The 1,099,482-nt window shown below is 39.1% G+C and overlaps 5 protein-coding genes, 4 long non-coding RNA genes and 2 pseudogenes across 21 annotated transcripts; 5 read left to right on the top strand and 6 right to left on the bottom strand.

The window, feature by feature from the left end:
* Positions 1-23,271: 23,271 nt before the first annotated feature.
* On the top strand, positions 23,272-49,611 carry TMEM168 (transmembrane protein 168). Of its 9 annotated transcripts, none has more exons than XM_077994872.1 (8): positions 23,272-23,508; positions 24,262-24,398; positions 25,114-25,205; positions 28,701-29,956; positions 37,149-37,338; positions 40,161-40,303; positions 42,379-42,653; positions 47,613-49,610. In XM_077994872.1, exons 6-8 carry the CDS (start codon positions 40,185-40,187, stop codon positions 48,158-48,160), a joined length of 942 nt encoding a protein of 313 aa, XP_077850998.1. In that variant the 5' UTR covers positions 23,272-23,508; positions 24,262-24,398; positions 25,114-25,205; positions 28,701-29,956; positions 37,149-37,338; positions 40,161-40,184; the 3' UTR covers positions 48,161-49,610.
* Positions 49,612-81,643: 32,032 nt separating this feature from the next.
* LOC704500 (mitochondrial intermediate peptidase pseudogene) lies at positions 81,644-83,735 on the top strand (annotated as a pseudogene).
* Positions 83,736-192,191: 108,456 nt separating this feature from the next.
* LOC144340093 (uncharacterized) lies at positions 192,192-194,767 on the bottom strand. The gene is made up of 3 exons (XR_013415819.1): positions 194,556-194,767; positions 193,786-194,001; positions 192,192-192,433 (listed from the first exon to the last, which is right to left on the bottom strand). It is a non-coding gene; the product is annotated as an uncharacterized LOC144340093 (long non-coding RNA).
* Positions 194,768-288,918: 94,151 nt separating this feature from the next.
* LOC704179 (nucleophosmin-like) lies at positions 288,919-290,055 on the bottom strand (annotated as a pseudogene).
* A 29,440-nt stretch (positions 290,056-319,495) lies between these two features.
* On the bottom strand, positions 319,496-329,389 carry LSMEM1 (leucine rich single-pass membrane protein 1). Its single transcript, XM_001100040.5, has 4 exons — positions 329,019-329,389; positions 325,409-325,540; positions 323,352-323,480; positions 319,496-320,592 (listed from the first exon to the last, which is right to left on the bottom strand). The coding sequence occupies exons 2-4, from the start codon at positions 325,533-325,535 to the stop codon at positions 320,462-320,464; spliced, it is 387 nt and encodes a 128-aa protein (XP_001100040.1). The 5' UTR covers positions 325,536-325,540; positions 329,019-329,389; the 3' UTR covers positions 319,496-320,461.
* A 5,051-nt stretch (positions 329,390-334,440) lies between these two features.
* On the bottom strand, positions 334,441-360,338 carry IFRD1 (interferon related developmental regulator 1). The gene is given in 12 exon segments (NM_001261783.1): positions 334,441-335,208; positions 337,762-337,857; positions 338,373-338,501; positions 342,549-342,683; positions 348,509-348,617; positions 348,708-348,886; positions 348,991-349,041; positions 351,833-351,990; positions 353,793-353,917; positions 354,752-354,836; positions 354,972-355,076; positions 360,029-360,338. Coding segments are annotated over 12 exon segments (1,353 nt in total). The 5' UTR covers positions 360,120-360,338; the 3' UTR covers positions 334,441-335,118.
* Positions 360,339-467,294: 106,956 nt separating this feature from the next.
* Positions 467,295-611,489, bottom strand: ZNF277 (zinc finger protein 277). Of its 2 annotated transcripts, none has more exons than XM_001099338.5 (12): positions 611,384-611,489; positions 525,269-525,470; positions 516,118-516,206; positions 515,764-515,846; positions 493,221-493,312; positions 483,570-483,680; positions 480,747-480,879; positions 474,373-474,440; positions 472,721-472,817; positions 470,657-470,699; positions 469,494-469,668; positions 467,295-467,989 (listed from the first exon to the last, which is right to left on the bottom strand). In XM_001099338.5, exons 1-12 carry the CDS (start codon positions 611,472-611,474, stop codon positions 467,803-467,805), a joined length of 1,371 nt encoding a protein of 456 aa, XP_001099338.3. In that variant the 5' UTR covers positions 611,475-611,489; the 3' UTR covers positions 467,295-467,802. The 2 variants fall into 2 exon arrangements, with proteins under 2 accessions (XP_001099338.3, XP_014990249.3); XM_015134763.3 differs by having other exon boundaries at positions 525,269-525,466.
* Positions 573,320-576,283, top strand: LOC144339912 (uncharacterized). The gene is made up of 2 exons (XR_013415496.1): positions 573,320-574,854; positions 575,166-576,283. It is a non-coding gene; the product is annotated as an uncharacterized LOC144339912 (long non-coding RNA).
* A 299-nt stretch (positions 611,490-611,788) lies between the features above and the next one.
* On the top strand, positions 611,789-1,081,647 carry DOCK4 (dedicator of cytokinesis 4). Of its 4 annotated transcripts, none has more exons than XM_077997201.1 (52): positions 611,789-612,089; positions 809,360-809,443; positions 812,927-812,967; positions 814,956-815,011; positions 819,307-819,403; positions 824,426-824,574; positions 829,202-829,286; positions 836,259-836,410; positions 861,877-861,958; positions 862,804-862,864; positions 867,769-867,901; positions 872,384-872,472; positions 890,684-890,809; positions 905,184-905,308; positions 906,451-906,613; positions 911,309-911,415; positions 930,559-930,715; positions 935,444-935,541; positions 935,656-935,739; positions 935,919-936,019; positions 938,344-938,425; positions 940,075-940,245; positions 944,645-944,837; positions 961,341-961,468; positions 963,588-963,722; positions 973,544-973,642; positions 985,494-985,588; positions 996,270-996,345; positions 998,799-998,899; positions 999,321-999,379; positions 1,017,596-1,017,744; positions 1,019,455-1,019,540; positions 1,024,259-1,024,354; positions 1,025,240-1,025,300; positions 1,030,116-1,030,209; positions 1,036,304-1,036,452; positions 1,039,173-1,039,259; positions 1,041,064-1,041,168; positions 1,045,936-1,046,077; positions 1,047,465-1,047,631; positions 1,050,660-1,050,746; positions 1,059,443-1,059,619; positions 1,060,441-1,060,524; positions 1,064,387-1,064,506; positions 1,064,858-1,064,979; positions 1,065,306-1,065,372; positions 1,067,352-1,067,433; positions 1,067,584-1,067,693; positions 1,069,843-1,069,915; positions 1,071,983-1,072,096; positions 1,075,427-1,075,488; positions 1,078,999-1,081,647. In XM_077997201.1, exons 1-52 carry the CDS (start codon positions 612,053-612,055, stop codon positions 1,079,461-1,079,463), a joined length of 5,865 nt encoding a protein of 1,954 aa, XP_077853327.1. In that variant the 5' UTR covers positions 611,789-612,052; the 3' UTR covers positions 1,079,464-1,081,647. The 4 variants fall into 4 exon arrangements, with proteins under 4 accessions (XP_077853327.1, XP_028702030.1, XP_077853329.1 ...); XM_028846197.2 differs by having other exon boundaries at positions 1,065,306-1,065,426; XM_077997203.1 differs by lacking the exon at positions 1,071,983-1,072,096.
* Positions 920,647-934,826, bottom strand: LOC106997614 (uncharacterized). Its single transcript, XR_001443809.3, has 2 exons — positions 934,713-934,826; positions 920,647-921,405 (listed from the first exon to the last, which is right to left on the bottom strand). It is a non-coding gene; the product is annotated as an uncharacterized LOC106997614 (long non-coding RNA).
* An 8,311-nt stretch (positions 1,081,648-1,089,958) lies between the features above and the next one.
* On the top strand, positions 1,089,959-1,092,953 carry LOC106997607 (uncharacterized). The gene is made up of 3 exons (XR_001443798.3): positions 1,089,959-1,090,123; positions 1,092,100-1,092,179; positions 1,092,818-1,092,953. It is a non-coding gene; the product is annotated as an uncharacterized LOC106997607 (long non-coding RNA).
* The last annotated feature ends 6,529 nt before the right edge of the window (positions 1,092,954-1,099,482 follow it).

Below are 1,099,482 nucleotides of genomic sequence, written 5' to 3'. Positions count from 1 at the left end.
TTGGTTTGTATGCTTTTTTCTAAATTTGTTTCAGAATCTCAGTAGTTTTCTGGCCAGGTGCGGTGGCTTACGCCTGTAATCCCAGCAGTTTGGGAGGCCGAGGTGGGTGGATTGCTTGAGGTCAAGAGTTCAAGACCAGCCTAGCCAACATGATGAAACTCCATGTCTACTAAAAATATAAAACTTAGCCAGGCATGGCGTGACTGTAATCCCAGCTACTCAGGAGGCTGAGGCACAAGAATCACTTGAACCTCGAAGGCAGAGGTTGCAGTGAGCTGAGATCACGCCACTGCACTCCAGCCTGGGTGACAGTGAGGCTCGATCTCAAAAGAAAATAACCATCTCAGTAGTTTTTAAATTAGTATGCATCTATTTTTTTATGAGGATCTTGTTACATATGGCACTATTGAGTATAAACTTCTAGTAAATATAAGTTAAGCAGTTCAATTTATTTTGAATTTTATTTTCAACCATAACACCTTTGCTGAGTTATGAGAAAGCTAGTCTGCTTTTTGTGATAGTATAAAATATTTACCGTCAGTGCTTGTTTTTAGTAATCAAAAATGATAGCTAAAACTATTTTGCATGATAAATCTTTTAAGTTTGGGCCCATCAGTAGTATCAAAGATGGTACTTCTATGTTTTTTAAGTTAAAGGAAAACTACAAAAAATTAGAGCATAGTCTTTGACTGCAGAATTGTTTCTTGAATTTGTCATTAATAATTTGAAAGCTGTAAAACAAATCTATTGTTGGATTGGAATGCCTATGTAAACCATAAAAATGGTAAGGAGCATTACCCCCCAAAAAATGAAAAAGTATTTTCTAGATCCAGCCCTGTTTGCAACTCTTTAGGGAGAAAATGCAAGAAAATATACTTGCATCCTTTTACTGCATATATCCAAGTAAATTATTCAGTAGTGTCCTGATGACAGTATTTCTTCTGTAGCTCTTTGAACTGGTGTGGGAAATCAGCTACTGAGAAGAATATGTTTTGTGGTCACAGATACTCTATATGAAGCTATAATAGAATCCATATTTAAGTTGTTTACATTTACATTCATCCCTAGACCTACAAATCCTTTTTGCAGTTAGCTAATCCACTCTAGCTATGCCCGTTGTCTTCTACAAGGAGAAAGAATACGAACAATGACCATGGCCAGTATTAATTTCCTTCTCCCTTAAACTCCTGTTCTATAATGCGTCTCTGGATAAAAGAGTTTTTGCATTGACAGGCTAAAACATGAAAGAATAATGAAGTCAGGAAAAAAATGGTGTCCAAATTGCCACAGATACTTCTAATAGAAATCCAAGAAATAACATGTTTCCTAAAGCTAGGCATGGATGAAACATTCCTTGGAAATAAATGGGTGATTACTGGAAAAAGGAAAAATCTTTGAGACTGTCTGCAAGAAGAAAGATGCTTAAGACAGAAAGAGGGCCTAACAGCTTAACTAACTGTATAACGAGCTTTATATTCTCTGGCCCCTCTGAATCATTACCACAGATTAAAGTACTGGAGTACAGTGTGATGGAAGTAGAACAGGGACCTGGGAATTTGAAAGTAAGAAGACATATTTTGATAGGAAAGTGGAATGGTCTGAAGCTTGTAACCAGAAAAGGTGAGGGCAGGTGGGGAAAGGGGAGGGCAGAGGGGAAGACCCTGTGGGCCTAGGGAATGGTGCCAATTGGAATGAAGAGATACAGAATGGGAGTCAGGAAGTCACAAATCATCCCTTTAGTCTTAGGGTTACACTAAACTGAACTGCTAATATCAATTCTATAACTGAGAAAGTTCCAACAAATTATTTATAATAAAATGAACAGGCTGGGTGTAGTAGCTCACACCTGTAATCCCAGCACTTTGAGAGGCCAAGGTAGGTAGATCGCTTGAGCCCAAGAGTTCAAGACCGGCCTGGCAATATAGTGAGACCTCATCTGCACACAAAAATTTAAAAAATCAGCCACGCGCAGTGGCGCACACTTGTAGTCCTCACTACTCGGAAGACTGAGGCACAAAGATCACCTGAGCCTGGGAGGCAGAGGTTGCAGTGAGCCAAGATTAGGCCAATGCACTCCAGCCTGGGCAACAGACTTAAGAGCTTGTCTGAGAAAAAAAAAAAAACAAAGACCAACATTTTCCTCCCTAAAATTTATCAAATGGAAAGAAGCAACATTTTAACATCACGCTGTAGAAGACAGTATTGTAAGTAAATATAGGTTAATAGTAATACTTCTGTGAGATACTTATGTAATACACAGTCCCACAGAATGTGAAGCATGAAATTCAAAAGAAAGCAAGCACAGGTCTGTGACAAATCACTTTATATAGAGTATTACCTAAGACATTATGTACTTGGAGTTGTCTTGAGTAATAATGAATTTTCACTGATCTAGTAGGCCTTGTGGTTCCCTTTTTATAACTACGAGGACTATTTGTGGGAATAACTACCTCAAGTTAGGGGTCATTTGTGGCAATAACATAGTTAACTAGTCTACACCATTCAATCAATATTGATTCACTAATTGAGAATTTCTGTGCCATGGCGCTGGATTAGGTACTATAAGGGCTGACAATGGGAACTTAAATACACTAGCATTAATACGAGGCAAAAAATAAAAACAAACATTACGGAAAACATTCTTGCACTGCAGCATCTGGTGGTATATATAAATGAAACCTGTTCACTTCTATGACAACTGTTCATAACCCATCTAGAGGCAATTTACTTTAATATGGATACCCCTTATCATAAAGGGGCCAAATGTAAATGATGCGGCCCCTCCCTACCTTTCCAACTTCCCACCATTCTCTCCTTGACCTTCTGTGGGGGAAACACACACACACACACACACACATCATGTGCCCACCTTTGCACTAGCTAGTCCCTCTGCCTAGAATTTCTTCCTCCTATATTTTATTTCCATGGCTAGTTTGTTTTTGTTATTGAAATCTCTGCTTAAATGCCACATCCTCTGGGACACCGTCCTAGTTCACATAATTGAAAATAGTCTCTTCACAATACCATAAAGTCTCTGCATAGCTCTAATTATCTGAAGTTTATCTTTGTCCATGTTCATCTGTGTATATGGGCAAAGCCCCTTTCTATCCTGTATCTTCAGCCTAAATAAGTACCTTGCATAAAGAAGGTGATTGAATACAAATTTCCAAGTGGTTAATTTCACCTTCCAAAATGCAACTGTGATGATACAGGGCCACTGCTGATGCTTAGTTTATGAATCTTTTGGGGTGGTCTGGTCCTGTTTATATTAATTAATGTGTTCTCATAATTAAGATATAGCTCAATTTATACTTCAGGAAAGTCTAAATTGGTTTGTATAAACTGAGGCTTAGATCAATCCTAAGTAACCTGGAGCCATATAATTTCTCTTCTGTGTATTCCCACACATTCATTAAAATGAATTATATCTAAACCTAAAATGCTACTTTCTTGCCATGTCCGTCAGTACTCTCTCTTCAATGGCCAGCTCCCTCTCCTTGCTAGTAAAAGAATTTAAGTTTGTAAACCACCATTAGCTTTTACATCTTTAAAAGGAATATTTACCTAAATGATCTCTTCAACCCCACAAGAGTAGTGGTACTCCAGAAGTTTCTTTATTCGTATAAGGGATACATGATTTGTACTACTTTCCACTGGCTTTTGTATCCAGAAAGATTTCCATCACTAACCCTATGAAAACTTATTGGGGCAAAGTTCTTCTCAGAACCTGTTTGTTAATCCACAAAATTCACTTTGCAAGGTTATTGATAGGTTTAAAAATGATATCTGTAAAGCAGATAACATCATCTTGTCACATAGTAGGGATACGACATACAGTGACTATTATTTCTTTTGGCAAAGTGCCTTTAATAGCCCCATTCCTTCTCTTCATTCAGTCTTGCCTGCTCCGCACACATTCACTATTTCATCTCCACCATGAACACCCAATTCGAAGTCTGATATCAACTCCTTAGAATCATACAGAGCAAGATAATCAGTGTTTTCTTATCTTCAATTTTTCTTCCCTATGAATTCCCAGAAAATGATGTAAGATACGCACTTCACTACAACCTACCCTACAAGATTTCAATGGAAACTACAAAACAAGTCACAATACAAGATTGTCTTGTCTTTTTATCTATGAATTCACAAAGACAGGGGACCACTTATTCATTGTGTTTGAATCAACTATTAAGCCTGAGAGAGGGTTCCATAAATATCAAGCTTGGCTGTGTTACGCCACTCTTGCATTGCTGTACTCAAGACTGGGTAATTTATAAGAAAGAGCTTTAATTGGCTCATGCTTCTGCAGGCTGTACAGGAAGCATAGTGCTGGCGTCTGCTTCTTGAGAGGCCTCAGGAAGCTTTTACTTGTGGCAGAAGGCAAAGCAGGAGCAGGCACTTCACATGCTGAAGGCAGGAGGAAGGGAGAGTAGGGGAGGTGCCACGCACTTTAAACAACCAGATCTCGTGAGAATGAACTCGCTACCCAGAAGACAGCACCAAGCCATGAGGAATCCACTCCCATAACCCAAACACCTCCCACCAGGCCCCACCTCTAACACTGCGGATTACATTTCAACACGAGATTTTGGTGAGGACAATTATCCAAACTATACCAATGGCAGTTAATATGAACTAGGAGGATCACCAGCTTTAAGAGTAGGATGGGATTAGCAACATCACAGCATTAAAGAGGGAGAAAACCCTTGAAACATTTTAATTCAGTTTCTAAAGCACTGACTTCATGAGCTGTATAAAAGCGCACCCAATGTTGCTTCTATTATATTCTAAATTACTCAGGTGTAACCTCATCCAAGGAGAATACTTGTTGGAGGCACCAACTCAAGTTATTGATAGCATTACTGTATATGCAAGAACAGATTGGAGGCCTAGTATCCCCTTTTGACATGACAGCAGCCTAAAAAATTACAACAGGAGCAACAGAAAAAGCAACATTTTTATAAAATACCATTTGGTTCTAAATAACGTTCTTTAATTATCTTGATAACTAACATAAAGCAACTATTATGTATCCAGTATTGTGCTAAGCACTCTACAAACATTGCCTCACTATGAAGTAAGTACTATTATTACAATTTTACTAGTGAGGAAAGCGAATCTTTGAGATGTTAGTCAACTGTCTAAATTTACAGAGTTAGGAAAGTAGTTCATCCAGGATTTAACTCAGGCCTCACTTCAAAGCTCATGTTCACTCAGCATATTATCTGAGTTACCTAATCAATTAAGCTGTCTAAATTACTATATATTTTTGAAATTAGTTTCATAAACATTAGACACTGTATATAGTGCTGTGAGGATGCAAAGTTGAATAAGGTATCTATATAAATGTTTGCATTACTGTAAGGGATTATTTTAGGTACTGAGTCAGATACCGAGATTAATCAGACACATTATGCCTTCAACAAGCTTCCAGTCTAGTAGGGAAGACAAAATATATACTTGAGAATTATAACACATGGTTAGAAAAAGATGTCACAAAAGAAATTGAAGAATCAAATATTTTCTCTTTTAAAAAGGCACAAGAGCCAGGTTTGACAGCTTAATTTTTTCAAACTTGAATGATTTTTTTGAAGTCTGTTTTAAAGCATTGAAAAAGAAAACTTTTCAGCTACAGTTTTGTTTCTAAACTTGGAAAGCACACAGATGAAACCATAGGCTATGTTAATTTTCTTTTGCCACTCTAACAACCTTTCCCGGCTTAACACAACACAAATCTATTATCTTACAGTTCTGTAGGTCAGAAGTCCAAAATGGGTCTCAATGAGCTAAAATCAAGGCATCAACAAAGCTGCATTCTTTTCTAGATGCTCTAGGGGAGAATCTATTTCCTTGTCTTTTCTAGTAGAGGCTGCCTCCATTTTAAGGCTCATAGTACACTTCCTCTGTCTTCAAATCCAGTCAAGTCAGCACAAGTCCTCACATCACATCTCTGTGAACTCTCCTCTGTTGCTGCGTCTCTTTCTCTAGTTGCAGCTGGAAAAGGTTTTCCCTTTTTAAGGACTTGTGCAATTCGATTGGGCCAATGTAGATAATCTAGAATAATCTTTTTAGCACAAATTTGTTAACTTAACTCATATGTGCAACGCCCCTTTTGCTATGTAAAGTAGCTTATTCACAGGTGTCACGAATTAGGACATCTTTGTGAGGCCATTAGTCTGCCTATTCACAGGCTAATTCCACTTATAACTGTTAATGCCAAACAACTAAATAAAATACTAAGAAGAAATCACATAAAAGTAATATGACACAATTCACTACTACCCAAGAGGATTCTTTTCCTTCCAAGAGTGAATTCAGGCGAGTAATAAATAATGTAAGTCATTATATCCACCAAATTAACATATAAGTTAAAGACAAAACTCAAATGATCATCTGGATTCTGGAAAAAGCATTTATTTAACACTTTCATATAATAAACTTTAACTCAGATTAATAGAAGAAATCTTCCTTAACATCTCAAAAGGCATCTACCACAAACCTATAGAAAACCTCATATTTGATTAACAAACACTAGTAGCCTTTCTTTAAAGACAGAAAGAAGAATCATGGTGCCCAATCTCACCATGACTGTTCAATATTGAGCCAATAGACTTACCTAATTCAGTAAGATAAGATAAATAAATGAAGTACAATCACTGGAAAGGAAGAGACAAGACTCATTATCTATAGATGGTACCATTGACTAAAAAGTGTAAATGAAATGGCTGAAAAACTACTAGAACTGCAAGAAACTTCAATACAGTAGATTTCCTAAAAATCAGCAAAACCCAATTAGCAAATACAATGGAAAAATCCTATTCGAGGTTGCAAAAACAAAACAACTATAAAAATACTTATCAATAAGCAAAATATTAAAAAAGTTTTGAGACCTATTTAAAGAAAATACTACAACTTTACTAAAGAACAGAAGACTGCAGAGACTGCCAGCTTCCTGATGAGAAGACTAAACATCAAAAATACGTCTGTGCTTTGGGGAGATATCAAATTTGGAAAATGTCAAATCTTCCCCCAAATTAACCTAGAACTCATTGCAGTCTCAATCAAAATTCAAATACAATTTTGTATGGATTTTATAAGCTAATTAAAATTTCATATGAAAGAAAAAATGGACAGGGACAACAAATAAATTTTTTGAAAAAGAATAAAAATGATGATATAAAAGCAGACTAAAGGCCAGGTGCAGTGGTTCATACCTGTAATCCCAGCACATTGGGAGGCCAAGGTGGGAGGGCCCCTCGAGACTCGGAGTTTGAGACCATCCTGGACGACATAGAAAGATGCCATATCTACCAAAAATAAATAATTAGCTGGGCATGATGGCATGCACCTGTGGTTCCAGCTATTTGGGTGACTGAGGCAGGAGGATTACTGGAGCCTGTGAGGTCAGAGATGCAGTGAGCCATAATCACGCTGCTGCACTCCAGTGTGGGCAACAGAGTGAGACTCTGTCTCTAAAGTTAAAAAAGAAAAAAAGCAGACTACAAAGCTACCATAATATAAATGATAGAAGATAAATGCAAATACATTAAAAGAAGAGAATAAAAAGATCAGAAACTGTTCAATGTACATATAGGAAGTTAGTATGACAAACATGACATTTCAAATCAGTAGAAAAATAATGGACAGTTCAATAGTATTGATGGTAGACAATTCAATAAATAATAACCATGAACAAAAATGGGAACTGACAGTTCATATAAAAGGAAATACAAACGGCAAAAAAGAAAATCAGGAGCTCAACCTCACCAGTCATGAAAAAATGAGCAAATTAAAACAACAAGGAAATATTATTTTCATCCACCAGCCTGACAAACTGAAAAATAAGATGTACTACTGACTACAGTTGTGGGGATGTGAATATTATCCTTCACAATTGGTAGAAATTTGGTATGAACCCAAAAAGCCTTTTTGGAGAACAATTTAGCAGCATAACCATTTTGAATAAGCACTTAACCCAGCAACTTCTACTCCATAAACATATCACCATGTGTGTAAATTTTACACATTCACTGAAGCACTGTTCTTAATAATTAAAAACTGGCAAGCCTAAATGTCCATCAACAGAAAAATAGTCATATAAATCTTGGTAAATTTATTCTACACAGTTTAAAAATTTTTTTAAAAGCACACACACACAGTGGGTCTCTGCATTTGTTTTGTGAATATCTCTGAGATATGTTGCTAAAAATGAAAAGAAAGTCAATAACATTACTGAAGGAACATAACTACAACCAAACAAAAAACGAAATTATACATTTGTAAAACTCTGTAAAACTCTTATTTAATGCATAGATAAAAGTGATGATTCTCAAAATTTAGTATGATTAAGAATGACCAAAGTGCAGCTTCCTAGTTCCTACTTCCAAGAGATTCCAATTCGGAAGGTCTGGGTTGATGCACAGGCACCTCCATTTTTAACTCGCTCCCCCCAGGTGGTTTGAAGCAAGGGCTTTACCAGGAACATTCTGAGAACTACTGATTTAGAAGGATATAGTATACTAAATGGTAACACTGTGTTCCTGTAGGTATGGGAATGGCTTTGGCAAAGCGCTGAACTCCCACTCTTTCCTCTGCATAGTTTTACTTGTTTGAATTGCATGAATTAATGTAATCTGTACACTTTTAAATTAAAATAACAACAGGAAAATAAGTGAAAAAAATGTGAAGTGTCTTTAGTCACTTGACAGATAAAATCTATGAGAATTCAAAGGAAGACACCATTTGCACCTGTGGCACTCAGGGAAAACTTCCTAGAGCAAGTGGCATTTGAAATGAGCTTTGAAGGAAAAGCTAAGGTTATAGGACAAGTAAAGCAGAAAACATATTCTACGCAGAGAAATGGATGAGAACACAGAGAGGGGAAATGAGGGCCCTTAATTAGTGAGCATTTCCAGTTGATAGAGTTTAGGGCAGTAAAGAGAAATATTAGGAATAAGAAATATAATAGTAGTACATGAGATATTTTTGGAAGTTCTTTGCTATCAAGCTGAAGAATCTGAACTCTATATAAAACAGTGAACAATCACTGAAAGATTTTGAGCTTAAGAATTGTGTGACAGATGCTGCCATAAAAAAGAATGAGATAATGTCTTTTGTGGGAATATGGATGGAGCTGCAGGCTATTATCCTTAGCAAATAACACAGGAACAGAAAACCTGTGTTACAGAATATGACATATTCTCACAATTGGAAGCTAAATGATGAGAACTTACCAGCGCAAAGATGGAAACGACAGTCATGGGTCTACTTGAAGGTGGAGGGTGGGAGGAGGGAGAGGAGCAAGACAACTATTGGGTATTGGGCTTAATTCCTGGGTGATGAAATAATCTGTACAACAAACCCCCATGCATGAATTTACCTATGTAACAAATCTTCACATGTACCCCCGAAACTAAAATAAAAGTTTTTTTAATTGTGTAATCATTACACTACAATAGAACAAAATTTTAGGAAGGTTAATCTGATACCAGGATGCATTAAAGAGGCAGAAGGTGGAGGGGACACTATAGTGCATTCCAAAAGAAATGAGCAGGAATTTTTATAGAGGCAGTAGAAAGAGAAGAAGGTGGAGCCCGGGTGATGAGTAGAGAATACATAATGAATGAAAGAGAAAGATGAGAGGGGAGGGGTTTGTTTTCAGAGATACAGAATTTAGACAAGTTTAAAATGTGACCTCAGTTTCCCGAGAGCTTGAGGTATAACAGGCTTGGGAATCAGCTGCAGAAAAGTGAGAGTTAATATCAAGATCTAACTAAGTGAGCAAACAAAGGAAGACAGGATCAAAATAGACTCCAGGGCTGGGGGGTGGGGGACCTATTTAAGAGAAAGTGGGATCCATTTTTTAAAAACTGGAACAAATAAAATGAAGAAAAAGTAATCAGAGATGTAGAATGAGAACTAGAATATAGATCTTCCAAACTAATAGAGAAAGGATGGTCAATCACACCACCACTCTCCCCAACTACCCTCACCAGTCTTGAGTTTTCACTTTGTTTCATTTCTCAATTGGTTAGAACAGTGGTTCTCAAAACTGGCATTTATCACAACCTTCTGGGAATGAGGACATCAAAGAATTCAGGTCTGGAGATTTTGTTTGAAATCTCAAAATCTGTCTATTTAAACATTTCCCTTACAGCTTATGGACCACTACTTCAGATATAATTTGCTTTATAGTAATAAAGGAAAGGTGGTAAACACTAAAATCAAATACACTTAAAAATTATTACACAATTGAAGGAAAACTTAAAATCTTAGGATATGTGTGAGAGTTGGATAAGTAGGAGGAAAGGGGGAAGCAATATAGGGCTAAATCTGTTTACATGTAAAAGTCAGAAGTTATTCTTTTGTCTTTGTTTTTGTAATTAGATGTGACAAAGATAAAAGAATGGATATTACATTATGAGTATTTGTAGACTTCTCCCCTCTCCCTGCTTCCTAACAAGGTTCCTGGCCTCCCTGCTGAACGCTGGGTACTAAGGTGCCAGTCTGAAAAATGAAAGAAGAGGAAAACTGAAAGAAGCCTGACTCAATTAGCCTATATAAAAATTAAAATAGCTAACAACTGGGAACTTACTGTCAGGCTAAGATAATTGAGAACCTTACTGTAAGGTATTTACTGTTCTAAATACCTAACATATATTAACTCATTTAATTCTCACAACAATGCTCTGAATTAAATATTATTACTATTTCTATTTTACACATGCGAAACAGAGCTAGTAAGTGGCGCAGATGGATTCAAACTCAGGCCGTCAATAGCTCCAGAACTTTTGCCGGTCTTAATCACTACCTTATACACTTCAGATAATAAACAATGAACAGACCAGGCGCAGAACCTCACACCTGTAATCCCAGGACTTTGAGAGGCCAAGGCAGGTGGATCATGAGGTCAGGAGTTCGAGACCATCTTGGCCAACATGGAGAAACTCCATCTCTACTAAAAATACAAAATTAGACATGGTGGTACACGCCTGTAGTCCCAGCTACTCGGGAGGCTGTGGCAGAATTGCTTAAACCCGGGAGGCAGAGGTTGCAGTGAGCTGAGATTGTGCCACTTAAGCCTAAGCAACAGAGCGAGACTCCACCTCAAAATAAATAAATAAATAAATAATGAACAGATAAGGAGTGAGGCAGAGAGAAAATAAACCAGTGGAACGCATTGAAAAAGATACTTTTGAGAGTACATGGAGAACAGATAAGAGATATTAAAACTAAGTGTATTAATTAAAAATATGAATAGGAGGCACTTTTACAACTAATAAATTAGAAAATTTTTTATCTAAATGGTCAACATTTTATAGACCAATTACACTTGTTCCCATCCCAGAATACATCTTGGGAATAGATAGCTGATCAGGCCTGACCCAGCAAACAACTGCCAGGGAATTCTGATGGAGAGTTGTGTGGTGAACCCTGTGATCAGGGAATGGGAAATGGACACCAGTCCACTTTCTAGCCCTGCGGTGAGTAGAGGTGCTGAGCAATACCACCTACAAGGGTGGGGGCATGATGAAATCACAGAGACTATTAGGGAGTTGACCTGGGCAGGCATTATAAGGTCAGTGCACAGCCCATACAACAGCCCTGAATGGCCCATGCAGAAGCCTGATGGAACACAAAGAATAGCAGTAGATTACTAGGAATTAAGTAAGGTGGTCCCCCCCACCCCAGTGTATGTGGCTGTTCTCAATATTACCTCTCTTGGGACAAGAGTAGGAGAAGCCATGGGCATATGCCACTTGGTTATTGCCAGCCAATGCCTTCAGCATCCCCCATTGCCCCCAGAGAGTCATGACCAATTTGCATTCACATGGGAAGAAAAATAATGGACTGTCTTGCCCAGGGATACCAACCTGGAGAGGATACATGTTTCCTATGAACTTTTAGGTCTTTTTCTGGCAGATAATCTGCACAGCCCCCACCTTACCCTCTCACTTGGCGAACAAGGGATTGGCGGTCAATGCACACAAAGACCAAAGGCCAGGTTTGCCAGTCTGGTTGTCATCTGGTTGGGTAAGATGAAAGTCTTTCAGTCTGCTCTTATGGACAAGGTGTAGGCCTACCCATGTCCTACCACACCAAAGCACTTGCAAATTTCCTTAGGCCTCCTAGAGTGTTGGTATCCTTTTATTCCTCATTTGGCCCAACTCCTTAGGCCCCTATACTGCTAGTCAAGATGGGTGCCCACCGGGACCGGTCCACAAAGGAGGATGAGGCCTTTGAACAAGCTAAAGTTGCAGTGAAACAAATACAAGCCTAGGACTTGTAGTGCAAGGGCAGCCTTGTGAACTGAACATAGCCAGTTACCCTGAGGGGTTTGGGTGGGGCCTGTGGTGAAGGCAAGGACATGTGTGCCTTTTGGATTCTGGTTGCAACTGTGGAAGGGGGCTTCAGCTAGCTAGAGTGCCACAACTCTGGGCTATGTATACCTTACAGTAAGTGGAGGACATTACAAAGTGGGTCCTGGTGCTATTACGCACCCAGTACCCACACCAGGTTGACTAAACGGTACCTTCCAGAAGTTAAAGCCTGGGAATGCCCAAACACAGATTGTAGCCAAAAGGCATGCATACCTCAACAAAGGGGCATATTCATTAATAGCCCCTTGAGCACAGAGCTCCATTTGGTGCTCAGTACTGTCACCTATGTGACAACTGAATTGAAAGAGGCCGCTGAACCTCCACAGATTCCCTCCTTTGTACAGGAGGGACAGGGCCCAATTCTTGACCAGATCTGGTACACAGAAAGCTTGCTATGAGGCAATCCTTGCATGTGGACAGTTGCAGCCATCCAGCTGTCCACTGATAGGATCTGGCTTGATACAGGCCTGGGACATATTAACTAATGGGCTGAGCTGAGATCCACCTAGATGATCCTCCTCTATGAGCCGGACCCAATAGTCTTGTGTACCAACAGCTGGGCTGTCTTTAAGGGACTTGCTATGTGGCTACCACAAGGAGAAGCTCAGGATTGGATGGTAGCAGGCTGCCTGCTTTGGGGTGCTGGCATGTGGAAGGACATTCTCTGTTACATCCAGGGAATGCATGTAACAGTATTCCATGTGGATGCCCACACAGCATCTACACCATCTGGAAATCAACATGAGAACAAGCTAGCCTGCATTTGTCTCTTCAAGTTAGTCTCCACATACGCGGCCCAATGGCTACCCAAAAAGACAGGACACTGGGGACAGCATTCCCTTTGGGCCATGGTGAAGAATTGGGGCCTGCCACTATGACATAAAGACACAGTACACCTTTGTCAGCAATGTCCTACCCATGCACAGGAATGCCCCAGGCCCTTGCCACCTAATACTGGACAGATCCCCTGGGGCCAGAGTCCAGTACAATGGTGGCAGGTAGACTATGTAGGGCATTTGTTTCTATCTAATGGCTGCTACTATGCCTTGACTCGTGTGGACACCTGCACAGGGCTACCACAGTCATACCCAGCAAGCATGCTACCCAGAAAACTACCATAAAAGGACTAGAGTTGCTGTATGTGGCCTATGGTGTCCCCACCAATATCAACAGTGACCGGGGCTTGCACTTTACCAGACATGAAGTGCAGGAACGGGCGGAGGCCCTGGATATCCACTGGCATTTCCACCTGCTGTACAACCCTGCAGCCGTGGGGCTGATTTAAAGGATGAATGAGCTGTTGAAGCAACAACTCCAGCAGGAGACACACTCTGGCTCTGTGGACACACCACTTACCAGCAGTTGTTGCCACTCTGAATGAACATGACGTCCTCATCACCAGTGCATATGTCCTTCTGATGCAAGAATGTGACACCACTGTCACGATCCAGGTGGACAAGGTAAGGGACAGTACTCCTTTGTCCCAACCTGAGACTCAAGATAACCTGTGATTGCCCTTGCCACAGGACCTATCCACTGGGGAGCATATCATTACGTGGCCTTGGAAATGGCAAGCCAGTCCCCGATGCTTTGGTTTTTCCACTCTGTGGGAGAAGGGCCTAGATGAAGATACACAGGTCACACCTATTTTGCACCCTGCTCCCCATCGTATTTCTAAAATAATGAATCCTGGTCCTCCCTTGTGAAAAGGGATGATCATCCTCTCATTATGGAACATCATGACATTCCCATTGTCTTATTCTGGCCTCCCGCAATGTATCCCAGAGGCAGCCAATCCATTTGGTGATGTAAGCTAGGCCCCAGGCCACTGCCAAGGGTGGTGCTTTCTCAGAACAATACAACTTCCTGTGTCTTGTTGAATGGCTGTAATTGCCCTTCCTTGTACTCACTAAACATCTCATCTTCCACCCACAGATGGTGTACAGCAGACCCTCTTCACCAACTAGGTACAGATGGTGGCCTCTCTCCAAAACAAAATAGACTGTTGGGCCTGTGAAGAGCTGCCCCTCCCCTCCACCATGGGCCTGCTGTGGTGAATCCAAAATCAACTCCCAAGTTGGATTATTTTTTGTTTTAGTTTGTATTGCTGCTGCAGCAGTCTGGCGGCAATGCTTCTCCACATTATGTGGCCCCTGGGAAATCATGGAAGAATAGCGTGATAAGAATGTGAGGGCTGTTCCAGGGTAGCTGGGGTGGACTGTATGGTAGAAGTACCTGACAGCAGTTCCTTAACTTAGCCATAACCTGAGAATGGCCCTGTATGGCAGAAGCACTTGAATGTGTGCTCAGAGTTCCCAGCTAAGGAATCCAGGAGTGGCCAACCCAGGCATTCATTCCTTATCTATGAGGAACATCTGAGCCCCTGGCCTGTCTAGTGAAACACAGGCCATACAAGGGATCATGGCCCTTTGCTTTGGGTTAAGTGAAGGTTGCCAGGTGAAGATGGTTAGGGGGAGGGTGCTATATAAACTACATGCTTTTTGCAAGGAGTTGCAGTTCTCCTGCCCAGCCTACTGCCTCTGGGCTGTGTGGTTCTCCAGCCCAGCACCCTCTCACTGGGCTGTGTGGTTCTCCTGTCCAGCCTGCCACCACTGGACCTCCCTCTTTGTAGGTTTCCTGCGAATAAAGCTCTATGTCCTGTTTGCTGGCTCTGGGTCTCTTCTTCAGTCTCTTGAACATGTTGCCATCCCTGTTTAGGTTAATAGGGGTTCAGCATGACATAAGTATAACATGAAAAAAACTTAGTGACATGACCAAATTTTAAAATATCTTCCTTAAAATATTCAATTATAAAATATAATGCAGAATGTCAAGACAGAATCAGCATATGCAGAAATAACCCTTCCTACACTGAGTTGAGAAAAATAATAGAGAATATATTTAAAATAATTTAATATAAATATAGCTGCATTGAAATCAGAGTAATTCTCAGCAGAATAATGTGAGCACTATTTTAAATAAGGAAAGTAAGGAAAAACTCAGTCTCTGCAAGACATTAAAGCAAGAAGCATCAGGGATGACAGCAGAAAAGCTACTATGGAAAAGCAAGATACTCCTCACATCTGGAGATAGTCAGCACCACGAAAGAGAGACAACAGATCCAACAAATAGAAGAATTTACAAGCTGATGAAACAGTAAAATGAGTATTCAGAACAGGGCTTAAAACATGTATATTTAATATCCTGAAAAGATAAAGATGGTAAATACCATCAAACAAGAAAACAGGAGATAATAAAAGGTTAGTGGACATTTCAAGAAATGAAACGAGCGACCTGGGAAAATTTTAAAATGATAGTGCGAAAGGTGATATGCAAAATGGTGTCACTGGTTCAAGCTCTCAAACGGAGTCGGGAAGCCATTCTAAGAAGGACTGCCTGCACATCCCATAGACTTGAAGGAAGAAAAATACCAAACAAACCCAGAAACTTGTTTTGAACCTTTGAGCTGGGCCAAACCTCCATGTCCACAACATCCTGGAAAACAGCTGAATTTAATTCCTGAGCAGTGAAAACTAAAAATAAAATCCTAAGCCCCCCCAACCAACAAAACAGACCCCTCTTGGCCAAAGGGACTTCAGAGAAACCTTAAAAACTGAGTTCCAGGCCATGAAGGGATGGGAGGTCAGACATGCCTCATTGTACTCCCTCCTTTCTGCAGCTTAATGCTGGTCAGTTGTCTGTTAAAATAGAACTCATAGGACTGACAGAATGGACTCTTTGTAGGAAGAAGATACCAAATTATAAGCAGACCTAAGGTCATGCCAGGCAAGGGTTAAGTTACCTATGCCTACACTTAAAGAATAAGCTATGTTCTAATTGCCACAAGGTTCTTCTTTTCCTCTATCAGCAAAACAAGTGTTGGTCTTGAGATAAGCAATGTTAAAACAATTACAGCTCATCTGCCATCAATGCTAACTCATCCCCTCTTCCACAAGCCATAACTACAGCTTTTTATTTATTTATTTATTTTTGTTTTTTTTGAGACGGAGTCTCGCTCTGTTGCCCAGGCTGGAGTGCAGTGGCCGGATCTCAGCTCACTGCAAGCTCCACCTCCCGGGTTCACGCCATTCTCCTGCCTCAGCCTTCCCAGTAGCTGGGACTACAGGCGCCCGCCACCTCGCCCGGCTAGTTTTTTGTATTTTTTAGTAGAGATGGGGTTTCACCGTGTTAGCCAGGATGGTCTCGATCTCCTGACCTCGTGATCCGCCTGTCTCGGCCTCCCAAAGTGCTGGGATTACAGGCTTGAGCCACCGCGCCCGGCCCATAACTACAGCTTTGATTGGACAAGAGACCTATTTCAGTAACTTTCTCCTTATAAGAGACCACAGATTATGGATTGGTGATGGCTGATTTACAGAGGTTGTGAACTTGAGTGTCTTTGTGTCTCTACTTCACCTTTTGACATATAGGGCCTAATTGTAATACGTTTCAATGTTAAATCTCTGTCCCAAAGTGAACATGGAATGCATTTAAAATGCATGCTTGCTTATCACACACGTGTGCATCCCCACTTTGTGAATATTCATAGGTCCTCTTATAAGCTACTGAAAATGTATATTTAGCCAACCTGTTCAGAATAAATTTCTGTCTCATCCTTCCCTTCCTAGAAGTGCCTGCTAATGGTCTCTGCTAGAGGCTACACTTCCCAGCCTGCAGAATGGCCAGCCTGGCAGGCTATAACCCTTTACAAGAAAGTCTCCTCTCCAAAGTTAAGACCTCAAGATTCTTATGTTGACAATAACCACCAAAGAACTATGGACTCATGTACTAAGCCACCCCCTCCACCAATGATAATTCCTTCAAAACAACTTATGTAATCACCCTTAGCTTCTTTTTGATTTTTTTCTTAAAAGCCCCTATGCTCCACCTCTCTTCAGAACACAGTTTCGCTTCTAGTTGAATCTGTGACTCTTAAATTGCAATTCCTAGGACTCCAAAAAATGCCCTGATTTATTGCATCGTAGTCTGGTCTTTAGCCTCCTGTTGGTTGACAACAGCTTGAGAAGTAAATTGGTGGCTGCAACATTGAGGAATTCTTCCAAAGAAATAAAGAGATTATATATATTAATTTTTTTTTTTTTGAGACAGAGTCTCACTATTGTCACCCAGGCTGGAGTGCAAAGGCGCAATCTCAGCTCACTGCAGCCTCCACCTACTAGGTTTAAGCGATTCTCCTGCCTCAGCCTTCTGAGGAGCTGAGATTACCAGCACCTGCCACCACGCCCAGCTAATTTTGGTATTTTTAGTAGAGATGGGGTTTCACCATATTGGCCAGGCTGGTCTCGAACTCCTGACCTCAGGTGATCTGTCCGCCTCGGCCTCCCAAAGTGCTGAGATTACAGGTGTGAGCCACCGCACCTGGCCAAGAGATGCAAAATATAAAAGAAAAAGGAAGTTTAAATACAGTTTCAACAAATAGGAGTTCTAAGTAAGAGAATAGAGAAGATGGAAGAAAGAAAATACTGGAAAAATCTATGGTTAATATTTTTTTCAGAATTTAAGAATGACTACAATCCTTCAATAAAAAAGAACTGCTAAATAAAAATATAGGGTCTTCTTACACTTAAATATAGAATTTCAGAACATTTAGGATAAAGACAATTTTCTAAAAGCTAAGAGAGAAAGGTCAGATTACCTCCAAAGGAATGTAAATCAAATTGGTATCAGATTTCTCGGCAGCATCATTAGGTTGCAAGAAGATACTAATGCATTGTTTTCAACATGTTGAAAGAACAAAAAGTTTAAACAGACAAAACTTTTTGCTGCCAAAAATGTAGTTCACTTATAAGGGGAGCACAAAATGTTTTCCTTGTGGCAAGAAAATCAGCCATATGAATTAAGAGCCCTAACGATGTTCAAATTCTTTAACCTATCTAGGAATCTACATTCCGAAGTGATAATCAGAAATGCAATGCATCGCAAATGCAATAAGCCCTAGTGTAGCATTTTCAACAGCAAAAACTGTAACATTCCAAATATTCAAAATTCGGGGAAGAATTAATCATGGTTCAGCCATATGAATAAATACTTGCCATCATTAATACAATGAAAAGACTAATTAAATAAGGAGCATCACTTAGAACAACAAACCAAAACTGTTCAAACAATAATGATGCTTGTCATCTCACTTAAGAATTTTGGAGGTAGAAAAAAAGCAGTTAGTTAACTCTGGCAAATACTGCTTGCTATCATCCAGTATTTATTCTCCTTTCTCTGAAAGAGAACCCTGATTTTAGGTGGGCACATGGCCGCCTCCAAAATTACCACCTTTTGCAGACTCTATAAATACTAAATACTAGTCAATGTGATATGAGCTGATGTGTCAGACAACTTCCAAGAAGTGTCAAAGTAAGGGTGGGGGGAAGTGCATTTCCTACTTGCTGACTGGAATTCAGAAGTCATAGCTGGAAATCAGGCAGCCATCTTGGCCTATGAAGAGGAAGCCACATCCTGCAGGGTAGCAAAAAAGAATAAATCAGGATCTCTAACACCAAGGAAGGACCATGTTTGCTCTGGAACACCTACTTCTCGACCATTTTTACATGAGAAAGAAATAAACTGCAATTAAGACACTGTTGAGTCTTCTGATACACACATCTGAGCCGAATCTTAAAATCTCGGCTCTACCGTTAGAGTTTCTGATTCAGTAGGTCTGGGGATAGGGCCTTATAGTTCCATTTCTAACAGGTGATGTTAATGCAGCTAGTCTGGGGACCATACCTGAAGAACCACTGCACTAATGGAGGTAATAACTTAGTGATTTTCAAGCTGTGCTTTACATTAGAATCACTGGAAGAGAGGGAGGCTTTAAAAACGCGCACACACACACACACACACACACACACACACACACCCCCAAGGCTAATTTCGGAAACTCTAACTGGTCTAGCCAGATGATTCTAAGGTGTAGACTGAATGCTGTAACTCTTTCCCTACTTACTGAAACAATAGTAATATGAAGGAAATACCTGTGATTCCCCACAGAGGGGAGTTGATATTTAGAAAGCTGCTCTTGATGGCCCAGAACTTGAAGCCAAAAGACTGGATTTAATACCCTGATCTTAGACAGTTATGAGGACCTAGAACAATGTAGTATCTCTAGACCTTGGTTACATTATTTGCAAACTGTGATGAAAATATTTACATGATTGGGTTTTTGTGTAGATTATATGATATAGGTGAAAGTACTTTGTAAACTCAAAGTATTACCCAGAGGTAATAAGGGAGGCCCAGCTGATTCTCTATGGAGAATCTGAGTTAGTTTAGCCCTAGGACTGAACTGAATAAATGGAAAAAGTAGGAGAAAAACAATAGAGAACATAAGAAATAACATAGGATTCATCTGTGACTCCCTGCCGGAGGACTAGAATGTGTGGTAGGATTGGAGTACCTCCTGTGATGGGTGCTGCTCCCTCTTCCTTTTCTTATTATCATGATTATATTTTCATCAGGTGTTCCTAGTCTGAAATAACTCCTCAGGTGATATTCCTGGCCTGAAGCACACAGACCTTGTCTGTATAGAAGCAGGTGTTAAAGAATGGATATTCCAGTGATTAGGATCATTATACCGCCATCATTAACCAGAACTTGAAATCACCAGTCTCTGCAATGTTTCCCAGGTGGCTGTTTTATATTTAGGTGTTTGGCTGTGGATGTACCAGATGTCAGAATCTGACCCTGACACTTCTACTTTCAGGATAAAGGGGGATTTAGATTGGGTCCTTGAGGGCCTCGGGTGCCAGACTGAATTTGGACTTTATTCTGTAGCCTGTGTAAGTCACTTTTTTTTTTTTTTTTTTTTGAGACAGAGTACCACTCTGTCGCCCAGGCTGGAGTGCAGTGGCGTGATCTAGGCTCACTGCAAGCTCTGCCTCCCCGGTTCACGCCATTCTCCTGCCTCAGCCTCCCGAGTAGCTGAGACTACAGGCGCCTGCCACCACGCCTGGCTAATTTTTTGTATTTTTAGTAGAGACGGGGTTTCACCGTGGTATCCAGGAGGTCTCGATCTCCTGACCTTGTGATCCGCCCACCTCGGCCTCCCAAAGTGCTGGGATTACAGGGATGAGCCACTGCGCCTGGCCAAGTCACTGGTTTTAATCCCAGAAGTGACAAAGCGTGGTACTCTGAAAGTATCAGCCAGGGGCCTGTGTAATGGATTAGACTGAGCTGAGGCTGAAATCAAGATGACCAGCATAGAGGTTACTGAATACCATAACAGAGTAGAAGCAATAGAAGTTGATGGGAAATAATAAATGCAAGAGATAGGGTGGATGAAAATGAACAGCACTTGGTCATTCATAACTTTCAAATTTTTTTTTGGTGAATACTGGTAGACTTCAATAACTAATGATTGACAAGGCTATCTTTCTTTTCCCTTGGTGCTAAGTAGTGTCCTACAGTTAAAACAAGTCTCAGACTGAATGCTACTACACAAATCTTATCAGCAAGCAGACACAAAAAACAGTACAAATAGTACTTTGTGGCAAAATATTAAGTCTAGACTAACAGCCATTCTGAAGGGTGTCGGCCTGCTACACTCGGATTTCTACTCCACAGTTATGCAAAGAGGTGCTTGTACAATATTCTAGCCAGTCACGTATCTTGAATATCTTGTTTCCACAATGAAGAATTCTTTCTAATCCTTTATGCTGACGTACACCTAGTGCAGATTTACATGGTGATACTGGAAGCATCTGTGCATTCAACTCTGCAGGGAACAGTTTTTATTAGTCTTTCAAATGCCAATTACCCGCCCTGGGCTGTGCAGATTAACTTTCAAACATATACACATCTCACTGAAGTATTCTAAAGTATAAGGACAAGATAACAAGCATCAAAAATGGTTTTAAAGTCATAAGGCAGAAGACCAGGTCAGAGGAAGATGATGAAAAACCACTGATTTAGTGAGCTGGTCTTACTGCTAAGCAACAGAATGCAGCTGTAGTTAATTTAAGCAGAAAGTAAGTTTACTGGAGGACGCTAAGTAGCTCAAAGGATAGCTGGAGATTGAGGCTTGCACCTACATGGCCAGAAACTACCTCTGGCTGTTACCGGTGGAGGGTGTCCAGGTTCTTGGCATCTTGAACAAGGAATTGGACAAAACGCACAAACAAAGCAAGGAAGGAATGAAGCAACAAAAGCAGAGATTGAAAATGAAAGTACACTCCACAGGGCGTGAGCAGCTGGAACATGAGACTCAAGAGCCGGGCGGCCGGGTTATAGAATTTTCTGGGGTATAAATACCCCTAGAGGTTTCCCATTGGCCACTTGGTGTACACCCCACGCAAATATAGTGGCCCACAATCAGTCTGATAGCAGAAAGCAACCAATCAGAGCCTGAAGCGAAGTTACAAAGGTTACACACTATGCAAACATCTGATTCGTTGCGGAAAGCAACCAATCAGAGGTACTTTCAATTTTCCGTCTGCCACGCAGAAAAGGGAGATGGTGGGGGAGGGGGACGGGTCCTTTTGTTCCTCAGGTGTGGAAAGTTGGGGCTTTTCTTTTGATTTAGTTCTAGGAAGTCAGCATGAATCGGCCTTAAGTTCCTTGCCTTTAGACCCTATTCTCCTGCCTCATGGCTATATAGTACAGAGTCTGTCACAGGCTACCCAGAAATGTACACAGAGACTGTTAACAGGCTACAGAACAGATTGGGAAAGGGCTCTGGGGTTGTGACCCTCACCAAGCATAGGCATCTTCCATCTCTGACATGTTAATGGTGGATGCCAACACTCTCACTACTGCCCCAGAAGCTTATCTTGCTGTTGGGGATGGGTTCTCGGTTTCTACACTTGCTATACTCCTACAGGTGACCTGGGAGTGTAGCTTTCTGTACCTTTGTTGACTCATGGCTTCCAGCGGGTACACATGATTGGTTAAACAAGGGTTCAGCATTTCAGCTGCAGCCATTAGACTCTTAACTAAGGTGGGGAATTCTCCAAATACGGAAGGGGATTCAAATGGGAAGCATAATAAATATATATAAATGTCCTTTAAAGGCAAGTTGATTTGGACGTGATGACAATATATTTGAGTAGAAACATCTAGCAGTAGTTGGAAATGTGACACTGGTGTTCCCCAGAGAGCTAGTTACAGATTTGGGAAGTTGAGTTGCGATTGCTTTTAGGAGTCTCGAGAGACTCTAACTCAAAATTTTCATATACATATGCAGAATCTCAATCTGAGGGTTGTTCATTCTTGTAGATGTGCTGGCCACACCAACCCCCAACATCTATTATGAAAATTAGGAAATTCACACTCTATTATGGAAAATAGGAAAAATATAGATAATACATGCACAATAAGTGGGAGGAGAGAAGTAGGGATCGTGGAGAGCCTATTGTACGTTATTATTTTACAAGTATTTAAGTGCTAACTTTGTGTCACACACTATGCTAAGGTGATTTAATGTTTAGCAAAACCCGACATGTCCCAGCATTTGAGGAACTGAAGGGTTCTGAGGGCGGGCCTAAGGAGCTTGGGGCTTAGCTGGTTACAAAGCCATATATTATGCCATATATATTAAAGAGCAGCAACGCCTCCCGCAGTATTTACAACCCACGCGTAGCAGTCCTGTCCGCCCTGTCCCCGTTCGGTCCAGCGCGAGGCGGTGGCCTAGATGCTTGATGGGCACTGTCAGCCTGATCTTTGGTGGTCTTCCCGCTGTCTGTTCTCAGTCACTGATTCCAGGTCCCAGGAGTCGACTTTGGCTCGAGGAAGTCAGGCGCCTTAGGTGGGGCAGTTGACACTTGCGCAGCTTCTTGCTCACCTCGGTGCGCGGCGCCGCGCGGGTTTGGGCGGGGAGGGGGCCGGGCCTCGGGAAGGACGCGCGCCGCGCAGTTTGACCCCGGCGACGTTCCGTACCGTCGCGGATTTTGGCGGCGGAAACATGGCGGTCGCGGCCGGACCGGTAACGGAGAAAGTTTCCACGAACACCGGCCTGTATTAGCGCGTATGACCTCGGGCCCTCGTTCCCCAAGGCGTGCCGCCTCCCTGTTTTCCGTTGCAGGCTGAAGCCTTGTCTGCCCTCCTCCTTTTTGGTTTGGTTTTGGAACTGATTCCGAGGTTTGGGAGAGCGCGTTGGTGGCGACGGCCGAGTCAGGTAGGGAGAAATGGATGGACGGCAGGGCGGCGAGATCTAGGTACAGACACCGCCAGGGCTCCGCGTGGTGGACCCCAAGCTCCGCCCAGCCAGCCTCCCAGGGCCGGGGTAGGATACCTGCCCCTGGAGGAGTTGACAGTGGTGGTTGGAGATTGGAGGGTGTGGGAGCGCCTCTCCGTGTCTTGCAAGGGTTCCCCCTCAACTGGGCGCCACGTTGTGGTCGCGCTCTCCCGAGGTGGAGAATGGTGGAGAACAGCGAAGCTCCTTGTAGGACCTCCCACATCTCGCTAAAAGGAGGCCGAAAGGGAGAGAAATTGCTATTGCTGCTCTAGTGCCCAGGAGTTTAATATTCGAGATACCATTTTCCTCGTATGAGATGGCTCAAATAGTTATCAGTAACTCAGAACCGAAGCACTGAAATTCCCTGGCCCTGTTTTTTCAGTGTAGTTGTTTCAGCCTTGACACTTTTAGATGGGACAGAAAGTTTCTGAGTGAAGGATAATGCAAGTGATACGGTATGCCTCAAGTCATTCCCTAGAGGTAGGACATGGAGAGAGGATTGAGTTGGAAGAATTTGGGTGAATTAAGTAAAGACTGGTGGAAAGCTGAAAGAGAAACCAAACATTTATGGAATCTCCCTTAGTACTACCAGTTATTAGTTGTGAGATATTAGCTAAGTTCTGTATTCTCTTTATGCATTAATAAGTGTCCAGTGGCGACAATTGTTGTTAAATGTAGTTATTTCTGTATTAGTCTTTATTTTTCAACAAGCATGTATTGAATACCTTCTTGATGCCGAATTTTTGCTAGTCACTGGGTGTACAGTATTGAAGACAAACCCTCAGAGACCTTTTGATCTAGTGGGAAAAGCAGACATGAAATAAGTGATGGTATGTAACAGAGAAAGTACGGGGGTCATGTAATGGGGAGGGGGCGAGGATAATCTCTTAAGATAATGTTTTATCTGAGACCTGAAGAGTTGGAGTAAGCCAAGTGTGAGCACTGGGGTGGGGCCAGGAGGAGGAAAAGGAGTGTACCTGGCTTGGGAGTAGTATTTGTGCAGTTTGTAATTGAAAGGTCAGTAAGTTTGGAAAACAAAGTGTGAGAGGAAGAGTGGTAACAGATAAGGCAGGAGAGTTATTCAGGCCCAACACGGAGAGCCTTATAAGGCATTGAAGGAGTTTTGACTTTATTGTTAAGGGTGATGGGACGCCATTGGAGCGCTACATTTTGGTTTTAAAAAGTACACTTCTTAGAGAGGGCAAGAGTGGATACAGGGAAATGTTCAACATGATGGTGGCCAAAATCGGGATGGTGACCCTGGGGACGAGAAGTAGAAACACTTAAAAAATGTTTAGGAAGAATAGTAGGCAGGACTTGGTGAGGGTTAAATGTAGATGATGGTGGAGAGGAGGGTTAGAGTAGTATGTAAGGTTTTATTAAATAATCAGACTCTGGCAGTGATTAGTTAACTTTTCCCATATGCATATTGAATCTTCTATGCTCCATTTTAATCTACCTCTGGAATAATTGTTCATTGAATCATTAATGATGGCAAACCAATTGAAAAGGATTGTAATGTTTTTCTATTATTCTCTAACTCAGGCTGTCTTTTGAAGAAGATCAGAATGGGGAAAGACTTTTGTAAATTAGCCATTTAAAAACAATCTGCCATGTTGATTTTGGTCCATCAGAAGGTAACTGCATATATTGCATTATATGGATGCACTGTACTTGACTAATTTTTTTTTTTTTTTACATGTTTACATTTACTTTGTTTCCAGGTATTTACCTCTGTTAACAGTGCAGAACAGAGCTGGTGCTTCAATTTCTATAGTAGATTAATATATGTGTGTACTTAAGTAGAGAGATAATAATTGAAGACATAGAAATAAATGACATTGCTTAGAGAAAGTATGTAGTGAGAGAAAAGCCTAGGTTTGGGGTTGAACATTACAAAGGATGGATTGAGAATGAAGAGCCTTCAAGGAGACCAAGGAGGGGAAACCAGTGAATTAAGAAAAAAAATCTGGAGACTTAGTCTTTGGATGCCCACGAAAAGGAATGGTTTGGAAAGAGAGAGAAGTCAACAATGTAAGTTTGTTTAAAGAATATGCAGGATACGGCCGGGTGCAGTGGCTCACGCCTGTAATCCCAGCACTTCGGGAGGCCAAGGCCGGCGGATCACCTGAGGTCGGGAGTTCGAGAGCAGCCTGACCAACATGGAGAAACCCTGTCTCTACTAAAAATGCAAAATTAGCGGGGTGTGGTGGCGCATGCCTGTAATCCCAGCTACTTGGGAGGCTGAGGCAGGAGAATCTCTTTAACCTGGGAGGCCGAGGTTGCGGTGAGACGAGATCGCTCCATTGAATTCCAGCCTGGGCAACAAGAGTGAAACTCCGTCTCAAAAAAAAAAAAAGGCCAGGTGCAGTAGCTTGTGCCTGTAATCCCAGAAGTTTGGATGGCGAGGCCGGTGGATCACCTGACGTCAGGAGTTTGAGACCAGCCTGGCCAATATGGTGAAACCCCATCTCTACTAAAAATACAAAAATTAACTGGGCATGGTGATGGGCTCCTGTAATCCCAGCTACTCTGGAGGCTGAGGCAGGAGAATCGCTTGAACCCGATAGTCAGAGGTTGCAGGAGAATCGCCTGAACCCGATAGTCAGAGGTTGCAGCAAGCCGAGATCCTGCCACTGCCCTCGGGCCTGGACAACACATCGAGACTCCATTCCCCCACCCCCCCCAACCCCCCAGAAAAAGAGTACGCAAGATACTGAGTGAAAAGTACCCATTGGATTTAGGAATTTACAGGTCATTTCAGCACTTAGCAGAGCAGTTGTGTAGTGGGAAACACCATTTAGTGGTTTGAAAAGTGAGTAGGTAAGAAGTAAAGCAACTACCTCCCAGCTGTCAAAAGGACACAAGATTGAGTTTCATATAGGATATGGGGATTAGCAAGGATTGTTTTTGTTTTGTTTCTTAACTTTTTGGGTATTGTTTTTAAAAGAAACAGGTTTATAAATGTTTAAATACTAATAGATAAAAGTGAGAGTTTGCAGAGAGGAGAGAGTCTGATGTTCTGGAAGAGGCAGAAGGAAAGATGCACAATATGGCTGAAAGATTTAACCTTAGAGAAGCAACAGCCTTCTTTCCTTATATTTGGACATATAAGTAGAGATGGGTTTGTGGACTTGGGAACTCAAGTGAACTCCCTTTTGATGACTCTCTAGGAGGCAGAATCATCTGGTGAGCATGCAATAGGAAGACGTAGGGTATCAGAGATTTGAAGAGAGGAAGTAGGGTTTTGAGTAGTCACAAGAATGGAGAAGAATGTTGACCAGGGAAGGATGTTCCATGGATTTAGAGTGGTACTATTTAGCCTAGTGTGTGGTTTTTTCCCCCTCCTGTCCAGCAGTGTTCAGTAGTCTGAGCCCAGATTGTACCATCAGCTCTTTGAGGATAAATATTCTAATGTATTTGTTGAATTATTTTATAACACACAATAGTGATGTTTTTAAAAAAAACCTCAGTGCATTCCAGATTTTGTCAGTTTCTCACACTCAAGTTAAAAAGATAAACCAAAATATACCAAAGGAAGACATTTTCTTTAACATTATGTGGTACCTTAAGACATAAGTGAATACAAATTTAATTAAGGCAAGTCAGTTGGAATACTTAAATAGACTTAGTTGTAAAAAATTTTTTAAAAAATGCTTGTTGAACATATAAAAGCAAAATAAGTAATAATACTTGGAACTTCCCAGAGACCCTAAGGTTGCTTTAGTAACATTCCTCTCCAGCCAAATGAGTACGAAGAGTTGATTCTAGGTTCTCATATTTCTCTTGAGCCTTTTAGTGTAGAGCTATTAAGAAAGTACAGATAAACTAATCACAAACTAGTATTTTTTGTTTGTTTGTTTGTTTGTTTGTTTGTTTGTTTGTTGGAGGCAGAGTCTCGCTTTATCCCCCAGGGTGGAATCCAGTGGTGCAATCTCGGCTCACTGCAACCTCCGCCTCCTGGGTTCAAGCGATTCTCCTGCCTCAGCCTCTCGAGTTAGCTGGGATTACAGATGCCTGCCACCACACCCAGCTAATTTTTGTATTTTTAATAGAGACAGGGTTTTTTCATGTTGGCCAGGCCGGTCTCTAACTCCTGACCTCAAGTGATCCGCCTGCCTCAGCCTCCCAAAGTTCTGGGATTACAGGAGAGAGCCACTATGCCTGGCCCTAGTTTCTTTTTAAGTGTCTGATTGGGTTCTTTTTAGATAGAGTTACCATGAATCATTGATCAGTTCTTTTGAAACAGTATACTAGGAAATTTTGAAGAATTATATAGATGGTTAAATCATTTTTTGACTACTATCATTTTTTAGGTGTGACTTGTGGAAGCTTTAATTTCCTGGGTCCTCTAACAAATAATTGTAGTAACATTTGTTTAAGTAGAATTGAAAAGTTCTTCATTTACTTTATAATGACTATTAGGGTGAGCATTTCAGTTTTTCATTTTTGACTCGGAATTGATCAGGAATTGGTTTCTATAGAGATAGTGTTTAGATTTGGAAAGCAAGTTTAGTAATCAGAGTAATTTAATAGAGGTAAAAGTACAGGGAGAATTATGGCTCAACTTTAGGGACTGAGTAACTTTAATTCTAGTGAGTTTATTAGTTAAACAATGTAAAGACCTTGTGTAACATTCTAGAGCTGCCTTGTAAAAAGATGTAGGGGATATTTGGCAGGTAGTAATGGTTGCTGTTACTACTAGTATATACAAGTGCTTTTCACATTAGAGGTAACAGTGAAGTCCTTCATTTGCTTTAAGAACTAAGTAGCTTTATGTTGTACCAAAACCTGCTACAATCTAAGCTAAAGCTAACATATCACATTTCCTTGTTGTTGAAAAACCAGATATTTAAACCAGAATGGATTAGGTGAATTCTTCACCATCTCTGGAAGAACAATTCTATTCATGCAGTCATAGCATATGATGAGCAGAAGGCACAGCCATGTCTGTTTGGATAAACTGCCAAGTTTTAAGCCAGAAACAGTAATCATTAAGATATTGCAAATCAGGTTATAAACTGGATTTCAGTTTTTAAACTGGATTTTTTCACTTTTTATATGCTTCTTTATATAAAATAATGAGTAAATTATATAAAATTAACTCTGAAATATTTTCTTCTTCTTTTTAGATCACTATAAACAAAATTTCCACGAGAGAAAATGTTGAAATAGGAGTTGCGGATACACTGGATATACTGGATGAAATACAAGCGGTTAATTTTTGTAACGTGAGGGAAAAGCCCACATTGCTGGTTACATGTGTAAATCACTGCGTTACTGCTTTAGTCATTGTCTCTATTTAGCAATGACAAGACTGGAAGAAGTAAATAGAGAAGTGAACATGCATTCTTCAGTGCGGTATCTTGGCTATTTAGCCAGAATCAATTTATTGGTTGCTATATGCTTAGGTCTATACGTAAGATGGGAAAAAACAGCAAATTCCTTAATTTTGGTAATTTTTATTCTTGGTCTTTTTGTTCTTGGAATCGCCAGCATACTCTATTATTATTTTTCAATGGAAGCAGCAAGTTTAAGTCTCTCCAATCTTTGGTTTGGATTCTTGCTTGGCCTCCTATGTTTTCTTGACAATTCATCCTTTAAAAATGATGTAAAAGAAGAATCAACCAAATATTTGCTTCTGACATCCATAGTATTAAGGATATTGTGCTCTCTGGTGGAGAGAATTTCTGGTTACGTCCGTCATCGACCCACTTTACTAACCACAATTGAATTTCTAGAGCTTGTTGGATTTGCCATTGCCAGCACAACTATGTTGGTGGAGAAGTCTCTGAGTGTCATTTTGCTTGTTGTGGCGCTGGCTATGCTGATTATTGATCTGAGAATGAAATCTTTCTTAGCTATTCCAAACTTAGTTATTTTTGCAGTTTTGTTATTTTTTTCCTCATTGGAAACTCCCAAAAATCCGATTGCTTTTGCATGTTTTTTTATTTGCCTGATAACTGATCCTTTCCTTGACATTTATTTTAGTGGACTCTCAGTAACTGAAAGATGGAAACCCTTTTTGTACCGTGGAAGAATTTGCAGAAGACTTTCAGTCGTTTTTGCTGGAATGATTGAGCTTACATTTTTTATTCTTTCAGCATTTAAACTTAGAGACACTCATCTCTGGTATTTTGTAATACCTGGCTTTTCCATTTTTGGAATTTTCTGGATGATTTGTCATATTATTTTTCTTTTAACTCTTTGGGGATTCCATACCAAATTAAATGACTGCCATAAAGTATATTTTACCCACAGGACAGATTACAATAGCCTTGATAGAATCATGGCATCCAAAGGGATGCGCCATTTTTGCTTGATTTCAGAGCAGTTGGTGTTTTTTAGTCTTCTTGCAACAGCGATTTTGGGAGCAGTTTCCTGGCAGGTAAGCTTATTGTTTGTCCATCAACCCCAATGATGTAATAAAATGCTAACTTCAATAATTGAAATTAAAGTTGTAAGGTCAAGTTCCTGATTTCAAAAGGATATTCATATTTGCTCTTATTTAATTTTGTTCATGGAATTGAAGTACTGAATGTGTTTCAAGAGGATAATTTGTTTGATCTCTAGCAAAGAAGTACCAAAATGTTATGAACACTCAGCATTGAGATGCCTCCCACTTCCTGACTGTTCATTAGTGAAACACTCGTCGATTAAAGAGTCTTAGAAAACTAACATTCGGAAAGTATTTAAAGATAGTATTCTGATCCTTTCATTATACCCATGAGGAAACTGAAAGCCAAAGAAGACACATCCAGAGTCACTAATACTGGCAGGAACAAGGTCACTTAATTTCTGTCTATTCCCTGGACTCCTCATTGTAACATGTTTCTTGTATGTAGCCATTTCTCTGAATATTTTATATAAAAGGTGTTAGATATATAACTACATATCAGTTGCTTAATTATAGATTAGAGGTTATCCTAAGAAAGAAAACATGGGTTTCACAGGAACTTTGCTGCCCAGAAATGTTTTCTAAAAGGTTCTTGTAGACAAAGACATTTGTACAGTTGGAGTTTGCATCTGCAGTATTAACAAACCCAGTCTTCCATTAATTGAGCATGTATTGACTATGTCAGGCACCGTATATGCCAGGCACCGTAGTAGGTGCAGAAGATCTCAGGATGTCTGTCAAAGGTGGCACAGTCTCCAATGGGAGGAGGAAGAGGCTGGCATGTAAACAAACAATTATGATTACAGTGTGATAAATACTATATAATCTGTGTACATCAGGCTGGGATGTGGGGCATAAAGGAAAGTCAACTCTGCTTGGTGCAGCTCTCTGAAACAGTTTGTTGCTGCTCAGTGATTTCTAGAGGAAAGTCAGCTCTGCTTGGTGCAGCTCTCTGCTTTGTAAGTTTGTTGCTGCTGCGTGATTTCTAGAAGTGTGTTTTGAAGAGGGAGATGTGGAGACTTGCCTGGACATGGTGCTTTCTAGTCAGCTGGGCTAGGGCAGGGATCCTGGTGGGAGTCAACCAAATGAAGAAAACATCTTGGGTGTGGCCTGAGGATATTGTCCTTACTTTGTTTGCTGTACTTGCTAGTGTTGGATACTATCAGAATTATGATGATGATGTCCAAAACTCAAGCATGAGTTTTCCTCCCTCTTCCTTGCCTCTCTTCCTGCTAGCTCCTTTCCCAGCCCTAAATACTTTTTCTTTTCCAAGTCAACCTCATTCATGCTGGATGCCATTCCAGGCTGTCAAATTCTGTTAACCAAATATTAATATTTTCTTGGTCTCCAAAGTTTTTCTTATCTAGTGGTCTTCAGATATGGTGTGTACCACTGGAGGTACACAAAAACTTTCCAAGGAGTCTGTCAGCAGAGATAATTTTAAGAGCATCAGTTTCCTGATTTTCACCTTCAATTCTGCTCTTTCCTAAAGTTGATCTGTTTGAGAATCCCTCGATTTAGATGTAGGGTGATAGCATTGTGGTTTTAATTTATGTCTCTAATGATTAATGATGTTGAGCATCTTTTTATGTGTGTATTAGCCATTTACTTTGTTGTTTAAATATTCACATCTTTTGCTCATTTTAAAGCTGGGTTATTTGTCTTGATTGAGTTTTAAGAGTTCCTTATATATTCTGGATACAAGCCTTTTGTAAGATAAATGATTTGGAAATGTTTACTCCCAGTCTGGCTTCCGTTTCTATTTTCTGAATGACACTTTTTGAAGAGTTTTCAGGAGTAAAGGTTTTTAATTTTACAGAATCCAAATTATCCACTTTTTCTTTTATGGACTCTGCTTTTAGTAGCTTATCTAAGAAGTCTTTGCTCAACACTAGGTCACAGTTCTTTCAAAAGCATTATTGTTTTAACTGTTACACTTAGGTGTATGATCCATTTTGAGTTATAGTATGAGAGAAGGATCTAATTTTTTTTTTTTTTTTTAATATATAGCTGTCTCATTGTTCCCAGCACCATTTGTTGAAAAGATTAACATTTCCCCTATTGAATTGCCTTGGTGCCTTTGTTTAAAATCAATTAAACATAAATGTAAGGTTGTATTTTTGAGTTCTTTTGTTATACTGACCTGTATGTCTCCCGTTATGTTAGTACTATGCCATCTGGTGAGATGTTTTCTAATTTCCTTTGAAATTTCTTCTTTGACTCATGGGTTATTTATAAGTTTGTTGTGTGATATCCTGATATTTGGAAGTTTCTCACATTTCTTTCCGTTGATTTCTAATTCCATGTGGCTGGAGAACACTGTATGATTTTAGTCTTTTAGGCCACTTGCTTTGTGGCATGGCATGTTTTATTCCATGTTCACTTGAAAATAATGAGTCTTCTGTTGTTGGGTATAGTGTACTATAAATATCAGCTAGATTAAGTTGGTTGGTAGTGTTATTCATATATCTATAGCCTTGTTAATTTTCTGTCTAGTTCTGTAATAGATTAAAATCTCTATTATAGTTCCTGAATTGTCTACTTCCTTTTTCAATTCTGTCATTTTTTTTTTTTTTGCTTCATGTATTTTGAAGCACTGTTCCTAGATGTAAATGCATCTTTGTTATATCTTCTTACCGTATTAACTCTTGTAATTATGGTAAACAGCATAGTTGAGTAGTTAAAACAGAGATTGCAATGACGTGCAAAACAAAATATTAACTATCTGCCCCCCCCCTTTTTTTTTTGACACAGAGTTTCACTCTTGTCACCAAGGCTGCAGTGCAAAGGCACCATTTCTGCTCACTGCAACCTCCGCCTCCTGGATTCAAGTAATTCTCCTGTCTCAGCCTCTCACGTAGCTGGGATTACAGGCACCCGCCACTAGGCCTGGCTAATTTTTGTATTTTTGTTAGAGACGGGGTTTCGCCATGTTGGCCAGGCTGGTCTCTAACTCCTGACCTCTGGTAATCCACCTGCCTCGGCCTCCCAAAGTGCTGGGATTACAGGTATGAGCAACTGCACCTGGCCCCCTATCTGGCCCTTTTAAGAAAAAGTTTGCCAATCTTTGTTCCAGACCAGTGTTTCTCACTCCTCAGTATGCATGTGAATCATGTAGGGATCTTGTTAAAATTCTGAAGATTGGAATTCAGTAATTTTGGGGAAGAGCATGAGACTCTGTGTCTCTAAAAATCTTCAATGTGATGCAAACACTTCCGGTCACCAGCATACTCATTTAGTGGCAATATATTCATTTAGCTATTCAAGACCAGTGTGAATCTACATGAGTTGTGTCTGCATTCCACAATTGGTCGCTATTTGGAAACTGCTGCCCGTGGCATAGGCATTATGCCTTAAAGGTAACTAAATTTTTTCAACTTAATTTAACCAATCCTCTGTAGAAAGATTTCAAACTCTGCTCTGCCCAGTGTTCTGTGAGATGTTAGTGAGTGTGCTCTGAGAAAAAATGTTCAAAGTACAGAAAGAAAAACATTTCCAAACTAACTTGACCGTGAAGTCCTTGCTCTACTCTCATTACTTACATTACACACCTCCCCACACCCATACCTTTTAACCTCTATGTGAAACATAATTTGGGAAGTATCTGCTGAATTTGTACATGTTCCAGATCTCTTGAATTATGAAAGAACCAGAAAATTATGTAGAAAGGCAAATAATTAAGAGCTTTGTTAGGACATGCCTGTTTTGGGGATAATAACACCATCGTTTAATGCAAATAAATTCTGAGGGTTATCTCAGATTATTTAAATTGGATTTTAATTGATTTTTAAAATTGAACTATTTTTACTTATTTCCTAAATGATATTAAGTTTTTAATATAATCTAAAACCATTTGTCATATTTCTGTGAGAGTAATACTAAGGTACTAAACCAATTTTTCTCACTGTCCCATTAAAATATCCTTCAATCTATTTTTACTAGAAAAACTGTGCCACTGATTAGGTGAGGGCAGACCCAATGTGCCAAGAAAAAAATGAGGAATTAAAGAAGGCTTTGAGCAGATCAGTTTGCCAGCTATGACAGAATCTATGAAAGTAGACATAGACTGAAATCCAGAAGGCTAGCCAGGAGCAAGAGATAAGGACTTGGACTAAGGTGATAGGGAAAAGGGCTATGATAAGGATAAAATTGAGAGTATTACCAGAGGAAAAACTAGTAGATTTTGTTGAGAAGTAAATTTAAAGCGCATTTTATATTAGTTGATAAAATGTAAAGTTGAAAGTTCGGACGTGGTAGATAGTCAAAATGTTAAAAAGATGTTGAGAAACTGAAGAGAGCAGATAAGAATGTAGGATGAGGGAAGACATGATGATGGATCTCACTGAGGTAATGACCTAGTGGACATTTGGAATTTATTAAATACCTTATAGTTTTCTTTATCTTTTAAAATATATTTTTAGGGACTCAAATGTACTTTTGTTTTACTATTAGAGAAGTAAAAACATGCAAGATTAACATGCCTTATGGAGCACAGTTGTAATTTAGATCATAATTCCAAAAAATGGGTTTAACCATTTTTTTTTAAGGTTTTGCATATGAAAACTTCTGGGTTTTGTTTTACTTAGCTTAACATAAAAAATTTTTTATTAAGGAAAAATTTACATATAGAAACATTCACCTTTTTTAGTGTGTAATTCTGTTATTTTGACAAACACATATATTTGTGTGACCACCACTACCACAGTCAATGTGTAGTGCAGTTAAATCACCACCAAAATTCCCTCTTGCTTCCTTGTAGTCAGTCCTTCTCCCAACCCCCAGGTACTTGGCAACCTGATTTGTTTTCCGTTCCTAGAAATTTTCCTTTTCCAGAATGTCATATTCGTAAAATCATTTAACACCGTAGTCTTTTGAGCCTGACTTTTGTTTTTGAGACAGAGTTTTGCTCTGCAGTGTGGGCTAGAGTACAGTGGCACAATCATGGCTCACTGCAGCCTCGACCTCCTGGGCTCAAGCAGTCCTCCCTGCCTTGGCCTTCCAAAGTGCTGGGATTATAGGTGTGAGCCACTGCACCTGGCCCTAAGTTTGACGTCTTATTTACATCATTTGAGATTCATCTGTGTTACTGTGTGCCATCAGTAAGTTAGTTACTTTTATTGTGAGCAATATCCCATTGTATGGATGTTCCAGTTTATCCTTTACCCAGTTGAGAGACACTGAAATTATTTGCAGTTTTTTGGTAATTATGAATAAAGCTGCTATAAACCTTTGTAGACAAGGTTTTGTATTAACATAAGCTTTTATTTTAGTGTGATGTGGAATTGCTGGGTCATGTGGAAAGAATTTGTTTTAACTTTATACTGCCATACATATGTATTTCTAATCTACAGAATGAGCTCATGACATAAATTATCTATGTATATATTCCAGAAATCAAGACTGAAAAGGTTAATTAACTTATTTGTGCACACATAGCAAGTGGCTGAGCTGGGATTGAACCAAAGTCTAACTCCGAAGCTTGGGTCCTTTCCACTATGCCCTACTTCTTCTGCATAAAGAAGTCATTTGACTTTAAAATTATACAGTAGTCTTCATAATGTTCTTACATTTCCTGAACCAAGCAAAGTTTTGAAAGTTGCCTTAAAGCTAGATTTCTCACAGTCTCTCCATTTATATATTGCTGCATTTATGTATTCTGTTTCTTAGTTGGGCTTTACTTTCTTTAGGCTTCTATGTATGTTTTCCAAATCTGGTTTGCATAAGATGACTCATAAAAAAATACTTCTAAACAAACAAGCCGTATATGTTTATGTAAATGTTACATTTTAAAAACGACATTGCAGAAAGAAATTTTGTTCCTGTTACCTGAAAAATTTTAGGATATGAAACGTTGAATACTTTGACCATGACTTGAAAGCCCAGCTGAATAGAGCTCTAATAACTAGTAACAACTTTTATTCAAAGGGCATCACTTACAGGTTGTTCATTGGTCTTCTTTTGTGCTGAGTTTGTATCTGCTCTGAAATATGAGCCATGTCTTAAAATTTGATAGTGAGCTGAGGATAATTTGAGAAGCAAAGGAGAAAAAGTACTTATAGGCTTTAATCAATTGATCTTATTTGTTACTTGGAATTAAGGTGTAAGGAGTACTCCAAAATCACAAATGACTTCTAGATTGAAGCTATAGAGTAAAGGTTTGCAGGCCAATAAAATTGAAGCTCTCTGAAAGTGGCAAGTGGATAAAACATCCTAAATTAATTTTGGCTTCCCCTGGACATACTTGCCATCTGTTCAGTTAAAATTATGAATTTTTGTATTGCCAAAACATTAACTTGTGTGTGATCTTAATAGAATATTTAATACTGTTTTTCTAAGCTTGCTTTTTCAAAATAACCTAATAGAAGTACTTAATGATTTTTTCCTGATAAATTTGCTTTTTAAAAATGTATGACAGGGCCAGGCATGATGACTCATGTTTGTAATTCCAACAGTTTGGGAGGTCAAGGCGGGAGGATTGCTTGAACACAGGAGTTTGAGACCAGCTTGGGCAACATAGGGAGACCTCGTCTCTACAAAAATGAAAAAATTAGCCAGGCATGGTGGTGCATTTGCCTGTGGTCCCAGGCTACTTCGGCGGCTAAGGTGGCAGGATCACATGAGCCTGAGAGGTCGAGGCTGCAGTGAATTGTGATCATGTCACTGCACTCTAGCCTGGATGACAGAGTGAGACCTGTCAATCAGCATAAAATTCTCAATTTCTAAGATTTTTTAATATAAAAAGCAAGTAGTAACAGATCATGTTATTTATGAATTGTGATCAGTAAACCCCCGAATATCTACTTATTTAGTCCTACTGTATCAAATATCATCATCAGTGTTACATAACCAACATTAGGGTATTGAATAACATCAATATCAATTAACATTTTAATTCGAATTTTGAATTATTAGGCTTTTAAGTCATCTACAAATTGGCAGTTGAACTTTATCATTTGTTTAGTTTGCTGCTAAATGAAACCGTTCAATACTTTTTCTAATAGTAAAAACATACTGAAGATGAGAAGCACTTGTTTAGAAAAAATATGTAAATATATAAAATGTAACAGCCTGGAAATCAATCATCAGAAAATTGGAACTGATTCCATTTGTAAGAACAGAAACATAAAATAAGTTTTAAACTTATCAAACTTTTATTTTAAAATTATTGTAAACCTCAATGTAGGTTATAAAGGAAGACTTGAATGAATGGAAAAACACACCATACTTCCTGGGATGAAAAGACTCGATGCTGGGCCTTGCAGACATTTGTATACATAGAGGAAACTGTTTTCAAAGCTGAGCTGCACTTTTGGCCCCCTCAAGAGTGGCAAAAATAAAAGCCAAGCCCAGGGCCTCCAGAAGTGAGATCTCTGGTAAATTACCTCCCATTTTACGCTTACACAGTGAAAGAAGAGGGTGAAGCCATGTGTGTTATAGCCCTCTCATGAACTTGCTTTCTGCCCTTGTGTCCTGTTGGTGGTTCAACCTGGGATTAAGTGGTCAAACCCGGATTAAGATATGTAGACTCGTGATGTCCGCAGCTCTCTGGAAGAAACAGTTGTCCCTAGGACAAAGTGTCATTATCTAGGCCTAAAATTAATAATAATATAATTTTTATATCCAGCATTCAGCTTATAAATTTAACCAGGTGCACACACACACACACACAGCACCAAGAGCAAGAAGCAGCAAAATCAACAGACAACAGAAAAAAATCTTTAGGTATTGGAATTATCAAACAGAAAACCATCATGCTAAGTTGCAAAAACAAAAGGAGAGATCAGGACATAATGGTAGTATACTGGAAACTTTATGACAAGGCAGATTTTAAAAATAACTAAATAGAAATTTTAGGATCAGGAAATAAATTATTTCAGTGTTACAAACATAACATTAGACAAAGCTGAAGTGAGCATTAGTGAACTGGAAGACACAGTTCAGAAGAAGCTATACAAGAAGCAGCATGAAAGAGGAGAAGTGTGGAAAATAGTGAACAGAAGGAAAGGATAAGACTCAGAGGATATGTTAAGAAGATCTCATATTTGTTTGATTAGAGTCCCAAAAATGGAAGAAATGAAAGCCAAAGTACATATGTGAAAGGATAAAAAATAGACCAACAGAACAGAAGAAGAGAGACCAAAAACAGATCCGTGAATACTTATGACAAAAGTGGCACTGTAATGTGGAGTGGTTGATATTTTCAGTAATTGCTGCTTGGACAATTGTTTCTGTAGAAGAAAAAATTGGGCCATTATCATAAAATCAATTATATTTGGATTATAGATTTAAATGTGAAAGGCAAAACAATAAAGCCTTTAGAGGATAATGTTAAAATATCTTCTTAATGGTTGGATAGAGGGATTTTTTTAAACAAGGCATAAAGTGACTATATTATAATTAAGAACTCTTGTTAAGCAAAAAACAGCATTAAGGTAGTTACAGAGTCACAAGCAAAAGACTTTCATTTAGACTATGTTTAGAACCAAACAAAGCTAAATCAATGAAGAAAAGGTCAGCCCCATAGAAAGGTGGGCAAAATATTTAACACTTCATCACAGATGATACCCACGTGGTGAAAGGTATTTAACCTCATTAATAATCAGAACTTGTTATTTATTCTAGTTTTGGTATAATGGCAAATTGTAAGCAATTTAAATACCAATAATAGGATCCACCAATTAAAGTTTTATATGTATTATAGGAATGCCATTTGGTCTTTACAAGTGACTTAGAGTTATGTAAGCTTAGATTAAAATGTTCACAGATTAGGTATCCCATTTCGGTAAAAAAAATACACATGAATATGTATTTGTGAAAAATACATTGCATGAAGTCTGGGAATATTTCAGAGTAGTTGTGCGTATAGATGATGGTATTTGGAATGATTTTAATCACATATCTTTTTTACTTATTTGTATTTTATAGTGTTTCTAAATGGAGCATGTACTGTGTTATTTATGTCATTGACAAAATAGGATGTACCAAAATAGGGCAGTATATTCATTTTTCTATTGCAGAAATAAATTTTTTAATTAAATTTTGATCAAATGAACCACCCCTTAGTGTTAAAAGCATGTGTTCATGCACCTAGGCATATAGTATGTGCAGTAGCAATACAGAAAGAATGTGATAGTTTAATATTCTAAAGGTATGTTCAAGTGACTATCCATTTTCTTTTCACTTAATGAGTCTTAATTTTTTCTTTTTCATTGCGGTTAATACCTGATTGCCTTCTCCTTATTTCTTCTGCCTCTCTACTTTCCATTCTGCTTTTACAGTGCTTATATGTCCTTAAATTTTCTTCTGTTAAAATTTTGATTGCACATCTAGAGAGTTCAGTGCTTTATAAGGTAAACTATATCATATAAACGGAATTCGTTTTTATAGCTTTAGGGTCTTAAATTTCCTTAAGAATTTATACAGAAAGAATGTAGAAATAATGTAATAGTTTAATATTCTAAAGATATGTTCAAGTGACTGTCATCCATTTTCTTTTCACTAAAAATGAGTATTAATTTTTTCTGCTTTTTCATTGCAATTGATACCTGATTGCCTCCTCCTTATTTCTTCTGCCTCTCTACTTCCCATTCTGCTTTTACAATGCTTACGTGTCCTTAATATTTTCTTCTGTTAAAATTTTGAATTTGTACATCTAGATAGTTCAGTGCTTTGTAAGGTAAACTATACCATATAAACGGAATTAGTTTTTAAGCTTTAGGGTCTTAAATTTCCTTAAGAATTTATTTTCATAATTTCATGGGGAAAAAATGAGCCCTTTCTAAAGTACCCTTTTTGATAAAGTAAATAAATCTGTTATTTGAAAAATGACAGGCACGTGGATTTTAACAAGATATTTGTTATCTGGCATTTTCTCTGTCATATCGAAGAGTGGTTTTGGTTTGTTTTTTTTTCTAGTTTGGATAGGATGTTATTTGACAAATATTTTTAAAAAATGATGTGCTGTGTTTTGCCACAACTTCCAAAAAAAACTGAGAGATAAATTTAGGATTTATTGCACTAGTTAGCTCATCCATGTATACTTGCCTGCTTTAACTGAACATTGTTTTTAGATCATTAATTGTTCCTTTTATCCTTTTTGAAAGTAGAAGCTACAAATTGTGAATCAATGTGCATTTATGTAAATATATACACATATGTACGTGTACTGTGTAAACATGTTTTGGATTTCTTTTAGCCAACAAATGGAATTTTCTTGAGCATGTTTCTAATTGTTTTGCCATTGGAATCCATGGCTCATGGGCTCTTCCATGAATTGGGTAACTGTTTAGGAGGAACATCTGTTGGATATGCTATTGTGATTCCCACCAACTTCTGCAGGTACAGTAATCTAGTATAGTTAGTGGTAACTATTCAGTCCATAACATTTTCTTAATATTTATATGAATAAAATATAGCTCCTTTTCAAAACCGTATTTTCAAAATATAACTTCTGCGTTTCTTCCAGATTTTTAACAAACTTCATTCCAAGTGATAATATCTTCAGAATTCAATTGAAATATTTTGATAAATATGATAAGCTTATATTTTAGCTAGAAACCAGAAAATATTCATGTATAACTTTTCTGAGGAAAGATCTTACCCTAAAGGGAATATTTTGTTTAAGAAAGTGTCCTCTGGCCAGGCGTGGTGACTGACATCTGTAATCCCAGCACTTTAGGAGGCTGAGGTGGGCGGATCACTTGAGGTCAGGAGTTTGAGACCAGCCTGGCCAACATGGTGAAACCCCATCTCTACTAAAAATACAAAAATTAGCCGGGCGTGGTGGCAGGCACCTGTAATCCCAGCTATTCGGGAGGCTGAGGCAGGAGAATCACTTGAACCTGGGAGGCGGAGGTTGCAGTGAGCTAAGATCGCACCATTGCATTCCAGCCTCGGGGACAAGAGCAAGACTTCGTCTCAAAAAAAAAAAGTCCGAAACAACATAGTGAAATATAAAATGTGCACTGGGCCTGAGAGGCTGGAGGTTTAGTTCTGTGTTACCTTCGGTACATTATAACTCTGAACCTTATTATCTGTCTTTACCTAAAGACATCATTCCTGTTCATCTGATAGGAATGGTATGAAGAACAAAAAAAAAAAAAAAAGTGAATGTAAAAACACTCTGCACACTGAAAAGTGCCATGCAAATACTAGGAATTCAGAGGATTGGCAGTGAAGTTTAATAAATGTTTATTGCAGTTTTGTTCCAAAATAAATTTTACCCACAAAGGTGGTGACAGCTGTATAAATCTGTAAATGTGCTACATTTTGATTTTTATTTTATAGCTAAATACCTTTAAAATAGTTATTTGCCATAAATGAATTCTGATGACAGTTTTCATCACACTTTCCCTGGGGGAGGGGAGAGTTGAAGTAAAGTTTTTTTTCTAATTTCAAGTATTTAACATAAAAATCTCCAAATAGACTATTTGTAGGAAATATTTTCCTTCATGTTAAAGACTTAATCAAAAGTTGAAGGTTCAAGAACTGAGGGAAACAGATTTGGAAATGTCCCATAAAGTGAGAAATGACAACCTTGTAGAAAGAAAGAATGTGTGGAAATAGTAATATGCACAGTTAGATATTTATTACATTGTAATTTTTTTAAATGTAGTGCTTACTCTTTTGTGACTGTAATTTTAAAAGTTAGTAGAATACTATTGATGATACATGAAGCAAAATCTAAGGTTTTCAAAAATCCTGACAGAAATCCCTTTTCTGGATAGGAATGATGGTTTTTCTTTCTCAATATTAATAGTATTTTGCTAGTTATAAGACTTGCTTTATCTACTAGAGTACCGTTTTATATTTGTTCCAGGAGCAAATCTAAGTCTTCAACTAGTGTTCAGTATAAAGCAGTGGACCTAAATTTTAATAACTTTTTAAATGCCTATTAATAATTTCTTCTGTTTATGTACCTTAAGTTAATGAAATTTGAACACAATTTTTATAGACTATTTTTCAATACAGAAATATATAATTAAAATATTGCTTTTATATTTTGTGTGTTATAATATTTTTAAACAATAGTTTTTTTAATAGGCCCCACCCAGATGTTCTTGAAACAGTGTAATCCTGCTTTTAAAAAGCCTTGTCCAATATCTGTCATGTAAGAAAATATGAATAAGGAACAAAGAATAGTACTATCTACATTTGGAGGTATTATCCCAGCTTTTAATTTGATTATTGTTTTAATGATAGTGAGTATTTAGAAACCAGGTTTTGATTTTCTAAGCTTAATTCTTAGTACTATAGGAATTTTAGAAAGGATGATTTTTTTTAAAAAGCCTGCCTCTTACCAGCAACTATATTATAACTGATTCTTAGATAATCAGTTAAAAATGACAGATGAGAATGTGATACAGAATGAATACTTCTTAAACACCAAAATAATTGTTTTTTCTCTGCTTCAGTCCTGATGGTCAGCCAACACTGCTTCCCCCAGAACATGTACAGGAGTTAAATTTGAGGTCTACTGGCATGCTCAATGCTATCCAAAGATTTTTTGCATATCATATGATTGAGACCTATGGATGTGACTATTCCACAAGTGGACTGTCTTTTGATACGCTGCATTCCAAACTGAAAGCTTTCCTCGAACTTCGGACTGTGGATGGACCCAGACATGATACGTATATTTTGTATTACAGTGGGCACACCCATGGTACAGGAGAGTGGGCTCTAGCAGGTAAACTCACCTTTGGCAGTTTCACTATTGTAAAGATACACATGTATATGTAGAAATCTGTACTTCACACACAGTCATTAAATTTCCAGGATTCTTAGTTTACTGAACTGTACATATGACTTTAATTTGTTTTTCTTTGCTCTAGCATCCCTGTTTAGCCATCTCTAATGATAAGATTCAGAAATATGTCTTGTAGTGATTAGAAGGAAAAAATGCTTTGAGACTTATAGTTTCCCTGAAAATATTTTCAGAATTGCTAAATATATTTTTCAGAAGCTGATAAACTTCGTTGACTAGTATTTTTAAGTTTTGAAATGTTATGGATGCAGATTTCAGTAGTCCTTCACATCTGTAGTTTTATTTATGTTTATAAAGCTCACCAAAATTTTAAACAGCAGATCATGTAGTATAGTGAGAGTAGCATTTAGGTCAGGAGACCTTGGTCCTGGTCCTAATTTGCCACAACTGTGTTATTTTAGGCAAGTTAGTTAACTTCTGTTGGCTTCAGTTTTCTCGCCTGTAAAATAAGGCGGTAATTTTAAATGATCATTGAATTTTATTCTAAGGTACAAAATTCTGTAGGGATTGTTTTGCATTTGAAAAATCATAAAATAACTTTGGTTTACATGCATTATGGGAAATAGAAAACTTCTTAGTTATTGCCAAGAGAGAAATGAGATCTCTTTATATAATATAAAAATTTGTCAGGCTTTCCAACTATTAATAGAGAGTAAGTCAAGGGCTTTGTTTTATGAATTGTTACTTGCTTAGGACCTATAACAGAGCCCAGTACATAGTAGAGGATCCTTAAGTAGCTAATAGATGAAATCATTGAATAAATCATTAAAAAAGAAAGGTAATTTTCTTATTTTAGATTAGAAATAGTTATTTTAATTACATGATTTTTTTCCATAAAAGAGTGTAGATGTTTTAAACCAAGAATATATAAATAATAAAATAGTCATGAATAAATTGGAAACATTCAGGATGAAGAAAAAGATAAATAGAAGTAGTATGGAAGGACAGAGGCAGAGTTGCCAATATAAGAACTCCAGAAAGAAACAAACAAAGGGTTAAGGTAGAGATGATTTTAAACCAGTGTGATCTCACTAATTTCATGCCAGATTTGTAACTGGAGTTTTTATCATAAAGAGAAGTATTTTTTTGAAATTTTTCTTTTTTGCAAATAAATATTGAATAACTCAGTGGCCTTCTAGTAGAAAGACGAGCTAATATTTATTGGGCACATTTTAAGCATCAGCTTACTGTACTTAGTACCTTACACACATTGTTAATCTTTATGTGAATCCTTTGAGATGGATACCACCACTTCTGTTATCTTCATTTTTGAAAGGATGAAATGGAAATTGTAAGTTGTTATGCAACTTATGATTTAAGACCAGATCTGCCCGGTTCCTAAAGTGTATTTTTCCCCCCACTGTACCATGTTGCCTCCAAGGGTGAAAGCCATGATGATAAAGAAATGGCATGTTTTGGTTAAATGGATATTTTTGTTAGCATGGGTTACCCATTTCAAAAAATTAGAATGTACAAGACTAAAAGATGTACTGAACATTAAAACTACTTCAATATAGTTTATAAAATCATTTACTTGACCTATAACTTTTTAATTACAAGGTAGAAAACATCTTTTTAACCTTTATGGCTACTTTAGTTTCAGGTAAAGTATAACATTCTGTGTATTCCAACTCAGAGCACAAGAGAAAGCTTTAGTCAATTAAAATAGTCTTTACAGAAATAGAATTTTAGATCTACAAGTAGGGATTACTGAAAACTTACTATAATCCTTAAGATAATAAACTCTACCCAGATCAAATGGAAAAAACAGGGCTAATTTTTGGTGGCCATGCATATATCCCTAGTTATTTTAAAGTGTTAGAGTAATTTTAGAAGTAAGTTTTTTGTGTGTGTTGATATGAAAGATTTATTACTTAATGGAAACACTTTTCAAGTTTGCAGTTTTCTTAAGTAATTTAAAATTCATTAAGTATTTCTTAAAGATAGCTATGGAAATCAATTCTAGATGTTCATTTACTAATTCTTATATCAGCGTTTTATTTTTCTAAGAAAATAAAACACTAAGATACACACATATATATGTATCAGGTTTTCAAAATTTTCATTCATCATTAAGTTAGGAATAATTTTTGAAAACTTTAAGAACTCTAAAATAGAGTCGTATTTTAGGTAAATGTTTAGCAGTTACATTCTAGAATGATGTCTTTATAATTTTTTTTGAAGTATGTTACCAGTAAATTGACCATTACAGAATTCATCTGTTAGCTAAGATTTGTTCTTGTGTAACTTTGAGAGCTTATTATAAGAAGTTTAAAAAAATAGAGAAAGCATACTGATCTCCCTTCCCTGAGAAAGGTAGATTTTATCTTATAATTCAGCAACTGCATACTGTCAAGCATGGCCTGAGGCATCTGGCATACAGAAAAGCCTGCTTTTCAGTTAGTTCATGCCCTGACCTGCTTTAGACATAACCCTCAAGGGCTGATTCTGCCTCACAAATAATATTGAATATCTCTGCTCTGAGGAAAATGCTTTAATCTATTCCAAATTACATGACAAAGAGCTTTAAGCTCTGCTAATTTATTAATAGTTGGGTTTTTGTTGTCGTTGTTGTTGTTTTTTCAGCCGACTTTGAAATAGGAAACATCACAACTGGATTTTAGTTGGGTTAGCAAGTTAGTAGCAGACCCAGTATTAATATCACTGTGGGAAAGAGAATCTATATTTGCCGTTTATCCCATATGTACTTAGAATATGTAGTCTTCTTATATTTATGGAGTTTCATGATATGGAACCTAATATTTTTGCCTCTGCTTGAGGATAGAAAACAATCATGGTAATTACAAGAGAGACAGAAATAAATGGGAAAAATGTACATAATTTATAAAGTAGTTTATTACAAATAAAGCCTTTAAAAAGCAGTCTCAATTACTTGAAATGCATCAGATGGCTGTTATCTTAGATAGATGTAAGTACTTTGAATCTGGGCCAAAAGCCAAATGTAGCATAGAACCTATTCATAGGAGAAAGCAGAGCAAAAGAAGAGAAATCGTTTAGAAAGCTTTAATGCTGCTTTAAGTCTCTTGTTGATATCTAAAGAGCATTTATATAAGAGAATTAGGGTAGAATATGCTAAAGAGTATTTATTGAAATAGTTGTGGATGGCATGTTGGGCAATGATGTTTTGTGGCAGATGGAATTTATATAATAGTTCTTGTAATCTGTGTCATCCTCTGATCTCTAGAGAAATTTAATAGAGCTGGCAATAATGGAGAGTTAACGTTTGGCCATTTTTGAAAAAGTATCTTTTGGAGGTATCAGTGGAATAACACATTAGTAATATGTGGAGACCATGTACTGAAATACTGTCTCTGAGATAATATGTGTGAGTGTTAGAGCGATTAATAAAACAAGTTTATTTTCATGTTCTTAAGCTATTGTGGGCTGATTAATAAAACATTAATCAATTACACATAAAGAATATGACAGAATCCCAATTCTAAAGGATTCTCTCTCTGGTGGTGTCCATTTTTAACGGTGAAACCAAGAGGACAGCTGATTTGGGGGAAATATGTATTCTGGAGTTAGGTTGTTGGATCTTGTGCTGACAGATTATAAAAGTAACTTATGCTCAATGTAAAAATTTCAGAAAAGTATTTTAAAAACCACCCGGAAGTGAAACACCTAGCAATAGCTGCTGTTGTAATTTTTGTAGATGCCTTGTCATGCTTTTTCTAATACATTTGCTCATCAATAAATTTTCTTTATAAATATTTTGTTATAAGATTTCCTCCTAAGGTTTTAGGACATAGTTTATTTCCATTTCCCAAATGGGAAAGAAGTCTTTTTTGTAATTTTTTGTCCCTATGTCTGTTCTTTTCTTAGGATAGATTCGTAGAATTGGAATGATCATTATCAGTGTACCATTGAGGCAGGGCCAAATGAGGTGAGGGTGGCAGTTGCCTCAGGCACAAAACATAAGGGAATGCCAAAAAACTCAATAATCAAAATGAACATTTTAATGTAGTACACTTAAAAATCAAAATTAATGCAAAAAAGATCCACGATGAACTAGATGTAAAACCTGTAGTCAGAAGTTTATTTACTTTAGAACTTTCTGGGTATATATTTTTTTAATCCCTTGTTCTTCAGCTATAAAACTGATTTAAATGTAAATCTGTTCTTAAATTCATTCTTGTACAGGTAGGAATAGGGTTTATTTTCATTCAGTAGGTACTTACATATGAGGAAGAGAAGGAAACAATGATACAGAATGGGGGCCAAACTTTTTCTGTAAAGGGCCAGATATTTTTGGCTATGTGGGTTTAGATCCCTGTTGCAGCTATTCAGCTCTGCTACTTTAGAGCAATAGCAGCCATAGACAGTGTAAATGAATGAATGTAGTTGTGTTCCAATAAACTGTTATTTATGAAAATAATTATATGAAACTTAAATTGCATACAATTTTTACTGTCACAAAATATTCTGATTTTCTTTCAACCATGTAAAAATAGAAAATCAGCTCTTAGCTTTCAGGCCATACAGAAAGAGGTGGCAGGCTGGATCTGGCCCATGGGTTGTAGTTGCTGCCCCGGTATAGAATGTTAGCTTTTCTGTATAGTTGTTTTCACTAAATACAAAGTATTTTCTTAATTTATACTAGCAGATTCCTTTTTATGTGATTAATAAGGATTTTTTTTTTTTTACCTGAAGTTGAAAATCTGTTGTAAAAAATATCTTTTCAAAAGATACTTTGAAAGTGTAATTTAAATACTTTATTTTTTGCTTATTTAATTCTAAGAACTTAAGGAAAATACATGTAAGATGAGTATGTTCCCACTAGGAGAAAATTATTAAGAGAGTTTTCTTAATGAGAGGCTGCAGAAATTATTGCTGCATTGAATTTTCTCTTGTTCACAGGTGGAGATACACTACGCCTTGACACACTTTTAGAATGGTGGAGAGAAAAGAACGGTTCCTTCTGTTCCCGGCTTATTATCGTATTAGACAGCGAAAATTCAACCCCTTGGGTGAAAGAAGTGAGGAAAATTAATGACCAGTATATTGCAGTGCAAGGAGCAGAGTTGGTAAAAACAGTAGATATTGAAGAAGCTGACCCGCCACAGCTAGGTGACTTTACAAAAGACTGGGTAGAATATAACTGCAACTCCAGTAATAACATCTGCTGGACTGAAAAGGGACGCACAGTGAAAGCAGTATACGGTGTGTCAAAACGGTGGAGTGACTACACTCTGCATTTGCCAACGGGAAGCGATGTGGCCAAGCACTGGATGTTACACTTTCCTCGTATTACATATCCCCTAGTGCATTTGGCAAATTGGTTATGCGGTCTGAACCTTTTTTGGATCTGCAAAACTTGTTTTAGGTGCTTGAAAAGATTAAAAATGAGTTGGTTTCTTCCTACTGTGCTGGACACAGGACAAGGCTTCAAACTTGTCAAATCTTAATTTGGACCCCAAAGCGGAATATTAATAAGCACTCATACTACCAATTATCACTAACTTGCCATTTTTTGTATGCTGTATTTTTATTTGTGGAAAATACCTTGCTACTTCTGTAGCTGCTCTCACTTTGTCTTTTCTTAAGTAATTATGGTATATGTAAGGTGTTGGGAAAAAACATTTTATAATGAAAGTATGTAGGGAGTCAAATGCTGACTGTAAATGCATAAGAGATGTTAAAAATAACACTGCACTTTCAGGAATGTTTGCTTATGGTCCTGATTAGTAAGAAAACAGTTGTCTATGCTCTGCAGTGGCCAATGATGAATTACTAATGCCTTATTTTCTAGGCATATAATAGTTTAGAGAATGTAGACCAGATAAATTTGTTTACTGTTTTAAGAAAACTACCAGTTTACTTACAGAAGATTCTTTTTTCCAAACAGTAGGTTTCATCCAAGACCATTTGAAGAACTGCAAACTCTTTCTCTTAGAAAACAAAGAGGGCTGCCTAAAATAAACACAAAATTTGCTTCTACTCCATCACATTCAGACGTCTTGGTTGTGACCTATTACCAGTGTAGCAGAGAACCCAAGTTACATTTTAGATCAAAACATTGTTTATGTAGGTATTGTTAAAAGGCTAGCGCCTACAAATTGCCCTTTCATGCTTTGGTCAGGGGGCCCTGAAAACACTGGTAATATTAAGAGTCTTTCTCAGGGTAACTTAATGTTTTCTTAATGAACAATGTTTCCAGCTACAAATTCTTCCAATAAACTGTCTTCCTTTTTGAAAAGTACTCTCATAGAATAAATTTAGCAATTTCTCATTTACTGACTCAATCTGTTTTGAGTATTCAGAAAAGATTTTGATCCCTATTGAGTTAATGCTCTGCCATGAAAATTATTTTTCTGATCCTTGTTAGTGATAACATTTTTTTTCTACTGAAGGTCAAAGGATAGGAAACAAGTCATTTCTCCTCTTGTATACATGTAATGTATTATGTAAAAAAGTATTCATATTGGCAATTTTAGTTAGGCATAATAGTGTGGTTGTAATTTTTAAAACTTAGTGTTTGTCTGATTAAAGCAGGCACTGATCAGGGTATCTCCTAAGAGGTAATTCACTTCTAATTCCTTTCCAATAATTATTACATTCTAAATTTTCATCTATGAGAAATAACAAGAAGGGAACAGAATTAAATTGGAGAATAATCTAATCTTCATTGTTTAAATGGTTTGACTTCTCACCATTGAAGCCATTTTTTCTAGCCTCAGAAAGAGGAAATAATGCCTCCACCATTTTCTACCTGGTGACTTGAAAATTGAACTTTTCAGTTAGGAAGAAGAGTCGGGGAACTTGTATACCACTATCTATGCAGCATTGTTATAGTCTGATTATTTCTGTGTTTTGAGTATGATTTTCCTAATGCTCTAAATAAAATTTTGTTAAAAATTAATTTTTCATTTAATGTGCAAATATTGAATAGTATATTAAAAGTGGTGGTCATTAAAAATGCCCATGTTTTAGAGTTCACGTTTGAAAGTTTCCAATATAGGTTAAGGATTTATATTAGCACTGTCCAAACAGTATAGTTTTTTTTATTGTTCTGTTCAGCAGTAGTGTAGTAGAAAAGCCAAATGTTAAAATTGTGAGCTTTTAGCTTAAAAAAAGTTAATGGTAAGTAAAATCTCCTTTTAGATTTCTCAGCTCTTTGTGAGCGAGTTAGCTTTAACTAAAGCATTATCTCTTCACTGTAACAAAGTCAAATACAAAAGTATATTCTGCATTCTTTATAAGGTAGTATTAAGGTGGTACTAAAAATTACATTCTAAAAACAGCTGACAGTTTGACAGCCACAAACCTAACTTTTTGATATGTATTTTCTGTGAAAGTAAAACCAAAAATGATCTTTGGGCCAAGAATGTGACTTGAGCCAATTCGTTAACCAAAAATTTATAGAATATCCACTTTGATGAATTCTCCTACCCAAACAAACAAAAAACTATAAATGACTTTTTGGGATGGTAGCACAAAGCTGACATTTTAAAAACAATAACGAAGGGTGTAGAAAACAAATATTACAAGAAGGATAAAGTGATTGGTTACTTTCACCTAAAGATTAAAAAATAGATCTGACAATTAATGAGACTAATTTGTCCATGGCTGTCAAGTTTAAGAAAGAGTTGCTTGGAGTGAAAGGAATTCTTTTAGGGTGAAACTTTACCATTCTATTAAAAAGAAAGAGGTAACTTGGAGATATTTTTCAACATAATTTTAATATTTGTTTCCTCGTGTGATACCTTGCTAAAACCACAAAACCACTAGCCTCTAAAAACATCTTTTAAAATTGTGTACACACTGTTGCAAAATAAATAAGGAGCCAAGTTCTTTCTCTCCCCATGACTTTTCAGTTATACTGTCATTTTATTAAAAAATGTTTAGTTTGCTGTTACCTAAACTCTTCCCTAGACTACTTGGGGTTATATTTCCATAGAATTCCATCTTGCTCTTAATAAATTCAAAATTCTTTGGAAAAGATGCATTTCAGAAGATTATTCTTATGACCAGTTATGCTTTAAAAAATTACATTCTTAATTAAAATGCACTTATATTTAATGCATTAGTGGGTAGATTTTCGTTGTGAGTAAAATGTTCATTAGAATCTATTTGTAACTGGATATTTTGTAATTTTGGACTTAAACATATTTACTCTTGGGTACTGCTTTTTTATATGTATTCAAATTTATAGCTTAGTCTCTTTTAAAGTAATACTCTACATTACTTTCCCACAAGTGATGATAGTTAATATAATGTATGCCAGAAGAAAATGATTTAATTTTAAGAATGTGATTAGATATATTTGACAGTAAATGCTCAAAGGAGTTAGATCTGTCAGTACTTTTGAATGTCTCCTGTATTGGAAACTATTAGACTGTCACCTCTTTTTAGGCAAAGGCTTACACGTGTTGGTATTTCTGGTACACAGTTACCGAGAAGAGTGCCTTGTCCATAATGAGAAGCATTTAATAAATATTTTGGGCTGAGTGAATAAATTTAGAATCCTAAGGAGAAATTGGAATAACTTGATTGTAAATTACTACATTTTCTTTAGTTTTACATAAATGGATATTATTTCAAGATCTTCATTAAGCAAGTAATTTAGTAAAAACTTACAGAATCTGTAAAAGGAAAGCAAATCTCAAATTTGTAGTTAATAAGTGTTAAGATTAGGGAAGGAAAAACTGTTTCAGAACTGGTTTGAATGAAAACATAGCTGATGTTGCAAAAAAAATGGCTTTTTGTGGGTTGAGTCCATTTCCATCATGACTCTAATATCATTAAGATTGAATCATTCATTTCCTCACTATTATATCTAGACAGATTGAAATTTATCACAAATGGAAATTATTAAAAGAAAAAGTCTGACTGATGAACAAAGAAGGAATTTGGCTATGCATATCAGTGACAACTAAATTGTAAGGTCAGTAAAACAGGCCTATAAACGTAAGCAAGGTAAGGACAAGCTAGGGAAACTACAAGTATCTCCTTTTTTATATTGTCTTAACCTATTCACTAATTACAACACATAGAAACAATATAAAACAATGAAGTTTAAGCAGTAATTGTTTTGAGAAACCATTCTGTTGATAATTTACATTTATGTTTATTAGGAAATATTGTTTTTATTACTTAGACCGAAGTTGATTTAAAATTGAAAACTGTGGGCTACCGTAAGGTTTTTTGTTTTGAAATATTCAATACCTAAAAGCCATTCTGATTTTTAAAATTGAAGTTGACTAGTCATCTTGTATAATGACCTCATATTTTATAAGTTTGAACTTAAAATAGTTAGAAGTAGACAATTTTAGTCAGCTTTTGTGTTTATTTGGTCTAGCCTAAAAGACATTGATTTATCTCAAAGATTTTTAGCAGCGTGCAAGGGATAAATGAGTACGGCATAGACAAGCAGTGTTCACTCAATGCCAAGTAAACTTTTCTAAGTTTAAAAATATTTTTATATTAAAACATACCAATGTATTGATAAACAAAATTTGCATTAATTTTTAATATAAACTATAGACTTCAAAGCAATTTTAATCTTGCAATGGGTCATTTGATTCATCCTCCTCATCCGCAAACACTTTGGACCTAATACTGCATGTTAATGACACTCTAAAAAGTTTTTTTTTTTTTTTTAAAAAAAAAAACCTTTTTCTTTTGACTTGGAATACAAATAGCACAATTAATTTTCACTAAACAAATACTTTTGTTTATACATAGAATTTCAGATAGATGCCATTTTAATGGGATTTTATATTTCTAGATTCTTCAAAGTCCTTATACACAATTTGTTCTACACACTTGGGTATTGGTAAGGAAAATACAGGATATGGATTTTAATTTGTAATCCACATCCATGTGTATTGATACACGTTCTCTCCTATTTCTTTCCTACCTAATTAGAAGAGGTATTTTTTACAACACCTAACCTTTGGATTTCTCTCTTCCCTTCCTCATGAAACAACTTGAAATGACAATAACTATTACTTATTGTTCGCTAGGTTCTAGCACTGTGGTAAGCACTTCTGTATATTGATTTCGTTGAATCCTCCCACCCACCTTTTGTGGTAGATATACTTTTATGAATGAGGAAACTGAGGCATAACTTTACCAGAATGACAAAGCTATGTCTAAGAAATTGGGTATCAAACTCAGCTTTAACCCTGAACTCCTTAAAAAAAAACAAAACAAACAAAAAAAAAACTGCTTTGTAATCCTATCAATTTGGTATCTTCAGGGTCTCTACTGGCACTTTTCCATCAGAATACAGTATGAACATTCTCAAGGCCTTTTAGTAGTAAAGAAATCCTCCCACAATTTTATATCAGATCTTTATTTTTTGCTTACAGTGAGGTTATTTGAAAGTGAGTATTCTGTACTCAGTCTCCAATTTCTCAGCTTCCATTTTATCTTGTATCCATAGCAGTCTGGTTCCACTCGGCACTCCCCTGACAGTGTTCTTACTAAATCACCAGTGACCTCCATATTGCCAAATAAAGAGACATCTGATCTCTAGAGCATTTATTAACTACTTCCTTTATTTTCTTTTTTGTTTGTTTGTTTGTTTTGGCTTCTGTAAATACTATTCTTGATTTTTTCTGCTGTTTTTCTGGACATTCCTTAGTGTGTTTTGCCAGCTCTTCTTTCTCTACCCTATATTTTGGGTTTTCTCATATTCCTTCTCTGCTCATTCCATCACCTGCTTTCAGTAATCTCATTCACACCTGGGATTTCAGCTATAACACGTTCCACTGATTACTCTCAAACATCTGTCTCCAACATAGACATCTCTGGCACTCCAGGTACATGTATTCAGTCATGTACTAAACATCTCATTTCACAGGTTCCTCAAACTCAAATTCAAATCAGGTAGAGCCTCATCCAAATTGCTTAGTTCCCTCTATTCATGTACATGTGGATGGTACCATTCATGCTTTATTACTCAAACAAAAATTTGGGCTTTATCCTTGACTCTCCCTCTTCCTCATTACCCACATCCCATTAGTCTCCAAGTCCTACTAATTCCACCTCCTACCTAGTATCTTATATAACCATCCCTCATCTCCATTTCTACTGCCTTTACCCTATAAAGGCCTTCACCATTTTTCCCACTAGTTATTGTTATAGCTTGTTAACTGTTTTTATTCTCCTGTCTCAAGTCTCATTTTGCTCCAATATAACTTCCATAGTTTTGCCAAAACAACCTGTCTATACTCCCTATAACTTTCACCATAAAGGATACATTCCTTGTGTTAGCATATCAGGCCTGCCTTGTGATTAGCCTGTTTCCAAAATCTCTTAACTGTTCGTCATCTCAGTCACCTTCCTGTCATTTAGAACTGTTTGTAAATCTCTGAAAATGTTATGTGTTTTTTTTTTTAAACCTGTTCCACGTGGGTTCAAAATACATGCTGGTCTCAAAACATGTTAGTCACAAGTGAAGCAAGGCTCAGTAGGGAGAATAGATCGTGCTGGTGGCATAAATCTGGCATGAAAGATGTTTTCCCTTGTTATTTATGAGTCAGGTTTGCATCCAGGAGAGATACTCGAGAGTAGAGAATCATGGACAGTGACTAATGAATATAACAGCTTAACTGACTTTTTATGTCATTGGTCCCCACCACAACATGTTGGAGATGGGAGGATCATGGCAGGTAGAGGGGAGAGCCTTACAGCTGGTAAGGAGGTAGGTCTAGATTGCAAGGCGTGGTCCACATAACTATGTGATCTCTCTTCAATCCAAAGGCAGGAGCTTGCTTGCCACTCTAGTTTTGCCAAAACATAGGAAAATGCTTATTACCCAGGCAGTGCAAAATAGGATCAGAGCTGTGAAGTCCAGGGGTGAAGTAAGCAGCCCCCTTGCAAACCATGCACCATTTTGTTTTGTGATTTTTCTTTTTTTGACCCATTGTAGGTAGTGCTGTTTCAGCACAGCTGGCAATGGAGCTGCATGGCCAACATCTGTGAAACACTAAGAGCAGTCCCCACATGGCCTTCTGTCCTCAGTGAGGCTTATCAATTCAGAAAGAGTAGGGATTCTGAAGCTATGCTAGTTAATATGCAGGACTCGTCTCATTCCATGTTATCCAGTAACTGGTAGAATAGATACTCTGCTTCATTATGAATGACAGTTTCACAGTCAGGGGGCACCACTCCCACCCCCTGAACCTTTGAAGAATTCCATCCTCAGGCCTTGGTCATTCCACACAAAGTCCTGAGAAATGACCCAAACTCCACAGTGGAGAGAACCATGACCTACTCCTACCATCCCCTTCATGGGGTCGTCAGCAAGCTCTTTCCCAGCAGAGCCACCATACCCAAAGCTCAGCCCTAGAGGCTCAGGGAAAAAAAAAATTTTTTTTGAGACACCTCTTTGTATCTTCTGCCAGAGTTCAGACTGGAAATGCTGTGTGTTCTGTTGCCTCCTTGAATTTGGTGCCTAAGATATCTAGAATTTCTGAATGAGAGTGCTTTGCAGGGTACCATGCTTCCTGTTTTATTTGGAGAGGCAGGCTCAGTAGCTTCAGAAGAGTAAAACGTTCTATTTACACCAGACCAGAGCTCAGATCTCAGCTCTGAAAGATACGGGCTGAAACAGCTACCTTGAAGTCACTTTTAAGTCAGAGGATGAGGTTCTGGCAGTCTGTTGCACTCAAGGGCCCATACTTATATTTAGAAGTGACTACTAAAGCTGTAGGTGCAGCCAAGGATGGGATGTGGAGTGAGGGTCTTGGCTGACCTATTGACCACAAATAGATGGTAAAGCTCAGCAGTAAAACCCTGAAAGACATCAAGATGTCTGGTTTGGTCGTAGTGTCAGAATTGGAGAAAAGCTAAAAACTCCAAGGAACTAAACTACCGTCACTGTCCAAAAAAAAAAAAAAGTAATAACCCTCTTTTTTTTTTTTTTTTTTTTGACAAGTTCATTTCATCCAGTGTGGTAGAAAAGGCACAATTCCAGTGTATCATTTACAATCGAATGTTGTTAACCTGGCGTTGTTCTTTGGAAGAACAATCCTCTTGTTAGGGTTAGGTAATTACTCTCTTCCCTTACTCCTGGACAGTGACAGGGGTCTGACATTGGGATATGGTGTCCCAGGAGCTTAGCTGGTCAAGTGTGTGCCCAAAGGAGCAAAGAGCCAAGACAGCCCCTTGGAGAGAGACAGATTAAAACCAAGCAAAGTGTTAAATTGAATATCACTCAGGATTTAGGTAGAATGAAATAATTCAGCCTTGGGACGACGGGACAAAAACCAGATGAAAGCAATAGGGATTTTGAGATGACAAAGGGTACAGAGAAGTCACAAGAGCAAGGGAGAAAAGCTGCACACTTTTTTTGTTTCCTGAAGTAGAGTAGTGCAACTGGTCTGATAAATAATCAGGACTTACAAAAAATTTGGTAGGTATGGTTGTTCTGGCAGGTTGACTGAAAATTCAAACTGTTTCTTCTTTTTTTTCCCCCAGGATATGTTTTGAAGATACAGTCTCACTATAGTAATGAGAATGGACCATTTCCATGTAAAGGGCAAAGATTCCAGCCTTGTCAAAATTACAGCTACTCTTAACTCCTCTAGCTGGAGAAGGAAATAGGGATAGCTGCTTCTTTCCTTCTCTTCCTTCTTCAGCTTGCAGTCTTCGACCCGTCAAGGGTTGGAAGAGAGGTGGAAGGGAGGAAAGAGACATAAGGAAGGCAGAAGAGTTTGAACTTGACTAGGACCGTGGTAACCTGGCTCTGGCAGACTGCATCTTCTGATATTTACAGTGGCATCCTGCACTGATACTCCTGATACTGGGGATCTCCCACCTGTATGCAGTTGCTTCTTTGCCTTACTCTTTCCATGGCTTTTAGGAATTCATCTGCTACCCTAGCTTCTCTCTACTGAGGTCGGTTTGCTGTTCCAGGTGGCCCTCATGGGCAGGACCTCCCATGGCCATATACTGGCACTCTATTCATGGCCCTCTGTGGTCTGTGGGAAACCCTTTCACAACCTTTGCCCTTGCAAGTCTGGGCACCCATGCAGATCTACAGCTGCCTCTTGAATTCATTTCTCAGCACCTGGCCAACACTCTTCTGGTTTCATGGGCAAGAATCAACACTGGTGCACTGGACCTACCACTGCAGGGCCATGTACCAGTCTCTCTGAGGGCCCAATTAAATCCCTTTCCACTAGGATTTGAGGCAAGGGGTAGTCACCCCATTACCCCCTCCCAGTGGGGGTACTCACAGCATTATAACAACTCTCTCTAAGGAATCCTCTTTATGAACCTGCCTTTCATCTCCAGCTCCTGAACTTTTTATAACTCCTATGTGGGTGAGGGATTTCAGTCATATGAGTGGTTCTTGACCCTCTTCTTTGGCATTTTTCTTCTTTGTCTGACTTACCAGTCTGTCAGTTACCCTTTTTTGCTGAGAGTCTCTCACTCTGCTTAAACATCCTTTTCACCACCCATAACTATTTGAAATATAATGGGAAAAAGATTTCTTCTACCAACAGAAATAGAGAATGTAAGATTAATCAGAAATATTTGGGTCCTATAAGAAAAGCATAACTGCACTAAAATATAGAGAAGATTACTAAATACAGAGACAGCATTTTTTTAAGGGAATGAATAAATACTGTAAATATCTCAGTTCTTAACAGGGTAGTAAAATAAGTTTAATACAATCATAAGTAAAATGTCAACAGTAGTTACCTATAGTCCAAGTTTTTTGAGTTTGTTCCCCTGTTTTCTGAAATTTTGACTATAAATTTGTTTAATCTTATACCCTTAAGAATAAAGTTAAATACATCAAGGGAATCAAGTCATACTGAAGGAATCATAATGAAATGTAACAGTCCCCTATTCCAACATTCCTGACCCAAGTCCCACTCCCAAGAGGAAACCAATATTATTTCTTATGGTAATCAACTCCATGTCTGTAAATAATGTGTTATTTTATAATTTATAATGCTGTCTTTTCCTAAATTTATCAACTTTAGATATTATTAATGGCCCACTATGATAGATGAGGGCTTATTTCACTTACACAGTTTACTCATCCTTCCAAATAGTTCTATGAAATTATTATATTTTAATATACTCAAAACTCTATTTCTTATTTCCTCAGTTGTGGACACTCTCTCTTGACTCCCCTCCTTTTGTGATGAGGGAATTAGCACTTCTGGTCTTTCCTCACCTTTTACTTCCCCTACTACCACCAACTTGTGACTTTAGTCTCTTTGGTAGAATAACCACAGTCACATCTCCTGCTTTATTTAATGGTTGATTCTAAGAACTAACAATTCCATTAGTATGACTTCATTATATTGTTCATAGCATAGCCAAATGTGCTGTGACTACATTTCCTCTTTTGTGTAACCTTTTTCACCTGAAGTTTCTGATTGTCTACCTCATCCCACCTGAAGTCCTAATTTTTCTTGTTTTCTTCCTGAATCCCCCATTAAATTATATAATGCATGGAATCTTGCTTTCCCCAAATTCTTTCTCTTGGATCCCACTCTGCCTCTTCTAGTCAGTACCATTTATTCTCTAGAGCTTCTGCAAGGCTGCCATCCTAGGACTTCCCTTGATTATTTTCCTGTGTTGGATCTAATATTTCCTGGACCCCACATCTTTCTCTTTCATTTGCTCATTTTGATTGGAACACTTTATGAATCAAATTCTAAAGAAATGATGCATGGAATGTAAATGTTCTTAGACCATGTTTGTCCCACAGAGTTATTATTCTGTTCTTTGTCCTTGCTGGTATGACTGGATAGAGAACTCTAGTCTATAGAAACTTACAGGCTTTGCCCCTTATTGCTCCATTTTACCGGTGGTCAATATTCTAGTCTTTCTTTTCTCTACAGAAGCTTTTATGATATCCTCTTAAAATAACTTCTCTTTACCTTGGTTCTGAAATTATAACTGTTTGGGGCATGGGCATATATTGTAATCATTCTTAGCATTCCATAGTAAGCCCTTTTCATTTGAAGATGTGTATCTTCCTAGAGCTCTGAGAATTATCTTCCATTATTTTCTCTTTTCTCTATTTTCTGTGTGCTCACTTTATTAATATCCTACTACTGGGATGTAGGACTTAATTTGTTTCTTTGTTTTTTGTTTTGTTTTGTTTTGTTTTTGCTGCTGTTCTGTATTTTGTAAGATTTTCTTGGGTTTTCTTTCCAATACTTCTGAGGTTTTTTTTCCTCCAGCAATCATACATTTAATTTCCAAAAACTCTTTCTCATTCTTTATAATTCCCTTTTCATGGTATGGATTTAGCATCTAAAAATGCTAATTAGAGATTTTTTTAAAAGACTATTGTAGCATTTTTAATAGCAAAGTTTTTTTAAAGAAGCAAAATAAATGTTTACAGGAAAATGGATAAACACATATTTATACATCCATTTAAATGAAAAAATTAGAACTATACTAATATAGATAAATCTCAAAAACATACTTTTTTAAAAGTTGTAGATACATTAAGCATGATACCATTTATATAAAATTTTAAAACTTGGAAAGCAATGCTATATGTTGATTTTGGATACATATATAATGAAAGTAATATTTTAAGAGAGTAAGGGTAATGTAATATTTTATAAAAATATACATGGAAATGACACCTAAATTCAAATTAATGGTAAGAAGTTAGAGATTTAGAAGACAGTGAAGAAGACCTTGAACTACCTTTTTTTTTTTTTTAATTATACTTTTAAGTTCTGGGATACACATGCCGAACATGCAGGTTTGTTACATAGGTATACGCGTGCCTTGGTGGTTTGCTGCACCCATCAACCCATCATCTACATTAGGTATGTTTTCACTCATAAGTGGGAGTTGAACAATGAGAACACATGGACACAGGGAGGGGAACATCACACACTGGGGCCTGTCGGTGGGTGGGGAGCTAGGGGACGGATAGCATTAGGAGAGATTTTTTAAAGTTCTCTTTGGATTTCTGAATTTCCTTTGCTTCCTTTGGCATTTGTTGACATTCATGTTAGTTTACCTCAGTTTCTCTTTTAAATTCCAGGCTTTTCTCAAATAGCTGAAGATCTTTGGCTACCTATTCATGTTTAAGGAGGGAGCAATAAAAAGGCTGGTGTATGTGCTGCCTAAGTGAATACTAAAAAGGCTGATTTAAATCTCTTTGTCCATAGTGGAAGCTGTCAACCAGAGAGCTTCATATTAAGTGAAAGGGTGGGAAGCCAGCTTTTATATTATGGGGATTTTCCACATGCCAGAAAAAGGCAGGCTTTACTCTCAAGTATAAATACCTACATGCCCTTTAGAGAACTGTTTGAGTTTTTTGCCTGGAGAGTAAAACACTTGGCTATAAGCACATGAACATAGGGGAGAAGGGCATTTGGTCGATAGAAAGATCTTCAATTATTAATTGCACAAATATCAGCCCCACTTCTTAACTCCTTCCTCAATTTACCAGCAATCTCTGAGGCCTCTCCCAAGTTGTGCTCCATGAGGCTAGATAGGACATTTCAGAACCAAATGGAAGTTTTAGGACTGATAAATATATCTTAAATTTTAAAGTAAATTACTGGATATCACTCATTGTGTGTTAGGGGAGGAAGGGTATCTGGCATAGGATATCAGAGCATGTAGAAGGAGTCCACAAAAAGGAATGGTCTGACATGGGCTGAGGAGAGCATCTATACCAGCAATAGACGTGGGATGATGATGATGAGAGATTGTCTGCATTTATAAAGGCAGACTTGTCAAGTAAGATCATGGGGAGCAGGTTCTTCTGATGAAGAAAGAAATTGCAAATATGGAAATGGAGAAAACTAGAATGATCCCTAGGGTGCTGGATTGAAAGATAAAGTATCAGGTATATATAGAAATGAATGCAGATATAAATATATGTAACCGTGTGTGTGTATTTTTTCACACATATTTGATAGATCTGTCTACTAAAAGGGCCTGAGACTACCAGTCCCCAATAGCAATGAACATACCTATATCTCAGATCTTGGCTTCTGAATATTATTCCCCACCAAAAGGAATAAGGGCTTCTTGGAGAAATAACTGATTACATCTGAATACTTTCGCTGAGGCAGCAGAAATACAAGGTAAGCTTGGAAAATGTTAGTTCTAGAAAGGAGAAAGTGTTCAAAGAATGATAAGAAACAAATTGAAAAAAAAAACAGTAGTTTGAAACAACTCCCATTGGCCAGAGATGGGGAAATTGAGTATCAAAACAAATAATTCCAGTAATGGACTATAGCCCATTGAGTAATATTAGAAATAATGTACCTATACTGATAAATAAATGTATAAATGAAAACTTCAAAGAACAGAATATTTACATTAAAACAAGAAGAGGCATAAAAGAAGAGAAGAAAACAATACTAAAGAAATAACTGGTTTGATCCAATAGGAGGCAAGAAGAACAAATGAACAAAGAACGGATAGGATGAACAGAAAACAAATAGCAAATGCTAGGTTTACATTAAAGCACATTGATAACTATATTAAATGAAATTACACTAATGGCTTTAATTAAAAATCAGATTATCAAACTAGAGTTTCTCAGTCTCAGCACTGTTGACATTTTGGAACAGATAATTCTTTGATGCAGAGGCTGTTCTGTGCATTGCAAAATGTTTAACAGTATCCTTGACCTCTACCCACTAGATACCAGTAGTACTACTCTCCTCACCTTCACTTGTGATAACTAAAATTATTTCTAGGTATTGCCAACAGGGAAACTCCCCTTTATGATACCGTCAGATCTTGTGAGACTTACACAATATCACAAGAACAGCATGGAAAAGAGCTGCCCCCGTGATTCAATTACTTCCCACTGGGTCCCTCCCACAACACATGGGAATTCAAGATGAGATGTGGATGGGGACACAGCCAAACCATATCATGCCCCATGGTGGTGGGAAAGAAATCACCCCTGATTGAGAAACACTTGACTAGATAAAAACCCAAATCCAATAATATGTTGTTTAAAAGAAATACTTGTTAAATACAAAGATATGAATAGTTTTAAAGAAAAGGATTAAAAAAGATATTCCATGCAAATATTAAAAATGAAATTACTACCAGGCATGGTAGCTCAGCTACTTGGGAGGCTGAGGTGGGAGGATCACTTGTGCTAAGGAGTTTGAGGTTGCAGAGAGCTATGGCTATGCTACTGCACTCCAGCTTGGGTTACAGGAGAACCTGTTTCTCAAAAAAAAATTTTTTTATTAATTTTTAGCTGATGGGGCTATGTTAATGTCAGACAAGGTAGATTTGAAGACAAAGAACATTACCAGAGATAGGTAGATCCTTTCATCATCATGAACTATCTCTGTCAAAGGGAACTAAATGTGCGAGTACCTGATAACAGAACTTCAAAATACACCAAGAATATATAGACATAAAGGAAAAACATAGACAACTCCATTATCATATTTGACAATTTAAACACTGCTCTTTCAGTATTGCTAGAGCAACTAGATGCAAATCAGTAAGATAACAGACTACTTGAACAATGCTATCAACCAACCTGACCTAAATGATACCTTCACAATATTACACTCAACAATTGCAGACTATACATGTATTTCAAAGTCACCCAGAATATTCACCAAGAAAGAGCATATGCTGGGCCAACAAACAAGTCTTACTAAATTACAAGTGACTACAACCAAACAAAATATTATTTTCTGACCACAACAGAAATAAATTAAAAATCAGTAATGAAAAGATATCTAGAAAAATCCACAAGTATTTTATAGTAACATACTTCCAATAAAAGTAGAATCTTTTTTTAGATCGAAGACGTTTTTGTGACCCATAGGATTTTCTTTGGGCCAAAGAATCACAAGGGAAACTTAAAAATATTTTCAAATGATGTCAAAGTTCTTTGAAATAATTCGGTTTTAAAGTATCCCTGATTTGCTGGTACTTTAAGCAAGTAAGTAAAGCAAGCACTGATGCAGGATTATTTTCATGCCAGTATGTAGAATATAGAAATTCATTTTTTTACTATAGGTACAAGTTCAATAATAACTGAAAAAAAGTTTGTCAATTAATGTATATGTAAAGGCATATTTTACTGTTGTCTTTTTACTTTTTTAAATCTTTCACAATATCTAACATCAAAAGACACTGGTTTGATTGATGTTTTCAAATAGTCTCACCAAAAATAATGCTAGTGGAATGAAAATAATTGTGTGTGAAAAATTTTCCATCAGATGACAGACGCCTTTGGAAAAAAAAAGTTTTTCAGAACTTTCAAATGCTTTAAAGATGCAAGATAAATTTGCAAATCAATTCAATATTTTTTGATTTTGAACAACTGTCAAGACTGAGATACAGTATTTTTAATAGGTGTGACAGTTTTCTTTCAGATGATAAAAATCATAAATTTCATAAGATATTTTATCTTGTTTTATTCTTTAAACAATTTTCTTGACTTTTTGAATATCTACTTAATATTAAAATGTTTTTTTTTCTCCCCCCGACTTTTATTTTATGTTCAGAGGGTACCTGTGCAGATTTGTTACTCGAGTAAGTTGTGTGTAGCTAGGGTTTGGTATCTAATGATTTCATCATCCAGGTAGTGAGCATAGTACCCAATAGGTAGTGTTTCAATCCTCACCTTCCTCCCGCCCTCTACCCTCAAGTAGATCCCAGTATCTGTTGTTCCTTTCTTTATGTCCATGTGTACTCAGTGTTTAGCTCACACTTGTAAGTAGGAATATGCAATATTTGGTTTTCTGTTCCTGCATTAATTCACTTAGGGTAATAGTCTCCAGCTGCATCCATGTTGCTGTAAAGGACATGATTTTATTATTTTTATGGCCATGTAATATTGTGTAGTGTACATGTACCACATTTTCTTTATCCAGTCCACCGTTGATGGGCATCGAGTTAAGCTCCATGTCTTTGCTATTGTGAATGAGAAGTGCTGCAATGAACATACACATGCATGTGTCTTTATGGTAGAACAATTTATATTCCTTTGGTTATATACCCAGTAATGGGATTGCTGGGTCGAATGGTAGTTCTGTTTTAAGTTCTTAGAGAAATCTCCAAACTACTTTCTGCAGTGGCCGAACTAATTTATATTCCTACCAACAGTGTGTAAGTGTTCTCTTCTATCCACAACCTTGCCAACATCTGTTACTTTTTGACTCTTTGGTAATAGCCATTGTGACTGGTGTGAGATGGTATTTCCTTGTGGTTTGATTGGCATTTCTCTAATGATGAATAATGTTGAGCATTTTTTTTCATATGCTTTTCAGCTGTGTGTATGTCTTCTTTTGAGAAGTGTCTGTTTATGTCTAAAGGCATATTTAAGATAACAATCAAATCATAAGATTTTGCTAAGTATCAATATATAGTCATGTATTGCTTAATAATGGGGATACATTCTGAGAAATGCATCATTAGGTGGTTTCCTTGTTGTGTGAATATCAGAGTGTGCTTACATAAATCTAGATGGTATAGCCTGCTAAACACCTAAGCTATATGTTGTAGCCACCATCATTGATGTGCGTCATCCTTGACCAAAATGTTGTTATGCTGCACACGACTGCATTAAAAACCTGAAGCCATTTTTCAAATCCAGGGACCCTGGCATTCCCCTTATGGAGCATTATAGAGTCGCAGAGGATAAAACCTCCAAAAGAGAATGAACTCAGAACTTTCCTCACATGAAACCATTCTCTCTACTTTTTGTCAGAGGATGATGTTTCAATTGAGTGTCTAATCTGACTCTAGAAAGTGATTTTCATCCTTGAATACAATAACTGAAGTTTCTTGCCTGACTGTGATCATTTACTGTGGAGATACAGCTCAGCTTATTCTGACACTTCAAAATTAGACATTCCTACCATAGGCTGGTTTTGACAACTTTGCCCTGGATAGGATAAAAGTCTTCCCATTATAGAACTTCATCAAAATCCGTGACTGCCTGTGAGTATTTCCTGAACACCTGTAGTTCTCACTCAATTATTTTTATCTGGCTTATGCAAATTGCTGCCTAGAATCCCAAACAGAACTCCTATGTAGTACACATATTCACTTAACCCTGGGATCATACTTGCTACAATAGATTCTAAAACCCATTCTCAAGCCCAACTAGCTTTGGATGGCCAAAGAAAGAGTTCATCAAAACCATTTAAATGATTTCCTTGCATCCTTGGGCAGTCACTTACCCCTTCATTTTTAACCTCACACTTATAAGAATGGAAGGCTAAAGAAGGTTATAAATGTCATGTTAACATTCAGTTATTCAGAACAGAGAATAAAGAAATTCAATGTTATTTCATAAAGAATTCAATGTTATTTGATAAGTCCAGAAATTGTTGTTTTGAGCATAATCAGTGTTGGGATTGCAGAAAATTATGGTTATAACTAGTATTTTGCATATAAGGCATTGCCAACTAGGAATGAGCTTATAACTTTAGCTGGCATATGAAAAGGAATAATTTTAGTGATGGATCCTAATCAGGATAAAAAATTGTTAAGTCTGTACCTAGACATTTCACAGTGAAACTGCAGGGAAAAAAAAGAAAAAAATCTAAAACAAATAGATTTTTTATTATTTATTTGTTTGTTTGTTTGTTTTTTGAGACACAGTCTCTTTCTGTTGCCCAGGCTGGAGTGCAGTGGCATGATCTCAGCTCACTGCAGCTTCCACCTCCCAGGCTGAAGTGATACTCTCACCTCAGCCTCCCAAGTAGCTGGGACTACAAGCATGAGCCACTACGCCCAACTAATTTTTGTATTTTTTGTAGAGATGGGGTTTCTCCATGTTGCCCAGGCTGGCAAATAGATTTTTAAAGTAACAGATTGTCTTCAAAGAGGCAAAATGTACCCTGTCAGCTCTGGCTTAGCAGCAACAAGAAAAATCAAGGGACAACAATTATATAACCAATATACTAAAAGAAAATAATAACTAACATAGAATTCTATGCCCAGCAAAAATATCCTTCAGGAATGAAAATGAATAAAGACATTGTCAGTCAAAAATTGAGAGAATTTGCTACCAGCAGTCTTCCAGGAAGGAAATAGGGACGTTGGGCATAAGAAAAAGACCAGCTATGCCGGCAAGGAAGAATATGAAAAAAAGCCATAAATCAGTAGATAGATAAGTGAACATTGACGATGTAAAATAATAACAGTAAAGTTTTGTGGAGTTTAAAATATAGAGAGATTCAAAATAAAGATCATATGTCCAACAATAGTATATTAGTTGTATTTTCTACTAGAGGGTTAAGGTACTAATTAATTTGTCATTTCTAGGGTAAAAAAAATTGCATAGTTTTCAGACTAACAGGAAAAAATAAAATTGAAAAATCAATCACTTCATAAGAAGGCAAGAAGAGAGAGAAAACAAAACATAGAATAAGCAGGACAAATAGCACAGTAAGAAGGTGGATTTAAACCTGCATTTACCACTTCAAGACTTTTGAGGATGACATATAGGAGTTTATTAGTCCTTTCTCTCATTGCTATACAGAAATACCTGAGACTGGGTAATTTATAAAGAAAAGAGGTTTAATTGGCTCACGGTTCGGCAAATTGTACAGGAAGCATGATGCTGACATCTGCTTGGCTTCTGGGGAGGCCTCAGGAAACTTACAATTATGGTGGAAGGTAAAGTGGGAGCAGGCATGTCACATGGCCAGAGCAGGAGGAACAGCGAGAGGAGGGAGGTGCCACACACTTTTAAACAACCAGATCTCAGGAGGACTCACTCACTATCATGAGGACAGTACCAAGCAGATGGTGCTAAATCATTCATGAGAAACTGCCCCCATGATCCAGTCACCTCCCAACAGGCCCAGCCTCCAACACTGGGGATTACAATTCAACATGAGATTTGGTGGGGACACATATCCAAACCACATCAGGGAATATGATAGAAAAGAATGTACCTGATTTAGTTAATTCAATTTGCCCTGCCCTAAGAACTTTTTAATAAGTTCCCATGCACAGAAGTTTTAAAATGGTTACTTCTTGGATACTTTAGGTACCAAAAGAGCACCAACAAGGCCTTCTGCATCCGTCAGATCTCTTAGTCCTCACGATGAACTTTGAGAACCTAGAATTGTGTATCCCTAATTTAGAGGTAAGGATTGTCTAAAGTTGCTCAGATAGTAAGTGACAAAAACAGGATTCAAAACCAGGTCTAACTCATCCCAACTCCAACACACATCCCACTATGAGACTTAGGCATTTAACAGCATAAAGTTTAGTCATGATGTTCAAATATATCCTGAGTTCTTAATTATTCAGAAGAAACAGATGGACATTTTGCAACAAACCAACCTTCTTAAAAAAAATCCCGAGATCTATTAAGTTACAAAATAGGCCTTCAAAACAAATGTACTAAACTTAGCCTGTAGTTCTGTACACAGCTACTCATATTCAGGAATTTATGGAGGTGTTACACATCTTATATTTTCCCCATATTGTGGCCCACACTGCATATGCATCTCAGGTCCTGCTTGGATCTCCATTTAATTCTGCTAAGAACATGCATTCATTTCTTGTTAAAAGTAGAGTTTTCATTTCTGAAATGATTTATAATAGAAGACAATGTAATTACATTAGAAGACATTTTAATTTGCAAATTCATTTCCAGCTAAGATTTGTGGAAAATAAAATCTAATTTATGCGAAAGAATATCAAACCTGCTGATCAATACTCTTTTAATGACTTCCCAGGAAGAAACTGATGTTGGCTATAATTCTTCACACAGCAGTTATCTTTCAACCATATTGCTTTTGAAAAGCACCAGTCTGTTTTTATGCTGCTTCAGAAATGAAGATTGCATTACCTATTTACCTCAAAATGAGAACTTTGCCCAAACTATAAAAAAGGGAGGTTTTGGTTGTTTTCTTTCCAGTCATTTATTTCCAGGTACATTCACTTTTATTTCCTTCACATTTTTACTATTTGAATCCTGATGCCTTCTATACTGACTTGTTAACTGTATTCTAATATACACATGAAGTGACTGTAGCTTGTTCCAAGATCATTACAAGAGAATAAGTTGGAGAAAGAAAATTCATTGCTAGAAAAGATAAATGGATGACATATTGGCCCCTAAACCCTGTTTCTAACGGAAAATCCCATGCAAGAGATGAAACGTTACTAGAAAACATGAACTGCTTCATTAACTTTATGCCCAACTTCTATCAGCGATTGATTTTTAACTCCTGTGTTCATCATTTATGAGCTCTTAGTATTCTTTACATACATTTTAAATTAAGCTTTATAAAATGAACTAGTTATACTGTGACTCTCACTGTATCATCTATATAAAGCATCTCAAAGAATAATTCACAGAGGAGAAACAGAAAGCTTATGAGCCTGTGGTTTGGTGATGCAAATTACTAAATGTCAAATGTGGCAGCTATAAATGCCACTCTATTTGAAATGACCTTAAAAATTGCCAACATATTGTGAAGTATACTTTTGGAAAAATCAAGATTACATTGCTTTCTTTGATTATATTTCAATGGTATCTTTCAGTCAAGGTTCCTAGCAATATAACAGTGAGGCCATCTGCATCACAATATATTTATTATTGATAGAAAGATATGAATTTGGAAATTGCTGCAAGTCAAAGCAAAGTAGATTAAAGTGAGCCAAGCACACTAGTTATCAAGGTGGGTTCTAGAAATAACAATTCCACAAACACAGTAAACAATCCATTGAGATTCATAGAGTTGTCTGGAATAATTCTTTTAAATAGGAATTTTAAAAGCAAATGCAGACCGGGCGCGGTGGCTCACACCTGTAATCCCAGAACTTTGGGAGGCTGAGGTGGGCAGATCACGAGGTCAGGAGTTCGAGACCAGCTTGGCCAACATGGTGAAACCCCATCTCTACTAAAAATACAAAACTTAGCTAGGCATGATGGTGGGTGCCTGTAATCCAAGCTACTTGGGAGGCTCAGGCAGGAGAATCGCTTGAAATCGGAAGGCAAAGGTTGCAGTGAGCTGAGATCATGCCACTGCACTCCAGCCTGGGGAACAAGAGGAAACTCCATCTGTGTAGAAAATGAAGTTTTAAAACAGGGTTTTATAAGCCTGCTTTTAACCAGTGATGGGGCAAAACTGTTAAATATAGCTTTGTTGTTACTGGAACTAAGTTAAAAATAAATTACCAGATCTACTAAAAATACAAAACTTAGCTAGGCATGATGGTGGGTGCCTGTAATCCAAGCTACTTGGGAGGCTCAGGCAGGAGAATCGCTTGAAATCGGAAGGCAAAGGTTGCAGTGAGCTGAGATCATGCCACTGCACTCCAGCCTGGGGAACAAGAGGAAACTCCATCTGTGTAGAAAATGAAGTTTTAAAACAGGGTTTTATAAGCCTGCTTTTAACCAGTGATGGGGCAAAACTGTTAAATATAGCTTTGTTGTTACTGGAACTAAGTTAAAAATAAATTACCAGAAGCTAGGTTGATTTAAGAGATGTTTTTGAACTTACCACTAGAGGATAGCTAACACTGGCTAACATAGCCAACCTCTGTTGTAAGCCCATGACATATGTTAACTCATTTAATCTTTTTCACAATCCTTTCAAGGAGGTACTATTATTCTTATTTTAGGAATGAGAAAATGAGGCAGAGAGGTTAAATGAGGTAAAAATAATTCACCCGAGATCATCACGTAGGAGAGGGAGGGGTCCACTCTGGGTGATCTGGCTCTGAAGCCTGATTCTAACCACTTATGGTAAGCTGTCTTCAATTGAGTGTTTGAATCAAGTGGTAATGTCCGTTCATTAAAGGCACAGAAGTATATTCAGAAGAATTCTAGTATATGTGGGAGGCCTTAAACAATCTTCAAAATTAAACCAATCATTAGTGGGAATATCAAACTTTCACTGGATTCTTCCCGCTCTAACAAAAAGATTAACCCTGTAATCTGCAAGCATTCAACCCCTGACATTTAAATACTTACTAAATACTCTGTTATCTCATTTAATCCTCATAACAACCCTATAGAGTGGATTTTATTTTCTCCATTTAAATTAACACATGACATGGACTTTTACAAAATGAGGGTGGACACCATAAATATAAATTCTGAAAATGCCAAGGGATTTATATATTACTATATCCTTTTTATAGGTTTATGAAAAAATTTTGCCTAAAAAATCTGAAACCACAAATATCAACATATCTGGTTCTATAAGAATTGCAATGGGAAGCACTACTATAGAAGAACAAACTAACATAATAAGTTAACATAAGAGATATATAGTAGGGTAATGATACTTGGGTAATGTGGAAGTTGGGTTGGTTCATAGACTGTTTTTTATAGTTAAGGACATTTAAAATTGTAGAATTACAAACCTCAGCAGCAGGAAAAAAAAAAAAAGACCTCAGCTGGGCTGGTAACATTCACCTTTTTAGCTGTATTCTAGGAAAATTAGAAAGAAGAGCTGTCTCCCCAGAGAAGTGCTCCAGGCTGTAGCAGCTCAGTTCCAAACAGATTTCACTACCTTCTATGCCCACTTAGAGGGAGGCTCCACAGGCTCTAATCTCTGTGTTCTCTGGCCATGCTTGAGTGCCTACCAGCCGTCTCCTAATTAAATTTTGTCAATGCTTCTATTCTAGTTCTCTGTTCAATCTAATATTCCCTGTAGTGAATTCTGATCACACTGAGCTACCTGCCTTGACAGGCCCTTTTAATACCCAGGTACCTGTGGTTTTTTTTTTTTTTTTTTTTTTTTTTTTTTTGGTGGTGGTTGTTAGTGCTCTGGTTATCATTAAGATGTTATTTTATTATTTATATTATAACATAAAAAATAAAATAATCATAAACATGGAAAAGATTTTTATTAAAGGATAATATCTCTCCTGGCATTGCAATTCTCCATCCACCTCCATGTTTATTTTTTCCATTGGTCTTCACCTGGTTTGAGGTGGGGAGCAGATATCAAAGTCACTTACGAAAAGCTTTTAAATAATCTCTAACCTCCTACTCCCCTTCTGCAAGATTATGTTTTGTTGAAAACAACCAGTTTTTAAAAACCAAGCATAACCTACATTTCCCTAATTCCTCAAAATTCTTAAACAAAAGTTTCAAAATCCTTAGGAATTTATAGACCTTTTTATTTTTCTAAGGCAGGGAGGAAGGCTTTATGTTTAAATGCACTTATATAACAAGCTTTCCTGGCCATGAGTAAAACATCCTGTTTTATGTTAAGCACCATCACATAACAAGATATAACCGTGTGTGTATTCGCAGCAATTTTAAAGTTTCTTTCATTACTAAATTGAAAAAGATACTATTAAATTTAAAATCTCAGTTAAAGGAAAAAAGATAATTGAAGACCCCTTCGTATGTTAAGGAACCATAGATTATTCAATAGTATTCTCTGAAGGTTCTCAAAATAAAATGATTTCCATCCTGATTTTAATTTAAGGGAATCTTAACTAGCACTTTAACTGTGTACTTCCTCTGTTGTTCTCTCTTCTCTATCTCCCAAGTGGATTTTTTTTTATTGTACTTTATATTCTAAGGTACATGTGCACAATGTTCAGGTTTGTTACATATGTATACATGTGCCATGTTGTTGTGCTGCACCCAGTAACTTGTCATTTACATTAGGTATATCTCCTAATGCTATCCCTCCCCCCTCCCCCCACCCCACAACAGGCCCCAGTGTGTGATGTTCCCTTTCCTGTGTCCAAGTGTTCTCATTGTTCAATTCCCACCTATGAGTGAGTACATGTGGTGTTTGGTTTTCTGTTCTTGTGATAGTTTGCTGAGAATGATGGTTTCCAGCTGCATCCATGTCCCTACAATGGACATGAACTCATCCTTTTTTATGGCTGCATAGTATTCCATGGTGTTTATGTGCCACATTTTCTTAATCCAGTCTGTCATTGATGGACATTTAGGTTGGTTCCAAGTCTTTGCTATTGTGAATAGTGCCGCAATAAATGTACGTGTGCATGTGTCTTTTATAGCAGCATGATTTATAATCCTTTGGGTATATACCCAGTAATGGAATGGCTGGGTCATAGGGTATTTCTAGTTTTAGATCCTTGAAGAGTCACCACACTGTCTTCCACAGTGGTTGAACTAGTTTACAGTCCCACCAACAGTGTAAAAGTGTTCCCATTTCTCTACACCCTCACCAGCACCTGTTGTTTCCTGACTTTAATGATCGCCATTTTAACTGGTGTGAGATGGAATCTCATTGTGGTTTTGATTTGCATTTATCTGATGGCTAGTGATGATGAGCATTTTTCCATGTGTCTGTTGGCTGCATAAATGTCTTCTTTTGAGAAATGTCTGTTCATGTCCTTTGCCCACTTTTTGATGGGGTTGTTTTTTCCTTGTAAATTTGTTTGAGTTCTTTGTAGGTTCTGGATATTAGCCTTTTGTCAGATGAGTAGATTGCAAAAATTTTCTCCCATTCCATAGGTTGCCTGTTCACTCTGATGGTAGTTTCTTTTGCTGTGCAGAAGCTCTTTAGTTTAATTAAATCCCATTTGTCAACTTTGGCTTTTGTTGCCATTGCTTTTGGTGCTTTAGACATGAAGTCCTTGCACATGCCTATGTCCTGAATGGTATTGCCTAGGTTTTCTGCTAGGGTTTCTATGGTTTTAGGTATAACATTTAAGTCTCTAATCTATCTGGAATTAATTTTTGTATAAGGTGTAAGGAAGGGATCCAGTTTCAGCTTATTTATTAAATAGGGAATCCTTTCCCCATTTCTTGTTTTTGTCAGGTTTGTCAAAGATCAGATGGTTGTAGATGTGTGGTATTATTTCTGAGGGCTCTGTTCTGTTCCATTGGTCTATATCTCTGTGTTGGTACCAGTACCATGCTGTTTTGGTTACTGTAGCCTTGTAGTATAGTTTGAAGTCAGGTAGCATGATGCCTCCAGCTTTGTTCTTTTGGCTTAGTATTGTCTTGGCAATGTGAGCTCTTTTTTGGTTCCATATGAACTTTAAAGTAGCTTTTTCCAATTCTGTGAAGAAAGTCATTGGTAGCTTAATGAGGATGGCATTGAATCTATAAATTACCTTGGGCAGTATGGCCATTTTCACGATATTGATTTTTCCTCTCCATGAGCATGGAATGTTCTTCCATTTGTTTGTGTCCTCTTTTATTTCATTGAGCAGTGGTTTGTAGCTCTCCTTGAAAGAGGTCCTCCACATCCCTAGTAAGTTGGATTCCTAGGTATTTTATTCTCTTTGAAGCAATTGTGAATGAGAGTTCACTCATGATTTGGCTCTCTGTCTGTTATTGGTGTATAAGAATGCTTGTGATTTTTGCACATTGATTTTGTATCCTGAGACTTTGCTGAAGTTGCTTATCAGCTTAAGGAGATTTTGGGCTGAGACTATGGGGTTTTCTAAATATACAGTCATGTCATCTGCAAACAGGAACAATTTGACTTCCTCTTTTCCTAATTGAATACCCTTTATTTCTTTCTCTTGTCTGACTGCCCTGGCCAGAACTTCCAACACTATGTTGAATAGGAGTGGTGAGAGAGGGCATCCCCGTCTTGTGCGAATTTTCAAGGGGAATGCTTCCATTTTTTGCCCATTCAGTATTATATTGGCTGTGGGTTTATCATAAGTAGCTGTTATTATTTTGAGATATGTTCCATCAATACCGAATTTATTGAGAGTTTTTAGCATGAAGGGCTGTTGAATTTTGTCAAAGGCCTTTTCTGCATCTATTGAGATAATCATGCGGTTTTTGTCTTTGGTTCTGTTTATATGCTGGATTACATTTATTGATTTGCGTATATTGAACCAACCTTGCATCCCAGGGATGAAGCTCACTTGATCATGGTGGATAAGCTTTTTGATGTGCTGCTGGATTTGGTTTGCCAGTATTTTATTGAAGATTTTTGCACTGATGTTCATCAGGGATACTGGTCTAACATTCTCTTTTTTTGTTGTGTCTCTGTCAGACTTTGGTATCAGGATGATGTTGGCCTCATAAAATGAGTTAGGGAGGAGTCCCTCTTTGTCTATTGATTGGAATAGTTTCAAAAGGAATGGTACCAGCTCCTCCTTGTACCTCTGGTAGAATTTGGCTGTGAATCCATCTGGTCCCGGATTTCTTTTTGTTGGTAGGCTATTAATTATTGCCTCAATTTCAGAGCCTGTTAATGGTCTATTCAGGGACTCAACTTCTTCCTGGTTTAGTCTTGGGAGGGTGTATGTGTCCAGGAATTTATCCATTTCTTCTGGGTTTTCTAGTTTATTTGCGTAGAGGTGTTTATAGTATTCTTTGATGGTAGTTTGTATTTCTGTGGGGTCGGTGGTAATATCCCCTTTATCATTTTTTATTGTGTCTATTTGATTCTTCTCTTTTTTCTCCCTTATTAGTCTTGCTAGCAGTCTACCAATTTTGTTGATCTTTTCAAAAAACCAGCTCCTGGATTCATTGATTTTTTGAAGGATTTTTGTGTCTCTATCTCCTTCAGTTCTGCTCTGATCTTAGTTATTTCTTGCCTTCCGCTAGCTTTTGAATGTGTTTGATCTTGTTTCTCTGGTTCTTTTAATTGTGATGTTAGGGTGTCAATTTTAAATCTTTCCTGCTTTCTCTTGTAGGCATTTAGTGCTATAAATTTCCCTCTACACACTGCTTTACATGTGTCCCAGAGATTCTGGTATGTTGTGTCTTTGTTCTCATTGGTTTCAAAGGACATCTTTATTTCTGCCTCATTTTGTTATGTACCCAGTAGTCATTCAGGAGCAGGTTGTTCAGTTTGCATTTAGTTGAGCAGTTTTGACTGAGTTTCTTAATCCTGAGTTCTAGTTTGATTGCACTGTGGTCTGAGAGACAGTTTGTTATAATTTCTGTTCTTGTACATTTGCTGAGGAGTGCTTTACTTCCAACTATGTGTTCAATTTTGGAGTAAGTGTGATGTGGTGCTGAGAAGAATGTATATTATGTTGATTTGGGATGGAGAGTTCTGTAGATGTCTATTAGGTCTGCTTGGTGCAGAGATGAGTTCAATTCCTGGATATCCTTGTTAACTTTCTGTCTCATTGATCTGTCTAATGTTGACAGTGGGGTGTTGAAGTCTCCCATTATTATTGTGTGTGAGTCTCAGTCTCTTTGTAAGTCCCTAAGTACTTGCTTTATGAATCTGGGTGCTCCCTGTATTGGGTGCATATATATTTAGGATAGTTAGCTCTTCCTGTTGAATTGATCCCTTTACCATTATGTAGTGGCCTTCTTTGTCTCTTTTGATCTTTGTTGGTTTAAAGTCTGTTTTATCAGAGACTAGGATTGCAACCCCTGCCTTTTTTTGTTTTCCATTTGCTTGGCAGATCTTCCTCCATCCCTTTATTTTGAGCCTATGTGTGTCTCTGAACGTGAGATGGGTCTCCTAAATACAGCAAACTGATGGGTCTTCACTCTTTATCCAATTTGCCAATCTGTGTCTTTTAATTGGAGCATTTAGTCCATTTACATTTAAGGTTAATATAGTTATGTGTGAATGTGATCCTGTCATTATGATGTTAGCTGGTTATTTTGCTCATTTGTTGATGCAGTTTCTTCCTAGCATCAATGGTCTTTACATTTTGGCATGTTTTTGTAGTGGCTGGTACCAGTTGTTCCTTTCCATGTTTAGTGCTTCCTTCTGGAGCTCTTGTTGGGCAGGTCTGGTGGTGACAAAATCTCTCAGCATTTGCTTGTCTGTAAAGGATTTTATTTCTCCTTCACTTATGAAACTTAGTTTGGTTGGATATGAAATTCTGGGTTGAAAATTCTTTTAAGAATGTTGAATATTGGCCCTCACTCTCTACTGGCTTGTAGAATTTCTGCCAGGTGACCTGCTGTTAGTCTGATGGGCTTCCCTTTGTGGGTAACACGACCTTTCTCTCTGGCTGCCCTTAACATTTTTTCCTTCATTTCAACTTTGGTGAATCTGACAATTATGTGCCTTGGAGTTGCTCTTCTTGAGGAGTATCTTTGTGGCATTCTCTGTATTTCCTGAATTTGAATGTTGGCCTGCCTTGCTAGGTTGGGGAAGTTCTCCTGGGTAATATCCTGTAGAGTGTTTTCCAACTTGGTTCCATTCTCCCTGTCATTTTCAGGTACACCAATCAGACATAGATTTGGTCTTTTCACATAGTTCCATGTTTCTTGGAGGCTTTGTTCATTTCTTTTTACTCTTTTTTCTCTAAACTTCGCACTTCATTTCATTCATTTCATCTTTAATCACTGATACTCTTTCTTCCAGTTGATCGAGTTGGTTACTGAAGCTTGTGCATTTGTCATGTAGTTCTTGTGTCATGTTTTTCAGCTCTATCAGTTCATTTAAGGACTTCTCTACATTGGTTATTCTAGTTAGCCATTCATCTAACCTTTTTTCAAGGTTTTTAGCTTCTTTGCGATGGGTTCAAACTTCCTCCTTTAGCTCAGAAAAGTTTGATCATCTGAAGCCTTCTTCTCTCAACTCCTCAAAGTCATTCTCTATCCAGCTTGGTTCTGTTGCTGGCGAGGAGCTGCGTTCCTTAGGAGGGGGAGAGGAACTCTGATTTTTAGAATTTTCACCTTTTCTGCACTGCTTTTTCCCCATCTTTGTGGTTTTATCTACTTTTGGTCTTTGATGAAGGTGATGTACAGATGGAGTTTTGGTGTGGATGTCCTTTCTGTTTGTTAGTTTTCCTTCTAATAGTCAGGACCCTCAGCTGCAGGTCTATTGGAGTTTGCTGGAGGTCCATTCCACACCCTGTTTGCCTGGGTATCAGCAGCAGAGGCTGCAGAAAAGTGAATACTGCTGAACACCAAATGTTGCTGCCTGATCATTCCTCTGGAAGCTTCGTCTCCAAGGGGTACCTGGCCGTGTAAGGTGTGAGGTGTCTGTCTGCCCCTAGTGGGGGATATATCCAAGTTAGGCTACTCAGGGGTCAGGGACCCACTTGAGCAGAGAGTCTGTCCATTCTCAGATCTCAACCTCTGTGCTGGGAGAATCACTACTCTCTTCAAAGCTGTCAGATAGGGACATTTAAATCTGCAGAGGTTTCTGCTGCCTTTTGTTTGGCTATGCCCTGTCCCCAGAGGTGGAGTCTACAGAGGCAGGCAGGCCTCCGTGAGCTGCAGTGGGCTCCACCCAGTTCGAGCTTCCAGGCCGCTTTGTTTACCTACTTAAGCCTCAGCAATGGCGGGCACCCCTCCCCCAGCCTTGCTGTCGCCTTGCAGTTAGATCTCAGACTGCTGTGCTAGCAATGAGGGAGGCTCTGTGGGCATAGGACCCTCCGAGCCACGTGCGGGATATAATCTCCTGGTGTGCCGTTTGCTAAGACCCTTGGTAAAGCGCAGTATTAAGGTGGGAGTGACCAGATTTTCCAGGTGTTGTGTGTCACGGTTTCCCTTGGCTAGGAAAGGGAATTCCCTTCCCCCTTGTGCTTCCCAGGTGAGGCGATGCCTCTCCCTGCTTTGGCTGTTACTCAGTGGGCTGCACTGTCTGACACGCCCCAGTGAGATGAACCTGGTATCTCAGTTGGAAATGCAGAAATCACCCATCTTCTGTGTCACTCACGCTGGGAGCTGGAGGCTGGAGCTGTTTCTATTCAGTCATCTTGCAACCACCCCTGCCCCTAGTGGCTTTTTCATCCAGAAATTGGAAGGCACTACACCTTTAGGCTGGTAGCCTTCGGGTGAATGAAAAACAGAGTTCAGACTGAAGAAGTGTTGTGTGTGCCTGCTCAGACTATCTTTCTTCCATCATCTCCTGCTACTAATTCTTCACCAGTAAAATTGTACATTCCCATCCCCACCCCAAGCTTAGATAATTGGGGAATTGTTGGGAGTCTCTTATTAGTTGGCACAGCTGAGTTTTATTTATTTATAATTTATACTCAATGTATCTCCAACATATTTGAGGTGGTCAACAATAAAAGTATTATGTCCGTTATAGAAATTAAAAGTAATCTTTCCCCTCTTCCCAACTAATCCCTGTGTACACCCCCCTCCCCCCCAACAATAATAGAAAGAAGTAAAAGTTAACTTTGATTCAGCCTTGGTTAAAGTGATAGGAAAGCATAAGTTACAATAATATTCAATTATTTCATGTCAAAATATTCTGATCATCTCAAGAACATAGGAAACAAAGATATTGGATAGGTGGGGAAAACATTTTATTTAGAATTAAATGAATGTGCTCGTTACTAAGTTTTTGTATCTCAGCACCAAACTTATCTATTCTGTGCTACATGATGCTGGAACTGAGACTTTACAAACTACATTCCAGCTGGCTCCCTCTTAAGTTCTGCCAATTATGGTGATGACAGGAGGTTGTTTAGAAGGAGAGCACAAGGTGGAGACAGGAAGAAAGAACTACTTGCTCTTGCTTGCTTCCTCTTCCTGGAAGCATCAGTCCTACAATGCTTTTTTGCCCTAAAAAGGCAATTCCACTCCCCAGTGCTGCCTCACCCTGAGAGGGTAAGTCCTTCCCATCACAACTCTTATAGAACCAGCCTTTTTGAACCTCATCAAAGACACAACAACTACCTATCTAAAGACCCCTTTTCAGAGATCTGAGTTTCAGAGCTTCTTGTCTCCAAGCTTCCAAGTTTTAATACAGATTGAACATCCCTAATTCAACAACCTGAAATTTTAAATGCTCCAAAATCTGAAACTTTAAGGGCTGACATGATGCCACAGGTGGAAATTTTCACAGTTGACCTCATGTGATGGGTCACATCCAAAATACAGTCAAAACTTTGTTTTATCCACAAAATTATTTAAAATCTTATATAAAATTATCTTCAGGCTATATATATGTATATGGAACATAAGTGAATTCCATGTTTAGACTTGGGTGCCATCCCCAAGGTATCTCATTATGTATATGCAGATATTCCAAAATCTGAAGAAAGCTGAAATCAAACACTTCTGGTCCTAAGCATTTTGGATAAGAAATACTCAAACCTGTATATGCAACCTCTTCCCTTTGTTCTCCCAGCCTTAGGGGTGGTATCTGCTCCTGCAGTTGCTTTACGTTTCCTTTTTGTCTTTTTAGCCACCTAATTAACAACTTTATACCTAATTAACAATTCCTTATGTTATATTTTCTGTTAAATAAGTAGTGTGACTGCTATATCCTAACAGGATCTTAATGGCTACAATGGATAGAGGCCATTTCTCTTATTATCTTCACTTACGGGAAGCAGCATGCCTCCTAAGATAGGCACACTCTCTTCCAGAGCTATTAATACAAAGATCTTCCCATGATAGTCAATTTTTGTTGAAGTTTCCCTAACCACACTGGAAGCAAGAAAAAAATATTTTTTAAAGTTTCTTTTAACAAGGAGGCATGTAAGACATTTTATTCCCTTTTTTATTTTTGGCAAAATATGTTTATTGTAAAAATTATAATTTGCTCCTTTTTATGGTATAAATAAACTTTGTTAGACCTATGACTGCATGTATTATATGTGGGTCAGAAAAGCCAGACTCTAGGTCTAATTTTTCTGTTTGTTAGCTTGGTAAATAAAATGAAGATGGTGGTGCTGGCAGCTTAAAAACTACACGCAATGGGAAGTCTGGATTATTTAATGATTTGCTATTGGAAAATTAAAAATAAATTTAAAAGAATGGTAGAAAGATTGCTAGTTCTATAAAGAGGGAGATCACTGGGAGCCTGGCATTATATTCTCAAATGAAATTTTAACCTTCAGCTCTCTGGCAAGCCAAGGAAATAATCATTGCTTTTATGTACAAGTAAAGAAGTGACTTCATCAAAATGGCTGACTAGAGATGCTTGATACTCATGCCTCCCACAAGAAAGGACCAAGGCAACGAATAAACAGCTAAGATTTTACTGGGATGTTGAAGGGAGAGTGCTGGTGTTCAGCGAGGGAGTGGAGATGCACCTGTGGTGATTCATCAGAAATCCAGGAGGACGGCATGGAGGTACCCAGTGTCTGCAACCACCTCCCCTGCTCAGATTCAGTCTGCCTAGAGTTAGGAGGAACTTCCCATTTCAGGGGAAAAGGTAGGCAAAAGATCCCCACCAGTTGCCATTGCCACCACAAACACCCACAGTTCTTACTACAGGAGAATCACATGCTTCTTGCAAGCCCTGAGCCCAGTTTGGAGAACTGCCAGGAATTCATGCAGCTGCATTGCCCCAGTTTAGGGGCATGACGTGTGTACTTCCCACGCACCACTCGCCCTCTGCAAGACAAGCCGGTGCTGCACAGCATCATGAGAACAGAGCCGCCTCTGTAGTACACCTTGTTCTGATGGCCAGTAGCCACAGTTCCTCTCCAATACTGGGGCTTCATCTTAAGTTCACCAAGCCTACACAGGTGGCTAAATGTCACAACTCCATCTGCACAAAACTCAGGCCCAGGGTAGGCTGTGACTCAGGTCTTGCACAGCAAGGTAACCCACCCATCCCTGCCGCCACACTTCCAGCTGAATGAACAGTCTGGCAGTCCTACACAGGGTGAACTCAACCTTGAGCCAGTCCAACCACTGCATGCCCCCTTCAAAGTAGGAGAGGCATCCAAGCCTCTGAACAGCTAATACACACATCAGGCTGGTGGAGCAACTACGCACTTCTGCTCAGGACCTGAAAAATAGCCCTGTCCCTGTAGTGTCCTCCCACTCCCCAGCAGACATGCCCCTAGCCTGCCCAATGGCCCTGCACCTGCAATCAAGATCTGAGACACAGTCCAACAGTCTGGCTTCTGGTGGGCACACCCCTAGGCCAACCAAGCAGCTTTGAGCCCATGACCCAGACCTGAGAAACAGTCCCAAAAGGCTACCCTGAGCTAGCTGAGCTACCTAACACCTGTGTCCCAAAATTGAGAAACACTCCGGTAGGTCCCCCTTCCCCAGAGCAGACACACCCTTAGGCCATCTGAGCAGCCTTGCACCCATGTCTCAGGCCTGAAAACAATACTGTGGGTTGTCCCTGGTAGACAGATATACTCCCAAGCCAGCTGACCAGCTATGTGCCTACATTCTGGGCCTGAGAAACAATCCCACAAATCTACTCCTGGGAGGCATGCCACAAGGCCAGCCAAGCAAATGTGTGCCCATGCTCTCAGCCACAGTAACAACCCCATGACCCCAATGCCAGTGAGCCAGACCCCAAGGTGACTGAACCACCATGTGCACACACACTCCCATGACCTAAGAAACAGCCTGGAGAACCCACTCCCATCATAGCCACACCACTACCATCAAAATCTTAGCCTAGGCCACTGAGACACTCATAAATGTTACTAGTGTGGATTACAGCTGGAAAAAAAAAAACAAAAACACAACTACATGGAGACTACACTAGAGTGTCCACGGGGAACCAAGGCCAACAACACTCCAAGGCCCATTCATACAAATAAGCCTTTCCCTATGAAACCTACTTAATAAAATTGGAAGAGGCAACTTTTCTACCAGATACATAGAAATCAATGTAGGAACGGAACATGTTGAACATGAAAAAGAAAGGAAACATGACACCTCTAAAGGGAAAAAATGTCTCCAGTAATAGTCCCCAATCATAAGGAAATCTGTCAAATGCCAGAAAAAGAATTCTAAATAATAATATTAAGGAAACTCAGTGAGATATAAGAGAATACAGATAGACAATTCAATGAAATCAGGAAAGTAATTATTTGAATGAGAAATCCAACAGAGAGAGATATCATTTAAAAAAGAGCCAAACGGAAATCCTAGAGCTGAAGAATTCAATGAATGAAATGACAAAATACAATCGAGAGCTTCAACAACAAACTAGACCAAGCGGAAGAAATAATTTCTGAACTTGAAGACAGGTATTTTGAAATATCACAGGTGAACAAAAGAAAGAAGTAAAGAAAGAAAGAAAAGAAAGAAGAAAAGAGCTTTTTAAAAATGAAGAAAGCCCAGAAGTGCAAAGCGTGCACTCCTGGCTGGAGCTGCAGCACTGGGGCAAGGGTCTTGCAGCTGGGCATGGGGCTACTCCACAAACACTATGTGCCCAAAGGCTAGGCCGCTTCAGAGCTGGAGTAGCAGCCCTGTGGCCAGGGTGGGTAGGCAGGGGCAGCCTCAGAGCCGAGACCCATGTGGAAGGGTCAGCACCAGCTGGTCCCTGGTGGACTCCACCTTCAATGTCAAGCTGCAGGACTATGCTTGGACCTGTTTAGTGAGCACTAGGGTCTTTTTGGATGTCCTGAGCTCAGCGCTGCGGAAAGATTTCATATTGCACAATAAAAAGCCTTGAGGAAGATAGAATTGCTTGTGGAACATGCATGTTCCACCCCACCTGGACCCCAGATTGTGTGCATGTTTGATGAGCTCTCAGATTCCTTGTACAGAGTGGCTGACTTGGTTGAACACAAATATGGAATTATGTCAAAGTTTGCAAAAATTACTGTCTGATTAAAAAAAAAAAAAATCATGGATTCCCTTGATCCAGAAACCAGGCAAGTGGCTGAACTGTTTATGTTTGATTTTGAAATTAGTGGAATCCATCTAGACAAAGAAAAGTGTAAAAGAGCAGTAGACCTCAATGTTAAAATCTTGGATTTGAGTAGTCCACATCTTATGGCAAACAACTTTCCCAACAAGACCGAGAAGCATCTCTTACCAGAACACATTCGCCATAACTTTTATCTGATGGGGATCGTATCATAATTGGTGGTCTCCATGCAGAAGCATGAGGTGACTTGGTGTGAGAAGCTGCTTACAAAATTTTTCTTTATCCCAATACTGGTCAATTAAAATGTTTAGAAGAATTGCTCAGCAACAGAGATCTTCTGGAAAAGTTGGTAGGTATTCTGTGTATTCCCACAGGGCTCTCCAAGGAACAATAGTTAAAAATTCAGAGACTGTAGTCCAGTTCCTTGAGAAATTCTCTGACCAACTTTCTGAAAGAACTCTAAAAGATTTTGAGATGATATGAGGGATGAAAATGAAACAGAATTCTCAAAATTACAAAGTAATGCCTTGGGACCCCTGCTATCACAGTGATGTGATTCATGAACACAGGTATAATATTGAGCCTGGCTTACATTGCCTGTTTTTCTCCCTTGGAGCATGCATGGAAGGCCTGAATATTTGGCTTAACAAACTGTTGGAGATTTCCTTATATGCAGAATAGCCTGCAAAAGGAGAGGTATGTGTGAAGATGTCCAAAAACTGGCTGTCATTCATGAATCTGAAGGATTGTTGGGGTGCATTTAACTTTGATTTTCTTCAGCAAGCAGACAAACCACATCAGGATTGCCATTTTACAATCCATGGATGCAGATTAAAGGAAGACAGAGACTATTAACTCCCAGTCATAGTTCTTATGCTGAATTTTCCCCATTCCTCAAGGAGTTCACCAACTTGGCTAACTTCTGGAATGAGGGAAAATCTTGTCCATGAAATGGGACATGCTATGCATTGAATGCTAGGATGTACTTGTTACCAACATGTCACCAGAACCAGGCTGTCCCACTGATTTTGCAGAGGTTCCTTCTATTCTAATGGAGTACTTTACAAATGATTATTGAGCAACCAGTTTGCCAGACATAATTAGAATGGGCTACTGCCAAAAAAATATGGTGTCTCAGCTTTGTGAATCTAAAAAGGTTTGTGCTGCAGCCAATATGAAACTTCAGGTCTTTTATGCCACTCTGGATCAAATCTACCAGGGAAAGCATCCCTTGAAGAGTCTAACCACAGACATTCTCAAGGAAACACAAGAGACATTCTATGGCTTACCATATGTTCCAAATACTGCCTGGAAGCTGCGGATCAGCTACCTCGTGGGCTATGGTGCCAAATACTGCTCTTACCTCATGTCTAGGGCAGTTACTTCCATGGTTTGGAAGGAATGTTTTCTACAAAATTCTTTTAACAGGGCCACCAGGGAGTGCTATTGCAGGGAGATGCTGGCACACAGTGGAGGCAAGGAGCCCATGCTCATGGTTGAAGGTATGCTTCAGAAGTGCCCTTCTATTGATTACTTTGTAAGTGCCCTTGTTTCTTACTTGGATCAGGACTTTGAAACTTTAGTCATGGATTCTGAATCATGGAAACACCCTAAATCTCTTAAATTAAGGTCATGTAGATATTGACTTTGTTATAAATGCTACAGGTGTGAAAGTTTGTTTCTGATTTCAGTGTTGACTTCTGTAATAACTTCTGAAAAACTTTAAACTCATAGAACTTGAGATAAATCATTTGTTCTAATTACATAGAAATGAAGAAAGCCTACAGATGTATGAGACACCATTAAGTGAATAAATATTCATATTATGGGTGCTCTACAAGGAGAAGAGAAGGGCAAAGGAGAGGAAAACATGTTTAATAAAATCACAGCAGAAAACTTCTCAAGTCTTGGGAGACAGATGGTCATCCAGATCCAGAAAGCTCAAAGAATACCAATTAGATTTAACCCAAGCAGGTCCTCTCTGAAGCATGTTGTAGTCAAATTGTCAAAAGTCAAAGACAATTAATTTTAAAAACAGCAGTAGAAAAGCATTAAGTCATACATAAAGGAATCTTCATTAGATTAACAGTGAACTTCCAGCAAAACATTACAGGCCAGCAAAGAACAGGATGATAGAATCAAAGTTCTGGGGAAAAAAAAAAATCTGTCAGCCAAGAATATTAAACCCAGCAAAGTTATACTTTAGAAGTGAAGGAGAAATAAAATCTTTCACAGATAAACAAAAATTAAGGAAATTTACCACTAGACCAGCCTTACAAGAAATGCCCAAGGGAGTCTTACATCTGGAAGTGAAAAAATGGTAACCACCATGATGAAAACATGAGAAACTATAAAACTCACTGGTAAAGCCAATACACAAAGGAGAAAAAGAAAAGAATAAGCCTTATCACTACAGAAAACCACCCAGCTGCAACAACGATCAATCAGGAAGTAAAGAACAAAGATACAAAACAAACCAGGTGTAAATATACAAAACAACCAGAAAAACATCAATAAATAACAGGAGTAAGTCCTCATCTATCAGTAATAACCTCAAAAGTAAATGGATTAAATTCCTCATTTAAAATATATAGACTGACTGACTGACTGAATTAATAAAAACAAGACCCAATAATATGCTGCCTTCAAGAAATTCACTTCACTGTAAACACAGACTGAAAGTGAAATGACGGAAAAGATATTTTATGCAAACAGAAGCCAAAAGTGAACAGGAGTAGCAATACAAACAGACTTTAAGTCAAAAGCTGTAAAGAGACAGACAAAGACATTATATAATAAAGGGATCACTTTGGAGAGAAAATGTAACAATTGTAAATATATATATACCCAACACCAGAGTACCCAGATATATAAATCAAATATTCTATCTAAAGAGATAGACTGCAATACAATAATAGTCAGGGAGTTAATTCAACACCCCACTCTCAGCATTGGATAGATTACCAAAACAGAAAAATCAACAAAGAAACATCAAATTTAAATTATGCCATAAAACAAATGGACCTAGCATATATTTAGAGAACATTTCACCCAACAGCTGCAGAATATATATTCTTTTCATCAGCATATGGAACATTGCTCAGGATTGACCATATATAAAAACATGAAATAAGCCCCCAAAATATTTTTAAAAATAAAAATTATATCAAGTATTTTATCTGACCAAAATGGAATAAAACTAGACATCATTAACAAGAGGAATATTTGAAACTATACAAGTACAAGAAAATTAAACATGCTCCTGAATGACGAATAGATGAGGAAAATGTTAAGAATAAACTAAAAAAAAAAAATGAAGAAGAAGATAGAAACACAGCAAACCAAAACCTATAAGACAAAGCAAAAACAGTATTAAGTAACGTTTATAGCAATACATGCCTACATCAAAAAGCTAGAAAAGGCCAGGCACAGTTGCCCATATCTTCAATTCCAGCATTTTGGGAGGCTGAGACAGGAGGATCACTTTAGGCCAAGAGTTCAAGACCATCCTGGACAATGTAAGACCCTGTCAATCTATCAGTCAATCAGTAGACTAAGACAAGAGGATTGCTTGAAACTAGGGGTACAAGACAAGCCTGGGCAACATACTGAGAACACCATCTCTTCAAATAATTTAACAAATAAAATGAACCCAAATCTAAAAAAACTAGAAAGATTTTAAATAAACAATCTAGTAATGCATCTCAAGGAAGTAGAAAAGCAAAAACAAACCACACCTAAAATTAGTATAAAGAAAGAGCAGAGCAGAAATAAATGAAGTTGAGACTACAAAACAAAAACCACAAAAAATATCAATGAAACAAAAAGCTTATTTTTTTCCATTTTTAATTGTTATTATGGAATTTTTTAAAAATAAAAATTGACAAACCATTAGCTAGACTAAGAAAAAAAAGAGAAAAAAATAAATAAGAAATGAGAAAGATTTAACAGATACCACAGAAATACAAAGGACTATGAGGCTCCCATGAACAACTCTATGCCAGTCATTTTGAAAACCTAAAGAAAACAGATAAATTCCTGGACACATACAATTTACCAAAATTGAACCTAAATAGAAATAGAAAATCTAAACAGACCAATGACAAGTCTCCCAACAAAGAAAATCCCAGGACAAAATGGCTTCACAGCTGAATTCTACTGAACCTTTAAAAAACTATACCAGTTCTCCTGAAACTATTCCAAAAAAATTGAAAGAGATAGAATTCTTTCTAAATCATTCTATGAAGCCAGCATAACTCTGATAACAAAACCAGATAAAGACACAAATGAAAAAACCATGGGCCAATAACATAGACAGAAAAATCCTCAACAAAATACTAGGAAACCAAATCTACCAACATTGGGGTACAAGTTTCTCTTTGATATACTTATTTCCTGCCCCTTGGGTAAATATTCAGTAGTGGGATTGCAGGATTGTACAGCAGTTCTATTTTTAGTTTTCGAGAAATCTCCATCCTATAGGCTGTCTTTTAACTCTGTTGATTGATTCTTTTGCTGTGCAAAAAAGCTTTTTAGTATTATATAATCCCATTTATTTTTGCTTTCGGTTGGCTGTGCCTTTGAGGTCTTATTCATAAAATCTTTTCTCAGACCATCCTGGACAATGTAAGATTGGAATCATCCTAAGTGCCCATCAATGAATGAATGCATAAAGAAAATGTGGTATATGTACACAATGAAATACTATTCAGCCACAAAAAATAATGAGATCCTGTCATTTGCAGCAACATGGATAAAACTGGAGGACATTGTGTTAAGTGAAATAAGCCAGGCACAGAAAGTTAAACACTACATGTCCTCCATTCATTTGTGGAAAATGAAAAAGAAAACCACCTTGATCTCACAGAAGTAAAAAGTAGAACAAAGTATAATAGAGGATAGGAAAGGTAGAGGGAAATAAGGGATAGAGAGAGATTTGTTAAAGGATACAAAATTATAACTAGATAAGAGGAACAAATTCTAGTGTTCTATACCACTGTAGGATGACTATTGTTAACCATAATGTATTGTATAGTTTCAAACAGCTAGAAGGAGGATATTGAATATTCTCACCACCAAGAAATGATAAATGTTTGAGATGGATATGCTAATTGCTCTGATCACTACACATTATATATATCGAAACATTACTATGTACCCCCATAAATATGTACAACTATTGTGTGAATTAAAAAAATTAAATTAAATTAAAGTTCATCTTTTCTTCCAGAGATTAATCCATTAGTAATGGGAAGGCACAATTACTGAGGCTCAAGGGTTTCAGGACTAATAGGAAACATAGGGCCAAGAGAACCAACTATAGGACAATAAAAGACCCAAGATTATGAAGCAGGAAAGACTTGAATTTTGAGTTCAAAAAGAAGGTAGAAGTTATATCTTTAGGATTATCTTCACAGTGGAGAGCAGAAAAACATGCAAAGTGCTGGAATTAAAAAAAAAAAACTGTCTGATGTGAGTAGGTTGAAGGTTAAAAAAAAACAACAACTGTCAATCAATAATTTTATACCCAGCAAAGTTTGAGAGATCATAGATCATAGATCTGCCTAACAAGAAATACTAAAGAAACACTAAAGAAAGTCTTCATACCGAGAGGAAATAACATAGGATGGTCACTTGAATCCACAGAATGAAATGAAATGGTAAATATGTGGATAAGTATAAAAAATGTATACATATTCTAATTTCTTCTTTTAATTGCTTTAAGAGACATAAGATTATATAAAGCAGTAATTACAATCCTATATTGTTGGGTTTATATTATAAATTGTTATAATATGACAATAACAGCACAAAGCTATATTAGAGCAAAGTTATATTTTACTGTAATTAAGTCTGTATTAACCTGATATAGACATTTATAAATTATGAGGTACATAGTAATCCTTAGCAGAATTGCCAAGAAAATAACTCAAGCATACTTAAGAATTTGCAAGAGGAAATAAAATTATACACTAAAGTATTTTTTCACACCAAAGAAGGCCATAAAAGAGGAATAGATAGAAAAATACATGACATATCTAAAAAACAAACAACAAAATGGCAGTCACATATCCAATGAAATAAATAATTACAGTAAGTGTGTTAACAGTCTAATTGAAAGGCAGAGATTTTCAGACCAGATTTAAATAGCAGTATTCAACTATATGCTATCAAAAGAGACAATACAGAATCCAAGACACAACTGGATGCAAATAAAAGGATACTAATGTAGTTGGAGTGGCTATATTAATATAAGATAAAATGTCACTATTAGAAATAAAAAGGAACATTTAATAATGAGTCAATTTTATTAAAATAAAACAAATTTTAACTTATAATCACCAAAGAGCCTCATATCAGAAGAAGTTAAAACAAAATTTAAAGGTAAAAGAGACTATTTAAAACTATAATTAGAAACTTCAATACTTCACTTTTAATACTAGGTAGAACTAACAGACATAAAATCAAAAACGATATAGAAGAATTGAACAACACTAAGTCCATTGAACCTAACTGGTATATAATATGGTAAGATGCATATAACTACCTACATTCCACCCAATAGAGAAATGAATGTTTATCTCAAGTACACATGGAACATTCTCCAGGATAGACCATATGGCAAGCCATAAAACAATCATTCAAAGTATGTTATTTGACCACAATGGAATTTAATGAACAATTAATAGAGATAAATTTGAGAAATCTCTAAATATTTAAAAATTAAATAACACATAAGGACTAAGAAGTTATGAATAACCCATAAGGACTAAGAAGAAATCACAAGGTAAATTAGAAATTTTTTTGGCCTGAATGAAAACAAAAACACATTACAAAAGATATAAGTTGCAGCTAATGCAGTGCTCAAAATATATAGCTTTAGAAAAAAATATTTGAAAAAAGAGAATCTTGAATCAATAACCTAAGCTTCACCTTAAGAAAAACAGCAAATTCAACTGAAACAAACAGAAGAAATAAAAATGACTAAGGAAAAGTCCCCAACTCGTTCTAAGAGGTTATTTATATTTTGATATTAAAGCCAGATAAAGACTTCACTAGTAAAGAGAAAAGAGACCAAAATAAACATGGACACAAAAATCCAGAAAAAATATTAGAAATTGAATCCAGCAACATATGAAAAGAATTATATACCATGAACAATTGGGATTTATCCCAGGAATGCACACTTGGTTAACAAATGAGAATCAATTAATGCATATTCATAGATTAGATCCAAAAATGACATGATTATCTCAGATTTTTTTAGAAAAACTGTTTAACAAAGTCTAACATCAATTCATGATTAAAAACAAACTACAACTAGATGTATACTTCTCAGCCTCATAAAGGGAGTCTACAAAATGTTTTTGTCGTCTCCTATTTACCCCACTGGGGAGAGAGGCATTCTTGTCTTAGGATTCTAGGGATAATCAGACACACAATAACTGACACTGGACAGATGAGATCAACAGCAGTCACATATACTCACAGCTTAGGGAAGCAGGACACCACATGCCATGTGGGGCCACTTGGGGGTTGCACTGGGAAATTGAACATCAGGGGACTATGTGAGGCAGGCTTTGTAATATCAAGAGTGTCAGCTGACCCCCATCGGTGGGAGTTCTGTGGTGTCTATGGGAGGATGTGATTGGCTTGTTTGAATAATTCCATGGGCTGGCAGGGAACTGAAACCCACTACTCAGAGATAAGCAGGAACTGCACCTGATCTGTTTGACAAAGGGAATTAACTATGTGATCTTAGCCATGGGAACAGAGCAGAGTGGGGAACTTGCTGTTAGGCCATTTGAGGACCTTCCGAGTTTACCAAACGTCAAGGCAGCATGTAATTCTGAGCCTTAATTTTAGGCTTTATACTACACAACAAACGGTAGACAAGAAACTCATACAGCTAACATAATACTGGTGAAAGAATAGAAGCTTTGTTCCTGAAACTGGGAAAGAGGCAAAGATGTCCACTCTTGCCACTTCTATCAACATTGTACCAGAAGTTTAGCCATCACAATAAGGCAAGAAGAGAAATTAGTTATGTAGATTAGAAAGGAAGACATAAAACTGTTTTATTTGCAGATGACATGTAGAAAATCCTAAAGAATCTAAAAAAAGCTACTAAAACTAATAAATAGGGTTATCAAGCTTTAAAGACATAATATGAATACATAAAAATCAATTGTATTTTTATATACTAGCAATTAACAATCTGAAAACAAAATTAAGATAATTTCCCTCATAATAGCATTGCTAAAAGGAACTAAAGAAGACCTCAATAAATGGAAAGACATAATTTGTTCATAGACTGGAAGACTCAATATCATTAAGATGGTAATTCTTCCCAAACTTATCTAGAGTCAATGTCATCCTGATTAAAATCTCAGCAAGGTTTTTATAGAAATGAATATATCAATCCTAAACTCCATATGAAAATACAAATAACCTAGAATAGCCAAAACAATTTTGAAGAACAAAAGTGGAGACCTTCCACTTTTTTATTTTTAAACTTACCATAAAGCTACAGTAATCAAAACAGTATAGTATTGGCATAAGAATAGACATACAGATCAATATAACAGAAGAGAGACTCTAGAAATAAATCTTTACATTTATGGTGAACTGAGTTTTGACAATGATTTTGTCAAGCAATTCAATGGGGAAAAGAAAAATCTTTTATGCAAATGATCCTAAGACAATTGGCTATCCACATGCAAAAAAAAAAAAAAAAATTGAACTTAGACTGTTATTTCACACTATAAAGAAAAAAAAAATCAAAAATGGATTATAGACCTAAATGTCAGAGCTAAAACTATAAGACTTCTAGAAAACATGAAAAAATCTCTGCATTTTTCTTTTCTAACATTGGGTTAGAAAAGATTTCTTAAATATGACACCACAAGTGTGTTCAATTTAAATAAAAAGTTGGTAAATTAGACTTTCAAAATTAAAAACATTTGCTCCTTAAAAAGCATCATCAAGGAAACAGAATAAGCCATAGACTAAGAAAAAAAATTTGCAAATCCTCTATTTGATAAAGAGATTTTTTATATCCAGAATATGTAAATAACTCTTAAAACTCAATCATAAGAACACAAGTAACCCAATTTAAAAAATGGGCAATGGGCTTGATCAGACATTTCACTGTAAACATACATGAATGGCTAATAAGCATATGAAAAGATGCTCAATATCATTAGTCATTAGAGAAATGCAAATTAAAACCACAGTGAGATATCATTCCACACCCATCAAAATGGGCATAAAGAAAAAGACAATACTAAATGTTAGTAACTCTGAAGCATGTGAAGTTTCTGGAACCCTCATGCATTGGTCATGAGAGTGTAAAATGGTACAGTCACTCTGGGAAACATTTTGGCAATTACTTCAAAAGTTAAACATTAACTTATTAAGAAGTTAATATTATATTATCATAGTTAACTTACTATTAACTAGCAAAACATGTCCATATAAAGACCTGTACATGAGTATTCATAGTAGCCAAAATTGGAAACAATTCAAATATCTATCAGCTAGTGAATGGATAAGAAAGATACAGAATATTTTCATCACAACAAGGATCCCTGTGTTGTCCTTTTATAACCACACTCAACTCTACCCCACTTCACCTACCACCTCCCACTCTCAACCCATGGCAACCACTAATCAGCTCTGTTTTTAATAATTTTGTCATTTCAGAAATCTTGTATGATGGAGTCATATAGTTTTCAGTCTTTCAGGATTGACTTTTTTTTCCCCACTCAGCATAATTCCCTGGAGGCTCATCCAAATTGTTGCCTGCATAATTATCCACTTTGTTTTATTACTGAGTAGCAATCCATGGTGTGATGGTTAATATTAAGTGTCAATTTGATTGGATTGAAGGATGCAAAGTATTGTTCCTGGGTATGTCTGTGAGGGTGTTGCCAAAGGAGATTAACATTTGAGTCAGTGGACTGGGAGAGGCCCACCCACCCTCAAAGTGCGTGGGCACCATCTGATCAACTGCTAGAATAAAGCAGACTTGCCGAGTCTTCTGGCCTTCATTCACTACTGGATGCTTCCTGCCCTCGAACATGCCCCTAACTCCAAGTTCTTCAGCTTTCGGACTTTTGGACTTAAACCAGTGGTTTGCCAAGGTCTCTTAGGCCTTTGGCCACAGACTGAAGGCTGCACTGTTGGCTTCCCTATTTTTGAGGTTTTGGGCTTCCTTGCTCCCCAACTTGCAGACGGCCTGTTGTGGGACTTTACCTTGTGATTGTGTGAGTCAGTTCTCCTTAATAATAAACTTCCTTTCATATACATACATCCATTAGTTCTGCCCCTCTAGAGAACCCTAATACACATGGTACATACCACACATACCGATTTGTTAACCATGAACCCAGTGAAGAACATTTAGGTTGTTTCCAGTCTTTGGCAGTTACAAATAAAGCTTCTATGAACATTTGCATATCTTATGTGAACCTAAGTTGTCATTTCTCTGGGATAAACGCCCAAGAGTGCAACTGCTGGATTGTATGGTAGCTACATGTTTACTTGAAGAAATTGCCAAACTGTTTTCCAGAGTGGCTGGGAATTATCTTTTAAAAAGTAGTTCTGTATATTGTTAACCATGACCAGACAAAAAATAAAAAGGAACACATCTTTATTCAAGGTCTTTTATAGGAATAAGAAACTGGAAGTCTATTCAGACTCCCTTATCATAGTTTAATTGTGAGAAAAGGTGATAGTACATTATGGTCAAAGCATCTTTGAAAAAAGCAATTTATTACTAAAAGCAACTTAAAATTTCGCAGATAATTTCAATGTTGACCTAGCAGCTTAACAACAGTAGTACTTCCGTGGTGCATTGATGCAATATTTGGCATTAAGCAGAGTCTGAATGTTTTACTCAACATTTTGGGATGAAAATACAGGAAACATATGCCATATATCCATATATATATATACACATAATATGTGTGTGTGTATATATATATGCACACACCTACTTATCTTGGTTTATTTTTATTCAAGAACAAGCCTCAGAAATACAGAGACATTTTTTCTTCCCCAAACAAAATAAACCCAGTCCTTCAAGGTTGAAAAATAAATATTTCAGAGGATTTTTGCATAATTTAGAAGGTTCCAAACCTTGAGACATAATATGTCCATTATGAAATCATTACTACACATTTTTTGGAGGGGGCTACTCTGTTCTCTTGAAATCTGAAGTCAACAGAAGTTCTGTGCAAAAGACATTCACGTTCTGCCTGTGCAGGGCACCATCCCCAACCTTAAAGTTTTTCAGTTCCTTACCTATGTATGCATATGCATCCTAAACCAGATTTAAAAGTCATCACAAGAATCTACCTGCATATGCACTATGTAGGATTTTCTTTCTATATTTACTAGTCACCTGGGTTTCTGCCCATTCCAGTTTAGCATTTCGTGCTACCCTCTATACAACTCTACTCAGCCACATCTGAATACCTGTCTATAGGGAAATCATAGATTCAAAGGCTTTCAGTGCAGGACAAATCACTGGAAATCCTACTTACAATAATGAGTGTCTGCTGGTTCATTTTATACAAACGAAAGTCACTTTTCATCTTTGATGACATTTCTACCATCACTGTTGCCAGGTTGGAGCTGCTACGTCTTTGTTCCTGTCACTCTTATTAACATTCATGTAGCCATTAATAATGACTTTTTGTCTCTTGTTAGCATAATACTGGCTTACTTGAAGGAGTTATAACCTTTCCCGATATTCAACAACTATAACACATATTTATATTCAACTATAACACGTATTCATTGAGTGTCTACTGTTTTCATTGTGATATTCTACTATTTCACTGGATATTCTGTGGCGATGGAGATATAGTTCCCTCCTCAATGGTGAAAACAGATATTAAGCAGATCATCACACAGTCATTAAGTAACATGGTAATTACTTAATTAACATGTTAGAAAGCATAAGAAAAAAGTGTGTGTGTGAGAGAGAGAGAAAGAGACAGTGTGTGGGGTGTGTGTGTGTATATGTATGTATGCAGGTATGGGGAAATGGATGCATAAAGGGACTCAGTATAACCTGGCAAAAAATTGCAGGCAAGAAAAAGATGTTCAAGCTGAGATCTGAAAATGATTTGGAATTGGTTCAATGGAAGAAGTGTACTAGATGAGAATAATTTTGGCATAGTTAAGAGCACACTGAATGTCACTGTGGCTGGAACTCAGAGTTAAGCAAAAGAGGAGAGCTGGGGAGGTAGGCAGGAGTGAGATTGTGCCAGGTCTAATAGGCTCTGAATGTTATTCAAGTTGCATTTGAAGAATTTTTAAGCAGGGTTTAACCTAGTCATAATCAGATTTGCATTTTTAAAGGATCACTCTTGAAGAATGAAATAAGTAATCATTTTGGCTTAGATTGGAGGAGAACATGGAGGGAGTCCAGTTAGAAGCTTTTTATAGAAGTTCAGGAGAGAAATGGTGGATTTCTTGTATTATTGTGTTGGGACCAAATAATAAGAAAAACACCTTAGAGGTAAAGCTAAGAAGACGTGGTTTCCAGGCAGAGCAACTGAGTAAATAGGGCATATTTAAGGAATATGAATTCAGTTTGGGATATACTGAGTAGATACCTAGAATGTAAGTTCTCCAAGGACACTTTTTGCCTGTTTTGTTCACTGCTGCATCCTAGGGTCTTAGGAGATAATCAAGTAGAGATGTTGAATAAGCAGTGAAATTACATGGATTCATAGTTCAGAGGAGAGGTTTGGGCTTGAATTAAAAATGTAGAAGTCAGCTGTATACAGATGCTATCAGAAGTTGGGACAATGACTAGCTCCTCTTGAGGCTGGGGAGTGGGAAAAGACAAGATCCAGGGCTAGTGCCCACCTCAGTTGTTAACAACTCTCTGTAACACCAAATGTGATGGCCAAATCACTTAATCATCATTCTCACCATTCTGTGGGAAACCCAGTGTAGTGCATGCTCTGAAAGGGTCTTGAAGGTGTTCAGGTCCCAGCATTTCCATTGCAGCATTCGTTTTGGATCTGTGCTATTGGAATACTAAGCCTCTCATCCATACGGTATCATTTCTCTCTCCCAACTCTTTTATTCAAGAGAAATGGGTGGAAAGAAATTAGGAAAATTGGTTACAGCCTAAAATGCAACATGATGCTGAAATGTCAATGGAAGATACAGATTTAATGCTTTACCCTTTCCAGCTATCATATAAAGATCCAAGTTGGACAAATAGGATACATTTTTAGTCAGGAAGGCAGTTTTGTATGACTCTACTACTTTCTCTACCTCTTATTCCTTCTTTCAGTCCTTCTGGAAGAAGTTCTCTTATTTCTCACTTTTCTGAATGCACCCAGAGCAGAAAGAGATTTGTCAATCTCCTGTATACACTTATCAGTGAACTAAATTTATTGTGAAAAAAGAACACATTGCCTTTACATATTGTGTTATCCTTTTTACATAAACGTGGGTGTCACCAGAATCTTTGATATATTACTATATCTAATGAGTTTTGAATCTATATATTTCACACTTAATTTCTCCTTAATAAAATGAGATCCTTTCATAGTATGACAGTTACTAAAAGTACAAATACACTGATGAAACCAAATCGTCTATCTTTATAAGAATTGATTCCAAAATGTAACATCCTTATCCTATCCATGTCTCAATTTCTCTTTCTAAAAAAATTTGCTTATTATAATGTAAACTGTCCTAAGTGGCCAATACAAATTGTCACCAAAACTGAGTAATCAGGAGTCACTGAGAGTTAAGTTTAAAACAAAACAAAACCCATAGGTCCCTCTGTTTTGTGTGTCTACAATAAAGATTATTTCTCTCATAATTAAGCAAAAGCCTTTTCAAAAGATGGAAATCACAGATACATTCTGCTTAAGATCTTTTTCTCTGTACGTGACCCCCAAAACTCTAATTAATGAAGTTCATTGAATAAATATGACTATGATTATAACTCATTTTATATCATTAGTTGAATTGATTTTAAATTTTATCTACATACGATTAACATACTTGTTACGTGACTTTTATAAAGAACTGTTAACCCAATGAAAACATTGTTAACCCAGTGAAATGTACCAAGATCACTCTATAAAATGGGAATAATGATGCCTGCCTCATAAGACTGTGGTGAGAAATAAATGAATTAATGTTTGGAATGCTGTCAGAATAGTCTCTGGCACAAAGCAAGCCAAATTCATTTTGGCTGCTGCTGCTGTTGTTGCTGCTTTTGCTGCTGACAAACATAATTCCTGCTTATCTGCATTAGCGATGATCAGAGTGGGGATCACGGTTATATTGGAATTACAATCATTATTGTTTTAAAAATATCATACATGGGCTACTCAGCAGGAATTCTGTATAAATCAAGAAATTTCTTTTTTTTTTTTTTTTTTTTTTTGAGACGGAGTCTCGCTCTGTCGCCCAGGCTGGAGTGCAGTGGCGCTATCTCGGCTCACTGCAAGCTCCGCCTCCCGGGTTTACGCCATTCTCCTGCCTCAGCCTCCCGAGTAGCTGGGACTACAGGCGCCCGCCACCTCGCCCGGCTAATTTTTTTGTATTTTTAGTAGAGACGGGGTTTCATTGTGTTAGCCAGGATGGTCTCGATCTCCTGACCTCGTGATCCGCCCGTCTCGGCCTCCCAAAGTGCTGGGATTACAGGCTTGAGCCACCGCGCCCGGCCAAATCAAGAAATTTCTAAAGCACTAGAAGAGCCACTATTCAAAAGACTTTTTAAAGCACATAATCAATTTTTCAGGAAAGCCAAAGATTCCCATAAGAAAGCACATTTCCCTTCTGCTATCCCACTCTGCTAGCAGGTGTTCCAGTTTGCCTCTGTGACAACCTGCTTGAGAATTGGTTCCAGCCTGGACTGGAAGGAAGTATGCTACAAGAGCTGAGATGGCAAGAGACCTTAGCTGATAAACCTTCACAGTCTGAAAATCATGTATTTACTTTTCTTATTATCAGCCACTCTTACCTTTCCTGACATGGTCACATGCTGCTTCTCCAGCTCCTTTCTCACGCTTATGATCCTCCATGCCTACTCAGATCTGTCCTCCTGACCCTTAGCCAATGTTTGTCCTGATTCTTCTCAGCAGTTCCCATAACATCAGATGTGGCTCACCACTGGGATGTATCTCAGGACCATTCTGGTCTCCTCTCGATTCCACACTCTTCACTTAAACCCTATGACAACTTGTTTGGGCCTGGCTTCCTGTCTCTCTGCAGGCCTGAAGCTGGCTGTTACCCTAGCATGACAGACAGTTAAGGAAACTGCTATGGACTCACAGGTCTCCATGTGTCTGGGAAGAGTTATGAATCCTTCTGAACTCCTTTCTTACCTTTTGTTCTGTACCTTCTTCCTCCTACCTGAACATTTTATAAGAAATCCAAGGAATGATAAATATGTTCGTGAGAAGATAGTTGTAAGTCATTGTTTCAAAGCTGTGTTCTCCCCTACTCCTCTGCCACCTTCCCCCACCACCCATTATACAACCTTCAGCAAAAAAGTTGGGTTAGTTTCCTTCTGGGCTCCTGTGATAAGGCTGGGAGGGACCCACGTGTGGCCAGAGTGAACTAAACAAGCTTTTGCACCTGGGTTTTTCAGAAAAAAATCAAGAAGAAAATCTAGCTTGTGTGGCAAAGTCCCCCATATGCATGCTAGTGCAACCACTTAAGAACATAGAAATATATAGATTGAAAGCTCATTAGCCAGGTTCTATGCCTCAGTACAGACACAAACCAGGACAAGTTAGAGCCATAGTCCCACGAGAGCTCTATTCACTCCAAGGGCATAAGCCAAATTAAGGATTACCTATGCTTCTGAATCCAAATAGACCTATAGCTGTTGACCTTAAGGAGCAAGTGGAGGCCTTTTCCATTCTTCCATTGCCCTCTACCCTGCACAATTGCTGGAGCCCACTCAACTGGAGAGAACCTACCACAAATGTTCTAAAGTCTAACAAACATTGGAACACCACACAGCAAAAAAGAATGATTGACTGATACACATAACAACACAAACAAATCCCCAAATAATTATGCAGAGTGGAAGAAGCCAGATGAAATTAGAGTACATACTGTATGACTCTACTTATATAAAATTCTAGAAAATGTGAACTAATCTATAGTAACAGAAAGCATATCAGTGGTTGCATGACTATGGGGAGGGGCTCACAAAAAGAAAAAGGAGGGAAGGATTACAAAATAGCATGAAGAAACTTTTTGTGGTGATGTGTATGTTTATTTTCTTGCCTTTGGTGCTGGTTTCACAGGTGTGCATGTGTCAAAACTCATTCAATAGCTCATTTTAAATATGTGCTATTTATTTAGGTTATATTGCAATAGAGCTATTTAAAGGTATGCTCCCAGGCTGGGCACGGTGGCTCACTCCTGTAATCGCAGCACTTGGGGAGGCCGAGGCAGGCAGATCACGAGGTCAGGAGATCAAGACTATCCTGGCCAACCTGGTGAAATTCCATCTCTACTAAAAATACAAAAAATTAGCCAGGCGTGGTGGCGGATGCCTGTAGTCCCAGCTGCTCTGGAGGCTGAGGCAGAAGAATGGCACGAACCCGGGAGGTAGAGCTTGCAGTGAGCCGAGATTGTGCCACAGCACCCCAGCCAGGGTGACAGAGCCAGACTCTGTCTCAAAAACAAACAAACAAAAAAACTCCTTAATATAGTATATATGATTAAATTTTCTGACATTAAACCAACTCTGCATTCCCTAGAATAAATCTTACTTTGTCAGGATTTATTATTTTCTTGACTTGGTATTGGATTCTGCTTGCTAATTATTTTGCTCTTTTTGCATTCTAGATATTTTTTTACTTTTAACTTTCCTTTCTTTAAATAGTTGCCTATATTCAATGTTGGCAAGTTCCATTATCTGAATTCTATGTGTTCGAAATCTAATGTTTGTTGTGGTTGCTGACTTTCAGTCATCGTGGTTTGTTTTCTTGTGTTTGGTAACTTTTCAATTAGGAATTTGTATTTGTTTTAATCTAACGTGTGAGAATCCTAGGAGTTCAGGTAGGTGCTGCTTCTCCATGACCTATGTTTGCTTATGCCAGGCACCAGGAAATACTACCCACCTGAACTACTTTACTTTCTCCAGTTTGGGATTTTCCTGGCTCAGTGGCCAGTATCAGTTTAAACTCCACCATCACAAGTGATTGGATAAGATTTAAAATTCTCTGGAGACACATATTGTTATTTTTATTGTTGTTGTTGTTGTTTTCCACCCAGTGCAGCAACCCAGACAATCTCCTCTTAGCTGCCTTTTGCTGCTTTGTCAGATTTTTTTCTAACTCATTATTTCATTGAAGTCATAGTTCCATCAACAGGCCCTGACATTATATTTGCATCCCAGGCTCTATTTCCTTGTCTTGTATAGGCACAAGGCCTGCCCTTTAATTTTCTTAGTGAGTATAAAACCCAAAGCTCTCGATTCTAGATATCAGCATCTGCCCTAGGGTAGGCCAGGCTTCTACGTTCACTTGCAGCCCTGACTTCAGCCCAGTTTTAAATTTTGGCTCTTAGGAATTTACTTTCTTGCAAATGCAGCCGTTTTTAAAAATATATTTGTTGTTCAGGATCTATGCGTGTTTCAGCAGGATGGCTTTTCAGAGTATTGGATCCATAATACCACAGTGAGAAGTAGATCCTCACTGTCCTAAGCATGAGACCTTTCTCTTCATTAAATTGGACTTCTGTGTAACACATAATCTGGTCAGAAAGCAATCAGTAGATGAGTGGAAAACTTATTCACATTTCTTAGCCCATGCCCTTGGGCTTTTTAAGGCTCTAAAGAAATTTATACATACTCTTTCCGGGATTTTCCAGACTGCTGTTGATTGGGGCCAGTGTGGATGGCAGACAAAAATAACAAATGTTGATAATGCTCTATCATGTTACCAGGAACAAAGAGATGTGAATTTCTCACTTCTATGATTCTTCCCAGTAGGCTCTAAATGAAGACCTCTTGCTCAGATAGCCACTGTCATTAGGATTTGCATGCTTTATTAACTACTCATTCACTGCATCATGACCAGTGGCCACAATCACTACACCACTGAAATGACGAACTCTGTCCCATAGGACCACCGAAGTCCAACCAGCTTTCCCACAGCAAACCATGGCCTCTGCTTTAGCACCAGGACCACTTCAATGCACTCTGAAATATCCCCATGAGGCTGAATCAGATAAATCAAGTCAAGCTAAATAGTTCTAATCAACCTGTCACAGGGCATGCAGATGTGTGAGAAGCAACTTAACTGGTTCAAATGCCAATCAAGGTTTGCATTTTCTAACAGCAGTTAAAAAAAAAAAAAAAAAGAAAGAAAGAAAGAAAAAAATTCCAAGCCAGAAAGACAACCAAGACCAGCCCCGGTGTTTGGGATGGTGCTCACTGGGTACTACTACAAGAGCCACATCTGTTCTTAGTTACTAAATCCTGATTTTTTTTAAAGCTATTCCCAATTAGCTTTCCTTCTGTGTTTCCAGGTGAATCTAGCCGGAGATGGAACATTCCTACCTGGAAAAGGGAAGAGTAAAAACAAGTAGAGCATGTATAATGCATGGTAAGTGACGATCACCTGACTGTGCCATTGCCAACCCTTTCTGGGTGTTTCTGACGTACTCTCCCCCTCCTTTTCAGCCTCATCATCTAGTGGTTCTCAAATTGTTGTATGCGGCAAAATCAAAGGTGAACTTAAAATGTTAAATGTCCTGGTTCCATTTTCAAACTAGTGAGTGAGAAAGCAAGCACAGGCCTGGAGGGTAGCAGGTTCCTCAGGTGATCACACGGGTGCTCCCAGCACGTTACCTTGAGAAACAGAATGTACTTACACAAACCTAGATGGTATGGTCTACCACACACCTAGGCTGTATGGTATGGCTGATTGCTCCTAGGCTACAAAGCTGTACAGCATGTTACTGTACTGAATACTGTAGGCAACTGGAACACAATGCTAAGTATTTGTGTATCTAAACATAGAAAAGATACAGTCGGGCCTGGTGGCACATGTCTGTAATCCCAGCTACTCAGGAGGCTGAGGCAGGAGAATCGCTTGAATCGGGAGGCGGAGGCTGCGGTGAGCCAAGATCACCCCATTGCACTCCAGCCTGGGCAACAAGAGCGAAACTCTGTCTCAAAAAAAAAAAAAAAAAAAGATACAGTCAAAATATAGTATAAAAGACAAAAGATGGTACACCTGTATAGGGCATTTACCATGAATGGATCTTGCAGGACTGGAAATTGCTCTAGTAAGTGAGTGCTGAGTGAGTGTGAAAGACTGGGATCTAACTGTACACTGCTGTAGACTTTATAAACACTGTACGCTTAGGTTGCACTGAATTTATTTATTTATTTATTTATTTATTTTATTTATTTATTTTGAGACAGAGTCTCCCTCTGTCGCCCAAGCTGGAGTGCAATGGTGCAATCTCGGCTCATTGCAAGCTCTGCCTCCTGGGTTCACTCCATCCTCCTGCCTCAGCCTCCAGAGTAGCTGGCACTATAGGCGCCCACCACCATGCTCGGCTAATTTTTTTTTGTATTTTTAGTAGAGATGGGATTTCACCGTGTTAGCCAGGATGGTCTCGATCTCCTCACCTCGTGATCCGCCCGCCTCGGCCTCCCAAAGTGCTGGGATTACAGGCATGAGCCACCGCACCTGGCCAGGCTGCACTGAATTTATAAAAAAATATTTTCTTTTTCAAAAATAAATTAACCTTAGCTTGCTAGAACTTTTTAGTTTATAAACTTAGTTTTTTTAAAACTTTTTGACTCTTTTGTAATAATACTTAGCTTAAAACACAAACACATTATACAGCTATACAAAAACATTTCCTTTATATCCTTATTCTGTTAAGCTTTTTTTCTACTTAAAATTTTTTTCAAAATTTTAAAAGCCTTTTTGTTAAAAACTAAGACAAAAACACACACATTATCCTAGGCCTACCCAGGACTAGGGTCATCAGTGTGCCTGTCTTCCACTTCCACATCTTGTCCCACTGGAAGGTCTTCGGGGATAATAACACATGGAGCTGTCATCTCCTGTGATAACAATGCCTTCTTCTGGATACTTCCTGAAGGACCTGCCTGGGGCTGTTTTACAGCTAACTTCAAAAAAAAAAAAATAAGTAGTAGGAGTACACTCTGAAATAATGATTAAAACTACACTATACTAAATAGTAAGCCAGTAACATATTCATTATCATGATCAGGTATTATGTACTGTACATAATTTGTATGTGCTATGGTTTTATACAACTGATTAGTGCCATTGGTTTGTTTACACCAGTATCCTCACAAACATGCAAGGAATGCACTGTGCTGCCACTTTATGATGACTCCAGTGTCACTAGGCAATAGGAATTTTTCAGGTTCATTATAATCTTGTGGGACCACTTGGGTATATGAAGTCCATTGTTAACCCAAACATCATTATGCAATGCATCACTGTACTTTCCTACTCCTAGTCCTCCTTCCCATGCCAGGTCCATAAAACTTCAGGAGTCCTTTGTTCAGGGTTCCTTCAGCACTGAGACAATTCATCTGACCCTCAACCAACATACTATTCCAAGGGGGAAAAATGGAACTGAAGGTGATTGAAGCTTTCTCCCATCTTAGCCTCTTATGAACACTATCACAGTAAGTGATGAAAGACCTCGCTATCACTTCTGTTTGGGCTTGTTGTTTTCATCAGCTACTGACACCTCAGGTCCTCCAGCTTAGTTGAGCTCCTGACTCTTAGAAGACACACTGAGCCCAAACCATTTATTTTTAGAAACTATGTGAGACAGTAAGCAAGCTGCAAAGCTTAGGGATAATTGTTACACAGAATTAGATAGCTAATACTATATCTTTTTCACTTATCTTCTTATGTACATAGGGACTTTCAATCATTTCAAAGCGTTTTTCATATCTATTATCTCCCTTCTTCCCACATATAACAATAGCTAAAACTTACAATATCTGAGTAAACTGCTCCAATAATTTATAACAATAAATTTGTAAATATGAATACATAAGAGTATAAAATAACAGTCCTTTTATTACCTCTGCTTACAGGTAAGGAGACTGAGATGCTAGATGTTAATAACTTGCTAAAAATTACACAAACACTAGGAAGTGGAGTGAGGATTCAAACCCTTGTTCCTACCACTACACAGGAAAATAGAGCCCAGAGCAGAGCCGCTATTTGCTTAAGGCCACACAGCTGGTTCGTACTGATTTCGGGTCACCTGACTCCCCATCCAGGATTCTGAGATAGCCTAGGATTTATGAACAAACTTCAAAACCATTTGCAACTGCCACCCAGAAAGAGTGAGTTGCCCGGAGACTTGGTGGCAGAAACCCTACTCGAGTGTCAAAGTCTGATGCACCCCCTGTGTCTTTATCTGGGTACCGGGGATAATAATCTGACTGGTTGTAGAGTCCTTACATTCTGATGATCTGGATCAAGGCTTTTTCTCGCATCTCGAATACACCAGACAAAAGTCACGCAAGCATGAAAGGAATGATGGCGGGGCATAGGCACACACAAGTGGAATTCAGCAGAGATTGTTCCAAAGACACTGTTCTCTGTGAGCAGGTGTGTTCAAAGGAGTATGATGAAATTGTAATGAAACAGAGACATTTAGGGAGATGATTTGCTGGAATTAAGAGTTAATTCAGATTTATTAAACTGGAATTCATGATAATTCTGAGAAACACTGAGTTACAGGTACACATTATGGCATACAAGAAGCTGTATTTACTCACATTTACATGATACTATTGGAAGAAAGGATGTTTAACTATTTGAAAGAACAAAGACTTCAAATCCTTAAATTCTTTGAAACACTTAAAGTGCTATCTGTGGCCAGGCATAGTGGCTCATTCCTGCAATCCAAGCACTTTGGGAGGTGAGACAGGTGGATCATCTGAGGTCAGGAGTTTGAGACCAGCCTGGCCAACATGGTGAAACCGCATCTCTACTAAAAATATAAAAATTAACCTGGCATAGTGGCATGCGCCTGTAATCCCAGCTACTCGGGAATCTGAGGCAGGAAATAGCTTGAACCCAGGAGATGGAGCTTGCAGTGAGCTGAGACTGCGCCACTGCACTCCAGCCTGGGCGACAGAGCAAGACTCCCTCTCAAAAAAAAAAAAAAAAAGCTCTCTGTGGAGTAAATTGGACAGGGCTCTAAAAGGGAGTTCAGTCATCAATGTCAGTGGCTCTCTGCAGACCTTGCAGAAAATGCAGATTCTCTGGCTTTTCTCTCAGGTCAGATTCCTTAGACCATTTGCAGTCCACCAGGTGATTCTAATGCTACTGATCCATGCACAGTTGTTAGGGGATCTCTGCTGATGTGCTAATTACACAACCATGCATCTTATCTATTTATTAAAACGCCCCCTAAGGACTTCTAGTCCCACAGTAACTAGAATTTAGAAATGCTTTTAGAAGCACTTTGTGAAACTTGGAACTGCTAGTTGTTCACACTGGAAATTTATCATTTACTGATTTATCACCACTGTGATTATATTGGATTAGTAAAATTTCATTAGCAATTTGGCTTTACCTACTCCCCCACAGACCTTATCACAAGACAGTGTACCTTGGCCCCACTTCAGGCTCTCAAAACAGTCCTTAATCAGTAAAATTTAAGAAACAAATGATTTCACAACTGTACCTCATGTCTGGATGTCCTGGAAATGGCCCCAGTTCCAGCAGCAGAATCTTTGTACTCTAGTCCCAGCACAAGGGTCTTTCCTGGTTCCTTTTCAATTTCATCACTGATCTTTTTGTGTTGTGGAATCCCAATGGCTGAAATTCCACCAATGAGCCAGCAGTGGGCCTTCTGAGCTTCCTGAATTGACCTCTGACCTTTGTGTGCTACAAGATTCCCTGAATGGTTCACCTGTGCACTGATTATCTCATATCATCCATTGAGAGAACTTCCTTAATTACCTGCTACAGTCAGCTGGGTCTAACTATTCTCCATGGCCTGCCCCCAGCCCAGTTCAAGCTCTAATAGAGATTTTGTTTCTTACAGCCTTGAATATTCCCAAGCATAAAGGGTTTTCTGAAACAATCTCTCTGGCATATTTAAAATACATTAAATCTTTTTGTTTGTCACCACATAAAAATCACTTATCATAGAAAAAAACCAACTTAAAAAATAAAATGAGCTACTAAAATCAAAACCTTCACATTTTTAAAAGAACTTTAATTTTCTGATTTTTTTCAAGAGCTCTTTGTATTTTCTTCAAAGTCATGAATAATAGATGACATTTCTTTTTAAGTGTATCATTATGTTTGCAGCATACAAATATAAAGTTTCTTAAAATGGCCTCCTGTCAAATACATATGATTTCTATTTGTCTACTGTTAATGTAATTGACTAAACACTCGATTCTACTGATTATGCTTTCCCTTGTAAACCACTTACTTTATAGGCATAAGCAGCTGTGTTTATGCTTCTGTGATTTTCTGGTTTCATTATGAAGTTTTCAGCATGCAATTCAAGAGCCATAGGCAGTCTAAGCACCCAGGCACCAGCTGGCAAGATCTTTACTGAAAAAGGCAATATTCTGTCAACACTTGTAAATGTCATATAGAAGAATACACGTATGCATATATAAAATCACTGCAGCCACAATAATTGTGAACATGAACAAGAAGAAAACATTAACTTTTCTGAAAATAAGTGATCAACAGTCAAAGACCTGAATTTAACCAAGAGCACAAGTGCTTCATCTCCTGCCCTTCTCTCAAACCTAGAACTATGAAGAATTTTGTTTGTTTAAGTTGGGAGTTTGGTATAAATATTCACAGACAGTGGAGTTAAGAGAGCCAGGCAGAGAGAAGGGAAAGAGAGAAAGGCTGATAGAGAAAGCAGCTATTAAGAGGATAAAGAGGAAATCTATGCAGAGACATAGCAAGAAAAGAAAAAGGAAGGAACTTGGGAGGAAACTGACTAAGGTATAGAATTAGAGAGTGGCAAAGAGGCTCAAAATTATCACCCAGGAGGTATTTGCTATCAGTGCCTCCATAACACTTTATTAAACAACAACTCCTCACATCCCCCTCCACCCATCCCCTGGTAACCAGTATTCCATTGACTACTTCCATGCCTTTGACTAGTTCAGTGGATATAAAGTTATACAAGTGAGTAAGCTCCAGATATCTGCTATACAACATGGTGCCTACAGTTAACAATGGAGTATTGTGCACTTAAACATTTGTTGAGAGTAGATCTCACGTTAAGTGTTCTTACCACAAAACAACATAATGAAGGGACACAAGGAAACTTTTAGAGGTGATGGATGTGTTTATTAACTGAATTGTGGTGATGGTAACATAAGTACATACATATGCCCAAACTCACTAAATTGTGTATGTGAATTATGTACATCTCTATTTGTACATTTATTATACTTGAATAAAGCTGGAAAAATTCATTAGACATTATGCCTTAAAAACACACTTTATTACACAATAAGTTTAATTATTCTTCTCATAAAGAATAATGCTGGAGAAAAAGCTGGTTTGAAATCTGGGTCTAACATTGGTGTGATTGGTGTGGCCACACAGCACTTCCATGACCTCTTCAGGTTTCAGTTTCCTCATATGTTAAATAAGAATGGGTAGTACTTGGCCAGATATTGGTAAGGACAAAACAAGATAACAAGGCAGTATTAATAGAAAGGCAGAGTGAGTTTGACTCTTACCTTCTAGTTGAGTGACCAAAAGCAAGTTACTAAGCTGTCTATGCTTGGTTTCTTTTCTTCAGGACAGGGATAATAAAAAATAGTGCCTATGCACATGTGCCTGCTATAAGGATTAACTGGCAAATAAATGTTTTAAAACATGAAGAACAGTGTCTTGGTACTTTGTGATTACTCAATAAAATGTTGGCTCCTAGGAATGAGAGTAGGTGTTCAAGGGATGGGACTGATGGTGACATCTCCTTCACAAGAGGGTGGACACCATTTTTGTTTTCGTGTTTTTTTTAATCCTGCTGTCTTGCTGGTAAGTACTGTAAGCCCTTGGCAAAAGTGTTTTGTGCCATCAGAAATGATACGAAGCTTTTCTCTCACACCTTTATTTGTTGTGTACATTCCTGTATTAACAACACTTATGCTGATTAGATGGTTATGTAGGTTTTTGACTGCTCTTTTCTTTGAAAAATATTTTTAATTGCATAAGAAATATATGAATACCTCCTCTTGGTTTCAAAAAAGGTATATAAGGCTAAAATCAACTTCTAAGTTGAAACTCTATTCTAGATTCTTCCCCAAGGGCAACTATTACATTGATTTTGATGATTATTCATTCATGCCTTATGTTTTACATATATATGAATTTACATGTAACTAGGTCAGTAGGGTTCTACCAGATAAAAAGATTCTTTTCACGTCCATGTGATCAGTAATGATTACCCCCTTTCATATCTGATATTAGTAATTTGCATTTTCTCTTTTTTCCTTGATTTCTGGCTAGAGGTTTATCAATTTTATTAATCTTTTCAAATAACCAGCTTTTGGTTTTATTGATTTTCTCTATTGATTTCCTGGTTTCAGGTAATTAATTTCTGCTCCAATTATTTTCTTCTGCTTGCTTTATGTTTATATTGCTTTTCTTCTAGTTTCTTGAGGTGGAAGCTTATATCATTGATTATAGATTTTTCTTCTTGTCTGCTACATGCATTCGATGCTAAAACATTCCCTCTAAGCACTGCTTTTGCTGCATTCTACAAATCTCGACAAGTTGTATTTTCATTTTTATTCAGTTCAAAACATTAATAAATTTCACTTAAGACTTAAATCCATGTTTTATTTAGAAATCTATTGTTCAATCTCCAAATATTTTGGAATTTTCTAGTGCTCTTTCTGTTATCGATTTCCACTTTATTTCATGGTGGTGTAAGAGGATATAGGAATGACTTCTATTACTTTAAATTTGTTTACCTGTTTTTATGGCCCAGAATTCAGTCTGCCTTGGTGACTGTTCCATGTGAACTTGGGAGTAATGTATATCCTGCTACTGTTGACTGAAACAATCTATAAATGTCAATTAGATCCAGTTCATTGATGGCTCTGTTCAGTTCAATTACATCCTTAACTGCTTTTCTGTCTGCTGGATCTGTTCATTTCTGATAGAGCTTCCTTTGGTTGGTGTAATATGGTATATTTTTCTCCATCCCTTTACTTTTAAAATGAGCCTTTTAACTTAGACTGAGTTTTCTATAGACAATATATTGTAGGGTCTTGTTTGTTCTGACAGTCTTTGTCTTTTAATCAGTATAATTAGACCATTGAAATTTAAAGTGATTATTGATATAGTTGGATTAATATCAACCATATTTGTTAGTGTTTTCTATTTGTTACCCTGTTCTTTGTTTTCCTATTTCATGCTCTTTTTCCTGCCATCTTTGGTTTTAATTGAGCAATTTATATGATTCCCTTTTCTCTCCTCTTATAGAATATCAGTAGTAATTCTTTCAAAAAATGTTTAAGTGGTTGCCCTAGAGTATGCAATATAACATATACAGTTAATCCAAGTTCATTTTAAAATAACACTATACTGCTCCATGGGTAGTGCAGATACCTTATTACATAGTATTCCCAATTTCCCCCTCTTGTCCTAACACTGCTATCATCTATTTCACTTACCCATAAGCTATAATTACCAAATACATTGTTGCTATTACTCTTTGAACAAACTGTTATTAGTTATAGCAATTAAAAATTTGAAAAATAAAAGATTTTATATTACTTTCATTTATCCCTTCTTTAACACTTGTCCTTTCTTGTAGATCCATGTTTCTGAATTATATCATTTTCCTTCTTTCTAAAAAAACTTCTTTTAGGGTTTCTTGCAAGGAAGGCTACTGGCAACAAATTCCCTCAATTTTTGTTAGTCTGAGAAAGTCTTCATTTCTCCTTCACTTTTGAGGGATAATTTTAATAGACACAGACTTGTAGGTTGGTAGGGGCTCCTCCTTCCACACCCACCATGCCAACACTTTAAAATTTCACCTCACTCTATTCTTGCTTGCATGGTTTCTGATGATAAGTCTGTGTAATTCTATTTTTTTTCCTCTATAGGTAAGGTGTTTTCCCCTCTAGCTTCTTTCAAGATTTTCTCTTTGTGTTTAATATTCTACAGTTTGAATATCATATACCTAAGTATAGTTTTGGTTTGGTTTGGTTTCTGGTTTTGTGGGGTCAGGGGAGTTGGCATTTATCCTACTTGGTATTCTCTGAGCTTCCTAGAGCTATGATTTGGTGGCTGTTATTAATTTTAGAAAATTCTCAGCCATAATTACCCCAACTATTTCTTCTACTCTTTTCTCTTTCTATTACTTTTGGCATTCTCATTATATATATATTATAATTTTTGTAATTACTAGATTATTGTTCTCAAATACACTATTTTTTATTTTCATTCTTTTTTTTCTCCTTGATTTTCAGTTTGAAAAGTTTCTATGAACACATCTTCAAGCTTTCTTTGGTGATTGATATCCAGTCTATTGATGAACCCATCAATGGCATCTTTATTTCTTTCATACTGTTTTCTATTTATAGCATTTTCTTTTGATTATTTCTTAGTGCTTCCATCTCTCTGCTTGTACTACTTATCTATTCTTACATATTGTGTACTTTTTTATACTTTTTCCATTAGACCCCTGATATGGGCAGTTTCCCCCATGCTGTTCTCATGACAGTGAATGAGTTCTCATGAGATCTGATGCTTTTATAAGGTGACCTTCCCCCTTCATTACTCACTCTTTTCTGATACCAGGCTCTTCCCAGAGTTCTCTACTTCATGGTCCTTACCCGGGAGTCTGCTCTACTCTCCAAGGTGCTTTACCAACCAAGAGGAAGAAAACTCCTGTGCCCCTGCAGTGTTATTGTTTGTACCCTCAGTATTTAAAGTGTCTTATTTCTAAATTTTCAAGTAGTCAGAATAGAGTCCAATCAATACATGCATGTATATGTTTGACAATAAATAACTTGCTACTTCTGGCATTGGAGGGTGGTCACCAACTAAAGTCATTAACATAAGGCAAGTATAGGGGGACAGATTACAAAGTAATGTGGAATATCTTCTGCCTAGAAAATAGGTAGGAAAATGTATGAGTATTTGTTTAAGCATCTGTTTAAGAAACTTGATATCCTAGTCCCTTTGGTTTTTTTGTTTGTTTGTTTGTTTGTTTGAGACAGAGTCTCATTCTGTTGCCCAGGCTAGAGTGCAGGGGCACAATCTCCACTCACTGCAAACTTCACCTCCCGGGTTCAAGAGATTCTCCTGCCTCAGCCTCCCAAATAGCTGGGATTACAGGTGTCCACCATCACACCCGGCTAATTTTTGTATTTTTAGTAGAGACGAGTTTTCACCACATTGGCCAGGCTGGTCTCTAACTTCTGACCTCAAGTGATCTTCCCGTCTCAGCCTCCTAAAGTGCTGGGGGCGTGAGCCACTGCACCCAGCCCCTTTGTTTTATAAGTAAATTTCACCTCTTCTTTAACATGAAAGAATTTTAGTTCTGTATAAATTAGGTAGCCTCCTTAGAATAATGCAACTTTAAAATAAATCTAAAGGTTGTATTAACTGTGATCTTTTTGACCTTGGTATATGGTTTCCTAGAAAATAATTTTTTAAAAAGATCTATGTAGTCATTTAAATACTTAGCACTGATGGGTAAGATGAGAGTTTATCATCCAGTGGGTATAGTTAGACTTTCTTCCTGAAAACTATGATTCTCTTTTCAAAATAAATTTTTATCTTTAGTTGAACCAAGATGGAAAATTTCCTTATCTCTTCCAATCTCTAAGAAAGAAAAAGAATTATAAAAGTAATACATTATTACCAACACTAGAAAATAAAAAAAAGGATAAGAGCATTTGAGAAATACCTAAAAAGTAAAAAGCAGGCAGGATCAGATTTCTGGGAAAATATAGGAAACGACAGCCCAAAATAAGCCCCAAACAGTAGATTGCTGCAGCTAGAGTGATAGTTTCAGAGAAACTTCAAGTTCAGGATCATAGGATACAAAGAATGAAAGGAAATCATGGGGCTAATTTTAGAGTGGTCAAATGGGTCTCTGCAGGTGGAACACTGCCCCCTCCTCTGCCTCCTCTTGCTGAATAGTGTGTGTGTCCTAGCTGGGGAAGTCTGTGTGGATTTTTCTGTTTTGTTTTAGAAACAGGGTCTTGTTCTGTTACCCAGGCTGGAGTACAGTCGTACAATCAAAGCTCACTACAGCCTCGAACTCCTGGGCTCAAGCAGTTCTCCCGCTTTCGCCTCCCAAAGTGCTGGGATTACAGGCATGAGGCACTGCACCTGACCCTGTTTGTTTTTTTGAAGTTGATGAGTGATATCTTCCTATAGACTGAAATACAACTATCCCTCCAGTATCAGTGAGACGAGGCCGTGCCCCAGTAAGTTTAATGTTTCACTGATAGTATTACTGCCTATCACCCCTCTAGGAAATGAGTCTCACACCCAAAGATCAATTGTTTCACGCCCTTTTCAGCATTATGTCTTGCCCTTCCCCCACAATGACCACAGGCAACCTAAATAGAATAGCCAGATTGTCAGGCTGAAAGGTGTGAGGAGGTAGCACTATTCACATTCCTCCTGATTACATGTGAAGTTACTTTGGCTAGACTAACATGGCCTCCTCTGTGCCACATTGCCCACATACTTTTCCCATGACTTACCCAATTGACTTAGTGTCTGTTTAACAGTTAGGAATTCCTATTCGCTTCTTGTTAATAGTATTTCTACACACCTTTTAAAACAAAATGATATCAATAAACTAAAGTCAGACTCAGTCAAGTACAGCATAAAGATGTTAAGAATAGCAGAGTTAAGCAATAGTTGGTTTTTGTCTCCTTTGAAAATGAGTTTGCTCAGGGGACATACAAATCTAAATTATTCCCAGTTTCTCTAACCATATCCAAGGGGTGTATCAATCTGTCTATTCATTACTCTTTATATATATCTGGAGGATAATATTCTGCTTTATCCAGCAGGCAACTAATCTGAGTGAGACAATTTACAAGATTTGGGATTCACTAGTCAAGAAAACACTTAAGTATCTCTGGTGACACAGAGCTTTGCTAGACCCCTGTCTGACCAAGTGGTCTTCGTGCTCTCCTAGGGTAACCTTGGGAGTCAAAAAGACATGATATGCTCATGCAAGACTATGTTTGTCTTTCCATGGGGTTCCCCAGGTTTCCGAGGCTAAGCTCTTCCCAGGGTTCTCTACTTCACGGTCCTTACCTGGGAGTCTGCCCTACTCTCCAAGGTGCTTTACCAACCAAGAGGAAGAGAACTTCTGTGCCCCTGCAGTGTTGTTTGTACCCTTAGTATTTAAAGTGTCTTATTTCTAAATTTCCAAGTAGTCAGTGTCCAATAGATACATGTATGTGTATGTTTAACAATAAATAACCTTCTGCTTCTGGCATTCAAGGGTGGTCACCAACTAAAGTCTTCAGCATAAGGCAAGTATAGGGGAACAGGCCACCAAAGTGAAGTAGTTATGCATATTAAACATTTGATTATATGTTCAGCAGGGATCCATACAGATCCCATTGCAGTCTGGTTACCAGTCTCAATTGGAATGTGTCCATGGACCAGAGGACAAATTTCATTTAAGACAAACATAAGGTAACACAACCAAGATCCATTTCTTTTCAGTCTCTCTAATTCTGATTTCCTGCCTTTGCAGTTCAGCAAATTTTTTTATCTTATTCAAGAGCACCTTTTAAGATAATCACACAAATGATAAATGCACATAATCACCTCGCCCAAGCCACCATATCAATGCATTTGTGCAGTGCAATCAATTCTCCAAATGCTTCCCCTATCTTTGCTTTCATTCCTTATCAAATGATCCTTTCAAAAAAGTGTAGCCTGAGGAGAGTAAGGAGACTAAGTGGAGGAAAACTGTGAACCTCAAGAATTAGGTTCACAGGAAGAAAATTAAAAGGTAGATGGCTAGATTTTAGGGATTACATGTTAGGATTAAATAATGCCCCCTAAAATGCTTGATAATAATCTGGTACATTTGAAAGACTCTAATGATAATTTGGTAAGCTCAAAAGAATGGCTTTTTTTAAAATTAGCTTTCCAAAATCTATTTTTACTTCTTAACAACACACTCATTTTTTATTTTTTTTCCACAGTTTTTATTAAACAAACACTTCCAGAAAGTGGTTCTGCTCCGATGACTTCTCTAGAGACAGCTACACTGACTTCAGAGAGGGCACTTCTTCAGTTTGAAGGGACAATTCTGTGCTCTCCACCAGAGTGGCACCTGAGGTCACGACTGCTTATGCTCCTGCAGTGGTCACTGATGGCAGGAGCCATATTTTGATGTCTGAAGGGTGAAGGTGACTTTCACAAAAGGGTTTTGGTATTAGTCTGCTAGGGTTGTCATAACGAAGTGCCACAGCTTGGGTGGTTTAAGCAACAGAAATTTACTTCCTCCTATCTGTGAAGCTTAACACTCCAAGATTAAGGTGTTGGCAGGGTTGGTTTCTTTGGAAGGCTTCTCGCCTTGACGAGATGCTCATTTTTCCTTGTGTCTCCACATGTCATCGCTCTGTGCGTGCCTGTGTCCTAATCTCTTCTTCTTATAGGGACATCCTTAATGTTGTATTAGGGCCCACCAAAATGACTTCATTTACCTTAATTACCTCTTTAAAGGCCCTGTCTTCACAAACAGTCACATTCTGAGGTATTGAGGGTCAGAACTTTAACATGAATTTGAGGGGGATGCAATTCAGCTCTACTCCAAATTTCTTTGTACCTTTATCCATCCAGTCTTCTTTCCTTTCTTTCTTTTCTCTGAGGTCCTTCCATCTGCCCAAAGCCAGTTCCTCTATGTTTGTGTTTGCTCCTATGGCCAGTCACGCCCTCCAAAATTCTTTTCATTTAATGACTCTTTCTCATCTCAAGTCTCTCCCTCTTTATTGATTGTTTCCCCTCGGCTCACCAAAACAAGCTTTGAGTTCCAATTTATTTTTTTGGAGATGGAGTCTTGGCCTGTTGCCAAGGCTAGAATGCAGTGCCATGATTTCAGTTCACTGCAACTTCCACCTCCTGGATTCAACCAATTCTCTAGCCTCAGTGTCCCGAATAGCTGGGATTACAGGCACATGCCGCCGTGCCTGGCTAATTTTTGTATTTTTAGTAGAGATGGGGTTTTACCATGCTGGCCAGGCTGGTCTTGAACTCCTGACCTCAGATGATCCACCCTCATCAGCCTCCCAAAGTACTGGGATTACTGGCATAAGCCACTGTGACAAGCCAAGTTCCAATATTTTTAAAGCAAAACAAAACACAAATTTCTTAACTTGTGTCTTGTCCCTCTTTTTCAATACTAAAGCTTTCAGAGACTGGCAATTAGAGAAAGAGATAGGGGTAGAAAGTTTATTCAAACCAGCCGGGTGTGGTGGCTCCATGCCTGTAATCCCAGCACTTTGAGATGCCAAGGCAAGCAGATCACCTGAGATCAGGAGTTCAAGACCACCCTGGCCAACATGGGGAAATCCTATCTCTACTAAAAATACAAATATTAGCCAGGTGTGGTGGTGCACACCTGTAATCCCAGCAACTTGGGAGGCTGAGGCAGGAGAGTCACTTGAACCCAGGAGGCGGAGGCTGTGGTGAGCCAAGATTGTGCCATTGCACTCCTGCCTGGGCGACAGAGTAAGACTCCATCTCAAAAAGAAAAAAGAGAAAGTTTATTCAAAGGAATAATAACAGAGAACTCCCCAAACCTAAAGAAAGATATCAATATCCAAGTACAAGAAGGTTATATGACATCAAGCAGATTTAACCCAAAACAGACTACCTCAAGTCATTTAATAATCAAACTCCCAAAGGTCTCTTGCATGTTAAAGCAGCAAGAGAAAAGAAACAAATAACACATAATGAAGCTCTTATATGCCTGGCAACAGACTTTTCAGTGGAAACTTTATAGGCCAGGAGAGAATAGCATGATGTATTTAAAGTGCTGAAGGAAAAATACTTTACCCTAGAATAGTATATCTGGTGAAAATATTCTTCAAACATGAAGATGAAATAAAGATTTTCCCAAACAAAAGCTGGGGGATTTCATCAATATCAGACCTGCCCTATAAGAAATCCTAATGGGAGTACCTCAATCAGAAGGAAAGGAACATTAATGAGCAATAAGGAATCACCTGAAACTATGAAACTCACCAGTAATGGTAAGTACACAGAAAAACACAGAATATTATAACACTGTAACTGTAGTGTGTAAACTTTTAAGTAGAAAAACTAAAAAAATGAACCAATCAAAAATAATAACTACAACTTTTCAAGACATAGTACAATACGATATAAATAGAAAAAACAGATAGTTAAAAAGCTGGGGGGTTGGGATGAAGCTCAGGATAGAGTTTTTATAAGTTTTCCTTTTACTTGTTTGTTTATGTGAACAGTGTTAAGCTGTTATCAGGTTTAAATAATTGATTATAAGATAGTATTTGCAAGCCTCATGGTAACCTCAAACCAAAAAAACATACAATAGATGCACAAAAAGTAAGAGCAAAAAACTAAATCATATCATCAGGAAAATCACCTTCACTAAAGCAAGACAGGAATGGAAGAAAGAAAGAAGACCACAATACAATCAGAAAACAAATAGAAAAATGCCAGGAGTAACTTCTTATTTATTAATAATAACATTGAATTTAAATGAACTAAACTCTCCAATCAAAAGGCTGAATGGATGAAAAAATAAGACTCATGATCTGTTTTCTACAAGAAACACACTTTACCCATAAGAACAAACAGACTGAAAATAAAGGGATAGGAAAAGATATTCCATGCCAATGTAAACCAAAAAAGAGCAGGAGTAGCTATATACTTACATCAAACAAAATAGATTTTAAGAAAAAACTGTAAGAGACAAAGAAGGTCACTATATAATGATAAAGGGGTCAATTAAGCAAGAGGATATAACAGTTTTTAAATATATATGCACCCAACACTGGAGCACCCAGATATATAAAGCAAATATTATTAGAGCTAAAAAGAGATGCCCCAATACAATAATAGCTGGAGACTTCAACACCCCACTTTCAACATTGAAAAGATCAACCAGACAGAAATTCAACAAAGAAACATCAGACAAAATCTGCATTATAGACCAAATGGATCTACTAAATACATACAGAGCATTTCATCCAAGAACTGCAGAACACATATTCTTTTCCTCAGCACACGGATCATTCTCAGGGATAAACTATAAGTTAGATCAGAAAACAAGTCTCAAAACATTTAAAAAAAAAAATCCTGAAATAATATCAAGCATCTTCTCTGACCACAATGGAATAAAACTAGAACTCAATAACCAGAAGGCTTTTGGGAACTATACAAATACATGGAAATTAAATAATATGCTCCAGAATAACCAGTGGGCTAATGAAGGAATTAAAAAGGAAATTGAAAAAATTCCTTTTCATTTATCATTTAAATGATAATGGCAACATAACATACCAAAATCTACGGGATACAGTAAAAGCTGTACTAAGACGGAATTTTATAGCTATAAGGGCCTACATTAAAAAAAAAAAAAAACAGAAAAAAAAAACCAACTTCAAATGAACACCTAATGATACATCTTAAAGAACAAGAAAAGCAAGAGCAAACCAAACCCAAAATTAGTACAAAAAAGAAATAATAAAGATCAGGGAAGAAATAAATGAAATTGAAATAAAAAAATACAATAGATCAATGAAACAAAAAGTTGTTTTGAAAAGTTTAACAAAATTGACAAACTTTTAGCCAGACTAATTAAGAAAAAAAGAGAGATGATACAAATAAATCAGAAATGAAAAATGAGACATTATAGCTGATACCACAAAAATTCAAAGAATCATTAGTGGGCACTATATACAACTCTATGCTAATAAATTGGAAAATCTAGAAGAAATGGGCAAATTCCTAGATACATACAACCTACGAAAAGTGAACCGAGAAGAAATCCAAAACCTGAACAGACTGATAACAAGTAACATAACTGAAACCATAATAAAAAGTCTCCCAGTAACGCAAAGCCCAGGACCTGATGGCTCCTCTGCTAAATTCTACCAAACATTTAATGGAGAATTAATACAATTCTACTCAAACGATTCTGAAAAATGATTTTTCAGAAAAATAGAGGAGGAGAAATACTTCCAAACTCACTCTCGAAGGCCAATATTACCCTGATACTAAAACCAGACAAAAACACATCAAAAAATAGGCCAATATCTCTGAAGAATATTGATGCAAAAATCCTCAGCAAAATACTAGAAAACTGAATTCAACAATACATTAGAAAGATCATTCATCATGAGCAAGAGGGATTTATCCCTGAGAAGCAAGCATGGTTCAACCTAGGCAAATTAATCAATGTGTTACATTATATTAACAGAATGAAGAATAAAAACCATATGATCATTTCAACTGATGCTGAAAAAACATTTGATAAAATTCAACACTCCTTCATAATAAACCCCATCCCCCCCCCAAAAAAAAACGAGATAGAAGGAAAATACCTCAATGTAATAAACTATATATAACAGACCCACAGATAATATCATACTGAATAGGGAAAAGCTGAAAGTGTTTCCTCTTAGATCTGGAACATGACATGGATGCCCACTGTCACCACTATTATTTAATATAGTACTGGAAGTCCTAACTAGAGCACTCAGACAAGAGAGGCATCCAAGTTGGAAAGGAAGAAGTCAAATTATCCTTGTTTGCAGATAATATGATCTTATTTTTGAAAAAATCTAAAGACTCCACAAGAAAACTATTAGAACTGATATATTCAGTAAAATTGCAGAATACAAAATCAACATACAAAAATCAGTAGCATTTGTATATGCCAACAGTGAACAATGTGAAAAAGAAAAAAAAAAGTAACCCCATTTGCAGTAGCCACACATAAAATTAAATACCTGGGAATTAATCAAAGAAGTGAAAGATCACTATGAAACACTGATGAAAAAAATTGAAGAAGATACCAGAAAACAGAAAAATATTTCATGTTAATGGATTGGAAGAAAGAATATTTCTAAAATGTCCATACTACCCAAAGTAATCTACAGATTCAATGCAATTACTATCAAAATACCAATGACATTCTTCACAGAAATGGAAAAAACAATCCTAAAATGTATATACAAAAGACCCACAGTAGCCAAAGCTATCCTCAGCAAAAAAAAGACTGGAGGAATCATGTTACCTGATTTCAAATTATACTACAGAGCTATGGTAACCAAAATAGCATTGTACTGGCATAAAAACAGGCACATAGACCAATGGAACAGAATAGAGAACCCAGAAACAAATCCACAAACCTACAGTGAACTCATGTTTGAAAAGGTGCCAAGAACATACACTGGGGAAAAGACAGTTTCTTCAGTAAATGGTGCTGGGAAAACTGGATATCCATATGCAGAAGAATGAAACTAGACTCCTATCTCTTGCCATATACAAATATCAATCAAAATGAATTAAAAACTTAAATCTAAGACCTCAAACTATGAAACTACTACAAGAAAACATTGTGGAAAATCTCTAGGACACTGGTCTGGGCAAATAATTATTGAGCAATACCCACAGGCACAGGCAACCAAAGCAAAAATGGACAAATGGGATTACATCAAGCTAAAAAGCTTCTGCACAGCAAAGGAAACAGTCAACAAAATGAGGAGACAACTCGCAGAATGCAAGAAATATTTGCAAACTACCCATCTGACAAGGATTTAATAACCAGAATATATAAGGAGCTCAAACAACTCTATAGGAAAAAGTATTTAATAATCTGATCAAAACATGGGCAAAAAATTTGGATAGATATTTCTCAAAAGAAGACATAAATGGCAAGCAGGCATATGGAAAGGTGCTCAACATCATTGATCACAGAGACATGCAAATCAAAACTACAATAAGATTTCATCTCACCCCAGTTAAAATGGATTTTATCCGAAAGACAGGCAATAACAAACGCTGGATAGGATGTGAAGAAAAAGGAACCCTTGCAAAATGTCAGTGGGGTTGTAAATTAGTACAATGACTATGGAGAACAGTTTGGAGGTTCCTCAAAAACTAAAAATTGAGCTATCATATGATCCAGCAATCCCACTGCTTGGTGTATATCCAAGAGAAAGGAAATCAGTATATCAAAGAGATATCTGTACTCCCATTTGTGTCAGCACTGTCTACAATAGCTAAGATTTGGAAGCAACCTAAGTGTCCATCAACAGATGAAAGGATAAAGAAAACATGGTACATATACAAAATGGAGTACTATTCAGCCATAAAAAAGAATGAGATCCGGTCATTTGCAACAACATGGATGAAACGGGATCATTAAGTGAATTAAGCCAGGAACAGAAATACAAAAATCGCATGTTCTCAATTATCTGTGGGATCTAAAAATCAAAACAATTGAACTCATGGACATAGAGAATAGAAGAATGGTTACCAGAGGCTGGGAAAGGTAGTGGGGAGTATGGAGGGAAGGTGGGGATGGTTAATGGGTACAAAAAGCAGAATGAGTAAGATCTACTATTTGATAGCACAAGAGGATGACAATAGTCAACAATAACTTAATTGTACATTGTTAAGTAACTTTAAGAGTGTTATTGGATTGTTTTTAACTCAAAGGATAGATGTTTGAGGGTATAGATACCCCATTCTCCATGAATAAAAAATAACAACAAAAAACAAAGACTGGCACTGCTGACATTTTCCTGAAGCAGTTCCCTCTCTTTGCTCTGGCCCTGCTTGTTCTTGGCTCTCCTCTCACAGCTCAGCTCTTGACCTACTCTTCGTCCTGTAGCCTCTCAATTGGTGACCTTAACTGCTCCAATGGCTTCAATAAAAACCTCTGTTCAAATATTTACCAAATCAATATAATTTGCTTTGACCTAAGCTGCTGACCCAGGTTATCAACTGCTTCCTAAGTAGCTCCACTTGGGTGCATGACTGGCACCATCCACACACCATGAGCAACATCAAATTAATCATTTCTCCCTAATACCCACATATTTCCAACAAACAAATTGGAAGTTTTAAAAAGCAAGAGGGAAATAAAAGGGAAACCTACAGATTCAAATAGATTTAAGAGACATATCAGCCTTGTAGATTACATGTTGAACATGATTCAAACAAGCTGGAAAAAATTATAATACAATCAGGAAAATTTGAATGCTACATAGAATTATAGTTAAATTTGTTTAGGTGTGATAACGGTATTAAGTTATGGTTTTTAAAAGTCCATTTTGCTTGAGGTACATGCTAAAATATTTATGGATGAAAGATGTGATGTCTGAGAGTTTTATTTACAGTAATATGGCAGGAAAGTGGGGGTTATAAATGCAGTAAGACTAGACATGAAGCTGGTAGTGCCTACCTACAGGTTCATGCACACACTTATTTCTACTCTGGCATTTGTTTAAAGTTTTCCATAATAAAAAGGCTGAAAATTTTTTAAAAAAAAGGTCAAAAAGTACAATTGAATTTAAAAATCTATATGTCTTCTCATTCTAATTTTGGCCGATTCTTCTTTTTCATCTGTGTTATTTCACTATTCTTTGCCTTCTCCCTACAACCCCAAACACATAGGAACTGTGTTAAGCCCAGTTAGTTTTCCTTCTGAAGCATACTTGGTTTCCTTCCTCCTTTTAAAATTTTTTCTAATCATTCCCTAGGTGCACAGGACCTCATTCTCCTTCATCTGTGGTAACTTCCTGTCTCCTAACCCTGTCTTTCCTAAGAGAATAGTTTATTCTAACCAGAATAAATATATTGTAATCAGAATAAAATAACAGTGTAATTCCACTTGTATTTCCAGGCCACTCCTTAGAACAGACTTATTTTGAAAAAATAGAATGATCTGTGGCAGGACTAAATACCTAGAATGAAGCATGAAATGACTCTGGCTTTGGAGTGGTCGGGGAGAGAATGAGGAAAGAGGTTTGGGACTTAATTTGCCATTTCATTCCAAACTTGGGTTACATTTTTCTGATAATTGCTAACTAGGCAGAGACAACTGAGGCACTGGTTAAGAGCCAGACAGCCTCTTAGTTCCATGCCTCAGTTCCCTCCAAAGTAAAATGAAAAAATAATTGTACTTATCCTAAGGGTTAGCATGAGGACTGAATGAGCTAATATTTATAAAGTGTTTAAAATAGTGCCTGGCACATAGTAAACGCTATATAAAGTTGATGAACTATAACTTCTTTAACAAATTAGTAAATCCTTTCCTTAACAGACAAAAATTGCCACACCACATTGGTTTTTAGAATATTGTCTTTTAAACATAACCCTCAGGTTGTGAGGTTTTTCCTAGGTCTTCAAAGATGGGTGCATTCCCAGGATGTGCATTAAGATGATTTGGGGGGAGGGTGTGCAGAAGAAAAGACGTCTCTTCACATTTTTGTTCTTAAAAATAATACATTAGGCTTTTTGTGTTAATTATTCAGAGAGACACTGGAGCCCCCATTCTTTCTACATGTGAGTCTGTCAAAATGGAAGGACAATGTCTTAAAGGAAGAATAAGTGTTCTATAACATGGTTGGGGAGCAGGGTGTAATAGTGGTGTTTATCCTCATTTATTTAGCTTTCAGTGTGTTTAATATATTACAGTTATGTGTGCCAGACAAGGGAGTTTACAGATTATATTTTATAATTTTAATGAAACTTACCTTTACAAAAGTAATAAACAGCTTTAAAAGATTTCTGCAAAGAAAACAGGAAATAGGAAAAATGACAGTTCAAGATGGCCGAATAGGAACATCTCTGGTCTGTAGCTCCCAGCAAGATCAACGCAGAAGGTGGGTGATTCCTGCATTACCAACTGAGGTACCCGGCTCATCTCATTGGAACTGGTTAGACAGTGGGTGCAGCCCACGAAGGGCGAGCTGAAGCACAGTAAGGCACTGCCTCACCCGGGAAGCGCAAGGCGTCAGAAAACTCCCTCCCCTACCCAAGGGAAGCTATGAGAGACCCTGCCGTGAGGAATGGTGTGTTCTGGCCCAGATACTACACTTTTCCCATGGTCTTCATGACCCACAGACCAGGAGATTCCCTTCGGTGCCCATACCACCAGGGACCTGGGTTTCAAGCACAAAACTGGGTGGTGATTTCAGCAGACACCGAGCTAGCTGCAGGAGTTTTTTTCATACCCCAGTGGCACCTGAAATGCCAATGAGACAGAACCATTCACTCCCCTGGAAAGGGGGCTGAAGCCAGGAGCCAAGTGGTTTAGCTCAGCAAATCCAACCCCCATGGAGCCATGCAAGCTAAGATTCACTGGCTTGAAATTCTTGCTGCCAGGAGAGCAGTCTGAAGTTGACTTGGGACACTGGAGCTTGGTGGAGGAAGGGGCAAGCCATTACTGAGACTCGAGCAGGCAATTTTCCCCTCACAGTGTAAACAAAGCCGCAGGGAAGTTTGAACTGGGCGGATCCCACTGCAGCTCCGCAAAGCTGCTGCAGCCAGACTGCCTCTCTAAATTCCTCCTCTCTGGGAAGGGCATCTCTGAAAGAAAGGCAGAAGCCCCAGTCAGGAGCTTATAGATAAAACTCCCATCTCCCTGGGACAGAGCACCTGGAAGAAGGGGCAGTTGTGGGCACAGCTTCAGCAGACTTACACATTCCTGCCTGCAGGCTCTGAAGAGAGCAGCAGATCTCCCAGCACAGCAATTGAGCTCTGCTAAGGAACAGACTGCCTCCTTAAGTGGGTCACTGACTCCTGTGCCTCCTGATAGGGAGACACCTCCCAGCAGGGGTCGACACACACTTCATACAGCAGAGCTCTGGCTGGCATCTGGCAGGTGCCCTTCTGGGATGAAGCTTCCAGAGGAAGGAATGGGCAGCAATCTTTGCTGTTCTGCAGCCTCTGCTGGTGATAGCCAGGCAAACAGGGTCTGGAGTGGACCTCCGGTAAACTCCAGCCGAACTGCAGCAAAGGGGCCTGACTATTAGAAGGAAGACTAACAAACAGAAAGGAATAGCATCAGCATCAACAAAAGGACGTCCACACAGAAACCCCATCTGCAGGTCACCAACATCAAAGACCATGGATAAATCCACAAAGATGAGGAAAAACCAGTGCAAAAAGGATGAAAATTCCAAAAACCAGGAGACTTCTTCTCCTCCAAAGGATCACAATTCCTCACCAGCAAGGGAACAAAACTGGGCGGAGAATGAGTTTGATGAATTGGCAGAAGCAGGCTTCAGAAGATGGGTAATAACAAACTCTTCTGAGCTAAAGGAGCATGTTCTAACCCAATGCAAGGAAGCTAAGAACCTTGAAAAAAGGTTAGAGAAATTGCTAACTAAAATAACCAGTTTAGAGAATATAAATGACCTGAGGGAGCTGAAAACAAAGCAGGAAAATTCATGAAGCATACACAAGTATCAATAGCCGACTCGATCAAGCAGAAGAAAGGATATCAGAGATTGAAGATCAACTCAGTGAAATAAAGTGAAAGGACAAGATTAGAGAAAAAAGAAGGAAAAGAAACAAACAAAGCCTTCAAGAGATATGGGAGTATGTGAAAAGACAAAACCTACATTTGATTGGTGTACCTGAAAGTGATAGGAAGAATGGAACCAACTTGTAAAACACTCTTCAGGATATTATCCAGGAGAATTTCCCCCACCTGGTGAGACAAGCCAACATTCAAATTCAGGAAACACAGAGACCACCACAAAGATACTTCTCGAGAAGAGGAACCCCAAAACACATAATCATCAGATTTACCAAAGTTGAAATAAATGAAAAAATGTTAAGGGCAGCCAGAGAGAAAGGTCGGGTTACTCACAAAGGTCCATCAGACTAACAGCGGATCTCTCAGGAGAAACCCTACAAGCCAGAAGACAGTGGGGGCCAATATTCAAAATTCTTAAGGAAAAGACTCTTCAACCCAGAATTTCATATCCAGCCAAACTAAGCTTCATAAGTGAAGGAGAAACAAAATCCTTTACAGATAAGCAAATGCTGAGAGATTTTGCCACCACCAGGCCTGCCTTACAAGAGCTCCTGAAGGAAGCACTAGATGTGAAAAGGAAAAGCCAGTACCAGTTGCTGCAAAAACATACCAAGTTGGAAAGCCCATCAACACTACGAAAAAACTGCATCAACTAATGGGCAAAATAACCAGCTAGCATCATAATGACAGGATCAAATGCACACATAACAATATTAACCTTAAATGTAAAGGGACTAAGTGGTCCAATTAAAAGACACAGACTGGCAAATTGGGTAAAGAGTCAAGACCCATCAGTGTGCTGTATTCAGGAGGCCCATCTCATGTGCAAAGACACACATAGGCTCAAAATAAAGGAATAGAGGAATATTTACCAAGCAAATAGAAAGCAAAAAAAAAAAAAAAAAAAAAAGGAGGGGGTGCAATCCTAGTCTCTAGGAAGACTAGGAAGTCAAGTTGTCTGTTTGCAGATGACATGACTGTATATTTAGAAAACCCCATCATCTCAGCCCCAAATCTCCTTAAGCGGATAAGCAACTTTAGCAAAGTCTCAAGATACAAAATCAACAGACTTTAAACCAACAAAGATCAAAAAAGGCAAAGAAGGGCATTACATAATGGTAAAGGGATCAATGCAACAAGAAGAGCTAACTATCAGGAATATATATGCACCCAATACAGCAGCACCCAGATTCATAAAGCAAGTTCTTAGAGACCTACAAAGAAACTTAGACTCTCACACAAGAATAGTGGGAGACTTTAACATCCCACTGTCAATATTAGATCAACAAGACAGAAAATTAACAAGGATATTCGGTACTTGAACAAAGCTCTAGACCAAGCAGACGTAATAGACATCTACAGAACTCTCCACCCCAAATCAACAGACTACACAGTCTTCTCAGCACCACATCGCACTTATTCCAAAATTGTCCACATAATTGGCAAATGCAAAAGAATAGAAATCATAACAGTCTCTCAGACCACAGTGCAATCAAATTAGAACTCAGGATTAAGAAACTCACTCAGAACCACACAACTACATGGATACTGAACAACCTGCTCCTGAATGACTACTGGGTAAATAACAAAATTAAGGCAGAAATAAATGCCCACAAGAATAAGCAGGAAAGATCTAAAATCGACACCCTAATACCACAATTGAAAGAACGAGAGAAGCAAGAGCAAACAAATTCAAAAGCTAGCAGAAGAAAAGAAATAACTAAGATCAGAGCAGAACTGAAAGAGATAGAGACACGAAAACCCCTTCAAAAAATCAGTGAATTCAGAAGCTGGTTTTTTGAAAAGATTAAGAAAGTGAATAGACCACTAGCCAGACTAATGAAGAAGAAAAAAAAAAGAATCAAACGGACACAGTAAAAAATGACAAAGGGGAGAGCACCACTGATGCCACAGAAATACAAACTACCATCAGAGAATACTATAAATACTTCTATGCAAATAAACTAGAAAATCTAGAAGAAATGGATAAATTCCTGGACACATACATCCTCCGAACACTAAACCAGGAAAAAGTTGAATCCCTGAACAGACCAATAACAAGTTCTGACATTGAGGCAGTAATTAATAGCCTACCAACCAAAAAAAAGCCCAGGACCAAATGGATTCACAGCTGAATTCTACCAGAGGTACAAAGAGGAGCTGGTAATATTCCTTCTGAAACTATTCCAAACAATATAAAAAGAGGGTCTCCTCCCTAACTCATTTTATGAGGCCAGCATCATCCTGATACCAAAACCTGCCAGAGACACAGCAACAAAAAAAGAAATTTCAGGCCAGTATCCCTGATAAACATCCATGAGAAAATCTTCAGTAAAATACTGGCAAACTGAATACAGCAGCACATCAAAAAGCTTAGCTACCACCATCAAGTCAGCTTCATCCCTGGGATGCAAGGCTGGCTCAACATGCACAAATCAATAAACGTAATCCATCACATAAACAGAACCAATGACAAAAACCATATGATTATCTCACTAGAGGCAGAAAAGTCCTTTGATAAAATTCAACACCCCTTCATGCTAAAAACTCTCAATAAACTAGGTATCAATGAAATGTAGGTCAAAATAATAAGAGCTATTTATGACAAACACACAGCTAATAACATACTGAATGGGCAACAGCAGGAAACATTCTCTTTGAAAACCCACACAAGACAAGGTTGCCCTCTCTCACCACTCCTATTCAACATAGTATTGGAGGTTCCGGTCAGGGCAATCAGGCAAGAGAAAGAAATAAAGGGTATTCAAATAGGAAGCAAGGAAGTCAAATTGTCTACGTGCAGATGACATGATTATATATTTAGAAAACCCCATCATCTCAGCCCAAAATCTCCTTAAGCTGATAAGCAACATCACCAAAGTCTCAGGATACAAAATCAATGTGCAAAAATCACAAGCATTCCTATACATCAATAATAGACAGAGAGCCAAATCATGAGTGAACTCCCATTCACAATTGTTACAAAGAGAATAAAATAGCTAGGAATACAAGTTACAAGTGATGTGAAGGACCTCTTCAAGGTGAACTACAAACCACTACTAAAGGAAATAAGAGAGGACACAAACAAATGGAAAAACATTCCATGCTCATGGATAGGAAGAATCAATGTTGTGACATACTGCCCAAAGTAATTTATAGATTCAATGCTATTCCCATGAAGCTACCAATGACTTTCTTCACGGAATTAGAAAAAAACTACTTTATATTTCATATGGAACCAGAAAAGAGCCTGTATAGCCAAGACAATCCTAAGTGAAAAGAACAAAGCTGGAGGCATCATGCTACCTGACTTCAAACTATACTACAATCCTACAGTAACCAAAACAGCATGGTATTGGTACCAAAACAGACACATAGACCAATGCAACAGAACAGAGGCCTAAGAAATAACCCCACACATCTACAACCATCTGAATTTTGACAAACCTGACAAAAACAAGAAATGGGGAAAGGATTCCCTATTTAATAAATGGTGTCAGGAAAACTGGTTAGCCATATGCAGAAAACTGAAACTGGACCTCTTCCTTACACCTTATACAAAAGTTAACTCAAGATGAATTAAAGACTTCAACTTAAGTCCTAAAACCATAAAAACTATAGAAGAAAACCTAGGCAATACCATTTAGGACACAGGCATGGGCAAAGACTTCACGACTAAAACACTAAAAGCAATGGCAACAAAAACCAAAATTGACAAATGCAATCTAATTAAACTAAAGAGCTTCTACACAGCAGAAGAAACTATCATCAGAGTGAACAGGCAACCTACAGAATGGGAGAAAATTTTTGCAATCTATCCATCTGACAAAGGGCTAATATCCAGAATCACAAAGAACTTAAATGTACAAGAAAAAAAAAACCATCAAAGAGTTGGTGAAGGATATGAACAGACACTTCTCAAAAGAAAACATTTATGTGGCCAACAAACATGAAAAAAAGCTCATCATCACTGGTCACTAGAGAAATGCAAATCAAAACCACAATGAGATACCATCTCACACCAGTTAGAATGGCATTCATTAAAAAGTCAGGAAACAACAGATGCTGAAGAGCATGTGGAGAAATAAGAACGCTTTTACACTTTGGTGGGAATGTAAATTAAATTAGTTCAACCATTGTGGAAGACAGTGTGGCGATTCCTCAAGGATCTAGAACCAGAAATACAATTTGACCCATCAATCCCATTACTGAGTATATACCCAAAGGATTATAAATCATTTTACTATAGAGACACATGCACACATATGTTTATTGCAGCACTGTTCACAATAGCAAAGACTTGGAACCAACCCAAATGCCCATCAATGATATACTGGATAAAGAAAATGTGGTACACATACATCATGGAATACTATGAAGCCATAAAAAAGGATGAGTTCATGTCGTTTGCAGGGACGTGGATGAAGCTGGAAACTATCATTCTCAGCAAACTAACACAGGAACAGAAAGTCAAACACTACATGCTCTCACTCATAAGTGGGACTTGAACAATGAGAACACATGGACACAGGGAGGGGAACATAACACACCAGGGCCTGTCGGGGGCTATGGGGCTAGGGGAGGGACAGCGTTAGGAGAAATACCTAATGCATATGACAGGTTGATGGGTGCAGCAAACCACCATGTCACGTGTATACCTATGTAACAAACCGGCACCTTCTGCACATGTATTTCAGAACTTAAAGTATAATTACAAAAAACAAACAAACAACAACAACAACAACAAAACAGAAAGAAAAAGAAAACAACAAATAGGCCTGGCAGGGTGGTTCACGCCTATAATTCCAGCACTTTGGGAGCCTGAGGCAGGTGGATCACCTGAGGTGACGAGTTCGAGACCAGCCTGACCAATATGGTGAAACCCCGTCTCTACTAAAAATACAAAAATTAGCCAAGCATGGTGGTGTGCGCCTGTAGTCCCAGCTACTCCAGAGGCTGAGACTGGAGAATTGCTTGAACCTGGTGCAGAGGGGTTGCAGTGAACCAAGATAGTGCTACTGCACTCCAGCCTGGGCAACAGAGCAAGACTCCATCTTTAAAAAAAAGAAAAAAGAAAACAGGAAATAAAAGTAGAAATGATGATAATGCAAATACAGGCAAACAGTGAGAAAATGGCAAATCTGTTACTTTGACTCCTGGTAAAAGCTCTTGGCAGCTACTTTACAAGGTAAAAAGAATGACGATGACATTAGATCTGACAAACAGTACTATGGACTGAATTGTGTCCTTCTAAAATTCATACGTTGAAGTCCTAACTTCCAATGTGATGGTCTTTGGGAGGTAATTGGGTTCAGATGACATCATGAGGGCTAGGCCCTTATGATGGGATCGGTGCCCTTGTAAGAAGAGACTCAGAGAGCTAGCTGCTTCTATCTGTCAGAATTAAGTACTGATACATACTACAACATGGATGTATCTTGAAGACATTATGCTAAGTGCAAGAAGCTAGTAACATAAGCCCACATATAATACGATGCCATTTATATGAAATGATCAGAATAGGCAAATGTATACAGACAATGTACGTAAGTGGTTGCTAGGGGCTATGGAAATGGGGTGATAAGAAAATGATAATTAAAGAGTATGGAGTTTCATTTCGAGGTGATGAAAATGCTCTAAAATAGACTGTGATGACGGTTGTTCATGTTCCCATGAATATAAATAAAAACGATTGAAGTGCACACTTTGGGTGAATTATATAGGATGTGAACTGTATCTCAATAGAGGTATTTAAAAAAAAATAGTGGGAATTATGTTTCATGAATTTTGTTGCTGGTGGCACACGATCAGAAAAAGTTTGAGACTACTTATTAGATGTTCTTGATGGATGGGTATATTCCAGACATACCTTAATTCTTGACATCTGTATCACTCTTACAAGTTATAAAGTAGTCTCATCTGTAACTATCGTTGTTCATGATGCCACACAAGTTCTGGTAAAGAAGGATGAAACTATTTCCAATTTTATTATATAGAAAAAATAGGCTGGGCTCACGCCTGTAATCTTAGCACTTTGAGAGGCTGAGGTGGGCAGATCACTTGAGGTCAGGAGTTCAAGACCAGTCTGGCCAATGTGGCAAAACCCCATCTCTACTAAAAATACAAAAATTAGCTGGGCATGGTGGCACACACCTATAATCCCAGCTACTCGGGAGGCTGAGGCAGGAGAATCACTTGAACCCGGGAGGCAGAGACTGCAGTGAGTAGAGATCATGCCACTGCACTCCAGCCTGGGTAACAGAATGAGGCTCTGTCTCAAAACAAAACAAAAACTAAAACAAACTCTTCAGATACAGTCTAAGCAATAAGACACCTACTAACCTGCGTTCTAATTTTCTTCACTAAATTCCAATGTTTTTGGCCAGGCATTTACAGCCCAATAAGACAGACTTGCCAACCATCTAATTTATTTATGTTATATGAATTAATAGCTGGACTTTTTTTTTCTTTTCCTTTTTTTTTTTTTTTTTTTTGGTCCTTTCCTTAAGTTGGATGCATAATCTGTGGACAAGACTATCTTGGAGCAGGAGTTGGCAAACTTTTTCTGTAAACAGCCAAATAGTAAATATTTTATGCTTCGCAGCGATACCATCACTGCCTCAACCACTCAGCTCTGGTGTCATAGCACAAAAGCCGCCATAAACAATCCATTAGTGAATGAGTGTGGCTGTGTTCCAATAACTTCAGTGTGAACTCCGAAAACTGAATTTCATATAACTTTCACACAAAAATTATTCAGGGTAACTTTTTTGTTTTTAATCATTTCAAAATATAAAAGCATTCTTATAAAGTGACCTTATAAAAACAAATGGCTGACTGAATCTGATCCCAGGCCTTAATTTGTCAACTCCTGTCTTTGACTATAACTGAAGAGAGAGATAACTAAGGAAAACTCCTAAAATAATTATTATCCTTTAAAAACTTATTTCTGACCGGTTGTGGTGGCTCCCATCAGTAATCTCAGCAATTTGGAAAGCCGAGGTGGGCAGATCACTTGAGGCCAGGAGTTCTAGACCAGCCTGGTCAACATGGTGAGACCCCCGGCTCTATTAAAAAAAAAAAAAAATGAAAACTTTTATCTCTTTTTCTTGAATATAGGGCTCCCAGTGGGATTGGCGAGGTGGTAAAAGCTCAGAAAATTACCAAAAGCTTTGCATTTGTGGCTTTTACACTTAAAATCTCTCAAATCTCATTATATACAATTAAAGTTAATTTTATCATTGACTGAGAACATAAATACAAACAAACAATCCCCTAAGCTGCTTAGTAATCTGCTTGGCAAGCTTGTAAATTAAAAATTGATTTTCATCCTCCTCGGCTGAGTGAATTTTATAGTCACTATAATCTTGAAAAATAGATGCTAGGGGAAAAAGATCATCCAGCCATTCCCGGGGACCAACATAAAAACTTTCTTCCTTTCCTTCTTTTCTCTATTGTCTCTCTCTCTCTGATTGGTCATTCATAATCTTATACTTTTGATCACTGCGTTAATTTCCAACACACAGGTTGTAGCTAAGTAACATAAAAATAACCAGTTGAAGAAAAGTGAAAAAGTCAACCTACCAAATTATCATCTTCCACATTTACAGAATAGTTTTACTGAATTTTCAAAAATGAACTAGTCAGCATTGCTCTTATACTCTGTTGGGGCCCAAATTGTGTGTGTGTGTGTGTGTGTGTGTGTGTGTGTGTGTGTGTGTGTATGTGTGTGTATCTGCCTATACTTCCAGTGGTTTTGCTTCTAGTTGGAAAAGTATATTCCCTGTTTCTATTTAGTCGTCATAAGTATTAATGGTTTGAAAACCAATATGGATTTTCTAATTAACATCTATCCCCAACTTTAAGTATACATGCCTGGATTGAAAGATATAATTCTGAAATATGCCTTTCTGTTAGCTTTACCACTGTGATTGTGTGAGGGACATCCAGAGACCACAATAATCTAGAAGAAAGACATTTTTAATAAACCAAATGTAACTGTTTTCTTCCTTTCTTCAACTTTTTTTTTTTTTTGGTTAAGATACAAACTTAAATACCAATCACAATAGGAAAAACATATTAAAACTAGAAGAAATTCGCACCTTGTCCAAGCACAATTTAATATAGCAACAAGAAAGCAAATTATATTGATAAATCACACTGGGTGGCAATTGGGTTATGAATCACGCCCTATTTGATTCTACTGTGGGACATATGTATTTGCATTCATTTGAGTGAAAATTCCTATGCCTCTTTTCCAGAGGTTTACTGAAGTGTATTTTTATTTTCCTGGTATCATCATCCTTTTCTATCTTTCCTCATTTCTTTCTCTAGGCTTTTTGGACAAATTTAGAATGTGTTGTAACCATGGTGAGTCAGGCATATAATCAACATAAAATGAGTTATCAGGATGATTTTTTAAAAATATTTTTGATAATCCCTTCAGTACATTGTGACATCTTTATGAAAATGGTTAATAAAATTTTAAAGCTAAATGACCCTTGGTGGGAAGAAACACAAAACGAAAGTTTGAGGGGTAGCATATGAATTAGACTCCAGCATTTTTGGGATTCAGAAAAACTAACAGGGAATACTGAATTATGAATTTCTTCCCTAGGCAAATAAAGCTCTAACTTTAGGAATTTCTGCAAGAAAACCACAGCTTTGCATTATTTTCAGTCTGAAGCCAAAATATTCTTCTGAATGTTGGCTTTCAAGCTTATATAATATTTGTAAAGTCATCAGATACCAAGCTTAGGGATGTTGTACACATTTAATGTAGATATATTTTAAGTCCTCCAACACTGGCGAAGATGCAAATGCACATACATTTCTTTATATCCTTTTTTCCTTCTTTTTTTTTAAACATCAACAAAGCAAAGGCAAACAAATGGACATACGTTTAAGAAGTTAATTGAAGGCCAGGCACAGTGGCTCATGTCTGTAATCCCAGCAGTTTGGGAGGCCGAGGCAGGTAGATCACGAGGTCAAGAGTTTGAGACCAGCCTGGCCAACATAGTGCAACCCCATCTCTACTAAAAATACAAAAAATTAGCTGGGCATGGTGGCAGGCGCCTGAATCCCAGTTACTTGGGAGGCTGAGGCAGGAAAATCGCTGAACCCAGGAGGCGGAGGTTGCAGTGAGCCAAGATCGTGCCACTACACTCCAGCCCAGTGCGAGACTCCGTATCAAAAAAAAAAAAAAAAAAAAAAAGAGAGAGAGAGAGAAGATGTTAATTGGAACAGAATCTCTAACTGTTCTAGTGATTAAGGAAAAAAACCCAGTTTTTGAGATATGGCCATCTAATATGGAAGTGCTTGAATAATCATGTTCTATATATGTTTTCTCTCAACCCATGTATTCAAGACATTTATGATTGACAGCTCTGGTATACAGTTCAAAGCTCTAATAGTAACTCAAGATAAAAATAACCATTTGATGATGGTCTAAAATCATGATCAAGAGTTCTCAAACTTTTTTAAAAAGCCGGAAATCCTAATTTTAAACAAAATCATATACAGAATTCCCAGGATAGAAAGTAAATTTTTTAAAATAAGAGCTTATTTCATAAAACACACAAGCAAGTAGATGGATTATCTAAATCAGAGGTAAACTATTGAGACTAAAATGCCAAATCAGGCCCACCACCTGGTTTTAGACAGCCCATGAGTTAAGAATGGCTGTTACGTTTTCAACTTGTTGAAAACTATTAGAAAAAGAATACTTCTTCTTCACATGAAAGGTATATAAAATTCAGATTTCAGTGTCCATACATAAAGTTTTATCAAAACATAGCTATAGTCATCTGTTTACCTATTATCTATGGCTGCTTTTGCATAAGCCACAGGTCAAACTTGAATAGTTGTGACAAAGAGGTTATGCTTTACAAAGCAAAAATATTTATTATCAGTCCCTTTACAGAAACAACCTGCCAACTTCTGCTGTAAACTAGGACATTGTAGCTCACTTCCCAAAAACACGTTTTACAACAATTTACTTTCTTGTAACCTTTGGGTATTCTATTACTCTGCCAGCTGCACACATCATGAGTATTAGTCATCATGTCTACTCAAAGGTAGATTCCATCAATGGTCAGTTGCATATGCGCTTGCCCAGCTCTGTGCTTGGCCCTGTGGTGAGTTCTGAATGAATATAAGTTGTAACCTCTATACTCAAGTAGCTTAAAATCTAGCTCAAGAGAAAACAACGTGATTTTCTGCATTGAATCAAATGTGAAACTCAACTAACAAGAGCAAATCGAAGTGAAAATTGGAGACAATGGAGACCAGTAAAGAAAATAATTTCAAATTGAGTACTGAAGATCCCTGTTCTTAAACCATTCCGCCTTGTTGCTTGACCCTTCCCTTTCTCCCTTCTCCTCTCTCATTCCCAGTTCTCTCCATCTCCATTTCTAACGCAGAGGACTTGGCTATTTTTCTTCCTTGGATGCTGCAACCCATGCCTTCAAGGTTCCACCTTTCACTCCAAGCGCACTTTATCAAGATTTGTTCCCTAAACAAACATGATTCTTTCCCTAAGAGAAACTTCTATGCCACCTGTTATGATAATGCTTAAAAAACAACAAAATGCATTTCAACTGAGCAGGGGAGGGGAGAAGATAAGCACCCTTGGTGAGAGAAACATAAGCAAAGGTTTGGAGACAGAGGCATGGGGCAGTGAAGTAACAAGCTAAAAAAGAGTGGAGTTTCAATACTAGAGGTTAAAAGAGTTAAAAGAAAGAAAGGTCAGAGAAGCAAGTACGATACAGCCAAAGGGCCAGGCAATGAAGGTAAAACTTAGAGACGAAATCAAGAACGAAAGTACATTTTTGAGCATAGGAATGTCCTGATGAAAGTGGCACTTACTGAATATGAATATTGAGGCTGGATTCAAGGGGACACACATAAGGCCAAGAAGTCAGATGGGAGGATATCATAATAATCTAAATGTAATATGGAAAGATCCTGGACTACAGTGAGAACAATAGGGATGAAGGGGAAAATGGCTATACAAATTTTCTAGAGAAAAAAATCTATGTGACATAGCTTTCAGGAATGATGGGAAGGAAAAAGAGAGGATTATAAGGTTTAAGCCTGAATGTCTTGAAAAATGGTAGAGATGTTATCAAACATATTACTACCTTTTAAATAAATGTGTAATGTCTTTCCTGTTGCCATAAAAAAATTTGATCTCATAGGAAAGGCACATAGTCATATACACAGGGAAATAAAGTTAAGACAGCGATCTAAGTTAATACAGAAAAAGGAAACTGAGGGTGATGTAATTCTCTAAGTATTAAATTTAGCTCTGACATTCCTTGTAGGTGACGCAGATAGCTTCACAGCTGTGTAACTTATCTATACTGTTTTCTCCAGAGACTATCACTTGCCTAACTGTAACTCCTGGAACAAATGACAACAATCTTTACTATGCTGGGTAATGTAATAGATATGGTTTTAGTAGGGGTTGCGTAAAGATGTAGAAGATGCTCTTTATATGTCTGATCCATTGATCAACACCTCAGAAAACCCGGGACAATGGTATTAAGTCAGTTTTGTAAACACTTTTCTGAAATAAATGAGGCTGATATGGATCAGGTAGGGTGAGAATTGAGCCTGGTGTTTGGATTCATAATAATTAATTGTCTAGAATTTTGTCCTATTAATTTTGAGTAGAGTTTCATATTAACAATAGAGAATATTTGATATTATTGTTAATATCCAATCTCCTTCTATGTCCTCTACTCTATAGTTCTTCCCAAAGCAACAGAAAATTCTTGTATTTCATGGAGATCCCTACTATCTCTCTGTCCTACATCATAAAGAAAATTAAGACAATGTGGCATTTATTGAATGCTTATCATATGCTAGCTTCTGCCCTAAATACCTCATAAATATGATGTCATTTAAAATTCTCACCAACCCTATGAGGTATGTAGTTATTATCTTCATTTACAAAAGAAGAAAGAAGCAAAGAATGATTTTTAAAAGTGCCCAAGGATGAAGGCTACATGTATGCCTGTGTAGATTGTGCACTGCACAAGTCCAGGGTGTGCCATTCTAAACCCTACATTATATGTACCCTACAGCTGCCTGCCAAGGTTACAGAGCTTGCCTTGCCTTGCACTGTCAAGGTCACACAGCAATTGGTACAGCTAGCTGCAGACCTATTTTTTAACTTTTTTTTTTTCATTATTTTTAGAGACAAGGTCTTGCTCCATCACCCAGTCAAGTGCAGTGGCAGTGAGAGGTGACAATGTGCCAGCAGCCCTTGCTCGCTCTAGGTACCTCCTCAGCCTCGCGTCCTCTCTGGCTGCGCTTGAGGAGCTCTTCAGCCCACCGCTGCACTGTGGGAGCCCGTCTCTGGGCTGGCTGAGGCCAGACCCGGCTCCCTCTATTTGCAGGGAGATGTGGACGGAGAGGCGTGGGCGGGAAGCAGGGCTGAGCATGGCGGGAAGCTGGCCAGCGGGAGTTCTGGGCAGGCGCAGGCTCCGCGGGCCCGCACTCCGAGCGGCTGGCCCCTGCCTCAGGCCCTGGGCAGTGAGGGGCTCAGCACCCGGGCCAGCAGCTGTGGAGGGTGTGCCGGGTCCCCCAGCACTGCACACCCGCGGGCACCATGCTCAAATTCTGGCGGGGCCTCAGCCGCTTCCCCACAGAACAGGGCTCCGGACCTGCAGCCGGCCATGCCCAAGGACCCCCACCACCGCGGGCTCCCGCATGGCCCAAGCCTCCCTGACAGGCACCGTCCCTGCTCTGTGGACCAAGATCCCATCGACCACCCAAGGGCTGAGGAGTACAGGTACGCAGCACGGGAGCTCCCCCAGCTCGGAGAAACGGGATCCACTAGGCAAAGCCAGCTGGGCTCCTGAGTCTGGTGGGGACTTGGAGAAATTTTATGTCTAGCTGGAGGATTGTATACGCACCAATCAGCACTCTGTGTCTAGCTCAGGGGTTTGTGGATGCACCAATCAAGCACTCTGTATTTAGCTAATCTGATGGGGACTTGGAGAACTTTTATGTCTAGCTGGAGGATTGTAAATGCACCAATCAGCACTCTGTGTCTAGCTCAAGGTTTGTAAATGCACCAATCAGTGCTCTGTGTCTAGCTAATCTAGTGGGGACTTGGAGACCTTTTGTGTCTAGCTAAAGGATTGTAAATGCACCAATCAGCACTCTGTGTCTAGCTCCGGGATTGGAAACACACCAATTAGCACCCTGTCAAAATGGACCAATCAGCTCTCTGTAAAATGAACCAATCAGTTCTCTGTAAAACGGACCAATCAGCTCTCTGTAAAATGGACCAATCAGCAGGATGTGGGTGGGGCTAGATAAGGGAATAAAAGAGGCTACAGCAGTGGTAACCCACTCCTGTCCCCTTCCACGTTGTGGAAGATTTGTTCTTTCGCTCCTTGCAGTAAATCTTGTTGCTGCTGACTCTGGGTCTGCACTATTTTTATGAGTCCTAGCACTCACTGTGGAGGTCTGCAGCTTCACTCTTGAAGCCAGCAAGACCACAAACCCACCAGAAAGAAGAAACTCTGAACATGTCCGAGTATCAGAAGGAACAAATTCCAGACACACCATCTTTAAAGAACTGTGACACATCGTGAGGATTTGTGGCTTCTTACTTGAAGTCAGTGAGACCAAGAACCCACAAATTCCACATACAGCAGGATCATAGGATCATAGCTCATTGTAGCCTCAAACTCCTAGGCTCAAGCAAGCCTCATGCCTCAAGCTTCCCAAGTAGCTGGGAATACAGGCACACACCTCTACATCCAGTTCTGGTAGAAGGAACTACTTCGCTAAAACTAGGCTAATTTTTAAACTTTTTGTAGAGACAGGGTCCCACTATGTTGTTCAGGTTGATCTCAAACTTCTTGCCTGAAGAAATCCTCCTGCTTCAGCTTCCAAATTTTTGGAATTACAGGCATGGGACATCACACCTGGCCCTTACTTTTAATTATACTAATCCAAGAGTATTCCCTCCATTGGGTATGAATAAGTGTTATCATGCCTAATCCAAGACAATGCCCTCCATCGGGTACTAATTAGTATTATCATACTAATCCTTGACTATTCCCTTTCACATAATTCAAACCCCCATGGCGGGAATAGTCTTGGATTAGTACGATAATACTAACCCCTCCATTCCTCATTAGGAATGTTAGGAATACCAGTCCCTCAAAGTTCACCGTAGGTAAGTTCCCAATTCTGGCAAGGTATTTTAGTATTATTTGGGGACCACTCATCATCGGTCTTATACTTCATTTAAAAACAACCTTCAAATAACAAGGACTGTGTCCATCACATCACTGGTAGACGTTGAGAAAATGAGAGGGCATTCTTTAACCTAAAGCAGAACTCCATCAAGTAAAGTAGTTGCTTTCCTTGTATATTTATAAAATGATTTTTTTATGCTAGGAGGATGTTTGAGATCTCTTTTTATCTCTTAATGCCAAGATAGCAGAGAATAAAACTGTAGAAGATAAAGAAGAGGCTTATTAATAACATGTACTCATAACAATAAATATACATTATATTGCACTTGTTCTTGGCCGAAAATTTTTTATTGATACTTAAAGTGAACAAACAAAAACAATACGACTGACTTCAGCTGCTTCTGCCTTCAAATACAAGCAGAAGAATAGGGAGTTTAATTTCTAGAAGAGGAAGATGCACTCTTTAAATAGAAATCAGCAACTGAGCTAAGGAAGCAAAGCCTCAGCAGTGTTAACATTCAAAATATCCACACAAGTGTTCTTTTAGGGTGGAGACACCAGGTAGATGGTCTTTTGTTCAGAAAAACAGTTTATTGCAATAAATGGGGTATGTCAGCCACAGCATTATTGACATTCTGGGCTGGATAATTCCTTTTTTGGGGTAGGGGACTGACTTGTGCATTGTAGGGTGTTCAGGAATATTCCTGGCCTCTCCCCGATGTGACAGTCAAAAATATCTCCAGACATTATCAAAAGTCCCTTGGGGGACAAAAATTACCCCATTTGAGGATGCCTGGGTTGGACAAAGGTAATTCAGAAATAGATCAGGATCAGAGTTGGATTGGCCCCACCTGGTGTTTCCAAAAGTCTAGTCCTTGGACCAGCAGGATTGCCAGTATCTGGGGGCTGTTGGAAAAGCAGAATCTCAGGCCCCACACCACACCCACTGCTACAGTTTGCATGTTTGTCCCTGCCCCCAAAAGTCATGTTGAAACGTAATCCCCATTGTAATAGTATTAAGAGGATGGGAAATGCAACCATGGTATTTAAGAAGCAGAACAATTGGGAGGTAATCAGGATTAGATAAGGTCATAAGAGTGGGGCATGAGTGGGTTTTATAAAAGAGAGCTAATCCTGAGCTAGCAACTCAGCCCCCTTACGATGTGATGCCCTGAGCCACCTCGGAGTCTGCAGAGAGTCCCCAGCAGCTAGACAGCCCTCACCAGATGTGTTACCACAACCTTGGATTTCCCAGCCCTCGGAACTGTAAGAAATAAATTCTTTTTCTTCATAAATCATCCATCTTAACAATTCAGTTAGAGCAACAGAAAACAGACTAAGACCCACTGAATCAGAATCTATATTATAATACAATCTCCAGGTGATCCATATGCATATTAAGTTTGAGAAGTACTGCTCTATCTGTATTAAAACACAGTCATTTCTGAAACCCTGTATGTATAGAGAGAAAGAGTTAGCGGGATTTCAGGAAGCTCAAAGAAGTGGAGAATGACAAAGGACTGGAGAAAGAGTGAAGGGAAGAGGAATATAGTAGTGGGCAGACATTTTCTTTTCTTTTCTTTTTTTTTTTTTTTTTTGAGATGGAGTCTCACTGTGTCGCCCAGGCTGGAGTGGAGTGGCACAATCTCAGCTCACTGCAACCTTCACCTCCCAGGTTCAAGCGATTCTCCTGCCTCAGTCTCCCGAGTAGCTGGGATTACAGGTGCATGCTCCACACTTGGCTAATGTTTTATACTTTTTGGTAGAAACGGGGTTTCACCAGTAGGCGGAAATTTTCTAAGGCAGGTAGCTAAAGACCTCTGGAAAAATAACACTTAATGTTCAAATAAATTGTGTGCTGTGCTGTGATGCAATCCCTACTGCACTTTCCATTTCTGCAAACCTAGATTACTACTCTGCTGCATACAAGAGCCTATATTTATACGACTTTGTGGGATTAAAGATAAATGGGCTATTCCATGTTTGTGTTGATGTGGGAGGCACACACAGGAGATCAGCTACAGGAGGCAAGACACAAAGGAGATCAGGAGTACAGTGGAAGCGGGAATTTAAAGCAAGAGATGACTAGGAGAAACATGGTCTCCAAAATCTCTAATGATATGGGAAGGGGCAGGGAGGAGGCTGGAGAATGGGAGATGCTGGCTCTCTATGTGGAATGGGAGCTACAGCTATTTTCATGTTAAAGGAAGAATGATTTGCCCTCTCCTTTCTTGTTAAAGGTAGAAAACCCCATACAGAAAGGGGAGCTTGGTACCAGTATCTGTAAGTTTGTATCGAACTCTCTATGTCCTACAGCTGGGTTATCAAACTTGGTTACTTACTGATTCTAAGGAAATGTGTATGTACTTCCAGAAATAAATCTTTTTTTTAGGCCCCTGTTTTCAATTAATCTGTATTTGTAACTAAGTAATCTGTATACATAACTAAATTCTCCATATAATGAAATTCCAAACATGGATATTTTAGTAATGATCTTTCCATTAACCTCAATATAAACAAGGGAAGATGCAGAACAAATGACTGACATATTTGTGCCATAGCCTTTCAATGAAATGGATGCCTTGGATGAATAATGAGATGATATTTGGAACAATAGCATGAAATAGTTTGAAAAAAATCTATTGGTGCAAACTTTAGCATGTCAATCAAAAGTACTAAAATATTCATTAATTATTGTGAACAATCTCCCTGCTTCCTCTCACTCTGCCCCAGGAATCAACTGTTTTAAACAATGTAAGTCAAATTTTATGTTGAAGAAATGTTTGTTTTATAAACAATTTCCTTTACTCCTATTTTTGAAAACAGTTTGACAGTTTCTTAAAAAGTTAAACATATACTTACCATATGATCCAGCCATCCCACTCCTAAGTATTTACCCAAGATAAATGAAAACATATGTCCATATAAAGACTTGTACATAAATATTCCCAGCATTTGTAACAAGCCCAAAATGAAAGAAAAAGCACATTTCCATCAATAGGTTAATAGATAAACAAATTGTAGACTATTCATCCAATGGAATGCCACTCGCAATAAAAAAGGAGAGAACTATTTACACATATTGAGAACATGGATGAATCTCAAATTAATTGTGCTGAAAGAATTCAGACAAAAAAAAGAGCACACACTGTATTAGTCTATTTATATAAAATTCTAAAAAATGTGAACTAATCTATAGAAAGCAGATGAGTAGTTACCTGGAGAATAGAGGAGTAGGAAGAGAATTACAGAGGAGCCTTAGAAATATTTTAGGGGTGTATTAGTCCATTTTCAACTGATATCAAGAAGCACCTGAGAGTTCTCATGAGATCTGATGGTTTTATAAGATCTTTCCTCCCCAGCCATGGTGAACTGTGAGTCAATTAAATCTCTTTCCTTTATAAATTATCCAGTTTACTGAGAGTTGGATACAAATGTACAGTTTACTGGGTAATTTATAAAGGAAAGAGATTTAATTGACTCACAGTTCACCATGGCTGGGAAGGCCTCAGGAAACTTAACAATCATGGCAGAAGGCAAAGGGGAAGCAAGGCACCTTCTTCACAAGGCGGCAGGGAGGAGTAGTGCCGAATGAAGGGGCAAGAGCTCCTTATAAAACCATCAGATGTCATGAGAACTCACTCACTATTGCAGGGACAGAATGGGGGAAACTGTCCCTATGATTCAATTACCTCCACCTGGTCTCTCCCTTGACACGTGGGGATTACGGGGATTATGGAGATTACAACTCAAGATGAGATTTGGGTGGGGACACAAAGCCTAACCATATCAGGAAGTAATGGGTATGTTATTATCTTGATTATGGTAATGGTTTCATGAGTGTACATGTATGCCAAAGCTCATCAAATTGTACACTGTAAATATATGCCATTTATTATATATCAATTAACCCTCAATACAGCTGTAAGAAAAACATTAAATCAAACTGTTTTAAATGATAATCAGCCATAAATTAATTATAAAAAGAAACACATGTGCTAAATATATTTAATGTTTTTAAAGCAAAATTGAGCTGCACTTTTCTACTTTCTGTGAATCTTTTCAATTAATCTTAATCAGCAGTGGAGCTTGTTTTACTTTTCTGTGGTACTGTCTGATGCTCAGTGGGTAGAGTACGGCAATTTTGGCTATTAACATGCTTTCTGTGTCTTTTGTATTAACTAAACCTATTGTTCATGTTGCAACTGATATTTGTCTACTTAAATTTTTTATTGAAATAGGGCTTGGTATAGAAATCAATACCCATGGTTGTAAGAAAAGAGATACATACCCTCACTTAACTATAGCATTTTGTTTGCCAAAAGAGCTAGTTGCATGCATACAGCACTCACTTGTATAGCTGTTTATCAAATGAGATAAATCTGTGAGAGCACTTTGTAAACTGTAAAATACTAGAGAGGTAGAAATTGTTACTGCTACTGCTCCACTGCGATTAATTAGTTCGGATGGGGAATGGTGATTATTAATTCATTTGCTCAATACAACCAGGTAATTTAGAAGGCTCTAACTCCAAAGTCAACCAATGCGTTAATAACAAAGTTAGCATAAAGCTGATATATGAGCAGATGAGGTATATTTGTAATAGAAACACATCCAAGATGGGTGCAACCTGCACTACTTTTTTCTTCTATAACAGGATTGTAATATTATTATAATAATTGTAATAATATATAATAATTATAATACAATTACATAATTGTAATATAATATATATTGTATTATGATTTTGTTAGAGAAAGAAATAGTAGTGCTGGCTGCACCCATCTTGGATGTGTTCCTACAAAGAACACACATACACACACACACACACACAAACAGGTATATGTGCATACACATTTGGCAACCTCAGGATTATTAAGATTATAAAGAAATAATAAAATTTTAGGTGCAAACTAGGGATTTTGTGTATCAAATAACACTCTAGTCAATGAGTGTCATCAACACTTAACATGAAATCAAATAACCCTCAGAAATAATAAACCTGCTCCCAATTTCCCACACATTAGAGAGTACTATCTTGAAACAAAGATACCCCATAATCTTCTGTTCTATGGAATCCTCCGTAGCTTCCTTTTTACCACTTATATTCTACCTTCTTTTCTGTTTTGTTCCCTAACCCCCTTTATTTAATTCTCTTTAGTCTGCTGTGCTCTTGAACTACAAATCAAAAGTTCAATTTTTTCTTCCTCATTCTCTTCCCAGGCTTTTTCTTTCCTGTGAGAATTGATGTCAATCAAATGCTTATAAAACTCCTTTCACATAATTTGTTTTCAGAGCAATGCCACAGTTAAAAGCTTGCTAGGATTTGCAATGCAGTTTTTCTTGCTCATCCCGAGCACATGACAGACACAAAGATCATTGGGTGTTTGTGTATTCTCCCTTACACATTCTAAAGGATTTAAAATGAAAAAATATTTTCATGTCTCTCAGCTGAGGCCTTAAAAGCCTATCTTTTATTTCTGATGCTGAAGAAGGTCTGGGATTATCTCTCTTGGGCCTGGATTTCCATTCTCAAAGTATCATATAATGGATTTTTTTAAAAGATGATCATTATATTACTAATTAGTAGAAGACTAGACACCAAAATTTATGAACTGTATGTATTGGTCAGGGTCCTCCAGAGAAATTGAACCAATGGGAGATAGTGCATATATATAGGATGGAATTTATTAAGTTGTTGTTCAGGCATTATGGAGTCTGAGAAGGTTCACAGTCTGCAATCTATAAGCTAGAGACCCAGGAAAGCTGGTGATGTAGTTCCAAGGTCTGAGAGCCTGAGATCCAACAGTATAGATTCCAGTCTGAGTCTAAAGACTTGAGAGCCAGGAGCACCAACAGAGCAAGACTGATGTCCCAGATCAAGCAGTTCAGCAGAGTCAATTAAACTTTCCTTGGCCTTTTTGTTCTATTCAGGCCCTCAATGGACTGGATGATGCCCACTCATACTGGGGAGGGTCATGTGCTTTACTCAGTCTGCCCATTCAAATGCTAATGTTTTCAAGAAACATCCTCAGAGGCACAAGAGGATGAGAAATAATGGTCAGCTAGCAGCCCATGACACTCATGACCCAATCAAGTTGACATGTAGAATTAACTATCACAATGTAATATGATGACATAAGTGTTGGTTTGGATTTTGAATAACATGGATATTGAGATGAGACAAAGAGTAGAATAACTGAGTCATCTGGTAGCAACTAGTAAGAACCACAATACTCCTGTTAGCCTCACAAAAAAAGGACACCCTCTCCCATTATGGGTTTGGGATAGCAGTATTCTCTTTGGCCAGCTGTGGACACTTATCTCTCTGCTGAGATAGTGACTAAAGAGGCCACAGCCTCTGACTGAAAGAAGTATAACCCAGGATCCTGGCACCCTTCAGGCTGTTTAGACTGTAGCATGGACCAAATACCACCCAGCTAGAGAGACTGCAGGATGCACCTCTTCCTGAGGAACACTCCCACTCCCTCCCAGGGCCATAGGAGGAAATAACAAGACATGTTTTTAATGTGAACATATATAAGTATGACTGCTCTGTTATAAGGCACAACCTAATAGGAAAACGTCCAAAGTCACAGCCCTTGGCCACCATCAATACAATCCACAAGCCAATCTAGATCCTTCTGATTTTCCTTCAAAATAATAATTTCATTAATGCCCATTACTGTAACCAGCCCAGACTATGGTTTTGTCATGTGTAGATTAAGTAACTAGCATATCTTGAAGGCCTGCCACATGACAGGCACTTCACATACATCATTATTCTCAGTCACATTGAACTTAATAATAAAGCTATTTTATGGATGAGGAATACAGTGGAAAGCTGTTTTGGTTTGGCTGACACACCTTCCTTTCCCACATCTTCTTTTGGGGCTCCTGCTCTGCCCCATTCCTGTGATGCCAATGACAATGCTTTCATTCCTGCTCCCAGATATATTTAGGTCACCCTCTGGCCACAGAGATGTCCCGGGGTGAGACAGCAACAACAATCAGTCACACAATAACAACAGCTTTGTGCTGGCAACTATTCCAAACACTTTAAATATTTTAAGTCATTTACTCCTTACAACAACCCTATGATGTAAGTCCTATTGTTTTTCCCATTTATCAGAAGAGGAGACAGAGGCACAGAGATTCAAGAAACCTGCCTAAGGTTGTAAGTTAGCCTTTTCTCAAAACTTAAGGACTTCGGTTGGGTGCGGTGGCTCATGCCTGTAATCTCAGCACTTTGGTAGGCCGAGGCGGGTGGATCATGAGATAAGGAGTTCAAGACCATCCTGGCCAACATGGTGAAACCCCCGTCTCTACTAAAATACAAAAATTAGCCGGGCATGGTGGCGGATGCCTGTAATCCCAGCTACTCGGGAGGCTGAGGCAGGAGAATCACTTGAACCAGGGAGTCAGAAGTTGCAGTGAGCCAAGATTGCACCACTGCACTCCAGCCTGACAACAGAGTGAGACTCCATCTCAAAAAATTAAAATTAAATTAAAATTAAATTAAAAAAAAAAAAACTTAAAGACTTCAATTTTGGAAAGAGTCCTTTTCTCTTTGGCAATGAAGAAGAGGTGAGCACAAAGTTATGAATAGTCACATCCCTTACCCCACTGTGAAACTTTCCCCAACTTCCTTAGAGAAGAAAAGATAATTCTGACAGGTTTCAAATCTCTAGTTCAATTTCTTGAGTTCCCGCAGCTGTCTGGGTTCATGTTTTCCCAAAGCTTGGTTGTTCAGCTTTGTGAGGCCAGTCCAGTAATTATGCAAGAAATTTCTTCTTTTGTTAAATCTAGATTGAGTTGGAATTCAATTACTTGCCAGCAAAAGATTCCTGATTTATACAAGAAGTAGGCTCAGAGAGGCTAGGTGATAAAGGTAACAGTACTACCAGGCTTTTCTAATTGGAAAGGTGCTCTCTACTCCATTTGACCACATCTTCTCCTTGGAAGCTTCCTCAGCTGGCCTGTTATCACAGGATCTTGCCATTTCATTTCCTTCTGTTTATCACTGCACAATTAGCCTTTCTTTTCTTTTCTTTTCTTTTTTTTTTTTTGAGACAGTCTCACTCTTGTCACCCATGCTAGAGTGTAACAGCATGATCTCGGCTCACTGCAACCTCTGCCTCCCAGGTTCAAGTGATTCCCCTGCTTCAGCCTCCCAAGTAGCTGGGATTACACGCAAGCACCACCATGCCCAGCTAATTTTGTATTTTTAGTAGAAATGGGGTTTCACCATGTTGGTCAGGCTGGTCTCGAGCTCTGGACCTCAGGTGATCCATCCACCTTGGCCTCCCAAAGTGCTGGGATTACAGGTGCGGGCCACCACACCCAGCCACCTTTCTCAAACATTGCTTTTCAGCACTCTTAAATTTATCCAAAAGTTTTCAATATTTTCTGATACATCAAACCCAAACCTCTCTGCCTAGTTTTCAACACATTCCAAATCAGGCCTTATATAAATTTGAAAACTTTTCCACCATCTTCCACCCAACAAGAACCTAGACCAATCAATGTCATTCACATTTCTGTGATTTCTTTACTCAAGTCCTTTCAAATGACAAAAAGTGAATGCATTTAAGACTCAGTTCAGGAAATCCTGACTACCCTAATTATCATTAATTTCTTTAAAAGTATCAGAACTACTTTGAAAACTAATTTACAAGGGTAAGTGGAACCAGAATATTTATCTTCACATCTACACACATGATATGGTTTGGCTCTGAGTCCCCACCCAAATTTCATCTTGTAGCTCCCATAATTCCCATGTGTTGTGGGAGGGACCCAGTGGGAGATGACTAAATCATGGGAGTGGGTCTTTCCTGTGCTATTCTCATGACAGTGAAGGAGTCTCTCAAGATCTGATGGTTTTAAAAATGGGAATTTCCCTGCACAAGCCCTTTCTGCCTGCTGCCATCCACGTAAGATGTAACTTGTTCCTCCTTGCCTTCCACCATGATTGTGAGGCCTCACCAGCCATGTGGAACTATGAGTGCAATTAAACCTCTTTCTTTTGTAAATTGCCGAGTTTCAGGTATGTCTTTATCAGCAGTGTGAAAACAGACTAATACGATATATTTTCATTTCATTTGTTAACTTTTCATGAAAGTATTGCTAATCAGGAAATGTAAAATAAAAGTTTGTAGGAAAAAAATCATAGAATCGATTCCATCTTGAGTAATTGTGAAGCTTATTTCCTTTGAAACTTTCATCTTTTAGTTAAGTGGCTCTTGTTTTATTTTCTGTTTGGTGACAAACACCTCAGAATTCAGATAAAAATCCATCTGCATGGGAAAAAACAAGGACTATGATTTTCTCCAAACATATATCTCTTAACTGAGATATACTGTCTTTCCTGCAAGAAGTTCAAAGGCTTTCCCCTTTTTGAAATCTGCTGCTCCCCAGTGGTGGTCTTCAGGGAAGCTGGGCTTGCATTCCTCCCATTCCAAAGCAATTCACTCTTGAGCACACTCAGGAGTTCTGCAATCCCATTAAGTGGAAAGTCACAAAGCACACTGATGACAGGCAGAACTCTACCTCCTGTTGTTTCTAAAAATGCTATTTCTACTTTATTTTTCCTGAATCTTGGAAGATATGTTGTAATTTTTGGTTAAAGTAAAAACTGTTTGAGTCTTTGATTTCATATGGAACTTAAAGATCCTCCACTTTTATGGGTTAATGCTCCTACAAGCCTTGTTTGGCTTTTTCTCTAACTCTCACAATGTCCAAATGTGATTTATAAAAGGAAAATTAATAAACATCTAGAAGACAATAAAAGAAATAGTCTCATGCCTTCAGGATGAGAAATGAATTTCTGCAACAGGACACAGAAAAAGTACTAACAATTTAAAAAAACTGCTGAGTTTGACTTTTTTAAAATCTAAAACTTACGTTCATCATATGATACAGTTAAGACAGTTAAAAACACACATACACATACACATACACACACACACACAAAAAAAAAACAGCCACAGACTGGGAGGAGATTTTTACATATATATCAACAAATTAATAAGAAAAAATAATCTGTTTTTAAAATAATGAGCAAAAGCCTTGAACCAGCACTGCACAAAATAGAAAATCCAAATAAACATCAGCTTTGTGAAAGGTAATGAATTTCATTAGTAATCAAGGAAATGCAAATAAAGATGCAATATCGGTAATTGCCTATTTAAATAGCTAAAATTCAAAACTTGAAATACCATATTTGAAGAACTTGATCACTAGAATACATCACTGATGGAAGCATAAATCGTTACTACCATTTGGAGAAACTTCTTGGCATTATCTACAAAAGTCAAGAATATTCATCCTATGACAAAACAATCCACTTGTGAATATACAATTTAATAGAAATATGTGCACAAAAGTGTTCATAGAAGCATTATTCATAATAGCTCAAACCTAGCTATAAATGCAAGTATCCATCAGCAGTAAAAGAGATAAATTATGATATGTTCTATAGTGGAATACTCTACAAAGACTAAAACAAATAGCTACACCTAACAACGTAGAAGAATTTCAGAAATATTGAGTGGAAGAAAAGCCGACACACACACACACACACACACACACACACAAGTACTATGTGATTATATTTATAGGATGCTAAAAAATTAGGCAAAACTAAACCATTAAGTTAAGATAGTGGTTGCCTTTAAGAAAGAGAATACATTGAGCTGTGCAGTTACAATTTGTGCATTTTCTTCTACATGTATATTAAACTTTGATTTAAATATATTAAAAAAATTATTGGCACTGGCAATTAGAAAATCATCAGATTTCTCAGAAGATTTTCAATAGACTAATTTCACTAAAGGGCTGATTTAAAGTTTTTATATAAAATGGAAGTGAAAAAAATGGAGGCAGTTGGTATCCAAACATTGAAAAAATTGAAGCAATCAGTATCAGCTCACCCAAATATAAATTATAATAAGCATATTTGTTTATGTGTACATTAAACTTGCTTGCTCCTCAATGTTTAATTTAGCTTTAGTGCAAATCTCCACACAGATGGCTCCTATTGTTTAAATTAACCATAGTAATCCATAAACTCAATAATGAACATCCATACTCTATCTACAGAATTGAGAAGCATTTTCAGTTTTGTGATACAAATGGCTAATCTTGGATGACTTTGTTGGTTTTGACTTTGAATTAATGGTATGTCTGCTTGAAAATTTGTTTTTAAAATAATAAATATTGAAAGGTGAGTTTTAATTATCAATGCACATACAGTTTATCTCCAGTTCTAACAGCAATAGAGCTTCAGTATTCATACTCTATTTTTCACATTCTAAGGGAGATGACCCAGCAATACCTACTGTAATTTAAAAATTAATATAAGTATAAGAAATATACTCCATTGTAAAAATTAAAACAGGTAAATAGCACAAAATAAACTTTTATTCAAGAAAGTAATGAATAACTTTGCTATGTTTCTAAGTCTGATTTTCTTATTAGAATAACTATTCAGTCTTCCATTTTGGAACTTGCTTACTTTCTCTTATATAACAAAAAGCTATTCTCATTTAATTAAAACCTTTCCATTAAATAGGTGACCTTTCACTTCATAAGACTTGGCACTAAGTTCGATTCAGATTCCAAGTCTAAAGCACTCTCAGCTGAAGGCAAAGAAATATTTGTGAGCCTGAGCTTCAGAGAGAGGTTCTACACCACTCTCTACATTAAGGTTCTCTGCCTTAATCAGTTGGGAGGGATTACTGCAACTCTAACTCACAAATTTGTTGAAGAGTGTTAAGTCCCATGGTCATAAAGCCATCAAATAAATATTTTAAAATACTAATTAAGGTTTAAAATTCACAGAGTCATAATTTCTGAAGGTATTCTCAAAGTGAAACTCAAGGTTGGATGTATTTTGAAATTTACCAAAAATGTAAACTTAACAAATAAACTTTTTCATTGCTGTAGGATTAAGATTACTAGGTTAACAAAATTATAAAAACCCTGGAAGACAACCTAGGCAACACAATTCAGGACATAGGAATTGGCAAAGACTTCATGATGAAGATACCAAAAGTAATCGCAACAAAAGCAAAAATTGACAAATGGAATCTAATTAAATGAAAGAGCTTCTGCACAGCAAGAAAACCATCAACAGAGTGAACAGACAACCTACAGAATGCAAACTATGCAAAAATTTCACAAAGGTCTAATATCCAGCATCTATAAGAAACTTAACCAAATTTACAAGAAACGAACAACCCCATTAAAAAGTGGGCAAAGGACATGAACAGACACTTTTTTTTTTTTAATTTATTTATTATTATTATACTTTAAGTTGTAGGGTACATGTGCATAACGTGCAGGTTTGTTACATATGTATACTTGTGCCATGTTGGTGTGCTGCACCCATCAACTCATCATTTACATCAGGTATAACTCCCAGTGCAATCCCTCCCCCCTCCCCCCTCCCCATGATAGGCCCCTGTGTGTGATGTTCCCCTTCCTGAGTCCAAGTGATCTTATTGTTCAGTTCCCACCTATGAGTGAGAACATGCGGTGTTTGGTTTTCTGTTCTTGTGATAGTTTGCTAAGAATGATGGTTTCCAGCTGCATCCATGTCCCTACAAAGGACGCAAACTCATCCTTTTTGATGGCTGCATAGTATTCCATGGTGTATATGTGCCACATTTTCTTAATCCAATCTGTCACTGATGGACATTTGGGTTGATTCCAAGTCTTTGCTATTGTGAATAGTGCTGCAATAAACATACGTGTGCGTGTGTCTTTATAGCAGCATAATTTATAATCCTTTGGGTGAACAGACACTTTTCAAAAGAAGACATACATGTGGCCAACAGCCATATGAAAAAAAGTTTCAGCAAGGATTGCTGGCAAGATGAATAGGAACAGCTCTGGTCTGCAGCTCCCAGTGAGATCGACGCAGAAGGTGCGTGATTTCTGCATGAGGTACCCAGTTCATCTCATTGGTACTGGTTGGACAGTGGGTGCAGCCCAAGGAGGGTGAGCTGAAGCAGGGCGGGGTATCGCCTTACCCAGGAAGCACAAGCAGTCAGGGAACTCCCTCTGCCAGCCAAGGGAAGCCATTAGGAACTGCACCATGTACTCCAGCCCAGATACAGTGCTTCCCCCATGGTCTTCACAACCCACAGACCAGGAGATTCTTTCCTGTGCCTACACCACCAGGGCCCTAGGTTTCCAGCACAAAACAGTGTGGCCATTTGGGCAGACACTGAGCTAGCCACAGAAGTTTTTTTTTCCTACCCCAGTGGTGCCCAGAATACCAGCAAAACAGAACCATTCACTCCCCTGGAAAGGGGGCTGAAGCCAGGGAGCCAAGTGGTCTGGCTCTTTGGGTCCCACCCCCACAGAGCCCAGCAGGCTAAGATCCACTGGCTTGAAACTCTCACTGCTAGCACAGCAGTCTGAGCTCAACCTGGGACGCTCAACCTTGGTGGAGGAAGGGGCGTCCACCATTGCTGAGACTGGAGTAGGCAGTTTTACTCTCACAGTGTAAACAAAGCCGCCAGGAAGTTCAGACTAGGCTGAGTCCACCACAGCTCAGTAAGGCCACTGCAGCCAGACAGCCTCTTCAGAGTCCCTCATCTTTGAGCAGGGCATCTCTGAATAAAAGGCACCACCCCAGTCAGGGGCTTATAGATAAAACCCCCACCTCCCTGGGACAGAGCACGTCGGGTAAGGGGTGGTTGGAGCACAGATTCAGCAGGACTAAATGTTCCTGCTTGGCAGCTCTGAAGAGAGTAGCAGATCTCCCAGCACAGCATTCGCGCTCTGTAAGGGAGAGACTGCCTCCTCAAGTGGGTCCCTGACTCCTATGTATCCTGACTAGGAGACACCTCCTGGTAGGGGCTGACAGACACCTCATACAGGAGAGCTCTGGCTGGCATCTGGCGGGTGCCCCTCTGGGACAAAGCTTCCAGAGGAAAGAACAGCCAGCAATCTTTGCTGTTCTGCAGCCTCTACTGGTGATACCCAAGCAAACAGGGTCTGGAGTGGACCTCCAGCAAACTCCAGCAGACCTGCAGCAGAGGCGCCTATTAGAAGGAAAACTAACAAACAGAAAGGAATAGCATCAACATCAACAAAAAGGACGTCCACTCAGAGATGCCAGCTGAAGGTCACCGATGTCAAAGACCAAAAGTAGATAAATCCACAAAGATGGGGAGAAACCAGCACAAAAAGTCTGAAAATTCAAAAAACCGGAACACCTCTTATCCTCCAAAGGATCACAACTCCACACCAGCAAGGGAACAAAACAGGATGGAGAATGAGTTTGACAAACTGACAGAAGTAGGCTTCAGAAGGTGGGTAATAACAAACTCCTCCGAGCTAAAGGAGAATGTTCTAACCCAATCCAAGGAAGCTAAGAACCTTGAAAAAAGGTTAGATGAATTGCTAACTAGAATAACCAGTTTAGAGAAGAACATAAATGACCTCATTGAGCTGAACTTCGTGAAGCATACACAAGTATCAATAGCTGAATCTATCAAGTGGAAGAAAGACTATCAGAGGTTGAAGATCAATTCAATGAAATAAAGTGGAGACAAGATTAAAGAAAAAAGAGTGCAAAGAAAGGAACAAAGCCTCTAAGAAATATGGGACTATATGAAAAGACCAAACTACATTTGATTGGTGTACCTGTGTAGCAGGACAAGCCACAGACAAAACCCCTCAGACACCGAGTTAAAGCAGGAAGCAGTTTATTTGGCCGGGAGCATGGACAAGACTCCTGTCTCAAGAGCTGAGCTCACTGAGTGAGCAATTCCTGTCCCTTTTAAGGGCTCACAACTCTAAGGGGGTGCGCGTGAGAGGGTTGTGATTGATTGAGCAAGCAAGGGGTACATGACTGGGGGCTGCATGCACAGGTAATTAGATCGGAACAAAACAGGACAGGGATTTTCACAGTGCTTTTCTATATAATGTCTGTAATCTACAGATAACATAACCGATTAGGTCAGGAGTCGATCTTTAACTACCAGGCCCAGGGTGTGGTGCCGGGATGTCTGCTTGTGGATTTCATTTCTGCCTTTCAGTTTTTACTTCTTCTTTCTTTGGAGGCAGAAATTGGAAATAAGACAATATGAGGGGTGGTCTCCTTCCTTACTTGAAAGTGATGGGGAGAATGAAACAAGCTGGAAAACACTCTTCAGGATATTATCCAGGAGAACTTCCCCAACCTAGCAAGGCAGGCCAACATTCAAATTCAGGAAATACAGAGAACACCACAAAGATGCTCCTTGAGAAGAGCAACCCCAAGACACATAATCATCAGATTCACCAAGGTTGAAATGAAGGAAACAATGTTAAGGGCAGCCAGAGAGAAAGGTCAGGTTACCCACAAAGGGAAGCCCAACAGACTAACAGATCTCTCAGCAGAAACCCTATAAGCCAGAAGACAGTGGGGGGCCAATATTCAACATTCTTAAAGAAAATAATTTTCAACCCAGAATTTCATATCCAGCCAAACTAAGCTTCATAAGTGAAGGAGAAATAAAATCCTTTACAGACAAGAAAATGCTGAGAGATTTTTGTCACCACCAGACCTACCTTACAAGAGGTCCTAAAGGAAGCACTAAACATGGGAAAGGAACAACCAGTACCAGCCGCTGCAAAAACATAACAAATTGTAAAGACCATTGATGCTATGAAGAAACTGCCTCAACTAATGGGAAAGATAACCAGCTAGCATCATAATGACAGGATCAAACTCACACATAACAATACTAAGCATAAAAGTAAACAAGCTAAATGCCTCAATTAAAGGACACAGAGGGAAATCTGGATAAAAAGTCAAGAAACATCAGTGTGTTGTATTCAAGATACCCATCTCGTGTGCAAAGACACACATAGGCTCAAAATAAAGGGATGAAGGATGATTTATCAAGCAAATGGTAAGCAAAATAAAGCAGGGGTTGTAATCCTAGTCTCTTGATAAAACAGACTTTAAACCAACAAAGATCAAAAGAGACAAAGAAGGCCATTACATAATGGTAAAGGGATCAATGCAACGAGAAGAACTAACTATCCTAAATATATATGCTTCCAATGCAGGAACACCCAGATTCACAAAGCAAGTTACTAGAGACCTACAAAGACACTTAGACTCCCACACAATAATAGTAGGAGACTTTAACACCCCACTGTCAATATTAGACAGATCATAGAGACAGAAAATTAACAAGGATATCCAGGAATTAAACTCAGCTAATCTAATAGACATCTAGAAAACTCTCCACCCCAAATCAACAAAATATACATTCTTCTCAGCATCACATTGCACTTACTCTAAAACTGACCACATAATTGGAAGTAAAACACTCCTCAGCAAATGTAAAAGAACAGAAATTATAACAAACAGTCTCTCAGACCACAGTGCAATCAATTAGAATGCAGGATTAAGAAACTTACTCAAAACTGTGCAACTACACGGAAACTGAACAACCTGCTCCTGAATGACTACTGGGTGCATAAAGAAATGAAAGCAGAAATATAGATGTTCTTTGAAACCAATGAGAACAAATACACAACATACCAGAATTTCTGGGACACATTTAAAGCAGTGTGTAGAGGGCAATTTATAGCACTAAATGCCGACAAGAGAAAGCAGGAAAAATCTAAAATCGACACCCTAACATCACATTTAAAGGAATTAGAGAAGCAGGAGCAAACAAATTTAAAAGAAGGCAAGAAATAAGATCTGAGCAGAACTGAAGGAGATAAAGTCACAAAAAAACCTTCAAAAAGTCAGTGGATCCAGGAACTGGTTTTTTGAAAAGATCAACAAAATAAATAGACCACTAGCAAGACCAATAAAGCAGAAAAGAGAGAAGAATCAAATAGATGCAATAAAAATGATAAAGGGGATATTACCACCCATCCCACAGAAATACAAACTACCATCAGAGAATACTATAAACACCTCTATGCAAATATGCTAGAAAATCTAGAAGAAATGGATAAGTTCCTGGACACATACACCCTCCCAAGACTAAACCAGGAAGAAGTCGAATCCCCAAATAGACCAAAAATAAGTTCTAAAATTGAGGCAGCAATTAATAACCTACCAACCAAAAAAAGTCCAGGACCAGATGGATTCACAGCCAAATTATGCCAGAGGTACAAAGAGGAGCTGGTAATTTTCCTTCTGAAACTATTCCAAACAATAGAAAAAGAGAGAATCCTCCATAACTCATTTTATGAGGCCCACATCATCCTAATATCGAAACCTAGCAGAGACACTACAAAAAAAGAAAATTTCAGTCCAATATCCCTGATGAATATTGATGTAAAAATCCTCAATAAAATACTGGCAAACTGAATCCAGCAGTAGATCAAAAAGCTTACCCACCACCATCAAGTTACTTCATCCTGGAAATGCAAGGCTGTTTCAACACATGCAAATCAATAAACGTAATCCATCACATAAACTGAACCAATGACCAAAGCCACGATTATCTCAATAGATGCAGAGAAGGCCTTCGACAAAACTCAACAGCCTTTCATGCTAAAAACTCTCAATAAACTACATATTGATGGAACATATCAAAATAACAAGAGCTATTTATGACAAACCCACAGCCAATATCATACTGAATGGGCAAAAACTGGGTGCATTCCCTTGGAAAACTGGCACAAGACGAGGATGCCCTCTCTCACCACTCCTATTCAACATAGTATTGGAAATTCTGGCCAAGGCAATCAGGCAAGAGAAAGAAATAAAGGGTATTCAATTAAGAAAAGAGGAAGTCAAATTGTCTCTGTTTGCAGATAACATGATTTTCTATTTAGAAAACCCCATTGTCTCAGCCCAAAATCTCCCTAAGTTGATAAGCAACTTCAGCAAAGTCTCAGGATACAAAATCAATGTGCAAAAATCACAGACATTCCTATACACCAATAACAGAGAGCCAAATAATGAGTGAACTCCCATTCACAATTGTTACAAAGAGAATAAAATACCCAGGAATACCATTTACAAGGGATGTGAAGGACCTCTTCAAGGACAGCTACAAACCACAGTTCAAGAAAACAAGAGAGGACACAAACAAATGGAAAAACATTCCAGGTTCATGGATAGGAAGAATCAATATCTTGAAAATGGCCATATTGCACAATGTAATTTATAGATTCAATGCTATCCCCATCAAGCTACCATTGACTTTCTTCACAGAATTGGAAAATACTACTTTAGAGTTCATATGGAACCATAAAAAAGCTTGCATAGCCAAGACAATCCTAAGCAAAAAGAACAAAGCTGGAGGCATCATGCTACCTGACTTCAAACTATGCTACAAGGCTACAGTAACCAAAATAGCATGGTACTGGTACCAAAACAGATATATAGACCAATGGACCGGAACAGCAGGTTCAGAAATAATGCCACACATCAACAACTATCTGATCTTTGATAAACCTGACAAAAACAAGCAATAGGGAAATTATTCCCTATTTAATAAATAATTAAATTTAATAAATGGTTGGGAAAACTGGCTAGCCATATGCAGAAAGCTGAAGCTGGATCCCTTCCTTACACCTTATACAAAAATTAACTCAAGATGAACTAAAGACTTAAACGTAAGACCTAAGACCATAAAAACACTGGAAGAAAACCTAGGAAATACCATTCAGGATATAGGCATGGGCAAAGACTTCATGACTAAAACACCCAAAGCAATGGCAACAAAAGCCAAAATTGACAAATGGGATCTAATTATACTAAAGAGCTTCTCCACAGCAAAAGAAACTATCATCAGAGTGAACAGGCAACCTACAGACTGGGAGAAAATGTTTGCAATCTATCTGGTGGCAAAGGGCTAATATCCATAATCTACAAAGAACTTAAACAAATTTACAAGAAAAAAACAACCCCATCAAAAAGTGGGCAAAGGATATAAACAGACACTTCTCAAAAGAAGACATTTATGCAGCCAACAAACATATGAAAAACAGCTCATCAACGCTGGTCATTAGAGAAATGCAAATCAAAACCACATCGAGATACCACTTCACACCAGTTAGAATGGTGATCATTAAAAAGTCAAGAAACAATAGATGCTGGAGAGGATGTGGAGAAATTGGCACACTTTAACACTGCTGGTGGGACAGCAAATTAGTTCAACCATGGTAGAAGACAGTGTGGCGATTCCTCAAGGATTGAGAACTAGAAATACCATTTGATGCAGCAATCCCATTACTGAGTATATACCCAAAGGATTATAAGTCATTCTATAAATACACATGCACACGTATGTTTATTGCAGCACTGTTCACAATAGCAAAGACTTGGAACCAACCCAAATGCCCATCAATGATAGAAATATGGAAACTGGATAAAGAAAATGTGGCATATATATACCATGTAATACTATGCAGCCATGAAAAAGGATGAGTTCATGTCCTTTGAAGGGACATGGATGAAGCTGGAAACGATCATTCTTAGTGAACTACCACAAGAACAGAAAACCAAACACCACATGTTCTCACTCATAAGTAGGAGTTGAACAATGAGAACACATGGACACAGGGAGGGGAACATCACACACCAGGGCCTGTCAGGGGGTGAGAGGCTAGTGGAGGCATTAGGCATTAGGAGAAATACCTAATGTAGATGACGGTTTGATGGGTGCAACAAAACCCCATGACATGTGTATACCTATGTAACAAACCTGCATGTTCTGTACATGTACCTCAAAACTTAAAGTATAATTAAAAAAAAAGAAAGAAAGAAAAAAATCTCAGCATCACTGAGCATTAGAGAAATGCAAACTAAAACCACAATGAGTTACCATCTTAGACCAGTGAGAATGGCTACTATTAAAAAGTCAAAAGATAACAGATGCTGGCGAGGTTGTGGAGAAAAGGGAATGCTTACACACTGTTGGTGGGAGTGTAAATTAGTTCAACCATTGTGGAAGACACTGTGGTGATTCCTCAAAGATCTAAAAGTGTAATTACCATTCAACCCAGCAATCCCATTACTGGGTATGTATCCAAAGGAATATAAACCATTCTGTCATAAAGACACATGGATGCATATGTTCAATGTAGCACTCTTAACAGTAGTGGAATTAGCAGCCTATTTGAATGGAAAATGGAATATAATGGAAGTGGAATGGAAAAGTGCTTGTTTTAAAAACAACAATGCAGAATTTTAATTTTCTATTGCAAAAATCTTGACATTAGGAAAACAATCTTGAAAATATATTAGCTTAAAGTAAGCATAGCAATTTTTCCTGGTTTAATAAATATTAGTGTTAACTTCTTCCTTGGAACAACTAGGTAAAACACATTTTAACAACTCTAGATTATACCATTTATGCTTACATCTTAGTATATATGCATCGTAATTTGCACAAACAACATTCATTTTTAAAGAGCAAGGTGAAAATAAAATAGTAGCTAAAAAACAGAAAAGACAGTTGTTAAATTCAATGAGAGTATTGCATTAGAATAGTTGGTGTGAATCTTTCATTTTAAGTGCATACTAAGGAGACATTAAAAGATTTCTAACCACACAATATTAGACACTTAGGTTGCCAAATATTTATGTTTTTTTTCTCTTTCTGAAGGCCAAAATTTTATGCAAAATTTTCATTTGCATTTCAGGCAAAATTTCAAAAACATTTTGCTTTTAAAAGACAATCAGCAATCTGTTCCTCCAATCTGCAGGGGAATAAATTTGAAGAGTTCTCTGAACTTCCATCTCCATTATCAATAATCACCAAATTCTGCAGAATATATTGCCTATAGTTTTCATGTTTGTCTCACAAACCTTATGTTGAAATTTGATCTCCAATGTTGGAAGTGAATCCCTTTTGGAAGATGTTTGGGTCACTGGGGGCGAATCCCTCAGGAATGACTCAGTGCCTTCCTCATCATAAGGAGTGAGTTTTCATTCTATTAGTTCCTGCAAGAGATGGTTGTTAAAAAAGAACCTGGCACCACCCCACGCTTCTTGCTTCCTCTTGCCATGTGATCTCCAAACATGCTGGCTCCTTTTTCCCTTCTGTCGTAAGTAGAAGTAGCCTGAAGCCCTCACCAGAAACAGATGCTGGCACCGTGCTTTTTGTACAGCCTTCAGAACCATGAGCCAAGTAACCTCTTTTCTTCTCTGTGGCCCAGGTTGGAGTGCAGTGGTGTAATCAAAGCTCTGTACAACCTCGAACTCTTGGGCTGACATTATCCTCCCATCTCAGCCTTCTGAGTAGCTAGGACTACCGGCATGTGCTACCATGCCTATTATTTTTTCTTTTTAATGGAGATGAGGTCTCTGGGAAAACTATGCTAAGACTTGACAACACCCTGAGAATCCACTTTCTATAAAGAGATTGTTCTCTCTGCTGAAATTAACTCTCTCAAATATGCTATCACCAGATTAATAGAAAATATGTTCTGCCTGTTCTCGGTTATACACTAGGCAAATGCAAAGTGACTATGGGCCAAAAGTCTGTAATATGTCTGGCTTATTTCGCTTAGCGTATCTTCCAGGTCCATCCATATTGTTGTAAATGACAGAATTTCCCTTTTTTTGAAAGGAACAAAGGTTGAAGTGTTTTTCCTTTGTAAGTGTGTGTGTGTGTGTGTGTGTGTGCATGCGTGTGTATACAAATTTTCTTTGTCTATTCATTCATCAGTGGATACTTTGGTTGATTCCATGTCTTGGCTACTGTGGATAATGCTACAATGAACAGAGATGCAGATATCTCTTCCAGATACTAATTATATTTCCTTCAGATATATATTCAGAGATGGGATTGCTCAATCAAATGAATGATAGGTTTATTTTTAATTTTTTGAGGAAACTTCATACTGTTTTTTATAATGGCTGCACTAATTGACATTCCCACCAACAGTGTACAAGGGTTCCCATTTCACCACATCCTCATAAACATGTTATCCCTTGTACTTTTTATAATGGCCACTCTAACAGGTCTGAGACAATATCTCATTGTGGTTTGATTTGCATTTCCCTGATCGTTAGTAATGCTGAGCACCTTTTCATATACCTATTGACCTCATTTGTATATCTTCAGGTCTTTTTCCCATTTTAAAATCAGATTGTTTGTGTTTGCTATTATATTGTATGAGTTCCTTTTGTATTTTAGATGTTAGCCCTGTATCAGATATATGGTTTGCAAATATTTTCTCCCATTCCCTAGGGTACCTTTTCATTTAGTTGATTGTTTCCTTTATCAAACAGAAGATGTTTGGTTTGATGTAGATCTACTTGTTTATTTTTTCTCTTGTGGTCTGTGCTTTTGGTGTCATATCCAAACAACTCATTGCTAAGACCAAGGACAGAGAATGTTTTCCCTACATTTTCTTCTAGAAGTTTTTGGTTTGGGTTTGATACTTAAGTCTTTAATTCATTTCAAGTTAATTTTTTTGTGTGATATAAGACAGAGGTCAAGTTCATTTCTTTTTGCATATAGATATCCAGTTTTCCCAACATCATTTATTGAAGAGATTATTCTTTCTGCATCGTATGTTCTTGACACCCTTGTAAAATATTAGTTGACTACATATAGGCATGGGTTCATTTCTGGTCTCTCTATTCTGTTCCATTGGTCAGCGTTTCTCATTTTATGCCAGTACCATACCATTTTTATTACTATAGCTTTGTAAAATAACTTAAAATCAGAATGTCTGATGCCTTCAATTTGCTCTTCTTTCTCAAGATTGCTTTGGCTGTTTAGGGTCTTTTGTAGTTTCATACGAGTTTTAGGATTGTTTTTTCTATTTCTGTGAAAAGTGGCATTGGAATTTTGATAGGGGTTCTTCCAAATCATGGGATATTTTTCCATTTATTAGTGTCTTCTTCAATTTCTATCATCAATATCACATAGTTTTCAATATACATATCTTTCACCCCTTGGTTAAATTTATTCATAAGGATTTTGTTGTTTTTGATGTTACTGTAAATGACATAATTTTTTCTGGTTTTTTTTTTCAGATACTGTGTAGACATGCAACTGATTTTTATTGACTTTGTACCCTGTAGCTTTACTAAATTTCTTATTTCTATAGTTTTCTTTGGTGGGGTCATTAGGGTTTTATATAGATAAGATCATATCATCTGCAATCAGAGGCAGTTTAACTTTTCCCTATTTGATTTGGTTGCCTTTTATTTCTTTTTCTTGCCTCTTGCAATGGCTAGGACTTTCAGTACTATGTTGAATAGAAGTAGCAAGAGTGGGTATCCTGACTTGCCCCTAATCTTAGAGAAAAATTTTCAGTTTTTCAACATTGAGTATGATGTTGGCTGTGGGCCTGTTATATATGGTCTTTGCCATGTTTAGGTATATTGCTTCTATACCCAATTTTTAAAGTTTTTACAATGAAAGGATGTTGAATTTTATCAAATGCTTTTTTTTTTGCACCTACTGAAATGATCACATGATTTTTATCCTCCATTTTGTTAAAGTGGTGTATCATACTTATTGATTTAGTATATCATACCACCCTTACATGCCTGGAATAAATTCCATTTGATCATGGTATATGCTCCTTTTAATGTGTTGTTGAATTTTGCTAGTATTTTGTTTGCTAGTAATTGAGAATTTTTATATCTATTTTCATCAGGGATATTGGCCTGTGATTTCCTTTCCTTGTAGTATCCATATCTGGCTTTAGTGTTGGGGTAATGCTGCCCTCATTGAACAGGTTTGGAAGTGTTTCCTCCTCTTCAATTTTTTGGAAGTTTGAAAAGAATTGGCATTAATTGCTCATTAAATATTTGGTGGAATCCACCAGTGATACCATTGGTCCTGTTCTCTTCTTTATTGGGTAGTTTTTAATTAACAATTGAATCTCCTTACTTTTTACTGGTGTGTTCAGATTTTTGTATTTCTTTATGAGTCAGTCTTGGTAGGTTGCGTATTTCTAGAAAATTACCTATTTTCTCTAGGTTATCCAATTTGTTGATATATAATTGTTCATAGTAATCTCTTATGACCCTTTGTGGTTGGATGATATCAGTTGTAATGCCTTCTCTTTCATTCATAATTTGATTTGAATCCTCTCTTTATTTCTTGGTTATCTAGCTAAATTTGCCGATTTTGTCTTTTCAAAACGCAAAGTCTTCATTTTGTTAATCTTTTATATTGTCTTTCTAATCTGTATTTTACGTATTTTCGCTCTCATCTTTATTACTTTCTTTATTCTGCTAAGTTTCCAATTTCTTCTTCTTCCTTGAGGTTTAAAGTTAGGTTATTTGAGATCTTTCATTTTTCTTGATATAGGCATTTATTACTATATTAAGAACTGGTTTTGCTACATCCCATAAGTTTTAGTATGTTGTGTTTCCATTTTATTTATCTCAAGATATTTTTAAAATTTCCTTTTGGTTTCTTCTTTTTCCGATTGGTTGTTCAGAAATGTATTGCATAACTTCCACATATTTGTGAGTTTTCCATTTTTCTCCTGTCATTGATTTCTAGTTTTATACCATTGTGGTCAGAAAAGATACTTGATATGATTGCAATCTTCTTAAAAACTTTTAAGACTTGTTTTAAGTCCTAACATTTGATCTTTATTCTGGAGAATATGTAATCTGCTGCTGTTGGATAGAATGTTCTATATTTGTCTGTTAGAGCCACTTGGTCTACAACATTGTTTAATTCCTCTGTTCCCTTATTGATTTTCTGTCATTGTGGAAGGTGGGTATTGAAGTCCCCTACCACTATTGTATTGCTATCTATTTCTCCTCCCTCCAGTTCTGTTAATATTTCCTTTACATATTTAGGTATTCCAACTTTGGGTACATGTATATTTACAATTGTTATATCCTCTTGATGATATGACCCCCTTGTCATTGTATAATGGTCCTCTTTGTCTCTTGTCACAGTTCTTGACTTAAAGTCTATTTTGTCTGACAAAAGTAGCCACCCCAACTTTCTTTAGATTACCATATGCATGGGATATTATTTTCCATTCCTTCACTTCCAGTTTATATGTGTCTTTTTTTATTTTTTAATTTTTATTTGCCAAATTATTTCTCACTTGAGACCTAAGGGTGTCTTTAAGCTGAAAGTGAGTCTCCTATATGCAGCATGGTTGGATCTTGCTTTTTAAAATCCATTTGGCCTCTCTATGTTTCTTGATCAGATAACTTAATCCACTTATGTTTAATTATCAACAGGTAAGGACTTACTATTGCCATTTTGTTGTTTTCTGTTTTGGAGTTCCTCTCTTCCTTTCTTCTTCTTTTGCTGTTTTTCTTTGTGATTTTATGACTTTTTGTAGTGGTATGCTTGGATTCCTTTATCTTAATTTTTTGTGTATCAACTACAGATATTTCCTTTGTGGCTATCATGAAGCTTATTTAAAATATTCTATAGTTATAACATTTTATTTTTAAGCTCATAATAAGTTCAATCACATCAAAAAAATTCTATACTTTTAATTCTCCCCACCAACTCACATTTAAGGTTATTAATGTTACAATTTACATCTGTTTAACATTGTGTATTCATTAACAAATTACTGCAGTTAAAGTTACTTTTAATATTTGTCTTTAAACTTTTACACTAGAGTTGAAAGTGATTTACATAACACTATTTCAATATTAGAAAATTCTAGAATTTAACTATATACACTTGCCCCTCACTGATTGTGGGGGATTGATTCCAGAACTTTCTGTGGATACCAAAATTTGCAGATGCTCAAATCCCTGATGTAAAATGGCATAATATTTGCATATAACCTATGCACATTTTCCCATGTTAAATCATCTCTAATTTACCTATAATACCTAATAAAATGTAAATACTATATTAATAGTTTTTACATTGTATTGTTTAGGGAAGAATGACAAGAAAAATGTCTGTACATCTTCAGTACTGATGTGATTTTTTTTTTTCTAATATTTTAAATCTGTGGTTAGTTGACTTCACAGATGTGGAACCCAAAGATACAGAGGGCTGACTGAATTTACCTTTCCCAGTGAGTTTTATACATTCATATGTTTTTACATTGTTAATTATAATCACTTCATTTCAGATTGAAAAAAATCCCTTAACTCCCTTTAGCATTTCTTGTAAGGCAGGTCTGATAGTAACAAACTCCCTTGGCTTTTGTTTGGGAAAGACTTTATCTTTCCTTCATTTCTCAAGGACAACTTTGCTGGGTGTAGTATTCTTGGCAGTTTTACTGCTTTCAGTATTTTTAATATATGACCCTACTCTCTCCTGGACTGCAAGGTTTCTGATGAGTAATCCAGTGATAGTCTGATGGAGACTCCCTCATATGTGATGTCACTTTTCTCTTGCTACTTTCAAAATTCTCCCTTTGTCTTTGAATTCTGCCAATTTATTTGCTATATACCTCTTTGAGATCAACCTATTTGAGAATTTTTGGGTCTAATGAATCTCAATGTCCATTTCTCTCCCCAAATTTGGGGAGTTTACAGTCATTATTTCTTTAAATAGACTTTCTCCCCATTCTGTCTCCCATTCTAGGACTCCCATTATATGTATATTGGTTTGCTTATAGTGTCCCATAAACCCTATAGGGTTTCTTTACTGTTTTTCATTTTTTTGATTTTTTTACTCCTCTGGATAATTTCAAATGATGTCTTCAAGTTCACTGATTCTTTCTTCGGCTCGCCTGAGTCTATCAGCTCTTTATTGAACTTTTTAGTTGAATAATTCCACTCTTTAGCTGTCTCTGTTGAACATTTCATTTTGTTCATGTATTGTTTTCCTAATTTTGTTTAGTTGCCTATCTGTGTCTTCTTGTAGTTACAAACTTCTTTAATAGAGTTATTCTGAATTCTTTGCCAGTCAGTTTATAGATACTTATTTCTTTAAAGTCAGTTATTGAAGCTTTATTTGTTTCTTTGGTAATGTCATGTTCCTCTGATTCTTCATGATGCTTATATCCTTGCATTGGTATCTATGCATTTGACTAAGCTGTTCCCTCTTCGCCTTTACAGGTTTATTTCATCAGGAAAAGACCTTCATGAGTCATCCCAGCCTGGAGTGGGATAGACCATCTGGTAGTATCCATGGATAGATGAGGCTTGCTGAGAGAGTTTCCGGTTGGGCAGGGCCAGTGCCTGCGTTATGAGGTCAAGTGGGGGTTATTGGCTGGGGTCCTTGGACAGGTGAGTCTATTAGTTATGCTCTATGGTCAAGCAGGGCCACTGGCTGGACTCTGCAATTGGGCATGGCTATAGTCTGTGCCTCAAAGTTGGGCAACATAACTGGTTGTGTCCCTTGCCTAGGTAGGGCTGCTAACTGTGTTCCATGGATAGGAAGGGTCACTGGCCAGGCTTCTTTGTCAGGCAGGGCTATAGGCTGTGCTCTGCTAGTTGGTGTGGTTATAGTCTGGGCTCTGTGGTTAGGCCAGACTACTAACTGGCAATCTCAACTGGGCAGAACTCTGACCATCCTTGTTGGCCAGTTGGGGCAGCTGGCTTAGTTCTGTGGGTTGGCAGAGCCAGTGGCTGGTCTCTCTGGTTAGTCAAGGCTGCTGGCAGGGATCTAGTGCCAGCACTAAGATTTGTCAGCTGGTAGCTATAAGCTCTGCCTCCCTGCTTTTGTACCTAGCCGACCCCTTGTGTTTTAGCCATGCCAGTTCCCCCAGTGTTCCTCATGAAGTGAGATATAAGTGGTCTTCCTGGGAAGCACTCTGAAATGCTAGGGAAGCTGACTACCTCAGGCTCCCTTTTTCTCACTGGAGAAACCATAAGCCCCAAGGGTCCCTCTTGGAGTGACACTGTGCCAGGCTGTGAGAGGGACAACATGGTCAAAATGAAGCCACTTATCTTACTCTTGTAATGTGACTTTTCTCAGTTTTTGTACTCCAAGGGAGTGCTTCAGCTTCACCTCCCCTGTCCCTTCTCCCCACTATCTCTTGGGTTCTGGGATTTTTCACAAAGGCATTCTTGTCTGTGGATGGTTGCTAATCAGTATTTCTGTGAAAGAAACTAAATTCAGTGACCTTCTATTTTGTCATCTTGTTAACCCAGACAAAATTCTGAAAAAACGATCACCCTCATCTTGGTAGGAACAATCTGGGGTGTGCGGCAATCTGTGAGAAAAACAAAGAACACCCTAAGAGGAGCCCATCTTCCCTACGATAAGTGGACAAAGACTCAGCCTAAGCTGAAAGAATCATAGAGATCACGCCCTTTAAATATTTCTACCAGAGGAAGAAAACTGAAAATTACATTTAGGGGGTGGGGCCAAGATGGCCAACTAGAAGCCACGGCATTTGGAGGCTCCCATTGAATAAAATCATAGCAAGCCTGTGAATCCTTCACCAGCAACCAAGGTATCCAAGTTCTTTCATCAAAATTGACTACTTTGGGAGGCCGAGGGGGGAGATCACAAGGTCAAGAGATTGAGACTATCCTGGCCAACATGGTTAAACCCCTTCTCTACTAAAAACTCAAAAATTAGCTGGGGATGGTGGCATGCGCCTGTAGTCCCAGCTAGGGGACGCCTCCGTGCCTGACTCCCAGCTCAGGAGGCGAAGGCAGGGGAATCACTTGAACCCGGCAGGCAGAGGTTGCAGTGAGCTAAGATTGCGCCACTGCACTCCAGCCTAGCAACAGAGCGAGACTCCCTCTAAAAAAAAAAAAAAAAAAAAAAAAAAAAAAAAAAAAAAAATTACTAGAAGGCTAGCATGACCCACAGAGAGAAGGAAGAGCAGTGTGGTGCTGCGGCCCACCTGAGAGCCACATGGGGCAGGGGAACCCACACCCCAAGGCCAAGGGAGGCGATGAGTGATCACGCTACCTAACCGGGGAAACTGTGCTTTTTCCACGGAACTATCCAACCCATGGATTGGAAGATCCCACCTGTGGACCCACGCTACCAGGACCTAGCGTCCCAAGCCCAGACATGCAGATTCCTACAGCCTCTCAGCTGGAATCTGCTTAAGCCTACCAAACTCCTGGGCGATGGGTGACCAGTATCGGCTGTGGTTGTCTGCTGTCTAAGCCTTTTGAGCACCTCGGGGGAGGGGCAGCAGCCAGCACTGGGACTCAAGACTGCCTAACACGCTAAGCTCCACGGGAGGGGAAAGGGCGGCACCCATTTCTATAGCTCCAGGCTGCACTTTTCCCCTGCTGGAGCAAGGGAAGCTGAACGGCTTGGTCCCGAGACTTGTCCCCACAGCCCAACACACCAGCTGTGGCAGTCTGTGGCCAGAGGGCCTCTTAAAGCCTAACCCTGACCCATCCTTCCTCAGTGAGTGGGGCTTCCCTGCAGGATCTCTAATCACTCCAGCCAGAGACTAGGGACAGAATTCAAATCTCCCTGGGCCTAAGCCACAGTCTCTGTGGACCAGCAGACTTAGCCTCTACTGTTAGTTCTGAGGAATCCAGGCAGCCCAGATGAGTGGGTTTCCCCTGAGAAAACACACCTTCTCCACCAACGGAAAAAGTGCTTCATTAAATGGGTCCTGCTCCCCGTGCCACCCAACTGGCTGAGACCCTCCAACAGGGGTTGTCAGACACCCTATACAGGAGTGATCCTACTAGCATCATGTTGGTGCCCCTCAAGGTCAGAGGTCCCAGAAGAAGGAGGAGGCACCCATCTTTGCTGCTCTCCAGCCTCCTTGTGTGACATCTTCAGGCACAGGAGCAAATCAGATGACAAGGCCTGAAGTGAACCCCCAGCAAATTGCAGCAGCCCTACAAAGAAGGACCAGACTGGTGAAAGAAAAACAAACAAGCAGAAACCAACAACAACAGCACCACCAACAACAACAAAAAAAAGGCCCCCACAAAATCCCCATCCAAGGGTCAGCAGCCTTAAAGACTGAAACTAGACAAACCCCCAAAGATGAGAAAGAATCAATGGAAAAAATGCTGAAAACCCAAAAGGCCAGACTGCTGCTTCTCCTCCAAATGATAGCAATGTCTCTCCATCAGGGCACAGAATTGGACAGGAGATCAGATGGATGAATTGATAGAAGTAGGCTTCTGAAGATGGGTAATAAACAAACTATGATGAGCTAAAGGAGCATGTTCTAACCCAGGGCAAAAAAGCTAAGAAACTGATAAAAGGTTAAAGGAATTGCTAACTAGAAAAACCAGTTTAGAGAGGAACAAAAGTGACCTGATGGAGTTGAAAAATACAGCACGAGAACTTCGTGAAGCATACACAAGTATCAACAGCCAAATCAACCATGTGAAAGAAAGGATATCCGAGTTTGAAGACCACCTTGTTGAAATAAGACATGCAGACAAGAATAGAGAAAAAAAGAATGAAAAGGGATAAACAAAGCCTCCAAGAAATATGAGACTTCATAAAAAGACTGAGCCTACAATTGATTGGAGTACCAGAAAGAGACAGGGAGAATGGAAACAAGCTGCAAAACATACTTCAGGATATTATGCAGGAGAACTTCCCCAACCTAGCAAGACAGGCCAACATGCAAATTCAGGAAATACAGAGAACATCATTAAGATATTACATAAGAAGATCAACCCCAAGGCAAATAATCATCAGATTCTCCAAGGTTGAAATGAAGGAAAAGCTGTGAAAGGCAGCCAGAAAGAAAGGCCAGGTCACCTACAAATGGAAGTCCATCAGAATAACAGTGGCCCTCTCAGCCGAAACCCTGCAAGCCAGAAGAGACTGGAGGTCAATATTCAACATTCTTAAAGAATTTTCAACACAAAATTCCATATCCAGCCAAACTAAACTTCATAAGAGAAAGAGAACTAAAATCCTTTACAGATGAGCAAATACTGAGGGATTTTATTACCAGCAGGCCTGCCCTGCAAGAGCTCCCGAAAGAAGTACTAAATATGGAAAGGAAAAACCAGTACTAGCCCTGCAAAAAATACACCAAAATATAAAGACCAATGACACTATGAAAAAACTGCATCAACTAGTGTGCAAAATAACCAGCTAGCATCATGATGACAGGATCAAATTCAAACATAACAATACTAACCTCAAATGTATATGGGCTAAATGCCCCAATTAAAAGACACAGACTGGCAAATTGAATAAGGAGTCAAGACCCATCACTGTGCTTTATTCAAGAGACCCATCTTATGTGCAAAGACACACACAGGCTCAAAATAAAGGAATGGAGGAAAATTTACCAAGCAAATGGAAAGCCAAAAAAAAAAAGCATAGGTTGCAACCCTAGTCTCTGACAAAACAGATTTTAAACCAACAACGATCAAAAAAGACAAAGAAGGGCATTACACAGTGGTAAAGTGTAAAATTTGACACAAAGAGCTAACTATTCTAAATATATATGCACCCAATACAGGAGCACCCAGATTCATAAAACAAGTTCTAGACACCTATAAAGAGACTTAGACTCACATAAAATAATAGTGGAAGACTTTAGCAACCCACTATCAATATTAGACACATCAATGAGACAGAAAATTAACAAGGATATTCAGAACTTGAACTCACCTCTGGATCAAGTGGGCCTATTAAACGTCTACAGAACTCTCTACCCCAAATCAACAGAATATACATTCTTCTCAATGCCACATGGCACTTACTCTAAAATTGACCACATAATTGGAAGTAAAACACTCCACTCCTCAGAAAATGCAAAAGAACTGAAATCATAACAGTCTCTCAGACTACAGTGCAATCAAATTAGAACTCAGGATTAAGAAACTCACTCAAAACCACACAATTACAAGGAAATTGAACAACTTGCTCCTGAATGACTCCTGGATATAAAATGAAATTAAGGCAGACATCAAGTTCTTTGAAACCAGTGAGAACAAAGAGACAACATACCAGAATTCCTGGGACACAGCTAAAGCAGTGTTAAGAGGGAAATTTATAGCAATAAATACCCATATCAGAAAGCTAGAAGGATCTCATATTGACCTCCTAACATCACAATTAAAAGAGCTAGAGAGGCAAGAGCAAACTAATCCAAAAGCTAGCAGGAGACAAGAAATAACTAAGATCAGAGAAGAATTGAAGGAGATAGAGATACAAAAACCCTTCAAAAAGTACCTTCATATTAAAAATTCTCATTAACTAGGGATTGATGGAACATATCTCAAAATAATAAGAGCTATCTATGACAAACCCACAGCCAAAAGCATATTGAATGGGCAAAATCATATTGAATGGGCATTCCCTTTGAAAACTGGTACAAGACAAGAATGCCCTCTCTCACCACTCCAATTCAACATAGTATTGAAAGTTCTGGCCAGGGCAAGCAGACAAGAGAAAGAAATAAGGGGCATTGAAATAGGAAGAGAGGAAGTTAAGTTGTCTCTCTTTGTAGATGACATGATTATCTATTTAGAAAATCCCATCATCTCAGTCCAAAAACTTATTGAACTGATAAGAAACTTCAGCAAAGTTTCAGGATACAAAATCAATGTGCAAAAATCACAAGCATTCCTTTACACCAAACATAGGCAAGCAGAAAGCCAAATCATGAGTAAACTCCCATTCACAATCACTATAAAGAAAATAAAAGACCTAGGAGTGCAGCTAACAAGGCATATGAAGGACCTCTTCAAGGAGAACTACAAATTCAAGGATATCAGAGAGGACACAAACAAATGGAAAAACATTCCATGCTCATGAATAGGAAGAACCCATGTTATGAAAATGGCCATACTGCCAAAAGTGATTTATAGATTCAGTGCTATTCCCATCAAACTACCATTGACATTCTCCACAGAATTAGAAAAAACTATTTTAAATTTCATATGGAACCAAAAAGGAGCCTGCATAGCCTAGACAATCCTAAACAAAAAGAACAAAGTTGGAGGCATCACATTACCTGACTTCAAACTATACTACAAGGCTACAGTAACCAAAACAGCATGGTACTTGTACCAAAACAGACATACAGACCAATGGAGCAGAACAAAGACCTCAGAAATAACACCACACATCTACAACCATCTGATCTTCGACAAACCTGCCAAAAACAAGTCATGGGGAAAGGCTCTCCTATTCAGTAAATGGTGCTGAGAAAACTGGCTAGCTATATGCAGAAAACAGAAAATGGACCCCTTCTTTACATCTTATATAAAAATTAACTCAAGATGGATTAAACACTTAAATGTAAAACCCAAAACCATAAAAACCCTCGAAGAAAATCTAGGCAATACCATTCAGGACATAGGCATGGGCAAAGACTTCATGACAAAAATAGGAGAAGCAATTGCGACGAAAGCCAAAATTGAGAAATGAGATCTAATCAAACTAAAGAGTTTCTGCACAACAAAAGAAACTATCATCAGGGTGAACAGGCAACCTACAGAATGGAAGAAAATTTTTGCAATCTACCCATCTGACAAAGATCTAATACCCAGAATCTATAAGGAACTTGAACATATTTACAAGAAAAAAACAAAAAAAACCATCAAAAAGTGGGCAAAGCATATGAACAGACACTTCTCAAAAGAAGACATTTACAGAGCCAAGAAACATTAAAAAATGCCCAACATTGCTGATCATCAGAGAAATCAAAATCAAAATCACAATGAGATACCATCTCATGCCAGTCAGAATGGTGATTATTAAAAAGTCAGGAAACAATAGATGCTGGGGAGGCTGTGGAGAAACAGGAATGCTTTTACACTGTTGGTAGGAATGTAAATTAGTTCAACCATTGTGGAAGACAGTAATGCGAATCTTCAAGGATCTAGAACCAGAAATACCATTTGACCCAGCAATCCCATTACTGGGTATATACCCAAAGGAATATAAATCATTCTACTATAAAGACACATGAACACATATGTTTATTGCAGCATTATTTACAATACCAAAACATGGAAGCAACCCAAATGGCCATCGATGATAGACTGGATAATGGAAACGTGGTACATATACACCATGGAATACTATGCCGCCATAAAAAGGAATGAGATCATGTCCTTTACAGGGACATGGATGAAGCTGGAAGCCATTATACTCAGCAGACTACCACAGGAATAGAAAACCGAACATCACATGTTCTTACTGATAAGTGGGAGTTGAACATTGAGAACACATGGACGCAGAGAGGGGAACAACACACATCAGGGCTTTTGGGGATTGGGGGGTGAAGGGAAGGAACTTAGAGGACAGGTCAGTAGGTGCAGCAAACCACCATGACACATGTATACTTATGTAACAAACCTGTACGTTCTGCACATGTATCCCTTTTTTTTTTAAGAAAAAAATAAGTTTTTAAAAATCCCACAAAAATTGCATTTACCTTTTCATGATCTTTATTCTCATTAAACTGCTCATTTACATCTGTAATAGACTTGATGATGGCCCCTCTTGATATTATAAGTACAAATGTGAGAAGGATTTAGTCTGAGACCATAGTTCAAATCATAAATGGCTCTTTTGGTTACTTTGCATGAATTCCACACAAGAGTTCTAACAACACACATCCTGGAAAACACAAAGGTCATCCAAAAAAACGTAGCTAATCTTCAAGCTTCAAAGAAATAGAATGAAATCAAACAGGGTTGTACTAATTGTACAGCCATGCAGGTTGTGCACTGGAAACCCAGAGGAGCCATCCACATGATTTAAACTTAGACATAACTTTAAGCAATCAGTTCCCTGGATTTTAGTGTCCTCATCTGCAAAATGAGAAAGTTGGAATAGATATCTTCCAGGCTTCTCCAGCTATAGAACTACAATTATCTTCTCCGCACATTTACAACTATTACCATTAGCTCTGCTTTTCTTTTCAGTAAACTGCACATATCATTTGATGGAAAGTCATTAATAATATTAATGCCAAATTTTATCAGCCTATTTTTCTGAAAGTGAAGTTCTTTTTTATAAGGCAAATTTTATGGAGATGATGTGCAGAAGTGAGTCAGCCATAGAATAAGGTTGTTGGTTACAAACATTCTTTAACTTGCTTAAGTCTTTCTAAATTTCATTTTATATCCCATGATATACAATTCCTACTGACTTAAAAACTAGTCAGAGAGATATACCATGGCACAGACATACATAAAAATAGGGATAAGTAATTACAATATGTAAAAAACAGCAAACATAATGATAAAGGAAAAAAATTATAGTAGCACACCATTATTTGTCACTTATTTTGCAATTAAAATGTATCAAACCTACCAGGTTCAGATTGTCCAAAGAAACAGCTTTGTTAGCATCTCTTATTGCTTCTTTCATCTGTCATAAATCAATGTAAAGAATGTCTAGGGTAAGCATATTTTTCCATAGTTTTCCTTTACATTTTATTTCCAAGGGTAAACTAGGTAACAAATGCATATAATATTCTGATTAATATTCACCTATGTGGCATGTTCAGAGATAGTTGGAATTCACTTAAAAGGTACCATATATAAAGTGAGAAAAGGTTTTTAAAAATAAAAATGAGCTATTGGGGTGATCTAAAAGCAGTTGATAGTAGTAAGAGACATTTCACCTCAAACTAGACAAGGAGAGTTGGCTTTGGACATAGCTTATATTGGAGATAAAGATCAGCAGATATAAAAGGGCAAAAGAAAATAGAAGATTAATTTGTAAAACTGGCTTTAATAATTTTTTGACTTCTTCAAAGTAATAGAAAATTAATAAGATACTTGATAAGCCTTTGACAAAGCTTGATAAGATAAAATATAATTCTCTCCCACTTGAACAATATTTTAACTGTTTGCATAGATTGTTTGGAGATGAAAGTGGAGATTATCAGGGGTTTTTGCTTCCTGCTATTGTATCAGCTTTCTGTTGCTGCGTAACAAATTACTACAGCACAAAGACCCTGGCCCGGGCTGGATTCTCATCCGGAAGCTCAACTAGGGAAGGATACATTTCCCTGCTGATGTTATTGGAAGCATTCATTTTCTCTTTCTTGTAGCTACAAGGTCCATGAAGGCTTACTTGTTTAAAAATAAAAAGGCAGAGAGAGAGACAGTATGCTAGTAAGACAGACTAACATGGCATAATGAAATCATAGGAATCATATTCCATCACTTTTGTAATATTGTATTGGTTAGAATCAAGTCAGGTTCTGCCTGCACTCAAATGGAGGTGATTACCGCAGGGAGGCTCAGTTAGGGTGGAATCTGCCTCCCTGCTTGTCAGTGGTTGTTGGCAGCATTCAGCTTCTTGTGGCTACAGCATGCATCGCAACTTACTTCCTCAAAACCAGCAAGAGGAGAGAGGGAGTGAGTCTGCTACCAACATTGAGTATTGTAGAATGTAGTATAATCATAGGAGTAATGTAGCATCACCCTTCCATATTCTGTTTGTTAGAATGCAGTCACTGTTTTTGCCCACACTTACAGAGAGAGAATTACATGTGAACACCAGGAGGCAAGAACCATGGGGGTCACCTTGGATCTTTCACTCTTTCCCAAAAGTCACTAATCACTTCTATTGGTCACTCACATCCTATCTTCACACCAAATGAAAGTATTGGAAATCCCCCAAACATGGTACCCACTTTCACATCTCTGAGCCTTTGTACATTCTGTTTCTTCTAACTGAAATGTCATTTGGTCCACTTCTAGTTGTCAATGCATGTATGTGTTTGTTAAGTTTCTTAATATTCAAGAACAAAAGCCAGCCCTGCCCTCAACCCAGCTGCCTGTCAAAATACTGGGTTCTACTTCTATCAATAATACAGATTCTATTTCAGGTTCTTAGCAGAGCATGTAAATTTGGCCTATCTGCAGCAAGAAAAGCTATCTATGGGAGGTTCCAGGAAATATGAAACAGGGTCTGTGTTCCTCCAATCATATTTAATTATAATTTTGACTTAATCTTTAATTCCTGATCTTGAATGCAGTCCCTACCATGTTCCCAGTTTAGCTCTCTTCTTTCTAGCTTTAGTTAGAACTGCTTGTGAACATTCAGAGCCCTGCTTCCAGGTCAAGCCTGGGCCAGGTCTACAGACTCACCCCTTGCCAGCATTTCCCCAGCCAAAACTACCCACCTATGAAAACCAAAGAGTCGTTTTTTTGGAGGGTCACATTAACTTAATCTGCACCCTACACTACTGGATTAAATTATTTACTCACTCAATTAATGTATCTCGAGTCTTTACCCTCTGCAGATGTTTGATATACAGTGATAAACAAGACACGGTCTCTGTTCTGAATGACTCATAATGCAGTAAGGGAGACATATATGAGCAGATAATGGTTCTGTGTTTTTCATGTACTACAGAAAATATTTTCATACAAAGGCATGGAATCAAGCAAAGGCCTCCTGGAATTAAGGAAAGAAAACAATGGGCTGTGTCTAGGTATGAAGTGCATGAGGAAGAGGTGAAAAATAGAAATACAAGAGTTAAAAAGTGGGTGACCACTTACCAATATATTTTTTTAAAAGATCAACTTTTGGGGAGACAGCAGTCACAAGATCCTCAGAGTGCGATAAAGAGTGCTATAGTTAAGCGACCCAGATTTCTTGACAAGGCTTGGAAGAGTTAGTCTCAAACATGAGAAGAAATTTACCGTTAAGCACTAGATGAATTCTAAGATTAGATCAGATTACAACAGCTAACTGTTGAAGTTTGGCATCATTCACTTAAAGTGTATAGGTGATTTTAAAAGCTTTACAAAGGGTGTTTATAAGTAGTAATTAGAGATAAATTTTTTAAATTATAGTTCTGAAGAAAAATTGATTGTATTTCCTATCATCTCCATTTACACACAAGGCAAATACATACGTAGCTTGCTAAGTCACGGTTTAAGACATCACCTTTTATTTGGAGAAAAATATATGGATTACAGAAGCAATGACTAAGAAGAAATATTCAGGCACCCTTCAATTTCCAAACACATGAAGATATGCTAAATTTTGCAAAACTAAGACCACAGTTTAAATCTGAAAGAGTAATGCAAAAAGTAAACAATCATTTTTATGTTAAAAGTGTACAAAAGGGCAATAAAGAAACTTTATTCAAATAAAATACTGTATCGTTCATGAAGCGGTATGAAAACCATGGCTATGATAGAAAAGGAGTACGTTTTGGAGTATGACAAGGATTTTTTGAATCATAATGTCTGTACTTAATAGCTATGTGATTTTAGACAAGTTACTGAACCATTTTTTAAAAGTTTACTTATTTTTTTCTCCAATGTTTTTATTGTAGTAAAATATACAGAAAAAATTTAGTTTCTTAACCATTTTTAAGTATAGAGTTCAGTGGTATTAAATACATTGATAATGTTGTAACAAAAAGAAAAAAAAAAAAAGAAAATTGGACCTTATCCTGCAGACAGTAAAGAGCCACAAAAGATTTTTTAATATAAAAGCTTAAAACTGTATATATTATTTTTTGGCGACAGAGTCTCCCTCTGTTACCCGCTGGAGTGCAGTGATGTGATCTCAACTCACTGCAACCTCCACCTCCCAGGTTCAAGTGATTCTCCTTCCTTGGCCTCCTGAGTAGCTGGGATTACAGGCTGACACCACCACATCTGGCTAATTTTTGTGCTTTTAGTGGAGATGGAGTTTCACCATGTTGGCAAGATTGGTTTTGAACTCCTGACCTCAAGTGATCTGCCCACCTCAGCCTCCCAAAGTGCTGGGATTACAGGTGTGAGCCACCGCACCCAACCAAAAGCTAAATATTTTTAAATATTGTTTGAAGAAGATAACTCTGGAAGAAGCTATCAAAAAGCTAATACAATATCTCAGGTGTAGAAATAGAGATTCAACTCAAGAAGCATTTTAGAGTTTCAGATGATTAAAGCTGACAGTCTCTGAATAAAGAAGAGAGAGGAGTCTGGAATAACTTTGAGGTGTTTCTCTTAGGAAAATGCCTGGAATACAGAAACATGAATCAAGATGTTTCATGTTGAAAAAGAGATGCAGGCTTAAGAAGAAAAGTTCAGAAATGTGGAATCTTGTATAAGATTGGATATAGTCTGAGCTCAAGCTATTTGCATTATTCTCTGCTTAACCTACAGAAATGGATGTCTCCCCAAGTTAGGTTTTAGCAAATCTAGGAGGTGAACGATAGAAAGTGATTTCCATCTATCTTTCAAGGCATGACAGCCTTAGATTTAAGTACATCTCTCTTGGCACACATAACATGGCTTTCCTAAGTGGTGAAAAATCAGTGACCTTTCTTACAAACATGCATTCTGTATTTGAACCTCTGGGTTGAATTGTCTCCCAGGCATATGAAGATGCTGTCTCAGTGCATTTTTTAAATCCCAGTGCTTTAGTCAGGCTGATTGTTTGTGAGTTGTGAATGTATAAAAACATCTGAGTATAGGAAGCATTTGCCATTTCAAAATAATAACTCTTTGTTAACTACTGCTTATGTATAGTAAGATCTTTAGTGGCAACTTACTTTCATGGAGGAACAGGTTTGTTAGCTTGAAAATTATCAGCCCAGTTCAAAGAGAAACGATGCAACTTACCACACACTGCATGTGAATATGCCATTCTTGAAAATATTGGTGTATGAAAGAAAATTTCGTATTTATAGCCAACATTACACCATTCTAGAATTAAGGAAATAGCAATAATACACTATCAATTACATTTTCATTGTTAAATCATTATAACAACACTGAAGAATATATATGGAAAGTAAAAAAAAAAAAATCTGTAATCCCACCATCTTTAAAATAACTTACAAACCTTTGAAATGTTTCCTTTCAGTCTTCTCTACATAATTGTATATAATGACTATAGCCTGCATTCTATTTCCTATGCTCATTTTCCACTTAAGATTCTAATTAAGGCATTTCTATGTCGCTGTGATTTTTATTATTATCATTTCCATCAGTTGCATGATTTTCTACCACAGAGATCCACCCTAATTTACCTAATATGATTTTATCCATTTGTTAGATTTTTTTTTCTTCCAGTATTTCTCCTGTTGTTTTTTTTCTTCCAGTATTTCTCCTGTTGTAGACAATATTGCAATGAACATCTTTCCCAACAAGGGTTTTCCCTTATTTTACCTTGCTTTTAAAAAACAAATTTCTATAAGTTGACTTACTAATTACAATAGCATAAGCCTTTTCACGGCTCTTGGTTCATATTGCCAGATTGCTTTTCAAGAGGGTTGCGTCAATTTGTCTTCTCACCTGCAAGATATAAAAGTACCATTTTCATGACATTTTCTAAATCATATCCTTTAATTAATTTGAATGGAAAAATAAGTTATTTTGTCTTAATTTACATTCTATGATTACTAGCAACCACAAACATTTTTACTGTTTCCTTAATAGTTCTATTTTTTATTCTTTGATGAAATTGTATTTATGTGTTTGCCAGTTATACTGGGATACTACTTTTTTCCTTCTAACTAAATGTGCTTTTTGTCTGTAATCTTTAGCTCTGATTATATATACTAAAATCTTTTTCTTTGTCTGCTATTTTCTTAATGGTATAATTTTTAAAGTTGTTTAATAATTAACTTGAACTGTTATATATAAAAATTATTCCCAACAAATCTAACAATATTTTTATACCATCATGGTATTTGCATAATTGCTTCTTTATTCTCAGTCACCACCCTTATTTGTCTTGACAGGACTCCACAAGATTACTCCCAGGACTTTTGCTATTCCTTTAGGGCTGACTTATGCCATCATTCCAAATGTGTTTCCTATAATTGCACTCAGTTCTTAAAAACAATATGAAAACCCAAGTGGCTGTAAAAGGAGCTGTAGGCCGGGCGCGGTGGCTCAAGCCTGTAATCCCAGCACTTTGGGAGGCCGAGATGGGTGGATCACGAGGTCAGGAGATCGAGACCATCCTGGATAACACGGTGAAACCCCGCCTCTACTAAGAAATACAAAAAACTAGCCGGGCGAGGTGGCGGGCGCCTGTAGTCCCAGCTACTCGGGAGGCTGAGGCCGGAGAATGGCGTGAACCCGGGAGGCGGAGCTTGCAGTGAGCTGAGATCCGGCCACTGCACTCCAGCCTGGGCTACAGAGCGAGACTCCGTCTCAAAAAAAAAAAAAAAAAAAGGAGCTGTAACATTAGTTACACATTAATGTACATTAACTCATATCCTTAGAGATTATAATTTTTAAAACACATTCAATAGACACAAAATTATATTGAACAGCAAATATACTCTCAAAACACAAATACATCAAATAGAAATGTTTATAAAAATGAAAAATTAGCATTTATTTCAGGTTTACCCACCAGCGGATGTATTTTCAATGTCTGTCCATTTGTACAAGTGTGATCAATACCCAGAGGAAACAACACAACTGCCAGGCAAAATGAGAAAATCACAGATCCTAGAATCAGAAAACCTGAGTTCAAATCCAAGCATTGCCAACTGGCCGCAACTGAGTGAACTTAACCCCGTTAAACCACATCTGTCTTCTCATCTATAAAGTATAATAATAGCTTCATCTATGCTCAGCACAGGGAGCTCTGCATATTTCATTCCACATTCTTGCATTGTCACTATAAGGCAGGAATTACACTTCCATTTTACAAGGAGAGCTCCTCTGACCTCATTATTTAAACAATCATCTCCCCCTATACACCACACTTCCTTTCCCTCATATTTGTTGAATAAGTAAATAAACTATAGTAACTGTTGCTAACCTAGGTTTCTAATATCATTTTTCTAAGCTATTTATAATTTCTTAAAAGTTATTTTTATGGGCAAACATATTCTAAGTGATGACAGACCTGTTTATTTTTTCATTTGTTATTTAATTGGTAAATGAGAGAAACTTTGATCAGGAAAACTTTAGCAATATGCTTGAATTCCTCCACACGTTTAAAAAAATGCTATCTCTTTTAAGCTAGACTGTCAAATCTACTCTTGTTTATTTTAAATTGAGATTAAACGTTAAAATGTTGAGATATCAGATTATGCATTCAGTACAATCTTGAGGCATCATGCTGAGTCTCTGGTGAAATACCCTAAGCTGGACATTAGTCCAGATTAGCATGAATCTACAGATTCATTCATTCATTGAAAAAACCTTCAAATCCCATTTGTCCATCGTCTTGTAAAAATTTACCAAAATGGGCAACACATTTTGATCTTGTGAAGTCAAGTGGGGGAAAGAGATGTAAGAGAAAAATGTTCTCATGTGGTCAAGTAGAAATGACAGCTTTGGAAAGAGAGAAAGCAAAGTCATTTTCTAGCTCCCCCACTTATCAGCTGTGTGACTTTTAATAAAATATTTAGTCCCACTAAGCCTCAGTTTCCTTCCACATTTGTAAGTGGCAATAATATTATTTACCTTGTGAGGCTGTGAGAATTGAACACGATCGGCATGTGAAGTGTCCAACACAATTACTTACCTAATGGAGAATCTCAATAAATTAGCTCCTTCCCTCCATTCCTTTCACAACTAAGGTAGTGTGATGATTTCAGAGGGCTGGGGTTGAATCCTGTCTCCCACATGACCTTGGGCACATTACATAAGTACTCTGAGTCCACTAAATGATCGGTAATTAGTTACTGGGGATAGTGCCAGGTTCCTAGATTTTTCACTAAGTGAGAGCATTTATGTGCAGTTCTTAGCATTCTGCCTAACACATGCTAAGTGATCAGAGAGAAAGCTTATTATTAGTAATAATAACAACTATGTAAGTAAAATGACATTGAAGAACAGTTGGAAGGGCTAATTGCTCCCTAAGCTGATTCTGTTAGACACAAATTTAATGGCAAAGAAAAAGTAAAATTCAGTTTTTATCAAGAGTCTCTTTCATTTACATATTTGAGAGTGCTGTCATAGCTTTAGGAAATGCAGAAGGCACTGTGGGTAGTGAGATTTGTACTTCCTTTACTTTCCCTATTTTCAGCAATGAGTACATATCATCTCTACAGTCAGAAAAGGGTTAAAAAAGAAAAGCAGAAAGTAGCAAAAAATATTCAGAAAAAAAATGGGTTGTGGTAATGCCTGATATAAACCAAGCAATGCATTGTGTTTTCTAGGCCAGTGTGTTTACATGATATATGTAGTCATGCACTGCCCTGGAATCATCCTACCACTTGTACATTTTTGAAAATTCTAAGCAATAGCTCCCAGGTTTACCTTTATTACAGAGGCAATCCTTGCAACACTGGTTAATTGCTGTACGGCTTTCTTGTGAAGATTCAGGTTTTGGAGACGTACTGCTAGATGAAAATGAGTCGCATAGAGCTGAAAAATAAAAACAGTGTCAAAGTATTTAAGCTTTTTTTGGTTTGTTTTTTGGCTTTTAAGTAACAAGCTTTTGGCTAAAGTTTAAACTCTAAAATAGAAATTTTTTCTACCACTTTAGTAAGGCCACTGATGAAGTTGAGTAAGTTGCCTTATTTCCCCACGGCCATTAAGAATAGACCGGTCCAAAGACAGACTCTGTGATCTATGAGCACATGATTCTATGATCACACTCTATATATGGGTCCTTGTATAGGACAGTCCAAACTCCCACTAGTCTAGGTGTTTAGTAGTTTGAAATGGCAGGCACATGTTTTTTTATTACAAAAGAATACAGCTCACAGTTCCCTCTAGAAATGATGACACTTCTATGGGTTCCTGGATACAGCAAAATTTTCGGTTGGTCAGCTTACTTTCCAAAATATATTAGAGCAAATCTTCTGCCCGATGAATAAAAAGATGTGTCAGCAGCCAAAAAGACAGGCAGCATAGGTAGAAAATCACAGATGTAACTCCAGCAGCCATGCTATGGTAATATGTTAAACTGCACAGAAATTACAAAATTACAAAAAACAATTAAAATCCCAACCACCATTATTTTCAGTATTTTCCAATGTTCCAAGTTATATGTCACAATTTTAAAGTCTTTAAAGAAAAGAGTAGGCCGGGCGCGGTGGCTCAAGCCTGTAATCCCAGCACTTTGGGAGGCCGAGACGGGCGGATCACGAGGTCAGGAGATCGAGACCATCCTGGCTAACACAATGAAACCCCGTCTCCACTAAAAATACAAAAAAATTAGCCGGGCGTGGTGGCGGCGCCTGTAGTCCCAGCTACTCGGGAGGCTGAGGCAGGAGAATGGCGGGAACCCGGGAGGCGGAGCTTGCAGTGAGCCGAGATCGCGCCACTGCACTCCAGCCTGGGCGACAGAGCGAGACTCCGCCTCAAAAAAAAAAAAAAAAAAAAGAAAAGAGTATGTATTTTGTTCTGACACCACTGATCCTAACTATGCCCCATTACATTTAAAAGAGGCATCAAGGCACCTAAAGTGTGGGACCAAACAAATTGGACACAGCTCAGTTTTCTGATTCAACAGTTAAGGATTTTTAAAAACTTCTTTACTGGTCCAGGATATCCCTCCATGATGCAGTATTGGACCCACAAGTCGAGATATATGAGAGTCAGAAGGGAGCGTAAGTCTTTTAGTTGAATGTTACCTGCTGTTTCAAAGCCACAGTGAGATACAGGAGAGCAGGGACCTGGTTTCAGATCACACCTCCAAGCTCATCTCAAGAGCCTTCAGTATTAGAAGTCACTCAACCACTCTGAAACTCAGTTTCCCCATAAATAAAATGAAATAAACCAGGATGAACTCTTGAGGTGCTTCTCATTTTTAACGTTCTGTGATTCTCTGACTTTGCCAGTACCTAAGTTCTGGCCAGATTTCTGGGATTTGGCCCAGAAATATTTGGATAAGCAATAATAATAATTTATTCCTTCTATCTACCAAAAATAAATAAATAATGAAACACCAGACATGAAAAAAATTATAAACAAGGCAAAATAGAGTGTAGTACTATCTCCTGTTATTTATACTTAATATTTGTAATAGTTTGTGGTGGAGGTTGTCAATAACCACCTTTTCTCCAGATTGATTTCTTCTTGCTCATCACCCTCCTCCATTTCTCTGAAGGACACAACCCTTTTTGTTTTATGTTCATCTTTTGTGAAAGTCTTTTGTAGCTGGGATTTCAGCCCTTCTCTCATTCTCCTCCTACCTTTATGATTGTCTCTCTGACCTGAGCATCTCTTCTTTTTCCCCCATCTTAACTTCATATTTACCATAAAGTTCAGCCCCATATTTTCTGCTTTTCTTTCTGTGTATTCACTTGCTTGGAGAAATCACACTTTCTCATCTAATAGCCAACCTTTTCTATGTCAAAGATTCTCCAACTCACATCCACAGTGCAAGTTTCTTTCCTAACATGTATCCAACTATTAACTATTAGATAAATATTTACATATCCTGACATCACATCATTCTAACATGTCCAAAACAAATTCATCATTTCCTTTCCTTCTCTGCTTGCCAAGAAAAATCCAGGCTAAGTCCTGTCTCCAGTTCTTTCATTTCATTAATAACACCGATCTTCTCTCAAGAAACTAGCCTCAAAATCTTTGGACATTTCTTTGGATTTTGCTGTGGTTAGGGAGAAATAAAATTGCTTAGGTTCAAATATAAGTTAGTCATCTACTAGCTTTGTGATCTGGGCAACTTATTCAACCTCTCTGTGTCTCAGTTACATTTGCAAACTTGAGGGTGATAATGATACCTACCTTATAAGTGCAAATTGTTAATATACTGTAAAGTGTTTAGCACAGTGTTTGTCATAAGCTAAGTGTTAAGTAAATAATAGCTAACCAAGTAAGCAAAACAAAAAAAAACAAAAAACAAAAAAAAACACCAAGGATGGTTAACTTCAGGAAAAGCAATAAGGAAATATAATAATGATACACTATGTGTGGTTCATAATAATTGTGTCATGATAATATAAACACTGAATATGGACTTAACCGAAAGTTGTGAAATAGCAGGATAAAAAGAATAGAGGAGGGGAAGCATCTATGCAGTTGGGAGTGTGTGTGTGTGTGTGTGTGTGTGTGTGTGTGTATGTATGTGTGTGATAGTCTGTGTCTGAGAGAGATGATATAAGAATGCTAAATCATCATCTTCCAGGATAGAAAGCCAATACGGAATACCTATAACAAAAAGGCCAGGAAGTAGCAATAAACATAAATTATTGAGAAATATAGGGGTAAGTACTAAGAGAAAACTGACTAGACGCAGGAATCAGGGTTGGGATGGGGTATATCTGAGGGCTACTCTTCTTTCTTTGAAACACTATGTTTATGTATTACTCAAATAAAAAGAAAAGTTTAAAAAGTAATTCATTACATCATGGAATGTGCGTTTAGAGGTCACGTAAATCCTAGGAAAAATGCTGAAGCATAAAAAACCTATTATTTCTACATTTTAATTTCCTACGCTATAACTTATAGTCCATGCTACATGTATAAACTGATTTTTAAAATGCTTAGAGAAATTTGTGATAAATGTATAGCCAAGGCCTGAGAAAGGTAGGAATGTCTGAGTGACAGCTTAGTCTGGGGGGTATCATGAAATGCACCATGACCTCTGAAAAATATTTATCACTGTCAGGAACAGAAAATCAGGTTGCAAGACTAAATCTGACCCACAATTTAACAAGTAGGGTTTCTTCAAGTGTGAATATTTATTCAAATGGTGGTCAGGCCCAAAATGGGTTTCATAATATTATTTAAAATAACTTTGGCTAACAATCTCTTCCATGAAAGCATAACACTTGCCATTTTTTCTGCCTTATATCTCCATCAAGTATCGGTGCCACCAACATAATTGGAACAGTACTTATAAGAACAAATTATTTGCAAAGTAAATTACATTTCACTAATTAAAACTATAGCTTCAGCACAGTTAAAAAAAATCTTCTAAATATGTGCTGCTTCATAAATGTAGGTGGGTTGGTTATTCTTTCCTAAAAAAGTGAAATCAATCAAAGTGATGATATTTTATAAGGGTAAAGAAATTCAAAACCTCCAATTAATAACTATTAGTAATTAATGGTTTAGAAGATGATTTGTTAAAATTACTTAAACCCAATTTGATAGTAGTAGGAGCAGAAGAGTCTTAACTTGAGAATGCCTCAGGGCTAATTTCTGCCTTAAGGCCTAGTTGGTTCGGTGAGCTTTTGAATATCAGTCATATATCAGAACTATGAAAACCCCACTCTGCTGTGGAGCTCAGAATGGGTGGGGTGGCTTTTGTGAATCACTGAGATGCTAAGGGAAGTGCTGGTTGGTAAAACAAAGGGTATCATCACAGAAGGTACTTAGGACCAGCTCTCAAAGTGTACATTTAAGCACTTGTAGCTTTGCTTCTATATCTGTCATATATTTAAGAGGAAAAAATAAGTTAATCAAGGAACCATAGCATCCTCATATGTGAATACATAAAAATTACTTGAACCAAAAAAAAAAAAAAAGTGAGTGCTTCTACAGTCAATGCTCTAGTGCCTCCACAAGAAAGCCAACAGGCTACGGCAGGACTGCTTTTCAGGCTCAGGTTTCCAGGCATGTTGACAAGCATGTTTCTGGAGACTGCCACGAAAGAAATTTGTTTTCTCAGATGTTTCCTGCCCCCAGTCTAAGAAATTAGGCTATGAAGTATCACAGTCAATTAAGAAATTTTTGCATATTGCTGTATTGTCTAAAAGTCACATCATCTTGGTTCCTCATTCTTGCCCTTCTCAGTCAGTGAAACAGTATTAAAAGAACTGCAAATTTGCTTCTGTGATCCCCACATTAAAATCTGCATTTGTTCAACCATTGTGGAAAGCAGTGTGGTGATACCTCAAAGGACTAAAAACAGAACTACCATTTGACCCAGCAATCCCTTTATTGGGTATATGCCCAAAGGAATATAAATCATTCTACCATAAAGACATATGGATGTGTACGTTCATTGCAGCACAATTCACAATAGCAAAGACATGGAATCAACCTAAATGTCCAACAGCAGTAGACTGAAGAAAATGTGGTACATATACACCATAGAATACTATGCAGCCATAAAAAAAGAAATGAGATTAGGTCATTTGCAGGAGCATGGATGGAGCTGGAGGCCATTATCCTTAGCAAACTAACACAGAAACAGAAAACCAAATACCACATATTTTCACTCATAAGTCAGAGCTAAATAATGAGAACACATGCACAGAAAGAAAGGAACAACAGACACTGGGACCTACTTGAGAGTGGAGGGTGGGAGGAGGGAGAGGTTCTGATATGGTTTGGCTCTGTGTCTCCACCCAAATCTCACCTTAAATTGTAATAATCCCCACATGTCAAGGGCAGGACCAGATAGATAATTGAATCATGAGGGCAGTTTCCCCCATACCGTTCTTGTGATAGTGAGTGAGTTCTCATGAGATCTGATGGTTTTATAAGGGGCTTCCCCTTTCCTTTGGTTCTCATTTCTCTCATCTGCCACCATGTAAGATATACCTGTTTCGCCTTCCACCATGATTATAAGTTTCCTGAGGCCTCCCTAGCCATGCAGAACTGTGAGTCAATTAAACTTCTTTTCTTTATAAGTTACCCAGTCTTGGGTATGTCTTCAGAGCAGCATAAAAATGGACTAATACAGGTTCAGGAAAAATAACTGTTGGGTACTATGCTTAGTATCTGGGTGAGAAAATAACCTGTATACTAGACCCCCAGGTCACGAGTTCACCTATATAACAAACCTGTATATGTACCCCTGAATGTAAAATAAAAGTTAAAATATTTTTAAAATTAGAATAAAATCTGCATTTGTTTAAAACTCAGGCTCAGCTCTAAGGCTATCAAGGTTTAAAAGAAAGAAATTCATTAACAAAGTGATGCATTCATACTTAATTCTCCAACTTTACTGCTCACTGTAATCAACTGGGGAGCTTTTAAAAATGCACATTGTGGGCCAGGCACAGTGACTCACGCCTGTTATCCCAGCACTCTGGGAGGCCAAGGTGGGCAGATCACCTGAGGTCAGGAGTTTGAGACCAGTCTGGCCAATATGGCGAAACCCCATCTCTACTAAAAAATACAAAAATTAACTGGGTGTGGTGGCATGTGTCTGTAATCCCAGCTACTCAGGAGGCTGAGGCTGGAGAATCACTTGAGCCCAGGAGGTGGAGGTTGCAGTGAGCCAAGATCACGCCACTGCACTCCAGTCTGGGTGACCACAATATGCACATTGTGTGTCATACCTCCAGAGATTCTGAAGTACAGCCTGGGCATCTGAACTTGTGTTGAGGTGAGTCTAATGTGCAGCCCCTGATAAGAAGTGCTGCTCTGGAGAACCAGTGCTCTCAACACTACAGAGCTGACTTCATGTTCATCATCTTCATAAGACTGTGTGCTCTTTGAGCACAGTGGACTGGTTTATTTTCTGTCTACTTCTTTGGCTTCTTTTTTGTTCAATTCTTTGCAAAGGTGAGTCCAAGAGAATAATGCTGCACAAATGATTTAAGGAATGCTAATTAAATAACCCATCTATTTCTGATCCTGTACCAGTGGTTTTCCTGAGTTACAGACAAAAGAACTCTACCTTATATCCACGAGAAAATATTTCTTAGGATAATAAATGTTGATAAAACTCAATATGAAAATCATTATACATTTTGTGCTTTTCATTCCAGAAACTCAACTGCATTTTAAGGATCACCTTTTTACTACCCATAATAAGTTTCTTTGGAAAGAAAGTTAAAAATTACCAATTGAGCTAAAAGAATGGTGGGGTCAGATATCTGGTGTATTTCTACTTGGTTTAGAATGTCTAGCAGTTTAGTATGGTATTTAACAACCTAAAGGAAGACATTTAACAAATTACCTGGCTTGGTCGTATTAATTTCTAGAATTTGATAGTCACCCTTATAATTACCATGGCAGAGCCTTATTTTAAGAGCTATGGGAGGTCACTAAGTAACTTTAGTATAGGAATGACATTGTTTCCTCATAGGAACTTGGAAGCAGACCAGACAGAAAAACCTAAGTTCAATTTTGGGCTACTGAATTTGAAATGTCTTTGAGCCACCCAAGTAGAAGTATCAATTTAGTTACTTGGCTGTGCTGTGAGAGGAGAGGTAAATGTGCAGTCTTTATAGACAGAAAATAACTGACGTTATGGGCAAGATGAAGGGGCTTCAGGAAAAAAAAGAGAATGAGAAGAGTGAGGAACTACAACATATATGGTCATATACGAGAGAATTTCAACTAAAAGGGAAAAAATATAACAAATATACCTTAATCTCTTCCATATTTCTAATGACTTCTTGTATAATACTAGCAGTGGAATTATACGGTTTGTAACATATGTAATATATGTAGATAGATATAGCTCATATGGCTTATCTATATCACTGCATCTCTTCTGCCTAGTTATTGAAAAGAATTGAGTTTTTTATAGTAAAGGTGACATCTTTACTATTAAAATTATATCATTTAAAGAACTGATCCCATGGCTACCACTGGAGCCTTTCAAAGTTCTTTGTCCCCAGACTTGCACTACCATTGCAACCGTGATGCTACATATGAGACCATGTGACTAAAAAAGCTGATTTTTTACTAATTAAATCTATTTAGATGGTGAAAAAAAATTAAGAGCATTTAAAGTTTCCTGATTCATACTGATGCGATTTTAGAAACCAGCACTAAATATGATCTTTGTCAATTTGATCGGTAAAACATTATCCCATTATCTCAGGCAACTATATGAAATAATTTATATTATGGAAGCATAAATGGTATTGCTACATAAGTGAGACCAAGAGACTCTCAAATACAGATTTGTGTTTAAACTGAGACCATGCAGAAAATACAGTAAATATCCAGTAAACTCTCTGAATTAAGTTGATATCAAAGTATGGCTACTTGTTTTCAGAGAACAAAGATTTTCAAAGAGCAAAGATTCCAATAACTGTTTCCTTGGCTGTGTGGGGAGGTCCCAAGACTGCTTAGCTAATTAGTTCTGGTAGAGTCTCTCAGAAATCTTTCAGCTGGCAGGGACTTCCAGAATGCAGCTCAGGGAGATGGAAACTCGAAAATGGTGATTTTTTTTTTCATTTTTTGTTTGTTTTTTAAGCTGAGAATTTCAAATCCATTTTATTAATATTCTTAACATTGCTTGTAAAATAAGCAAGCATTGTCTAACATATATTTTGGTCAACCAATTAGTATAAATTCACAGGTAAATATATTGATATGCACTCTATTTTCTGGTTTGTTAACCCCAAGAATAAAGCATCACGCTACTGAATGTATCACGATTAAGTTCAAAGCCTTTTGGCATCGCTATCTTATCTTAATGTGGCTAGATCCAGATTCATTCCAACTGATGTCTTTCTAATAGTAATGCACATACTTTTCTTAAAAGAACTGCAGTCTCTCACAAAACATCTATATTTCTAACCGAGTCCATTGGAGATATTATAAACTGAAAGCATATTTGTAAATAGGGACTGTGTTTTAAAATTGGCTCCTGTTTTGTAAATTATCTTCAATTCCTGTTATTTCCTGCTCCCTACTGTCAGAGGCATTTGAACCAGAGCAACTCCATCTCTAATAGGGGCTGAGTAAAATAAAGCTGAGACCTACTGGGCTGCATTCCCAGGAGGTTAGGTATCCTTAGTTACAGGATGAAACAGGAGGTCAACAGGACTAGAATCACAAGATGCAAGTCACAAAGACCCTGGTGGTAAAACAGGATGCAGTAAAGAAGCCAGTCAAAACCCACCAAAATCAAGATGGTGACCTCTGGTCGTCCTCACTGCTTATTATACGCCAATTATATGGCATTAGCTAAAAGACACTCCCACCAGCGCCATGACAGTTTACAAATGCCATGGCAACGTTCAAAAGTTATCCTATCTAAAAAGGGGAGAGACCCTCAGCTCTGGAAACAGCCCATCCCTTTACCTGAAAATTCGTGAATAATACACCCCTTATTTAGATATAATAAAGAAATAACCATAAAAATAGCCAACCAGCAGCCCTCAGTGCTGCTATGACTATGAAGTAACCATTATTTTATTTACTTAATCTCTTAATAAACTTGCTTTCACTTTATGAATTCGTCCCAAATTCTTTCTTGAGTGAGATCCAAGAAGTAAGTGGAAAGGGGTCAGGATCGGGACCCCTTTCCGGTAACACTACCATTTCACTTAAAAGGCAACACATCTACTTCTATAGAAATTAAATAACACCCAATTTTCGCTCAATCAAGCTTGTTGGTATTGCCTGCTGTAAGCCTGCCCCAGCATTTGTCTTGATAGGTTGCCTCAAGTTTGTATCTGGTTGCTTTCTTATGTGCTTGGATTTGAATCCCAGCATCACCCTTTACAACCTGCAAGATCCCAAGAAGGTTATTCAACCTCTCAGGTGCCACAGTTTCTGCATCAGTACGCAGGTGATACTAATAGTTCCTATCTCACATAGGCAATTAAGCGAGCACTGCAAGTGTTATGATAATCGTTTTGCCTGGTTGTTTCTATTATTGCTGTTGTTACTGGTTTTCATTTATTTGCTTGGGTTCACATATCCATAAACACATGAATTAAAATTCAGTCCCCCCGCTTCCACACACACACAAATAGATAACCCATAGAATCATCTCTCTTCCCCTCTTCCTCCCCTCTTCCCTCTCTCCATCTCCCTGGTGGAAGCAAGGAGAATGAATCTGAGAGCAAGCCTGAGACTGGGAGACCAATTGGAAAACTAGACCAACCAGCCCTAGGTATTTGTGAGGGGAGGGATTACTGAGTACAGAAACAGGAAATGCATTTATAGCATGAGAAGCATCAATAGTACAGTCTACGTTTTCCATGCACCTTTGCACCTTTTAAAAAGCACATGGCGTTGGGACCGGGGGCTGGGGCTATAATTTCCAGATCTAAAGGTCAGGGAGGGCTTTGTGGGAACTGGGATGGCCACCTGGGAGCTGGGTCCCCTCCGCGCGGGTTACCTTAGTCCGGGAGTGCGTGCGCTCACTGACCAGGGCCACGAGCAGCACCGCCAAGGCCGCTCCCTGCAGCTGGCTGTGCCTGGACCGCTTCGTCCGCTGCCTCGAGCCAGGCGACCTGCTGGACAAGGACATCTGACTTCCTGGGGTTAGGTCCCAAGACGAGGAGCGGGAAGTCGCCTACTCTGGGGTGGAAAGGACTGGGGTAGGGGGTAGGAGCGAGTCATTGTCATATCTCCCTCCTAGGCGTTTTCATCAGCATCACAAAGGGACCCAGCTCACCTGGGGAGGGGCGGGACCCAGGGAAAGTAGCACGCCCTTCTAACTGGCCACCTCGACCCCAAAGGCAGAGCCTACTGCTGCCACCCTTAATTCTTAAACAGGCAAACAAAACCTCTTCCTCTAGGCTCATCAGTACGAATATTTCCGTTGATAAACCTTCCTGCTGCTCCTCCATCCTCTTAATAATAACAAAAGACAAACCATTGGTTTTGACTTGTGTTTTTCCCGTGCATTCTCTTGTGTTCTCCTTGCTGGTGTTCCCGGCTGTGGGCCTTCAGGTCGAAGAGTCAGTTGAAGCCTTTCTTCCCTTCATTGCTCCTGCCCCCGGTGCTTCCAGACCCCTCCTTCAGTGCCGGAGCCCCACCCTTATATTGTGAACTTCTTCCAAAGTCTCATCAGTTTCCAGCCAGAATCCTGACTGATCCTCCTATATTTGCCTTAAATTCTTTAGTTATGTAGTCTGAAATTCACCTACCAGCAATAAGCTGCCTATTTAAAATGCAGGCCGGGCGCGGTGGCTGACGCCTGTAATCCCAGCACTTTGGGAGGCCAAGGCCGGTGAATCACCTGAGGCCAGGAGTTCCAGACCAGCCTGGCCAAGATGGTGAGACCCAAGATGGTGTGGCCAATATGGGCGACAAGAGTGAAACTCCATCTCAAAAAAAAAAAAGAAAGAAAGAAAGAAAAAATAATACAGATACTACTGCATGGGTAGGCGGTCTTTTCTACCCAAATTAGAATTGTTCCATCATCCCATATTTTCCTAAAAATTTAACACAGTGGTTTCAGAGGGAAGCTAGCATAGTGGAATCAGGGAACTGTGGAGGAAAGGTACTGGGCTGCAGGTATCATAGGCATCATAGAAGCCAGGAACAATGGAAAGGAGTCCCAGGCTCCAAGAATCACTTTCCTACCTTTTCAGGTCTGGTCTGGGTGGAGTGTATTTGGCTTGTAAAGCTGGATAAAGTATTCACTTTAGTAATGCAAGCACTAAAATGTTACAATCAAATATTTTAACAAAAAATAAAAATTTTAAAGCTAATTAAGTCTTTACCAAAATCTCCTGCAAAACACTGAGGGAAAACTCCATTTGTAATAGACAGTAAAACCTGATAATCTCTTTTCACATCTGCCCTTGTCAGTGTATGTCACACTATAATTGTCACCCCAGATCCTTCCCTCCCCTACTTCACACTTCCCAAAACTTTCCCCTACAACCCAAACAGGACAGCTATTCCTTTCGTTTCTCAAGCATGTATTCTCTCATCTGCTGGAACTAAGAAAATGTTGGTTCTTGTTGTAATTCATTCTAAGCGTGAAAAGTTCCTTGATAAACTTTTGTCCAAACTGTCAATAAATAAATGTGTCACTAGAGAATAAAAGGAGAGAGAAAAGAAAGCAGACTTTATTTTTTAATAAGACAAGGAAATTGATCATCCTGTCTTCCTAATTTGCTATTTCTTCATGGTTAGTCAGTCGCTTTGCAATTTTTCCAAGACGCAAGACACATAGTTCAATCTCCTTCCCATGAGAGCAGTGTCTAGTTGTATTCTGAGAATTACACAATGTTTGATTTTTACAGTCCATGATACTAATGACTTCATAAGCACCTTCACTTCCTAAAAATAAACAGATAGATGAACAAAAACAAGGATATACTTACTTGCAAGAGACTTCAAATATAAAGCTTTGCGGGAAAATATTGATGAGAATGGCCCATGGTAGCAAAATAGTTATTAATCAGTTTAAAAAATATATTTCAGAAGGGACTGACAGGCTCTGCAGGTACACCTCACTTGGTGCAGAAAACAGTTGAACTCCCTTTGGACTACATAAGCCCAGCATTATTGGACAATCCCAAGAGAGAGCCCCATGCTGGGCTTTCTAGAAGATCAGTACTGAACATCATGCATGCTGGATGTTCTGCCATTGCAGGCAGGTGAGGGCCACTGGGGCATAAATCTTAGGCACAATTTCTCAGGAGGCAACCCATACCACTCCATTCCTATCTGAAATCCACGTCAAGGACTTCTACTACCTTCCACTTTCGGTGACCTCACCCAGGGCCATTTTGGAAAACAACATCATCACTCTTGCAAATTACTTTTTTCTAAGATGATTTTCCTCTACCTGAATCATCTTACTAATTATTTCACTTTTTAAAAACCTGTGTATTGTATGTAATTTGTAAGCTTCCTTATATGTTCAGGAACAAGAAAAAAATCGAAAGGTAGAGGGGAGAAGAGTAAGGAGGGTGAGAAGAGGGAAGAGAAAAAAGGAAGAAAAGAGAGTGAATATTTTCTGTGTTGCCCTTGTCCTCCACTAATACAGACACTTATCACCACCATGTCCAGAACAGGCACAAGAGAAAGAGAAAGGAGACAGGGAGAATTGCCCTTGAGGTAGTAATTTATTCATATAATTTCATTGTCATCCTTTTTTGGAAGGATCCCACAATGTTTATCATCAGCCACGAGCTTCTTCCTACTCTCATATCTCTACTGCATTATTTCCTGTTAGATGTCTCCCTGTCACTTCAAGGTAACAATTTCTAAAATCATTTTCACCGGCTGCATCTCAATCAGCTCCCTTTCCCTGCGTTCACATTTCTATTAACGGCACCACAACTTTCTAAATCCCTCACAAATTCCTTCTGTGCCATCATTGGCTCCTCCTCCCTCTTCTCTCCTTTATACCATCAATGTTTTTCATCTTCCTTACATTATCTCTCCACCATTCCTTTCTTTTTTTTTTTGGTGAGACGAACTCTTGCTCTGTCGCCCAGGCTAGAGTATAGTAGCACGATCTCAAGTCACTGCAACCTCCACCTCCTGGGTTCAAGCGATTCTCCTGCCTCAGCCTCCTGAGTAGCTGGAATTACAGGCATGTGCCACCACGACTGGCTAATTTTTGTATTTTTAGTAGAGACAGGGTTTCACCATGTTGGTCAGGCTGGTCTGGAACTCCTGACCTCATGATCCACCCACCTCAGCCTCCCAAAGTGTTGGGATTACAGGCATGAGCCACTGTGCCCAGCCCACCATTCCTTTCTTTTGATTCTTATCCATCAGGCCCTTATCATTTTATGGTTTTAAAGGTGAATGCCAATAATTTCACAGTTTTTCTCCAGGCTCATCCTGCTTGAGGATATTCTGAACTGAAAGAAGAAATTACTGAAGAAGATAAACTAAAAAAAAAAAAAAAAAAAAAAGTGAAAATAGTAATAATGATAATAATATTAGTTAACATTTCTTAAGCACTTTCTATTTGCCAAGTATTTCCTAAAATCCCTTGACACGAATTACCACATTTAAGGTTCACAGCAAACTCACTACCTGCACCTTGCTTCGATCAGGCAGAGAAAGATGAGAGTGGATATTCCATTTTCATGGTGTACTGGGAGTTAGAGGACCTGTACTCAAGCTCTCAAAATCATTATTTAACAAATGAGAGGGCAGAGGATATAATCTCTAAATTCCCTTTCTTGGAAAAAACCTAAGTCTATCCCAGCGTTGAGACGAGAAATTTGGCATGAAATAGAAAGGGAATCATGGAATTCTTCAAATTCGATTATATTTTTTAGACTAGAAGGAGAAACTAATTCATCCATTAAAACAATTCATCCAACAAATGTTCATTGAGCAGTTACTAATTAACACTGGCAATAGATGGTTGTTTATGCCATTTCATGCTGGCTTCTCATTCACTCAAATGTTTCCTTTACTATTACTAAAGCCTTACCTGAGGTAGACAGCAGGCCAAGGAAGAAAAGAGCAGAGAAAAGGTAATGAATCTCCATGGCAAGGTAGCTCTGAAACAACAAAGTGTCTTAAAAAGGTAAACCAATATAAATGGAGATGACTTTAGAATCAGAGCTCCTGTATTTAGAAACTTTCATGGGTGAGCAGGACTTTACATGTCTTAGTTTCTCTCAGATTTCTGGGGAGCCAACTTCCCATAAGCCTTGTATGCCTCCTATTTGTTTAGATCCCATTATGACATGTGCAGCCCTTATTACACCTTCACAACACTCCTGGCTTATCCATTTCCCTCCACAGTGTCTCAGTGACCCGCTATCAGGGCTTAACCTCTGGGCCTCTTATCCTTTAAAAGATGTCTAACTTGATGGTCCTGTTGGAAGTGATACCTCTTCACCTGACCCCATTTTCACTCCCTCCACACAAGACCAATGCTGGCCCTTATTCTTCGTACTCCTTTCTTGGACTGCTCATCATGTTCACCAAGATCAAGGCTGCCCTTGTTAATACTGACATAAGGTCAGGCGCTGACTCGAATCTTCACAGCCCTCAACTCAACATCCTCTCCTCCTGTTCTAAGTCTGGCAAACATTGTTGAAAATCATCCTGTGACTATGCTAATGTTTCACTTTTATCTACTGTCAACTGGTTCTGTCCCATGTAGCTGCTCTCCTACTAAGTGTGATTTCCATGACGAAAGGGATTGTATCTTCTCTGATCCTGTGCCTAGCACAATGTCTTAACATGGTACATTTTCATCAGAGTTTCTGGAACTGTTGAACTGCCTTTCTCCACACTTCTGGGGTTTTTTTGTTGTCACTCTTTTTGATTCCTTTCACCCTACAGTGGCTGTTTATATCAAGACTAACCCACCTCTCTCCTTTATTCGCACTATTACTTAAAACCTTCTCCTTCTTACTTTCCTGAAAATATTGAGCCATCACTTTTATATTCCTTCATTTCACCTTCTATTTACATTAAAACATCTGTCTTTACCTTCATTCATTCCTATCTTTTCTTTCAGAAGAGATGACACTTCTGCCTTCAAAAAACTGTCATCTTCCCAGGCTCTCTCTCTCTGATCCTTTTCTGCCATTTCCCTCCATCCCAAACTTCAGAATCTCATTTTTCTCTCCAAGTTCATAATCATTAATTCTCACTGTGGTTGGAGAAAGAGAAAAAGAAAAGTCAATAAACAAAATGGAAAACAACCCTTGACCCTGCCTCCCCTCTGGATTCAGTCCAATTTCATGCCCATGTTACACTGACAAGAAATCAGAGGGAATGGTTTATGTTGCATTTCATTGACCACTACCTATTCTCTCCCAACCTTCTGCCATGTAGATTCTGCTCCCTCATTCTATCAAACTTACCCTCAGGATTCAGCAGTGAATAAACAAACCAAGGAGTTCGTAGTTGTTATGCCCATTGATTAAGATGTCGTCGTTACTTTTGATACTAGTAAGCCTGCGCTTTTGGAACTCCAGTTTCTACCCTGATTTTCTCCTACCCTTTGTCTTAGTCTCCTTTTCAAACTCCTCCTCTTCCTGGAGAGGTTACCCCAGGTTTTGGTTTCAGAGCTGTGCTCTTCTGTTTTTACCTCTCCCTAGACATCTCCTATGCTGACTGCTAACGCTATCACCTTTGGTGTAAACTCCAAAATCTTGCTTGTACATCTCCAGGCCTCATCACTTTTCCCAGGCATCTGTCCCTTGGTTCCATCTGTTTATATCCCATAATCTTTTCCAGATCCATAGGATTGAATTTACACTCAATAGAATCTCAACAACTGATATATCTTAGATCACAATTGCTTCAAACATTCCTGCAGACAATGGAGAAGTTAGGTTTAATGCTGGACATAGATGGCAAAGGCAACACTTAATACAACATTAGAATCTCTAATGCAGGAAATTAATAATGCAGCCTTTAAATTATGATTGTGTTTTATTGTAGATCCTCCTAAAAAGAATTTAAGACAGCTTATTTAATAGACACACACGAGGTTAAAATGATATTATAAAATTGGGATGGAAAAAATAAGATAAAATCACAGGTAAGCTATAGATGAACCACAAATTTTGGTTGCATTTGTTGCAGTAAAAATAGGAATGGACACTTAATAGTTACAGAAGTCACAGAGACATAGCATTAAAAACATTTCCATTACTAAGAACAAATACAACTCTTTTTTTTTTTTTTTGGCATGGAGATTTGAGAGAAATTTCTCCCAGGAGTTCTCTTTGAAAAGTCAGTTAGTGATATGAGACAATATATTTGCTTATGTTTTATATAGCTACTTATTATTGCATTCATCAATGTAAACAGATGGCATAATGTCAAAAAACCATTTTAATAAAAGGCTATGTGATGTTAAATAATATGGTCCATGTTTGCAACCCACTGAGTATTTGGGTCAACTGAGATTGAAATATGGAAAACATTTAGCCTTTCATAAGGAGCAAGTAAGAAATCTAAGGGGTGAAAAGGCTGGCCAGAGCTGGGGAGTCGAACCTGAACTAAGAAGCCAGAAAGCAATGAATCAGAAATGAGAACACTCCGTAAGACTGAGGACTAAGGCATGGCCATCAGTTAGCCCGCAGGGTATCAGTTCAGACAGCCTATTATCACAACAGAAATAAAACTTTACAGCCTGGCCCGGTGGCTCACATCTGTAATCCCAGCACTTTGGGAGGCCGAGGTGGATGGATCACCTGAGGTCAGGAGTTTGAGACTAGCCTGAACAACATGGAGAAACCCTGTCTCTACTAAAAATACAAAAATTAGCCAGCCGTGGTGGCACATGCCTGTAATCCGAGCTACTTGGGAGGCTGAGGCAGGAGAGTCGCTTGAACCTGGGAGGCAGATGTTGCAGTAAGCCGAGATCGCACCGTTGCACTCCAGCCTGAGCAACAAGAGTGAGACTCCATCTCAAAAAAAAAAAAAAAAAAAAAAAAAGACCAAAAAAAACTCTACAAGCAAAGGAGTCACAAAGTCCTCTTAGCTCTCCACCCTCACTTTCTCCAAGTGGACTCTAGAGTAACCACAGGACACCAATAACTACTGTCCTTATTAATTAGAGAACCTTCCTATCCTACCCTTGTACTTCCTGCTAAGGAAGGAGCCAATTCCAGGGCACAAACATTCTGCAGCCTTGGAAACAGGTAGTGGACTGTGGTGAGAAGCCTATTGGAAGTTCAATCAGAAGGACAAATGGTGATTTGCCAGGCACAGTGGTTCACACCTGTAATCCCAGCACTGTGGGAAGCAAAGGTGGGTGGTCTCAACCCAGGAGGTCAAGACCAGCCTGGGAACACAGTGAAACCCCGTTTCTACAAAATAAAAATTAAAAATTAACCAGGGATTGTGGTACATGCCTACGGTCTCAGCTACTCAGGAGGCTAAGGAGGGAGGATCACTTAAGCCCGGGAAGCAGAGGTTGCAGTGAGCCAAGAATGTATCACTGCACTCCAGCCTGGGTGACAGAGCTGACCCTGTCTTAAAAAAACCCTAAAGAAAAACAACAAAAAAGGAAGGATTAATGGTGATTATACCATTAGTGGGGAGGAAGGAATGAGGGCAGATACACGGGTAAGTACTGCCATTAGGATAGGGTTAGCAAGTAGATTTGTGTCTGCTTTTTCAGAAAAAGCACTCCATAAAGTACTCCATGCAGCCTGGAAGCAAACTATAAAGGGCAGCATGGCAGCTCCATGATTACCAGGCTCCTTTGTCTTGTTGCTCCACTGCACACAATACATGAATACCACCTCATGGTCCTCAATGACTACTCAAGCTCCAACTATCTGCTTGCATTCCAGTCATCAGGAAGCAAGATGTGTGAGGAAGGACACACTCCTTTTTAGGGAAGCTTCCTGAGTTGCACATGACACTTTAACTTATAATATACAATTTTGACATGGAGACATCGCAGAATGCTTTTATGAAAGATTCAATGTCATGATGCAGGCAAACCATCTAGCTCAGGACAACCTTGTAGAATGGGGTCTTCTGTGAAACACCATGTAAAGTGCCAATTTTAAGGCCTTATTGTAGTTTCAAATGCCTTAAATCAGAAGAAGAGACATCCCCCATTTTAAAATTGACATTTCTCTCCTAAGTAAAAATTCATCAAAAAATTTTTATACTAAAAAGGAAATAAAAGTATGCTGCATTAAAATTCAGAACTTGGAACATCAAGCTATTAGATATTTTAGTTCTGTACTGTATTTAATTAAGATGGAGTACAACAGATGAGAGAGAGGGAAAAAAAAGAAATCTAAGAAAAGAGGTGGATGAACATTCAGTATTCATCCTACTCCAAGGAACAGAGTTAAGCAGATTCACCAGTATTACTTTGTTATCCCTACACACAGAAAATTCAACTATTTTTGAAATGATTTTTAGTGTCCTAATTTTAAACTAAAAAAGAAACAGCCTTTACAAAATGTATGGCCCCTAAATGAAAAGCAAATTTTAATAATATTAATCACATTATCTAAGTGGTTTCCACTTGGGTACCATAAGAAAATTCTGAATAAACTTAATGAAGAACTCTGGACAAAGAAATGGCAAAGATGACAGTTGATTTGCAAACATGATGGCAACTGAAGTTCTGCCTACACTCTATAGCAGTGTCTGAACTCTCATATCACCTTCCTTCACTCGCTTTTCTGCTTTTTTTAGTATTATCCCAAATAATGAATTTTTCCCCTAGACTCATCAATATGATGATAAATCTTAAACATATAATGCATTAAGCAAAAACAACATCAATTAGCAAAAGGATGTGAAGAGTGTGATCCAATTACACAAAGTTTTAAGACCTTACATAAAGTCTATATTGCTTGTGGGCATACGTATATGCTAAATATAAAAACATGATGAATACCTAATTTTTTTTATTTATTTTTATTTTTTATTATTATACTTTAAGTTCTAGGGTACATGTGCATAATGCGCAGGTTTGTTACATATGTATACTTGTGCCAAGTTGGCATGCTGCACCCGTCAACTCGTCAGCACCCATCAACTCGTCATTTACATCAGGTATAACTCCCAATGGCATCCCTCCCCCCTCCCCCTCCCCATGATAGGCCCCGGTGTATGATGTTCCCCTTCCCAAGTCCAAGTGATCTCATTGTTCAGTTCCCACCTATGAGTGAGAACATGTGGTGTTTGGTTTTCTGTTCTTGCGATAGTTTGCTGAGAATGATGGTTTCCAACTGCATCCATGTCCCTACAAAGGACACAAACTCATCCTTTTTCATGGCTGCATAGTATTCCATGGTGTATATGTGCCACATTTTCTTAATCCAGTCTGTCACTGATGGACATTTGAGTTGATTCCAAGTCTTTGCTATTGTGAATAGTGCCACAATAAACATACATGTGCATGTGTCTTTATAGCAGCATGATTTATAATCCTTTGGGTATATACCCAGTAATGGGATGGCTGGGTCATATGGTACTTCTAGTTCTAGATCCTTGAGAAATCACCATACTGTTTTCCATAATGGTTGAACTAGTTTACAATCCCACCAACAGTGTAAAAGTGTTCCTATTTCTCCACATCCTCTCCAGCACCTGTTGTTTCCTAACTTTTTAATGAATGCCATTCTAACTGGTGTGAGATGGTATCTCATTGTGGTTTTGATTTGCATTTCTCTGATGGCCAGTGATGATGAGCATTTTTTCATGTGTCTGTTGGCTGTATGAATGTCTTCTTTTGAGAAATGTCTGTTCATATCCTTTGACCACTTTTTGATGGGGTTGTTTTTTTCTTGTAAATTTGTTTGAGTTCTTTGTAGGTTCTGGATATTAGCCCTTTGTCAGATGAGTAGATTGCAAAAATTTTCTCCCATTCTGTAGGTTGCCTGTTCACTCTGATGGTAGTTTCTTTTGCTGTGCAGAAGCTCTTTAGTTTAATGAGATCCCATTTGTCAATTTTGGCTTTTGTTGCCATTGTTTTTGGTGTTTTAGACATGAAGTCCTTGCCCATGCCTATGTCCTGAATGGTATTCCCTAGGTTTTCTTCTAGGGTTTTTATGGTATTAGGTCTAACATTTAAGTTTCTAATCCATCTTGAATTAATTTTCGTATAAGGAGTAAGGAAAGGATCCAGTTTCAGCTTTCTACTTATGGCTAGCCAATTTTCCCAGCACCATTTATTAAAAAGGGAATCCTTTCCCCATTTCTTGTTTTTCTTGGGTTTGTCAAAGATCAGATGGCTGTAGATATGTGGTATTATATCTGAGGACTCTGTTCTGTTCCATTGGTCTATATCTCTGTTTGGTACCATGCTGGTTTGGTTACTGTAGCCTTGTAGTATAGTTTGAAGTCAGGTAGCATGATCCCTGCAGCTTTGTTCTTTTGACTTAGGATTGTCTTGGCAATGCGGGCTCTTTATTGTTTCCATATGAACTTTAAAGCAGTTTTTTCTAATTCCGTGAAGAAATTCATTGGTAGCTTGATGGGGATGGCATTGAATCTATAAATTACCTTGGGCGGTATGGCCATTTTCACGATATTGATTCTTCCTATCCATGAGCATGGTATGTTCTTCCATTTGTTTGTGTCCTCTTTTATTTCACTGAGCAGTGGTTTGTAGTTCTCCTTAAAGAGGTCCTTTACATCCCTTGGAAGTTGGATTCCTAGATATTTTATTCTCTTTGAAGCAATTGTGAATGGAAGTTCATTCCTGATTTGGCTTTCTGTTTGTCTGTTACTGGTGTATAGGAATGCTTGTGATTTTTGCACATTCATTTTGTATCCTGAGACTTTGCTGTAGTTTCTTATCAGCTTAAGGAGATTTTGGGCTGAGACAATGGGGTTTCCTAAATATACAATCATGTCATCTGCAAACAGGGACAATTTGACTTCTTCTTTTCCTAACTGAATACCCTTGATTTCTTTCTCTTGCCTGATTGCCCTAGCCAGAACTTCCACCACTGTGTTGAATAGGAATGGTGAGAGAGGGCATCCCTGTCTCGTGCCAGTTTTCAAAGGGAATGCTTCCAGTTTTTGCCCATTCAGTATGATATTGGCTGTGGGTTTGTCATAAATAGCTCTTATGATTTTGAGATACATTCCATCAGTACCGAATTTATTGAGAGTTTTTAGCATGAAGGGCTGTTGAATTTTGTCAAAGGCCTTTTCTGCATCTATTGAGATAATCATGTGGTTTTTGTTTTTGGTTCTGTTTATATGCTGGATTACGTTTATTGATTTGCATATGTTGAACCAGCCTTGCATCCCAGGGATGAAGCCCACTTGATCATGATGAATAAGCTTTTTGATGTGCTGCTGGATCCGGTTTGCCAGTATTTTATTGAGGATTTTTGCATCCATGTTCATCAGGGATATTGGTCTAAAATTCTCTTTTTATGTTGCGTCTCTGCCAGGCTTTGGTATCAGGATGATATTGGCTTCATAAAATGAGTTAGGGAGGATTCCCCTTTTCTATTGATTGGAATAGTTTCAGAAGGAATGGTACCAGCTGCTCCTTGTACCTCTGGTAGAATTCAGCTGTGAATCCGTCTGGTCCTGGACTTTTTTTGGTTGGTAGGCTATTAATTATTGCCTCAATTTCAGAGCCTGCTATTGGTCTATTCAGGAATTCCACTTCTTCCTGGTTTAGTCTTGGGAGAGTGTAAGTGTCCAGGAAATTATCCATTTCTTCTAGATTTTCTAGTTTATTTGCATAGAGGTGTTTATAGCATTCTCTGATGGTAGTTTGTATTTCTGTGGGGTTGGTGGTGATATCCCCTTTATCATTTTTTATTGCATCTATTAGATTCTTCTCTCTTTTATTCTTTATTAGTCTTGCTAGCGGTCTATCCATTTTGTTGATCTTTTCAAAAAAATAACAGCTCCTGGATTCACTGATTTTTCGAAAGGATTTTTGTGTCTCTATCTCCTTCAGTTCTGCTCTGATCTTAGTTATTTCTTGCCTTCTGCTAGCTTTTGAATGTGTTTGCTCTTGCTTCTCTAGTTCTTTTAATTGTGATGCTAGGGTGTCAATTTTAGATCTTTCCTGCTCTCTCTTGTGGGCATTTAGTGCATAAATTTCCCTCTACACACTGCTTTAAATGTGTCCCAGAGAGTCTAGTATATTGTGTCTTAGTTCTCATTGGTTTCAAAGAACATCTTTATCTCTGCCTTCATTTTGTTATGCACCCAGTAGTCATTCAGGAGCAGGTCGTTCAGTTTCCATGTAGTTGAGCGGTTTTAAGTGAGTTTCTTAATCCTGAGTCCTAGTTTGATTGCACTGTGGTCTGAGAGACAGTTTGTTATAATTTCTGTTCTTGTACATTTGCTGAGGAGTGCTTTACTTCCAACTATGTGTTCAATTTTGGAATAAGTGCTATGTGGTGCTGAGAAGAATGTATATTCTGTTGATTTGGGGTGGAGAGTTCTGTAGATGTCTATTACGGCTGCTTGATGCAGAGCTGAGTTCAATTCCTGGATATTATTGTTAACTTTCTGTCTCATTGATCTGTCTAATATTGACAGTGGGGTCTTTAAATCTCCCATTATTATGGTGTGGGAGTCTAAGTCTCTTTGTCGGTCTCTAAGGACTTGCTTTATGAATCTGGGTGCTCCTGCATTGGGTGTATATATATTTAGGATAGTTAGCTCTTCCTGTTGAATTGATCCCTTTACCATTATGTAATGGCCTTCTTTGTCTCTTTTGATCTTTGATGGTTTAAAGTCTGTTTTATCAGAGACTAGGATTGCAACCCCTGCTTTTTTTTGTTCTCCATTTGCTTGGTAGATCTTCCTCCATCCCTTTATTTTGAGTCTATGTATGTCTCTGCATGTGAGATGGGTCTCCAGAATACAGCAAACTGATGGGTCTTGACTCTTTATCCAGTTTGCCAGTCTGTGTCTTTTAATTGGAGCATTTAGTCCATTTACATTTAAAGTTAATATTATTATGTGTGAACTTGATCCTGCCATTATGATACTAGCTGGTTGTTTTGCCCATCAGTTAATGCAGTTTCTTCCTAGCATTGATGGTCTTTACAATTTGGTATGTTTTTGCAGTGGCTGGTACTGGTTTTTCCTTTCCACATTTAGAGCTTCCTTCAGGAGCTCTTGTAAGGCAGGCCTGGTGGTGACAAAATCTCTAAGCATTTGCTTATCTGTAAAGGATTTTATTTCTCCTTCACTTATGAAACTTAGTTTGGCTGGATATGAAATTCTGGGTTTAAAATTCTTTTCTTTAAGAATGTTGAATATTGGCCCCCACTCTCTTCTGGCTTGTAGAGTTTCTGCTGAGAGATCTGCTGTTAGTCTGATGGGCTTCCCTTTGTGGGTAACCCAACCTTTCTCTCTGGCTGCCCTTAACATTTTTTCCTTCATTTCAACTTTGGTGAATCTGGCAATTATGTGTCTTGGACTTGCTCTTCTCAAGGAGTATCTTCGTGGCGTTCTCTGTATTTCCTGAATTTGAATGTTGGCCTGCCCTACTAGGTTGGGGAAGTTCTCCTGGATGATATCCTGAAGAGTGTTTTCCAACTTGGTTCCATTTTCCCCCTCACTTTCAGGCACCCCAATCAGACGTAGATTTGGTCTTTTTACATAATCCCATACTTCTTGCAGGCTTTGTTCATTTCTTTTTATTCTTTTTTCTTTAGGTTTCTCTTCTCGCTTCATTTCATTCATTTGATCCTCAATTGCTGATACTCTTTCTTCCAGTTGATCGAGTCAGTTACTGAAGCTTGTGCATTTGTCACGTATTTCTCGTGTCATGGTTTTCATCTCTGTCAATTCGTTTATGGCCTTCTCTGCATTAATTATTCTAGTTATCAATTCTTCCACTCCTTTTTCAAGATTTTTAGTTTCTTTGCACTGGGTACGTAATTCCTTCTTTAGCTCTGAGAAGTTTGATGGACTGGAGCCTTCTTCTCTCATCTTGTCAAAGTCATTCTCTGTCCAGCTTTGATCCATTGCTGACGATGAGCTGCGTTCCTTTGCAGGGGGCGATGTGCTCTTATTTTTTGAATTTCCAGCTTTTCTGCCCTGCTTTTTCCCCATCTTTGTGGTTTTATCTGCCTCTGGTCTTTGATGATGGTGACGTACTGATGGGGTTTTGGTGTGGGTGTCCTTCCTGTTTGTTAGTTTTCCTTCTAACAGTCAGGACCCTCAGCTGTAGGTCTGTTGGAGATTGCTTGAGGTCCACTCCAGACCCTGTTTGCCTGGGTATCAGCAGCAGAGGCTGCAGAAGATAGAATATTGCTGAACAGCGAGTGTACCTGTCTGATTCTTGCTTTGGAAGCTTCCTCTCAGGGGTGTACTCCACCGTGTGAGGTGTGGGGTGTCAGTCTGCCCCTAGTGGGGGATGTCTCCCCATTAGGCTACTCAGGGGTCAGGGACCCACTTGAGCAGGCAGTCTGTCCGTTCTCAGATCTCAACCTCCGTGTTGGGAGATCCACTGCTCTCTTCAAAGCTGTCAGACAGAGTCGTTTGCGTCTGCAGAGGTTTCAGCTGCTGTTGTTGTTGTTGTTGTTGTTTAGCTGTGCCCTGTCCCCAGAGATGGAGTCTACAGAGACAGGCTGGACTCCTTGAGCTGCTGTGAGCTCCACCCAGTTCAAGCTTCCCAGCCGCTTTGTTTATCTACTTAAGCCTCAGCAATGGCGGGCGCCCCTCCCCCAGCCTCGCTGCTGCCTTGCGGTTAGATCGCAGACTGCTGAGCTAGCAATGAGGGAGTCTCTGTGGGTGTGGGACCCTCCCGGCCAGGTGTGGGATATAATCTCCTGGTGTGCCCGTTTGCTAAGATCCTTGGTAGAGCGCAGTATTGGGGTGGGAGTTACCTGATTTTCCAGGTGTTGTGTGTCTCAGTTCCCCTGGCTAGGAAAAGGGATTCCCTTCCCCCTTGTGCTTCCCAGGTGAGGCGATGCCTTGCCCTGCTTCAGCTCTCGCTGGTCGGGCTGCAGCAGCTGACCAGCACCAACTGTCCTGCACTCCCTAGTGAGATGAACCCAGTACCTCAGTTGAAAATGCAGAAATCGGGGCCGGGCGCGGTGGCTCAAGCCTGTAATCCCAGCACTTTGGGAGGCCAAGACGGGCGGATCACAAGGTCAGGAGATCGAGACCAGCCTGGCTAATACGGTGAAACCCCGTCCCTACTAAAAAAATACAAAAAACTAGCCGGCTGAGGTGGCGGGTGCCTGTAGTCCCAGCTACTCGGGAGGCTGAGGCAGGAGAATGGCGTGAACCCAGGAGGCGGAGCTTGCAGTGAGCTGAGATGCGGCCACTGCACTCCAGCCTCGGCGACAGAGCGAGACTCCGTCTCAAAAAAAAAAAAAAAAAAAAAAAAGAAAATGCAGAAATCACCTGTCTTCTGTGTCGCTCGCCCTGGGAGTTGGAGACTGGAGCTGTTCCTATTTGGCCATCTTGCTCCACCCCCCTGAATACCTAATTTTGAATAGTAGTTATCTCTAGTGAAGGATACACCAGAGACTTAATACCAAAAATATCTTATTTCTTAAATAAATGAAGCAAATTGGCCAAATTATTAGTACTAATCCAAGTTGTGTGTGGGGAATACAGATATATCCCTCTCTATGTTTCTGTTTGTGTGATGTAATTTATAATTTTAAGTAAATACATTAAAGTGAATAAAATATTCTAATCAAGAAGCTAGAGAAACAATAACAAAATAATTTCAGGGAAAGAAGAAAAAGTAATGTATAAAGATTTAAAAGAACGAAACAGAAGTCGAGAGATTCCAATATGGCCGAATAGGAATAGCTCCACTCTGCAGCTCCCAGTGTGAGCAACACAGAAGACAGGTGATTTCTGCATTTCCAACTGAGGTACCAGGTTCATTTCACTAGGGCTTGTCAGACAGTGGATGCAGCCCATGGAGCAGGGTGGGACATGGCCTCACCCAGGAAGTGCAAGGTGTCCAGGAATTCCCTTTCCTAGCCAAGAGAATCCATGACAGACAGTACCTGGAAAATCGAGACACTCCCACCCTAATACTGTGCTTTTCCAATGGCCTTAACAAACGGCACACCAGGAGATTATATCCCATGCCTGGCTCAGAGGGTCCCATGACCAGGGAGCCTCACTCACTGCTAGCACAGCAGTCTGAGATTAAACAGCAAGGTGGCAGCAAGGCTGGGGAGGGGGCGGGCATCCTCCATTGCTGAGGCTTGAGTAGGTAAACAAAGCGGCCAGGAAGCTCGAACTGGGTGGAGCCCACCACGGCTCAAGGAGGCCTGCCTGCCACTGTAGACTCCACCTCTGGGGACAGGGCATAGCTGAACAAAAGGCAGAAACTTCTGCAGACTTAAATGTCCCTGTCTGACAGTTTGAAGAGAGTAGTGGTTCTCCCAGCATGGAGTTTGAGATCTGAGAACGGACAGACTGTCTCCTCAAGTGGGTCCCTGACCCCTGAGCAGCCTAACTGGGAGACATCTCCCAGTAGGGGCTGACTGACACCTCATACAGTTGGGTGCCCCTCTGAGACGAAGCTTCCAGAGGAAGGATCAGGCAGCAACATCTGCCATTCTGTAATATTTGCTGTTCTGCAGCCTCCACTGGTGATACCCAGGCAAGCATGGTTTGGAATGGACCTCCAGCAATCTCCAACAGACCTTCAGCTGAGGGTCCTGACTGTTAGAAGGAAAACTAACAAATTGAAAAGACATCCACACCAAAACTCCATCTGTACATCACCATCATCAAAGGCCAAAGGTAGATAAAACCACAAAGATGGGGAGAAACCAGAGCAGAAAAGCTGAAAATTCTAAAAATCAGAGCACGTCTTCTCCTCCAAAGGAACACAGCTCCTCACCAGCAATGGAACAAAGCTGGACAGACAATGACTATGACAAGTTGAGAGGAGAAGGCTTCAGATGATCTGTAATAACAAACTTCTCTGAACTAAAGGAGGACATTTGAACCCATCACAAAGAAGCTAAAAATCTTGAAAAAAGAGTAGATGAATGGCTAACTAGAATAAACAGTGTAGAGAAGACCTTAAATGACCTGATGGAGCTGAAAACCATGGCATGAGAACTATGTGATGCATGCACAAGCTCCAGTAGCTGATTTATCAAGTGGAAGAAAGGGTATCAGTGATTGAAGATAAAAATGAACAAAATGAAGCAAGAAGAGAAGTTTAGAGAAAAAAGAGTAAAAAGAAAAGCAACAAAACCTCCAAGAAATATGGGAGTATGTGAAAAGACCAAATCTACATTGGATTGGTGTAACTGAAAGTGACAGGGAGAATGGAACCAAGTTGGAAAACACTCCGCAGGATATTATCCAGGAGAACTTCCCCAACCTAGTGAGGCAGGCCAATATTCAAGAAATACAGAGAGTGCCACAAAGATACTCCTCGAAAACAGCAACTCCAAGACACATAATTGTCAGGTTCACCAAAGTTGAAATGAAGGAAAAAATGTTAAGGGCAGCCAGAGAGAAAGGTCCGGTTACCCACAAAGGGAAGCCCATTAGACCAACAGCAGATCTCTCAGCAAAAACTCTCCAAGACAGAAGAGAGTGAGGGCCAATATTCAACTCTCTTAAGGAAAATAATTTTCAACCAAGAATTTCATATCCAGCCAAACTAAGTTTCATAAGTGAAGGAGAAATAAAATCCTTTACCAACAAAAATATGCTGAGAGATTTTGTCACCACCAGACCTGCCTTACAAGAGCTCCTGAAGGAAGCACTAAAAGGAACAACCAGTACCAGCCACTGCAAGAACATGCCAAATTGTAAACATCATTGATGCTAGGAAGACACTACATAAACTAACAAGCAAAATAACCAGCTAATATCATAATGACAGGATCAAATTCACACATAACAATACTAACCTTAAATGTAAATGGGCTAAATGCTCCAATTAAAAGACACAGACTGGCAAATTGGATAAAGAGTCAAGACCCATCAGTGTGCTATATTCAAGAGACCCATCTCATGTGCAGAGACACACATAGGCTCAAAATAAAGGGATGGAGGAAGATCTACCAAGCAAATGGAGAACAAAAAAAGCAGGGGGGTTGCAATCCTAGTCTCTGATAAAACAGACTTTAAACCATCAAAGATCAAAAGAGACAAAGAAGGCCATTACATAATGGTAAAGGGATCAATTCAACAAGAAGAGCTAACTATTCTAAATATATATACACCCAATACAGGAGCACCCAGATTCATAAAGCAATCCTTAGAGACCGACAAAGAGACTTAGACTCCCACACCATAATAATGGGGGATTTTAAGACCCCACTGTCAATATTAGACAGATCAATGAGACAGAAAGTTAACAATAATATCCAGGAATTGAACTCAGCTCTGCATCAAGCAGCCGTAATAGACATCTACAGAACTCTCCACCCCAAATCAACAGAATATACATTCTTCTCAGCACCACATAGCACTTATTCCAAAATTGAACACATAGTTGGAAGTAAAGCACTCCTCAGCAAATGTACAAGAACAGAAATTATAACAAACTGTCTCTCAGACCACAGTGCAATCAAACTAGGACTCAGGATTAAGAAACTCACTTAAAACCGCTCAACTACATGGAAACTGAACGACCTGCTCCTGAATGACTACTGGGTGCATAACAAAATGAAGGCAGAGATAAAGATGTTCTTTGAAACCAATGAGAACTAAGACACAATATACTAGACTCTCTGGGACACATTTAAAGCAGTGTGTAGAGGGAAATTTATGCACTAAATGCCCACAAGAGAGAGCAGGAAAGATCTAAAATTGACACCCTAGCATCACAATTAAAAGAACTAGAGAAGCAAGAGCAAACACATTCAAAAGCTAGCAGAAGGCAAGAAATAACTAAGATCAGAGCAGAACTGAAGGAGATAGAGACACAAAAATCCTTTCGAAAAATCAGTGAATCCAGGAGCTGTTATTTTTTTGAAAAGATCAACAAAATGGATAGACCACTAGCAAGACTAATAAAGAATAAAAGAGAGAAGAATCTAATAGACGCAATAAAAAATGATAAAGGGGATATCACCACCAACCCCACAGAAATACAAACTACCATCAGAGAATGCTATAAACACCTCTATGCAAATAAACTAGAAAATCTAGAAGAAATGGATAATTTCCTGGACACTTACACTCTCCCAAGACTAAACCAGGAAGAAGTGGAATTCCTGAATAGACCAATAGCAGGCTCTGAAATTGAGGCAATAATTAATAGCCTACCAACCAAAAAAAGTCCAGGACCAGACGGATTCACAGCTGAATTCTACCAGAGGTACAAGGAGCAGCTGGTACCATTCCTTCTGAAACTATTCCAATCAATAGAAAAAGAGGGAGTCTTCCCTAACTCATTTCACAAGGCCAACATCATCCTGATATGAAAGCATGGCAGAGACGCAACATAAAAAGAGAATTTTAGACCAATATCCCTGATGAACATGGATGTAAAAATCCTCAGTAAAATACTGGCAAACCGGATCCAGCAGCACATCAAAAAGCTTATTCATCATGATCAAGTGGGCTTCATCCCTGGGATGCAAGGCTGGTTCAACATACGCAAATCAATAAACGTAATCCAGCATATAAACAGAACCAAAAACAAAAACCACATGATTATCTCAATAGATGCAGAAAAGGCCTTTGACAAAATTCAACAGCCCTTCATGCTAAAAACTCTCAATAAATTCGGTACTGATGGAATGTATCTCAAAATCATAAGAGCTATTTATGACAAACCCACAGCCAATATCATACTGAATGGGCAAAAACTGGAAGCATTCCCTTTGAAAACTGGCACGAGACAGGGATGCCCTCTCTCACCATTCCTATTCAACACAGTGGTGGAAGTTCTGGCTAGGGCAATCAGGCAAGAGAAAGAAATCAAGGGTATTCAGTTAGGAAAAGAAGAAGTCAAATTGTCCCTGTTTGCAGATGACATGATTGTATATTTAGGAAACCCCATTGTCTCAGCCCAAAATCTCCTTAACCTGATAAGCAACTTCAGCAAAGTCTCAGGATACAAAATGAATGTGCAAAAATCACAAGCAATCCTATACACCAGTAACAAACAAACAGAAAGCCAAATCAGGAATGAACTTCCATTCACAATTGCTTCAAAGAGAATAAAATATCTAGGAATCCAACTTACAAGGACCTCTTCAAGTAGAACTACAAAACTACTGCTCAGTGAAATAAAAGAGGACACAAACAAATGGAAGAACATACCATGCTCATGGATAGGAAGAATCAATATCGTGAAAATGGCCATAATGCCCAAGGTAATTTGTAGATTCAATGCCATCCCCATCAAACTACCAATGACTTTCTTCACGGAATTAGAAAAAACTGCTTTAAAGTTTATATGGAACCAATAAAGAGCCTGCATTGCCAAGACAATCCTAAGTCAAAAGAACAAAGCTGGAGGGATCATGCTACCTGACTTCAAACTATACTACAAGGCTACAGTAACCAAAACAGCATGGTACTGGTACCAAAACAGAAATATAGACCAATGGAACAGAACAGAGTCCTCAGAAATAATACCACACATCTACAGCCATCTGATCTTTGACAAACCCGAGAAAAACAAGAAATGGGGAAAGGATTCCCTTTTTAATAAATGGTGCTGGGAAAATTGGCTAGCCATAAGTCAAAAGCTGAAACTGGATCCTTTCCTTACTCCTTATACGAAAATTAATTCAAGATGGATTAGAGACTTAAATGTTAGACCTAATACCATAAAAATCCTAGAAGAAAACCTAGGGAATACCATTCAGGACATAGGCATGGGCAAGGACTTCATGTCTAAAATACCAAAAGCAATGGCAACAAAAGCAAAACTTGACAAATGGGGTCTAATTAAACTAAAGAGCTTCTGCACAGCAAAAGAAACTACCATCAGAGTGAACAGGCAACCTACAGAATGGGAGAAAATTTTTGCAATCTACTCATCTGACAAAGGGCTAATATCCAGAACCTACAAAGAACTCAAACAAATTTACAAGAAAAAAACAAACAACCCCATCAAAAAGTGGGCAAAGGATATGAACAGACATTTCTCAAAAGAAGACATTCATACAGCCAACAGACATATGAAAAAATGCTCGTCATCACTGGCCATCAGAGAAATGCAAATCAAAACCACAATGAGATACCATCTCACACCAGTTAGAATGGCATTCATTAAAAAGTTAGGAAACAACAGGTGCTGGAGAGAATGTGGAGAAATAGGAACACTTTTACACTGTTGGTGGGATTGTAAACTAGTTCAACCACTGTGGAAAACAGTATGGTGATTCCTCAAGGATCTAGAACTAGAAATACCATATGACACAGCCATCCCATTACTGGGTATATACCCAGAGGATTATAAATCATGCTGCTATAAAGAGACATGCACACATATGTTTATTGCGGCACTATTCACAATAGCAAAGACTTGGAATCAACCCAAATGTCCATCAGTGACAGACTGGATTAAGAAAATGTGGCACATATACACCATGGAATACTATGCAGCCATAAAAAAGGATGAGTTCATGTCCTTTGTAGGGACATGGATGGATGCAGCTGGAAACCATCATTCTCAGCAAACTATCGCAAGAACAGAAAACCAAACACTGCAAGTTCTCACTCATAGGTGGGAATTGAACAATGAGATCACTTGGATTCTGGAAGGGGAACATCACACACCGGGGCCTATTATGGGGAGGGGGGAGCGGGGAGGGATGCCATTGGGAGTTATACCTGATGTAAATGACGAGTTGATTGGTGCAGCACACCAACATGGCACAAGTATACATATGTAACAACCCTGTACGTTGTGTACATGTACCCTAGAACTTAAAGTATAATAAAAAAAAATTAAAATTAAAAAATTAAAAACTGAAAAAAAAAAATCCCTGCAGCTAGCTTGGTGTGTGCCCAAATGGCTGCCCTTTTTTGTGCTTGAAACCCATGACCCTGGTGGTATAGGTACCCAAGGCATCTCCTGGTCTGCAAGTTGGGAAGACCGTGGGAAAAGTGTGATATCTGGGCAGTAATACATCCTTCCTAATGGCACAGTCCCTCACAGCTTCCCTTGGCTAGGGAGGGAGTTCCCCAATTCCTTGCGCTTCCTGAGTGAGGTGACGCCCCACCCTGCTTCAGCTCACCTTCCATGGGCTTCACCCACTGTCTAACCAGTCCCAGTGAGATGAGGGTACCTCAGATGGAAATGCAGAAATCACCCACCTTCTGCATTGATCTCACTGGGAGTTGCAGACCGGAGCCCTTCCTACTCAGTCATCTTGCCAGCCGCTCTTGATAAAAATTTTTAACAGTTTAGTACAGAACAAAAGTTGCTCAACATAATAAAAGCCATCTATGGAAAACCCACAGCTAACATAATCAAAAAAAAAAACAAAACCAAAAGCTTTTACATTAAGATATGGTACAAAGATTCCCAATCTCATCACTTTTATTAAACAGAGTACTGGTAGTACTAGCAAGAGCAATCAGACAAAAAAAATACATAAAAGGTATCAAAAGAAGAAAGTAAGAAGTAAAATTATCTCTATTTGCAGATGACATAATCTTATATGCAGAAACCCCAAAGATTACAGGCACACCTACAAATGGTTTCAACTAATAAATGAATTCAGTAAAGCTACATACAGGATACAAAGGCAATATAAAAAAATCAGTAGCATTTCTATACAAAAATAATGATCTAGATGAAAAAGAAATCAAGAAAACCATCCCATTTATGATAGCATCAAAAAAATAAAATACCTAGGAATAAATTTAGTTGAGGAGGTGAAAGAGTTGTACACTAAAATAATATTAAACATTAATGAAGGAAATTAAACAAAACATCAATAAATGCTAAGATATATCACTTTCATGGATGGGAAGAATTAATATTCTTAAAATGTCCATACTACCCAAAGCAACATAGATATTTAACACAATCCCCATCAAAATTCCAATGGCATTCTTCATAGAAATTTTCTAAATCCTAAAATTTGTATAAAATCATAAAAAATTCCAAATAGCCAAAGCAATACTGAGAAAGAAAAGCAAAGTTGAAGGCATCACATTTCTTGATTTTAAATTATATTACAAAGCCATAGTAATTAAAACAGCATAGTACTGGCATAAAAACAAAAACATAGACCAATGGAACATAATATAGAGTACAGAAATAAACTTAAACATATAGTGTGCTATGGTTTGAGTGTGTTTCCCAAAAGTTTCTATGTAACAAGCCTCATCTTCAATGTAGCTGTATTGTGATGTGAGGCCTACTGGGAGGTATTTGTTTGGATAATGAGAGCAGATCCCTCATGGATAGACTAATGCCATATTTCAGGAGTGAGTGATTTATCATTCTTACAGAAATGGATTTGTGCCTGAGAGAGTAGATTTTGCTTGTTTGTTTGGTTTTTGTTTTTTTTTGAGAAAAGATCTCTCTCTGTCTCCCAGGCTGGAGTGCAATGGCACAATCTCGGTTCACTGCAAACTCCACCTCCTGGGTTCAAGTGATTCTCCTGCCTCAGCCTCCCAGAGAGTAGGTTGTTATAAAGCAAGGTTGTCTGTAGTATTTGGCCTCTTTTGGCATGCCTGCTTCCCCTTCTGTTTCTCTACCATGTTATGATGTGGCACAAGGCCCTCAACAGAAGTCAAGCAGATGCTGGCACCATATTCTTGGACTTTCCAGCCACCAGAATTGTGAGCTAAATAAACCTCTTTTCTTTGTAAATTAACAAGTCTCAGGTATTCTGTTACAGGAATACTAAATGAACTAAGATATATGGACAACTAATTTTTAACAAGGGCATCAAGAACACACTATGGGGAAAGAACGCTCTCTTCAATAAATTGTGGTGGGAAAACCAAATTAAACTGGACTCTTATCTTATACCATACTTAAAAATCTACTTGAAATGGATAAAAGACCTAAATGTAAGACCTGAAACCATAAAACTCCTAGAAGAAAACTTAGGGGGGAAGCTCCTTGACACTGACCTGGCAATAATTTTTTGATCATCACATAAAAGCTTAAGCTACAAAATCAAAAATAAGTAAATGGGACTACATCAAGCTAAAAAACTTCTGCACAGTAAAGAAAACAATCAACAAAATGAAAAGGCAACATATGGATTGGGAAAAAAAATTGTAAACCACATATTTGATAATGGTTTAATACCTAAAATTTACAAAGAACTCTTATAACTCAATAGCAGAAAAACAAATAACCCAGTGAAAATATGGGTAAAAGATCTAAACAATTCTCCAAAGATGACATAAAAATGGCCAACAGGTTTATGAAAAGGTGCTTAGTATCACTAATTATACAGAAAACACACATTAAAACCACTGTGAAATATTATCTCACACTCATAAGGATGGCTATTATCTAAAAGACAAGAGATAATAAATGTTGGCAAGGGTCTCGAGAAAAGTGACACTTAATACATTGTTGGTGGGAATGTGGATTGGTACAGCCATTATGGAAAACAACACGGAGGTTCCTAAAGAAATTACAAATAGAACTATCATATGACCCAGCAACCCCTCTTCTGGATATATACCCAAAGGAGGTGACATCACCACCTTGTAAAGATATCTGCACTCCCATGTTCATTGCAGTATCATTCACAATAGCCAAGATATAGAAACAATATAAATGTCCACTGATGAACAAATGGTTAAAGAAAATGTTGCATGTGTACACACACACACACACACACACACACACACACACACACAGTGGAATATTATTCAACCTTGAAAAGAAGGTGATTCTGCCATTTGCCACAACATGCATGGACCTAAAGGACAAAATGCTGAATGAAGTAAGCCAGATACAGAAAGAAAAATATTGTATGATCTCACTCGCCTGTGGAATATGTTTTTAAAAAGAGTTCAAATGCATAGAGCCAGACAATGAAAAATGGATTACCATGGGTCGGGGGAGTGGCAGGAAATGGGGAGATGTAGGACAAAAGATACAAAGTAGCAGATATGTAGAATGAAAAAGCCTAAAGAGCTAATAAAGAACACGAGGACTAAAGTTAATAAAATTGTATTGCCTTAGGAGTTTTTGTTAAATAAGTAGATTTTGGCTATTCTTGTCACAAAAAGCAACTGCGTGAGATGACAGATATGCTAATCTGCCTCACTATAGTAACCATTATACTATCTATATGTATCCCCAGATTGTCTCTTGGATAGGTTTCCAAGGGGGATTAGTTCCAGGACCTCCATGGATACCAAAATCTGAAGATGCTCAAGACCCTGATATAAATGGTGTATTATTTGAATATAACCTAAGCACATCCTCCTGTGTACTTTAAATCATCCCTAGATTATTTATTATACATAATACCATGTGAATACTATGTAAATAGTTGCTATGCTGTGTTGGTTTTAAATTATTTTTATTGTTGTATTGCTATTTATTATTATTTTTCAATTTTCTTTATCAGTGGTTGGTTGAATCTGCAGATGTGAAACTCGAGAACACAAAGGGCGAACTGTATACTCAATAAAAACTTTTTAAAATATAGGTTTTAAGAACCAGCTTGGGCGTTATCACAGGGTTGAGGAAACGAGAGCGACCTAGAGAACAACTGAGGCCCCATAGCACTGCCAAGGGTCTCAGTCACAAGTCAAGGATGTCACAGAACCCAAGAAGGTATGGGTTTCTTCTAGAAGTTAGAAGATGGAACTGGGATCAAAGTCAAACAAAATTGAGTTCTGTTTGATCAGCATCCAGAAACAACACAGGAGTTGGCTGACCAACCCTAGATGCACGCAGTTTGCTGGCTTCCTCAACAATGGGGCCAATAAAAGTCTCGCCCTCTGAGATGGGTCACTCTCATGATACAGGGTTTAGCTTGCCTGGAAGGATTGGGAAGAAGGAAGGAGTTTGCAGAAGATCACTTTTAAAAGACCAGAGTTATAAATTGTTTAAATTATTAATCTAGAAGTTTATTATTTTGAATTTTTTCCCAATGTCATACACTGGGAAAAAATTGGGATATAAAAAATGATGAATGCTAATAATAACTCAAAGCCACTACTTTAAATTATTTTAAATGTCATAAGCAAGCTTTCAGAATTAGTAAGTCAGAAACATATGCATGTTTCCATCAAGAGTTAAATACATAGTTTGGAGTGAAAATGAACAGCCATGAGATGTTTAATTACAAAAACATTTTTTGTGTGAGAGGATTCACTTTTCGTCTTGAAATGTAAAATTTGGCATTTTTATTTTTAGTCTACTTGGTGTCCTTATGTGACCAGTGAGTTTATGTGTAAAAACAGTTACCATGGTGGCCAGAGACCTCCCTTTCTACGTAGATGAAATGTGAGTAGCAATGTTTTAGACCCATTGTTTTCAACTATGTTGCTTTTAAATGTGTCTTCCCTCTAATATTACAGCATAAAGATGATCCACAATGCACTTAAACTCTTTCCTTTTAATATCAAGATGACTCAGTCACCCTGTCCTGTAAATAATAAGGCTGCAACATTTACAGATTACTCCTGTCAACTAAAAAGTAGTTAAAGTGAAAATTACCCAGTTCTGGCAGACATTCATGTGACCTAAGGGTTGGTTTTTTTCTTAGGATTTATAACCTCGACAGTTAATTTTGCAGGCCTCTTTTAAAGCCTGTCATTTAGCACAAATTGACATTTAAGCAGCTTTTTAAAGCTCTAGTATAAAAATGTTAACACCATCTGGGTTTTTTCCTATTAACATCACCTATTATTTTATCATAGTCAGAGAAGTGAATCGTTAATTTTCCCCTTTTCAACATTTTCTTGGGAATTGGAGGCAGTGGAGAAGACAGGACATCCTCAAATTTATTTTCTTCTTTAAAAAGAAAAAAATAAACTACTTAGGTTAACATTAAAATCTTTTGTAAAAAAAAAAAAAAAAAAGACAATGCAAAATGAAGACAAGCCACCACTGGTAGTTGTAATACATTTAACAAAGGGCTAGTGTCCAGAGTATAGGGATGTTAATATATACAACTACAAATTATTACGGAAAAGGTAAACCGCCAGTATGAAAATGGGAAGCGATATGAACTAGCAACTTGGAAAAGAGAGAGTTTGAATGGCCATATGAAAAAGATGCTGAATCTTTCCAGTAATTAGAAAAAATCAGATTAACACAATGAAACGCCATTTTATGCTCATCAGACCAGCAAAGATGTAAATGTCTAAGGGAGGAGGATAGTGCTTTGAATTAGTTTTGTGTGCTCAATATTTGCTGGGCCCTCACTTCCAGTCCAACAACCACAATACTGTCCAGCCAAATGGCTCCCGGGCTTGGAAGGTATGAGCTCTGGCCAGTCCTGGAGGGAAGAGATGAGCCCAAGGAGCACCCAGGAACCCAAGGAGAAAGTCCTAGGAAGAAGAGCAGACCAGTAGCTGAGACTTCTAGGGAAAAATTGGCTTGTAGAGAGAGATCTGTGGTCCCTGGGTAAGGACTGCTATTCTTTCTGTCCTCTGAGGAACTTCAGAGGAGTCATGCAGGTACCCAAATCTTCCCTGTCCTAAAAGATGGAAGAATAACACCCTTAGCTGGCATTTGTTTTGTTTTGTTTTGTTTTGTTTATGGCTTGTATTAATTTTATTTTTTTAACTCTAAGAGCATAGTGTTTGGCTGATCTGAAGGAATGCACATTTATTACAAAGGGCCACAGAGGAATATTGCAGGGGGACATCAGTCACATCACCATAGAACCCCATCCATTTGGAAAGAAAAATGGTAAGACCTGGGTTGACAAATAGTGGGAAAGTAGACAGGAGCTCGCTACACATGGTTCATACTATCTGTAGTCATACACAAAACATCATCAAAACTGGGAGATATCTTCCATTACAAGATGAAGTCCGTGTATCCTCACTTCCCCAACTATGTTATTATTTAGGAGAGTAGGTGTCTTGAAATCCAAAATTGGTCATGCACACACACACACACACCACACACACACATACATGTGTGTGTGCATATATATATATATATATATATATATTCACAAGTTTTGGATAAGACCAGGCCATTACTTGTTCAATATCTCAAGCCCAGAAAAATGAGTTAACTCTTGAAGGAAACAACTTTAAACTGTATTGAATTCAGCTGCTTCAATTCAACAAGCCCTGATAGTTAAAACCAAGGATATCAGAGAGGTTTTTAATAGTGTCTGTCTATAATAAAGGAACAGTTCAGCAGGCAGATGAATACCATCTGGGAGCTGCTCAGCTAAGGAAACAATGAGATGCTGAATGGTACTTAGGACCTATTTGTGGTATTTAAAGAACACAGTCGAATTCGTCTATTGAAAAACAGATGTGAAGAGAAAGTAGAGGCATTTGAGACATTTAAAATCATTTTTCTAAGTAATCCTTGCATTAAAGGAGAAGTTACATCTAAAATTACTCATAAAAATGAGCATCAGTGAGAGGACTGCATTTCCTGTCTATGGCATGGGGCCAAGGCAATACTCAGTAGAAATGCATAGCCTTAAGTGTATTTTTTAGAAAACAAAACAGACAGAAAATAATGTGTTAAGCTTTCAACTGATGATAATAAAAACAGAACAAAAATTATAAATGAATTTTAAAAGATAAAAACACAAATAGATTAAACACAAAGTAACCCCTCAAATGTAGACTGGATTAAGATAAAGTTAGTTCTTTTTTTTTTAATTTATTTTTTATTATTATTATACTTTAAGTTCTAGGGTACATGTGCATAACGTGCAGGTTTGTTACATATGTATACTTGTGCCATGTTGGTGTGCTGCACCCATCAACTCGTCAGCACCCATCAACTCGTCATTTACATCAGGTATAACTCCCAATGCCATCCCTCCCCTCTCCCCCTCCCCATGATAGGCCCCGGTGTGTGATGTCCCCCTTCCCGAGTCCAAGTGATCTTATTGTTCAGTTCCCACCTATGAGAACATGCGGTGTTTGGTTTTCTGTTCTTGTGATAGTTTGCTGAGAATGATGGTTTCCAGCTGCATCCATGTCCCTACAAAGGACACAAACTCATCCTTTTTTATGGCTGCATAGTATTCCATGGTGTATATGTGCCACATTTTCTTAATCCAGTCTGTCACTGATGGACATTTGGGTTGATTCCAAGTCTTTGCTATTGTGAATAGTGCCACAATAAACATACGTGTGCATGTGTCTTTATAGCAGCATGATTTATAATCCTTTGGGTATATACCCAGTAATGGGATGGCTGGGTCATATGGTACATCTAGTTCTAGATCCTTGAGGAATCACCATATTGTTTTCCATAATGGTTGAACTAGTTTACAATCCCACCAACAGTGTAAAAGTGTTCCTATTTCTCCACATCCTCTCCAGCACCTGTTGTTTCCTGACTTTTTAATGATTGCCATTCTAACTGGTGTGAGATAGTATCTTATTGTGGTTTTGATTTGCATTTCTCTGATGGCCAGTGATGATGAGCATTTTTTCATGTGTCTGTTGGCTGTATGAATGTCTTCTTTTGAGAAATGTCTGTTCATATCCTTTGCCCACTTTTTGATGGGGTTGTTTGTTTTTTTCTTGTAAATTTGTTTGAGTTCTTTGTAGGTTCTGGATATTAGCCCTTTGTCAGATGAGTAGATTGCAAAAATTTTCTCCCATTCTGTAGGTTGCCTGTTCACTCTGATGGTAGTTTCTTTTGCTGTGCAGAAGCTCTTTAGTTTAATTAGATCCCATTTGTCAATTTTGGCTTTTGTTGCCATTGCTTTTGGTGTTTTAGACATGAAGTCCTTGCCCATGCCTATGTCCTGAATGGTACTACCTAGGTTTTCTTCTAGGGTTTTTATGGTATTAGGTCTAACATTTTTTAAAAAGCCCAGTAAAACTCAGAAGCCTCTGGCAATTCTCTCTGGAGAGAGAAAGAAAGAGAGAGAGAAGACCAGAAATAAGAATGCAAACATAGCCAAGGATGCAAATAATACTTGTGAAACCACGAAAGAATATATCTAATACTTATATCAAGAAATCTAAAATTTTAGAGGAAAGAAGTGTTAGGGATGCATAGATTATTAAAGGAATATTAGAGAAAACGTATAACTGAATAGCCAAATAGCCATAGAAAAGAATTGAAAACTTAATTTAAAAAAATCTACTCTACAAAAAAAGGCATCAGTCCCAGACCATTGTGTGAGTGAGTTCTACAACCTTTAAAGGAAAGATTTTTTTTCAAGTTTTACTGAATTCGTTTCAGGGAATTGAATTGATAAAAAATTTCCTTATTTTTTCAATACAGTTAGCAAAACACCAAATTGAACAAAGACTATCCAAAATAACCTTTTTCTAAATCTCACATATGATTATAAATGGAAAAGTCTTCTTAAAAGATTACAAATCCAAAGTAGCAACGTATTACAATAATAATATATCATAACCAAGTAGAACTTTTTATAAGAATGAAAGGCTGGTTAAATGATTAAATAAGAAATGTATTCTTTTTTTCAATGTATTCATTTAATTTCTTATATAAATAAACGAAACCAGAAAATCTATTTGATTCATGCAATAATAGGTGCTGAAAAGGGAGTTGATAAAATCCCAAACTACTCCTGAAATAAACTCAGTATATTAGTCCGGGTTCTCTGGAGGGATAGGACTAATAGGACAGATGTATATATGAAAGGGAGCTTATTAAGGGGTATTGACTTACATGATCACAGAGTGAAGTCCCACAATAGGCTACTGCAAGGTGAGGAGCCAGGAAGCCACGCCAAGTCCCCCAAACCTCAAAAGCTGGGAAGCCAACAGTGCAGTCTTCAATCTGTGGCTGAAGGCCCGAGAACCCCCAGCAAACCACTGGTGAAAGTCCAAGAGTCCAAAAGTCGAAGAACTTGGAGTCTGACGTTTGAGGGCAGGAAGCATCCAGCACAGGAGAAAGATGAATGCCAGAAGACTCATCCAGTCTAGTCCTTCCACGATCCTCTGTCTGCTTTTATCCTAGCCACACTGGCAGTTGATTAGATGGTACCCACCCAGATTGAGGGTGACTCTGCCTCTCCCAGCCCACTGACTCAAATGTTAATCTCCTTTGGCAACATCCTCACAGACACACCCAGAAACAATACTTTGCATCCTTCAGTCTAAACAAGTTGACCCTAAATATTAACCATCACACTCAATAATCTAGGAATAGCATGAGAGTAGGAATAGAATGAAAATAGCATGAGAATTTTTGCACATTGATTTTATATCCTGTGATTTTGCTGAAGTTGCTTATCAGCTTAAGAAGCTTTTAGGCTGGGCTTAAGAAGTTCAACCATTGACATAATGGGATTTTCTAGATATAGAATCCTGTCATCTGCAAACAAAGATAGTTTGACTTCCTCTCTTCCTATTTCAATGCACTTTATTTCTTTCTTGCCGATTGCCCTGGTCAGAACTTTCAATACTATATTGAATAAGAGTGGTGAGAAAGGGCATCCTTGTCTTGTGCTTCTAGAAGGGAAGTGCTTCTAGCTTTTGCCCATTCAGTCTAGTGATATTGGCTGTAGGTTTGTCATATATGGTTCTTATTATTTTAAGGTATGTTCCTTCAATACCTAGTTTATTGAGACATTTTAACATGAAGGGATGTTGAATTTTATCAAAAGCCTTTTCTGCCTCTGTTGAGATAATCATGCGGTTTTTGTCTTTAGTTCTGTTTATGAGATGAATCACATTTATTGATTTGCATATGTTGAACCAACCTTACATCCTGGGATGAAGCCTACTTGATTGTGGTGGATAAGGTTTTGATGTGCTGCTGGATTCAGCTTGCCAGTATTTTGTTGAGGGTTTTTGCATTGATATTCATCAAGGATATTGGCCTGAAGTTTTCTTTCTTATTGTATCTCTGCCACGTTTTGGTATCAGGATGATGCTGGCCCCATAGAATGAGTTAGAGAGGAGTCCCTCTTCAATTGTTTGGAATAGTTTCCGTAGGAATGGTACCAGCTCTTCTTTGAACCTCTGGTAGAATTCAGCTGTGCATCCATCTGGACCTGGGCATTTTTTGGTTGGTAGACTATTTATTACTGCCTCAATTTCAGAACTCATTATTAGTCTATTCAGGGATTCAATTTCTTCCTGGTTCAGTGTTGGGAGGGTGTATGTGTCCAGGAATTTATCCATTTCTTCTAGATTTTCTACTTTATTTGCCTGGAGGTGTTTATAGTATTCTCTGGTGGTTGTATTTCTGTGGGGTCAGTGGTGATATCCTTCTTATCATTTCTCATTGTGTTTATTTGAGTCTTCTCTCTTTTCTTCTTTATTAGTCTAGCAGTTTATCTATTTTGTTAATTTTTTCAAAAAACCAGCTCGTAGATTCACTGATTTTTTGAAAGGATTTTTTTGTGGCTCCATCTGCTTCAGTTCAGTTCTGATCTTGGTTATTTCTTGTCTTCTGCTAGCTTCGAGGTTTGTTTGCTCTTGGTTCTCTAGTTCTTTTAGTTGAGATTTTAGGTTGTTAACTTGAGGTCTCTCTAGCTTTTTGATGTAGGCATTTAGTACTATAAATTTTGCTCTTAACACTGCTTTAGCTGCATCCCAGAGATTCTGGTATATTGTATATTTGTTCCCATTAGTTTCAAAGAACTTGATATCTGCCTTAACTTCATTATTTACCCAAAAGTCATTCAGGAGAAGATTGTTCAATTTCCATGCAGTTGTGTGGTTTGGAGTACATTTTTTTGTTTGTTGTTTGTTTTTTGTTTTTTGAGACAGAGTCTTGCTCTGTCACCAGGCTGGAGTGCAGTGGCATGATCTCGGCTCACTGCGATCTCCACCTCAAGTGATTCTCTGGCCTCAGCCTCCCAAGTAGCTGGGACTACAGGCACGCATCACCACGCCCAGCTAATTTTTGTATTTTTAGTAGAGACAGGGTTTCACCATGTTGGCCAGGATGGTCCCGATCTCTCTTTTTTTTTTTTTTGAGACAGAGTCTCGCTCTGTCGCCCAGGCTGGTGTGCAGTGGCACGATCTCAGCTCACTGCAAGCTCCATCTCCCGGGTTCACACCATTCTCCTGCCTCAGCCTCCTGAGTATCTGGGACTACAGGCACCCACCACCACGCCTGGCTAATTTTTTTTTGTATTTTTAGTAGAGACGGGGTTTCACCGTGTTAGCCAGGATGGTCTTGATCTCCTGACCTCATGATCTGCCCGCCTCAGCCTCCCAAAGTGCTGGGATTACAGGCATGAGCCACCATGCCCAGCCAGTCTCCATCTCTTGACCTTGTGCTCTGCCCCCCTTGGCCTGCCAAAGTGCTGAAATTACAGGTGTGAGCCACTGCACCCGGCCTGGAGTCAATTTCTTAATCTTGAGTTCTAATTTGATTATGCTGTGGTCTGAGAGACTGCTTATTTTGATTTCAGTTATTTTGCATTTGCTGAGGAGTGTTTTACTTCCAATTACGTGATCAATTTTAGAGTAAGTGCCATGTGGCAATGAGAAAAATGTACATTCTGTTGTTTAGGGATGGAGCATTCTGTAGATATCTATCAGGTCCACTTGATCCTGAGCTGAGTTCAGGTCCTGAATATCTTTGTTAATTTTCTGTCTCTATGATCTGTATATTATCAATGGGGTGTTAAAGTCTCCCACTGTTACTGTGTGGGAGTCTAAGTCTCTTGAAGGTCTCTAAGAACTCACTTTACGAATCCAGATGCTCCCGTACTGGGTGCATATATATTTAGGATACTTAGTTATTCTTGTTTAATTAAACTCTTTACCATTATGGAATGCCCTTATTTGTCTTTTTTTGTGATTTCAGGTCTGTTTTGTCAGAAACTAGAATTGTAACCCCTGCTTTTTTCTGTTTTCCTTTTGCTTGGTAAATTTTCCTCCATCCCTTTATTTTGAGCCTATTTGTGTCTTTGCATGTGAGATGGGTCCCTTGAACACCACACACCTATGGCTCTTGGCTCTAACCAGCTTGACATTCTGTGTCTTTTAATTGGGACATTTAGCCCATTTACATTTAAGGTTAATATTGTTTTGTGTGAATTTGATCTTGTCATCATAATGCTAGCTGGTTATTTTGCAGACTTGTTTATGTGGTTGCTTCACAGTGTCACTGGACTGTGCACTTCAGAGTGTTTTTGTAGTGACTGGTAGCAGTTTTTCCTTTCCATATTTAGTGCTTCCTTCAGGAGCTCTTGCAAGGTAGGCCTGGAGGTGATGAATTCTCTTAGCATTTGCTTGACTGAAAAGGATTTTATTTCTCCTTCACTTTTGAAGCTTAGTTTGGCTGGATATGAAATTCTGGGTTAGAAATTCTTTTCTTTAAGAATGTTGAATATTGGTCCTCAATCTCTTCTGGCTTGTAGGGTTTCCACTGAGAGGTACACCGTTAGTCTGATGCACTTCCTTTTGTAAGTGACCTGGCCTTTCTGTCTGGCTGCCCTTAAGATTTTTTCTTTCATTTTGACTTTGGCGAATGTGATGATTATGTGTCTTGGGGATGGTCTTCTCATGGAGCATCTTATTGGGGTTCTATGCATTTCCTGAATTTGAATGTTGGTCTGTCTTACTAGGTTGGGGAAGTTCTGCTGGATGATATCCTGCAGTATGTTTTCCAACTTGGTTCCATTCTCCCTGTCTCTTTCAGGTACCCTAATCAGTTTTAAATTTGGTCTCTTTACATAATCCCCTATTTCTCGGAGGTTTTGTTCATTCCTTTTTGTTCTCTTTTCTCTATTTTTGTCTGCCTGTCTTAATTCAGAAAATTAGTCTTCAAGCTCTGAGAGGTTTTGCTCTGCTTGGTCTATTCTGCTGTTAATACTTGTGATTGCACTGTGATGTTCTTGTGTGTTTTTCAGCTCCAATGGGTCAAATTCCTTTCTAAGCTGGTTATTTTGCCTGTCAGCTCCTGTATTACTGCAATTCTTAGCTTCTTTGTGTTGGGTTACAACATGCTTCGTTAGCTCAGTGATGTTTGTTATTTCCACATTCTGAAGCTTACTTCTGTCATTTCAGCAATCTCAGCCTCAGCACAGTTCTGAGCCCTTGTTGGAGAGGTGTTGTGGTCATTTGGAGGAAAAAGGGCACTCTGGCTTTTCGAGTTTTCAGCATTTTTGCATTGATTCTTTCTCATCTTTGTGGCCTTATCTATCTTTGATCTTTGAGGTTGCTGACCTTTGGATTGGGTTTTTTATGGGGTTTATGTTGCTGATGATGTTTTCTGTTTGTTTGTTTTTCTTTTAGTAGTCTGGCCACTCTTCCATAGTACTGCTGTGGATTTCTGGGGTTGGCTCCAGACCCTAGTTACCTAGGCTTTTCCCATACCTGGAGGTATCAGCAGGGAAGACTGTGAAACAGCAAAGATGGCAGCCTGCCCCTTCTTCTAGAAGCTTTGTCCCGGGTGGTTCTGACCTATTGCTGGCCCAAACATGTCTATAGCAGGTAGCTGGAGACCCCAGTTGAAAGGTCTCACCCAGTGAGCAGGAACAGGATCAGGGACCTGCTTAAAGAAGCAGTCTGGCTGCTTTTTGTTAGAGCAGCTATGCTATGCTGGGGATCCCTTCACCCCCAGTCAGTTTGGGCTTTCCAAGGCCCACAGGCTGGACCAGTTGAGAAGCCCAAAAAGCCAAGGTGGGGCCTGCCCCACCCCTCAGGCAGTCCATCCTAGGGAGCAATTATAGCTCTGTCAGCCCCGTAGAACACAGGTGGGGGTGAACCAGAGGCCATGGCTGGGAGGACCTACCCTGCAAGGAGGAGTGGATCAGGGTCCTGCTTAAAAGAAGTAGTCTGGCCACGCCTCAACAAAATAACTGTGTCATAGTGAGGAACCGCTTCTGCCCCCTTGGCTTGGACTCTCCAAAGTCCACAGACTGGAATGACTGAATCGTACAACCAACCCAGGTGGCGGCCCTCCCCTCTGCTGGGCACTCCATCCCAGGGAGAGATCAGAGCTCTGTCCATAATACATGTGGGTGTGTGTGACTGGAGGGCCCAACTGGGAGGTCCTGCCCAGTGAGGAGGAATGGATAGGGGTCCCGCTTAAAGAAGCAGTCTGGCCACAATCTAACAAAGCTGCTGTGCTGTGCTGCCTGGGGGACCCTTCCTTGTCCAGACCATCTGGACTCTCCAAAGTCAGCAGGCCAGAATGGCTGAGCTGACTGAACAGCAGAGATGGTGCCCACCTCTCCCCCTGGGGACTCTGTCCCTTTTCAGGCAGGCTCCATCCTGTTGCTGGTGGCTGGCTGAAATTCCAAGCCAGTGGGTCTTATCTTGTGAAGTGTTGTGAAAGTGGAGCCTACAGGATGACACCACTCAGTTCCCTGGATTCTGCCCTCTTCCTGGGGTATGTGTGGACCTCCCACCTTGACTTCATTGCAGACGCATTTGCTGGGGTTCCTGGGGCTGGAGTATGTAAAGCTCCTGGGTCTCTGTGCATGCCTGAGCAGCTGCTTGCCAAGACTCCACACAGCTCTGTGTGTTGGACCTGAGGCCCTGGTGATGTGGGCTCACAAGGGAATCTCCTGATCCTAGGGGTGTAAATATCCATGAGAGAAGTGGGGTTTCCCAAGCCTTGGAATAAACATCATAAGAAATGTGTCAGACCTATGAAAAAAAATCAAAACTTTATTAAAAATGTTTAAAGACTTGATTAAGTAGAACATCACATTATGCACAGTATGTTTCTGGATACACTATTTTTTTCCAGTTGTATAAGTGGGGCAAATTATTTAACCTATGTCTTCTTTCCCTTGTCTGTGAAATGAAAAGGAAAACAGTATATATTTCATTGGGTTGTTATATGGATTAAATGAATTAACTTATGTAAAGTATAATGTCATTGTCTGCTATTATCACTAATAAAAACATATCAAAAATAAAAGTACATAGTTAACTTACGTAAAGTATAATGTCATTGTTTGCTGTTATTAGTAGTAAAAACAAGTCTTCTCAATTTATAATTTCAATGCAGTTTTAAATAAAATGCCAAAAATATTTTAATGAATCATGAAAAATTAACTCTTTAGTTCATCTGCAAATATAAATGTTAAAAATTACCTATTGAAAATGTATGAGTATGACAGGGAACTTGCCCTGCATCTATTTGAAAGCATACTGTGAAAAACTTTGGTAATTCAAACAGTGTAGTATTTATTAAAACAATAAACATCATTAATGAATAAAGAATACAATAAAATAAAAAGTCTAAGCAGATTCCTTTATCTGTATATGTGGGACTTGGTGTAAGATAAATGTAACATTTCAAATCCATGGAAAAAGAATTGACTATTTAAAGAATTTTGTTGGAACTAATAACTATCCATTATATCTTTATCCAACACCAAATACAAAGATAAACTCCAGATGTAGTCTCTACTTAAATGAAAAACCACAACTATAAAAGTACTAGAAGAAAATACAGGGAAATAAGTATATAACTTTAAGAGGGAGGCATAGCAAAATATCTTAGTCAGAGTTCACTTGAAGATAACAGAAATTATTCTACCTGGCTTAAGCAGAAAACAATTTAACACAGAGAGCCTAATACTGAGAAAATTAACAGAAGGGATTGAAGGAGCATGATTTAAGTAGAACTTTCAGAAAAGATTTCCAAACATCACTTCAGATCTGGCTACCAAAATAAACATAACTCTTCTGTGATCAGAAAACTCCAACAGCAGGAAGCTGGGGAATCCACTAACACTAAGACCACTCTACCTTAGCCCTTCCATATTAGCCAGATGAATTCCCATCTACCGGATTTCTTGATAGCCATGAAAGTAAAGATAGGAACTGGGACTTCTACTACTGCTGCCTCTGAAAATCTAATGCACCTCCCACTCTGCTTGCCTGTGGAAATAGCTAGAATAGCAAAGGCATAGACGTACTCTTCACTTCCACCTTCTAAATGTTGGCAGGCAGGGAATTGTCTGCCAGATATTAGTTTACACGAAAAATTCAAGCTTTGATGGATTTTGTGAAATTTAGTTTTTATACATTGTAGTCTTTCTACTTTCTAGCCTCTAGTATGAAGCAAAGCATACTACAAGCCCGCTGGAAATTTACCAAGGGAGTCAGTTTGCAATTCCTTGTACAATAAGAAAGAAAACTCAGAAGCTATAAAAGGGAAGGCTGATGAATGAACTACATAAAATTTAAACTTTGATATAGTAAAATAAGTCATAAAAAAGTAAAATAAAGCAAAACAATAACAATACACAAGCAATATCCTGGGGGAAAACGTTTACAATATATAGAGCAGATAAACATCAATGCTCATAATGTATAAAGATGACTGCATCACTAAGAAAAAAACACAATAGAAGGATGAACAGAGTATCAGAACAACCAATGAATAGAAAAAGAAATATACACAAATGATAAACACATGAAAGGATTCTGAACCTAACCAGTTAAGAGTGAAATGCATATTAACACAAGGCAATATGATTTTGATCAATCAGATTAGACAAAAAATATTTAGTTGCTGACATACAGTGTTGATGGAAGTATTCATTAGTATTATCTTCTGGACAGCCATTTGTCAAAATTTCTGATATATGACAAAATTTTAAATGTACATGCCATTTAACTGAACAATTTCACTTCTAGGAATCAGATATCCAGAAATCTACTTAGTAAGGCATCATTTGTGATAGTGAAAAATGGAGACAACCTAAATGCTTTCATCAAAACGAAATAGTGTTAAATAACTTAGGTACCGCCATTCTATGAAAATAATAAGTAATCAGCTTTTGATATCTATGTCTATTCATTCCTGGAAATAGACACAAGATTTCAGTACAGGGACAGATCAATTGTTACTTACAGTAATCACATCGGTTCCCCCTTGGCTCCAATTCTTTCCCTTTCTGAGATGGTATAATGAGAGTCAGATAGATATCATCATATATAGAATAGGGTCTGTACTGTAGGTGTGAGGAACTTCATAAATATGAATCTGGGAGTTTATACAGAAGAGGGCAGCTAGTCCCCAACTTTTGTCCTGAGAAAAGAAAGGAAACCTTTGCTGCTCAATCTAAACAAATTCTCCTAGGAGCAGAAGGGAAAGAATCCTAGGTTCTTATCATTTGGAATATAGGTAAGTATGTCCGGGGGGAAATTAAGAGAAGCATCTCTCAGTTTACAACCTTTAGAATGTCTCCGTAGTTTGAGGAAGATAGGTTTATTACTCTTTGAATGGAAGCAGATGGCTCCGGGACTAATACGCTTGCACACGAGGAGCAAAGAGATCTGAGGAGATGGGGACATGCTCAAACATGTCAGTTTCCTTTGCTCAGGAAGCCAACCAAGCAGAAACATGAAATACTCTCTTCCTGACAGTAAGTAGATGAATAAATGTAGATTTGTGATAGTATCACCCAGAGTAATAAAAATATAGAACATTCGATGAAAAGCCAAGAAAGAGAACAATATAGTAAGTATAATCTTACATATGTGAAATTAGTAAGCCAAAGATTAACATGACTAGCTCTTGGGAAAGGGAATGGATGTAGTAGTTTTTAAAAAGTAATTTTCACTTTAAGTATTTACACTTATTATTTGATTTGGGGTAGAACTAGGGGTGATTTTTAAATTTTCTTCTTTATTTTTCAGATTTCTTATAAGAAATAAATATATTTGTTTTATAATTTCAACTTTTTGATAGTCAAAAACATTTCATTCATCAAATGTTTCTTACACTTCAAGATAGCCATGAGATTAATAAATTGTGTCTGTTATCATTTACTATGTAATTAGGTTTCTCACTTATTCCAAAAGATAATTGGTACATCATTGTTGATGGAAGGAGCTTCTCTTCTGGCATCTGTTTATCAATGTTTGTTTGTTTCACAATAACTTTTTAAAACCTCATCCACCTAGCAATATTTATCAAGCATCTATTACATACTTGGGATTATAAATAGCACTGAGGTTACAAAAAATTGCAGTTGGTCCTTCCTAAAAATCTCACAATCTACGGAGAGTGCTAAAACATATAATTCCCTGATAAACAATGGCATGGGAAATAAGCATGGTGTGCGCCATGCACAGGGAGGCTAAAGAGAAATAGGAAATGTTTCACAAACAGCTGTCATTTGAAATAGTTCCCGAAGATACCAATCACATCACCTGGCAGCTGAAGGGAATCAGAACATCAGGCAGTTATCAATCCACTAAAGAATATTAAGAAGCAGCTTAATCTCTATTTGTTATCTGATTTTTAAACTGAATGAGATAACACAAGTTTCCAGCATATCAGAGAAAGTTAGTTCATGAGGAGATAGAATATGCATGTGATTGAAATGGGTAGGGTCTCTCAAATTGTTATTAAGTTGGGGTAGCTGTCTAGGTATATAATATTCTTAACTCTTAAGTAGTAAGTCCTGTGTAACATAGATGTGTTTTTTGGGTTTTGTTTTTGTTTTTGTGACAGTCTCGCAATGTTGCCCAGGCTGGAGTGCAGTGGCAAAATCTCTGCTCACTGCAACCTCCGCAAAGTTCAAGCAATTCTCCTGCCTCAGCCTCCAGAGTAGCTGGGATTACAGGCACCCAGCACCACGCCCGGCTAATTTGTGTATTTATAGTAGAGATGGGGTTTTACCATGTTGGTCAGGCTGGTCTTGAACTCCTGACCTCAAGTGATCTGCCCATCTTGGCATCCCAAAGTGCTGGGATTACAGGCATGAGCCACCATGCCCGGCCAGATGTTCTTGACAAAATTAAAATAGAGAATAACTTGGTGGTTAAATTTTAAAATTTAAGTTCCTTTGATTCAGGGAAAAGAACTGGGCTACTGCTGTGTCTACTCTTCATTACCCCAACAGAGACTCAAGTGAGGGGGACCCAGTGAGAGCAGAGGAGTCAGAAGAGAGTGAAACTTAACTAAGTCAGTAAATCTCAAAATGTGCTCCTCAGACCAATAGCCTCAGCATCACCTGGGAATGGTTGGCAATGCAAATTCTCAATCCCCACTCCAGACCTACTAAATCAGAATCTCTCAGGGCAGGGCCCATCCATCTGTCTTTTACCAAGTGCTTCAGTAGTTCTTCTGCCCACTGCACACTCAAGTTTGAGAATCACTGCACTAAAGTAAGAGCTCATTCATAAACATGCCAACAGTTACTGGCTTTAATTTCACCAGCTACCTTCAACTTACCTATTAGTAAGAAGGAAATATGGCAGACAGGAGAATTTAAGCAAGAAAATTTTTTTGCTATTTTTCTCAAATAAATGTATGCAAATATTTAATAGAGGGTACACAAGTAAAAATACTCTTTTCATTTTAAATAAAATAGACCTGCAAGTGGTGAGATGAATGTTTCAGTCCTATTGCCTCTTGGGCATCAGAGAATCAATGGAAGCTGCAGCAGGACCAGTCTTCGCAATGATAAAGCAAACAATCATGGACTTGTCCTGACTTGAGGAAACCAGGGTGACACTCCTTGCCCAAACACATGTCCACCATCCACAGGCCACATGATCAAAATTCCATCATGAAGACCTTTTTTTCCTGCTTAAACTAAGCATTCTCTGAGTATCTACACTTACATATGCAAATCCCTCTCCCATTCCGCCACCCAAAGAACACCTTAAATTGTCACCAGTTTGATTCAACCACGGATTCATCAATCATAACCTCTTCTTCTGAAATGAGAAATCCAGAAAGGAGTATACAGCCAGGTATATGGGGAGCAGAATAATGTAACTAAGCGAGGTGGGGACATCAGCCATTGGAAATAAATTTCAACTTCTTCACCCACATAAGACTCTGGATTCCTTGGAGCATAATTCTGGCCTAGCTTTAAATAAGCCCTCCACCCCTTCAATGCCTCAAATTTCCAGCTGTCTAAAGTCTCTCAAGTGTAGGGTTTTAAAAATACTTGGTGGTCTTTGAATGTTAATTAGGTAAAGAGGAAAAAAACAACAACTAAATTTAGAGTGTGTGGGAGCTGGGCATTCTGGCTAACTTCACTCATGACTCCTATTACCAGTGCCAGTCTAAAGACCATCTAGAGTCCTGGGTGAAGTCAGGGAAGTCATTCGTCCAGCACTCAGATATGATCTCCTGGTGACAGCTTATTTTACCACAGTGAAGGAAAAGGCTGACTAAATTGTAGTCAAATATTAATGGATGCTCAAAGCTTTGAATTATTTTTGTAAAAATAGAGATACAAATAGTCTCTATTTTTATAGAGACTAAACTGTGGGGAGGAGGCAAGTGTTATTTTCAGTGACATTCACTACCTATATTGTTTATTTCAGATACTTAGCCTCCTCATACGAAATATTCTGATAAGACAGGAAGAAAGAGTTCCTTATATTTTATTACAGAACTGAGTTAAGTGGTTAATTAATAACTTGGGGCTTTAAACCACTTCCCCCACTGCCTAATGAAGAAAAAGATGTCTCAAGGTTTTCTTTCTATTCCTGGTAGCTGAGTTCTGAAGAGATAAGCAACCAAAACTGCTAACATCAATCACTCTTGGGGAGATACTGCCTGACCTTTTGGGGAGCCATTTACACTTGTACAACACCAAAACCCGAGGAGCTTGAAACTCCTGTGGGAGGTTATTGTGTATATACAATCTTTAAGTATTTACTGTTGCCACTCCTTAAGAAAGGAAATAAACACAAAGAGTTATACTTTCCTGAACCTACATACCGCAGCAGGGAGAGATCAAAGGAAGCCCGTACCCCACCCCACCCCCCTTTCCCCTCCACCGCCCCCCTGCAGCCTTCTCAATCCTAGCTCCATCCAGTATTCTATCTCATTGCTAATTTCCCACACCCACCCACATACCCAGAACTCCTATTCCTTAGAAAATGGCACTACCATCCACCTGTTGCTCAGGCCTAAACCATGGGAATCTTCCTGAATTCTTCTCTTTCCCTCCCCAACCCACCACCAAATCAATCAGATCAGCCAAGTCCTGCCTTGTATGATCCATGTATGAATGACCAATATGTACATGTCATACCCAACCACTTCTTGCCACTTCTATGACAGCCTCTCTTTCCCACCACCAACATCTCTCATGGGGACCCTGACAGGAGCCTCTTACCTGGCCCCTTAGGAACGGAGTCATCTTTCAAGATGTATTTCAGATTTTGTGACTACTCTGCTTCAAACTCTCCAGCAACTTCTGAGGATAATTAGAATAAATTTCAAATTTTCTATCATGGTCTGTAAGGCCCTGACTGTCTCTTCATCCTCACCGTGTTCTACTTGTCTGTGGTGGTTCAGTCAGGCTGGTGGGGAAAATTTTAGTTATAGAGAATATACACAAACCCTTTTGGAAAGCCTGGGGTTTTTACATATAATACTTGGCTGAAGGCAGCCTTGTCCCCTTAGTTATGTGGGGAATTAATCTGACTAGCTTGTTTACTCACATGGTCCTAAGATTAACCTTTGATCTACCTCAGGTGCTTAATTGCTTTCTACTCATGAAGTCTGCAATGTCAATTATCCTCTAATGATGTTGACTCAAGCCTTTGTCAATTAATCTTTACTGAATAAATGCTAGTCTCACTGGCTGGTCAGGCCACGGTCAGTCGCAACTGTTTATAGCACTCTTCTGGGAGTCTGTAAGTGGCCCGGATGCTCTGCCAGACTGGCAAAGCAGAATATCTGTGTCAGCGTAATTTATTCATCCATCGTTGGGTCAGGGTCTGTGGGACAGACCCCCGCACTTGTTCACTCTGTGCATACTCTCCAGCTTCACCAGTCTTTTGGAGTTTTTGGTCCCTCAAACCCACCTGGCTTATTAGGATCCATTATTAGGACCTTATTAGGACCTTCTTAGCTTATTAGGACCTTCTTAGGACCCATTCCCAGAAAGCTGGTTCCCCAGGTCTTTGCACAGCAGGCATCTTCAAATCATTCAGGTCCCAGTTTACGTGTCACGTTCTTAGAGAAGAATTTCCTGAAACGCCTCTCAAACCCCATCTACTGTTGCTCCCCTGACTCAACCACGTTAGAACCTTATTCTTTTCATTTTTCTTTGGATCACTTATCATACATGAAATTCTCTTATTTTTTTAAAAAATATCTGTCACAGTAGCAAAGATATGGAATCAACCTAAGTGTCCACACACAGACGAATGAATAAAGAAAATGTGGTACAAATACACAAAGGCTATTCAGCCTTTAAAAAGAAGTATGTCCTGTCATTTGCAACAACATGGATGAACCTTGTGAACATTGCATTAAGTTAAATAAGCCAACACAGAAAGACAAGCCCTGTAAAACCTCACTTATATGTGTAATCTAAAAATGTCAAACTCATAGAAGCAGAGAGCAGAATGGTGGTTACCAGAGGCTGGGCCTGGGGATAGGGGATTGGGGAGATGTTGGCCAAAAGATACAAAAGTTCAGTCAGATAGGAGAAATAAGTTCAAGAGATTATTGTACAACATAGTGATTATAGTTAATAACAATGTATTACACACTGGAAAATCATTAAGAAAGTAGATTTTAAGTGTTCTCATCATAAGAAAATGATAAATATGTGAGTGAGTGCATTAATTAGCTTAACTTAGCCGTTCTACAGTATATACATTTTAAAACATGTTGTACATCATAAATATATGCAATTTATATTTGTTTAATTAAAAATAAAATGTTTAAATATATATAAAAATAAATATCTGTCTATCTATACTTCACTGTAAATTCCATGAACTCAGGGACTTTGTTGCTACACACTCTAATTCCTAGAGCAGGGCAAAGCATAGAATGGTCCTTGATAGATACTTGTTGAATTACTGAATAAATTAGAAAATTATTCCAACTAAACTCACACTATAGAAGTTTCCATCATATATGTAATGCTAAGAACAGTCAATTCAATAAGTATTTTTATGTGTCTACCAAGAGCCAGGCACTATTCTAGGCATTTCATTGGGTTGGCCTGTATTGTCCAAGTTATGTGGATAAGGATGTGTTTTTGATCAACGATATGCATTTTGAATGTTCCCTGAAGAAAAAACTCACTTCAGGTATACAGTCTGTGCCACTCACAAGTCTCAGCCTGGGCGTTGCTACTGGGACTCCCAAAGGCACTATTAGAAAGCAAAATCTTACCATCACTTCTGGAAAAATAAATCACAGAGACCTTTCTGAAGATGGGGAAATGGCATTTTCAGGTATCCAAGAGTAAGAGTCAAGTCCTGGGTCTGCCATTCACAATGCAAGTAAACTTGGATGAGTTACCTTATCCCTCTGTGCCTCAGTTATGCGTCATTTAAAAAGAAGAATATTAACATTTTTTCCTGCCTACATTATAGAGTTATAGCAACTAAGAACACTGAATACATGTCATCTAATATTATAAACATGCGCATTCTCACACACATACAGAATGGATAACAAACAGTAAATAATATATGGATTATGCTTACCATTTATAATCAAGTAATTTATGTTCAATGCAAATGATTACTCTCACTAGAAGTAAGAATAGTTAGATCTTTCCAAATCCATTTGTTTAAAAAGGATTTCCCAAACACAGCTTCCCATTCATTTCCTTGGATCATGTTTTGAGATGTCCATAGGTAGTAGCTATTCTCCTTCCTAAAAAGAAACTAAACTCAAAACACAGACTACTTAGGGCTGCAGTGACATGTTCAGTGGCCCCCAATTCCCAAATTATTTCTTTCTGTATCCATTGATGGTGATAGGAGTCAGGGAGAAAAACTGATACACTGGATCCCAAGTGTGAGTGCAATATGCAGACAGGTCAGGAGAGTCCGCTCTGATGGAACAGTCTATATGGATAATTCTCAGGCCTCTCTGGAGGTAGTGTAGATATACATAACCTATGGACTTCTCAACCCCTATAGTTTTTCCAGCTCCAGATTTGACAAGGGTAAGAAGAGAAAGTGACGTTTTAGAACTCTAACTCTAGTAACTGATATAGTTTGGATGTGTGTTCTCACCCAAATCTCACATTAAAATGTAACACCCAATGTTGAAAGTGGGACCTGGTGGGAGGTGATTGGATCATGGGGGAAGATTTCTCATGAATGGTTTAGCACCATCCCCCTTGGTACTGTTCTCTCAATAGTGAGTGAGCTCTCCTGAGATCTGGTTGTTTAAAAGTGTGTAGCACCCTCCCTGTTCACACTCTTGCTTCTGCTTTCACCATGTAATGTGCCCACTCACTTTTTGCCTTCCATCATGATTGCAAGCTTCCTGAGGCCTCCCCAAAAGCAGATGCCAGGACTCTGCTTCCTGTACAACCTACAGAACCATGAACCAATTAAACCTCATTTCTTATAAATTGCCCAGCCTTAGGTGTTTCTTTATAGCAATGTGAGAATGGACTAATAAAATTTTTGACAAATATTCCTAGGCAAAATTCAAATAATATTTTCTAAATGCTGTCTCTTTACTATGTCACCTTGGAGGATAAAGCTCATGCCACTTCATCTTTCCAACTCAAAGTCATTTGTAGTTCATCAATTATTAGGGATCTATTTCATTCAGCTCTTACTTGGGGCTCCTTCTTAATTATTTCACAACTCTGGAATATAAACTATATAAGCATATGTGAACATCAACTTAAAAAGGAGGCCTTTCAACAATTTTTGCACATGGGCAAGTCTAAGCATTGTACCATAAAGGTGCCTGAAATGTGTAAGGATAACAAGAATCTTTAAAGGAAAAAATTAAAGGTAATTCTATTAAGTACCTATTAGATTTGCTTGAGAATACAATCTAGATATTAGGATGTACCCTTCTTCCTGTCTTAAATACCCAAGTCAATCTTCTTTAAACTCACTTGTTAGACCACACAGGGCTACACCATGAGAATGGCTTCTGAGAGACCAGAGCATATGAAGAGGTTCTTGGTGGAAGAATGAAGATTTTTGGTGTCTGCTGCTGATTGCAGCCATAGGCTGGTTCTGCAGGTTGTGTCAGATCTGTCCTCTGAGTTCTTCGGGGTCTGCATCCAAATTCCAGAGCCTGTGTTGGGTGGCTATTAAGCTAAACATCTATCAGAATCCCAATCCCTACATGCAGAATTAAATATAATACACTATGTGTGGTTTCTTGTGTGTGTGTTTCTGAGGAAGAAGGACAATAGATTTTATTAGAAGTTAAAAACCACTTGATATGGTTTGGGTCTGTGTTCCCACTGCATGTTGAATTGTAATCCCCAGTATTGAGGAAGGGTCCTGGTGTGAGGTGATTGGATTATGGGGGCAGATTTCCCCCTTGCTTTTCTGGTAATAGTGAGTGAGTTCTCACGAGATCTGGTTGTTTGAAAGTGTGTAGCACTTCCTCCTTCCCTCTCTCTCTCTCTCTTTCCTGCCAGCCATGTGAAGATGTGCCTGCTTCCCCTTTGCCTTTGCCTTCTGCCATGATTGTAAGTTTCCTAAGGCATCCTCAGAAGCAGAAGCCTGTGCAGCCACAGAACCATGAGATAATTAAAAATGTTTTCTTTATAAGTTTCCCAGTTTCAGGTTGTTCCTTATAGCAATGCAAGAATGAACTAATATACCACTAATTTCCATTATCTGTGCTATCCTAGTTACTGAATTCTCTCTGGTTTAATCCATCACTTTGCTTTAACTCAGGCTTCAGGGTTCACCCATATTTAGAAGGACAACCTCTCTGGCGTGTCTGAACAGCTCATCTCATTCCAGCTCTTAAGTTTAGCCATCATCTCTGGGCACTTTCCTGTCTCACTCCCTTCCTGTGCCTCCTCTCTTCTTTGTACACATTGCTATAAGTATTTATCCTTGGTCCCACCCAATGTCAATATGCAAATCCCTATTTCAACTAAATGTGCTGATCTTTAACCCAGTTCTTATGACTCTACTTATTATAAAACTGTTTTCTCTCACTGATTTTAAGTATACTATCCTAAATGGATCATATTCACTTGACACTCAATGCTATTGAAGAAAAAGAGAGTGTGTGTGTGTGTGTAATAAGAACTTTAAGTACTTAAATACAATACATTGTAGATGGCTTGTAGAATTGATCAGAAAAGGACTTCTTTTTACTAAACGTTTGTGCTTTTAAACATAACATAAACCAACCAGGAAGCAGGTTTTGTAACTGCAGTCACAGTCTGTAAATGAATTCTTGACACTGGGCAACAGATTTAGGAAAATATGGTCCCTCAGGCATAGCAGGTAACTACTAGGAAAATTCTACTAAATTTCAGTATTGGAATAGCATGTAGCTGACCTGAAAAGGCCCTATCTGCAGAAACTAGCTATTTTGTTCCAAACTCAAGAGAAAGTGTACCTTTAAATTCAGTAAAGGTCATACATAGTTGTCTCTCATTTCTGGCCTATGTATAATACACCAATGACATTCTATGTTGCCACAATGCATATTTTTCCCAAAGATAGAAGCCATATGATCAGATGACTAAAATGGAATATAACTCTATATATTCACAAATTATAATAATTATCTTATCATTTTAGATAATGTCTTTGTTTTACGTAGAATTCTAAGATAGACCCCCAAGATTCCTATCCTCTAGTTATTCAATCAAATACTATCCAGTTGCTGCTGTAAAGAGATTTTGAAGATGTAAAGTTCCAAATTGGTTGATCTTAAGCTACAGAGAATCACATGAGCCCTCTAAAAGCAACATTTTCTCTGGCTGCTAGCGGAGGATGAAATCAGATAGACTTGTGCCTGAGAATAATTTGATGCACAATTGCTGACTCTTAAGACAGAAGGGGTCACATGCAAGGACCCAAGAGCAACTTCTAAAAGCTAAGAGAGACTCCCAGCCAACAGCCAGCAAGGAAACGGTGGCCTCAGTCTCACAATGGCAAGTAATTAAAGTCTACCAACAACCTGAATGAGCCCCCCAAGGCCAACACCTTGATTTCCACCTTTTGAGACCCTAAACAGTGAACTCAGTCAAGCCATGTCAAATTTCTGACCTACAGAACTGTTAATTGATAAATTCATGTTGTTCAAGCCACTAACTTTGTGGTAAATTGTTGCACAGCAATAGATAACTAATACACTATCCCGATGTGCCATGCTTCTTTTGTCTCTGATATTTTCATGCAGCTTTGTACAAAGATTCAAAATCTGACTCACAAAGGGAAACAGTGAGGCCACCAGGTGACCATCAGAAGAGCTCTTCTGAAGATCATTTGTTGGATTATGATGATCTGTGTAGGAAAATGACTTACTCAACTTTAATAACAAGCCAAAATAGAAGAATCAGTAGAACCATCTAGCTAAAATGACTAACAATCATTTTCTAGATGGAAATGCAATTAGAAAGTTTTAACATAGGTCTCTGATGAAGTTAAATGCTTATTTTTATAGTACACGATTTTGCAATAAAAGCAAGTGATTGTAAAAACAAAGGGACAGAACTACACTGGATGATTCTGTGAAAACCTAAGAGTGAATTCATACCTACGGGCATGCAAATTTGGTTTTACCACTGCCCCGTAGAACATCTCAACATTACTTGGCTGGGCTTACCTTTATCCGGATGTCTGCCTCCCTCTCAACAGAACAAATATAATTGGAGGATGAGAAAACTGGTAGTCCATGGGGACCACAGAGAAAGTATATTAATGAGAATTCCACTGGGAAAGCAGTACAAAGCTGTCTCTACTCATAGTCTGGAAATAGCATGATTCTCCAATTAAAAATTAATCAAGTGAATAAGACCCTGCAACACAAAACAGCGAAAGAAAATTAAACATCTCCCTAGGGGAAAGCCTACAAGTCATAAAAAATTAAAAAATAAAACTGAATATTTGCAAATATCATTTACAAAGTTAAGGTTGTTGATGACTCACTCCCATAGCAAGATCACAAGCCCCGTATGCACCAAAACCACCACCCGGGGGGATGGAGGGGGCAGATAACAAAACACAGACTCTGAGAACCCATCCCCCACGGAGGGTGCTGACTCAGAAGTCCTGGGATTCAGAAGGTCTGGTTTCAGTAATTAGGACTAGTAACTTGAAAGGATTCTGATGGGCATCTGATATGAGAAGCTCTAGTAGCAACCAGTTTCCTCACAATTGTCTAGCAAGTTAGGTGCTCTCTCAGTACAACACATTGCTTATTGTACTGCTTATTCAAGAGCTGAACTTGCATTTGTGAATTATTCAGACACTTTCCAGTTTTCTTATCCAGTTACAAATGAGATCATCCTAAGCAGAGCTAACCTTAGGATAAACACTGGTGAATAAAACTTTTCCTGTTGTTATTTCCTTCATTTACTAATGAATTCTACAGATAATGAGAAGCTATTATGTGCCAGGCACCAGACAAAGTCCTGAGGATTCAATGACAAGAAGTAAAAATAGCCCCTGCTCTCATGGCATTCACAACCTAGAGTCTTTAATAAGCAAATATGATAAAATATAATAAGTGGCAGGTTGAGAAAAATACGAGGAGAAAGTGTTCCTGGCAGTGGAAACAGCTTGTGCAGAACCTAGAGTTAACAAGCAAGCTCAGTATGGTGAAGAGGAGTACATCTGTCTGTGAGTGTATGTCTGTGTGTGCAAATGTGCACAAAGGTGTTTGGGGAGAATAGTAAAAGATGAAATCAGAGAGGAAAGCAGGGGCCAAATTATGTCTCTGTAAAGGTAATCTCACTGTGGCAAAGTGTGTTGGTAAACTTTCTCAGGGCTGTTATTCAAAGGGCTCTGACCATATCAAGACAAAAATAATAAGGCTGGCTACTGTGACAAGGTGTGTTTTAAGGACATCAAGATTTTCTAACAGCTTAACACTTCTTGATACAGCAGTTCCCATGTAAATTCAGAAAAATATATGACTCTTTGTTTTCTCTCTTTTCCCACATAACATGAAAGAACCCATTTCTCTGATCACTTTCAGGTGAGACTGGTACAGCAGATAGTGGTCCATAAAGACAGCTACTGTGTACCTCGGCATATTGCCAATATTGTCAGGCTTCCAACTCACAATATTTATAGACTTTAGAAGTCATGGTTCAATGTTCACCCAGGGCAACAATCTCTTGTAAGTTTTACATATTCTTTTGTGGGGCAGCATCAGATAGAACCTCAACTTCCCATTAGGTGGCTTACTCCAAATTTAATAAGCCAAGCTCATCCAGTTCAAGGTGGAGATTTTCTGGACTGAAGGTCTGAGCTATAGTTCTAGAAATTAATAATTTGGTGTGGGAAAAAGAAATGGAAGAGATCATCCAAGATATACAATAAAAAGAAAGTTTGAAAGTGACAGAAATATTTGATTTGTCAATAAGGAAGTAACAGGTGACATTCAAGGGAAGGAGTAATATCAATATCTGGACCAATAAAAGTTAATTAACCCCTGGTGAATTGAGGGATTATATAGATATCAGTCTTAGCCTGGACACTGGATGTATTTCACTTGCTCTTCCAGAACAAATTTATTCTCCACCCTGCTCTTCTCTGCTCTGTGCCTAGGGACTGGCTTGTTGATGAATTGCATGGTGAGCTGTGTTGCCCTCTGGCTTACAGCTGAGTTCAGCCAATGGGAGGCACTAGTAGATCAAAGTGAGGGAGAGGAGGTGAGACTAGGGTATCTTTTTCTCTGGCTATTGTTTGGCCCTTTTCTTCTACCAAAAGCCACAACCCCCATCAGATCAACTCTGCTATAGCCTCTCTCTCTCTCTCTGTCTGTGTGTGTGTGTGTCTTCCATCTCTTATATATGTATATATCAGTTCTACTTCCTTCTCTTGCTGCCTCAGATCTAGGAGGTAATGACTCCCTTCTGTTGCTAGCTTTATCATTCCTTACCGGTTACTTTTGACCTTGCCTACCCTACCTACATCTTTGTAAATGGTCCTTTCATTGAACTCTTTCTGTTACTTGGTTTAAGTGGGCCATTTATTTCCTGTCTGGATCCTAACTGATACAGCCTGCCACTGACTCCATGCTTCTTACATTAGCATTGTAGAGTTAGCCTGACTTTCAGAGGTAGTTAAGACAATAACAATTGTTACTAAAAGTTAGATAGAAACTACAGTTCACTAAATGTATTCAGATGTTATCTCACTTCTCATTCTTTATCCATCACAATTAAAATGCAGATCTCACCTGCTCTAATGGAATAATAATTATAGATGATAAATGTACATATGGATATTTACTACCAGATCCAAGTCTAAATCATATTCTTAAGAATTCAAGGCTGGGCATGGTGGCTCAGGCCTGTAATGCCAGCACTTTGGGAGGCCAAGGCAGGTGGATCATCTGAGGTCAGGAGTTCAAGACCAGCACGGCCAACATGGTGAAACCCCATCTCTACTAAAAATACAACATTAGCCAGGTGTGGTGGTGTATGCCTGTAATCCCAGCTACTTGGGAGGCTGAGGCAGGAGAATTGCTTGAACACAGGAGGTGGAGGTTGCAGTGAGCTAAGATCACACCACTGCACTCCAACCTGGGCAACAAGAGTGAAACTGTGTCTCAAAAATAAAAAAGAATTTAGGAACCCAAATTTTGTATAGTCTTAAAGCTGAATAAATTAGAACTTCATTATATGAATTGGCTCTATTTCCTTCATCTGGACTCCAGATTTTTCAATTTCACTGATACTTATTTTTGAAACTTCATTTCTATTAGCAGACTTCTAAAGGCAGGAAAGGTGGGGTTTTGAGTCAGAAATTAGTTATGGTCAGGGAAATATTAACACCATATTTTATAATGATAATTGAATTAATGAAGAGTAGAAATCTGCCAAACCAATTGTTTAGAGGCATATAGATAAATCAACCACCATAATGACTATTTTCCCTCTTTTTAACAACTTATTTCTTTTTTATGTAGACATAACACAAATATCCTTATTGTGTAAGTAAGCAAAACTTATGGGAAAATATTTTTAAACTTTTGTAATTCTAAACAAAAAACAGCAAAGATAAAATATTTCTATAATAAACTTGATAACGAATTTCATAGGATACTCAATTCCCAAAATAAGTAACTCCATGATGAGTGTACACAAAATAGAGTTGAGAAATATGTGAAAATATAAATACAAAACATCTGAGCAGTTTGTGCCTTTATATGGTAAGGATGTTGTTGAAGGCCCAGAAGAAAGATTTCTGTGTTAAAATTCAGGGAGTTTGGTGGTCTTCCCTTTAAGGTAAGAGAAGGTGGAACTGAAAAAGTTAGAATGCAACTTAGATTACTTCCAACACAGTGGGTTTCTTCCCTCATACCCAGAGAGCCAAAGGGCTTGAATCAGTGAATATCAAAAAGTGAAATATTCAGTGATTAAATGAGAAAATCCAGGTCTCCTTCTGATATATGTGTATCAAACAAAAAAATTACCCCCAAATAAATCACACACAATAAAGATCCTATCTCCTTTTAGGAGAGAAACTCATCATTGGAAGATATATTTCAGATGTAAAATCATGAAATATATGACCTGCAGATATAACAGCATCAAAAGAACCTCAATTTCCCATTGAGTGGCTTGCCCCAAATTTAGGAAGCTCTTTCAATTCAACATAAAGCTTTCCTGACCAAACTCATTCAGTTTGAAATAAAGCTTTTCTGAACTGGAATGATACTTTGAACTATAGTTCTAGAAAGAAATAATTTGAAGGTGGGAAAAGGAGGTGGAGGAGATCATTCAATATGTATAGTACAATAGAAAGAAGGGAAAGTGTGAGGGTAAAAGCAACATTTGTCAATAAGGAAGTAATAGGTAACATTCAAGGGTGTAGGTTTAGTTGTGGGGGAAGGCATGTCCCAAACTATCCTAATAAGTGGACAGAAATAAAATGAAGATGGTAATCACAGTCTACAGAATGGAAAAATAAGTGGTTGAAAGAAGGAAAACAAGCATCATGTTTGATCTATATCAGCAGTCCCCAACCTTTTTAACATCAGGGACCAGTTTCATGGAAAACAAAAATCCTTGAAATATTCTTTCAGGTATTTCATTTTTCATGGCCCCAGTTTGTATTGGGGGAAGGGGTGGGCGAAGGTTTGGGGATGAAACTGTTCCATTTCAGATCATCAGGCATGAGTTAGATTCTCATAAGGAGCATGCAACCTAGATCCTTCACGTGCACACTTCGCAATAGGGCTCACGCTTCTGTGAGAATCTAAGAATCTAATGCTGCCACTGATCTGACAGGAGGTGGAGTTCAGGTAGTAACGCTTGCTCACCCATTGCTCAACTCCTGCTGTGCGGCCTGGTTCTTAACAGGCCACGGACCAGTACCATGCTGGAGCCATGGGTTGGGGACCCCTGATCTATATGGCACTTTAAACAACTGATTTGGCAGATTTCTACTTTTTTTTTTTCTTTTTCTTGAGACACAATCTCTCCGGAGTACAGTGGCACAATCACAGCTTACTGAAGCCTCAACCTCCTGGTGTATATATATGTGTATATATACACATATATATGTATTTTTACATATATTTATATATGTATAAAAATACATATATATATGTATTTTTAGTAGACATGGGGTTTCACCACGTTGGCCATGCTGGTCTTGAACTCCCGACCTCCTGCCTTGGCCTCCCAAAGTGCTGGCATTACAGGCCTGAGCCACCATGCCCAGCCTTGAATTCTTAAGAATATGATTTAGACTTGAATCTGGTAGTAAATATCCATATTTACATTTATCATCTGTAATTATTATTCCATTAGAGCAGGTGAGATCTGCATTTTAATCGTGATGGATAAAGAATATATAGATATATAATATATAATACATAAATATATATTATATCTATATATTATATAATCTATATATTATCTATATAATACATATAACACATAGAATATAGATTATATAGATTATATAGATATTATTTAAAAAAGAGAAGAAGTGGAATCAAACCAATATAATAATATATTATATAGATTATATAAACATTATCTATATAACATATTATCTATATAATATATATTACATATTATCTATATAATCTATTTAATATATAATGTCTATATATCTACATATTATGTATAATATAGATATTAGAGATTATACCAATATTATATATAATCTATAATATCTATATAATCTATATAATATATAATCTATATTCTATATTATCTATATAATATCTATATAATCCATATAATATATTATATATCTATATAATATCTATATAATCTATATTATATATTATCTATATAATATCTATATAATCTATATATTATATATTATCTATATAATCTATATTGCATATTATCTATATAATAGCTATATAATCGATATATTATATATTATATATAATCTATATAATATACATTTTATATGTAGATAGATATATATTATAGATATATATTATATATTATATGTAATATCTATATTATATATTATATATAATATCTATATTAGAGAGAGAGAGTTTCACCATTTCACCCAGGCTGGTTTCAAACTCCTGGGCTCAAGCGATCCTCCCACCACAGCCTCCCAAAGTGCTGGGATTACAAGTGTGAGCCATCATGCCCAGCCAATTTCTGCCCTTAATTGATTCAATTATTTTTAAATATGACCTTAGATACCTACCTGCTCATGATTAATTTCCAATCATTCAGAAAGTTTGCTTGTATAAAGGAAAAATGCCTATTTTGTGCTCCTTTACACTCCTGGGACCTAATAGCTAATGCCTGGCAAACGGGCTCTCAGACCTCGTCTATCCAGTCAGTACTAATTCAACCAATGATATAAAGAGCTTAAGATCGGGGAAGGTTTTTTTCATGTGAGGGAGGAACTGTGTATGTTTGAAGGCAAAGAGAAGGAAGCCGGTAGAGAGGAGAAATTGATCATATTAAAAGAAAGACCTTGATTTAGAGGGAAACATGGGCAAAGGTCACCAGAGGCAATGGTCGAGGATGGCGGAAGAGCCTTCACAGGGCCTCTCCCCATTATTTCTAGAAATCCTTCTTCATTCCCATCAATCCCCTTTCCTCATTCCCATCAATCTTTCTTTCCCCTCAACTTTGCAGTCTTTTCATTTCTTCTATTTCCTCTCTCCCTCACTTCACTTCTCTCCCTCCTACGCAGCCATAATATAATGTGAAATATAAATAAATATTAACTTTTATAAAATTACAGTAAGTTTTATGACTGTTCTTAAGCTAAAATCAGGTGAATTGAATGTCTATATTTACATCTAAAATTTTTTAATGTGGCTCTGGAATAAATATTTTTCCTTTGGTTAAAAGGCAATATTCTTAAATCTTCACAATAATATAGACTCTCGGAAAAAGAATTTGTTTTTTGGTATTGAAGGGAGTCCTTTGTAGCAGAAAGCATTATGTTATAATCTATAGCACAGGCTGCAGAGTCAAGCCGACCTGAGATAAATTACAAATCCACCTCTGGCTGGCTGGGGGAATTTGGCAAGTTTCCCCATCTCTGAAATGGTGCTATCATCTTCCTCGATAGAGTGGCTCTAAGTTTTAAATGAGGGAATGAGGGAACTTTAGCCTAGTACCCTGCACAGAGTAAACACTCAATAAATAGCAACCATTGCCATTATTAGCTGCTATATCCTGAACTCCCTGAAAAACATCAATAAATTCTTTATTAAAGATAAATTAAACCAAGAAAACATTCTTTCAGACATTTAGTTTTTTATGGCCCTAGGTTGTATTGATGAATTTACCATTACTTTTATTCTCGTTATTCTCATTTAGAATGAAAAAAAGAGAAGAAATGGAATCAAACCCAGTCTCCTGCTAATACACACAGTTACCTGCCGATTGCAGCCGGCTGCCCCCAAGATGTAGCAGGGCTGAGAAAGTGAAAGGTGTCTGTGTTGACGTGACAGCTCAAGTGATAAATAAGCGTATCACTTTTAATTTAACTTCCCAAACACTCAAGCTGTCACTCAAGATCATTGTTATGCCAATTGTCTGGCATTAAATATTGTTATGATTTCTGACATCAAATCCATAATAGAACATTGTTTTAGAGTGACAGTTCAGTGGAAAATTCCCAGTAATTTCCCCCTGGCAATCTGGTCTGGTGAGGTTTAATTAAAACGGCCAAATTACAAGCTGCCTCAGAAGGTTTTATAATGAAATTCCTGGCTGGCCTTTAGTGATAATGGTGCTACAGAACATTGCTTATTGTCACATGAGCTTACTTGGATATGAAAGGATTGGTCATTGATTCAGTAATGGAAGCCAAGACTTTTTATTGCTGTCATTTCTGCTGCTTTTACTGGCAGTGAAAGTAGGAGATTTAAAGTTTCGTTTGTCCTCATAAATATGCCCAATCATGGAACAGCAAGGCAAAGGACTGGAACTTTAAAGGTCATCCACTTGAAAATCTATTGAAGGCTAGATAATGTAAAATCCTAAGGACATCAAATAATATTCCTAACACTAATAGAAAAAGACAGCTTGGTCTAGGCTCAAGCAAGTCATTTCAGAGCACTCCTGTCCAGTTTGCCAGCTGCTCAGTCCCCAACTGCTTATATTACAGAAGAAGGAAAGAGGCCAGCCAGAGCTTCAGTTCTGTTGATGAGTGAGGTTGTAAATGGGGCATCGGGCTTCTTGCTTCAGCAACCTTTTGTTCCTCAGGGACTGCTCTGAAATTTCAGAGCTGGAAAAGCCTATCTAAGATGATGATTACTCCTTTCATCCTAGTGACATTTACTCAACGTCTTGCTAATGTAACATACATTCTTCCATACCTTGCTTTACTTTCTTTCATGCACCTTTACCGAAGTCTTTGGAGGCTTCAATCTGCTTTTTCAAAATAGTCTCAATCTTCTCTTCTCTCTTAATCTGCTCAAATTGGCTACCTAGACATCAACCAAACAGTCCAACACCACCCTTCTTCATTTCTGTAGTCGTAATGCTAGTATGCTATTCATAGTTTTGAAACTACATATCTTTATAGATTAAATGAATACACAATCTCAGATTCAGGTCAGAGTGTGAAAAATAAGCACGTAATCAGATTTTAAACTTTGTATGATAGCAAATGGATTTAATATAACTCCTTTGAAAATATATCTGAAAACTTTACCTCCCATTATATAATTCTTCTTACATTATATATTTACATTATATATAAAATATAAAATTATATAAGAAAAACTGTAATGTATAATGTACTATAATTCTTCTTACATTATATGATGTCCCTTAGACATTACTTCTCAGGAATGACATTGAACACACATGGACATAAACACGGAACAACAGATACTGTGGACTAGTGGAGGGGGAAGTTATGGAGAGAGGTGTGGGTTGAAAAACTACCAATTGGGTACTATGCCCACTGCCTGGATGCAAAATACCCATGTAACAAACCTGCACATGTATGTAAAGTAAAAGTTGAATTTTAAAAATATATGTGTATGATGTACTAGAAGTATGCCTGGCACCAAGCAAGCACCTTCTCAGGAATGTCTAAAATGGCATTATACCCTTCAATGTACTCTTTATTGGGAGCAAAGAGTAAATCTAAATCCTTAGAATTAAACTGAAAGAAAAATATATAGGCAAACTATATTATCATACTTGTTTTAAAAATTGCAATCACGACAGTGAGAATTGTCATAGTGGAGTATAAAGAGAAAATTTAGTCTGAGAACCTTATCTACTGGCACCAAAACTTTTACTTGAAATCCAGTGAGAGTCACTCAATTATTTAAGCAATACGTGTGAAAAGAGCTTTGATTGACAATGGACATTAAATTACTCTAAACCTTTTACTCATCAATAAAATAGTTGCCCATTTATAGTTCCATCATCAAACCTTGTTCCAATTTCACTTTCTCTCATAGTCATAAACATATCATAGAGACAACTCTGGAACTGTATTTACCGAGGTTTGAACCCATCAACTTTTATTTACTGTGTGACTTTGGGCAAGTACCTTAGCCTCCCTGAGCTTCAGATTCCTTATCCGTAAAATTGGGATGGGTAAAAACAACACTTACTACACAGAGCTCTTGTGAAGATGAAATGAGTTAATATGGGTGATATTACCAATCAGAATGGCTATTATTAAAAAGTCAAAAAAACAACAGATACTGGTGAAGCTGCAGAGAAAAGGGAATGCTTATACACTGTTGGTGGAAATGTAAATTAGTTCAGCCACTGTGGAAAACAGTTTGAAGATTTCTCAAATAATTTAACACAGAGCCACCATTCAACCCAAAATAGTTCAATATGCCAAAAAAGACACATGTGCTCATATTTTCATTGCCATGCTGATTATAATAGGAAAACAAGGACTCAACCTAGGTACCCACCAATAGTGGATTGGATAAAGAAAATGTGGTACATATATACACCATGAAATACTACACAGCCATAAAAAAAGAATGAAATCACGTCCTTCACAGCAACACAGATGGAGCTGAAGGCCATAATTGTGAGCAAATTAATGCAAAAAGAGAAAACCAAGTACCTCATGTTCTCACTTATAAATGAGAGCTAAACACTAAGCACACATGGACATAAACATGGGAACAACAGACGCTGTAGACTCCTAGAGCGGGGAGATATGGAGGGAGGTGTGGGTGGAAAAACTACCTACTGGGTACTATGCTCACTGCCTGAAGGCAATATACCCATGTAACAAACCTGCACATGTATATAAAGTAAAAGTTGAATTTTAATAATATATGTGTGCGATGTACTAGAAGTGTGCCTGGCACCAAGTAAGCACTCCATCAGGGCTGACTCTGCTACTCTAGGATGTGAATGCCCCAAAAGCAGGAGCTTGGTCTTCACTGTGTCTGCCTGCATCCGCAGTTCTGGGACAGTACCAAGCACAGAGTACATGCTCAATAAATATTTGCTAAATGAATGAACCAGAACATTCAAGTATAAAAATGAACCACAAAATCATTTTTCTTTATCACTTTTTTATTTTTCCATTTAGTATTAAATGCTTACTGTGTACATTTTCCAAAAACATTTCTGTTGATGAAATCCACACGAACAAAGAAAAGAAGTCATAGGAATACGGACTCTATCAACACTGGGAAATTCAACAAATTGTAAATTCTGCCAATATTAATTCTATAAGAAAATGTAGTCTTTAAGAATTGCCTATGGCTCCAAGTTGCAGATGCAATTAATGCAAATAAGAAGAAAAATGTATTTAAGGTTTTCATTCCTAATAACTAAAGCCTAAATGCATTTCTTCCTTATTCTTCCTTGAAATAAACTTGTAATAGATTATTTCTATTTTTCATAAGATTTTTGGATATAAAATCCAGTTGGTGCCCCATGATTTACTTCACTATTTGGTATTTCTGCAACTGTATGTAAGTAAGTAAGGACTGTTATGCTAATTGCTGATCAACTACAATTGGATCAGAAAATGCACACTAACATAAAGACAAATATTGCATGTCACATTTATATGTGAGATCTAAAAATCAAAGCAATTGAACTTACAGACACAGAGAGTAGGATGGTTACCAGAGGCCAGGAAGGGTAATAGGAGGGTGGGGGTAAGGAAGGTGGGGATGGTTTATGGGTACCAAAAAATAGTTAGAAAGAATGAATAAGACCTACTATTTGATAGCACAACACAGTGATTACAGTCAATAATAACTAAATTGTATATTTTTAATAACTTTAATATATTAAAACTGGATTGTTTGTAATTCAAAGGATCAATACTTGAGGCGATGGATACCCTATTCTCCATGATGTGCTTCACATTGCATGCCTGTATCAAAACATCTCATGTCCCCCATAAATATATGCAATTGCTATGTACCCACAAAAGTTTTTTAAAAAAGAATATGCATACCAGTCAGAAAGCTCTCTAATTCTATACACTGTTAATTTAAACATGTTTTTAACTATGAACTTCGAGTTACAAAAAAAAAAAGACTTATAACCATGTTTCCCCAAACTACTACTATTTTCTATTCATCAAAAATAGGTCAATTATTTATTCTATTTTAGTCATCCACTGGAAAATACTTGCTGAGTGCCCACAATAAGCCAGGCCCCATGCTATGTATTGAGGATATAGACAGATATGGCCCCCGCTGTCACAGGATTTACAGTCTAGCTCATGTTACAGAGGTCGTTTCATACTTGTATTTCAGATTTTATTTTTACTTACGATATTATATAAGTTTATTTATTTTCCATTGTTCTGAGAATAGAAAAATGAACTCTTATCTTAAAAAGTGTCTGACCTCAGCTGTTTCTACCAATAGTTTTTTCAACCATCACTTAATTATTTCAAGTCACCTGAAATTATCACAAACCAAAGGAAATTACTAGTTTCAATAACTCACAGGCCTAAGTATCTGTGTTCAAATAGTCTCTGAGACTAGAATTCCTGCCTATTTTGATATCCATGGATTGGAGAGGAAGGAAAAACCTAGTATTGGATTAAACGTAAGAAATCGATGTTGACTGGCGGGAGGGCAAGTCTGAGGCTCAGAGTATGCAGACCTGCAGTCACATCGCTGACGCTGGAGAGTGAAGCAGAGTTGCAGTTCTTTGAAATTGTTCATGAGTGAATAAATACGAAAAACAAAAAAATTCTTGAGTTCTTTAACAAATAATTATTCATTAACATATTCATTGATATTATTCAAATATTACAAGTGTGGTTGTCCAAATGCTTGAAAATAGCTTTTTGGACTAGGGACTTCATTAGAATAAGCTATCAACTTCCCTTATTTATTTTTTCCCTTTCCCTTATTTACAGCATTAATATCTATATCAAACACATTTTTTAATGGAAAGATAAGCCCGTTCTGCAGGTCAGAATTATCACCAATTCCAATGAAGTCTGTTAATGAGGTGTTTGTTCTGTAGAGTACTATTCAAACCAGTAATACACATTCCATGTAGTTTATAATGACTTTTTTTATTATGCAATCAAGAGTATTCACAGGAACAGCATACCCTTGTCTGTTTACCATGTCTCTGTTTATTTGTTCACCGATTTATGAAGTGCAATACATTGCAAAGGCTCTCTTAGTAATTGTGGAAAATTACTAAGGTTTCTCTGTATAGTATTTCTCATTATACTATAACAAGAGTTTACAGAGAACTCAATTATGTAAACTAAAGGTTAAAGTTTTTGTCCAAGTGATGATAAAAAGCTTGGGAAATCCAGTATAAATTTCAGTTAATTCAGAAAAAGAGAAATTCACCATTCAATGGATCATATAGATCAGTGATTGGTAATCTTTTGGGGCTCAAGGACTACTTTGAGAATTTAATGAAAGTTATTAATTTTCTCTCCAGATAACCTAGACCAGGTGAAGAACTTCTGGTGGAGGGGAAAAAAAGACGGTGATTTTTCACTTATCAAGCCATTATCATGCATCATTAGGTAGTCCCCAGTTGCCAATGCTTTCTCTGTTTCTGGGCTCAGCTGTTTCTACCAGCACAGTTATTTTAAAGGGTCTACCTGAACTGTAAGTTCATCATTATAACTTGAATATAGGTTTGGACCCCAGAAGCTTGCTTTACTCCTCCTCTCACCTGAAAGCTTCCACAATTTTAATGTTCAGAAAAGGAAAGCTCCTGAGATGCCTTATCACTAAGAAAAGTATCCTGAGACTCTCTTGGCCTTTCTGGGTGGATACTTCATATCTTTATTCTATCTTTCATCTTTTAAGTCTGCAGCTTCTCCATGGTCATCAGTTTTCCCCACACTAGTATGTCCCTAAATCTGGTCTCAGCACTCCACCCCACCTTCCCTTCCAAATGTTCCTCTTGCATTTTCTAACATTCCTAATCAATAAATTCCACTGTATCTTTAATAGCTTCTCTGAACATTCCTTTGTCCTCTTGCCTTAAATATCTACTGAGAACATTGCTTCCTCTGCAACCTGCTCAAGTAGAGGCCAGTCACTGCAACCTCCCCCCGCCGCCCACACGCCCTACCCAGCATCTCACATACACATACACATGCACATACACATACACATACACATGCACATACACATACACATGCACATGCACATGCACATACACATACACGGTTAGAAGGTGAATTATCCTTCATGTTTCCCATTGCAACTTCAAATCATTCTTCTTCTTTCCTATAGAGCTTCCTGCTAAAGCTCTGAAACTCATACAGGCCAGCTATACCAGCCGCTCGACCTCCTCAATGCTACCATTTAATTTCTCAGTTACTCCCCTTCTTTCTTTGACAGGATTAGATCCTGGATTCTAGACCAGAGTCTTCCTTATCACCCCCCACTCTGTCATCATTTTTAGTGAGGACAACATCCACATGGTTGACCCATCACACACCCCAGTGTTTCAATTTGCTAGCCACCTCAATTTCAAGACTGTTTCTTTCACAGTCTCAGCCAGCCATTCCCATAACCACACTATGAATCCTGTCATTATCACTCCATAATCAGTTTCAAACATCCCATTTCTGGTCACCACCTTCTATTTCTTTGAGCTTGCTTATTCTATTAACCACTCACTCCACCGCTACACTTTTCCACGTAGACCACCATCTATCTGTTGCTGACATACACCCAACTCCTGTCTTCATTTACCTTTTTTTTTTTTTTTTTTTTGAGACAGAGTCTCATTCTGTCACCCAGGCTGGAGTGCAGTGGCACGATCTTAGCTCACTGCAACCTCTGCTTCCCAGGTTCAAGCAGTTCCCCAAGTACTTGGGATTACAGGAGTGTGCCACCATGCTCGGCTAATTTTTTCTATTTCTAGTAGAGATGGGGTTTCACAATGTTGGCCAGGCTGGTCTTGAACTCCTGACCTCAGGCAATCCGCCCACCTCAACCTCCCAAAGTGCTGGGATTACAGGTGTGAGCCACTGTGCCTAGTCCACTTACCTCTTTTCCAACCTTAGATGCTATGATCCATCATTACTATCATTCCCAGGATGCTCTCTCCTTCCAGTGTACTATCCTAACAAAACCCTGGTTGAACCCGAATACTCAATTGTGTTTTGAATAATGCCAGGGAAAATAATCTTAGGTCACTAATACAAATCTCTAATGGGCACACAATACTTCCTGGAACATCTATTATGTTTATCTAATAAGGTCACTTTCCCACTCCCTAAGACAATTATTTCCTACCTCTCCCTTTCCAAAAAACTTCTACACCCCATCTCCTTTTCATTCATACTTGATGACCTTGACTCATACTTCCTGAGAAAAGAGATGTCATTCAATGGAAATTCCCTCACCTTCTCACTTCCATATATAAAACCTGCTTGTGTCAATACCTGTTGCAATGGAAGAAGTATCCCTCCTCCTGTCAAAAGTTAATCTTCCCGCTAGGCTCAGATCTCATCATATCACTCTTTCGAATGAGGCAGGGTGACCCCTCACAAATGTTAATACTGATGCGGATGCCAACAGCCTTATGAATCTTAAATGTCAGAAGAGATACTGCTCAGTCTAAACTGTAATCCAAATCTAATACACTTCCCTAAAGTATCATATCTGGCTCTTTTCACAGAGCTACCCCAAGACACAATTCATATACACCAGCCATGTGGTAAATCTGGAGTCCTGGCAGTAATTACCTCACTTTCCCCCCAACAGACGAGGTGCCCATCTTGTATAGGAATGGACAACAACCCAATATCTCCTGTCCTCTGGGGGCTGCGGCAGCAGCCTTTCCTCCTTGGAAAGGTACAGAAAGACTTGGACCAATCTTTATAATATTCTATTTCTATTTTATGGAGTGCTATGGTATGAATGTTTGTGTCCTCTCAAAATTCATATGTTGAAACTTAATCCTCAATGTGACAGTAGTAAGAGGTGGGGCCTTTGGGAGAAGATTAGGTCATAAGAATGGAGGTCTCGTGAATGGGATTAGTGCTCTTGTAAAAGAGTCCCAAGAGACCTAGTTCATCCTTTCTACCATGTGAGAACACAATGAGAAGGTCCCATCTATGAAACAGGCCCTCACCAGACATGGAATCTGCTGGTGCTTTGATCTTGGACTTCCCAGCCTCCAGAAATGTGAGAAATTACTGTTGTTTATAAGATACCTGATTTATGGTATTTTGTTATAGCAGTCTGAACAGATTAATCATCTAGTTACTTTCTAAATTCTTCCAACATTTGTTAGAATCAAGATTTTTAGAGTCAATGAGGACATTAGAGATTATTTGTTCAACTACCATTTCAAAGGTTCAGCAAAACAGAGTGATTAGGACAAATCACAGGTTAGATAGTAGCGAGGTAATGAACACAGTAGTGAACACAGTATGAATCATAATCTGTAAGACAGACGTGGTTTCCACTGGGCTATTTGAAATTGTGAGCTCCTTGTAGTACTAATACCCTAAAAGTACTATGATGTGAGCATCTGACAGAAAAGCTGAGAAACAGATTCATGGGTTCACCTTGTCAATTACATATAGATACTCAAAAGACATCCACAATACCAGACTAGAAACCATTCATTAGTGTGTAAAAGTAACATTCCAGGAGTGTACCAACCCATTAGCTATTTTGTATATTACTTGTCCAGAACAGTCACCTCTATCATGGCCTTATTGTAAAAGGATACTGAATTCTAAAGGACTCTGGATTTAGAAGCTGCCTTTACACAGTTGGAGATAGCCTCAGTCTCCTGGTGTTTAAGCAAACCCAGGGAATTTTAAAAATAAAACTCATTTCATAGTTCATCAACCAGCCACCAATTAAACAAACATATACCGAGTGCCTGCTATTGTCAGAAACTGTGTGAGATGCTGGGTTTACAGTGACAAATGTGATATAACTCCAGCTCTTAGGAACTCAGGATCTGGCAAGAATGCCCTAATGACACGGTCGTGTGGTACCACCATCTTGGAAGGCTAGCACAAGTAATTTGCTATTAATAACAAAGTACTAAAGTTGATGAAATGTTTACTTTTTAAAATTTGCTATAAAAAACAGATTATTGTCCTTATAACTTTGTAGTCACTTACTGTCATTGTGATACACATTATTTAGTAGGATTAAAGAGCTAGAGTTACAAACCATAAACTACAAATAATCCACATACTATCTTGTCTTTGCTGCAGCTCACCATCTGGGTAAATCAATGGGGCTGTATCAGCAAATAAAAATTATCTATAACATGTCCCAGTAGGAAAAAGTTGACAAGCGTGAGTCTAGAGGCCAATGGGAGAGGGAGACACACAGATAAGCAATAATTACAAGATAGACTGTGAAGTGCTATAATAAGCACTTGGTATACGCGTAGGAAGCTGTCAGCATGCAAAGAGTATCTAATACAGTCTTAAGGGTAAAAGAGAAAACTATGCAGCGGGGAGAGGGTGGGGTTAGGGTCAGAGGAAACCATACAAGATGTGGCTAATTTGGGATAAGACTGATCAAGGTGGGCAGAAACAGGAACTGAATTGGGACACCTTAGGCAGATCACAGGCTGGGGACCTGGGTCTCATACATCTTAAAGCAAAGCAGAATTTGGAGTTTGAGTTCTCAAGTTAAACTGGAGAAACCTGGCAAGGCTCACAGTCCAGTACACAGGCTGCAGTCAACTTTCAGAGGTACAAGGACAACAGGGGCCATTCAGGCTGCACAGCACAGCCAAAAGCATGGTGGCATAGGTCAGAAGTCAATATTTGGGCTTAGCATTTGGAGAAATAATCTGGAAAGAGAGTCTCTGCAACCATTAGAATATGCAGGACCACAGCGCAGCAGGGGCGGGGTGTAAGTGTGAGGCCAAGACAACGCTGTCTGACCTGTGCACTTGCCATAAGCTCTGATTTGGGTATGTGGAAGATAAGGGCTAGCAAGTGTGTACAGCTCCAGAATCAAGCAATTAGAAGATGTAGAATAAAAATAATACAGCAATATCTCCACCACTGAAAAGTTGCCTAATAAAGGAGAAAGAAACAGGTAAGCACACAGGCTCTAGAGATGCTGTGACAGAGCTTGTACAGGTGTAGAAGAGCGCAAAAGAGGAAGTGGTTGATTCAGCCTGGCGAGAAAGCCCTCATGACACATTCATGTGGTTACATAAAGGTTTTGAAATGTAGGTGACTAGTGACTAGACTTGGAAGATGAGTAGGCGTGTCCGTGGTAGACATCAGAAGAAAAGGGCCACTGGGAAAGACATTCTGAGCAAAGGGAAGCTGCAGCATGAGCAGGAGTCAATTGCACACATGGAGCAGTCTGGATCATCAGGGACAGTGTCTTAATCCATTTGTATTGCTATAGAAGAGTACCTGAGGCTGGGTTATTTACAAAGAAAAGAAGTATATTTGGCTTACCATTCTGCAGGCTGCAAAAGAAGCATGGCACCAGTATCTGCTCCTGGTAAGGCCTCAGGAAGCTTCTAATCATGGCAGAAGGCAAAAGGGGAGCAGATTTGTCACATGGCAAGAGAGGAGGAGGAGAAGGAGAGGGAGAGAGATTGAAAGAGAGAAGGAAAGTGCTATGTTCTTTTTAACAATCAAATCTCATGGGAACTAACAGAGCAAGAGCTCACTCATTACCTCAAAGATGGCACCAACCCATTCATAAGGGATCTGCTCTCATGATCCAAACACCTCCCACCAGTCCCCACCTCTAACATTGGTGATCAAATTTCAACATAAGATTTGGAGGACACAAATATTCAAACTGTATCAGCATGTGGACAAAACATTGAGTCAGGATGCATTTCATAATCTGTGGAGTAGTGAGGAGAGATTTCTGAGCCTGAGACTCTGCACAGAGAGCAGGGTGGAGTAGGAGTAGTTTAGATTTTATTGTGTAAGTCACTAAAGTTATTTTAAATTTTCATTTAACAGTTTTATTAAGATATAATTCACATACTTTATGATTCACCTATTTAAAGTGTACAATTCGGAGAGTAGTGGTTCTCCCAGCACGGAGTCTGAGATCTGAGAACGGACAGACTGCCTCCTCAGGTTTTTGAGCAGATAATAAATGCAGATTTAGTTTCAGAAGGATGACTCTGACATCAAGATGGGGAAAGAATTGAAATAAGTAGGACTAGAGACATAAGAGTCTAATAAAGAAATTCTAGCAAAGTTAGTAATAATATACAATTGAAATTTGCCAGGAGAGTACATCTTAAATATTCTCACTGCTGAAAACAAAAACAAAAAAATTAACTATATGAGGTTAAAAGAGAGAGAGAATAAACCTGTGACATAGTCTATGTTTCTGTCAGTGGCTGCTTAGGAAATATTACAAGTAAAAGAGGCCCGTCACTCCAACTACTTTGTAATATCATGGTCTTGACTTCACATTATTTCCTCTAAAAGTTGATCATAATCTTAGCAACCATCAGGCCACATTTTGAGACTTTTCCAAAGGAAGACACCTCTTCTACACCTACCGGGTTCTTTGTCTGTTCTTCCCACTTCCATCCACCCCAGTGATATTTCTGGACACAACTAGTGGCAATCCTGTTTTTAATGCATTAAAACAAGGATTAGGCAATTAATTGGCTCTAGAAGGTGAGAAAGCAAGAGGAGTCTAATAACTCCTGGTTTCTGGCTGGGGTGGCTGGTAAATAGTAGTTCTTCTCACGAAGATGTATAAAGCAGACCAGGAAAGGGGAGTTAGGGGAAAAGGAAGTGTAGTTAGGAGAAAAGGAAGTATTCAGATTTAAGCACATTGACACTGAAGACATCCAGGAAAAGAAGTTGGCAAGTAGCTGGATAGGAGTCCCCATTGTAGCACTTCAAATTGTCTACTTCAAGTGCTTAAACTATAAACCTGCAGAAAAGCTTAATTATTTGCTCATTTAAATGTCTAGAACTTGCCATCCTCCTGCCCTTTGCTATAGTAAATAGAGTTTGAAATTAGGAAATTGGCCCCAATACTCAGTGAAAAGAAATTCGGAGGAAGTATCTCAGCAAATGATAAAGAATAGCTATGCATTTCCCCAATTCTCTTCTGTTCTTTGCTGGTGAGATACACCATGTTTACAAAATCTAAAACCAATAACCAACTTCCCCTGATACTTAACATTTGTTCACTCAGTTATTCAACAGAAATGCATCAAGTATCAGGTACTACTCAGATGCTCAAGACGCAATTTATTAAACAATTGACATGGTTTCTGCCCATCTTATCTCCCGCCATGGAGGTGCCTCCCTGATTTTTCTCACTCACAAGCTATTTTTCTGGAAAAGACAATCATCTAGCATCTGGGAGTTGCACTAGATAGGAAGATTTTATTTTATGCATCAAATAATTTTTAATAATTATTTAAACCACCTTGGAAAAACATTTTTAAATGGTTGGCAGTTCTCCTAGAATACTAAATTTCATGAACAACATGAAAAAAAATGGTTACAAAATTGTTTAAATCTCCAAAGAATACAATGTTAATTTTCTAAAGTAAGATAAGAGTTGAAAAATCCTAGTTTAAAAATGGAAACTCAGAATAAAATGTTAAACACAAAACTGTAAACACTGCAGCACTGTTTGCCTCTGGCTCAAAAAGCAAAAAAAGCAGGGCATTGAGAGGGAGACACATTGATGTTTGCAAGGCTTTTATTTAATGGTGCAGTTTCAATGATGAAAATCACTAAAACCCTAGATGAGACTGTTTAATCAAAGAATAATAGCACTTTGCTAAATTCTTATTGAAGTTTAACTTACATACAAAATTCTCTCACTCTGAGCAAACAATTTGATAAGTTTTGACAAATGTATACAGCCATGTACCCCATCAACACAATAGATATACAGCAGAGGTTAATAGAACTTTTGATAATAATGGAAATATTCTGTATCTGTTTTGTCCAATGTGGTAGCCATGAACTACATTGGCTATAGAGTATTTGAAATGTGGCTTGGGGAATTAGGGTACTGAATTGTTAATTATTTCATTTTAACAGCACATAGCATTTTCTTCACCCCTAAAAGTTCCTGTTGCTATCATCTTACAATGTTACTCTAATGCCCTCTACTGACAAAACATGGCGTTCCACTAGCTGGCAAATAAATATAGGACACAACCTAACTATTACAAAGCAGGGAATAGAAGGGTAGATTTGAATAGATGACTGGTCCGATAGGTGTGCTTAATTTTGATGAATTTCAATTTATCAATTTTCTTTGTCCTTTTTGTCTTACCTTAGAAATCTTTGACTAAATGTTTTCTCTTAGATTTTCTTTTAGAAGTTTCATAGTTTAGCTCTTACATTTAGACCTATCATCCAACTTGTGTTAAAAATTTTATATGGTGGCCAGGCATGGTGGTTCATGCCTGTAATCCCAGCACTTTGGGAGGCAAGGTGAGAGGATCACCTGGGCAACATAGGGAAACCCCATCTCTACAAAAAATACAAAAGTTAGCCAGGCATGGTGGCATACCCCTGTGGTCCTAGTTACTTAGGAGGTTGAAGCAGGAGGATCACTTGAGCCCAGGAGTTCAAAGCTTCAGTGAGCTTGATTGTGCTACTGCACTCCAGCCTGGGTGACAGAATGAGACCCTATCTCTAAAAAATAATAATAATAACAAATAAAAAAATTATATGGCTTGAGGTAATGATATTTTTCCATATGGATATCTAATAGCTTCAGCATTTGTTGAAATACATCTTTTCATTCCCCATTGAACTACAGTAGCACATTTGTCAAAAATCACTTGACTGTATACATACAGGTCTATTTCTGAACTCCCTGGTTTATATGTCTATCCTTACACCAATTAAACTATTTTGATTATAGCAACTTTATAATAAATCTTGAAATCAGTTACTGTGAGTCTTCTAACTTTATTCTTTTTCAAAATTGTTTTGGCTCTTCTGGGTAGTGTGCATTTTAATATAAACTTTAGAATCAGCTTGTTAATTTCTATTAAGGAAAATGCCTCCTGTGCTATTTGAGATTTTATTAAATCTATAAATTAATGAGGTTAATTGACATTTTAATGCTATTGCATCTTCCAATTCATGAATTCAGTGTATCTTTCCACTTATTGTAATTTTATAAAATGTATCTAAGCAATGTTTTATAGTTTTCCTCAGTTGTTATTCTGGAATTAGACAAACTCACAATTCTTACTCTTTCTGGTTCAGAGGTTAAACTTTCATTTGTCTTTCATCTGCTTTTCAATACTTTCTAATATCTTTAAACAGTTTTTTTTAAATTATTTAACAAGTTTTTATAATTATCTGCTTGGAATTTGTGCGATCACTTCACTCCTCCAAAAGCAAACTCCTTAAATATGTTGATAATAATGAAGTCTGAAGCATAGATTAGAGTTCTTCTTGGCTTTAAATTCTATCAACTTTCTAGTCACATCTGGTGCTTGCATTATGATATCTTCATTTTAGTCAGCTAAAGCCTGAAATAGAAGAACAAAATAGACAAAGCAAGCTCATTTTCTATCAAGCTTCTTATATTTGTGAATTACACAGATCAGAACAGATTTACCAATCAGAAAACCTAAAGATGTGGTCATTCTCTTGAAATATTAGATTATAAAGCACATAAAAATCCTCATGGAAAGTGAAGTAGTGAGGAGAGTATAAGTAAATATTTCACAATATTATCAAAAGTGTTTTATTTCTCACTTCCAGTAATTCCTCCTACCATGCAACTATTTTCCCCAATTTTTCTGTTCAGAAAGCAGCAAGAGCAAGGGGGTCTCATATTCACTGCCATGTTCAGTTTTGTGTTGTTACAGCAGAAATGAAGTTGGAAAGAAATTAGTTAATACTAAGTATTTGAAGAACAAATTAGACTTGAATATTCTGGCAAAAACAATATCCTTATTTAACTTAATTATTCAATTTTATTTTTTAAATATTTTACTAGTTGATACATGTACATAGTACAGCATTCATAAAGTACAATAAAGTCTATCATGAAAAAGTTTCCTTCACTCATTTCTCCCCACCAGCAAGTTTCTTCTCATGTTTTCTTCTGTAACTTTTATAGTTTTATTTTTTATATAAAAATACTTGAATCATCTGAAGGTATTTTTATGTAAAGTGTAAACTGTGGATCCACTGTGGTTTTGTTTCCAGGTGATTACTCAATTGTACCAATACCATTTGCTAAATAATCTACATTTCCCTTTACTAATCTGAAATGTTGCTTTCATCATCTGGATATTGAGGACTTCAAAGCAATAAAATAATTTCAAACTACATACACCTCTATTTGCCTTTTTTAGATCACTACTGAATTTTACATTGCTTTTGGTATTAGGTAGTAAGCAAAGAGAAATTTTAACTTAGAAAAAATATTTTTATAAAATTTTCTAAATGATTCATCAGTTTCCTATGACTAGTATTTATAGAATACTTACTATATAACAAGCAAGTCACTGGGTAGGAAGGAAATGGAAGTGTTTATATATTTATTTATTTTTGAGGGTCTCACTCTCTCACCCAGGCTAGAGTACAGTAGTGCTGTCACAGCTCACTGCAGCTTCAACCTCCCAGGCTGAAACAATCTTCCCACCTCACCCTCCTGAGTAAGTGGGCCACAGGCATGCAACACTACACAATTGCTTGCTTAGCTGTAGGATTTTTTTGCAGAGACTGGGTTTTGCTAGTCTTGAACTAGCTGGTCTTGAACTCCTGGCCTCAAGCGATCCTCCTGCCTTGGCCTCCCAAAGTGCTGGGATTACAGGTGTGAGCCACTGTGCCTGGCTGAGTTGTTCATTTTGATAAAACCTTTGCTCAAAACCTATCCTATGATAGACTATCTGGAAACACAAACCTTCAAGAGGTTTATCTCTGGGTAAGTGACTTAATTTTTATGTCATACCCTTTTTTCACTTTTTGAATTTTATGTCCTATGTCTGTTACTTATTTTAAATGTGTTGATTCTAAAATCCTGTGGAGGGACCAAGATGACTGACTAGAAGTCTCTGTGAACCGCTGCTCCCACTAAGAAGAACGAAAACGGTGAATGGATCTTGCACCTTCGGCTGAGGTATGCAGGTTCTCTCATTGGGACCGACTAGGTGGTTGGCATGACCCACAGAGAACGAGGAAAAGCAGAATGGAGCAGTGGCCCACCCGGGAGCTGTGCAGGGCAAAGGGAACTCCCAACCCCAGCCAAGGGGGGCGGTGAGTGATTGTGCTGCATGCTTTTTCCATGGATCTGTGCAACCTGGGAGCAGGAGATCCCCTCGTGAGCCCAAGCCACCGGGGCCTTGGGTCCCAAGCACAGAACTGTGCAGACACGAGGTAGCCGTTCAGGTCGCGGCCACTGGCAGCACACTGGAGACTGCCTAAGACACCGAAGTTGGTGGGGTCGGGGGTGGGGACAGCCGCCATCACTGCAGCTCCAGTCGGCCGCTTTCCCCTGCTGGTGCCCGGGAGACCGGATGATTTGGACTGGGAGGAATTCCCCACAGTACGGCTGTGGCAGACCACGGCCAGACTGCCTTCTTAGGTGAGACCCGGATCCATTTCTCCTCACCACACAGGGACTCCTTGTGGGAATTTCAGCAACTCCAGCCAGATGTTTACAGACAGAATGCTGATCTCCTAGGACCGAGCCCCTGCAGGGAGGAGTGGCCACAGTCCCCATGGTTCAGCGGACTTAGTCTTTCCTGCCTGCTGACTCTGAAGAATCCGGGCAGCCCAGAAAAGGGGTGTTCCCCACAGTGCAGTGCATCCACTCCGCCAAGGGGCAGCCAGAGTGCTTTTTATTAAGCGGGTCCTGATCGTGTGTCTCCTGACTGCGTGAGACCCCCCCAACAGGGGTCCCCAGACACCTTATAAAGGAGTGTTCCCACCAGCATCAGGTGGGTGCCTCTCTGGGATGGAACTCCCAGAAGAAGGAGCAGGCAGCCATCTTTGCTGTTCTGTAGCCTCCACTGGTGACACCTCCAGGTGTGGAGTGACCTAGGTGAATAGGGTCAGGAGTGGACCCCCAGGAAACCATAGCAGCTCTATGGAAGAGGGGCCTGACTATTAAAAGAAAAATAAATAGAAAGCAACAACAACAAAATGAAAAAGATGCCACAAAAAAACCCATCCAAAGGTCAGTAGCCTCAAAGATCGAAGGTAGATAAGTTCACCAAGATGAGAAAGAATCAATGCAAAAACGCTGAAAACTCAGAAAGCCAGAGTACCTCTTCTCCTCCAAATGACTGCAATAACTCTCTAGCAAGGGCACAAGCTGGGCTGAGGCTGAGACGGATGAACTGACAGAAGTAGGCTTCAGAATGTGGGTAATAACAAACTTCAGTGAGCTGAAGAAGTATATTTTAACCCAATGCAAAGAAGCTAAGAACAATGATAAAACATTACAGGAGCTGTTAACCAGAATAACCAGTTTAGAGAGGAATATAAATGACCTGATGGAGCTGAAAAACACAGGACAAGAACTTCACAATGCAACCACAAGTATCAATAGCCACATACACCAAGAAAAGAAAAGAATCTCAGAGCTTAAATACTATCTTGTTGAAATAAGACAGGTAGACAAGATTAGAGAAAAAAGAATGAAAAGGAATGAACAAAACCTCTGAGAAATAGGTGATTATGTAAAGAGACCAAACCTACAACTGATTGGGGTACCTGAAAGAGATGAAAACCAAGTTAGAAAACCAAGTTAGAAAACATACTTTGGGATATCACCCAGGAGAATGTCCCCAACCTAGCAAGATGGGCGAATGTTCAAATTCAGGAAATCCAGAGAACCCCAGTAAGATACTCCGTGAGAAGATTATCCCCAACAAGCATAATCATCACATTCTGCAAAGTCAAAATGAAAGAAAAAATCTTAAGGGCAGCCAGACAGAAAGGCCAGGTCACTTAAAAAGGGAAGCCCATCAGACTAACAGTGGACCTCTCAGTGAAAACTTTACAAGCCAGAAGAGATTGGAGGGGTTAATATTAAACATTCTTACATGAAAGAATTTCTAACCCAGAATTTCATATCCAGCCAAACTAAACTTCATAAGTGAAGGAGAAATAAAATCCTTTTCAGACAAGCAAATGCTGAGAGAATTCATCACCACCAGGCCTGCCTTGCAAAAGCTTTTGAAGGAAGCACTAAATATGGAAAGGAAAAACTGCTACCAGCCACTACAAAAACACACTAAAGTACATAGACCAGTGACACTCTGAAGCAACCACATAAACAAGTCTGCAAAATAACCACCTAGCATCATGATTACAGGATCAAATTCACACAAAACAATACTAACCTTAAATGTAAATAGGCTAAATGCCGCAATTAAAAGACACAGAATGTCAAGCTGGATAGAGTCAAGACCCATCAGTGTGATGTATTCAAGAGACCCATCTCACATGCAAAGACACACATAGGCTCAAAATAAGGGGATGGAGGAAAATTTACCAAGCAAATGTAAAACAGAAAAAAGCAGGGCTTGTAATCCTAGATTCTGACAAAACAAACTTTAAATCAACAAAGATCAAAAAAGACAAAGAAGGGCATTACATAATGGTAAAAGTTTCAACAAGAAGAGCTAACTATTCTAAATATATATGACCCCAATACTGGAGCATCCAGATTCATAAGGCAAGTTCTTAGAGACCTACAAAGAGACTTAGACCTCACACAATAACAGTGGGAGACTTTAATACCTCACTGTCAATATTAGACAGATTATAGAGACAGAAAATTAACAAAGATATTCAAGACTTGAATTCATCTCTGGATCAAGTGGACCTGATAGATGTCTACAAAACTTTCCACCCAAAAACAACAGAATATACATTCTTTTCAGTGTCACATGGCACTCACTTATCTAAAATCGATCACATAAGATCACATAATTGGAAGTTAAATACTCCTCAGCAAATGCAAAAGAACTGAAATCGTAACAGTGTCTCAGACACAGTGCAATTAAATTAGAACTCAAGGTTAAGAAACTCACTCAAAACCACACAACTACATGGAAACTGAATGTTCTTGAATGACTTTTGGGTAAATAAGTAAATTAATGCAGAAATCAAGAAGTTATTTGAAACAAATGAGAACAAAGAGACAATGTACCAAAATCTCTGGAACGCAGATAAAGCAGTGTTAAGAGGGAAATTGATAGCAATAAATGCCCACAAAAAAAGCTAGAAAGATCTCCAATTGACATTCTAGCATCACAACTAAAAGAACTAGAGGACCAAGAGCAAACAAATCCCAAAGCTAGCAGAAGACAGGAAATAACCAAGATCAGAGCTGAACTGAAGTAGTTACAGACATGAAAATCCCTTCAAAAAAATTAATAAATCTAGGAACTATTTTATTGAAAAAATTTTAAAAATAGACCACTAACTAGACTAATGAAGAAAAGAGAGAAGAATCAAATAGATACAATAAAAAATTATAAAGGGGATATCACCACTGACCCCAGAGAAATACAACCATCAGAGAATACTATAAACATCTCTTTGCACATAACCTAGAAAATCTAGAAGAAATGCATTAATTCCTGGACACATATACCCTCCCAAAGCTTAACCAGAAAGAAGTTGAATCCCTGAGTAGACAAATAACAAGCTCTGAAATTGAGGCAGTAATAAATAGCCTACAACACAAAAAAAGCCTAAGACCAGATGGATTTACAGCTGAGTTCCACGAAAGGTACAACTAGCTGGAACCAGTCCTACTGAAACTATTCCAAACAATTTAAAAGGACGGACTCCTCTCTAACTTACTTTATGAGGTGAACATCATCCTGATACCAAAACCTTGCAAAGATAAAACAAGGAAACTTCAGGCCAATATCCCTGATCAACATCAATGCAAAAATCTTCAATAAAATAATAGCGAACTGAATCCAGCAGCAAATCAAAACCTTATCCACCACGATCAACTCGGCTTCATCCCTAGGATGCAAGGTTGATTCAACATATGCAAATCAATCAATGTAATTCATCACATAAACATAACTAAAGACAAAAACCACATGATTGTCTCAATAGATGCAGAAAAGACCTTCGATAAAATTCAGCATCCCTTCATGTTAAAAACTATCAATAAACTAGGTGTTGAAGGAACATACCTCAAAATAATAAGAGTCATTAATAACAAACCCACAGCCAATATCATACTGAATGGGCAAAAGCTGGAAGAATTCCCCTTGAAAACCAGCATAAGACAAGGATGTCCTCTCTCACCACTCAAGGATGCCCTCTCCCATCACTCCTATTCAACACAGTAATGGAAATTCTGGCCAGGGCAATCAGACAAGAGAAAGAAATAAAGCATATTCAAATAGGAAGAGAGAAAGTCAAACTATCTTTGTTTACAGATGACATGATCCTATATTTAAAAACCCCATTCTTCCAACCCAAAAGCTTCTTAAGCTGATAAGTAACTTCAGCAGAGTGTGAGGATACAAAATAAATCAATGTGCAAAATCACAAGCATTTCTATACACCAACAACAGACAAGCAGAGTGCCAAATCATGAATGAACTCCCATTCACAATTGCTACAAAGAAAATAAAATACCTAGGGATACAGCTAACAAGGGACATGAATGACCTCTTCAAGGAGAACTACAAACCACTGCTCAAGGAAATCAGAGAGAACACAAATGAAAAAGCATGCTATGGTCATGGAAAGAAAGAATCAATAATCAATATTGTGAAAATGGCCATACTGCCCAAAGTAATTTATAGATTGAATACTATTCCCATTAAACTACCATTGACATTTTTTACAGAATTAGAGAAAACTGTTTAAAAATTTATCTGGAACCAAAACAAGAGCTTCTATAGCCAAGACAATCCTAAGCAAAAATAACAAAACTCTAGGCATCATGCTACCTGACTTCAAACTATACTACAAGGTTACAGTAACCAAAACAGCACAGTACTGGTACAAAAACAGACACATATACCAATGGAAGAGAATAGAGAACTCAGAAGTAAGACCGCATATCTACAACCATCTAATCTTCAACAAATCTGACAAAAACAAGCAATGGGGAAAGGATTCCCCATTTAATAAATGGTGGCAGGGAGAACTGGCTAGTTATATGCAGAAAAATGCAACTAGACCCCTTCTTTACACCTATACAAAAATTAACTCAAGATGGATTAAAGACTTACAGTAAAACCCAAAACTATAAAAACCCTAGAAGAAAATCTAGGCAATACCATTCAGGACATAAACATGGGCAAAGATTTCATGATGAAAATTTCAAAAGTAATTCCAATAAAAGCAAAAATTGACAAATGGAATCTAGTTAAACTAAGAGCTTCTGCACAGCAAAAAGAAACTATCATTGGAGTGGACAGAAAACTTACAGAATGGGAGAAAATTTTTGCAATCTATCCTTCTGAGAAAGGTCTAATATCCAGAATCTACAAGCATCCTAAACAAATTTAGAAGAAAAAAAAAAAACAACATTAAAAACTGGGCAAAGGACATGAACAGACATTTCTTAAAAGACATTTGTGTGGCCAAGAAACATATAAAAAAACAACATCACTGATCATTTGAGAAATGCAAATCAAACCCACAATGAGATACCATCTCATGTCATGCCAGTCATAATGGCGATTATTAAAAAGTCAAGAAACAACAGATGCTGGTGAAGCTGCACAGAGATAGGAATGCTTTCACACTGTTGGTGGGAATGTAAATTAGTTCAATCATTATGAAACACAGTGTGATGATTCCCCAGAAGCCTAGAACCAGAAATATCCTTTGGTCCCATAATTCATTACAGGTATACACCCAAAGGAATATAAATAATTCTATTATAAAGATACATGCACGTGTATGTTCACTGCAACATAATTCACAACAGCAAAGATGTGGAATCTACCCAAATGCCCATCAATGATAGATTGGATAAAGAAAATGTGGTACATATACGCCATGGAATACTATGCAGCCATAAAAAGGAACAAGATCTTGTCCTTTGCGGGGTCATGGATGGAACAGGAAACGATTATTCCAGCAAAGTAAAGCAGGAACAGAAAACCAAATATCACATGTTCTCACTTATAAATGGTAGCTGAACAATGAACATATAGACACAGGAAGGGGAACAACACACACTGGGACCTGTTGGAGGATCAGTGGGAGGGAGAGCAGCAGGAAAAATAGCTAATGCATACTGGGCTTAATACCTGGGTGACGGGTTGACAGGTGCAGCAAATCACCATGGCACATGTTTACCTATGTAACAAACTGCACATCCTGAACATGTACCCCAGAACTTAAAACTATTTTTTAAAAAAAAAGAGGGAAAAAATCCAATGTGTTTCATAAATAATTTGTAACATTTAGTGGATTTTTATACCTCATTAAAAGTCATTCCACATTGTAGCAAGTTAATACATTCTAACACACTTTCTTGTTTATTTATCTTAATTTTTTTCAAAGAACAGAGCCTGCTGTTTGACTCAATTTGCCAACCAGCATAGATTATTGTTGGATGCAGAGGATCTTACGACCCTTCACTTGTTCTTAATTAACCATGAGAGCTCCACAGGGAGAATTCTAGTGTATAGCATTCATCTCTACTTGAAAATCAGTCTATTTGTACTTAGCACTAGCTTCTCCAAAGCTCTCCCACGACTCTCCACTGAGTCCTACATCCCATGTTCATGCAGCATCTCAATCCCTATGTCGACAGAGATTAGAAGACCATTCTTCATCTAATTCCCTTGCCCCATAGCACTCACCTCTGTCAACGAGAGTGTAGCTGGGAGGAACTCAGCAAGGTGCTGAGGAAAGCTGGAATGAATCCTCTGTGAATATTAAATATACTGAAATGAAGCGCTGAGAGAACACCTGATTAGCTACTGTTTCAGCAGCTTAAAATGAATTAATTTTTTATCACATTCAGGTTCTAGGATAAACAAGAAGATGAGTGAAGCATTACACAAGACATTTGCTTTGTGGTTGTGTAAAGGAGTAGCCTAACACAAGGTGTAAATGCCAAAGGCTTACTCAGTCTGTGGTCAATCTCAGAGGTGTTTGGATCATGCTGCAGTGTGGGGAGAACTGAAAAATGGCAAGACCAGAGTAGAGAGATCATTTAGAAGACTGAATTAAAGCAGTAAGTGTGGGATAGAAATGACAAGAAAACGATTAAGGAGGAAGATCTAAAACATAATAACCAGGTAGAATCAGTAGGACCTGAGGACTGATCGGCAGTTTAGAGAAATTAAGAACAGGACCCTGCAGTCTGTGACTTCTGGCTCTATTATTAAGAATTTTGGTTTAGTAAGACTAACAGAAATAGCAACTGAATTATAATATTGGATTCGTAGTAATACTGAATTAGTAGTAATATCTGTTGGAAATAGTGAGAGATAGGGATGATTCCCTGGTTCGGGATTACATGACTGGTAAGTAGAGTTACCTTTCTCTGGTAAACAGAGGAAATACAGAAAGAAGAACAGGTTTGGGTGGGAGGAGGGAAAATGAAAAAGATGCTGAGTTAGAGGAGCTTGGGAAGCGTGCCATTAGAAACATGGCACAGGCAGATGCATAGGTGGAAACTGTAGGCAGGAGAGGAGTTGAAGTGTAGAGGTACAGAGCTGTGAATGGTCACACATGTTAGTAGTTGACAGTATCAGTAAATGAGAAAAGAGAACCAGGAAAAATACGTAGAATGTAGGAAAGGGGAAATGGAGTGAGAGGGAAGACCAGAGGGCTTACAGGGAAACAAGGGCAGCAATAGTGACACAGAAGCAAGGGAGGGGAGAGTTCTAGAGAGAAGGATCTGATCAGACACTGCTTCCTCACCAGATCAACCCAAGCAAAGTTGTGTCCAGAAATGCATAAGATTTGAGAACTTCTCTAGGACCTCAGGCCCAAGTCTCAAAGAGGATCCCCTGGGGCACACCAGGAACCTCCCACTAGTCTTCCTGGAAGCTGCCCTGATAGCAATGGCCAGAACAGAGCAGTCCCCTTCTGCATTCATATCTCGAATCAGCCAGAAGTTTCACGGCTCCTACAAAGCAGAGAGAAGAGTTTATCCCACTGTTCATCATGTGGCCCATGTCAGCTTCACAGCAGCTGGAAAAAATGTAAAACTCATGGAATCGTGGAACGGTGACAAAACAACCTGCCTACTAATAAGTTAGAGATGATAGTTATATGTTGGAACTGCAAAGTTCACACTCTCGGATTCGTCTATTCCATAGTGGTAGAGTAGTAATGTCTTCTTTGTAAAAGCAAATGTTCTAGATAAATTTTACTATTTTAGAAAATAAGCATTTTATTTTAGCCATCTTTTAACATAAATGTCATCAAATTTTTTCTATATTCCCAATACATGGTATGCTGGATATACTATAGTCTTGCTTGCAAACACAAGATCATCATTATGATCATTATTTCTCATGGTAAATAATGGAAAGGATGAGAAGAAGTCACATTTATTGTTCACCTACTATGTGTCTGATATATGATACTTAACTTCCTTGAACCTATGAACTAGGCATTGTTATCTCCATTCTACAAATAAAGACACTAAGGCTTAGAAAAATTAACTTGTCCAAAATAAGATATATTTAGCCAAAATATGTATCCAGTTATGTCTGATTTCAAAACTTTTCTATTCCTCTTCCCACAACCCTCCCCCAATTTTACCCCAACTTTTGAAAGTTGTTTTTTATAATCATTTTTTGCTACGGGGGCCTTTAAAGACTGTTTACCTCTATACCAAACAGCCCAGTTTGCTGAGATTTTAAAAGACGATTTCTCTCCCTCCTCCCTTGCTACCAATGATCACTTTCAATATATCAGCTTTAGCAGTAACCCCTCCCTTCTCCTAATATGTTTTTTTCTAAAACCTAGGCAACTTGCAAGGGAAAACCAAATTGCCTATCTTATTAAATGAATAATGTAATACTTGAGAGAGAGATTCCTATCTCTTCTGTGAATACTGTTTTCGTCCTTTCTTAGAGACCTTTTAATACTGTCAGATTTATGGCTGTATTCAAGAAGGTTAAAGTTCACCAAGGTCTAAATATTAAATAAATTGCTCTCTGGATTTGCCCAACAAGTCTTCACCCAATCACTAAACCATATGTGGGCCATGGTGATTAGTCCAGAGGTGGGCAGGTACCTAAACCAAACAATCAGAACTCTTCCTGGGGATATTTCTGGCTGGACTTAGCACAAAAGAGACGCTCTTGTCACTGGAACTATTACATTATGAGTGTAGAGCTTTTCACCACTTTATGGAACAGCCTACTGTTGTAATGAGAATAACTACCACTCACAGAGAGAACAGAGACCAAAGACAGAGAGAAAAAGGATCTAGACAGCCTTTGTCTCTGGATCCAGTTATTCCTAGTTCTACAACCACCACGGTCTTATAAGCATATAAATGCCCCTCCCTTTTATTTTTCTTAAGCTAGCTATACTTGTCTTTCTGTCACCTGTCACTGATAGATCCTTGACCAACAAATGTGGACATTAACCAAGAACAGTACTTCTCAACTTTGTCTGCAAATTACAATCTTTAAAAAACTGGGGAGTTTTTTAAAGTCCCAATGCCCAGGCAGCATCCAAAACCAATTAAATCAGAATTTCTGAAGGTGGGAACCAGCCACAGGTATTTTTGTAAAGCTCCCCAGGGGAGTCCACTGTGCATCCAGGATAAAAATAACTGCTCTGGAACAGCTTTCACTGTTCCATAAAAAGTGGCTTATCAAAAACCAGCAAGAAAGGATGAAACTTTGGAAACATTCTTATTAAAATAATGTTTTATTTTAAAAGAACAATTGCTACTATTCCTTATGCCACTCAAGGCATATTGAAAATCATAATTGACGCAATAATACTAAAAATGTTGTATAAAGTTTAAATCTAGAAAGTGAACAAACAACACTGTCATCTTTGGGAGAAAATATGATTGTCCACATAGAAAATCCAATAAAATTGTAGACAAATCATTAGAATTACTATTAGAAAAGTGACTTGATACAAAATCAATACATGCACAAAGTGTCAATTGTCTCCAAATAAATATGTGCAATCAGTAGAAATGTCCCAGGACTTCTTACAGAACTTGGCCAGCTCATCCTCATGTTCACTTAGAAAAATAAGGGACCAATAACAGCCAAAACAACTTTGGAACTGTTTAAAACAAGTAGGGCATATGCCTAGCAGATATAAAGTCTCTCTCTCTTTCTCTTCTTAATTATATTTTGTACACACACACACACACACACACACACACACACATTCTTATACCATGCGTATCTACTTTGACTCCAGAGATTAAAGTAGTATGCTACCAATGCAGAAAAAAAAACTGATTAATAACAAAGAATAGAAAGTCCAGAATCAGACCAACACATATCCAAAAAGTTGGTAAGTAACAGAGATAGAATAACAAATCAGTGAGGCAAAAAAATGAACTATTTAATAGATGGCACTTTGCATGGGGGAAAATTAGATTCCTATTTTCACAAAAGATAAATTACAGAAGAAGAATTAAAGACCTAAGCTTACAGGCAAATTTTTAAACATTTTAGACAAAAAAATGAAGAGTATTTTTATCACCTTAAGATAGGGAAGGGATTCCTAACAAAATTTAAAAGTACAAAATACAAAGAAACACACTAATAAATGTGACACTTAAATTTAAAACTTCTACTATATAACACAACACTATAAAAAGATGTAAGCCACAAACTGGGGGGAAATATTTGTACTGTAGAAAGCCGACAAAGAATTAGTATCCAGGCTATGTAAAGAACTCCTATAAGAAACCTAACAGAAAAATAGACAAAAATTGGTGGGAGTGGGCAAATTACAGATGAAACCCCCTCAACAAATAAATAAACATATGAAAACTATAAAGTGTGATGTATTTTATACTCATCAAATTAACAAAAATTTAGTAACATGACAATCACAAATTTGGGGAAGGATATGGGCAAAGGGAAACTCTGAAAAACAAGTGTAAGCATATATTGCCACAACCTGTTAGAAATGTTTGAACTTGTCCTAAAATTCAATGATTCTATCTGAAATATATGCTAGGGATACTATAGCCCATATGGACTATGAGACATGTGCAAGTGTATTCACTGAAGCATCATTTGTAATAGCAAGAAAAGAAAGAAATGAAACCAAAAAAATCAACTTATGAATAAATTATGATATATTTATATTGAAACTATGCAACTGTTAAAATGCACTAGAACTGCATGCATTCATATAGATAATACACAAAAGTATATTATTTATTCTTGTATTATAAAAATATTCAACAAACTAGGAATAGAAGGAAGTTACCTCAACTTGATAAAAGGAATCTATGAAAAACCCACAACTAACCTCATACTCAGCAATACAGGAAAAGGAAACTCTCATCAGCAAGTGGAAGCGTGTATTGTCACAACCTTTTAGAATTCTTTGAACTTGTCCTAAGATTCAATAATTCTATTTACTTAATTATTAACTTGATGTTTTTCCCCTAAGATTAAGAACAAGACAGAAGTCCACACTCACCACTTCTCTTCAACATTGTACTGTAAGTTCTAGCCAGAGAAATTAGGTAAGAAAAAAAAAAAGGCATCTAGATTGGAATGAAGAAGTAAAACTATCTCTAATTACAGATGACATAATCTCGTATACAGAAAATTCTAAGGAATTTATTAAAATCAAGACTAATAAACAAGTTTGGCAAGATTGCAGATAAGAGATCAATATATAAAAATCTATTGTTTGTCCATATACTTGCAATAAACAACCAAAAATTAAATTAACATAATTCCATCTACAATCACATCAAAAATAATAAAACACTAAGGAGCAAATTTAATGAAGTGCAAAGATTATAACCTGAAAACTACAAAAATTGTTTTAAAAAATTAAAGAAGATCAAAATAATTGGAAAAATCCTATGTTTATAGACTTAAAAACATTGTTAAAATGGCAATACTCCCAAATTAATCTACAGATTCAATACTTATCAGAATCTCAGCTGACTTCTTTGTAGAAATGGACAAGCTGATCCTAAAATTCATAAGGAATTGCAAGGAACCCAGAATGACCAAAACAATCTCAAAAAAAAGAACAGAAGTAGGAAAACTCGCGTGTCCTGATTTCAAATTTTTGTACAAAGAAATAATAATCAAGACAGCATGGTACTGGTACAAGGACAGACATATAGATCAATAGGTTAGAATTGAGAGTCCAGAAATAAATCCATATATCCATGGCCAACTGATTTTAGGCAAGGGTGACAAGATCATTCAATAGGAGAAAAAAAAATAGCCTTTTCAACAAATGATGCTGGGACAACTGGATAGCCATATGCAAAAGAATGAAGTTGGACTCTTACCTCATACCATATTAAAAAATTAACTTAAAGTAGATCAAAGATGCACGTAGAAGAGCTAAAACCAGGAAACTTAGAAGAAAACAGAGGTAAATTTTCATGACCTCCTTGGATTATGCAATGAATTCTTAAATATAACACCAAAGCATGAGAAAGAAAAAAAATAGTTAAACTGGACTTTATCAAAATTAAAAGTTTTTGTTCTACAAAGGATATCACAAAAGTGAAAAGACAGTCTACAGAATGGAAGAAAATATTTGCAACCTATATATCTAATGACACTTGTATCCAGAATATTTAAAAAACATTTAACAATTTAATAATAAGGCAAATAAACCAATTTAAAAATGAGCAAAAGAGCTGAATAGAAATTTCTTCAAGGTAGATATAAAAATGGCCAATAAGCACAGAAAAGATGCCTAACACTATTATTCATCAGGAAATGCAAATCAAAACCACAAGACACTGCTTCACACCCACAAGGACAGCTAGAATTAAAAAGTCAGATAAGTACAAGTGTTGACAAATGTGGAGAAATAAGTACCCTCATACATTACTCATGGGAATGTAAAATGGCACAGCCTCTTTGGAAACAGTCTGGCAGTTCTTCAAATGATATTGGTATACAAAAGAATGGAAGCATGTCTACACAAAAACTTGTTCATGAATGTTTATAGCAACACTATTCATAATAGCCAAAGGTGGAAACAATCCCAATGTCCATCAACGAACAAATGGATAAACAAAATGTGGTATATCTACACAATGAAATATTATTTGTTCATGAAAAGGAGTGAAGTACTGATACATGCTACCACATGTATGAACCTTGAAAAATTACACCAAATGTGTGCTGAGTGAAAGAAGCCCATCACAAAAGACCACACATTACAGTACTCAGTTCCTATGAAATGCGCATAATAGGGAAATCTAAAAGACATCAAGCAGATTAGTGGTTACTCCAACTAGGAAAGGAAGGGGTGGGGAGATAAGGTGGTGATAGCTAATGGGCACAGCTTTTCTTTTTTAGATAAAAATATTCACATTCAGTTGGGTGTGGTGGCTCACACCTGTAATCCCAGTACTTTGGGAGGCAGAGGCGGGAGGATCCCTTGAGCCCAGGAGTTGGAGACCAGCCTGGGCAATGTAGGGAGACTCTTCCTCTACAAAAAGTAAATAAAAATGTTAACCCACTGTGGTGCTGCATGCCTGTGGTCCCAGCTACTCATGAGGCTGAGTTAGGAGGATCACTTGAGCCCAGAAGGTCCAGGCTGCAGTGAGTCAAGATCGTGCCACACGCTCCAGCTTGGGTGACAGAGCAAGACCCTGTCTGTCTGTCTGTCTGTCTCTCTCTCTCTCTCTCTCTCTCTCTATATATATATATATATATACACACACACACACACACACACACACACATATTCATATACACACATATATACAATATATACACATATTCATATTTTTTTAAATTGACCATGGAGATGGTTGCACATATCTGTGAATACACTAAAATTTTTTTAATTGTATACTTTCACTGGGTGAATAGTATGGTATGTGAATTATCAGTAAAGGTAATGAAAAACTGCCATTTAAATAACTTGTAAGATGTTATTTGTGCCATAATTCCACTTATTTAGAAACACACAAAACAAATTTTTTTAATGTTTAAAGATAGAAATACAATATATGTCTTAAAATTAATTTGGACAGAAAACAAACATTTTAAAATAATAAGTTAGCTTGAGAAAGATTTTTAAAGTGAGTAAATTGGGGAATATGCAAAGGGAGCTTCAACCACATCTGTAATGTTATATGAAAATATTAAAGCAAAAGCAAAATAATTCTGCAAAAGCATTGTGATACTCTCTAAAATTTTTAATAGATCTTTTTTGTTGGCTTTAGTTAGGGCCAATTGACATGAGCAGCAATTATACTAATTGCTAAGCCAATATTTGTCACTTAAGCCAATATTTTTCTCAAGAGAAACCAAGTCTATGAGATCCCTCTACTTGGTATATTTTGAATAGAAATAAGGACCTGGGTCTAGAGTTAATGAGGACTTGCTGTACTTTACATCCTTTAACCTTTTTAGTCTCTTTTCCAAACTTTTTTCTCTTTCTACCCTATTTTTCTCAAGTGCTTTGACTGAAAATAGATGTAATATAACCTAACAAGTGTCTGACTAATGCAAGGATTTGGTATATTATCTTCTTTTAATACAGTCTAAATTCTGACATTTTCCCCCCACAAATTACCTGGCTATAGGCTCAGTCTCAGTCTGTGTTGTTGTTGAGCCACAGATAATAACCATGGGTAACCAGCATGTAAAACATTCTGACTTAGCAACTGTAAGACAAAGAATTTGCTTTGCTAGATATCTTGGTTCCTCAACATGGGAGTAACAACTCTTCCAGAGTGTATGAAATGCCTTTTTCAAACTAAGAGTTAAAATCCTCTCTAGATCTCCTAACACCTTAGACTAGTAATTTCAGCGCAAAGGTCTCCCAGATCTCCCATCTCCTCTCATTCCCTTTTCTCTCTTCCACTCCTCCACGTGCTGAACATGGTTCTCATGGTTGATTTATAAACTTTAGACCATGTGTAGCTATTGCCTTTCTGCCACAATAGGCAAGGATTCAGCACGCACTATTATCCACCTTTCCTTCCTCTTGCCTCATTTTTGATATTTACATAACTATTTTAATTCATCTATTGCTTATCTTTATAGTTTTAGTCATTAAACTATTTGAATGTATTCAACTCAATCTCGACTCTGGTTTGTAAAATGAGAATATTAACACTCTTACTTGCCCTCCATCTCACCTTCCCCTTCTACCTCCCGTCCATTGACAGCTGCCTCTTTGCTTTTCCCTTTTCAAAGTTGATACTACTTATAGTCTGTTCTGTATTCATAATTTTGTGTTCCATAATTTTTAAATGTCAGCTTCTCAACTCAAGTGATTTCCAAAGAAAGATATTATGACAGGGTTAATTTGCAAGTATTGTTTTGGCTTACACGGAGATTTTAATGTAGTCATTTTGATGCAGCTTCATCAAAATGTAAAAATTCTCTATTGTTTAAAACAAGAAATAGAAATGTATGTGGTAGACTCTCCTAAGCCTTACCCCATCTCTGAACATAGGAGAGGATAGGAATGGGGTGAGGCTATTTATGATGCACAATGCTTGATCTTAAGAAAACAAATGCTTAATATGATTTGCACAGTAGGCCACCTCAAAAATGTCATGTACATTTTGTCTTCCCCTGTATTGTGAAGGCATATAATCAGAGGAAAATATTGGAAAACTCAATTATTTCCTAAGTTTGGGGCAGACTAGATGGCCAATCTAAATGAGAATAATAGCAAAACCTTACAAAAGAATATGTCTAACTATGCAAATGCCCCTATGGGGAGATGTAGCAAAATTACAAAGAACAATGCTTTATAAAAATAAAATCTTGTCTGAAATGCCAGTGCTAAATCTCTTCAATAAAATATAAGCTTAAGATAAAATACTAGAATTTCTCATTCATCTCTAGTCTTCTGAGAAGGCTGTAAAAGAATCATTGTTCTCTTTATACACATACCAGCCCACCCACAATTTAAGTGACTCCCCTGGAGCCATAATAAGGGTGCCAGTATGTTGCCACTAGAACCCAGTCTCATAAAGCTTGAAAATTGCTGTAAGACAAAAATCAGTCTTGGATCCTGTACCACAAATTTTAATTCTCAAAAATGTCAGAATACATATTCCTGTAGCAAAACTCCCAGTCTGCATTATGGTGAGGCTTCAGAGTGTTTGACAGTTCATTCAACTGTCCTCCCACAATGTTCAGCATTCTGTTAGATAAGTTAGATTTAGTTTCCCTTCATGAAAGGAGGGAAGTGGACGCTTCCTTGTGCAGACATCCATCTGCCTATGTCTTGGCAGAGTATTTTTGAAAGAGAGAAAAAGAGAAAAAAAATGTTTAAAAAGGAGTGCAATAGTTGTAAAAAATATTGATTCAATTGAGATTGACTTTCAGATTAACATTTGAGGCTGTAAATTTGCTTAAGACCTCTCAAACAGAGTTGGCTGCTGCTTCTGCTTCATTTTAAAAACAAGAATTCCTGCCCAAATCTCAGGTGAATTAAGAGCACTCACGGTCAGTCAAGTCAGCATGGAAGCAAAAAAATCAATCGAATTTTAGATATCACGTCAAGCAAGAATTGCTTAGCAGACAACCTCCATGACTGTCTGGATCTCACATTTAATACAGAACTCAAATGGGAGACCGAAGGGAGGGGTGGCATGGAAAGCTCCCAGAACTTCTACCCTGTTCAAGTAGCCCAGAAATTCACACACAAGAAATGGTGAGTTTCCCAATCAGAAAGGCAGAAATGGAAATAAAGAGGAAATTGTTTTGGGGAAAGAAACATTCTAGACTGAGTTGCACTGACACTGAACTGTCATCAGGACACTGGGGTAAAAGAAGAAACATTCCAAACATGAGAATGTCATTCATTTTTGCTGGGCTATGTAGGGGAAGTTGACCAACTCCAGTGAGCTCTTAGACAGTAGACTGAGAGGGTGAAGGAGAATCCTGTGGGTGGTCAGGGACCTTCAAAAGTACAGCTGCATCAGCTAAGACAGCTCAAAGAGTGAAGATCAATTGATCTGGGAAGTAAAAGTAATCCTGTAAGGCATCTCATTAAGCTGTGACATATTAAAGTGAAGGACAAAAGTACACAGCAGGCTCTGGTGTATGCACACCTAACACACATAAACCCTTCCCATATGAATGTGGACAAACCCAAGGGACCCAGAAATTTCTCATGCTATCCTGATGCCACAGCTCAGGATTTCCTTCCCCTCTCAAAGGCTGCTATGGAAATCTACCTTTCTTCCACTCTGAGTTAGATGAAATACTTAGGGTTCATTAAATAGACTTATTCTCTAATATGTAAAAGTCTTGTTTCTATCCACCGTGTTCATAGAGTAATCAGAAGCTCTTATGTGTAAATTAACCTGATATGATCTGAGGGAAAATGGAAGGTTAGGATGGAAGGAAAACATAGAGGGATGCCTTCTATTTCATCATCTATAAATCAGGAAAGATGCTCATCTACACAGCTTATTACCACCTACAACTGGGGGGTGGGGGGCCATTCTGATCCCTCATCCTCTAGAAGTAATGTACAAAAGTATTTTAGGAAATATTCCCTTTGTAAAATATTCACTATATAGGCTTATTCTTCACAAACTTCAGAAATGCCATGTGCAGCTGTGGACTAAATGGGCTCCAAAAGACTTGTGCAACATGGTCACCCTGAATACCTTGTACCCCAAGATTCATTTTTTACTCATATGGAAAATATCTTCATTGCACATCTACTCTGTGTCAGGCTTTTTTCTAGAGGCTGAGAATACAGCAACACAAATGGCAGAGTCCCTGTATTTGAGGATTTTTACATTCAACAAACAAGTAAATGATACATATATAACCTCAAGCAGCAATAAGTACTGTGAAGAAAAATAAAGGTTAAGGAAATGGGCAGGGAGGAGAGCAGGTCAGTTGCTTTAGAGAAGATAATTAGGTAAGGCCTCTCCAAGTGGTAATAGTTGAGCAAAACCTCAGTGATGTGAAAGAACAAACCGAAAGAAAAGTGTAAGTTTTATTAGGGGTGTGATGGAAAGCCATTGTAGGGCTTGGAGAAGGACAGTGAAATGACTGATGGTGTTTTATAGAGACCAGTCTAGTTGCTGTAAGAAAAGTAGACTTTAGAGAATCAAGAGAGGGTACAGGGAGACCAGTTAGCAGGGAACACCAGTGACAGATGACGATGGCTCAGGCAAATGCAACCAAATAAAGGTGATACATGATGAGAGTCAGCATATACTTTGAAAATCAAATGTATGGCTGATGGATTGAATGGAAGGAAAAGATGAATCAAGGAAGTCTTTTAAGTGTTTGGCCTAAGCAATTAGATGAAAGGATGTGTCATGCCATATAGTAAGAAAGACTCCGGAGGAGCAAGTTTAGGGGAATGGAGAGCCAGGAGCTTTGTTTAGGATATTTTAAGTTTGAGATGCCCATTAGACATTCAAATAGGGATGTCATAGGCAGTTGTGATGCAAACAAACCCCAAAATTAGGGCTCAGCTAGGATGGTTCTTGGCTTTGCACCGGAAAGAATTTAAGAGACAACTGATAAAGTGAAAGCAAATCAAGTTTATTCGAGCAACAGGGTACAGGAAAATGGTACTCCATGGACAGAGCAGAGCTGGCCCATAGGCAGAGTAGCACACGTGGACTGCTGGCTAGCTATATTTATAGCCACTCCTTAATTATATGCTAAATAAGGGGCAGGCTATTCATGAATTTTCTAGAAAAGGAATGGGGAGTTCCTTGAACAGAGAGTTCCTCTCCCTTTGAAACCATATAAGGTAACTTCTGGGCATTGCCATGGTGTTTGTAAATTATCATGGTGCTGGTGAGAGTATCTTTTAGCATGCTAATGCTTTATAATTAGTGTATAATGAAAAATGAGGGCAACTAGAGATTGTTTTTGTTGTCATTTTCGTTTTAGCTGGTTTTAGCCAGTTTCTTGAACTCCCTACCTAGTGATCTACCCACCTCGGCCTCCCAGAGTGCTAGGATTACAGGTGTGAGCCACCACACCCAGCCTCAGTTTCTTTACTGCATTCTGTTTAGATAAGCAGCCTCGTGACTGGGGTCATGACCAGTACTGGAAAACAAGTCCTGCTGATCTCCCCTCTCAGTTGGATATGCAAATCCAGAGCTTAAAGTAGAAGTCAGAACTGACAGGAGATACTAATTTGGAGGTAATCAACCATGTGTAACATACCCCCTTCTACTTGACCAATAAAGCTTTGCATTCTATTTACTTTCCTGTTGAGGAAAGGTACCCAATGGAAGTTTAAAGACGTTCCACAAAGAATGCAGTTTACTAACAGTGAAAGATCCTCCAATACTTTCTTATGAGCACCATCCAGAGCTTGTTCCAACTGAGCTTGTTTAGTTGGAAGTTGTTCAAGTTCCTGATGTATATGTAATTTTAGAAATGCATTTGGCACAAGGTATACATTATCAAAACATCTTGGTGCACACCATAAATATATACTATTTTTACTTGCCAATTAAAAATTTTTTAAAGAAATTCATTTGGGAAAATTGCCCGCTACTTACCTGCTTACAGTTACCATGTCTCCCACCTGGCCACACACACAGCTATGGCTAATCTGAGCTCTTGTTGGTACTGTGATTCCTCCTAAGAAAAATCAGCTAATTCTATTTGCCCTCCTTTCCATTTTCCTTTTAGTGTTTAATAAATCCACAGGGGATTTATTAAAAGGACTCGGAGATCTTGCACAGAAACCAAGAATGGAGATGTAGCCAGACTCAGGAAAGACCTAGAACCAGAAATAGGAAAGTCATCAGGACTCGCTGTCCCTCCTTTCTGTTAAGTATCTGTGTCAGTCTTTTTCAAGACAGATGCACTCTCCCTATTTTGTGGTCTACATGGAGGAACATGGCCACCCACAGGTAAACCCAAGTTCACATGCATAATAGACTATATCACTGGCTTTGATTCTTCTCACCACCCATCACTCATCCCTTCAGTCCATATCCATGCCCTGTGCCATATAACTGCAGCTCCATCAAGGGGGAGAGTGCATTGGGGTCAGTCATTGACTTATTTGGCCAACAGAATGGGGCAGAAGCAAAAGCGCCACTTCCAAGCCTAGCTTCTATGAGATCCGTTACATTTCCACTGGTATCCTTGTACTTTGGGCATTGCCATAAGGATTTTCCAGCGTAGTCCACTAGTGCCAGCATGAGGATAAAAGGCACATGGAATAGAGCTGCTCAGCTGGACCCAGACTAGATCAGCCAAATCCCTGGCAAGCACACATACATGAGTGTAAATAAATGATGATGGTCATGTGACCCTGAGATTTGTGGGTGTTTTGCAGCATTACTGCTCCCAGAGCTAAATGACACGTTACACTGATAGTCACCCCCAGAGACTATCTTATCTGCATCTGAATCCCAACTTCACTTTCTGAGGAAAGAGACTATAGTGGATTCAATGTGGATCAAGTGTCAACACCCATGGCTGGGGAAGGTATTCAAGGCTGTACATATAAACATGGCTATCGGTAGCCCATCCCTGTGGATCAAGAGAGAGTTCCCAAATGAAAGTGGAGATGTGGTGGTTATGGTGAGCTGAGCAGGCACCCAAAAGGAGTCAACTTCTACTTTATGTACAAAATGCTTCCTAGAGCAAGAACTGCCTTTAGGTAAAAATTGTTTACCATGGACAAAAACTGTCTCCTGCAAGAAAATTCTGATCCCATAGGCAACTGAACTTTGAAGGGAAAAAAAAAAAAAGAAAAACAGCCATATTCTTTAAAAAGGCAAGATAGAGAGCAAGGAGAAATGTTTAACTGCAATAAATCACAAGCTTTGGGTATAATTTGATCAATGGTTTGCAAGGAAATCAAGGATGAGGTAAGTAATTTCTATTCCTTGGCACTCGCTCTTTTGTGAATCCATAAGCCTTGGCTGCTACCAGCCATTCCATGCAATTGGCCATCAGGCATAGATCTGAGCCTGGCAAAGGATAGAGACTAGTCTCTTAGTGAATAAAAAAGATCACAACCGTTCAAATTTAATGAGTACAACATAGGTAATATTAGACCTTTACATAATCACAACCATTTCAAATTTAATGAGTGCAACATAGGTAATATTAGACCTTTACTTGAATGGTGAATTTAAAATCAGAGAGTTATTACACTGCAAAAAATGGATTTATTCAAGGCAGGTGATTCTGTCTCCTCTAATCACCCTTTGGGAAGATATAATGAGAACTTGTAGGTTTTGAACATTCAAATTGAAAAAATGTTTGTAATAATGTACATAGTTTTGTTTGCATCTACTATTTAAATTTCTCTGATTACCAACCCATTTCTTAAAATGCTAATATGACGGTGGAGATTATATTTTTACTTTACATGTCACTTCCAGAGAGGAAATAGCTGATTACGTTTTTACCCACTTACAAATAGAAGCATGCATATATACATATATTTAAAATACCATTATTATTACACAGACCACACGTGAAATTTAAATGGAATAAGTACACATTGTAAATTATAGCCAAATGGACTATGAATACTTCTTTGTTTTTTGTTTGTTTGGTTGGTGTTGTTTTGTTTTGTTTTTGAGATGGAGTCTTACTCTGTCGCCCAGGCTGGAGTTCAGTGGCACAATCTCAGCTCACTGCAACCTCCACCTCTGGGGTTCAAGCGATTCTCCTGCCACAGCCTCCTGAGTAGCCAGGATTAAAGGCACACACTACCACAACCAGCTATTTTTTTTTTTTTTTTTATTTTTAGTAGATACAGAGCTTCACCATGTTGGCCAGTCTGGTCTCGAACTCCTGTCCTCAAGTTATCCACCTGTCTCGACCTCCCAAAGTACTGGGATTACAGGCATGAGCCACCGCACCCGGCCCTATGAACACTTCTTTGAACAACTGATATAATTCTGAAAGCATGATACTTGCCAAAAAATATGCTTACTGAAGGATTCTATTTGGAAGCAATTAATAATTAATAATAGTATCATAATGAGTGCATTTGTGGGGGTACATGGTGTCCTATCAAATATTTGCCAGGCAAGCAATAAAATTTTGAACAAATAATCTAATTTAAAGAGAAGGGTAAAAGAAAATTGAGATGAAATGAAAAGCTGTTCCAAATACTTTATAAGAAATCGTATTGGGACCAGAGTCATCTAGCAGCAGCTGCCACTCTGAATTTCGGTTTCCATGCAAAACTAGAAGAGCTAGTCTTCAGCTTGTGCTTTTTCCTAGGCAAAAATCCCTGAGGCAAGTAAATTCAAAGCACTGTGAACAACTCTAAGGGTGAGTTGGTCTTACTCTCTACCCTAGACCTACAAAATCTGATTACCCAAATGGATTAAGAATCTGTGTTTTTAATAGGCACCCCAGGTGATTCTGTTGTACAGCTAAATTTGGAAACCATTGCTCTGGAGAGAAAAACAGAAAGCTAATGCTGACACAATTGGTACATCTGTGATGGCACTGAAGCAGGCATTCAGAATTCTCAGGAAATGCCAAGTCAGGAATGGCCTTTTTGGCTCAATACCCCACCCTTTTGCCCCTCCCTCCCAGGAGCTAAGAATTTTCCCTTCTTTAAACATCACACTTAGGCAATGTGGTGCAGTCGGGGTGCGTGACTCCCGACAGTCTCTGCAGCCGCTGTGTGTCCTGAGAGCTGGGGGAAGGCTGGCACTGATGGAAACAGCATGACTGAGAGGTGGACAGGTGGAAAGTGCTGCCCTTCAATGACACAATCCTTTGAAGCTCAGGATGCAGTTTAAATCTTTCCTTAATGTGAATAAGGTCAATTGATTTCCTTTCTTTAAACTACCTTTCTAGCATAGGATTTTAAAACTTTTTTAACATCTCAAGTGAAAACTAGATCCATCCAATGATGTGAATGATTTGGAATTAAACTGGCGTACAGTCCAAAATGAATCTCTAAATTATTTAATCTTTAAATTGTGTATTTATTGGAGACTGGACTACAAAGAGGAGTAACTGACCACAGGCATGGTTTATCTTTAAATGTGTTTTAAATCTATGTTTGTGCTATTTTACATCTGAAAAATTAAATGCCACATTTAATTCACAAACTCGTCCTTGTGTATTGATTTTTAAATTATATCACCATAACTGCACCATGTTGCCTAAGTGACATTATGCTACATGATAAACTGCTAATAACGAAGACCTAAAAAGAGGCTCCATCTGCACATCAGATTTCTGAAGAGCAATCAAGGTAGCACTTGTGCTAAACTGTGCTTAAGGTGCCATGACTCCCGATAGTGTCTGCAGCCCCTGTGTGCTCTGAGTACCGAGGAAAGGTTGGCATTGATAGAAATAGCAGAATTGAGGGGCGGACAGGTAGAAAGTCCTGCCCTTCCAATCATTAAAAAATCAGGAAACAACAGGTACTGGGGAGGATGTGGAGAAATAGGAACACTTTTATACTGTTGGTGGGGCTGTAAACTAGTTCAACCATTGTGGAAAACAGTGTGGCGATTCCTCAAGGATCTAGAACTAGAAATACCATTTGACCCAGCCATCCCATTACTGGGTATATACCCAAAGGATTATAAATCATGCTGCTATAAAGACACAAGGACACATATGTTTATTGCAGCACTATTCACAATAGCAAAGACTTGGAATCAACCCAAATGTCCATCAGTGACAGAATAGATTAAGAAAATGTGGCACATATACACCATGGAATACTATGCAGCCATAAAAAAGGATGAGTTTGTGTCCTTTGTAGGGACATGGATGCAGCTGGAAACCATCATTCTCAGCAAACTATCGAAAGAACAGAAAACCAAACACCGCATTTCTCACTCATAGGTGGGAACTGAACAATGAGATCCCTTGGACACAGGAAGGGGAACATCACACACAGGGGCCTGTTGTGGGGAAGGGGGAGGAGGGACGGGGGAGGGCTAGCATTAGGAGATACACCTAATGTAAATGACGAGTTAATGGGTGCAGCACACCAACATGGCACATGTATACATATGTAACAAACCTGCACGTTGTGTACATGTACCCTAGAACTTAAGGTATAATATTAAAAAAAAAACAAAGAAAGAAAAAGGAAGTCCTGCCTTTCGATGACACGCTCCTCTGAAGCTCAGGTTGCAATTTGAATCTTTTTATTAATGTGAATAAGGTCGATTGAGTTTAAGGAACCTATATTCAGGGATCTAATCATCTTTAGATTTGCAACATAGTTGGAAGGACAAAATCTACCTCTCTGACCTTTGTATACTGCTTTTGATGGTCACCAAAAACAATGCAGGCCACGGCAAAAAGAAGAGCCTACAGAGTAGTGGAAATAAGTAGACATATAACTTATATATAAACACACACATGTACATACACAAACACAAAAGTGTATGCCAACGTGGCAGGCAGGATGCAAAGGAAGCCAGAGGTTGGGTACACTGCAGGAAGAAAACAAGAAAGGCCAGTGGGGCAGAACTTACCCAGTTCTATTTGCAGGAGGAATAAGAAGCCACTTCTTAAAAGTATTCCTAAGAGAAAGGAGAATAAAGTTATACAAACTTGGTCCAAGAACACTAGGTCAGTACGGGAAGGAAAAGGAGATATAGGGACAGTTGTTTGCCTGAGTCACAGCAAAAAAGCCTGGAATACACGAAGTGAAAAATAAAAGATTTCTTTCACTACATTTTCAGTCAGGTACAGAGCATGAAAAACAATACTCCTCTGGCCTGTATAACAGAGTATGAAGGAGTTAATCATCACTTCTCACTTCTAGGGAATGTGGAGCTCACCAGAGCAGAGGGATACAGCAGCCTGGGCATGAAGTTGGACCTGCCTCCTACTGGAATCGGGGAGATGTGGAAGAGAATGACAGAGGGAGGAAGAGGGAGCAGTCTGGCAGAGAGTGCTAGCTCCTAAGCTCATGTGAGGCATCTATGGGGCTTTCTGAACCAGCTGGAGAAATCTGAAAGCCATCTCCATTTCCACAATTACAGACAGGAACAGAGGTAGAGAAATACCTTTTTTTCTTTCTTACATTATGACCTCATAGTAACCTCCATGAAGGCATGACCTGGGGAAATAGGGGTCATCCATTTTTTAAAGAATGTGGTGATATATCAAAGATGACTTACGTCTTGATCTAGCATGTGGCGTTACAGATGGATAAAAGGAGACACATTTATCTATGTATACATACACACATGCACACACATGCATACCTGTATTATGGTTGCAATCACGTTTAAGTATAGACACATACACTCTTCTCTTACTTTATTAAAATACTGAGTTTACTTCACATATATATTTTTGTCTCCCCATCATTTCCATGTCTGACCACTGCTACCATTATGTCATATTGCAACATTCCATACATACTTAAAACCAAAGGGTGGAGTTCCATCTTTAAAAACCAAATAGGCATTTTGGACAACACATTCTTGGCAATGGAACCTGGAAAACATTTATTAAACACAGTAGGGAAAGCTCTCCCTCTGCATTACAGAGAGGACAACCAGATATCAACTGTTACAGAAATGAAATGAGATGAAAGTTTTTTAACAAATTGTTTAAACTCTTTTCTTAAAGTGACTTCCTCCACTGCCAGAGATCTTAGATAGCTTCCTGGTTAGTTATCTGGAAGCAATTCTTCACATAACTGATGAGCTTAGCTTCCACTTTAGGAAGAGAACTCCCTTGTTCTATACTTGCTTGCATTTTTGCTTTAATGTCTTCTACAGGACTAGGTCCTTTTGGTGTTTCAGGAGATTTTTTATTCCTGTTTTTTTTGTTTTGTTTTGTTTTTTGAGATGGAGTCTCACTCTGTCGCCCAGGCAGAGTGCAGTGGCGCAATCTCGGCTCACTGCAAGCTCCACCTCCCGGGTTCACGCCACTCTCCTGCCTCAGCCTCCCGAGTAGCTGGGACTACAGGCGCCTGCCACCACACCTGGCTAATTTTTTGTATTTTTTAATAGAGACGGGGTTTCACCATGTTATCCAGAATGGGCTCGATCTTCTGACCTCATGATCCATTCGCCTCAGCCTCCCAAAGTGCTGGGATTACAGGCATGAGCCACCACGCCCGGTCTTGACCTTTTGATCTGAGTGTTGGTGGTTTTAAGTCTTTTCCATTCTAGTTTTATTTTTGTGCATTTTTGGCTGGTATATCTTATACAGATTTTTTCACTGGAGCTTTTTCTTCAGTTTCCTCATCATCTTCATCATGATCATCATCGTCTTCACAGCAGGATTTACTTTTTTCCATGAAACCCTGCTACCACCTGCAGGAGCAGATCACTTTCCAGATATACTTAAGAGTTTCACATCCTCCTCCTCCTCATCTTCTGACTCTGCGTCTTCCTCCACAGCTACTAAGTGCTGTCCACTAATATGCACTGGCCCTAAACCACACTTCAATTGTAAGACCACAGGTAGTGGTATTTCAAAGCCCCCAAGGGAAACTGTTGCCTGTACAGACATTTTCAAAGTTGCCACTGTTACTTTAATTGGACTACCTTTGTAATTCATTGCTTCTGCTTCAACAATGTGCAATTCATATTTTGCACCAGCCCCTAAACTGATGGTTCTTAAAGATAACTGGAGCTCATTTTCATCATCATTCACCTTAAAGTGATCATCTTTGTTGGTCTTTGGTTCACAATTGAAAAGATAGTTCTGGGGCCTCAAGGGACTCATATCCCTGTTCATCGAATCCTCCATGGAGTGGCGGCATGCACTTAAGTGGGAGATAAGGCAAACAGAGATAAATGACTACTGCTCCAGGGAACAGCCCCGCAGAACAGAATCACACCCAACACATACATTCTTATACACTTTTTTTTTTTTTTTTGCAGAAATAACAACTATTGCTGATGGATTTGATGACAACCCAGATGGTGGGTGGTGATGCCATTTCCTGAGTAGGGAAAACCGGGAGAGGAATCAGAGTGGGTCGGAGGAATTATTAACAAGAGTTCAGTTCAGGACTCATTCAGTTTGAGATGAAAATGCTAAGTACGCAGTGGATGCACTATGTGGGGTTCAGAGGAGAGATTGCAGGAGATGTCAAATGGAGCATCATCAGCATTTAAAGTCATGGCCCCAGATGAGCTCCCTATGAGGAGAGGGTAGACGGAAAACAGAAAGCAGCCTAGAACTGAGCCCATGGAACCCTAGTTTTGTGGCTGGACTGAGGAAGCGGAAGAATAAGGAAACTAAGCTTTATGTTGAATTCAGTTGAATTTCATAGAATTGTGTCTCTCCAATTATAGTCCTTGGTTTACCCTAAGGGAAAGGGTTTTATGATCAAATTATATGGGATCTCTCTCATATACCGCTCCCTCTGGGAGTTTCAGAGGACCAGAGAAATACTTAACGATGAAAGATTCTGAGATGTCCTTAAAGGAAAAAGTTAAATTTTAAAAGAGCATTTCTTTAAGTCAGGGGTTCTTGGAATGTGATCCCCAAACCAGCGGTATGAGTATCACCTGAGAACTTGTGAGGAATGTTCATCCTCAGCTCCCCGCAGACTTACAGAATCAGAAGCTCTAAAAGTGAGACCCTGCAATCTGTGTTATAATGACCTGCCACAGTGACTCTGATGTGTGATTCAAAGACCACAGTCCCAAACATTTGGCTATTTTTATTTTGTTGACAAATAAGCACTTTCCAAAATGTCCTAGTTGGAAAATATTGTTACTGCAGACCCCAGTTTTAAGATCTTTAGTTTAACAAACTTTAAAGTGCAGAATCACTATTAAGAATTAAGTTCACAGCTGGGCACAGTGGCTCATACTTATAATCCTAGCACTTTGGGAGGCTGAGTTGGGCGGGTCACCTGAGGTCAGGAGGAGTTTGGAACCAGCCTGGCCAACATGGTGAAACCCCCATCTCTACTAAAGACACAAAAATTAGCTGGGTGTGGTGGCCCATACCTGCAGTCCCAGCTACTTGAGAGGCTGAGGTGGGAAGATCGCTTGAATCCAGGAGGCAGAGGTTGCAGTGAGCCAAGATTGTACCACTGCACTCAAGCCTGGGCAAAAAAGCAAGACTCCATCTAAAAAACAAACAAAAAGAGAATTAAATTTACTATCTCACTTTTTCTATATTTGTTGCTAAATCATCATGCCCCAAAATATTTCTATCCATTAAAAAGTGGCTTTTTGCCAACAAACTACACTTGGTTATGTGCCAGTCTATGATATATTTTAAAATATGTTTTATTTCGTTGTTGCTTTTTTTTGAGATGGAGCCTTGCTCTGTCACCCAGGCTGGAGTGCAGTGGCATAATCTCGGCTAACTGCAACCTCTGCCTCCTGGGTTCAAGTGATTCTCATGCCTCAGCCTCTCCAGTAGTTGGAATTACAGGTGCAAATCACCATACCCAGTTAATTTTTGTATTTTTTAGTAGAGACGGGATTTCACCGTGTTGCCCAGGCTGGTCTCGAACTCCTGACCTCTAGTGATCCGCTGGTCTCAGCCTCCCAAAGTGCTGGGATTACAGATGTGAGCCACCATGACCAGCTTCAAATACGTTTTTAAATTTTACAAATAGAGTGATCTCTTTTGCCTTCCTAAACAGATCAAATTATCTACACCTGCACTATCTAATAAGTTAGCCCCTGACTATATGTGGCTATTTACATTTAAATTGCCTAAACAAAATGTTAACAGTTTCTCAATCACACTATCCACATTTCAAGTGCTTGATAGCCACATGTAGCTCACAGTTACCATATCAGCAGTGCATATCCAGAACATTCATTGAACAGCACTGATTTAGATTATGAAGAGTTCCTCGCTTTTGTTGCCAATGAATCCCTCACAGCCAGCATTTTTTAGAAGAAAGCAATTGTGATACGTAAGTGTGATCCTCGTTTTTCCAGAGGACATCAGTCTTGATGGAGAAGATTAGGGAGGGGCAATGAAAAACTCAGCTAAGAAAATCAGTGGTCGGTCGGGTGTGGTGACTCACGGCTGTAATCCCAGCGCTTTAGGAGGCTGAGGTGGGCAGATCACCTGAGGTCAGGAGTTTGAGACCAGCCTGCCAACATGGTAAAACCCCATCTCTACTCAAAATACAAAAATTAGCTGGGCGTGGTGGTGGTGCCTGCAATCCCAGCTACTTGGGAGGCTGAGGCAGGAGAATCGCCTCAATCCAGGAGACAGAGGTTGCAGTGAACCAAGATTGTGCCACTGCACTCCAGTCTGGGCAACAGAGCGAGACTCCATCTTAAAAAAAAAAAAAACAGGAAAAGAAAAGAAAGAAAATCAGTAGTCTGGAACTTTAAGCTCAAACGTCTCCCTTATTTTTCTTCAGAGTCTTAGGTATCTCATGCTCCAACCCCATTGAAGATCCCCTCCTGTTGCCCTTGAAATCCGCTCCTCTCACCACATAACAGCCTGGTCCAGCCATCACCCCTTTACCACCACTGCTGCTGCTGGTGTCAATTCTCACTGTCATGGTCATTCTCACCACATATTCTGGCCATTCAGCATCTTTGAAACCCCCTTTTCTGCACTTGGGCACTCCCACTTTATGAATCCATGCTTTCTTAAACTAGATGCCTTCCCCTTGCTAGTCTCCCTTGCAGTCTATGTAGAAGCCTTTGACCTAGGCTCCACCAGTCAGGTGCATCCATGGGAGATTTCAATTTGGGAGAAAGCAATACAATTAAAAGGCACCACCCAGGCACTATGTGATAGCATGCCGGTGAGGATGGCAGAGGGTGGCCACAGACATTCTGCTTTCAGCGGGAGCAGCAGCAACAGTCTGGAGGTAGTGTCCCATGCTCAATGTCAGCAAGGCAAATCCCTGTCCTGGCTCAGCATGGCAGGAGGATCGCCACCAGAACAACCCACTGATGTGACTTGCATCTTATTCCTGGCTATAAAACATCCAAAGCCCCATTCTGTGGCTTCTTGGAAATTCTGTGAGCTATCTTTTAATATGTTCCTTTTCAGCTCAAATTAGCAAGAGTGGGTTCTGTTGCTTGTAAATAGCATCCATAGCAGAAATTCCTACCCAAGTTGGAACGAGTTCTCTTTATAGCATTTACCCACACACATTGATTATATGGCTTGTGTTAGACTCTCTGCCAGGGACTGGAGATACAAACATATAGGGGAATTGTTCTCAAGGGGCTTAAAATTCAGGCAAAGAAACAGATCAGGACAACAATAAGGACTTTAAAATACTGTTGGTGGTTGTGACAGAAATACAAATGTGGCATCGTGGAGACCCAAAGGACAGGAAGGAGGAAAGCAAACAGGGGAAGTCTTTAAGGAGAAGATGGCTCTTGAACTGAGTTGTCCAAGATAAACAGGTGTTTGACAGGCAGACAATAGGACAAAGGAAAGGAAAAAGCACGCAACAGGGGGAGCAGGCTGCTTCAGTCTTCCTTGTTCTGGAAGCAATGGTCAAAGCCTGTGGTCAGATGGGGACAGGTAGGAGTCCAGGCAGCAAACAAGGCCAGAGAAACCATGAAAACAATAGTGTCATTTGAGTGCCTACTGCTTACATTGTTCTAACCATTTTACATTGTATTAACTCATTCATGCCTCATTACAACACTAGGAAGTGGATGACTCTATCAGCCTTACATTATAAAATACTAAGGCAGGCTGGGTGTGGTGGCTCATACCTGTAATCTCAGCAGTTTGGGAAACTGAGGCAGGTGGATCACCTGAGGCCAGGAGTTTGAGACCAGCTTGGCCAACATGGTGAAACCCCATCTCTACTAAAAATACAAAAATCAGCCAGGTGTGGTGGCGGGTACCTGTAGTCCCAGCTACTCTGGGTGCTGAGGCAAGAGAATCTCTTGAACCCAGGAGGCAGAGGTTGCAATGAGCCAAGATTGTGCCACTGCACTCCAGTCTGGGCAACAGAGCAAGACTCCATCTCAGAAAACATAAAATAAAAAATAAAACACTAAGGCAGAAAGGAGACTTGCCCAGGTTACACACACCTAGGGGGCAGCAAGAAGGAAGGTTTTACCCCATGATACAGCTCTAGAGTCCATACTTTTAACCACCCATGCTACTACAGCCAGCCGGGAGCCCATGCAGGGCATCTTTATATTCCATTCTAAGGAGCTTGGACTTGACCTTCTAGCAGTGCTAAAAGGTTTTTTTGTTTGTTTGTCTGTTTAACTTTTAAGTTCAGAAATACATGTGCGAGTTTGTTGTATAAATTCTGTGCCACAGGGTTTTGGTGTGCAGATTATTTTGTCACCCAGGTAATAAGCATAGTACCCAACAGGCAGTTTTTCGATCCTCACCCTCTTCCCATCCTCCACCCTCAAACTGGTATCTGTTGTTCCCTTATGTCCATGTGTACTCAATGTTTAGTTCCCACTTATAAGTAAGAACGTGTGGTATTTGGTTTTCTGTTCCTGTGTTAGCTTGCTAAGGATAGTGGTCTCCAGCTCTACCCATGTTGCTGCAAAGGACATGATCTTGCTCTTTCGTATAGTTTCATAGTATTCCTTGGTGTATATGTACCACCTTTTCTGTGTCCAGTCTACCATTGATGGGCATTTAGGTTAATTCCTTGTCTTTGCTATTATGTAGAGTACACTAAAAGCTTTTAAGTAGGTGAGTGGGATGATCAGACTTGTGTTTTAGGAAAAACAAGGTATTTACAGAACAAGGCAGCCTGAGTATGGGTAGCTAAGCAGAAAGACCTGACTCCACTTCCCACAATGCACACACACACATCCCTCCTCCTGGAGCCTGCCATACAAACCAGGACAAAAAGGCAAGCTTTTGGGAAAGGGATTCAAAACCAAGGAAGAAACAGCAATTCTTAGCAGAATATCTCACAATAGGCTTGGGGCACAACCATGGTTCCTGACTTAGCAGCTTTGTGACCCTAGGCAAATTATTAGGTTGGTGCAAATTAACTGTGACTTTTGCCATTGAAAGTAATGGCAAAAAAAATGCAATTTTGCACCAACCTAATACTTCACTGATTTAAGCTTCATTTTTTTCTGTGAAAGTGGAGAAACAGAATGAAAATTCCTATTCCAAAACTCTGGGAGAAGGTCACACGTGTTTTCAGAATTCAGATTTCTGGATGATAGAACAGTAACATGTTGTATATACCATGTATTATGTAACACACCCAGCGAGCTCTGATGCATTCCTCTGTAATCAAATTCATTAACATTTCTGCAGCAAAACATACATATTCACAAGTGGGATAAATCAAAACTAGAAAAAGTCTCACATAAGTTCTAGTTAAGTTTTTCTGTCAAAAGATTTCAGGTCAGGCTCATTTCACATTCAAATGAATTATGAAAAGCTTGAGGCTTTCAAAGATTTTTGGGTTTCCAAATGTGAATCAGGGATTGTGCCCCTCTTTCTATACTATATTGCTTTAGAGCTGTTGTAAGAATTAGGTGAGATAATGCATGTAAAGCACTTAGGTTCTGCTATCCCTCCTAACTGTCAACGAATGTGACCCAGGATCCCAGCTACAGAGCCCACGTGCCTCAACTCTGCCATTTCAAAAAGTTCAAACTGGAGCCGTTTTCATCCCCTCTTTTCACCGTGGGTTCTAATCTTTACTGCCTGTGAGCCCTACCACCAATCATAATGCTTTCTCCCTCATTTTTCTTGGAAATTCTAGCAAGTTTTCATGCAGTCGGGCCCCTCATGAAGTCCCCAAGTTCCTAAGGTGAGTGCTATAGACCAGCCCACTCCACATGCCTTGATGCACTGGCCTGTCCGCAGGACCATTCCTGGGAGGTGTGGAGCTGTGGCGAATCACACCGTGAGGGAACTTCCTTGCATCCATGATATTTTTGAAAGCAAAATGTTGTTAAAACTAGGAAAAGTGATCATTACATTTTACTAAATATGGGAAAGACATAGCAAGGGAATCACACAGAACTTCAGCCAGGCAATGGTCAGCAAGGAAACGTTTATTGACTGTGTTTCAGGCATGATGCTGCTAGGCCACCTGCCCCACCCTTAAGGACAGCAAAATTTCTATCCCTTCTTCTCCAACCCTCCACTATACTCCTTTATCTCTATCAGAGCTTTGCTGAAATCAATATCACTCTCATCCTCATCATCCTTCCATGAATACAGTGCTTTAAAACTTACTTACGACTCACACACACATCACCTTGTTCCTGCCTCACAGCTGCATGGGTTGTTATGATTAAACCTGTTTCACAGGTGAAAAAACTGGAGCTTTTGGAGTCTGAAAGTTGTTACCCATGTCTTTATCTTTCTCTTCTATGGGACACTGCCTCCTAAGCAGGCAATTTTCATGAAATGCTGCTTGCTCCAGCAGAGACCCTGGAGACAAAAACATCAAGCAATCCTGAGTAATGCATATCACACCCACAGACTAAGCCATCAGTTCCATTTCATGTGTTTGACTGGACCAACTCAGGAGGCTTCCCTGGACTGGCCATTAGGCCTAGGGTGTAGAATGATCACAGTTCACCTGTCTGCAAAGAGAAGGAGAGCTCCTGAGTGTTGACATTTCCATCTTCATTACCAAGAACAGTACCTCCCACACCCTGACTGACCATCAGATTTACCCTGGGAAATGTTTTAAACTCATATTTCCAGGCCAGTCCCCAGAGATGCTGAGACCATCAATCTTAGGTAAAGGCTGGGAATGTGTTTTTCTTATGTGCCCCCAGATGACTCTGGTACAAAGGCAGTGTGGGGAACCACTGACCTAGAAAAATCAAGAGTCACATATTACAAACAAACCACTTTAAACATACCAGATCCTAATTTCTGGCCACTTAAAATGTTGTGGCCACACTAGGGACAGAAAGGAAATGGCTTGGGAATATTCATGCAAACAGCTGTAATAAATATTCACTTTGGATAACTTTTGTACAAATGACATAGAGATGTTGTGAAGGAAGTATTTAAAAAATTAGGTGGAATGACAAATGAATATTGGGGATCAATAAGATGCTCTCAGGTAGATTTGTATGAGGGCTTGTTGCTCATTCTTCACCTTTCTCTTTTTCCCCACTGCCTTCCCTTACCATCCCCAAGTAGCAGCTTATTTCAGTTGCAAGATAACACTTCAGAAATCAAACGGAAACCGAAAAATTACTTCTCTGGTTAGCATTTGTTTGGCAATATGTTTACTGCCTCTATTCAGCCCTGAGCAACTGCCAGGAAAGCCAAAAAGAGGGCAAGAGCTCTATTCATCTAATTACTTCAGCAGAAGAAAAATGTGTTAATTAACTGACCTTAATAATTCATATATATCTGAACCAAGGGATCATTAGACTTGCACGCAGGGCCTGGCATCTGAATAAAGGATCACTGGAACGATCTCACAGGCAGCCTCATTTTGGAGAGCTGATCTATTTTTGTTTTCTCAAGAACAGATCTACCGCCTCCAAAAATGATTGAAGAACTTTTCTGCAAATTACAGGTGTGCAGTAATACCTTGATTCCTCCAATTTCCTTAGCCCCTCAGGCGGATGCGAAATATTTTTAGAATCACAACAGCCTAACATATTAATTGGATTTTATTATGCTGGCTGCTGATTGGAACATTATACAGTAAAGGGGAATGTGACTGTGTGTGTCCTCTATAGACTTCCAAATAAGAATGAGGAGTGACAAGCATGAGGCTTGCTTTGCTGGGGAACTGACAGAATCATTCAAATCACAGTTCCCTCTCAAATATGCTACTGTGCAGAAACCAGCCCAGGAAGTAGTGGGACAGGCCTCAGCTTTTGAAGACAGTCTAAGGTAGAGAAAGGATGGTGATAATTTTATTCTCAAACATAGTGGGACCCCTGGCAGGTACACTGTTTACATTTGCCTTCCTGGGGTTTTGGCAGGGGGAGTGCAGGTCCATTTTAAATCCATAGATAGAAAGGCAAAAGTGAATCATGGTGCATTTGCAATGGAAATAAATCGTTTTCCAAAAGCATTTATGAAACAATTACACAGGCATCGTAGATGGAAAAGCACATAGATGGAGGCTGTGAGTCTATTTCACAGAGGACAAACAAAAAATGACAAAGAGTGGCAGGAGGTTCTCCAGAGGGTCAGCAAGACATGGCAGTGATGACAAAGACACAGCTGCCATGGCGGCCGGGCCACAGCACCTGCCCCCTGGCAATGACTCCAGCCCATCAGGCCAAGGCTGTCACTGCAGTGTGTGCACCACAGCTGAGCCCCAGAGCCAGCTGCAGAGCAGGGGGATGCCTGTCCTTGCCAGAGGCCCCAGAGGAGGTGGGAACAGGCTAGGAGCACTGCCAACACAGGACCCCAGGTGTCCATGGGTTCCAGGGTGTTACAGGTTGAATTATATCCCTCCTCCCAAATTCATGTGTTGAAGTCCTAATCCCCAGTGCCTCAGAATGTGAATTTATTTGGAAATAGGGTCGTTGCAGTTAAAATTAGTTAATGAAGTCATCCTGGGGTTGGATATGCCCCTCATCCAAAATTTATCCATTTATAGAAAGAATGCCATGTGAAGAGGCAGACATACACTGGGAGAATGCCATGTGAAGGTTGGAGTTACTGCTACAAGCCAAGAAACTACCAAAAGCCAGGAGAGAGCCCTGGAATAGATCCTTCTCTAGCACCTTCACAGGGAGCATGGCACTGCTGACACCTTGATTTCAGACTTCCAACCTCCGCAACTGAGAAACAATAAGTTTCTGTTGTTCCAAGCCATCCAGTTTGTGGTACTTTGATACAGCAGCCCTATGAAACTAAAACACTGGGCCATCAAGCCTATTTCTCCATCTATAAAATAGGGTTGCTTAAATAGCACCTGTTCATAGGATTGTTATAAGCATGAAATGAGACAATGCTGGTAATGTGGTTAGCTCTATCCTTGGCATATAAAGGGCATTCAATAAAAGTGAGTTAGCTACTGTTTAAGGGGCTACAGAATCAAATTAGCAAAATAGTGGTGACGGTGGACATCCATCTGTGATCTTTACCCTCCTAGGTTTTGTTTGTACATCCCACGAATTGTGATACATATTTTCTATCACAATGGCTAAAATATTTATCTGCATGGCTGATTCACAAACACCGCAACTCTCAAATTCTTCTTTCCATATCACTGCTTCACTAAATCACTCCTGGCTTTCAAATCCTCCACCAGCCCCTCTCTCTGCACCTTCCTCACTCCCTGTATCTCCATCCATCTCCACCCACATCCTTTTCCTCTTTTCCCTTTCTGTTTGCTGTGCCCACCTCCAGCTATAAATCTTTGCTCTCCAGCTGCTCTGCCTGGAGCAATCTCCCATTGTGGGCCCTCTCCTTTCTTTAAGCCCCCTCTCTCATCCTACTGTCTGCTCAAAAAACCCATCCACATCCAATTATAGTGAATGAAAATGGGAGGCAGGTTCCCACTCATACCTAAACATCAACTACCTTCTAACCCTAACCCACTCACAACTGTTAAAAATAAACCTTTAAAAAACAGAATAAGTCATATTAATGCAACCTCTCATTGCACCACAAGGAACTGTGACTCCACGTCCTGCACAGAAACGCTGCATGTGCATGGCAGGGAGGTGTGCATGGATGCCAGTTCAGGAGAGCGAGCTGCTGGGGAGGTGGCCTGAGCCCCCTCACCTTCCCTGCCCTGCACTGGTGTCTACTAGACACCCCCAGGGAAAGGCAGAAGTAGAGCACCCAATAATTCATCTGTAAACCCACAGAAAGAAAACCACGCCACACAGGCAGTCCCTTCCTCCCTCACTACTCTAATCACCATGAGTCAACCTTTTGGGATTTTCCTCCCACCAATTTTAGAAGCAGCAGCCAAGATAGGAGTTGAATCCAGTACAGCAGTGTACAAGTTTGTGGTGAGAGGAGCTCTTCTACTCTTTACCAACATCTTGTTATCAACAAGTAGATAGTAGATGGTTCTCATGTTTGCCTGCCAGCACCTCCTAGTTTCTTTTGAGGAACTGTTTCTTCCCTGTTCCATATGAGTCTCATGATGCAATTAAGCACAAACATGCACACAGAAACAACTGACCCAGATTGGGTCAATCATCATACCTCATTGCCCTGACCACAGTGACTGCCCTAGGAATAGGCATGAGCTATGATGACCCAGTGGAGCCCTTCTCTATGTAGGCAGAGAGTGAGAGAAGTGCCTTTCCCACTGGGGCTGGTTGCTAAACTGGAAGGATGTTTTCATGGGATTTTCATTAACTATCTTCCTCATTGCATTAGGAGACCTTGCCTGCAGGAAGAGGACGAGCCAAAGAGGGAGGGCAGAGGAGAGAGACTGACGCCCACACAAAGCTATAGCAGCAGCATTGGAGCCTCAGGATCCAGCCAAGCTTAAACCATAGCCACCCCCCACGCACCCTCAGTTCCAGAGTTGCAGGAGTCTTATTTAGCCTGATTGGAATCGGAGTCCTGGTACTTACAACCAGAGCTGATATTTAGCTTATTTACATCCATAGGGTGGTAATGATACACAAGGGCTGGGCTCTCGGCTAAATCTCACCCTTAAGCCTTGAACCACACCGTAAGTGAAAACAGCTGACCCTGTTTTTTTCATCAAAATGTTGCCTTTTTGACCTGCCCCACCCCTAGCCTGTGTCCATAAAAGACTTCAGCTGGCAGAGCAATACAAGCCGCTGAGTGTCGAGAATACAAGTGTCTAAGCAGTGAGCAGAGAAGCAAGTGAGTGTCAGAGACTAAGACAGATGCAGCTAACCTCAGACAGCGTGGTTCTGGAAAGGGGCCCCGTCCGAAGACTGCCAGGTTTCAGAGAACAATCACCTTCCCATTCCCTTTCTAGCCCCGCTTTCTGCTGACAGCCACCCACCACTCAATAAAGGCTCCTGCATTCATCGTCTTTTAAACAGTTCACGTGACCTGATTCTTCCTGGACACCAGATGAGAACCTGGGTGCTGAGAGGGCGGGGGCTACCACCCTGAACTTCCACTGAGCTGCTTGGCACTTGGCCATCCCTAGACGGCAGAGCTGAAAGAGCACTGGTTGTGACACACTTGGATGTTGCTGCAGGGCCCGCACAGAGCCTGATCGCGCCAGAGAGGAGCGACCAACCAGTTTCAGTGTTCATTTGCTCCAGTTCTCACACTCACTTTCACACGCTCCCGCGTGGAGTGGCCAGCAGCAGGCTGAGTGAAACAAGCCACTCCAGTTCCCACCTGCGAAGGGGGTCACACGATCTTTCCCGTCTCATTATCTACAGTTTATGGTCAGCAGCCATTTTGACTGTGTTATTGGTTGTTTAATATTTTGATAATCACCACAGCTTTCAGCAAAAAAGTCCTGACCCATTGGAGTAGGTGGTTAGCAGTGCTACCCGGGCTGTGAGTGGGCAGCCTCCATTCCCTGCAGCCTATGGCTGCCTCTTTAGAATTTCTTCCTCCCCAGATCCCACCACAACAGGGGATGAGACCTGAAAACTCTCTTCCCATCCCTGACATGTGAGGAGGAGAGCTGCAGGGGCAAAACTAAGCTTTTATTCCTTATCTTGACGTAGTCCCTGGCTAGAGACATCCCAAAAGACAGGACACAAGACTCCACAGGTATGTTCCATAAGGAAGAGATCAGAGCAAAGTCAAGGAAGATGAAAAATGACTGTTCAGAGAGCAAAAGTTCAGAGAAACAGTGGGTTCTCCTCCTCCTGGGAAGATGGCACTGCCCATAGAAGGATAAGTACAGTTTTCCCTTTATAGGAAGACTGAGCTATGAGTGGGAGGCTGGTGAGCATTCCACATGCTATGTACTGAATTATGTCCCTGCAAAATTCACATATTGAAGCCCAAACCCCCAATATGATGGTATTTAAAGATGAGGCCTTTGGGAGGTAATTAGGTTAGATGAAATCTTGACTGTGGGGTCCTCATGATGGGATTAGTGCCCTAATAAGAGGAGATACCAGAAAGTTCTCTCCCCTGTCTCCCCTGCCCCTCCTCCCCTCTCTTTTTGTTTCCCCACCATGTGAGGACACAGTGAGAGGGTACCCATCTACAGACCAGGAAAGGGGTCCCCACCAGAAACTCACCTCACTGGCATCTTGATCTTGGACTTTTGGCCTCCATAACTGTGAGAAAATAAGTTTCTGTTGTTTAAGCCACTCAGTCGATGGTATTTTGTCATGTTAACCCAAGCTGACTAAAGCATCATGAAACCAAGAACCTGGCTGAGTATATGGATTCTGAAAGCAATGGAGCAACCCAAAATGTTGAGAAAACAAGCCGAGAAGATGGTTCAGCCCTTCAGCCATGCAGATGAGAGCAGGGGTACCCTCAGAATTTTGCTGAATGACCCCAGGCTGCCCCGGCTTTTGTCTACAGTGATGTCCTGGTAATATTTAAGCTCAGTGTTTGCTGACTCCACAGCATCCTCCCAACCAGGCAGGAATTTCAGCCCCACAAAGATGCACTACAAACCCTCAAGAGGAGTCCTCAAAAGCTACCCCACAGGTTCTCACAGATTGGTAGGAGCAGAGCAGCCATCCCTACACACCTGCCTCCACGGCTCCACCTTCCCCATGGCTCCTGCATGGCCTCTCCACTGTTCTGCTGACTTCACTCCCCAACGGGCCTCAGCAGTTCAGAGGCTGTTTATGTAAAGGACACAGGACAAGAGTGGCATCTCTGTGTTATGCGCAGTTGTAGAGCCTCACCAGCCCCAAGGTGTGACAGGCCTTGGGCCTGGATTAGGGCCACTTACGCTGACTCAAAAGCAACACAAAACTCTAAATGTTAGGAAGAAGAGATGGGAGTCTCATTCCATGGCTTCTTGTGCAAACTGATCCATCTTCTCCCCAGATTTTAAACACCAATGCCACCAGTCACCATGGCAAAAATATGGAATTAACCTAAGTGTCCATCAATGGATGACTGGATAAAGAAAATGTGGTACACATACACAATGGAAAATGATTCAGCCATTTTTTAAAACAGAATGAAATCATGTCTCTTGCAGCAACATGGATGGAACCAGAGACCATTGTCTTAAGGAAAAAAAGTCAGATGCAGAAAGATATCACATGTTCTCACTCATAAGTGGGAGCTAAATAATGTGTACACATGGACATAGAGTGTGGAATGGTAAACACTGGAGACTCAGAAGGGTAGGGGGCTGGGCAGGGGTAGATGATGAGAAATTACTTAGTGAGTACATTAGGTAACATACGTATGTTGGGTGATGGATACCCTAAAAACTCTGACTTTACCTATATACAATCTATGCATGTAATAAAATTGCACTTTGGCTCTTCCAAGTCAGACATAAAGTCCCTTTACCTCTTTGCCCAGAGCAGGCACTCTGATGCCTTACAGTAACACATTAAAAGAAACAACTCGACTCCTCTAACTCTTCAATTAAAGATCTAGTCCCATGTGACTCTACTTACTAAGTACACAGCTGTCAGTTTCTCTCAAAAGCAAGCAAAAGGCTCAGGGAAAGTACCCTATCAGGGCACCTTGTTATACAAGTAAAGGCAAATAAAAGCAGGAAGGGGAGTTGTCACTGACCCCCATGGGCCAGATATAGCCACATCTCTGTTCTAGTCCAGGCCTTGTGTCACAGACACACCATTACCAATTCAGTTACCATTCAGGTACTTCTCAGAAAAGACTTGAGGAAAGCCAGTGGTGCTTGGCAGAGCACAGAGCGTGGATGTTAACAGTGGCCAATTGCCTAAAGAGAGCATGCAAGAGAGAGACTAACTAGTGTAACATGGGGAAAAAAACAGCCAGTCCTGGGGAGGGAATTTGACCAAGCTGCCAGCCAAGATTAACAGCACAGTTCCTCATCACCCATCAGAGGGCTATGCTTGATTTCCCAATACCCCTTCTCAATATGTTTCTCCCTCCATATTAGACTCTTACAAGGGTATGGGAAGTTTCAAGAAACAGGACTTTTAGGGGGCTCGTCTCCTTTCCCCACTCCAGGAGACACTTGGCAAGCCCATGCCTGCAAGGAAGGTAGACATTCAACAATGGGAGTAATTTGCCATCTTTCAGGAGAATGAAATACTGGGTGCATTGTTTCCTCCAGGCCCCACCAAGAAGAGGGGAACAGAGGCCCCTTATCTCATGCCTCAGCCCATCATACTACCTCCCTGAGAGCTCATGCATGTTTGTTTTTCTGGCTTCTGGAACCTCTGCTTGGAGCTTTGCAGAGTTCCATTTGTATCCCTGGCTTTGGTTTTTAATTTACAGTTTTGCTGCCATCATCAGGAAGACTATGGGCAAAAGCAATGGCAGTTCACTGACTAGATAGACAAGAGGGCTCAGGGTCTTGGGAAATTGTGCTTGGTGGAGAGAAACACAGGATACAGAAGCATACCCTGGAGAGGCATCTTAGCTCTGTTAATACCCAAAGCATCTTTACAAAAATACATTAAAGGTAAATTTAGACTAAAGTAAGGGCTATTACAAACAGAAAATTTTATGGGTCTGCTAGGAAAATGAACATTTGGAAGTTACTGAGAGAAGCCAGTCTGAGATCTGTATTCTGTGGATACAGATAAAGACTGAATTGTCTGGCAGATACCACTGAGACAGAAGAAATTATAAATTGAAATAGGGGCAAAAATACCCTGAGTGACGTCAACCTCAATGATGATATTGATTTTATTGCTTAGAAAATTATTAACATCGGCATGGTAAATAAGACTTTCTTATAGCACGAAGAAATGACCCCCACCGGGTGACACCCTTGTCACCTATGAAAGGTAGGTTTCCCAAAAGTGCCTGGTAGTGGGAGGTGGGCTGTTCAGAGGTTGTTTTCCTAATCCAAGACTTGCCAGGCAGGGTGAGTGGTGGTTCCTGGTGCCCTGCAAACTCCATCCACTCTCTCTTTTCAGGAACTTGTTTAACCCCGGCTGCCCCTCCTGCCTCTGCCACCGGCCTCACTACCTCCCATGCCACCTGTGCAGGTTTACCTCCTCCACCACCACTGCCATTCTGAGAGCAGCAAACATTCGGGATAGTAGATCATCATCTCAAACTCAAAAACTAGATCTATGATCATCCTTCCATCTTCTTGTCCTCCTATCTTCCAACTCAGATCTACCTCTTGGCTTCGTTTCTGACAACAGCACCTCTGTTCTCTCAGTCACCCAGACTTTAAACCACCAAGTTACTTTTGACTTTTTCCTTCATTAGCCCTGCCCCTAAACCCACTGTGTAGGGGAGAATTAACCTTACCCAAGGGCTTTAAAATGGCTAATGAAAAGCATCCAGCACTCGCTTCCTCCACAAAGAACAACCAAAATAGCAAGTAGATAATCACACTGCAAATAGAACATCTAAAAGAACACTGAAATTCAACAGAGAAGTGACAGGAAATACCAGAGGCATAAAAGCAGAGGGAAGTGAGGTGGCCAGTTGGGAGCCCAGAAAGGCTTCCCAGTGCAGAGAAAGGGTAAGTGAGACATCCCCAGCAGTCCACATTCCCACCACGAACTCCAGCAATCCTTTTTTTTCTTTTTTTTTCCCGAGACGGAGTCCAACTCTGTCACCCAGCCTAGGGTGCAGTGGCGCGATCTCGGCTCATTGCAAGCTCCGCCTCCCAGGTTTACGCCATTCTCCTGACTCAGCCTCCCGAGTAGCTGGGACTACAGGCGCCCGCCACCTCGCCCGGCTAGTTTTTCGTATTTTTTAGTAGAGACGGGGTTTCACCGTGTTAGCCAGGATGTTTCGATTTCCTGACCTCGTGATCCGCCCGTCTCGGCCTCCCAAAGTGCTGGAATTACAGGCTTCAGCCACCGCGCCCGGCATATATGCAATCTTAACTACAGGAGAGCCCCTCAATTCTTGGGTCCCTGAGACTAGCATAGGACGCTCTCTAGAGGCCATATGGTAGCAGTGCTCCAGAAAGGGAGCCCACACTGAATTCCGCATGCCTGAGTGCTAAACAGCTGCAGCATGGTACCATTTTGAGAGGCCAGGCCCCATCAGACTGAATACTGCCAAATAGTCCCTGCATCTCCACATCCCTGCAGCCCCACCGACATCCCCTCATGTTGCCCAGGCTGCTCTCAAACTCCCGGCCTCAAGCAATCCTCCTGCCTCAACCTCCCAAAGTGCTGGGATTGCAAGCGTGAGCCACCATGCCTGGCTAATTTCTTTTTAAGTTAATCAATTAGCCATGTGTCCAGCCAAGACCACGTGGCAAGTGAAATATGTAATTCAAATTTGCTATTTGATCCTATAACTCAATAGAAGTATGCAAATTAACACTGTGATATTAGAAAATCAGGAAAAGAAAATTTACCACGGTGAAATTTAATAAAGACAGAACTTGGCTAGGTCCATGCTGGCTGGTCGACTTTATACTTTCTCATAATACCAGTTTCATATATGAGCTATCACATCAAGCAGGGATTCAAAACACAGATTGGAAACTTTAGACCCATATATTCAACTGCCCACTGGACATCTGCTGTTCCTCTCAGAATTTGGTCAGCCTCAGATTGGAATTTATCAACTTCCTCACCCACAAAACCTGCTTTTCAGTATTCCCCCATCTCCATGAACAGCACTCTTATCTACCCAGAGGGCCAAGCCAGAAAACTGAGAATCATGTGTGACTCCTCCTTCTCCCTCACCCACTTATCTAATTATCACCAAGCCCAGTTGAGCCTCTAAATATCTTCTCCATTCCCAGTCCTCCTGCTCCAAGAGGTCATCACCGTCTGACAACTGGCTTATACATTTCTGCTAGCTGATCTTAATGACTCACCTCTTAGCCCTTCTAATTCTCCACGGTGCAGCCAGAGTGATTTTTTAAAAGCACAAGTATTACTTTGTTATTCTCACTTAAAGACTTTTAATAATTTCCCACTGTCCTGTGGGACCCGACTCCCACACACCATCAACACCTGCCTGTCCAGCCTGATCAGGCACCACTTCCTCTTCCTACTTGATGCCCCAATTATTCTGAACTTCATCCAGTTCCTCAAATTCACTACACTTTATTTCTTAACTCCACGTTCTTATTCTATTCCTTCTACCTGAAACACTGTTCCCTCCTCTTTGCCCAGCTAATTTCTGCACATTCATTAGGTCTGATGACTGTTCGAATCTTCTGGGAAATATTCTGTACATATTAGGTTTTCCAAAGATGGCCATATCAATATCTCTCATTCCACATGCTCTTTGGAGCTCTGAGCTTCCCATGTAAGGAATCCAACCATTCCAAGGCTGTCATGCTGTGAGGAAATCCAGGTCTCATGAAGAGATAATGTGTGGGTTAACTTGCCCAGATAACCTGCCCAGGGGCCGGATATGCAAATGAAGACACCTCCCATGATGCTAGCCCCCAGCCATGCAAGTCTTCCTGGATGAGGTCCCAGGTGGTATAGAACAGAAGAACTGCCCCACTATCCCCATCCCAAATTCCTGACCCACAAATGCTGTAAGTGTAATCAATTGGTGGAATTATGCCACTAAGCTCTGGGGAAATATGTTGCCTAGCACTAGTAACTGATATGCTTTCTCTTACCACCCAGGCCTGGATTAGACTCCCTGCCTCTGGATTCCCAGAGCATCCTGTACTTTTCCCATCCTAAATTTCCACATTGAAGTATCATTGCCGCCTTGCTCATGTCTACCCCACACTAGATATGAAGCCTGTAAAGGCAGAGACCACATTTACCTTATGTACCTATATATCCCCAGCACTCTGCGCAGGGCCTGGCACAAAATAGGCAATAAATAATAGTTGTCTAGCAAATTATCAGTAAGAGAGTGCCACAGGAGCATTAGAAGGATTGCCAAAAGCATTGCCACAACAGGAGAAAGCAGCCCAGAACACGCACCCTGTAGAATGGGTGTGTCATCTTCGTGTAGGAAAGCACCCCAGATCAGTGTGAGGGTTAACAAGAGCCTAAGCCCAGTTCCACTACAAAATCAGGTTTCAATTTGTGAAATTTTCATGAAAGGAAGACAAGCTGTGTACTGGAAGAAAGACCCAGATAGCAGAAAGGTTACAAGGTCAGGGCTATGGCTCTACATGGCAAATTACACTGTGAGTTTAGACACAAAGGGACTGAGAGAGAGAAACAACGTCTGGCCGACCTTTATCTAAGGCCTGAAATTAAATATTAATCATAGAGCCTGACCCAAATCTATTGAGGCTACAGCTGAATCCTCTTTTCAACAGAGGCCTTTGTGGAGCTCAAAGGATATAGGGAAAAGGGCCAGGGTGTCACACAGGGGAATGATAAAAGGATCAGGAAGATTCATTTATTGGATAAGGAAAAATTAAAGGAGGTTAGCATAGGAGTCAAGGTTTTATTCAGAGAAACTAGATGGAAATGTAAACACTTTAATTCCATAGTCAAAGTAAAAACCTAAAGAACAAGGAATATTTTCTAATCTTATTTCCTGGTTAGAACTACGACAAATGAATTGAAACATGTTTTATTATATGTAAAATAAGTGTTACTAGCAACACAATCATGTTTAAATCAAGAAGGAAGGCTGAGCATTGGAATAAAAATGTCCTTAGAAGCAACTAGAAATTCAATAAATTGTTTTGACAATAACGAATACCTTTTGAGATTTTCCTCTCTTCAGTTCCAAGATTTTTTTTCCACAAAGGTACTAACATAAAAAAAAAGCTGTTAATTAAAAAAAAAAAAAAAAAAAAAAATGGCCACACGCAGTGCCTCACACCTGTAATCCCATCACTTTGAGAGGCCAAGGTAGGCAGATCATGAGGTCAAGAGATCGAGATCATCTGGCCAACATGGGGAAACTCCATCTCTACTAAAAGTACAAAAAGTAGCTGGGTGCAGTGGTGCATGCCTGTAGTCCCAGCTACTCGGGAGGCTGAGGCAGGAGAATTGCTTGAACCCAGGAGGCAGAGGTTGCAGTGAGCCGAGAGCACGCCACTGCACTCCAGCCTGGAGACAGAACGAGACTCCATCTCAAAAAAAAAAAGATTCTGAGAAATGCAGACATTTGCTAGAAGTACTTGCTAGAAGACATTCTATAAGCAGAGAGAACTGGAGTCTCACAGAGGTTTCAAACTGATTTTTTGAATCTGCAAAGCTTGTATATGATAAAAAAGAAATCCAACAAGTATAAAAGGATATAAAATACAAACTAAGTTTCTAAAAGTGTTCTTTTAATGCCCAGTTTTTTTCTGAAAATTAAAAATCCTTGAACTTATTTTGGGTCTACTTCAAGATACATTAGGAGTAAATTTCTGCATTTGTGCCAAGAAAAAAAATCTATTTGATCAATGTGTGCTGTTATTACAGTCACTTTCTATCTTAATTTTACTCTTCTTAAGTTACTTTTCCTACCCTCAACATTTTGAGACGTGACCATGGCAAAATCCTACCACCTAGTGGAAAAACTCTCCACTCTTTACTCTAAATCCACTTTAGAATTTAGACTACATTAGCTATTAGCCATTAACTACATACGTAGATCACTTTTAAAACTTACTTTTAAGAGAATGAGCTGTTCAAACATCTTTAATCAATGAAAAAAAATGTGTAAATTGCAGTACCAAAAACTTCAGCAATGTTACCATTTCCAGAAAGACAGTATACTTGAACTGCAGATCGTTATTAGGACTTTTTCCATTTTTATGTTCATTTAGTGTTGAGAACATTAAGATCTAGACACAAGTGGGCGACATCAGGCACAGTTTTAATTGTCCTGTTCACATTAAGCATGATAAATTCATATCCCCCCCGTCTATGACAGTCATTCAAACTGAGAAAAGATGTCTTTTCCAACAGGTCTGTGAAGCAAGTCCCATTCTTTTAGTAGATTTTGAGGTTGCAATTTTTTTTTTTTTTACAAGGAATAAACAGCAATTCTGTTTCTTCATAGATACAGATTTTCCAATGCTTTGTTTAGTTTGATTATCCCATCCTAGGCAATAGTCTTGAAGGCACAAAACTTGCTTTAGAAATTATGGACTGAGGCAGTAGAGAAGAGAAAGAGAGGGAAGTCAGAAAGTCAAAAATTAAAATACATAAATAAACAGCTATGAGGAAGAATTTAATATCATATGCTATAGATCCATAATGTGTTTTTAATTTCTAATCACTCAGAGGAACTATGGAAAACCACCATATTCACCCATAAAATATCCTTGACTGCCAAAAGCAGAATCCTGGGTTAAATATCTGACCCAATATGGGTGGACTTTCCTTTCTTAGGTCAAAAATTAAGACCAAAGAATAAGTTGATATGGAGTCAAAGAAAATAAAGAAATAGTCAAAAATCAATCAAGATTCAACTAAAGATGAGTGCTAAAATAACTGGAAGTAAAAACTACACCTAGGAAACTGATACAAAATGGACGTAGGAAAAGCTTGAAAAAGGAAATGCCAAGTATACTGGGTCAGAAGGCAACCATGAGAAAAGAGTAGGTCTAATTTAGAGCATGACAGTTGCTGGGGGGTTAGCGAACCATCCACTTATAAGCTGGGTCTCCTAAGATCAATGCAGCCTAAGCTCTACCTTCACATCCATGGCTCCTAGATAACCATACTCCATTTTAAACACTATTTGCTGAGGAAAAAATGAAAATTGGAAAGTATCCAAAGAAAACTAAAATGACCATAGAAGGACAGTTTTTTAACAAAGACAATTTAAATGAGTTAAAGATGGAAAATCTGGTTAAAGGACAACAAATGCAAAGAAGAAAGAATGTAGGAATGAAAGAATGTAGTGCACATTCAAATTTCTAACAGAAAGGACGAGAGCAGGCAGACAAAAGAACTAAACCCGGAGTGGTGGCACAGCCCAGTGGTGCAGTGGCTCACACCTGTAATCTCAGCACTTTAGGATGCTGAGGCAGGAGGATCACTTGAGCCCAGGAGTTCAAGACCAGCCTGGGCAACAAAAGCAAGACCCCATTCCTACAAAAAAAAATTTTTTTTAAATTAGCCGGGCATGGTGTCACACACCTGTAGTCTCAGCTACTTGGGAGATTGAGGCAGAAGTATTACTTGAGCCCAGGTGGTCAAGGTTGCAGTGAGCTATGATAGCACCATTTACTCCAGCCTGGGTGACAGGTCGAGACTCTGTTTCAAAAAAACAAACAACAAGAAAAGAATTAAACCTGGAGAAACCATAATGTGAAGACGTTCAGGGTCTTGGGCAAAACAAACCAAAAAGACCAAGACAGTGTAAATTACAGGGAACACAGCAGAGCTTTATGAAGAAGTAAGGACTTACTGGCTGGGTGTTTCTTTTTCTAAACTTTGTAAGTCAGGAATTGAGCTGAACACTGCAGAAAATGTCAGGAACACACAGACTTTCTTGTCTGCCAGTATTGTTATAATCTGTAAACTAGAGCAGTTTCTTAGGTTGCCAACCTGTGCAGTTGCCGAGGACACTGTGCTTGGTTTAGTACTCTGCTACTGCCATCTTGAAATTATTAAGAATTTATAAACATGGGGCCAGCACTGCATTTTCAGTTTGCACTGGGCTCCACAAATCACATAGCCGATCCTGCACTAAATTCAGACTGTAAAGAATTCCACCACAGGCCAGGCGCAGTGGTTCATGCCTGTAATCCCAGCACTTTGGGAGGCCGAGACGGGCAGATCACTTGAGGTTAGGAGTTCAAGACCAGCCTGGCCAATGTGGCGAAACCCTGTCTCTACTAAAAATACAAAAAATTAGCCAGGCGTGGTGGCAGGTGCCTATAATCCCAGCTACTGGGGAGGCTGAGGCAGAAGAATAGCTTGAACCCAGTAGACAGAGGTTCCAGTGAGCCGAGATCGCACCACTGCACTCCAGCCTAGGCCAAAAAAAAAGAAGAAGAAGAAAAAAAGAATTGCACCACTACCAGCAAAATGTCTCTTTTCTCCTACGTCTGAAAACAAAACAAAACGCACAGACAAAAACCAGACAAATTTGAGTAGAGAGTAAAGCAAGAAAAAGGACAATCTATTCACCCCCTTTTCCTGCAAGACCCCCTTTCTGTTTCACCTGCTGACTGAGCTCCCCCTCATCATCCTTCTCCAGGACAGCAGCTGCAAGGTCAAGGAGAGTGGACCTTGACTGGACGAGCTGCATCATCAGAGTTCACTAAGCAATGGATTCCTCCATAAAGGTCACTACAAGTTAAGAAAAGCTTTCCCTGGTCAACTTTCATCTCTAATCTTTCCAGGTTAAATCACTCTTCATGAAGAATCCACAATCCACCTTTGAGGAGTAAAGAGATGCATTTGCAAATAAGAGAAAGCCTAGGAAAATTAAAGGTTTCTTATCCCCAAGAAATTTTAATAAGGAGGAAACTGTAGGAAATACCTATGTATATAAATACATTCCTAAAAGCTACTGTTTCCTTATTCATTTATTCAAAATGCCTTCTGTCTGCCAGACACTGCTAGGCACTAAGGTTTCAAGGATGAAAAAGGGAGACATGGTCTCTTCCCTCGTGGTGGTTACAGCCCAGTGGAAGGCTGTCTATAAACCAGGAGTACGCTAAGTGTTTCACAAACACGTGATCTCCTTTCAAACACTATAGGGTCAATGTTATCACCCTCATTTTCAGACAGGAAGGAACTGAGAGAGAGGTTAAGTTTCCTTCCCAGGCCACACAGCTTTTAAGAATCAGAACTAAGATTCTAATCCAGTTCACCTGACTCCAAAGTCCATCTGGTGCCTGAAAATATTGGGGTAGGAAGCAAAACCAAAAACATTTTAGAGGGTCTGTTTGAGAAGACTGGATACATACAGGAGGGATGTTGAAATGAAGGGATTAGAAAGAATATCCCAAACAGAAGGGACACTATGAACAAAGACATCGTAGAAATAGCATGCTATAAAAAACCTACAAAGCAGGATTTGAGAACTATTAAAGATTTTTGACTAGGGAGGGTATAGATTTACATTTTTAAGAAGATTATTCTAATGGCCTTGTGGAATAGGACTTGAAAGAGACAATCCCAGAGTCTACGAGACCAGTGGGAAGGCTGTTGTGATCATTTGGACAAAACGCCATTATGGGCTTAAGTAGAGCACAGACGGTACGGATAGGAAGGAAGAGATGGATTTGAGAAATATTTTACAAGTTGGAAAGGGACAAATTGACTAGATAGAACATGGTCCCGGGTTAGGAATAGGAAATTGAACTAAGGACAGAGGTCAGTTCTTAAAACAAGCAGTTTACCTCGATCTGAGTCTTGAGGAAAAGCTAAAAGTTAGGGTGAAGTTGTGGGCGGTTCTGTAGAGACATCCAAAGAAACTCTCCGGATGGCTCTGTTATTCTCTCTAAAGGTAGGGTGACCAACTGTCCCGGTCTGCATGGAGCTGAGGGCTTTCCTGGGATAGCAGTTAGCTCATTGTCTGCTCAAGGAGATGTCTGCCCTCCCCTGAACCATTCCAGCTCTTATTTTCTGGGTCATACATTTGGGCGCTTAACCATGTCTTCTTTCTTATTTTGCCATTGTGTGGTAACCTTGCTTCCCCATTAGAGATAAGATCCATGAGGGATGCACGTCTACATGATGAAAGCATCAGGAGCTTAATAAATTCCTAGTGCTTCACAGGAAGATTCTTCCCGGAGGAGGCCTGAAGATAAGGTTACCTTGTGCAGACCTTCCTAAAAGTGGGATCAGAGAGCTCCCTTCTGAGAAAAATTCCTCAAATCCAAAAGAAACATCAGCCCCTTGCTAGAGCCAGCAGAAGGTCTTGTCTGGGCCTCAGACCCTGCTTTCCCCCTTCTTTCTGCAAATAAAAACATTAGCCCCTCTCATAAATCCAGTGCTTACCAAGTGCTAGATATCATTTTGTTCAATTGTCACAGCAAGTCTGTGAGATATTATTCCCATTTTATCGAAGAGCTGACCAAGGCCCAGGAAAGGTAAATAACTTAGCCAAAGTCACACAACTTGTGAGCAGCAGAGCCAGATTCAAAGGCAGGTCCTTCAATTCCAAAGTCCACAGTTTTCACCACTGTCTACGTGGCCCTCTTAGCCTGCTCATGGCCATTTCCTCCAGTTGCAGCTCCCAGTTGTTCTAGGTCAGTTGCCACCATTTGCTCTCCTTCCAATATCCCACACGTACTCTATCCTCTCACTTGCCTTCTTTCTTTCAAATGGACCTCCTTCGCTTCAAGTACCCAACTGCCACCAGGTGTCCCTCCTCTCCTATTAGTGAACACCACTTTGCTCTAATTGCAAATCAGAGGCAATGCAGGCAGCCTGGAAACTCCTCCTAGCTTAATTCATTTAAACAAATTCACGATAGTGAGCAATGTACTAACATGCTGGGGATGCCCAGACCAGAATCGAACAAAGGGTACAACACAAATACACAATTACAAGGCAAAATCTAAGAGGTTCGAATGAAGTTCTAGGCTCAAAAGAAGAGTGAATTGCATCAAGTTGGCGGGAAAACAATTCTGAAAGATTCCTTTGTGACTTCTATCAAGTAATATGGCAAGAACCTGGGTTTTCTAGCATCTCCATGGAAGGTTTTCTTTAAAAGGTCCCAGACTGAATGTCAAAGGCTGCCTTATGTCTTTCATCAGTGTTTTTCTGAGTCTATAAAAAAACTGTTTTTGAGCCTCTACATAAGTTTACAGTAATTTAGAAGCTGACCCTGACTTATGAATATTAAAGAAATTTGCTAGGTTTGGGAAGGGGACACAGAGTAGAGTTCTAATTTAGTCTGATTCTGGCAATATTGAAATCATTTTAGAGAATGAAAAATTAGACATTTTTAGCAGTGGAGAAGCCATAATTGAATTATTAACTGGTTTTCAATTGTTTGGTCTGCTCCATTTGTTCATTAAACAATAAATGCTCTGTGGCAGCAGCACTCCACATTCAGAAAGAATGTTCCTAATGAAACAAGCCTGTTACAACTCATTTCTTTAGGGATTCATGCATGAAAAATGAATCAAGTTTCAAAATTTAAAAGGGAACAGATGAGGCCAAGAAATGAAGAATTAGGATCATGACTCTCTACATTCAGGACTGCATTTTTCACAGATCATTCATTCTTTATCCACTTGGGAAGACATGAAATATCTCATGCCTGCCTCCATCTGAGAAGACTTCAAACACTGCCGCCTTGCAGGTGGGCTCTGTATTTCATGTATGGCTGCTTTCTCTCTTCTTATCCACCTTCACATCCTACTCCCCACATTGCTAGCCAAAAAGCAAATGTCTACAGAAGAATTCCCAGTTATGTTAATGTTAATACTAATCTTGAAGGGAAAAAAAAAAGGAGAAAACGAAGAAATGAAACAGAAGAAAATGCTTCCGTCAATTTCTTTCTGACCGATTATGTGACTTCTTTTGATTTCCCTGAAGTGGTGAGGGAAATTCAAGGGCAACACAAGTTTTGTCCAAATTGACTCTTTTGCGAAGACAGAAAACTTAGCTAAATTTAAGACAAATTTTATTATTTGCCATTTTAGGAGTTGCACTGTACTACATAACAGCCTATCACTGCTCACTTTAACATTTGGTTTTCTCCTCAGCTCCTGAGGAATAAATCAATCACTTGTCTCAGTTCACGGCACCTGACTGTCATTGGTTCCAACTGATTATTGAATATTTTAATATTGGTTGATTACATTTTTAATCCCACTAAATCTGAAGAGTAGAGTTGTTTCTAAGTCACTTATATGGCTAGATCAAATAAGGGACATCTGACCATCCCCAGAAGGGAATGTCAATCTTCTCCTATCACAGGGTCTAGAAAATATCTTCTGAAGAAGACTCAAGACTGTAAGTTCCCACTTAAAATGATGGGACTTGGTGGATCCTGATGTAATTGATGTGGGTGGGATCAGGCGGGGGTGAGTCTAATGTGTAGCCACTCCCTTAGGCAGAGACCCGAGCAGCACTACTTTTTTCAACCAGATCTTCCCAGGCTCTCTTGGGGCAGTATGTAGAGCAAGCCCCTTGCCTGGACTCTCCTCCGGTCCCTCACCCTTCAGGGTTCCCAGGGGCTTGCTTATACCTGCTATCAAAATAGCCCTCAACAGCCCCGTGAACTGGAACCTAAGCTCTGTGCAGTTGAGGAGGTCAAGACAAGTGGGACCGGAGGTACAGGAATGGGATGGAAATAAAGAGAAAATAAAAATGAGGGAGGGAGGAAGTGACACAGGCATGTTCTTCTGAACACATTTGGGGGTTCTTGGACAAGAGATTACTAGTGTTGCCTAAACATTGAAAATAATATCTACAGAATGGACCCCCTCTTTAATATACAATTTAAGTTCACTTAATTTTTTAGTGACTTATAAACAACACAGAGACTGAAGGGCTTTGTGTCAACTCCCTTATTCTCACCAACAGCAACATCCTCCCATGATACAGAAGAAAATGCTGAAAGTCAGGGGAATTCAGGAACATGATCAAGGCCACACTGTTACTCGTGCATAGAACCAGAATCAGAACCCAAGCTTACTCTGAATCCATTATCAGTCCAGCCACCCAAACTGAGCACCAGAATCATCACAGCAGCATTTCATAACAGGAATTTCTAGTCCCACCCCATGCCTGCTAAGTCAGAATAGCCGAGGTCACGGTCCAAGAATCAGGGTTTTTCCAGCCTCTTAAGTGATACTCGGATGGGCACACTGAGGAACTGCTATTTATGATTCATGATTACAGATTATTACTGGTTGCCTGTACATGGCTTATTTGCATGACCAGATCGGAAACCTCTTTGAAGGGACCATGCCTTCACCGCCTCTGAGACCCCTTGTAGTATCCAGCACAGGACAGCACAGCACAGCCCCACTGCTGGGCACAGTGTACATGCCTAGTACCCATTTATTAAATGGAGTTTTGTTCTGTGTTGTTTTTTCATTGCTTTTTAAAAAATCATTTTCATCCTCATAAAAAGTAGAATTACATTTCAGTAATGTTTTCCCTATGTGAAAAAAAAAAATTACTGAGAAATCTTCATCTTCACCAAATAAGTGGCTGCATGAATTCCAATAAGAACATTTTTATTTTTCCTTAAAAGAAAATACACTGCCTGACCACAGTTCTAAGGCTCTCTCTTCTTTTCATAGCTTCCTGGGGGCAAACTCATTCACAGAGGGGATAGATTACCAGTCTTTTCTGATGATTGATCTCTTTTGCTTATCCTTCTCTCCTGAATATAAATAGGGTCATTATGTTAAGCTGGAATAAAATTATTTTTATGCCCTGACTCAAGGAGAACTTGTTTCCATTAATTTTTTTTCTAAGCAATAAAATTTGTTATAAGATGATGGTTTGCACAATATATTCCAAGATACCTCAGTTAGTCCAAATGACGTGCGCACCAAGATTCTTCCCTTTTCCCCAGGTTATTTTTACCAAGAACAAAACAGTTGTTTTGTGTTATTTTCATATCTCCTTGTTGCTTTGTTCTTGCTTTGGGATTGGTGCTCATTGACAGAGTCCTGGCCAGATGACCCTGGTCTATTCCTGAGTGATAAGTGCCCTGTATCCCTTAGGTTGCAGCTCAGTGGCCTTACTAGAAGCCAGGGCCACCTAGTTCCAGGTAGCTTCAAGACCCAACAGCCTCCATGTGTCACAGCAGTGTGTGGTATGCAGAGCTGGGCCAGGCCCACCTATAGGTGGTTACCAAGACAGAAGAATTTGTGGGGCTATAAGAAGATTCTTCCAGGGTCCTCATGGCAGAATACAAAGTACACAGCATTGGGCCTAGAGTCAAAAGATAAGTGTGATCCTCCCATAATGCCTAGCAACATCAGGAAGGGCGTGCAGATAAAATCTGTTAGTAGAACAATCATCTCTCTCTCAGCCTTTTGTGAACACAGCCAAAATCCAAAGAATAGTGCAAAACTCTGTTATCTTTTCCTATCAGGACGTGTCTTGGTTCAGCTGTCCCTTCTATTCCTCTTGCTTCTCCTGGGCCTTACCTTTAGTGTCCCACTCCCTCCTCCCAGTGCACCCTGTGGGTCAAGCCCTTAGCCCAGGGCAGACAGACAGGTTCCTGGCTCCAGCGCAGGTAGGTGAATGTGGATCCTTATGTTCTTCAGACTAGATCATTTGGAAAACAACAAACCCTCCTGCTTATACTGATCACCTGTTATACTGTAACTTAACGAGTGATTTTGCTAAAAGACTCTCACACCATCATCCATGGTCAAAAGAGATCAGGGTGGCTATCATCTTAAACCATGCCACAAAAACAATTTTTGGTCCTTAGTCTCACCAATAGAGGTTTAAATGTAGCCGATTATTTCCACTATGCCACACCTACTACTTTTAACAATATCATTATAACAAATAACATTTATTTAGTCCTTTATATTTTTAAGTCCTTTATATGTATAACCTTTTTAAAGCCTCATAATACTATGAAATCGATTATCTAATTATTCTATTTTACTGAAAACAAAAAATTAAGTTAATTTCCCCAAAGTCACAATAAGTGGTGGCACCAGGATTCAAACCAGGATGTTGGATCCCCAAACCCATGTTCTTAACTGCTGTATTTAACTACCATAAGATTATCTGTAGCCAGCCAATACTTTTTAAACACGTTCAGTGGACACTGTTAATTCGTGAATCCAATACCCAGTACCGGGAGTTGTGGTGACTGACGTCTTCCAGACTGTGAGGGTCGGAGGCGTCACCACACCTCTGTCTGTGTAATACAGGCAGGACAGTACAGATCAAAAAACATTGGCTCCAAAAAGAGGAATAAAATGACACTATTTTATGTTGTAAAAACCATAAATTTCTCGGACTAAAGGTTATCACTGAGGATGAAATATATCCACTGTTTAGACAGAAAATGGAGAAAAGTATAATAAGAGCATACAGAAAGGAAAGAAATAAGTGATTTTCTCAAAGAATTGTTGCATCAGATCATCAGTTTCTGAAACAACTTTACAATAAATCGTGATAACAATGATTTTTGCCATACTCTATCAATAGGTCAAAAAAGATTTTCCAGTAATTGCAAATTTCTCATTTTAACAATGTTCTGCATGATAGCTACCAATTTTAAGAAAAAGAGTATCAAAACAAATGGTTTTTGAGTGCAAAACTGGATAAGCAAAATGTGTTGTGTTTATTTCATTAACTATTTAGTGTTATAAAGTGAATGTTTAATATCCTAGTAAACCCAAATGTTTTTGATCAACCCAAAATGATAAAATCATAATACATTCTTCATGACTGGTAGAATATTTTTATATTAAATAAAAGATTTTCTAAGACTCATATGCTTTTTAAACTCATTTATTTCACACTGTATCTTATGTCATATGCTGTGTGTCTTACTTTCGTTGCTGGAACTAATGCAGGTTCCAAATATTCTAATTACATAATTTCCTAGTGTAATTTAGCAAAGGCCACAAACCTACCAGATTTCTTCCAAATCAATCAGCAGGGTACCAAAGGGGTTTTTTCATGAGAAACAAAGTAAACGAAGCTTATATAATTACATATAACTGTCCATCTCCTTTCTTTATCCTGCACTCTTATGGAAGCTCCTCTAGAGTAGAGTGATTCGCACAGAGTAGGAGCTTAATAAACATTAGTTGAATTAATTAGGCTTTCCCTTTCAACCTCCAACCCTACATAACCAGGTCCAATGCCATAACTACTGCTCATGTTTTCACCAGCAAACACTAGACAGCAACTAGCTCTGGGGCCCACCCATTGCTGTCCCTGGGGAAATAGAGTTAAATTCTAATCACCTGAGCAGAATCCATCTTATTGAAAAGAGTAATCACCTGGTTCCCTTCAACATATAAAACTCAATGAATTTCTCAGGCTTTCCCAGGCATCTGTAAAGGTGCATGAGATGTCATGAACTTCACTGACACCGTGAATTTGTTCTGGTAGCAAAGCTCCTTCGGTAAGAACCTGTATGTACGTAGTCAAGTTCTCTTGCCTTTTGTTGATTCTCCTCCCTGCTAGCCACCCACCCTTAACCCCATTAAAGATGAAGTGTCCTACCATAAAAGGGGGCTGAGACAAGTTCACCCCTTTTTAGTTGCTATTCCCATACCCACTTGCCTTGGGGTTGATCCCATCTTGCTGCAGAAAGTGGGCCCCAGGGGTGGGTTCCCTGACCAGATCATCTGTTGCCTGAAGAAGTGCAGTTTCTCAGTTCCTAAACCTGTACACTCCCAGGAAAGTAAGAAGCTCAAGGTGTTAGCAGTTGCTCTCAGAAAATAATTTCTTTAGTTTTGTTCAGAGTCCAATTGGTTGAGTCGCTTTACAATCATATTGTTTATTCTCTTAAGATCATCTATGTCTTTTCCTTCAGCTGTTAGTCTTCTTGACACATCATCCATCTTGTTTCCAGTTTGAACTTCAAAACAGAAAACAGACTGTGTTACATTGGTTTCCACTGTGTTCCACTGAAATTCATCAGAGCCCCGCACTGGTGCTCAGCTGATGCTGAAAGACACTCTTGGCAAATCCCCTGTTCCCATATCCATGCATGCCAGAAGCCCAGGAGAGAAACCGGTAAAGACTGAAGTTTCCTAGCCAGTGAATTGTTTTTTACAACCTCTTGGTGCCAGCCTAGGCTACCTTTGGCAACTTCACACCAATTATGGATAAAAAAGACCTTGCTGTGAGCAACCAGAGGAAACTGTCGGCATGTTTGATTATCCTCCCAGACGTGATTGCTGTACTGCTTCATTTTGAGACCCATTCTCAGAAAAAGGTTTTCACTCCTTATTTGAGAAATTACATTCTTTGGGTTCCAGCCTATTTTGACCTAAGTCTGCTTGTTCTGAATTACCGGCCCAAAATGATTGTGTAATCATTCCCCCTCAGACCACCCATTAGAATGGAAAAACAATATTTTCCAAATACACAAGATCTTTGGAAATAAGATACAGAATGGAACACTTTGAGGTTGCTTATCAGAGTTAAATTTTCTAAGATGGCTAGAGGAAAGATTTAAGATAATAAACTTAATGTATCTAACACAGAGCAATTGTCCAATAAAAAGATACTCTTCTTTATTCACCTGATCTTTCTGTTTCTCACTTAATATGACTTTGTCTTCAATAAAAAAACACTCAAGGCAAATATAAAATATGCTATTCATACAAGTGGAACATAGTGATGTTGATAAAGTACATAGTCTTTGATGTCAAGTGGAGTGTCCTTGAGCCCCAATTTGCCACTTATTAGCAACATGACCTTGGGCACATTAATAGATCTCTCTAAACCTCAGTTTCAGCATTCATAAAACCAAAATAATAATGGAATTGGCCGGGTGCGGTGGCTCACACCTGTAATCCCAGCACTTTGAGAGGCCAAGGCGGGAGGATCAGCTGAAGTCAGGAGTTCGAGACCAGCCTGGCCAACATGGTGGAACCCCATCTCTACTAAAAATACAAAAATTAGCTGGGCATGGTGGCTCACACCTGTAGTCCCAGCTACTTGGGAGGCCGAGGCAGGAGAATCACTTGAACCTGGGAGGTGGCATTGCAGTGAGCTGAGATGACACCACTGCACTCCAGCCTGGGCAACAGAGTAAGATTTCATCTTAAAATAATAATAATAATAATGGACTCTACACTACAGAGTTGTCACGAGGTTGTGAACAAAGAGGTATCAAGGGCTTAGCACAGTGTCTGGGACAGAGTAATGACTCAATATATAGCATTTGGTATTATTTCCCTCAATCTTGCTACTTATCTCACAGAAAAAGAGAATTTGGCGGGGTGGGGAGGTGTTTATATGTCTGTAGACATACCTAAAATTTCCTAACAGTTTAACTTGGTTATTACCCCCAGGCGGGTGTGGTAGAATGACATGGCCAGCATTAATTTATGTTGGAGTAACGGTTCAGAATACTAGCCCATGTGCTCTTTCTGGCATTGCTGGTTCAGTAGCCAAGCCTCCCCTAACTGATCATCAGATGCAAGTTTGCAACTATTGTAAAAATAGTTCACATGTTAGCTTCTAAATGCAAAAGGGCATCAGCCAGGTGCAAGAGAAGCAATTAAACATGACCCCTCCCTCCCAGTCCCTTTTTCTCCAGAGGCTAAAGACGTTCAAGCTGCAAGGAGGGAGGAGTCTTCGGGGGAGGAAATGGGATTGGAAGTGGTGAAAGGGTCATCATGAACTCTGCCCACCTGTCTCCTCTCATCGTCATCACCACCTCTGCCTCCTCTAATCCTGAATGAGATTAAATTAGAGCCCTTCCAAAAGCTATAAAGCACTCAGGGGTGGAAGAAATGACGGTGCAGTACACCCAGGCAAAAAGGTATCAAAGATGACACCTTCCCTTAGGCTCCATCTACTCTTAAGTCATCTGGAAGAGAATTAAAATAATTCCAGATGAGAGGGGAAACTTGTGGGCTCCGTGGGAAGAGGCAATGCTCAGAACGGGGCGACAGCACCACAGGTGGACAGCACCCTTCCCACATCCAAGGCAGAGAGGGTGGCGGTGCTGGAGGCTTGAAGGATCCTTGACTGAGAAGCTGAGGTGGGGAAGTCTGAGTCACCACTCAAGGTCACAACATGCATGGCCCAGGCCAGGAGCAGACAAAGCAGGTTATATTAGGAGCAGGTTGCCTGAACACGATCAAATTGGAAAGAAGCCATATTTATACATCTCCAACACTGTCTCTGGGGCCTCGTACAAGCCCTCAAGTGCTTCTCATTGATGTCTAGGATGATATGCAAGTGAGAAAACCTGGGAGCGAGTTCAGTTCAAAACCTCAATGTGACTATGAGATCTGAATTTATAGATCTGAATTTAGTGGAGAAATCTAGGCACTGGATAAAGTAAAGCTAGAATCAACCAGAATAAGTTGCCTTCCATTGGGCAGCTAGAGTCTCCAAGTGAGAAATTAAAGTGCTATAGAATTATTCAACATACACATTCATGGACTTCTGGCACTGTGGGCTTCTGCAGTGGGTTTGTGCCCAAGGGACCCTGTCCTCAGCCAGCAGGGTTCACTCGAGGCATTCCTTCTTCTTTCAATGTAAGCATTGACCACCGGGAAGTATTGACTGGAGGGTGCAAACTCTGCAGGAGCAAAGTCAGCCAGCTATGAATAAATGCATACAAGCAATAAAAAAGAAACCTGTGGTGGTACTTACCTATTAGAAATATCACGAAAAAAACCAGTGCCAGGCTGACAATTAGCACAATTAGCAGCCCCACAAAAAACAGACTCCGGCTTCCATTTCCTGAGTTTGTGCCAAGGACTGGGATTTTGTCCTCTAGAGCTAATACGAAACAAACAAAAAACAAGGACAAAAACTGCTCAGCATACAACTTGTCAGCAGAACTGAACAGTACCCCACTGTTAGACCATGAGTAATGGATACACCCAGTTTCTCTCTGACAAGCCTAGAAAGTGACTTCCGTTTTAGGAATGTCTTTGGGCAGAGAGAAATCTGTGAATTATTTACCTTCTTCTCTATTGGTATTCAAGGAATAAGCAGGGTTAAGCTATCTCCTTAGACCTGTTTGGAAAGTTCTTTGAAGACTGTCTTAACACTGAAATAGCAGAACATGAATTTTTGTGTGTGGGGGGAGGGAATATAGAAGTTAAAGGCTAAGAGTGATAGAAGTTCTATTACCCTTTCCCAAAGTAACCCAGGAGTAAAACAGAACTGGGTGTGGGACACCTATGCCGGGTGGAAGACTCAATTGAATGCTCTGGGATATCTCCCTGGAAACTTCTTTTATTATAGGAATAATCAGTTAAGCCTACATCCATTTAAACAAAAACGGCCCTGACCTATTTTGGTTTCTTTTTTTTTTTTTTTTTTTTAATTTTATTTATTTACTTATTTATTTATTTTTATTATACTTTAAGTTCTAGGGTACATGTGCACAACGTGCAGGTTTGTTACATATGTATACATGTGCCATGTTAGTGTGCTGCCCCCATTAACTCATCATTTACATTAGGTATATCTCCTAATGCTATCCCCCCGCCTCCCCCACAATAGGACCCGGTGTGTGATGTTCCCCTTCCTGTGTCCAAGTGATCTTATTGTTCTCTTAAAGCTGTCTTCTGGATGGATATGCCTTGGAAGCAAGGTTCTTTTAAATGCTTTGCAGTTGAACTGAGAATGCAGTTACATTTTATCAACAGCTTGGTTCACTCAAACCAAGAATTGTCTGCATTTGATCACCGTTTTTGCAGGGTCTGCTTGCCTAATAACACCCAGATTAAATTGAATAAGCAACACAGAAACCTGGGGTAGTGGAGATCATCGGATTACTTTTTGCATACTCTCCTACGTTGAATTGGTCCCACTCACTGTGCCACGTGATTATGGACAGATGGGTGGCTTATGTCCCATGCCTTGTAAGTACATCCTATGCCATACCCTTCAGTTACTTTTGCTTCCTAATCAAAGTAACAGTGTAGGCTGATACCCAAACTTCTACTTCTGTTGAGACTGACTGCAATAAAAACAGTTGAAAATTTGAACTTATTAAAATGAAGAAAAAAGGAGGAATTTAGAAAGGATTTAGACAGGAAATGATAGATACAACATTGGAACAATAAGTTTAGAGTGTATATGAAACAAATGGCAAGTGAGCAATTAACACTGGTGTATGAATGTCAGCGTTTAAGCTAGAAAAGATGGCGCTCAGAGTGATCTGACAGAGCTCATTTATAATATTTAGGAGGCAAGATACACATTTAATATTTAGCAGATGTTATTTTGCTTCCCCCACCCGCTTTGTCCAACCCTTAATTGCGCAAGTTGTAATTTGTAAGTAGAAAATGCTCTGGATTGCGCATTCTCTTGGCAAATCTGCTATAAAACAACACTCTTGTGGGAAGCGGTCCCCATCGGTAACCGAGCCATGGTCACTGGGAGAGGGATGAGCGAGCCTCCAGGAGTCCAGCTTTGCAGGCTCCACCCCTTTCCAGAGATCTGAGGCCCCAGGATCTCAGAATATTTGAAGTCAAGAGTTCAAATCTTGTGTTGGAGCCAAGAAAGCCCATAATCCTGTCAAGTGTTCAGAAAACAGAAGCAAAACTTCCCTAACAGCAATTAACATTTCCAGTGCCAACCTCTTCCTAATGCCCACTCCACCCCCACCACATCCACACATCCAGTCAGCAGTGGCTATTTTTAGGTAGCCTAGAAGCTAGGAAGGGCTGCTCTGCCTTCCCCAGCACACATACGGAACAGATGCTGCGATCCGGCTGGACAGAGGTTTAATTTGTTTAAGTCATTTATGGAATCCACCACATAAAGCTTTCCATCTTCCTGAATGCCACAAGAACCAGCGTCCTGGGAAGAATGAGTCATTGTCCCTGGAAGAAAATGCTGACGTTAAAAACAAGAGGTTGGGCTTGTGAACTCAACTTCACAAGAAGCACAGCCATCAGGAAGCCATACGGGCCTATGAAGAACCACCCACAAATACTATTTTCAGCTAAGGGTCTACAGAACTTGGCTTATCCAGAAAAAAAAAATATTTCCTTCTGTGGACCACTTTGTAATCGTTCTTTTTGCTTTGCTTGCCAGGAAGCTCACAGTCAAATGTGTGGCCCAATTTTAAGAATTGTACATCCGTGTACACCCTGCTTCTCTGCAAACGCTCTTTTCTCCTCCTCAGATTTCTCAGCTCTGCCTATACTTTCCCTGGATCTGTTTTTTGTTTTGTAACTGATTTTTAAATTTTTCTCTTTTATTACATTGTTCATATTCTGGTGAGATGCCTCAAATCCCCTTTGTGCAAGAAGACTAGGTACACAAAATTAAGCTAGTCAGCAGTGGCCATAAAACATTCTGAAAGAAGAGAATATTACCATGAACCATTCTAATTGCAGGAGGCTTTAATAGAAAATTGCAATTTTTATAGCTTTCCTCCATATGGCATATAAGTCCTTCCCTTCACACATTTCCTTTAGCCATAAGATGCTGACTGTGAGTCCCCAGGACAACAATCTTAGCAAACTTAGATGCTATAGAGAGAAATCCTGCTAGACTTCAGGACCTCCAAGATCTCTTCCACCTGGGTTTCCCTTAGACTGAGGTCACTTATGTAATAAATAGCTTGAGGTTTATTAAATATTAAAAGTAATATTCTCTAATGACAGCACAACTGCAAGCAACACTGAAAAGCCTGGTGAGTTTAAAAGGTTTACGTGGAGATGTATCTCTAGCACAACAGAGAACTTGTGGCCATTTAATTATGTGAAAAGAAGGCTCTAGGAAGACAAATTTCAATTACTATAAAAGCTTTTCCTTTCATGGTTATCGAGTCTAATCATGATAGAGGACTTTTCGATCTAGAAATGGTGTTAGATGTGCTTTAGCCCCCATCCTTTCCGCAAATGAGGAAATGGAAGCTCGGCGAGGTCAATGCCCAGGATCACACATTTGCCTGGTAGCAGAGCTGGAATCAGGCCTTCTGCTCAGTGTTCACTAAGTCTTGCTTTGTGCTACTTTTCTTTTCTATATCCCTTCCTAATCCTGCCTCAAGACTCAGCTCAAACATCACTTCCCCTAAGAAGACAGAACAAACCTGTCTTTCCTTTTGCCTTTGTTGGATTCTTTACATTCTTCTATCAGAACATCTATAGTATTTTATTGCACTTATTTGCTTACATCTTTGATTTCCCCGGATAGACTGAAAACTCCTTAGAGTAGGGACCAATCCTATTCTTCAAATTCCCAGTGCCAGGTTTAGAAGTTAGTGACTTACGTTAAGATGGAACACCTGAAATGTTTATTTAGGATTTAAATCTCACCATTTTCAAAAGAATTGGAGGCAGTTAATAATAAGTACATGAACAGAAATAAGATTGAGGATAAAAATCCTCATGTAATGTCTATCTGGACTCTATAAAGTCAATGCGATAAACATGGTGCCTGTGCATATTTGACAACACACTGTGTACTTCCTGTTATTGCAAAAATTTCCTTTAAAACTCAACTACAGAATGAAGAGAAATATAGAGTTGGGAGAAACCAAATTCAGAAAAAAATTAAAAAAGTATACACCTAAAGAAGATATGGGGGAAAAAGTATCAGACATTTACTGAGCAACTTAAACTATAGTCTAAAATATTTAAAAAACAAACAAACTCCAGCAGTTTCCCAGTAATACCTAAAACTACTGGTACTTGTGAAAAATATGCTACCAGAACCTTAGCTAAGAAAGTGAGCTCAAAAAGTCGTGGACTAAAATATTTTTTAGAGTTAAAGCTAAAAAAGTATGTTTCACTTATCCTGAAATTTTAATTAATAAGAACAAACAATTCCCTGAGTTGTTTTCAGATAAGGTACTACCGTAGCACTTTATTGATATTACTGAATTCCAAATATACTTCATAGAGCATTCCTATGACTTGATATGACAATTTTAAAAAATTAAAAAGCAGCAGCAAATAGAGTAAAAAGGCCTTAGAATCTTATCCTTTTGCAGATAAATCCAAGGCCCCAAAATATTCACTCACGCATAGTCACAGATTTTAAAACAATTCTTTAAATGTGTTTTATATTTTATCATTTATTTATACTAATATTTGACAAAACAGTAATATTTGACCAGGAAAAAAAGTTTTATGTGCCACATCACAGGACCATTGTTCCACACACAGCTTCTATTTTAGGTGTGGTAACTGAAGCATGGTTCATTTTTGGATCTCTGACTTAATAGCCTTGAGCCTTAGCTTCCCCTTCAGGAATGTATCTGCTGTTGCTTAAGTTTCATACTGAGGCTTAATTAATGTTTACAAAATAGAGACCTAGCTAAAAAATCACAGCCACAAAAACTGACTTTAAGAGTACAGCTAATAAAATCTCCAAATTACTGGCCTTGCTATCTACTCAAAAGGTGACTCCAAAAAAACTAAGACAGCAACCTAGTGAGCCATGATGTGCTCTGAAAGAAAATGTCTTCTTTAGAGTGAAGTCACAATGTAAATATATGCTATTCCAATATTTTTTTTTACTGAACTGCAACATGCAAGTGGAAAAATAAAGAACTAGCACAGAAAACTGAGCTGGGTGCTGTTCCAGGGCTCCAAGGGCCTGCAGATGACTTGCAAATGACTCATGAGTCTGCTAGTAAATGGATACAAGGTCACATGGCCCTAAAACCAGGCCCCACAGCTGTTTGACACCCAGTAGTTGCTATCTTTGGCATCTCCAAATGAGGGCATCTAGGAACAACCAGCAAGCCTGGAGAAGCCAGTGTTACTAGCTATTCTTCATCACACTAACTTGACCCTCCTTTTCAACTCCAGTGTGCAAATTTCTTATTCACCAAGATTGGCTAAAGCAGAATCCCTTTAACAGAACCCTTTCTTATACCTTGACTGGAAACATGTAAGTAATTTCATTTTCCTCTGGTTTAGATCACTGCTAATAGTTGATTTTTTTTTGTCATTTAAGTATTATTTTGCTATTTACAAATAAATATTCCGACAAATAAAGATAATTGTCTATGAAAAATTGCCTTGTGCTTTATTTTTTTAACCACAGGTGCTTGGTATCAAACCATAGAAATAACTCACACCAGTATTGCTTGACACAAAATCAGAATAGTTATAATAGGGCATAATTCAAAGCTAATAAGCAGTTTTATTGAATAAGTCATGGTAATTTGTTCTTTAATTTCATTTCCGAGTCAATGCCTCTTCATGTTCAGGAATTAATTTTTAAAATCAAGTCTAAATCATTTCTATCAAAATTGAAAAACACAGCACATGCAACAAAAACTTCCCAGACTCAATAATACTAATTCAGTCTCAGTAGAGTAATAGCATGCAAGTTACTTACAAAAATGTGAGCTTTGACTGCTAGGTTACCAGAAAAACAAAACAAACAAACAAAAACTAATTGTTCAGAAGCAACTACAACAAAATATTTCTACAAATTCTGTAGTTCTCTCTTTGCCTTTCTTCAGCATACAGGTGCTCCTATGAGGCCCATAAGCCCCGGTATGAAACTGTTGGTCTATATTTAGTCTTAATTTAGCCAAGCAGTGTAAGATTCCAAATCCTGACTTTTTTCATAATGTCTAAGGTTTTTAGTAAACATATTACTAAAACTATGCTTTAAAAAGAAAACAACAAAAAAACACCATGTCCTGATTTAGTTGGTAACTGATGAGGTTTTTATTGGATTGAAGTTACCGTCCTTATTTGGCTGAAGCAACTGTGTAAGCTGACACCACCTTTACAGCACTCCTGCCATGGTATGTTTCCATATATAAATATCCTGTAGCAGGCAGAAGCTGCCACTATGATGACTGACTTGCAAACACTCCAGACAAACCAGAGAACTGCAATAAACAGGGACAGAATATGATTATGACATCATAACAAGGATGATGGCAGGTCAGAGGCCTAGTGCTTCCAGTAGCTACAAAAAGCGATTTTGAGTGGGAGATTTCATGGCTACAGACCCACCGCAGGTGAAGGAAGCACTCCATCTCATCAGCCGCCTTTCCTTTACAAAGGCTTTATTCTGTGAGTGTTTGCACATCCTCCCTTCTCAGGAATATCAGCCTTCCATTTATGTGGTTCCCTCACATACATGCCGAGGAGCTTCTGCCCTCTGCTGTACATAAAAGATGCTACAGTGATGAGGAGACCAACTATCCCAGCAGGATACTAACAGTGAGGTTGTACACAGCTGTGCAATCCTTTATCATCCTCACTTCCATTGCCATGGCTTGATGGACATTATTCATCTTTGAAACATTTTTCATGTCAGTGAGAAAATGTGTTCCACAAAATTTTCTTTGAGTTGGAGTCTTGCTCTGTCACCCAGGCCGGAGTGCAGGGGCATGATCCCAGCTTACTGCAACCTCTGCCTCTGGATGCTCCTGCCTCAGCCTCCTGAGTAGCTGGGATTACAGGCATGTGCCACCGTGCTAATTTTTTTTATTTTTAGTAGAGATGGGGTTTCACCGTGTTGGTCAGGCTAGTCTTGAACTCCTGACTTCAAGTGATCCACCCACCTTAGCCTCCCAAAGTGCTGGGATTACAAGCATGAGCCACCACGCCCAGTCCAAAATTTTCTTTACACCTATATCCCATACGGACTTCACTCTGCTTTGGGGGAGGAGGAATGTCATTTTTTTCCCCCTTCACACTACCTAGTCTAAGAGGGAATGTCATTTTCTCAAGCCTCATCTGTACCCAAAGACCAATTCTTGGATGAAGACAATATAACTAGTAACTTTTCTCAGAAACATATTATACGTTAAAAAGCTATGTCATATTTCTCTGAATAATGAAAATGTTCATGTTAGCTCTTATCATGCTGATTTTAAGAAATCTCCCAACTACCTGATCTGCCTTAAGCCATCTATCCTTCGAAGATACAACAGAAGTAACCACCTCATGTTGGGGCATTTACTACTTTTCCTCTCTCCTGTAATCTTCTAACTTTGTGGAATATTAACCTCCCTTGAAGGGGGAAGAACATGGAGACTAAGGAATTTAACTGTTGAGGGATACACTGATTGTAAGTGGCAGAGATGAGATGTAAACCCAAACCTCGCATTCAAGTTTGAATTCAACTATACACCAGTGAGGGGGATAAGACTGTCTCTAGACCAGTTAGACTTCTGGAGAGCCACTTAAGAACAAAGCAAGACAACCTACTTCATTTTAACTATAATGTACCTGCAAGGCCACCTTTAAGAAGAGTTTTGGGGCCAAGCACGGTGACTCACGCCTGTAATCCCAGAACTTTGGGAGGCTGAGACAGGCAGATTACCTGAGGTCGGGAGTTAGAGACCAACCTGACCAACATGGAGAAACCCTGTCTCTACTAAAAATACAAAATTAGCTGGGTTTGGTGGCACTTGCCTGTAATCCCAGGTACTCAGGAGGCTGAGGCAGGAGATTATACCATTGGACTCCAGCCTGGGCAACAAGAACGAAACTTCATCTCAAAAAAAAAGTTTTGGTTCACAAAAAGAAATATTCTCACACGAAGTGTCTAATCTAGGGACATTCTCAAGCATTTGCTTTTTCTTTCATATATTACATCTCAGGTATCTAAATTCACTTCCAGGAAATTTAGTACCCATCAAAGAGAAGTCACAGACAATGAATACTTCAAAATGCTTGAGCCTCAAAATAACGAAAGTAGACAAAATTAATCAAGAATCAAGCAATGAACAACTAGTCTTATCACACAGCATTTTTCTACTTTCAAAAAAACACAAGCTTTTTTTTTTTTTTTTTTTTGAGACGGAGTCTTGCTCTGTAGCCCGGGCTGGAGTGCAGTGGCCGGATCTCAGCTCACTGCAAGCTCCGCCTCCCGGGTTTAGGCCATTCTCCTGCCTCAGCCTCCGGAGTAGCTGGGACTACAGGCGCCCGCCACCTTGCCCAGCTAGTTTTTTGTATTTTTAGTAGAGACGGGGTTTCACGGTGTTAGCCAGGATGGTCTCGATCTCCTGACCTCGTGATCCGCCTGTCTCGGCCTCCCAAAGTGCTGGGATTACAGGCTTGAGCCACCGCGCCCAGCCTAACACAAGCATTCTTACACACTGAACACCCAGCCATCCTTGTCTAGCAGTTACAAGTTTCATAAAGTCACCTGCATATAAACTCAACATGCAAATGAACACTCTATACCTTCTTCCTCCCAAAAGCCCAGTAAAAAAGCAGGAGTACAAATTACAAACCAGAAAAATTAAAATAGGAAGAAACAATACAGAAGAGCTCAACAAATGTATTGAACATGGTAAGAAGAGTGGTATCTGCCTTAGCAGGGCTATCACTGATGAGTGGCAGTGGGACTGACTCTGCAGAATTCAGGGAGGCCTAGGATTTAGAGGCAAGAGTGAAGCGTGGAGCTACACAGAGACAAGTAATTTAATGCTAGCCAAAAATAAAATGCAGTACAAATTGGAAAATTGTCTTAGAGAAATATCCCAGACAGAAAAAAAAAAAAAAAAAATACAGCCCAAGATTCAATTTGGGAGCTCCACTATGTCATAGTGTTCCAGAACAAAGAAAATGAGGAAGGGGAGAGATCAAGAACTTAATATTTTCCAGGTTGCCAAACCCATCAAAGAACAGTATCATGCAATTTTAGAACACGAGAAACAAAGAGATTCTGAGAAAACAAAGAAACAAAAATAAAAACTGCATCAGATGTCTCAAGATTTTGCAAATTAGAATAGAGCAATGCCTTCAAAATTCTAAATTTGATTACACTTGTCAAAATTTTCAAAAATTCCAAATTTGCTTTTCCACCTAGAATTTCTTATACCATGCAAACCATCTTTCAGAAATATGAAGTCACTAAATAACTGACTGATCTCTCACGCACTCATTCCCAAGTAACTACTGAAAGAAGTGTTCCATGTTAACAAAGAAGTAAATTAAGACACGGGATCCAGAAAATGAGGGATCCAATTCAAGAGAAAGAAAAACAAATCCTCACGATAGTGCTGTCTCCGGAAAACTGCTGTACAACTGGATGAGAGAAATTAGTCTAGATTGAAACAAGTACAGAATCAAGAAAAGTTGTAACAAATTTATTTGGGACTGTTTGCGAAGAATCAATGATATGCATAAAAAGCCAAAAAATAAGACAATTAACTCCAAGACAAAATGTTGTATGAGAATGAAAATGTAAGCACATTAAACTAGTTCATGAGTGAACATACAAGTATGATCACAGTTATGCAAACAAGTACATGATCTAATCAAAATATTAGAAGGATGTGAAAGGATAAAAGAAATTTTCACCTGTCTTAATAGTAAGTTGACAAATGCCTAAAAAATAAATGGCTGTATAATCATATTATTTAGAAAACTAAAACCAAAAACTGAAGGCTGAAAAAACCGAGTCAGAAAAAACTGAAGGCTGAGTATCTCCCAGGATGGGACTGAGGAATGGGAAAGGATGGAGCAAGGGGGTTTCCGTATTAGCCTTGAAGTACCATTAAACTATGTTCAGGCTGGGTACAGTGGCTCATGCCTGTAATCCCAACACTTTGGGAGACCAAGACAGGTGGATCACTTGAGGTCAGGAGTTTGAGACCAGCCTGGCCAAGATGGTGAAACCCCATCACGACTAAAAATATAAATTAGCCAGGTGTGGGGGAATACACCTGTAATCCCAGCAACTCAGGAGGCAGAGGTTACAGTGAGCAAAGATTGTGCTACCGCACTCCAGCCTAGGCAACAGAGCGAGGCTCTGTCTCAAAAACCAACAAAAACCTATGTTCATGTAACAGTTCAATAAAAATTCATTTTTATTTATAATTACATATACAGACATATATGCAATTGAATATTTAGAAGAAACTATACCATTTGCAATCTCTTTTCCATGGTTCTAACCTACTTGGAATATAACCAAGTGACAACATACAAACAAGTTCTAGATTCTAAACCTGTTTTCCACTGTACTGTAACTGGGGGATGGAACTCAGCAACAGTGACTCCATACGACAGCAAATGATTTTCACCTAGAGGGAGCACCAGACTTCCAAGAGTTGTTGGATGTTGGAGAGGAACACTAGTTTGGAAAAAAGACCTTAAATGATTTTGATACTTCTCCCTACAGTGTATATGCTTCCCTATTCCTCACTGTGACCTACACCAAGAATATCAAAGAAACAAGTCTATGGATTTGAAATGGCACGTTGCTTGCACTATGTATTTTAATCTAGTTTATTAAATGTGAATGTGCTGTCAAAACGCTTTTCACAAAATGAAAGAAATATACCTCATGGGCAAACAAGCAGCAATATTCTTTTTACTATTGTGCTTTTGAGACAAGGCCTCACTCTTGTCACCCGGGCTGGAGCGCAGTGGCATAATCGCGGCTCACTGCAGCTTTGACCTCCTGGGCTCAAGTTACCCTCTTGCCTCAGCACCCAAGTAGATAAAGAGTACAGGCACACACCACCACACTCATTTTTTTAAAATTTCTGGTAGAGACAGGGTCTCGCTGTTGCCCAGGCTGGTCTCAAACTGGGCTCATGCCATCCTCCCACCTCAGCCTCCGAGTGCTGATGACAGGCATGAGCCACTGCACGTTGCCAAGCAGCAATATTCTCGAAAGTCAGAAACCTTAATCCCAATTATGTATTGTTACATTCTTTTCATCTACTTTAATGTTTGCAAATATATACATAAAGTTTTGTCTCCCTGCCCACCTGGCCTAGTCATTTTGGACTCTGTACCTCAAAGCCATAAATAATGTTTCTTCTATTAGAAGAGACGCACTTTCGGTGTGAAAAAAATCTTTATTTCAAAGTGAAATGCACAAAGTCTCATACAGCAGATAAAATCAGTGTTACTGCTCTCAGATGTTAAGGTTAGCAACCTTTCTGGCATATGCTAATTCATCGTGAACTCCCAATAGCTGAACTGAATGGCTTTTAAGTACAACTGTAAGGTCTCATGGCATAATTCCTTTTGTTGATGCCAGTAACAGGATTTTAAAAGCTACATTCCATTAAAAATTAAAAATACAGCAGCTTTTCCAGGGAACTAGATCCCAAAATTGTATCCAGAACTCTTGTCTAAGATATTAAGTTAAATATCTTGTATGTATATATCATTATAGCAAATCAGTATTTTTGACAACCACAGTGTAAGAAATTAAACTTTGGCTAATAGTTTTCCCCATCATGAAATCAAAGTTTTTTGCTGTCTTCGTAAATAAATTATGACCAATTATGACATTACAAACACTTTATACATGTTTACTGATTTACAGAGAATATTTAATAATCAGAACTCACCAGTTTCAATACTGTACATTAAATTATAAGCAATATAACTCCTACTATAAAAGTTATCTAAGTTAATCCAAGATAAAAACCGTCTCTAGAGTTTAAATACATTGAAATAGAAAAAAAATAGAAATTAGAAAATAGTCTTCAAGTTCTGAAAATCTAGAAGAATTCTCCAACATCTGCTCTCTTATCTCGACATTTGCTTCTAGCTTTGGTTCGAGCTTTGAAGGCTGCAGAGTTATATAAATGCTGAAATGAAGAAAAGGAAAAACATGCATCAGTAAGACTTAAGATACTCTTATAAAACTGAAAAAGGGTAAAAGTCACAAAGAAAAGAAATGAACTAATTTGAACCTATAAACCTTTAAATGTTTATAAAATACACACAAAGAATGAAGGAGAAAAACAAAGAGTTAATGGGGGCCAGGTGAGGTGGCTCACACCTGTAATCCCACCACTCTGGGAGGCCAAGGTGGGTGGATCACGAGGTCAGGAGATCAAGACCATCCTGGCTAACATGGTGAATCCCCGTTTCTACTAAAAATACAACAAATTAGCCAGGCGTGGTGGCACATGCCTGTAGTCCCAGCTACTCGGGAAACTGAGGCAGGAGAATCGTTTGAACCCGGGAGGCAAAGGTGGCAGTGAGCCGAGATCACACCACTGCACTCCAGCCTGGGCGACAGAACTAGAGTCCGTCTCAAAAAAAAAAGAGTTAATGGCTATTCCATATTCAGAAAAGCACTAATCAACTTGCAAAACACCAAGAAAGTAAGACAATTTCAAAAAACAACAGTGAAAAAAGGACATCAACATTTAGTTTCATCCATGATCCAAGACAAATCATGACTAATGTGGAAAACAGTCCTACTTGGCTGTCAATTAAAACAACAAGGAAAAAAGTGATGAGGTGCCATTTTAATACCAATTAAATTTTTTAAATTATAAAACTTGAAGGTGTCAAATCTTTGTGTAACAACTACATGCCTTCATTCATTGCTAGAGACAATTTAAATATTGTCTCCAATATTAGAGTAACTTTGGAAGGTAATCTGGCAATACATTATGCAGGGGATTTCTTCAAAAAAAATTATTCAAAAGAGAAAAGTATGTAAAAATATTAATGTTTCTTACAAAACTTAAAATGCCATACAAGAAACAACTATGTTCTATAAAATGTAATTAAACACTTCATACCCACCAGAATGGCTATAATTAAAATAATTATTAGTGAGGATATGGAGAAACTGGAACCTTTCTACACTGCTGATGGGAATGTAAACTGGTGCAGCAGCTATGGAAAAGAGTTTGGTGGTTTCTGAGAAAGTTAAATGTAAAACTATCATCTGACCCAGCACAATTCTACTCCTAGGTAATACCTCCCAAAATTGCAAAGAGCCTTTCAAAAAAAAATTTTGTATGTGAATGTTCAGAGCAACACTATTCACAATGGCCAAAAGATGCAAACAGCCCAAATGTCCATCAACTGTTACAATGGATAAACAAAATGTGATATATATCCATACAATGGAATATTATTCTGCCACAAAAAAGAATAAAGCTCTCTGATTCATGCTACAACATGAACTTCCAAAGCATTATGATAAATGAAAAAAGTCAGACACAAAAGGTTGCATGCTATACAATTCCATTTATATGAAATCTCCAGAAAAAGTAAATCCACAGAGACAGAGAGCAGATTAGTGGTTGCCAGTGGCGGCGGGTAGCAGAAGGGAAACGACTGCTAATGAAGAGAGGGTTTTCTTTTGAGGTGATAATGTTTTGGAACTAGAGTTGCACAACATCATGAATGTAGTAAGTACCACTGAACTGTATACTTTAAAATAGTCTGTTACGTGAATTTCATCTCAACACAAAATAATATACATAAATTAAGGATTTCTGAAATGTAGGCTCGTCATGGTGGCTCATGCCTGTAATCCCAGCACTTTGGGAGGCCAAGGTGGGTGGATCACCTGAGGTCAGGAGTTCGAGACTAGCCTGGCCAACATGGCAAAATCCCATCTCTACTAAAAATACAAAAATTAGCTGGGTGTGGTAGTGCACACCTGTAATCCCAGCTATTCAGGAGGCTGAGGCAGGAGAATCGCTTGAACATAGGAGGCAGAGGTTGCAGTGAGCTGAGATTACGACAAAGCAAGATTCTGTCTCAAAAAAACAAAACAAAACAAAAAAACAACATACTAATTACTATGTAATGCTACAAACCCTCTTAAGTTTCCTCATTTGTAAAATGAGTCTGGTACTTCACTTAGTAGGCTATTATCTGATACAAAAGGACTATGTAAATCCTTATTCTTAAACATAAAAACTCCATAGAATAAAAAGAAACAAAATATGAACATCATTCCTATATTAAGATAGGATTATATGTAAAATATATACGTACATATTACATTTTAATGTGTTGTCAAAATATGTTTCATAAAATGAAAGAAATATACCTCACGGGCAAATAAGCTGCAATATTATTTTCTCCATTTTCCTTTTGAGACAAGGTCTCACTCCTGTCACCCAGGCTGACATATATATGTGTGTGTGTGTACATATCCAAGTGTATTATGTGTGTGTATATATATATATACGCGTGTGTGTGTGTGTGTATATATATATGCCCCCCCACTCTACATGCTTTCTATATCTTTAGTACAGCTGTTCTATATGAAACATCATGAAAAACTGAAACTCCCAAGTATAGGTAGACACAGCTAACTTGGTGAAACCAGACAGAATCAAAGTTTTGGCGCATTTAGTTTTATTAAAAATAAAAACAAAACCTACCCTTTCAAAACGAGAAATTTTCATCGTTTTAAGTGTTGCAGCATCAAGCATCACTGGGGGTCCAAGTTCAAATACATTTCGAAGGAATTCATTTGACTTATGTGAAAGAAAAAGGTGGTACAGCTCAGTATTAAACATTATAGCTCTTTTTCACCAGATAGAGTGACTGATTAACAGAAGTTATGTGGAACCTACAGATATAAACTTAGATCACTTATTTTCTGTTTCTCAATATGAGAGCAAATTGTTTTCAATGCCTTGAATCTGAGAAAGCTATGTCAAGCTATTTGCTTTCATACTGACATCGGTAACAGTCCACCCAACTTCAACAATACAAAGAGAAAAAAAAAAGGAACAGCTTCAGATTTATTCAAGTCTACTTTCAAAAATAAGTTTACTGTTTTCTAACACGTGGAAGCACTCTGGATACCTAATTCATTTCAAAAGCCCATTAAGTGAGCTACATTCAAGACTGCTCCCTACTTTAAAAGCTACATTCAAGACTGCTCCCTACTTTAAAAGCTACATTCAAGACTGCTCCCTACTTTAAAAGCTACATTCAAGACTGCTCCCTACTTTAAAAGCAAATATGTAGAAAGGATGATACTTACCTGTAAGTGGTACTGCATCCCTGATCCAAGAACCTCCTTAAAGGTGTCATAGGTGTGTTTTTTTACCCAGCAATCAATATACATGCGTTCAGGACCAAATTTAATGGTTTCTGTTGGAAAATCCCGTTCCTAACCAATGGAAGAACCAAAATTACCACAAGGCACTAAAATGGCCCAAAGGGATCTTATGTAAACACAATTTCTAAACAGTCATATACATGCTGAGATAAATTAACAATATGGCTTAAACTGATACTGTCATACCTGAGATGTAGACAAACTATTGCTATCCTGTATGTAAGGGTACAGAATTGGTCTAGTTTTGATAAACTTGAAGGCTCAACTGAGTTTCAATAACTATTAAGGCACAAAACCACATTGTTGAGAACATCTTTAAATTTCAACATGTCTCAACAAACTTAAGAAAAGGTCAGGTGTTTTTAATGGCCTAGGATGGGAGAGGGAAGAAAGTTGCAAACAGTCAGGAAAACACAATGGCACCACAAACAGGGGGTGGTGAAATGAGCAGCAGGGATCCAGGGAAGAAAGTGAGGGTAAATAGGGTTAACTGACCAAGCAAAAAGGAAAGGTCCAGCAACCAGAGGGCTCCAAGAGGTTTCAGGCTAGGTTTATAAGAAAATAAGAGGTAACACTAGAATCTAAGATTTAGTAATGGAACAATTCTGTCAGAAGACCATTTCAAAGGTATAACCACGGGAGTGCAGCCCAAATGACACGGAAATAAAAGTTAGATGGATAAAGAAAAGTCAGCTGGAATAGTGGTAGAACTTGTTAAGAAGAAAACTGGTTACTTAATTCTTCGGTAAATCATGAATATGTCAGAGCAACCAAGAAGGAAGAAGCTGACTGCCACAGGGAGAGGAGAAAGGAGACGGAACTTGAAGGACAAAACCACTCCACCTGCCTTCCAGACATCTACCTCAGCCCCTTCTCACTCAGCAGACAAAGTATATAATGTAATAGAAAAGACCGTCAACTCTAGACAACACAGACAGGCAAATTTGCGGGCTTGTGATTTCATCAAGTAACTTAACCTTGTTGAGTCTGTTCCTTTGCCCGTAAAATGGGGCCATCTTTACCTACACTGCATGAGGGTTATTACAGGTGTAAAAGAGGACACGCATGTGAGGCAAACACAGTGACCATCTGGTGCGTAACAGCAGCTCAAAAATAAATAACAGCAGAGTTATCTTATTTTAACCTTGTTTATTTCAGAAAACATTAAGGCACCAGGAAAGAACTATTTCCCACCAACCCTCTATAAAGTCATCAGCATCCTTACCTATTATCGTCTCTCCCGGTGGTAACAGATAGACTTCTGTCCCTCCACAATTCAAGGTTAATCCCAATCTTTTACATATATAGTCAATCTTCCATATCTGGTTGGTTCTGCATCATGGATTCAGCCAACCATGGATTGAAAATATTCAGAAAAAAATTGCAACTACACTGAACACGTACAGACTATTCTTTCTTTTCACTATTCCCTAAACAATAAAGTATAACAACTATTTACATAGCACCTACATTGTATTAAGTATAAGTAATCTACAGATGATTTAAAGTATACGTGCATAGGTTATATGCAAATACTATGCCATTTTATATCAGGGACTTGAATACTCAAATTTTGGTATCTGAGGGGGATCCTGGCACCAATGCCTCATGGATACTAAGAAACAGACTACATTTTCAGATGCTCCTTTCTCCACTGGTTCCTTCTCCATAAATTGTCTCTATTGTCTAGAACAAAACAAAACAACAAACCTTCCCACAATCCGCCACTACATTCCAACTATCAACTCTCTTCCCCTTCCCATTACAGCCAAGGTTTTTAAAATAGTCAAGGCATACCATCTTCACTTAATCACTCCTCACTTTTCAATCCACTTCAATCTGGCTTTTCCCTCATCAGTCCACTGAAGCTGCTCTTATAAAGGTCACCAAGGACCTAATCGACAGACCTAAGTGAAACTGGTTACTCTCTCACTTGACCTATCTGTATACAGGATTGGGCCATGCTCAAAGAGCACAGAACAGTGGGTTCAAATTTCAGCTCTGCTACTTAACTATTCTCTATTCCTTTGGTCCCCATTTCTCCTTTAAAAGGAGACGATTCTATTGCTTAAGAGGTATAATGAAATGAAGTAAGAAAACTATGGCAAAACACCTAAAATATTAAGTGCTCACTGATTTGAGGAATGCATGAGCCTCAAGAAAGGTTTTAAATGAAAAGAAATGGTGTGGCAGCCACTACGACACCTAAGATGTTTACATCTCCTTTGTGGCAGTTGAGCAACCTTCATTCAAAAGACCCATCTGAGAAGCTGGGTACTCCAGAAAAAGTTAGGTTTCAGTGAAAAGAAAAAGAGAAACAACCCTTAGCAAGGTCCTGAGGACAGGACTTTCTCAGGCAGGTGCATTGAAGCAGAGGCTGGAGGGACAAGGGAGATCCTGAGATGAAGAAAAGAAGGTGGGCAGGTAGATCACTATGGCATAGGAATGGCTTCCATTTAATAGTGTCTGAGGAATACGCAACAACGGGCTGTTAATACTGGTGTAGGCTGAAATGTCACTTGTGTCTTCCTCTGAATAATCAGTACTGAGTGCTATGGCTGGCCCAGTCTGACGGCCAGTAGAGACCCTTACAATCTACTACTCAAAGGTGACGCATCAGGGCAGAAAACTTGAAATCAGGTCCATCCAGAAAATCTAGGACATGTCATCATATTTTTGAAGACTATAGTATCTCAAAAACAAATCTAAATACAGGAATAGTTTATAGTTACTTAAAGAAAATGGCTTACTTTAGAGATACTGCCACACTAATTATAAGACTAATTTTAATTCTTAATATGGATACTTGCTCTAGTTAGGTTGTTTTTTAGACTATAATATCCAGAGTAAATACAAAATACTACTATAATGTGATAAGTCAGCATTAACCAAAGTATTTAAATGCCAAAGGATCTAATTTGTATCCTAGATTTTACTTTTTTAAAAATAGATTAAAATTAAGAAAGTAGGATACATATAAGAATTCCCTGGAACATATTAAAACTGGATCTGGTGTGGGGTCTCACTATCTCCAGTTTAAATTCTCATTTTAAATTTTCATACACACATCAAGTTGAATGACATTTTGAAGATATTCTTAAAATAACTGCTATTATCAGATAGCAATAATCTTAAGAAACACACCCTTTAAATCCAAAAAATATTTACCTGGGTTACCAAAAACAATTATTAAAGTTTTCAGTTTTCTCCAGTGAGACTATCTTTTGTCCTATAGTTCATTTTAGCCATGCATTCTAAACCAATTTATTTGCCACATAGATTGAAACAGGTTTGAGAATTATAGAAGAAATTCAAGCATCAGATAATGATTTTAAGTGGCCTTGTTAAAATGCTGGGTTTTGTTATTTCAGTTTTTAGCCTCCAGCTTTCCTAGAAAGATCATGAAGAGCTCTGGCACGGTGGCTCACACCTGTAATCCCAGCACTTAGGAAGGCTGAAGCGGGTGGATCACGAGGTCAGGAGTTCAAGACCAGCCTGGCCAAAATGGTGAAACCCCGTGTCTACTAAAAATACAAAAAATTAGTCGGGTGTGGTGGTGGGCACCTGTAATCCCAGCTACTCAGAAGGCTGAGGCAAAGAATTACTTGAACCCGGGAGGTGGAGGTTGCAGTGAGCCGAGATCGTGCCACTGCACTCTAGCCTGGGCAACAGAGCAAGACTCCATCTCAAATAAATAAATAAATAAACAAGTAAAAGACAATGAAGCTGGGTTGGAGTCTAAGGGGTAGGCAATAACTTACTAAATTCACAAAAAACACTGTACACTAAGAATGTATATGCTAAGCACCACTGTTTAAATGACAAATACACCAAGGTCAAATACATTTCTATCACTATGAGTCTTTTGATTTAAAAGAAAAAAAAACTGAAATAAAGTATCTTTATACATCAGCATTAATTTTCCTTTGAAAAAAACAAAAGTCTTCACTTATATTGTTAAACACCTGCTAGGCTGTAAAATGAGATATTATTTTCAAAGGTGAAATTCAATCAACAAAATGGCCCAATTGTCAAGTTTAGTAGCCTGACACAATCCAATTCAAAACGAGAAGCTATTACAGCATTTAAGAAGCCTACCTCCACTGCCCTCAGGACATCTCTGAAAACTGACCGCTGTTTTCTCTTGTCCACTTTGGCCCGATGTTTATTTCCATCTGTTGCCAAGGCCCTAAGCACTTGCGTCAAGGACTCCATGTCTTCATAAAAAAAGTCCTGGTCAAGAAAAGCAATTTTGTTTCCTTTATTGTTTTTCTTTTCTGACCTCATATAGAGCTAACAAAGAACAGTCTACCTTTGGAAAATACCCAGTTGCATAGGGCAATGTAAATCTTCATGGTGTTTAGAGACTAGGCACACATAAACACATATTTTCATGAAATAATCGAACCCAGAAATGCTGACTACGAGATGATGTACTGCAGCAAAACAATTAACATTTCCCTTCCAAGTTCATGCATCCAACAAATACTTCTTGTGTTCCAACCATATATGAGACATTACTGGGATTTCGAAATTCAGTGAGAGACAGATATACCAATATAGCTTCCACCCTTGGCTTCCCAATCTCCAAACCAAACATTCACAGAATTCCAATTATTCTTATCCCAAAGGCATAAAGCTACTAGTAGTGCTTTTAAAGCACCTACTTTCTAATTTACTGCCATACTTCAAATAAGCAATAAAGCACATAATTCAGGTGATTAAATTATTTAAGGCAAGAACAAGTTTTAATCCCTTTCTGGGGCACAGCTGCAAAATGTATTGAAATTTGCTGTGACCTTAAGCAGATTACGGGCTTCCTTGTCATAGTTAACGTGGCTATGCATTTAAGAAGTCTCTTTTATTTGTGGTGTTTTTATTCCCTAACTCCATTTTACAACCACACTAAAATCTAAAAAATGAGTCAAACTTATTTAGCTGATCAAAACTAGAACAGATACTTCTTACTAAGAACCCAGGAGATGGGCAATCTCCAGTCCTAGTTTATTCATACATGTTTAACATTTATTGCATTAGAGGTTAAGAATCATTTAACTTATTCAATTAAAATAACAGCTCTTCTGGACCTTCTTGGTTTCTTTTAATGTCTAAAATGAAAAGGATTATTACACTGGTGAAAAATAAGCTCGAAATTAATGTGACAGATATTCTAGCTTTTAAGTACATAAATATCTTCTTGTCGTATTTCCAATTACATATTCTTAACTATTCCAACAAATGTTTTCCTCTAATGTTCCAATCTACCTCCTGTATCTAAGTTAGAGACAATACTCACTAATAAGATGCAAAGTAGGTATTAAAATAGACCAAACTGTGTTTAAATTCCAAAGAATCAACTTGCATCATAAAAAGATGGGAATAATTTTATTTATAAAAAACAAGTACATTTCAGGGACTAGCAGTCTCCTACTCATTTTATTGGCTACTTGTTCTTTTACAGTATTCTAAATATATATATGTGTGTATAGCTGTATATGTAAAGGGTTTTTTAATTTGTATAGAATAAATCAAAATTTAAGAAAATTCTATACATTATTTTAATTTGTTCTAAGAAGTGAGAATCACTGCCAGTGATTATCAACTGGGGATGTTCTTACTTCCCACTGGACATTTGACTACGTCTGAGACATTTTTGGTTGTCACAACTAGGAGAGGGGGGTGCTATCGGCACCTAGTGGGGAGAGGCCAAGGATGCTGCAAAATATCTTTCAATGCACAAGACAGCCCCCAACCCTACAACAACAAAATATAATCCAGCCCAAAATATCAATAGTGCATGCTGCGGCTGAAAAACTCCACCGTAATATAATCTTAGCAATGGATAAAACCCAATCAAGTTTAGTTTGTGAATCACCAAGTTCAACATCCTATTAAAACTTGAAAAATTAAATGCTAAGTATTTTAGAAAAAAGGCTCTAGAGAGTACTTGGGCATTAAAAAGAAAAAAAAAGGAAGGAAGGAAATAAAATGTAACATGTAACTAAGAACAGGCCATAAACAGCTTTCAAAGGCCTATTAATTGGAGTTTAGGATAATTATATAATAGAGCTGTACCACTCTGGGGCAAATAAAAAATGAGCTCCCAGAGAAATAAATAAATTATCTTAATATACTCTTATCAATAATAAAAAGAAAATAGCAGTCATTACTACACAACAGGGTCAAAAATCCTAGATTAGAATCTCAAATCTACTACTCTCCACACCAAGTTTTATAAATTATAAATCTATCTTATCATCTGAAAAAAAGATAATATCCACCCTCTCCAACAATGGTTGTAAGCATTAAAAAGACATAAAAATAAATTCCCCAATAAATTCTGAAGCATTAACTATTACATCAATATTCTAGATTTGGAGGCACATAGAACTCACATTTTTTTAAAAATTTGTGTAGCAATCACAACTATATGAGGCAGTTTAATATTATACGTAAGACACAGGTTTTGCAGTCCGAACATCTAGGTTTGAATCACAAGCATCCGCCGCGTAGATCTACACAACCTGACAGAACTACATTAGCAATCTGTCTCAGGCTCCTCTTATGTAACAGTTATCACCACCCACATCTCATAGGTTTATCATAAGGAACTATTAGAAAACACAGGAGATAAACATCCATTACGTTATAGATCTTACTGTTATAAATAGCCTGTTTGAATCTAACACAATATAAATACAACAAACTGGTCAGCTGAAGATAATTATTTCAAAGCAAAATAAGTTACCAATTAAATGGTTTCAAAAGCTGAATGGAATTAGGATGAAATGAAACCAAAGAAAATTTCTGGAAAAGTTTAGGCAGACAGGGTGAGATGCTTAAGGTCACAAAAACTAACCATTCCCCAAACTATTATTTCTATACAGAAGTCACTGGAACACTCATTATAAACAAAATAAGCTGGGTCTTGGATAGCTAAGTATTAAGAAATAAAAATCATACAAAAGCCTAATATTAAAATAAAACTTGAGGCCAGACCGTGGCTCTATATCTATAATCCAAACACTTTGGAAGGAGGAGGGAGGATTGCTTGAGGCCAGAAGTCTGAGGCTGCAGTGAGGTATGATCCTGCCACTGCACTCCGGCCTGGACAACACAGAGAGACCCTGTCTTTAAAAAGACTTATTTATTTCAATTCCTACTCACCAAGGCAGAATATCTTTGTCAAGGTATGGAGATATTTTTACACAGGGTCAGTTATTATACAAACAAGGGAAAAAAACAAGAAGAATGCTAAGTTGCTGCTTCCAAAGTATAAAATCTAGGTGATTTCAGATTTTACTTCCCAGGAGTATATTTGGTCTTTTATTATCTTTTTTTCTCTCTATGATATAGCACTTCCCCTGTCCGCTCAGCTGGGGAATGGAATGGGTGAGACTTGGAAAAGGTCTAACTAGATTTTGTTAAATTTTCCCAAGTTGGGATTGCACCAGCAATGGCTCCCAAGATCTTAATTCTGCCCACCAAATAATGTCTCTCTTATATTAAGTTACTCTAGAGTTCCTAAAAGGCCACTAGCAAACTACTGCCAAACGCAATACTCAATTCAACCAACATTCCAAGTAACAGCTACCACTTACACTGTACCTATCATGTGTTCTCAACAACTCTATGTGGTTGTGACTAATAATTTCTCCATTTAATGATAAGGACACTGAGGCATAGAGAAGTTGCCCAATATTACCCAACTAGTAAGAGAGAAAGAGATCTGAAGGTAGGCAGAACAGCTCCAGAGTCTACTATTATCTAATTGGTTATATGGCAAACATCCATTAACCTAGAACTCTCACAAAGGAGTAATAATTACTAATTTCAACTTTGAACAGTTTATTATTTTTATTTAACTAACTCATTCATTAAAATCCAACCTAAAAGTTAGCTCTTCGAAAGTTTTTTTCTAAGTCTCTCAGGCAGAATTCATCACATCACTAGATTTCAAAGTTAATAACATCAGAAAGTAAGTCAGCAAAAGGACTTGAATAATTCAAAACTCATTTGCTGTATGAACCCTATTTCAAATCTGTCCATGTTTTTCACTAACACCCTAGATTTCATTTTTGAACACCCTATAACTATCCCCCAACCAGCACCCACATATAAAAAGCTTATTTAAAAAAAAAAAAAAAAAAAAAGGCAAATAAAAACACTAGGTTCTATTTTGTAACCCAGTTCATTTTTGCCCTTGGACAAAAATTCAAGTCAAATGAAGTATGTCTGGATGAGTTCTCCTGGTTATCTTGTGTAATTTATTAAGTTAGAGAAAAAATATGTGTGTGTGTATATATATATGTATGTGTCTATACATACAATGTTTATACAAACTTAAATTCAACACGTATAATTAAAACTGCATTATGACTTCATTTTAAAAATGCATTTCCAAGGAAAAAAACGAAAAGAAACTGCCATTTCTGGCCAGTAGAGGAACGTAAGTGTAAAAATTGGGACATCTGGTTTCCATGCCTTGAGGTTAAGAAGGTATTAACTAGCTCAGTAAAATTAAATTAATTGCTAAATTTGAGTCCAATTTCTCACATAAGGAGAATTATTAGCTACTGACAACATTAACTTACTTTCCATTCCTACCTACTGTAATCCCTCAAACAAAAGGAGTGTAGGGGAGGAGAAAGTCACTTCACACACAAAAATTTTAAGACTGTAAACGTTCTTCATACAGGCCTAGAATGGAATGTGAATGACTATACACGGCAGAACTGTATTAATCCTGTTTGGGACTGTTCACTGTTAAATAACTTCTTTAAATGCAGAAAAGTTTCATTCTGAAAATATACTCTTTCTCCTTAAATTAAAAAGCAGCTAGTAAGTAATTCAAGGTTGGCAATAATATCTACTATTTAGTTACCCATTTCCCATATGTTTAGTTTTCTTATTGGATCCTTCACAGATTCAGTGTGAAGGCAGTCAAACCTGCTCCTCATTTCTAAATATCACCACAGTATCTGAATCACATATCTTAAGAATAAATTGGCCGGGCGCGGTGGCTCAAGCCTGTAATCCCAGTACTTTGGGAGGCCGAGACGGGCGGATCACGAGGTCAGGAGATCGAGACCATCCTGGCTAACACGGTGAAACCCCGTCTCTATTAAGAAATACAAAAAACTAGCCGGGCGAGGTGGCGGGAGCCTGTAGTCCCAGCTACTCGGGAGGCTGAGGCCAGAGAATGGCGTGAACCCGGGAGGCGGAGCTTGCAGTGAGCTGAGATCCGGCCACTGCACTCCAGCCTGGGTGACAGAGCGAGACTCCGTCTCAAAAAAAAAAAAGAAAAAAAGAAAAAAGAATAAATTCTCCCTTCCAATGGTAAGATTTGAGGCATTCCTTTATCTTAGCAATCCTTAAAATAGAGATAACAAACTAGGGCTACCAAATGACCCAGTTTGCCCAAATTAAAGGATTTCCTGGAACATAAGATGGTAAGCACTAAACCAAAAACAAGTACAAAGCAAACTGGGTCGGCTGATCAAACTATCACAAACTCAAATCCCATCGAGAGCCAACCCATGGTAACTAACATCCGTGAGTGAACAAGTGAATGGGTAACTGCAAAGCACATGTCCCGTCTAATGAGCAGTGTTTATTTCCATCTTTGGCTTAGAGAAGTTACTGAACCCATCTCATCCCAAACCTATGATGACTTAATATTTTATTCATTTGTTTGATATTAATTATGAAGTATCACGTGCCTTCATTAGCTTGATATATCGGGTATCTGAGAAATCCAAGCAGTTTCATACAGTTTACACTAGAAAAAACTCTCTCCATGAGCATCCCTAAACTGCAGTTCTACAGACAGCAAAAATTAAGTATAACAAACCACAGTCAAACATTGCTCTACCAACCCCTACTGGTTTCCGCTCTCTAAAGTATTATACCACCACTGCCAAGAAGCAGGGAAATAAATCACTGAGTTCTCAAGCTGGCCATGTTCCAAAGTTATTGTCCAATTCTCAACTGCAAGGTAATGATGGAACAATGGGCCTTGTGACACAAGCTTTCTCCTCTGCCAGTTAGATACTTACACTCTCTATTCCTCTGGCCAATTCAAACAGAAGTGCCAAAGATTCACCAGCAGCTATTCTCATGTTTACATCATCACAAGAGAGGAGGCTTGGAAGTTTATGGAAATGCCTAAAAAACAGTTAGTCATTACTATGTGAATACAACCAATTATGTCCACTAAATGTTGCTTTTATAAAACATGAAACTAAAAATACATACATCTCAAGCTTTTTCTTCACTTCATTGATTGGGCATATGGTCAGCAGTAGTGTCCATGCAAGAAGCGAGCTGATATGAAGCACTGTATTAGGGGTGCTGCAAATAACAGTAGTGTCTTTCTCTTTGAGATAGGACTTAGTGAAGATATTTTCAAAACATTCCAGAGTTGAGTATAGTTCCTAATGCATAATAATATGAAGTAAGATAACCACCTTAAATTAGAAATAACCACAGATAAATTAGAAATAATCACAGATAATAGAATCAAAGGTTTTTTACTTACAGTAATGTCATCTGTGGCAATAAAACAGCAAACACCAAAGCAAGTTGCACACTAAAAAAATATATATATATATAGACATTAATGATTTTATTTCTTATTAATTCTACATCTTCCTGCTTTTATAATTCAATGTGAAAATGTTCTCAGCAACATGATATATTAGGTCCCAAGCACTGTATATAAAAGAGGTGAGGAGAGAAAGAATACTGAACTAAGATCAAAGGAAGTGCATTTTAGTTCAAGCTCTGCTACCAAACTCACAGCATGACTTTAACAAAGTGATTCTGTTCTTCTTCGGTCTTCTTTTATTGATCCATAAAATCAAAAGCATGCAGAAGAATTACATAATTTCTAAAACAATTGCAGCTCCATAATCTATGATTTAAATTATCGAATTATTTTTATGAGTCTATGTCAGTAAAGCATTCTGAAAGGGTGAACTATCCCCTCGTTTCCTTTCTGTATGCTTTACAGGTGCTTACTGGATCATTTCAAACTTCAACTGTAATTCAAAGATAGAAAGCTTAGACATATGAGATAAAGAAGCCTGCCCTCTCTATTAAAAAGCCTTTAAAACACATTACAATTCCACCGGTTTTTTAGCTGTTAAAACTATCTATATTCTTTTGTTCTTATGAAGACTCTACTATGAAAACTTCTAAAAGAAATCAGCTTCCAAGAAATAAGCACACAGGAGCAGAAATTTCATAAAACGTAAATAACTGTCTTCAAACTTCCCACCTAATTAATTAATCCCATTAATTCAAATTTCACTTATTCTGGATTATGCTGAAAAGAGGCTGGGAATCACATAATTGCCTTTTGTTTGCAGAGGGGAAGGGCTAAACAAAAGTGAGTACACTATATGATTAGAAAGGTAAAGCTTATCGAATAAAACACTTAGAACACAACACTTACACAAGCCATCTACCTGCAACATAAACAGAAGCCTTCAATTCTCAGAAAATTTGTTTTAACAAATTAATCCGTATAAAAACAGAATTTGTTATCTGAGATTTTATTATTCTACATTTTGTTACTAAAATTCCCTCATATTGTTCTAAGTATTATTAAAGCTTTAAGTCTTTAAAGTCACTACTGGCATCAGGCCCAGGTTTTAGTCAGTTCTGTTCCGGTACTATGAGGATATCTGTGATATTAATCTGCTTGGTGTCACTATTTTATTTTCATTATATCATCCTGGTGAAAACTGAACACTGTTAAAATTTAAAAGTAGCCGAAGCATTAAAGGAAATTTTCAATCCATAATCCCTTCTGCTAAGTAAGCAGCAGAAGCAAGGCTACATGGTTCCTTTTGATGACTCTAAGAAAAACAGCCAATTAAAAACTAGAACTGGCTGGGTGCGGTGGCTCACACCTATAATCTCAACACTTTTGAGAGACCAAGGCAGGAGGATCACTCGAGCCCAGGAGCTCAAGGCCAACCTGGGCAATACAGCAAGACCCATCTCTACAAAAAATTAAAAGTGAGCCAGACAAGGTGCCACACGCCTATAGTCCCAGCTGCTCAGGAGGCTGAGGCAGGAGGATAACCTGAGCCCAGCAGGTGGAGGCTGCAGTGAGCCATGATTGTGCTACTGCACTCCAACCTGGGTAGGAGAGTGAGACTCTGTCAAAAAAAAAAAAAAAAACCCTAGGACTGCCTCAATTTAATATGGATTCCATCTGCTAAACAGGGAGACTAAGGTTTTTTAAAAATTCACAGCAACTCGGAAGTATGAAAAAGAAAATGCCTTTAAATGAACAAAAAACTCACATACAATCAAAATTAAGTGACTGCTCCAAAAATCTACCCAGCAGAGTGTCTTCTGTCATTCTAGTACGAAATTATACCCATAGTTCCACATGATTTAAAAGTTGCATATATTCCCCAAAAAGGAGAAAAGAAAAAGTTAAGTAGCAAAAGCTAATTAAGTATTTCAGTATTACTAACTACTGGAGGAAACGGAGATTACTATGAAGTTGCCAAACTCCAATTTCTTTGCCTCCAGGGCAAACAACTAGACTATTCCCAGCTTCCATATGCCTGGTAAGCCAAGGAACTAGATGCAAAACTGACATGCTTTGTCTGAGTCTGTCACCTAGCTACCCTGGCTGCCATATGGAGAGAACCTAGAGGTGGGTGAAGCTGCAATGGAGGCCTGGGGTTCCAGCCAATTTGCATTGGGTGGTGATGATAAGAAGAAGAAATACATTTTTACCAAGCTACTTAGACAAAGATTAATGTCACTTAAGTAACACTAATAAGGAAACTGATTCGGATAATCAATATTAAAAGTATTACAATGTTTCACGCTTAAACTGATTCACTTGTTTAAAAAAAGTTTAGGATCACATGTTATTTTTCCAAATCCACTAAGACCACATCAGATGTGGTCATGTGGACAAAGTAAAACATGTCCATATGATCATTTGTATCACTTACTGCCACACCAAAAACAAAACATAAAACCCCCAAAACCCAAAATCTAAAGTCAAGTGTTACAAGAGGTAAACATCCAACAATTAGAGAATGAAAGCTTTCTCAAACCCCAAAATTGGAAGACTATTTCGCAAGTCAGAATTTCAGAGTTTCCTATGTCTACCCAAATCCATAAATATAGAATTAATTATTATTTTTTTTTAAGATACAGTGTCTGGCTTTGTCTCCTAGGCTACAGTTCAGTGGCATGATCATAGCTCACTGCTGCCTCAAACTCCTGGACTTACAAGATCCTCTCTCTTGCCTCAGCCTCCTGAGTAGCTGGTATGGTACTACAGGCGCACCATGTCTGGGTATCATGAATAGACAGATCTATAAATGTAAATATCTTATACTTACAGTTTGCCTAGCCTGGATACTAGCCGACCCATCACAAATGATTTTCTTTAGGATTGGTCCAAGAGTTTTCAAAATCTCTTCACTTTCAATGCCAGGGCCCAGCTGAATACAAAGAACAGATGCTAATGCTGCAGCTGCGCGTTGCTCATCACTCTTACCTATAAAAGCAGCCAAGATGCAATCACAATAGTCTTTTCAGTAGACTCACTAAGACAGTAATTTCCCAAATTTGATCAATGACAAAATAGCATTTACCATTTTTGAAATCCCATGCTCCAGGCTTTGATGCAAGTTACACACTTAGGCTAAAGAGCTCAAACTATAAAGACAGACAGACCTCAGTCAAATCCTAGATTCTACTAGGTAGCCAAATGATCATCGATTAATTACTCTTATTCTCTAGAGTTCCTCATCTGTAAAATGGAGATTAATATCTATCTTAAGGGAGTATTTTAACAGTTCAACTAAATGTGTTTCAAGCCAATTTCTGTCTTCAAACTCCTTAATGTACTCATATAAACAGTGCTCAAATTGCCCTTGAATTAATCTCCTAAGCATTTCAGATGTACACAGTCCATCAGGTAAACCTTCAGGGTTTCTCCACCAACATTTTTTTAAATAAATATGGGATTAAAAATAATTCTTTAAGACCATTAAAAATACATTTATTAACTTTTTTTTTTTTTGAGACAGGGTCTCACTATCACCCAAGCTGGAATGCAGTGGTGCAAAAAATACATTTATATAAAGGTAAATATAAATTAACTCTTGAGAACTGTATATACCACAGGTGAGGTGTGGGGCAAATACTAAACTTAAACTATTACCTGATAAATTAAAAACGTAAAAAATATGCAAGCTAAAATGGAATTTTTAAAGGTCATCTAGTCCAACAACCATTATAGCATACAGTTTGAATGTAAAACACCTTTAATAGAGCCATTGTGTTATCTTTAAAAAGTTGGGTCTGCTATCAACTATACCAATAACAAGATATATAAGCTTAGATCCATCTCAGTTTTCCTAGGCCTTTCTTTATTCTATTCAATGGGAGAGGTGAATTTGATCAAAGGTTTCACTTACAACAAAATTTTTTACTCTCAGGTAAAATGAGAAAAATAAGAATATAAAGCTTAGTTAATTCAATTTTTTAAAAGTGCATTTCTACATTTTTGGTGCTAGAATATTTTGCTAATAAAACAATGATAGTGGAAGATAATTATTTTCATAATGTTCTTACTTGGCTAAGTTGGCAGACACCAAATCTTGTTTTGTTTTGTTTGTTATAATAGAAACCAAGTATTGCTTTGTTGCCCAGGTGGTCTCCAACTCCTGGCTTCCGGCGACCCTCCCACCTCCATCTCCCAAAGTGCCAGAATTGCAGATGTGAACCACCATGCCTGGTCACAAGTCTTTTTAAATTTGGTGGTTCCTAAATCTGATAAGTCTGGTAACACTGGACTTTAAGGTCTGACAACATTATCTTTAAGATCTCTCTTTGGTCTTAAAAGTTCTATCGCTGTAACAATTTGAATTCCAGAATTTCTATTACAAAGTTCTAGAATTCAAGTATTCCAAGGGATATCCTGAAAATGATGTAATTTACAGGTATAATCAATGTTTTATATAAGTGCAAGGGAAAATGAGCTAGATGTCTGACATACACTTTCAAGCTTTTCTGGTAAAACAAGAGAATGACTGTCACCTCTACTGATACAAAAAAGGATGATGACAATCTACGCCAATCCTTCTTAGTTTCAAGCTTTTTTTTTTTTTTTTACGTAAAACAAAAAGTTCTAACAAGTCTCATTTTGAACTATAACAAGATGGTGTACTCCTTGACTATTAGAAAATTTTAAGAGTGGACCAGTGTTCCAGTGCTATTACTGAATGTTACCGAAAAGAAGCTAACACACTCCTTATTAGTTCTATGTCTGTGACTCAAAAATAAGGGCATTACCTTTTTTCAGGCAGCGTTCAATGCTATCAGTTAAAGTCATTCTTCTTTCCAGAATAAATTCATACAGCATTTTTGAAGCCAGTGCATTTTTAATACCTTCAAGAGCTGCTTGCCTTGTCTTCGCACTATTTAACACCCAATGTAAGAGAAAGAAGATCCAGTTGGAGTATACAATAAGTAACTTTTTAAAATCTTATTTCCTTCTAAACTTTATCTATGTATAGATTTTTTAAATCTAATTCTCATCAAGCTCTAACCATTTGTCAATAATATAATTTAATTTCCATCTATGACTCACCTTATTACACAAAACACTTAAGGCCGCTTTATATCATGGCATTTTTCTTAGTTTGATAGCCACAACTTTAAATGCCTACATAATATTTTATCGTTTCAATGTATCAGTATAGTTTCAATGTATTGTTTTCCTATATTACATATTTAAGTAAATTTACACTTTTTAAAAAACTATAAATGTCTAGAACTGCATCTTCAGGGCTTTTTAATTCTATTAAGGTCAGTTCTGAAGCTATAATGAAGAAAAACAATCTAGCTTTGACATTTTTTTCATATCATAACAACATTAGCAGACAAGCAGCTTAAAGCAAGGTTTCATTATCATTTCTAGTTGAAGATTAACTTTTAATTCAACAAATTCATTTATATTATAATCAAATACAGTTATGTATGTGCTGTTATGCTAGAACAATTACTAATCTGACTCAATCTAAATTCTAATGGCATGTTACCACACACATTAAAGTCCAATGGAACAAGAAACATGATCCAAAGTAAACAAATTAACCTTCTGGAAAAATAGATTGCTATTATCTGAGAGCTGTACAAATTATATATATGTAAGGTAGCTGATTAGAATCACACAGAATAATCACTTCTCTTAGCTTTTGACTAAGATCAAGCGTAGAATCACACAGAATGGAGTTTCCAGTGTTGCCTACCTCTTATCCAGGGTTAGGTCAATTAATCCTTTCAACTTGTACTCTAGGTCTTCTTGAGTTCCTTCCTCATCAAGGACTTCTGGTCCTAAGAAATAATATAAACCAGCCATTATAATGTAAAAGAAAAAAAGACAGGGAACAATAGTATACCTTAGCTACAAGAATTCCTCCACCTGAAACATTTTATCTAAAGTCGCAAATTTAAATTTAAAACTCATACCATCTTCAGCAAAACTGGAAGGATCACTATAACCACTGCAATGGCTCATTGTTTCAATTGATGCATCTTCATCACTAAAAGGTTGAACATTTCGATGCTGGCCACCTATTAGGTAAAAGAGGAAAGAAGTAAGTTATTTTATTGGCATATATCTAAATATTTAACTTTGGAATTTTTAAGTTTACTTAAGAGAAATCCAGTAATAAAACCACAGACTCATATAAAAAGAGATAATTTTATCACAAGTGAATATATTTAAATATTCTTAAACTAAGTCAGTTCACCTAATACATTATTTCAAAGCACCAATGATATATCAACTATACACATCAGTCCTCTAATAAGAGGCATTCTTTTTTTCTTCCTGTCCCTGTCGCCCAGGCTGGAGTGCAGTGGCACGATCTTGGTTCACTGCAACCTCCACCTCCCAGGTTCAGGCAATTCTCCTGCCCCAGCCTCCTAAGTAGCTGGGATTACAGGCGCACACCACCACGCCTGGCAAATTTTTTGTGTATTTTTAGTAGAGACAGGGTTTCACCATGTTGGTCAGGCTAGTCTCGAACTCCTGACCTCGTGAACCACCCACGTGATCCACCCACCTCGGCCTCCCAAAGTGCTGAGATTACAGGTGTGAGTCACTGCGCCCCCAGCTGAGGCACTCATTTTTTATGACACCAAAACTGATAGGAAGGTGGGCAGTGGCTCCCGCCTGCAATCCTAGCACTTTGGGAGGCCTAGGAAGGTGGAACACCTGAGGTTGGGAATTTGAGACCTGCCTGGCCAATATGGTGAAAGCCCGTCTCTACTAAGAATACAAAAATTAGCCCGGCGTGGTGGTGCACGCCTATAGTCCCAGCATCTCGGGAGGCTGAGGCAGAAGAATCGCTTGAGCCCGGCGGGGGTAAGACGCTGCAGTGAGCCGAGATGGTGCCACTGCACTCCAGCCTGGGCAACAGGCCAAGACCTTGTCTCAAAAAAAACTGATATGAAGATGAAAAAATTATTTCCAGACCATGATTTCAAATCATGAAGACAATGAAAACAGATCCAGAAATAGAGTGTTGTATCATAGATAATCATAAGAGTAAGACAAATACATTTTCCAATGAGAATGGCTGGGCTTAGCAAACACGAACTGGTGAATAGGTTTTTAGGTTACACATGTCTTATGTTAAGGGGAATTAAGGAGTTAAGACAGGGTAGTTTTAAAGACAACTTAAAGTGAGAGAAGAAAAAAAGGTTTAAAATAGAAGTTTTGGTATTTGATATAGTATAAAAGCCTATCAGATAAACTACCTTTAAGGGAAAGGTTCTATACAACGTGCAAGAGTTTAAAAGTACCAATGCTGGCGGGGCGAGGTGGCTCACACATATAATCCCAGCACTTTGGGAGGCTTAGGCTGGCAGATCACCTGAGGTCAGGAGTTCGAGACCAGCCTGGCCAACGCGGCAAAACCCAGTCTCTACTAAAAATACAAAATTAGCTGGGCCTGGTGGCAGGCGCCTGTAATCCCAGCTACTTGGGAGGCTGAGGCAGGAGAATTGCTTGAATCCAGGCGGCACAGATTGCAGTGAGCCAAGATAGCACCATTGCACTCCCTGTCTGGGCGACAAGAGTGAAACTCTGTCTCAAAAAAAAAAAAAAAAAAAAAAAAAAGTACCAATGCTGTTACAAAAAAAAATAAAATCTTTTTAAAAACTAGAATCTTCCTTTCAACTTCATTAACTTCAGGAATAAATACACAGTCGCTTAGGGATTTTGCATTAAATAAAAGGCCTGCCAAGTCATGCACTACAATCAGCACTGAGTTAAGTCCCAAATGCTGCCCTAAAAGTGACAGTGAGTCACCTGACTAACCTCTGAACCTAATTCCCTCTCAGTAAAATCAAAGTTCCTATGTTCAAACGTCACCACCCTAAGGGTTTTGTTTTTTTTTTAATGCTCCAAATTTAAGCCTGTTACTGTTGGGCTGGATTTTTTTTTTAAAGGAGTTGTCTTTTTTTAAAATCAAAACAGAGAATTTAGCAGATTTTTAAATTAACACAGCAAGCAAGTGGCCTTCAGATTTGCTTGCTTGGTGCCAAAGTAGTAAAGCATAAAGATTAAGTAATGAAGCCAAAATCTCAAAATTTCTTAGAGTGCTTAGGACAGGAATAAACAAAGACCTATGACATCATACTCTATTTCTGGATCTATCTTCCTCGTGTTTATGACTGAAGTCATGGCAACAGATGAGTGTCATCTGATTAATTTTATTAACATTTATTCACAAGTCAATTCACAGATTTTCTTTTTCATAGCCTATTTCTGAGAGTATTCCTCCTATGCAACTCTTAGTCTGGTCCCTTAACTCATCAGTATTAATGATTTCTAAGATTCGAGGGAAAGAAAAAAAATACACACATATATATATTAAGAAAAAAAACCCTGTATGAATGTCTGATATCTAGGTCAAACTCACCCACGTTGTGAGCCTAAGTACCGTGAAAGAGACGGCACTCTAGGTATATAAAGTAATTATTTCTAGAGGGCTTACTAACAAGGTTTTGTTCTTTCTTGAAAACATTCTCTTTAAATTAAGTGCTATGACATACCTGTATAAAAGAAGTCAATTTTATTACCTTCCTAAAACTCTCCACTAACATAAAAAATAGTTTAAGTCATTAAAGTAATAATGACAATTTGGTTATATAGTGGAGACCTCATTTGAATCCCATTTCTTCTAGATGTCATTTAAAAATAACAATTAGGTAAGTGGCTTGTAAGTAAGCAAAAGTTTGTGTAATTTTCCATCTCTTCTACTCAACTATTATTTATTAATTGTTTATTAAACACATAAAACATTCACATGGGACCAAGTTAAAGTTTCAAAAAGTAAATCTCACCCCCATCCCTTTCCCCAGTTCCACCTCTGAGAGGCAGCCACAGTTAACAAGTTCTAGCACATACTTCCAAAGATATTCAAAGCATGTATTGTGTTATAAATTAATCAAAGAATTATTTTCTATTTGTTTACATATGATAAAATTCAGTGGTGAAATGGATCTTTTCTACTAAAATAGTGAAAAGGTAGCAGCAATAAAGTTGATGAAAGGTCACAAATGAGCCCTGAGGCAAAATTTAAAAGGCAATCCCCGCACAGCCACCAGAGTGGCACCAGAGGTACTGTAAGCACAAAGAGGGAAGGAGGCTTGCCCAGAAACTTTAGACGGGAATAAAGGTTTGTGCCTGATCTAGGCCATTACTAATATCATTACAACTTTCAAACTTTAGCTTTCAAACTTTTCCATTTCATCAACAAAAGGGTAAAAGAATAAAATAAGTATCTTCTAGAAAGAATTAAAATGTTTGATTCAGATGAGGAAAAGCTGAAACACAGTGGTAAGAAATATCCTCAGACCAGGCACTGTCCCAGCATCGTGGGAGGCTGAGGCAGGAGGATCCCTGGGGACGAGGGACTTGTGACCAGCCTGGCCAACACAGACCTTGTCTCTACAAAAAATGTAAAAAATAGCCAGGAATGGTGTCACATGCCCATAGTCCTAGCTACAGAAGGCTGAGGTGGGAGAATTGCTTGAAACCAGGAGTTAAAAGGTTGCAGTGAGCTATGATCACACCACACTGCACTCCAGTCTACGCGACACAAACTCCCTTTCCCTTTAAAAAAAAAAAAAAAAAAAAAGTATCCTCAATTCACATAGAGCAACCAGAGGCCACAATAAACTAATTACATATTTTACATCTTGATAAAAAATGAATTTCATCAACATGGAGAGCATTCAAAATGAAGAGGCACCTAAAAAAATGGAAAAGATTGCTGTTTTAAGAATCCCTCCCTATGGTCAAGTATTAAATGTTTAATACATGATCACGAGTTTTTGAGCTTTCTAAATGCCAGTTTCCAATAACCTTTAACAACACAACCCGCATATTTACTTTTCTTGTGAACAAAGGCATATCGTTCTGAGTGGCAGCCGTGACAGTGACAACCGTGTTCAAAAATACCTAACAGCTAGTAGTTCCAGTGCGATAACGTCAGAGAATACTCCAATATTTAACTCCTGTTTAAATTTCTAAATAAAATATTACCAGGTTAGTTAATACTCGATTTGAGTTTACTGGGGTCTCTCCTAGAAGGGCCTTCCAATTCCAATTGGAATCCTTTTTCTTAACCATATGATAAGTAGAAAACCATAAATTCGGTTAAGCACCTACCCATCCCACCCAGGAAAAACTTCGACTTCGTAGCGAGGGCACAATAACCTCAACTTTTAGCCAACTGCAACCTAAGCTCCCCAACACCCTGGCTCTCTGGGGCTCACTGCAGAGAACATATAGAATGCAGCACAAAGGGGAACGCGTTTCTTTCCCCCGTGAGCAGGAGGTCGCCTCGGGTGATCGCAGAGGTGCTAGAGGTTCGGGGCTTCTGTAGGTGCCAGTTAGGGGCAGGAGCACAGCCTAGGGGGGAGAAAGTGGTCCCCCCGCCTCCGAGGCCTCCGCCTGGCCAGGTGGACAGGCGGGACGGAAAACTTCCCCGACGCCTCTGCGTCACCCTGGGCCCACCGCGCAAGGCCCAGGCCGCGTGACGCAAGAGCTCGTCCAAACCCGCCGGACGTTTGGCATCCCAGGAGCTCCATACTGGAGCCGGGCGCTCAAAGGCGACCAGTGACGGCATGGACCCAACTCCCTGTTCTTCCCCACCCGTGGTCAGGGAAAGATAGGGAGAGAGCGCCGCAGAGAAAGGAACTCTGAGAATAGTTCCTTTCCCGCCCAGCTCCCGGTCAGCCCCTGTTCCCACACACTCTCAGGCCCATGGACCCATTCCTCCCCGCCCCCACAGCCGGTGCCCAAGAGTCCGGTTCGCAAGCCAGATTAAATCGCGCGAGGAGCGGCGCCCAGGGCACGCTGGGAATTGTAGTTCAGTAGCCAAACCACGCACCCTGGAAACGCAAACGTGTAGAGCAGAGAAAGAACTACAACTCCCACCGTGCCCAAGCATGGGAGACTTGCCAGCCTGGCCGGCAACCGGGATGCCGGCGGCGGGGATACCCCTTACCTGCTGTCGCCGCCGTCGCTGCAGCTGCTCCTGAGCCGCCGCCAGCACTGCCACCGCGGTGGGGAGTGTTCCGCTTCTTGTTCTTCGGCATCGTGGGACGCCCGGTGCCGCCTAGAGTCGGAGCTTAGCGAAGATCAGCCGATGGAGCTGCACTTTTTACTCGTGCGTCTGTGCGGCGGGCGGCTGAGAGGCGAGTCTTCGGCTAACAACAGAGGCGAGAAACGGCGGGGGTAAGAGTGGGCGGTGGCGGCAGCAGAAATCCCCGTGAAGAGCTGTGATCGGAAACGATACATGTTTCTCTCTAGCGCGGGAGCTAAGGCGGGGCAGGCGAGGCCTCGACGCCTTAAGTAGCAAGACCGCCGCCTGACGTCATCATGTAGGCGGGACTTGAGCGCTCCTCAGCCAATCCCTGCACACCTCCCCGCTAGAATCGTCCTTCGGGCGGGGCGCGGATCCTGCCTACAAATCCCATGCGGCCGGTCTTCCGTCCGCGCCCATGGAGCCTGTCTTCGTGGCCTCATTGAATTCTGGGAAACGTAGTAAGGCTGGGGCCGGGGCCTCCTTCCAGCCCTCTCTTCCCTACGGGCTTTTCTGCCCACTTCCTTTTCTCCTGGTGACCCCACCCCTGCCTCCGCTCGGCCCCCGCCTTGGAACTGGGTGAGGTAGGCACCGGCGATGCGCAATGGGGGCGAGTACGCCCGATGACAGGAGTCAGCTTCCAGCTGGCAGCTATGCAATCACCTTTGCTTCTCTTTCTCCGGAGGCTGATGTTCTCCTTAACCTTTCCCCTACTTCCCTGCGGCACCTGCCAGGCACACAGTCCTACCTCTCCTGGGGAACATTTCCATGGTTTTAGTTTTAACTAGTTCCATGAACTAGCCATCATCAGTACTGTACCTGTAATTGGACCGTGGTTCAGGGTTATGTGCCCCCCCCCCAGCCCCCCAAAAAAGGGATGCTTTCGTCTACTTAGTTATGGAGTTCGTGTATATCTCAGATTCTAGACTAGGAATATATGGCAATTCAGCATTGTGGGTTTCTATTCAAGAATGTGTCCCTTGGCAATACTACCTGCCAGTTGGGAGGTCAATTGAGGATAGAAGTTTCTGAGAACTTCACAGCTGGTAAAACAAACATAAGTTATACATATCAATAATCGCAGTTTTGCTTTTTTTCTCAAGACTCTCCTAGATCTCTGACTTCCTTGTTAGGACATTTGTCAAGTATTTAGAGCCTGTTATTAGGTTCATATACTATGCTTATGACAGATGAAAGTCCCTGACTCACCTCAATGTATGTGAGTCATCTGCCACTCCACCTCTCAGCTGAGCTATATTCTTCTATTTTCAATTGCCTGTAGCACATTTCCACCAGAATATTCCACTTGTACCTCAACCCCACATCTCTGAAACAAATACTATATTTCCTTCTTCCTGTCTTCCCTTTGTTCACTGTACTATTTATTATCCTCCCATATGTTAAATTCCAAAACTCAAATTCTCAGTCTTTTTTCTCTTTGATGCACCCCCCCACACACACACACACAAAGCAATTAGTTTTAAAATAACACTCTTAAATTCCTGTCCTATTCTGTGATCACATGTGACCTCAGTTCATGCCTGGGCATTTTAAGCGACCTCCCAGTCTTTTCTTCCATGTTTCATGCTCAGTAATGCTGCCAGATTTATTTGTGTGTCCTCTGTTTTACTAATCCACCTGCTTTAATAGTTGCTCAAAAACATTCCATGGTTCCCATGACTAATTTTTAAATGCCAACCTTCTTAGCCTGGCCCTGACTCCCTTTCCAGCCTCATCTTTCACTGCTTCCTCATACAGTCCTTGTTCTTCAGCCAAATGGGATGCTTTTCATTTCCAATACACAGCTCTGTTCTCCTACCTCCATTTCCTCATTCATATTCTTTCCTCTTCTTGTAATGCCTTTCCTCCCATCTTCACCTTAAGAAATTTTATCCGCCTTTCAAGAGGTAGCTCATGCTGCCACCTTCCTGAAGCCTCCAGCCAGAATTGTTTCTTCCTCCTCACAACTCTTTGATACTCATCCTAATAACGCCTAATGGCACTTACTACCTCCCCACACGGCCTACTCAAAGATGCTAAAATGGGCAACATTTCAGGGTTGCTTTTACTTTGTTTAATCCTGAAGCAGCCAGTAAACTGCACAGAGCACAGAAACCAGATGCAGAGGCAGGTTGCGGGGGAGGAAGCAGCTCGCACTGACTCCTTGTATCTAGAGGCACACTGCAACTCAGTGACAGGGCCTACAGGGAATGAGATGTCTCATAGAATTGTAGACTCAATAACTTTAATAACCCTAGGCTCTTCACCATCCAGAAACAACTTGTACTATACATAAGGCAACAGTTTTACCACTCTGGAGGCACATCACCTAGGCCTAACGTCCAGGTTCCAGCCCTGGAAATGTGTGCTTTGCATTTGGGGCTGGGGCTTTTTTTCCAAATCCTTTCACATCCACTTAGTTTTTCTTGGGCAGGCCTGGCCATGGCCCACCACATCATATACATACTTGTTTTACATTTATTTGTGAACACATGTGTCATCTCATGAAATTATCAGCTTTCTAAGAACAAAAATCTTTTTTTATTTTAATTTGTTTTTTTCTTTTTTCTTACTTTTCTTTCTTTTTTTTTTCTTTTTTTTAAATCTGTAGACCCAAGAACTTGAAAAAATCTTGGTTTCATCATTTCTGTATCCCTCATGGCACAAAAAGAAGTGTTACATTTGAAATTGAAATTATAGTCAGTGTACATATAGTTAAATGAACATTTAAGAAATAATTGTTGACTAGATTTTTCTGGATCAAGGAAAGGCAAAAACTTATGTATCACTACATACATACATTCTGGATCAAGGAAAGGGAGAAACTACTTATCACTACATACGTGAAGTATAGCCTTCAGTATAATGAATTCTGAGAGATAGTGTACTTTTGATAAAATTACCTTACTATAGTTTTACATCTACAGTTTAGCTCCAGACCAATGCAAATATCACAAAGCTTTAGCCCAACTCCTCATGGGACAGTGGTCTTCAGCTCCACATACTGTTTTGCATCATGTTTAAAGAAATTAGAAGACTCCAAACATCAAGTCACTAAATGATTACAAATACCAGAAAGGAAGGGGAAGCACGAAAGGGAACAGGAAAAGGGACTCCAGATTTTGCTTTTTTCTTCAGGAAAGATCACGCTCCCTAGAAACTTCCACCTACATGTTGACCAGAACCGTGTCACAAGATGATCCCTAGCTGCAAGGAAGTTTAAAACACAAGTCTTTTTGGTTGGGCTCATTGGCAAACAAAATTGAGGTTCTGTTGTTAAGAATGAAGGGAAAACCATGGATATAAGGTAGACAAATAGCAATGTCTGCGTCATATACCAGTAGGCAAAATTCTCTCATGCTCTAGTAAATAAATATCACATATTTGTTACCAACATGACATTATGTGCTACCTCAACATTTAAGTCATTGTAAAATATATTCTCCTCTTATAAAACAACTTAGTTTAATATTTCATCGAACAGAAATCACCATCAGGGTAAGTATACTCAAATATTGCAAAAATAAATTTTACATTAATCAGAATTTAGGGGCACACTCGAGAAAAGTTCTAAGTTCTCATAGAGTCTGTGTGTTGATGACTTTGATTCAAGAACAAGTAATAGAGATAAGATTCATATTCATACCTTCCTTGAAGGCATAAACATGAAAGGTTTTCTTTGAATGACTTTAGTCATGGCCTTCTTGGATTCTCTGCATGGCACTGAGCAGAAATAATGCCTCCCAGATCCTCCATGTAGGGCTTGTCAGAATCCATTTCTTGCCTATATCTCCCAAATCACTTCTCTCATCACCTAACACAGTCCCTTTCCTAATGCCATATCAAACTCTTAGCAGGTCTCTGAGCTCACCACTCTCAAGCTTCCAGACCTCACCTAGGTTTGGCACCTGCCTCTCTCCGTATTGCATCTCCTGCCCCTCTTTTCACCCACTGCACTTCAGCCACGCTGGTCTTTGCCAACTCAAAAACACAAAGTTCATTCCCTGCTTAAGATTTTTGCAACAGCTCTTCCCACTGCCTGAATGATCAACCCAAGCTTCCCACAGTTGCCATTCAGATCTGAGCTTAAATGACACCAACCTGAAGAGGCCTTCCTTCTCTCCCACTCTTCCACTCTCCATTCTAAGGTCACATCCTCACCCTACCCACCACCAGCACCTCCACCCTGCTTATATTCTCCCAAAGTACATCTCACTACTTAATATTTTTGTGGCCCAATCATTTTTGTCTCTCCTACTAGAATGTTAGAATTACAAGGAAGGAGATCCTGTCTGTTTTATTCACTGTTGTATCTTCAGTACTGGAACAGTACATGGCACTTAGATATTCAGTTAGTATTTACTGAATGTTTATACCACTCCTGAGAAGAATAAGTGTAAGCAAAAGAAGGCGAAGCTGGCCGTCCTGAAATACTGTAAGGTGGATGAGAATGGCAAAATAAGTCACCTTCATCTAGAGTGCTCTTCAGATGAATGTCATGCTGGAGTGTTTATGGCCAGCCACTTTGGCAGACATTACTGTGACAAATGTCTCACTTATTGCTTCAGCAAACCAGAAGACAGTTACTTGTATATGAGTTAATAAAAGACATGAACAAAACACATTTACTGAATGGATAAATGTATTAATAACTAAATGTCCCTCCTCTGCCTAGAACATCCTTCTCTACGATCTCCCCATCATCCTTTAAGTGACTGATCCTGGGCCGCTAATCTTGGGCCCCCCAACTTGTCTGATTTAAATGTCTGTCTTTTTTGTTCCTGTAGTGCCTTCTTTAGACTAGTGTTAATTATATGTATTGTAGTGTTTTCTTTTACTTCTTTTTTTTCAATATGTATTGTAGTTCTTGATTACTTGTCTGTTTTCCCCTCAGACACAAGCTACAAGCTACATGTGGCCAAAGCCCAGTTTTGTCACTTCTGAAACACACACGTAGCACCTTTGTGCAAATTAGAAACAGAACACCAAGCCTGATGAGTGTTTATGGGCTGGAATCCAGTCACCAGTCTCCCTTCAGCAGGGAACAACCTATACATCTGTACATAGTGGCCCAGTAGACAATAACTGTATATGTTTAATTGAATGAGGGAGTGAATTTCCTCTGTATTTTAGCAGTTTTCTTAAAAGCAAAGGAACTAATGTGGGGAAAAGGATGAGGCTAACATTTATTGGAAGTCCACACTGCCACTGTTCTAGACTGTTTTCACACCTCTCATGTAATTCTTACAGCAACCCTACACAGAAAAGATTAGTTTTACCATTTTGTGGATGAACAAATGAGCTCAGAGAGGTTTTGCAACTTCCCCAAGGTCGTACCATTGGTAAACAGTGAGTCTGTGATGAAAACCTGGGTCTAACTGATTCCAAGTTTGCCCCTGGCTTGCTTTGGCCATATGGGAACCTGACTGCTTGTTCCCAGGAGTCATGGGTTTTCTTGTTTGCTTTTTTATCATTTCAACTTTTATCTTAGATTCAGGGTATACATGTACAGGTTTGTTACATGGTTATATTGCATGATGCTGAGGTTTGGGATATGAATGATCCCGTCACCTAGGTAGTGAGCATAGTACCCAGTAGTTTTTCAACTCTTTCCCCCTCCATCCCTCCCGCCTCTGGTAGTCCCCAGTGTCACTGTTGCCATTTTAATGTCCAGAGTCATGGGTTTTATTTGCAATCCTGCGAAAACGGCCCGTTGAAGCTAAATCTTGCCTTTTTCCCCCTTTTCTTAGAGTCTCTTCACCCCTAGTATCAGTATACTGGGGACATTCAATTGTTGACTGCCTGGTGATTGTTTGCCAGTGTAAGTTTTTTCTGATATTTATAAAGCTTTAGCAGAACTTTATTATTAAATAGTAATGTTATTCCATCAAATAATTTTTTACATGGATTATCACTTGTTATGTTTTAGATTGCATTGTTTTCTTAATATGTTTGCAATTTTTGTTTTATTGCCAGGAATGGTGATAATACAGCATGCTAAATTTGAGATCCCTGTTTGCTAAGAAATGATACAGTGGGCAAATTTAGTTAGAACTCTTCAAGGCTGAGGATATATTTTGTTTGCTTTTTTCTTTTTGTTGTGTAGAAGACACTTCTATGTGGTTTTCAGTTTTGAAATTACATACACTTTCTCTAATGAAATTTCTGACAAAAGACAGTAAATGTTTAATTGTCTTCTAAAACGGGGATGTTGCTTATCTCACAATACTGCAGTATTATCAATAATAAAATACGAGACTGTGTTAGCAGGGTACTGTGAGCCATAAGTACCGTAATACACACAGCCAAACTAGGATAGTTATGACGCATTGTGTTGGAAGAACTTTTTATGGCAACAGCGTAAGTAGGAATTATCTTTTGTTGAACATAAAGATATCATTAGACTTTTCCATTTGGATATCCTGAGTCTTCATACCAAACATAACTAAAATCAACTTGTTCTTTACCAAACCTCTCTACATTCTACAACCAGTTTTGTTTTTTTGTTTGTTTGTTTTTGTTTTTTTGTTGGGGAAGGTGTTCGTTTTGGGGGTTTTTTTTTTTTTTGAGACAGTTTTGCTCCTGTCGCCCAAGCTAGAGTGCCATGGTGCGATCTCAGTTCACTGCAACCTCCACCTCCCAGGTTCAAGCAATTCTCCTGCCAAAGCCTCCCGAGGGATTATAGGCATTCACCACCATGCCCAGCTAATTCATATATTTTTAGTAAGACGGGGGTTCACCATGTTGGCCAGGCTGGTCTCGAACTCCTGACCTCAAGTCATCCACCCACCTCAACTCCCAAAGTGCTGGGATTACAGGCGTGAGGCACCACATCCGGCCATTTTCGGGGGGGCTTTTTTTGAGATGGGTCTCCCTCTGTCATCCAGGCTGGAGTACAGTGGTGCCATCACAGCTCACTGTAGCCTTGACCTCCTGGGCTCAAGCAATCCTCCCATCTCAGCCTCGTGAGTAGCTGGGATACAGACGCATGCCACCACACCCACCTAATTTACTTATTTATTTTTGTAGAAATGGGGTCTTGCTGTGTTGTGTTGCCTAGGCTGGTCTCGAACTCCTGTGCTCAAGCAGTCCTCCCACCTCAGCCTCCCAAAGTGCTGGGATTACAGGCATGAACCACCACACCCAGTCTACAACCAGTTCTTGTTCCCAGCTTTCTCTGTGTGGTAGTACTAATCTTACGGCCAACAACCAGAGAATCTTACGTAGTTGAAAATTTCTTAAGGGGTGACCTACTTCAGACTCCTGCCTCATCTAGGAAACCATTGACAACATGATTAAGATCCAAGGCTCTAACTCAGTATTACAGGGTTCAAATCCTGGCCATACTATTTGCAATGGATTCTTGAGCAAGTAACTTCACTCTTCCATGCCTTGGTTTCAATGTGGTTACTGATAGAACCTATTTCATGTGGCTGGAATGAGGAATACATGAAACAATACATGTAAAGCACTTAGCCCAGTACTCAGCGCATAGTAAACAATTAATGTTAGCCATGAATATTAGTAAGCAGATATTTATCCATTTTTTCTTAAACTCTGCCAGTGCTAGAACTCACACAACTCTTCAGGGCAGCTCATTCCAACAGTGGATATTTGTCATTTTTTGAAAAGTCTCAATTCCTTCAACAGACATTCCTCAGGTGTTCACTATATACCGAGCATGTTCTAGAGCATGAGAACAAAGAGATGACTGAAAACAGTGTTTGTCCTCAGAAAGTCCCTAATCTAGCAACAGAACTCAGTGCCAGGTGGCCTGTGACTCTCCGTCCCTCTCAGCCCATTTGGAGGTGACTCTTGCTTCTCTCATGACAGATCAGCTTTCACTACCCACCGCCAGGGACATGACCAAGGAGGTTCCTCCTCTCTACCCCTAAGCAGCGAGTCCATAGGCTCCCTAGAGAGTTCAGTCATCTCTTCTGGGGCAAGTCACCTAGCCGCAGTGAACCTCCATTTCCTTATCTCGAAATGGGAGTCAATAATCCCTGCCCTATTGATGTCACTGGATTGTCATAAAAATGACATCATTATGTAAAGGTCTTTGCAACCTCCCAAGTACTCTATAATGATGAGATACTCCTTATATTAAACCAAAGAAAGAAATGACTCTCCTAAAGATTGAATTTTAGACATCAGTAAGCAAGGGAAGATCTTTTGGTTGGGAGCTGATAAAGTGGTTAAGAGGAGAAATTTACTAAGCCCCAGATCAGACTTATAAGGACAAGACTAGACTGAGTCAACCACGCCTCCAGCATTGCTCCTAAAAATCTTATTGGAGGCCATATATTGTGCTGGAGGATCACCAAGGTTTAGGTCCAGACAGACAGAACTAGACTCAAAATGCCTTATTAACCACTAACTAGTTTGATGACTGTGTGCAAGTTCCTTAATCTAAGCTATATGAATGAGGAGTATATGAAACAGTACATGTTAGCCATTAATATTAGTAAGCAGATATTTATCCGTTTTTTTTCTTAAACTCGGCGAGTGCTAGGAATCACACAACTCTTCAGGGCCGCTAGTTCCAACACTGGATAGTCATCATTTTTGGAAAAGTCTCAGTTCCTTCAACAAACATTTCTCAGGTGTCCACTATATACCAAGCATGTTCTAGAGCATGAGAACAAAGGGATGCCTGAAAATAGAGTATTTGGCCTCATAAAGTTCCTAGTCTAGCACGGGAGCTCAGCATCATTTGTAAATCAGATTCTCTCTCCTTGGAATTTGAATTAGAACTGAGGGACACTCGAAGAGTCTGGACTGTCTTCTGAGCAGAGAATAAAAAGTAGCTATCATCTGCCCACCACAGACATGAAAAAACAAGAAAGACAGTTTGCAGAGAGGAGAGAATGAAACAGGAATATAGAGAGAAGCAGATAAAGAAATGGATCTTCCCATCTCGTCATGAGCTTCCACTTCCAGGTAAGCAGAACTGCCAGAGACTCAACTGAATTCCTGCCTTAGGCTTCCAGGGAACACCCTGAACTTTTTGTTTTGTTTTGTTTTGGGTTTTTTGAGATGGTGTCTTGCCTTTCACCCAGACTGGAGTATAGTGGTGCAATCACAGCTCACTGCGGTCAGGTGACCCTCCCACCACAGCCTCCAAAGCCGCTGGGACTACAGGTGTGCACCACCATGCCTGGCTAATTTTTGTTTTTGTTTTTGTTTTTGTTTTTTGAGACAGGATCTCACTCTATTGCCCAGGCTGGAGTGCAGTGGCACAGTCTTGGCTCACTGCAACCTCTGTCCCCCAGGTTTAAGCAATTCTCCTACCTCAGCCTCCCAAGTAGCTAGGATTACAGGCACGCACCACCATGCCCAGCTAATTTTTGTATTTTTCGTGGAGACAGGGTTTCACCATGTTGGCCAGGATGGTCTCAGATCTCTTGACCTCGTGATCCGCCCACCTCGGCCTCCCGAAGTGTCGGGATTACAGGCGTGAGCCACCCTGCCTGGCCTAATTTTTGTATTTTTTGTAGAGTCGGGGTTTTGCCGTGTTTCCAAGGCTGGTCTGGAACTCCTGGACTCACACAGTCTGCCCACCTTGGCCTCCCAAAGTAGTAGGATTACAGGGGTGAGCCATCGCACCCAGCCTGAACTTTTAAAATAAACTGTTTCTTATGCTTAAGTTAGGTCCAGTCAGTTTTTATTCTTGCAAGCTGGGATAGTTCACACTTTCTCCTTAGCACTCCTCTGTTTTCTTGATTAGTGTCTCTTGGAGTTCCAGAAAACTGTCCAGGCATTTGCAAGTGGGACTTTAAAAGCCTATCTTTTACACTCAGATGAAAGGCAGTAGGAAGTAGGAACAGATTCTCCAACACTTTGGAGGCATGTTAGCACCTTTCTAAATTGTGGAGGAGTGAACTGCCAAATTTCATTCATCATTACTGATAATTATTGTGAACCAATCCAGCCAAAAGAATTCTGAACAGACACTTTACAAACCTATGCCAAATTAAATTGACCGTACCAGGCTTATCACATTGAAATATTTATTTTAAATAGTCTTAAAATTATAATTATGTTAATTGTTTTATTAAAATCAAGAGAGAAAATAACCATTTATCAAACTGCTGAGACTGCTAAAAGATTATATAAATAAGACACACTTAGTAAATATTTTCATTCCATTCAAGAAAGGCTTTTGTGGCCGAGTGCCATGGCTCACACCTGTAATACCAGCATTTTGGGAGGCCGAGGCAGACAGATCACTTGAGGTCAGGAGTTTAAGACTAGCGTAGCCAACACTGTGAAACCCCATCTCTACTAAAAATACAAAATGAGCTTGGTGTGGTGGTGAACGCCTGTAGTCCCAGCTACTCTGGAGGCTGAGGAAGGAGAATTGCTTGAAACCAGGAGGCAGAGGTTGCAGTGAGCCGAGATTGCACCACTGCACTCCAGCCTAAGCAACAGAGCAAGACTCCATCTCAAAAAAAAAAGAAAAAAAGTCTTTTGAAATTAATTTGTTGCAGACCTCATTGATTTCCTGCCGCAGATCCATCTTACTCTCTTCGTTATTCTCAGAACCCCAATTTTGTTCAGATATTCAACCTCCTTCAAGTGGCCATGTGTTTCAGGGGAAGGCTAGACCTACCCCATCTCCAGAGGTTGGGTCATAATTGATTCCTCTTATACATGGTTTATTCTTGGGCACAGAACACAGCTCTAGCCAGTGAGGTGTAAGAGTTGAGGGCTTGAGGGAAAGATTTCACCTTCCCAAGAGAAATACAAATGAACAGATGGTCTTGTCTTTTTCTGGGTGTTGTCATTTGTGACCATAAAGGCAAACAAAGCTAACACCAAGAATAGCAAAAGAGAAGGGTAAAAGAACATACATGAGGTTTTTGAGTCACCGAATTAACCAACAGGCACCACCTACCATCCCCTACCCCTAGACCACTTATGTGATCATAATAAATGCCTTTAATATTTAACACAATTTAAACTTGAGATTTCTGTGGCTTGGGGCTGAAAAGCATCTTAACTGGTACTGTTATATCTAACAATCTCTTTAAAATTATGGTACCATTTGGCAATTTCTAACAGTCTTATATGCATTCAGAAATAAGTAAAAATAATCGTACAACTATCCCCCTACTTCCCTTAAAAGTCCCATATGTTCCAAGAAAGAAAATGTCTTTGAAATCTTCACTCTTGTCACCTGCTGTTTTGTACATACAATGTACCAACATAGGGCCCTGCCCACTTCATTCCGCCTCCACAGAATTCTGGGACACTCTGTTAAAACTATTTGGAGAATTTCCTTCCTTCTATGCCCACTATTATTGTGTATGACTGCTTTTTTGGGCTTTTTTCACTCTCTTGTTCTTTCCCCATCTTTAGCTTCTGAATTAAGAGTTTTCATTTCCCTTAATGGTCCTTAATAGGGTTGTTTGTTACTGTTCTTGTTGTTGTTGTTGTTGTTGTCAATAGGAGGAATCCATTTTTCTGTCAACGTATCCCAGGTGGCTAACTTTCATTATGCTCAGGTTGATGATTCATGAATGGTAGTTTTCCTTCTAAACAAGCGTTGCCATGATGGGTGAGTAATGGTACGTTTGCTATATTCCAAAGACTGAGGGAATAAAACAAATTCCACCCACATGATAATAGGGTTAATTTGACTTGACATATATAGATTGAAGGTTGTTTATTTGTTGGCTTGATTTCCATAGCCTAGTCTTTTTTGGCTAAGGAGGTATCTTCTAGTCCCAAGTTATTTCTATTCATACATCCATTCAAACAAATTTGCCTTTGTCTCCAGGTTCTGTTTCTTATGATAAATTTTTAGAAACCCCAGGCTAATCAAGAAACTCTCAAAATAGGAAGTGAACCAACAACATTTATACTTATAGCTCTTTATGTGCTTGAGGCAACATTCAGGAATATTCTTTCCCTACCCTTGTTCTCTCAAACTCTACCTCTTTACCTTAATCTACCTCTCTCCTCACCCTCTGTATTTTTCTCCTCAAAGGTATGCACGAGTGCTTCCGTGCCATTTTCACAGCCCTGTGCGCTAGAAAACCTGCCTACACGTTTGCTTTTAAATGAGGTAGTACACTTTGCCAGCTTCACTATTTTCTTTCTTGTGCTGTTATTCCTTTTTTACCCAAAAATTTGGCCCCATTTTTTATGAAATTAGTAGTTATGATTTGACACTTAGAGAGATACAAGCAATTAAGTAATGTATTCTTTTGAAGTTCTTCAAAGATGACATTCAATAAAATCCCTAGCTTTGATATTTATCCCAGACTCCAGAACCGCATATCCAATCACTGTCTTCTTCATTTTGTATCCCACAGACTGGTCAAATTTAACAAATGAAACATGTATCCACTCTACTACCCCACTCTTACCTGTTTCTTCTTTGGCATTGTGCGTCATGGTTAATGGCTCTACTATCCATCTCAATATGCAAACCAGAAACCTAACTTCATTCAGCATGCTAAACCATTTCACATCTAAAATATGTCTAGACCCTGTCCTTTCCTCTCCTTCCCACTGATATTACCAAGTATTACTTAGCCTCTTAGTTCACTGTCCCACCTCTAGTTTTGCCCTGCTCTAAGCTAACAGAATGATCTTCCTTATCCCATCCCTCATCCCATTACCATCTCCATGAAGACTTTCCAGCCCCCACTTTCATCCCCGCAGAATGGATTGCCTTATCTAGTGCGGCCCCTAGTGCTCTGGAGGGATTTCCATTATGGGGAAGTAACATAGCCCTTAGTGGTTACAAGGTACATTTTCTGAAGACAGAACATTAGAATTTGAATCCTGGCTTTACCACTTACCAGCTGCAAGTTACCAAATCTCTGTTCCTCAATTTCCTCTTCTATAAAATAGCACTAATCAGTGGTACTTCTTGGAGTCGATGGGAGAATTAAGTAAGATGATACATGCTGGCACTTAGCGCATGCCTGGCACATGGTATTGATATACACCCAATAAGTTATCATCATCATCATTATTATAGAAAATCTACGACTTTCACTGCACTAACTTGTTTATATTTTTCTTTACTAGGCTTTGAGTTCCTTGTACCTAATTCATCTTTGTAACCCAGCACCTAGCACTGGCCTGAAAAGTAGGAGACACTCCATACATATTTTTGATTGAATCATCAGGTTACTGCTTGGCTTGTAACTCCTCACTGGCTCCTGATTGCCTGTGGAATAAGATTCATACTTTTTCAGCTTGGGCAACATAGTGAGACTCCATCTCTACAAAAACATTACAAAATTAGCTGGGCATTAGCTGGGTCACACACCTGTTGTCCCCACTACTTGGGAGGCTGTGGTGAGAGGATTGTTTGGGTTCTAGAGGTTGAGAGAGACCCTGTCTCAAAACAAAACAAAACACTGTACTCTTTAGCCTGACTTATGTACCTATTCAGCTTAATCTTCTCCTATACTCTAAGCAAGATCACTTGCAGTTGCCTGGACATTTCCTTCAATCAGGAATGTCTTTCCAAGCCCTTTCCCCAAACTTGGTGAACATTTTTTTACATATAAGACCTTAATCAAGTATCTTTTCCTTTAAAATCATTCCTGACCCTTTTATAGGTGGCCGGCAAGTCTAGAAACATAGGCACATACATAATAAATGGTTTGTTGGTTTTATACTCTAATACACAATGAAATAATATATTTGCATTGCCTGATTTCATGGCCACCCTATAGCTAGAACTGATCCCTCCTCCTCCTTCACGCCACTAGCCCCTTTTATGAAACACTGATTAGCTGGGACAGAATATAGCACACAGAGGTTCTGCTTTATTCATCTTTGTATCTCAATCACCCAGCCCCATGATTGGCACAGACAGGCACTCAACAAATATTTGTTGAATTAATAAAACGTAAGTAAATATTTATGGATTATCGTTGTATAGGCCAAGAAAAACTGCCACCCATTTAATCATTGATAGTGAATATCCCTAATCCCCCTACATTCATTTTCATCACTGCTGCTCTGGGTGTTCAATGAAGCAAAATACTTGGCATGTGCCTTGGTGACCTCATTTTGCATTTGTTGCATTCAGCTTTCATTCATGGTTAAAACATGTTTCTTGAACAAATATTTTCATTTTTAAAAAAGGAAAATTTTAAAGAAAAGTATCTGCTTTAATCAGTCAACATTATTTGAAATTCTTTTTCTTTAAGAAGAAAAATATTCAGCCTGGCACAGTGGCTCACGCCTGTAATCGTAACACTTTGAGAGGCCAAGGTGGGCAGATACCTGAGGTCAGGAGTTCAAGACCAGCCTGGCCAACATGGTGAAACCCCGTCCCTACTAAAAATACAAAAATTAGCCAGACGTGGTGGCCCATGCCTGTAATCCCAGCTACTCGAGAGGCTGAGGCAAGAGAATCACTTGAAACCAGGAGGCAGAGGTTGCAGTGAGCTGAGATCATGCCATTGCACTCCAGTCTGGGCAACAGAGAAAGACTCCATCTCAAAAAACAAAAAACAAACAAACAAAATATCGATAGAGTAATAGGCATATAAAATATTTCAAAATTAATGATATAATGAAGTATGAATGTTGAATGTTCATTTTAGTAAGAGCCAATTAAAACCTGACCAGATAAAAATATTTCTGTTAAGGGCAACTTGAATTTATACTGGCTGTTGGAGCTCATGTACGTGGTTGCAGTCAGACCATGTGGTGTTTTCTATAAGCACGCGCGCGCACACACACACTCACACATACACCTGTAGCAGATTCCTCTGGCTCAGTTTTGGACTGGCAAAATCCAAGTCAGTCTTCTCTTAGCAAATTCTCCAGTGAAATAATATTCCTTAAAGATGACATTCAGCTAGAAAAATAAATGTTTAACATGACAGTTTCATGACATAGTCTGTGAAATTGAAGACAGCCCCTGGCTAATGATGATACCCACGTTGTCAGATCCATGTTTTGCAGTCAAACACTCACTGATCTAGTAAGGGAACCATTTAGAGCTTCTCTCTGCTTTAATAATGACTCATTGTCCTGGGAATCTTCACTCTCTATGAGAATAAGCCCTGGAGTGGCTCACAATTTGATGGTCACTATGACAACTCTGAAGCTTTCAGAGATGCTCTGGTTTTGTCGGCAGGTGGTTATGTGTTGATCTGATTTTGAAGGAGTGTTGCAGTGGAGAGGTAATACCGCCATCACTTATTGAAATCTAAAGTAAAATTATTGCCATCCAATAAAATATTACTCTGTTCACCATTAATCCAACCTATAAAAGGCATCTTGCAATATGAGCCATAATATTTAGTCATGGCACAATAGTATCCAGGCTAGGATTGCCGAGTTGGCATTTGAAACCTCTCAGAAGAAGTTGTTAAATGATATAGGGTGATCAAAAAAATAATTGAACACTTCCAAAATATATTTGTCAGTAACCAGGTAATTCAGAATCATGTATGAGCCAAAGTGTGAGTGACCTTTTCAATGTCTATGGAAAGTGTCATGTTTATATTAATATTTGTACGTGTTCAATTCTTTTTTAATCTTTCTGTACAATAGTATGAGTGTGATATTAGTATATAATCTGAGATCCAAACATCCCACAAAATGGGATTTAGTTGGTCTTTGAAACCCCTGAAATTATGTGCAAAAATATTGTATAGTTGAAAGTTAAAATTATTTCATTTTACCCCATATTATAATTTGTCTTTATGTAATAACATGGAATCAATAAAAATTTTCATTAACAAATTTTACGATGATGTAATTACTTAATTGCTACGTTAATCTTAAATTTAATTTAGAGTTTAATAAACTTCTACAGTTTTTAAAGTACATAGTAGACATATTAAAAATGTGTTATCATATTAAGTACAGTATATAACCTTGGCTGTTGTGGCACCATTATCATCATTCCTGCTGTGGGACCCAGGGCCATTCCTAGCCCATAGAAAAATCTTTCTAATTCATACAGATTTTAAGAAGGCTCCTAAATGCCCTTCTTTTGGTGGGAATGAGTCAGTCCTGCAGTGAGAAGCATTGTTTAGTATGTAGACTTGATTTCAAACTCTTTTCATGCTCTCAGCTTGGTACCTATGTTCAGTGCACAAAATAAGCAACTATACACAGCAGCCCCACTGGGACCTCAATGAAAATGAGAAGAGACTATGACTCTTCAATACTTTTACTAATTAAAATACCTCGAACAGAGAGCAAGACATGCTCATCAATTAAAAAAATAAGACACTCAGCCAGGCACAGTAGCTCGCACCTGTAATCCTAGCACTTTGGGAGGCCAAAGCAGGCTAATCACTTTGAGCTCAGGAGTTCAAGACCAGCCTAGGCAACATGGTGAAACCCTGTCTCTAAAAAAAGAAATACAAAAATTACCCGGGCATGGTGGCTTGTGCCTGTGGTCCCAGCTACTCGGGAGGCTGAAGTGGGAGGATAGCTTGAGCTGGGAAGTGGATGTTGCAGTGAGCCAAGATCACACCACTGCACTCCAGCCTGGGTGGCCGAGCGACATTCTGTCTCAAAAAAAGAAACTATCTTTAGTTATGAAACTGCTTTTACAAAAATTATAACTGAGAAAATTATGACAGCGAAAGATCTGACCTAACTGACTCCATCTTGCTTCTAACCTCCAAGCTGTCGTAGTTAATTCCTGGGGGTAGGCAGAACTAACTTTGGGAGGAACTTAGTTTATAGTTTAACTTTGAAACAAAGGATGATAACAGCCCTTTCCCAAAACAAACCCCCTTTCTGCCTGGGGACTAGATTGCCCTTGCAGGATTAACACATTAGCCACAAGATTAGAAATTATGGTTTAGGAGTATGCAGCTGGAGGCTGCAAGATTCTGAACCTCCCCAAATTGCTCCTGGAGATAACAACACTGCTGTAAAACCTAAAAGCAGTGCTTGAGGCATTTTGCAGACCCTCAGTGGATCAGTACTCAGTGGATTAGCTGGCACCACCCAGATGGATAAACTGGCTCATCTGGTCTTCTGGCCCCACCCAGGAAATGATTCAGCACAAGAGGACAGCTTTGACTCCCTGTGATTTAATCTGTGACCCAGCCAATCAGCACACCCCACTTTCCAACCCACTACCCACCAAATTGTCCTTAAAAACGCTGATGCCTGAGTTTCTGGGGAGAATGATTTGAGTAATAATAAAACTCCAGTCTCCTGTACAGCTGGCTCTGCATGAATTAAACTCTTTCTCTATTCCAATTTCCCTGTCTTGATAAATCGGCTCTGTCTGGGTGGCAGGCAAGGAGAACCCATTTGGAGGTTACAGTTGATTCTATGATCCACATGTTTTAACAGTTTAATATCTCTGAAATTGAAAGGTCTTACAGTGCCATATCCATTCTGACACTCAATAAATTGTATATAATGAATATATTCATTGAGAAAAAAAGATTAAAGAAATGAAATAATCCTAACTTCTATTTGTATTGTGTTTTCCTCAGAATAATAGGTCATTTCCTACTTGAAAGATGATACGGTATAGGTCTATCAGAGTATTTTCCCTTGTCCTCTGTTTTCAAAGACTCCTTAGACTAAAATAATCCCTCTTCAACCCCAAAGCAGTTTGCTTACACTCTTGTGACCTTATATTCTGCTTTGCACTGTAAGTGTATTTTACTTTTCTCACCTGCTAAACCATAAGCTCCTACAGTGCTTGGCCTTTGGACTTTTCTCTTCATTATGCCATTGGCCAGCAGTGTGACCACATGGAAGCAGCACGGACTTTGACGCCAGGGTGATGTGTGTCCAGATCTAAGCCCTGCTGTCTACTAGCTTAGTGATCTTAGGCAAGTTATTTAATCTCTGAGAGTCCCATTTCCTCGTTTGTAAAATGAGGATGGTCATACTTAATCCATGGAATTGGTTCAAAGGTCTAAAAATGAGCCAGGTTGTAAAGGATTGGCACTTGGCAAGTTCTTTGTAACTGATTATCACTATTTTTCAGAGACAGCATAAATTTTGGAATCAGATTCAAATCCTGGCTTGGTCACTTGATATGTCTCTAACTACAAGTTACTTCTCTAAGTCTCAGCTCTAAGTGCCATGAAGGTCAAGATCTTGTCTGTGGTGTTTACTGTTGTCTCCTTAGTATCTAACACAGATCCTGACACATGGTTGTTGAATGAACCAATACATGAATGAAAAATGAAGATAATTTCTTACCACACTATTGTGAGAATTCTAAAAAATCTACACTCTCTACCACTTACAGTTAAAATGCCCACTACACAGTAGGCCACAATAACTGATTTTTGATGCTCAAAACAAATGAATATAAGAAAATAGGATACATATTATGAATGCCCTGGGCATTCATGCCTCTATAGTTACCATGTAATTATAGGAGTAGGCAATAAGAGGACGTGGCTAAATGGCTGGCCTGATGACTAATATCTTCTAGTATTAAATTGTGTTCATACCGCCAACACAACACTATTAAAGGCAGCAAGAATCACTTGTTTGTTTAGTAAATATGTATCGAGCACATAGGATGTGGAGGATGCCAAAATGGATGAAATATTTATGAACAAGTACATCTATGTCAAGAACAGCATGTGGAGATGCTTGCTTTCTAAGAATTGAGGCCTCAGATGACTGGAGTTTCCATATAAAGAAGATTCCCAAAAGATCATAATGAATAGACAGAATGCTTGGCAGCCCCTTTCTTTAATTCAAATACTACTTTCATAATGGTGACATTTCTGCTTCCACTCATTTAGGCAGAAAGAGTAATCCCAATGACCTTTGGTCATCAATGTAGATAGTAGAGAAACAGATTATGGAGGTTAGGACAAGGGAGTTTCCTACTGCCCTGGATATTTCCCTCCCAGTATTGCAATAGGATGGGAAGGAGGACTGCATAGATGTGAGGAATAGGTGGCGGGATGGTGAACTGCAGTTGTGAGTCTAAAGATAAATGATCACACCACACCTCATCCAGAACCTGGCTTCTAGGTGATTTCACCTAAAATATTCCAAACTGATGCATGTCATGCTTATTCTGCAACATAGATAAGAGAGTAGACGCTGTAGGTAGTAGTAAAGTCCTATTTCTCAAGAGGAGAAAAAGTCCTGAACCATTATGCTGAATTATCAGATTTGAATTTTGTTACCACATATTTATATATTGAGACCAATCAATCTTAATTCAATATATATAATATGACATATAGTTAAAACAATAGTATATGTCTTCGTATAATAATTTCTAGCCAAAAGAGCTAGACAGTAACCTCCTAGCCTAGCCTTAAGCTTCCTTAGCTCCCTTTGTGCCCTGTAAAGCACTAATGGTATAAGTAGCTTTCTGGACACAACAGGAAACACAGGATACTGGTAGTAACAGCAATACAGCTTGAAAAATAATAAGCAGAAAACGTTCTAGGATCAAGGACACATGAAGAAAAGAAAGTGAGAGGGAGGGGAGGAGAAGGATGAGGCAAGAAAGAAGAAGAAAGGAAAGAAATAATAAGTTCCATTCATCTCAAGGAGTAATTATGTAAAACCTTCAGGCAGAGAAGCTCTGAGGAATGGTCCTTCCACCCTCACTGGCCTTTGGGGAGCCTCTGTATCAATTAGCTGGGGAACATGGTGCTGACCTATATGAAACTCGATGCTGGGAGAATCTTCTACATCAGGCCCCAGGCTGTATGAGTACCCCAGGCCACTTCTGGTGGAGTAGGAAGCCGCAATAGGTGATCCTTCTGGCTCCCTAAAGGGAGGACTAAAGTCTGGTCCACCCACTTGGTCAACCCCAAAATGGACAGAGACAGAAAGGGGATGAAAAGTAGTTAGGAATGAACATGTGTGTGTAAGGGAAGCAGGGAATTAGCCCCATTCCTGGACATGGGCTCATGAAGGTTTATTCTGGGTAGGCCAGATGTGAAAGACTTCTCTATTTTCTAGTGTTCCCAAGGCAACAAAAATCAGGGCTCATGTCATTTGTGATGAAAAGGAAGTTTAGACTTTTACCAGGTTCTCCTTCCTAGGTACTTCTGAAAATCCCCAAGGAATGCTCACCTGTTCCACACATCTGCCCTCGCTACTGCTTGTCCCCTCAGCTAGGAGCAAAGAGCTAGACTGCTGCTCCAGTGTTCAGCAGACCACCCCTGGCCGTCTCAGAACCACCTTCCAGGTTGCTGCCAGGCTTCCCTGTCTGCTGTATTCCCGGCACCGACACACATCCATCCCTGAATCCCCAAAGTACCACAACAATCAGGAGGCTTGGGATAACAGAAGGGAATTATGATATAGAAAACAGCATTTTCCTAAAAAAGAATCGGGCTCCCAAATCCTTCACCTGTCTCAGGTTGCATCTTTTCTACGTTGCTGATTACAATTTTTTGCTATGCTTGGCTCCTAACTCCCTCTGTAGAATGATAGTGGGCAGCTCCAAGTCCTTTTATCCAAAAAAAAGCCCTTGGGGCTCTGTAAGTGCTGTAAACCCCACCACACCTCTGATTTGTATCTGCCAACATGGAACAAATGTGGAGAGGATGAAGAAGTAGGAAGAAGCTGAGAAGAAGGGAGACGAGAAAGATCTGACTGAAATATCAGCACTATGCTCTATGGCTCAGAAGTGTCTTCTAAAAGCAACATTCTATATTTTATTTATATAACAACTTTTCTCATGAGTTACCCTCTTATAAGAAAAACTGAAGGACTATCAATAGAAAACCAAGCTGCAATTTTTGTAACATGACGTTGCAGAGTATGTTCTTTTTTTAGGAAGATGCTAGGCCTGCCTTATCCCAAAAGAAAAAAGAACATGGTAAGACTGCCTTGTTTATTGAGATTACTAAAATATTAAATTGATATCATGAGTCCAATTTTAGTGTGTCTGAGTGAGAATCTGTTGAAGCAGACGGGACATTATGGGAAGAAATCTTAGAAAGTAAAAATTAGATTTTTCATACACAGAGTAACAGCTGCTCAGATAGCAGGAAAATCCTTAGAAGCCATTTATCAGGCGGCAGTGCGGTGAACAACAACGAAGACAATTCTTCTCTCAGATGAGAGAATGGGCCAACACACCTCTGACTGCAGATGACAGCATGCTGTGTTCCAGATATTGGAACTATCAAATAACTGATGTTCAAGGGTTTATACTTCTTAATGAACATTCTAGACTGCAAATTGCCTTTGACTTAACGTGACCAAAAGCAGAATTCTAAAGTGTAATCACATGCTGGATGTGCCCAATGGCTATGATACAGAGTGATGTGTGCATATGCCAGTGGTTTCTGTAGGTACAAGACATGCCAAACACAACTGAATAGAGAGGTCTGAGATTAGGCAAGTGCTTTAAAGTGGAAAAAGCCACAATTGGGATAAAAACAATGCAAGAATATGGGTGATAAACAAGAAAGTACAATGGAGTAATTGCAACTAAGGCAACTCAATTGGTAGATAGGTCTAAGAACCAAAGAGTTCAGACATTTGTAAATGATTTCCTTGCTTTTGGACAGACAGGTCAAAGTTACTTTTCTGAACTATAAAGATATGTTGGGAGATGAATTTTAGAGGAAGTAAAGGGCCACTCCAAAAACTGTCAAGTTGATAAAGTCTGTTGTCATGATGACAATAGCTTTTGAGAAGAGGATTGACATGATGTCAACGTTTTGTTTTTAGGAAGATTGATCTACTGGTAATAAGATGACTTGAAAGGGGACGGGCAGGGTGGATTCAGGTTTTGTGTGTCTGAAGCTAATACCAGCTTTAAAAGGGTAGAGGCTCTGTTTAAGGAAAATAATACAGATTCAAGTATACAAAGTTGCTAGGGCCCTTCCCAGAACCTTTGAATGGCTTCATGCAAGGAAGGGAGTCTGAAGGTTAAGCTTCCTTTCCTTCAATATAAACCACCTCATAAGCAGATGATAACTAAGTCACTAACACTCTCACCCTCATCTTGCCAGCCACACAAGTGAGAACCCTAGGAGTCATCTTTTATCCTTCATCTTATTTCCTCTTCAGTCACCAAGCCATGCCCATCTAATTTCCTAAATATTTCTCAAGTTCATTTATTTCTTCATTCTTAATGCCAGTACCTTAGATCTACGTGTTGCTGCCTCTTAACTACTCCATTGCAAATAGCTTTTCCAAACTGGTTCCCTGTTTCCACCCCGTTTACCTCCTAGAGACCTATCCTTCACCCAGCCACCCAGAATCCTCTACCTGTGGGTAGATCTGATAATCTCACACTTCTGGTTAATACTCTTCATTAAAGCTTCATCAGGAGAAGGCCCAAGCCTCCATAGCATTATAAGCAAAGCCTGTGTGATCTCGAACCCCTTTGTCAGCTCAGCTCTTTTTTTTTTTTTTTTTTTTTTTTTTTTTTTTTTTTTTTTTTTTGAGACAGAGTCTCGCTTAGTCGCCCAGGCTGGAGTGCAATGGCGCGATCTCGGCTCACTGCAAGCTCCGCCTCCCGGGTTCACGCCATTCTCCTGCCTCAGCCTCCCGAGTAGCTGGGACTACAGGCGCCCGCCGCCTCGCCCGGCTAATTTTTTGCATTTTTAGTAGAGACGGGGTTTCACCGTGTTAGCCAGGATGGTCTCGATCTCCTGACCTCGTGATCCGCCCGCCTCGGCCTCCCAAAGTGCTGGGATTACAGGCGTAAGCCACCGCGCCCGGCCCAGCTCAGCTCTTGACACCCTTGCTTTGCACTTCTCACATGTCAACACAATACTGCATTTCCGGCAAATGCCTTGAAAGTTTTTACATCTGGACTTTTGGTTCCTGACTGACCTCTTGGCTGAGAATTATCTCCCTTTTCCCTCATCCCTCCTCCTTCCAAACTCTCTTTACCGGGCTCACCTTTTCCTGGGGATCTTCATAGAGACCCACCCCTCTGCTCCAATCAAGCCGGTGAGGTGCCTTCCTCTGTAATGCCACATACAGTGCTCCATCAAGGCACTCAGCACCCTGTGTTAAAAGGACCTGTTTATAGCTGCCTTTCCCTCTCCTCTCCAGACTGTGATCTCCTTGGGAATAGGAGCCACATCTGATGCATTTTTGTATCCCCAGCACTTCGCAGAATGTGGGTCTCACTAGATATTTTTGAATGAGTGAACAAATTAATGATGAAGTCAAGCACTACATGAGTTATTCTCTGTGATAGAGTATAGAAAGATAAGAGATAGTTCTGGGGTATGTCTAAGCTTGTGAGTAGGAGAAAGAAAAGAAATCAATTAAACACAGGAGACAGAATAATTAGTAAAAGGGATCAATAGCTATTGTTTATGTTGTTTTTCTATTTATCATCAAGTTAAGTTTATACAATGAATGCATATTACTTTTTAAAAATGAAATAAAGGAGTTTATTAGGGTAATTTAATTGCTAAGCTACTGAGACAAAAGGACCACAAAATAGAATGATGAAAATGTAGTGTAAATGTAATTCTCTCACATGTAAAAGTCCAGTGGTTATCAGTTTAGGACTGGCAGAGGAGCATTGCTGTCCTCAACATGCTAGCCCTGCCACCTTAACAGCAACTGCTTCTACTGTGGTTCGAATGAGTCCCCCAAAGTTCATGTGTTGGAAACTTAATCCCCAATGCAACAGGATTGTGGGATGTGGCCTAATTGGAGGTGTTTAGGTCATGAGGGCTCTGCCCTAATAAATGGATTAATGTCATTATCTTGAGAGTCAGTTTGTTATGAAAGTAAATTCAACCCCCTCTTGCCTTCTCTTGCACACTCTTTTGCCTTGTGATGCCTTCTGTCATGTTTTGATTGCAAACCAAAAGTGTCTGAGACAGGTCTCGTTCAATTTAGAAAGCTTATTTTGCCAAGGTTAAGGACACACCTGTGTCACAGCCTCAGGAGTTTCTGACAACATATGCCCAAAGTGATTGGGGTATAGCTTGGTTTTATACATTTTAGGGAGACATGAGACATAAATCAATGCACGTAAGATATACATTGGTTCAGTCCAGAAAGGCGTGACAACTCAAGGAGCGGGGGCCTCCAGGTCATTGGTAAATTTAAAGGTTTTATGATTGGCAGTGGGTTGGAGGAGTTATTACCAATAGAAAGAAATGACTGGGTTACAATAAGAAGTTGTGGAGACTAAGGTTTTATCATGCAGATGATGCCTCCAGGTAGCAGGCTTCAGGGAGAATAGATTGTAAATAGATTGTAAATTCTTATCAGACTCAAAGAGTCTGTTCTATCAGTAATTACAAAAAGGATGAGGGCATAATGAGACATGTCTGGATCCCACTTCCCATCATGGCCTGAACTAATTTTTCAGGTTAACTTTGGAATCCCCTTGGCCAAGAGGAGGGGTCCATTCAGATGGTTGGCAGGACTTATAATTGTATTTTTGGTTTACATGATGCGGCAAGAAGGCCCTCACAAGATGCGGCCCCTCATTCTTGGATTTACCAGTCTCTGGAACTATAAGCCAAATAAACTTCTCATGTTTATAAGTTACTACCCATTCTGTGCTATTCTGTTATAGCAGCACGAAACAGACTAAAATCTTCCAACCAGTGGTGAGAACAAAAGACGAGTGACAGGACAAGTAGTCAGCTTAAGGGAAGGCATAAGTTGCCCCCACTCCTGGCCAAGTGCCCATTCTCAACTGCAAGGGAGACTGGGGAATGTAGTTTCTAGCTAAGTCTCCACAGCTGAAATATGAGACAAGTTCATTTTTATTTTTATTTTTTTAAGGACAGGTTTCACCCTGTCACCCATGCTGGAGGGCAGTGGTGTAATCATAACTCACTGTAGCCTTGAACTCCAGGCTCAAGTGTCCTCCCACCTCAGTCTCCCAAGTAGCTGGGATTACAGGAGTGAACCACCACACCTGGCTGAAAGTTTTATGCATGAAAGGAAGGAGAGAGGAATACCAAAGACAAGTGGCCTGATGTAAAGTCTTTTGTTTCTACAAAATGAGAAAGAAAGAGAATGTTTTAGCAAAAGCCAGATTTCATGGGATTAAGAGTTTTGGGGCAGCGAACAAATGAAGATGAAAAAGTGCAGATATTTATTCAGATTTAACAGTAAACAGAGAAAACAGGATGATGACAAGAAAGAACTAGAGTAATAGGTGGTGGTGGTTTTGTTTGTTTTGTTTTTCTTGAAGGTGTAGTGCCCGAGTGTATTAGTCAGGGTTCTCCAGAGAGACAGAACTAATAGGATATATGAAAGGGGATATATTAGGAGGATTTGACTCATATGATCACAGAGGTAGAGAAGTCCCACAACAGGCCACCTGTCAGCTGGAGAACCAGAGAGCTGGTAGTGTGGCTCAGTCCAAATCCAGAACCCTCAAAACCAGGGAAGCCAACAGTGCAACCCTTAGTCCAAGGTCAAAGGTCCAGCAGCCCCTGAGAAGCCTCTGATGCAAGTTTGTAGAGTCCAAAAGCCAAAGAACCTAGAATTGGATGTCCAAGGGCAGGAGGAGAAAAGGTGTCCTGCTCCAGAAGGGAGAGAGAGAGAATCTCCCCTCCTTCTACCTGTTTGTGCTAGCCAGGACCCTAGCCCACACTGGATGGTGCCCACCCGCATTGAGGGCAGATCTTCCTCATTCAGTCCACTGACTCCCAAATCAATCATCTCTGGAAAACCTCACAAATAAACCCAGAAGCGATGCCTTACCAGCCATCTACACATTCCTCCATTCAGTCAAGTTGGCATCTAAAATTCACCATCACACTGAGTATGTTTGAAGATGTCAGTGAAGAGAAAGATAAAAAACTGACATTTGGCTGGGCATGGTGCCACAGCTATAATCCCAGCTACTTGGGAGGCTGAGGCAGGAAGATTGCCTGAGCCCAGGAGTTTGAGGCTGCAGTGAGCTAAAATCATGCCAACACTGCACTCTGGCCTGGGCAACAGAGTGAGATGCTCTCTCAAAAAAACAAAACAAAACAAAACCTGACAATCACCCAAGTGCTGTAGAGTACATATTCTTTTCATCAATACATGGAGCATTCTCCAGAATCGACCACATCTTAGACCACAGGACAAATATCAATACATTCAAAAAGGTAGAAGTCATATCTCATATCTTTTCTGACCACAAAGGAATAAAATGAGAAATCAGTAAAACAAGAGGAACCTCAGAAAATACAGAAGGACATGAATATTAAACAACATGCTCGTGAACTACCAATGGGTCAATGAAGAAATTAAGAATTAAAAAAATTTTTGAAACAGGCCGGGCACGGTGGCTCAGGCCTGCAATCCCAGCACTTTAGGAGGCTGAGGTGGGTGGATCACCTGAGGTCAGGAGTTCGAGACCAGCCTGGCCAACATGGTGAAATCCCATCTCTGCTAAGAATACAAAAATTAGCTGGCGTGGTGGCAGGCGCTTGTAGTCCCAGCTACTTGGGAGGCTGAGGCAGGAGAATCGCTTGAACCTGGGAAGTGGAGGTTGCAGTGAGCCAAGATCACACCATTGCACTCCAGCCTGGGCGACAAGAGCGAAACTCCGTGTCAAAAAAAAAGAAAGAAAGAACAAAATACTATCATAATCTTTACCTTCCCTTCACCAGACACTCCCTACACAGCAAGCTGACTCTGTGCTGACTTAGAAGCTCCAGAGCACCAGATTACCTTAAGACAGCACAGTCAATTTACAATTTACAAAAGTATGCCTGCAACGGAACTCTCTCCACCTGGAGAGCATCTCCAGACAATGGCCACTTTACAACCTAGCTCTGCCTGCAATGGCGCCAGCTGGACCGCGGGGTAGATAAGACACCATAAGTGAGTCAAGTAGACCCCCACCTGCTGGCTCCCTCCCCTGCATGCTGTTCATGCCAAGTCCGCCTTTAAAAGCCCCTGCTGTCTGCCCCCAAAGCAAAGCAGTATCGTTAAAGGGAAGAACCTGTATTTCTTCTCATAAGCTAAGCTTTGGAATAAATTACTTTCTTTATACCAGATCCGCTCTTGTTAATTGGATTCTGCAAGCAGCGAGCAACTGAACCTACGTTTCAGTCACAGTATGGCAGATGCCTCTTCAGTCACACTGAATTCACACTTGTCCCCTGGTGGCTGGAAGAATCCAGATATACATGATAAATCCATGGAACACATACATGAAAAATGGAGTTAACAAAGCATGTCGATCTTGAAAAGATGTTAGGTGAGCAATCCTATAGGTGGGACCCTACGTGGCCACAAAGGGCCAGAGGTTTTAACTACTTTGATTTTCTACCAAGAGCTCATGCTTCCCTCCCTCTATCCTTCCCTCCTCATCACCTTCCCGACCCACTATTTGCTTTTGATTTTCTCCATGTTCTCCTGCATATGATCACCTTCTGGTTTTTGTTTAATCTCAAAGAAACATTTCTAATCTCTGCCAAGGTACCCACCACTTACCGGGTTAAGAGCATGGACTCTTAACTCAAAAGACTTGAGTAGCATCTTAGTCTTTGAGCAGTGTAACATCTTTAAGCCTCTGTTTTCTCATATGCAAATGGAGATGATAATACCTACCTTGTGATCAGCTTCTGAGAATTAAATGGGAGGTCCGTGTAAAGTTCTTCGCATAATGTTGGCACCTAGTGATCACCAATAAATGTTAACTTTATGTAACAGTGCTACCAGATAAAGCAGCTGACATCAGCCCAAAGCTTGACCAGTTCAGGCTATTGGCTCAAGTAAAATAATAAAGAAACGTTAAATACTGGGATGAATTACACACATCCCTCTGGAACAACCTTTAACTATGTAGACCTTGAATGAACCAGGAGCCAGAAGGAGTGCAGTCTGGTTTTAACAGCAGTCAGCCTTGGTAGGGCCTCCTGGGGTTGGCCTTCACAACAATAGGAAGTGCTGAGTCATCCTGCCCCCGGGGTAGGGTGGGGAAGCAGGCAGAAATCCTTCATGGCAGGCCTCCGAGCAAGCATTCCAGGGCCTACTCTGTCCACTCTGGTCTCCTGACCCATTTACAGCTGACCTTCTCTTTGTCACAACCCTATTTATTCTCCCATCTCTCGCCCACTGATCCAACTGGTTTTTTTCCTTCTCTGGACTCAGACCTCCTGATCCCAGTTCTTGAGATGCAGCCAAATGGTCAGGTGTTCTTATAAACACCTGAAAATTTTCTCCTTTGAATCAGGGGATGACCTGAGCAGGAAAAGTACTAACTTTCTTGCTGGAAACATTGCTCCCGTTCTTCTTTTAAGAGTTAAATAAGAGGGAGGAAAAAGCAAGTAAAAGATCTGCACAAAGTGGAAACATAAAAATGAAGCTAAGGGGGAAAATTAGATGTGTTTTCTAGAAGATAGGTGGAGCACAACTCTGTTATTAATTTCCTAATCTTGTCTGTGCAATCCAAGGGCATTGCCAGAGTTGTACAGATGGCTTGCCATCTATTCTGTTATAAATTTTCACCATAATAAGTATCAATTTTGGTAACTAATTGACCCTAGCTTTCTGCTATAGGACTGTGAGATTAATGGTTTGTTCTGATTGTCAGGATGCAGAGCTCTGCAGCAGACTGCAGGTGTCATTAGTTACAGAGCTGGTCAACACAGAAAAGAAGCAACACAGGAAACACATTTCAACATCTTCAGTCACTGGGGAACCTGAATTGGCAAAAACACTTGCCCTTTGAAGTCTTGAATATACCATCCCCCACCCCATGTTTCCATCTAAGCCCCCCACTTCCTGTTTCCTCCCTTGTCAAATGTGGCGTTGTTAGAAGTCTCATGCAGGAGGACTGAGTGGTCATACTCAGTCCCCACTGATCCTCTTGCAACCTTGACCACAGCCCCTGCAAGCAATAGGAGGTGGGAGGGGCTGGGCAGCTCACAGAGCAGAAACCACCATCTCTGCATTTCCTTCCCCCTTAGGTACTAATCTCTGAGATTGCATTCTCCCAGCCAGTGGTCACTTTCCACCCCTCAGGTGATGCAAACAATAGTCATCCCATTGTGGAGGCACCCACAACCTGACTATGAATCTTTCTCCACACTGATCCCTGAAAGTGGCTGTGGCGTGGCTGAGGTCCCTCCAGAAGTGCCTTTGAAGAGGATGCTTTCCCAGCAGACAATGAGGGCTGCTCTCTGGTTCACAGAGGGCACACTATTGGCCCATTTCCTGATCTCGAGATTGTTCTTCTTGGCCAACATTATTCAAAGCTTGCCTTCTGTTCACCAGGTCCTGAAAGTTCCCACTTCAACATTTGTGCTGAAGATCAGGCCCCTAGTTTAAATTCTTACTCATATTTGTTTGCAGACTGATTTCTTGTTTTAGACCCTGCGTCTGTGTACTCATATTAATTCTTCTGGTCGCTAATGAAATGAACTGACATAACTTACTTTATTTAGTTAGATTTGTGTTCTTATTGAGAACCAGGACAGAATTGTGGAAGGATAATTGAGAATTTTTAAGCTACTAAGGGTTATTTAAGTTATTACTTTATTAACATTTCTGATGATAAACTTACTGCAAAGTCATTTTACAAGATATAAAAAGCTGGGGAAAATTTAAATCACCAAGATAAAAGCACAATAATCTCACCACCCAACGGCAATGATTATTCATTTTGATGTATTTCCTTCCAATCTTTTTCCCCTGCAATTTTTAGTAGGAATAGTAGGTCTATTTTTGTTCATAGCTCATTCTTCATCGAAGAATGGACACTGTACAAGGGGTATAGCATACATATTTGCTAGTATTTCCAACAACTCAGAAAAATAGGTGTTGCTAAAATTGTGGAAACTGAGTCCCAGGATGATGAATTAGTAAATTGTTCAAGCTAGGATTTAATCCACATTTGTTTTACTCCTGGGGCTAAATGCTTTAAGAAGTGAACTCTAAACCCAAGCCTTTTGGTGGATATTATGGAAACAATGAAATGCTAAGACAGGGCTGTGGAGAGGTTGATGCTATTCTTAGTGATAGTCAGATCTCTCCAGTTTATTGTTAAACCAGATCTACTGAAAGAAATGTCTTCATCTGTATGTAGCCATTTTTAAAAAGAGATTTATTTCTCCATGAATCCAAACTATCAAGGCCCATCATTGTAAGCCGACTAGAAAGGAATGGAGAAACTCCTCTGAAACATCCACAAAGCAGCCCAGCGGGAAGTACACTAAAAGGGAGAGGAGAGTAAATCTTTGGCAGTTTGGGCCACTTTCAACACAGCACGAGCCTGGGCAATATCATGGCTGCCAGAGACTGCCAGCTACAGATGAAGCCAGGACAGCAGGGTCCAGGGCTATTGCCCAGATATAAATAGAAGTCAGTGAAGACAGGCATGTAGTTGCAGTTCTGCTAAAAACATCTGGGCTCAGATAAAAACGTATATCAGGCAATTCCTTTGCTAGTCCTGTACTAGTTTTGGGGCATTAAAATAAGTACGCACAAAGAATGACTTCGCTTCCTTGCCCACAGGGTGTTTCATTCATTCAACAAATATTTATTGAACACCTACGGTGTGCCAGACATGTTCAGGCTATATGTATACATCCGTGAACAAAGCAGACAGAGATCCCTGCTGCGTGTAGAGTGGGAAAAGACAGACAATAGACAGTAAACACAATTGAAGCAAATTGTGCAAATTCCACAGCCTGCCGTAGTTGCAGTATAAAGAGCAAGCTTTACTGGGGAAGCTCACAAGTCCAGGATCAACAAGAAGAGGCACATGGTCTCTCCATCTGATATTCATTTTAAGCTCATTTGTTTCCAATGTCTGTGTGTGCTCTCATTTTCCTTTTTAATTTTATTTTTTTAATTTGTAAAATCCCTACATTGCTCAATATATTTAGTGCAGTATCACCGCCTCTGCACAAGACATACAATTCTATATATGTGTTTTATCTATCTATTCATCCAGTCTTTTGTTCCTAATCTTGGTTTTTGTTTTTGTTTTTGTTTTTGAGATAGGGTCTCACTCTGTTGCCTACACTGGAGTGCAGTGGCACAATCAGGGCTTACTGCAACCTTGACTCAAGCGATCCACCCACCTCAGCCCACTCAAATAGCTGGGACTACAGGCATGCACCACCATGCTAGGCTAATAGACAAGGCTTCACTATGTTGCCCAGGCTGGTCTCAAACTCCTGGACTCAAATAATCCACCCACCTCAGCCTCCCAAAATGTTGGGATTACAGACATGAGCCACTGCACCCAGCTGAGAACTTTTCTTTTTCATAGCTGTTTCGTTCTCTATTTTTGTGGATGCACCATAATTGATTTAACAAGACCCCTGTTGATGGAATTTGTTATTGTTTTTCTCTCTTTTTTTTCTTTTCAATTTGTATGGGTACATAGTAGGTTTATGTATTTATGGGTTATGTGAGATATGTTGATACAGGCATATAAAGCCGAATAATCACTTCAGGATAAATGAAATGTTCATCACCTCAAGCGTTTCTTTGTGTTAGGAACATTCCAATTATACTCTTTTAGTTATTTTAAAATGTACAATAAATTTTTTTTTTTTTTTTTTTTTTTGAGATGGAGTCTTGCTGTGTCGCCCAGGCTGTAGTGCAGTGGCCGGATCTCAGCTCACTGCAAGCTCTGCCTCCCGGGTTTTTACACCATTCTCCTGCCTCAGCCTCCTGAGTAGCCGGGACTACAGGCGCCCGCCACCTCGCCCGGCTAGTTTTTTGTATTTTTTAGTAGAGACGGGGTTTCACCGTGTTAGCCAGGATGGTCTCGAACTCCTGACCTCGTGATCTGCCCGTCTCGGCCTCCCAAAGTGCTGGGATTACAGGCTTGAGCCACCGGGCCCGGCCGTACAATAAATTTTTGTTGACTAGTCACGCTGTTGAGCTATCAAATACTAGATCTTATTCATTCTAACTATATTTTTGCAACCATTAACCATCCTAATTTTCCTCCCCACCCCCACTACCCTTCCCAGTCACCAATAACCATTATCCTATTTTTTATCATCATCAGTTCAATTGTTTTTGATTTTTAGCTCCCACAAATGAGTGAGAACATGTGAAATTTATCCTTCTATGCCTGGCTTATTCCATTCAACATAATATCCTCCATTTCCATCCAGTTGTTGCAAATGATAAGATCTCATTTTTTATGGCTGAATAGTACTTCACTGTGTATGTACCACATTTTTTTTTTATTTTACTTTAAGTTTCAGAATACATGTGCAGAACATGCAGGTTTGTTACATAGGTATACATGTGCCGTGGTGGTTTGCTGTACCTATCAACCCGTCACCTAGGTTTTAAGCCCCACATGCATTAGATATTTGTCCTAATGCTCTCCTTCCCCTTGCCCTCCACTCCACAACAGGCCCTGGTGTGTGTTGTTTCCCTCCCTGTGTCCATGTGTTCTCATTGTTCAATTTCCACTTATGAGTGAGAACATGTGGTGTTTGGTTTTCTGCTCCTGTGTTAGTTTGCTGAGGATAATGGCTTCCAACTTCATCCATGTCCCTGCAAAGGACATGATCTCATTGTTTTTTATGGCTGTATACCATAGTATACCATGTTATATGTGTACCACATTTTCTTTTTTTTTTTTTTTTTTTTTTTTTTTGAGACGGAGTCTCGCTCTGTCGCCCAGGTTGGAGTGCAGTGGCCAGATCTCAGCTCACTGCAAGCTCCGCCTCCCGGGTTCACGCCATTCTCCTGCCTCAGCCTCCCGAGTAGCTGGGACCACAGGCGCCGCCACCTCGCCCGGCTAATTTTTTGTGTTTTTAGTAGAGACGGGGTTTCACCGTGTTAGCCAGGATGGTCTCGATCTCCTGACCTTGTGATCCGCCCATCTCGGCCTCCCAAAGTGCTGGGATTACAGGCTTGAGCCACCGCGCCCGGCCTTTACCACATTTTCTTTACCCAGTCTATCATTGATGGGCATTTGGGTTGGCTCCATGTCTTTGCTAGCATAAATAGTGTTGCAATAAACATACATGTGCATGTATCTTTATAGTAGAATGATTTATATTCTTTTGCATATGGGATTGCTGGGTCAAATGGTATTTCTGGTTCTAGATCCCTGAGGAATCGCCACACTGTCTTCCGCAATGGTTATACCAATCTACATTCCCACCAGTAGTATAAAAGCATTCCTATTTCTCCACAGCATCACCAGCATCTATTGTTTCTTGACTTTTTAATAACTGCCATTCTGACTAGCATGAGATGGTGTCTCATTGTGGTTTTGATTTGTATTTCTCTAATGCTCAGTGATGATGAGCTTTTTTCCATATGTTTGTTGGCTGCATAAATGTCTTTTGAGAAGTGTCTATTCATATCCTTTCCTCACTTGTTGATGTGCTTGTCTTTTTCTTGTAAATTTGTTTAAGTTTCTTGTACATTCTGGATATTAGACCTTTGTCAAGTCGGTAGATTGAAAAAATTTTCTCCCATTCTGTAGGTTATCTGTTCACTCTGATGATAGTTTCTGTTTGCAAAAGCTCTTTAGTTTAATTAGATCCCATTTATCAATTTTGGCTTTTGTTGCAATTGCTTTTGGTATTTTCATCATGAAATCTTTGCTCATGCTTATGTCCTGAATGGTATTGTCTAGGTTTTCTTCTAGAGTTTTTATGATTGTGGGCTTTACATTTAAGTCCTTAATCCATCTTGAGTTAATTTTTGTATGAGGTGTAAGGAAGGGGTCCAGTTTCAGTTTTCTGCATATGGCTAGCCAGTTTTTCCAGCACCATGTATTAAATAGGAAATCCTTTCCCCATTGCTTGTTTTTGGCAGGTTTGTCACAGATCTGATGGTTGTAGATCTGTGGTGTTATTTCTGAGGTCTCAGTTCTGTTCCATTGGTTTATATGTCTCTTTTGGTACCAGTACCATGCTGTTTAGGTTACTGTAGCCTTGTAGTATAGTTTGAAGTTAGGTAGCATGATGCCTCCAGCTTTGTTCTTTTTGCTTAGGATTGTCTTGGCTATACAGGCTCTTTTTTGGTTCCATATGAAATTTAAAGTAGTTTTTTCTAGTTCTGTAAAGAAAGTCAAGGGTAGCTTGATGGGAATAGTATTGAATCCCAGTATTTTCTTTAGTAGTTTCATAGTTTGAGGCCTTAGTTTTAAGTCTTTAATCCATTTTTATTTTATTTTTATCTATAGCAAGAGATAGGGGTCCAGTTTTATCCTTCTGCATATGGACATCCAGTTTTCCCAGCACCATTTATTAAAGAGACTATCCTTTCCCCAGTGTATATTCTTGGCACCTTTGTCAAAAATGAGTTCACTGTCGAGTGTGTATTTATTTATTGGTTCTGTATTCTGCTCCATTGGTCTATTTGTCTGCTTTTATGCCAGTACCATGCTGTTTTGGTTACTATAGTTCTGCAGTGTAATTTCAAGTCATGTAATGTGATGCCTCCAGTTTTGTTCTTATTATTCAAGGTAGCTTGTGCTATTCTGTGTATTTTGTGGTTCCGTATAAATTTTAGGTTTTTTAAAAATTTCTGTGAATAATGTCAGTGTTATTTTTATAGGGATTGCATTGAATCTGTAGATTGCTTTGGGTAGAATGCACATTTTAATAATATTGATTCTTCTAATCTATTAACATGGAGATGGACATTTGGATTGTTTATAATCACTTGCTACTATACATAATGTCTCTCAATAAATAACTTTCTTTACATATCATTTTGAATTTGTAGAGATTCTTAAAATTAGAATCGCTCAATCAACAGGTTAATGCAAATGTAGTTTTATTAGTTAATTCCAAATTATTCCCCATAGGGCCTAAACCATAATGATGATAGTACCTATTTTTCCACAGCCCCACCAACAAAGTATATTAGCAACCTTTTTGAACTTGCCAAATAGATGAGCAGTAAGATTTTTAAATGCTCTTAATTCACTTTTTTCTTAATATAAGCTAGATTGAGTAGCTTTTCACATATTTTAGGGTCATTTTGTTTTTAAAATTTCTTTTGGCTTTAAATACCCAGTTCATTCCTTTTGTTTATAGTGCCTCTTTTTAGGAGTTTTCCTGAATATTCTGCTTGTTAATTTTTCTTATATAGTTTAGAATCAACTTCTCTCACTCCAGAAAAAAATAAATGGTACTTTTAATGTAATGACAATAAGTGTATATATTAACCTGGGAGAACTGGCATCTTCATGATGCTTCATTGTCTAACCCAAAAATATAACATGTCTTTCTACTTTTGTGTTTCACAGGAGTGCTTTAAGGTTTTTCTCATATCTGCTTAGCACATTTCTTTATACTCATTTGGCAAAACCACAACAGGATGCAGCTGAACGTTGCTGGAGAAAAGCCCACGATCATGCTGACTGGTCTTACTTTAAAATTTACTACTGCTAACTGCAAGGAGTGCCTTCTTGCTGCTAGGCTGTCACACTGCCTTGTCCTTCCATCTCCAGCTCCTTCAGACAATCATTCACACCTTCTCCCCCGACCCTTCTCCCATCCTCATTTAGCTGATTGTCTTGTTTTCTACCTCACTGACAAAACAAAACAATGCAAAACATCAGAAGAGAACTTCTGCCATTTCCCATATGATAATAACGCCAGCCACCCAAATTCAAATCTCTCCACATACCCTCTCTCTGCACAAAAAAAGTACAGCTCAACAAAGAGAGCCAATAAATAAATAAATAAATAACGTGTACCTTCAGAATAACTGGGAGACAAAATAATTGAAAAAGATTTCAATTTAGATGTGAATGGAGGAGACATTGAAGAACAGGAGTTGCTCCAGAGCCTACCCTAGAACAACACCAGCCTTGTGAGTATTACACGGGAGAGAGGAGAGAGCAGTGGGAGAACCTCAAGGATATCAGCTGGGGTTCACGCCTCCAGGAGAGGGGAGAACACAGGTCTCAGATCATGTGTTGTTTCACCCTCTTCTGCATGGCCCACTGGGGAAGGGCTGATTTTCCCCAAGCATGTGTGCTCTACTTTGGCCACTGCAGAGGGACTAGGGGATGCCTGGGAATGTCAGGGTTCCACCAGGCACCAGGGTCCCTTCAGCAGCCCATGAAGGTCTGGGAGAGGTGTAGGGGCCTAGTTTCCATGGCCGAGGGCTCTTTGGGATCCAGTTGATGGGGTTGAATGAAAGCCTAGAGAGATGACAGTCACACTAGGGAAACAAGGTAAACAACAAGCAATTAATAAGCAAGACAGATTGTTACATCTTATGTTTACTCACTGGCATGATAATTTACTTAATTATGTAGTAGAGACAATTCAGGAATGCTATAAGATATAATAAGTTGCTAATCATAGGATGCAGGGAGTAAATACAAAAGATGCTTGAGAACAGACAAATGTTATAAAGTAGAGTCACCAGGTCATGGATATCTTGATGAGAAGCAGGGGATCTAAAGCTAGATTTTTATCTCTGGCATAAAAGTTGTTGAGGAGGCGTTTGCCAAATGGACCCAAAAATGAGAGGGATGGAGGATGTATATCTGTGACCCACAGGGTTTGTCTGATTGGCATGTTCTAAGAAAGGTCTCAATTTAGCCAGCAGAGGGCAAGAAAACACAGAAACCATTCCAAGATTTATGACCTGAAGATTGTTTGGAATAGAAGGATTGTGTAGGTGTCTAAGCAAAAACAAATCACGAAAACAATTACAAATCTGGTTCTTTTGAAATAACATTTTAAAACTACATATCTAAAGAAGAGATTGACTACTGTTGGTATTGCAATAAATTCATGCTCTTTTATAAAAAGTCAGAATTTCTTTAAACAGTGCTTGCCTTTATTTATAGATCCGTAAGTGCTTGACAAAATATGGGAGTCTCTTTGGAATATTTAACCTAATATTTAATATTTAACCTAATATTTGAGGATCCCAGATACACTGAAACATCTATTTGTAAACACACATAGCAGTGATTTATTTTTTAAACCTCAGAAATAGGCTTTTTTAAAGAATGAGAGTCTATCATAAAGGTAGCATGTTATGACATTTGTTAAATAGATGAATTATTCAAAACAAACATGTATGTAGTCTATCAAGTAAGAAAGAGTGAGAGAGAAGCACCTGCGCTTTCCCATAGATACAGGGCAAATGCAGGGTTAGACGTCAGCAAAACCCAGAGGCCAGTGGCCATGTATCTGCTCCCTCTGATGTCCATCAGCTCCTCCTTTTATGCCATGCCCTACATCCCAACCTCCATTGCTAAAAGTATACCAACCATTCAAATAAAGTTTCAAGCCCACAGACTCCAGACCCAGGTAGAGAAACGGCAGCAGGCTTCTATAAGGCATTCTAAATGTGCTGTTCATACACTTAATCTGGGGTGACAAGAAGATAAAAAAATCCCCTGGACTGGAAGCCTAGAAACCTGGATTATTGACATTATCTGGTAAACTATTGAAACTCTCTGGTCCACAGTTTTCGGCTTTTCTTTTAAATATACAAAATAAAGATGTGAAGTTAGATGATCTCAAAGATTTCTATGAACTCATAGGTCCTAAAATTCTATTCATTTTATTCCCAGCTTGCAGTTCTCCATCTCAGCTAATGTGGGAACTGATAAGAGTGTAGGATGCTGGTCTCCACTCAAGAAAACACATAATTTAAGAAAGAAGTCTTGAAGACTCTAGGAATAAGCTTCACAAATAGAATGTCAGACTGAAAGCAGATAATAAATTTATTTTATATGCTAGATGAGAACGGCGATGTCCTCCAAACCACACATTTAAAGGCCAACTTCAGTTGTGAATACAGGCTGCTTTTACACACCCCCAGGCTTTACTGAACTATACTCCTTAGGGCTGTTAGGGCACTGTACAGTTGAAGTGGCAATCAAGAAGGCAGCAATTAATAGAAGGTAGGATGGCCAAATTCTAATACTCTTCCAGGCAGCAGCGTGGAGAAGCATTACCTCCTACTCAGACTTACGACCATCTGTAGCAGCTGAAACACATTCAGCTCTAACTAACAGAACATTCAAGTGCAGAGGCTTAAACCTTAAGAAACAAGAAGTTCAGAGCTAGGCTCTTCCAGGTGTGGTCAGCTCTCAGGGGTCTCATCCACAGAATTAACACCTCATGGTTACAAGGTGCCTGCAGCCTCACATAACAGCTCCATAAAGCAGGAAGGGATGAGAGTGGGCAAATGTAACTTCCTTCTCATGCAACTCTTGCTTTATCAGGAGGAAATTCTTTCCCCCAGCACACTTGCTCTTATATTTGATGAGCCAGAACTAGGTCACAGGCCTTCTCCACAGCAAGGGCACAAGACTCCTTTTCCTGGCTTAAATCAGTCCTGGGTTCATACCCTACGGCTGCAAAAGTGTATTTATTATTGCTACTATTGGGCCCAAGAAGAAAGAATCCTGCTTCTAAAAGTGAAATGGAGGAAGGATGCTTATTCAGTGGCCAATTAATCTTTTCTTCCAAATGATTTCACAAAAAGCCTAAGGACAGTGTTTCTCTGCTAGATTACAATAATGGCCAGATTTAAGCCCAACTGTGGCACTAAGAGATTGGAAATAAGAAACAGCTGTTGCCGGGCGCGGTGGCTCAAGCCTGTAATCCCAGCACTTTGGGAGGCCGAGACGGGCGGATCACGAGGTCAGGAGATCGAGACCATCCTGGCTAACACGGTGAAACCCCGTCTCTACTAAAAATACAAAAAACTAGCCGGGCGAGGTGGCGGGCGCCTGTAGTCCCAGCTACTCAGGAGGCTGAGGCAGGAGAATGGCGTAAACCTGGGAGGCGGAGCTTGCAGTGAGCTGAGATCCGGCCACTGCACTCCAACCTGGGCGACAGAGCGAGACTCCGTCTCAAAAAAAAAAAAAAAAAAAAAAAAGAAACAGCTGTTGGTGAAGTAGATCATCAATGCTATTTTTGTCTCATTGAATTGAAGTCAACTAACCTGAGATAGCTGGCATTCTTTGCACACCAGGTTTCATAGATTTCTCCAGTGCTTTTTCTGATCTTTTATGAGATAGGAATTCATGGGCTGGTAATTGATTCATTACCAACTCACTGCTGTGATTACAGGAGGGAAGAGCCTAATGATTTTCAGTGAACAAGATCCAGAGAATAAGACTCAATGTGAAATAGTTGAGTTGGGGGAAGCCATAAATTATAATCCAGGACACATGATTTTCAACACTAAAATTAGGGAATCAAGCAAGCACATTGCTAAGACCCTTTCTTCAGTACTTTTCTATAGTCTAGGAATCTTTGGAACTGAGAGAAAATTAGCATTTAAGAGTAATTTATAATGACTTTAGTAGAGAATGGAGGTAATAAGGCCAAGGTCAAGGACATGAGTCTCGTTTAGACCAAATTTTGTTAAAATCAGACATCCATCACAGTCCCATCTAACCAGCCATGGCATACTCTTGATCACATGAAATCTGAGAAAAAAAGTAAGACCATATCAGCAAAACTCCCAAATGGAGGGGAAAAAGCCAATTCTAATGTATGTACCAATGATAATATCTAAAAACCATACTGTCAGTATATATCTAAATAAATTGAATAAATTGATGTCTTTTTAACATTTAAATGTTTTCTCTCCTATTTTGCACATTTCCCTGCTTTGATGAAGTCCTAGAAGATTAAAGTGCACATTAATGCCACATCCCAAAAGAACCTCTGGCATTCAGGCTTTCAAGTGCTGCCAGTCTACCAGTCTAGTCACACAGAACCATTGTTTGTGTCATTTTGTGTTCTAATGAAGAGCAAACACTGGCTTGTAAAGCTCTTTTTCCTTATGGGAAACCAGAGAAGTCAATGGGGGAAACACACCATTGTGCTTTCCTTTTTATATCCATGCCATTGCAATACACACCCAAACTCCAAGTTAGGGCATTTGTCTATGATTGCCTGGATTTTTCTACTTGAACAAATCCAAGTTGGTTTTTGAATGTGTGAGCAACACCAACTTGCTTTTCCTGTTGTTTTCCTTTTTCTCGCTTCACTTCTTCTTCACTTCACTTAAACACCTTTGTCTTAGTCAATTGGGGCTACTATAACAATATGCCATAGACTGGGTGACTTAAACAACAAACATTTATTTCTCACAGTTCTGGAAGCTGAGAAGTCCAAGATCAAGGTGCCAGCTGCTTGGGTTCTGGTGAGGGCCCTCTTTTGGCCTTACAGATGGCCGCCTTCTTGCGGCATCCTCATAGTGAAGAGAGAAAGAAGGCCCTGGTCTCTTCTTCCTCTTATAAAGGCACTAATCCCATTCATGAGGCTTCACCCTCATTACTTCCCAAGGGCCCCACCCACTAATACCATCACATTGGGGGTTAGGGCTTCAAGATATGAATTTTGCAGGAGACATAAACTTTCAGTCTACAGCACCCACCAGAGGAGTTTTAACATAATTTAATTTCTACTTTTCCCCTCTATTGCTTCATTTATTGTATATGTATTTTCCTTCTGTTGAAAGAAGAATCTATGTTGAGTAGGCTGCCAGATTATTCCGGAGAATTGATTGAAGATATTTCCTCGGGAAGATTTTCTTGGCAGACAGACAAAATGCATCCTGTATGTTTCTGCAGCAGCCCATAGAGTGCAGCACCGCACTACTCGGTCCCTCCCAGGACGAAACTCTATGAGTTGTCAAATTAATTTCTTCTTTCTAAAGTGCATAACACAGTTCATTCTGGGCTTCTATCTGTTCAAGAATTTAGAACCAGAACTTTAGACAAAGGAATTTTAATTGCATGCTGATAAAATGTCAAAACTATTGCATAAAGTAACTGTGCTTTTTTTTTTTTTTTTGTACAATGCCTCAAGGATTATGAGAGAGATTTGCCCCTGTGAGTGAAATCCATTTTGTAACTCATCAGAAAATCTTTAACCTATGAGCTAATTCTTATAATCTCCTCTACAAGCCATTAGACTGTGTCTTTCCACCTTCTGGATCGCACAGTTATACAATAAGCTAAAATGAGTGGTCTGCAAATTTGGTTAACCCATTGCTAACTTTAAGTGGTGATTTTTACCTCCCTGTGAAAATCTGAATGATGAATAAGAACTGTTGCTTGTTTGGAGAAGTTGCTTATTTCACAGGACACAGCTGTTATGCCTCATGTTAAACTGTGAAGAGCTGCATCAGAAGGTCACCTTCCAGATCCATCCTTCCCACTTTAAAAAGAAAATACCCAGAGAAGACAACAAGGATGTGGCTTGACTTTCAAGGCCATCCAGTGAGATAAAAGAGCTTCTCCAGGTGATGGTAGGAGTTTTCAATCAATGCATACGTATTACCATTGGTACCCAGAATAGTTGGGGGGTGGGGGGACAACGCTGCTGGGTTTACAGAACAATTGCTAAGGCACCAGCAGGATACCAAGAAATACACAATCATCTTCCCAAAGACAAGTTTTTACTTCTATCACAGACACAATCTCTGAGGCAGCGATTACTGAGAAGTAAAATACAAAAACACTAAGGCATTTTTCACTATCTTTAGTATTTAAGAAAAAGGGTCCCCAAATATTTCCATTTGAGATGATAAAGTGCTCTTCAGTCACTTAGCTTACTCTTCAGTTCAGATGACTCATCATTTTGATTTCAAACAGAGTTCATATATGTCTGTTTTTAAAAACTAGTTCAAAAAGTCTAAAGTTAAAAAACTAAACCAAATACTCATTATTCTCATGTCAAATTACAGGACTCTTGGTGACTGGCTTTTTTTTCACATGTAGCCTGGAGCCCTTGAAAACCTCTAACTGCCCTGTTAGGTTCTCCAGGATACACAGAAGTTGCCTCATTATTTTAGTTAATAGTGATTGCAAATAAGCCCCCCAAGTCATTTAACTATGTGCTTATTACTGCGTTGAAAGAACTCCAAGTTAGGTCCTCATGTAGGTAAAGGAGCTCCCTTCACATACGTGTGTTCCTAAACTTGTCAAAGATTATAGCAAAGCAATTTAAAGCTAAGGTAAGGGTAACTCTCAATACAAGATTAATTTGAAAATGCTTAAACAAGCTTTTTTATTGATGTCTAGCATACATACAGAAAAGTATAAAAATATTAAGAGTATAGTTCAATGAAGAAACACTATAAAGGAAATGGATCAAAGAAGACTTTACTGAAGGAGCTGTCAGCCTACAATGAAATGTTTTAGGGGGAAAAGGAGGCTGGTGAAGGGACTGCCATGAGACCAAAGTAAGAAACTTGTCACATGTCCCCAGAGTTTGAAGAACACAGAGATTGTTACCTAATTCTCACCCAAAAGGGTATGAACCGAGGGACTGTATGGAGCTGCCAGAGGAAGAACTGAGAACTGTGGCTGAGCCAGCAGCATTCCTTCCAATGGTGGAAAGGGTGTTTGCTTTCCATGGACCAAACTGACATCACAGAGGGCCATCAGACCAGAACCATCTTCAGAGGACCCTGCTCAAGAGGACCCTGCTCAAGAGGATGAGTGAGACCCCAGGTGAGGACTGTGGAATAGGACTGGAGGGAAAGTCATAAGAAATCAGATACAAGGACAGTACCTGGGTCAGAAAATAGTGTAATGAGAAGATCCTTGCCGGGTGGTGGCAGGGGGAGGGCTATCCTCAGAAATGCCCCAGGAGAGAAAAGAAAGCCTGGCATTTGGACATCCCTATAACAAGTGCATTTCTTTTTTGTTTGTTTGTTTTTAGAGACAGGGTCTTGCTCAGTCACCCAGACTGGAGTGCAGTGGCACAATCATGGCTCACTGTAACCTCAAACTCCTGGGCTCAAGTGATGTCCCACCTCAGCCTCCAGAGTAGCTAGGTCTACAGGCATACACTACCATGCTTGGCTAATTTTTTTTTTCTTTTTCTTTTCTTTTTTTTTTTTTTTTAGTGATGCGGTCTTTCTATGTTGCCCAGGCTGATCTCAAATTCCTGGTCCCAAGTGATGCTCCTACTGTGGCCTCCCAAAGTGCTGAGATTACAGGTGTGAGCCAGCATGCCCAGCCCACAAAGGGCATTTGATCTCTGAGAGACAACTGTAAACAGCATGAGCTAAATTAAAAGGCAGGAGCTTCTTGTCCTGCCATCCTCTTCCACAGTCAAATCCTAGAGGAGGCAGAGGCAGGGAGTGAGGAAGGGAAAAGTTAGACCCCTATGTCCCTCTCCACTGCTGCTCTGGGCAACTGCAGGTCAGACCCGCAAAGGGTAGGGGTGGGGATATGAGGTGAAGTTTTCATCTGAACTAGACTTTTAATACCTGAAAAACAAGACTGTTCTAATAACTGAAAGAGACCAGAAACAGAGGGCATGTGCCCAAGATGTCCACAGGGCAATAAAAGAAAATCCAACACAGTCTGTTTGAGGGCAGCTCATTCCATAATGTTAGTTTGAACATCCACAGGCAATCATTGAAAAAAGCCTATTGGCCATCACAAAGTTGATCTGCCACTTAACGAATGTTTGGATTCTTAGGCAGAATTTGGGGTGAGATGGAGAAGCTTTTAATTAGTCAAAAGATAAGTGCAGTGTGACATCAAGTTCTTCCTGCAACTTCAAAGCAGGAAAGGTTAAAATGACAGCTTGGACATCTTAACCATCCTAAGAGTAGCCAGAAGTATTTGTTAAGTGTAGTCTAGGTTCCTTCTAGGAGCTTCTTAAGTAGGAATCATCTGCTTCACAGGTTATCCCTTACCTACCTGGCCCTGTCTCACCACACCATATTTCACTCCAGGGGCCTCACTTTCAGAGGCATGTAGCCCAAGAGTAATATAAAAATTATAAACAGAAGAAGAATCAAAGCCTTGAGAAATGAGCCAGTGGAAGGAACCTGGGATGTTGAGGTCCATTTTGTGAGCTGTGCCCCTGTCTCAAGAAAGCAGTCATTGTGTGCCTTTAGGTGGCATGCCCAGGTACAGTGCGAATTTTGGCAAGTAGGTGTGTGTTTTGTCTTTGGAGCCTTTGTATGGAAATGACTCCTAGCTATCTTTTGGGAGACATTACCCTAAGCCTTAACAGGCTGTCATTCCAGCCTGGGAGCTCCCTCTCCTTTGAAATGTCCAGTGTCAACAAGTACGTGATTCCTCAGACATTAAATTAGAACTCAAAGGTGAGCTAAGAAGCAGGCAAGAAATAGAATTGCATGTCCTAGGGCCTTGTTCTCCTAGGTCTGCCTTTCAAGGAAGAAAAATGTTCAGAATTGGCATATGGGAGTGAATGGGAGGGATTGTGGCTTCCAATGCATAGTAAGATTGGTCAGAGCCAGAGGAATGAATCTTGGTAAATCTAAACAGATCAAATAGAGTTTAACTTAATCATTTCAAGATTTTTTTTTTTTAAGGTCCTGAATTCCCATATTTCAGTTGACATCACCAACTTGGAATTCTACAAAAATATGGGGGTTTCTGGTCCCAGGGCTTCTTGGCCTTTGCAGGGAGAATAGTCAACAGTACCAAAGCAAGGCCACTGGAGTCCCAGACAGAACCATTAGCTTTTTCTCATTAGCCATTCAGCCATCTTCAGGATGTCACAATTGAGACCTGTGGGGCACAATTATGAAATGTAGGAAAACAAGACTAAAATCTCTTTGGCAATGTTTTTGTGAAGTAATATCTTAAATCTCACATTCATCTAAGAACTTTGCCTCCCACTTCTTGTTCTTATTTTTCATAGCATCTGTAGCATTTCAAGAATAGGCATGAAAAATAAACTCCTTTTATGCCCTTTAGAAGAATCATTTCAAGGCCTGCTTGGTAGATATACAGCAGTGATTTAAAATGGAATATCCACCCTAACTAGTATTCTGTCTTTTGGTGCAGGGGTGATCCACCACCATTGTTAGAGGATTTTTGAGCTGATTTATTTTTCACCGGTAGTGGTGATATGTTTAGACTCATCCACTCAAGACTCCCATAATGAGCACATTTCTCAAGGCAGCCAGTTAAGCTTAGAAGTATAATCAAGCCCTGAAGAAGAGAAAATCCACATAAAGAAATAATAATTATTAATAATATTTATTGAATTATTGGTATGTGCCAGGACCTGTTCTAGTGGTTTATTTACATGCATAATTGCATTGAATCATCACAGTAGTTTAATGAGGTAGGAACTATATATCCCTCCTTGCTATGGATGAGGAACCAAAGGTACAGAGAGGTTACATGACTATTCCAAAGCCAAACAGCTTGTAAGTTTTGCCATCTGGAGGCTACCCAGCGGGGACTGTTATTTTTTATTTATTAGCACTGTGTTCCCAGTAAGAGTACTTTCTGGACACAATCAATTTGCTCAGATATGTGCAATTCTAAAATTTCCCCAAATGCCTACCCCTGCTGCCAAGCATTTAACCTTCTGAAAACAGTGCCACAGAGCCAGGTGGGTCTAAGTTAATGAAAATCTTCAGAGTGAGTTCAAGTTTTGCAGTTAATATTTCTGAATGTGCACCATCCTGTTGGACATCTTCAAGTAATAGCTAAAACTGTGTCTTAAGAGCAGGTCAGTTGTGTGATTTTCCTCTTTTAGACCACTGAAAAATTTAAATGTGTCAATTATGGGCTGATTACAGTTCACTGTTCAGTTTCCTCTAAGTATGATGTGCTTTCCTACTTTATTACACCCACTCTTCCTTCATTGCTGGCTTCATTATTGGCAACATTCACACCAAGTACTTTTCCATTCTCCTCCCCCTGCCCACCTGAGACTTCATTCCTTCCCTTGACACCTTCCTCTGCTCATTTCACCCAACATGGGCCAGGGTACAGGGTTCTAACACTGTTTAAATCAATTTGGATAAAAATTGTAGGTTTGCCTTTTTTTTTTTTTTTTTTTTTTTTTTTTTTGAGACAGGGTCTTGCTCTGTCACCCAACCTGGAGTGCAGTGGCACGAACAAGGCTCCCTACAGCCTCGACCTCCTGGGTTCAAGCAATCCTCCCACCTCAGCCTCTGTAGTAGCTGGGACTATAAGTGTGCACCACCATGCCCAACTAATTTTTGTAATTGTTTGTAGAGACAGCTTCTCCCTACGTTTCCCAGGCTGGTCTTGAACTCCTTAGCTCAAGTGATCCACCTGCCTCAGCCTCCTGAAGTGCTGGGATTACAGGCATGAGCCACCATGCTTGACCTACAAGTTATAATTTTGAATCAAGCTTATAAAAATCAGATTTCTGAAACAAGATGGGCATAAAAAGCAGGCTGTTGGGGTCAGGTTGCTATACCTTGGGCAGGGTGGTCCAGGTCTGAGAGAAACAGAAGCTCCACAGGACTTAATATTTGTGGGGTTAGGGCCAGAGTAAAAATTATTCTTTATTCTTGTTTCAAGATATTTTATTAAAATTCAAATGAAAATACTAATTATAATGAATGATTATAAAAATGTTTATTGTGATAAAAACATAATGTGAGACTTACATCTTAACCATTTTGAAGTGTACTTATACAGTAGTGTTAACTGTATGCATCTTGTTGTCCAACAGCTCCCTGGAACTTCTTCATCTTGCAAAACCAAAACTCTATATCCATTGAACAACAACTACCCTTTCCCCCTCCTTCCAGCCCCCTGGCAACCACCATTCTACTTGCTATTTCTAACAGTCTGCCTACTTTAGATGCCTCATATCAGTGGAATCATGCAGTATTTGTCTTTTTGTGACTGGCTTATTTCATTTAGCATAAGGTTCTCAAGGTTCATCTATGTTGTAGCATGATTATCCAAATTTTAAATCAAACTTATGAAATCAACTTGATGTTTTAATTTAGTTTTTTGAAAATATTATGAAACCTCATTAAATATATTTATAAAAGTAAAGTTACTCACAATTTTTACAAGCCATGAAAGTGGGCCCTTCAGAGCCCCCTTCAAAGAGAAAAATGGCCATGAAGTGTGCAGCTATCTACAGTCTTGAACTACAGAGACTTTAGGATTTACCTGAGTGTTCAAGCTGAGGCTACACTCTTCCCAGGGAGGTATTGGAGGCTGCAAGGCAGGGGTAAGAGAACCAAACCATTTCTGCTCAATACAGGACTCTTCTACTGGCAGTCTTTGTGCCTGAGCTCCCTGCGGGGTTGGCCAACACTTTTTCAGAGATGTATTGCAGTCTGAGGGTCCTCCTACCCCAATTCCCCTCCTTCCCTCTCTCCATTATCAAGTGTCAGACACTTGTGGTCTGAAGGCTTCTCATGCCCATTCCTCTTCCCTCCTCCTTTTATCTTTCATGAGCATTTCCCAGATAAATCTCTTACAGTTCTGACTCTGTCTTGCCATGTGCATTCTGGAAAACCCAAACTGGTACAATGTTCTAGCATTCTGTTTCCATTTAGTTGACAATGTGAAGAATTCATATTGCACTTTGCTCATGTTACAACAGGCCTACATATCTACAGATTTTTAAGTAATAGTATTCCTTGGCCACCATATACAATTTTTGTGAATAATGTGCTCTGGAACCACAGATTGGAACATGAGGAAAAGTAAGAACATGGACACTTGGCTCTACTGAAAAATATTTTATTGTGCAATAATGTATTGCATTTAGGTTATCTGAGAGGAAGCATTCAACATATTAATTGATTTTATCTTCTCTTTTCTAAGCATTTCTGCTACACAAATTCTCACATCAAAGGTTCTTAAAAGTACAATTCTATATTTATTTTGGTTTCATCATAAAAAGTCCACTACCAGCCAAGATGGAGTAACAGAAACCATATTTACCCTCTCACCTTAAACAACTAGAAAAAAATGGACAAAATAAATGAAACTATTTTCCATACTGGAGAACAGGCAGCAGGGCCTTGCTTTCTGAGAGAAAAAAAACAAAAACTAAAAAGGGAGGCCTACAGTTGCACCAGTTTACTCACTGGAGGCAGTTTCTAGGCTGCAGTACAAAAAGGGGAAACCCAAACAGACCCCAAAAGTCTTGCTGGGTTGCAAAGCAGGTATTGTCCAAGGCAAGTAGAATTTTTAAGACAAATTACCAAAAAAGAGGGAGCTTCTGAAAGAGAACAAGCAAGCTCCAGAGATCTACAGAGGAGTGTGCTCAAGTATTTGGGTGAGTACTATTCTGTGTGTGTGAAAGGAAACTACCCAAGGCCAGCAAAGGAACCACTGGAAATGAGAAGGCCTAACGATTCCAAGAGCTCACACAGGGCTGAGAATGGTTTGTGTTGCACAGGCCTGAGTGGAAAAGTCCTGCATGACATGGGCATTGGATAGAGTCCTCAAAAGTATGCCACTTTAGTTGGAGGGCTAAATTATCCTAGACTGAATACAGCTATGGACCTGCCCTAACAAAGATTATAAGAAAGATTTGAAAGAATCCAACTGATTCCAAGTAACTCTGTGCCAGAAGAAAATGTAACACTATTTAAAGGAATACAGCAAAATCAGATCTTCAAAAATGTTCAATACCCAATCATAAATTATTAGCATGCAAAGAAGAAGGAAAATATTATCAATAACCAGAAGAAAAACTATCCATGAAGCAAAGAAAGAAAAAAGACTAAGAAATACACATAGCATCAGTGACTGTAAGCAATATTAGGGATTATAATGGGTGTAACTGCGGCTTATATTACACATGCTAGAAAAAGTGCGGGGATATTTGATGACATGATGATCAAATTTTTTTCTGAATTTGATGAAAACTATAAACTCACAGAATCTCCACAAACCCCAAGCAAAACATGCATTCAGAAAACAATGCCAAGACAAATTATGGAACATAATGTACAGAGAACAAAGATAAGAATGACAGCAAACTTCTAATCAGAAATCATGTAAGCTGGAAGAGGCTGGAACAGTATCTTCAGAGTACTGACAGAATAAACTTTCAAGCTAGAATCATTTACCCAAAGAGAATATCAGATAATCAAAAGCTGAGAGAATTCATTGCCAGTGAATTTATAAAGGAAATATTAAGTGAAACTTTACAGGCATAAAGAAAATAATATTCGTTGGTTTTATCAAAGCATATCTTCTATGAATTGATATAAACTCCTAGAGATTAAAGTCATACACACATATGTCTTACATTTTAGAAAGTATGTATAACACTTAGCCCAATTTTGCCAAATAAACAAAAAACTCAATTCTCACCTGTAAAATTTACTTTCTGTTCATTAGTTTAAAGAATTGGGAGAAGCAGAAATTAGTTTACTATTTAATTCACTGAAAGAGAGTTTACTAGATGAAATACATTGAACCTATGAAAATAGTACGTAGATTTTATAGGCTGAGTATCTGCAAGTAGCTCATAAAGCCTGACCTGATATTAAGCATTTTCTAGGATATTATCACCAAATTTCTAAACTCACAGGGTCTCACTTTGTTGACAATCTGATATTAGCTGCTATGTAAAAACAAAATAATTTATTATAACCAAGACCATCTGCCAAATGATCATTTCCAAAATATAAAACTCCAATACCATTGTTGTAGGAAGTCTTTATAATAACCCCTAATGATCCTTGCTGCCTGATATTCATGCCCTTCTGTAATACCTCCTTTGAGTGTGGGCTGGACTTAATGGCTCACTTCTAATGAATAGAATATGGCAGAGGCCAGGTACAGTGGCTCAAGCCTGTAATCCCAGCACTTTGGGAGGCCGAGGCAGGTAGATTACCTGAGGTCAGGAGTTTGAGACCAGCCTGGCCAACATGGTGAAACCCCGTCTCTACTAAAAATACAAAAATTAGCCAGGCGTGGTGGCATGTGCCTGTAATCATGGCTACTCAGAGGCTGAAGCAGGAGAATCGCTTGAAATCCGGAGGCAGAGGCTGCAGCGAGCCGAGATCATGCCACTGCACTCCAGCCTGGGTGACAGAGCAAGACTCTGTCTCAAAAAAATAAAAAATAAAAACAAATAAGTCAATCAATCAATAAAAAGAATATGGCAGAAATTATAATGTCACTTTTGAGATTAAGTCATAGAAAAGACTGGCTTCTATTTGACTCCTCTCCCCTCCTTCTCCTCTCTCTCTTTTTCTCTCTCTGTGTCTTTTCCTCTCTTATCACTGGGTGTATGGAAAGTCAGCTGCCATGTCATGGGGCAGCCCTATGGAAAAACCCAACTGGCAAGAAATTGAGGGCTGCAAACAACCACATGAGTGATCTTCAGAGCAGACCCCATGTCACTACCAGTTGAGCTCTTAGATAAGACTACGGCCCCAGTTGATAGCTTGATTGTAACCTTGAGAGAGACCTTGAGCCAGAGGCACTCAACTGAGCTGTGCTTGGATTCCTGATTCATAGGAATTATTTTAAGCCTCTAAGGGTTAGGGTAATTTATTACACAGCAATACATAACTAATATAGCTATTATTCAGTAGTTTAAATACTTATTCATGAAGCAATATTGATGACCCTTTCCACATAATATAGGGGAAAATAATTCTACTTGCTACTTTGTGCACTATGTATTTTTATGGATCAGCCAACAGACCAACATGTGACAAGCTATTACATGGAGATTGAAAATCTGGCACCATGAATTATTCAACCATTGTCTCCAACGAACGGTCTGACACAGAGGTTAGATTTACCAGGAACCAAAGTAACACCTGCACTATCCAATTCTTGTTACCATTTTGTAATCTTGGAGAATTATTAGGTTGTTTGAAAAGTGTTCCAGAGTATCATCTTTAATTGTGGATGCCAGGTTCAAGTTAAACAACTTTCTGCCCACACAAGTGGTAGAATTACATGATGACTTACTAATGCTCCCACTGAACAGAGCTGTACACAACCCTTTGACTATCTGGCTAAGATAGCTCTTTGAGGACTAATAACCTAGGGCTCCCTGGGACCTAATAATTATATCAGACTAATATATATATATATAAAAAACTCTAAATAAAATCTATGCTGAAGCCATGAGACAAAGAAGATGGTGATGAAAATAACATTGGTAGACAGTTTAAAGTTTATATTATTATACTATTTGTCATTCATAGTTTCGTTTCTCACCACAAATCTTGTGTGCTAGACATGATTACTATTATAAGCCCCTTTCACCATGCTACACACTGCCTTGCACATAGGACAGAGTTTGATAACTCTAGAACAATTTGCCTCAGAGTGGTTGCTAACCTCCTAAACTGTGAAATGCCTGCATAAAAAGTAAATCGTTCCATCATAAGGAGAAAAACCCTACTATCCTACTGCCTTCCCAACCTACCCTAGGCTGGAATTTGAGATTGTTTCTATTCAACATTGCTTAAGAAATTTTTTTTAGTTGCTTTACTCTGGCTTAATGAGCCACATTCTCTGAGCCAATGGCTACCTTTCCTACCAACACCATAAACAAAATTGATCATATTTGTTAAGGGAAAAGGCAGTCCAATGATATGGTAATGAGTGCCGACTGTGGAATGTTCATCTCCTGCAGAAATTCACGGCCCCATTCACCACAGCATCATATGCCTCCTAGAGAAAGAAGCGGTAGGTAGTTTATTCCTGTCTGGAAATTGATGTATAGCCAGGGGTAGCATGTGCACATTCACATCTGCCTAAAGCAGGATGTAAAATGTGCCCATGAATCAAACATACTCTAGTATTTTTAAATCACAGAGAGTCCGGACTAGCTGCAAGAGGCAGACTTTTATAGCTAGGCTGCACTTTGCTGAAATACTAGCCTTGATCTGTTGCTGCTCCATTCCTGGGACTAGATGGTCTTTATGGGTCCTTTTGGCTCTGATGTTGTAAGATTTGTGGATTAGCTAAGTTGGCTTAAAGAATCCTCCTGAACTGTGTTAGCCATGTATTGGATCTTTGATATCATCTGATATTTTTCACTCACTTTGGGTTAGGAAAGATAGTGTACATGGAAGAATATTACAGATTGACTATGACCAGCAAGGAGTCATCAAAATTAGTTGGGAGAAAAAAAGAAAATGTTTGTATGAGTAAGAAAACAGATTACAAAATAATGTGTTTGGGCAAAGACCACTAGTGATGTCCCAGCTTCCATTCTCTCCTATTTCCTTTATATTAGAACTCCTGCTTTTGAGCTGGGTACACAACCATCTGAAACAAAACTGTATCTCAGTAGCTCACCAGCAGATATGGTTATATGTCTAAGTTCTGGCCAATGGAAAGTAAGCTAAAGTATTATGTGCAACATCTGGGGAGTGTCCTCCTGGCCAGAATTCAGACAAGATGCCTGGAGCACAAATAGCCATCCTGAACCATGAGGTCATATGTTGAGGACGGCAGAGCAATAAGATAGAGGAGCCTCTATCCCTGCCACCGTGAAGTGTCATAACAGCCAGAACTGCCTCCAAACTTCATTTACCTGACAGAAAAATAAACTGCTCTTTTGTTTAAATCACTACTATTTTGGATTTTCTGTCACTCATAGAGGAATTAACCTTGCTAACAAACCAGAGATATGTGTATCCCATTTTAATAAATTATGTAGGTGTGTATGCTACATGTGTGTACATGTGTGCATGTGTGAGTATGTGTGTGTGTGTTGACTCTCACTCAGCATCCATTCTCCCCTTTTAATATCATTCTAATTTCCTCGTAGGGAAATTGCCTGTCTCCCACTGTGTGATGTCATTGTGGGATGGTCAATACACTTGCCTATCTTCTCTCCAGGTAATTCAAGAGGGTCTCTGGAGGTCCCTTTCATCAGGTCATTCTTCTCACTGCCCTGTTTCAGTGGGAGGTAAGTTAGAATTTCTTAGACCTTGGTCCTTAATCCTCTCCATTTCTCGGTTGTGCTCCCTCACAAAAGATTTATTATCCACACTAGCTTCTATGACATCTATAAACAGATGATTCTCAGAATGCCTTCCCAGCCAGCCTGAGCTTCTCCTCTGAATTCTGTACCCATATGTTCATTAGTACCCTGGCAGAAATGGGTGATACATTCAGACTGAAACAACTAGAGTAAGTGGATGGGAAACAGGGACATGATAAAAGGTCATGCAGTATTCTGGAACAAGCAAGAGCACATCCAGAACCTGGAGAGAAAGAGAGGTGGAGAAGTCACCTGACAAGGGCTATGGCCTATGATTCAGAGATGCAGCCAGCCCACAGCAACACTGCAGGGAGGAAGTCAGAGAGATAAACATCCCCCGCATTCCCTTTCCTTCTCTGATCTGCTGGCATCCCCCACTGAACCAACCCAGTACGAAGCTAGAGGCAAAGGGAGTTCGTTGATGCAGGTCAGCCTCCAAGGACCCAGAGCAGGGTGGAGGAGGGTGGAGAGTAGGTCTGGAGAGGCAGACAGAGAACGTGCAGCACAACCCACCTATCCACTTGCCTACTAAAGATTTTGTGATGTCTCAAGGCACCTCAAATTCATTGTGCCCCACATCAAACCATTCATCTAACCCCTCCCTGGATTTAGCCAGCCTAGTCCTCTGTCATTGTTCCCAGTCTTAGGAAATGGCACCATTACCAATTTAAGCAAGCCAGAAACTGGAAATTATTCCTGACCCCTCTCTTTCTCCACCCGCTGTCAGTCTATAGCCAAGTTCAGCTAATTTTGTGTAACCTACCTCCAGCAAAACAAAACCGAACCCACTCTCACCAGGTACTTTGATCCTTAAGAAAAGCAGGGCAAGCAAGGCAAAAAGCTGGGGCAGGCTCACTGAGTGGTCCCTCCTATCTTCTGCAGCTGCCATATCCTTGTTTCTTAGTAAGCCCTATTCCTCAGCTTCTCTTCAATCCCAAGACCACACAACATAGCCTTCCTGTAAAGCCTCTTTTTGCTTAATATAGTTAGAGTTAGTTTCTACTGCTTGAACAAGAGCCTTAATGAGTAAAGTAAAAGATTTAATTAGGAACCTAACTGAAAAAGTATTTTGCTCCTCAAATGTGTCATCCCTCTTCAGAACCTACAGGACATCTGAAACCATTCTCTATTTTTAAAATAACTTCTCCGAAAAGAAGTAATTAAAGATAATTCTGTTAATTAAAAATGGTAAAGTACCGCTATGTATAATTCAATCATTGCCATGTGCCCATATGTTAACAATGGGCATCCCTCTGAGGGGGAATTAGAGGTGATTTGTACTTTCCTCTTTGGGTCTCTGATCCCCATGTTTTCAACTGTGGATAACTGGGTTTTACAAAGCAAGTAAACATTATCTTAAAAGGTAAAGTGTAGTGTATCGATGCTGGAATAATAGTAAGGAAGTTTTGATACTGCATACTAAGGTAAATAGCAAGAGAGCAGCTATTATGGAATTGCTTTTAAGAACAAAACAGGCCGGGCGCAGTGGCTCAAGCCTGTAATCCCAGCACTTTGGGAGGCCAAGATGGGCAGATCACGAGGTCAGGAGATCGAGACCATCCTGGCTAACACGGTGAAACTCCGTCTCTACTAAAAAAATACAAAAAACTAGCCGGGCGAGGTGGCAGGTGCCTGTAGTCCCAGCTACTCGGGAGGCTGAGGCAGGAGAATGGCGTAAACCCGGGAGGCGGAGCTTGCAGTGAGCTGAGATCTGGTCACTGCACTCCAGCCTGGGTGACAGAGCGAGACTCGTCTCAAAAAAACAAACAAACAAACAAACAAAAACCCAAAGATTTGGCTTTTGCATGGGTGTTCCCACTACACACACATACACACACACACACACAGGGTAGCTGAAGTCATCATTCAATAGACATTTAATCATTTATTGAATGTCTATTTATGTCTAGGCACCTTGCACATCTTGGAGATACAAATGAGTGAAGCATGGCATTCATTCTTTTTTTTTTTTTTTTTTTTAAGAGGGAGTCTTGCTCTGTCACCAGGCTGGAGTGCAGTGGCGCGATCTTGGCTCACTGCAACCTCCAACTCCCTGGTTCAAGTGATTCTCCTGCCTCAGCCTCCCAAGTAGCTGGGATTACAGGCATGCACCACCATGCCTAACTAATTTTTGTATTTTTAGTAGAGATGGGGTTTCACCACGTTAGCCAGGATGGCCTCCATCTCCTGACCTCGAAATCTGCCTACCTCAGCCTCCCAAAGTGCTGGGATTACAGGTGTGAGCCACCATGCCCAGCCGGCATTCATTCTTGAAATGCTTAGAGTCTCGTGTAGGGTTTATCCAAAGCGTGGCCTGTGGACCATCTACATCAGAGTCACCTGTGTTGACGGTTAAATGAAGATACCTAGGTTATTCCCCAGGGCTAGGAAAGAGAACACAATGCAGATGACGAACTTAATTTTTAATAATATAAGGAATTAAACTGGGAAAAAGACAAGGAACTGGGATTCCAGTCAGTGTAAGACAAAAGCATTCAATAATATAATCCTAGAGCTTCCCAACTTACTAGTTTGTAAATGATGTGTCATAATGACAATATTATAGACTTATACCATTATAAGAATATACATGCTAGAGTTAAAAGCTGAATGCTGGCAGTGTCCATAGCTTAAAGGAATAATTAACATATTTATTAATTACCCTCCAGCTAATCCTTCAAACAGGTTCATTATTTGATCAACAGATTGTACCTCCATTGTAAGTAATCTGTGGACAATAATAAGTGAAGCTGAATTTTTATGGTTATATCTGAATTAGGAATGACTTACATTTCATACTAGGGAGCCACATTCAACTGACTCTATATTAATACTGCCTTTTGGTCATAAAACATCTAGAAAACTTACATTTAAGCTTTTTTAAAAAAAGTTGCAATGGAAATGTTAACAAATTGGTTATTTTAAAATTATAACTCCCTGTGCTGCTTTTACCCTGCTTTAATTGTACATACTCATTCATCCATGCATCTATTTATTTATTTATTTATTCAGTCAGTCAGTCATTCATTCAAACATTCACATACAGAGCATGGCAGAGAGGTATGAGAAACTATGGAGGTTCAAAGGTAATTAAGCTCGTCTCACAAAAAGTTTACAGATAAGACATGTGAAAGAACAGATGTGATAGATAGCATGTCATAAATTAAATTAAAATTTAAACATGCAAAATACTAAGGGAGCCTGGAGGTGAGAGAGATGGCTGTCATTTGGGTTCACCAAGGCTGCCTTGTCACTAACAGCTCAGATAATGAGGGATGAGACAGGCTCGGCAGCAACTTGGATATGGGAGTGAGAGAATCAGGGATGCTTGGAATCTGGGTAGAGAATAGGTATAACGGGAAGATGGAAGTTAAGAAGAGGAACAGATTTTGAGAGAGGAAAGATGAATTCCATAAGGACTATGTATTCGTCCGTTTTCACACTATAAAGAACTGCCCAAGACTGGGTAATTTACAGATAAAAGAGGTTTAATTGACTCACAGTTCTGCATGGTTGGTGAAGCCTCAGGAAACTTAGAATCATGGCAGAAAGGGAAGCAGGCATATCTTACAAGACAGCAGGCAAGAGAAAAGCGAGCATGTGAGAGCGCAGGAAAAATCGCCATTTATAAAACCATCCAATCTTGTGAAATTCACTCACTGTTATGAAAACAGCATGGGGGAAACCACCCTCATAATCCAGTCATTTCCCTCCCTCAACAGAGGGGATTACAGGTCCCTTCCTTGACACATGGGGATTACAATTTGAAATGCGATTTGGGTAGGGGAACAGAACCAAACCATATCAGGCTGAATCTGATACACTACTACAGTGTTTATGGAAAAGTGACAGCAAGCACAGAAATTAGGAAAACTAGTCCTGGGCTCTGGAGAGATCACAGGATTCAAGGTCCTAAGGTGATGTACAAGTCATACTCAAAGCTCTACTGCTAACTGGAAATGTGGCTTCAGTTGCATCATTTAGCCTCTTTGGTTCTCAGTTTTCCCTTCTACAAGGTGAAGATGCAGTGCTGAACCCAAGTCTCCCACAGTGTGGTCTGCAATATGATTTTAGGTGGTCCACATGGAAACTTTAAAAAATGTTTTACCACTTGTATTTACGTTGATGTGTTTTAGAAAAAAAGATTGCCGAGGCCTGTCATAGTGGCTCAGATCTATAATCCCAGCACTTTGGGGGGCTGAGATGAGAGGATCACTTGAGGCCAGGGGTTTGAGATCAGCCTGGGCAACATAGCAAGACCCCACCTCTGCTAAAAATTTAAAAATTAGCTGGGTGTGGTGGCTTATGTCTGTAGTTCCACCTACTTGGAAGGCTGAGGCAGGAAGATTGCTTGAGCCCAGGAAGTCAAGGCTGCAGTGAGCCATGATTGTGCCACAGCACTCCAGCCTGGGCAATAGAGCAAGACTCTCTCTCTCAAAAAAATGATTGTCCAACAAACTCTTCATTTTGCTGACACTATTTCTTTGGCTAAGTGAAGTGGGAAAGCATACTGATTTTTTAAAATAGTAAATAAATAATACATGCAGTAAACTGATAGGGTGGAAATGGTGAAGGTCATTTGCCAATGATAGGGTTGAGAAACCAAAGTTTAGGTTGTCAAGAGGGTACTTCATACTCAATAGTCCTAAGATCCTAGGTTTTATGGCATTGTCACAGGTAGAACAGGAATAGATAAGACCATCAAAGGGCCAGGCACAGTGGCTCACTCCTGTAATCCCAGCACTTTGGGAGGCCTAAGTGGGCGAATCACCTGAGGTCAAAAGTTCGAAACCAGTTTGGCCAACATGGCGAAACCCCCTGTCTACTAAAAATACAAAAATTAGCTGGGCGTGCAGGCGCACACCTGTAATCCCAGCTACTCAGGAGGCTGAGGCAGGAGAATTGCTTGAACCCAGGAGGCAGAGGTTGCAGTGAGCCGAGATCACGCCACTGCGCTCCAACCTAGGTAACAGGGCAAGACTCCATCTCAAAAAAAAAAACAAACAAAAAAAAACAAGACCATCAAAGGAAGATCATATGAGAAAGGAAAGGGGCTTAGGGCAGAGCACTGAAGATTTTACATTAAGAAAGAAAGAAGGGAAGCAGGCAGGGGACCAACCAGTCCTGTCAGCAGTGTTGGATGGAGCTGGGGGTAATGTGAGCAGAGAAGGAGGAGGCAAATTGGAGGGTCAAGGAGCTGCCACGTTGGCTCTTTGCTCTCAGAGGTGGGATGCTAGAAGCTTGTCCCATGTAGAGGGAGCTGAAGATGGGGGAGATGGACCAACAGTTTCTCATTCTTCCTGAGGACTTCCACATGCCAAGCAGACATTCTCTGATCTTAGGATTCAGTAATCGGAGGGAAACGGATGGGAATTGCATTATGCCATTCTTGCATTGCTATAAAGAAATAGCCGAGGCTGGATAATTTCTAAGAAAAGAGGTTAAATTGGCTCACAGTTCTGCAGGCTGTCCAGGAAGCATAGCGCCAGCATCTCACAATCATGGCAGAAGATGAAGAGGGAGCAGGAGCAAGAGAGAGGTGAGGAGATGCCACACACTTTTAAACAACCAGATCTCACGAGAACTCACTCACTATTGCAAGAACAGCACGAAGGGGATGGCATTAAAGCATTCACGAGAAATCCATCCTCATGATCTAATCACCCTCCCACCAGCTGCCACCTCCAACATTGGGGATTATATTTCGCCATGAGATTTGGACGGGGACAAGTATCCAAACTATATCAGGGACATAACTGCACACGACAGAACAACAAACGAAATCGGTCACTGTATCTGCACCTAGTCTTTCAGGTATGGGTAATGCGTTCCAGCTGATATTTCACTGGTGCCTGCAAAGTTCCAGATGCTGTTCAGGATACTGAGGATTTAGAAATAGTTTAAATGCAGTTACTACCCCAAGGAGCCTACAGCAAGGGGAGGAAAGCAAACAGGTTTATAAATAAATTATAATTCAGTGTGATGGGTCTAACTATAAAAGCATGTGTAAGGAACAGGAGTAATAAAGAGGAGAAAGTGAGGAACTCTGCTTGGATGAGAATAGAAGGATGGGTGGTCAGGAAGAACGCCCAGCCAGATGTACATGACCCCAAGTCATAAAGGAAATCTTACATTTTATATCACACACTCTGTTTAAGATTTATTCATTCAAACAATATTTAATATTCAAACAATATTTATTCATTCAAACAAGATTTATTCATTCAAGCAATATTTACCGAATGCCTATTATGTGCCAGCCACTATTCTAAAGCAGCCAACAAAACTGACAAAAATCCCTGCTCTTATGGAGCTTATAAGTTAGTGAGGGGAGACAGATAACAGGTAAATAGCTACACAGTATGTGAGGGTGGTACAGGACGGAGGAGCTGGGCACGGTGGCTCACACATGTGACCCCAGTATTTTGGAAGGCCAAAGTGGGCGTATTACTTGGGGCCAGGAATTTGTGACCAGCCTGGGCAACATGGTGACACCTCGTCTATACAAAAATAAAAATAAAAGATAACCAGGCATGATGGCACGTGTCTGTGGACCCAGCCACTTGGGAGGTTGAGAGGAGGATCACCTGAGCCCAGAAAGTTGAAGCTGCAGTGAGCTGTGATTGTGCCACCGCTCTCCAGCCTTGGCGACAGAGACAGACCCTGTCTTAGAAAAAAAAAAAAAATTGCAATGAAGGAAAATAAGATTGGAAGAGAGAATCAGGAAGGCCTGAGGGAGAGTGATTGTTATTTTTTAAAAGATATTCAGGGGAAGCCTCACTAAAACAGAATATTTGAGCAAATCCCTGAAGGAGATGAGGAAGAAAGCCATGTGGACGTGGAATAGTGTTCCAGGACGAGGGAACAGCAAATGCAAAGGTTCTGAGGTAGAAGCATGGCTGCTGGTGCTGAGACAGCGCGTGCCTGGTGGTTCCAAGGTAGACGCTTGCCCGGTGTTTCTGAGGCGGACGCGTACCCGGTGGTTCCGAGGCAGCCGCGTGCCCCGTATTTCTGAGGCGGACGCGTGCCCGGTATTTCTCAGGCGGACGCGTGCGCGGTGGTTCTGAGGCAGCCGCGTGCCCCGTATTTCTGAGGCGGACGCGTGCGCGGTGGTTCTGAGGCAGCCGCGTGCCCCGTATTTCTGAGGCGGACGCGTGCGCGGTGGTTCTCAGGCGGACGCGTGCCCGGTGGCTCTGAGGCAGCCGCGTGCCCGGTGTTTCTGAGGCGGGCGCCTCCCGGTGTTTCTCAGGCGGACGCGTGCCCGGTGTTTCTGAGGCGGACGCGTGCCCGGTGTTTCTCAGGCGGACGCGTGCCCGGTGTTTCTCAGGCGGACGCGTGCCCGGTGGCTCTGAGGCAGCCGCATGCCCGGTGTTTCTCAGGCGGACGCCTGCCCGGTGTTTCTCAGGCGGACGCCTGCCCGGTGTTTCTCAGGCGGACGCGTGCCCGGTGTTTCTGAGGGGGACGCGTACCCGGTGTTTCTGAGGCGGACGCGTGCCCGGTGTTTCTCAAGCGGACGCGTGCCCCGTGGCTCTGAGGCAGCCGCGTGCCTGGTATATTGGGAGAACAGCACAGAACAAAGTGAGTGGGAGCATCGAGAGCAACAGGAAATGAATTAGAAAGTTAAATCAGCTAAGTTAAATAAGTAATAAGTTAGGTAAGTTAGATAACCGGTTAGAACCAGTTCCAATTGAAGATAGTAAGAATGAGAAGCCTCTGAAATATCATTGGAGTGAATATATCCAGTGGGAGTGGGCTCTTTGAATCTGGAGTTTATTAAGCAGATATCTCTTGAGCATGTGCTAGACATTGAAATAAGTGCTAAGGACATAGAGGTGACCCCAGACACAGTTATTCTTGTCTTCAGGGATCTCAAAATCAGACAAGTAAGCAAATACTGACAATACATACATAACTGCAATGATAAGGGTAGGTATGGTGTGCTAGGGAGGGTGTCAAAGGGGCACCTAACACAGTTATCCAGAGTAGGGGGGATCAGGGAAGTTTTCCTACAGAAGTGACCTCTAAGCCAAGACTTGAAGTAGAAGCAGTTTGCTCCACAAAGGAGAAAATAGTCTGATTTCTTGACAAGTGTGAGAACCACTGTGCTCTCAAGCCATCTACATAGACCTAGGATAAGAAACAAGCCGGTCATTTACATGGGGTTGCTGCTTTTCAAGGCACTGTCCACGTATTATTTTATGAGGCCTTCACGACGATCCTGAGAAGTAAGCAGTGCAGGGTTATTATCATCATTTTACATGTGAGCGAGTTGAGGTCCAGAGAGATGAAATGACTCCCCAAGGCCAAAGACCGGTACCTGCTGGAACCAGGGCCTGAATGTGGTTGATACATATGCAGCACTTACTATGTGACTGGCAATATATTAAGCACTTTACAAGCAGTACTCTATTTACTTAGGACAAAAATCGTATGCCATCCCCATTTTACAGATGAGGAGACTGAGGCACAGAGAAGTTAAACCTTGCCCAAGGCCACAAAGCTAGTAGGCGTTGAAGCCAGAATTCAAACTCAGTCATCTGGCGTGGGAGTACTCGATCATACCCCTCCATACCATATTGCCCATAGTTAGACGAATTTCAGTCATTACTGAGACAAAGAGAGGTACACGTGTATAGGTGTGTATACGTGTGTGTATGTATATATGGGGTGGAGTGAGGTGGGACAGGTGTTCTTTCCTGGTAGTGCTGAATTACACCATTATCGCTATCATCTTATCTATATTGGGATGGCCATATGGGCTTTATAAATGAAATATGTGTTCATTTTGTATAATCTTGTTTAACTAGGAGAAACTTCTCTTATGAAAGGAAGGGAGGGATGGCTTGGTTTCTATGACCTGGGAATTGTCTTGAGGTTCCTCTAGTTTTGTTGCCTCCTCCACTCATAAGCTTTCCAGATCCTGCAGGGTGTGTACAGAGAAGAGTCACATACCAGATGTCACAACGCAGCGATCTGACTGCTTCAGAAATACACTGGCAGTGAGACATCCCAATGAGGGCTGTTCCCTTTAAACCCATTTCTCCAGGTGGGCTCTGAGGCTGCCATTCCTCAAAACATTTATGTAACTCATCCACTCAGAGTTGGACCCTATGACATGTAGAGAATGTTCATCCTTACAACAAGGAACTGGGAATGTCTAAGGGACATTCATAGCCAAGTCTATTAATAAGGTTTTCATTCTTACCAACTTAATTGAAGTCTAATTTCTATACCATAAAATTTGCCCATTGTACATGTACAAATCAATGACTCTTATGAATGTATAGAGTTGTACAGCCATCATTGAAATCCAGTCTCAGGATGTTTCCATCACTGCATAAAGCTCCCTGGAATCCATTTACAGTTAATCCGCACTCCCATCCTCCGGCTTTAGGCAACCACTGATCCTATTCCATCTTTATAAATTTACCTTTTCTAGATATTTCGTATGAATGGGATCATACAATATGTGGCTTCTTCCACTTTGCGTTATGTTTTCAAGGTGTTATAGTATATATCAGTACTTTGTTTTATTTTATTGTTGAATATAGTATTTCATAAGGTATGTACATGTTGTTTACCCATTCGCCTGTTGATGGGCATTTAGGTTGTTCCTAGTTTTTGGCTATTATGAATAATGCTGCTATAAACATTCACATGCATGTCTCTATGTGGACGTGTTTTCATTTCTGTAGAATATGAATTTTATTTTATTTATTTATTTATTTTTTTTTTGAGACTGAGTTTCACTCTTGTTGCCCAGGCTAGAGTGCAATGGTGCGATCTCGGCTCACTGCAACCTCTGCCTCCTGGGTTCAAGCGATTCTCCTGCCTCAGCCTCCCAAATAGCTGGGATTACAGGCATGTGCCACCATACCCAGCTAATTTTGTATTTTTAGTAGAGACGGGGTTTCACTGTGTTGGTCAATCTGGTCTTGAACTCCTGATCTCAGGTGATCCACCTGCCTCGGCCTCCCAAAGTGCTGGGATTACAGGCATGAGCCACTGTGCCTGACCAGAATAAGGATGTTTAAGTGTGCAATTCAGTGGCTTTTAGTATGGTCATAGAGTCATACAAACATCATTATTATCTAACTCTAGAATATTTTCATCATCCCCAAAAGAAACCCCATACCCATTAGCAACCACTCCTTTTTTTCTCTTCCTTCCATCCCCTGGTAACCATGAGTCTACTTTCTGTTTTAATGGATTTACCTTTTCTTGACATCTCATATAAAAGGAGTCATGCCATGTGTGGCCTTTTGTGACTGAATTCTTTCACTTAGCGTAATGTTTTTGAGATTCATCCATGTTGTAGCATGTGTCAGATTTTTTTTTTTTGGTCGCCCAGGCTGGAGTGCCGTGGCATGATCTCAGTTCACTGCAATCTCTGCCTCCCAGGTTCAAGTGATTCTCGTGCCTCAGCCTCCCAAGTAGCTGAGATTACAGGTGCAAACCACCACCATGCCTGGCTAATTTTTGTATTTTTAGTGGAGACAGGGTTTTGCCATGTTGACCAGGCTCGTCTGGAACTCCTGACCTCAAGTGACCCGTCTGCCTAGACTCCCAAAGTGCTGGGATGACCATGCCTGGCTTAGTATTTTACTCTTTTTTGTACCAGGTAACGAAGTATTTTATTCTTTTTTGTACCAAATAAAGTATGGATGTACCATCAGTTGATGGTCATTGAGTTGTTTTTACTTTGTGGCTATTATGAATAATGCTGTTATGAACATTTGTGCACACGTTTTTGTGTGGACATGTTTTGAATCCTCAGTTCTCTTGGGTATATATCTAGGAGCAGACTTGCTGGGTCATATGCGAACTCTAAGTTTAACTTTTTGAGGAACTGCTAAACTGTTTTCCAAAGTAGTGGTATCATGTTACATTCCCATAGGCAATGTATGAGGGCTCCAGTTTTTCCACATTCTCAGCAATGCTTGTTATTATCTGTATTTTTTCTTAATAGCCATGCTAGTGGGTGTTGAATAAGGTTTTGACCAAAGTTTTGGCAAAATTAAGTAAAACTACCACCACTATCAAGAACAAGAAAAAGAATCCCAGAGGTTAATAGCAGTGTAAAAAAGGAGTTCTTGTGTGGCACATAATTTGACTATTAAAAATTCCCAAATAGTTGCTCTATAAGAGGCTGGAGAAACTGTAGCATTGTATATCTGAACATGGCTTTCGGTGGGACTATTTAAAGAGCAACACTAATCTCTCCCCACTTCTGTCTGATCATACAGAGACTTTGGACATTCGTAAGTGGCACATATGCAGACAAATTAGTAAGACCCCTTTGGAGGGCAATTTAGCAATAAAGTTTCAGAAGTGTTAGACCCAAATATTTCAGCTCTCAGAATTTATCCTAAGAAATTCAGAATTTGTCTCTGATTCTGATCAATCAGAATTTATCTCTAGAGACACTCAAAATTTATGCACAAGGATGTTTATTACAATATTATTTATAAAGACAGTTACCAAAGAGTTTAAATCCTTGAATCTTTACATCTTTATTCTTATTGACATTTTTCAAATGTTCTATGGTTGCTTTATATAATTAAAGCAATTCAGTGTAAGTGTTATTTCTTAAAAAGTCTATTCCATCCTGAAGGTCTAGTTTAAAGATGCATCTTTCTTCATGCCTTCCTCAGTCATCCAGTGGTTCCTCTTCCTTGGCATTTCAGGTGCATCTAGGTCTGGGTCTAAAGCAAAAAACAACAAGAGAGGGATTGCTTGTAATGTCAGAGACCTGTCACTAAAAGTGACTTATTAACCAGTTTTCTAACTATTCAAGAAACTGATTATATTTCTTTTGCATATTTAAGAGTTGTTTCTGAGATCATCAATAAGTGGGCAAAAAAATTCTTTTTCTAAATTAGGCTGTGAAGATTTGCTTTTAACCAGCTCAGAAGGGGTTAATCACACCTGATATGCTTCCTAAGAGCATAAGATAGCAACATCCCTGAGTTGAGCCTCTGGAGTTTACTGCTGGTTTACTCCTGTAACTAAGGAGAGAAGCTATTAAATGCATACAGTGATCCATGGCAAAATCTCAGAAGACTCCTCTCCTCTGTAGTGAGCTAATCAAATAATAACAACCTTGTAGTAATAGTTATGCTCCAGCAGCCATGCAGCTTCCCAGAAACTGCTTATTCTGGGTGTATTATTAAACCTCAGAGCATTACGCATACTTCATGAGCAGTTTCACTAACAGGTTTTAATTGATAAGTTGGAAAATTTGCCTCATACAGGGAGAAAATCTGTCAAAGGAAATTAAATGTGTGTATGTGTATACATACATACATACATATATATATATTTATTACTGTAGAATTTGGCATCGTTTTATCATCGACACTAAATGCCTAGGCAGATAGCAAAGAGCCTCAGAGCATGCTTTTTTTTGGTCCAAATAAATAATAATGGATAATTTGGAAAGTGTTAATTATATTGAATTACAATTAGTAATATCTAAGTATGAGGTTGTTATGTGATATATTTCATTTACTGTTCAACCAAATGCTTTAATTATAACTTTGGTTACGTTTTCTGCACTAATAAAAGAAAAATATCACCTGCTCTACTGGATTATACCAACAGGCACAATAATGTTAGGAAGCAATGAACCTTAGTAGAAGTTCATAAAGAAAATTTACATATACCACAATCTAAGAATATTTTAGAAAATATTGTATCTATATATTTGAGTGGACTTGTAATAGGCAAGTAATACTAGCAAACAAACATTCCTCTGCTTTATAAAAATAACAATAAAATGTCATTAGCAAAGCCATCACAAAAAAACTTTATGAGAGACAGAAAATCAGAGAGAGAAAGAGAAAGAAAGAAAGGAAAAAAAAATCAGAAAGACAAATTCCAGGTGTCAGGTCCTGGAACGAAATGATGTTAGAAATGTTCTCCTTCCCAGGTAGGTCTCATGGCTCATATCTATATTAATGTATATGAATCCATATTGCTATCTTTTTATTCTTTTTGATTAATGGTTGAAATTATTAGAGCTTTTTTTCTCTTAGCTATAAGCATAAACTGAGAAGTATTAGTGAAATGTTAGTAAACCCCTACCTTGGAATCTTAGGGAAATGGCCCATGGGGCTTGAGTCAGGTGACTCTGGTTAGGAAGGACAAAAGTGTTCCAAGGTCTTTCTTGGGCCAACAGTACTAATCTCACCTGTAGTGTACCAGAGACTTTTGATTGATAAAGATGGCAAAGGACTGGGAGGCTTGCTAAGTGCACACACACAGAGAACGAAGATTTTTCAGAGGCCAGGGTTTTAAAAAACTAAACAGGAAAAGGAGCCATCCCCACTGAGTCCCTTACAATCATCCAGACACTGGATACTGGGTTTAACCAATCTTAAAACATGCTTTTTGAAGTCAAGAAGTAGAATCACAAAAGAACAATGCCAGGTGCACCACGTGTTGCCAGCTTAGCTGACGGGTCCCTGTCAGAGGGCTTCCTGAGGGCAGCCAGGTCAGACCTGGCTCAGCAATTCATGCCTTCCTGCAACTGTGTTGAGAGATTGCTCTGCCAGGCCTGGGAGAATGACACAGAGAAGAGCATCTGCCATGCCCCCTGCCGTTTCTACTCAGACGACCCCCACCTCCACCCCCAGGTTGTAGAACAGTAGACCAGGAAAAATATCCTGCCCCCAGGTCTGGGCATAAAGAAGGGAGTGGGTGGCTAGTCTAGGTCTTTGAGTTTCAACCACTGCACCCCTAGTTAGGTAGACTTCTCTTTAAGGTGCAGATGCTAAGATGACTCCATTCTGATGACTGTCTATATCAAGGCCTCCCACCCTCAGGGAAATTGGGTGAGCTGTTCCTGTTGATGAAGCTATGGGGCTCTCCTATGGGAGGTACCAGTATTAGCATATGGGACTTGGTGCCTAGATTGGGGCTGACTTTGGGGTAGGTAGAACAGAGACTTCTTGAAGCTCTTATGTAGACTAATCCAAGTCTCCTGGAAGTGGTTGCTATGTCTCAACTTCTCCCTGGCCCAGTGTGACTGCCCCTCATGGGCCTTCACACTGGGGACTTCTCCATATTATACCTTCAGCTTCCTGGCCCAGGAGGGATCCTTAACAATCTGTTACCTCAAACAGATGTAAAACCCAGCAATATAGTGATACTAAAAAGACTGTGCAGAGACCAAATCCTGGTGAAAATAGCTTAGCCCATGTGAAGATCCCATGATTCTAAAAGATACAAAGAATTTACTCCTGAGCTATTAATGTCCACTGACTATTTGCCCAACACTGATGAAGGTGTTAGGGATTCATCAGTGCATGAAAGAGATGAAAATCCCTGCTGGGGAGAAAAATAAAGTAGGGAAGAGGAGGACAGAGGGGGATAGAGTGGCTTGCAGTAACAAATAGGGTGGCCAGAGGTTTCACTGTAGAAGTGCTGCATTTGAGCAGACTTGAAAGAGGTGAGACTGTGAGTCATGTGGTACCGAGAGGAAGAGCGTTCCAGGCAGAAGGGACAGTGAGTGCAAAGGCCCTCGGCTGGGAGCATGGCTGGCTTGGCAAGGAGTGACAGGGAGGCTGATGTGCCAGAATCGGAGTGAGCAAGAGAGAGTGAGCCATGGAGAATGAGGTAAAGAGGAGAATCAAGTCATGTGGGGCCTCACAGGGCCTGAAAGGACTTTGGCTTTTGCTCTGAGTGAAATGAGGACTCCTAGGAGCATTTTGAGCTGAAAAGAGAAAAGTCCTGACTTACATCCTGTTAGGAGTCCTCTGCCTGTGATGGCTCATCTCACAGCACTCACCTGGTTGGCCTGATGATACCCACACTAAGTGTAGGTGAAGCCTCGGAGAAGGAAGAAAGAAAGTAGAAAGAGCAGCCAAGCAGGAGGAGCAGCAACAGGCACAGGAGTTGAGGGAGGTTGTGATTTGGAGCAGCAGGGGAAAACATGGAGTCCACATTTGCTGACAGTGGAGGAGTACTATTGAAGAAACAGTTTATGTGCAAGGTGTATAAGGAAAGTAAAATATACCTTTGGTAAAAGGATTATAAGGAGGCATAAGAATGTGGATTTTTACCTACATTGAAAGTTTAAAAAAAAATTTTTGTTTTGAAAGTTTAAGCAAGTTTTAAAACATTAATTGTAAAGAAAATTCTGTGTGTAAACATATTAGCTAAAGTTAAAAAGGTACCATCCAATTTTTCTGTGAACTGGACATTAAAGTAAAAATGCAACAGATTTTTCTTAAAGCACCAACCTGCTCTTTAACAAAAATTATAAAATGTTAAAAAGAGTCTATAAAATCTTACCTTATGGTCAAACATTAAAAATTAGATAAATATGTCTATAAGGTTTTATTAAAATTAAGTTTAACGTTAATAACACACTAATATAAAGATAAAATTTAGCTTATCTAGTATAAAAATCATACAAAAAGCATTGTTAAATGTAAAATGGTATTTGGCTTTCTTTGGTTTAAAAACTAATAAAAATAGGTGCTAAAAGAAACATTCATTTTACTAGAAGATCATAAAAGTTAAAAACTTAAAACAAATTTTGGCAATTAAGACAGCATAGCAAGATGCAAATGCCTGGTTGAAATGGATCAAACATTCCATCTGCACGTTAAACAAAAGCAATTGTTATGCTCATGCACATGGCAGGCCAGAGGCCCTGATTGTCCCCCTTCCACTAAGGTGGTCCTCCAGTCAACCAGGCATGGGCTGCATAGTAGAGGTCTTTTCCAGGATTCTACAGCCTGGAGTAATAAGTCTTGCCAAGCTCTCTCTGCTATATCCCAAAGTCCAGCACCCTGCAGGTCAACCCCCGAGGGCCATCCAGCCTCCATATCCCAACACTAAGTTCACTTCATGTCTCTCACGACAGGGAGGAAACTTAGCATTCCTTGTAGACCTGAAGGGATGTGATGAGCTTAAGAATTTTCAAGAGCTTATCAATCAGTCAGTCCTTGTTCATCCCCAAGAGGATGTGTGGTGGTATTGTGGTGGACCTTTACTGAGCACTCTGCCGAATAACTGGAGTGGCACTTATACTTTAGTCCAATTGGCTATCCCTTTCACCCTGGCATTTCATCAACCAGAGGGAGGAAAAATAAGACATTGTAAAATGAGAGAAGCCCCTTATAGGTCTTTCAACTCTCACATTCATTTAGACGCAATTGGAGTCCCATGAGGAATACCAGATCAATTTAAAGCTTGAAATCAAATAGCTACAGGATTTAAGTCAAGATTTTAGTGGGTGACAGTTAATAAGAATGTAAATTAGATAAACTACATCTATTACAACCAACAGCAACAAGCTTTTCATGAGTTAAAAGAAAAACTCAGGTTGGCCCCAGCCCTGGGGCTACCTGACCTGACAAGACTTTTTACACTCTACATGTCAAAAAGGAAAAAAAAATGGCAGTTGGAGTTTTAACCCAGACTGTAGGTCCTTGGCCAAGATCAGTGGCCTCTCTCTCAAAACAACTAGATGGGGTTTCCAAAGGTTGGCCCCCATGTCTAAGGGCCCTGGCAGCAAAGTCCCTGTTAGCACAAGAAGCAGACAAGCTAACTCTTAGGCAAAACCTAAACATAAAGTCCCCCCATGCTGTGGTGACTTTAATAAATACCAAAGGACATCATTAGCTAATGAATGCTAGACTAACTAGATACCAAAGCTTTCTCTGTGAAAATTCCCGCATAACCATTGAAGTTTGCAGCACCCTAAACCCCGCCACCTTACTCCTGGTATCAGAGAGCCCAGTTAAACATAACTGTGTAGAGGTATTGGACTCAGTTTATTCTGGTGGGCCCAACCTCCGAGACCACCCTTAAACATCAGTAGACTGGGAACTGTACGTGGATGGGAGCAGCCAAAGCATGAGGAAACTCATCGCAGGACTCATTTTCCTTAAAATTTGGACTTGTACAGTAAGGACTTCAACTGACCTTCCTCAGACTGAGGACTGTTCCCAGGATATACCTCAGGTCACTGAGGTAGGACAAAAGATTGCTACAGTCCTATTATTTTATGGTTATTATAAGTGTACCAAGACTCTAAAAGAAACTTGTTTGTATAATGCTATTCTATCCAAGCTATGTAGCCCAGTCTCTAAATGTTATGTTTGTGAAAGAACTGTAATAGGAGATCAATGGCCATAAGAAGCCCGAGAATTAGTGCCTACAGACCCAGTTCCTGATGAATTCCCGACCCTAAAGAATCACCCTGATCATTTCTAGGTTCTAAAAGTCTCAATTATTGGATGATGTTGCATAGCTAGAAAAAGGAAAGAATTCACTCATTCTGTAGGATGACTTAGTTTCCTAGGACAAAAACTGCATAATAGTACCACAAAAACAGTTACATGGTGGAGTTCAAGCCACACAGATAAAAATCCATTCAGTAAATTTCCAAAGTTGCAGACCATTTAAGTCCACCCAGAATCCCACCAGGACTAGACGGCACCCACAAGGCTATACTGGATATGTGGACATAGAACCTATGCTAAGCTGCCTGACCAGTGGACAAGTAGTTGTGTTATTGGCACTATTAAACCATCTTTCTTCCTACTGCCCATAAAAACAGGTGAGCTTCTGAGCTTCCCTGTCTATGCTTCCTGCAAAAAGAAAACATAGCTATAAAAAAACCTGAAAAATAATGAATAGCCTCCTAAGAGAATCATACAATATTATAGGCCTGCTACTTAGGCCCAAGACGGCTCATGGGGATACCAGACCCCTATTTACATGTGCAACTGATCATACAGTTGCAAGCTGTTTTAGAAATCATCACTAATAAAACCGGTCAAGGCTTGACTGTTCTGAACAGCCCAGCAAGAAACTCAGATGAGGAACGCTATCTATCAAAATAGACTAGCTCTCAGCTACTTGCTAGCAGCTGAAGGAAGGGTTTGTGAAAAATTTAACCTTACTAATTGCTGTCTACACATAGATGATAAGGGGCAAGTAGTTGAAGACATAGTTAAAGATATAACAAAACTGGCACATGTGCCCTTGCAAGTGTGGCATGGATTTGATCCTAAGGCCATGTTTAGAAATTGGTTCCCAGCACTAGAAAGACTTAAAACTCTTATAATAGGAGTTATAATAGTAATAGGAAACTGCTTACTGTTCCCTTGTTTGCAACCTGTACTTCTTCAAATGATAAAAAGCCTCATCGCTACCTTAGTTCACCAAAATGCTTCAGCACAAGTGTACTATATGAATCACTATCAATCTGTTGCACAAGAAGACATAAATAGCGAAAATAAGAGTGAGAACTACCACTAATAAAAAGTGAGAGTCTCAAAGGGGGGAAATGAGGGAAGAGAGAGAGACCCTCTCATATTGTTTTATATTGTTTTATACTCAGAAAAGGAAAGAGAAGTGAAACTAAAGGTAGGTAGCCTGGTGCCTAGGAACCAGACCTGAAACCAGGCCTGGGCCTGCCTGACCTAAGCCTGGTAGTTAAAATTCGACCCCTGACCTAGCAGCTGATGTTATCTGTAGATTCTAGACATTGTATGGAAGGACATTGTGAAACCTTCCATTCTGTTCTGTTTCACTCTGACCACCAGTGCTTGCAGCCCCTGTCACGTACTCCCTGGCTTGCTTAATTGATAACGACCCTCTCACGTGGACCCCCTTAGAGTTGTGAGCCCTTAAAAGGGACAGAAGTTGAGCACCTGAAGAGCTCGGATTTTAAGACTCTAGCCTGGCGATGCTACCAGCTGATTAAAGCCACTCCCTTCACTATCTCGGTGTCCGAGGGATTTTGTCCACAGCTCGTCCTGCTACAATTTGAGGCCAGGAGTTCAAGAACAGCCTGGCCAACATGGTGAAACCCCATCTCTACAGAAAATAAATAATAAAAGTTATAAATCAAGCCAACAAACAGTTAATTAAAATATGTTCTCTTCTCCTTTTTGAAAAACTTTCTTAATGACAAAATAGAAAAAAGATAAGTATAAAATGTAAAATTTGGCAAAATATCAAACATGATAAAATTAAATTATTATTGTGCATGTCTGGGTGGTCCATTGATAGTCCAGAGATGTTGAGAAGAGCAATAAATAAAGACATTTAATTCACAGTGTATTTTATATTTTTTCCATATGTTATTTTTTCTTGTCTTCATTTCAATAAAATCACTAATTATGTAGTTATAAGCAAGATTTTCACATAATTTGACTCCTGTAGATAGTAATACCAAATTAGATGATATTTCTTGAGTAATTAAAATTTTTAGGTGTTTTTTCTTTTTTTCTTTTTTTTCTTTTTTTTTTTTTGAGACTGAGTCTGGCTCTGTCGCCCAGGCTGGAGTGCAGTGGCCGGATCTCAGCTCACTGCAAGCTCCGCCTCCCGGGTTTATGCCATTCTCCTGCCTCAGCCTCCCGAGTAGCTGGGACCACAGGCGCCTGCCACCTCGCCCGGCTAGTTTTTTGTATTTTTTAGTAGAGACGGGGTTTCACCGTGTTAGCCAGGATGGTCTCGATCTCCTGACCTTGTGATCCGCCCATCTCAGCCTCCCAAAGTGCTGGGATTACAGGCTTGAGCCACCGTGCCCGGCTTAGGTGTTTTTTCTTAATTAGTTTCAATTTGAGGAAACTGCTCTGCTGAGGCAAAAACAACTGGACTTGTCCATAACTTTTCAAAGTAACATTTAGATTAGAAACAAACCATAAAATTTACATATCATGTTCAAACTTTATAATGGGGTCTTCACTGCAGAACTTATTACAAAATACTTTAGTTTCATCATATAGATCACTAGCACTCAATTGCCTTTCTCTCCGTCTCTCAAAGAAATATTTAGATCTATACAGCTTTTCTTAAATTTCAAAAATTTTGGGCTAGGCACAGTGGTTCACACTTGTAATTCCAGCACTTTGGGAGGCCAAGGTGGGTGGATCACTTGAGCTCAGGGGTTTGAGACCAACCTGGGCAACGTGGCAAAATGCTGTCTCTAAAAAATAAAATAAAAATGTCAGTGCTTATAAATTATAAAGCAAACTAGAAGTAGCATATGTCCTTCAGTGTTCTACTCAAAGGACTCAAACTCTCAGAACTTGCCCAGGTCTTCCTGAAGTATGAATACCATTGTCTTCTTTTAAATTGAGAGACTATGTAAATCAAAATAAAATAAATTATGAAAAAGCATCTGTAATACCTAAAAACCTATTATTACAAAGATTGATAATGTGGTTTTAAAAAAAAAGGAACTCTGAAGTAAATTGACATGGGTGAGGATGTGTTCAGCATAATGCAGTCAGCAACAAACTAACTCTTCCTTCAAAATATCTCAAATCATAATAGAACTGAAGATGCAATAGCAAACAATTTCACGGAACTGCTAAGAGCACATAGGAAAACCCAAACCAGTCATCTAAGACAGATAGAGATGAATGCATATAGTTATACAATAAAACTTTCTCTAAAGAGAGTTACTAGGGGGAGAAAAATTTCAAGTCTCTGAAGAGAAGGTAATTAATCCAATTCTTTCAATGAACTTGAGTTTCTCCTTGCTACAATGTTTCTGGAATATTTATGTGGTTGTAACCTTGACAGTGTGGTCATCTATTTATAATATAGCAGCAAGGGTCTGATACAAAATTCTAATACCCTAAAAGTACATCATTAAAATGCTTTATATAGAGTAAGAATTTGAAATTCTGATTACTCACTAAAGGGATATATCTTAAAGCTAACTCAATAAGGGAAAGTGGTTACAAGGGAGAGAGAAAAAAGAAAGAAAACTGAAGGTCAACTGTAGAAAGAGGACTGGATGAAGTGAGCACTGAGTGGATTGACTTATCAAGGGAGACCTATGTTCTTCATAACCCCTATGCTCACCTCTCCTAGCATGTAAATCACATTGTGTAACCATGGCCTTTTTATTTGACTGCCTCACCACTGTACTACAAGCTTAAGGATAAGATGATGACTATTGTGTTTTCCATTGTGTCTCCAGCAATTCCACAAGGTCTAATGTACAGTAGGTACTTACTGGTAGATGTTAACTGGATGGATGGATGGATGGGTGGGTGGAAGGATAGAGAGGAATGGAGGAATGGAGGGGTGGGTGGATGGGTGGATGGGTAGACAAGTGGATAAACAGATGGACAGACAGACGGATGGATAGATGGGGGACTATACCATACATCTGTGGTGTCAAGAAGCTGCAGATTCCTTGGCGACAATAATTAGGAGTTTCCTCATATCCATGGGAAGCTCAGCTATCAATGTCACAGCCATAGCCACAAACATCTCTCAGATACCACTAATCAATTAGTGCTAGTTGGTTAATACTGATATAGTAGTTAAAGTGTGTGCTGTGAAAAAATTCAGGGAGTAGTTTAATTAGAATTTCAGCTTTGTCTGTTGACGGTGAAGCAGGAATGCTTTCTCCCTGAGTTACCCTGGGGAGGGGATTCTCCATTTCTGGTTTATAAAACCAGATTATTGAATTGTACTACAAGGACATTTTCATTTAAGAAGTTTATTTTCAATTAGGGTAGTGAGTGGTATAAGGGTGAGAATGGTAGAGAAGTACATGATAGATGCTGTCTGTCCAACGGCAGTGAAAGGATATTTGACTGACTGCCCTCCGATTCATGTGAGTGTAAGCAGGTCAACCACTAGGATTCAGAATAGGCATTGACTTAATGACTTATTATGCTTTGTTGTTTAGACATGTGAAGTACTGGAATAATTGCTAGAATGAGAATGGAATATACGAGGGCCAGTATGCCTCCTAATTTGTTAGGGATAGATCCTAAGATTGCATATTCAAACAAAAAGTACCACTCTGGCTTAATGTGGAGTGGGGTATTGAGTTGGCTAAAGTGTAATTATCTGGGTTGCTCGGGAAGTCGAGCAAAAATAGTACTAGAAGTATTAGAAGGAGGAGGAGAAAAATTAAACCTAGAACATCTTTGGTTGTATAGTGGAGCGGGGGAAGTGATTTTGTCAGGGTCTGATGAAACCCCTGAAGGGCTGTTAGATTCTGTTTCATGCAAGAATAAAAGGTGAACAGTTGCTAGAGCTGTAATGACGAAAGGTAAGATGAAATGGAAGGCAAAAAGTCGTGTAAGGGTGGCTTTGTCAAATGAAAATTCGCCTCAGATTCATTGTACAAAGTCAGTTCCAATATATGGGATGGCTGATAGTAGATTTGTAATTACTGTAGCGCCTCAGAATGATATTTGGCCTCATGGGAGCATGTAACCTATGAATGCTGTTGCTATAGTTGTGAATAGGAGAATAATGCCAATATTTCAGGTTTCTAGGAATAGAAATGACCCGTGGTATAACCCTCGGCCAACGTGTAAGAAGAGGCAGATGAAAAATACTGAAGTGCAATTAGCATGAAAATAGCAGACCATTCATCCATAGTTTACATCTCAGCTGGTATGAGTGACTGAAGAGAAGGCAGTTGAGGTGTCTGATGAATAGTGCATGGCCAAAAATAATCCTGTGATGATCTGGAGAATTAGGCAGGCACCAAGAAGTGAGCCAAAGTTTCATCATGTAGAAATGTTGGATGCTATGGGAAGATCAATGACTGAATAGTTAATAATTTTTATTAGCGGGTGTCTTTTGCACGTATTGGTCATTAGTATTCTTATAGTTGAAGTACAACGGTGGTTTTTCATATCATTGGTCATGGTTATAGTCCATGTGGGAATAATGGTACATGCTTATTTTTATTAAGTGTTCTCTTGATTATAGAGTCTGTAGGTTTTTCTTCTAAACTTTCTCCTATTTATGGAAGCCTAGGGTTAATTATTAGTGGTGCTGTGGGTTGTGGTATTGTGTTGAATTTTGGTGGGGCTTTCATGGGGTTAATAGTCTTTTTGATGTATTTGGGTCATATGATGGCTGTTTTAGGTTATACTGCAGCGATGGCTATTGAGGAATACCCTGAAACAAGAGGGTCAAGTATAGACATTTGAGGGGCTTTACTATTAGGATTATTAATAGAGTTGATGTTGGTTTGGTGAATAGTTGAGTATAGTGGGGTGGTGATCACGACTGATTTTAAAGTGTAGAGAGTTGGATAATTTTTGAGTAAATTCTTACTCCATATAAAGCATTTTAATGATGTACTTTTAGAGTATTAGAATTTTGTATCAGACCCTTGCTGCTGTATTATAAATAGATGACCACACTGTCAAGGTTACAACCACATAAATATTCCAGAAACATTGTAGTAAGGAGAAACTCAAGTTCATTGAAAGAATTGGATTAATTACCTTCTCTTCAGAGACTTGAAATTTTTCTCCCCCTAGTAATTCTCTTTAGAGAAAGTTTTATTGTATAGCTGTATGTATTCATCTCCATCTGTCTTAGATGGCTGGTTTGGGTTTTCCTATGTGCTCAAATAATATTATTATTGACTGATCCCTCCTTAATTCCCCAGCCCTTATGATTTTTACTCAAAGACTTTGAGGATAGGTAGAGAGTTGGATAATTTTTGAGGGTGAGGGGGTGGGGTTGTTGTGTGAGGATTCTGTGGGTGTGGCTGCCTTGTACAGTTATGGGTATTGATTAGTGGTAGTTGCTAGTTGATCATTATTTGTTAGTATTTACGTTGCAATTGAAATTACTTGGGGTAATAGATTAGATAATTAATAGTAGCATTAGAAGGGATGGGATAAAAAAAGAGAGAAAGTGGAGTTTAATTAGGCCTTTTTGAGTAGATACAGTAATGGAGGCTGAAACTTGGATTTGTGAGATGGTCTTCAGTATAGACTTTTCTAGTCAAATTAGGTCTAGTAGGCCGGGCGCGGTGGCTCACGCCTGTAATCCCAGCACTTTGGGAGGCCGAGGCGGGTGGATCACAAGGTCAGGAGATCCAGTCCACTGTGAAACCCTGTCTCTACTAAAAATACAGAAAATTAGCCAGGCGCTGTGGCGGGCGCCTGTAGTCCCAGCTAGTCGGGAGGCTGAGGGGGTAGAATGGCCTGAACCCGGGAGGCGGAGCTTGCAGTGAGCCGAGATCGCGCCACTGCACTCCAGTCTGGGGGACAGAGCAAGACTCCATCTCAAAACAAACAAACAAACAAACAAAACAAATTAGGTCTAGTAGAAGTGAAGCCACATTTTGATTTGTGAACAGGCTTGAGTTGGGGGTTGAACGGTGAATTGTGGCTGAATAAAAACCTAGTATATTGGAGAAGCTGAATGTCTGTAATGGGTACTTTAGTTTGAGGTTATTAGTTATGAGATTAAGCTCCATTGCTAGTAAGAGGCCTAAAGTGGGTACACCTAGGGCTTTGAGCTTTAAGTGGAGTGGTATAGTTGTTTGGGGGGATGAAGCAGGAATAATGCTGTTGGTGATGAGGAACCCAGCGAAGATACTGCTGAGTGTTAGGCGCTTAATTGAGTTAATTAGGAAGGGATTATTTTTGTTAATAATAATCAGAGTTGTGAAGCGAGGTTATCCTATGAGAGCGAAGAAAATAATACAGGTACTGTAGACAGCTGTAAAGGAGGTGACACTAAGAAAGGGCTCAGGTGTTGGTGTATGATGTATTTGTGGTTTTGATAATAAGGTCTTTAGAGTAAAAGCATGTGAGGAAAGGCATACCTTTAAGTGCAAGGCTACCAATAATAAGGGAGGAGGAAGTGAAGGGTCAAGTGTTGAATAGTCCTGCTATTTTTTGGATGTCTTGTTTGTCATTGAGGTTATGGCTGATGGAGCCTGAACATATAAATAATATAGCTTTAAAAATGGCGTGGGTGCAGATGTGAGGGAATGCTAGATGTGGTTGATTCATGCCGATTGTGACTATTATAAGGCCCAGCTGACTTGAGGTGGAGAATGCTACGATTTTTTAAATATCATTTTGTGTCAGAGCGCAGACTGCTGTAAATAAGGGGGTAATGGCCCCTAGACATAATGTAAAGGTTTGGATTGATAGATTATTTTCTATTAAAGGCTAGAAGCGGGTGAGCAGGAAAACTCCTGCTATAGCTATAGGGCTATAGTGGAATAGGGCTGATCAAGCACAACAGCTTGCTCAATTCCCAGTGTTCACCTAAAAGGAATTCCAAATATTGGAAGAGAAATTTTAGAAGTCCAAATCTAAAAAAAAATAGAAAATATACCACTTTCTCATAACTAGCAACATTTCTCAGGGATAATTCTGGTCAGGATCAATGTAATTTTGTAAATGAAATATTTTATTATTTTAACAGTGTTATTGAGAAATAACTCACATGCCATATGATTCCCCCACTTAAAAGTACACAATTCAATGGGTTTATAGTATATTCACAGAATTGTGCAACTATCACCACAATGAATTTTGGAACATTTTCATCACCCCAAAAAGAAATCTTATTAGCAGTTACTTCCCATTTGTCCAGATCCTGGAAACCACTAATCTGCTTTCTGTTTCTATAGATTCCCTATTCTGGACACTTCATATAAATAGAATCATATGACATTTGGTCTTTCTTCAATTAGTGTGTGATGTTTTCATTCATCCATATTGTAGTATGTATTAGCACTTCCTTTCTTTTTATTGCCAAATAATATTCTATTGTACAAATATATTACATATTGTTTATCCGTTCATCAATTGATGAACGTTTGGATTGTTTCCACTTTTTGGTTATTATGAATAATGCTACTATAAACATTCATGCACAAGTTTTTGTGTGGACATATGTTTTCATTTCTGGTGGGTTATATATCTAAGAGTGGAATTGCTGGGTCATTTGGCAACTTTACGTTTAGTGTTTTGAAGTACTGCCAGACTATTTTCCAACGTGACTTTGCCATTTCACATTTCCATCAGCAAAGTTTGAAGGTTCCAATTGCTCTTCATTTTCATTCACACTTGTTTTCCCCTGTTTTTTTGAACAGAAGGCAGTCTTGTAATATATGCAAAGTCTGACTACTGGGCCCTCCTATTTCCCTTTATTCTCTCTCCTTCCTAACCAGGTTTTATTTCAAGTGTGCAATGCCCTCCCTGGGCAGTGTCCCTTCCCGCTCCCATATACTATTGTGGCCTAAATTCTAAACCACTGATCCCTCCTTAATTCCCCAGCCCTTATGATTTTTTACTCAAAGACTTTGAGGAGCATCACATTCAAGAAGCACAGGTAAGCAAGCCAAAACAATTTCAAAATAACTCAAGTTCTTTACATGATTTCTCAACACTGAGGAAAGGGTTGGGGTATACATGTAACAAAGTACCCCCATTTTTCTAAACAAAAGAAAATGTTGGGTTTTAAAAACATTTTTTTCTCTTTTCTTTTTTCTCCATTTCTCTCTGTTCCCCACTTCCTATTTAGCCCTTTAGTAATACAATTATAATATTTTACCTCCCTTTCACCAGACACTCTCTACAGGGCAAGTTCATCTAACTATGTGCTTAGAAGTTCCAGAGTGGAGCTGTCACTCACCTGGAGGTTGCCTCAAGAGATGACAGTCAATCTACAATGCAAAGTATGCCTGCTACGAAATTATTTCCTACTTGGAGAGTTTCAGCCACATTTACAACCTTGTTCTGCCCACAAGGACACCAATGCTCCCCAGCTTGATCACCTGGTAGATGAGGCACTAAAGCAAGTTTTGTGGACCCTCACCTGATGCTTCCTCTGCTGCTTGTCATTCATGCTACACCCTCTTTTAAAAGTGCCTGCTTTCAGCCGGGCGCGGTGGCTCAAGCCTGTAATCCCAGCACTTTCTGAGGCCGAGACGGGTTGATCACGAGGTCAGGAGATCGAGACCATCCTGGCTAACACGGTGAAACCCCGTCTCTACTAAAAAAAATACAAAAAACTAGCCGGGCGAGGTGGCGGGCACTTGTAGTCCCAGCTACTCGGGAGGCTGAGGCAGGAGAATGGCATAAACCCGGGAGGCGGAGCTGAGATCCGGCCACTGCACTCCAGCCTGTGCGACAGAGCGAGACTCCGTTTCAAAAAAAAAAAAAAAAAAAAAGAGTGCCTGCTTTCTGCTCCAAAAGCAAAGTGGTACCCTTAAGGCAGGAAGTCTGTACTTCTTCACCCTAAGCTAGCTTTGGAATAAAAACATCACACCAGACCTCACTCTTGTTAATTGGACTCTGCAAATAGCAAGCAGCTAAACCTGTGTTTCAGTTACAGACACAAAGGTAGGTGGCCTAAATCCCTTTCAAAGAAGGACTGACTTCCCAGCTGGGAGTGGGTGAGATGGGGTGTGCAGTGAGCTACCTCAGAGGCCTCTTCCTTTCCAGAGCAGCCTACGTTCTATGATGAAGCCCACTGAAGGTGTGTAAGCACATTCATTCTGGCTTGGCACAGAACACTCCCTCTATAGCTCCCTGCCAAATTGGCCAAGGCTACTTTCAGCCTGTACTGCAGTTCAACTTCTTCCTTTGCCCAATCCTTGCCATCTTCTTCCCTTCACAGGTGTTGATTCTTCATAAATACCTTGCACTTCAAACTCCATCTCAGCATTTGCTTCCACAGAATCTAAGCTATGTGAGTTGGTACCAGGAGTGGCCCAAGAAAATGGGCAATAAGATAAGGTTGTTGAGCAGTCATCAGTTGCCTCTGGGTGGCCATGAGGACTGGTAGCAGGAGGAACACACATAGCCCCGGAGCAAGGTGGCACTCCAGTTGTTAAAACTTTGTGAATTTGGAAGGTGTACTGATGGAAGGGAATGAACTAGCTGGAGTGATTTTGGGCATTTGCAGTGTATGGAGAAAAGAGCAGCTGCAAGGATAAGGGTATGGGATGGTGACTGCTAAGTGCCAGTGATGCTGTACAGAAACATAATGAACATTTAAGGGCTGAGTAATAAGCTTTTGGAAGCCAGGTGTGAAAGCCAGAGGGCCTCTGTAGATGCATACACAGAAGCTCTCATTTGCTCAAGAAGGGTGGAAAAGCCAAGGAATAAGTTCAGAAGGGTTGATTCTCCAGATTCCTCAGAACTTACTAAGCCCATTGACTACAGATGTTGCTCACCTACATCATGTGAAAAGAAAATAAAATCTTGGGACCCCAAATTCACTGTGCCAAAGGGAAAGTTAAGCTTACAAACTGAATGACATAAAAACTGCTTTACTTTTGTTCCCAAATAGATAGCTGTAATTTCACATGCTTACTTTCTTTTATGTAAAATGTAGATCTACTAAGCACAAGACCAATGCATAATTGACTTTTCCCTCCACTTTTTCCTTTGCACATAAAATGTAGATTCACTGAGTGCTAATTAGAGCCTCAGAAGAATGTCACCACTTGCCTCGTTGCCTACCCACTCCCCTCCTTTTTTCCTTTCCTTCTTCCCCTCCTGCTCACTCTTTCCCCTTTAAATATTGAAGTCCTCAAAACCCTCTTTGGGAAAAGCACAGGAGACAGGATTCTACTGTGACTTGTGTCTCTTTCCTGGGCATATCCTAAACCTTGTCAAAATAAACCTCTAAATCAATTGAGTTGCCTCAGTCACTTTTTGGTTAACAATTATGAAAGTACCTTTCATCCTCCCACCCCAGACGACAATTCAGAAGCCTCTCCCTCTTCTTCATATGATATTTACTTGGATAACTGCAATGGGAAAAGGGGAATATCTAGATATTTTGCAGACTGCTGGAAACAAAATCTGAGTAGACATCGATACCTAGAGACCTGAAGCATCACCATAACACTCTTGTTACAGTGAAGGTATTTGGGAACTAGGTAATAAATACAATTTTAACCAAGTTCTGGTTTAATGGTCTACTGTGTCTGTGAATCACCCTGTGATCAGTTCCACTGTCACCAACTGTACAACTAAAATGGACATAATTGACAGCTGGTGCAACTCCCACATAGAGCTCTTGGTCTGTGAGGTAAGAGTAGGCTATTATAGCAGGAAAGACCAAGTAAAAGACTCTGAACCTCTCCTGCCCACCCCCCCCCCACCCGCCACTCTAAAATAGTGATATTGTGACAAAAAGCAGAAATTAATGCCAATCTTAAGGATCAAAAAGATGTAGACACAGTGATTCCTAAAATATCTCCCTTTAATTTGCCAATCTAGACCCTGAGAAACCAAATTGATCTTGGGGGATTACTATAAATCCAGAGTCAGCAAGCTTTTTTCATAAAGGGCCAGATGGTAAATATGTTAAATTTTGCAAGTCATAGAGTTTCCTGTTGCAGCTATTAAATTCTGTTGTTGTAGCATTGTATTAGGGTTTTCTAGAGGGACAGAACTAATGGAATATATATATATATATATATGCCAGTCTCTCTTTTCACATTTTTCTGCCTGCTTATATTCTAGCTGTGCTGGCAGCTGATTAGATTGTGTCCACCCAGATTAAGGGTGGGTCTGCCTTTCCCAGCCCACTGACTCAAATATTAATCTCCTTTGGCAACACCCTCACAGACACACCCAGGATCAATACTTTGTATCCTTCAGGCAAGTTGGCACTCAGCATTAACCATCACAAGAATGGATAATTTGTAAATGTGGTTGTGTTTTTTGTTTTTGTTTATGTTTTTGTTTTTTTTGAGATGGAGTTTTGTTTGCTCTTGTTGCCCAGGCTGGAATGCAATGGCACGGTCTTGGCTCACCGCAACCTCCACCTCATAGGTTCAAGCAATTCTCCTGCCTCAGCCTCCCAAGTAGCAAGGATTACAGGCATGCACCACCACACCCAGCTCATTTTGTATTTTTAGTAGAGACAGAGTTTCTCTATGTTGGTCAGGCTGGTCTGGAACTCCCAACCTCAGGCGATCCACCGCCTCAGCCTCCTAAAGTGCTGGGATTACAGGCGTGAGCTAGTGCACCCAGCCTGTGACTGTGTTCTAATAACATTTTGCTTACAAAAATGGGTAGAGGATTGGACTTGGCCTTCGGGCTTGGGTTTACTGACTCCTGCTATAGACTACAACAAACACAACTAAGTAGTGTCACCAGTTATAGCCATCAGGCAATATATAGTACTACGGTTTGAATGTGTTTCCCAAATTTCATATGTTGGAAACTTAATCTTCAAATTCATATGTTGATTGGAGGTGGATCCTTTGGGAGATAATTAGGATTCAAGTTCATTGGGGTGGGGCCCTCATGATGGGCCTTCTAAGAAGAGGCAGAGAGGCCTGAGCTGGCATGCATGCTCTTGCCCTCACTATGTGATGCCTTCAGTCATATTGTAACCCAGCAAGAAGGTCCTCACCAGATGCCAGTGCCATGTTCTTGGATTTCCCAGTCTCTAAAACCATAATAAATAAATTTATTTATAAATTACCCAGTCTTAGGTATTCAGTTATATCAACAGAAAATGGAGTAAGATATATGATATCTTTGCTAGATAAAGTATATGGTATTAGACATATGGCATGTGGTCACTAATTTGATGAATACATTCCTTTTTATCACAGTCAAGAAAGGGAATTAGAAATGATTCACATTCACATTGGATGGGCGATACTACATATTTTTCAATTTTGCCCCAGAGCTGTGTAAATGTCTTCCCTCTATCATGATGTACTATGAAGAGATCTGGTCTACTGTGCTCATGAACCACCCTGTGATTAGCTCCCCTGTCACCAACTGAACAACTCAGATGGACATAATTGGCAGTTGGCACTACTCCCACATAGAGCTCCTAGTCTTGTTCTGCGACATTCCACAGAACAAGATATTAACTTATTACATGAGGCATTATGTTGACAGGACCAAGTGAGCAAGAGGTGACTAGCATGCTGGGGGTGGTAAGACATGGGTGGTGGGAGACAAACTCTTTGAGTGTACAGGAGCCAGCTGTATCCATTAAAATGTTATGGTCCAGTGGTCAGGGGCATGTGGGCACCCCCTCCTAAGGAAAAGACAAATTACTGCATGTTTTACTTCTGACCACAAAGAAAGACACACTATGCCTAGTGGATCTCTTTGGGAACTGGAGGCATCATATTCTATGGCTAGAAATATTTCTACAGTCCATATACTGAAAGAGGTGAAAAGCTGCTGGATTTGAGAGCTGCAAAACAGGAAAGAGGTCTGCAGCAGGTCCAGGCTGCAATGCATGCAACCCTCCTGCATGAGTGACATGAGTCAGCAGATCCCATGGTGTCACAAATATCAGTGATGGGAAAAGAGACTATGTGGAGTTTGTGGCAAGCCCCAGTGGAAGAATCACAACATAAATCCTGGGGTTCAGGAGCAAGGCCATGCCTTTTGAAAAACAACTTTCAGTATACTCTTGGGTCCTGGTACAGACAGAATGTCTGACCATAGGATGGTAAGTGACCAGACTTCTAGAACTGCCAGTTGTCAGTTCGGTCCCGTCAGACTCACCATGTAATGATATTAGACTGGCCCCGCAACAGTTCTTTACAAAATGAAGAGGTATACCAAGAATGAGCATAAACAGGACCAGAAAGCACAAACAAGCAGCATGAGAGGGAAGACAGACCCCCATGGCACCCACCACTCATGCACCAGCTTGCCTTCTTCAGCTCACACTTATGGCTGCGTGTGTGATTCTGTACAACTAACTGAAGAAGAAAACCCAAACCCAAACTTGACTTATGGATGGGTCAGTACGTGCATGCATTTTGAAAACAGACAGCAGCTGCCTTTCAGCTCCACTCAGGGTGGCCTCGAAAGACAGTGGCAAAGGAAAATCCTCCCCATGGACGGAATTTTGGGTACATATGGTTATCCATTTTGTGTGGCAAGAGAAATGGCTCAAGGGTAGAATCTTTTTTTTTTTTTTTTTTTTTTTTTTTGAGACAGAGTCTCACTCTGTTACCTGGGCTGGAGTGTAGTGGCGCGATCTCCGCCTCCTGGGTTCAAAAGATTCTCCTGCCTCAGCCTCCCGAGTAGCTGGGATTACAGGCGCCTGCAACCACACCTGGCTAATTTTTGTATTTTTAGTAGAGACAGGGTTTTGCTGGCCAGGCTGGTCTCAAACTCCTGACTTTAAGTGATCTGCCCGCCTTGGCCTCTCAAAGTGCTGGGATTATAGGCGTGAACCACTGTATCTGGCCCAGTAGAATCTTTATGAATTTACAGATGGCATCAGATGGGCCAGCCAGCTGGTCAGAAGCCTAGACAGAAAATAATTAGAAAATCAGGGACAAATAGGTTTAGGGGGAGCACGTGTTTAAACAAATGGGGACAAAGTGTGGAGGTGTATCAAATGTTACCATCCACCAGACAGTGTCCATTACAGAAGAGGCAATAACACCCAAGTAGAAAAAATGCCCAGGCTAGCCTCTGTCATCAGCTATCCCGATGCTGGCGCATGGATGAAGTGGCCACAGTGGCAAAGATGGAGACAATACCTGGGCAGCGCCATGGACTTTCCCTTACCAAGAATGATCTGCTGCTGGCTTCCACTTTGAGTAGAAAGAGAAATGGCCTAAGGTTGACTATCACCATGGCCGAATGTCCATTAACAGAGACCAGCATGGAGCCCTTGACATGGTATAATTCCCTGAAGAGACCAACTGGCCAGTGTGGCAGCAAGGTGACTACACTGGGCCCCGTCAATCCTAGAAAAGCAGCCGTTCAGGAATATACACACTCTGGGCACAGATTTGAATTTCGTACTTGCAAGCCTCAGCCAACACTATTGTCTAGGGGCTTACAGTGTGCTTGACCCAATGGTATGAGAGCCTGCAAAACATCGCATCAGACCATGGGACCCCCTGCAGAGCAAAGGCGAAGTAGGCTGGGCCCATGATCCTGGATTCACTGGTTGCAGCACATACCACACCTCCCAGAAGCTACCAGCCTGCAGGAGCATGGAAACAACCCACAGAGGGCACAGCTGAAGCACCAGGGCCATGGCATTCCTCTGAAAGGATGGGGTGCCAATCTCTGGGATGCAGGGTATTCACCGAATGAAAGCCCATCGTGTGCTCTAAGAGAACGGACACATAGGATCAGAAGCAAGGGTGAATCAGGGGTGGGCCACCCACCATTCCTCTCGGCAACCCAGCCTCTGAGAGACTTTGTGTTTGTTTAGTTCTGGGCTCTGCAGGGTTAGAAAACCTGGCACTCAAAGGAGACACACTTTTTTGTCAGGGAACATAACAAGAGTCCCTTGAATTATAAACTATGGCTTGCACCTGGGCAGTTTGGATTCCTTGTGTCTAGGACCAGCAGGAAGAGAACTTACCATCTTGGCAGGAGTGATTGTGGCTGACCATTGGAAGGAGGCAGGCCTGCTGTTACACAATGGGAATGGGACAGGGAGATCTCTGGGTGACTGTAAACTGTGACTGTAAACAGTCAAGTGTAGCAATGCTGGCCTGCAAAGGGTATGGTGACCAGGCGCTTAGGCCTCTTCAGGATAAAGGTCTGGGTTACAGCACTAGGTAAGCTCCTGAGTCCAGCAGGGGTGGTAGCTGAGGGTGAGGGGAATTTAGAAGAGAGAGTGAAGATGGAGCCAATGAATATTATTTTCAGCCTGAGACCATCTGCAGCAGTACCTCCTTCTTCCACATTTCCTCTGAGGAATAGAAGCCCACAGAGCAATGGACAAATTGTGTCACAAATGGGCTGGGAAATGTAAATCTGAGCCCTGGCTTGGGAGAATGTGGTAGTCAGAGACATGCCTACCTTCGTTTCACCCTTGAGAGTGCAGTGAGCAGACAGCCTTCGGCCATCAGGTCGTCAGTGTCTGTCTCAACTTTGCAGAGACCCCCTTGGCCAAGGTCACACTCTTCCTGGGGAGCCCACATCTGGAGATTGAGTAAGGCAGGAGTGGAAAGGCCTAGCCCTTCTAGCCTGTTGGGCTCCCCCTTATCCTCCCACCGCTGTCTGTGAGCGGCCAACTCACTCTAGGGCCAGGGCGCCACACCAGACTGCAGTTCTTCCTTCTGTTTCCTCCCTCTCCCTCCCAGCCATCACTAACCAATCACTTGCAACCCAAACTCCACTGCAGTGTCGGCTTCTGAGGAACCCAACCTAAACAAGAAGTATATGAACCACAGCAATAATTCCTTGGAGTCCCTTTTTCTCCCCTCTCCCATCGACTTCCTTCCTAAACTTTAACTGCTCCAGTCTTCTCCTTTTAGGGATTCCTCAAAGTACTCTGACATTTTTCTCAGGCTGCGTTATTGAAAGTGAGTCCTCAGACTTCACACCCACCCAGCAGAGAACCAAAAGGCTCCATGACAGAGCCCTGCCCCCACCCCTTTTGTATTTCATCTTCCATATTCACTGCCAATCTCCTGGGAAGGGGAAGCTGTGGACGCTCATAAGTTAACTTTTGTTGCAGTCACACATGTCCTACAAGTGTAAATTATTGCCAAAGGTCTAATGAAGTATACCCCCCACAGGTATTTGCATATTGTTTTTAGAGACAAGGTCTCTCTGTTGCCCAGGCTAGAGTGTGATTATGGTTCACTGCAGCCTTGATTTCCCAGGCTCAAGCAATCCTCCTATCTCAGCCTCCTCAGTAGCTGGGATTACAGGTGTGCATCACCATGCCTGACTAATGTTTTACTTTTTGTAGAGACAAGTTCTTGCTATGTTGCCTAGGCTGGTCTTGAACTCTTAGACTCAATTAACCCTTCTGCCTCAGCCTCTGTATTTGCATTTTTTAAAAAGTTGTTAATCTAAAGAATGCCTCTCTAGCAGACTTTTACACACAATAAAGTGATAACAAGGTTGCTCCTTCCCTCTATTATTCCAAACACTCCTGTTTCTTTGCCTGCCACTTGGCTTCCTCAAATACCAAAGAGCATTAAAACAACAAAAATAACAAATGACTGAGTCCTTGTTAAATGCTGGTCCTTGAGCTGGGCCTGTTACATTCCTCTAAACCTCTCACCAACTTCATTTTAGATAAATGGCTGAGGCTTGCAGAGCCTAAGTGGCTCCCCCGGGCACATGGCTCAGAAGTGGTAGAGTGAGAATATCCACTCAGCTGTTTTGACTCCAAGCGCCCAGCCCACTGGAAGACAAGGAAAGCCACTACCAGCTGGGCCCAGACGCAGGCTGCCATTAGCAACGGCTCAACAGCACACCGCAGAAATCATCACACACTTCATTGCTGAATAATGATCAAAGGTTTCGTCCACCAGTTAGGGCCTGAAAAAATACGCTGGACAGCAAAGAAAATATTCGGGTGGGATGTTCTTGGATCAATGAGAGAATTTCCGAATTTTTAATTTTCTTACACAAGCTTTAAAGCAACAGTGAAGCCCTCTACATGTGTGAGTGCTGTGAGCTAGAACAAGGGCTCTCCATCTGGGGATGGGTTTAAGGGGTGGTGGAGAGCTGCTATTTACTAAATGTTAGTGACTTTGGTTGTTTTAGATGTGTACTCAGGGGTAATGACAGGGATGATCCTAGTGAAGTGGCAGTTTGGTTCAGGGAATGAAAGCTGATGAAGGCAAAGCACCTAAGATCCACCTCCCCTCTAATGTAATATTGCCATTATTTGTGAATTCCAGTCCCTCTGGTGGTAGCAGTTTTAGGAAAATGTGGGAAGTGATATTTCAGTTGTTCATACAACCATCTCAGCAAGTACACCTCCCTGGAATGTCCTCTGTGAAAGTGGCATAGATTTAAGGACAGAGTAGCATGGTTGTGACCCTGGGGATATTCAAAATATTCTAACCCTTATGGTCCACTGTAAATTCTGCAGTTCCTCAAAGAGGCCATGCAGAAGTGACTCCTGGAGGGAGGCAGCAGGAAGCTGCCACCTTGTGGTGGCCAGGGGGGCAGGGGACAAATTTTCCTATAGTGTGACCACCCCTCCATGCCCCCACCAGGAGTGCCAGTGTCTGCAACTGCTCTGGAAGCAGTGGTGAGGGTGCGAGGTGGAGGGAGGAGAGGGTACACAGAGGACAACCTCAGGTGTAGCAATGAGTGCAAATGACATTTTGGAGCTCTGCAACAGATGATTGTGATATGAATCTATCTGTGGTTTCTGTCATCAAAAGCACGCTAAATTCTTCCATGATTTACTGCCTCCATTCATAAAGGAAGGAAATGCTAATTTTCAGTTCGTTCATGAAAATAAAGCTGTCATTTTTTTCCTCTCATTCGCAATCATAGACTCCTTGAATTCTAACCATGGACCCCTTTGGGGAGGGTGCAGGGACCTCAGGCTAAGAACCCCTAGTTGAGACTGCAGCATAGACCCAGCCACTTGTTTGTCACGTCGTTCTCTAAGACATCCAAGACTGGAGTTCACTGAAGTCCTGAGTTGTGTACACCAGCAACTAATGTCTATTGTTTACCTAAATGCATATCATCTCACGTCTCCCTCGGAGGATAAGGGGGGCGCGCAAGTGTCCTGGTTTTCATCAGAGCCCAAATCATGGCCCAATTTCCGAGGAAACAGGAAACTCTTCCTGTTGTGTAAATTCCCTGGGAATCTCAGGTTTCCCTAGGGACCACGGAATTGCATTGCAGACACCATGGATCCGGGCACTCAGCGAAGTGACAGCTCCTTGTGGCAGTGTGTAAGTCTGGGAGCAGTCACCAACTCCCTATGGCAGAACCGGAAGGGTGACTTTAATAGAATCCATCTGCTTTGGTATCGACCGCACATGCCAGGAAGAAGAATGGCTGGCATCTGCTCCTTGACTATGTTTGTAAGAGTTGTACATTCTTACAGGTCGCTTAATTTCTAATTATCTCCTGGTAGAGAGTAGGACTGAAAACAGATTATTTTTCAGACGTGGACCTTTAAATAAAAATATGTAGAGATTTTGATGATGGCATGAGTGGAGTAAACTGGCACTAACACATTTGGAATATAAAGTGAAAATCAAATTTGGTCGTTACTATTTACTATATTTAAATTGCAGCTATTATTTCATGGAAGGAAAAAGTAAACAGCTTCCACCTGGGACATCAAATAATGTTGCTCTGAGCAAATGTCAACCAAGAATTTTGGCATCGTCACCAGTAAACACTCAGACACTTTTCCTGGCTCTTGCTAAGTCCCTCTGAAACTCCAGAAGTAGTTGTAGCTGAAGGCAATGGAAAACACATGCCCAGGCCTTGACCTCTATGCTTCATTCCTTCAGTGTTTCATTCCTTGACCTCAAGATTGCTCTGAAATTATTTGCACAATATAGCCCCCCTTTAGGCTGTTTATTTCACCGTTTCATTCTCTCGGCAGTGAGGTGTTGAAAATATTCCGAACAGTGTGTCATTCAAGAGTACAAACCCCACTGGGACTTCCATACTCTATAGACACTGTATAAACATATTAACAATAGCACCTAGGAGCCCATAATTGGCTTTGTGTGAGCTGTGGCTTTGCCTATAGACTTGTTGACCACCACTGTCTGTCCAGCAACTCCCAACAGTGGAACAAGGATAAGTTCCTTCATTTCTATTCAAAATCCTGCAAGATAAAACAGACCTGAGTCTTTGGGGGCTAATAAGATTTTGGAGCCTATTATTCCACACTTAATCCCTGCTTAAATCATGTTTCTCCTTATACCTCGTCAATACCCTTGCCAAACTCAAAGTCCATAAAAAAGGAGAGAAATAGACCTGAACTAACATGACATCAGCATGCAATATGCAGAGAAGTAGGCTGGGAGAGAAACTGTTAATTATGTTCAGGCTTAGTGATGATTAAGATGATAATGATGATGATAATAACAGCATATTTATTAAGTGCCTGGTATATGCTGGAAACTATATTATTTCTGGGCTCTCCATATTATCCCATTGGTTTATATGTCTGTCTTTATGCCAGCACTATGCTGCTTTGATTACTGTAGCTTTGTGATACACTTTGAAATCAGGAAGTATGAGATTTCCAACCTTGTTCTTCTTTTTCAAGATTGTTTTGGTGATTTGAGTCTCTTGAGAGTTCATATGAATTTTAGGATAGATTTTTCTATTTCTGCAAAAAAATGCTGTTGGGATTTTGATAGGGGTTATGTTGTGGAAACTATGCTATACACTTTGAAAGATATCCAATCTATTTCTTATGACAGCCTATGACATAGATACTATTATTTTTTTTCCAAAATACGCATAAGAAAACTGAGGCACACAGATGTTAAGTAACTTGCCCAAGGGTACACAGTAAGCTAGAGAACTAGGTTTGCACCTAGGGAGACAGATTCCAAATACCATCTACTTAACCATGATCCTGCACAGGGTCCTGACTGATGATTTGAGAAACCTAAAAACTTTCTGCCCTTCTACTATACAAGGGTGCATAAAGCAGATGCAGCTAGTTGTTCAACAATAGCCGTTCTCTCTTTAATAATGACACTACTGAATTTGGGTTGGCCATATAACCACCCAGCTGGTGACCACATGTCCCAGCATACTCTGCAGTTAAGGATGGCTTTGTGATTAAGTTCTGTCCAATGGGGTATGAGCAGAAGTGATTTGTGCAGTTACGTGATGTACACCTATAAAGAAACAGGCATGCACTCCTGTGGCTCCTTCCCCATTTCCAGTGATTGGGTTGGAAGTCCTATGCAGTGATGGCCTGGCAGCCCTACTGCCATGGACTATCAAGACTGTGATGGAAAATACAAATAGACTCTTGGTTAAGTCATGTGTCCTTGGGCCTTTTTGTTACAGCAGCTTAGCCTAAAACTGATTAATTCTGTGGCAATTCTAATTCTATTAGAATTAGATTTTGGGGGAAGGTTCACTTGGAATTTTTCCATTGGGAATTCAGCATAATGAGGTTTTCAAACACTTATCCAAAAATAGAAAATCACTTTGTGTATATGTTATTCAATGCTTGCTGGTATTTGCTTTTTAAATTTTCTTAGTGATTTTTAGGTTATAATTTCCAATCTATTAATAGTATCTTTTTATAAAGACATTGGCACTGAGTTGTGGAAATCAGGGCATGTGCTTTGAATTTCTCTCCCAGTAATAGTAACGAATGTTCTTTCTGTCTACATTTTTCTTTTACCTGTTCCTATGATCATCTGCTTTTGTTGGTGGGAGTGCCTGTCTGGAGCTGGGGATTTGACCCCAGTATTGGGTACAGGGCCTGGCCAACTGGATTATCGCAGCAGCAAGATCATGGTTGGGCTGGAAACACCACCTGCAACAGCTCTGACAAACTGCTACTTCTACATATTGGCATGGTTGATGTGCTTCACACAGAATGCATGCTAGGTCCATGAATAAAGCTCAGACTTTATTCATATTGGTGACATGAGAAACTCTCCCAGTGACTCACACATGGCAGAAGTTGGAGATCGTTCCTCAAATTCATTGCCCAGGTGTAAAGTCACGTGATATTAGAGTCATCCTTAGGAAGAATATGTTTGGTGCAGTTCATGTGAATATAGACTTTTAAAAACTTTTTTATTAGGAAAATTTTCAAACATATTCATCAGTAGAGAGATAGGTGTGATGATATTCATGTCCACGAATATCTTCCTATAGATGAAACCAAGTTAAAAAGAACATCAAGAGCAGCTTTGAAGAGGAGAAGAATCTGAGAAAGGGCAGACAAAGGAGGGTGTGATACAAGAAAGGGGCTGTGCTCAGTCGAAGGCTCTTTGTAAGGTGGAAGACGAGGGCCACCGCTTAGTTTGCCTGCAATATCCCTGATACTGCCCACAGGATTTAAGGATGAATTAATCATAATAAAAAATTAGTATTTATTGAGCCTTTCCTATGTGCTGAGCACTGTTTTACACACTTATGAGGTAGTCATTATTATTATGCTCATTTTACATATTAGAATATTAGGAGTTTGAACAGTTTAACTTGCTTGAAGTCCCATGGTTGGGGATCAGAGCCAACATTTGAACCCAGGACTTGTTGACTCAAGAGCCTGCACTCTTAACAACATACCTGTGTTTATTAAGTCTAGTCCGCAGACTTTTGGACTCAAAATCAATTGGGGCACTTGTTAAAAAGGCAGACTTCTCACCCTCACCCTAGACCACATGCATCAGAATACCATGGTGTAATGTCTAGAAATATGCATTAAAATAAGTGTTTTTTTTTTTAAGTCCATCAGAGTTTAAGAACCATTGCTCCATGATATTCTGGAGGTGTAGTCTCCATAAGAGGTACTCTGAACTCCCTTGATGAATATATAGACACCATTATTCTAATGGATTAGGTATACTATAAATATACACAAATAAAAATATTAAAGTATCCCCTGGGTGTGTGAACTCCACCCTACATTGGGAACACTGGTTTATAGTCAATACAGTATGAATTTGTTATTCTATTTTATCATGTCACAAATATCAGAAGTCATAAATTAGAATTAGTTCTCACACAGGAATTAAAAGTCAGGAAATCTCACATAAACATCAGGATTTCTGATTTCTTTGAAAACCAGAAGATTTGGCCACCTGGGCCTGTGTTTCTGCTATAGCAACTGGCAGGGCTGCTTAGGGAAATGGGCTAGAGCTGAGCAGCCAGTCCCTTGCGGGGGGCACACATGCGTGCCTCTGGGGTCGCTGTAGTCTCTGCCTAGCTCACCTCACTCACTCGTATTAATTACGATGGTGGGCACTTCAGGCTTTGACGTCAGATCTACTGCCTAGACATGAGGATTTCTAATTCTAGCCTAACATGAAGTTTAGATAATCTTCATCTCGGCGTGTTGTGTGCTGCCAGGTCATTTTTACCCCCTCAACTTTGAAAGTTAATCATCTTAGTTGACTCATATACATTTGATGTTTTTGTAGGCTTCAAATGCTAAAAATAAAGTAATTTTACAGAGGCCAACCTGAGCACAAGCCCACGATTATTGTGTGCAGCATCGTGGCAGCTTGTTTTAATAACTTAACCTGGGTTGTTTCAGGAGCTGAGGATAATAATATGCTATTGAAAGAAGGAATTTCACTAACCAAGACATTTAAAAAACAAGATTAACATTGTCATTGGTTTCAAGGGAGATTTAAAAAAAAACTATGTTGTCACTTTCCAAGGAAAGGAAGAGTGTGCAAAGATAAAGCTATCCTTGAAATTAATGAGCCAGACTTCTCTCCAGAGCTTAAGCCATTCCTTGATTGTAAGACAAAAATAACTATTTCATTAGTGTTTTTGAATTTCACTGGTAAAGGAGATACTAAGTTTCACCCTGAGGTTTGTGTTTATCCATTTGTCACTGGATTACCACTAAACTCCACTGTGGCCTGCCTCTTCGTGGCACATCCAGAAAGAACACAGAGTTAACTACAGAAGCCTCAACAATGGATTTTTACTGAGGAACTTCTTTTCTTAGTCGCAATGAATTTTATTAGAATGAATAATCTCCTAAAAATAAACTAATATGGTTAAAATTTCACACTGAACAATTTATTAGAGATTTTATAAAAAATCAAATTGTTTTGATAAAATTTAGACATACAAATATATGTCCAGAAAAATTGGATTTGATAGAAACAATGTTCACAATAGAAAATTTGCAATGGCAGAAGTTTTATACTGGATGCAATTTGGTAGATGTATTAAATCCTTCCTGTATAATATATACAAAATAAAATTACATTTTTTTTTGGAAAATAATGTTAGTAAAATAAAAATAAAAGTAAAAAGTATTAGAAACACATTTACTAGACAGGATAGGAAACCGATCAGGGAGTTAAACTGGCTTAATGGAACTCACTTCAGAAAATTTATTACATCTGCATTCATAAACATGGAGTCCAAGGAGACCATGACTGAAACACCCCTGTAGGATGGGTCAAGTCCACACTCTGGAAACAGAATGCCTCTGGTTCCCACTAGGAGGAAGTATCCTGAATCCATTAGAACTCAGGCACAGGTGTGGAGACTCCCTGGCTGAATCTACCCAGACTCCACCGCCTACCATTTGAGAGAGCCATGCCTGGGCACCACCCACTTTTCTAGGTGTCTTTGCAATTCCCTTCAAAGTAGGTGACTCCTCAGCCCAGGTTCCTTTGTTTACACAACTTTCCTGCCTAGCAGGTCTTCCCATGTTCTGATCCCTCCCCTTCCTTCAAGACTCAGGTTCTGTGACCCCTCATTGCCTCCCATGTGGCCTCCATTCCCTGCAACCCAGACCTTCCTCTCCTCATAAACTCCTCTGGCCAAAGTCACCCATGAACTCCTTGCAGCTCCTTTCAGCCAAGGGCAATCCCCATAAAGAAACACAGCTGGTGGCCATTATCAGCCTATACCAGGCCAGCTAGGGAAAGAGTGCCTCATTTCTGAAGGAGGGAGCTGGGCAGTTTCCACCATTTGCCTCAAACTCAGCAGGACCAAAACCAAACTCATTTGTTCCTGACCATTCTTCATACAAATTTTTTCCTGATGGCACCGCCTCAGTTGAAATTCTCATGACCTCCTGACCAGATTAATCTACCAACCTTCTTGTTGATCACCCTGGCCTTCCCCGGTTCATCCTTCACACTATCACCAGTTAGCTAATTGTTTCTTTTCCCCCATGTGTGTATTTTTTAAAATTGTGGTAAAATATACATAGCGTAACATTTACATTTTGAATAGGCAAATGATCTGAACAGATATTTCTCAAAGAAGGCATACCAATGGTCAACAAATATATGAACAAAGCTCAACATTACATCATCAGAGAAATGCAAATCAAAACCACAGTGCTGTATCATCTCATCCCTGTTAGGATAGCTGTTACCAAAAAGACAAAAAATAACAAACGCTGGCAAAGATGCAGAGAAAAGAGAACATGTACACATTGTTGGTAGGAATGTAAACTAGCACAGCCACGATGGGGAGCAGTATGGAATCTCCTCAAAAAAATGACAAATAAAACTACTATATGGGCCAGGTGCAGTGGTGACCCAGGCTTGTAATCTTAGCACTTTTGTTGCAATGAATTTTATTAGAACGAATAATCTCCTAAAAATAAACTAATGCAGGCGGATCACTTGAGGTCAGGAGTTCAAGACCAGCCTGGTCAACACGGTGAAACTCTATTTCTATTAAAAATACAAAAATTAGACAGGCGTGGTGGCAGGCACCTGTATTCCCAGCTACTGGGGAGGCTGAGGTAGGAGAATGGCTTGAACTCGGGAGGCAGAGGCTGCAGTGAGCTAAGATTGTGCCCCTGTACTCCAGCCTGGGCGACAGAGTGAGGCTCCATCTCAAAACCACAAACAAACAAACAACTATACGATCCAGCAATTGCACTACTAAGAATTTATCCAAAGCGAAGGATATCATTCTACTGAAGAGACATCTGCACCCCCATGTTTACTGCAGTACCATTCAGAACAGCCAAGATATGGAATCGATCTAGGTGTCCAGCACCAGATGAGTGAAGAAAATGTGGTGTATATACTCAATGGGATACTATTCAGTCATAAAAAAGAATGAAATCCTGTTATTGTGGCAACATGGATGGCACTGGAGGACATTATGTTAAGGAAAATAAGCCAGGCATAGAAAGTTAAACACCTAATGTTCTCACTCATATATGGAAGCAAAAAAAGTTGATCTTATAAAGTGTAGAACAGGCTGGGCTTTGTGGCTCATGCCTGTAATCCCAGCACTTTGGGAGGCCAAGGCTGGTGGATCACCTGAGGTCAGGAGTTCAAGACCAGCCTGGCCAACATGGTGAAACTCCGTCTATACTAAAAATACAAAAAATTAGCTGGGCGTGGTGGCGGGCAACTGTAATCCCAGCTACTCAGGAGGTTGAGGCAGGAAGATCACTGGAACCCAGGAGGTGGAGGCTGCAGTGAGCTGAGATTGTGCTACTCCACTCCAGCCTGGGTGACAGAGCGAGACAAAAACAAAACAAAACAAAACCCAAAAACCAAAACACAAGCAAACAAACAAATAAAAAAGAAATAAAATGTAGAACAGAGAACAGTAGTGGATGGGAAGAGTATGGGAAAGGGAGGGATAAACAGGTTCGTTAAAGTATAATTACTGCTAGATAGGAATAAGTGCTAGTGTTCTATACCACTGTAGGATGACTATAGGTAACAATAATTACAGTTTCAAATAGCTAGCATGTTCAACATTCCCAACACAAAGAAATGATACACATTTGAGACGATGGGTATGCTAATTACCCTGATCTGATCACTGTACATTGTATGTATTGAAACATCACTATGTACCCCATGAATATGTAGAATTATTATTCATCAAATAAAAAATTAAATAAAAAACACTTTTAAAACTTACCATTTTGATCAGTTTTGAATGTGTAACTCACTGGGTTTTTTTTTGTTTTTGTTTTTGTTTTTTAATTGAGATGGAGTCTCGCTCTGTTGCCCAGGCTGGAGTGCAGTGGCGCGATCTTGGCTCACTGCAAGCTCCACCTCCTGGGTTCACGCCATTCTCCTGCCTCAGCCTCCCGAGTAGCTGGGACTACAGGCGCCTGCCACCACGCCCGGCTAGTTGTTTGTATTTTTTTAGTAGAGACGGGGTTTCACCGTGTTAGCCAGGATGGTCTCAATCTCCTGACCTCGTGATCCGCCCGCCTCAGCCTCCCAAAGTGCTGGGATTACAGGTGTGAGCCACTACGCCCAGCCAACTCATTGGTATTAATTGCATTCACAATGTTATGTATCCATCACTACAATCTGTTTCCAGAATGTTTTCATTAGCCTAAACAGAAACTCTGTAACCATTAAGCATTAACTCCTCATTCCCCATCCCCCATCCCCCAGCCCCTGATAATCATCTATTTTCTGCTTCCAGAGGAATGTTTTTAAGGAAGTCACCTGCACACCATGCCTTGTTCAACAAAATATCCTCAAAGTCCTCTTTGTCTCTCCCATGCTGAATGCTCTGCCCTCTCTCTGACCCCTTCAGTCTCTCTCCAGTCTCTTCACTGCCTTGCTGGTCTCTCTCACTCCCACCTTGTCCCCACGTATCACTCAGCACCAGCTTCCAGCACGCCACCTTCTAGATCCCACACAGCAAAGTGCAGTCTGGCTCCTTACCTGGCTTTTGATTCACAGGCAGCACCCTTCTGGGACTCTTGTGAATCAAATTCTCCCAACCCCATGAGATGGCCCCACAAATCTACTGTATAACAGAGGGGAGATGAAGAAGAGACCAAATGCAATATTTGCTTATGGCACCCAAGACTATTTCCAGCTGACAGCCTGACATTCCCCTGTCTTCTTTTCTTTGGGCTTGCTAAATTTGAAACTGCATTGGCAGCAGACCCATTAGTTTAGACATATACAGTGGACTGGGTAAGTATGGGGCAATAAGTTAAGCTGAGGCCTGGATGACATTACTGTAAAGAGGAGGGGCAAGAATATATGGAGAGAAAAACATGCAAAAACACTGAGGCAGAGAAAAGTGCAGTCTCCTGTCCAAGGAGCGGAAGGAGGCCTGGTTGCCTGGGGAATAGTGGACACTCCAGAAGATGGCATGGGACAAAGTGGAAGATATATGGGTAATGTAGAGGCTGGGCATAGTGGTTCACGCCTGTAATCCCAGCACTTTGGGAGGCCAAGATGGGTGGATCACTTGAGGCCAGGAGTTCGAGACCAGCCTGGCCAACATGGCGAAATCCTGTCTCTACCAAAATTATAAAAATTAGCTCAGCATGGTTGCACATGCCTGTAATCCCAGCTGCTCAGGAGGCTGAGGTGGGAGAATCGCTTGAATCAGGGAGATGGAGGTTGCAGTGAGCTGAGATCGCGCCACTGTACTCCAGCCTGGGTAACACAGCGAGACTCTGTCTCAAAAAAAAGGAAGTTTGAACTTGATTCCATGTTCTCCGGGAAGCCATTTGTATCAGTTGAGAAGCTTTTATTGCAAGTAATAGAAACTCCACTTAAAAAGTTCAAGTAAAAATACAAGGGGAGTTTATAGCCCGACTAAATGAGAAGTCCAGAGGAGGACAGCTCTCAGGTGAGGGCTCTGGCTCCTTCCTCAGAAATTATCTTGATTTTGCTCTTCTCTAAAAGTTCTTGGGCTAGTTTCTCTCAATAGCACTTGATGGCTTTGGCAGCAACTAGGGTACAGTTTCTTTTTTTATAAGGAAAGGGAGTCTTAGTTTCTCTAAGTCATTTAACGGAAATCTTCAGCTTCTCCCAGATTGGAGCAATGTGGACTGGCCACAGTGACCCAGGTTTGCTACGCACCTTGGTCTTGGGTTTAGTTACTGCCCATCTCTAATCCAATAAGCCAGTCTGCAGGAAGGGTGAAGTTACTACTCTAGTCAGCACTCTCCTCCCCCTGGAGGTAGGGCTGGGGTCAATTCCAAATGGTATGGCTGTTACTTAATGAGGATAGAGTGGCTCCCCAAAGAATTGGAAAACTAGAAAGAAAGAAAGGAGAACTGATGCTGGGTAAGTAACCTAGAAGGTCCATTACACCACGGGAGGATTTTTTTTTTTTTTTTTTGAGATGGAGTCTCGCTCTGTCTCCCAGGCTGGAGTGCAGTGGCATAATCTCAACTCACTGCAGCCTCCACCTCTGGGGTTCAAGTAATCCTCCCACCTCTGCCTCTCAAGTAGCTGGGATTACAAGTGTGCAAATTTTAGGATTTTTAATAGAGACCGGGTTTCACCATGTTGACCAGGCTGGTCTCAAATTCCATGGGAGGACTTTTAAAAATCCACTCTAGCTGTTATGAAGGAACACACTGGAGGGTCCAGAGAGGAAGGAGGGAGGCCAGTTAGGAAACTGTTATAGTAGTTTGGGTAACAGACCATGGTGGCAGGGACTGAGATGTGTTTTGGAGATAGAATTGACAGGACTTGGTGATGGATCTGACGAGGGAGGAGGCAGTTTTGGCAGACTGTGAGGAGTCTCAAATGCTAGTCTTTGGAGTTTATCTTTTAGGCAATGATGGAGGTGTAGGAGTGGGTTTATTTTTGTGACAGTAGGAGATTAATAATGTTTGCTTTTTTACTTTCACTTTCTTCCCCTCTAGAATTAAAAAGAATTTATGAATAATTTACTACAGCATATTCTTTTGCTCTTGTTTTCCAAATGAATAGAACACCAGTAACCATGATCTTACTAGAGTTTGATTTCCTGCTCACCAAGTCAATTGACTGAGAATATCCTCAAAAATTGTTTTTTTTGCAGTCTGATTTTATAAGGCAAAAAGAGCATAGCTTCACTTAAATCTCAGAACATTGTGAAGTCAATATTAACTTTGCTGAATGTTTTCAGTTTGAATTTAACATACAGACTGCTATCGTCAGGAATCGAACATGCTTTAGCCTTTCAATATATCAATTATAAGGCGTAAGAGTTCAACTACAGCAGTTTAATCCTTTAACTACCCATCATCTAAAACATAGGGAGTTGAATTAAGCTTCAAGGATGTAGGGTGGCTATTTTCGCAGACAAAGCAAACAATATCTGAAATTTGATGCCCTTGATGGAAGTGGATGGAGTGTGTCAATTCTGCATATACATTCAGCAAAGTACTGACATTAAAACATTTATTCTTGTTCTGATCCATCCTCTCAAAGAATTGCTTTTCCTCCATTCATTAAAAAAGCTCAGGACTTGGCTTTGTCTCATTGTAAATTCCCATGTATTGTATTGTTGGAAGTCACTTTGTTGTGCTTTTTTCTTTTGGCAGGTCCTCATCTCTCTGATCCTGTTTCCCATCCTCTCTTTAGCCTTGATGAAGATAAAATTCCTGACTAGATACCTCGTAAGATTATATCTTCATTGTCAAGTGAGATGACACATAGAAAAGCTGTGAGGACCACTGAGCCTTACATAAAATGTTTTCTTCTGTGGTGACGCAACACCTAGAGTTGTAGCAGTTACTGTCGTGATCTGCCAGATCTTTTTTGCGTTACAGTTTCCTCAGTCTTTGTGTGAGGCCCTTCCCCCACCTTCAGAGGATGCTGAATCAATGTGTGAGGCAGGCTGGAAGTGCCAGGGAATTAATAATGCCCCTGGGAACAGCCCTCAACTCATGACCAATGGGAATGGGTGAATAGCCTAGCTTTTTTGCCCCTTGGTGGCGGAGAGGGGGGCGGGCGGTGTTGCGGGGCAACAGTAAGAATAGTATTCTGTGCAATCTCCCAGAGGTCCTCAGTGAGGTTGAGCCCTAGTTCCCATACCAGCAACTTTTTCCTTAATGTACAGTTTCGTGTTTTTTTTTTTTTTTCATTTTTCATTCTCCTACTTCCTGAACTGGTATATTCTGGGTTTACCTCTTAAAAAATGACTTGCACTAAAATTCTTTCTCAAGGCTGTTTGTGGGACTCAACAAGTGAACACCCTAGTACTGATGGGTTTTCAGAAAGTCTATGTCTAACTAGTTCACAGTGATATGCAAGCCATCAGCTCTCTGGCTTCATTTTGTCCAGCCTTAGTTCCATGTGAAACAAGTCTACTCTGCCTACTGACTGGACTTAGTGTATTTAGTGGTAACTTTCCAAGAGGTGGTTTCATGGTAATCCTGGCCACATCCACCATTTGCTAAGAGGCTGTGTACCTTCCAGAAGAGCCAGCTGATAAACGGCCAAGCAGACGGAGATGGAATATCACCTTTATTGCTAATGAAGATGATATTGCAGAACATGGCTTACTGCTGTGGGCAAGCGAGCTTCTTAATACTGAGCCCCCAAATTAGGCACTTATGTATATACATAGTCAGACAGTGTTGGACAATTCCAGCCTTCCAACTGCATGGGGAAGACCCTTCCATCTGATGTTTGTACAACAGTGGGGCAGAACAGGCTGTGTTCTCTCTGCAGACAGGCAAATCCCAAAGAAATAAAGGAGGAAGGGACTGAGGCACAGATGCCTAGTTCCTGTCCTTGAAATTTCTAGTCAGAAAATTCACTCCTTCTGTCTTGTAGAAGTGAAAGAGGGAGCAGAGAGAAACCAAGAATGTTATGTAATGGATTCTCTTTCTCATAGAAGCAAAATACTGTGGAAAATGAGTTTCCCCTTTTCCAACACTCCTCAGGTTTGTGTTCTCTTTGCTCATTGGGCTTACCCACTAAGCTAAGGCCAACCAAGAGTGTGACCATTTCCTTTGCAGGAGGTCTGTCAGGACAGTGCTGCTCCCACCTTCAGGAGTGCATCTCCCACCGCCCCCACCTGAATGACAACTACTCTTTGTGTACTCTCCCAGGACTGGTGGTGAAGAATGTAGCTATTGCTCTCAGAAGGCAATTCACTGATGGAAGTATAATTCCAGGGCCATGCTGAACCCCAGCTGAAAGTTCCCAATTTCATCTTCCACTCCTAATTATGTCTAAACATGTTCACAACAGTATATCAGAGGTTCTGCAAAGAGATAATACGGCAATGTAAAGTTGCTTCAATAAAAAACATTCCAGTAAAATATTGATGTTTCAAATTTAAAAACAATATTGACCATTGTGAATCTCTCAGGGAGAAATTAAAGTACAAAGATTGGATTATCTTGTCCGAGTTAAAGTTAGAAGCCATTAGAGTCTAAAATTCATCCTTCCCAATTTCTGATTCTGCTCATTCTGAACTAGATTCTTGATGCTGGGATAGCACTGTGGTTTCTTCCAGCAGCCTGGACAGTGTCTCATTAGAATCGCTAGTGTGGCTTTCTTCCAGAATTGGAACTTGAAGTTAAACACCAAGTTTCTGGTATATCTCACTTTTAAAAGAGTATCATGAAAGCACTAACCGCCAACAAAATTAAACAAAAGAAAACGAATCAATTCCAAGATCTTCTGTAATGATGCTCCCAGAGCCCTGCATTTTCCATAACAGAGACTTAGTGGCATCCTGATTTTGGATTCCCCAGGATGCTAGTGTTACCTGATCTCCTTGATCTCTGAACTTAAACCTGATTGGGGGGAATCCTCCTGAAGACGTTAACATGCTTTATCATTCCTGGAGGAAGAATCCACAGATATTTATCTCAGGGTGGCATATGAGATGTTTGCATTCTTGCCAAGTTGAGAAATAGGTCTGTTTTGACTCTTTCTTTCCCATTCTGTATTTTCATTTTGAGCCCTTTCTCTTCAACATCCCCTGACCCAGGGAGTTTGTGCTCTAGATAATGATGGCATGGTTTCCACACTCTCCTGTGTGCTCACTTCCCAGTTCTCTGCCACAGTGGCTCCTGTTGTTGCCTTGGACTTTGGAACTGCCTCGGCTTGTGAAGGCTGGCTTCTAAGAACAGTTTTCCCTTCATTCCTTCACTTGTTTCAGCTGGAAAACATCCTCAGCCTATTCCTGAACTAAAACTGCTCTTGATGTTTCTGCAGCTTGAATCCCTAGGCATACTGGTTGGAATAAGGCTCAGCTATGAATGATAGAAAACCTTAAATAACTGTGGGAAGGTAGAACTTTATTTCCTTCATATAAATGTGTATTTCAGCATTCCAGGGCTGTAGAGTCCTCCACAGTGTCAGGGATCCAGATTCTTTTGACATTGATGTCTCACCATGCATGACTTCGACCTCACTGTCCCATATGCAGATTATCTACATCCTAGGCTACAGGAGGTAGGAAGGGATGAAAAGCAAAGCAGAGGGTGCTTATGGCCAGTATCTTAAGGAAGACTCCTGGAAGCTGTCATATGAGACCTCCTGCTTATATCTTGTTAGCCGCAATTTAGACATGAGTACCCTGAGCTGCAAAAGAAGTGCAATTCAGGATAACTGAACCTGGAAATGTAATTTTCATTTTAGGTAGCTGTATACCTAACCACACTTTATTTTATTGAAGAAAAGGAGGACGGATATTGTGGCCAACTGGACTAGACTAGTTGCACTGGGACCTGGTGAGGACAGACCTCTGCTGAGCCCTCAGCATACAGCCATCCCTTGCTTTCGATCTGTCCAGGTTCCAGCAGTACTTCTGCTTTTTTGGCAGTAGTGGATGTGTCCTAGTGCTTGGTTTCTCTCTAGGCCTTTTAGGGAGAAATGGTTGAATTTGTTACAGTATAACTTACTTTTTACGTTGATCCCTTTCCTTCCCTAATGTAAATAGGTCTAATGCTAGTTGTAGTTTCTGAATTTTTTTTTTTTTTTAACTTTCTCTTTTTTCTGGGCCAGACATGTGCTTATGTAACATTTGGTTCTAGATTTATCTAATGTGGACTTCAGTTGTGATAGGTAAGTCAGTAGGTTTTGGTCTGCCAAAAGCAACCATTGTCCAAAAAATCTTGGCCGCCCTCACCTTTCTGAGTTAGATAATCTTAAGTGGCATGCATTTTCTGATTGGATTAACAGCTAATCTGACTTTGGATTCCATTTATCACTGTCCTGCCTGGCTCTCTTCTGTTATCTTTCATCTTGTTGCCTTAATTCTGTCTTAATTCTAAAAATTTCTCAGGCATGTTTCCTTTGGGGCACAAGAAGCTCTTGTATTCCTATCTATAATTACAGTAACATCTGGAAATTCATCCAATAATTCCTTGAACGTTTTGCTTTCATCTGATATTTCCTCTCAAACTGTCCTGACTTTCCCGGTACACTTGGTATCACTGTCCCAGTCTTTAAAGAGCAGTTCCCAGTGGTTTTTTATCAAGGAGTCTCTATCTTAGAGCTACATAAAGAGTCCTTCGCCAATAGTGGCCTATATTCTTGCTCCATCTAGGAGTCAGTACAGTTTGCTGAGATTTTGCTTCTATTCTTGTTAGATTTCTTTGGGTCCCAGTTGCCATTTCTGTCCCCAAATAAACCTGAAAACGTTTAGCCACTTAAAAAAACAACTGCCAATATGAATTAAACCCTAAGTACAACATCTTTTCCTTTTTATGTGTTGATCTGTTCTTCAATTTCATTTTTCCTTTTATATCTATTTGACTTGTTCTCTATCGACTTTTTCTCCAAAAAAGCTTTCTCCTTCCCAAGTTTAATTACTCTTAGTTTATTGTGTTCTCATTCTTCCATTGCTCCTGTCCTAACACTGAAGCATGCTCTAAAAACCTCTTCAGACATTCCTTGATGTCCTGAACAAGACCTGATTCCTAGAGACAGACTGTGGTAGGCACAGTCTAATTGCCTAGACTAACTGCCTCTTTAATCTTTGGTTTTAAAACATTTAACTTAATTGAATCTTTAACTTAGGCATTTTTCATTATAATACAGGTTCCTATATCTTTGTTTGCTTAGTTTTCAATGAAAGCCTTCCATGGTATCTGCAGAGAGGGAGGGGTAGAAATCTAGAGGTGTGAGTCTATGTAATTAACAAACACAGTTGAGTTAGGACCACATGGTGAGAGGAGGCTGGCTCTTGAGTCTCTGGACAGGCAATATGGACTCCAAGATTAGTTTTGGGGCATTACCTACACAGACTAACATTAATAATTGAAAACCAGAGCCTCAGACTCTAGCATTCCGTAGCACATATGCTGCATAAAGAACACACTGTAGGACTGGACGTGGTGGATCACTTGAGGTCAGGAGTTTGAGACCAGCCTGGCCAACATGATGAAACCCCATCTCTACTAAAAATACAAAAATTAGCAGGGCTTGGTGGCGGGTGCCTGAAGTCCCAGCTACTCAGAAAGCTGAGGTGGGAGAATCGCTTGAGCCCGGGAGGCGGAGGTTGCAGTGAGCCGAGACTGCACCATTGCACTCCAGCCTGGGAGACAGAGCGAGACTCCATCTCAAAAATAAAATAAAATAAAAATAAAAACCCACTGTAACGAAAGGTCAGAAAGGCCTTTAGGAGGGTGATTAGGCCATGAGGGCAGCCCTCATGGATGGGATTAATGACCTTACAAAAGGGTTTGCTATAATTTCAATGTTTTGATGTTTCCTCCAAAATTCCTGTTGAAACTTAATTCCTGCTGCAATAGTGTTAAGAAGTGGGGCCTTCAGAAGGGTGATCAGGCCATGAGGGCAGAGGCCTCGTCACTGGGATTAATGACCTTACAAAAGGGCTGGTGGGAACTAGCTAGGCCCTTTTGTCCTTCCATCCTTTCGTCCTGTGAGGACACAGCCTTTGTCCCCTCTGGAGGATGCAGTATTCAAGGTGCCATCTTGGAAGTAGAGACTGGGCTCTCGAATTGGACACTAAACTAAGATCATGGACCTCCCAGCCTCCAGAACTGTGAGAAAAAAAATCTAATTGTTTATAAATTACCCAGTCTCAGGTATTCTATTATAGTAGCCGAAATGGACGGAGACAATGGATGATAATGGAACATGTTAAATAATATACAGAAGATACAATCATCCAAATCCAGAAAGCAAGACAAATAATCCAATTGCTTTAACAAATAAGTGGCATTTTTTAAAAAAAATTGTGAATCGTTATATATTAAAAGACCCTTAAGAACCATACCAACCAAATACAGTGTATGGATCTCACTTGGAACCTGATTAAACAAACCAATTGAAAAAAGACTTTTTTTTTTTTTTTTTTTGAAATGGAGTCTTGCTCTGTCACCCAGGCTGGAGTGCAGTGGTGCCATCTCAACTCACTGCAACCTCCACCTCCCAGGTTCAAGCAATTCTCCTGCCTCAGCCTCCTGAGTAGCTGGGATTACAGATGCCCGCGACCACACCCAGCTACTTTTTGTATTTTTAGTAGAGACGGGGTGTCACCATGTTGGCCAGGTTGGTCTCAAACTCCTGACCTTGTGGTCGCCCACCTCAGCCTCCCAAAGTGCTGAGATTACAGGTGTGAGCCACTGTGCCTGGCTGAAAAAAGACATTTTTAAGAACTTTTAATTTTGAAATAATTTCAGACTTTCAGAAAAGTTGCCATAGTACAACGAATCTCCATATACTTTTACCTAGATTCCCTAAATGTTAACATCTTGCCATGTTCACTTCATTATTCTCTATATACCCATGTTAGTTTTTTGGGAGTAAGTTGCAAACAAAATGCTCCTTTACCCCTAAATACTTCAGTGTGTATTAATATTTCCTGAAAACAAAGACATTCTCATCCCACAGTACAGTTATCAAAATCTGGAAATTAACAACAATACCATAACATTTACTACAAATCTTATTCAAATTCTGCCAATTGTCCTGCTAATGTCTTTTGTAGCAAAACTTTTTTTTTCCTGTCCTAGCATCCAATCCAGGATCATGCTATGCTATCTTTAGTCACCTTTAATCTCAAATAGTTTTTCAATCTTTGTTTTTTATGATCTTAACATTTTTAAGAGTAAAGGCCAATTATTTTGTAGAATGTACTTCAAACTTGGATTTTTTTTTTTTTTTTTTTTTCCTTTTTTTGAGACAGAGTCTCGGTCTGTTGCCCAGGCTGAACTGCAGTGGTGCGATCTCAGCTCACTGCAACTTTTGCCTCTTGGATTCAAGCGATTCTTGTGCTTCAGCCTCTTGAGTAGCTGGGACTATAGGTGCGTGCCACCATGCCTGGCTAATCTGTGTATTTTTTGGTAGAGATGGGGTTTTGCCATGTTGGCCAGGCTGATCTTGAACCCCTGACCTCAGGTGATCCTCCGCCTTGACCTCCCAAAGTGCTGGGATTACAGATATGAGCTATCATACCACTCAAACTTGGATTTGACTGTTTCTTCATTATATCCAAGATATGCATTTTTGGTATAAATCTACAAAAGTGATATTCTGCCCTCCTCAGTGCATCTTATCAGGAGGCACACAATATTTATCAGTAATGAAACTGATAATATTGTAAATACACATTTTGAGACAAGTGGGAAAAACTGAAAACAGATGATATTAAGTTAATGTTCATTTTTTTTTAGGTGTCATAATGGTATTGTGGTTATGTCTTTAAAAAATAGTGTTTAAATGTTAGTGATAGACACATTGCAGGGAAAAGTGAAGTTAACTGGCTTGATGTCTATTTCTAGAGAATTTGGCCACCCTAGGCAGAAAGCGGTAATGATAATACAGTCAGCTCTTGATTGTTCTAATATAATGGCCAATTTGCATATTATCCAGGTCTTTGACCATTTCTTCTTTATTCTGTGGCTTTTCTTTTGGTCATTACATTTACAGGTCACCCAACATAGTACAGAAAGGACATTGAAATTTTGTAACTTGTTGGATGAAGAAGGTCCTTGGGGAGGAGACTGAAACTACTGATAGAAAAATCAGGTTTATAAATAATATGAACTTTTCATTTCTTTGTAATTGGCATATCCTTCTATAGATAATTATGAGTTTCATGAAATGAGCTCATTTAAGATGATCATACAATAAAACTTGATAGCCAAAATACAAAGTCTTCATCTTATTTTCCTACTTCATTTTTTTTCATGTTCTTAGTAAGTGCATTTTCCTACTTTATTTTTTGAAAAGTTTATTTCACCAAGGACTAATCCTTCGCTGATGTTCAAATTTAAATTATTCTTTCATGTCGTCTCATAGGAGAAAAACATGAAAAATTGCTTCTGTGGTAGTTTCTTCTAGTTTTTCAAGCACTCTTGTAGTAGCAACTGGTTCAAAATACTGCTTTGTTTCAAGGCATACAGTTTAGATGTATCTTCACTGATGATGGGAACATTTTCATTTTGTTCCTGAGCTGTCAGGTCACTTTCACTGTCAGATAGTGTACACAGGAGAGTGTCATTTTCATAGGTTGGAAAATAGTACCTGAAAACAACCACAGATACATAGTATTAAATTACCAAACTAATACATTGTTCAGGTGGCTGAATGTACACATTTACTATAATTTTGCCAGGTATCCTTACCAACAATTTCATAGCATTTTGCAAAGGCTATATTGGAGACAACTTCAGATTGCTTTCACTTTGACTTTTGCTGGCTGACATCAACCTTACCAAATCTACTATCTAGGTTTGGTAAACCAAGATCGTGGACCTCCCAGGCTCCAGAGTTGCCTCTGGAGATGCCCGCTGGCCACTTAGCCTCTGCTTGATCATCTATCATGGTAAGAAACACACGATCTTCGAAGGCAGCTGACCCCAGTAGTGGGTAGCTCTAGTCATTTGATACACCTCCTATGAAGCTAAAAATGACATCTCTCTTATTTCTACTCAAAGGTCCTAGTTCTTCCTTATAAGTTAACAAACTTCAAATATAGTTAATTTTTCAAACACAAATTCTTCGAATACTTGAGAATAATAAGCTCTCCCTTGTGTTTTGTTTTCCAGCCTAATCATTCCTTCTTTCTAGCTAATCACAAAAGGAAACACTTACGGAATATAAAGTTTGTTATTCTGGTTTCTTCTCTGAATACACTTTGAAGTTACTTTTGGAATACTACAAATCTTAATTTATATAAGAAGGATTATAAGAACAGGATACCCTCACAAGCGTGGGATTTTCTGAAGGAGAAAAACTAGAACTTTCTGGTTAAAGTTCTGGGGGAACTGACTTATTCCCTAAGAACAGAAGGAGCTCTGGGCAGCTAGAACCCCACAGCCTCTCAGAGGAGCCCTTGACTGAGGTTATCCAGAATGATGTGAGAACCAGTCCAGAAGGTTCTTGGCAAAGGATACTTGGGAACCAGTCCAGAAGGTTCTGGCAAAGAATACTTGGGAATCCAACAACAGATGACCAAGTGCTTAATTTTTTCAAGTGCCAATATACAAAATATATACCAAAAGTCCTAGCAGTGTACAAACTCTGACACAGTAATTTTATTTCTAGTAGTTCAGCATAATTCAATAATTAGATAAGTGTGCTACAATGTAGGTATATAGATATTTACTGTATCATAATAGCAAAAAGTAAGAAACAACCTAAGTATCTAACAGAACAGATTATATCCATACAATGGATATTTGGCAACCATTAGAAAGGATGCAACAGATAGATACTGGCTATAGAAAGATATTTACAATATTTTGTCAAGAAAATATACTTTAAAAAATCTGTATCTACTTCATCTCTCTACATATGTATCTATCTCCATATCACAAATACTGAAAAATACTTGGTTTCATTTGTAAGAGGGGGATTATTTTAAAAATAAGCATTTTGAAGATTTTTACATTTTCCCTACACTATACTGATGTATACTTTTTATAATAAACATGTATTCCTTTTTTTCTGTAAGTTTAAATAAATTAAATAAAGGGACAAAATCAAAGGGAGTAAAGAAGTGCACATGTGGTTCTGCAGTACGTACTCCAGTTGATCCCACGTCTTTCTATCAGGGAGCAGCGAAGTGTGTTTAGTTTCTTCCATGTGAGTTCTTAAGTCTGCTTTGGATTTGAACTTCACATGGCAGCCATAACACCTGCATTGGTGAACTTGCCTCCGAATAAAATTGACCAGTTTCACTTGCTGATAGAAATTTAATCCTGAAAATGACAAAATACAGAATCATTAGACAACTGTGCAGACCCATTTTTTGCACTGTTATAATTTCTTAAAGGAGCCACTTATTTTTCTTAATCAACCTGAAGAGGTAGTACAATTATAAAGCATAATAGATACCAAATAATAACAGTCCATATTTACATAGGGCTTATGAGCTAGGCACTATTCTAATAATTTTCTGTGTATTAATACATTTAATCTTCATAAAACCCTATCAGATAGGTAGTATCATACCTACATTACATATTAGGAAACTGCCCAGGGTCGCATAGATAGCTGTCAGCTGCAAAGCCCATGTGCTTGACTACTAAGCTAATTATATGTACAATGTATATACATGTCTATAAGAGCAGCAAAGTAACACATCCAAGGACCCAGGAAAACAGTGATGGAGCTGAGATGTGAGAAGTAAGTTTTTTACTGTCTTAGATCTATTAGCAAGTCAGTACTTTATTTATGTCCTAATGCCCCAAATCTTTCTATTGTTGTGATACTGAGAATGATACATTTGGGTACACCTACAACAAACAATCCTAGCTATACTGCTAAGCAGTGCAGTAGGCATTTACCATACATTACTCACTCCTCAGAACATTTTTCTGACCCGAGGCCCAATGTCAGATAGCCAGTAAATGCCAGAGCTGGAATCTGAACTCTAGTTTGACTTAAAAATCCATATTCTACTAGCCCCCTGCAATTTATGATATATTATTAACCACTAATTTATATTCCATTTGAAGCAGTCGTATATGTAGGAAAGAGGAAGAAGGAGTATATGAAACCAAAAACCATATTTGACTGTTATGGTTGAGCATCACTGCTTCACAGAGAGTTCTGTCAAGACCATATATAGAGAGACATGTTTTGGTGGTGCGCTCTCCAATTGTAGCTACTGAACATAGGCATAGTTTACAGGATGGTTTATAAAAAATGAAGCATCACAGAAAAACACTTCTGAATCAAACTTACCAAGTTCTGACTTTATCTTGAGAAGATCAAATTCGTGTGCATCCTAAAAAAAGGAATGAATACATTTGTAAGCAAATGAATTATTTAATCTTTCAGGCTGAAGTTATAAACAACTTATTCACAGGAGTTTAGAAACTCAGTCTGAGTTTGGTATCTTCTGCTTTTAAAGTCTTCTAAGTCTAACTACTTCCCTCCATACCCAACTTCTTTTTACAGCATAGTCCAAACAAGTCATGTCAATCAGTTAAACCATTGTAATTGGGCTGGGCATGGTGGCTCACACCTATAATCCCAGCAGTGTGGGAGACTGAGGCGGGAGGATCACCTGAGGTCAGGAGTTTGAGACCAGCCTGGCCAACATGGCAAAACCCTGTCTCTACCAAAAATACAAAAATTGGCTGGGCGTGGTGGTGGGTGCCTGCAATTCCAGCTACTCCGGAGGCTGAGGCACGAGAATCGCTTGAACCTAGCAGGCAGAGGTTGCAGTAAACTGAGATCACGACAATGCACAATGGGTGACACAGCAAGACTCCATCTCAAACAACAACAACAACATTATAATTGCTCATAGCTTATATCTATAGTTTTTATAATTTACAATGTATCCGTTTTGTAGCCTTCTAAAAATGTAGAAGTCTATGTATGAATTACGCAGTGTGATAAAAGTATAAGTAAGATATGTTTCTATTGTACTGTTCATTTGGACTAGAATTATGGATATAGGTTCTTTGCCCCACATAGGTAATTTTTACAAATTCTGCTTTTCATTTTATGCTGTCAAATACACTGTTTAAACCTGAAAGTTTCTCTTCACTCACACCTTCCTATAAATCACACTTTCTTTTTATTTTTACAATGCAGACTTATTTTTTGCTTGTTTGACACCTGCAATTGTCTGTGTAAATGTTTTAACCTACAATCTCACAGAGGATAAAGACCATTTAACTCATTGGGATGGCATTTAGTGTAGCACCATATGCAGGATGATTAGGAACTGGTGATGTCATCACTGAGAGTGACCCAGCAGAGGTTAAGGACACCTGTCAAGGATGCCGAAAAGGTAATCCCTACACAGGATAGGCATACTAAGGCTGCCTTCAATACAAAGACATTAAGATATTATGAATTAAATCTAAACACAGGAAATTATACACACATACTAGTGGGAACCTTTTTCAGAGAAACTAAAATCAGGGTAAAAGGTTATGGTCTTTTGAGCGCTTTCTAGGTCCTTATTTTACTAAATTAAGATGTGAGAAGTAAGTTTTGGTGAACAGTATTTCTGAATAAGGGTGAGGTGAAAGTGGGTGAAAGCAGAGAATATGGTCCACTATTGGCAGAGGTGGCTGCAGGGAGGGGAGGGAGAGATACCAGAATCATCCAGTAATATTTTTCTATTATAATCACCCCTTTGCCCACAAGCTGTGATACTGTCATGAATCATTAGATGTTCCTCTTCCCTATCTGCCTTGTGCAGCTAAGGATCAGAGTGTAGGGTGTGTGTCCTCTCCAGGTATACGGGGGTGAAAAAGGTTTAGAACTGCTAGCTCCAAGCTTCACTATAACATAAAAATGGCATCTAGAAGGGAAAGCCCACACTAGGAATGCTCCCTCATTTATTCTCTCCAAATGCTGGCACCTGAAGGAAGTGTAGGATCATGTCCTAGACCCTCTCTACCCACCCTCCTTTTTCCCATTCCTCCGGGGGCTTTGTAAATGGCAATGTTCTCCCTTCTTGCTCTCCTATTCACCAGCACAAGCAGCACTGTAAAAAAGACTCAGAACTTGTCCCACCTGCTAAGCCAGAATGATCTTGTAAGCATCTCAAAGGTGAGATGGCATCAGTGGTCTGAGAAATCTCACACTAACAAACAGCTCACTCAGGTCCAGTCAACTGTACTAACTAAATTGCGCTGAGCTCTGGTTCTCCCCAACAGACCTGGCCTGTCTCTTGTGTTTGGAATAATGATTGAGAAACTAAAGTATAAGCAGATGAGGGTGCAACAACTACCAGCTTTCTCCTGTCAGAATGAAACAAAATTCAAATAAATACAGGTATCTTACCTCCATGTGGACATACAATTTCTCAATTGTTTCTGCTTGCTTTTCACAAAACAAGCAGACGGCAGAGGCAGGGTGTTCTTCCCAATCAGACCAGTCGCTGAATTAAAAAAGAAGAGAGAAAATACAGACATTTCCTTCATTAAGAGAGTATACTACACAGTGACTTGGTATTACTTTCTTCTTACTGAGAAACCCTGCCAATCTCTTTCAACTCTGACATTTTGGTAAAGACTGTCACATCATATTATGACTCTCTATACAGCTTTTGAAATTCAAAGCAGCACCATGAAATTAATATAAATAGCGAACAGGTGCTGCTCCATTTTCTCCTATTTGCCATTCTTCTGAGTCTCTATCTCAGTCTAGAGTCAGAGGAATGTCATCCTGAGACAATGAGGTTTAATTTGCAAAGGAGACATTTCAGAAAATGTGATGCTCTTTCTCATTAACCACAACCACTGAGTGCACACGCTGTGAGGTGTGATGCTGGGAATGTGTTTCTGCATGACAAATAGCGTATTTTACAAAGGCAAACCGTGTCCCTTTCATGAGGGAAATAATGATTATTTAAAACTGGGCAAGTGTTATATCTGGTGGTAGACAGCGAACTCGAAAAGGATACAAGATCCCTTTTACCACTTTCCCTGCTCCTTGCATTTACCTTTTTGAAATACTACCAACTTCTTATCATTCCCAAACCAGGAAAACTGCCAGGAGGGAAGAGTTGTGGAGATGAGGAACACCCATGCAAACTCAGATGAGAGAATTTCTCATGGCAAGCTCAGAAATGATCACTGATAAGACTCTCAAGATCAACCTAACCCAATGTGCACAGAAGCTTCCCGATTAGAAAACAGGAAACATTTTCCTTAACTCTATCCATCCAGGAGGGAGCCACAAGTCTTGGCTCAGGTCATGACTTACCATTTATAACCTTTTGTGTCATTAAAACTTCAACATTCACCCATTAAACATTCCAGCTAGTGTGTTTTAATGGGAAAGATGTTTTTATTTCAGTCTGGAAGACTCTCTGCCTGAATCTCTATGCATCAAGAAGATTCAGCAAATGGCAGCTCTCTACCTTTGGGCTTTACTTCACTCTTAAAATAATAATAATTTAAAATCCTGAGAGAGAAAAAAGGCCAAAAAGCTTTGACTGGAAAGAAGATGAAAAATAAGAAACCCTTTTAGGTTGAAAAGAACACTTCTCAAGCTTATAATTTCAAGCACAGAAGCTGTGAATGTTTAAAGTTAGTCATCAATGGCCGGAACACAGAACAGGATTAACTTCAATGCAGCTACATTCTCTATTCCAATGACAGCAACACGGAAAGTTCAAAGATCGTATCACTTCAAGGTCTGAGCACCAACTGAGCAGGCAAAGCATTTTGGAATGTATTTTTCTCTGAATTATGTATTACTTGTGTGTTCAATCAATAGCTTTAATTTAGTTGGAATAACAGTGTCTTTAGGAATTTTTATGTGAAAGTTATTTTGAATTCAAGTTTCTGCCACATGACACGAAGGGATGCATGGCTCAGAGAAGGTATTTTTTCTTCTTAGGTTCCCTCTTCATAATTTAAACCAAACTAAAGCATTGTCTTCTTACTCCTGGAACACTGCAATTAACTAGCAGCAATAACAAGTCTTACTCTTCCTGATGGTCCAGCAACTCCCGATCGTCTTCCAACTGAACTTCTTCCCATGATTTTCCAAGTTCCTTTGTAGGAAGAACAGAGGGATGAGAGAGATTGGGGGAAAGAGAAGGGAGAGAGTATGCAGAACCTCAAAAAAAACCAAAACCAAAAAAATAAACAAACCACCCGTGGTTAAATGGTTTTGAAACAGTGCAAGTAGGATACACAGACGGTCCTCAATGATTGTTTGATTCAACACTTTTTTTTGACTTAATGACAGTGCAAAAGCAATATGAAGTTGAAACCTTAATGTGATAATTTTTTAGAGAAGTAGCAATATCCTTTCAATCAAATTCTTTTCTCTTAAATTTGAACCAGTGTTTCTCAACCCTGAAAGTGTATTAGAATCTCTGGGATTCTAATGGCCTTTGTTCACTGTTACATTTCCAGAGCCTGGCATATAGTGGGTACTATTACTATAAACTATTTTTTGAGTTGAATTGGAAAGTAGAATTCAATTTGTTAGAACTAAAAAATAAAAAAATGCATTTGAGGTCAATTTAGATTACACCTCAAAAGGTTTTTTTTAAGGTGATTAAATGAGTGAGTTACTGTCTATAAAGAAATAGTACTAGGCATGAGTAGGTGCTCTAGTACTTACTAAAATCCCTTTTATCCCTTACCATCAGTGGAAAAGTTCCACTCTTTTGGGGCTATGTCTGGTAAGCCTAGTCATAGTGCTAGTAAAACTTTATGGAGTGATGAGTAGGAATGATTTATTTTGGCCCAATCATTTCTTTTGTTCCCCTTGGGCCATTTCTTCCTCTCTTCTTGCCCTGTCTTCTTTCTATTCAGTCTTCCCATTGTGCCATGCAAAAGCAGACAGTGTCACAAAGAGAGAGGTAGGAACACTAACGGATATGTTTTCAAGCAGCTAAGCTATGGTTAGAATCAAGCCCACCTGACCTGCTACAAGCACAGATAGCTTTGTTGTTCAATATCCTTCTTTTGGAAAAACACAATCAAAATTCACTCAATTATTGAGTCTTTTCCCCCCAAATAAAGGTGTTCATCTCGCTAAAAACAAAGAACTATGAGTGCCATTATGATTTAGGGGAAGAAAGAAAATCCATAATTTATCAACTTAATGAGAGGTTTTGAAGCTGTCATTATCAGCTAAATGATGCATACATTTAAATATATAGAGATCTATCATAACGTCATTAGAGAGGGTTAATTTGGACTCTATAATGTGCTTCCCAGAGTCATCAGGAAGTGTCTGAACCTCATTACGGAACACCAAAAATGGCCTAACACTACCAACAAGATGCTTGTTAGAAAGTTGGGCAATGAATTAAATCTTTCATGCCTTACTTGGTTTTTCTGTACTTGGACTTAAGGTCATGGTTTTTTTTTTTTTTTTTTTTTTTTTGAGACGGAGTCTCGCTCTGCCGCCCAGGCTGGAGTGCAGTGGCCGGATCTCAGCTCACTGCAAGCTCCGCCTCCCGGGTTTACGCCATTCTCCTGCCTCAGCCTCCCCAGTAGCTGGGACTACAGGCGCCCACCACCTCGCCCGGCTAGTTTTTTGTATTTTTTAGTAGAGACGGGGTTTCACCATGTTAGCCAGGATGGTCTCGATCTCCCGACCTTGTGATCCGCCCATCTCGGCCTCCCAAAGTGCTGGGATTACAGGCTTGAGCCACCGCGCCCGGCCAAGGTCATGGTTTTATTGATGCAAGGTATTACTAAAGTACGGGCCTTCTGTGATTTGATCATTCTGAATGATAAGGGCAAATGTTGCTTGTCAATGAGTATTTTGAGCCAAAAGTAACAAAAAATATCTTCCACTGTTAAACTTCTAAACTCAAAGCATTATTTTGCAACTTCCTCAGTGTTAGGTACAATATGTAGAGATTTATCTAGGCCATACAGCATTAACCACTTACTCCACCTGAGAGGAAAATGAATGTCCATGTTTACTAGTATATCAGGAAATAAGTAATTTGCACGTGACAGTGGCCCAGTTTCCTAGAGTGCTCTGCTTTGGTACAGTTAAAGATACGATTTATTATAGAAACAAGACCCAAAGCGAAAACAAGAACAAAAAACAAACCAAAAAAACCATGTAACTCTCTAATTAAGACACTATGCCTGCTAACGAATCATGTCAGGAAAGCAAAGAATGTAAGAAAAACAAAGTTTGGAAGGCATATCAGTAAAGATGTTCAGACACCCCCTCAAAGCCCTGCATCAGATGGCTCATGAACAATGAGAGGGTGGAAAAAAACATGGAAGAAAAAGATCCCCTTCACCCATCACACTTCTGCCCTAATACATAGTCACTTCCGTGTGCTTACACAAAACTCCATCAGAAACAGAAAGCGTTTTCAGCGTAAATACTTTCACTAGGGAGAACTACAAAAAACTACGAAAAATCAGTTAAAAGCCTACTTTTGTTATAAGTGGTTTTGTATACTTTAAGAATAAAAAAAATTTAAATCAAAGAATGATAAAAATCATGGCAAAACCAATTCCCTTTAGAAAAACTCAGGGTTTGAAACATGAGCATCGTAGGAATATGCAGCTGAAGCCTTGATGTTAAGCAGTCTGTTGCCCTCTGAGGAAAGGTTATCTGAATGTGAAACTAACTGGCACCTTACCTCCAACCCATCCTCACTACCTGCTGAACTCTTTTGTTTGTGAGAAAAGAAAGCAAGAATTTGAAGTAGATAATTCAGACTATGCAAACAACTTTTAATGTTTTTGCAAGTCTGTAATTATTCAGAAACTGATATGAATGATTAAGCACAGAAATTATCTCATCTAAGAAGGAAAACGGAACTTGTCAATCTGCTGAGCTCAGAAAGCCAGAAGCAGCCCCTCTGTCCACTGGCTCTCCTACTTCTGCTGCCTATTAGAGTGTATCTTGCCACGGATATCCTGGATGCTCCCATCACTGTTGCGCTGGCAGTCTCTATGGCATTTGAAGTGGAGTGAGCTCTGTGTGTGAATGACTCAATGACTGCATATATTTGCTATAGGAGAGGTCAAACGTTGACTGTTGATATACCATTACAAAGGGTTCAAACTAACGTGCTTACGTGGTGGTCTTCCATACCGACTCCTGAACTCTTTGAAAGTAGTGACTCAAATCAGCCTTTTATCTACAATATTTTTTCTTTCTCTTCTAGCATCTGGTAGCTGGAAGGCACTCAAATGTATGTAGAATGTATGACATCAATAAAATAATGTATCAACACTGATTACTAAGATAAACAATTCTATCTTTTGCCCACACTCATGTCAGCCCTTTCCCTCAGAGGGATAACAAGGGAATATATACATATTTTTTAAATAAAATATTGTCATTATTGTTTAAGTAAAATTTAGAATTTATTCTTCATATCGATTTATTATTCATGTTCTTCGCATTAAATATTATTCTTTAATAAGGTCTGGAATAATACTAAAATGATACTGAGAAGACATTGGCCTTTATTTTTCTATACCTCTACTCTTAGTATTTGGGACAGTTTTTTATACACTTATTCTATATATTATTATACTTTTAATTTGTAACAGTATTCCCTCAACTATTCCTCGAATGTTACTGCGGCTGATACCTCTGGTGAGCACCCCTCTGGTTTAGCGCATGGGTATGTCTTTAGTGAAGCCGATAGGTTTCTTCCCTTCTTTTCAAAGGTGTTTACATCATTTCCACAATGCTAAGGCATCGTAACACATTTTAGGGTTTCTTTTTTTGTTGATCATTCTTAGAATTTTTGGTTATTTACCTCAGCAAGAATTTCACATAGGAATAGGGAATAGAAAACAGGCAATAGGAACAGGAATCAGAATTGGGCTAGGAAGACTAAGATTGTGGAGCAGAGCCTTAAAGTGCTGATTAACGTCAGCTTTACTTTGACCTTGGCTCACTTTTTAGTTATTACAAAAGAGAATAGGCAAGGGTGGGTGAACAGATCATTATGAACTCATCACCATTACTTGGCCAAAATACCCAACCCAAAGCATCAGATGTAGGTACTAGTCTTGTCTCAATTGTAAAAATGAAGGAAACTGATGCCCGGGATAAGTAATTTGCCCTAGCCATGTGACCTTTGGAAAATTAGCCTCTCTGTGCCTAGTCCCCTTACCTATAAGAGGCTTAATGACAATACCTGTGTCATAAAAATGTGACTCGAATTAAATAATTCAATATAAATACCTAGGATAGTGTCCGGAAAATTATAAGTACTCAAATAGCTGCTAGTTAAAAAAAGGACTTCTATCAATATGACTCTAAAGTTGTAATTTGTCATTTTGTACATTGTTAAAGTCCTTACTTTCTCTTGAAACACTTCTCTAAATCTGTGGTCCACGCCACGTCAAATCCTTGCCCTGTGTGAGCAGCACAATCTAGCACACTCATCTAGAGATGGCTGGCCCTGGCAGATGATTTCAGTTTTGACAGCTACCCTACTTGATGCCCAGGAAATGAAGTATCATACTTTTCTAAAAGTGCTGGCAGAATAAGAGTGAGCAAATCCTTTGAAGTCTCCTCTAAAAGGTAAAAACCTCCAGCTATATAATGTTCTGCTAGTCTCAAGCTCTTCAACATTAGTTTTAAAAGACCCCCAGAAGGAAGAACTATTAAATTGCTCCTATAGCTAGATGCAGTAGCTGAATATTTCTTAGAGCTAGCACTGAAGTCCACTCCCTATTAGACTGGGCTGGGTCCAGAAGCAGCATTTGCTCTAGGAAGTAATGACTGAGTGATTTCAAGAAAAGATGGAAGGGCTCAAAGGGTACGTTTGCCTTTAGCTGGTTGTAAAACATTTGTAGAAAACCATGGCAACCTCTTAGAGTCAATCTTCAAACACATGTTAAACTTGCTTCTCAAGGGGAATTTTAACACTACAAGGATTAGTTAGAACAGACAAAATTCTACCCTAAAGCAGAGATTTCCAGCATAATTCAGGATATGCTTGTTTCTATCTAATAGATAAAATGGCTGATTATATTCAATTAGCCTTTTGTGACCAGTGGGTTTGGGTTTTAATTCATTTACACTGAGAGAAAAAATAATTTCCATTTGCTTAAGAAAAATGCCCATTCAAAACAGAACTCTCTATTTTTCTTCCAGTTCCTCTGGAAAGTTACATAACCTCTTCTTTTATATGAGTAGTCATACACATTTGTCATATATAAAAATATATATAAAAATGACAAATATATATATTTTAAAAATCAGTAGATTGAAGGCAGGTCCAGTAAGACTCCCCAGTCATTGTTGTCTATCAAAAATACCCTCCCATATTTCCAAATGCCTCTCCCCCAACCCCTACTGTCTCCATTTGAATGCCTCTTCTTGAAATCTACAGAGGCCAGCAAACGGCATTGAGGTTTCTGGGGAAGGAGAGCTATCAATACATTTAAAATCCTTGGCATGGTCACCTGGTTAGTCTACCCCACAAGCCAACAAATAAAAATCCCATTTCATGGTAAAATGGTTTGGTTTCCTTGAAACTTCCCTTAAAAATAAACTGACTGAAGAGAATGATAAAGATACACACCTGTAGGGGTGAAAGGGAAAGAGCAAAGAGATGGTTTTTAAAGAATTATTTCGCATAGCACCTAACACATCCAGTACTCAACAGTTTCTTTTGAACAGAACACAGAAGTCTCTCTGGCCAGGTGCAGCAGCTCACACCTCTAATCCCAGCACTTTGGGAGGGCGAGGCAGGTGAATCACTTGAGGTCTGGCCAGGTGCGGCAGCTCACATCTCTAATCCCAGCACTTTGGGAGGGCGAGGCAGGTGATCACTTGAGGCCAGGAGTTTGAGACCAGCCTGGCCAACATGGAGAAACCCTGTCTCTACTAAAAATCCAGAAATTAGCCAGGTGCAGTGGTACGCACCTGCAATATCAGCTACTAGAGAGGCCAAGACAGAATTGCTTGATCCCAGGAGGCAGAGGTTGCAGTGAGCCGAGATCATGCCACTGCACTCCAGCCTGGCTGACAGAGCAAGACTCTGTCTCAAGAAAAAAAGAAAAAAAAAAAGGAGTCTCTGGTCCCAAGTTAAAAGATATTACATAAATGGGGGATGGTATGTGGATATCCAAATACTGTATTTTTTTTTTTTTTGGTCAAGATGACTGTGAGTTCTAGAGACATGACATTTTTACTACATAAACACTGTCAAATAAAAGACAAATCAAATCCAATGTCTTGTACTCTAACCATTTTAAAGCTAATCACTACTTGAATGTTCCCCTCAATTACATTTTGACCTTTGCATTAATTGCTTATTCAAATATTAGTTGGTCCTCAGAAAGATTTTGTTTGCAGTACTGCAATCAAATTTTAAGTTATGAAAAGAAAGCCTTACCAAATAATTGATGACATAAAATCGGTCATATTCTCTGTTCTTAGGATTAATCTTACGATGCTGTTTTTTCCTCATGTGATCTTTAAGTGTATTTTTGTCCCTGAAGGTCTTCTCACAGTACAAGCACTGTAAACTACAAGAAATATACAAACACTGATAAACAAGTCTCTTGTATAGTTGCTGCAATAGTCCTTTATTATTATTATTATTATTATTATTATTATTATTATTTTTGAGACGGAGTCGCCCAGGCTAGAGTGCAGTGGCCAGATCTCGGCTCACTGCAAGCTCCGCCTCACGGGTTTATGCCATTCTCCTGCCTCAGCCCAGGTAGCTGGGACTACAGACGCCCGCCACCTCCCGAGTAGCTGGGACTACAGACGCCCGCCACCTCCCGAGTAGCTGGGACTACAGACGCCCGCCACCTCCCGAGTAGCTGGGACTACAGACGCCCGCCACCTCCCGAGTAGCTGGGACTACAGACGCCCGCCACCTCGCCGGACTAGTTTTTTTGTATTTTTTAGTAGAGACGGGGTTTCACCGTGTTAGCCAGGATGGTCTCAATCTCCTGACCTTGTGATCCGCCCGTCTCGGCCTCCCAAAGTGCTGGGATTACAGGCTCAAGTCACCGCGCCCGGCCTAGTCCTTTATTGAGTTTTGTATTTATTCATTTTAGGTCACACAGAATCTTCAAATGGGATACACCATCCTTGTCAGAATCCCCCCTCACTTTATTCATTTGGCTTTGGAGAGTGCATACTATGGTGTATTTTTTAGTTAGCTAAGCTGACCAACTTAGCTCTTTAGTTAAGACTGTGACAAAGATAGGTCATATCCAAAAATCATTTTGGTTCTTTACTAACTGAATTACCAATTCTAAAGTAAGTATGTAGGTATGTTCTTCATATGATTATAATGACTTGCACTGACTGCACCCAGTGTATATAATAATTACTGCATGGTTTGTGATATCCTGTGAGCTGATTTGCAGGGTTTAATTCCTTGCTGCAGTGCCAGCTAGCTGGGGGACTTGGTAAAGTTACTTGCCTTCTCTGTTGCCATTTTCTGATTTCTAAACTGAATACCAACATTTTAGAGATTTTGAAATGACAATTTCATATATATACTTATTGAGCACTCACTGTGCACTATGAACTGTGCTAGGTATTTATTCACGTATGTGAATAAGATAAATAGTAGCTGTTACTACCATATAATTCTCATATACCTTCTGCTTGAATATTTACACCAACTGGGCATTCATTACCTAATGAAGCAGCAATTACCAGTTTTGAGCAGATTATTAACAAAATGTCTTTCTCATACTAAGCCTGAGAGTTGATACAACATGTATTATAACTGCTATTCAGTAAAAAGTAGAGAGTTCTACTTTCTGGAGCCACACAGTGTCTAAGTATAAATATCTTTTACATGGGAAACTCTCAAATGATTGCAATCTGTTATTGTTTCAATTTTGAATTTGTTTTTATCTCTACTAAACACCTTTTCATCAATTTCTTATGCCAAAAAATATATTCCAGGGCATAATAATATTCTTTTGTAGTATATTCTGTTATGGTCGACAATTTATGGGGGATAAGCTGATTACAGATATTCATTATTGCTAATCTTGCTAGAAGGCACATTTGGTCTTATGTTATAAATAGTCATTTAACAAAAGGGTGAAGGGACTCGATTTAACATAGTGTTGACATCAGAATTTGAATTTAAAACTTTTTATAATTAATCTGGATTACTTGCTACCTCTTATTTATTTATTTTTTTGAGACAGAGTTTTGCTCTTGTTGCTGGAGTGCAATGGCACAATCTCTGCTCATCACAACCTCTGCCTCCCGGGTTCAAGTGATTCTCCTGCCTCAGCCTCCCGAATAGGTGGAATTACAGGCATGCAACACCATGCCTGGCTAATTCTGTATTTTTAGTAGGGACGGAGTTTCTCCATGTTGGTCAGGTTGGTCTCCAAATTCTGACCTCAGGTGATCCGCCCACCTCGGCCTCCCAACGTGCTGGGATTACAGTTGTGAGCTACCGTGCCTGGGTCTTATTTTACCTTTAATGTTGTTGCTCTCAATGCTGTGGGTTGAAGCACCACACTTGTTAGTATTTTATTTGAATAAAAAAAACTGGGTTCTCAGAGAAAAAATTTTAGGCTCTTTTCCTAGAAAAAAAAGTGGATACATTTTTGAAAGTCATTCTGGTGACCTAAAGAATTTTCTTCCCTATTTCAACAGGCTAAGCTCTGGATATAGTTGCCAGAATGTGACCTTGAGGAAATGGAGTATTATATACAAATGTGAATGTAAACCAAAAGGGAGAAGAATACATACAGTACACTATGTTTCACACAAAACTAAACACCATTCCATAATTTGACAATATATTTACCTTACTAAATATGTAGACAAGTTACAGTGAAAACCAAAGGAATTACAATTCCAAAATTAAGAATAGTGGTTTCTGGGGGAAATACTAATGAGGAAAGGCACACAGGGAGATTCAAAGGAATTAACAATGCTCTATTTCTTAGGTTAGACAGTGAGTATATTCTTCATATCCTATATAGCATATGTTGTATGATATGTATATTGTTTGGTATATATGACATAGTATATTTGAAAAATTTAAAAAACACCAAAGGCAATATGATCTAGACAAAATAAGGACTGTTGCACAAAATGAGAACTCCTCCAACATGGGAAACTCCTGCTTCTTTAATTACTCTATTAAATTAATTTTAAAAAATTCACAACAGAGTCCAAGATTAAAAGAGCTTTAGGCAGTGTTCCATAAATCAGTACCTACTTGTCAAGCTTTTTCTGTAATGTACACAAAAATTCATTGCAGTTTACAATGTTGTCTGGCAATCCAATGTTGAAAGCATGTTCTCTGGCCATGTGGTTCAAAATAACAGATCTAGGAAGAAATTTGAGCAATTAGGATTATTCACAAATCATCTAAGAACACATTTGGGTTGGAATAGCATTCACATAATAAAAACACTAATTAGAAGTATAAGCAAGTGCTAAGCACAAACGTTTCAGCTACTAAAGAGTGACATTATAAAGTATGTAAGTGTACAGTCACATCAGTTCTGTAAAGGGAAACCAGTTTGTTCCACTATCTGCTGCTTGGCTACACTCTATAGAAGAATCAGGTTCTGTCCTTTAAACCAGGGGTATTGGTCCATGGCCTATTAGGAACCAGGCGGCACAGAAAGAGGTGGGAGGTGGGCAAGTGAGCATTATCACCTGCACTCCACCTCCTGTCAGATCAGTGGTGGCATCAGATTCTCACAGGAGCGCGAAGTCTATTGTAAACTGTGCATATGAGGGATCTAGGTTGTGCACTCATTATGACAATGAGAATCTAATGCCTGATGATCTGAGATAAAACAGTTTCATTCTGAAATGGGTCCCTGGTGCCAAAAAGGTTGGGGATCACTGCTTTAAACTATTAAATTAACTGTGCTGCTTCTACTTTTCCAATTCATCATGGAGAAGAGTAAGAGGCAACTGCCTAACAGAAATACAACCTGCTCTGACCTAAGATCACAGGCATTTAGCCAGTGGATCATCGGACAATGACCCGGAGCCCACAGTTAACAGGTCCAGTGTATTACTGGACAATGACCCGGAGCCCACAGTTAACAGGTCCAGTGTATCACTGGACAATGACCCGGAGCCCACAGTTAACAGGTCCAGTGTATCACTGGACAGTGACCTGCAGCCCACAGTTAACAGGTCTATTAAATGCAAGGGCTGTGAAAATCTGCAACATAATGACCAACTTCTTGATTAACGTACACAGAAAAGGACAAATGTAATTATGTAACTTTTACATAGCAAAAAAGTATACGTGTATAATATATTCTACAGAGTTTTTCTCCCAACTTTAGTTCATAAAATAAAGGTGACTGTCTTGGAAAGCCTCATCAGTATAAGCACCATTGATAGACTATGCATAGTGAGATATTATATGGTTTTATCTAGATTATTTAGACACTTACATGGTCCCCCTCAAAAAAATGCTTTTAGTGTTTTTTTCCCCTCGAGAAAGTGAAATAAAGAAATAAAACAAACATTTCTATAAAAATGTTTGTTGACTTTTTTTTTTTTTTTTTTTTACTATGTAAGGGATACATTTATTAGCCTTGTAGTTAGTGTGCTCATTTGTCTCACTGCCTATTACTGATAACTTTGACTAAAACTACTTGTTGGGGTAGTTCACCGTGCCTTTTGGGCCCACAAAAGTTTTCCCAGGGGCAGCCCAGACAGAGCTAGACCTTGCCAGGGGTTCCAGACCTGAGGCTCAGGCTGTGGAACAGTTCAGGTGAAAGCAGAGCTGGGAGCCTCTTGTAGGCAGTGTGGTAGGTGTGTGTGTGTTTTGGGGTGGGGAGAGGGTGTCGGGGAGAGGGTGTCAGGCAGAGGGTCGGAAAGTTCCCCCTATCCCCAAGGCCATGTTGGGGTAAAGTACAGTGCCTCTGGATCCAGGCAGGTTCTCCTAGAGTGGCCAAGTCATAGTTAACATCTGCCTAGAACTTCCAGGATGAAGATCCAGAGTCTAGATTGTGCCTGGGTGCTTTCAGAAATAATATCGGACTCAAGGGGTATAGGTGGGTTGGGAAGTTTCCCTCACCCTCAGGTTATCTAGGATCAAAATGTCTTGCCATTAAGAGTCACACTGAATATACTCAAGGGAGCCTAATCCTGCTCTCAACCTCTCTGGGGCCCAAGAATCTGTCATCTAGAGTCTGAGTTACGAGATGAGAGGCCAGTGGTTGGCTCATGGGGTAAATGAGTTTGGAGGCTTGGCCAGTCTCGAAGGCTCTGTTCAGGTAAGCCACAGTGGCTTCTGGGATCTAAGAGGATTGGTTTAGTAAGGCTTTTGGCTGCAGCCGGCAGCTTGCTGGGAGGGATGTGGGTGGAACTCACTGACAGTCCTTAGAACTTGTTTCCAGGCTTAGCTAGGTCAGGCCTTCTTGACTTCAAAGTGCTCCCCCAACAGCAACCAAGCCTGTTAGGTCTACCCAGGGTTTTCAGGCCTGACACCCAAGCCTTGGAATGGACCAAGATACAGTAGCTGGCTCAGGAGGTGTAGGTGTACTAGGAAGGTCCCCATGATCCCAGGCTATGTTGCCCTACTGAGAACAAGCCCATGTGAGCCTAGGCTTGCTCTGAACTTTTTGGGGGCTTGCCAGCCAGGAATACAGACATTGAAAGTGAGGGAATGAGGGCTAACAAGCAGCTGTCTCAAAGCAGATAGGAGTGTTAGGAGGCTACCCTGGCCACATACTTAATTGCCACCATCCCTAATGCCTTCTGGATCCAGGACAGTTCTACCACAGTGGGCCAAAATTGAGCCAGGTTTACCAAGGGTTCTATGACTGACATCTAAGAGTTGGAAGGGGACTGAGTGAAGGCCAAGTCAGTGTTAGGAAGAGGGTTGGTGGGGTTAACAGTCTTCAATTGGTCCCATGCTCTGATCTGGTGGTCCTTGATGTCTTCTGGTTTTAGGGGAGGTTCCCCTAGGAGTGGCCTATCCTTAGCCAGGACTACCCAGGGTTCTAAGCCTGATATCCAGGCTCTGAAAGGGGGGCCAGGTACAGATGGAGCTGGCAGCAGGCTCAAGAAGGGGCTGGCTGTCCTCTCCAACACTATGGTGGTTTATTTTACACGTCAGCTTGACCTGGTTGAAGGATGCCCAGATAGCTGGTAAAAACAGTATTTCTCAGTGTGTCTGTGAGGGTGTTTCTGGAAGAGATTAGCATTTGAATCAGCAGACTGAGTAAAGAAGATAGCCCATACCAATGAGGGGAGGCATCATCCAAGGTTTGGGGGCCCAGATAGTTGAGCTGGGAAATTCATCTTCTCCTGTCCCTAAATACTCAACTTCATGGTTCTAAGGCCTTTGGACTCAGACTGAATTTACCATCGGCTTTCTTGGATCTCCAACTCACAGATGGCGTATTGTGACACTTCTTGGACTCCATAATTGTGTGAGCCAATTCCCATAATAAGTCCCCTCTTACATATCTATATATACTATTGGTCTTGTTTCTCTGGAGAACCCTGACTAATACAAGTACTTAAGTGGTTTGCTAGCTAATTCAAAATTAGCTTGATTCAGCCTATTAGTCTGAGGTGAGAAGGGAGGGAAGGCTTCACCCTTCTAGCCACAGCTGCTGGTTGGTAAAGGGCCAAGAAAATCTTTGCGGCTTTGGAGTAGAGATGGCACCTTATGTGATCTGCTTCATATCAGATTTTGAAGTCCTTTAATTCTTTTTTTTTTTTTGAGACGGAGTCTCGCGCTGTGTCACCCAGGCTGGAGTGCAGTGGCGCGATCTCGGCTCACTGCAAGCTCCGCCTCCCAGGTTCACGCCATTCTCCTGCCTCAGCCTCTGAGTAGCTGGGACTACAGGCGCCCGCCACCACGCCCGGCTAGTTTTTTGTATTTTTAGTAGAGACGGGGTTTCACCATGTTAGCCAGGATGGTCTCAATCTCCTGACCTCGTGATCCACCCGCCTCGGCCTCCCAAAGTGCTGGGATTACAGGCTTGAGCCACCGCGCCAGGCCTGAAGTCCTTTAATTCTTGATCAGCCAAGATGATTCCTCAAATTGCTGAATTATTTCTTTAATTTTTAAATTAATTCCTAATGTCAACTTGCTTTAATTTCTGGGAAATTAAATGTATAACAGTTTAAATTATTATTTTAACTCCTTTCTTTATAAGCTTAATTTTATTATTAATGACCTAACTGTACTTTGACAACCATTTTGTTTTTTACTTTCAGTGCAATATTCAATAAATTACATGAGATATTCAAAACTTTATTATAAACTACGGTTTGTGTTAGACAATTTTGCTTACCTGTAGGCTAATGTAAGTGTTCAAAGCATGCCTAAGGTAGGTTAGGTATATTAAATTTTTTTTGACTTATGACATTTTAAATGTACAATGACTTTATTGAGATGTAACCCCACTGTAAATCAAGAAGCACTGGTATTATATTTTTTCACTTTCATAATGGTCCTCAAAAGCATGTAATAACTATAAATACATAATACCTTTTGGGCTGAAGTGAAGTTTTACTTAAAAAATTATTTCATGTACTTTTCCTTTTCAAATATTCTTTCCCTATACTTTAGGAATAAATATTTCCCTACATAGTGCTCTCTGATCTCATTTTTTTTCCTGGTTTAATACTGTTTGTAATCAGTTTTCACTAAACTTATAAATGTGATTTGGGCAAACAGGATTAAATTAAAGAAATAGCTTTGAGAGAAGCACTTCTGGAACAGTGGGGCATGGACCTCCGAAAATCTGCTCCTCTATTAAAGCAACAGTAGCACTGGTGAAAATGGTCAAAATCAACTTTTTAAGGACTCTGGAATTAACAGGAGGCATGCAACAATCCAACGAACATTTATTTAAGAAACATGGCTCAACTGTGGTAAGAATGGTGAGCTTTGTGATGTTTTAATTTGCCCCATTCCATTCTCCTCCCCTTAGCTCCACAATAGCCTTGACAACAGCAGGCTCAGAGCCACTGGAGGGGACAGAATACAAGTGGGCCATTCTGAAAGAAATGTTACAAGGACTGTTACTATTCAGCCTATATGGCAGGTGATGGGAAAAGGCCCATTCACAGGGTTTGTCTTTATTTGACATGATTCAGCCTACCCACTGAAAAAATTCTCACCCCTAGGGCATTTGCCAGAAACAATCAGTGACAATTTTGTAACATCACAGTTCCCTGAGGCAATACTAATTGCAGCAAACAATAGGCCAAAAAATTTGGAAGGAAAATCTGGGTAATGAGGTGTCTATAGAGGACTTTGAAAGTTGACATTTTCCTGGGGATCTAGAAGGCCATACACATGTGCCGGTCTATATATGCCCCAGAAAAACCTGTGAAGATCCTAATCTCTCATCTCTGGTTAACCTTGAAACTCTACATAAGCAAGAAGTGGAGGCTAAAGCAGAACTGTAAACTGATGAAGTGTTGAAGGTATGTCCCAACCCACATACAAAGCCCCTTGACAAAGGGCAGAAGATAAAATGGTTCAAGGAATTTAACGAAATCTCTCTCTGATCATTAGCTGAACACTAAGCTAACTGTGCAGAGACTTCAGTGGCTACACATTAGCAATAATATGCACTTTGGAGAATTAGTCCAAGAAAGTCACTAAACACACTAAAAGTAACAAAAACCCTGGTGGGGTGGAGGAGGAATCCAATTTCCAGAGTTGCCACATTATATTACTTAAATGTTGAGTTTTCAACAAAAAAATTACAAGACATGCAAAAAAAAAATAAGAAACTTTGGTCTATATACACGGGGGAAGAAAGTAGAAACAGAAATCACCCCTGAGAAAGTCCAGATGTTGGACACAGTAGACAAAGACTTTAAGTTAACTAATATGAATATGTTCAAAAGAACTAAAGAAACCCCTGACGAAAGAATCAAAGGAAATTATGAAAATGATATCTTACCAAACAGAATACCAATAAAAAGATATAAATTATTATGTATTTTACTTTATGTTTTAAAAATGCTGCTCCATAGACACAGCAGAGATGTATCATACACAGAGTGGCCAAGAGTAGCCAGAAAGTTTTTTTTTAAAAGACAACCAATAGAAATTTTGGATTTGAAAAGTACAATAACTGAAATAAAAAATTGACTAGAGGGGCTCAAAAAACTTAAGCTGGAAGTAAGAATCAATGAATTTGAAGATTGGTCAAATGGGATTTTCCAGTCTTAGAAACAAAAGAAAAAAACAAAACAAAAAAATACAGAGCAACAGAGATCTAGCTTACCGACATATGTATAATAGGATTTCCAAAAGGCGAGCGAAGAGAGACAGAGAAACAGAGAGACAGAGAGAAAGGGGGCAGAAACAACATTTAAATAAATAATGTCTGAAAAACTTTTCAAATTTGACGGAATACATTAATTTAAACATCTAAGAAACCCAATAAACTTCAAGTAGGACAAATCAAGAGAATTAATCCAAGAAAATCACTAAACACACAAACAGGAACACAAATTCTGGTGGGGCAGGGTAAGAATCTGATTGATGATCTCTGTAGCTGTTTATTTTTTGTTGTTGTTGTTCTTTTTTCCTTCTGTTCTGAAGACTGGAAAATCTCAATTGAACAATCTTCAAATTCACTGATTCTTACCAAGAGATAAGAGATCCTTATCAACACATAAACTGTCAACAGGCAAAGACAGAAAGATCTTGAAAGATGCAAGAAAAAAGTCAACTCCTTACATACAGGCAGGCGGTCCTTAGTAAGTGATTTCTCACCAGAAATTATGGAAACTAGAAGGTAGCAGAATGTCATATTCAAAGTGCTAAAGGAAAAAGACTACCAATCAATAATTCTATATCCTGTGAAACTATTCCTCAAAAAAATATGGAAGAAAAAAAATGAAGGAGAAATCAAGACATTCCCAGATAAACAGAAACTGCAAGAATTCATTGCTAGCAAATCTCTCCAACAAGAAACTGAAGAAGTTCTTTAGGTTAAAAGAAAGGGACATTAGACAATAACTTGAATCTACATAAAGAAATCAAGATCACCAATAAAGGTAATTATGTAAGTAAATATAAAATACAGTATAATTGCATTTTTAGGACCCTTTCTTCTCATATCTGATATGAAAGATAACTGTATAAAGCAGTAATTAGCAAACATGTTCATGAGCTGATAATATATAAAGGCATAATTTGTATGACAACAATAGCACAAAGGAGTGAGGAGGAAACAAACTACATTGGAGCAAAGTTTTTGCATATTATTGAAATTAAAGTTGTTATTAATCTGAAACAGATTGTTTTCAATTGAAATGTTAGTTGCAATCCCCAGGGCAACCACTAAGAAAAAGAGTTCAAAATCCATGGTATAAGAAACAAGGGAACTAAAATCATACACTAGAAAATACCTATTCAACATAAAAGAAGGCAACAATAGAGGAGAATAATGAGAAGACCTAAAACATATTGAAAACCAATAGCAAAATGGTAGAAGTAAACGTGATCTTATTAATAATGACATTAAACACAAATGAATTAAGTACTACAATGAAAAGGTGAAGACTGGCAGAATGGATAAAAAATGATCCAACTGTATACTGTCTATAAGAGATATACTTTAGATTAAAAGACACAAACAGGTTAAAACAAATAATGAAGGGTGTGGAGGAGAAAAATTAGATGTATGGTAAGAAGAAAGTACTCATTACTCTATCCTTGTCTGTTATCCACCTCCTTCTTTCTATTTTTATGTCCCAATGCTGGGAGGACACAAATGTACGCCTGCAACACTGCTAATATAGTGTATAAGTGGAATCAGGTCTTTCATCTTACAGGCTGAGCTTTTCATAAATAAAAAGAACCGATGAAGGAAAGGGGATTTTTATAAGAACTAGACACTATTTATCTTTCTCACTGGTTATTTAAAAAAAATATACATTTACTTATGCCAGAACAATGGCGTAAGTCAAGACTCCTGAGGAGCTCATGTAATTCCTATGTGACCCTACTCAATAGAGAATGCAGATAAGTTAGACTAGAGGAACAGGGGGATTATATTAGGAACTAGAGAAACACTAATATTTAGTATGTTCAAATACCAATATTGTAAGAATTTAATATCATATGGATAGATATTTCAAATCATATCAATATCCACATTCATCACTAGAACTTTATAGAAAACAAAAATATCATTTGTAGCTTCCCATATGCCAATACTAGAGATCTCTGACAATAATCACATGCCTCCTCACTAGGTCAATAATCACCTTAACATAAAATCAGAAATATCTTGTTAAAACATTGTCAGTAGTAATGTTTGGTAATTTTTCTGATGGTGGCATGGGTTTTCACTGGTACTTTCAAGTTAACTTTTAAGACTGGCCTTTATTGTTATACCCATAAAGTCCTTTGAAATAGAAGGAAAAAGTTAGAAGTACAATCAGTGGCCGTGGCACAGATTTTTCTCTATGTTAACTGATCCGAGAATCAAACCTTTACCACTGGTGTTTTGAACATTAATGCCTCAACTAAACTCTTTCATAAATTCCAATAAGTAGCTACCTTCTCCTTTCCAAGGTTTTTCACATAACAATGTCAGTTACTGTGCTGGGCTATGTTTTCACTAAAGACTGCTTTCTTTCAAGTTAGCAGAGAATGATATTTTTCTGATTGTCCACTGTATGCTGAATCAGTGAAATCATCCTGAGTTCCTAGAGGTTACAACTTCATAACTTGTATTTAAGTGAATGTACATTTGTAAACATTACTGATGCATAATAATAAATGTGTCTGGTCTTTGTCCCTTGTTCCTAGCACAAAGTTTCTAGTAATTTTTCTAGTGATAGGAGTATATTTATTATTATGCGAACGAGGAGACTCCTGGTAGGACCCTACATAACTTCCAGATGGGGAACGGTCACCATAAAGACCAACCATATGACTAGAGGGTTGGGACTTTGAGCCAGTCAGACCTCCAGAGAGGGGAGGGGGCTGCTGATGGAGTTCAATAATTTAATCAATCATACCTACATAATGAAGTTCTACATAAAAACTCGGGATACCAAAACTCAGAGTGGGTTGCTGGTTGGTGAATTCCTTAAGGTGCTAGGAGGGTGAGAGGTCCTAATTCCTTGGGAAGAGGAATCAGAAACTCCTCATTCAGGACCCTCTCAAACCCCGCCCAATTTGTCTCTTCATTTGGCTGTTTCTCATCTGTATCCTTTATAGTAAAACTGTAATCATAAGTACAGTGCTTTCCTGAGTTCTGTAAGTAATTCTAGCAAATTATCAAACCCATAAAATTATCAGTGGGAACCTCTGACTTCATAACCAGTGGTCAAAACTTTGGGTAGTCTTGGGACCACATGAGTTTATGGCGGGTATCTAATGTGAAGGCAGTCTTGTTTGAGCCTGTGCCCTTAAATATGTAAAACTTGATGCTAATCCCAGGTGATTAGTGCCAGAATTGAATTGTACTGCACCAGCTGGTTTGGGACCAGCTGGGATTGGTGATAGAATCACCAGTGCCCCCACTTCTTTTTTATGTCTTTATTTTTAATAATCAAAAGTGAAAAGTTACCAGTGATTTAGAGGAAATGAGTTAGTATATGGAGGTGCATCTGCAGTAGTTTGAGGCATATGGTCTTGCCGGTCAGCCAATTTTAAAAGCCCTATAATATTAAACATAAATCTGCTTCTGTCATTTTAAGAATTTATACCCCTCTGCTGCTTAGAGCAACTACAGTCCATCTTTGATGTTGGGCATATTTTTAAAAAGTACTGCTTATAAACGAAAGGGTCCTGAGCCAACACATATAACTTAATTTATATAACCAACAGTTAAGGATGTTTTGATGGGTTTCCAGATTAAAAAACAGTAACATTTAAAGATGCATAATGGCAAACCTGTTTCCAAGGAATTCTTCATTGCAAAACATACAAATGCCATGAAAATTGGTATCATTTCGTTCTTGCTGCTGTTGTTCCAGAATTTCTTTCTGGAAAGTAGAAACAGATTTATGGTATTATCTTAATGCACAACTGGTTAATAAAAAATGTCAAAGTCTGGATGGGAGGAAACTGGGCTGCAAACATAAAGGGAGTATATAAAAGTTGCCAACATTTCAAATTTCTCCATTCCTGTTTTTGCATTAAACTCCAAGTCTGTCCCATAAAATGCTTACAGAACACTCCACTTGAACAGCTATGTGGGAATTAAAATCAAGGTTTTACCACCTTGCTACCCTGTCTTTTCCAGTGTTTTCCCATCCCTATCCTCTTCCAAAACCAAAACTGGTGGGATCGTTGACTTGCTCTTTTTCCTAATTCTCAGTTTGATTTGTAATCAAGTTCTGATCAATTTTTCACTTGAGCTATCTTCCATATAACTTTTCTCCACTATTCCCAGGGTCACTCCCCGGAGTTCAGTTTTTATTCAGTCGTTGTGGGTTACTATAAATAAAGTCTCCTAAAGGGTCTACCTGATTTCAATCCCTTGTTTATCATATTCATCCTCTTTTTGCTGCTAGAATTTTTCTTAATATTTTCATGCATAATTAACTTGTTGCACCTCAACTCAAATAATTTAAAATATGCTCTGACAATATCCTGCTCTAATCAAGGTGGTTCCATATGTTATTTTTCCTGAGGTCATTTCCTTTTTCACTTTCACAAATCTTATCTGCTAATCAAGATCCTACTTGATTCCTGTTTCTATAATGCAACCATTTCTGGCCACAGTACAACAGTGCAGAGCTCAGGCTCTGAAACACGGAGCAGATTTGGATCTGAAATATGGCTCTCACATATAATTGATATTTAACCTCTTTAATCCTCAGTTTTCTCTTTTTTCATTTTTTATTATACTTTAAGTTCTGCGATACATGTGCAGATCATGCAGGTTTGTTACATAGGTATACATGTGCCATGGTGGTTTGCTGTACCCATCAACCCATCATCTACATTAGGTATTTCTCCTAATGCTATCCCTTCCATAGCCCCTCAACCCGAAAAGCCTTGGTATATGATGCTCCCCTCCCTGTGTCCATGTGTTCTCATTGTTCAACTCCTACTTATGAGTGAGAACATGTGGTGTTTGGTTTTCTGTTCCTGTGTTAGTTTGCTGAGAATGATGGTTTCCAGCTTCATCCATGTCCTTGCAAAGCACATGAACTCATCCTTTTTTATGGCTGCATAGTATTCCAGGGTGTATATGTGCCACATTTTCTTTATCCAGTCTATCATTGATGGGCATTTGGGTTGGTTCCAAGTCTTCCCTGTTGTGAATGGTGGTGCAATAAATATACATGTGCATGTGTCTTTATAGTAGAATGATTTATAATCCTTTGGGTATATACCCAGTAATGGGATTGCTGGGTCAAATGGTATTTCTGGTTCTAGATCCTTGAGGAATTGCCACACTGTCTTCCACAATGGTTGAACTAATTTATACTTCCACCAACAGTCTAAAGGCATAAAAACCCTAGAAGAAAACCAAGGCAATACCATTCAGGACATAGGCATGGGCAAAGACTTCATGACTAAAACACCAAAAGCAATGGCAACAAAAGCCCAAATTGACAAATGGGATCTAATTAAACTAAAGAGCTTCTGCAAGCAAAAGAAACCATCATCAGAGTGAACAGGCAACATACAGAATGGGATAACATTTTTGTAATCTAGCCATCTGACAAAGGGCCAATATCCAGAATCTACAAGGAACTTAAACAAATTTACAAGATAAAAATGAACAACCCCATCAAAAAGTGGGCAAAAGGACATGAACAGACACTTCTCAAAAAAGGACATTTATACAGCCAAGAAATATATGAAAAAACCAAACAACCCCATCAAAAAGTAGGCAAAGGATATGAACAGACACTTCTTAAGACGATTTTTCCAGTGTTCTCCATTAATATATTCTATTTCTACTAACTACATCTAGCCTTTCTACTCTAGTAAGATTTTCTTTCTGACCAATATTGTGTAGAACTGATTTTTTACAACATGATAGCTGAAAGGGATTTCATGAAACTATCTACTGACTCCCTATAAGAGATGTTAGGGGATTTGTTTAAAGCTACATAGCTACTTGGTACCAAATTTGGTGCTATTTTCATGATACCACATTTACTTTTTTCTCAGAAGGTACCCACTGTAGCATACGCAGATACAGAGCTTAGAACAATGACCTTTTTATTTAGTGAACAAACAGCTTCAGAAGCCAGGGGACAGTGATCTGGAGAGGTAGGGCAGCATTAAAATCTTTCTTACAAAATACCCACATGGAAGCCTCATTGAGATGAGTTCAATATAAATAAGCTGCTCAGCATTTGGGGCTTAGAACACTCTAAAGAATAGATAATACATGCAAATATAATTATTCCTTATTTCTAGTTTAATTAGAAAAAGAGGAATTCTAGGATTTCTAGGTGACAGACATTTTAATTTGATATTTGAAGTTGGTTAAGTTTTGCACAAGATAGTTTCTAAGATAATTCTCATATTTTTTCTGCATTCCAAATTCAAGACACAATTGAACCTGTTCTATATGACACAGGGTCTTTGCTGTGAACAATTACTACCATACTGTACTGTAATGCAAAAGTATTATATTTTCAGGATCACTTTGCAAATTACTCTAAATTGTTGTGCTCTTTTGGTTTAATTTTATTCTCTTTCTTTTATGGCCATCTACGTTTGTCTCCCTTTATTCACTGAAGCTTTTTCATCCCTGTTAGTGGGTCTACTTCTATACCCACCAACTGGCTCCCCCATCTATACCTCCTCGCCATTAACTATCCTGTTTAGACCTTCTGTTCTTCCTTTTGACCTAGAACAAAACTATAGGGACTCAGGGACTCCCAAAACTCAGCTAAGGAAAAACAGATAATCAAATTCTAACAATAAAATTAACTCAAATGTGTTTGGTACCTAAGAAAAAGTAGCTTCCAATATCTTCCTCAGATAAGCTTCAGGGGAGTTATTTTCATCTGGTAGGGTTTGTCTCTTATTATCGAGCTCTCTATAATTTGGATCTACTGAGCTTATCAGATACCACATGGATGGATTTATAGGAAAGACTTTCCCTGTATATATATTTTAAAAGTATGTTTACACAATGCATGCCTAGAGGGATGGAAGACAAAATTGACCGTAAATGGATCTTTAAAAAATTAGTCTGCAAATATGTAATGACACTATCTGGAAATAAAACTAAAACTGGTAATCAATAAAGTCTTTAGTAACACCTTAACGGAGCCTTGTTTTTCTATTGAATAAAATCCACAATATTTAGCATGGCATTCACAATACTCTGTACCTGATTCCAACCTAGGTTTTTTTGTTTTTGTTTTTTGAGACAGGGTCTCGCTCTGTCATCAAGGCTGGAGTGCAGTGGCACGATCATGGCTCACTGCAGTCTGGACTTCCTGGGCTCAAGTGATCTTCCCACCTCAGCATCCCGAGTAGCTGGGACTACAGGTGCACACAACTATGACCGGTTAACTTTCTGTATTTTTTTTGTAGAGACAGGGTTTCTCCATCTTGCCCAGGCTAGCGTCGAACTCCTATGGTCAAGTGATCCTCCTCCCTCAGTCTCCCAAAGTGCTGGGCTTTATAGGTGGGAGCCTCTGTGCCTGGCCTCTAACCTAGGTTTTTAAAAGTCTTCTCTCACATTTCTTCCCCATGCAACCCTACATTATAGGGAAAAGCAAGAACACATGTCATTATTTACTTGTGTATTACTCTCAGTAGCAGTTCTCAACTACCTACTATGATTTCTGAAGCCACTCAATGGCCTGGAGTAATCGTTCCCTCTTTTGCCCATCTTTGCCTATTCAAGGGTCAGTTCAAATGCTGTATCTTTGTGGTGAATGGAAAGAACAACGGCCTGACACTTAGGAGTTCTGTAGTCTTGTCCGTTTTTGTGTTGAAGTAGCTCTTGATGTGGCCTTGTGCATACCACTTCTCTAGGACTCAGTTTCAGTTCATCTCTAAATTGCCTGTGAAACATTCTACAAACCATTAAAGTGACTTTCCCAGACCGTTTTTGTATTAGAAATGATACTTCCATTTTTTACCACAGTTTTAGAGCATTCAGTTGGCATCTACATTGCTTGGTCTTCAGGAAAACTGTGTCCCAACCATCTCTACTCATAGAAAATGAGCTCCTCTATGCCATACGCACACAATTTCGTACAGTAGATTCTCAATAAATACATGATGACTACATTTATACCCGAGGTGCAACAACATACACACTACAAATGTATGTGCTCTACTGAAAATCAAAATGACTTTCTCAAAGGAAAGGGGTTTATAACCCACTTGATTATCCCTTACTGACATATGGTTGGCACTTACTATTCAGTTTTATAAAGTGAAATGAAGAGCTTCCCACAGCAACAGTAAGTTGATAATTTGTTTAAACAGAGAATGGTCTACTACATATGTAAACTATTCCAAGAAATTTACCATTGATTATGATTTTTAAAAATCCTAAAGTTTTCTTTTAAACTTACAACAGACAATTTTTACAAAATATATACAGAGATACATAGAATTTTACTTGCTATAGGACTAGGGACTTGGGGATAGGTTTTTACTTTTAAAAAATCATTTTTACTTTTAATACTATAAACACAGCCTGGGCAACATAGAGAGACCCCCATCTTCACTAAAAATAAAACAATTGGCCAGACATGGTGGTGCCTGCCTGTAGTCCAGCTATCCAGGAGGCTGAGGTGGGACGATCGCTTGAGCCCAGAAGCTTGAGGCTTCAGTGAGCTGTGATCATACCACTGCACTCCAGCCTGGGCAAGAGGCCTGGGCCCTGCCTGAAAAAAAAAAAAAAAAAAAAAAAAAAAAATTAAAAACATACTTTTTAAGGGCACAAATACCGTTTGTTACTAACATGACATTTTGAGCAAAATAGAAGATGCAAGTCATAGGGAAATGAACTGGAGTGATAATTATAAAGCCCAACAGCTAAGGAAAATGAAGTACATTGGTATAGAACACAATTACTTTTGTTTTATTTTTAAAAAAATATTAAGAATTGAAATAATGATATCAAGGTTTTCCTCATTTCCACTCTAATAAAGTTTAGTCTACAAAGTGCTTTTGCCTTATAAATTTCTTAAAATAACACCGAAGATATTATATATACTTTTGACCATTTTTCACTTACACATAAAATATGAAAATAAAAAGTTTTTTAAACATGCAACTATTATGTCTGGAACAGTTCTCATTATTGCATTGTAATCAATTCAATAAATTAAGGAGAAGAAAGCTCTCCTTTATTTGTTGAAATTGGCTTTGCTGACATAGCTATGTCATGCCATTCTAAATGAATTAGTACACCAGGAAGCTAAATAAGACAGGTAGCTATCCCTAAACTTTGCTACTCTTCTATTTTAAAAAATTTTTTATTATGAAAAATTTCACCAACACAGAAAAGTCAAATGAACAGTACAATTAACATTCCTATACTCAATATTTACATTCAGTAACTCTGAACATTTTGCCTGTTTCTTTCTCTCTCTTCACATGCACACGTACATTTGTATGTTATATACTTTGTTTTGGCTGCGCTATTTGAAAATAAGTTGCAGATACGACGATACTTTACTCTTAAATACTTCAGCCTGCCTCTCCTAAGAGTAAGGACATTCGCCTATGTATAACCACAAAACCATTATCATCACAAGTAAGAAAATCAATAGTAATTTTAAAATAGTTGGAAGTATCCAGATAATATTTAGATTTCTTCAGTTACCCCAAGAATGTCTTTTAATGTTTCTCCCTAACCTCTACTCAAGACCACCCTAGGTTCACACATTTCATTTGGTTTTTAGGTACTCTACCTCTAAATCTTAAATTACAAAATAATCCATCTGCCTAGGACTCAGGCTCTGATGCATAGAATTTTTTTTTTTCCAAACTAATAGTCTTCCAAAGTATATGAACGACTCATAGGAAAACCTTGTTAATGTTATTATCTCTATGTAATCAACTCAAAATGTATTCTACCAGATAATAAGCTCACTGAAGGCAGAAGTCTCTTATTCATCTTTGTAATCTCCCCTGTGCATTATAGACAGGGTGCACAATAACCGTCAAATGGAGTTGCTGTGTTTCCCATGGCTTCTATTTCTTCAAAACTTCGAGTGGTTAAAAGGAGTCTAGGTAGAAGACAGTCACATTATCACTATGCCCTAGCACCTTTAATCCTATTGCTGTTACCTTACTAGGATGTGAGAAAACAAGACAGTTTTAAATTCTGTGCATCGTTCTTCTGTGGTAAACACTGACAACTACTGATCAGGCAAAAAACTGAGTAGAAGCTACTTGCGCAATGAAGAAAAGTTTTTTTTTTTCCTATTTCCTTCTCTCCTTCTTCCCTTCCTCCTTTTCTCCCTCTTTTTTTTTCTTTCCCTTACTTTTTCTTTCCTTCATAAAGCTTAGCATCAGAATTAGCTGTGGCATATGTTTGAAGTCACTTATGAATTAAAAAAAATCAGGAGACACTCCATAAAAAGCACCACAGCCTGTAATCCCAGCACTTTGGGTGGCCGAGACGGGCGGATCACGAAGTCAGGGGATCGAGACCATCCTGGCTAACCCGGTGAAACCCCGTCTCTACTAAAAATACAAAAAACTAGCCGGGCGAGGTGGCGGGCGCCTGTAGTCCCAACTACTCGGGAGGCTGAGGCAGGAGAATGGCGTGAACCCGGGAGGCGGAGCTTGCAGTGAGCTGAGATCCGGCCACTGCACTCCAGCCTGGGCGGCAGAGCGAGACTCCGTCTCAAAAAAAAAAAAAAAAAAAAAAAAGCACCACAAAGATGTGCAAATCGAAGATGTGCCCATCTACTTTGTGGTTTTATGTTTTCTAAAAAAAAAATTCATGCTGGGCTATATATCAGGTTTTATTCATTTAGGTTTATTCTGGGCTATATACTAGGAAAAGGGAGATGAAGAGCATGGTGCAGACGTTATATGTTTGAGCCTCTCAAAGAAGCTGATAAAAATCAGATAAAATTTTCATTACAAATATGCTTAGATAAAACCATAGTAGTAAGAATATAAGATCAACTTATGTGCTAAGCAAAGAGTCAAAATAACAAGCTATATATGTTTTTCTAATTAGTGTAAAATGTCAAGTGTGACAGCAAAGGGGTCAATGCCTAGTCTTTCATCTTTATTCATAAGCTAAAAGCAGAGAAAACATTAATAAAACAGCAGATATAGCAGATGGCACTCAACATAGTCATAGGGGATTGACATGTAGGTAGAAAATGAAAATGAGAGTTAGGTTGAAAATTATAAAATCCAGTCAATCTATGAAAGAGCAATTTAAAAAATGTTTATTTAGGTAAGAATTTATACACAGCAAAGTAAAAAACTGATGCTTAAAGTGACAAATCCAATGGAAATAACCTGCATTAACACACGGAAGTAAAACCAAGACTGATGTTATCAGCTATGGCTATCAAAAACATTTTATGGATACTGACAAGTAATTGATTTACAATAGTTTCTTGGCTAAGTGGATATATGAGTGGCTATGAGAGAAAAAGGCACACTCCTCAGGTTCCTTCCCAAACCAGCTTAAAGGCAGCAGCATGGCAGAACCAGCTAGACATTCTCAGCCTAGGAGTCCAGTGGCACCCCTCCAATACAGAACACAACAAATCCCCCCATGAAAACTATAGCAGTGGCCCAAAGGCTCCATGGCAAGGCAGCAGAATTTCCTATTTCTCCTGCTTTTTATTTTAAGAATAATGGATTAACTCTGAGGTATCTGGGATTATTTCACTTACACCTCCACTTCGTTTTAATAAATGTTTCAGGCTGCTACAGAACAATGTAGCATAGAAATGGGAATAAAAGAAGAAAGAAAAAAATAGGGTGGTCAGCTAAATTGCAAACAAAAAATAAAATATACACACACACACACACACACATATACACACACACTCAAACCTAACCTAAAGGTAGGTCCTAATGTGGCTCTCAGCTTTGGCAGACAAGGGAAACACACCAGATAAAGGGTTTGTGTGGAGAATTTGGATGGCCTTTGTTGTCTGTTCCTAAGAGGTAACTTATTAATCCTTAGAATTTCCTGAGTGACTGGAGGGTCTGTGTTATTCATGGTGGGCCCTTTGACCACACCTGATAGTTTATATAAATGACATAACTCAGGATGGGAACTGGCCATGCCAGAAAGACCAACCATGTGATTAGTGGGTTGGGCTCTGAGCCACATAAGATCAGCCTCATCTCCTGGAAAGAGGCGGGAGCTGGAGATCTAGCTCAACCATGTGACCAATGATTTAATCAATTACACCTACTCAATGAAGCCACAATAAAAACTCTGGACACCAAAGCTCCAATAAACTTTCTTGGTTGGGACTCTGGGTATTGTTACATACTGATGTGCCAGGAGGACAATGCTTTCCTAGGAATGATGGCAGCTTTGTATCTGGGAATCTCCCAGATCTCACCCTATGCGTTTCTCTGTTTGACTTGTTCTGATTTGTATCATATTGCTATGACTGAACTGTAATCACAAGTATAGTGCTTTTCTGAGTTCTGTGAGTCATTATAGCAAACTACTGAACCTGAGAGAGTAGTGGGGATCTCTGAATTTATAGCCAGATGGTCAGAAGTAAAAGTATCCTGAGAAACCCCCAATTTGTGGCTGGTGTTTGAAGTGAGGATAGTCTGTGGAGGGCTGTGCCCTTAACTTGTGAAGTCTGGCCTGTCTAGGTAACTGGTGTCAGAGTCATTGTGGGTACATAATAAGTATATGTATCATGGACAATATACTCAGGATTAATAGAAAAAACAACATAGGGCTGTTTCCAGTATGAAGCCTAAAAAAAGCTAACTCTCATTACAAAGCACACCCTCAAACTCAGTGAAAACAGTACAGAGGGTGGGGTATGGGTTGTCATGATGCAGTACAGATACTTGTTGTCTCCTGACTGTTTAAGACTATATAGAGAAATTTCATAATTAATATCAGTCTCCAGTCTTCCTCAATCATCCCTGAGCACAGTTTTTGTAAGTATTGGTTGGTTATAATCTTGAATCTGTCTTTCTTCCAGTCAGTATCTGGAATGTTGCTTTCATAGACTCTCACATGGATACAGAGGCACAGGCTTCAGGAGATCATCAGGAGGAGATATTTGGGTTGACTCTTATAAAAACTGCATAGTCAGTGATGGGGTTCAGAACATGCCACCCCAAAATATGGCACCTTGGAATAGAAGAAGCAGGAAGCTCACTTTTACCTCCTCCTTCCCCTTTCCCCCTAAAGTAGATCATAAAGCCTTCATTCAAAAGGTACCCTCTCTTATACCTGAGGGAAAGGAACATCCTTATCTCTGAAGACACAAGGATAAAGAGAAGAATCTGAACAAATAGGTTTTGCTAGGTCCTCTCCAGTTTCTTACCAGATCATATCCCCCTTGTCTAATCATACTTCCCCACAACGAACCACTTCTTCATCAAATTTAGCATAAAAATGCACAGATTTCCATTTCTTTGGGTCTTCATTTCCTTATGAAATTTAGTCAAGTAAAACATACTAAATACATTTGTATGCTTTTCTTTGTTAATCTGTCTTTTGTTTTACAGGTCTCAGCCATGAAACTAGAGGTGAGTGAGAGAAAACATCTTTCCTCTTCTACATCCTAAGCACAGACTAGAACTTGCATGAAGAGTCATTTAATTGTTACTCAAAAATCACTGAAGAGAACAGCCACACACTAGACCACAGTCCACTAATTCTCATCCACCCTCCTAACACCAACTATTGGCTTCCAAAGTTGTGCCTCATACATATCATGATCATAATTTTTCAATTTTTTTTAAAGACACAGTCTTGCTCTGTTGTCCAGGCTGGAGTACAGTGGCGCGATCTCGACTCACTGCAGCCTCCATGTTCTGGGTTCAAGTGGTTCTCGTGCTTCAGTCTCCCAAGTATCTGGGATTACAGGCATGTGCCATGACACCTGGCTAATTTTTTAATTTTTTTAGTAGAGAAGTGGTTTTGCTATGTTGGTCAGGCTGGTCTCGAACTCCTGGCCTCAAGTGATCCGCCCGCCTCACCTCCCAAAGTGCTCGGATTACAAGAGTGAGCCACCACATCCAGCCATAGTCACAATTTTTAACAGATTAAATTTTAAGTTAAGTGTTACCAGATGCCTAGCCCTTATTGGGTGGGTATCAGAAAACTATCCAAAGAACATCTGGCAGTGAGTGACATAATTTTCTGGCATATACTCCAAAGACAAACTTCTGGCAAAATGGATATGAAGATAACCAAATATAGCAATTTATTGATACAATAATTGATAGGTAAGTCAACACCAAGATTAAATACCAAGCCATATTAACAGGTTTTAGAATTTATGACAACTAGCTGACAGGGTCAATAGTCTCTTGAAGCTATACCTCATTTAGTAGACAAATACATATATATCTATTTGGACATATGTATACATACTAAATACATACATACGTATGTATTTATCTTTTAGAACTCTATAAAAGGAAAAAGAAAGCATCTACCTCAGCGCTTAACCACTAAGATACTAATTAAAATCAAGCAGGGGGAAGAGGAGTTCAATTTCTGCTTAGGAAATAGATACAAGAGAACATCCTATTAATGAGAAAAAGCTGAATAATCAAAAAAATTCAATTGGGAGGCTGAGGCGGGTGGATCACTTGAGGTCAGGAGTTGGAGACCAGCCTGGCCAACATGGTGAAACCCCATCTCTATTAAAAATACAAAAGAATTAGCCAGGCGTGGTGGTGCGCGCCTATAATCCCAGGTACTCGGTAGACTGAGGCAGAAGCATCCCTTGAACCCAGGAGGCGGAGGTTGCAGTGAGCCGAGATCACGCCACTGCACTCCGGCCTGGCGACAGAGTGAGACTGTCCCCCCCCAAAAAAATAAATAAATAAATAAATAAACTCATAACTTATTTTCAGTCTGAAGAGCTGAAGTCACAAGGCAACTAGACAAACTGACTTCTAACAGAGAGCCTCTCTGAAGAGAGACATGAACACATGAACTACTTCTTTCACCTTTGGCAGAGCATGGGAAGAAAAGGGAAGTAGGAAGACAAAAGCTTGTATTTTAAATAATTCTTAAAGGCAAAATCCCTGGGAGTCCTAGACACAAGGGGTCCGACTCCCTCCATGGGCTTCCTCCAAGTTCTCAGGAGAAAGACTAGGAATAGGGCAAAGAGACATGAACAAAAGCCCTTTGATGGTGAACAGGCACACACCTCAGCTTGCTTCTGGGGACCATTCTTTAGCACACAAAGCAAAGGCTATAAGCTGCTGGGAGAAGGACCCAAATCCTGCACTGCAAAGTAGATGTTGGCTACTGCTGGGGATGAGGTAAAAAATGTTGAGAAATAATATAATTATTCCTGAGTTTTTCTTCTCGACGGCATCTGAATGTGTATTAGCGTTCTGGGGTATAAGAGCTGGATGTAAGGACAGGCCTGAGAGAACCTAACCTGCAGTCTGTCAAGCAAGTTCTGCAATGCACTTTCCTTAGATCATTCAAAAAAAAAGTTAAAGGCATTTATTTGGTGTTAAAACATTTAAATATTAAAAAATTAAATATTCAAAATACTTAAAATTTATGAAAATGAAGGTCTTTTCTTTTAAAAGACAGGGTAGGTCAGGTCTGGAAACAACCTGATAGAAAGGTGGCTGGAAAAGAAGGTAGATGAGGAGACCTACAGTACCACCCCTTGGTCATTGTGCTCCTTTGTCTAGGGACCAGTAAAGATCTAGAGTGCATTCCCTTTTTGCTTACATGCTGGGATTATAAAAGAGCCTCTCTAGAAAAGGGAAAAAAACATGAACATTGGCTGGGGGTGGTGGCTCACGCCTATAATCCCAGCACTTTGGGAGGCTGAGGCAGGCAGATCACCTGAGGTCAGGAGTTCAAGACCAGCCTGGCCAACATGGTGAAACCCTATCTCTACTAAAAATATAAAAATTAGCTGGATGTGGTGGTGCATGCCTGTAACCCCTGTTACTCAGGAGGTTAAGGCAGGAGAATCACTTGAACTCGGAAGGCGGAGGCTGCAGTGAGCCGCAATCACGTCACTGCACTCCAGCCCAGGCAAGAGTGAGACTCCATCTCAAAACAAAACAAAACAAAAAACAAAACAAAAAACCACACATGAACATGCAGAAATATCAGAAGAGAGAAAATCTTAAAGAGCAAGCAGTTCTAAAACAGTTTAGAATTCAGGATTAAAATTTTCAGCCATTAATTAAAGTTCAGGATAGAAAATAAACAGTAGTCAACAAAATGGAAACTTGAAAGTAATAAAAGTTAAAATTCTCATTAATCAGATGCAGAAAAAGGTCTGTCCTATTGTTACAAAGGTATCACAAAGTACTAGCTTTCTTTTGAAGTGACTTGTTTACGATACCAGGACCCAGACTGCAGGTCAAATGGCAGAGGTCCCTAATACATACAGAATGCTGATGAGCCTCTTCTCTTGTAGAGTGTGAGCACTCAGAGTCTGTTAGTACAAGTACTGCAGACACTGGACAGGCATTCCTTTGAGGACTGACATCAAGGCATGGAGAGTGGTATATCAGTCATCAGTAATTAAAAAGAGGGACCAGGCTGAGGCAGGAGAATGGCGTGAACCCAGGAGGCAGAGCTTGCAGTGAGCCGAGATTGTGCCACTGCACTCCAGCCTGGGTGACAGAGCAAGACTCCATCTCAGAAGACAAAAAAAAAAAAAAAAAAAAAAAAAAAAAAGGGACCAGAGATGCTTCTTTACTATCTAGTACCTATATTCCATCAGAGTAAATACATACAAAATATAAAGCAAAGAAGGTTTTTTGGTTTGTTTTTTGGTGAAAACAGTTGACTTGGATACTTCAATCAGTTAAAACAAATTTTATTCAGTAAAAACTTCCTAAAGGCCGATTAAAAGTTTAGTATTACATTGCGCACTGTAGTCTATGACTTCTATTTGGTCATAACCTCAAATTCAGAATAGGTTTAAATCTTTCCTACCCCCAAGAAAGGAACTTCCAACAAATTAAACAATCAGTATAACTTTTCAGTATCTACTTTCCAAAACATTGTAGCTGATAGCTAAAATTAATCCTCCACAGAAGGCAATTTTTCCTAAATCATTTCAGCTATATAAATTACTCTATATGTCTTTAGCTTCCCAAAGTACTTCCAAAGCATTCATTTGCCTGTAGTACCATTCCAGAGGCTCGTCTTCTCCAAAAACTCTTCCCTTCCCCTTCAAAAAAGCCATGAGCTTATTATTATTATTATTTTTAAGGAATGGAGTATTGCTTTGTTGCCCAGGCTGGTCTCCTGAGTTCAAGTGATTCTCTCACCTTGGCCTCCCAAAGTGCTGGAATTACAGGCATGAGTCACTGCGTCCGGCTCCTGAGATTCTAGAGAAAAGCATTCCAAGCAGAGCAAACAGCAAGTGCAAAGGCCTTAAAGCTGGAAACAGCTTGGTGTGTTTGAGGAACACAGACATAGCCAGTGTAGCTGGAGTACAGTGAGCACAGGAGAAAGTGGGTGCCAGAGATGTGGGAGAGTGGCTCAGAGAGGCATGTGCCAGATCCTTTGAGATCTTGGTAAAGAGTCTGAATTTTTATTCTAAATAAATTTGAAAGTATTGGATAATTTTAATTACTAGTTACATGATGTGAATAAGTGAACACTGTCTAAGTTACTGAAAGAGTTTTCAAATTGTTTCAAACTGAGGCTGGCTAAAGACCTAATACCATCTCCTCTTGTTCTGTCTGCCATTTCTTATCTTTTCTGACAGTAAGATGGCATTTTCATTTTAATCCCACTCAGTATTATGGTGAAATTATTTTTTTCTATCACATCCTTTATTCTATCTGATGTAACATTCAATATGAGGAATTTAAAAGTATAAAAAGTTCAGTAAATTTCCACTAACTTAAGGATTAAAAGACAAGTTTGGTTAATAAAGTAAAATGGAAACATGAATAAATTTTTTGCACAGATAATGATTTATAGCTTCAACAGCTTTCAGAATGCAGTCTGCCTACAACTGAGTTAAATATTTTGGAAGCCCTCACACCAAGGGTCAAATAAAAAGCTACTTTTTCCCACCCCCAAAATTCTTTTCTAAGTGTCAAAAGGGTCACTGAATAGCATTCGGAATGACTGATCTGTTTGCCAGAGTCTGATCACTTGAGCATTTGAATTTATGTTAGCAATATACTCAAATCATGTATTAAATAATACTTTTTTTTTTTTTTTTTGAGACGGAGTCTCGCTCTGTCGCCCAGCCCAGGCTGGAGTGCAGTGGCGCGATCTCGGCTCACTGCAAGCTCCGCCTCCCGGGTTCACGCCATTCTCCTGCCTCGCCCACAACCGCGCCTGGCTAATTTTTTGTAATTTTTAGTAGAGACGGGGTTTCACCGTGGTCTCGATCTCCTGACCTTGTGATCCGCCCGCCTCGGCCTCCCAAAGTGCTGGGATTACAGGCGTGAGCCACCGCGCCTGGCCTTAAATAATACTTAATATACTTAAACACACACCTCTGCATGTAGAAGGCAGGGATAATTGTACTAAAATAAAAATTATTAATGGCAAAATACAGTTTCTTTAAAAATAATCAATAAAATCCACCTTTCTCAGCATTTTATGAGAGATGATAGAAAGTTAACCTTGTGACATTAGAATCTTAATAAACAAATGAGGAAAAGCCATCCATGTCAATGACTGAAATAAGACAGTGAAACATAAAAGATAGAGAGAAATTTCTTAACTGGAAGATGATATACACCCCCAAATCCATGAGATTTGATCTGACTAATATTTCACCTTCTTGAAAGATATCAGTACCTCCCACCGTTTCTGAATCTGCAATGATAAAGACAACAGCCATCTGCTTGCTATACAGCATAGAAATACAGTATTTTTCTCCTACTTTGAGTCTCACTGAGATAGCTTTTGAAGAGTGTCTTCAAAACAGGACAGAATATCTAAAAAAAAATGAACTAGGAGATAAAAAAATGAGATGAATTTAATCATTCACATGGAATATATCATCACAATGAAAAAAGGTAGACGTGCAAGATAAAATGAAAATGCAAGAGTTAAACACACAAAAAACTAGAAAAGCCAAATTCCTATTTGTATTAAAGGTATAAGAGAATTTAGCTTAGGTGGGAAGAGAAGGACTTCAAAAAATTCAATAGGTGGACATGGGAGATTACAAAATACCCATCTTTTAGATGAAAAAGGAAAAAGAAAGCTATCAGCATGGCATGACTCAGTATAGTATTACCAGCCTGAGGAAGTACTTCCTGTATACTTTCCTGTATTTCCAAGGTCAGGTATAGTTTTAAAATAAAATATAAGAAGCTTAGGCCCAAGGGAATAAGAAATTCCTACCTACTACTGAACTAAGAGAACAGGAAATCAGATTTTCTTTAAAAAATTATTTACAATGAAAACAGAATATTATTATTTATTTGTCCTGTTGAGCCATTTTCATTAATTCTAACAAATGTCAATTTAGAAAATGTCACATTTGGCTGGACACAGTGGCTCACACCTGTAATCCCAGCACTTTGGGAGGCCAAGGTGGGTGGATCACCTGAGGTCAGGAGTTTGAGATCAGCCTGGTCAACATGGTAAAACCCCGTCTCTACCAAAAATATAAAAATTAGCTAGGTGTGGTGGCACACACTTGTGATCCCAACTACTCCTCGGGAGGCTGAGGCATGAGAATTGCTTGAACCTGGGAGGTGGAGGTTGCAGTGAGCCAAGATTGTGCCACTGCACTCCAGCCTGGATGACAGAGTGACACTGTCAAAAAAAAAAAAAAAGTCACATTTGCTTAAAGAAAGATCAAATGTGATAAAGTATCCTGGTGCAATTAGAAAGAGAATGGTGGTTGGGGTTGGAAATTTAGGAGTTTGAGTTGTTTCCCTTTGTGTTTCACACAGTGTATAACGATGGTTGTGTGCATGTTTCTTACTGTCCTTGACCTTGCATTTCCTGTTAAACAGGGGTAATATTTCCTGCCTGATCTCACTCAACCAGTATATATACAAAATGTCACGTAAATTTTAAGTCCTTGTTGAAGATGCTCAAAGTGGTAAACCTTAGCACTCAAAATAATATTGTTTCAGATTGTGATTACCATTTGTTTCCCAAAGAAAGCAGTCATCAATCTGAAGGTTAAACTTACTCAATGGTCATTGCAGCTAAACTGATCTCTGTTGCACTGTTAATAACAAAGTTACATTCAATGGGAAATATCATCTTATATTTAAGAAAATGTTATTCTAGATGCAGTTTTAGAACTTGTATTGTGCCTGAAAGATAGGAATTATGCAAGAAAGGTATAAATATAAATTGATTTTTTTACTTTGAGTTTGTTGGCATACAGTAATTTGATCCTTTACTGAAAGTCTCTAAAATCTATATTTAAAAAAGTGGCATGACGAAGAACAATCTTCTCAGTGGGAGATATGCAATTTCATTTTGTTGTGGCTTGATTGTGGGGAGAGGTGAGACACATGAAGTAGAATTGAAAACAGAAAAAACTGTTTCTCTCCTGAAGATAAATTTGTTATATACGTTAAAACTTTTATAAAAATGTGTAGTTGTCATGAATATCTCTGACATTTGAAATAGTGATTAAAAAAACACCTTCATACAGTTACCTTTCCCTTTTTCCCAATTTAGTTAAGTTACATCTTGCTACTGCGAGCTTATGAATACCACACATTTTCTCCTGTAGACAAAGGAAAAACTGAGGATTTTTTTATGTTGAAGTGCAAAGTGTAATGCAGTGATTATAGATGTCTGCCTTAGCTATATTGTATCCTTGTTAATCAGGGATATTTGACTATATGGCTTTATAGAAATACAAGCCAATACTTCAGGATTAAATTTCAGTTCATACTTAAGAGCAAGCCTCAGGGAAGATACAAAAGCTAATACAACAGTCTGAACTGCTAAGGGGCATCTTCGTAAGGAAGACAGATTTTAAAATAACTAACTATAATTGAAAAGCCAAATAAAATAGGGTGTTAATAGAATTAGAAGAGGTTATTAATTTTGACAGGTGGCATACGGGAAACTTTTGGAAAATGTGGCAGTTGAGCAATGCCTTGAGGGATATGTATCTACATAGGTGGGGGTTGCCATTCCTAGTTCATGAAGTAGAATCCTGAAAGTACCTAACATACTTGACAAACGTGAGAAAAGTAATGTTTATACTACAGTGTAAACTTCACAAGGGCAGGGACCATTGCGAGTTTTATCCACTGCTATATCAATAGTATTTATAAAATATCTGGTACAAGATAAATATTTGTTGCATAAATGAATTAATTGGACACTGGACAATTTAGGGAAAACACACTGGAAATGCAGTTTGAGCCTAGAAAACCTTAAGAACATGAAGACAATAAAGAACAGTGCAGGTTTTTGAAGAAGAGAATAGGGCCAGGCACAATGGATTGCTCTTGTAATTCCAGCACTTTGGGAGGCTGAGGTGGGAGGATCCCTTGAACCCAGGAGTTCGAGACCAACCTGGGCAATACAGTGAGATGCCATTGCTACAAAAGGATCACTTGACCCCAGGAAGCAGAGGTTGCAGTGAGCCACTGCACTCCAGCCTGGGTGACAGAGGGAGATCTTGTCAGAAAAAAAAGAAGTCATTTATGTTATTTATTAATATTAATAGATAACAATCAACTACTATTAATAGTAATATTAATTTTAATAATCATTTAATATTAACATTCTGGAGGCAGTGTCAATTGCCTGAAGAGGTGAGTCTATAGACAAGGTAAGTATGAGTATGGATGTGGGACTTGGGACTCAGCTGGACCTGGTAGGATTTGACAAATGACTTAGCTATAGGAGTGAGAAAAAAAGAATCAATTAAATATGCTTCTAGAGATTTCCAAACTGAGTGACCAGGAGAATGGTGGTGTCATTATGTAATAAAAGGAGAACAGGCAAATAGCAAGTTTTGGGGGAGGAAAAAAATAAGTTCTGTTTTTAGGCATATTAAAGTGCGGACTGGAAATCCAAATGGAAAAGTTTCATATGAGGAAATACAGATTTGGGGTTCAGAAGTGAGCCAGGATGAAAGCTATGGATGAACTCAATTAATGAACATTTACTCTGACTGCCTGCTCTGCACCAGCACTAACATTTAAGCCACAGGCATAACAGTGGTAGCTACACGCATGTGCATGCCCTGAACTGGGGATAAGATCTTGGGAAACATACGTACGCATATTTAAGAGAAAAGAGGGAAAAGAACCACTGGATGAGACTAAGCTAGACTGATGAGAAATAAGAGAATAATGCACCAAGATCAAGGGAGAATTTTTAAAGGAAGCCAAAGGGAAGTAGGTGTACAAGCTATTGAAATCCTTGAGAATCTTCCTAATTCTGTAGTTCCCTTCAGCATATGGATGAAAATGTTCAAAGAAGTGTCAAGTAGGAATCAAGCTCTTCAAAAAGAAAACTGGGAACACATACAAATCTTGTAAATGTCAAGAAACCAGTGAAATCTCAAAGAAAGTGGAAAAAGAAATATGGTTCTAGCATAAAATCTGCTACTGTAACTTTCAGTGAATCATTTAAACTCTATATACCTCCAGCCACTCACACAGAAAACAGAGTTTTGTTTGTTTGTTTAAAATGAGGTTTGGGGAAAAATAACAATATGAACTTAGGAGTATAGGGAGGACTAGGAAGGATGTTTACATATACAACACAGTTTCTGCCCTGAAGTTACAAAGTCATTTTGAATTAAGAGCAAACCATACAAAGGTACTTAAACTATATGCCTTTTACTTAGAGTTCCACATGAAAGAATAAATATTGAAGAATAATACATATGAAAATCATCATTAATGCAAATCAAGTCAGCAAATGCCCTACTAATACTCTAGTTTGAGGGTTCTTCCTCGTGGACTTGAGCTGAGATCCTCAAGTTGAGATTCTCAAGATCCTCAATTCAAGGTCCTTAAGTTGAAATATTGAGCTGGGGTCACTCAAACACTGACTACATTATACATCCATTATCATAAAGCAGTTTGATTAGTTTAAATTACATGTTTTAGAAACTAGACTGAAATTCTCATTGATAAAAAATTGTTTGATAAAGTATAAGTAGTAGCAACATAAGGAAACCACCACCAAGCTGTGGTAGAGTGAGGGACTTCAAAACCCTCTGGCTGTGTAATCTTCCTAGGATGAGTTCTTGCACACTATGGGCCAAGGGCATAAACATCTTCAAGAGCTCCAACGCATGATGAGAAAGCGCCTCTCAGAAATGGTATACCAGTTTACATTCTTAAAAGCAGCTGAAAAAGTACTTGTCTCTTAACATTCTTGCCACCATTTAGTACTATTATTTTCAAATCCTGTTAACTTGACAGAATAAGAAAAAGTATACTGTTACTTTTTTTTCATTTAATGATTTAGACTTCTTTCTGGACATGCTTCTTACTGATTTGTAAAGTTCTTTCTATGTAAAAGAGATAGATCCTATAATCATTGCTAACACCCACAGAAGAATCACCCACACTGACCTCATGCTTCCATGCTATGTAGCATAAAACTGTGATGAACTGGCTGATGGCAAATTCAGCCTGTCTTCCTGCTGCTTGGCAAGCTTTTTTTACTTTTTGTTGATCCTCTAATCAGAATTCCAGTGGCGGGCTATTGTAAACTGCCTCTGCTTTCCCTAAACTTCAATCCAAGCCTGAATCCCCTCCCTACACAGACTTGTCAGACCATGAGCACCCAGGACAGAGAGATTCCCAGAGCCTAGAATAATAGTACCAGACACGTGAGGGGCCAAATAATTACTATGCTGGAATGGCATGGCTTAAAAGGCATGTATCTGGAACATTTGGTTTGAAACTCTAGCTGTGCACCTCATTCACTATGCGTTCCTGGGCAAATTAAGCTTCCTTAAGCTGCCACATTTTACTCATAAATAGAATGGCATTTAATAGCCACCTCACAGGGTGCTATGAAGCAAGAACCAAATACAAGGCATGGCTTGTGGCTGATCATCAGTCATTGTTAGCTTACTTCCAATCCCCAAGTTGGTCTGATCTTTCTCAGGGTTTGACAGCTTGAAATGGATTTATACACAGTTACATTTACTCTTTTCTTCATGCCACTGATGGGCAATGAGGGTACATTAATGGGTCTTTATTACTACAAAGTCAAGTTTCTGGCACTGAAGGATTTCCACAATTTAGCTCCATTTTACCTCTTCAAATTTATCTTATACTACTCCCCATAAAAAATGTTCCACCTAAGCCAGAGTAGACTTTTACTCGATTTTTCTGAATACACCTTGAACATTTAGATGCATATGTATCTTTCTTCCCTTCTCTACAACTCTCTTAACTATCCAAATCCTTCTCATTGTTAAGACACAGCATTATTACTATTATTTTTATTGGCTAATATTTGTTAAGTGCCTTCTGTGTGCCAGGCAGTGTTCTAAGTGTATTACATGTCACTTAATCTTCATAAGCCCGGCAAGATATTTTATCATTATCTCTACTACCAAGGTAAGAATACATATTTATCTTTCTTCTCCAGACTGTACACTCTTGTGTATGCCTTGTACTCTTGTACTTCTTTGTACAGGCATCTAACTTAAGCAGAAATTCAATGAACATGTATGGATTAATTGCCTTTTTATTCTTATTTTGTTTCTGTAAGCTGGCATAATGCTCACTTTTATTAAATGTATTGCTTTATCAAACTGTAAAGTAAAAAAGGTAACTTAAATGCAGTATATGTAGGTATTTTTAGAGACCTAAGTCCATCTACAGACATATGGTAAAGATTCTGCATGCTAAAGAACAAGAATGGCTGAAGTAGTAGGGTTTGAGTTCTTATAAATCAATCCTTGACGGCTTTTGATCATTCTTAAGGCCACGGTTAGCAACAGTGAGAAAATTCATGTAAATTGAAAATTATGAATAAGTGCACACAAATAACATTCATAAGACATGATAGTACATTTACCCTTGTTTTACATATTTCATAAGACACTGCTGTAAGGAGAGAAGAGAAACTCAGGAAGTCCTGTTTCTTTACTGCTGTTGCTGTACAGGAAAAGCATAACTTTTCTTACATATAAATCAGTATCCATCGGTATCACCTTCCCATACTGGAATAAAAAATCATTTGGGATGTCTACAAAATAAAACACGCTTCCAGGGACTTTCTTAAATTATATGACTATGGTAAATAGTATTTATTTTTCTCCTAGATCTCTTGAGGATATAGCACAAATATTTAAATCATCTCTCTCTTATAACATACTTAGCCAAGCCCAAAGATACAAGAAAGATTTATGAGAAATCACTAAAGGAACAGCAAGTCAACCTCAAGTAATAGTCGAGATTAAATTACAAATGATGAGAACCCATGTGCTTTTAAACAAAATTAACAATTAAAAACATTATTTTCTGATGAACTAATGGAAATAAAAATTTTTGGTTGGGCATGGTGGCTCACGCCTGTAATCCTAGCACTTTGGGAGGCCGAGGCGGGCGGATGACAAGGTCAGGAGATCGAGACCATCCTTGCTAATATGGTGAAACCCCGTTTCTACTGAAGATACAAAAAATTAGCCGGGCGTGGTGGCGGATGCCTGTAGTCCCAGTTACTCGGGAGGCTGAGGCAGAAGAATGGCATGAGCCCACGAAGCGGAGCTTGCAGTGAGCCGAGATCGTGCCATTGCACTTCAGCCTGGGCAACATAGTGAGGCTCCATCTCAAAAAAAATAAATAAATAAATAAAATAAATAAGATAAAATAAAATAAAAATTTTCATGCTTGTATGTGCTATCATCTTTTTTAAAGGTTAAATATGCTGAGGTTTTCAAATTAGCTTGCTTATGGTTAAGGCTGAAAACCAGAAAGGCTACTATGTAGATTAAACCATATGCTTAATTCATAAAGGGAAATTAAAAAAACGCTAGTGCATAGCACATTCCAGTGAAGGGGAGAAAAAAAGGTTAATCAATTCAACTCAATTTTAGCTGAGGGCATTTTTCCACGACTACTGAACCCTAGCATGTGTCAGGCAGCTAAAATTACACTAAAATGTGTAAGTTCTGTTGTTATTTTAGAGATAATCCAGGAAGCAAAACAAAGCCAAAAATTCTCTCTGCATTTTCAACATAAAATGCTTTAATTTTCAGTCAAGTGCATACTTTTTTCTGTTTTAAGACCTTTTTGTATTGTCTCCTCTTTTACCTGTGTGAAAGTTTCCATAACAAAAAGTAAAAAAAAAAAGAAGAAAAAAAAATGATTTTATATGTATTTATATGTATTTTCAAGACACTATTCACTCTTTAAAAACAATTCTTACCAGTCTCTGCTTCTGAAGCTCTTCTCTAAGAATTCTGTCTTCTGGTAAAACGTCACATAACAAAAAATAATTCTCTTGTTCTTCTGTTGAGAGATCAGGAAAACAAATCAGACAAAAGATATTTACCATTTTTTTCCCAGAAGGACTTATTTCGTAAAAATTACAGATGTGTGTGTCTATTAGGATCTCTTTGGCAAAGAACTGTTTTAGTTTTATTCGAGTTAGGCAAAATAAACACATCAATTTAATTTTCTCTATCATGAAAGTAAAAGCAATTCTAATATAAGACAGTAAGATTATTCCTTTGAATTTTTATACTGTAGGGAAAAGATGGTAGCCAGGATGTACACTTACCAAATGGAGCTGTGGAATTAATTCTTATCACACTACAAAAATCTGTGATAGGCTGTTCAGTGAACCTTTTCCTCCAATATAAAATGTACCTTAGAACAATACAAAATAAGGAATGATGAGAAGATTCAATACACTATTTGCTTTAGAATGACAGGAATCTATAAGCACATTCAATTATCCCAACGCATCAAATCAAATGTTAACTTAAAACAGCTTTTCTAGCAGTTTTTTGTGAATACAAAGGCAGTGGAGCATTATAGAAGTATCAAATAAAGATTTAATAAAAAGGAATTACCATGTAAGGGCATGAAAACGACTAAACTTTACTATCCCCAAATTCAATAAACAGACATATAGGAAAGTTAAAATGAAATATTTTTATGTGATAATGAATTTTTCTGAAATAGCATCTAAGTTTATGTGTCTTTAAAATGCAATAATGATTAAATAGGCTATGACACACACTCTGCAATAAAGAGAAAACTGAGTGGTTATCTTATATATCCAAAGAACAGAGGTCAGAAGAATAATGCAGTAAGAAATCAGTCTAAAATCAATATCAATATAACATAAGATAGAAAAGTTCCATATGTCCACACTGAGTCTGAAATGAGGCAAATTTAGACTTTGGAAAAATAGCCCAACGTACAATTTTTGTATCTAATGAGCAGAGTTAGAAGCAGCACACCAGCTAAATTAAAAACCAAAGCCTAACACCCAGACCTACATATGTGATGAAAGAGGGAGTAAGATGACAGGATTTAACAAGTGGTTCATCTTTCCATTTATCTAACAAGATTTATATTGGCAATTACAGTCTCATTTATTGAATGGTACCAGGAAGAGAGTGTTATTTTCATAGAGAGAAAGGAAAAGGAAAGGTTGACTCTATAGCTCCCAATTTATCAGGTCACACAACTGAGGGATAAAACAAGTAACTTACACCAAAGAACCAAAAAAAAAAAAAAAAAAACAACAAAAACAAAACAAAACAAAAAAAAAAGAAATGGGACTTATTGAAATAGATGAAGAATATGGAAAGAGTAGAAATTTGGACATTTTAAATGGCTTGACGTAGCACATCTAGGAATGTTTTGGATATAATAGGTCCACAGTAAATGTTTTAAAGAAGTAGAGAGTTTGAAGATTCCTGTAAAGTTCTCTAAGTAGTCCCCAATTCCCAACACTTTGTCTCCTTTTTGTTATTAATTTTTTTCTTAACATTAATTTTCCAATACCATGGTGCTCTATGGAAAGGGCATTTGTGTATTAGAAGTCTGTGCTACAGAGCGGTCTGGGAGAAAGAGAGAAACATGACATGAGCTGACATCAAATAAAAATACACTGAACGAATATAGAATATGTAAGAAAAAGAAGTCAATGAATAGTGTATAAAAATAGAATCCCATGTTTAAGTTTTTCTTCTCCTGTACAACCGTACTGTTACCTTTGATGGGTAAGGGGTGAACGCTTTCCTTATAAAACAGTGCTAACTTTTATTCTAAGAGATCTTAAAATGGCAATCTTAAGCTCCCATTGAGCCTTAAACCACAAATACATAAATGATGTACCCTAATCTTTGGCTAACTCACTGGCTTCCATATTAGGAATCTCAGAAGTAGGCAAGTGCATATTGGATCCATCACAGCAGATAAATAGAGAAAAAGTACCTACAAAAGGCTGGGACATTATTTCCTTAGCCATCCTGGGCCAGCTTCAACACCTTGTACTCCTCAGTCTCCTACATGGCTACTCCTAGTCTCTCTATCTTTCCATTCCTTACTAGTTGCTTTCCCCACCACCCCATGGTAGAGAGGAAAAAAGGGGAAAGAGAAGACAAGAGGAGGCTTAAGAGAATAAAAATGAAAATCCTAGTCCTTTTCTTATTCCCCCCTCAGCACATTTTCCATTACAAAGTGGTGACAGGGATGAAGGAACACAGTATAACCTGTATTAGAGATGCCAGGAAGAGAAGATGGATTATTCTTCGAAACTGAAATATAGACATCTATTTTCACGATTAATCAAATTTATACATGGCAGAACCAGGTGCTAAGACAACTGTCTTCAAAAGACAGGAAGGCCAAGTTCCCTCTGGAGGTTCCTTATGGCTATTGCTTGAATACACCAAGGAGAGGATCGTCAGTCCTGGTTGCCACTCCATTGAGAACTATCTGGATGGTATCTTCTAGACAAAACGGAGAATAGTGGTCAGTCCTATATAACTGGTTCCATTTTGGGTCTACAGCCTGTTGAAAGGCAGTGATAATTCCTTGAATACATAGACTACTTTACTTTGGAAAATGTTCACAGTCTTAGAAAAGTATCTGTGTAAACCATGTGGAACAGATGACCAGGTAAGAGCTTGGATCCTCGTGAACAGACTGCTCTTTGAATTATTAAAGACTTTTTTTTTTTTTTTTTGAGATAAGATCTGGCTCTATTGCCTAGGCTGGAGTGTAATAGAGTGATCTCAGCTCTCGGCAACCTCTGCCTCCTGGGATCAAGACATCCTCCCACCTCAGCCTCCCCAGTAGCTGGGACTATAGGCACGCACCACGACACCCAACTAATTTTCCTTTTTGTAGAGATGGGGTTTTGTCACGTTGCCCAGGCGAGTCTTGAACTCTTGAGCTCAAGCTATCTGCCCGCCTTGGCCTCCCAAAGTGCTGGGATTACAGGTGAGAGACACCGTGCCTGGCCAATGACTTTCTTTTTTCTTAATGGACAGTCAATACTGTTCCTTGCTTATCTGCACAGATCTTATGCTAGAAGCAGTTTTGCTTTTTAAATTAAGACAGTGATCAAAGTGTCATAGTTGATGTATTAATTACCACCCCAGAGGCAGGCAATGGTGAATAGAGAAGCAAGGACTTTGAATTCAAAGGTATGAACCTGAATTTAAAGTTATTTAATCTTTCTGAAACTCAGTTTATTCATATGCAAAATAAATTGTTGATAATTAAATAGAATAATGCATGTAAAGCACACTGTCCAAAATTCTGGGTGTTTAATACATGACAATTATTACTATAAGAAAAAGTAACATATTTAAATAAGACTAAGGTAGTGAAGAATTTATGTTTATCCCAGTGAAATAATGAGACACACAACAAAAACAATAACATTTTAGCAAACATTTGATGAAAAAGACAAAATAGTTATATTAATAGTGTCAGAGGGCACATATAGGTGGCTAACGTGGTAGAAGAGAAGAATGATGATAGTGACAATAATGACAATTATTAGCAGCTACTATTTAATGAGTCCTTACTTGCCCAAGGTCAATTAAAATGTTAGAATTGAGATGTGAACTTTGTCTCTCTGACTCCAAGGCCAAACTCAGTCTTCTACAACACAGCTCCTCTAGTGTCATGTGGGGACAAATACTACAAGAAATGCAGAAAAGGGAAGGCAGGGACAGGAAAGAGCCCCTACTATTAAAGTTGTAATAGAGACTTGAAGCATTTTTTCCCCTCAAAGACCAATGAGGTCACATAGAATGCTTTTCGACAAGGCAGAACCAGAAGTACAGAAATGAAGTCTGAAGAGAAAGAGAATGTTTTCCCTTTCCGAAAGGCATACTACTTAACAGCAGCCCTCAGACTGAACTGCTCCTAAATTGCTACCTAAGGGCTGAAAATTGACACCAGCTGTTTGGGGCTGTTTTGGAATTGCTTAACCGGGTAGGAAAGGGTGCAGAGAAGTTCCTCTACAGAGGTAACAGGAGCCTGATTCCAATAGTCAGTGGGTCTCAGTCTCCAAAAACTTCTATGTTTGAGTACTGTCTCTTTAATGTCTGAAGAGAAGAATCATATGACATACTTATTTTCCATCAGAGTTTACTTCAAGGTGATATGCACAAGGGAAGAAATTACTGACATCAACTGACTTAAAATCACGGGGAGATTCTGTCTAGCAGAACCTCAGTTGCCCTCCTCAAATAGGAAGTGTTTTCCATGGGATAAAGCAGGTAATAGGTTAGTACAAGAGGAACAAAGTTGTCATTTGAGTGGTCTCTTCCTAACCAAAACTTGGGTGACAACAACATCAGAAAAAAAAAATCTGTTACAAAGTAAAATATAACCATAAACCACCATACAAATTAAACGTAAAATTAGGCATCATATCTTACTGTGGTATACTACAGACATCAACAACAACATATATTTTGACCTACGTCTAAATTTGAGTAAAGAAACATCCTAGTCATTAAACACATAATAGTGGTTTTTAAGCTTATAATTAAGAAGTGTCAATATATACGTTTCCTTTCGGATGGTATGGGCATTCAGATAAATTGTAATCAACTGAGTGATAGCATAAAGATAGCAGATCTTCAGTACATGCTTCTTGTGGCATTTTTTCCCACTCACTAGAACATATTGTTCAAATTTAAGAGATCACTTAGTACTTCTCTTCTGTATTCTTCCTACTTCTCTAGTTTACTGAAAGCTACAATTGCAGCTACTCAATATATAAAGGCCACTAAGAAATAACATGTGGTAGGAACTCTATTTGGATAAGTTATCAAACTATTTCACACTTCATTAAAAATCCATAAAAATAATTACTAGGTCATCAGCAAATACTTTTTTTCTTCCAAAGAAACTTCAAATCATCTCATGGAATTGTCTCACAAAAAATTCTGTTGCAATATCTTGCCTGCCCAGCCCCACTGCAATTGGTATGGTTATTGACATAGGCAAAAAGGTTTGAAATATGGTTGTTAATTAAGTAGCAGTGAATGTGTGGAATTTAATATAAAAAAGGGTAAGAAATAAGAGGTTAACATTTATTTTCCAGAGCAATTTTATCTACTGAATAAAGCTAGCAAATAGCTCAGTATAAATAACTATGTTAAATGGACTCAATGGAAAGATTTTTATTTTTGTTTTTATTTCTTCTGCCCCAGGAAGTTTTATTGTTATTTTGTTTCATAAATAAACAAATATAGCATGAAAACTTATAGCTTACTTCTTGCAAACCACCAGGTAAGGCCATCTCTTATTACCACTTTTATTACTTATGTACTCAGAAGTAACAATTCCTCTTGAGTTCTGAGTGAATGTGTTCATGCCAACTGAACTTCTCATGTTCCCTCCTCCCAACCCTATACCTTATATCTTGTCTTCTAAAATTAGAAACAAGTTACATGATATTGAGAAGATTCCAACTTAATTTTGATCATAACAATCAATACTTGGATTGTTTGGGAGAGGAATTTTTAGTTTCCTTAAGTAGTAGGAGGTTATTATCTAAAGAAGACTGGATATAGTCAAAGGTATTTAAAAGCAACAGAGTTTACTCAGATATATGCCTGATCAATTAGAATTAATCACATTTTTACTTGCTGAGAGTGCAAATTTTACTTAATTAGAAGGACAGCTGACAAGGAAAATCTAGGTATCCATATTTCAAATACATGTTAATGATACGCTTTAGAAAGTACTTATATCAGATATGCATCCTTTTCTTTTTAATTAAAGCATCCATTTTACTGTATATCTGCATTTAAAGCATGAATAATCCCAACACTTAATTACTGACTCCTAAGTCCCAAGACCTAGTAAATAATTCAATTTTCTTGCCCACGTATGGATAATAGGACAATGACATTAGTAACAATGATACAAATAGACAGATTGATTAGTACAAATAGAGCTACTTAACTATGATACATATGCACAATGGAGAATACAAACTCTGATTCAGACATTCCTCACATACTTCAGTGGCAGAGGAGAAAGAAAAATCTTAAACTATTCAATTACCACTGGTAGTTAATAATATTCGTCTGCAATTCCTGAAGGACAATTTGTGTTTATATGATAAAAGGGAATAAAAGAATAGTTTCATGGCCAGGCACGATGGCTCACACCTGTAATCCCAACACTTTGGGAGGGCGAGGTGGGTGGAATACTTGAGCCCAGGAGTTCTAGACCAGCCTGGGCAACATGGTGAAGCCACAAAAATTTAAAAACATAAAAAATTAGCCAGGGGTAGTGGTGCAGGCCTGTAGTCCCAGCTACTCGGGAGGCTGAGGTGGGAGGATTGTTTGAGCCAGGGAGGCGGAGGTTGTACTGAGCCGAGGTCGTGGCACTGCACTCCAGCCAGGACTCAAAAAGAAAAATAAAGATTTTGCATTAAAGAAAAGCTGACTAATAGAAGCCTTGGGAAAGAATAACCCATGTAATATTTCTTTCAGTGGTTGAGTATGAATTAGAAGATCTCTACCCTAAGAAGTGTCTCAAACAAAATCAACAGATCTAACTACATATAACTGGGTTGCATATATAACAAAGCTCCCAGAATACTCCGAGAATGAAGACATACACACACATATATTTTAATTGAGAATAAAGAATAACAAATGATAATGAGGAGCAGAGAGTATGTCCTACGAAAGCATGTAAGGAATTAGTTTATTTTACCAGTTGGCAACATATATCACTCAATTAACTCTCCTCCTATCTCTGCTCCCTGATAAGGCAACACCAAAATGTATTCAAAAATAGTAGTGCTGAGTCGATATAAGGCAACATACACAGAAGGCACACAGTAAATATTCAGTATTGGTGCTAGGCAGCGGGAAGAACATAAGGACAAAGATGAAGGCTAGAGAACAGTTATCATTACCTCTGTGGGTATGCTGGCTATACCAACTTAAACCATCTTCCAAAAGTTTAGATTATGTAGAACCTTGAATGAAATTTTCTCAAAAGCTACATTTTACAAATGATAATTAGGTTTTTAGATTAGCATGAATACAAACAGAAGACTCAAACAATAGTTGTGGAAAACTAAGATTTCAAATATACCTTTGGTAATAAAAATACAAATAAAATTTTGCATTTTATCTAATACTTATCAGGTACACATTATGTCTCAGGCACTAGCAGATGCTACACATACTCTTATTCTTCTTTTTCTTTCTTTTTTTTTTTTTTTTAAAGAAAGGCAGACTGCCACATGCAGCACCTCATTTGGATGTGTCTGGAATCTTGGAAGCTTGACTACCCTATGTTCTCCTACAAATGGACTTGAGAGCTTGTCTGGAGGTTCCAGCAGGGAAGCGCAGCTACTCGTATACCTTGACCAAAGACTGGTCCTCTTCTAGCAGGGATGGTTGTCCTCTTTGAGAACACAGCTTTGAGAGGCACGAACACGGAGTGGTGAGGGAGGAAGAGGACAGCCACTTAGCCAGCCAGATCAGTTGAATCAACCTTAGCGATTAATGGGGTGACAGATGTCGCAGCCAGATCGCCCTCACATTCCATACTTTGTTTTATGTAATATTTAATAACCGTGAGGGCTGGTGTTACCCTCATTTTATAGATGAAAAAACCAATGCTTAGAGTAGTTAGGCAGCTTGCAGGAAATCACAAGATTAGGAAGTGTGAAAGCCTGCACTCAACCCCAGGTTGCCTACTTTCATAGTCAGCTCTTAATAATACAGCTTGCTGTTCTGCAAGACCTATCGTGAGAAAGAAGTTGTTTGCTAGGAGTGTTTTATATGGCCTGGGAGAAACAGAGTTTAGATGCAGGGGTATTGAATGTCTGGGCTACTACAATGTTTTATGGGGAAATCAGGACAGAATACCTCAAAATGGGATGTTACCAGATACACCAAATTTAATGCTTTCAGTAACTGTATAGGGAAGGTATTTCTCTTCGACAACTACTTCCAGAAATTATAAATTGGGATAAAAGGAATCAACCTCATCACAACACTTAAACTGAGATTTGTTTGGGCAATATCCTTTCGGCTTGAAAGGATCCAAGGATCCCATTCCCAAACACTGCCTTTTCAGTGTCCTGTTGCCAAGTCTATTCTGGAATTACTGGAAGGACCCACTCAGAGAATGTCTATGGCCTAAAACATGAGACATAATCTGGGAGACATCAATAAGATCTACAATGTCATGGAATGCTGCAAAGGGGGTATTACCTACTCTTTGGAAAGTTCATCTCTTTAGAGAAAATAAATTAGTGGCCAGGCGCAGTGGCTCAAGCCTGTAATCCCAGCACTTTGGGAGGCCAAGATGGGTGGATCACGAGGTCAGGAGATCGAGACCATCCTGGCTAACACGGTGAAACCCCGTCTCTACTAAAAAAAATACAAAAAAAAAAACCCAGCCGGGCGAGGTGGCGGACGCCTGTAGTCCCAGCTACTCGGGAGGCTGAGGCAGGAGAATGGTGTAAACCCGGGAGGCAGAGCTTGCAGTGAGCCAAGATCCGGCCACTGCACTCCAGCCTGGGCGACACAGCGAGACTCCGTCTCAAAAAAAAAAAAAAAACAAAAAAAACACCATTAGTATGTGATATTCTCAAACTTACAGATGCAAGAAAAATAATGCAAAGATATTTTTTAAAGTCTAAAAGAAGTTGGCTGGGCGCAGTGGCTCATGACTAATCCCAGCACTGTGGGAGGCCGAGGCGGGCAGATCACCTGAGCTCAGGAGTTCGAGACAGGCCTGGCCAACATGGTGAAACTCTATCTCTACTAAAAATACAAAAATTAGCTGGGCATGGTGGCAGGTGCCTGTAATCCCAGCTACTTGGGAGGCTGAGGCAAGAGAATCATTTGAACATGGGAGGCAGAGGTTGCAATGAGCTGAGATCGTGCCACTGCACTCTGGTCTGGCTGACAACAGTGAAACTCTGTCTCAAAAAACAAAAACAAAAACAAAAACAAAAAAATCTCAGAAGTACAAAAGAGTTGTAACGTTCTTTTTTAAGTGTAAGGAGAAACCTGAAAATGAATATGAATTTTCATATTTGTATAGGAATTATTTTATTTATAGATTATGCCACTCCTTTAATAAACAATACATTTAATTCTCTTTCTTAAGAGACAGGGTCTCATTCTGTCACCCAGGCTGGAGCGCAATGGTATAACCATAACTCCCTGCAGCCTCGAACTCCCGGGTGCAAGCAGCCCTCCTGCCTCAACCTCCCAAGTAGCTGGAACTACAGGTGCATGCCATTGAGCCTAGCTAATTTAAAAAAATTTTTTTTAGAGCTGGCATCTTGAACTCCTGGCCTCAGGTGATCCTTCCACCTTGGCCTCCCAAAGTACTAGGATTACAGACATGAGCCACCACACCTGGTCAAATTTAATTCTTTTAAGGACAAAAACAAAACTTACCTTCGGAAATCAGCAACTAACTTGATATCAGCTATGACAATCTTATGCTCAATAATCATGTGCTTCAGAAGTTTGTCTTGTTCAGCCACAGGAAAATGTTCTTCACAGAAAATACAAGGCACAGATGGAGAACCTTCTAAAGTGGTGGTGCCACCTGGACTTTCTGGCAGGGAAAGCGGCTCCAGGATACAATCCTTACTGTCTGGAAGAGACCAAAAGAAAAAAAAAAGAAAGAAAAGCTGAAACCAACTCTTCATATGGATGATTTCCCACCTCCTGCATTAAAAACATCCTAAAGATATTTACATGTCTCCAAAAGGAAAAATACATAGTGCTAGAGAGTAGGATACTTTATTATTATTTTAAACAGCATTTGCAGCCCAGAGGCAGGGAGTATTGCAAAGCAGCTCAAACTCCTCATTTGCTTGCTTGAATAGGGGAAACCCATTTGTCAGGGCAGCTGTTCAAGCCTTCTTCTTGGACGCTGGCCAATGGCAGCAATTCCTGGGGTACTTGCAAGGGGGAAGGCTGCAACACTCTGGGTTAAGGTTCTAAGGCTCAATTGTGACCTACGGCTGAAAATCATCACACCAAGGGAAGTAAATGGTATACATTAAGGCTACAGATGATGCCAGGCCTGTCTTTTAAGCTGCTTCCCGTCATACCTGCAAACTCTTTCCTGTTTCTTGATTATTTGTCACAAAGAAGAACAAAGCTCTCACACTGGGTAGACACAGTATGTGCTAGGTGGCCCTCATGGCAATTTTCTATGTTGATTTATGTTTATCATTTGCCTATCATACAAGTATGTATTCAGGCTTCTGTGAACATAGATGACTGCTCAATCACTAGACATATGTAATGTGGTAAACATTTTTCCTGTCTATATTATGCCTGTTCCTAACATCATCTACAGTATCTTTAAGAGCTGAAGTGTGTAAAGTCTATGTCTCTCATTTCAGAGCCTAAAACCACAGCCAGTTGTGACAGTAGCCTCCTTTAGTCTGCCAGAGTGGACGTCTAGACCTGTCACCTTATACAGGCTATTTAGTAGTTAGTAATCAGGAAACTGGGGTAAACAAACTAGGGTAAGGCCTCTGGCATTTGCAGAAGGGCAGGCAACCTTCAGAAAGAAAAGAACTTTCTTCAGAAAGAAAGACCCAAAAACTATGCCACAGACAAATTTTTAGAATTAGGTTAATATTAGTTCTCCCATTAAAGTTTCCTACTCTTTTCTTTATCGTCTTTTTAAAGGCATTCTTAATTTATGAATTAATTGAATCAGTCACTGGTACACTGGTGACCATGGCTTAAGAATTATATAAGTGCGGGGGCTCACACCTGTAATCCCAGCACTTTGGGAGGCCGAGGTGGGAGGATCACAACGTCAGGAGTTCAAGACCAGCCTGGCCAACATGGTGAAACCCCGTCTCTACTAAAAATACAAAAAATTAGCCGAGTTTGGTGGCGTGTGCCTGTAATCCCAGTTACTGGGGAGGCTGAGGCAGAAGAGTTGCTTGAACCTGGGAGGTAAAGGCTGCAGTGAGCCTAGATGGCGCCATTGCACTCCAACCTGGGTGACAGGGCGAGACTCTGTTAAAAAAAAAAAAGTTTCCTATTTTTCTTACTTTATCTTCTTTTTAAAAGCATTCTTAATTAATGAATTAATTGAATCGGTCACTGGTATACTGGTGACCATGGTTTAAGAATTATGTAAGTGTGGTGGCTCACGCCTATAATCCCAGCACTTTGGGAGGCAGAGGCGGGTGGATCACAAGGTCAAGAGATCGAGACCATCCTGGCCAGCATGGTGAAACCCCATTTCTACTAAAAAAATACAAAAATAAGCTGGGTGTGGTGGTGCACACCTGTAGTCCTAGCTACTCAGGAGGCTGAGGCAGGAGAATCGCTTGAATCCAGGAGGTGGAGGTTTCAGTGAGCAGAGATTGCATCACTGCACTCCAGCCTGGTGACACAGCAAGACTCTGTCTCAAAAAAAAAAAAATAAATAAAAGGATTATATAAGCAATGTAAGAGGGCAGCATTCATTCATTAACTTAACAAAAATCAACTGACTATCTACTGAGATGCTCAATGTTGTATGATATGGTCATTGCCACCAAGGTTAAACTGCTCATAGTCTGTTTGAAGGTACAAGTAAAAAATATAAAGAGATGGAGAATGTACAGGGTTTACAGGAGCAGGGGTTGGGGGAGTCACTTAACTGAGCTGGAGAAGAAAGATGTCCCATAGAAGAGGGCTTCTAATACATCACTCAAACATACTCTAGTCACATTAAAGTATGCTAAATCAAACTGTTTATCCTTGTTCACAAAATTAATATCAGATAAGGTGAGAACACATAGGATATACATGACAGCAGGGAGACTATTTAAAATACATAAGCCCTTTAGAAGCACTATTAACAAAACTGGTGTTATCAATTACTGTATTTATTAAATTAGGTAATGAAATCAAGGAGTTCTGGAATTTCTATAGTTCTTCAGTTGTAGGTTATATTTTTTAGTAGTAGGTTAACTTTCGTAGGAATTTAAACTCAAATGTGAAAAACAGAATGGGGGAAAGAGAGATAAGTAATATACTTACGAAACTCTATGATAGTATTTTACATCCACTAGTATATAGCTACAAAAGGCAGCATATTCTAAATAAAGGTAATATTAGTAAATATTACCTGCCGTGTAGGAAATAACAAATACTATATTACATCCTTTCCACAAATTTAGTTGAGATATATAGAAATTTACTGGTTTGACTGCTGAAAACAAGCCTATGGTATTTATAATCATCATCAACAGCATAACTAACATTTATCAGCTACTTGCTATTTGCAAATAACCTGCAAAGTGTATTAGGACATTTTCCTAATTAATTCTAATTATCTTATTATCCAATCTTCCAGATGAGAGAATTAATATTTAGAAAACTTAACTAACTTTTCAAAGTCAAAATGTTAGTCAGTAGCCTAAACATTACGAGTTGAGCCTAAACTCAAACACTATGCTATTCTGCTCCCTGTACCAAATGGCATTTCTCCAACTGTTTCTTCTTTAGTATGTATGTTTGGTGCTGTGAATTTATATATATACATTTATAAGCTACTTTGTATTTATATGTATTCTGCCAATGTCCTTCAGTCTCCATGATACCCCATAGTAATTCTTATACAAATCTCAATGGCCCACATTGTCCAAAAATCGCTAGAGTACAGTTCATCTCCATAATTTTCCTTATTTTTTCCCAAGGCTTTATTGCAATCTCTCTATTATTCCTCTGTGGTTCATCTGTTTTTCCCTTTTGTATGTCTAATGCTCAATTTCTTTTTTTTCAAATTATTCCTAAGAGAATGGACCTAAATATTCACACATACCAGAACCAAACTGCCTGTGGTTACTGCAAAGGTCTAGAAACAAAATCATGACTATGCAAATTTCATGCATGAGAAACTTGTGGTTTGGGAGGTATTAAGTTGTATTTCCCGGCTTGAGTTACTATGTAACAGAGTCTCACTCTGTTGCCCATGCTGGAGTGCCGGGGCAAAATCTCAGCTCACTGCAACCTCCGCCTCCCGGGTTCAAGCGATTCTCCTGCGTCAGCCTCCCGAGTAGCTGGGATTACAGGTTACTATGCCTGGCTAATTTTTGTATTTTCAGTAGAGACCAGGTTTCGCCGGCCTGGCTGGTCTCAAACTCCTGAACTTAAGTGAGCCTCCCACCTCGGTCTCTCAAAGTGCTGGGATTATAGGTGTGAGCCACTGCACCCAGCCAGAAAATAAGTTTTAATAGAACATTTTTAGATAAAAAGATTTTATAGTTTTCTGATTCCCAAATGATTTTTTGGCACCTTGCTCAAAATTATAACAGCATTGATCATACGGAGCAATTTGTTTATCTCTTCGTCTTCTTTGCCCCACTTCAGGTTGTTAGCCCTTAGACGGCAAAGTAAGTTCTAGTTGACTTTATTTACCTGACATGTATACTGAATTAACCCGCTACCCCACTATGATTAACATAATCATTGTGTATTTATTTTGTGCCAGGCATTGTTAACAACGTCACATGTACGCTATTAACTCAACCCTCACAATAACCCTATGAAGGAGATTCCACTTCCACCCCTGTTTTACAGATGAAGGAACTGAGGGTGTGAGAGGTGAAATGACCTGCCTGCAGCTATCAAGTGATGAAGCCAGGGTTTGAATCCAAGCAGTCTTGCTTACGTGTCAGCACTCCTAACCAATACATAAGAGTTTAGATCATTTCCTACAGGAAGTAAAGCCACTTATGTTCTAAACTGATACAAGAATGGACTGGAAAGAGGCAGATCTCAATCTAGGGAGACCAGTTGGGAAACTACTGCAGTGTCTAAGCCTGAGGGCTTGTCTGAGGCAGCAACAATAGCAGTGGATAGAGGAGAGAAGAGGGATAGAGGTTAAATGTACAGTTCTTGATTACTGTATGGCTACAGGGAGTGAAGGAGAAGCCTCCCATGTTCCTGGCTGGGGAGACAGCACAAAATGAAGTGCCAGTCACCAGTCAAGGAATACATGTACAGAAGCAGGTTTTGTTTGTCTTATAGCAGGGAAGGATAATGAATTATATTTTAAATGTAGTCACTTGATCTGTTCAGAAGTTAGATATTCCTTTTATGTCTGATAGATAAGGGCAGCACAGACTGGTGTCTTATGTGATGCATTTGTACTGTTCTGTCTGCCAGGCCCCTCTCCAGGTTCTCCTGTGGGCTTGGCCCACCCCATCTCTCCATGCCCAACAAGAACAAATATCTTTGTTGTAATTAATTATTTACATGTATACCTCTATTACTATGCTAGTCTGTGAACTCCTTAAGGTCAAGGACTAAGTCTTACTTATTCTCATACAGCTGGTATAGAATACAGTGGCCTGGCTGGGTGTGGTGGCTCATACCTGTAAGCCCAGCACTTTAGGAGGCCGAGGTGGGCAGATCACGAGGTCAGGAGTTTGAGACCACCCTGGCCAACACGGTGAAATCCCGTCTCTACTAAAAACACAAAAATTAGCAGGACATGGTGGTGCAAGCCTGTAATCCCAGCTACTCAGGAGGCTGAGGCAGGAGAACTGCTTGAACCCAGGAGGGGGAGGTTGCAGTGAGCCGACATCATGCCATTGCACTCCAGCCTGGGTGACAGCAAGACTCCGTCTTGAAAGAAAGAAAAGAAATAATAAAATAAAAATAAATAAAAAAAGAATCCAGTGGCCTGGAATAGCTGAAATAGTTATCGAATGGCTGGTATTTGATAAGTATTTGCTGAATGAAGACATGAAAGAATAAATAATGGACCAAAGGTACTCAGTTTCTAGGAAAGTCCTGTTTCAGGGAACACCTGTGGCTGTCTTTAGAGGAACTTTCTCTGCCTGTGATTGAGGGTAGTTCAACTATATTTACAGCCAGATGTTTAGTGCTATGGGCCTTGGTGTAACAGGCCCACTAGTAAATAACAAGCAATGATGTAAAAATTACATTGAATTCTAAGATAATAAATACTGCTGAGAGTAATAAAAGTATGTTACATTTAATTTGAAAATTTTGAATTCTTTTTTCACTCTTCATGTAAGTATACTCCCTAGTAAGCAAGCAACAGTGGCATTTGGAATTCAGAGTAAGTAATACCACTCTACCAGAGGATGTTTATGTGAGATAGACCTGAATCCTGAATATATTTTAGCTAAGAGCAGTGGTTTCCAAATTTGAGTTTTATCACCTGGAGAGCTTTTTTAAAAATACTGACTTCAAGACCTTACTGTAGACTTAGAAAATGTAATTTTTACCAAGTAGTCCCTAGACCACTGCCTGGAAATCAGTGGTTCAGAGGATGATAACACGAGGATTGTGTGAATATCTTGATCATGTAACAGTGTGGGTATTTTAAACCTAAGGAAAAGTCCCTAAATTAGGTGACATGGCCTTGTTTCAAGGCTTATTTGATAGTCATTCTGTCCAACAGAGAATCTCTAAATTACTGAGCAATGGACCAGCAAACATAATTCAGTAAGATTTGTCTGACAGATTACTTCCAGCTGTCACTGCAAGTGTCACATTTATATCTTACTCCATGTTAAAGACAATAGAGGCTGGGTGCAGTGGCTCATGCCTGTAATCCCAGCACTTTGGAAGGCTGAGGTGAGTGGATTACTTGAGGTAAGGAGTTCAAGACCAGCCCAGCCACATGGTGAAACCCCATCTCCACTACAAACACAAAAACATTAGCCGGGCATGGTGGTGGGCGCCTGCAGTCCCAGCTACTTGGGAAGCTGAGGCAGGAGAATTGCTTGAACCCAAGGGGCAGAAGTTGCAGTGAGCTGAGACTGTGTCACTGCACTCCAGTCTGGGTGACAGAGTGAGACTTGGTATCAAAAAACAAAAAAACCCAAAACAAACAAACAAAAAAAAAACCCCAAAAAACCAACAACAACAACAAAAGACAATAGATACAGAAATATATAATCCTCTGCCACAGGGACCTTGAACCCTAAAATACAAAAGGAAGTAAATCACATCTATCCTATCTCCTTTTAGCAAAGAGGCAAACATCTTGGAAATTTTGGTTTGGTCCCAGATCCACTTTGCACATGTGTTACACATTAACAACAAATTATCTGCTCTAGTTCTCACTTTGAACAGCAACTCTGTTCAAATGAACTGTAAAAAAACACCATTCCAAGGAAGGTGAATTTTTGAGGAGATTCTATGCTGATTATTAACATTTTTATTGATTCTGGGGAAGACCCTCAAAGTGTCAAATTATTATTCTAGGGAAGCGCTTCTCAAAGTTCTTCAGTGAGCACATAAATCACTTGGAGATTTTGTTAAACTGCAGATCCTGATTCAGTAGGTGTAATGACCATGGAAATGCGCCATTCAAAGCTCCTGCTGCCATGAGCATAATTGACAAGAGGACCTCAGGTGTGGTGCCCTGAAATCCCATTTGCACTGAAGCTAAGCCTCCCACAGGCTGCTCTGAGTCAATGAAAAGGGATTAATATCCAGCATGCAGCTGACCCTCGAAAAACAAGAATTTGAACTATGCACATCCACTTAGGAATTTATTTCAATAGAAGTTTATATCTAGTGTGCCCATCTCTCCTGCCTCCCCTTCCACCTTGTCCATATCTTCAGCCTCAGCCACCCCTGAAACAGCACAACCAATCCATCCTCCTCCTCAGCCTACTCAATCGGAAGACAATGAGGATGAAGACCTTTATGATGATGCACTTCCACTTCATGGGTAGTAAATATATTTTCTCTTCCTTATGTTTTTAAAAAAATTTCTTTTCTCTAGCTTATTTTATTGTTAGAAATACGGTATATATTCTATACGGTATATACAAATACATACAAAATACATGTGAATTGACTGGTACATTCCAGTCAACAGTAGACTCCAAGTAGTTACATTTTGAGGGAGTAAAAAGTTATATATAAGATTTTCGGCCAGGTGCGGTGGCTCAAGCCTGTAATCCCAGCACTCTGGGAGGCCGAGACGGGCGGATCACAAGGTCAGGAGATCGAGACCATCCTGGCTAGCACGGTGAAACCCCGTCTCTACTAAAAAATACAAAAAACTAGCCAGGCGAGGTGGCGGGCGCCTGTAGTTCCAGCTACTCGGGAGGCTGAGGCAGGAGAATGGCGTAAACCCGGGAGGCGGAGCTTGCAGTGAGCTAAGATCCGGCCACTGCACTCCAGCCTGGGCGACAGAGCGAGACTCCGTCTCAAAAAAAAGAAAAAAAAAAAAAATTTTCGACTGGGCAGGGAGCTGGTGACCCTAATCCCCGAATTGTTCAAGGGTCAACTGTATATTAAAACCTACAACTCAATAGCAAAAAGCCCAAATAAACCAGATTAAAAAATAAGCAAAGGACTGGAATAGACATTTCTTCAAAGAAGACATATGTAACATCCAATAGGTATATGAAAAGGTGCTAATCACCAGGGAAATGGAAATCAAAACCACAATGAGATATCATCTTGTACCTCCCAAGGTGGCCATTATTAAAAAAAATCCAGAAAGTCACATGTGTTGGCAAGGATGTAGAGACACTGACAACCTTGTGTACTGTTGGTGGGAATGTAAAGTGATGCACCTTATGCTATCAAAACCAATTTGGAGGTTCTTCAAAAAATTAAAAATAGAACTATCATATGAGCCAGCCGTCACACTTCTGGTTATTTATCCAAAAGAACTGAAAACAAGATCTCAAAGAAATAATTGTACTTTTATGTTCATTGAAGCATTACTCAGAATAGCCAAGAGGTAGAAATAGTAGATGTATGGACAAAGATAATATAGTATTTAAATACAATGAATAGTATTCAGCCTTAAAAAGGAATGAACCTTGAAGATATTATAAGAGAAATAAGCCAGTCACAGAAGGAAAACGACCTACACGATTCTACTTATATGAGGTATGTGGTCAAACTTACTGAAGCAGAAAGTAGAATGGTGGTTGCCAGGGCTGGGGAGAGTGGGGAAAAGGGGAATTACTGTTTCATGAGTATGGAATTTCAGTAATGGAAGATGAAAAAGTTCTAGAGATCTGTTGTACAATAATGTATATATACTTAATACTAGTGTACATTCAAAAATTTGTGAAGAGGATAGATTTCATGTTATATATTTTTTTTTAACCATAATTTTAAAAAATGGAGAGGAGGAGAGAAAAGTCAGATGACTTTAGTCAAGGCTGGAGGAATCATGGTCCCATTACTTTCCATTAACCAACCCTATTTATTTTAACCTCTCTTAGCCTGTTTCCACAACATAAAATGAATTAATCAAAATGTCCACCTGACAGAGTGTTCCACCCAACAGAGATTGTTCTAAGTGTTAAACAAGGAAATCAATGTAAAGCACATGAGTGTCTGACACATGCTCAATTATAGGTTAGTTCCTATTACTAATCCTGGTAATAATGAGAATGGTTTTATGTTTGAGGATGAAGAGAGATGGGCATCATATGCACGGATATCTATTAGCAATTCCTATGGATTAATTCAAAATACACATTCTAGGGCCCCAACACAGATATAAAGAATTAAATCACACAAGAGTGAAGCCCAGGTTAGGTTGTGCAAAAGTAATTGTGGTTTTTGCCATCACTTTCAATAAAACAGAATAAGCCTACTTCCCAGCTATCTACTCTTAGGTCCTGACTATACTGTTGAAATTCTAAGGCTTTTGCACTCTGTTCATCACTTTGCCATTTCTGCAGAACATTAAATTAAGAGAAAAGGGAGAAAACACAAGGAAATTTTTGATAATAGACATAAAGGAAAGTGAGGGGATTTATATGGATAGCCTCAGTTTTCTAAGCATATGAGATAAGCTCCATCCATATTTAACCCAAGACAAGGGTTAAAAAAAGGGGGAAAGATTTGGAACTACCACTATGGAGAATGCAACTGAGACAAAAGATAAAAAACAAATGATCCTACAACAGTCCTGAAGGCCTAGCTAAGTTAGCCTGCTGCGTTACTTTTAGTCAAACATATGTTTTAGCAATAGATTTGTATTTGGTGCCTAAAAGAGACTGATTTTTTTTTTTTTTTTTTTTTTTACAATATCTATACTGGGTTTTCAAACTATGTATTTCTATATAAACACATACACATAAATAAATATAATGATAAGACAAACAGGCTATGTTAAAATCATCTAACCTGATGCTGCTCAACATAACTTTCTGTGATGAAGAAAATGCTCTATACCTACTCTGTCCAACAACGCTATTAAGCATATGTGGCGGTTCAGCATTTAAAACGTGAATAGTGAGACTCGGGAATTGAATTTAAATTTAAATTTAAATAGCCACATGTGGCTATTGACTAGTCTATTACACAAGACAGATGGAATTTATGCAGATGTTCTTAACCTGAGGTCAGTGGGTACTTGATTCAGAGACTGGGGTTTCGGGAGTTCAGTGGGAAACTATATCAATACCGTGTGTAGTGAATTTTTTCTGGGAAGAAAGTCTCTTGATTTAATATTAATGGATTCTTCACCGGCGCAGTGTCTCAGGCCTGTAATCCCAGCACTTTGGAAGGCTGAGGTGGGCAGATCATGAGGTCAGGAGATCAAGACCATCCTGGCTAACATGTCTCTACTAAAAATACAAAAAAATTAGCCAGGTATGGTGGCGGGCGCCTGTAGTCCCAGCTACTCGGGAGGCTGAGGCAGGAGAATGGTGTGAACCTGGGAGGCAGAGCTTTCAGTGAGTGGAGATCGCGCAACTGCACTCCAGCCTGGGAGACACAGTGAGACTGTCTCAAAAATAAAATAAAATAAGTAAAATAAAATAAAAATTAATAGATTCTTAAAGGGTTCTGGGGACCCATAAAAATGGAAAAATCATGTATCCTGTTACTTATACTATATTTTTCTATCATTTGACCTACCATTTTTATTTATAATGTGCAAATGAATAGTGTCATTCAGTTGGGATTTCAAACAACAAAATAACTTACTAAAATAACCATCATTCTAGTTATTCTCATTTTGCAGTCAGAGCAGAAGGAGACAGCCTGAAGACAGAACAGGCAATAGTTACACACGGCATAATATGGAAACTACAGATAAATACCCTTGGTAAACGTAATTCTTAATATCTGGTTATCACAGTGCCTGAAATCTCCACCTTTAAAGTTAACCCTTTGGACTACTGTTTCTGGAAGTAACATGTTACCTTTATATAAACACAGCAATTTACTAATAATTGCTATAATTAATTTTCTATAATTTACTATAATTAATAGGAGTGGGTTCTAAAATTATGGGGTTATGTATTCTGGAAAGTCTCTAATAGGGCTAGATAATTGCACTCTGTCTACAACAAAAATTTATTTGAGAAAAGGCAACAAATTTTTCCACAGAGACTCAGGAAAAACAACTCTTTTGCTTCCCCCTCCACTCAAATTTTTATTTTTACACTCTCATTCTATAAAGAAAACTCTGTTTTAGGTGTTAAACTTTGTAGCATCTTTTATCATCTGATAGTTTCTAGGGAAGCCTATTTGTTCAATTTATAAGCAAGCATAAGCAATAGCAAAGATGAGACAAGTAAGGGTTGAGTAAGAACATTTGGCAACTATCCTACTGTAATATTAAAGCTATTAACATGTCCAACCTTTCTAGAAATACCCAGACATTTCTTTCTTATACATTCCTAAGATACTATCCATCCATCCATCAGATTGCCCCACAATGGGCTGGTTATTTCCAAATCTATTCTTCTTGTCTAGAAAACTCTCAATGAGTTCAGGAGCTACTAAACAATGGACTCAGCAACAAACCATTTGGTAGACTTCAGGTGGACCTCTTATAGAAATGGCTTGATTTCCCATCCATATTATGGGTGAACTGTAGGTTTAACAAGACAATACTGATGAAGCTCCTTTCCCTCTTATGTCAGCAAAGCACTGCAGATTCCAAGATTTTAACTGCTGCCCCATTTCCATGTGGCATTTCTTAGTTTCAAACTACCTAATGATGAAAATGTGGTCAAATTTCCTTTCTCAAGCAACTTTGGTTAAAAAGTGGGAAACTAATGGTGCACTGATTAAATTTCTTGGCTACAGATTATGTATGTTTCTGGTTTATACATGATACCTTCTTACCTTAATCAATTTCATAAAGAGGAATCAGTGATGTCTACATTAATAATGCAACAGTAACAATGATGTGGAAACAGCTTTTTGAAATATTATAAATTCATGATAGAAATAAATACTAGGAAAAGAAAATAAATGGATAAAAACAAATCCCTCTTTATTAATATAAATTATTGATGTATTTGTAGATTTAAATCAGACGAGATTTCTAGTGTTAAAAAATATGGTTAAAAACATATGGTTAAGTATATTCAGTTCTGTAGAAATACTTTCTATAACTCTACTGTTTAATGCCAATGAGATTTAGAATCTAAAAGGAAATGAAATGAAGGATGAAGGGCTATACTATATGTTATGTGCTTACTTTACATACTCTTTCACATCAAAGACATTTCATTTTCACTACTGCTTTCACTCTGCACTACTGAAGACACTTCAGAGCATTCAAATTAAGATGACTAATTCAAATTAAGAGTTCTTACTTTGATAGGGCCAGGACTAGGGATGCTGGGGCTCTAAGTAGAATTCAAGGCTGGGTGTATATTGTGTTCTAAGAGGCGAATACTAAAGGAACTAAATTCTCCACGTTATTTCCTTTCTAGCAGTAGAAGGAGCAGACATTAGGGATTTGGGAATATAGATGTAGAATGATTTTTCAACAGTAAAGGGGAAAACAAGCAAAAAAGACATTAAAATCCTAACCTTGGTTCTGGTAAATCGAATTAACCAGAAGAACCTACTGCAAACAAGTTAGTGATCTGAACAGGAGGGCCAATGTAACAAAAGCCACTGACAAACAAAAGGCTCTTTGGCAAGACCAGGGAAACAAAGTGACTGGTGAGTGCTTTTATTTATTCAATTCTATAGAGGAAAAGATAGAAAAGAAGGGAAGGTAAACTCTGACACAGCTAGATTTGACTGGTTATCGGCCTGTGTTATACTTTCTAAATAAGTGATGCCCAGTGGAAATTTCACAGTACATTAACAGAGGTTGGATTTAACCTAATTTAATTCATTTGATTTGACAGAGCATTACTTTGGAAACAGTAGTCTAGTTAATACTTTAATGAAATGAGTTGGCAACTAGAAAATTGTAAATCACCTATCTGATGCCCCCTATTATAATTAATGTTTTTAATAGAATCATACATTTCTGAGTTATGGGGCTAAGATTATCTCTATTTAAAAAATTAAGTAGCTATGATACATTTTTATTTTACTGTTTGATGTCTTAATTCATTAACATGACCAATATTTTAATATAATAGTTTTGTTAGTTTTGTTTTTACGGAACAGGTAAAGAATGTTTTTATGTCTATAAAAGTTAATAAAGGCAGGGCGCTGTGGCTCATGCCTCTAATCACAGCATGTTGAAAGGCTGATGCAGGAGGATCGCTTGAGCTGCTCAAGACCAGCTTGGGCAACATAGCAAGACTCAGTCTTTACCAAAAAATAAAAAATTATCTGGGCATGGTGGCATACACCTGTGGTCCCAGCTACTTGGGAGGCTGAGGTGACAGGATTGCTTGGGCCTGGGAGGTTGAGGCTTCAGTGATCTGTGATCGTGTCACCTCACTCCAGCCTGGGTGACAGAGCAAAACCCTATCTCAAAAAACAAAGGCAAAATGCAAATAAATAAAAAATAAACTTCTGAAAGTACCATATAACCAGTGATTTAAATTCTTATTTTTGAACATGTGAATTTCTCAAACTTTTCTAATGTGATATATATATGTTTCTCATACTATATATTAATATATATAATTGCTATAGAGCAAGACTCAATGATTTGAAAATGAAAACTAATAAATTGTCTTTTAGTTCTAGCATATGAGACAGAACCTTTCTTAAATTAGGCAAGGCTTAGCTGACACTCATTTTATCACAATTTTATGAACATATTTCCCTAGAAAGTAATTCTCCCTTCTAGTTCACTTTCAGGCAAAAGGCTGTGCTAGGTACTGAGGAGCAAGCAATTGAAGAACAAAAATAGAACTACCCTACCCTCAAAGAACCCACATCTTTTTTTTTTTTTTTTTTTTTTTTTTGAGACGGGTCTTGCTCTGTTGCCCAGGCTGGAGTGCAGAAGAACCCACATCTTTTCCATCAGAGAGGCTGGTCATGTTCACAGATACACCTAACACAACTTTAGAATGTCAGGGAGCAAGATGGTCAAATAGAAGCCTTGACTGGTAATCCTCCTGGCAGGAACACCAAATTGACAAACTATCCACACACAAAAAAATGCACCTTCATAAGAACCTAAAATCAGGTGAGCAGTCACAGTACCTGGTTTTAACTTCATATCCCTGAAAGAGGCACTGAAGAAGGTAGGAAAGACAGTCTTGAATTGCTCTTGTCACCCTTCCCCCATCCCCCAGCAGAGGCCATGTGGCCTGGAGAGAGAATCTGTATGTTTGGTGGAGGCAGAGTGCAGTGACTGCGGGACTTCGCATTGGAACTCAGTGTTGCCCTGTCAAAGCAGAAAGCAACACCAGGCAGAACTCGGCAGGTGCGCATGGAGGGAGCATTCAGACCACCCCTAGTCAGAGGGGAATCACCCATACCAGCGGTCACAACCTGAGTTCCAGCAAGTCACGGGCTAAAGTGTGCTTGGGTCCCAAATAAATTTGAAAGGCACTAGGCCACGAGGACTGCAATTACCGGGCAAGTCTCTGTGCTGTGCTGGGCTCAGAGCCAGTGGATGCAGGGTGCATGTGACCCAGTGAGACACCAGCTATGGTGTCTAAGGAAGTGGTTGTGCCACCCCTCCCCCGACCCCAGGTAGCACAGCTCGCAGCTCTGGAGACCCTCTCCCTCCACTTGAGAGGAGAGGGGACAGCAAAGAGGACTTTGCCTTGCAACTTAGATACAAGCTCATCCACAGTACTACAGGGAACTGGGCAGAGTCCTGAGGTCCCCATTCTAGGCCCCAGCTCCTGGACCACATTTCTAGACACACCCTGGGCCAGAATGGAATCCACTGCCCCAAGGAAGGACCTAGTCCTGGCAGAATTCAGGTGACTAAAGAGCCCTTGGGCCCTGAATACTTAGCACAGTACCCAGGCAATACTTGCTGTGGGCCTTGGGTGAGACTCAGAGATGTGTGAGCTTCAGGTGTGACCCTGCACATTCCCAGCTGTGGTGGCTATAGGAAGACTCTTTCTGCTGAAGAAAAGGAGAGGGAAGAAAAGCAAAGGGGGATCTGGTCTTATAGCCTAGGTACCACCTTAGCCACAGTGGGGGAGAGCACCAAGCAGACTCTAGGGTCCTTGATTCCAGGCCTTGGCTCTTGGACAACATTGCTGGACCTGCCTTGGAGCAGCAGGGAGCCCACTGCCCTGAAGAGAGAGTCTCAGGCCGGGCAGCATTCACCACAAGCTGACTGAAGAGCCCTTGGGCCTTGAGTGAACACAGGTGGTAGCCAGGACAGTACTTGCCACAGGCCTGGGGTGGTGGTGGCCATGGGGAGAGATTTCTCTACTTTTGGAAAGGGAGTAGAGAGTGGGAAAGATATTGACTTGTGGCTTGGGTGCTAGCTCAGCCACAGTAGAATAGAGCACTAGGTAGATTCCTACAGTTTCTGACTCTAGGCCCTGGCTCCTGGATGGCACCTTTGGACCCACCCGAGGGTGAGGGGAATTCACCATCCTCAAACCCAGAAACAAATCCATACATCTATAGTGAGCTCATTTTTGACAAAGGTGTCAAGAACATACATTGGAAAAGGCCAGCTGTCTCTTCAATAAATGGTGCTGGGAAAATCGTATATCTATATGCAGAAGAATAAAACTAGGCCCCTATCTCTTGCTACATACAAAAATAAAATTAAAATTGATTAAAGACTTAAATCTAAGACCTCAAACTATGAAACTACTGAAAGAAAAACATTGGGGAAACTCTCCAGGATGCTGGACTAAGCAAAGATTTCTTGAGTAATACCTCGTAAGCACAGGTAGCCAAAGCAAAAATGAACAAATGGAATCACATAAAGTTCAAAAGCTTCTGTACAGCAAAGGAAACAATCAACAAAGTGAAGAAACAACTCACAGAATGAGAGGAAATGTTTGCAAACTCTCCATCTGACAAGGGATTAATAACCAGAATATAATCAACTCAAACAACTCTATCAGAAAAAAAAATCTAATGATCTAATTTTAAAATGGGCAAAAGACCTGAATAGGCTTTTCTCAAAAGAAGACATACAAACGGCAAACAGGCATATGAAAAGGTGCTCAACATCACTGATAATCAGAGAAATGCAAATGAAAACTACAATGAATATCATCTCACCCCAGTTAAAATGGCTTTTATCTAAAAGACAGAAAATAACAAATCCTGGTGGAAATGTGGAGAAAAGGGAAACCTCATACACTGTTGGTGGGAACATAAATTAGTATAGCCACTATGGAAAACAGTATGAAGGTTTCTCAAAAAACTAAAAATAAGGCCGGGCACAGTGGCTCAAGCCTGTTATCCCAGCACTTCGGAAGGCCGAGGTGGGCGGATCACCTGAGGTCAGGAGTTTGAGACCAGCCTGGCCAACATGGCGAAACCCTGTCTCTACTAAAAATACAAAAATTAGCCAGATGTGGTGGTGTGCGCCTGTAATCCCAGGTACTCAGGAGGCTGGGGCAGGAAAATCGCTTGAACCCGGGAGGCAGAGGCTGCAGTGAACCAATATGGCACCATTGCACTCCAGCCTGGGCGGTCTCAAAAAACAAACAAACAAACAAACAAACAACAACTATAAATAGAACTACTATGTGATCCAGCAATCCCACTGCTAAGTATATACCCAAAAGAATGGAAATCAGTATATTGAAGAGATATCTGCACTCCTGTTTGTTGCAGCACTGTTCACGATAGTTAAAATTTTGAAGCCACCTAAGTGTCAATGAAGGAATAAAGAAAATGTGGTATACACAGTAGAGTACTATTCTGCCATTAAAAAGTGAGATCTTGTCATCTGCAACAACATGGATGGAACTGGAGGTTATTATGTTAAATGAAATCAGCCAGGAACAGAATGACAAACTTTGTATCTTCTCACTTATTTGTGGGAGCTAAAAATTAAAACATTGAGCTCATGGAGATAGAAAATAGGATAGTTACCAGAGGCTGGCTAGTAGGGGGTAGGGGGAAGGGAGTATGGTCAATGGGTAAAATTATAGTTAAATTAAATAAATAAGATCTAGTATTTCATAATACAACAAAGTGACAATACTCTATAATAATGTATTGTACATTTAAAAATCACTAAAGGAGTAAAATTAGAATTTTTGTAAGACAAAGGATCAATTCTTGAGGTAATGGATATTCCATTTATCCTGATGTGATTATTATGCATTGTATATGTGTATCCAAATATCTGACGTATCCCATAAATACATAAATCTAGTATGTACCCACAAAAACTTTTTAAAAATAATCAAAAAATGCAGTACACCTGATGTATAATAAAGAATTATACTAGCTTTGTCCCTGATCCTTGGGAGGGAGATTCTAAAACCCCTGGAGTTTCCCAAGTGACAGAAGTTTCTGTGTTATTCATGAGCCCCTTGGATCACATCTGAGTTTAGGCTAAGAGATGGGATGACTCAGCAGGAGGGAGTCTGGTCTCCAGAAAGACCAACTGCATGATTAGACAGCTTTGAGTCAGTCCGGTTCTGGAAAGGACAAGGGGGCTGAGACTGAGCTCAATTATATGGCAGATGACTGGGTCAATCATGCTATGTAATGAAACCCCTATGAAAACTTTGGACATCGAAGCTCAGTAGAGCTTCCTGGTTGGTAAACACATCACTGTGCCAGGAGGGTGTTGTGCCCAGATTCCACAGAGACAGGGCACAGAAGCCCTGCATTCAAAACCTACTCAGATCTTGCCCCATGTGTCTCTTTATTTGGCGGTTGCTGATCTGTGTCCTTTATAATAAAACTGTAATGGCAAGTACAGTGCTCCTATGAATTCTGTGAGTCATTCTAGTGAATTATCAAACTGAAGGGATGATGGGAAGAGGGTAACCCCTGGATCTGTACCTATTTGGTCCAAAGTATGAGTGGCCTGGGGTCACCCAAAGAGCAGTTGGTGTATGAAGTAAGGGCATCTTTTTGGGAACTATGCCCTGGAACTTGTGTGGTCTGTGCTGACTCTGGGTGGTTAGCCTGGGAATTATACTGCAGTATGTTACCAGTTGGTGTCAGGATGGCATTACAGGTCATCATCACTGCTTAAGGTGGGATGGACCTGGGGAGAAACTTTTATCCACAGCCAGGTCTTAATGGGAAGGGAGTGTTTTAGTTCCACTGCCACACTCTCCTAAGCAATGAGCAAATCCATGTAAATATTACATGATAAAATTGACTTACCTGCTAAAATCTCTTAACATTTTCTTTTGGGTTATTTTTCCCCATGTGGAATTTTCACTAAAATATAACTAGCTCCACTAACAGTTTCAAATAAATCAATCTCTGTTACTACTAAAAAAAAAAAATAATAATAATAATAATAATAATCAAAAAAGAATGTCAGAAGCATCAGAGGAGAAAAAAGAACCAAGTATAATTTTAAGATAGCCCATATATAGCAAGTAAGATACTAAATCACTGGATTCGTGTTCTCCATTTCCAGTTACATGCCTGCCTGCTAAGGCAGGTGGTTTGGCCTTACTTTCTTCAAGTTGCTTGGCCCCATCAGGATTTGGGCTGCTTTCAAAAAATATAGCTATAAGCAGTCTTTTAAAGGTCCTGTGAAACACCTGAGATTCAGTCATGTTCAGGACACTTAAAAAATATAATTCTCCAATTTATTTGTCTACTGACAATTACTCTTATGTTCTTAGTGACATTAAGTATCATAAATCCCATCTCCACGATGCAACGGAATCCTCTACAAATATGTGACCACATCAGAAAAATCACTTGACATCAAAGAGGAAGGATGAGGGAATAAAATGATGCTGGACAATAAAACAAGACACAACAGATTTTATTCTTAGCATTTCGGATACAGTATTAAATAAATCCAAAAAGTGATAGAAATCTTGTATCTCTGAAAGAATAGGTGGTCTAGTTTACACAAATGGTATATGTTGCAAATTACTTGTAACAATTAACATGAATTCTGCCAGCAGTTAATCTGATTAGGACTGGCTTCAATGGAATGTCTAAATGGAACTTTACTGAAAATGATATCCTAATGAATACCATTATTTTTATTTTCAGGCAACAATTTTCAATTCTAACAGTATGTATGAATGAACTTGAGAGTTTTGAAAATATGCTGATTTTTTTACACAGAGATTCTAATGTAATTTCTTGATGGTGGCTGAGATACGTTTTGTATTTTATTTTATTTTTTACTACTCCCAGCTGCTTAGACAGAGATATGCTTTACGTGAAGGCACAAACCACTGTTCTAATGAAAACTTGATATGATGAATTTCATAACTTTGTAAGTTAGTATAAGAAGATAAACACTACGTGGAATAAGAGTTAAAAATGGTTTCTGTTTTTAGGAAAACATATTACCTTTTCTACAGGTTTTGGAAGAAGAAATATTTTGTGATAGATATATTTTGTAGACAGCTGATAAAAAAAGAAATGATATTTATGAAGTGTAATTAGACTACAGTCTGTATTAATATATGTTCCTTTGAGTCTGCTCATATATATTTCATAAATTGAAGAATAATGTCAGAATACAATAGAAGTTGTATTGGTTCATATGTATTTTTGCCAGCACAATAATGGTTTGAATCAATCAGGGTCAAGCTTTGTCATTATTTAAACCAAGCCTGAGCAATACATACAGATCTTTAACACAACTCCTGAAAATTCTAAGTCCTTCCTTATAGCAAATAGGGACATTTTCAAGAAAGTCAAGAATGAGGATGAAGACCCCTCAAAGGCATTTCTTCCTGGGTTTTAAAAACACCTGACTGACAGAGGTCTATACCCAGGGTTAGAGATTTAATTTTGACGAAACTGACCTCAACTTGACGTAAGTGCCCCCAAGGACCTAAATTTTGAAGAAAGAAGCATGAATCCTAGAATTCAAGGATGCAAAGAATCAACTGGACTATGGTGGATGCAAAGCCAGTGAAGAATTAACCATATTACTCTTTTTATTGGGATTACTTAACTGGACTGATTCTGGATGCAAATCCAGTGGAGATTTAACATGTTGCTATTTTTATTAGGATTGCTCTGGTTACAAAGTTCCATTGGTTTTGAACGATCTGTCCCTAGCCCTCTCCTCCATATGATCTCTATTATTCTTATTGTGTGATTTTTGTAGAATGCAAAGTTTTTCAGCAACACAGATATGGTATTAGAGTAGAAGTACCTGAACATAACAAAGTATTTTTAGGGTAGAATAATACACTAGGACAGACAAAGTTATCTATTGACCAAGTCTGATAATACAGCTCAGCTTCTAGACTTTGATAAACCCTTGGTAAAGAGGGTGGGATTAGGGAACAAACGCATCCAACATATTGAAAAAGTGCTTCTGGTACAGTGTATCATGGCTAACAGCTAGGAAGGACCTAGAATCAAAAACCCACTTTAGAGATAAGCAAGCTATGACCCAAAACCTTTTTCTCTACCAAGCCATCCTCTTTAGTGAAGTGCTACAAGTCTTCTTGCATATGCCAATGTCCACTATGATAAATGACTGGCTATCTTAGCTGTTTCTGCCTCATGTTAACAACCAAGTCAACAATGAAGCTTTGTACCTCCCTGATGCAGTTCCAGTGTTTTTTCCTGCAAAACAATAAGAAAATAGTGTTTGGTTTACCAAAACATGCTTTACAACTAATTGTACTAGAATAATTTATTTTCCCCCAAATCCAGACACATAAATGCCATACAGTGAGATAAACATATCAAATGGAGAAAGGTAATATAGTATCACTCAAGATTCCCAGTCTTGTGATTTGGGGTATTCACTCACGGAAAAAAAAGACACTGATATCAAAGAGATGTAGTCTTTTATTTACAGCACATTGTAAAAAAAAAAAAAAATCCATTGTATTTTAAAATTTAATTTGATAACACATCCTAGGAATAAGATCATGAACACATTCAAGGTCTTGCCATTCATTGTCCATATGGTTCTATATTAATGACTAACAAGAGGCAATTATATTTGAATACTGACAAATCAAGGTTTATCAGTCAGGTATTGTCATATTAATGCCAGATAACAAACTGTCTCAACACACAGAAGCTTAAAACAGCAAGTGGTGGTTTAGCTTACACTTCTGTGGGTTGACTTCATGGTGTAAAGATGTAGAGTCTTAAAAATGAGAAACTCCTCAAAAAATCTAGATTAAAACAAAATGCCCAACTGACTGTTTATCTCAAGTTATTAACTGGCAATCAATGAAACCAAACCAGATGTTTATACAAAACACATAAACCAGATAATCAGTAATCTTAATAAAACTGAGAGTAAATCAAAATAAGCAAGCCAAGGAACAATTATATGCATTGAAAAAACACCATGGTTTTGGTATATTTTACTTTGATCCGCAGGTAGATAGTTATCATGATTCTAAAATATTTTCTACTTTGTGCTTTTAATTTTAAATACGCAAAAAAAGTTTCAGGAACAATAATCTATACACTTTTTTTTTGGTACTTCGTGTTATAAAATCATTCCAAATTTCTAGTGTTTACCAAATGATCCTATGTGGGATAATGATCTAGTGTTTACCAAATGATCTCATATGCAAACAGAGAAAGACAAAAAGCAACACATTGTAAGTTCTTAAGGAAGATATAGATAATACTAATTAGGAATTCCAAGCTCCTGAGAAAAACTGTTCTTTACCTGATGGTAAGTCCTATTCAAACTAAACAAATTTAAAAAAAATTAAGCCCTACAGCTTTCCAGTTCAAAACCTGATTCAAAATACTCAGTCACTAAGCTGTGTTTTGTGTGTGTGTGTGTGTGTGTTTGCATGCACGTGCACGCAGGCATATGGTATATTTTCCCCCTAAATCTAAAATGAGTTTTTCTTTCCTGAAGGTCAACTCCGCTTCCTTTCCATTTTTGTACTTTCACACATGGTCACTTTGGACACTAGGTGAAAAGCTGTGTCTCACTGAGAGGTATTTTCCTTGACGGATTTGATTTATAGGAAAATTAAATTCACTTTCATGGCAAATTGTCATGAAGTACCTTTGACTTTCTAGAAAAGGCACATAAAATCATTCAGATTCATTTGAACGGGTCTTAACTGGGCCAGAGTTAACAAAAATGCATAGCTGTCTCTATAAAAGAAAAGGGTTAGTTCCTGATGCTTGAGAATTTCACTCGTCTGTGGGAGCATCCAGGCAAATCTTGGTGAAGGTCTCGGCTGGGGCAAGCTGCCACCCCTGCTATTTTGAAAGGTCAGTAGGCTCACATCACCTTTCTGGAAAAAGGAAATATCAATACTAGAGAAAACTAACTTTCCCTCCACGCCTCTCAGCTCCGAAGCCTCAAACCTTCTACTATTTTCCTAGTCAGTCAATATTCCCTATCAGTGAAAGGCGCATTAACAAAAAGGAATGGATAAAATGGAAAAGAGAAGAAAATGAAGGACACTTTTAGAAGTAGGCAAGAGAAAGAGAAAAAAAGGCAGCAAAAGCTAATCACATGTTAGCAATTATTAAAGGGTTGTTCATTGTCCTTTTTGTATTCCCACTTTATTCTCCAATATTTTCTCATTCTTAATTCTAATTCTATACAGCCTAAAGCATTTAAGAAATAATACCTTTCAAATAGAATGTGATAATTTTCAGTAAGATAACTAAAGTTAAAACATATCAGGAAAATGTTTGATTGCTGAAACTGATAAAGATGAGATCGGCATCAAAAGATACTAGCTTTACCAAATCCCAGCAGTCCACTGAACACTGATTATTGATCATATATGATAGCCACTAAATAAAATACAGAAATGTAAAATAAGTTATTTCAGTTGTATAAAATAAGCTAAGGGAACAATAATTCTATTTAACATATCCAATATACTTAAGAATACATTAAGAGGCTATAGTAGTGGTCAGAGTCTTTCAGAGCAGAAAGACGCTTTGCTCTGAATCTCACTGCAAGCTGCAATTTCTGCTGCGTTCTAAACCAGTGATTCACAATTAGGGAGAGGATATTGTTATAATAATTTGGGAAGCATTGTTACCACCCCCACCCACCTTCCTGTGAAAACCACTGGAATGAACAAACTCTTACTCAAAAAGGAATAAAGAACAGAAAGTTTATGAATATCAAAGAGATGATTCCTACAGTTATTAGAATATAAGTGTGTATTTTTTGATGCATTCAAGTATTATTTATGAACTTCAGGAATGATTTATTTAAAATTTAACATTTATGTGACACTGATAATTCTATAAGAGAAGACCCAGAACTATAAATAGCCCGGGGATATTTCAAAACCAAAAAAAACACAACATTGCTGGCAATACTAGTTTTTGTGAAAAAATTGTTTTAGTAGTACAAGAAAATTTCAAAGGTTTCAATAGGATTTTCTGTGCTCCACATACCTAAATTTTATAATTATTTTCAAAAGTCAGTTTGGTTGTTATGATATGCTGGTGAGGTCTTCGAGTATCCTATCTGAAATCTCAGAAGCTATTGCAGCTGTTACCCCACTATCTCAAAAAAAAAAAAAAAAAGTCTTCATTTCTTGGTTTTTGAATTTATATTTAGTGATAATCCTGGAGCAATGTTACTAACCTGATGGCCAGATAGTAACTATATTGCAATCTTAAGAATTAAAAAGTAGGCTGGGCACTGTGGCTCTTGCCTGTAATCCCAGCACTTTGACCGGCTGAGGCAGATGGATTGTTTGAGGCCAGGAGTTCGAGACCAGCCTGGCCAACATGGCGAAACCCTGTCTCTAATAAAAATGCAAAAATTAGCTAGGTGTGGTGGCCGGTGCCTGTAATCCTAGCTAGTAAGGAGGCTGAGGCAGCAGAATCACTTGAACCCAGGAGATGGAGGCTGCAGTGAGCCGAGACTGTACCACTACACTCCAGCCTGGATGACAGTGAATGAGACTCTGTCAAAAAAAAAAAAAAAAAGATTTAAAAAGTAAATGTAAAAATGTTATTCATAGGAATCAGTTCCCTCTTTCTGCAGTAAGACCAAAATACTACTCACAGCTTCTATTTGTCCTTATCATTTAAAAGCACAGCAGAGCCAACAAAGTATCTGCCTCTAGTAGTTTCTTTCTGGACCCTTCTTTCCTACAGAGGCACCCAGTACTGTCCTCGGTCTTTTACCATCCTCTCTCATTCAAAATGTAAAGGAACAGCTCTCAGTGAACTTCTGTACTTTTTGGTTGACCAATGTAATACTTTGATTAAAACTCTTACTAAATTATTTTGACTAACCCTTATAGTGTTTTGAAACAATTTTCTGAATAAAAAAACTGAACACATAGTTCACTGTAAAACTTTCAAGTAAAGTGAAAAGAAAAAATACCCATAGTCTCACCATTCAGAAATAACCACCATTAACATTAAGATGATGGATTCTTCACATGCAGGCATACTTCATTTTATTGTGCTTTTTACAAATCGAAGGTTTGTGGCAACGCTGCACACAGCAAGTCTACTGATGCCATTTTTCCCCAACAGCATGTGCTCACTTTGTATCTCTCCGTCCAATTTTGGTAATTTAGGCAACATTTCCAACTTTTTCATATTATTATATCTGTTATGGTGATCTGTGATCAGTGACATTTGATGTTACTAATTGCTATGTAATAGTTTTGGGGAGCCATTACAGCCATATAAGATGGTGGGCTTTAAGACAAACGTGTGTTCTTACTGCTCCACTGACTGCCATTCTCCCCTTTCTCCTCCCCATTCCCTGAGACACAACGATATTCAAATTAGGGCAATGAATAATCCTACAATGGCCTTTAAGTGTTCAAGTGAAGAGCCGCAAGTCTCTCACTTTAAATCACAAGCTAGAGATGATTAAGGTTAGTGGAAAAGGCATGTGGAAAGCCAGGACAGATTCAAAGCTAGGCCTTTTGTGCTAGCTGGCCAAGTTGGGAATGCAAAGGAAAAATTGTTGAAGGGGGCTGAAAGTGCTACTCCACTGAATGCACAAATGATAAAAAAGCAAATCAACTTATATGGAGAATGTTTTGATGAAGGGAGAAGTCAATAAACGCAACAAACTTCATTGTTTTCTTTTGTTAAGAAATTGCCACAGCCACCCCAACCTTCAGCAACCGCTACCCTGACCAGTCAGTAGACAAACACTGAGCAAACACAAGACACTGCACCAGCAAAAAGATGACAACTCACTGAAGGCTCAGATGAGTGTAGGCAGTTTTGAGCAATTAAGTATCTTTTAATTAAGGTATGTACATTATTTTTTGACATAATACCATTATTGCACACTTAATACGTGCAAACATAACTTTTTTTTTTTGAGACGGAGTCTCGCTCTGTTGCCCAGGCTGGAGTGCAGTGGTCGGATCTCAGCTCACTGCAAGCTCCGCCTCCTGGGTTTACGCCATTCTCCTGCCTCAGAGTAGCTGGGACTACAGGCGCCCGCCACCGCGCCCAGCTAGTTTTTTGTATTTTTTAGTAGAGACGGGGTTTCACCGTGTTAGCCAGGATGGTCTCGATCTCCTGACCTCGTGATCCGCCCCTCTCGACCTCCCAAAGTGCTGGGATTACAGGCTTGAGCCACCGCGCCCGGCCAAACATAACTTTTATATGTACTAGGAAACAAAAAAAAATCCATGTGACTCGCTTTATTGTGATATTGTCTTTATTGTGGTGACCTGAAACCAAACCCTTAATATCTCTGAGGTATACCTGTATATTTCAACATACATTTTTATTAAAATTCCAAAAAATACTTTCTTGATACATGTTTTTTTCTCCATTTAATATGGTACAAATAACTTTCCACACCACTGAATATCGTTCTATAAAATTACTTGCAAGAACCACAATAATCTAACATTGAAACATAACACAATTTGTTTAACCGATTCTCCAAGTTAGATGCTTAGGTTGCATACATTTCTTGTTACCATAAATAAAGTTGCAGTGAAAACACCTGTACCTAATTTTTTGCCATTTTTAAATAATTTTCTTGAGATAAATTATTAGAATTAGAATTTCTAGGTCAAAGAGTATGGACATTTTAATGTGGCTTACTTATATATTATGTCGTGGCCAAAGAAAGTTTGGGCCTTAGCATTTAGGAGGTATGATTAGTAGAGGGGACCAGATATCTTAATGGTTGACTTTGAACATAAACATAATTTCATTCTCTCATTCTGATACAAAGAGAGTCAGAAAGCACGGTCAACAATCTCTCCAGCCTCAAGAGCTCCTTATTTCCTTCTAGGGCAGAATAGCCTGAATAGATCTGTATTACAAGTGTGACCTGTTCCTGGGTAGGGATGCAGTCTCTTCTCAAAAGCTTCTTTCAGCAAAGAGGCAGGTTAGGGCTGAGAGGAAACAATCTGTTTTACTAAGGGCTGTTTTAATTTTTTTATTTTTATTTGTGGAATAATTTGTTTAAAATACCTTTTCTTCCCTTGTCCTATCCTCTTAAGCTTAAAGATATTTCTGCAGTACTTTTTATTAGACAGTAACAAAGGGCAGTTCTCCTTTTAAAGTAACCTACAGTGATTATAAATAATTCCATAATACAAGTTAAATTCCTGAGCTTGAGTAGCTGGTATAAATAAATAATCCACTGTTTTTGACAAGTGGTAAATGGGTCCGTAGGACCAATGATGTATCAAGGACTCCAGTGGTAGTTCTCAAAGTGTGGATCCCAAACCAGAGCATCAGCATCACCTGGGAACTCATTAGATATGCAAATTACTGGGCCCTAGCCCTGGACCTAGTGAATCGGAAACCCTTGGATGGAGTCCAGAAATCTGCATTTAAAAAAGCTGACCAGGTGAGTCTGATGCAGTTTAAGAACCAATGGTGTAGTGACCTGAGACAAGATCTTGAAAAACTCTTAAATTATTTCATAGGATTTGAAAGGTGCAAGACAGACAGATGTCAAAAATGTGACCAGAGGGGAAGACTGGTCAGGGGTAACTTGCTATATTATAACAATGTCTGGACTTTATAAAAAGTATTTCAGCTTTCCCCAAAGAGTGGTTAGGACCAGAATTACTCGGGGCAAGACCTAATTAATTGAATTCTAGGGGTAGGGTCCACAGCAGGATCCCAAGGTGGAGAAGTAAAATCTCTAGGTCAAAGAGTATGGACATTTTAATAGGGTTTACTTATATATTATGTTGTGGATTATGTTGTGGCTAAAGGAAGTTTGGGTATTAGCATTTAGGAGTTGCATTCTAGGCAAAAGTGTAGGCCAGGGCAATGGGTTTTGAATATTAGTGTACATAAGCCAATGAATATTAGTGTACATAATCCATTGGCTTATGCACACTAATATTCAAAACCCACACTGCCCTGGCCTACACTTTTGCCTAGAAAAGGTCACTGTGGCTCCCAGGAGCTGGCACCCTCCTATCTAGTCAATGTCAACCTTTGCTTTGAAATTCCAAGATACATTTTATGTTTTCTAAGTTGCTGTTTTCATTTATATTGTTCAGTGTTTTAAACTGAAACCTATGTTTCTAGAGGTGAAGATTCTGACAGAGAATTTATCCTTTTGAACAGAGGTAGCTCTGAAGAGCAGGGCCTGAACTTTCACGAAGCCTGAGAACCCAAGACGCTATAACACAAAAATGTGTATATGTATATATACATTTTTCAGGGGATAGTGTTCAGAGCTTTCAACAGGTTCTCACAGAGATATGTGATGCTCATAAAAGCTTAACAAAGCCAAACCCACAAAAAGCCCACTGGCATAGAAAGCAAATGATATCTACTTACGACTGAGACAAATACCACAAAAAATGCTGACATTGCAGAGCTGTGTATTAACTACACACACAAAGGCAAATGAACAGCATGTACTGTATAAATCTGAGGAGTGAGACAAATCTGAGAGGCCACGCTGCCCAGTGTGATGATCTGGAGCTCCAAAAGCTGGGGCTTTCATAGTTGAGAGGCTTTACTCTCTTTAAGGTCAGACTGATAAAGAAGAAGGCCTGTTTCTATTAGGTATTATGCTAGGATGTTTACATGTAATCTCTGATTTAATTATCAGGAATAGGCTTTACTCTCTTTAAGGTCAGACTGATAAAGAAGAAGGCCTGTTTCTATTAGGCATTATGCTAGGAAGTTTACATGTAGTCTCTGATTTAATTATCAGAAATGTCCTATGAGGAAGGTAGTTTTATTATTGTTAAGTAGTAAGAATCATAAACAGTTTTAAACTCATCCCAATGGGTCAGTGAGAATTTAATTCCATTACCACATTTCTGAATCATTAGCAACAGCCTAATTTAATGACTCTACTGCCAAAGCTAATGGGCCCCAATCCCCACATACCCTCCTGCTTCTGACAGTTGGCCGGTCCCTAACCTCTACTAGTCTCAAAACCCTCAACAAGATCAGCAGTCTGCTTTATTCAGAAAAACTGTGCCTCACAAGTACATATCTCCACTGTCCAACAGTAAATCCAGCTTTCTATTTCACATACTGAGTAGTGGCCTTTCCTTGACAAAAAGGTTACACACAGGGTTACACAGCCAGTAAGAAATGGAGAGGCCTGGAATCCACAAAGTCTGACTCCAGAGCCCAAGCTCATTGTAGCTCATAATACACTCCCTGAGCAAATATCTTAACATTTGGATTATGATGGAGAAACCTCGGTTTTCCCCTCCTCCTCTTGACAGCAGGAATGTTGTTAATGAAATACAATATATATTTTATTACTGCTCTGTACTATTTTTATTATTTTTTTATGGACACTGTAAGTGTCTAAGTCCCTATGAAGTTAGGCAGTATTATATATCAACTTTTATAACCAAAAGTATCCATATTTCTAATTGGAACAAATATAAAATATAAATTCTTAAATGCTATGCTTTGAAGAGTTTCTAAATAGGAAAAATGGCACATTTTTATCCTATCAAGACAAAATATTTTTCTTAAAGATACATAGCCCTCTATATTGTTTATAAAATATCCTGAGAGGCAATCCTACAGAATAAGCTTTTTGTCATAAATTACCTTTATTTATATATTTAACTTATTAGCCTTTAATATATCAAAACAGAAAATAAATCATGTAAATCATGTACTTTTTTCATAAATAAATAACTATGGCAAATAAATAACAAACAAATAATCCCTATAAAAATTGAATCTAAAAATACTGTTTGCTATGGGAACTTAAAGTACCAAGTTCTTTTTGTAATGACAATATCCCATACAGTGCTCTCTTTCTGGCTTTCATGCTGAGATTTAATATAAAGCTGAAAATTCCTGGCTAGCAGCTTGGCCATTTTAAGATCCATTAAGCAGTCTATACACGTGGCTCAATAATCTTCTTTTTTTTCTATTGCTTTTTTAAATGTCTCAGTAATTTGGAAGACAGGGCATGAAGAAAGATGAAATCTATAGAGGCTACAAAACTAGAAGGGCAGATTGTAGGAAGGAGGAGAGCTATTAAAGGCAGGCTGGCTGAGAGTAGTGTAAAGAACTCATTGTAGATAAATAGAAAGTAATGAGTTAGGGAACACCAGTTTCTATAGAAAATGAGTACACCCTAGGTACTCATATGCTACAAGACACTGAACAGAAGAATCAATGCTTAGTAGAGGATAATACTCTAAACCTTTGGCACAGTGCTTCAAAAACTAAACCATTCTGAAATGTTTAGTGCCTTGGTATAAGTCAAAAGATGCTATTTAAAAACCAAATAATAAACTTTATTTGGAACAAATGGTAGTTCAGGTCACCTTGCTTTAAAAATGTTTTCTATTATAGAATATTTAAGCGAAAGTGAGCTGGATGCCATATGAGCTTTGACTAGAGGCTTTGATATTCAAGAGGAATAAGCAAATGAGCAATGGTATCTTTTAATGGAGACAAGATTATGAATAAATTCATAAAAACAGATACACTCCTAAATGGATCATAAAGGTTAAAAAATTTAACAATTTGGGGTGAAACGTTATGTGGCAGCATTTAGGGAAGAAGCATGAAAATAAATTAGGGAAGAAGTTAACACTAAAAAGGGAGTATTTTTTCCATCATCAATTCCAGAGTTATCATTCTTTCCTCCCAGACAAAGCAAGAAATGATTGTAAATACAGGCTCAAATAAAATAATAGCTTTTCTTAATCTGAAAAACAAAAAACATAACCAGAAAGTAGATAGAACTAGGCATATGAAATGCCATCCACTGCATTTATGGGATGTAGCAAATTTTTTATTTTATTTTATTTTATTTATTTATTTTTTTTTTTTGGAGACGGAGTCTCGCTCTGTCGCCCAGGCTGGGGTGCAGTGGCCGGATCTCAGCTCACTGCAAGCTCCGCCTCCCGGGTTTAGCCATTCTCCTGCCTCAGCCTCCCGAGTAGCTGGGACTACAGGCGCCCACCACTTCGCCCGGCTAGTTTTTTGTATTTTTTAGTAGAGACGGGGTTTCACCGTGTTAGCCAGGATGGTCTCGATCTCCTGACCTCGTGATTCGCCCGTCTCGGCCTCCCAAAGTGCTAGGATTACAGGCTTGAGCCACCGCGCCTGGCCGGATGTAGCAAATTTATTTCTGAAATAAATAAGCTGAAAACCAAATTCGTTGTATGTTTGATAAAACAGACTTTAGAAAAGGTAAAAGGACGGACGGTCTTGAAGTATGTACCTTACTATTGAAACTTCATTCCTATCACTTATGCATCTGGTCAAAGCTGATGACACCAGATAACCGACAGAACAAGGGAAGCCAAGTAAGGAATTAAAAGAATCTAATGCAGAGAATGATAGAGATCTATAGAATTTACGAACTGACCAACGGCTGAAGTTTTTATGGTGGCTGGGATCTTCCCAAGCTGTTTGAGCAAACCCATAAACAGAACCACTGAAGCAAGATCTAATAGAAACGAATTAAGGGTTAGGGAACCTATTGTCATGAGTTCTGATCTTTCTCACATACATTTCTGTGATTGGCTTTGAATGACATTAACAAATCTATCAAATCTTGAAATAACTGTTAAGACTAAAAGAAAAATACCATAAATTTGTAAGAAGTGAACCTCAGATGAAAAACACAATCACTCAATGTTTTATTCATCTTGAAAGTCAGAAAAGGTAGCAGAAACACTAGAGTAGGCCCAACTATTTCTATCACTTGTGCTCTCTGCCTAGCCCACCTCCCACTCCTGATTTCATTCCCATTTTGCCCTAGATTTAGGAAATTAATACGTTCCTTACACTCTGAAATGGAATTTGAAAATTAAAGTTTAACTGGTAACTAAGGCTTATCCCTTCCTAGAAATAACACCCTGTAAGAGCAAAACTGAGGGGTTTATTCAAGAATATACATTGATGTTATATAATGCTAGGAAAAAATTAGAAATGACTCAATACCCAACAATAATTAAATGAATTATAGAAATTAAGTAAGTTATTAAAATGTGTTTTGAGAGATGGAGTAGTATGGGAAAATACTCAGAACATACTGTTAAATGAAAAAATATAGAAAACCGTATTTATAATACGATACCTAGTTTTTAAAAATATGTGACATATTTTTAAACAAAAGGAACTACCAAACAAAGCAATGAAAGTTAAACTGGAGAGGGTAAAGGAATTACTTTTGTCTTCTTCCTCCTTTTAATCTTTCTGGTGCTGTAGGAGCATTTTTTTTTTTTTTTTTTTTGAGACGGAGTCTCGCTCTGTCACCCAGACTGGAGTGCAGTGGCCGGATCTCAGCTCACTGCAAGCTCCACCTCTCGGGTTCCCGCCATTCTCCTGCCTCAGCCTCCCGAGTAGCTGGGACTACAGGTGCCGCCACCTCGCCCGGCTAGTTTTTTGTATTTTTTAGTAGAGACGGGGTTTCACCGGGTTAGCCAGGATGGTCTCGATCTCCTGACCTCGTGATCCACCCATCTCGGCCTCCCAAAGTGCTGGGATTACAGGCTTGAGCCACCGCGCCCGGCCAGGAGCATTTTTTTGAGATAGGTCTCACTCCTATCACCCGGGTGGAGTGCAGTGGTGTGATCACGGCTCACTGCAGCCTCAACTTCCTGGGCTCAGGAGAGTCTCCCATCTCAGCCTCCTAAGTAGCTGGGACCACAGGCGCACACCACCATGCTGGCTAATTTTTGTATTTTTAGTAGAGACGGGGGTTTGCCATGTTGTCCAGGCTGGTCTTGAACTCCTGGACTCAAGCAATCCACCCACACTGACCTCTCAAAGTGCTGAGATTACAGGCATGAGCCACTGCGCTGCCTGTAGCTTTTATACTCATATCTCAGGATGTTTACCTGATAGATGAACTTACCTACTTGGTAAATCTTCTAACAGTTTTTCTCTCCTAATGTATTTGTATGTCAGAGATTGCTTAATACATGTATCTATTGATATAGTACCTGGGATACTGCACAAAATCCTTTTATTCTTTTCTAGAAAGAGCATGCTAGAGGCTGAAAGTCCAAAATAAGGACTGCTCAGTTTGTATGAGCTGTTACTTTTGTGCATGCATTAATACATTTATAACTTTTCATCCTAATTTCTCTAACAAAGCCTTGAACATTAAAAATCTCTCCTAAAGCTGTCTTTTTCATTTTTTTTTTTAAATGAAAGTCTTTTGGACACTGCAAACAAAACTACGAAAAGAAAACAGTTAATAAAATAAAGTCACTGGACGTGTCTCTGAAATTAAGAGTTCTTAAGTAACCTGTTTAGTGGTTAATTTAGAAAAGGCATCCTCTGTTAAAGTAATAAAAAGAAATCTTTGGGATGTATCTGTGGCTTAGGTTCTTTTCTATAGATTTGGGGGTCATGGCATTCTTTACTACTATGTAATTTTTATTCCTAGATTTTACTCTTATGCTAATTAGAGTTAGGTGAGTGTTTTAAAGAGAAAACTGACTTTCCTTCTAATATTTGGAATATACTAGTAACAAAACCTCCATCAGTTAGTCTTTTATAATATACAACAGAGTAATAAATCTTGACTCAGTTTAATTCATGCAAAAGTATAAAAATTCATTGTATTTTATTATATTTGGGGGTAATGAAACAAAATCAGAACATCTGCTGGCATGTTAAATATCTTTCTAATTAAATCCAGCACTGAATGAATCAATTCATTAGCAACAAGCCTGGTTTATTATCTCATTAATACAGATGGTTAATATCAGTAAGGGAAGAGAAGAGAACTTCAAAAAGTACAAAAACAATTGCAAAGTGACATGGGTAGCAGGGAGAATACTATTTGAAGTAAAGTATTAATAACTTAGCTTTTCAAAGATTAAAATGAAATCAATTTGCTAACATGGAAAGGGGGACATTTATAAAGATAAGTTTTTTTTGTTTTTGTTTTTTATGTCACCAAGGCAGATGATAGCATAAGGGTAAATACGTAGACAAAAATGTTCATTGGAACCACAGAAAGAATTCTCTCGGTGCCAAAGTAATAAAGCATGTTAAGAACAATTTAGAAGTCTGTATATAAATGTTAAATAAGAAATTTTCCCCATAGATAAGATTATTTTAAACTTCCTATTTGTAGGCTTGCCCATCTGACAAACAGCAATCACCCAATAAAAAAGTAAATTTTTAATTGCTTAAAATGAACATTAATACACAGGAAAAATGATTAAAACATTTCATTTATCCACAGGCCACTTACTTGGAGAACTTAATTCATAATAGCAGCACAGCGCTAGCAACAGGGGTGCAGACAGAATACAGCATGCCCAATTAAATTTGAATTCTACATAACCAAAGAATACTTTTTTTTTTTTTTTTTAGCATAAATACGTCCAAATACTATACGGCTTTGAGTACAAGTATATCCTGTGTAGTAGTTAAGACATTGGCCGGGCGCAGTGGCTCACGCCTGTAATCCCAGCACTTTGGGAGGCCGAGGCAGGCGGATCGCGAGATCAGGATATCGAGACCATCCTGGCTAACCCGGTGAAACCCCGTCTCTACCAAAAACACAAAAAATTAGCCGGGCGTTGTGGCAGGCGCCTGTAGTCCCAGCTACTAGGCAGGAGAATGGAGTGAACCCGGGAGGCGGAGGTTACAGTGAGTCGAGATCGCACCACTGCACTCCAGCCTGGGCGACAGATACAGGCTCCGTCTCCAAAAAAAAAAAAAAAAAGTAAGACATATACAAGGTGTGTACTAAAAAAAAAAGAAGCATTATTTGAAATTCAAATATAACTTGACATCATCCCGATTATTATCATTTGCTTAATCTAGTAATCCTAACTAGGAAGAAAGCAAAAAAAAAAAAGCTTCTGTGTACTCAAATTAGATGCTAAAATTCATGCACTTACCTCACAGAAGGCTCACTCTCTCAGGACCTACAAACTGGCAACTCTCACGCCAAATTTACCTCACTGATATATTTTATTTGCTATGCAAAGTATTTTGATTTCAATTAGTTACCATCATTAAAATGAAAAAAGTAGACATAAAAAAGTGATTTCATATTCGGCTTAAAAATATTTGCCAGCCTGGGCAACATAGCAAGATCCTGTCTCTACAAAGAAGAAAAACATTAGCCAGGCCTGCAGCCCTAGCTACTTGGAAGGCTAAGGCGGGAGTTCGGGGTTGCTGTGACTTACAGCTGGGCCACTACACTCCAGCCTGGGCAACAAAGCAAGACTGACTCTAAAAATAATAATAATAATAATAATAATAAAGTAAAATAAAATAATAAAAATTAAAAATTAAAAATTTGAAAATTGTGATAACACTGGGAGTGATTTTCCACTTTTCAATAATCGGATCTAAATGGCTGCCTCCTTAGGAAAGGTATGTTATTGCTTGCCATGACCCTTACCACTCCCTATTACTCTAACATCAAGCTGAAGGTAGTAGTAAATTTAAAGTGGTCACAATTAAAGTCTAATAACAACAGGTATTACTAATACCTAAAATCTGCTAATGAAGTCTAATACCTGTTGCTTTTAGACATCATCTAATCTTACTTTCTATTCCACTTCCCTCATTTGTGTTACCTGGCAGGTCCCTTGTAGGCTCTGAGTTCATGACCTGACTTCTGCTATAAACATTCATTTTATACCCAGTTCTCTCTTGCACCCATTAAGATATGGAGAGAAGCTGAAATACTGCTAAAGTCTATTTCTCCTGACAGTTTTTAAGTATGATGAAGGCAGGAAGCCTGTCTGTTTTGTTTATTCTTCTGGTTCTACCACCTAGCACAGTGCCCTGCACAAACTAAATGGTGGGTAAATTGTCACCAGGTAAGGAGAAGCAATAACTATGGAAACAAAAACCAAAAATATAGAGCAATTTAGAAATATCTGGTGTGGCGTCAGCAAGTAATACTGTATGGATTATGTTGATAGTCATCAATACATAATGTTTGTAGTCAGTGAAGTATGTAATCCCATTGAAAAATAACTACTTAGCATAATAATCTTCAGAAATCTGGTAAACTCCTTATACAAAACTTCATAATGTTTTCTGAGATGCTTCCAAATAAATTAAAAGTCATTATAATCCGTTCCCCATGGAACAAACCTAGAACTGTTTTGTATTTCCCAATTCTAGCCACATTTCCCCAGTGTGTTAAATTTTGGATGGGTATGAAAATGCAAAGAGAAGAAAGAAAAGAACAGATTTTCTATATGGTCTATTTCTAACAATTCTGAACAAAAATTATGGTACTAAACCTCCCAAGCATGCACAGAAACATTCTATCCCATCCCCTAGCTTTAAACTTTATTAATGTGGCCAGCACAGTGGTTTACCCCTATAATTCCAGCACTCTGGGAGGCTGAGGTGGGCATATCACCTGAGGTCAGGAGTTCGAGACCAGCCTGGCCAACATGGCGAAACCCCATCTCTATTAAAAATACAAAAATTAGCCAAGCATGGTGGTACACATCTGTAATCCCAGCTACTCGCTAGGCTGAGGCAAGGGAATCACTTGAACCTGGGAGGTGGAGGTGAGCCACTTAGAGAGCAAAAGTGAGCCGAGATGGTGCCACTGCACTCTAGTCTGGGTGACAGAGTCTGTCTCAAAAAAACAGAAACAAAAACAAAACAAAAAACAAAACCCCAAAAAACTTAATTAATGGTCTTCCCTGGAGATGTTCTTAAATGGCTGACATTAGTCTTCCTCTTTCTAGGTCCCTGGTAGGTGGTAACTTTAAGGGATTTTTGTTATTTCTATGTATAAGACATTCAGGAAATAAATTTGGGACACAGAAATTGCTGAATTTCAAAATAACTGATAGCTGAAAGGACTAAATATTTCAAATCAAAATTATTTAGGAAAATCCATGATTTACATTTGCCATGCCTATTATATGTAGAAATCTCTTACACAACCATTCAAAAAATATTTATTGAAAACCTATGGTAATGCTAAGCACCAAGCTAGGAGAGAGGACTAGAGAGGTGAAGACATAGATTCTAGTCTCAAAGAATGGGTAGCAATACAAGCAATTATAATACATGAAATTTGTTATAAATAATGGTATGTGCAAGGTCGAGGGAAAATCCAGGGTGAGGAAAGCACCTAAATCACAAGTCAATTATTTGAACCAAGACTTAGGGACAAGTACAAATACATAAAAGGAGCAAGCCCAGTGTGGAAGAGCAGGGCACTTCAAGGGACATACAGAAGGAAGGCAGAGACAGCATATTCACAAAACTGAATGTTATTAGTATTGCGTGATTTGACTCCAATAAGGAAGCACTTGCAACAGCCCAGGTGAGACACAGTGAGGGTCTGAATTCGGGCAGTGATCCTCAAGAGGAAGTGGCACATGCCAGGTGCTTATTATATCAGGCTTACATGGGTAATGGGAATTACTGTATTGCTACTGATTCCTTGGAATAACTGACATCTGGATTCCTGATCAAAGGATTCTTGCTTATCTTGATTTCTGAATCCTGTTTAGCTATTTATATTAAAGTCTGACAGATGGGATTTCAGGTCTGGCCAGACCACCACCAATGTAACTTCTTCAGGCTCTGTTCCCACATCCTAGCATAGAGGTGGTTCAGCTTTTGTGATGAAAAGCAATTCTTATACTTAACTTTAAAGACTGTCTCAGAGACTTAAATTTCTGCCTGGATCTTCAACTTCTGGATCCTACCTGCCTCTTAAAACTTTATGTGATGAAGTTAATTTGTGTCTTTTTTGCAATTCTCTATTATATCAGCTTCCTATTTTTTGCTAAGTCATAGTTTCCAAAAAATCATTTTTTTACTGTATGCTTTTGATGTGTTTAAGCATAAAAAGAATGAATTATTAACCACAAACAGAAAAAGCACTATTTAAAAGACTTCTTTCAAAAAGGTGAATACTTGTCAGCATCCACACAATTGAAATATATTAGCTTTCCATTTAAGAAACAAAAATAGAAGAAAAAATACACACTTTTATAGTTGGAGTCATTACCTACTACTATGGAGTAAATGGCAATCACTTGTTTTTTTTTGTTTTTTTTTTCTTTTGTTTTTTTGAGACAGGGTCTGGCTCTGTTATCCAGGCTGGATTACAGCAGCGCGATCTCAGCTCATTGAAGCCTCAAACTCCCCTAGGCTCAAGTAATCCTCCCACCTCAGCCTTTGGAGCAGCTGGGACTACAAGCCCATGCCACTGTGCCCGGCTAATTTTCAAACATTTTTTGTACAGGCAAGTTCCCACTATGTTGCCCAGGCTGGTCTTGAACCCCTGGGCTCAGGCAATCTTCCCGCCTTGGCCTCCCAAAGTGCTGTGATTACAGCCATGAGCCACTGCACCTGACCTTAACTTGGCTTTTTCTTACACTTGTTAATAACAGATAAATAAGGATTAGGAAACACTGATTTTCATTAGCTAATCTGACATTCTGTAATGCCATATTTATTTTAACACAAATTGTTATTCAGCTAATATTTCATAGCATAAATAAATTTAAAGGTTATAAAAAACAAACAGCACATTAATTTCCAATCATGTCAACACAACCCCAGACACACACACAAACTGGATGTGATGTTGTTGCCTACTACAGCACTGCCTATCCTGTACACCAGTGGTTCCTGAATTGTATCACGCATTTGAATCACCTGGAGAGGACTTGTTTAAACAGAGTATTGGGCTCCATTCCCAGAGTTGCTGATTCAGTAGGTTAGGAGTATGGCATGTCATTTAGCATCCCTAACAAGTTCCCAGGTGATGCTGATGCTGCTGAGGAACCATATTCTGAGAACCATGGCTGTATACCAACATGTGATATGAATGTGTGGAAGGCGGTGGTGTCGCAAATGTGGTTTATTGCTTTCTAAAAAGCTTCTCTAAATTAAAGATTCAATGCTAGTTACACAGTTTAGAAAGTTAAGTCTTGATCATGGGAGAGATTCCAAAATACTGATTTCTTTTAAGGAAAGAAAATAGTGTTTCATGGCTATTTTAACAGAGATGCTCTGTGGGAGAGCTTAAGATGTTACAGTTTCATTAGCATTATCCAGTGTTGCTATGGGGACAAACTAGAGAGGAGTCATCAGTACACAAGTGAATGAAAAGAAGGGAATTGATGAATAATAATAATGATGATAAAAGAACTTTAGCATTTCTGAGGAAATAAAGCAAAGTCACATTGTACAATTTCTGGTATTTCTATAAATTAAGGTATAAATTCTCATTTAATAATAAGATATGATCATATATAGATCTCTCCATCTTCAGAAGATGCATAATCTCCTTGCAATTCAGGGAATAAAACAAAAACAACATCTTTTTGAAAGGATGAGAAGGAAAAGTGGCAGAAATAACATTGTGGGATTTTATTATGTACAATAAGGCATGATGGCCCTGAGGCTGGGGGTTACATGGGAAGGATGAGCTATTTGCCCAACTGGATATGGGGGACAGAAGGCTCAAGTAGGTAAAAAAACATAGTTCAGGAGATGAGGAAGGGAGAAAGATAGGTGGATGGCCTGCTCTCAGTTTTTCAAATAATGAAATTAAGAAGAGTCAGAGAGATAAAGAAATAACATGAGAGGTAGATTTAAACGGGCTGGGGAGCAAGCATCATTAGAAATTGCTTTTAGTGACACGTGGTTGTATGCATCGGTTTGCTTATGGTTTGGAATGATACTTGTATTAGAATTTTAGACTCAATTTTAGCAAAAGAAAATGCTATCTCCATGGAAGTTTCTCCACATTTTCATTTCAAATTTCAGCTCTTTGATTTTAGAAGAAAATCTAACAGCAAAATTCTTAAATTATTATATTTAGACAACAGAGGACCAAGATTTACCACACCTGATATTTGATGTTGAACGCCTAGCAATACAGTCTTCAAAATAACTCCCTTTTGAAGCATTTTCCATTAGAGCCTCATCTTTGAAGATGTCAAAATCCTATTTACCTTTTCCCTGGGCATTCCTTGTTAAACATACCTGCTTATCAAATCCATTCACAAGACACTACTTATCAAACCATACTGTGATTTGCCTGTTTACAGGCCTGCTTCCTCTCTGTGACTTTCTCAAGGACAAAAGCCATGTTTTATTCATCGTTCTATCCCCACTAGGTGGCCCAGTTCCTAAGACACTACACATCTAGGTTCTTAGGGAATACTCTTTTGTTTGTTTCTTTGTTTATTTACTCATTGACTATACAAAGTCTGAAATGCTGAGTATCTTTTATTTCTTTTACTGGATCTCATGGACAGGATTTTCACCATATGTTGTCACTGCACTTCAAAACAAAGGTCTAATTACTCTTTCATCTGAGGAAGGTACTTCATTACTACGTATTTTCAGATAAGGAAACAGAAGCAGGGAGCTATCAAATGTTTAGTGTCGGGTCCAAGGGCATCACTGGTAAAGAACATTGTAGGTCCCCAGATTCCAGGTTTGTTGATTCTACCCCATAGAATTCCTTTTCAGGAACTGGGCAAAGTTATTTTTATCCTAGAGACATTATGGGCATATTATGTATAAAGTACCTTTTAGCCAGAAAAGAGTTCTACTTGTTTCTTTTGAAATTTTTCTTCTTTCTGTCTCAGTGACTCAAGAAAACCACAGCTCTACCCTTGTACTGGATGCAGAAAAAATATTATGCTATCCTGCTCCATTCATTCACTCTTTTAAGAATATGCTTAAAGAACAACGGGGCTCTATGGTGACAAAGGCACTTTATTCTCAGTTCAGTATTCCACTCAGCAGCCTTGTTTTCCTACTTCTTAATTGCAATAAGCTACCCTCTTGCATCTCAAATGTAGTTGTAATCCAAAGGAAATAAGCAAATCAGTGGAACTTTCATTAATTGTATACTTCTTAAATAACGTAGTAAGAAAAATATAAATAATGGGGCTTTGCTATACATGTAGTTCAGGAAAATGTACCAGTTCACATATTGTGCATCAGTGTAAAGAAGTTAGGCCAAAAGGCATAAATGGGATTGAGAAGTTATGGCACAAGACTGGGTCAGTCTCACAAAAAACTGATAATTGAAGTGGCCTTCCTGAAAAATCTATCCTCCTTACTTGCTACTGATGCATGAAATCATATCTTTATCAATCAATTTCTTTGGGTTATGTACAACCCTCTCTTATAAGCTGTCTTTAAAAATGAGATATTACTGAGAGAGGCAGTGCTTGTGTCACTTAAAATCTCAGTATGAATTTCATAGATCTACAAAATGAAACTTAAAAATGAATCAATCAACAGAATACATCCCCTTTGCTTGGCACTGCACTTCAATACAAAGGCCTAATCCTTCTTTCATCTGCAGAATTTAATACCTCATTATTACTTTTCAGATAAGGACACAGAAGAAGGGAGCTATCAAATATTCAGTGTCAGGTCCAAGGGTACCACTAGTAAAGAACATTGTAGGTCCCCAGATTCTAGGTTTGTTGATTCTACCTAGAATCCTTCCCCATTGGGGAAAAGAAAGATAACAAATTTCAAGGAGTTTCCAGTAATTTATGAGACAAAACATATACATACAAAACAAAAACGCAAGTAACAGTATTTCATTGACTGAGTAACAAATGAGTTGGTATTATTATTAGAGAGCAACATTTCCCAAATACTTGTTTAAGTTATGGAACTCTCTTCCAAGTTATCTCACACAAAATCCCATTATATAAAATCTATATGAGCAGAAACATTTTGGTTAAAGAGGGTACAGGGAGGCTTCAGCATGCCATCTGTGCCAACTGTCCTTCATTCCCAATGAGGCTCCTTGGATCTGAGGCATCTCTGGGATTAGAGTTAAAAATCATTAAATTTAGCACATAAACATGCAGCAAACTGAAAAGAAAAAAATTCACTGCGGGTCTGACAAGTAGAGGAAAGCTCCAAGTGTGGATTCTTCCTCAAGTTGGTTTTTGAAGGATAGGCAGGATTTATACAATTGGAAGAGAGGAAGAAACAAGAAATGCAAAGAAAAAGGACCTGAGCAATATGAAGGTTAGTGAGAAATAAAGGTGGGTGGAAATTATAAGCTAGAAAAGTAGGCATAAAAGTTTCTATTTGTGGAAAAAGAAAATAGGAGGCACTAGGTTTTAAAACTTGGGAATGATGTGATGCCTCTTCAAGGCAACTTGAAGAAGGGAGACTGGTAGAAGATGCAAAATGATTTGGATACAAATTAATGTTTAGTGATGAGAGGGGCACTCATTTTGCAACTCACACCAACATTCTTAGCAACACTTCCACCAATTGGGAGGGTTGGGGAGGAAGCTTTTCTCTTTGTTCACCTCTCCCCACAGGAGGAGCGGGTTAAAAAATAAAACATTATCAGGGCAGGGTGCCTGAAAAACACTGCTCTCAACTCTGTCTCCTGTTTCCTTCTCTTTGACCACTTGTGCTCGAACACATAATCCAGTTCCCTCTTTTTCAGGACTCTCTCCGGCTTTCTACTATCAACTAAGTTTGCAAAGCTATTCTTATTTATTTATTTATATTATTATTATACTTTAAGTTCTAGGGTACATGTGCATAACGTGCAGGTTTGTTACATATGTATACTTATACAGCTATCTGGTTTAAGTATCTACTAAGCAGACCTCTCTCTTCCAATCCCCGAGGCATGAAAGAGATCAAATGGCTCATTTAACACAGTACAAAGTCACACCTACTAACACAGTTTAAGAGGCAACCCCTAATTTTGAGTATTAAAGCCAATATTTTATTACTCATTTTGTTCATTGGACCTATGTATTTATTGGTTAAAACACAAAAGGGAAAACATCAGTAATGAAGAGCCCTCCTGCCTCAGCCCATCCTAGCAACATAAAATTGCTTTAGACAGAAAACTGTGGAGACTCCAAGGCTTTAGCTGGAAGGACTCAAAGCAGCTCAGAACAGTTGAACCTCCCGTCTGTGAATGTTAGGGTGACAGTTTTTGGACCACAACTAGTATTATCCATGAGTGAGAAAAGAATGTGAAGTCCAGTCTAGACATGTAGAATTTGGAGTTAACAGTACAGGCTAGTGAACACACAAAAGAATCAGCAGGATGGAAGTAACAGGCAGAACCAAGAGCACAGATAACTTAGTAAGAAAAGATACATCAATCCAGATTGTGTTTTATAAGGCAAATTTCTTCCATGAAGAGAAGTTCCTGGAGAGAAAAAGTATGAAGGTATCCCATGTACAAGATGGAAAAGAAGAGCTAACAATTCAGGGAACATTAAATAGTCAACAAAAATGATGACCATCATTTTTGAATGTATACCAAGATATATGACATTAAACCTAAAACAATCAGGCTAGGAAATAGAATTTATGGAATGATCCCACTAAAAAAATATATATATACACATATAAACATCATACATGTTTATACATATATACACAGAAAAGTCTGGAAGAATTAGATACTAAAAGATTAATAGTGATTATCTCTTGGTGGTAGATTTATAATTTTCTTCCCTTTTCCTTTATACTTTTTGGTGTTATGTAATTTCATTTATTGATGTGTTATTAGAAATGTATTATTATAATTGGAAAAAATAAAGCTCTGTTTTTTTTTTTTTTTTGAGATGGAGTCTTGCTCTGTCGCCCAGACTGGCGTGCACTGGCATTATCTCAGTTCACTGCAAGCTCTGCCTCCCGGGTTCATGCCATTCTCCTGCCTCAGCCCCCCGAGCAGCTGGAACTACAGGCACAAGCTACCACGCCCGGCTAATTTTTTGTATTTTTTTAGTAGAGACAGGGTTTCACCTTGTTAGCCAGGATGGTCTCAATCTCCTGACCTCGTGATCCACCCGCCTCGGCCTCCCAAAGTGCTGGGATTACAGGTATGAGCCACCGCACCGGGCCAAAGCTCTGTTTTTTAAATCTTTCCTGTTTTAGCTGTTTTATGATTCTGTTTTCTCCCCCTTTGTTTTAGCACTTGTTCATTCTTCTGTCCCTTAATTGAGCTTCCTGAGATTTTAATGCTTGTTTTTCTCTTTATGAAAAACAAAAATAAATAAAACCAACCAAATATAAGACCTGTTCCCCTCAACCCCACCCCCTAGTCAGAGCCACATCCACTCTCCTAGATGAGCCAGTCTATCTGCAGTTATGATCAACAGGCATATTCTAAGACTACCTGCATGTACTGCAGTCATCTTGGAAATATATTAAATTTTCTTATTTCCCTGACAACTTGAAGCACAGATTCTTGACTTCACACTTTCCATAAAATATAAATCATTACCCAACTCTCTAAGGTGGAAATTAAACTTCTACATTTACTTTCCTCTGTATTTGTCCATTGACACCTATTGAGTACCCAAAAAGTATAAGGCCTAATTTGAGGCTAAAGTCTTTTTTTCTTTTGGAGACAGAGTTTCACTCTTATTGCCCAGGCTGGAGTGCAATGGCATGGTCTTGGCTCACTGCGACCTCCACCTCCTGGGTTCAAGTGACTCTCCTGCCTCAGCCCCCCAGGTAGCTGAGATTACAGGCGCCCACACCCACGCCTGGCTAATTTTTGTATTTTTAGTAGAGATGGGGTCTCACCACATTGGCCAGGCTGGTCTCAAACTCCTGACCTCGGGTGATCCACCTGCCTCTGCCTCCCAAAGTGGTAGGATTACAAGCATGAGCATCCGTGCCTGGAAACATAAAGTCTTACTATGTTACAATCTCAAAGACTCTCTAATTCTAAATTATAATAAATTAAAAAAACATTCAGTCATGTAACATGATAGGTGCTCAATGATTCAACATGTATCTCTTGGATTTGTCTGTCTTCTATTTCCACCTTCACATCTTCATTGCCTCACACCAATACTATTTCCAAAACGTTCTAGCTTATTATTCATTTCTGAGAATTCCAACACTCTAAGCTTCAATTCATCCTGCCTTTATGCTACTCTCAGACTAATCTTCCTAATACAATTTGCTCATGTCAATCTGCTATCTCAAAATTTTATAGCTGCACCGTATTTCATCATGTTTGAACTTTTCTGCACCGATTTTAATCTACCCTAGCTAATGTTGACCAAAAGGAAGAAACTGAGACAAAATGAATATAAGTAGAGAGCTCATTTGGGCCAAACTTGAAGACTGTGACCCAGGAGCACAGATTTAAGTTGTCCTGAATATACCCTCCGCTTAGCGGCCATTACAAGTGGATTTTTAAAGGCAAGAAAGGGGGACAGGGAGTGGACTGATACAAAGTTGTTTGTCAGGAATTCTCATTGGCTTATAAAAAAACATTGATTAGTGATTGGTTATACATTGCTAAACTATAGGGTATGGGTTACAGTGTGCAGTGTGGCATTATTAGGTTAATTTGTAGGTACTTGTGGCAAGAGCAAGCAGTTTCAAGAGATGAATACATAACTCAAAGTGGGTAGCAGGGCATGACTGCAGTCTCATTTAAATGTCTCTCTGGGGCCTAATAATTAAAAGGACTTGCATTCCTAAGATAAATATTCTTTTTCTTTCCTCACTAACCAAAACAGTTTGCTCTGCCTTTCTAATAGTCATTCATTAAATCAGTATTTATTCAGTGCTTACTATATGCCAAGCATTTGGATGGACACTGAAGGTACCAAGGAGAACAAGACAGAAAAGTCCTGCTTCCACATAAATCTGCTCCAGCCAGTGTCTTCACTGCCTGTGTCTTCCATACAAACTGATGCTCCACACTGACTCCAGACTCACCATGCTTCCTCCTCATTTGCAATGCCTTTCTTTACTATGCATCATCTAACCTCAAATGAGGTCCAAATCCTAGGTCCTCTAGAGCTGGCTCTCTTAGGTCCTCAAAGGCTTTTCTTCTCATCTTCTGTTTTACTTTTGGACTGTTCCCCTTAGTACTCAGTTATAATATCAAATTTTCTATTACACTCTTTGAGGACAAAATTGCCGTATAATTACTTTGGTTGGGTTTTGTTTTGTTTGTTTTTGAGACAGGGTCTTGCTCTTTCGCCGAGGTTGGAGTGCAGTGGCTTGATCACAGCTCACTGCAGCCTCAACCTCCTAGGCTAAAATGATTGCCCCACCTCAGCCTTCTGAGTAGCTGGGACTACAGGTGTGCACCACCATGCCTGGATAATTTTTTTTTGTATCTTTTGTAGGGATGGAGTTTTGCCATGTTGCCAGGCTGGTCTCAAACTCCTGGGCTCAAGCAATCCTCCCACCTCAGCCTCCCAAAATGGTGAGATTATAGGCATAAGCCACTGTACCTGCCCTTACCTTTTATACCAGTGTAGTCCCTGGACCATTATATTTCTGAGAACTACCTGTACATTCTTTAGTGACAGCATAAGGGGCAAAGAAGGAAAAGAGAAGACTTTCCCTTCCTTCAGTTGTGGAATCATGCTTATCAAAGGAAGAAGGTGTGTGTCCCAGTTTTGAATACTCTGACATTGGCTATTATAAGATGTCCAGTGATATGCACTGAATCGTGTCTCCCTAAAAAGATAGGATGTCCCAACCCACTGTATTCAGAATATGTCCTTATTTGGAAACAAGGTCTTTACAGAGGTAATCAAGTAAAAATGAGGTCATTAGAGGTAATAATCCAGTATGACTGATATCCTTACAAAAAGGAAAAATTTGGACACAGAGACACACACATACAGGAGAACACCATGTAAAGGTGACAGCAGAGGTTGGGATAATACACTATAAGGAATGCCAAAGGTTGCCAGCAAATCACCAGAAGGTAGGAGAGGGGCATTGAACTTATTCTCCCTCACAGCCGAGAAGAAACCAATCCTGCTGACACCTTGATCTCAGACTACCAGCCTCCAGAATTGTGAGGCCAGATCACAAAACTTTTGCGTTTAAGGCACTCAGTTTCTGACAGTATGCTATGACAGCCCCAGAAAACGAATGTATCCACAACAACCAGGGAATGGAGCTTCTCCCTTGCAATGGCCTAGAAAGGACATGAGAAGAGGATCTAAGAGGTCACAATAATACAGAGCCACGGTAAGAGAGAAGGGTGGCTGCAGCTTCAACTGGCATTCTCTGTCACCTTTACCCAGTTGCCCTGGCACTCAGAATCTATGTATTGATCCCAAAACAATGTATGTGCTGACTGCTGTCACTGTCTTAGGGTAGCGGTAAAGGAATAACTGAAAGGAAGAAATGATGACTTGAAGGTCCATGAGCCAAAATGTCCAGGAGAAGAGAAGTTACTAAGAAATCAGAAAGCCAAGCACAAGAACTTTCTGAGGGGAAGGCTAGAAAAGAAGAGTAGACGTGAGAAAAAATATTATTTTGGACACTGTAAACCAACATTTATTCAAAAGATACATAATTTGATCTTTTCTGTACCACTAAACTGGGTATTCAAAGTAGGAAAAAACCACAGGATTTGTGCTACTTTTCCTAGTTAACAGAAGGTGGAACACATTACATCTCATTTTTGAAAACTGTTCATAATTACTTGATGAATTTTTTCCTAATTATATAAATAACTGTATATTATGAGGCTTTAAAGTACTAAATTACAAAAAATTATGTTTAATGCCTATATCAAGGTTATAAACAGAAAGTGTACGTTACTGCACGTCAACAAATCACATGATCATAAATTCTAATGTAAGTTAATAAAATTAGGCAATAGGTGACATAAACAGACGTCTTCAGGTATTGTAAAAGAAAGGTCATAGAGAAAACTATATAACTATATGATACTTAAAATAAAAACTGGTTAGGGAAAATACATCTAACTTTTTTTTGCTCTTTTTATTTCTGTGTATATTTAAATTTTTGTCTACTAACTTCTCTGCTTTAATTTTAAAGAAGTAAAAGTCACTGATATCCAGAATGTCAAGGTCTACTTTAGTGAACAGAAGTATATGCAATTTATATTATAATAAAAAAATTGTGCTTAAAACCTCAGTAGGTTACATAAGCAGAGAACCTAGAAGTGAGAACTGCTTATTATGAGAAACATGGGTAAAATATTTAGAAATATATTTCCATTAGGCTTAATAGCTCCCTGTCATAGGAAGTACATCTTATTTGCACAGAAAGACTATTACAGTATACATATTTCTTACTTTAAAAAATATATTTAGTGAGTACAAGTGCAGTTTTGTTATGTGGATATATCTCACAGCAGTAAAGCTTTTAGTTACATTATCTGAATAGTGTACATTGTACTCATTAGGTAGTTCCTCATCCCCCTCACCCACCTGAGTCTCCAATGTCCATTATTCCACTCTCCATGTGTATATATTATTTAGCTCCCACTCATAAGTGAGAACGTGTGGTATTTGACTTTCTGTTTCTGAGTTATTTCAATTAAGAAATAACTCCAGTTCCATCCATGCCTCCAGTTCCATCCATGTTGCTGCAAAATAAATGACTGCATTCTTTTTTATGGCTGAGTAGTATTCCATGTATATAACACTAGATTTTCTTTATCCAATCATCCATTGATGGACACGTAGGTTGATTTCAATGCTTTGCTATTCTAAACAGTATTGTGATAAACCTATGAATGCAGGTCTCTTTATACATGATTTCTTTTCCTTTGGGTAAATATCCAGTAGTGGGACTGCTGTATAAAATGATAGTTCTATTTTTAATTCTTTGACAAATGTTCAAATGTTCCCCATAATGGTTGTACTAATTTACATTCCCATTTTCTCTGCATTCTTACCAATGCCGGTAATTTTTTGACTTTTTAATTATAGCCATTCTGACTCATATAAAATGGTATTGCATTTTGGTTTTAATCTTCACATCTCTGATGATTAGAGAACTTTTTTTTTTTCATATGCTTTTTGGCCACTTGTATGTCTTCTTTTGAAAAATGTCTATGTCCTTTGTTTGCTTTTTAAATGTTTTTTTTTTTTTTTTTTTTTTTTTTCCTTGTTTAGTTGTTTGAGTTCCTTGTGGATTCTGGTATTAGTCCTTTGTCAGATACACTGTTTGCAAGTATTTTCTCCCATTCCATAGGTTGTCTGTTCATTCTGTTAATTATTTCTCTTGCTATACAGAAACTTTTTAGTTCAATCAAGTTCCACTTGTCTATCTTTGTTTTTGTTTGTTGCATTTGCTTTTGAGGTCTTAGTCATGAATTCTTTGCCTAGACCAATGTCCAAAAGATTTTTTCCTAGGTTTTCTTCTAGAATTTTTGTAGTTTCAGGTTCTTATATTTAAGTCTTTAATCCATATTGAGTTAATTTTTGCATATGGTGATAGATATGGGTCCAGTTTCAACTTCTGGATATGGCTGTATAATTTTCCCAGCATTGTTACCATTGATCGAATAGGGCATCCTTTTGTAGTGTATATTTTTGTCAACTTTGTCAAAGATCAGTTGAATGTAGGTATGTGGCTTTATTTCTGGGTTCTCTATTCTGTTCTATTGCTCTATGTGTCTATTTTTATACCAGTAGCATTCTTTTTTGGTACTGGTATAAAAAAGAGTGGTACTTAGTGGCCTTGAATTATAATTTGAAATTAGGTAATGTGATGTTTCCAGCTTTGTCCTTTTTGCTTAGGATTGCTTTGGCTATTCAGGCTCTTTTGTGGTTCCATGTGAATTTTAAAATTATTTTTTACAATTTTGTGAAAAATGACATTGATATTTTGATAGGAACTGCACTGAATCTATAGATTGCCTTGGGCAGTATGGTCAATTTAATGATACAGATTCTTTTAATTCATGAGCATGGGATGTTTTTCCATTCATGTGTGTCATCTACAATTTCTTTCATCAGTGTTTTGTAGTTTTCCTTGTAGAGATCTTTCACCTCCTTGGTTAAATATATTCCATGTATTTTATTTTATTTTGTTTTTTGGTAGCTATTATAAATGGGGTTGACTTCTTGATTTGGTTCTCAGCTTGACTGTTACCGGTGTACAGAAATGCTACTAATTTTTGTATGTTACGTACATCCTGCAACTGTACTGAATTCATTTATAAAATCTAGGCATCTTTAGCACCTATCACAAGCAAGCAGAAATAATTTAACTTCCTCTTTTCCAATTTGGATGCCTTTTATTTCTTCTGATTCCTGATAGCTACAACTAGAACTTACAGTACTATGTTGAATAACAGTGGTGAAAGTGGGGATACTTGTTCTATTTCTTAGGGGGAATGCTGTTAATTTTTTCCTGTTCGATGTAACACTGGCTGTGGGTTTGTCATATACTGCATTTATTATTTTGAGGCATATTTCTTCTATGCCTAGTTTGTTGAGAGCTTTTATCATGAAGGATGCTGAATTGTACTGCATAATCTTTCAGCACCTGTTGAGATTATCTTTTTTAAAATTTTAAATTTTTATGGGTAAACAATATATGTGTATATTTATGGGGTACAAAAGATATTTTGATACATGCATGTGGTACATAAGAACCACATTAAGGTTGGCCGGGCGCGGTGGCTCAAGCCTGTAATCCCAGCACTTTGGGAGGCCGAGACGGGCGGATCACGAGGTCAGGAGATCGAGACCATCCTGGCGAACACGGTGAAACCCCGTCTCTACTAAAAAAATACAAAAAACTAGCCGGGCGAGGTGGCGGGCGCCTGTAGTCCCAGCTACACAGGAGGCTGAGGCAGGAGAATGGCGTAAACCCGGGAGGCGGAGCTTGCAGTGAGCTGAGATCCGGCCACTGCGCTCCAGCCCCGGCGACAGAGCGAGACTCCGTCTCAAAAAAAAAAAAAAACCACATTAAGGGAAATGGGATATCCATTCACCTCAAGTATTTATAATTTCCATTACAAATATTCCAATTATACTACTTATTTTTAAAATGTACAATAGATTTCTGTTGACTGTAGTTAACCTATTGTGCTATCAAACACTAGATCTTATTCACTCTATCTAACTATATTTTTGCACTCTTTAACTATCCTCACCTCTCTGCCACCACTACCCTTCTCAGTCTCTGGTAACCATCACTCTATTCTCTATCTTCATGAGTTTGCTTGTTTTAATTTTTAATCTCCACAAATGAGTGAGAACATGTGGTTTGTCTTTCTGTGCTAGCTTATTTCACTTAACATAATGTCCTCCAATTCCATCCATGGTGTAGCAAATGACAGGATCTCATTCTTTTTATGGCTGAATTGTACTCCATTGTATGTATGTATCATACTTTCTCTAGCTAGTTGTCTGTTGATGGACATTTAGATTGCTTCCAAATCTTGGCTATCGTCAACAGTGCTGCAACGAACACAGAAGTGAAGATTATCTCTTTGATATACTGATTTCCTTTATTTTGGGTATACACCTGGGAGTAGGATTGCTGGATTGCACGTTTTTAGTTTTTTGAGCAACCTCCAAACCGTTTTCCATAGTGGTTGCACTAACGTATGTTCCCACAGTGTACGAGAGTTCCCCTTTCTCCACATCCTTGCCAGGATTTGTTATTGCTTGCCTTTTGCATAAAAGCCATTTTAACTGAGGTGAGATAATATCTTATTGTAGTTTTGATTTGCATTTCTCTGATGATCAGTTATGTTGAGCACCTTTTCATATACCTGGTTCAGCATTTGTATGTCTTCCTTTGAGAAATGTCTCTTTAGGTCTTTTGCTCATTTTTTAATGAGATTATTAGATTTTTTTTTTTCCCCAATAGAGTTGTTTTAACTCCTTGTATATTCTGGTTATCAATTCCTTTTCAGATGATAGTTTGCAAATACGTTCTCCCATACTGTGGGTTTTCTCCTGACTTTGTTGATTGTTTCCTTCACTGTACAGAAGGTTTTTAATTTGACATGATCCCATCTGTCCATTTTTGCTTTGGTTGCCTGAGCTTTTGGGATATAGTCAAGAAATCTTTGCCCAGACCAATGCTCTAGATAGAGTTTCCCCAATGTTTTCTTCTAGAAGGTTTATAGTTTGAGGTCTTAGATTTAAGTCTTTAATTCATTTGGATTTGATTTTTGTTTATAGTAAGAGATGGGGTCTAGTTTCATGCTTCTGCATATGGATATCCAGTTTTCCCAGAATCATTTGTTGAAGAAACTGTCCTTTCTGCAATGTATATTTTTGGCACCTTTGTCAACAATGAGTTCACTGTAGATGTATGGATTTATTTCTGGGTTCTCTATTCTGTTCCATTCCATTTCTGGGTTCTCTATTCTGTTCTATTCTGTTTTTATGCCAGTACTATACTGTTTTGGCTACTATAGCTCAGTAGTATTTGTTCTTGTTTTCTTAAATTTTTTTTGTGGGTACATAGTATGTGTATATATTTTTGGGGTACATACTTTGATACAGGCATACAATGTATAATAGTGACATCAGGGCAAATGGCATATTCAACACCTCAAGCATTTATCTCTTCTTTGTGTTTCAAACAATCCTATTACATCTTTTATTTTAAAATGTACAATTATTGTTGACTGTATCACTCAGTTGTGCTATCAAATACTACATCTTAGTCAATCTTACTATATTTTTGTATCCATTAACCACCCCTTTGCTGAGTAAAAGCTTTTTTAACTTGATGTAACATTGGAGTACAGAAATCTCTTCAATATCCTGTCATTTTGTTATTTGTTTTCTGATTGTAGTCTTATTTGTAGTCTTCCCTTCCTTCTTTCCTTTCTTCTAGTCTTCCTGTTCATAAAGGTGATTTTCCCTGGTGGTACATTTTAATTTCTGGCTTTTCATTTTTCATTTATTTGTTGTAGGCTTTATGATTTGAGGTTATCATGAGGCTTGCAAACAACATCTTACAACCCATTATTTTAAACTGATAAGCTAACACTATGGTTCTATAAACACACTAACAAAGAAGCAAAGAGAAAACCAATAAAACTCTACACTGTAACTTCTTCCCACTTTTAAACATTTTGTTGTTTCTATTTAGATCTTATTGTACTATCTATGTCTTAAAAGTGGTTATAGCACTTATTTTTGATTGGTTCATCTTTTAGTCCTTCTACTCAAAACACTCAAAATATGAGTAGTTTACATACCACAATTACGGTTTTACAATATTCTGTACTTGTCTGTGTACTTACTATTACCAATGACTTTTGCATCTTCAGATGATTTCTTATAGTTCATTAACATCCTTTTATTTCAGACTGAATAACTCCCTTTAGCATGTCTTGTAGGACAGATCTGGTGTTGACAAAAATCCCTCAGCTTTTGTTTGTCGAATTCAGAATTCTCTGGATTAACAGGCAGAGTCTCTTGTTCTCTTTTCTTACCTTTCCCCAAACAGAATCTCTCTCTCCATGCTGAGCTGTCTGGAACTGGGGGGAGGGGGTCACAAACACTCCTGTGGTCTCCACCACTGGGACTGTGCTGAGTCAGACCTGAAACCAGCACAGTACTGGGTGTCACCGGAGGCCTGTGGCAACTATTGCCTGGCCACTACTGAGTTTTACTCAAGGCCCTAGGGCTCCTTAATCAGCAGTAATAAATCCAGCTAGACTTGTGTTTTTCCCTTCAGGGCGAGGGGGTTTTCTTCTGGTCAAGGGTGGGTCTAGAAATACTGTCCAGGAGCTAGGGCTTGAAACTGGAAACTTTAGGAGTCTACTGGTGGTTTCTTTTCCTGTGGCTGAGCTGGTACCCAACTTGCAAGAGAAAGTCCTTTTTACTCTTCCTTCTCCTTTCCTCGTGCAGGAGGAGTCTTCCTCTGTGGACACCATAGCTGGAAATATGCTGGGTCACACCTGATGCCAGCACAGTACTAGGTCTCGCCCAAGGTTCACTGGTGAGTAGTGCCTGGCTATTGCTGATGTTTATTCAAGGGTTCTTTAGTCAGTAGGTGATTAATCCTGCCTAGACTAGGTTGTTCCCTTCAGACAGTGGGTTCCCTTCTGATCCAGTACGTGCCTAAAGACGTCATCTGGATGAGATTGGGCACGTTCAGGGTTGTATGCACCAAAATCTCAGAAACCACCACTAAATAACTTATTCATGTAACCTAACACCACCCGCTCTCTAAAAATCTATTGAAATAAAAAAAAAATTAAGTAAAAAATGTCATCCAGGAGCTAGGGCCTGGAATGGGGGCTTTAGGACTCAGCATGATGCTTTATTTTACTGTGGCTGAGCTGTATCCAAATTGCAAGACAAAGTCTTCTTCACTCTCCCATTCTTCTCCCCTCAGACCAAGGAAGGAGTCTCTGTGGGAGCTGCAAGCTGTGATGCCTAGGGTTGGGGGAGGGGTGACACAAACACCTCCCTGGCCACCACAGCTGGTGTCTCAGTGGGTTGCATGTACCTCAAGTTCACTGGCTCCAAGCCCAGCACAACACAAGGATTTGTCCAGGAATCACAGTCCTTGTGGCTTAGACTGCCTTTCTGATTTCTTTAGGACCTCAAAGCACTATAGCCTTGCTGGTGGGGCTAGCTGGAACTCGGGTTCCAAAGGCTGGAATGGATGGTTCCCCCTGGCTACAGGATGGTCTGAATGTTCCTTCCATGGGTGCTGGCTGAATTCTGCCCTGTGTTGCTTTCCGCTGTGACAGGGCAGCACAGAGCTCCAATGCAATGTCCCACAATTACTGCGCTCTCCCTCCCCTAAGCACTCTCTGTGCTAAGCTGCCACTGCTGAGAGATGGGGAGAGACAGATGAGACAATGCAAGACTGTCTTTCCTATTCTATTCAGTGCCTTTTTCGCTGATATGATGTTAAAACCAGGTACTGTGATTCGCTCACCTAACTTCTGGTTCTTATGAAGGTGCTTTCTTGTGTGGATAGTTGTTCAATTTGGTGTTTGTATAGGTGGGGATGATTGCTGGAGGGTTCTATTCATCCATCTTCCTCAGCCTCTTCTGCAAAGTGGTATTATTTATTTTTGATATGTCGTTGGATTCTGTTTCATAGTATTTTGTTGAAGATTTCTGCATCTATGTTCATCAAAGATATTGGTCTATAGTTTTCTTTTTTTGTTGTGTCCTTGCCTGGTTTTGACATCAGGGTGTTACTGGCTTTGCAGAATACGTTAGGGAAGATTCCCTCCTCCTTGGTTTTTTGTAACAGTTTTGGTAAGCTAGGTACCAGTTCTTCTTTGTATATCTGGTGGAATTTAGCTGTGAAACCATCTGGTCCTGGGCTTTTTTTGCTGCTTTTAAGAGATTTTTATTACTGTTCTGGATTTCTGTTTTTTCCTGGTTCAATCTTGGGAGGTTGTATGTTTTTCAAAATTTATCCATTTCCTCTGGGTTTTCTAGTTTGTGAGCATAATGTTGTTTATAGTAGTCTCTGATGATCTTTTGTATTTCTGTGCTATCAGCTGTAATTTCTCTTGTTTCATTTCTGATTGTGTTTATTTGAATTTCTCTCTTCTTGGTTAGCCTATTGAGCAGTCTATGAATTTTGTTTATCTTTTTTAATATAACTTTTTGTTTCATTGATTTTTTTTTTTTGGTTTCAATTTATTTTAGTTCTGTACTGACTTGTTACTTCTTTTCTTCTGCTAGCTTTGGGTTTGGTTTATTCTTGTTTTTGTGGTTCCTTTACATGCAACATTAGGTTATTCATTTGTGATCTATTCTTTTGATGTGGGCATTTAATGCTATAAACTTTCTTCTTAGCACTGCTTTTGCTGTGTCCCAGAGGTTTTGGTATGTTGTGTCTTCATGTTCATTTGTTTCAAAATTGTTTTAAATTTCCATCTTAATTTTGTCACACTGATCATTCAGGAACAGGTTGTTTAATTCCCATATATTTGTGTAGTTTTGAGAATTCCTTTTGGAATTGATTTCTGGTTTTATTCCACTCTGCTCAAAGAGGATACTTGATGTGATTTTGATTTTCAAAAATTTACTGAGACTTCTTTTGTAGCCCAACATATGGTCTACCTTGAAGAATGTTCTATACACTAATGAGAATAATGTATATTTTGTGGTTTTGAGGTTGAAAGCTCTGTAAATGTCTGCTAGGTCCATGTGGTCTAAAGGCCAATTTAAGCCCAGGGTTTCTTTGTTGATTTTCTGTCTGGATGATCTGTCTAGTGTTGTCAGTCGTGTGTTGAAATCCCTCACTTTACAGCATAAATGTTTCTAAAATCGCCTTTTGCATTGTAATTTAAAAGATTAGATTGTGTTTAATTTCTAATATGGAAAGTAAACAGTGAAGGAGGACTTGTAGAATTTTATGAGTTACCAAAATTCAAGCCATTTGCCATAGCACTCACAATCATTCTAGCGTTCCATTTTAAAACTTACTGTGAATTGTACAACATGGGTGTTTCATTAATACTAACTAATAAGGACATTTTTCCTCTCCTATACTTACATGTTCAACTATAATAGGATGAAAGGAGGGATTATTGATCCAAATTTTTAGAAGCGATATTAGGGACTTAGGGTATCTAACTGATTCAACCTCTAAATATAAGAAAAAAACTAAAGCCCATAAATGTTCAGACTCTACCTGACCAGAGTAGTACCTAGGTCTAATGTAATCAAGGGATAGTACCTGAAAAATAATCCATTAAGAACAAATTTCAAGAGACTATTTACATTACATATGTGCTAAAACAAAGGGTTACTGGTGCTATTTGTATTTCTTTTGATGTGCTGTGATTTTGGAAAAATCAGCAGGTAAGTCAAAGAAATCTTGAAAAAGTAGAACAAAGTTAAAGCTCTCACACTTACCTGATTTCCAAACTTACTAAAATGCTACAGTACTTAAGATAGTGTGGCACTAGCATCAGAAAAGACCAATATAGATCATTGGTAGAGAATTCAGAGTCCAGATATAAACCCTCACATATATGGTCAATTGATACAGTAGCTTTTTTAACAAATGGTGCTGAAACTGGATATCCATATGCAAAATAATAAAGCTGGATTACTTTCTTAAACCATACACAAAAATTAACTCAAAACTGATCACAAACCTACATGTAAGAGCAAAACTATAAAACTCTTGGGACAAAAATAGGGGTCAATATTAATGACCTTGGATTAGGCAGAGCTTTTTTGGTTAGGCAATGAAGAATACAAGTGATTAAAGAAAAAAAAAAGACGCATTTGATATAATTAAAATGAAGAACAAAAAAAAACTTTTGTACTTCAATGGACACCATCAAGAACATGGAAAGACAGCCCACAGAATGGGAGAAAATACCTGAAAATCATAGACTTATGATTTTCTATCTGGATAAGGGACTTATCCAGAATATATAAAGAACTCTTACAAACAATAAAAAAGATAAATAACCCAATTTAAAAATGGGTAAAGGATTTAAATAGACATTTTCCTTCAAAAGTTACATAAATAGGCAATAAGAACATGAAAAGATGCTTAATATCATTAGTTACTAGAGAAAGGCAATTCAATACTATAATAAGATACTACTTCATACCCACTTGGGTGGCTATAGTAAAAAACTAATAACAAGTGTTGGTGAAGATGTGGAGAATCAGAGCCTCAGACACTGCTGATAGAAATGTAAAGTGGTACAGCTTTTTTATAACAGTTTGACAGTTCAAAACGTCAAACATAGTTACTATATGACAACAGGAATTCTACTCCTAGAGAAGTGAAAACATGTCCACCCAAAAACTTCCTTATTCCTCTATTTACCACAAAATAAATTTCAGGCCGACTAAAGACCTAAACAAAATATAAAAGTACATTAAAATAAAATAATGAAAAGCTTAAAAATAATATTGGAGCAAAAAATTTTTTTCTAACTATGACATAAAACACAGTAGTACACAAAAGATTGATCAATTTTGCAAAAAGAAGAAAATAAATTTCTGCAGGCAAAAAATAGATGGCTATTAATAACAACGTCAAACAATAATTAACAAACAACAAACAGAATAAATTATTTCCTTACTATATAAGACACTCCTTCAAATCAATGTTTACAACTTAATAGAAAATGGACAAAGGACATGGACAAATTGGTTATAAAAGAGAAAATACAAATGGCTCTTATATATAAGATGCTCAGCTTTCCTTACAACAAACATGAAAATTAGATATAAGTGGATATTAAGATGCAAATATATACTATGTAAAATAAATACAAGTAAAAAGTAAATACAAATTAAAATTATAATAATATGAATTTTATAATATAAATAATAGTCATGTAGGATATTATTTTTCTACCACTGGACAGACATACATGAAAAACTTTGTTAATATGCGGCATTCTCAAGGACAGGCATCTCTCTACAAATTGCTGGCAGTGTAAATTAGTACAGTTATGAATAACGAAAATTTGGCAACTACTATGGTCTGAATGGTCCCCTTAAAATTCATATGTAGAAACATAATCACCAGCGTGCTGACAGAAGGATGTAGGACCTTTGGGAAGTGAGAAATAAATTCCTGTTGTTTACAAGCCACCCAGTTTACGGTATTTTGCTACATCAGCATAAATGGACAAAGACAGAAAACATTTGTCAAAATTTAAAAGGCACATATAATTTAACCCAGAAATTCTACTTTTAAGAAATACAAGGATGGTTACTGCAGCATTCTTTCAAACTTCAAAAGGAAGCACAATAATGTGAATGCCTATTAATAATGAACTGGCTAAATAAAGCACGGTAAAGTAGAAAAAAAATTTTAATCACCAGGCAGATTTTGAAAGATATTAAATATTTCAAACTACCAGTGAGGTGATTCTAAAAAATCCTTGTACTTAAATTACCTAAGTAACTGAAATAGAGGAAGGCAAGAGAGCAGTTAGCATAATTGAAAAAAAAAAAAGTAGCCAGAAAAGCAATAAGAACTTTAATTTACACTTTCATATAACAGACCTAGTACCAAAAAATTCCAAAAAATTTTGAAAAGAATACAACTAGAAAAGTTGTATTAATAACAAGTTGTTCTCAATTTTCAATTAGGTTCTCAATTTTCAAATGAGAATATTGGAACCTGTGATTTAATATTTAGAGGTAAAGTCTCAGAATATTCTGTGCATAAAACTGTTAATCAAAATACAATAACCATGTAGTCAATTTGAAAACCAAAACCAACTACTCTAACCATTTTAAGTGCCTCTGCTTTGAAAAAAGAGCACTACCAATATTGCTGGTAAGGGAGTAATATCATTGTATAACGATAACATGCTAAGAGTAAATATATCTAGGAGTTCCCATGACAGTGCTGCTGCTAGAAACTAGTTGTATGACCTGTGGCTTTTGCTTTATAATTCACTTATATGCTAAAAGTAGTTGAGGAGATAAAATGAGATCAACCATGGAATGATGCTCCGAAAACTATGACTTGCTAACAATGTGGGTAGGACTGTGGAGGAAAGCCAGTGTAGCACTGGCCCTGCAAGGACAGTATCTTGCAATGGTCAACAGGCAGAGAAGAGTAAGATGGAACCAGAGACGACTTAGCTTCTGCACTGGACATATAGCAGGCAGATGTCTAATCTCATCCAAGTGCCAATCAGAAGTAACACTGACATTTACTGGGCATCTGAACATAAAACACAAGAGCAAAGTACATCACAATCACAATCACAATCCCAATAGGATTGTGAAATCCCTATTTCTGAGCTGAAATCAGAAACTGATAATGAAAATGAAGCATTAACAAGATAAAACAAGAAAATTCTGGGTGGAAGTTTATCTTTTGGGTGGAGGAAAGGAGTCAGCAAGAACATTTCACAGAAAAGTTGAAGGTGAAATCTAAATGAAATATTAAGGAATGAGCAGGAGTTGGTGAGGTAGGCAGGCAGGGAAGAGATTACTTTAGGCAGAGAGAATATACGAATTAGGGTTAGACTGGTCAGAAGATAATAAACATAAACTTTTTCAAAATATGCAGAGATAACGAGAGTAGATGATTCAGAAAACCTTAGGCTTTTAGAATTACTGGCCGTCACTCTGAAGAGTACAAAGTACTCCACTGACCACAGATAAAACTTCAGCATAGTGAGGTCAATGGGATAGGACCTGCACCACCATATTCTTGACTTAGACACTGCAAAAAACATTTGATACACAACTGCTCTAACGCAAAACTGATATTAAATTGCCATCCAAATATACAACTCAAGGGGATCTTGAGGAAAGTGCATCCCAGGGACCAGACCGTTTCAACTCTTGCTCATCCCTATCTTTTTATTTTATCTTTTTGAGACAAGTCTCGCTCTGTCGCCCAGGTTGGAGTGCAGTGGCGTGATCTCGGCTCACTGTAAACTCCATCTCCCGGGGTCACACCATTCTCCTGCCTCAGGCTCCCGAGTAGCTGGGACTACAGGCGCCCGCTACCAAGCCTGGCTAATTTTTTTGTATTTTTAGTAGAGACGGGGTTTCACCATGTTAGCCGGGATGGTCTCGATCTCCTGACCTTGTGATCCGCCCGCCTCGGCCTCCCAAAGTGCTGCGATTACAGGCGTGAGCCACCGCGCCTGGCTGCTCATTCCTTTCAACGCCTAGATTATCATCAACTGTAATCTGTGTTATTGTTTGGGTATAGACATATGCTTGCACTTCCAGTAACCTCAGAGAAGTGGCCTCAATTCTTATTACTTCATTTGTAATCTAGCTTTCAAATTAATTCAAAGTAGGTATATCATCAACTCAGAACAGGTACTGGAGAGGACACAAACCATATGAAGTGTTAATGTTCAAGTGATCTCAGACATATTACTTTATTAGAATTCTTCAGATAGACACATCTTGTCCATTTCACAAGGTTTCTTTGGTTGTCTAGTTGGTACCTTGCTTTTTTCCCTTGCAATTCACTTTCTGTTTGTCTTCCCCTGAAACTGTAATCCCAATTAGATTGACTCCCAATCCCTATTTTAATTCCTTAGATCTCATTATCTACTTTTAAAATAATCTGTTTAGTCTTTCACATATGACACTTATGAGAGAAGGGCTTGAGATAACTTTCAGTTAAGGGAAAAAAAAAATATATATATATTATTTTTATATATATATATATATATATATATTAGGGGCAGTTCCCAATACTGTTGCTGTTTTCGCGAAGGGAGGTAATTGGAGAAAATAAAAAATTTTAAATGGATACTTCTTTCCTCATGAAGTAGAAAATACTATTTTGTCTTGTTTCTGAAATAACAGGCTAGATTTTTCACTGAAAATGACCTATTTCAAGTTAATATGCTTGCTAGTCAGAAAGAATACATAAACTGTAAACTGATCAGTGGAAAGATTCTTTGAATTAAGAAAGTTCTGTGGTTGTGTTGATAACAGTACTTGACGTAAAATAGTACTATGCTGGTACCCTCTCTTGTTTTCAGAAATAAAAGGGAGACATCATGTTAAAGAAAATTTAAAGAATGTCAGTAAAAGCACTCAGAGGCAATGGAGTATCTATTATAATAAAAAGTTATCAAAAAAAAAAAAAAAAAAGGGAGGATGGGGAGATGGAAGGAGCCAAAAAACAACCTGAAAAATTGCAACCCAGCATTAGGACCAGATGGCATTCATCAGAGACTTCAGAGATAACGGAGCTACTCATAAAACATGCAGTTTATCATGAAAAAGCACTCCAGTGGAAGACTAAGTATTACCAAAATTTTGATAAGGGTGACCTTGGATTTATCAGTTGCACAGAATAAAGAATTTGCAGTAGATATAAATGTAAGTTTTCAATAAGAGAAAAATTATAGTGACAAACCAGCATTTCCCCTTTCTGGTTTATCACACTAAACTTCACTCCAATTAACACATTGACATTTTAAGAGTTTCTTTTTAAAAAAATTTTACACACACACACCATATACAAATACACAATTGTTTTTTGAGACGGAGTCTCGCACTGTTGCCGGGCTGGAGTGCAATGGCACGATCTCAGCTCACTGCAACCTCCGACTCCAGGGTTCAAGTGATTCTCCTGCCTCAGCCTCCTGAGTCGCTGGGATTACAGGTGCTTGTCACCAGGCCTGGCTAATTTTTTGTATTTCAGTAGAGTCGGGGTTTCACTCTGCTGATCGGGCTGGTCTTGAACTCCTGACCTCGTGATCTGCCCGCCTTGGCCGCCCAAAGTGCTGGGATTACAGGTGTGAGCCACCGTGCCTGGTCACAAACACATGATTTTAAATACACAATCACTCCTCTATCCCAAATCCCAAATGAGGTGAGGTCTTGTTTAAAAATTCTTGTAAGTTTTGTATAAAATCTGGAGCTTAATTAGGAATATCTGGTAAAAATAGGCATGGATCAAAACAAAAATACAGAATTGCAGGAGTATTAATATATGGCCATTTTTAATCATGGAAAAGCTATGAGCTGTAAAATTCCTTAGAAATAAGAAAAGCATGACTTTGAAAAATGTACTCTCATTTAGAAAATAAAGCAAATTTAAAAGTGCAGATTTCCACACAAAGTCAAGTGTGCACTCAACAAAGAGGTTAATTACTTGATCTGTGACTCTTAGATGATTCTTCCAGTGTGAAAGTCACACTTCAGAAGTGGTTATAAGTAAGGGAGAAAAATAAAATCCTCAGTTATCTCTGTTCTCTGGTTGAGAAGCGGCAAGAGATTAAAGTAGTAGGGCCAATTCTGGGAGACTTGCATGAGACATACTTTCATTTTAGGCTTTTTCCTTTAACATAAGGAAAATCATAGCTGATTTTTAGCTGGGCATTCAGTTTGGACTACACAAGGAACATGTCCAGTTAACAAATCTCCTAACTATCCTGCCCTGCCCGTATATCCATTCTCGCATTAGTACGGCCACAGGCTATTTCTAGAAGAGATGAGGTTTCACCATGTTGACCAGGCTGGTCTCAAATTCCTGACTTCAGGTGATCTACCCACCTCGGCCTCCCAGAGTGCAGAGATTACAGGCGTGAGCCACTGAGCCCGGCCAGCCACAGGCTGTTTCTACACAGCAAATCTGATTCATATTACTTACCCACTTAAAGCACTCTCCTCATCGTGTAGGAGAAAATCCAAGTTCTTTCGCATGGCCCACAAGGCCCTTTATAATGCAGTCCTTGCTCCCTTCTCTAGCCTTGTCTCCTACTCCATTGCTCCATTTTAGGTTTTGGTAAAAAGCAGGTAGGGCATCCCAAGCCCTTCCTCAAGCACCTCACTCTATCAAGAAGGCATACCCATCCTTGGCCACCTGGCAAAGACCTCTGCCTAGGAATCATCTCTTTGTGAAGCCTACCCTAACCGCCCAGACAGGTTAATAACACAGAAATCTGGGATAAGTTAACTTGCTGCTTCAGTGTTGACTCTTTTACGGCACTTCTGCATTACTTTCCTCTACTAGACAAGTGGCTCCTTCAGGACAGGAACTCGTCTTGTTCTTTTTGGTGGCTTTGGGGCCTAGCACATAAGTAGTGCTTAGTAAATGTTTGCTGAGACTCAGAGCTTGAGAATATCAAAGGTGTCATTTTTTCTAGGGAAAATTGTCTGTGTGACAATTACTGGAGAGATTCTACTAAATGCTTTTGGAGAGCACTTGGTCTCCTGGAGAACAAAGACCCACATGGCCATATAAATAAGGGCTTAGCTGATTGGACAATTTCTTATAAGTTGGTTATGAGATGCAGTATTTTGTTTCATTTTATCTACCACTGCTTCTCTTTGGAGTCTGCAGCTTTAAGAAGAGTTTCTGAAATGTCCTTGTATGGCATCTGACTCTTCTTTGCAGTGTTGTATGCAAGCTGCTACTCTAGACTATGCTACTCTGCATCCATCTACCTGCCTGTTAGTATTTCCTGGTCCTCTGGTCTCTCTCACTTCTTCCATGAGGCCAACTATAATTACTTATTTCAAACAAATATGTTTTCTACCCCTTCCTCAGAGCTTAACCTAGTTACTGGTACTAGTTACTCTTCCCCAATTAGACTAGAAGCTCAAAGAATACACAACTATATCTTGTCCTTTTAAAACATTTCCCAAATTGACTTATTTCCATGTCAATAACAAACACTCTATATTTAGATTAAATGGTATAAATACAAAAAGCATCCCTTCATGCAGGATGTTAATACAGCACTGCTTAATTTATATAACCCTTTACATTTTGTAAAATAACCTCCTAAACACTTCCTACCTCACCAAAACTCTGTGAGGTAAGATTATTTGTTTTAGTTGTGAGAAAATAGAAGTTCAGGGAGTGTGATTTAAGGTCACACGATGAATATGTCAACCTGATTCTTTTGTCCACAAGTTCAATGTTCTTTATACCCCACTATGCTCTCAATCTTTGGATAAGACAAATTTCAGGGGTTGTATGCACAAACAATAAGTTTATAGTGATCTGTCAACTATATAAGCAAAAGAACTTAGCATACACTATGTACAGTTTGATTACCTGAAACAATAAAAGGATAGTAAAAAAATAAGAGTGTTAGAAAAGCCCAGCATAAAAGACCATGCATATTTAATATGCTCATTCAAAACGTCTGGGGTGACTTTCTAGGAGGAATTTAATATTTATGGGAATGACAAGGTCAATGCATAAGGCCTAATGTCCATAAAGTCAAGCAATGGACAGCATGTGCTCAACAGCTTAAAAAAAAAAAAAAAGGCCTCTCCTCTTCCAGAAAGAACATGCATTCACCTGTGCATATACCTGTTGGTCAAATGGAATAGAAGACTATATAGAAATATGGGTGATATATTCAATAGAAGTAGTTGGTTGAATGATAACTCATAAAACATGTTTACCTGGAACCTCAAAATGTGATTTTATTTGGAAATAGGGTCTTTGCAGATGTAAGTGAGGATCCTGAGAGCATCCTGAATTAGGGTGGGTCCTCAATCTAATTCCTTGTTAGAAACAGACAGGGGGAAGACAAAGAGATGCAGGAAAGGAGGCCATGTGAAGAATGAGGCAGAGACTGGAGTTATGCTGCCAGAAGCCAAGAACACTTGGTACCACCAGAAGCTGGAAGAGGAAAGGAAGGATTCTCCCCTAGAGCCTTCAAAGAGAGTGTAGCCCTGCTGACATCTTGATTTTGGACTTCTGGCCTTCAAAACTGTGAGATAATAAATTTCTTTTGTTTTAAGATGTGGTTCATGGTAATTTGTCACAGGCAACTCCAAGAAACAAATACAGTATATGACAGCCGAACTATTAGAATTAAAATTTCTCTCTCTACAAGCGGATAATGGGATTCCCCCAGATAACTAAATAGGATAATATGATTAAAGCTACAAAGACATATGTAGCTAATTCAGCTACACAATAATATAGCCATTCAGGAATGGCTTCACATTTAAAAAACTTAAGATTTGAAGTATGAATATGACTTTACCAGAAAGAGAAATTATATACATTTATAATGAGGCTTACAATATTTACAAAGTATAACTTAAAAAGAATATAACTGTTAAATTAAGTTTAGCCTAAAGCTGCCTCCTTACATAGGTTTGGTCAAGTTTTCTCCCTACATGGTGAACTGTAACCTAACTGGATGTGCAAATAGACAGTAACCTACTCTTGTGCCAATCATGCAGTTTTGGCCAATCACAGGACAAAAACTGTTTAAACTGCATTTAGGCAAAGGCTGATAACCAATCCAGCTGTTTCTGTACCTCACTTCTATTTTCTGTCCATAAATCTCCTTTGACCATGAGGTAGCATGGTCAAAGATTTTTTTCTCAGAATCTGCTGTAATTCTGAGGAGTGCCCAATTCAATTGTTCTTTGCTAAATTAAACTGTTAAATTTAATTTGTCTAAGGTTTTTCTTTTTACATAACTTAAAAAAACAAAAACACGTAGCCTGTAAGCATATGAAAATGTGTTCAAATTTCTGATGTATGAGTGAATTTCACAGCAGGATCAACTAATTTCATGCAAGGATCAACTAATGTTGACCAAGCGATAATTAATTTTGATAACTATCCATAAATAAGATGCATTCAAAGTCTGATGTACTAACGTATTGCCACAAGAGATATTAGCAAATGTAATTTCAGAAAAAAGTAACAAGCAAAGAGGGCAATGCAGCTGTGTCATTTAAACTCTGCTTGCCTAAATTGGTCTACTTTGAAACTACATTCAATGTACGTGAGAATCCTGAAGAAATGGAAATTTGCCAGTTGGCTCTGAATATTGCTAACAGGAATGAAGAACAATGGGTCCTATGAATCATTTTGAAGCTGTCTTAAAAGCTTTCACTAAAAAATTCCTCTACATCATACTAGTTTTGGATTTTACATCAAAGAGATGCCTAGATTCATCATTTAATTAATAAACAGTAATTCAGAAACTGACATTTCTGACAATGATACCACACACAGACAATATAAAAAAATGCAACTAACCTACATTCTTCAAGTAAATGAAAGCTGATAGAGGAATGTGAATTAAATTTTTATAACCTTAAATAATGCATTAAAAAGCTATGGTTACCTGACTTAATAAGAAGCACAGGCTTGAGTACTCTGGAACAGTAGGTCAGAAAATGGTTACTTGGGAAACTTTTTTGTTGTTTTTCAATATTCAAATCCTAATTCAAATGTACTATCAAAGGAACACTAGAGAAACAAAGACACTCATTTGAAGAGTAAATGTTATCATATTGTGCTAAAGTGGTAGGTTTTGTTTATATAAATATTAATTTCAATGATACATGGAACATTTTCAAAACAACTCTGCCTTCTTGTATATACAAGAAGAAATATAATGGAGAAAATGCTCCTTAAAGGATGCTACCTCTCCCTGAGGCAGAAAAAATACCTGTTTCTTATATTTATCCTGTGCTTTAGCATCCTATATTTATTTTCTTACTCCTGGGGCATAAATAGGAAACATATAAAGATGAATGACAGTGGTTACTATTACAGACACAGGATGAACGATCTTTTCTGTAGATATTTACAGATGGAACTGTTTGGGATGGCAAAATTCTTAATAAATAAAGGGAAGGTAACTCTGATTAGCATTTCCCAAATTAAATTCCATGGAACACTAGAAACCCATGAAATGTTAATAGATGCTATTTGAGAAAAAAGTAGTGATAGTCAACTATTTGGGAAGCAGGATTTAATATTTATTTCTCGGACAGTCACAAAAATTAGCACACTGAAGTCCTAAAGTAAAACAGTCAGGTAACTTTAAAGCAGTATTTGCAAATTATTTGTTCAAAAATTTTTCTTCATGTAATAAGAGATCATAATACTTTTCTCCCTTATAATTCTATGGAGTCCTGGAATACTGTCCCTAAAAATATAAATAGTATACTAAATTTACATTGGCCTTGCCTAATTCAATAGCACAGTGAAAAAAACAAGACATCATGAATTTCTATTAAAATATCTTAAAAGCGGCCGGGCGCGGTGGCTCAAGCCTGTAATCCCAGCACTTTGGGAGGCCGAGACGGGCGGATCACGAGGTCGGGATATCGAGACCATCCTGGCTAACATGGTGAAACCCCGTCTCTACTAAAAAATACAAAAAACTAGCCGGGCGAGGTGGCGGGCGCCTGTAGTCCCAGCTACTGGGGAGGCTGAGGCAGGAGAATGGCGTAAACCCGGGAGGCGGAGCTTGCAGTGAGCTGAGATCCGGCCACTGCACTCCAGCCTGGGCGGCAGAGCGAGACTCCGTCTCCAAAAAAAAAAAAAAAAAAAAAAAAAAAAAAAAAAAAAAAATCTTAAAAGCATGAAATGAATTTCTTTTCAGTCCATTACCTAAAGGTCTTAGTTTGTCTTTAATTTTTAATTCATTTAGGCTCCATGAACATGTAAATATGCAAGGTTGGATGTACTCTGGGATTCACACAAAGGAAAGAAAAACAGAATTGTGCCCTATTTGTAGACAACTATAACTACTGACATCTAAAAACATAAACGGGAAAATTATTAACATTATAATTTAATGTGTTCTATCAATAAACTCTAAGATATTTTGTAAGGAAAAATAATCAAGAACAGGGATCTTTCTCTGCAGCAAATCCCTTGTACTTTAGAGGTCATGAAAAATAAAGGGTATTATTACCTTATACTTGAGAATTATATTACAACTGGCTGATTATTCAGGATTAATGAGCTGAGGGTTAGAAGTTCAGTGGCCATATGGGCAACTGTAATGACTTGCCTGGCACTAAGCCCCTGCCAATACCACTAATCAGCATGGCAGAAGTCCCTAAGCCCACCATTGGTTTGGCTCTGTTCCAGCCTCAAGCCAATGGCTCTGCATCAACCCAGTTTTCTTGGCCTCGTCTCTACCTGGTTCTAGGATGCTAGTCACTGGACACATGACTGACTTCTTGAAACTAAACCTCAACTTTAATTCCTTTTCCAGTAATTGAGCTCTTAATCTGTTGCCCTGATTCTATCACTTCTTGACTTGATGCCTCAACCAGAATCCATCTTCCTCTATATTTGTTGCTTTTTTTTTTTTTTTTTTTGAGACAGAGTCTCACTCTATGGCCCAGGCTGGAGTGCAGCGGCCGGATCTCAGCTCACTGCAAGCTCCGCTTCCCGGGTTTACGCCATTCTCCTGCCTCAGCCTCCCGAGTAGCTGGGACTACAGGCGCCCACCACCACGCCCGGCTAATTTTTTTTTTTTGTATTTTTAGTAGAGACGGGGTTTCACCATGTTAGCCAGGATGGTCTCGATCTCCTGACCTTGTGATCCGCCCGTCTCGGCCTTCCAAAGTGCTGGGATTACAGGCTTGAGCCACTGCGCCCGACCTATTTGTTGCTTTTACAATTTTCTTTTTTAGAGACAGGGTCTAGCTGTGTTGCCCAAGATGGTCTTGAACTCTCGACCTCAAGCAATCATCCTGCCTCGGCCTCCCATAGTGTTGGGATTGCAGGTGTGAGCCACCACTGTACCCAGCCCTAATTTTTTTTCAGGACTTTTAATGACTTGAGTCCTCTCCCTAACATCCAGTTTACTTGTAGCTGTGTCCTTGCTACTGAACAAAGACTCATTGACCATATTTTAGTCATGTTCGTCTGAACCCTTTTCCTGACTAGGCCCTGTCCTTGCCAGACCTGCACAGTTCAGTTTTATTAAGAATCCTGCTAAATCAGTTTAGAGAGAATCCCCATCCTCAATATCTCACCACCCTCAATAGCTGACAAAATTCATCATCTCTCACCATCCCCCAGGTGATATCTGATTACCCTGGCCTGCCTTCAGCAAGAATCCCCCTTTATCCCTGATGTTTCCTCTTAGTGATTTTCCATCTCCCAAACCCTCCAATCTATTTCTTGGGTATAAATTCCCACTTTTCCATGTTGTATTAGGAATTGAGCCCAGTTCTATACCGAAGTGTCTTTTCCTCACAAGCTTGTCCAATCCCTGGCCCGTGGGCCACACATAGGGTCCAGGGTGGCTTTGAATGCAGTCCAACACAAATTTGTAAACTTTCTTAAAACAGTATGAGTTTTTTACAGTTTTTTAAAGCTCATTATCTATTGTAAGTGTTAGTGTATTTTATGTGTGGTCCAAGACAATTCTTCTTCCAATGTGGTCCAGGGAAGCCAAAAGTAGGACACCCCTGCTCTACTGTTAAGAGTTCCTAAAGAAAATATTTTTTCTACCAGTTAACTGTCCAGCTCTAGTTTTTCTTTAATACTACCTGCTACCAGATCTCTCTACTTGTCTGTATTCTAATTGATGCCTGTCTAATCTCTATGGCGTACTCTGCCTGCAGTCATCTGGGCATTCTAAATGACAGTGCCCAAGCAGAACCCAACTTATTAAAGTAGACAGAATCTTCACACACAACCCGCTCTGTCCCAGCACATTTTTCTAATCTCAGAAATTTCCTTACAGGACTCAGCTATCCTCTGACTTTATTAACAAGGGCAGAGCTCTTTCCTTTTGAATGTGACAAAGAAGACTGCAACCCTAATTGCTTCTGAAAGCCTTCCTATGACTACGGTTGTCCATAATACCTAGTTTAAAAAATTCTAACCAGAGAATTCTGGGTCTGCAAGACAGTGGAATAGGAGGTCCCCTGCTTGTATCCCTGTTGCTCTCAAAAAATTTTGCAGCCATGCCTGGACAAACGCGCCTTTGTGGGAGCCTTGGGATTTAGGCAGGAGTTTCTAAAACCCCAGTGGAGCCTAAAAACCTAGAAGGGTCGTTTTGAGAGGGCAAACCTACAACCAGGTGGCAGACTCACGAACTGTGATCTTGGCTCTGGACTTAGAAATGACCCTGTCTCCCTACGGGCTTGGCTACAGCCCCATTTGGATTTGGGCCTCTTCCAAAACTATCCACCAGGGAGTCTGGGAAAAGTCACACATACTAGTGTCTAAGGAGACAGACCTGTTGACCTCAGTCTCTGCTGTGGACCCTAAAAGGACCCTTTAATTTGGCTCCAGGCCCTCTCAGCTACAGTCCTAGATCAGTGTTCCTGGAACGAAGACATAGAGGGAGACACACCATTCTGAGTCCCCTGGGCCAACTTGCAAACCTCAGTCCAAGAGCAGATCCTGAAATGGCCCTGAATCTCATCTTCAAGCCTCTCTCAGCTATGGAATGAGAGCAGTGCTGCCTAGCCAGGGATCAGCTGGGAGACACGCTGCATTAGTCAGGGTTCTCTAGAGGGACAAAACTAATGAAATATATATATATATATGAGTTTATTAAGTATTAACTCACACGATCACAAGGTCCCACAATAGGCCATCGACAGGCTGAAGAGCAAGGAGAACCAGTTCGAGTTCCAAAACTGAACTTGGGAATCCAATGTTCGAGGGCAGGAAGCATCCAGCATGGGAGAAAGATGTAGGCTGGGAGGCCAGGCCAGAATCTGTTTTCACATTTTTCTGCCTGTTTATATTCTAGCCGTGCTGGTAGCCGATCAGATGGTGCCCACCCAGATTAAGGGTGGGTCTGCCTATCCCAGCCCACTGACTCAAATGTTAATCTCCTTTGGAAACACCCTCACAGACACACCCAGGATCAATACTTTGTATCCTTCAGTCCAATCAAGTTGACACTCAGTATTAACCATCACACGAGCCTATTCACATCCCAAGGGCAGGCTTGCAGTACTCAGTCCCACAGCAACAACTAGAAAAATAATAGAAAGGATCAACGCAACTAAAAGTTGATTTCTGGAAAAGATACACAAAATTGACAAACCCTTAACTAAGCTAACTAAGAAAAAAAGAGAGAAGCCTCAAATACATAAAATCATAAATGAAGGAGATATCACAACTGATACCACAGAAATACAAAGGATCGTGAGGGTACTATGAGCAATTATATAGCAGTAAATTGGATAACCCAGAAGAAATGGATAAATTGTACACACATACAACCTAGCAAGACTGAATTATGAAGAAAGGGAAAATGTGAACAGCTCAGTAACAGGTAAGGAGATCAATTCAGTAACAAAAACTTTCCCACGAAAGAAAAGCCCAAGACCTAACGATGTCACCGCTGAATTCTACCGGACATTAAAGATGAACTAACACCGATGCTTCTCAAACTCTTCCAAAACACTGAAGAGGAGGAACCACTTCCAAACTCATTTTACAAGGTCTGCATCACCCTAATACCAAAGACAGACAAGGACACTTCAAGAGAACAAAATACAGGGCAATATCCCTCATGGACAAAACACTCAACAAAATAGTTGCAAACTGAATTCAACAGCACACTGGAAAAATCATTCACCAGAATCAAGTGGAATTCATCTCAGGGATATAAAGATGGTTCAAAATACATGAATCTATAAATGTGATAAACCATGTTAATAGAATGAAGGACAAAAAAAAAAAAATGACTATCTCCACAGATGTGGAGAAAGGATTTTAACAAAATTCAACATCGCTTCATGATTAAAAGTATAGAAGGAATGTACCTCAACACAGTAAAGGCCATTTATCAGGAGTCCCCAACCAGTACTGGTTTGTGACCTGTTAGGAACTGGGCCACACAGCCGGAGGTGAGCTGCATGTGAGTGAAGCTGAGCTCCGCCTCCCGTCAGATCAGTGGTAGCATTAGACTCTCATAGGAGTGTGAACCCTACTGTGAACTACGCATGCAAGGGATCTAGGTTGCACAATCCTTATAAGAATCTAATGCCTGATGGTCTGTCGCTGTCTCCCATCACCCCCAGATGGGACTGTCTAGTTGCAGGAAAACGAGCTTAGGGCTCACACTGATTCTTTATTATGGGAAGTATTAATAATAATAGAAATAAAGTACATAATAAATGTAATGTGCTTGAATCATCCCAAAACCCAGTCTGTGGAAAACTTGTCTTCCACGAAACCAGTCCCTGGTGCCAAGAAGGTTGGGGACCACTGCCATATATGATAATGCTACCGGGGGTCCTTCCTCCCAGAACTCCCAATATGGTGGCAGGCTGCTTCCAAGATGGTGGCAAGCCTCTTGTTCTCTGACCTGGGGTTCTTGGCCTCACAGATTCCAAGGAATGGAATCTTGGGGCATGTGGTGAGTGTTACAGCTCTATTAGAAGCCATGGTCATGGAAGAGAACTGTGGAACCCAGCAACTAGTGTTCAGCTTGATTAGGATGAATGCAGGCACTTAGCCATGCAGGACAATGGCAAGCCTTTAGCCTGATCGGGAGTGGCAGTGGGTGCCTCAGGAGCACAGCAGACACCCTGCTGGATCCGGAGGGGTGGAAGTCAGCAGCAGGTCTGCGACGGTGGGAAACAGCAGTAGTGGACTGCGAGCGAAAGCTCAGCTTGAGCCATAACAAACACGGACCAGAAGAGTGTGCAGTTCCAAGATTTAATAGAGTGAAAACAGAGCTCCCATACAAAGGGAGGGGATCCAAAGAGGGTAGCTGTTGCTGGCTCCAATGCCTGGGTTTATATTCTGATAATTGTCTCTTCCCCTGTGCTCTCAGGCGATAGATGATTGGCTATTTATGTCCTGTTTTTGCCTAATTAGCATTTTAGTGAGCTCTCTTTACTACCTGATTGGTCAGGTGTGAGCTAAGCTGCAAGCCCCGTGTTTAAAGGTGGATGCGGTCACGGTCACCTTCCCAGCTAGGCTTAGGGATTCTTAGTTGGCCTAGGAAATCCAGCTAGTCCTGTCTCTCAATAAGGCCTTGCTAACATACTCAGCAGTGAAAAGTTAAAAGCTCTTTCTCTAAAATAGGGAACAAGACAAGGATGCCCATGCTCACCACCTCTATTCACCACAGTATTGAAGCCCTAGCCAGAACAGTTAGACAAGAATAAGCCATCAAAATCAAATTTTAAATTTTTTTTGTTTACAAACAACATAACTCTTATATACAGAAAACCCTAAAGACTCTGCCAAAAAACTGTTAGAACTGATAAACGAATTCAGTAAAGTTGCAGGATACAAAATCAACAGGCAAAAATCATTAGCATTTCTATACACTAACATATGAATTGAAAAAGAAATACCATTACAATAGTGCCAAAAAAAAAATTTAGGAATAATTAACCAAAGAGTTGTAAGATCTGTATAGTGAAAACTATAAAACATTGATGAGAGAAATTGAAGCGGAAACAAATAAATGGAAAGATACGCCATGCTTATGGATTAGAAGAATATTAAAATGTCCACAGTACCCAAAGTGATCTACAGGTTCAATGCAATCTCTAACAAAATTTCAATGACATTTTTCACAGAAACAGAATAAACAATCCTAAAATTCATATGGAACCACAGAAGACCAGGAATCACCAAAGCAATCTTGTGCAAAAAGAACAAAACTGGAGGCAACACTCTACCTGATCTCAAAATTTGCTACCAAACCGTAGTAATCTAAACAGCATAGCGGCTAGGTTTGGTGGGTTACACCTGTAATCTCAACACTTTGGGAGGTCAAGGCAGGAGGACTGCTTGAACCCAGGAGTTGGAGACCAGACGGGGCTAACATAGTGAGACCTCCCTCTACAAAAAATTTTAAAAATTAGCCGAGTGTGATGGTGCACACCTGGTAATCCCAGCTTCTCGGGAGGCTGAGGTGGGAGGATTGCTTGTGCCCAACAGATCAAGGCTGCAGTGAGCCGTGATTGTGCCACTGCACTCTAGCCTGGGAGACAGAGCACTCTAACCTGAACAACAGAGTGAGACTCTATCTCAAAATGAAAACAAAATCCAAAAACCCAGGTACTGGCATAAAAATAGACACACAGACCAATAAAACAGAACAGAGAACCCCGAAATTAATCTGTGCATTTATGGTCAACTGATCTTTGATAAGGGTGTCAAGAATACATAATGGGGGAAAGGACAATCTCTTCAATAAATGGTGTAAGGAAAACTGGATATCCACACAAAGAAGAATGAAATTGGACCCTTATTTCACCTCCTATCTAACAATCAACTCCAAGTAGATTAAAGGCTTAAACCTAAGACCTGAAACTGTAAAACTCTAGAAGGAAAAACAGGGTAGAAGTTTCTTGACGTTAGTCTGGTCAAAGATTTTTTGTACATGACCCCAAAAGTACAAGCAACTAAAGGAAAAAGCTAACAGGTATATAAAGAAATATTCGACGTCACTAATCATTAGAGAAACGCAAATTAAAATCACAAAGAGATATCCCCCGTTAGGATGACTATTACCAAAAAGACAAGAAATAAGCATTGGAGAGAGCGTGGAGAAAAGGCAACTCTGTACACTGTTGGTGGGAATGTAAAGTAATACAGCCATTATGGAAAACAGCATGGAGGTTCCTCAAAAAAGTAAACATAGAATTACCATATGATTCAATGAATCTAATTCTGGGTACATATCTGAAGGAAATGAAATCAGTGTGCCTATGAGATATCTGCACTCCCATGTTCATTGCAGCATTATTCACAATAGCCAAGACAGAATCAAGCTAAGTGTCCATCAGTGGATGAACAGATAAAGAAAATGTGGTGCATATATATACACAATATAATATCATTCAGCCTTATAAGAGAAGGAAATCCTGCCATTTGTGATAACATGAATGAACCTGGAAAATGCGAAGTTAAATAAGACAGACAGAAAAAGATACATACTGGGCGATCTCATTTGTATGTGAAATCTAAAATGGTCACATTCATAGAAGCAGAGAGTACAATGAATGATGATAGGTACCAGGGGCTAGGGGGAGGGGAAGATTGGAGAGATGTTGGTTGAAAGATACAAAATTTCAGTCAGGAAAAAGTTCAGGAGATCTGCTGTACAACATGGTAACTATTAATAACACTGTACTGTATACTTGAAAATTGCTACGAGTAGATCTTAAATGTTCTCACCACAAAAAAATGGTAAGTATGCAAGGTTAATTAGCTTATTTTAGCTGTTCCACGGTGTATATTGATACATATACCAAAACATCATGCTGTACATAATACATACTTTTAGTTGTCAATTAAAAAATTCTAAAATACAAAACAAAAAACATGGGCAAGTTACTGAAGTCTAGTGTGGTTCTTCATTATTGCTTGCTTTGGCAAGGGCTCCTGACTTAACTTTCCCTCTCCAGTATATTGTTACCTGATTAAACTTTGATCTTGTCATTCCTTTTCTTCAAACTTTCAAGACCCAATAGGTTCATTTTGCCCACTGCCCAGAGTCGATTTATCAAGACAGCGGAACTGAAAGGGAGAAAGAGTTTAATTCATGCAGAGTCAGCTGTACAGGAGACCGGAGTTTTATTATTACTCAAATCAATCTCCCCAAATCTGGGGATCGGAATTTTTAAGGATAATTTGGTAGATAGGGAGTCGAAAAGTGGTAAGAGCTGATTGGTCAGGTCAGAGATGAAATCACAGGGAGTCGAACTTGTCTTCTTGTGCTAAGTCAGTTTCTGGGTGGTGGCCACAAGACCGGATGAGCCAGTTTATTGATACGGTGGTGCCAGCTGACCCACTGAGTGCAGGGTCTGGAAAATATCTCAAGCACTAATCTTAGGTTTTACAATAGTGATGTTATCTTTAGGAACAATTGAGGAGGTTTAGAAACTTGTGGCCTCTAGCTGCATAACTCCTAAACCACAATTTTTAATCTGATGGTTAGCTAGTCCTGCAAAATGCAGTCTACTTGCCAGGCAAGAAGGGGGTTTGTTTTGGGAAAGGGCTGTTATCATCATTGTTTCAAAGTTAAACTATAAACTAAGCTCCTCCCAAAGTTAGTTCAGCCCACATCCAGGAATGAACATGGGCAGCTTGGAGGTTAGAAGCAAGATGGAGTCGGTCACGTCAGACATCTCTCACTGCAATAATTTTGTTATAATTTTTGCAAAGGCAGTTTCAGTCTGCATAATCAAGTTCTAACATCTGAGACAGTATGATCTACTTTCAATTTACATTTCCAAACCTCTTTTCCATTGCTGCCATTTACTTATTTTCTCTAGGCAAAATGAATTGACCTCATACTTCTTGTATATGCCCTTAGTTTTTCTATTGCTCCCTCCCGTTGTATAGGCCTGTAACTCTTTTTCCTTGTTTCTGCATGTCCAAATATTATTAAACGTCAAGGCCCAGTACCACCTGTTGAGAATAATCTCTTTTTTGCAAAACTCTGTGTATATCGCTCTAATGTTCCCCAGCACTTTCTGCCTTGTAATATGTACTTCTTATATCCTCCCTATTAGGTCATAAGATCCTTGATGGCAAGACCAATGTTATTCTCATCTTTGTATTCTACAGCATTCAGAATAAAGAAGTTTGCACATAGCAGATGCTGGATAAAATTTTTGAATGAATAACGCCTCAGTTCTATCAATAGCTCTTTCAGATTTGTACTGTTCATTACAAATGCAAAGGAGAATGAGATAGGATGCATCCTAATAATCAATCTATATTGTCTCAGAGTAAAGGATCCAAGAAGACATCTACTGCAGTGGTTCTCAGCCAATTTTCTAACCTGATACACCTGATCAATAATACACACACGTGCAACTAATTCTTCAGGACATATCCAGATTTTTCATTTTCTTTTTACAGACGCTAGGATTGAATTATGTGGGCTCCCTAGCTATAAACCTACCTCCTCTTTCTTTTACTGATATTTGGGAGATGGAGTTGAAAGGATGCTAACATAATCTTATTCCCTCATTTACAAACCAGGAAATCTTAACCAGAAGTGCTAATGATTTCTCTAAAATCACAGTCAGTCAGAAGGAGAAGTGAGATTAAAATCCTAGCGCTTTATGAGGCTGAGGCGGGCGGATCACTGAGCTCAGAAATTCAAGACCAGCCTTGGCAACATGGTGAAACCCCATCTCTACAAAAAACACAAAAATTAGCCCAGCATGGTGGCATACACCTATAGTGTCAGCTACTCAGGAGGCTGAGGTGGGAGGATGGCTTGAGCCCGGGAGGCAGAGGTTGTAGTGAGCTGAGATCATGCCACTGCACTCCATCCTGGGCAAAAGAGTGAGACCCTGTCTAAAAAACAAACAAACAAACAAAAAAACTAGTTATTTTGATTCCTTGTCCAGTGAGCTTTTTGCAAAACTGTACTATGACCACTGCTGCTGGAAAAATAGCTCAATGTCCCAGTACATTATTAGCATTACTTTCCTTCGTGAGTGGGTGCATATTTAAAAGGCATTCAAAAGTCATTCATAAACTGGCTTGAAAGAAATTCAAATAAGCCTGCAGACTCTCACCTTCCTTTCCTTCCCCTCCCCTCCTTCATTTGAGAAAATCAGTTGTATGGTGCCTTGGCAAAGACAGCTTGATTGATGTTATGTTACAGTTCAGCAACAGTTCCTGCTATTAATTGCTTTATAATGGTAATTACGATTAGCGGGTACAGGATATTTTCTTTTCTAATTGGCTATTACTGGTGAATAGAAGCTTATTACATAACAGAAGACTGTGTTAAATAAATAACCACAATTACAATTCTGAGGTCTTTACTAGTAAAAAAACCCACAAATCTCTCTATTTGGATAAAAGCACTAAAAAAAGTTTTTTAAAGGCAGAGCCTCTGTGATTACTTGGGGGGAGGGGAGAGTTCTTCTTTCAGTTAAGAAAAAACATGAAATGAGGACAGTATTAGAGAAACAAGGAGGCAAAACAAGAATTTCCTTTCTTTTAAAAATAAACACATGTAAAAGCTTTAGTGTGCTCAGCGCCTCTGGCAAGGCATGCATATCACAGATTCGAAAGTATCTACTTCTTCCCACAGTGCTATATGGAATTAGAAGGGACTCTCTGATTAGCTCTGGTGAGACAGGGATGCAGAGCCCACCAATTACACTGAGATGTCCACATGGATAAGGCTAGGGGTTCTTCATTTGTATCCCATATAGAACCCAGCAAGGGGCTGATTCACAGTTGCCACACACCACCAAATGCCATCACAACATGACACTGTCTCAAAGGATGAGGTTAAAGGTATATTTAACAGTTCCTGTCCTTACAGAGTTTATATATTGTATAATGTGGGATTTGTCTTGATTCCAGCTTTAATATTCTTTGATTAGTTTGTAATCATTTTAAAGTTACATCCAAGCTTTTGTTGTAGTAGTAGTAGTAGTAGTAGCAGCAGCAGCAGCCATAACAGTAATAACAAGGTCCTATTACTTGCTCAAGGTCATACAGCTTTTAGCTGACAGCTCCTTTTGACTCCAGTTTATCCAAGTCTAAAGTTTGGACTTGTACCCGCTACTGCCTCTTGAGACAGACCTTTATCAGTAGCATTATTTGTTCCGATATTTTCATAGTGCCTCAAGATTAATAGAGTACTTTAATGTACACTGCCCTCACCAAACCTCCCAATAATATCAATATCATTTTTTTTTCCTGACGAAACTGAAGCTCAGAGAGGTTAAAGGATTTTTCCCAAGTTCACATTGCTAAAAAGCTACAAATTCACATTCAGAATCCAGGTCTTCTGACTCTTATTCCAGTTTTTCCTTCTATACATTTTGCTGATTCAATACTGTACATTGATTATTTTAAATATTCTACTTATGGAGAAAGCTTAATAGTATCCCACATTATCCTATAAAACTTTAAATATTTTACCACTTGTCAATTGTTGACTCCCTCTTTCCCATCCTCCTTTCACCCCATGAAGCAAACGTTTAAATCCTGTTTAGCTCTAGAAAACTTTACTTGGTTCCTACAGCCAAAGATATCATCCAACCCCAGCTGCCTATGTTGCAGATAAATGCCACTAGTCACAAAGATGATCAGTGAGATGTAAAGAAAAACAGAAGACTGATCAGTCAAATCTATCACCACTTCCGAAAAAAGCTGCCCTGCTCACCTTTAGGTCAAGTCAGTCAGTTGAACATACTTGTTTCAGCATGAGGTAGCAAGTCTTTAAGGTACTGTCAATGAAATGCCAACTCATTCAGCGTCTGAGAAGTTTATCAAATAAGTCAAAACTGAACCCTAAGTTTGTGGCAAAATTCTCTAAGAAGAGCTAATAGAAACATTTAAAGATTTAATCACTGGAGATAGCAGTTTATGCACACTGCTTGTTTCTATATACTCGTGATTTATATTTAGAAGTGAGTATGATTTCTATTATATGAATCTGATCGACATCCTCTTTACAGTTTTTCCAAATGTAAGTGTATGAGTGTGTGTTGTAAAGGGCAGCATCATAATTTTGCATGAATGGGAAGGTCAAGGTCAACACAATAAGTGAATGTAATTCAGTATCTGACCCATCAAATCCCTCAATAATAAACTGCTCTTCAAGTGCAAAAGACATATTAAAATCACTTGTATCACTTCTGGCACATATGCCAAAGATGTTGCTATACCTATGACTGAAATAACAGTCTCAATTGAAGACCAGACTATTATATCATCTCACCTAATCACTTCCACATCCCAGCAATATAGCTACAGTATTACTCATTTTACAGAAGAGAAACTGAAGTTCAGAGGTTTACCAGAATCTGATCCTAAGTTGACTTGATTTTAAAATCTTTTCACTATTCCATACTGCCTTTCTAAAGTAACATTGGCTTTAGAGCATATTTATGTGTGAGAAAAGTCTGTTTCAGACTTCATTCAATGGAATTTAGTTACCATGAGACATCATGACAACTGTGCATAGGATAAAAGTCTTTTTTCAGTTATTGTGTGACCTTGGGCAAGCTACTCTTTTCATCAGTTTCCTCATTTGTAAATAAAAAGCATAATATGACTACCTAGGGGTTGCTGTGAAGATGAAATGAGACAATACCTATAAAAGCATTTGAAACAGTATCTGGCACAGTTAGGGCTCAAAAAAATGTTATATGCATCATCATTATTATAATATCCCTTTTAATAAGAGCTCTTCTCTAAACATCCTACAAGTTGGGTCCCATTGATTTGTCATAGGAAAACAAAAGAATGCTTTAAAGAAGGCCTCTTCAGAACCTTATACCAAATGTATTAGTCTGTTTTCATGCTGCTGATAAAGACATACCTGAGACTGGGCAATTTACAAAAGAAAGAGGTTTAATTGGACTTACAGCTTCACGTGGCTGGGGAAGCCTCATGATCATGACGGAATGCAAGGAAGAGTAAGTCATGTCTCACATGGATAGCAGCAAAGAGAGAGCTTGTACAGGAAAACTCTTCTTTTTAAAACCATCAGCTCTCATGAGACTTGTTCACTATCACAAGAACAGCACGGGAAAGACCTGCCTCTGTGATTCAATTATCTCCCACCGGGTCCCTCCCACAACACATAGGAATTCAAGATGAGATTTGGGTGGGGACACAGCCAAACCATATCACCAAACAAGACCTACAAGAGTAGTTTCTATAATTCTTATCTTCTCTGACATCCCTTGGCCTATACCTCACAAGGCAATCCCAGTATACAATGTTACTTGAGTTTCTTGATGACTTTGAGTGTCAGTGCATGTATGGGGGTGGGGAGCTGGGTGTGAGTAGAGTAGCACTGTATAGAAGTGAGAAAAGATACAGAAGATAATATAAAGGCTTGCAGAGCACATAGTTGTAATACTAGTATGTAGCACTGACAGATACTCTGACAACCCCCAAATTCCAGGAAAGCATTGACAGCATAAGCAGTTATCACCAACACATTCCTAAGCTTCCCCAGGGTTACTCCACAATTTAGATTGCTTCCTAAGTGAATGCAGTCTCAAAGAGAAGGCAGTTCTTGATAGGCATATTTTTATAATTAGGCATATCTTTATAATGAAAGCAACTAATACTTACTGAGGTCTGACTTTAAAATAGGAAATATGCTGCACTTTCATAAATATATAAATATGAAATAATCACAATAACTGCAAGACAGGTATATATGGATATTTCCATAAATGTGGCAGCACATATAATAAACCTGTTACACAGCTATTAAATGTCAGAATTGGAATTTAAATACAGTTTTGCCAAAATAAGGTCTAGTCCTCTTTCCACTGTCATGTCAAATATATGAGACTGTACTTAATGGTTTATAGAAATAGAATGACAGCCTGTAGAAAACTGGTAACAGCCATATAGATAATGAAAGACAGAATTCAAGGTCCTTGTGGTAGGTCATTCAGTTACAGGCTTAAAGTTATAAAGGCCAGATCTAAAGTATTCTTTTAAAAAATGTAATTATTATTTAAACAACATTAAAACTTCATTTTAAAAAACTGAAAAACTATCCTTAAATGCGAACTATGATCACCTTGACAGAATATCTTCCTGATATTTTGCATTTTAGTTGGTATGCATACCTTTCACAAGTATAAAACATCTACTTAGTTTTTTATTCTATTTCAGTTCCTCTGCTTAAAATAGTTGCCAATCTAAATGCCTTGAATAAATTTCAAGCATATTCTAACATTAGACTGTTACACAATGTTTACCGTATGCAGCTTTGATAAACACTGGATGTACAAAAGTGAAATAAGACAAGTCTTGACCTCAAGAAGTTCACTGTCCACTGGGGTAGACAAAGTTGCCAAAAAATAACTACAGTGTGACATGGTAAGTGGATAATGGAGATATGGCAAAGGAAGCAGGGTGACTGAAGATGAGGCTAGACAAGTAAATTAGAATCTTAAATGCCACACAGAGAATTTGGACCTAATTATACATGTAGCAGAATTACACTGAAGCTTTAAAGTGGAGATCCATGAATATATTTGTTTTACAATGTGGATTGAAGGAGGTAAAGTCAAGAGTCAGCGAGATCAACAGGAAGGTTTTGCAATCGTCCAGGCTAGAATGCCATTCTGGTCAAACATTTATTAAACATTAACAATAAGCCAAGAACAGAATCAGGCTGACAAACACACATACAACTGGTTCTCAAGAGCACTTTCTGGGCTATGGGAGATGCAGGTAGGTAATTCAGCAGTAATGGTGAGGGTTACTAATGGAATTAGAATAGTGGCTGTAGCAATGAATAGAGGGAACAGGTTCAAAAGATACTTCAGGCACAGAAAAATAAGGCTTGCTAACTGATCAAATTCAGTACCTGAAGGTGAGTTAAGAATCAAGGATGCTTCCTAGGTTTCTAGCTTAGACTTGATGCCATTTATTAAAATAGGAAATACAAGAATGAGGAGTTTACATCACCTGCTACCCTTCCCCCTTTCTTCCAGAGACATCACACATGAGATAGTAAGTTCTCTAGAAGATAAACATTACCAAAATCATCAGATAATATGGTCTCCAGAACCCAAGCATTACCCAAATCATCAACTACTAAACATGCAATCAGAGGGAAAAAAGTTGACTTTGACAGAATATTACAATATGGAGATACAGATTAATACTGTCAGAAGATACAGCCTCAGTCACAAAAGCCTCCTAAATGTATTATCATTAAATTGTGCTATCTTGCTGACTTTTAACTAAAAACAGCAAAGGAATAAATGCCAGTAACACCACGTGAGGGATGCTGAATCTATTTATTATCTGTTCTTAATTTTAGGAGACAAATTGAAACCCTGGTTACTCTTCAAATGTATGTAAAGCAGTGTCCTTTAACCCTTGACCTAGTCGGCTGGGCATGGTAGCTCACGCCTGTAATCCCAGCACTTTGGGAGGCCGAGGCAGGTGGATCACCTGCGGTTAGGAGTTCGAGACCAGCCTGGCCAACATGGCAAAACCCCGTCTCTACTAAAAATATAAAAACTAGCTGGGCATGGTGGCAACCGCCCGTAATCCCAGCTACTGGGGAGGCTGTGGCAGGAGAATCACTTGAACCAGGGAGGCGGACGTTGCAGTGAGCCAAAATCAGGCCACTCCACTCCAGCTTGGGTTACAGAGCAAGACTCTGTCTCAAAACAAAAAACAAAAAACAAAACAAAAACAAGCACAAAAGAGACTTGACCTCGTCAATTTGGGGACCTTCTTGGAGAAGGATGGAGCCACAGAAATCTGGCAACACAGCGGTCTCAGTGAAAGTGTTGCACCTGCCTACACCCCACCCACTGACTCACTAGCAGAGATTTTGAGGAACTGCAAGGATTTCTATAAAAAGTCTTCCTAGGCCTCACTGTCCCAGGGTATTAAACGCACAGACTAACATTTTAATCAGAGCAAGAGGAAAATCTCTTAAAAGAAGCAGTTTTCAAGAAGTCAAAAAGGTGTATGACTTTTTTTTTTTTTTTTTTTTTTGAGACGTAGTCTCGCTCTGTCACCCAAGCTGGAGTGCAGTGGCCGGATCTCAGCTCACTGCAAGCTCCGCCTCCCGGGTTTACGCCATTCTCCTGCCTCAGCCTCCCGAGTAGCTGGGACTACAGGCGCCCGCCACCGCGCCCTGCTAGTTTTTTGTATTTTTAGTAGAGACGGGGTTTCACCGTGTTAGCCAGACTTTTTTAAATTTTATTTTTATTATACTTTAAGTTCTAGGTTACATGTGCACAACGTGCAGGTTTGTTACGTATGTATACATGTGCCACATTGGTTTGCTGCACCCATTAACTCGTCATTTACATTAGGTATTTCTCCTAATGCTTTCCCTCCCCCATCCCCCAACCCCACGACAGGGCCCTGTGTGTGGTGTTCCCCATCCTATGTCCAAGTGTTCTCATTGTTCAATTCCCATCTATGAGTGAGAACATGCGGTGTTTGGTTTTCTGTCCTTGCGACAGTTTGCTCAGAATGATGGTTTTCAGCTTCATCCGTGTCCCTACAAAGGTCATGAACTCATCCAAAAAGGTGTATGATTTTTACAGGGCAAGACATCCTTGATAACCTAAATCACTGCCTAACAAAAAAATATACTTTTAATGTAAATATTTACACCTAAAATTTATAACACACTTTGTTGGCTTTGAAAAGATTTTGGAAAAAGTAACAGAATAATACATAGGTTATTAAGCAGAATTTTTTTTTTTTTTTTGTATTTTTAGTAGAGACAGGGTTTCACCATCTTGGCCAGGCTGGTCTTCAACTCCTGACCTCGTAATCCACCCGCGTCGGGCCTACTAAGCAGAATTTTTAATGACAATTTTATAAGAATGACATAAAAATATCAACCATTAATTTCTCCTATTGACTGCTACAAGACAATGAGAATACTGGGTAGTTCTCACCCAGGATGAGAAATTTTTTTATGTTATAGACACTGCAAATTCGCTACTACTCAACACTTTTGTTGAAAACAAACTGGAACCAAAAACTAAGCTTTCTATCAGTTACTTAATCCACTAGTCATTGAAACATTGGTCCTGGATTAATTATTTCCTCAAAGTTTGTGACAATATGGGGGAAAGAACACTCATATACTACAGGTGGCAATGTATGCTGAATATATTTTAAGAGTAAAGTCTGGCATCTATCAAAATTTTAAACTTGCATAACCTTTGATCCAGCAATTTTCCCCCAAAATATACACCCAGTGGGCAAGAATATATGTACATAAAGCTGTTCATTGCAACATTACTGAAAAACTAAAGTCCCACTACATGTTCATTTATAAGGGAATGGCTAAAGCATGGCACATTCATATTTTGGAATATGATGGGCACAGTCCTTAAAAAAAAAAAAGGAAACAAATGTACTGACGTGGAAGGGTTTCTATGATAGACTGCTGAAAGAAAAAAGAAGGTTGCAGATCTTTTAGTTTACCTAGATTTATCCTTTTTATTAAAAAAAATCAAACCGTACAGATGGGTGTCATATAAGTATAGGTTGGTTTAACAGAATACGGATTGTAGGATTAAAAGAAAAAAAAAGATTATGTTGGAAAGATTAGGTACCAAACTCTTACCACTTTATACTTGGGAAGTGGTACTGCGAGGTGAAGGAATTTTCATTTTTTTTACTTCACACACTTCTGAATGGTTTGAAATGTTTTAAAAACGTTTAAACGTTTAAAATTTAAAAATAAATACTTTTAAATACTTTACATTTTTGAAAGGCATACCCTTTTTTTTTTTTTTTTTTTTTTGAGACAGAGTCTCGCTGTGTCTCCCAGGCTGGAACGCAGTGGCGCAATTGCGGCTCACTGTAACCTCCACCTCCCGGGTTCAAGCGATTCTCCTGTCTCAGCCTCCCGAGTAGCTGGGACTACAGGCGTCCGCCACCATGCCCAGCTAATTTTTGTATTTTTATTAGAGACGGGGTTTCACCATATTGATCAGGCTGGCCTCGAATTCCTGACCTTGTGATCCGCCCGCCTCAGTCTCCCACCGCGCCGGCCAGTTTTTTTTTTTTTTTTTTTTTGAGACGTAGTCTCGCTCTGTCGTCCAGGCTGGAGCGCAGTGGCCGGATGCAAGCTCCGCCTCCCGGGTTCACGCCATTCTCCTGCCTCAGCCTCCCGAGTAGCTGGGACTACAGGCGCCCGCCACCTCGCCCTGTTTTTTGTATTTTTTTAGTAGAGACGGGGTTTCACCGTGTTAGCCAGGATGGTCTCGATCTCCTGACCTCGTGATCCGCCCGTCTCGGCCTCCCAAAGTGCAGTTTTTAAAATAAGTTAGACTGTGAGATAAATTCACCAAAGAGTGTATCTTTTGATCTCAAACTCGTAGCCCTCTGGAACTTTGAGAATCTAGGAAACCTTAATAGTTTGTTACCATCCGATAGCCCAATATATAACCAACCCAATAATAAACCATTGGGGTGTTAAACTCAATATTTAACTCAGGAGACTACCAAAGATTTGTTTGGTAGGGGTACTAAAATAATTTCAGAGTAGGGAGTTCCACAGTTGGGAAGTGGGAAAAAACTGCACTTCATCTCTGTGCCGCTGAGGTAAATATTTAAGATGATATCAATTTAACTGTGAAAGCAAAAACAAATAAACCGAAAAACAAAGTCTCAACAGTCTGAGAACCATATTTAAGCCCCAAACCATGTTCATCAGAAAAAGATAACTTGTGCTAAATTACACACCAAGGCAAAAATGGGGTGGGGGGAATGGGGGAGCGATAGACTAAGGGTAAAAGAGTCCTAAACACAATCCCCCTGCAGCTTTCAAAATTTGGTTTTTTATTCCTACAGTGGATCAGAGGACAACTTGAAAGTCAGGTACAGCCAAAGTTGTGATGATTTTCATAACCCTTTTCAAATGTTCTTTGAAGCCACGAGTGCGAATTATCTACCACTTTCCTTTTCTTTCTCTAAGGACCCAGAGACTGGGAAGATGTCTCAGGCTCCACATCCAAATCTGGAGAACACCCAGAGCAGTTAACTATCGACAGGGAGGTTGTGAGATACTTTCCCTTCAGAAGACACTTCACTCGCAAACTGGGCAAATGTGTAGAGTGGATAGCACTGACCACCAGTCTGCGACTGGAAAGTCTACGGAAGCTAAATAAAACACATCTGCAAGGTCAAACCAAGCAAACCGAGGCAGTGTACTGGTGAGGAAAAAAAGAGCTGCTAATCCCAAAGTTATAAACACACGCGCGCGAACCAGACCTAAACCAAACCCACTCAGCAGCTAGCGCAAAGCTGGGAGCTCCAAACTAGAAGACAAACGCTCAGGGAGCTTCCCCGGCGGAGGGGAAGGCCATTCCAAGGCATTTTCTCCGCCCTCCCCGGGCAGCCCCAACCAAGTAGCCGCCCCCGGCTCCACCCCATCCCTCTGGGCCACCACCCGTGGGGCCCCGTTGAACCCAGGCGGCCCAGAGCTAAAAGGGCTCCTAGGGTCAGACCAGAGGTCTGTTGCACTCCCGGTCATAGTGAAAGGAAGACACATCAGCCGCGCCTCCGGGGCACCGTACTCACCCCCATAACCTACACCCCCGACTGTGCTGCAGCTCCCATCACGGTCTTCCTCCATTCGGACGACAGCCCCCTGGGTCTTGGAAGCAGCCATTACCCGGCAGAGAAGAAAAGGGAGGGCCGCAGGGCGGGGCAGAGGCGGGGTGGCACCAATAGAAATGCGACTGGAGGTGAACTCCCCGTCGACGCGGTGTTTTCTCCACACCTACACCGCCCTCTGGGCCAATAGGACGTAATTAGTAAAACTGAATCCCCGCCTCGAACCGCAATTGCCTCTCCCACTTCCGGGATGGGGAAGCCCAGAACTACAATTCCCAGCGTGCCGCGGGGCCCCGGGACGGGAGGGCTGGACTAGGCGCTGGCGGGCGGGGGTGCGCCCGAGAGTGCCCCGGCGTGTTCGCTTAGTTCAGTGAATCAGAACAATGACTGCGCCGCCGGGTCCCCGGGAGCGCATCTGAGGACTGTGAGCAGCCGCCGCCGGGAGAGCTGCTGGCGGCGCAGTGTCAACGCTGGGCTCAGGAGCCTCCAGCGCAGATCCTGCCCAGCGCCCGCAGCCCGCGCGAAGCCCCCGGGCTCCGGCGCTGCAGCGCTGCTCGGGGACTGTGCATTGTTGTGAACCGGAGAAGGGGCGCGGGGATTACAAAGCCTCAAGACCCCGGAGCCCCTTTAGCCATGTGGATACCTACGGAGCACGAGAAATACGGCGTGGGTGAGTCTCCGCGGGGCGAACTTTTATTCTGCTCTGGCCCGAGCGAGTGCGCATTTCTCGTCCTTGCCCCCGCGCCCCTCTTGCTCCGCCCGGCTGAAAATGCCTAATCCTGGCATCGCGCAGCGGGTACGGGGCTTTGCCGAGCCAGCTCCAGGCAGAGGGCTGCGCACCAGGCTCTCGCCCCGCACCGCCGGCTCGGCGCGCCCCGCACAGATTCCCAGAGCGCCGGGACAGCTTGGGGGAGTGCGCGGCCGGCCCGCTCGCTTCGGGCTCTGCCTGCGGAGTTTGGAGTGGCAACTGGGCGTGTGTGTGTGTGTGTGTGTCTGTCTGTCTGTCTCTGTGTGTGTATGTGTGTGTCAAGTTGGAAGAGGAGGCGAACAGGGTTTCTCTCCTTCCTTACCCTTCTTCCCCAAAGCGACAGGGAGCTGCAACGGTTCCCCTGGGTGGAGAGGGAGACAACAACACTTGGGCAGAGAGAACACCCCCAAAACAGTAGGGAGGCGCAAACCCTTCCCTCTGGCTCGGATCGACATTCCCGGAGTGTGGAATGTGGCAGGGTCCTGGAGAGAGCCGCTCTGACAGGCTGAGCCCTCTCTGACCCTCCTCCCTCCCTGTGATCCCGGGTTTATGGGGTGTGTGTGTTGCGGGGCGGGGGCAATGGTAAATTTCAACATCTGCGCCGTTCGGTTCTTTGGTCTTTGGAGGAGAACGGGTATTTCAGCAGTGTTTTTACTTCTGGCCACCCTCTCGACCCTGGGTGAGCGCAGTGGGGGCGGTGTGGCGATACAGGGCTGCTGAGTGATAATAGGGAGGGGGATAGGAAAGCCTGGTTCTTGGGGGCAGGGAGATAGCTTTTAGGAAAGCATATCCTGACACTGGCGTTCGGAGAAAAAGGAACAGGATAGCGCTCGCTGTTCTGTGCAAAGGTGAACAACAAAGGACATTAATGTTGACTGATGAATACAGGAGTCTCCCTTTTCCTCCTCCCATTTCAGGCGGGTTACAGTTCCCGTTTTTGTTGTTTGATTTCAGCTGGGTCGCCCCTTGACAGTTACTCCTTTTAGGGTTGAGACTATTAAGAAGCCAGGCTCTCCGACAAGCCTGCAGCCGGCCAAATGCAATTATAACCTCCCAGAAGGTCTAACAGAGAGAAAGCATTATGGATTTTACTAACACTCTTTATTTCCTATAATGCCCTGTTCTGCCGACTGGTGTAGTTTGTGTGTGTGTTTTAAAATTGAGGACAGATCTAGTGATTTAGATGATGTGTAGGTATCTGTTTATGTTCTAAATTCATTTTCCTGCAATTTAAAGAATCTGGAAAGCCTTCCCAGGGAGTCGTAGTCCGAGGGGATTTTTGTTTTTTTCCCAACTTTGCCTGGGGATAGGACTTTGGGGTCCATTGAAAGGACTGTAGGATTCACCAAAGTCATGTCCACATTTCACATTAGCTTCCATTCTGTATTGTGACTGATTAGCAAGACAATAGTTTGACCTGAACCCACCTTTGGGAAAGGTTTCCAGCTTTCCCTCCTTCAAAGTGTCAGGGGAGTCTTTGCCAGCCTCTTGACTGGCAAGGAGTAGATGTTAGTGGTTATTATTTTCCTTTTCCTCACTCTCCTCTTTTTTGGGGAGGTAGATTAACGCTTGCTAGGAAAATGATATTCCCTTTGCTGGACTGGTGAGGGACCAGAGGGCATCGCCTCCTAAGCGGCTTTAACACTCAGTGCAGGAAGCTCAGATCCATCCAGGCAAAACTGTCCTGCTTGGAGACGATCCCAGATGTTGCTCTCTTCCAAGTGTTAAATTATACAGATTATGGATGGGATTTATTTTCTTGATTTCTTCATGTGCCAGGTCACAGCTGGGGTGCTGGTATCGATTAGTTCCTCTCTTGCCTTTCTTTATAAGCTGTGGGCAGAGGCTTAAAAACCGCTCTGGGATTTCCTGGAATGGCAAACCGGATATTATCAGTCAAATGTTTTGGGCTGCAGCAGACACCTCGGTTTTGGGTGGTTGTGATTTGATTGCAGAGTAGGGGAGGCAGAAGGGTGTGCTCACAATTGAGAAAAAGAGGTTGAATGAGATGAAGGGCGAGAGCAGAGAGAGGGTCTTCTGCCCCAAATTACTGCTGTTGTTCTCAATATCACATGTGCCAGAATGTTAAATAACCTTTATTATTAATTTTTGAGCATTTGGATTGTGGAGTGCTTAGCTGTTTTTTAGAATCCATCTGTTAGGCGTGTGTGTGTGTAGTGAAATTTTTGCTAGGATACTTATGTGTGGACTTTATTTTTCAACATGGAGAGCACTGTTTGTAGCTGCTTATATTGCAAGTTGTTTTTTTTCTTTTAACCTTAGTTAATGTTTGTGTTTTTCTCAGTAGTTCTTATAGATGTTAAAGAAAAGAGCTTATGGGCACAGATCTTTTGTTACCAGATGTAGTAGTAATTCAGTTTCTTCATTCTTTGAAATAAATCAGTCTTTGTGACAGAATATGTGAAGTTTTAGTATAAATTATATATTTCTGCAAAGGTACTTTTCATATACTCTCATGTATGAGATAATTATGTTTTTATATACTTATGATTAAATTTCAAGCAGCATACTGTAAACATGGGTAAAATTACTTAAATTGTATGTCTGTAATAAAATGTATCGGAGATGGAAATTCTTTTCCATATCTGATGTATGGGCCTGCCCCATTTAATGAATGATTAAATTCATTAAAACAACGAATACTCAGTCGTAAGTGTTTTGATTTTATGAAAAGGTATAGTGATGAAGTTATAGTTCTGAGGAACAGGGAACCTTGTCTTTTAGAAAACATATTAAGACGCACAGTGATAGGCAATTTCACCTTAGGAGATTCTAGTTAGCTCTTGATTCTGGGCTAGACACTGCTGCCAGCTGTGTAACCTTAGGTAAAATCTCTTAGCCTCTCTGGGTCCCAGCGTCTGGGGCAAGTGTTAACTAAAGCCTTTCCTGGTACTAATTATGTAGAGCTCTTCCAACTAACTGTGTCTTTTGGTTAGAAAAACATCTTCATTGTGTTGAGACTGCTATGACAGAGACACTTTTGTTGTGACATATCTCACATGGTTTTTAAGTAAGATCAGAGGTAAGCAAACGCTACCTGGCAAGCTGCCAGAACTGAGGTGCTGGTTGCTCTCTTTCTCAATTTGTTTGATTCTCTCTCTAGCAGGAGCTCCATGGGCAGTGACTGAAGCATTCTGCTTTTTGTTGTTGTTGTTGTTTGTTTGTTTTTAAAATATATTGTCCTTGACAAATAATAATTATATATTTTTTAAGTTTCCTTTTTTTTTTTTTTTTTTAATTTAGAGACACGGTCCTGCTCTGTTGCCCAGGCTGGAGTACAGTGGCTATTCCTAGGCGCCGTCATAGTGCGCTATAGCCTATAGCCTCAAACTCCTGGTTGATAGCCTCAAGCTCCTGGTTGATCACCTCAAACAATACTCCCACCTCAGCCTCCTGAGTGACTGGGATTACTGACATGCACCTTCTCACCCAGCTGTATATATTTATGGCATACGGTGTGATATTTTCATATATGTTTACAGTTGGAGTGATTAAATCAGGCTAATTAACAAATTACACCTCATATAATTACCATTTTTTGTGGTGTAAAAAACATTTAAAATCCATTCTAGCACTTTTGAAGTATACAATGCATTGTTATTTATTATATCTCCATTCTGTGGATATCACCTCACGTCTGTTAGAATGACTGTATAAAAACAATGAAAGGTAACAAGTATTGGTGAGAGTGCGGAGAAAAGGGAGCCCTTGTGCACTTGTTAGTGGGCATGTAAATTAATACAGCTGTTATGTAAAACAGCATGGAGGACCTTCAACAAACTAAAAATAGAATTACCATATGATCCAGCAATTCCACTACTTGGTATATATCCACAGGAATTGAAATCAGTATGCTGAAGAAATATCTGCTATCCCATGTTCACTGAAGCAGTTCTCAAAATGTCTGAGATATGAAAGCAACCTAAGTGTGCGTCATCAGATGAATGGGTAAAGAGAACGTCGTATCTATACACAATGGAATATTATATAGTCTTGAAAAAGGGGGAAATCCTGTCATTTTCAGTAATGTGGAAGATATTAAGTGAAGTAAGTGTAAGTCTGGCACAGAAAGATAAATAGTGCATGATCTTGCTTACATATGGAATCTAAAGAAGTTTACTTCATAAATTTAGAGATTAAAGTGATGGTTGCCAGAGTCTGGGGAAAGAAGGTGGTTGGGGAAAGTGGAGATGATGATCAAAGTGTACAAAGTTTCAGTGAGACTGGAGGAACATGCTTTAGTGATCTATTGCACAAAATGCTGACTAAAGCATTCTTGATTGCATACTCACTAATTTCCTCAGATTACCTCTACCTCCTGCATGCCCTCATCTGTTAGCGCACCCCCTATTCCTCCCCCAACCCTACCCCAGCTTAAAGTGGTGGGAATTATTCATGGAGGAAGCTAAGACCTTTGCAGATATGTTTTTGCATTCATTTGTCCAATAGGCTTTTATGCATAGATTCACAGCTGAGTCATGGCATCTTCCTGAGCTGAAGGCTGTACCTCTCAAACCTAGCCAGATGTTTTACATGTGTGAGCTTAGTTAAGCTTGACAGGAGAACATGGGCTGGATTGATCGGTGCAGAAAAATCCATGAACCTTTATAAGAAGCAAAACTCAGAACAAGCTGATCTGAAGTCAAAAGTGTCATTTAAAAAATAAATTGTATGGTGTGAGTATCACTCAGTTATCAGATAAATTCCTATCTTCTATTTCTCTTGAAGGGGTTTTCGGACTCATCTGGGTAGGAATCATGTTCCTTTTTAAAGTCCCTTCTATGTTGGTGGAAGATGCACCTTTTCTTATTCATACAGAATTGTTAGGTGTCATTCACCTCAGAAGGGTGCGTTAATGGTAGCATACGTGTGAGAGAGAGCATAAAGAGGATGTGTTTCCATTACTCTTAGTTTTTTGCAGTTTCTTAGCTAAGAGTTTCTTAAAATGTTTTCTATTAGTGATCCCATGATGTACCTACATAGCACATAGAGCTAAATAATGATCTGCTGCTTGGGATTGTTTGTGACATTTAGAGCCTGACACAGGATTCTAAACTTTAAGTGGGACTAGAAGAGGAATGATTTATACCTCCCAGTAAAATACCACTGAAGGGCCATGCAGAGACAGTGGGATGGCAGCTCATGTTCTTGATCTGGCCTCCTATGGGAATGGCCTATAAAAATGTTCCCCTCTTTTGGTCATTCTCCTAAGTAACAGTTCTTCACAAGGCCCCTGAAGCCACATAGAGATGCTGCCCTTCTTCTATGGTCTTGTTGTTTGTGTGTGTGTGTGTGTGTGTGTGTGTGTGTATTTTTAGAGGCTGTTATGGTAGATACCACAAGGGAGATTATAAAAATTTCAAGAAATTTAGGTTTTCCTATCTCTAGCTCTATTCCTTTCCAAAAGGAGATAACATTTTCTCAGTTATGTTTGATCCAATATGTCTAAGTTTCTATCATAGTGACTTCATGCTATGAGTATATATGTCAGAGGAACATTAAACGCTAATGAAACCCTTCTAAAATGCTGTAACTGTAACATAGTAATACAATGTTTTACTTAAAAAGGGAAATTGTTTTATCTGAGTCTACCCTTTGAAGTTGAATATTAATTTCTATTTAAGAGATGAGAAAACAGTTTCATAAAGGTTAAGTGACTTACTCTAAATTAGTAGCTTTTGATCTTGTTTAACTATTATCCATAAGAAATATAGTTAATTTCCTGACCTAGTATATATACAACTATCCCCCAGTACCACCCCACACACATATAATTGAAATAGCACTTGCTTATACTCTGTAATGTTCTATTCTTTTTCATGAAAAAAAATACTGGTCACTAAATTGTCTTATTAATGGGTCCTGACCCACAGTTTGAAAAAAACTGCTTTAAATGCTAATTTGTGATACCAGAAGGACTGCAACTCAAATCTTACTGGGTTTCTGTGGAGTTCGTTTCATGACATTGGCAAGGAGTCGATAATGGTGGTTGTTGTCTCTGATAGTCAGATATGCGTGTTTATTTTAACAAAGAATTTAATTATACTTTTTTCCTTCAATGTAAGTCAAAGTCTGTAGTATTTCTTACTAAAGATGGAACAAATATTTAAAGCCATCATATACATTGCATACGTTTTCTCTTTTAGTACTTGTATATCTTCCTACTAGGACCTTTTTGACAAGGATTGCATAACGACCAATATTGGACTTTTCTATATCATGTCCTTTGACAACACTCTCTGGTCACTATAACAGAAGAATAAAGATAATGGGTTTACTGAGGTACTTTGCCAGTTGTAGGATTACCACTCACTATTCTTTTGTACCATTTTTTATGTTGCCGATCATTATTAGAAAGACAAGGCAACTTGTAGAACTTGTTTTATTAAAAAATTGAACTGTATGCTTATTTGGCTACAGGATATAAGACAAAAAATAAGGAATTGAAGTTCCCCAAGTCTAGCTTCATTTAAGCAACTTAAACTTACTTAAGGAACAACTCTTGGACTCTCTGGCATTTAAAAAAATTGTGCCAAGATAACATTGGGTAACTACTAAGTAAATAAAAATCACCAAAAAAGTGGAATGCCTTTGGTAACGTAATTGCAGTAAAACTGATATGCAGTTCCCTGAGGAATGTATGGTAATCATGATCCTTTTGGAAACTTTTGTATAACTTTTATTGGAAACTGCAATATAAAATAGCATTTATGGAGCACTTGCTACATGTAAAGCACAGTTCTAAGAGTTTGTCTTATATTGTCATTTAATCCTCATGATACCTCATGAGGGAGGATTCAGTTATCACTCATATTTCACAGGAAATTGAGTCATAGAGGGATTAAGTAACTTGTTTAAGGTCACACTGTAAATGGTGGAGCTAGGATTGGAACCTAAGTTGTCTTGCCTAGAAACTGTTCTCTTAGCCATTATGCCACATTACCTAGTATAACAGTGGTTAGCAGAAGTTTGAATCAGTAATCCCATCCCTTAAAGTTTACATGACAAAAAAAATCAATAGCAACAAAACGCTTTATGCACAGAGTTGTCTCTTGCCGTGTTGTCTGTGAAACAACTTACATGACCATGTAGTCTTTAAATCAGTTTTGGTTGTGAGCACATTGGAGCATCAGACAATCATGAAATGAAATATTTTCATAAATAACACTATTTCAAAAATATATTCCAGGTATCTAGTGTTAAATGACAAAAGAAGAGTATAGACTATGATTAGAGCTACATAAAATGTGTAGCATATAGAGAAGAGGCAGTCAATGCACAGATGAGAACAATGTTTTTGTTAGAATATAGAGATTATCAGTAAATTCTTTTTTAAAAAAACTTTGTTTGGAAATAGCAGTATTGAATTTTAAATTACACATTGTTATTTATGAAGGAAGAGGTGGCATAAAAATGAGTAAAGAGAGGCATTGCAGTAACTGAGGTGAGAGATAAGTCCCTGAATCAGGTTAGCAGTCATTGTCATGGTAAAGTGTGGATAGATCTGAGAAATATTTAGGAAATGAAAGCAACATGGTTGGTCGTCAGATATAACAGAGTTAAAGAAAGGAAGAAGTTTAGGATGTTGTCTTAGTTCAGGATACTGTAACAAATATATCATGGACTGGAAAGTTTAAACAAAAGAAATTTATTTCTCACAGTTCTGCAGGCTGGGAAGTCCAAGATCAAGGTGTTGGCTGAGTCAGTTCCTGGTGAGGGCCTTCTTCCTGGTTTGCAGGTGGACATCTTCTTGCTCTATCTTCACATGGGTAGGGGGAAGGGGGTCATGGGGAGGAAAGGAAGCAAGCTTTCTCTCATCTCTTCATATAAGGGCACTAATCCCATCATAAAGTCTCCCCCTCATGGCCTAATTACCTCCCAAAGGCCCCCATCTCCAAATCACATTGAGGATTACAGTTTCAATATGTGAATTTCAGGGGGATATAAATGTGATTTATAGCAGATGTCCTCCTGTTTCTGGCTTGGGCACCTAGATGAATACAGGTGCCATTCAACAAAAGAGCCAATTTTTTTTTTTTTTTTTTTTTCTGGGCAGGTCAGGCTTATGTAAGATGAAGACTTTTGTTTGGCCACCTTGAGTTTGAGATACTTGCAATTTTTGAGATATCTGCAAAACATTCAGGTGATGAGATCTAGTAGAAATTGAGTCTACAGCAAAAAAGAGAAGTTCTGTGCTGAAGAGTGATTAGAGGTTATTTGGCTTATGAGTGAAGGCCGAAGTAATGGGTCTAAATGAGACTTTGCTAATTGCTTTGACTTTGATTCTGTATAGTCTGCCTGTTCATTCTAAGTTTTAACATTACAGACCCCAAATTTCAAAGAGCAGTCATCTCGAGGCATTTTATTAATATGGGTACAAAGGATTCTAAAGTAAGAAATATTAGCTGTCCATTTAGAGTTGGTAGTAAACTATGTTTTATGGTCTTTTCTTGCTTCCCTCTAGGGCATTGCCTGGCTAAGGCGTTAGTTATTTCTATGTCTGTGACAGTTTTCTCCCAAATAAATATTTCATGCCAGATTGTGCACGTTTGTGAGATTTCTCAATAAGGATATTGAAAAACAGTGCATGAATAATATTTCAATGAACAAGATTTATACATCCCTGAAACAGCATTTAAGAACACGCACACATCTAAAAATGGAAAAAAATGCTTCAATATGTAAAGCAATAGATTTGTACATGCAGTTTTTTTTTGTTGTTAGATATATAATACCTCTTAGGAACCACAAGAATTCTTAGTTATACTATGGTACTCCTGAAAAATCAGTGATTTAAAGGAAGGAATTCTAGCTTATGATGGCGCTAGGTTCCCTTCCCCTCATGTAGGCTCTATTTAACTAATCAGTAAAATAACAATAAATTCACAGAAAGAGGCAAACATTAATGATATTAAAAACTAAGTCTGACAGAAAGTCTGTTGGCAAAATTCACGTGAAATTTCCCTAAGGCAGGTGGAACTGGATGAAGAAAACCAATGTTTTCTTGGTTTTCAGTGATACGGCATGGTGATTATAGTTAATAATCACATATATTTGAAATTTGCTAAGAGAATGGATTTAAGTATTCTCACCACAGGAATAAAAGAAAGGGAACTGTGTGAGGTGCTAGATATGTTAATTTGATTGTAGTCATCATTTCACAATGTATGTATGTATATTTAAGGTGATATAAACATCAGTTTGTACAACTTAAATATATACAATTTGTATTAGTTAACAATACCTCAATAAAGCTAGATTAAAAAAGAGAAAAAAACCTGTTGGTGGCTTCTTTTGGCTTTCCCTTATTAAGCAGAGAGGCCTCAATGACTGGAAAGATGACAGGAAGACCCATTGCCCCTTCCCCACTCTCTGTCACCAGCTTAGAGACCAGGTCAATACATCCAACTTGGAACGCCCCATTTACTGCCAGAAGCATCTGTAATCCTTGTCTTTTCACCCCATCTTTTTACTTCCATTGAGAGATGACCACTCTCAGAAATGAGTGGGACGGGAAGATGGGTAGGTGGGTGGAAAAGGGTCTGTAGAAGATGCCACTTCACCATTGAGAAGTGTACTGTGGTCTTCATAAGGACAGTGATTTCATAGGTGCCTTCAAAGTATTGCAATAACAAAGGTTACTGGATAGCGTAGTTTTTCTGGCAGGGTATTGGTGACAGAGAAAGAGGTAGGGGGATAAGAGATGATTTCATCTGAATTGCCCTAAAATCATGGTACATGGCATAAAATAACTTACAACTGGGAACCTGGCTTGGAGCTGTACACATCAACTAGCCTTGAATGCAGATCTGAAAGTGGAATTGAACCCATACCTTTATTTTTAGTTCAGTCCTTAGCACTGTAGAGAGGTTCGAGATCCAGGTTGCCTTAATCAGTGATCACATTTGCATCTCTGTGGAAGAAGGAAAGCCACTAAATCTGGACAGGCATCTGTCACTTAGCAATGAACAAAAACATGGCTATTTCTCAAGAAAACAGGAGAGTGAGGAAGAGGGGAGAGCATGACATTTACATGGGAGGCTTTTGGAAACCACTAACACATGTGTTTTTGTTCTCCTCCCCCATTCGTGTCCCCTCTGAGTGTGCCAGAGAGAGAAGGTTGGTGGGAGGGTGGTTGGTGGGAACCCTTCTGGATATGAAATTTGAAAGTTTTCCTGGTTGAATTTACTAACAACTTATCTCCCAAGTTGTGAAACATTTTCCTAAACCAAGAAATTTGCTGTATATTAGACTATCAATTGGACATTAACCAAAAATTTCTCCCTGAAGTCTTTGAGCAGAAATGTGGAGATTTGGTTCTATGTCTTTTTTTTTTTTTTTTTTTCTCCAAAATGGAATAATCTCATCTGTTGTTGGCAACCAGAAGTAGGCAGGTTTGGGAACATGGGGATGCATGTACATAAGGCAACTGAAAATAGCCCCAACCGAGATCCTACATGAAACATTATTCACTATCCTGGGGAGAGGAGAGAACCTGTTCTCCATTCTCCTCTGGCAGCCAAAGTAGGTTGAGGAGCTTGTGAAGCTGCCTTGATAACAGGCTCAGGGGTTAGCCAGGGTCTCAAAGAAACAGGAAAACCCAAAACATCAACAGGCAGTTCTATAAAGTATGAAGAGTGAAGAAACCTCTCAGGTTTTCTCCAGTAGTCTGGATGAAAGACATTAAGCATAAGATCTGAGGATTCCTAAAAAATCACACACATAGTAAAGGTTTGTTCCAGTTTGTTTGCTAGTTTATTTTTTGAGATGGAGTCTTAGTCTGTCGCCCAGGCTGGAGTGCAGCGGCACAATTTTGGCTCACTGCAACCTCTGCCTCTCAGGTTCAAGCGATTCTCCTGTCTCAGCCTCCTGAGTAGCTGGGATTATAGGCGCCCACCACTGTGCCCAGCAAAGTTTTGTATTTTTAGTAGAGATGGGGTTTCACCATGTTGATCAGGCTGGTCTCGAACTCCTGACCTCAGGTGATCTGCCCACCTCGGCCTCCCAAAGCACTGGAATTACAGGCGTGAGCCACTGCGCCCGGCCTCCAGTTTGCTTTTTTAGGAGAACTGTATTTGCATTAATTGTATGTAAAATCTCCTTTAATACTCTCATCTTTAGTTATGGAAATTGATTCTGAAGACTAAATATTTATGTTCTTTGCCCCAGGTTGGTAGATATCATATATATATACTATGTAGAAATTATTGTAATGAATTTTAAGATGGGAAAATACTTATGACAGGTGAAGAATTGCCATACACATTACCTGTAATGTTCTTACAACCAATTGTTACAATTGAGGAGATGGCTTATTTTTAATTTCATACTTTCTAGTAATTTCTTAAATTAGCATGCATTTCTTTTATAATCAGAAAAGAATTATGTAAGTTCTTTTGTAAGCTGAACATTATTTCCTTTGTGGGGTTTCTTTTCAGGATTAGAGGTTGGGCTGGTACAAGTTGCATCTGGACAGCCTGAATTTAGTTTGTCATTTATGTGCAGAAAGTACTCTTTCAAAATTTTGAAGTAGCTTTCCTTGTTATACCAGTTTGACTGTCTGTGATGTCACTGCTGTGTTCATTTTCCAGTAACCACAGTGAAGATGTGCTTTCATATAGCTGTGGGGTATGTCTTTGAAAGAGAACTCTAATCGCTCTTTTAATTTGTTGAAACAGCTTCAAATGAATTCACCTAAGGTAAAAATTCTGTTCTCTCTATGAAATGTTTGCTTAGAAGACTGATGTTGGTGTCACTGCTCACTTTTCCTTTGTTCTATAAACTCTGCCCTGTTGGACTGTGGGCCCAGGGATAATTTATGCAGGACAGACCTTTCAACATAGAAAGTCAACAATTTGAAGAGATTTTATTCAACAATTACAGAATAATAAAAATAATTGCTTATTTATGGGTGCTATAAACTGAATGTTTATATTCCTCCAAAATTCTTATGTTGAAGCCCTAAATCCCAATATGGATATATATGGAGTAAGGAGGTTACTAAGATTAAATGAGGTCATAAGGGTGGGTCCCTGATCTGATAGGATTTGTGTCTTTATAAGAAGAGATCCTAGAGAGCTCACATGCTTTCCTCATAGGTAGCATGAGAAAGGGCCATGTGAGGGTGCAGCAAGAAGGTGGCAATCTGCAAGCCAGGAAGAGAGTCCTCACCAGGAGCTAGTCCTGCCAGACCTTGATTTGGGACTTCATCCTTCAGAACACCGAGCCTGTGGTACTTTGTATGGCAGCCCAAGCAGAAGGGTTAAAGGCATTTTAGGCATTGTAGGAAGAGGGATATAAAAAAACAGAAGAGGAATTCTCAACCTCAGTGTAATCAATGTAGTTAGTGTTGGCCCTCTCTGTGGTTTGAGATCTGACTCCCCAGGCCCACCTCTGGAGTCACAGACTTAATTGAGCTAGACTTGTTTTTTTTAAAGACATAGTCTGTCTCTGTCGCTCAGGCCGGAATGCAGTGGTGTGATCATGGCTCACTGCAGCCTTGATCTCTCAGGCTGAAGTGATCCTCCTGCCTCAGCCTTCCGAGTAGTTGGGGACTATAGGCATGCACTACCACACCTGGCTATTATTATTTTCACTTTTTGTAGAGACAGGATCTCACTATTTTGCTCAGGCTGGTCTTGAACTCCTGGGCTCAAGTGATCCTCCTGCCTTGGCCTCTCAAAGTGCTAGGATTACAAGTGTAGATGACTGCTCCCATTTGAGTTAGATTTTTTGATGGTAGATATTGACTAATAACTCCAGGTATATGTTTATTTGAATAATGGCATTTTTGCAAAGTTGCTCACATTGTCTTGAGTTGTCACATCACTTTGGGTGCCTTCAAAGCAACCAAAAGAGGTAGAGTCTTCAGATGCTTCATTTCTTTTTGCTACAGTTATTTATAAAAACCTAGGGTGACAGGTTTAATCATGTAGGTTAGCATTTTTAAAAAGTAGATGGAAGTTTTATTATATGAAACTTTGGTTTGGGGCATTGGGTTAGGGGTACTTTGTTTTTTCAAGTCCTGGCTGTTGAATGTCAGGTCCCTGAAGAGAATGAAGCAATATTTGGTTCATTTTTTTTTTCTTTTTCTACTACCCTTAAATATGTGTTTCCTGAGAGTAGCTAGTACATTCCTCTAAAGATTTACTTGTTGCATTTTTTTTCTTAGTGACAAGCATAAGGGCATATTTTATGAGATGTTGGTAGAAAAACTTCTGTTGGATGATTATTTATGGGATATGCCTACGATGTATAAGGCAGTGTGCTAGCTTGATAAGCATTCAGAGAGATATAGAACTGGATGACTGGACAAGGGAAGGAGCTAGAAATGTTTCATAGTTTTATCTCATTTACTTTGAACAACCACTTCTTCAAGATAGATGTTACCCTGATTTTTTAAAAAATACACAGTAAGGGAGTGCATAAAGTATCACAGATAAATCAGTATGAAAGTTAAGACAGATATTTCCCCTTCAAGCTTTAAAATGAAGATAAGAACTTGGGATGGTGATGATATTATTCACTTGTGCACCTGAAGAAACAGCCCTGAGGAGGAAAGGGTGTCTCATATCCTGGAAGACTCAGAACTTCTACAAAAGAATAGAAGTTGCATATTGAGATACTTCCCATAGGAGTGAGTCACCGGCTGCTAAGATCGCCCAAGATAAACAGCTGAGTGGAATTACATTTTAAATATCTGGAAAACCTTTTTCCTCTTCCTTCTGGGTAATTTCCGCCTCCTCTCCCTCCCTTCCCCCTTGTCCCCTCTTATTCCTGTCACCTGACCAATGTTAGGTATCTTGGAAAATGGTTTATCTTTTTGTGTGTGTGATTCTTTCTAAGACTGGGCAGAGGAAGAAAGATGGATTTAGGATTGATTCTTCTTCGAGAGAGATTTTGGGAAGGATAAATAGAAACTATAGTGTATAATTATATATATATATATATATGCACACTATATATATACACACATACACACAAACACTGTATATATACTATACTTACTTAAATTATACTATGTTTAAGTTATATACTATATAATATATAATATTAAAGTATACATATATAATTATATATATTATGTAAGTATATGTAGTATGTAATATTATATAGTATATAAACATATCCATATTTAAATTACAGAAAAATAAGAGTGGACAGGCAGAGGCAAACCCGACTTTAAGATGAATGCTAACCAAGGGCTGAGCCTGTGTAATTGGCCCCGTGCACACACTCCAGCCTTACAGCAAACATAGAGAGGGCCAGTAATTTGTTGCAGGGGACCCACCTGTGAAGGGCTGAGATTCAGGCACTCATCTGTCTCAGCCTGAAGCATGTGGTCCCTTCATGGTATCAAACACCTTTGTACATAAGACCTAGGGCCAGAATCTGGAGGCACAACCCTAGGCTTTGGGGTTCTATGGACAGTGCTGAAGAAATTGCTCACTATACTTTACTTTTTAAATAAGATACTAGTGTTGATACCAGTATTGTGTGAAATAAGTCCCCTTGTTGTCTCTTTACTCTAGCATTAGTCTCTGGTAGTGATGGTCAGTCAGTGTGCTGACTGCTGGTGGGTGGGAGTGTGGGGCACAGTGGTGACAGAGAGGCCACTAGGTGCCTCAGGAGATAGGGATGGGTGCTAGAGGGGTGGGGAGAAATAGGGAAATAAGAGCCAAGGACCAAACAGTGCTGAGTTACGTGAAGGGAATAAATGTGTGCGTCTTTGAGTGAGGATGGACCAGGAGCAGGGAGGAACCCTGGAGTGAAAATAAAATTCATGGCTGGTGTGATGGCTCACACTTGTCCAAGTTACTTGGGAGGCTGAGGCAGGAGGGTCACTTGAGCCCTGGAGTTTGAGGCTGCAGTGAGCTATGATTCCACCTGTGACTAGCTACTGCACTCTAGCCTGGACAACATAGTGAGGCCTTGTCTCAAACAAATAAACAAAACAAAACAAGAAACCTGCAGTAACAGGGATGCCTAGAAGGTAGGGGGCTAGAAAAAAGGGAGGATTCCCGTTCATTGGAGGAGCAAGAGAAACCCTGAGCTCTGAGGCTTGTGATTCTGATATTGGAAGCCCTTGCTGTACTGGGACCTAGGGCTTCACATTCTGCTCCATCTGTGCTCAGAGAAGCCCTGTCCTACCAGTCCAAGGAACTGGTATACTCCTTGGTATGCTGAATAGGTACGTCTTTGGTCTGAATTACTGCTGTAGTCTTCTGATCTTTCTCCTTTCTGCATTCTCCTTTCTCTAGTACATGCTTTGGACTTAAGCCACAAGTGACCTTTTTCATAAAGCAGATTTGTTGATATAGTTCACTTGTAAAACCCAAAATCTTTAATTTTTTTTTTTTTTTTAGTCAGGGTAGAGTCCAAAGTCATTTTGTGGTACACAAGTTCCCTCCTAAATCGGCCCGTCTGCAATCTCATCCTGTGCTGGGCGGTTCTTTCTCTCATACTCTGTCCTCCATCCTACGGAACCACTGACTCCTCAGAGATGCCAGGCTACTTGAGGACTGTTGCCTCTGCACCTGCTGAAATGCTTCCTGGGCTGACCATCCACCTCCTGCTTCTTTACCTGAAAAACCTAACTGCAATGTCTCTTCTTTAAGAGTGTGTTTCTGACTCCTCCTGGTAGAGGACTGCTCTACCTCTGTTCCTGCTCTGTGCCCTGCAGCTGCCTCTCTTAGGGCTTTTGCTACTGCTGTTTTGAAACTGTCTGCCTTTACTACAGTCTAGGGAAGCCCTTGAGGCCAGAGATGCTGTGTTGTTCAGCTTTGATTTCTCTAGAGGGTAACACAGAGCTAACCTGTAGTAAGTTCAGTAAGTGTTGAATCAATGAATGAATGGGTTCCTTGGATGAGGGAGAAAGCCCAAAGCTCAGTGTCTTGTAGTTATTTGTTACATTTATATACAATTTTTTAATACATTATACATTTTTATACAGGATGTATAAACCAGGCTTTGTTGAGTAGATGAGGGTATCCTGACTGGGGCCTGGCAACCCCCTGACATCCCAAAGTATTGACACAGAGGAAAGCAAGTGTTTGTGAGGGAAGTGATAGAATTTATCAAAAGTATATGAAATTAGTTACATAAAATCTGAAACATACATTGTGGTTCTGTTTGTCCTGTGACCATGTAAAATTGCCGTTGAAAAAACAGAAAGCCGTGCATGGTGACTCATGCCTGTAATCCCAGCACTTTGGGAGGCTGAGGCAGGTGGATTGCTTGAGCCCAGGAGCCCAGGAGCCCAGGAGCCCAGGAGTTTGAGACCAGTCTGGGCAACATAGAGATGCTATCTCTAAATAAATAAATAAATAAATAAATAAGGAAAAAAGAAAAAAAGAGAGAAAGAAAGAATGAAAGAAAGTAAAAACAAGAAGGCTAGGCTGCTATGTCATGAAGAGACCTACCGCCAACCACTGAACTTCAGTGTAGATAGGACTGTATTGTTTTGATTGTATCCTCTGTTCTTGGTATAACATTTGCTACATAATAAATTGTAACATATAATAAAAATATACATGTTGTTTGAGTCAGTGTGTGCAAGTGTAAATTTTTAATAGGGTATTTACACCTGAAGTCTCTACAACAGCGTATGACTGCCAGACTCCATTTAAATGCCAGAAGATGCTCAGATACATCTGCCTGTCATATCTTCTGGCCACCATGTAATGGTCAGTTGTAGAAAATCTTCTGTCCGATACTGGATCTTAGACATTTTTACTGTTTCCTGTAAGTTTTGGGTGTTTTTCCAACCTTTTAGTGATTGCAATTTGTAACAAAAATTTCCTACCACTGTTTTTTTTTTTTTTTCCTCCAGAATAAGAGTATCCTGAGATAGCAAGGCAAGCTGTTATCAAAAGACAGAAACAAAACTCCTACCAAATATGCAATTAGCCATTGCTGAGAAACAGCATTTTCACTCCATAGCATAACCAACACAAAATATAGAAATATATGGCATGCTGAAGAAATAGACTACAATTGTTATTTATAGCTTCCCATTTTAAATTTTTGTTTTCGTTAGAATAGGCTTATTCACTAGAACATTGTGTTGGCAGTGATCTGTCACACACTTGTGTGGTATGCTCTGCGTATGGTGGCTGGATTTTGGGATGTCTCATCTGGGAAGCATGATACCCTCTTTCTCATTTACAGTGGTGTGACATGGGCTACCAGGAACCCTCATCATTGTTTTTACTGACTTGATACTGAGCAAATATAAATTCAGAAAGATAAAATAAGTTTAGTAGGATAAAATGCTTCTTTTATATGATGAGGCTGTCTGTGTTTATTTGAAGAACAACAACAACAAAACCCTTTACTGTGAAAACCAAGGTTTGAAAACCACTGACTTACGAGGCTGGAGTATTGCATGTAAATTCTGTTACAAGGTTTGAAGTTACTACCTAGATTTTCCTAATGAGCTGACATCTTTCTACTTTAAGTGGTGGTGGGGAAATCTTCTGGATTGGGGGGTATGAATTGTCAAGGAATTATTGCATGTAATAATTAGTGCCATGCAGCACTGTTTGCACCATTGATGTAATAAAGCTCTTCATATCTGAAAAACAGTTGATATCATCATTCTATAAAGTGCCTCGTTGAAAGGGTTAACTCCAGTTTATCTTATGAAAGAGGCCAGGATTCTAATTTTGGTTCTTTCACAACTGTATGAACTCAGGCAAAGCATTTATCTTCTTAGGGCCTCAGCTGTGAAAAGACAGTTGGATGAGGTGATTTCCAAGTTTCCTTGAAATTATAGAATTCATTGTAAGCTCGAGAGTCTCTTGGGCACTGTGACTAGATGTCAGTGGAGCTGTCTGAAATATTCTCTGAAATGTTTTGGTTTGTGTTCAGGTAACTGAAGGTGAAGTATATGAGATGTTTACTGTTTGTGCTGGTCTCTTCTACCAGGCAGTTTTACTACATTTGCAGCATTATGTGTTATCTTGAAGCTCTTGGGCAATTCCCTGTAGTATTTGGTTCTGTGAATTTTGGTAAGTAATTGATAGCTATTGTATAAAACCACTCTGCTTTCCTAAGTCTTTCTGTCCTTAACAGGGAAGTGCCAGAGCTATTAAGTTATTTAAATAAATTAACTAAACCCTATATTTGATTTTTGAGTCACATGGTACCAATTCAAACAAAACATTGGTTAAAGGGGTCACATTTGGAAATAACGTATTTTTTCTGAAAGACTTCTTTCGTTTTTTAGTTGTGAAAAAAAGGTATGAAAATGTAATATTACACTTAGCTTTCAAATGGAAAATGATCATTTTAGATCTCATTTTACATCCAAATTATAGCACTCACTGACCATACTGTGCAAAATTGGTCAGATTCCATTGACTGGTTGCGTTTACTCCCCTAATTGGAAAAAATGACAACTATTAATCATTGTGACACAAGGCAGAATGTCATCATGGCATGACATTCTTATTTTCCACCTGAGAAATGGTGGCTTCTGAGTGCAAAAGCAAACTCTCCTTTCCTACTTTTGCTTGCCACTTCTTTTTTGGTTTTGGTTATAGTTCTCTGGAGTAAATTAGACAAAGACTTGTAAAAAGTGGAGGATGCAGAGGCAGAGCAAGAAAGTGTTCCTTCATTTTTATTCCCCAGAAACAGTTGTGAAAATGAAAATGGGACAGGGAGAGAAGAAAAACGTCATAAGAGAAGGAAATGTGGCTATTGCACAGGCAAAGACATTTGAAATTATTTGCATGTAGACAATTGATGGAGATAATGTCTTCTTAGGCATAAGGACTTCAAAATGACTGAACTCTGAAGTTTTATTTTTTTCCTTCCTAGATTAACTCAGAAGAGAAATGTTTTCAGCAATTTGCCAGGATTTCCTATGAGAATAATTTTCTAGTTATAGAAGTAATTATGGTTGTAACACATGAGTTATTTTGGTATTGAGCTTTGTAATTTCTTAGTGTTTTGGTATACTTAAGATTTATTTGGGCGATTGCATTTTTTAAGGAGAATTGAAAAGAAAAAGGTAACTGATAAATGCCAGTCTATCTCATGCTTGGCTTTTGAAAATATTTCTGGTTTTTATTTTTCTCTCTAGGTATCAATACTAATGGCTTTTAAAAAAAGAGAGAGAAACAAAAGTGTTTAATTAGTAGTTTATTCTTCCTCCCTGGACCATCTATTTTTAGTAGCCATGGCATATTTGCTGGGTGACTTTTGTTTGTCTAATAAATAAGCAGCTTCTTTTATATGTCCCTGAAATTTTGTTACCCTCCAAATAGAGTTCTTATAGTACTCTAAAGGAGAACTGACATGTTTTGTTTTAATGCTTCCCAGTAGGAAAATTATGTGGCATATCTGGTGAACATTAGGTCCAAATGCAGTGGTTTCTCTGTGGCTGTCTTAGTAAGGACAATGAGAAGATTCTTTAATTTCCATTTCTACCTCAGTACTAATGTTAATTTGATTTCAAATTGTTAATGCTACCATAATTTGTGGTGATACAGACAACTATAAGCAGTACCTTGTTTTATAATAATAGTAAACCTTTATTGAACTCTTACTAGGTGTCCGGCCCTATGCCAAAGTCATACATGCATCATTTCATTCCGTGCTCATGACAACTACATGATGTGGGTACTATTTTTATTCACCTTTTACTAGTGAGAAATTTAGGAACGGAAATGTTCTAGAACCTGTCCAGGATCACAAGGAAGTTGAGTTGTGGAACTCTGATTTGCTTTCAGATTCCGAAGCCTGGTTTCTTAATCACTGTGTTATAGTGTCTTCCCAGTCATGTTTTCATTGCTATTTGTTTTGTTTGGGGTGGTGGTGTGGGAATAAGGGGTATCTGTTACCATAAAGCTAAGCAACTGACAAAATTCATGGAAAGTATTGAAGCACAGATTCCCTCTTCTGAGACCAAGTAACTCCACTGGGATACAGGGATGCAAGGTGGCTGTTGGTGCAGAGCCAGGGCTAAAGGTTGGGCAGCCTGTGATCTTGAAACCTCTGCTAGGTCTGCTCCCAATGGAGATCCCCCAAGGATGTCCCAGTGAAGTTGCCCCCTGGCCTAGCCAAGCATTGTTGCAGGACTCATCAGAAGGTAGTGTGAGCTGAGACTCGGCCAAGCATGGTGTGCTTCCAGAAGCCATCAGCCCTAAGTGTGCAGCTGTGATGGTCCTTCCACCAAAGTGACCCCTACCCTCAGCTGCAGCCAGTGATGGCAGGCACCTTTCCACCTGGCAGTAGTTGCCAGCTGGGTAACTGGATATAAAAGACTGGATTCTGCTTAGGAAAGGCGGTTTAGGACTGTGCATTCATTGATGTGGGAAGGAGCAGATAGTGAGAATGGAACACGTTAAGTAGAGACCTGCCTGTCCTTTAGAGATGGACCTGTGGCAGTACAAGGGAGAGCTAATTATAACACCATTGTGTCACTCAAATGTTGTGGTCAGACTGTTGAAGGTGTCTTTTATTTCAAGTGAACTTTTCTTTCTTTTTTTCTTTTTTTAAACTGAGGGTGACCCACGTTCTGACTTCCTTTTGAAGTCATCAGGCCTCATAAACAAAATCAGACTTGAATGCTTAAGTCATCCCTTTCCTGTTTGTAGACTACTACCCTATTCCACTTTTTCCTGTTTGGATGCTTTCTTACTTGTCCTGTTTGATCCTTTTAACTCTTACGAGGTAGACAGAGAGGGTTGTTCCTGTATTCATGATGAGACAGTTAAGACACAGCAAATTAAGTGACCAGTGCTGTTTGTTTAAAGAACTTAGTTTATTCTTCGGTATACTTATTTTCCACATCTGCAGAACTGTGACCATCCTCCACATGATTTATAGTCCATACCGAGTAGTGGATCAAACGAGCTCCTGCCAGGCAGTCACCAGCTTCTGATGAGAACAGCAGCATGCAGCCTGCACTTCAATGCTGCACTCCCAAGACCAGCTGTGGCCCCCACACTGCCATTGCTGTGTGTACCGGCTGCTCTGTGGTTCAGTATTATTGGTTTCCTATAGGTTCCTTATTTTTTAAATAGCCCATGTCAGTTTCTTTCTTTTAAGTCTGGGAAGGGTCCTAAGCTTTAGTTTTCTGTTCTGTAAACAGGGATGATACTATTTGCCTTGTTTATCTACCATGTAATTATTATGATCAAGTGAGATTATTTTTGTGAAGCCATGTAAACTATAAAGTGCTTTCCAAGCATAAGGAATGACTGTGGATGACCTTGAGTTTCAGATGGAGGTCAGGAGCAGTTAAAATAATTGGTTGTGATACCATCCATAATCTCTTCTCTCAACACCCTCTGCGAGCTCTAGCGGGGGCGGGGGGGTCAGCGGGGGGTGGGGAAATTGTAGGAGTCACACAGGTGTTATTGCTAGAAACTACAAGAGCGGGAAGGCTTCTCAAGCCCCCTGGGAAGGACTTAGCTCACACTTCTGGGAACCAGTGTCCAAGGCGTGTGACCATAGGAACAGAGACTCTCTGTCAGGAAGGAGTCACCAGCTGATTCCAAGGGCTGGAGTTTTTATGAGGAGAGTCAGTGCCATCCTGCTTGGAATCAGTCAAAAGGAGGTTAGTCGCTTGTGCCTTTTGCTCCAAAAGGAAAAAAAAGAAAAATGAATGACAAGTTGCAGAATACGCACTGTTAAACCTCAGATAAGTTAGTTAGCCAAGGACTAGACTGTAATGCTCCTGGGTGAGGGCGGGGTGGAGACTACAGCTCTGCCCTGTGAAGAAGTTGCCCAAAGCAGCACCTACGAGAGGTGCCTGCAGATCATACAGAGGGGTGCGTTTGGGAAAACCTGGCCCTGCCCACTTATATTACAAGTGGTATTCACCTGTGTGGCTGTGTGTATATGAGTTCCTCCTTTGTGCCAGGCACTGTGCTAGGTGCTAGGTCTACACTGGTGTGTGGAGGGTTTTCAGCTCTCACAAAGCTGAGAAACTCACGCATCTGTTAAATACAGGTCTGTGCATTAGGCATGTGCAGTGTGCTGTGGGCACAGAGATGAAGAGTGAATTCCAAAGAACTCAAACTTGTGTAGAGAAGTCAGAGAAAGGGTCACTGATAATGGTCCTAGGAGAGGCAGGGTGGTGTGGTAAAGGTCTGCACAGAGGAAGGGGCCCTCAGACCTGGGCAGGTGCGTGCATCCTGGAGAAGGTGATACCTGAATTGAGTTGAGAAGCTACGGCAGGAATTAACTAGGTGAAAGAAATAGGAGAGGGCATTCCTGAATAAATAAACAGCAAAAGCAAAGGCAAGGAAGCCTAAAGACTTGCAGGAGTGGCTGGGGAACCGCACATGGATTACTCCCATAAATGTTGCTATTATCAAAACACTGCTACCTGTAGCTGACCCATCACCTCACTCCAAGTTAAATCAGTGGTTCTCAATCTGATTGAACTACCCAGCCCTCACCCCCACTCCCAGGGGTGTTTGGAAATGTGTTGCTTTTGATAAATGAGTGATTGGACAGCCCTCCTGGCATTTGTTGGACAAGACCAGGTACGCTACATGGCCGTCAGAAGGAAGAACTGCCCTGTCCCACATGCCCATGTCATCCTTTTTGAGAAACCCTGGTTTAAATCCTGGCAGACATAATCCTGTGAGGTGACAAGACAGTGAATGTGTTTACTGTTTTCAGCTAAGGCATGAAAGCCAAGGTCACATAGTTTTTAGGCTGTCAGTAAAGGCTGGAATGCTTTTCTCATCAATACCTTTTGTTTGAAATTTCTTTCGCCCTTTTGGTTTCCATGTTTTATTGACGTCCTGCTTTATAAAATTCTAGGTAATGCCTTATGTTGATAGTATCTTTGTTGAGAGCTAACAGTTCTCCTCCTCCTGTTCCCAAATGGAGGACCTTCCATTAAGACGTAGTTATGGCCTTTCTTTGCCCTTTCTCTCCTTCCCTTTTCTACTCAATTGGCAATTGACTGGTGAATTTGCAAGATGAGACTGAGCTGGCCTTGCTCATTCCCTCCTTTCTATGGAGTTCTTCCCTCTGTAGAGAGGCTGCCTTCTGATTTGTAAGGTTAGTGGCAGTATGGGAGGCCTACATGTTTATGACCTAAACTTAGTCTAGGGGAGTGTAGCTGGGCCTTGTGTACAGTGATGCTGTTTGTGTCCTGCATGAAGGGAGCAAGTGGCAGCTGGAAGCCAGCCAGAATTCTACTGGGCCCAGCCAGCTGTGCTGGGGCCCAGGCAGTTCCTTTTTCTCACTTGAACAAGTGCATTGTACAGTCCCGTGGCCACCCTGTTGCACAGCTCCAGAGGCCACTATTGTGTTCTCATTGTATTCTGTGTCTCGTGGTTTAGGTCTTGATAGTGAGCCACATGTCTGCACACATAGCCGTGTGCTTTCATGCAGAGTTTATTGGCCATAAAGCTGACTTCAGTTTGACCTGCTTCTTCTGTCTCTCCAGTGGGTGAAAGGGATGGTATTTATTCCTTTTTCTGGACCTGTAGTTTCCTTAGTGACAAGAGGCTTTGCTCCTTTGTAATCTCTTAGTTTTGTTTCTCTCACACACATACAGTTAATACGTGCTTGTGATTAAAAGTTCACACAGTATAGACAAATGTAGCATATGAAACTGAGATCTTCCTTCACCTCCTTCTCCCACTCTTCTTCCTGAAATTGATCATTAGCCAATGCAATGCTAAGGCCCCTCTCAGATCCTTTCCTATTCTGTTGGTGTATGTAATTTTAAAAATGCGATCACATAACTTGCTCTTTTTAAAAATATTACATCATGGAGAGATCATTCCATATAAGTACATTATAAATCTAGCTGTCTTTTAAAAATTAATTTGTTTCAAAATTTATTTGAAAAATTGTATATAAAAACAATAATAACTGTAAGACTTAAATTTGACTCCTTCTGCATGCCAGGCACTATTCTAAGTCCTTTACAGGTGTCACAACAACTCTATGGGATAGGCAGTGTTAATACCATTTTTCAGCTCAAGAAACTGAGGAATAAAGATCAGGTAACTTGTCTAAGATCATCCTGGACAAGTATGTAAAACTGGTATCTGAAGGCAGGTAGTGTGACTCTCGAATGCACAGTCTTAAATATTATACTTGACAGCATTTGGTATCAAATTCAAAAGGTAAAAAAGGTAGTGATATGGTGATTGTCGAGGTTCCTGGCCCTGTGCCCCAGTGCCTGGAGTTCTCACCTTAGAGGCAGATCCCTTTGGGTACAGGTTCTCAGGCTGTCCTGCGGACTTACTAGCACAGAATCCTCAGGAAGTTGTATATGCTTACTGAAAATGATTTTACTTTATTCTGTGAGATGCAAGTGCACGTACTGGTCAATCCATTTCAATCCTGTGATCCTGCTTCCTGTTACTCTTTCTTGTTAGGAGTTGCATACTATTCCACAGTGGGAATGTATCTTCTGGTGTTCAGTATCATGCTTTTATTTATTTATTTATGTTTTTAAGACAGTGTCTTACTCTGTTGCCCAGGCTGGAGTGCAGTGACACAATTTTGGCTCACTGCAGTCTGGAACTCCTGGACTCACGTAGTCCTCCTGCCTCAGCCTACAGGCACAAACCACTGTGCCTGGCTAATTTTTAAATTTGTTTGTAGAGATGGAGCCTCAATATATTCCCAGGCTGGTCCCGAACTGCTGGCCTCAAGCTATCCTTCTGCCTTAGCCTCCCAAAGTGCTGGGATTGTAGGTGTGAACCACTGGACCCAGCCCCAGTATCATGCTATTCCAAACAATGCTACCTCAAAGTATTTTGCACTTATATGTAATTATATACAATCATATAATTACACATGGGTTCATATCTCTGTAGAATATAGTCTTCAGTGTGGAATTTCTGGGTCAAATGGGATGCACACTAAATATTTTTATAGATTATGGCAAATTATCTTCTCAAAAGCCTGTATCATTTTATATCCCCACCAACGTACTTGTTTCTTCTTTCTTGCCAACATTGGATATTATCTCTAATATTTTACAAGTCTGTAAAGTGATGTTGGCATACCAAATGAGCAAAATTAACAACATTTGAAGTTATTTTTAGCCTATCCAGTCTTGCGAATATTCACTTGCTCAAGAAGAAAAGTCATGTGTAAGCCATTCTACAGTTACTACCTCCCGTTTTTACTAAGAAATGTCTTCCATACTTTTGCCTTAAAAATGCAACTATTGTGAGCCATTTTTATCAACTTCAGGAAAATGACTGCCATGTCACCAACATGGGGATGCTTCCTAGAGGGGCAGGCAGTTACGAATTGGGAGTCTACTTTTAGCCCTTTAATACCTAAAGCAGCCTGCTTTGCCAACCCCTGCCCCTAAGGTGGTGGAGCAGTGCACAGCCACAAAATGCTGTTGGCACTGTGGGGACCCCAGCTACTCAAAAGAAGGATGCCATCATTGGGACAGTGCCTCATTCAAACATACATATCTACAGGCAGGGAGCTCATGCTGTCATCATGGCACTGGCACAGCTCCTTAAGTGACTCTCAGGCTACGCTTTTATCATGGGCACCCTTCTCTGAGATGATTTTCTAAGGAGAAGCCAGTGCCTTTAAGTCCATGCCCACAGATTCCATTTCTGAGTACTTTGGCTCCAGAGGACCAACTCACAATTCCTTCCAAATTTGGAGAAGGAGGATCTCAGCCTAATCTCCCTGGCAGATGGCAGGTTGTGCTGTGTGGACCTGTCGGGGTAAAGGTTGTCTGCAGAAGTGAAGAGGATATTTTTACATATAAAGGAGCACTGTGCTTCTGTTTTTCTGAAGTCTTTGGTCCTCTTATGCTTGTTGGGCTGTTTGGGAGAGCAAGGTTCTCCCGAGTTGTTTTGCAGCTGCTGGGGGTTTCTGGGTTGAGGGGGGCTAGCTCCTTCTTTGTCTGGTTCTGCCTCTGCCCTACCATGTGCTTAGTGAATACCATTTCTCTTTTATGGTCTGTTTTCTGAATGATGAACTATGCCTACATGGAACTGACAGCTGCACCATAGTTGACTTTGAAGCTATTAATTTTTAGTTTTTACTTTGGAATTTTGTTTTCCATTTACATTCTATTTTAGACTTTTGGACTTAGTAACCGGTGGAATAAGAAACTGGTGCTATGTGTGCACCCAGCCCCACTCCACCCCATTTTAAAACTAGATTGACAACTTGTCAGTTTATTGACAACATGTCAGAAGTTGGCATAATATGAAGATTCAAAATGGAAAAGTGCTTATGCTAAAGTGATATGAGCCTAAGTTTAATATTCATCATACCTCTGAGGAGTCTGTTTCACTGTGTGTTTCTGATTTTGAGGGGTTTTAAATAAAGCTGTACTAATCTCCTACATCTTGACAGTATAACTACCATTTTTATTTCCATATTTCTAATTAAGTTGGGTTTTTCTAGGGTGTGAAAGAAAGGGTTTTGAGGTGACCTTGTGTGTCAGAAAAATCACATAGTGATTCTAGAAAAACTTCCTTTTGAAGCAGCTGTGTTCTCCTTGAAGGGATTCTTTGAGCACCAGGCATGTTTAATTCACTGCTGGGTTTTTGTGTGCATGTAGCTGGGTTAAAAAAAAAAAAAACAAATCTTTTGTGCTGGATGCTTTGCTGAAACTCCTGTAACAAATAATGATATGTTAATATTGTATTTTTCTATAAGGCAATGCTACTAGAGAGTTCACTTAGAAGATTTTTTCCTGTGGTCACTTTTTTTCTTTTAAGGTACAGGCCCTGTTCCCCAGGCTGGGGTGCAATGAATGATCACCACTCACTGCAGCCTCAACCTCCCAGGCACAAGTGATCCTCCCACCTCGGTTCCCAGAGTGGCTAGGATTACAGGCATGTGCCACCACACCAGGCAAATGTTTATTTTTTGTAGAGACAGAGGTCTCCTTATGTTGCCCAGGCTGGTCTCGAGCTCCTGGTCTCAAGAGATCCTCCTGCCTCAGCCTCCCAAAGTGCTGAGATTATAGGTGTGAGCCAAGTGCATCCAGCCTCCATTTCTATTTCTGTTAAATAAATAAGCATCTTAAGTAGCTTTTTGAGTTCATCACAACTTTTGAGGAATTGGCTAAGCTCAAACACAGTTTTTTAAAATGTTCATTCTGTGTCCCGTCATAGGTTCATTTTATATCTGAAGTTGCTATGTCTTTCAGGAAACCTTAGTAATAGATATTGTCCTGATTTCTCATGGCTTGGTTAGCCTATGAGGATATGCACAAAAGCTTCTGATTTGGCAGCCTGCATCATGTGCACATTTATTCTGTATCTGAGCTCATCTTCTCTGGTTCTGAATAGAGGATGAACGAGAGGAATGAAGGGAAGTATGATGAATGAGGCATAGAAAAAATATTTTTATTTTTTGGATCCCTTTTTAAAAAAGTGTGCAAAACCAGTCATTTCCATGTGACTAGCTGCTATCAGAAACCAAAATAATGTGCTTGTCATCACAGTTGAGGCAGCTTCTCTGTCGGATTGGAACTCAGGTTATGTTGGTGTGTGACTGGTTTTGAGGAATGATGTGAGGAAACCATGTATTTTCAGTTCAGCTCTTTTCCTAGCACTGTTATTTCATGGTGGGTATTTCCTGGCTACATTGCAGGGGTGGGCAGATACAAAGGTATAGTATTTGACAAAGCAAGTCTTTTGAGCGGGTGTGGCTGGGAGAGAGAGGGGCTATTACCGATGATTTTTTTGATCTCTCATAGCTCCCCACCCCCTTTTAGCTCCCCACTCCTCTTTTTTTCTCCTTAACTCTCTTATAGCAAAAACAGTTGATTCATTTAAAGTATAAAATTACTTGAGACCATTAAAAATTGAATAAGAAGAAAGGCATACTGTAAGCCTCACTTCAGAAGTACAAAATGAGTGATACAGCCAAAGTCCTTAAATCTTGAAGCAAGAACATGACAACTCTCTTAGTGCGTGCACTGCTGTCACAGGACATTGCATTTCACCTGTAACTGTGATGAAAGAAAATGAGAGCAGGAGCAACCTTCAGAAAGGTCTCAGGGAATGAGAGAGTGATACTGATGTTAGTAAGCATTTTGGGATTCTTCTATATCTGGATGCTGGGGACTTAATACAATTTGTTTATTGGATTGATTATGGTCCCACAGCCATGGTACTAGCATCAAAAAAGTCCCCGGGGATGGGTATAGGTGTGTGGCCTGTGCAAGCAGATGAGAGCTAGTGGCCAGTCATGCCCACGAGATTTCCCATGGTGCCCATATAGCATGAAGAAGAACAGCCTTTCTGCAAAGCAGGTGTCCTTTCCTTTAAGCAAACCTAATGCTGTGTTGATAAAGATCTAGATTTCCTATAAAGGGTGACTCTTTTTTTTTAACCTTATAAAAGGGCTTATTTCAGATTTCTCTTAAAAAATCAGTAGTCTCCTATAGCATTTGACATATCAACTATGAATTCACAGAAATTGGTTTGCAAATCCATAAAGATATTTTAACAACAGCTACCATTAAACGAACAGTTCTGTTTGCCAGGTATCAGGCTAAGTGCTTTTAAATGCATTCTTAGCTTCTCCACTCATCACAATAACCTTGGTAAGTAGGTGCTATCATTATCATCTATGTATTTCAGAAGAGCTATCTAAGATTCAGAAAGGTTACTTGCCTAAGATCACACAGTTATAGTAAGGGGTGATAGCAGACTTTGAGCCCAGGGCTGTCTGATTCCTGTGAATTAACTCTTAACAAATACCTCAGCCTAGGCTGCTGTCTATAACAGCAGGGACAGGCACCACTCTGCAAGGATTATACAGATTTCCAGTGTCTTTCCCCAACTACTTGTTCCGGCTATATTTTGTGCTCTGGAGCTTGATTTTTGGAAGTGATGACTAGAATTAGAAGTTGGTTGGCAGGAGAATTATTTTCTTCCTACTCTCATTGTACCTCATTATCCTTGTAACCTAGGGAACTTATGTCACTAGAGGACACCATGGCCAAGATCTTGAAAATGGTATGTAAGACTGCTCACATGTCAGTGATCAATATTTGTGCAGTGATTTCATTAAAAACAAACAACACCACACCAAACTTGTTTTTATATTATGTGCAATTTCAACACTAAATACAGTACTTTCACAGCAAATGCAGTTGGTTGAAAGAAATAGGCACTCAAGAGACAGCTTACGGTAATGAGTCAGTTTCCATATTGTTACTGAGTAGGACTTGGTGTTAGTAGACTCTAGGGGGTAAAAATTAATGTAATTAAAATATAGTAATTGGCAGATTTGTGCAAACTACAGGTTTTTCTGTTTTGATCCTGAAGAAGCCAAATAAGGGCATTGTGCTTGTAGTGTTTTTCCAATACATTTTTCTGTGCCAAGAAATGGGCCACTAAAAATTTTATATTGTTATTAATAATGAGAGGTCACACAGACAAGAGCTGCATTACTGTAGGAGGGAAGAACAAAGCTCCCAGTTCTATGTTGTCTTTGGAATCACAACCAAATAGAGCATTGTAAAGTCAAGTGGAGACCTGCAGACAGGTTCATGGACCCAGAGGCTTTCTAATGGGTACACATTGGATGAGGGTGATAATAAGAGGTATGGGTGGATTTAAGGAATTCGGTTTCCAGATCTGAACTTTCCTATGTTCTTTTTCTTTAGTGCCTGTTCTCTCCTTTCCCAATAGATCTTCTTTCACTCAGTAAGAGAAAGGTCAGTCTTCCACACACCCGTACTTAGTAGGGTGCTTTTTGGATTGTGGGGTAGAAAAACATCTGCGCTCCAAACAAAGGAATGATTGAAATAATGGTGTTGGTTGATGAAAATTAATGACTCTAATGACAGGATAACAAATACTTTTGCAATTCAGGTGGCATCCAATTCTTTATTTTCCACAAAATTGAGAAAGGACTTAATTGACTTGTCAGTTGATCATTAAAAATAATTTTGATGATAGATCACCCTGAGTTTTTTTGGCATTTGTCCCAGAATGAATTCAAACTATAAAGGAAAATTATTATAGCACACTTAAATTTCCATGTAGTTATTTGTGTGAATAAGTTTTAATGTTAGCCTTTAGATTAAAAAAGGGGATGGGGGCAGATAGGAATAAAATTGATGCACATTTTAGCAGTATTCATCTGCAAATGCATAACTTAATTGGAAAAAGAATCTCATCTGTCTCATTAAGAGATAGGTTTTGAAAACTAATTTTCTTAATCATTTATAAAGATGTAATATTTATGTTTTTATCAATTGTATACAATAAATAACAAATATAAATCAATCCAGCTGAAAAAAATATGAGAGTTTTATGGCCACAAAACCTTCTGAAAATTCACATTTGTATACATATGTCACTTTCTAGTAAGTTAGACTTATATATTATGTATACTTAATTTAGAGATATATGATAGGATGATTAATACAACCTTCAAACATAAAAATATTTTACCTTAAGATAAAATTTTGTGAGAATAGTGAAATGGAAATACAAAGGCAGGGCAAATCAGGGAAAAATTTCTGTTACACAAGAGCTTTTTCAGGTTTTTAAAAATATGTATAATGGTAGAGAGCAAACAGCTTGGTATTTTGATTCAGTGGATACATTTTAGAGACTCATGTTATAGTTTAATTTTCTATATGTCATAATAGGACACTTTGGATATCCTTTTTTACTATTTAAACTTCAGATGAAGAAATGATTAAGATGTCACATTAAAAATGTCCCAGGGGAAACACAGTGGCCATAATTATTTTAGTAAGCATACAAAAAAAAAAACTAAATAAATAAAACAAAAACAAACAAACTAAAAACCCACTTTTTAAAACATTGAGATAAAACATCATCTAGTGAAAATGAGAGATCAGTCATCTGGGAGTAGAATATGGAAGTGAGAGCTCTAAAATCAGATGGTATTACAGGTTTCTGGAGCCATTTGGGGTCATAATGAAGGGGAGGGTTTTGGGAAGAACATCTTTCATTATCCTAAGGTGGTGATGAGAACTTTTAATTAAAATAGTAACAATAATACTTACTGTTATTATTTAAAATCTTGCCTTTATTCCTTGTAATCATGATTTCTTCCATATACGTATATGGTGGTGTGTATATGTGGGGTGTGTGTCCGTGTGTGTTTGTGTATGTGCATGTGTAATTACGATGTGATGATAAAGAGGAGGTTTTTGGTCCTTTTACTAGATAAAGGCAGAAAATCAGTAAGCTTGTGATTTTGTGCAAGATGACTCCACATACCTTTTCATGATAGAATGTCAGCAACTGACCCTTGAATTAAGTAGTGAGTTGGATGAACTTCTGAATGAATTAAAGCCCTTAAGAGAAAAAAAGCTAAAGCTAGAAAAGGCAGAGTGTGTTTTGAGGATTGTGTCAGTTTTTTTCAGGTTGTGCGTGTGAGAGAACCATTTCTGCTTTTGGATGATAGGAGCTACCTCAGGTTGTGTACTAACATCTGATGGGATACCACAGACTCTTAACAGCCAGCCGAAGAGTTGAAAGTCCTCAGCTGGTCCAGGTGGAAGTCAGCAGAAGGAATGGTTCATAGCTGGGTAGACCAGGACAGAACAGGACGCAGGTGGAGACTCAGGAGGGAATTGCTGCAGAGGTAGGGAGGTGGGGAAAGGCAGTGAGGAAGGAAAAACCCTGCATGGGAAGGCTGGTATGGTCATCTCTGAGCGCTCCTTGTGGGCTACCTGCCCGGGGCTGGTCCACCCGTCCAGGTCCTGTCAGTGCCTCGCTGTTATCAGGCCACCCAGGTACTCTGCTTTCTCTCTTATGTATTTTGGTCACTACATTGTGGGACATAATGCTGCTTAGGTAGCCTTTCTTGCGGGCTATTTTCCACATGGAATTGCCAATGAAAATGTTTGGCTGTGGGGTTTTGTTGGGCTAGCACCTGCCCTTGGGCATTTCCAAGTTTTTCCTCAGCTGGCATAGCTGTGACTACGGCCTCCTGCAGGTCTTCATGCTGTTTTCAATGTGTGTCCTCGTCTTTGGGAGCAGATGATTCCTAAATATTACCCAACTAATACCTACTTGGAAAGCCACGCTAGATCCCAGCGGAACCCTTTTGAACTAGCTGCTGACTGCCTTTAAAAGAGCAGCGCAGGCCTCAAAGCCACTTCTGTTTGGCTCTGTTATTAATCTCTTTAGGAAATGATTCCTTAGGGAACCAGGGTAAGAGGGCCTGCTGCCTGTAAAACAGCTGCCTCGCCACTAAGTCTTTAGAAAGAGACAATGGAAAATAATTTAGTACAGCAAGGGCTATTGTCCGGAAGTGACATTTCCCTCCTTCCATTGAGTTGAAACAGTTGTGTTGAAACATGGAAAAATAATTATAAATTGGGGAGGGGTTGGGGAGTCATCCCTTTTGCTGTTTCTTTCCCATACAATGCACGAGGGAAATCATGCTTTTTAGTGGTTTGTTTTCTCCCTGGTGTTTGGATAGAATGTCTGTAAAATCTGACGCTAAAGTAATAAGGCAAATGTATAGAATGTTAGAGGGATTACACTGGATTCTGAGTATCATTGGGTGGCTTTTGAGCTGTTGACATGCCAGATGTCTTTGGTACCAGTGAAATGATAAATGTCTGTGTGAACAGACTGGTAGTCGTGAAGGGCTCACATGAGGTGATTAAGCTTATTTCTGGTTTGTTCAGATCTGAGACTGTATCCTGTGGGTTCTGGTCTAGTCACGGGGTCTTTCATTATATAAGGTTGTCATTTTTACCTGTGCATCTATATAGCAGAAAATAAGATTTAACACTTTTTGGGTGAAAATTTGGAAATAACAAAAAATGTAAAGAAAAAGTATCAAAATCTATCTAGAACCCAGAACCCACTGCCAGAAATAACCTACTATTCTTCCCAGCTTTACATTTTTTACTTATGTATTTGATATATCCTTACAGTAACAGGATTATATAATATTTACCATTTGGCGTTATGGTTTTTCCACATAATGACATATTGCTCATGAATTTGTTTCTATTGCAGATGATAAATACTTGAAGATATGAATTACTGTAATTTTAATTAATTAGTGTCATCTGGTTCTGGAGGGAACAATTGCCCTCATTTTTACCTCTGTTTTTAATACTGGCAGTGAGTATCTAAAAGTCACTGGTTCTCTTGATATGAAGGAAGTGGAGATTACCTGGCTTGTATCTGAAGTCAGATATTTTCTAATAGTTCACTTCCCATTAGAAGTAGAGAACAAGTCTTCTGAGAGATATGGCCCAAATTCCTTTCTCATGGGGAGATAAAATAGGACCCTACAAGAGAGGCTGGTGGCCACCAAGAAGAGATAAAGCTTCTGGCTTTCTTATTCAAGAAGTATTCTTATTTTTGTGGGCATTCCCTCTGGCCAAATAGTTATTAGCCTTCTAGGTACAGGATATTTCCCCAAATTGCTATAAAGGATCCCAAAATGCACAGCACAGGGAACATAGTGAAATATTTGCTTTAAATTACATCTGGGCATTGTTATGGACTGAATTGTCTCTCCACCCCTAATTCATATAAATCCTAACCAAGCACTTCAGAATGTGACTAACAGCCCCTTTAAACAGGTGGTTAAGTTAAAATGAGGCCCTTAGGGTGAGCCCTAATCTATTCTGACTGGGTCTATATAAGACGAGGAAATTGGACACACAGGAAGACACCAGGGATGCGTGTGCACAGAGGGAGGACCGTGTGAGGACACAGCAGGAGGACAGCCATCTGCAAGCCAAGGAGAGAAGCCTCAGAGGAAACCAGCCCTGCCAGCACCTTGATCTTGGACTTCCAGCCTCCAAAACTGTGAGAAAATAAATTTCTGTTGCGTAAGCCACCCAGTCTGGTATTTTGTTATGGCAGCCCTAGCAAACTAATAAGACAGCTAGAAGAATTGTTTGAAATATTTGGGAATATATTTTCCAGCTGTAATTAATAATGTGGAGAAAATGTCAATGTGGATATAAAGAAAACACTTTAGCAAACAGAGATGCAATAGGGGTGCAGGGTACCTGGGTGTATGCAGGTTTATGGTAAAGCTTTAGTTCCCATATCATGTGGTTGGTTCACCATGTTCCATTACATTATTATGCTGTATAATGTACACCTATGTAACATTATGTGATTTTTCCATGGATCAAATGTTATATTAAAGATAAAGTGAGCTTCAAATCCCTGACAAGTAAAAAAAAGATAAAGGAAAAAAGTTAGATATAAAAAAGAAAAAAACCATTTTTTACATGGATTATATTTAATGAAATAAAATATGACATGGTCAGAATTCTTATTACAATTCATTTAAATATTGCTTTTCCTTTCAATAGCCATTCTATTCTGTGAAGCAGATTGTAATTGTATTCATTAGTTATTTCTTTATGGAAAATAGGTTAATTATTTTTCCATTTAAAAGGAAAATTAATATCAGAAGTGAGCCATTCAGCCTTGGCAATGAGATATGAAAATGTGGAAGCTTAAGCTATTGAAGCGTGATGCTGAAATATTTAAGCTTTGAAGAAGGGTTGGGACTGTTTGTGAAAGTTTTTCTAACATTTAGAATTGGAAATATTTATTGTGTCCTGGAAAATAAGTTGTGGATGTTTGGTGGAAGCAGGTCTGATCCATGTTCATGTTAGTTTAGCCTTCCTTTTGTGTGTGTGTATGTGTGTGTTGTGATTTGAGAGATTTTTCACATTGCTGAATTATATTTGAAATGCATGGCAGTGGTTATAAGGTCTGACTGGAATAATTGCGCTAAAAGAGCAATTTTTTTTCAGCATATATGGTACTACTTCTGAGTGTATACTAGCCTCTGAGGCAATAGCTAACCATATTTCTGTGTATAGTATCTCAGTATCTTCATAATTGTTCATAGGCAGTCATTTTGGCTTTAAAATTTCTTAGATTGCTTAAGTACTATGTCAAGTTTTGTGGATACGTGCAACTCTCCTTAGCATCCTAATTAAAAATATTTTTAAAGAAAATTTTAATAAAATATGTTAAATAATCCTTTCCCTCTTAGAGTATTCTGAATATAGCTTGACCATTTGTGTAACTAATGAAGGTCATCATTATGAATGTAATTCTTGTTCTGCCTGTAATGATGTCTTTGGAGCTATTGAGATAAGTATGGTCTGCTCCTATAGTAAGTAACTGTAAATATATATACTTTTTCTGTTTTTTTAGACAGGGTAATCTGTCACCCAGACTGGAGTGCAGTGGCGTGATCATAGCTCACTGCAGCCTCACCCTCCCGATCTCAAGTGATCCTTCCATCTCAGCCTCCTGAGTAGCTGGGATTATAGGCGTGTGCCACCATGCCTGTCTAATTTATTTTTATTTTTTGTAGAGACGGGGTCTTACCATATTGTCCAGGCTGATTTTGAACTCCTGGGCTCAAGCCATCTTTATGTCTTAGCCTCCCAAATTGCTGGGATTACCGACGGTCACTGTGCCCGACCATATATGCTCTTTCAATATTTTTCTTGCCTTTTATTTTTTTCTCTCTTCTCTTTTGTCGTAAGACCATCACTTATAATTTTGTTTGCTGCTTTTTGCAGCCTCATTCCTCTTTCAAATTTTGCTTTTACTCTGCTTGTGAGAATGGAGATAACAATTGAACTTACAGGGGTTGTGTAAAAATCAGGAACCTGAGAGGCCCAAGAAATTCTGTTTCAAGAAAAAGTGTTGGTGGAGTGTGTAGTAACTAGTTGAAGTTGCACAACTGTTCAGATGAATACAACTTCTCATGGGTGCCTGCTGTAGGCAAGCTCCACCCTGGTGGCAGGACTGCTCGGCTCCCCGAATTTGGACTGGTGAAGCACAAAGGTGATTTGTCACCCTCCTGCCTTATCAGCCGTGACATTTAGATTTTGCAGTTAATAAAAATGTCTGCTTCTCTTAGCCTTGATATGTATGCTGGAATCGAGGCCAGAATTCTCACTAAAGGCTACACGAGAAAGGTGGAGCGGAACAAGAAGGGCTTGGATGGTCCACAGATGCATAATTGGGATTCATCTGCCAAATTCTTCATCCCTTAACTAGTGGCATGATGTTTCTCAGAAATTTCTTTGTGAGTCAACCACAGAATAATTTGTAATTCCCCCACCCTCATAGAAAACGCTTCCTTTAAAAGATCAGATATTTGGGTCACAAAATTCTCAATTTAATCAAAGAATTAAGTGATTCTGTTCTGAGTGGCATTTTAATTTTTGTGTTTAAAGTTTCATTTTTCAAGCTGTATTGCCACCAGTTTTGCTTGGACAGGTATAGCTTTGGAGCAATGGCGTATTAGTCCATTCATGTACTACTACAAAGGAATACCTGAGACTGGGTAATTTATGAAGAAAAGAGGTTTAATGGACTCATGGTTCCACAGGCTGTACTAGAAGCATGGCTGGCGAGACCTCAGGAAGCTTTCAGTCATGGCAGAAGGTGAAGGGGAAGCAGACACATCTTACGTGGCTGGAACAGGAGAAAGAGAGTGAAGGGAAAGATGGACTTTAAACAACCAGATCTCATGAGAACTCACTATCATGAGAACAGCAAGGGGGAAATTCACCCCCATGATCTAATCACCTCTCACCAGGCCCCTCCTCCAACATTGGGGATTACAATTCCACATGAGATTTGGGCAGGGACATAAATCCAAATCGTATCAAATAGTGATAATACACATATATGTGTATTTTCCTAAAAGGACCACCCAGGGTGCTGATACTGTTTGTTAAGTTGGCCATGCTTAAAATGTAATTTTTCATGGACTTCTGATCCAAACTGGGACAACAGATGTACCTGATTTTCCCCTTCAGTGATTGACAAATATAGCTGTAAGTAGAATTCAAAATTATTCTCTTCATCTGCCATGGTCAGCATTTACCTGGCCTAAGTCCTTATATTACTAAGTTCTTATATTACTCCTTGTATTACTTACTTTATGTTTTTTGAGACAGAGTCTCACTCTGTCACTCAGGCTGGAGTGCAGTGACATGATCTTGGCATCTTGACTCACTGAAGCCTTGACCTCCCAGGTTCAAGTGATTCTCTTACCTCAGCTTCCTGGGTGGCTGGGACCCCAGGCATGCGCCACCATGCCTGACTACTTTTTAAATTTTTTGTAGAGACGGGGGTCTGCCTATGTGGCTGAGGCCAGTCTCAAACTCCTGGCTTCAAGCAATCCTCCCACTTTGGCATCCCAGAGTGCTGGGATTTACCACTGTGCCTGGCTCGTTAACTATATTTTTAAAGGAACTCTCTGTATGTGTGCTGGCAGGTTACCCAAAAGGAGTGACTTTGAGACTTTAATTTACATAGCTCCAAACAACATATCCAGGTGAAAGCACAGATATCAGAATAGGTATGACAGATCTAAGAGCCAAAGCATTTCATTCTCATTCATTGTAGTCCAAATGAAAGACATTTGAATCATTCAGCATTTTGAAGAATTTTTAAAATACGCTTTTAGATTGTTTTACAACAAAATTAATAATGTAAAGATAGTCTAAAACTTGATTAATACCTGATTTTTACTAGTTAAGTACCAGAGAGCCTTTATTTCAAACTGGGAAACTATTTTAAATACTTATATGCCAGAAATTGTGACATGTGGTAGATTCAATGATTCAAAAAAATGGATATAGTTTTCAAATTTTAATTTAGATGTAATTGTGATTATCACTGTATTTGTATATCAAAGTGAATACATTTTAAGTTGTAGACAATTGTTATTTAGAGGTATGAAGAATAAGAGGAAGCTGCTGGGAAGTTTGCTAGCATAGGAGAGTAAAAAGAAGCTTCAATTTTATAATGATAAAATCAAAAGTCTTAAAAAAAAGTCTTAGAGATTATTTAGTATAGTACTTTATTTTTTTCTGAAGAAACAATCAAGACATATACTGGTTAATTGAGTTACTTAAGTTTACTCAGGTTGGCTTGAATTAGCAATTAAGGAAATAGTACAAAGCCCCAAAGCATAAACTCTAAAGGATGATGATAAGAATGAGGAATGGGCAGTTTTGATTATCAGTATCTTAAAGTAAGTTCCTTGAATACATATGGAGCCGAGCAGTCCTGCCACTGGGGTGGAGCTTGCCTACAATAGGCACCCAAGAGAAGTTGTATTCATCTGAACAGTTGTGCAACTTCAACTAGTTACTACACACTCCACCAACACTTTTTCTTGAAACATATGTATTCAAGGAACTTACTTTACACATCCTCACCAAATGTGAGTGCTGTGAGTGTGTGTCTTTGCTACTCCTCCTTCTGCCATGAGCATTTTAAAGTAATGGACAGAATTCCTAATATTCTTCATGGCATTCACAGATTCTGTAATCAAGTGAGTATTTTCATGGCCTTTTCCTGTCTTTCACAAACTTTTTTTTTTTTTTTTTGTAAAGGTGGGACTGACCACTATACAGCTGTGCATTGGGGAGTCACTAGTGACGTCAGCCAAGAATGAATTCAGGCCATCTGGCTACAGGCCAGAAGCTTTGCCAGCTTAGCTACTTGACCACCTGCTTCTGTTTTTCTGTTCCACTTGCAAATGGAGGGTGTTTGTTCTTTTCCTGGCATCAACATCAATTTAAAAAAATTCCTTGGAAGAAGTTGGAAAGGGGAGGCAAGAAGTTGATCGGTGTTATTAGTTTTGTTCCCTGAAGAATAGCATCTCTTAATTGAGATGCTGGGACATTGGTCCAGCCATAGGCCACTGGCTGAGAGGAATTTTCTCCACTAATGAATTCTTTTGTAGTTGAGAACTATTGGAGGTGTGTCTGATGGCAACTTTGAAAATTACAAACCATTTATTTTACTTTTCCTTCACTATACAGCCCCAACAAATACACAGTGGGTTTCATCAAAGTAATGAAAATTTAAGCTGGGCACGGTAGTGTGCACCTGTATTCTGAGCTACTCTGAAGGCTGGGGCGGGAGGACCACTTGAACCCAGGAGTTCAAGTGCATCCTGGGCAACATGGCGAGACTCTGTCTCTTAAAAAAAAAGTAAAAAGAATTTAAAACAGATATAGTTATCAGAATTTATTCTTCCATCACCCACTTTAACCATTTAACTGGTTTTCAGTGATACCACCATCATCAAGTAAAAACGTTAGGAATTTCTTTCAGCCCAACGAGGTTAGGCTCTTTTTAAAAAAAAAAACAAAAAAAAAACTTTAATTAAATTCTAGCTGGGTTGTTACATCCAATTCTCTTGAGAGAATTGAGGTTTAAATTTAAAATAAAGGCCGGGCTCATGCCTGTGATCCCAGCACTTTGGGAGGCTGAGACGGGTGGATCACGAGGTCAAGAGATCGAGACCATCCTGGCTAACACGGTGAAACCCCGTCTCTACTAAAAATACAAAACATTAGTTGGGTGTGGTGGCGGGCGCCTGTAGTCCCAGCTACTCAGGAGGCTGAGGCAGGAGAATGGTGTGAACTCGGGAGGCGGAGTTTGCAGTGAGCGGAGATCGCGCCACTGCACTCCAGCCTGGGTGATAGAGCGAGACTCTGTCTCAAAAAAAAAAAAAAAATTTAAAATCAATCTTCTGTGAAATGATTAGATTTGAAATTCACTGTAGGCTCTGAAGGTACTTCCTGTGACATGATACGGGCAAAGTTAATGTGTAAGTCTTCCAAAGCGATTACTTAGAATAACATACACACATACACAGAAAATAGTAATGAGAATAATAGAGGACAGGAGGAATCTTTTGGAGGTGGTGGATATGCTTATGGCATAGATTGTAGTGAGGGTTTCATGGGTGTATACTTACCTCCAAATTTACCAAGTTCTATACATTAAATATGTACAGCTTTTTTTTTTTTTCATCAGTCATACCCCAAGAGCATGTTTTTTCTTTTTTTTTTTTTAAAAAAAAGAACAAAACACTTATTCCTGGCATTTTTTTCTGTATTCTTTAATGGCATAGTTCTAGGTTATTTCATACTTAAAATATGCCTTTTAGTTTCCAAAGAAACCTAGTTCAGATTGTATAGTGGACATTGATGTTTAAAAGCTCCTCACTTTCTTTGCCTCTTATAGATATGGCATTAAACAGAAGCAGCAGCAGTCAGCATGGGATTTTCCTCTTAGAAGATGAGAAAAGATGCGACAGAAATGGTTGGGGACGATGGCCTGTTCCATCACTCCTCAGTAACAGCAGTGGTGCTTGTAGGATTGTGATAGTGCTAGAGATACAGAAAGTGGCAGTTATTTGGAGGGGGCGAGGGATGCCAAAGGGGTCCCAAGGCTTGACATAGGATGGGAAACGTGACGAGGATGTTTAAGCAGTAGGGCTCTTTGATCAACTTTGTGTTACTGAATGATTCCTAGGTGTTCTCATTTACCTTGATCTACTCTAACAGAATTTATCCTTATGTTTTATTCAGTTTCTTAGCAAAAGTTAAGTACTTCTTGATTTTTTTCCCCTTACATTACTGTAAGAAATGTACTTGATATTTAAATATCAAGATAAAAGAAGGGAGTAGTAGTTATCATCTTGGAATTTGTAACCCAGGGAAATAAATATGTAAAACATGGAATCACCCTAAGTGTCCAAAGAGGTGGGATACACAACACATACACACACACACACACACATACACGTATACTATTCCACCATGAACAACAATAAAATCATATCATTTGCAGTAACATGAATGGAGCTGGAGGTCATTATCTTAAGTGAAATAAGCCAGGCACAGAAAGACAGATACCGCATGTTCTCATATGTGGGAGCAAGAAAATCTGATCACATGGACATAGAGCATGGAAAGACAGATAGGAGAGATTGGGAAGGATGAGTGGAAGGGAGAGGGGAGGATGAAGAGAAGTAGGTTAAAGGTTACAAACATGCACAAATATAGAAGAAATAAATTCAGTGTTTGATAGCAGAGTAGGGTGACTGTACTTCACAAAAATGTACTGTACTCTGGTGATGGACACCCTAAATACCCTGGGTTGATCACTACATGTTATATACATGTAACAAAATTTCTCATATACCCCATAAATTTGTACACATAAAAATAATTTTTAAAGAGATTAACTTTGTACACATGTAGTGGGCAATTTTTTCCTTCTAGCCATAGATTGAGGCCCAAACTTGATATTCTACATAATATTAATATTAACTAGGCAATTTCTGCTGGTGCTAGTTCTTATAAAGATAACAAACTTTTACTCCTTAATGGGTAGTTCTATGTTTCGCCAGGTTGTAATAACATGTCCATTACCAGTAGAAGACATTTTCCCAGTACTCTGTAGTGGAGCTCAAATGGAGCGTAGTTTATATTCTGGCTTTGCCACTTACTAGGTATTTAAGCCTTAGCTTCCTCATCTGTGTAATGAAATAACAGTACCTACTTCAGGATGGTCATGAAGATTCAATAAGTAAGGCATGCAATGCATTTAGCATGGTGTCTGGCATACTCAATGCCCCAGAAAGGTTTTTAAAAATTATTGTGTATTGAGTGTAAAACAGGTTCTCTGACTAATTCTAAGATTGGTGAGATGACAGACTTTTCCTTCTGTTGAATTTTAGATAGAACACAAAGTCGTGTGTGTGTGTATAGAGTACATCAATGAAGCAGTACATACTTAGTATAGTTCCTGACACAGAGTAAGTAATCCAGATAGATTAGAGAATAACAGCTATGAGTATTATTATTAATTCAGTTTTCAAACATTTACAAAATGTGTACTTTATTACTATGATTATGTGCAGACTTTGAGACAATTTTATATATGTATATATATTTAAAGAACACTAAGCTTGCTATATAACCAATGAAGATGTGCAGGGTGATACTAATATGATTAGAATACTTTGCCTTCAAGACAGGGTCTAATTTTTTTTTTTTTTTTTGAGAGATGGGGCTTACTCTGTCACCCAAGCTGGAGTGCAGTGTATGATCATAGCTCACTACACCTTCAAACTTCTGGGCTCAAGCAATTCTCACACCTCAGCCTCCTAGAGGCATGCACCACCACATCCAGCTAATTAAAAAAAAAAATTTTGGCCGGGCGCGGTGGCTCAAGCCTGTAATCCCAGCACTTTGGGAGGCCGAGGCGGGCGGATCACAAGGTCAGGAGATCGAGACCACAGTGAAACCCCGTCTCTACTAAAAATACAAAAAATTAGCCGGGCGTGGTGGCGGGCGCCTGTAGTCCCAGCTACTCAGGAGGCTGAGGCAGGAGAATGGCGGGAACCCGGGAGGCGGAGCTTGCAGTGAGCCGAGATGCGCGCCACTGCACTCCAGCCTGGGCAACAGCGTGAGACTCCGTCTCAAAAAAAAAAAAAAAAAAAAAATTTGTAGTGATGGTGTCTCTCTATGTTGTCCAGGCTGGTTTTGAACTCCTGACCTCAAGCTGTGCTCCGTCTTGGCCTTCCAAAGTGTTGGCGATTATAGGCATGAGCCTCTGGGCCTGGCCAAGACTGGGTCTTTGTGTGTTTTGTTTACTGCTGTCTTCTCAGGGACTAAAATGTGTGTGGTACATAATAAATGCTCAAAACACTGGAATGAAAGGATGGATGAATATGTACTAGACACATATCAATGTGTGTGCTTGCTTAGCCCCTTGCATTTCTAACTAATCATGAATTTTTCCATGGCATAAAGGTTGACAGTATAACTTCTGTCACCAGACAGTTCAAATCTACTTACTGGCTATGGGTCTGGGGCAATTTACTTACCTCTCTAAGCCTTAGTTTCTTCATCTGCAAAATGGGGTAATAATTATTTCATTGATTTATTATGACTCTTAAATTAATGAATATTTGTAAATCACTGAGAAGAGTATCTGCTTTGCCTATACTATGCTCTATGTAATTGTTAAATAATTAAATAATAAGTCAATAAATGCTAATTGTGCCAGGAATGTGCACACAACCGAAAGACAACCATTCGTTTGCTGACATTGGCATGATTTTGGCTTAGGTCATAAAGAGCTAGGCCAAATTTCTCTTCTACGAAGTTATACCTGCAAAGTTGGAGATTAAGTCAGTTAGCTATGAGAAAGGATATTTATAGCCCAGGGAAGAGGGTGGTCATTAAAGGATGCAGGCAACAAAGATGCCTTGTTGGCCAGGGCATTGATGAGAGTGGAGCATGTTGTGCACAGAAGAAGGGAGAAAATGGGGAGGGAACGGAGGAAGGTAGGATGCTGGGGTATGGGGGTTAGGCCATGTCAGAGTGGTTGCCCCAAACCCATTCTTTTTGTTGGTTTGTCTTATAAATTGAGTGAAACTCTGTCCTTGTAAGACAAAGGACATGATGTGATTAGTCATTCCTAATAACTAGCTTGCCATATCTTAATTTATTCCTTTTTGGTGTATGGTTAATTGTTTAGGAAAAACCCACCTGTTGGTGTAGGATATGGCAGTAGAGGCAGTAGCAGCTACAAAGGAGGATAAGTTGACGTCTGGCCCGCCATACTCAGGCAGCGTTATGTTGCATACAGTATAATGAACAAAGAAATCTGTTACAAAGAAGTGTCTGCCTATTTAGTGGAAAGTCGAGTATCCTTGGATAATTCAATAGTGCTTGAGAACATTATATGTTAGGGGTTAAGTAGGTGACTAGATAGAAAAGATAAAATTGTGTTTACTGTGGCTTCATTTTTCAAGGTAGAGAAGGATGCAGTTCATTTTGAGAAGGTTTCCTTTAACATCAGGTAAAGTTTAGCCAGATGAACTTTGGGCATTGTGTGAACCAGTATTCTTTTAGTTGAAAGTGATAAAAACCCTCCTCACAGTAGTCCAGGGGCAGAGGTTATGTGGAGTTTCTTAGGAGTCCATTGCTTTTGCTCCACGTTTACACGGTTAGGATTTTGGATAAAAAAAGAGAGAGGGAAGTGTGGGTGGCGGGGGGGTGTGGGGGAGGGGAGAGAGAGAGAGAGAAAGAGACAGACACCCTCTTCCTCTCAACATCTAAACACAAAACTAAGTGAAAGGGCACAGGTCCTGCTTGGGTCACTTTCCTACTTCTGGATGTACCACTGTATCCAGGGGGATGATGAGAGATTGGTCTAGTCCAATCAGTCAGAGTTATGTGTTTCCTCTGAGGCAAGGGGGCTGGGGTACCATGGGTGACAGCCCAGCCCAGGCCCTGCAGAGTGGAGGAGGGGAGGCTCTGCAGGGGAGGAGTGCTGGCAGGCAGAGACAACACTTCCACTCCAGGCAAATGAATGGCAGAGTGTTTGTTATTCAGGAAACCACTCCTCCAGAGCTCTGCTCTCTTGATGCCAGATAAATGAGGTTTCACACTATTTGGAATTACTTTCTTTGGGAACACGCAACATAAAACTTGTGACAAATTTTTAAAAATTGCATTATCATTTTTTAAATCTTTTTTTTTTGTACTTATACTGTCATACAAAGGGAACCTTTTTCACAAGCTTTTATACAAACACAGTAGTAACAGTGCACTCCCATTTTTATCCTCCAAATCTTAAGATCTTGGGAAGTTGAAACCAATCTGGATGGGGAGTAGTGAGTTCAGAATTCTCTGTAGTTAGGATGCTCCAGATGTAGGCTTTTTGTTATCCTTTACTTACAGTCACAGTGGGAAAAATTACCTCGGTGTAAAGGTTCTCCAGTTTTGTTATGCCACATTAACCAAGATGTGTAAATGTCGTAAGTGAACTATTGATATTGTTTAAGTGGTCCAGAGAGACTGTACCAGAGCTCAAGTCATCCCCAGGAGAGCTTAACCTACCTTCCTTCCATAAATAAAGCATCTCTGACATCACATAAATCAGCCCAACCTCTCTAGTCAGTACAGACTGCCTTTTTCCCACCCTAAAACACTTTGCTGCTTGAGATTGGAATGTAGAAAGAATATGCTGCTTTTGTGGTTCACAGGTTGATACAATGATAAAGACAGATCCCAGGATCAAAGCAAAATTCTCTGGTTACCCCTTCTAGTCTAATTAAAATTTTTGGAAAGTGTAGCTTTCTATTAGGTTTTTCATGCCAAACATGGAAGATCTATGTATCTTTCCTTGCGGTTACTATGTGCCTGGCCAGATTGTTTCATGCTGTTAGCATCCAGGTTGCTGGTACAGTGTATGAAATTTTCTTACATGGATTTTGCAATGGGCATACATCCTATTCAACTTTTAAAACAAGTGCAGCCAGTTTTAAAGCAAGTCCACAGACTTTTTTTTCTCCACCTTTTCTTTTATATTGGACTTATATAGGTAGTAACAAATACGTTCAATGTTCTAGAAATATTTGTATATGGGGTCTATTTGAAGACTGACTAGCTGTCGCTAGGTAGACATAACAGGAAAGGAATCAGTAGGAAATTTGCCACTTACAAACCTTATCTGTGCATGTCTGCTTTAAAGGCTAACTTAATTATTAAAGTCCTGTGACTCACTTGAGTCGTTAAGTCTTTCTGCCTCCCTGCAAATAGTAGTTAAATGTCTATACCAGAGAACAAGAGGTACAGGGCCACAATGGTGATCCTGATGGGGGACCTCGAGTCCTGCTTGCTAGAGCTCAGAGTCGATGTTAGTCTGTGAAAATATTTGCTCAGTCTTCATTCTCAGGAAAAAGTGATGAAATGTAAACTGATGAATGCAGTGATAGGATCTTTAATAGAGGCTATAGCCAAGTACAAGTAAGTCATTTAGAAAGATAAGTGTATAGAAAGCTAAAGTTTGACAAATTAATTGTTGTTCCCCGCTGAAGGAACATTCTGTTTTCTTTCCTGCAGTGGCCACTGACCTCTGGCTGTGTCTATGGGGGTGCCTGCTTAAGGAGACAACCCAGGGCTATTCAGATTTCTGTGTAACCTCTGACTGCCATGTTCAGAGTCTTGCTGATTTACTGAATAGATTAAGATGCTTTCCAGAGATTGGGTCAGCTTGATAGGCTTTCTTTGTCTTAGTTGCTCCTCCCTCGGAGCTTGCCTCAAATCATCCTCTTCAGGGAAAATTTCCCCCAACAATCCCATGGATCCTGGCGTGGTCTGTACTGTCTTTGAATTCCTGTGGCATTCTAATACTGTTAAGAGCTAGATATCATACTGTTCTCTTATTTGGTTCTCTGGCATTGTGTGAGTGTACATTTGCCTTCCCAATTAAATTATCCCACCAATTCAATTTGCAGAGTGTTTTCAAAAGAAATATTTTATCATCTCATTTGATACTCACAAAAGTCCTCTGAGAGAGGTACAGCAGGAGCCTCTGTCTACAGATGAGCTGAGTCACAGAGTCAGATATACATGGAGCCTTTGCTTCGACTGCAGTGCATTGAGATGGACAGAGGGGAAAACAGGTTGAGTAGTGTTTATCTGAAATGCTTGAGACCAGAAGCGTTTCGTATTTCAGATTTTTGTTTTGATTTTTAAATATTTGCGTTATATTTACTGGTTGAGCATCCCAAATCTGTAAGCCTGAAATGCTCATTGGAGTGTCATGTTGGTGCTCCTGAAATTTTGAATTTGAGAGCATTTTGGATTTCAGGTTTTGGGATTTGGGATGTTCAACCTGTAATAAGTATAATACACAATGCTTGTTGTAGAAGCTTACATCTTGGCTACAGAGGGAAGGTGTATACAGTTACCCCCAAATTGTGACTTTATTTAGTGGAGATGTGGGAAAACAGAATTGTTATTGGGATAGGGAAAGCGTCTGGGGTAGGAGGATCATATAAGTGCTAGATCCCAACAGATGGATAAGACTTGGACAGAATGTGACACATCCTTGTCAGGGAGACAACTGTTAGAGCAAAAGAAATATGGAAGTATGAACTGTGTTTTGACAGGAGGAAGTAGGGCTGTTTGTCTGTAGTTGAGGAGTGTGTTTAGAGAAGTAGGAAAAACAGGTCAGAAACTCAGGATGGAATCAAATAATGGAGGACTTATGCCAGACCAGGTTGGGCTATGAATGCGTTTAAGGATGGGAGTGATGGTGATAAAGGTGATGGACACGCACCAGTGAGCGATGAGGATGAGAAGGGTTGAGGGACTGCTGCAGAGGCTACCTGATAGGGGCCTGAACAGGGATGATTAGGGCGGGAGGAAGAAGAGATGCAGATGTGAGAAAGATTGTGAAAGGAAGAAAGGCAGCCCCAGTCAAATAATGGGATGGTGGTAGGGTTTTGTAGAGTGGTAGAGACTTGAAAAGATGCTAGAACATCATTTTATGAGACGATAACATATTTCTAGAAGGGCATATTTGCAGTGGTATACTGATAGGGAGGATACTGAAGGCATTTGGTTACATTCACAAGTATACATTGTGACCGACTCTTTGGCTTCTGTTACATCCTTCATAGCAACCAACACAGGCCACTTGGTAAACACTGCTGGCTTCAGTAATGGGATTCTTTTAGTTGGCTTGTAATAACTTAGATGAAGCTAGGCTGAACCTTACCTGCCATGTAAACCTTAAACCGTGGTAATAGTAAAAGACAATGGGCAAGGAATATTTAAAATACTTATGGAAACAAATGGTTTTTAAGTACCGTCAGGAGCTTGAGAAACATCCATTTATAACCAAACAATTGAGAAGCTCATTAAAAATAGTTTTTAGCCATTTATTGCAAAGCTTCTCTAACTACTTTTATTGAAATACCCTTTGAAATTTGCTAAGTATATTAAAAGTGATCGTTTCTTTGAAATTTTCAGTATTTGACACTGATAACATTAGTAAAAGAGAGATTTCTTATATATGAATAAAGAGGATTTCACATTTTAACAGCATTGATTGCCCAAGTATTATTTTGAAAAGTAAATGCAATGCTATGTGTATATAACTGGTATCTTGAAGATTATTTTATGAACCTTATCAATTCTTGTATTTGATCAAAATTCATTGTGTTTAGAAATTCCAAGGACTATTTTAAGAAGCACAACAAAAAACAAACAAAGTTATAACTTTTCCACACAGATTCAGTGCTAGATTTACTGTTGTGTCTATATTCCTACTTCATTTGTTCAAAAAGTATTTATTGAAAATTTCATACTATGTACAAGCAATAGGTGCTAGGGATACAGAGATGAGTAAGACTGTGAGTAGTACCCAGTCCATATAGGTTTCTAGCTAGAAACCTGGGCATCATCCTAGTAAATGGTTCCTAAATGTATTATTCCCAAGACCAGAAGCATCAGCACAATCTGAGAACATGGAGGTGCGGCTCAGCAATCTGTTCTTACAAGTTCTCCTAAGTGATTCTGATACAAGTTTAAAGGTTGAAAGCCATGGAATTTTAACGTGGGCTTCCATGGAGTTAACTGCATTTCAGTATTATTATAGTCAGTATTGTATTATATGCTGCATTTCAGTGTGTATGTGTGTGTATATATATAGTTTCTATATATTTTATGCATTTAAAAACATTTTGTGGAGAATGTATAGGCCTTACTAGACTCATCCCCTCCACTATAGCCAAAGAGACCGTCCTTATGTGCTAATCATTTAAATCCTTAAAATCATTGTCATTGGTCACACAGGTTCAAGTCCAAATCCTTTAAGATGGCTTGCAAGGTGTTTTCATGGCCTGGCCCTTGTCTGCTTTTCCAAGATCTCCTCCTATGCTTTTTAGCACATGCCCTGTGCTGTAGCCTTAGTGAAAGTCATGCCACACTTCCTTGATTATACCAGGACACCCAAATCTGTGCATGGACAGCTCTCTCCATCTGAAGTATCACTCTGTTTCTGCCTTTCCTGGTAAACTTCTGTTCGTGCTTCTGGTCTGTAACCAGATGCTCATCAGCATCCCAGGGCAGAGTTAGGGTGCTCTAATCCCTGAACTGTCAGAGTTTCCCTTACATTATCTCCAAATAATTATTATAAAAATTATTTGACCACAGATTTCCTATTTTAAAAATCTTTGATACTAAATGAAGATCTTGCAAATGGGTTACATAGGTATATAGTTGCTACAGAGTGGTGCTTTTTTTTTTTTTTTAACCCTTAAGATGTTCATACCTCTGGAGAGGAAGCCAACAGCTGGCATAGAATCTGGCCAACAGTGTACCATGTCCAGGGCAGGAAGGGGAAAATGATGTCTCCCATGGCCGCTACAAGGTGGGTATTGGATAAGCACTCTGTAATTACTCTCATTGCTTGGTTGCCAGGCGGTTGGGGGCCAAAACACATTTGAGGTTTTGTGGTTTGAGCTGTTATCCTCCCACAATACTATGAGCTGCTCTTAAATGACGGGAAAGAAAGATGACTAGGGCTCAACCACAGTGAATAACTTAAAAAGAATTTGAGCCTCACCTCCCAATATAAAAGTCATACATACTCATAGAAATCTAGGAAGATAGGAAAAAGTATGAAGGAGAAAAATTACATGTTTCCCTGTCTGCTAATGAAGATAACATTAAAAGAACTTTTTTTCATGTATGTTTTTAACTTTTAAAATCAAGCTATATGTAATTTTACAATCTGATTTCCTTTTTATACTATAAACTTGTCTCATAAATTCTCAATACATATTTTAGTAGCTACATGATATTTTATTGAATTAATTTGTCTTTGCTTATATATTCTAATATGAAAGGTTAAGGTGGTTGTCCATTTTCTTTCTTTGTAAATAAAACTACCTTGAATACATAGTGAATAATTTGTGTGTGTGTGGTTTTTTATTAGTCTTTTAGCCAAGTATATAATTAAGTATGTCAGTAATTTCTCCTGAACTTCATCTATTTAACATTAATCAAATATTTATTGAGCACTAGAATAATGCTGGGTAGCACATCCTTACACAAGAATGTAGAGAGTCTCCAGATCTGCTATTTGTGAATACTACATCATAGAAAGTAGCATTTGAACAATTTTATGTGGCTTTTGTCTCTGTTATAGAATGTCATGCTTGGTAAGATAAGAGAAGAGCAGACTTTAGCTTTCTGGTTCACTAACCAAGTGTTTAAACATGAATACAGTTTATAATTCTTCAATTCCATACCATTTTTACCAAATTATAATATAACCCCACTGTGATATTTTTCTTTTCATTACTTCTAAGAAATGCAAACATTTTTATAGATTGTTCATGAAATTACATCTCATAATTGGCTGTTAAGTTTCACATATGTAATTCTTTTAGACTGAGAAGGATGAAGGAGGACTGAAGAGAGAACTAATTTTTACAGTGTCTGTGTGCTGGACACAGTGCAAGGGAGGCTACCCTGAGAGTTTGGTGTTGAGATTCCCGTTATAGAGATGAAGAAGCTGAGGCTCAGTAAAGTACAATTTCAAGGTTGAGTAGGTTGGGTAAGAGACTCTAGTGTGTCAGCCTCCAAAGCCCATGCTCTGTTACATCTAGGGGTCTTGAGGTCTGTGAGCCCTGTGAAAACAAACTGGGCTATGATTCCTGTGTGGAATGATGTCATAATTCTAGAATTTTGCTGTCCACATATGGCTCTTTATTTTTAAATTTAAACTAATTAAATGTAAACAAAATTAAAAACTTATAGTTTCTCTACTGCACTATATACATTGTTCAGTGCTCGATTGTCACATGTAGCAAGTGGCTGTAGCAAGTGGCTGTCACATTGGATCGTGCAGATGTAGAGTATCTCCATTATCACAGAAAGTTCTTTTGGATGATGACAGGCTGCCTCTGGAAAAGTCCTTAAATACTACTCTACTTTACCTTCATTAGCAGAATCACTGACAAACTCAAATACTTCCCTGGGACTCTGACTCACATCTTTTGAACTCTGGGATCCACACGGTCCACAGTATGGGACTCCTGACTGAAGGAGGGGAGGAGAACTTGAATAACCCACTGGTTGGTGATTGCAGCAGAACCATATACTAGTTTATATGGAATATTACCCAAAAACATTTCTTTCAATATGACAGGCCTTGAGAAAAGTAGTGATTTCTGTTTCTTTACATGATGAATGCTATGAACTATGTATTTCTAGGTGCAAGTTACTTTTTTCACATATTCTTAATATTTACTCAACACCCATTTTTAATTCAGCTGTGGAAGGGTAAACCAAAATGGGGAGGAATTAGTGGGAATCAAAATTCAGGGTATACTCTAATGCATTTTGAACATATTAAACTAATCCTTAGTATTCTCCTCAGGAAATTTTAATGATACAGGGAATAGACTAAGGACTTCTTTTGGGGATACATAAAAGAGATTTTAACCTACTGTGTATATATTTGGTTATGGCTTTTAAAAGTAGTTGGGGAAAACAGGTCACTTTGATGGGTTAAACAGTGTCACATAAAAGAAAAAGCACTATGCTGCTGATCTCTAAAAAGCCATTTAACCTCTCTGAGCTTTATCAATTTTCTTGTCAGTTTCTTCATCAATAAATTAGAATAATAACATCTTCCTTGCTTGTCAAAGTCAATAGAGACTCAATGAAATCATGAATATGGAAGTGTTTGGGAAACTACCAATGAGTCGTGTGCTGTGCATATGTCAATGTGATGTTGTTTTGTTGATCCTCTCTTTTCTCTGCCTGTTTTAAATCTGAAGAACAGCAAGGTATTGTGTCAGGCCAGAGCTCCTGAAGAATGCTCCCTGCTATTGCATGCCTATGGCCTGGCTGAAGTTGCAGTGCAGGATCTTGTTCTTTCTAGAGGGGCAGTAGTAATGAGATTGACATGATGAAAAATACCTTGAGTAGGGGAAGTTCTTGATGCCATGGGCTGCATGAACTGTCTTCCCTTTGTCAACCCCAAGCCAGTGTTCCTGGGAGATGAAAGAGTCTTTATCTCATGGAGGAAAACATATCAGTGTCTGTCTTGGTAGATCTGTAGCAGAGGACAGTTGTCTTGATATATTGTAGACTGTACTCTGGGTATCAGCTGCCATCCTGATTCAACAAGGGGGAAGGAAGTTGTCTAATACCTGTTAAGCATGGAAGGACATTGTGACAAATGTAAAACATCACTGTAGAACTTCACATTAATCTGTATTTCAGAAAGCAAGTGCAAAGAAAAAGGAGTCAAACAATGTCTAAGTAGCATGGAGTCGTGCTCTTAGTTGTGAAAGCAGCAGTCTCTTGTTCAGTGGTTATAATTCTCAGATCTATGCTTTCTTCAAGTATGTTGTTTAAAGGTTACTTATTCTTTTCACCTAAAAATGTATTTTTAAAAACCAACAGTACAGTAGCTTATGCCTGTAGTCCCAGTACTTTGAGAGGCCAAGATGGGAGGATTGCTTGAGCCCAGGAGTTAGAGACCAGCCTGGGCAACATAGGGAGACCTTGTCTCTACAAAAAATAAAAAAATGAGCTGGATATGGTGGCAAATGCTTGTGGTCCCAGCTACTCAGGAGACTGAAGTGGGAGGATCGCTTCAGCCTGGGAAGTCAAGGTTGCAGTGAGCCCACATCAAACCACTGTACTCTAGCCTGGGTAACAGAGTTATTCCCTGTCCAACAATAACAACAACAAATGTTGCTACATTATTGTTTCTACAAGAAGTTTGCCACTCTGTCGTAGTTGTCCATTTTTTATGAATGCTAGCTTTTAACTTAGAGACTGACGTTGCTGAAATATTGCTACTTTCTATCCTCTGAAGTACCTGGTATGATGCCTTGCACACATTGCTTGCTTATTCAATAACTGGGCTTGGTAGAAATTGGAGGGTGATCCTTTTGTTTCACTAGGACAATGTGTCCTTCATACACATCCCACATTCTGTATTGGAATTGGCAATTAATTTTCAGTTGGAATAATGTTATAAATAATGGGTTGATTCCCAGAATGGTCCACCAAATTAACCCATAATATGGCTTAGCTCATGAAGAAATATACATGATGGAGAAACAAACAACTGACTTAGAGCTAAATTTTACACAGCTAAAAACTTAAATTCATAAGCTGGGAACTACCTATCATTTTAAAAATATAATTTCAGATAATTATTATATTTGTCCAATTTTAAGTTATTTCTTACATTTCCAAGTATGAGCCTCCTCCCTTCATAGGAACATTAACCTTAAATCTAAAGTGTAGCAGCTGGTGGACGTGGAACTAAATTTAATTTTGTCTACTTATATGTCAAAGTTGTGCCGACTATTAAAAACACTGAGAGTTTAGTATTTTCCTTCCACTTAAATGTAGTTTTTAAATGGCTATTTAAAAATGTTCAATGTGCATTTTAAATTACCATTTACAATGGTGTTCTTTGATTCATTTACACTGGTTTTTCTTTGTCATAAAGAGAATTACTTAAAAACTCAGCAAGTCAGTATATCATGGTGGTAACAAAGGCATAAGTCTAAGAATTTATTGTGCTACATTCTGCAAAGGTAAATACAATTTATTGTAAAATAATATTGAGATATGAGACTATGATATAATATTACTCATTTGCCATTCCAAACTTTGTCGTCTGTAATTTACTTTTGAAAGTGACATTGGCATTCTGTGTGACCACTGATCCTATTTGTTACATGTATTTGAAATGGTTAAACACAAAAATATGTTTAAATTTTTATTACATGGTAGATTATACTTTTACAGGCTCTTAGTTTGAAGAAATGTTCATTTTTTTTTCACATTTTACTACTTAAGATATGTTTGTTGGCTTAGTGTGTGGAAATTATAAATGTACTCTTAATAATCAAGACTTTAGATTGGATGCGATGGCTCAAGCCTGTAATCTCAGTGTTTTGGGAGGCTGAGGCAGGAGGATTACTTGAGACCAGGAGTTTGAGACCAGCGTCAGCAACTTAGAGAGACCCCCATCTCTACAAAAACAAACAAACAAACAAACAAAAAATATCAAGAAATCCAGACTTTAGTATGTTTTGAATGGTGGATGAATTTGTTTTTGGGATTTAAAATCTATGGCAGAGACATTTTACTGCATATACCCTTTTTGTTCATTTTCAGTTGAATCAAGGAAATAGAAACCTTCTCAGTGCTGCAAGCTAAGAATCGCTGTGCACATTGCCTGCCTGTTGGACTCTGTGACTTGTACCCCATCACACCACAGAGCTGTATCTTTAGGAGGCGTGCTGTGTGGCATGTGGGTCCAATTATCATCACCATGACTATTTCATTTGATGGGAAATCTGTAGTAAATCAAGAATATTAAGTCTGTTTGTTAATATTGAAGTCCTTAGCAGCCAGCTGTGCTGAAACTGTTTGTTGCTTATATTTATAGATGAGTTGAATGCTAATACTCTCTGTCATGGAATGGTCTTATTGTCCATTTTCTGAGCTCGTTACATAGTAAATGGAAGAATTATTTTTTCTTCAGCTTCTCTAAAATTAAAGTTGAGCATGTGCCTTTATATAAGTATTCTTTTATGAATAGAGCATTTGAGAAAACAGCATTCATTATTCATTTGTATGTCTTTTAATGAATTTTAGGTTTTTTTCTCTCTGTCTCAAATGCAACTAAGCATCAAGTTATTGCGTATTAGCTTCAGTGAGCTAGAATTAGTGTGTGTGTGTGTGTGTGTGTGTGTGTGTGTGTGTGTGTGTGTGTGTGTTTTAAATAGCAGTTTGGTGCTCTAGTTAAAGATACATGGTTCCACATTCTGCTTTTATGTGGCTGCTCTTCCTTTCCCTCATGCTGAATCTAAAGCCAGACACAAGTTTTTTGTTTTTTTGGTCATCGGATTTCTGTAGGTGGTTGGGTCATTATTAATCTTCATGTTAATGTGTGCCTTTTTTTTTTTTTCCACATCTCTACTTCTTGCTGAACTTTCCTCATTATTGAAAAGAGACATTCATTTAAGTAAAACAAAAACAACGGAGCTCTCTGAAAGAAAAGCATTCAGAGATCCACAATAGCAGAACTTCATGTTTGCTAGATTTAATCTCAGTATCAAAATGCAATGGGGGAAAGATGTACCACTACAGCATATGACTCAGAGATGCTTATGGGTGACAAGCTCTAGACCCAGTGGTATCCCTCTGAATTTCCACAGTGCCCACCTTCACAGCGAACTAAAAATTAACTGGACTTTTCCTTACCCTAGCTGTGTGACAACTGAAGTGCTGTGGGTATGCCCCTGAGTCACTCTCCTTTTTACTGCTACTACTATCTACCATATCTGGAGCATTCATTTTTTTAGTTAGGTGCTGTAGCGAGTACCTAACATGCATGATTTTACTGGCTTCCTACAGACCTATGAGGTAGATGTTACTGTTGCCATTCTATACATGAGGAAACTGAAGCCGCAAGAGGCTAATGTAGCTACTGAAGATGGGCCACCAATCCCGGTTGGATGCCAAAGCCCCAGGCGTTAACCACTAAATTGCCCCAGCTGTAGGTATAAATCCTCCCCCTTGTAAAACTGCTTCAGAGCTGTGTATTACATCATATCTCCTAGGAACTGGCTCCAGGGTGTGATAAAAGTATACAGAATTAAGTTACTTCTCCTATCATGGAAAGTCACTTGTTTTATGTGTGTTGTGCTGAGTGGAGATAAGGAAACGCTGCTCGCCTTCCACTTAATAACCAGAAAACTCATCCTTAGGAGATGCTTGTGGCTTAAACAAACAAACCTGCGCAAGTCTTTTAGCATCCCCAGTCTGGTTGGGGCCAAGTAGTATCTTGTAATTAAGCTATGGGGCTTATGTTGCTCTTGCTGATGTTTCCAAGAACGTGGGTAGGAAATGGTGTCTGATGTATAGAAGTCCTGAGAAGGGACCATGGTCTCACACTGGGACTTTTTAAGTTTTGGGGAGGTTGAGGATGGTGTTTATTAAGTCACCTTGGCGCTTAGCTGTGAGGACTGCTGGAGTGGAGGGCTTGGAGCTGTAATAAAAACTGGAAGAAAAGGATGGCAATGGATGAGCTGAGCAGATGTTGAAGCCACCTCAGGGAAGATCTGTGAATGGGATTAGGATGCTGAACAGTCCAAACCTCAAGAGGTTTGCAAGGCAGAGCAGGATTGACTTGCTTTTGAATAGGTGGACTTTGTCTCAGTTGAAGGAAATAACTTGACACAGGACTACGTGTGAGGGTAAAGCAAGACAGGATGAGGTGATCTCCAAGTATGAGGGGCATAGACAGAATCGGCAGACTCAAAGAGCTTGGAGCGGGGTGTTGGCAGACAAGTGCTCATTCTTAACGGATGTTTCATTGATTAACTTGAGGCTGTACCTGTAAATTACCTAGTCATTGGCTAATTTGTACCTTGATATTTCTGCCAACCATAATAAGACAATATACATTTACCACTGCAGTTGCATTAGACATTTTGGGAGATTTTTGATTAGAAAGGTAGAGTTAGGGTCTTAGAAGGAGAAATTTCTCAGGCAGAAAAGCATTTCAAAGCATGAGCTTGGAGTCAGACCTAAGTTCAGATTATATCCTAGGCTCTTACTAGTCTTGTTATTTTAGGAACATTCCTTCTCTAAGCCTATATTTTCTTTTCTAAAATGGTGGACAATAATAAGACTTTCCACAAGAGCTTTTGGAAGGATTCAATGAGACAATGTGTTGGAAGCAGCTGGTACCTTGCCTGGCCCACAGTAAATGTTCAGTAAATGTCAGCAGCTGTTGCCTTTCCCACATCCTCCCCATCCTTTAAGCATGTGGCAACTGAACCTGGCCCATAACCCTTTTCTAGAGGCTGCCTTTGGGGCCTATTTCAGAGCATGAGGGCTTCTTCAGAAGCCTGTTGATAGGACAAGCATATCAGGTGTTTTGGCCTGGAAGCTCATTCCTGCTTCCTCTGCCAATATTTTTCATCCATTTTCCAGATGTACTGAATTCAGAAAAGAGACACTAGAAATAATATCTCCTGGTGACAGATAAATTTTCTTTTATTATTCTTTTTGTAGCTTATGTGAACTTGCATTCTCTTGTCCATGATAGGATGGTTGACCTTCTCTTCTTTGATAGTCTTCTTTTATTTTCCATAAAATAAGGATATGTTGTATGTTTTTTATAATGTTGTCTGCTCCTCCTTTTTTTAAACCTCTTTATAAGTAATTTCTTTCTTTTCTGCAGAGATTTTATGAAGACCTTGTATTCTCATACACAGAGGGGTTATCAGACCCATGTTGGCGTGGTAACAGCAAAGTTATCATGTGTGCCCAGAATCTTACTCTGAAAGGCCCAGTTGCTGAAAACGTGATTGTCCTGCATTTTTTTCTTCCCTAGAGCTGGCTTATATCAGCCTATGGGCTGTTTGCTTGAGCATAGAAATGGTGGTATATTCAAGTGGGAAGCTGAGAAACCATAATGACGAAGGGATGGCAGCGCCATCCTCTTGCACAGCCTGGGAATGACCGCGCAGCTGCACCATCTTTTACGCCATAGGCGTTAATGAATCATAAGTCCCTCTTGAAAAATTTCCATGGAGAGTTTCTATGATGTATGTGCCAAAAAGAGATGTGTTAACAAAGCACTTCTTAAAATGGTATTTTTTAAAAGTTCAAATACTAGGAACAGAGCAAGATGAAGCAGTAGAGCTTGCAGGAGGGAGCAGCATGCTCAGTGGCTGGAGACTTCACCTGAATTCCAGAAAATCAGATGTCAGGGCTATCGGAGAATTATCATATCCACAAAACATTGGAGTTCACGTTACCTTTTTTGTCCAGTGATTTGTGTGTTCCCTTCTCACTGAATTGGATTTGACATTCAATTTGAATTGACAGTGAACTTCGGGGTAATTCTTTTCAGAAACCTGAATCATTTTAGGATCTGGGAAGCATAACTCTGGCAGGGACTCTTAACCAAAAAGCCCGTGGATAGAATTCTAGGGTCTCTGAATTTGGATGGGGAGAAAAACCCCTTTATTTTCACTTTTCCCTAACTGAAATTTAGCATTTCCTTCAGTTATGAATATAGACAGCAAATAATGGTTGTATTTGAAATGTGAAATCATGCTTGTGAGACATGCTACTGGCCCCTAGATTTTATGCTAGTAGTCCTGTTATTCAGTGTTATTAATGGAGAAGCACAAAATAACTCTATCATAACTTTGTTTTCTAAGGGTTAGATAACTGTATTTCATTTTAATTATTTTTCATTGTAATTACATGATTTTTATGCCTTTAAAAACATTATTCTGACCAGGAGTCCATAAGCTTCACCAACTTTCCAAAGGGGGTTGGTTCTATGTTAGTCCTGGCTCTTCACCATTCTTCTGACATCTCCCCCTCTGGAGACCCGAGATGTGGCTTTGAAAGGCCCAGCATCAATCACTGGAATCCCTATTATAATCTTGACTCCAGCAATGAAGATTCTGTGGCCATTTGTGTCTATGCTTTACATGTCTTAAAGGAGGAGGCTTTCTTTAGCTTTCTGTCTTTCCAGGACAATGCTGTCTATACAGACTTCCAGTGGAAGATGTTGATTCAGTGACAATTTACTAGAAAGCTGGGTGCTGTGAAAGCAAGACACAGAAGGCAGATAACATCAAGCCGTGGGAGTGTGGAGGAGAGGGAGAGAGTGTGTGTGCTTGAGCAGGGGGGTGATAGGAGGCCTGAGGGGAGAGCTGTTGGAGGCTGTGAAATGAGATGGGGAAGTAGAGAGTTGGGTGAAATAATGAGGAGATGGAGAAGTAATTAAATTGAGACTTTCAAACCTCCTCCTGGTGGAGGCTTCTCTTTATCAAAAAAAGAAATCTACGTTCGCTCCTGGGAATTGTTCCTGTGTAGTTAAGGATGGATTCTTCACTCGTGTCTTCAATTACTTGAATTCAGTATGGAGGTTTTGTGACTCAGAGCTTACCTCTCAGATAACCGCCTTATTTTTGTGATGGTTGTGGCCAGGTCTTCTGATGCAGTATTTCTAGATTTTATACTGAACACAGGAAAGTGGGCAAACTTTTCGATGATAGGAAATACCTTTGAGGGTATTTTGAGGTATTGAGCAAAGGGTGAAAACAATTTCACAATAAAATATTTTTAGGCAAAATATCTGATAACTGTAAGAATGTTGACTCTGTTAGGCCCAAAGGGAAATGTTACAGGTCAGGTGGATCCAGCATAGAGCTTAAGGTGGCAGACATGCACTAATATAAATGTCTGTGCTTAAAATGTAATTCTAAGAGACTAAAAAATTGTCTATTCTGGTACTGGTAGAACCTAGATTTGGATCTCCTTGAAAACCCCCAAAACATATCTTACTTGCCATTTAGAAAAGATAGTTTTAATGACTAATTAGATTTATGTGGGTTGTAGTCTCTAAAAACCCAATAATTTACTGTTTACCTGTGTATATTTCTAAGGACAACACTGAATTCAGACTGAAGATAATCTAAATTAGGTACCAGACAATATCTATAAACATTATTATATAAGAACTCTGTTACCTTCAAATAATTTTAATATCTGGATTAATATGACAAAGTGTGGCCTAGTATATATTACTAGGGGTCCTGCTTTAAAAAATAAATACATGATAGTTATGTATCATTTGTAGGTAGATGTATTTATAAGGTGCTTTGGGACTTTTAAGAAAGTCTCTTCTATTAAATATTTAAAACATCATTTTTATTTGCATTGCTGGTTTCCCTAGCATATCCTTTCTTTAGAGAAAATAGCATCAAATTTTGGATACTGTTAAACTCATCTAAATTATTACAAATTCTTAATTTCAAACTTAATGAAGAAATTAGATGGAATGAAGGGATATCGAAGCCTCCTAGATCTCTGTTAAATGTTCTTCCTCTGCCAAAGTTCTTTTTTTGAGACAAGATCTTACACTGTTGCCCAGGCAAAAATACAGTGGTGCCATCAGGGCTAACTGCCTCCTTAACCTCCCCAGGCTCGGATGATCCTCCTGCCTCAGCCTCCTGAGTATCTGGGACTATAGGTGCACGCCACCACACCCAGCTAATTTTTATAGTTTTTGTAGAGATGAGGTTTTGCCACATTGCCTAGGCTGGTCTCACACTCCTGGGCTCAAAGGATCTGCCTGCCTCAGCCTCCCAAAATGCTGGGATTACAGGCATGAGCCACTGCACCTGGCTTCAAAGTTCTTTCAGTTATACTGGTAACAAAGCATCTTGTGGGGCTTTGAAATTCCTCTATTTTATTTAACACTTCTGAAATCACAGTGACCAGGAAGGAGGGGATCAAGTTTTGCCAGCTTGTTAAAGAAAGCCTTGGGAAGCCTCTTCTAGGATGACCATGCTGTGGGGACTTCTGTAGCTTTTGGTTGGAGACTTTGAAACTCCTCCCATGCCAACCTTAGAAAAAGGCTGATTTAATGAAGTCTTTCTGGCAAAGCATTTAAGACCCAGCTACTTTTCAAAGCTCAGTTCCTCTGTAAAGTCACCTCAGGTTCTTGCTACAAAAACCAATCTTTGTTCTAAGTGTTTGATGAGTACTGCCATGTTGCGATTTTAGATGTTGGATCCTTGGCTTTGTTGTGTGGACTTCTGACTTTGGGAGGTGTTTTATCCTGTTAGAATATTATCTCTTCCGGCGTATTTCTCTCATTTTCTATATCACACAAAAAATTTAAGTACATTCTAATAAAGTATGCAGTTTAAGAGAAGTTAGATGACATTGAATAATAGATTGTCATAAATATATTTTTACATACTTGCTCTCACACTCTCCTCAACCCACCCATTGCCCCATTTTTTTTTCTTCCAAGTAACTAAGTTCTGTGACTTGGATGCTGTGACTTGGACTTTAGAGGTGAAGTCAGATGACAAAAGAATTTCCATGCAAATCATGTTTCCAGAATCATCCCTCAAGTGCATGTATGTCTAGTGGAATGCAAGGCTCACTAGAGGGAGGATGAAATTTGGTGAGCGTTAAAGGAAATATAAAAATCCTGCTTAATGATCCTGTTAGGTTTTTATACAGATTAACTGTTATTACGCAAGAAATGGTATGTCCGTTTGGAATTTCTCATCCTCTGAATAGCCAGCTTTAGCACTATGAACTGGGAAGAATTCTGTTGTATCTCTGAATATATAATATTGCATTAGTGTGAGCCCCATGGCCCTTTTCCTAAACAACATATGCCTGCATGTGGCTCAGTTTCATGTGAGCCAAGCCAATCTTAGGCCTAGCATATGGGAGTTTATTAGTATGTGTATGTTCTTACGTTGTTTAAGAGAGATTTTAGGGTCTGGAGAACTGAGACATGGCAAGTTACAACAAAGCTTTGCTTAGGGATTTGGTTCAGGGATCTCAGCCTAAGTCTGAACACTTATGCCTATAGAATATCCTCATTCCAGATCTTGAGGCAAATTGTCTTTGGTTCACATTTGCTTTTTCTTTCTGTGGTGCTTGCCTGATGCTTGCTAACCTCTCTAGCACCTGCTGCCTTTATACCTCCCTAAGGTGTCCAGTCCCTGCTTTGGAACCACCTGCAACTTTCCTCCTTTTTGCAACATATTAATAGATATTTTTTCATCATATAGGGAACTGCTTTTAGAGAAGCACCAGAAAATGTCTGCTTAAGTGTAGTACTTTAAAAGATTTTAACAAGCAAGAGTGTTTCATAACCCAGTGGAACAAAAATCCCTAATGATGAAATTCAGGCATATTCTGGGATGGGATCCCTCTTAACACACCTCTCTGCTTACTTTGTGTCAGTAGTCCTGGTAGGACTGTATTCCCAAGCATCCCAAGGAGAGTGTGCATACCACCGTGTGCTTTAGAGATATGGTATTTTGGTGCAGAGCATAGTTACAGGATACCTCTGATAGAAAGATGTTTGCAAAAACTACTAGGATATTTTCTCAGCTGTGCCAGAAATCTGGGTAGATGAGTGTTAGATTATTAGCTTTGGCATGGAGGTGCTGACCTGCAAAGCTCTGTTGCCGCTGCCCTGTGTCCTTGCTGACCTGGCATCCTGGAGAGACCCTGGTCCTCCTAGATCTGGTTGCAGCTGTGAGCTGGGTACCTAGTGCCATCTGTCTGGGCAAATGTAGGAAATGCCAAGTGGGCTGGCAATTTTTTGTGTGGCCTTTGGATCCTCACTCAGCCATATGGTGCTAAAATGTCACACTGTTGCTGAGTGTGGGCCATGATGGAGAAGGCTAGATAGAGAACACACACTTCAGATAAAGGAGCTGCTGAGTCTGTTTATTCCCCAGCAACTGGCTTATCACTTTGCTGCTTTAACCAACATTTACTGAATAGTGCTTAGTTCATAGTGGACTACTTATATTGTGTGAGGTGCCAAAAAAAGAAAAGAAAATACTCAGATGGTTCTTATTGGCAAGGATTATGTCTCCTGTGTCCATGTATCTTGTATGTAATACTGTCACTAGAGGAAGGTGAAATGAAGGGATTCCTCCAATAGAATTTAATGGGAGGAAACTACCTTAGAAATTGAAGAATGCCAAGGAAACTGAGTCCCCCAAAAGATTGTAGTATCCTTAAATTGTGATTGCAGAGATATTACCAAGCCCCATACTCTTTCCACTTCAGCTTCTTTCTGCTATATTCTGGCAATTGCACTTGTTGATGGATTGACATAATGCCTTGAAAAGTTTACAATCCAAGTAGGAAGAGAAAACATAACAGGAACTTACAGATGATCCCAGTCAAAACATCTGCAAGTGCTAAGTGATTGAGACCAAAGGGAATGTGTAAGTCTAAAGGGAGAAAGGAGGAGATGAGTGATGTGGTTCAGATGAGGTTAGCCCTGGCAGGCTTCCTAGAGGAGATGGGTTTGGCCCATGTAGCTCTTCTTAGTCCCACTCTCAGGAGACTTTACATAAACACATTTTTCTCCTGGTACAAGGCATCTGACTGGTTGGAAAGAACAGGAAGACGAAGAATAGATGCTTGAATTCCAAGAGGCCCTCCCATTCCTTATAGTTGCAGGGCCGCAGGTTTTTAGATGTGCCCCCAAATGCGTAGAATTAAACAAATATATCAGATACAATTTAAACCTAGGTTAAAGACAAGTCATTTCATATATTGGATAGAGAGTTGTAGCTTGAGAGACTTTTTCAATTTAAATTGCCTTTTCAATTTAAATAACATTTGCTTGCCTTGGTTTATAAATATTCAAAGAATTGCTTTGATTTTAGTTAACCATACTTGACCATATATAAGCTCAGCTATTTGAGGCATTTTAAACAACCGGTTTCATATGGCAATTTTGTGGCCTTTCTGGGATGGAGGGCCCTGGAGCTAGCCTTTTCCTGTTTCCACTGCTGTGGAGGTCTTGTCTGTGTCTGGGATTCAGCCCCAAGGCATTGTGATCCTATGGTGAATTGCTTGGAGTGGCCCAGAGGAGATGTTCTTTTCCTTTTTTTTTTAACCTTTTTGTTTTGAACTAATTTTAGAATTACAGAAAAGTTGCAAAAATCATAGAAAGAGTCCCCTTACCTAACTCACCCACTTCCCCCAGTGTAAGCATTTTACATAACTATAATAAAATTATTTTAGTCACCCCCACTTATCCACCCTTAGAGAAAGCCTCACACTTATTCATAAAAAGACGTATGTACAAAAGTGCTTCGTTTCCAGGTACAACCTAATGTCTAATAAAAACAAATAGATAAATATCCTGTGCTATGCAATAGTAAAAATAAATAAATGTCAAATGCATAAAGGAAACAAGCAAGTTGCAGAAGAGTATATGCCTTATGTTTCCACCTACTTGAGGTTTAAAAGTGTACAGCAATACTAGATACTGTGTGTGCATGTGAAATCGTGTAAAAACTTACACATGTATGTGAATGATATACACAAAATTCAGGATCCTTGTTAGTTCTGTAGTGGTAAAGAATACATGTGACCTTTCTGTTTCCTGAGACAGAGTTGTACCTGCTGAGTTGAAAGGCAAAGGAGTAAGGCTTCAGTTGAATTCTTGGCTTTTCTACATGGGTTAGACATTCAACATGTCTTGAGTTTCCTGGGTCACCTTTCCTCTACCTATGAAATTTCCATGACTGCCTTTACAAGCCTAACATACAAAAGTGAAAATTCAGAGCTACACAACTCTTCAATAATGATGCTAGAAAAGGTGTACCATGTTGTTTGTGGCCCTGTACTCTGCCAGGGTTGACATCCTGCCAGTCCCGCTTTCTAGCTGTGTGACCTTGCCTGAGTTATTTATTCTTTCTATGCCACAGTTTCTTCATCTGCAGAAGGGGCTTAATAATAGTACCTACCTCATCGGGACAATGTGAGGACCATGTGAATTAATGCATGTAGAACGCATAGAGCCTGTTTCTCCCTCTCCCATCTGGCTCCTGGACTCATTGTATTTGCTCTTCATAGAGTTAAATTACTAGGTGCCTTAAATCTGAATTAGTTGCAAGTAGTTAAGAATTGCAATGAGTGAGGGGATGTTACATTTTAAAAGTGTGGATTTCTGGCCTCTCTTAATCAAGTGGAGCATTTAGTAGCACTGGCCTCAGTTGCAATCTGGCAACTCTGCTATCCCTTGTAAGTGGAAGTGTCCCCAGTTCAGTGTAGTTTCCAAAACACTCTCATGTCCTCTGGACACTGAGGCAGCCTGTTGATTGTCATTTATTGTCCAACAGACATTTGCACCAGTGACATTACCTGCCAGGCCCCCATTAACATTTGAGTTTGCAGCCCTAATTTAAAGAGGTCATAGTGATGCAAAGAGGGGATTGGATTATGCATCAATCCATGTTCTCCAGAGAAATAGAACCTGTGGGAGATTTTACATATGTATCTATTATATCATTCCTATATAAGGAAATCCTTGGGCAGGAGTTGATGTTAGAGTCTTGAGTCAGAATTTCTTCTTCAGGGAAATCTCAGTGTTTACTTTTAAGGCCTTTCAACTGATTGGATGAGGCCCACTCACGTTATCAAGAATAATTTTGCCTTTACTTAAACTCAGCTGATTGTCATGGTAATCACATCTATGGAAAACCTTCACAGCAATACCCCATTAGTGTTTGATTGAGTAATTGAGTACTATAGTCTAGCCAAGCTGACACATGAAGTGAACCATCACAGATTGCAAGTTTTTGAGTGGTCTTCTGATAACTGTGTGGCAACTGTACACTTTTCTGTTCCTTATGGTAGAGGATTGCCGTGGGATTGGGGATTGAGATTTTTCAAAGGGGTTGAATATAGAAAGCTCAGAGAACTTCTGAGATACGCAGTTAAAGCTGCTGTGTCTGTGCCTCTGATTGGAGAGGCAAGATGCTGGTGATTGATGATGCAGGATGCTTCTCTGAGTAGAGGGTGACAGAGATGCTGGGTTTGGTAGTTCTGGGTGTGCCATTCAGGGTTGAGAATAGTCATGTGTAGACTCTGGATTTTGGAGGACGACAGGGTATTTAGGAAGAAATTGTATCTATTTTTATTTTACCAGCTGTAGAGCCTCATGCTAACCAGGTGTACAGGTGTGTGCTCTGCCTGCTCAAGGTCAGGTGTGAATGCAGGTTCTGAAAACATCTCCATCGTTAGGTATTAATGCGGGTTCTGAAAACATGTCTGCCATGGGGCTCTGTGCATTAGGTTGCCAACAAGGCTTAAAAGGAATTCTCCCAAAGCCTTCCTTGATTCTTCGAGATTTGTGCAGAGCAGCTATAGAGAGGCTGAAAGGCAAGGAAAAAAGTTCTTCTGTGTATGTTTTTTTTTCTGCATTTAAAAAATGCATCAGGTAAGATTATTTTTTCTTATGTGTATTTTTTTTTTAGTTTTTTTTTTTTTTGTCAGAGGGAGCAGGAGATCTGAATAAAGCCTCAAGACTTCATTTCTGTATGTATTTTGAGAATTCACTACAACTTAACATGCTGAAATGTGTTTTGTTTCCATGAAAAACAGTAGACTGGCCAGAAGATCCAAAAATATTAATTTTAAGGAATGACCCCAAAACCCAACAGGTCATCCTCCCAGTTTTAATCTCAGAAAGTATGTTTTTGTGTGGAACATAGTCAACTGCTGAAGACGGAATATATCATCAGCTGTGGGTGTGGTCTGGACATTGCTGCACTGGAGTGAAGAACAGGGTCCTGCAGGTGGGCAGGGGGTTGGGGACTCCGACATCTCCACATTTCAGAGTTCCCCATTCTAGGGAGAGCGTAGAGCCTTGTGTCAGTCGGTTTGTTATTGTGACCAATCTTTTACATGAGTATCCTTGGTTTTTCATGGGATAATTCCAGCTGCGTTTTTATTCTTGGACTAGATCACAAACTTTTGGGAAGGAAAAGCCATGAATCTAGACCTGGGACCTGTGTTGTTCCATCTTGGTTCTGTTGGTGCCTTAGCTTTGAGGCCTTAGGGGATGTCTCTTTTTCCTCATCTTAACTGCAAGGGGATTGGGCTGGATGGTAACTAAAATTCTGGAGATACTGTATTTTCCTTTTTAAACTGCACCTCGGCAACAATGTTTAGCTTGGTTGGAGCTCCTCACAGTCCCTCGATTCTTCTACTTCTTCTTCAACTAATATCCACTTTTTATTCAGTGGAGGCCTGTAGTCTGTGGCATGCTAATATCTCAATTCTCCTGCCCTCTTCAAACCTCCTATTCTGCTCTTTCCCTTTTACTGTAAAGATAATGATTTTTTCTGTCTCTTTAGTACATCGTCATTGGTCCCTTTAGTTTTGTCACCTTGACTATATATATATATATATATATATATATATACATATATATATATATACATATATATATATATATATATACATATATATATATATGTTTTAGGAAAACTTTTAATTATCACTGTCAATCTGTAAAGCACTTACTATTTTGTCACCCCTGGCTACAGCAGTATCAGGCTGCCACTGAATTTGCTAATTTGATACTTTCTCTGTTCCCTCTCATTTTAGGTTAGCTAAAATGAAATCCCGTCCTCACATTTGTTAAGGTTAGACTTGGATATTGCCCTTTTCCTAAGCTCTGTTTTAGTCACACATTGTCCTTTATATTTTAAAAAATATACTGTTTATGAAATTGCTGCCTAATAGACCAGTGGGAGTGCCTTCTGTTGGGATTAGTGGTTACTGGATCTACAACCTGTTTTTCCTTGTATTAAACAGCAAACAGATTTGCTTTGGGAATTAATGTCTTTGTTCAAAAAACTCAGCCCTTTTTGGGGGTATTTTTTGTGCTTGCTACTTGCAGTAGATTTTTGTTGATATAGTGGTAGCCAGTTAGTGGTAGCCAGGTAACTGCAAGTGGTATACCATTTGCAGTTGTTTCCTAGATCTGAGAGGCCCTGGTTCTTAATGTGCACAAATTGGTTACAGGAGGATTTGCTCCTACTGTTGAAGCTACCAGTTTCTTATGTCTTTCCTGACTCTTGGTACCAATTACTGCCTTAGTCTGCTCAGGCTACTATCACAAAATGCCACAGACTTGGGGGCTTAAAAAACAGACATTTATTTCCTACAGCTCTGGAGGTTGGAATTTCCAAGATCAATGTACCTGCACAGTTGATTCTTGCCTACCTACAGAGGGGTTAGACCAACCTGCAGAGTTGAAATTACAATGCAGAGCCACTTTGTGGCTTGTAGACAGCCACCTTCTCACTGTGGCTTTTTCTTGGTGCTTGTGCATGGCGAGAGATCTTTCTCTGTCTTCCTTTTCTTATAAGAGCACTAATCTCATTAACAGGGCCCCACCCTCAGGACCTAATATAAACCTCATTACCTACCGAAGAGGCCCCATCTCCAAACTGTCACATTGGGGGTTAGGATGTCAACATATGGATTTTTGAGAGACACAAACATTTAGCTGATAACAGGAACAGAGAATTGTGGGGGAGTTGGGTATGGGCAGGCGTGTCGTTAATAGCTATGACTGCCTGGCGTTTGGAAACTGCCCTTGCCTTCTTCCTGTAGGCTGTTCTGTCATTTTGGTATTCATACTTGGTCTCAACATGTGTTGCCTGAATACATAAATTGTAAAAATTTCTTCTGCAAATACTTTCTTGGCCATTCTTCTTCATCTGTGTCTGAGAGACTGTAACCTAGGCTGTGTAAGTAGAGACAGCCTATCAAGAGTAAGGGCAGTAATTGTCCTCCCATACCATATGTATGCCGAACCAGTGAGAGCATATTGTGTTCATTTTCCAACAAAATACTTCTGTAGCCAGGTGTGACAACATAGTAAGTACTTTACAGATTAACAATGATAATTAAGAGTTTTCCTAAAAACTATAGTCAAGGTGATACAACTAATGTGACCAATAAAGATGAACTGAAAAGATAGTAAAATCATTATCTTTAGAGTAAAAGGGAAATAGCAGAATAGGAGGTTTGAAGGCAGCAGGAGAACTGACAAAACATATTTTAGGAGGGTGTTGACAAATTTGAGTGGACCCAGAAGTAGACAAAAATTTTAGCAAGTATGTCATATGGGAGATGATTGTAGAGAAGAAATTATTTAATCTAGAGGTGGATGATGATGATGATTGATTATGATCATGGCTAACATTACTGAATGTTGGTTGTGTGCTAAGCACTGTGCAAAAGACTTTATGCATGTTATCCAATGTAATGCACACACAGAAAGTCTATGAAGCAGGTATTATTGTTAGCTCTATTTTACAGATGAGAAAACTAAAATTATAAAGAGGTGTGAGTCAGGTCAAGGTCTCTCAGCTAGTAAATGGGAGACTGTTGCTGGGCTGAGGAGTGTCTGGCTGCAGAACCTTGGCTAGATATCTCTACTTTTGAGGACATTTGTCAAATATGGATAAGCTATTAGCCATTGAAGAAGGGTTAGGCCAACCTTATGTAAAATATTATCTTACTGTGTTTTATTGCATTTGAGATACCACTGGCTATAAAATGCATCATTATTTTATTTGCCTTTAAGAAAAATTGCTGCCTATTAAAGCTATAATGCAGAATTGATGGTAAGCCTCCCTCTGATTTTATAGTTGTTAAAACGTGTAAAAAGCATGTCTTAGAATAGATGGAAAAATGTTGTTCTGTGTGTGATCTGGGACCAAAGGACCAAGCTGCAAGGGAGATTTTAGCTCAAAGAAATGCTTTGCAACCTCTCAAGCTGTGGAGAAATGTAACCTTCCCTGACAGAGGCCTTGACACATAGCAGGGGCTCGCTGTGAGGTTCCCTGTTGGGCAGGTGTTGAGACTGGCTGGAGGATCTCTCTGGGATGATGTAGAGGGATTTATTCAATTGAGTAGAAGGTGAAATAAATTATCTTCTAGAATCCTTCCAAAACTTTTAATGAAATATAGCATACAGCCATCACATAAGCAATCATAAAAATTATTTAAATGTGGTTGGCAGTTATTTGTCCCAGTTATCCATAGCAATATGTATGACCCAATGCCCTTTCTTTCTTGCTGTCTTCTCTCTCTTCTCCTCTTTTGGCATTCTAAACATGGTTGGTAGTTTCCCATTTTTTCCTCAGGCAAAGTTCAGATTTTTTGGCTCAGTATTGGAGGCATTCTGCCTTCTCACCAACCAATCTTCACTGCCTTTTTGCCTCTCTCCCAAATTCTATAGCTGAATACCATTTTGCTTTCCCATTGAAAATAAATGAGATATCATAAATAGAAGCTCCTAGCACAGGGCTGGCATACATATAGCCTTCTGGAAAATGTCAGCCCCCTCTCTCTCTCTTTTCATTTTTCAAATTATCCATCAGTCTCTGCTTTCAAAATCCTATTCATCCTTCAAGACCCAATTTAAATGTGGTCTGTTTCCAAAAAGCCCTGCCTGATCACATAAACTAGAGGTAATTTCTGCCCCTTCCTGACTCCTAGTGTATTTTGTTTATGCCAGCCTGATAGTAGTTACAACATTTGACCTTGAACTCTAGTTATTTGTATCCAGTCTTTTGTCTTCTGCCTAAGTGTAAATCCTGAGGGCGGACACAATTCTGTTTGCCACACCGTCCCCCAGTAAAGGGCTTGACACATAGGTGTTACGCATGTGTGAGTGAGTGAGTGAATTATGGCATTTCGTAGCAGATTTATCTTCTCATTATTGTCTGGATGAAGGTAATAAAAATTATTTTGTGTTCCCTAAGTGCATTGTACTTGTCTGTGGGAGTGGGGATTCTGGCATGATGTTAGGTTGAGTGATTTACAAGCTACTCTGGGATTGCAAATGTGAAGTCAACCACAGAGAAAAAAATCTACAAGATAATGGCTTTATGTGTGTTGCTAGCCCTTCATAGTTTCTATGTTTCTTTTGATATTAAAACATACTAGCTATAAAATGAAACAGGTTTCATTCTTTTCGTTCTAAATATCTTCAGAGCTTTGAAATTTTACAAGCTATTGATTTGGGTTATAAGCCACACTGAAGGCAAAACTTCTGAGAGTGTATTTAATTTTCACTACATCTTTGGAAATTGGCCCAAATAATTCCCCTTTCAACCCATGGCACTGGTGTATGACACAAGAAAAATCTGATTAGCTCTTGATGCTTGCCAAATACTTGGTTTTCTCAGTTTGGCTAAAGATTTAGATTATCATTTGGGGCAGGTGGCCTGGAATTAGGAAGAATGTGAAAGGGAATCAATAAGGGTTGGTTTCTCTTATTATTTCCTGTTGGCCTTTCAGATATTCTACCAGGAAAGCAACAAAATTCAATTTTTTTTATCATTAAACTTTGGGGTAATTTGTACTGGTTCAATTTTTTTTTTTTTTTTTTTTTTTTTTTTTTTTTTTGGTGAGAGAATATATTACAATTTTATGGAACCCTTGGAAAAAAGAAATAGAAAAAGCTATTGGTTACCTGTTTGGTTTTTTTTTCCCCCAAAGTTTTTGGTGTTTGAATTTCTATTCTAGATGGTATTTAATTCCTTGCACAGCAGTCTGCAGGCAGCTTAATCAAGGCGGCAGCATAGTCAAGTGGATGTGATACTGAATGCTTGGATTGATGGCTTTCTGTTGATTAAACGACATAGATTATATAGCTAATACGAATTTGCTTTAGGGAATAAAATTTAATAAATAAGTTGGATTATAATTGGGTATTGGAATAAATTTATCATGTCTTATGTAGTCTTTCCGTTCAGAAAATAATTTTTTTTCTTAAGTACCTACAGTGTGTATGCTACTGTATCAGGGAAGTATAATGAGAGGAAGTATGAAGAGATAAACGCTTAGTTTTGACAAAAACGTAAAGAAGACTAAAAAGGTAAAGCTTAAATATATTAATGAAAAGCTATTTATTTCCATGGTTTTAACTATTTTAAAATGACTTAAAATTCAATCTATATTTATCAATAAGCTTTAATCATATTTACTTGAAAAATATACCAACTTTCAATTTAGTAATATAAAAGAATTAATTTAAAGAGCCACAATCAGGATAATTATGTCTCAGTTAAAACACATTATGCCTTACTTAAGGCAAAATTAAACTGACTAAGGATTTAGAAATAGTAAATTATACAGAAAGGACTTTATTGATTAAACAAAAAATTTTGGGTTTTTTTTGGTATATGTACAACACACGCACACATATACATGTTTTAATGGTGAAATAAATTTTATAGTAATCATGGATGAATACTGGTTAAGGAAATTACTGAAGTAAATGTGTTTTATTATGATGTATTACTTTTATTCTGAGAAATGGAATATGCCTCATTGAAGCATAGAATTTTCTTATTAAATAGGATAATGCTTTGTGGCACTTTGAAACCCACCTTGATATACTTACCATTTTAGAATCCACTTCCTTATTTTCCTGGTCTTAGATATTTTATTAAGTTTGTTTGTTTGTTTGTTTATTTGAGATGGAGTCTCCCTCCGTCACCCTGGCTGGAGTGTAGTGGTGCGATCTCGGCTCACTGCAAGCTCTGCCTCCCATGTTCACGCCATTCTCCTGCCTCAGCCTCCGGAGTAGCTGGGACGACAGGCGCCCGCCAACACGGCCAGCTAATATTTTTGTATTTTTAGTAGAGACGGAGTTTCACCATGTTAGCCAGGATGGTCTCGATCTCCTGACCTTGTGATTCTCCCGCCTCGGCCTCCCAAAGTGTTGGGATTACAGGCGTGAGCCACCGCGCCCGGCCATTAAGTTTGTATTTTCAGGGTTATTTAAAGATATAAGTAAAAACACTTTTTATACCTTCCACAGTTTATTGGGTCAATCTGCCATATTGAAATCAGATGCTTGTGGAAGAGATTGAGATGTAGGGTTTTGATGGTTTGGGATAGGGAGTTTACCTCTCTCACAAGCTGTTGGTGTCACTGCTGGCTTTCCGTGCCTCAGAGAGGAAGTATTGCTATTGTGGTGAAAGCTCCACCCTATTTATTAATCTGTCTTAACTCTATAAACTATGGACTCTGAGACTTAGTCTAATTACAATTGAAATGATTCTGAAGCATTGTAATGCAGTGAAGTAGTCAAAGTAATATGAACATTGCATTTACATTGTTCTGAATGTCAAATTGACATCATTCTGGCCTCCTACCATGGCACAAGTTTTACCAAATAATAGCTAGGACAACATGTGGTACACTCCAGTATTTTATTTTCCATTCTATTTCATTCCATCCCACTCAAGTCCATTCCAGTCTGTTAAAAAAAAAAATTATTTCACAAACCATTTCAGGAAGCCTTAATGTAAGATAACTCATGGTCTGAGAAACACTGGTTCGCTTAATTAACAACCACCTGCCTTTTTACAGCACTCTTCCAAAGCAGCAGTCTTTGTCCTTTATAACCATACATCCAAACAGCCATTTTATTTTTTAATTTTTAAAGTTTTCTATTTATGTATTTCTTTTTTGAGGCAAGGTCTCACTTTGGCACCCAGACTGGAGTTCGGTGGCGCCGTCTCGACTCCTTGACCTTGAACCTTGACCTCCCAGGTTCAAGCAATCTTCCTGCCTCAGCCCCGGAGTAGCGAGGACTACAGATGCACGCCACCGTGCCCGGCTAATTTTTGTATTTTTAGGAGAGACGGGTGTCACCATGTTCCCCAGGCTAGTCTCAAACTCCTTAGCTCAAGTGACACACCTGCCTCGGCCTGCCAAAGTGCTGGGATTACAGGCATGAGCTACCATACCTGGGCCAAGCAGCCTTTTTATAGCATACTTTTTTCATTCAGGCAAAGAGGTGTAAAATCAAAGAGCCTAAATAAAAGATTAAGCAGGAAAGTGTGTTCATTTATATGAAAAAATCTCATAACAAGAACATTTGTGGAGGGGAACAGTAAATTCTCTCTCAATCAGCCCTGGACTCTATTTTGGTTTCTGTCTGGCTAGGAAAAACTATCCCTGTGAAATGCTTCTGCATTTGAAGGTCTCAGAAGCTCCTGCAGGCACCCACTTGGCCACTGTCAGTATAGCCTGTCACCTCTCCTCAAAGCACTAGAGAGATGTGGTATGACCTGTATCCCTCTTCTGGGATTTAGGTTGGAATGAAGACCTAGAAGTCTCAGAAGGACTTCAATTAGAGAAGAGAAAGTTCTTCTAGAATTTAAAGGGAATTGGTAATCCTGGAATTTGAGATTCTAAATTTTAAGAGCCCCGAATACCAATCTCTGGATTCATCCATTTCACTTCTGTCCATTGTCAGTTCAAATTCAGGAGTGAAACTTAGAATTCCTGACAAAGAGTAAAGACTGGCTTGTAGGAGCCTCCTTGCGTAATGAATCCTGCAGCGAAAGTGGGCCAAGTGCCCAAGGAGAAGTTTAAACCAGGAGTAAATTTCCTAAGGCCAGAGAATATTCTGTCCATCCTTTAATAACCTTTTTGTGTGTGTCCCATGTTCCCTCCTACTTTGTAACCAAGGATATTGAATGGAGGTGAAATAGCAAGACCAAAGGCCTTTCCCCGCCTCCCCCAGCCCCTTTTCTCTAGGAAAGCATTTGTTTAACTGCCTTGCTTGTGTATATGCATGCCTGGTCTCTACAGCTTCCTCTTTTAAGGTCCTTTCAGGGCAGGTATGCAATCAATCTTTGTGTTGTTTCTAGATATCATCTCTGTGTTAATATTGTTGATGCTATTTTTAACATTGCATCCTTTGTGTGAGCTGCCACAAGCCTGGGATGACCAAATGTCCTGTTTTTATCTCAGATTTTTCCTGGTTAAATTCCATTCTTTTGTTTGTGATACTTAGAAATCCTTTTGGGATGGCAAAAGGATTCGTTTCTGCTTCATTAACTGTGATGAACCTAAATTCAAGCAGAACTGTGCCTTTGAAACAGTGTGACTTAAACCTCGTCAGCAATCCCTGTAGTTAAGACTAAGCAACCACAGAGAAAATGTCCTCCGGCTCTAAAGTAGGGGGCCAGTTTACATGGATTTATGAGATCCTATCAAAGTGAGAAGTAACCTTTGTGGGAGTCCACTGTTTTCCTAATGGTCTAAGGACTGCCAGCCTCCCACCCCATGCTCCTTTCATCCTTGCCTTCAATGCAGATATTAATAAATCAGCCCGAAATGAGATTTTTGAAAGCTTTTAGGCTCACTATGATGATGCTTATATGAAGAGGTCCCTTTTTTCTTCTGTCTGACTTAGTCTTCTGCCTTCAGACCCTGTGTATTTTCCCTGTAGGACGCTGGCATCTTTCCACGGATAGAATTTAAAAGCATCTCCTCCCCCCACAATACCAGTAGTTCAGTTTGAAACCATGAAGTGTGTTACAACCCCACTTTATGCTTTTCCCTTCCTCTTTTTTTGTGTCATTAGTGTTCATGTCTGTCTCTCCTATTACATCTTTAAGGGCAGGGACTGTGCTATGCGATTTTTTTTTTTTCTCTTTCTCATTAGCTGGCATGATTTTTGACTCATTATAGGCACCTGATAAATATGTTGTAACAAAAAAAGTGGATAAATAATGTATGTATCACATTTTAGTTGTTTCCTGCATTGTAGCATGCATGCATACATTCACTCTACCTTTGATGCATTTAGTCAAAAAACATTTATTGAGAGGTATTGTCTTAGGAGCTGGGGATGCGAGGAGAAATAAGACATGGACACCCTTAAGGAGCCCACGGTTTATTGTATGTGAAAGTAGTTGGTTTCCTCTCTCCTTGTCCTATAAAACCAAGGGCAACTAAGTTTCACATACGGGTGAAGGATCCACCCTGGTGTTTTTGAGTTGGCATCCCTGCATCCTGGCTGAATTGGTTGCCTCCTTTTGTCCTTCCCAGGTACACAGGGAATCACGTGGCTGCATATACTTGACACTGTAGTCATCATGGAGTGATTTATTAGTCATGGGCCACAGCACTTTTAAAACAATCTCAAGTGCTGAATGGAGGAGCTGATCTCATCTCGTGGGCAGCATATATCTCATGCTGTGAGTTTTAGATTATTTCAAAGAACAGAAGACTCCTCAAAAACTACAAGAAGCAGGATCATATTTGTTAGTTTTAAGACATATTTATGGCATACGGCCGGCCATTTCTTTTATATCACGTAGGTTTTCACTATTATCAGCCTCTGTATTTCTATGCCAACTTGACATTGCGAGAAATGGCCCTATTTATTGTCTAAAATACTGGAAGTCAAATGGATTTATTTTTGGTAACTTTTACTGATGTAATGACTTGACATAAAATAAAGACTCTGTTCCAGAGACTGTGAATTACTGCCCATGTGAATTCAACTTTGAATGCCATTAATATTTTACTGCCACAGTGAACAAAGTTGTTAAATTTAAGTCAAGAATTATTGGTTCCTTTTGGTAGGATGCGTCTGTATTTTTACTTAGCCTCTGTAATGTTATTTTTCCCCACATTTACTAACTTAAAACATGACCTATGTTTATTTTGAGAGTGTGGACCAGCAATGAGGAAGTACATACTCAGAGTGTATTTTTTCTGATTCAACCTGCTCTTGAGATTCCTTTATAATTTGTATATTATTTGGAGTAGTGATTTTGACATCCTTCATCACTAGCTTAATTTTACTTGCTTTACATAGAATCCCTTGCTTTGCTTAGATAGAAAAAACAACTGACAAAAGCATCACATTATTATACTTATTGGGAGAACCATGGCATCTTGTTTATATTAACTAGCAAAAGACATTCATGTGAGGAAGAGAAATATAATGTAGGCATCTTAAAATATAAAGAGAAGTGTTAAGAGACTCCTTGTCATTGGTGAGCATAGTGAGTGTCTATCCTTGAGCTTTGAGAGTTACCACCTGTCAGATGGCACCAGGAACTTTTTGGACCTGGTACCCACTTCATTCCAGGCTCATAATGGCTCTCCCCGACGGGTACCTGCACTGTTACACAGCCCCTATCCTCATCCTGTAGTGCTCTGAGACTGGGATGCTGTCCAGGCCTGCAGCTTCCTGGATTGCTCTTTCCTTCCAGGTTGCCAGGTGACCTCTTATCCAACATTCAAACTCAGCTCAAATTTCCCTGAATGCGGGAAGCCTCCCCTGACCTTTCCAGGCAGAGTTAAAAGTGGCTGCATGTCTAGATGTGTTCAAGGCCCTGTTCATTTGGATAAGGAACCCCAAAGACTTGTCACTGGGGGAATGGCTTTACTGAAAGTCCAATATTATGGATATGTTAATGCCTTTGCTTCTTCATTTTATCCCATTATAAAAGGTGTGACAGAGGATTGCATTTTGAGTTAGGTAGCATGAGATCTAGTCTCTGTTCTGCTGCTAGGGTAAGTAACTTGGGGGAAATCACAACCCCATAAAAGGAGGAACGTTGTCCTCCTCTGCTGTTTATAGGTTTCTACATATGAATGAGCTTCAAAGCTGCTTGGGATCTTTTGTTTTTTTCTTTTACTTACATTTGAAATAATTATAATTATAGACTCACAAGAGTCTACTTCCACATGAAGAATTTTATGTACCCTTCACTCTGCTCCCCTAATGGTGACATCTTATACAGTTATATCAAAACCAGTTTATTAATATTGGTACATTGTTGTTAAGCTAGACTGTATGCCTTGTTCATTATAATCATTTTGTACACACACTAGTGTGTATATGTGTGTGTGTGCATGTATAGTTCATTGCAATTTTGTCTCATGTATGGTATATGTAACCACCACAATAATCAGGATACAGAATTGTTCCATCAAACAAAAGATCTTCCCTTATGCTGCCCCTTTGTAAGTGTGCCCATCCCTCCACTGTTCCCTGGCCGCTGATAAATACTTGTGTGTTCTCCATCTCTTTAATTTTGTCATTTCAAGAATGTTATATAAATGGAATTATACTGTATATAATCTTTTGAGATAATGCCTTGGGATCCATTCAAGTTGTTATAAAGAGTTCACTCCGTTTATTGCTGAATTGTATCCGTAGTGTGCACCAGAGCTTATTTAACCATTCACACATTGAAGGACATTTGGGTTGTTTGCAGTTTGGGACTATAAAAATAAAGCTGCTGAGAACATTCGTATACCGATTTTTTGTGAGCACCTAAGTTTTTACTTCTCTGGGATAAATGCCCAAGAGTATAGCTATTAGGTTATATAAGTGCATGTTTAGTTTTATAAGCAACACCCAACCTGCTTTCCACAGTGACTATCTATTTTACATTTTTACCAGCAGTATATGAGAGGGATCAGTTTTTAAGGGGAGAGTAATTTAACACTGAGAAAGTCATCTGGTTACAGAACTTAGAATCTTTTAGGATTGGGGAAAGAGAGTACTGGAATCTACCCTTGCCAGAAGATATTAAGGGACTCTTTAAATTGTGTGTTTATGGTGCCGTTTGTCTAACTGAATGTCGTTTTAAGTAAATGAGGCATAAGCTTAGGCTGCCCTCCACCCTCACCCCCAGACGGAGTCTTGTTCTGTTGCCCAAGCTGGAGTGCAGTGGCGCAATCTCAACTCACTGCAACCTCGGCCTCCTGGGTTCAAGCAATTCTCCTGCGTCAAGCCTCCTGAGTAGCTGGAATTTTTAGTAGAGACGGGGTTTCACCCTGTTGGCCAGGCTGATCTCAAACTCCTGACCTCGTGATCCACTCATCTCGGCCTCCCAAAGTGCAGGGATTACAGGTGCTAGCCACCGCGCCCAGCCAAGCTTAGGCTTTCTTTACAAAGCATATATACTCATTGACGATGTTGTATTGGTATTTCTTTGTTGTTGTTTCTAATGTTTTCATTAGCAGATATTCAGTGTGAGACTGCTGATACCAGACACTAAGAGGGGAACGTGATCTAATATGAGGAACTGGAAGTCAGGGAGATAGTGTTTAACTCACCACTCTTACTCATTTTAGCTGTAGGTATTTTTATGAGCTTTGCCTTCATCTCTAATGTGGAGATGATAATACCCAATTCTCTGGACTGCTGTGAGGACTAAGTAGCATACATAGCATGATTCCTGATTATGGTATGCACCCAGAGAACCTCTGTTCTTGAAGATTTCAATGTTGTGTCATTTTGATTATTTTTTATGTTGATTAGAAATAGCTAATATTTTCACTCGTTTTGCAGAAGAGAGAAAATTCCATTGATGATTCTTCAATAATAAGAATAGTGAAGGCCAGGCACCGTGGCTCACGCCTGTGATCCCAGCATTTTGGGAGACCAAGGAGGGTGGATCACTTGAGCCCAGGAGTTTGAGATCAGCCTAGGCAATATGACGAAGCCCCATCTCTACAAAAAATTAGTCATGCGTGGTGGTCATGCGTGGTGGTGCATGCCTCAGGCACCTGGGAGGCTGAGGTGAGATAATCACCTGAGACAGGGAGGTCAAGGCTGCAATGAGCCATGATCACGCCACAGTACCCCAGTCTGGGTGACAAGTGAGACCCTGTCTCAAAAGAAAAAAAAAAAAAAAGAATAGTGATAATGAGCCTGCTATTTATTGAGAATATATTGAGTGCAGTGCTGTGCTTGGTAAGTGTGAATTACCTGTCTCACTTAAGCTTTTTAGCAAATCTATGACTAGATACTCTTACAATACCCTTTTTTCAGATAAGGGAAACCAAGGCTTAGAGAGTTAAATAACTTAATGAAGGTCACATATCTTGTGAAGCTGAAGGTGTAACCCAGTCTGTCTGTCTCTAGTTTTAGTCATGTACCTGTATCTATTCCTTAGTGTTGATTGCTTCTTCAAAGGCCGTTCTCTGCATGGTATAAATTATAACTGAAGTGACTTTATACTAAGCAACACCGGATACACTGCTGCATTCATTGGGAGACAGCCTGTAAGAAGTACAATTGCGCTTTATCTATAGGTCAATGGAAGCAACCACACAAACAAAATGACCTTGCGTTTCAGAAAGAAAGACTCTGAATAATGTTGGTATTTTTTAAATAGCTGGTTTGGATTTTTGAGAGGCGAGACAATTACTCTAAATGACATGATAGAGAGGGTTTGGGATCATCCTGATGGGGCCGGTGGAGGGGAGCATTGTCTCTGAAAACATATGATTTTCCCCACACACTGTAATTTAACTCACAAAGATATTATAGAAAGTAGTGGATATTATAATTACCTGAGAGTAAACTGACTTATTCTTTTATTCATTCATATGTAATTTCAAATTTAGTGAAGCTGTGGGATTTTAGGCTTGTTGTTTTCACAGTGAGGCCTTGGTTAACTCAGTGCTTTAGGGCCATGCTTGAGACTTAGGGCCCTGAAGCATTCTTATGAAAACATCTTTTTGATACATAGTAAATCAAACTCATGTTTACATGAATATCTCATCTAAGTCTGTTATTTATTTCTTAGCACATGAATAGATTCAAATACAGCCTGTGTTTTGAGAGTTTAAGCAGGTTATTGTTAGGAAGGTGGTAAAAAAAAACCAATTATATATGAAATGTATCAGTAAATGTATTGCCTTAGTGAACTTGGGTTCCTTCAGTGAAAAATAAGCTAAGTGGTTTTCTTAAAACACTATGGGCCAGGCACTGCGCTAGACAGTTGATAATACATGATTTTATTTTATCCTTAAAATAGCCTTATGAAGCAGTTAATTATGTTATTCCCATTTTATAAAAGAGGAAATGATATTTCACGTCACATGGACAGTGAGTGGGTAGGCCTCTCTTCACTTATTACACTTCTGCTTCTAAGCTGTGTTCTTTCCTATATTACACTGGAGGAAGGAGAAAAAGAGCCTGTGTTTGGTCCTTGGCTGGGTGGAATATCCTCAGTGTGGCTGTAAGGACATGGGTAGAATAATCAATTCATTTCTTATTTAAATAGTGACAAAGGTATGTCCATGTTAACCATTTCTCACTTATGCTTTATATATAAGAATGAGTTATGGAGAATGTTGCTTTATTGTATCACTTAAAATGTTTGGTCAGGTGATGGTGACTCATGCCTTTAATACCAGTACTTTTGAAGGACAAGTCAGGAGGATCACTTGAGACCAGGAACTCAAGACCAGCCTGGATGACAAAACAGGATCTCTTCTCTACAAAAAATAAAATAGTCAAGTGTGGTGATGGAATATTGTAGTCCCAGCTATTTGGGAGGCTGAGGTGGGAGGATCACTTGAGACTAAGAGTTCAAGGGTATAGAGAATGATGATCGCTCCACTGCATTCCAGCCTGGACAACAAAGCGAAACCCTATCTCTAAAAAAAAAAAAAAAAAAAAAAAAATTTATATTTCTTCATGATCAGAAAAACTAATAGCCTATTCTCATGATACACTTCTGAACTTCTGGTTACAGCTAGTGCCAGGGCAGAGTAGTAGGCGTGCCATATAACTATAGACAGTCCCTCTGTTACTTCTAGTTAGATCCCTTTTATCTAGATAGATTCTGTCTATTAAGATTTAGGATATATTCTTTAGTTTTTAAAGCAGATTTTTCTTCCTTATGATAGCTGATTCTGGGAATAATGGAAAATAATTCGCCTGCCTTGAGTTGTGGCAGAAGAATGTGATAGAAGATAGTTCAAGGCTGTAATGATTCCAGAATATACAATTTACCATGGGTATTACACAGGGTGGTAATAGAAAATTTATTGAGCACATAGTTGATACATTGGATAGACTCATTTAGAAAATTATTTCCTCTTTTATGCAGGGGCTAAGAGGTTTCTTGACTTGATAGCTAAAATTCCAGATACTATTCTTTGCTTGAATGATTGAAATGACTGGTATAAACTGCGATCACTTAACTAGACTTTTATTTTGACTTTGAGTCAAAGATGTATTCATGGTCCTTTTTATAAAGGCTATGAATCTTCATGTTACTTTTTTGTGATATATGTTAAATTTATTTCTTTTTCTTTTTTCTTTTTTTTTTTTTTTTGAGACGGAGTCTAGCTCTGTCGCCCAGGCTGGAGTGTAGTGGCCGGATCTCAGCTCACTGCAAGCTCTGCCTCCCGGGTTCACGCCATTCTCCTGCCTCAGCCTCCGGAGTAGCTGGGACAACAGGCGCCCACCACCTCGCCCGGCTAGTTTTTTGTATTTTTTAGTAGAGGTGGGGTTTCACCGTGTTAGCCAGGATGGTCTCGATCTCCTGACCTCGTGATCCACCCATCTCGGCCTCCCAAAGTGCTGGGATTACAGGCTTGAGCCACCGCGCCCGGCTGATATATGTTAAATTTCTTATCCCTGTGTTGGGGTTCAGAAACCCATATCTGCAAATATGGCACTTTGACATGCTGAACTGAAGAAGCCTCAAGGTCCTCAGCCACCATCTCTCCCAAAGCATAGGTTGAAGTTAAAGTTCTTTATCTGCCTAAAATCCAGACCCAACAAGGAGATCTTCTCCATCTTGTTAGACCAAGAACGTAACCACACCTGAATGGACCTTTTCACTAGATAATGTCTGATAATCCCTGCTCCCTGATCCATTTATTCTCCCTTGCAATCCCTTTAACAGAATTCCTCTTCTCTCCCTCCTATTTTGCCAGGAAGGCATAGAAGCTTCTGACTCTAGTTGGGGTTTTGCGGTTCTCCCTGCGTATACATTGGTAAAGTTTGTATGCCTTTGCCCTGAGTAATTCGCTTCTGTGAGTTAATTTTTCAGCAGACCTTCAGAGGGGAAGTTTCCCTTGGCCTCTACACCTGCATATGAGAAAATGGGAAGTGATCTTGTTCTTGATTACGTAATTAGGGAAACATGGGCTTCAGTGTATAGTTGATAACTTAAAGATAGTTACTCATAAGATAAAAACAATGTTTCAGCTTTCAAAATACTAAAATTAATTAAAGCAGACAAAAAACTAGTCTTTATAACAACATAGAAGATAAAGTATATAGCACATAAGCATACAACAAAAGGATGAAATAAAAATGACAAATTCAGATATGTCTGTCATCTCAATAAATGCACTTGAGCTAAACACTAGAGGGTTAAAACTCAGATTGAGCTTTAAAAAATCCAACTAAATACTGTTTATAAGAAGCAGTCTTGGCTGGGCATGGTGGCTCACGCCTATAGTCCCAGGACTTTAGGAGGCCAAGGTGTGTGGAGTGCTTGAGGCCAGGAGTTGATGACCATCCTGGGCAACACAAGAAGACCCCATCTGTGTTATTAAAAATGAGAAGGAGGAGGAGGAAGAGGAGGAGAGGAGGAAGAGGAGGAAGAGGACAATCTTAAAACATAATGACTCACCTCTAAAGTAGTCAGATTCATAGAAACAGAAAGTAGAATGGCGGTTGCTAGAGGCTGGGGGGACAGAGGAAAGAGGAGTTAATGGGTATAGAGTTTCAGTTTTGTAATCTGGAGATCTCTTTCACAACAATATGAGTATGTACTTAACACTGTTGAACTGTACACTTAAAATGACTAAGATGGTAAATTTTGTTTTGTTTTTTTACCACAATTTTATAAAAATACTAACCATAATGACCCACCAAAATTAAAAATAAAAAGACAGGATAAGATCTATTAGCAATGGCAAATGAGAATCAAGTATGACAACATTAATATCAGACAAAGCAGAATCCAAGGGAAAACTTAAATGTGGAATTTTTGCAGCATTTTTTTTATAGTCAGAAGTAAATGTAAATCAAATACTTATAAAAGTAACTGGAGAAATTGATTTTAGTATATAGAATTCTAAACTATATACTCTGTAATTCAAAAAGAAGAGAGTATCATCTGTGTTTAGCAAGAGATCAGATATAATTTTGCACCAGGAAGGTCGTGACTTTGATAAGAGCAGTTTCAATGCATGAGTGGGGTCAAAACCACTGGTCTGTCAAAGAATAAAAGGAAACCAGAAAGGGATTCCACAGACCCTGAATATCTGTATGTTGGTGTATGAGCATTCCTGCCTGGAGTTATTTTCTCTGCTGTCTGCAAATGAAATCTAATTTTTAGAAGTTAAAAGCATTCAATTTGTTACTCTTCTCTCTCATATTAGAGTGGGGTGAAGATTTCCTGGACAAGGGTGATGAAATAATGTGGCTCGGAAGCCTAGAAGGGAAGGTTTCTGAAAGTTAAAGAAAATTGAACCTAATGCTAAGAGGTCAGTGATTGAGAGAACATAAAGTGGACAAAAGAGAGAAGGAACCTTGCCCCTGTGGATTTGTCTAAAGCTATGTTAAACATTTTGTTGATGGAGATGGACCTTTGGAAGAAGCACTAGGAGCCTGTGCTCAGCAGAACACATAGGGGGATGTGGGGAATCTAATAACAGTATAGCAGCCTACTACTCTCCCTAGAAGGAAGAAGACTTCTTGGAGATCAGACTCTTTATCCAAGGATACAGAAAATATCATATCTGGTAGAGAAATACCATGAGACAGAAAGGGGACATGAGATCTGGAGTCAGGCTGACCAAGTTCAGATCCCATCCCTTCCACATATGAGATAATAGAGAGTTATTTAGTTTTGCAGTTTTATTATGAGGATATAACATATAAAAATATCTAGCACTGTGTCTGGCATGTAGTAGGTACTCAGAAAGTGACACCTGCTAGGTAATAAATGTCTCCTTTCTGCTAAGATGACTGAGAGCATGGGGTGAATTCCCTTGATGCCAGTCTCCTGGGCTGAATCCTCTGTTCTCAAAGAATGAAAAATTTAAAGGTACTTCCCAATCCCCCTACAGTCAAATGGCTGCCGTGACCTAACTTTGATAATTATGTATTTCAGACCTTGGGATGTCTAAATGTTCCTCCAAATGTTGAATTATTCTAAAATTAGCAAAGATATGTTGAAGAAACTCACAAGATCATGGAATCAGGCCTCTGAGGTCATATTGTTCAGTAGATATATTGCTTATGAGCCTGGAAGGAGAGGTTTGCAAGTTTATATAGTATAATGTAGTATTTGCTCTTGGTATCAACCTAAATTCATAAACAGATGTGTATGTATCTGTATTTATGTGTATTGAAGTCTGTATCATGAGGGTGAATCATTAGAAGTTGACTTGATATCAAACCAGGTTTATATAATTCAGATGTGTCCCCAAAATTTGTCCTCTTCTAGATATGTTCATTTACTTTTAGTATGACTAGCAGGAACGTAGGGGTTTTAGTGTCTGATTTTGAGGATATAAACACAAAAAAAGTATTTTTTCTTATTTGTCTAGATTACTAATCTAGACAGAATGTAAACCTCACCCAAAATTTGTGAAATTTGAGACCAGATTTCTTTTTCATGGCATTACAACATTACCTTAAAACAGCGCTACTAAACAGTTTCATCAAAAAATTACAACAAATGACATGTGGCCCAGTGGATGAAAAAACTTCTGCAGTTATTAATAGACGTTTTTACAGTTCAGAGCTTTAGTTGTTATTTGTTTTGTAATGGTGGTGTTTGTGCATAGGCTTTGAGGCAAGGCGACTAAGTAGGAATTATCTGTAATAATTTAAGTAAAGCTTAAATTATTAAAAAGAGCAATCTAACCATTTATTGAGCACTAAATATACGCCAGGCACTGTGCTACCTGCCTTTGTATAATCCTTACAGCAACTCCATGAGAGGGGTTCCATTATTATCCCCATTTTATAGATAAGGGAAGTGAGACTCAGAAGAATCAGTGACTTCCCCAAGGCCACAGAAGGGTGGAGCTGGGATGTGAACCCAGGTTTCTGACTTCAGAACTCAGACTTAATAACCACCCAGTTCTGTTTCCTTATGAAAGGGCTGTGTCTTCAATGTTCGTTTAGGGCACAGTTGCTTGGATTTGGCACACGTGTTGCCATAGAACCTGTATTTCAATCAGTGTTAGATGTTTGGGCCAATATTAATATGTCAGAGGTGTCTGAGTGCCAACAGCACTGTAGATCTAAAGCCATCCTGAGATGGTGTTGGGCTTTTAACTTTGGATGGCTAGAAGTAGTCTTTCCTCAGTGTTGTCTTGCCTTGGACGTAATTGCCCTTTCTTGTACCCCTTCACCTACTGCCTGGACTGGTGGGGATCTACTGCCACAGCGGGGTGGGGGCAGAGGCTAAAAGCGGTGGGGTGGGGTGGGGTGGAATGGGGCGGAGGCTTCTATCTGGCCAAGCTTCTGGGATTCTCCATGTATCCAATTCTCTGTCTTCTTCTGCTTCCCTCCAGCCCTGCTGTTTTCACTTCTTGTCTTGGAGAATGAGTCCTTCTGGATATCTCTTCTGTTGCTCTGGGTTCTTGATGGAATGACATAATGACTTGGCTGTTGTCTATGGGTCTTTTTACTGCCAACAATGATTGGAAACAGGGAGCTAAAGTGACTAGCTCCGGTCCCATCCCTGCCCCTTTTTTTCACATAGATACACAATTTCATTAGAAAAAGATGCGTATGAGCTATATGTAGGCCACTGAATATTCAGACTTATAGGGAAAGGCACATCTACATTTCAGGAAAAATGAAGAAGTTTTGAGTCTTCCGGGTGGTCATTGAAGAAACTGGGCTCTGACTCTGTATGTACAACAGATGGAGAGTTTGGGAGCATGGCAGGGGTGAGCTGGAGGACTGACAGTTTCTCCTGCTTCCTCTCCCCTTGCCGGACAGGCTTGTTTGCCAAACTGGCTTGTTTCATTCATGGATTGAGGACAGGCTCAGGACTGGGGTTGAAGGGGTTAGAAGAGAAGATGATCTTAGCATCTGGGTCTACATTACTGAAGGGAAAAAGGTAGGAAGGGGAGTTTGAAGTATGGAGAGAAGTCCCAGTGGCCTCTCAACGGTGAGGTACAGAAGGAAGGCTTTTTTTGGCAATCGTTTCTATATAGTCATTGAGTATTAGTTACTCTGTATTTATATGAAGTGTGAATTTTATTTTGGTGGTATCTTTGGGTAGATTGAGAGGCCAAAATATTTATCTTGTTTTCAAATTACTCTGAAATCTCACTTCCTTACTTTATCATCATCTTGCCTATCTCTTCTTGAATGATTTTCATTTGAAGCAGTTCAATTAAATCTTGTTAAGTGTAACAATAAATTATTTAGTGATTCCTATAAATTCTCTAAAATATAAGAAGGAGAAAATTGAATATAGCCCAAGTACGTGCCAGGGATTTTTAAAGAAATGATTTCGTCAATCTTGTCTCCTTGGTTCTGTTGTTATTCTTTTATAAATAAGAGGTCTCAAGGGGAGGAGAAAAAAATACAGAAGATAAAATATATATATTATAAACAAGAGGTCTGCCAGAAGGTCAGAGATTTTTGTGGAAAATGGGGATGGTTCAATAAGCAGAATGAATTTCCTTACACAATAGCTCTGTATTTTGTGTAGAAAATCTTACATGGATTTTCCTGGCTCTGGAGCAGGAGGCCATTCTTTCTTATGGTGATATGAGAAGAAAGGTTTTAAAGAGTTGAGTGGAGAGAGGCTTTTAGAAAGTGCAGTGATGTCTTTGGATGTCCAGGATTGACTCAAGGTAAAGGAAGAGGCATGTCATGAAGCTTGGTCTTAGACCTAAGCTTCTATTTGGAAATCAAAGCCATAAGTCAGTTCTGCCATAACACGAATGCTGCTCTCCTAAAAAATCACCATGCCATACAATAATACAACAAAACCACAGTATGTATGAGGCAAACAGATGCAACATTCAAAAACTTAATCAGCAATACATTTTAAAAAAAGAAAAGGTGGCCGGGCACAGTGGCTCATGCCTATAGTCCCAGCACTCTGGGAGGCCAAGGCAGGTGGATCACCTGAGGTCAGGCGTTCGAGACCAGCCCGGCTAATATGGTGAAAGCCCGTCTCTACTAAAAATACAAAAATTAGCCAGGCGTGGTGGCTGATGCCTTTAATCCCAGCTACTTGGGAGGCTGAGGTAGGAGAATCGCTTGAACCCGGGAGGTGGAGGTTGCAGTGAGCTGAGATCACATCATTGCACCCCAGCCTAGGCCACAATAGTGAGCAAAACACTGTCTCAAAAAAAAGAAAGAAAAGAAAAGAAAGAAAAGGTAGGAACATGGTTGTACACATGTTAATGGTTATGAAATACACAAATACTACAATAAATATGACATTTTGATTTTAAAAAGACCTGAAGTTTATTTGGGAATGAGGGCTTTAGAGGGCTGCAGCTTGTGAGTTTTTGTGAAAAGCTGGGAGGAAAGCTATGGGACTCCCAGAAAGACTGTTAACACCAGGTATCAAAGGGTGTGGCTTACAACACAGGCAGTGAACTGAGATGTTTGCTGGATGTTTTGAAGTGTGTGCACAGGTGTGTTTTGTTTGTTGCTGCATGGCTTGGTTCACCTGGGAGTCTTCAGTTAGTATTTCTTTCTGAGGAAACACACTAAATAAACATTAAATGTGTGTTGTGCTCAAATTGTTCCCTTTTAAAATCAATTGCATTAGAACAAATTTGTATTTTCAAAACAAGCATTAGAGAGAAGCGACTCTACTGGCTGGGTGCAGTGGCTCATGCCTGTAATCCCAGCACTTTGGGAGATGAGGTGGGAGGATCACTTGAGGGCAAGATTTCGAGAACAGCCTGGGCAACAACAGCCGACTCTACAAGAAAAGAAAACTGTACAATAAATTCTTTTGACTTTGTTTATTCTCTTTGGTATTTGCAAAAATATAAATGCAAGTCCTTTAGAGTCTAAAGAATAGGCTCTTCACTCTTCATCACCTTAGTTGTGAATATGTTATAAACAGAATTGTAGCCAGAGCTCACCCTTACTGCAGTGAACAATGTGATGTTTGCAGTCACTTGCTAATCTTACGTTTCCTCTTCTGGTTTTCCCACTTGTGACATGTATTATTTGTGGGGCTATTGGGGCAGAGATGGTGGGGCAAGCAGTTGCTTTTCTTGGATGTATGATCATAAGGTGAGCAGTTTTTAGTAAAACTATGTATTCATATGTCCATAAGGGATGAATGGATAAACAAGTTGTTTCTATATGATAGAATATTATTCAGCCATAAAAAGGAATGAAGTACTGATACATACTACAACTTGAGTGAACCTTGAAAACATTATGCCAATTGAAATAAGCCAGATGCAAAGGGTCACACATTATATGATTTCATATATGTGAAATATCCAGAATAGGTAAATCTGTGGAGACAGAAAGCAGGTTAGTGGTTGCTGGGGGCAGGGGAGGGGAGGGTGGAGGGTATGAGGAGGGACTGCTAATGGGTATGGAGTTTCCATTTGGGGTGATGAAAAAGTTTTAGGACTAGATTATGGGGATGGTTGCACAACCTTGTGAATGTACTTAGTGTCATGAGTTGTACACTATTTAAATGTTTAAGATGGTAAATTTTCTGCGATGTGTATTTTACCACAATTAAAAAATAGGCTGAGCATGGTGGCTTATGCCTGTAATTCCGGCACTTTGGGAGGCCAAGGTGGGAAGATCAGTTGAGGCCAGGAGTTTGAGACCAACCTGGACAATATAGCTAGACCCTTTCTCTACAAAAAGTAAAGAATAATCTGGGCACTGTGACTTGTACCTGTAGTCCTGCTACTCAGGAGGCTGAGGCAGGAGGATCACTTGAGCCCAGGAGTGAGAGGCTGCAGTGACCTACGATCACGCCACTGCACTCCAGCCTGGGCAAAAGAGTGAGACTCTATTAATAGATAGATAAATAGATGGATGGATGGATGGATGGATGGATGGGTGAATTGATAGATGGCATATGTTGGATCTCTGTCCTGGGCATGGCACCATGCTTAGCACTGCAGAAGATGCAGTGAGGAGTGAGGCAAGGTGCTATATCCGAGGAGTCTGAAGCGTATTTGAAAGATGAGATAAACAGAACAATAGTTAGGCTGCAAGACAGAAATGAAGTGTGCCATGGAGGAGGTGAGAACAGTAGGCTGCAGGTGTCCAAAGCAGGAGTGCACCTGTTCTGGAAGAATCTACATGATGTTCTTTCAGGAAGTAGCACATCAGATGGACTCACTGGGTCTCAACTGAGTGTCACCTAGACAGCACTGAAAAATATTTTTTCCTAGGCTAGGCCCTATTCAAATTAAGTAAAAATCTCTAAAGGGAACAGCTTTGGAATATTTTTTTTTTTCTGTATATGTTTTTTAAAGATTGCCAGGTGATTCTTTTATACAGCCATTGGTGCAAACCACAGGTTGAAACAACAGTCGGATATAGATAGGTGTATTCTGGGCAGAGGGAGTTTTAGGGGCAAACGCCCAGCTGGGAGAGCCCAAATTCTGCTTGACTAGATACTAAGGTAAGCCAGAGATAAAAATGTCTGCAGTATTGATAGACTGGAGAGAGCAAGGCCTGTTGGGAATGGGTTTTCATGGTCTATAGTAGGTGCTCTCAAGGTGGAGACTAGGGGTCCCTGAGACCCTTCTGGAGAGTCTGTAAGGGCAAAATTATTTTCATTATAATTTTAAGACGTCTGCCTTTTTACTTTGGATTTGATGTTTGTGTCGATGGCGCAAAAGCAATGCTGGGAAATCTTCTGGTGCCCTAGTGTGAATCAAGACCCTGGCACCAAACTGTCTTGATTGTATTTTTTACCTCTTTTTGTTCTTGCAGAAAAAAATAGGAGTTTCACTTAAGAATGTCCTCGATGAAGCGATAAAAATCTCAGTCGCTCGGGTTCACATCTTTTTAATATTCTGTGGGACGAGATAGGAAGCACACATAAATTACTTCTGCTGTGTACTAGAGAATTCTGGTTGTCTTGAGGAAAAACACTTCCACAAATATCGGAGTGAAAACAAGTGAACTAGCCACTTTTTTCATGGAACATCATTTTACTTGGTAGACTGATTGACACACAAGAGTTATTCAGGCTTGGGTGTTTGACAGACATCTTTTGGAAATGAATAACGAGAGCCTGTCACTTCAAGGTAAACAGTTGACAACATTTATTGCCAATGATAAAATTTGAACTTTCAAGGAAAAATGCAAAGTTTGGAAAACGTGTATCTGCCATTGTGAACATAACGGCATACCAACACTTTTAGACTTTTTACTTTTATATTGTGTAATGAAATGCATCAACATTCGGATGGTCTGTATTACAGGTAAACCAACATTTTCCAGTATTAGTGGTGGGGAATGACCGTGTCATGAAGGCTTGACCAGGATGGGGCAGCCTAAGGAGGCAGGATGGCTCATTGTTCATGTCTTCATTCAGGAACACAATGAAGTAGGTTGAGTTTCCTGGCCCCTGCATTGGGGATGGTTGGAAGAAAAGCTAAAAACCACAGCTTCTTCAAACCCAGTGAACTTAAAAAACGGTAATACTTTTAAAGAAACAAGGAATTTAAGGGAAGAGCTGTTTGTGGGGCTCGGGGTAAAGAAAAATGATGCTTTGCCAAAATTTGCTAAATTTATGTCAGGCTGGGTGCTGATATACATTTTTAAAAATCTAGGCCAAGCATGGTGGCTCATGCCTGTATACCCAGCACTTTGGGAGGACAAGGCGGGAGGGTCACTAAGGTCAGAAGTTTGAGAACAGCCTAACAACATAGCAAGACTGTCTCTACAAAAAAAAAAAAAAATCAGTCCAAGTTTGGTGGTGCACGCCTGAGGGACGAGGATTGTTTTGGGGCCAGGAGTTGGAGGCTGAAGTGAGCTATGATTGCACCCCTGTACTCTAGCCTGGGCAACAGAGCAAGACCCTATCTCTGAAATATATACATGCATATTTTTTAATTTTAAAAAGTTCTTTTTAAAATTTTTAGAAAATAAGCTAAACATATTAAAACTTGTCTACTTTTATGGAGTAAGATACAAAGAAACGAATTTTCAAATATGATTTTTTTCTCTCCTTACCTGCCTTAATAATCATAATTTCCCTTTAAAAAAAATCTTTTATGGTCTACAATTTAGTCTTCTCTGGCCTACTGACCTTACTGTCAGAACCCCTGATCTTGTGCAGAGTTGCCCTCTCCTCCTCATCACAGCTGCTTTACCAGGGTCCTAATTCTTCTGTTGTTCCTACACACAACTTCTTCCTTTGTCTTAGATACCGGCATTTGTATTTGGGAACTCACGAACAGATCTCTTTGGCTTTTAAACTGCTAGAACTTGGCCAACACCCCGCTTTGCCTCAGGAATTTCCTAATAATGGCTCCTTTCACCATAGCCTCTGACCTAATTTGTTGTTGTTCTTTATTTGCATGCTCGTTTTTATTGAATATGCAGTAGTATAATTTCTCTTTCCTATTAGTAATCCACCCCTGCCTTCTAAAAACCCTAGTTGGGAAAAAATCTGTGGTTTCCTGAGTACACAGTCAGCTCTTTCACAACAACAGCCTGTCACGTCCTTGAAGACAGTGCTGAGGTCAGGGATACAAGACTTGAGGTGGAAACTGGAATCGAATATGCAATTTTTCTGTATGGGCAAGTGGGAGAGGTGAGAGGCTACTGAAAGGTACCTGAGGAGGAGTCAAGAGCCAATGAGATTCAGAGACCTCTTGTGTGAGCCTGTTTTTCTTTGCTATAAAGAAATACCTGAGGCTGGGTAATTTATAAAGAAAAGAGACTTATTGGGCTCACAGTTCTGTAGACTGTATAAGAAGCATGGCTCCATCTTTTTTTTTTTTTTTTTTTTTTTTTTTTTTTTTTTTTTTGAGATGGAGTCTCCCTCTATTGCCCAGGCTGGAATACAGTGGCACAATCTCAGCTCACTGCAACCTTCGCCTTCTGGGTTCCAGCCATTCTCCTGCCTTAGCCTCCTGAGTAGCTGGGACTACAGGTGCCCACCACCACACCCGGCTAGTTTTTTTGTATTTTTAGTACAGATGGGGTTTCACCATACTGGCCAGGCTGGTCTTGAACTCCTGACCTTGTGATCCATCCACCTCAGCCTCCCAAAGTGTTGGGATTACAGGTGAGGGCCTCTTCTGTAATCCCAGCATCTTCTTCTGGTGAGGGCCTCAGGAAGCTTACAACCGTGACAGAAGGTGAAGAGGGAGCAGGTGTATCATAGGGTGAGAGAGGGAGCAAAAGAGATGCTATGTTCCTTTAATCAATCAGCTCTCACTTGAACTCATTACAACAGTGAAGGCACCAAGCCATTCATGAAGGATCTGCCCCCATGACACAAGCCCAGCCGACTAATCCACCTCCAACATTGGAGGTCACATTTCAATATGAGATTTGGAGGGGGACACACATCCAAATCATATCACCTCTCATGGGGAAGGCAAAGAGAAGGTAAGCTGGTGGCTAGAAACTAAAAACAAAGATTTGAGAGGAGAGAGATGCTACAGGTGTTGGTACAGTTGTGTGGGTGTGAGCATCCTGGCACTTCCACTCACTTCCAGTTTACTGTGAGCAGAATTTTCTGGATGGGTGTGGAAAAGTCTTCATCCAAGTCGGGTCTGAGCAGAATCACAGAGGCCCTTGGAGATGGCCCATGTGGATTTTATGTAGCCTATTCAACTCTTTTTTACATGAATGAAGAAGTCTGTACTTATTTAAACTATCTGACAATTCCAGGTTAGACCGGCAGGTCCTACTCCTCCCAGAACAGGGACCTCGCCCCTGGCCGTTATATGAGTAACTTGGTCCTGTGCAGGTCAGGACAGTATCACATGAGTTCTGGAGAGCAAAAGTCAAAGGTGGAACTGAAGGTCAGAGAGTGATACATTTTCTGAATTAGAGCTCATAAATATTAAGATGGTGAAATATGAAAAATAGAAATTACTGTCTATAATTAAAATTTAAAAATGGCAAGATAACAAAAGACTTGTGAAAATGCCTAAACAGGTATAAGTTCAATATAGGGTAAATGGCGTCAATATAAACTGGTGGTTTTCAACCAGTTTGTAAAATTGAAGTGTTTTTCTCAGCTTGATATAGATACACCTGAGACCAGGACTCCTGCCTATGTCCTAAGTAGAAGAAGGCAGAAATAATGAGAACGGAGGCCCTTCCCTACCCCCTCCACACATTAGGTGGGTCATACCCCTAGATCCTCATACCCACTGCTCAGACCTCAAGGCATCCTTGCCCCACTTGAGATGGTTTTTCTTCCCCAAAGTCCTCACAACCCCTCCTGGGTGTCATGTGATCTACTTGAATGCTGACAGGCACTAGCTGTTGAGCTTGTGCCAGGACCAAATGCCCCATATGTGATGAACTAAAGGGACCACTCTTCCTGTACCTCAATGACATCACCTGGGGTGGGTGCTTTTCAGAAATGACCACACCCTGTTTCTGATGTAGGTCACCTGCACACCTTACACTCCATTCAAGGGTGGACATCCAAGGGGCAATGGCGGTTTGGGGATTCGTTAGAACTTGGGCAGGGATTCTTTTGCTGAGGTACAGGTGCATTCTGAATGGGAAAGACACAGGCAGGGAGTGAGGGTCCACACATTTCAGTGGGGAGGGGAGTTGCCCCTGTGGGACAGCCTCCTCCTGCAGCCTGTGAGCCACCCCTCCAGCTGACCACCAGTCTCACTTCCCCGAGCAGTGGATACTGTGTCTATACCGGAAGTGTCTGAAGGAAGGTCCTCAGAGCAGCCCATGATGGGGTTGAGGAATCTTTAAACTGAAAGGCTACAATCCGGAAGTGACTCCAGGCAGAGATGAGGTCTCCCCTGAAAGCGGGGCCACCACCTCTCTGGCTCAGAGATTCCTGGATGATTCCCCCATGCATGACACTTGCCAGATTTGTCCTTTATGTTGCCTCTGCCCGCTGATGAATGTGGCCTGAAGATCATGTTCATCATATGGCTCCCCCCTGAACAGGCCCCATGTCAGGGCACTGATGCAGGGGTAATAACATGTCAGTGCATTCTATCCTATTTAGTTTTTTGGCATACCTAGCCATATCTTTGAAGACTATGGCTCTAAGATGGATGGGCAAGTAGTAGATCTATAAATATATCACCCTGGACTTAATCCACAGAGTGATGAATGTGAAGGGTTGTTTGCATGCCACTGCACAAATCCATATGAAATACTCATCTCCTTGGATTTTTAATCCAAATTGAATTCTGCAAGTGTTAGCAATGTTTTTAAGAACAGATTTTTTAGTATTTAAATTTGTTACCTTTACTGGGAAGTTATCTGTTAGGATAATACAATTTAATAAAAGAAAACAATACTAGGAGACTTGGAAACTCCTATTTATATTTGGCAGTCCTTTGGCTTCTCTGGGAGGGCATCCACAAATGACTTTGCTTTTGGATACAATGCTGTGTTCAAAGATGATTTTACTGCAGCTTAAAAAAAGTGCTATATATAGAAATGGACTCTGGCTACTCACAAATATGTAGCAGTTGTCCAATAACTACCTTCTCTTCAAACTTCTTAAAACTTGAGGACTTTCCTTTTCTGCAGGGGCACACTATCCCTGAAAATCAATACGTTCTTATTTTTAGTTCAGTAGTGTTACCTTGAGAGAGCAGGTGGCCCAGGAGTTTCTATCATGAAAGCAAGTTGCATTTATGTGAGAGGTGGATTGCCTGCTTTGTAGAGCGTTTTCTTCAAAAGAACAGTCCTGCTTTTTCTACTTTAAGTTTCCCATATATTTTTTTCTTCTCTGTGACTTATTGGGGGGCCTGTGGAGGAATTGAATTGGCCAGTGCTCTGCGTCCTCTGAAAACCTAACTGGAGGAGAGCACTGTAGTTAGCACTTGCCTTGGGTGGCACTTGGGAAATAATCCATGGATTGTGTGGTTTTTTTGGGGGGCGAGGGTGGGGATATAATGGGAAGAGGGCAGTGCTACAGTGCTCATGAGTACCCAGCGTGCTGCTTCTGCCATAACAGGGAAACCTCAGCTGCTGGCCATGCCAACTGGTGTGGCACCATGTGGCTGGGGAGTTTTAGTCTTCCCCTAAGGGAAGAGAACATCTCTTATTGAGGTGAATCCATCAAGAGAGGCAAAGGTACGTTCCTCTTACATCCATCTTTCGAAATGGGGTTAGGATAGGGGAAATTTTTTCTCCATGGCTGCTCTCCTCCTCTCCCAGTAAAAAAAAAAACTGGGCCAGATACCGGAAGAGATTGGTCACCTTTACATCCCTGGTCCCTGGCAGTGCTCAGAAATAAGGGGTCTAGCCAAAATCCCCTACATTCTACTTATACCCCTAAGAAGCAGGATTACAATATTCACTTTCAATGTCCATTTTCAAGGTTTCTTTAGCAATTGTTGGTTTTCCATTGGCACTGAAATGCAATCATGTGGGTATTTTGACATTTGTCTTTGGTAAATAGAAAGGATGTAATTAAAGGTCAGATCTTGAAATGAGTTTTTAGTTTATTTTGTTATATGTGGAAACTTGCTGTGTTTGGTCAGTGTTCCTTTAATGATCTAAGTTTTAAATACCGTTTTAATTATCTAAGTTTCACTGGGGTCTGCAAATTAAAGGAGTATAAATAAATGTCTTATTGCCAGCAGGGTGACCCAACAGTATCCTCAGTGGTCTAATAAGAAGTAGTGTAATTAACGGTGTAAAATATTACACTCTCTTGTTTATTCATTGAGGTAGAAATGTTAATTCAGAGGGAGAGTGAATGTCTCCTTGACTTGTCCTACGGAGTTTAAAGTCAGAGCAGGCTAAAATGAGGGCTTTGTTTAGATCAGTCACTTTTTATTCCGTTCCTAGAAGGATATGTATCACTCTAGTATAGTGTTTTGTTTGACACCTAACAGATTATGTAAAGAATATAAATTTAGAACTCGGGTTACTATTTTTTATTAGAGAGTGTTATTTATTTTCGCAAGCTCTTTAGGGTTCAGGATAGCTTGCAGTGAAATAATATCTTCAACATATATTTAAGCATGTAATTTCAGAAATGTTTGTATTATACTAATCTTAGGCTCTTATAATAAGTTTAAACTCAGAATTTTTGTGTGTGTTTTTCTTACAAAAAGGAAAACTAAGAAACTTTGGTAGCTCCATTGCCCTCTACAAGGCACTCTCCATATTCTGAAATAGTTATTGTTATTGCACATGCAGTCTGGGTAATTGATGATTTCTTTTTTATGGGCACTCCTACCTCTGCCAAATTTAGGATACATTCCTCAGGCTGACATTTCCAGCCCTTGGCTTGTGGATTTACTAGGCCCTGTCTTCCTTGGTCACAGGCAATCACCACATCACCAAAGTGAGCGACTGGCTGCTTTCCAGATGCTGTATGTAATTCTTCCTACCTGAGGATCTTGGTCATGCCTGGAGTAACTTTTTTCTGTTCTTCCCTGACCTTCACTCTTCAGAATTCTACGCATCCTTCAGGGCTCATCCCAGGTGCTTCATCCATGTCGTGTCTCCTGTTTCCTTCAGTTGAATAAAGCATCACTTTTCTCTTACAGTATACATTATTAGTTCCTTTATAGAGTGGTTGTGTTCGTCCGCTGGAATTGCCATAACAAAGTAGCACAGACTGGGTGGCTTAAACAAGATATTTATTTTCTCATAGTTCTGGAGGTTGGAAGTCCAAGATAAAGGTGTCCATAGGTTTGGTTTCTTCTGAGATCTCTCATTTTGTCTTGCAGACAGCTGCTTTCTCTCTGTGTCCCCACATGACCTTTGCTCCGTGTGCCTGCCTCCCTGGTGTCTTTTCCTCTTCTTAGAAGGACACTGGATTAGAAAGACTGGATTAGGGCATGCCATCCATGTGACCTTGTTTAACCTTAGTTACCCCTTTAAAGACCCTATCTCCAAATACAGTCATATTCTAAGATACCAGGAGTTAGGACTTCAATATATGAAGTTTGTAGGAACACAAGCCAGCCCATAATAGTGGTTATTTGTATACATTACATGTCTTCTCCTCTTTCCTTTCGCCCGTTAGACTATGAGGTATTTGATGGCAGGGCCTTATACAGATGGGTTTATTAAGTCTTAATATAATGCCCATACATAATAAATAGTCTCTAAATATCTGAAGTTAATTTTAATTAAATCAACACCTCACAAATTTAGTGTAGTTATTAGACTTTTATGGAAATGATCTATAGCCACACATGCTACTTAAAAAATTACTTTACGAATTTGGCAAAATGCTGCCAAGTCATTTATAAAACAAAACATGGCTACTCTTCTTTTTTTTCCCCTTCAGACTTAAGTGATACTCATTGTTCTTTTGCATACGTATCTTCTCTCATTCTTATAAACTCAATGTCAAGAAAAAGATCAGGGTGGAACTTAACATGTCCACCTCCTACATCCGCACAGGAATCTTCATTCTCTGCATTCAGCTGGCAAATGTTAAATAAAGCTTGGATGTAACAAGCCAATTTATTCAGCTCTCTGGGGCAGTAACATCAAAGACGACATCAGGAAGCCCTGCTACTCAGAATTGGATGTTCCTTGGGAATACTTATGAAGTTAACATTGGCTAGGCTAGGAATGCAGTAACTACCATTTTGAAAACATACGAGGTTTAAAGCGTTTCTGCCATCCATCGTGGTGTAGATTCCTGGATGCTCTATCAAATACATGTCTAAATGTCCACGCAGAATCTTTGCTGCATGCTAGAAAGAAAGCCTTGTTTAGCTACAGCCGTATTAGAACCCCACCTCCGTGTGTATACGTATTGCTCAGAAAGGTCTGGTTAAATTCTCAGCTTTACTAACAAGGTGCTGCCCTGCTATCTGGTTGTCTGATTTTCCCTGTATTAAGAATTGTCCTCATCAGTGGTTTAGAATATAGTTGTTTGAGGCAGATTGGAGTATAAGCTCAACCTGTCTGACAAATAGCTTTTATTAGAAACCTGCCTAAGAGAAAGAATTTAGTGTCTGCCTAAAGGAGTTGTGTTCATTCCTATCTGCAAGTACCAGGTTCTCATAAATTCCATTGTCACCTCCCCAGAGCTGTAGTTAGTTGAATGTTGTGCACTATTCTCTTGCTTCAGGCCACAAAAGGAACAGCCAAACAGAATCTGTTGTGGTCCATTACCCCTTACATGCCTTCCCATCCCTTGATAGAAGATAAAGGCTCTGGCTGGGTGTGGTGGCTCATGCCTGTAATCCCAGCACTTTGGGAGACTGAGGAAGGAGGATTGCTTGAGCCCAGGAGTTTAAGACCAGCCTGGGCAACACAGTGAGATCCTGTCTCTGTAAAGATTTTTTCAAAATTAGCCAGGCATTGTGGCTTATGCCTATAGTCCCAGCGACTTGGGAGGCTGGGGTGGGAGGATTGCTTGAGTCCAGGAGGTCCAGGCTGCAGTGAACTGTAATTGGTAATTGCGTCACTGCACTCCAGCCTAAGTGACAGACTCAGACTCTACCTCAAAAAAAAAAAAAAGAAGAGGAAGAGAAGGAAGAGGAAGTGGAAGAAGGAGAAGGAGGAGGAAGAAGGAAGAAGAAGGAAGAGGAAGAGGAAGAAGAAAGAAGAAAGAGGAAAAAGGAAAGAACAAAGAAGAAACCTCTTATAAGAATTTTTGTTTTTTTTAGATTTGTTGTCTTTAGGTCCTTGCTTCAAGGAAGCGTAAACCACATTTGAAATGTAGTTTATCCAAGTTAACTCATATAGTTACAATGTTCACATTTGATTTCACTCTCATGATGATTTAAAAACTTCTTACATATTAAAAAAAGACTTAAGACGTTATAAAAACAGCACAGAGGGGTCTCATTATCCATTATCTTGTGGTGGCTACTATTTTTAAAACATATACTTTTATTTTAAAAGGATTTTGGATTTTCACACCAATTTTTAAGTTTGTTTCCCTAAACATATTCCTATGTTCTTTATTGTAATTTTCATAACTTATTAAGAGAAAGATTGAAAATAAATAAAGGCAGATAAATAAGAGAAAATAACTTAGGAATCTGTCCTCTATGAGTTAACCTAAACCTATTTCAGATTACTTTCCAAGGTGATGGTGACTGGGAGTTTTTCCACTGGGATACAAGAGCAGAAAATGCACTCAATGTGATTTCTGACATGTTTCTGACAATGGCCAGTATCTTCCTGTTTTTTATGATCCCAGCAGCGTATGAAGCTACTAGTCTTTAGAGGATAACCTAAAATGATGCTTTAATCCCTTTCTTGAGTCATAATAGTTACTCTTGAACGTATACCATCCCCCAGCATTACTGATCTCACCTTTGAGCTCATTTACTGCTTATTATTGAAATATCATTTAACATTGGGTTAATTATATACTACCTTATGTTTTTCCACCTGTTTTTTATTCTCAAGAGCTGTGAGTTTTTGTTGTTGAAATCATTCACTCTATGGCATTCTCCCCACCCAGATTATAAACATTTTGAAATTTCTGCCTTATGCTTTTTATATTCTTTCTGTATTCCTTAGCACAAATTTAAAACACGGTAGGTCATTTGGATATTTTTCTCCTAAAAAATTGTATTTTATACTTGTCCATTCAAATTATGCTCTCCAATACAGGAGATGAGGCGGGGTGGGAAGCCAGTTCCTTCTGAAAACTGATTCTCAGAACTTGGTAGCAGCCAAGGTTAATTTTGAGTTTTGGCGCTTCCCTTGCAATCAGAGAGCCAAGTTTCATAAGCCATGGCCTGCAATTATGCCTAAAGAGTCTGTAAAGGTTCTGAGTTGGGAGTTTTTTTTTTTTTTCCCCGTTAGAGTAGAGGGCTGCACTCTAATGATTAGTTTGCTAATGGAGAGAGCATGGCTGGTTAATGAGGCATTCTATTGCAGTGATGTACTTAAAAGTAATTCAGTAATAATTGCTGTATGTTATGATTCATATTCCAGAACACACAGTAGCAATAACACATCTGTTGTGAAAGTACCATTATAAGATTGAGAATGCATTAACCTACCTAACCCTGTTCACTGCTGACCACTATGGTAAGAAAAAATTCAAAATGAATTTCTCTGCAGAAAGAGATCTTTCTGTGTGGCTGGGCAAACATTGGTCCTCAGCAGGGAGAATATAATTGAGAATGGGAGGTGGGAGCTTGGTTTTACTATCCCTGTTGGAATAAAGCTCTGGCTGGTAGGTTGTCCCCCAGAAGTTAAGCCTGTATCTTGTTCCTGAAAGGATATGCAGGACCAGGTTCCAGGTCTCAGAGAAGGGGAAAGATTATTGAGGATTATTCTTATTAAAGAACATTCATTAATTTATTTTTTTGTTGTTGTTTTTTTCTTTTTTTATTGAGACATGGTTTCCCTCTGTCGCCCAGGCTGGAGTGCAATGGTACGATCTCAGCTCACTGCAACCATCGCCTCCCAGACGCAAGCAATTCTCATGCCTCAGCTTCCCAAGTAGCTGGGATTACAGGCATGTGCCACCATGCCTGGCTATTTTTTGTATTTTTAGTAAAGATGGGGTTTCACCCTGTTTGCCAGGCTGGTCTTGAACTCCTAGCCTCACATGATTCATCCACCTCGGCCTCCCAAAGTGCTGGGATTACAGGCATGAGCCACTGTGCCCAGACTGTTTATGATTTTTAAAATTCTATATAGATAATCTTTCACCAATCTATGCTTTCCCAAGATAGAACCTTTGATTTTAAGGGCTGGGATCAAATATACTGCAGCCCTAATTTCCCTAAGTAAATAAAGCTTCTTCTCGAGGCCCAGGAGATCACACTGTGGATTTCCCCCTGGCTCTCAGGAACGTGGAGTTGGGCGTAGCAAGGAGGAAGAAGGTGCTGTGGAGTTGTGCTTAGCACTTCTCTGGGCTCCAGTTCTCATTCATTTTTCAGTACTTCCATGCCTACCGTCTTGTTAGAAAAATTCTATCCTTTTCTTGCTTTCCTTTTCTTGGGGATTTTTATCTGAGAATTGAAAAAAGAAAACATAAAAATGAATTATGTGCTATTTTCCTATAACTTGATGAGAAAATGAATAAACAGTGATTTATAAGTTTAAGAAATGGAACTGTTTCATGTGACTTGAGTTAATTTGTAGATATTTTAAGTGAATTCTGTAGTGTCAGGTAAACTCAGACATGTCAAACAGGTGATAAGTCAATATAACTAGAGACAGAGGTCTAGGCATCTGTGGGGTTCAATAAGAAAACTCCTAAACATTTTTTAAACTTCTTATTTTACTCATAACTTTTAAAGGTAATTGGTGCAAACAGAATTTTTAAAGGGATAATCAACTGTGTAAATGGCAATTTTTGGCACAAAGTGTTTAGAATGCTTAAAGTCATTTTTAAAAAGTGCTTGGCATATATTAACTCAGTTATTCCTTATGACACTCAATAAAGCAGGTACCTGTTGTGGTTCATTTGGGCTGCTGTAACAAAAATATCATAGACTGGGTGACTGAAACAACAAATATTTTCTCACTGTTCCGGAGGCTGAGAAGTTCAAGATTAAGGCACCAGCAGATTCAGTGTCTGGTGAAGGCCTGTTCCCAGTTCATAGATGGCACCTTCTCACTATGTCCTCACATGATGGAAAGGGCAAGGGAGCTCTCTGGGGTCAGTTTTATGAGCTCTGTTTTTTAAGGGCGTTCATCTTATTCCTGATGACTCTACTCTTACAGCCTAATCACCTCCCAAAGACCCCACCTCATGATACTATCTGATTGGAGGTTAGGATTTTAACATATGAATTTTGAGGTGACATAAACATTCAGTCCATCATGGTACCTTTCCCAAGGCCACACAACTAGAAAATGGCAGGGCTGAAATTTGAACCCTGGCATTTGCCTCTAGAGTTTTTCCTCTTACTATTTCCATGGTATACCTACTTTAAGCATTCACAGTGTTTCTAACTTTCTTTACCCAGTTATCTAATTTCTTAGTCACTTACTTATTCATCTTTCATTTTTTGAGACCCGCTATTAATTAGGTGTTGTTAATGGATATGTTTTCTGTCCTCAGAAACATCAGCCTGGAAGTGGGAGACAGATAGATCCATAAACAATCCCAGAGTGATACAGAAGGAGTGCTATAGCAAGAACCGAGGGAGGTTGGGCGGATAGGGGAGAGACCCATTCTGCCGGGGAAAGCGGGCGTGTGAATCTTAGAAAAGGTCTCAGAACTGACCATCCTGGCTAACACGGTGAAACCCCGTCTCTACTAAAAAAATATGAAAAATTAGCTGGGCGTGGTGGGGGGCGCCTGTAGTCCCAGCTACTTGGGAGGCTGATGCAGGAGAATGGTGTGAACCTGGGAGGTGGAGCTTGCAGTGAGCTGAGATTGCACCACTGTACTCCAGCCTGGGTGACAGAGCGAGACTCTGTCTCAAAAAAAAAAAAAAAAAAAAAAAAAAAAAAGAAAAGGTCTCAGAACCTCAGCATTTAAATGATGGGTGGAGGATAAGGGCCGAGCAAAAAAAGACTATAAGAAAAGGTGGTCAGCAGGTATTGAAAGCAGAAAGTTCAAGAATGAACTACAGATCTATTTAAGGGTGAAGGGAAAAATGAGTCTATGTGCCAGCGTGAGAAAGATAAAACAGTTATGGTTGGAAAGTGAGGTAATGGAGTTTAAAAATACCAAGGGGGAGGGTTCTGAGGGGCTTCATTGTGTGGAAAATCATAACAACACTTAATATCAAATCCAACTGAGGGAATTGCTTCAGGAAACTGGCACTGGGTCATGACTTTTCTAGGTCTGATTGGTAGCCTTTGTAATAAGCTCTTTTATTGGTCTCATTTGTCTTTTGCCATAAAAGTACTTGATGCTGAGCAACCATGTGTACAAATCAAGCCTTTCTTCTTTATAGCTTATATTTTACCCCTCCGGGGACCAGAGCTATGGAGTAGACCGGGTGACCATCGTCTAGATTCAAAAGACATTTTGAGTGATATATTGTAGATGCCTTTCTTAACTAGCATGTGAAATATACAGTAAATCAGCATGACCTTACACTGGGATAATGGAGCTGAATTTATACCAAGGATCTGTCTGCCTGTGATAAAATTGCTTGTTAATTCTGGGTAGATGATACTTTTTCTGATGGGTTGTTGACCATTATAATTTCCATCTTTAGAAGTGGTTTCCAAAGTGGAAATCTCACTCTATGTGTCCCCCCTGCACCCCTTCCTTCCATAACACACCCCATATTCTGTTCCTAGGAGACTCTCACAATAGCTGAATGGCTGTTTCCCATAAACTTCTCAATGTTGGCTGTTCACTTGGTTAAGTCTGAATTCAAAGCTCAGAGTTTGGAATATAACCCATTCTTTAAGAGTGGAGCTTATTTTAAATGCTTTCCTTAGCCCTGATATCTTTTGGGTGATGTGTGTGTGTGTATCTGTATCTCTGTCTCTATACAGGTATATAACTTTCATTATTCATAATTTCTGACCTCTTCTTTGCCTTTGGTAAATACTTGAGTGTCTAGTATGTTCCAGGCCTGAGGAATATGGGAGTGAATGTGGTTTGGTTCTTGAATTCACTGAGCTCTGAGTCTAATCAGGACAATAGAAGTGTACAACATGTCTAATGCACTTTGATATATGCAATCCTGGATGTTGAGTGAAAGCTACTCGAAGTACGTAGCCATCTTTTGTTTTGTGGAAAGTCAGGAAAAGCTTTCTCATAGATGTGCTAAGAATGGGTCCCTTGGGCTGAACCTTAAGAAAGGAACAGCTCTCTAGCAGGCTCAGAGGGAAGGATGGGGTCTTTTCAGGCTTGGGTAAAAAACTGGAGCATCTGTGTCCACTTGTCTCTGCTGGATAATGTATTGGCTTTCGATAGCTGTTTCATCTTCTTCCCAAAGGGAATGGTAAATTTTATTAACTCAGCATCCAAATGCATATCTATTCCAGTGAATCTCATGGGAGTGCCAGAGATCTCAAAACAGTAATCTCAACAAATTTATCTTTGAGGAGAATTATGTGTAGTTATTTTTTAGAGTTACCTAATTTCATGAATGACTGTACGTAGTTTCTAATAATACCTCAACTATATCAAAATGTTACATGAAATGCTTCATGTATAGTATAATATTCCTATGCACAGTTGGAAGGAGGTATGATAGTTAGCATATGGAGGTTTGCAACACAGCTCATTTTTATTGCCAGAATTTATTTTTGTTAAAATATTTCATGGGAAAAAAAATATTTCATGGGGTCTAAAAATAAAGGTATGATTGTAAAATTATAATAAGCCGGAACATTAAGAGGATAAAATACTATTTGTGAGTTCTTGTTTTGCAAATATTTATCAGTGTTTAATTTGGTAATAAATCTACAAAAAACACAACCTGTTCATTGTTTTTAATTGGTTTTTAATTTATTATAGTCTACCTACAGTTATGTCATTAGTAATGTGTTATAGTGGGTTCAAATACTATCAAATATATTTATAAATATGAGGGAGGGGGTCGTTTTATCTTCTACATCATCTGTCTAGCTAGCTATCTAATTACATCTGTTATTTTTCTTGTATGCACATATTATGAGGTTCCTGGACCAACTTCATACTTGGCTTTTCTGAATGATGTGTATATAAGGTCAGTGAACCTATATGAAAATGTTTATTCATGAATTCAGTCTACCAACTTATCAATTTTCATGAATACTGACCATGTGCTATGATGGTTGCTGAGTTGCCAGCAGAACTGTTACCCTTCCTGACCTCATGGGACTTACAGTGAAGTACTGGGGACAGGCACTGAATGAGTAAACACAAGTAAATACATAATTATCAGTTGTGTTGGGGAACACAGTAAACTTTTTTTTCTGTTTAAGAGAATAAAGAACTACTGTAAAAGAGAGGCATGTGTGGTGGGTCGCATTATAGATACGGTTATTAGGTCTGGCCATTGCCAATACAGTGTTTCTTTGGACTAGTTTTTTTTTTTCTTTCTTTTTTTAATCCGAGACAGGTTCTTGCTCTATCATCCAGGCGGAAGTGCACTGGCATGAACTCAGCTCACTGCCACCTCTGCCTCCTGGGCTCCAGCAATTCTCTCACCTCAGCCTCCCAAGTATTTGGGACTACAGGCATGTGCCACCAAGCCCGGATAAATTTTTGTATTTTTTTGTAGAGACAGGGTTTCACTATGTTGCTCAGGCTGCTCTCAAACTCCTGGGCTCAAGCTATCTGCCCACCTTGGCCTCCCAAAGTGCTGAGATTACAGGCCTGAGCCACCGCACCTGGCCTCCTTGGACTACTATTAGTTGACACTTTCTGGGCTGCAAATGGGGTAATTAAGTATTCAGAATTTAAACTTCTTTTCTTAGCCGGGCGCGGTGGCTCAAGCCTGTAATCCCAGCACTTTGGGAGGCCGAGACGGGTAGATCACGAGGTCAGGAGATGGAGACCATCCTGGCTAACACGGTGAAACCCCGTTTCTACTAAAAAATACAAAAAACTAGCCAGGCGAGGTGGTGGGCGCCTGTAGTCCCAGCTACTCGGGAGGCTGAGGCAGGAGAATGGCGTAAACCCGGGAGGCGGAGCTTGCAGTGAGCTGAGATCAGGCCACTGCACTCCAGCCTGGGTGACAGAGCGAGACTCAGTCTCAAAAAAATAAAAAATAAAAAAATAAACTTCTTTTCTTTTGCGTTTCAGGTGTTGTAAAATGTCTCTTAGATTATATAAAACTCAGTATATGTTAATTTGGGTCTAGTATTTAAATTATGCTCATGAGATATAATTTACATATAAATATATAGGTATATACTCATGAGATATAATTTAGATATAAATTATGCTCAAGAGCATAAGTTAAATGCTAGACCCAAATTAACATATACTGAATTTTACATAATGTATATAATTATGTAAAATTACACATAATTTTACATAATCCAATTACATAATCACATAAGTATTTACATAATCTATATAATTACATAATCACATAAGTAATTATATAGATTACATAATATTACATAATTACTTAATTTCCATAATCTTATATAATTTATAAAATCTATATATTATATAAAATAGTACCTATTCACTGCAAAAGGAAATTTTATATATATAATTTAACTATAAGATATATAATTTATAGGCTGGGCGCTGTGGCTCGTGCCTGTAATCCCAACACTTTGGGAGGCCAAGGTGGGGGGCTCATGAGGTCAGGAGTTTGAGACCAGCCTGACCAACATGGTGAAACCCCATCTCTACTAAAAATACAAAAATTAATCGGGTGTGGTGGTACATGCCTGTAATCCCAGCTACTCAGGAGGCAGAGGCAGGAGAATTGCTTGAATTCAGGAAGCAGAGGTTGCAGTGAACAAAGATCACACCACTGCACTCCAGCCTGGGCAACAGGGTGAGACTCCATCTAAAAAAAAAAAAAAAGATATAATTTATAAAAAATCGATATAATTTCTTTAGCAGCGAATAGTTTATTTCTAGAGAATTTGAGCAGAGGTATATGGATTATCCTTGCATTTTTAGTGCATATGACTTTTCATTTCAGTGTTTACTCACATTTATGCTGTTGCTGATAATTGTGTAGCATGGAAACACTTGAGACGTGGAGTGAGAGAGAAGGAAGGCATTTCTTGAAAGACTGTACTATTTGTATGTACCACTCTAAAGCTCTGGTTATATAACAAATCGTTGATGCTGAAACACACAGTGGAATCCCTTGAATTCTACCAAGGAATTTGGCTTTCTATGAAAAGCTCTGGTGTCGTAAACTCTGTTAGGATTGGGATTTACTTTGACATTCTGGCATTCAGCATTATCTCTTACATCTCAGGGTAGTATGAGGAAATTCATTAATGAGTTATTTTCATAGGCCCAGGAATGACCAAGTTCTGTTCATGCATACACATGTGTGATCATTACAAACAATACTCATCAGAATTTCAAAAGTATATATGACTAAGCACATTACTATAAAAATATTAGTCAAATATATGTTTATTCTACAGAAGGCCGGTATCAGAGGCCCATGGAACAACCTGAATCTTTTTTTTTTTTTTTTGAATCAGGATCTTGCTCCGTCACTCAGGCTGGAGTACAGTTTAAAGAAACATTGTAGAGGTGAGATCTCACTATGTTGCGCAGTCTGGTCTCAAACTCCTGGGCTCAAGTGGTCCTCCCACCATGGCCTCCCAAAGTGCTGGGATTACAGGCATGAACCACCACACCTTGCCAACAGCCTGAATCTTTTTCATCCTTCTCCTAGAACGTTTTAAACTTCCATATGTTCAGACCTTCTCTGGGATTTGGAACCAATCTTTTCTTAGCCAAGAAAATACAAACATCCTTAATTTGGTGGCTTGAGGCTGGGTACCAGTCCTCCTCTATCACTTCCTCTCTTCTGGGTGGGTACTTGAGTTCCATTAACTTAGTTTCTTCTCTTTTCCAGTGAACTGATAGTTGGCTTTTTGTGGTAACCAGGCCCTGTGTTCCATTCCCAAGCTCTGCTTTGATGTACTCCATCTGATACGCATACTGTTTATTCTGTATTAAGGCCTTGCATTCTGGAGACAGAAATTCTGCCCCTGAGCCTTGCTGCTCAGCCTCTTTTATGCAGACAGCCTACTTCTCTCCTACTTCTGTGTTCCCCAGTACTGTGTCCTGTAACCCATTGCCAGAATGTCCAGTTGCCCTTTTCCATGCTGGCTTGGCTTGTAACATTCCTTAGCTTCTCACTGGGGCCTTTACTAACCAGCTACATTTTGGTCTTTGGGTCTTGGCAGCGCCAAATCCCACTCATTCTGGAATGCCTCATTTCCATTTAACACAGTCCTAGCTCCTGGGTAGAATTCAAAGGCATTCGATTCTTCGTGTCTGATGAAATATTTATTGAGTACTAGCTGTGAATAAGGCAATACTTTGTGTTGTGACAAAGAAATAAGTGAAACTTGATCCTTACTTCCAGAACCACATACTTAAAAGACCAAAATAAAATCAGTACATGTTACATCATGGGTTAAAGAATGGCCTGAAAAGGCCTGGCACGGTGGCTTATGCCTGTAATCCCAGCACTTTGGGAGGCTAAGGTGGGAGAATTGCTTAAGCCTAGGAGTTGAAGACCAGCCTGTGCAACAAAGTGAAACCCAATATCTACCAAAAAATAAAAAAATAAAAAAATTAGACGAGCATCGTGGCATGTGCATGTTGTTCCAGATACACAGGTGGGAGTGTCGTTTGAGCCCAGGAGGTCAAGTTTACAGTGAACCATGTTCCTACCACTGCATTTCAACCTGAAGAACAGAACAAGACCTTGTCTTAAAAAAAAAAAGAATGCCCTAAAAATATCACACACATAATTTTATATAGTTGAGGAACTTTCTTCAAAAGATCCTATTTATTTATTTATTTATTTATTTATTTATTTATTATGAGACAAAGTTTCTCGCTCTTGTTGCCCAGACTGGAGTGCGATGGTGCGATCTCGGCACACCACAGCTTCCGCCTCCCAGGTTCAAGCGATTCTCCTGCCTCAGCCTCCTGAGTAGCTGGGATTACAGGCATGTGCCACCATGCCTGGCTAATTTTTAGTAGAGGCTATTTTTAATAGAGACAGGGTTTCTCCTTGTTGGTCAGGCTGGTCTCAAACTCCGGACCTCAGGAGATCCGCCTGCCTCAGCCTCCCAAAGTGCTGGGATTGCAGGTGTGAGCCACTGCACCTGGCCTAAAAGACCTTATTATTCCCTCCTTTTTTTTTTTTTTTTTTTTTTTTTGATACAAAGCACACTTAAATTCATGAAAATTGCTTATTCAATCTTCTTAAGGGAATTTACTGAAATGCTTTCATTTCATGGTTGTGTTTTAAAATTTCTTGCTTTTATTTTGTCCTACTCTGCATCAATGAACTTTATATAGGTATATCAAATTAGTATGCATGGATTGGAAAAGGTGCCATTTTTTGATACAGTTATTACTTCAACAATTAAGAGAAGGAAGACTTCCATGAAATGTTTGCTGAATTCTCTGTTCGTAGGAATCATAGAGTCCAATAACTTTAAGAAATGTCATGGGTCACTTAGTTACATATTCTCTCTCTTAATAGATTAGAGTTTTGAGGTTTGATTCCCTTTTGTGTCCTGTTCACCATTTCTCTTGATTTAAAACTAAATCTAAACTAAATATTTCTTACAGCAATTAAAATCCCTTACCCTCCCCAATTTCTTCCCTCTTAAGGCTTTTATTTTCCTTTATGTAACTTCAAGTCTTTATCTGTTCCTCAGTGATTCAACATTGCCTTCTCCACTCAATTTCATTGCCTTTCTTTGACTCCTCCTTGCTCATAATCCGTATGAAATAAAGAAGCCAAATGTCTGCCCTATACCATTGAAAGACTGATCAATGGTAAGTAAGATAGAAGGATTTTTTCAGGATTGCAAATTATCCTTTTGCTGTACAAAAGTTCACAATAAAAGTCCTGTATTAGGCTATTCTTATGTTGCTATAAAGAAATACCTGAGACTGGGTAATTTGTAAAGAAAAGAGGTTTAATCAGCTCATGATTCTGCAGGGTACAGGAGGCATGGTGCTGGCATCTGCCTCTGGGGAGGCCTCAGGGAACTTCCAATCATGGTGGAAGATGAATGGAGGAGCAAGCATGTCGCATGGTGAAAGCAGGAGCAAGGGGTGGGGGAGGTGCCGTACACTTTTAAACGACCACATCTATCATGAGAACAGCACCAAACCACAAGGGATCCACCCCCATGACCCATACAGCTCCCACCAGGCCCCAGCTCCAACACTGGGGAATTACAATTCAACTTGAGATTTGAGCCAGGACAAATATCCCAACTCTATTAACTCCCTAGTTTGGTCATTGCAACATACTGTTAAGCTATGGTCAATTTCAAGTTTCAAAACTTTGTTTGTTTGTTGGTTTTGTAATTTTCAACCACATATGATTAAATTTTTTTTATCCCTAGGTATGCATCATATTTTAATAGGCAGTAGTCATTTTTTGAATTTCAAGTTTGCTACAACTAAGTTGGTGTAATTTGAAAAGTATTCTTTTCCAGTTTGAGTACTGATAGCCACTAGAGATTCCCTGGATGTGAACTCAATCTTTGGAAGATGTTTTGACCTAAAACTATCTTGATTTGATATAACTATAATTTAGGAAGGAATGGGCTGGCTGAAATGCAGCTCTATTTCTCATAGTCCACTTTTTTCTATGTAGCTTATCACTGTGTCACAAAAGAAAATTCACTGTTGCTCATCCCTGAGCCCTGACCTGATACCATTGTAATTTTTTTTTCTCTGTGATGACTGTTAATTTAACCAATGACAGACCAATGTTATTGAAGTAAGGAGTGTTTTATTTTAGTGGGATTAAATGAATGCTAAATTTGTTTTTGAGACAAAAATAGCATGATATGCTTTTGAAGAAAACCTATTGTTATATATTTTAATGTAAATATTTGCCAATCAGCTGCCATTATTTTAGTGTATTTTTATGCTTGCCCTGGGTAAGTCAAATGGCCTCGTAATATCTAAGCTCAATATGGTTTTCTAAGAAGTAGTCTAAATTTTCTGTGTTTAAATTTAAAAAATAAGCATTTTAGACAGTTTTGGTGCTTTTTCTGTTTTTTTTTTTTTTTCCTTATATGTCAGAGATTCATTAATTTTTTATAAGGGCCTAAAGTTGTGGTGGATCAATTTTTGATCTCAATATTTCAATAGAATTTTTAAAAGGCAAACTTTATAAAACTAACTTTATATTAGATGGATGTAAGATGTTCTCTTCCTTAAAAACTAGAATCAAAATTGCTGGATTTTTTTGCACTAGTTTTTGAGGTGATGTATTACAGTAATAAGAGTTTCCTTACAGAAAGGTCATTTTGCTTATGCAGCATTTCTCATTTAAAAGGAACAATACTTTTGCTGACTGTGAGCTTTACTTTGGGAGTGTTTTAAAACAGGGAAAGCAGCCTTGCTGCTTAGAATTGTTGGTCCACATGAAGCCACCAGTGGGGTGTTCATGACTGGACTCCAGTGTGCTGATATATTAATATAATTGTTTACCCCCCTTTAAACGTGTGATGACTTTCAATGTGTCCCAATATTAGGTAGTGGATTATTTTCATGAAGAGTATAGTAATGATGATTTGTAGACTAGCTTAAATAATAATTTAAAACAGTTAATTGCCCAGAAAGAATTACTTAACAGAATTAACAGGAGCAGAGATTTATGGGGAATGGGAGGTGGGGATGTGGGCATTGAGAAAGAGCACATGTGCTAGGAGCCACTTCATGTTTATGTGTGATCAGGTGGTCATGAAGCAATTCCAGGGTAACATTGCGCCTACTTGTATTCTTCCAAGCAACAGCGTGACTATCTGCCTATTTAAGGATGCAGCAGCACACCTTAGCAATGTTTGGAGTCCTTTCTTTTCTGCATTCTGATATAATTATCTCCGCGTGCCCCCAAATCTTCCATAATGATGCCCATGTGAGAGCGACAAAAAGGATAAATCTGTTGATAAACTGAAGTTTGGTTTCTCTTGACACTTTCAGTTACTAAGCAGGTAAAGATTTCAGTATTCTGTTCCCACTTCTCCCAAATGCCCACTGAGAGAGCAAAACCTTTCTGACATCCTGAGGTGTGGGAGGGTGTAATTTACTGGTGCCCAGAGCCTGCTGTCTGTGCTTTTCATTCCATCTTCTTAGGGAAGAAGGACAGTGCAGTTTCAAAACTGGAATAGTGATTATGGCCTTTTGATCTATAGCTGCCTGTTGGGCATGTTAAAAACGAAAAGGAAGAGAAGTTTAATGCAAATCACAGTCTCTTTGTGGCAGGGTCATCTTTGGCTATTGCACACTGTAATAGCCTTTGGAGAAGCTGTTTTTCACTTGAGTTCTTTTAGACATTGCTTTGAAGAGACTTGATGCTTCAGGCCCAGAGTCCTCATTGCGAGGCCAAGGTCAAGCAGGAACCCAGGTTCTTTCCGTTCAGGTAGAGAGCCTGTCACGTCATTAGGTTGTTAGCAAGAGTTTTCTAATACTTGAGATCAAAAGTTTGCACACGTCAGCTCTGCAGGGAGCTGTTCTGCAGACATATAATTGAATTCTAACATCTTCATCTATTAGAAAGTATTGGTTAAAATATTTCACAGGATTGTTGAGGGGATCAAAAAATAAAATGTGAAAACCCCTAAAATAGGGCTTAGTGCATGGTGGGAACTTGATAAATGCTCATTTATTTAGTTGCAGATGAAAGACCAGTGTGGCAAATGTACTGCGTGGTGGATAAACAAGAGGGAAGATGTGAATATTAACAGTGTGACAGTCAGATAAGGAATGGTTCATGACAGTCCCTTGCATCTTCATTTGTCAAACAAAGTTACTACACAGCCAGCCTGGGTGGGAGTGTGGGATATTGAGAACAGGGCTCAATATTGAGAAAGTGATCCTGGGTTTCTTAACGCTGACACACAAAAGCCTCTGTAGTTTGCTTGCCAAGTGCTCACCTGCACATGTGTGGTTATCTGGTGAGATAGTGAGAGCATCACACCTGGTACAGGGTGCAGTGAAACTGACATGGTCAAATGGGGATAAAGAGAAGGCTGATTAGGTTGTCTTCTGATACTCAGAAACAAACACCAGGCTTATGAAATAGCCTGTATGGGTTTGATACTTTTCAGTTCTTGATGCCTTCAGAATGTGCAGGAAGGATTATGGGTGTAAGTTGTGGATTCTCATTCATTTCAAATCTCAGGAGGACACAGTGTTAATTAGGGGCATCAGTGGGTACAGCCTTCCTCTCTAGGTGAGGAAAAATCTGAGAAATACCCTTGTGACTTGCCTCTGCTCTTTTCAGGGCTGGTATCTTAAATTCTTTTCACATTGGGCCCTGCATCTGTTTCTGCATCCAGGTATAGTGCTGAGTCTGTGGGAAATTATAACCATTCATCAATGTGATATGGTCTCTATTGGTAATGTCGCGGCACCAGGAGTACCTATTCTAGCAGGTAGCCTTGAATATTCTAAAAGCCTGTTTTCAGTTCAAGAGTATAGGTGTATTGTACATCTTTCTAGAATTCAGAGAGGCCTTAGGTGTGCAGGTAGGGCAAGGCTGGAAGTCTCCCAGAGTGAAGAAGGCCTAGGAATGCCAGACATCTCTCCTCCTCTCTGCCTGACCTACCCCCAATCCAAGCTAATCTTTGCTGAGCCTGATGTTCAGATCTCATGTATATCCTTTAATTCCCATGTTACCGCTCTTTCTTCTTTAGGGGAGAAGCTGGGATATTTGCTGATAGTTGTATCTTACTTATGTCTGTGAATTAGTTGGTAGGAACATTGGAGTCAAGTCAATACTAAGTCTGTGAAGCAATGTGAGTGGCAAACTGGGGCCCTAGTACACAATCCCTGGTGAGTCTTTCCCTTGTTTTATAACAAAGACGAGAGACCTTCCTTTACCTTGGAGGGCTCTATTTGAACAGTACCTCTTCAGTCTAATGTCTGTGCCACCACTGATGATTGGTAAACAGACCTTTGTGGGTGTGCCTGAGGGTTAGGGTGTTTGGTGAATGTGAGCCCGGTAGAGTCAGGGGGGCCCTGCCTAGGAATCTGGAGACAGAAAATCTGGTGCTCTCCCTGCCACCTCTAGCTGTTTGGGCCAAATAACGTTATTAGCCTGAACTGCAATTGATTTACCCATAAAATGAAGAGTTAAATTAAAAGATCTCTAGTTCTGAAATTCTCTCAATTGTCACAATTTGCCCATCCATTCAGTGCATGTTTATTGTGATTCTTTGCTCCAGGCACTATGTTTATAGCTTACCTAGAATATAGTTTATAGAATCAAAATATGTTGTTTACTTCTTTCCATGAAAAATAATCTGTCTAATCTTTCAAAATGAGCTTGTATAGTTAACCTTTTCAAAACCTAACCAATTTGCCCTCACTGCAATGTAGACAAGTGTTTTCAACTTCAAAGAGATCATAGAGTCTCTTATTTTTCCAGATTATAAAATATGGTTACTTACATATGCAGATGACTAGATTATTTCAGAAATAGACAAGAAAGGTTGGTCTAAACAGATATTTTTGGAATGTTAGAGGTGAATTGACTTTTTCTATTTAGCTTTCATACAGTTTTTACCTCGTGAAAATATGTTTATATCTCAATGATTATAGGATCATAATTCATAACTCTATATTGTACAAATGTCTAAATGCATAATTTCTTCCTCCCAGTCTCAAAATATAATTAGAATCAATTTAGCTGACAGAGTACAGGTTTTGATACCTTATTTTATATTTTAGTTATTTATCTTTTTAGAACCTCTAATGATACCATGTAATTTTCCTTTATAGCACTTACCGCCTATGATAATTATGCATTTATTTGTGTGATTGATTCATGCTATCTCTACCTTGAGACTAGAAGCTAAAATAGAGGTTCCAGGGGCTTATCCTTGAAAGACTAACTCAGACTCTCCAGAAAGAGGATCTTAAGAATATTCTGTGCTTCTTCAGTTGACACCATAAACCTTGATTTGGAAATCTCAGGTAGCAAAAACTGATGCCAGCTTTCAAGATTTGGATTAGTTCAGTGAATGCATTTAACACTGTATTAGTCAATTCTCACACTGCTATAAAGAAACACCTGAAACTGGGTAAGTTAGTTTTTTTAAAAAAGTTTAATTGGCTCCTGATTCTGCAGGCTGTACACGAAGTGTGGCTGGGAAGGCCTCAGGAAACTTTCATCATGGCGGAAGGGGAAGCAGGCACGACTTACACTGCTGGAGCAGGAAGAAGAGAGAGAAGGGGAAAGTGCTACATACTTTTAAACAACCAGATCGCATGAGAACCCACTCACTATCATGAGTAAGGAGGAATCCATCTCCATGATCCCGTCATCTCCCACTAGGAGATTACAATTCAACATGAGATGTGGGCAGGGACATGAATCTAACCCATATCAAACACCAAACCATAATTTAGTATTTGATTCATATGTCCTTTGGAAGGACTTCTGGATAGAAGTTAAAGCCATTGGTTTTAAGTTGTATATCCTTGAAAGGTCATTAAGTGAAAAACTGTAACTAATATATTTATAAAAATGGAAAAATGGATGGGTGATTTGTTGGTGATGGGTTTGTTTATTTCTTCTGGTAGAGAATGGGAAGTCAGTGTCAACAGGGTAAGATACAATAAGTGGGTAAAGTTTTTGGTATTGATTATATATAGCAAAGGTGTTCTTAAATTAAAACCTAATTTGAAGCCCTAGAAAGGAGGAAAGGTAATGGATCTCTAGTTTCAGGCATCAACCTTCTGGAGCATCCCTGGCCAATAAAAATGAAATGCAGGTCACCACAGTAAAAAGAACTTTAAAAAGTAAAAAAGGGAAAAATAGGCAAAATTAATTTTGATGTTATATTTAACACAGTATATCTAAAATATTGTCATTTCAATATGTAATCAGCATAAAAATTATTAATTAGGTATTTTATATTCTCTTTTGGAACCAATTCTTCAAAATCCAGTGTGTCTTTTACATTGACAACATATAATAACAAGCGTTGACAATGTATTGAGCGCTTACTACCTGCCAGCTGTTATTGTAAGCTCTTTAAATGCATTACTTATTTAATCCTTTCAGTTTCCCTATGAGGTGGTAGATACTAGTGTTATCTCCATTTTATACTTGAGGAAACTGAGGGACAAAGGGGTTAAGGAACCTTCCTAAGGGCACAGAGCAACTAAGTGGCAGAGCTAGGATACATTCTCAGCAGTGCAGCTCTAGAATGTTTGATGTTAACCAGCAGACTCTCCTGCCTCAGTTAACACAACCCTGCCCGATAGGAAACTGAATGAGTGGAAACTTGCCAAGGGGATTCAAAGCTAGTAAGTGATTTAGCACATGTTTAAACCCTGTGCTCTTTCCCATAGTACTAATAGAAAAAAACAGGAGGTCATACTGGCTGCTTTGATCATGATTTTGTCACTACCGAATATGAAGACTTAGATATGTACAGAAATTTTCACTTAGGAGTTTGGGTATTTCTATGTGTATGTATATATGTGTGCAAATAAGTATTGTCTTACATGTTTTCCAAAAGAGGATAAGAAAATCCTTTAATTATTTAGGAGATACATTTGCTGATCTATAAACATCTAACCTTTCAAAGAATTATAAGTGGGTATTTCAGTTGCCAAAATAACATTTTAAAAGGTTTTGTAATTCTGTTTATTATCTGGTGGTTTATCTAGCCATGGACTGAGTGTTTAAACTTGAAGAAGAGTGACTATGTCTTAAAACTTCACTCTAAAACTGATCCTCCAGCCAAAAGTGTGACCTGCCTGAAGATGTGATGTTATGCTTCTATGCTTTTGCCTGCAAACTCACCTAGTTGTGCTCCCTGTCTGCATGCGAGGTCTCATATGGGACCTTGTCCCACTATCCCACTGATCACCTGCTTGTCTACTGCCTTTCCAGCCTATTTATTTAAAAATCTCCCCTTCACCACTGTTGGGTATGTACCTCTCGCTAGAGACACCACTGTATTTCTGACTATTTCTATCATAGTTTTTATCACCTTGTGTTGAAGTAGTAATTACAAATCTCCCACCTGCATGCCACTCCATGGATCTCTTAGAGATGTCAGAACAGGGCTGTATTTCATTCACGATGTGTCTCCTTTGTCCCATAATTGACAAATGGTCCCAATACAATGTTAATATGATGGTCTAGGTCTCAGGAGTTAGGTCCCTATTTCTGAGTGGGGCTGGAGAGAAAGACTTAGGGAAAAGTGAGACTCTATTTGGGAAGTAACCCAAAATGAAACTGTCTGGCAATTTTGTCTCAGGGTACATAGTATTTTAGATAAGGATATCTTTTTTCCTTTTCTTCAAGGAAAAAGATTTAAAGCTGAAATCTCTCATTTTTTTCCTAGATATTTTATTATTTGTTTTTGACACTTTGTACTTTAAGGGTACATTCCAGAGCTGCAGGATATTTTGCTTTGTCATTATTGAATCTGAAGACTGTCATGTCTGTATAGGCGTCTTCAGTGAATTTGGGCATTTTTATGAGGATGTCTATTTGTGTGCAAATAAGCATTTCCATAAGTGTCTTTCAAAACAGAACAAATCTAAATCTAAAGATAATTTTCAAGTTTGTCCAGGGCATCCTCATGTTATATTGATTCCATAAAAACAGGGGAATATATTACCAAGAAGTTGAAGAAGAGATGGCCTACATGAGGTACCTGAGTGTCAGAAGGGGTTATCAAGAAAGTAGACAGTTAATACGTAAGTCGGTCCTGATTGAATTAATTAATCAAGAACTACAGGTGTTGAAAAGAGAAATGAGTGCCTGGAGAAGGACATCATCTAAATTGGCATCTTGGAATGTTAAGAAAGGAAATAGCTCACCACAGCCCTAGTCCGGTGGGCTGCCCTGTCTGCACCACAAAATATAGAACTCTGAGACTCCTGAGGGTTAGCTCAGTTTTTCTGTCTTTTCTTCCTTCTTAGCCAGAGTTCAGCATGCAAAGTTATTCATTAAAATCCTGTCTTTTTCTGATTTGTTTTTTCAGGAGTGGTGGGGGTGCTGGTAGTGACAGAATTTTCTGGTTGTCCTAGGTGCCTTTGCTTTTCTATCCTGGTGCTGCTGACCGTGTAAACTTTGACAAAATTCCCTTCTAATCTTTGGTTACTGTTTAATTCTCCTACATGTGCTTCAGAGTCAACATTTAGTATGCTTGGGCAGAATGGCCTTGGCTCAGCATAAACCTCTGTCAGAATCGGTTAAATATGACTTCAGAGTTGGGTTTTATTGACATTTTACATGCCCGAGTTGATTTTGGAAATTGCCTCTGTTACCACATCCTTACTTCTGATCCTAATGGGAAGCCAACGTTTGCTAGATTTTTGGCAACCACTGCTTTAACAGGAGAAATCTGTGTCTCATACATGACTGTATTGCCACAGTTTTGAGTTTTGACAGTAAGGAGAAGGTAGGTACTCAATAAGTATTTATTGAATTAATGAATTTTGATGTTCTCAGTTCTGATTTTGAAATGTTTTCTGTTTCATTGACTCTCATGTTAAGAAGACAGAACCTTTCCCAAACTTAGTAATTTAATATAAAAACTATAATTCTAAAGAATAAAGAGAAAAAACAGAGAAGAGACAGACACAGATGTTAACTGGCGCATGACTTATGGTCCCCATATTTAAATGGGCATTAACTATGGTGGTTTAGTTTTCCTGGATTTCCCTTTCTGCCTTATTTATTGTGGAAATTTGTACACAAAGATATACAAAGATAGTGTAGTATATATTCACGTATTTTTTGAACATCAAGAATTATCAACATTTTGCCAATCTTATCCATGTCTGACCTTTCTTTTTCCTGTAGTACATTTAGGCAAATCCTAAATATGGTGTTATATTACCTCAAAATACTCCAGTATACATTTCTGAGGATTTTTTTAACCAAATTGTCATGACATGTAACATAAGGAGTAATCATTTCAAGAATTAATATCCTATACAGCCAGCCCATATTACAATATTTCTGATGGTTTCAAGGATGTACTTGTTAGCGCTAGAGACTTGATTAGATTCTAGCCTGTTTATTTCCTTTTTCTTGGCAAAAATATCTCATAGCTGGGGCTGTGTCTTTTTTCCTACAAGAGAGACACGTTGTCTGGCTGTCCCTCTTTCAGGGACACTGCTGAAGATACCTAGATCAGGAAGTTCAAATGCTATCAGCCTGATCCCATTTGAAAGTTCTCTATCAAGCTTTTCCTGATGGATTTAGCATCCGTTGATGATCACTGTCAAGATCCATTATTTATCTTAGGAATTAGACAAATCACAATTTTCTCATTGTGATTCTGTCATTTCTTGTACATTTATTGAGTGAATTCTTCCATTAAGAATTTCTACCCATCTACTGTTTGATTACCTTGAAATACACTTTTTATGGGAAAGGCAAGATAAATGCTTGATACTTTCTCCTTATTTATAACTTTTTGGAATCATAAATTTGTGCCCTGGCAATCAGCAGTAAGGAATAATTGAAATTTTCCTATTAGTATCATTATGAACTCATAAGTTTTTATATATTAGATGTCTCTCAATCTAGTGCATTTTTTTCCTCTTAAATTGCCCTATCTTAGGTCACTTTGACCTCTGTTTCTTTCTGACACAGCCAAGTCAGTTTTTGATGGGCTATGGACTTAAAATCTCTAATCTTGTTTACTGGTTTATGAAAGGTATTTGAAATTGCTGTCTGAGCATCCTGACCCTTTGATTCAAGCAAGTATCGTGGGATTGAGGGGAAGCTGTGAAGTTCTTTGCCAAATGTTACCATATTAAATCTCTTCATTTTGAGGAGAAAAGATTAGAAGATAGCTTTGTGAAATGATCTGCGTGGCAGTTTCTGATGTTGAAGTGAATATACTAGAACAATTTTCTCATAGAATGGGATATGGTAATATGGTAAGAGCACTGTTCTGAAGTCAGACAGCCTTCGCTCCAAATTCCTGCTTGACCATTTCCAAGCCATACAACTTGGCCCAGTAACTTACTTACATTCTGTATGTTTTAGTTTTTTCATTTTCTAAAGTACACATACATAGTAATAATACCTGCCTCTTAGAATAGCTGTGTGGTTAACTTGAAGTGATAATGGTGAAAACACCCAGCACAAAGCCGGTCACACGGGAAGTGCCTTGAAATGGTAGCAGAACAATGGTAACAAGTCATGTCCCTGTGATTTGGCATTAAATCTGGATATCTGTTACTTCACTCTGTACAAACATGAAAGGAGATTTTCTAAGAAAACAAGGATTTTCTTTCATTTTCATTATGCAGGTCTTGAAATTTCCTGCATTGCTCTATTTGTGGGAACGGAAATAAACATTTTCTCAGGCCGAGGATCATATGACTGTTTCTTATTGCTAGTCAGCAGCGTAAAACCTCAGATGAAAGTGTATTAACTCAGGGTCTAGTAGAACTGGTCAGCAAAGCTAAGCAGACTTTATTTAAAGAAAATGCTCATTCCCTTTTGCTGGACACACAACTTCTAAGATCCATGTATCATGCTGCTAAGTAGTGGCTTTGGGATGCCCTCCGTATAAATGAAATTTTCTAGTCAGCTGAAATTCAAACACTAAACATTAAGATATTTTAGTAGCTGCTGATATAAATTGTACTGAAATGTAACTGTTTTAAGCAGAAGCAATGTAAACATCTTTTCACTTTTTCTTTATGATCGCATCAGTCAGCTGTTGCTCCATAACAATCAATCCAACAACTCTGGCTTAAACTAATTTTCATTCATTCTCATTCTCTGTGATAGAGATTGGCTGGGCATGTTCTAGACCAGGCCTGACTGCATGACTGTACTTCATGTTGCAGGCCTGTCTGGGTTTAGATCCTCACTGTGCATTAAGCTTAGGTCTGTTCCACAAATGTTTATTTTGAGGGCCCAATCCGAAGGAAGCAAACCAGCGAAGCTCTTCCTGTGGTCGTGGTAGGAACGCAAGAGGGTTAGCCCAACTGTGCAAGCGCACTTCAGCTGTCAACTGGAATCACATCTGATTCCACTCCGTTGGTCAAAGTCAGTCAATCACTAAGCCGAACAGCAGAGCAGGGAAGTATACTTATTCCATGAGGTGGTTAGGGAAAAGTGATTATTTACCAAATACCAATCTAGTTTACCATACTAAACTAAGCCTTTGGTGTGATCCTCTAAGAAGTTTCTATACTATATGTAGTTATTATTCATACCTTTAATATCCCTGCCATCAATTCCGACTTTTCATCTTGTTCATTCTATGCCACAGAAAACCATGTCTTTTAAGAATCGTGTTCAGGTAAAGATAAATTCTACATGAAGATTTTAAGGCCTTCTGGGGAGTGAAGCTTTGTTTTCATAGCTATTTTGGATGTTTGGTAGCCTTTTATTTTAGTTTTTTTTTTACCTTAATCATTTTGTTCCAAAAAGAATCAGAGATGTTGCCAGAAATTTGACTTCTGGGTGTAAGGGGTTAAGCTCAATATGTAAAGGTAAAAACTTCTAGGAAACAGACGTTAATTCATTACGTTGTAGTAACTGAGTCATATATTATACTATTAATTCTATATTTTATATTCTAATCTTATATCTATGACCCACTCACAGAATAACCAGGGGAAAATTACCTAATCTCTAGGTACTTGTATGTAAAACCAATGGAGATGATAGATGTGAGAGCCTGAGGCAATTGTGGTGGTATTCATATATCAAATAAAATTCTTTTCAACTATGTTAAGATCATATTAATAAAAAATTCTACTGATTCCTAATTCATAATTAATCTGCCTAAACTACATTGAAATTTACCTTACCTTAGTACAGTTGATGGAAAAAGGGATTATTTATAAAATTTATGTTGTGAACCCTCTGAAAAGAAGTACATTATTAGAATGAGAATATTTATTTGGGGCTACAATTGATGCTAATTATAATTAGTGTTAATTTCAAGTATGCTTAATCTATTCAAAAAATAGACCCAGTGGACTTTAACCATCTCCATAATACATTAAAAGTAATAAAGTGGTTTTTATTTAAACACATTCTAGAATAAATGATACTTCTTTAATTTAAAATTTATTTCTAGCTAAGTCACATGGGTAGGATTTTACCAAGTTTAAAAAATTATGTGTTTTTCAGATACATGAATAGCACTACCAATCTCAGTTGCTTCTGATATAAAATGTCTCAGCAAGTACTGTGGTGATTAGTATTTTTCTCTCCTTTCTCTTTTTCTATATAGTAAACTATAAGCCTTAAATCGTTAAGTGTAATGTAATCTGAGGAGAGAGTGAGTTCACTACTGTCCATAAATACCTCTACATCTCCTTTAATGGAGGGTTTAATATTAACAACACATTCTCTGTAGGCTTTTCCAGTTTCTTACAGGAAGAAAAAAAGAATTTTGTAACAAACAACAATTATGAAATTTATTCCATTTGCTGGGAAATCCCAGCCTGCCTAGGGGTTACCAATCCTATTATCCCCCAGTAAAGGAGTAGGGAAGGTAGATTTTGTACCACAGCAACCACCGCCCCCTCACCCCCCCGCCTCCTCCACCGTTTCTAGCCATTCTTCCTTTTTTTCTCTGGTTTTCCTGTGGAATTACCAACTTCCTACCTGGCTTGCTGCTAATTGCTCAGACCCACAAATGAGGGCATGGTGGTGGTGGCTGTGATTTCCTCTACTGATGTTATGATAATGTATGAAACTCTCAGGGTTAACTGTGTATTTGAGATTTCACTAAGCCTGATTGCATTAGCATAGATTTTCTCTCCAGTTATGACACAAGTTTTTAAAAAGGTTTCCAAGACAGGTGCTATACTAAGAACTCTACCTGTATAATGCCATGTAAGTCCCATGACTCTCCATGGTAGGTGCTCTGATGACATCCATTTGTCACATGAGTATTCTGAGGCTGGGAGAACCTTCAGTGACTTGCCCAATTTGTCACAGAGCTGGTAAGAGGCAGAGCAGGGTCCCAACCCAAGTCTGTCTCGGGACTCACGAGCACTAGGAGATCTTGCGCATTACTCTGTGATCCTTCTCTTTTGGTCTTCACATCTTATACTATGATACCTTAGGTAGTTTTCCCTCTTATTCTTGAGCCCCAAGTCCAATTTACCATCTTTCTTTTTGACCCCTTCAAGAGAACAGCTACAAATAAATTATTTAATTTATTCAGCATTTATTAAACATCAGCTGTGTGTGGAGTATTGATGGGCACTGGAACTACAAAGGATTTGTTTATTTTCCTGTCTACAAAACATTTGAGATAACTGACAAAATACATAAAATAAGAAAGGGATAAAAATAAGTTGCAAGACCTTTAAGACATGATGACTTTCCTCTGAGGACCTTTCTAGAAGAATCCCACTTGAGAGTGCTTCTTCATGTTCTTGTTTTGTCTCCTTGACCTGCTCTGTGGGACATAATGAGTGTTCCCATCTGTACTTTTCATTTCAGGCTTCCCTCGAGGACTCTGTCCTCACCCTGAGTCTGGGATGAAAGCCACCCTGATTTGTGACTGTAATAATCAGCTTCTCCTAAAAAGTTTGTAGTGTTAGGGATATCTTCACATAGATTGTCTTGTTTCCATGTGAAATAGTGTCTTAGAGCCCTGAGAAGTAGCTGTCATGTGGAAATGGAGTCATGCTTGCCTGTATTCTGTGTGTCTCCTCCAAACCTCACTACTTCCTTGAATTGCCCACAGATTTGCATTCCTGTATGACTGCGGATTCCTTCTTCCTGTTTCGATTCTTCTTTCGTAGGCTTTTTGCACCACTACCCGCCTTCCTGTCTCAGTATTTTTGTTACTGGCTTATCCTTCTTGTCTTCTCATACGTCAGCCTCCTATCCATGGCCTGTGGGCTACTTGGCGGACCCTCTAGAAAGGTACCTCAACAATTGTTCATGTACTTTAACAATTTCTTTTATATTGTTGAGCAGATGGAACGATTATTTAGGTCTCTTCTCATTCCTCATATCCCACAAATCTACACAAGGTGTTTAGTGACATAAGTATAAATATTATTGAAACATCAAATATCTTGCTGTCTCCATCCACTTGCTAGTTCACAGCATTCAGGTGACAGTGGTTGTTTTTGTAGAGCCTGAGGAAAATGACATAAGATGTTTTCTTTGACAGTAGTTGTCTCACGTATTTGGATATACCCATTGTGTAAATATACGCTGAACAGAGGAGCTATGTCATCCATGCCTAACAGAGGTGAAAACAAAAGTCTACCATAAGGTCTGTCTGCCTTTAGCCAAATGGGAAGTGATGTTTCTGCACATTGTCGCAAGCACATAGCCAACCATAACCTCTTCTTGAGCAACTTAAGCTGGCACAGGAAATCTGAGACATGACTAAATGACGTGTCAGGAAAGAAGAATTTCTGAAATGTTGTTTAAACAAAAACTGGCAGATATGTAACATTTCTCTATCAATGCAAGAAAACATCCTACATGAAAAAGGAAGCTCAAAATTTTGTTTACATAAAAACTTTTTTTAATGACTTGAGTTTTGTTAACATTTATCCTTTTACATGGGGTTGCTAAAGTTAGCGAATACATTACAGGATACCCAGTTAAATTTTAATTTCAGGTAAACAACAAATAGATTTTTAGTATAAGTAGGTCCCGTGAAATGTTTGTGACATATATATACTAAAAACTCATTCGTTAATCTAAAATTTATATTTAGCTGGGCATACTATATTTTGCCTGGCAACCCTCCTTTTAAGAAAAACTAAAAGTCCATATTTACCTAATAGGTAAATTAGAATATTAATTCTTTTTTGAATGAAAATAATGTATTTTTTTAATTGCTCGAACTTCAGTTCCTCTAATAGACCTAATTTAGATATCTAAGGAACCATAGGAATTTAAAAGCTGACCTATCAGAAATAACTTCAGCTACATTAGATTAAAAATGAAGAGATGGAATTTGAAATAGGAAAGTAAGATTTATACGCATTATTCAGCCAAAATCTGTTTTTCTTTCATTTCTACCCATTGCTCCTAAGTCTGTCCCCTGGGGGCTGTAGAAAATAATGAAGATGATGATGTTAATGATAACCAGCACTTGCTGTGACCAATTATATGCATTATTCTATTGGATTTAATTTGTTTCATCTTTATAACAGCCACGTGAGGTAGGTGCTTTTCTGATTTCCATTTTACAAAATAAGAAACTAAAGCACAGGGAACTTAATTAGCTTAACCATAGCCACATCTCTCTGTCAACTCTTAAAGTACCAGAGCTTTCATAGTTCTAAAGTTCCCAATTCCTTCTACCATTTCTTTTAGCGTAAGGTCTCTAGACCCTTTTCTGCCCTCATTCAACTCTCAGCTTGCTGTGGTTTGTCAGTACCCTGAAATATGTTATGGCCAAAATTTAAAAGTATACTTCATAGGTCATATAATTTACAAGTAGCATTCAGCAGGATTTTTAATGGCCTTGGTACTAAAGTTATATTTCAAGTAGTGACCCATGGATTACCTGAGTTTTGTTTCGTTCTAGTTTTTGAATGGGGAAGGTACTTTTGCATAATGCAGTTGGCTCAGATTGACCTTTTAGGTAAAACTTCCAGGTTCTTATCTATACAAAATGCAGATAAGCAAAATCTCCCTCAGTTTCCCCATGCACAGTTTGCTTTTTTAAACAGATGTGCAGGAATTCACTTGTATTTGTATAACTTTTAGAAATTGTCTCATTTTGCCTTATTCTTCCTGCCTGCTATCATATTATATATTTCTTTTTGTTTGTTTGTGTTTTGAGACAGAGTCTCAGTCCGTTGCCCAGGCTGGAGTGCAGTGGCACGATCTCAGCTCCCTGCAATCTTCGCCTCCTAGGTTAAAACGATTTTCTTGCCTCAGCTTCCTGAGTAGCCGGGATGACCGGCACACGCCACCATACCCGGCTAATTTTTTGTATTTTTAGTAGAGACGGAGTTTTGCCATGTTACCCAGACTGGTCTCGAACTCCTGGCCTCAAGTGATCCACCTGCCTCGGCCTCCCAAATTGCTGGGATTACAGGTGTGAGACACCGCACCCGGCTGTATTTTATATTTCTTTATAATATATCAGAAAGGCAGTACTGGTCTATGTTTGGAGCAGAGACCCAGACTCTGCAAGAGATATGTGTGTAAGTGAGTGAGCTCCCTCCTGTTTCTCATCTCCAGACGTTCCTATGCCTCTGCTTTCTTCCCGGTTGGCTTGAATAGACATCCAAGGGGGTGACGTCAGCGTGTCTATATTGTTTGACCATTTCAGCTTTGGGGAAGAAGGTTGGAGCTGCGTTACAACATTTCTATCCCTTAAACTCGACAAACTCTTAAATCACCTTCCTTTGATATTCCACAGTGATCCTGCCTAGTTAAATAATTTTTTTCCTAAATCGTCTATGTGTCATGCCTGTAGCTGTAGCTTTGGTAAAGTTTGTTTCCAAAATAATAAGACTTATAATACCTTGTTCTTGGTAATCAAGAGAGTTAATAAAAGGGAAAAGTGTTTACCTGGGGGAATTGTAAACCATTTGTATTTCATATAAAAAATGACAGCTTTAGTGGTCTTGAATGTAGCTGGGAGCAGAATGTATTGAGAGAAATGGGGTAGAGTATAGTGAGACAAAAGAGGCTTCTTTGTGTTTGTTTTCAAGGAAAGCTCAGATTTAGAGGTAAACTAATCAAGCATCTTCTAACATTTCAAAAAATAAGAGATAAAATCTTATTCATGCACCTGATAGTTCTAAAATTTTATGAAAAATTTGATGAATTTATGTATATTGAGTTGATTCATGTATCAGTATACCATTTAGTAGAGAACAATTTTCTGTTTTTCATCATTATCAATAATTAGTGAAATTAATATCTATGTTGATACATTTAATAAATATAATAGAATTTTACTCACGTAGGCTTGTATTTCTAATAAATACCAAACACAAAGTGATCAACACTTACTACTGTCTTTCTGGGACCGCTTTGATGTGTTTTAGCTATCTTTTATACATTAAATTTATTATATTTTTAGCAACCCTATTAACTGATAAAATTTGCTGATTATAATTTTTATTAAAATGAATAACATTTTATAAAAATTTGAGACCATTATTCAGAAAATTACAAGTGCTGTATTATCCAGTGCTTTCTAGCATCAACATTCAGCCTAGAATGTTGCCATGATACTGTATTTAAATAACCGGCATGTTAAAAAACACACACACATATTAATAAATCATAGGTGCTCTTTGAAGATAATCTATTACATACTATGGTTTAAAACATGATTTTATAATGCATGATACCACAACTCACTTTGGAATGCGTATGAATGATTTATTACTGAAAGACTTTTTCTAAATACATATTCCATCACTCTTAAGCACACAGTAGAAATGATACGTAATTTTCTGTTTTATAAATAATATATCTTTAAAAGACATGTTAGTTTCTATAAATATTTAAAATATTTTTGTAGTATAAAAAGCATAAAATGAAAAATATTCTAATTTAGGTTTCATTTTATATGATGTCTTTCCCATAGTAGTCAATGTAAATACTATTCTATTTTTGTCTTTAGTGTTCAGAAGGAGCCCAGATATGTTGTGTTTTTTGCTAGTATGATATTCGGCTAACTTTTATAGCATTTTTCCTTTTTGGATAACTTAATTTACCATGTAATTGTCCATGCTGGGGTGGAGCAAAGATTTATCCAAAAGGTTACTTTTATTAGAAAAGTGTACTGCTTTAGGGTTTTGAACTTCTGACTATTGGCAGACAGTAACCTTATTTGCTGAATATCAGTTGTCATTCAATTACTCTTTCCCTGTCTCACTGGCTTTTCTCTCCCTGTTTCCCATTTTGACTTTATACTGAATAAAATCAAACGTCTAAGTACTCTACTTACTGTGTACACCTTGCCATTTATATGTAACTAGTCTCTTGCAGGAAGGAATGTTCAAATGATGCTATCTTTGTTTTATGCTATTGGAAAATATACGTGTCAACCTTTAAGAAATAGTATATTCAGTCAACTCTTGATTAAATGTAGTATTCTTTCCTGAAAAATAAAACCCAGTGCTCTGTTTAGTTCTTACCTACATTATAGTCTGAAAATGAGACTTATGACAAATTGGTTGTAAGCTTAATTTCAATTTTAAGTGAAAAATGATTTCTTAAAAAAACTCATTTTGTTTCATAAAACCCTGAACACACTTTATGTAGAATTTAGTACTCATTTGTAATCATAAAGGAATAATAATCAAACTTCCCAACAAGATGAGGTTTTGGGGAAACATGAATTAAACTGGCTACCTGGAGAATGTTCAAATATTGCGAAACGTATTTTGAAAATATCAAATGGGCCTTAGGGTGGAATTCCATAAATAATCAAAAAAGCCAGATGTCTTTGATCATGAAATAATTTGTGGAAGTGTGCCAAGGTGTTCTAAGCTTTCCTCATCTGTTTTTAAAATAATCAATTTAATGTGAAAATGGGTTCCAAAAAATTTAATACTTTTTGCCAAATTCAGTTTGTCTTTATTAACTGATTCCCCTGATTCTAAATTAATGAAGAATATGATTTTAAATATTTTAAGGACCCCCCCCCATTCTTTTTCTTAGTCAACTCAAACCAGCAAACATTTATTTATTATGTGTTTACTATAAACATAGTGTTATACTCGTTTCAAGGGGATATAAAAGTAAAAAAAAAAAAATACTGTTTACCTTCAAATTACTGCAAACTATTCCAACAAAATAATTTCATGTAGTATTTTATAAATAAAGTTCTTTAAATGGCTACCTGAAAATATTTTTAGCATTAAAGTCAACAAATGTTTTAGATGTTTTTCTTCACTGTAACAAATTCTAGGAGAATATAGAAAAAGTGTCAAATGTAGCTCTTCTTTTTAACAAAGTAATTTTTTATAATCTAGCCTGAAAGATAAGATAAAATATCAGATAGTGTAAGGACATGAGTAAATGGTAATTGTATTACGATTTTAAGTGCTGTAAAAGCTCACAGAAAATGCAAATTAGTAGTCACTATATTATTTCAACACTTCTTTTGGTCTAGAAGAGCTAATTCCCATAATAGTAGTTATTGCTGTAAGTTTTTTTTTTGTTTGTTTTTTTGTTTTTTTAAATAAGGACGAAGTTTAGCCCTACTTATGTTTGCACTATCAAAAGTTTCGTTGTGACTATACATGTAAATGGGGTAGTGTGTTTACATCAAGGTTGAAGTACTTTGTAATGAAAATCTTTGGTTCAGAAATTAATGTTGTCATATCAGTTTTTGAGATAGGCTCAAATTCTGTGGTTTGCTGCCAATGAGTATGGCGCAAAATTTTGGAGCTAGTTGTATTTAGCTATACAGTATTCAGTGAGTTGTATCTGAATTTCCTGCTAAGTTATATAACTTTTCAGAGGAAAGTCTTGGTCTTAGTGTTACGGTGTCTAACTTATCTCGAAGTCCTCCCTCTTGATGATGATTCCTCTACAAACTGTCCTCTTCATTACCATCAGTGCTGTACCAGCCAAAGCAGGGAACTGCATGTGAGGCTCCCAATAGCTCTCTGTTGCCTGCAGAAAACATTTCTTAGCACCAGCAAAAAGTCCCTCCTCTAGTCTTGCCTCTTTTTCCCTGCAAAAATTATTTTCATGAGCAGCCTCTGCATTTTGTATGTTGTTGGTACTTTCTCCTGGGTGAATACCTTCTTAAAAGAAGTGCCTGGCTCAACTATTAGGTCTTCAGTGTCTTTCCCTGACCCCACTGTTATATTTTTCCACAATCAGTATTTCCACATTTATTATAGCATAGTACAGATAGTGTGTCAGGAGAGACCAATCAGGGACAGAAACCACAACAGTTACTTGAACAGAGATATATCAATATAAAGAATTGTTAGCTAGGTAGAAAGGTGATACTTAGGAAACTGACAAGACAGGAAGAGAACCCTAAGGGATCAAGTGTGTTTCAACTACAAGAAAGAGATTGGGTTATTTGAACATAGAAACTTAGAGGAGGAGCCCTGTAGAGCTGAAATAGATTTCTGAGGAGAGAATGCTGCTCTACTAGTGCTGCTGTAGCTAACTTTAGAAGATGGTCCCTGTAGGTCTGGGATGCAGGTCTTTAAGGAGGGTTGGCCAGCCAGCTGGTGGTGAGATCTCTGGGTACAGGCTGGGGTCAGGATGAGGCTGGTTTTACAAGTGAGAAAATTGGCCAACTGGATTGAAATGCTGCTAGAGAGAACTGCTTCTGCCCAGATGAAGTGTTGCCTGGGTAACACAGGAACCACAGACAGACAAGAGGCAAAACAGAAACATCCATAGACAGGAAGGAGTGTGTCCCTTCTCCCTTCTCAGCCTTGCAGTCCCCCACTGGTATCCCTGTGGCAGATCTAGGAGCCAGCAACTGGCAAAGCAGAAGTGAGGTTTGCAGAATTGTTAGCCCAGCATCACAGAGGAGGATGAATTTGTAGCTGATAGATAATGGTTTGATAACTGACACGGAAGAATAAATGCCTTCTTCCTATTGGGCTATGAGCCCCTTAATATAGGAATTGTGTCTTATTTATTTCCAATTCCCAAATATTTAAAATCTAAATCATTTTATAACTCATTTGACAGTGAAAAAAAATCTAACCTGTGGATGTAATATTCGCTCATGTCGCAGCAAAAATATTAATCCTGCCTGGATACTCACCCACATCTGCCTGGGAGGGTTTATAATACATGATATTTCACCCAAATTATTTTGTAAAACCTGGAGAAATTCTTTTTTATTTTTAATGTGAAAGTCATTTATGTGAAACTACCCGAACAGGCTTATTACATAGTAGTCAAAAGGCATGCTAAAACTCATTTTAGATACAACTATTTTTTCTCTTTTATTTTTACTGGACATGTAATCATTGTACATATTTATGGGATATAGAGTGACATTTTGATTCATGTATAGAATGTATAATGATAAATCGGGATAATTAGCATACCCATTACCTCAAACATTTAAAATCTTCTAGTTTTCTGAAAATATATAATAAATTATAATTAACCACCTTCACCCTACAGTGCTACAGAACACTAGAGCTCATTCCTCCTATCTAGTTATAATTTTGTATCTGTTAACCAACTTCTCCCAAACCCCCCATCCCCCATCTCCTCCTCAGCCTCTGATACTTACAGTCCTACTCTCTACTTCCATGTGTTCAAAATTATTTTTAGCTCCCATAGATGAGTGAGATCATGTGGTGTTTATCTTTCTGTGCTTGACATATTTTGCTTAACATAATATCTTCCAGGCTTATCCATGTTGCTGTGAATGACAGGATTTCATACTTTTTTATGGCGGAATAATATTCCTTGTGTACATATACAAGGAAATATTATTCAGCCATAAAAAAGTATGAAATCCTTTTTTACATTACATTTTATTACATGTAATAATACATGTATTATTTTACATTACATTATTGCACAGAAAATACATTTTCTTCATTTGTTCATCTGTTGAGGGACATTAAGGTGTATTCCATATCATAGCTGTTGTGAATAATGTGACAGTAAACACGGGGATGCAGGTATCCCTTTGATATACTAATTTCCTTTCCACTGGGCAAATACCCAGTAGTGAGATTGTTACTGGCAGGGAATCTGTACATGTCTGCAGCAACCTCAATTCTTGGCTCCTCACAAGAAAGAACTTGACAGAGGGACATAGGCAAAGTGAGAGACCTAGGCAGGTTTTAGGACATAAGTGGAAGTTTCTTAAAAAGTTTTCGAGTAGGAGTGGAAGGAAGTAAATTATTCTTGGAAGAGGGCCAAGCAGGCGACCTGAGAGATCAACGGTACTGTTTGACCTTTGACCTTGGATTTTAGACATTCGCATGCTTCTGGGGGTGTTGCGATCCTTTCTTCCCTGATTCTTCCCTTGGGGTGGGCTGTCTGCATGCACGGTGGCCTGCCAGCACGTGGGAGGGGCCGCATGCGCAGTGTGATTACTGGAGTTGTACGCATGCTCACTTGAGGCATTCTTCCCTTACCAGTGTAAAGTTCCCAGAGGAAGATTGTGGTTTGTTTTTGTTTTGTTTTGTTTTTTGTTTTTTGTTTTTTGAGACGGAGTTTCACTCTTGTTGCCCAGGCTGGAGTGCAATGGCACCATCTCGGCTCACTGCAACCTCCGCCTCCCAGGTTCAAGCAATTCTCCTGCCTCAGCCTCCCGTGAGTAGCTGGGATTACAGGCATGTGCCACCACGCCCAGCTAATTTTGTATTTTTAGTAGAGAAGGGATTTCTCCATGTTGGTCAGGCTGGTCTTGAACTCCTGACCTCAGGTGATCCACCCGCCTCGGCCTCCCAAAGTGCTGGGATTACAGGCGTGAGCTGCGCCATTTTACCTCTTAGTGTGCGTTTGTGAGACCACTTGCTCAGCTTCTGAGATCTTAGGAAGCTGCTGATCACGTTTCAGTTGTTGCTATCTGTTGGAAGATGGCCACTTCCTGGAGCTGGCTACAACCAAATATTATTTTAGGAAGACAGTTTAACAACCTCCTGACCATCACCTGATGGTTGCCTGAAATACCTGGTGACAGGAGCCAGGTGAGGGGCTCTCCTGTCCTGCTCATGTCTGCCTCACTACCTACTGTAACAGGATTGCTGGATCATATGATAGCTCGAGTTTTAGTTTTTTTGAGAAACCTCTGTACTGTTTTTCCTAGTGGCTGTACTACTTTACATTCCTACCAACAAAATAAAAGAATTCCCTTTTGTCTGCATCCTCAAAACCTGGAGAAATTCTAAATTACACAACACATCTGACCCCAACGTTGTCAGATAAGGGATTACGGATCACAAGGTCTAACAAGGTCTAACAAAATGTCTTGTGTAGTTTAGTAAAGATTCCATGAATTGATAATAGAGTGTTTACTAATTTGTTGTTGTGTTATTTTGCAAGCTGATAATCTGGTTATGGATAGTTTTTTTTTTTTTTTTCACATGTGAGAATTTCTAAAGAGGTGATAAATCTATGAGCTCTTTCTAGTTACTGAGTACATGGAAATATCATGGTTTATTGGAGCTTTGGAAAAGGATATGGTAGCTCTTTTCATAGAGCCTCAGAGAAAGAAAACAGAAGATGTTTTGAATTGCTGGTGGCTATGGTGTTCAAACAGGTTATGACTCAAAAAATAATTTTCACATTGGTTTGCAAGAAGATGAGTTCAGCAAGGTGAGGGATATTTTACTTCAATCTATGATAGTCAAGAAATTTCACTAAAATTGTAAACATATGGAGGAGGAATCTGGAGTTTCATTGGTTTAATCTTTTTAACTAGAAATATGAGATAATTCTGTACCCTTCCTTTGATAAGATTTTGATGGTAACTTCCTAATAGATTTTTTTCTGTCAGTGGTACATATTGCTTTGGTACATTTTTCTAAAGCTACTGTACTTTTAGTTTTTCCTCTGCTAAGGCAAGGACATGCAAGTAAGAAGATTTTGGCAGGTAATTGTGAATAAAAATAAATTGAAAGGTTAGAAAATATTTTAAAGGATTATACTTGTATTTCTTTGAGAAGATTGAAGACTGCTCTGAATATGTAAATAATTTTACAATATGTATTGCATTCCTATTGTAATAGAATCATTCCAATTCAAGTAATAATGGAACTTTTTAACTTTTAATTTTTTATGTGTTTGCATTCACGTGGCAGAATACCAATTTACAGTTTAAATCAGTTAGGGTCTGTTAAACTTCAAACTATTAATATTAACCTTAATGATACTAAGGAATTCCTTTTGTTTCTCTTCGGTCAGCACTGATTGGGTCTTTCAACATGTTTAGTACACTCTGCCAGGTACTGTGGAATATACATGAGGGAAAAGTCTGAAAGATAAAAATGAAGGAGAAATTAAGTAATAATTAAGAATAGTAGAAAATATCTGTGTCCGAGTTTTTATATTCATTGCCAGCATCAGATATCAACAAAGGTACAGGATATCTCAGGAAGAGAGCTCTGTTGTGGGCTGTGGCAAAGATAAAATCATATTATAAGCAATGCTAGTATTTTAAAAACAAAATGATTTTGTAGAACGAATTGGTTTTCTCCTACTGTCAGGTAACCCAAAGGCACTATTGATCTGGTTGCAAGGAATTCTGTATAGTCAACTGTCTTCTGCCAACCGCTTTACTTACAGCATTTGCCTGAAGCCTTTTTTTTTTTTTTTTCTTTTTAGGTAGGAAGAAGTTGTAGCTGAATGGTTCACATCTCTTTGGTCACTGTCACTGCTTACCTCATGCCCCTTCAACCCAGCCATATACATGGCACCAACTGATTCTTACACAGTCACCTGAACAAACTCATGAAGCTCCAGGGAACAGGAGGAGGAGGAGAAAGGCAGGGCCAGTGTGCCTAAGACTTTTCCTTTTCCCCTAGGTTGAGGCGATTTCTTTTTATGTTCGCTTCCTAACATGAGCTGTGTCTCATGACCTCAATTTACTTTTATTTTTAATTTTATAGTTTTTTTTTAGTGGTTCATTTTAATTAAACTTTGTTACCAAAACAACCGATGGCTTCAAATACAGTTTTCAAATCTCTGTTTCTGGGCATGCCTTTTTCCTGGGCTTCAGGAATCTGAATATTCAACTACTCCTTAAATACCGTCAGCTTGTTATTCCACAGTTTCTAAAATTCAGCATGAATAAAATTTAACTCCTATTTCCCCCAGAAATGTTAGGTTGGTGCAGAAGTAACTGGTGCAAAAGTAAGTGCAGTTTTTGGCATTTTTTTTTAATGGCAAAAACCGCAGTTACTTTTGCACTAACCTAATATATCACTTCCCGTAGTTACTCTCAGTGAATGGCATTATCATGCATGTGCTTGCTTAAGCCTGAAGTGCTGAAATCATAATATCCTTTCCTTCTTCCTCCCACCCCGTATCTAAAGGGTTCCCATTGACTTCTAAGTCCACATCCTAAATAGCCTTTTAATCAGTCATCCCCTATTTAACTGTGTCCCTACATTCATTTGGCTTGAAGATTCCTGCCTGCTACTAGAGCTGCTTTCTACCTAGCCTTATTGTCCTTTCACCTCATCTAATCCATCTTCCACACTGCCATTAAAATGAACTTGTTGAGCTGTGATTCATCCTTGACTGCTCCAAATCCTTCAATGGATCACCATCATCTTCTGGCTAAGAAAAAATATCCTGTCAAAAACTGACCAGCTTTTCTTTCCACCCTGATGTTCCACCTTGACTCAGTTTGTGTACTGTGTAACTCTCTTCCCGTGGCTACACATGCCCTTTTGTTTCCATCCTTTGCTCTTCCCTCTTCCTTGCCTGTTTGACAATTTCTAGCTTGGTACTTTCTGTTTGAGGAAGCATTTTCTATTTTCCTTTATTTTTCTTGTTTCTTTTTTAATGCAATGGATCTGTTTCAACAGAGAGGCATTTACTATTTACTGTCACTGAATTGGGTCTCTTGATCTTTGCTCTGATACCAGTCCATGTTCTTGTCACCATATATCCACCACCACCACCACTAATTGTAACAGCAACAAGAACAAGGAAGCCAAGTTTTTAAGAGAAAGCTCTTGTGTGAGGCTGTTTGTACTGTATATGTGTTACCTCATTGAGTCCTCAGAACAACCCTATGAGACAGGTAGGTACCATTGTCTTTGTCTTGCAGGTAAGGAAACTCAGAACGAGAGAGTTTTAGTCAATTTTCTCTAAGTCTTCCAACAAGAGGTAGAAATGAAATTCAAATAAGTTATTCTTACTGTAGAGTCCTGTCTAGTAACAATGACATGATGCTACTTACCTCATCAGGTTGAGAGCCCCTTAAAGGCAAGAATTATGTCTTTCATTAATAGTTGCTTGAGTGAGTGCTTGAATGAGAAGATGACCAAAGCCGTGCGTGTTATAAAAACATTTAGCCTACAATGCCAACAATAACTCAGTGTTCTCAGAAGAAAAGTACTGAGCCGTTATCCGCCCAATGACAAAAGTTTGCTTGGTATACAAACTTGGTGTTACGTAGATGGCTTGGTTTACAAGCCATCATTTTCTGGCAGTGCTAATGTCAGGCAACAGATAATCATTTGGGCACTAAGAATAGCCAATCTGTTATTCAGGATATGCAAGAGTGCATTTTAAATGTCAGGCACGTTTACTTCTTTGAGGGAGGCACATTTTATACAGGAGTGAAGAATTAGAGATAGAAGTTGGAAATTCTTCCTAATGATATCATTCATTAATATTTCTCTTTTTTGTTGTTTTTAAATGTTTCAGCTGGTTATTTTCATGTTAACTCATTAAAAAAGTTATTCTCTGGCGAGTCACTTGGGGACAATCAGAAGAGACAGAGATCCTACATCTGAGGGCTCTCTGAATCCTCAAGAAGTACCTTGGGACATTATTTCAATCAGAGTGTGAATACCCACTAAGGGCAGGGCCTACAAGAGGTGCTTGGGGATGCAAGATGAGTGAGACACCATGTCTGTCTCTAGAAAGATGAGTCTCGCTGCAGCCGATGGGAATGTCAGAGAAGATATTTTGCTCTTTAGGTTGCCTTATAGGCTTCTCATTGCCTAAGGCAGAGTAATAATAATAATTTGTATGCATTTGCAATGTGTCAGGAACTGTGCTACGCACTTGATGTGGGTTCTTTTGTTTAATTCTTACCATAAGTTTATGAGGTAGATATTATTACCTCTATCTTACAGATGAGGAAACTGAGGTTTAGAGAGGGTAAATCACTTGCCCACATTCACATACGTAGAAGGGATGGAGCTGGAATTCACACCCAAAGCCAGTGTGCTCTTAATCATAGTACTATGCTACCTCCCTATGTGACCCAAAGCAATCTGGGGAAATATAACTGTCAGGGTCATTACAGGGTGCTCTGACATTGTTTTATCTTTTCAAGGAACCAACAGGGGATGCAAGTACTCTTACCATTTTACAGTTGAAGAAACTGACCCAAAATGATTTTTCCTGGACCAAAGTCATACTGCTGTTATACTCGATTATGAGGACAACAGTGCAGTCTTCCTTGTAAACTCCTCAGTAGCAAGTAAACAAGAACAGCAGATTATTTGTGAACAAAGCGATCTGGTGCTTATTATACATTTCTTCAATCCGTTTTTCTTTTCCCTTATTGTGTGAGAAATGCATACTTTTCTTGACTCTGTATATAATTACATACCTGCTTTGAGATGAACACTCTTAAGTACAGTGATTAATGGACTGGAATTGGACATAGTTGCCCTGCAGTCTAAGTTTTTCAATATCTTTCACCAAAAATGCTAATAATTAAACTGCCAGTGGCAACAAACAGCCAAGGTTTGTGCTGATAGGTGTCTGCTGTAGTTGTCCACGGCAGTAATGTGGTAAGCATTGAAGTGTTTCCTGGAGATTTCAAGTGGTAGCCTTTGAAGATGTGTTTTGTACATCTCTCCTGCCCTGGGGAGCTTTCCTGTTCCCCACAGGTACTGGAAGGAAGTCAAAGTTATAAGTTCTAGAAGAGCTGGCAGGAAATTCATCCCTGCCTGTTTTCTACAAGTAATGCTGCTTCCAAGCAGGCAACAGCACCAGTACTTTACTATGACATTTACAGTATTCTTTTTTTTTTCTTTTTTAACCCTCCGTTTATCACCCAATGAGAATGTAAAAGACTTTATTTTCTCTCTAGTATATTTTTTACCCCTTTAAAACTTAGCTGAAGTCGTACCTTCTTAGGGATTACCACCCTGACTGAATCATCCCTATCCTCCTCTCTCTTTCCTGTCTCAGATTGCTTTTAATTGCCCTGGCCAACCATCCGGGAAGAAGCACTGCCTTAATGGCCTTTCTGACCAGTACCTCGATGTCAGGATGTTGATGGTTTGTTTGTCTGGTATCATGGCAGTATCCAGTTCAAATCTAGGAGTAGGAACCATTTTTTTTTTCTTAAGTAAAGGTGTTTTTTTTTTTTTTTCTGATTATAATTGTGTAACAGTTTTTTGGGTGTTTTTTGAGACAGGGTCTTGCTCTTTCTGGAGTACTGTGGCACGATCTCGGCTCACGGCAACCTCCGCCTCCCTGGCTGAAGCAGTCCTCCCATTATAGCCTTCTGAGTAGCTGAGACCACAGGTGCCTACCACTATGCTCAGTGGGTTTCGTTTGGTTTGGTTTGGGTTTTTTGGTGGAGATGGGGTTTTGCTATGTTGCCCAGGCTGGTCCCAAGCTCCTGGGCTAAAGCAGTCCTCCTGCTTCAGCTTCCCAAAGTTCTGGGATTACAGGCATGAGCCACTGTGCCCAGCCCATTGTATAACAGTTTTAAATAAGATAAAAGGAAGAGACATGAAGTCATCTTTAAACTCGCCACTTGCAGGTAACCAGTATATTAATTTGGGTTCTCCAGAGACACAGAGCCAACAGGAGATATATACATGTGTGTGTGTATGTGTGTGTGTGTGTGTGTGTGTGTGTGTATATATATATAGAGAGAGAGGTATATATATATGTAGCTAATATATAGCTATATGAGAGGGGATTTATTAGGGCAATTGGCTTATGCAAAAATGAAGACTGAGATGTCCCATGATAGGCCGTCGCTGGAAAACAAGGTAAGCCAGTAGAATGGCTTAGTCCAAGTCTGAAGGCCTCAGAACCAGGAAAGCTGAGGGTGTAACTGTCAGTCCTGAGGCTGAAGGCCCAAGAACCTGGACTTATGTCCAAGGACAGTAGAAGAAAAGTGTCCCTGCTCCAAAAGAGAGAGTGAGCAAAATTGTCTTTCTTCTGCCTTTTGTTCTATTTGGGCCCTTAGCCAGTTGGATGGGACCCACCCACAGTGAGTGAGGGTGCAGTCCACTGATTCAAATGCTGTTATCTTCCTGAATCACCCTCACACACATGCCCCAATATAACGCCTTATCAGCTATCTGGGTGTCCCTTAATCCAGTCAATACCTAAAATTAGCTGTCACGACCAGAGTTAACGTTTTTGGGCACTTGGGTATGAGTCAGTGTATGTTGGTTGTGTCCTTGGACAGAAGCTCCATTCTGGACACTTGATGTGATACCATGTGGTGATGCCATGGCCCTCCCTTACGTTTTTTGATCCTCGGACAGAAGCTCCATTTTGGATGTCAGATATTACGTCAAATGGTGATTGATGTCAGTGACTCCTCCTTAATAATTCCACCAACAGTGTTTGTCTTGTTGCATAACTTGTAACTTGAGGAAAAGAAACAGTCATGACACAAAAGTGTCATGGAGATGAACTAGTGTTGAAATGGAACTTGGAAGTCATCTATCCTTGTGGCTCCAAATCTAGCTGTGCATGAGAATATCTGGGGGACTTGTTAAACTGCTACCATCCTAGGCCAATTGAGCTAGAATAGTAAGGCTGGAACCTGAGAATAATAAATGTCCTCAGGAATTCCCATACTCAGCTGAGCACCATCTAGTAGGCTGGAATTGGAGAGCCAGTTCACTGATTTTTAAAACGTAGACATGGTACCTTCCCTCATGGAGTTGAAGTTCTACTAGGTAAGATAATGAAATAACAAGTAAATAAAAATAATAATTAAAATTGTGTTAAGTGGTTTGAAGGCAAGGCACTGAGGGAGAATAACTTTCGCTACGGTGGTCAGGTAGAGCTTCCCAGAGAGAGAAGCAGTCTCAGGACTAGTAGGCTGAGAAAGAGCCAATCGAAGGAAGTGTGGAAAAGAGGCTTCTGGCTGAGGAATGGCACTCCAAGACATGCTGGTATGAGAAAAAGCTTGGCATGTGTCAGGGATGGAGGTAGCAGCGAGTCTGGAATGTGGCTAGAGAGGGGAGAATGCACAGAGATGTTCGAAGTTGTTTTAATTAGTTACTCAACAACCCCAGCTGGTAACTGGCAGAATGCAGGCTAGAACCTGCTTTGCTGATGGCGTGTCCAGTGAATGTCCTGTATGCTGCTGTATTGGTCTGCTCGGGCTAGCATAACAAAATACCGAAGACCGGGAGGCTGAAACAACAGAAACTTAATTTTTACAGTTCTAGAAGCTAGAAGTCCAAGATCAAAGTGCCAGCAGGTTCGGTTTCTCCAGAGGCCTCTCTGATGGGCTTACCGATGGCTGTCTTCTCTCTGTGTCTGACGTGGTTCTCCTTCTGGGCACATATGCTGCTGATGTCTGTTGTGTGTCCACATTTCCTCTTATAAGGACACCAGTCAGGTTGCATCATGGCCACCTTCATGCTCTCATTTTAACTTATCACTTGTTTAAAGGCCTCATCTCCAAACATAGTCACATTCCGAGGTATTGAGGTTAGGATTTCAACGTCTAAATCTTGAAGGGGCGCAGTTCAGCCCATAATAACTGCTGTCGTGTACTCGGCAAAATCTCCTATTTGTCCTAGGATCTAGTCTAACAAGACAAATGCCTGTTTCCCACTTGCTACTGAGACCAAAATCTGTATTACTTTCTTGGATTGAAATAACCCTAAACAAAACAGAGACTTAGCATCCCTGCAAACTCTAATACAGATGGAGGAATGGTAAGTGGTATGGAGCTGGTTTATAAAATTTTTGCTCGCCTGTCTGGGAACTTTAGCAGTTTCAAAACCTTTCCTTTCCAGAGAGTCCTGTGTCTGCCAAGGCCCTTTGATGCAGACGGTAGAACCCATCCTAGATGGCTTAAGTGGGATTTACTATGAGATATTGGTTGGTTTATAGACTCTTTGAAAGGATGAAGAAACATGCTCTGGGCTAAATTTCCATGAACATTTCCTAGAATCACCCCCACAGGATTAGTCTGACAAGAGAGTTGCTGCTGCCGCCAACCCCACATTGCTTCTGCTGTGATCCACAAAGCTGCTGCCATGTCTCACTCCAAAACCCCATACCCCTGCCAGCACCGGTGCCAGCAAAATGGGTGCCTTGAATCTGGCTTGGTTCCTTACATAGTTAATTTCCAAATCAAAACTCACGTCTGTTGGATGGAACCTGTTCTCACTAGGCTGCACTCTAGCTGCAAGGGAGACTTGGGAAGGAAAGACACACAATATGGAGAGGTCTCAGAGATAGCCCCTTCCTCCCTTTGAAAAAGGAATAGAAAGAAAAGGACTTGGGGTACCCAAAAATATCATATAACAGATGTCCTCTGCAACCTCCCTTTTCAAGATGTGCTCATATTTTACATGTCCCAATCCTACCCTGATAACACTATAAAACATAAGCAGGCTTTATATTCATTGTCTTTTATATCTTTGAGGGGTACAGATAAGATAGAAAAACCCTAAATTGGAAGATAAAATCTTGAGTCTCATCAATGAATTCCTTTTATTCTTATGATTGTACACAGTCTCGACTTACAATTTTTCGACTTTATGATGCTGCAAAAGCGAATATGCGTTCAGTAGAAACTGTACTTAGATTTTGGAATTTTGACGTTTTCCTGGGTTGGTGATATGTGGTACAATACTCCTACATGACCTATTCCACACTTTATTATAAAATAGACTTTGTGGTAGTGGATTTTGCCCAACTATGGGCTTAATGTAAGTGTTCTGAGCACATTTAAGGTAGGCTAAGCTATGATGTTCAGTAGGTTAAGTGTATTAAATGCATTTGGACTTACAGTATTTTCAGTTTACAATGGGTTTATCAGGACTTAACGCCATCATAAAATGAGGAGCATCTGTATTGTATGTGGTAGAAGGATGATAGAAGGCCACGAATTACAGGCTGGTGTATAGCAAGTACAGACACAGCGTTTTTGATTCCCTATGCTTCTGTCTCTTGAACGGTAACTTTAATCTTTAGGACAGTCTTTTGCAGTTTGGTCAAAGAGGAAGCAAGATATTGGAGATGCCTTCACTTAGTGTGGTTTATTTTAAACTGGGAGATTCTGTGTGCTTTGTATGTTTTAGAAGGACTCTACCTTAATTTTCTGCTTATAACTTCTCTCTTTTTTTGGGAGGCAACTGTGTGTAGATACACACCCATGACTGAGTATTCATATGATGTAAAAGTAATGAAAGTGGCTGGATGCGGTGGCTCATGCCTGTAATCCCAGCACTTTGGGAGGCTGAGGTGGGTGGATCACGAGGTTGGGAGATCAAGACCAATCTGGCTAACACGGTGAAACTCCGTCTCTACTAAAAATACAAAAAATTAGCCACGCATGGTGGCACACGCCTGTAATCCCAGCTACTCAGGAGGCTGAGGCAGGAGAATCGCTTGAACCCGGGAGGTGGAGGTTGCAGTGAGCCGAGATCATGCCATTGCACTCCAACCTGGGTGACAGAGTGAGACTCTGTCTCAAAAAAAAAAAAAAAAAAAAAAAAGTAATGAAAGCTATTGTACTATCTGGAAGGGCACAGCGGAAATCATAGAATATGTGCTTCTGTTGATGCATACATTTGCAGACAGGATTGTTTTAAGTCGGCCCTTGGCTATCTATCACTCATCACTGTTTTTGGTACTGGAGATACAGCAGAGATAAAGATGTATTAGCACATCTTGGTGGTCACTACAACATGTTCATCAAGAGATGCTATATAAGTCACTAGCTAAATATAAAAACATTGACAGCTGCCTTCACTTTGGAATATAAGATTTAAGAAATTAGCATTATTTTTACTGGAGAATGAACTGTCCCTTTGAATTGTCTTATTAATGTTTGGAGTACTTTTTCCCATTTCCATGACTTATATTCTCTTGTTTTGAAACCTACTTTGCTTTAGACAAAGTGAAAATCGCTGTGTTTTTCTTGAAGCTGTTTAGGTCTAAAATTTTTAAAAATATTGAGGTTGGTGGGAGGAAAAATGGTGGTCATAATTATAAGTATTATTAGGACATCCTGTATCTTAGGAGTGTCCTACACATGGTAAGTATTAACTAGCTCACCAAATGAATAAATGAAGGAAGGAATGAAAAAACATACTTTGGAGTCAGATCTGGATTTCCGTTTCTGCGCTGCTACTTGCTAGCTGGGTTATCGTCATCTCTTTACGCCTCAGTTTCCTCATCTGTGTACCACATAATTGTACCTACTGAGTAGGTCTGTTTTGAGAATTAAATAATGTTTGTAAAAAAAAGTGAGATAATGCTGGTCTGACTTCAGTTTAAGCACTCCATAAAACATTTCCATTACCACCACTGTTATCACTTTATTCCCAGTGAAGATTCCCATAACAAAGACACTGGGAATTTCTCCAGCAAAGGAACCTGTTGACATTTTTAAAACCATGTACATCTTGTGTGTGTGTGTGTGTGTGTGTGTGTGTGTGTGTAACATCGTTAACATCTTCCCAGAATATTTTTCCACAAAATAGAATTTGGCAAATGGTGCTATGAATCAGTTACATTTATAATTATTTTTAAAGGAAAAATTGGATGTGTTTAAGAGTTGTTTAATAATGTGGCCATAGAGAGCTTTTGAAGCATTTGCTGTGTGTGCTGACTCTTGCTCCATATTAAACGGAAGGATGGAGCATTAGAAAGCGGGTGACAGAAAGACATGTGTAGCAGGCCCAAGGCCGGTGAAGGAAGGCCTGCCTGGTTTGCGTCTTGCTCCTGGGCATCTGTCTTGAGCTACCTTTTGAACCAAAGCCTTGCACTCCAGGACAGTCTTCTTAATGTGGCTGTCATTCTTTCTGGCAGTGAATGTCTGTGTGGTTTAATTCTGTGACTACCTGGTCATGTGACCCACCTTTGCAATCCTCAAGGGTATGGGGCAGGGCAGCCGGGACAGGATGAGGCTGTTTGCAGTGGGGGGCAATAGTCACTTCTGCATGTGGGGTTATAGCCATGAATTCATCATGGCTATACATGGTAATTACTGGAAATGCTGATTTACACATCTGTGGTCCTCATCGCTTTAAGGGAAAGATCTCCATAGATGGAGAGAAGAGGGGGAGTAGTTTTTAACTCCATCATTTCCCTTATATATTTGAAAATATTCATGTGGAAAAAAAGGAATACAAAAGTAAAACAGTAGGACATGAGGGATTACCAGTTATCTCAAATACATCTCTGTTTTCTAATTTTTTATTGTGGTAAAATGCACATAACATAAAATTTACTATCTGAACCTCTTTTAAGTATACATTTCAGTGGTATTAAATACATTCATAGTGCTGTGCAAACATCAGTCCCATTCATCTTCATAACTCTTTTCATCATGCAAAATTGAAACTTGTACCCATTAAAAATAACTCCCCATTCTCCCTAGCCCCAGTCCCTGGCAACCTCCATTCTATTTTCTATGTTTTTGACTACTCTGATTACCACATGTGAGTGGAATCATACAGTATTTGTCTTTTTGTGCCTGGCTTAATTTCACTTAGCAGAATGTTCTCAAGGTTCATCCATGTTGTAGCATATGTCAGAATTTCCTTCCTTTTTAAGCCTGATTATTATTCTAGTGTGTGTATGTACCGTATTTTGCTTATCCAGCCATCTGTTGATGGACACTTGGGTTGCATCTCCATTTTAACCATTGTGAAAAATGCTGCCATGAACATGAATGTGCCAATATTTCTTTGAGACCCGATTTTCAATTATTGTTGGTATATACCCAGAATAGAATTGCTAGATCATATGGCAATTCTATTTTTGACTTTTTGAGGAACCATTATACTATTTTTAGAGAACTTTGTACCATTTTACATTCCTACCAACAGTTCATAAGGGTTCCAATTTCTCCATATCCTCACCAACATTTGTTAGTTTCTGGGGTTTTTTTGATAGAAGCCATTCTAATGGGTATTAGGTGGAGTCTCATTGTAGTTTTGATTTGCATTTCCGTAAATTGATGAACTCAAGCTGTTCTTTTCCTGTTAGATTTTGCTTTTGACCTGTAAATGGCTTAAAAATCAAAGATGAAACCTTATCTGTACTTTTTCTCTTCAAGGTGCTGGAAATGAAATTAGCTGGCTCTAGGAGCTGGCAGCCCTAACTGTAAAGTGTGTCCTATGAACTTGGTGTCAAGCTCTTGCAGTTCCAAAAATGAATATCATGATCCTTCGAGCTGCCACCTTGGATATGCTTTTAATCGTTTCCATTATACCAATGTTTTCTAAGGTTTTTTCATATAAACTACTTTGAAATATTTTTATTGACTCTTAAATGTATCATCTTTCTTCTTGTTCTGAGTTTGTATAGACTTTGAGAGCAGTAATTTTGAGTGATTACATTTGTACAGTTGGATATGCTATCTGAAAAGGAATGTCTCTTTAAGTTTTAGACAAAGCTATTGGAAAATGTCTCTATAACTGCTTATCAGTTTCCACATTCCATGGCTTTTTTCTCCCCCTCTTTTGACATGTCCATGTTTTCCTAAAATCTTGAATCAATTTTTATATCAATAAAAAAATTATTGCATTAGTCAACTATCTGTTAAATTCACTGGAGAGACTTCTTTGAGGAGACAAGGTTGGATACCTAGATTTTTCTGATTTTATCGTATCATGAGTTGGTGAAATATCACTTTTACTGTTAAATGAAAATGAAGGGAAATATAGGATGATTATTATACTTTGATTTGACAGGTGAAAGAGTATGTTTCTAAATTCTGCCATGATGATTTTATATTCATTTTATTTAAAAAATTTGGAAATGTGGGTGGGGTGCGGTGGGTCGTGCCTGTAATCTCAGCACTTTGGGAGGCCAAGGAGGGTGGATCACAAAGTCAGGAGTTTGAGACCAGCCTGGCCAGCATGGTCTCTACTAAAAATACAAAAAATTGGCCAGGCATGGTGGTGTGCACCTGTAATTTCAGCTACTCGGGATGCTGAGGCAGGAGAATTGCTTGAACTTGGGAGGTAGAAGTTGTAGTGAGCTGAAATCGTGCCACTATACTCTGACCTGGGCGAAAAGAGTAAGACTATGTCTCAAAAAAAAAAAAAAAATTGGAAATGCTACAGTATAATTTTATGAATGTGAAATTATTACATGTGCTTCAAAGCATTGTTGTAGCTTCATTTGCCTCTGAATTTCCCGAGTGGTTGTAACAAGGTTGTCTTCCTGAATCTCTGCAAATTTAAGTCAGCTTGCACTAGGAAGCCGCAGATGTCCTTAGAGTTGAGTTTAATCTTGACTCAAATCAGCTTCTCTTCCAGAGCTTTGACCTATGACTTAGCAAGAGCTTTTCCCTCTTCCTTCTGCCTTCACTTCCCAGTTCCCAAAAGACCAGTTTTCAGGACAGTGTGATCCTTAGAGATATGGGAAGAGAGAGAGGAAGCAGGCTTTGATCTTTGCCATTGTGTACCCGTAGAACTCACTCCCAGATTTTTTTTTCCTTTTTCTCTCTCCTTTTCTTCTGTCTAGCTGACTTCATTGTCTTCCTGCTCATATTCTGTCTATGACCCTTGTAAGACAGCAAACAAACCCGCAATCAAGGCTCTTGCCTGATTGAAGCCCTGAGAATTGGCTACATGAGGCCTTTGCTCAAGGGACTTAATATTTAATGTGTTCATGATTGGGTTAATAAAACAGGGAGCAGGTGACAAATTTAGTCTATGGAAGCCCCATGCAGAAGAGTGAGCATTTGAGAGGGCTGGAAAGACATATCAGAGACTCTCATCAAACAGGGTGGTTTAGATGAAAGGTCACAAATTAAATTTAATGTGAACTATGCTAACATAATTCATATTAAGAATATAATTTAAGCATATTACATCATGTCATCACTTCATATTGCTTTTGGAACCTTCTTGGAGTAGAAGAGCAATGTTTGCTGTTCCTTATAACAGAGGCTTTAATGATTTATTAAAAACAAATAATTACTAGGCTATGTACATTGTAAAAGTACATTTCCCGTGGTGTGGATAAAGAGAAAGGAATAAAAACAGGACAGAAGAGTGAAGCCAAGATAAGGTGCTTGTCACTGCTACTAGAATTCCCTCTCTCCAAAAAATTTTCTAAATATTTTCCAAACATTTTGACTTTATACCATTCATACAGTTTCTCCTATATTAGTGAAACTACTGGTAAAAAAAAAAAAAAAAAAAAAAAAAAAAAAAAAAAGCCTGTACTTCCAAAATATGTATTTTTATTTACAATTTATATTCATATACTACAAATTCTTGTTAAGTGTAAAATAAAGCACTTACAAAAACAGATGTTTTCGTAGGATGAGATAAAGCTAAAATAAACTCTTTATCTTGATTAAACGTGCTTCATTATTATTATTTTATGTATTTATTTTATAAAGACACAGGGTCTTGCTCTGTCGTCCAGGGTGGGGTGCCGTAATGTGATCATAGCTCACTGCAAGCCTTGAACTCCTGGGTTTAAGCGATCTTCCCAACTCAGCTTCCTGAGTAACTAGGACTGCAGGCACATACCACCAAGCCCAACTAACTAGTTTTTAAATTTTTTTGCAAAGATAAGGTCTTGCTACGTTGCCAAGGCTTATTTATTTTTATTTATTTTTTGCAACAGGGTCTTGTTTTGTTGCCCAAGCTGGAGTGCAGTGGTGCCATCATGGTCCACTACAGCCTTGACCTCTTGGGCTCAGGTGATCCTCCCACCTCAACCTCCAATGCAGCTGAAACTACAGGCACCTGCCAAACGCCTAGCTAATGTTTTGTATTTTTGGTGGAGATGGGGTTTTGCTGTGTTGCTTAGGCTGGTCTGGAACTCCCGAGCTCACTTGATTCACCTGCCTCAGCATCCTGAAGTCCCAAAGTGTTGGGATTCCAGGCTGAGCCACCGTGCCTGGCTTTTTTTTTTTTTTTTTTTTTTTAAGAGATGGAGCCTTGTTCTGTTGTTCAAGCTGGTCTCAAACTCCTGGGCTGTAAGTGATCCTCCTGCCTCTGCCTCCTGAGCCACTGGGATTACAAGAGTGGCTACCTTGCCCAGCAAATATGCTTCATTATTTTTAACCTGAGCTTAATTCTTTGTGATACAGGAATTTTAAGTTTCCAAGTAAGTTATTATCTTTTGCCTCATTGTTGTTATAATTTATATACAATAAATTGCAACCATTTTAAAGTATACAGTTTGATGAGTTTTCACCAAAGTAGCTTATTTTGATATTTTAATAGCTGATGTCTAATATACCATATATAGTTATGTTTAATAAAATATTAAAACTATATATTAAAAAGTTTTCCTGATTATTTCAACCTTGTATATATAATTTGTTTTTGTCAGCTCTTTTTAAGATCTGATTAGATCTTCAGTTTTTACTTATATGGCTGACTAAAGTAAAACCACAGAAGTGTCCATTTGACCAGTTTTGGTTTGCACATGCTTATATTATTAGTGCTGTTTTAATCCATGTTTTCTTTCCGGGGATCTTTTTAAGCCATTTGTCCATTTTGTAAATGAGTTCAGTTAAACCAAGATAATCTTGTTTGTAAATCCACTTAGCCGGGCCCAGGTGCACTCCAGTCTTTCACAATATGCTGAAAGTGAAGAACTGAGTGTGAACATTTCCCTCAGGAGGAATTCCCCTCTTCCCTCTGAATGCCTCATGGTTCTATTACCCTGTCATGTAGGAAAGGCAGCCATGAGAATTCATATAATAAACATTAGGAGAGCTTACACATTTTTAGTTTAGTAGTTTTAACATATATATTATTATGTACTTAATATCTATTACCTATTTTATGTAGTATATTTAGCATATTTAAAAGCATACGCTTCTTTTTTACAGAGAAATGTTAATATGTTCTCCTGTGCCTCAGTGGCTTATCTTGTGGACCTAACTCTATCAACCATTGTCAGTTTGTTATTTACAATAAAGCCACATAACATCCCTTTTCCAAATACCATCTTACAGAGAGGCTAATTATGTAAAAATAAGCGGAGCTGCTCTTCTTGAAAGGCGGTTGCAGAGCTGAAGTCTACCTGGTCTCATCAGCTGCCGTATCCCGTTCCCACCTGCCACTCTCCTGCCTTCCTATCAAGGCTTGCAAAGCACAGTTGGATTCAAGATAGGAGGAAAAGTTTCCTCTGATAATCGTATTAGGTATCATTGTGCTTCTCCTTTGCTAGCCTTTTGTTTTTATCTCATGGACACAGATTCTTGACATTTCTTTCCTTATTTTCTTTAGGAAACTTTTTTTTTTTTTTTTTTTGGAGACAGAGTCTCCCTCTGTCACTAAGGGTAGAGGAGTACAGGGGCGTGATCTCAGCTCACTGCAGTCTCTGCCTCCCAGGTTCAAGCGATTCTCCTGCCTGGGCCTTCTGAGTAGCTGCGTTTACAGGTGCCCGCCATTACACCGGGCTAATTTTTGTATTTTTAGTAGAGACGGGTTTCACCACATTGGCCAGGCTGGTCTCAAACTCCTGGTCTCAAGTGATCTGCCTGCCTCAGCCTCCCAGAGTGCTGGGATTACAGGCGTGAGTCTCTGCGCCCAGCCCTAGGGAAGTTTAAAGCCAATTCTATCTCATCTTTTGCAGTACAACAGGTCCTCAAATAACGTTTCATTCATTGTCGTTTGCTTATGATGATGAGGAGGGGAAAAAAGGTCGATTCTCAGCTGTGGGCACTCTTTGTGTGGAGTGTGCACATTCCCCACGTCTTCATGGGTTTTCTCCAGGTATTCCCGTTTCCTTTCATATCTCAGTGATGTGCACGATAGGTTCATTGGCGTGTCTATAGGGTCTCTATCTGAGTGAGTGTGGGGGGCTGTGAGTGCACCCTGTGATGGGATGACTGTCCTGTCCGGGGGTTTCTCTGTGGAATAAGTGGATAAATAATGATCTTCCTTGTTTTTATTAATCTACCTTAAATGTATGTATAGCTCACATTTATTTCCATGTTGAATGTTAGAAGAGTTTTAGGTCGTTGTTTAGAAGTTTGGTGATGTTTTTGTGACCAGAAATATGCTGCAGGAACTTAGCTTTTGCTTATGTCAATTAGTCTTTGGTAAAACTGGTTTCATTATATGTTGTTTGACTGACTGAAAGTTGCAGTTTCTAAGACTTTATCGATGATGGTAAGGACTCACTCTATGTAGAAATACATGGACTGTAGAAATACTGTTTGTAGAAATTGAATAAATTTAGAATGCAAGGCCTACTTTTGTCTTCACCTTATTTTCTTACCTTTATTTACTTTGCTTCCTATTTCTTTTTTTTTTTAAATGAAGCAAGTTTATTTTAACTTTCTATATTAAGTGTATCTTAAATTACTTTAATCCTTCTTGGAATAAGTACAAAGGGCTTTGAAAATATCGCCTATTTTATTGTTGCTCATAAATGAACCTTAAGATTTTTGGAAGAAAAGTTCTAAATAAATGTAAAATAAGTTAATTCCAAATTAAGTGAATGACTTTTGCTTAATTAAAAGGATTTGGGCGCATAGGTGAATAAATCCAACATTGCATGAAACATCTTTTTTTCTCCCTACAAGAACTGAAAAATACATTGTTGTATTTCATTATTTTGTGTATATATATATATTTTTTTTGGTCAGTAATTCCTAGTTCAGAGCCCGATTTAGAAAAGAACATTAGGGCTTTCTAAGTTGGAAGTAATTTAATATAGTCATGATTTTTGTGGTGTCTTTGGCTATAAGGTCAGTGTTTTAATACTGAGATTACTTGGAGAGTGAACGTTCTTTTCTCTAGAAATTGAGGTCAGTTGTGGTAAAGATACATGGAGAGTTAGAAAGGTGTATAATGACAGGTCTCATCATTTTGAAATTGTAAAGCAGTATTAAATAACCTTTATCCAAGGAATATAAGGTTTTGTCATCCCAAACTCAATGCTGAGGAAGTCATTATTTTGTGACCCTGTTCTGAGGTGGAGATACTTATTTCCTGTATCTCAGAGTTCCAAATATGTTACTTTGGTTTTTATTTTACTTTTATATTTTGTAGAGTTAGGGTCTCACTGTGTTGCCCAGGCTGGTCTTGAACTCCTAGGCTGAAGTGATCCTCTTGCCTTGGCCTCTCAAAGTGCTGTGATTACCACGTGAGCCACTGCACATAGTCCCCGATACATTCCTTTGTTATTTCGTCCTTGCTCTTCTCAGAGGAGTGCTTCATAAGAAATGCCCAGAGACTTTACACAGTGGGAATTCGAGAAGCTCAGAGGAGACCTCCTGGACATTTGTTGTTTGCCTCCTTAGCAACCTGTTGCTTCCAGGAACAGCTCCTATCTTCATTTGCCACTTTGCACTCTCTACTCCTCACCTGTGTGCTTAGGTAAGGTCCCAGCCTGTATGATTAGCTCATGGTGTAATTATGACAACATTGCTGACAATGCCTTTCCTGTGGACATTTCTTCCACAAGTTCTGATAGACATAGCTGGTTTTGCAAGGTCTGGTAATCCATGCAGCCGTGGAGTGGGAAAGCAAGCAAAATTTTAAATAAACTATAGAAATAAAATCTCATGTTTTATAAGTTGAGTATTGTCAAGTGTTTGGAAAGAGCCCTTTTAAAACTATGACTATGCTTTGCAACACTTTGTAATTAAGCTGGATGATACTTTGTTGGGGTTTTACAAGTTAGTGGTATTTGCCTTCATGTGAATGGACAGAGTCAGTTCTTGGACTTCTGAGAAATAGGGGTCAAAGTGGGGAAGAAGTGAGTGGAATAATTTTTTTTCTTACAGAAAAAAACCTTTTAAAGATGTGTGTATGCACTGAGTCACAAAAATGACAGGCAAGGCTGCTTTTCCTTTTCCTTGTGTTTGGTCTTGTGGCATGATGTGCTGCCGTGAAGTCTGATTGTGGCACCTTGCTTGTCCTTACCTTGAACTTCAAATTCTTGAACCTGATATGAGGAGTAGGATATAAACAGCACCCCAAGGGCTTGCATGTGGCCAAATATTGTACTATAATTAGTAAGGATTATGGCCTGTCATTGCCTTTCCTGAATGATGGCTGGACAGTAAGAATTAGCACTTTATTAGCTCCAGGTTTTTAATGGTTAAGAGAACAGAGTCGTATTATGTGTATGTTCTTTGAAAGAATAATTGGAATGAATAAACACTGGGCAAGACAAAATTTATCATTTAACTGGTTTTCCACTTGGCTTTTTTTTTAACTCTGGGGAGTTTGGTGAATTAGAAACCAGAACTACAAACTGGAATCATATTGGTGTGTTCTGTCCATTGCTTTGAAAACAGACTGACTTTATATTTGATATATATTATTTCAACTTTCTTGGGCCTTAGTTTGTAAAGCTGTAAAATGAGAATGTTGAGAGGAAGAATTAAGAGTTTAATAATGATATTGGAGAGGAGTGTGAAATAAATGCAGAGACATTTCAAAGTGGGGTGGTGGGAGGGAGTGGATGTACAATCCCAGCTGCTTTTATGTGAGGAAACAGCATTATTGCGGGTGGGTGAGTGGGAGGCAGCAAATCTTTTTGTATAATAGTTCAGGGATGGGTCTGGGGCATTACAACATAATGTAAAGATACAGATGGTAAATTGGTATGTTGGAAACAAGTCTGACCCAACATGGGCCTGGGGATCCTTCACTGAAATAACATAACTTTGTAATGAATTTCAAAGAAATACAGAATAGAAATCCGTAATACATTATACGCCTGAAGTCAGGGGAAAGGAGGAGAAACAGGAAAGAATATTCAATGAAACTCCAAAATTCTACCAAATGCAACACTACTTATATCTATAGAGTTTTCTATAAGAAGAGTATTGGGACTTGGAGGTTAAAAGGTAGATTAAAAATATGTATATATGTGTGTGTGTCTAGCTACATATATATATACACACACACATACAGTCAACATTCTGTATCCGCATTCGTGGATTCAACGAATCACAGATCAAAAATATTTTATAAAAATTGCATCAGTACTGAACATGTACAGTCCTTTTTCTTCTCATTATTCCCTAAACAATATAGAACAATAATTATTTACATAGCATTTAATTGTATTAGGTATAAGTAATCTAGAGATGATTTAAAGTATATGGGAGGATGTTCATAGGTCATATGCAAATACCATACCATTTTATATAAAGAACTACTTGAGCATTTGTGGATTTTGGTATCTGCAGGAGGTCCTGGAACCAATCCCCCACAGATACTGAGGGACGACTGTAAATAAATATGTATAGATATAAATCTATAAATATCGATAGATATCTGTCTAGTTATTTAGCTAGACTTCTTTAAGGTTTTAATTAAAATTAAGTCTTCTGAGAAACAAATTGGAATAGTCTTTGGAAGATTTAAGAGTATCTTTTCATGCCTTTTTAAAATGCTTGAATATTTTCTACAGCAGTACGAAATCATCTCATGTAATAATATAGTATCATTTGAGCAGCTCCAAAGGTTCTTTCCTTCATGCTCCCAAGTTTTTATTGAAAATATATTTGCAGCCAAGAGCAAATTAATTTTTTTATTATTAGAAAATGTCGTTCTTATCTCTGATCTCCTGACCTATTAATGACTTCTCCAAAAATGATTGCAATCGTTTTTAGATATCTTAACTCAGAAATTAGCATCAAAAGTTGTTGAGCCTACTAATTATTCCCCAACTGCGTTACTCTCCCTGGTTCTTCTTTTCAATAAAAGAAGTCATTTAAAAATAATCTGTAATTTAGTATCATTATAATTTTCCACCTAAAAAGTCTAACTAATGTATATGCAGAAACTTTAAGGCCTTTTGTAATCTGGTGCCACCAAACCTACCCTCCATCATATTAGTAAATCCTGCTGCTGAAATGTCCTGCCTCATCCTTATCCTCTGAGAGAGTTTTAACCCTCCACCCCAGAGACTTCATTAATTCCTAATTAATGCGTGAAACTTTCCTTGACAATGCCTAGCCACCAAGATTGTGCCATTCCATTTCCCCTTACTTTGTAAACTTTGAAAGTAACACAGGATTTTTTAGTGTTCCACTCATTTGTTCTAGGTGTAAGCACAGTATTGTATAGTACAGTAGTACTGTATAGTATTAACATATATGTGTGCCTATTACTGTCTTCTTTGTTTATTTTTAACTGTGAGCAATGGCCATGTTTTACTCTCAGAACCGTGCACCCAATGGTCCATACTGCCAGGTCACAAGAGATTTTCACAATTCATTGATTTATCTATAATGCCATTATCAGAAATTATTAACTTTGAAATTATTAACTCAGAAATTATTAAGCTAAACAAAAACAATACATAGATGTTCTAGCTTCAGAATTTGGATTTTAGTAATACTTGACAATTTCAATTTGTCTTGACAACACAAAAACTTATGCAGGCTTTCAGATCAGTAAAAAACCAGGATTGAAATTAACAATTCTCCTAATGTAAAAGTTAACAGTGAGTTAAGTATACACTGGAAGCCAGAGCTTTCTCTCTTGCGCGCTTGCTGTCTCTCTCTCTCTCTCTCTCTCTCTCTGTCAGACTCTTCAATGAATTCCAACATTTGAATTTTGTGTAAAAAAGTATTATTGGTACTACTGTTATTTGTCATTTATATCAGTGACTACCTTTAATCTTTGTATCTAAATGATTGTTTACCAATGTGGAAGACTAATTGAAATTCAATACCTAAAAGTATTTCTGGGCTAGTATAATGTTATGTAATCTATGTGGATTAGACAGCATACTAACAAGGTTGTTGGACAAGTAAATACCATGTTTAGGATTGTGCTGATTTGTGTATAGTTCATTTAAAGTCAGGGAATCAACCCAGTGACCTTAACATTGGATAGCAAAAGAGCCTCCTCCATAGTCCAGGGAAACATTTATCTCAATTGGAGACCTCCCTTAAAACTTAAATACAAACAAGGCTGGTCCAAAGATGACCAGTATTTTAAAGTGTTTTAGGAGAGGCCTCTTTAAATTCTGGGGGAAAGTGCTGGATTTTATTTGTGCTGCTGAATGTCTCCTTTTAGAAGGAAAGCTAAAACAGACACAGTGACAAATAAAAGGAGAGGAAAATAACCAGTTTTGAGTGTTGCTCTGTATCAGACATCATGCTAGGTGTTGAGACAGTTCCTCTTAAATCCTTAAAATAGCTACCTAGTTTGAGTACACTTATCATATAGAAAAAGAAATGAGGCTCCAGAGGAGTATATCACGTGCCCTGGGTCACAAAATCAGTAGTGGTGAAGCTAATATTCAGATTTAAGTCACCAAGTCTCCAAACACCAAACCTTTCCGGCACATCTGACTTGATAGAGCTTCAGTTAGATGTATTTTTCAGCTCTGTTTTTAGTTACATAAATCTTTAGGATTGTTAGGTCCTCTTGATGATTTGACTCCTTTATCATTGTTCAGTAATCTTTGTGCTAATATGTTATGCCCTGAAATCTACTTTGTCTGATGTTAATATTACTACTCCAGCTTTCTTTTGGCTAGTGTTAGCATGTTAACTTGTGCCTTTATATATGAAGTGCTTTCCTTGTAGACAGCATGTAGTTGAGTCTTGCTTGTTTAATCCAATATGACAATCTCTGCCTTTTATTTGTGGTATTTAGACCCATTTGCATTTAATATGATCATTGATGTCCTGAGATTTTAATCTGTCGTCTTGCTATATGTATTCTGTTTGTCTCATTTGTTTTTTGTACCTTTCTTCTTTTTCTGTCTTCTTTAATACTATTTGATTTTAACGATTATAATTTATTTCCTCTCTTCGCTTATCAACTGTAAGCCTCTTTTATTTATTTAATGATTACTTTAAGGTTTTAGCGTACATCTTTAACTTGTCACAGTTTACCTTCAAGTGATATTATACCATTTCACAGTAGTATAACAAGATTACAATAATATACTTCCATTTCTCTCCTCCAAGCCTTTGTGGTACTGTCATACACTGTATTTATATAAGTTATAAACTCCAGAATATATTATTATTTTTGTTAGAACAGTGAACTCACTTTTAAAGTGACTTAAATAATAGCAAATTAAAAAAATATATATGTACCCATGTAATTACCACTTCTGGTGCTCTTTATTCCTTTGTGTACATCCACATTTCCATCTACCTGAAGGGCTTCCTTCACTATGTCTTGTAGTGCTCTTCTGCTGGTAGTGAATTCTTTCAGCCTTTGTATGTCTGAATAAGTTTTTATCTAACATTCATTTTTGAAAGGTATTTTGGGGGAGGTAGGGGAAGGTAGAGCATCAGAATAAATAGCTAATGCGTGTGGGGCTTAATACCTAGGTGACGGGTTGATAGGTGCAGCAAACCACCATGGCACACACGTTTACCTGTGTAACAAACCTACGTGTCCTGCACATGTATCCCGGAACTTAAAATTAAAAAAAAAAAAAAAGATATTTCTACTGGATGTAGAATTCTAGGTTGATGGTTTTTTTTTTTTCTTTTTCTTCCAGTGTTTAAAGATGTTTCTCTGCTTTCTTGCAGAGATTGATTCTTGATTGTATTATTTATGAGAAAAAAAATCTGTCATTCTTACCTTTCTTCCTCTGTACTTAATGTGCATTTTTCTTTTGTTTTTTTGTTTGTTTGTTTTGTTTTGTTTTGTTTTTTTGAGATGGAGTCTTTTTCCATCGCCCATGCTGGAGTGCAATAGCTTGATCTTGGCTCATTGCAACCTCTGCCTCCTGGGGTCAAGCAATTCTCCTGTCTCAGCCTCCTGAGTAGCTGGGATTACAGGCACCTGCCACCACACTGATTTTTGGGTTTTTTTGGGGTTTTTTTTGTATTTTTAGTAGAGATGGGGTTTCACCATGTTGCCCAGGCTGGTCTCGAACTCCCAAGCTCAGGCAGTCCACCTGCCTCGGCCTCCCGAAGTGCTAGGATTACAAGGCCTGGTGGCATGCACCTGCAGTCCTAGCTACTCAGATGGCTTAGACAGGAGGATGCCTTGAGCCCAGGGTCACCAGGCTGCAGTGAGCTATAATCACGCCATTATCTTCCAGCCTGGGCAACCGAGTGAGCAAGACTCCGTCTCCAATAAATTAATTAATTTTCTCTGTGTTTTATTTTGGATAGTTGCTAATTTTATGTTTTCAACTTCATTAATCTTTTGTTCTTCAGTGTCTAATGTTAATCCCACTAGTCGTTTTGTTTGCTTTTTCCATATCACATGATAGTTTTTACAAAATCTCTAAAAATTTGATTTTGGTCTTTCTAATGTCTTTTAATGTCTCTATTAAATTTTTGCATGTATGGAATGCAATTATACTACTATTCCAATGTCTTTGTGTGCTAATTCTAACATCTGCATTAGTTTTGAGTCATTTTAGATTGATTTTTCTTCATACAAAGGACGATATTTTCCTGCTTATTTGCACTTTTGTAGAATTTTTATTGTGTATCAGTGGATTTTACCAGTTTAAGTAGTGAATATTTTGAATATCTGTAAGTACTCTTAACCTTCCTTCTGGGGTTCTCTTAAGTTAACTTGATTCTCTTGGGTCTTGCTTTTAGGTTTTGTTAGTTGAGACAGAGTAGCATTTAGTCTAGAGCTACTTTTGCATTAAAACTGAGGCAAACTTTTCTCTTCCAAGTGTCCCACAAATTATGAGGTTTTCCAGTCTGACTAATGGGAACAGGCCCCATGTGAATTTCAGGTACTATTCCTTCTAATCCTTCAGAGTGATTCTTTCCCCAGAGTCATGTCGTTTCCTCGTATTTGTTCACTGGTTAATGTTTTCTGGGATACTTAAGGTAGAACCTTTGCAGATTTCTGTGATTCTTTCTCTTTGTAGCTTTTTCCTCTCTGCTGCTGTAAACTCTAAGCTGCCTTGGTCCCCTCAGACTGCCAACTCTTTTTCCCTCAGCTCAGGGAGTTGGATGGGCTCCATTTTGGTTCCTCCAGTGCTCCATGGCCTGGACCCTCTATCAAGGGAGTAAGCTGGGGCAATCATAGGGTTAACATCATATGTAGCCCCTCTCTCAAGGAACATGTTCTTCAGTGCCTGAAATCTGCTGTCTTGAAGAACCATTGTTTCATATATTATCCAGTTTGTTGTCATTATTGTTTTGAGACAGGGTCTCACTCTGCCACCCAGGCTGGAGTGCAGTGACAAGATCATGGCTCAAGTGATCCTCACACCTCAGCCTCCCAAGTAGCTTTTTTGTTGTTTCAGGCAGTGGGTTAAATCCGGTTTCTTTTATTCCATCTTGGTTGGAGGCAGAAGTATTAGGTAGAAATGTCCACTGAAGGGTTTTCTTTTCTTCTCCAATTTGGCAGCATTTTTAGGAGACTATTTCTTTTTATCTTGGTTTTTACTTTTTTATTATTGACCTGTATCTTTTATCATAAGAATACAGTTGTCCTAAATCTATTTTTTCAATTGTCTGAATTTTCTTAAATGATTCAAGGCAGAACAAATGAAGACTGCTATCTTTTGAGAATTCAAAAGTTGTATAGATAGTGGGTATACTTGTATAAATCTGGTTGATTATTGCCTTTTGTGTTGTATAGATTTTAAGGTAGAATGGGCTAGGATTGCTTTTTTTCCCTGCCAGTGAAGTTCCCAGAATCCAGTAATGCCAAGTATATCCAATAAAGAAACAAACAAACACAAATGATAAGGAGGTTTTGAGTTGACAAGCTTTTCTGTACAGTTGTTATTTAAGGGATAGGGTGTTGAACAATGATTTCTCTAAGCAGCAGTTCCATATGCCATGACTATATAAACTTATACATTATAACTAAAGGGAACTTGCATTCTTTCCACTCCATGAAAAATGTACTGTTATTTTCTTAACTTCACGTTATGAGGCGTGAATTTAACAAACTTTTTTGGGGGGTTTAGCAAATGGCAATTGACATATATTCCCTCATTTTTTAAATGGTAGTATTTGCTATGGCTCTGCTTTTGATGACTGTTAGTCAGCTGTTTCTCTCTTGAACAAAATGGTGGGCTCTCACCAGCCTATCACACATCAGACTTAGAGACATGACATTTGAATTTATTCATTCCTTGTTATTTTAAGAATATCCTCAGAAGTTATTGGGCAATTACTGTCTTTCAGGCGAGTTTCAAGTGTGTATGATGAAAAGACTTGATCTTTGTTCTCAGCCAAGGAGCATTTAGTGACAAATAATCATTATAACACATTGTGATAAATTATTTGCTGAGTTGTTCATGTGTTTTACAAATATTTACTGAGAATATGCTGTGTGCCAGATATTAATACAGGGTGTGGGTTTATAGCAGTGAGTAATTCCCTAGTCTCATAGAGCTAACATTTTAATGAGGAGAAAGATGATGATGTGGAGGGAGTGGAAGAGTGGAGAAAATGCTATGAAGATAAATTAGGGTAAGAAAATGGAGCTTGTCAGCGGAAGGGTGTTGCTTCTTTACAGTGGTCAAACTTTTGTTGTAAGGTGACATTTGAGCCAAGACCTTAAAGAAATTGAGAGGACAAGTCACTCAGATATCTGGGGGAAAGTGTTCTAAACAGGGGCAGATACAAAAATAAGAAACGATGAGTGTGCCTGCTGTGACTGAAGAACCAGAAAGAGTCCAGAATGGCCAGTGGAATGAGCAAGGGGCGAATGGCAGGAGGTGAGCTCAGCAAGGCAGAGGTGAAGAGAAGTTGTGGCTGGACTGAGGAACCAGATCACCTGGGGCTTTATTGGCTGTGAAAAGGCTGTGAGTTTTCATTCTGAGTGAGATTCTGAGTGAGATTCTGAGTACAGGAGAGACTTTAAGGGCTTTGGGGTTTGGAAAAAAAAAAGTTTGGGGATAGTGCAAGAGAGTTGTATTTCACGAGGTGAGTAAGAACATGGTGGGATCAGGGGATTTGGGTAGGTTAATACCTACCCACAGGTAGGTAGAGGAAGGAAGAATTTGATTTTAGACCTGTTTGAAGGACATGTTAGACACCAGTGGAGATGTCAAGTAGACACTTAGATTTATGAGTTTAGAATAAGAGATGAATTTTGGGCTGAAGATAAAAATTTACTAAGACATAATTTAAGTAGAAAAACTTACATACCTTGATGAATACTAGATAAAAATATCTAAGATCATCCAACACAGATCATTTTTATGGAAATGGAGAACCTAAAGCCCAGAAAAGAAGAATGAGGTGCCCAGGGACACAGGTTTTTGGCAGAATTCGTGTCATTGATTCCTTGTCTTCTACTGTTTCCAGCACAGCACGCAGTGTTTTACTCACGCTGATATAGTTCAGAAATGGGGGGAACCTTACCAGTACAAGAGCCAGGATAGTAAACAGTGGTATAAGGCAGAGTTTAAGAGCACTGACTCTGGAACAAACTTCCTAGGTTTATTCCTCATTCTCCCACATACCTACTGTATGACCTTGGTTAAATGATATAGCTTCTCTGTGCTTCAGTTTCCTTATCTGCAAAATGCAATTGATAACAATAGTATGTACCTCACAGAGTACTTGGGAACTTAATTGACAGGACATAAGTAAAGCATTTAAGACACTATGTTAAGTGCTATCCAAGAGAAGCTGCAGCTATGATTTATTGTTGTTATTAATAGTTATTATTCTAAGTCACTCATTGGGAGATCTTAAAAAAGTCTTTTGTTTAAACTTAGTTTCCCTAGCTCAAATGCAAAATAATAAAGTCTTCCAATTGCTTCCTCTTTAAGATTCTTATTTCAGAATGGAAGCCAAGAGCTTTCATTACAACTTCTTGGGACCCAGAATTAGCTTATCTAGGGGGTATTTAGATACTACGGAGAAGTCATATTGAGATCAAATATTCTCAAATCCCCTTTATCCAGGGCTGCCTGTTCATTCCCTGACATTTGCATGTACTGGTGCTTGTAATTGGTTGGTAGCATGCTCTGCTCTATTGGAATAGTGTGTTCTTTTAACTGATTGTGTTCTGTGAGAATGGCTTAGCTGCCTTTTTCATTAACATTCATGATTCTGTGACACTTCGTTCTCTCCATTGATAGCTTTATGGATGTCTTTTTAATAGAGATTTAATCTTGCCTTTAACATTTTAGGCAATGTCTTGGTTATCTACACTGTAACATCTCATTGTTGTGTGCTTATGTTATTAATTCATCATTGTGTACTAATCAAAACAAGTAAGCTCCTGTTTTAACACCCCATTCTTTGTGGATAACAGTTGATTTGTGGCAGGTTCTAGATGAATTGAATATTATAATTTATGAGTGAAGTTGGTGAGTTTTCCAGAGGGAATAATGAGATTATTGATTAAGGGTTTTTTTTGTTTGTTTTTTGAAGGAGATTTAGTAACAGTGTCAGTGAAGAAGTATGAAAGTCTCTCTTTATTTCACTGGTTGGTGTGTGGTTATTTTCCTTTCCCTGCCTGTCTCATTTTCTGTTGCTGTAACAGAGTACCTGAGACTGGGTAATTTATAAAAGGAAGAAGTTCATTTAGCTTGCCATCCTGGAGGCTGGGAAGTCCAAGATGGAGTGGCCGCATCGGGTGATGGCCTCATGCGGTGTCATAACATGATGGAAAACACTACATGGTGGGAGAACTTGTGGGCGGGGCGGTGCAAAAGAAACAAGCATGAGAGGCTGAGCTTGCTTTATAACAACCCGCTTTCATGGTAACTAACTTACTCCCATGAGATTAACACACTCTCATGAGAAAGACATAAATCCCTCTTCATGATCAAATTACCTCTTCCAGGCCCCACCACCTCCCAACTGTGCCACGATGGCAATCACATTTCAACATGAGTTTCAGAGGGGACAAACCATATTCAAACCATAGCACTGCCTGACATGCTAAGTGTCAACCTTGAAGTAAATCAAGTGAGTTAACAGAAGCAAGTTATCCCAAGATGATTCGTCATGCAGATAGTAAGCAGTTGGACAGCAAAGATTTAATTTTGTATAAATTATGCATATCAACTAAATACCATTTTTTCCCCTGACTTATTTGCTCTGTTTTTTGTCATTCATGGTGGCAGTCACAGAACTTCTACTCAGCACGTGTTGGTCTTCTAGCCTCTCCTCAGACTTTTATTAGCCTTTGCTGTCTTGGATGTGAATTTTGTTCAATATTGTTTGGTAGGTTCTTGATCCTTCCTCAATGTCTCTTCTTTCACACTTTCAAGATGCTCTTCCTGTCCTTAGGCAGGTAAGACAGCAGCTTGGAGCAAAGTGTCTTCTTCTGGTCACTGATTCCTCTGGACTACAATGATGTCTGTTCTAGTAGTGGAATAGGGTTCACTAAATGAGGAATAAACATCCTCAGATACTAAAACTCTGTCGCCTTGCAGATGACTATTATTTTCATTCCATCAAAGGACTGGATAATCTTTTTTTTTTTTTTTTTTTTTTTTAAAGAAATGATTTGCTATGTTGGCCAGGCTGGAGTGCAGTGGCTGTTCACGAGTGGTAGTAGTACACTGTAGCCTTGAACTCCTTGCCTCCAGCAGTCTTCTTGCCTCAGCCTCTTGAGTAGCTAGGACTACACGTATGTGCCACCTCGCTCACCTATCAACTGGAGAATCTTTACATTGGCAGCTGTGTTCCCCTATATGCCCACAGGCTGACACTCTCATTCCAGTGGGGTACAGCTTAACTGTCCAGAAGTACGCTATTTTGTGCAGGCTGGGTCCAAGCAAATATCTTCTCTTTGCCATAGAATCACAGAATTTTAGGGTTGTGGGGGGAATGGGGTCATGGAAATAATGTATATTTGGTCCTTCATTTTATTGATGAGAAGAGGAAACTCGTAAGTGGGAAGTATCTTTTCCAAAATGTAAGTTAATGGCAGAACAGAAACCACTTACTAAAAAGTCTTTTTCAATCCTGTGTTACCCCCATGGTGAAATGGAACAAGAAGCAGATAGGTAGAGTAGAAATGGTATTGGGTTTGGAATCTGAAGATGTGGATTTTATGCCCAAGTTTATTGTTAAACAATAGTTATATGATTTGGCATAATTAACTTCCAGCATTTTTGAAATTGTTTTTTATCCGTGGAATGGTGAGTTTGTCAAAGACGCCACCAACCTTCATCTGAAATTTGTTGTGTATTCATATACATTGAATTACAGCATATTGTTATACTTAAAATCTGTTAAAGGTCGTGATTTGATTAAAATGTTGGCTAATATGGAAATATACCATGACCCTATTTTCTTCTCTCCCCTATTTCCTTGAGGTCAGAGGAAATACATTTTTAACTTCATAATTGTATATTCTTATCTACTCTGACAGCTACACCTCAGGGTCTCACCTCTCCTGAAAAGAATTATAATAATTGGGCATTCTGTGACCTTCCTGTCACAATAGATGGGTATTTGAGACTCCAGAAGGATTTTTATTAGTAGTGTTCAACAGTATTTCCCTGTTAAACCCAAGAAAAATAGTTCATAAGACATCTCAACTCAGAGCTGCATCTGAACCTGAGCTGGTATATATTATCATTGTCTTACCAAAAAATTGTATTTGATTATTTGTCAAAAATGTAAAAAAAAAAAAAATTACCTTTAAATCCATCACCCAAAGATAACTACTTTAGACATTGCATATACTTAGAGTTGTTAGTCTTTTTAGGCATTGCATATATTTTGACTTTTTAAATGCATGTTCATAAACATATACATATGTACAAATTTAATGCACAATGTAATTACACATTTTTAAACGGAGTAATACTACATGAACTATTTTAGAATCTGCTCCTTTCATTTAATGATACTTTTTGTTTTTTGGTTCACTCTGCCTTAGCATCTACCTATTTATTGAAATGTGCATTGGGTCACTGTGCCTAATAATGTATCTATTTATTGAAATGTATTTGTGGGTTCGCTGTGCCTCGGCATCTTCTGTACTTACTGAAATGTGTGTGTTGGTTCACCGTGGCTCATCATCTACCTATTTTTTGAGCTGTGTGTGTTGGTTCACCATACCTCAGCATCTATGTATTTATTGAAATGTCTGTTTTGGTTCACTGTGTTCCACAACTATCTATTGAAATGTCTATGTTGGTTCACTGTGCCTTGGCAAACACTACTTCTTGATCAATTTTTCATGTGGTTAAGTTTTCTTCTACAACATCCTTCTTAATGCCGTCTAATATTTCTTCTGTGTGGAGCACAATGATTTATTTAAGCCATTATTATTGTACATTTTGAAACCAAAGTACAGTGTCTACATGTTGTAGAATTTCCCCTGTTTGTATCACTTAAATAAGAAGATGTTTCTCTTTAGAATTCTGATGAGTTAGAAGGTAAGATTTCATAGTACAGAAACTAGAAATTTAATCTCTACTGCTTGAGAATCTTGTTGGAGAATTTCCATTTAATTGCTTTTTGTTGTTTAATAAATCAGTTTCATTAAATTTTCTCTAAAGCATTTTGACCTCGCTTAAAATTGGGTCAGTATACATATAGAGAGAGTCTATTTTCCCAGGTAGTAGGTTACATGCAAGGTAAATCATAAGTCTGGGCCCCAAACCACTTACATTTTATTAGTAAAAATAGCAGTATGAATAAGGCAATTACAATAGAATAAATGTGTTGTATGGTAGGGTCTGAAAGCTTAAATGCTAACTGAGGCCAAGCACGAGTATGGAGGTCTGGGTGAAAGTTATAGGAATAATTGGAGACTGTGTTCTCCATCTAAAGGGATCAGGTGTTATTTAACTCAAACTAAGTTATTAACATGGGAAGTAAAGACCTGGAGTAACTAGGTTCCCTGATCTTTTTAGGAAAAGCTGAAACGAATTTTTTTTTTGAGAAAAACTCCTAATTCTTAAATGTTGGCAGCAGTTATAATTGTTTTTAAACATAGTTCTGTCCAAATAGGAGATGTCTGTGACTCTGCTCTAGCCCATATGCCTAGGTAAAGCTGGCTCTGGGGGCAAGTGGTCAGCAATTTGAGAGTCAGAAAATCCTTCAGAAAGATAAGGCTTTCCTGCATTCATCATTTTGAGGTTAGTTTAAGAATAGGTATAATTTATTTAAAAAAACAAAAACTAAAACAAAAAAAACAAGACTTCAAGTAGGCAATTACTTAAGGGAAAAAGAGGAAAAATGATAGTTTATAACTAGATTTATGCATCTTTAAGCACCGCCCCCCCCAAATGAAATCCTCTTTAAAACCTTCAGTATTCTACATATCACAGAAAGTGCTTGGTAATTCAATGTTATCAGCAGGAATTGTGGCAGGGTTCCTTCCACTGTAGGTAATCAGTAAACATCTTTTCATTGAAATAATAATGGAAGAGTTGGAGACAATTCTGACATCACTTATACTTAAGTGAGGAATGCATTTGAAGTGTGTGTTGAAATATGGATGATAATTCTGGGGGATCTTGGAGATTCACTGAGCCGGAAACAATATAATATATCATGGTAAGAGAATGTTAATACTCATAGCTTCTCTGTTCTGCCTCCTCCAAGTGCTTTTCCTGTTATTCACTTTGTACTGTGAAAAAACTAGACTACCTCTCAGAAGCAAAGGAGCAGCATAAAGTGAACATGAATGCTTCCATGGGTAAATTTGCTGGTATGCACCATTTCCTAGGCCTAGAAGATAGCGATGTTCATCTAATATGTTGCCTTTTTTAAGAAGTTCCTGTTGAGTTGGAATAGACGTAATCTCGCTTGTAGCCATAAAACATTGCAGTTGGTAACTAAAGAACAAGGATTTAAATCAGCTCTAGCTGGCTCCAAAGGTTATGTTCTTTCCCTAGAACCAAACAGAGTTTGACTTCTTTGAGAATTATCTAGCTTCTCCTAGCATTTTGTTTTTTTTGTTACTTTGGTCACTTGGAGGAGAAATGTGACCTGCTGGTGTTGGTTGTCAAGACACACACTTAATAACACTAAGGGGGCAGCCTGTCCTGGGTGCAGTTGAAGCTCCACAGCCAGTGGTGGCACAGGAGTGACAGTACTGTCACCTCCAGACTGTTCTTGACCTCACTTGGCATATTGATCTTCAGCCCTGATCCAATTATGTGGCAGGGTGACATTAGTATTTGTCATCACTCAGCTGCTTTCATTGCTCCTCCCTAAAAAGATTTTGAGGACTCAAAAGTCTCCAAAATAGAGATGACCTATTGATATGCCTGCTAATTAATTCTTTAAAAGCACTTTGACCTCAACTCCATATTTTTTCCTCTGTGCACATTTATGTGGCTTTATGGCTTCCCAATCCCCCAAACAACAAATAATGGCTTTACATATTTTTTTAAAATGAGATGTACTCATTTTATAAAATCCAAGTAACATAGAAAAATATAAAGAAGACAGTTACAAAACACCTCCAAATCCTACTTGACAGATATAAAATGTTATGATTTGGGGAATATCAGCCTCTTCAAATATACAGATAAAAGGATGAATGAGTGGATAGGTAGACAGGCATGAATACTTTTATAACAATGCTAACATGCTTTGCATGCTATTTTAAAGTTTAAAGCTTTACATTTAATAAAATGAAACTGGATAACCTTTTAACTTCTGATTAATTGCATCATAAAAAATTAGGAGGTTGGAGCCATAATGGTATTATAACCATTAGAATGGCTGAAATTAAAACTACTAAAAATACAAGGTTTATATGAGGATATGGAGCAACTGGAACTTTCATACAGTCCTGGTGGAAATGTAAAATGATATAGACCCTATGAGAGAATGTCTCTTATAAAATTAAATTTACCCCTATCTAATGATCTCGTAATTCTGCTGGTATTTATTCAAAAGAAATGAAAACCTATATCAACAAAAAAGTGCAAGACTTGTCAGAACCCATCAAACTGTATACCTAAGATCCGTACTCTTTGTTACATATATCTCAACATAAAAAATTTAAAAGCGAATGAAATTTAGACATTTTAGATATTACATATTGTCTCCCTGTTATGAAACCAGAGAAGATTAACACACTTGTGCTTTCTCCCACCTCCCCTTATGTTGCTTGTGTTATTTTTTTCTTTTTTTCAGGTTTTACAACATTCATCCTCTGAACTGCAATCATAATGCCCCAGTTGTTTAGTCTTAGTTCTATATTTAAATGGATTCGATGCTCACCATTAATCCTTTTGCCACAGTTTTTCCATGTCTGATTATTTATTTTTATTCATTTCTTGTTTATCCAAATTTTCATTGTCACGTCCTTGTTTTTGGTTTGTTTATTCTAAGGAAAGACTCATGGATGTGCTATTTCCTGAGTTTTTATGTGTTTACAGATGCCTGCCTTTTGTTTTTATGCTTGAATTGCAGAAAAGCTGGATTTAATATTCTTGGGCCATACCTGTTTCCTTTTTTAAAGACATGTCTTCTGACACTGAATATTATTGTGAAGATATCTGTAGTCAGCTTTTTTTTCTTGTCTTTCTCCCTCTAGTAGATAACTTCCTTTTATATTTGATACTTGAAGTTTTTTTATTCTTTTAAGATCCTAGATCAAAGAACAATTTTTTCTTTCTTATGTTCAAAAACTTCTTCAAGTTATAGCTCGATTTTTTAAAAATTATGTTTAAATTTTTGCTGGTGTTGGAATGTCCTTTTGATCTGTACATTGACTTCTTCCTTTATTCTGGAGAGCTTTTTTTAAATGAGTGTTGTAATTTTCTGTAGTGACTGGTTTTGTTTTGTTTTTTAATATGAACACTTCTGTGTCCAGAACAACAATCATCTTTACGTTTGTTTACCTCAATTCTTCATGTATTACCTTCTCTCTCCTTCCTTTAATTTATTTGTCTTTCCTGCTACACTCAGTGATTATCTCTCTACTCCATGCCATTAATTAGATTTTCACTTCCTCTGCCCCTTGCTATTTCTAATTTGTTTATTAACTGCATAATACTATTGTTCTGTTTTCCATGCATTTCCTGATTTCTACAATCTTCCCTTTTGGTCTTTTGTTCTATCTTCTAGTCTTTGGGTCCTTGTTTTATAGAATTCGTAGTTTTATGAAGTTTTTATGGAATGTGGCATATTCACTGGAAGTCTTCTTATGTTTCTGGGGTTATGTTTCTTACAGTCTTAGTTTACATATGTCTTTGCATGCTAGATTTTTTTTTCTTTTTTTAGTATATTTTTATAATTGTCCTTATTTCATCTCACTCATACATAGTGGCGGCTACTCTCCACATCATCTGTGTGCTTTGACCACGCAAAAGTGAGTTCACTTGATCCTAGTTCTGCTTTATCTGGGACTAATTTGTCTTCCAAATCCCCACCTACCATTTAAGGACTGGCTATTAGCTTTAATGCAGTGCTTTTAATCCAAGGGCATGAGGGTAGGGAGAACTCAGCTGGAATGGAGTACAGTTAGGGGTCCTGGGTCTGGGTTGACCATCTCTGTGTGTCCAGGACTTTCCCAGATGAAGCATGCAAAGTCCCACATCATGAGAAACTTCCTCAGTCCAGAGCATAAAAAGATGGCTGGTTACTCCATCTTTCTCCTTGTGTCTTTTTTGTTTGTTTGTTTGTTTTTGTTTTTTGTTTTTTTGAGACTGAGTCATTTTTTCTGTCTCCCAGGCTGGTGTGCAGTGGCAAGATCTTGGCCCACTGCAACCTCTGCCTCCCGGGTTCAAGCAGTTCTCCTGCCTCAGCCTCCTGAATAGCTGGGCTTACAGGTGCATGCCACCACACCCAGCTAATTTTTGTGTTTTTAGTAGGGATGGGGTTTCACCATGATGCCCAGGCTGGTCTCAAACTCCTGGCCTCAAGCGATCCACCCGCCTTGGCCTGCCAAAGTGTGGGATTACAAGCGGGAGCCACCGCATCTGGCCAAGGTTTTTGAATACCCTAGGCCCCTGCCCACTCCATGCAGCTATGCATGGTTCAGCTTGACTCCGACTCTGCTTAGTATCTTGGAATGTGATCAGGGTGCCTTGGTACATACGAGTCTAGTCTCAAGGATTGTTTCTTTCTTTATAACTTTCTATTTCAATTTAACTTCTCCAGTTTAGAGAATTTAAGTGAGGATGTTCAGGGTTTAGTCAGCTGATCCTATTTCCTCATTACCATGTGTGGGGCAGAGGACATGGGCCCAATTCTGAGCCATGCTAGAGTTTTATTCCTTTCTTCCACCTGCCACTTTTCAAAAAATAACATATAGTTAGTGTCCTTTTCTTGCTTAGTTCCTTTAAAAATATATTTAAAATTTTTTATTAGCCATTTGAAGAAGGAGATTCAGGAATAGTATTTGATTCCACTATGGTTACCTGGTTCATTGTAAAACTGTGGTTAACTCAGTCAGTCAGATGATTTAGCCTTGTATATCGTCTCTTTCTCCTTCCATCCTGCCCTCAAAATGCACACATGAACAGCTCTCTCTGTATTTCCCATATGAGTATGCAAGTGAAAGCATTAGGTTTGAGAGAGCTGAGAGCAAAAACCCAATCAAAAGCACAATAGATTAGCCCATGAATTGAAAATGTGCTCCTTTCTTGCAGGATTTGTAAGTTTAGATGCTATCATTTGAGAACTCTTATTTCTAGGTATTGCCTCAGATTGAGCACTATATTTCACATGGAAACATTAATGGTGATGTGGCTTTTATGCTGAGCTTACTAGTTCTCTTAAGACTTATTTCTTTAAGAATAAATATTAGGATTCTTCAACAGGGATGTAGTGGCTCAGATTTCCAAGGACTGTGTTACTTGGGGCAATGAGTGTGAATGTTGGAAAACTAGTGCCAGCTCTCTCCATCCATCTCCTTAGCAGAACTGTTTTAGTAATCTTGTGACCGTGAAAGCTGGTCAAGCAGTCATAACCCATGAAGTCAAGAAAGGTAAGCACAGTCCTAACTGAAAAGGTCAGGAAAACAGGGATACAGCCTAAACGAGGGTAAGGTTTGAGTTTTGAATGAAAGTGAGAAATCATTGCAAATAAAATTCAGAAAGTAATTTAGGGCACACCTTGAAAAGTATTGCTGAATTCATTAGCAGGATGTAGCATGTGCTATTAGAATAAAAGGCATTTACTGCTACTCTCCCTGAAGAGGGATTTTTGCTTGGTTTTATTTTGCTTTTTGTAGTGGGGTTGGGAGTATTCAAAAATCCACATAAATTTGAAGTTTTATGCTTTTTCACCTTTCTCTTCTTTAAGCCTCAAACAGTAGGTAATAGCAAGAAAAATGATTATTTTTATATTGGTTTTTGTTAGCCCATTTTTTTTCTACTCTAGAACAATGAAGAAGTTTGGCCTATTTTTAGATTATGATGCATCTGTCTGCATATTATATTTCACTTGGAATTATTTGCTTTATATTGAGCTTTTCAGAAATATGTGCAGTATATAAATTGGAAATTTTAAAATATACTGTATCTCTTACTAGATTGTTTGCTTACTCAGATTATTGCTACAATTAGCAGATATATTTAGTGATTGAAGTCAGAAGTTATTACAATGAGCTTTATTTTATTTACATTTGTTAGCTAAATTAATTAGCACTTTAATGCCTGTTTTCCCCTTTAGGAATGTTGTAAAAAGATCATTTTTTCTTTCCTCAGAAATTAGAATGTCTTTTTTGTCATGGAAAGTAAAATATATTAGAGAAAATTTTTCAGTGGATGCTTCAATGTTAATTCGAAGCTAGAATAAAAGGTAGTACGTTTATTTTCACCTCTTTCCTATCCCTCCACCTTTTTAAGGCAAGTGTGGGGCTTTGGAGAAAATGAGCCAATAAAGATAAACAACAGAGAATCACAAGGATATGGCTGGAAATAAAATCTGGCCTACTTTTCAGCAATTTCTTGCTCTTCTATATGGTGTTCACATCATGCATGGGAAACTGACTTCTACACATTGTTGTGTAGGGAGGAATTCACAATAAGACAGATCCTTCATTGGTTCCTTACAACAAATACCAAAATACAAAAAGGCCCTTTTTAAAAATAAAGCAAGCAGCCTGAGAAATGAAAGCCAAGGACAGCGTTTATGTGAAACATCATTATAGTGATATGTGAAAGGTTTTCCTAGAAATCTAATCCATTTATTTGTATAAATAGCTTCTTAATTTAATTTGTAGTTGATAGCCATGCACTTTGGATTTCCAATTTAAAATCAGCAGCACCTTATACCTAATTAGTTATCAAACATTTTAGTTGAAGTTGGCACAGAACTTTTTTAGTTTCTGTGTTTGAGTAGATATTTTTGTATATTTTCTTCCTAAATATTTCATAATGTTAATGCAGTTGAGGTTGGGTCAGAATAACAAAATACTGACTTTTCCTCCAAGATGATGTACACGTTGTCACCCATCACATTTTTCTTGCTATCAAAATTTTCTAAGCTTGCTATGACCTACTTAAGGGTCTTATGACAAGATTAAAAATTCTGGGGAATTTTGTTCCGCAGACGGCAGTGGATTCAGCGCTTTTACTTGTATTTTCCAGCTTTGTTCCTATGGAGATAATGGCCAGTCTTGTCATGCAAACCCACTGCCTTCTTTTTTTGGTAGACATGCTTTTTGTTTTGACTCCCAGGAAGCAATACCATTTGAATTGTTTGTTGGACTTTGTAATGTACCATGCCTGTATCTTTCAGTATTTCATCAGGAGACACTTTATTGACATGTTCACCTCACTGTAATTCTGGTTTGTCAGCATTTCTCTTATAAATCTGTATATTTCAGGGGTTCATTTAATAGTTTAAAGAATGTTCTAGAGTAAAGCAAGCACTTCTCCTGTGGCAATAAGATTAATTTGAAGAGGCTTGAAGTGATGAAATACACATAACAAATTCACCTTGAAAAAAGCCAATTGATGAACTGCAGCTCAAGAGAGAGAAAAGAAAGAGTGGTGGGGAGTGAGGGAAGAGGCTCAAACTTGATTAAAGGTTAGGAATCAGTGCACACAATGAAAGGTTATAAGAACTGGACCTGGTTTTCTTTCTGAGAAGTCTGTAGGAAGATATGATCAGTTTTTAATACTATAAAGCTTATATGAAGAAGGACAGATAAGAGGGAGGGAAGGGAGGAAGGAAAAAAGGAAAAGAAAACTGTGAAGATAAGAAAGTGGAATTAAGGTTTCCTAAAGAAACAACAACAAAAGTCTCTGGTGTCTCACCTTCACCAGGTGAGAGAGGGATGCTCAACTCCACTGAAACCCAGCAGACAAGACAGGGAGTGGAACGACTATGTGAAGGATGTCTCAGTTGGGTCAGCCCTCCTTATTTGCTAGGTATCTGAACCAACCCCTCTTTCCACATCCTTGGATCCAGTGTCATCCTTTCTTGCTTTTTTGTGATTGCTAGTGTCTGCTTCTTTGACCTAGTAGTTAATAGGTAATGGTAGTATGATGCTCCTGCTATTTGTGTAATCTTCCTGCTGTTTTTCCCTCTGCCCTATTCTGACTGGTGGTACTATGTGAAGAGGACCGACCGGCATAGTTTCACCATGGTACACTGCAAATCACAAGAGAACATGGACCAGTGACTTCTGCCTTAAAGGGCATCATCCTTGTCCTACGTCGCACCTCTTCCTGAGTATTTGCCATAGATTGTGGCCAGTGCTTTTACAAATGACAGTTCCCCAAAATTCAAACTTGCTTTTAAAAAGTTCATGAACTGAGAAATCTGAGGAGCTGACTTTGACTATTGCTGCAGCACCTGTTGGGTCTACAAGTTCACTGTATCATCACAGCTCTCTTCATCCTTCTGTAAAGACTACTTCTAGCAAGCTTTATCCATGTGGCTCTAGCCTTTCATCTGTCTCAGAGCTCAAAGTCCCAAAAGTTGAAAGGTCTTTCTCACCATCTCTGGTTAAAGTTTGAAGGAAGAGTCTGTTAAGACTTTTCTCATTGCCCAAATGAGAGGGTGTAGAATGTGTGGGGCCTGTAACCCTCAAACTATAGGAAATAAATATAATATTAGAAAAGATGAAAGGCAAGGTGCACCAACAGTATATGTTCACTACAGCCACCTTGCTCCTGTTTCATGATTTTTGTAGTTTCATTGTGGTTTAGAAATACTTGAAGGATGTTAACCCACTATTTAGCTGCATTAATTGAGGCGGCACTAACACAGCCAAGTGGGTTCTACATAGTTGACTTTGAACAGGAGTTTTGTTTGTACAGTTGAATGTATGTCTCAGATTTGAGCATTTGCTGTTCAAATCCAACGTGAATGCCTATCCCACCCCTTTTCTCAGTCTTGAGGTGTGTTCTTCTTAGAAAACAGATTCCTGTATGCTTGCTGTTACACTCCCAAATGCTAGTTTAGGATTAAAAGGTCATCTTTTCTGTAAGATCCTGATCCTCTATGTTGTTCAGTAGGAATCTGCAGCCAGCATTTCAATTGGAGATGTGACATGCCAGTAGTGGAGTTCTTGATACCATGAAGTTTTTCCCGCAAATGTAATGGTTCTCCTATGGAACTGCTTTCTTCTATTAAGAAAGCAAATTCAAGTCATTTTGAATCAGAAAGTTACATTTGCAATGATTCAGACATTCAGATCTTTTTTGAAATATTATAGCTATTTAATTGTCATGAATATTCAGAAAAACAATGAATCATGATACTGTTTCATTTTAGCTGTATTTTGCACAAATGATTTATTTCTGTGATGCATCAGTAGTTTATACTTCTACTTCCAAGAATTAAGTGGCCTCAGATTGTTTCGAATTAGTATCTCCTTCTGTCGACACACGCAAACAAACCACCTGATGAGTGCAATTACCGTCTCCATTAACACTGCTGTCTGTTGGAACTAATGAATTTCCATGTAAGTTCAAGAGTGACTGCTGGCTGACATTTTAGATTATTCAACACAGTGACAAGTTCTGTCCTTTAAATTAGCATGGAAGTTCAAGGGTTACTAACAGTTCTCATCCAACCTCAATTTGACTTTGCAAAAGATGTTGCAAACATCAATTGTTGGTCTTATGCTGCAAATGGATGGTAACATTTTATGAATTATTTTTTCCCCATTTTATTTTCCTCCCTTTGAGGCTGTTTAGGATTTTCATTTTTATAAAACAGTTTAATATCCAGAACCTACCTGAAAGAAGCAATTCTATGATGTATAATTTGAGAGCTTAAAAACATTCTTTCTTCTCTAGGGTTGCCAGGAGACTCAGATATGCTGGGGTGGGAAGAGTGGATGTGCAGTCTTCACATGGAAGGTTTAATTGAGATTTTGTTTTCTCGGAGTGGTCATCCAGCCTTTCTGTACTTGCACATTCACAATAATTAACTTATCAGGATGTGTTGGATCCAGTGGACCCCAGTGATGGAGCACAGAACCAAGGAATGAGCGGGCACATTTCAGAGCTGGGTGCCACCAACTAAGTGATGGATTTTTCAAGCGCAGCTGGAAGGGGTCAGATACTGAGAAACAGAAGAAGAAAACCTCAAAATTGTACCTTACTTGCAAAATAATATTGCAAGACAAGCACTACTGGGTATCTGATTTATATTTGAGGTAGACAGTAGGAAAGTTCTAGCCACAGCATTAATTATTATGTTTAAATAATTAGAGAGTGGTCTAAAAAATAATCAGGACCATGCGAGCAGGTTTGAGCAGTGGGATGATTCAGTGAGAAATGCTTGTTGTCAAATGCTGAGAAAGAAAAGGACAAAGGGAACCCAGTGAGGCAATTAGAGACTTTTTGTAGCAAGACTGAGACATCAGCAACCTGTGCTCCGTTTTCAGTGCAGCTGACTGTATTAGAGAGCAGAGCACTGCTATCTTGCTGTGTAGATGATGATGAGAAGTGTTCATTCGTCTCTTGAGTTTCCATTTTACTTGATCCAAGTTGTTGCGAAAGTTTTCCTTTGGAGTTGAAGTTTGTCGTATTTGATAATTCTTAAAGAGACTAGCCAGATCGTTTTAAGTTATTATCCGGCAATTACAATTCAGCCATTTCATTGGGCTGATAAACCTTTAGTGCTGAGATTATGCTAGTGAGATGATGTAGTTCTGTGTTTGCAACAGTGGGGTAGCGGTTTTCAAACAAACATTGATAGGTCCTTTTGATGCAACGTCTGATCTCCATTCTGCCAACAAAATACTTTCCCTTTAGGAATAGGAATATATATTCTCAGAGCAATATGTAAGGAAGATATAAGAAACCATTTCTTATCTTTGCTTTTACCTATTAGATTCTCAGCCCTCAGAGGGCTTGGATTTTGAACATATTAACATATTCCTTTGTTGGAGCCTTCTTCAGGTTAATCTTTTTAAAAAGTCGATTTACCACTTCCCATTGCCTTCTCATCCCTCTGGGACCTGTACTTCATGCTCTAGTGAGACTTAGCTACCACTAACTCCCTAGATGACTTGGTATTCCTTTCCTTTCTCTCTTGCTATCCTTTTCCTCATTTAAAACTCAAGTTTAGGGCGATCTTTGTCATGGAGCTTTATTGTCTCCCAGATGTATCGTTAATCCTCTTCTATGTACTGCTCTGTACTCACCTTTAGCTCTGTCCTTCTCAAATGGAGTGGTAACTCACTGGTTTCATGGCTCTCTCCTTCACTAGAACTGTGAGTTCAGAGAAAAGATTATGATTTACCCGTCTTGTCTCAGCTTCTTTCTTGGTATTCAAATCAGTACTTAAGAAATGATGTGGAAGGAAATTGTGTTTGGAGAAGGACGTCAAATAAACATTTGAAAAATAAACCCAGTCCCTTTCTTTTTTCTATTTTTCTGAGCCTGTGCCTTGATGGCTCTGTACAATCAAAGCTCTTTGGTACAGCCCAGTTTCTTAGCAGGCGAGTCTTCCACTTATTTTAAGTTCATTAAATCTGCTTTGACCAAAATCACAAAAGCCAAATGTGCTAATATGTATCATTTGCCTATCAGTTTGGTGTAAATGATTTTTTCATTAGTTAATTGAAATTAACTAAAAACATGAGTAAAGGACTGGGCAAGGTGGTTCACGCCTGTAATCCCAGCACTTTGGGAGGCCGAGGCAGGTGGATCACCTGAGGCCAGGAGTTCGAGACCAGCCTGGCCAACATGGTGAAACCCTGTCTCTACTAAAAATACAAAAATTAACCGGGTGTAGTGGTGCACACCTATAATCCCAGCTACTTGGGAGGCTGAGGCAGGAGAATCTCTTGAACCTGGGAGGCGGAGGTTTCAGTGAGCCTAGATCACACCACTGCACTCCAGCCTGGGCAACAAAGCGAGACTCACTCTCAAAAACAAGAAAACAAAACAAAAAAAGGAATAAGGAAAGGTAGCCTCTCTCTATACACAGTTCCTTTTTCTGGGCCTAGAGGCTTGAGACTTTAGAATTCTACAAGTCTCAGATTTCTCCAATGTATTTGTGAGGTTGAATTATGTTATTATTTATCCTTTTTAATAGTTGTCCCAAATGATAAGGTACCATTGAGTAGCAAATGAGTTCATCCAAGCTCAATATGTCCTTACCTGGCCCAGCTGAGCAGCATTTTCTGTTTACAGCAGAAGACCGATCTCCCATCTCCAGTCACTTTCAGTCATTTCCACTCTCTTTAATTTGAACTTTTGTTGTATTTCCAATGGAAGTTCAAAATGCCCTTGAAGTGAGATGACCAGGAGAGTAATAGGCAAGGGAATGGAAGTTGGAGAGGAGTGGAAAACTCTTTCTGTAAATGGTTCGATAGTATATGTCGTAGGCTTTGGGGGCCATATAATCTCTGTTCCAACCACACCACTCTGTCATTATAGTGCAAAATCAGGCATAGACAGTAGATCAATGAATGAATGTAGTTATCTTTCAATAAAACTTTGTGGACACTGAAATTTGAATTTTATATAATTTTTATATGTCACAAAATATTACTCTTTTAAAATTTTATCTAAGGATTTACAAATATAAAAGCCTTTCTTGGCCCACAGGCCTTACAAAAATAGGTGGCAGACTGGATGTAGCTGGTAGGCTGTTATTTGTTGACCCTGTTGTAGGGCAGCGGTCCCCAACATTTTTGGCACCGGGGACCAGTTCTGTGGAAGACAGTTTTTCCACAGACAAGGGTGGGTGGGGGGGATGTTTCAGGATGAACTGTTCCACCTCAGATCATCAGCCATTAGGGCATTCAATTCTCAAAAGGAGCTTGCAACCTAGATCCCTCGCATGTGCAGTTCACAGTAGGGTTTACACTCCTTTGAGAATCCAGTGCCACTGCTAATCGGACAGGAGGCGGAGCTCAGACAGTAATGCTCACCCACTTGCTACTCACCTTCTGCTGTGCAACTGGGTTCCTAACAGGCCAAGGAATGGTACTGGTCCATGGCCTGGGGGCTGGGACCCCTGTTGTAGGGGACAGGTGTATGAGGCCCTTATTAAGCTCTCCTATGTGTTTGATGATATACTAGTGTTAGAGTTCTGGGAACTCAAAGTTTAGTGGAAGAGTCTGTTGCTTGTGCAGATAGAGAGGTGACTGCAATGAGAGGGGTTTGCATTGGGTATCATGGGAGTTCTAAGGTGGAGCCCAGGGGTTGGGGGAGTTAGCTGTATGCTTGTGTAGAAGTAGCCAGGGAAGGCCTTCTGGTGGAGGGGACACCCTCTTAGTTGAATCTAAAATGATCAAACAGTGAATGGGGCTGTTCTCAGCAGAAGGAAACACATGAGCAACCTGGAGTTAGGAAGCAGCATTATGAGTGATAGGAGCTACAAGGATCTGGTGTTGCTGATAAAGAAAATAAAAGATAGTGAGAGATGAGGCCCCAATTAAGGCAGGCAGCTGGGCCAGGCCACAGAGGGTTAGCACTTGATTTCATTAGTCTTGAGGCTCCATTGAAGGGTTTTATGTGAGAGGAATATGATTGACTTCGTTTGGATAGGTCATACCGGCACCTGAATAGAGGAGGAATCAGAGGGGCTGAGGCAGGAGCTATCATTAGGGTGGCTGAAAAAGGAACTTATCACATTGATAGAGTTGGCTATCCTCTCCCTGGCATTTATGACTGATAAGGAAAAGAGACATGTTTCTGTACTGCGTCACTCAGTCTGCTGGCTGGCAGTAATGTGAAATATCAAAGTTTTATTTTTTAAAATGACATGAAAAGAGCTAGAATATAGATTAAAGAGTAAGTATGTTTTTGAAAATAATTTTTGTTGATTTCTAAAAGACATACAATGAATTGATGAGGATTTTCTTTATCGATTTTCAAGTTGCAGAAATAATGCTGCACAAGGTATGCATCCCCTTTCCAGGGACGGAGCACAAAATGCCTGTTTGCCTGTTTCTCTTTCATTAGTATTCTAGTGGTTGGATTCCAAGGACAGAGTTTTTAAAAACAAACAAACAAACAAAAGTCCGTCAATATTACTGATTTAAAAAATAGTAGAAAGGCTAATAACCTAAAACCTCTGGTCTCTGATCCGGAAGGCATGATGTCATCTAATGTTGTGCTTTCTTCCTGAGCTTTTGCTCCATGAGAAGCAAAGGATGTGTTTTTATGAGGGGGAGTTTAACTTTGCTCTGTCACCCTGTCTGGTTGCCTTGGATGCTCTTTACAACTTGAATAGGAGTAAACACCAAATCTTAAGGGTTTAAGAAACAGAGGCTTTTGCCAAAGCTCTCTGCATTAACTCAGCACCAAGTTCAGGTACATCTCACAGCTTCAGTGCTTCTCCATACACATGCTTCCCTCAGCTTTGTAGAGCAACTGTGGAAATCATTCATGAAGGATATGTAGAACAGGCTTCTCAGCCAGACACGGTGCCTCACACTTGTAATCCCAGCACTTTAGGAAGCCGAGGTGGGTGAATCATGTGGGTCAGGAGTTGAAGACCAGCCTAGCCAGCATGGTGAAATGCCATTCTCTACTAAAAATACAAAAATTAGCTGAGCATGGTGGTGGGCACCTGTAATCCCAGCTACTCAGGAAACTGAGGCAGGAGAATCGCTGAAAAATCGCTTGAACCTTGGAGGTGGAAGTTGCAGTGAGCCAAGACCACACCACTGCACTCCAGCATGGGCAACAGAGTGAGTGAGACTCCATCTCAAAAATAAAAAAAGAAGAAAGGCTCCTCTTTGACTGAAGTGGTACTTGAATTTTGGGGGCAATTTGCAGGACTTTGGCTTCCTTAGCAGGAAATTGCAGCTCAGGAACCAGAGTTTGGATGTTAAGAAAATAAGCATTTCATTAGAAACATTTACTGTTGCTAACTACTTGCCAGGTGATTATAGGAGTAGTCAAAGAAATGGTCAACATTGACAGCTCACGTGCCTTTGCTGCCCAGGTATGCCCATCACTGTGCTGAACACCATCCATGTTCTCCATAGGACTCATTCCATTCCCACAGAACGCTGGGAGGCAAATACTGTTATTACCCCAATTTTACAGTCTGAGGAAACTAAAGCACAGCACGGTTAATAGCTGGCTGGGGTCACATGGTTAATAAGTAGCAGGAATGGGATTTGAACCCACCTAGGCAGAAGCCTGAGCCATGCTCCTCACCACTGCTCTGTGCCTACTCCCCTCTCAAGGAGCAGTAATTACAGCTGGGACAGCCATCAGCTGGTCAAGGGTGGAACCCTCTCCCGTACCACCATCGAGCTTTGTGACCTTTGGCAAACTGCTTCTCTTGTCTGGGCCCAGCTTTCCTTGTCTATAAAATACAGATAAGAATACCTACTGCAGAGAGTTGCTGTGAGGAGTGCTTGTACTGAGTTTGTGGATACTTCTGGCTCAGTACATAGAGTGGTATCCAGTCTGCGGTAGATGTTTAGTAAACATTGAGTAAGTGATTATACTGTGCTAAACACATACCATAGCGTCTCCTGAGGGGAACTGGATAGGGACAGAGGAGATTGCATGTGAAGGGGAAAAGGTAAACCTTTCTGTTCTAGGTATTTCTCACACTGTCCTGACACAGAATATAGTACCAAGTTAATGTCCCTGCTCATAGTTAGTGGCCTTTTGCAGTTTATAATTTTGATATTAATTGGAAGCATCAATAATCATATGCATGTGTTTTCAACATAGCATTTTGTATGCCCTTCACATGATATCGGGCTTTCTGGGGTTTGTACTGGGCCTATGCTGTAGTCTGTTAGTGGTGGAGATCAGCTGGCTCATGTAAACTGGGAAAGCAGGGCGAAGAAACTCTGGAAGAACCCATAGACGGGGCCTTGATCCTTTTTGTGTATAGTTGTGTTTGACAGCTGTGAATGGTTTGGGAACCCTCTGAGGAAATATTAGACTAGAACTCCCCTTGCAATAAATAAATTAAAAGACATAAACTTGAAGGAAGCTGTTGAAAGATGGGGAAAATTAGCTTCAGAGGAGACATGGGAGAATTCATGGAAATGATGGGTCCTTTTTGGATAAAATACTGTGCTTCAGCTGGTGCTCAGATTCATGGAGTGGATCCGTCTGACTTGCCCATGGGAAAGCGTTAGACTTCCTCCTGCACTATAAGTGGCCTCAGGAATTTTTATTCCACTTTATGTGTAGAGCTATGGATGAAATTCAAGTATCACTTCTTTTCTGAACTAGTCAAAGGATAAATAGGTATTGTTTTCTATTTACTTTCATTTGTATCTGCCCCTTTTCTTCACCTAGGTGTAGGCCCTTTGAGAACAGATACCTAGTCTCCTATATAGATGAAACATTTCGTATCTCTGGTATTTACCTCATCTATATAAAACACAGCTAAGAACTAACAAGTAAGTTTCTGAACTAGCAAAACAGATTTGCCAAAGTGTGCTAAAGCTCCTCATATTCACTGGTAGTATTTTATTGATTCTTTTTTTTATGCTTAAATATAAAAGGCTGATTTCTGGAGCAAAATAGTTTAGAAGAGAAAAATCATAATGGCTTTCTGCATCAGCTTTTGTCCTCTGTGTACTGTCTAGCGTTTGTCCCCCAGCAGGGCTGGACATGATAATGGGCCATCTCCCATCCTTACTTGGCCTCCATCTTCGTTCCAGCTGCTGTTGTTGACCCTCCAGAACTCTGGGGAGAAATGGGCAGGAAAATGAAGTACAAATACTTGGATAAGTATAGAGATATTTAAGGAGAAATTCCAAATGAAATTTGGATTAGATCATGGGATTAGATCATGTTTTACCAGAGTTTTGATGGTGACAGAACATGAAAGAAACATCTGAAGCCAGGTCATTGTGATTAGCAGTGACCACACCTTTTCATTATATTCTAGCTCCCTGAAAAGCCCACCTTTAGTTCACTTATTAAATTTCCTTAATTTTTTTTTTCTTTTAGGGTACCAGTGACTCTTTGGCATAGAAAGCAAAGTCAGTTTTGGCCTATCTTCTGTGCCACATGGTCTTGCAGTGCTCTCAGGTTTGAGTTTCTGAAGGTATGATCATTTAGTCAGAGACTAGTCTTCAAACATGATTGACATTTCCCCTTTTCCCAAAACAAATGTAAATTCTAAAATTGGCTTTTCACGAGGCCAGTCGGGATAAGCTACAGACTACATGAAGGGCATTAAGTGTTCAGACTGATGTTTGTTTTGTTTTGTTTTATGCTTTAACAAGCAAAAGGACCTGCCACGGCTGGGGAATAGTGTGAAGGTGAACTTTTTACCTGGGGGGTTCAAGATTGATGCACAGTGAGTAGCTTGATGTAAGTTACTTCTAGCAGGACCAAACTAGATTTTGGAAAACTGACAGAGTGATCTATTATTTCTACACATGTATGAGGATAAAAAAGGTTCAGTCTTGTGGCAAAGAAAGGAAAATATTAGCTCTTAACTCATCTGTTTGAGGAGATCTTGGTTAGCCTGTCCTATTTGCTTATTGTATCAGAACTCAGGTGGGTGCTGAGCAGGTGGTGACTGAGAAACAGTCAGTACTTTTATATACCTGCCACACAGCTTCAAACACAATGTAGGGAAGTTTTTCTGCATAATGCTGGGCATTTTTAATTCTGCAGCTCCAGTTGTACATTGGGATTTTCTGCCATAATATGACTTAGTTCTAGACTTAACTCCTAGGTAAGCAAACAAACAAGTTGACTTTCCTGCTTGCCTGTGTTTTTAGGAAGAACTCACAGCAAAATGCAGAAATTTTTTTAAGACTTCATCCTTTAGTAGGCAAATCTGCTATTCTGGATTTATCAAAAAGTTTAAAAATTGAACATTTAGTATACTAAAAAGACCTTAAAACTCAGTTATTTAAAAAGTTTTCAAAAAGTATCTTAATCTTTTAATTGTATTTCCTTTAGCTGTAAGAGGTAAAGATAGGAAAGATAGCAGGGATATTTATTTATTTATATTTGAATTTTACCAGAAGCTGATAAACTCAGAATTTTTAAGCATATTATTTTGGGGTCTTGATGGCCTGTGGTCAGTGTTTTGATCCATTCACTTAGATTTAGAAATAGCTAAATTATTCATTTATATAGATTGCTTTTTAACTTCCAGAATTCACTAAAACTATATTCATATTAACCCATATTATTAATAGTGAAACTATTAGTAAATTGGCAATATAGTTATAAGATACAAATATTTGTTAGTAATAACAAATGGCTGTTAGCAGAGGCTATAAAATAAGATAGTTCTTAATTACAGTCATTAGTAAAAGGAGAAAAAGTCATATCTTATATGTACTTTTCATGCAGGTATACCTTCTTCTAGACATACTTAGGAATTTGAGCTCTTGATTCTTCTTTTTGTTAATGGAAATTATCTATAAATTCCTGCACACCTAGGGAAGAATATGTCTCATCCTCAATTTAATTTTTGAATGTTGAGCATATTTTTGGAAATTTTAGATTGTCTTCCAGAAAATAAAATTCTTTGAATTGTTTAAAATTCTTCTTTGAATCTTCTTATCTTTGGGCACTTGTTATTTCGCTTTGCATTGGCTGGATTGCAATGTTAAGGGTACCCAGTTTGTATGTGAGCACCAAGGGCATGCACATTGTCAGATTTAGTTCATGGACAGGCCAAGTCACCTCTGTTGATGGTCAGAAAAATAAAAACAAAAGCAAAATTATCATTTGAACCAAAGAACTGCAGTAGATGGATTGTTCCTAATTAACCTATTGTGAAATCAGTGACTGCTTTTGGCCCTAACACCAGACCTGTTGTTTGTTTTTGAAGATATTTTGGAGAATTTATCTCATTTGTTTGGCAAGTTTCATAGCAGAGAGCAAAGGAGAAATATTTCTAAAGATTTTAACCCTAGCTAAGCATGGGGATTTTGATTTCCGTGAAAAAATGGGGGCGGGGGCAGGGGAGTGGTGGTGGTGTAGGGAGTTTTTTTTTTTTTAAGTTTCTTTTAAATAGTGTAGCTTTTTGCAAACAAAGACAACCCAGATTTCAATTATTGTAGACAGCATCTGAAATCAATAGTTAGCTGAAATTTACAGTGAGAAGAAAGGGGTGGAAAGCAACTGCTTCATTAGCTTATAAAATTGGAAGAGCAGAAGAACAGAGGGCATGATTCTCAGGGGAGCCTGGTGCCTTCTAAAAACCCTGAGGAAGAATTTAAAAGTTCATTTATAATTGATAAGTGCTGAGTTGGTAATGTTCATTTTTTTCCTGATTCCCCAATTTGGCTATTAGAGTTTCATGAATTATGCCTTAACTTGTCATTAAAATCTCTATGATAAACAAGCAGCATTTTTTCCCTTAATATCTTTTCATTTTAAAAATAGTCATTAAGAGGAAGCAGAAAGGCTTCATAGAGAATTTGTAAAGTGGAAATAACAGTTTTATTTGTTTCCTAGATAACGTAAGCCACATGAATACCAGGTTTACACATACCGTACGTAGAATGGTGTGAGTGTTCCTATAAGGCCTTTCTAGTCCCAATACTGCGCAAGTCTGAATAGTGGCTGACCTGGGCTCAACCCAGATCCCAGAAGACATGAGTGTTCATTCCCTTAACTCCCATTGGTCAGGTAGCTACTATGTTTTCCATAGGGGGTGGGATTGGGTGTGGTTGAGAGATTGGTGTTCTCAGTGCAGCTACATTCCCTTGGGGAAAAGAGAAATGATGGAAGAAAGCAAGGTGTGTTCATAATTATCCAATCTCTCCTGGGGCCTGTGAACAGTATGGATGGATCACCAGGTTGTGGCAAAGTTGGGGTGAGGCTTTTCAGGAATGAAGGTTTTCTAGGAGGCCAGGAGGAGAAACACGGTATTGAGGAGGAGTCAGCTCATGTTCATTCTGTCTCTACGTTTGCCAAGACCGCTCTACCTCTCCCATGCTATACTGCCTCTACTATGTATAAATCCCTCCCATCACCCAATTTTCATTACGTGTGGAATTATTATTTCAGTTGTTTCATCGATTAAGTAGGCTATTATGAGGTAGCTTCAGAATCTAGTTACTGATTCCAAATAGCCAACTTTATAACATTTCCAAAATGTAAATCCTTTGTAAAGATGCTCACTGTAGTTTGTAGCCAGTGTCTTATTTGAAGTAAGATTTTAATACTTAAAATCAGTTAAACATAGTTCTCATACAGTATGCCACAGAATTAGTAACTTCTGATACTTCTGTGAATGTCAGTAAGTCCTAAGACCTTAGTTAAAAATAAGTGTTATTATACAAAATGATTAAGAAGTCTAGATTCCTGCCAGAAAACGAAGCAAATATATATCATTTTACCCAGATTCCTTTATAAGTCACTGATAATTGCAGTGAAGATAGAGGGTTTGATTCAAACCTGAAGATGAATACAGTTAATTGTAAGACCCATCCAGTTTTTCTTGAAAATGTTGGCTGAAATCGTTCAAAAGCTATCTTTTTCACCAAACACCCATATACAAATTATTTGGTTAAGGAAGTAATATCTAAAGAGATCATGCCATGTATGAAAATTGGACAAAAATGTTCATTTGTTTCCGTTTTCTGAAATAAATGTTTTTCATTTTCTGAAACACTTGAAATTTCACCTGATACACTGAGTAGTTGGTTCAAGGTTGCCTATGGTAGTGGTATTAATTTTGTACTTTATATTAAAGAAATCAAGACTAAACTAAGTATATTGTATCCACTTCAACAAGAACCCATTACAGGTTTTGATTGCAGTTGAAATAATCCAGCTGTGTCTGAATAACCCTGTGAGAAAACATCATGATTAGAAATGGCTGAGGTTGCAAGGCAAAAATTATCAATGGATGTTATGAGGTATGATGAAAAACAGTATATTTGCATAGTCTCAAAGTATCTTCCCTTAAGATACTTGTTACTTACAAAGGCAAACATAGTAACTGTACAGTAGAGAAACCTGGCAGACACTTAACCAAGTGATCAAGGTTAATATCAGCAGTAATAAAACCTATCACCATCATATACCTCCTAATGAGATACACCAAGCAGGGCACATCATCACTTCTGTGATATTCATGCCAAAAATGCATATTCTACATTTAATCTTCAGGAAACACACCAAAATTTAGAGATACTGTACAAAATAAATGGCCAATATCCTTAAAAGTAGCCAAAGTCATGAAAGACAAAGACTGAGAAACTGTCCAATATGGGAGGAGACTAAGAAAATGTAACAACTAAATGTAATGTGCAATCCTGGACAGGACAAAGATGACATTAGTTGGACAAGTGGTGAAATTTGCTTATGAACTGTAGAACAGTTAAAAGTATATGCTATAGTTTAAATGTTTTTGTCCCTTCCAAAATTTATGTTGAAATGTAATCCTTTTAAAAATTCAGGTGTTGCCAAAAAGACAATATTAAGAGGTGGGACTTTAAGAAATGATTAGACTGGGAGGCCGGGCACGGTGGCTCACGCCTGTAATCCCAGCACTTTGGGAGGCTGAGGCGGGTGGATCACGAGGTCAGGAGATGGAGACCATCCTGGCGAACACCGCGAAACCCCATCTCTACTAAAAAAAAAAAAAAAGAAAACAAAAAAAATTAGCTGGGCATGGTGGCGGGCACCTGTAGTCCTAGCTACTCCAGAGGCTGAGGCAGGAGAATGGTGTGAGCCCGGGAGACGGAGCTTGCAGTGAGTGGACATCGTGCACTGCACTCCAGCCAGGGTGACAGAGCGAGACTCCGTCTCAAAAAAAAAAAAAAAAAAAAAAAAAATAGGACCATGAGGACACCTCCCTTGTTAATGGGATTAAGGCCCTATTAAAAGAGGCTTCAGGCTTCAGGCTGTGTTTGGGTAGTTCACATGTTCTTCGTCCTTCCACCATGTGAAGACAAAGCAGGAAGGCTCTTACCACAATGCCAGTGCCTTGATCTTGGACGTGCTAGCTTCCAGAACTGTGAGAATTAAATTTCTTTATAAATTACCCAGCCTGTGATACTCTGTTACAGCAGCACAAAATGGACTAAGAGAGTATATTTATTCAACATTAACTTCCTGGTTTTGGTAAATGTACTTTATTTATTTAAGATCTTCACATTTGCTGAAGCTTATTTAAGAATATATCTTTATACTATTTGTGTTACTTTCTTCTTTTCTTTCCTTCTGTTACCAGAAAGGGGTCCTGATCCAGACCCCAAGAGAGGGTTCTTGGATCTCAAGCAAGAAAGAATTCAGGGCAAGTCCACAAGGCAAAGTGAAAGCAAGTTAAGTTTATTGGAGAAGTAGGGATAAAAGAATGGCTACTCCATAGAGCAGCCCTGAGGGCTGCTAGTTGGCTATTTTTATGGCTATTTCTTGATTATATGCTAAACAAAGAGTGGATTATTCATGAGTTACCAACGAAAGGGATGGGCAATTTCCAGAACTGAGGGTTCCTCCCCTTCAGACCATATAGGGTAACTTCCAGATGTTGCCATAACATTTGTAAATTGTCCTGGTGCTGGTGGGAGTGTGTTTTAGCATGCTAATGCATTGTAACTAACATATAATGGAGTGAGGAGGACCAGAGGTCAATTTCGTTGCCATCTTGGTTTTGGTGGGTTTCAGTTGGCTTCTTTAACGCATCCTATTTTATCAGCAGTGTCCTAATGACCTGTATTTTAGTCCTGCCAACATCCTAACTCATCCTATGACTAAGAATGCCCAACCTCCTGGGAATGCCACCCAGTAGGTCTCAGCCTTATTTTTCCCAGCCTCTGTTCAATATGGAGTCACTCTGGTTTGAATACCTCTGACACTTCTTTTTTCTTCCCTTCTTTTCTTCCTTTTCCCTTTCTTCCTTTCTTCTGAGACAGGATCTCACTCTGTTTCTCAGGCTGGAGTGCAGTGGTGTGATCATAGCTCACTGCAACCTGGAACACCTGGGCTCAAGCAATCCTTCCACCTCAGCCTCTTGAATAGCCAGGACCACAGGCACATACCACCATGCCTGGCTTATTTTTGTAACTTCCTTATAAATCTGAAATGGATTCAAAATTAAATGTTAAAAAAAGTCCGTGGGCTTCATTTTTTCCCACATGAGAATAATAGAACTAACTATAAGTGTATCTGTTTGCTGTGTACATTTAAAAATCTTGGGCCGGGTGCGGTGGCTCATGCCTGTAATCCCAGCACTTTGGGAGGCTGAGGCGGGCGGATCACGAGGTCAGGTGATCAAGACCATCCTGGCTAACACGGTGAAACCCCGTCTCTACTAAAAATACAAAAAATTAGCCGGGCGTGGTGGTGGGCACCTGTAGTTCCAGCTACTCGGGAGGCTGAGGCAGGAGAATGGCGCAGGAGAATGGCGTGAACCCGGGAGGCGGAGCTTGCAGTGAGCCAAGATCGCGCCACTGCACTCCAGCCCGGGCGATAGAGCGAGACTCCGTCTCAAAAAAAAAAAAAAATCTCTGGCAATATAAAACACAGAGGTGTAGAAGGGAGAACTAGCCTGAAAGTAGACCTCAGCACATGTGAGTAATGGTTTTGAGAATGCTTTTTAGTAGGAGAGTACATCAGTACTTTAAGATGGTATGTGTGGGGCGTGGGTCTCTATCCTCCAGTTGACTTTTGTGGTATTTGCTAAACAATTAAGAGATCCTCATTTCTAGGTGCTCTGCTGGTTGGACTACTAGTCCCTTCTTTAAAGATGTGTTTAGTTTTATTGAGGTAACAAAATTCCTACCAATAGTAAAAATTGATAAAATTGATAAAAATTAATAAAATGGATTAAATGCACATAAAAGAAGTGCTAATTGAATGACCAAGTGACAAAATCCAAGCACCTGAAGAGTTATCCATCTACACACTCTGAACTGTGTTTTGTAGCAACCAAAAAATGTGGGAAACTTGTTCTTTCTCATGACTTAGTAACTCAACACCAGTGCAAAGTGTTATCTTCACCATTGTATTCCTAGTGCCTAGCACAATACTGGCACATGGAGAATAACCATTAAATATTAATTTAATAAATGACTCAACTGCACACCTTGGTGATTTCATCCCATTTATATATTCAACTGACACTTGTTGAGTACCCACTAGGTGTCATGCTTTGTGCTGGGTATTGGGAACATAAAGGAGCCCCAAAAGTAGAGGTGCTGAATGTAATCAGTGTTGGAGGGACGTAAATGGGATTGGTGTGGTGGAGTTAGGGTACAGGCTAAGCCTTCCTTGAGGATGGAGGGACGTAAAGTGGACTGGTGCGGTGGAGTTAGGGTACAGAGTAAGCCTTCCTTGAGGATGTCAGGCCTCTGAGCCGAAGCTCAGCAGTCATAACCCCTGTGACTTGCAAAAGCTTTATTGCTCATACAAAGCCTGTTTGATGGTCTCTTCACATGGACGCGCGTGACAGAGGAGGATGCTTGCATTGTTTTGAAGAAGACCTGTCAAGGGGACAGGAGTAAGAGGCCCAGATGTCAAGTGGAGGGAAAAGCAATAGGAAAGGCATAGATAAGAGAGGTTCAGTGGGACTGCTGAGCAGGGAGTTGTAAAGGGCGAGATTGGAAAACTGTGTAGGAGCTAGATTTTGAAAGAACTTTGGACTTTGTTCCTCTGTTTCTCCGTTGAACTGTTCACTGGCTCCCCTATCTCCTTGAGAAATAGTTTTTGACTAGGTGTCAACGGCCAGAGCCAGTAAAAATTAGTATTTGTTCAAAATTGGAAATTGGCTTAGTCATCAGAGCAAAAGGGGAAGTAGTTGTAGGAATTTCGAGTTTGACTTCTTCTAAGTGTAAGGCAATTTGTAGGTAATAATCTAGCAGACCTCTTAAGAAGTCAACACTAGGAATGGGAGTCAAAATCCACATTGGGAAAAGGAATACCTATGAGGAAAAATCAGAAAAATAAATGCTTAGTTGTATGAGGAAGATGAGTGACTGGAGCTGATACAGGGCTGAATACTGGAGAGAACATTATAGAAGATGCTGCAAAAAGAAGCTGGGTGCTTTAAAGTGGAGTGTGTGGAGGCTGGGTCCCTGTCTTCCAATTCATTTTGTGATATTTGCTAACTTTTTTTGGTGACTTTCGTAATACTGGGCTGGCCTGCTGAGTCCCTCCAGTGCAGGGTGGAGACGGCACTGACATTTGGATGTACCACTTCAATTCTACTGTGTTACATGTTTTGTGACTTTGAGTATTAGTATTCAAAGAGAGAAATCAGAAAAAAAAGGAACAGAGGGATATAACATTCTTTTTCTCTTCCCTTATAGAAAAAAACTAGAAGTAACCAAAAGTCAGCAAACTTAATCCTGTATCTTAAATAATCTTAGTTCTTAATCTTAAGTAATATTATTTGAATATTAACCATCTCACATTGGAAAAAGGTGGCTTTTCATTTATTTTTACCAAATATTGGTAGAGGATTAAAATACAATTGATTGCAAAATGATATTTTATTAAAACAGTTTTTCATTTGGATTGTGGGAAAACCACTTGCCTTCTGTAACTTCATTCTCCACTGGGACGTGAAGACTGTATTGTAATTTTTTCCCGCCTGGTGCTATCTATTGTCCCTTGCACAAATAATACTATTGTGCAGAGTGAATGGTAAAAACTGCATCTGCCTCCCTTCCTAACTCTGCCTTAGCGTGTTTGGAAAATCCCTCTTAACCCCATTACTTTCCTTATCAGTCTCATTGCCAAAGATGTTTTGTTGTTGTTGTTGTTGTTTTGCTGCTTTATCAGAAAAAGCAGTAGTATCAGCCTTTTTTCCTCTTGAGGTGCTTAAGCCTCAGTCTTTCTAAGTTTAACCTAATAACGATTTCCAAGAAACTGTAATAACAGAACAGAGAAAGGGTTTTTTATTTACTATTATAAATGGAAGGCTTTTTTGGCTTTTGAATCTATGGCAGATTCAGATCTAACTTGCAAATTTCCAGTTAACAATTATGATAGAAAAAATGTTATTAATTCATATTTCCTTACACATCGAATTCTCATATATTTGTTTGATCCTTGTGACATCCTGTGAGGTAGGCCAGGCAGGGGAACTCATCCTGTGCTAGCAAATGGAAGGACCACGGACCACATGGTTCATAAGTGGTGGAGATAAATCCCAAGTCTCTATCTAATTCACATTGTCGCCCTTTCCTAAGTGCTAGGAGGCTTTTGAAATAATTGTTTGGGCTTTCTCTCATCTCTTCTAGGATGCTCCTTTTGGCTGGCAGTTGGCCAAAATCATAACCTTTTTATCATATTACATTGTTTTTAAAAGTATGGATAGGTGGATGCAATAATTAGCTTAGATTTTTTTTTTTTTTTGACCTTCAGTTCTTCTTGTAGCCAGTTAGGAAAGAAAGAGGACCTTAGCATTTGTGACATGAAATCCATGGTGAAGAGCCTGTTTATGACCCTTTGGAGAATAAAATGGGTTCATTTATTGCCATAGTGACAATGTCTTCAAATCTGAATGTGGAAAAATTCCCTCCTGATGTTATTCTCTTCCTTGTTTGCCTCTTTTTTTAATTTTTATTTTTCCCTGTTTCTCTATCTCTAAAATGAGTATTGGAATGTCTGTCATAGAAGGTTAGAACTAACACATGAAAAACTTAGCAAAATCCTTAAGATAAAATAGTAATGCAATCATGTTATTTTTTCTTCTCCCTTAAAAAGAGGACTTTAAACAAATTGGGCCAGAAGTAAATTCTGAATGGGGAGTGCTTGAAAGCTTGTAAGAGGCTGAGCCCCTCAGGAAGCAGACCCTGAGATGGAGACTGGCTTGCAGGGTATTTAGCAGGAAGTCCTCTTGGGGTTCACCTCAGTGCAGTGGCGACGAAGGAAGCAGAACTTGACAGAGGGAGGAGTTGATCTGTGATGCAGGCCTAGTGACAGTCTTAGTCACTTAAGTGGGAATGGCCCTGCAGAGTTGTACCAAGTTGTAGTGCCAAGGCCCAGCCTTCACTGAATGTGAGCCACCCTGAGAAGTAGCTTCGGCTTTGGGCAAAGCAGCTCTCTTCAGCTGAAGCCATCCCAGAAGGGTGCTAGGGTTCGAGAACTGTCTACCCCAGCACTCCCAGCCATAGGGAGTGTCACTGATTTCCAAAGAAGGATCTGGGAGGTGCGTCACAGTACCTACCACCATGCTTTGCCTTGGCCTTGTGGTTCAAGGAGGATGACGTTCTGCAATCCCTGGGAGAGCTATCTTCTTAACAGTCAAAGGCAGCAATGTATTTTCAGGTGGTACCTTTTAATATCTCAGAAACAATTATGTACCTTTCATTCAATATGCTTCTGATATTTCAAAGTCACATAGGCCAGAAAGGAGTTGTGTGACATGTCTCAAAGGCTGACCGTGATAACTGGCATAAGAATGCAGTCCTGATTTTGAGTGTGCATATTTTTGTGCCTCTTAGGTGAGCCTGCAAGGTGTGTGAGGCCTGTGGGCACAACCTATTACCAGATGAAGACAGATCCCAAACATGTGGCAGGTCTGAGAGCCAGAAGATGGAACACAGCATTTCTTTATTCTCCCCAGTGAGTTCATTTGAATCACAGAGCAGTATCTGGGAGATACCACGTCATCTCCACATAGTCCTACTGTGACACAGGTAGCCACCAGAGAGTTGCTTGTGATTAGGAATAACCAGCTTGCTTCTAACTTCATCTTCTGGAGGGGAAAAAACAGAAGGGAATAAAGAAGAAAAACAGTTCTATGCTATACTTTCAAAATGATAGTACCAAAAGAAATTTCCAAATGACTTCTGTCTTTCCTCCAGCCCTGTCCCAGACAGCTAGAAAACAGGGAAGTACCTTGAAATAGACTATTGCTTTGTTTTTTTCCACCATATTTTATCTTTCCCTACAGCGGGGTTTTGTACATATGTAGAAGAGGTGACCCCTTTTCCTCTTCCATCATAGTTCACTATTTCATGAAGTAAAGTACCTGAGAAAAATTTAGTTCTTCTTGGTCAGGCGTGGTGGCTCACACCTGTGATCCCAGCACTTTGGGAGGCCAAGGCAGGCAAGTTGCTTGAGCTCAGGAGTTTGAGACCAGCCTGAGCAATGTGGCAAAACCCCATCTCTACAAAATATACAAACATTAGCCAGGCGTGGTTGCACACGCTTGTAGTCTGAGCTACTGGGGAGGCTGAAGTGGGTGGATGGCTTGAGCCTGGGAGGTGAAGGTTTCAGTGGGCCGAGATCATGCCACTGCACTCCGGCTTGGGCAATGGTAAGACTCTGTCTCAAATAAATAAAAAAAATTTTTTTTAAAAGAATTTAGTTGTCCTTAATCCCTTTCCTTTTTTTCTGTTTCTTCCAAATCTTATCTAGGTTCTCTTTTCCATTTATGAACCCCCCAAATAATCCTCGTAAAAGTTGATAAACCTTAGTGGATACTTCCATGCCATGCCAGAGCCGAATGTGAAATGAACATGGATGTAGGAAGGAACCAGTTTGAAATGTCCTCTGAGGTCGTGACACAGAATTCCTTGAGAATGTCTACAACACCAATGCCTGCTCCATCACTGCCTTCTGACGGACACTGCTATGTTTTCAGCACCAGTGTTCAATATTTTACAAGCACTGATATAAAATTTTATGTTTAGTTTCTGGTGCAGTCAGCTTATTTTTGCTGTGAAAAACAAGTTCCCTTTTGCCATGAAATAGGATTCTGTGGGCTAGCCTCAGAACTTGAGAAGAGTAGCTTTGTGTGTTCTGTGTTGTAAGCAGTTGGCTCATAAGTGACCTTTTAAACCACAACCTGTTCATGAGTTGGAGATCCTTTTAGCAGAAAGATGAAGCCAAAATCTGACCTGAAGAGAGAAGTTTTCCTTCCTTTGTATCACCAAAGACAAAGCATTTTCATGATTTCTTTCCTGCATTGTGTTCCATTCATCTTAGATGGTCAGCCTGTAAAGGGCAAGGGCAGCCTGTGCTGGGCTGGAATTGACCTTTGCCAAGTAGAATCATTTTGAATATTATTTTGACAATGATGAGGAAGGGTATGTTATTGTCTGTGGTTTAGAGCTATGTAGTTGACTTATAATAATTCTTTTTTTGTTTGTTTGTTTTGGAGATGGAGCCTCAATCTGTTGCCCAGGCTGGAGTGCGGTGGTGCGATCTCAGCTCACTGCAACCTCCGCCTCCCATGTTCAAGCAATTCTCCTGCTTCAGCCTCCCGAGTAGCTGGGATTACAGGCGTCCACCACCACGCCCAGATAATTTTTGTATTTTTAATAGAGACGGGGTTTCGCCATATTGGCAAGGCTGGTCTCGAACTCCTGACCTCAAGTGATCTGCCTGCCTCAGCCCCCCAAAGTGCTGGGATTACAGGCATAAGCCACTGTGCCTGGCCAATAATTCTTAATACTTTGTTTTGCTTTAAAATTTTAAAAGTCATGGACTCTTGTGATTTTCTTTGTATTCAGTTAAAAAGTTTTAAAATGTGCATTGGTTCTTGGCATGAGCAAATAGCATCGTTGAAACTAAGAAATGAGTCCCCATTTCACTGCATCATTTATCTTCTTTTTATCTTCCTCATAGAAAATTAGGAGTTGTGTTTGAGACTGTTTCTCATGGCTATTTAATTCTTAATAAACTGTCAATAGGCACTGAACTGATATCATTATATAAAGGAATGATGACACTGTTAGTAATAACAGGCAGTTGGTTAGGACATTTTTTTCAAAATGGTTATGGTATGAACTTAGTGTTTTCAGCTGACAGAAATTTTTTGAGGACTTACCTATAAACTGGGTTTATATACATATAAACTGAGTTTATTAATCCAAGTAAATTTTTCCATTGTAGCAAATGGGCAGAGATGAACACATCACCACAGCAGTAGTTTTTATATGCAGTTTAAAATTGTGCTCTCAGGGCCAGTATGACTAAAATAATAGAACTGAATATTTATATTCCCAGCTTTACCAAGGGTTCATTCTCTATGATTGTTTCCTGTAGCTACTAAGGATCAATTTATAAGAAACTGTTCAATTTATAAGAAAAACAAGAAAAGGAAATTGAGGGATCAAAACGCTGTGTAGGCATCTTTGGTAAACCTTGATATTATTTGGGGGAAAATGCCCTTGGGAAGTGTATGATGAGTAAACTTTTGTATAAAGAGACAGCTACTTTATAATAACTGGTGACAATGCATTTTCAATTATAGACATGTTTCATGTAGAAACACTTGGAGAAATTTAAAGGGGTTTAGTTGAAAAGTTGTTTCCAAATGGAATTTGAAAATAGCAGATGCTTTAAGTGCACTTGACAGAATTGCATATTGAGGCTTCATTAATGCATACATGGTGTTTGGATGTCTGCTTTGCTAAACTGGTTTTCCTTAGTTTATGATACATTATATGCTGCCACTGAGAAACATGAGCCAACCATATTTTCAAATTCTTCGCTTTACCTAGAACTGCCTTTCTCTTTCATAACCTGAAGCCTAAACATTTTTCCTGAGTGTAGTATCCATCCATCTATTCATTAGTACACAGCAAGGTGGAGTTACTTGTCTAACTCAATGATTGAGAGTGACTTGCCATTTTAGAAGATAAAGATCAAAGTCATTCCTTGAACTATATCCTGAAAAATATTCCTCTCCAATATGATCTGCAGTTTAAAACTTATTCCTTAGATACTTTTAGTTATGAGAAGAGTCCCTGAGGTTGTCCAAATCCATTAAAACCTAGGCACCGTTTCTCAGTGGCTTCATTCATTCATTCATTCATTCCACGTGTTTGTACTCCATTCTTATACTCAGATGCTCATGCTGGCTCTTGGAAGATGAATGAGAAATAGTTTCTCTTCCCAAGTAGAAAGACACAGATAGACGAAGTGCTATAATATTATGTGATGCCTTACTATATTTGAGGTGTGGTCAGAGTGTCCTGAGAACACAGATGAGGGAGTAATTGCATTCCACGTGGACCCACAGATGACAAAAAGGAAGGAGTAACATCAGGAAATCTTCTAATGTCCTAACCTTGGAGCAAAGCCTTAAATTAAAGCTGCCTTGCATTTCCCAGTGTAGGAGTGAAGAAGGCAACCCCCTAAAAAGGGAATAATAGATGGAAAAGCACTGAGGTCTGCAAGAAAAAGCTCGATGAGAATTTGAGTGTGACTGAGCATAGGGCAGTGTGTGGAGAGTTGGCTTGGGTGTGAGCCTAGAAAAGTTGGAGAGCAGTTGATAAGGGCCTCATGAGCTGCTGAGAGCAGGCTGTCTCTTCTGCATTATCAGATGGCTGTCGCAGGTGGAGACAAGTGTCCACCTGATTACAGGCAGTGATTACACAGACTAGGCTGGTTTGGAGACAGTTCTTTGGTAAGTACCATGCCATGTCACTGCTGAGCTGAAAGTCCTCTCGAAGACTCAGAATTTGAGACTGGCAGGGGAACTTCAGTTCATTTGTCTAGCTCCTTTGTTTTATAGAGGAACCATCTGAAGGCCAGTGAGATTAGGGAACTTCTTTGCTGACCTTTAATGTTTATTACATATTACATATTACATAGCTGAATAGTCAAATCAGACTTCACCCACATAGACTGTTTGGATAAGAAATGAGATAATACATGGTGATGGCTCAGACAAGCTATCATCCCAGTTTTAAATAACTCCTATGAAAGAATGAGTTTTCCCCGGTAATGGCAGTTTTTGGTTCTTAGAATTTAAAGCACACTCTTAAAATAGTATTTCCAATAATAAAAGAACCTGACTGTTGAAGACCAGAGCATTTAATGGTAATGGCCACACCTTTAAACAACACCCTCATTCATTCACCCTCATTCATGCACCCAGTGATTATTTACATCCAGCCACACCCTCATTCACTCACCCAGTGATGATTTACAGTGAGGGTGTGGAGATTCTGAGAGGTTGATATCCTGACCCAGGTCACACAGGTAATAAGTGATGAGATTGAGGTTCAAATCCATGTGTCAAAATGCCAGGCTTGATGCTATTTTCCTACACTTGAGCATCTTGAGGATGGAACTTGGATCACACCAACGTTTAAGAGAAGGGCTAAGAAGGAAGGTCTGGAGAAGGCTGGCGGGTGTGACAGAAGCAGTAGAAGATTCGAGAGGAAAGACTCCTGGATGGTGATATGAATGTGGCCACATTGAGGGGACTGGAGATCTTAGTAAAGCAATTTCAAAACACAGCTAAGGCTGGATTGCAGGGGCTGAGGAAGGTGAAGAAATGAAGTCTATTAGTGGTACTGCTGTGTTCAAGAAAGTGATGAGGAAAAAGAGCGGAGAGCCAGAAGTGAGGGAGGCAGCCCTGGGTGTCCGAGGGTGTTCCTGAGCGGTCGGAGCTGTGTGCAGAACTGTGTTGTGTACAGAACTGTGTTGGGAAGTCCATGCGCCAAGACTTCTAAGAGAAACATCAGTAGTGCAGAGTTTGGAAAGGCAATTCTGAGTGTACGTTTGTCTTGAAGTCTTTTAAATTGCAGTCAATCTACTGTCAGTTCAGTTGCTGATCCCTTGTAAGAAGAGGTCTCTGAAAGTTAAATGAAGTCATCTGTCAAGATATATAGACCCTTGATTGTTTTGCCAGCAAAAAGCTGTTTGCACGTCGTTATGAGGCTATATGGTATTCGTGGCTGTAGTTAGAAAATGATATCATAAATTAGTGCTTGGCTAAATGTTCTTAATTGGTTTCTATCCATATCGTTACTTTGTTCTGTCTCATGGACTTTGGGTTGTGTTTTCTGTCCTGTGTTTTGACCTCTACTGTTAATTTTGTTTTGAGATCATAAAAGGGCATGAGACTTCTTTAAAAGCTCATTACTTATTGGCATGTTTTCATTTTTGACAGATGAGTGTGTTCCTTTAGGTTTTTAAAATATACATTCCCAACAGTAGCAATCACTTATTTTGGGGATTGGAGTTATATCTAAATCTCACTCTGAAGCAAAATTATAAGTTTCCCTCCTAAAATTTTGGCCTTTTAAGAAACATTTTCTTTTGATGTGAATTGTGAGTTGATTTCAGTGTGCATAGTATTTCATAGGAGATGTCTTCTCTCTTTTTATGTGTTGAAATGCATTTTCTTTATTTCTCCATCTTTTCCTCATTTCTGGCTGAAGCTTTACTTACTATTCAGGGAAGAATCACTGAGCTTTATTCTCTCTATAATTCCTGGAGTTGCCAGAAAAGGACTAATCTATGTGTACTTTCTCTCTATGGGTACAACATCCTAGTCCTGTTCTGCTCTGCAAAATGTTTCAGAAACCAATTAATCTAAACCATTAATCTATAATTAATTGTGATCCCCCTCCCCATTCCAAGTGGTATTGTGCAAGTGGGAATTGTGATGGCTGTGTGTTTAGACCTGTAGGAGGGCCCAATCATTACTAAATAAAGTGTGTCTGTTGCTTACTGCACAAGAAGACTGCTTTTATGCACCACATACTATGCTAGGCTCTGGGCACATAATGGTAAGCAAATTGATGCAGTCCCTTCTCTTGAGAAGCTTATAGTTTATGGAAAAGAAATCTGCTCCAAACAATATAGCAGAAAGGTAAACCAAGCCTAATAATAAGCAGGAGATATATTCCTCATTTATTATTGAACACATATTTATTAACTACTATGGGCCGGGCATTTGGATGAGGGAGTGAAGAAAGCAGTGAAACAAAAGGGTCACAGTCCTTTAAGGAGCTCTCAGGCAATACCTTTGTTTATATCTGTTATTGGGTGATAGCATTGATATGTTTTATATTATTTTAATACATTTCATATATTTGAAATGCATGTTTATAATACTGAATCTGACCAAGAAGTTGGCAAAGTATATGAACTTAGTGATTTTCTTAGAAAGATATAAAATTAAAATATGACAGAGGGTTCCAGCTATCAAATTATACTTCCTATTTATATTCATTTTTCCTAGTCAATAATATTTAATAATAAACTGTAATGGACATGGTTGTCTTCATATATTCTATATCTTTTTTTATAGTTATTGCCAGTTTCCGAGGAACCGTTCCATATGGCCTGTCATTGGAAATTGGAGATACAGTTCAGATCCTGGAGAAGTGTGATGGTGAGTAGCCTTATGAACAACCTCCTCAACATACGACTGTTTATAAAGTCTACAAATTCTGTCCATACCGCTATTAATCTCTGGAACTTTTCCAATAGTCACAGCAAGTCATTTTTGACAAAATTGTTTCCTGCATTTTTAGTGTTTGGCTAATGGAAAGGCATCATTTCCTATTTTTAAGCTGATTATAATATTATTTCCTTATAGTCATTAGATGCAAACAGAGAAAGCAGTTGAAGCTACCATATCTGTGGGAGTTCTTGACTCAGTGCCAAACTGAAGGTTTTTCTCAGAATCCTCAGGATCTAGTAGATCCCACAGGATAGGAAGAAGCAGAGGCCCAGAGCAGACATGGCTTACCTGAGGTTGAGTAGCCAGATGCCTCTGGAGGGCTCCTGCCCAGACCAACTCTGCTCCAGACCTATAGTTTCTTCCCCTCAAACTTGGAATAAAATTATTCAATGCACTTGAATTATTATTAATTTGTATAGTAGGTAACTCGTTTAAGATACCTAATAGTTCTCAAATGTTTCCATTCCTGTTCCATGTAACATCCTTAAACACTAGTCCTTAAAAAGATTTCTCATCAAATGACTACTCTTTTTTTGTTTTTTTGTTTTTGTTTTTGTTTTTTGTTTTTCTTTGAGACAGGATCTCCCTTTGTCACCCAGGTTGGAGTGCAGTGGTGTGATCATGGCTCACTGCAGCCTCAATTTCCTGGGCTCAAGGGATCCTCCTGCCTCAGTCTCCCAAGTAGCTAGGACCACCGGGATACTCCATTATGCTTGGCTAATTTTTTTATTTTTTATTTTTTGTGGAGACGGAGTCTCACCATGTTGCCCATGCTGGTCTCAAACTCTTGGCCTCAAGTGATCCTTCCACCTTGGCCTTCCGAAGTGCTCAGATTGCAGGCATAAGCCACTGCACCTAGCTTTTCTTTTTCTTTTTTTCTTTTTCTTTTTGAGATGGAGTCTTTCTCTGTCACCCGGGCTGGAGTGCAATGGTACGATCTTGGCTCACTGTAATCTCTGCCTCCCGGTTTCAGGTGATGCTCCTGTCTCAGCCTCCTGAGTAGCTAGGATTACAGGCACCTGCCATCACACTCAGCTAATTTTTGGAATTTTTAGTAGAGATGGGGTTTCACCATGTTGGCCAGGCTGTTCTCGAACTCCTGACCTCAGGTCATCCGCCCGCCTTGGCCTCCCAAATTGCTGCGATTAGAGGTGTGAGCCACCGCGCCTGGCCACCTAGCTTTTCTTGTTGACAAAATGACTACATTTTAGAGCCCCATTAGTATATCCCAGAATACCTATGTTTTTCTTCTTACAAGGTTTTCCTTACTAGGAATTTATATGATGATGACATTTTATCATATCAAGGTTTATTATAGATTAAACTGTATTCCCCCAGACAGAACTACTACATTTAGTTAGAGCCTAGCATTAAATGGTGGTGATATTGGAATGTTTATTCTGTCCACTGTGATTGATACCTTAAAAAATATAATAAGGTTTTCTATGTTATTACCACGTATATTTTGTCTGTTTCTACTTTGTATACAGATAAATATAAAATTTATTTTGAATTGCTATATGAAACTGGGCTCCATGTTTAATAGGAGGTATTTTGTAATCTAAAATTTTTTCTGTATAGTATAATTGGACAGAGACCTCTCTATGACATTTTTGCAATTCTCAAGAAGTTTTGGTTTTTGTTAGAATAATTATTTACAAATGGATGTATTTCTTGGATCTGTCTTTATGGCAGCTGATAAACCCTGAGATACAGAGATTCTGATTTTCAGTTCATTCTGGTCTCCTCAGACTGATTTTAAAACTGGTAAGGGACGATATTTTACAATATATCCTTTTAAGAAAATGTATTATGAGGAGGAAAAATGCTTAAATACAAAGCTCAAATACGTTTTGTATTAAAATTTTAACTAAAATTCAATTATTGAAAACATTCTGTTAGGCATAATATTTACGACATAGTATAATAATTTTTATTTTTTTTTTTTGCCAATAAGCAAAATGGTCTTTACACTTGAAAAAATACAATATATATGCTGATTTGTTTTAAACTATAAAAAGACATGTAAGGACAGTGCTGCAAAATTGATTCAGAATTGCTAGGAGCTTAAATCCAGCAGTCCTTGAGCCCGCTTATTGGCAAGGCATGCGACCTAAGGCCCCCAAGATACCTGCAACCTTGGATAGTACTGAACCTTACACATCATACGTTTTTTCCTTTACATGTGATAAAGTTTAATTTATAAACTAGGCACAGTTGACAGTGACTAATGATAGAATAATTACAACAATATTCTGTTCACAGTTTCATGAATAGAAGATTCATTTTTACCTAGATTTTAGCAACCTCAGCGTATGGTTTTTTCCTTTCCTTATTAAATTAAAGAACTTTCACCTTTTCACTTAAAGCACTTTATGGCTTCTCTTTGGCACTTTCCAGTTGCCAGCATCACTACTCTTGTGCCTGGGAGCCATGATTAAGTAAAATAAGGGTGACTTGAACACAAGGACTTTAAAACTGTGATCCTCAATCTGATAACTGAGAGGGCTAGTAAATAACTAATGGGGGCGTAGCATTGACAGTGTGGATACGCTGAACAAAAGGATGATTCATGTCCTGGGCGGAACTGAGCGGGCAGGCACGGGATTTCATCATGCTACTTAGAATGGCATGCAGTTTAAACCTTATGAATTGTTTATTTCTGGAATTTTCCATGTAGTATTTTTGCACCCTGGTTGACCATGAGTAACTGAAACCGTGGAAAGTGAAACCACAGATAAGAAGGGCCTACTATAATAGTTATTCTACAGAATAAAAATTATGCCGAGCTTTTGGTCAGCCATTGTGCTGATGAAAATGTGCCCGTTAATTCTGGCAGTGAATGAGGGCTTTACACTTCGTATGATATGAGACTGATCTTAACCCAATATGGTGGGCTTAAGGATGTGCAATTCACATCATGTCTGTTGGCCAGGTACTCTTATTTGGTGGCAGAGTCTGGCCTTTGTAGTCAGGCAAGTAGAATTTGGAAATGTATGAAATCTTGTGCAGATTCTTGACTTTCCCTGTGACATAATGTGGCCTTTCGTAAAATGGGAAGAAGTGGTGCTCAGAGAGGTCAAGTAACTTGGCCAAGATTAAACAGACAGTAAGAAGCAAAGCCAGAACTGAAGCCCAGTGCTCTGATTTTAAAACCTTTATTCACATTATGGATATTTCTGTTTTTTATAAAAATTTTTGATACAGTTTTTTAAAAATGGTTTTATTAATAGAATTCTTATGTGTGCTCACTCGAGCTATTTTGTAGCCTAAGGCCGATACTTACCATATTTATCCACAGAATCTTTACATGTATGGTAAAATTTCATGGCAAAGAACAGATTGATTTGTCATTATCTTTAAAATATTACAATGGTTTATCAAAATATGACCATGATTATTTTTCCACAGGCTGGTACAGAGGATTTGCCTTAAAAAACCCAAATATCAAGGTAACAATTGTTATTTCTAACTATAATTATGAAATTTATTAAGAAATATAGTTATTTAAATTATTTCTTTATGCAATTGAAATTACAGTTGGGACTCAGTTGAAATGCCAAATGATACTGCAGATTTTCATAATTTTGGAAATTCCTTTGAACTTGGATTATAGTTAAGATATGCTACTCAAATGATAATCCTATTTAGCTCTTGAAAATTGTACTGAGAAGACCTTAATAAGCTCATTATATGTAAACAAAATCTTTTTGAAGTAGTAGTTTCTCAGAGAGCTAAATTAAAATTCAGGCAGGGGAAATATATATTCCAAAAGAAATATTAAATAGCAGTATTTAATCTTTATGTTTTCCACAATATCATTTGCAAAATATTGGTTTGGAGAAACAAGTATACTTAGCGGCATGTTAAGAGTCCCTTTGGGTTTGGTGGGCTGAAGCGAGGAAAACAATATTATTAAAAAACCCATCTTTCTTACCATTTCAGGCAGAAAGTAAGATTCATTATCCTTGATACATTTCTATAAATCCTCAGGAATTATAGCAAGAAGTAATGTCATTTTTGTTTTATCTTTTATTTGTATAGTTTGCGATTTTGACACTAATCCTTACTAATATCTGTATTTTTCTATCTTACTCTAATCTCCTCAGTCTTCACCTATATTTCCTACATTCTCTAATATTTTCACATATGTCATATTTATTTTTTTGGTTTAATTCTAGCTTCAGGATTGTAGATAAGAAATTGTATTTTCATTCTCAAAATACACTTTTGCCTTTTTCCTTAAATATGCCATTTTCTGGGACATTCAACTGTGTTTAATTACTTCACATATTTTAGGTCATCGTAAAGGGGAACCGTAAGGGACAAAAGAGTATACGAATTGAATTTTTTAAATACTTTAGTCTTCATTTAACATTGTTTTTATATATCTATGAGGCACATGCAAATATAGCTTCAGTATTTAATGAATTCATTTAGACCATGTTTGAGAAGGAAACTTAGTACGATTTCTGTGTTATTTCTGTGACTTCTAATAAACCTCGTGTCTGACTTTTCCTGATTAGTTAGAATTACTCTATTTGTTGATCCCACCATATTGAAAAAAACAAGTGAGTTTTAAAAATCTGCATATATTTTTTTTACCACTATTGAATGGAAAGAATTTTGCTTATTAAATTTTATTTTATACTTGGATCCACAATGGTGATATGTATATATTCAAATGACATTTCTTTTCTTAAATATTTAATTGAGTTTGTCATTTAATTATGCATTAGAAATTCTTCAGAGGATAATTGCCATTTAATGAACAATCAAATTGATGCTCATTTTTTTGTTGTTGTTTCTTTCAATTTCCCATTTAGAACAAAGAAACAATTTCTTTGCCCTTTCATTTCCCTGCAATAAAAAGCTTCAAGCTAACAGGGCTTCTTTTGTTTGGTTTCTGTTCCATCAGAATGGCAGTATGCTGATTAACTGCTGCTGAATTGTCATCAAAAATCTTCCATAACACAGAATATACATATTATCTCTAGATTCACACTGATATTTTTTGTATGTATATTTTCAAGAGAAATATGAGTGTTTTGGGGAGAAAAAAAGAACTACCACCAAAACAAAGAACCTTTCAAAACTATGCAATACATATTTTAAAAACTCTTAGTATATGATTTTTATGTAGAATTCATGAAATTTCCTTATTTCCTGTTTAATAAACAATATATTTTCTGAGCAAGATTAAATTTTTTTGATCATGTTTGTTTAGAATGTCTCTAAATTTGTAAAGTAGTTAATGGTAGAAAATGAAAGGATGGATCTTAAGCCACAGTAGATTTCATCCAAGAGAATGTGGTAGAGATGTTGCTATTCCCTATTCCTGATATTGTCATGATTGTATGGCTGTGTCTTATACAAATGACTTGTGAAACCAACCCTGCCTTAACAGCCGGCATCGTAACCTTCATGTTTCCTTTTTCAGGGTATATTTCCTTCCAGCTACGTTCACTTGAAAAATGCCTGTGTGAAGAACAAAGGGTAAGAATGAGTTTTATTAGTAGTTGGAGGATTTTCACAGAACCTTTGCTTCTTTTGGAATTCGAAAGGCATAGTAATTGTCTTGAAAAATGAACTGTAGAAGATCATACCATTGTCTGTGTTCTTTGTTAAAGATATATTGCATTAAGACCGTTGGTGGAGAAAATTAAAGAACCCCATCTGTGCATGCTGGACAACAGGATCTGAGGGACTGGAGGTCTCTCAGTGTCCACAAATCAGGGAATCAGCCTACGCTTGAGCAGGAGTTGGTTCTTTTTGGTTTCTTGCTACTTAGGGAAGCATGTCAGTCAGACCCATTAAATGCTGTCATATTATCTCAAACCCCAGGAATTTCCTAGGTTCACCACTGATTATAAGATGCATAGTGTGTCTTTCTCTAAATGGGCATAATAACATATTCTTGTGTGACCACTTCACAAAGCCATTATTCTGTTTTAGAGAATGTCATTTATATGATGCTTTGATTGAGCTCATTGATCACCTAGTATTTCTAATACATTAAAAAAATTTCTAGTCTATTTCTAAAAGAATGTGAAGTGGCAGTCACTTTAACATAATTCCTATAAGATGTAGCAGAGTAAAACAGAAGAACTTGCCTGTTTAAATAGTTAGCATGAGCAGATCATTCATTATAAGGGGCCATGGATTTAGACACAAACATTTGGTGTCAGTGTCACAAGGGCTGTTCACATGATCATTGCATAATTTTCATCTTATGCCAACAGAATACAGATTCCACCATAGAAATTATATTTTTTCTCAAATAATGATAAATAGCAATTTGTTATTTGAATTCTTAAAGCATAGTAATGGTATTTTCCAACTCGAGTCTCATGACAAAAATTCCAAAGAGGCTATTCAAATAGGTGATTCTTAATTTCCCCCCAAGTAAAAGTATGGTATTAAATTTCAGTTCAGTGAAATAGCCTCTGCAGTGGCTACGAGTCTATGGTATAAATACTTTGAGAGTTCCCTACATGGGTAAAACTTAAAGAATCTCAGAGACCATTACTCTACATGTCTTATGTGTGTGAGCTGCTTTAAGCATGTTAATAGTAGTAGTCAGTATCTATTATTGAATAATAATTGAATTAATTATAATAATTAATTCAATTATTATTCAATAATAATTAATTCAATTATTATTCAATAATCTATTATTCAATAAAAAGCATAATTCTAATTCTAATAGTTACCACTACTACTACTGATCTTTTAAGAAATGTGTGTCCTTCAGAAGTGTGCAGCTATAATGCACCAGAAGCATCAAGCCGAGTTGTTGGTCCTTTTGAAACTTTCCTACCAGGCTAGATGTGACAGCGTTCAGCCCTCCTCCAGTAAACCAGAGGATACTTCAGAATACACTCCAGCCATATGCTTACTCTTTGTTCTATCCTTCTGTGCTAGTGATCTGGGCTTGGCAAAGTGAAAACGCCATGGGCTACCCCTGTTTCTTAAAGTGTCCATTTGAACAAGCCTGTGCAACCAATCCTCTTTGCTGCCTTTACCTCAAGCCCAACCCTGACCTCCCACAACTCTGCAGTGCCAAGGGCATCATATGCTCTGACCAAGGAAGAGAAAAGAGAGAATGCTATGCTAGCAAAGATGATGTCAAGCATCTCTCCACTTAAAGTCTATCCCTCAAAGTGAGTTGGGGTAGGATATGATTTTTAAATAAGTACCTCCTTTTTTAAAATCCTGGTCAGTAACTGGTGTATATCTGATCCCCTTCCATGAGCCCCAGGAAGTTTAAATGTGGGTGAAGGTACCTAAAAATTGGGTTGTGTAAGTTTAAGACTTTCTTATGGGGTCTCCACCTGACACCAGGTATGATGGACATTGTGCAGCAGAAGAGCAGAAAAGCCCAACATTAGTTTCTAAAAAAGAATTATTGGAATTGACTTAGACCCTAGGTCTTGGGCTGTTACTGGAAGAAAAACTATGGCCTGAAAACATCTGAGGGCATGTATTGCCAGATGATTGCTTTCCCAGAGAGGAACATCTTTGGGGTTTTGGTATTACCTGTCTTATTTTAAGTAGATTTACGGCCCACTAGGATGAAATAATGGAAAAGTCCATCCCAGAATAACTGAACAAAATATAATTTCAGAGGTAACTACTTACGACAGACTATTTGAACACTGATTTTGGTTTTGGAGTAATTAATAGAAAACAGTCACCTTGCCTAAAATGGCAATTTTATGCTTAAAAAATTAAATTTTGCTTGGACAACCCCCAATCAACTTCTCACAGACTGAATTGTGTGTATGTTCTTTCTTGTGTCTTCAGATCAATGTAGCACTGATGGAGGTCCATTAAATTATAGTTTACGGACTGGGAGGCCACTTCTGTATTGTTTAATTCCTACTGAGGTCATGTCACTTTTTGAATGTTAAGTAGGATGTCAAGTTTTCCTGGAAATTCAGTGTTTCCTCCTTGACCTTGTATAGGATCATTTTATAATCTCCATCTCCAAATATTCATCATTTAAATTGCAACAGCTGCTTCAAAAGCAAAATAAATGTACTACCATTTAAAAATGTCATATGCAGGCTTAATAAAAGGTTCTGTATCTGTCACAGTTTATATATTACTGTTTACTTTTATTTCTAGTTTAAAATCCCAGTTTTACATTTCCAGCTGTGTTTAAGCTCTAGAAAGAAGGAAAATATTCATAGGGCAAGTATTTTAGCAGCACTGTGAAATGAGGAGATGAAACTCCGTTGGGAAAAGAATCAAGGCAAGATTTTAGTTTCCATATGTCTGACAAGAAGATTTTACAAAAGACAATTATACACACTTTGGACATAACATGAAAAAGGAATCACAGAACAGTTATTAGCCTCATGCTAAGAAGTAATTTCCCCTTGATCATTAGACAACATGGTTCTGTGTCTAATATGTCATTACTTTCTATCAGACGTTTTCTTGAAAAAAATTTACTGAAATAAAGAAAATAGTCTCAATCAATATATCAGTTGCATTTTTTGGGAAGCAGTGGTAGCAATAGCCACTTAACCACTTTCAGCTGCACACACACACACACACACACACACACACACACACACACACACAGAAAGAATCTGAAAAAGGAAACTGGAGATGAAGATTATTATATGCCAAAGGTGGGATACAGAGGACAAATTAAATCTCAGCCGGCGTGGTGGCTCACGCTGGTAATCCCAGCACTTTGGGGAGGCTGAGGCGGGTGGATCACAAGGTCAGGATATCGAGACCATCCTGGCTAACACGGTGAAACCCCATCTCTACTAAAAATACAAAAAGTTACCCAGGCATGGTTGCAGGTGCCTGTAGTCCCAGCTACTCGAGAGGCCAAGGCAGGAGAATGGCATGAACCTGGGAGGCGGAGCTTGCAGTGAGCTGAGATTGTACCACTGCACTCCAGCCTGGGTGACAGAGCGAGACTCCGTCTCAAAAAAAAAAAAAAAAAGAGTCTTCTCTTTTATTTCCCCCATCTCCTCATGCATATTCTCAACTTCAGGACCACCATACACACCCTACTAGATATTGATATAAATTTTTTCCAAGGATAGTTTCTGACTTTTAGAGAAGAAATGAGAAGACTATGTTACTGTAATCAGAAAGAGGAACGTTTTGGAACAAATATTCAAATATCAGTGATGTCATAAGCCCTTAGGTTCTATGCTGTATGATAACATTACTTAGAGTACTAATCATTTTTCATGGTCCTAGTTTGCAAATAATAAAAATGAAGTGTTACTGAGATCAAGGGAGTGTTCAATTAGTATCTTACTGTCTAGTTACTTATAACACCGAGTCAGTTTGGATGCCCACAGCCATCAATCATGTCCTGATGATTAAATGGTGTTCCTTTTACTCTCTTTGAGTCCTGTAGTCATAGCCCTTGGAAGGCAAAAGTCACCTCAGAGTTTATGTAGCCCAGTGACCTCATGTTATAGATGAAGGCTTTTGGCCTCAGGTTAAATGAGTTACTGCCTAGCCGTGAGCTGGTACTGGAGTGGAACTCTTCTGATGTTGTTCCTTCTTCACCACGCTGCTCGAACTTGGTCTGTTGAAGTTCTTGGTCTGTTGAAGTGGCTGATCGTTCTGGTATTGTCCTCCCGTAACCCATGTAGCATTCCTCACATTAACTTACAACCGGATCCTGGTTACTGTCTGCAGAATGAACAATAGCTAGGCAACTTTCTTTCCTAGTTATCTTTTAGAGTATTTAAAACAAAATTGTTGTCTATGGTATTTACATATATACTTTTTCTTTTTTAATTTCACAGACAATTTGAAATGGTTATTCCCACTGAAGACTCTGTTATCACAGAAATGACATCAACATTAAGAGACTGGGGAACCATGTGGAAACAACTCTATGTGGTTAAGTAGCTTTTTAATGACACGATTTTTCAGATAAAGAATTGTTTTAAGAAATACATGAACATGAGTAAGCATTAACTAATATAGCACCTTCTGCAAGTCTCTAGGACTCCTTGGGGATATAGATATTAACAAGACAGTCTTGTTGCAATCTCTGTGTCCACTGAGCATGGGTTTTGTAAGTTATTTTTCAATACCACAGGAATATAAAAGATTATTTTTCTGGCATCTAACCAAATAGGATGGTTTACATGGACTATTGTTGAACCTCCTGAATATTTTTAATTTTCAGGGAAAAATAAAATTCAAGACAATTTTGATGGCAGTGGTATTTTATCAAATTCAAATTCTATAAGTAATTCAAGTATACTGTAAATGACAGACTTCTTAGCTAGTATCAATGAGAATATTCTAAATATACTAGAGAAAACAATGTTTCTTGAGGGGAAAAAGGATCTGTGTTTTGGAGATATGTAGTATATATTTATTTACTTATTATAAGTAATCACATTGGGAACTTACATGGCAAATCCCATGGTAAGTACTCTTTGATGCAGTATCTTCTTTAATCCTTATTACCACTCAAAGAAATAATAATGATAATCACATCCAACTTATAGATGAGAAGAATGAGGCACAGAGAGTGAAGTAAAGTAGTCACCCTAGATCAAGTAATGGGAAAGTGGCTGAGCTGGGGTTGTGGTGTGAATATGGTGCTCTCACTCTGAACCCCACTGTAACTGCGGAAGTCTGGGCATGGTGAAATATTGGGGAAAACCCCATGCTATTTCTTCTTTTATTTTTAAAGAAATTTGTAGAATAGTTTAATCATTTCAAGGGATGAATTCAAAATACAAACGTGTACTTATCCTCACAAAATGATTTAAAACAGCCTGTCAAAGAAAAAATCCAAATTAGTGAGGGACACTGGCAGAATGATAGTGTTTATTGTCTGTTACATCTAAAATGCAATAGGGTATTTCATCGAGGCAAGAAAATCTTACAAAGTCACTAGCGAAAACCCTTTGATGCTGGACTTCTCTGATTAAACCCTCCTGGAGCTGGTAGCTTTAAGACTCACTATGAAAATCCACAAGACAACCTTAGATGAATTGGCAGAGCATAGGTTTTGTAAATACAAAGTCAAGATAACTAACCTCGAGGGCTCTGTGCTAGGGAAGTGCAAAGAAATGCAGATCTCCTTTTTAAATTTTCTTTTTTTTTTAATGTTGGAAAGAATTCAACATCTGATATTATTTCACTTAAAGTAACATTGTGCTTGGCACTAACATGGAAAAAGAAACTATTTGAAATGCTCAAACCACTGCATTCTAAATACCTGACTTAAGAGTTATAAAAATAATGACAGTGTGAGTGTTGTCAATAGCTGAACTAGAACACAAGCACTTTTCCTTTTATGTAGCTACTAGTGGGGACCAAAGTTGAATTTCCTCTGGATTCTGCCTTATCTAGCTATTTTCACCTGTGTTCGAGGTTCCAAATATCTATTCTGGGGACAGACTTTGTTGGTTTGAAAATCTATATGTTGTAAACTCTACAGGTAACCTCTTCTCCTCCTAGTGTTCTGAGTAATTGGGAGATACTTACCTAAATGTTTCCCTGGACACTGGAATGGTAGTCCATTAGTAATTGGGAAAGAGGTACTTATCTAAATGTTCCCTGGACACTGGAATGGTAGTTACATTAGAAACAAATATTAAGTTTAACTCAGAGGTATTAGATTTTTGACACTGGGAGTGAAGCTACCTTGGCCATGTCAGACCTTTGGTTTCTCTTTTCCTAACGTAAATGTTTTGTCACAAATGTTTTGGTTCAAGTTCCTCATGCTCAAGTGTGTTTAGGTTATTGTCCATCCTCTTTTCCAACAGTTTTAAGGCACCTAGCTTCTCTACTGGAAGATGTTTGATGAGGGCCATAATATTTTATAAATTGTTAGCAATTTATATGACAATGCTTAGCATAAAAGCACATGATGAATGCTTGAAACATGCTAGTTGCTCTTTAAATAACATTGCTAAGGGCTTAAATAATGGTCTTTATAAATACCACTTAATAATCAGTAATGTAACCATTGAGGAGAAATATAGCAGCCATCTTTTACTGAGTACTTTTGTGCAGGCCCTGAGCTGGACATTTTACATCTCTCTTTCCTGGGGCTCTGCCAGGCACTTTTTATTCTTGAATCTTATCAATGATGATTTACCTAGGGTCTCATGCTGAAGCCTCAATCTAAATCTAAGTCTGTTGCTGCCAAAACCTGTACTGTTTTCATTTTAAGGCAAATAAAAGCTCATCCCTTTCTAAAACACTAAAATACTCTCAATTAACTTTTTGCTATATTTTTTATATATTTCCAGAATCTCTTGGTATTATTTTATTCTAAGGGTTTAATATTGTGCCTTACCTGTTTTCATTTAGCACTAAATCAAAAGCATTTTTCATATATCTGAATAGCCTTCATAATTATCCAATGTTTAAAGAATCATGATTTTATGACTAGATGTTCAGTTGTAGACCTTTTTCTTATACTAGTAAGGCAGGTTTGCTGGCCAGGCCTGTGGTATTTCAGCGTTCTTGCCACACCTGGATTTTCTTCCCTCAATGGAGAACTGACCAACTGATTTTCAGCTTTATAAGGGATCCTGCAACCTTTTCATCTTAGTGTTCTTTTAAACTTAATACTAGAGATGACATCACAGAAAATCAAGTCCATCCTACCAAACAACTACAGGATGCCTTTCCCAAGAGAAGGCAGGTGACTTTCTCCCTGTGACAGTCAGTTCAGAAAGGTGCTGTCTTTGCTATATGAGATTTGACTTGTTTAATAACTTGCTTATATAATTTTATTGACTTAGGTGGACTTTTCCTTCCTACATTGACTTCCTCAAGTGTTTCTTGATCTTCACTGCTTATTATTTTGTATCGCCTATAGACAACCTACCTCTTGAGATCCACAAAAATTAACATGTTTAAATCAAGCTCTTCATTCATGCATTCTCCAGCTGCTAGGGATACACAGGCAGACGGCCATTGTGATTGAGCACTTACAGCCACAGGGAGGACATGGACACTGAGCAGTTAATTACAAGAGTATTGTGTTACAGTGGCCTTGTAATGGCTTGTATGGGAGTGTATAACGTGAGTTAAGAGTGAGAAGCAATAGAAGAATGGGCTCAATAGAGTGCTTTCAGAGTTCAGAGAGAAACAAGATGATTTGTATTGAGCAGGATCAGAGATGGCATCCTGGAGAATGCTTTTTGTTCCTCTGGCTAATTCGTCTGACCTGCACATCACATGAACATTCTTCAAGACACCAAGTACTGAAAAAGCAAATAACACGTCACTACTTTTTAAAATAAAAAATATGTGATGACTGAATGTCTTTACCCATCACCCAGAATAATTTGATATTTCTGGCAGTTTACAGCTGTAGAAGACTTTAGATGGATGATAACCTCAGTATTTTCATATCACTACTCATGAAGTCCAGTCATAATCTTTGAAGAAAGTAAAAGCATAGCTACTGGTTAAGAAAGACAAAGGGTAAATAGTTAGATAAGATTTACTCTGGCCGGGCATGGTGGCTCATGCCAGTCATCCCAGCACTTTGGGAGGCCGAGACAGGCAGATCACGAGGTCAGGAGTTTGTCCAGTCTGGCCAAACATGGTGAAATCCCGTGTCTACTAAAAATACAAACATTAGCCAGGCATGGTTGCATGTGCCTGTAATCCCAGCTACTCAGGAGGCTGAGGCAGGAGAATCGCTTGAATCTGGGAGGCAGAGGTTGCAGTGAGCCAAGATCACGCCACTGCACTCCAGCCTGGGGGACAAGAGCTAGACTTCATTTCAAAAAAAAAAAAAAAAAAAAGATTTACTCTGTTGTCTCTGGGGTAACGGATATATATTTTGGTTTTGGGAAAGAAACAGTATTTGGAGGGGGCGCATTCTGGACCAAGCCCAAAACAATAACAGTACTCTAGTACTAGTAACAGCTAATACTTACATATTTTTTCTGGGTCAGGCATCGTTCTCAGAGTTTTAGTAACTCATTAATCCTCACAACAACCCTGGGAAGTAGGTACTATAATACCTGTTTTACAGATGAAAAAACAAGCACAAAGATGTTAATGAATTGTCAAAGCTTTTTCAGCCAGTAAATGGCAAAACTGAAATTCAGATTGAAGTTGTTTGGCTCTAAGTAAGTTGATGTTCTCTGCCACTGTGCTGTAGTGCTCTCTGCACAGTTGCCACCACTAATCCATAAAACAGCCTTGCAGAAAGAATGTGCTGCCCATGTACAGATGACAGAATTGATACTTAAAGTCTATAACACTAGTAAGTGACAAAACCAGGATTTTAACTTGTCTGCTTTCCAGTAAACCACAGAGCTTAAATGAATTTCACAGGCGATTATCTTGATTCTCCACGATTGTTTTAAAAGTAAGAAAGAAAGCACTACCTTTTTAAAAGTCTAAATACTGGCCCAATAATAGCACTGCGTGTCCATCAATGAATGAATTTGTGTGCCCAACTTCTGAAAGGGGATCCAATAAAGTATTGAAACCAATATGCAAGAAATATAATTGGAAAACAATGTCTTCCATTTCATCAGCTTTAGTTGCATGCAGCCATGGCTCAGAGAAGGGAGAAAAGAATGTGAGCAAAAGTGATCAGGGAAGATTTCCTGATGGAGGTGGAAGGCAAGCCAAACCTTCTGGGATAGTAGCATTTGAGTAGTGTTTAAAAAATAAATAAAAGGAGCTCTTGAGAAGTAAAGTTGCATTTCTGGACATGAGAGCAGTGTTGTGAAACTTAGATGAAGCATATAGAGAATGCAGCGAGTGTGTTTGCGGACAGTGAGCGAACAGTTTGTCTTTAACAGACATCTGTCCAGAGTGGCAAGCACATAGTGGAAGGGGCCCCTTCCCTTTCCTTTTTGGTTACCCCACAACTCAGTATGGAGACTGACTGCCAAACCTCCACGTGTTTGTATTTCTTAGCGAAATGAAGGCGATCTCTTCCACCGGCTGTGGCACATCATGAATGAAATCCTGGACCTGCGGCGGCAGGTGCTGGTGGGCCACCTCACCCACGACCGGATGAAGGACGTGAAGCGCCACATTACTGCCCGCCTTGACTGGGGCAATGAGTGAGTATTGAGCATCACAGGGCGGCCTCTAGTAGGTGAACACAATGGAAGTGACATAGGCCTGAGCCAGAACGTGGTAATGTCACTGGAAGCAGTCCTATGGGCTTTTTCATGTTTCTTGTTTTTGGAGGCTTAGTGCAAACTGTCATTGATAGAGCCAAGAACCATTTCTTCTCAAGCTGGTGTGGGCAATGAAATGTCGTTTGTTGTCTAGTATCATATGTGGCCTGATGGTGTGGACATGCTCATGGAAAATGAAATGTTCACAGCAATGAATTAGATGTGGCTTCTGGCTAAAATGGATCCTGTTCTCAAATAGGCTTTAGGTTTGGCATGTGGATTTGCTTTTAAAATATATCTCTTCCATATCATGGTAATAGGTTACCAATGTAATCTGGAGGGAGACACTAATATTAACAGCTTCTGTGAAAGGTCTTATGACAAGTGCACTGGTGGGGCCTTTTATTGTTGCTGTGATTAGTCCTTTGTATTACGTACATATTAGCTACTTTGAGGAGCTGCTTGAGGGAACTCAGCAAAAAGCTGTTCTTGACCAAGATTTATTTTTAAACAAAACTGTGACTAATTTAAAATACCAGCCACGTACTGAAATGGTAAATCTAATCACTGAAAGCTCTGACCAAGGCTGATATTGTACTAAATGCGAATATTAACATAGAAGTGAGAAATTAGAATAAGCCACCTTTGACTGAGATCCTAGGGTTGCATGAGGTTTAGGTTTAAAGCGGTGACATGGTTCCTTAATAACCCACATGGCCATATCCTCCCTTCTTTTCCTCTCTCCAAATCCCCATTTGCTATTTCAAAGGATCTTAGGGCAACAGAAAAAAAAGGAAAGCAGACAGAAATGAAGAAAATGAGGGGAAGTGAACCACGGGTAAATTTGCCTCTTACTGAATGTGGAAAAACCAATTTGAAGCAGAATGCCACTTCCCATTACCATAGGAAATCACTTAGTCAGAAGCCAGTTTTGATTCTTCCCAAGATGTTGCACACTCTGAATGTGAATACCCAGACCTACTAACAGATTTTTAAACCTCCATCTCACTCAGAGGACTTCTGGTATTTTGTTGAATAGGATGTGCCGTTCATCTTTTTACAGACAATGAATAGAAGAGCCCAATTCATTTATCTCTAGAAGATTCATTCCTGTGAGAAATGAAACAGGTACAAATGTGGAGAGGCAACAAGAGCACAGGACTGGGAGCTCTGCTTTCCTAGGACCTGAAGCAAACTCCTTAACCCTCTTCATGTCAGTTCCTCATCTGTTGAAGGAGGAAGTTGAACTAGAAAAGGCGCAAGGCCCCTTTCAGCTCCAGGATGACATTTAAAACACACAGCACCTCCTAACAGATTAGACTTCCCAGCCATTTACAGAGAACTTCCCATCCTGCCATGGGAATGAATTTCACAGGAGATTATCTCGAATCTCCATGATTGTGATGTGAGGTGGAATAGGAGTGGGAGGGGTCCGTTGGAGCGAGACCTGTGCTGCCTAATGTTTATTTCTTTATTGTTTTGAAAAACCTTTGAGGATTCTCCAAATTATTTTGGGTCTTAGTCATTATGCTGGTCCTCATTTCAAGGACTAGTTTGTAAATAGGAAGAAAGTTGGAGGAAATTAGCTTATCCAAAATAACATAAGAATGTAGATCAGGCAAGAAAATGATACTTCTTCAGTTTTATGAAAGAAAATGATGGCAGAATGAAAAGGGGGAAGGAAGGAAAAACATTAATTATGACTGAATCATGACTCAGTTTTTGACTTACGTAAGTTCTGGCTTGTACTTTGGGCAGTTCTGTGGCTAATTTATGATAAGACGGTAAAACATTGATGCATGAAAATGAGCAGTATAATTTATTTAGATCATCTTCAACTTCATGAATTTTCTGAGCCGTGATTCTGTTTTCTTTGAAATTCTTTGACTGTTTATTTTAAAATAACTTACAGTACAGAGATTATGAATTTACCTTATTTCTTTAAGTATACATTTGTTTTCTTACTGAATAGTGCTCATGGAAAGCAAATTAAGATAATCTCTTGCCTATTAAACTAGATGAAATTGTCCTGCAAAATAAGCTACCAGCACATAAATCTCTGGATGAACATCAATTAAGAATATGTTCCATCTCACGTTGTATATCAAACTGTTGAAGAGTAGTGAAGAGAAGCCCTCTTGATGTGGGAAGCTTAGGAAGAAGAGATCATTAATCTCATTTCCGAACAGGGCCAGCAAAAGAACTGGTCTTGCCTGGGAACCTCAGACAGCACTAAAATAATGGTACATGTTTCTGTTGCCCATAGAGTCCTACAACACGATGTTCTTTGACTTTTCTGCTAAGATTATGTGAGAGGAGGCAATCAGTTAATCCTTTCTTCTTGATGTCACAGAGTAGGTTAGTGACTGAGTTGATATAAAACGTGATGCTCTCCCTGTGTGATCTCCTCTCATCCTCTCTCTCCCCTGCTTGCCTCATTTTTCCTTATTCTTTGTAAAGCACTTCTTTGATTTTACTCTGTAGGCTAGGAAACCTCAAACCATGGGAAGATATACCTAGGAATTAACAAAACCAAATAGAAACAAAGAAGATTCTTCATAACCAGGACGCCAGGAAGCCAACAGAAGCCAAACAATCAAGACTATGGGAGAAAAAGACTTGTAGATTACAGGTTTCTGAGGCTGCAGAATTTTTGCACTCATTCTGCAGCCATGTAGGTCACCTGTCTTCACGTATCTTATCTTCCTCCTGCGTGTGACTGATGTCTGAATTTCCAAGTTCAAATTCTCAAAGAGGGAATCTTATTGATAGCCAATGTCTAATACTCCTGTTTGGGCTGAGCATTTTATACCAGCCTCTCATGAGCTGCTGGCCAGTCTTTGGGTTATTTGTCCTTAGGTCAGGTGCTTACCCATAGTCCAGTCAGATGCGGCTCAGGAAGGGGAGATGGTCAAATGACTACCTTGTCTGCCACCACCACTCCCAGCAGAGAATGTGGATGGAGCAGCTTCTGATAGAAGGAGCTATGAGTAAGACAGGTATCACACATGGTTATATGCCGTCTTTCCTTTGCTAAATGATCTTCATCAGTAATATTGACCCAGTGTCAGATGATAACTTACACTGTAGTACAGTGGTTCTCTTTCAGAAGGGAATGGAGAATGGAGAATAGACCCTATCAGAATCCCTGGTGAGATGTAGCAAGGGGGAACATGGACATTTTGAAAACAAATCACAGTGCTTGTTGTGAGTTAAAAATTCAACTAACGTTAAATAATGGGTGTGTGAATTTTTCTCTAGGTTTCCCAAAGAGAACCATCATTTAGGAAAATTGAGAAACTGTTTTAGTATCTGAAAGACAGCTCCTACTGTCAAGGAGGTGACAGCTTTCTAATCTTCTTAAGAACAAATAGCCCTCAGGGTAGCTGGGACAGTGCCTGGCTTGAAGTAGGTGCTGAATTCATAAATTTTACTTATGAAACCTTAATGAGATTTTTGGGGAGGGCATGGAAGAATTTTAGGTTTTTTTTAATACAAAAGTAAGCAAGCTGTGGTTCTATAATTGGAAATGTGATGCCAGAAGGCTTCCGTGTTAGAAAGAGTGGTGATGTGAAAGGGATTCAGAACAAGTGATCCTCAGAGAACTGAGCATGCGGTCTTGGATGTGGCGGTTGAGGGGTTCTGCTAGAGAAGAGGGTATCTTGGCCTTGATCAATAGGGCATTACACAGGCATTGTGTAGCCTTTGAGATGATTATGGAGGGTTAAGGAGATGAACAGAACTGTGTGGCATTGGTGTCAGCATTGTAATGTGGGTGCCCTGGAGGGGATTATGCTAGGAAGGTCGCTAAAGGGAAGCTAACCAGAATAGAATTAGACTCATGTTCCTCTGTTCATGGGAAGACATCACAAGTCAATTGCCACACTTGGTACTCTGAGGCTGGATATAACCTTAGAATACTTCTCAGCACAGCAAGCCACATGTCAGCCACAGTGAAATCTGACATAAAGGGTTAAACTCTTCTGCCAGCCCAGGCCCGAAACTCATTCCCCATTTCCATTTCCTGCCTTTACTGAGTTTTTCCTAATGACTGACCTCAGAATTTGCTGTAAATAAGGACCATGCACAAGTTGCCAGAGATTCATATAAGAAATGTGTTGCCTCTGGGCACAGCTAGGCATACTGGTGCTAGGTAAAATTCTAAAGGCCAAATTTCCCTCCCCTCAACTCCAATTTCTAGAACCACATGATGTCTAGCTCTAGTTTCCATTCACTCCAGTGTGGAAGGCCTTCTCTTGTGATAATTTGAAGGGTGCTGAAGGCTTTACACCATATGGTGCTGAGGCCCCCAGTGGCAGGAGCACTCCACTGAGAGTGCCAACCCATCCCTCCTGGATTTGCTTGTCTTTCTCACCTTCTGTGTTTCAAGTTTTGCCCAGTGTCCAGCCAAGTTATGTTGTCTACCCCAACTGTGGTAACAAGTCACACAAGGTAAAAACTATGGGTGAGAGAAGCATGGTGGGTGATATACCTAATTTCCAAGTGATGTGTGAACGTATTTCATTGAGATAACTTGTCCCCCAAACATTTGCAATTTGTTTTCTAGACAACTGGGACTGGACCTGGTGCCTAGGAAAGAGTATGCAATGGTGGATCCGGAAGACATCAGCATTACTGAGCTCTACCGATTGGTACGTACAGGAAATCTTGGCTCCCAGCCTCCCTGCTAATTTTCTGGTTTCCATGGCAGTCCTCATACTTGTTTGATTTTGTAAGAACCGGATGTTCCAGGATTAATTTAGAGAGAGTAAAAAGACTTGAGAGCTGAGGTGACCATGCCCTCAGTACAGTACTGAGACACTTTACCTGTCTAAGAATAACGTGGTACTCTCCAGTGGGCCCTCAACGCCCAGGCACCAGGAAGTCAATACAAAGACGTTTTCAGTTCTTTTGTAAATGTTTCTACTTTTTGCCTAGTCTAGTGAAATGTTTACAAGTCACGCATAGTTATCTGTTGTGTTTGAGGACCATACTATGACTAATGATGTCTAGTCTTAGCTCAGCAGCATGTTAACCTTCCTCCTGCCCCCATTAGCTCTATATACATTGTGTGTGTGTGTGTGTGTGTACGTACATAATAGCACTATATACACCAACTACTGAAACAGTCTCCTCCTTAGTCTTCAACTGCTGAACTTACACCTACCCTTCCCAGACTCCAATCCATTCCTAAGTACTGAAGCCCGTGAATCATCCTAAAATATTTGATCATATTGCCCATCATGGTCTCACTTATGACTTGAGTTTTTTTCTAGTTACATGGTAAGTTAAAGTCCTGTTTTTTTGCTTGGCATCCAGGTTCCCCAAATCTGGTCCAATCTGCCTCTGTTTAACCTTGTATTCTTAAATAATTGTATGAAATGTACCTAATATCTTGATATTAGCTAAGTTCTGAAAATCCAAAATCAGAGAAGAGGTGGCTGGGATGGGCTTTCAAAAACCATCACCCTAAGCATAATTGTACTTTGATCTCATTACTGCTGCTTCTTACCATAAAGTTCCAAGAAGGACTGCCTATCGGAAATAGTAGACTCCTTTTTGGATGATCCTGCCTCTTTTAGCATATCTTTCCAAGCTTATTTTTCTGAGAATAATGAGATATTCTTAACCTGAAGATTATCTATATCTGAAAAACGTGGAGGAAAATTTCAATAAGTCCACTGGGAACGTGTCTGATTTAAGAAGGCAGTTCTTAATATTGCTTTCAGATTTTTCCATGATCATCAAATTGATGTTCAGATTATCTGTACTTCATTGTGTCATTTGGAATCAATTCCATTTTTTAGAGGATATTCTTTATAGTATATTGAATTTCTTCAGAGTGGTGTTGTGTGCTGCTTGCCTTCATGACATCAGTGCTAAACAGAGTATCTGGCATGTAGTGAGAACATAGTTAGAGGTCAGTTAGTGGGAGGCAAAGAAGGAAAAATAAGAGCATTCCACATTAAAGTCATCACTGCCTCTTAGCTTACATAACAAGTATAATCTGTACAGTTTGTCAGTCATATCCTCTGATGTGGCATCTTTATTTTTGTTCATTTATTTAACTGATTGAACATCATATGCTCTCACTTTTAAGAACATCTCTCACTTAACTTTTAAGTTCCTTTAGGGAATGCACTGTATATACCTCTATATGTTCAAGATAGTCTTGTACAGTGCTTTTGCACTTAGTAGGCACCCAGTCAATGCTTTGAAGATCATTATGGTATCATGAAAAGACTGTGGATTATTGGCTCCAAACAAGTGCATTTACAATCTCTCTCTCTCTTTTACCAGTTATTTTGGTCTTGGATTTATTATTTAATCTCTCAAAGCCTCAGTTTATTCATCTACTAAATGGGGAAATAATTATTTTCACGTTTATTATGAAGATTAGATAAGAAAATATATGTAAAATGCCTTTCCTTGACAGATAATATTTGCACAACACGTAAGCATTTGGTCAGTTTTCATTCCTTTCTTTATTTCATCTGCATTGGAGAGCCAACAGGGTAAAAATAATTGATGCCTTATATTAGGGTTAGATTTGGCTGTGTCATGAAAAAATAAAAAGTAGAAGCTAAAACATGATGGAAATTTATTTCTTAAAGTATACAAGTTTAGAAACAGGAATTTCTGGGTTTGGTTGTGGTTTTATGGTGTGAAAAGGAATCTACAGCCTTATCTTTCTACACTGAACATGGCTTCCGTCACCAAGAACACCTCTAAGTGCAGTATAGCTGCAAGAGTTCTAGCCATCATATTTGCATTCCAGGCAGTAGGAAGGAGACAGGTTTCTCTCAGTTGATTCAAATACTTTAATGAACCTTTCTGGAAGTTCCACACAACACTTGCACTTACATTTCATTGGCAGAGCTTAGGCACACCCCTGTATTTAGTTGAGTATGTCAGGTATTGGATGAATAACTGATGTCTGATGCAAATATATTTTATTTTCCTGAGTTTGATTTTGTGCATATGTAATTTTGTCTCCGTTCTTTTCATGTAACATTCTATATGGGATGGCAAATTGATTTCACCTCTTTCGGCATTCCAGTTTATTGGTGGTGGCTGCCTAGAGTGCAGTGTTGATAAGATTCCAGGGTCTCATCTAGGGTCTCATTGATTAGCAATGTTGGCCTTTGGTGGGAAAGACAGCAGGGGATATTTTAGTATGTTACAGCTGAGATCCTAGTTCAAAGCCTTCATTTTACAGATGAAGAAAATAAAACGTGATTTGACATGAAAACTTATTTTCTCCTCAGTGCTGGTTGCACTTGATTATTTCCAAAACAAAGAAAGTAGCCCAAGAACAACTCAAATAATTATCAGCTTCAGAAGAGCGTGTGCTTTTCTTTAAGACAGTTTCTTTTTCTTCCTTTTTTTTCTCTTCAGCTTGTATTTCAGGTTCTAGGTACATGTGCGGGTTATGCAGGTTTGTTACATAGGTAAATGTGTGCCATGGTGGTTTGCTGCACAGATCAACCCGTCAGCCAGGTATTAAGCCTAGTATCCATAAGGGAGTTTCTTTTTCAAGTTTCTGTTTTATCCTGGCCTAGCAATAATAAGATTCTCTGTAGCTCTGGTGTTTTTCTCTGTTCAACGTGAAAGTGACTATTGATTTCACCAGGGAGGGTTGGGAGGCACCATCACCAATCCCTTGTTGTTTGGCAATTCATTGTCACTTTGGGTCGGTTAAATGGCCCAACACAGAGGACATTTGATTAATTGTTGCTGCTTTTCTTCTTTTACTTCTTCCTAGTCAGTGTCATGTTTGAAACACAAGTCTTTGCATCTTACCAAATTCGTATTGCATCATTAGAAAAAAAAAGTCTCACTTTAGGTTCTTGATAGCCCTGTTAGCAGATCTTTCTCACCTAATTGTGTTCATGTAAGCAGGAAAAGTGCTAAACCTCACAGTGTTAGCATATGTCCACTTAGATATTTTGGTTTAGTGCCAAAGGCAAGATTTCAATCCTTCTATAAATAAAGGGAACCTTATTAGCCAGCTTCTCTCCTATTTGTGCCTGCAGGTTTCTATCTTTTTGGAAACCTTTCTTGGTTTTGTAAGATCATGCATCTGCTTACTCTGCAATCCTTAGAAGGTGAGACTAGCAGATCTCAGATGGAACACAGTGGTTCTCACATGCAATTTCAACCCAAGGGGATATTTGGCATTGTCTGGAGACATTTTTGGTTGTCACAACAGGAGATGGGAAGGAGAGATACTATAGGCATCTGGTAGGTAGAGGCTAGGAAAAGCTGCTAGATGTCCTACAAAGCCCAGGACAGCCCCTATAACAAGGAAATATTCAGCCTAGTTGTCAGTAGTCCTGAGTTTGATAAACCCTGATGTAGACAGTTCATTCAATAATTAATGCATTATTTGAAGATTAAAAATTTGAGTCAGTTAAGTAAATCTTTGGGATGAATCTGTTTCTTCCCCTAATCAAAGAGATAGTTCAACTGTTAAGCACAGTTAGAGTAACTGGTAGGTGCATTTGTAGCCACAAATTAACTCAAGCTCTTGAACTGTGAACCTGGCTTTTTAATTTTATTGTAATAATACTTTCACAGAGATTTTTTTAGCAGTTTGCCAAAGTACTGAATTACCAAGAGAAAAGAAAGTAATCATAACCTACTAAGTCCAAATGGGTCCTAGACCTGAAAGAATAGTGGGGATGGGAAGAGGGGTATTTTCAGTGCTGGAGTGTGCCGGATGTGAGGGCCCATGTTAAATGTGCAAAGGGCAGAGTCAGGCAGGCTTATTACTAGCATGCATTCAAAGAACAAAAGTTCCAAGGCCATCATTACTCGAAAGACGCAACAATACATTGTTTAGTTTGCTGTGATTTGCATCTGTCTGCACATGATCCGGATCAGTGATTCTCAACCCTTATTGCCCATTAGAATCACCTGGGGAGCTTTTAAAACTACCAGTCTCTGGACCCCCCCAGCCCCTAGAAATTCTAATTTAATTGTTCTGAGATAAGACCTGGGCATAAGTATTTTTTAAAAGCTCTCTTGGGGACTCTAAAGTGCAGCCAAGGTTGAGAACCACTGATCTAGATATAATGGATTCGTTGCACGAGTAAAGGAGCTAATTTTTTCTCCTTAATTCTTAGTGAACGTCATGACTGATGCAGGGAACTTTGCACTGTTTAAGAGCGGATATCTCCTTAAGGTCTATTCTTTTCATAAGGTTTTTACATCTGTTTCTGTAGCTCTGGCCTTTAGTAGTCATTCAATTCTTCATAGTAGCTTGTGCTCTGTTACCCTTTTAAGTAAACATATGTTTTTCTTTTAAGTAAATCAGTAAATACGGTAGCAATTCTGGTGGGGTAGAGGGGGGATGGGAATGCCTTGTGAGTTAGAGATGTATTTTTATGAACATATGATGCCACTTTTGCCACAGTTGAAAAAAAAATTGTTAAAGCACAAAGTAGAGCAACCTTTATAGAAAACAAGCCAAAATCGTTCTTCTTTCCTACAGTTAGAATATTTTTCTTCAGGAACCTGTGTTTAGTAATTATATCCCACACATGCCTCAATGCTTAGGTCTACTTTTAAAAATGACTTACTTACTCCCCACTTTTACGAAGAGATTCCCGGTGTACCTGTTGAGTATCCAGTGATTATAGATGAATTTAGCTGAATTTTTTCTACCCTTTGCTTCTGAAGTAGTTCAAAATAAAAGTTTTAGCTTTTAAGCATGAAAAAATTCTAGTGATTTTATGTTGCGTTAACACTTGTAAATTTACATGACATTTTGGCTTCAAAATTTGGTCATTCAGTAGTTTTTGAACTCAAAGGCGTAAAAAGATGGCTAATGTAGACATGGGGTCATTTATCCTTCAACAAAGGCTGTGGCTCTGTTACAATGAAATTGAAATCCCTGAACTATTTTTTTAATTGTCAAAGTGATCCAAAAGAGTTAGTTTTTAAAAATTAGTCTGTGCTATGAAAGTGATAATCTTCCATGTTCTTAGCACCTGTTCTATTAATACACAAGCCTAGCCACATGTTTTTCCCGTACTCTTATCCTGAGTCAGTATTACTTGAAGTGTGGTCCAAGAAATGGCTGGACCGTGAACTGTTGGTCCAACTATACAAATGACAAGTAAATGATTAGAAACCTTTATGGCATTTGACATTGCCATGGCATTTTTATTGTATTCATGAAAGAATCAGTCTGCAGCAAGTTACAGGGAGAAATAACCTGGTCCCTCACTGCAAGCAGTTTGAGGAGCTCTAACCTAGATAGGTAAATCCTGCACCCTCCTTAACTCTCAGCTAAAATGCCATTTTCCCAGGACGCCTGCCCAGTCTCATGTCAAATCCCCACTTTTATACTCTCATCATAATCTGGATCTTTAGGCCAGGCACAGTAGCTCACACCTGTAATCTCAGCACTTGGGCAGACTGAGGCAGGAGGATCGCTTAAATCCAGGAGTTCAAGACCAGCCTGGGCAACATGGTGAAACCTTGTCTCTACAAAAAAATAATAAAAATTAGCTGGGTGTGGTAACACATGCCTGTAGTCCCAGCTACTCTGGAGGCCGAGGCGGGAGGATCTCTTGAGCCTGGGAGGTAGAGGCTGCGGTGAGCTGAGATCATGCCACTGCAGTCCAGCCTAGGCAGCAGAGAAAGATACTGCCTCAATAATAATAATAATAATCTGGGTCTTTGCTTCGTTCGTCACAGTTGCAGTTTTACACGTGTATGTGTGACAATTTTGTTCATGTCTGCTTCCCTTAGTAGATAGATGCTCTGTGAAGGTGTGAACTGTTTCTGTTTTTGCTTCTCATTGTGTTCCCAGGGCTTGGTACCTAGCAGATACTTGAATGTATGTTTGATGAATGATCATCCCCATGTTATCCTCCTTCCTCGACTTGTGAATGATTCTTTTTCTCCCTCAACCTGTGGGAACTCACATCTTGTCTTGTTACCCAAGTTGAACCTGCACTGGCTGTATTGAGGAAGGGACTCAAGGTGGACACAGATGCTATTCTTAGCTTTAGACACCTTACTGGCTTTCCTAGGTCTCTCCCTATAGCTCTACAGCAAGTTAGAAACTATGATTTGCCACAGCCTGTCTCAGACAACTACCACAACTTTACAATTTAGTATCACCTAAAAGAACTTTTAGTTATGAGTAATGAGAAGTTATAACTTAGATATAATTTAGTCTGTCTTTTAAAAAGATGACTAATAATTTGTTCTCATCTTGGGAGTTGATAAGGGAGCAAAAGAATCCTTTGAACTTCCTGCTTCCTGAATCTACTCAGTGAGTTGTTATTTTCACATTAATGATTTTAAAAATTCTTCAAGCAAGGTTCCTTGATAATCTATAAACTTCACGGTTTCTTATTTTAGAAGTTGGAAGAAAATTTGGAATTTAACATCCAAAGTTAAATTGGATGTCTTCCGGACTATTTCTATGTCTATAGTCCAAAAGACATAGACTGTATATTTTGCTGTGGATTTAGATACCAAATCCACAGCAAAATAAAAAGTATGGCATAGGACATCACAGTTATCCCATAGCTAACTAGTTTGTTGGGTCCTATTATTTCCTTCAGTCCATGCTGATCATGTTTTTGTTGGGGGGTGTCATTCAGATGGAACATCGACATCGGAAGAAGGACACCCCGGTGCAGGCCAGCAGTCACCACCTCTTTGTCCAGATGAAGAGCCTCATGTGTTCCAACCTAGGAGAGGAGCTGGAGGTCATCTTCTCACTCTTTGACAGTAAAGAGAACCGGCCAATCAGGTACCTGCACGTGGAGATAGTGTTTCAATGTCTTAATGTTAGAATGGTGCATATTTGTGCTTGGCAAGATTTAAGATATATGATCTTGTATACTTTTTACTCTATCAACCCCAATTTTCTCACCAGTAGAACTCTGAGTTTCTAAGCTTCCTGTTCTTTGGATGTTTCTGTGAGGGATGATGAATGCAACATTCTTTGAAAAATTCAGAAGGGCTATAGAATCAGAATAATCAATATTAAATGGAAGTATGGCATGGATATCAAGTCTGTTATTTGTTTTAATTATTTTGTATTGGTAACATGAAGAAAATACAGATTCTCTGGAGAAGTTTGCTTATCACAGTCAGCATGCTGTATCTTTCAGATTTTCAGTAAACCATTCTGTTATTCTTATCCTATCTGGATCAAATGGTTTAAAGAGACAATTAAATACTTAGAAACCTTCCCATTAAAGTTTCAGAGCTGTGAGATGAAACCAATTTTCACATATTTCTTTTTCTTTCTCAGTTCTCTGAGTCTTACCTATTACAGTTCTCTTTTGGTTCTCTTCTCTTTTAGTATTTAGGAAAAGACATATAGTGTATGTTTTGGTTGTTACTCGAAAGTCTCAACTCTTATTAAGACTTTTTTGTCTAAAATTTTTAATATTTGTTTTAAAGTTAAGGACAAAACTTGCCATCTTTTACATTAAAAATTTCACAGTTAAATTGCGAATTCGAATTGAATCACACAAATCACACATAATGACCCAACTGTACCATGCTTTAAAAAAAATACTTTTCAATAAACAGTCACAATTTTAGGCAATACCGAGTCTTATATATACACACTCGTATATGTATACACACACATATGTATACACACACATATATACAGACACGTATATGCATTCACATATATATACACACTTGTGCGCGCGTGCACGTGCGCGCACACACACATATATAAGTGTATATATACACACACGTGCACACACACACACACATATATATATATATATATATATTTTTTTTTTTTTTTGAGATGGAGTCTTGCCTTGTTGCGCAGGCTAGAGTGCAGTGGTGTGGTCTCAGCTCACTGCAACCTCTGCCTCCGGGGTTCAAGTGATTCTCCTGCCTCAGCCTCCCGAGTAGCTTGCCCAGCTAATTTTTGTATTTTTAGTAGAGACAGGTTTCACCATGTTGGCCAGGCTGGTCTCAAACTCCTGACCTCAGATGATCCACCCGCTTCGGCCTCCCAAAGTGCTGGGATTACAGGCGTGAGCCACTGTGCCTGGCCTATTATTTTATAAACAGAAAATAATCTTGGAGTAATTCTTTTCTGGTAGTTTTCTTTTTCTAGGGAGTATGTTTGAAGTTTATTTTTAATGCAGTTACTGTCATAAAGTCTTTGTTGAATTAAGTTATATCTTAGTCATTATCTACTAGTAAGTGTACTTTTTATTTCTTGACAGTGGACTATGACCATAGAATTTAGAAAGTGGTGTTTTTGTGCACCAGGGACAAAATTTATGAGGTGTGGAAGTAACAGTGGTAATACAGTTTTAAAATCTACTTTCTACACTATTAGAGGAAATGAATCAGTGTGTTAAAAGAACTTTGCCTCTTTACAAATCAGCACTACTAAAAAGGGAAGTAAAAGGCATGAAAAACTGATCCAAGTTACACTTTAGAAATGTGGAAGATTATTTAGAGATACTTGTTTATATGTCGAAGTGTGTCTGGTTTATGGGTAGTTTAGTTTATAAAATCTTTATAACATTGTCTATATAATACGTGATCTTTTTAATATGCTTTATAAACTATATGGAATGTAAAAGGAAGAACTGAAGTTATTCTTTTGCTCATTTCTGTTAAACTAAAGTTTTGTTTGTTTGTTTGTTTGTTTTTGTTTTTGTTTGAGACAGAGTCTTTCTCTGTCACCCAGGCTGGAGCTCAGTGGCACATTCTCGGCCCACTGCAACCTCCACCTCCTGGGTTCAAGTGATTCTTGTGCCTCAGCCTCCTGAGTATCTGTGATTACAGACATCCGCCACCACGCCCAGCTAATTTTTGTATTTTTAGTAGAGACAGGGTTTCACCATGTTGGCCGGGCTGGTCTTGAACTCCTGGCCTCAAGTGATTCCCCCGCCCTGGCCTCCCAAAGTGCTGGGATTATAGGCATGAGCCACTGTGCCTGGTCAGCTGTTAAGCTAAAGTTTTTGTGGAATACAAACTCCCCTTTGCCACTAATGCTCAAATTACATTATCATAGGATTGTAGTAATTTGGGATTAATATTAGCTTGTCTCTAAATATCATCTCATTATAAACATTTTCCAATTTTCTCAAACATTCTAAATAGGTATTGATCTTCAGAGTGCCCCTTATTTTATTCCTATATCCTTAGCAAAAGTAAGATAATAACCCGGGTACAGGGTCTGCCAAAATGGTTCAAGCCAGGAGCTGTGTAGTTTTTCTGGTCTGTAATGTGGCTGGGCTGCCATGCCTGCCTACTTCCCCTGGGTCTCTCCCTCCACTTTTCCCTCTCTCACTTCTGCCTTCACTCTCCCCTTTTGTCACCCTCCTCCCCATCCCTTTTCCTCCTTCTCTCTCTCTACCCCCTCCACCACATAAACACACAAACACACACACACACACACACACTCCTTCAATATCCCACCTGATCTGTAATGATCGTAGGAGAAATCAAGTCAATCCCTTCCCACTACTTCTCCTCACTGCGTTTGGTTATCTATGGCTCTCACCTCTCAAACTCAGATCACCATGAAGGTAATTGGCCAAAGAATAAGAATCACAATATATGCTTACTAGATGTTTGGAACAGCCTCAGATTTATCTTCTTGATGTTTCTGAGGCCTCAGGCCACACAGTGATTGTTTTCTTTTAGGAAGTGTTCAAAACCTTGTAATGAGTCAGTTTGGTTCAAACTGCTGGGAACACAGGGCAGTTCACCGTCCCTGCATGAAGAGGCCTTAGGATGCACAGATCTGAAGACTGGGCTTGACTCTTGTCTCTACAGTTGATGGTGACTCTGCAGCCCTGACCCTTTTACTTCCTTCTATTTTTTTTTTCATCTTGGAACTGCTAACAGTTCTTGCTGCCTTCATCCCACCTGGCATAGGTAATGAGTATCAAATGTCTGCATCTTCTCAGAAAAAAGTACTGTGAATGTGAGATGTGATTTTAAGGCATTGTTATATTTCTTCTTGTGAGTATTATAAAATTTTGTATTTCTTTTAAACTTTTTATTTTAGAAAAATTTCCAACATACATAGAAGTAGACTATTGTAAGGAACCCTTATGTACCCTCCACCAGCTTCAACAACTATCAACAAAAGTTTGATCTTGTTTTAACACATTCCTTTCCAATTTTCATCTTTACCCTAGATTATTTTGAAGCAAATTCCTGACCTCATAACATTTTCAAATGTAAAAAAGGGAACTCTAAAGGAATTATCATCTAACAAATTAATATTCCTTTAACATCATCAAATATTCATTTGCAATTGGATTCAGATTTCCCCTATTGACTCATAAATATTGTTTTACAAATTGTTCAAATTGAGATTCAAATAAAGTCCATATGCTGCAGATAAGTCTTATACGTAAATTTCAGCTCTAGCTTCCCTCTTCCTCTTAAATTCCTGGAACTTACTTGTCATTTGGTTTATTTCTTTTTGAGAGTTCAAATTCTAATTACAAACATTGAAAATCAGTGGACAAAAGATAGTATAGTTAAGTGAATGCTTGTGTTATTAACTAGGAGGGTTAGTGTTATAATTTACAAAAAGTAAAATGCCAGAGGAAAAGAAGTCATTATACGAAAAAGACACTTGCACACTCATGTTTTTAACAGCACAATTTGCAATTGTATTAATATGGAACCAGCCCAAATCCGCATCAATCAATGAGTGGATAAAGAAAATGTGAGATATATATATATATATATATATATATATATATATATATATATATGCGCCATGGAATACTACTCAGCCATGTAAAGGAATGAAATAATGGCTTTCGCAGCAACCTGGATGGAATTGGAGACAATTATTCTAAGTGAAGAAACTCAGAAATGGAAAACCAAACATCATATGTTCTCACTCATAAGTTGGAGTTAAGCTATAAGGATGCAAAGGCATAGGAATGACACGATAGACTTTGTGAACTCTGGGGAAAGGGTGGGAGGGGGGTTAGGGATAAAAGACTACACATTGGGTACAGTGTACACTGCTCAGGTGAAGGGTGCACCAAAATCTCAGAAATCACCACTAAAGAACTTCTTCATGTAAAAAATTAAAAAAAATAAAAAACAGAAGGACAGAGAACTAGAGATGTGATAAAACATATGATAAGTGTTAATGATAGAATCTAGGTAGTATGTATATATGTGTTCACTGGAAGTTTTTTTATTTCTTTATATTTAAAAGTTTTCATAATGCTAAAAAACTTAAAAAAAAAAAGTAAAATGCAGTCTAAATGATCTTTGTGGCTTTAGTCTGGCCATTGATCACAGAACGTTACCTTGTCCAGGTACAGGTGGAGGGAACAACATGTGTAAAACCTGTAGAGGATGGATTAGGAAACAAGGTGTTTATTCCTCACATAAGACAGATAACTGATTAGTACTTTGAAAAAAAAAATTCTCCTTTAAGAAGCAAACAGCCAGCATTTATTGAGCACTAACCATCTGCCATACTCTGTTCTAAGTGCTTTAAGTATATTATTAGCACCAATTTTATAGATGAGGAAGCCAAGGCACCGAGAGGCTAGAGAAGATGACCAAGCTTCTGTAAGTGGCAAAAGGCTGAGCAGAGCTGCAGACCCTGTACTCTGGCCCAACACCTGCCCTCTGAACCACAACACCAGCAGTCGCATCAGAATCACTGCCTAAGCTCTTCAGTATTTGTCTGAAAGTTTCCGTAGTTGAACAGGATTTTATTGGCCAGAATTGGAGCTTTAGAGACTGAAAGTCTTAATAATAAATTGTTATGAATTCTTGATAATGGTAATTCTGAAATTGATATAGGGCCTCAGAAATCATCTATACTATAGAAGTTGGGTTTAAAATTGAGTCCTTCTCAAAATACTTTAAGAATAGCAAAGTGGCTCCTCTAGCTACCCATGATGTGGAAAGGAAAGAAGGCCAAGAAGAAGAAGGTGTCCCTGACCCCTGCTGTCTTGAAGAAGAGGAGGCCAAGAAAGTGATACATCCCCTGTTTGAGAAAAGGCCTAAGAATGTTGGCATTAGACAGGACATCCAGCCCAAAAGGCACCTCCCTGGCTTTGTGAAATGGCCCCGCTATATCAGGTTGCTGTGGCAAAGAGCCATCCCCCATAAGTGGCTGAAAGTGCCTCCTGCAATTAACAGTTCACTCAGGCCTTGGACCACCTAACAGCTACTCAGCTGCATAAGCTGGCCCACAAGTACAGACCAAAGACAAAGCAAGAGAAGAGGCTGTTGGCCCAGGCTGAGAAGAAAGCTGTAGCAAAGGGGATGTGCCCACTAAGAGACTACCTGTTCTTTGAGCAGGATTAACACTATCACCACCTTGGTGGAGAACAAGAAGGCTCAACTGATGGTGACTGCAGATGACATGGATCCCATTGAGCTGACTGTCTTCCTGCCTGCCCTGTGTCATAAAATGAGGGTTCCCTAACTGCGTTATCAAGGGGAAGGCAAGACTGGAATGTCTAGTCCACAGGAAGACCTGCACCACTGTTGCTTCCACACAGGTTAGCTCAGAAGACAAAGGAGCTTTAGCTAAGCCAGTGGAAGCTATCAAGACCAATTACAACGACAGATATGATGACATCTGCCATCACTGGGGAGGCAACATCCTGGGTCTGAAATCTTTGGCTCACATTCCCAAGCTGGAAAAGGCAAAGGCTAAAGAACCCACCACTAAACTGGGCTAAATGTGCACTGTTGAGTTTTTTGTACATAAAAATAATAATTCTAAAAAAAAAAAAAAGCAAAGTGGCATCAGTTCTTTATGCTAGTGATCAAAATCTTAGATTAAGTACTTAGATATGTCCAATACAAAATGAGCCAGCATGTAAAAGTACTCCGTTTCTCGTTCATTCAGTAGAATTATGAAGCACGTAGTATCTCCTCAGTACCAGCAAGAGTGCGTTTCCTGATAAGAACTTGTCATTGACACTGGACCATATTTAGAAAGCCCATTAATCTTGTCTCAAAACAATTACTGAATATCCCTGAAGGTGGCCCAGTATGTTAAGCCTGCAAAGTGTGTTTTGGACACCTCTCGCAGTGACTAAAGATTCAGGCCCATTCCAATGGCATCCTGCTCAAACACACCTCCTCCAGGCCTCTTTTCCAGTTTACCTTCCTCACTTGTTTATGTCACATCACCAGCCCAGAGTCTCCTGAAGGCACAGCCACATTGGAGCAGCAAAAATCACATACTTTTATTTGAGATGTATACAGTCTTGACACAATTTCTCTCTATAAAAGATAATTATTAGTTTTATAAAATGAGTTTTCCAGATTTTTACATGAGCCAATTGTTCTTAGAGCATATTTATCTGGTTGAAAGTTTATGATTTCCCCAGCCCTCAAGGGTATTGCTGGGAAAGGGAGGGAATCATTTCTCCGCAAATCATCGGTAATTTTATTACATTCATTTAACACTCATGTAATGCTTATTATATTCCAGGCACCATTCTGAGCTCTTTAAGAAATATTAATTTAATTAGCCCTTGTAACACTCTATAAGGTAGATACTACTAATATCCATGTTTTTATAGATGGGGAAACTGAGGCACAGAGAGTTTTTTTTTTTTTTTTTAAATAACTTACCCAAGGTCATACAGCTGGTATGTGGTGGAGCTAGTATTCTAACATGGCAGTTTACGTAGGAATCTGTATTCTAAATCACTGCTCTTCACCCATACTCATCATGTACAATATCTATAAAATTCTATATTTTTCATCAACCTATTTTTACTCACCATTGTGTAATAAGGGGTCTGTTGAGGGTTTGTGGTTTTAGGAAACTAGAGTAGGAAGGACTTGACCTCGTTAAGAATTGACAGGAAGGCCGGGCGCGGTGGCTCAAGCCTGTAATCCCAGCACTTTGGGAGGCCGAGACGGGCGGATCACGAGGTCAGGAGATCGAGACCATCCTGGCTAACACAGTGAAACCCCGTCTCTACTAAAAAATACAAAAAAACTAGCCGGGCGTGGTGGTGGGCGCCTGTAATCCCAGCTACTCGGGAGCCTGAGGCAGGAGAATGGTGTAAACCTGGGAGGCGGAGCTTGCAGTGAGCTGAGATCCGGCCACTGCACTCCAGCCTGGGCGACAGCACGAGACTCCCTCTCAAAAAAAAAAAAAAAAAAAAAGAATTGACAGGAAAGATCCAGTAATGAGGGAGAGGGGAAATCACTGATCGCCCAAGGTCCCTTAGGAGTCATCAGGAAACAGATTTGAGTTTGCAGGTGGGGAGATTAGCCATGGGCCAGAGAAAGAAAGAGACAAAAGAATGTAGACGTGCATAAACTGAGGTGTAGGATTGGGCATATGAGTTTTTGTTACATAAAAGCAAACTACTGAGCATTATTTGTTACTGTGTCTCCTTTAGCTTGCATTTAAAATTGGCTTCTGTACTACATGGTGATAGAGTCATGGTGTTTGTTCATGCTTTCCATAGGTTGTGCAGCTACGGATGTATACATTAATTCTTATCTCTGCTGTTTTGGCATATGTCAATTAATCTACAACAGACAGTAAATTTTATGGACCAGTGAAAACAACGCTGTTTACTGGTTGACTACCTCCCTTATAACTTTCATTACTTTGTTTACTGATGTACTCTAAGGCTTCATTAGTTAAAGTTGTAAATTTGTCTGGGGACTAATCTATTAATGCATTGCATTCTCATCAGAGAATATATTTAATAGGACCTGAGTGCCGCCAGTTGGTACTCAGCTGGCATAGGGCTGCTCAGGCATGCGAGCTGCTGGCGTGGGCTTTTATTTGAGAAAATAGCAGCAGGGTAGTACTTCTGGAAAAAGTGTTATCCCGATGATTAAATACAAAAAGTCTTATCCTAGTAATTAAGTACAGATGAGGTTTACTGTCTGCTTGTGACATATTCACATACTTTTCTGAAGCTAGGTATTTTTCCTAACATCACACCATTAAACTCTCCATTTTTCTTGAAATAGTTCCTTTCCATATAAATTTTATATTGCCTACAATTACCTTCTATTTCGTATATCATTCCATTCTGTCATTTAAGGAAAGGAAAGTAATGAATGCAATTGGTGAGGTATAGATTTTTTTTAATATGGAAATACGGATTCATACTGAATTCTGAAATACATCTGGATATCTCTTCATCCCCAGGACACATACCTGTCTGTCATCTTGTGCTGGAGTCAGATGGCAAGAGTTCAAGTCCTGGCTTTGTCATTTAGTAGCTACATCAGCTTTGGCAAGTTAATTCATGTCTCTCAGGGCTGTTAACTTGTCTGATAAGTAGAGATAATAATAGTACTTTCCCTATGGGGTTATTGGAGGATTAAATTTTGTGTAATACTTTCCACCTGATAATTGGTCAGTAAATCTTAGTTATTAGAATGATTATTTTTAAAAAATAATACAGGAAATATACTTAACCAGAAATAGTATGTGTTAGTTGCTCTTGAAGCCTTAAAGAAATATGTTCCAAGGAACTGTTTATTTTTTTAGGTATATGGTATTATAGTTATGTAATATTTAGAGACCTACTAGTAAACAGGTAAAATGGAGTCAGAGGTATAAGATTTGCTTTAAAATACTTCAGCAATGGCAGAACAAAGAGAAAGAAAAAGCAAAAAGGAGAAAATATAAGAAAGTATGTGGAGAAAGTAAAACAAAATTTCTTGGTTATGAATTCCCTGTGATAGGTATATGAGCTCGTGGTTGAACTTCTAGCTTGTAGTATATATAGCTAATGAATTACCTGCTTAAAATTTATTAATGTTTTCTGTATGTAGGCCATAAAGCAATGAGAAAAGACATTTTTTTTTCCCAATCTCTTTAAAGAACATTGGATTGGTTTAGTCACTAGCCCTATAGATGATGGTCTGAATTCCATTCTGCCTAGAACAATATACTCGTTATATGAACCGACAGTTATGTTTTTCATAATGTATTTGACAAAACTTAAGAGGAATGTTTTCCTAATGGTCTAGGACATTGAATGTTATATCATACATACATTATAATAATATTCCCCTTGAAGCATGAGCCTTGACTCAGACTTAAAATAGGCAGCTTTTGGAAGATTAATAAAGATTCTGTGAGAGAAAATACCTTGTATACTTAAATCCTTAAAGGATTTTTGCCTTACAGGCAAAATCAGTACCACTTTCCTAGAAATTCTGAATATATATAGGTTTATCCTCCCAAAGGTGAGGGAATTCCAGTTGTAAGAATGCACATCACCTCTACCCATTTGCTAGTTCATTCACTCACTATGAAAGTGTGGGAGGAGTAAGTGAAGTGTTGTATGCCAGCTGTACGAGGTCCTTTGAGCATTTGTAGAGGTTCAAAGGTGAATCCTGAAGCAACGGCAGAAGTGATCCAGACACAAGTGAAGGAATCTACTTTGAAAAAGAGGAAGGACGCTTCTTTTATTAATGTGAAAGATGAGGGAAGTGAAATGGGTGTAAAATGCTGAGATGGAATCAAGAGACTGGGTCTGTGGCCTTGATCTTTTTTAAGTAAAGGAGGAAACAAGACCAGCTGCCATTGGAGAGCAAAAGAGAGGACAGAGAGAGCTGAGGACTGAAAGTGAGTTGTAGGAGGAAGGCAAGCAGATGTGAAGCAAATGTGTGATAGGGATCCAGCAATCCAACCCCTGGGCATGCATCTAAAGAAATGAAACCAGTGTGTCCAAGAGACACCTGCACTTCCATGTTGACTGCAGCACTATTGACAATAGCCAAGATGTGGAGTCTACCTAAGTGTCCATCAACAGATGAATGGATAAAGAAAATGTGGTAGATATACACTTTGGAATACTATCCAGCCTTAAAAAAAGGAAACTCTGTCATTTGGGACAGCATGGATGTACCTGGAAGACATTATGTTAAGTGAAATAAGCCAGGCACAGAGAGACAAAGAGTGCATGATCTCACTGACATGCAGAGTATAAAAAAATTGAACTCATAGTAGTGGAGAGAAGAAGGGGAATTACTAGGGGTTAGGGGAGGGAATTTTGGAAAAAGAGGATACAAAATTTCAGTTAGATAGAAGGAATAAGTCCAAGAGAGCTATTGTACAACATGGTGGTTATGTTTAATAGCAATGTATTATATACTTGCGTATTGCTGAGGGAGTAGATTTTAAGTGTTTTCATCACCAAAAAAACAAACAAAAAAAAATGTGAGGTAAATCATGTGTTTTACCTCACGGTAGGTTAGCTTGATTTAGCCATTCTACAATGTATACGTATTTAAAAACAACATGTTTTATTTAGAATTGATAAATATATACAATTTTTATTTATCAATTCTGGTTTTGTTTTTTTTTTAAGATGGAGCCTCACTCTATTGCCCAGGCTGGAGTACAGTGGCGTGATCTCGGCTCACTGCAACCTCTGCCTCCTCCTGGGTTCAAGCGATTCTCCTGCCTTAGCCTCCAAGTAGCTGGGACTACAGGCATGTGCGACCATGCCTGGCTAATTTTTTGTATTTTTAGTAGAGACGGGATTTCACTGTGTTAGCCAGGATGGTCTCGATCTTCTGACCTCGTGATCCTCCCACCTCGGCCTCCCAAAGTGCTAGGATAACAGGCGTGAGCCACTGCACCCAGGCCATTTATTTATCAATTCTAAATAAATAAATAAATGTTTACAATATATAAATAATTAAGTATGAAAAAGAAAAGTGTGATAGGGAGTGAGTGTGAGTGCTCATAGAATTGCTGAGTGCAGTGAGGGCCGCGCCAACGGGAGACATCTGAAATTGCTGGTGCATCCAGAATCCCAGGTTAGCTTTTGCTGGACATGCTTAGCAAATAGGGATCAGAAGCAGGTGATAAGGTTGGAGACTGAAACATCATAGGTGGAAAAGAATGAGAAAATTGAGAATTTTGTGTCACAAGGAAAATCTAAGAAGTTACCATCATAGCTTCCAATGGGTGAGGCTGATACAATCTAATAGCCTTTTCAATTTTAAAAGGAAATGAAAGAACTGTGCTTCTTTAGAAAAGACTGAGTTGCTAGGAAAGTTTTTCAAGAGTTTACAGAAAGAACTGTTGGGGAGAATTGTTATTTGGCCCAGACTAGTAAAAAATGCTAATATTTTTGTGTATGTATGCTAGTACATAACACAGTTAAGACAGCAGATAGGGCTTTTTAATTCCCTGCTCTGTGCTATATTTCTCATTTCATACATCATTGAAAACTTATAGCATGATCACAGAAGTTCAGCATCTATATTGTTATATAAATTAGGAACATATATTGTTTTGAACATCAAAAATCATGGGCATAGATACCTTTTTGTAGTTTCGTGTCATAAAATCAGCTCAAAAATGTGACGGCTCCAAAGCAGAGCAAAGCAGAGCAATAATGTAGGGAAAATGTCTGAGGGGCCAGACGTGCAGGGAGTACAAGTTTGTTTGAGAACAAAAATAGATGGAGACGGCATTCAGAGACCCTCCTTGGATTGTGGCGATATGAACTATTCCATACGGCCCAGAGCATTTCCTGCCATGTCTAGACATGCTGGCACAGATTTCTCTGTGGGTGTCTGCCTGCCTGTCAGTGACCCGCAGCGACCTTCCCTCGGGCCCCCTGTTGAAAGGCACTCCTGCTTTCCGCCCTCGCTCTTCTCCATCATTTGATTGTTCCAGCAGGTGCATGAAATGTGGGATTGTTGTCACTTCAGAGTTAATCAGGTTTGTGGTTTACTCCCCCTTTGGTCACACTTCTGTGTCACATTAAAAAAAAAAGAATCACAAATAATTGCTTTAGAGATGCTGTGATGTCAATAATGGAAGAGTTTTAAATATGAAATGAGCCAGGAGGATCTAAATTAATACAAAACAAGCAAAGAAATGCTTTATTCATACTGAGAGCACCCAGGGTAGAACTGATTTACTTTTTTCTCTGTAGCATTTTAAGAGCCATACAATTCTAGTTGTTTTTGAAGTTGTAAATTACTGCATCGTTATAATGTGTTATTATAATAATAGGTGGCCAGAAATTCCAAGTTGCAGAAAACCAAAAACTCACAGAGTCAGTGAACTCAGAACTGACTTTCTCTTTCCCTTTCACTCTAAGCTCTGATTATTCAAGCTACTTGTCTCTTTTTACTTAAATAGTGCAGGATTTTAGAAGGTGACCAGAAGGTCCTTTTACCCCTATTCCTGTGTTTTAAAAGTGATGATTGATGTTCTTTTCGCTAGGATTTGGATCATCTCTGTCTTTCTTCCTTTGCCCTGTGTCTGCTACCCATAAGGTATTCAGAATTATTCAGCTTTCCTAAGTTCCCTACAGGATAAGCTCTGGTCACACGTAACAACCCACCTCACAAGGACTTCTTTGGTATTCATCGCCATTTGTGTTGTAAGATGGTTCACCGTTAACAAAGGAATTATTAATGATGCAGTTCTTGTCAGTTGCTTTTCCAAAGGTAAGACTTTGCCCACTCATCATCTAGATGTTCTCAGCACCTTGTAGAGTGCCTGACACAGGGTTGGGATTGATGCAGTTAGAGGAAGCTTACAAGTTTTACATTGTTGTTGAGGGAAAGCATTAAGAGATCATGCCATTATTATCTTAATTTTTGCTATCATCTTTCCACTGTGGTGAGGATGTGCTTATTAAGAAGAGAGAGTACTCAAAGTGTTGAGTGCGTCAAAAATGTTTATAGAGTCGTTTCATGTTACACTGTGCTAATAAGAACTGTGCTCTCAGCCCTGTCTCTGGGGAAACGTCATTTGCAAACACTGTCATGCTTAAAAAGTACATAAAAATTGTCAGATAAATGTATAGCATCTTCTCCCAAGTATTTCCATGTAGACATTTTGGACTACAAGTTAAACAGAGACTGCATCTTTTTTTTATTTCAGTTGACCTTTATAAAGTTCACACTCTTCTTATGGAATTGCTGATGTTCATTCGTTCATTCATTTATTTATTCAGCAAACAATTCTTGCTGTCCTTCTCAGGGTGAGACACTCATTTGGACATTGGGAACATATCATTGAATAAAACAGGAACAAAAAATTCCTACCTTCACACCATTTATTAATATGTTGTAAGATGATTTGACATTAACAAAGGAGTTATCAGTGATGCAGTCCTTGTTAATGCCTTTTCCAAAGATAAGACTTTGCCAGTAGGCAGAACTTACAGTCTACGGATGTTCAAAATATTCCAGGAAGTATTTTTTCCAGGTTGTTTAGTTATATAGTATACCTCTAAGGATTTTACTTGAAATGAACTTTGAGATTTCTAAAGTCTTCTGAACTTAGAGTCATGGCTATCTTTCTTAAATCAACAGTCAATCAAAATCATTTCCTTAATTGACCAGTTTCTGTATCATCCCTTTGTATGCTACCCAATATGCAATTTTTATTTTACAAAAGTATTTCACATTTCTTAACAGTCAATCAAAATCATTTCCTTATTTCACCAGTTTCTGTATCATCCCTTTGTATGGTATGCAATATGCAATTGTTATTTCACAAAAGTATTTCACATGTCTAAAGCAATGGTTCCTAACTTTCTCAGTGCCAAAGATTTCTTTTTAAAAGTATATAAACTATAGACTTCAACAGAAAATAATCTACCTGTTCTCATAAAGCATTAACATTTTCCTATCAGTTAAGAAGCTCTGTAGCTCCCAGGTTAAAAAAGCACCTGATCTTCAAAAAATATAGTTGAATGAGTCATCTAATTAATAAATAGTATTTAATGATGCCTTAGATCATTTTCATTTTTTAAAGTTATAATGAATATAAAGAACATCAGTAAGCTGTTGTGTCCATCAGTAAAAGCTATTGGAAGGGAAATTTGATTTTGGCTTGTAAACAAAAATGTATCTGAAACAGATCTCAAGTCAACTTAGTTTATTTTGCCAAAGTTAAGGATATGCACCTAGGAAACAGGTCTGTGCCTTTCTCCGAAGATGAGAATATTGAGACTTCAATATTTAAAGGGGAAACGCAGGCTGGAGGGGAAAGAGAAAGGTGGTCACATTACTGAATCCACATGTTGCAAGAGAAAAGGCATAGGTAGGGGAATAGTCAATTATGTATTCATCTCATGCTCAGTAAATGAACACTTTACAGACAATAAGGTGAACATAGAGTAACTACCTGTGGAGATATTTAACCTGTTATCTGTAGCTCTCTGCTTAGGAGCAAAAGGAAAGGCAGCTTCTTGCATGACTCAGCTTTCAGCTTAATCTTTTTCCCTTTGGTAGAGTGAACTGGGGAGCCCAAGTTTTTATTTTCTCTTCACAGATGTAATTTCATGAAAAAAAGAAAACCTCTTTAAGATAATAAATGCATGAACGATTTATTATACTTACTGTTTTTACAGGGCTTGAATTACATGGATTTTTAGTATTTATTCTGGGTTTATTTATGACTTTTCTGCCTTTTTAAGAAACTGCATGCTTCAACTCAGAGTACTTATAAAGAGCTCAGGTTTACTTTAACATTTCTTATTATAGATACCTTCCTAACGAAAAGATGTTAGAAAGGTCAGAATAATTTCTGAATATAGATCAGAGTGATTCTTTTCTCATGAAATGTCAAAGATACAGTGTTTCCAATGATCGAATGATAGAAATTCCCAGAATGATAAGCAGAACGCATTCTGCCTACATACAGGCTTTCTCATTTCATGCTCCCTATTTCTGTTGACCAGATCCTATCTCTGCCTACTTTTGGTTACTTCTCTAAGGAACTCGTTTTTTAGTGAAATTCTTAATGAGTTCTCTAGAGAGAGATTCAAGCAAGTATTTTTCTCAGTTTAGTTATACAATAGGCCTTTTTCTAAGGATTTTACTTGAAACAAACTGAGATATCTAAGGTCTCAAGTCTTCTGAACTTAAAGTCATGGCTGTTTTTCTTAAATCAACAGTCAATCAAAATCATTTCTTTACTTCACCAATTGCTTAATCTGGTAATAGTACAGAAGATGTGAAACAGCAGCTGATCTGAACATTATTTATAATTTTAAAGAGTATTATATTCCTTTTTTTAATTGAATTTTACCTTCCTAAAAACTCTTCCCTATAATTTTACCTTTCCTAAAAACAAAGGTATTTGTTTCAGATATCTTTATTTTTCTGCAAAGACAAATAGCATGAAGTGCTTTACAATCATCCTGACTAGTAAGAAAGAATTGGCTTGTTTTTCAAAATTGGCAATGGAATTGGCTATAGCTTAAAAATGTGTCTCCTGCTGTATCATTCAACTAAACCCAAATTCTTTATGTGCTAACAGAGCCATCACATCATTTGGTTGCATAGTCCTCAACACTCAATTATTTGTAAGGTGAATATGGGCTTGTGCATTAATATTTTTAAAAGAAAACATAATCTATCTCCTCTTTAGGTAAACTCTGGAAACAGTTGTATCAGAGGTCTTCCTCTTTCCATTGCCCTTTAATCAGAAGAGCTCATGACTCTAAGTTTGCTTTAGTTTTAAAATTAGAAGGCACATTAATAATCTTATCTGGGAAGACTTGCTTGAGAAGTTGCTTTCATTTATTGCCAAGGAAAAACTCTGTCATTTGTGTTGTCATGTGGTTAGGAGGAAGAGAGGAAAACTCTTTGACCCTAAGATACCAGGCGTAAATTGCCTGTTTTCTGTTATACATGACTATCATAAAACACAGTCAGCAATTCTGATTAATTAAGACTAGGGCTTTTGGGTAAAAACAGTGGTCCTTTAACATAGCCGGGCTTTAAACAAACAGGAAGCTTTTAGGTCCATCCTGACTCAGTCAATCAGGATCTCCAGGGTGGGGCCTGGGCTTTATACAGCTCACCAGGAGAATATTGTACACAATCAGGTTGGTGCAAGGGTCTTGTATCAGTTCGAACCCTGAGAGCGCCAACAAACAACACAAGGCAGGGTGGAGCAACACGCTGCATAAAGCGCCTGGGTGCAGACAGGCCGAGGCCTAAAATGGCGTCAGCCCCAAGTGAGGACAGAGCAGGGGTTTTATAGTCGTCTGTAAACAGGAAGTGTCCCAGTTTGACGTGACAGCTACGTAGTACCCGGACGGTCTCCCGCTCCATCTTTAGGGGGTATGTGGGTATGTGTCTTCCGGCCAGCTCTCTTCCTGCTTCTGCTATCTTGCTGACGCATGCTGCTGGGCCTTGCACCTTGGGACTGGGCCTGAGGAGGGAGGAGTTATTCATTCCCTTAAGCTTTCAGGCCTGGAGGAGAATCTTTCAGTTGGGAACCGCTGAATTAGAAGGTCCATGGGTCTCTTCTGTTTACCACTGATCATTCCCTGTACATAGGGCATCTATTCGCATGTCCTTCATCTCTGCCATCATGAGCACCAAAGCTCCGTAGTCCAGCGGCCACGGCAGAGCTGCCAGCACACCTTGCAGCTGCTTCCCAAAGTATCTTGCCTGGACAGAGGTAGCACCGGTTTCTTGGGGGCATGAATATAGCAATTTATAGTGCAGCCTGAGCTTTTTTGAATTGTCCTTTGCTACTCATTCTAGGAGAGAGCACAGTAACAGCTCTCTTCACAATGTTAGGGAGGAAAGTAATTTTTTCTTTAACCCTCGTAAGTTCTTAGTTGGAATGGTCCTCTTTATCAAAAGACAAATTAAAAAGAGAAAAATAGAAGTTTACTAACATGTATTTTTCATACATTCATGAGGTGTATTAATACCTAGGGAATGAGAAATTCTCAAAGAGGTGGCTTTGAATTCCAGCTTATGTAGCATCTTCAAGAAAGAACAGTAAATTTTGGAGAAATGATAAGAGCAAAGAGGACTTGAAGTCCCTAGGGGAGGCAACTTCTAGGAAGGCAAATAACTGGCAGACAAAGGCTAGTTGGTAAAGAGTGTTGGTAGGGATACCTCTGGTGCCATCTCCAGGCCTGTAACGTTTAAAGTTGTCATCAGTGGTTAACCTTTGTTCTCCCTGGTAGAAGAAGGGGCAGGTCCATGACCATGCCACCCTGAATGTGCCTGATCTTGTTTGATCTCAGAAACTAAGCAAGGCCAGGCCTGTTAGTACTTAGATGGTATAAGAGAGGCAGGATTCTTTTTGTTTTTGTAAATCTATGCATTGCCTTTAGGCAATTAGAGAGAAGGCAGAGAGCTTTCCAGTACCTGCTTCTTAATTGCCTTTAGCTCAACAATTCTTATGCCAAAGAGGCATATTTTGGGGTGCCATATTTTGGTCTCCCACAGCAGATTGTTGGATGTATCTTACACTGTTAGGCAATCAGAAAACATTTGACAGGGCCGGGCTTGGTGGCTCACGCCTGTAATCCTAGCACTTTGGGAGGCCGAGGTGGGCTGATCACGAGGTCAGGAGATCGAGACCATCCTGGCTAACACAGTGAAACCCCATCTCTACTAAAAAGACAAAAAATTAACCGGGTGTGGTGGTGGGTGCCTGTGGTCCCAGCTACTTGGGAGGCTGAGGCAGGTGAATGGCATGAACCCAGGAGGCAGAGGTTGCAGTGAGCCGAGACTGCGCCACTGCACTCCAGCCTGGGCAACAGAGCGAGACTCCATCTGGAAAAAAAAAAAAAAAAAAAGAAAAAAAAAAAAAACATTTGACAGAATGCAGGAGAAGCAGTGAAATAGAAACAATTCAGATCACCTTACATTTGTATTCTATTGCCTTTTAGGGAGAGGCTCTAGCGTCAGCACTGCACTGTGGAACCATCCTCTTAGCTCTTCTCATTATTTCTTCATCCATCTTACCACCCCTTAGCTTCTGGTGTGTCTCCCTTCACACCTACCCAGTGTAGAATGGGTATTAATTGTTATCCTCACACTCCTCACACAGCATAGTTAATTTTTTTTTCTTTGTTTTAGACAAGGTCTCATTCTGTTATCCCAGCTGGAGTGCGATCTCAGCTTATTGCAACCTCCACCTCCTGGGCTCAGGTGATCCTCCCATCTGAGTCTCCTGAGTACCTGGGATCACAGGCATGCACCACCCCACCTGGCTAATTTTTTTTATTTTTTGTAGAGACAAGGTTTCACCATGTTGCCCAGGCTGATCTTGAACTCCGAGGCTCAAGTGATCTGCCCGTTTCTGCCTTCCAAAGTGTTGGGATTTCAGGCACGAGTCACTGTGCCCAGATTAGCATACTTCAATTTAAGACAAATGACTGCTTTTTCAAATATGTTACGTGGGTTTTTTGTTTTTTAAATTGGTTTATAGGAGTATAAAAAAAAATGACAGTTGTTTTTCCAATTAGTTTAATAGAACATGACGGTCTAAATGTTTTCTCTTACTATTGTTCTTCTCGGAGACCATAAATCTATTTCAATGATACTTAAATGTTGAAAATTAGTTTACAAGCGTTCTTTGTAATTTTTTGTGGATTGATTAGCTTGCTAATCTTTCTCACAACATGTTTAACTGAAGATATTACCCAGTCATATATTTTTGGATAAAAGTACATGTTGTGTAACTTTTGTGTTCATTGAATCTCTAAACAGTTTTACTTCTTATGTGAGGTGAACTGTAAAAGTGATCAATATAAATCCATGCAGAAAAATATAACAATTTTTATGTGAATCTATAAAAATATATTTCATATAAAATATCAAAATTTTTGATATTGGCCTTCCCAACTGAAGGGTTACTTCTACTGAGTGGCTTACAAGGAGGCACAGAGGACAGAAGCATCCTACTGAGAAATAGAAGAGAAGCCATCAGGACCTTCAGATCCCTACTGTGCCTCCTATATTATTTGCATGACCAGGAAGAACATTTCTGCCACACTATGCTGTGAAACACACTCGTTATAATTAGAGGTCTTTTTGAGTACATCAGAATATCAGTAGTTCAACTGAGCAGTTGGTCACAGGTATAATCTCTGTAAACACAGATATGTTGTGGCTTTTTTTGTTGTTTGACTTCATGTAGTTTTGTTCGTGTGTTCATTTATTTGGTTGATTTGTTTTTGTTGTTGTTGTTGTTGTTGTTGTTGTTGTTTTGAGTTCTTTTCCCAGACAGGGACTTTGCTATCTTGTCCAGACTGGACTTGACCTCTAGGCTCAAATAATCCTTCTGCCTCAACCTCCTGAGTAGGGACAACAGGAGTGTGACACTATGCTTGGCCATTTGTACTTATTATGTTTTAATTTTACTAAGAATATTCACACAAAAATCTCTTGGTTTGTGTGACATAGTTCGTCTTGCTCTTCTTTGTCCATTTCTTTCTCTTTTTTTGAGACAGGGTCTTACCCTGTCACCCCATGGGAGTGCAGTGGTGTGATCATGGCTCACTGCAGCCTCGACCTCCCAGGCTCAAGCGGTCTTCCCACCTCAGCCTTCTGAGTAGCTGGGACTATTCAGGTACTGAGTGCCTGGGACTATAGGCACATGCCACATGCTTGGCTGATTTTCTTTCTTTCTTTCTTTCTTTGGTAGAGATGGGGTCTCACTATGTTGCCCCAAGTTGTTTTTGAACTCTTGGGCTCAAGTGATCCTCCCAACTCAGCCTCCCAAAGTGCTGAGATTACAGGTAGTGAGCCACCAGGTCATGCCTTCTTTGTCCATTTCTGAGGTGCTCTGTTCTTTCAAAGACAGGGTTGCATTGTAGTAAAAAGCCGAGACTCTCAATTCAGACTCTGGAATTTAATATCCTGGCCCCATCCTTGACTGACCACACAACTTTGGTCAACTTACTAATATCTCCCAGCCGCCACTTTGTCACTGGGGTGACAAATGGGCACAACAGTGGTATCCACCTCCTACTGTGGTGAGGAGAGTTAAGAAGAGCTATGTAAGGCATAAGTCATAGGGTCTGGCACAGAGTACACATTTGCCTTTATGATTTTTCCCAGGGATGCTTATTTATTTTTTTATTTCATTATCCTGATTTCATCAAATGATTGTTGGAAGAAGAAAAGTTATAAATAATACATAATTGTGATTTATTATTCTCTATTTCCAAAGAAAGAGTCATTTTTGATTTATAGTTTCATGATTTATAATGACTCATACACAGAATTCAGGTGGACACTAAATTTATCCTGCAGAGAGATTGCCTCTGGAAGATATCAGTATATGGGGAAGTCAAATAATGAGTTTTCTCTGCTGTTAATAGTATCAACTCTCACTTCTCAGTGTTTCTTGAAATGTTCTATTTGCTTATTCATTCTTTAAGAAGAGGAAGACAGTATTCTCATTTGAAAACGTATCAGTATAGTTTTTTTATTACTATATGTTGAATATAGTAAAGATATAAAATGTTCATGAAGACAGCATTAAATGGAATAATGTGGAATCTTGAGCTGCCATGAAGTTAATATGAGCATCTCAAGTCGGGTCGTGAGGCATCATGGATTGAAATACCTTTTTGCAGAGTTTCATACATTTCCCTACCATAAAGCAAAGGACATGATGGAAAGGTTGGTAGAGAATTAAAGCTTTCCAGTTATTTGAGTGTCACTCTATTTTGTCCTAAAAGATTGTGTTTGGTTAGTCTTATCAAACATCTGGGAATACCAAATCATTCACTAGAAGTTGAAGATACAAAGGTTAGTACTCATGGGCCTGTATTCTAGTTGCTCACCATGTAATAGGAAAGAAACATATAAACCTCTCTTCCACTTAGGAAAAAGGTCTAAATGATGTATGTAATGGAGGTACGCATATTTTGGAAGGACATTTTTTAAGTTTACAAAAACTAATTTTGTCATCTGATCATACTTACCCCAGAGTTGCAATAGAACAGACTTAAAATAGACTGTCAAAAACATATTTCTGTGTGGCCACAAAAGTATGTGCAAAATATTTGGAGAATTTCAGAAGATGTGCCAGAATGCAATATTACTGGCCAGGCATGGTGGCTCATGCCTGTAATCCCAGCACTTTGAGAGACTGAGGCAGGCAGATCACCTGAGGTCAGGAGTTTGAGACCAACCTGGCCAACGTGGTGAAACCCCGTCACTACAAAAAATGTAAAATTTAGCCAGGCATGGTGGCATGTGTCTGTAGTCCCAGATACTCTGGAGGCTGAGGCAGGAGAATTGCTTGAACCTGGGAGGCAGAGGTTGCAGTGAGCTGAGATTGCACCACTGTACTCCAGCCTGGGCAACAGAGCAAGACTCTGTCTCAAAAGAAAGAAAGAGAAAAAAAATGCAATATTATTGACTTGTTCAGTTTTTCTCTGGGCATTGAAGGCATACCTTCTGATATTCTCCAAACATTTCAGTGTGGGTGAGTAATTATAATCCAAAGATTCCAAAATATGTTATTATAGGTCTTTTTTTCTGTACAAAACCATTTGCTGAGTGATCAGTTGCTGTATCACTAAAGCAGAAGACAATTTGATTTGAGTTGGTATAACAATAGCATGTCATCAAATGAATAAAAAGGATTTTTTAATTGGCCATAGATGTTTTCCTTTTTTTTTTTCTTTTTTCTTTTAAAAGAAGTCTAGCTTTTAAAAGAACTGCACATGACTTATTTCTCCATAGTACCCGTTTTCAATCTATTTTGATCTCCCCCTTAAGGCATGCTTAAGCTAAGGTATATGTCATTGGCTTAGTACATATTGATATTCTTTCTGAAACAGGATATGATATAGTATAATACTTGCATAATCAAGATTATGTCTAGACTGGTGAAATTAAAATAGTGACAGAGCAAAAAGGATCTCTTTCTGCAATAGAATACTTTAGGAAACATTGTTTTCCAGAATATTGATGAAATGTACAGATATAGAATTGGATTTTATATCAGTATTAAAGTTAAGGTTTTAATATTGAAAATGCCCTATTGACTTCTGTATTTTAATCTTATTGGTGTCCATCATTTTAGACTGACCAAGATAATGTGAAATTTGCTTTGAATGTTCCTGTAGAGGTAATAATGAGGAGCTTCAAACCTAATTACATCTCAAAAAATATAAAGTAGAACATACTGTCTGTGATATAGGAGAGGGGAAAATGCTCATATTGCTTATGTTTTGTGCTAAAATGTAATAAATAAATACATTAGTAGGTAACTGATTCCTAAGAGACTAAATACCATCCTTAAACCTTAGTAGTTTTGATTAAGTAAAGCTGAGTTCTTAAATCTTTTTGGAGTTTTGTTTGTTTAATAAAATAGTTTGTTTCTCAAGTTTTTTTTTTTTTTTTCTAAGCATGTTTCATTAAAGAAAACTACTGCCTGGGTGCAGTGGCTCAAACCTGTAATCCTAGCACTTTGGGAGGCCACCTGATATCAGGAGTTCAAGACCAGCCTGACTAACATGGTGAAACCCTGTCTCTACTAAAAATGCAAAAATTAGCTGGGCATGGTGGCGCACACCTGTAATCCCAGCTACTCCGGAAGCTGAGGCAGGAGAATTACCTGAACCAGGGAGGTGTAGTTGCAATGAGCTGAGATCGCACCACTGCACTCTATACTGGGCAACAAGAGTGAAACTCCTTCTCGGGAGAAAAAAAAAAGGAAAGAAAACTACCAGAGAACAATTTCAAACCAAAGACCTCTTTGAAACCTGCTAAATCAAGATTCTGACTTCTTTCATTCCTATTAGCCCAGGAAGGGTATGGAGAAAGTTACCTTGAACTCTTGGGACCAGACTTGACTACTGAGTGGGTGCCCCAGGCAAATGATGGCTTCTCCTTTATCTCAATATTCTAGAAATATTTACTGAATATTTCTCTAGAGAAGAAGAGGAAGTTACCTTATAGCATTCTAGTGGAGTGCTAAGGTTTTGAATTAATACATGGAATAGAATCCTTGCTCAGCCACATACCATCTCTGTGACCTTGAGTAAAATTATTTACTGTTTCTCAGTTTTCCCATCTGTAAAATGGTCATGATAATAGTACCTATTTCCTAAAGGCATAGTGAGGATAAAATGGGATAATTTATGTAAAGTCCTTGGCAGAGTACCTGTCAAATGGTAAATTCCCCAAAATATATTACCTGATAATAGGTTAAAGTATAATTCTTTTGTCCCAAGATGAACTCTTACACATTTCCTTTTCACTGATTTTAAATTTGAAGTAGTCCAGGCCTGGTAGCTCACGCCTGTAATCCCAGCACTTTGGAAGGCCAAGGCGGGAGACTCATCTCAGGTCAGGAGCTCGAAACCAGCCTGGCTAACATAGTGAAACTCCACCTCTACTAAAAAAAAAAAAAAAAAAAAAAAATTAGCCAAGTGTGGTGGCACACAGCTGTAGTTCCAGCTATTCAGGAAGCTGAGACAGGAGAATCGCTTGAACCCGGGAGGCAGATGTTGCAGTGAGTCGAGATTGTGCCACTGTACTCTAGCCTGGGTGAAAGAGTGAGACTCTGTCCCCCCAGCCAAAAAAAAAAAAATTAAAATGATAAATTTGAAATAATAATGAATTTTATTTTACTGTGAAGAGAGCTTACAGTCATTTTCCTTGAATTATAGTAAATGATAATTGGATAAGATTAATTTATCTCTGCACCCTCGGTTGTAGCTATCATTCCCAGCCTCTGGTTCGGAATAATATCGCATGTGAACTTTAGCTTCAATTGAGGATACTTACAGCAATTTTTATTCTCTTCATGCATGCCTTATTGGTCATCTGTTTTTGGGGGAAAAATAGAGGTAATAAAAGTGAAAATGGCCCCATAGAAATATGTATTGGCTGCCCTTTCTCGTATGAGAAGTCAGAAATAGGCATAATATAAGTAAAAAGTGAGACAAGCCAGGTAGTTGATTCTATTAAACGTATCTATCTAGACTTAGATCACCAAAGAGAATAAGTGTTCCAAAACAGCCATAAATTCAAATTCATATGCTTCCTTAGAGATCTGTTTATGGTTCTCATATCTCCTCTTATATGTATTTGAATGACAGAACCATTATTTAAGGCAAGGATCGGGTGATAACATGTTCCGAGCCTTTTATTAATGTCCTGTTCTCCGTTTCTCTGCTTGTTCCCTAGACTGAAGCTACACTGACCAAAGCTACAGCATTTTACATTCTGTAGATGTTGGTTGTGTGCTCATTGCCTGAGGCGGCCAACTATTTAATTCTGTCATTGGTACCAGGATATTGAAATTCAGTTAAAATTTGAAGCCCACAGTAGCTGGTAGATTAATTTTTTGTGGATTTATATTTGTTTTATTTTGTTGAACATAAATAGTGTCACACATTACCTTGGATCTAAATGGCATCCATGGCTAGGTGCAATGACTCACGCCTGTAATCCCAGCACACTGGGAGGCCAAGGCAGGCAGATCACCTGAGGCCAGGAGTTCGAGACCAGCCTGGCTAATATGGTGAAATGCTGTCTCTACTAAAAATACAGAAATTAGTCAGGCATGGTGGCATGCACCTGTAATCCCAGATACTCAGGAGACTGAGGTGTGAGAATCTCTTGAATCCAGGAGGCAGAAGTTGGAGTGAGCTGAGATCGCACCACTGTCCTCCAGTCTGGGTGACAGAGCAAGACTCTGTCTCAAAATAATAAAAATAAATAAATAAATAAATAAATAAATAAATAAATGGCATCCATAAGTATTTATTGCTAGAATTCCTGGCTGATCAACAGCATTATTTATGTTTTCATTAAATCTAGGTGGCACTGTATTTTCTTTTTGGTTATATAGATGAGAGGTTTCTGTGTTGCCCAGGCTGGCCTCGAACACCTAGCCTCTCCTCCTTATGCACAAGGACAACAGGCCTGAGCCACCGCAGCTCCTGGTGGCACTGTATTTTGAAATGCAAGTTCAGTGGGGGTAGTTTGAGATCTTCTGTTCGTTTGTAGACCAAAGAAAATTTAAGTTTCATTTTTGAAATCTCTGCTTGTGTTATAGATTAGAGACTTATAAGACCATAAAATATGAAGCCTTCTAATAGATAGTTAGCACTCAGAATGTCTTTAATGCTAATTAAGTAATGTGACATAAAACATGAAAAAGAAATCTTAGTTACAAACACATGAAACACGTATTTTTCTCTTTTAGTGGATTTATTTCTGCTTTTTGGAATAATGATATTACTGATATAAAATTGTACTCAAGTCTTTCAAAAGTTAATGTCTGTTTGTATATAGGTGCTTTCTGCCTTTGCACTTGCTGTTTTGCCAGTTTCATCAGAAGTGAAGCAAATATTTGTTGTCTTCGGAGCTCTCCTAATTTATATAAAAGCAATGTTGATGTTAAATGAACAACCTAATGTTTAGCTTACCTGTTGTGATGAAGAGTAGTTACAGAGGGATAAATCTTTAACTATTAAATAATTTTCAAATTGTTAAACGGTTTTTCTCTTGTAGTGAGAGATTTTTCTTGAGGCTGAATAGAAACGGGCTTCCCAAAGCCCCTGATAAACCGGAACGACAATGCTCCCTCTTTGTGGTGAGTGGATCTTGTTTCATTCATAAGGCAGATTCATCCAATTATGATTCATGCTATTTAGCAGAAATAAATTACTGTGAGAGAACACAGTGAATTTGCTTTTAAACTTTATGTAAATAACACACAGATTACATTAGTGCCCAGAATTCTGAATATCACCTTCCAGGATTACTTTAATTCCGTTAGTGTATTACTGCTTCTGTTATACTATTACCAAAGTATAACAATGATTGCCGCGCACGGTGCCTCACGCCTATAATCTCAATACTTTGGGAGGCCGAGGCAGGTGGATTATCTGAGGTCAGGAGTTCAATATCAGCCTGGCCAACATGGTGAAACCCCATCTCTACTAAAAAATACAAAAATTAGCCAGGAGTGGCGGCAGGCACCTATAATCCCAGTTACTCAGGAGGCTGAAGCAGGAGAATCACTTGAAACTGGGAGGCAGAGGTTGCAGTGAGCCAATGTCGCACCACTGCACTTCAACCTGGGCAACAAGAGCGAAACTCCATCTCCAAAAACAAAAAACAAAAAACAAAACCACGCTCGGCAAGATACCTGGTATTTAATATGTGCTTAACAAATGTTTAAAGAATGAATGAGTGAGAGATTTTGAATCAATAATGCCTTCTTCTTTAAAGTATTACTTGGTGTCAATTGACCTAAGGTTGATTGTAATGATATTTTTAGAACAGGATTTAAATCACGTACTTCTGCTACAAACATTCCATTAAGAATGTCTGTGTTCATCTCTGTCTTTCTTCTTTTATTTGTGAAAATAAAATGTTCTTCCCTTTAAGTGCAGCTCATGTCTTCCAAAATAACCAAACTTTGTTTGTTTGTAGGATTTGGGTAGCAGTGAGCTAAGAAAGGACATCTATATCACCGTGCACATTATCCGAATCGGTAGGTATAGCACTTGTCAGTGCAGTAGGGGCAAGGAACAGAGAGGAGAAATGCCGAGAGGTTTCTATGTTGTGATTTATTTGCTGTCTGAATTAGAAAGATATCAAAGCCAGATTTGAATCCAAGAATCACAGAAGTTGTGAATTGTCCCCTGACCTTCCCAACCCCACGTATGACCTCCTCACCTACCATAAACAGATTCTGGTCTTTTTTAATATAAGTAATTAAGAAGTTTGTTGTGTTTCATTTTGTTCTGCTAGCCTTCCTAAACATATTTGATTCAAAAATGTTGTGTTTGTCTGTTAAAATTCTAAATTCTATTAGCATAAAATGAATTTTTCAGAGCTGAGTTTCCTATAAGTTAATGAAGGCTTTATAGAAATTGGCTCTACATAAATTTTCCAAAGTGCAGAATGCTTCAGAGCGTTATTCCAGAAGGTGCTTCAAAAAACAGGCTGTGAAATAGTGAATACTAAATGTTTTTTTAACTTATATAATGTCATCAGCTTATTAAAGGGTCTGAGAAGTCCTAAAGGGAAAAATAAATATGCCTGTCTAACTTTGTTGACCCTAGTTTTCCTCAAATTTGATTTGACTATGAATGAAAACAGTTATATAATGTAGCACTTATTAACATCTTGCAGAACCCACTTTGATGTTCTGTGATGAACTTGCTCAATGAAACCAGAATGTGTTCTCTCATTTTTACACATAAAATACCTCTAAAAGCAGGCATTTTATGGCAGAGGAGCTAGGTGAAATGAGGAATGGTGTAACCTACACAGTTTTTCCATTAAGGCTAACCAGTCATTACTGGGAATTTGTTCCCACTTCTTCACTAACTGTACTCCGTTACTAGCCTAGGAATACTTCTGTGAGATAGTAATATCTTGCCATGCAGTCCTGCAAGGTGATTTATTTTTATAGGCTTTGGTTTTATGTATACGATAACTATATTGTACATTGAGTGAGACTATAAAAAACATGCTTTCATTCCAGCATAGATTTTCTATATGTTTTTTCTCATAAAAATCTACTCTGAAAACCTGTTTTCATTTTATGCTATTTTTGTATTTGAAGAACAGTAGAAATAAAAAACAGATACTTTTTTGTTTTGTTTTTTTCTTTTTATAAATGAGTCTATGAAAAAAATTGGAAAGAATCTTTGAAAAGGTTGGAAAAGTTAGAACCCATGCTGCTGTTTTCTTATGAGATAAAGCCTGTCTGTTCTCAGGATGGCAGAGGTAGTTTGTTATTTAATCTGTGTTTGTTTAAATTCAAATGTAATACCAATGGTTAAAGTAAAATATGGTTTTATGTATCTTCGTGTAAACATTGCTAAAATTTTAATATAATATCTGACAGCAGTAAGAGAAAAAGTAAACCACTCTTGTTTTCAGAGATTTCTCAAAGATATCTAGGGGTTTGGGGTGGTAAAAAAAAAACATGCAGCAAAGTGAGTATGTGCCCTTCTGGCCCATGGACTTCACTCACTGTGTTATTGCCAAGGAAGCTGCCTCAGTAGTACTGCCCATCACAGGGCAGCCTTTCAAATGCTTGGTGTTTGATTTGCAATTGCACTTTTTATTAACATTGTTATGGTCATTAAGTCATTAAAATGAATGTTGAATCAGAAATTACCTCTCTATCCTTGTCCTCAGTTTTGGGCAAATGAATACTTCTCTAGGATTATTGCAAAAAACTTTTACCAGTTCAAGATTTTGAGACCGAAGGAGAAGTGAGATTAAGGTGAAATACACTACGATAGGTTAAGATTTAGTCTGCCAGTTCCCTTGATGGAGTGAAATTGGTGGCAGATTGTTGTCTATCAGAGTGTTAGAAATGCAAAATGCTTGTTCCTCAGTGCCACAAAGAAATAGCACTCAACCGTAAATTTAATTTTCTCAGTAAGGCAATTTTTACTTTCTGCAGAAAGGGTGCCTCTCACAGATGGAACAATGGTGAGAGCACACCTGGACAGGGGAGGGAAAGGAGTTCTTATTCCTGACTCAGGTAGCCCCTACTGCTGTGTTGTTCCCCTATTTGCTAGGGTTGGACTGCACAGTCTAAGCTAGTTCCAATTGACTATGTTGAAAAGAGCAGGAGTACAAGCCAGAGCGTCGGGGTGAGTAGTTTGGCAGGAAGGATGGTTAGGAACGGGTAACTAAAGGTGGCTTAGGTCAGAGCAGGTAATCAGGGGTGACTCAGGTCAAAGCAGGTGACTGGGATGAGTCAGGACAGAGCAGGTGACCAGGGGAACAGATGTGAACTACTGATCAGAACTGGCAGGTAAGTTGTTTACTGAAAATAGAGGCAAGGCGGTGAAGAGAACCAGGAAGTTAAACTTTAAAATGGAGAATCAAAGAATGAGAGAGCTGAACATACTGGCATACTGATTACTTGAAGAGAAACTTGGGGTTCACTATATTTAACAAGGGACACATACTTCTTACAGAATGTCTTTTGTACCTATTTAGTAGGAAAAGGGTATGTTGGCCCTCACTGGCTGCAGAAAGCAAGAGCAATATCACCTCACTTCTGGGAATTTAAGTCCAGCTCTTTAGATAGATGGAGAGGAAAAAAAAAAGAGAGAAATTAATAGTTTTCTATCTTCCTGCCCATGCCAGGAAGTTCCTTCCACCTCTGTGCCTCCCTTTTGACTTTTGGCTGATTGCTCAGTATTTTTCCCTTCCCCTACTCCTGCTACCTTCCTTCCTACTTAGAGAATGTGCCTAGAAATCTGATAAGCTTTCCCAAAGCCCGGTCAGAACTGTGAATTCTTACTAACTCTAGGGTTGGTGCCGCTGATTGGGCACCAAACCATCTTTTCAGTATAGTAATTAGAATGGTGTCTAAAGCCGTGGCTTAACCTTAAACTTGCATGTTTGAAGACATGAGTCGGGTGGAGGTTTGGCAGATAAGCTTCCCAGTGGTCACAAGTGACAGAATCCTCATTGGAGAGTCTTAAGTAACCACTTAGGACTCTGTCTCTGTGAGAGCTACACTTCTCCCATCAACCTTATTCCCTTATTTTGCCATTCCGTCTCTCCCCTACAATTTTTTTCTTAGTGCAGCTTTAGATGAAGGGGTTGTTTAAAAACAAACAAAAAAAGGATTGAAATGTGTGCATGCCCTTGTGTAAACTGTAGGAGCTAGCAGAGTCATTAGGAATAATCTTGTTCACAGTTTCTAAGTTTCTTTTTTACTAAGGAGCTAAATAACTTTGAAGCGCTCCACTCAGAAATCTTATCCCTTAGTCATCTTGCATTTACAAGGAAATGGTTAAGAAAAAAGCATGTTTTGGCTGGGTGTGGTGGCTCATGCCTGTAATACCAGCACTTTGGGAGGCTGATGTGGGTGGATCACTTGAGGTCAGGAGTTCAAGACCAGTCTGACCAATATGGTGAAACTCTGTCTCTACTAAAAATACAAAAATTAGTCAGGCATGGTGGCGCATGCCTGTAATCCCAGCTACTCAGGAGGCTGAGGCAGGAGAATTTCATGAACCCAGGAGATGGAGGTTGCAGTGAGCCAAGATCGCACCACTGCACTCCAACCTGGGTGACAAAGCATGACTCCATCTCAAATTAAAAAAAAAAAAAAAAGCATGTTTTAAACCATGATATTGATAAAGACTGGCATACATATTAATATTTCATCCTAATACATTCTGTAATATTCAAGATAGAGATAAATTGACACCTTTTTTTTTTTCATTTAAAAAAGGGACCAAAGTTTTAAATTTGTTTAAATCAGTTGTGTAAGTAAAAGTAGGATTGGTTGATAATTAAATTCAAGTATGACATAAAGTGTTCAATTTTCAGGCAGCATTTATATTAAAATTATGTAGAGTGAAATCTGGCCACACATATGGCGTCAGGTCATGAAAACCTGATATTTTGAATTCTTACATTTTGCACATCTGAAAAGCAACTAGCTTATTTTGGCCATTTTTTAGTTTTGATTCTAACTAATAAAGTAAGAGGTTTTCAGGCTGTGTTTCCCTGAAAGTGACATCTTGCAGAGGTAGTTTTCCTTTACTACTGTCAAATGAAAGCCAAATTGGAAATTGTCATCCCATTTTTTTCCTACTTAACATTGGATTTTGGAATTGCTGGAGATATCTTGATGTGCTATAGGAGAATTTTGCTCAGATAGGAACAATTTATGGCTCTGTTGAAAAGCATCTAGGCACAAATTTGCAGATTTTTAAAGTCATTTTTTCCCACATTAACTTGTTATATTTCAACTTCAGTGTACTTTTTGCTTTTTGTCTTCAAAATAATCCACCGATAATTAAATACCAACAATAAATTAAAACAATATATTGATAACATTTTTAAACATGTAACAATTTAAACAAGTTAAAACGTTACAACAGTTAAAACCATTTTGGTGATAACTGAGTTCTGAACAGCCTGAGAACTGAGTCAGGAGCATGCACATTTGATCACCTGTGCTCACTTGCCATGCTTCAGACAACCTCAAACTACTCTAGTCACAGGTGAAATTTTTGAAATAGTTTTTTTGAATATGTAATTTGTTTAAAAATAGAAAATGGAAGAGTCACCGTTACTGCCTTCAGTGACATGAACTTCCTGGGATGCCTTCACGAATCTCAGGGGCCAGGGGATGGTTCCCAAACATGGGATCTGTTCTCATCTTTGTGTTTTATAGATGGCAACTGATGCCCAGAATTTCAGCTGCTTACCCAAAGTCACACAGCTAGGTGATTGGAGAGGAGAATCCAGAACTGAAGTAATATCTTCTGTTATGCCCAACCTGGGTGCTCTTTATTGCCCAGTTACATTTCATATGGCCTATCTTATAGCTGTATGTTTCTCTAGCTCAGATGCATCTAATCAAATGGCTCCATGGGTAATGCTTGCTCTTTAATTGAACAGGTCGAATGGGAGCAGGAGAAAAAAAGAATGCCTGTAGTGTCCAGTACCGACGACCCTTTGGCTGTGCAGTTCTCAGCATCGCTGACCTGCTAACAGGAGAGACAAAGGATGACCTCATTCTGAAAGTGTACATGTAAGAAACATGCACATGGTGGAGGCTGGGGTGGGTACAGGGGTGCATGTGGGTCCTACTTGGGCAAATGCTACTTTATGTGGGTAGAGAAGAACAATGGATGGTTTATGAACCATTCCTCAAAAACCCAGTAATCTGTAGATTTGTTGCAGGTGAGCCCACAAGCCACAATTTGCCAGTCAGGAGAATTACTGAATCAAGAACCAATGAGTACAGACAGTTTACCAGTTAGGTAGACCATCTACTATGTGGGATACCACCTTTGAATTTGTAAACCTAGCACGTCTTTACCTTCAGACAGTCAGTGTGTTCTTGGAAAGTGAAAGTGCTTTTTGAAGTAAATTAATTAGAATTGGGAAAGGGAAGCCCAGATGACTTCCATCCTACTCTAGGTGTTAGTTTGCTGGGCCTGCCATAACAAAGTACCACAAACCACGTGGCTTAACCCATTTATGCCTGAGGTTGCAATGTTTAAAAATTTTTGCAATCACACCTTGGCGATGACCTTGAGCAGTAGGATATAAATAACTCCATATGCTTAGCATTCTAATAATGGAATACTAGGCATAAATAGATTTTTTTTGGTTTTTTTGAGACCAAGTCTTGTTCTGTTGCCCGGGCTGGAGTACAGTGATATGATCTCAGCTCACTGCAAGCTCCGCCTCCTGGGTTCATGCCATTCTCCTGCCCCAGCCTCCCGAGTAGCTGGAACTATGGATGCTCGCCACCACGCCTGGCTAATTTTTTGTATTTTTAGTAGAGACAAGGTTTCACCGTGTTGGCCAGGATAGTCTCCATCACCTCGTGATCCGCCCGCCTCAGCCTTCCAAAGTGCTGGGATTACAGGCGTGAGCTACCGCGCCTGGCCTATAAATAGATTTTAAACAGTAGAAATGTGTTGTCTTACAGTTCCCAGATCAAGGTATTAGTGTAGTTGGCTCCTTCTGAGGGCTGTGAGGGCTAATCTGCTCTGTGCCTCTCTTCCTGCCTCTGGTGCTTTGCTGGCAGTCCTTGGGGGTCCATGGCTTGTAGACGCATCACTCTGATCTCTGCCTTCATCTTCACATGGTGTTGATGGCTTTCTCTGGGTCCAATCCCCCACCCCACCCCTTCCCCCACTTTTTTTCTTTTTTTTTTTTTTGAGTCAGAGTCTCACTCTGTCACTCAGGCTGGAGTGTAGTGGAGCAATCTCGGCTCACTGCAACCTCTGCCTCCCAGGTTCAAGAGATTCTCCTGCCTCAGCCTCCTGAGTAGCTAGGATTACAGGCGCATGCCACCATGCCCAACTACAAATTTCTCCTTTTTATAAAGATACAGTCATATTAGAGTGTGGTTCACCCTGATAACCTTCTTATATGAGTACCTCAGTAAAGACCCTCTTTCAAATAAGGTCATATTCTGAGGTACTGGGGGTTAGGACTTCAACATTACCTTTGTTGGGGGATACAGTTTAACCCATGGTTCTCTACTAAGAAAGTCACTTGATATATTCCAAATCCTAAGTTAAGCGATTTTTTTAAATGCACATGGGTTTGGCCCACACCACCGTGCCACCTCCCCACAGGCTTGGACATTAAGACCTGATATACAGCAACATCTTCAGAGCAGACTCAATAGGGTTTCCACACTCCTGGTTTGAGGGACCACATCCTTGACTACCTCCATTAGTGAACTGGCTTTCGTATTCCCTTCTGGAGGTTGTGTTAATATACCTGATATGTGCCAGTAGATTTTTCATAGGTGATGGTAACACAGGTGGCCCACTGCCTGTGGGACATACACTTAAAATTGCCTTTTTGACCTCTGCTGCAGGGTTTCATGGATTTTTCTACTGTCCATCCAATGGAACCTATGTAACACATTTAATAATTCATTGACAAAGATTTATCTGTAGTCTATGGTTTAGGACCGGAAACTCTCTTCATCCCTCTTAAAAAGTAAAATGCCTGTGATGTTGACGTTAAACTTGAAAACTTTTGGTGAAATTAGTGGGTGGTAAAAGTTGCTACTCTTTTTATCATGTAGCAACCCTCAATTTCAGTGGTTAAGCTTAAATCCGTGATGCCCTTCTTTCCGTACTCAACTGGTGGTCATAAAACATAATTTATTTGAAATACTAATGACTGTTAATAACCACCCTTTACTGTGTGCACAGTATGTGTGAGGAACTGTATTAAGCACTTAGCATGTGTCATATCCTTTTGTCCTCACAACAAACCCATGAAGCAGACAGATGCTCCTAGCTCAGTTTTACACATAGGGGAACGAGAGTTAAATAACTTGCCCCATATTGCCTAGCTAATAAGGAAAGGAAGCAGATTTGAGGTCAGGACTGTCTTGCTCAAGCACCTGAGCTCTCCAGTTAATAGTATGTATTTTTCCAGGTGTTATTTCACACCATAGTCTACTAAGGTGATGATGCTGCTGTTATGTGGCTTTTGGAGCAAACTGAAATTCCTCATAACACACTCTCATCATTTCTTAAAGTAGTCTTTCCAGGTGTGAGTAGCAAGTATTGTATTTATCCTGCCACTGGGAAAACAGAGGGACGGACAGTCCCATCCTCACCCTTGATTATGCAGCCAGCGGAACAAGACCCATGCATTCCAGCCCTGCCAATGGGAGACAGTCACACTCGTGAAGACAAATTGTTCTGCTGTGTGTGTGTGTGTGTTTTTTTTATTGTGTGCTTTTCCATAAGCATCAAATAAGGTTTTAGGTAATTTTTAATAGAAGATAAATTCCTGAAAAATGCCCATTCAGCAAATGATGATGCTGTTTCAAGACTAATACTAACCAGTCAAAACAGTCACTGTAGATTAGGAAGAAACTATGAATTTAGTCAAACATGGGAAAGTGCCTGTTAGAAACAATTTGAGAGAAATTTCTATTTGTTAAGATGACTGAAGCCCCAGCCCCTCTGGGACTCAAATAAAGAACAGTAGCAAATGCCTGCCTGAGCCTGGAAGATATTTTAGTCACGTACTTCAGAAGCCTTTTTTTTTTTTTTTTTTTTTTTGAGTTTTGAGTTTTGTGGGTTAAAAGCATGAATTCTGGAATCACTTAACTATCTAATAGGAAGCAAGCCATCTTTCTTTCTTCCCCACTGGGCTGAAATAAGAAAACTGGAGGCAGAATGTGCTAAATGGCAATTTGGTGTCTTACAACTGGACAGGTGGGATGGTTTCATTCCATCTTAATTTTCCAGCCCTCTAAGATTCGGTGTTCATTTTGGTATCCCACTGTTAACTGGCTCAAAAATCACCTCCATCATGTTCATCCTGCAAAATCCTGTGGCGATAAAATAGATAAATATGAAAGCAAATAATTGTGAATTATCTGCCTCAGACTTGATCACTAGGAAACAGAACCTGTACTATGGGAGATTTTGATTGATAGTGTACAGAATCTTGATGTTCAGGCCTCTTGGGAGGACGCATTCATGGCTAATAAAGTAGTGAATTTTCACATATGTTCAGATGAAGGAAGTTTTCCCTAGCCAATCTGGGAAAGTAGTGGCAGTAAGGATGGATAGCAGAACCACATGCTTACAAATCATTATGAGTTACCAGGCAGAGGGACATCCATCCATCCAGCCAGCCAGCCAACCAGCCATCCATCCATTCATACCACTGACAGTTTTTAAGCATCCACAGCATTCAAAGTACTAAAGGAAACTCTGATATCAGCCAGTCCTAGATCCAGTCCTCAAGAACCTTAACAGTCTCCCAGGTGAAGTACACCATGTAAACAAAGATAACATGACCTAATGAGTGATAAAAGCTAAGAGAAAGAGTTACCGATTGCTGTGAAAAGACGGAGAGATGCCCCTTGTGGAAGATCTGAAAGAGTAATTTTATTATTCTTTGGTAAATCCTGCCAGTCTTTTGCCAATACAAGCTGTGTTAATGTCAATTTCATTTTGCTTAATTTGCTGCATTTTGATGCTGGGCAAACCTGGTAATATTACAGTAAGCAGAGACTTGCTACTGAGAACTAATTTACTGAGCATTTATTATATGCCAGGAATTACCCTAAGCCCATGTTTATTTAAAGTTCTAGTATATTATCCGTGTTTCATAGAAGGGGAAATTAAGACAAGAGTAAATAAACTCACCTAAAGAACATAGCTTGGTTAATAGTGAGAATTTGAATCTGGGGAGTTGAACTCAGTTGGGGCTGCCTTCCCCTGTATGCATTGTTCTCTGAGATTTCTGTCTGTTTTGGGGCCACTTGTAATCTGTGAGTTGTTAATCCCAGCTGCTTCTGTCAGGAGGTAGGTGCTCAGGCATTACCAGATACGGGCATTCTTTCTCATCCTGGGACAACCATGCTAAAACTGACAATCAGTTGCAGCAGGTTGATGGGGACTCCAAGGAAGTACATTATAGTGGTTATAATGAAAAGGGCAGGTGTACTATGAGGGTCACTGCTTGATTGCATGCATCATTAAAGCTTAACAGAGTGTTAATGTTTTCATAGGTGTAACACAGAGAGTGAGTGGTACCAAATCCATGAGAACATCATCAAAAAGCTGAATGCACGTTATAACTTGACTGGCTCCAATGCAGGTGAGTGTATGGGCTGGCTGACTTTCCCCACACTTTTCATTCCAAGCCCTTTTTTTAATTTGTCTGTGTGGGAAGGAAATTATCAGCCCTTTGTTTTTCTCTCTGTTCACTCCCTAACTTTAAAAATGCTCAATGAACATTCTGGTACATCTTCCTATGCTATGATAGGCTTGTACTTATAACTCCCTATAAAAAATGTATTCCATTCTTGTTGAAAAGAAAAAGATGATCTAAATTTGCTCTTTGGTACCACGCCTTCATACCTCTAAGTCGTTATTGAAAGCTGAAAATCGGCCTGGCATGGTGGCTCATGCCTGTAACCCCAGCACTTTGGGAGGCCGAGATGAGTAGATCACCTGAGGTCAGGAGTTCAAGACCAGCCTTGCCAACATAGTGAAACCCCGTCTCTACTAAAAATACAAAATATTAGCCTGGCATGGTGGCAGATGCCTGTAATTCCAGCTACTCGGGAGGTAGAGGAAGGAGAATTGCTTGAACCGGGAGGCGGATGTTGCAGTGAGCCGATATCACGCCACTGCACTCCAGCCTGTGTGACAGAGTAAGACTCTGTCTCAAAAAAAAAAAAAAAAGAAAGCTAAAAATTGCATGACAAATACAATGCTTGGATTTGTGACTATTCTGTGGAAATAAGTTTGATAAATAGCAATTTTTAGTGAGGTCCAATAAAAACATGCTTTATGACTGGGCGCGGTGGTTCACGCCTATAATCCCAGCACTTTGGGAGACCAAGGCGGGCAGATCATGAGGTCAGGAGATCAAGACCATCCTGGCTAACACAGTGAAACCTCGTCTCTGCTAAAAAAAAATACAAAAAATTAGCCGGGCATGGTGGTAGGCACTTGTAGTCCCAGCTACTCGGGAGGCTGAGGCAGGCGAATGGCATGAACCCTGAAGGCGGAGCTTGCAGTGAGCCAAGGTTGCGCCACTGAATTCCAGCCCGAATGACAGAGCAAGACACCGTTTCAAAAAAAAAGCAAAAAACAAACAACACCACCAAAAAAAAAAAAAACGTGCTTCGGTGCCTATGGCTGGCTTTGAGCTTCGACATTATTGACAAACATACAGGTTCACACATTGAAGTTGGCTAAAAAGGAAAGTGATGCTGACTGCAGTGGCATGTGAAGAAAAATGTGTGTGTGCTTGTTCAGAGAGGAACTGAAATATTATATACCACTATAAATCATATGAGGTACACAGTACTGTACTAGTAACATATAGTATATACTATATTATATAGCATATATAGATTGCATAGCATATATAATGACATCTTTAGGTTTGGTCAGTGACAAAAACTTGGTGAATATTGTTTGTTCTTATCCACCGTTCAGACCCACATTGAAGCAAAACAAAGTATGCAGTCATGTGCTTTGATTGACATAAAGAAACTTCAAATTAAGTAAGCTGTTTCTTGAACTGAATGCGTTGTTTTTTAAGACTGATTTTTAAAAGCACCTTGAATGTAGATATTTTTGTTGCAGTCCAAATCACCTGGCAATTAGGAAAACTGGAATTTAAATTCAAACCACTTTTTTTTTTCAGACCCTTGCACATCTTGCTAGACCAAACTGACCCGCAAAGAGAAAATCACTGTAGACAGAGCTTTGTCGTTCAGTTCAGTGAGAGCCATAAGTACCTCCAACTCATACATGTGGCAATGCTTCAGACTGTAATAAGTGGTGAGGTCAGTTTTCTCCTCCTTCTCCCAAGAGTTGGAGAGATAACTTGAGTTTTATTTGATGCAGATGGCCCTTTGCTTTGGACAAAGTCCTGCATCTACCACTAAACAAACAAGACACTTGGAGTACTTAATATTGAGGGCAGAGTCTCTAAAAGACTCACAGGAGACAGGAGAAATGAAGTACAACATGGAACTACTACATATGCTTGTCTTCTCTTTTCCCACAAAACAATTATAATTCTCGGCCGGGTGCAGTGGCTCATGTCTATAATCACAGCACTTTGGGAGGCCAAGGCGGGTGGATTGTAAGGTCAGGAGATTGAGATGATCCTGGCCAGCATGGTGAAACCCCCGTCTCTACTAAAAATACAGAAAATTAGCTGGGTGTGGTGGCGCGTGCCTGTAATCCCAGCTACTCCGGAGACTGAGGCAGGAGAATCGCTTGAACCAGGGAGTCGGAGGTTGCAGTGAGCCAAGATCGCACCACTGCACTCCAGCCTGGCGACACAGAGAGACACCATCTAAAATAAATATATATATGTGTGTGTGTGTGTGTGTGTGTGTGTGTATATATATATATACACACACACACACACACACACACACACACACACATATATATACTTCTCCTGATTGTCTATGGATAAAATGGTTTAATTTCAATACCCCCTCAGTAAGATGGTAGAGCTGCTGTTTTTTAGAGAACATATCTTGTGGAATTCATTGGTAGACTTTCAGCCAAATGCAGTTCTACTCTAAACCTTCTGGTGTTTCTTGATACCAGTAACCATCATTTTGTCATTAAATTTACCCTAGACCTGTGCTGTCTAATTCAGGAGGCAGCAGCCATATGTTGCTATTGACAGTTAGATATGAACCTAGTATACCACTAGAATTGAGATATGCTGTAATTGTAAAGAACACACCAGATTTTGAAGACTTGGCCCAATAAGAAGAATGTAAAATATCCCGTCAATAATTTTCAAATTGATTGCATGTTGAAATGATAACATTTTGGATATATTGAGATAAATAAAATATGCTATTAATTTTTTTCTTTTTTTCTTTTTTGACATAGTTACTAGGGAAAGTTAAATTTCATTCATGATTCACATTATACTTCTGAGTCAGTGCTACTCCAGACTCTGTTTAAAGGCTAGCATTTTTTTAATTTATATGGATCACAAACAAATCCATTATGCCCTGCTCCTTTCTTTCTGCCTATTAACTGTGAATAGAAGAGTTGGTAACCGTTGTGTATCTTGTTCTTTCTCCCTATGAGTCCTGTTAATTTGCTTGCATTTGCCCTCTATATGAATAAACAAATCCCAAACTAATCCTGACCTTCTGACTTGTAGTCCCTGAGCTTCCTACCATCATAGATGTGGTCTTGACCCACCACGATATGTTGAACTGTTGGCTACATGCCTTTCCCAACTCCTTTTCATCTCCCAGCCCTTTCCCACTTCACATATGCCTCATGCGGAACAACATTCATCTGTTATTAGGTTGTTTGAATATATCATTGTCCAAACCCTGAGGTGATACCCTATTGCCTCTTGAATCTTGGTGAAGTTCTCAATGATAGGCTTTGATTTATATCTCTAGATAGACCCTAACATAAGTGATCCTGTATCCTTAAGACCTGTGTTAGAGGTCAGGATTCCAGTTAAACCAAACCACAAATTTCCTTCTGCTTATAGACAGGAGTCATCTCTTAGAGAGTATAGTGTAGTATTGAGCTGTTTCTCTGCAAGCAGGATATCCTAGGTTTGAATCCTCTAAGGGATATCGGGAAGATTAAAAGAAAAAAATGTATGCAAAGCACTTACCATAGGACTTCATACATGGTAACGTGTTTAGTGTTAGCTATTATTGTTTACCCACTTTAAAGCCACTATCTGGAATATTCTATCCTTACCTCTTAAGTTGTCTGTTTTCGTTGTTTCAAAATGGATCCTGATTTAATCTCCTTAATGAAGACTTTTAGAATAACACAATTGGATTATTGATATGTTGGATCATTGAACCAACCCCTTCTACACTTTGTTTCCTTCATCTCCTCTCTGCTGATTTGATTGCTAATATCTCTTCCTGGTTTCTTTTAACTTAATTGTTGGCCTTCTGATTAACTTCAGGAAGGAAGGGAAGCACATTCTGTTTCCTTGGCCAGTTCCTCCGATGCTTAGATGTGTCCACATGTTCCATGTGCTTTGTCAACTTTACTAGCTCCTTATTCTTACTGGAATCCTGAGTGAAACCCTACCAGAAAGTGAGATCCAAACCACCCTTTCCCATGAGTCATACCTTTTCTATTTACAGCCTTTGTACTGAAATGAAAAGCTACGTGTTGTAGCCTTTGCAAAGAATGAAAGAAACCATTGTACCATAAAGCCTTGTAAAAAGGGTTCCCCTTCCTTTGGCAAGATCCATTCCCATTTTGCAGCCTACCGTGATGCTCAGATTCCTAGGCAACCAAATGTATGCTCTTTATACCTGGCTTCTGCTACAAAGCCCTGTCTGCTCTCCTGTCCTTGTGACCTCAGCCCTTCTCTGCCCTTCTCTCTTAACCTTGAGGCCCAGCCAGGCCCACACAGCCTGCATCTATCTGCCATTTCTCTGGTCTCTCTCTCTGATCCTTTCTAGCCTCTCTCAAGCTGAGGCAAACCCAGCCCTAAGCCTCTTCACTCTAAAATTCTGCTCCAGAGAGTGGAAGCTCAGGAAGAAGCCTAAAAACTATTTTAAAGAAAAGCAAAACTTATACTCCTTCCCACCAAAGCTTCCACTCTTCACTCTAGGTAGATCATTGTTCTGTATCCCCTTGATCTATACCCTTGGTTGAGGAATGGAAGTTCTGTGGCCAGCAGATAGGGATTCCAGAGCTGTTCAGCTTCATTATTGAACGGGAGGCACATTAATGGCTTACTTCAAGATAGTGGGAGAAGCAAGAGCACAAGAAATTGAAGAGGGAAATTAGGGTGCCTAATGTTTAAGCTGTCACAGCAGTTAGATAATGTTGACTTCGGCTGTTTTCTTTCTGGGCCACAGAATTGTTGATTAAATGGAAGCCGTGCACTCAAATGTTTTCAAAAGAATTGAGTTCACTCTAAAAAGTACTGTTTTTCCCCACTTTCTCCTGCTATTCCTCAGTCATTGGCACTAAAAAAAAAGAGAAAAAAACACAGCTTTGAAATTGGTTTTGGAAACAAATTCTGCCAGCTAATTTCCAGGCCCTTTATGCTTCATTGATGTCCTCTTAGCTATTGGAGTTATAATCTTGTCTGGTTAATAAAGGGATTCATCTAGTTAACTGGGTTTTTTTCCCCTCTAACCTAAGACTTACGTTGCAAAGGTACATTAACCACTATCTTAGTTGAGTTTAGAAACTGGGAGAAAATTGCAAGTGATCCGTTTAACTTTTTAAGATTTTTTTTAAAAATTGAATTACTGTATCTCCATGGTTAGATTTAGTTAGGTTGAGTAGTTTGAAATCTCCAAAGTTGTGCTATTTTATGAATTTTAAATCCAAAGGCAATGTTGTGAGAATTTGAAATTCTAAAAATATTCATTAATGTGAGCCTGGTTTAGGTTTGTTGAGCAAATGGTTAGTATAAATGTCACCTCTGATAGACAGCAGTTGAATTATAGGAATGTGAAATTGGACTGAGCCAATATGATTTACTGAGGCAAATTAAGTTCTACGTATTGAAACAGTGTGTAAAAATCATTGACAATGGTTCAGTATGTCCTAAGAGAAACTTCAAAGTCTTTTCATATTATCTATGTATTTTTGAAATATTTTCTATAGTTTGCACATATAGCTTACAATTAGAAGAAATCCTATTTGCTATTCAGGTAAGTTTCTAGAGTCTTTATTTTATCTTAGATGAGTGTACATGGTTGTATTCCTGCCAGCTATACTTTTTAACCCCCACAGAAAGTTAAAAGGAATTACCTAGATAAGGAGACCACAATATATAGCGAGAGCAGTTTAACTCTATTCAGGAAATATATGGTGTTCTTTATTTGGCTGAGGTGAAAGGAGGCTTTTTGAGAGTGTTAGGTTGCATTTTGGGGTCCACACTTACCAATGTAGTCATTTTATTCAGTGTTACCAAGTTGGTATAATTCGTAAGAATTTGATCAGTGCACCTGATTTTTGAACATTGAATTTGCTTTCTAGTATCATTAAAGCAAAAGTAGTACTTATTGGCACCACCTATTGGTTAGACATTTAATATGTGACCTTTTTGCTGACTTTTGGAATTTACTAATTATTTTACCATGATCTCTCTTTAAAGTTTTTTTTTCAACTAATTTTATTTATAGAAAAATAGTACAAAGAATTCATAATTTCCCAAAGATTAAAATTTTACTACATTTCATTTGCATAATCTCCCTCCGTTTATATATATATGTGTGTGCATATAGTCATATAACTCAACATTAATGAATTTGATATAATTCTTAAGGATTATATCAGAGCCTTGATTGTATATGTTTGTGTGTGTATATATGTACATATACACGTATATATGCATGTATACAGACATGTACATATGTACACATATACACATCTATACATATCATATATATATACATTTCTTTTCCTGAACTGCCTGAGAACAAATTGAAGACATGATGCCTCTCTACCCATGCTTACTTCAGAACATAGCAACAGAACCACAGTACAATTATCTAAATCAGAATGTTAACATTGATATAATACTATTATCTAATCTGCAAACCTTATTCAGATTTTGACAATTTTCTCCATGTCTTTTATAACAAAAGAAAATCCTAGCCAGGTTTGGTGACTCCCACCTGTAATCCCAGTACTTTGGGAGGCCAAGGTCCGTGGATCACTTGAGGTCAGGAGTTCAAGACCAGCCTGACCAACCTGGTGAAAACCCATCTCTACTAAAAATACAAAAATTAGCTGGGTGTGGTGGCATGTGCCTGTAATCCCAGCTACTTGGGAGACTGAGGCAGGAGAATCCCTTGAACCTGGGAAACAGAGGTTACAGTGAGCCACGATCATGCCATTGTGCTCCAGCCTAGCTGACAGAGCAAGACTCCATCTAAAAATTAAAAAATAAAGAGAAAGAAAGGAAATCCAGGCTATTTTGCATGCAGTTGTCATATCTCTTGTTTCCGTCGATCTAAATCATGCTAATGACAGCAAAGAAAAAATATAGTTTAAAATATGTTACTACATTACACTGTAAGATATTTTTTAAAGTTCATCCAATATTAAAAAAAAAAAACTAAATCCAAATGATGTTTTTGGAAGTAGTGATTAGAGCTTAATTTTATTTTCTAAATGAGCTATTATGGCTAATTTAGGTAAAATCGCTAACAATACTGTTTGCAAGATTTACTGCATAGGAAAAATATGGAAGTATTTCAATAAATTAAAATAATCAGATATTAAACTACAATCATAGATACTATTGTAGAGGAGGAAAAATATTTCCTCGTGTATCCTAGGTTCATGGATTAAGCCCGCACAACAAAAGACAGAATAACAAAAGAAAAGTATACACATTTATTTAAGTTCTATGTGACATGAGAGCCTTCATTAGGAAATGAACACCTGAAGAAACAGTTTAATCTTAGTTTTTTAATAGTAGGTCTGATGAAGAACAGGGAGTTGTAGAGAAATATGAGGGAGACAAAAAGATACTATCTAATGGCAATAAACTGGGAGAAACTTAGGAAAGCCTGTTTATTCAGATTCTTCTCTGCAACACTTTGTTTTCAGAGATAAGGATGTACTTTTCATCCAAGATAGGGAGGGCACCTCTTATGACCTGCTCGGGGGAGAATGGCAGGGAAGGTCCCAGAGACCTTCCTGCACATGGTGTCTCTCAAAATAGTATGCCAAGGTACCATGTTTTAGGGTAATGTGTCCTGAACCCCATCACTATGCTCTATATACATTTTTGAAATGGTTTTCAGCCCATGGATTCCTTTGTATTGGTATTGTGGAAATAAAATACAAATAGGTAATAATAGTTACAGTAAAAACAAACAAAGCCTGTTTAAAAAGCTAGACATAATCCTCAGTATATACTTTTGGAATGTTGATACACTAAATCAGAATAAGCAGGAGAATGGCGTAAACCTGGGAGGCGGAGCTTGCAGTGAGCCGAGATCGCGCCACTGCACTCCAGCCTGGGCGACAGAGCGAGACTCCGTCTCAAAAAAAAAAAAAAAAAAAAGAATGGAAACTTTAAGGTGACAAATTCTCCTTAGTTAAAAAGGAAATGTTGAAATCCCTTTGAATGGTCTCATCACTCCTGCCAAATGTGGACAAGCCCCTCTCCAGCTTTCATTGCTGGTCAGCAAAGTTATTTTGTGGTTAAGACTCAAAGTAAGTAATTTCACATGTCTTTAATGCCCTTTCATTTGACATTCTGTGACATTATGTATTGCTTCGATCTTATGTTCTCTATAACTCTTAGCCATGAGCTAATCACTTATTTAGAGAAAACATAAAAGCCTTTTCCAAAACGTGGAAATTTAGAACTAGCAGATCTGCGAACCAGCAGTTATAATCAGAAGATTATTTGTTCATGTTTATCATACTTTTTACATGTTAGAAGGTAGTCATCCCAAGGGATAGTGTTACCCACTTTAAAGATCTCAGGAAGATGATCTTCAGACGGTGAGCCTATGGTCAGACCCTTTGAGTTATCTTGAGTGATGTCAAAATTATATTCTTTAAGACTTAACTTAGTTTAAAGAAGCAGTCAACAATAAGCGTATTCACAAATTGAACAATACTGGCTAAAACTCAGAAACCAAGGTATGACTATTACGAAATAAAAAGTGTTTTCTTTTCTTCCTTCCTTCTTCCTTCCTTCTTTCCTTTTTTCTCTTTCTCTTTTTTTTTTTTTTTTTTTTTTGACGGAGTCTCGCTCTGTCACCAGGCTGGAGTGCAGTGGCGCAATCCCGGCTCACTGCAACCTCTGCCTCCCGGGTTCAAGTGATTCCTCTGCCTCAGCCTCCTGAATAGCTGGGAATACAGGCGCACGCCACCATGCCCGGCTAATTTATTATTATTATTGTTTTTTGTATTTTAGTAGAGATGGGGTTTTACCATATTGGCCAGGATAGTCTCAATCTCCTGACCTCAAGATCTGCCCACCTCGGCCTCCCAAAGTCCTGGGATTACAGGCATGAGCCACTGTGCCCGGCCCTCTTTTTTCTTTCTTTTCATTTTAAATTGGCTTTGAAAGTGTATCTAAAAGAGGAGATACATCCCAAATTTAAGCAGTAGCAACATTAATAGCATAAGTATCTAGTGCTGCAAGATGACAGTGTTAAAGGACAGCTTTAATTTGGGTACTTTGGTCCTACTGGGTAGAGGCTTTAAGTAGAAGCTAGGCCCCTTTCATCATGTAATTAACACATTGTTAAGCAGACCTCTGGTAGTGTTCACAGCTCCCATTTTCCCATCTGCATCTTGATTTCTCCATCTAACCTGGCTCATTTGTACACACCAGTCTCTTCCTAATATTCTGGCTTTTGTTCCAGAATATCCAGTAGTATTGTCTCTGGACAATAACTCATTATCCAGTAGTATTGTCTCACTTGATACCTCACACTTTCTAGAAATTTGACTTTCTTTCTTTCCTCTGCTTTGGAGACTCTCAGAGCCTGTCTCTGACCTCCCAGTGTAAATGCCTCATCTTAATCAGTCAGAATTTTACTGCTTGGTGTAGCTAGAATGTGCCTCTGAAAAGTTTTCACTGGCTTTGAGTTGAACTCCAAATAGGATATATAGCTTCTAATGTATTTACTTAAAAATTCAATTATCTTATCTTATAGATATAACACATGACATTCTAATGCATAAAGCAAAGCTTAGATGATTAATTTTGTAAATTAAGCACGTAGGAAGGAATAGTTGTAAAAATTTGTGCTTTGATAATATTGAGGCCCTAGGTATTTCAAAAATGAACAGGTTTTACTAAAAGTGATTTTTGAAAGAATCTAGCAATATCATATTTAGGAAGTTTTGCTAATACCTCATGCTGTTAGTAATTTTGTAGTACAAGTTTAGAAATTCCACCAATTGTGTTTTGCTCTTAGCCCCCACCTCCCAAACACATACAAAGTATGCAAGTACTGTCACGAAACAGTGTTTTGAGAGTTCACTACAGAATGGCAGTGTGAAGAGCTGCACCATCCTGTTCCAATAGAACAACCATTATTGATGAAAATCATATTTTCTTTTAGATTTTAAATTAAATTATTTTTCTTATTTATTTGTTTTTAAAAATGAAATGGGGACTCACTATATTGGCTAGGTTGGTCTTGAACTGGCCTTAAGCAATCCTTCCACCTTGGCCTCCCAAAGGATTGAGCCAATGTGCCTGGTCAAAAATCGTATTTTAAAACAGTACTGTTGTCTAGAAATCTTCCTAAGTGTAGACAACAAATAAAGAGTAACTACCAACTCCTGATAAGAATCAAGAGAGTTGGTGAAACTTATGTCACATCTCATTTTCTCCTTCCTGCCTGCACCAGCTCAGCATGATGAAAATTCCACTCCATACACATGTAGCCAAGAAGATGGGATTCCCTCTCCCTTCACCTTCCAGGCAAGGTATATGATATCTCACCAGGAGAGGGTAGGCTACTAGCATTTCGCATTTCTTCTGGTCCCAGTTCCATAGCCTAAAAAAAGTAAATGTGTAACCTACTCCATATCGTCGCTTCCACACCTGTGATGCATGGAATCCCTGTGAAAAAAACAACACCCACTAAAGATGAATTGTGATAAAATGATAACAATTAGCAATCAATGAGGCAGAGTAAGCAAATGCAACAAATGAGAATCATGATCTTTTGAAATTTTAGGTAATAAACTATCAGGAAAAGAAGTAGCAAAAGAGATTCCTAATGAAAAAGAAAACATCATGAAAAAAATGAAATGAGATTTTTAAACCCGTACATCAAAAGAATATTGAGTATGTATATTCCAGCATTACTCAAGGCACTGGTATACGGTTTTTGACAATGAAAAATCTTTGTCTTCTTTGTGTGTAAATTCTAGTGGTTAAAGAGAATTAAATAGAACTTGTAAAATTCTTTTTTAAAATGTTATTAAAATAAGAACTCAGTGGACTACTTAAATAGCAAACAAGCATAGTTGAAAAATGAATTAGTAAAGTTATAACTTAAAATATTAGCCTGAATGCTACCCAAGGGGTAAATGCAATGGAATAACCTGAATAAACATTTAAGAGCAGTAAAGGATTGAATGAAAAGACCAGCATACATCTAGGAGGAATTCCAGAAGGAACAAATAAAGTACGTGGATAAGCTGCAATATTTGAAAAGGTTGAGAATTTGTAGAGCTTTTGCAGACGATAAAATGTGCAGATGAAGGAAGAAAATGTTATAAGTAGGATAAATAAAATTAAAATTATAGCTAGATAAATTAAGTAACTTCTGCAGAGGATAAAATACTAGATAAAAAAAGCAAAAGTTATAAGCAGGATAAATAAAATTAAAGTCATATCTAGATAAATTATGGTGAAACTGCAGAACACCAAAGACAAAATCAGAAACCAGAGAGAAAATACTGATTACCTAAAAAGAAATAATAGTCTTAGCAGCAGTTACACAGGTCAGAATATTATGGGATAATATGTTAAAACTGCTGGGAGCAAGTGGCCAACTTTGAATTCTTTACTTGCTGAACTGTTACAGTCATTGCTTGGCATCCATGGGAAACTGGTTCCAGGATCTCTGAGGATACCAAAATTTGCAAATGCTGAAGTCCCTTACATAAAATGGCATATACTATTTACATATATCCTATGCACATCCTCTCATATACTTTAAATTATCTCTAGCTTATGTATAATACCTAATACAATGTAAATGGTATCTAAATGATTGTTATACTGTATTGTTTTTTGTGGTTACTGTTGTTATATTGTTATTTTTTATTGATTTGATTTTTCCAAATATTTTTGACACCCAGATGGTTGAATCCATAGATGCAGAGCCCCACAGAACAAAAGGCCTGCCATATTTAAAAGGGGGAGTAAAATAAAATTTCAGATAAAGACTTGGAGATTTTACATTCACATCCACTGAAACAACTAGTCAGAGTTCATCATCAGGAGTAAAGAACTGAACTCAGGCCGGGTGCAGTGGATCACACCTGTAATCCCAGCACTTTGGGAGGCTGAGGCGGGTGGATCACAAGGTCAGGAGATCGAGACCATCCTGGCTAACATGGTGAAACCTCGTCTCTACTGAAAATATAAAAATTAGCCGGGTGTGGTGGCGCGTGCCTGTAGTCCCAGCTACTTGGGAAGCTGAGGCAGGAGAATTGCTTGAACCTGGGAGGCAGAGATTGCAGTGAGCCAAGATCGCGCCACTGCGCTCCAGCCTGGGAGACAGAATGAGACTCCATCTCAAAAAAAAAAAAAAAAAGAACTGAACCCAGAAGGAAAGAAATGTAAGAAGCAAGTGTGTACAAAGAGAACAGTAAATGTCAGGATAAATCTAGTTAAGCATTGACTGCAAACAGCAACAATTTAAAAACATATCATCATCAGAGTTTAAAAGATCGAAGTTCCCAGATTTGTTCCAGAAGAGACTAGAGCTATTGATTAAATTTAGTCTTTAAGTCAATTACTTATGTTAAACGTTTAAAGAATAGAAATAGTATGTATAATTTCCAGAACTATAGAGACATGAATAAGGGAATAAGAAAATTCAATCCATTTAGAGGGTAGAAATGAAAAAGAAGGGGAAAAAAAAGCAAATAAAAATCGTATTTGAAAAACAAAATAAGATAGCAGTGTAACCTCTCCTCCTGACTAAATTACATACTAAGTATCTTCTGAAGAATATTACAGAATTTGTCACTTGTTCAGAGCATTGACTTATTAGTATCTGAGGACAACACCGTAATCCCCATGTCATTAGGAATTTCACCACCTTCACATACGTCTAATTGTACGTATCATCTATTTGTATTTCTCGGTTATGTCTTTGTCAGGTCTCCCATGTTAGAGGATTGTTCTCAATGCACAGGCATATTTGCCTTTGAAACCTTTATAGAACTTAATTACAATATTTGAATTTATCTGGTGGTAAGTGGGCACAACTATTAAAAGGAATATTTTATTTGTATATGACACTAAGGGGACTTTGACCATTTTTTGATGAAATCTAATTTGTTGATACTCATGGTAGGGAGGAATGAGAACAGAAACAATGGTAGACATAATGATAGTGGCAGTGGCAGTTGTAGCAGTAGCAGCTGACATTTTTGAGCGCTTCGTTTGTGCTAAACATTACCTATTTTATGGAATTGGTATCATTATCTTTACTTTACAGATGTGGAAACCAAAGCACACAGAGGTTAAGATTGAGACAGGCACTTGCAACCATATGATATAATTCTTAAACTGCACACTTAATAACAACATGTATTTATCAAATATATTTATCACGGTTTTCCATTTTTGCATTGCTGTACATTCATAGCTACATGTTATTTGATTTATTAGTGGCAAAATGGCTCATGTATTCTAAAATTTCAGCTGCTACTTAAAAATCATGCTATGCTTCACATTTTTAATGTAAAATTGCAGAATTTCATGAATTTAAAAGGAGCCAACTTGTAGAATAAATGAGTTTCGATTCTCATGAAATTAGAGCTTCCAAGCAATCAGCCACATTTGGCTTAAAAGATACCAAGCCTTTCTTTCGTCTTCTACTACTCCGTAAGCTGAACTTAACCATGAATCATATGTTGTTTTGTGGCAGACTCCAGATTAATGACTATGCCTTTTGTTTAAAATTAAATGTTAAGTATTTATCATTGGGCTTGAACATCTAGGCTGATGTGAAAGTTCACTTTAATGATTATGTTTCTTCCAAGAAGGGGGACATTTCTCCCATAGCAATTTCGTTTTGGGCACTTATATTAAGGGCTATAAAAAGTGACTTAAAATACTATTTATATAAACAAAATTAGGTTAAATTTTATGAAATTAAATTGTATGAAATTTTATGAAATTAAAATTTTATGAAATTCAGATTCAATCTAATTTTACAGGCTGTCATAAATTCCAATAAAAAATTCCCTGAACTTTCCAATTCTTTCCATGATAATTTTTTCTTATTTTAATATTCCTATCATACCCATAATCCATTCTGTTTTATATTCTCTCTTTCTCTCTCTCTCTGTATATGTTTCTTATTTTCATTGTTAGATTATCAGTTCCTTGGGAGTAGGAACACTATTATATACATCCTTAAATCCCACTTTCCACCCTCCTCTCAAGCCATAAGTTACTGCTGCTCAGAGTGTGCATTTTGAACTGTGGCAGGAATAAGGTAAAATGTACAGATAAAATTTAAGAAGTTGCCCCAACCCCAGAGATAGCAGATAAGGCCAGGACAGTGAAGTAGGATGACAAGAAAGAAAATGGAAAGAAAAATACCTTTCTCCAAACAATGCCCTATGTCATAACCCGGAAAAGACAGGGCTAATCCTCAGGTAATTGGAATGTGTAAATATTTGTCTTTTTTGCCCCAGCTTTAATAAAATATAATTGACAATTAAAAATTGTACATATTTATGGCATACAATGTGATGTTTTCATATGTGTATACACTGTTAAATGATTAAATCAAGCTAATTAGCGTATCACCCTCACCCTCATTTTAAAATGTTTTAAAATCCACTCAGCAATTTTTATGTATACAGTCTATTATTATTAACCATGTCACCATGCCATACAATAGCTCTCTAGAATGTCTTCATCTTGTCCAACTGAAACTTCGTCTCCTGTGACCAAAATCTCCTGGTTTACTCTCCCCAACCCCCACATCCCCCACCCTCTCCAATCCCTGGCAACCATCATTCCACTCTCTGCTTCTATGAGTTCAACGTTTTTAGAAGGAATGTGTAAATATTTGCTGTGTGTCTCCTTTGTAGTGATGAGTAGTTTCTTAGTCTTCATTATGTTATTTCTTACTGTTCTGGCGGCTCATTTATCCAGCCTCTTGGTTGTGGTCATGATAATTAAGGACCACAGTAAAAATAGAATCTGGAGTTTCCTTGATTGGAAAATAAATGGAATTGCAATGGCTCTTTGTGGGCTGGTCCCTGTGGACTCACTCTCAGAATCATGTTTTTTCTTTGTGTTCCTACTCTTTGATGTTTCTTAGTCATATGTTGTGGTTTCTTTGTGGAAAGAGTTGATGATTTGGGCAGAGCCAGATACATTGTGGTCAAATGCTGTGTCCTCTTAACCTTTGTAATTCTTGATGTCTGTGAATTCTTCGTTCTGGAGAAATTAGGGAACCTCCGAATGGCAGTAACTGCCCTCCCCCACAACCCCCATTATCATCACTTGGCTAGTCAAATGGCATAATTACACTGAGGGCTTTGATCTATATTGCTCTAAACCTTCAGGTTGAAAACTACCATATCTTTCAAACTTTTAGTATGCATCCAAGTCTGAAATGCCTGCTTTTCCTTTTCCCCACACTGTTTTGTCTATTGTCCTGTCATTTTCCCATTCCCTTCCCTTCTCCACTGACTGACTCCTCTCTGTCGACTGTCTCCATTAAATGGGTCCTCTCTGTCTTTTTGCACTCTCTTCCCTCTGTGGCCCTTGCTCTCTACAGAACACTGATATATTTCTGTTTGTTATTACTCTCCCTCTGTCTATGTCTTTTCCAAAACATTTTTTTCTCCTTTTCCTGTCTTCTTTAATTTTCTTAAGGATTCACCTTCTCTCTGACCCAATGATTTTCTTTTCTCCTTGTCTTATCCTCTGTAAAGTACAGTATTCAACTTATTTATTTATTTATTTATTTTTAAAGTCACCGCTGGCTTCTATAGGGCAAAACAAGAATCTTGGTCAGTTTTCCTCTCTCCAACTTCTATTGTGAATAGCATAATCTCTTTGTTTTTTTCATTACTCTTGAGTCCTTTTCTTCCTTTATGTGTACCACATAATGTTGCTAGTGTCTCTGATCAGATCTTTCACTGAGAAGCCCCAGTAAAATGATCTTCACTTGAAAAAATTACAGGATCTTAAGAATTTTGTTAAATTCATCTTATTCTGTACTGGAAAGCGTTGCTCATATAGTACATCAGGATTTGAACAGTGTTTCCCCAGCAGGAAGAACTGTTGTTATGTACTGGGTCTGGCAAACACTGATATTCTACAAATACCAGATCCTGGTGATGCTAATGATGATGGCAATGATGTGGGTGAGTATTTTGAAGGCAAAAGGACAGAAGTGGGAGAAGAACAGAGACATCCATGATTAGGTGGGGGTAGAGTGTGAGTCAGGAAGAAATAGCTGCTGGGACAGATGGATCATAACACATGTTCGTTTGTCTTCGTTCTTCTGCCTCTAGGTTTTAAACGGTTCCAGTAGTATCACATAAAGTGCCCAAAAGCTTCTCTGATGATAGTTGTCTCCGTCAAATCATCCAGATGGCTTATTCTCCCCTTCTTCATTTCCCTGGCCATGGAAAGACAGACGCTCTCCATTTTATTGTTACCAGTCACCTAAGTCAGAGTGAATGGGATGGAGCTGGAGAGGGAGATAAGGGATTGTTAGGTTTAACTGGGATGCAGATTTGAAGTTCTGAGGATGTGCCAGACTTACAGCTCTTGGAGACATTCTGTTGGTGCACAAACTGGAAAGTATGAGGACACGATCATGTCGTCATGTCCCTGTCCTCCTTTTCAGCTCCGATTTGGGCCTCAGGAGAGGCTCCAGTTTCTCTTTGAGCCTAAAGCATTTTTCTTTTTTCTTTCCTTCTTTTTTTATTTTTTGTTTATAAATTTTCCTGATATTTTAACCACTCTATTGAAAAACAAGCAAACCAACCAAAAAAGAAAAAACATTACTTTCATTGTTATTGTTTGTTTGCTCTATTATTGAAAGAGAGTAAAAGGGAAGATCTTCCTCTAGACATATGACAAATAAACTGGCACTGCACCCAGCCAGCAAATTCATCTTTAAATTGACTTCAGGTTAATGATGACTGAATGTTTTTAAAAATAAGTCTTTTACTGGTTTCATTTTCTATCACTAATGTAGTGAATATAGATGGGAGATATTTTTAAACATATAGGCCAGGTACGGTGGCTCACACCTATAATCCCAGCACTTTGGGAGGACGAGGAGGGCAGATCACAAGGTCAAGAGTTCGAGACCATCCTGGTCAACATGGTGAAACCCCTTCTCTACTAAAAACGCCAAAATTAGTTGGGCGTGGTGGTGTGTGCCTGTAGTCCCAGCTACTCAGTGGGCTGAGGCAGGAGAACCGCTTGAACCCGGGAGGTGGAGGTTGCAGTGAGCTGAGATCATGCCACCGTACTCCAGCCTGGTGACAGAGCATGATTCTGTCTCCAAAAAACCAAAACCAAAACAAAACAAAACATGGGGGAAAGGGTGGGAGGGGGGTGAGGGATAAAAGACTACAAATTGGGTTCAGAGTATACTACTCAGATGATGGGTGCACCAAAATCTCACAAACCACCACTAGAGAACTTACTCATGTAACTAAATACCATCTGTTCCTCAATAGCCCATGGAAATAAAAAAGTAAAAAATATAATAATTTGGCTATCTTAAAAAATTAAAACATAGGAAGATAAACGAAGAAGGAAGGAAAAAGCTGAAAGAGAATCGCTATCTTTGGAATATGCATACAGACATATTCACAATGATACGACATTAATTTTTTTGTACTTCTTGCCTGGAAATTGAGAAAATAATATATGATGAAAAGTGTTTTGCATCTTCTGTATATCCCGCTATGGTAATGTCACTATAATTGTAAAATTACTTTACTGACTAAATTCTCTTTTGTTTGTCAAAGTGTCCTGTATCCTGCTAAATTCTCCTCACTAGAAAATCATGTCATCCTAAGTTTCTACTGTATATATTATTAATATAATCCTAGTTTCATTATAATCAGCTTTATTACTTCTGTTTGAAGAAAATCTCTATCAGTATTCTTAAAATCTTTAATATGTTTTCAGATTTATGTTTATGCTTTTGATATTTGATAAGCAACTATTCATAGACCTTATAGAGTTTTTTTTTTTTTTTTTTAATCCTCCAATTTTGATGTCAGTATTTTTTAGGGCCAGGTGACCTTCATCTGTTGCTGGAATGAGTGTTGGTACAGGAACATGCTCCACCAAACTGGGGTTGGAGGAGAGATTTGGGCTTTGGAAGCCAGCTTGCCTTTTAGAGTTCTGCTCATTTTCTCCACTTGCTCTGAACCTCCTTATGAATGGGAAACTCAGATGTTGAAGTTGGAAAAGTGTTATTCAGATATGATTCATATAGATTCTGTTGATTTTGTCAGAATATTAACCCTTAGTTTAAAACCATGATACTCTAAATTTCGGCTTGTTGCAATACATCAGTTTCTCTTTATTCTATTTCTATTCTGGTTTTAACTTGGGTATCTCTCATTTGTTTTAGGTTTAGCAGTCTCCTTACAGCTATTGCACGGAGACATTGAACAAATCAGAAGAGAATATTCATCAGTATTTTCTCATGGAGTATCCATAACGAGGAAGCTGGGATTTTCAAATATTATTATGCCTGGTAGGTGACTTGGGACATACCAACATGATGAAATATGGGTATACTATCTGTTTTTGACGTTTGAGAAATTTTTCAAATTGCCAGCTTTGAAGCATTCACATGGGCCATGCTGAAGAATGAAATGAGGTATGTGACTGTAAGTAAGCACATTTTTTTCTAAAATATCCTTCTCAATTTAATTTTAAAATTTTTCCCTTTATATAAATTTTCTGGTCAGTGATTTGAAGCTCAAAAATATCTTTACATTCTGATTATTCTAAAGTGGTTAACTTGTGGGGGCCATGGCTACATTTCATTATGACCAGGAGAAGAAGGAAAACGGAGATACTGTCCAGAAAATATTTTACTCCTTGATGGAAAACGTTGGTGAAGATGCTTAGAGGATATCCACAGTTTTGATAAAAACTTATTGAACACTAGTTAGCCATATGTAAATAAGCAGCCATATGCAAGTATTATATGTACTTCTACACCTTTTCCAGATCTATTTGTGTGTATGATTTAACTCTATATTAGTGCCCCCAGAATTCCCCAAAAGCAGAAAAGATGTGGGTTAAGGAGATTTACAGTGTGAAATGAATGCCAAATTCATTGAAACTGATGCATTTGGGAGTGGGTCAGTCCGAATCTCTCCACGAAAATAAATTTTTAAAAGCACATCCCTTTACATGCTTATGGAAATTTAGGGTTTTCTGAATGTGTTAATCTATAACTTATGAATTGGATAAGAATAGTACATTTGCTGATGAGGAAGGATATATATTTAGCAAAAATTGATTTAGTCAGTCAGCAGGCATTGACTGAGCATCAATCAAAACTTTGTGCCAGGAGCCAAAAGTTAAAATGTGAGTTCATTCATTCTACAAATAAATATTTAACACTTTCTATGTACAAAGGCATTCTTCCAGATACTGGGGCTATAATACTGAACACAACAGAAAAAACTCATAGCAGTTACTTTGTAATAAGGAAAATTATAATAAATATGTAAGTAAAACATGTGTGTTCAAAGATGACGAATGCTAAGGTGAAAACCAGTGTAGGTAAAGGGCTAGGGAATGTCTTAGATGGTAGTGGGTGGAGAGATGGAGATTTGAGTTAGGTAAGAAATTTAGGTGAGAAGGTAGTAGAGTAGAGACCTAAAAGACATGAGGAAGCCATGCAGATAAGAGGATTCCAGGCAGAGCAACAATAAGGGCAGTAGTCCTGCAGCCATAGAGGTGTGGCTTGTTTGAGGAACTGCAAGAAGGCCAACTTGGTCAAAATACAGTACTGGGGATGGGAGTAGAGATTCGAAGAGGAAAGTCGTGTGGACCTTGTAGGTCACAATCAGAACTTTGGCTCTTATTCAGAACGAGGAAGGAAACAGCTAGAGGGTTGGGAATAGAGGTGTGACACTGCTTTACATTGCCACAGGATCACTGGTTGCTGTATAGAGATTGTACCTGGAGGGAATGTGGGAGGGCAGCAGAGAAACAGGGAGACGGGTTTGGAGGCTGTTTGAGCTAATCCAGGTGAGTGGTGATCCTGTCCTCGAGCAAGGTGTTAGCAGTAGAGATGGTGAGAGTAAGACCTGTTCATGCTCTGCCTGTTCATTACAGTCCACAGGCAGAGACATACTGTAACTGGAAAGGAGTTGGAGAACATGGCCTGGAGAGCACAGAGGAGGTGTAGAATCTTATTGAAGGAGTCTTGTTAAAATTTCCTGGGGAGGTAACACTTGAGCAGGGTCTTCAATGCTAATGATTCTAGGCCCACATCCCCTCAGTCTTTTCTCCACTGTACTAATAGCAAGTACCTGCTTTAATAGTGAAAGACTATGTGTCATAGCCAACATGGCTGTACCTCTGATGTTTCTTTGTTTGTTTGTTTATGTTTTCTTTTTTAGAGATGGGGTCTCACTCTGTTGTCCCGGTTGGTGTGCAGTGGCACAGTCATTGCTCACTGCAGTCTCAAACTCCTGGGCCCAAGTGATCCTCCCACTTCAACCTCCTGAGTAGCTAGGACTCCAAGCACATACCACCACACTTGGCTAATTAAGAAAAAAAAAAAAATGTGTAAAGATGGGATCTCCCTATGTTGCCTAGGCTGGTCTCCAATCTGTGGGCTCAAGTTATCCTCCTGCTTTGGCCTCCCAAAATGCTTGGATGATAGGCTTGAGCCACAGTGCCTGGCCTACCTCCAATGTTAAAAGGCAATTTCTGGCCTGAGGCGGTGGCTCATGTCTGTAACCCCAACACTTTGGGAGGCTGAGGTGGGTAGATCACCTGAGGTCAGGAGTTCAAGACCAGTCTGGCCAACATGGTGAAACCCTGTCTCTACTAAAAATACCAAAAATTAGCTGGGCATGTTGGCGCGTGACTGTAATTCCAGCTGCTCAGGAGGCTGAGGCAGGAGAATCACTTGAACCCGAGAGGCGAAGGTTGCAGTGAGCCAAGATCCTGCCACTACACTTCTGCCTGGGCAACAAGAGTGAAACTCCATCTGAAAAAAAAAAAAAAAGGAAAGGAAATTTCTATGCTCTAAAAATTTTTAATTTCTAAAATTCTGTGAAAGTCACAATTTTATGAGAGAATAGCCTTTTAAAAACTTTTGAAGTTTAAAACCAAAAAATAAAAATAAAAAAGTCTAATTGTCGTTTAGTAATGAACCACTAGAGTTCTAGAAATTTCACCCTTTCCCTAGGAACACAGGTATGACCAGCTGGGGTTATCTTCAAAAACCCTTGGTTCTGTCTATGTCTATCTATTTCTTTGTGTGTGTCTGGACCTCTTATTTTCTTTCTCTTTTCCTGTCAGTCTTGATCTTAATCTTTCTTTTTTTCTTTTTCTTTTTATCTTCTTTCCTCCCTTCTCCATCTTCTTTCCCTCTTCTCTTCCTCCCCCTCTTCTGTTTCCTCCCTCCTCAGAATAGGACTAAGCTACATGGGTTACTGTGGCTTACATTTAAAAATTTTTTGACATATCCTCTTGTTTTTACAAATCAAGAAATGAGATTTTTTTAGTCATGAATTTTATTATAAAAGGACCTCACTTGTGTTTGGTCTTCTGTAGAAACAAAGAACTTCTACCCTTTTGTCTACAGATAGAAGATGACAAATAGCATACTAAGTAGTAGTATTTCTTGGTGCTCCATACCCCACCCTCCACAACCAAGAAGAGGGAAAAACAATAGAAAGACCAAATAAAATAGTCTTAAATTGTTGACAGTATTTGTTTTAAATGAGGTCTTCTAAACCACCATTTAAATCCCACGTGTAAGTGCAAGCAAAGGAAGTTGTATCTGACAAGGCACCTGGCATAGCTATGAGACCCAATAATGAGATTGCTATGAATAAAGACTTTAAATGACCAGTATCGCCCATTGCACCGTTTTGTGATTGCTCTACTGAAATTCCTTTATGCAAGGAAGGCTGAGAGAACATCCTGTAAGTTTTCCTGAGATGACCTGACCTCGCTTAGGAACCCAGTCGGCCTGAGCATCTCATGGTACTGTTGTCGAAAATGACTGTTTATAGAACTGTTTACTTGGTGGAATGCCATTCTGTGGCTCTTAAAACCATTCATGATTTCCTTCAGTTGCTATAAATAGCTGGTATTTCCTCTTCAACAACAACAAAAAAAATTCATCCCACTGGAAAGCAAATTGATGGACAAATCTAATATTAAAAAAAAAAAAATTTAGAGCAGAATGCAGCCAGCTGCTTGAAGAATTCCTCAGCTTGGTCTCTGGGCAGTATCATGGAGAAATGGAAAAATATAAATCAAGATGACACTTCACTGGCTGATTAATTGTCCAGGTTCTGCTGTGCTCACGCAGCTTTTGTGTGGCTTTAATGATGGACGTGAACTTTCTGTGGAATAAGGCTCGCTTCTGTCCCTTTCTGGTACCACCTTGTAATGCGAAGTCTATACTCTCCAGGAAAATTGTTCTTCCAGACATGTGTCTGTAGTGGAGGGGAGTACAAAAGAGGGTTTTTAAAAGCACTTCCTTCTCTTTGTTTTTTCCCTTTCTTCCTCTGGCTTTTTAATCTTCTATAATAGGAAAAGGAGAGATGTATGTATTTCCTTAAACAACTGAAAGCAACTTTAAAACTCAGTTGAATTTTTTACACTGGGAAGCATGCAGTCATTGTTTTGTTTTCCTTTGTTAATTTCAGACTTGTCAATTCATTCTCACCAGTGGCTCTAATGAAAACTTGAGCTGAAATCTTCCATGAGAAAATGTATGTGAACAATATTTCTGATGCCAATGTTACAACGACAGTCTGCAAGCATAATTTTTTTTTCATTGTCTAGATGTGTCCTTCAGAGTTAATTTGCATCTTTAGCATTCTGATAGGGGTCAAAACAGGTGAGGCACATGATTATACCAACAGGACCAAGTTTATGCACACAGTCACTGCCTCTCTGCAGAATGAATTATCTGCGATCCTGACAAGGACAAGAACATACATAAAACTCTTTTCAATCACACAATGTAATCAGTGCCAGACTCTTTTTGAAGTGGGAAAAGCATAGGCACAGCAATTCTCCACTGGTCTCACTATTGTACAGACAGGTCTCCTAGTGTGAGGAGGTGACCTGCCCATGTGCTTCTGAGTCATCATGAAGTCCTCTGGACTATTCTTTGTTTAAGGGTCTGTCGCACAGCACTTTATTTCTTAAGGTGTCAGACTTCCAACTGAGGAAAAACATTTTCTGTGAGACTCTGTCACTGCCACCTCCAAGCCAAATACCTCTGATTGAAGGAGTTCCACGGTCCGGGCGGGAGAGCAGCAAATTATTTAAATCAGTGCTTTCCAGTAGGAACATCATTTGAGCCATGAAGGTAATTTTAAATTTTTTAATAGCCACTTTAAAAAAATGAGAATAAAAGAGGTGAAATTAATTTTAACCATATATGTTATTTAACCCAAAATATCCAAAATATTATCATTTTAATAGGTGATCCATATGAAAAACTACTGATGAGTTATTTTACACTCTGTTTTCAACCTCAGTCTTTGAAAGCTGGCGAGTATCGTACATGTACAGCATGTCTCTTTTTAGCGAGTCACGTTTTAAGTGCTCCTTTGCCACGGGTGGCAGCAGTCACCCTCTTGGACAGCCCAGCTCTAAATATCTTAACAGACCCTAGGCAAACAGGGCCTGGCCTATTGCTGAGTATCAGGAAGGTCTAAGTTTCCATCCGTCAGACATTCTGGAGCAAAGCTGGCTGATGTGTCAGGAATGTCATGGAAGATCTGACTGTCTTCCCTGCACCCCAAATGTCCATTTTTTACTCTGTAATTGTTTTCAGACACAATTTTCTTTGCCTCCATCTTGATTTCATAACTTAAGCTTTCATGCCTATACCCTGTTTCTAGAGACTTGTTCCCATATATCACTTGGTTCAACTGTCATTCTTTGTTAGGGAACCCATCATTTATACATTTCAGTGCATTCACTTTTAGTAGGTCTGTGAAGCTCCTAACCCTAAAAAGTTTTTTTTTTTTTTTTTCTTTTTTCTTTTTTTTAAACAGGGTCTCCCTGTGTTACCCAGGCTGGAATGTAGTAGTACAATCACGGCTCACTACAGTCTCAGCCTTCTGGGCTCAAGTGATCCTCCTGCCTCAGCCTCTTGAATGACTGGGACCACAGCAGGTGTGTCACCACACCCAACTAATTTTTTATTATTTGGAGAAATGAGATCTCCCTATGTTGCCCAGGCTGGTCTTGAACTCCTGGGCTTAAGTGATTCTCCTGCCTCAGCTTCCCAAAGTGCTGCGATTACAGGCATGAGCCACCATGCCCATCCCCTAAAAAGATTTAAGTGAAAACACTGGAGTGATAGAGTTGAGATTTGGGGGCTAGTTTTAATAGTAATCTCAGGATTTATTTAAGTTTATTTTATAAGTGTTATTCAAACCAATCCTCCTTTTTCTTTATCCAGTCTATCATTGATGGGCATTTGGGTTGGTTCAAAGTCTTTGCTATTATAAATAGTGCTGCAATAAACAAATGTGTGCATGTGTCTTTATAGTTCAAATAAGTCAAATTTCTATTTGGTCAAAGTTGACTAAATAATGATTTACAGACTGGAGTAAGAAGAACGTTATAGAGATGTTTGTCTTATGTTTAAGAAAATAAACAATTTTGAAGGATATGAACAGACACTTCTCAAAAGAAGACAGTTATGCGACCAAGAAACATATAAAAGCCGGGCGCGGTGGCTCAAGCCTGTAATCCCAGCACTTTGGGAGGCCGAGACGGGCGGATCACGAGGTCAGGAGATCGAGACCACCCTGGCTAATACGGTGAAACCCCGTCTCTACTAACAATACAAAAAACTAGCCGGGCGAGGTGGCGGGCGCCTGTGGTCCCAGCTACTCGGGAGGCTGAGGCAGGAGAATGGCGGGAACCCGGGAGGCGGAGCTTGCAGTGAGCTGAGGTCCGGCCACTGCACTCCAACCCGGGCGACAGAGCGAGACTCCGTCTCAAAAAAAAAAAAAAAAAGAAACATATAAAAAAAAGCTCATTAGAGAAATGCAAATCAAAACCACAATGAGATACATCTCACACCAGTTAGAATGGCGATTATTAATAAGTCAGGAAACAACAGATGCTGGTGAGGGTGTGGAGAAACAGGAACGCATTTACACTGTTGGGAGTGTAAATTAGTTCAACCATTGTGGAACACAGTGTGGCGATTCTTCAAGGATCTAGAACCAGAAATACCATTTGACCCAGCAATCCCATTACTGGGTATATACCCAAAGGATTATAAATCATTCTATTATAAAGATATATGCACACATTTGTTTATTGCAGCACTATTTATAATAGCAAAGACTTGGAACCAACTCAAATGCCCATCAGTGATAGACTGGATAAAGGAAATGTGGCACATATACACCATGGAATACTGTGCAGCCATAAAGAAGAATGAGTTCATGTCCTTTGCAGGGACATGGATAAAGCTGGAAGCCATCATTCTCAGCAAACTAACACAGGAACACCACATGTTCTCACTCCTAAGTGGGAGTTGGACAATGAGAACACATGTACACAAGGAGGGGAACATCACACACTGGGGCCTCTGGGGGGTGGGGGGTAAGGGGAGGGAGAGCATTAGGACAAATACCTAATGCATGTGGGGCTTAAAACCTAGATGACAGGTTGGTAGGCACAGCAAACCACCATGGCACATGTATACCTGTGTATCAAACCTGCATGTTTGTACATGCATCCCAGAACTTAAAGCAAAATAAAAACAAAAGTATAAAAAATAAATAAAAGTCACTTTGAGAAAAAAAGAAGTACGCAATTTCATTATTTTAAATATACATTTTCTTTTTTTTTTTTTTTTTCTGAATTTGAGATGGAGTCTCACTCTGTCGTCTGGGCTGGAGTGCAGTGGCACGATCTCAGCTCACTGCAAGCTCCGCCTTCCGGGTTCACACCATTCTCCTGCCTCAGCCTCCCTAGTTGCTGGGACTACAGGTGCCTGCCACCACACCTGGCTAATTTTTTATATTTTTAGCAGAGATAGGGTTTCACCATGTTAGCCAGGGTGGTCTCGATCCCCTGACCTCGTGATCTACCCGTCTCAGCCTCCCAAAGTGCTGGGATTACAGGCGTGAGTCACTGCGCCTGGCCAATATAAATATTCCTTACTATGTACTGATAGAGAAATACACATCAAAAGATAGAATTGAAACAGCAGTAAGCCTTCTTTTGGAGAAGTAGATGTGCACTAGTAAGATTTGATCTTCCTTAAAAATATGTCCTAAATCTGGCTGGGCATGGTGGTGCATGTCTGTAATCCCAGCACTTTGGGAGACCACGAAGGATGGATTGTTTGACCTCAGTTGTTCAAGACCAGCCTGGACAACATAGCAAAACCCTGTCTTTACAAAGTCAGGCATGGTGGCGTGCGCCTGCAGTCCCAGCTACTCAGGAGGCTGAGGCGATAGAATTGCTTGAGCCCAGCAGGTTGAGGCTGCAATGAGCTGAGATCATGCCATTGCACTCCAGCCTAGGAGAGAGTGAGACTCTGTAGCAAAATATACATTGATATATATAATGTATCTGTATATATCCTAAACCTAACCAAAGCTTACCACCCTCCAGCCCTAGTCACTGGGCCCCCACACCACTTAGCTTAGGCCTGAACCCTGATTTGCGAGGAGATGGTGGTCTTTCAACCAATGAATGCCACAGTGACTGAAGAGAGAGGGAAGCTGAGACTCTAATGTATCACCCTGAAGTTATATCCCAGCCCTAGATCAGACAGAGGGAGGGGCTGGTACCTCTCAAATTATGAAGCTTGCAGTCCCCACCACCCCAAGAGTATAGGACTTCCCCCAACGGGCTGCCAGATCTCCACGCATTGTCCCAGAGTGGGATGGCAACAGGGAACCACATTTTTCCATGCTCTTGGCTCTGTGCAAAACTGTCTGGAGAGCCCATTGTGGTGCTGTATCATGTGCCCTTGCTTGCTTAATTGTCATAAGCAAAACATAAAAAGCTACCTCCCAAAAGAGTTCAGTATCTCATAGTACTCTTTTAAAAACAGAGCAAAACAAAAGTGAGAATGACAGACAGAAAATAGAGAAAACCTGATGGGTTTTACTCAAGTGTATCTTGTGTGAGAAACTGGAAATATAATATTAGTTAATTTTTCAGCCTATCCATATGTTCGCCCTGTCTGTGCTCTGCTTCAGTCTCCAGTTACCTGTGAGTCCTGCTCCCATTCCTTCCTCCTCCTTGAAGGTGTCATGAAGTGACAGAAACTTGGATATGAAAGACACATTGTATTAGTTTCCTATAGGTGCTATAACAAGGTGGCTTCAAACAACATACATTTATTACGTTATAGTTCTGGAGGTCAGAGGATGAGCTAGTCTCACTGAACTAAAATCAAGGTGTGATCAGGGCTGCATTTCTTCTGATGCCTCTAGGGGAGAATCCACTTCCTTGCCTTTTCCAGCTTGTGGAGGCTGCCTGCACTCCTTGGCTTAGATCCAAGTCATTCCAGCCTCTGTGTTCCTCATCATATCCCCTTCTCTAATTCTGACCCTTCCCCCTCCCTTTTTCAAGGACCTGTGATTATATTGGACCCACCCTGTTAATCCAAGAAAATCCCCCTATCTTAAGATCATTAATTTAATCACATCTGCAAGGTAACATACTCATAGGTTCCAGGGATTGGGACCTAGGCATCTTTGGGCAGGGGGTATTAATCTGCCTTTCACACACATGAGGGGCCACCCAGCCCAGCCATGTGTCTAGTGCATGCATTCCTCTTCATGGTTCCTAGTAGTGGTTTTCTGGCTCATACTTGAATATTTGTATTGACCAAGAATACATCATCACATTGTCTCTCAAAGTGACATGTTGGACCAGTTTCCTTTTCTGCATGGAACTTCAGCATTTTAAAATTCAGTTAATTTTATTGTCTACATCTTCCTTCTTGTGATGGGTTCTGAGTCCTTTCTTCATATTGTTTATGATCTGGATGATACCATTGGTGTCTGTCTCTGTCTTGTAAAGATGGTCCCAAGAACTGTAATCAGTATTTAAAAACTGGTCTGACAAATACGAAGCAACGCAGGACTGCTCCCTTCCTTGCTCAAGTCACTTCTCCCGACAAAGGCTGAATTGCAGTGGCTTATTTGACGGCCATTCTCATGGCATGGAATTACAGGTTTTCAGAGGTAATGTGGGGTCACCGATAATACCTAGGGCACCTTTCTTCATCCCTACATTTTCATTTCCTCATCTGCAAAATGGAAATGATAGTGCCTTTTTTATAAAGTTGATATGATAATTGAATGAGATGTTCTACTTATAGCATTTTGCAAAGTACCCAACGCATAGTAGGAACTCAATAAAGTATACTGCTGCTGCTTTTGCTACTAGGACTCTTACTACTGCCATCATCATTAACAACATCATCAATGATAATCTGAGTTCACAAAAAACCGAAGTCATTTACACATTTTCTTTTTTTTTTTTTTTTTTTTTTTTTGAGACGGAGTCGCGCTCTGTCGCCCAGACTGGAGTGCAGTGGCCGGATCTCAGCTCACTGCAAGCTCCGCCTTCCGGGTTCACACCATTCTCCTGCCTCAGCCTCTGGAGTAGCTGGGACTACAGGCGCCCGCCACCTCGTCCGGCTAGTTTTTGTATTTTTAGTAGAGACGGGGTTTCACCGTGTTAGGATGGTTTTGATCTCCTGACCTCGTGATCCACCCGCCTCGGCCTCCCAAAGTGCTGGGATTACAGGAGTGAGCCGCCGCGCCCGGCCTTTTTTTTTTTTTAAACTAAAGGACAGGAAATTTTATTTGGTTCCATAACTCTTAACAAATATCCAGTGTGTGTGTGTGTATATGCAGTACACACACACATATATATATATGTGTGTGTGCATATGTGTGTGTGTATATATATGTATATATGTGTGTGTGTATATATATATAAAATAAAGCTGCTGGGATGGTGTACAGTGCTTTACATGCTGTGGTGATCATGTACTATATGCCTTTATCCAAGGCACTCCTAAGACAGAAACAAGAATTACAGTTTTCAGCTACTGATGGAAATTCTTACCCATCTAGGTCAAGCTGTTAATGGACCCATTTGACTGCAGTCACTGAACTCTTGAGTTTGTTCCCACTTTTATGACCTTATCTTTATCTTGTCTACAGTGGTATTTTGAAAGGCCTTCATATGTGTAAAGGCTCCCTAGCCAGCAGGCCTGCTAAAGAGAAAGAAAGTGTGGTGCACATCAAATTTTCAGAGTAATAAATTTGAGAGGTACAAGGTGTTAATAAGCATTGTCAGGGAAATAGCTTTTCACATGGGTGTTATGACTCCTTTTTATACTGACTTGATGGTTTCTCTCTTAATTACCCAAGATGCTTTCTGAACACCATTTGGACTCATGAGTTTTCTCCAGAGTCAGCCTCAAATGTATTGATTTTAATTAGCACTTGTTTCAACTTGATCCTTCTGCATATTTTGTCAAAATGTGGCACCTTGCAGAATTGGAACATAAGCAAGCTGTAAAATTCCTGGGGAGAGGCACATGGAGAATGTCACCCAGGAGAAGTGTTCTTCTTGTCGTGTATTCTCTTTTCAAAGAAATCTGGTTTTAGTCTAAAAGATTTGCAAAAGATAATGGGGTTGCAGGGATAGTGACAGTTAAAGAACAGAAAATTAAAGCGTATGTATAAGGAGTTTGATTTTGTGAACGTGTTGTTTTGAGGAGGTTCTTTTGTAAGGCATAGAAACAGCATAATATAACAAAGTAGTGTTGTCTCTCCTACCACCTCTCCTGTCCCCACCTTTACCCTATTCTCATTTTGATAACAAAAACCTGAGACCCAGAGGTTTCTGATATCCTGTGTAGACTGATGTCACACACCGTAGCAGTAGCAGAGACTAGAACCTATATCTCTTTATTCTAATTGTCCCGTGAACCTACTGCCGTTAGTATATTTGAATTCAGAATCTCTTTTGTGAAGAAGAGTTAGGAGAATCCAGCTATTTTATGAGCTAAACAGGACTTGGGGATTGGCCTGAGAAGGTAACGCCCTTTGGAACCTTACTCCTTTGTGAAACACACCGTAGCCTACTCAGGGCGCTCACCTTCTCGTGAGGCCTTCTCTAATTACCCTGTTGAAAATTTTAACTCTCCCTCCATCCCCATTCAGTACTCTGTATCCTCCTCCTCACTTTTATCCACAGTGTCTGTTATCACTTAGCATGCTATATATTTTACTTATTTATTTATTTATTAAGGAGTTACCCCTACTAGAATCAAGACTCTGGGGAAATAATTTTTGCTGTATTCACTACTGAATCTTCCTGGCTTGTAATAATAGTATCTAGCACACAGGAGATGCTCAAGAAACATTCATTGAATAAATACAGTACATAAAAAAAGAATTTTGTGATGCTGGCAGTACAGCCCTCATTTTCCCTCCTTTGGGCCTAGCCTACAGACAGAGGGAAACAGGTTACCTTGCAAACCTCCCTTATCACCTCTTGCCTTTGCTGGAGTCTGAGGGTCCCTGTCCTTTTAGCAGATAACAGTGGAAAGCACCTTCCCAAGAAACACTTACTCTTTATTTTGCAGGACAGTTAATCCCTGTGTGGTTTGGACAAGCTAATTACTCATTATGAGAAATTCCTAAGGTAAAAACCCCTGTAGCTATACTTCCCATTAGTCAGTGTAGGTTTTACAGTCTATTTGTAAGCAGAGCTACTTATGATGTGTCACTTACTCCAAGAAGCAAAAGAATTCTGCTGTTTTTAGCCAATATATTTTGCTCTAAAGTATCTTGATTTGAGTGTTGTTTTTTCACCTGCCAGATCTGTTCATGGAAACATTATTGTCAAGAATTTCCTCCCAAACCTCTTGTTAAACTAGCATGTGCAGGCCATTGTATGTACCAGACCTATTTTTTGTTTGTTGAAGTCAGTTGATTCAGGGGACAAATTTTGGGGGTTTGCTGTTGATTCTATAACGGAATTGTTAAATAAATAACATTAAATGTGGCAGTACAGAATACATGTAGTAAAGTGAAATGGGTTATAAAAAGTCTAATAAACATAAAATGTACTGGGCCATTCTCTAAAAATTAATAAAGGAAATAGTTAAGACAGAAAACTTTCAAAGCACACAAATACAATGTTTAAAGTGTTGAAATGTGTTGCTTTTCTCCTGGACTTTAAGTTCATTGCCTTCCCAAGTTGGTTTGTATAAGCTGTATAAGAGTACTAGAAATTCATAAGCCAGAGACCTCTGTATTGTTTCCACTAATGTATGTTTTATATATATTTTATATATACCCTTTGTAAAGAGTGACTAAGATGTAATTCTTTTTAGAACTTACTTAGTTTTTCTGTTTTATGGCCCACCTGTGTCCTTGTCAGCCTAGGTCATTTGCAAATGATGCCATCATAAAAAGTTGGTCTTTATGGAGGAAGATGATCAGGTACACTGATAATCTCCCATGGTCCATGGCATTGAGGAACTAGGGTACTTCCTTGTCCACACTTTGATGAAGAAGTTTTATAAAACTCCTCATTGTAGACATAGTTGTATGGTTATTTTTCTTTCTAGTGATTTGCTTTCTTATGGGGAAATTTTTTATTAGAAAACAGAGTATTCAAGGTCAGGAGATTGAGACCATCCTGGCTAACAATGTGAAACCCCATCTCTACTAAAAATACAAAATATTATCCGGGCCTGGTGGCAGGCACCTGTGATCCCAGCTACTCGGGAGGCTGAGGCAGGAGAATGACAGGAACCCGGGAGGCAGAGCTTGCAGTGAGCCAAGATTGTGCCACTGCACTCCAGCCTGGGCAACAGAGTGAGACCCCCCTTTTTTTTTCCTCAAAAAAAGAAAAAAAAGAGAAAAGAAAAGAAAACAGTATTACTTTTGATTTTTTTCAAGTGTTTGAAATCTGTGTTAAGTAAAAGTAAATTCGACCTTGCCATCTCACCATTTACCTTTAAAAACTTTCTAGTTGTGCTTTGTTGACTTATTTCTCACTTCTCTATGCATTCATTATTTCCCCCTAGTTTAATTCTTATAAGAGAGGTAAAAGCATGCTGTTAGCACATTTGCCTAAGTTTGCTAGTTGGCATCAAATTTCTCTTTTTATATCTTGCAATAATAATAAAGGGTTGAGAGTTTTAAAAACTGAAGTTTTATAAATCACCAGTAGAGAAAAAATCGACAGTATATATGTACATAGGATGTGCCCATTTGAATATAGGGCCTTTCTCACTTGTTTTATAGCTTGATGATATGAAATATTAAGCTGAGTTTGTCTGTATGACTGAATTATTCTACATCTGTGTTCATAAATTGCTAATCTGGATTCTTCCAGCAGTGAGATCATTTTGTCCATGAATTGTGGAAAAGATTTAAGTTGTAATTGTATCCTTTACAGTCCTATTATTTTACTACATTTAGGTATTTCTTCTACCCTAAATTGCTATGACTATAAAGTAATAAGACTGGTTTTTCTGAGCCACCCCTGCTAGGCTGTCATCTTAAAATCACACCTCATAAATAAAATGAGGGAAATATTGAAAAATGGTGAGACCTGACAATACCTTCCTACTCGGTCCCAGTATTCGCCTCCTAGATATACAATTACAGTATTGCTAATTAAGACTAGCAGAGGCTGGCTTTTATTCTTCTCAGATGTTGGCAGTGAGGGTGAGGACACTTTTATAAAATTATAAAAATGCAAATATATTTGTACTTTTATATGTCTGTATAACCATATATTGTATAAACTTTTCCTTGATATAGCACTTTATTACATTTCCTAATATATATAACATGGTTTTAATTTTCCTTTCCTTATAGGTGAAATGAGGAATGATTTATATATCACTATTGAAAGGGGAGAATTTGAGAAAGGAGGGAAGAGCGTGGCCAGAAATGTGGAAGTTACGATGTTCATTGTAGACAGCAGTGGCCAAACCCTGAAGGTATGTTAATACTTGATATTTCCAGGCCAAACAAGTCTGTGTAATTGCTTTCACTTAATCTTTAATGTGATCAGTTATTTTCTGATTTGCAATCAGTTAATTTCTGATTTGCATTATTTTCTATCTTATTTTTCTCCTTCACCCCTGTGTAGTTTTCTTTTTCCTTTTTTTAAATTCACTAAAATTCCTTTCAGAAAAGAGAGCAGAAAAACGCAGTCTTCATGCTGAAGACAAGCCAGGAAAAGAAAACAGCAACAACTTCGACAGTTTGCTTAATTAATTGTGTCAATAATTTTCTTATAGCAGCTGTTACTTAAAAGCAGCTTTTTTTTTTTTTTTTTTTTTGAGACAGAATCTTACTCTGTCACCAGACTGGAGTGCAGTAGTACAATCTCCGCTCATTGCAACCTCTCCTTTCCGGGTTCAAGCAATTCTCGTACCTCAGCCCTTCAAGTAACGGATTACAGGCATGTGCCACCATGCCCAGCTACTTTTTGTATTTTTAGTAGAGACAGGGTCTCACCATGTCGGCCAGGCTGGTCTCTCACTCCTCGCCTCAAGTGATCCTCTCGAGCCTTGTCTTCCCCAAGTGCTGAGATAAATGCAGCATAGTTTTAAAACCATTTCATTATTTAATCCTATATATTTTCTTTCTGACCAAAATAGGCATGAAGACTAGGGTACTCCTTACTAATTGGGGTGAGAATAGCAGGTGTTTTTATGGAAGAAGTAGTTTTCATGAGCCCCTTCTTCATGGAGAAATACAGCTGCCCATTTAAATAAGAAGGTTGGTCCTGGGGCTTAGTGAGTCACCTACTGAGGCACAAAATAGGCTTTTGACTACTGCAGGTTGGGAACTTTGCCATGTAGTTGAGCTCCAAGTGGGGCATGCAGTCGACCATCTCCCATGTATCACCCAGGTCTACCCTTGGCACAGTAAATCCTTGGAGACCAGCATCAGAATTAAATAGATACACCCTGCTAAACAGCAGCAGGTACAGAAACACACGGCAAAGAACCAGTGAGGTAATTTTCTGTGAAGTGCTATTTGAGGGGCAGGCAGATAGAGCAAAGTGATTGCTCTGCCTTTTCAAAAGATCTTTAGATGAAGCTCTCTTTAACCTGTGTGTTCCCTTTGTTAGGATTTTATCTCCTTTGGCTCTGGGGAGCCACCAGCCAGTGAGTACCACTCCTTTGTGCTTTATCATAACAACAGCCCCAGGTGGTCTGAACTGCTGAAGCTTCCCATTCCCGTGGATAAATTCCGGGGCGCACACATCCGCTTCGAGTTTCGGCATTGTTCCAGTAAGTGTTTGATGGCATTGACTGCCTGTCTCTCTTGTGCTGGAGTATCCTGCTTACTGGGCTCTCATGAAGATGTGGGTTGATCTTAAATTGATTACTTTTGTAAAAATCAGTTTGTTCCATTCTAGAAAGATTAGCCAGAAAGGGGAGGAACAGCGTTAAAAACTAAACTGATTCTGGTGGGCTTAGGCAATCCTAACCATTCAGGTATCTCCAGGAGCTGATCCAGCTCTCACACAGATCGGGAAAACCCACTAGGACTTTTCATGGCATGTGAAGCCACTGGGAAAGCCTTTGGTCGGCTCAGATGCATATCTGATTTGTGTGTGTCTGCATCACTGTACTCTCTCAGACAGTATTCAGATGAGAATCAAATAATGTCAGCTGGAAAAAGGCTTAGAAGTAACATGAAGTAATTGCCTCACTTTACAGATTTTTTTTTTTTTTTTTTGAGACAAAGTCTCATTCTGTCGCCCAGGCTGGAATGCAGTGGCCCGATCTCAGCTCTCTGCAATCTCCGCCTCCCGGGCTCAAGCAATTCTCCTGTCTCAGCCTCCTGAGTAGCTGGGACTAAAGGTGCCTGCCACCATGCCTGGCTAATTTTTGTATTTTTATTAGAGATGGCGTTTCATCATATTGGTCAGGCTGATCTCGAACTCCTGACCTCAGATGACCTGCCTGCTTCGGCCTCCCAAAGTACTGGGATTATAGGCATGAGCCCCCACAGCCGGCCTCATTTTATAGATTTAAACAACCCAAGACATAGAACTGTTACAGGGTTCGTCCACATGGGCATTGCTATCCATAAAGTTATTGCTTCTCAGTGTTTCTATTTCAGTTTTTTTTGCATTCATTACCACCCTCTCAAGCCCCATCTCTCTCCCCCAACTACCAGGAGTCCAGGAATCTTCTGATATTCCCTGTGTCCCTGAGGGTATCTTAGCACTGCCAGTGTACCTTGTGACCAGAGAAGGTTCTGGCAAATCTAGCTTTGGGAGCAGTACAACAAATGAGAGATACAGGAGAATCACATTTTTGAAGAAGCAGCAGGCTCCTTTCCAGTCTGGAAAGAATAGGGGCTTTGCCAAAAGATTTGTGGTGACTTCACCTCAGTGCTGTTGTAATTTACCCAAGGTTCGGGCAGAGAAGAAGGACTTTATCTGTTGCTGGAATTATGGCATATTTCAGAATTGACTCAAGGAGCTTCATAAATTATGCTTGTGTGAATGTTTCTGAATGCAGGAAGAGAGCTAGCAGGGTCTTAAAATTCTTCCAAATTCCAAGAAGAGTTTCCTGTAAAGGACTTGAAGTAGGAAAACATAAAGGACTTACAATGGTGCCGTACTATTTCTTCCATCAATCTTTGTTATAAATTCTCCCTGGGGCCTAAAATGAGGTTTGAGCTTTAAGGTAAGAAAAAGAGAAAATAACGGTGAAATAGTGGGGAAAGAGAGAAAGAGCATTTGGAGATAATTATTCTAATTCAGAACTTGGAAAGTAGAATAAAGGCTATTTTCAGTAAAATCTATTAGATCTCTACCTTCTTATCCCTGTACTTGAAAAATTACTCATAGGTTTTTTTTTTCTTTTAATTTTCCTAATTAAAAGTCAGAAGAAACAGCCAAATGTAAAGAAGGAAAAAATCTTGATAATACCACAAACTATGAATAACCAATGCAATCGTTTTATAAAGTGGGCTTCCAAATATTTATCTGCGTGTTCATATCTTTATTCAGAAACATCAGTTTTTCATGAAACAAATAGTTATTGAACTCCCACTATATGCCAAGCGTTTTACTGGGTACTGGAGACACATCAGTGAGCACAAGAAAATAGCCCCTCTCACAGAGCTTTCATTCCAGAGAGGAAAGACAGATAATAGCTGAGAAACTAAGTACATAATACATCAGACAGCAAGTGATGAAGTGCAGTGAAGACTTAAATTGCAGTTAGGGAGTAGGAAGTGATGGTACCGTGTTGCTGTTTTACATAGGGCTGTCAGGAAAGACTTCTCTTATAAGGACATGTGTTGGCAACAAACTAAAAGAAGTGAAGGTCTGAGCCATTGAGACTATTCTTTCTGGGGAAAGAAGATTCCAGGCAGACAGGACAGTCAGTACAAAAGGCTTGAGCTTGAAACATGCTTGGCATTTTCAACGAATAGTGAGGGGACCAGGAAGGTAGCAGTGGCACCAGATCTTGTATAGTCTTTTATTTCATGATGAGGACTGTGCATTTTATTTGAATTGAGAAGAACCACTAGAGGATTTGGAGCGAAGATAAGTCTGGCTACTTTATGGGATAATAGATTATAGGTAGTAAGGTTGGGAACAGAAAAACCATTTGGGAAGCTTTTTTTAGTCTTCCAAGTAAGAGATTTAAAGTGTTCTGCATTACGAGGGTAGTGGTTCAATTCTTTTTTACAGAATATTACCAGATCAGATATGAAAGAAGGAGAAAAGTCCAGAGTGACCCAAAGATGTCGGCCTGAGAATTAATGGTCATTTAATTAAGTGGGGAAGACAACAGGAAGAACCTGTTTGGGGAACAAAAATCAAGCATTGCATTTTAGACATGTTAAATCAGAGATGTCTATTAGACACTCAAGATGTCAAGTGGGCAGTTGAGTGACCTCCAGGTTGGAAACTTGGGAATGAGAACATATTGTTCAGTGGTTGGTCTACTGAGCCAGCACTGGAGGTTGGGGAGGATCCCTGAACTCTAGCATTTGCTGATTTCCATGGTGTAGATACTCCCACCATGGCCAGTTTCAAGCTTCCAACATGACATCACTGAATGTAGAACTGGGGAGAAATGTGCACTTTCAGCTCTTATGGACCAGTATGATCCAGTTCCAGCACATCACTAATTTTGATGATTTCTAAAGTCCGAGACTGATTGGAGTTCCCAGGTAGTAAGTTTAGAGAGCAAAGGGGAGTCCAAGGATGGGTCTCTGGGGTACTCGCCATATTTAGAGCTGGGAGAATGAGAAGGAGGCATTATAAATGACAATAAGAAGGACTATCTAGTAGGTTGAAGGCCAGTCCAGGAAGAATAGAATCCAGGAGCTAAATGAGTGCAGTTTTTCGAGAGAGGATTGATCACATGTGTCTGGTGCCAGTGGTAGATCAAATAAGATGAGGACAAATAATTTGATTTGGCATCATGGAACTCGTTGAACCTGACAAGTTGTTTTAGTGAATCTGTGGTGATAAACGTGAGTTAAAGAATGAGATGGAGAGGAAAGAGGGGGAGTAATGGGTATAGACAAATCTTTTGAGAAGTTTTGCTATAAAGGATACGAGAGCTATGATTGTGCACAGGAAGACTCAATGTCGTCAAGATGCCAGTTGTTCTTAAATGAACTTATGGATTCAAGTTCCTGTACTATCATTGCTGTGGATATCTCTTCCCAGAGATCTTTGGTGTGATTTTTGCTTGACTTTTTAAAAAACATGAATTCTTTTTCCAGTTTCTCTATGGGGTTGAAATTAATGATTTTAAAAGAAAGTCCTTTGCTATAATCACATTTTCAGAGTGTCCTCATATTAGGGACCAGCACCAGCCAGACAAAATTACCGTTTTCTGCATTAGGCTCTACTTCCCTGTGTTTAAATGCCTGGAGCAATTAAATGCTGTGTTGCTAAACATCTTGTCCAAACTTCAGGATCACCATACCTAACACCTCCAGCTCAGATCTCACTGCATCCGAAAGTTGAACTTTTCTGTTCAAGTATAATGTTCCACTCGTGAAAGAGGGACAATTCAGCCCTTAACAGGCTGCTGGCCCTGGAGAACTCTCTGGCCATCTAAGTACAATGGGAGAGTCAAGTTAACCAAACAAGGTTCTTTTAATGCTTTCTTCATTTTTGGAGGGGGAAAAAAAAAATCTTGGTGGAAAGAACTGGAATGGCTGGAATGGTACTTAAGGGATCTACAACAAGTTACGTAACATCTATGACCTCAATTTCCCTATCTGTAAATAATTGCTAATGATCCTTGCCTTTTCTAGCTATTGTATTTCTTAATTAGGCATCTGAAAACCTCATCGCCTCATTTCCGGTTTCCACAGTAGTGAGCCCTTATTAAACTATAGGTTTAATATTCATATTGGCTTTCAACATGCCTAACTTATTCCAAGGAGGTAACTGCAACAGGACTTACTTTCCTTACAAGTGTGGATATAGGGAAAGAAGTTATGTCATGGACGGGGGTAGAGCTTAGAGATTCCCTTTCGATGGTTAGTAATCAAAACAAAGCATTTCACTTTCATTCATTCACTTGTTCATTCATTTAACATATATTTATTGAGCACCTACTATGTATTTATTGAGCACCTACTATGTTCCTAGCACTCTTTGAAACAATAACATAAAACAGATAAGACCCCTGCCCTCAATGGGACCTAGGGGTAAAAAGAAGAAACAGGCAATCCACAAATTTTTAAAAAACAATTTCAGATAGTGACTCCCATAAAGAAAATTAGGCAAGAAATGTAAGTTGCAGATAAGGGGGCAGGAAGAGGGGATTAGAGGGTGACTGCTTTATAGAGATGGCCTGTCAGAAAAGCTGTGCTCTATTGTGTAGTGGGAACTGTTGTGTATGGGTTATATTTCTCGATGATTATGCTTCTTGACAAACTATGTACCTGAACATAGATACACTTAAATAAGCCAGTAATTTTGTTTTTTACAGCAAAGGAGAAAGGAGAGAAGAAGTTGTTTGGGTTTTCTTTTGTCCCTCTGATGCAAGAAGATGGTAGGACTCTTCCAGATGGCACTCATGAGCTCATCGTGCATAAGGTAACATCAGTCAGATGGTGGCGATGGGCAGTAAAAAATAGTGCTGAAATAGCACCTCACTATCTTATCATTTTGAAAAGAGAAAAAAAAATGACTGAAAAGAATACTCTTGTAAGATTGCTCTCAGGGAGAATATCTTTTTGAAAGTATTGTTTCTATATTCTGTCATATTCTAGAACATATTTTAGAGATGATTTATTTTTTCATCCTAATTTAGGGGTGGATATTTAGGTAAATCTGTGTATTGTTCTTAAAGTTCTTTCCATTGCTGTGGTGGGGTTAAGTAAACCTTACAAATAACTTTTTAAATACTACAGTACGCGCTTTCTTATCTAGGTCTGTATATCCCCAGAAGTAAATTTAGCAAGGTCAGCATTACTATTTTGTCTGCTGTTGTTACTAAGCAGGCAGAGAAGTGGCTGTATTTCATCATGACAACTTTAGCAGTTCTTGTAAATCAAGAATTGTCATAAAAAACATTTGGAACAAAGTGTATTATAGTAGGCAACAAAAAGAAAACTTACAAAGGAGGAACCTCTTGTAATTATCTGAGAATACTAGTAATAATGAACTGTAGGGTAAAAAATGTATTTTTAAGTGCATAGGCAATTTTCTCCAAAATATTCCTCCTTTGCATTTCTCCATTTCTGTAACTGTGTAATAGCCAGGCCCTTATCAACTCTCACCTATGGTAACTGGTCCTGCTGGGCTGGGTCTTGTCTTCCTCTAGCCTAGACATTAGGGTCACTCATCTAAGGAGCAGATCCAGACATGTCACTTCCCAGCTTAAGACCCATTCAAAAGCTTCTTGCTGAGAGAATAAATCCCAGGCATCTCAGGGCATGCCAACCTTCTCCCTCCCTACTGCCTCACTCCTTACCGGCCTCTTGATGCTGCAACCACATCCAGCACTTTCTAGTTCTTCACCCTCTGCTACTGGCTCTTTCTGCTCTTCCCTGCCCTTGTGGCTCCTGGAGTCAGCCTTCCCCTACCTCTCCCTCTGAGTATCTTCTGCTCATTCCCAGAGACTCATCCGGGCCACAACCTCCCTCAGGAACTATCGCCTGGCCCATCTCATATTCGCAGCTGGCCAGTTGCCCTTCCCTGAGCTCCCCGCTATCTGCACACATCTCTTACCATTGTTCTCATCACACTGTTCCAGAACTATCTGTTGATCCCTCAGCTTACCCCGTTAGATTTATGAGCCCCTTGAGAACAACAGCTATGCAGAGGGATTCTGGCCTGTGATAGATGTTCAGTGAAGATTATTGAATGAATAGGAGATTATAAGCAAAAACTTTCTTTGGATTGCTAGTCAAATGAGAGGCAATATATAACACACCTGGTATTTTCTTTCTTTTTTTTTTTTGAGATGGAGTCTTGTTCTGTCACCCAGGCTGGAGTGCAGTGGCAAGATCTCAGCTCACCGCAAGCTCCGCCTCCCAGGTTCACACCATTCTCCTGCCTCAGCCTCCCGAGTAGCTGGGACAACAGGTGCCCACCACCACGCCCGGCTAATTTTTGCATTTTTAGTAAAGACGTGGTTTCACCACATTAGCCAGGATGGTCTCAATCTCCTGACCTCATGATGGGCCCGCCTCGGCCTCCCAAAGTGCTGGGATTACAGGCGTGAGCCACCGCGCCCAGCCCACACCTGGTATTTTCTATTTTTATAGAATGTATATTTCAGTGTCTATTTCTTTAATCATTCATTTTCTATTATTTGTTCAACATGTTTATTGACCACAGACTACAGCCAGGTACTGTTCTAGGTGCTGGGAAAATAGTGGCAAACAAGACAGCCAAATCCTTCTATTTCTGGCCTTTAAATTCTCTCTTCATAATGTAATCTAAAAGAGCTAACAAGCTAACAGTGTTAAAATAGAAAGATACAAAAATATTTTAAAGCGTAGTAACCAGAAAAGCAAGCAGAGGAACTACATATACTAGACTTCAGGGATGATCTATTTATCTCAGCTGTAGGTCTGAGGCTCCCCGCTAAGATATATAATATAACAGGCAATGTCTTGAGCTTCGATTTTCAAAAACGTAAATGGTACTTCATATAAATGTCTTTGTAACATTAAATCTTAGCTCAGAAAAGGTAAGGCTAAGATAATTAAGACTGGGCTCCCCATTTCCTAATGATATGCAAAAGAATGAATCACTTCTACATAGCATATCCCGTTTGGACCCTCTCACCTATGGGTCTGCGGGTGTGTCTTTGTCAGTGCTAGGTTTCCAATCAAGTCCTGGTTGACTTCTCTTCATGAGCATGAACCATACTAAGATTCTCAGTTGCTGACTAGAGACATGCATATGCCTAAAATGCCAGAGGACAGGTAGCAGAGCTCGTTTCTCCACGTGAACATTTAGGAGTCAAACAGGTATTAATTCCTAGACAGAGGCCTGTCCAGGTGCCTGTAGTCAGGGCCAAAACTTTTCTCAAAAATAGGACTTTGACTCAGTTGAAGCTCTTCCACAAAAATTGACTTGGTACTAAGAATCATAATCCATAAAGGGGAATTTATTTGAGCATGAAAAATGTGTCCTCAACCACAAGAGAAACTCAGTGTGGTATGTGTAGGCTGTCTAATTTGGGGCAGACCTGCATTGTATGGATCCATCAGGAAGCATTCGCTCCACAGAAAAAACCCCAAGTAGCTGAGTTTTCTTATGAATAGGGTTATTTAGTATTTCTTATTTACAGAGTTATGAAATAGTTGCCAAGTATAACAACTTTTATTTTTCTTTCTCATACTACTGAGCCAACAAGTTCAGTTGCAGCTTACGGCCACTTGTAATTTATGATTATTAAACCATATTACCGGCATAATACATAATCCTTCTTCTGCTACGAGAGGAAGGCACACAGTCTGCCGGTCACTGTGCCACCTTGAATTCAGTATTTAAAAAGAAACGTGGAGAGAGAAGCATGTTTCAAATTATGAGCTAAAAATATAGCCCATTTAATAAGTGGTGTTGAGATAAATAAAATGGGTATTAGGGGAAGCAGGGAAGAACTGGATTCCTACCTTCCTCTTATTGCGAAAACACATTCCAGATTGAATGTAAGAAATAAAACTGAGCCGGGCACAGCGGCTCATTCCTGTAATCCCAGCACTTTGGGAGGCCAAGGCTGGTGGACCTCCTGAAGTCAGGAATTCGAGACCAGCCTGGCCAACACGGTGAAACCCCGTCTCTACTAAAAATCAAAAAAGTTATCCTGGCATGGTGGTGGGCGCCTGTAATCCCAGCTAGTTGGGAGGCTAAGGCAGGAGAATTGCTTGAACCCAGGAGGTGGAGGTTGCAGTGAGCCAAGATAATGCCATTGCACTCCAGCCTGGGCAACAAGGGTAAAACTCAGTGTCAAATCAATCAATCAATCAATCTGTATGAGCCTTAAAAATATGGGTGAGCATTTTTGTAATCTACAGGTGAGAAGGGCCTTTCTAAGGATGTCTCAAATGTTAGAAATCAAATTTAAAAATCAAGTAAATTTGGCTACGTAAAATTTAAGATATTTATTGATAAAACAATCATAATCTAGGCTGAAAACACATTTCAAACTGAAATATAGTTGCAACGTAGCTTGTAAAGGGTTTTTATAACCCCATAGGTAACCCTTGTAAAGGGTTACTATTCCTAATTGACCAAGAGTTATCACATATCAGTAGGAAAAGGAAAAGCTGATAAATGCTACAAACAGGCTATTTAAAAGTAATAAATGCAAATGTATAAAATAAAAGCATGAATAAGTAAAGAAATCCGTTTAAGTTAAAAAATTCGAAACCTTTTTGCCTGTCAGACTGGCAGGGATTTTTAAAGCCCCGAATTGGAGAGCAAGGTTAAGGGAAAATAGTCTCATGCATTTACAGAAGAAATGTGAATAGTATTGTGTTTCTGGAGGGCAGTTTGGCAATACATAGATAAATTTTAAATGTATATATCCTTCGACTCAGCTGTCCCACACATCTTGGTATTTTTTTGGGAGAAGATAATGAAAGGTGAGTAAAGATGATTCAAGGATGATCATTGCAGATTGCTTAAAATATGGAAAACATGGAAGTAATTTAAATTGCCAGTAAAATAGATCTGATTAAATTTAGTTATATCCATGCAGTGAATGAAATACTATATATGTGGAAATAATGTTTACAGGATAATTTTATATGCATAGAAAAGTACTTATTGTTAATACTTTATATATGTATATATTTAGTATAATACCATTTTTATAAAGTTGTTTAACTATAGGTTCTTATGTATATATGTGCATACAGAGATGCTTGGAATGATATCCTTAAGTATTAATAATGACTCTTTATTTTCACATTGCTTAAATTTTTTGTTAGTGGAGAAGTGTTATTTTATAATATTAATAATGTGTTTTTTTTTTTTAATTTTGACCAAACAAAAATAGGAAGAGACAGAAATTTAAACTTAGTCTTGTTTTATACTATTTAATTCTGGACTTTTATGTAAGTAAAGACCATTCTTGTGTCATATAATCTTGACAGTAATGTTTATGGTAAGGTTTTTGAGGGAACATTAATTGTCTTGGATTTTTATAAATCATGTTCTGTGTCATTTATTGGCTGGTACTGCCCATGATATCAAAGTTAATGGGAGATGAAAAAAATACCCTAAAAAACGTGTCTTTAAATCTGTCTTGGAGATATGATGCAGAGAATAGCTCTGGTTTGTAGTAGAGTATTGGTTAAAACCTACTTGCTCTTCATGTAAAGTATTAGTTTAAAAGACTCAATCCTGCAGTGAGCTAAGAAGAAATCTGCTGTGTTGAAGGCTGTTAGTATCCTAATTTAGGCCTTAAATTTGTGAGATAGTTTCCCTTTGTAGCAATGGCTGAACTTCCGAATGTGTTCTAAGGAAACCGTTCTTACCGAGCTGTTTCAGTAAATACTTTGTCAAGGACCTGAACTCACCTTTTAGGGCAGGGTCTAAGGAATCCTAAGGGAAAAGGTCATTTTCAACATCACTTGATTGATTACATATTTGGAGTGGTTTCCAATGGCAATAAACTCTGAAATCTATAAAAATCTGCATGTCATAACTCTAGGAGGATAAGTAAAATAACTTAGTTGTCGTTAGAGATTTTGTCCTTCCAGAGGCCCCTTTATAACTCTCAAAACATCAGTTATATCTCCAAATGGCTGACAGATAAGTCTAAAACTTCTCTTTGGAATCACTAGTTTGCTAATAACCGTATTTAATCTTAAGTTTTGGTATTTCATTCTGTTAGAATTATTGTCTTCCTTAACTTTGTAGGAATGTATTTGGCTAAGCTTGTTTCAGCTACCTGCTGTAAAACAAGTTAAGAAAAAAGAATTAAGCAAAAAGTTAAGGAAAGAGAATGAAGCAAAAAATAAAAAAGTAAAAAAGAATGAGCGGACGCAAATTTGTTTTCCAAAAGTCAAATCTCTTAAGGAGATTGATGTGAGAATCCAAAAAGAGGGGCCTAGGAAGACAAGTAACTATGTGCTCAAGTCCCCATTCATTCTGACTCACTCTAGTGGAGCAATTTTAGTCACTGGAAGTACATTCTGAAACACCCTCTGGTCCAGTAAGAAAATAGTAATAATACCGTCTGCCTTGGAGAAGTTGCGGTTTTGTAAATTCATCACTATTGATTGTCAAGTACCACCATGACTGAAGTGGCCGGACTCAACCAAGCTAGAGTTTTGCTTAGTAGAGAATCTGCTTCCTGTAGTGGGGTTTATTGGCTTCCTAATCCAAGGCATTCGAGAAGGAAAAGAGCCAGGTACAAAGTCAGCCAAATAGAAGGTGATGCTGTTTCCTGGTTGGAGAGGGATTAATTTAATATGATTACATAGACAGTAAAAGTCTATTGTGGAGTAACTTATTTCATCTTTGTTAACTAAAAATTTGTCCATAAACCCTTTGCGGCCCACATTTTTCTCTACAAGTTTTCAGGTTCTTATGCTATATCCTAGTCCCTAACTTGGTCCATAGTAGTCCCACAAATACACTTCACTGACTACCACCTTTGAGATGGACTTCTCAAATCCAGGTAGAAGCTACTGTTCTCTGCTTATCTCAGACTTCAGTGTAGCCTTTCCCTATAGTATGCTTGCATTCATAAGTAAAATGAAAAGATGAGGGGAATCTGAAAATTTAGATAGACTGACGGGATTGCAGTCTAGCCTGCTGCCCAGATTGCACATTCCCCACCAACTCTTCTAAAAGACACCCTGTAACCATAATCAGTAAATCTTAGACAAGCCAGAAACATATCTGTCCTCCCCAGGCGTGGCTGTAGAAGAATTGATCACTTGACTGATTATTTCATTCATTACACACTGTGAGAGAAATTAAAAAACACCTACAATGTTTGAAAATAAATAACCTGGTAACTTTAGTATAAAAACATATCAAGCTGAACAGTGGGGAGAAAAGGCTAAGCTATCTTAATAGGTAGCCTTGGTCGTAGCACTTAGGGGTATTTAAGCGACCTGCGGAAAGCCCCTTCAATGCTAACCAGTTCATACTGCTACATCTTCAACCCTCCCAAAATGTTCTTCCTTAAGTGAGACCTGACTTTCCTCTGCTGAGAGGGCTTCCTGTATAGCTGCTGGAGTAGAGAGCTCCTCTTCTTAAGCTGGGTGTCTAGTGTCTGGTGGTCAGCTGTCTCTAAATACCCTAACGCTTTCCAGAGATGCTCTTTCTCCACCCTCTTGTAAAGAGCTTCCCTAGCCTTTTTAAGGCTCATCCCATATAGGGCTAAATTTTCCATGTGTCCTGGTAACTGTCTTCCACCAACTTGTATTTTGAGGGCCAATGAGGAAGAGCGGGGAGGATGGAGTGGTGTGGTAAGTCGCTGATTAGTTTCCCACAATGAGCCTAGTTCCTAGTTCAGAGTCTTCTCCTTCTGGTTGACTGTCCAATTTCATGTCCTCTTGTTTTCTTGGCCACTTCAACTCTAGCCACCTCCATTTGCCTTCTACTTCACTATGGCCACACCATAGGCCTTATTGCCTCTCTACCCATCAGAATCTCCCATTGATTAGATAGATGGGTAGATGGGTGGATGGGTAGATGAAATCATCCAGAACCACTTCATATCAAAAATCATAAACTCCCAGTATTATGACCACAGCCTTTCAACCTTCTGATTTTCTAACTATACCTACTTTTCAGTCTTTTTCTCCTCCAGTAGACCACTTGATTTTCTTCCCATTGTTATCTAAGGTATCTGTTAATGCTTAGTTCTACTGTGCCTGCATAGGAAATAAAAAATAGTCCTAGATCAATCTGGAAGCATTGCCCTCTGCTATCCCCAGCCCTAGAAGAAATTAAGGCTGGAGATAGGAGAGGGCAATGCTGACAGATTGGGGCATTGCTAGAAGAAATTATACAGTTGCTGTAGGTTAGCATCTGCCTGGGTATAGATGTGGGTCCATCAACATTGCAGGCAAACTAGTCCTCACAAGAGCTATTTACAAGAGCTTACCATTCTCCCTACCCCACTACTTCCCAGCTACTTAACAGAGAAAACAGATGCCATCAGACAGGAACTTCCTTAACTTCTTGTGCTCTGTCCTTGCCACCTGCAAACTTATCTGCATCCTTCCTTTCCTTCCGGCTTCCAGTCTCGGGGGATGGGGCAGAATTCCTTCGCTTTAAGACTAGTTCTTCCACCTACTTCCTTCAGGATCTCCCTCCCTCCTGACTGTTGTGAGACCCTGCCCCTCCCAATGTCCTGTCTCTTCCTCCTGCATCTCTTCCAGCAGTATTCATACAGATTATAAACATGCTCAAGCCTTATTTTTTTAAAATAATTTATTTTAAATAGCCACCATGTTCCTTCTTCCCTCCCGTGATGACATGCAGCCTGCGTGAAAAGTCTCTTCCCTCATTGCCTCTGCTTCATCATGTCCTCATTGCTTAACTGAAGTTTTTCCCCTTTCGGTCACTAGTGCCCAGCCAGGGGCTAAAGCTACTAGATGTTTAAAAAACCTTTCCATACTTGACTGCCCTATAGCATAGAGCACGATTAATAATGCTTCTTTAAAATCCCACACTCCTTGGCCTGACAATGTGCTCCTGAGTTTCATCCTTCCCCCTCTTTGAGGACTCATTTCCCTTTATGGATACCTTAAATGTTGATGTTACCAGGGGTTTAGCCCTTGGCTGCCATGTGTGTCTTATACTCTCTAGATCCATCTCATCCCTTTGGGCAGGTAAGCTATGCTGTTAACTGCCAGATATGTTTTTCTAGCGCAAAACTTTTACCAGCCTACTGAACATCTTCAATCGGTCTTCCCAAAGACACCACACACTCAGCATGTCCAAAACTGAGCATTTTGTCTTGTCTCCATCCACTCCTGCCATGAAGACAAACCTTGTCACAGGCTTCTCTTGTCACACTTACCCACCATGTCTAAATAGTTTGTTGCATAAGTGGTCAGTTCCACCTCCTCAATAATACTTTCATCCAAGAAATCTAAGCCAGAGGTGAGTATTAGAACCACCTGAGGTTTTTCTTATTTAAGAGATTTGGGGGTAATCCCAAGGCTTTTATGTATTGAAAAATTCCCTATTCCAGCCATACTTAACTATATATAGTTGCTTCAATATGCCTGTACTTTTTTTAGTGGTTATTTTAAAGATATTTTAAATGTATAGAAGAGTTGCAAAAATAGTACAGGAAATTCCCATATAACCTTCATCCAACTTCTCCTTATGTTAACCTCTTATATAAGCTATGGCATATTTATCAAAACTAAGTTAATCTGGGCACAATACTGTTAACACAGAATTTATTTGGATTTCACAATAAGTTTTCCCACGAATGTCATTTTTTCTGTTCCAGGATTCATTCCAAGATCCCACATTGCATTGAATGGTCGTGTCCCCGTAGTTTCATATGTGTGTTTTTATTCCCCAGTGCCTTTAAGTGTATTGTTTCTTCCCTCCCTTGATTTTTCCTCCCTTGCCTGCTTGACTACCCTTTTTTCTTTACAACTGAAGTCAAATAGTCCTTTGACCTCAGATCAAAGACCATCCTTTTCGATAAGGTCTTCCTTCCCTTCCCCAGCAGAACTGGTCTCTAGTGGTCTTTATCCCAGTGTTGTAATCAGTATTAACAGATAAATGCGGAGATCAGACATGCAGTGCCCTCAAGGACAGAGACTGTGTTCATTTCCTTGTTATATTCTTAATGCCAAACTGAAAGGCTGACAAATATTAGGAATTTAATAAATGTTTAATAATGACATAAAGGATGACTAGTCATTTTGAAAAAGTTCCTAAAAGAAAGGTATTTTCCTCCAAAAACTATTTAAATCTGGTTTTTATCAACTGGCAATAACAGAGTTTCAACTGGATTGTCTACCGTACTGTATTTTTAAGATGTAATTACCTACTTTTCACAAGTTACAGATCCCTTAATTTGACTAATTACATGAACTCCTGTGCCAGTTTTTAAATTAGTAAATTGTAGATGTGGATCTCTCAATCATATGTCTTGCATAACTCAAATATCATACTTCTGGAACACTGTCCAGGACTGACCACTGACATTCTCTTTCACATATTTAAGACAGTAGTCAAAAACTAGCCTAGAACATAATGCAGTATTCATTGCTATACCAAGTGATTTTTATTCTGGAAAAAGAAAGAAACTGTGAGCCAAACTACATAATCTCAAAGAAGATGAGACTACTGCTGCTGCTGCAAAGCCTGCATTTTAATAATTCTGTAAGAGTCTGAGGGAGCACATCTCTCTGGCCAGATGTGATTTCAGACTCCAAGTATAGTAAAGCAAAGATGGTTCTTATCTCTCTCCTCTCTAATTTGTAAATTATCTCCACGCCATTCTAAGATAACTTGCACAGATTCCAACATAGCAAATGCAGAGAACTATCCTTCACTATTACAGTGACATCCTTTTGTTTCCCCAGTCCAGTAGCAGCTTCAAGAAGCCGTGGTCACATTGCCTTGTTTCCCCTGGAAAAAAAAAAATGACTTCATTAATTCTTCCCTCATCCATCTGCCAGCATACATCTGCCATAACGCTGGTAACACTTTAAATGTGCTTGTGTCTTCCACGAGAAAACGAGTTCTCTAGTAGAGAGGACACTGTCGTCTTACTCTCATATCCACGTTGCCATGCTCCATGTCTTCACTGGGTTTGGTAGAAAAAATATTCTCTATGTGAAAGCCTAAACTGTTGTTTTACAAGTATTCCTCAGAATGCAAATGATCCATATTTAACCACCCCATCCAGGTTAGGGGTATAGCTGGATTTTACCATGGTAACAAAGCCATCTCTCAATTACACGCAGCACAAGAATCTCACATCTGCAGTTTGGTGCTGTTGAGCCTGTATTGCTCACGTTTTTAGGCATTCAAGCATCCAGCCACTATTCTGTCGCACTTAGTATTTCCAGTTAAAGCACAGGCAGTGCCAAACCATACTTTTCCAGCCTCATTTCTATGGCATCTTGACTCTTAGCCTTTCACCTAACGGGAAGACTTTTTTCTCCAGTCCATACTCTAGTTCAGAATCTCACTCACAGTAGACCCTTTTCCCACCTGGGGAATTTACTGACTCCCTGGCTGCTTCTAGTATTAGGGAACTGGATAACCTTTTGGCTTAAACTCTATGCGACAGCTATTTCTGCCTTACAAGGCTACCTGCTAGAACCTTATTTGTATTCTTCACTGCTCTTGAACACATTTCTTTCCTATCCCCTCTCATTGAATGAAAGAATGAATGATTTCTAGCTCATTTGTTGTGTTCCTAAGCCCCTATGTTATGCCCCATCTGCTCCCACCTGCCCTTCCTCCCTACCTTATCCAGGTTGTATGATCCCTTTTGCTCCCTGCATGGTTTGAAGACATAAACTAGCCATTTCATTGTAAGATTCGTGAGCTTACTGCATTTGAAATTATTTCAGCTCCATATACCACTCTGAACCCTCTCTCAGGGTGTCTCCCACAAAGATACCTTTCTTTTGAAAAGCTAACCATTTTTTGGTCTTTCTTAGCGATACCTACCATGCAGTATTTTATCTATAAATCAGCAAACTTTGAATTCATTACTTGAATTCAAAACTTGGCTAAAACAACAGTAGAGGGAGGCAATGTTATATAGTAGTTGTGAATACAAATTTTGGTTCAAATTCTGACTCTGATACTTTCTAATATTGTGACATTGGGCAAATCACATAAGCTCCTTATATAATATCTTGCCTCAAGGATTGTTATGAGAAGAGAGTATACACACAGTGCAGAGTAGTGCCTATCACACAGTAAGCACTTATAAAGGGTAGTTGCTTGGATTGCCTTAAAACTTTCCAGTGTTTGTATGATATATTAAGGGTGCATGCTGAAAACCTCAAGGAACAATGAAAGATATGCTATAATATTTTCTGTGTATTAGCTTAAGTTTTTCAGAAATAGATTAAAACCTAACCTCATATCTAGTGTAATCCTACTGGATAAAAAAATCAGCTTTGAACCCCTGGTAAATATATAAAAGTGTTCATAGAGACCAAAGAGTGGTTACATGTTTTGCTTTACTGAATCGATGGGCGGGATTCTCTCCCGCTACCCCCATCTCTCTTACACACACCCCAGTGTTTTTGCTGAAAGCTCTTGAAATAACTTTTATGTCCAGACTATTGTTCATATTTATTATATTTTATACTTGAGCAAGGGTGATAGAGTTTAGCTGTAAGAAGCTATCAAGATGTCATAACTCAGACTCAGATGCTGAGGTCTTGGCCCCTCCAGCCTGGGGGAGAAGTGAGAACCAAGGCTGGTGGAACTGACCTGACCACATCACTTTTTCCTGGCCCATGGAAAAGCAGCCAAGTCTTCTACTCATAATACCCGCTAAGGATACAGCATAGCATCACACCTTCACTCACAGAAGGGGTCCATCCCATGACAACCAGTTGAGCTACATGGGATATCAAGCAGGAATTCCAAGAGGCTGCAGAAGTGCTCCAGAGATGGCAGGCAGTTAGGGGGAGGAGAGTTAATAAGAGATTTATTTACAGTGGCAGAATTTCTGTGAACAGATGGATCAAGCTAGACCAGGGCAGGCTCCAAATCCTGGGGAGGAGGCCTGGAAATAGCAGGACAGAGTGTCTGGGCTGGGTTTGGCATGAGACTTAGTCACACTAGGAAGTGGTGGTTAGACACAGGGAACACAAATCAGGATAGAGATGAGAGATCAGAGGATGTTTCCAACACTATGGACTAGATAGGGTGAATGTAGAGTGCTGCCCTCATGCTTTGACTTGCCAGGGATGAGACTGAGGGGAGGGGGTCAGTGTTCTAGAGTTCCAGAACATTACTTTGCCTAAGCACTTTTTCTGAAAAAAGCATTTGAAGTATTCACTTTATAATTATTCTTTAAACCATATATGTATGTTTTAGGCATTCTTCCGTCTACATGAATTACTTTGCAGTAGTAAAAGAAACCATTTGGAGTTGTAATATTAAAAGAATTATAGAGGCTATTTATTGTGTTTATATTGGTGTTTCTGTTACTGGGCAGGTGTATTAGTAAGAACATCTTGTCATATTCCGATTCTGTTTCTCTAAACTTGTTAGAGAGGTCTTTCCTAAATATTATTATGAAAACTGTAGCCAGGCGCGGTGGCTCACGCCTGTAATCCCAGCACTTTGGGAGGCTGAGGCAGGCGGATCACCTGATGACACGGTCAGGAGTTCGAGACCAGCCTCAACATGGAGAAACCCCATCTCTACTAAAAATACAAAATTAGCTGGGCATGGTGGTGCATGCCTGTAATCCCAGCTACTCTGGAGGCTGAGGCAGGAGAATTGCTCAAACCCGGGAGGCAGAGGTGGCAGTGAGCTGAGATCGCACCATTGCACTCCAGCCTGGGTGACAAGAGCAAAACTTTGTCTCAAAAAAAAAGGTAAAAAAAATTGTGAGTCACACAGAATAGTCTAGAATACTAAAGGGATTCGGTGCTTAAACTCCTACTTGAAAATATTCAAACAAATTCAAAAGAATAAAGTTAATATAAGTTTTCTAATGTATAATCAGAATCATCTAAGCTGTACCAGCTATATATCTGTTACAATTGTTTCCTCAAAATTTTAATTTAAAGTCACCTTTGTGGCCAGGCGCAGTGACTCAAGCCTGTAATCCCAGCACTTTAGGAGGCCAAGGCGGGTAGATCATGAGGTCAGGAGATCGAGACCATCTTGGCTAACATGGTGAAACCCTGTCTCTACTGAAAATACAAAAAATTAGCCAGGCCTGGTGGCGGGTGCCGGTAGTCCCAGCTACTCGGGAGGCTGAGGCAGGAGAGTGGCATGAACCTGAGACACGGAGCTTGCAGTGAGCCAAGATCGCACCACTGCACTCCAGCCTGGGTGGCAGAGCAAGACTCTGTCTCAAAAAAAAAATCACCTTTATTATTACAGCATTAAAATCAGTATACAGATAAACCAAAATAAAAGAAAGTACCATAGTCTCATTACCCAGGTGATGTTAACTATTAGCTCCTTAGTGTATATCATCCAGATATTCTGTGTGGATATTTACACCCAAATGATGTTATATAATACACTATACAATTTTTCTCATTTTTAATTTTTGTGGCTACATAGTAGATGTATATATTTATGGGTATATGAGATATTTTGGTATAAGCATGCAATACATAATAATCACATCATGGAAAATTGGGTATCCATCTCCTCAAGCATTTATCCCTTGTATTACAAACACTTTTTAGTTATTTTTAAATGTACAATTAAATTATTATTAACTATAGTCACCCTGTTCTATCAAATACTAGGTCTTACTCTTTCTGTCTTTTTTGTACCCATTAACCATCCCCACCTCCCTATCACCTCCCACTACCCTTCCCAGCCTCTGGTAACCATTCCCTCCTCTCCATCTCCATAAGTTCAATTGTTTTGGTTTTTAGATCCCACAAAAAAAGTGAGAACATGCAATGTTTGTCTTTTGGTGCCTGGCTTATTTCACTTAACATAATGACCTCCAGTTCCGTTCGTGTTGTTGCAAATGACAGGATCTCATTCTTTTTTATGGCTGAATAGTACTCCATTGTATCCATGTACCACATTTTGTTTATCCATTCATCTGCTGATGGACACTTAGGTTGCTTCCAAGTCTTAGCTACTGTGAACAGTGCTACACAACAAACATGGAAGTGCAGATGTCTCTTTGATGTACTGATTTCCTTTCTTTTCAATATATATCCAGCAGGGGGATTGCCAGATCACATGGTAGCTCTCTTTATAGTTGTTTGAGGAACCTCCACAAACTGTTCTCCATAGTGGTTGTACTAATTGACATTCCCATCAACAGTGTATGAGGATTCCCTTTTCTCCACATCCTCACCGGCATTTGTTATTGCCTGACTTTTGGATAAAAGCCATTTTACCTGGGGTGAGATGTTATCTCATTGTAATTTTGATTTGCATTTCTCTGATTATCAATGATGTTGAGCACCTTTTTATATGCATGTTTGCCATTTGTGTATCTCCTTTTGAGAAATGTCTATTCAAATATTTTGTCCGTTTCTCAATTGGATTATTAGGTTTTTCTCTAGAGAGTTGTTTGAGGTCTTTATATATTCTGTTATTAATCCCTCGCCAAATGGGTAGTTTGCAAATATTTTCTCCCATTATGTGGGTTGTCTCTTCACTTTGTTGATTATTTCCTTTGCTGTGTGGAAGCTTTTTGACTTGATGTGATCCCATGTATCCATTTTTGCCTTTGTTGTCTCTGCTCGTGGGGATGCTCAAGAAATTTTTGCCCAGACCACTGTCCTAGAGAGTTTCTCTGATGTTTTCTTACAGTAGTTTCATAGTTTTAGGTCTTAGATTTACTTTTTAATCTATTTTGATTTGATTTTTGTATATAGTGAGAGATAGGAGCAAGTTTCATTCTTCTGCATATGGATATCCAGTTTTCCCAGCACCATTTATTGAAGAGACTCTTTTCCCCAATGTATGTTCTTGGCACCTTTTTCGAAAATGAGTTCACTGGAGGTTTGTGGATTGTTTCTGGGTTCTCTGTTCTGTTCCATTGGTCTTTGTGTCTGTTTTTATGTCAGTACCATGCTGTTTTGGTTACTATAGCTCTGTAGAAGAATTCAAAGTAACGTAATGTGATTCCTCCAGTTTTGTTTTTTTTGATTGGTTCATGATTTAGTCTTTCTACTTAAGTAAAGAATATTTTACACACCACAATTACGGTGTTATACTATTCTGTGTTTTTCTGTGTGTTTACTATTACCAGTGAGTTTTGTACCTTCAGATGATTTTTTCTTCCTCATTAGCATCTTTTACTTTCGGATTGAAGAGCTCCCTTTAGCATTTCCTGTAGGACAAGTCTGGTGTTGATGAAATCCCTCAGCTTTTGTTAGTCTGAGAAGGTCTTTAGTTCTCCTTCATGCCTGAAGGATATTTTTCCCCTGGATGTACTATTTTAGGGTAAAGGTTTTGTTTTGTTTGTTTGTTTGTTTGTTTTTCTTTCCCCTTTAGCACTTTAAATGTGTCATGCCACACACTCTTTGCCTGTAAGATTTCCATGGAATAGTCTGCTACCAGATGTATTGGAGCTCCATTGTATGTTATTTGTTTCTTTTCTCTTGCTGCTTTTAGGGTCCTTTCTTCATCCTTGACCTTTGGGAGTTTGATTATTAAATACTTTGAGGTAGTCTTCTTTGGGTTAAATCTGCTTGGTGTTCTGTAACCTTCTTGTACTTGAATGTTGATATCTTTCTCTAGGTTTAGGAAGTTCTCTGTTATTATCCTTTCAAAGAAACTTTCTAGCACTGTCTCTTTCTCTGCCTCCTCTTTAAGGCCAATAACTCTTAGATTTGCACTTTCGAGGCTATTTTCTAGATATTGTAGAAGTGCATCATTGTTTTCTATTCTTTTTTCTTTTGTCTCTTCTGACTCTGTATTTTCAAATAGCCTGTCTTCAAGCTTCCCAGTTCTTTCTTCTGCTTTATCAATTCTGCTGTTAAGAGACTCTGATGCATTTGTCAGCATGTCAATTGCATTTTTCAACTCTAGAATTTCTGCTTGATTCTTTTTAACTATTTCAATCTCTTTGTTAAATTTATCTCATAGAACTCTGAATTCCTTCTCTGTATTATCTTGAATTTCTTGGAGTTTCCTCAAAACAGCTTTTTTGAATTATCTGTCTGAGCTTGTGGTGAATGCTGCCAGACCTGGGACTTACCCTGCTCCCTTCTCATCCAGGGCAGGTCCAAAAATGCTATCTAAGAGCCTAGGCCTGTACTGGGGGACCCCAAGAGCCTACTTGGTGCTCTACCCCACTGTGGCTGATCTGGTACCTAAGGTACAAGGCTAAGTTCCCTTTGCTTTTCCCTCTGCTTCTCTCAAACAGAAGAAATATTTCACTGTAGTCATCACAGCTGGGAATGTGCTGGGTCACACCTGAAGCCAGGACATCTCAGAGCCCAAGCCCTGCAGCGTACTCCCTGGGTAACACTGTTGGTTATTTAGGGCCCAAGGGGTCTTTAGTTAGCAGGGGATGAATCCTGCCAGGATTGAGTCCTTCCCTTCAAGGAAGTCAGTTCCCTTTTGGCCCAGGATGGGTGTAGAAATGTCATCTAAGCCTGGAATGGGGGCCTCATGACTCTGCCCAGTTCCCTATCTTACTGTGGCTGACCTGGTAACCAAGATGCAAAACAAAGTCCTCTTGACTATTCACTCTTCTCTTCTTAAGCAGAAAGAAGTGGTCACTTTTGTTGCTGCAAGCTGCACAGCCCAGGGTTGGGGAAGGGATGGTGCCAGATTTACTATTCCCTTACTCATCCGAGCAGGTGTCTCCCTCGGTCACATGCCACCCTAGTCCATGGACTGTAAGCCCAGACTACCACTAGGAGTTGTCTAGGAGTTTCTGTCCTTGTCTCCTAGACTGCGTTTTGAGTTTACCTAGGACCCCAGAGCACTTCAGCCCATGGTAGCAAGGCTTGCCAAGAAACTCAAGTTCTAGCTGCTGAGATGGTGATTCTCTTCTGGCTAGGGCTGGTTTCAGTGCTCCCTCCTTGCATGGGCACTGTCTGAGCTCAGAAAAGCTTTATTTCCTACTCAATGACAGGGCAGCAGTGAGTTCAATGTAAAGTCCCCCAGTCACTGCACTCTCCCAGCAACTTGCACAGATTCTTTCTCCGTGCTGTATATCTACTGCTGGGGGATGGGGGAGGGGTGGGAGATGGGAGAGGGCATCGGAGATTCAGAACGGTCTCTTCTGCCCTCCCCAAATCCTTTTTCAGGGATATGACGTTAAAACCAGGTACTGTGATTGCTCACCTGATTTTTGGTTCTCGTGATAGTGCTTTGCTGTGTGCAAATAGTGTGCGAAAATTTGGTGTTCTGGGATTGGTGCAGGGCAACAAGCAGTGTAGGCTTCTATTCCATCATCTTGGTCTGCTTCATATTTATTTTTAATCTACCTATTTTCAGTTCATGAGTTTCCAATCACTACATTTTTTATCTCATGTGGAACTTAGTCAATGTACAGATTTTTAAAAAGTCGGACACATCAGCAGGTTTGTTCAAATCTAGGACCATATGTTGCATCTGGCTATCTATTTCTTAAGTGTTGTTTAATCTAGAACAATCCCTTTTTTGGCAACACTGACTTAAAGAGATAAGACCAGGCATCTTACAGAAAACCCCCAACTTTTGGATTCTCTGGTTTCTTCCCTGTAGTATTGCTCAACATGTTGCTCTATCTCTTGTGTTTCCTGTGATGTGAAGTTGAATCTAGATGTGATGGACTGGGGTTCAGCACCTTTGGTAAGAAAGCATTGTAGATGATGATAAGTGTCTTTACATTGCCCTGCATTGGTGTAATGACAGCTCAGTTCCCCCACATGCAGTTATATTTGTCTTCTTGCCAGTTCAGGAAGTAATCTATATGTTGCTACATTGATATCATATGAACATCCGGTTCCTCCTCAACAATTCTGCAGGTTTTGTAGTAGGACGAGCCGCAGACAAAACCTCTTAGACACCAAGTTGTAGAAGGAAAGGCTTTATTCAGCTGGGAGCATCGGCAAGCTACTGCCTTAAAATCCGAGCTCCCCGAGTGCACAATTTCTGTCCCTTTTAAGGGCTCATAACACTTAAGATTTCACGTGAAAGCATCATGATTGATTTGAGCAAGCAGCGGGTACGTGACAGGGGCTGCATGCACTGGTGGTCAGAGAGAAACAGAACAGGGCAGGGAGTTTCACAGCGTTCTTCTATATAATGTCTGGAATCTATGAATAACATCGGTTTCTAAGTTATGAGTTGATTTTTAACTACTGGGTTTAGGCCAGGCAGGCCCAGGCCTGGTTTTGGGCCTGGCGCCGGGCTGCCTGTCTTTGGTTTTACTTCCTTGTTTTTTTCTTAAAACAGGTACTGAGTATAAAACAATATAAAATAGTATGAGAGGGTCTCTCTCTTTCCTCAGTTTTAGCACTAAGCAATAATCCTTGACTAAAATAATTACAGTAGGGATATGAAATTATATTTTCTAAATCTGTAATTGCTTTTACATGTGTTAGCTGGCATTTACTATGAAAGTAGAGATTTCCCTCACATAGTAGGACTCTCAAATTATAATAACTGAAATATCCTTTCTTTTAATTACCAGTTTTCAAAGTAAGGAATTGTTTAACAGCTGCCTCAGATGAGATGTTGGAAGAATTTAAGCGTTTTTGAAAAAATGCTATGGTCACTGCAAATATGATTTATTGATCATTTTCAATGTATCAGGAGTGTGTTAAAGGCTTTATATAACCTAATTCTTGTGACAACACAATGAGATTTTAGAGAAGATAACGGAAACAGTGTGTGGTTAAATAATTTGATTTGATATGGTCACTCACATGGGAAGTTACAGAGCTGGGATGCAAACTCAAATTAATCTTAGTCCAAAAATCCATGCTTAATTCTTTTAGACAGTTTTTTTGCATTTTATTTAAAAACCAAATTCTACTTGTAATGCTGTTTGGAATGTTTCCCAATTTATAAACACTAGTAATATAAATTATGCTTAATAATTCTTATAAGATCTCTTCCTCTTCCCTTATGTTTTTTTAATATTTTTAACAGTGTGAAGAAAACACAAACCTTCAGGATACTACCCGCTACCTCAAACTTCCCTTTTCCAAGGGCATTTTCCTTGGGAATAATAATCAAGCCATGAAGGCCACAAAGGAGTCTTTTTGTATTACATCCTTTCTCTGTTCCACAAAACTCACACAAAATGGTAATGTATAATATTTTATTTGAAAGCGCTAGTACCTAGTAATCATGTAAATTTTGGTAAGCATATTCAGTAAACACCAAAGTTATAGTTAAGAACTTTAGAAAAATTATGGATACTTCTGTTTGTGATTTCGAATAAAATGGAAACAAATGTGACCCAGTGATTTGTTGAATGCATGTCATTTAAGAAGGACTTCAAAATTATCCCAGTATTGAAAAACAAGTACACAGCTTTTCAAATAAACCCTCAACACCCAGCTGCTTTAAAAAAAAAAAAAAAAAAAAAGGACGAAAATACCAACACCTTAATCTCGTGTTTTATAGCTCCATAAACAGTGCTAATTGCAGGCTTTAGAATAAAGGCTGTTTTTTGTTTAATTAGATGCATATTGCTTTTCAGTTCTAGCATTACTTTTTATGTCAGTGATTGTTTAGCAAGTTATGATTAATAAAGCAAGCTCTTCTCCTTGGCAAATTGCTATGAAAACATGTTCTTTAATGAAGGAAGTAAATTAAACATTTTTGAGTTTTTTATGATTGCCATATAAGACTTCTGGCTAGCACCCTGAATGCTACATTAAATAAGTTATATTCATTATGTTGAGAAGAATCACTTTATAATGAGGTATTATGTCTCATAAAAACCTGTGCCTAAACATGTGTGCTGTTATTAGTTCTTTCTTAGTTCCTTCTTCTGTGTCAGAGAACAGCATTTGTAGAAGGAAACATTTCTTCTTTTAGATCATAGTCTCAGGAAAAAAGCAAAATGTAACATCAAAATTTTGACCACTTTTGAAACACCTCTCAATTTCAACATGCATTGCTACTATATTTGTATAGGACACCAAGTTAAGATTTGTTATACCAGGTTTTATCAGCATTCAGTAGTTAATGATTTTATTTAAATAAAACTTCCATTGGTATAACTCAATAAATGATTATAAAGCATTTATGAAACCTCAGGTATTTTTTTTATGAGGCCAGTTTACCCCCATAGAAATTATGAAGATAATAAAATCAACCTTTTATTGAGATCCTTAAACAGAAATATTTATTTATTCTATGTGGATTAGTTGTGTGTGGGTAGTAGAGTTTGCATTCATGTTTAACTGAATTTCCCCAATAGAATATTTTGGGTGTATTACTTATCTATTGCAGCTGTAACAGCTACCACAAACTTACTGCCTTAAAACAATAAAGATTTATTATTATTGCAGTTCTGGAGGTCAAATATCCAAACTCAGTTCCACCGGGCTAAAATCAAAGTGTCAGCAGGGCTGCATTCCCTCTGGAATGGAGAGAATCCATTTTCTTACCCTTCCTAGCTTTAGAGGCCACCTGCATTCCTTGGCCTATAGCCCCTTCCTCTAGCTGCAAAGCCAGAAGCATAGCATCATCACATCTCTCTGACTCTGACCATCTTACATCTTTTAAGGATTCTTATGATTATCTTGAGCTGGATAATCCAATATTTTAAGATCTTTAATCACATCTGTACAGTCTTCTTTTGCTGTGTGAGGGAAACATAGTCCCTCCTAATTCTTGGAACAGGTTCTTTTGAGGCCATTATTCTGCCTACCACACAGGTAAACCTAACAATAGATTCTCTTCCATCAAAATATTTGGTCCTACATACTGAATTTGTGCTAGTTGTAGCGTTTAGGATGTTAGACACAATTATGAAAATAAGGCAGAGAGAAACAAATCCTGAAAATTAGAGGTTGCTACTTTTTAAAAGTAGAGAACATTTTCAGGTAAATATGAGTAAAAAACAACTTATGAAATAATTATATTAAACATCTCACTATATGGAAAGTGGGATCAGAATCACATGCAATGGTTGGCTCATTTTTGGAGATGGATAAGTGTTTCATTCATTATTAGTTTGGCTTTGATTAACCTTGTCAATGAGAAACAGCTCAAAAGGAGCCAGGAAATGAATGGCATGTTTCAAGAGTTGGGAAGGAGGAAGGAAGTTAGTTGGTCTTTCTGAAATTTACATGCTAAACACACATCTCTGTGTCGAAGTAATTTAGTTCCAAATTGGAATTAAATTGCTATGTATTCATTTTTCTTGACTTGGAAAATATACAAATCTTATTTCTACTATAATTCAGCATTTACTAAGTGATATGGTCTCTAGGAGCAGTTTCCTAGAGCAGATTTGCATTTCAGAATTCCCAAAGTGTGTCTGTCTGCACACGCTTTGTGTCATCCAACATGGACAGTGTACCAAGGCCAAAGCACTACGCTGGGCATCTGTGACTGCCAGAACAGGTAGAGATTTTGTGGTTCGGAGGATTAGGGGTCATGGCATCCTCCTATTTTTATAGCTCTTGATAGGTTAGGTACATAATATACACCTAATAAATGCCTGTTGAATGGAATGTAGAAATTGGTATTTTCTGTGATAGGTTGTAGCTCCTAATTTGCAGCTAACATCCTCAGATGGCAAAAGCAAAAACCTAGGATACAGCAATTTTGCCTGAACTCTAAGTATTTTGCATACATGATTAATTACATCCAGATGTAATCATAGTCTCAGAAAAAAAGCAAAATGTAACATCAAAATTTTGACCACTTTTAAAACACCTCTCAATTTCAACATACATTGCTACTATATTTATATAGGACACCAAGTTAAGATTTGTTATACCAGGCTTTATCAGCATTCGGTGGTTAATGAATGGGCTTTTCCACGTGCTCCATCATGAGCAGTGTAGAGATTCATCAGCCTTCTTGCAGAGAAGATGGGCAGGCTCATCCTGACTCATTTTCTGGACCCCTGTAATCTATTTTCAAGCCCTACTTAAATGGGCACTAGTCCTCATTCTTCACTGCTGCCACTTTGTAGCCAGCGTAGCCACCTCCTTCCTCCCCACACTCCTCACATTGAGCAGGGTCCTCATGGCCCCTCCAACTGCCTCACTTTAAAGGAAGGGAAAGAGAACACAAAGGAGGAGTGAGAGCTGGGATGGGGGTGGAGTGGGAAGTGAGGAGTGAATGGCAGGGGAAGTGCACGGGGGATTATGAAAGAGAAGATGCCAGGGAGGGGAGGCCTCCTGAAGTGAGATGCAGGAAGTAGGAAGTAGGTGGGAGGGAAGCAGCAAACTGGGGAGAACAATAGAGCTTTGCCTTTGTCACTCTGGGTCTCACTCTGTGGAAATATCTGATATGCCAAATATAACCAATCAGTTTTAAAAAGGTTTCAATCATACCCCAGGGTGTCTGAATTACATCTGAATAGTCAACATTTTCAGGGTTTTTGGTTATGAAAACCTCATAAATCTCTTGTTCAAAGTTGGTATTTTTAAAATCCCTTTATTTTTCTCATTCTAACTCCTCCTCCTCCTCTTACCCGTGTTTGTTGCAGATAAACATTCCTGTTTGGTACTGAATTCCTTACTATTAATAGTAAATCCTTTGTGAGGTTTTTCTCTTGAATCTGGCTTTGGTGGAGCTTGCTTCTCTTTCTCCTTGAGATTCTTAATGCTTTTTCTCACTTCTGTTCTCTATATTCTCTTTTTCTTTCTCATCTTACCTACTTCCTTGGTTTTGGGGGGTTTGGAGTTTTTGTTCCCTCATTCATCTTTCTGTTTCTTAGAAAGTCCCTTTTGGGTTTCTGCTAAAACAAGTGATTTGAAGTGAATTTCCTGCTTCTCTGCCTGGAAATTCTGTCCTGGCTTCTCTCTCGGCCAGTCTAGCCTGGCAACTCCACCGAGCCCTGAGTCCAGCTCTACCAGGTCCCCCTGCCCTGTGCATGCTTGGCACACATGAACCTTCAGTTCTCACTGCATTTGTTGGCCTCCAGATGCCACATCTCCCTGCATGCTTTGTAGACTAATAACACATGAACACCATCTCCCAGAGCCTTTCTAACTTCTGCCCAAGAAAGATAAATTTATTCCCTCCCCAGGTGAAGAGGTTCTCAGGACCTGCTGAACTAAGGCCCGCATGTCCGTTTAGGAAAGGGTTAAAGGGCTGGGCCGTGTGCTTACCTGGACTCTGGGATGGAAGATGGCCCATGGGGTCCAGCAACTGCTCTTCTCAGGTTGAGAGCTCCCTGGATGATCTGAGAAATCACTGGGCCTGTTATCATTCTTTTAGTCTGCAAGATTTTGGTCACGTTGCCAGGAAGACCTTTGTTGCTGGGTGGAGTTGGTTGCTAGGCAGAGTGCTATGTGCTGGCCACCCAAACAGGAATAAAGCAGGTTCCCAGCCCTCAAGAAACTCTCATCTTTCCAGGAGGAGGCAGAAAAATTAATCAACAAATATTTGTCACCTGCCTGCTCTGTTCTTGGTGCTGGGAATACAGCAGGGGCCAGGTTGGCATGGCTTTTTTCTCTTGGAGTTTACAGTCTAGGTGAGGCATAGATGAATACACCCACAACTGTAATGGTAAGGTACGTGCTGCTGTGATGTGGAAGCATGGAGAAGGGACAGTTAGCTCGAGATTTCAGGAAAGGCTTCCAAAATGAAGCAACATCCAACCTGAGGACTAAAAGAAGAGTAGGAGTTTTTAAGTCAAGAGCAGTGGGGAGGAAACAGAATACAGTGTAATAAATGCCATCCTGGAGAGGGCTAGTCACAGTTTGTGGGCGCCTGCGACTTGAGTGGCTAGGAGAAGGGAGCCACATGTGTTAAGAATTTTACTTTTACCAGCAGAACGCTTTCATGTGAGGACCTGTTCCCTATTAAGGCAATTAATCCTCCTTTTCTGTTTTGAAAGGTGATATGCTTGATCTTTTGAAATGGAGAACCCACCCAGACAAGATCACTGGCTGTCTCTCTAAATTAAAAGAAATCGATGGCTCAGAGATAGTAAAGGTATATAGTATTTCATTACTATTTTCCTTGCAGAGATTCATAGAATAAAGAACATTTGGAGGAAAAAGACAGATAGTATCTTATTTACTCATGTACTACTTCTTTATCTAACAGTTTCTGCAGGATACACTGGATACCTTATTTGGAATTTTAGATGAAAATTCCCAAAAATATGGGTCTAAAGTGTTTGATTCTTTGGTAAGTTCAAATTCCCTAAATTATATTTTAACTGTTTTGTCTCTCAATCTTGACTTTCATGAGGCTGATTCAGAAACATGCACTTAATAATGTAAGAGTTCATTTTAAAAAGAAGAAGAAAAAAAAAGGAAAACCTTGATTTGCATTTGGTTTTATAAAGCTCAATTTTCTTTTTTTAGGTTCACATAATAAATTTGCTGCAAGATAGCAAATTTCATCATTTTAAACCTGTAATGGACACTTATATTGAGAGTCATTTTGCTGGGGCACTTGCATACAGGTAAGGCCCTGTATCTTGTAATTAGTTTAGAAGTGGTTCCTTTCAAGCTTTTCTCAGCAGAAGAGGCGATATAGGAAAATTTAAAAGGGAGTGTAGGAAGAAATGGAGCACTACTGAAGTGTCTCTTGAGAAAGTCTCTTCCCTGCTAACACACCCTTTTTCAATGGCTAGAACTTATTTTGATTAAAAAGGGAAAGAAAACCTCCTGAATTCTATTCCTGAGCCCTATAATATAAAGTCTTTCCTTCTTGTCTCTGTTTCACTGGATATTCTTTGGTCTAAAATGTCTGGCACTTTGGCTATTGAGAGTCCCACTTCATCATTGTACTCCCTGATGATTATAAATGTTCGTAAGAAAGAAATATGAATGGAAAACAACGTTTGCCTTCACACCTGCTGAAAGTCATTCATTCATTTATCTGTTAGGATTTACTGACTGCCAGCTGCTTGCCAGGCGCTGTACTTTATGCTGATGATGTGAAGACCTGGTCCCTGGCCTCAGGCAATTTAGTCATTGGGATCTACTCTTTGACAGGGGCTGCTATTTTAACTGCTCCTCCTTTTCTACCGGCTCAGGTGATGCTGAAAAGTTATGAATAATGTCATGCTTTAGCTAGTGCCTGCCTCTTCGCAAGGTAGTTGATAATTGCCAGAGGCCACAGCTTCTCTCTTTTAGTTTGACAAATAACACCTTCCCAGTCTGGCTCTGCTTAGATAGCCCGGGAGTGTACCCCATTGTCTGTCTCCCAGTCCAATATGGTGCTTGCTGTTCTCCCATATTTCTACCTTATACCTTAAGCACCTATGGGCATGCACATGCCTGACTGTTCCCTGAGATGAGTTTAAAAAGCATGAAATCAGGTTGATATCCTTCCCCCATCTATGTAATATATAAAGGTTAGTAGGTTATCAGATAAGCATTTGATCCTGTTTACTTGAATATTCCCAACCATGACATGTTAAGATCAACATCTCCAACATCGAAATGAATGAAGGTAATTTTGTTAGACTAGACCATTCATCAGTGTGATTTTTTGCTGAGAGCGAAATGCAACCTCACGAATAGTTTTGAAACATCGGCCCACTCAGCCTAACAATTTGGGCCCTAGTGTGAGGAGGTCACTGCTTCCAAGTTAAATTCTCTTTGGAAGCTAGAAAACAAGAGTATAATTTCTCACACTTCTGATTGGCCAGGAAAGCAGGATCTTAAAAAGACAAATAAGGCTTGTGGATTCCTTTCAGGCTGGGGGTGATCAGAAACTCACTGGCATGTTATCTTAAAAAATAGCACTCCACCAACATCCACCTGCTGGCACATCCAAGTATTCTCCCCTGGCCCAGAGAAACATTGCTGGGTAAACTGTTTCCTAGAAACCAAGAACTGGCTGGGCGCAGTGGTTCTTGCCTGTAATCCCAGCACTTTGGGAGGCCAAGGTGGGCAGATCATTTGAGGTCAGGGGTTCAAGACCAGCCTGGCCGACATGGTGAAACCTGGCCTCTACTAAAAATACAAAAATGAGCTGGGCATGGTGGTGCATACTTGAATCCTGGCTGCTTGGAGGCTGAGGCAGAAGAATTGCTTGAACCCATGAGGGAGGCAGAGGTTGCAGTGGGCCAAGCCACTGCGTACCGGCCTGGGTGACAGAGCAAGACTCTGTCTCAAAAAAAGAAAAAAAAAGAAACCAAGAACTGACCAAAGTTCAAGGTGGTAAGACTATAATCTTGAGAGTTGTATGCTGTTGTTTGTACATTTTTTCAAAACGGGGGAAAAAAAAAAACCTTGGCCTTTCTAGAAATTCTCCTAAGGCACATATTGACATAAGCCATGTTCTTCTTATGGGTCAGAAAATTGCCTTGATAAATACGTAAGGTGTGCGTAGCAGTGGGGAAGCATTGTCTCCATCCCTCTTCCCCACCCCGTTTTGCCTGCAGCCTAATGATATTGCATCCAACTGTTTACATGGTCACTGGAAAAGAAATCCCAGTGAGCAGTTTTACAGTATTGACCATGGCAGTCATACTGCCAGGCACTTGGGTGGCCAAAGTCCTTTTCTCCAATATTCGTGTTCACCCATTTGGAGGCATTACCAGAAACGCAGGACTATGGAATATGTCCAGATTGAGTGTTGTTTCTAAGCTTTGAAAAGGGGTGGCAGTGTTGATCTGCAGATTTAGTAAAATTATTGTACAGCAGATTGACAGGAAAATGTGAGAACTGTTGGGAAAAGAAGCCTCCTCATGATACAGTTAAGCGTTGGATTTGTTGGCATTCAATTGAGAATTAGACCAATTCTACATTCTGCACATTTTCCCCTGTATTTTAGAGATCTCATCAAAGTGCTCAAATGGTATGTGGACCGGATCACAGAAGCAGAGCGGCAAGAGCATATCCAGGAGGTGCTGAAGGTGATAACATGCTGTTGATAACAGAGTCTGACAAAGCTGTTGCATGCTGATGCTTAAACTAATTGGTTCCTCTACACAGACAGTAATGGGTGATGATATATTACTGACATTCCAATTCAAGGATCTTAATCAGTTTGTGGCTGCTTGAGAGCTGATGAAATTTGAAGGGGGCTTTGCCAGGCTAGTCTACTGGAAACTGTTCGGGGTTGAATCTTTGTTCCTCTGGGCTGTAGAGCACTTGAAGTCTAAGATGAGCAGGAGAGGGAGGGTTTGTGAGAGAAGACTATATAGGGGCAGTTAAGCTTAGAAGTTCCTGGCTCTTGCCGGGCGCGGTGGCTCAAGCCTGTAATCCCAGCACTTTGGGAGGCCGAGACGGGCGGATCACGAGGTCAGGAGATCGAGACCATCCTGGCTAACACGGTGAAACCCCATCTCTACTAAAAAATACAAAAAACTAGCCGGGCAAGGTGGCGGGCACCTGTAGTCCCAGCTACTCGGGAGGCTGAGGCAGGAGAATGGCGTAAACCCGGGAGGCAGAGCTTACAGTGAGCTGAGATCCGGCGGCTGCACTCCAGCCTGGGCGACAGAGCCAGACTCCGTCTCAAAAAAAAAGAAGTTCCTGGCTCTTGCTTCCACCAACCTGACAGAGACCATCGGAGAACCATTTATGTTAAATTTTAAGAGCAAATAGGGTGGCTTAGCAGGGATTATAATGAGGAAACCTGAGGCTTTACTGGGTCTTGTGGTCTCTGGGTGCTATATGCTCCCTTGTCTGTGGAGATACTAATCCCTTGCTTGCAAACATGTTGAAAAAGAGTGCAAATTCTTAAAGGAACTGTCCAGTAACAGCCCTGGTAGTCTTCTGATTCCTGTTGTTGAGGACCATCCTATCCGGTGTCAGTAGATTTAAGTAGACAATGTATACATTTTATAAAACAAGCATTTTGTGAATTATACATTTGTAATTTTGGGCTGATTGAAGGTAAAATGCTAAGTGGCAAGAATACTACTTGTCAAAACAAAATTATTTTTTCAAAAACAGTTATCTTTTTGTTGACTAAATTTAAAAAACATCTGAAGGTCAAAAACACTTAGTGTTCATCATACTCCAGAATGATAAAGTGTTTGTTGTTTTTTATTTTTTTAGACGGAGTTTCGCTCTTGTTGCCCAGGCTGGAGTGCAATGGTGCATTCTCAGCTCACCGCAACCTCTGCCTCCCAAGTTCAAGCAATTCTCCTGCCTCAGCCTCCCAAGTAGCTGGGATTACAGGCATGCACCACCATGCCTGGCCAGTTTTGTATTTTTGGTAGAGACGGAGTTTCTCCGTGTTGGTCAGGCTGGTCTCGAACTCCTGACCTCAGGTGATCCGCCCGCCTCGGCATCCCAAAGTGCTGGGATTACAGGCATGAGCCACCGTGCCCAGCTAAAGTGTTTTTAAATTTTCTATACGTTTCTCTCACTAAGCATCAGAGAAAAGTGGCTGTTCCCCATAAAAGTAAATACTATTCAAAAAAGCCTCACAAGACCTTGGCGTTTACATGAATAATTTGAAAGTTTAATGCCATACCATAGTTTTTATGCCATGTCATTGTTAAATAAATACTCTTTGTCTCCTTTGAAGCTAACTTTTAAAAATTGTATTTTTAAGGCACAAGAATACATTTTTAAGTATATAGTTCAGTCTCGAAGGCTGTTTTCCCTTGCCACTGGTGGGCAAAACGAAGAGGAATTCCGCTGCTGCATTCAGGAGCTTCTCATGTCAGTCCGTTTCTTTCTTTCACAAGAGAGCAAAGGGTCTGGAGCATTATCTCAGTCACAGGTAATTTCTTTTCATCTATGCTGAGTAGAAGAAAGCGATAAGTGCAGTTTATTTATTTTTACACAGCAGTGTAATCAAATGTTTTCTCCAGCGAAGTCAATAGCTCCAGTTTATATTTGTAGCTTAACCAACTTTATGAGTAGACTTTTAAAATTCCCCCACCTTCTGTGTACCAGCTGAGCAGAAGTGGGCTGCCTTTCCCTTCTCTCTCTGCATGGAGAGGCTATTGGTTTGCATCAGCTTCATTTCCAGTTACCAGAACACATACTGATGATTGGACATGCTATCACCACCAGCCCTGGGGAAGGAATTTCGCTAGAGCCAATCTCTTGCAGTTCTTTTCCCCAAGCCTCTCACTGCATTTTAATCTGTCAACTTGAGAATCATTATATTGGACTCAGCTAAGCTGCATGTTATTTTGTTTTATTGAACTTGACCCTAATCATCCTGGGAGTGATCTTATAAGACCAGTGCAGAGCTGCTGCTGCCAAACTCTATTACCGGAAATGACCTCACATGTTTTTTTTAAGAATGGGATCCATCTACTTCCCAAATAGCATGGCCTTGAATATGTTCCATGAGGTAATTCTGAATATTTTCCCTATACTTTCTCGATTCTTCTTGTATACTTTTAATTCTGATGACTTGGTTAAAAACCTGTCAGAAGGAGAAGCAGCCTCTTACCATGCCCTAGAGGTTAGAGAAACTTACAATCATTGAGAACTGGGACATAAAAAGGGAGATTGGGAGACAAAATTAGATCCTTAACAGTGTTGTTATGATTTGGTACTATGTGAGGTTCAGAAAGCAAAACACCAGGAATGCACCAGCCCTCCGATAATGTGCTGTATTTTTTCTGAATGTTTAGAGGTCTATTCTTGTTCCTCTCTTCTTTATAGAGGTGGACTCTTCTTCCATCTGGGCAAGGATACAACTCAGGCTCTTTTAAGTGTCATTTTGGCCTTTGCAGTCAAGAGTACAATCACTGCACTATGGGAACTTGCCAGAGACCTCAGTGTCAAGTTGCCCGCTACTAGCTAAACCCTGATGACAGCACTTGATATTTAAGCAGGATAATCCAACAGGCTAACCGTGCATTCCTTTAGATCAGAGTTCTTAGAAGTTTACTATCTCTACAAAAGTAATTCAGAATTTGAGTTTTCACCCTGAGATTTTTTTTTTTACCCTTTATCAGTTACAGAGATGAAACTTGCCTCATTCACACCTGAAAAATATTTTCTTACTCTTAAGAGTAACCGTAAGGCATGGTTTCTTCTTAGGGATTCAGGAGACTTTTTTTTTTTTTTACCTTTGTTGTACCACTGGATCCTGGAGGTCCCCCTAAGGTGGCTTGGGCCACGGGGGTACAGCAGAGTGGAGCAGCTCGCTTTCACCTCTTCAACACACTGACTCCCACTGCTCTTGATTCTCTGAGCTCTATCCCACAGCAAATTTTAGAAACAACTTCAGCACCTTCAAAGAATCATATTTGATATTTTTTGCTCTCAGCTTTTAATCAAGAGATAATATGTAAATGTGCCCGTAAAGTTTCTGAACATCTTTGTAAACTCTGCTGAAGTCATTCTCTGTTATTTTGTGCAAGTATCACTTAACCTGTATATTTTGATGTGGTAATTTATGTTTAGTTTGATGCTCAGAAAAAATCCATATAAAATGATAAAATGGTTAGTTTTCTTTATTAAGCAATGAGAACTTTGCCTCTTTGTATTTGGGGAAGACAAGAAATGCCACACACCTCTGCCCATACCAAGTTCCCTTTTGATCCCATGTACTCTCTGCAGAGGCAGTGCCACTAATTCAGTGGATCCGATGTGTTAGTTTTCTGTATAACAAATGACCATAAGCTTAATGGCTTTAAACAGCACTCATTTATTAGCCCATGGTTCTATCGGTCAGAATTCCAGGCAGGCTTGGTTGGGTCCTTTCCTTAGGATCTCCTAAAGCCAAAATCAAAGTGTTGGCTTTCATGTGTTATCTAGAGGCCTGGGAATGAATTTACTTTCATGATCTTTTATGCTGTTGGCAGAAAATGTTTGTTTTCAGAAGACTAACGTCCCCGTTTCCTTGATGGCAGTCAGCCAGTGGAGGAAGGTGCTGTCAGCTGCCAGAGGCCACTTGCAGTCCTTGGCACATGGCTGCTCCATCCTCAAATCCGGCAACAGTATGTCAGATTCTCCTCATGCTTTGAATCTCTCTGACTACTTCTCCTGCTACCAGCCAGAGAAAACTGTTTTAGGGACTCATGTCATTGGGTGAGACCCACCTGGACAAATCTCCATATTTGAAGGTCAACTGATGAGTAATCTTGATTACATCTGCAAAATCTCTTTTGCCATGTGACATTATGTAATCACAGGAACACCACCAGGGGACAGGGTCATGGGAGTCGTCTTAGAATCCTGCCTGCCACATTTACAGTCAAATAAAATTCAGCTCTGAATTGGTCCAAGCTTTACTATTAGGCTGCCTTAGAGGCAGAAACCTGGTTTCCTTGCTCCATTTTGCATTTTTTCCACGTAGGCTACAACTCAGGGCAAACCCTGTCTTCTAGAGGCCATCCCCACAGTCCTTTGGGTTGGATTGATGGGAAGCTACCCCACAGATGTATCCATCCTGGTCCTACTGGGTAGGTTCATTTAGTCCTCCTGTCCCAAATGCAACTTGCTAATGACACTGTTCTTGTTAGCCCTGTCCTGGAAGGACTAAGGACTAACCCAGCTAGTGCAACAGTGATTCTTAGCTTTCCATTTCATGGACACACACCCCCTACCACAAGATCCCTAAAAGAAGAAGAATGTCAGAAGGAATATGAGCCCAAACTCTGCTAGACGATTCCCAATAGTTATCTTTACCTGTGTGTCCTGGCTACTAGGAAGGTCAAAATTAAATTGTACTTTTATTTTTACTTGCAGTAAAAACAATCAGCTTGCCCTGGCACAGCTGTCTTCCTGCTGTCATCACAAGATCCTTGTTCCTTTATCCTTTTTAATCATCCTATTATATGTGTATCTTATACTGTAGGCACATTCAGATACCTTTTTGAAGTCGAGATGTATAAATAAATAAATAATGGATAAATTAAGGGATACCTGAGGAAAATCAACTTAGTTGACTTTTCAGTAATCAGAAAGCTGGGCTCATTTTATTTAACTTCATTGGTATGACTCAGCTCTCTGCAGGGTGACATGAAGGTTATATAAATACAGGCTCTAACAGAGAATACCAAGTTATTAACTTTAAATATATTCAAGTAAATCTATAATTTTTAAGAGCCAAGGGCCATCACTGTTGACTTATAGCACCTGAAGTATTTTGAGGGCTCTGGCATCAAACACAGATCTTGGCTCTTCTAGATATTTTTGCTGCTGCTGTATAAATAAATAAATACTAAAATTCTTAAATTTGAGTTTGAGTCTGTGTTTGAATCATCAGCACATGTAGACGCGACCTACTTTCTGATGGAACCAGATCTTATTGGTACGCCAACTAGCACTTGAATCTTAGCGTATTAGAAACACGTGCCTTCCCTGACGAGGTACAGTTGAAGCTAGTCGACTCTTCTTCCATTGCCCTCCTTTTGTGGAATTTTAAAAGGCTGACTTTGTTTGTTTTGATGTATAATCCTAGCCGAATTTTTTAAGTATGCCCTTTGAGATTTGATGTGAGCATCTTTTTTCCCCATAAGAAATGATTATTGGGTTTTTTATTTACATAAAAATATTGTTCTTTGTCTGTACACACAGTTCTTGGTTTAAAATAGATCTTGAAGATCTTGTAATGATCTTTTTGTTTTACAAGAGATGAAACTAAAGCCTAAATGATGAAACTAAAGGGTGCTCAAATAACTTTCCAAAGTCACAGAGTTGATTGGAAGCAAAGCTAACACTGTTATATAACTTAGGTCTTCTGATGCCCTGGCCTGTGTTTTTTCTTAAATCAGAAATGGAGTGCTTTGGAGGAATTAACGTGTTTGGTTTCTTAAACATGAATGAGATTTAAGTGAGCGTTTCAGAAAGCTTCTTCCAAAAGGAATGAATAAAAGTGACTACAATCCAGGTCTTGGTTGAGCGTTCTTTCTATTCAATCATGATGCGCTTCACTTATTCTGTGAGGCTTTTGTCAATCTCTTTGCTAATGTCAGTGATTTTCCAAAATTTCCCAGTTTTTATTATGCTGCTCCTTTGTACATTTCAAAAACTGTCCTATTCTGCTGCACTTTTTAAACATTTACCTTTTAGCTTTAGGTAACAGAAACATTTCATACTTGTATTCCTACCATTCAAAAATACTTGCCACGGTCCTTAAACTCACTGACGCTTTGCAGCATATTTCTCATGGCATATCTGGGAGTTCATTTAAATTTCTTCTTCTTTTTAAGGCTGTGTTTCTGAGCTCTTTCCCCGCTGTGTACTCAGAACTGTTGAAGCTCTTTGATGTCCGGGAAGTGGCTAACTTGGTCCAGGACACTCTGGGCAGTCTGCCGACCATCCTGCACGTGGATGATTCCCTGCAGGCCATCAAACTGCAGTGCATTGGCAAAACCGTGGAAAGCCAGCTTTATACCAACCCAGGTAGGGTGCTGAGTCTCTTGGAGGAAATTTTGCCTCTAAAAAGCCATTTTGTGCATTGTAGCCATTGGTCAGCAGATGCAATTAAAAACAAAAAACTTAAAGGCACTTTCTCAAAACCGTTGTTTATTTGGGTGGTAAATGTATTTAGTAGTCAAATACAAAAGTATGGCAATTAAAACTTTATTTCTGGAAATAATGAAAACTAATGATGAAATTATTGTTTTTTATGTTTGATGGGATTTAACACTTTCCTTCAGAGAGGCTTAAAAAACAAAAGAGGCTGTCTCTTTTGTTTTTAAAAGGTTTTCATCAGTTTGCATTCTGAAGCTATATGAAACTTTGCATTATTGTTTTTTACTTTACCCCGAGAGCAAGTGGTCAGTTACTTAAATTGATTTTGTTGTAATAACTGTTAGTACGTTCCATGGCCTCTCGTTTTCTTCTGTTTTTTTTTTTTTCCCTGAAGAAATACCAGAGTGACTGCAAATCTCATTTTAAAGTTTATTTTAAGAAATTTAAATCAGCCTCCCAAGTAAAAAAACTTATTAAAATAAATTCCATTAAGAATTATTTTCCCTGACAGGCATGGTGGCTCACACCTGTAATCCCAGCACTTTGGAAGGCCAAGGCGGGCAGATCACTTGAGGTCAGGAGTTCAAGACCAGCCTGGCCAACATGGTGAAACCCCATCTCTACCAAAAATACAAAAAAATTACCCAAGTGTGTTGGGAGGTGCCTGTAATCCCAGCTACTCGTGAGGCTGAGGCAGAAGAATTGCTTGAACCTGGGAGGCAGAGGTTGCAGTGAGCCAAGGTGGCGCCAGTGTACTCCACCCTGGGCAACAGAGCAAGACCCTGTCTCAAAAAAGAAAAAAAGAATGATTTTCCCATATGAATGTGTATGTATGTATAATTTTTTGAAATAGTTTTATATATAGTAAACAATTTTTTACATATTTTCTTGTAAAATATTTTGTATATACATTTAAGAATAGAGCATAATAATGGCAAATCATTAACAAATCTTAACATTACCATTTATTTGCTTTAGATTTTTTTTTTTTTTTTTTGAGACAGAGTCTCGTTCTGTTGCCCAGGCTGGAGGGCAGTGGTGCGATCTCGGCTCACTGCAACCTCTGCCTCCCAGGTTGAAGTGTTTGTCCTGCCTCAGCCTCCTGAGTAGCTGGGATTACAGGCGTGCACCACCACACCCGGCTAATTTTTGTATTTTTAGTAGAGATGGAGTTTCACCATGTTGGTCAGGCTGGTCTCGAACTCCTGACTTTGTAATCTGCCCACCTTGGCCTCCCAAAGTGCTGGAATTACAGGCGTGAGCCACCGCACCTGGCCTTGCTTTAGATTTTTTATTAAGAATTCATCACAGATATACTCATGGTCCTCCTGTCTAGGCTCCCACTTCCTTCATAGAAATTTCCACTATCAGAGATTATGGTTCCTATTTTCTATTCCTTTATTACATAGCTTTAAAAATATATGATTTTTTCTTCTTTACAAATTTTTAAATCATTTCATCTTTAAATGATAACACTACATTGTATGTCACTCTTTGGAGTGCTTTTTTTGATTAACATTATACTTATTGTTTGTTTGTTTTTTTGAGACAGAGTCTTGCTCAACCACCCAGGCTGGAGTGCAGTGGCAGAATCTCGGCTCACTGCAACCACCATCTCCCAGGTTCAGATGATTCTGCCATCTCAGCCTCCTGAGTAGCTGGGATTACAGGCACCCACCATCATGCCTGGCTAATTTTGTATTTTAGTAGAGATGGGGTTTCACCATGTTGGCCAGGCTGGTCTTGAACTTCTGACCTCAGCTGATCCACCCACCTCAGCCTCCCAAAGTACTAGGATTACAGGCGTGAGCCACCGCACCCAGCCTAATATTATACTTTTATATTTTTCCATGCCACTAGATATAGCTCTACTTTGTTGTTTTTTACTGTTGTACAATATTCCACTGTATGAACATACCACAGTTAATTTATTTTTTCTCCTGTTGAAGGACTTTTGAGATGTTTCTAATTATTTTTTCTGAAATAGCACTTCAAACAATGTAAAAGAAAGTTCAACCTTCCGATTTCTCCCAATGAAAACATTTCCTGGAGAAAAGATACTTCTTGTAGTGGTTTTCTGATTCTGCTGCTCAGAGCCCTAAGGGTTCTGTACAGTGATTCGGGAATCTCTCCGGGGTTGGGAACAGGGACTGTACAGGGGATGTAGGTCCCGATGGAGCACCCTACTGTAACTCAAGCACCAACCCTGCTTTCACCACACTAAGAAAAGTTCACTCCTGTCTCAGAAGAATTGCTAATTTCTGCCATATTTCCCCCACAATGACCAGATAATTCTTTGTTAAGTTAACGTCTTACACTAAGAAAGCAAGACAGTCATCAAAATTGTTTTCAAATGTAAGGAAAATATTATGAGGGGTTTGTGTTCATTGCCTCTGAGCAATGTAATCTGTCTTTGGACCCAGTTCCTTATTGGTTCCTGATGCTCTGTAGGCAATAGAGAAATCAGGACTGGAAAGATACACAGAGAAGAAGCTGCTGCGATGCAGGATAAAGAATGTTGGGTCCCGTGGGAATTGATGAGAACATGTACTATGGTAAGGGATGGAAGGACTCATGAGACCCAAGAAATGTTGACCCTGCAGGGTCTGTGTCAGTGCCCTGGAAGAGAGGCTCAGGGCCAGTGCGGGGAAGCTGGTAATAGTGGATATGGTGGCATGCAAGAGGAAGAGAAGAAGAGGAAACCCTGTCTGCTCATGTGTGGGAAGCTCGCCATGGAGGATGATTATGGAGAAGCAAAAGTGGCTCACGATCAACAGAATCCTTATCTCACGCAGATGTTGAACAGAGAAAAGGCTTCTGTCCCTGCTGCAACAGGATGTGGCTTGGCTTGGTGTTTCCTGACTCATTGAAGAGACTGTGATGTATAGATGGGCCAGGCAGAACACATCAAGAAGGAGCTCATCTTTATGGGGAAAACTACGAAGTGTCCCTGAGAGCCTTCCAGGGCTCAGAGTATCTTCTGTTTAAATCACATGGGACTACACAATACTGCTAGGGAAACGTGGAAAGTGTTTCTAGTGACTTTGGCATTCTAAATCAGAAACTGTGGACTTAGGGGGGACTGATGGGCATATTTATGTTGTCTAGTTGAAAGAGGAGATGTGGGAAGGAAAAGAAGATGTGAAATGCAAACAGCAGGCTCCACAGACAGTGTCAGAGAACAGGATGTGATATCTTGGGTTGTGGTTAACTGGAGAGTGTGATCCTGACAAGGGCCTTGGTATATCTCACAAAAATAGGCTGATTCTGTCTGACTGGAGAGGAAAGAAGAGGGACAATATAAAACTGTATAACTAAAGAACTATAATAAAAGAGTGCCCAGTGGTCCACTCAAAATAAAAGGTAGAAGGGTTAAGCCTCACACTTCTGACCTTCCATTTAAAAAATTAACACATACATACACAATTTTTACAACACCTAAGGGTTCTTTGGGGGGATGGGGAACTTGGGATTGAATGCCCTAGGTTTTATCATGTTTCCCCAGAGATAACTGTATCCAAATAACAAGGAATGGGTTAAAAAAAATTATTTTATTATAAACACAAAACAATAGCATCACCAAAATGTGGAAATAGGACTCATTTTAGATATAGTTATGGTGTAGTCATTTCTCATTGCTGCTGTGACAATAATCACAAACTTAGTGGCTTAAAACAACACAAACTTGGCGAGACACAATGGGTCACGCCTATAATCCGAGCACTCTGGGAGGCCGAGGCAGGAGGATTACCTGAGGTTGGGAGTTCGTGACCAGCCTGACCAACGTGGAGAAACCCCATCTCTACTAAAAATACAAAATTAGCCAGGCCTGGTGGCAAGTGCCTGTAATCCCAGCTACTCGGGAGGCTGAGGCAGGAGAATCGCTTGAACCCAGGAGGCAGAGGTTGCAGTGAGCTGAGATAGTGTCATTGCACTCTAGCCTGGGCAACAAGAGCAAAATTCCATCTCAAAAATAAATAAAATAAATAAATAAATAAATAACACAAACTTTTTATCCTACTGGTCGATAGGGTGGAAGTCCAAGATTATTCTCAATGGGCCGAAATTAAGATATTACCAGCATCTCTACAAAAAATAAACAAAAAATAGTCAGGTGTGGTGGTGCATACCTGTGGTGCCAGCTACTCAGCAGGCTGAGATGGGAGGATCATTTGAGTCCAGGGGGTTGAGAATATAGTGAGCCATGATCACACCACTGCGCTCCCGCTTGGCTGGCAGATAGAGACCCTGTCTCAAACAAAGGGGGAAGCAAAGAGTACAGTTGGCTCACATTTTAAGAAAATGAATTTCAAAACCTTTTCAGACCTTAGATGTTACAAGCCCATCGAGACAACTAGAAAGTTCTAGAAGTTGACATTTTATTAGAATCCTGTATTAGTCAGATTTCTCCAGAGAAACAGAACCAATAGGGTATGTGTGTATATACGTGGAGGAAGGAAGGAAGGGAGGGAAGGAAGGAAAGAAAGGGAAGGGAGGAGGATGGAAGGAAGGAAAGGAGTCATAAGGAAATGGTTTACGTGATTATAGAGGCTGAGAAATCTGCAGTCAGTAAGCTGGAGACCCATAAAAGCTGATGATATAGTTTCAGTCTGAGACCAAAGGCCTGAGAAGCAGGAGAGACAATGGTACAAGTTACAGTTCAAGTCCAAGTCCGAATGCAAGAGAAGACCATTGTCCTAGCTTGAAGATCATCAGAAAGAGAGAGCATATTCTCCATTACTCAGCCTTTTCTTCAATTCAGGCCTTCAACAGAGTGGACAAGGCTCACCACGTGGGGAGGACAGTTTGCTAAACTCTGTCCAGCAATTCCAGCATTATTCTCCTGCAGGAACTTCCTCACAGACACACCCAGAAAAATGTTTAACCAACTATCTGGGCACCCCGTGGCCCAGACAAGTTGATACGTTAAAATTAACCATCACAAATCCCAAGGAGAAAAAAGCAGAGGAGGCGTGCAAAGTAACACACATGGCTGCAGAATAGTCATGGTTGAGCTTAAGAGTAGAAATTAACACATAGAGAAGACAGAAAGAAGGACATATGTGAATGTCAGCACCACAGAAAGGAGTGGAATGTTGGCCTGGGAAGATTCGAGACAGGTTGTGTTAAGGGTCTCTGGGCAGCCACACAGCTGGACAGAGTGGGCAGGAGGACTGAATCACCCCCTTAGTCACACCCCCAGGGTCAGATTCTAGAACATCTGACCAAACCTGAAGGACACAGATAACATTTGGAATCTAAATAGATTGGTATCTGATGTCTAAATAATCTGGGGTCCAGGTGGACTTATTTAAAGCATTAAAAATCAGCAACTCATTTTTCCCTTTCTCCCCCAAATTTTATTCTTCCTATTTGTTGAAGGCCATGAATAGAAGAGTCTAAATAGTTTTGGAGAAGACAGCTTTGGCAATGACAAAAGGGTAGATTTGATGTGGAGGGATTGTTGGAGAAGAAGGGTGCATGGAGGGTAGCAGAGAGACATAGTTTAGGGCATGGTAGTGAGAGGTCAGGAACAGGGTCTCCCAGACTTTGCAAGGTCAAATTCTGCTAGAGCTGTGGGTTTTACATTCACTTTGCATTTGTCACCACTGCTTAGTACTTGATTTGTTTAGCAGATGTCTGCAGGTAATGCTGAGCCATTTTCTTGCTAAAAAATAACTATATATGTTTCTATTTTGAAAGAATTGAAGAGTTTATCAGGCAAAAACCCAGCACAGATAATAGAAGTGAGTATAAAGACCTAAAGGCACTCATCATGTACCATTGGTGAGAAGATTGCTGGTATAACTTGCTTTTGCCTACAAACTAAAAAATAAGTGTTTTAGGGTAGGTATTTTTTAAAGTAATCAAGTATTTTTTTGTTTTGTTTTTGTTTTTTTTCTTTTTGGCGGAAACTCCCCAGTCCCCATTAAGAATCTTGTGGATTTTATACAAAACTGCAATAAAAAATTAAGGGAAAGAAAGAGAAAGGTAGACTATTACTCTGTTTTTAAAATATACCTAAGAATTAATGCCCTCCCCAACACTTTAGGCCATAATATAAAGAAAGGATGTTTGATGGGTTTTTCTGTTAATTTGACAACTTCAGGAATAAAATCTTACTACAGTTGATGGGTGCCTAGTAGCTTTTATTTCTTAGAACTGTAAAGTGCAGTTTAGTGTTGGGTTTTATTGCATTGCAAGTGATTAAATTTCTTTTATTCTTAAAAATGACATTTGTTTAGAACTTTTCTGCTAGCCAGGGCTTGCAAAATACAGAGTCCTTATAAAGAATAAAGTTGTGCAAATAAGGGCTTCTTTCTTCTCTAGATGCAGAGTAATAATGCAGGACCACTGGAAAAAAATGTACAGACCTTAGTTTTTTTCATATGAAATTTGTGATGATGATCCAATATAAAAGTATATTTTCAAAAACTACCTGGGACCTCAAGAAAGCCTTTGGCTAAAAATCATTAGTGTTCTGTTCTTTCAGTCTCTACCCCTTTATCTCACCCCACTTCTTCCCCCTTACCTGTATTCCCCTCTGGCTCCCTCTCCCAGGCTTTTCCAAAGGGAAAAGACTCAGGGGCGAATGCCTTTCCGGGTGTTCTTCACCATCAGGGAGCTCTGAAAGCACTTGCTGAAAGTGTAACAGTTTCCACTGGGTTTCAGGCTCTTTTCTTGGATTTTATGAAAGATTTGCCCACATAATGATTTTGCGTTTTCTGTTTTTGTTGTTGTTGTTGCTAAAGTTTAAACAGCTATAACCATGTTTAAGTGGATGTTCTTAATGAAGAACCTAGAAAGATTATCTTTGAAAGATAGTTTCTATGTCTGTCTCTAGACAGGGCAAAGATAAAATTAAGAGTTTTAGGTAACACCTCACCCTGCACATAGAACTTAAGATGAAAAATATGCCTCACTGAAATCATAGTTGCCCCTAGGTTTTCACTGTGGGTTTTGAAAACAAATGTAAACTCATATATTTTGGGAGTCACAAGACTCCCTTTCAACTTAGTTCTCTTACTATGTTTCTGAACTTTTCAATGCTGATTGACAGTATAGCAAGCACATTACTGGGGAAAGGGTGACACCTGTATTATTTCATTTCTTACACGTCACTCATCCACATTTGCACAGATTTCCAGAGGGATGGGGAGCATGTGTGTCACAGGCAGCTGCCGTGGCTTGCAAGGTAGTGGGAATCGCTGTCTCCCCGTGCTCAGAGCAAGCACCAGCAGATGGAGTCATTGTAAACTAGACTGATAATGGGCCTCCTGCACTCTTCCTGTTTAAGCTCTGTTTAAACCTGAAGACAGAAATGCCAGGCTCTATTTCAGTAGCTTGTAATATCCAGTAGAACTCATGATGGAGTTCATTCATTCAACAAATATTTATTATGGGCAGACTCCACAGTATTATCTTAGAAATATATTATGATGGAAATACTATAACAAATTGAACCGATAGAGTCCCTGTCCGATGTCTGTTTACAGTAAAGCACAAAAGTAGATGTCGAACAAGTAATTATATATATATATATATATATATTTTTTTTTTTTTTTTTTTTTTTTTGAGACGGAGTCTCGCTCTGTCACCCAGGCTAGAGTGCAGTGGCCGGATCTCAGCTCACTGCAAGCTCCGCCTCCCTGGTTCACGCCATTCTCCTGCCTCAGCCTCCCGAGCAGCTGGGACTACAGGCACCCGCCACCTCGCCCGGCTAGTTTTTTTTTTTTTTGTATTTTTTAGTAGAGACGGAGTTTCACTGGGTTAGCCAGGGTGGTCTCGATCTGATCTCATGATCCGCCCGCCTCAGCCTCCCAAAGTGCTGGGATTACAGGCTTGAGCCACCGCGCCCGGCAAGTAATTATAATATGATAAAGTACAGCAGCATTTGTGATGGGGCAAGTTTCCAAGATGCCATGCAGCAGGGAAATCTGAGCAAATCTTGGGTCTCATTCCACCTGCTTAGCCTCAGTTAGTGCCATCCATGTGCTGACCCAACTCTCACATTTGTATTTCTAGGCCAGATTTCTCCTCAGGGCTCCAAACTTGAGTATCCAGTTGTGCTCTTAACATCTCTTGTGGATATTTCACAGGCTCCTTAAACTCAGCATGTCTGAAATGGAAATCTCAACTTTTTTCTCTCTGAGCTTACTCTTCCTCGGCTCAGTAGGTGGCAGCACCATCCACCTAGAAGCCTCAGAGTCATTCCTTCTCCCTTTTGCCCTTTGTCTCTGTCCATGGCCAAGACACCTCACGTGAGTCTGTAGCTTCTCCACACCCCCACTGCCTCCTCTCCTGTCCAGCCTCACTTGTTCTGAGCTGCTTCTGTCCTTTCTGTCCTTGTTTCCTGTATTTCCTTTCGCCTACCCGTCTATTAGCCAAAGTTACCTTTAGAATCATACCAGATGATGTCACTTCCAGCTCCTCCTCACATCCCAGTTCTGTTTTATTGGGGGGCACGCTCCAGAATTGATCTTCCATGCCCCATGATGTGGCCCCGTCCACCTGTCTCATCCCATCTCCTTGCTACTTTTCTCTAGAATCCACTTTCTTCAGCTCCTGCCTAACAGAGTTAATTCCCACTTATCCTTCATGGTTTAGTCTCTTATTTTCTCAAGAAATCTTGCTGCCCCACCCACTCAATTATCACTTTTATAGTACACTGTGTTTTGCTTCTTGAATCACCTAGCACAGTTGTAATGAAATAAGAGAATTGGGTATTTCATTGATTGATGTCTGTTTCCCTCCTCCACCCCAGAAGGGAAAACCCCAGAGGCCAGGGACTTTATTTGCCTTGATCACAATGATATCTCCAGCTTCTCTAATAGTGCCTGGTGCAAAGTAGGTGCTTAATAGATGTTTCATAAACACTAGGTACTGACTGAGTCATGGGTTAGGGATCAGGATACAGTAGCAAAAGCTACTAAATAGCCGGGCGCGGTAGCTCACGCCTGTAATCCCAGCACTTTGGGAGGCCGAGGCAGGTGAATCACCTGAGGTCAGGAGTTTGAGACCAGCCTGGCCAACATGGTGAAACTCTGTCTCTACTAATGTAGCAGGACAAGCTGCAGACAAAACCCTTCAGACACCAAGTTAAAGAAGGAAGGGCTTTATTCGGCGGGGAGCATCGGCAGGACTCGCATCTCAAAAACCAAGCTCCCAGAGCGAGCAATTCCTGTCGCTCTTAAGGGCTTACAACTCTAAGGGGGTCCGCATGAGAGGGTCGTGATCGATTGAGCAAGCAGGTGGTATGTGACTGGGGTCTGCATGCACCGGTAATTAGAACGGAACAGAACAGGACAGGGATTTTCACCGTGCTTTACCATACAGTGTCTGTTAATCTATAGATAACATAACTGATTAGGTCAGGAGTCAATCTTTAACTACCAGGCCCAGGGTATGGCGCAGGCTGTCTGCCTGTGGATTTCATTTCTGCCTTTTAGTTTTTATTTCTTCTTTCTTTGGAGGCAGAAATTGGGCATAAGACAATATGAGGGGTGGTCTCCTCCCTTACTAAAAATACAAAAATTAGCCAGGCATGGTGGACCGCACCTGTAGCCCCAGCCAGTCCAGAGGCTGAGGCAGGAGAATCACTTGAACCTGAGTGGCGGAGGTTGCAGTGAGCGGAGATCATGCCACTGCACTCCAGCCTGGGCGACAGAGCAAGACCCCATCTAAAACAAAACAAACAAACAAACAAAACACTACTGAATAAATGATGTGTATTTAAAAAAATCTTATTGGAAAAGCAACTTTTGAGCTAAGAATGAGCATGAATATGACAATAAAACAGTGTGTGGCAGGGCAGCTATGTAAGGAGTCCCAGGCCAGGAGGTGGCACAACTATCAAAAGTAAGATGTACACAGTACATGTGTCTTGCTTTAGGAAAGATGCCTGAGGTGGAGGCATTTAGGGTGCAATTAAAGCCAGTGGGTGGGATCTGGGAGCTTAATACAGGGATCATCCGTAGCCTTCCACTGTTGCTTTCCTCTGTGATCCTGACATTGTCTTCATGAGAACGTAGCCCACTGAATCTGCAGTCCTTTCCTCTCTGAGTTCTTGTTGTCTGTATTCCAGTGTCTGAAAGGCTTGTTTGCAGGTTTTGTGACTGGCTGTGACTTTGGCAGTTCAATTCCTGGTGGCTTTGATCACAGAGGCCCATCCCAGCTCTGATGTCAGGCTTTCTGTAGTCAGCAGTTTTGCTACATGCAAAGCTGTGCTGCTGCGTGTCCTTCTGCCTCCCTTGTTTACAATCTCCCCCTACTGAGGCCGCCCCACAGCAGTGCCCATGTCCAGCCCATGCTACAACCCAGTTTGTGGAATGTGATGGCCAACCATCGTGTGTTGTCATGGGACTCAAAGACCTCGCTCTCTTGGTGACCGAAGCTGGCTTCAAGGATCCATCTAAAGCTTATTGATAGAGACCAAAGTGTGACTCCTCAAAATTAACCTAAAGGAGGAAATCTACCCCCATTTCTTAGCTTCCCTTGCTCCTTCCTAGTCCCGTGTCCATTGGGGATTACTGATGGGAGCTGGCTGTATATCCACTCAAGTGTATAGCAAAAAAGTAAATGAGAGTCACTCCTTATACACTCAAGGAGACATAAAACACCGTGAGCTTTATCTGAGATGTGGAATATGAGTGTATCAGCCCTTTCAAGGAGAGAATCTGCACGGCAGATTCTATTCTTAAATGCATGGAAAGTTAGTGAATGTTCAACTTGGGTTTGCTTTATGGGGGGTCTTATTTAACGGGCCTGTTTGTTTTCTTTTAAAGGTAAGAATTAGCATATCAACCAGTCAGCTTATTTGGCATTTACCCACCCGTTCTATCAATTGCACTGGCTGCCATTGCCCAGGTAATGGAGAAAAAGCGAATCTGCAAGCTAGGTTGTTATGTATTTCTTTTTATACATGCCACACACGAATTATTTGTCTACCTTCCTTTTTTGCAGTCGACATTTTCTTAACAGTTGGCTGCAAATTGAATTTCTAGAAATCAAATCCCCCTAGCTGAAGGAACATATCAGATAAGCTTTATCTTCCTTTCTAATTAAACATTACTGGGCAGTGACTCCTGGCACTTAAATTCTCAGGGTTTTTTGTTTTTTTGTTTTTTGTTTTTTGTTTTCCTGGTTCTTTTTGTCAAGTAATTGATATTTGTAAATAAGTATTTAAGTTCCTTGGTGAGGCTTACTGTTTAAAGAAGGTCTTGCAATGAATTATTTTACAAGTTTGGATTTGCATATTCTGTATATATTTGTTTTCTTCATGTATAGAATGCCTGTGCCTTATGTTGTCTGTTTTGATGCTAAACCTGAGGCCAGACCTCAGGTAATCCAGTGGCAGGCACCAAAAGAAATAGGAGACTCTGGTTGAGTGTGGTGGCTCACGCCTGTGATCCTAGCACTTTGGGAGGCTGAGACGGGTGAATTGCCTGAGCTCGGGAGTTCAAGACCGGCCTGGGGAACATGGTGAAACCCCGTCTCTACTAAAAATACAAAAAATTAGCCAGGCATGGTGGTGTGTGCCTGTAATCCCAGCTACTCAGGAGGCGGAGACAGGAGAATCACTGAAACCCAGGAGGCAGAAGTTGCAGTGAGCCGAGATTGTGCCATTGCACTCCAGCCTGGGCGACAGAGCGAGACTCTGTCTCAAAAAAAAAAAAAAGAAGGAGAGAGAGGCACTTTCCCAGTTATGGATGCTTTATTTGCACTCCTTATGATTTTTAGTAGCATACAGAATCACTTTTATCTATAGATAGAGGAAATTAGAGGAAAAAAATTGAAAGAGGAAGAAAGGAGAATAACACTTACATAGCACTCATTGCATTCCAAGCACTGCTAGCTACTATAATCCGTAAAACAATCCCAGGAGGAGTTACCATTGCTGTCCTCGTTTTACAGATGAAAAGACTGAGGCTAGTCTTTCACAGAACTGGAATTCTAATCTAAGCAGTCTGATTCTTGGGTCCTCAAGTAGAAAGAAGGCAACAAATAGGGATCTTGAACAGGGTCAGTGGTGCAAGTCAAGTAGAATTTTTAATTTTGATCAAATGTAACTTATCACTTATCTTTGATAGTTTGAGGTTTTTGTACCTGTTTAAGAAATCTATGTCTAACTCAGGGTCACTAGGATTTTCTCCTATGTTTTCTTTCAGAACTTTTTTTTTTTTTTTTTTGAAACGGAGTCTCACTCTGTCTCCCAGGCTACAGTGCATTGGTGCAATCTTGGCTCACTGCAACCTCTACCTCCCGAGTTCAAGCGATTCTCCTGCCTCAGCCTCCCTAGTAGCTGGGACTACAGGTGCGTGCCGCCCCGCCCAGCTAATTTTTTGTATTTTTAGTAGAGACGGGGTATCATCATGTTAGCCAGGATGGTCTCAATCTCCTGACCTCGTGATCTACCCACCTCAGACTCCCAAAGTGCTGGGATTATAGGCGTGAGCCACCGTGTCCGGCTCTTTCAGAACTTTTATACTTTTAACCTTTGCATTTAGGTCTATAATCTATCCCAAGTTAAATTTTGTATTTGGGGTAAGGTAAGGATAGAGGGTTTTTTTCAATTTTTTTTAACATATGTGTATCCAATTGTTTTAGCACCATTTGTTGAAAAAACTTGTTTCTCCATTGAATTACCTCAGCATCTGTTAAAGAAAAAAAAATTTAATGACATTTGCTGTGGATGGTAAGTGTTATGCACGTCCCTGTGAAGAGACCACCAAACAGGCTTTGTGTGAGCAATAAAGCTTTTTAATCACCTGGGTGCAGGTGGACTGAGTCCGAAAAAGGAGTCAGCAAAGGGAGATGGGGTGGGGCAGTTTTATGGAATTTGGGTAGGTGATGGAAAATTACAGTTACAGGGGGTTGTTCTCTTGCGAGCAGGGGCGGGGGTCACAGGGTGCTCGCTAGGAAGCTCCTGAGATTCATTGTCCAGGAGAAGGAATGTCACAAGGTCAATTGATCAGTTAGGGTGGGGCAGGAACAAATCATAAAGGTGGAATGTCATCAGTTAAGGCAGGAACTGACTATTTTCTCTTCTTTTGTGGTTCTTCAGTTGCTTCAGGCCATCTGTATGCATATGTGCAGGTCACAGGGGGTATGATGGCTTAGCTTGAGCTCAGAGGACAGTAAGGCAAGCTTTTTTCAAGGTGAGGGTCATAGTGATAGCTGTGGGGATGGCTACAAAGGGATTTTGCAACAGGGAGAGAGATTGGGCTAAATTTCTAATATAGCGTGGGTAAGTGGGACTTTATAGCCAAGGAACAGAGTTGGGGTGTATACACAGGAAATTATTAAGAGGAAGTATTAAAGATAAGGTGGGAGGTGGGGGCAGGGAGTGTGCAGATTCTGGTTAAACTGGCCTAACAGGATTCTTGCTGAGGACAGGGCAAGGTGATCAGATATCACCTGAGGATGGTGGAGGATGAGGAACCCAATCACATATCAAGGGTGTTATCAACTTTATATTAATATATTGTTGGGATTGATTTGCTAAAGTTTTGAAAAGGGTTTTTGTATCTGTAGTTACAGATACTGGGTGGCAGTTGACTTGCAGACAAGACAAGGCTGAAATGTGGGCATGGTGTGTGTGAAGTTAGGGTAGAGCCAAGGAGCAAACTAATTTATTCCACAGAACCTCAGAAGATTCAGGTAGGCTTCAGAAAGGATCAGGAATTGAAAATATCGGGTAGCTCTGAAGATGAAATTGATTAATTTTCATATGCATTGCACCCTTCATCTTCAGAGAAACTTATCAGCCCAAGAGAAACTATCTCAGATACTGAACTCTGGGGACCCCTGCCCCAGCGGAACACCTATCTTCCCCATCCAACAGTGATGCCTCATTAGTTCACAAGCTTTCCTAGGCATACAGAGATTTTGTGATTTCCAGTTAGCATTTTAGTACCTTACTTGTAAAGATGAATGGACAAAGAAGGATCATCAGATATTGGAGAAAAGCCCCTAATGTGAAAAGCAGAAGCCAAAATAAAGAAAAAAGTAATCCCAGCGCTTTGGGAGGCCGAAGCGGGTGGAGCATCTGAGGTCAGGAGTTCAGGACCAGCCTGGCCAACATGGTGAAACCCTGTCTCTACTAAAAATACAAAAACTAGCTGGGCGTGATGGCACGTGCATGTAGTCCCAGCTACTGGGGAGGTTGAGGCAGGAGAAACACTTGAACCCAGGAGGCAGAGGTTGCAGTGAACTGAGATTGCGCCACAGCACTCCAGCCTGGGCAACAGAGTGAGACTCCGTCTCAAAAAAAAAAAAAAAAAGGAAAAAGAAAAAAAAGAGTAACTAGGAAGAAAAAGATAGTTTAGGGAGCAAAACTGTTACCAGAAGAAGGGTCTTGAGTGTGAGATGTCCAGGTTCTTGGCATTCTAAACAAAGAATTGGGCAAAACACGCAAAGTAACAAAGGAATGAAACACAGGAACCAAGCAACAAAAACGGGAATTTATTAAAGCGAGAAATACTCCACAAAATGAGAGTCAGCCCGAGCAAGCAGCTCTAGGGCCCAGTTAGAAAGTTTTCTGGGTTTGAAGTACTTCTTTTGAGGTCCCTTATCTGGATGAAGGATTTGGTCTATGGCTAATTAAAGGCTGAGGTGAATTGGCACCCTATGCAGATGAAGGGATGGTGTCTGCTTGGCCTGTGGTCAATCCAGGGCACTTTCCCTTTCCATCTGAGAGGTGGTGAAGGGGAGAGTTGCAGGGAGAGGAAACTTTGATACTTGTTACCCAGACGTGGGGAGTGGGGGGTTTTTCCTTTTGGTTCAGCTTTTGGAAGTTTGCATTAATAGGCCTTAAGGTCCCTGCCCCCAAACTCAGGTGTTTTCTCTTTTTATCCAGCTTTGGGAAGTCGGCATAAATTGGCCTGAGATTCCCTGCCCCAGACCTTAGTGTTTTTCCTCAGTTCAGCTTTAGGAAGTCAGAACAAATTGGCCTCAGATTCCCTGCTTCCAGACCCTGTTTTCCTGCCTCAAAACAAATTTTGAAAAATCTCGGATTTCCTCAGGGAGAGAAGAGAATGCATCTATGAAACAAGAATGGGAAGCTCTGAAAAGAGAACATTCAGAGAAATAAACAGGAATGGCTGCATAATGAAAATACAAGACCTGGTGCTCAAAAGTTAAGAATTTCAAGGTGGCAGTAGCATCGCTTACACCAGGCACAGGGTCCTTCTGAGCACAGGGACCTGTGTGACTTCTCAGGTTACACAGCCACGACACTGGTCCTGGGAGGGAGAAAGCTCTTAGAAATAAAATAGCTGATAGCATAAATAATAAAATGGAATACATGATTTGGAAGATAAGGTATGGAAATTACCAGAAGTTGAACAAAAAGAGGGGGAACATCCTAGAAAAGCAGAAGATAGCTCAAGAGATTCAGTGTAAATGTAGTTGAATTTACAGGCAAAGGATAGAAGAAAATAATCCTAGAAATAATTCAAGGCAAATTCCCAGAACTGAAGAACACAAATTTATAGATTGAAAGGGTCAAGGCAAGTTACATAATCATGAAATTTTGAATTACCAGGGATAATTTCCCAAAAGCTTTCAAAGAGAGAAAAACAAAACCAAGCAAAAATCCAGTCATGTACAAAGGTTTAGAAATCAGAGCAGCAGCAAAACCATAATGTTAACTTAGCCAGAAATTGTGATATAACCATTTTGAGAGGCTTGAGGGAGAAAAGGCAGTGTATTAGTCCACTTTCGCTCTGCTGATAAAGACATAATCAAGACTGGGTAATTTATAAAGAAAAACTGCTTTAATGTACTCACAGTTCCACGTGGCTGAGAAGGCCTCACAATCATGGAGGAAGGGGAAAGGCACATCTTACATGGTGGCAGGTAAGCGAGAATGAAGCCAAGTGAAAAGGGAAACCTTTTAAAAAACCATCAGATCTCGTGAGACATGTTCACTACCACAAGGACAGTATAGGGGAAACCACCCCCATGATTCAATTCTCTCCCACCAGGTCCCTCCCACAGGGAATTATGGGAGCTACAGTTCAAGGTGAAATTTAGGTGGGGACACAGCCAAACCATATCAGGGGGTTAAAAAAACAAAACAAAACTAAGTCCTCATCTACCATAGTGGGAAGTCAGTAGGTGGTCTCTCTTAACGAAAGTTCAGGAAACAGCAAGAGAAGCATGTGATTTAGAAATGTAAAGGTAAAACAAACAATTCTAAAAAGATAATCTATTTCACCTGAAAGTGTCAAAGGCCTCCTGAGTGTAGGAATTGTGCATTAGGGAAAGGAACTGATGTTTTTCAATATAAACCTTGCAGAACTAACACCTTTGTAACTACATGTGTTAATAATTTAACAACTAAAATTGAATTAAAAGTAGATAAGGATTTGCCCTAGGTATTGCGTGGGACTCCAACAGATGTGACACTAATGACTCTTCTCTCTTCAGATTCCCGATACATTCTTCTGCCTGTCGTGTTACATCACCTCCACATTCACTTGCAAGAACAGAAGGACCTGATCATGTGTGCACGTATCCTTAGCAACGTATTTTGTCTCATCAAGAAAAATAGCTCGGTAAGTAAATACAGGTCATAGTATATAGTTCCCATCAAATGACTTCTGGAAATAACTTGTAATAGTCTACAGAAACCACACTAAAGAGGAAGCCTCTTAGACTCACTTTTATTTCCAGCTGGGCTGGACTTTTTGCTCCTCTTTGGAAGGAATTTTTTTAACCTTGTGGGATTCTGTAACCCCAAATAACCTGGGTTCCCCAAACTTGTATTTCAAGGAAGAACTGCATACTGAGTGAGAAAAATTAGAAAGCTCAAAGCCTCCCACACGTGTCTTTAATCTTGATATGATGACTGCTCTGTGGCAAGAATAAATTACTTCTTGCAACGTGAAGTCGTTTTTGATCCATTCTGTGAAAGGCCACTTCATGATACTCAGAACTTGGCTATGGTCCTCGGGCTGAGTCCTCTGGAAATTGCAGAAGCAAAGGACAGCTCCAGGAGATTAGGGGTATCTTACAATATAACCATTACTTGGCCCCAACAGTGATCTCCAAATTGTTATGGATTTGGGGATTCCTATCAATGTGCTTGACTCTTGATGCAATGCAATTGCGTTAGAGAATGCACTGCAAAATGAGAAAAATCACATGCTTGCCTATAAATGGGACAACTCAGAGTATTTGTGTTCATGGCTCAGGGGTCTGGTGTGAAATCCACATATGGAGAATATCCTGTTCCACTTCTGCCAATATGCAACTGTTAAGTAACCATTTTGCTCATCGGTAACAGGTTTTATGGAGCAGAGTTTGGCAGTGAGTGCCAAGAATCCTGTTTCTCTGCTTCCCTATTACCTTTAGGTTGCAGTTTTCCCAATTTGTCAGTTACGATCAGCTTCCGAAGATCAGTGAGCTGGGATGGGAACTCAGTGGAGTTGTTGGAGATAGAGCCCCAGTAGCATGGGAACAGAGTTGGCATTTGAGAGAAAAAAGCTGGAAATTCTGCCTCTGGAAGTGTAATAAGAGGAACCTGCATGGAACAAAGCAGTTGACTTTTTCCCACCCCCATGATCCAGGCCCCAAAGGTGATCTGGAACTGGACAGAACCGTGGTGACAGAAGGCATGAGTTCAGTTTTAAACCCCACTCTATAAAATTCTACAAAGAATAACTATGCTATGCCTAGTTAGAATCTTTTTCCAAATTATAATTGCTGAGAGTAAAATGTTAAGTTAGATAGTTCACTGCACAAAACCAAAAACTGCAGAAGAGAAATAAAAAGAAATCACCTCCACAACTTCTGCTCTCTGTAGACATTCAGAGCAGAAACCAAGTCATTGGAGGAAAAATGTTGGTAGTTTTCTTGCAAGAGTAAGAAAATTTATCGTGAGATCCTAGCCAAAAAACTCTTTCAAACTCGTAGTTTCTGAAAGTATTTTTTACAAAGAGTGATTTCCTTGGTTAGGAGCATTTGTACATAGAGTTTTGTTTTGTGCAGGTGGAATAAGAACCCAATTCCACATACAGTCAGTGCAGAGCAATTTGGGTTTCTCTTTCAAGTCCTGAGGCATGGATACTATTAGCTTTGCATCAGAGAAGCAGTTTCCACATGGCCACATGACCTTAGATCTACTCTGTAGCTACGGGTATTTGGGCCAAACACCATTTCCCAATATTTACTTACAAAGATTTTTACACATCATTTTTTATAGGAATAGCCATTTGTACTTAAAATAGAGTTTTGGAAAATGACTGATGTAACTCCAATGATGAGAAAAGTAAATATAAGCACAGTCTGGAACCGATAAATTATAGACCAAGAACCAGGATGGACTTGCAGTGAAGATTCAGGCTTAGAGAGGCAAACTGACTTGCCTGAGATCACACACCCTTTTGGGAGCCTAGCTGGTGTTCTGAGTTAGACTGGTGTGTCTGGTGTACGTTCATGATATCACCCACCTTTTTACTTGTACCTCAGGTATCCATGGCACCACTGAGTTGTGTACTCTTGGGTAAGCCATTATCTTCTCTGTGCCTTTGTTTACTGTAAAAGGAGATCATTCACTTAGGTGAAATCCAGGTCTCTCAAGTTCTCTGACTCTTTGATTTCCCCTTTTCTGTTAGATTGAAGTGCATGTTAAACCCCAATTTCCTGAACACATTATTTTTTTTCTCTCTTAAGGAAAAATCTGTGCTGGAGGAAATAGATGTGATAGTGGCCAGCTTGCTGGATATTCTGCTGAGGACCATATTGGAGATCACCAGCCGACCTCAGCCGTCCAGCTCAGCAATGCGGTTCCAGTTCCAGGATGTCACTGTAAGATCATAGAGCAGATGGCACGTGGAACAGGGCCTGGTTATGCTTGTTAAAGCTTCAGTCACGTTGCAGGTGGCTTGATGTTATAATCTGGAAAATCTGACCTTAGGAGAGTAACCCATGAGCATTTCAAAATCATATGAGGTTACCTTCATTTTACAAGGAAACCAAGATATAAAGCATGTTTGTTAAAGGAACTTGGAGTAAGTGGTTTTTAATGGCAGAAAGCCAGCTTTGATATTAGTCATACCATGTCCGGTTTAAATTAATCCCAGATTTTATGTCCCAAGTCAACTTGATAACTTTTTATTTTCTTATCATCCATCAAATTGCTTGAGGAAATGAGAAGAGTGAAACAGAGTAATAGGAGTCAGGGGCCCTGAGTTTTCATTCCAGATTTTTCAATCTGACTAGTCATGATCATAACTTTTCTCGGCCTCAGTTTCCTTAGTTAGGAAATGAGAAGGTTGAAATTGGCAATTTTATTTATTTATTTATTTTTTGGGACGGAGTCTTGCTGTGTCGCCCAGGCTAGAGTGCAGTGGCGCAATCTTGGCTCGCTACAACCTCCACCTCCCAGGTTCAAGCGATTCTCCCTGCCTCAGCCTCCTGAGTAGCTGGGATTACAGGTGCCTGCCACCATGCCCAGATAATTTTTGTATTTTTAGTAGAGACAATGTTTCACCATGTTGGTCAGGCTGGTCTCGAGCTCCTGACCTCAGATGATCCACCCGCCTCGGCCTCCTGAAGTGTTGGGATTACAGGCATGAACCACCATGCCTAGTCTGCAATTGGCAAATTTCAAGGTGCTTTGAAGTGCCACTATTTTGAGTCTAATATTATATCTGTATTTTATATTCATGTAAAACATTAAGAAAAAATATTAAGAAATAATATATCTAGCAGTTAAAAATGTGTATCTATTTATGTATATACAGGAATACAAAATGGTATAGCTACCATGGAAAATAGTGGCTCTACTATATATACTATAATATACAAGTTATGAACGGTGCACTTTCTCAATACTCTCATCAGCATTTGGGGTTGTCTCTTTTGGAGTGGAGAGCGTTCTGATAGCTATGTAGTGGTATCTTATTGTGGTTTTAATTTTCACGTCCCTAATGGCTAATGATGCTGAGCATATTTTCACATACTTACTTGCCATCTAAATATCCTCTTCAGTAAAATGTCTTTTCATGTCTTTTTGTCATTTTTTTAATTGGATTGTTTTTCTACTGTTGAGTTTTTATTTCTTTTTATAATATGTGGTTTTCTTCTCCTACCCTGTAACTTGTTTTTTCATCCTCTTAACAAGCTCTGCAAAGCAAAAATTTTTAATTTCGTATAAGTCCAGTTTATTAATTTCCTTTTATGGTTCAAGCTTTGACTCTTTTTGCCTAGCCCTGTGTCTTAAATGTTATCTCCTAGTTTCTTTCCTAAAAGTAGTGTAGTTTTATATTTTACATGTAAGTCCTTAACCATTTTGTATGTGTCAGATAATTCTAACAGTCTGACATTGCAATGTGGACATCTATTATCTTTTTCATTCAATTTGAGATTTTCTTAGATCTTAATAGGATGTGTTATTTTCTCTTATGACCAAGACATTTCTATATTATAAGGTTTTGGATCTTACATAAACCTTCTGTTTTAGCTGGCTTTATGTGACACCACTGATCAGGGGAACAGTGAGTGCCTACATGTTATGGTGAGACAGAGATAGAAATCCAGCTTTGCCTCTTGGCTTCCGTTGACACCTGAGGCAAGAGGGCTTCTTGTTACTGCTGGTTGAGGTGGAAGTTCTGGCTCTGCATGTGGTCTCTACTGACAAAGTGGTGGGAGTGGCTTTGTTACTGCTGGGCCATAGTAGCCATCCTGACTCTCTACTAGGCCTCTGTGACACCACCTCAGTAGGGAGGGAAAAACTGTGACTTGTTACTGCCAGTTGTGGGTGGAAGTCCAGGTTGCTCCCGTTGTTTTCATGACCCATGGGTATGAAAGTACCTGCTCCCTTTTTGACCTTCTCTGGCTCCACTCTAGGAGAGATGTTGGGGCACCTCACTACATCCTCATGAGGATGGAAGTCTAGGCTCCTCACTCAGCCTTTGCGGTGAACGGGTGACTGAGGCCAAAGTTTTCCGTGGTGTTCAGCTAGAATAGAGCAGTTGTGGCTAAAAGTATTGCCCTGCAGGGCTGCTCTTTCCTAGTCCTTTGGCTGGAGAAATAAGGTTTTGTTGGGACTCTTTCTTTTGTCTGCCAACTATTGGTCTTTCACAGTTGCTGGCCTCTTCAGCCTCATGTTTGAAATATATGAGGCAAAAAAGAAAACCCAAAAATCTACACCATGCCCTTCCTCAGGTCCCAAGGTTCTTGGCCAGTCTGCCCTCTCTCCCCTCCTGTCAGAGTCTTTTTCTATTTGTTTTGTATTTGATATTCAGGTTTTTAGTTGTACTTAGCAGGAGGAATAGGGGAGAAGTGTCTCTATACTTTCAACCTGGAAGAGGAAGGATGTCTCTTTCATTATGGTTTTGATGGTAACATTTTAATTGTTTCCTGGCAATATAACTCTTACATAGTTCAAAAGTTATAATGGCACAGCAAACAAAATCATAGCAAATGCTGGACATGGTTAAAGATTGCCTGAGATCAAAAGCTAAAACATTTGTTAAACTGCTTTCTATCGACGTGCAGAGTGTACCAGGTTGTTGTGCATCAGATCTCTATGGCATACATGTGGTCTTCAGGTCATATGGTGTAATAACCAATGCTAATTAGGAGACTTCAGGAAGTCAGTGAATCAGGTCTGTGGGTGGAGGTGGGGTAGGGCAGGCAGAGTGATTGTCCCATGTACTAAATTATAAGAAAATCACATGAGGAGAATCCTTCCTGCATGGCTCTGTGGTACCCCTTGCTGTGTAAGAAACCAAACTCTCAAGGTATGTGGGGTGAAATTTTCCATGAAACACACACATAAATTATTTGACATCTTTGCTTTTATGCTTTAAGACTTTTTTTTTTTTTTTTTTTAAGAATACTTGGACAGACCTAGCTTGATTTCTTCTCTGCCATTGCACTGACTCTGATGTTGGTCAAGTTATTAATGTCTCTAAGCCTCTGTTTCTTTGTCTTTAAAACAGAGAAAATAGGCTGAGTGTGGTGTCTCACGCCTATAATCCCGGCACTTTGGGAGGCCAAGGCGGACGTATTGCTTGAGACAGGGGTTCGAGACCCGCCTGGCCAACTTGTTGAAACCCCTACTAAAAATACAAAAAAATTAGCCAGGCATGTTGGTAGGTACCTGTAATTCCAGCTACTTGGGAGACTGAGGCACAAAAACGGCTTGAACCCAGGAGGTGGAGGTTGTAGTGAGCCAAGATCACACCACTGCACTCCAGCCTGGGTGACAGAGCGAGACCGTGTCTCATAAATAAATAAGTAAATCAGAGAAAATAGTTGTACTTATCTCAAAGTTAGTGTGAGGATTCCTCAGATCTGTAAAGGTGTTTAAACAGTATCTGGTCTGCTAACTCGATCAATGCTGGCCATTAGTCATTATGGTAGCAGCAGCAGTCACAGTCATACCATGATTGTTGCAGACGTGCTTGATGTATTGTTGTTGTTATAATAATTCTATGGCGAGAAATATGCCTTGGTCTTTCACAAAATCCATTCTCTGGAGACTGAAGATCTGTTGAATTTCTTTATCATTTTCTCACAGAGAACAGGCTTTCTGAATAGGGAGTCTTTACATGACAGTTCTACATTGAGCACCTTTTCATTCTGTGCAGACACATATGGAAAAGTGCCCATGACAGGTAGACACACTGTAAGTAAACACAGATCCCACAGTGTGCCGTGATGAATTCTTCCAGTGTTCTGTAAGCACCATGATTGTTACCCTGCCTCCCAGCCACACCAGCGTGAGCACTGGCTTCTGCTGTATCATAGTTCCAGATAACAGAGGCCTTATTTTTACAATTTAAAAGGATTGTACTTTTTGTTTTCCCACCAACTGTTTTTTGAACTTTAAAATGCTTTCTCTAGCGAGAAAAAAAAAAAAAGCACCATTGTGATAAATTCCTTTCAACAGTCTAATTATAGGTAGAAGCAGATTTTATAAAGCAGTACAAATGACCACTTGCCTTGCATTCTCAACTGATGGAGCTCCAGAGTTCCTTACAATTATAAATGCTTACTTGTTCATAACTCTGTTAAGTACCATTTATGGAGCAAGTGATTCTTCTGGGCATAGGCCAGGTCTAAGACAGCTACTCTGATGTGTTCATCTAAAAATTTCATGTGTTGTCGGTTTGTGATTGGGGTATGGAAATGGGTCTGGGTTAATTCTATAAGAAATATGTGGAAAAAATAATGTATGTGTATAATAGCTTTCATGAAGACAGTTGTAGCCCTCCAATACCCGTGCTATACAAAATCATTTATAGAAATTCTCATTATACTCAATCTATACATAAAATGGCCACTGAGGACTACAGAGTTTTCAAGGTGATTTATATATAAGAAAGTATTACACTGCAGCTAAGTACATCTTGGCCACTGATGGCTTTTTATTTCTTCTTAACAAATTATGGATCTAGGATTTTCATATCGATACATTCTTAAAATATCTTAAAAACAAAGAAAATTACATTATGGATAAAATATACATTAGTAATTGGACGTCACCACTAAAAAACTTAGTCATGTAACCAAATACCGCCTGTCCCCCAAAAACCTATGGAAATAAAAAAATTAAAAAATTAATTAAAATTTAAATTTAAAAAATAGAGCAAAAAAATTACATTATGGATAAAATATACATTAGTAATTGGACATGTAGGCCTCCTAACAGAGTTGAATGTGGTTGGAGTTCCTAAACAGCATAAGTGAATAAATGACATTGCAGAGTAGATGTTGGGATTGACAATAATCATCCTAAGTGCCTCAGGGATTATATGTCATGATTATAAGTTATTCAAATGGGCCTAAGTCAGATATGACAAATAAAATCATAAATCTGGATTCAAACAGGTTGTTCCCCTATGTATACTGACTGTAAAGACTTAAGATGAAAGTCTATTCATTATTGCATACTATTTCTTATTACTAAATTTACAACAAATAATGTGTCATTTTTCCCACTTTAGCATATTTCACTATTCACAGGATTGTGTGTTGAAGTAAATGTCTTAGGAAAATTAATCTAGTAGCTGTATTGGAGACAATGTGAATATGATATGGAAAACCTAAGAGATGGAAAAGAGATGAATGGGTTTCTGCTAACTAGATTTGCATTTTTAAGTCAAGGCGTATTAAGAGAAAGGTAAAAAAGTATGAACCTTAGTTATCAACTGATGGATTCCAGTATACTTACTAATATTTTAATTATAACCAAAAAAATCAGGTGTATTTTCTCTATACAATCAAATAGTCTGAGCAGAAATAGATGAGTCACTGAGTTCCGACTTCTAGAACCAGAGATACCTGAGTTCACATCCCCAGTCTCACAATTCTCAAGCTGTGGAACCTGGGGTAAATTTCTGAACCTTAAGAGATAATTATCTTTTCTTTAAAGTGAAGTTGATTGTGTCTCCCCAACAAAGCCCAAATAAGGAATGAACTCAATAGTATAGTCAAAGTATGGTAACTTACACATAGTGCCATTCCATAAATCATAGTGTTGTCACATGTCTTTTTTATTTTATTGAGGTATAATTGACATAAAACAAATGACACCTGTTTGAAATATACAATTTTAGTTTTGACGTATGTATATTCCTATGAACCATCACCACAATCAAGATAGCAAATATGTTCATCACTTTCAAAAGCTTCCTTGTGCCCCTCTCCATTGCCTCTCTTTTGCTTCTCCATGCTACCTCATCCCCAAGCAACTACTGACCTGCTTTTTATAGTAACTTATCTGTTACCGTACATAACTTTGCATTTTTTAGAATTTGATATGAATGGAATCATGTAGTACATAGTTATTATTATTAATCATATAATACATAGTTTTTTGCGGGGGGCGTTGGGTCAGGGAATTCTGTCTTCACACACAATATATTTGAGTTTCATCCTTATTCTTTTGTATATCAATAGTTTATTCCTTCTTATTGCTGACTAGTATTCCATTGTATGGCTATACTGCAATTTGTTCATTCATTCACCTCTTGGTAGACATTTGAGTTGTTCCTAGGGTTGGCTGTTGTGTTCCATTTACCTGTTTTTCTGTTTTGACACCAATAACATACTCTCTTGATTCTCATGTTTTATAATAAATCTTAAAGTCAGGAAGTGTAAGTCTTCCGACTTTACTTTTCTTTTACAAAGTTGTTTTGACTATTTTAGATCCTTTTCACTTCCTTATGGATTTGAAAGTCAGATCAGCGTTTCAATTTCTAACCCCCAGAGCTATGCTAGGATAATTAGTGGGATTGCATTGAATCTATATATCGATTTGGGGATAATTGACTTTTTTTTTTTTGAGATGGAGTTTCACTCGTGTCACCCAGGCTGGAATGCAGTGGTGCAATCTCGGCTCACTGCAACCTCCACCTCCTGGGTTCAAACAATTCTCCTGCCTCAGCCTCCTGAGTAGCTAGGATTACAGGCATGCGCCACTATGCCCAGCTAATTTTGTATTTTTAGTAGAGCTCGGGTTTCACCATGTTGGCGAGGTTTGTCTCAAACTCCTGACTTCAGGTGATTCACCCGCCTCAGCCTCCCAAAGGATTACAGGCGTGAGCCACCACGCCCAGCCAGAATTGACATCTTAACGATATTGCATTACCCAATCCTAATATTAACATGTAATCTCTTCATTTTTTTAAAGTCTTAACTCCACCCCTCAGCGTTTTGCAGCCTTCAGTGTGCAGATTTTACACATCTTTTGTCGTATATATCAGTAATTATTTCATATTTTAATGATATTTTAAATTTCAATTTCAGATTGTTCATTTTTAGTGTGTAGAAGTAAAATTGATTCTTGTATATTGATCTTATATTCTGGAATGTAAATAAACTCAGTTAGTTCTAGTAGCTCTTTATCAATTTCATAGCTTTCAAAGCTGTATTCCTGATTGCCTTTTCTTGCTTTATTGAACTAAAACCTTCAGTACAATGTGGAGTAGGGGTGGTGAATAAGCTTTTGGAGGTTTGAAAAGTCTTTATTTTGTCTTTGCTTTTGGAAGATATTTTTATATTTTATATTTGGAAGATATTTTTCTTGGTTAATAGTTTTTGGGTTATTTTTTTTTTCCTTTTAGTTCTCTGAAGCTGTTGCTCCATTGTCTTTCAGTTTGTATTCTTTCAAGAGAAATCTTTTCTCATCTTTGTCTTTGTTCTTCTCTATGTCATGTGCCCTTTTTTTTCTGAGTAGTGTTTTAAGATTTTCTCTACCACTGGCTATAAGCAATTTGATTATGATGTGCCTTGGTGTAATTTTCTTCTTGTTTCTTGTGCTTGGGGTTTGTAGAGATTCTTTGATATATAGGTTTATAATTTTCAAAGAGTTTGAAAAGGTTTTCTTCTCATTTCTTCAATTATTTTTTCTGTCTCTTCCTTCTCTTTGAGATTACAGTTACATAGATATTCCACTACTTGAAGTTGTCCTACAGTTTGCTGATGCTTTTTTCTGTTTTTCTATCTATTTCAGTTTTTTCTGTCTATGCTTTGTTTTGGAGAATTTCTACTGCTCTCCCTTTCAAGTTCAATAATTTTTTCTTCTGCAGTGTCTAATCTGCCACTCGATCCATTCAGTGAATATTCATCTTACAAATTGTAGCCTTCATCTCTAGAAGTTTAATTTGGGCTCTTTTTATGTCTGCCATGTCTCTAAATTAATATATTCAGTCTTTCCTCTAGCGTCCTGAATAATTAGAATACAGTAATATAACTATGTTAATGTTCTTGTCTGGTAATTCTATTATCTGTGTCATTTCTGGATCTGTTTCTATTGATATATTACTTTTTCTCCTCATTTACATCATTTTTTCCTTCTTCTTGACCCACCTGGCAATTTTTCATTGCATGCCAGACATTGTGAATTTTACATTGTCGAGAGGTGGATTTTTTTAATTTCTAAAAAATTTATTTGAGCTTTGGTATAGAATGAGTTTAAATTTATTGGAAACTGTTTGATCATTTTAGGTCTTGCTTTTGAAATTTGTGAGGTAGGACCAGAACAGCATTACTCTAGGAGTAATTTTTCCCAGTACTAAGGAAACACTCTTTTTGGTACTCTAACTGATGCCTTATTAATTGTGAGCTTTTTCCAGTCTGGCTGGTTTAAAAAAAAAAAGGCACTGTTATTCCCAGTCCTGTGTGTGAGCACCAGGCACTGTTCTCTCAATCCTTCCAGATCATTCTTTTCCTAGTGTTGGGTTGGGTTACTTCCTTACACACATACACAAAAAGTAATGTTGCCTTTAAACTTTTTATTTCTTTTGTTAAATATCAAGGATTTCCATGTTCATTAACAAAGTGTATGTTGAGCTTGAAGGGTGTTTTTTCCACACTGGTTAGTTTCTTGAATATTTACCCTAAAAAATGTAACAGACAATTATTTGTCATACCCGTGTGTTGCAAATGATTATCTGCAAACAAAGATCTAGCCTGAGTACCTGGTTACCCTGACATGGTCTTTAAGTATTATACCTTCCTTGGTTCTCCCATGGCCGTGGGCGAGGATACATTGAACTTTCCTGACCCAGCTGCCTCTGTTGAAAATTTCCACTTCTCAGGGATTTTAGTCTCTGCTTATAAAGTCTGTAGTCATTTCCATGTAAAATCTAAGAAACCAGTTCCCAATTAAATTGCACTTCTGTAAATATACAGTTAGTTACCAGTAATTGCCTCTCCTATTGTATTTGTTTTGTTTTAAATGTTATTACTCTGTTTAAAAGTAGATAAATTCTTTGCTGAGCAAAAAAGGTTGCATTGGAAATGCAAGCATTTTAAATTAGAAGTTCTTTCAAAAATGCAAGTGATAGCAATTTTATGTAGGTCTTCAAATCTATGGATGCTATGTTTACTTTTTTATTGTTAATTTTTAAGAATTAGAATTTGTGGTTATAAATCACATAGAGCCCAAGCACAAAAAGAATGGCCAATTAAAAAAATTATTTTCAATCCTCCAAGACATCTGAATAACACTATTTTTTAAAAGGAGATTGAAATGAACATTATGCAAAGTATGGCTTTCATTATACCCTGTGAGTCAGCAGATCAACTCTCTGATGAGTTGGAGGAGGTCATATGAATTCAAAAATGGAGCATGAAGCTACAGGAAGGGCTTTGGAGGCAGAAAGATTGGGCATAACTCCAGCTCTGCTACTTTCTAGCTGAGTGACTTGGGGCAAGTCATTAAGCACATCAGAAACTACATTTTACCTTCTTCAAAAAGGTATTATACCCCCTACCTCATAGTGCTGATATGAAACTTAAATGATATAATTAGTGCAGACATTTTAAATGCTCAGTAAATGATCATCACCCTCAGTGCCTTACCTTCTTTAAATGTGTGAAGTTAGTTCCCAAGTGAAAAGCTTCCACCCAAGTTAAAAAAAAAAAAAAAAATCATCTCTAAAATTATAAATTTGTGAATACCAGGTAAATAAATGGTAATCATCATAGGGAGAAGTTTTGGCTGTGACATTTTGGGTAATTTAGATTAGGAAGACTTCACAGGGCAAGTTTGGATCATAGTGATTTCATTTTAACGTATTCTCTTTGAGGACAGTTCAGTGTAAGTTTACTGATGTTCTTTTATGTCCTTACTAAAAGAAAAAAATATGCTTTTTTTTTTTTTAACTTAGGGGGAGTTTGTCGCTTGTCTCCTGTCCCTATTACGACAAATGACTGATAGACATTATCAACAGCTTCTTGATAGTTTCAATACGAAGGAAGAACTAAGGGTAAGTGACTTTTTAAAATTATTTTCTTTAACATATCTTTTTAGTTTCTCTTGTTTTTATTCATCACTGTTCAGATAAATCCTAGACAATTGCTTTACCTATTTCCATTAAGTTCTAAGCAGTTTTTTCTCAGTCTCATCCACAGATCTGCTCATCTATATTTGCTTTTAAAGATTTCTGTTACTCAGGCAAAGCTATTAACTCTCATTTCAGAGAAGGATATAGGATGTGAAGTATCTGTCATCAAAGTTCAATAAACTAGAAGCAGAATAACAGAACTGAAGAGATAAAAACAAATAGACTAACTCCACGAACCTAGAAATATTGCCTTAATAGGAGATAAAGGAGAATATGTAAATAGGTTCGCTCATTTCATCTCACTAAAACCATAATGAGAAGTTCTGACTACAACTTTTTGACTAGGGATACAGAGTTGTATTTGATATTCTGTATCAACTATAGTCTAATCAATATGCTGTGCTACCCTGACAAGCTGACATTAAATAGGAAATATGGATGCCAGGTTTATAAAAATCCAGTATTTACTGAGATTTGTGGAAATGTAATGCACTGGTTTCACGAAATGCTTGATTATTCTTAGAGGAATGATATGATCCGTCATCTTCCTTATTTACTTTTATTTCTCTTCCATCTCTTCAGTTTTCCAGACAACTTTAATATGGAAACCATCATATTGGAAGTGTTGCTTTTAAGCTGGGTGGTGGAGAATTATAGGACCAAAAGTACAGTTCTGCTATGACATTTGCTTGATTGGAAGCCTTCCCAGTGCCTTAGGGGAAGAAATTATTGATTCTTTAATATAGATAGTGCATAGGGGTGGCTTGTCTTTGACTTTAACTGGAAAATATTGTATGATCTCAGAAAAATCTTCTGGTTGTTACCTTAGAGAAGTTGACAAGCTGAGTCATATAACACGAAGAATCATTTGTGGCAGATGTAATCCCTCAGCAGTCAGTCATTTGGCATATGGCATCATGTTTTTCATTATTATATTCAATCTTTTTTCTTTTTTTTTTCTTTTTTTTTTTTTTTTTTGAGATGGGTTTTACTGTTACTCAGGCTGGAGTGCAGTGGTACAATCATGGCTCACCCCTGGGCTCAGACAATCCTCCTGCCTCCGCTTCCCAAGTAGCTGCGACTACAGGCACATGCCACCACACTTAGCTAATTTTTTAATTTTTTTGTAGAGGTGGAGTCTCACTATGTTGCCCAGGCTGGTCTCAAACTCCTGGCCTAAAGAAATCCTCCCATCTCAGCCTCCCAAAGTACTCGGATTACAGGCATGAGCCACCATGCCTGGCCTTACATTCAATTTTGAGTTTAGAATTAAAAATGAATAAAAGGCCTTAGGACTTAACCACTCTGAGTACAGAAATCTGTAACATCAAAAGGAAGATGACTGTGCATTTATGCATTTATTAACTTTCATTAGAAGTTGTATTCTTAACACAGTTAAAGAATCATTAGGTTTTACTTAAGAATTCTGTGACTTCATATTTGAAAATTTCCCGTAGGAAAAGCCTACATATTTTTATGGAGCCTGGGAATTAAAAAACAGCAGAGAAGCATAAACTGAAAGACGTGATTAATTATCCAGATGTTGAGTTTTATGCTTTGGTTTTCATATTAGCAGTAATAAAACAAATGGAAATAATGAATAAAATGTTTTATGTAGACTTTTCTCATTTCAGGCAGCCAATGCACCTCTTCAAAGGACAATTATATTCCCCTCTTCAAAATTATTGAGGCTGGCAGGGCACCGTGATTCAGGCCTGTAATCCCAGCACTTTGGGAGGCCAAGGCGGGTAGATCGCCTGAGATCAAGACCAGCTTGACCAACATAGCAAAATCCCATCTCCACTAAAAATACAAAAATTAGCTGGACATGGTGGCGCGTGCCTGTAGTCCCAGCTGTTTGGAAGGCTGAGGCGGGAGAATCGCTTGAACCCAGGAGGTGGAGGTGGCAGTGAGCCGAGATCACACCAGTGCACTCCAGCCTGGGAAACAGAGTGAGACTCTGTCTCAAAAAATAAATAAATAAATAAATAAATAGCGAGGCCTTCTGACCAGGAGAATTATTTAATGATATTAATTAATCTGCCATTCAGGAAGTGGATATTGAGCAACTCAAGCATGGCAAGCACTGTGCACCATGTACTAGGGACGTAACCAGGCAAAAGATGTCCTGTCCCTGTTGGGGAGTAATCAGACCAATAATGGGCATTAGCACCCTGAGTGGTGAATGTGCAGGGTAAGCACGCGGTGCTGTAGAGCATGTGGGAGTTGCTGCCAACCCAGACTCAAGGCACCAGGAAACTTCCCAAGGGAGGTCTCAGCTGAGAACTGAGGTTAGTAGGAGTGTGCTAGATGTATATTTGGCTGGAACGTTCAAACGTCTCTACTAAAATATCACCTGAATGCCCCGACTGACACAGCACACTCTCTACCCAACCTCTATAACACTTATTAGAATCTGGAATATTTTTGTTTATTTATTTATGTGTATTTCCCACTGGGCCATGAGCTCCTTGATGTCTGAAGCTTTGTCTGGCTCACTGCTGTATCCTCAGATTCCAGACCATGCCTAGCACATAGCAGGCATTCAAGAAATAGTTGTTGATTGTTTGATAGAATATAGAGTTTAAGGCTGTATGAATGAGTGTAGACTTTGTTTTGAGGACATTTTGAAGCTTTTGAGGGTTTTAAGAAGGGAGAGACAAGATCACATTTGAGGGAAGAAAGACCTGTCTGGTTGCACTTTTGAAAATGCATTTGGCCAGACATGGTACCTCACGCCTGTAATCCCAGCACTTTGGGAGGCCAAAGCAGGAGGATCACTTGAGCTCAGGAGTTTGAGACCAGCCTAGGCAATATGGCAAGACCCTGTCACTCTAAAAAGTTTTTAAAAACTAGCTGGGTGTGGTGGCACACGCCTGTAGTCCCAGCTACTCAAGAGGGTGAGATGGGAGTATCCCTTCAGCCAGGGAGGTGGAGGCTGCAGTGAGCTGTGATTGCACCACTGCTCTCCAACCTGGGCAATAGAAGGAGACCCTGTCTCAAAAAAAAAAAAAAAGAAAAAAGAAAGAAAGGGGATTCACTGAGGTCAAGATGAGAGGCAGAACTCTGTAAAAGATTTGAAGTAGTAACCTAAGCTAGAAATGACTGTGGCTTGAAATAGAGGTGATTGTGGAGATAGATTCTAGGGACATTTAGGAAGTTGAATTGGCAGGACTCGATGACTGATACTATTAAAAAGGTGAAGGAGAGGGAGGAGTTGTAAATGACTCCTAGGCCTTTTGACAGTTGGCTGGATGTTGGTGTGGTGCCATTCACTGCATGAGGATCCCAGGAGGAGTTAGGTGTACGGGTTTGGGAGCGAAGGTAAATTCCGTTTCAGCCTGAGTTTGGCCACCCGAGGGACATTTAGATGGAGTTGTTTAGTAAGTTGTGTCTGAAGTTCAAGAGAGAGAGAGATGGGTTGTGGGATGTAGATCCGGAAACTATCAGTCAATGAATAATAACTGACATCATGGGAGTAAATGTGAACATCCAAGGAGAGTGTAGAGTTTGGCCAAAGGACCTACATAGAATCCTAAGCCTAAGGAGGGAGGCGTGATAAACAGCGCCTGCTCCTGCAAGGAGGTCAAGTACCATCATGAAAGGTTCCCTAAATATTGTTGGTGAACCTGATGGGCAGTTTCACTGATGAGGGTGAAAGCCAACTTGTCATGGATTGAAGAATAGAAAAAAAAAATAGAAAACGATAGAGTGGATTGTATGCAGTGTTTCAAGAAGAAGAGGGATAAGTTTGGATGTGTAGACTTTGTTTTGATGAATACTTATGATGGAGGAGACTTAAGCATGTGTAAATATATTCATGATTAGAGCTGGTGGAGAGGGAGAAGCTGAAAATCTAAGAAAGAGGTACTAACTTTCAGGGCGAGGTCTCTGAGAAGGCAGCAGGAAGGAACAGAATTATCCTTGACTGGGAATAAGATTCTTACACTTTTCCAGTGTAAGAATGGAAGAAATAACTGGAGTAAATGCAGGCTAGAGGACATATATTTAACTTACTAAAGGCTGATTAGTCATCTTGGGTTTTTTTTTGGTTTTTTGTTTTGTTCTGTTTTGTTTTTGAGAATGAGTCTCGCTCTGTTGCCCAGGCTGGAGTGCAGTGGTGCAATCTCGACTCACTACAACCTCCGTCACCCAGGTTCAAGCAATTCCCCTGCCTCAGCTTCTCAAGTAGCTAGGACTACAGGCATGCATCACCATGCCTGGCTAATTTTTTGTATTTTAGTAGAGATGAGGTTTCACCATATTGGCCAGGATGGTCTCGATCTCCTGACCTTGTGATCTGCCTACCTCAGCCTCCCTAGTCATCTTGTTTTAATCTGCATTTTAAAAGTTCATATATCACCTTATAAAAGATATTAATAAATGTTTCCTGTGCTCAATTTTCTTTGAAACCAAATATTTCTAGTTATGTTCCTGAACCCTACATTGTAATATTTTCAAAGATAATAACACTTGTCCCTAGACCCTTATACAAAGTCCTTAGTGCCAATTTTACTTCAGAAATCAGAATTTTTATGATTTCATAAAGATAATATGGTACATATATGGCACCTCCAATAAAATCTAGAGTGATACAAAATGTTCACTCCATATGTGATAAATAAAGACTATAAATCATTCTGGTCAGGTTTTGCTGCCAAATGGATTATAAGAGCAAAAAATTTTAGAGTAATTTTGGGTTTTGATATTGTAGTAAAGGAAGTGAAGACCTCTAAGCAGAAGGCATTTTATATGCAATTTAGTATGTATCAGGCACTGTTCTAAGCAGTTAATTAATATTAACTCAGTTTAATCCTCAAAAGGACCCCGTGAAGTAGGCCCCCATTATTTTATTGCAGATACCAATTGTTGATTCAACAAACATTTATTGAGCATCTTGGTTAGACATTAGGGATATCAAGACTAATAAAAGCCTGTTATTAAGGCCATCTAAATCATTCTTATAAATAAGCATTATGTAAACTGCAGTGATACTGGCTAACAGTTACAGAACACCTCCTCACCCCCATCCCACAGCCATGAGCCAGATGTAGTGCTTACCCCACATTTCATCCTCTCCCTGCCTCCCCCGCCGTGAGATTGACTGATGCTATTATTGTTAAGTAATTGGGAGAACTAGGAATTCTATTAACATCCTGAGCTCTTTGCTCAGGCAGCTAAACTCAGCTTTTCCCTAAACTTTAATAAACTTTCTTAAACCAAAATCTTTCCTATCGAATTATATAAAATTTCAATTGTCAACTCTTTAAAGATAATAAGGCAGTTCTAGTCATAGAATGGAGATGTCTAAGAAAGGCCAGATTAATAGAAGGAGAGTTATTTGGGGTTTTGTATGTATATTTAGGTTAGAAAGTAAATAGCAGGTAAAGTACAGTTAATCGGGTGATATTTAATGGAAAATTATAAGTGATATTGAAATTAGACACCAAAAATTCCATATAACGCTACTGTTTTAAAAAGTAATAAAGTGTAGTTACCCTCCTCTCAACCCCCATTGTATCCTAATCCCCAGAGGTAGCTGCTGTTAACACCTAAAGGTATAATCTTGTAGACTATTTTGTATGCTATATATGTACATATATATATGTACACACATACACATTTTTTAATGGAATCATACTATTTATATTGACCTATACTTTTTTTTACATGATAATATCTCATTATATAGCCCACTACCTTATTCTGCTGAATCTTGTTATATGAATGCTACATAATTTAACCATTTCTGATTTTTACCATTAGAATGGGTCTTGCAGTAAACATCTTGATACACCTCTTTCTATGGACTTGTACCCATATTGCTGTAGAATAAATTCCTAGAAGTATAATTGTTGGGTCATAGGATGTGTACCTTTTATATTTTAATTGATACTTGACCAATTATATATAGAGATTTTCAAATGAATATTCATGTTGTTTTTTATTCCTGATGTTGCTTTTTCCTTTCTTTTTAACAGTTCAAAGAAAGGTAAGGTTTGTCTTAGCATTTTCCAGTGGTTCTGTAAATCAAAATGAATTTTAAAAGTATGTAGCTCTCAAGTATCTGCTAAGACTAATGGTCTTTCAACTCCATTCTTGCCTGAAGAGCCTGGATGCCTCCAGGGTTACTGCTGAAGTAGCTTCTGGCTTCCTGAGCAGTGTGCCACTTCTCCTCCTCGGTCCTCAGGTTCCTACTTGTGTGTGAGAGCATGAGTCACAGTGTCAGAACACAAGTATGTGGCAGCAAAGACCTGAGGGCTGGTACTCTGTATTGTTTTTTTCCTTCTCTAGAACATAATATTATTTTAAAATGAACAAAAGTCAACACCAAGTAGTGATTAAGATTTGTTTCCTCCTTCTGTCATCAGTAATGCTTTATTATACACCCACCTTGTACTGGAGGCTACAGTTTTGTCCATATCCTTGGCATTTCATGTATATACAGCAGTGAGACTCCTGTGCTTTGTTGATTATGACTTTTCATAGAACTGTGGGAATCTTGCTATAAGCACAAGATTATACATGAGCTGGAAGTTAAGTACAGCACGATTATAACTGCAATGTCTCCTATATACTGTCCCACTAGCTTTCAAAAATTATATCTGATCATATATATTGATTAAAGCCCCAATCTGGCTTTAAAACTCTGAGTACTTCCCATTCCTTACAGGACAAAGTCCAATCTCCTTATCATGTTGTTTCTATCCTCAGTTTACCTTCCAACCACATTATCCTCCACCCCCTTCTGAACACCTTTCAGTCACTCCAGCCACTTCAAATACTGTTATATTCCTTAAAAACCAAATATATAATTTTTAATTCCTATGAATCATTTTTTTTTCTATCTGTAATGCCTATTCTACCCCCACCTCACTTCCATTGCCTAATGTGTACCCCTGTTAATCCCTTTTCTGATTCAGCTCACCCTACAAATCCCGCTCAGGTATCACCTTCTCAATGAAGCCTTCCCAGGATACAATCCTCCCTCTCTGATAGCACGCAATAATGCACTCTCATTATTTGCCACTTCCTTGTGTTTTTGATGACTATGGGCCGTTGAGAGTCGAGACCATGTCTTGGTGTCCTAAGCACAGAACCTGGAACATTAAATCTTTGTTGAAGGAATGCATGGTCTTAATATTTCTGCCTGCTTCAAAAGATTTTCAATATAATTATTTTGACTTATCTTTATTTGAATATATTGATTACAGAAAAATGGTTATATAGCTCTAAAAGATGGAAAATCATTTGGGAGTTATTTTGCATAAGATACTTAAAGATTCCATTTTAAGAATGTAAATTTCAATGTGATAATGATTATTAACACCCTTTAATTGAATTCAAACCTCACATCAAGGATATTACTGGTTTGAAATTTGTGGCAAATTTTTTTAATGACATTTGACTATAGTCTGAGGGTCTGTCCTGTTCATTGTTCTTGAAGTAAGAAAAAAATGTCCTACTCTGTGTAGCAGCCTCATGATGCTTTGTTTTATGGATGTCTTAACTCATGTTTCATGAACTCAGGATTTGTCTCTCTGTGTCTTGCCAATTCTGTTTCACAAGACTAATTTTTGTCTTGTGGCTTTCTCTTTTTAAAAAAAAATTAGATTAAAAAAAATTTTAGATTCAGGTGGTACATGTGCAGGTTTGTTAATGAATACTTTGCATGATGCTGAGGTTTGGGCCTCAGTTGAGTCCGTCACCCAAATAGTGAACATAGTACCCAATAGGTAGTTTTTCAGCCCTTTTCTTTCTCCCTCCCTCCCTTCTTTTGCAGTCCCCCATGTCTGTTCCCATTTTTATGTCAGTGTGTATCCAATGATTAGCTCTCACTTATAAGTGAGAACACGGTATTTGGTTTTTTGTTTCCATGTTAATTCACTTAGGATAATGGCCTCTAGCTATTTGTTGCAGCAAAGGACATGATTTTGTTCTTTTTTGTGACTGCATAGTGTTCTATGGTGTAAATGTACCATATTTTTTAAGCCAATCCTGTCTTGTGTCTTTCTTAATATCATAGTATCATATGTAAGCACAAAACAGTTTTTATATGGTACAGTTAAAAAATCTAAAACACAAATTTGATCCTCTCAAACATCTGCATAAAACCCCTCAGTGTCTCTACAATGCCTGCAGGATAAATGTCCAAACTCCTTACTATGGAAAAAATTATGACATTTTTCTATCTTTTACTTATCCCTGTTTATCTTTAAGCCCTATGTCTTGCCACCGCCACTTGTAGTCCAGGCAACCCTGTGCTCTCTCTTGCCTCTGAGGCCTACAGGTGTTGTTCCCTCTGTGTGGAATACCTGACCTTCAGACTATTCACATTTGCAAAGCATGCATGTATCTGTGTGGTTTTTAGATTAAGATTTATCTCTCCCACTGAACTGTGAACTCCATGAAAGCAAAGAGCACATTTAACACACTGACTATTGTGTGGCATGTTCCAGACACTCCATAAACACCTGCTGCGTGAATAAATAAAAGAATGTCTCCTACCAGGTGTCCCCAGCATCTAACACAGTGCCTGGCACATAGTAAAGCACCCAGTATTTATAAATCAGTACATGTTGGTGATCATTTCTAAAATTATAACAACTGTTCCTACTTTGTTTTATATTTAAATATGGGACTTTTATTGTTTTGGAACACTTTCACAAGAACTTTCTTACTTGAACCTCTCTCTTACTTGAACCTCTGCAGAAAAAAGACTTCTATAAAGTGACACCTCCCTGTTTCTTTTTTATTTTGAACCCTGATTTGAAGAATTCCAATAATACAGTTTAACCATGTTAAATAATTTAATGTGGTTAAGTGACCCTGTTGTCCTGTATGATGTAAAACAGAAAAAGAAACTGCTCCCATTCTGCCAGGTTTTAAATGGTAGCATATGAAATACTGATTTCTTTGTGCTGTCCAAGCAGGAATATTATAGGCATGGCAACGTTCTTTTTCAAATTATAAAAAGAATCGGTTACTTAGTTAAATGTACAAAATAACCACATCTGTCTATGCAAAAACACATATTTAGTGGAATGACCAGAGTTGAAAAGTACTTGGAGAGGAAAGTCGAGGAAATACCACTGTATTTTGGGTGGGAGGGAGGGAAATGTTAAAGAATCTAGCATTGAGGTCACATTGCTTTCGAATATTGGAACTGAGTTTGGAATAAACCCTGTTGCATGGCAGTAGACAGAGACTTGCTGAACTAAATTACATGTAAATACTAAAATGCAAGGTGTTTGTGTTATGACAACGTGATGTGATGAAACATTTGCCTACATTTTAGAAGTAAGAAAAATGTGGAGATGCCTTTTGAATAACTAAGTGATCATACTGATTTTTTAAATCTCCTCTAACTACAAGAGACCTCAAAGCTCCCACATTTTACAAGTATGAGAACTCATTTCCAGAGAGGTTAAACAAATTGCCAAGGTTATTGAGCTAGTTAATTGCATAGCCAGGATTTAAAATCTAGGTTTTCTGATCCTCATTATTATGCTCTTTTATTTTTCTTACAAGGTTCTACTACTGAATGTGTTTGGTTTTATAAATATCAATGAATCTTGAATGGATACTGTAGAAAACTACTTGCGACACTGAAAAGTTTTCTTGGGGGAAATAAAGATTTATGTAAATTCACAGGCATTGGCAATGTCACATGCTGCCTCACCCTTTTATTGTGGGAGATAAATGAGTCTAGGAAAATGAGATAGCACAGAAACAGTTCATCTATCCCCAACTCCTCCACCTGCAATACTGTTTCCTTTGTCCCCAGCACTACAAAAGAAAACTCAAGTTGCTAGCTGGTAAGATAGATGTTTTGCCTCCTATAGCCAATCTTTTCAGCCAGTATTTTTCCTCCTTGCAACTGACAGCACAGTCCCCCACCCCACATACCACATACACACATACAGACACACCACCACTACCACTAAGAGTGCTGCCTCCAGTTTCCAATTCTGTTACAAATTTTGAGGCAAGAAGATAAAACTTCCGCATTTTATCATTTATTTATACTATTCCTAACTAGTTGTTGACCATAAAGCCAAAGAATCTCCACTTGAGTGACTTTGATATCTATCTAAGCAAACACACCAAGGTAGGAAACTGAAGTGAGCATAACTCTTTCAAAGATAAATGCACAAGCCATTTTTGCAGGGATTATATATTTTATATATATATATATACACACATACACACACGCATACCCACACACACACATATATATATATGTGTGTCTAAGTAACTCAAAAGAATCAACTGAGAAACCATTAAAATAAGTTTCAGAAATGCATTAGAAAGGGCTTCTCACAGTTTAGTAAGCTAATGGCCTACTCTCCCAAGAGAGAGCTGGAATGTGAAGTGTTTCCCAAAATTATCTGACCTACAGTGAAATACATTTGGGAAACTCTGCTTCCAGTGATTCTGGAGACATGGACTGGATTTGTCTAGCCATTTAAAGATGGATGACCTAGTGGGCATGTTTCCACATGGCGCATACTACATATCAACATATGTGTGTTGATGCCAAAGAAGCTAAAATAAGTTGTTGTCAAAATATTTATGGGCTTGATTGAAGTTGTTAGTGTATATAAAAAGAAAATAAAGCTACCACATGGGTTTTAGTTTTTAGATTTTTTCTGTCTTCTGTTGACATGAGTGACAACCATAATCTTACATTCAAGCAGCTTACATGTTTAACTTAATGTGTCATTGTATTTGATAAATAAAACTCTGGTGTTTGGGGTTGCTTTTTATTTTTGAAACAACACCATATCGTTACCTTCAATCAGATTGTTAGAGAAATGTATTTTCCTAGAATCACTTAGGTTACAAAAAGCTCTTTAAGTTTTCTAGTTAATAAATCTAAATCAAAGCTAGATCGAGCTAATCCCTTTTTGAGTAGGGAAAGCTCATTTCATTCATTGTGTGTGGTACGTTATCTCCTTGATTCCACTTTAAGTATCATATGCTATAGCGCATTTGACCCTATCTCTTGTAATGTTTAAGGAAGTAATAGTTCCATGTTTGATGATAGCTTCTTGTCAAGAGTGTTTTCAGGTGATCAATTTAAAGATAACATCTCAGTAAATACTGCTACCATCTGGTATGGCATCTTTCTGAGGAATATATTGATAATCTCATAACTACTAAGCACTCCTCACTGGGCTTGACTTAGCACATATCCTCATTTGAATGTATTCTGCATAGCACACTCTGGAAAACTCACTCAAATTCTATAAACCTGCATACATTCCATTAATACTGCATCTCAAGAATGCCCTGTAAGAAAAATAGGTTTTTGTTTGACATGCTTTTTGATAAGCATAACTTTCTAAATTTTGACACCCACTTAAAGGAAAGCAGAGCTGAGCCAGGACTGTTCACTGCTCTCCTGCATTGAAAAATTCTGATGTTTAAGACACTATAATGGAAGAAAGGGAATGTATTTCCGTGTTAATCTTCTGTTACAAGTTTTCCACTTTATTTTCAAAACCCTAAATTGTTAGAACTTGTGGAGAGAAATAAAAACTCATTTTCACTGTGCCTAAGAAAGAAAAGAAAACATTCGGGTGGGTTTGAGTGCTGAGAATGGGAAGGTTTATGACTCCTTCCATTGGGCAAACTATTAAACTATGGCTCTCTTCTCTATAATTGCTTTGGAAATGGTAACAGTACAACAGTACTGCCTGTGTATGTGCATATGTATGTTGACAGTTACAATAAACCAATAAAATGATCTATTTTCTCCTTATCCAAGGACTTCCTGCTGCAGATATTTACTGTGTTCCGAATATTGATACGCCCAGAGATGTTTCCAAAGGACTGGACTGTTATGCGCTTGGTTGCCAACAAGTAAGGCATTTAAGTTGATGATAATTGCAGCTCAATGTATAGAGGAAGAAGAGAGTACAAAATAATCTTTTTCATTTGATCTCAAATGTGAAGTGGTGGCTTTTTTTTTTTATTTGCCTCTGAATTAAGCCTTTTAAAAAAATATTACCACTTGTCTTGAACTACTGTTTCCTTTATATATATTACCATCATTCAAAAATCAAACAACATAATAGCATATGCATTGAGAAGTTCTGTTCCCATTGACCCTCTACTCCTAGGCTGTATAACCACTTGTATTTGTTTCTTACATGTCCTCCTAGTGTTCCTTTATACAGAGACCAGCAGGTAATGTAATATACACACTGTTCTTTATAACACTCTTAGAAATCCTGGCAACCTTTCCAAATTAATAGATAGAAAACCTTTCATTCTTTTATGTATTTTCCTTTACAGCTGAATAATATTCCATTGAATGGCCATACCATAGTTTATTTAACCAATTCTCTGTTACTAGAAATTTGAATCATTTCTGATCTTTCTTAATTCGTCTTAACAAAATACATTAAGCATCTGCCGTTTGCTCCACACTGGGAATAAGACATGACCCTTGAGGTGGACACATGGAGATTGAAGTTCTTTCTGTTCATCCAAGTGATATGGCCAATAGACAGCTGAAAATATTGCCCAGAGGAAACTTCAGAACAAAACATAGGCATTTGGGAGGTTATTGACATAAAGTTGATATCGGAATCTCTAGAAGATGATAAATTCAGTTTATATTAAGCATATCCAGCATGATCTGAGAGTAATACTAGAAGAGAGAGGAGCCAGGAAAGGATATTAGGGCAGTCGGAATGGCAGGAACTGATCCCGGAGAGTGCGGTGTCATGGATTTATCTGCTCTCTCCACTTTCTGTCTCCATAGTCTCAGGATACATAATGGAAAAGTGCTCTAGGAAACTAGCCTGGTCTTCACTTCCAAGCTTGTTATTTACCCTATTTCATTAGCATTCTCATTCTCACTCTCCAAGACCACATTTGCCTGCTTCGCCTTCTTCCTCTTTTCCGAACGCCAACACCCTCATGCTCAGGATGAAGGTTGGATTCTCTAAGCATCTATCCATAGGTCACAGTCGCCCTGTGTTTTCTCCAGATGGCAAGCTTTGATGGTGGTGAGAGCTGCAGGAATATAGGATTCGAATTTGATTATATATGCTCAATATGGCTTCTGCTGCAGTATACATTTTTAGACTTGGAGGTGTTAGAATGATGTGTTAAAAACTTTGTGAAGTAACAAATAGTATAACATAGCATATTATATTTTACATAAGTACAGAAGCAGCTTTTCCATTTTGAAGACTAATTGAGACTGTTGAAATAGCTGTCTTTAGAATTTAACATATTTAGTTTGATATCTGTGAGTAGAATCAACTATCTATTCATTTGGATGTCCGCATGCTACAGATTTAGGTGGGAGTTTTTGCTCATGCATCTGGCCTTACAACCAAAGAGCAAGCATTCTGAGTACCTGGGAAGGGCTGTGAGGAAATCCAAGGAGCCAGATGGGAAGAGGTCCAGGCTATGGACATCATCATGATGCAGCATCAACATTTGGTCATTCTGCCTGACTCATGTGCAGAGGAATATTTTAGATTGAATTAAAATTTCAGTGGTAGAAATTCAAACTGAAAGTAACATTGACATTTTATTCCTTACATATACAATTTCTGCTTAAGCTTGCCTAAAATTGTGACAACCGTGTGGCTTTTTGATATTAAATACTGCCTCTCTCTGCCCCATCTTTACTCCAATTTTGAAGACTTTGTGGTCACACAAGTGGATAGCAGTCTGAGAAGTATAGATTCTGCTTTTGAGTAAACACACAGTGTTCAGAATTTTCATTTACAGTGTTAACCAAATAGGAAGGTGATTTTGTTAGAGATGAGCTCTGTGTAATACATTTAAACAGAAGATTATTCCCATAGCAAACCCAAGAAATGTGCCGTCACTCTTTGCTAAATGTGGTGACTTCATTCCATTCCCACCCATGTGAGTGCTGGTAGGAGTATGGTGCTGCCTCTCCACTGGCAATGGCTGGTGGCTGCGAGTCCAGCCTCATTCATGGACAGGACTCCAGTGTCTAAAGAGACCACTGCCAAGTTGGAGCAGCCAGTCTGCTGCATGTTCTTGCTCTTGCCTCTTCTTTCCTCTCCTCTCCTCTTTTAATAGTCTAACCATTCTCCTCCATTCAAGTCATGAAAGCAGATGAGGTTTGCTTTGCTTCATAAATGCATCACAGTCCAAAAATTAGCCCTCTACTATTTGTACTTTGTGAAAAATATTAACCCGTATAGTATTGGTAGAAAACTAGATTCTGAAAGATGTTAAGGACATCTTAAATATGTTAAAGAGCATACACTAGGAGGAAAAGGTTTCCGCTTGGCTAAACTATGTTGAAGCACGTTGCAAGAGTTACATCTACGTCTCTGAAGTTGACCACCTTTTCTTCCATAGTTTCAACTTTCTTAGACAAACATTTGTTCAGGGCCTCTCAGCATGGCATTTTAACTCAAACTCCCACTTTTATTAACCCAGTTGTGTGCTTAATGCATGTCAAATTGATAGCAGATGGCTGAGAAGTCACCATTGCCCTACCCTTGAACTCAATTGAATTGCTCATCCCTCAAAATGAATGTTCTTTTTTGTGTTGGTCTTTTCTTCCTGTGTTTTCAAGTAAATTAAATGCCTTTAACTTTCATCTATAAGCTGTGTTGTTCCAAATCTTGTAGCTTGCCTGCTTCGTGTAAAGCTCTGCCAGAGTTTGTGACCAGACACCTGGTGATTTGTGTGGTTCTTTGTTTTTTTCTACCTGCATGCCTAATATTGTATAACATAGCAAGTGTGCCCACTCACAATTCTGCAAGGGCAAGAAGCATTTCTTCTCTTTCTTGTTTGCTGCAGAGCTATCTCATGACCCCCTGTAAGTTCTTGGTAGATGTTTCTGATGAGAACAGCTGCTCAACCTAATAAAGAAGGAACATAAGGAAGATGAAAATTAAGTACCAAAAATACAGGACACTTTGAAACAAGCTTCTCTCCACCCCCTTCCCATAGACATTGTGAAATAAAGTACAAAAATAAAGTCACAGCTTTATACATATTTTCAAGAAGAAAAATCTTGTAACATACTTGCTTACTGAGGAAAGTAAAAACTCTCTCTCTCTTCAGTTGAAATTTCAGGTCTTTATTTTGGTTATCTTGTGTGCGTATTGGCCTCAAACATATCATACATTAACCAACTTGGGTTTCAAATGAGCTCTACATAGCCAAAAAGCGGTTTGTTAAATCAAAGTTTCTTAGAGAGATTGTCCATTCATTTACTGACCCATTTATTCAGCCAGTATTCTCCAGTGCCTAATGTTTAAAATAAGTACTATAAAGACAAAGAGCACAGGTCTATGAGGGTGTTATGAAATGAACATTGTTCTGGACTAGAACAGGAGGGGTCTTTCATGAAGGAGTGAAGCTTGAACTGAAAGCTAAGCAGGGGGTAACAAAGAGCAAAGGAAGAATGATTCTATCAGTAGGAATATCATCTACAAAGGCCCTGTGGTCAGAGTAAATGTGGCACACTCAAGGAACTGAAAGACTGTTAGTGTGGCTGAAATATGGGGAGGGAAGGAACCAGTAAAGATGAGGTTGGCGGAGGAAGACAGAGCCCAGATATTGATATGTAGAGAGATCAAAGAGAAACCAGGGAGAACCAGTTAGGAGCTTACTGCAGCCATCCAGGTAAGAGATGTTGGTGATGGCTTGGACAGGCAGATAGCAATGAAGGTAGTGAGAAGATTGGTTTGGGAAATAAGGATGATAAGACTTGCAAGTGACTGGGTGTGGGTGGGAGAAAAGAAAAGTAATGGAAGATGTTCCTTAGATGCTTGGCCTAAGCAAAAGGATGAATTGTGATGCCATTCACCTAGGTGAAAAAAATGGAGAGAGGAGTAGCATTGAGGATGAGAGAATTGAAGAATTCCATGTTGAACATAAGTTTGAGGTGTACTAGATTTCCAAGTGGAGATGTAGAAGAGAAAGCTACACATGCTCGCATGGAGCTCAGGGATGACGTTGGGGCTGGACATGTATGTTTGGGCTCCTCAGCATATGGTCAGGATTTGAAGCCTTGGAACTGAACAAGAGCACTGAGGAAAAAAGTACAGACTGAAAAGAGAGAGACAGGACTGAGTCCTGGGGCATGCCAACATTTTAAAAGTGGGGAAGTAGAGAGGTATCCAGTGAAGAAGACTGAAAAAGAGCAGCCTGTGATGTAAGATGAGAATCAGCAAAGTATAGTATCCTGTGAAGAAAGCATTTCAAGAAGGAAGCAGTATCTAGAGCTGCTGGGAGGTTGGTGGTGATGTGGACAGACAACTGGTCCCAAGATTTGGAAGTGCGGTGGATAGTGGTGACCATGACAAGTGTTGTTTCAGTGGAGTGGTAAAAAGGAAAACCTGATTAGAGTGAATTCAAGAGTGAATAGGAGTTGAGAAACTAAAACAGCAATTACAGGAAGAGTTTTGCTATCAAAGGGAGCAGAGAAACAGGGCTGTATCTGGAAGGAGATGCTAGGACTGGGATTCTTTTTAGAATATGGGATATTACAGCATGTTGATTTACTAATAGGAATGGCCCTGTTAGTAAAAGACAGAAATATTGGTGCTAAAGAAAACAGAGATAATTAAAAGAGCAATGTCCTTGGGCAAGCAGGGATGGGATTGCATGCAAGGTTGCTACGTATGCCAGCCCAAGAACTATCTGCTACCTGTCCATGACAAGCTTGCATGTAAAAATAAATCATCAGTGTAAGCATGCAATTTAATTAAACTGACATTGTTTTTTTGTGGTAAGACTTTCTCAAGGAAGGAAGCTTCCCACACTTAGAGCAGCGCTGATCTAGTGCACACAAAGAAAGCTAGGAGCATTGACAGTTTATCCATAGTAACAGGAAGGAAGGCGGAATATGCGCTACTGACCCTGAAAAGTTGAGTGGTAGAGTAGCTAATCTGCTGAGCATCTAATGACACAGCTACTATTGTTTTGTTTTTGGCTTGTTTAATTAAGTGTAGTTATCCTTTAAGGCTTTTACTGTTCAGGGAGAGAATAGATATTTATTTTTTATCAAAACTGTATATTACTATGCTGAATATGCCAAACTTGAATAGTTACAGCAAATAATGACAAAAGAATTGCTTGCACAATCCATCTCTTCCAGGTGAGTTGTGAGGAGTTGGTAGAGAGAATGAATGCATGAAGGAAAGGCTTTCTTAGGGTTTAAGCCTAAAAGGTCAAAATAGAGGCTGTTGCCATATGAGTGGTTTTCTACCAGTACTGCCCAGTGAAGTGCTGGTAAAAAGAGTTTTCAGAGTCACTCCATGTAAATCCTTTTCCATTCTTTTTGCTTCATCTGCACTGCATGCCCCATTATTGACTGAAAACAAAATCACTCCTTTTTCTGCTTCCCTGCTTTAGCTGATTCTGTGCCCTCCACTTAGATCAGCTTTGCCCCTGTCTAATTTCAGTCTGTTCAAAATAGCTTAAAAATAAAATAAAAGTTGTATAAGCTTCACATTTTAGAGTCATCTAATATGGCAAACAAGTATAACAAAGCATAGACTCAAATGTAATCATAAGGCCACAGTCATTTAACACACGCTTACTAGTCTCCGCCCCTGTGGATGCCGTGGCAAACAAGACCAAATTCCCAGATGCCATTGCTCTCTTAAGTCCCAGCCCTTCCTTATCTTCTCTTCCATGTGTAACACCAGTCCTCAAAATAAGAAGGATGACCACATGCCTCAGAATCACCTGGTTGGGCCTGGTTGCAAACCTCCCAAGCCATAGGTAGTGGTAAGACCCTGAAGTCTTAAGCATCCTTTGGGTGATTCTCATGCATGCTGAAGCTTGAGAACCACTAGTTTGGATGCATTCCCACATTGGTTATCCAGGAATTTCATCTCCCCTAAATGTCTTTGTGTTGATTTTTCGCTGTCCTAATTAATCCACCAGGTTGTAGGGAAATTGTTGGACTCCAGGTTCAGATGTCCTTAGTTTTTCATTATATACACATCAATATTGTCGAGACCCAGTTTATCCACAAAGGTATTTCTCTCAGTCCATGTATGATTTTTGGGCTTGTGTTTGAGCAGATTATCCAATTGGAGTAATTAAAAAAAAATTATGGCAGATAAGCTTTCCTGGGTGAGGGTGAGAGGGAGAAATAGGGTTGCTTGAAGTTAATTCTTAAGCCCAAAATGACATGGCAACTGGAAAACCATAAAGCAGTAACTTTGATTTCCTGTACACCAGTTTCTCTTTTAGACGTAAGTTTTATCATGCTGTGCCTGTAGATTATGATTGTCAAAAATGATCCTAGTTCATGCCTTGCTGTGGCAGTAATCAGTAATTTGGGCCACGCACAGTGGGGCCGAGGAGGGCAGATCACTTGAGGTCAGGAGTTCGAGACCAGCCTGGTTAACATGGCAAAACCCCATCTCAACTAAAAATAAAAAAATTAGCCTGGCACAGTGGTGGGCACCTGTAATCCCAGCTACTTGGGATGCTGAGACAAGAGAATCGCTTGAACGTGGGAGGCAGAGGTTGCAGTGAGCACAGATCACACCACTGCATTCCAGCCTGGGTGAGGGAGAGACTCAGTCAGAAAGAAAGAGAAGAGAGAGAGAAAGAGAGAAAGGAGGGGAAGGGAGGGGAGGGGAAGGAAGGAAGGTAAATAAGGAATAAACCAGTAATTTGGCCATTTGTGGTAGCAGATTGAAAATCTTTTTTGACTATTGAATTGGAACACTGAGATTTGCAATATCCCCATGTTCAAACACTGAGTTGTAAGTGAAAGAATGAAACCAGAGAAGCCACATGGTTTTGGATAAATTGAAACAGGTAAAGAACGATCCCTAAACACCACAGGTATCCACTAAAATGTAGGAGCAATAATGTATAAATGCCTCTGGCTGGCTTAGGGACCTGTGTGTTAGGAAATAGTCTCAGTGATGAGTTACCATAGAAGGCTCTGGGAACTGCCTTGGTGGCTTGGGCTGAATGTTATAGGTAGGAAAGAAAAGCCTTTGAACAGTCATTTTAAGATCTTTCTAGCCCTGAGCAGTCATATTTTTGGAGACCCTACTCCTCATCCTATCAAACACTAAGTAGACCCACATGCCACACTGGATACAATTTTGCTGAAGAAAAAATTGTAAGTATTTTTTATATTTGCTTCTTAATTATTGGCTTATCAAGTAAAATAATTTAATTTTGATTGGCTGTGATTTCTCAGCATTTATGTGTACTATATTTAGGAATTGTAAAATTATAAAATCTATATTTTTAAAATTGCATAAATATTGGACAATTAATGAAAGTCATCGTGTCCCTTTCTGTGGACATGTAATTACTCATTATTTTTACTTTTTATTTTGTAGTTTCAATTTGGTTGCATAACATTCTTTCAGGTCTCAATGTTTTCGAAAGTCCTTGAAAGGCTCACAGGCCCTATGCCCTGTGCCTCTTTGTGCCTAATGGTAAGGCAGCCCTGATAAGAGGGTGAGGTGTTCAATCTGGAAATAAGAACTGCAGGCCCCATATGAATCGTCCTAACATTCCAGAAGTCAGGAGAATGCTGAAGCAGAATTTGTGGGAATATTTCTGACTCGGGCCACTCCAGAGCCTTGCTCTTCATTGAGTGGTTGCAAACCAACAGCATTAGCATCCGCTGGAGCTTGTTAGAAATGCAAAATCTCCAGTCCCGCTCCAGGGTTGCTGGATCATCTGCACTTTAACTAGATCACCAGGTACCTGTTAAAGTTTGAGAAGCACTGCTCTGAGGTAGAGCAGTGGTTCTCAGCTCTGGACCATAAGAATCACTTGGGAGTTTTGACAATCCTGATGTTCTGACTGTAGCCCAGACCAATCAGAAGTCTCTGACAATGTGACCCAGACATCGTATTTTAAAAGCTCCCAGGTGATTCTAGGGCCCAGGGCAGGTTGGGAGCCACTGTTCCATAGTAAGGCCACGAGGTTCCATGTTGTTTACCAGCAAGTGTACTTCAAAAAGCCACAAATATTTTTTGTGTGTTTGGGATCCACCATGTAAATAACAATTTGGTAATCTTTGCCATGGAATAACTTCTCTCTCCCTTGGAAGATTGGGTTTGTTAGCTCCTTTCTGTGACATTTGGCCTGACAGTCCGAATTCCAGATATGTCACGTTTCACTAACACCAGAGGTACTGTGTCTGAACATCAGTCTAAGCTGAAACTGTGGGCCACAAGGTGATTTTTAATGTAAACCTCAGGTGTACTGGGACTGGGTATATTTCTCCGTTGAACATCAAAGCAAAAAGTTTGTGCTTATAACCATATGTTAAGGATACCGATTTTTCTTTTTTCTTTTTGATATGGAGTCTCACTCTGTCGCCCGGGCTGAGTGCAGTGGCGCGGTTTCAGCTCACTGCAAGCTCCACCTCCTGGGTTCACGCCATTCTTCTGCCTCAACCTCAGCTGGGACTATAGGTGCCCGCCATCACGCCCAGCTAATTTTTTTTGTATTTTTAGTAGAGACGAGGTTTCATCGTGTTAGCCAGGATGGTCTCGATCTCCTGACCTCATGATCCGCCCACCTCAGCCTCCCAGAGTGCTGGGATTACTGGCATGATCTACCGTGCCCGGCCCAGATTTTTCTTCTTTACACTTAGAAGTCCAATGATCTTGCTAGATGCTAGGCAAGAACAACTTCCTTGCCTGATAGCCTTTTATTTTCTGATGATTCGGCTTCAGTTTCATATAGTAAAACTTGAGTAAAATACTTTGGAACATTAATGATGTCTTCAATTATCATTGATTTTTCCAGTGTCTATGGGAAATTGGCACATTATACCATCATTTGCAGGTGATGTTTATCTTTGATATGACTTTGTCTGATGATACCTGCCATTTAGGGGACTGAAGAAACCATAAGACTTCTCAATCTCATAGGTTTTTCTTATACTTAAATTTAATAGTAAGATTCACTGAAAGGTGCGTATGCATATATAAAATGCATACCCATGTAACAATGCCTGTTCATGGTAGAGCGGATTCCCATGAAATTGTGGTTTTGTTTCATTTTTGTTACCTTGAACTTCCACATTTAACCATCAGCTTACCCTTGTTAATGTTTCCCTACCCCACAAGAAAACTATAATAGTGAGTTTCCCAGTAGATAACAATAATGAATATTTGTCTTTCAAAGTCTATATTTTTCTAATTAGTAAATATAATCTTTATTAGCAAGATAGCCAAGGTATGAAGTTGATCATGTATTTTGTTTTCTTTTGTTTTTTCATTTTACCTAGGTTGACATAAATACATCCTCCAATTCCAAATCCCATGAAGAGAACTGAGGCTTTATCATATCACACACTCATTGCACATGCATCTTAGAATTCTAAGGTCAAAGAAATTTTAAATATCAACAATTTATATATTGGTCCTCAGTTTATAGCAGCTCAGGGGGTGGCTTATCTTGCTTTAGCATAATGTTGTATTAAACATTAAGTGAACCAATTGGAAATATATTCAACTTTAAATATTTATCTTCTGGTTATAAAAATTAGCAGATTTTGAACAAATTGCAGAGCTCTAGAACTAACCACCAAATCCTTCCTTTTAAAATCTCCCCAGTGAGCTACCTGTGGCTGTATTGGTCAGGCTTTTCCTGATTTCTCCGGCCCTGGAGATGACCCTTTCTCTGAATGTCTGTAGCACTCTGTTGGTTTCGCACAGCTTAGTACTGGGTTATAGACAATTTCACAGTCTGTAATTGTTTCTTTAGTGGCAGTCTTGTCACCCTTAAAGAGGGAATCTGTTTTCCATAGCTCTCCCATGCCCTCTAATACCTTAAACAGGGGAGAACAGAGAGAAGGCTAATAAGTACTCAATGTATTCTATTATTTTTTCCTATCCATTTTGTCTTTGGGCTCCATTTTTTCCTCTGTATTTTAAAAAGCATGACTTTCTTTTATGATAATCAAATATGGAATGTTGCCTATAATCCTAGCACTTGGGGAGGCCCAGACAGGAGAATAGCTTGAGGTCAGGAGTTCAAGACCATCCTGGTCAACATAGTGAGACCCCGTCTCACAAAAACTGAAAAACCATTTGGTTGGACACAGCAGCAGGCACCTGTAGACCCAGCCTCTTGGGAGGCTGAGGCAGGAGGATCACTTGAGCCCAGGAGTTCGAGGCTACAGTGAGCTGTGATCATGCCACTGCACTCCAGCCTGGGCAATAGAACAAGACCCTGTCTCGAAAACAGAAAAATATGGAATGTTATGTTTGTAGTACATCATTCTGTTTTGTTTGGAAATTAACAAAAAACATTACAAAACATCAAGGTAATAATATGTTTCTGTCTGAGTCATATGAATTCATAGATCTTTTGTGTATCAGTTTACAAAGGACCTGACTTCAGTGATAGATGCCTTCCCCTTTTTTTGACCCGTCATGTCTTTGTTTCAAATATGAATTATTTAATATTGCTCCAGATGCTTACTGAAGGTTTTATTTTATCTTAGTAGCTTTTTATTCTTGTATACTAAATGATTTTCACTAATATGAAGTTTTCACCTTGACATTTTTTTTTTTATCACTAGTGTTATTATTACAACAGTTCTGTACCTCTCAGATGCACTTCGTAAGAACTTCTTAAATGAAAACTTTGATTATAAGGTAAGCATTCATTTAGATGACTCTCCTGCTTGGGCTAGAAGAATCACATTGTATTATAGGAAATTACCTAACATTCTCTTGGGCCATGTTAGTTTTAACTATGAGTAATATTAGAACAGTTTTCATTTTATTTGTGAACAAATGAAGGCTATAATAATGCTTATCGACCTGGGAAATCATAGCGCTTACAAGGAGATAGTTTTTTATTGTTACTATACATTTTAATTCTTGCTCTTTTCTGTATGATCCCTGTTTATGACAAAGGAGACTTAGAACATAGTGTTTTTTTACTTTTTAGAAATGGAGTTTATATGAAGAAAACATATACAAAGTAGACCCTTTAGTTTGTTATTTCTCTGTCTTCCCATTTTTTTAGAATGAATTAATGAAAAGAAAAAATGAAACATTGGTAAGGTTCTTTAAGGCAGAACCCTCTGTGTATCTATGATATAATGTGATATGCCTGGGTGCCTACAAATTATAAACAGCAAAGATGAGCAGTGCCTATCTTGGCTTTCTTCCTCAATGGTGGTTCTTTTGGGCATCTTTGTTCTTACTCTGTTCTTACATATTTCATATTAAACATTTTTATAAAATTTCCTTATTGGATAATAAGAAAATACAAAAAAGCACAAATACAATAAAAAAGGAATTTTAATAGTTACATAATATTTGTCTACATCATAGCTTATAATATATCAAAATTTCATATTTCATTCTTATAAATTACTCATTTTATGTACATTCTTATAAAACTTGGCATATATCCCTAATTATTTCTTTGGTTCTTTTTTTGTTTCTGGTGTTTTTGTTTTTGTTTTTTGAGACAGAATCCTGCTCTGTTGCCCAGGCTGGAATGCAGTGGCGCGATCTCAGCTCACTGCCACCTCCACCTCCCAGGTTCAGGCGATTCTCTTGCCTCAGCCTCCAGAATAGCTGGGATTACAGGTGCACACCACTATGCCCGGCTAATTTTTTTTTTACTTTTAGTAGAGACAGGGTTTTGCCATGTTTGCCAGGCTGGCCTTGAACTCCTGACCTCAGGTAATCTGCCTGCCTCAGCCTCCCAAAGTGCTGGGATTACAGGCATGAGCCACCGCACCCAGCCCTTAATTATTTCTTTAGACAAATCTTTATTAGTGGAATTGTTGAGTGAAAGGTTGTACCAATTACATTTGATTGCCTCTTTTCCTGCAGCTACACCAACACTAGAAGAGATTTTTTTTCTGACAGATAAAGAAAAAATCCTGTTTGCTTTAATTTACATTTCTCACTAGTTATTACTTGTTGACTAGTTACTAGTTACTGATCAAATTTCATATTTTTGTGAATTGTTCTTGACTTTGTGTGTGTGTGTGTGTGTGTGTGTGTGTGTGTGTGTGTGTTTGTGTGTTTTAGAAAGAATCTCTCTCTGTCACCCAGGCTGGAGTGCAGTGGCACAATCTTGGCTCACTGCAGCCTCCGCCACCAAAGTTGAAGCAATTCTTTGGCCTCAACCCACCGGGTAGCTGGGACTACAGAAGCATACCACCAGGCCTGGCTACTTTTTGTATTTTTAGTGTAGGCAGGGTTTCACCATATTGGCCAGGCTGGTCTCGAGCTCCTGACCTTGTGATCCGCCCACCTTGGCCTCCCAAAGTGCTGGGATTACAGGCGTGAGCCACTCACTGCACCTGGCTTGTTCTTGACTTTTATTCATTATTTTACTTAGGGTTTCATTATGTTCTTTTTTATTTGTAAGAGCTCTTTATATATAACAGACACTGATTCTGTGTCATATGTCTCCTGGTTTGTTATTTGTCTTTAATTTTATGTGGTGTCAGTGGAGAAGTGTGTTCCTTCCATTATGTCCTTTTTTTTTTTTTTGCTAAGTTTATTTCAGGAAACTTTATTCAGATCTCTTTCTGATTCTGTTTTTTGGTATAAGAAAACTTAAAAGATTTGCCTGGGCAGGGAATTTTTATATAATGTCTGAATTTAAAGCAATTAGCATATCTGAAGAAGTGTATGCATTTTTTACAAGTTCTACGCTAAAAGGAGTTCCAAAAATGAACTCACACAGGAATAAAGAAATCCATCTTATACTTCATCTTCTTGGAGATACTCAGACATATTACAAGAGAAGTCACACATCTACCTTTTAGCATATACCAAAAAGCTCATGAAACCTGGAATACAGCTTTGGAGCAATATACACCTAGATAATAATAGTACTTATTTATTTAGTTACTTCTTTGTTTTAGAAAATTTCAAGCATATGTACAATTAGAGAAAATAGTATAATGAACCCCCATGCTGTACCCATATCCGGCTTCATCTATTATCAACTCATGGTCAGTCTTACTTCAACTATACCCTCAACCACTTTTGAAGCAAATCCAAAATACTATGTCACTTCACCTGTCAATATGCTTGTAACACCATAGTATTGAAATATCTTGTTCTTGTTTTAGATCTGGGATTCCTACTTTTACCTCGCAGTCATTTTTATAAACCAGTTGTGTCTGCAGTTGGAGATGTTCACACCTTCCAAGAAGAAAAAGGTGTTAGAAAAGTAAGTATCAATGTATAATCAGGTGAGAAATGTTACCTCTTAAAGAATATTTAGTTCAAATGATTCATAAATTAGAATGCCCATAACTGGAAATCACACAGTGAAGAACCGGTGACCAGGGGGTCAAGAAGCAGTCTTTTCTTGACGTCTTAATGTTTCAAACATGTTTACACATTGTTTTGACCTGGCTCTTTCAGGATTCAAAATGTCTATAGATGCAAAAAATTGTGAAATAGATCTGTTTTACTAAAAGGTTTACATGAGGATTTGACTTAGAGGCATCGTGACATATATATTAAACATCTTTAATTTAAAACTCCTTGCCTTTTAATTCGGAATGATAGATTGTATCCTAAAGACACACAAATAGTCCTTTGTTCTGGAGGCATTGTATCAGGTTTGGTTTTTTGTTCTATTTCAGGTATGGTGACATGCGGGTAACAATGGGTTGTGAAATTTTCAGCATGTGGCAAAACCTAGGTAAGTGAGGAAAAGAGAAGCCACATCTACTGTACAGTTCCTCGCTGTACCTTGAGGTGTACAAATGAAGAAAGGCAATTTACCAGTGACACCATTTGAAACCCAATGTCTAAATCAATAAACATCTATAGAAAATAATTGACACTTTGGCATTGAATAAGGTTACAACAAATTCTTTAAATTGGTCTCTAAGAAAAGTCACCTTACCTTTGTGTGTTTCATTATTAATTAATGATAAATTTTATAATCTAGCATTGCTCCAACATTACCCATATTTCCAGCGGTGAGGTAACCTTTCAGAATTTGGAACTGTAACAACTCAAAATTTCTAGAACTCTGAATTGAAGCTATGAATCATAATAAATTTAGGTTAAACTTCATGAAACATTGACTTGAACGTCACTACTCTTAAAAACTTGAAAACATTGTCCTATATCATAAGGAGTATAGCCAAAGGATTTTAAAAGCATCTGCAGTTGCTAAGAAACTGTTAGATCCAATTTTGTTAATCTGCCATAGCAGATAGAGTGTATTATCCCAGAAAATTGATGGCACAGATCTGGTCACATAGAAAACAATAATATTTGGAAAACAAATTGTTTTAAAATTCATTGGCATAAGGTCCCTTTCTAGAGATTTGTAACTTATTTCATTTGGTATATTAACTATGCAAGTTTTTAGTATTCATTTACTATTACTGCATCTTAATGCTCCTCTTTTATTTATTAAAGAGATTGACCTATTTGAGTTGAATATGTAATGACCTGAAAGTATCTTTTCTCTTGGGCTCATCCAAGCACAACTTGAAGATGGAAGGATTTGTTTTCTGTGAATGAAAATAGAACCATTATTGTTTTACTTCCACTCATGTTACAGACTGATTTTTGAGCAGAATCATTACAGGGTGATTTTTTTTAATAGGGTATGTTTATTCCTCAAATATACATAACAACTTGAGGGACTTTGGTATATATAATTAAGCCCAGTGTTCAATGCTTGCTGGTGATTTCAGGAAAAGGAAAAAAAAAAAAAATGAAGCCAGGAGCAATGACCCATGCCTGTAATCCCAGCACTTTGGGAGGCTGGAGCAGGCAGATCACTTGAGGTCAGGAGTTTGAGACTAGCCTGGCCAACATGGTGAAACACTGTCTTTAATAAAAATACAAAAATTAGCCAGGTGTGGTGGTGGGCACCTGTAATCTCAGCTACTTGGGAGGTTGAGGCAGGAGAATCACTTGAACCTGGGAGGTGGAGGTTGCAGTGAACCAAGACTGCACCACTGCACTCCAGCCTGAGCGACAGAGTGAGACTGACAAAAAAATAAAAGAGTTATCATCTTGAAAACAACCTTCAACTATGTAAGGCCAGCCAGAAGATATCATGGTCTGTCTTTAGTTGCAGCTCAAAAATAGTTTTCTTATTTGGAGACTGCTCTTCTTAGTCTTCAGGTTTTTCAGGTTTCATTCATTCTTTGTGTCCTTATTGTTTCTAAAGAAGATCAAGGCCCTTGTAGTGTCCGTATTGCATTCGACATTAATTTAGCAAGATGTTTTTGAGAGAATGCTGCATTGAATCTGTTTGAATGCACTTGTGATTGTGTAAGCTCTTTTCTGGGCTCAAATTATGAGAGCAGGACAGATTCTGTTGAGTTACAAGAATGTTAAAAAGCATGGCCAGTTCCTGTTCCAGATGCATCTCAGCATTGCCATCGATGGTTATTTCCACATAAACCTGTATCCAAACCATAATAGCTATGCATTTAGTCCCATGACCCTCAGGCTGCTAAGTAAAGCTGTCACATGTAATCTCCCTAAACGTGTCACTGTATACTTCATAAACTTTTATCCTCTCTTTTGTCTTTCTTCTAAAATGAAAGTATTTCTGCCTCCCTGGTTTTTATGTTAAATTACTTCTCTGTTTTTCTCAGAGATCTAGAGAATATGGAAAATTTCTGGAGCATATCAATCTCTATAATGCAGTATTTTGTTATAATGTAGCATCAGCATCCTTAGAAGCTTGTAAGAAATGCAAAATCTCTCACTCCACCTTAGACCTACTGAAACACCATCTCTGGAATTGGGGCACAGCAGTCTGTTTTAGCAAGTTCTCCAAGTGATTCTTATGTACTTAGCTAAAAACTGAAAAGCACTGCTTTAGTTTATCCTCTTTCTTTGTTGTTACAGCCCTAAAGACTTAGCTCTAGCACAATCTTAAGACTCTTTTAGAAAAGGCTCCTCCTTTATACTCAACTTACAGATTCCCAGCATGACATGGTTCAAGCGTAGGGTCAGTGTAAATTTTCATTTCATTCCTTGGTTACTGCATTATTTCCCAAGAGTTGTGTCTAGACTTTTAAAGACTTCCCAAATATTAGGTGAATTTTAAGGTTTGTTGGTGTTGTGCAATAGCTAGAATTGGAAAATATTCGGAAATGTTAAAGCCTCCCTTCCAATATATATTTTTATAAAATGAGGAGAAGAATAAGTATTCAGAGTGATATGTTGATACCCCTTATAGGCCTTAGATCAGCTTGTTACTTAGGAATATCAAAATACATTAGTTATCATTTGGTTTACTTATAAATATGTCATGTTGAGAATTCGAATACTATAAGTGAATTTATTCAGGTAATTATAAACTTTCTAGTTTTAATGTAACAGTCCAATAAATTCAATTTGACTAAGTTTATGAAGCACTGGATATATGCAAGTATTTTGGAGGACGTAAGAAAAAATGGTCCACACCTATTAAAATCTTAGTTTTAAAATCTTATATTTTAAAATTTTGTCCAGTTTAGTTGGAACTGTGAGAAAGCCTGACAAAGACAACATCATCATGTTTTAGTAAAGCTAGTAAGCTTTTATGATTTCACATATCAAGATCCTCAATATTTTTAATAGATACAAAATGCACTAACTTTTAGAAAATAAGATGAAGGGAGGAAATGCCCAAGGTCACTTAATGTACTTTTATCCACTTGAAACTATGTAGTTGGTCTAATTTAGAAATACACATTTTACTGGATAATACTTTTAAATCAGATTTGGTCATTGATGTTTACCTCTGAAGTGTTGAAATTCTTCCATATGCTGGAAACATGTTGTTTTTTTCCATTCTACTGAGGACAGGGAGGGGAAAGACACATGTAATTCAGTGACTTGTCTGCTTTTAAACTTAACGCTGTAGGATTTTAAAATCTGATCATTATATCCCTTAGCAACCTGTGAGCAATTTTTCAACCCTCTGAGACCTAGAACTGCTTACGTTTAGTGTTATTTTTAACCATAAATCATCTGACTAATAGACATTTAGTTGTGTGTGCTTGACATATTTTATAATTCTAAAATTATGTAACAACTTATCTGTAGTATTAAATGTGCTTTTATAATGATTATTTACATAAAGACAGTTTAACCTTTGTTCTGAATAAGTAAATATTTGGATCCTTTAGTATATTTAGTTCACACAACTGGAGGAAGCGAGTTCTAACTTCTCTTCTGCTGTCCCCTCAGTCTTGGAGTTTTTGCAAGCAGAGCCATGAGCACCCATTTTTACGTCTACCAGAATGAATCCATGGCTCTGCTAGTTTGTGCTTCAGCCCTAGTTCTATGAAGTCTGTTGGGAACATAGAAATAAAATCAAAAGGTTTTGTTGTCTAAAGACAACAAATAGTCCTCCACAGGTCAACGAGGCAGGGCTTCTCTTCTTCCCTTGTGAGACAGCAGTGGATCCTGGGGACAGAAAGGCTTTAAGCTCTTGCCAGGAACCTTAAGTCATGCTGCCTGTCTCCAGTGCATACAGAGCACTGAACACATCATCCTGCTCATATAATTAATATTTAGTTTTAAAGTATTTTTTAATTGTGGTAAAATACACAAAACATGTACATCTTGGCTGGGTGCAGTGGCTTACACCTGTAATCCCAGCATTTTGGGAGGCTGAGGTGGGTGGATCACATGAGGTCAGGAGTTCGAGACCAGCCTGGCAAACATGGCAAAACCCCATCTCTGCTAAAAATATAAAAATATAAAAATTAGCTGGGTATGGTAGCATATGCCTGTAATCCTAGCTACTCGGGAGGCTGAGGCAGGAGAATCGCTTGAATCTGGAAGGCAGAGGTTGCAGTGAGCCAGGATTGTGCCATTGCACTCCAGCATGGGGGACAGAGCAAGACTCTGTCTCAAAAAAAATAAAAATAAATAAAAATAAATGTACATTCTAACTACACAGGGCACAGCTCAGTGATACTAAGTATATTCATACTTCAGTGCAACCATCACCACCATCCATCTCTAGAACTCTTTTCATCTTGTAAAGCTGAAATTCTATACCCAATAAACAATAACTTCTCATTCCCCTGTCTCCCCAGCCCCTGGTACTAACATTCTACTTTCTGTCTCTATGAATTTAACTACTGTAGGTACTTCACAAAAGTGGAATCATACAGAATTTATCTTTTTGTAACTGGCTTATTTTGCTTAACAGATTGTCCTCAAGATTCATTCATGTTGTAATGTATCAAAATTTTCCTTTTTAAGGCCGAATAATATTCTATTGTATGCATATACCACATTTGCTTTATTCATTCATTCCTCAGTGGACATTTGGGTTGCTTCTGCCTTTTGTCTGTTGTGAATAGTGCTGCTATGAACGTGGGCATATAAAATATCTCTGAGATCTGGCTTTCAGTTCTTTTCGGTATATAGCCAGAAGTGGAATTGCTGGATCATATGGTAATTCTATTGTTAATTTTTTGAGGAGCTGTTCTCCACAGCTGCTGTAACATTTTACATTCTCACCAACGGAGCACACACATTCTAGTTTCTCCATTTTCTCTCCAGCATTTGTTATTTCCTGGTTTTTTGACAGGAGTCATCCTCATGGGTATGAGGTGGTATCTCATTTGCAGTTTTGGTCAAATAATGTATTTTTGGAGCATCAAAGCCAGCTAGTGATAAGTAAACACCTTTTCTTAAATATGGTATTCCTCAGCGTTTTCATTTTCTAAGTTGAAGGGCTAAAAAATGTTCTGTCAAGAGCCGTGGTGGAGGAGGGCATATATTTTCCCCGAAACTTTACCCATCTCTACCCCTGCTTGCAAGAACAGAGAAAAAGGTTGGTCTTTACTACTGTGTTCCAGCATTGGCTTTTATCTTTCTTCAAGGTTAAGTTTTTCTTTCTATTTTTAGATGAACTAACATTCTTACTAAATATAAAGTGAGCTCTTTGTTCCACATTTGCAAACATAGCGTCTTGTAACTGCTGTAGGAAAAAAAAAATCAATACTTCCCTAGCAGGCTGTTCTGTGTGCTTAAATGTAAAACTCCAACAGCCCAAGTAGCAGGTGCCCTAAATACTTCAAAATAAGACCATGTGGCCGACAATTAGAGATAGAGAAAGTATACTAAATCTATGGTTTAAAAAGAAGTCATTTAAATGAAGTTTATTTTGCTGTTGCTGTACATAGCTCAAAATTGCTTTGCCGGTTCTGCAGGAATTAAATTTTCTGTGGTTGGAGAGCCTGTTCAGGTTTGCAGATTCCGTGTTCCCAAAGTATGTTTTCAGCAAATAAGCTATTCTCATGCATTCCTGCACAGTGACTTAAATGTAGGTGTGGCTTCTCTGACCTTACTGTCAATGGAAAAATCAGGCTACAGAATGTAGTATATGGACTTTGAATTGTGATTGAAAGAAACCAGCTATACATGACATGTTTTAAGACCATCAGAGGAAATTTTAATATAGGCTGGGTTTTAAATTAATTTAAGGAATTATTATTTGTCTTTGTTAGGTGTGATAAAGGCATTCTAAGTCTATATTTGTAAAATGTCCTGTCTGTTAAAGATGCTTACTGATGTGTGTACAAGTAGACTGATACAATGTCTCAGGCCTGCTTTAAAGTACTCTAGAAAAAGAAATAGTTGAGGTATTAGGTAAAATGGGAAGGACAAGAGTCTTGATAATTATTGAAGCTAGGTGATGGATGTATGGAGTTTTATTTTTTTTTTTTTATTTTTATTTTTTTACTATTTTCTGTGATTTTGTGTGCATTTGAAATTTTTCATATTAAAAAAATTTAAAGAAGAAGATTTGTTTGTAAAATATCATAAGTGGAAGAGATTTTTTTGATGAGATTCAAAAGTACTCAAGCAAGTGCATGCTAATATGGTCTTCATTAGAGAGGCCAAGGGATGCCAGGCTCTGGAAAGACTAAAGACCAAGATAGTAACATAGAAGCTCTGAATCTCATCTACCAACTCAGGCATGGGAGAACTACTTGGGCTGGCAGGAAATTCAGTTTCATTTTGTATTCCCTCTCTCTTCCATCCTTCTTTTTTCACACACACCCAAAAGCTGTGCAAAGGTTTATTAGACAGAGTCAAGGCAGCAGAGAGAGCATAGCTGGGGCTCTGCTGGGGTGCAGCCTCTGTGACTGGGCTTTGAGCCCCAGCAGCCATCTCCTGGAGCAGGGTTGTGGAACAAATGCAAGACCTGTTAATCTCAGAATTTGTGAGCCTTTGCCCTAACAGAAATTTTCTTCCCCCTTTTTTCTTTCCCCCCACTCAATTTCCAGAACATCTTGATAAGCTGTTTAGTGGGTTTAGGCTTTTTAAAATGACAATAAGAGTGATTGAGTTCAGGTTGCATGGGTTTTCTACCCTGACAAAAATAACTGAGGGAAGGAATTGCAAATGCTAGCTGCTAGTTACTGGCTGGAATTGTGTATGTTGATAGAATGAGGAAAATATAGGGAGAGCTATGAATTTATATTTCAGTGAGTTTGTCAGTCTTGATAGTATTTATTCTGGCTGGGCACGGTGGCTCATGTCTGTAATCCCAGCACTTTGGGAGGCCAAGGCGGGCAGATCACAAGGTCAGGAGATCAAGACCATCTTGGCTAACATGGTGAAACCCCATCTCTACTAAAAATACAAAAGAAAAAAGAAAAAAAAATTAGCCAGGTGTGGTGGTGGGCGCCTGTAGTCCCAGCTACTCAGGAAGCTGAGGCAGGAGAATGGCATGAACCCAGGAGGCGGAGCTTGCAGTGAGCTGAGATCGTGCCACTGCACTCCAGCCTGGGCAAAAGAGCAAGACTCTGTCTCAAAAAAAAAAAAAAAAAAAAAAAAAAAAGGATTCTATTGGGCAGTAAACATACAATTAGATTAATAAAAAAGTTTTTTTGAGGTGTTCCTGCTCTGATGAAAACTAAGCAGTCCTTTGGGAAAGACAAAGGAATATCTAGGTCAAAAATAAAGGTAGGAATGCAAAAGGAGTTATGAGCCACGTTTCTTCCTCACACGTAATGGATATGAATAAGTAATTTGGAGATAGTGATGATACGGCTCTGATGAATGGAAGAACACCAGGGTTTTTGGTCTTGCACTGATTTAGGTAAAAGGACACACACACACGTGGAGTGGTTTTAAGGAACGAAAAGTTTAATAGGCAAGAAAGAAGAAAACAGCTCCCTTCTACAGAGACAGAGGTGGGGGGGCTTGAAACAAAGACTGCGTGAGCAGCGGAAAAATGGTCAGTTATATCAGAGGCTGGAAGAGGTGATGTTTGATTTGCATGGGCCCAGGGGATTGGTTTGACCAGGTGTGTCATTTACATAGCCCGAAAAAAACCTGGCCCTCCCACCTTAGTCCTTTAATATGCAAATGTGGGTCACCATGATGTTCTGAACACGTGGTGTTATCCGGAGGTGGCCATGACACTTGGCACAGGTGGTGACAAGGAGAAAGCAGGAATCGCCATATTGGCCATGTCAGATGGACCTAGTTTTTGATCGCTGGTATTCGCATATTGGAGTTTGCCAGCCTGGCTCTTCAGCTGCCTTTTCTGTTAGAGAAGAAATGTTTCGGGCAGTTGCTTTTTATTGCAGGAAAATTTTCACTGAGAACCTTTACCCCTGCTATCTGCCTAAAAGTTATTTCTTAATAACTACTGTGTTATTCCCCCTTTAAAGAGAAGTAAACCTAACTGCTATTAGGGGATGTTGGATGCCGATTCTTTCTGGCTACTTCCTGTTGAAAAGGGGTGCCGTGTGGGGGAACAGGAGTTGGGCCTTCTCCTGAGGTTGATTTAAGGGTTTTTGGAAGAATAGCGTGTCTATGTTTGGCTTTGTTTGCAGCACTGTTTGGAGTTTGGTTACCTTTAGGCAAAAAAAGATAAATTGTACAAGAAGATTTAAAATACAGGGTTAGAATATGAGCATTAAGATTACCACCATTAGTGGGGGTCCTATAGACCGTAACTGACAGTAGAGTTTGACACCTGTTTGTTACACCAATGGATTGCAATACCGTTTTGCCTTTACTAGATGTGCTGAACATTACCAGAAACATTAATATAAAAGGAACATTTTTCTTGAGGAAAAGCATGTATTTGCCCCTTGACTTGCCGTTAGAGAGTAATTTTAGGCTTAGGCTATTTTTGTACCTTGCAATATGATTGGGAGAGATATGTTATTGGGTGGCTAAAATAATTTTAGCATTAATTTGACAATTTCTTTTCTTTATTAATTTTTTAATAACTTCCACAAACTCTACAACATACTTAAACTTTCTGACTTGTTCTAAACATCCTTCTTTCAAATAACCAGTTGTATTTTTTTTTAGGACTGTATTTACCATAAAAATCTTTCCTTGCATAAAATCTTTTTTTAATAACCTTCTTTTCCTAGCTTAAAGTGTATTGTATTATCAACCTTTAGTAAAAAGGCCTATTAAACTTAGTGATAGTAAAACTTTTATACTTACTTTTTATTCCTATTACTTTTGCTATAAGCAAAACAACCTTGAGTAAATCTTTCCTGCAATTATTAATCCTGTTATAAGGATGATAATCAGGCAAAATATTACAGCAATTAGAATTTTTCAACCAGAATTCCACATTGTGGGTGACACAGTGTATAGTTTTAGTGCAAATAGTAGCAGGATGATAACAGTTCCCACAAGAGTGGCATAGTAAATAATTTCCATTTAAAATTATTTCTTTACTTGCCAAGATATAATCTCCTTCGTAGATTTATAAAGTTACAAATGCAATCCCATGTATAATTAAAATTTGTTTGCAAATATGAGTTAAAAAGAAGTTTTAATATTTGGTGGTGAACTTTGAGAGGAAAGGTTAGGTAGGAGTGGGATTAAGATGAATAGCCCTTACGTAGTTACTTATTTTTTTTTATGAGTTTTAGCTTAAGATTTTCTATTTCTTCACACTGATATTTAGGACGTTCCTCTGGGCTGTCAGGGGTTGCTCCCTTAGCTTTTTAGGCTTTGACTTGAGTGTGATGTATCCAGAAGTTGATTTCTGTAACTTTTATTGCCAAAGGGATTGAAAGAAGAACAGCGTAGGGCCCTTTCCAGCTTGGCTTATGGAAGGAAAGAGAGATGAGAGTTTTTGCTAATACTAAATGTCCTGGGTTGAATAAAGATGGCTCTATTTTCTGGGGTTGAGCTTCTGCTAGTTGTGTCAATTTTTGTTGGAAGTAATAGAGAGGTTACATGCTTAACCAATTTAGAGGTTTTCTGCCTGAAAACAATATCTGAGCACATTAATAAGTTTTATCCTTTCCCAAGTGAAAATCTTGGTGAAGGATTTTAAGAACTTTCCATTGGCTGGAGGCTGGCAAATGGAGTTTGCCATTATTTGACCATAGCAATTCTGAGGGCTGGAAAGTATGCCCTTGAGAAGTGGCCTATTTTATTTCTATAAGGAATACTGAAGTTTAATTTCTTTTATGGAGCCTTCCTAGATTAGAAGAGGTTTGAAGCATGTTGATGCCTTGAGGCTTCCTTGCCTTTGACCTAGCTACCTGATTAGTCAATTGATTTCCTTTGGCTACTTCACTTGTTTCTTTTTGATGTCCCCTACAATGCATTCTTGCTATTTCTTGTGGAAGAAAAACTGAGGATAATAACCTATAGATTTTCTGGTGATATTTTATAGGAGAGTCATTAGTGGTAAGCGGATATCTTTCCTTTCAAATGGCAACATGAGCATGGAAAATTAGGAAAGCATACTTGGAGTTAGTATAAATGTTAGCTACCTTTCCTTTGCTTAATTCAAGTGCTCTTGTAAGAACTATCAGCTTAGTGAATTGAGCACTGTGCCTGGGGAGAGACATTATTTAGAGTGACTACTGCTTATCCTGCCTTATGTATTTCTTGTTTTACTGGCTGTTAGCTAAGAGTTTTCCCTAGAGGACAGTAATTCTGCCACATTATGTGGGGTATAAACAGTTAAATAATTTTCTAGGGTTAAATTGGAGGCTTTTTTGACTAGTAGAGCTATTATGACAATGGCTTGGAAGCATGTGTGTGTAATAGGTCCTCCTAACTGCAACTAAGATTGAGAAAAATATTGGATTAGAGTTTTTCCTGAGATACCCCTTATGGTCTTGCTATGGGAAGAGGGGAGGCCTGGTTTAGAGAGGAGAAAAGAAAGAGACTGGCTTTAATGTTTAGAAGGAGGTTCACTTTCCTTGCTTTAATTTTCAGAATTACTCAGAGCTCTCATGCTATAATGGCAGTTTGAGCCGCTGGAGCCAGGGCTTGAGCCCTAGGATCCATCAGTCCTGCTGGACCATCTGTGAGACTGGTCCTGAACCCAGTGACCTCCACCTCTGGGGGCAGTTCTGTCTCCAGTGGTCTCCGCCACAGGCTGGACAGGGTTGAGATGGCTTTTTCTTGCTGCCTGGGCATTTCTTTTTAAAATGCCCTGGCCTGCCACACTAATAGCAGCTAGCAGATGCACTTCGGGGATCCTGGACTTTGCAAGCCTGCAAAGCTGCTGCTAGAGCCTTTGTCCTTCTGCCGAGCTTTTTCTTTTTCCTTTGGGCCTCCTTCTGGTCCCTATTATAAAAGACCAAATTAGCCACTGTTAGGAGGCTTTCTAAGGTGCTGTTTGGTCCCATAGCTTGCTTTTGTAGTTTCCTTTTAATATTGGCAGCTGCCTGTGTAATAAACTTGTTTTTTAGAACGAACCATCCCTTGACTGAATTGGGGTTAAGGAGTTGTATTCTATTAGTGCCTTTCTCAGCCTTTTCATAAAGGCTACAGGATTCTTACCTGTCTTGTGGTCTATTATAGACAGTTTAGAGTAATTAAGAGGTTTGGCCCTGGTTTTCCACAGGACTTCTAAAATGCATATTAAAAAGTACTTTCTTTTTTTCATTTATTTCCTGAGTTGTTGGGATTTCAATCAGAAGTGTTTACTGGAACTGCTTCCCTCCCAATTGGGAATGGTGTTTCTACAATTTTTTTTGCTTTCCTTGTTTGTTTTCTTCCCTTTTGTGGTATTATGGGAAATATATTGCTCACCTCTGAAATTGAGCTGCTTGCTTTTTAGCTACCATTAGGTTCCGGTTTAGGAGCAGTATAACATCCTTCCTTGTGAGGTGAAATACTTGAGTTAAATTTTGGAAAACTTCTGTATACCTATTAGGGTCTTTGGAAAATCAGCCTAAGTTTTCCTTTATTTGCCTAAGGCTCTGTCATAAGAAGGGAACTTAAAGGGGCCCCAAATAAGGGGGATTTTTAGATGGTTCCCCTGGAAGTTGCTTTTTTAATTTTGGGGAACTTTTTCCCTGGCCCTACCTGATAAGATTGCTAAAAGAGCTGGGTTGCAAAGGTTTGGTTAAAATGCCATGTCCTTGTGCAAAAGAAAATGAGTTGCTTTTCTCTTTAAAGTTCTAAGATTAAGGAAGTTCTGGTGTTTTAGAGTGCACTTCAGAGGGGTGTAAGCTGAAGATAATTTATGACCCATTTAGAAAAAGAAGTGAGAATAAAAGCATTTTTTTAGTTGTCTTCCTTTCCGTATGACCCAGGGTGGAGGAGAAGACAGGGAGAATTCTCCGACTGTTTCCCTTTCTGGTTTTTGGATCTTGGCACCATGTTAAATCTGTCACCCATGGTTGAAGGCATGGTCCTGCAAGTCATGGAACTGGATGAACTAAGTGACGGATGGGACTAACCACGCTTACCCACGCAACCTTAGCTCGTCCACCTTGTGTGATTCCCCTTTGACTTCCTATATTTGTGGTTTGGCTGGCCTTCTAAAAAATGGATCTTGGAGAGACTGTGTTGCCTTTGGGCAAGGCTTCTTTAACAGAGGAAATGTGCTAGATTGCCTGCTATTGTGGCCCATGCTAAAGCACTTACCTTTAAAAAAAATGGTTCCGTTAACTTACAAACTTAAAATCCCCTACTAATTAAGTACCATTTTAATAGAAAACACTATAGGTGCCTTAAAAGAACGTAGAAACCAAATGGCCATCTTTTTGCTGATGGGAAAATATTGAGACTAACATTTGGCTACAGAAGATATCTTACTCCCAACTGCTGAAGGAAGAACTTTCCTGTTCACAGAAGTAGCAGTAGAAAAATGTAAAAAGGAAAAGTTGCAAAGCTTCAGTGTACTGCAAAGAACTAGCAATGTGTCATGCATTAGTGAGAAACAATTAAGTTACGTTTGTTGAAACCTTGAGAGAGAGGAAAGAACTACATGACTTTGGTGATATAAAGGGACTTTCAAATGGGCACAGGTCTGAGGATTGTGTTTGGAGCTGTATTTCTGGCTAGATGCCCAAAACATTTTGATCACTGTAACTCACACTGACACTCAACCCAAGGTAAAATCAGCCTGCCTCCTGTGATAGAGAGGCACTCTCTGATGGTGTAAGGTCTCTGGGGAGCACCCATTCCCAAGAATGGGGGACATCCCAGATGCCCCAGGGTGCAGCTAAAGGGGGGGTGAGCATCTTGCCAGTGGAGATCATGAGGACCTTGGTCCCCTAGGGCACTCAGGATACAGGCTAAAGGCAAGGATATCCAGTTCCTAGTGGAGGCGGATATCTGAGACGGCCTTGGGACAGCATCACAGACTGTGGTTGAGAAGTTGATGCATAGCCGTCTAGGTATTTTCAAGATAGAAGGTTGTTCAGACCAGTGGCCTCTGTCAAAGGTACCTTTTCCAGGAGGATGGAAATTCCAAGGAAATTCAGGCTTATGAAGGTCTTAGCACAGAGCTTCCCATCTCCTCCTTATCACCATATTGGTCTGCAGAGGGTAGGCAGGACCCTGTTCAGAGGGCCTTTGACAGAGGGTACTGGTGCTTACATTCTAACTAGTATAGCAGAGCTCCGTTGACATGTGACAAAGTCAAAGATCAAAACACCAAATTCATGTTAAAGAAATACATTGTCTCTGGGAGCTAGGAAGCCCATAGGTGGATCTGGCTTCAGGCATGACAATTTTCAAGAGGACACACATCAGAGCTGGCTGTTTCCCAGCTCTCCTTTGTTCTGCGTGTGGACTTTAACCTCTGTGTACTCTCAGGCTTTCTCCACTCTGTGGGAAAATGGCTTCCATCAGCTTCGAGCCTATTTCCTCTTTTCCAAGTTCCTTTTAGAATGTCGCACAGAACCACAGATTGTTCCTGCTGGGTGATGTGCCTATCATGAACCAGTCCCTGGGGCCAGGGATGAAGCTGGGTTTTGTTTGTTTGTTTAAAGAAGTCCTTATGTTTCTCAGCTGTACTTCATTCTGGGCTTCCATGATCCTCCTGCCTTAGCCTCTGAGTAACTACCAGGAGTGCCACTGAACCCAGCTGAAGCTATCTTTTTGGCAAGGCCCAGGTTATATGCCTACTCTTGAGGCTGGGGCAGTAGAGTGAGGACTCCCCAACCCCATCCCAACCACATGGAATGATGGATTAATGTGGGACAAATGACACATGTGATTGCACTCTCCCATCAGAAAGACAAAAAAAATCGCTCTTCATTTCCATGCCTCAAGTTCCTAATTAGCTTTCTTGCATTTACTCTCAGACAACTTTAAGAGAAGAAATTGGCAATCCTTGCCAGCTTACCTTGTCTCTCTCTCTTTTTACTTTGTAATTCATTGTAATCAGGTTTTCACTTGCATTACTCTTCTGACACATCTAAAGGCCTGTAGTGAGTCCCATCCCTAGGATAGTGATTAAGAATTCATTGTAGAGCCAGCTAGCTGGGTGACTTTGGGCAAGTTGCCTAACTTCCCAGGATTTTAGCTGCCTTCTCTGTAAGTGGGAGGTTGATAGTTCCTACCAACTGGAGTTGTTGTAGGGAGCAAATGAAATTACACATGTAAAGCACCCAGAGCAGTGCCTGCCATAGGGAGTGCTTACAAGTACCAGATGTTATTAAGGAGTCACTGCATTTGACAACTTTGCCCCTCTTTGCTTCTGAAAACCTTCTCTTCTCTATCATTTCCCATTGCCTCTTTCCCACTTCCCCTTCCCTAACCCACACCATGTCTCTTCAGTCGGCTCCTCCCTTGTCCCAGCACATGTGTGCCCAGGCTGTCGTGTTCCAAAGTGTTCCTTTTATATTTTGCCATAGGTTTTCCCCATGTGATTTCATTCACCCTGTTTATCACTGAGAGTTCTGAAATAGTACATCTCCAGCCCAGGCCTCTGTCCTGAGCCCCAGACCAGGCTCTTTGACAGCTGCTAGAGTATTCAGTGTTAGAAGTACCTCAAACATGCCCCAAACTGAAGTCGTGATCTTGCCTCCCGTCTTAAGTTGGCTTCTGCTTCTGTAAATTTGATATCATTTAGCAGTGTTTACTCTCACTCATACTCTTGCCCCTTTTCTGTATTACCATGGCTGCTGCTTTTGAACCAATCTTTGTCATATTTACTTGGATAACCTACTTGGCCCTCCAGCATCTGTCTCCCTACTACAGCCCATCTTCCACACTCTCCCAGTTATTTTCTTACAAAATAAAGCTCTAATCGGCCACCACCACCCACAGCTGAACTACCCAACTCCCTCTTCCACTCAGCTTAGCTTACAAACCAAGTCACCCTCTTTGCCAACACTTCCCTCACCCAACCCTGACCCCTGCCACACTGAACTTCTGAGTGTGACACACCATGTCTGGCTAACTTTTTGTATTTTTTGTACAGATGAGGTTTCACCATGTTGCCCAGGCTGGTCTTGAACTCCTGGACTCAAGCGGTTCTCCTGCCTTGGCCTCCCAAAGTTCTGGGACTGCAGGCGTGAACCACGGTGCCCGACCCTTTGTTTTTTCTTGATACTAGATTTGTAGCTTAGCAATAGCCCAAATACCCATTGTGATTTAGCTATTTACAAGTATTTCTCCTAATACAGTGTTTAACATACACTAGACATTCTTATTTCTTGAGTCACTGAATGAATAATGACTGAATGAGTTGATAAAATGGAAATACAGTAAACATGTACAATATAGAATAAGGTACATTTTTATGATCTTGACATTCCCCCAAACTTCCCAAACTGTCTATGAAATGAATAATTTGTTCCTTATCAAAACATGTACAAGAAAGAAGTAACCCCTACTGCTTTATCTCTTTTTGTGTTTATAGCAATTTCAGTACTTAAAAATTCAAATCATTTCTTTGACTGCTGTAATGTCTTGTTGAGGAAAGTTGATGTGTAGAGACAGAAGACACCATGACCTCTCTGGCTTACAGACTGTAGGGAAGTTTTTCTAAATTCTCTTCTCTCACATTGGTGGCATGTGCAGTATTGCAACATGGCCCTTCAAATCTAAAATATTCAGCTATGTGCAGTAACAGGTACCCTTCTGTGTCATCGAGAGAGGGAAGAAAGTTTTATCATGATAGAAATGCTCATACTCTAAGGATATGTTAGAGAGTGAATACTTGAGGGTAGAAATAATCAAACAACTCTTCTTGATGCTGGATATTTTAGCCTAAAGGAAAAAAATAATACATGGGTTTAGCTTTGAAATGTTTCAACAATTTCACTGATTGTCCAGAAGTCATTGTGTGCCCACTTTCCTCATGTGTTCATCTATTGTCAGTGTTACTTTCTGTGCCAAGATATGAAAAACTTGCTATTGACTTAGTCATCTTCTTGCTAATGTCCCATAGCACCGAAAATAAGGCGATTGTGCAGAGATGGGGGCCCACCTTCCAAAGATGGTGGAGGTTTCCCAAGGCACTTCCAATCCCAAAAAACAGTGAATTCACAAACATCCACATGTTTTCCCAGCTCTCATCTCAGTCATCATTTTAGCTTCTCCCCAGATTCTTTCATATTCACATTACTTTAAAAAAAACCCTTCTAAGCCAGGTGCAGTGGCTCACGCCTGTAAACCCAGCACTTTGGGAGGCCAAGGTGGGTGGATCACCTGAGGTCAGAAGTTCAAGACCAGCCTGGGCAATATGGTGAAACCCCATCTCTACTGAAAATACAAAAATTAGCTGGGTGTGGTGGTGCGTGCCTGTAACCCTAGCTACTCAGGAGGCTGAGGCAGGAGAATCACTTGAGCCCGGGAGGCGGAGGTTGCAATGAGCCGAGATTGTGCCATTGCACACCAGCCTGGGTGACAGAGCGAGACTCCGTCTCAACGACAACAACAACAACAACAACAAAAACCCTCTAAAGTCATTTATAGTATACCTATGCACTGTGAATCTGCAGTGTCACTGGAAAATTACCCTCCTTCATGAAGTCAGCTATCTTTCTGCTCAGCCTCCCAACTTGTAAATTCTAAGTGGATGCTCTTAGTAGCATGTGCTTTCAGCCATGATGCTGAAGGTTAGCTCTTGAACGTATTTTTCATAGCATGCGGTAGTCATATTATAGAACTAGAAACTTATGAGATTTAACAAAGATGATTAGCATAATAGACTTAACACTCACCAGCATAATAGACTTAACTTTCACCTGCTACATGAAACCATCTGTGTCCATACATTCCCCACCTTCCTTTCCTCTGAATTATTAATACCATACCTTTTAGCACCTGGTAAAACACCATTGTGGGTTCACTATTGTTACATTTTAGTCTTTTCACAAAATGTGTATATTCTTTTGGGGGGACCACTATTTAGATTTTTATGTAAGTTGTGTATTTATTATGTTAAGAAAAAATACAAGGGGCCCAGCCCGGTGGCTCATTGCCTATTATCCCAGCACTTTGGGAGGCCAAGGCGGGTAGATGGCTTGAGCCCAGGAATTCAAGGCAACGTTGTGAGACCCCATCTCTATTTTTTAAAAAACAGGCCAGGTGTGGTGGCTCACGCTGTAATCCTAGCACTTTGGGAGGCCAAGCTGGACAGATCACCTGAGGTCAGGAATTTGAGACCAGCCTGGCCAACATAGTGAAACCCCATCTGTACTAAAATACAAAAATTAGCCGTCCATGGTGACGTGTGCCTATAATCCCAGCTACCCAGGAGGCTGAGACCAGAGACTTGCTTCAACCTGGGAGGCAGAGGTAGCAGTGAGCTGAGTTTGTGTCACTGCACTCCAGCCTGGGTGACAGAGCAAGACTCCATCTCAAAAAAAACACTCAAGAAGAATTATATCATACAGATGAGAACCACCTAACCACCTTTTTACATATACAAAAATCACCCATAATCTCACCATCCAGAGATAACTTCTGTGGTTAACACTAGGGATATAATACTCTAGACTAAGAGATATATATATATGTGTGTGTGTATGTGTGTATGTGTGTGTGTGTATGTGTGTTTTAATTAAAAATGTTCCTATACATACTGTATTGCACTTGATTTTTGCTTTTTCACTTAATTATATTGAAAAACTTCACCTATGTTATCTTTCTTCAGCCTTACTTTAAATGATCACATAAAAATTTTAATGTATGCCTGTACAATAAGGTACATAACCAATTCCTGATTATTATTATTATTTTTTTTTGTCTGAGACGGAGTCTCGCTCTGTCACCCAGGCTGGAGTGCAGTGGCCGGATCTCAGCTCACTGCAAGCTCCGCCTCCCCGGGTTCATGCCATTCTCCTGCCTCAGCCTCCCGAGTAGCTGGGACTACAGGCGCCCGCCACCTCGCCCGGCTAGTTTTTTTTTTTTTTTTTTGTATTTTTTAGTAGAGATGGAGTTTCACCAGGTTAGCCAGGATGGTCTCGATCTCCTGACCTTGTGATCCGCCCGTCTTGGCCTCCCAAAGTGCTGGGATTACAGGCTTGAGCCACCGCGCCCGGCCCCAATTCCTGATTATTTATATAATTTGTAATTGTATCTCATGGATTATTTTCTTTTATTTTCTTGCTTGAGGAGACAACTATAATTGAATATATTTGTAGCAATAGTTTTAAACAAATTTTATGATGTTAATTTCTGAAATCATATTAAGATTGAATATATTGAAACTCAAATATTTTTCTCACTCTAGGAGAGCACAAGCTTCATTTTATCCCTGCCCTGATTGGCCCCTTCCTAGAAGTGACCTTGATACCCCAGCCAGATCTTCGGAATGTCATGATTCCAATTTTTCATGATATGATGGACTGGGAGCAGAGGCGGAGTGGCAACTTTAAACAGGTAGGCAGAAGTACTCCTCAGAAGAGTTGGAAGAGTTTCAGCTCTCCTGAAGCATCTGTGAACTTCCAGATTCAACTCCGAGTTGGGAAATGAACACTGGGCCAGCAGACCTAGATTCCAGCCTGGCCTATCCACTCCCAAGCCACACAGCCGTGGATACTTCTCAGATCCTGTGTTGTCCTGAGCCTCCAGTGAAGCCCTGAAACCATTTGATTCCTTTTCAGCTGAAAAATTTTGTGATTTCCCAGATCTGTATTTAAGAACTTGCAGAGACTTTATTTGCACCCAGTTGGACACAGAGCAGAAGAATCGAGAGTTAATGATTAAACTCATTGAGCTCTCAGTGGTCTGCACATTGTATATGGCAAATCGCTTAGCTTTGAGCATTTGATTCACAGTATGTTTTATTGCTCTTTGCTTGAAGCATTGAGAATTAATTTAAAGGAAAGAGCTGTGGAAATTCTTACAAAGGAAATTCCAAGGGAATGAGCTTACCATTTCTCATTGACATAGGTTCTAACACTTATGCTCCAATTTTGGGAAAACAGGCATTCTTATTACAAAAGCAGATCTCTTAAGGAATCCACTGCTTTTGCCCTGCCAGGTCCTTCATTTTGGAGATAGTAGGCCTACTGTCTGTTCACACAGTCACGGCATAAACCTGTGTGCCCACAGGGTTTGGCACTTCCTCATGCTTCTCCAGAAGAAGCCTCCTTCAAATCTCAGGAATGGTTGTCAACTGGTCAAGCAATCTGACTGCAGACATGCAACCCTCCTACTGCCAAAAGCATGGGTGTTTCGCCTGTATTGGTGTACACATTTATTTACGAGAAAGCTGATAAATGAATGAAAGACTATTTAAAAATTGTACTTAGGAAAGAAAACTCCACTTTCTTTCCCCCCTGTCTTTACCTCTTGATTGAAATTTGGTTTAAAGGAATAATAATCGGACTTAGTCTTTTGACAAAGTCAAATATTCCTCCCAGTCCCTAAATGTTTTAACTGTCTTTGGCCATAGAGAAGTTTTTCATTTTCTGTCTCTTCCACCTCAGATAGATATAGATGAAGGAATATTTTTCCATTCCTGATATTCAAGTTCCAAAGGATTTACATCCTGGAAAATATAAATGTTTTGACTACAGTTTTCAGGAAATATGTCCTTTCTCTCTCGCTGCTTATTGCTGACTTAGACTATTGCTATGGATCTACCATCTGTACGTGGGTAAGGCAAGTTCTCAACTTCAGCAAAGATCTAGTGCAACCTCAAACTGTTTTGAGAAAGAAAATAGATGTAAAACACATCAAAGATTTAAATTAATGTATGTGGATATGTTAGTTTCCTGATGTCCTTATATATAGTGATGTTTAAAAAAAAGAAAAAAGAAACAGGACTTGCCAGTTTTTATAGCTCTTAAAAAAGAATTCAAACATTTAAACTGGGCTGCAAGCATTTGTGTTTGAATCAACAAATAGATAGATGTCTTTGGCAGCAATAAACGCTACCCAGCCGGGAGTGTGAAGTCAAGTAACTCTATCTAGATTAGTCCCTTAGAATTCCAAAGAGATGCCTGCTATTAGCTGTAGCCGATAATGTCACTTTCACAAAATTTACCTTGGCTTTTTCCTTGGCATAAATAAATATGTTTTAACTTGCCTAGAAATCCTACTTGTGAAGGGGAGGAAAGAGAATAATATTTGGGTATGTTTCAGGTGGAAGCCAAGCTAATTGACAAACTGGATAGCCTGATGTCAGAAGGCAAAGGTGACGAAACATACCGCGAGCTCTTCAACAGTATGTGAGTAATATGTTTATCTGAAGTTGATTCTATTCTGGGGATTTGGTGTCAGTACTGAGCCTCTCTGCACCACGGTAGCTGAGAGCTGCAAAGACAGCTTAGGTCTCACAGGAGTGCTTTGTCTTTGTGGAGTGTGAAATAAAGGATAATTGCCTAACTCTGGCGAATGGATCTTATTATGTTGATGATTAGGCATGTCTTCCTATTTTAATCTCTGATTAGGACAGGTTGCATATGTTACATAACAAATCTCACTCTTTTCATGCCTGATAATTTTAAAACCATTGCTGCAAGATAATGATTTTAAGTGGGGTTATAAGTGGGAGAGGGCAAAAGGGGAGTGATTGTAATGTTTGTGTGCACTTCTTTCCAAAGCCAGATACTGATGCTGATTTGCTGTTGAAAAATTAACCTAGTTTGCATTTGTTCTTCAACACCTGATTTAATTCATTAATACTGATTGTTCACTCAGCATTAATTGCTTCCTAAATGCCTTTTATTAGAATGTCTCAGAAGCAAATCACTTTTAGTAAATTCTGTATTTTGGATTTGTATGGAAGATAGAGAAATAATGGAATGCTGTGAAGAGGCTTTAAGGTTGCCCTACCCATAGAATCTGATCATAGCCACAGGATGAATTGCTTGTACCAAGTATTCATGCGTTGTGTTTAAATGGCCAGAAGATACAGTGAGAATGTTTTAGTGCTTTGGGATTTTACTTCTGGCACTTGTTTTCTCTACAGTTTCCTATGGATCTTAGTCATTTTCAAATCTAACATATGTGCTAAGTATTTCTTTTTGAAAGAAGAATTCGCTTATTGTGCTTGAAAAATTTTTGCAGTTCTTTCAGAAGTGCAAAATAATTCAGTAACACGTTTTTCTAAAACAAAATATATTTGTGTTTGTATTTATGCCCAAGTATCACCCAAAACTAAGTATCAGTGTGTTAGTATTGATGGCCAGTTCCAAAACTTTGTAATTCATTTTATGATCATGAATTTACAACAGTAGAAACATTAATATATAGGCTTGAAGAATATTATTAGTGACTAATAGGTTAGATAGATTTTAGCATGCCTGATTAAAAATTATCTTGAAGCTTTTAAGAAAATTACATTAAAAGGAAAAGCCAAGAAGGGTATAGAGATTTCCTGTGGTGGTGGTGGGTGATAAAATATATTCTTTGTACTGGATTCTAAGCAATATCATTTTTTTCTGATGTGGTAATTAAACCAGAAGTTTTCATAATTATTCACTAAGACCTCATTCATTCTAGTGTACAAAGCTTCAGTCTTTTATGACAGCCTGGAGTTTAGCAAGAATTCTGATTAAAATCTCATGCAGTATAATAAATTGCTTTTGAAAACTGCTCTCATTTCAGTTACTAGTCCTTGGTTTGAACAAAGAACCAAAATGAGAAAGCACTCAGTGAAATGAATCTCTTGAGATTTGTGATTAATTATTTATAACAAATTCACAGGATTAATAAATACCCACATAGTTCTTTAGTGCCTCTTATCTACTTTAATAAAGGCTTGATAGTATGCAATTTCAATTGCTTGTGTATAAATATGACTTTGAAATAGAAGATGTGCCTCGACATTAGAATCAAACCAATAATTAAAATATTAAGCCTCTATAATTAGGAATATTTTAAGGTGTCTGATTCATTCAATAGAGATTTTTATACTTTTGTTGATTTTTAGGATATTACTAGAAATGCTACTATAAATAATTTCCTTTCATGCTTTTATGATCAGCATATTGGGAATAAATCAAATCTAAAGTGATACTTAAGTGTCATTACTACCTGAGTACAAGAAAGAAGGTGCAAATATTACTTTATTTCAGGAAACAATAAATTGCTTTTTTGGCAACAGAAATCACAATGAATTAGTATAATCACAATGAGTCACTGCACACGGTATGAATTAAGAACACATGCCGTTATATGGTACAAATTCTCATTTGTTCTGTGTAATTCATGTCTAAAACTTCTTAAAATTTGTTCTGAAGCTGAAAAGCTGTAAGTAGTTCACTGCTTTCTAAATTGTAGTGCTTGCCAAAATGGCCCGCTTGGAGTAAAACTTTAAATTTGTCTTGTCTAGTACCTTCCTTCCTAAGAACTCAACTCGTCTTTCCCTAAGCCCAAACATTATCTTCATTAATGCATACTACATCTTTTTGAAATAAGTTTCAAAAAGATATATTCATTTTGATAACACTGAAATTCTAGATTATAGATACTGACATGCAATATCCAGAAGAGAGTATCACAACTAAATTCTGCTTCCCCTGGCTCCACTTGATTCGCTCATTCCACTGTATTTACTGGGCACTCCCCAGGGCTGGGCATGCAGCAGTGACTATGCTGTAGGAGCACACAGTAGGTCTACCTACAGTCTTGGGGGTTCCAAAGGGACTTTCCAGAAGAAGTAACGTTCATCTCAGGTCTTTCTTAGTCTTTCACTCTGCCTTCTCCTATGTAGTTCTAAACAATTCAGTAAGACTCCACATTATTTCAAAGATTTTTAGTGATCACACATTTAATTACCATTTGGAGACAGAGAATTCACTATGTGACACCGTACCTTACATCTTTAACTCTTCTCTTTGGATTAAAAAGAGCATGTACAGACACAGTTGTTATGTATTAGAGTGATGACTTCTACATAACCCCGTTATGATACCAAGAGAGGGAGATTGAGGGTCAAATCCCCGACACACACACAAATTTCTTTCATAGAGTGAAAACCTGGTGAGCAGTGTCATCCCTGCAGGGCCATTATCTTGCTTCCCAGTGTTAGGAATTTCTATTGCACAGAAGAAAGAAGCCTTATCAATTAGCAATGAGAAACCCCCTTTCACTGTTATTAGGGCTCCCTATATGCTCAATGTGGGTACGTGGGCGTTATCATAGAGCAAATGAAAATAGCCACTCTCACCCAGGTTACCTAGAAAGACTCTTGTCTTTTTGCTGATAGCCTCTCTTTCTCAGTTTGTATCAGGAAAACAGAAATGGCAAGCTTCCCGAGAGAAGGAACAAGGCTGGCTGAGCACACAGATGATCTGGGTTTTAGACTCAGTCCTAGCATTTGGTCTTGAGTTAGTCAAGGAAACAGGCTGTGCATAACTTTGCCTCTTCTTACAAGACGATTGTGTAGTTCTTACTGCATCAGAAGTCTGTGCAAATTAATGAAACTTATGCCCATAAAAGAAGTCTCCATGTATTTTTAGAATTATTACCTAACCTGAGTTCTTTGTTTTTCAGCCTCTAAAGTATGAGGTGTAGGCTGTCACGGGGAAATTTCTACATCATTCCGCATTGCTTTTTGGCAGGCAGATTTTCATTTGAGTTCAATACAATTTGCACTTTAAGCCTGAAACAGGTGCTGCTCAGAGTTTTTAAAAGAAAGCACATTTTAAACAAACTAGGGGACCTTCCCTGCAGGACTGGTCAGGGCAGATTCCATGCCTTCCATATACAGTCTCCACCCTTAACCTAAGAAACAGTTTAGAATAAACCAGAAAAACAGGATGAGAGATGCATAGGAAACAGAGGAGGAGACAAGACAGAAGGCTGGGCACTAGAATGCCAATAGCAAGAGAAAGAGATGGGGGATGATGGAGAGAAAACTTGGAAGAGAACATAGCCACAGACAAGAGAAAGCTTTGACAAAACAGCTTTCTTCTTGAACGTTTATTTTTGAACTAAGTACATATATGATATGCTTAGATTGTACTTGTAAGAAATGTTTTCTCTCTTATTCCTGAAATTAAGATGAAAGACAAATAAGATTCTAGACAGAAATGACGATCATTAAATTTCGAGGGGTAGGGAAGTATCCACATATTGCCATGCTTATGTTCTTACTTTTATCTTTTGGGGAAAGTTCAATCATAAAGCCTTTGCCAAATACTGTGTTAATTTGCTGAGAAGTGGGAGTGAAAGTAACACAGATTCTAATTATCATGATTGTTATTATTTTGTGTTTACATAGTACCTCTGCTCCAAGGTGCTTAGGATTAGGGGAAATGTAGGAGGAGAGATGTGGTTCGGTACTTGTCATCAGTCTGCTCTAACAACCACACAGAAAATCCTCTGTGATCAGTGACAAAATGAATGAAACTGTTGAGTGAGTGCACAGATAGTACAATATGTATTGAGTGGGCAAATGTTAAGTGAAAGGAAAAAACGCAAAACGTCATACCGTCTGTACAAGGATTTTCCTGTAGCAGTTGCATTGCAGTAAAATTGCTTGGATGAAGATGCATTCCACTGAGAGGTAGGAAAATATTTTTATGTGAATAAAGCAAGATCTTGCTTAAAAGTAAACTTGGAGGCACTCCTGTTTTTGCTTTTTGCAGTGTTATTTGATGTGGTAAGACGCAAGCCTCTGTTAGTGTAAGAGAGAAACTAGGAAAAAAATGTCTTTGAGCTGTGAGATGCTTGTGTATTTTGAAAATATGATTATATGCATGTGTTTGTATTTTATGACTTGGATAATCTGAAAATCAATTTGCTTTGTCAATGCTTCCTGGATTAGAATTCCACTATTTGGTCCCTATCCTAGGTAAGACATTGTTTGCAAATTGTGCTACTTGTGAGATGTTGCAGTGGTTGCTAAGGCATTTAAGGTACTGATGAAAGTAAAGTGGTTGTCATGGTGACTGATAAAAATAAATGTTGAAAATGCCCCGGGTTCTTTCTTTTCCAGTCTACTAAAGAAAATTGAGCGGGAAACATGGCGGGAAAGTGGCGTTTCATTAATTGCTACTGTAACTCGTCTAATGGAGAGGTTGTTAGATTACAGGTAAGCCAAGTCGCATGTTTTTCTGAACTCCAGTTCATGCTAAACTCCAGTTAGAAAATCAAATAGAATACAATCAACGTTCCACTCTTGTGAATCACTCAATTGATTATCAGACCATGGAACCTGGTGTACTAAGATAATGAACTTCTAACCAGCTGGTTCTGAGCCATTAATTTGAGCTTTTGCTTCTTTTTTGTTGCTTTGTTTTGTTTTTTGATAGTTCTTTCAAAGTCTTGGTGAATTGAGAGGATTCTCAGAGTCCCTGAGAGTTCCCAAAAAAAAAAAAAAAAAAAAAAAAAAGAATCTTTATTTTGATATTTAAACTTAGCCCCTAGAACCAGTAGAACCAATCCATTTTCGGGTGAAAACAGTGTAACGGAGAATTGTACAGTCTTGCTATTCTCTTAAAAAGGGGACGTGGGTGGGATGAAACTTACACTGTCACCTTCCGTAGACCTATGTTTTTTATTTTTATATTATCTAAACTGTTAAAGTAGTTCATCCCACTTAAATACATGGTGGTTTGGTGTTATTTTAGGAATGAAACCCTCATTCTCGTTGTTAATGGCCAGGCTTACCAACCACTTCTCATCCCACTGTAGAAAGTGTACAATAACACACTTTCACTCTAACTTCCTGAGCCCATGTCCATTGAGACAATGGCAATGCAATTCTTAACGGAAGCTGATGCTCAAGAGTCTCTGACTCCCCAGATTCCCCAGAGATTAGATTATCAGTCCTTGGAGCATGCAAATTGCCTCTGGTCTCTAAAAGTGGCTTCTTTTTCTTTCTTTCTTTCTTTCTTTTTTTCCCCCCAAAAAGAACAAATTGTGTTTGCCCCTAGGAAGGAAGTTCTGAGTTCTGACTATTGCTTTTTGTTTTTAGGGACTGCATGAAAATGGGAGAGGTAGATGGCAAAAAGATTGGCTGCACAGTTAGCCTTCTGGTTAGTAAACTATTCCCCTTTTTTTCCTTTTCTCCTAATACTGGTATTTTTTTTCCCAGAAATACTATGTTTTGTTTGTGTTTAATCTGCAATGTGATGTTTCTTAGAAGAGTTATTTCTAAATTTACAAGTGTTTTTAAGAGAAGCATAGTGAGCTACAGGTTAAATTAAAGCCCAGGAAATCCTCAGTCCCCGACATTACAAAGTGCATCCCCTGCATTCCCCGCAGCCCTAATAGGAGACCCCTGTGGGATCCCAGAGTGATGCTGTTTGGTTTCCTGGTTGTACTACATCACCCCCCTAGAGTCTTGTTGCTGTCCTGGGAAAAAGCACTGTGTCCCCTGTTAGAGGTCTTTCTACTTTTGTGTAACAATTTCTTTCTGTTCTTCTTTTCCTTTCTCACAGAGTGATATGCAGTCCATATTTTCTTAAATATTAGTGATCTCTTCATTTGTGAACTTATGACAGTTTTCTATTTAACACGCTAATTTTCACTCTAGCTTTTTTGCAAATTGAATTCATAATAGCAGCTTTGTTAAGGTTTGCTTTATAACTAGGATGACCAAGCAGGACATTTTTGAGAGTAAAATTAAACATTCTGTAAGAATAACAGGCTAATCCAAAGCTGTCCTGGGCAAGCCAACATTTATATAAAATGTCACATAACTAACTATTAAATAGAATGGTATTCTTACCGCAGAGCAAAGGAGTGGCCCTACATTTAGACATTTATTTTTCATATTTTAGCATAAGTCAAATTAATGTTTTTCATAAGTTCCTTTAATCAGATCTGAAGTACAGGAAAATATGAAATACAGGAAAAGTCTAGTTCTGTATTTATGAATCTCATGGTTTCTTTTTGTTATATTTTATAGAATAAAGGAATCCTTGCCATCTATTACATTCTAAGTTCTGCACAGTCATCCTTATCCTTACTCTGATCATTTGAGTTCCTCACATACCATATTGTTCTCTATTTGCTTGCACCTTGAAATTCTTTTTTGTCCCTACTTTGATTTTGCCTTTTCTTAGCTCATCAGTTTCTGTCTTTTTGTTTTGTTTAGTTTTGTATTACTTTGTCTACTTCTGTCACAGTCCGTCTTCAAAGCTCAGGGCTTCTGCTTTCTTGTGACTGTCTTTTCATCTATTTTCCTCATTTTTTGCTGCACTGCTCCTCATCTCTGAGTCTAGGATGGTATCCGTCTTTATCACACCCACTGCCTCCTCCACATTTTTAATCTAATTGTTACATCTCCACCTCCAATATCGGTCCCTAAAAATAGTGAAACCTAAGCATCCTCTATCAGGCCACATCTTGTTCACTGTCTTCCATAATGTTTTCATTAGACCCAACGGTAACCTGTAGGCCATCAGCCCAGGCTCACTGGGTCAGACCATTGACCTCTGCTCTCAATACTCATTTCTAACCTTGAACATAGTCATTCCCTCTCTTAAATTTCCTAGTTGATTCTCCAGTTTCTTACCTGCTTTTGCCAGCCTCTCATCACAGTCAAGACCTTCAGCCTGAGTTTCTCCCACGTCTCTGCTTGTATGTCAGTGTTGGGAGAAAAGCTAAGTGCTTTAGGTCTTCTCTGTCTTCTTAACCCTGATTCTGCCTCAACTCCAGGCACAAAGTCTCATAAATAACCTCAAAGTCTTTACCTTTCCCCAAAGTAATGCTCTGCATTCTTCCATCTTCTTTCACAAGTACCTTCCATTTGGAGATGAACAAATAAATATAGACCTTATGTTCTTTTCCACAATTGGTATAAAAGAAGAGATCACTTCCTTAGATGAAAGAGTTAATGCTCTGCCTTTAATGTATTTAGTCTCCCAGTAGGAATACACCTGAGATTTAACATAGTATAATCAGTGGCCACATTACTAACCACTTGGGACATTATCCTGATAGCTTTGCACTGACCAAGAATAGTCCTTCTAGAAAATTTTAACACTTCAAAAGCTCTACTTATTTCAGACTAGCAGAAGAATACTTATTAAAGAACCAAAAATATCACTTTGAAGCTAATCGTTTTAGCCTCTACTCCACATGGAAAGTTCTTGATTTTTTTCTAGTAGCAATGTGGTTCTCTTCAATTACTCACTTCCTCTTAGAGACTTCTCTTAACTTTTTGGAAAAGTCAATTCCAGATTGTCTTCAGGAGAGCTTTGGCATTCCTTACAAGATCCGAGTTAAATTGGTTTTTTTAAAAAAGTAATATTTGATATGACTAATACTAGGAAATGTAATTATTGTTTTGTTCTTTGTGTCACACACTTTGTCAGACATTTGAAAGATTATCATCTGCTGACTGGAGATTTTTTTTTTAAGATAACTATTTATTTAGAGTGATTGCTTGTTTTGTTCTCAAAGCTGCTTCTTACCAGAAAGCTATTAGAGCAAATCATCCTTTAATAATATAAAAACCTGCTGTGGAGTTGTTAGATTTGTGTTTATGGTACAACAATTCTTGCTAATTAAAATAATTTTGGTTATAATAAGAGAGATGTGAATAGCATTATTTACTGAACTTTTTAAAGAATGCCAAGATCTACAGGAGACAAGAGTAAAAGAAGGAGGATAATGGTATAAATTGAAAAAAAAATTTATGTTGTATTTGACTTAATATCAGTGTCTCAAAGTTGGAAGAGTCTTCAGATTGAAGAACGGACATCTGTTAGGTAATGGGCAGAAAGTACATTTGATAGCAGATCCTTAGGCTTCAAGCCCAAGTACCATTTCAACAGCCACACTTGCTAGGTTGGTCCATTATTACCAAAGCCCTGTCTAGCTAATCAGCTTTAAAACGTTTTTAGAATTCCTGGTCTTTCCTCCTTAGAAAAGCCTGTCACTCCCGCAAGTCAACAGATTTATTCCCTCATCACTGATTTCCCCTTCTTCCACACACCAACTAGCATCAAATAAAACAGTAACAATAAATAGTGATAGTAGTTCAAGTGTCTCCAGCAGAGATTTCATAATGCACAATGATTTGTTCACTAAACGTGTCTTTTTTGGAGACTGACAACATTATGCTTTTACTAGAACCCAACTTCATTTATATTCACTTTTATGTTGACTAAGTTCAGTGAGGACTTATGTGCTTTCTAATGTGGTGAAGAAGTAGCTTTGGATGCTTATGAGTATGCCTTTAAAATGCCAGCCTAGGCCAGGATCAGTGGTTCATGCCTGTAATCCCAGCACTTTGGGAGGCCGAGGCAGGTGAATCACTTGAGGTCAGGAGTTCAAGACCAGCCTAGGCATCATGGCAAAGCCCCATCTCTACTAAAAATCCTTAGTTTGGTGTGGTGGTGCACACTTGTAATCCCAGTTACTCAGGAGGCTGAGGCAGGAGAATCACTTGAACTCGGGAGGCGGAGGTTGCCGTGAGCTGAGATTGCACCACTGCACTCCAGCCTGGGTGACAGAGTGAGACTCTGTCTAAAAATAAAATAGCCAACATAATGTGTCCAGGTAAGTAAAAGTTGAGTTTTTGTTAAAAACATTTTAGAGATGTTTCCTAAGATCTAAATACTTCTTAGGAAACAAAATATTTTCAGTAAGCATGTTTCTATAATAATAATTTGAAATAAAATCTCTTAGTCCCTTTATGTTTTGGACATAAACTAGAAACATTTGAAGTCCAACACGTAGGAAATGCAGAATAACATCTTAAAAATAAAGAGCCTTTTTATTTACCCTCCTTCACATTCTTTTACATTGCTTTTACTCATCCTTACCTGTATGTCTTAGACACTTTTTGCTTTTTTTTTTTTTTTCTCTTTTTTGAGACGGAGTCTTGCTCTGTCACCAGGCTGCAGTGCAGTGGCATGATCTTGGCTCACTGCAGCCTCTGCCTCCTTGGTTCAAGCAATTCTTCTGCCTCAGCCTCCCAAGTAGCTGGGATTACAGGTGTGTGCCACCACACCCAGCTAATTTTTGTATTTTTAGTAGAGATGGGGTTTCACCATGTTGGCCAGGATGGTCTCGATCTTTTGACCTCGTGATCCACCCACCCTGGCCTCCCAAAGTGCTGGGATTACAGGCATGAGCCACCGTGCCCAGCTGAGACTTTTTTCTTTAGAACAAAATATCTTTGAAATTTAAAATGAAAGAAACTGTCCTTTGAATATAAATCAACAAAGTTAATAAATGGGTTAATCTGTTACATATTCTTAATATTTTTTAGTTGAACAGGCTGATTGTTCATTGACATTTAAACTAACAAAAAATCATAAAAAGTAAAGAAATAGGAATCAGGGATAATAACCTGATAATAACAAGATGGGGGCCAGGCACAGTGGCTCAAGCTTGTAATCCCAGCACTTTGGGAGGCCGAGACAGGCGGATCACAAGGTCAGGAGATCGAGACCATCCTGGCTAACACGGTGAAACCCCGTCTCTACTAAAGAAAAATACAAAAAACTAGCCGGGTGTGGTGGCAGGCGCCTGTAGTCCCAGCTACTCGGGAGGCTGAGGCAGGAGAATGGTGTAAACCCGGGAGGTGGAGCTTGCAGTGAGCTGAGATCTGGCCACTGTGCTCCAGCCTGGGCGACACAGCGAGACTCAGTCTCAAAAAAATAAATAAATAAATAAAATAAAATAAAAAATAACAAGATACCAACTTATCCAGTAATTGCTAGGAAATGACTGACACTGTCACTGACCCACCTTACTTCATTTTTAGAGATATTTACATGGAAAAATGCATCAGTTCTCTTGGCTTCAGACATGGAACGTTAGCAGAGTAAAAGGCAGATAATTGTAGGCCAGACTGTTGAGGAACTATCCATACCTGTACTCTTATTTTACAGAACTTCTATAAGACTGAACTGAACAAGGAGGAGATGTATATACGCTACATTCACAAACTCTATGATCTGCATCTCAAAGCACAGAACTTTACAGGTAATTCTGTCTTTTGGCTTAGATTGGGGAAGGGGCTGGTGTATTAAGCATGATCATTCCTACGCTTTTCATAATTTGAGTGGAAGACTCAAGCATTTCTACTTTAAAATTAAAATTTATTTTTAGTTGAATATTTCTGCAGATTCTATATATATCATATACATGATACATATAGGCACACATGTAGGTTGTTTGACTATATCTCTGCATACTTTTTCAGAGGTTGCTCTTGGGATTACAAAATACATACATAACTTCTTACAGTCTGCTTATAGTTAAGATTTTACCACTTCAAGTTTGTATTAGTCTGTTTTCACACTGCTGATAAAGACATACCTGAGACTGGGTAATTTATAAAGAAAAAGAGGTTTAATGGACTTACAGTTCCACGTGGCTGGGGAGGCCTCACAATCATGGTGGAAGGCAAAAGGCACATCTTACATGGCAGCAGACAAGAGAGAGTTTGTGTAGGGTAACTCCCCCTTATAAAACCATCAGATCTTGTGAGACTTATTCACTATTATGAGAGCAGCATGGGAAAGACCATCCCCCATGATTCAATTACCTCCCACCTGCTCCCTCCCATGACACATGGGAATTGTGGGAGCTACAATTGAAGATGAGATTTGGGTGGGAACACAGCCAAACCATATCAAAGTTAAATATGAGAATTTTACAACTATGTAGGTCTCATTATCCTCCCCACTGTATGTTGTAGTTGTCATATGTATTACATCTACATACATTGAAAGTCCCATCAAATGATGTCATAATTTTTGCCTTTCAATAGTCATACCTATTTTAACAAATTTAAGAGGATAAAAATACTTTATTCTATTTACTCAGATGTTTGCCATTTCTGTTCTTCTTTCTGCATTCATGAAGTTCCCAGGTTCCTTCTGTTATTATAATTTTTTGTTGAGCCTGAAGAACTTGTTTTAGTATTTCTTTTAAAGCAGATGCAGTGGTGAAGAATCTTCTTAGTTTTCCTTCATCTAAGAATGTCTTTATTTCATCTTCATCCCTGAAGGATATGTTTGCTGGATACAGTATTGTAGGTGAACAGTTCTTTTGTTTCAGTACTTTAAAAATATAATTCCACTGTGTTCTGGCCTTAATGGTGTCTAACGAGAAATATGCAGTCATTTAAATTACTCACCTACGAGGCCGGACCTGGTGGCTCACGCCTGTAATCCCATCACTTTGGGTGGCCAAGGCAGGTGGATCGCTTGAGCCCAGGAGTTATGGACCAGCCTGGAAAATGTGGCGAAACCCCTGTCTCCACCAAAAATACAAAAAATTAGCCAGGCATGGTGGTATACATCTGTAGTCCCAGCTATTCGGGAGGCTGAGGTGGATCACTTGAGCCTGGGAGGCAGAGGCTGCAGTGAGCCAAAATCGCACCACTGCACTCCACCCTGGATGACAGAGCCAGACCCTGTCTCAAAAAATAATAAAAATAAATTACTCACCTACCTGAAATTTGTAACTTTTTTTGGTTATCTTCAGGACTTTATCTTTGGTTTTCAGTGGTTTGATTATTGTATGTATGGGCGTGGTTTTCCTGTTTAGTTTAACTTGTTTGGGTTTGCTGAGTTTCTTGGATCTGTACATTTATTTCCTTTACCAAATTCGGGAAGTTCCCAAGTGTTATATCCTTAAATATATTTCTCTACCAGTTCTTCTCCTCATTTTGAGGACTGTAATGGCATTAATGTTGGGCCTTTTGATATTGTTCCATAGGTTCCTGGAACTCTGTTCATTTTTGTTCAACTTTTCTTCTTCCTTTTTTTTCAGATCACTAATGTCTATTGATTTAAGTCCACTGATTTTCTTCTGTCACTTCATTCAGCTATTGAGCCTTTCCAGTGAAATGTTTATTTTTGTTATTGCATTATTCAGTTCTAACATTTCCATGTAGTTATTTTCTTTTTACAACTTCAATTTCTTTGCAAAGAATGTCTATCTTTTTATTTATTCAAAAATGTTCACCTTTACTTCGTGGAGCATGGTTATAATAACTACCTCATAGTCTTTGGCTATAATTCTAACATCTGCATCTAGTTGGGGTTGGCATCTTTTCATTGCTTTTGCCCTTTGAGAGTTGTTTAGTTTTTTAAAAGTCAGATAATTTTGGATTATATTCTAGACCTTTTGAATATTATGTTCTAGGACTCTGGATTCTGTTAAAATCTTTAGGAAGACATTAACTTTTTAAATTTTAACAGATAGAAGTCCTTGTTATATTGATCCATTGGTTTGTTCTACACTTGTGCACCTTGGAGATGAGTCTGACTTCATATACAGAATTTAGCATCCCTTTCTTGAGCTCCCTCCCCTCTGTGATCCTCCCCATTCTTCCTGTCTCCCAAGAACTTCCTTTCCTAGTACTCTGGCTATATAGCCAAGGCTTGATCCTCTTCATGCCGTGATGCTCTCTCTGCAATTGGTCTCTCTGTGGGCAAAGCAGTGAAAGAAAAGAGCTCATAGAAGGCACTACTGCCACTGCCACTGCACTCACTGCCACCCCTGCATTGTGTAGCTTTGTTTCTGAAACTCAGAGTGAGGCCAGAAATTTCTATAGAGCTTCACCCCACAGGGGACCTTCTACCCGGTACTCCGACTAAAGGAACTTTTCTTGGAGCTTTTTCTGTCTGTTCCCATTTGCAGTTCCAGGAAACAGGAAAGTCTAAGCCAGGAGATATGGAAGGCGAAAAATAAAAACAGAATTAACTATGGTATGTCATTCTTTGAGTATTAGTTTTTTCCTCAGTCCACCTGCTCTTACTTACTTTTCAGAGTCCTCCAGTAGTTGTGTTATATAGTCTCTCCAGGCTGTTTAGTTGTAATCAGTGGGAGAGAGAGGATGTACTCCATCTTAAGCAGAACCCTTTAATTAGATTTGGGAACTACAAATCTTGGTCTTTTGCCACACTGTTCTTCCAAGGAACTCCTGAATCATGGCTCCTCCCCCAGCTTTAAAAGAGTAAGGGAATCATTTCTGAAATGGTACTTGTGTTCCTAGAATTTACACATTCCTCTAGCTGAGGTTCCACTGTCTCAATTAGTAACATCACTGTTTACTCAGTCAGAAGACCCTGGTGTATCTTTGACTTTTCTAGCCTCCCTCAAATAATCATTCATGAAGTTCTATTAATTCTGTTTCCTAGAAATCTCTCAAAACCATTTCCTTTTCACTATTCCCATCTTCACTGCCTCAGTTAGACCTTCATCATTTCTCACCTGACTGCCTCTGGACTATCACCAGTTACTCTTTGGGACAGGAGTCAGCAAACTACAACCTACAGGCTAGCTACCTTATTTTGTAAGGGAAGTTTTATAACAGCTCACCCATGCCCACTTGTTTATGTACTGTCTGTTTCTGCTTTTGCACCACAGTGGCAGAACTGAGTAGTGGAGATAAAGACCACAGCCTAAATTATTTACTGTCTGGCCCTTTAAGAAAAAGTTTGCCAACTCCTTCCCTAGACAGCACTCTCTTGTCAGTGTATGTGTTCTACAAAATAAACTACAAATTCTTTATTCAAGGTCTGTTGTAATTGAACCAACGCCTGTCTATTCAGCCTCATCTTACCACTTGTACCACATACCCTCCTTTCATCCTTCAGGATCAGCTCCTTCGCCTTCTTTTCCATGCAGCCATCCCCCTCCTGAAGTTCTTTTTCTTCTCTTTCTCTCACCATCTCCATGCCCCACAATCCTCCCGTAGGCTGAGTGATTTTTCCCATCTCTTTTTTCCCATTGCATTTTTTCCAGATTTGTTTTGTTTTGTTTTGTTTTTGAGACAGAGTCTCATTCTGTCGCCCAGGCTGGAGTAGAGTGGTGTGATCTCGGCTCACTGCCACTTTCGCCTCCTAGGTTCAAGCGATTCTCCTGCCTCAGACTCCTGAGCAGCTGAGATTACAGGTGCCTGCCACCGTGCCTGGCTAAAGTTTTTTGTATTTTTAGTAGAGACATGTTGGCCAGGCTGATCTCAAACTCCTGGCCTCAGGTGATGCACCTGCCTCAGCCTCCGAAAGTGCTGGGATTATACATTATTACAATGATACATGGGGAATTAAACATCAGGAGATCATCTCAGGGATGTCAGAGAAAACTAGATGCCTATTAAAATAACAGCACTCTTCTGAGGATCTGGTTATTATAATTCTTGTGCAATCAGAGCAGTCTTCCATGGCTACCTATGTTATGGTGATTCAGCTCTGTGTCTGCATCCACCAGTTAACTGACACCCTTTTTAGTGGCTGCTTTCTCTGTCCATCTTACATTCAATCCCATAAAGAAAGAGACCAACAAGAGTGCATGCAACAGAAGGCATCCCTGTCCCTGTCGGGCAGCTTTCTTGTGCCCAGCTGCCTCTGGACCACAGTGCATCTTGCTCATTCCTGGAAAGTGGATACTGGAGTCCGGGGGGTCCAACTATGAGGACTGGAGCCTCAGCAGCTACTGAAGCTTCTTAAAAGAGTTGGAGGTGGGCTCTTTCATACCTGTACTACATGGAGAGCCAATGGGAAAATGGGGATAGAGAGACTGGTAAGAACCAGATCATGAGCAACCTTCTCTGTCACTGTAGGAGACCTAAATTTATTGTTTGAGCTACTGAGAGTCATTGACTGGTTTTAACCAGGGAAGCAACATCATCATTTATTTGCATTGAAAGAAGTTCATATTGGTAACTGCAAACTGAGTGGAGGGGGATAAGAGACTGCTGGTGGATTAGGAAAGCTTTCACAATAGTAATTGACCAGGAGATTGTATAAGCTCACCAAATGTAATTGAAGAGAAAAAAGACCAGAGCCTGTGATAGGTGCCCTGGCCCTTCTTATTGCAACTATCTTTTTTACATGCAGATGGCCACATCATAGCATTATAACTTAGCATGTTACTTTAGGGCTTTATGTGTAGTTACCCTAAAGGCAAATAAATGAAGAAAAGGAATTACCATTGTTGATACCATCTGAAAAGCTACCATTATGTCTTTTGAGAAACCTATGAGGTGGAGTTAAATGGACGAATAACCTAAGTATTTGTCCATTTTATTCAATTTAGTAATTGAGTTGGCTATTATGACATTAGAGGAAAAATTATTATAGTCCTTTATCAGTGACAATTCTGGTCCCTATTCTTGATCTATTTGGCTATATTTACAGTTCAGGAAAAGGAGAGACCTGCAGAATGGCAAGTATTCTGTCAAATACACTATCTGTCAACTATACTTAAATTCATAAGTCACCTTTTCCACTTATGTGTATATGGAAAAATCACCCCTTGTTTCTGCAGGAAATTCAACCATGTCAAGCACGTAATGATATCAGTAGTCTTTACAGAAGATTTGTGGGGCCATCTGGGGCAAGGTGGTCATGTCACACAGCCTGCAACAGTTCATTCTCTCTCACACACACAAATACACCCACACACCGACATACTCCCCCTACTCCTCATCCAGCATTTCCACCCTCTCCAATTCCTACCCTGTTGCTAGATTTTTTTCTTTCTTTTTCTTTTTCTTTTTTTTTTTTTTTTTTGTCTTCACTCAGCTTCTCTCTGGCTTCTTTGCCCCTTGTAAATTCTGCCTCCACTCTGATCCCCGCTCCTCACCAGTTTCAATTTTTCAGCCCTTTATTATTCCAAAGAATTTGCCATTTTTTGTTTCCTAAGCCTGCTCTTTGGAAGATGCTCATAGTCCCCAAGGAACTTACTAGTGAACTCTCCCAGCAAACAAAGGCCTGTCTCCCCACATCTTTGAACCAGCAACAGCAAGATATCCTTACACATTTTTATTATGCTGTAGCATACAGACATTTTAGGGAAAACAAAAACAAAAGGCAAAAACAGAAACAGAAATTACAGGGAAACAAAAGATGAAGTACAGATCTCTGAGAAGTCCAAGTCCATCATCCAGGGGAAGTCCTCGTTCATTACCCTACTGCTGCATATATTCTGGACATTTTTCTGCTATATCACGAAGTTTAGAAAATAGTATTTTTTTCCCAGTTTGTCGGAAACTGGCCACATTTGAAGGAATGTGGCTTGGGGTCCTGTCTCAATCATTGCCTTCCCACGTGACTTGCAGAAGCTGCATATACCCTCCTCTTATATGATGAGCTACTGGAATGGTCTGATCGGCCCCTCAGGGAGTTCCTGACCTACCCCATGCAAACAGAATGGCAGCGCAAAGAGCACCTGCACCTCACCATCATCCAGAACTTTGACAGAGGCAAAGTAAGTGGCCCTGCCCCACCCGGGGTCCCTCCTGGGGTGGTGGTGTTGATGTCCCTTTCCCTTTCATTTCTAGTGTATGAATGCCCACCTCCTTGAGCAGAGATCCTCACATTTTAACGTATATTAGAAACACCCAAGAGCTTGTTAAAATGAGGATTCCTAGGCCCCACTCCTAGCCATTCTGATTCGTTTTGATTTTGAATCAGCCATTCTGATTCATGCCTTGTCTGGCACGAGGCTGGGGAATCTGTGATTTTAACAAGGACCCTAGGAGAGTCCAATGTGCGTGACCTTTTCATTACACTTTGATAAACAAGGATTTAGAGATTTTGATCGCCAGTAACATAGTCCATTCCTGGCTGCTTTAGCAAAATACCCTAGACTGGGTAGCTTATAAACAACAGAAATTTATTTCTCACAGTTCTGAAGGCTGAGAAGTTCAAGATCAAGGCCCTGGCAGATACAGTGTCTGGTGAGGGCCATCTTGCTGTGTCTTCACATGGTGAAAGGGACTGGCTAACTCTCTGGGGCCTCTTTTATAAGGGCACTAATGCCAATCATGAGGGCTCCACCCTCATGACCTAATCACTTCCAAAGACCCCATTTCCTAATACCATCCCATGGGGGTTAGGATTTCAACATACGAATTTGTAGGAGACCCAAATGTGCAGACTGTAGCACACAGGTATTATATTCTCTGAAAAACCATTATCACCCTTCACAGTCTCCCGAAATTGGCATGCATTCTGCCCCATTCTACTTTAAGGTAAAATATATGAAACTTAATTTGTTTAAAGAATTTTGTGGCATCCCATCATATACTTAAGAGATGCCTTGGGGTGTTGAAAAAACGTCACTGACCTCATAAAGCAATTCAGTACATCACCTCCCTCCACTTCCTCCCCCTCTTCAAGGGCTTGTAGTCCTCTTTTAAAAAATTCATGAATCTGACCACCATTGTTTATTGGATTTGAACACTTGGGTGCTTTGGTGGTACATGTCTTAGACTCAAATATATCTTCCAGATTGCGAAGGTTAAACAGAAAATTAAAATACAACCAATGGCTGTAATTCTTTTACAAAATATAATTGGGTACACGTAAAAATTTGATGCAAGGAAATTGCTTCTTTCTTTTTTTTTTTTTTTTTTTTTTTGAGACGGAGTCTCGCTCTGTCACCCAGGCTGGAGTGCAGTGGCCGGATCTCAGCTCACTGCAAGCTCCGCCTCCCGGGTTTACGCCATTCTCCTGCCTCAGCCTCCCGAGTAGCTGGGACTACAAGCGCCCGCCACCTCGCCCGGCTAGTTTTTTGTATTTTTTTTAGTAGAGACAGGGTTTCACCGTGTTAGCCAGGATGGTCTCGATCTCCTGACCTCGTGATCCGCCCGTCTCGGCCTCCCAAAGTGCTGGGATTACAGGCTTGAGCCACCGCGCCCGGCGGAAATTGCTTCTTTCACATCTTCCTTTATTATTTATCTAGCTACACTGACATACCATTACATGAATACCAAAAGAAATGTTTTTGTGCCCTCCTGCTGTAAAGTTTCCACCTGTGGGATAAGGTGGTACAAACTCTCTGGATTCATGTATTGGTCCATCCCCAGGAGTTTGTGCTAGATCAGGGGTTGCAAACTATGGTCCACAGGTCACATGACTCACTGCCTGTTTTTGTGCAGCCCCAAAGCTACAAATCTCTTTTACGTTTTTAAATGTTTGAAAGAAATCAAAGGAATCATAACATTTTGGGACATGTGAAAATGATATGAAATGCATGTTTTATTGGCCCTAAATTCTTATTGGAACACAGCCATGCTTAATTGTGTCTACGACTGCTTTGGTGCTATAACAGCAGAATTGAGTAATTGTGACAAAGACTATATGGTCCTCAAAGACTAAAGTGTTGACTTTCTGGCCCTTTGCAGAAAATGTTTGCTGACACCTATACTAGATCAAAGACTTTTATACATTTCTGCTGAGAGTAACCAGCTGGGTTAGACCTCTCACAATTTGCAAGCACAACTAAGCCAAGCAAGAAATCCAGGGTACCAGTCACAGATAATTGGGCCTTAGGGGTCAGTGGTAATTCTCTCCTCTGCCTGTTTATATCCATCTACTCGGCCATTGTGGAACTGTAGTTATTTCAAGATGATTCTGGAATGACAGCAAAAAATATTGTTCATGCACCAAATATTAATGACTGTTGTAGTAGATTATCGTTTCCAGCATTCAAAGGATTTTTAATAATTTACATTTTAATTACATGGTATTTTCAAGCTTAAAGTCTCAATGATATGATTAAAGGTATGTTATAAAGATTAAGGAGTGGCCAGGTGCGGTGGATCACACCTGTAATCCCAGCACTTTGGGAGGCCAAGGTGGGCGGGTCATGGGGTCAGGAGATCAAGACCATTCTGGTCAACATGGTGAAACCCCATCTCTACTAAAAATACAAGAATTAGCTGGGTATGGTGGTGCCTGCCTGTAATCCCAGTTACTTAGGAGGCTGAGGCAGGAGAATCGCTTGGACCAGGGAGGCAGAGGTTGCAGTGAGCCGAGTTGAGCAACTCCAGCCTGGTGACAGAGCGAGACTCCGTCTCAAAAAAAAAAAAAAAGATTAAGGAATAAGGCTTGGTGCTCTGAACACACTCATGTTCTGACTTTTGGGTAGAAGTAAGTGGATGTTGTCGGATGGTTCCATTGATCTCATTCATTTGTCCACAGTGTTGGGAGAATGGCATTATCTTGTGCCGGAAGATTGCAGAGCAGTATGAGAGTTACTATGACTACAGAAACCTGAGCAAGATGCGGGTAAGGTGCCTGACTGCATCCTGATCAGGCCATAGCCTCCCTTTGTGATTAGCTTTCCAGTGTGGTTCTATGAAATTAACTCTGTGGTCTTGCAGAAACGTTTTTTAAGATAAATCCTCTGAAGCATACTTAGCTATTTATACAGAGAAATAGCAAATTGATTTGTGTAATGCTTTTATTTAATATAAAAAAGTGAGCGCTTGATCTGTTTAATACACCATATATGAAATATACAGTCTAATCCAGGATTAACACTTTTAGTTTATTGTGGAAAATCTCCACCCTGTTTGAAGAGTTTCCACTTACACATGTTTCTGTAACAATATACCATTCTTAGTCCCATAATCTGCAAATCTGTGGGAATGGCTGACCTATTTCTAAATAATTTAGGGCCAAATTCTGTACGCGTCACCTCTCTTTAGCTTCAGCAATGTGTTTTTATTTGCGGGACTTAGATCGAGATTTTAGCACCTAAGAGCTCAAGGAGTTGAGTACTCTGTTTCTCTGAACCAGATGTTTCATACCTGCTTTGCTCTGAGGTTCAGACAAGTCCTCCTTGCCCTCCAAGTCCTTACTCTTGAGCAGCATGAACGTTTGTGTCATCTTGTAATACACAAGATCCTGCTGAGTGTGTCAGTTCCTCGGGGTTTCTAAAGTAGGATCATCAGTTTTTATACATTAAAAAAAGATTACAATACTGCCTTTTAATTTTGAGGTAGCCATTTAAGAGATAATACCATAAACCTGTAACAGCTCATAAAATCCCTTACACCCCAACAAGGAATTTATTCAACTGGCAGGAACTGACTCTGTCCTTTTGGCACAGTATTTCATGTCAGCAGTTCATCGATACTTCTCCTAACATGAAAACGAAAGAGAAAAACCCTGTTTTAACTTCAGTCCATCATGTTGACTCTGGCAGGCACTGCAGTTTTATATAAAAACATTGATGTTCATCTCTTGGCATCCTGTTCCTGTGACGAGAAGCGAGGTGATGATGTTTACTTGTGAGAGCCCTTGGGTGCCATAGTCACTAAGATTTTTATAAACCCAAAGCATTATACTTCATGCCAACTGCTCTTTGGGGTGCTGTTACTAGAGGGGGGATAGAGGAGGAATCTTCAAGTGTAATATTAGTCTTTCTCTGGAAACCCTGGGGATGATAATGCCATGAATGGGAAACCATAAGCTTTATATGCTTCATAGTTTCAACATTGTCAGGCGCACTTAAGAGCTTTCGACCCAGACAGCACTTTGCACTATGGGTCTCCTTTGGTTTGGTTTGTTGTTTTATCCTTGCCCAACCTGTGCAAGATTGCACCTTCCAAATGTCCTGAATTACCATAGGCAGGTGGAGGCAAACCCACAGGTAAGTACATCTGGCACGAGAATTCTCTAGAAAGGTTTTGCCTCTAATAATTCACGTTAATTTCTACTTAATTGTGAAGAAAATATTTTTCTTGATAGACTACATGCGTAGAAATAATTTTTCTCTTGGGATAACATGTGATAATACACTTGATCCTTTAAAGCAGGGGTAAGCAAACTACAGCCTTTGGGCCTAGCAGAATTAAATAGTTGTGAAGGGACAATATGGCCTGCAAAATGTAAAACAGTCTCTGGACATTTATAGAGGAAATTTGCCAATCCCCAACTTAAAGCATCAAAAAGAAAGTCAGACCTTCTTTTCGGCAAACTCAATTAAAATAAAGTTCTCCTTTATATAAAAGAGAAATCTTATTCTCTAACTTTGATAGAAACGAAAGATGAGATAAAATGCTTAGAACTTTTCTGTGCTTTCTAGATGATGGAAGCCTCTTTGTATGACAAAATTATGGACCAGCAACGTCTTGAACCAGAGTTCTTCAGAGTTGGATTTTATGGAAAAAAATTTCCATTTTTCTTAAGAGTAAGTAATATACTATTTAATTTTGCTTTCATAGTTCTCATATAGATATCCCAATCAAGAAAACTAAGCTGTTAGTGACATTTTATATGACAGGTAGTAATATGCATGAGACTTTCTTTAAACTTTTACTTTGCAGACATTATATTAATCTAGAATGCCTTGTTTTAAATAATTTCTGAGATAGCAATCAACCCCTTCCTAAATTTAGTATATTTTGTGAGCAATCTTTGATAATAATAGTTTCCCTTATATGATACCCACTATTTTAATTCAGTCTGCAATTCCCATCAAGTTAGTATTAGAAAAAAAAATGGCGGGGCACTGCAGGAGGCTGGGAGTTGCAGAGTATCGAAAGCAATGCAGTTTCACATCACGTGAAAACCCTACCTCCAGCACCATGTAAAGAGTGTTGTTTGGCCATTTTGATGAATTTGTAAAAAGATAAATGTCACCCAGCAAAGAGACCCAATTTATTGCTAGTATAAACTCCATTTCTACAAAGGGAAAACCTTTAGACATTCTAAGATACCTACAAGATAATAAAATATTCAACTCCATTCTTTTCATTTTTCACATTCTGCCAAGTAGTGTCTTCTAGGCTTGAATATTTATTGGACACTTCAGTATATACACCTTCCTTGTGTAAAAACATTGCTTAAAAGAACAAATGTAATTCCCAAGCAACTAAGGAAACGTATCTGGGATAATTTTAAAATTGAATCAATTTGTTACAACTTTAGTTCTCAATATACAAATATTTTGATGTTTGTTTTTACCTAAATCTTGCCTGTCAGCACATATGACAGGATACTAGGATGGGTGTGCTTGGAGAAGAAGAGAAAGATTTCACTTTATTGTTTGTTTAATAATCATTATCTGCCTTTCAGAATGAAAAAGACAGATAGGTAGATCCCAAAATATCCAATACAGGTTCATTTTAGTATCACATGGAACAAATGTTGTCTTTAGTCAATTGAAATGACCGTGCATTTGGGTGCTACACAGACATAATGTGCAATCTCCTTGTTGCATTAAAACACAGTATAGTGGGCGGTCACAAAGCTGACTCTGCAGGTGGGCCTGCCTAAAAATGGAGGAAATCTTGATTCCTGATAAAAAACGTCAGTAAGTGGGCACAGTGGCACGCTGTAATCCCAAGAACTTGGGAGGCTGAGATAGGAATATCACTTGAACCTGGTTCCAGACCAGTCTGGACAACAGAGCGAGACTCCCAAAAAAATGAAAATTAAAAAATGGCAGAGTCAGAATACATGTTGAATTTAAAAGACTAAGTTTTGGAGGTGTAGCTGGTCCCAAGCTGTTATGAGCAACCCCGCTAAGGACTGCAGATGGCCTGGATCCAGGTTCTGAGTGGAGCGGCACAGTCTAGAGCTGTAGCCGCACAGAGGGCTGGGGATTGCACAGCAGGGTCCAGATGCTTCTCTGCCTCAGTAGGTCATCTCCCTCTGTTGGCACAGACAGACATGACACTGTTGGCAGAGTCACATCTGAAAGATTATAATTAAAAGTATAAAGTTTAAAAAAGCTAGAAGTAGTTTAAGAGTCATAATTTTAAAGAGAGTTTAGCAAATTGGAAAACTGCATTAGCTAATAGAATAAATTTTGTTAAAAAGTCAATTAGAATAAATCAATCTTCTATATCATCCTTCTTTTAAAAATAGCTTTCCTGGGTATAAATGGCATTTGCTTCAAAATGAAAGAGAAGGGTCCCCCTCTATTGGTTTCTAAAGGGCACTACACTCTTCAGAATCCCGGAGCCTGACCTTTTTTCTTAAGGAATCAGATTCTAGTCTGTTCTTGGATTTAAAAGCAAACAAATATCAACATTAAAAACTTCCTTTTGGCCAGGCACAGTAGCTCGCACCTGTAATCCCAGCACTTTGGGAGGCCAAGGCAAGAGAATTGCTTGAGGCCAGAAGTCTTTTGTTGTTTGATCAATTTCCAAGATAATTTTTAGAACTCAAATACATTTATACAATGTTATGATCTAAGTAGGGATTTTTCCCCTCATGGAAAACAGGTTACTTTTGGCTGGGCACAGTAGCTCACGCCTATAATCACAGCACTTTGGGAGGCCAAGGCCAGAGGATCACTTGAGCCCAGGAGTTCAAGACCAGCCTGAACAACATAGTGAGACCGTGTCTCTACTAAAAATAATAAAAAAGTAGTTTGGTGGTATGCGCCTCTAGTTCCAGCTTCTTGGGAGACTGAGGCAGGAGGATTGCTTGAGCTCAGGAGTCAAAGCTTCAGTATGCTGTGATTGAGCCAGTGCACTCCAGCCTGGGTGACAGTGAGACCCTGTCTCCAAAAAAAAAAAAAGAAAAGAAAATGGGTTAAAGAATACTAACATAGAAGTTCTACTTCTATATACATGCTTAAGAAAATTGAAAATACATATTCACACAAATACTTGTACCTGAATCTTCATAGCAGCATTATTCATAATAGCCAAAACATAGAAACTGCCCAAATGTCTATTAACTGATGAATGGGTAAACAAAATACAGCATGTCTATGCAATGATACTTAGCAATAAAAAGAAAAGAAATACTTATATGTGCTACAAAATGGATGAACTTTAACAATACTATGTTAAGTAAAAGCTAGTCACAAAAGGCCAGCACATTGTATAATTCTATAACAGGCAAATCCATACAAACAGAAAGTCGTTTTGTGATTGGCTGGGGGAAGGGGAAAATAGGAAGTAACTGCTAATGAGTATAGGGTTTCTTTTTGATAATGATGAAAAGATTCTGAAATTAAATTTTGTTAATGTTTGCACAACTTTATAAATATACTAAAAACCACTGAATTGCACATTTTTAAAAAGTGGATTTTGTTTTATGTGAATTATATCTCAATAAAGCTATGTTTTTCTCAGAAAAAAAAAGAGTACTGATAAGGAAGATGCTTTATTTCTTGGAGTCCCAAATATCAGCCAAAATTTCATTTTATTTTAAAATGGCTTCTTAATAGCATTGAACGCCTGTATTCTTAGAGCAAATGCCCCGATTTTTACAAACTGTTATGTATAAGCATTGTTTTAAAATATATATCATTTACTAGGATATTTGAATATTTATTTGGGGGCTCCTGTAATAGGCAGAGAGGGATGTATTGTCTTTTATTTTATCAAGCAAATTAATTATCTTTTGAGTAGAATTTTTAAAATACAGCATCAGATATTGTAACTTTTATCTAGAAAGTTTTAAATATAGAATTGTATGGGGTCCACAATTATAGGTAGAGTCTGCCTTAACCTTGTGTTTTTCAAAAGATCATGATTTATTTAGGGGTTTGTGGGGAATCGAGGTAGTTTATCCAGCCCAGTTCCTGCTGCATTTCCTCTGCCTGCCTGCAGCTGCCCTTTCGTTGCAGAAGAACTAAGCCTCTGCCCATGACTTGTTTCTTACTCCCTCACTGTGGCCTGCAGTTCCTCTTTACGGCATTTTACATAAGAACCTCATAGAGCTGGACAACATGGAAAACCCTGGGCCTCAGCTCTCTAGGCCCCAAACTGATCTCCCCTTAACTTGACGATCTCCAAGGCCTGAGATCCCGCAAGCTTTCTTGGTCTTGGTAGCTCCTAGGCATTTTTCCTGCGTACACTAGGCCGTGTTCAGTTTAGAAAGAGCCCAGGGTCTGGACTCAGACCAGAATTTCAATCTAGTACACGTGGACAAAGTATTTCCAGACATTAAGCCGTGGCCAGGCGTGGTGGCTCACGCCTGTAATCCCAGCACTTTGGGAGGCCAAGGCAGGCAGATCACCTGAGGCCAGGTGTTCAAGGCCAGCCTGGCCAACACAGTGAAACCCGATCTCTACTAAAAGTACAAAAATTAGCTGGACATGGTAGTGCACACCTGTCATTCCAGCTACTTGGGAGGCTGAGGCAGAAGAATTGCTTGAAGTTGGGAGATGGAGGTTGCAGTAAGCCGAGATCATACCACTGCACTCCAGCTGGGGCAACAGAGTGAGACTCCATCTCAAAAAAAAAAAAAAGACTTTCAGCCCTCGTTCCCCAATTATAAAATGGGGTGGGGTAGGGGACAGTGACTACCTGTCAAGCTTGTATGAGTTGAATGACACGTGCAGTGTGCTTCGTCAATGACTGTGCTCAATTACAACTTCATTACCATTAAAATGTCAGATCCATCATTATCTAATCAGATCATTCAGGTACTTTTGGGAAACCTTCCCATCTTTCCAGCTGTCTTAACCTACCTCAGAAATAACCTTCACCATTCTTCCTGAAGGAGAGCATCATGAATGGCAGAATACTCATACACACACACACACACACACACACACACACACACACATACACACACAAAAAGCAGACAACAAATTTACTTTTCCTCCACGTTGTAAAATTACCCATGTGAATTTGATATGTATTTTATAAAAATAATCTTTACACATGTGCTCATTAACATTTAGAGGGAATACAAGTGTTTCGTTTTTATACTTTGGTGCTCTGAGAATCCTCTTTGCGCCTCATGCAAGTGAACCAGAAAGAGTGAGGCATTCTATTGGGTCTTATGAAATGCAGTAGAGAGTGAACTCATGATCTTTATCTGCATTTTTAACAATTGGGCAAACTTTTCAGATTGTTCCAACGTATTTTTTGTTAGAGTGTCTTGGTATGAGGCGTGTGGTCAGTTACTGCCAGTGTCATGTTTTTTGACTTTGTCTGTAATCCACTCCGTTATATAGCCCTAATTTCTTTTTTGCTTTCATCTCCAGAATAAGGAGTTTGTGTGTCGAGGGCATGACTACGAGAGGCTGGAAGCCTTCCAACAGAGAATGCTGAACGAGTTCCCCCACGCCATCGCCATGCAGCATGCCAACCAGCCCGATGAGACCATTTTCCAGGCAGAAGCTCAGTGTATCCGCACCTACAAGGGCTGGACTCAGTGAGATTGCACTGGCTCTTAGCTGCAGAGCATTTTCATGCAAGGTTGTTCAGCCACCAGTCCCTTTTCAACAGCCACATCCTTACTGCTCCCTTTTTTCCGTCGTCTTAATTTTGGCTTAACTCCTTCTGAATAGAACTTAATTGTTCTATTTATTATGATGATGTCAGTTGAAAGAACTCTCTTGAAAGAATTTTTCCCTTTTAATTAAACCTCTTGAATAGCTCACCCTGCCTTTAAAGCTCCTTTCTAGTGATTTCCTTTAGAATAAATTTCCTTTGACATATCCTGTGGAAACTGCTTAAGTTCAAGAAAATCATAGTATTATGCTTACTGGCACATATTATTTGCCCCTCCCCCCACCCTGATAATTTTTTTCTAGAATGAGGAATGCACGAGAAAGAGCTACTCCAGTATCTTTCGGGGGCTTTTAGCTATGGCATCCTGAACAGCCTTTAATCATTGTTGTATAATTCATACTCTTATTGTCTTAACACAAACAACTGAGCTGAAATTATATAGGTATTAGAGACAAAGGCAGTTCACCCCAGCACTCTTTTCTGAACCCCTCTGCCTTTTCCTGAAACTGATGGTCTTAAAAAACACCTAAAACTTCCACTGACAATTGTGAATACCATCTCAAAGCTGAAACCAAAATGCAAGACATGCAAGAAAGCACATAGGAAAAATATTTTGCTATCTTTCTTTGGATAAGAAGAGAAGGAAGTAAATATACAAGTTAATATGATACCCCTTTAATGTAATTTTTAAAAATATAAACTATAACTAAACACCCTGCATATGAATACAAGATTTGGGAGAGAAGTTATCACAGATGTGGGAAGGCTAGGGACACAGAAAATCACACAGATAGGTGGAAGTCACTGTCAATGTTCTAGTTTCTGTCTTTGGTCATGGTTGCATAGGTATTTACATGTTATTATCAGCAAACAATAAATTTAAATGGCTCATGCACAGACTAAGATATGTCTCATGAACAAGGATTAGGATTATCCTGAGTACCTAAGGCCCAAACCATTCACGTCTACGTACACACACACAGACACACACACACACACACAAATTAGTGATATCTAAATTCAGAGGTCATGAAAATTTTAAGTCATGGAAATTTCAAGCTGATACTTCACCTACCTAGAACTAGTTCAAGACCTGTAGTTTGAGACATGATTTGCTAGAACTGAGTTCTTGGCATCTTCTTGGTAATTTTTTAAATGACTTCAACTGAAATGGAAACAGAAGATTCTTACCCATCCTCTTCTCTCTGCCATGGTTCAGCCCGAGCCAGACTTCCATGGATTGCCAAGTCAGGTTCTCTCCTTGACTCGTTAATCCTAGATTTGCAGATATATGCTGTGACCCCCATTCCGGAGAGCCAGGAGGTCCTGCAGAGAGAGGGTGTTCCGGACAACATCAAAAGTTTCTATAAAGTGAATCACATCTGGAAATTCCGCTATGACCGACCATTTCACAAAGGCACAAAAGATAAAGAGAATGAATTCAAGGTACCATGCAATTCTTATTACATGCTAACTCCTCAGATAGACTGCGAGCCCCTTGGGGTGCAACCCTTGGTAAATATTCACTCAGAATAGTGTCAAGTGACAGAAACAGAAGGGACTATATAAATCATTTAGTCTAGTGGTTCTGCAGCTCCACGTGTATCAGAGTGACATGGAGTGCTCCCTAACCAAGCAGATTTCTGGTGCCCAGCTCAGGAATTCTGAATCAGTTGGTCTGGGAGGAGGTCCTAAAATCAGCTTTTTTGGAACAATTCTAATGCTGGTGGTTCTTAGACCAGTCTTTGAGAACTCCTGGCTGAAGTCAGTCCTCTCATTCATTTATGTTGAACCAACTGTGGGAACCTTGGGATGTTTATTTTCACATAAAGTTCAATGAATAAAGAATACATAAGGAACAGAGAAAAGGAGGTCCTAAAGACAGAGAACAGTTGGGTAGACTGCTGGTACGGTGGGTAAGTTATGTGCCATCTTTTGCTGCTTGTTCTTGGGGGAACAGTGTGTAATCAGAACTTCTCAGGACTCCGGGTAAAAGCAAATCTTGGATTCTTTGCCTGTGTTGAGTTCTCTGCTCTCAGTAGTTCCAACATACCTTCCTACTTCAGCACCCTCTCTGCCAGAAAGGGGCAAGGTTTCTCATAGCCCCACTGCAGAAAAGGGGCAAGATTGTTCACTAGATAAATTAGAGTCTGCCCCTTTCTTTGCAAACAATGATATAGTGAAACCCCCCCAGTTTATTTCGTACCTAAACGAAGAATGCAAAATTAGCTTATTTTTGTGAGTTAATTGGCTTACCATTTTTCATCACAGATGTTCCCTGCTTAAGCTAGGAAACGTGCTCCTAACATGATTGTCTCATGTTAACTCACTTGGTCAGCTCTGCCTGTGTCTGTTCCCAGTACTCCCGGAATTATTTCCAGGAATCATTCGCAACCCAGAGGAGATCAGAAGGGGAAGGTTTTGCAGAGTTATGACAGGATTGAATAAAGAGCAGTCCCTTGTGCCCGGAGATTTAATGGGCTAAATACCAAGGCAAGGAGCCCACTGGAAAACAACAATGGGATAGTACTAAAAAGATCCATGATCATTTTCTTGTTTTTTTCTGGAAACTTACATTTTTCGTTGTGCCTTCCAAAATCAATTAAAGATATAGCCAGTTGATGATACAGTTCTTCTTGCAGTTGCTTTTAGTTAAAACATAGTCAGAAACCCACTGAAATCAGGCAATTGACTTGTTCAAAGTCACCTTCTAGTTACTGGTAGCCCCAGTCCTAGAACTCACATTTTGTGACTCCTTCATTGTTTTTTCCACCATACTACATTTCCTTGTGCTTGTCACTTTAAATCTGTATCAGTAGTGCAGCAATCTCCCTAAAAAGCAATAATAATAAATCTGGCTCCTGATTCCTGTGCTTTATAGCCCTCAGAATCTGGCTCCAAACTGCCCCTCCAGAAGCCTCATCTCCACCACAACCTACTCACCCCTCCTCCCTCTCAGCCTCCGCGACACTCGGCTTCTTTCTTCCTCTCCCGCCAAGCCCTTTCGCAAGCTGCTTCTCCTGCCAGCACTGCTACCCCCACTCTCCTCCTGGCAAACTCCTACTCACTCCTCAGAATGCAGCTCACGCATCGCCCCCTCTGAGAACTGCTGTCCTCCTCCCCCAGGCTGGCGTGTGCGCCTGCATCCCCCTCTGTTGGCCCCCAGAGCCTTGAACATCCCTTTCTCTTCACTCTGAGCTCTTATTCATCTGCTTACCTCCCTGTCAGCACCAGAACACTGCGAGCTCTTGTCACAGGATCTCTGTCCTATTCATCTCAGCACAGCTTGGCTGGCCCAAAGAAACTCTTCCATTTTTTTTGTTGTGGTGGTGGTGGTTTGAGTAAATGGCACTATTTCAGGAATTTTGTAAAGTGTATTATCCTCTTGGGAATATACTTGGTTTAAGTAAGAAAGATGAGGCATAGATACTAAAACCTGGTTGACAAAAAAGAAACCTGTCATCAACAGCAGCTCGTACCAAAAGCGGCATGGTTTCACATGTCCTGGGGTTGCTGGTCCTGGCCAGAAGCAGCCCTGGCTCTAAAATACAGATTTGCCTCTATTAACAGCAGTTCAAACAAGCACAAGAAAATGTGGCACAGTAGATTCAGCAACAGAGGGGGAGTCAGAGGTCCTAGTGGGTAGGCTCTAGTGCTGGCTCTATTGGTAGTATAGCTTTTGAACAAGTCACATTGCTGCTTTAAGACTTAGTGTCTTCAAAATTTTTTTGTTTTTTTTTTTTGCTCTGTCACCCAGGCTGGAGTGCGATGGCGTGATCTCAGCTCACTGCAAGCTCTACCTCCCGGGTCACGCCATTCTCCTGCCTCAGCCTCCCGAGTAGCTGGGACTACAGGTGCCCGCCACCACTCCCAGCTAATTTTTTTGTATTTTTAGCAGAGACGAGGTTTCACCATGTTAGCCAGGATGGTCTCAATCTCCTGACCCCATGATCTGCCCGCCTCGGCCTCCCAAAGTGCTGGGATTACAGGCATGAGCCACCGCGCCCGGCCACGTCCTCATCTTTAACATAGATCACGCTGTGTGGTTCCTAAAGCCTTTGCTTCCCCTAGGACTCTTATTCTAATCTTACACTAACTGGCTAATACATTGACTGGCTGACCCCTCTACATATAAATGGCTAGATGTTAAGGAGTGAAGAGAGTTTGAATTAGAATTTTGGAGAAATAGCAAAGAAAATAACATATAGCCTATTTTTGTATTTTTAAGCTTGCTGTTTGAAGTAGGAGCTCATTTATTCCACATGGAAAAAAAGCTTGATGATATACAGTGGAATTGTTAAAATCAGCTTCAGCAATATCTCACTGTGATAGTTTCATGAGTGCTTGAATGAAGACTAAAGAAAGGCTGATGGGAATAAGGAAAACCTGGTAACAGTGGGTTACAAACACTAGTCATGGAAGTAGCTAGAAAGAAGGGCAACTTGGGGGACTTAATGTGCTTTTTGTTTTGTAGAGTCTCTGGGTGGAGAGAACGTCATTATACTTGGTGCAGAGTTTGCCTGGCATTTCTCGCTGGTTTGAAGTGGAAAAACGTGAAGTGGTAAGGATCAGAGCTTATTCTCAAGCACTTTCTCATCACAGTTGTTCACTTAGAGTTGGTGCCATATATTCATTACTTCTCCTTTGACCCAGATTCTCTGGAAGCACTCATAGTAAAATAGTGAATGTTTATAGTATTGGCTGCTATTACCAAGCTGAGAAGGTAAACATTAATATTGTCCTAATGCATCCAGACGGATGGATTCCTTGAAACCTCAATTTGCTACATGTAAAAAAAACTACTCAGGGCCGGGCGCGGTGGCTCAAGCCTGTAATCCCAGCACTTTGGGAGGCCGAGGCGGGCGGATCACAAGGTCAGGAGATCGAGACCACAGTGAAACCCCGTCTCTACTAAAAATACAAAAAATTAGCCGGGCGCGGTGGCGGGCACCTGTAGTCCCAGCTACTCAGGAGGCTGAGGCAGGAGAATGGCGGGAACCCGGGAGGCGGAGCTTGCAGTGAGCCGAGATCGCGCCACTGCACTCCAGCCTGGGCAACAGCGTGAGACTCCGTCTCAAAAAAAAAAAAAAAAAAAAAAAACTACTCAGGCCCTTGAGTTAGGAGTCTTGGAATTCCAGCTCTCCTAATTGCTATAGCTGTGTGACCTTCAATGCTTACTGTGTCAGACCAGTGCTAATGCTACCTGCTTTCTGTTAATCATCGTATCAAAGCTATGAGGTATATATTCTTATTCCTGTTTTTGCAATGTTTGACAAGAGGTCAAAAGCCTTTGCCAGAGATCACATAGCAAGATGTTGAAGAGAGACTCCAACGCAGATATTTCTGATTCCAAAGCCAGTTATATTAATCTCTTCTAGCTATGTTTTTCTTACAGGCTGAAGGAGGCTAATGTCAAGTCTCTGCCCAGTGCCCGATGCACAGTAGGTCCGTGTTGTTACAGTTCCCAGTAGAAAGGATGGCAGCATATTAATCTCTCTGAGCAGTCCTGATCTACAGTGGGTACCGCTACAGAACCTGGTAACCACAGCTCCCAAGAACCCTCAGGTTGTAAAATGTGACCCCAGCTCGAGTCCCCAGTTGTGGAGAGCAGGGAGAGCAGCAGCTGAAGGCAGCCACATCCAGGGTGGGACCCCCACCCAGCTGTCTGTACTGCTCTTCCAGCTGACAGCACCTCGATGTCAGCCACAGCCTCACAGTCTCACAGCCTTCCTTGCTACATCCATTATAGCCATTTATTAATTTTATTTCACTTAGTGGAAATGTTCATTTGTTTCACTGCAGAAATAATGTGTTTGTCATTCGTTTTTGAGCCTGGATCTCACCCTTTTGATCGCTGTAGTTCTCTGATAGGAAGTGTGCCAATTGTGCAAATATAATGTAATTCATACCTTATTTAGGTCACAAGGCTATTCCTTCAATCTAGTAGAAAGAACAGCTCCTGACCAAATTGTTTTTCAAGAATTGTCTTACCTGAAATGTCTCAGCATTGAAACTACTCTCAGCCTATCATGTTCAATTAAGCTAAGGATTTGAAAATTAAAATTGAACTCTATTCAGCAGATTACATCAGTGTAGTTGTATTCTTGTCCAGTCTCAGGTCCAGAGTCCCCAAAAACTGGCTGCTTACACATTGTGCCCTGGTACCTTCCATGGAAGAGGGGAGACTGCTAAACGCAGTGCTCAAAAAGTCTTATTATGCTTCCCGCTGAATGGCATGGGTCCAACTTAGAGAAGTGTTTTTAGTCATCCATGCTGCATTAATGATTCAGAGAGCCTTTAGCTACTTACTACCCAGAGCATTAAATCCTGTGAAGTCTCACCAATGGTCCTAGCCCTTGGAAATGTCATACACACATACAATGCTAATAAAAAATAGCATGCTGATAATGATAAAAGGAGCATTACTAAACACAACCTTTCAAACATCAGCTGCCTACTTTATTAGAATATGTAATCTTATGTTCTGTCAAATAGAACAAATCAAACTCAACTGTTTTGTTCCCTGAACACAGCCCACTCTTAACAGCTTTTGTGTTTTTCTCTTGTTCTTGCTGCCTAGAATGTCCTCACTATCAATTAAAGCTATTGGTTTCCTGGCTTAACTTCTAGTGTAGAAGGTCTTCAAGAACAGGGACAGGTAGTAGGTACTCAATACAAGTATATCACATTGAATTGAAATTCCTCATCTGCAGATGCCAATGTCTGAAAACCAAGAGATGCTTTCATTTGACTCCAAAGCTCATTTGCTAATAATACACCCAAGCTTTTCTAATGCAAGTCCATTTATTAACTGTATTTCACTTAGTGTGAAGGTTCATGTGTTTCACTGTAGAAATACTGTATTTCCTTTTTTGTTTTTGAGACTGGATCTTCCTCTGTCACCCAGGCTAGAGTGCAGTGGTACGATCATGGTTCACTGCAGCCTTGACCTCCCGGCCTCAAGTGATCCTCCCACTTCAGCCTCCCAAGTAGCTGGGACCACAAGCATGTGCCACCACAACTGGCTACTTTTCTGATTTGTTGTAGAGATGAGGTCTCACGATGTTGCTCAGGCTAGTCTCAAGCTCCTGGGCTCAAACAGTCCTCTGGCCTTTGTCTCCCAAAGTGCTGGGATTACAGGCATAAACCACCATGCCCGGCCTTATTAATGTAATGCATTTGATTAGAGGAACCTACCCTAGATCCTGCTGGGGGTTTTATAATATACCATATATGGCCCTATACTGCCTTTCTAAAATCTGAAAAGTTCTTAATTCTGAAACATATGGCACCAAAGGTTTCAGATGAAATTGGGGACCTTTATTTTCTAATTCATAGACCCCCTCAATGGCTTATCAACTTTTGTGAAGATATCAATGCCTTTGAACTGTTGTTTCCTCTGTAGTTTATTTATTATTTTCAAAACCCAAAAAAGTGTTTTTGTCCTGATTAAAAAATAAGCTCATTTCAGCTAGGTGCCATGACTCACCTGTAATCCCAGCACTTTGGGAGGCTGAGACAGGTGGATCACCAGAGGTCAGGAGTTCAAGACCAGCCTAACCAACACAGTGAAACCCCGTCTCTAGTAAAAATACAAAAAATTAGCTGGGCGTGGTGGCATGCACCTGTAGCCCAGCTACTTGGGAGGCTGAGGCAGGAGAATTGCTTGAACCCGGGAGGCAGAGGTTGCAGCGAGCTGAGATCACACCACTACACTCCAGCCTGGGCAACAAGAGCGAAACTCTTGTCTCAAAAAAAAAAAAAAAAAAAAAAACTAAGCTCATTAAAAACTTTTAATCAAGATAAACATTTATAGTTTAGAATCCATAAATAACTTTTTTTTAAATCCAACTAAAGATCACGATAATATTGTCATACCACATCCTGCCCATCAGAAAACAATGTGCCTGTTTCTAAATACTGTATACCCAGAAGCTAACCAGTCCTCAGCGCCCCACCGATAGCGCCACCTAGTGCCTGATTACTGTAGTAGCCTCCTGAAAGATTAGCTTTCCAACCCTTATCCCTGGAGTCTCTTTTGTACTTCGCAGCCAGTGACCTTTTAAAACTTAAGTTATAGCATACAAAAATAGAGAAAATATATAATGATATAATGAACCTGACTTACCCATCATTACTTCAACAGCCATCAAAAAGGCCAGTTTTGTTTCATCTACATGTCTACCTGCTCCCTCTCAACTGGACTGTTTTTGAAGTAAATCTCAGATGTCATATCACTTCATCTACAAATATTTTAGTATTCGTATTTATTTTTAAAAACCTGAAATATTGTCACATTGAAAATTAACAGTAATTCCTTGACCATAAAATGTACAGTGTTCATTCATACTTTACCAAATCTTTTATTCTGCATTTTAGACCAGCCTGGGCAATGTAGTAAGACGCCATCTCAACAAAAAATTTAAAAAATTAGCCAGCATGGTGGCATATGTCTGCAGTCCTAGCAACCTCCTACTCCAGAGGTTGAGGCCAAAAGATCACTGGAGCCCAGGAGTTTGAGGTTACAGTGAACTATGATCATACCACTGTACTCTAGCCTCAGTGACGGTCTCAACCCTGTCTCTTTTTTTAAAGAAAAATTATATAGTTTTAGGCTGGGCACGGCGGCTCATGCCTGTAATCCTGGCACTTTGGGAGGCCAGGGCAGGCAGATCACTTGAGGTCAGGAGTTCAAGACCAGCCTGGCCAACATGGCAAAACTTTGTCACTACAAAAAATACAAAAATTAGCTGGGCATGGTGGATCACACCGGTAATCCCAGCTACTCAGGAGGCTGAAGCAGGAGAATTGCTTGAACCCAGAAGGTGGAGGTTGCAGTGAGCCAAGATTGCGCCACTACACTCCAGCCTGGGCAACAGAACAAGAGAGACTGTCTCAAAACAAGAAAGAAAAATTTTATTTTTACTCTGTTATTCGAATCCAGATTTAAATAAAGGCCATGCATTGCAGTTGATTGAAATGTCTTCTAAGTCTCTTTCAAGCTATACGTTTCCCCTTGCATCACTTTCCTTATTTTTTTTTTGTTGAAGAAACTAGGTTGTTTATCCTGAAATGTTTCCTTACGTGTGGATTCTGCAGACTGCATCCCAGTGAAGTCATTTAACATGTTTCTCTGTCGCCTGTATTCCTTGTAAATTGGTAGTTAGAACTAGAGACTTGATGAAATGTTTTGCTTTTATTTTCACAAGACTACTTCATACTTGGTGTTATGTGCTACTGGTTGTCGTGTGTGTGTGTGATGCTGGCAGCCACTGGTGATCATTGACCAGATCTATTAATCTTTTATGGGTCACAAAATGGTGATATTTTATCATTTCATGTTTATTTACTCATTGGAATACTTCTGTAAACAGAAATGTCCTCTCACGAAATATTTGATTGAGGCCGGGCGCGGTGGCTCAAGCCTGTAATCCCAGCACTTTGGGAGGCCGAGACGGGTAGATCACGAGGTCAGGAGATCGAGACCATCCTGGCTAACACGGTGAAACCCCGTCTCTACTAAAAAATACAAAAAACTAGCCGGGCAAGGTGGCGGGCGCCTGTAGTCCCAGCTACTCGGGAGGCTGAGGCAGGAGAATGGCGGGAACCCGGGAGGCGGAGCTTGCAGTGAGCTGAGATCCGGCCACAGCACTCCAGCCTGGGCGACAGAGCGAGACTCCGTCTCAAAAAAAAAAAAAAATATTTGATTACCCTGAGGTACAGTAAAGATAATGCTGTATTCTACAAAAGCGACCAGAGGGGTTTTTGTTTGGTTGGTTTTGTTTTTAGTATCATTAGTAACTCATGGATGTAAGCATATTTGTTTTGTTTTAATCCATTGCAGTTATTCTTATTAAATTTCAAAATGTTCCATCTTTGCCTGTTGGAAGCCTCATCAGAATGGCTCCTGAGTCTTTTTTCACAGTATCCAAGTAGTCTTTGTTACTGAGCTAACACACAGGATCTGACTGTCAAATTCCACACAGGACTCAGTGACCCCTCCCAGCATCAAGCTTTGCTAGTAATTTCAAGGCAGGCAGGATGCTCAGATAAAGCAGTGAGATTTCTGAGACATCATGCGTGCCAGGTCCTTCTTCCCCACATCAGTAATAATTCAGAATTATAGGTGGAGTCCCTAAGTGAGGTTCACAAGTTTCCTCATTCAGAAGCACATTTAAATTATGAAGTGTCAATTAGGAAACATTCCATTTTCTACTCCAGAGACTTAGTTGTAAAGCTTCTCAGGGACATTCTGTAATCATGCCTCATGGCTTCTGGTTTATTTACTTAAAGAAATCCTTTGACTGGGGACTTCCCTCTTGGGCATTCCGTAGATAACATCTCTTACCCCTAGCAATTATTTTTAGTCTGTTTACTTGAAGGTTCAATTGAGGAAGAGATAAGACATAGTCACCTGTCTTTTCTGTCCCCTAAGGACATTCCCCAGTAAAGAAAATGAATGGATCACAGGCCAGATGCTTTCATGTTTGCCTCCCAGATACTTGAAGGACTTCCTGGTAAGACAGGTGGTCTGGGATCACTTGAACGTCTCCTGCCCTAGACCTGAAAGCAGCTATTTCTCCAATGACTCTTTATTCATTTTGGTGGTAAACAGTATTTACAGATTGTAATCTGAGGGATGGAGGAAAGTAATTCTTGGTGAACACTCTATATCACATATCTTTGCACATTTCTTTGACCATCCCTTTAGATTTCCCTAGAAGTGAATTAATCAAAAGTATCCTCACTGTAACCATTGATTCATGGATCAGCAATGGGATATATCATTTACACCCTGTCTAGAGGGGATAACTAGTCTTAGGAATACTTATTTCCCCAGTATCTTCTCCAACACTAAGTGTTGTATATTTTAATCTTTCCAAATAGACCAAAATTATACTGGGGTTGGATGTTTTGTTTCAGCATTTTTTGAATGCTGAGTGAAGATATGTTTTCATATATTGATGTACTCCATTTTCTTGTGTGAATGCACCAATCATATCCTTTGTCTCTTCAGTATTTGGCAAATACTAACATTTTGTCTATCCTTCATGTTGGAAATATTTTCCAAGTCGTTTGTATTTTGCCTATGTTTATTATATCTTGTTTTATTTACTTTCTAGAAAATTTGATTTTTAATAGCATTTGAATTTACAAAGATGAAGATTGCTTTTTTCTTATAGCCAAAAGTACATAAAATCTATTGTAACCATTTTTAGGTGTGCAGTACAGTAGTGTTAACTATATATACATTGTTGTGCAACAGGTATCTAGAAGTTTTTCATGTTGGAAACCTCAAACTCTGTATTCACTCAACAGCAGTTCTCTTCTCCCCTTCCCCCTAGCCCCTGGGAACCACCATTCTATGTTCTAAGATGTTTTGCTTACTTTTTAACTTTCAGTTACTCAGAGCTCTCAGACTTCCTTTATGGTTTAACTTTTGTGTTCATAAAACAAAGATTTACTGTTACAAATAATCTGAAAGTAAATACCCATTTTCCACCATTCAGGTAAAGAAACAGAACATTGCCAGCCGTATCCTGCAGGCCTCCCATGCACCCCTTCTCAATTATAGCTCCATCTTCACCATAAAAAGTAGTCACTATCCTGACTTTTATGGTATCCATTGCCTTGCTTAGTTTATCACCTATTTGCCTCTCTAAACAAGTCAATTTAGTTTTACCTGGTTTTGAACTTTATATAACATACTAGTTGTGTTCTATTGAAACATATTTGACTCAGTGTTATTTGTAGTATTTGTCCATGTTATTGCATGTGACTGAAGTTTGTTTCATTGCTGTATGCTATTCCATTCCATGAACATATCACAATATGTTTATTCTCTTGTCAATGGACTTATGGATTTTGGAGATTATGAACATTTTTGTATGTTTCCTGGTATACACATACAAAAACCTCCTACTCCACTTTTCCTTATATGCCTAGAATTTCTGAATCATAAGATATAGATATACACACACACACCCCTATATATATCTTCACCTGTTTTTCCAAAGTTTTACCAACTTAAACTTCCAGTAGCAGTAATCGAGAGTCCGTTGCTCACAATCTCACTCTCATCTGCTGTTGTCATTTTTGTTTTTACTATTTCAGTGGGTGTTTAGTAGTATGTTATTGTAGTAGTATTTTTCACATCTTTGATCACAAATGAGGCCCAACACCTTTTCATTATTTGTTTACTGGCCATTTGAATTTATTCCTTTGTAAGTCGCTGTTTAATTCATTTGCTCGTTTTTTATTTGGTTGTTTACCTTTTTCTTATTGGTTTTTAAGAGTCCTTATAAACCCTGAACATGTGCTTTTTGATGGTTACACATGTTACAAAATCTTCTGTGTTCTTGCTTATCTTCCCTTCTCTTTGTGTCTTTGATGAATGTTCAGTCTTAATATTCTAGGATTTTTCAGTGTTGGTTTAAGATGATCTAAGTGACCTTTAAAAATTCTAATTTGTTTCCTTGCCTGCATGAACCAATATTTAAATATGCTTATTGTAATCCTGAATTACTTGATTGCTGAGAGCTTGGCAGACCTTCTCTTCAAGGAAAATGTCAATGGCAATAGCAATCTCAATGACATACATTTGAAGAGCACTTTTACCATTTTCACAATTAGGTCCTCCATACAGCCTGGAATTTTTAACTCATTATGATTCTATTTGGCTTTCCAACAAATAGATCCTGCAGTATATATTATCTTGTTTTCTATAATTCCCAACTGTGTGCCATCCTGTGCCACCTTATGGTGCTGTTATATATACATATGAGGTTCATATGGCATATGTCCCATCTTCCCAACTAGGCTGAAAGCTCCTTGACATCAGAGGATCCATAAATGCATCTTTATATCTCCCATGGTGCTTTGTATCAAATAAGCATTGAGAAGGGTGATAATATTCAGGGTCTCTGAATATTTAACCCTTCAAAAGAAAAAAAAACTGGTTTTAAAAGACATGAGATGCTTGGATATTATTTTAAGGATTAAATTGGTTGTTGCAGTGCTAATATAGAATTGATGATTATCCAAACCACATTTCAATGAATAAATATAATTACCTTACCCTTTCCAAACCTTGCTAATGAACATCCCACTTGAGTCTATTCTACAGAATGGCCCCTGGTAGAGATATTGATGGAAGCCAAGGGGGAGCGCAGATAATTCAGAACATGGATAAACTACTTTGTCTTTCTTCTTGAATGTCACAAATTCAACATATATTTATGTTCATTTGCTTCTCAGGTAGAAATGAGTCCTCTGGAAAATGCAATTGAAGTGCTGGAAAATAAGAATCAGCAACTGAAGACTCTGATTAGTCAGTGTCAGACAAGACAGATGCAGAATATTAATCCCCTGACGATGTGCCTGAATGGAGTTATAGATGCTGCAGTTAATGGTGGTGTTTCCAGGTACCAAGAGGTAAGGATTAGGTATTGTTTCAGAGAAAGTTTTCAATTGTGAAACCCTTCTCAGGGTTTCATGAATCTTTTTTTCAGACTGTGTACCCATATCAGCACGCAAACACAGGGCTGCAATTGACACAGAGTCCTTTGTTAAACAGAGCAAAACATACAGTCATTTGTAATTGCCCAGTAACTCCATTTTCCCAACATGTTATATTTTGATAATAAAAATGTGTGTGTGTATTCATTCTTGCATGAATAAAAGTAGAAAGGACGTTAGGATTGTTTAATAAATATCCACCTAAAATAATTTCTCTAAGCAAAGAAGTTCATGGGCATAGAAAAGTCTGATCTGGGCTGGGCTCAGTGGCTCACACCTGTAATCCCAGCACTTTGGTTTGAGCAACATAGGAAGATCCTATCCAATTAAAAAAAAAAAAAAAAGACAAGACCAATCTTGCTTAGATGATGCTTTAAGTGGACCTTTCATCTGCTCTCTTAAACAGAAAGATACAGTACCCTGGAAGGTAAGGCCACCATCTGGGTCACACTGAATCTTAAGGCAGTTTGTTTTAGGATACAAGCCATATAGCTTATTGATTTGGGTTTGTTCTTTATTTTACCAAGGGTACTTACTGTACAATCACTGATCTTCCTTTAACAATTCTTATGTTTCCATTCTGACCAACCACCTACGCTCGTAATCAGCCCATCTGTCCCAAAATGTGGTTTATAATGGTGTCATTTCCATAAAGATGCCAGGTCTTTAAAAACAACTTGTCTTTGACTTGTCTTGTAACTCCACTGAAGTAGACTGATTCTCCTTTCCCTTACTAGGCATTCTTTGTCAAAGAATATATCTTAAGTCACCCTGAAGATGGGGAGAAAATTGCACGATTAAGAGAGCTGATGCTTGAGCAGGTAAGTGAAGCAGAAGCCAATCCCCTTCTATTTTGCCTGGATATGTGCTCGCTTACCTAGAGCCCCCTCTGCATGGTTTCCTGCATCAGTGGTCTAACTGAAGCGGGCAAGCAAGGGTCACAGATTCCTGTAATATATCCCAACTTGCTAATTTCTACTTTTTCTTCCCACTGGGATGCAAAAATTAATTTAACAATGAGTAGACTATGGCAGCCAGTTACAGGTTGAGTATCTTTTATCCAAAATACTTGGGACCATAAGTGTTTCAGATTTTGGAATATTTGCATTTACATAAGGGATATCTTGGGAGAGGGACCCAAGTCAAATAACAAAATTTATTATTTCATATACATCTGACATACATAGCCTGAAGGTCATTTTATATAATATTTTAATAATTTTGTGCATGAAGTTTCGACTATAACCCATTACGTGAGGCTGGGTGTGGAATTTTCCACTTGTGGCATCATGTTGGCACTCAGAAGGCTTCAAATTTTGGAGCATTTCTGATTTTCAATTTTTGGATTAGGGATGCTCAACCTGTGAAACAAACAGCTTCATGTGGTCTCTTAAAACATTCTTTGAACATTCTCCTCCTAGAGACTTGCTGTAGGTTTGATGCCAACTCCAAATATGAGTGCATGAATGAATGAGATTGTTACGTAAGCATTATAATAAGGAAGTGGGCGATCAATAGACCTTGCTTTAAAGCAGTGTCGTATTTTGCAAAGTAAACCTATAGATTACATGATATGGACAAAACTAGATACAACTCATCATTTTCTACCCCAGAGAAGCGTGGTTTATTTTATTTATTTGGAACCATCAAGTACAAATAACTGGAAGGAGTAATCTGTTGCCTACTGTGTCCCTATTGACAGCTCTCAGCCTGAAAATGGTTTGAAAACCTCTGAGGTAGGAGACATGGTTGGAAGCCTGTGTTAAACAGGAAATAAAAACATTTGATTCCTGTGAAAAGCGGAATATGTGTGATGAAATGTGACAAAGGCATCTGTTTCTACTCAATAATGCCAAATTAATAAGTAAAGCATGCTCTTTGGATTAGAAAATGATGAGGTTGTGTCTGGTTTTCATCCATTTTTTATGCTCTGTAGGCTTAGTCCACAAAACCTAATACTGCAGGGAAAGAGGTGGCCATAGAAGACAGAGAAGAATTACTTGAAGCTGATCTGTAAGGAAATAAAGAATAAGTCAAGTTCCCAATGTGACTCTGGGTGTTTGTAGATACTAGAAGTGAGCAGTTTAGGTCATCCAATACTTAGAATTATGCAATGACTTTAACCTTCATTGATTTTTAAAGATCTGTGTTTTACCTCTTATGAATGGTTCACTTCACCCCAGGACTGTATCTGCTGGATTCAGCCTGACTGAATTATTTCCCCAGAATTAAATGGTAGCTCAGCGTCAAGAAGACTCCCAAGAAAAATAAAACCAGGGAACCTTTATTTCTTCTATGTCCTGCTTGATTATGTTCCTGAAACCTCGTGGAAAGAGCCATGGCCTAGGAAATGTGAGATTTCTATTATAAGACAAGCAGTGCACATATGACTGTCAATGTGACCTTGGCCAAGTCTCATCATCTCTCTGGGGAGGTGGACTAGAGAGGGCACCATCCTTCTCTGGACCTCTGCAAAGTAGTTCAGATCAACTCTCTAGAGGACAGGGACATGCACCACCCCAATGCTTCTTCCAGGACAGCCTTACGCTGCCTTAGCTGCAGGAAATGTGGCTATCGACAGACATCTCCAGCTGTCAGGCCCTTCAGGGATTGCCTTGGCTGCAGAGAGCCACTTGGCCCAAGGTTGCTACCTTCTCAGTGGTGCACTTCCCAGACTGAGGAAGCAATAGAAAGCCTGGCCATTTGGGCCCAACACAGGACAACTCAAACAGACCATTAAAGGTCCAGAGGTTGAGGTAGGAGGATCATCTGACACCAGGAATTCAAGACTAGCCTGGGCAACATAGCAAGACCCCATCTCTACAAAAACCTAAAAACTAGCTGGGTGTGGTGGTGCATGTCTGTAGGCCCAGCTACTTGGGAGGCTGAGGTGGGAGGATCATCTTAGCCTAGGAGTTCGAGGTTGCAGCGAGCTATGATCACACCACTGCATTCCTTCCTGGGAAGCAGAGAGAGACTCTGTCTCTAAAAAGATTAAAATACAAATAAATGTTTAAAAACGTTCCAGAGGTCCCTTGGGTTTGGCAGCAGCTGACAGGACTGCTGTGCAGCCCAGCTTCTTTTCTTGTCAAGTCCGGCTTCTGTCCCTCCCCCTGACAGGCATCAGTCAATCCCAAGGTACACCCTTATAAACATTATGATCTCCATGCTGGAGTCTGCTTCCCAGCACACTTGCAACTTGCAACAATCTGTGAACAAAAGGGAAGTCACCTAACGCTAGTGTTTAAAATGGAGAAGACGGGGGCCCCTATGTTTAGATTCACCTCCTACGTTCCTTCCATGTCCTCATCACAGATGTGGCCTCTCCCTTTATGCCTCAGACACACTTCACTCCAACTGTGCCTTTCAAAGGCATCCTTGATATTTGTTATGCAAATGTGCAGGCAGTGGGCAGCATCCAGAGCCCTGTCCCTTAGGGAAGGTGCTGGATGCCCCAGCCCGCCAGGGTCAGTCCTGTTTGACCTGAGCTTTCAACCTAAAATCTTCACAAGCTGCAAAGATTAAAAACAGCAACAATAACAACAAAACCTTGTAGTGATGTAGGATTCATTTTCCTCCCAGTCTGTGAAATTTGTCCTTTTGACCATGTTAGCATGGGGGTCATTTTTTAAATACAAAAGACAGCTGCTGCTCAAATCAAAGGAATCACACGCTATTGATGGTTGAACAAAGAAAGGTTGAATGTTTACCTTCATCTCTTCGGATCCTCACAGCAGGAAAGTTTTTTAAGTAGGACCTGCTGTCTTGTTGAATTATAAGTGAAAATGAATAATTTTTTTTTGGTTTTTTGTTTTGTTTTTTGTTTTTGAGACAGAGTCTAGCTCTGTCACCTAGGCTGGAGTGCAGTGGCGTGATCTTGGCTCACTACAACCTCCACCTCCCGGATTCAAGCAATTCTCCTACCTCAACCAACCGAGTAGTTGGGACTACAGGCACGTGCCACCACACCTGGCTAATTTTTGTATTTTTAGTAGAGACAGGGTTTCACTGTGTCAGCCAGGCTGGTCTTGAACTCCTGACCTTGTGATCAGCCCGTCTTGGCCTCCCAAAGTGCTGGGATTACAGGGGTGAGCCACGCGCCTGGCCAGGAATAATCTTTTTAAACAAAAACAAGAAGCATAGAAACTGTCATAGAATTCCTTTTCATTTTTCCCATCCTCCCTGGCAGATTCTGAAAGTCTGTGGGAGGGATGGATGAGCACAGAGGAACCCAATGGGAGAGAGAAGGAAAATGTGGGGGAGAGGATGCCATGCAAAGAAGAGATCCTTAGGGGAGAATTGCCGGCCCTCTTAACAGGGAGCAGTGCCCACCCCTATTCCTTCTCCACCCTGGGAAGAGAAGGAAGTGTCCAAAAGACACGTAACTGTTACGAAGCATTGTAATTATAGATCTAAAATACGTGGGAAAGAAGCCTGGGGGAGTAGGAAAATTAATCTGAAATCAGAACCAAGTTCTAATCCCCATTTGTCTTTTATCCATGAAGGATTTTTCAGATCCTCAGTTTTTCTTCACCTGTAAAGTGACAACTGTTCCTACCTTGTCAGAGGCAGAGGATTAGCAGTAATGTAAGCCAAATGCATAGTAAAGTGTTTGGCCCATAGCAGGCACTTAGTGAGAGGTAGTCATTGATGTGAGGTTTTTTCCTTATATTGTTAATTAAGGCACAGATTCTGGAATTTGGTTTGGCCGTGCATGAGAAGTTTGTACCTCAAGATATGAGACCCCTTCACAAAAAGCTGGTCGACCAATTCTTCGTGATGAAGTCGAGCTTAGGGATACAGGTATGTACACTTAGGTGTCCATGGCGGGGCAGCCTGACCACTGCCGTTTGCTTGTTAAAGGGATGATGACATATCCAATAGTGACATCTTTTGGTTTTTCTACCAAACTGCACTGTTTTACCAGGGAGCCCTCAAATACAATTGCCTTGTCTGCTATTTGCGAGGCTTTCCTTTTGGGAAAACACAAATATAAGCGAGGAAAAGCCAAATAATTCTGGAACTTGCTTTAATAGCTCCCTATGTAAAGATTTGATGACAATTAGGATGTGTGTCTAGTATGCTAACCTATCTCATCAGTAATTTTGCCCATATCATTACTGTAATGAGATATTTCCTTCACTACATCTTTAGGAGTTCTCTGCTTGTATGCAAGCCAGTCCTGTCCATTTTCCTAATGGAAGCCCTCGTGTGTGTAGAAACTCAGCACCTGCCTCTGTGAGCCCAGATGGTACCAGGGTAATTCCTAGACGCAGGTAAGTCATATTCCAAATTATCTTACAATTTGGCCTCACCCACAAGATGATCTGGAGTGGTTCTCTCATTCTTTATGGCACAATTTGTCAAATATGCTATTTCTTAATGAAATAACTAACCCACGAGGCAGCTGCAGACATCTGCCACTGGTGAAACAGCAACAGCGTGAGAAATAAATAAACTCAAACATTTGATTATATTGAGGCAAACAGGAGAAAACAAAATGGGATATATTCCCCCCCCCCTTTGGTTTCATAGCATTCTAGCACATGGTAAAGTACAATTTGGAGACTGAGTTAATGTCCTTTTTTTTCCCCCGAAACAGCCCATTAAGTTACCCAGCTGTCAACCGATATTCTTCCTCCTCACTGTCCTCACAAGCTTCTGCTGAAGTAAGCAATATTACAGGGCAATCAGAAAGCTCTGATGAAGTCTTTAACATGCAGGTACTTAATTAGCTTTTTGTCTGGTTGTGTTTATTCCTTTTCTGTCTCAGTCATGAGTGTTTCTGTTCATTCTGCTGCGCTGATGAACAGGCCAACAAGCAAGAACTTGGCTTAAGGACAAACCTTTAAACACTCTTCTTGCTTTATGGGTCTCTAGAGTCTACAAAGACGTTTCTCTTAAAACTGCCCCATCGCTCTAAGACGACATCAGCAAGCGATGGAAAAGCCCAGGCACGCTGCACAGGGTTCAGCTCTGAGACCTGCCCCAAGTTCCTTCTGCAGTCCGGGACTCTCAGAGTGTGTCGCCACTCACTAGCTGCCTCTTAGCTTGCCTTTTTATTTATTTATTTATTTTTTTTACGGGTCTGACTCTGTCGCCCAGGCTGGAGTGCAGTGGTGCGATCTTGGCTCGCTGCAACCTCTGCCTCCTGGGCTCAGGCAGTTCTCCTGCCTCAGCCTCATGAGTAGCTGGGATTACAGGTGTGCACCACCACGCCCGGCTAATTTTTGTATTTTTAGTAGAGACGGGATTTCACCATGTTGGCCAGGATGGTCTCAAACTCCTGACCTTGAGTGATCCACCCACCTTGGCTTCCCAAAGTGCTGGGATTACAGGCGTGAGCTACTGCACCCAGCCCCTCTTAGCATTCCAAAATGGCTTTTTGTTCTTTAAGACGACATGATTTGTCTAGGTGCAGTGACTCATGCCTATAATCCCAACACTTTGGGAGGCCGAGGTGGGCGAACTTGAGATCACTTAAGATCCGGATTTTGAGACCATCCTGGCCAACATGGTGAAATCCCATCTCTACTAAAAATACAAAATTAGCCGGGCATGGTGGCACACGCCTGTAATCCCAGCTACTCGGGAGACTGAGGCAGGAGAATTGCTTGAACCCAGGAGGAGGAGGTTGCAGTGAGCCAAGAGCACATCACTGCACTCCAGCCTGGGCAACAAAGTGAGACTCTGTCTCAAAGAAAAAAAAAAAATACACAATTTGAGGGTCTGTTTTAAAATTCTCTTTACTTATGTACATATCAGAAAGTTTCCAAAGTTTTTTTTTTTTTTAAACACAAGAAAAATGCAGTTTTTAGGAATTTTAGAGCCAGTATAACTCCTGCAACCATTTTATTTAAACACTACTAATATGGCATTTATGATAGTTCAGTAAGACTAAGCTGAAATTTTCCTCACCACTGTCTTTGAAAAAGGGGCATAACACATATTTCCCAATTCATGCTTTGAACATTTTTTTTTTTTTTGAGACAGAGTCTTGCTGTGTTGCCCAGGCTGGAGTGCAGTGGCGCAATCTTGGCTCACTGCAAGCTCCACCTCCCGGGTTCATGCCATTCTCCTGCCTCAGCCTCCCAAGTAGCTGGGACTACAGGTGCCCGCCACCATGCCCGGCTAATTTTGTTTTGTATTTTTAGTAGAGACGGGGTTTCACTGTGTTGGCCAGGATGGTCTCGATCTCCTGACCTCATGATCTGCCCGCCTCGGCCTCCCAAAGTGCTGGGATTACAGGCGTGAGCCACCATGCCCGGTCGAACTTACTTTTACAGATAACGAGAAGGCACATTTTATGCCTTTTATAAGGCACATTTTATACCCACCTATTTTGGGGCCCTAGGCTGGAAGTCTGTCTACTTACACCTCAACCAAGGAATGCGCTGCTAACTGGTACAAAGTCACAGTATGTAGCTGAATCTAACACGAAGGCATTCCTTTGGCAGGAGTCAAAATCTCAGACTTTTTATTAATTCATGCAGACTTCTTTGTCAATCTAAGTTACTAAGATTTTTCTATATTGTTAAATGGACTTTTTGCTGATTTGAAAAAAAAGTTGATGATTTTGTTTCAAATATGTCAGTGTTGTGGGCAGCCTTTAATCAGGGTGTGATAATAGCTCCCTGTGTGTTTCCAGCCAAGTCCATCTACCTCAAGCTTGAGTTCTACTCACTCGGCTTCACCTAATGTGACAAGTTCTGCTCCATCGAGTGCCAGAGGTCAGTGCCAGAGTGTGGGGAAGACCAAGGGTACCCAGAGAACATTCTAGTCCTGGGAACTATGGCCAGCTGCCACGCGTTCAGGCTCTCTTCTCCAAACAGGTGCAGCACCACTACCATGCTGATGCTCCTCTCTCCTTCTCTTCCCAGCTTCTCCTTTGTTGTCTGACAAACACAAACATTCCCGAGAAAACTCTTGCCTGTCCCCAAGAGAGAGACCATGCAGTGCCATCTATCCAACACCCGTGGAGCCTTCGCAGGTATCCTTGTAGGGTAGAGGAACTAGAAAACAAGGACGATTCTGGAATTGCTTACATATCTCTGCAGAAACACATGGTAGCTGCCGAAAGCAAGCAGCTGGGCATTGTCAGACCAATCCACCTGGTGAAGAGTGCACCTCTGTCTGCTGCCCATGGTTAGAAATTTCTGCCGGAGCCGTGTTTCTTTTTTTTCTTTCCTTTTTTTGAGACAGGATCTCACTGTGTCACCCAGGCTAGAATGCAGCGGCACAATCCTGGCTCACTGCAACCTCTGCCTCCCAGGTTCAAGCGATTCTCCTATCTCAACCTCCCAAGTAGCTGGGATTACAGGCATATACCACCACGCCTGGCTAATTTTTGTACTTTTAGTAGAAACGGTGTTTTGCCATGTTGGCCAGGCTGGTCTCGAACTCCTGACCTCAGGTGATCCACCCGCCTCGGCCTCCCAAAGTGCTGTGATTACAGGTATGAGCCACCATGCCCGGCCCTGAGCCATGTTTCTGATAGGGACACATGGTAGTTGCTTGGCAGTGAAGCTAAAAGGGAAATGGGAAATTTACCCTCCTTGATCTATTTCATTGCTGCTGCTTAAACATTACGCAAAGTAGTTGGGTGAATAAAGTGCCTGTGTGTGTTTGCATGCCCTGTGTATGTAACAGAAGTCTGGGGGAACGTCTTAGACTAGGAAAATACCCTTGAAGAGAAGCATTCTCCTGCCCAGCAGTCTTTGCCTTTGCCTAGACCTATTTAAAAGAGCTGCAACAGATTCCTTTCTGGGTACCCATGAGTATAGGAGCAATTTGTTTGCCTTTGCCATTCTTGAATGCATGAGAAAAGAGTGGTTCAGTCATTGGCCTTTCCCTGTCAACTCCTCATGGGAGGAAGGGAGCATGGCCCTCAGCCCCTGCCTGAACTTGGTTTTGAAGTGATCCCTGTTTTTTTGAGAGCAGAGACTTGGGCTCAGCCCTTGGGCACTTCGAGAGCCTTGAAGGTTGGTTTCAAAGTTGAAGATTCATGGGTAGCCTCTGAATTTTAAAGATTATTTGGGAATAATTTAGGAGCAGAGAAAAATAGTTATTTCTACGCCAGGTAATTTCTCTGTTTTTCTACACTGTCCTGGCAGAAGTCTGTAGCCGCATCTGGAAGTGAATGAGCGCGAGTGGGATTTGGCTTGATTGGTTTGTCTTTGCTGATTGTGTGATCCTCCCGAAAGTCCCGGGGTACCGCCTCTGCACAGCGCTGATGTCTTGCAGAAATTATATCTGAATGCATTTGGCTGGACTAGCTATTACCCTTTGTCACTCGATGATGCTGCAAGGGAATTTCTCAGTTTGTTCTGCTCCAGGAGAACTTGTTGCCAGCATGGGCAACTCTGAAAGCCTTCTCTGATTAGCCTCCCAAGTTTTCTGGTTTTAGCAAAATTGGAAGCAGTATATATGTTGCCAAAATTTCAATAGTGCGCATTGCTGTAGTACATCTACTTTTAAGGACTTGGTACTTTCTATTTAATATATTAGGTAAAACTATGTAAAACTGGCATTTTTATAAGTTAAAAATTGTAGACTATCAACTATTTCATTTTTTTTAACCTAATAAAGGATTTTTAACATGCAGGGGTTAAATGTCATTCGCAAGTGATTTTTTGAACTAATATTTCTCCTTTAATTCTTACTTCTGTTTTATATCACCACTGTAGCATTTGTATTTATAAAGAACTCCATACAGGCCAGGTGTGGTGGCTCATGCCTGTAATCACAGCACTTTGGGAGGCCAAGGTGGGAGGACTGCTTGAGCCCAGGCGTTCAAGACCAGCCTGGGCAATAATAGTGAGATTCCATCTCAAAAAAAAAAAAAGAACTTCATAGCACAACCGCTATTTACGATTTATTTTTTACCTTCCATTTTATTATGAACATTTACCATTTACATTTAAAATGTAATACAAACTTTTCAAACACTCTCAAAACCTAAGGCTCTTCCCACCCCCTTTTACTTAAATCTAATTAAATTATTTATTCCTAGGCTCATCCTATCATATGAAAATTATTTTGAACCAAAAGTTTTAGTGAGGGGATAATCATCTCATTTTCTAAAAGGTTTCACATGTCCGTATATCACATCATAAAAATCAACCCTTGTACCTTTGCAGAGGATGCTGTTTAATCATATTGGAGACGGGGCCTTGCCACGCAGTGACCCAAATCTCTCTGCACCTGAAAAAGGTAAGACCAGCCGCATGATCAGGCCTGGAATGTGTAAGGGCTTGTTTTATCCTCATGTTCTCCAGTCTTCTGTGTGTCTGTGTGGAAAGCAGTGCTCTAGCGCTTTAATGATCAGGACTGGTATGCTCTTTAGGGGATTAATGAAAGACAGTTATTCATGATCATTTATCAAAAGCTGTTTTCCTATAAGATTTTAACAGCAGAATCTGAGCAAGATAGGAAGGCCTATGTTTAATGGTCTTTTGTTACCATCCAGTGAGTCACCCAGGGAATGCCTCCTCTTCCTGAAACAAAGTTGCCAATTAGGCTCCTTGTTCAGCACCGTGAAAATAGCTTCTCCCAGATCGATTCGGTGGTCCCATCCTTTGTCTCCCTTACAAAGCTCATTCAGCCAACTCATGTGTTGTTTGTTGTGACTCAGATACGGCTCTTGTACAATTAAATGCCATTTAAGAATTGCAATCCAGTGCATAATGGAGTGTGCCCTGCCTCAAGGTCACACAAAATGAGAACCAAACACATGGATAGCAGTAAATAGCCAATTAGGGTCAGTCTGCAACACAGCAGAAGATGAAGAGCAGATTAAACACGATTTCCTCAGCTACAGGTCGGGGCTTGCAGCAAGTCACCCATTCACCTCTCTCAGGGTCAGGCCTCAAAAATAAGAGCAGTTCCCCAGACCAATGAATCAAGAGTCGTTAATGAAATATTCTGGGAAAGTGCCTTTTAATTGCCCTCATTAAGAAATAAACTGTACTGTCATTTGGGTACACCAATACATTAGAACTTTCCTTGGAAGATGCAAATTAGTGAAGTCTTAGGCAAAATTATTTTAAAACACAAATTTGGCTTTAATGTTACAAGTCACATGTTGATCTTTGTCGGAACTAAGGAATGTGGTATTTTTCTCACCCCTTCTACTAAAGAAAACCACAGGCCGGGCGGAGTGGCTCATGCCTGTAATCCCAGCACTTTGGGAGGCCGAGGCGGGTGGATCACGAGGTCAGGAGATCGAGACCATCCTGGCTAACACGGTGAAACCCCGTCTCTACTAAAAATACAAAAAATTAGCCGGGCGCGGTGGCGGCGCCTGTAGTTGCGGGAGGCTGAGGCAGGAGAATGGCGTGAACTCGGGAGGCGGAGCTTGCAGTGAGCCGAGATGGCGCCACTGCACTCCAGCCTGGGAGACAGCGAGACTCCGTCTCAAAAAAAAAAAAAAAAAGAAAAAAAAAAAAAGAAAACCACAATGCAAATTTAAAAGAAGAGAGAAAAAGAATTTTAAGAGGGGTAACTCCATCCCATTAAATGAAAATGAGAGTGGTAAAATGTTAAAATTCTCAACATGCCCACCAGATGGCAGTGTCTGTACAGGGAGTGAGTCACTGGAACTCAGATTTGATGTAAACCTCATTGCATAGAGGCTATTTACAACCAGCGTATCCTGCCCTTATTCCTGCCAGGATTGCTCCATATTGCTGCATTTTACCGAAGCACAGAGCAGACAAATTACAAAATAAGAATGATACTGTCAGTATTCCAAGTCATTTTTTAAGGACATATTTCAGTGCAATTCATTGATTTCAGAAAGTTCTTTCCTCAAAGAGTTATCAATGAGATAATGTGGCATGGCTGTTCTTTCCCAAGAATTCTGCCAAATAGTTAAAATATTAGTATGTCATTATCTTCTCCATTTTGAGGTGTCACTTGTCCAGAAATGTCTACTAAAAACCAAGTTTTAAAATAGTCCAGTGACTACATCTTCCGTCTGTTATCCAGCATCTAAATACATGTGTAATTCTCAGCAAGTTTTACACCCCAGTGTAAAGATTTGTAGTTCCCTTTGACAGCACTAAGGGAAATGAAGAAACTTGCTAGCGCCCAGTTAAATGGTAACTATAACTGTTAGGCAGCCAATTAAATAAAGATTTAGTATTCAACAAGTTTCCTGTTTTGTTTTTCATCCAGTTAATTTTTTCATTCTGGATAATTCTGACTTTCTTCTAAGATCTCAAGCATTGGAAGGGCAAAGCTGGACCATGTGTTTTTAGCTGTGTTATTCCCTTCCAGCTGTGAACCCCACCCCTAGCAGCTGGAGCCTGGACAGTGGGAAGGAAGCCAAGAACATGTCGGATAGTGGGAAACTTATCTCTCCCCCTGTCCCTCCAAGACCCACACAGACTGGTGGGTATTTGAAGCATTTGAACAATCACTTTTATAAAATAACTTTTATTGACTACTCCAGCTTGTCCTGAATTCCTGAGAGAAAGGTAGGCATTTGATTTCTGGGATAAATACCTTAGTAGCTGCGTAATTCCTTGACAATTGTCTCCCTCTTTCCTGAACTTCTATTACACGGGGTCAAACAATGGTCCGTTCCAAGTAAGCCTCTCAGATTTTATAAAGTGCTCTTTACCAAGCCACCATTCTCAAATTTGGGGAGGCACCCTAACCTTGGTAGGTCACTAGCATCTTCTCTAACCTTCACTTTGAACCACTTCATTCTTATCAACCTCTGCTAACTCAGCTTCTTTCTTCAGTCTTATTCAGGCCTCATGCCAAAGTTTCCAGTTGCCTCTAAATAGCTGTTGACTAATAGTTATGCTCCACAAGCTTATCAGAGTCATTAACTTTGCATCCGCAGTTATCTGTTGCTTTGAGAGGTCTCTATGCAAGGACTATATTTCTCAAAGGGTTGATTCAGGGTACTGCCTCCGCTCAGGTGGTGGTTTAAGCAGCAAAATCTTGGCCAGGTGTGGTGGCTCACGCCTGTAACCCCAGCATTTTGGGAGATTAAGGTGGGTGGATCGCTTGAACTCACAAGTTCAAGACCAGCCTGGGCAGCATGGCGAAACCCGTCTCTACAAAAAATACAAAAATCAGCCAGGTGTGGTGGTACACACCTGCAGTCCCAGCTACTTGGGAGGATGGCTCGAACCCAGAAGACCAAGGTTGCAGTGATCCAAGATGGCACCACTGCACTTCAGGCCGGGCCATTGAGTCAAACCTTGTCTCAAAAAAAATAAATAAATAAAAAAGCAAATTCTCAGTTCTAACCTCACACCTACTGAATCAGAATCTAAGTTTTTCTGGGGTAAGACCCTAATATCTGTATTGTTATGAAACCTTTCAGTGATCTAGTGATCCTTCTGCTCACTAGATCTTAAGAACCACTGAAAATGGATCTTAAGCCTCCTTGCCTCCTGAACTTGCTTGGTGACCTACATGTGGGGCCATTTTTAAGAGGGGCCTGCCCTGTTTTACTAGCTTTGCTTATTCTGGATGGGAGAGTTTTTTCAGCACTTACCTATGTCTATGGTGGATTTGAAGTTTTACAAATACAACTAGCCTAAAAACAAGAACAAAAAATGACATGATTTCTTTCATAGATGTTTCTAGCTTATTCATGTTTCATCTGCTGTAGTCTAGCATCTCATCCTTCTTTACCTCTTTTTAAGATAAACTGTGGGCCAGACAAGGTAGTTCACACCTGTAATCCCAGCACTTTGGGAGTCCGAGGCAGGCAGATCACTTGAGCCCAGGAGTTTTGAGACAAGCCTGTGCCACATGGCAAAACCCCATCTCTACAAGAAAAACAAAAATTACCCAGGCGTGGTGGCACACACCTATAGTCCTAGCTACTTGGGAGGCTTAGGTGGGAGAATTGCTTGAGCCCAGGAAGCAGAGGTTGCAGTGAGCCAAGAGTGCACCACTGCACTCTAGCCTGGGCAACAGAGTGAGACCCTGCAACAAAATACAATAAACTGTGTGCCACCCAATTTACTCTCGACTTGTCAAAGCCCAAAGTCAAGTCACCAATAATTTTTGAAAGGCATATGAGGTCTTCAAAGAAAACAAGAAATAACTTTAAGCTTATTGATGACCTGCATTAGTGTATCAGTATGTGTGCAGAGGCCTAAAACTTATCGGCCAAATTATTTGTATCTCATTCACAATGTACATATATTCAGGCAGTCTCCAGTTTAAACCTGGTTGTGTCCCTAAAGTTGAGAACCTGCAAAACATTTTTTAGGGAATAATATTGATGGTCCTTAGGTTTCCAGGCCAGTTCAAACCTGAAGACAAGGATACTGATGGAACTATTTTAGGTTGCTGTGGGAAATCGCCTTTCCAGAGAACTATTTCTGCAAATGTGCTGTGGTTGCAGGGGCCACCATGGTGGTGTCAGCAACTGCCTGAGTCAAGAGGAAGAGGGTCCCAGGGAACAATAAATTTTCTGCCACCATTAAGGCAGGAATATAGTTCCCCATCAGGATCAGCTTCTCCCTACAGACATGATTTTCTTCCATAATCATCACCCACAATCAACGGGACAGGAGAACTAGTGCTGTTATTAGAATGTGACACATGCTGACAGCATGATCCAGCAAGAGAGAGGCTGCATACCAGCAGTGTGATCATGGAGCACTCTTCCTGACCCCTTAGGACCCAGAGCACACAGGTGACCTTACCCTTCCCAAGTTCACTGGCAGGGCTGCCATCCCTTCTGCACTGATTGCTCTCATGTTCTGTTCTTATGTCATCATCTGTGGTCACTGTTGTGGGGCTCTGTAACTGTCTTTCTTCCTTACAGCCTTTCAGTAGTTTTGTTACGAGTTACAAACCTCACTGTGACAGCTGGGAGAGTGGCAGCTAATCACAGAGCAACATGCCCAGAGTTCACCGAAACATCTCTGTGGAATTGAGAAATGTGGCTGACCCTCGCCCTGTTGACTGTGTCACGGCCAGCCTTCACCATACAGGACTGTGCTTTAGAGAGCTGGATTTGCTACACAAGCGTGCACACAGGAGCAGTGCTATCACACATGCTGTGTCCCACGAGTAGGACTTGAAAATCTAGAGAGAAAAAGCAAACAGTTCACTCTTCTTGGCCACGATGATGAAATCCATAGAGACCCACCACCAGGGGATAATGGGAAGACCTGAGTACAAGCATTAGGGGAAGAAATGGAAAACCATGCACCTCTTGTATGGCCATGGCCAAGGGTTTTCTACCTATTTGGAGAGTACTGGAGTTGTTGGGGGGAGCTGATTCAATATATTCCCATAGACCTGTTCCAGGCTGCTGGGGTGGCCATGGTGTTCTCATTGGTGCTTAGGTCAAAGACAACAGCTGTTCCCCAAGAACTGCTCCCTAGCACCTCACACCTAAAAGCACCTTATGAGATAGAGCAAGCAGTGCAGAAGCACCTGAACTTTGGGGAAATGGAAAGGACATTGGATGAGTTTGGGAACCTGTCATTTGGTCAAAGCATCATATATGCCATGATAACTTTTTGCTGATGCTCCCATATCTTGGCGGTGCCGCCCTTTGTGAGAACCCATTCTAGATAGGCATCATTTAGCTTCTGCCCCATCCTCACCACCCCCTTTGCTTAGAAGGTCTTTATGCACTGGATCATCTATCTGGGTTTGTAACACAGAGAGCATGTGCAGATAAGTCAATCGTCTGGTTTTTCTTAATTGAAATGTTATCTCTCTCCCCATTGACAGCTTCACCAGCAAGACACACGACATCAGTATCCCCCTCACCTGCCGGGCGATCTCCATTGAAGGTAAAGGCCCGTCTTTCGACTGAGGCTAGAGACTGGCCCAGGTTTTTTTTTTCTCTAAGACTCATCCCGGATATATCAAAAGGTGCTTTAATTTGCAGGGACAAGGCAAAGAACATATCAAGCAGGGATAGGGGAAGCTGGGTAAGAAAAGAACACTGGACTTTCCCCTCTGGGTGCCTCCTCCACGAATGCAGCCATTTGTTTTTCCATTATTAGCCTCATTCTCCAAATGGTAGCAGTGAGAACTTGCAAACTGAAGTCAGTGCATATACTGAATTAGGAAAGGAATGTGGTCCTAATGTACCTCCTAGGAAATTTTCAGCCTGGCCTTTTAGTTTCAGGCACATCAAACACACACACACTTAGATTGAGAAACATCACTATGAAGATCTACTAAATATTCTCTGTTGTCTTTTTGCCTTTATCATAAGCCTCACCCATTTTATCAAAGCCAAACCTAACAGTCTCTTTTAATATTTTTATACCAAGTTTCTCATTTACATTAGAAATACATACTTGATCATGAAAAACAAGGCAGTAATATGGATTTTAAACATTTCTAGGGAACAAACTGGAAAGTTGTAAAGGTCAGACATTTGAATTGGTTTGCAGACATGGGCTATTTAACAACTTTAAACATAAAAAAAGTCCCTCATGAAGATAAAGAATAATATTTAGTCTCTATCCAAATTGAATCAGACTAGCTTCAAGGATTGTCAGTGCGTGAGAGATTGGTGTTCAGAACTGCTGCACCAGAGGCAAATATGAAGTGTGTTGAAAGAATGATTTTGTACCTGAGTGACTCAGGATTTACACGCTCCGTGTCTTTTGTGTTGATAAGCTAGTTCTAGCTAATGTTCAAAAGACAAATTAGCCTCTACAAATACATAGGGGCAGGTTGCGATCCAATGCATCTGTGGTGCTAACGATGGTTGCTGATAGAAATTGAGAAACTGGAAAACAATCCGCCTCCCTCCGCAAAACGGAGAAAATTGCAAAGAAGTGTGATTCCCTTGCATTGCCAACATTTCTGATGTAGAAATTCGCGGGTAAGTGCAAGTGATTGGCTCATTTTGTTCTCATTCTGTAATGCAGCTGTTATTATGAAGTACCTGTGACAGCATTCACTCTGGAAGCCATAGCCTGTCACCTCGATGTGATGGAAAGGAAAGCAATATGGCTTTTCCACACTTTTACATTTACTCTTACTCACACAGAGCTCCCACACGTTGCTATGGAATTACCATCTGTATTTTTCAACTTAATTTTTGTTGGGTAGTAAGAAAATAAGTCTTAGAGATTAATTCTTAAACATTAAAAAGAACCCAAGGGCTAAAAATGTTTGAATAGCTATGAAATAGTCTTAGTTAGCAAGCTGGTATATGCTGTCTTTCAGCAGACCTGTATATATTTTTACTGGCCATATACAGTCCGAAGCCATGTCTTTATACGTAGGGTTTGAAGGAAAAGAACATAGATCGAACATTTGTGTTATATCTCCTGGGTTACATTAGGGGGCATACTGCTACCATGTTACTAGCTTTGCAGTGTGCTGCCCTAACTGATAGAGTTTAATGGGGTTTTGGGAATTTTTTCCCCCGCCAGCCATTAAACTATGGGTCTAACCCTACAGCGAAGACTGAGCTGACCTGCCATATTTTGAATTTCAGGTCTAACTTTTGACAGAGGTAGCAGTGAATTGGGAACTCTTAATTGGCCTTAATTTTAGGCTCCTACTAAATGACAGGATGTATATCTACCAGCGTTGTTTTGTTTACAAAGAGAGACCAAAGTAAAGTTAGCTTAAGATGGCATTTCTCAAAGTGTATGCCACAGAACATTAGTTTTCCAGGACATTATGTAATAAGCGGGGAAAAAAAGGTCTATAGTCAAGTAAGTTTGGAAAACACTGGGCTGAACAAAATTATTTGTATTCCTTTATTCTAAGACTTGAAAATGCGAATATGTTTTGAACATACACAAGGAGCATACGGTGTGCAGCATTTCCCAGCAGAACCCTCTTTTCACAGAGCATCTCTTAGGACTCGTTTTCCATGGGATACCAGTTGGGAAAGCAACAAACTCAGATGCCAAATGGAGCCAGACAGCTGACATAAATGAAGGAAGGAGGCTGGGCATAGTCCCCACATGGCACAGTGGGGACTGGCACAGTGAAAAGGGACAGCCCCTGCTCAGCTTTTAAAGATTCTCTCTATTAAGAGAATGTGTGCCATTGTGGCCAGAACTTCTAGCTCCTTATGAACTGCCAGAATTCTGGAGTTTCATGTGAAATGTGAAATGTTAAAAAATAACAACTAAATCAGGTTTTTATAAAACCCTGCTGATGAAACAGCTCACATCTCAGGCTACAGCCCGGGAGCTGCCAGTATGCCAGTTCAGCTCAGGAGTCTGGAGTGATGGCTGGAGAAATCAGGTGCAGGACCTTGGGTGCCTCTGCTCCTCCTCCTCAGCTCTCTGGGTCCTCTGAGCTGAGTGTGCTCAGCGGCCCTGGCTCCTGGCCTGCAGCATGCCCTGCTGAGCTGGGAAGGTGAATAGGGCCCCCAAAGGTTGTATGGTGGTTTTTGTGTTAGTTTTTTTTGTTTTGTTTTGTTTTGTTTTTTTTTTTGCCAGTTCCTCTCTTCCAAACTATAGGACTAATGTGTGCCTCCAAATTATCTTGGTGGGTACCTTTTTAAAATTATTTTTCGAGACAGAGTCTCATGTGCACTGGTGGATCACGGCTCACTGCAGCCTCAACCTCCCAAGGCTCAGGTCATCCTCCCAGAGGAACTGGGATTACAGGCATGAGCCACCACACCCAGCTAACTTTTTGGATTTTTTAGTAGAAACGGGGTTTTGCCGTGTTTCCCAGGCTGGTCTCGAGCTCCTGGCCTCAAATGATCCGTGCCTCCGCCTCCTAAAGTACTGGGATTACAGGCGTGAGCCACCACGCCTAGCTCATGTATCCTCTATCTGAAAATAAGGAGTAAACTGGGCGGTGAACTGAACTCAAGGACTGGTGGCCCTGGCAGATAAACGTCTGGTGTGCATTTTCAGTGCTACAAAGGACAACACTCAAATTTGAGTGTGAGTGTATTAGTCTGCTCGGGCTTCCCCCATAAAATACCACAAACTGGGTGGCTTAGACACCGGCAATGTATTTTCTCAATTCTGGCAGCTAGAAGTCCAGGATCAAGGCGTGGCAGCCTTGGTTTCCCCGAAGCCTCCCTCCTGAGCTTGCAGACCGCCCTTCCTGCAAGGTCTTTGTGTGTCGCATTCTTGGCGTCTCCCTGTGTGTCCAGATGCCTCTCCTTATAAGGACACCAGTCAGCTTGGATTAGGATGCACCGTAATGACCTTTTACCTTAATCACCTCCTTAAAGGCTGCATCTCCTGATGCAGCTGGCTTTGGGGGTTCTGGGGGCCTCCGCATGGGGGCGCGCATTTCAGCGCATCTGCGTTCACGACTCAATACTGTGTCTCCCTCTCGTTTCCTTCTCCCCGGAGCAGGGCTCTGTGCAGTCTTTTACCCCCTCTCCGGTGGAGTACCACTCACCAGGACTCATCTCCAACTCCCCCGTCTTGTCGGGCAGCTACAGCAGTGGGATTTCTTCTCTCAGCCGGTGCAGCACGTCGGAAACCTCAGGCTTTGAAAATCAGGTGAACGAACAGTCAGTCCCCCTGCCGGTGCCGGTGCCAGTGCCGGTGCCTGTGCCTGTGCCTGTGCCGAGCTACGGCGGGGAGGAGCCGGTGCGCAAGGAGAGCAAGACCCCGCCCCCGTACAGCGTCTACGAGCGGACTCTGCGGCGCCCTGTCCCGCTACCTCACAGCCTCTCCATCCCCGTCACGCCCGAGCCGCCCGCGCTGCCCCCCAAGCCTCTGGCAGCGCGATCCAGCCACCTGGAGAATGGGGCCCGGAGGACTGACCCCGGCCCGCGGCCCAGGCCCCTGCCGCGCAAGGTCTCTCAGTTATAAGTCACTTTTCTATGTACCTGCGATGCATTCTTTGCCCGTTTACAAAATAAGAAGTATGATGAGAAGACATTTAGTGTAGGCACTTTAATAACTTACTCAGATCCTTCGATGAATGGAATTAAAACTTGCTTATTAATATCATGTTGCACAATATTAAAAGTTGCTGATCTAAAACGCCAGATGTTAAATGAAGTAGGGCTGAATTTCATTAAAACGTTTCTCATTTGAAAGTGGTAAATAGTGATAAAGACTCCTTTTGTACCTTTTTATGTTCACTTTTTTTTATATAGTTTAATCTTAAAACCAATACGATATTGTCAGACAATACAATGTGTGACAATGTTGTATCCTTTTTACTGAATACTTGATACTTGGAGAAAGCTTATTAAGTCAGTGTACATCCTAACACAGTGGTCCTTATTTTAGAAGACTTCTGTAAATAAGGCAAGGGTTTTGGCTCTTCCCCTGAGCAAATTATCAGTGCAGATCATCAGAATTAAAGTTCAAGCAGGTGAGCAAGACAGTATACTTAAAGGGTTGCAAGGATTGGGACTGGAAATTGTTTTGTTCTTGAAACAAAATGCTTCTTTAAGGTTGCTTTTGCTGTTTGACTGCTGTCTACATTCTTAAAATGCTATTTCGCGAATTGGTTGCTAAATCCCTTACTACCCTGACACCATGGTATCTACTGTATTTCTTTTCAAGGTGCAATTTGCTTCAGAGTTCCAATCAGCTAGATTAAGCAAGAGACTCCAGAAGAAATGTTTACTTGAATTTTGCGCTTCCTTTCTTGTTTCCTATAAAAAATTTGTCATTGAACAAGAGCAAGTGCTCAAGTGTTAAAGAGGCACAAATGACTGTGCCCCATTAGCAAGAATTCAGGAATCAATACAGGACAGTATTAAATTAATAGCTTAAGTGAAGAAAAAAAAACTTAGTGAAAATGTATTAGCATGATTAAATGGCAAAAGGACTTATCAAAGGCAAGGGCATTAACTTTCAATCCTGCACAAAATAAAAAATTCGTCACGACTCTCCACTTTTACCAGTGGAGTTTGTCTTAGCTGACCTGTCGTCTTTCTGTTGAAGGAGGGTTGCTGTAGACTTCTCTAGCTTGAATATTGCAACATAGCATCTTAGATCTAGGTAGGGATGCTAATGCCACAGTTGTAGAAGTGTGAATAAAGCACCTTGTCTGTAGTAATGTATTTTATATCTTTGTTTTTTCTTTTACTGACTGTTTATAACACTCAATTGACAATAGATATGAACTGTATTTTAAATCATACTGTTAAATATTTTCCCTCTTTTGTTGGGAAGCTCATTTTAGTTTAACCATGTTTATTTCGTTGGTAGCTTACCTGGAAGGCAGTGACCACTTTTTTATATTCTCTTAATGAAACCATTCAGCAGGTATATGCTGTTGAGGCTGGTTATAGAGGTTTTCTATAATAAATGTTCAAGTATTTTTGTATATAACTGGTTAATTTTAATAAGAGATACCATTATGTGTAAAAAAAAGTAAAAATAAAAGCAAACAGTTGTTGATGCAGTATGATTGTTATAATTATGCCAAATACTTTATGTATGGAAAAAGAATATTTGTACATATGTGCTTTTAACAATTCTGCCATATTGACTTTACAATTTTGAATGTCGGAAAAATTAATATATGTTAAATATTTATGTTTAGTGAAAGTGTTCATAATTGAGAAAAGGAACATATGCATTTTAGCTTTGTATCTTGCAAGTTTTGCAGTCAGAAATTTTTTCAACTAGCTTTTGCTTTTGATAACACTTTGTGTCTGTAACCACATTCATATATATACACATATATATGTGAAGCTCCATATTTCTGTTGCTTTAAAGAAGTAAAAACTTCCATTTAAATAAGATGACATGCATAAGATAACAAAGCTTCCTTGATTTCCTTTTCCTGTGTAATTTAATAGATTTGTTGACTAGTGCTTGGGCACAGTATAAATCAGTGTTATTTGCTCTTGGAGCCATTTTTTAAAAAAAATTTTGGCAGTGAGCAGTTGAATTTATCTTGAATTTATCATGTGTGTGTATTTCTGAAGCAGCTACATAGCAGAACATTTTAAGAGATTCTGTTAGCCCACATGTTCATGTTGGTTGCTGCTGAATGGTAAATATTAAATAAAATTACCAGATTAATCTTAATATTTCTGTCTTTACTCCTATCATCAGCATGTCTTTACTTGGAATAGAAGCGACTCTTGATCTTATTATAGTGAGATTTCTAGCCTTCTGTTTTAGATAGATCCTGTTTGTGTTGTCGTGCCCAGATAGATGCATTTCACACTCACTACAGCTCACTTACGCCGTAGGAAACAATCACTGGAAAGGTAACAAACAATATGGGTTAATAGCCCATAGAGAAGGTAGCATTTACCTGGTTGGCTGACCATTCATTGGCCCTAACCAGAGCCAACTTAAGTCAAACCATCAAAATTTGTTTGCATCAGAAAACTTGACATAAAACAGATAATTCCAAGCATATAAGGGCATGGTTAAATGCTGCTTTTGACAGCTGTGGTAAAAATCTATCTGCATGCCAACTCTTCTCCCTGGTTTTCATAAAATAATAGAAAATATACATTCAATATACACTGAAAACCCCATTGACTATAAGATTTCTATTAATAAAGCCTGGCTTTTAACTTGGTGAAATGTATCAATATTGTATTAGGTTTAAGACATTTATGTAACTCAGTGCCAAGAAAACCATTGTCTACAGCTTCAGCCTCATTGAATACAAAAACCCATTTAAAGGCCATTGTCAGCTGGGTGCAGTGGCTCACGCCTGTAATCCCAGCACTTCGGGAGGCTGAGGCTGGTGGATCACTTTAAGTCAGGAGTTCAAGACCAGCCTGACCAACATGGTGAAACCCCATCTCTACTAAAAATACAAAAATTAGCTGGGTGTGGTGGCAGGTGCCTGTAATCCCAGCTACTCAGGAGGCTGAGGCAGGAGAATCACTTGAACCCAGGAGGCAGAGGTTGCAGTGAACTGAGATCATGCCACTGCACTCCAGCCTGGGTGACAGAGTGAGACTCTTGTCTCAAAAACACAAAAAATAAAGGCCATTGTCAGTGTCTTTCTGATTGTTTCTCAACATTATCTAAGTGACTTTGGAATATTTTTGGGTTATTTACATTACAACTGAGCCCATCAGTTTTGGACTCTACAAGCATAATTACAATAGGAAGAGCTCAGTTTCCTACATAAGCAGGTTTCTCCCTGGATTGTTACTAACTGTTCTACAAAACACAACAAAGAGAACAACAAGTTGCATAGCTTTGCCTTTGTTTTATCTGTGCACATTGAAAGGTGGTTTGTACTGAAATGAATTCTTACTTATTTATTAAAGTAAGCCCAGCCCTCATTATGTAAGAATACCATACAATCCCCGTGCTTTGGGAGGCTGAGGCGGGCAGATCACGAGGTCAAGAGATCAAGACCATCCTGGCCAACATGGTGAAACCCCATCTCTACTAAAAATACAAAAATTAGGTGGGCATGGTGGCACATGCCTGTTGTCCTAGTTACTCAGGAGGCTGAGGCAGGAGAATCACTTGAACCCGGGAGGAGGAGGTTGCAGTGAGCTGAGATTGCACCACTGCACTCCAACCTGGCGACAGAGTGAGATTCCGTCTGAACAACAACAAAAAAACGAATACCAGAAAAATAGGTTGGAAAATGTAGCAAAATACCAATCCCCAAACATAACTATTAATATTTTTACATATTCCTTTTGCCTTTTTCTACACATATATATTACATAGTTTTTCTAAATTGTTAACTGCTAGTTCCTCAAAGACACAGTCATCAACACAATCTATTGACGATACAGGGCTGAGTTCATTGCTCCCTACCATAAGGGAGAGAAACCCACCTCAGCAGAGCTTTGGTAGTGTCTTATGGCAAAGGGTAAGATCAGATTTTGTTGAAATTCTGGAGTTTTGTTTAAGGTGGATCTTTTAATGAGCAGGCCTTGAGTAGGATTGGGTAAAAATCACAGTATAATTGTTCAGGATGAATACAAACAGCCAGGCAAGGATTTTAAGTGAGGGGGTTCAGAGAGTCTTATGTCAGTTTTAGTGCCACCAGCAATATATTTTTGTGGCAAGTTTTTCAAGACTGGATATCAATGTGTGTTTACTTATTTAATATGTTGGTGGGGGGAGGGAGGGGAATACTGCTACCTTACCTAAAGTTTGAGGAAAGGTTAATAAGTCAGTGAAGTATTTTATTTATAGAATCTTGTGCTAAGGATATTGATATCCTGATGAAGTGAAAAGGGAAGATGAAAAGAAAAGTAACAGGCATTAAATTTAGGACGGCACCTACTAAAACACTTCATTCCGGAGAAGAGATTGGTAAGACATTTTAGATTCTCTATTTGTGTAGAATACTAGAAAATTCCCAAAATTCTGAACCCATGTACCACTTTACTTATCCAGAGTTTACCTCTGTCATTCACAACCAATTAAGGAGCCAAAAGCCTAGAAGTGAGGATGATGATCTGAACAGCCGCACTAAACAGCCCAGTCTGCTCACAGAATGAACAGTCTCCATCCAAGAAGATGAAGCTGATGAAGTGCTCATTGTGTTTGAATCTTGCTAAAGGGAGACATACCTTTTTGTAAGAGTTAAGGGATGGATGAGATAGGTACCTAGAAAGCTGTGCAAGTAGAAAAAGCTAATAACTCCAGAAAGAACCAAAACCTTTTACACAAGAAAGCAAATGTAACTATAATATACTGTATGAGTTAGCTATTTATCATATTTACATAGTTATGGAAATACAAAACATAATTGGTCTAGCCCCAAATTATCGTACAATTATATTGGAAGGATGAGGGTAAAGGAATTCATGTATGTGGAGAATAAATTCTCATGTTCCATAAAGGGATATTAGCAGATAATGCATAAAACTTAATGACAATCAAAAAGTATCAATAAAAGATAACTTTTTTATTTAGAGATAAAAGGTAAACATTAAGAAATAATTTTAAAAATTGAAAATAGTTGTCTCTGAGAAGTGAAAATGGCTGGTGACTGGGATGTTGCAAGGGGCTATTTTATGCAGTGGCTTTATAGAACTATATGCAAGTATGATGACGCATTTTCAGAGATTGACAAAGAATTATACAATATTTGAATGCCACTACACTGGTTTCACTTCTCGTATTTTTTTCTCCTTTATATAAAAGAGCAAATCTGGATCCGGGCCTCTTTGAAAAGGACATCCGGAGTTTGCAACCAGGTGTCTACTGAAAGGCATAGGTGTGGCAGGTAGGAGGAGATGAAAGTGGAGGAGTTTCTGGATGCATATGAAACTCCTACTAGAGCAGAAGTGAGTAGCAGTGAGACCAGCTACTTTTAATCCTGTACGTTTGTGAAGGGTTTAACAGTCAAGCTCCTCTTCTTTAGTAGCAGCAGTAAGGAGCCAAGAGAAACAATTTTTATACAGACTTCTAAAAGGAATTTTACAGGTATTATTAACAGTTTACAAGTCCCTTTTGTGTCAATTATGTAAATTTTCTCATTCGGATAAAAGCACAGGAAGGTCTTGATATGTCTTAGTGCATTACAGCAGTTAACAGTCCCAGGTTATTTCCAAAGGGGAAAAACACTAGTAATTGCATGGTGAGTGTTAAGAGGGCTTGGGTCTATAATGAAGAAATTCGGCAAGGATGTCCTATCACACCCTTTCTCCCTCCCCTCACTGTCTACATGGGACTACCTCAGCCTCCTGCCTCAGCACTCACAATGTATCCAAATCCTTGATCATCTAAACCCAGAGAAAGAGGCTCTTCTCTTCAGAGTTAAGCTCTCTACCCATGCGTTGATCCCGTCTCATTTGGCCGCCTCCTTGAGGAGAGCTGACTGTGACCTTCGAGCATATTTATCTAGCTAACACAATGGCTACGCCTGAAGACAAGAACAAATGTAACATTTACCAAACTCAGACAATAGGGAAACTTTCTTCTTTCTTTCCTTTGTATTCCTTTTGGTTAGGCAACTTTTTAAGCTTAATAATTTATAAAAAGCAGACAGAATTAGCTCTATTAAATTTCAAAACTTCTCTAAGATAACCAAAATAAAAGAACAGGACAAAAAAAAAACACACACACACACACACACAATTGGAGTAAATATAACAATGTTAATGTCTTCATTCACCCAAATTGATTTAAAAATATGCTATTAAGATACACAGTATTGCAAAAGGGAGAAAATATTTTGATAATTTATAAAAGATGAACCAGAAACAAATATATGGAAAAATAACCATTCTACTAATCAGAAAAAAAACTATAGTCAAATAACATGTGTTATTAAATTAGCATATTAAATTATAATTAAATTAGCTAAATGTATTTTTTTTTCTTTTTTTTTTTTTTTTTAAGATGGAGTCTTGCTCTGTGGCCCAGGCTGGAGTGCAGTGGCCCAATCACAGCTCACTGCAAGCTCTGCCTCCCAGGTTAACGCCATTCTCCTGCCTCAGCCTCCTGAGTAGCTGGGACTAGCCACCATGCCCAGCTAATTTTTTGTATTTTTAGTAGAGACAGTGTTTCATCATGTTAGCCAGGATGGTCTCGATCTCCTGACCTTGTGATCCACCCGCCTCATCCTCCCAAAGTGCTGGGATTACAGGCGTGAGCCACTGCACCAGGCCACTAAATGTACTATTAAATTAGCTAAACGTACCCAATTGTAGAAAAAATATTGTGAAAGTTGTACTAATTGATATAGCTGGTAGCACTAAATTAGGATAGCTTTTTCAGAACAAAATGTGGCAATATGGATCAAGAGTCTAAAAAACAGTTATGTCCTTTGAGCCATATAACTCCATTACTGTAAACCTATGCCAAGAAAATATTTCCAAAATGGAACATGAGTATTAGGATAAACAATAGGCAAAAAAATCAAATCATAGAAATGTTAGTCATAAGTTCTAGGAGCCTTTGGGCAGAGACTATGGGGTTTTCTAGATATAGAATCATATTGTCTATGAGGACAGATAGTTTGACTTACTCTCTTCCTATCTGGATGCCTTTTATTTCTTTCTCTTGCCCAATTGCTCTGGCTAAGACTTCCAGAACTGTGTTGAATAGGAGTGGTGAGAGGGGACATCCTTGTCTTGTTCTAGTTCACAAGGGGAATGCTTCTAGCTTTTGCCTAGTCAGCATGGTGTCAGCTGTGGGTTTGTCATAGATGGATCTTATTATTTTGAAGTGTGTTCCTTCAATGCCTAGTTCATTGAGGGTTTTTAACATGAAGGGATGTTGAATTTTATCAAAAGCCTTTTCTGCATCTATTGAGATAATCATGTGGTCTTTGTTTTTACCTCTGTTTATATAATGAATCACATTTATTAGTTTGTATATGTTGAACCAACCTTGTATCCCAGGAATAAAGCCTACTTGATAGTGGTGGATTCGCCTTTTAATGTGCTGCTGGATTTAATTTGCTTGTACTTTGTTCATCAGGAGTCTATGTTCATCGGAGATATTGACCTGAAGGTTTTTTTCATTGTGTCTCTGCTAGGTTTTGATATTAGAATGATTCTGGCCTCATAGATTGTTAGGGAGGAGTCCCTCCTCCCAAATTTTTTGGACTTATTTCAGTAGGAATGGTATCAGCTCTTCTTTATGTTTTGAAGAATTTTGCTGTGAATATATCTGGTTATCTGGCCCTCCATCCCAGGCCTTTTTCTAGTTGGTAGGTTTTTTGTTACTTATGCAATTTTGGAACTCATCATTGGTCTGTTCAGGATTTCAGTTTCTTTCTAGTTCAATCTTGGAATGTTGTATGTTTCCAGGAATTTGTCAATTTATTCTAGGTTTCCTAATTTGTATGCATAGAGGTGTTCATAATAGTCTCTGAGGGATTTTTGTTATTTCTATGAGATCAGTGGTAATGTCACCTTTGTCACTTCTTGTTGTGTTTTATTTGGGTCTTCTCTCTTTTTAGTAATCTAGCTAGAAGTCTATTGTTCTTATTTATTATTTCAAAAAACTTTGGGTTTGTTGATCTTTTGTATGGATTTTCGCATCTCAATTTCACTCACTTCAGTTTCAACTTTGGTCAAGTTCCAGGATACAAAAATTAATGTACAAAAATTCATAGCATTTCTATACTCCAATAATGTCCAAGCTGAGCACAAACTCAATAATGCAGTCCCATTCACAATAGCCACAAAAAGAATAAAATACCTAGCAATACAGCTAACAAGGGAGGTGAAAGATGTCTGCAGTGAGAATTACAAAACACTGCTAAAGAAATCAGAGATTATACAAATAGAAAAACATTCCATGTATATAGATAGGAATAGTCAGTATTGTTAAAATGGCCATATTGCCCAAAGCAATTTACAGTTTCAATGCTATTTCTATCAAACTACCAATGACATTTTTTGCAGAATTAGGAAAAACTATTCTAAAGTTCATAATAAACTATAAGAGCCAAAATAGCCAAAGTAATCCTATGCAGAAAGAACACAGCTGTAGGCATCATACTTCCTGACTTCAAACTGTACCACAAAGCTACAGTAATACAAACAACATGGTACTGTAGAAAAACAGACCAATGGAACAGGTTAGAGAACCAGAAAATAAAGCCACACACCTACAACCATCTTGTCTTTGACAAAGTCAACAATAACAAGCAATGGGGAAAGTATTCCCTATTTAATAATTGGTGCTAGGATAACTGACTAGTCATATGCAAAAGATTGAAACTGGATCCCTTCTTGTGATCATATACAGAAATCAACTCAAGATGGATTCAAGACTTAAATATAAGACCTAAAACTATCAAAACCCTAGGAAAAAAATGTAGGAAATACCACTCTGGTATAGGCTTTGGCAAAGATTTCATGATGCAGTTTCCAAAAACAATTCCAATAAAAACAAAGACAAGTGGGACCTAATTAAACTAAAGAACTTCTGCACAGCAAGAGAAACTCTCAACAGAGTAAACAGAATAGGAAAATTTTTGCAAACTATGTACTTCAAAGTTATAATATCAAGAATCTATAAGGAACTTAGATAAACAAGGAAAAAGCAAACCACCTCAATAAAAAGTAGGCAAAGGACATGAACAGATACGTCTTAAAGACATACATGTGGCCAAGAAGCATATGAAAAAATGCTCAACATCACTAATCATTAGAGAAATGCAAATCAAAACCACAATGAGATACCATCTCACACCAGTCAAAATGGCCATTAAAAACACAAACTAACAGAGGTTGGTGAGGTTGCAGAGAAATGGGAATGCTTAAACACTGCTGGTGGGATTAGTTCAGCCACTCTGGAAAGCAGTTTGGAGACTTCTCAAATAACTTGAAATAGAACTACCAGTGACCCAGCAATCCTATCACTGGGTGTATACCCAAAGGAATATAAATTGTTCCACCACAAACACACATGCACTTGTTATGTTCATTGCAACGTTATTCACAATATCAGAGATCTGAAATCAACCTAGATGCCCATCAGTGGTGGATTGGATGTAGAAAATGTGGTATAAATGCACCATGGAATACTACGCAGCCATAAAAATTAACAAAATCTTGTTATTTGCAGCAACTGGAGACCATTATCCTAAGCGAATTAATGCAAGAACAGAAAACCAAATACCACATGTTCTCACTTACATGTAAGTGGGAGCTAAACATTGAATGCACATAGACACAAAGAGGTTAACAACAGGCTGGGTGCAGTGGCTTACACCTGTAATCCCAGTACTTTGGGAGGCCGAGGTGGGTGGATCGCCTGAGGTCAGGAGTTCAGGACCAGCCTGGCCAACATGGTGTAACCCTGTCTCTACCAAGGACACAAAAATTAGCCAGGAGTGGTGGTGCATGCCTATAATCCCAGCTACTTGGGAGACTGAGGCAGGAGAATTGCTTGAAACTGGAAGGCAGAAGCTATAGTGAGCCAAGATCATGCCATTGCACTCCAGCCTGGGCAACAAGAGCAAAACTCTGTCTCACAAACAAAAAAATCAAAGGGGAACAATAGACAATGGTGCCTACTTGATGGTGGAGGGGTGGAAAGTAGATAAGGGTTAAAAAAAAATTATTGGGTACTATGCTCACTACCTGCATGACAAAATCATTTGTACACTAAACTCCAGCAATACGTTTACCCATGTAACAAACCTGCACATATACCCCCTGAACCTAAAATAAAAGTTGAAAAAGAAAATAAAGAAATGTCATATAAAGATGGTTCCATAAAATATGATACAATCAATGAAATGGGATATAACAGTATTTTAAAGAATGTTTTTGAAGACTGCTAACGAGGAGGAAAAACTAATACATGAAATGAAATAAAGCAAGATTTAAAGTACATGTATGCTATGATTATGGCCACATTTTTTAAATTGCATGCTTAAAAAACTGATAATGTGAAATTATGGGTGATCATTTCTTTATTTTGAATTTTCCAGATTTTCAGCCAAATAACTATCAGTTTTATAATTTACCTTCCCCAAAAAACATCGCAATGGAAATGGAGAGACAAGTAGACCAAGGAACCACCAAGTGAAAGCACTGCCCAGAAACAGGAAAATCCTGGGCAAAAATAAGCAGGAGCGGCCTCAGGAGTGAAATAGGTGAGTTCCAGCAGAACCCCAGTGCTGGGTACACTTGGCCAATTTCCTCAGATGTTGTGTGAACTGGGTGGGCTGATCCTGCTACTTTCCTTCTCTCACACTCAGCAATGGTAAAACCCCCTAAGAAAGAGGTATAATCAGGATATCTAGGATATAATTTAAAGGAGAGGACTGGGGAGAAATACAGGTAAGAGGTAAGAAAACGGATGTTGGCCCATAGTGGAATCAGAGCTCCGTGGGGTCAGAGGAAAAGAATAGCAGGAGGAAGAAAAAGATGAGAGTAAGCAAGGGAAGCTACGTGCCTGGGGAGGAGAGCAGGAGGAGAATGTGCCTGAGAACAGACTGGAAACAGAAAGGCAGTGCTTTAAGGCAGCAGTGCCCAATCTTTTAGGCACCAGGGACCAGTTTTGTGGAAGACAATTTCTCCACAGACAGGGTAGGGAGATAGCTTTAGGATAAAACTGTTCTAGCCCAGATCATCAGCCATTAGATTTTTTTTTTTTTTTCTTTTAGGACAGAGTCTCACTCTGTCACCCAGGCTGGAGTGCAGTGGCACGATCTCTGCTCACTGCAGCCTCTGCCTCCTGGGTTAAAGCAATTCTCACGCCTCAGCCTCCCAAGTATCTGGGACTACAGGAGCCCACCACCATGCTCAGCTAATTTTTGTATTTTTAGTAGAGACGGGGTTTCACCATGCTGGCCAGGATGGTCTTGAATTCCTGACCTCAGGTGATCCGCCTGCCTTGGCTTCCCAAAGTGCTTGGATTACAGGTGTGAACCACTGCACCCAGCCTAAGATTCTTATTACGGAGCACGCAACCTAGATCCCTCACATGTGCAGTTCACCGCAGGGCTCATGCTTCTGTGAGAATCTAATGCCACAGCTGGTCTGACAGGAAGCAGAGCTCAGGCAATAATGCTCTCTGGCCTAGTCACTCACCTCCTGCTGTGTGGCCTAGGTTCCTAACAGGCCAAGGACCAGTACCATGGCCTAGGGGTTGAGGAACCCTGCTTTAAGAGCTATGTTTGGGAAACATGGAAAACATACTGTTATACACTAAAGGAATGTTTCCCAAATGCCAGTGTTGCCCTATTATGAAGTTTTCACAAATTTTTTGTAAAATAAGAAAAAATAAGAGCAACATGATAGGGATATATATGCTGTCTTAAATTCCCAATTGCCCCAAGTTGAGAACTTCTCTTCAGTCTACCTTTCTAGGATGTTACAATGTCCTCTGCTTTTGAACTATTAGTGATGGTACATGAGAGGATTTTTTCCCAATATCTTTACTCGTACAATTAAAAGTTAACAAACTACAGCTGTCTCATTTTTTTTTTTCACTGTACTACTTCCTGAAATCTCAGCCTGGGAAGCAAGGGAAGGAGAGTAGAAGTAGAAGCCCAACTCTCCAAATAGAGAGTGGTGTGGGAGAAGACCTAGGGCCTAGGGCATCCATTACTCTAAATAAAGTAAGATGGAACATTTGCAGAGACTATTTTTAATACTTTTCTCTGCAAGAGTCAAAACATTTTATAGAAATAAGCTGATTAGTTATCACCTTGGCCTCAAGTATTTCATGGGATATATTTTTCTTGTAGTGATTTTACATCATTTAGTAAGTTTGAACCTGTTTTAATTCTTCTCCATCTCATCATGCTCAGCTGTGATTGTAGACTTTTTAGGCTAAGAGCCTGGGGTTCATCTTGAACTGTGAGCCTCGAGTGCTTGATTGCTACAGAACTCAAGTCAAAAGTCTTTGAGCAACCCTGGTGTGTGGGTAATGTCTCCAGACACTAATTTCCTTTTCCCCTATATTCTTGTTACTAGCTTTTAAAGAAAATTCCACCATCCTTTAAAGTTGGTGGGAAGCTGTGTGTCATTCAGAAAACTTCTTCAAACCAGATATACAAAATATTAGTGATACAGTGCTGAAAAGAACTCCTGGGTGGCAATAACGAATGTGCATTTTCTTGAGGTGCTGAAATGGCCTTTGACCTTCCATGTTACTCCCAGAAATGCCCACCGGCTGCCACAGCCAAGACCATCCTGCCACTGGTGAGTGATGCTGAGCAGAGGAAAGTCACCTTCAACTCTGTTTTACAAGTGTCCTGCAAGCAGCTGATTCTCTTAGCTGGCCCTTTATCAGAGGCTGAAAACATTAGCAGAATGAGCCCCCTGTCCCTCCTCCTAACAGTTTTATGATCAAGACTAGATTCATCTGGGTGACTAAAGCATTTATTGAGGGCTTACCAAGAGCACACAGTTACAGGCATTCATAGAAGTATAATGGTTGCCATTTTCCAGGAATTTCCTCTTAATTGTGAAAAATGGAGACAAGTATATTATCTAGTGATATATGTATATTAATATCACAGATATGTCTCTCTTTATTAATCACCAAATGAGTGACAGAGCCCATAAAGGTTGACTTCACATAATGTGTACCCATTTAACACATAGTCTCAAACACTCTGCTTTATCATGCTGTTGGGCTGATTTATTCTCTTGACAATAGTAGAACAAAGTTTGGTGCTGATGATCCTGAAGTCCTATTTTATGTTTCCCTGTTCTTAGAGAACAGCAGTCAGCCAGATGGCATGAATCTCTGACATGCTTGACTCTGACATGAGGCAGTGATACTTAAAGTGTAGTCCTAGGGACATAGCAACTACAACAATGTTTCCGCCTTGCAGGTGGCTCCAGACTAATGGGAAGGAAGAGAAACAGACCAGCATCTAAATACAGAGTGATTCTTCTATTAGGCAAAATATCTCCCAACACCATCTAAAATTCTCCTTGACCCAGAAATTCTACCTCTAAGAGTTGATTGTAAGAAAATATCCTTATCAAATACACATACAAATATTTATGCATAATCATTGCAATGTAGATTATAATAATGAAACTTTGTAATATTCTAAGTTACTAAGAATGGAGAATGGCTTTAATAAAATATCCATACAATGTAATGCTGCTCAGTAGCTATTAAAAATTATGACGTGGATGTGTATTTGTGTCGTGAAAAGCTCTTTATAATGCTATCTGAAAAATTTATGCTATAAAACAGTATTTGTCAACCCACTATCAAAGAATTATATATATACTTAGAAATATATACTAGAATATATACCAAAACTTAGTATTGTTAAATCTAGATAGAAAATTATAGGGGTTTTTTGGGGTTTTGTTTTTGTTTTTGAGACAGTTTCGCTCTTGTCGCCCAGGCTTGAATACAGTGGCATGATCTTGGTTCACTGCAATCTCCGCCTCCCGGGTTCAAGTGATTCTCCTGCCTCAGTATCTTGAGTATCTGGGATTACAGGCATGCACCACTCTGGCTAATTTTTGTGTTTTTAGTCGAGGTGGGGTTTTACCATGTTGGTCAGGCTGGTCTCGAACTCTTGACCTCAGCACAGTGCCCGGCCAGTTTCAATTTTTCTATAGTTAATTTGTGTAAAGAAATAAACAGCTTAATAGATCAATAAATGATACAGGCATGATAGAGACTAGAAAAGAATCATGAGGAGGATGCGATTGTAACGCCAAGGCATTTAACCTAGAATAGAGTGTTATAAGGTGAAGTGGGGGTAGAGAAGGCAGCACAGAGGTGGTAGCCTTTTATGAAAGACTTTGACCAATCAGGAATGACAAGACATGGAAAAGACATCTCAGGAAGAGATACCTGCATAAGCAGAGACCTGGAAGATAGTAGTATGTAAGGGAAAGAAAGAGGGTTTTGATTGCAGAAGCATCAAGTGGCAAACAGAGAAGAGATAGAGCTGGAGAGGTTAGGGAAAGACCCAGTTATGAAGGGCATGATATGCCAGGGAGTTTGAACTTTTTTCCTAGTGGTGATAAGGAGCCCCTAAAGGATTTTAAGAATGGAGGAAAGACTTGTCAGGCTTATGTTTTAGTATTGCTATGCAAGATTACTCATAGGTGATGAGGGTGGACTGGGAGAAGCAAAGAATGGAAGAGGCAGGAAGACCAGCAAGAGGCTCCTACAGGTCTTCAGTAAGGAGAATCTTACTAAAGGCAGAGAAGCAGAGAGGACAAATAAGAGATCTGCAATAGAAATAATAGGATGTGTCCGGGAGAGAAATAGTCGGCCTGTAGAGTAGATGGAGATGTTCCTGAGGATGCAAATGGGATTCAGGGTACAGGAAAGAGATTGGTCTTAAACAGGAAGAGGGATGCCTCTTTCTCTGGAGCTCTTGGTGTTGAATACAGATCAACAGTTTTAGAGATATGGTGACCCTGTTTTATTCATGTAGCAGGAAGAGAATTATTTGCTGAGAGTAAGTGAACTGGTAAAGGGGGCCTGAGGAGAGTTGTGAAGGTTGGGCCACACTTGTTGGAGCTAATGATGTCTAAACATATGTAAGAATTCCTGGGCCATGTGGAAGGCCAGCTGAGATTAGAGATCATGAATCTGTGATAGCACCATTTGGTGTGATTTTGCGACTTTCTCCAACAGCATTCAGTGGCCAAACTCTAGCTTCCAGGAAGGCAGAATGAAGGTTGCCTTCATCTTGGTTCAAAACTTTGGGGCTCTGATAGACTTGGAGGAATGTGACTGGAGGTTTGGATAAGGGCAGATGTGGAAGGATAAAGGGATATGGAAGGAGGGAGAGCTGGAAGGAGGAAGTGATGGGCCAAGAGTAGAATGTTACATATCGTCATTTTGGAGTAGTTCTGGGTGATCAGTAGTCCAGACAATGCCATGGAAATGAGTAGCTGATGTTGAGGGGAGGTGAAAGTTGGAAATCAGAACACAGGGCAGCAAATGACTATAATGTTTGTTGTAAGGTAACTTGCTATAATGGCCTTTGATGTACTTTTCTTTGGAATACAGGTACTTATTATCTTACCTGTTTTATTACTTGCAATTTTCTACACTACAATATTCTATTGCTTATGTACTTAAAGACTTTTGATGTTTTTGTTGTTGGTGGTCAAAATACTCAATTGTTGCTTATTCTGTAGAGTCAGAATCTATAGGAAAAAAAAAAAAGAAAAGTGAAGTAAGGTCCCCTGGCTCACTCACTGACCCATAGTGTAAAGTAGTCTTCTTCAGACCTTAGCCTTCATTTGGGAGGCTTCAGTTTAAGGCCTTTGTAGATTTCATCACAGGACCCTTGTTTGGCATGGCTCAAAAGCTTTTCTTCAATAGAAAGGAACCGAATTTACAAACATTGCTGTCTCCAAAGAACTGAAAGTGAATCAGATAAACTGTGATTGACTCAAGCCCATGGTGGGACAACCTCTGAGATAGCTTTCCTCATCCACTGGTCCTAAGTGGGCCCTTCTGTTTATTTTTAAGTCTCTATATAGCAGCTTGCCATTTCTTTCTACCATTTCCTTATCCTGCTTTTTCTTCACGTTCCAGCACTTTTTCACTGACATCACTCCACATATAACAAAAAAAAAAATGACATTTCATTAAAAACTGCAATGAGAAGATGAAAATGTTTCTTTCCTCTCCCTAGTTAAAAAAAAAAAAAAAAAAAAAAAAAAAAAAAGGACCAGGGAGGCTTAGTTTCACCATCTTGGGAACCTTGTCAAATTTAATGAGCCAAGAAACAGCTGGCGAACCAGATACGTGGATTAAAACCAGGGAATGGTGCCGGTCAGGCATGAGTGGATCCTGAGTAGCAGAAGTGGCCACAAAAGGCCTCGAAGGTTGGATTTTACATTAAGCCTCTTTCATATTTTCCACTACAAGCAGTGTCCAGGTCATTTGTGTCACATTTGGAATTACTAGCTTAAATGCCAAGATAACTGTTTTTTTTCCATGTAACTACTGGACACAAATTGTGGTGCTAATCAAACAAGACAGCACTAGAAAGAATTAAAGTCTCCTATTTTCATTATCAATTACAACCAGGCCACACTCCCTGAAGCTGTTCAGAAGACAGAAATATGAAAAGAAAGTACTGTTGTTATTCTGACCTACAGGTTTCCCTGGACTTAGTGACTCATTTTCCATTCATTCAACAATTATTATTAGACTATTACATGTTCATAAATAACCTCAGAGTTCATTTTTTAAAAATTTAAAAAGAATTAACTAACCCTCAGGGTCTCAATGGTATTATTAAAAGGCAAAACCACAAATCCCAAGTAACTAGAATTATTATCAAAGTATCAAAGGATTTGTAGCTAAGATGTGACCATTTTCTTATAATGAGACCAGGCAATGGGACTGGTATGACACTAGAATCACCTACCAGGTCAGACTTTCTGCTGGGGTAACTGATCAGCTGTAAAAGCTAACAGCTGAGCATAGTCTAGATTTTAAAAACACACGCAAAGTCCAAATCTTATGGACATCTCCAATCATGGCTTATGCATGGTTTATCCATGCTTTGGGTTCAGGATGAGAAGCTAGGGGGCCACCACAGGTCTGCAGGGAAACCAAAGAGCATGGATGCTCAGGAGGCTAACACTGGTGTCTATTAGGCCTTCTCAAGGGGAAAAGAGTGCCAGCCTCTAGACCAGGGTTAGAGACAGCCAATGTCCAGCAGGAGTCAGGAATGGGAGCGTAAAAAGTCCAGTTCTATAAACTGACACTCACATGGAAGACTTGGGCTTAAAACAAAGACTCAGAAGCTTATTCACATAAAACAGGTAAGAGGTGGAAATAATCTTTTCAGAGAACAACTGAGAAGCCCATAATTGTCCCCAGAATATCACATCTCAGATGAAAGATGAAGCAGGTACACTGAGGATGCCATTCTGGAGCCTCATGTAGAGTGCTGGGTACTCTACCCATGCCAGGTCAGGTCAATTGCTAGAGTAAGTCAATGCTAGAGTCAAGGGGTGGGATCTAAAGCAGGAATAAATTTAAAGTAGTTCTTCTTCCAATATTATTAACTCTGGAACCAAATAGGACAGAAATTTCACCTGAGGTGGGAGGGACACCGGAAATAGGTGAAAATGGTAGATTTATCAGCTGGAAAATGCAAAGACAAGACAAATGAAGACTCAGGTGGCTGCTGGCATTTGTTTACTGACTAATGATGCCAAAAGGAGCTCCAGCTCTTTATTTTCATTACACCCTCCTTAATGAAGGTGCTTTTTTCCTCCTGTGTATTTCTTTGTGAACACAAAATTACTGCTGCAGTTTCAGACATCAGAGATCCAGGTTATAAGAAAGGTGAGGGTGAATGGGGAATGGTAGGAGGAGGAACAAAACAGCCATGTTTACAAAGTCTCTCTGAGCCCTCTTTGCTTTTTGCTTAGGATAGCTTTGGCTATTCTGGGTCTTTAGTGGCTCCATATAAATTTTAGGATTCCTTTTTCTCTTTCTGTGAAGAATGTCATTGGTATTTTGATAGGGATTGTATTGAATCTGTATATTGCTTTGGGAAGTATGGACATTTTAACAACCTTAATTCTTCCAATTCATGAACATGGAATATCTTTCCATTTCTTTGTGTCCTCTTCAATTTCTTTCACTAATATTCTATAGTTTTCATTGTAGAGAACTTTCACTTCTTTAATTACTCAGTATTTTATTTGCAGTAATTGTAAATGAGATTAATTTCTTGATTTTTCAGGTTGTGCCCTGTTGGCATATGGAAATGCTACTGATATTTGTATGTTGATTTTTTATCCTGCAACTTTACTGAATTTATCAGTTCAATAGTTTTTTGGTGGAGTCTTTTTCCAAATATAGGATGATATCATCTGTAAACAAGGATAATTTACTTCTTTCCAATTTGGATGCCCTTTATTCGTTTCTCTTGCCTGATTGCTCTAGGTAGGAATTCCAAGCCCTTTTTTCAACTAGGTCCTTGCTTTATTTCAACTAGGTCCCCTGATATCTCAGTCTGATCAAAAAGTCCTCATCACCCATCCTTGATATCTGATCACCCTGGCCTGTCTTCAGCAAGAATGCTGTCAGGTCAGTTTAGCAAGAATCCCCCTACCCTTGAGATCTCCTCTGAGTTATTTTCCATCCACTAACCGCTCATCCTTCTCATTGGCTGTAAGTCCCCAGGCGTCTTTACTGTATTCAGAGTTGAGCTTGACAAAGCTCCCCTATTGTGATTGTGTTGACACCTATTACAATACTCCTGAATAAAGCCCGTCTTACTGTTTTAACTAGTGTCAGGATAATTTTCTTTAACAATATCTCCCCTTTTAATAAGTAAAAATTTCCCAAATCCCTAAACAGACACCAGTACATCTCATTTGCCAGAACTGTTGCACAGTTAGCCCTAGCTGCAAGGTAGGCTAGGATAGTAAACACTTCACTTGGTGAACATATCGCTGCCTTGAATAAAATTGGGTTTCTAATAGCAAGCAAAAGAGGGCAGTGGATATTTGGGAGGCAGTTAATAGTGTCAGCCAGAGAGACCAGAATGCCATATAAACTAGTACAAGAGAGGATGGTAAAATGGTCATCTCCAATGTAGGGAAGCCTAAGGTACTCGAGCAGTGGGAGTAGACATCTCCAATCATGAGTTGCTTGGGGAATAATTTGAGATGAAAGTCTGAAAAAGTTCTGAGTATGAATTGTCTGGAAGGCATTGAAAAGAAGAAACAGAATGAGCCAAGGCAGGAAGTAGCTAGGTGTTGGGAATGAAAAGAAACACAGGGGAGAAGTAAGAAGAAATGAAGTTGGAAAAGTTTCAGAAGATGAGAGATGAAATCAACTCAACAGGGCCATGATTGCTTTTTGAAAAGTACTTCTCATAGTAGAACAATACAAACAACAATTTCAGAATATTTTATTAAAAATATTAGCTAAAAGGAATTATTAATAATTACCCTCAGTAGATACAATAAGTATTAACTGGGTGAATCCTATAACCCAAACACTATTCCAGCTACTTCCTTTCCTATCATCCTAATGAGGAAACTGAAGCACACGAAAAGTAATTTACTCAAAGTCACAGAGCCAGTAAATATCAAAGCTTGGATTATAAACCCACATAACCCACATAGCTCCTATGTTCTTTCTTTGCCCCCATATTCTTGATTCTATCTAATGCCTACTGCCTCTCTCCTCTGAAAGGAGCTAACAGGAAGAAGTTGCTTGTTCAACAAGACATTCCTCTCTGTACTTCATTGAAACAAAGATTGAGTTAACTGTGGAAAAACTAGTAAACTTTCACACATCAGGTGTCACTGATTTGGTAGAGATTGCTAAACCCCTCGTATCCATTTTCTCCTTCCTTTTGTGCTAGAACCCCTGTATTTTAGCTGGGCTTACAGCAGAGACTATTTCTTAGCTTCCTTTTAAACTAGGAATGGCCATGTGACTAAATTCAAGCCAATAGCAAGTGATCATAAGTGATGTATGCAAATTCTGGGACAACTCATAGCTGCTTGCCCTGCACTAGAGCCT

This window comes from Macaca mulatta, chromosome 3, assembly GCF_049350105.2.
Source record: "Macaca mulatta isolate MMU2019108-1 chromosome 3, T2T-MMU8v2.0, whole genome shotgun sequence".
Lineage (NCBI taxonomy): Eukaryota > Metazoa > Chordata > Mammalia > Primates > Cercopithecidae > Macaca > Macaca mulatta.
Note: the sequence above shows the minus strand (reverse complement) of the source record. Positions and strands in the feature narration are given on the sequence as shown.

Bases quoted from the DNA above. Each gene is read 5' to 3' on its own strand.
- LSMEM1 (XM_001100040.5), bottom strand. From the start codon at position 325,535: ATGACTCATTCTTCCCAGGACGCTGGTTCTTGTGGCATTCAGGAAGAT. The intron at 323,481-325,408 runs GTATGTGTGCTG...GTTTCGTATTAG, and splicing joins CGGATCGCAGCATCTGTTCC to CTCTAGAGGACAAAATCCCA. The intron at 320,593-323,351 runs GTAAGTACCACC...TCTGTTTTGAAG, and splicing joins TTTCGTGATATTTCTAATAG to TTCAAACTGGAAACAAGATG.
- DOCK4 (XM_028846197.2), top strand. From the start codon at position 612,053: ATGTGGATACCTACGGAGCACGAGAAATACGGCGTGG. The intron at 862,865-867,768 runs GTAGGTATAGCA...TTAATTGAACAG, and splicing joins CGTGCACATTATCCGAATCG to GTCGAATGGGAGCAGGAGAA. The intron at 1,075,489-1,078,998 runs GTAAAGGCCCGT...TCCCCGGAGCAG, and splicing joins CCGGGCGATCTCCATTGAAG to GGCTCTGTGCAGTCTTTTAC.
- ZNF277 (XM_001099338.5), bottom strand. From the start codon at position 611,474: ATGGCTGCTTCCAAGACCCAGGGGGCTGTCGTCCGAATGGAGGAAGAC. The intron at 493,313-515,763 runs GTAAGAATTGTT...TCTACTTTCCAG, and splicing joins AGCTTCAGAAGCAGAGACTG to AAAGAAATTCTGGAACAACA. The intron at 474,441-480,746 runs GTAAGGCTTTCT...CTTCCTACAAAG, and splicing joins TTTATGTCATCAATTATTTG to GAACTTGGAAAATCATGGGA.
- TMEM168 (XM_015134723.3), top strand. From the start codon at position 28,829: ATGTGTAAATCACTGCGTTACTGCTTTAGTCATTGTCTCTATTTAGCA. The intron at 40,304-42,378 runs GTACAGTAATCT...TCTCTGCTTCAG, and splicing joins ATTCCCACCAACTTCTGCAG to TCCTGATGGTCAGCCAACAC. The intron at 42,654-47,612 runs GTAAACTCACCT...TCTTGTTCACAG, and splicing joins AGGAGAGTGGGCTCTAGCAG to GTGGAGATACACTACGCCTT.